Source organism: Panthera onca, chromosome C2, assembly GCF_046562875.1.
Source record: "Panthera onca isolate mPanOnc1 chromosome C2, mPanOnc1 haplotype 2, whole genome shotgun sequence".
Lineage (NCBI taxonomy): Eukaryota > Metazoa > Chordata > Mammalia > Carnivora > Felidae > Panthera > Panthera onca.
In genome coordinates this window covers 131,407,282-132,444,774 of record NC_138347.1, presented here as the reverse complement: position 1 = coordinate 132,444,774, position 1,037,493 = coordinate 131,407,282, and the positions used below count along the sequence as shown (strand labels likewise).

General features: G+C 39.6%; 6 protein-coding genes, 2 long non-coding RNA genes, 1 other non-coding gene and 3 pseudogenes across 23 annotated transcripts; 6 read left to right on the top strand and 6 right to left on the bottom strand.

The window, feature by feature from the left end:
- Positions 1 to 34,424: 34,424 nt before the first annotated feature.
- Positions 34,425 to 59,395, bottom strand: LOC132684215 (FMR1-interacting protein NUFIP2 pseudogene; annotated as a pseudogene).
- Positions 59,396 to 70,067: 10,672 nt separating this feature from the next.
- On the top strand, positions 70,068 to 201,994 carry COL6A5 (collagen type VI alpha 5 chain). 2 transcript variants are annotated; one of them, XM_078432354.2, is made up of 40 exons: positions 70,068 to 70,249; positions 109,501 to 109,590; positions 110,786 to 111,388; positions 115,102 to 115,722; positions 121,330 to 121,890; positions 124,976 to 125,530; positions 127,924 to 128,499; positions 131,145 to 131,720; positions 133,791 to 134,131; positions 134,245 to 134,326; positions 136,443 to 136,585; positions 137,379 to 137,471; positions 138,820 to 138,873; positions 140,637 to 140,708; positions 141,101 to 141,127; positions 141,238 to 141,282; positions 141,372 to 141,425; positions 143,304 to 143,366; positions 144,268 to 144,333; positions 144,787 to 144,840; positions 148,533 to 148,568; positions 149,082 to 149,144; positions 150,548 to 150,610; positions 151,661 to 151,723; positions 153,301 to 153,363; positions 154,794 to 154,844; positions 154,975 to 155,010; positions 156,401 to 156,463; positions 157,731 to 157,793; positions 160,148 to 160,183; positions 160,301 to 160,349; positions 166,037 to 166,524; positions 169,307 to 169,394; positions 169,944 to 170,603; positions 173,497 to 173,587; positions 175,813 to 176,021; positions 188,987 to 189,676; positions 191,024 to 191,120; positions 191,872 to 192,116; positions 201,166 to 201,994. In XM_078432354.2, the coding sequence occupies exons 2-40, from the start codon at positions 109,530 to 109,532 to the stop codon at positions 201,183 to 201,185; spliced, it is 7,821 nt and encodes a 2,606-aa protein (XP_078288480.2). In that variant the 5' UTR covers positions 70,068 to 70,249; positions 109,501 to 109,529; the 3' UTR covers positions 201,186 to 201,994. The 2 variants fall into 2 exon arrangements, with proteins under 2 accessions (XP_078288480.2, XP_078288481.2); XM_078432355.2 differs by lacking the exons at positions 188,987 to 189,676; positions 191,024 to 191,120; positions 191,872 to 192,116.
- Positions 201,995 to 231,406: 29,412 nt separating this feature from the next.
- Positions 231,407 to 395,772, top strand: COL6A6 (collagen type VI alpha 6 chain). Its single transcript, XM_078432352.2, has 37 exons — positions 231,407 to 231,616; positions 276,661 to 276,758; positions 279,047 to 279,646; positions 280,943 to 281,563; positions 282,823 to 283,383; positions 284,168 to 284,725; positions 286,891 to 287,466; positions 289,313 to 289,882; positions 297,470 to 297,813; positions 297,897 to 297,975; positions 301,941 to 302,095; positions 304,129 to 304,221; positions 305,621 to 305,674; positions 307,404 to 307,475; positions 307,562 to 307,588; positions 308,139 to 308,183; positions 308,271 to 308,324; positions 309,372 to 309,434; positions 315,322 to 315,387; positions 316,607 to 316,660; positions 327,185 to 327,220; positions 328,783 to 328,845; positions 330,456 to 330,518; positions 337,598 to 337,660; positions 342,067 to 342,129; positions 342,920 to 342,970; positions 345,074 to 345,109; positions 345,837 to 345,899; positions 357,645 to 357,707; positions 358,777 to 358,812; positions 358,928 to 358,964; positions 360,854 to 360,865; positions 364,040 to 364,533; positions 371,459 to 371,555; positions 374,822 to 375,493; positions 378,642 to 378,735; positions 395,169 to 395,772. Exons 2-37 carry the CDS (start codon positions 276,698 to 276,700, stop codon positions 395,359 to 395,361), a joined length of 6,789 nt encoding a protein of 2,262 aa, XP_078288478.2. The 5' UTR covers positions 231,407 to 231,616; positions 276,661 to 276,697; the 3' UTR covers positions 395,362 to 395,772.
- A 3,028-nt stretch (positions 395,773 to 398,800) lies between these two features.
- On the bottom strand, positions 398,801 to 597,633 carry PIK3R4 (phosphoinositide-3-kinase regulatory subunit 4). 2 transcript variants are annotated; one of them, XM_078432342.2, is made up of 23 exons: positions 597,019 to 597,633; positions 476,193 to 476,253; positions 472,915 to 473,203; positions 471,897 to 472,508; positions 470,383 to 471,159; positions 462,539 to 462,672; positions 459,677 to 460,259; positions 456,691 to 456,825; positions 454,890 to 455,111; positions 448,381 to 448,554; positions 444,344 to 444,489; positions 441,700 to 441,903; positions 432,491 to 432,692; positions 430,244 to 430,431; positions 429,039 to 429,249; positions 426,078 to 426,243; positions 410,356 to 410,520; positions 406,002 to 406,213; positions 404,214 to 404,345; positions 401,171 to 401,271; positions 400,518 to 400,606; positions 400,099 to 400,207; positions 398,801 to 399,367 (listed from the first exon to the last, which is right to left on the bottom strand). In XM_078432342.2, exons 5-23 carry the CDS (start codon positions 471,113 to 471,115, stop codon positions 399,197 to 399,199), a joined length of 4,077 nt encoding a protein of 1,358 aa, XP_078288468.1. In that variant the 5' UTR covers positions 471,116 to 471,159; positions 471,897 to 472,508; positions 472,915 to 473,203; positions 476,193 to 476,253; positions 597,019 to 597,633; the 3' UTR covers positions 398,801 to 399,196. The 2 variants fall into 2 exon arrangements, with proteins under 2 accessions (XP_078288468.1, XP_060494635.1); XM_060638652.3 differs by lacking the exon at positions 472,915 to 473,203.
- Positions 503,858 to 504,445, top strand: LOC132683083 (succinate dehydrogenase [ubiquinone] cytochrome b small subunit, mitochondrial pseudogene; annotated as a pseudogene).
- On the top strand, positions 563,195 to 735,880 carry ATP2C1 (ATPase secretory pathway Ca2+ transporting 1). 2 transcript variants are annotated; one of them, XM_078432345.2, is made up of 28 exons: positions 563,195 to 563,643; positions 640,781 to 640,891; positions 643,271 to 643,387; positions 644,689 to 644,778; positions 647,710 to 647,745; positions 650,661 to 650,722; positions 655,502 to 655,610; positions 673,315 to 673,470; positions 674,605 to 674,673; positions 675,629 to 675,704; positions 679,512 to 679,578; positions 685,049 to 685,173; positions 686,053 to 686,150; positions 688,056 to 688,151; positions 688,239 to 688,328; positions 690,184 to 690,288; positions 694,490 to 694,646; positions 697,816 to 697,986; positions 700,827 to 700,924; positions 710,166 to 710,216; positions 711,137 to 711,303; positions 712,674 to 712,742; positions 713,374 to 713,490; positions 714,323 to 714,470; positions 715,009 to 715,104; positions 717,825 to 717,966; positions 719,207 to 719,301; positions 735,316 to 735,880. In XM_078432345.2, the coding sequence occupies exons 1-28, from the start codon at positions 563,536 to 563,538 to the stop codon at positions 735,385 to 735,387; spliced, it is 2,898 nt and encodes a 965-aa protein (XP_078288471.1). In that variant the 5' UTR covers positions 563,195 to 563,535; the 3' UTR covers positions 735,388 to 735,880. The 2 variants fall into 2 exon arrangements, with proteins under 2 accessions (XP_078288471.1, XP_078288470.1); XM_078432344.2 differs by having other exon boundaries at positions 719,207 to 719,331.
- ASTE1 (asteroid structure-specific endonuclease 1) lies at positions 732,951 to 747,040 on the bottom strand. Of its 5 annotated transcripts, none has more exons than XM_060638654.3 (6): positions 746,741 to 747,040; positions 745,684 to 746,338; positions 744,221 to 745,542; positions 737,378 to 737,588; positions 735,346 to 735,541; positions 732,951 to 733,574 (listed from the first exon to the last, which is right to left on the bottom strand). In XM_060638654.3, exons 3-6 carry the CDS (start codon positions 745,523 to 745,525, stop codon positions 733,244 to 733,246), a joined length of 2,043 nt encoding a protein of 680 aa, XP_060494637.1. In that variant the 5' UTR covers positions 745,526 to 745,542; positions 745,684 to 746,338; positions 746,741 to 747,040; the 3' UTR covers positions 732,951 to 733,243. The 5 variants fall into 5 exon arrangements, with proteins under 5 accessions (XP_060494637.1, XP_060494639.1, XP_060494640.1 ...); XM_060638656.3 differs by having other exon boundaries at positions 746,174 to 746,338; XM_060638657.3 differs by lacking the exon at positions 745,684 to 746,338 and having other exon boundaries at positions 746,831 to 747,040.
- A 123-nt stretch (positions 747,041 to 747,163) lies between these two features.
- On the top strand, positions 747,164 to 1,025,229 carry NEK11 (NIMA related kinase 11). 7 transcript variants are annotated; one of them, XM_078432346.2, is made up of 16 exons: positions 747,164 to 747,276; positions 750,246 to 750,514; positions 793,285 to 793,450; positions 809,159 to 809,277; positions 832,611 to 832,675; positions 833,881 to 834,007; positions 853,240 to 853,389; positions 853,527 to 853,605; positions 856,417 to 856,502; positions 859,780 to 859,899; positions 862,275 to 862,368; positions 868,381 to 868,495; positions 912,918 to 913,078; positions 935,891 to 935,951; positions 970,915 to 971,011; positions 1,024,373 to 1,025,229. In XM_078432346.2, exons 2-16 carry the CDS (start codon positions 750,345 to 750,347, stop codon positions 1,024,641 to 1,024,643), a joined length of 1,881 nt encoding a protein of 626 aa, XP_078288472.1. In that variant the 5' UTR covers positions 747,164 to 747,276; positions 750,246 to 750,344; the 3' UTR covers positions 1,024,644 to 1,025,229. The 7 variants fall into 7 exon arrangements, with proteins under 7 accessions (XP_078288472.1, XP_078288474.1, XP_078288473.1 ...); XM_078432347.2 differs by lacking the exon at positions 747,164 to 747,276 and adding an exon at positions 747,411 to 747,498; XM_078432348.2 differs by lacking the exon at positions 970,915 to 971,011 and having other exon boundaries at positions 1,024,373 to 1,024,597.
- LOC132683084 (large ribosomal subunit protein eL30 pseudogene) lies at positions 752,059 to 752,557 on the top strand (annotated as a pseudogene).
- On the bottom strand, positions 854,339 to 859,885 carry LOC144612787 (uncharacterized). The gene is made up of 3 exons (XR_013549861.2): positions 859,796 to 859,885; positions 856,284 to 856,446; positions 854,339 to 854,424 (listed from the first exon to the last, which is right to left on the bottom strand). It is a non-coding gene; the product is annotated as an uncharacterized LOC144612787 (long non-coding RNA).
- Positions 955,159 to 972,336, bottom strand: LOC132676656 (uncharacterized). 2 transcript variants are annotated; one of them, XR_013549859.2, is made up of 5 exons: positions 972,066 to 972,336; positions 970,808 to 971,034; positions 968,439 to 968,651; positions 967,727 to 967,932; positions 955,159 to 955,315 (listed from the first exon to the last, which is right to left on the bottom strand). It is a non-coding gene; the product is annotated as an uncharacterized LOC132676656 (long non-coding RNA). The 2 variants fall into 2 exon arrangements; XR_013549860.2 differs by lacking the exon at positions 967,727 to 967,932 and having other exon boundaries at positions 955,160 to 955,315; positions 972,066 to 972,332.
- Positions 1,001,971 to 1,002,073, bottom strand: LOC132684445 (U6 spliceosomal RNA). Its single transcript, XR_009612666.1, has one exon. It is a non-coding gene; the product is annotated as a U6 spliceosomal RNA (small nuclear RNA).
- Positions 1,025,230 to 1,037,493: the final 12,264 nt, after the last annotated feature.

Here is a 1,037,493-nt window from a genome sequence, read left to right as displayed (position 1 = left end):
TCTTTCCTCCAGCTGCTGTGAGTGCTGCTGGTTGGTGACCCTCAGAGGCTAGCCTTCACTGGAGATTTCCTCGGTTGAAGAAAAACTCGCATCCTGCCATGGGCAGATGTATCCAATGACTGGTCAGTATTAAATTTAAATTATAAAGGTCCAACCCCACCACTTGGGACACTTACAGGGCCATCCCAGCTCTGAGCTGTCTGTGGGGTCAGCTAAGAACTTCTTTGGGACTCCCACACAGCCCAACTATTGTTTCTGCCTAATTGGATTCTCTTCCCTTCCTTTCCACAGGTGTTGGCCTCAAAAGCACTCCCTTATAAATAATCTACCTGTTAAGCTCTGTTTCAGAGCCTGCTTCCTAGGGTCCCTAGTTTGTCATCCTTTTGCAAAGGGAGGTGCCTGGGATTGGGAAGTAGAACATGGATGGCAGTTATGTTCAAGTCTCCTACCAGAGTTCTGTCTCCACAGGTATTTCCTTTACGTGTAGTCCCTAAAGTGTACATTTATGTTTTGTGCCATTGATTTATGTTTTATGCACCACAGTACTCCATAAATTCCTTGGAAATACAAAACCAGAACATGTGAGCTAATGTTATCTGCATATAACTTTGGATTCAGGCAAGTAGAACACGTTCTATGTTGGTCTGAGTTAATGTCTTTCTTTGGAAGCGGAAGCAAGCTCTTCACTATGTATTTATGAGTGGGCTCATTGTAAAAGCATGAGTTTTTCATTCATCAGAAGACAGCAATTATATCAGAATGCCTTCTGTTAGGAAAAGAAATACTCAGACTGGGCCCGGGTTTGATTTCTTAATCACTTTCCTCAGGGGAAAGTGAAGAGTTATGTCCGATGTTCAGTCTCATTTTAATCTCGAAGTCCATTGAAATACCTTGGTTGTTTTATTTTAATTCCAGTACAATTAATGTACAGTGTTATATTAGTTTCAGGTGTACAATACAGTGATTCAACAGTTCTATATTAGTGCTCATCAGTATAAGTGTACTCGTTTTTTTTTCTTTTTTAAAGTTTATTTTGAGAGAGAGAGAGAGAGAGCGCGCGCGAGCGCACTCAGTCAGGGGAAGGGCAGAGACAGAGGGAGAGACAGAATCCCAAGCAGGCTGTGCACCACCAGCACAGAGCCCAATGTGGGGCTCGAACTCACAAACTTTGAGATCATGACCTGAGCTTAAGTCATACGCTTAACTCACTGAGCCACCCAGGTGCCCAATATAAGCGTACTCTTAATCCCCATCACCCATTTAACCCATCCCCCCACCCACCTCCCCTCTGGTAACCATCAGTTCTCTATACTTAAGAGTCTGTTTTTTAATTTGTATCTTTTTTTTAATTTGTTTTTTATTTATTAAATTCCACGTATGTGTGGAATCACCTGGTATTTGTCCTTCTCTTACTTACTTCAGTTACCACTATACCCTCTAGCTCCATCCATGTTGTTGCAAATGGCAAGATTTCGTTCTTTTTATGACTGAATAATATTCCATTGTGTATATATACCACATCTTCTTTATCCATTCATCTATTGAGGGATGCTTGAGTTACTTCTACAATTTGACTATTGAAAATAATGCTGCAATGAGCATAGGGGTGCGTATATCTTTTTGAACTGGTGTTTTTGATTTTGGGTGGGGGGCAAATAGCCAGTAGTTGAATTACTAGATCATATGGTAATTCTATTTTTCATTTTTTGAGGAACTTCCATACTGTCTTCCAGAGTGGCTGTACCAGTTTGCATTCCCACCAATAGTGCATGAGGGTTCCCTTTTCTCCACATCCTTACCAACACTTGTTTCTTGTGTTGTTCATTTTAGCCATTTTGACAGGTGTGAGGTGATATCCCATTGTGGTTTTGATTTGCATTTCCCTGATGATGAGTGATGCTGAGCATTTTTTCATGTCTGTTGGATGTAGATATCTTCTTTGAGAAAAGTCCGTTTATGCCTTCTGTCCATTTTTAATTGGATTATTTGTTTTGTTTTGTTTGGGGGTTGAGTTGTATAAATTCTTTACATATTTTGGATACTGACCCCTAATCAGATATATCATTTGCAAATATTTTCTCCCATTTAATAGATTGTCATAATTTTGACTCTTAGAACTGGACAGGACTTAGAAAGAAATTTAAAAGGAGAGATATAAGAAGTAATATTTATCCAAATAAAAATTTACTGAACCCTTACTTATCTTAGTTATTATATGCTAAGAACACTTCTATTAGCTTGGGTTATAGACGTGAAGAATAAAAAAAATGAATTCTTGCTTTCATCTGCTCATGTAGTTACCTTTTATTTTTATTTAACTTTTTAAAAAAATTTTACTGAGAAAGTATGAGTGAGAGAGAGGGGCAGAGGGGGAGAGAGAGAGAGAGAGAGAGAGAGAGAGAGAGAGAGAGAGAGAATCTTAAGCAGGCTCCACACTCAGTGCAGAGCCTGACATGGGGCTCGATCCCACGACCTTGGGATCATGACCTGAGCTGAAATCAAGCATTGGATGCTCAACTGACTGAGCCACCTGGGAACCCCACCATTTTTTTCTTTTGGTATGTGGTGAGAGCACTTGAAGTCTACCCTTTTAGCAAATTTCCAGTATAAAATACAGAATTATTAACTAGAGTCATAATGCTGTACATTATATCTTTAAATATTCATCCTACATAACTGCAACTTTGTACCCCTTAATCAACATCTCCCTATTTCTCCCACATGTTAACCACTCTTCTCTCTGTTTCCATGTATTTGATTTCTTTTTTAGATTCCACATATAACTGAGATCATACAGTATTTTTCTTTCCATATCTGAATTCTTTCCCTAGTGTAATGTCTTCTAAGTTCATCCATGTTGTTGCAAGTGGAAGGGTAACCATTTTTTAAGACTGAGTAATGTCACATTGTATATACACACCGTAATTTCTTTATTCATCTGTCAAAGGACACTTAGGTTGTTTTCACATCTTGGCCATTGTGAATAATGCTGTAGTGAATGTGGGAGCACAGATATTTCCAAGGTACTGGGTTCAATTCCTTTGGATAAACACCCAGAAGTGGTATTGCTGGATCATATGATAGTTCTAATTTTCATCTTTTTAGAAGCCTCCGTACTATTTTCCATAATGATTGTGCCAATTTACATTCCCACCAACAGTGTACAAGTAGTTCTTTCTCCACATCCTCACCGACATGTGTTACCTCTTTTTAATGATTGCCATCCAAGTGTGAAGTGATTTCTCATTGTGGTTTTGATTAGAATTTCCCTGATGATTAGTGATGTTTAGCACCTTTTCATGTACTTTTGGCCATTGGTATATCTTCTTTTGAAAAATGCCTATTCAGGTACTTTGCTGCTTTTTTTCCAGCCTGGTTGTTTGCTTTCTTGCTATTGAGTTGTAGAAGTTCCTTATATATTTTGGATATTAACCCCTTATTGAATATATGGTTTGCAAATATTTTCTCCCATTCCATAGGTTGCCTTTTCATTCTGTCAATTGTTTCCTTTGCTGTGCAGAGCTTTTTAGTTTGAGGTTGTCCCTCTTGTTTATTTTTGCTTTTGTTGCCTAAGCTTTCGATGTCACATTCAAAAAATCATTGCTGGTCAGCAGCGTGACAGAGTACTTGATCCTGGCCTTTGTCTCCTCACACACCAGCACCAAAACAATAGCAATTAGGCAACTATCCGAAATAACAATGGAAGGGCTCGAATTCCATCAAGAATCTACTGTAACACAGTGTAGCAAAAAATGAATCACTGCATAAAAAAGATCACTGGGGAAATTGTCTTAGTTGGGACATTTGGAGACGACTAGGGTGAAGAAGAGGGGCAGGGGCTGCCACAATCAGCTGTGCAGCAGGTGCTACTTGCTGCCATCTACCTGGTGCCCTGCTCTGCAGAGGGACCCCCTCCTGCCTTTGCCACGGAGGACCTCACAACCCCCGCAACAGTGGCAGATTCCCCATAGCTCTCATAGCAGAGGACCCCATAACGTTCACTGGCATGGACCCCAAGAGCCAACAGCTTTTGCCACAGACATACCAAGAGCCGTAGCTGCCACGGACCCCCAGAAGAAAGATGCTGCTGTGTACCTTTCAGAAGGAGCTGCTGTTGTGTTGCCCTGGAACTCGCACCTCCTGCCCCCACAGCCCCGTGCATACCTCGGACCCCAGAGCCATAGCTGCTCCACATGTAGCTGCATTTCAGACACCAGCTTTGTGTGTACCTGCGCTCCAGACCCTGGCTTAATGGCTGCTGTGTGCACACCCACATCTCAGGTGCCAGAGCCACATAATGCAGGAAAACCAGCACCTCAGCCCCTCAGATGCTATCTCTGTCTATATCTTTGCTCTAGAACCTGGTTCTGTGGCCTCTTGGTGCTCACCTGTGACTCAAGTACCCAAGTCATCATATTGTAGGCTAGCCAGTTGCCCTAGACCTGCCCTGCCACTGTTGCTCTGTGAATGCTCATACTCCAGACCCCACGTCCACAGTTGTGCCACAAGCACTCATACCTGAGGCACTGGAGCCACTACCACTGAGGCTAGCCAGTGCCCCAGACCTTGGAGCAGCTGTCACTCTGTGAGCACCAGTGCTCCCGATTCCAGCTCACTGGCTGTTCGATAGGCACAAATGCATCAGACACCAGTGCTGCCACCACCATGAGGGCACCCATAGGCTTGACCTAGCACCAAAAGGAATCCCCTTGGCCATGACATCGCTCATAGGACAAAAAGGGATCAGGTGGTCCCCCGTGGCTGTTACCACTGAAGACTCCAGCAGGCTTTACTGCAGCTACAGACATCTTGGTTGAAACCTTGATTGTTGAGGATCCCTACAGTCTTTGCCAGCACTAACCTCAGCTGAGAGATTTGCCCAGAAATGATACTAGACCTTCCCCAAATCTGAAACCACCACACCCCACCCAGCTGGCACCCTAGCACCCATCTGCAGGTGAACCATTTGTATGTCCAAAGGAAGTGATTGCTTCAACAAATATGTAGACATCGAGGCTACAAAAAACATGAAAAATCAAGGAAACAGGACACCACCAAAGGAACATAATTTTCCAGTAACAGACCCCAAAGCAAAAGAGCTCTACGTATTGTTCGACAAAGAATTCAAAATGTTTTTTTTAGGGAAGCCCAGCAAGTTATAGGAGAACACAGATAGACAACTCGATGAAATCAGGAAAACAATATGTGAATAAAATGACAAGTTCAACAGAGAGATAGAATTCATTAAAAAGAACAAACCGAAATTCTAGAGCTAAAGTATATGATAAATGAGATTTAAAAATGCAATAGCACCAACAGCAAACTTGATCAAACAGAAAGTAAGAATCTGATCTGGAAGATAAGTCATTTGAAATTACCCGGTCAAAGAAGAACAAAAAATGAAAAAGGGTGAAACAAGCTTGTGTGAATTATAGGACACCACCAACTAAAACCATATTTGCATTATGGGAATTTCAGAAGAAGGACAGAAAAAAAGGAGCTGAAAGATAATTAAAGAAATAATGGCTGAAAATTTCCTAAATCTGAGGAGGCATATGAACATCCAGGCACATAAAGCTCAGAAGTCCCCAGACAGATTTAACACAAAGAGGACTTCATTGAGACACATTATAATAAAACCGTCAAATATCAAAGAGAGACCTGATTCACAATTAGTAAGTCAAAGAAAAAATCAAAAGAGAAATAAAAAAATATCTTGAGACAAATGAAAATGGAATTGTAACATACCAAAACTTATGAACTATAGTAAAAGCAGTTCTAAGAGGGAAGTTTATAGTAATAACTGTCTACAGTAAGAAAAAAACAATTTCAAATAAATAACCTAACTCTGTACCTCAAGGAAATAAAAAAAGAACAAACTAACCTTAAAGTTAGCAGAGGAAAGGAAATAACAAAGATTAGAGCAGAGGGCAATGAAATAGAGACTAGAAAGACAACTGAAAAGATGAACAAAAGAAAGCTTGTTTTCTAAAAACGTACACAAAATTGTCAAACCTTTAGCTGGACTAAAAAAAAAGAGAGGAGACTCAAAATCACAAATGAAAGGGAGACATTATAATTGATATCACAGAAATATAATGGATCATAAGAGATTGCTGTGAACAATTATACACCCCAAAATTGAATAACCTAGAAGGGATACATTCCTAGAAACATACAATTTACCAAGACTGAATCATGAAGAAATAGAAAATCTGAACAGATCGATAATGAGTAAGAAGATTGAATCAATAGTCAAAAATCTCCCAACAAAGAAAAGCCCATGTTTTTTGTTGGTCTCAGCCTATCAGTAGTGATGCTATGGGCTAGAAATACATGGGGGCACTCACCTGGACTGGTACCTGGTCTGGAAAGCCCCCACAGACATTTCCCTGACCAGAGCTAATGTTATGGCTGCACTGACCCTTGAGGTTCTTATTGTGATTGTAAGATGTACTTCAGCAACAACTCTCTGGGAACCTCGAAAAAAAAGTAAGGTTTATTACAAATCCTGGAGGGCACGTAGTATGCCCTGGGGCCATATAGCAAGGTTGTGGGTAGAGAGACTGTGAGAGTGTGGTCCTGGGTTCTGCATTTATTAGGGTTGAAGGAGGAGTCCCTAGGGTTTCACAGGCTCACTCACTACTGGTGAATTTAAAACAGAAGAGCAGGAGTTAAGTCACAGGAAGGGAAGTGCAGGGTCACTCAAATGGTCAGTGTCGTAGGTCACCCAAGACTTGCATGGGTATGGCAACCTGGCCATTTATCTTGTGTGTGGCAATATGTTTATTTGAGATGGAGGTCTTTGAAATGAATGCCTCCGCAACCAGAAGATTAATGTTGGGAACTTAAACTAAAATCAAAAAAGCTAATTGTCAGGCATTTACAACACATCCCAGAACCAGATGGCTTCAGTGATTAATTCCATCACACATTTAAAGAATTAACATGATCCTTTTCATACTTTTCTAAAAAACTGACCAGGAGAGAACACTTCCAACCTCATTTTATGAAGCTGAAATTACCCTGTTACTAAAGCCAGATAAGTACACTAAAGAATAGAAAATGACAGGCCAGTATCTCTGAGGAATATAGATGTAAAAATCCTCAACAAAATGCTAGTAGACAAAATTCTACAGCACATGAAAAGGATAATATACCACAATGAAGTGAGATTCATCCCTGGGGTGCAAGGATGGTTTAACATATGCAAATCAATAAATGTAAGACACTACATTAACAGAACAAAGGATAAAATTGATCACGTCAATAGATGCAGAAAAAGCATTTGACAAAACTCAGTATCTTTTTATGATAGAAACTCTTAACAAATTGGATATAGAAGAAATGTATGTCAACATAATAATGAACATATATGACCAGCCCACAGCTAGCATCACACTCAATGGTGAAAGGTTGAGAGCTTTTCCTCTAAGATCAGGCATAAGACAATGGTGCCCACTCTCCTCACTCCTATTCAACACAGTACTAGAAGTCCTAGACAGAAGCAATTAGGAAAAGAAAAGGGAAATAAAAGACACTCAAATCAGGAAAGACGAAATAACATGGCCTTTCTGCAGATGATGTGCTCTTATATTTGGAAAACCCTATAGAATCCACCAACAAGCTGCTATAATAATAAACAAATTCAGTAAAGTGGAAGGATTCAAAGTGAACATACAAAAATCAGTTGCATTTTATACACAAACAGCAAACTATTTGAAAGAGAAATTAGGAGAGCAGTCACATTTGCAATTGCATCAAAAAGAATAAAGTACTTAGGCATAAATTGAACTAAGGAGGTGAAAAACTAGTGCACCGGAAATTATAAGACATCGTTGAAGGAAATGAATTTGACACAAATAAATAGAAAGATGTCACATATTCTTGGATTGGAAGACCGCAATCTACTTAACTAGTCTCCTATGGACAGATGAGTTGGTAACTTCCAGCTTTTAGTCAGTAGATACATTTTAAGACTGATATTAAAGACATTACATGGGCACTTATCCAACAGATGGACACCAGCAGAGGACCATAACAGCATACGAAGGTTGAATATAAGTTTTGATTGCATTATGTTTTGGCAAATGTTGATAAAGAAATTCACTACTAGCAATGAGATTGCTGCAGCAAAAGAAGTATGTGTCTTAAATTTTATAGATCTTGCCAAATAGCCCTGCAAACTTAAATTCCTCCCTGTGGTATCATAATGCCCACTTCCTCATACATTTGTGAAATACATTATGAAATTACAAAACCAGCACCAGTTTCATCAAATTTCAAAATTTTGGTGAATCTGATCTATTAAACATGGTAGCTTGTTTTTATTATGGTTATTTGATTATGAATATGTTGGTCACCTTTTTTAGGAGGGCTATTTTGATTTCTGGGTTTTCTTCAACAACTGCCAATCTATAGCCTTTAAGTCAAATTTTCTACAGAGTTCATTATCTCTACTTATTGATATTGGGATTTCTTTGCAAATAAAGAAAATTATCTGTCATATATGTAACTAATATTTTTTATAGTTTGCCATTAGTTTTCAGACCTTGTTTTACATATATGTGTGTGTGTGTGTGTGTGTGTGTGTGTGTAGTAAAGATAGAGAGTAGAAGTTTTCAAATTTTATGTAGCCAATCTGCCAATCATTTCCTTGTGGTCTCTCCCTTTGTGTATTTTTTTGTGTCTTTTCTCCTTTATGAAAAAAAATAAAACAAAATTATAGAATGATGTTTGCAATGATCACTTCTCTTAACAGCAGCAGCTCCCCACAATCTGTACCTCCCCAGGACTCTCCAAAGCTGGCAATGGGAAGAGACTCTCCAAGCTGGGAAAACACCTGACAAACAAACTTTGTCCCTTGAGCACTGACTTCCTTTCTTACTGTCTTTTTTTCTCACTGCCACCATCACACTGTCTCTTGGGATTTCAACCTTTCCAAAGCTACTTTACACGCTGGAACCCCAAAAGCCCAATTTCTCAGACTCCCTTGTAGCCAGAGGGGCTGTGTGACTCAGAACTACATAGGAGCCTGTTGGTGTTGCCTTTTGGCTTCCTCGCTCTTGTCACCTACAATGTGCACATAAGGATGTGGAGGCAGACCCCTTTGCTAGGGACGGCAGACCCTTGGAAAAAGTCTGGCTTCTTGTTACAGGCATTCGAACTACACACTGTCAACTGCCTATCCTGGACTCCTTGTCATGTGATTACAAACTCCTTATTCATTTGATTAGGTTTATCAGGCTTTCTGGAACCAGCAACCAAACAGGACCCTACTTGATACAAAGGCACCTAAAACTCCCCCTTTAAATCTCTAGGTCAAGTAGACAGATCCCTCATCTCTTGTGCTTTAGTCAAGACTCTTTAGGACTTAAGTGACAGAAGCAAAACTCAAAATGAGTGAAGACAATAAGAAGAATTCATTGGCTTAGGTAACCCTTTGAAGGAACAGATACAGTTGGATTTTGGGAACAGGAGACTCAAATGGTGGTTAAGCGTCATACTTCTACCTTTAACTCTAATTCTTTGTGTGGGTCCGTTCCAGTTTTTCATACCAGTTCTTTCTAAAAGTCTTGGACCGTCATCCCAATAGTTTCTTGGCCACACCTTCCCAGCGAAACCACCAGAAAATAAGGGTCCTCTTCTTGTTTTGTGATATTAGCACACTTGCCACAGAGTGCTGGAACTTTCTCATCCCTTTCATCTGTTGGGTGTCATCCAAGATCTACCATGAGGAAACTTCTTTGACACTCTGACTCTGCATAGTCAAAATTAGCGTCTCCCCTGTATGCTACTTCGTCGTCGCTTCTTGGTCCAGATTTCCTGTCAGGAAGACTTCTCCTCTCCAGCGGACACATGTAGGAGGGTAGCTTTTACCTTGAAATCTCGTCAGCAAATCTGAATAAAACATAAGCGTCCTTATCACTGCAGCTGCATACCTAGGAGGAGGAGAGGAGAGAAGCAGGTTATTTTCTCATGTGTCTCCCCCCACTCCTCCTCCAAATCATGTGAGAATGTGCTTTTCTAAGGAAAACCACAAAAGAAAGCTCAAACCATTTGTCATAAATAAACTAAGGCTCAAGGAGACTAGGAAGAGTCATATGAGTCACAGTGTGGCTTTTGGATTTAGGTTGGATTCAGAATAATGAAAAAAAAAGTCAGGTTTTAAGAATTTAACCATTGACACATAGAGAGCAAGGCCACGGGCAGAAAAACAAAAATGCTTCACTGCAAATTTATCATAATTTATGAGATAAGTAGAGTTATACAAAGGGAGATGGTAGAAGTTAGGATTAACAGAATCATTTAAACCAGTTTTCTTTTCCTCTCTGAAAAAACAGAAAAACAACTGAGATTATAGGAGAAGAAAATCCCAAACAAGCATCTGTAAAGAAAAGCTGCCAAAGGCAGGGAAATCTAGCTAATTCTATTTTTATTTTATTTATTTATTTTTTTAATGTTTATTTCTGAGAGAGGGAGAGAGACAGAGTATGAGCAGGGGAGGGGCAGAGAGAGGGAGACACAGAACTCGAAGCAGGCTCCAGGCTCTGAGCTGTCTGCACAGAGCCCTACATGGGCTCAAACTCACAAACCGTGAGATCATGACCTGAACTGAAGTTGGATGCTTAACCTACTGAACAACCCAGGTGCCCCAAGATAGTTCTGTTTTAGATGATAACCTATTTACCTCCTATTACTCCTGATTCTCCCTTTCTGCCTCTCTAGCATCTATCACTTTTATCATACTATATAATTTACACCAAACAGTAACATGTATGTTTTCTTGTCTGCTGCAGCTTCCCCCTTCCCCTCAATAGTATACATTCTACAAGGGTAGGGAGTTTTGCTTGTTTTGCTCACCGATCCATTTCAAAAGCTTAAAATAGTGCTTGGAAATGGTGAGCACTCAGTAAATATTTGTTGAATGAATGAACATGTTTCTGCAGATGCTAGAAGTACATAGGATTCTCCATGAATATGTGGTATAATGGGATTACCAACTGGCAACCCTTGATCTTAGAGTAGATGGTTTGCCAGTGTTTCCTCAAACTCCATTTGATGCTAAGTAGTAGAAAGACATTTCAGGCTTACAGAGGAGTAGTAGGCATGCCATCTCATGAGAAGCACGCTGTGGAGAGGCAATATAAGGAGAAATGTTGTGGGAGGGCAGGGTCATTTAAAGAGAAGGAGACAAAATCAATGCATGAACACTCTGTGGCATTGGCTTCACCAAGAGCCACCACATATGGCATCTGAGACAAAGGAGAAAAGCTCTGGAGCGGAAAGTGGTGGGAGCTTTTTGGGACCACAGATCTAAAGCCTACTTGCCAGCTGGACCAGTCACCCAGTCTGATATCTGACTATTCTTCAGCAAGCCGCTGACCAAGAGATACTGGCTTCTGTGGAAAAGACGAATAATAATCATAAAGAAACTAGCTGGGAATGTGAGAAAAATATTGAAAGATAAAAATGGAGAAACTCACTGTAAGAAGGACAACAGAATAATGATTTTGCAAAGTAGAAGAAAATATAAATACCTGAAATCAAATAAAGAAGATGAATTTAAGAATATGGCCTTTTTTGCACCAAGAGCTCAGAGAAGCAAGGGTACAAAGAAGATAGAGGAAAAAAATGCCGAAAAGAGAGAAACAATGGTCTGGAAGACCTCAGGGAAAAAAAAAATGGAAGACTGAAGCCATTATGTAATGGTAGCCCTAAAGTAAAGAAGGGAGAACCCAAGCAGTACTAAAAATCCAATCAAGGGTATAAAAGATAGGTTTCAGAAAACTGAGAAAAATAAAATAGAATGGGAAAATATGAGTATAAAAGGATTAGAGAAGAAATAATAGAAAAAAATTTACTTATACTCAATTAGTATAGAGAACAATGGAATATAAAATGTTCAACAATATACATCAAGAAAATTTTTCTACAGTATATGCAATTAAGCAATATCCATGACTATTTCAGTTACTAGAATTGATCAATAAATGATTCCAAAATCTAGTGGTGTAAAACCTGTTTATCATGCTCCCAGACTCTGTGGATCATGAATTTCAGGTGGGCACAGTGGGGAGGGCTTGGCTCTGCTCCACAGTCCAGGCTCAAGGAGAAGGGAAATAGACTCTGCCACTTGAAGGAGTGGCTAGGTTATGGAAGAACATTTGAGATGGAAAGTATTGCTGTGGCCGGTTTTGGGAAACAATCTGCCACAAAAATAAAATATTAGACATAACTATAGATTAAAAATAGGTGTTAGAAACCTAAAGAAATACTAAAACTCAGTGTCATTGAATTGGAATATCTAGGGGCACTTAGATGGCTCAGCTGGTTAAGTGTCTGACTCTTGGTTTTGGCTCAGGTCATGATCTCATGGTTTTGTGAGTTTGAGCCTCATGTTGGGCTCTGTGCTGGCAGCATGGAGCTTGCTTGGGATTCTCTCTTTCTCCCTCTCTTTGCCCTCCCCCACTTACACTGTGTCTCTCTCTGCTTCAAAAATAAATAAACACGAAAAACTCATAAAAATTTTTAAATAAAAAAATAAATTGGAGTTTAGATAAAGAAGACAATTTTCTAGGATATAATTTTGTGAAATTAACTTAAAATGAAATAGGAAAAATAGAGTATATCAAATTAGTTGAACCTACAATCAAAAGTCTTTCTATTCAGACTCCTATAGATAAGTTTTGTCAAACTTTCTAAGAATAGATAAATATCTATCTTACCCAAACTGATTCCAAATATAGGAAATAAAAAAAGTCAACCATTTCATAAGGCTAATAAAAACTTTATATCAAAGACAAAAAGAACTATACAATAAAATTGTTGCAAAAATCTTAAATAAATTAGTAACAAATGGACTTTTGTTGCATATGAAAAGATATGGCATGCTCAGATAGGATTTGTGCCTGGAATCCAAGGATGGGCTCAGTAAAATTAATCATGGTAAGTTATCAACAGATTAAAAATTGTATGGTCATCTCATAATTGCAGAAAAGCATTTGATAAAATGCAATAGTCACTTACAACTTTAAAGAATTCTTACTTAACCTATGAAGAGAAACTACCAACAACCATAGCAAACAGTATACTTGATGAAATTTTAGAAATATTCCTATTAAATAAGGTACAAAACTGTGAAGCTATCGCTGCCTCTTTTTATCATTTTACTAGAGCTCCTCGCTAATTGAATAAGACAACGAAAGGAAATAATAGGGGATAAGAATTGGAAAGAAATGAACAAAACAAGGTAAATGTTATAAACCTTGAAAATGATGTATTATGGATCAAAACTCTGTATTATGTATAATATATATCAAATCAGTGGTGAGGAAACTTGGTAGAGTCCCAATGTCCTCATCCCTCATGGCAGGATGTCAATTGGAACTGTGTAAAATCTAAATATGTAGTTAAAAAGACCCAAAAGCCATTATCCCTAGCCTCATAATGCCTTTTATGACTACTTATTTTTTTAATTAAGAGGAATATTTTAGGAGTACTTTTTGTGACAAAGAAGCATCTACCTGGAAATTCAGCAATTTCCTTGTTTTTATTTGCTTTCAGTTTCCTATTCTTGTGTTACAATCAACGTTTAAAACCTTTTAAAATTAAAAGATGACACAGAGACTTCTCTTTCTCACCACGATAGAGTAACAAATATTGTACTGTCCCCTTGCTGTTTATAGCTGATGGCAAGCACCTGAAGGCTCAGCAAGTTAAGTGTCCAACTCTTGATCTTGGCTCAGGTCACGATCTCCCGTTTCATGAGATCGAGCCCTGAGTCCGGCTCTGTGCTGACAGCCCAAGCCTGCTTGGGATTCTCTCTTTCTCCCTCCCTCTCTTCCCCTCCCCTCCCCTCTCTTTCTCAAAATAAGTAAATGTTAAAAAAAACGGATCAAAATATATGAGGTAACTACTTTTTTTCAAGTTTAAATTACAGCTAGTTAGCATACAATGTAATATTAGTTTCAGGTGTACAATGTAGTGATCAGCACTTCCGTATACACCCTACGTCTTCTTTATTTATTCATCAGTCGATGGACATTTGATCTCTTTCCATAATTTGGCTATTGTTGATAAGGCTGCAAGAAACATCAGGGTGCATGTATCCCTTTGAATTAGTATTTTTGTATCGTTTGGATAAATAGCTAGGAGTGCAATTGCTGGATGATAGGTGGTTCTATTTGTAACTTTTCGAAGAACCTCCATACTGTTTTCCAGGGTGGCTGCACCACTTGGAAGCGACTATTTTTAAGCATTTAACAGTAGGCACTGCAGCGTTCTAATCCTCAAGAGAAGGAAAAACATCAGTGGAACGCTGCACTTACTCCAGCTATCTGCATTGGAGAATTTTCCAAACTGTGGCACAGGAAAGTGGATCCCAGAGACTGGTGAGCTAAGGAGGTGGCTGGAGTGTGTGTGCCAGAGAAACAGAGAAGGAAGCAGTGCAGAGAAGGATCTCTTCGAAATCTTTGGTGACCACTTGAGCCTATGGCTGACACATCCCGCGAAGACTGATGCAGAATGGGTACGGTGGGTTTGTGAGCTCAGTGGAATTTCCTGAAGCCACAAAGTGCTGGGGAACAGTGGGTTTCTAACCAGCCAGGGTGGGGAGGGCTCACTGGACGGAGGAGACATTCAGCGGAGACCTCAGAAAGGCCGTAAGTTAAGAGGAGAGCTAAAAGCCCTAGGGCGGGCTGCTAGAGACCTACCCTACTGGAGTCCAAGTGGAGAAATCTGATCTGTAAGTAAGTGAACTGCCTTATACAACAGAATTCAATACTTGTAAATGAAAATGACCCATATGTGTTTTGTTTCATCTCTTCCCTCCCTTCTCTTCACCTCTTCTTCCCATCTTCCTTCCCTACTTCCTTCTTTTCAACTTTCTGGGTTTTTAAAAATCAGTGTTTTCTGTTAACATAATTGAATAGATTCTATAATTTACTATGCCCTTGAACAGTTGACATAAGAATTTTCCAATGATTGATCCAATTCTTTCATCTGCATGTGGTGGTTATTTTCGGGGTATGTCTTTGAGAACCTATGCAATTTATTTTAATATGATTGGTTTGTTAAGGTTTCTCCTACTTAAAATTATTTTGTCCATCTCCATGTGCCTGTATAATCACCCATTCTGGTTAATGTTAGTGCTTACTGAATGAAGCTATGCATGATAATCTCTGATTTCTTTTTTGTAATGTTTACGTATTTTTGAGAGAGCAACAGAGCACGAGAGGGGGAGGGTAGAGAGAGAAAGGGAGACACAGAATCTGAAGCAGGTTCCAGGTTCCAAGCTGTCAGCACAAAGCCCAAGGTGTGGCTCGAACTCACAAACCGGGAGATCATCACCTGAGCTGAAGTCAGACGCTTAACCTGTCAAGCCACCCCAGGTGCCCCAATAATCTCTAATTTCTAACCCTATTTTTATGTATAGCTCTGGTCTGTCAACTCAAAGTTTACCTATAAAGTCTTCTTTTTTGTTGCTATCAGAGTGGCAAAAAAATTTGTCAATTTTATTATTATTTTCAAAGAATCTGACTCTGGTTTTACTGATCAATCTCCTCTTTTAATTTAAAAGTATTTTTTGTTTTCTTTTTTCTTTTTTTTTCCAATATATGTTTTCATAATATTGTGTTTTCTCTTTTTAAAAGCATTCATTTGTTTTATGATCTGCAATTTTCTTTGTTTTGCTTTGAAAGTTTTTTTTCTTCATTAATTTGGATGTCTTGTTATCTGTTTTTGTTGTTTCACATGAGTCTCTTCATAACTTTGACAGTCTCATTTAAAAAATCTCACTTTTAAAAATTTCCCATTCATAAGGTATTTATTAGCTTCCCACTATGAATGTTAAAGAAATAGTGTACTTAGAAAATTTCCCTCTTACCATCTTTCAAATTGTCTCTGTTTATTTCCATTATTAATCTAAGGTGAAGTTGTATGATATTGGCATTCTATTCTATATCTTTATTTCCTACATTCATCTAGTTTTAATTCTATATTTAAGAATATTCATAGCCTTCATTTATCCTTTTGGCCCATAACTTCTTTATAGTGAGTTTTTAAAAAAAATTTTCCCTTAGTCATCTGGTTCTTTTAAACACTCTTCAAAGACTTGATCTTCATAAAGGCTCATATTGCTTTCTACTTTGGGTCTTTGCATATTTAAGAAAAACTTTGATTGTTTTAATCTACAGATGACAGTGGTTCATAAGTCATTCAGAGTTCGATTAGAGAAGTAGAATGCTATGAATTTGGGATGTAGGATTCAGCATAGGAAACAAACTTTACACAGTTGTGGAGGATCTGAGAAGCAAAGATTCTGGAGGGAGTGAAGAGTCTAAGATACCACCAATCTGAGAAGTCAAGCCTACACCCCCACTGAAGTGAGGCTGTTTATAAAGAGAAAGCACATAGGGCGTCCATGGGAAGCTATGCCTCTACTACCTCTGTCTCTCTTGTCTTCTGTCAAGAGCTGGTGTTCAGCCTGTGACTGCCATTGATCATCAGGAGCATCAGTTGAGAATATGAGCTGGAAAAGGAGCAGAGAGACCAAAGGTAAGCTGTATTATCCACCCCCACCTCCATCAGGGCAGCCTTCAGAGACCTTCATTTTCAACTTCCAAATCCCATGCAAATCCCTCTTGTGTCCAAATCTAACTTGTTATTATACACCAGAGGGAATTCTGGAAAATGTAGTTTTAACCAAACTAATAGTACAAACCTCTATAACTGGGTATAAAAATTCTTGTAATCTTTTGCAGCTTTGCTTTCATGTGAATACTCTCAATGTCCTTCCCCACTTTTTAAACTCATCATTCAGGTCGCAAAATATACATTAACATATAGTTTGATTTCTATTATGTATATCTTTTGTTTAATTAACAAATCTGCAAGATGCTGTTGTCTTTGCATTTGAACATCTGTTTTAGCAAAAGGCTCTGAATTTCAGAGCTTTTATTTTTTGCAATAATTAATAGAGTTTTCTTCTTTGACCTATTTAATAAGTTATTTCATTAAAGTTTTTATTATGGAATAATTCTTTAAAATTTCATTTGGTTGTGGTGTGTTCTTGAATCAAATACTGTAATGTATTTACACTTTGCATTTAGGTATTATAAATTACTAATATCAAATAATATCAGATCACGGTTTTCTTTTTTCCTTTGCACCTTTGTCAAGACTTGAGGAAAGAATTGCCTTCTTAAAAAATAATTTGGGGGGCCAAGATGGTGGAGCAGCATGGAAGTTCTCTGCTTCTCTTGTCCCTGAAATGCAGCTAGATCAGCACAAAATCAAACCATTTTGTATACCTAGAAAATTGATATGAGGATTAACACAACAATCTGCATAACTTGAGCCACAAAACTTGCCGGGTACCTGGCACAGAGAGAAGCCATGGAGGGTACAGAGCTGTTTTTATGGAGAGAGGACAGAGAAAGGGGGAAGAGTACAGGAAAAGCACTCCCCCAAAAAGTAGCTGGAAAGAAAGAGAAAGAGTGCAAACACCCACAAATGATAGAACAAGAAAAGGAGAAAGGAGAAATGAGAAGGTTTCAATACCATTATGACTCTATTAACAAGGGAGAACAGACTCAGGAATTCCGCAGTTCAATACCTGGCAGTGCTCTCGTGGGAAGGGTGAATTCCCAGGAGCAGGCAGCCAGGTCTGAGGGATCTGCGGGTCAAAGGGGAGAAGTGGTTCTCTTGCTCGGAGGGCATTTGGTAGAGGCCATACAATTTCCCCACAGGCAAAAGTCCCAGCAGACCCTGAAGAACAGTCATGTTTGCTGGCATTGAACAAAGATCCCAGGGCGTGGTGAAACCTGGTGCCAATTGTGTGTTGTGATTTAACATAATCCTTGAACCTCTGCTGCCATGCGATTGCACAAACTTTTTCTGGGACAAGCTGACACCCAGCCCCAATCTCTGAGCCTCTGCAGCAGTGCGATCACTCTAACATTCCCAAGGGCAAGTCAGCACCCAGCCATTGCTCAGAGAGACTCTCCCCCAGAGGGTTGGAGCAGGTCCAAGCCACAGGGAACTCAGAAGTGAGGGGTTTGGAAACAGAGCCCTATCTGAGATAAAACTGGGGAGGGAGGTGCTGCCTAGCAGGCTGATGGCTTGGACATGGACAGTGTAGAAACGAGGAGTGGACAGAAGCTAGAGACAAAGGAGTGATGCTTGATTGCTGGTTGGTGACAGTGCAGTGTTTCTGTGCTAGAGACTGGGAAGCTGGGTGAAGCCATTTTCACCTCTCCCTCGCATGCACAAACACACGCATGCATGCCACACCCATCCACCCCAGTAAGCTAAGCAACGCCACCTAGTGGAGAATGGAGCCATTACACCAAGTCGTGTCCCAACTGCACCAACCAATCTCTAGAGGAACACAAGTCTCGCTGCCTGCTTAGTGTATGGACTATAAAATGCTTCATAGTTTGACTTCTAGGGGAAACTGGATGTAATTTCATTTGGATTTTATTCTGTTCATTGGTCCATCTTTTCGGTTTTGTTTTCTTTTTCTATTCTTCTTTGTGGATACAGAAAGAAAAAATTATCTTTTTTTCCATTTTTATAAAAAAAATTTTAAGTTTCTTTTTACTGTATTTTTATTTTTTTTAACTCTATTTTTTTATTTTTTTAAATTTACATCCAAATTAGTTAGTATATAGTGAAGCAATGATTTCAGGAGTAGATTCCTTAATGCCCCTTACCCATGTAGCCCATCCCCCCTCCCACAACCCCTCCAGGAACCCTCAGTTTGTTCTCCATATTTATGAGTCTCTTATGTTTTGTCCCCCTCCCTGTTTTTATATTATTTTTGTTTCCCTTCCCTTATGTTCATCTGTTTTCTCTCATAAAGTCCTCATATGAGTGAAGTCATATGATATTTGTCTTTCTCTGACTCATTTCACTTAGCATAATACCCTCCAGTTCCATCCACGTAGTTGCAAATGGCAAGATTTCATTCTTTTTGATTGCCAAGTAATACTCCATTGTATATATATACCACATCTTCTTTATCCATTCATCCATCGATGGACATTTGGGCTCTTTCCATACTTCGGCTATTGTTGATAGTGCTGCTATAACCATGGGGGTGCATGTGTCCCTTTGAAACAGCACACCTATATCCCTTGGATAAATGCTTAGTAGTGCAGTTGCTGGGTCGTAGGGTAGTTCTAGTTTTAGTTTTTTTGGGAAACTCCATACTGTTTTCCAGAGTGGCTGCACCAGCTTGCATTCCCACCAACAATGCAAGAGATCCTCTTCCTCCGCATCCTTGCCAACATCTGTTGTTGCCTGAGTTGTTAATGTTAGCCATTCTGACAGGTGTGAGGTGGTATCTTACTGTGGTTTTGATTTATATTTCCCTGATGATAAGTGATGTGGAGCATTTTTTCATGTGTCAGTTGGCCATCTGGATGTCTTCTTTGGAGAAGTGTCTATTCATGTCTTTTGTCCATTTCTTCACTGAATTGTTTATTTTTTGGGTGTTGAGTTTGATAAATTCTTTGTAGATTTTGGATACTAACCCTTTATCTGATATGTCATTTGCAAATATCTGCTCGCATTCTGTCGGTTGCCTTTTAGTTTTGCTGATTGTTTCCTTCACTGTGAAGAAGTTTTTTATTTTGATGAGGTCCCAGTAGTTCATTTTTGCTTTTGTTTCCCTTGCCTCCGGAGACCTGTTGAATAAGAAATTGCTGCGGGTAAGATCAAAGAGGTTTTTTGCCTGCTTTCTCCTCAAGGATTTTGACAGCTTCCCATCTTACATTGAGGTCTTTCATCCACTTTGAGTTTATTTTTGTGTATGGTGTAAGAAAATGGTCCAGGTTCATTGTTCTGCATGTTACTGTCCAGTTTTCCCAGCACCACTTGCTGAAGAGACTGTCTTTATTCCATTGGATATTCTTTCCTGCTTTGTCAAAGATTAGTTGCCCATACGTTTGTGGGTCCATTTCTGGGTTCTCTATTCTATTCCATTGATCTGAGTGTCTGTTCTTGTGCCATGTATTTTTATTTGATTTGTAAATTTTTTATTCTATTTTACTTCATTTCACGTTATCCTATTTTATTGTGTGTGTGTGTATATATATGTGTGTGTGTGTGTGTGTGTGTGTATACACATTTAAACATTATACATTTAATGTATATATACATTTAATATATATATGCATTAATATATATATATACACTAATATATATATATTTATACATGTTCTTACTTTTTTCTTTTTTTCTTTCCCTTTTTTCCCTCTAATCTATCAAACTTCTTTCAATAACCAGACCAAAACATCCCTAGGATCTAGCTTCATTTATTTGATTTTTTGTGTTGTTATTAATTTTTTAATTTTTAATTTTTATTTTATTCTTTTTCTTCCTTCCAAATGACAAAGTGAAGGAATTCACCCACCAAGAAAGAACAAGACAAAATGACAGCCAGGGACTTAATCAACACAGGTATAAGCAAGATGTCTGAACCACAATTTAGAATCACGATAATAAGCATACCAGCTGGGGTTGAAAAAAACATAGAATCCCTTTCTGCAAATATAAAAGAAGTAAAATCTAGTCAGGATAAAATTTAAAATGCTATAACTGAGATGCAATCTCAAATGATGATATGACAGGGGCGCCTGGGTGGCGCGGTCGGTTGGGCGTCCGACTTCAGCCAGGTCACGGTCTCGCGGTCCGTGAGTTCGAGCCCCGCGTCAGGCTCTGGGCTGATGGCTCGGAGCCTGGAGCCTGTTTCCGATTCTGTGTCTCCCTCTCTCTCTGCCCCTCCCCCGTTCATGCTCTGTCTCTCTCTGTCCCAAAAATAAAAAAAAAAAAAAAAAAAAAAAAATGATGATATGACAGCAAGGATGACACTAATGGATGAAGCAGAGCAGTGAACCAGGGATATAGAAGACAAAATTATGGAGAAAAATAAAGCAGAAAAAAGAGGGAGACTAAGGCAAAAGAACACTGTACAAGAATTAGAGAACTCAGTGACTCATTAAAAAAGGGTAACATTGGAAACATAGGAGTCCCAGGAAATAAAGAAAAAGAAAAAGGGGTAGAAGTTTTATGTGAGCAAATCATAGAGGAAAACTTTCATAACCTGGGGAAAGACACAGACATCAAAATCCAAGAAGACCAGAGAACTCCCATTAGATTCAACAAAAACTGACCATCACCAAGGTCATAGTCATAGTCACAAAATAGACATCACATATCATAGTCAAATTCACAAAATAGACAAGGAAAGAATTATGAAAGCAGCAAAGGGAAAAACTCCTTAACCTATAAGGGAAGACACATCAGGTTGGCAGTAGATCTGTCCACAGGAATTTGGCAGGCCAGAAAGGAGTGGCAGAATATATTCAACATGCTGAATGGGAAAAATATGCAGCCAAGAATTCTTTATCCAGCAAGGCTGTCATTCAAAATAGAAGGAGAGATAAAGAGTTTCTCAGGCAAACAAACACTGAAGGAGTTTGTGACCACTAAACCAGCCCTGCAAGAAATTTTAAAAGGGACTCTCTAAGGGGAGAAAAGATGAAAAACAAACAAACACACAAACAAACAAACAAAAACAAAACAGACCAAAAGCATCAAAGACTAGAAAGGACCAGAGAACACCTCCAACTCTACAGGCAACACAATAGAAATAAATTCATATCTTTCAGTAATCACTCTGAATGTAAATGGACTAACGCTCTAATCAAAAGACGTAGGGTATCAAAATGGATAAGAAAAACAAGATCCATATATATACTCCTTACAAGAGACCCATTTTAGGCCTAAAGACCATCTTCAGATGAAAGTAAGGGGATGGAGAACCATCTATCATCACCAAAAGAAAGCTGGACTAGCCATACTTATATCAGAGAATCTAGATTTTAAAATAAAGAATGTAACAAGAGATGAAGAAGGGCATTTTATCATAATTAAGGGGTCTATCCACCAAGAAGATCTAACAATTGTAAACATTTATATCCCAAATGTGGAATAACCCAAATACATAAATCAAATAATCAAATACAAAGAAACACATTTATAATACCACACTAGCAGGAGACTTCAACACCCCGCTTACAACAATGGACACCAACAAGGAAACAAAGGCTTTGGATGACACACTGAACCAGATGGACTTAACAGATATATTCAGAATATTTCATCCTAACACAGTGAAATACACATTCTTCTTGAGTGAACATGGAACATTCTCTGGAAAAGATTACATGCTGAGTCACAAATCAACCCTCAAGTACAAGAAGGTCAAAATCATACTGTGCATATTTTCAGACCACAACATATGCAACTTGAAATCAACCACAAGAAAAAATTTGGAAAGACAACGAATAATGGCAGATTAAAGAACATCCTACTGAAGAATGAATGGGTTAACCAAAAAGTTAAAGAGGACACTAAAAAGTACATGGAAGCCAATGAAAATGATAATACCACAGCCCAAAACCTCTGGGATGCAGCAAAGGCGGTCATAAGAGGGGAGTATACAGCAATCTAGGCCTTCCTAAAGACGGAAGAAAGATCTCAGATACACAACCTAACCTTACACCTTAAAGAGCTAGAAAAAGAATGGCAAATAAAACCCAACGCCAGCAGAAGATGGGAAAAAATGAAGATTAGAGTAAAAATCAATGCTATCGAAATAAAAAAAAAAACAAACAGTACAACAGATAAATGGAACCAGGAGCTTGTTCTTTGAAAGAATTAACAAAATTGATAACCCCCTAGCCAGTATGATCAAAAAGAAAAAAGGAAAGGACCCAAATAAATAAAATCAAGAATGAAAGAGGAGAGATCACAACCAACACTGTAGAAATACAAACAATAATAAAAGAATATTATGAGCAATTATATGCCAACAAATTGGGCAATCTGGAAGAAGTGGACAAATTCCTAGAAACATATAAACTACCAAAACTGAAACAGGAAGAAATAGAGAATTTTAACTGACCCATAACCAGTAAAGAAATTGAATTAGTAATCAAAGATCTCCCAAAAAACAAGAATTCAGGGCCAAATGGCTTTCCTGGGGAATTCTACCAAACATTTAAAGGAGAGTTAACACCTATTCTTTTGAAGATATTCCAAAAAATAGAAATGGAAGGAAAACTTCCAAACTCATTCTATGAGGCCAGCATTACCTTGATTCCAAAATCAGACAAAGACCCCACTAAAAAGGAGAACTACAGACCAATTTTCCTGATGAACATTGGTTGCAAAAATTCTCCACAAGAGCAGCATCCATTAACCATAAACCATTAAAAGAATTATTCACCATGACCAAGTGGGATTTACCTGGGATACAGGGCTGGTTCAATATCCACAAATCAATCAACGTGATACACCACATTAATAAAAGAAAAGACAAGAACCACATGATCCTCTCGATAGATGCAGTGAAAGCACTTGACAAAATACAGTATCCTTTCTTGATAAAAACCCTCAAGAAAGTAGGGATAGAAGGAACACAACCTCAAGAGTATAAAAGCCATATACAAAAGACCCACTGCTAATATCATCCTCAATGGGGAAAAACTCCCTCTATGATGAAGAACATGACACACTTGCCGCTGTTATTCAACATAGTATTGGAAGTCCTAGGCTCAGCAATCAGACAACACAAAGAAATAAAAGGCATCCAAATTGGCCAGGAGGAAGTCAAATTTTTGCTCTTCGCAGATGACTTGATACTCTATATGGAAAACCCAAAAGATTCCACCAAAAAAAACTGCTAGAACTGATCCACAAATTTAGCAAAGTCGCAGGATATAAAATCAATGTACAGAAATTGGTTGCATTTCTATACACCAATAATGAAGAAAGATAAATCAAGGAATCGATCCCATTTACAACTGCACCAAGAACCATAAAATACCTAGGAATAAACCTAAGCAAACAGGTGAAAAACCTATACACTGAAAACTGTAGAAAGCTTATAAAAGAAATTGAAGAAGACACACACAAAAAGGAAAAATATTCCATGCTCCTGGATTGGAAGAATATTGTTAAAATGTCGATACTACCCAAAGCAATCTACATATTCAATGCAGTCCCTATCAAAATAACACCAGCTTCTTCACAGAGCTAGAATGAACAATCGTAAAATTTGTATGGAACCAAAAAAGACCCTGAATAGCGAAAGCAATCCTGTATGGTACTGGCATAAAAACAGACATTCAGATCAATGGAACAGAATAGAGAACCCTGAAATGGACCCACAAACATATGGCCAACTAATCTTTGACAAAGCAGAAAAAAATACCCGATGGAAAAAAGACAGTCTCTTCAGCAAATGGTGCTGGGAAAACTGGACAACAACATGCAGGACAATGAAACTGGACCACTTCCTTACACCATACACAAAAATAAACTCAAAATTGATGAAAGACCTAAACATGAGACAGGAAGCCATCAAAATCCTAGAAGAGAAAACAGGCAACAACCTCTTTGACCTTGGCTGCAGCAACTTCTTACTAGACATGTCTCTGGAGGCAAGGGAAACAAAACCAAAAATAAACTATTTGCTTCCCGCAAAGGAAACAATCAACAAAACTAAAAGGCAACCAACTGGGAGAAGATATTTGCAAATAACATATCAGGAAAAGGGGTAGTATCCAAAATCTATAAAGAACTTATCAAACTCAACCCCTCAAAATAAAAAATCCAGTAAAGAAATAGGTAAAAAGATATGAATAGACACTTCTCCAAGGAAGACATCCAGATGGCCAACTGACACATGAGAAAATGCTCAGCATCACTCATCATCAGGGAAATATAAATCAAAACCACAATGAGATACCACCTCACACCTGTCAGAATGGCTAACATTAACAACTCGGGCAACAACAGATGTTGGCGAGGATGCAGAGAAAGAGGATCTCTTTTGCCCTGCTGGTGGGAATGCAAACTGCTGTAGCCACTCTGGAAAACAGTATGGAGGTTCCTCAAAAAATTAAAAATAGAACTGCCCTGCAGGGTAGGGTATATGCAGGGGATGAATCACTGGATTCTGCTCCTGAAATCATTATTGCACTATATGCTAACTAACGTGGATGTATATTAAAAATAATAAAAAATAATTTGGAAGCTTATTGCACTATGAGGGATTTATCCAAGGGTTATAAGTATATTGTTTCGAAGGGGCACGTGCACCCCAATGTTTATAGTATACATAGTATATATACATACATACACACATACATACAATGGAGTATTACTTGGCAATCAAAAAGAATGAAATCTTGCCATTTGCAACAATGTGGTTGGAACTAGAATGTATTATGCTAAGTGAAATGAGTCCATCAGAGAAAGACAAATACCATATGACTTCACTCATATGTGGAATTTAAGACACCAAACAGATGAACATAAGGGAAGGGAAGCAAAAATAATATAAAAACAGGGATGGGGACAAAATATAAGAGACTCTTAAATATAGAGAGCAAACTGAGGTTTCCTGGAGGGGGTGTGGGTGGGGGGATGGGCTAAATGGGTAAGGGGCATTGGGGAGGACACTTGTTGGGATGAGCACTGAGTGTTATATGCAGGGGATGAATCACTGACTAACTTGGATGTATATTAAAAATAATAAGTAATTTGGAAGCTTATTTTCTTTCTCTGGGGCTGAAGAAATTTAAATAGTACCAACTCTATCCCATTTCTATTGAAGCATTAACTAATTAAAACACCAAGAAAATTTCATTTTGTTTCTTTGTTTGGTGAGAATGTAAAGAGAGGAGCTCTTTGGAAACTTCCTTGACTTCCTTCATCGATTTGATTAATTTGTGTTTTCTATTTCTTCTTGAGATAGGTTTAATAATTGTTAATTCCAGAAAATAATTCTTTTTATCTAAGTGGGAGCGATATTCTAAATTACTATTTTTTTTTGTTTGTTTTGACTTTTTTTGAGTATAGTTGACACACAATGTTAAATATGTAAATATAAGAGAGAGAGAGAGAGAGAGAGAGCAAGCAAGGGAGGGAGAGAGAGAGAGTCCCAAGCAGGCTCCTCACTGATAGCGGGGCTCAATCCTACAAACCGTGAGGTTATGACCTGAGCCAATATCAAGAGTTGGATGTTTAACCAACTTAAGCCACCCAGGTGCCCCACATACAATGTTACACTGATTTCAGGTGTACGGCTTAGTGATTTGACAAGTTTATACATTATGCTGTGTTCACTACAATTGTAGATACCGTCTGTCTTGTTACATTGTTATTATAATGTCATTGACTGTATTCCTTGTGCTGTGCTTTTTATTCCTGTGACTTATTCACTCCATACTGGAAGCTTGTATATCCCACGCCCCTTTACCCATTTTTTTCCCATCCCCTCAGCTCCCTCCCCTCAGGCAACCATCAGTTCTCTGTATTTACAGATCTGATTTTGCTTTTTGTTTATTATTACGATTTTTAGATTCCACTTAATGAGTGGAATCATATGGTATTTGTCTTTCTCAGTCTGACTTATTTCACTTAGCATAATGCCATCCAGGTCTACTCATGTTGTCTCAAATGGCACAGTCTCATCCTTTTTATGGCTGCATGATAACTCCAGTGTGTGTGTGTGTGTGTGTGTGTGTGTGTGTATACATGCATGTGTGTATACCACACCTTCCTTATCCATTTGCTGATGGACACTTAGGTTGCTTCCATATCTTGGCTATTGTAGATAATGCTACAGTAAACATAGTTACCGACATCACTGTGTTGACTTAGTGTTTTAGTTTCTTTGGCTAAATACCCAATAGTGAAATTATTGGATCACAAATTACTATTATTGAAAGTAGAACTCCTTCACTGAGTTTTAATTTCATTGACATCTAGTTGTACTGTGTATGGTTTTGAAATATGCCTTATCATTTGTGATAGTGGTTTGTTCCTATCTCATGCTTGTTATTCTTTCTTTTAACTAATAATTTCAAGTATATGCAATATTTTGTTTATATCTGATAATTCCATTATCTGAAGTTTTGAGGCTCTAATTTTGATATATGTAGTTTCTGAAGACTCTTGTTTGTGATGGATTGATTTTTGTTTGTGTTCTTGTTACTTTTAAATTTATTTTCTAATTCTGTATATGTGCTTATGTTGGGCAGTGTTTTATCCATCAGAATCTTGTGAGCCCTGGGTTAAGTGTGTGTCTCCCAAAGATGATTTGTGTTGGCTTTTGCCAGAAATCTCAGGGTTGTTTTTAATCTAAGACCACTTTTTATGATAATTTGTTTACCTGGCAGTCCCAGATCATGCATTTGTGTATTTGATCTCCTCTCCTGTATACAAGCAGGGCTTTGCCTATAAATTCTCAAGTGAGACATTTCTTCTTCCCACTCAAGTCAAGGCAGATAAGTTACTTGAAATATCTTTCTTTTCTGGAAAGAGTGGTTCTTTTCTAATACCCTCTTTTACCAAGAGAGTAGCTCTTTGAGAGTCTTGGTTCTTATAGGGATCATATTTCAACTCCTTGCACAGGCCCGACATCTTGTCTCCCTGTCTCTGTGGGTCATTACATTTTAAGCAACTTGGTTTCTGTAATTGGCAAATGATTCCAGAGCAGAGGTACTTCCTAATTTTCAGTTTCTTTTTGGTTTTGCCTGGGAGATTCCTTTCTTTAAGCTCAGGTATAGAATTAAAAGATTAGTATATTTCACCAACATTTCTGGTTGCTTTTTAATAGGAGGTGCTCCCCCAAATATGCCTAGCACATAATATTAATGGAATAGGAAATCTGCACATAGTATTAATTTCTTCTGCTGCATAAAATTTAACTTCAATTTTAAAGAAGATTTTACAGGTACATGGATTGAAAAGTCAATTGGTTCTACCAAGGTAACTACAAAGGACAGACTTTTCTTGCCCTTTACCACCTCAATCAAACTTTCCAAAGAGAATCACATTCAGCTCTTTCTTTTTTGTATAATGTTCTTACCCAAGCCTTCCTTGCTGTTTTATTTTTAGATACTCTGTATTGAATTTCTACTATTGCTTAATCACATATCGATGTCCCTTCTCCTCACTCTCCAAATAATTATATCTTTAAGTGATACCAACATTCAGGATTTCTATTACTACAATATGTAAATATTATTCCTAGCAGAATCATGTCATACATTTTATATAACTTAATGTTTTGGGGGAGAGTAACAGTCACTTCCATTTTTTTGTTTTGTTTGATAGTCATTTATATATGTGTCCCTATTTTATTGCCAAATGCTGTGCGAAGTGTAACACTTCTCTCAATGTATTCAAACACATGAGTTACTCTATTGGTTTTCTCTCGCTACATCTCTCCTGGAACCCCCTGCCCTTGGCTTCTGTCTAGTTGAGACTGCTTCATCTTTGCTACAGAGCTGTCACCTGAGAATTGCAGGGGAGGAATTGGAGGGTGGTGATTGCCAAGAGTGGGGATGGCAGCGGGTGTTTGAGCCACATAGGTGTATACAGTTATCAGAGCTCAGCAAATGGACACTAAGTTTGTGTATTTCATTGTATGCAAATTTTACATAAAAAGGACAAAAGCACAAACAAATATTCGATTCTAGTGGTATATTAGCTAAAGTATTTAGGGGGAAGTGTAGGGATGTCTGTAACTTTGAAATGTGTCCAAAAAATAAGATGAATAAGTGGATGGATGGGTAAAAGGATGGATAAATGTGTTAAAACACATAGAGTAAAATGTTAATGGTTAGTCTAGGTGAGGGTATAGTGTAAAATTCACTGTAAAATTCCTTCAACTTTGCTGTATGTTTGAACATTTTTATAATAAAATATTGGAGGAAAAAATAGTGAAGATAGTAAAATGAAGTAGTCTGTGTTGGAATGTAAACAGGAGCTCAAGAGAAATGTATCAGCTAAAGCAGCGTTGGTGAGGAGCTAAGGAAGAATAAATGAAAATGTTAAAATGTAAACTTAGCCGCTTGCCTCTACAGTCTAATTTTTCAGTGTTCTGTCTCGAATATATTCAGATCCAAAGAAACTGATAAATTTGCCTGTCTGTTTCCAGGGAGAGTCAGTAGAGGTATAAGGGAGGAGGAGAGCAGAAATCCTAGAGGCAGGAGCTCTTTGTGAATGCCAGTGTGCCTACAGCAAGCACTTCTGCCCTTGAGTATCAGCTCCCTTAGATGATCGGAGCTTTGATCCAGCCTTGAGGTGGCATATTCTTTGACTTAGGAAAATTGTCACACTGACAGCCTTATTTTTACCAATGACACAGACAGTCATCGACATAATCATACCAAATAAGCGGGGTGTTCAGAAGGCAATTACAGAAGGCTCTGGGTTGCTATGGTGACAGACCAGCCAGCCAGACCTGATTTTTCTCCTCCCAACTTATTAAAATAGCTTAAAAAAAAACAGAAAAAGATAAAAACTAGCAAGCACACTAGAAAATGAAGATAAGAGATGTCAGAGTTGGAGTGGAATTTCTTCCACACCATTTTAGGAGAGTCAAGGAGCATTGTCTTAGATTTTTCACCTTCTTGTCCACCTTGTGCAACCAGAGAGTTCCGAGCCCCTCAGAGAATTGAGGAAGGCTTTGAGTGGTGCATTCCTAAATCTGGGACACAGGGGTTCACTGGAAAACAGTGAATCTTACTCCAAAGCCCAGACTTCTGTCCCTCTCTTTTCCCTAACAACAACTTTCTTTCTATATTCACTGAGAGATTAATATTCCTAGCAACAAATGACAGGAGTAGAAGATGGGCAGAGGTTCATTGTGTCCTAGGATTCTTTGCCATTGAAAAAATTCATCAAACAGTTGCAGAGACAGGCAGAGTTCTGGGGAGCAGTGTGCACATAGGATTTAATGCTCCATGTAATATGGTTCCCTGAAACAAGGAGTGTAAACATCTGACTTAGTGTTAGAGCTCTCCAACTGTTGGATCAAGTGAACAGCCAGTCTCAGGCCAGCAGACTCACACTCGATGAACACTGTTAGACTCTACTAATCAAATTAGTGGCTGTCCAGATTTTCCTGACATTCTCATCTCTGACTGAGATGAGGAGGATTTTTGTACTGGAGAGGAAGGTGGAAAGAGCTAAGGACATTCCACATTGTTGCCAAATTCTAAGTAATGGTCTCTCTATTTAAAGTAAGTAAACAGAAGGGCCCCCCGGGTGGATCAGTCAAGTTAAGCAACTGATTCCTGATTTTGGCTCAGACCATGGTTTCATGGTTTGTGATTTCGAGCCCTACAGTGGGCTCTTTGCTGACAGTACGGAGCCTGCTTGGGATCCTCTCTCTCTCTCTCTCTCTCTCTCTCTCTCTGCCCCTTCCTGCCTCTCTCTCTCTTTCTCAAAATAAACAAATAAGCTTTAAAAAAATAAATAAGTAAGCAGAAAAACTCTATGGATACTATACAGAGAATGCAACATAAGGACAATAAATGCTTTCCTGAAGATTCTGAGAAGGGCAAATATCTGAAAATTATTTTTTCACACAAAAAAGAACATTTTAGAAGGCAGTTGTTGGTTACCGTCCTAAAAGATGGGGGGGGGGGGGAACAACTCTGCAACACAAAGGTTGAGGAACACGTTAATGTAAGGATAGAAATACAAGGTGTTCTGGCTTATACAAAGAAATAATGTATAAGAATCTCATATGTTAGATTAGTTTTATAGCAGTGACAGTCAAAGGCTGAAAACTGTGTTATGGTATAGTAAACAAATGTGGAACACTTTCAGAATACTGAGGGGGAAACTAAAGAGAAGAAAATGATCAGGAAGATGATAGATGGGAAAGAGAGGGTAGAGATTTCGTTTCAATAAATTGAATGAGGAAAAAAAGGATATGGTATTGGTTGACAGTGAGGAGAAACCACCCAGAGCTAAATAAAATGTTAAATTCAAAACTTGAAAAGGCTGTTTTGTTCTTGGTAAAATTAACAAAGTAGTCAACACGTGAAATATCCTGGCAAAGAGATAGTAGAGATTTCGTTTCAATAAATTAAATGAGGAAAAAAAGATATGGCATTGGGTTGACAGGAAAAATCACCCAGAGCTAAATGAGATGTTAAATTCAAAATTTGAAAAGGCTCTCTTTTGTTCTTGGTGAAATTAACAAAATATTCAACACGTGGAATATCCTGGCAAAAATTTTAATATCAAAAAAAGGAAGAAGAAAATTTTGTAAGCATCTGGGTTGAAAAGGAGAATTGATTATGTGTAAAAACAAAAACATTAGGCAGGCTGTGATTATTCCCCCATGATATTTAATGCAACAAGACAACGGAGTAATACCAACCATGTTTTATAGGGGAAGTAAAATGACCTAAAAATCTTACAGTTTGTCAAACATTTTGAGTGTTCAAAAGTCAGGGACATCCTGACATAAGAACTCAGAAAAGTAATAATTACTCTTCCTTTCTTAGGAAAATTTCTCAATTACGTATTCCAGTTACTTGAATGAATCCAAAGCTAAAGAGAGAGCTCTGGTTCTGCTCTGGCGCTTTAAACCTCCCTATAACCTGTTCCTGTCACTGGTTACAATGAAGCAATTTAGACAAAATACTAAAACAACTCCTAGAGATCTGAAAGGTAAACAAACGGATGCAGGTTTTGGAGAGGAGTTAAAATATGAAGTGGCCACATAGTCTTGTATTTGTATTTACTTTTTGTTTGTTTTGTTTAATTTTTTTTAACATTTATTTTTGAGAGACAGAGACAGACCTTGAGCAGGGGAGGGGCAGAGAGAGAGAGGGAGACACAGAATTGGAAGCAGGCTCCAAGCTCTGAGCTGTCAGCAGGGGGCGGGGGGGTGGGGGCGCTGGGGCTCAAATTCAGGAACCGAACCGTAAGATCATGACCTGAGTCAAAATCGGAGGCTTAACCAACTGAGCTACCCAGGCACTTCTTGTTTTGTTTTGTTTTGGTTTGGTTCCTCTCTTAAAGCTTTGTTTGAAGGGCAGACTCCTTTTCATGGAAAGGCAAGATGGTCATAGCAGCACTGGCAGCTAAATCTCTCTAGAAACCTTGTCTTTCTGCTCAGGAGCCAGAAAAAGTAGATCCTGTGGGCCAGATAGTAAAGGGAGACTCTCAGAGCCCGGGCTAGGTCTGTATTTTATAATCCCTTGCACAACTGCTTAGGAAAACAAATTCAGCCAAAACCAATTGATAGGTTAGAATGAAATGCTAAATATATGCAAAGAATCAAAGAGAAGCCAAGAAAGTGGGAATGGCATAAAAAAAAAAATAAAGAAAAATTAGACTGAGAAAAACTGACAGTGATAGACTGAATCCAAACAAATTGATAATTATATTAAATGTTAATGGTATAATCAGTCCAATTATAGGATAAATATAAACAGAGTGGATAAAAAGCAAGACATTATATTCTTCCTGAAGAGGCACACTTGGAAATAAAGACACGTAAAGATTAAGAACAAGTGGATGGAAAAAAGACATGCCATGCAAACTGTAATCATAAGAAGAATGAAATCATTATTTTAAATGTTACATAGAATAGACTTCAAGACAAGAATGTTACCAGAAATAAAAGGGATATTTCTTTTTTTTTTCATTTTTTTTTAATATTTACTTATTTCTGAGAGAGAGAGAGAGAGCGTGAGGGGAAGAGGGCAGATAGAGAGGGAGACAGAATCTGAAGCAGGCTTCAGGCTCCAAGCTGTCAGCACACAGCCCGAAGCGAGTCTCAAACTCACAAACTGTGAGATTATGACCTGAGCTGAAGTTGGACGCCCAACCGACTGAGCCACCCAGGTGCCCCTAAAAGTGATATATATTTTTTTCTACACGCACACTCACACACACACACACACACACACACACACACACACACAAATTTATTTTAGCATGCTATATACAAGCTGTAGTGCAACAGGATGGCAATGTGATGATAAGACAGGGCTAATGCTCTTCTCTGCCCAAAAGAAAGTTTCCCGAATTTCACATTATTTTCCTTAAAAACCCATGTTGCTCTAGTAATAAAATATATTTATTAAGATATGATTAGAAGCTAATAAGCTCAGAAGTATAGTTTGCATGGAAACATACCTTCTGTAGGCAGGGCTTATCACCTCCTCACTGGCTAAACACATGAAAAGTTTTCATGGAATTTTTTCTTCCCCTTTTAGATATTTCTGAGAGATTAGAAGAGAATTTACAGAAAGGTACAGAAGTTTCTGTTTAGATGTTCAACACAAAACAAGGAAAACAGCACATTTAGTGTTAGTGACAGAGAGCAAGTCTGGAGCACCTACAGTTGAAAAGCAGAGTATATTTCTGCTCCCACTTATACAATTACATTACAATATGGGCAAAGGAATATTTTTCCATATTAAATATCTAAATCCAATTGTTCTACAACTTTTCTTTAAATGACACTCATGGAGGGGCACCTGGGTGGCTCAGTCGGTTGAGCGTCCGACTTTAGCTCAGGTCATGATCTCGCAGTCTGTGAGTTCAGGCCCTGCATCGGGCTCTGGGCTGATGGCTCAGAGCCTGGAGCCTGCTTTGGATTCTGTGTCCCCCTCTCTCTCTCTGCCCCTCCCCCACTCATGCTCTGTCTCTCTATGTCTCAGAAGTAAATAAACATTAAAATAAATAAATAAAATAAATGAAATTCACGGATTCCTCACTTGTTGAAGTCCAATATGTAACCAAAGCCAAGTGATCTATGTACCACCAACTATTCCAGAATTATAGAACTTCAATACCCTTCCCAATTCCCCCCCACCCCCCGCAACAAAAAATAAAAGGAAAGAAGGAAAATTTTCCCCAACATCCCCCAGAGGCTGCTTAACTCCTGGCAAGACGTGCAAATCATATTCGCTAAAAATAAATAAATAAATAAATAAATAAATAAATAAATAAATAAATAAATACACCCCTGCAAACTTGGAGGCTTTTATCCAGGATTCTTGCGGGGCTCAAAGTATAACCAAAAGATCAAGGGAGGAGTGGGGGAAATGTTGAATCATTCTCGGTTCCCCATGATTAGTGTATCACTTTAGTCACAGAACAAGATAGAATGAGATCTTTTAAGCGGATTTGCCTTTCCAGTGGGTCATTTGTTGCCCAAGTTGATGACAGCAGGAACTTTAGAACCACACTTGGTAATAAATCTGTACTCATTAATCACTTGCATTCACACTTAAAAACTAACAAAAGGAAAAAGAAAACAAAAACTATTCAGTACTGGAGATTAAATAACCATGTGTAGTCTCTTGAAATAAATGTTGATTCCTAAGAAGTCTAATTACTTTCAGTTGCCTTTTTAAAAAATAACCATATGTGTGTGTGTGTGTGTATGTATATATATATATACATATATGTATATATATTTGTGTGTATTATCCTGTGATTGTACTTATGGTTCCTCTGCTGCGTTGAAGATCTAGGAGCAGAAAAGCCTATGCCCCTCCCCCCCCAAACCCGCCCATGAACGGTGGCTCTAATGTTGCAGAAAGGTTACAAATAGGCAGTCTGGGCCTTCATTGATGTGGACTATCCATAGCTTCATTGTAAGTGATCATCCTTTTAGGCTCTTGCCTCTGCAGATTCCAAACAGATTCCATTTCTTTAGTGTGATAGACAATAGCAGCCCTCAGGTCAAAAGAACCCCAGCTATCATTTGTTTCTAGACCTCTCTGGTATCTCTGTTCTTTGGTGGAGCCTAACAAAGTGTTTGTAGGAGACACCAGAGAATTTTGATTTTCTATCTCGTAGTCTTTGAGAAAAACACTAAAGCACCTTGACTACTGGTGTCTGAGTTTTGCAGGCCACCTATATGACTGGGTTCCAAGGATAAGGCTCCACTCTCATTAGTAGTCCCAGATTTTCGAATGCTACCCAGAATTTGAGGACTAATCTGTTTTTCCAGCTCATAAGCCTTGGGAAACATGGGATGCTCAGTTCCTGAGGGATTATCCTGGCAGATATTCCCCTTGAAATGTCACCTCCATCACTTTATGATCTGATGACTTCCCAATAACTTCCCAAGTCTCAGGGCCAGCACTGGGCTCATTTATAATTGATAAACCCCACTGATTCTGGAAGATAGCCCCCAGGTTTTGCTGATCTGTCTGAGAGGGTAGATCCACTTGTGCTGTGCTCAACAGCACCGTTTGCATATCTGAAGGATAGATGAAAAGGCTAGATTTAATTTGTTCAACAGCCACTGAAGTCGAACTCATGTCCCGGAGAACTGAAGCAGTCCCAGAAGAGATGGGTGTTAGAGTATTAGCAGCAGGAGTTAACAGTGGCTGACCCCCTGGAGAATACACACTTGCATCAGTCCCTGCTGAAACAGGCCCATTAGAAAAGTTGGCTGAAGTAACAGATTTCAGCACTGACACGGGGACCTGGGATATGGGCTTGAAGACTGGGTCTGAGTTTCCCCAGCCGGTGACGAAGAGGAGGAAGAAGATGGTGACGCAGAAGAGTTCTGTACAGTTTTGTTGAGGTTTTCCTTCACTTTGCTTTGCATAACTTACTTTAGGAACTATTTTAAGCACTGCTATTGTCCACTGCAAAAACGGGGGGGTGGTTTAAATAGGGTCCAAGAGTCCTCTTTGGAGGTAACAGCAGAAGGATGCTTTCCTTTGGGCCGATGATCAAACTTCTTGCCACTCACGCCGGGTTTAATATCAGAGCTTTTCCGCAGCATATCACCCACAGCAGGTTTTCCTCGATTTGTTCCTCCAGGCCCAGTTTCCAAATGGGCTTTGAACCATCTACTCGATTTCCCTTTTGTTCACTGTCGTCAGGCCTGAAAGTTTCAAGTCCCTGTTTTAAGGTTGGCGCCCTGGTCTCTTGTTGCCTTATTTTGTCCTGCCCTCAATGAAGGCTTTCACATCCCTGGGCACTATTGCCCTAGCTTTCCTTTTTTTTAAGAGTAGTACATCCACTCTCAGATCTCACTACCATCATTATCCGCCCCTTTGCCCATATAACCACTAGTAATATAGCCAGAATTATTTGTCACAACGCCATTTCGAATTGCTACAGTATCAGTCTTCTCTGCAGACTGGTTCTCTCCAGATTTCTTTTCCTAAGACTTCCCATTCTTTTTGTCCATACTGTTCCAAATGACATTCCTGGTTTTCATTCCTGCTTTCCCAAAGGTGCCAGCCTTTACAGTCTGCTTCAGATTAGTGTCTGCGATCTGTGGGTTGCCATTGAGGACCCTGGAAATAGGGTCGGTAGCTCCATCAGAACCCAGGCTCTTTAAAGATACGTCTCTCTCTCCGGCATTACCATTTAGTTCACCATAGCCTGTTTCCTTCTTCGGCGTCTCCTGGTGCTGCTGGAGGGAGTGTTTGTGCTCATGTTTCAACGCCTTGGGCTGGGCCTTGGGGCTGCCCTTGGCTCCATGCTGCGGGCACTGGTGATGGTGATGTGGTTCCGGTTGTAGAAATAATGGTGGTGGTGACGCGGCTGCAGCTGCTGCCGGGGGTGATGGTGCTGAGGCTGTGGCTGGCCAGGCTTCTCCACTGAAAGCGGCCGGGCCTCCCTGGCTGAGGCTGCGGGCTGCAGCGCCCTCAGGATCTGAGCAGGATGTTTCTTAAGGATAAAAGGCACAGTTCGTCAGAAAGACATAACAATTATAAATCTGTTAGCCTTTAATGATAGAATCTCAAAATACACGTAGCAAACGCTGACGGAAGAAAAGGAAGAAATGGATAATCCTGCAATCACCGCCTTGTACATGTAACACTTCTCTTCCAGCAATTGATAGAACAACCAGACAAAAAACATGCAGGAAAGCCACAGAATATCTGACCAACACCGTTGACCACTTTGGTGTAATGGATGTTTGTAGAACACTACATCCAACAAGCGTAGAATATGCATTCTGTATAAGTGCACACGGTGTATTCACTAACATAGACCGCATGCTGGGCCACAAAACAAGTCTCAATAAATTTAACAGGACTTAAAGCATACAGACTGTATTCTCTGACTATAATAGAATTAAATGGAAATTGATTATCCAAAGAGATCTAGGGGCACTTGGGTGGCTCAGTCGGTTAAGTGTCTGGCTCTTGATTTCAGCTCAGGTCACGATCTCATGGTTCGTGAGTTCCAGCCCCGCATCGGGCTCCGTGCTGACAGTCTGCTTGGAATCCTCTCTCTCCCTCTCTTTCTGCCCCTCCCCGCCTCAAAAAAATAATAAACTTTAAAAAAGAGATCCAGAAAAACCATGAATATCTAGAAATGAAATAGCATTATTTCTAAATGATTCATGGGCCAAAGACACAAAGGAAATTAGAAAATATTTTGACGGGGCACTTGGGTGGCTCAGTCAGTTAAGTGTCCAATCATGAATCATGATCTCAGGTCATGATCTCATGGTTCATGAGTTCGAGCCCCACATCGGGCTCTGTGCTGACAGCTGACAGGCCTGGAGTCTGCTTCCAATTTTGTGTCTGTCTCTCTCTGCCCCTCCCCTGCTTGTGGCCTCTCTCTTCCTTTCTCTCAAAAATAAATGAACACTAAAAAAAAAGGAAAAATATTTTGAACTGAATGACAATGAATACAACATACCAAAGCTTATAGGAGGCAGAGAGAGAAAGCAGTCTATTGAAAGAATCTATGGATTTATATGCTTATATTAGAAAAGAAGAAATATTTAAAATCAAGGACTAAGATCCCATATTAAGAAAGTAAGAAAAGAAGAGCAGAGTAAAAACAAAGTTAAGTAGAAGGAAGGAAATTATAAAGAGAAGAGAATAAGTCCTTGAAAGAGAACAGACAATAGAGAAAATTAAATCTAAAAGCTGGCTCTTTGAAGAGATCAATGAAACTGACAAACTTTTAGTTAAGACTGATGAAGAAAAAAAAGGAGAGACGGGTGCCTGGGTGGCTCAGTTGGTTGAGCATTGGACTTCAGCCCAGGTCATGATCTCAAGCCCCACATCGGGTTCTGCACTCTCCATGCAGAACCTGCTTCAGATCCTCTGTTCCTCTCTCTCTCTACCCCTCCCCTGCTTGCTCTCTTTCTTTCAAAAATAAACATTTAAAAAAAAAAAGGAGAGAATACAAATCACCAATAGCAGGAATGAGAGATTATCAACTACAGATCCTTCAAAAATTAAAAGTATAATAAGGAAATTCTATGAACAATTTTATTGCCAACACGTTAAAAATTTTTTTGACAAAATGGACAAATTTATTGGAAAATACACCTTACCAAAAAATGGCACAGGAAAAAAAGTCTGAATAGTTCTAGTGTATGTATTAAAGATTGAATTTATTATCAAAAACTATCTTTCTGAGATAACTCTAGGTCCCGATGGTTACAGTGGTGAAGCCTATGAAAAATTTAATGAAGAAAAAATGTATACAAACTTTTTTAGAAAATAGAAGTGACCACTGCACAACTTATTCTAATGCTAGCATTACCTTTATATCAAAACATTCAAAGAAATTACCATAGATCAATATTTTTCATAATTATAGATATAAAAATCATTAACAAAGTATTAGCAAACAGGTGAAGGGGGTCAAAAGGTACAGATTTTCAATAATAAAATACCTGAGTCATGGGGATGTAATCTACAGCATGGTGGTTATGGTTAATAATACTGTATTGCATACTTGTAAGTTGGTATGAGAGGAGATCTTAAAAGTTCTCATCAGAAGAAAAAACAGTTTTGCAACTATGTATGTGCTAATTGTGGTAATAATTTTGCAATATATACAAATATTTAATCATTATATGGTATACCTGATCACATATGTCAATTATACTTTAGTAAAAAGAGATAGCAAGAAGGAAGATACATCACAACTAATTAGAGTTCATCCTAGGAATGTAAGGTTGATTTAACATTTGCAATAAGTGTAAATCACTATATTAACAGAATACACTAGGAAAGTCATATGATCATTTTAATAGACGATTAAGAAGCACTTGACAAAATTCAACATTCTTGAATGATATAAATGTTCAGTGAACTAGAAATAGGAAGGAAATTCCTCAAACTGATAAAGGACATCTACAAAAAATCTACAGCCAACATCGTGCATAATAAAGAAGGACGGACTTATTTCCTGCTGAGGATAGGAACAAGGCAGGAATGTGTGCTTTCATAACTTGCAATACAGAAGGTGGTGGCTGAACTGAAAAGAACTGCATTTATAATCTTACTTTGCATTTCAGACTATGTCAGTTTGAGCACTTTATACTCTCTGAGGCTGTTTCTGCATCTGTGCTGTGAGTACAATAATGCTTGCTTTGGCAATTGGGTTAAATGCCTAGCACGATGCCTAACATAGCAAAGAGATTAATAAATGTAAGTATTACATTTGTACCTACCCAATAGTCTATAAGCTCTCTGAAGACAGAAACCATTTCTCTTTTATTTATTTCCAAATCTTCAGTGCTTAGCTCAGTACCTAGAACAAAGTGGATATTATGTAAAAATTTGTTGATTAAATTATTAGGATTGAGACATTGATAAATGGGACCTTAAAGATTCTTCAGCTTTCTAAATGAAATTCCAAGGGTGGGCGATTTCCACTGGAAAATAGTCTTCTTTGGTTTGGGTGAAGTTTGTATTGAGTCATTTACCTCCACTTGATACTTGTCTGCTTTGGGGGAGCCCTGTTAATCATGTATGCTTTGATTGCAAGCTCTGAGACAAAACAGATGCTTTGGCGTGGTATTCAGGACCCTCTCTTCTAAGTCTGCTTCTCAGGTGAGCCGTCCTTCACTCTAGCTAAGTTTATTTCTCCACCTTTCCTTGAACATCTTTGCATTGTACCACTTGAGCCCTTGCTTGGGTCATGTGCTCTGCCTGAAACGCCCCCTTCTCTCTTCAGTCAACATCCTACCCCACCTTCCAGGCCTCTCCCTTAGGAGACTTTCTCCCATCTGCCATTTACCTGGTCAGAAATGTTTTTTCCCTAGCGTGTTACTTTGGAGGAAATGTAATTAGGGATATAAATCTCTTGCCAATGCAGAAATTCCTCGCCACAAAATAGAGGAAAGAAAGAAAACGGTGGCATGATTGAACCAGATGGCGATGTGCATTACAGGCAATCTGCCATACGGTTGCAAAGAAAGAAAGAAACCTCACCCTTTTGTATAGCCAAGCAGGTATAACCCATCGCACATGTGTTCTGGAGATAAATAACTAGTTCTCAAGGAAGAAGACCTGACAGCACCTTTTGTCACACACGGTTCATCCTGAATTCATCTGATAATTGGGTGTTTGCAACTGCCTTTATCCAAAGGAAAAATAGTAGGACATGCTTTGCATGCCAAGCTTTGCATCTTGAAGCCAGGTGCCCTGCCAAAGTTAGGATCCTACCCTACCATGGAAACTGGGAGCTAGAGGCGCTATGTTCGTTGATTACACTTTAAAGAGACAGCTCCCAAATCCTTGAGGAAAACATTTCTGGGTTGTAAGACTGTCATGAGGCTTATTTAGCTTTTTAGAAGATTTACATATATCTCAAAAAGGCAGTCAAAGAATTTACAAATACAAATTTTCTAAGGTAAATGCTCTAAGAAAAGGGAGGTGGGAAATCTCTTTTTTTATGCACTAGAGAGACTTCAAAAAATTTTTTTTTGTATTTGTTGTTTACCTTAAAAACTCATATAGCCTTTGGGTTAGTACCATTAAAATGTTACTTCACTGATGGAGGTATTTGTATACTCCTCATCTCTTTTTCCTGCTGGATTGTGGTAGAAAATGTGTCCTATGCATCTGTGCTGTGGCATCTGATGTGTCCCAAGTACATTATTGGAGGTTAATTAAAATTGATTGAATAATCAGTATACCTGTATAGTGTAATATCCCAAGTTTGGTTATATTTCAAAGCCACTTTGTTTTCAGTTGTGAACCATCTAGTCTGCTATTACGGTGTTAAGTTTGATAAATGCACTTTGGAGGAAAGAATTAAAAATCAATTCCAATGGCAAGGTCTACCTACTGCTAATATTTCCTGATGGCTTCTAAATGTCACAGAACCTTCACTGTAGGAAGGACGGCACTAAAATCATGAGTCAGAACACTGATATACATGGAAGAGAAACTACATACGACTTAATCCAGTGAGACCTTCAGCAACCAGAATTCTCCAAGGGAATTATTCCCTAATAAGGTGGTGGTTCACCAAGTGTGCTCCCAGACTAGTAGCAGACTGATGCCCAGGAGCTTATTAGAAATGCACATTTTCAGGCTCCACCCTATACCTTCTGAATCAGAAACTCTGGAGGTGGGGTCCAGCAGTCTGTGTTTTAACAAGCCCTTGGTGGGGGGAGGGTTGATACTCACTCATATTGCAAACCACTGACCTAACGCATCCTTTGCATGCTCTGAATTAACTTCTTCCCTTTGTATCTAGAATTGTACTGATTATGTATCATTCTTGGGAGATTTTGGGAAACAGACAAGCAAATAAATATTTCTTCTCTGGTTCAGGTTGAGAAAGACTGGATGGTATTTTACCTCTTCCATGTTGTATCCCCTCTACGGTAATGCTAATAAGACACAGGACAAAGGGGTGACATGTCTGGGACCTGGAGTCCTGCACATTCCATTTGTGGGCCTGTTGTCTTTCCATTCAGCCCCATCTCTGGCTTTGATCATCAATTAATGAGCATCCCCAATCTCTTCTGGCTCTCATCCTTTGAGTTGTGGTCCTCTGTGGATCGGCCTCAACTTACTCTCTTGGGAACTGCGTCCTCAAGAAGCCCAGATATATTTAATGCACCACATACATGTATTGGAACCTTCCTGTTTTCCTGGTGCTGGTGCTGGAGGAATCAGTGATTTAACAACAGTGCCTATGGTTGCAAAGTTGGAAAGATGCCATGTGTACTTGATTTAGCTAAGCCGAGCAAAACCTAAGAACTTCAATCGTGAATAAAATTGTGAGAGAAAAATAGGATAAAGGCTTCCACTCGTTGAGGGCTTCTTATTTAACATCTGTGGTAGGTTGTGGTTTACACTTCAGAAAGAAAAGCCCAATAAAATGGGGGAGGTGTTGGGGTTGGAGGGGGGAGCGTAGAGAAATGGAGCATCCTATAAGGGAATGGCCAAGGAGAACTCCCAGGGGAGATGGTGGGGGGAAGAAGGGACTTAGGATAACATGTCTAATGAGAATTTTTATCACTTTGCTTTGTGGTGTGTGATCAGGGCCCATATTGATTAAGGGCAGTATAGCAACTGCCCCTGCAAAAGCTGTCAACAAAATCTGCATGGCTCATTAATGCTTTTAATATGAGTCAATTCTCTTTAGAGAATGCAACTAGTTTTTGAGTCTGGGGTGGTCAAACATCAAGAGCAAAAACAGAGACTACATGTGGGGACACCTGACCTCTGGGTTCCTTTAGTCTTTACGAGTGTTAACTTAAAGTTATTGCCATAAAGGCGATGACTCCTGACTGTTTGCTAGCTTTCTTAAGGCCAGGATAGAGACGATGGTTTAATTAAACATAATTCAGAGACTACATTGATTTAAGAAGAAGTTCCCAACACTGGTACTGCTGAATATCAGTATGACTTCACAAAGGTATTCAAGATCAAATGAGGGTAGAAAAGTTCTCTTATCTTTTTCTTAAGATAAAGCCTTCTTTTCAAGATCCATTTTCATTTGACCAAGAGGATAGCATGGCATGGCCCCTTACCCCAGCCTTGGATTATTTAAACTTTCATCCCGGCCTCTTTGCCCACTCCTCAGCTTGGCAAGGCACAGCTAGAGTAGCTCACACTCCACTAGCTAGGGAGATTACTAGGTGATCTTCAGCTACTGTTTACACCAAGGCTGAGGGTCTCTTAATCTCCCCCACCCCTCCCCGCCAGCCTGCCCTAGCACAGAGCTGTCTCCCTTCAATTTCTCACATTTTGATAGAGAGCCATTTAACTTCCACTCAGCTGTTTTGATCTCACATGTTCACATCTGCTCCTTAACATTGGTTTCCAAGTATGTGAAAACTTCCATATTGAAGATGATGATTTTGTTTGGTTTAAGAAAACAGAAACATCGTCCAGTTAGAAGCACCCATTTTCTCAGCTATTAGGACTGTGACAAGAACACTTTTTTCTTAGCCCACCCATCTCATTAAAAGCTGTCATCCACCCAGAAACTCAAGCCAGAAACTAACAGACCAGCTCTAAACACTTCGCTTCCCTTCAAATCTCACATCAGATCTGTTACCAAACCAAAATAATTTTTTTTTCAAATTGCAGCTAGACTCCACTTCTCTCTATTTCACTGCCATCAATCTAGTCCGTCACAACACCTCTTACTTGGACCATTGCAGTAGTCTCCAGTGTGGTTTCTGTGCATCCATTCTCTTCCTTTAGTTATCACAAAGCAGGGACAGTGTTCTACTTAAAATGTAAATGGACTCATGTCACTTTCCTGCCTAAAACCCTTCACAGATTTCTCAATGAGTTTGGTAAGATCCGACCTCCACCACATGCCTACATAATATTTGACCCTGCCTGGCCCTCCAAGTACATTTTGTGCTATTCTCGCCCCTCCCAACACCTTTGTTTACTAAATTGTTTACCTAGTTCAGCTGTATTGGGATGAATATAAATAGTATTTGCAGACTTACCAAAGCTTAGCCCATAGCCTTAGCCTGTGGAATTGTTCAGACAGCTCTTACTTAACCATATGCCAATGGCATTTCTAAGTTTTCTCACTAAAGCATTTAACCTTAGATGAAGTTAAATAATGCACCATGAGTTTAGCTATTGTAGAGATATGTCTTTCCCAGTTAAACTTGGAACTGTTCCCAAAGTGTCAACTGTCTTTAGATTTTTGAAGAGTCATACACATATTTCTTTCAACATTTTAATTTTGGGTCTGTAGCAGTATACAGTGTATCATACAGCCAAAGTATACATCATATGTAATACATCATACAAAATGTCTTATTTCCACCTTGACCACTATGGAAGAATGTCAGACATTAAAAAAAAAAATCTCAACTTTCTTCAATCTTAATGTTAAAATTTGCTGAGAGATTGCTCAATGCTGTGAGAGTTTTTAAGGAGAAAACAGCTGTGAAGAGCTGCAAATCATAGCTAAGCCAAAAAGTTTGGTGTGTTTCCTTTTAATCACCAGAGACCCCAGAGGATGGACAGTCAGCATGAGACTTGTGTCAAAGAAATGGTAAAAGAGACACATCTAATTGGGCACATCAGTCACTCCTCAGATTGGTGGTTTCCACTTTTCTTAGTCTTAAATGGCAGACTCAAATTGGGTAATTTGAAGAGAGTTTAATAAATGGACTATTTACAGAGGTATAGATCAGGCTGAGGAATAGAAAAAAGTCATGGAACGGTTCCCAGGGATAATTGAACAATGTATATATTTCTGTGGAATTTGGGTCTATTCGTTACAGCACTTAGCCAATTCTGATACATAAGTGATCTTTTAAAACTTATAATTCATTTAATATATATATTACCTATATATTTCACAAATTAATTTTCAGTAGGTAGTATTAAATGTACATGGATCAAAAATCAAAAGGAATAAAAGGTTTACAGTGTTAAGTCTGTCTCCCACTATTCCTCACAGACAACCATGTTTATTAGTGAATTGTGAATCTTCCACAGATATTTTGTATATAAACAAGCAAACAAAAAGTTATTCTTTCTTTTTTTAATGTTTCTTTATTTTTGAAGGAAAGAGAGATAGAGTGTGAGCAGGGGTGGGGCAGAGAGAGAGGGAGACATGGAATCTGAAGCAGGCTCCAGGCTCTGAGCTATCAGCACAGAGCCTGACGCAGGGCTCAAACTCACAAGCTATGACATCATGACCTGAGCCAAAGTCAGAGGCTTAACGGACTGAGCCACTCAGGCGCCCCTCTTTTTTTAAATGTAAATCTTAGTAACATTGTAAGTACTTACTCTATATCCCTTTTTGTTCTAAGAATTTTACATTTATTAACTCGTTGAATCCTCTAAAAGATATATGCTATTATAATGCCTAATTTACAGGTGAAAAAGCTGAGGAACAGGGAAGACACATGACTTGTTTGAGATCACACAACTTATAAGTACTGGGGGTAAAATTTTTGCCAAGCTGTCTGATTCCAGAGTTCTTCCTCTTAACCACTAAATTGTATGGTTTCAGAGATAACCAGAATTAACATAATAAATGTATTTTTTCTGCATATATTATAAAGTTAGTATTGTACCCTTCCTATGGTAGAATAATGCATTTTTAAAAAAATATTCCAATACTCTGGTTTCTCTTCAGATCGTGTAAATCTTTTGCCTTTTAAAAAATATTCCATTATGGAACTGGAGAGTGTGATACTAAGTGAAATAAGGCATACAGAGAAAGACAGATACCATATGGTTTCACTCTTATGTGGATCCTGAGAAACTTAACAGAAACCCATGGGGGAGGGGAAGAAAAAAAAAAAAAAAGAGGTTAGAGTGGGAGAGAGCCAAAGCATAAGAGACGGTTAAAAACTGAGAACAAACTGAGGGTTGATGGGGGGTGGGAGGGAGGGGAGGGTGGGTGATGGGTATCGAGGAGGGCACCTTTTGGGATGAGCACTGGGTGTTGTATGGAAACCAATTTGACAATAAATTTCATGTATTAAAAAAAATAAAAATAAAAAATAAAAAAAATAAAAATAAAAATAAAAACAACAACAACAACAACAAAATAAATAAATAAATAAAAAATATTACATTTATTCCCCTCTACTAATTTGGAAATTATGTACTCTCTATTTCCTAAGTCATTACTCTTAAAAACATAACTTGTATACTCAACAAAGTCTACAATTAGTATTTCTATTCTCATTCAAAATTCAGGAAAAATTTGCCTTTGCTTTGGTTGGGTATCACCCGGAACAACTCTAACTTCTAGGTCTGGGGATTACCAAGGCAGAGATCATATAAACATAAATCTCAGACCCACGTTAGAGCAAGCCTACAGTAATCATTTCTCAGCAAGTCTGTTGTTATTTTTACAATTTTTTTTCCATGCAGAAAAGAGCAGAAAGAGCTCTTTCCCATATTGGCTCCTTTTGCAAGTACACAGACTTTTCTTCAATGATCCCATAAGTGACTCCTGACTTCCTTCAGTCTAAGGGCGACTCTTCTGTTCCTTAAGTCAGCTAGTCATGGATTCCCCCAAATTCTGGGTTCCTGAAATTGGCTTTTTCTCCCAGAAGCACCAGCTTTTGTCCATATTTGCCTACTCCTGTAATTTTAACTTACTCTTTATTTTTTTCTGGCCTTTAGGGATATTTTGTACTTCCTTATGGGCCCAGCAGGACATTAAAAAATATATGGGTTGTAATTTACCTAGTAGCTCATCATTTCATGACAATGGAGGAGGGGCTTTTCAGAATGCCCAGTCTGCTTTATTTCCCAAGACAGGACTCATGGAGTGATCTTTTCAAAATGTAAGCTTTGTATCTCTACTTAGAACATTTTAATGGAGTCTCAATAATCTTAGGATAAAGACTAAAATATATCTTTGACATGGACTATAAAGACCCTCCATAATGTAGTTGTAATTTGGCATTTATTTGAGTTACCGTTTTAGCAATGTCTGGCAGCCAGTCTCCACGATGCCCCTCTGCTCTATGATTCTCACCTCCGTGTATTTATGCCCTGTGTAGTCCTTTCCCATATTGACTGAGGCTGACATATGGAACCTAGTGTACTGTGGAAACTCCTGTGTACGACTCCTCAGGTGAAAGCATGGAAGACATTTTTATTTCTGCCTTGCTGTCTCGGATTATTCATTCTAGGGGAAGCCAGCTGCCATATCATGAGATCACTTAGGCAGCCTTCTGCCAATGGCTATGTGAGGGAGCCATTTTGGAGGTGTATCTTCCATCTCCAGGTGAGCCTTCAACAGGCCAACATCTGTACTCCTGAGAAACCTTAGCCAGAACCACCCTGTGAAACCATTTCCAAGTTCCTGACTCACAGAAATTGTCTGAGATAGTAAAAAATCACCATAGTTTCAAGCCACTGTGTTTGGAGGTAAATTTGTGATGTGGCAGGAGATAATGATAGATAACCAACACAACGTCCATCTCTTCTCCAACACCAAACACTTTGCACAGCAGAGGTTCTGTCAGGTTTTACTTTTTATTGCATGACCTGTGCCTGGGATATAGCAGGAACTAAATGAATGTTTGCGGAATTGATAAATAAAGCAATGAATGTAAATATTGCGTGCCCAGTGCCCCAGAAATGACCAGAAGAACACCACGCTGGTAAGACATTAGAATAATTACCCTGACATAATATAGTGACCTGTATTTTCCTCATGGACTGAGCAAGTTTGAATCTGGAGTGTGCAAATGTGGAAGATGCTGTATTTATGGGGTTTCAAAATATTTGGACAGTGAAGCACGACGACGGGGATCAGGCTAACTAGTTTTCATCATTAAGCCCTTAAAAGAAAACCAAACATCACAAGTAATCCAAACGATTTTGGTTCTTAGGATTAAAAGATAAAGTACTTTTCTAAAATTTGGGTATGTGGGTATCTCTTGGTATGTATGTATGTGTTCACTGCAGTGATGGTGGTGACGGAGGCCCTGGGGATGACGGTAGGAATTGGGTTGGTAATGGTGTTCATAAAGGGTGAAAACAACCCAGCAACACAATATTGTATCAACCCACTGAAGAATCTGCTCTTTAGCTGATGGTTTCATCTCACAGACTTTCTCTTCTGCCCTGTGATGATTTACTTCCTATTTCCCAGAGTGCCTCACACCTTCCCTCTGCTTGTCCAGTCTCTACCCTTCCGACAACTAACAGTTCAAGTCCTACCTCCCTGATTTGTCCAGGTCTCCGGGATCACTCTCCCCGAACTTTTATTGCACTTTTTATCTGTGGGTCCCTCATTGGGTTCTTAGTTGGTATTACCTCATATCATGGTTAGTGTGCTATGTGCCTGATTTCCTTCCATGAGACAGAGAGGATTCTTAGCAGGAGCAAGACTTCCTTAGTTGAAGTTACTATTCAGAGCAGTGGAGAGCACACATAGCCTAAAGTAGGGCTGCCTGAGGACGGATGAAAAGAGTTAGTCCCAGAGTCCCTAAGGATCACTTTCAGTTTCCAGACCTAAGCGGTAAGTGGAGAGAGAGACTACAGTGAAGCGAGGGTCAGGAACTGGCCAGGAAGTGAACCAGGAGGCAGAAAAAGATAAGAGGATTCTGGAGTAGCCATGAATATGCAGGATCAGGAGCTCACTTTTTTTTCTTTGAAACTAAAGTATGGCTGACACACAGTCCCCTATTAAATGTTTCAAGTGTGCATCGTAGTGATGTGATATTTTTAGACATTATGAAATGATCCCCACGATAAGTCTAGTTAACCATCTGTCATGGTACAAAGTTATTCCAATATTGTTGACTATATTCCCTGTATATTACATCTTCATGACTTACTGATTTTGTAACTGAAGTTTTGTACCTGTTAATCTCTTTGGGTGCTGTCTACGTGGCCCCCAGAACATAACACCCAACTCAGAGTTGGGGACCTGGACAACACGGACAACCTGATAAATTCCTCAAGGATTGGTATTTTCATGTATCTCTTTGTATCTCCAGGGTATTGCATAGTGCTCTAGACATGAGAGCTGCCCAGTACATTTAAAAAATTTTAAACATTACCTAACCTTCTGTTTTAGTGTATTTTCAACTTTTACTGCATTTGTATTTTATCCTCACAGAGCTCTGTCAGGTAAGAATTATAATTTTCATAGATAGATGGAGGATTGAGGCTTATGTAGTTGTAAGTGGCATATATACATCGTCCCCGAATAGACCATTTTTTGATGAATCTCCAAAATGAAAATGAAACAAAATTTACCATACCTACTCTAATAGAGCTCACTTAGACAAACCTTAATGAGTAGAGAAGAATCATTTGTAATCAGAAAATAAATTGTATACAAGTAGGATTTGCTGACTAACATGATTTTGTTCCTTAAGATATTTTTCCATTCATGATAAATGTCTAAATCATTAGCTCTGAATTAATAAGGTCCAAATTAATAAGATTCGATTGCTATGTGATATGTTAAAATATTAACTTGTGCTTGTTCCTATACCTGTTCCTTCTGCCACTTCAAGCAAGTATCTAAGGCCCAGAAAATTCCCGAGATTTTATTTATTTTATTTTATTATGTTATATTTTAATTTAACTTTTAGAGAGGGAGAGCCCGTGTATGTGCAAGAGAGTGCAAGCGGCAGGGGGGAAGAGGGAGAGAGAGAATCTTTTTTTTTTAATGTTTATTTATTTTTGACAGAGAGAGAGACAGAGCATGAGCGGGGGAGAGGCAGAGAAAGAGGGAGACACAGAATCAGGAGCAGGCTCCAGGCTCTGAGCTGTTAGCACACAGCCTGACGCGGGGCTCGAACTCACAGACCATGAGATCATGACCTGAGTCGAAGTTGGACACTCAACCGACAGAGCCACCCAGGCGCCCCGAGGCAGAGAGAGAATCTTAAGCAGGCTCCATGCTGAGCATGCTCAATGTGGGGCTCGATCTCACAACTGTGAGATCATGACCTGAGCTGAAATCAAGAGTCAGACACTTAACCAACTGAGCCACCCAGGCACCCCTAGTTCCTGGAATTTTAATCTATTTTTCACTTTAACGATTTTGGCAAGGCTAGAACCTAAAGCTGCTTGAAGTCAAAGGATCTTCAGGTCTTTGTTGGAGCCTAAATTCACTGAAGAGATTATGCCATATGCCTTTGAGGGGCAGTTAGGGAAGAGAAGAGTGGATATACAGCAGAGGTCCCAACCCTATCCACTGAGAAATGTCTTTGGGACCCACAATGTTTTTAAAATGCTTTAATTTGAATGGCTGTAAGTGGGGTGAACTCAACTTGGCACAGTCCTTTCCTCCTTATGACACTTGATTTGGGAATTCTCAGAGTCTTTTGGGCTTTTCTGTCATGTGCTATAGTCCTTTCCATATTAGCCACCATAGGAATTAGGTCTTCCAAGATTAGCTGAACTCTTACCCCCATCAGCTCTGTGCACCCCCTAATCCTTCTGTCCCTTCTTCTACCTGTCTCCTTAAACTCTCACTGCATCTTCTAGAACTCAATCATCAGCAAAATCCTCTGTACTCTCAGTATCTTCTTTTCTTTTCTTACCTAATTGCAATGGTTAGGACTTTCAGTACTATGTCGAATAGGATGGTAATAGTGGGTACCCTTGTCTTGTTCCTGATTCTAGAGATTTCAACTTTTCACTATTAAGTGTGATGTTAGCTGTGGTCTTGTCATGTATGGCGTTTATTATACTGAGGTATGTTCCCCACTCAATCCTCTCTGCTGAAAGTTCTTTTTTATAATAAAAGGATGTTGAATATTGTCAAATGTCTTTTCAGCACATATTTAGATGATCATGTGATTTTTATATTTCATTTTATTAACATGGTATGTCACGTTGATTTGCATATGTTGAAATATCCTTGCATCCCAGGAATAAATCCCACTTGTTAATGTTGTATGATCTTTTTAAAGTACTGTTGAATATGTTGTGCTAGCATTTAGTTGAGAATTTTTGCATCTGTATTCATCAGAGAAATTGGCCTGTAGTTTTCTTTTCTTGTAGTGCCCTCATCTGGCTTTTGTATGAGGGTAATTCTGGTCTTTTAAAGTGAGTTTTGGAGTTTTCCATTTTCCACTTTTTGGAAGAGTTTGAGACGGATTGTCATTAATTCTTCTTTAAATGTTTGGTCAAGTTCCCTCATGAAGGCAGCTTTTTTGAGCTTTTCTGCGTTGTGAAGTTTTTGACTCAATCTCTTTATTCACTATTGGTCTGTTCAAATTTTCTATTTCTTAATGATTCAGCCTTATCAGCTTGTATGTCTCTAGGAATTAATCCTTTTCATCTGGGCTGTCCAACCTGTTGGTTTATAATTCATAGTTCATATTAGTTCTCTAATGTTCATGTAATCCCTTATCATCCTTTATATTTGTGTGGTAATATCTCTTCTTTCATTTATAATTTTATTTATGAATCCTCTTTTTAGTGGGAAAGTCTGGCTAAAGATTTGTTAATTTTGTTTATCTTTTTAAAAGTCCAATGCTTAGTTATGTTGATCTTATCTATTTTTTTCCCACTCTCTATTTATTTATGTTCTAATCTTTGTTATCTTCTTCCTTCTGCTAACTCTGGCCTTAGTTTATTCTTCTTTTTCCATGAGGTATAACATTAAGGTTTTTTTTTCTCTCAAACATTAAGGTTTTTAAAGTATATATACATATATCTTTTTTCCCTATGTGGTATTTATTGCTATAAAATTCCCTTTTAGAACTGCCTTTGCTGCATCTCAGATGTTTTGGTATATTGTACTTCCTTTTTGTTTGTTTCAAGAGATTTTTAATTTCTCTTTCAAATTCTTCTTTAACCTGTTATGTGTTCAGGACTATGTTGTTTAATTTCTACATATTTGCTAATTTTCCAATTTTTCTCCTGCTATTGACTTCTAGTTTCATACCTTTGTGGTCAGAAAAGATACCTGGTATAGTGTCAGTCTTTTAAAATTTGCTAAGATTTGTTTTATGAAATAACATATGGTCTATTCTGGCAAGTCTTTCATGTGTATTTTATGAATAAAGGAATTAACTCCTTTATTATTTGATATTACCTTCTTTGTCTCTTGTTACAATTTTTGCTTATAATCTAATTTGACTGATATAACTATAGTTAACTCTGTTAACTATAGGTATCCTTAAAGTTGAGGTGAGTCTCTTGTATGTAGCATATAGGTTTGGGCTTTTAAAATTTTTTTTTAATCCATTCAGCTATGCTATGTCTTCTAGTTGGAGAATTTAATCATTTACATTTGTTTGTTTGTTTGTGTATAGAGCACGCATGAATGAGGGAGAGGACAGAGGGAGAGAGAGAGAAAATCTCAAGCAGGTTCCATGCTCAGCATTTGATCCCACAACCTTGGGATCATGTCCTGAGCCGAAATCAAGGGTCCGATGTTCAACCGAGTCACCCAGTCACCCCTAATCCATTTACATTTAAAACAATTATCAATAGGTAAGAACTTACCATCTTACTATTTTCTGGTTCTTTGTTTTTGTTTTTGTTATTTTTTTTGTTTGTTTTTTTGTTTTTTTTGGTTCCTTTCTTCTTCTCTTGTTTTCTTCCTTTGATGATTTTCTGTAGTGGCATGCTTTGAATCTCCTCTCTTTATCCTTTATCTATTGTGGATTTTTGCTCTGTGTTTGCCATGAGGCTTACATACAATATCTTATAGATATTACAGTGTATTTTATACTGATAACAACTTAACTATGATTGCATACATAAACTCTCCCCTTTTAGTCTCCACACCTCATTTTGTTTTTGTTTGTTTGTTTTTTTAAATTTTTTTTAACGTTTATTTATTTTTGAAACAGAGAGAGACAGAGCATGAATGGGGGAGGGTCAGAGAGAGAGGAAAACACAGAATCTGAAGCAGGTTCCAGGCTCTGAGCTGTCAGCACAGAGCCCGACGTGGGGCTCGAACTCACGGACCATGAGATCACGACCTGAGCCAAAGTCAGATGCTTAACCGACTGAGCCACCCAGGTGCCCCATTTTGTTTTTGATGTTACAATCTACACTTTTTATATTGTATATCCAGTAACAGATTATTGGAGCTATAGTTATTTTTAATATTTCTATCATATACCATTTATACTAGAGTTAAGTGATTAACACACTACCATATTATAATATTGGAATATGCCCTTAGCATATGAATTATAATTATTTTAAATTCTTCATCTGATAATTCTAACATTCCTGACATGTCTGGTTCAGATGCTTTCTCTGACTCACCAAACTGTGTTTTTTGCCTTTTGGTATGCCTGGTAATTTTTTCTTGGTGGTCAGACATGATATCGTGGGCAAAAGGAGCTGCTGTAAATAGGTCTTTTGTAATGGGGTGGTGAGGTGTGGGGCAAGGGGAAGCCTTCTATAGTCCTATGATTAGGTCTCAATTTTTTAAAATATATATTTTTTAACATTTATTCACTTTTTGAGAGACAGAGACAGAGCATGAACAGGGGAGGGGCAGAGAGAGAGGGAGACACAGAATCCGAAAGGGGGTCCAGGCTCTGAGTTGTCAGCACAGAGCCCGACGCTGGACTTGAACTCACGAACCCATGAGATCGTTACCTAAGCTGAAGTTGGACACTTAACCAACTGAGTCACCCAGGCGCCCCACTTAGGTCTCAATTTTTTAAGTGAACTTATGCCTCTGGACTGTGAACTCCACAAGTGCTTCTCAGTTTTTTCTCTTCTCTTAGGTGGGTCAGGATTGCTAGAGTGGACTGGAATTGGGTATTTGCTTCTCCAAGGTCAGTTAGCCTCTGATAACACCCCAGCAGGTTAGGTTCTGGCTGACTACTTTCTCCTAAAGGCAGGCCTTGTTAAAAAAAACAAAAAACAAAAAACAAAAAAACAGTGTTCTGTTTTTTTTTAAGAAAAACAGTGCTTGGGGCGCCTGGGTGGCTCAGTCGGTTAGGCGTCCAACTTCGGCTCAGGTCATGATCTTGCGGTCCGTGGGTTCGTGCCCCGCGTTGGGCTCTGTGTTGACAGCTCAGAGCCTGGAGCCTGTTTCAGATTCTGTGTCTCCCTCTTTCTCTGACCCTCCCCTGTTCATGCTCTCTCTCTCTCTGTCTCAAAAGTAAATAAATGTTTAAAAAAAATTAAAAAAAAAAAGAAAAGAAAAACCGTGCTTAAGAAAAAGAGTGCTCTGGCATAAGATTATTTCTTTCCTCCTCCACATGCCAGAAGTTGAGGGCATTTTTCTTCGATATTTACTGTGAGAACATTTCAAGTTCCTGGAGGTAAATCTCACAATATTGTGGGGCCCCACCTGTGACAGGTCCTTCTGGAGTTTTTAACTCTCAGAGTTGTTCATACTGAGACTCCAACAATTCATCAGTGACAAATTAGGCTTTCCTACCCTGGCACCTATTTCCTGCGTATTTCCACTCATGAGTCTCTGCTTTGGTAAGCCGTGACTCCGTGAATTCACCTGTTTCTCTAATCTTGGGGGCAGTTTGCCATGTGTCCTCATCTCTTATGGATCCTGGAAGGGAATGTTACTTTTTCCATCTTTTAAGTTTTTCACTTGTTAGGATAAAGCAGAGACTTCTGTTTTTTGGGTTTTTTTTTTTTAATGTTTATTTAGTTTTGAGAGACACAGAGACAGAATGCGAGTGGGTCAGGGGCAGAGAAAGAGGGAGGCACAGAATCCGAAGCAGGCTCCAGGCTCTGAGCTGTCAGCACAGAGCCCAACGCGGGGCTCGAACTCATGAGCTGTGGGATCATGACCTGAGCCGAAGTCAGACGCTCAGCCGACTGAGCCACCCAGGTGCCCCTAAAGCAGAGACTTCTAATATCCTTATATGTGCCAAGAAGGGAAGTCTCATGGTAGTCACTTTTTGCCTTTTCAGTGGCCTAGTTAACAATTTTTCATATTAACTTTTCTCTGATAAAATAACTGGAGACCCATCAGCCAGTCTTTGGTGTTTACCCAAAAGAAAAGAAAGCCTATGTCCATACAAAGACTTGTACATGGATGTTCACTTCAGCTTTATTCCTCATAATGCAAAACTGGGAACAACTCACACATTCATTAACATGGAAATGAATAAATAATCATGGTGTATTTACGTGGAATACTATTTAGATATAATGGAACAAAATACTTATACACCAACAATATTAATGAACTCTAAAAGTCAGTAAAATAAACCAGATATAGAAGGCTCATCCTATCCAATTCCATTTACATGGTATTCTAGGAAGTATAATGATAGAAAAAGATCAGTGGTTGCCAGAAACCTGAGATAAGTGTAGGGGATTGCCAAGTGACATGACAGAATTTTGGTGGTGATGGTAATATTCTATCTTGTTGATGATTACACAACTACTTATTTTTAAAACTAATTGAAATGTACATGTGAATTTTGTGAATTTTATTTCATGTTAATTATACTTCAAGAAATAAACTATACCTCAAATAACACGTGGAAATTGGATTTAAAATATACAATTTACAGTAGTTTCAAATCTATGAACTACTTAGGCATAAAGTTCACAAAAGATAATGCAAGACCTGTATGCTGAGGTCTACAGGTATGCTAAGAGAAATTAAATATCTAAATAAATGTTGAGATAACTGTTAACAGATTAAAAGGTTCATTCTTTTTTTAAGATGTCAATTCTCTCCAAATTGATTTATAGATTTAATAGAATTCCAATAAAAACTCCAGTAATTTTTTTTAATGAAAATTGAAAAACTGATTCTAAAATTTATATGGAAATGCAAATGATCTAGAATAGCCAAAACAAGTTTGTAAAGAATAAAACTGATAGGGGGCGCCTGGGTGGCTCAGTCGGTTAAGCGTCTGATTTCAGCTCAGATCATGATCTCACCATTCATGAGTTCAAGCCCCGCATCAGGCTCTGTGCTGACAGCTCAGAGCCTGGAACCTGCTTCAGATTCTGTGTCTCCCTCTCTCTCTGCCCATCTCGTGCTCACACTCTGTCTCTCAAATATGAATAAATGTTAAAAAAATTAAAAAAATAAAAATAATAAAAAAGGAATAAAGCTGACAGACTCACACTTTCTGATTTTAGACTTCTTACGAAGCTACAACAATCAAGACAATGTGGTATTGGCATAAAGACACACAAATAAATCAATGAAACAGAATAAAGAATCCAGGAATAGACCAACATATATATAATCGATTCTGAGAAAAGTGAAAAGGTAATTCTTTTATTTATTTATTTATTTATTTATTCATTTAATTTAATTTATTGCCAAGTTAGCTAACATACAGCATACACAGGTGCTCTTGGTTTCAGGGGTAGATTCCCATGATTCATCGCTTCCATCAGTGCTCATCCCAACAAGTGCCCTCTTCAATGCTCATCACCCATTTTCCCCTCTCCCCCACTCCTCCCCCATCAACCCTCAGTTTGTTCTCTGCATTTAAGATCTTTTATGGTTTGCCTCCCTCTCTGTTTGAAACTATTTTTTCCCCTTCCCTTTCCCCATGATCTTCTGTTAAGTTTCTCAAGTTCCACATATGAGTGTAAACATATGATATCTGTCTTTTTCTGACTGATTTCACTTAGCATAACACCCTCCAGTTCCATCCATGTTGTTGCAAACAGCAGGACTTCATTCTTTCTCATTGCCAAGTAGTATTCCATTGTATATATAGACCACATCTTCTTTATCCATTCATCAATTGATGGACATTTGAGCTCTTTCCATAATTTGGCTATTGTTGAAAGTCCTGCTATAAACATTGGGTTACATATGCCCCTATGAATCAGCACTCCTGTATCCTTTGGATAAATTCCTAGTAATGCTATTGCTGGGTCATAGGGTAGGTCTATTTTTAATTTTTTGAGGAGCCTCTGCACTGTTTTCCAGAATGGCTGCACCAGTTTGCATTCCCACCAACAGTGCAAGAGGGTTCCCACTTCTCTACATTGTCTCCAACACTTGTTGTTTCCTGAACTGTTAATTTTAGCCACTCTGACCTGTGTGAGGTGGCATCTCAATGTGGTTTTGATTTGTAGTTCCCTTATGATGAGTGACGTTGAGCACCTTTTCATGTGTCTGTTGGCCATCTAGATGTCTTTGGGAAAGTTGTCTACTCATGTCTTCTGCCCATTTCTCCACTGGATTATTTGTTTTTCAGGTGTTGAGTTTGGTGAGTTCTTTATAAAGTTTGGATACTAACCCTTCATCCGATATGTCATTTGCAAATATCTTCTCCCATTCCGTCAGATGCCTTTTAGTTTTGTTGATTATTTCCTTTGCTGTGCAGAAGTTTTTATCTTGATTAGGTCACAATAGTTCGTTTTTGCTTTTGTTTCCCTTGCCTTTGGAGATGTGTTGAGCAAGAAATTGCTGAGGCAGAGGTCAAAGGGTTGTTGCTTGTTTTCTCCTCTCAGGTCTTGATAGTTTCCTGTCTCACATTTAGGTTTTTCATCCATTTTGAGTTTATTTTTGTGTATGATATAAGAAAGTGGTCCAGTTTCAGTAAAAGGTAATTCTTATGAGAAAGAATAGTCTTTTCAACAAACTGGGCTGGAATATTTGGATGTCCATATGGAAAAGTAAATTTATTAATCCATACTTTACATGATACACAATAATTAATGAAAAATAAATCATAAACTTAAGTGTAAAACCTAAAAATTATAATACTTCTAGAAGAAAATAGGAGAAAATCTTAGTGACCTTAGGTTAGGTAAAGATTTCTTAGACAGAATACCATAAACACAATCCGTAAAAGAATTTGATCAATTAGATTTTGTCAAAATGAAGAACCTCTGTTCTTTGAAAGGTGCTGTTAGAGGATGAAAGACAAGAAATAGCTTGAGAGAAAATATTCACAAATCACTTATGTGTTCCTGTGGTGGGAAGAAGACATTCTTCTACTTTTTTTCTGACTACAAGTTCTAATTTTTCACCATTTATTGAGAGATTTGTTATTTGCTCTTGATAAACACTCTATTATGCCTAGAAGTTTACTCATATTCCAGTTTTAATTAGAGGTTTTATCAAAAACAACTGATGGATCTTATCAAATCTTTTTTTCTTTTTCAGGCATGTGTTGATGAAGGTTTTACTTATCCATTTCTGTATCCTTCTGTATCCAGAAGCTGTGTTACCCCAGTAAGGATTAGTGGGCTGAAGGAGAGAGAGAGAGAAAGGCTCATAAACTACATTTTCTCTGTTTCACATCCTACAAATAATTTCATTCTGCACTAAAATAAACTCTTAATCTGAGGTTTTTCTGCTGATGGAAGACAGAGGCCATGAGAATAAGCTCGTTTGTGGGCTGCAGACCTGAAAGAAAATGGTTCTTAGTCCCACTGCAACATGTAAAGCTTTTTATATTGAAAATTTTCTTAATGAGAGAGCTTGTTCTTTGATGCCCACCTGAGTTACTACTCTGTGGCTTGTGCTGTTAGTTTGAACAAAAACACTATTCCGGAAAGAGATCTAAGTCTACTTGATCGATTGAGATAAAGACTGAAAATAATTGTTTTCCCCCAAGAGAAGCAATGGTAGAGTCTCCTTGTAGAGAATTGCTGTGCTCTATGGGATCCATCATCAGCAAGGTAATTGTCAATAATGTGGTGGCCTTAAACAATTTCCAGGAACGATGGGGCATCATGGGCAGTACATATCCCTCTCTAATAATATAATTTAATGATTCTTCCATTAAAGAAAATCTTTCCCCAGTCTTTGGAAAGAAACGGTGTTCATGAAATGTTTGCTCAAATATGACTGAACGTAACTCCCTTCTCCCATAAAATATGTGTTTTATGAAATGGAAACAAAAACATGGTCCCACTCTGCTAGTGGATGAGAAGGCTAATAAAAGATTGGAAATATTAAAATCTCACTGTCTATGGTAGGCATGTCACTCAGTGTGACTCCTAAGGGATCCCCCCACTCACCAGGGAGCAGAATTCTGTCCTTTTCTTCCCGCGATTGAACACGCAAGTGCTGAGCAATTTCAAAGGACCAGGCTCTTTGCTAGTTCCTATTGGGCGTACAGTGTTGACAGAGACGGAGGTCTAAAACACATGGATGAACGTACTTCACTTTCTCTTTGAAAGAATCAAAAGTTGAGTAATGCAGAAAATGACTGGCTTACAGTCGCCTTGTGGCAGACATAGAAGGAGTAGTGAACTTGCTAACAGAGCAGTCCTGCCCCAATGAGTTCCAGTTTCCTCATCTATACATTGGACAAATGGACTCATTTATTTAACAAGGTTGCAAGTTCACTGCACTTTTTATGGTCTTTCTTGGTTGGATGAAATTGAGGAGCTACAACTAAAGGTTTTTACTCTTCTTGGCAAACTGGCAAAAGCTTCCAAGTGGAAAAGACACACAGAACATGGATTTTGGATCTCTACAGCCCTGCATTTGAATCCTGCTTCTTCCATTAACCACCTGTGTGGTTTGGTGAAAGTTACTCAATCTTTTAATCCACATCAGTTTATGGGAATACTCATGCCTACTTTCTATATTTTTCTATAAGTGATATAAAATATTTAAATTATCTGCTGTGCCTCACGCAAAAAATATACTTGATAAATATTAGTTACTATCACAAACATCAAAAGATGCCAAAAATAAGGCATTTTCTAAATACAAACCAGTAATAAAGACAATCAATGTTCTAGAAGTTCAAAGAAAGAATTCACCCAACATCTCTGTTAGATTAGTATCTGTGATAGTGCTGCATAACAAGCACCCCCCACAATCTCAGTGGCTCAAAACAGTAAATGGTCAGTTTTTGTTAATAAATGTCAAACTCAAACTGGTGGATCTTGGCTAGACTCACCTGGATTGGGCTGGATTTCAGGCTTCGATTCAGAGTCATACCTGCTCAATGGATTTTCATTTGGCTACCTTAATTATACTCTTCTCATGGCAAAGATTTGAATCTCCAAGAGGGCTGGTTAAACTCTTAAAAGTTTAACTTAGAACAAGCACCATCATATTTGCTCATATTCCATGGGCCAATGTATGTCACAAGGCAAAGTCCAAAATAAATAGAGTGGGAAAATATATTTCTTTCACAGTGAACTTGGCAAAGTTGTAGAAGGAAGAAAAAATCATGAACACATATTGCACTCTACCAGTCCAGAGAAGGTCTTCCTAGAGAGGTATGATCTGAATTCTACATTAGAGAAAAGATATTCATAAAAAAGCGGAATGGAACAGAATTCATAAAACAGGCTTTCAGGCAGGGAAGACAATGTAAGTGAAGGTACAGTTATCAAATTCTTCATAGCATCTTCAGGGAAAAAAATAAGAAGACAAGGTTAACTGAACTAGATGATCCACATTTATAAAAAGTGGAAGAAGTTTGAAAGTAGTATGGGCTATATTGTCAAAGACTTTGCATAGCTACTTATGCAAAGCACTACTAGTAAACACTGAATTGTATTGAAACACATAAGCAATAGGGATCAATGGATGATTACTGAGAAAGACGAAGGCATATGCAAAGAAATATTTTACAAAGTTAACTTTGAATTGGACTGTAGGACATATTAATCAGGAAATATACTGGGGACAGGGAACCTAGTTAAGAACCGACTGTTGTAGAGGTTTGGGGGATGAGAACCCAAAGTAGAGGTTTAGAGGATAGAAATAAAATAACCGCTGTGTTAAAGAAAAATTGAGAAGTCTTCTAGAAAGTATGTCTTTTTCATTGTGGGTAACTAAAACTCAGTTTGGACTAACTTATGATAAGAGAGCTTTCACTATTGGAATTTGGAGATATTTTGTAGACCCAGCGTCAGGACTGGAGTTCAGTCTCAGAAACAACCGGGATCAAATTTTGAACTCCATCACGTATTTTCTCCATTTCTCATTTCTGCTCCCCTCTCTCTGTTTGCTTATTGTTCCTTTCTCTCTTTAGTCACGATTCCTCAACTTCTCCCATGCATACATAGAAAATCTGGTCACTGACAGCTCCCAGATCCCAAACTTCAATCTAAGCATCCAGAAAGTGAGTGATCCAAGTTTCTATTTCCCATGGATGAACCACAATTGAGAACATAGGTTGGGCCAGTTTCTATCTCTGAACCAATGAACAGTGGACAGGAGGCAGATCTTCTCGAATAATTATTGCAACTCTAGTAGTAACTATGTGGTGGGAGCAGAAGGGCAGTCAAAATGGAATGACAGACAGTCTGAATGAGTTCTTACAGTCATAAATGCTTGATGGCTATTTATCTTTCTAGGGATCCATAAAAAATACTTTAATGTTTGAGTCTGGGAGAATACTGGTAGCTCCTGATGGCATTGCTGGGCTTTGGAAAAAGATTGTAAACTTGTTTGTGGATTTGCCAATGTCATGGAACATCCAGACAGAACTATCCAGCAGACAGTGGGAGATGTGGTACTAATACTGAGCAGAGTCCTGGGTTGTGGTTATGGAGTTCTCATGCTCCGAGTTGAGAGATCAAGCCATGAGAATACAAAAGCATGCAGGGAAAGCAGACGATCAGGGATTAACCTGTTTAATATGGCCACAGGTAGAATACTAAAGGAGGAAATATAATGAGAGAAATGTCACAAAATGTGGAAATAACACCTAGAAGATATGGTCTCCCAAAGACAAAGGAGGAAACTTTCCATGGTGAGGTCAACAGAACCTAATACCACATAACAACTCAAGAGAATGCCACAATTTAGGTAAAGCAAGAAGCAAGTAATCATTTCAGTTAGGATGTTAGCAGAAAATAATAGAAAACTCAAACCTACCTGGCTAATTGAAAATGTATTTATTCTCACAGATAACAAGAAGTTCTGGGAAGGGATATTGATATTTTCAGGAATCCTAGTCACTGAAGTTTCTGACACGAGTTTAGGGAAAATTCACAGGCAATGGAGGTTTTCTGAGTGCTTATAAAATATCCTGTTTATTCAGTTAGGAGGGTTTAGATACAACCCTGATTTGTCTTGATTCATGAATTAACTTACTCTATTATCTTACTGATTAGAAATCAGAAGATTCCTGAACACTGGAAGCACAGTGTGGCAAGAAAGCAAGTTACCTCATTATTGAACCTTTCATAAACATGAATGAATGAGACTTTCTAATATGTGGCTTTCCACTGAAGAGATGTTATGGGCACAGTCATAATGCCCTTGAGTTTCTCACTGTATGGCTACTATAGGAGCGGGGTCAGGCATCACTTTCTTTAAGTAGCCCCTCTTGTTTTTTAGGAGTGGTGGTCAAAGTGAGATGTAGCTGCCCCACAAAGATTTCTGCTCTCTGGTCAATACTGAAACAGGGTTCCAGAATTGTCTCCTTGGGCTGTTGAAAATGAAACTCAAGAGGACTTTACTTGTTTGGAAGTATAAAATCTTAACCCTGATCTTGACTATTAACATTTTGTTCCTATTTATAAATTCTCTCCCAAGTTTCTTGGGTGGGGATATAGGTTATAGTCATAGGAATTTCATATGGTATAAGTGTAAATTTCATTTGTATCATATTTTTTACACAGACATTTGGGAAGCATTTGGAATCCTCCTGTAAAAATGTTTCTAACCACAGCAGTAACAACAAAAGCGTCCTAATCATTGGGCTGAAGACATCATATAGACTTATGTGATAGCCAGAACACCAAGATTCAACCACTTGTACACATGTTACCTTCTAACTATTTCTTGCCTCAATCAGTTATGTTGTTTTCTTTTTAGGGAACTAATGCGGCAGGGCTCAGAAATTTCAGATGCATGCAGCTGGGATAATTATAGTGAGCATGACCTCAGGACATCCTGCCCATGTATGACTTGGTGATTGAATATATCCAGTGGAATTAAAAGAGAGCTTGAAACTTCTCATTATTCTTTAGAGACATGTTTACAGAATTATCATGCTGTGCTTGGCATGCTTATGTCTGGCAGTTCAGCAATAATTAAGAATTCAGATATGTAAACATAGATCTGAGTTACTCAATCAGAAAGGGAATAAGTTTACCAAGTAAATGAGAAGAAAAGGAAAAAAAGTAAAATGAGCAGAAAAGGATCCAGAGCATTTGGCATTTCTTTTAAATCTTATATTTGATTTTCTTTAGGTCTATATTTCCTTCTTTAGATTCTTGCCATCCAGACCAGTGTTTATTTGTGAGGCAGCAATAATAATAAAAACTCAAGATATTTTCAAGGGTGTAAGTAGCAGTTATGGGATTCATATAACAGACGCCATTTTAAGATGGTGGGATGAGCTTGTGCTGCTCGATCTTTTATGCAAAAATCCTGGACATGATAGAAAAATAAACAAATAAAGCAGTCAGTAAATACATACACTTGCAAATAGAAATAGAAACTCTTGAAGGACCAGAAGCTGTGAGAAATTTCCTAAAGATGGAAATTAGGTATTCCAAGGTTAAGGAGGAAATCTACAGCCCAGTCCATTTGTGGTAAAACATTACTGTGAAAGACAGAAGTAGATCAAGAGTGTCCATGCTGAGAGAGAGAAAGAGTAAAAGCCATAAGCAGCAAAAGTTCCAGGGACAAATGACATGGTGATTAGCCGAGTGTTTTGGGGGTAAATGCCTGGGGTTCTTCTCTTTCTTGGGCCAGGCAGAAACAATGGGGAATCACAATGCTCAAGGTAGCAGCAGTGAGTATTGGAGCTTATCTTTCAGAAACAGGGTCTAAGAGGAGTAAGAGATAGTTTCATTAATTAAAAGAGAGAGTTTATGTATTTCAGTAGATGGATAGTCATTACATTAGCCAGGCTTCTTTTATTGAGAGAAACACAATTAACTAGGCCAAGAAGAGCTATTTCCTGGCCAGTGTGCACATCTTGTGGGAAGGATAAAGTCTTAAAGATGACAGAAGCCTAGAGCTCTAATACCACAGGAATTTCTCCCTTCTGCTCTGAGGGCCACTTCTAACCTTCAGACAGTCTTCTTTCACCATAACTGGAATGTAGCTTTCATCAGCCTCAGACTCACATTTATCTGCTGAGGAATGGAAACACAGATTCTCTGAACCCAAGATCCCCAGACCAAGAACTATAGCTAGGGAGGTATGTAGGGGGCTCATAATTTCATTGGCCTTTCATTGGCTCTGAAACAATGGCACACATGTAGAATAAATCCTATGGGTAGAACAAATGTGTCGCAGGAGAGGATATCCAAAACAATAGATGTCCCATACCGACATGGAAGTTAACTGTTAGAATCATGATGCTATGATCTTTGTGTTTTTCCATATGTAGACCTATCTGTATAGATTGTTGCAGAGACCGGAACTGACACTGAGTGGAGGTGAGTACAGGGAAGGGACTTCATAGAGGAGGTAACATCTGAATAAGTCTTTAAGGATCACTAGACATTTCCTGGGCAGGCAGACGGGAACGACACTTGCAGAAGTATGAAGGTATGGGATGGCATGTTTGTGGGGAGTAGCAATATAGCCTAGATTTTGATGTAAGTTAGAAAAGTGGACTGCACCTAGGCTCCTAAAGAACTTTTATACCTGACTCTAATTTAACTCCACCCTGTGGGTGCTGGGTAGTCTTATAAGTTCCTGGGCCCAATTCCAATGTGTGTGTTAGGTTTTGGGGGGCTTCCCGCACAGCACCAAGCAATTCTCAGACACCAGCAGGGTGTCTGGGAATTTAACTCAGTCCTGACACTATCTATCCAGAGCCAGAGTCAGATGCCACGAGTTGAAGACTCAGTCTTATGAGACTGTCCCCTGTCCCCCTCAGATGTCAACTTCAAGCCTAAGTTGTTACCAAACCAACCAGCTACAAATTGAAAGGTCCCACGACCCTCTCCTCAGGTTCAATTAATTCGCTAGAGCAGCTCAGGGAACTGAAAGAAATGTTTTACTTGCTAGATGACGGGTTTATCATGAAAGGAAACAACTCAGAAAGAGCCAGGCCATATGGAAGAGACACACAGGGTGAAGTAAGGGGCACGGAGATTCCATGCTCTCTCCAAGCGTGCCACTCTCCCCAGTCTCCACATGTTCACCAACCCAGGAGCCCTCTGAACCCTGTCCTTTGGGTTTTTATGCAGTCTTCATTACATAGACACATTTGATTTTTCTTTTAAATGTTTATTTATTTACTTAGAGACAGTGAGAGTGAGCACGAGCGGGGCAGGAGCAGAGAGAAGGGGAGAGAGAGAACCCGTGCAGTCAGCGCAGAGCCCAACAGAGGTGGGGCTCGAGCTCACCAACCAACCGTGAGATTGTGAGATTGGTGACCTGAGCCAAGATCCAGAGTCAGACACTTAACTGAGTCACCCAGGCGTCCTGGCACATTTGATTAAATCACGGACTGTTGGTGATTGATTCCATCTCCAGCTTCTGTCCCTTCCTTGGAAATTAGAGTGGGGATGGGGACTGAAAGTTCCAATCATCTCATCACTGGGTTGGTTCCCATGGCAACCAGACCCTATCCAAGGCTCACCTAAGTGCTCATTAACATAACAAGATGCCTTTACGGTTCTTGTCTTGGGAAACTCCCAGGGTTTTAGGAGCTCTGTGCCAGGAATGGGGGATGAATACCAAATATATACTCTTATTATGAATCACAATTTCACAGGAAGCCATTGAGGTTTTTCAAGAGGTGAGTTTAAAAGCCGGTTTCTGTTATTGTAGGATTGTTAAGCAGCCCAGGAAGTTCAGACTCCAATCTGGAAACTTGACATTGGCCCGTAGTTCCAGGCTCAACTGCAGCCCAGCTTGCTACCCAACATTTTGGCTCTTCCTTGCATGCGTCATACCTCAGGAGCACTTGTAAAGAGAGACAGTTGGACTGCTGGGGAGGCACACTTCATCCTCCGGGAGGTCCCTCGACTCTTTACTGGAGGTCCACAGCTCTGAGCTTCTACAGCATGGGGGTGAATATGGTGGCCGAGGTATCAAAGGAGAAAGGAAGCCTTAAAGGATACAAAGTGCAGGTTATGGAACGTCAAAGACAGATTGCAGCCACATCAGTATGTTGTTGGGCTGTGCCTTAACGCCTTCCTTGATGCCGCTGACTTTTATGCCAAATACCTGGGGCTCACGATTTCATTGGCCTTTGAGAACCTGACAGACTGTGAAACTCTTTTTTTTTTTTTTTAAATTTTTTTTTTTCAATGTTTTTTATTTATTTTTGGGACAGAGAGAGACAGAGCATGAACGGGGGAGGGGCAGAGAGAGAGGGAGACACAGAATCGGAAACAGGCTCCAGGCTCCGAGCCATCAGCCCAGAGCCTGACGCGGGGCTCGAACTCACGGACCGCGAGATCGTGACCTGGCTGAAGTCGGACGCTTAACCGACTGCGCCACCCAGGCGCCCCCAGACTGTGAAACTCTTAAAGCAGAAATTCTCCTGCTTGCCCGTGTTGAATCAAGAGCAGAAATCCATAATCGTCAGGCTGTATTTTCTATGTTTCAACCCGCCTCCTTTCTTCTACTATTATTCCTCTCAGGCCAAAGTAATACATATAAAATAACGTATATGTGTGTGTGTATATATATATATGTGTATACAGATAGATAGATGTGCATTGTGTGTGTGTGTGTGTGTGTGTGTGTGTGTTTGTATACATATATGCAAAAAGCAAACACTGCTTTCTCCTCCATGGTAGCTGAAGATAGGTGGGCACAGCCTCCAGTGAGTGACAGGGCTTGCCTGCTACCCAGTGTTTGCATTACGAGTAACGACAAAGCATCTACGGTGCTTGTGTCCTTTCTTATTTGGGGTCATCTGCAACTCCACTGGGTTTGGGGTATATGTGCACTCCCACTTCCTGCAGGGCCCTGTCTGTCCTTGATCCTTACAGCTCCTCTTTCACTAACTTTGTGCCCTGCCCACTCCAGGCGAGGGCAAGGAAGATGTCAGCCTAGAATTCTGCCATGTCTAAAATATTCATGTTCTTTCTCATGGAGGAATGCTTTGCTATCAAGACCTCTATTAGTGAGCGTTAAGATTAAGCTCTCAGCCATGATGTGAAGACACACAAATACAGCATTGCATGGACTTCTTATGACATTGTTGTGTGGCAAACACAATGATCTCTGCCAGTTTAAGTCACGTCACTATCAAAACTCATGTTATGGTTCACTCGATGTTGCATGAACAGGGAGAGCATATGTTTCCCATAATAGCTTGGAAATACATAATAAAATCGTCATTCTTGTTCAACAGGATTTTCACGAAGATATTTTGGCGTATTTTTATAACCTTTGAAATCAAGGTGGAGAAACAAAACTCACATCAGCTTTGGACTATTTAGAAAGCCTCATAATTATTATCCTGGCGGGATAGGTCAAGGGAACTTGTACTTTGAGGCTTTAGACTTCTTCTCACTGTAAGAGCAGGGCAGGCCACCCCAAAATGTGCCACAATAGCATATGGATTATTTTGAATTGAAGTTACTTGGGAAACAGCGCAAGAAGGACTCACTCAGGAAAGCATGTTGGCTTAGTTATCGATATTGCATTTTCTTTATTATTTTTCTATCTACCTGTATGCAGGCATGGGAGAGTAACACCAAGTGTCGCTTGGTGAAAGAAATTTGGTTTTTTCCCCCTATCTGTTAATAATAATGAGTGTATCAAGGAGAAAGTCAATCATGTTCATTTAAATAATCTCCCATCCAAAATCATCCTGCATATTTCTGGTCATACTGGTTTCACATGTTTGGAAATGCCACCAGTATTTCTCAGTGGGAACTAAGGAATGCAGACTAGAATGCAATTTGATATTGCTAATGGTGATGTTATCTCGTTATTTAAAACAGTTGCAGAAATCCCAGACTGTAGAGGTTGGGTTAACGAAAAGCAAATACAACTAGTGGAGAATTCTCTGTAGAGGCTGCTTGTAGGCAACAGGATTCAGCAATGGAATGTGGCAAGCGCCCACAGCGACACCCTGGCTGATACAAATAGGTCCCAGTGACCCACCTCAAAGTACACATAGGTCTAACTAACCGACTGGGTACTTACAACCAGGAATAGTTACCAAAAAAGAGAAAATTCCATAGGTCCCCATACCTCCTCACCTTCCCCCTTTAAAAACAGCTCTCACCCACCACTTGCTTGCAGACAGCCAGCCTCTCTTTTGCTGTCCTGCTCACCATTCCTTTGCGGTATGTTCAGTAAACTACTAGCTCCTTTATTCCGCCTCTGGTGATTTCTTTTACTGCCTGCATCATTTTCCGCCCACATTTGGGGGCCCCATTTGATAGGACAGACACCACACTTAGAAACTACATTCTCCAAAACATTTAATACTCTTTCCACAATTTTGAAATTTTGGATTTCTTTTCTTTTATTCGATAACTTTTCCTTTTCTAGAGAAAACGGCCGGTGAAGCCAAAGCCAGATACATGTAATATAAGTCCAATTAGGCTATTTTCTGTGTTAAGAAATTGAAACTTGGGGATTTTAGTGCCTGAATTCCTTCAAACGTTCAGCTTAAACTGCTACTTTGTGAAACAAATTAAAGGAGATTAACGCATCCTTAGTAGGAGAAATGTAATTCTTAATATAAGACAAATTTTGCATTATAATTTCTCTAGGGAAAAAGCTTGTTTAAATTTTACAAGCAAAAGAAAGGAAAGGGACGTGTTGAATTCTGTGGAACAGGTTGTAGATCCCCAAAGCCCCTTTTGTATCATATCGTGGTCGCGTAAACTAAACTGGAATTGTATTTGTAAGTAAAAACATCCCTACAAGGATACTTTCCAGAAACCATCCTCAAGAAAGCCAACCTCCTTTTGACTCCAATGCTATTTGAATACTTCTTCGCTCACTGTGAAGAAAGGGCCCCACCCTTCTCCTGAAGTGAAATGTCCTCCTTTCCTCCCTTGGGATTTTACTCTGGGTTGAGGAGGGAGCCTCAATTAATAAATCTTTGCCCCCTGGAAGTGTATGGATACAGCTCCAGCAAAGCATCCGCTGGGGCCAGGCAGGAACGTGAACTGCAAGTGTAATTTGTCCCCAAGACGCCGGCTTTTGGAGCTTGCAGCCAGCCCTCAATGTCACTCTCTGGGATTCACTCTGACGGCCAAGGGCATATTCCCCATGACAGTCTGAACAGAATCTGAGACTCACTGATATTAGAGGGTGGGTCTTGGGGTGGGTGGGGAGTGCATCTCAACCAGGGAAACCATTCTATGGAGCCTGGAGTGCTTTTCCTGATTATGTTCTAGAAACAAGGCTACGTGGCAGTGTACAAAGAGCACAGCCTCCCATCGCCTCCAAACATTCTGCTTTTGTTGGGTAATGTTGGTTCTCATTATAGTCCTTGGAGGGCTGTTGAGGCTGGTCTGACAGTCAGGACAAGCCTGGTGGGTGGTGCCAGGAACAGTGACTACTCACAGCACCCTCCCCATCCCCCAGCGCGCGCGCGCACGCGCACACACACACACACACACACACACACACACCCCTCAGGAGAGAGGAGTCAAGAGAGCAGACCCCTGTGGTCCTGGCTGAGGCCTCCTCCCCAAATTGAATAGAACTGTGTTCAAGTCCAGGATTTCAAACACCCTGTAATCCCGACTATACTAAGTGGATTCCAGAAGTCCAGGACAACTTTGGCCTCGAGCAAATACACCGTCTTCTGAGGAAAACTATCCCCCCCCCCGCCCCGACTTTGATAATTAAAAAAAACAAGTTGTTAGTTTACTCATATTTGTGTTCCCTTTGTTTAAAAAAAAAAAAAGATAATAAAAGGGAAAAGTCGTGGGTGCCTTCATTCAACTTCCTTCTCCCCATCCTTTCTGAGAAATGCTTGGAAAATTCCTAATGGACGTCGGAAGCCGTCCTGGAATCAAGGCGCCCTGTGCCTTCAGAGGTCCATGCCCAGTGAGGGGGAGCTCATATCTCTCTTGTGTCCTCTTGGCTTTTTCGTAAACTCTCATCCGTATGAGTAATTTCAGCGTGTCTCTTCATCAACAGCCTGAAAAGGCTGGCAGGCTGAAGCGGGGCTCCGATAGACTGAATTCAAGCGCACAGGCTGGGAACGTGTGAGCATATAAAATCTCAGCTGTGAGTACCTGCCCACGGAAAACAAGGGAACAAACAAACCAACAAGCGGTTCATCTAAGAACAGGCAGTGCTTTCCAAGTTCTTCGGTGTGATCTACGTGCTAAATCGCATCTTCATTTTTGTTCCTTCTCCACCTCCCAGCCTTGCCCTTCCTGGAAGCTCCTGGAGAGAACTGCTACCCTTAGCATAGGTACTCCTTCTCTTTGGGAATTCGACCTTCTTTGGGAATTTCCTCTGCTTCTCTGCAGGTGGGCTCTGAAGCCACCACCAAGTGAGTAAACCGTTGGAGCCAATTAGTAAGCCCTCAGCCCAAGCAGCAGCAGTGACCTCAGCTCAGTGGCCGCAGATAAAGGCTGCCCTCGGTTTCTCAGGAACTTCTTAAGTTCTTTTGGCAGCCCTTGGCTTCTCCGGAATCGCTGCTAAGCCAACACACAGCTGGAGCTCCTCTGGACACTCACAAGAAAACCCGAGAGCCGTTAAAAGCCCCAGCGCGCAGGGGAGCCAGGCCAAGGTCAGGGGTCAGCGGCGGCTTTAAAGGGCCTGCGGGGCTGGCGGCGCTCGCTCGCTCGGTACCACCTGCTGCGGCGCAGCGCGGACCCCGGCTTCCCGCAAGCTCCCTCCGGCCCGCAGCGGGCGCCCCACGGCCCTCTGCAAAGCTGGGGTTGGTCTCTGGGGTTCTGAGGGGCCCCAGACCCCGGGAAGTTCGGTGAGTGTGACGTGCGTGGGGGCTTGCGGCCCGAGGTGGGCGGGAGGAGAGCGCAGGTACGTCGGCGTGGGTGGGATTGTCCCCTTCCGGTGATTTTGCACCTAAAATCCCTACTTGAAGGAATCTCTCAAACGGTGGGAGACGAGGCTCTTGAAGGCTAGATTTTTAGAATTGGAAAGGACCAAGGACCAGCAGCATCTCCGTCCCCGGGGGGCCTTTTTAGAGATGCAACTTCATGGGCTCCAAGCCAGACCTGCTGAACCAGAACCTCTAGGTATGGGGCCCAGGAATGTGTCTTTTCTCAAACCCTCCAGGAGGGTCTGATGCAGCTAACGTTTGCTCCCCCCCACCCCGACTTGGAAGTCATTTAGTCTAAGATTTGGGCCCCTCACTCCATGCAGGAACCCCCCCCCCACCCCCCCACCCCCCAGGTAAACCGAAAGGGGTGCATGGAGGATAAACCATGAGGCATTAGGTGCTGGGATATATTCAGGCACAGTAAGAACTTTGAAACACTCTTGGTTTGTGGGAATTGCTATTCCGTGTCAAACTGTGAACTGTGATCTTTGATTTCCTCAAAACAGCCGCTCAGGGCTGTAAGAAATGTTACTGAGTTTCTACTATGTGCAAGGTTCCAAGCAAGGTTCTTTCAAAGTGAAGGAGGGAGTTTTGTACTTTTAAAATCTTCAAACTGTTGGTGTATTTTTCCTTTAACCAAGATCTTTGTCATTGGTGTAGTGCTTCTCTCCACATTTATTTTGGGTTTTGGTATTTAAGTGCTCCTTCTGAAGTTAATTTTTGTTAATTGTTTTTAACCCAGAATGCCAGATTAGATATTCTAAAGATATGTATTTATTTTATGAGTTCTAAGAAAAGCTCACATTGGCAAGACATATTTTTTGATGTTCCTATTGAAGTCTACTTGATACATTTTATAAGTAGAATATATAGGGATCCTGAGATTTCTCTTTTAATGTTTATTTATTTATTTTGAGAGAGAGCATGCACGCAAACGGGAGGACTGGCAGAGGGAGAGGAGAGAATCCCAAGTAGGCTCTAGGCTGACAGAGCAGAAATTGACATGGGGCTCAATCTCAGTGAGATCCTGACCTGAGCCAAAATCAAGAGTTGGATTCTTAAGTGACTGAGCCATCCAGGCACCCCGGGATCCTGAGATTTTTTTAGGAGTCAGTGAGAAAGACAATTTATCATCTTCTCTGATGAGTCCAATACCAGAGCTAGCTACCTTATACAAACTCTGAGAAGAAATCAGTTGCTATGGGAAAGCCCCTTGGAAACAATTATGGATGCCATTGTGACCCAAATTACACTGTTCCCTGATCTCCAAGGTTCTGAACCGTTCTTGCAGATAAGGCAGCTGGACTCTTCATCACTGCTGAGAGCCTTACTCATGAAATAGTTGATGAAGAAGGTTTTATGAATGGTTTGCTGTTAGTTGTGTTTTTTTATTCTCCTTTGGTGGCTTAATTTAAATATTAGGTCTAAATCTACTACTGAGTCGTTCTGAGACTCTGGAAAAAATCTCTGTGGATATTTCTCAGTTTTCCCTTCTTTTCAATGGGTGGATGCAGGATGTATGCTTTTGATGTGGTACTTGCCAGCATTATTCCAAAATGTCTCCCCAGAGTTCCCTACTTGCCGTATGGTTACAATATTGAATTCTTATTAATATGTTAAAGTAGAGAAAATACTTAATACAATGATCATAGTTAATTATGTATGCACGTTTTAAGTTAAAACATCTCAGAAGCTTCCTCACAGATTTCAAAGGCTCACTTCTGTTTTAAAAACAACTTTGGAAATGTCCGTTAAAATGACAAGTTACTGCTAGGAATGTCATGTGCCTTTGAAAACTAAGCTTGCCATTGTAAATATTCCTTATCCCGAATCATGACTACATAAAGTGCTTGCTCATAAGAATTCAAAGAGCGTATACTCAGCATCCATTTATAATGGACTGTAAGGTTTGCAACATAGGTCTTATTTTTGTCATATTTTATGTTGTTATTTCCCTTCTTCAAGTTCAACTCACCTTCTAAAAGAATAATTTTTAACCCTGGAGCATTTATCCAGAACCCTGTAGCTCTGAGAGTGGGGGACGGGACTTGAGATGTATACTTTTCATGGCATTGCTGTTTGCTTTACGGATCCCCCTGCCAATCTCCTAGGATCTCAGATCCAGGACCTCTCTGAGCAGGTGCAGAGGAGGTGATAGGCGCTGGGCAAAGCTGGGACCTAGGATACAAATGAGATGCGTGCCTACCTTATGAGGAAGGACTAGCTGGTGGGGCACGGGCAGTTGCCAGCATTTTTGTCACTGTTGTCAATCACCAGTGCCCTGTGGTCCTGCTCTAGATTCTCTTGACCTGCTCAAATTCTAATCCTTCAAGCCATGTTTTGGGGGCATACCGTAATTCAAGACTTGGTCTCTGAAAAGCAACTGTAAAATTCTGCTTTTCTGGGGCACCTGGGTGGCTCAGTCGGTTGGGCGTCCGACTTCAGCTCAGGTCATGATCTCACAGTCTGTGAGTTTGAGCCCTGCGTCAGGCTCTGTGCTGACAGCTCAGAGCCTGGAGCCTGCTTCAGATTCTGTGTCTCCCTCTCTCTCTGCCCCTCCCCTGCTCATGCTCTGTCTCTCTCTGTCTCAAAAATAAGATAAAAACATTAAAAATTAAAAAAAATTTCTGCTTTCTTTGATGGACCCAAGTGACACTTTGAGCCTTCTTCCTTAGCATGGTGAACTAATTTTTGGGAGATAATAAAGGACATGAAGAGACCAGAATAGTGGGATGAGAACTTTATAAAGACAATGTAGTTCAGTGGAAGGAATATCATCTTTGCAATCAGAGAGACTGCAAGTTTTGGGCCAAGATGTACTACAACTCTGAGCCTCTGTTTCTTTATCAGTCATATGGGTATAATCATCATGCAAAAAGACCTACTCTTCTGCTAGTTCAAGTACCTTAAGTGTATATTTCACTAGCTAACATTAGCTACAAAGGAGGTTTGGAAATGTGTTTTTATAGCTAAGCACATTGCCCTAACCATCAGTATAGAGGTTCTATGGATAAAGAGGGAAGATGAGGTAATGAATAGGCAGCTAGAAGTTTACCAAACATGGATACAGGACAAGAACAGTTCTTTGGAGATTGGAAAATGACAATGGTTGTGGTGGATAGTGGGGCGTAGATGTGTGTGCATTGGGGAGTACAAAGTGGTAGAGAAAATGTGATCATGTTTCTAGGCAACTGGATGGCTTGAGGATGTTCAAGTCAAGCAGACAGGCCCCTGAAATAGAAGTGCTCTGGGTGTGAAATTGTGCTGGTAATAATATCTCTGTCTAGGTCTTGAAGCAGTTTACATAAATGGCTATATTTAAATCTTACAATAATCCTGAGAGGTAAAAAAAATATATGTGTGTGTGTGTGTGTGTGTGTGTGTGTGTGTTTATGTGTGTTTATTACCACTTCATTGATAAGGAAGTTGAGGCTTAGAATTATTAAGCCTTTGTCTAAGAGCATATGCTCAGTTAGCACACAGTTTCTGTAGACCTTACCTTTCTGGCACCCATTTAATCTCCTTAATGGGGATGGGTCAGGTTGTAGAAAAAAATGAGAGAATGAAGTTAACTTTGTATACTTCCTTTTTACCATTGCAATAAGGCAAGAAAAAAAATTGGAAAGAGGGAGATAACATAATGAAATTTTGTAATTTAATAATTAAAGATGATTTAATGATTTAAGAGCCCATATACCTGGGTTCAAATCAGCATTTAATCACTTGCTAGCAGTGTAAACTTGGGTAAGACATTTAACTTCACTTTTTTCTTCTGTCTTATGGGGTAATAGTAGTACTCATAGAGATGTTGTAAGATAAAAAAACAAGAAATAGTGACTGGTACATAATAAGAAATAAATGCATGCTGCAAGGCCTTGGTGCTTCAGATAGATCATAGCTAAGAGAAAAAAATTGGAAATTAATCAAGCTAATTAAGATAGCTGACTACAAAATAAATTTCAGTAGTAACAATCAGCTGAGAGTATAATGAGAGGAAAATGTGTATTCTCAATAACAACAAATTATAAAATAGCTGAGGACTATGAATGTGAAATGTGTAGGACCAAGTCCTGTTGGATCCCTGCTGCCTGAACTTTACCCCCCATCCTTGCCCCAAACACACATTCAGATGCGGCACAGAAAACCCAAGGTACCAGTATTGGTTTTATGCAAAAATACTTCCAAGAAAAAAAGAAGCACTGTTATATGCAAGACAAAGATTAAGAATTATTCGAGGAAACAGAGGAAAATTACTCTAAACTCTAAGAAATGTAAGAGGTAACGAAAGACAAAGCCAAGGAAAGCACAGAAGTGACATAAAACCAAAACCCAAATTAGAAGGTATAAGTCAGCCTTGTGGAAAATTAGATTTTGATTTAGAGGACAACTTTGGGGGAAAAAATCTCATAGATTGCAGAGGGCAAGGACAAAGAGAAAAAAGTGGTTTGAATAATAGTGATGGAGAACAAGAGAGAAACAGCATCAGGCTGTGTGAATTTTCTGGAAAAAAAAGAGAAAACAACAAAAGGGAACTGAAAATAAATATAAAACATATTGTATTTCTATGATCTCAAACTATCATGAATTTCAAGATGTATCTTTGATTTAAAAATCGCCTTTGGGCAAATAAAATGGAACAATAAAATTATATTAAATGAATGTGTCATAAAATATTTTGCAGTTTGAGAAAGACTGAAATGTAAAATAATATATTTTTTAATTGAGAAAACACAGAATTAGATGAAAACTTCCAAAGTAAAAGGACATCTGCATTGGCAGGTCAAAAGTCTCATCATCTTCTGAAAAAACAAACAACCCCCCCTCCCCCGCCAATAAGATTAGTATGGTGTTCTTTAAGGATAAAGAATTAAATATCCAAGCAGAAAAACAAAAAATAAATTAGACTGGACATATAAATGATCTCACCAACATCAGATTTTGGAAGACAGTGACTCAATGATCAGAGCTTAGAGGGAAAACGACAGAAATTAAGACCAGGGAATTCAATAGCCACATTCAGTATACGGCTTGTGCTATATTTTCGTTAGCACCGATCTAGATTTCTCCAGATGGCAAATTGGAAGGTATCAGAAAGACATTCTCAGTTATGCCAGATGTCAGGGCCTGTAAGCTAATCCTTGCTGTTCAAGTGTTTTCTGAGGACCAGCGTCCTCCAGGAGCTTCTTAAAAGCGCAGAATCTCAGGCCCCACTCCCAAACTACTGAATCGGAGCCTATATTTTAACATGATGCCCAGGTAATTCATGTGCACATTAAAGCTCGAGAAACACTGTCTTCCTTAACCGTTTCCTAAGAGTCTTCTAGCCCACTGCTTTGTAACTGGTGTGTGTTGCAAGGACTGCGGATCTTTTGAGACACTGATCTCCTTAACCTGTGGGGTGGAAGAACTTGGGCTGAGGACCTAAAGAACAATGTCATTTTCTTTGTGCACCATGATCTATGGTTGTGCTGTCCAGTATGGTAACCAGTCATCATGTGTGGCTATTGGGCACTTGAAATGTGACCAGATTTTGAGGACTTAGTATGAAAAAAGAAAGCAAAATGGTGCATTAATAATTATTATATTGATTATATATTGAAATTTCAGCATTTTGGATATACTGGGGTTATGTAAAATACAGCTTTTAATTGATTTCATGTATTTCTTTGCTAACGGGGTTGCTAAAAAATTTAAAATTGCATATGTGGCTTGCGTTCTGTTTCTTTTGGACAATGCTGATCTGCTTGCTTTTGGTGGAAAAAAGACAAATCAAAATAAAGAACCCAAGAATGGATATGGGCTTATAGGGCACATTAATCCTATTTAAACTTAGAAATAAAATTGAAATAGCTGTGGTATTGTGATCACAGAGCAAGAATTACATTCTTAAAAATAAAAAGTTACAATATGAAAACCCTAAAGTTTAAAAGATAATTTCTTTTCTTTTTTTAATTTTTAAATGTTTATTTATTTTTGAGAGAGAGAGAGAGAGTGCGAGCGGGGGAGGGACAAAGAGAGAGGGAGACACAGAATCTGAATCAGGCTCCAGGCTCTGAACTGTCAGCACAGAGCCTGATGTGGGGCTCGAACCCATGAACCGTGAGATCATGACCTGAGCTGAAGTTGGAAGCTTAAACGACTGAGCCACCCAGGTGCCCCTTAAAAGATAATTTCATGAGAACAGATGAGGAGATTCCTTTTGCCTCTATAGAATTCAATCCAAAAAATGAAAGAAGAGGAAGGTAATGTAAGCAGACTAATATTCCCATCTTTTGTGGGGAGGGGGGCATAAATTTCCTTTCTAAAGTTAATAAGTTTAGAAATATAAGTTAAAATGTTTTATTTACAAATAAATTTAATTAGTTTGTTCTAAGTAAAAATCTGATATATTTTCTTCCAAATTGATGATCAATAGAGGAGAAATAAAAAAAAAAAAAACTGACAATAAGGGCAAAAAAGTTAAACAAAAGAAACAAGAGGGAAAAATAAGGGATTACCTATAAAAACAGAGATGATACAAATTCAAACATATATTTTATAATATAATGTAATGTGAATTCAAATGTCCCCTTTTCAAAAAAAATTTTTAATGCTTATTTATTTTTGAGGGAGAGAGAGAGAGCGCGCAAGCTGGGGAGGGGCAGAGAGAGAGGGAGACAGAGGACCCAAAACAGACTCCACACTATCAGTGCAGAGCCTGATGCAGAGCTTGAACTCAGGAACTGTGAGATCATGACCTGAGCTGAAGTGGAGACTTAAAAGGCTGAGCCACCCAGGTGCCCTGCCCCCCATTTTTTGAGAGAGAGAGAAAGAGAGAGAGAGAGAGAGAGAGAGCATGTGTGAGTTCACACTCCCTGGGGAGGGACAGAGGGAGACTGAGAATCTCAAACAGGCTCCACACTCAGCCCAGAGCCCAGAGCCCAATGTGGGCTCAATCTCACAACTGAGGGATTGTAACCTGAAACAAAATCAACAGTTCGATGCTTAACCAAGTCGCCCAGACACCCCTAAGTCCTCCTCTTAAAGAAAGAGATTCACAAATTGGATCAGAAGACTATATCCAGCCAAATGCTCTCTACCGGAGATGCATCTAAAATTAAAAAGATTTGGTAACTGACATTAATGATATGCTATCCAAGAGAAAGCAGGAATTATGATGTTTGTTATATAATGTTGAGATCAATAACAAATATATTAAATGAGGCAAAATGCATGCGTTTTTAAACCTCCTTCCTTCCTTAAACAAACAAACAAACACCCCAATATTTATTGACCAGACACCAGTAAAGACGGGGTACAACAGTGAGCCTATGTCGCTGTGTGACGGAGTGTGCCATCTAGTGGTAGCACACACTATAACCACAGGTCACATAATAATAGTAAACTAGTAACAAATATAATCCGCAGTGAAGATATACCTGTCACAAACCTTATGAAATAGCTAACATGGTATAGAAATAGATAAAGCTCAAACTTCGAGAAATGAAAAGACAGTGTAGGGGAAATGTTGATCCACTTACATTAGTCCTCAAGAGATCAGATAGGCAAAAATAAGTAAGGATGACTTAATAGATTAACAATGAATTCTAAATCATCAGGAGAAAATATTTTATCTCCAAACAGCCATAAAGCATTTTAAAAAGTGAGTTTAGGGACGCCCAGGTGGCTCAGTCAGTTAAACATCTGACACTTGATCTCAGCTCAGGTCTTGATCCCAGGGTTTTGAGTTCAAGTCCCGCATTGGGCTCTGCACTGGGCGTGAAGCCTATTTAAAAAAGAAAGAAAGAAAGAAAGAAAGAAAGAAAGAAAGAAAGAAAGAAAGAAAGAAAAAGAAAGAAAGAAAGAAAAAGAAAAAAAAGTGAGTTTATATCAGGTCACAAAGGAAATCTCATTATGTTCCAAAAAAGAGAAATATTACAGACCACATTCTCTGAATGCAATGTATTAAAACCCAAACTAGGTAATAAAGCAGGAGTTACACTAACACTAAAAGATAAAACACCTTTAATAAAACAAAACAGAACAAAAACCAGATTTAACATTTCTATCCACTAGAAAAATTTAAAACCACAATTGAAGAATACCTGGTCTATAATAACGAAAATACTTGCCTCTCAAGGCCCATGTTGTAGAGTTATAGCTGTACCTAGAAAAATGCACTGCTCAAAAAGCTTTCATTTCTAAATAATAATAGAAATAAATGGATTAATCATTCAGTTCAGGAAGTTAGCAGACACAGAATGAGCGTAAGAAAAGACAGAGAATTGAAAACTGAGACAGAGAAAAACAACCACTTTGATTAATAAATGAAAAAAGCCTTTTGGAGAGAAAATCACAGTAAAACCAATAATCTACTAGTCATCATAATGCAGAAAAAGAGCAAGAAAACAAAATGAATAACATTAGGAATGAGAAATTAGACATAACCCTTAGATGGTAGAGAAAAATGAGAGGATCTGATTTTTATCCGATTTTATCATAAACACTACAAAGCCGGGGTGAAGTGGAAAGTTGCAAAAGGAAGCAGGAATGTTGATTAACAACATCTAAAGTAGCGGTAGAAACCCAAGGGGTGTGTGACACTGGAAGGGATTGAAACTGCCGAAAGCTAATGTGCTCCAGCCTGCTAATACCACGCGTAAATACCTTTCAACACTTGCAATGATAGGTCACTTAAAATGTTTAGGAGTAAAGAGAAAGAAGAAAGGTTTCCAAGTCATTTTTGTGAATCCAGTGGGGCTGATACAAAAATCACACCAAGACAGCCCGACAAAAAGAAGGGAAATACGCATTCCTCCCTTGTGAACAATGACGCAAAAGATCTGAATCAACTGTTTCCAAGCCAAAGCCAATAGCCCAGAAAATATAGAATGACTAAGTGGAGTTCGTTCTGAAGGAGAATTGATTAAATATGAAGAGCTGTAATAAACTATTCACGAATCAAGTTCAATAGATAATTGTAGTTAGTAGATGCTGAAAAGGTATTTGGTAAAATTTAGCAGCCGTTCTTGATTTTCGCAAGTCTTTGGTGAAAATAAAAAAGGGACATTTTCTTATTTCAATGTTTAGAAATATATGTTGTAAACTAACTGCCAGTATATCACACTTAACAGTGAAAAACTTGAAATACTGCCATGTAGTTAGGAACATTAACGACACCATTATTTAACATTGTTGTCAAAGTTCCAGTAAATGTAATAGTTCAAGAGAATAATACAAGCTACTGTGTATACATTTAAAAAGAAGGGGTCAGGGCACCTGGGTGGCTCAGTCGGTTGAGCATCCGACTTCGGCTCAGGTCATGTTCTCGCAGCTCTGTGAGTTCATCTGTGCTGATGGCTCAGAGCCTGGAGCCTGCTTCGGATTCTGTTTCTCCCTCTCTCTCTGCCCCTAACCCACTCGCATTCTGTCTCCATCTCTCTCAAAAATAAATAAACATTAAAAATTTTTTTTTTAAAAAGAAGGGGCCAAGGTTTTATTATTTATATTTAAAATAAGAGTACACTGATAATCTGAGTTAGCAGGAAAGTTCAATAAAGTAGCCAGTACAAATAATAATTTAGTGAGGTAAGTAAAAGAAAAGATTCCATCTACAAAGCAATGAAAGATAAAAAAAAATCCAGGACTGTGTATATTCATAAATATTGAGCATATATCAAATCAATGCAAAACCAACACTCATGAAGGGAAATGGGCAGAGATCTTTCTTTTTTAGGATTTTTTTTTTTAATGTTCATTTTGAGAGAGAGAGCAAGAGAGAGGGGCAAAGACAGAGGGAGTGAGAGAATCCCAAGCTGACTCTGCACTGTCCCACAGAGCCTGACATGGGGCTTCAGCTCATGAATTGTGAGATTGTCCCCTGAGCTGAAATCCAGAGTCGGACACTTAACTGAGCCACCAGGTGCCCCCACTTTTAAGTATCAAACGTTACATCAAAAATAATTTTAATTAATTTTATTCTGATAGGAGGCTTATAAGGCAAAAGTTCACAGCACCCACAGAAATCCTAACACAAGCCCTACAGCCATGCTCATTTGCTTACCCATATTGTCTGTGGCCGCTTCTACAAGGGCAGAATTGAGTATTTATACTGGAGACAAAGCCCCAAATGTTTACTATCCGGTTCTTTCCAGGGAAAGTGTGCTGACTCTTGGCTTAGTGTGTTAATACTCATGTCAAACTGAATGGTCCTTATGACCTGGATTTTATTCTTATTACTTCACCTAGATTATGCACCTTTCAAGACAAAAAGTTCTGTTTTTGAATTCTTCACATGCCTTGATGATTTGTTAAAGGGGGATGTTTTTATGGGTTCAAAATTTTAAGAGAAGGAAAATCACCAAATAGTCAAGATTTATCTTAAATTCGCTTAATCCCATACATCCTAAAGAATATAAAAAGAATGGGAAAGGGACAGTTTTAAGGGAAAAAAATATCTCCAAACACGTGGCCTTTCCCAATGTCATTTGCAAACGAGTATCTTCTTCGTGTGACGTGAAAGTAACATCAGGAACAAGCCAGCAGATGACCGTGCTGAGAATATTATTCCTGAACGGTAGTACCAATTGTTTATAATTCTGCTACTAAAGTTTTAAGAAAATAATTATTGTTGGTGCACTTGGGTGGCTCAGTTGGTTAAGTGTCTGCTCAAGTCTTGATCTCACGGTTCGTGAGTTTGAGCCCTGTGTTGGTCTCTGTGCTGACAGCTCAGAGCCTGGAGCCTGCTTCAGATTCTGTGTCTCTCTCTCTCTCTCTCTCTGCCCCTCCTCCACTTGTGCTCTCTCTCTCTCTCTCTCTCTCTCTCTCTCAAAAATAAGTAAACATTTAAAAAAATTAAAATAATAATAAGTGTTTATAAGTTTGGCATAAAATTTCAGATTTATTTTTGGATCCCTCAAATTTATACTATGATGAGGATTCAGTTTTGACTCTATATTAATTTTAAGAATCAAGTTTGCATTTAGTTCATGTGTGTTGTGATTCATTTATGCAGAGGAAGGTTTCTGGAAGAATAATATGAAGCTGGTATGAGTTTTATCTGTGGAGAATGGGACTATGTATCCGTTGGTATGCCTTTGGTGGAGGTGTAGAAGTAGTTCATGCAACTAGGAAGGAGTAGATTGTTACTGACTTTGATTAGAATTTTCAGCTCATTGGGATAATACAAAGCAGATCAAGTTGGTTTTGTTATTGTTTTATTCACCGAGAGCCCTGAGTTTACATTACGGTTCACTCCATTTATAATGACCTGTATCCACCATTATAGTATCATACTGAGTAGTTTCACTGCCCTGAAAATCTTCTGTGCTTTGCTTATACATCCCTCCTTCCCCCAACTCCTGGCGACCACTGATCTTTTGTCTCCACTGTTTTGCCTTTCCAGATATTTATATAGTTGGTATCATAGGGTACATAGCCTTTGGGCTTGGCTTCATTCGCTTAGCAATATGCATCAAAGCTTCTTCTGTCTTTTCATGGCTTGATAGCTCATGTCTTTTTAGCGCCGAATAATATTATAATATCCAGGTGTCCCACTGTTTATTTATCCATCCCACTTGGTGAAGGACATCTCGGTTGCTTCCAAATCCACTTTCAGATAATACTGTATCACTTCATGGGTACTGCATACCTTATAATCACAGAGTATCCCTGCTTCCTCCCTCCTGTCCCTTGTATCATTGTTGTCATTCATTTCACTTACGTATAAACTATAATCATCAAGTACATTATTGTTATTATTTTGAACAAGCTGTTAATTAGGTTAAGAATAATAAGAATAGTTTGTATTTAACTGTATTCCTTCTCTAATGTTCTTGTATTGTCTATGTTTTCTTATTATCTGTATTCTTTTTTTTTAATGTTTTTATTTATTTTTGAGAGAGAGAGAGAGAACACAAGCAGGGCAGGGGCAGAGAGAGAGGGAGACACAGAATCCAAAACAGGCTCCAGACTCTGAGATGTCAGCACAGAGCCCGACTTAGGGCTCAAACTCACAAACGGTGAAATCATGACCTGAACCGAAGTCGGATGCTTAACGACCAAGCCACCCAGAGGTCCCATTATTGTCTGTATTCATGAGGCTCTGGCATCTGGAGTTTCGCCCAACTAGGGAGAGACTGCCAGTCCCCATGATTGACTGATTCCTAGAGATAGTAAAGGATATGCCTTCAAGCCCTCCTTTGATATGCAAACCAACCAAACCTGGGTCCATACCCCCACCTGACTCTTATTGGGCTCTTGAACTCTGGACACTGTCCCCTTTTCCTAATCTTCCCAGGATTGTGCTAGACAACTAGGGACCAGCCTGACAGCACAGAATCCACTGAGATGATTCAAACTCTCCAATTCTAAATCCACCTTGCTTGTTTACTTTGCCTCATTCATTTCTTCCCAGGAAAACTATAATAAAGGCTCCCACCCCCAGTTCTCTCTCTGCCTGCCCTCTTGCCTTAGTTCTTCCCTTTGTGGCCCTCGGTGGTGTGCCAGTGTCTTCTGTTTCCAGAGGGCTGTGAGTAAAATAAAAACTTCTTCCTTCATGACAATCATTTTTGTGTCTGTGTGTCTTACTATACCTGATTACGAGAAATCCTGGGTACCATTAAAACTTGAATCTTTATGTAGATCCAAATTTCTGTCCTATATTATTCTTCTTCCCCAAAGAACTTCTTTTAACATTTCTTGCAAGATAGGTCTATTGGTGACAAATTCTACCCGTTTTTATTTGTCTGAGAAAATGTTTATTTCTCCTTCTCTCTTGAAGAATAATATCCTAGGATGCAGAATTCCGGGTTGGTGGTTTTTTTTGTCTCAGCACATTGAATATTCCACTCCACTCTCTTCCTGCACTCCTCGTTGCTGAGAAGTCAGTTGTAATTCTTATCTTTGCTCCTTTATAGAGAAGGTTCTTTTTTTCTTCTGACTTCTTTCAAGACTTTTGCTTTGATTTTCTGTTGTTTGAATATGATAGGCCTGGGTATAATTTTTGGTGTTGCTGCTGTTTGTTTTTGTTTTGTTTTGGTATTGTTATCCTCTGCACTTCCTGGATCTGTGGTCTGGTGTCTCCATTAATTTGGGGGAAATTCCCGGTCATTATTGTTTCAAATATTTCTTCTGTTCCTTTCCCTGTCTCTCCCACTTTCGGTATTTCCACTCTAAGTATGTTCTACTTTTCAGTCGTCTCACACTTCTTGAATATTCTGTTCCATTTTTTTTTAGGCTTTTTTCTTTGCTTTTCAGTTTTTAAAGCTTCTACTGAAATGTCCGCAAGCCCAGAGTTTCTTTTCTCAGCCGTGTCCAGTCTACTAATGAGCCCATTTAAAGGCATTTTTCATTTCTGTAACTGTGATTTTGATCTCTTTCATTTCTTCTTGATCCTTAGAATTTCCATGTCCTGATTACATTTCCCATCTGTTCTTTCATGCTGTCTACTTTTTTCCATTAGAGCCCTTCGCATAGGAATCAGTTATTTGAAATTCCTCGTCTGATAATGCCACTACCTCTACTGTATCTAAGTCTGGTATCTTATGCTGCTTGACCTGTCTCTTTAAACTGTTTTTGCCTTTTAGCATGTCTTACAATTTTTTTGTTGTCGTTGTTGAAAGCCGGTTGTGATGTAGTGGGCAAGAGAGACTGCAGTGAATACATTTTAGTGATGTGGTGGTGAAACGTGGATGGAAAGGAAGTGATTCATAGCCCTACGATTAAGTCTTGGTCTTTTTGGGTGCTGTGCTCCTGGCCTGTAAACTTCATAGGTGCTTGGTTTTTTTCACCCCCCTCTAGTGGGACAGGATGGCTATAGGACGCTAGAGGTAGGTATTTCCCTTCTTCCAGGTTGATTAGGTTCTGGCAAAACCCCCGTGGGATAGCTTTTGGTCAAATAGGAGGGCAGGTCTTGTTAAGAACATAACTTTATGGAATATTTCAAAATGGTTACTTTTGCCCTCCCCCTGCTGGAAGAACAAGGAGTTTTCCTCAGATCCTCACTGAGAACTTGGTAGAGCTACTAGAGGTAAAACTTAGAAAAGTGTGGGTGCCACCCTAACATCCCCTGGAGTTTTTAACTCTCAGATTTGTCCACACTGAGCCTACAATGATTTGTCAATTATGGTTTAGGTTCCTATACCCTGGCACTGGTTCCCACAGAGGTATCCAGAGAAATTTCTGCACGTGGATTTCTGCTCTGATAAGTTGTGATTCTTGGTGTCCATCTGTCCCCCCAGTGGGAGCAGTGGTTTGCCCTGTGACTTGACTTCTCTGATGGATGTAAGAAGAGTTGCTGATACTCATTTCGTCCATCTTTTTGTATTAGTACAGAGTAATGACTTTCAAGCTCCTTACATGACAAACAGGAAATTGGAAGTCCTGGACACTCGTAAGAGAGAAAGTGAGTGCTACTAATCATTATACTGGAACAACAATCATTCATTGGTACTATTCTAGATAACTGCATCACATATTTGTGGATTTTTAACTCAATTTTTATGTTTGCTTTCCTCAGCAAAAAAAAATTTTTTAATTTAAAATCAACAGGGGTGCCTGGGTGGCTCAGTCGGTTAAGCGTCCGACTTCAGCTCAGGTCACGATCTCGCGGTCCGTGAGTTCGAGGCCTGCGTCGGGCTCTGGGCTGATGGCTCAGAGCCTGGAGCCTGCTTCCGATTCTGTGTCTCCCTCTCTCTCTGCCCCTCCCCTGTTCGTGCTCTGTCTCTGTCTCAAAAATAAATAAAACGTTAAAAAAATTTTTAAAAAAATAAAATCAAATCAACTAAAAATGTCCTCAACCCCATATCCTAAAAATAAATATATTTGACAATTAAAGAAAAGTGAGATCACACTCTACACATCTGCATTTACCCCCTAACCTACTGTACTCTTTTAGTTAAATTTGGCAAGCATTTACTTGCTTTGGATTGTATCTGGAGAACCTGAAAGTAGACTAGAACATGATCCCTTCTGTCAAAACTTACACTAAAGATGGGTCAACCAAACATGTGCACAGAAAGAAACAATACAGATAATAAAATACACACATGAGCTGTTACAAACTAGTGGTGTAGACTGAGTGTTCAGGGCAAATGAGAACATGAAAGGTAGATTTGGCTGCAGTAATCAGGGGGCAGGCCAGGCAGGTCTTGAAGGAAAGTTGTGATTTGACTTTGTGTAGAAGACAAGGGCTTTGCAGGTTTGGGACAGATGAAGAGACAGTGTGGGCACCAGGACGTTAGGTCAGCTCCAGAGGGATTGAGAATTTGAGAGCTCTCCAGAGACTCTGGTTCTTGAAAGTTGTAGCAAGAAGGAACCATCCTAGAGGCTCCAATCTTGAATTTCCCAGTGGGTCTAGTATCTAAGTGTATTCAAAAAGTTGCCAAGTGCATGTTGGTCAAGATTCTTTTGCTTGTGATCTATCAAACTAGCTCAAGCAAAAAATGGGAATTATTGGCCAAAATACCTAAAGTTGTCTGGGCACATGTCGGGCTGATCGAGGTGTTCAGTCGAGGCCATCGCAAACATGTCTCTGGATCCTGTGGTTCTCCTTCATGATGGCAAGATGACCTCAGCAACTGTAGGCTTATATTCCACCAGTTTAGCATCCTCGTAGCAAGAGAGCTTCCCCCTCCCAATAGATCTAGCAAAAGCCCACATATTGGCTGATGCTCATTGGCTCTGATGGTCTAGGTCAGGTGCTCATCCTTTGATTAATCACAGTGACTGGAGCAGTGCTGGCTTAAATCAGGTGTTCTTTCCTCGAGTAGGGGTGAGATCACGAGTCCAGTCCATGTACTGAAAGTAGGGAAAGAGGTTTCTCAGAAGCAGTTGTGAATGTTGGGCAGACCAAATCGACAGATGTCCACTACAAGATAGTTATATGCATGATCTCATATAAACATCTCAACAACACAATGCTACAGCCATTATTGATCCCAACTTACAGATAAGCCCCCTGAAGTACAGACTTTATTTGGGACTGTGCCCCTGTACTTTCTACAGACAGCTTGCTTAGACCCTTTAGGATGGCCCAACCCAGTGGTTCTCAGCCTTGACTGCACATCAGAATCACCTGGGATGCTTTAAAAAAATCCCAGTGTTCTGCCAACACCCCCAACCAGTTGAGTCAGAAATTCTGGGAGTGGGACCAGGCATCGAAAATTTTTAGTAGCTAGCCAGTGCGCAGCCCTGGCCGAAAACCACCATCCCAGAGGTTGTTTTCTTTTCAGAAAGTTGTAATGAGAGCAATGGGCTGAGCCAAGTTCTGTTTTCTCAGCAGCAGCACCAATAATGAGGCATGCACTCAGACCCCAGGGAGATCAAACTACCACAGGAAAGCAAACCGAAAGCCCAGTGGAAATCAGGCATTGAGAATATAGATTGAGATGTTACTGATTTGGGAGTTTTATGATTTGAAGGGCATCTTTGGTTCAATGTCATTTATTCCTATGTGGATATAACAGGCCTTATCAAGTTTTAGCAGATGGAAATATTAGAAGCATAAGCAAGACATTCTTCTCTCTGGGGATGTTCATTCAAAAAAAAAATTTGGTCTGTCAGAAGGTTTTGGATTAGATGGTTGAAAGGTAATTAATAATACTTGAAAAATGAAAATCTCTGATGCCGGGGGTCTCTGGCAGGAGAGCCTTCTAGAGGTACTCTTGTGGTTTCTGCTGATGCTTTGTAGGAAGGGTGACTGCCTCATCTTAGAGGTCCAGACCTTGGAGGGATGGACCTGCTTCCTTTCTGTCTTCAGCAGAGCCAGTGTTCCTAGAAGAACTGGGTTCTAATTCACAAATGAGAGCATTTTAGCTGAAGTCCAACACTCTTGTTGTGTATATTAAGGAACCAAGTCTCAGAAAGGAGCTCACCATTTGAATTATGAATTCTGATTATGAATTTTTTTTCACAAATCCTGATCAGATTTGTAGAAGTCATTAGAAGTGTTTTTGTGTGCTTTTGTTGATATTTTTCATAATTTATTTGACACTTTATTGCGTTATTTTTTTAAGTTAGTTCTCACTCAGTTCTTTATAACGTATTCTGAAATACCCTGTTCATCTATTCTTTCAATATATACTCACTATGTGCCTTGTGTGTGCCAGGTACTGGAGTAGGTGCCATAAATCTTTCTTTTCTTTTCTTTCTTTCTTTCTTTCTTTCCTTCCTTCTTTCTTTTTTTCCTTTCTTTTCTTTCTTTCTTTCCTTCCTTCTTTTCTTTCTTTCTTTCTTTCTTTCTTTCTTTCCTTCCTTCCTTCTTTCTTTTCTTTCTTTCTTTCCTTCTTTTTTCTTTCTTTCTTTCCTTCCTTCTTTTCTTTCTTTCCTTCTTTCTTTTCTTTCTTTCTTTCTTTCTTTCTTTCTTTCTTTCTTTCTTTCTTTCTTTCTTTCTTTCTTTCTGATGGAGTTTGCAGTGACATTTTAGAAACCAGTAAGTTCTGACCCTTACTATACTTTGGAGTTTAGTATTTGGTGCTTTTTATATTTTATGTTCTCATACAACTATTCTGGCTCCCTAAGTAGACTATACACTCTCAGAGGAACTATTTTATGTATTTTATTCTTTGTGTCTGAGAGCCTATGAACAGTTCCATTAATTATCTATAAATGGCAGTGTTGGATGGCTGGGCAAGTAACAGCCGGTAGACTTGTTAATTAAACTGCAGCCCATGTTTCTTATACACCTTATTTGTTTTGGTTTTAGAAGACAGTGGCATAAGCATTTCTGCCTTTAGTCCTAATCTCATCTGCTCTGAGGAAGATGAACTTAGAATGCGATACCAGTCGTTCCCCAAATAAGGAAAACTTGAGAAAATGTTTCCTTGTTCTGATGTTCTGTGTCACCTAGCTGTGGGCTCCTCTCTATCTTAGATCCCCGATCTCTCCTCTTGCCCGTTGGGCATAATGTGACCTCTTGGCTTGGAAAGTGCACCAAGGGGCTCTCTAGTCAGAGTCCCGCTGATGCAAAGATCAGCCCTTGCACAGTATCCCCAGGGCTTCTCCTTGCCCCCTCTTCCTTCAGCCAGGACCATCATCAGCTCATAATTGCCAATAGAATGAAGTCACTCCTAATATGCTTCTTAGAGCATCGAAAGCCCTCTGCCATCTTGTCGCCTCAACCCCTACCTTCTTCTTTAGTCTTGCCTTCCACCCCTTCTCATGGCACATCATGCGCCATAGCCAAAGCAAAAGCCGGCAGCCTCCAGGACGCACCTCCTGCTTGCTGCTCTCCACAGTCTTTGCTGTAATGGCACCATAGACACCAGAACGGTCTCCTCCCATTATCTGTGCATTCTCATATCGTACGCATCCTTCAAGTCTAATCCAAATGCCACCACTTCCTTGAAGATTTCCTTAATTCTGCCGTTTCCCTGCATTTGGTTCATGTCCTCATTTGAGGTAACGCCTCATTTTGCCTTATAAGTATTTGCCTTCAGACCTTCCTTAACTTCCTCCTCTCCTTTCTTACTGATCCCTCACTCTGTGCCAAGTGCCAGGGACATAAAGATGCATCAAACATGTTGTGGTCCCTGCTCCAAAGACGTTTACAGTCTGGAAGAGGAGGCAGACATGGAAGCCACCAGAATGAAAATTTCAGGAGACTGAAGATTTTTGTCTCTTTTATCCACTACTGAATCCACATGGCCTACAGCAGTGCAGAGAACATAGTTACCACTCAAGAAATGTTTGTTGAGTGAATAAATAATCTATCGGAAGTGTGTGTGTATGGGTATACATGCACAGGTATATACATATATAATATACATATACATGTATGGGTGTATATATATAAATATATGGAAAGGATAAGATAAAGTCCAATTAAGACTGCAGAGGAAGGAAGACTTTGCTGAATCAGGTTCTTTTTATTTTTGAGAGAAAGAGAGAGAGACAATGAGAGAGCAGGAGGGGCAGAGAGCGAGGGAGACGCACAAACCAAAGCAGGCTCCAGGCTTGAAGCTGTCAGCACAGAGCCCAATGCGGAGTTCAAACTCATGAGCCGCGAGATCATGACCTGAGCCGAAGTCGGATGCTTAACGGATTGAGCCACCCAGGCGCCCTGCTGAGTTAGGCTCTAAATCATGAGTCGGACTTTGCTGGCAAAGATTCTACTCTTGTTTTAGGCGAGGACGAAGTCTTAACCTTCTTTTTCTCGTGTTTCCTACACTGACCTTCATGCATCATGGTAGCTCAGTAAATGTTTATGGCATTGAACTGAAGCTGTTCGTAGCTACTCTAGAACCCTGGATCCTAACTTCTCGCCTGTTTTGCCTAGCCTATATTAAAGAACAGACGGTCCTAGTACTGATGCCAAATCTCTTCCGTCCCCTACCATCTGCTTCCTTGATGAGCTGACCCCAGAGGGTTTGGAAGGTCTTTGCTTTTATAAAAGTGGAACTAGGACTGTTCACATAGTGTGGCCTCTGCAGCTAGAGCAGGCTCCCAGGGGACTTGTCTAGAATAGATCCAATATAGCTTTGCCACATTGCTGCTCAGACCAGTGGTGTTTGCTTCCCATGTGCAGGGCATTACTTCAGCACTCTCAGGATGCTCCAGACATGGCCATTTGCTTCTAGAAAAGCCTGGAATTGCTGCTGTGTGAGGTTTGTTGAGTAGAAACGGCTGGATCGGTGGAGCTTCCAGCGGCTAAGTAATTAACTTAATTCAACACATCCTTGAGTACTCGCTGTAGAGCAGGCACTGACCTAGGCAAATGGGACCTTCAGTGGTGAGGGGTGAAAGGCCAAATCCTGCCTTCAACAGGCACTGTCTCCAACAGTAACTACAGAACAGGGTGAAATGTAACCCGGTGCTAAGCAGGAGGATGGTCTTGGAAGTGTGAGCGGCTGCAGTGAGGGTCTGTGTGATGACACGTTTGGGGGTGTGTGTGAGAAAGGACATCCTGTCTGAGGAGCGGTGCTGTGGAAGAAACAAGAGGAGCACGAAACCAAGGGGGGCAGAGCCGCGTGGAACCCACACGGTGGGCAACCACGCAGGAAAGTAAGACGGGGTAATTATGTGGCCTCTGTCCCTTCTGCGAGGGAAACCCGGGTGCCTTCCAGATGCTCTCAGAAATGGGCCAAAGCGCCAGGGAGGCGGAGACCTAGGCTTTAAGCCTCAGGTCTTCCACGGACCAGCTGTGTCACCTTGGAGGTGCTATACGACCTTACTGGGCCTCTGATCCTCAGCTGGAAGTGAGGGGGGGTGGGGGGGGCACACGTGCAGTTTTAGGCCCTTACCAGCTGGAGGTTGTGGTTCCTAAATTGCATCCTTCTCCCTCTGCTGGGGCTCCGTATCCTGGTCCGAGCCTGTGCCTGGCCTGTCTGTGGTGCAGATGCCCTGAGTTCGGGATGATTGACCAGGGAGAGTGGAGGGCGGCCACTGGGGAGAAGGGAAGCAGGGTGGGGCACAGAAGACAAAATGGCCTGAGCTTGCTTTCTTCCCATCTTTCAGTACTCCTTGCTCCTTTGGCTGCAAGAGGAGAGGAAGAGAGAAATTAAGCCTGGTGGCTTTAGAATGCTATTTGTACTGTATCTGACTTAGGATTTAGCAGTGTAAACCTCCAGTAAACTATTTACATACTTATTTCCAATCCAGTGGGCTCAAGGCTTACATGAGAGCCTTTGATGTGTTGCCATAACTCACTGCATAATTGCTGTTTTCTTTTAGTGTCTACACCCGTCCAAAGGTTGGAACCTTGCATTGTGCCTTTATATTTCACCAAGTTAAGCTTCTTTGTTTTCTTGCTTCACCAAGTCACATTTAGACCTCATGCCTTCTGTTATAAAACAGACTGCCTCACAGAGAGCACAGTTTTCCATTCAGAATGAGATTTGTGGAATGTAATCAAAAGAAGGAAGATGATTAATCATTATTCCGTTATTACTCTCCTATTTTGTCTCCTGGCAATGGCTGAGGAGTTTCGTTCCCATCTCTTTGTGTCTGTGTGATTTGTGCTGAAAATCCCTATGAGAAGTAGCAAGGCCACCTAGTGTGCCTGTGGAACCTTCTCTTCAGATGTTCAGTTTAGCTACTGACTCCCCCTGAAGTGGGCTGGGGATATTCCCCCCCTTCAGAGACAATGCTAGCTTTGGATTCCCGATCAGCCTCTGAGAGTTTGAGCATTTGAAAGGGTGAAAATGTACAAGTCAGTCCATATGGCAGCTATTTGAGCTTGGAGTTTCTTTGTGCCCTACGTCTGGTTTGGGGTATAAATCCTCCAATATGGCTGACTGATTGACTTTCCCCAGGCTATCACTTGTGCATGCTACTTTCAGCTTCAGGAACTTCCATCATAACATCACATGATCGAAGACATTTAGAGTTAAGATGAGCCATGGGGGTGTGAGTGAACCCTCTCCTGTAGTGCTGGGACCCCCACTCTGCTGTCTTGGGACCTCTTTATCCTCATCTTGCCTTACTTTTGCTCTGCTAGTTTGGACAGGTTGGCAGTTCAGCATGGCTGCTGGCTTCCTCTACCGAGTCCAAACAGGAGAGATTGGGGAGTTGAGCTGTCAAAGAACGAGAGCCATAGACAGTAAATAAAGTGTAGCTGCTCAAGAGTAAGCACAGGGCCCAGGGTAGAAGCTCATGGGTAAGAGATGGGGTTGGGAGTGGTGGGCCTAGGTTATAGCTCTGTACTTTTTCTGCTCTGAAAGGAGGCTTTCTTCTATCTCACCCCATCCTCAGGAACCCATTACTAGCCAAGGGATGAAAAATGAGCTTACACACACAAATCATATTTCTTTTTTTTTATTAAAAAGGTTTTTAAAAATTTTTTTTTAATTTAATTTTGAGAAGACAGAGCACGAGTAGGGGAGGGACAGAGAGAGAGGGAGACACAGAATCCGAAGGCGGCTCCAGGCTCTGAGCTGTCAGCACAGAGCCCGACGCGGGGCTCGAACCCACGAACTGTGAGATCATGACCTGAGCCGAAGTCGGATGCTCAATCGACTGAGCCGCCCAGGCACCCCTGCCCAGGCAGATCATATTTCTGTCAAGAGCACAAGCACTATGAAAGATAGACAAATCAGAACAATTGTTACTAAAGGAAGCAGAATACAAAAAGCAAATGAGAAGGTGAAGTGAAAAACGTCAGCTAGATGCCCCAATAAGACACCCTTCACTCGTACCCCTTGACCCCCTGCAGTCATAATTAGGCATTCCTCGCTGAACAAAAGTGTCTTTTTGTGAGAGTACTGGGATCCGGGTAGGAGACTGTGAAACCCAGTGTAGTGCAAGACTGAGGAGAGCCATTTTGAGAAGGGAGGCTCTCACCCAGGTAGGTAGCTGACTTGCCACAGACCCAGAAACAGCTGTGTATCCCCGAGAGTTCCGTTACAGCCTCTATGGTTGTGGTCCGATCACCGGTACCACACGCAAGGGACCTGGGCAGGGTCATCCCTACCTTTGGACCCTGAAGTGGCCTGTAAATCAGCTCGAGCCCTTCTTGGCCATATTCCAGGAGCCCCTGGAGGTAATGCCATCAAGATGGCAACATAGGTTGTTCCCAAATTCAGTCTTCCTCTCAAGAAGACCAACCAGCAACTATCCATAGAAAAAGACAGCATTGTGAAAATTCCAAACACGGGGTGGGGGGTGGGTGCGGCCACAGAGATCGAGAAAGCCAGCATTAGAAAGTACAAGGAGTAGTTTTACTTTGATCACGTTGCCACCCCCCGCCCCCCCCCCCCCCCAGGCTGGCACAGGGACCATTGCGGGAATCTGCTGGACTTGACCACTGAGGGTCAGACAGAGGTGAAGGGGAACATGGCTTAGCACAACCAGCATTCAGATCTTATCGGATCACATGTCTGCATACAGTAGCACCTGGGTGAGATCCCAGCCGGCAGCTGGCCCTGTGTGGCCAGGGAGCTTGGCCGACAGTTCTACCTGATTTGAGTCCCTAACCAACGGGCCGAATGGGCCTTGGAGCCCGTTCCATAATCTCATCCAGACAAAGAAGGAAATTCGCAGCCCCACACAACTGCTGAGCATAGCCTCCCATCCTGCCTGACGAGAAGCCTGGTCAGAGAGCCTTGGCAGCTGTAGAACCCTTCCTGCAGCCCTGATCAGGTGGGGAACCGAGTCAGCAACCCTGCCGAATGGTTGAGCATAGCCTCTGGCCTCACATGACCCGAGAGACTAAACAGTGACCCTGGGCAGCCTCAGAGCCCAGCCTCTGGTACTGCCCAGGCAGTGACTCTGCCCAGCGGAGGTGCAGACACTGTGGCTTCAATCTGGCAAGGCTCCTGGACGGTGACCCCGCCCAACCTCAAAACACAATCTCCAGCCCACCCAACTGCAAGATCCAGTGGGAGGCCCTGCCCAAGTCGAGAGCCTGGGCAGCAATGTCACCCAATAGTGGAGCCCAGCCAGCAGGCTGCCTGAGTGCAGAGCCCAGCCCGCATCCCCCACACCTTTGAGGTACAGCCTGTGCCCCTGTCTGATTGCAGAGCAGAGCTTTGTCTGACTGTGAAGCTGTCAAAGGTTTAAAATAGCCAAGCTAAAACCAGTGAATCACTGAAGTAGTAATTAGTAAAAATTCTGGTGCACAGAGCTGGCGAACCGGGAGCACTCAAACCAGAACATGGAATGAGCCTCAGGGGTGGATTGTTAGAAGGCAGCTTATAGAGTGATAAAGCAGTGACTGTTTATTCCTCTCGGTAACTGGTTAAGATATTACAGTTTTCTCTGGTTACTTCATATCAGTTTCAAGAAACAGTTGAAGTTTGCTTCTCATTTCTAGAGGCACAAGCCAGAAGTGATCCCGGTCAAGTTTGCCTGGCAAAATAAGCTAAACTACACTTTGCCTGCATGACGAAATTGGTTCTGTCTGCTCAGGGAAACTTCAAGGCTCATCTCCATCCATCCTTGATTTTAACGATTCCCTCTGTTCAGGCTTTCTCTCAGCAAGCAGGCTGGGAGTGTGACCGGCCAATCATTATAGGGTTATTCTCAGTTATCGCTGTTGATGTAGTCAGGCCGAAGAATCCCACATTCACTGTTTCCGTTAGTCGGGTCATCAGGCCGGAGGGCCCTGTAATCACTTCTTCATCAACCGTGTGGTTATTGTTGATTTCATCCAGTCGTCTGATGCTGACAGATACCATTTGGCATATAAGTGGCTGCCGACAAGCGTTTAGAACCTTTGAGAATATACAATGCACTTGAGAGGTCAATATGGTGATTGTAGAGAGAACAGCCAAGGATGGAAAAATTCCCCAGAGCACAGATTCCCAGGAGCCAAGATTTAACCAATAAAATAAATCAAATGGGTTTTAATCACATTCAGGTTTTAGCTTTCTAAGTGAATGTACAATTTTTCCAAAAGTCATTTACACACGCACAACAGGATGTATTCGCGTAACACACATCCTCATGATCAGGTAGGACAGGGTGAACTTGAGGACGTCGTATTTCAGGAGGCGCTGTTGCAGGTGGACTCTCACCTCACAATGAGGCCTCTATGATGCGAGCAATCAGGTATTTTAATGAGAGGCATTTCTGCGGAAATGAAAGGAAACCAAAGGTTAATAGTTTGAGCAAATTAGAAATTCAGCGTTCTGAGTTGGGAAGATTTCTAGATGTCGGGTTCTGAGCATCTTCAGATGAAGGAAGGCGAGCAGTGGCAATCAGACAGATTTTCCTGGTTGGCAGCATGAATGGAAAGGTCACCAAGTGGCCCCATAGCAACAGGCCGAGAACTGTTCACACACTGAGTTGTGGTGAGGTCTCCGAAGTTTATATCAAGTTGTCCAGCTTTGGCCGGCATGGCTTTGGAAAAAGTGCAGCTTTAGTTTCGCAGTGATTGCAAGTCAAAATAGCGGGAGGAAATGGAAAATGTAAGTTTAGAGAATTTGAGCCACCTGTTGGAGGAAGTTAGAATACAGGACATTTTTAGGTAGAAAACAATCTTCAAAGACAATGAACAGTGTTCGAATCTTATATCTGTGAAGGTATATTACTGAAATATAATTTTTTCCTGCATAATCATTTCCATTTCTATCAAAGATAACAAGAGCAAAACTGATTTGTTTGTAAATTAAATCTAGTTGTAATAAACTTGGCTTGATTATTTATGTAAGTGCAGTAAGAATAGTCGTTGACCATATAGGTTCTTTTATATTTTATTTATTACAAAAAATTAGTTTTAATTTTAATTTTTTTTTTTTTTGAGAGTGAGAGGGCACACAAGCAAGGGAGGAGCAGAGGGAGAGGGAGGGACAAAATCCCAAGCAGGTGCTATACTCAGTATGGCTGGATCTCACTACCATGAGATCATGACCTGCGCCAAAATCAAGAGTCGGACACTTAACTGACTGACCCACCCAGGCACCCCACCACATAGGCTCTTTTACATCTGGAAAACAAAACATTAAAGAACCAGCTATGTTTAAATGAAGTCATAAAAATTATAATCATCCTCATTAGTTCATTTAGTTTTCTGTAATAATTCTTGTGGATCTTGATCTTACGTTAGCAGTTTTAAATATTCATCTGTTTTCCATCAAAGTTTTAGAAATTCTTACCCAGTTCAGTATTATGATCTTAGAGTTATCAGAAACTTGCATTCTAGAGTTCTTTTCTATGAATTTCTTTGAAGATGAAACATATATATATAAAAGCCTCAGATTAAAACAGTAACTATAAATGACCAAAGACTTTAAAATGGCCATGGTTAAAGATCAGATAAGAGTTCATTATAATGTAATTGACAGGAAAAATTTGGTTATTTGGGCTATATCAAATTTTAAGACAGTAGCTAGAATTATGCCTCATAACCCCATATTGACACAAATCAGATTCCCAGGAGCTCCATATAATTTCTGGAACATTTATATGAATGACTTCCATGAAAATATTTCCTAAAGAAAGTTTAGTATCATTTTTTTAATGTTTATTTATTTTTGAGAGAGAGAGAGCGCAAGCGAGGGGGTGGGGGAGGCAGAGAGAGGGAGACACAGAATCTGAGTCAGGCTGCAGGCTTTGGGCTGTCAGCACAGAGCCCGACACAGGGGCTCAGACCCACAAACTATGAGACCATGACCCGTGCTGAAATCGGAGGCTTAATCTACTGAGCCATCCAGGCACCCCTAGACTCACTTCTTATTTGACAATGCTTTCCGTGAAATTTAACAGATGCAAAAGTTACATAGTTGTTTAAAAAAATAAACAACTTAGCTCTTTTATTAGAGAAGATTTGGTTTTCTTAGAAAGTTCAAAGACATGATAAAGATGAAACATGGAATCTTTGTTTTTTATGCAGAATACATTTGTAGTAAAGAAAAATCTGTGTTCACAGACCAAAATCTAAGACAACTCTGTCCTTTTCAGAGGAAGAAAACAAAATTCTAATTTTGCACCAGTATACTTTTGACATTCATTTTTTTCTTTTTTTCTCTTTAACTTAAATAAATCCATTCTAATCTTAGCTTGACCACATATAAAATTCCTTTCTCAAGATTCCTTTTCCACAAACCTGCTACAGCTTTCTATATCTATAGAGGTTTTGTTCTTTTCGCTTCTTATTCGGCAACAATCATTTTACTTTAGGATAAAGTTACTTTCTTTTATTCCGCTTACCAAAAATGCATCTCTGTTCCTTATAACCTTGTTTTATGGAAAACATGCATTCTCCTTTTCATATACAGTCATTTTTTCCATCCTATTATTTCTATGTTTTATAAAAAAACAAAAACAAAAATAAAAATAAACCCAATTCTCCCCCAAACCTGTTTTCTTTTTTTTTTTAGTTTTTTTTTCTTTTATTTTTCTTTATTTAAGTAAGCTCTGTTCCCACTGTGGGGCTTGAACTCATGACCCCAAGGCCAAGAGTTGCATACTCCACCAACTTAGCCAGCCAGGCACCTCCAAACCTCTTTTCTTCTGCTGATGATTTCAGCGTTATTAGTTCAAATATTATTTTCTCAATTTCAAAACTTACAAAGCTTATCTAGAAAAGCATGCAAGGCAGTTGTTAGAAAAGTTACAGATTTGCTCTCACAGGACAGCATAATTGCCTATATGCTATGTTAAAAGGGTATTAACTCCTATATAAAACAGTTAAAATAAACCATATTCCTTTTGGAAATTACAGTATGAGATTCACTCATGTCTGTTGACTCGCCCTGACAGTGCTTTGTTAGATTGGGAATGATAGAACAGGCAGGGGCAACAGGGTCCCCACGTTGCTGCTGATGAAGGTTGCTCTGTGTTGAATAGGCAAAATAAAGATTTAGAGATGGGGCACCTGAGTGGCTTAGTCAGTTAAGCGTCTTGGCTTTGGCTCAGGTCATGATCTCACAGTTCGTGAGTTCGAGCCCTGCGTCGGGCTCTGTGCTGACAGCTCAGAGCCTGGAGCCTGCTTTGGATTCTGTGTCTCCCTCTCTCTCTGCCCCTCCCCCACTCACGCTTTGTCTCAGTCTGAAAAATGAATAAACCTTAAAAAAAATTTTTAAAAGAAAAAGATTTAAAGAATGAGTCAACAACTTCTAAACTGATGGTGGAGCTGTAAATATCTGGAAAGCCATGAGCAGAATTCCCAGTCTTGCAAGTAGTTATAAGAAATGGAGACAAAGTTTGGTAAGTGACAGCAAACCGGAAAAGAGAAGCCGTCACACGGTGATCACTGCCTGGCCTTGGGGAGTCACCACTGTGTGTGTGCAACACAGGAATGTTGGTTGTTCTGGTATCAGCCTCAGCTGGTTGCACAGACCCTCTCATTGCTCAGTTTACTGTTTTATAAGAGCCGGGGCTTTTACCATGTTGGATCATTGCACAGCAAGAAATACGGTGTATGTTATGGTCCATCACACACGTACATATATAAAACCATAGATGTCACTGGAATAAAAGTTTAATAAACCGGCACATATTTTCTATTTTCAGTATATGCCATGGATGTACTCTATTTTGCATTTTATGAAATTACTCTTTTTTAATTTTATTTATTTTTTTATTTTTTTAATGTTTTATTTTTGAGAGAGAAAGACAGAGACAGAGAGACAGAGTGTGAGCAGGGGAGGGTCATAGAGAGGGAGATACAGAATCCGAAGCGGGCTCCAGACTCTGAGCTGTCAGCATAGCCTGACACGGGGCTTGAACCCACGAACCGCGAGATCATGACCTGAGCCAAAGTTGGACACTTAACTGACTGAGCCACCCAGGTGCCCCTGAAATTATTCTCTTTTATTCATATATAAAATAAATTAATTAAATTAATTAATAAATAAATTAAAATATAAATAAATTAAATAAATTACATCTAAATAAATTTATAAATAAATTAAAATCTAAAAATTATGGAGAAAATGGAGATATATATTATCCACCTATCTGTATGGGTAGATATGGATAGTATGTATATCTTCTGTTTCAATAAATTTTAATCATAATTCACCAGTGGTCTGTGACCACAGCTGGTAAGACAAGAAGTTACAGTAAATCCTCGTACTTTAGGTGAAAGCTCTCACGGGTGTTCCACTGCCTCTCACCTTCCAAAGGGGTGCTTGCTTTTTGCCTGCCTTCTCTCAGCACCAATGCACATGCTTGGCATAGTTCACTCACGCCTGTTACTCTAAGTGTTCTGACAATTTCTCTTTGGTTCATTTTGTATTCTCAGCTCTTCTTCCAACTTTTTCAACCGCTGGACAGTTTGTGTTGCTTTCCGGTGAAAACTAGGGAGCACACAACTGTGAACTGTATATTAGCATTAGCCAATTTATAAGCACATTTTAAAATTGTTAGAAGGATATTCTTTCTCATAGTACATGTTTTTTCAGTGTGGCATAAAACATGTTTATTAACAGACCCCCAATTTTTTTTGTCTCTCTATAAAAATTAAGAAGCCAAAAGTAGGTAAACTTATGTTTAACATTTAGTGTTTTTCCTATTTGGGAATGATTTAGATATTCAGTGAATATCCACTGTTTGGTTTAACTTAGTATGAACTTTGATCTTATTATATATGTATTTAAATTACTTGCTTTTAACAAGTGTGCTTGGATTAGATCTCAAAATTACCATCATCTTAAATTCTTTTGCTTATTGACAAATTTTGAAGAAATGCCTCATTTTATTAAAACAACAAATTTAAATTAGCTTTTATTTATCGAAGATTATCCCAGATCATGTGAACTTGAAAAACATTTTGGTTAGTTTCTGTGTTTCTGAGAGTGTACTTAGTTTATTTGAGTGTTTAACTTTCTTTGAGCCAGCCAATTAAATAGAGCTCTTTTCAAATTAATTTTGGCAATACCTCTTGGAGATAGAAAAATATCCCATATCCGTAGTATACATACATAACATACAGATAGACACAGAGATCTTATAACTTTTATTTTAAAAAGTTCAGCCATAAAAAAAAAAAAGTTTAGCTGTGTCTCAGGCACAGCACTCAAAAGAATAGTCAAATTTGGGGGTGCCTGGGGGGCTCAGTTGGTTAAGCACCTGACTTTGGCTCAGGTCATGATCTTGCTGTTTATGAGTTTGAGCCCCCCCATCAGGCTCTGTGCTGACAGCTCAGAGCCTGGAGCCTGCTTCAGATTCTGTGTCTCCTTCTCTCTCTGTTCCTCCCCTGCTCGTGTTCTGTCTCTCAAAAATAAATAAACATTAAAAAAAATTTTTTTTAACGAATAGTTGAATCCAAATGGTGTTTCTGGTAGATGGACCAAGTTAAGTAAGGTTGGCTGCTCAGATGGTCAAAGTTTTTTTTACTAAAGAGATTTTATTTGTATGTTGCAGGGACCCTTTCAGAACTATTTTTGAAGTCATTTTGTCTTTGAGAAGCCTCTGCATACCAAAGAACGAATTCCATTGTCTCTGTGACCTTTGGGATCCTCTCTTTTAAGGGTGCTACTTACGATGGACCTACCTAAAACAAAGATTCCCCAGAATGGCCACTGTGATTCTAAATTATTACAAAGGTCACCCATTTTGCCAGAAAGGCACAAGATCCTGGTCCAAGGACCAGGTGGAATCTTATATTCCATTTGGATTTCCTGAATTCCAAGGGGTTCTGTTTTCCAACAACTGTTCTAAAACATCTAGAATCACATTGTTTTCCCTGATTTTGAACAGGATAGGTGATTTACCCATCAACAGACAAAAACAGAAACAGAAGACAAGTGTGCACAATACAGTTCGAGAACTCGGAATGCAGAGTGGAGCTCAGATCCAGGAGAGACTTACCCCCAAGCTCCAGGGTTGGGGAGAAAGCCATGGACTCAGTGGGCTCTGTGGGTACCAGCACTTGGTTGCTCACTGGCAATGGAGTTGGTGGTGGTCTTTCACGGATCCCACTTCTAACTCTATGAAATGTCAGAAGTTCAAAATAGCCGCTGTAAAACCAATGAATCACTGAAGTGGTAATTAGTAAAAATGTAAGTGTGTGCGCACCACGATGAGAGCATTTGCAAACAGCTTACAAGCAGGGGGCACTCAAACCAGAACATGGAATGGGTCTCAGGGGGATATTGTTAGAAGGTAGCTTATGTTGTGAGAAAGCAGTGATTGTTTATTCTTCACGGTGATTGCTTACGCTGTTACAATTTTCAGTGGTTACCTCATATAAATTTTAAGAAACAGTTGAAGTCTGCTTCTCATTTCTAGAGGCACAAGCAAGAAATGATCCCAAGTCAAGTTAGCCTCCCAAAATAAGCTAAATTGAGCCTTGCCTGCGCTGCTAAACTGGTTCTGTTTGCTCAGAGAAACTTTAAGGCTAGGCTCCATCTGTCCTTGGTTTTAACACAGCCCAGACTGTGGCCACACCTAAACACAGAGTCCAGCCAGTGGCACCATCCAGTCACAGAGCACAGCCTGAGACTCCACCAGACCGAGACCAATAGCAGAGCCTGGCCCCACAGCACTGCTCAATCACGGAGTCCGAACATCAACACTGCCCTGCCCGGGAACACAGCCTGTGAACTTGCTGGGCCAAAGGTGATTATAGAGCCCAGCCAGTGGCTCTACAAAAATGGGAATACGACATGCCCAAACTTCTGAGATGTAGCAAAGCAATTCTAAGGGGGAAAATTTAGTACTAACAGTGCATACATTAAGAAAAGAGAACGCTCTCAAAGAGCCTAACTTTGCTTCTCAGAAACTAGACAAAGAAGAAAAACCTAGCCCAAAGTTAGCAGAAAGTTAGAAGTTAAAACAGTAAAGATTGGAGCAGAAATAAATGAAATAGAGAATGGGAAAACAATAGAAAAGATTAACAAAAATAGGAGTTGATTCTTGGGAGAGAGCAACAAAATTGACAAGGGTTGAGCTAGACTCACCAAGAAAAAAAGAGAGAAGACTCAAATAATGAAATTATAAGTGAAATTATAAATAAAAGAGGAGATATTACAAATAATACCACAGAAATATAAAGGGTCGCAAGAGATACTGTGAGTAGCTATGCCAACAATTGGATAACCTAGGAGAGACGGGTAAGTTTCTAGAAACAAAAAACGTACCAAGACTGAATCAGGAAGAAATAGCAAATAGACCAGTAGGTAAGGATATTGAATCAATAATCAAACCCCTCGCCACCCAGAAAAGTGGAGGACCAGATGGCTTCAGTGGTGAATTGAACCAAATAGTTAGAGAAGAACTCTCAAACTTTTCTGAAAAGTTGAAGAGGAGGGAACATGCCCTAACTCATTTTACAAGGCTGGCATTACCCTGATACCAAGCAAAGCCAGGCCAAGATGCTACAAGAAAAGAAAACCACAGGCCAACGTATCTGATGAATATATATGCAGAATTCTTTCTTTTTAAAAAAGTTTTTATTTAAGTTCCAGTTAATTAACATTCAGTGTAATGTTAGTTTCAGGTGTACAATTTAGTGATTCAGTACCTACATATAACACCTGGTACTCTTCACAACAAGTGCAAAAATATTTTTTTAATGTTTTTATTTTATTTGAGAGAGAGAGACAGAGCAGGGGAGGGGCAGAGAGAGAGGGAGACGCAAAATCCAAAGCCGTCTCCAGGCTCCGAGTTGTCAGCACAGAGCCTGATGTGGGACACAAACCCACGAACTGTGAGACCATGACCTGAGCCGATTAACCTAACAGACGGTTAACCTACTGAGCCACCCAGATGCCCCCAACAAGTGCAAAATTCCTAACAAAATACTACAAACTAAATTCAACATCACGTTAAAAAAATTATATGCCATGATCAAGTGGGATTCATTCCTGGGATGCAAGGATGATTTAACATATGCAGATCAATAAATGTGACACCTCATGTTAGTAGAATGAAAAATAAAATCTTATGATCATTTCAATAGCTACAGAAAAGGCATTTGACAAAATTCAACATCCTTTATTGACTTAAAAAAAAAAAAACCTCTTGGGGCGCCTGGGTGGCTCAGCTGGTTGAGCATCCGGCTCTGGCTCAGGTCATGATCTCGTGGTTCTTGAGTTTGAGCCCCGCTTCAGGCTCTGTGCTGACAGCTCGGAGCCTGGAGCCTGCTTTGGATTCTGTGTCTCCCTCTCTCTCTCTGCCCCTCTCCTGCTCGCACTCTGTGTGTCTCTCTCAAAAATAAATAAATATTAAAATAAATAAATAAGTAACCTCTTGACAAATTGGGTAGAATGGACATACCTCAACATAATAAAGGCCATATATGACAAGTATAAAGTATCATGCTCAATGGTGAAAGGTTGAAGGTTTTTCTCTAAGATCAGGAACAAGACAAGGGGCCCACTGTTATTATCCTATTCAACATTGTCAGAGTAGGTAATCAAGAGGACATGACTGCTAGTTGACCCTCAAGCTGGATCCCGGCAATTGAAATCTCCTCACCCCTACCCTGTCCTTGGTACGTATGCTCTACCTACCATTTCCATAGTAGGAATTGTCCAAAGACATTGCCTCGAGAGAGTAAGTTGTTGAGACCATCTAGACAATATATGTGACTGAACCCAGTTAAGACCTCTGTGTAAACTTTTAAGATTCTGGTGGGTAGCTGTGGAGATCTACTTATCTTGTAGCCACCCAAGAAAAGTCTCATGAGTAATTTCCTTTACTTATTAAACCTGTCACCTACCAATCAGGAGTGCCCTGCCTCTTTGGTTTCTCCTTGCCCTCTGTGTTCAAGGGCAGTTTGTGAATCAATAGACAGTACTAGGAGTCCTATTGCCAGAGCAATCAGACAAGAAAAAGAAATATAGACATCCGAATTGGAAAAGAAGAAGTAAAATTGTCTTTGTTTGCCTATGATATGATCTTCTATATAGAAAATGCTAAAGACTCTACCAAAAGACTTTTAGAACTAATGAACTAATTCAGTAAAGTGCAGTATACAAATAAACATACAAAAAATCAATTGCATTTGTATACACTAACAGTGTACTGTCAGGAAAAGAAAAGAGAAACAAAAACAATCCCATTTGAGTAGCATCAAAAACTATAAAATATTTAGGAATAAATTTAACCAAGGAAGTGAAAGGTCTGTACACTGAAAACTGTAAGATGTTAGTGAAAGAAACTGAAGAAGACACAAATAAATGGAAAGATACCTGTGTCTGTGGATAGGAAGTATTAATATCGTTAAGACATCGGTACTACCCAAAGCCATCTACAGATTTAATGCAATCTCTATCAAGAGTCTAATGGCATTTCTCACAGAAATATTAAAAATCCTAAAATTCATATGGAATAACAAAAGACCCCAAATAATCAAAGCGATCCTGAGAAAGAAGAACAAAGCTGAAGGTGTTATATTTCCTGATTTCAAACCATACTAGAAAGCTATAATAATCAAAACAGTATGATACTGACATAAAAACAGAGCCATAGATCAATGGAACAGAATAGAGACTCTGGAAATAAACTCATTCATATATGGTCAATTGATTTATGACAAGGGAGCCAAGAATATTCATTGTTAAAGAAGACAAAATGGTATTGGAAAACAGAACATCCATGTACAAAAGAAGCTGGACCTCTATCTTACACCACTCACAGAAATTAACTCCAAATGGATTAAAGCCTTAAAAATATAAGAGCCCAAATCATAAAACTTCTAGAAGAGAGCAAAGGGGAATAACCTCCTTGACACTGTTCTTGGCAATGATTTTTTTTCATATTTCATCAAAAGCTCAGGCAATGAATGCACAAATAACAATCGGGGGTACATCAAAATAAAAAACTTTTCTGTATGGCAAAAGTAATAATCAACAAAATGAAAAGGCAACCCATGGAATGGGAGACAATATTTGCAAACCTATCTGATAAGGAGTTAATATCCAAAATATACAAGGTACTCATACAACCCGATAGTCTCCTAAAAAACAAACTTGCAAAGATTCAGTTAAAAAAGGACAAAGGGGGCGCCTGGGTGGCTCAGTTGGTTGAGCGGCCGACTTCGGCTCAGGTCACGATCTCGCAGTCCGTGAGTTCAAGCCCCGCATCGTGCTCTGTGCTGACAGCTCGGAGCCTGGAGCCTGTTTCAGATTCTGTGTCTCCCTCTCTCTGACCCTCCCCCATTCATGCTCTGTCTCTCTCTGTCTCAAAAAAAAATAAATAAGCATTAAAAAAAAAAAAAAAAGGACAAAGGACCTGAATTGACATTTTTTTCCAAAGAAGATATGCAAATGGCCAACAGGTGCATGAATAAGTGCTCAGCATCACTAATCATCAGGGAAATGCAAATCAAAACCAACCTCACATTTGTTAGAATGGCTATTACCCAAAAGACAAAAGATAACAAATATTGGTGAGAATGTGGAGAAAAAAGAACTTCTATGCACTTTGGGAATGTAAATTGGTGCAGCCACTATGGAAAACAGTGTGGAGGTTCCTCAAAAAATTTAAAAAGAATTTACTATATGACGCCACTCTAGGTATATATCCCAAGGAAATGAAATCACTGTTTTGAAGACATATCTGCATCTTCATGTTCATTGAAACATTGTTTACAGTATCCAAGACATGAAAACAACCTGTAACTGATAACGTAAATGGATAAAGAAATGACACACACACACACACACACACACACACACACACACAGTATTATTTAGACACAAAAGAAGGAAATCCTCCTATTTGCAATAACATGGATGAATCTTGAGGGCATTATGATAAATGAAATAAGTCAGAGAATGCAAGTGTTGAACAACCTCACTTATACGTGGAATCTAAAATAACCAAATTTATAGAAGCAGAGTAGAATAGTAGTTTTCTGCGGGGACAGGGGCAGGAGTGTGTGAGGGTAGTCAGCCAAAGGATACATACTTCCAGTTATAAGATGAATAAATTTGGGGGATAATTATATTTGCAGTTACATTAAGTATGGTGCAGCATGGTTACCACAGTTAACAATACTGTACTATATACTTTAAACTTGTCAATAATGTAGATCTTAAGTTACACAAACACACATGCATACAAGGGTAAGTATGTGAGATGATGTATTTGTTAACTAACCTTAATGTGGTAATCATTTTGTAATGCATACATGTATCAAATAATCAGTTGTATACCTTAAACTTACTCAATGTAATTTGTCAATTATATCTCCGTTGGGAAAAAAGACAATAAATTGAAAATTATGGAACATGCTGTTTGAGGGGTGAGTATTGGAATATTATTTGGGATACCCAATGGATAGCAAGTTGGGCAATATTCATAAAATCTTCAAACTTACCTTTGACCGAGTAATTCCACCTCTACAAAATTAAGCTATAGATATATGCACATACTTGTGAAATGGTGTATGTGCAAAGTTACAATATTTATTTATAGTCTTTATTAAGTGCCTAGCATGTGCCCGGAGCTGGAGATATAATGATGAACAAGACAGACAAAAATCCCCATTCTGTTACAACTTCATCTCAACAGTAGGGAGAGAAAGACAATAAGAATAAATGAGTAAGACATGCCCGCCTTACCTCACTTGCTGCTGCCCCAGTGTTTTGGTGCCAAGACCTGCAGAGGACTGGCTCCCCTCTAGTTCCATTAGTTCTACTCTGGCTCCCCTCTAGTTCCATTAGTTCTACTCTGGCTCCACTCTAGAGTGGAGCCAAGCCAAGGGATATAGGCTGGGGTGGAGCTGCACCTGGATGGCCACCTAGGATATCTTCTTTGAGGCTCTAGCACCAGAGGCAAGTAGGGCAACTAAGTCAAGTGCAGGCTTGACTCAGGATGTAACCTGAGAAAGGATATTTACATGGTCTGGACATATTTTGACTCCTGGGTCATCAATGGCTTTTTAGAGAGGCCTTCCTTTCGTCCCTGAGTTCTTATAATTTCCTATTCTTAAAGAACATTACTGAAAATATGGAGTAAGGAGTTAAAAATTCTCTTCTCCATAGACAATCTATATTAATTGATTGAATGATTTAGCATCATTAAGATGACAATGTTGCACAAATTTATCTACATGTTCAATTCAGTCTCCATAAAAATTCTAGCTGCCATTTTTGTATAAATTGACAAGGTGATCCTAAAAGTCATTTAGAAATACATGAGGTCCAGAACAGCCACAACAGCCTTGAAAATGAACAAAGTTACCAGACTTAAATTCCCTGACTTCAACACTTCCTGCAAAGGTAGAATAGTCAAGACTGTGTGGTATTGTCATAAGAATAGACATATAAATGACATGGAATTGAGAGGTCAAAATTAAACTCATATACTTATAGTAAATTTATTTTTGATATGCATGTCAGGACAAATCAATGGTGAAAGAAAAGTCCTTTTAACAAGTGGTGCTAGGACAACTGAATATCTACATAAAGAAGAATAGGATTGTATCCTACCTCATACCACATATAGTTAACTCAAAATGGACTGAAGACCTACATGTAAAAGCTAAAACTATAAAACTCTTAGAAGAAAACATCAGAGTAAATCTTCTGTGGAGAGTAAATGACTGTGGAGTAGTAATGGTGATTTAGCTATGACACCAAAAGCACTAGCAACAACAACAACAAAAATAGATAAATTGGACTTAACTTTAAAATCACTTGTGCCTTGGGGCGACTGGGTGGCTCAGTCAGTTAAGCATCCGACTTCAGCTCAGGTCATGATCTCACAGACCGTGAGTTCAAGCCCCGCATCAGGCTCTGTGCTGATAGCTCAGAACCTGAAACCTGCTTTGGATTCTGTGTCTCCCTCTCTCTGCCCCTCCCTGCTCACACTCTGTCTTCTCTCTCTTTCAAAAATAAATAAACATTAAAAAATAAAATAAAACAAAATAAAATTACTTGTGCCTTAAAGATACCCTTAAGAAAATGAAAATACAACCCACAGAATGGGAGGAACATATTTGCAAATCACGTATCTGTTAACTCTCTAGTATCCAGTATATATACTGAACTCTTATAACACGCTAATAAAAAAGTTAGAAATGGGCAAAGTGTTTGAATAGGTATTTCTCTAAAGAAGATATACCGATGATCAATAAGTAAATGAAGAGATGCTAAACATCATTCATCATTAGGGAGATGCAAATCAAACCACAGTAAGATACCCATTTACACCCATTAAAATGGCTATAATTAAAAAAAGACAGAAAATAACAAGTGTTGGTGAGAATGTAGAGATACTGGAACCTTTATTCATTGCTGGTGGGAATGAAAAATGGTGCAACCACTTTGGAAAATAGTGTGGCAGTTTCTCAAAACGTTAAACATAAAGTTACCAAAACACCCCAAATTCCACTTCTAGGAATGTATTCAAAGTATCTCCTTAAGAAATGAAAACATATATTCATACAAAAACTTGTACACAAGTGTTCATAACAGCAATATTCACAATAGCCAAAAAGTAGAAATAATTCAAGTACCCGTCAACAGAAGAATGGATTTTTAAAAGGTTGTATGTTCACACAACAGAATATTAGTCAGCCATAAAAAAGAATGAAACACTGGTACATGTCACAATATAGGTAAATCTTGAAAACATGTTAAATGAAAGTTTCCAAACACAGAAGCCCATATATTATATGATTCCACTTATATTAATGTCCAGAACAGGCAAATCTATAGAGAAGAAAGTAGATCAGTGTTTCCCAGGGTCAGTGAGAAGGGGAGAATGGGGAGTAACCACCAGTTGCATGGATTTCTTTTGGGGGATCATGAAAATGTTATGAAATTAGTGATGATGGATACAAATTCTGTGATACACCAAAACATAATGAATTGAACCCTTTAAAAGGGTAAATCTTACGGAAATTATATCTCCATACTAATATTAATGAATAAAGTATATGGTATCTTAGAATATGAAGAACATAGATTTAAAAGTCATTGTTGACATGATTCAGCCACTGACTACTAGGGAGCTTTGTTAGTGGTCATCCTTAGCAAAATAAAGGTTTAGTCTAAATGATTTATCAGTTCTCTTTCAAATCTAGCTTCCAATGATTCTCAGTCTTCCTTCATTGTCAGCAATTTCAAAAGAACTGCTGGGAAAGTCAACTCTAGAAAAAATAACAGAGCCTTTATACCTTTGGTATCTCATTTAAGGCAGCTCTGTTTTTGCCTATTGGTCATTTGATCTCTTTTCATCAGTGTAAAGAACAACTCTGAACTGGCAGAATTTCTAAAAGATTGTGAAATCATGATTTCTGATTGATTGTGAGCTTCCTGGAGAGAAATGCTGAGGTTAAAATCATTTGTAAAGCTGAGTATCTCTGTAAATGAAAGAACTCTTTTCACAAGGGTTTCGTGAAGAAACAGGCATGGGTGGCCGTTGGCTTTTTTCAGCCAAGTTGTGAACATATATAATAGTCATTGTTGACATAAAGATAGAGGGTAAAGAATATGTGATTTGTGAGGACACAGGCTTCGTATAAGGCATATGGTGGTTGAGAGCTTGAGCTCTGCCGTCACCTTGTCTGGGTTAGGATCCTGGATCTACCATTTACCAAGCCCCTCTGTGCCTGTTTCCTCATCTGTCACCTAGTCATAGTATTTGTCCCTCCCCTTAGGACTGTTGTGGAGATTAAATTAGATGATACTCATACAGCACTGAGAAAAGTAGCTAAGCCACGATGAGGACTCAGCAAACGTTAGCATTCTTTATTTTCAATAACGACTCCACATGCTTAATGAGTGTTTTAATCACACCTGACATTACTTGACAAGTACTTGCTCCCAGCGATTTGTGTTCTAATCCAGATTTGCCAGTAGTTATTTCTTGTTCTACGATGAGATTTTTCATATTGTAAATAACATGTCTTACAGAATAAAAGCAAGAAATCTTCACCGACAAAATGAAGATCCTACTACTTATGTTAATCCTTTGGGCTGAAACACTGGCAGATCAGAGTCCAGGTACCGGTATATTCTACGTTTATTGTCATTTAGGAAAAATAAGCATTTTTATGTCCTCACGAACGTTTATTTTAATACATAGAAACAAAGGGTTTATTTGCTTATTCACTAAAAAGTCAAAGTAGACGGCATTGAGTTGTAGCTGGAGGTATGTAATATCAAACGTACTTAATCTCTCAAAGATGACCGAGAGCCATGGGAAAAGGCATGAATTATGCTACACCTGGCTAGAAGAATTCTAATTATTCAGTGATTTACTTAGGTCCCAGTGTTCCATGTCTCTATGACTCTCATAGAATCAGTGCATTGGTTTTGTAGGTCATTCTGCATCCTAGGATTTCCTGACAATTTTCTGAGTTACTTTGAAAGAGCAGTTGTTAGGCGTTTACTAGCACAGCACAAATTTCCAGCGTGGAAGTGGTTGGCCATGACTGCCCAAGTAGACACTGGGGGCGCCTCCCCTGACCCAAACTCTCTTTATCAGGCTGGCACCCCGTCCCCCACCTTTCCTGGCCCAGCTGCTGTGAATATTGCCTGCAACAGCTCACAGACATGGCCCGCTTTCTGAGGAGAATTGCTCTTAGCTTTCCTAGAGTCAGCTCACGAAGGAGATTGGGTCCGTAGCACTCTGCTCCGTCCCTGCAATTCCTGGGGATGGTCTGCAGCCAATAACTGACCGAGACGAGAATATAGCAGACTGGCCCTCTCGCCTCAGAGGGCGACATGCTCCGGAGTCCTCTCAGATCAGGCAAACATCTGGCGTTGCTCTTCTCCTGCTTCCCCTCGATCAAGCCCCTCCCCCAATCCCTGTCTCCCACCCCCTCCTAAACTCTCCAGCTCAAGACACCTGCTTACTTGATACGGTTTATAAAAGTTACTCTTTGTCCACAGACCACTTTGGGGGTTTTCTTTAGTATAATATCAGAGTTTGGGGTTCCACAACCAAAAAAGAAAAAGATGTTTCTGGTACGGAGTTGAGAAACAAAAAACTTACTGCTTAACTACTAAAAGTCTTCTTGTTTGATGTTTTCACAAAAACCAGTATAGTTTCTGCTTCTTGACCTCCAGAAGACACTTCCCTTGGGATGCTGAGTCACTCATAACTTAGGACATAGTCTCAAATGAGTCCTGGGGTCTAAAATGTAAAGGCTGAACAATCACCTTGTTTAGCTTTGTTGCGATTTTATTTTGACAGAGCCAGGCCCTGAGTTTGCAGATGTCGTGTTTCTGGTGGACAGCTCTGACCACCTGGGAACCAAGTCCTTCCCCTTTGTGAGAACGTTCATCACTAAGATGATCAGCAGTCTCCCCATCGAGGCCCACAAGTACCGCGTGGCCCTGGCTCAGTACAGCGACCGGCTCCACAGTGAGTTCCAGCTGAGCACCTTCAAGAGCAGGAACCCCATGCTGAACCACCTCAAGAAGAACTTCGCCTTCATCGGCGGCTCCCTGCGGATAGGAAACGCTCTCCGGGAGGCCCACAGGACCTTCTTCTCCGAAGCGGCCGGCGGGAGGGACAAGAAGCAGTTTCCCCCGATTCTGGTGGTCCTGGCTTCGGCGGCGTCCGAGGATGACGACGTGGAAGAGGCCTCCAAGGCCCTGCGGGAAGACGGGGTGAGAATCATCTCCGTGGGGCTGCAGGAAGCTTCTGAGGAGGAGCTGAAGGCCATGGCCACGGCTCAGTTTCACTTCAACCTTCGGTCGGTCAGGGACCTGAGCGCGTTTTCCCAAAACATGACGCAGATCATCAAGGAAGCGACCCAGTACAGGGACGGAGCGGCAGACGCTGATATGAAAGGTGAGGAAGCCCTGGGTTGAGGATGATGACAGAAGCACTTCCCATAGTGAATAATTACTCGTTTCTGGGTTGGTCCCCTCCTCCCATGAACTGGTGGCACCTTGAGGGCAGAACTGGGAACGTATATTTGTCTCCGTATTCTTTGGGCCTACACTGTGCCCGACAGTGATTTCTATTCTTAGTATTCTATTAGTATTCCACGATTCTATTTCTTAATGATTGAAAAAGTGAAATTCTTCCAGAAAAAGAAGTAAGTTCTGTGCCTGTTCTCTTGGCCCTCGCAGTCCTGGCACAGTGTGAGGCACATAGTAAGTATTCCGAAAACGCCCGTTAGCTAATAACGCAGCGACACTAAACGGGAGCAGTAACTTTAGAATGAGACCAGGCAGAGAACAGGATACCCTCGGTTGTAGAGTAGTGTCTTGAGCCCTACATTTGCTCTGTTGGCTTATCCCCTCCAGCACTATTTTTTCTCCTTACAAGTAAAATCTCTCCAATGAGTATCAGGGCCTGGTAAATCCAGGAGCTTGACTCGTTCCTTCTCTCAGTCATGCAGTCATTTTGTGCCTATATTTTCCACATGTAAAACACACATTTTTTTTTTTCACATTTTCACATTTTCACATTTTTGACATTAGGATGTGTCTTGCAGTAATGCTTTTTTTTTTTTTTTTAATTTCTGAGTGTTGCCATAAATAATAGTATACCTTACGGTAGACTGAATCTTTGAATTGAAGGAATATTGGAAATATTTCGGACAAGGTTATGGCTATGAATAAGGCCAACTAATAGCTCAAGTTGAACTGACTCAGTTCCCTTGCTTATATAATTTAACATCTTCGCTGTCACGTCCCCCAACATAAAATTCTCCGCAACTAATTTTCTGAGAGCCACTAAGAGTTTCTCATGTGGCAGCACAGAGCCTTCCTGTAAGGCTCCATCCATCATCCATGTTGATTGTTGTGTGCACAGCTGCTTGACAGCCACACCTTACTTCAATCATTACAGCTGGTTTCCCTTGGGGGGTGCTGTTTCTAGGTTCTCTCTAAGAACCATCCACCAGAACCACCAGGGGTCACATCTGCATTCCTGTCAGCTCCTGGAAATCCCTGCATTTCACACAGAAATGCAGAAGGCTTCCTTCTCATCTGCTTTCGTTCTTGACCCCCTAGGCCAAAAGGAGGAATACTTATGACCCCGTGACTTATAATGTCTCACGTGAAAAATGCCTTATTTGTGTCTTCAGTGAAGGCCTCAAAGCAGAAGGCTCTTGAATACACATCGTTTACTTGGCAGGTGATCCCAGACAGCATTAGGAAGGAACGAGTAAAACGAGATAGGAAGCTTCCCTTGCACTGTTGATGAGCAGGCAGAACCGGCCAGTGCGCAGCTCCAGGGAGGCACTCAGTAAGTGTGCTAATGACAGACTCCTGCCAGAGTCAGGTAGGAAGGATTTCCAGCAAAATGGATTTTCCTGGTAATAGTAGGAAGTTTATTTCCGTTGTAACATTATAGGGCCAGTGCCCAAGGTGACTAGTTGTTTTTCGTCTATTCGGGTACTTGGGTTAGTGGTGGCTCTTCGGTCTTTGCATATGACCTTCCAAGGCACCCTGGGCCTTGTTATACAGCTGGTGGGCAGGAGAAAATCACTCATGGGAGGGTCTTGTGGGATCAGCTTATTTTTGCTCATGTTTCATTATCCAGATCTTAGTCCCATGGCCACACCTAACTGCAAGTGAGCCTGGGAAGTCAGGTCTAGCTCACTGCCCAAGAGGAGGAAATGGGTTTTAGTGAGTCCTGCCAAGATTTTAGTGAGTTTTACAAGGTTCTGCCACAGTTAGTGTTGCTCCTGGGACACCAGGGAATCCCTTTCCTTCCACTCCCCTGATCTCTCACTCCTCTTGTCTTGGGGAAATAGCAAGATCTTATGACTTAAGTTCTTCTTTTTTTCAGAGAAGAAACCCTCCTATGATCCTCCATTCTGGAGGCCTTGGAGATCCTTCAGCCCTGTAGGAGGCTGTATAGTCTGTGCTCTGCAGAACAGTGGGGTTTTACCACCTTCTCAGAGGGTTCTGTGTGCTGATTATCCTCCAAATTTACTTCACGGAGTTTTGCAACCGCAAGGTTTTGCTTGATGGGACGCTATCATTGCCATTAGAGGTTAAGGGTAAGACTTCAAACTCTGGCTTGCCTACTAAGGGCCTTGGGTAAGTTATTTAACCTCTGAGCTTCAGTTTCCTTACCTATAAGATGAGAATAATAGTACTTGCCTGGATATGGGTGAGATGGCTTGTATGGCATTTGGAACACAGTTTACTATTATTAGTATCGATAACTATTTGGAAGTGAATACTAACCTGAGTAGGTCATGCTGGGAGTTTGTTTTAGCCAACTATGCGGGTACCTTGGCAGATTTATGAGAATTACTTTTAATTTGGGTTTCACTAGGTACTAGGTACTGGAGGGATAGAGATAAGCAAGACATATCTTCTGGTTTCTAGAGTTCACAATCCTAACGGGTAGCTTTTGGCAAGATTGAGCTTATCTCTTGGCTATACTTTCCACAGATGTAGTTCCTTCCCCTGTGCCTGGAGTAGGTGTTTTCTGTGCTTAGGATGTACTCTTCCCTGGATTCCAGATTCATACAACCAACTGCTTACCTGGTGTCTTCAAAACTGTCCCAAACTTAGCATGTCTCAAATGGTACTCTTGAATCCCCCCCCTTGCAGCTTCTTCCTATGGTCTTCTCTATCTTGGAAGAAGAGACCACCGATATCCACTCAGTTGTTCGTGCCAAAAACCTAGTTTTTACCACTTCTTTATCTCTTAACACTAGCATCCCATTATCATCAAGGCCTCTCTGTTCTACCTCTAATTCATGTATCAAAACTACCCTGTTGTTCCATCTTACCTGCTATTATCCTTGTCCAACAAACATTGTCTCTTTCCCGAACTAGGGTGATTGTTTCTTAATGGCTATCCCTGAATATCCTCAGCAACTGGGGTGATATTTTAAAGATTTAAATAAGATCCTGTGACTCCCCTATGATTTAGGCCCTTAGTCTCTCTGACCTCATCCATCATTGTTCCCCTCACCGTCACCAGCCACTCTGGGCTTCTTGTTCCCACCTCCTACTGTTCCTTCTGCCAGAATTCCCCTTCCTTCAGAACACGTGGCTGAATCCCCTTCATTCATATCTCAGGCCAAATGTGCTCCTCTTAGAGAGGCCTTCCCTGACTTCTTTGTATCTCAAGTAAGTTAGTCCTCATCCCATGTCCCCAGAACAGTAACTCGATTGACTCACTTGTTTTATTTCCTCGTGATGCTTATTACTGTCTGAAATAAGATAACCTAGTTATTTATCCTCCCCATAGAATAGGAGCTTCCTGAAGTCAGAGATATTTCTGTTAACACGTCGCTGCATCCTAGCACTTGAGACGGGTGGTGGTGGAGGGGTTGATAGGACAATTGGTAAGAAGCACTCTTCGGACAGAAGGAACATAATTGCAGAGACTCTGAAGTCCGTCACCTTGTAACTCTTTTCAGCATTTTAACTGGTGTTCATTCAAAGAAAACAGTGCTAACCACATCTGTCATGACTGCCTCCATTTTCACCAATGCCTTTTGACAATCTGTAAAGTGCCTTTCTCACTCTGGGCCAGTGGTTTGTACTCATCCTCCTACTTTTTCTCTCTCCCTATTCCCTTCGCAGTGACCTGTCAGAGAGATTCATTAGCTGACCTCATGTTCCTGGTGGATGAGTCAGTGGGCACCAGACAAAACTTAAGGAACCTGCAGAATTTCCTGAGGAATATTACTGCCTCCATGGATGTGAGGTTCAGCTGCACGCGCCTCGGGCTTATGAGTTACAGTGATAGAGCAGAGACTATTTCTTTTCTAAAATCAAACACAACCCAGGATGAATTTCAGCAGCAAATCCAGAAGCTTTCTCTCCGGACGGGGAAAGCCAATGCTGGTGCTGCCATTGAGAAGATGAGACTAGAAGCCTTTTCAGAGTCTGCTGGCAGCAGAAGGGCAGAGGGGGTGCCTCAGATCGCAGTCTTGGTCACTCACAGACCCTCAGAGGACACGGTACGTGATGCCGCACTGCGGCTTCGGATGCAGGACGTGACTGTGTTTGCCGTGAACATCCAAGGGGCGGATGACACCCAGTTAGAAGAAATAGTGTCTTACCCCCCGAGACAGATGGTTTCCGTGCTCAAGTCCTATGCCGACTTGGAAACTTACAGTAAGAAATTCCAGAAAAAGCTGCGGAATGAAATTTGGTCCCAAATTTCTACTCGTGCTGAGCGAGTGGACCTTGACAAAACTGGTAAGTTGTTAAAAAATACTTTTCTTGTTATTAAAGTACTATGAGTAGTGGCCTAGGGCAAGGGCAGGAGCGAGAACTGACTGTACTTGGCTAAGGGAACATGAGTAGTTAGGAAAATGTTCCAAGACTAGATTTTGGTTGTGCTGGCAAAACTTGATGAATTTACCAAAAATCATTGAAAGATTACAACGCGTGAATTCTTCAGTGTGTAAATCGTACCGCAATTAAATGTAAAAAAATAATAGGTGTTAGTTAAAAAATAGTTTGATAGTATTGATGAACATGAAGAAAATAAAATCATCTGTAATCCTATCATCCAGACAAAACCATTTTAACGTTTATTTCTCATGTCATTTAGTTTCTTCTCCTTCTCTATGCTACGTACACACAAGCACACACACGTATGTTTTTCAAAGGTAGCGTAGCCTTGTATATGTTAGTGCTGTTCGGCAGAACTTTCCGTGGCGATGGAAATGTTCTCCATCTGTGATGTCCAGTAAGGCAGTCACTAGCCATGTGTGACTGTTGAGCGCTTGAAATGTGGCTAGTGTAACAGAAGATCTGAAATTCAAATTTAATTTAATTTGAACTCACTTTATTTTTTTATTTTTATTTTTTTTTAATTTTTGTTTTAACGTTTATTTATTTTTGAGACAGAGAGAGACAGAGCATGAACAGGGGTGGGGCAGAGAGAGAGGGAGACACAGAATCTGAAACAGGCTCCAGGCTCTGAGTTGTCAGCACAGAGCCCGACACGGGGCTCGAACTCACAGACCGTGAGATCGTGACCTGAGCCGAAGTCGGACGCTTAACCGACTGAGCCACCCAGGCGCCCCGATTTGAACTCATTTTAGTTTTGATAGCCACATGTGGCTGATGGCTGCTGTATCAGTGCAGGAATATACTGTTGGGTAACTTGTATCAGTCACAGTTACATCTGGGTGTGACTAACAGAAATAAAAACAGCAGTGGTTTAATCGGGATAAAACTGTTTTTTCTGTTGCACAATAAGTCCTAAGGTAGGTAGACACAGCTGGTACACCACAGAGTCAGAGACCCTGTCTCTTTCGACATTATTGTTTTTATTTATTTATTTATTTTTTGTTTATTTATTTATTTATTTATTGCTGTTTGTGGTTTTTAACTCCCAGGAACATAGTCCAAGATCATTGCTCTAGGCATCCCACTCACATCCAGCAAGCAAGAACGAGAAAAGAGAAGGAAGAGGTCAGGCTTCCATTTCCTTTTCTTCAAAGATATTTCCAGAAATTACACACATCATTTCTGCTTACATCCCAACGGCCAGAACTTGGTCACGTGTCGCACCTAAATTGTAATTTGGCAGCATTCGCATGGAAAAGAATTGTAATCTTCCAATGACATTGAAGGCTAATTTTAAACTCATCCTGGGCTGGCCCTGGATTTTCTGTGGCCCGTATACGTAGCAGCAAGAAACAAGTCCTCTGTTACCTCCTAAGTGACATGTGGGGAAGCTGCTCAGAGTGGCAGTGACCTTGGTCTAGTATGAACTATTAGGGCATAGGGGGGATGTGTAGTGTGGCCTCTCTTAGAGATTTTGAAATGATGTAACCAAAAAAGGGTCACATTTATTTTTGTTACAGAAATTCTAAATGGGGGTGCCTGGGTGACAGTCAGTTAAGTGTCCAACTTTGGTTCAGGTTATGATCTCATGGTTCGTGGGTTCGAGCGCCTGTGTTGGGCTCTGTGCTGACAGCTAAGAGCCTAGAACCTGTTTCGGATTCTCTGTCTCCCTCTCTCTCTGCCCTTCCCCTGCTTGTGCGCGTGCTCGCTCTCTCTCTCTCTCTCTCTCAAAAATACAAAATAAACATTAAAAAAAATTAAAAAAAGAAATTCTAAATGGGAAGGTATGGGACCAAGGCTAATGGCAAGGGCCATCCAAGGGGGATAACTATCCTCCATAAGGCCTCCAGTAGATGGCTTCTTGTTAATTCAATGGCTCTCAAATATTGGTACTTGACTCAGGTTGGGTTCCTCAGAAGTAGATGCCAGACAAGGATTCATGTGAAATGGATAGATTTTGATTAGAAAATATATCCAGGGAAAACTGGAGATTGGTAGGAAAGGGAGAGTTGGGACCAGGAGGGGAAGGACGATAAGCCAAGTTCCCTGGAGTTCAATTCCACAGGGCCATCCTAGGGACAATGTGGGTTAAACCTTAGAATTGCTCCTGTCAGGGGGCAGTGCAGCTAGAGAATTTATATTCCAGCACATGAGAGAATGTAAATTTCCAGGCACTTCTTCAAGCCCCTGGCAAGAGGGTTCCAGGAACCTGAGAGCAACCCACCCATAAACAGCCCTAGGTACTAGCCGTTAGAGAGAAAGCCCTGGGAGCCAGTGGGCACAAATGCGGTGAAGGGCTTGAGGGGATACAGGCTAAGCACCAACAGCATCTGCTGTAAACTTACCAGAGTGTCCTGGGGGAGTTTATCACTAATTCATTGGCCCAAGCCCTACCCGAAACCTAATGAATTAGTGTCAGAGTAGGGCCTGGGCACTTGCATTTTAGTAAGCCGCCCTTTGAACTTCTGTTAGCAGTGTTTAAGAACCTCAGCCTTAGAGAATTTGCCATGGTCTGGAGTGTGGTGGCCGGCTTTGTAGTTTCAGAACGGTAAAACACAGAGAACCAATCTACATTGACTTCGTTACTGTATCCACCACATCTGTCACTTAGTGGGCATCCAGTTTTTTAAAATCAAACTTCATTGAATCAAGGAGACGCTCACATTAATCAAACCAAGAGACTGATGTATAGAAAAAAGAGTGATGGCGGGGCGCCTGGGTGGCTCAGTCGGTTAAGCGTCCGACTTCGGCTCAGGTCATGATCTCGCGGTCCGTGAGTTCGAGCCCCGCATTGGGCTCTGGGCTGACGGCTCAGAGCCTGGAGCCTGTTTCAGATTCTGTGTCTCCCTCTCTCTCTGACCCTCCCCTGCTCATGCTCTGTCTCTCTCTGTCTCAAAAATAAATAGAACGTTAAAAAAAATTAAAAAAAAAATAAAGTCAAATATTCAGGGGCACCTGGGTGGCTCAGTTGGTTAAGCATCCAACTTCGGCCCAGGTCATGATCTCAGAGTTCGTGGGTTCGAGCCCCGCGGCGGACTTTGTGCTGACAGCTCAGAGCCTGGAGCCTGCTTCAGATTATGTATCTCCCTCTCTCTCTGCCCATCCCTGCTTGCTTGCTCGCTCTCTAAAAAATAAGTAAACATTAAAAAAAAAGAATAAAATAAAATATTTTAAAAAATAAAGTCAAATATATAGAGTTCTCTCTCTGTCTCTCTGTATAACTGTACAGGTGAGACCTTGGACCAGGGGACACATTCTTCTTCGACATTGTCTAGCCAAACATTTTGTGATAATGACAGTATTCTGTATTTACACTGTTGGATATGATAGGTATTAGCCACTTGGGGCTGTTAATCACTTGAAATATAGCTAGTGCAACTAAAGAGCTGATTTTTGAATTTTATTTAATTTTAAGTAGTTCCAGTTTACCTTTTAATAGTAATATCTGACTAGTAGCTAGTATATTGGACAACACAATTCTAGGGGGGTTGCATGGGCATTGCCTTGGTTGCCCACTGTGACTCATATTGTTTTCCTCCTTCATTGCTGATCACCACTATCTTTCTTCTGGAGAACACCTCATTCTTCTTCATTAGATTTATATAAATCAATCTATCTTTATTGATATCAGGTTTTGCTGGCCTGGGATCAACCCTGTCTTTTGCAGATAACTGCTTGTCTTCCTCCTAATATTTTATATGTCAACTTCATAGTTTAATTCTCAGGTCCAAACTTATTTCCAGTATTTCTGATTTCTTAGGGACCAACTCCCCATAGCCTAAAGTAGTGTCAATAGCTATAAATTACCAAAAAGCTGTGAATAAAGAAACTATTTCTGAAATACCTAAATAGTCTTGTATTTTAAGGATCTTTCAACACATTCAACCAGATAACTGTGTAAATAATCTAAATTTTTAAATTATGCTTTTTCTCCTACCCAATTGCAATGAGTAAATTGATAGAGTTATAAATAGACTATTAGTAAAGTTAAAGCATGTTTTACTTTGTTCCAGGGCTTTAAGAAAGGAAGAAACATTGAGGAAGGAACAAGAAAGGAAGGAAGGAACATTGAGAGTGTATTTATTTATTTATTTGATATTTATTTTTGAGAGAGAGAGAGAGTACACATCTGAGCAGAGAAGGGAAAGGCAAGGCAGAGAGAGAGACAGAGGGAGACAGAGGATTTGAAGCAGGCTCCATGGTCATAGCAGAGAGCCCGACACAGGGCTCGAACCCATGAGCCGCGAGATCATGACCTGAGCCGAAGTTGGATGCTCAACTGACTAAACCACCCAGAGTCCTTTTATTTAAAATTTTTGGTTGAAATCTTGCGATGGACCAGGCATACTGGGTAGAAGCAGAGAAGTTGACAATCTCTGCCCTCATGGGGACACTCTGGCAGGAAGCAGTCTGTGCTCATGAAAAAATGAGTAAGATAACTTAAAGAAGTATGGCTATCATAAAGAAAATAGAGAGTAATAGGGTAGATGATGACCAATGTGCTTTAGCTAGAGGGGAAGAGAATGCCTTTTTGAAGAACTGACATTTGAGTTGGTATATCCATGATGAGATAAGAAGGAATCAGCTATGTGAATGTTTAGGGAGAAGAATATTCCAGCAAGAGAGAGGAGGGCAAGTACAAAAGCCCTGGGGCACATTCAGAGTACAGAAAGCAGCCTGGCGTGGTTGGAACACAGCGAGTAAGATGAAGAATTGCTCGAAATAGGGTCTGAGAGAAAAACAGGGAGGAAGTTCAGGCCAGATTTATATTTTTAAGTTCTAAATGCAATGATAAACCATATAAGTAGGAGAGTAATATGATCCGGCTCTAGTTTAAAAAAACTTTTTTAATGTTTGTTTATTTTTGAGACAGAGAGAGATAGATCATGAATGGGGGAGGGTCAGAGAGAGAGGGAGACACAGAATCTGAAGCAGGCTCCAGGCTCTGAGCTGTCAGTACAGAGCCCAATGTGGGGCTCAAACTCACAGACCGTGAGATCATGACCTGAGCCGAAGTCAGATGCTCAACCGACTGAGCCACCCAGGTGGCCCTGGCTCTAGTTTTAAATATAGTGTTCTAGTTGCTCTGGGGAAAAGAGGATATTGAGGAAGTAAGAGAAGCAGGTCCTCTCCTCCATTGCATTTCTCGGGAAATGATAAGGCATAAACTGTCTGAAAAGGCAGGTGTCAATACTATACAAACAATTTAACTTACAGCCTGGAGACTTGGGAATCTGGTCCTGCCTTTTAATTAACTGGCAGATGACCTTAGACAAAGTACTAGGTGTCACTCTGTTGCAATTTCCCACCAGGTTGTTGTGAATTTCAAAGGAGAAAATGGGCATGAACAGGCTCGATGAAGCAGACAGTCTCTGCGTAAATGATGAAGAGTTCTCATTCTCCAGAACCTTCACAGCCTCATGTTCCTCTACAAACCCTCTTGCAAACTTCTCTCCAGATATTTCTGTAATTAACAAAGAATGCATTTTCCACATTTTTTTTCAGGCTGTGTGGATACAAAAGAGGCTGATATCTATTTCCTCATCGATGGCTCAACTAGCATAAACAGAACGGGGTTTGAGCAGATGAAGGAATTTATTTTGGCAGTGACAGAAATGTTCAGCATTGGCCCAGACAAAGTCCAAGTTGGAGCTGTACAGTATTCAGATAAGATAAAAGTGGAGTTTCACATCAATGACAATTCTAATAATGTGGATTTAAGAAAGGCTGTTTTGAACATCAAGCAACTCAACGGCAACACAGATACTGGGAAAGCCCTGGATTTCATGCTGCAAATAATAAAAGAGGGAAAGAAGCGTAGGACAAGCAGTGTTCCCAATTATCTCATTGTGCTGACTGATGGGAAGTCCAGGGATGAAGTCCTGAAGCCTGCTGAGAGATTAAGGGCTGAACAAATCACCATTCATGCGGTTGGCATTGGGGAGGCTAACAAAGAAGAACTCCAACAAATTGCTGGGGAGGAAGAAAGGGTTAACTTTGGGCAGAACTTTGATTCTTTAAAGAGAATAAAAAATGAAGTTGTTCGCAGAATCTGCACTGAAAAAGGTGAGCAAAACAAAGAAGGCTTTATTCTCTGCACCCTCATGGGTTGCTTCCTGCAGGCTGATAGCCAGGCTGAGACCAGGAGTGATGTGACCAGTTTTCTGGTTAACATTGTTGCTAACTTCCTTTCTCACCATGGAGGATTCAGCCCCTTACTTTAAACCAGTTGACAAGATTGGAGAAGCCCTCCACAGACAGATGCCCTGAGGCCATCTTGGGGGTCATAAGCAGGAAGGTTGCTAAGAGTATTGTGGCCTTGACAAAGCCCACCAGTATGGCATGTAAGAGTGTGTGTGTGTGTGTGTGTGTGTGTGTGTGTGTGTGCACTAATTGAAGCAGATGAGCACATGGAAAGAAAATGGGCTCTGGCTTTGAGTAGGTTAGGATTCAACCACTTTCCTGCTTGACCTTCAGACTTCTTCATCTATAAAGCAAGGGTAACACCTACATCCTAGAATCCTTATAGGTTTAGCATAATAAACATCAACCATCATTCCTCTATTATGAATGCTTATCTAGTACACATATAACAATTGTTTATTTTTATCTGTACCAGAAACACATATTTGCATTTTCGTTCAGGCTAAAATTACGTAAGTAAAGTTAGGAAGAACAATTTGCAAATACCTGTACCCGATCGTGATGCCTCTTATTAGGAGCAGCGACTTACTAACTGAATATGGTATGTGTTGGTTTGCTAATATTAGCACATGAAAATTTTGTCTGCTGAGAGGCATGTTACCTTACTGGTTAAGATAAAGGATGCTGGAGTCAATGAGGTAAAGTTCAAACCCCAGCTATATTAGCTGTGGACCTTGAATAGTTCACTTACTATCCACCTGCCTTAATCCCTGAGGGTAGGCCTAGCTTCCAGGTGAAGCTTGAAGGTGATAAGGCATGTGGAACACTTAGAAAAATGCACGTGGGCATTCAGTGCTACATAAAAATTAGCTATTGCACAAGTTGGCTAAATTCACTGCTGAGAAAAAGAGAAGGATTCCCATTTATTTGAACTTACAAAAGTGAACATTCTGGAATGTTGTGAGTCACTAAAATCCAAAGATAAATCAGCAGAGCTCACAGCAAAATCCTAAATCACATTATTGTTCGTTGTTCACCCTGTTACAGACAGTAGTAGAGTTGGGTCTTCAGGATGCTCTAGAAAGAGTACAAGAGTAAAAAGTTCCCCAGAATTTCCTGGGGATGACGCAAAGAAAAGTAAAAGGGTTCCAGGAAACATAAAGTAGATTGTATCTCGGTCACTCCGAGGGAGACAGCCCTGGGCCAATCTGAGGAGGTACGGCACATCTCCTGTAGGTCAGGGGGTTGCACTTGAGGTGCCTGAACACTGGCACACCTGGAAGAGGAGACAAGCTGTGGACAAGGAGATGATCCATAAGATGGTGAACAGGGAGAGGCAGGAAAGCTAAGGAACCAAAGCCTTCGGGCCTAGAAAAACACTGACTAGTTTCAGGGCAGATGCAGACGGAATGAGACACATTGTACCTATTGCTTAGGGGACAAGATAAGAGGCCATAACAAAAAGATCCCAAACTACACAACACAGAATATTATTTCTGTCTTGCATAACAGTCCAGGGGGAGCAGGGTGCAGATTTAGCAGAGAGGCTCTTGCAGGCTCAGCATATAGCTCCCATCTTTAGGTCAATGGTGAAGCTCCGGTTCTCTTCACCTTGCACTTGTGGAAAGGGAGAAAGAGCCAGGGGAGCCCATCACACTGCCCTGTTTTAATGTTAAGACCCAGAAGTGGCCAAATCACTTCTGCTCCTGTCTATTGGCAAAACATAGTCACAGGGCCACATCTGCTTCGAGGAAGGCTAGAAAAGTGATACTTACCTGGACAGTCATCTGTCTAGCTGAAATTATATCAGCATGGAAGAATGGGAGACCAGATATTAGAGGACAGGAAATAATCTTGTCACAAGCAGATCTAAGGGGGTATACAAAACCACATGTAAAAGTCTACTCCTTTTACACGTTTCATGGAGGAGAGGCTTCCACACTTCACAGCAGTGGGGCCTTGCCAAGGCCACAAACATCTTTAATGACCTCTCTATATATGACTTTCAAGATGGCCTCAGTCAGCTTGGATCTTACATGGTGGCTTTAATGCTCCCTGGTTGTCCTTACACAGGTTATTAAAAAATAATAAGCATTGTCTTATTCCTCTTTGACTAATGCTAATTGTTCATTTTCAAATAGTATGGGATAGACTCTGTGAGAGTTAAGGGAAGGACTGCTAAGAGAATGGCAGTGATAGCAGGTAGAGCAAAGGGTTAAGACTAAGGAGATACATGCTAATGACAATATATTTGCATTGTATACACACACATCTGTATCATGAATTAATAACACCATTTTTTTTATGGCTTATAGAAATTGGTCTTCTGTGCGCACGCGCACACACACACACACACATATATGTCCATTTCTAACCAGTAGAAAATCTACAAACTTTAGGTATAAAGGAATGATCCTTTATTTATACATCCATGTTGAATGGATATGTGCTTACTAATGTACTTACTATTTCTAGTAAAAGTTTTTCACCCCGGTTTCTAATACTGATTCATAGTGTTTATCAAATCACTGTAAGTTATCCCAGAAAATAAGGCTGTGTAAAGATTGCTTAGAATTTTTTGTTTCAAGATTATACATAAAACCCAGAAATATTAGTCCTATGGGCATAGGGAATTGATTACCTTTTCTCTTATTCCTTTTTTTGATCACCATCACATCCTTTAACACATAACCTGATACTTGGCATTTCATACACCTCAAGAATTATGAATGAATGAACTATGCATAAATGAATGATGCATGGGTGAATGAATATATACTTTGGAAGTTGCATTTTCTCTTAAAACTTGTTGGATAATATTCAGTAGATTTCTGAGTCTGGGTCCTGGTCAACAGGCCTCTACTATAGAAGCAGATAAAATTTTCAAATACAATAGCAGGTGTTTGAGTTAAGTTTTGATGTTTTCTGACTAATGCATTTCTTTCTTGCTTGCTGCTTCTCTGTGTTTTGAAAATTATATCAACCTGGTCTCTTTGACAACGCGCAGGATGTGAAGACATGAAGGCTGACATCATGTTTCTGGTGGACAGTTCTGGCAGTATTGGGTATGAAAATTTTGGAAAAATGAAAACCTTCATGAAAAATCTATCAGCAAAGATTAAAATTGGTCCAGACAAAACTCAGATTGGTGTCGTTCAGTTCAGTAATTATAATCAGGAAGAATTCCAGCTTAATAAATACTTTACACAAAAAGAAATTTCTGATGCAGTAGACAGAATGTCTTACATCAACAGTAACACTTTGACTGGAAGTGCACTAACCTTTGTAGCTCAATACTTCACCCCCACCAAGGGGGCCCGTGTTGGGGTCAAAAAGTTTCTTATCCTCATCACGGATGGAGAAGCACAAGATTCTGTGAGAGAACCTGCTAAAGCACTACGGGACAGTGGTGTCATCATCTTCTCCGTGGGAGTATATGGCGCCAACAGGATGGAGCTGGAGGAGATCAGTGGGGATGGCAAGCTGGTCTTCCAAGTTGAGAACTTTGATGATCTCAATGCAATAGAAAGCGAACTCATTTTTCGTGTATGTGCTCTCCACGGTAAGTGACATTGTTACTCTTCAGGACTCAAGGGCATGAGCTGTTGACTTCATGGGATGAGCAGTGGGCTGTACCACGGGCTTGGACTGTATCTGGACTTTAGTGTTAAGTTTCAGTCTTGTCTTGTCTGTGTTGTGGAAACACCTGTAACCTCCAGGGATATTCCAGTTTAACAATTTTGCCCTCTAGTTTGGCAACAAAATAGTCTGGCTGTGGTGACTTCAAGTATATTCCCACAGGTTCTCAGAATTTCTTATCGAACTTCCACATTTTTAACTACATCCATACCTAGATTTTTCAGAGCCAATATTTAATCTCAAATGATTCCCCAGAATTGTTCCTGGCCTACCAATAACCAGTGTCAAATAGTAAATAATTAGAGAAACAAATTCATCTTCCTCTTAGTTAAATTAAATCCAATGTCCTAAGCATAACCCCCTAAATATCCCCTGTATTTTAAAGATATAGTGTGTACTTTCATTCTTTTGCATTTTTCTTCTTCACCACTATCAGAGAGATATTTTACATTTGCTTTTTCATGTGTCTATAGCTTTAGAAAATTTCAAGTTGTTACTTTTTAAAAACGATTGCTTGAGATCATTTTATCTCACGAACTGTCGTACTTTAAAACTTGTGTTGAGCAAATCTTCAGTTTGAGTCCATCAACTTTAATGGCTCTTAATAGAGAAGTTGCTATAAATACACATGTCAGACTAAAAACACCTGTGCTTTTAAATCTACCACGTGCTGTTACCTGTTTTATGGGTACCACTAAGAGAACATGCTGAAGTATTAGTAAATTTGTTGTATGTTGTTCCCCTAGCAACATAGAGACCTTTGGACTATATTATTCAGAATTATGTGTGAGAAATCTTTACAAAGGTAACAAACAAAATGTCTTGGCCTAAGTCTGAGTTTTAGACAGTGGCGCTGTGAGTTCTCTCTTAACAGCTTAGTTAAAATGGCAATGATTTCTGGAGTGCCTGGGTGGCTCAGTTGGTTAAGCATCCAACTCTTTTTTTTTTTTTAACGTTCATTCATTTTTGAGAGACAGAGGAGAGACAGAGCATGAACGGGGAAGGGGTAGAGAGAGGGAGACACAGAATCTGAAACAGGCTCCAGGCTCTGAGCTGTCAGCACAGAGCCTGACGCAGGGCCCGAACTCACGAACCCGTGAGATCGTGACCTGAGCCGAAGTTGGACGCTCAACCAACTGAGCCACCCAGGCGCCCCATGCATCCAACTCTTGACCTCAACTCAGGCCTTGATCTCAGCGTTGTGAGTTCAAGCCCTGCATTGGGCTCCACGCTGGATGTGAGCCTGCTTAAAAAAAAAAAAATGGCAATGATTGCCAAATTCTTAGTAATGTTGAGACATTCTAAGAAAGGTTTATCTTAAGGTCACATCCCCACCTTTGAAATCCATGGGGCTTTTCCTGGCATTTCTTCATTTTGATAAATATAATGTTGGTGGAGGCCCTTTCTATAGCATAAGGTGAAATTTCCCTGGCTTACACATTAGATCGACTCATAAACCTCAAGTCATGACTAATCACTAAATCTTGGTGGGTCATTGCCCCAGGTTCTATTGCATCTTAAGCTTGAGAATTTGAGACCTCATTGCCAGAAATAAGGATTGGAGTTACCATATATAGGTAGAAAGTGGAGAAAGTGAAAGTCCGAAAGGCATATGCTTAAGTTACTGAGGGAAGAAAAAAAGGGGAGAGAAACCCCATACTTTGGAGACCTATCCAGAGTGGTCACTTGGCTTCTGATGTGGAGGAGGCTTAGGGCTGAGATGAGGGGATAAGGGCCTTAGCTCTCCCTACTTGGGACCTTTCTGGGTTCTAACTCAGGAGATCAGGAGAAGGAGCACAAATGAATGCCGAGAGGCATGGTGCGTTTGGGAAAGTTAGCTGACCAGAAGCTGAAAAGACAGCTGGAACTAGAGGGAGTAAGATAAAAAAAAAATCCCAGCTTATACAGGGAGCCTCTGAGCTCTTTAAAACAGCACGCCAGTTTGGCAAACACTAGTCATGTCTCACCATTACGTTGACATTGAACTACCTTCTGACATTTCCTTTCAGTTGAAAGCCTGCAGAGCAAAAGACATCCTGTGTCCTAATGAGATGTAGCAGAACAAAGTGGCGTGGCTTAAGAAACACTGACCACAGAGCCATTGTCAAGTACAATGTCCTTGGAATCAGGGGTAGCTTGGACATCACTGAGCCTCAGTTTCTTACTCTGTAAAACAGAGTAAGCCCTCTCTAACAAAAGGTGCAGTGTCTGGCACATAGTAGGTTCATGGCAAATGTTAGTTTGCTCCCCCTTCTCAACTGTCTGTGTAGGATACACTGTAGAAAGATTGTGATGCCTGGTTCCTTATTCTTCCAGATTGTAAAAATATTAAGGTGTTAGACATCGTGTTTGTGCTGGATCATTCAAGCAGCATAGGTACAGAAGAGCAAGAAAGCATGATGAACCTAACTATCCATTTGGTGAAGAAAGCAGATGTTGGCATCGACCGCGTTCGGGTTGGAGCTCTCAAATACTCAAATGATCCTGAGGTTCTTTTCCACCTTAGTAGATACTCAAGTAGATCTGCAATCGTTGAGAATCTGAGGAGACGCAGGCACACCGGAGGGGATACCTGGACTGCCAAGGCTCTCGAACACACAAACATAATGTTCACAAAAGAACATGGCAGCCGCATCGAGGAAAATGTGAAGCAGATGTTGATTATCATCACCGATGGGGAGTCCCATGACCGAAATCGGCTCAATGACACAGCACTGAAGTTAAGAAACAAAGGCATCAACATCTATGCAGTGGGCGTAGGAGAGGCCAACCCATTTGAACTCGAGGCTATCGCAGGGAATAAAAGCAATATTTTCTATGTAGGAAATTTCAACAAACTGGAAGATCTTTACCTGCCTCTGCAAGAAAGAATGTGTATCAACGCACGTGAGCGTAAGTTGTGATTTTTAAAGCTTCTGTGGGGGTAGCAATAAAAGGTTAAGCAAAACATAAATTAAATCTTGGCTTCCCATTACCTGGGTGTCATGGCTGAACATCTCTCTGCTCAGGCTATATTTTCTCATCTCTCAAATGCATTGATTGAACAAGATCTGAAAGTTCCCCTCCCACCATGGTGTGCATTGAAGAGCTTATGGAAGGAAGTTTCAGAAATACTCTTTGAGGTCTTGCCACCTTGTTGCCTTTTTCTTGGCAGAAAGGAACTCTACTTAGGATTGTATTCACCTTACCCCATTTCGGGGCCACTTGTACTATTCCATTTGCATAATAGTCTCAGCACAACCACTGAGCACCAGTTTCAGGCCAGACTCGGATGGAGAGTTGCATGGTTTGACAGATAGACTTTTGTCTTCAAAGATCCAGGGCCTTCTAACTGGGATTAGAGACATTCTCTAGGGCCACAGGAGGTTCAAGTGGTCTGATGTGCTTTTCTGGATAAGGGCCACTAATGCAGAGGAAAGAATATGGGAGTTCAATAGGGAGTCATGGAGGCTGGTGGGTAGGAGCAGGGAGGGAAGGGACCTAAGCTGATTCCATGAGATACCAGTAGGGTGGAGTAGTCTGGAGGCATCATACCTGAGGAAAGTGTAAGATTTGCCACCTGAGCTCAAAGTGAGCAATGAATTAATCTTCTGGGTTTCAGATACAGAATGGTGATGGTATTATCTGTAAGAAAAAAAAATTGTGACTTCTCCCAAGGCAGCGGGACCTTCTCAGTTCTGCCCGTTCTAGCCTGTCCCTGGACTCCCACCGTGAAATTTAGTCTCCTTGCCCTTCATCTTGCCACCTTTGATTCCGTTCTCAACACAGTGATCTTCCTAACACGCACTGGACCATGTCACTGCTCTGCTTACAGTTTACAACTACTGACCTGCTGAGTTCCATCTAGCCTTGCCCACAGCTCCAGCCTCACCTGCTGCCCCTCCCCCCTTCACAATCTCTCCTGTCGATCTGAAATGGCATCTCTGTACACAGTATTCTACCCACCACAAACATGCCAGCCCAGCATTTTCCCTGGCTACATCTAGCTTAGCTGTCGTGTTGCAGCCTTTGTGCGCCAGTTTCCCGCCCCAATTCCTGGCGGTGACCCCACTGTGTCTCCCAGCTCCTGCACCTTCCGTTGCTCCTGGTGGTAGCACTGAATGCAGATTCGCTGTTTCCTTATCTGTATCTGTCGCAAGACTGTGGCCTCCTTGGGCAGGCTTGGCCCCTTGTTAATCATTGGGTCCCCACCAAATCTAGTACATCACCAGGATACACGGTCTTTTCCTACAAAGATGGAAGCGGTTTTATTCTCCTCTCCCATGCATACCTTTCAGAGGCAGATGCTGAGGCGGAGTTTAAGATGCAAGATGTTTATTAGGGATCCACACCTAGGAAAAAAAGCTGGGAAAAAGTCAAACAGTGATGCATGCTTGACAGAGCTCCAAACCCGGCAAAGAGCTCTGGAGCGTGCATTGCCCATCAGCGTTGTCCAGCATCAGACTAAGCTGGCTGGGCGGTCATACCCCCTTCTCACTTAGTCCCCAGATGTGAGCTGCCCTGGGCAGGGCACGGTCTTTGGCAAGACATCTCCCTGTAGTAAGGCTGACCCTGAAGGAGTCGACAGCCGGAAGCCCTCTGCTGACCATGCGCCAACAACCAGGCAGTAAATCCTTCCTTGAAAGTCTATCTGGGCAGCCCAGCTGTGTGTCTCTGCCAGACTACCCTTACAAATGATTGTGTGGCAGTGGGCATCCCTTTGTTTCAATTGCCTTTAGTAATCACTTCAGTGCTGGCCCTGTCCCAGCCATTGCATTTGATTGGAACAGAGCATAGAAGATTATCCCTTCGTTATGGGACATTTCTCATTGGATTTCAGGGAGATGACCCCATGCTGTGTTTACTAGCCATTAGCACTTGTCCCATTCAGTTTTAATATGTGGGGTATGATATTATAAAAAAACTGCAGTAGAAAAAATACTTTTATTTAGAGATAAAACGATGAGGCGGTCCATGTACCAGCTGCACAGTATAATAATTGTGTATTCTTAGGCAAGTTACTTAACCTCTGAATTCTACTTCTATATCTATAAAATTAGATTAACTTATTAAAACGTGGTCATGAATATTAACTTGCTGTATGCCAAGAGCATTGTTTAAAAAATGGTATTTCTCAACACACATGCAAAGTGGTAGCATTACTAGTAACAGGAATACTGAATATAGTACAGGGGTACCATTACCTTGACTTGGGCGAACCATCCAATCTGGGTGTGTCGAGGGGATTTCTAGCCTTTGCAATTACTTTTAGTGAGTGGCTTCAAGCTATTCAAACTTCTCTTTTTCTCTGAGCAACTTTCAGTGCCCTTTCAAATGAATCATGCAAATATTAAAATTTGAAACAAAGTCTATTACCTTTTCTTCCTTCGCACTGTGTTTCCTTCTCTTTGAGGGCCAATAGCTGATCCTCTCTTCTGTTAACTTATTTCAATTTGCTACTAATGTGGGGATTTAGTAAAGCAATTTAAGTATTGAAGGAAAGAGAAATTTTTGAATCATTCATGAGGAAAATAATTGTTTTGTTTTTCCAATTGCAGCCTGCAACATTCAAGAAGCCGATGTGGTTTTCTTTTTTGATGGCTCTGACATGGTATCCAACTCAGAGTTTGTTGCCATGACAACTTTTCTGTCAGACATCATTGATAATTTTAACACTGAATCTCAGGGAATAAAAATTGGGCTGGCTCAATTTGGCCGTGACTTCCAAAAAATTATTGAGTTGAAAAACTCTCTGACTATAGCCAAGTTGAAGACTCAAATTCAAAAAATCACCAAGAGCAAGGGGTTTCCACGAATTGACCTGGCTCTTAGAAAAGTGAAAGTCATGTTTGATCCACCTTCTGGTGGGAGAAGAAACGCTGGTGTCCCTCAAATTTTGGTAGTTATCACATCCGGAGATCCCTACTATGATGTGTCAGAGGAAGTAAAAATCCTGAAAAACCTTGGAATTTGTGTCCTGGCTTGGGGCATAGGAAATGTTCATAAGGAACAACTTCTGCCAATAACAGGCAATTCTGAAAAAGTATTCACTTTCCAAGACTTTAGTAACTTAAGGGATATAGAGACGAAGAAAAGAATGGTCCGTGAAATCTGCCAGAGCTGCGGGAAAACCAGTAAGTGTTCCCCTTGTTCTTTATTTCTTTTTAATTTAATTGTACCTTCCCAGTGCTTCATTTCCCAAGGTATCCTAGGGGCCAGCTCTAGATGAACATATTTTTAGAATAGTGCACAGTGAAAATAGACCTTTTCTCTGTTTCTGGGAAGCTTGAGATCAGCCAGCCACCCTCAGAGACAAGGGAAAGGATGCAGAGGCTGGAGGAGGCCCTGGGTTGTGTCCTCTGGTCAGCCCTGTCCCTTCACTCCAACCCCGGGTTTATGCCCCTCTTTGCACCTGGACCTCAGTCTCCTGTTTCTACCCTTTCCACTTCTGGAAGTCCTAGAATGATGCCTTGCAACTGGTAGGAAGTAAGTAAAGCTAACATTTGCAGGTTGACAGCTTTACTATTTTAACTTTATTAAACGGTCTTGTAAGGGACTCAGTGTTCCTGTCTGTGTGTGTGTGTGTGTGTGTGTGTGTGTGTGTCTATATGAGCCTATCTATATGCATGTTTTTTAATTAATTAATTTATTTATTAATTTATATTTTTACTTTATTTAAATCCAAGTTACTTAACATGTGGTGTAATAATGGTTTCAGGAGTAGAATTTAGTGATTCATCACTTACATATAACACCCAGTGCTCATCCCAACAAGTACCCTCCTTAATGTCCCTTGCCCATTTAGCCCATCTCCCTACCCAACAAGCAACCAGTTTGTTCTCTGTATTTAAGTTTCCTATGTTTCGCCTCCCTCTCTGTTTTTATCTTAATTTTCCTTCCCTTCCCCATGTTCATCTGTTTTGTTTCTTAAATTGCACATGATGGCATTCGTGTAATCATAACATGGTGAAGATTTGAATTGTCCTGGGGATTATTTAATACCCAGAGGTCACAAACACAAATGGCTGCAAAGGCCAGGAAGGTAATATAAATGAGTCAGGGAGGCCGGGAGGGAAGGAAAAGAATGGAGAGCAATGGCGCATCTCATGGGGAGGGTGTTGCTCGCTCCAGCTGAGAGTCACCGTGTGGGACTCAGGTTCTGTATGTTTGGGCTGGGAGTTGGGAAGACAGCACACCAGGAAGCAGCGGTGAATGATAACATTTTGTAGAACTGGTACAACGTGCAGAAACTCCTCAGTGTGCTTCTGTTTCTAGAGTTATGACTGAAGCTACTTCTTTCACAAAATGGGTTGGTGTTTTCAAGGTCTCCAGATCTTCTACACCCCATTTGGGGTGCTCAGCTGGAAGCAGGTTACAGTGGGGCAAAGGGCCCTGGGACTGGAATCAGAAATCCGGGGTTCTTATTCTGGTTCAACAGCAGCAACCTCCATGAATCATTCTTTCCTCATGTGTACAATGAGCAACTGGGAAGGGTCAGAGGTGTCCAAATGGCAACTTGTAGCTGAATTGTGTTTGTCCTATGCAGTGTTGACAACTTGTTAAGATTAATTGCCAGCTTTTACAAACTGAAGATTTCACATAAAAATCTAGATTTCAGGCTTCTCTCTGAAAACTCTATCTGACAACACTGGGTCCCTTTTCCCACATGGCTGACTCTCAGCTAGAGCTGAGCAGTGACCAGATGGGTGGTTAGTCTCCATCCATCCTCTGTTCTCCCTGCCCATTTAGCTCATTTACATTATCCACGTGGCCTTTACAGCCATTTGAATGTGTGATCTCCGGATTAAACCATCTCTAAGGATAATTCAAATATTTAATATGATCATATGAATCATAGTATGTCATCATTAAAAGAAGAAAATATGCATGTGCAAACACACACACACACACACACACACACACACACACACACAGCCAGCCAGGAAGCCAGCCTCTGAGAATGAGGCTGAACCATGATTGGAACTTCAAATAGCTATTGGAACTTGTAATATTTGAAAAAGGAGAGAGGAAACACCTGTGTTATATGTTGATCAAGCAGCCAATATCTTCCTTCTTTCTTTGTGGGTGCTAGAGTCCCTCCAGCCCTGGGCCATGCCATGACTGCTCTCCTTATTTTCTGCCTCGTCTTCCCTTCCTTGTTCCTGTCTACTCATTAACCTGGCCTCATTTTCCTTGGTCTCCAGATTGCTTTATGGACGTCGTGGTTGGGTTTGACATTTCCACTCAACTGCCGGGGGCGCAGTTGTTCGAGGACCACCCCCGGCTGGAATCATACCTCCCAGGCATCTTAGAGGACATGACCTCCATCAGGGGGGTAAGCTGTGGGGCAGGCGCAGAGGTGCAGATGAACGTGGCCTTCAAGGTGAACGATGATGGAGAATTCCCTACTGAGTTCCAAATCTACCAGAAAGCAATATTTGACAGGCTGCTGCAGGTCACCGTTAATGGGCCAACTCATCTGAATGCACAGTTCTTGCGGTCTCTGTGGAATACGTTTAAGAAGGAATCTACATCCCAAGGACAGGTACTCACGTCACAGTCTCTCTCCCATCTCCGTGTTCTTTTGTTTGTTTCTTCCTCCCCAGTTATATGTTTCATTTTCACATCGTCCCATTTTCTGCTTTCCTCTTTCTCTAGGTGCTGCTCATCTTTTCAGATGGTCTTGGGGGTGAAAGCAAGATAATGCTTGAAAATCAATCAGACAGGCTCAGAGAAGCAGGTACTGAGTTGTGAATTTAAGTGGTGAAGCACAGAAGGTACTAAACAAGTCCCTACTTACTCAGGTGCCAAAGATCTTGGGATCTGTCTGGCCACTAGTAACAGATGCTGTTGGTGCCTCCCCAGAACCCCTAGACCTGCACACTGATCCCCCAGGGGCTGCAAATGCCATGACCAAGTGCTTACACCTGTGACCTACAGTCATGAGTCCTTGACTGACCTGAACCCTTACCTGACCCTTGGACCAGGGGTGGGTTTATACCATGTGCCACCTAGAAATGGAAGGGGGGGGGCATCGATATAGGGATACAAAAACCCAGCACCTTTGCCTCCAGTGGGTCAACTGTGATACAGTTTATACCCCAGAGTCCTTCAGGAATCAGATTAAGGTGAAGCCCTTACTGACACACATCTTTGCTTACAACTTCCCCTTCTTTCTCCCCCTTAATAAACTAGATACACACAAATTCTTCCGTTAGATCCTGCTTCCAGGGCACCTGACCTAGGACACTCCTTACTGTTTCTGATTATCCATGTGAAGGACAGACATACGGATCTTGAAAAGCACTTCTTACTATCCATGTCATAGTTTCAGACTGAGCTGGAAGCTAAATGCAGAAATTGAGAGTCATATGCAGTGACAGGAGGGTCCACTGATCATTAGACGGGATGCATTGTTTGAGACTTCTGGGCGTAGACCCACGCTGGCTTCTGGGGTTTAGGTTCTGTGGGCAACCTCCCTGGAGGCCACAAAGTCTCCTGCATGATTGCTGGGTTATGTCACCCTCCTTTCCCACTGTTCTGGGCACATCAGTTTCCTTAGTACAGCTTCTGGCACTTTGCAGGGTCCCACCCCCGCTCCCCACTCCCGCCTTCCTTCACTCCCCACATTTAGTACCCCAGGCACTCAGAGCCACCTGCTTCTTCCTCCAGTACACCTCATGGCTCAGTCCTCCCTATCCTGGCATACACTTTTCTTCTACATAAAACTCTCCCCCATCTCAGCTCCTCCCCAGTCCTTCTCTCCACCTTCAGTCTCTGGTTCTCTTCCTTGACCAGCTTCCATTCGTCCTTCAGGCTCAGCTTAGACATCAGTTCTTGGCGGATACCTTCCATGACTTTCCAGGGCTGAGTTAGGAGTTTCTCCTTTAGGCTTTCAAAGCATGCTGCCATTCTGTCTCAGGACACTTATCACTTCTCAGGGCAACTATCTGATCCCTATCTTCCTTTTCTATTAGACTGTATGTACTTCTCTGCAGGGACAGAGTGTGCCTGTTCTATTCATCGTGTATCCCTGATACAATGATTGATACATAATAGGCTCCTAATAAACAAAGATTTGTTTAATGAAAGGATAGACAGAGTAAATGGACTAGTGAATGAATTAACAAGTGAGTGGATGAATGAATGAATGAATGAATGAAATCTGGTTATGGCCAACACTTCACCCTGAGCTTTCCTCAAGCTCTCAGGGCCCGAGCCCCCAGGGGTGTTTGGCTGTGGAGATGACTTTGAGAACTATTTTTTTTAAATGTTTATTTATTTTTGAGAGAGAGAAAGAGAGAGAGAGGGAGAGAGAGGAGGAAGAGGGGCAGAGAGAAAGAGAATCCCAAGCAGGATCTGTTCTGTCACCACAGAACCCAATGTGGGTCTCGATCTCACAAACTGTGAAATCATGACCTGAGCTGAAATCAAGAGTCGGACATTCAACCAAAGGGGCCACCCAGGTGCTCTGAGAACTACTGTTAATTTAAAAATTCAGAAAAACTCTGAAGCTGAACAATTCCCTTTCTTATAAATTGCTTTTAAATGCCCAAGAATTGCATCAAAACTTGGTGGTGAGGCATTAAACACAGTTTTCTGCTAGTGTTTTTCTGTCAGATTTGTACATAGTTGCTCTTGGAATACTTTTTCTCTGGGGATTTCTTACTGAGGCCTGAGCAAGCAAGCAAAGTTGTTGGGTTCCTCATACATCAAGAGTCCCGCTTCTTCTTAATGTTTCCGTTTCCCCTTTTTGATTCTCTGAACACCGTTCACCAAGTAGAAATAGGATGGGCTTTTCCTCTGTTTTAACGTGCAACCCCTTTTGTTTTGAATCTGTCATGTTTACTGACCAGGACTCGATGCACTTCTGGTGGTCTCCCTAAACACGACTGCCCACGATGAGTTTTCCAGCTTTGAATTTGGGAAGGGATTTGATTACAGGACTCATCTGACCATTGGAACAAGAGAACTGGGCAAGATGCTATCACAGTACCTGGTGAGTTGTGGAACAGACACGCAGTTACTCAAAAGGCCATCAGAACGAAACTGGAATTTTGATGAGCATTTCCAGAGAGTGCCTTGCTTACCCCATTACACTCAGCGCATGGTCTTTAGTATGTGAAAAAGTGTGAAAGACCTGAGCCGCATATTCTTTTTTAAATTTTTAATGTTTATTTACCCTTGAGAGAGAGGCAGAGCATGAGCAGGGGAGGGGCAGAGAAAGACAGAGACACAGAATCCGAAGCAGGCTCCAGGCCCTGAGCTGACGTGGGGCTGGAACTCACCAACCATGAGATCATGACCCCAGCCAAAGTTGAACGCTCAACTGACTGAGCCACCCAGGTGCCCTGTAAGCCGCGTATGTTTGGTTTTGTGTGTCCTTCCGCCCTTATCATCTCACCAAATGAATGCACAGGGAACTAAAAAACCAACTAGCCCCTCATTAAATAAAAAATCACCCAGCAGTTTATGCTGCAGAAATCCTCAGAAAAGAGGAGTCTGTCAACTAGGAGCCAGCCAGTCATGTGCAAACTCAGCCTGTGGTCCTCTGTGGGGCAGTCGCCCTTTCTATAGAGAGGTCATTTCCTGGGAGAGGGTATCATGCATCACAGTTGCTAGCCCAGTGCCCTGTCTTCAGTATTAAGTCAAAAAGCACCTCTGATCCTCCGCAGCCCCTCCCCAAAAGAGAAAAGATGGCCGTGTAGTTGGTGTGTTATGATCTGCGTGAATATAGTTCTTAACGTTGTGACGTTCCTGACAATTGTTGCTCTCTTGTTTGCTTTTTCCAGGGAAACATTGCAGAGAGGACTTGCTGCTGCACATTTTGCAAGTGTTCAGGGAGTGCAGGTCTTCCTGGGATGCCAGGACTGCAGGCCATGAAGGTGCCATTCAGTTGTGCCTTGAGAGGGTGGGTGGGGCTGAGGCCAAGTGGCTGAATGTGCAGACTTCACTGGGTCCTCGTGGAATTGCTTCGGGCATTTAGTTCACTGTGTCTTCTTTGGGTATTTCCTGTGACTCCTGTGGTGTAGGAGCCAGTTCAGAGGGGCTCACTTTTGAATACTGCTGTGAAGAATAACTCCCGTTTTCCTTATATATCCCTCATGATGTTGCTCCTCGGTTTTGCAATTTTTTTTAATAAAATTTTTTTTAACATTTATTTACTGTTGAGAGACAGAGACAGAGCATGAGCAGGGGAGGAGCAGAGAGAGAAGGAGGCACAGACTCTGAAGCAGGCTCCAGGCTCCGAGCTGTCAAGGACAGAGCCTGACGCGGGGCTGAAACTCAGGGCCCACGAATCGTGAGATCATGACCTGAGCTGAAGTCAGGCGCTTAACCGACTGAGCCACCCAGGCGCCCCCTCGGTTTTGCGATTTGTACTTTTGCACCTGCTTTCAACAGTTTGGAGGGTGCAAGAGGTGTTAGAAACAGTGGGGAAAGTTGTCCTACATCGGTGGTGAATGAAACTGAGCTGCAAAGAGAGCAAAGCATTGCAGATTAATAGGCTTTTTAAAAATGCAGTATACAAGATCAATTACACAGCGATAGCTTAAATAAATATGGTCTCTTCATTCATGGAGTGCTCTAAGGTGATGAGAATGAATGAGCTACAGGTATATACGACAACATGAATAGGTGTTACAAACACTGTAATAGCCAAAAAAAGAAAAAAAGTAAAACGTAGAAGAATACATATAGTCTGGTTCCATTTATAAAAAGTCTGAAAGCAGGCAACACTAACCTATCAAGTATGTCTGGGGGTAAGTCAGGACCTGTGTTACTGGGTGAGGAAAGCAAACCTCAGTTTAAATCTTTGCCACAAATAGGCCACAAGGCAGTGAAAGCACACGTGGCAAAGGGAGAGATGATCACAAGGGATATGTAGCCTTGTTGTCGGGAGGAATGCTTCTTCCCTGAGCTCTCAGAAAAGCAGAAGAAAATGCTCTCTTTGGAAAGTGACCAGTTTGCCTGCTGGGAGAGTTACGCTGGCCACAGCTGCCGGCCATGCAGCCTCAGGTGCGGACTGACCCGGATGCCCTGACCTGCAACGTGGAATCCACAGGTCACCTTCCTGTAGAGGTCAGAGGTTGTCAGACTCTCCCCAGACTCACAGCCACTCCTGCCTGCGCTGTGAGTGAGCTGAAGGGAGGGACTTGTCTATAACGCCTAACGATTTCACAAGTTCGAATTGGAGGAAGCCAGCTGAAGTGCATTTTCTCTCTTCCCTCCCAGGGCTCTCCGGGTATAAAAGGCAGCAGAGGACATCGGGGAGAGGACGGGGACCCTGTAAGTTCTTCTGACCCTCTCCCACGACATGAGCAGTGATTTTCTTTTGCATGGAAAGCCTTATGTTCCTACAGAAGGGGTTTTCTGGTGGTTTTGGAGGAAGATAGGTTGTTTCCCCCTCCTTTTACTTGTCTGGGTCATGAGTACTTGCCAAACGTACTTTTGGGGGGAAGGAGGAAGCAGACTTACCTACACGTTGCCTGGCATGTTTTTATCAGTGGCAGGGAGCCGGGCACGCTCCGGTCCCCCCACATCCCCCTGCAGGGTGAAGCAAGGCTATCTTGAGGGGCTGCCTTTGGACCCAGAGTTCAGCGTTTAGTACATGGAGAGGCTCGGCTTTGTGGTTACGTGGTACACAGAAGTTTTCTAATCTCAATCTTTGACCCTCAAACCGGAAATCTCACTAGATTCATCAATCAAATTGGGAGAATAGATTTGGAGGAACTGAAACACTTGGGTGGCTCCGTTTGGGGCAGGGAAAGTTCAGGAAGCATCCAGCCTCCACCTCCATCTCCTTAGCTGCAAGCTAGCTCTTCATCTGGGCGGCAAGTTATGATGAAAAGCACAGGCTGTGTAGTCAGACAGCCAAGGGATGACCTGGACCAGAGACCTTGGCAGGACACTTAACTTCCTGACCCCCAGTCTGCCGATCTGTAAAACATTTATACATTCCTCTGACTCTAGTGCTATCCTAGTTTACACAATGACCACCGAGGGGAGAGTTCTAACTCACCTACCACGTAGCTGCAGAGGGGTCTCGGAGCCCACCCAGGCAGCACTGAGGGCTTTGACCGGGTGTCTGGCCTTGAGCCCTCATCTGGCTGACCGTCTAGTCAATGGGAAGCTGCAGTGTTTTGGTAGCTCTCGCGACCTTTGGCCACAAGTGAGGCCTCCTGCTTTCCTGGGAGTAATCTTCAGAATAAAGAAAGCAAAGCAGGAAGAAGGAAAATCCCTTCTCCCATCACCTCTCAGGAAGGGAAGAACCAAGCTCATTGCTAAACAATTAGTTATCCAAACAGCAAACCGTCAGCATCCACCCTGCACCCAGATTTGAGCCAGGCACCAGGGACACAACTGGGGAAAGAGATAGCTGGGGGCTCCTGCCCTCAAGGAGCACAACATTGCTTTTCCCTCGAGATTCATTTTACTCCGGCATTTACCTGTGTTTAAATATTTCCCGGGAGAACCAGGATTGTTAGGAGATGCGTACATCATTGACCTTGAACACTTTTCCCCCCCAAGCGGATGATCTGACTCGGGCTCTTTCACCTGGGGGTCATTTCCGTGAACACGAGCATTCCCCATCTCCCAGCACTTGTGGTAGTGGCCCCTCCCTCCCTTCAGCTCCTTGGACTCAGCCCCAGTCCCCTGGGACTGGCTTGCTTCAGTACTGACTTTTCCCGCAGCACTGGGGCCTTGGGCACAATTTCAGGGCCAACGCGTATTACTGGAGTATTTGAAAGGTGGCTGGAAAGTAGATTGACTTCCAAACCTTTGTGCTGTCTGATGAGATGGTAAAACATCCAGGTTCATCCCGCACTTCTGTGTGATCTTGGGTCTGCAAGGAAGCCCTGCAGGTTGGCACGGAAGACGCTGGAATAGAGGGGGAAAACCAGAGTTAAATGAACACATTTGTGGAAAGATTTGCTCTGTCTGAAGCTCAGAGTCCTCCTGTTGCTCTGGCTTCTCTCTTAAAAAGTAAACTGCTGGCAGCATCTGACAGACGAGTCACTTTGGATACCTGTTTGGGTACCTTTTCTTAGGGAAGACGAGGAGAAATTGGACCCACAGGAGATAAAGGGATTGCAGGATGTCCAGGGGAGCACGGCCAAAAGGTAAGCCCTGCTGGAAATGTGATCTTGAATTCCCTACAACAGCCTCTTGCCTCTTTCCTCCCTCCCTCCCTCCCTCCCTCCCTCCCTCCCTCCTTTTCTCTCTTCCATCCCCCCATGCCCCGCCCCTTTCCCTTTCTCCAATTACATGTTAGTGTCCTCCCCTTCAGACTAATTCTACTTCTTAGAAACCTCAATGAGTTTTGAGCCCACCTCAAAACATAGGTGGTGTTCAATCCCACCTATATAACCTCTGTGATTGTAGAACCAGAAGCCACTAAAGAACAACACAATCACCCTCTTTAGGGAGGCAGCCACATCCCGCCCCAACAGGGTGTGAATCCACCTTCTGACTATCTTTGATGTGTCAGTGAGAGATATTTCATCTTTTACAGGGAGCCAAAGGATATTCTGGATTCAAGGTACTGTAGTGTCTTCTCAGTCGAATTTGATTTCCTGGCGGGATTAGTTTCCCAGGAAGCATGTGGCTGAGCTCCCCTCTGACCCGATTGTGCTCCTTGTTGTCCCTCAGGGAGAAAAAGGAGACGATGGGTTTAACGGACTGGATGGGGAGGAGGTAAGCCATCTTTCAAGTACTGTAACATCGTCATGAGGTTGACGTATTGCTCTTTAAATGGGGATTTTGTTTTCCTTGTTTTCTTTTAGGGCTTTCATGGGTTACCTGGGACAAAAGGAGAAAAAGGCGATCCAGGATCCCAGGTAAATCTTCAATAAATCAAAGAAGGAGAATTTGGTGATGGAGATAGTCTTAACTGCTGTGCGCCAGTGCTTAGAAGGGACAAAATTGAGAGCTGACTTGACCACACAATGAAGGCCTGTTACTACTGAATAAATGCTGCCTTCCCATTTGGGAATCTTCAAGAATTCCATTGAGGGATTCAAAGCGTGCAAGGTTCTTCGTTTGGTGTCTTCCACAGAAGTCTGAAAATGATTGTTTTTGCCTCCCAGTAGCTTCCTTGTTTGCATCAGGAAAAAAAAAACCATAAAAATCAAGAGAAAGATACAGAATTATTTTGGTGACCTTGGTGTAGTAAATCACGGTGAAACTTTTTTTATCTTAAATTCATTTCAATACTGATTAATATATGCCGGTTGGTTCCAAACAGCTCTGCTTATATGTTCTGATCCATTTATTTATGCAATATTTTTGAATATCTGGCATGTGCCGAACACCGAGTTATATGCTGATGATTCGGAGACGAACCACACTGACCTTGTCCTCGAGGATCCCCAGACATAGAAAGACAGACATATTAATTGCTAATGACAGTGCAGAATGTGATTGAGGCCAGGTAGACAACTACGTGAGAGCCCAGAGAAGGGCACCTAACTCAGCCCTAACTCATGTGGGGAGGGAGTTCAGAAAGTCTTTCTGGAGGAAATGATCCCTGAGCTGAAGATGATAGGAATTAGCAAGACATGGAGAAAGGCCATTCTAGACAGAAGGAACAGCATAAGCAAAGACACGGAGGCTCGAGAGCACTGCAGATTGAGCATTAGAGTACAGGTAGAGGGAGGTGAGGTTCCAGCGGTGGCCGGAAGAGATTGGGAAGACGCCGGGGAGCCATGTTGAGGAGTTAGGCTTTTAACGTTAGGAGATTGGGAACCTTTAAAAGATTTTAAGTACGGGCGCCACAACTGAATTTGCGTGTTGAACATACTACTTGTCGGTGGTGTGGAGACTGTGTCAGAGATGACATAGGTGCAAGGCAAAGATGAGAGGATCTGGAACAACCGAGGGGAGAAGTGACAAAGCCTTCAAGTAAAGCAACGTCAGTGAGAACAGACACATGACGTACTAATACTAAGGACGTGGCAGGTCCCGGGCCGGAATGAGCAGTGGGGTGCAGGATTTACAGACGTACTCCTTCTCAGAGCTCTGCCACATGTGTCTCCCTAAATACTGCACCCCAGGTGATTTGTTTCTCTCACCCTAGTTCTGGCTCCGGCACAGATCTCTAGATCTAGGTGACCAGAGAAGCAGGAAATGAGGAGTCATTCAGAATGCCTGGAACGGTACTGGCTTGGGCAAGCTCAGCTGGGAACACTTGAGTCTGAGTTGTCAACTGGAGCATTTTCTGTGGAGGTTTCCAGTGAGCAACTGCATTATAAATGTCAGAGGTTCCTAGACTGGCTGGGATGTCCAGTACAATCCCCACTAGCAATATATGACATTTAAATTCAAATTGGTGAAAGTGAAAACTCCCGCCCTTCAGTTGTACTAGCCACATTCCATGTGCTCAATAGCCACATATGGCTAGTGGTTACCATCTTAGACAACTCAGAGAATATTTCTATTAGGGCAGAAAGTTCTTTGGTGTAGCGCTATGCTAGATCACGAGAGTTTTCCCATTGCTCAGCGTCACTCTAGATAATCCTGACTAGCGATCATCTTGACCTTTTAACACTGAACTGAGTATCGCTTGAGAAGGCTGAGGAAACTGGCTGGGATAAAGGAACATGGATCATTTTGTCTGATTGACTTTCTTGGCGCCAAAACCACACGCTTGACTCTTTAACACCATTCTGAAACCCTCCTACAAGCTAACTCAGAAGCTCATTTTATTTTTTTTTTAGGGCAGCCCAGGTTCCAGAGGCCCCCCTGGGAGATATGGGGAGAAGGGCTTCCCAGGAGATCCTGTAAGTTACTAGGGTCTGGTTGGCTCTGAATTATGTAGTTGCTCTAAGCTCCTATCTCCTCTCCCTTGTGTCTCCCACTAACCTCTAGGTGAAGGCTTGTCTCCTTGTCTTGGGAGCAGGGGTAGTAGGTATTGTCCAAGACTTATCTGCTTGGGAAAAATCTGTCCACATCTGATTTTAGCTGATTATATTGAAAATTTCGGGGCACCTGGGTGAGTTAAGTTACCCAGGCACCTGGGTGAGTCAGTTAAGCGTCCGGCTTTGGCTCAGGTCACGATCTCACAGTTTGTGAGTTTGAGCCCCACGTTGGCCTTGCTGCTATCAGCCTGTCAGCACAAAGCCCCGCATCGGATCCTCTGTCCTCCTCTCACTCTGCTCCTCCCCCGCTTGTGCTCTCTCTTTTCAAAAAGTAATTAAAATTAAAAAAAAAAAAAAAAATTGGAGCTGGGAGCTCAGGTTCCATCTCAATCATCCTTATTGTTATATAGAGACTTCCAAAGTCCTTTTCGGGAGACGTTTCCACAGTTCTGCTTCTTGGGCTTATAATCTTACAGACTCCCTATTTGCAGACTCAGTTACAAGGGAATCTTATTACACCTCTAAGGGGGTACCATAAGCATGTTCAGCCATCAGTGAAGCTGCCGATACAGAGAAGAGATCATTGCCATGGCTTTGGCAAACACTCTTATCACTTTGTTGATCACCAAACCCTCTTCAAACTTGGGGAAATATTATTGTATTTTTTCTCAAAAGTCGATGAATTTCAAATATGGAGAATTTTCTGTCACCCCTTCTCACTTAACCCAAATTAGCTTAATACATGAACATTGTACCATTGTATTTGAAAAAAAAAAAAGCTGATATTCCTTGGTTCTAAAATACTTTTTATATCTTCCTCTAGGGTAATCCAGGACGCAACAGTAACATCAAAGGACAGAAGGGCTCCAAAGGAGAGCAAGGAAGACAAGTAATTGGTTCTGTTTTACGTACAGAGAACCTATAGACCTATTTACATATATATGAATGATTAATTCTGTTACTGAATGGAGGCTTTCATGAAGTCTTAATTATTTAATAAAATATGTAACCCTTCTATAATTGAATAACAGCCCCGAGTTCACATTTAAAACAGCATTATTTTCTGAAAACAGGACACATATGTAGTAGGTTATACTTTTATGGGTTAAATTATTAAGTTTCTGGCAGGTGACATTATTGTAATGGGAAACTGATAGTTAGCAGTGCACGTTACTACACCATTTTCCTCATTAACAGATATATACCCAATAGTGTTAACATGCAGAAGATTCTAGCATGACACATTTGCTCTGCTGTTTTAATAGTGAGTGAGGTTTTTATGCTGATGTAATTAGTCAGAATATATTGCCTTATGATCTTGGGGGAACAATTGTATTTCTAGGGTAGAACTGGACAGAAAGGGACTCCAGGTGATCCTAATTCCAGAGGAATAAGGGTAAGTTTTTCCTTGAACATTTATTTCCCCTCCTTATCATCTGACGATGCCATAAAGGTTTTCACAATATTTGCCCCTGCAGAGTTGGCTGGCCCAGGGCTGATCCATTGTCACTATTGTCATTTGGGGCTAGATGGTGTGAGGGGCTGTCATGTACATTCGAGGAGGTCTAAGAGCATCCCTGTTCTCTACCCACTAGATGTCAGTAGCACTCACTCCCCCCAAGTTGTGGCAGACAAAAAACATCTGCAGGTTTTGCCAAATGTCTGGGATGAGGGGGAGTGGGGAGTGAGAGTAGGGGGCAAAATTGCTCTTAGATGAGAACCTCTGTGACAGTCTGCCTTCCTCTTTCTGCCTTCCAGAAGCTTTTGAATGTCTTTGGAGAGAGTCAATGCTTTAACATGAAAGTTCTCCTCCGGTAGCTTAGCATCTCTATAAGATGCTATAAGAATATTCATATTCTATAAGAATATGAATTGGGTAAACCCACTCTCTTTATCTTCAGATGTTGCCAATGGGAAAGAAGAATCACAGATAAATTCTTGAATGAACCAAAACACCGGTGACTAGGAACAAGCCTCTGGCAACTTCGAGAGCCTAGGGCAACTTTATAGCATCCCATGTGATGCCAGGCCTAAAACAGGAATACTGGATATCCCCTTCTTTTTATGGAACAACTAAGAAATCGCTTTTCTTTTTGTGCATTACTAAAGTGGGAGATGATATTTATAACGTGTTAGAAATCCTTTTGTCATGCACTCAGAATGGAGATCATAAAAAGACAATAACGCACAGTCTCCTAGATTGGACCCTGCACCTTGTTTGATCGAGAAGTGAAAATACTTGGCCTTCTTTTCTGTTGCAGACCTGGAGTCTTCTCATCACTTTGAAGGCCATGGCCGATTGCCTTTTTCTCTGATCTAGATAGTGGAGAAATGTGTTGTAATTCCTCTTGCCTTTGTTTATCTTGAATCATAGTTATTAAGGGATAGGATCTACAGTCAGTTGGCTTAGGCTTCCTGGTGCTTCTGGTAAAAATTCTCTGGGACTTTGCCCTCTTTTCCACACAAGAGAATCAAAATTAACCAGAGGAATCCAGGGAACAGCAACATATACTACATGCAATAAATTAAAAAAAATTTTTTTTAAATGTTTATTTATTTTTGAGAGACAGAGCACAAGTGGGGGAGGGGCAGAGAGAGAGAGAGAGAGAGAGAGAGAGAGAGCGAGCCAGAATCCGAAGCAGACCCCAGGCTCTGAGCTGTCAACACAGAGCCCAACCTGGGGCTCGAACCCACAAGCTGTGAGATCATGACCTGCGCTGAAGTCGGATGCTCAACCGACTGAGCCACCCAGGCGCCCCTACATGCAATAAATTTTAAAGATAAATATATATTTTTCTTGGTTTAAGAGAAAATACACTTAGTTTGAAATAGCTTTATAACTATCCCCCTCAATCAAATACTTTTGAAAAGAGATGCTAGGGATGGGGCTGGGGATTACTACTTGGACAAACCAGCCAGTGACTCTAAATCACTTCAGAGACAGGAGGCTCTCAGCCGCCCTCTCCTATCTTCACCCGTTTTCCTGCCCAGCTCCTCCTTTGTAACGTCTCTTCTCCGGAACTGAACAAGGCTGTGTGAATATAGAACAACATTAAGCTTTTCTACCTCTTCCCCTACTTTTCCAGTGAAGGCAAGAATTCTCTCTGAGGGTCAGAGGATCTTAAGTAGATAACAGATTCTAAGAACACAAGCAAACCTAAGACATGGCCGCCTGCGGGACAGAATTCCAACTTATGCAAGTTGATTGTACCGGCTGTTGCCAAGACGGGGGCTTGATATTCTGAGAACCAGAGCACTAGAATCGACAGTCCAGGTCCCTTGTTTTTGGCCTGTCACACACAGATGCTTATACGGGCACCTGGGTGGCTCAGCCAGTTGAGAGTTGGACTCTGGCTTGGGTCATGATCTCACAGTTTGTGAGTTGGAGCCCCACGTGGGGCTTGCGGCTGTCAGTGCAGAGCCCATTTTGGATCCTCTGTCTCCCTCTCTCTCTGCCCCTGCCCCACTCGCACTGTCTCTCAAAGATAAGCTAACATTAAAAAAAAAACACACACAACTGCTTTTAAATAATAGTATTTCTACTTCTGTAGCATTTATTTTATGTCACGTCCTGATCAAATCACTTTCAAATATTAATTCATTAAATCCTCATAACAAGCCTACTAGGTAGATATTATTATTTATATCCATTTTGCAGATGAGAATAACAAGGACCCTTGGAACACTTGCCCAGGATCAGGATAGGTAGCAAGTGGCAGAACTGGGGTTTGAACCCAGACTGTCTCACACCAGAGTCTGGAGTCCCGACCTCCTGGCTAAGGCTTACTGAGCAATTGCTCTGTGCCACACAAGCTTCAAAGGGCAGCCTTGAGCTCAGGAGTACCTGACTTCTAAAGGCACACCCTAACCATTGTGCAATATTGTCTGCATGTAGTTCAAAAGTTCTTTTATCCTTTTAATGGAGACATCCCAGGATAGTAGTGGCCTCAACCTTTGTTTGCTGTTTCTTCCCTACTTTCATTTGTCAGGAGCTCTATTAGTCCCATCAAGGAACAAAGAGCTCACAGGTTACAATGGGTAACTTCTCCCAAAGGGCATTTGCATTTTGAAAGCAGAGTACCTGAATCAAGGGGGCAGAACCCCAGGAAAGGAATTCGAATCATTATTCAAAGTGGTAGAGGTGATACTTGGTCAGGTAGTTCATTCTAAGGAAATTCAGAAGGTAGGCAGTTGAAAGAAAACCGATTCTGAAATAATTTCCATGGCTACCTTTCTGAATGCATGAATAGAATTTTTTTTTTTTTTTTAAGTATTTGTCTTGTACCTAAAGGAATCATAGTCATTTATCACAATACAAAGTAGACTGGTGATTGGGATGTTCCATAGCTCTCTCAGAGGGGCAGGGGTGAGGGGGGTGTGAGGGTATAGATTTTATCGCTGCTGTTTAGGGAAAAAGAAGTTAAAATCTGGGGTCTGAGTCCTCTCCTGCCTAGAACACTCTCTGGAGAGGGTGTGACAAAGGCGGACACTTAGGTGGGGAGCCTGAGCTGGTGACATGGAAATCACCACTGATTAAGTACAAACAGGCTGGTGGCCCGGCCGCTGGACCGCCACGTCATTGGGCAGACCCCGTCGGCCATTTCCTTCTTGTAGAATTCCTTGGAAACAAACCTCAGTGGGCCCACGTGTGAAGCACTGAACCTAACAATTTTTACTCTCCCCTAAGATACATTCAGGGCCTGGGACAGACAGACAGACAGGACACAGCTTGTTCTCATGTAGGAAGCCTCTGATTAGCAGACAGTACTCTATGGAATTTGCTGAAGAGGGAAGGATAGAAGACAGGTTCTTCAGAATGATTTGATCCTCCAAACAACCTCCTGAATAATTGTCAGACTGGAGCTGGATCTGTAATGACTTTCAGATTGGCTTTCAATCAATCCCCCAAATGTTAGTCTATAATGAAGTGCCCAGCGAGAAAACTTGTCTTTCGAAAGCGCCTCAGGGAAGCCATTTCTGTGAGCTGCTCATTACTTATGTCTGTCAGGGAATGAAACAGGCTGGTTTGCCTCTAAGAACCCTCCACTTGGCTACGTACACACTAACACTTTGCCTTTTCTGTTCCAGGGAAGGGAAGGCCAAAGGGGGCCCCCAGGTGTCCCGGTAAGTACCCTTTACTTCCTGCCCTACGAGGTAGTTGGTTCCAAGGAGAGTCCTCATGGGCAGATGGCACTGGGAATGAACAAGAATGTGATAAAGATGTTCTAGGAAGTGCAGAGCAATAGAAATGGCCCCACCCATGGAGGGGAAACAGAAGGGCCCATCAGCTCAGCTGCCAGGAACTGGACGGGCCTGACCTAAGGCAGAGAGCCTCCTTCACAGGCACCTCATAGACAAGAGGATCTGTGCGATCCCAAATGTTATATATTTGACTGCCTTTCACAAGCACTGGGAATCAACTGCATGGGAGGGAAATTCCTTACTAGAGTAAGAAACAATCTTGTGTTCATTTTTTAGTATGGAAATGAATAGAATCCTAGGCAAAGTAAGGGGTGAGCCAAGGTTCAGTCAAAGTATTGCCCATGTACTATGTATTACGGTACTAGGTAGTATAAAGAGAAAATCTCTATGGAAACTATGTGGAGACAGTATCAACACTGAAAACTCGTTCATCAGGGGGAGCCGGGAAATCCTGGACTTCCAGGTGCCCAGGGAGCTGACGGATTACAAGGCCCACAGGTATGTTGAAGTAGTCATAAATGCTGATAAATAATGCTGAGTTATTCCAATAGGAAGCCAGTGGGTAGTTCTGTATAAAAATAAATAACTGAGAAATGCTTAATCTGCTCCTGCCCTCCTCCATGGTCCATGTTTCTGGAATTCTACATTTCCCATCATGGGAGAGTGATTGTGCTCCATCAGACCCGCTCCTATTTTGCAGCTCATGAATAGAGAAAATGGCTGCTCTTGTGCTCACCCAGTATTGTATCAGCTTGTTAGTAATAATGAATTATTAGGACCTTACTATTATATTAGTAATCAACGAATTACTATTAATTAGTAACAATTACTAATTAGTAATTAGTAGGTACCTGAGCCCTATCTTTTGCCTTCCAGAGAGTGATCAATGGCTCATGATTCAGACATGAGCCATTTTTTCTTGATCGTATCATTGCTGATATGAGCATCGGAGTCAGGACATCTCTGTCTCTCCTTCATGTTGGGAAGGTGCTGGGGTCATCCCTGGAGAATGGTTTTGTAACACATGGGTATTTAGTTACCTTATGGAGCCTGCTTGAAGCCAGGATTCGTCTGGAAGGTGTGCCTAGACCTAAGACCTTCTCGAGAGTTCATTTTTCTTTTAGGAAGTTTCAGATACTCACGCCAAAGTAGAATTTGGTATTCTCTTGCGGGTTCTGGGGTCCCTGAATCAAACCACCAGCTAGCAAATCCTTTAGGCTGAGTAACCACGTGACCAGCCCAGATCCATCTCCCCTTTGTAGGGAGAAGGGGGACATTAGCTCAGCTGCTCCAGGGTCCCTTTGACACTCAGGCGGAGAACGACGGCTCATGCAGTGGGTACAACCATTGTACAGCTGGTGCCCGGGAGTCGGGAAACATCACCAGCACCTCTAGTTTTTTCTTCCATGCAAGAGATCTATACGAGAACCTTGCATCAGATGCTAATATAGTGGAAAATAGGCTTGAATTCCTCTGGTAGAGCTTCTGCTGCTAAAATGTCCTCTTGGGCCAACTTGAAACAACTTAGCTTTCCATTTTCCACGTTGACGATGAGCACTCTGGCCCAGGTAACCTGCCCCAACAAAGGAATCCATCTGACCGTTGTTTGCATCTTCGCCCCTTCTTCTAAGGGTTTTATTTCTCCCTTTGGTCTCCTTTTCATTTCCCCCTGTCAGAGGGGGATGAAGGTCTTAGACCCAGGCAGAGATGCCTGGATAAGATCTGTACCACGGAGTCTGGGCCTCCACTCAGTCCCTTTGGTAAGATACGCTTAACCTCACAGTTACAAGGTGACTTGTGGTGTTGGACCAGCGCTTTTCTGTGGACATGTTTCAAAAGCATTAAAGAAGAAAGTACGTTTTCATTGCTTCATGTAATTATACTTCTCGTTACCACATTAGGGGGGAAATGGAATTCCTGGCAGCAAAGGAGAGAAGGGAAGCCCAGGGCACAAAGGACCTCAGGTGAGTGACTCAGGAACGTTGGGAGTCAGTGGTCTCCAATCAGACCATTTTCTCTTACTTCAAAAACATCGCCATACATAGTTTATTTTATATTATCTGCGTTTGGGGTATTTTATTTTTCAATTATCTTGGGACACATTTGGGACAAAAAGACTTGGCAGCAAATTTTAGCACAGCCCCGAGTCCTTGCACGTCACATAAGCCCTCCTCTCTCTCCTTCACTGGGGTTTTACTGGGAGAGCACGGACCCATCGCATCAGCCCCAAGAAAGCATTTGGAAGAGTACAGATCTCGCAGACTTGTGAACATTTCAAAACCTGATTCCCTCTGCTGACTTTTCTAACTTTTAAGAATGTATCTGTGCCACATGTATCTCCACCGACTGTAGATGTTTGAAAATGGACTCTACAAAGATCCCTCGCCACCCAAATTGACTTGATTCCTCAGCTCACCCTCTGAATCTGTTTGGTCCCTAGGTTTCTGACAGTGAGTGATAAGAGTGGGGATGGCTGGTGAGGGGATTCCTATGAAAAATGTTCTGAATCTGTTCAGTTCTTCAGCTCCGACAGCGAGAATTCAGAAGGAACACCTGTGTTTGCCTCCTTATCATGCCGGCATGTTTGTGGAAGACACTTGTGCCCATTTTCAGATTGGGACTGAAACACACTGTGCATAGAGTTCCAGATGCGCGCACGGTGTAATGCTCACGAGGGGCAGTGTCTCGTTCTCACAAAATCAGTACATTCCAACCAATGTGCCGCATGTAGAAATAGCATATGTCCTGTCAAGAGCACCCTTTCTGTTTCTCACGAAGGCCCCGGGCGGACTAGTGGTGTCCCCGCAGATGAAGATTTGTGGTCCTCTAAGCCAGACTGTAAGCCGAGTCACCTGCTTTCAGCACAGATGTCTCTCTCCCCTGGGTGGCTGGGTCTCTTGTTAAGCAGGCATCAAGGAGCTGTTGGAAATGACACGAAGAAAAGCGAAACTGATCTAAGGGGCTTTCTAAGAATTGTTGCAACACCCACATACGTGTCTCCCATTTTCGTTCAGGGCTTTCCTGGGCCGATGGGAGCTAAAGGGAGCCTTGGAAATCCCGGACCCGCAGGGAAAAAAGTAAGTGTCATCTCCTATAGATTTAAATACTGAGAAAAAAGTACTGCCCTTCTTTTCTTGATTTCCATATTAATTCCTCGCAGGAGAGGGGCACCCTCAACCCCCCCCCCCCCCACCTGCTTTCTGCGATACATTCTTTTGCTTCCACTGAGCAAAGAATTTCTAAATGCTTATCTCTTCCTGACACTGCCCTGTTTCACCAGGAGAGACACTGTGATCTCACGCGTGGTGAAATAACTCTGAAAACTCTCTTCAACTCCCCGATTTCCTGCAGGCATGAATGTATGCACGGGGCAGAGTCCAGAAGGGGGTGTCCAGACTCAATCTGCTTGTGCATACCATTCTCTCATTCACCCTACTGTCTCTGATGTGGCTCTTTTGGAGACTGTCAGACAGCGGACTGTTGGCCTCTTCAGAATCCCACTCCCTGCTTAACACCTTTAAGCGGCTCCCTGTCCCACGGCCAGCTGTGACTGGCAACTGTGCAGTCACCCTGGGGGCCCAGCTTAGAAGGGCCCCATGCTTGGTTTCATGTCCTGCTGTCACCATCTTGAAAGTCTTAATATTTGAGGATGGGACCTACGCTTTCATTCTGCACCGAGCCCCACAAATTAGGCAGCCAGTCTTAATTTCCCCGTAGCTCTTAGGAAAAGCTCTAGACTTTAAAATAGCTTGGAAGGCCCCCTGACCCTGTTTAATTCTGAGGCTTCAGAGCTCTTTTCCCTCCCACGTGCCCGCACCAGGCTTCTCAACAATGCCTTTCCTCTACCCCGACCGTGACCACCCTCACCCCTCCTGCAGTTCCTTCTTCCACTCACACAACTCCGCCCTCAAACCTCACACCCCTGCTCCTGTGCTTCAGGCAGCCTGCCTCCTTAACCCCACCAGATCTATTTATTTATTTAAAGAAATTTTGTTGTAATGTTTCTTTACTTTAGAGAGAAAGAGACAGAGAAAGCTGGGGAGGGGCAGAGAGAGAGGGAGACACAGAATCCAAAGCAGGCTCCAGGCTCCGAGCTGTCAGCACAGAGCCTGATGTGGGGCTCGAACTCACAACCGTGAGATCATGACCTGAGCTGAAGTCTGATGTTTAGCTGAAGTCTGAAGTCTGGCCATCCAGGTGCCCCTTATCAAATCCAATTTAGATTCCCCTCCCCTTCACTGGCATGGCATCCTGAGTTTATAATTTTCTGCCTGTCTAATTGTCTCTCTTTCCAACCAGACTATTTTTGCTGAGGCAGGACCACATCTATCATATTCAGTAGTTCATTTTCCAGGATGATAAATACTTGTTGGATGGGCAGACAAATCAGCTAATAAAGCAACTTTCGCTGGAGTAAATTTTCCACTCTTTCCCTTCTCCTTCAGTCCTTCTAGAATACCAGGAAAGCAGTGCTTGGGCTGTGCTGACATTTTCTGCTCGCCTTTGGAAAGATCATTATTGGTCTCCTACACCCCATGCCTTGGCTGAGCACTGAACCCTCACTGAGAGCCTTAAGATTTCCCGTCTCAACCTCCTACAGTGGGAGCCAGTTTGGATTTTACTGACCTGAAGCCCTTTTTGTCTCACTTACTAGGGAGAACATGGAATTCTTGGAGATCCAGGGCCAGTGGGGCCAGCTGGACAGCGAGGAAAACAGGTATGAGCTTTTAGGACCCTTCTCTTTTCGCAGCTCCAAGTGCTTAGTTCTGAGGTAAAGAGAAGGGAACTGAGGCCATCAGCCTAAGCACCTGGAGTATTAAAGGTATTTTAGGACCTCCTAGGAAGATGTGGGGGAATTTCTCCCACCCCCTGCAGCTCTCATTCTATAGCTAGTCTGTCTGTTAAAAGAAGAGAGAACGGCAAGAGAGAAAGGGGGCATGCAGAAGTGATAATGGATAACATTTCACTATTTTCACAACCAGTACGGCCATATCAATGGATGTCCACTGAAAAACAGCACTATGCATTTCTCTCCCTGTCTTGCAAAACTCTAGGGCAAGAACAAGAGGGAGGTAGATCCAAGAAGTGAGCTGTCTGTTCTAGTGGCTCTTGCCATGCTAAGGTCTCTGTGCATGGAGCAGCCAATATAGGAACATTTTTTCATTTCTTCTCAAAAAATAATGTTTATTATAAATGTTGTATATACATATTGTAGAAAATTTACCAAGCTTAACAGATGGGAAGAGGGGAAGAAAAATGACCCATAATCTCACTATTTTGAAATATTCGTTATTAACATCCTGGAGATACCAAAAAAATCACTCTGTTTTTCCCTCTTAACAGTGTATCATGAGCACATTTCCATGTTATTACATTTTCCCCTAAACATTCTTTTTAATAGCTTCAAAATATTCCGCTGAATGTACGTACCTTAGGTCACTTGACCAGTCTCTTGCTATTGAATACTTAATTTGTTTTTAATTTTTTACTGTCATAAGTAGCCCACAATGAGCATTCTTGTATCTGAATTTTTAGACAAAATCATAATCTCTATGTAAAAATTTCAAAAAGTAGCATAACTGGTTCAAAGAATATGCACCTCTTTTGCAAGGTGCCCTTAGGAATATTCAGTGATCTATGCACCCTTGTGTTATGTAGGAAAATGCTTGCTTCGGGACATCCACACCAGCAGTGGGTATTGTCACTTTCTTTTTTTCATCTATACCCATTTCATTAACAAAAAATAGTTTCTCATTACTGTTTCAAATTGCATTTCTTTGGTTACTAGTGAGGATGACATTTTTCCATTTGTCTCTCAGCCATTTGTAAGTCTTTGGGGAATTGAATTCCTCACCCATGTCCTTTGAACCAGCTCCTAATTTTCCAGGCAAGTAATTGCTACTGACTCCATTAGTCTTGATGGACCATCCCTCTGCCTCCTGCAATGTTTGCAGAGTGGAGCTGGCCAAAGTACCAAGGCACATACCAGCAAGTGAGGAAACCCAACAATATGCATGACCCCAGAGTTCAAGGTCACTGGTAAGGGCCCCTCTACCTGGAAGTGCCCAGTGCTTCTCTCTTGTCACCAGTATAGATTACAATTAAGTTTCACTTTTGAGAAATTAAAATGAACTGGTATGTCCACAGGGAGATTATGGCATCCCAGGCTATGGTCAAATGGGACGAAAAGGAGTAAAGGTAAATATGGAAAACTGTTTCTTTAATTATTTCTTTAATTGATGAGACAAATGTAAATAATACAAGAAAAAACAATCATACTGCAGAAGTAGTATGTTGATTTATTTATGTTCTCTGCTGCAAATTGTAGGGCCCAAGAGGATTCCCCGGAGATATGGGGCAAAAGGTACTGTGCACATGTCCTTCTTTTGAAATTACCATGATATTAACTTTCTACTTGAGAATTGAAGTTAAAAGGAGAAGGAGAAGGAGAAGGAAAAGAAGAAGGGCAGTTGTTTTTCCAGGACTTCATGAATAAAGGACCTTACTACTATGAATGAATCTTTAAGTTGGAAAAGACAGTCCTGTCCTTTGTTGCCTGATGGCCCTGGTCTTGAAACTCCACCCCTGGATCTCCTCTCCAGTTTACTCCTCTTGTCCTCTGGATTTCTCGCCTCAGTAATCTCATTCAAAACTCTTGGCTTCAGCTATTGCTGTTTGTTCTTTATTATTGTGGCCTTCACTTCCCCTCCCCTGAAAGGTGACAACATTCTCCTCATTGGTCTCCATTACCACCTTCTTACTGCTTCAGTTAATCCCAAACTTGATGTTTTCCACAGTTTAACCTAATTATGTTTCTCCCCTGATCACACGTTTTCCAGAATTCCTCATTGCCCACCAGATTGAAAAATCCGTCTCCATGATCTCCAACCAGACATAACCTTATATTTCAGTCAGAGTAGCTCCTATTATATCTGTTTTTATGCAATGGAATTCAGTAATAAGATTTCCTTTTTTTTTTTTTTTTTTTTTTTTTAAGCATCCTGTCCAGAAGAGTGGCTTTCCAATACTTGGTGTCCAAATTAAAATGCAAAATATAGATTAAAAAAATTGAATGTGTAAGCAGATCAAATCAACTACAGGAAAACAGCCATTTTTTGAACCCTCTTACAAGTGCTTTTAATTGCTGAATTACCAGAAGAGATTCTTTCCTTAGGTAGAGAAGGGTGCAAGAAGGAACTGTTAGGACAAGAGTTCTCACTGTAAAAGACCAATTTTCTAATTTACTGATAAAGGGAGAAAATTAGCATATTTAAATTTAGGGATAAATGTGAGATTAGTTGTTTTTTTGTGTTTTTTTGGGGGGTTTTTTGATAAATAGGTGCTAAAATTAATTTCCCACCAAGGTCAGAGTAAAGTTTTTATTACCTTCAGCTTTTTCAGAAGTGATTTATAAATTTAGAAAGTAATTAATTGTTTAGTATTTTCTGTGGTTAATATTCCATATGTTTTTCCTGATTTTCAAGCATTCTTGCTTTAGATATTTTTAATAACTGATTGGGTAGCCATTGCACTGATATTTATGCATAAATATTTGTATTAGAAAATTAAGAATAGTTTGGGGGAATATTTAAGTGTGTCAATGACTTTGTTCCAAGCAAGCGGCAGAAGATGTCATTTAATGTTTAATATATTGTGTAGTTATAAGATCAATTAGATTTTAGATTATATAGAATTATTTCTCTTATTTCAAGCAAATATTTTAATATCTTGATTTCTTATATTTGAATCTTTAGGGTGATGTGGGTGATCCTGGATTTCCTGGGGGTCCTGGACGCAAAGGATTTAAGGGATTAACAGTAAGTGGCCTGTAATTCCAGAAATAATAAATGTTTCTTTGGAGGACTCTGGCTTTTATGTTGTAATAATAAATGTGGATTATTGATCTAACCCAAGAGCATCTGAAATGCCACTTCCTGGCTCTGTGACCTTCACCACACCTTTTCAGGGTCTCTGTTTCTCTAACATGAGACTTGAACTTGACACCAAAGGTCACTTTCAGGTCTAAAATTCTATGGTTCCATGAATCTGAACTATTTTAAAGATTTACAGATTGATAGCTGGCTGTTCCAAGAAATGTCAGTGCCTTCCAGTATTTTCTAAGGCACATATTAAAGCCCAGACTATTAACCCTGAGTGGGAATGAAGCCGACATCTTCCCGCTGTGTCTCTAAGGGTTTTCTGACAATTCCACTGCTCAGAACCAAGGTCATCTAGGGTATTCGTTTTAAGCAAGGCTGTTGCCATCTTCTAATTAGCACAGTGTGGAGTAGTGTGTTACAATTTTTTTAAAAAACAAAACGCTGAGACAAGCATCTTTTCATTTTGAAGTTTGAGTGTAATATCAGTGGTCATTATCAGCATGAAAGAGATGCAATTCAACAGATATTTTCCATCTGGCTGGATAAATTTCATCAGCATCCACATCCATCACCTTGAAGTATGGGAATGACACAGCCCACCCCTGTCCTCTTATGTATGTGGAGAATTTTTTGTAATGGATCCTTTGTAGACGGGAGGGTTTTAATTAGATCTCTGTGCGCTCTAGTATTCTTTTTTAGCACCAATCCTAGTTTATGTCTAATTTAGATTTAAATGCATAGCCAGTGCCAGAGAAAAGTATGTCACTAAGTGGGGAGGCTACGAGGGAAATAGGTACTTACCAATGGTTAAGAATGACTATTTATAGGGCGCCTGGGTGGCTCAGTCGGTTAAGCGTCCGACTTCAGCTCAGGTCACAATCCTGTGGTCCGTGAGTTCGAGCCCTGTGTCGGGCTCTGGGCTGATGGCTCAGAGCCTGGAGCCTGCTTCGGATTCTGTGTCTCCCTCTCTCTTTGCCCCTCCCCCGTTCATGCTCTGTCTCTCTCTGTCTCAAAAATAAATAAACGGTAAAAAAAAATTAAAAAAAAAAGAATGGTTATTTATATTTATATGTAAGGAATTTATTTGACTTGAATTAATGCTTGCTTTCTTTAAAAATCTTTTTTAAATTGTAAAGTCTCATTAAAACTTAGGTATCCTCCATGCATAGACAGTGTGGAAACTAAAGCATATTCCTATCTGCAGCTCACTAGAGGCTCGAAAGGGGAAGAGGGACCTCCGGGACCCCCAGGCCCTCCCGGACGGAGAGTAAGTACACCCATGAGAGCTAAGTAGCCTATACTGGTTTCTAGATATTCAATAGAAGGGGTACAGAATTTAAAGTCAGAGCACTGGATCCAAATCCAAATTCTTCTTGCTAGCTATGTGCCCCTGGGCCAGTCACTTGGTCTCTCAGTTGACCTCTAAAAGGGGAATGACCTATCCTGTCCTACCACCTCAAAAGGTAGCTGGGAGGATTGTATATCCAAATGTGAGCACAATTTGTGAACGATAAATTTCAGTGCAAATATTAGCTGTTACCGTTATTTTCTTTTTTTACTGAAGTTTATAAAAATCAGAATGGGATAAGCTTCATACAGGGGTCCTGGCAAAGTTCCGTCACGTGAGACACGTCAGTAGAGTTCCCCAGATCACCATTGCCTTCCCGTCTTCAAAATGTAGACTCTAGAGAGATTTGGAAATACAACTGCTAGTTCCCACCAGGCTTCCACTGGAAGGGAAATACCACTTCTGGAAGCATTCCGGGCAGAGGCAGGCACATCCCCCACTGACGAAACATCCATATCTCTATTTTAGTGCTTCTCGTGTTATCATAATGATTTATTTACACATCTCTCTCCCCTGATGAGCACAGTCAGGTAAGAACTAGACGTTGCCAGCACCTGGGTGTTGTGTCCGAGGCGCAGGAAGCATTGTGTACAGAGTGGAGAAACTGCTTACCTTGTTTGGTGCGTTCTGAGCATTTAGAGACTTACCTGGAGGAGTTCTTTAACTTGGGACCTTGTAGAGAAAACAAAAGCATGGATGTTTTGTGGATGATAGCAGAATGAGAGTCAACTAGCTGTGAGGACGCTGTGATGCATCTTTCTGTCTTTCACATTAAGGACCTGGTGAACATTCGTAGTCACGTGGGCGAGGATCTCGTCTTTGAGTCATACCGATCTGGTCTGAATTTATCTCCTTTCCAGATTTTGGAACTCTCGCGTGGGGGTCCTGCATCTTCCCGGCCTTGTTGCTTGGCCCTGCTGGTCCCTAGAGTGTGGTTTTGCTGTCCTGGGGCTGCTGGTCCCAAGAGTGTGGCTTCTCTATCTCGGGTCTTCTAGAATCAGATCAACTTCTTTGTCTTGGGCTCTCAGTCCTCAACCTCTGCTCAAGAACTTGCTCCAAGTTCTTCTCCAACTCAGTCCTTTAGGACAGACGCTCTACAGCTCTGATCCTCTGCAAGATGTGGTCTGCCTACTCTCTTTATTAGCTAGAAACTGTTCCTCTCTCTGCTTAAGTGGCTGTGCGTTCTTTTCTGTCTTCTGCCATAACTTATGAAAGGAAGGATGAGCCTCTGCATCTCCTAGTGAGAGTTAATTTCCTGATTCTGGTCAGAAGAGCCTGTGTCCCAGTGGGTAGAATTATGGATGCCACAGCATTTCCAGGTAACACTCAGCATTCAGCAGACAATTAACTGTTTCTTAGATGGATGGATGGATGGATGGATGGATGGATGGATGGATGGATGGAAGGAAGGACAGATGAACAGATGACCCAGTTGTCATTTAGAACAGGGGTTCTTACACTGACATCCCTGGTTGAGCTTCTGAGGCCAGTGAAATTGTATGATTGTGAGCCTGTAATAACATTTTCTGGAACCAGCACACTAGCATTTACCAGTTGCCCAAAGAGACCCAGGTGTGTTAAACATGTTAAGAACCACTGCCAAGGGGAAGCCTGATCCTGAAAAAAGGAATAAGGGGGAAAGGGAAAAGCTCAAGCTATCAAAAAAGCACTGTCTCTTCTTAGGAAGCCTCCTTGATTCATTTCACCCAGTTATGCGTACTCCTTTGTTTATAACCTCTCAGCATTTATGAGCTCACTGTGTATGCTCTTCTTTTGCATAAAGCCCATTTTGCTACTAATTATCTCTGGTTCTTTCACATACGTAGAAGTTGTATGCTACCGCCTGCATTTTCAACTCCTTGAATTGTAATACATCTGTACCTCTGAATTCTCAGTAAATTCCTCTCCTTGTGGCATGCTTTGGGAAGTCTGTTGTTTACATTTCAACTTTTCTTATGAGAAGTACCTTTTAAGTGTCATAGCCTGAGTACAAACATCTTCAAGAAATACTTTAATTTCTTTACTTATTACCTAGAAAGATAATTCAGTTCACTCTGGGAAGACATTAGCTTAACTGATCTCACACTGAAAGAAAGAAGTATGCACTGTTGATTTAAGTGGGGAAATAGCATTGTAATCTATCTGTTCAGGAATACTTTAAGCGCTCTCTGCCAGCTGTGCTTTTAAGAACGTGCTTTTTTTCTTTGCTCTTGTTTTGTCACTAAAGACTCCAATTCACATACCAATAACTTGCTCTGGTTTTATTTTCCTAGGGCATGAAAGGCATGGCGGGGAAGCCTGTGTATTCTGTACGTATCTCCTTATTCACAAATGAAAACCCAACCAGTCCACTGGCAAATAAACATGACCTCTCAGGGGTCGCTGTGCTCATGTTTCTGTTCTCTTTCTCTTTTTTTTCTTTACAGCAATGTGATCTGATCCAGTTCATGCGGGACCATAGCCGTGAGTATCTGCGTGTCGTGGAACAAGGGCGTCGGTGATTGGCGAGAGCACTTAGGAGGAGTGTAGTGTGGGTATACAGAATCAGTAACCGAATCCACTGGTGGCACATGTCCCCTGCAGCAGGCTTGTCCTGAGTACTTGCAGTAGAACAGCTCACATCAAAGGTGGGAGGGAGAGGGATGTAAGTAAAGTGTAATTCATACAGGAGAGAAAGCATGCTTATGGCAAGTGGTTGGAAACCAACTCCAAAGTTGTGTGAATCAGCTCACACTAATACAATATTGTACAAAGGTCTGCGAGGGCATGGTGTTAAAGGGACGAGCATGGAGATTTGGGGTTAGTTGCTTAGTTACTTAGTCAATAGAGTCTCCTTAGATGGGGGTACTTGAATCTAGTTGTGGGGAAGTGATAGGGAGTGGCCAGAGAGTAGTTTCACCAGAGGAATAAAGCAGGAGTCAACAAACAGAGAGATTGTCTTTGGTTAGGAGGAAGGGGAAATGAGGTAGACGAAGCCCAGTGACGTCATTTCTGAACATTTATCCCAAGGAAATAAAGCAAAAGAAAGAAAAAATTATAGGCAAATATGGTCGTTGAAACATTACTCATTAGAGCAAAATGAACATACCTTTAGACTGTTTGCATGTAGAGACTAATTAGTTTATGGTGCATCATCTTCTGATCAGATACTAAACAGATACGTTTTTTTTGAAGACTCAGTCAGAATGTGAATAATATTGTCATTAAAAAGCAGAAAATTAAGAGGTTAGAGTGGGAGAGAGAGCCAAAGCATAGGAGACTCTTAAAAACTGAGAACAAACGTTGAAAAAAAAAAAATTTAAAAAAAAAAAAAAAAAAAAAAAAGGGGCGCCTGGGTGGCGCAGTCGGTTAAGCGTCCGACTTCAGCCAGGTCACGATCTCGCGGTCCGTGAGTTCGAGCCCCGCGTCAGGCTCTGGGCTGATGGCTCGGAGCCTGGAGCCTGTTTCCGATTCTGTGTCTCCCTCTCTCTCTGCCCCTCCCCCGTTCATGCTCTGTCTCTCTCTGTCCCAAAAATAAATAAAAAACGTTGAAAAAAAAAAAAATTTAAAAAAAAAAAATAAAAAAAAAAAATAAAAACTGAGAACAAACTGAGGGTTGATGGGGGGTGGGAAGGAGGGGAGGGTAGGTGATGGCCATTGAAGAGGGCATCTTTTGGGATGAGCACTGGGTGTTGTATGGAAACTAATTTGACAATAAATTTCATATAATAAAAAATTTAAAAAATAAATAAAATAAAAAGCAGAAAATTAAGTTGGATCCTCATTATTTCACATATAGCTAAAAATATACATAGAAACCAGTTCTAGAAGCAAAGGGAGAAAAATGTAACAACTTACTGTGTTAGAGTGGTAGAATTTTAGGTGATTTGTCTTTCCTCATGCTTCCATTGTGGCTTATAATGATGCTGATACAATCACAATCAGAAGAATGTCAGATGGGGAAATTGGAGAGACTTACTGAAGAACACTGGATAAAAACGTAGTCATTGCAAGGGTGAGGTGAGGAAAGAACAACAAAACTGAGTTTAAAATAAGCATAAGGCCAGAGCAGGAGAAGCTAAGTAGTGCTATAGATGAGAAGGCAGGAGGGACTGTGAAGAGAAATCCATTGGTAGGAAAATATGATGGCCTCAAACATTTCAGAGGCAGGAGAATGTTGTGTGGGCCCTAAATTAAATTATCTACAGGCAGCTAATGAAGTGGGCTGTAATAAAGGTGAGGATCAAGAGAAGAGACTGGGATGTTTGTGGTCCTTAAGGCCACATGGATGGGTTGAGGTTCTAAGGATGGGAAATGACAGAGAAAGAAACAGAAACCCAAGGGATGAATCCAGGAAGACATCTTAACAAAGCAAGTGAGGCCAGAGGACAGAAAATGGCATCGCAGAGATGAGGAAATTCTGCACATGTGGGTCACTTGAAAAGCAAGAACAAACGGAAGGACAGAAGATTCGGGGGAGGGGACCTGGGTGAAAGGCATTGTTTGAGAAGTAGAAAGGCTCTCCATCACCCTGAGAGGGCCTGGGGCCCCAGGGGGAGAACAAAAGGAGAGCCACTGTAGGGGAGGGGAGTCCTTCTCAGGAAAATCAAAAGCTATCTTCCCAGGGAAGAACCAAGGAGGAGGAAGCAGTGGGGGAGGTGAGTACTGGCCCAGGGAGGGTTAGGGATCCGAAGACAGTTTTCCAACACAGAGTGAAAGGAGTTAGACAGGAAATTAGGGGGCGGAGGGTGAGGGTGAGCGTGGGTTCTGTAACCAGACAGGGTGCTTGATCAGTGAGCTTGGAACTCCAGAGTGCAAAACTGAGATGGGATTTGGGCAACAGATGTTCAGAGCTAATTGGGTTGGTTGGACTCCTGGTCTAACACATTTCCCCTTCAGTCCTGCAGCACTGGGATGAGGCCCGGGTCCTGAGCTGATCACTGGGACCCTATCCCCAAAATAGCATAAGAGCTCAAGGGGGCTGATGGGAATGTGGAGTGGGGGTGGTCGCAAATAAACTAAGAGGGCCCAAATGATGAGAATTTTGGAAGGAAGGGCACAAGTAAAGAAGATTTTTAGGAAAGATAGACATATTAAAAGAGATCAAGTAGTTTCCCCCAAATCAGGCAAGGTTTGCCACACTCAAACCAGATAGGTGTGCCCGTTTCCAGAGCCTGTGTTTCTAGTCTCACAGCTGGGTTGGAGGTTAACATATGAAAGTGCTCAGTCAGGAAAAAGGGATCCTCTTCAGGCCTTGAGATGCAGGGGAGACTGTGGGTTTGGAGCCCTGTCTGCTGGCTGTTAGCATCTCCGCAGCCACAGGATTAAGACCATCAAAAGGCGTTAATGGGGTTGATGTGAGAGAGCGCAGTGCTGTGGGACGGCAGGCAGCTTGGAAGGCTAGCTGGTTGCCAATGCTAATAAAATCTTTTATTATATCAGAGTGACTCATTTGCTTTTCTTGAAGCAAATGAGCAAGGACATTGTCAGACCAGTGCTTTCTAAAGATTTCTAAAGATTTCCAACATTTGCCTCTAATTGGTCTCATGCTTACAGAGTAAATCACTTAGAAAAACCAGATGCTGTTTTGCTCTGGAGAAACCCTTGGGGGCTCTCCTTCCTCCCTAGAGATATGGAGATCACTCAAACGTAGGAGCTGTATTTTTTAGCAGAGACCAAGTTTATTTGGAAATCCCCACATTTCTGCAGGAAGAGAGAGGTTCCCAAGGTGTTCATCTGGGAAGAAAATAAGCCCTCATATTTTAGCCGTGCCTTGCTGAATGACTCTCAGGGCTGTAAGAAGAGAGACGGAAACAAATTGAATTTGAGCTATCTTGCCATTTAATCAAAGGCTCATCTATTCTGCTTCTAAGACAAGTGATCAGTGTTTCATATTTCAAGCAAGATTCTGCTGAAGTCTGCTGGCCTTGGCTCACAAGGAGAAAAGGGCAGGAAGGTTCACCCATTAATTGAATTCTTTGTATGTGTTCCTCAGTCCTTTGACCTTAGCTGCCTGTTATTTAGGAATTAGCCTCATTTGCGATTAGAGTCAAACAAAATGTTAAGATTTGCTGAAATTTTGTTTTGGGGGATTATTTTTAGTCTGTGTGCCAAAAATGTAACAGACTCTTCTCTTTCTCTTTTTTATAGCTTGTTGGAATGGTGAGTATTTTTACCATACTGTGTTTCTTGCTGAAGTAATTAACTGCATTCTGATAAGACCAATTTGAAAGAAACTCTTAGCCCCATGGGAAAAAGGACTACTTCCTTCTATGCCGATACATCTATCTTTTGATGATGGCTATAATTATCAATGTCACGTTTCTACCAGATTGTGAATTGGTGACACCCAGCTCCCAGCCCTTTTACACTACTATGCTTTCTAGGTCCTGTCTGAGTTCACAATTCAATTTCTTCACAGAGTAGGCTCGTGTTGCTGGGAAATTCAGGGACAGGGCTCTGAATGACCACATTTTAATTGATGTGTTGCTGACCCAGTGATCACTGGCTTCTTGGATGGGCAACGTTTCCTTTCCTTTCTCTCACATCTCACCAAGTGCCCACTGCTTGTACACCTGACCTTGCTGTGGATGGTCTTTCTGGAACCTGGACCGCAGTGGGTGTTGCTTAGCAGCCTTAGATCCCTTGGATTCCATTGCCACTGAAGCTGGTTTTGTCAATGTCAAGAGCTCCTGGTCTTCTAGAAGCCTACTGAAGTAGACTCACAGGGACTTATCCCCAAAGTTTGAGCTTATCCAAAAGTGACATCATTCACCTAAATTCTGGGAAAACGAAAACAGAAGCCCTTTATATATGTAAGTGCCCAGTAAAATTTCAGGGATTTGAATTCAATTTATCATGTACGCTGTTGGGCACTAGGAAAAGGAGAGAATAAAAATAAATCGAAATCGGTTCTGCTTTCTGGGAAAATCTGTGATGAGAGGTCAGTCTTGAAGATGCTTGCCTACTACTTCTTTAATAATTTTTAGTGTTAGGGCTAAGAAAGGAAGACTAAGGCTACTTAATTTCTCATATTTTATTTTTTCATTATTGGCTTTGATATTTTTTTCTTCACGGTAAAATTCCTTGATTCAAAACCCATCTCTGAATCAACCCTAGTCTCCTATTCAGTTGCTGAGAACAGTGGATTGGGGTGTGGGATTATTAGAGTCTAATGCGCTTGAAGAGTTAGCCAGATTCGAGATAGTAGAGCAGTCTATGTAGACGAGGGCGTTCATTTCTTAAATAATCCCTGTTCCTTTTCCTGTGGTCTGACTTTAATAGCATTTTGAAAAGTTAGGTTTGATATGTAGGGCTGATACCCTATGAGATTCCTAAAGTTAAATCATCATAAAATTAGTAGCACTGAATTAGAAATTGCAAAAGAGCCCCATTTTTATAACAGCTCATGGTAAGCCTGCTGCGGTCCTGCTGCTCCCTTCCTCTGGCCACCCTTGCTTTCCTTCAAAAGCTAGCTTCTGGGAGGCCCTGAAATCCCCTCTCTTGGGAAATAGTCGCTTTGTCCTCTGAATGCTCTTGAAGAATAATAGTCAGTCTGTACCTTTCTGTATAGCAGTCCTCCCCGGGACAGATGCCTTGAGGGCAGTCCTGAATTCGGTTCATCTTTGCTTGTATTGCACAGTGTATATCACCCTGCATGCTACTCAATGAATATTTGTTGCATAAGCGGATGAAAATCTTCCAAGTGACTAGCATTATTGGTAGATCATTTCTGAAGATTTCTGAAGACCGTAAGCTTTCAAAACCTTCAATAAGCCATCGTATCCTTTCATTCATTTGTTTTAAAATTTTACTTACAGTAAAATTAATTGTCGTGTGCGAGTTCAGTTTTAACACATGCCTAGATTCATGTAGCCACCACCACAATCAGGATACAGAACTGTTCCATTAGCCTAGACACTCGCTTCAATTTCTTTTTAAATAGCAGACTGAGTGAGGGCTGTGAAGTCTGAGTGTTTTACCACCAAATATGACTGCTAGAGACTTATATAACACCTTCACACAAAGTGTCACCTGTGTGTACCTGTAGTTCCAGAGCTGTAGATAACACCTGTATCTCCCTAGATCTTGGTGTGAATCAGCCTCAGCCCTGGGGTAAAGAGGACGGGAAGGGCTTTTGAGCAGCAAGGTAACGTCATACTTCTTTCTGCCTTTCATGTTAGCAACAAAGTGTCCAGTGTACCCAACAGAGCTGGTATTTGCCCTGGACCAGTCCTATGGTATCACAGAGCAGAGGTTTAATGAAACGAGGAACCTCATCACATTCATCATCAATGATCTTAACGTCAAGGAAAGTAACTGCCCTGTGGGAGCAAGAGTTGTTGTAGTTTCCTATGACTCGGGCACCAGCTATCTCATCCGTGGGTCCGACTACCGTAACAAGAAACAGCTCCTCCAGCTTCTTTCCCAGATAAAATATCGACGCCCCACGGAAGCTCAAGACATCGGTAATGCGATGAAGTTTGTGGCCCGCAACGTTTTCAAGCGGACGTATGCGGGAGCCAACGTGAGGAAAGTGGCTGTGTTTTTCAGCAGCGTACAGACAGCCAGTCAGTCATCCATCCTCACAGCCACCATGGAGTTCAATGCCCTAGATATCAGTCCGGCTGTCTTTGCTCTCAATGAAAGGGTTTTCGCTGAGGCTTTTGAGGTAAGACCTTCCCCCTGCGACTTCTTTATGTTTAACTTAGTGGAGCTAGTAAGATGGGAATAGTGGGAAGTAGGGAAAGAGACGTGGTTTCTGTGCACCAGGCACTGTCCCTAGAGCTTTACATACATACTCACACATTCTCACAACCCTCTGAAGGGAACGCAGTTTTTATCTCTATTTAAAAATGAAGAAACAGGGGCACTTGGGTGGCTTAGTCAGGTGAATGTCGGACTTTGGCTCAGGTCCTTATGTCACGTTTCGCCAGTTCAAGCCCCGAACTGGGCTCTCTGCTGTCAGCACGGAACCCACTTTGGATCCTCTGTCCCCGCCCCTCTCTCTCTCTCTGCTCCTCCCCCGCTCATTCTATCTCTCTAAAAATAAACTTAAAAAACTAAATAAATAAAAATGAGGAAACTGAGGCCCCAAGAGTTTGAGTGACTTGTCCAATTGTGTATAGCTCCTAAATGGCTAAATCAAACTCCGAACTATGGTCTGTCTGATAGAAGAGGCCATGAATACGGTGTTCTACCAGCCCTCTGAAGATCAGGTGTTTCTCATATCTGTCATCTCCTTGCTGAATCTCATTGAATAGCTGGTCTTAATTTATGATGGATGAAGTTTAGGGGATCTTTGAACCCCTAATGTTGTGTAAAATATTTAATGTATATGAAGCTTTTTCCCACAAGAGGCTGTCCTGTGGGAATCTATGTTTCTTTCTCTCCCCTTCCAAATGAAGAATTTCTCCATCTACTGTTCTATTTTTTTTTTTTTTTTTGAGAGAGGTCTTAAGTGGGGGAGAGGGGCAGAGGGAGAGAGAGAGAATCCCAAAAAGGCTCTATGCTCAGCACAGAGCCCGATGCGGGGCTCAACCCAACAACCCTGAGATCATGACCTGAGCTAAAATCAAGAGTCAGACACTCAACCGACTGAGCCACCCAGGCACCCTCTGTTCTACTATTTTTAAATATATTCACATTATCCATTAACTAAGTGCTCCTGGACCTGGGTGAACCTATCCTGTCATCCAAGAGTTTATAAATATATATATATATATATATATATATACACACACACACAAATACATATATTTCTACTGTAAAAAGAAAAAGAAGCCCTCTGTAACATGAAGAAAATCAATCTGCTCATGAAACATCCAAGAAGATTTTGGGAATAGAAGACAGGGAGAGTTACAATAGAAACTGACAAAAAGGATTATAGAAAGTCAGAGTTTTTTTCTATGAAAATAATTACCTCCCAACATACTAGATAATTTATTTGTTATATTATGGCATATGTCCCCCCTCCACTAGACTTTAAGGTAGAGATTTTATCTGCTTTGTTCATTTCTATATCCCCAGCATCTAGGACACTACCTATATAACATTATAGGCATCCAATAAATATCTATTGAATGAATGAATGAATGAATGAATGAGTGTGTGAATGAATGAATGAATGAATGAAGAGCATATGGTTTATTTCTATGAATAAGCTTCCTTGATTTACCAAGATAGCATTTAGTCTTTATATGGGGGACAAAGTCAGATACAATATAACACCCAAAGTATCCAATTTTACAAAAAAATGGTAGGAATGTGGTAAATATTTTCTGACTGTAAGGCTGGAATAATTATAAATATTTTTAAATGCTTGCTCAACACTTCACAGAAAACAGGGTGTGGCTTTTCTAAATCCTTTACTTTCCCAAGGGAGAAGGGGAAAAGTATGAGTATAATATTCTTATGGCTTGAGAAATACTTTCATCACCACCTGGGAATGATAGATTTCTTTCATTGTTATAAAACTGTCTGCCTTCCATGGTGCCTCAGACAGAGAAAATGCCCAATAAATACTTACTGACTCACTGAACGAATGAGTGAGTGAATTAAATAATTAATGCTATATATTGCCCATTTCAGTAATTATTGAAGCAAGAAAAGCTATCAAGAGACAGACAAAATCAGGCCATGTACGACCAAGAATTTTGAGGAAACTTAGTGTATTCTGTTTACAATCTTTCAAAATAAACTTTCAAATTAGAATTTGTGCTTGAGGAAGTCCTCATCTGAAATAACGTGCTTGACATCTGAAAGATGTGCCTTCTTCTAAATAATGTGATTGGGATGGAAATAGTTGGGATCATTACTTAAAGAAGCCAGGGGAACTTGTACATAAATACAATTTCTGCAGGATCCAACTTCAGAAGCTGACTTGTGGCACATAATCAGCAGGTGCATAATGAGAAGCATATAGGGGTGTCTGGCTGGCTCAGTCGGTAGAACATATGACTCTTGATCTTGGGGTTATGAGTTCAAGCCCCACGTTGGGTACTTAAAATCTTAAAAAGAAAAAAAAAGCATGTAAAAATTCAGTGAAGAATTGCAGAATTAGAAATAAGTGTGAGAGTTTAATACCTGCCCCAGTAGGTGAATCTGATGGTTATCCTGGGATAGTTTTCTCATCATAGAATAAAGTGCTGATACCTGTCCTATATACTTCTTTGTGTTGTCTGGAATAAAAGCAGGATGGTGTGTGTGTGTGTGTGTGTGTGTGTGTGTGTGTGTGTGTGTGTGTGAGAGAGAGAGAGAGAGAGAGAGAGAGAATGAGAGAGAGAGAGAGAGAGAGAGAGAGAGGTTGAGAGAACATGTACTGGACTGTAATGCAAGATAATGGTGATTCATTAGGGATTTTTCAAACTAGTCCTTAAAGTGAGTGCACAATGGCTTCCAGATAATGGTTAAAGAAAATGAGCCAATAAGTATATACTTGTTTTTCATTGTAGTTTGACAACACTGGAACCTTTCAGGTGATCCCAATTTCTCCAAATGGGGAGTCTGTGTCAAAACTTCGGCGCTGTACCATTTGCTATGGTAAGACCCATGAGAAGAATTTATCGTGCAGAAACAAATGCCTTCTGAGTGAATTATTAAATCTGGCCTTATCAGATATTTCTAGTTTTGATCATAGATTCTATTTTAAGTTTTCTAGTCTTTCAATGCCATACATCAGAGTTTTAATCTTTGTAATATTTAGAGCTTCCACAGAAGGTGAAAGTTGTTTAGAATATTCTCCCAAATGATGTGGCTTTTCTTGGAGACAGTTTGGTAGTTTGTATCAAAAATCTCTAAAATACTGAAAATATTTTCTAAATGAGTTTAGACATGACTCGTAGACTTCAAGCCTGCGTGCTCCCTACGTCTGCTTTCAAAAAGACCTTCCCAAATTGTCCTCTAGTGGCCACAGAAATTTTGGGACGTTGAGAATTCCTCATTAACTTAAATAATGTGAGATTAAAGAGGTATTGGTCAGATTATTAACTCTTGGTAATCAGTTACTGAGTCACTTGAATAAGATCTCAAACAACAGTGTCTTGTTGTGCAGATATTGAACCGTTGATAAGTCTCTCTATATCTTTCCAGATAAATGTTTTCCAAGTGATTGCATCAAAGAGGTTTTTTTACCTGAAAGTTCATACATGGATGTAGCCTTCCTCTTAGACAGTTCTCGGACTATAGCAAGTGATGAGTTTAAGGCTGTGAAAACCTTGGTGAGCTCTATGATTGACAACTTTGAGGTTGCCTCAGAACCTATAACCTCAGACTTCGGTGATAGGATTGCCTTGTTGGGCTATTCTCCTTGGGATAGTTCCAGGAGAAGGAAGGGTGTGGTAAACACAGAGTTTGAGTTTATAACTTATGACAACCAAGTCCTAATGAAGAGGCACATCCAGACTTCCCTCCAAGAGCTAAAAGGAGAAGCCACTATTGGCCACACCCTACTATGGGCCATGGAGAATCTCTTCGCACAGACACCCAACTTGAGAAGACACAAGGTCATCTTTGTGATCTCAGCTGGAGAATATCGTGAGAGCAAGGATTTCGCAAAGAAAGTGGCTCTGAGGGCCAAGTGTCAAGGCTACGTCATGTTTGTGATCTCCCTGGGCTCTGCGCATAAGGATGGCATAGAGGAGTTAGCCAGCCACCCACTTGATCACCATCTGATACAGCTTGGGAGGATTCATAAACCAGACCTGAATTATATTACGAAGTTTTTAAAGCCATTTGTTCACTCTGTCAGACGTAAGCCATTATTTTGTTTTTCTTCTTTGTTTTAATAAATTAGTGTTTGCTAATAGCATTGATAGCCTAACACATCTTTGAATCTAGAGCTTATCCAAATATAACCATTGGATGGTGCGATGGAGACAGAGATGGGACATATCCTGGTTATATCCTGTTTTTACCTTGGTCATAATGTGGTGAGACTTTTTTTCATGATAGAATGTCTTTTACATTAGATCTCAGGACTAGAAAGCACAGAGTGATTGGAGGTCTCCAGAGCCACATTTGTTCAACCTGAAGAAGCTTTAGCAGCTCTTTGATGAGTATTTACATAAAAGTTTTCCCTACTGCACTTGGTTTACTTTCTTTTTTTTAAAGTTTATGTATTTTGAGAGAGAGAGAGAGAGAGAGAGAGAGAATGCATGAGCAGAGGAGGAGTAGAGAGAGAGAGGGCGAGAGAGAGAATCCCAAGCAGGCTCCGCACTGTCAGTGCTGGGCTTGGATTCACGAATTGCGAGTTCGTGAGCTGAAACCAAGAGTCAGAAGCTTAACTGACTGAGCTACCCAGGCACCCCCGATACCTGGTTTGGCACGCCCTGGAGACCTGTATGAAGGTTTAAAGATGGCGCAGTCCTGTGCTATTCCCGAAGAGTCTAAGCATACAAATCACATAGGAATCTTGTTAAAATGCAAGTCCCAGTTCAGTATGTATAGGATGGAGCCTGAGATTCTGCATTTCTAACAGTCTCTCCCGTGATGTCTGTGCTCCTGGGCCAAGAATGACATTGTGAGTAGGAAGGCTCTGGGCCAATGCACTACAAAATGTCACTAGGGTGGGTGCTAGTCCACAAACTGATCTGCAAGAGAGAAGTTCAGAAATTGAGAATAAACATCTAGAAACTTAAAGCAGTTTGACATTGCCGCAGCATACAAGTGCGTGAGCAGTGTACCTTGTCTCACGTAACAAGATGGAAACCACAAGTATCAGTCTGCAAAGGATGAGAAGTAAAAATACCTTCCCCACAAATGGTTTGAGAAATATTCTTTCTAGAGCAATAGTTCTCAACCGGGGATGATGTTGTCCCCCAGACATTTGGAAATGTCTGGAGATACTTTTTTTTTTTTTGTCACAACTGAGGGAAAGGATACTAGCATCTAGTGCGTAGAGACGAGGGATGCTGCTAAACATCCTCCAGTGATGCAGGATACCATCCCCTCCTCCATAAAGCAAAAGATGGTCCAGCCCAAATTGTCAATAGCACTAAAATTGAGAAACCCTGCCTCTAGGGCATCCCATAGAATCGGGGCTGAACCTTTTCTTTCTGAGACTCTACCAGGTGTAGACCTTGGTTCTGCTGGAGCCAACCTCACTACCCTTGAACTCCAAAGTTGCCCTGACATTCAAGGAATCTCCAACAGTACCATTGTGACGGTATCTTAAAAGTTCACTCTCCATTGCAGAGAGAGCTCCATCTTTTTGCTGTAACTCATATTTGATTGAAGAATCCCAACACCTTCCCTCCTGGGAGTATCATGTTCTTTCTTTAAATGCCTTCGGTTGTATGATATTCCATTATGTTACGTAAAAAGAAAGAAAAAGTGCTTCCAATTAACTATTGGTACCAACTTGCCTATTAGAGTTTTATATTTTATAGTAATTAAAAGAGTTCAAATTTTAGATAGACTATCGGATATCACTCTTGTGCATGCATCAAAAGGGAATATGTATAAAATAGACTGGTGGAGGCATTCCTAAAATGTCTTTATATTCAAAATTGGATTCCCGTGAGCTATTTCTTGACTCAGATTCACTGATACCTTGTGGATTGATTGTCTTGTTCCATGCAATATTGTTCTTTATGTCATCAAGATTGATGATGACACGGCACTTTTAAAAGACTATAGAATAATTAAAGCTGGACTCGGTGGATGCCTCGGGTTGCAGTTATTAGCGCTAGCTTATTTTTGATTTCCGCCTTCACAGTGTTGCTAAATGTCTCCAATTCGTCCTATAACCACTTGGTTTGTAGGAGTTAAAAGACTCCTCTACTCATACTTCTGGGAATTTTTTCTAAACTACTGACCCTTATTCTACAAGCTTTGGTGCTGACACGTTTGCTGTTCCCACACGCACGGGAAATACCACCTGTATCACAGTTCCTGCCTCACTAATAGCAGTTGTCAAATGCAATTGATTAGACGACATAGTGTTATTTCAGAGAAAGGGGAAAAAATGTTCCTCTAAGAACTAAAGAAGTACAATTGTTATGAAACCACAAACATTCTGAAATATTTTCATGGAATTGTGGCTCATTCAGTGGCCAAAAGCCTCCTTTAACTAAAAAGTATTTTCCTGAACGAAGGGAAAAATTGATACGCTTCTTAATATTCCATAGCTTATAGAAAAGCAATGGCGAGGGGATAACGGGGCATGTTATTTAGATCAATAAGCTAAAATCTTTTCTTTGATTATTTTCCTCCTAGGAAATCCACGTTAATGGGCGCAGAAGCACAGAAATAGCATCATGTAATAAAATGCTACCTTTTCTATGTTTGATCTATTAGCATAAATCTGAGTGGAAACGCCCGTCAGAATAAAATTTCCCTTAGATTCTGTTAGCCTGAGCATGTGGAAATCACGTGTCTCTGCCTCACAATTAACCCTTAAATGAGCAGTTCAAGGAGGTTTGTTTCCATGAGCCTAGTAATTCTTTGGCTGCAAAGCCCTCTGAAATCAAATTTTGAATGCTATTTCTAGTTGCTACTATTTTCTGTGTGCACCCCAGCCAAGTTTTGCTGAAATATTTTAGTGACATTTATTGCTTCAAGCCAATTCCTGTTGGGATTCTTGTTCCTTAGCAAACCTAATTTCTGATTTCAAAATCTAACTATAACTTTGCTCTCTCAATAGGGGGATTCAACCAGTACCCACCACCAATGCTTGAGAATGCCTGTAGACTCATCGGTGCAGAAGGAGAGGATAATCAATATAGCGATTTCCTGTGAGTTAGAAAGCTCTTACATGTACAAGGGACTGTTAATTGACTCATGGGTATACAACTGGCTGACGGCGGGTTATTAGGTCGAGGAGGCTAATAAGGTCTCTGAAGTAAAGGCTTTTCATGTATTCCATTTTCTGTAGCACTTGTTACACGGCAACTGTGCTTTCCGGATTGATGTGTCTATAACATCCTCATGGGCTTTATTACAAATTTGTCTTTCAATTCATGGTTTCCTGAGAAATTCCCACATTGAAATGTTCCCCAGAATAGAACCCACAGTTTCGGCTCAACCACCTTGGCCTCCCTTCTCCTCTCTCCACACCGTCAGCACTAAGTTCTGGCCACATTGGAGTCTTGTCTGCCTTGTGTGAACCGTTGCTTCACCCTCCTGGGTTTCTGGTCACACCACCTGGAACTCTGTTGCTACCAGTGAGATCTTACCCATCAACCGTGGCCCTGATGAAGCTGTCTCCTCTTTGAAGCCCATTTTTACTTTCAAAGTCCTTACTTTCTTGTACCTTCTTACACCTTATGCTGTGGAGGCACTTATTAGAGTATATCCCAATGTCATGTCTCACCGAAGTCTGGGGTTGCATATGATTCATTGTTTCATACCCCAAAAGATAGCATAAAAGACCCCACACCGTAATTGCACATGTAAGTATTTTTTCTTAAAGTGCACATGTAAGTATTTTTTCTTAAAGTCATATCCTAAATAACAATGTAAATAATTAGAATGAATCTTGAACCTCAAACAGAATGAGTAGCCCTTTTGGTTTCTCTGTACTTCTCTCTTTACTTCCCCAAGCTCGGATCCCTGACTGCAGCCTTGCAAAAGCCTAGATTTAAGCCCATAATTACTCCTTCCTCTCAGATTGCAATTAAGCAAAGAGCTTCTCAGAACAGATAAGGTCTCTTACACACATCCAGAAGCAAAACAGCAAGACGAAGCATTCTCAGAACTCATGCAAGTACGTATTCCTATAATGTCAGATTGCATTTACTTGGTAGTTTAGCAAGAAAGTGTCCAGCAGCCAACACGTGAAGAATAATATGGCACTGATGTCACGTGAAGCAGTATTTCCCTACATTGGATAAGTCATGAGTTCACTTAAGGGCAAATCCATTCTTACGGAACTGCAGACAAAATATTATAATGTTACTCGAACATGTAAACCTAAATGCTATGTTTACAGTTCTTGTGCCACTATCAGACTAAAAAAAATGTGCATCACATCCAAGCAAACCCAGCAAAACACAAATTTAAAACACTAATTTAAGATAGCGGATGATTCTGCTTTGCCAAAATAAAATTCCTGAAAACTAAAAAAAATACAGTACATATTGATAAACGAATGTAAAATATGATGCATGTTGCAGAGGTACGTCTGCTTTCAGCTTGTCTACTCTGTTGCATGATGTCTTAATTCCTCACCCCTTGTCCTTACCTGGTACTGTTGCAGAATTATGCATATTGTGTGTCATGATATCATTTGGCTTTCACTTGGGGTGAACGTATTATTCATGTGTCGTATCTGACTTTTTTCCCTTTCCTCATTAACTCTCAACAGTTAAGGCAATAATACTCCTGGGTGCTGAATATTAGTAGCAAACACAGATGTGAACATGGACATTGAAATTGCAAAAAGGTGCCTAAATAGAATAAAAGTAAAAATCAACTTGTATTGAATGTGTTTTCTGTCATCATCTAAACAAAAACACAGTGTTACCAAGTTATAAAGAATTCTTAAACTCCTAAGACTATAAATGTAATACCATTTTAAGAGCTATGATGTCAATGAGGTAAGTTTTGTACAGTCTTATTCTTCTCAGAACAGTTTTTGGTAAATTACTATTTTCTGTATTTTCTATGGGGATTGATATCAATATGAGGGATTATGGTGGTTCCAAATAACCTATGATAGAGGTTCTTGTCATTTATCTAAAACTCTGTCACCAATCAGACTTGGTTTATTCCAAAGTAATGGTTATTAGGCAATAAGCAGATGGGGGAAAAGGAAGGATAAATGGGAATTTTTATTTGTCAGTTTATACTTTTTAAAAATAAGAAAATCTTAATAATTGTATTGAAATGCATTTAGATTTTTATCTAATCTGTATTTCTTCTAAGAAATGGTTAAGTAATATATCACATTGTTAGGAAATCTTATTTGCATTCCCAAAGCTGTGGAGATTCACCTAAAGCTTTCCATTTTATCTGCTAGATTTACTCCTGAGCCACATGAGGTTTCTTCGGGAGAGAACAGCTTCCCTGGCCAGGAATTAAGTGCTGGGAGAGACTCATCCTTTGTGTTGGAGGACAGTGGAAGTGACCACTTGGTTTACATCCCAAGCCACATGCTGATGCCACAAGAATTAACGATTAAATATGAAAAAGGTCAGGATTCTGAAGAAATTGCAAGTTTCACTTCTGGTAAGGAAATGAAAAGTGATGATGGACATTTTTAAATGACGGGGTCCTCATCTTTTAACACTAGCAGAGAATCAAGTAAAATGAATCGTGTTATCTAAAGCAGCTTTTCTCGAGTTCAACATAGTAGCTGCAACAGCTTTTATTGAAAATGAAGATTTAGACGGCAACAGGCACCACTGAGGAGATCACTGATATAAGCTCTAAGAAATGTCCCTGATATTCTCACCTAACTTGAGATTTCTCTAGCCTCCACAGCTTAACAGGTTAGTGTGATGTAGTAGAAGGAAAAAATACAGAGAACATTGGAGCAAAGGAAGGATTGAAATCACTTTAAAAGTTGGCCGGGCCAGGGCCTCAGACATTGCAATTGCATGAGAAGGTATGTTATGTTGGAGGTACTTGGAAAAGACAGAGCACAGACGTCCCCGCGGCCTACTCTGAATGGCAAAGCAAGAAACCGTTATCTTCCAGCAGGTTTAATAGTTTCAAACCAATCAGACACAGAGGACTTTTGTCTGTGTTTTCACTGAAAAGGGTGACGTTCTAAACAGACTTCAACCGTTTCAGCTGTACACCTACGGGCTTCCAAAATGCTCCTTTGGCCAGCATGCTCGCATTTCAAGCATTATGTCCTAAGTATCATGTATGTTGTTAGACTGCACAAGTTTAATAGAAAAAGGGGCCAATTTCGTGCCACTTATTCCTAAGAATGAATCATACTCATTCTCAGTGATTTCCTTGGATAAATTGTCCCCCTCCTTATGAAATATAAATATTTGAATTTATCGCAAAAGCAACTGAACTTTCCCTTTTGAAGCTAGAATTAAGAATAAAAAGGTCAATCATTAGTTGAAACATAAGGCTTAAAAAAAGAGGTAATGCAGTAAAACCAAATGTGTGTAATGCTGTGGCATCATGACATTCAATTGTCTATTTTTAAACAATTTTTATTATCCTATAGACATAGCTCAAGCAAGAGAATAGAATACTTCTTTTTAATGGATATAGCTAATTTTGGGTGTTCATTTCAATGATATGGTATAGGAATTTATGATGGTTTGGTTTAAAAAGAAGAAAAAGAAAAAAAAATAAGTTGTTTGACAGGGTTAGAATACCAAACTGTCAATTGTGATTGTTTCATTAGAGGTAAGCATTCTAAAGTCTAAGAACTCAGAAATGTGAATCTTTTCAGGAAAAGACAGATATGACTGGATATTTAAGAAAAAAAGAAAAAGAAACTCCTTGTTGCCATTTTTTAAAATGTTTATTTATTTTTGAGAAAGAGAGAGACAGAGTATGAGCAGGGGAGGGGCAGAGAGAGAGAGAGAGAGAGAGAGAACAAATCTAAAGCAGGCTCCAGGCCCTAGCTGTCAGCACAGAGTCTGATGCGGGGCTCGAACCCATGAACTGTGAGATCATGACCTGAGCCAAAGTCGGATGCCTAACCGACTAAGTCACCCAGGCGCGCCTGTTGCCATTTTTAATAACCATTGTTCAGTAATATTAGAAAGACTTTTCATTTGGTTTTCCAGATGTTGGAGAACTGAGATACTTGTAGCCAGCGGAAGGTCCATTTTGGCTGAACAAACAATTGTACATGGCTCTAGTAGGAAAAAATGTAGATTGTTAGTTGCCCCTCCCCACTTCATTTCTCCTGGAATGGGTTGAAGTGTATTGGGAGCTCTGTGGAGGATATTGTCATGTTGTGGTGCCTGCAAACAGTGTGAGTGTCAGACCTAAGGATAATATATATATTTTAACCTTTAAAATAAGTCTGAGTTTCAGATCATAATTGTTGTCTAGGGACTTTGTGCTATTTTCTTTTTTTCCCTTCCTCCCTCCCTTCCTTCATTCCTTCCTTCCTTCCCTTTCTTTTCTTCCCTTTCCTTCCTTCTCTTTCCTTCCTTTCTTCCTCCCTCCCTCCTTCCCTCCTTCTCTTTCTTTCATCATCTTTAGCCAGTTGCAAAAACCTGCTGAGAACTCTGTATATAATGTGCTGTCCCCGGAAAGTACATTGTGGTTCAGATACTGTATTCAGTTGCTAAGAGATGAGCTTTGATTAGTTTCAGATGTATGGCACAAAGGAAAGGTTGATAACTTGCATAAGCACCTCCATATGCTGTGCTTATTACTCATTTGTAATGTGATGCTGATGGCTGATTTTCCTGCTCTTGAACTGAGAGTCTTGGGGGAAAGTGGGAATCTGAACTGTTTAAGAAATGTATAGTTTCCAGAGTCCCGTGCACTGGCAGTGAGTTGTGTATCTTTCACAGGAAGCATAATCACCATCTCTCTACCTGTGCCCATCCCTTTGCTTCTTACCACCTGCTCTGATTTCCAAGTTTGCCTTCAATTCCATCACCTTTCCTGGCCCTCTCCAGTCCTTATCAGCAGCTAAAGAACAGTCCGTATCAGAATCACCTGAAAGTCCTTCCTAAACACAGATTGCTAAACCCTCCTCAGAACGACTGCTTTATATTTAGGGGTTTGAGTGGCGAAGAAGGGCTACGGGCTTGAAAACCACTGATGATTTTGGTATGTCCTCAAGTTTGAGATCCACTATCCCAGGGATTCTCAAAGGGTGGTCCCTAAACCAGCAGCATGAGCAGCCCCTGGAAACTCGTTAGAAATGCAGCTTCTCAGCATTCATCCCAGACCCACTAAGTCAGAAACTCTGGGGCTGGGGTTCAGCAATCTGAGTTTTCACCAGCAGCACAGGAGACTCTTACACAGGTTGTGTCTTCAGAACTACTGCTTACCCTACCACTTTGGGGTCCCGGATTTGCTTTACGTTCTCAATGGAGCCGAAAGCAATTGAATGTCTAGTAGTGTCACAGAACAGAAGTGGGAGTCCCGTTTCCGAAGGATTCCAGGTGAACTGCGTTACGGTTTTATTTTATTCATCTAAGACCACTGAACAGTCATCCCTCCCTCTCTCCGTCTAACATCTAACAAAAACGCTTTTTAAGATCTAAATATATAGAGATAATGTAGAGATAATATCATGCATTTTGACCACAACATCTGCCATATAAAAATTCTTTGGAAAATTCAGTCCTTCCTAATTGTGTGCCAATGGAATACATGAGTTCTTTGGAATTATGTAATGAAAAATGGGTGGTTTAATTCTAAGCATCTTGCGAGTGTTGACCCACTGGTAAGCATAGCACTTTCATCAAGTATGCTCTGTTGACCAATGTTTAAGATACAGTCAATCTACTTTCAAGATTAAAGGACAGGATAATTTGTAATGAAACATTAAATATTAACCCAAATTCGGCCTAGGGTTCGCTCATAGCTTTAAGGGGTCTCAGGCCATAGGATAACTTCAACTGATGTTCTTTTCAATGAATTTCATCTGGTGATGAGAAGCAACACTTCTCCCTTTCAGCTAATCTGGTATCGCGCTTAAGGGATTTTGCAGTCTTTGTTTTACATTTTTTATTTTTCTAACTTTAATCTGTTTCCAATCTACAAATCAGCTTTTTTTTCTTTTTTTTTTTTTTAAGCCAATATGTCTTTTGACTTCGACTCAGTCACAGGGTATTAGAGCTGAAAAGGTATTTAGTGATGACCTCTTGCAAATTCACCTAAGGGCAATTGCGCTCTACCTGCCCCAGGAGACTTACTGCAATGTCTGGAGATGATTTTTGTTGTCACAACTGGAGAGTGCTACTAACATCTAATGGGTAGAGGCCATGGATGTTGCTAAACATCCTACAATGCCCAGAATTCCCCCTCCCAACAAAGAATTATCCAGTCAAACTGCCAATAGTGGGAGAAACCCTGTTTTAGAAGAAACTTCGTACTCCCAAGGTCATTCAGGAAGATTCAAAATAGGGACTCACAATCCCTACACTCTTAGACTCTCAAAATTCTGCTGATTTTTTAAAAATTATAAAAGTACAAAATTTGAATGTTGAGAACCTCAAATAATTTAGTAAGCAGCTATTTGTAGTGTAGAATATATTCTTTGGTTTTTCCATAGCATATAGGTTTACATAGTTTCATTCAATTGGATATTCTGTTTTCCATGTAATATGTCATATGTTTTACATATTGCTGCAGGCTTCACACTGATTTTTCTGTATCCTCATAATGTTGCTTTCAATGAGTGAATTTATTTATCTCTTGTTGAACACTTACCTTCTAATTTTTGCTGTCATGTACTGAACTTGAATATGTTATCTTGACTTCTGCTAAATTTACATCTGTGCTGGAATTAAATGCAGCAGAATTGGCTTCTGAGTCCCCTATGGAACACCAGTGGAGTGTCCTACTTTCATATCAGTGTACATTCTAAAAAGGAGGTCAGTAATAAAATTGTGGTCATACCTGAATTTTATTTTATTTTTTTAAATGTTTGTTTGAGAGAGAGTGGGAGAGAGCATGTGCGAATGAGGAGAGGGGCAGAGAGAGAGAGGGAGAGAGAGAGCATCCCAAGCAGGCTCTGCACTGTCAGCGTGGAGCCCGATAAAGGCTCAATCCCATGAACCGTCAGATCATGACCTGGGCTGAAATCGAGAATATGACACTTAACCAACTGAGCCACCCAGGAGCCCCTGAATTTTAATGTTTCATGAACTCTTTAGGAAGTCTCACCCATCTTGATGTTCTTTGGGGGAATCAACTGAGTTTCCTGATCCGCTTAAGACATTAAGATGACCAGTTTTGGTTGTCTTCCTTGAAGGTTTTGCAGGTGGGCAAAACTAATGTGAACTGATGGTTCAAGGTGTGTGGACTTTTTGAATTCAGATGCACATGACGGTTGCTTCTGTATGTCTCAAGCAATTATTTACTGCAAGTGATAAAGTAATGCTCTAGAGCACGACTGACATTTTTTTATGTGGACTCTTTCTTAAGGAATAAAACGTGGCTGCTTCGAGTAGTAATTGGGTCATAGTGACGGTGGTGGTGGTAGAAATGGTGTTGGCATCTCCACCATAGAGATGGTGGCGGTAGAGGTGAAGGCAGTGGCGGTGAAGGTGTTAGCTGTTGCTGCTGGTGGGGTAGAGGTGTGTAGTGGGGATGTTGGCGACAGTGACATTGTTGATGGCAGAGATGGAGGTAAGGGTATGAGACTTGGGTGGTGACGGTCAGGACGGTGATACTGGTATTGGTGGGGAGGTGATGGGGGTGGAGGTGATAGTGACAGCGCCCGCTGAGGGCTTAACTATATGAAAGCGCTAAGCATTTATGCTTATATGATTACTCAGATGGCCTTTCATGGAGCAAACATGTATTTGGCTCCTGTTCTGAGTTAAGCCCTGAGCTAGTCTCTTTGGGGGGGTTAGAGAGCTTTTGTTTTGTTTTGTTTTAAAGACTCAGAGGCCCCGTCTTCAAGGAGCTTGTGGTCTTCAAGGATACTTGTGGTCAGAAAGTATTCAGTTTGATTAAAAGTGCAAATGGGATGCTTGGGTTATTCCATGCAGTACGATTCTCAAAGCACTGTGGGCACTCTCTCACTTGACGATTGAATAATGCGTGAGGAATAACCATAACCACAGAAGCTACTGCTTACTTAGCGCAACTGTGTGCCAGGCACAATGCTAAGCACATTACATACATGATTTCATTTAATCTGTACCAAAAAGCCTATCATTTTTATTATTATTACATTGTGTGCTTTACAGATGAGGATATTTAACATGCAAAAGTTAAGAACTTCAAGCCAAGCCACAGAGCTTTAAGTGGTAGGGCCAGGATTCAAACCCATGCCCACTTACTTTTATCGGTGTGTTCCCTGTTGCTTGCCGATGGCATTGTCTGCATTTACAGATGAAGAAATATATCCAGTTGCCAAATTTGAGAAGAAGTTCAATCACATCATCATTTGGGAGACTTATTTCTAAGTCATTTTGGTAGTGCCATTTTATTTTAAAAATTTAATTTTATTTAAAAAAATTCCTACTTATAAACGCATCCAGAGGCACTCAGGCCAGAATAAATTGATTTCATAAACTGTTTATAAACTCATTCAGAGGCCAGAGCGCAGAATAACACCATGAAGACTAAAATGCCAGATCTGGGTGGTTTGGGTCTAAATAATTCCTAAGGCATGCATCACTTTTTCTCAGTATGCTGGTACCTTCTGCAGACTATTGTTTCAGAGCATGAAGCGACAGCAAGAGTGAGTCTTTCAGACTAAGTGCCACCTAGAAGAGTCTACACCAAGAAAGGTATTTATTCTAAGTCTTTGGGGGCAAAGGATGAAATCTATTTTAAGACCATCCCTTCTACTTATTCAGGCAGATGGGGAAGAGAGGACCTCATACAACAAAACAAGAGAATTTTTAATGTGTCTGGTTTTTTCTTTGGTGTAAAATCATGACACATAGTCACACATACTCTTGAGCCTCCCTCCCTTGCTTCCCCAGCTTAGAGCTTGGCCAGTGACCTCAGCAGACAGGAGGGAGGACAGGCCAGGGGTGGCACCTGTTTTTTTACATTTTTTTTAATGCTTATTTATTTTTGAGAGGGAGAGACAGAGTGCAAGCAGGGGAGGGTTGGAGAGAGAGGAAGACACAGAATCCGAAGCAGGCTCCAGGCTCCGAACTGTCAGCACAGAACCCGACATGGGACTCGAACACACGAACCATGAGATCATGACCTGAGCCGAAGTTGGATGCTTAACTGACTGAGCCACCCAGGGACCCCAAGGGGTGGCATTTTTAAATGGAAAGGTACATAAATTATTGCCAACTCCTCCATAGTTAAGCATTCATAAACACAACAGAATGTATTGTGTTCTCATTTCTGAGAGCACACATATGTACGCATGTGCAAGCTGTGTTCCACTAACACTAGTTGACTATCCATGTTTTCTTATGGAAATTCTGATTTGTGAAATATAGTAACATGGGAAGGATTTTCAGATGTCTGGGACTTTTCCATTTGTTTATTTCCCTCTAAAAATTGTATTTGTGGAGTATTCGGGATATGTTAGGCACAGTACAAGCTTTATCTAATTCTCTAAAAAACCTTATAAGGTTATGGTTTATTATTACTGTTTTTAAGTAATGAAACTGAGATACAGAGGGTCACAGAGGTAACAAATGGCAGAGACAGGACTCAAACCGCAAAGGTTCTACTCATAACCACTGTCGTATGATACCTAGAGAAGACAAAATTGCAAATTTTATTTAATTCATCTAGTTGCCTACTTTTGGAAGAAAACTTTCTCTAGTGGCTTCAGTCAGAAGGAATAGCAGTTGACCAAGAACCTCATTCTTCAGATCAGGTCCCAGGGCCTTTAGCGAGGTGGTTCATGTGTCCCTTAATGTGTCTGCAGTGTTCTTATGTCTGATGACCAGTTCTGAAGGAGTTACATGAGTGGGGCTCAAATCCTGCCTCTTCCCCTTAGAGGCTGTCATTTCTTGGCCAAGTCATTTACTCACTCCAAGCCTCTGCTTGCTCATCTGCAGAAAGGGAATAATGATAATTCTACCCTCATAGTGCCTTGTGGAAGGTTAAATGAGAGAAGGCATGCGTAGAGCTGAGCACAAGACCTAAAGTGAACTGAACGCTCAATTAAATACTCAGAAGGTGGGAAAGCAGCAAAGAACACATTGCTAACCTCCTGGGAAGTCTGACAAAACAAGGTTAACTTGAACCTCTCAGCCACAGCTCATGTGGACAGAAATATGCACATAAGGTAGTCTCAGTTGTACATGTGGCTTGCCTGTGGAGAACATATGGCTCATTTTGTCCCCTGGACAGAGGGCCAGATCACTGGATAACTCATGCATATCCTGAGGTTTCTCACGAAGGCCATGAAAAGCAGTATAGCTACTTCACAGCATACTTAATCCCATTCCAAATGGCGCAGGTCCTGAATTTTCTCCCTTCTCTCTGAATTCCCTTTCCACCCCCACTTCTCCCTAAAGTTACTGGAGCACATATGGTGTTATGGCTTACATGTTGGCCAGAGTTAGGCTAATCTCTGGGGGCGCTTCCCTGGAAACCTAACTGGATCCTTCATTCCTTCCAAGCCTCCTCCACAATAAAGTGAGCCAGCCCTTCCTCTTCTGCCATTCTGAGGAAATTCTTCCATAGACTTGAAGATGGGAATTTGGCTTCTTGACATTTCCAGAAAATACACAGCATTGCCATGAGCTCTGGGTATATTGTATCCACACTCCTGCCAGGTTTTCTTGAGGGAAAATGTTTTTGAAGGCTCACTCTCCCTAAGTAAAATAAATTTAAACTCAAAGTAGAAAAATCATTCTTTATGTTTGACAAATTTAGAGTTTTTTAACCGTAAGCATCCACTTTGAGCTTCTTGAGTCTCATGCTATTCCTGTAAATAGAAAGAGAGCCTAGGGGCGCCTGGGTGGCTCAGTCAGTTGAGCATCAGACTTCGGCTCAGGTCATGATCTCATGGTTCGTGAGCTCGAATTCCGCGTCAGGCTCTGTGCTGACAGCTCAGAGCCTGGAGCCTGCTTCTGATTCTGTGTCCCCTTCTCTCTCCACCCCACCCCTGCTTGTGCTCTGTCTCTCTCTGTCTTTCAAAAATGAATAAACATAAAAAAAATTTTTAGAAAGACAGCCTATTTTTATCGATTTTGTAGGTGAAAATACACCCCATTAGAAATTAATGCTGCTGGGTACTTTGGAAAAGGATTGAGATTTTGTTCAGTTATAAAGAGAAAATTGGAAAAAACAGTAATCTTTTTGATATGAGCACGTGTGAAAAAATATTTCACGTGTGAAAAAATATTTCACTAACATAAGTCAGCCCTCTTCCTCTGTCAAAACATTTGTGAAATACTTTTCCTCGTGCTTTGATAAAGTGTGTTGATTGACCTTTATAAGGAAGCCAGAATGCTTTAGTTGGAAAACAGAGATACTGATGACAGAGCAGGTGGTGGTTAGTTAACTCCAGGATGGTAAACTTCAACATGACAGAAATGACTATTTAACTGACCTTCACAGTTGCTAATCCACTATAGCCAAGAACTCTAGAAGCGTTTTTGGTGGTGATGTTTTAGGGCTAAAGTGTGCTACATAGCAGTCACAGCGAGGAAGAATATAAAATAAATGCTTTTGTCTACACTTTAATAGTTTCATTAGAGACCTTTATCTTGATAAAAAATTCTAAGAAGAATTTAAAACTAGGTTCCTGGTGGGGAATGGGAGGCCCACAAGTTTTATACATACTTGTGAAATACAAAATCCTATTCAGTTACTACAAGTGTATTGATAAAGGAAGAATCTGGTATATAAATGATGAATTCTTAGTCCTTTTGTGAAAAGGAAGAGAACATAGGAACATCTCAAACAAAATGGCCAGTTCTTATCTATTTTATATATATATATATGTATATATACTTTATATTTATATTTATATTTATATTTATATTTATATCTCTACACACACACACACACACACACACACCCCAATAGTTTTCAGGACACTAGACATCAGGAATTAAAAGATTGATCCCTGAGAGGCAGAAACAAATGAGGTAAACCCTATGCTCCAGCTTACTGCCATGGTGCAGAAAGGAGGAATTCAAGTGGAGCCCAAATGCACTCCTAGAGATGAGGAGGCAGAGCTGAGAACCCAGGGAGACCAAAATGGTAAGAGTTCCCAGGACAGAATACCAGAGAGGAGAGAGCTTCAAAGAGAGAGAATTCCAGAGATCTGCAGAGGGTCCCCTTAATTATTCAGCAGAATGGTGACGGTACATGCATATGAAGAAATGCCCTAAGCTTGGGGGAAGAACCATCAGAAAAGATTACAGAATAGTGCCAGCTGTTCACAGAGGGCCAGGAACAATGCTTTTTCCTGCCAGCAAGCCTAGAAAAACTCATAATTCATAGAGTATTAGGGGAGAAAACTCAGGGAGGTCTTGTCTCAGTAGTGGGGAGTAATTAGCTTTAAATTAAGCACTGCTCTAGATTTGCCACCTAAATCATAATAGCACGACCCAAAAGGATCAAACTGTTTTCATGTAACATGAATATTTATAGGAAAACAAAAGTATTCCATATCAAAAAAAGGAGCATTTCACAATATCTGGCACAAAAAGAAGCATGAAAGTCATGACCATAATCAAGAACATAATCACTCTTAAAACGAAGTGGAACTGACACAGATATTAGAATTAGCAAAGATATCAAAATAGTTATTATAACTATATTCCATATGTGAAAAAGTTAAGTAGAGATGTGCAAGATATAAGAAAAAGATTCAAATAGAATATGTAGAGATAAAAAGTTGCAATGTCTAGGATGAGCAATACACTGGATGGGATTAATAGCAAATCAGATTTGGTAAAAAAAAAAATATCAATAAACTTAAAGACATGGCAATAGAAATTATCCAAAATAAAACTAAAGGAGAGAAAATATTTTTTAAAAGTGAAAAGAACATCAGAGTTTCAATACCCTTTCTCAATAATTGGTAGGAATATCAGCAGGGATACAGTAGTCTTGAGCAACCTTAGTAACTAACCTCACCTAATGGATATTAATAGAATACTCCAGACAACAACAAAATTCACATTCTTTTCAATACACATGAAACACTCACCAAGATAGTCCATATTGTGGGCCATAAAGCAATTCTCAAAAGTTTAAGAGATTGAAGTCATGCCAAATATATTCTCTGGCCAAAACAGAATTAAATTAAAAATCAGTGGCAGAAAGATCTTCAAAAAATCCTCAAGTGTTTGGAAACTAAGTGAAGCACTTCTAAATAATCCATGATCAAAGAAGAAATCAGAAAGGAAATTAGAAAGTATTTTGAAATGAGTGAAAATAAAATCACACTATACCAGAATTTGTGAGATTCCACTAACACAATACTTACAAGATCATCTATAGCATTAAATACTTACATTGGTAAAGAAGAAAGTTTTCAGAACAATGACTTCAAATTTCACCTCAAGAAATCAGCAAAGAAAGAACCCAGGGTAAGCGGAAGAAAAAAGGAAGTAATAAAATTAAAGTGGAACTCAATGAAATAGAAAAGAGAAAATCAGTGAAACCCAAAAGGTGTTTCTTTGAGAACGTCAATAAAATTGGGTGACTGTCAGCTTTGCTGACGGCTCAGAGCCTGGAGCTTGCTTCAGATTCTGTGTCTCCCTCTCTCTTTGCCCTTCCCCACTCGTGCTCTGTTTCTCTCTCAAAAATAAACAAACATTAAAAATTTTTTAAGAAAATGATAAACTGACCAGGAAAAAAGAAAAGACACTATTAAATCAGGAATGAGAGAGTAAACATAGTCTACACATATTAAAAGGATAGTCAGAGAATATGATAAATAATATTTTGCCTCTAAAGTAGCTTAGGTGAAATAGACAGATTGATTTCTTGCAATTTTCACAAATTACCAGAACTCATTCAAGAAGTAATCTAAGTAGCCCTAAACCTATTAAAGAAATTGATTTGTAGTTCAAAATTTCCCATATAGAAGCCAAAATAACTTCACTGGTAAATTCAACAAAACGTTTACGAAAGAAATAATACTAATTCTACACAAACTCTTACAGAAAATTAAAGAGGGAGAAATTCTTTTCCAGCTCATTCTTTGAGGCCAGATTACCATGATAGCAAAACCAGACAAAGGCATTATGTGAAAATGAAAGTACATGCCAATATTCCTCATAAACATAGATGTAAAATTCAAAACAAAATTTTAAGTAAATCAAATCCAATAATATTAACTTGATTGTTGTAATCATTACACAAGGTATAGTGTTATTAAAATACCACATTATAAACCTTACCATTTATGTATAATTTTTATTTGTCAAAAAAATCCAACAATAGATAAAAAGGTAATGTGTAGCTTACCCCAGCAATTCAGTTATTTGAACATATAAACATCTAATGGAGCCTTTGCCCTGTTAATAACATTATCTATCATGGTGGTTTTTGCATTCTATTTCTATTATCAAGTTTTTATGACATTAATACAGGTTAATTGATTCATTTGCGAGGATTGTTGTGAGGAGTAAATAAAGTAATAAATAGAAAGCTTTAATAATGCAGTTGAGCACAAATGGGGATCAATAAATTTTTGCCTGTTAGAAATCTACTTCTTGCTTGATTAGGTTCATAGACACACTTCTTTCATGGTAAAAAGAATATTGGCTACCTACTTTCTGTCTTTCTAAGCTGGGATTTCCTGTTGTGGCTTCACCAACCAGCCACTATCCCCATGGTTGTAGACGTGGTTTTATGATCCCTTAGGCTTAGATCAGTGCTTCTTGAAGTGCTGATCTGCAGCAAGATAAGACATTAGCATCAGAATATAAATCAAGGCACTGTTTCTCCATTGAGAAAGTCTTGCTACAAAAAAAAAAAAAAAAAGAAGGAGTCGCCTGAACTAAACAGTATACTTAGTAATTAGATGACTTACAACATGGCGTGAGCTCCTTATTTTGTCATGGGCCAATAAACTGTAGACTGGCACTTAACCAACATCTTAGAGTATTTAATGTCTTACAAAGAGTTTGGATTCTAAAATCAGCATTTATACTTGCTCTCATGACATCACACTATGGCGCATATTTTGAACATGTATCTAATGGTCCAAGTGTTTGTGACATCAGTAAATGTGATTTTGACATATATAGTTTAAGGGTCACTGCGTAATAATTAGATCTCATGCAAATTTTGTGATCATGTAGAGTGCAGTAAAAATAGTTATATGTTTCTCATCTTGGATATGAAAATAGCTAGAGGATCAGTCAAAGATCTTTTTGACAGAGATCTGAGATGGGCTAGCAAACGTTTCTTTTCACATGACGGCCCCTGTTGAATGCCCAGTGGTTTCCCATGCAATGTGTGGAAAATGCATCTGAGAACAAGTACTGTAATTGATTAATGATGTCTGCCATGGGTGTGGGAATGAAGCATGGCAAAAATCCCATGATGTGTATTGGCCATCCTTGGCTAGGAGCTCCAAGTTTAGCCTTCTACTAAAAAGAATGACTTGAGCTATTCTATTGCAGGACATGAAAACCATGGCAGAAAAGAAGAACCAGGTCTTACTTATGAACCTGGAGATACCTCTCTTCAAGAATATTACATGGATGTGGCTTTCCTCATAGATTCTTCCCAAAGAATAGGAAATGAGGAGTTTCAGGAAGTGAAAACTTTTCTAATCTCAGTGCTTGATTACTTTCACATTGCCCCAGACCCACTGACCTCCATGTTAGGAGACAGAGTGGCAGTCCTGAGCTACTCTCCTCCAGGCTATATGCCCAACAGTGAAGAATGCCCTGTCTACCTGGAATTTGATTTGGTTACTTATAACAGTATATACCAAATGAAACATCATCTCCAAGACTCTTTTCAACAGCTCAATGGAGATGTTTTTATCGGCCATGCCCTGCAGTGGACAATTGACAATGTCTTTGTAGGAACCCCCAACCTGAGGAAAAACAAAGTTATCTTTGTTATATCTGCTGGAGAAACCAACCCCTTAGACAAGGAAGTCTTAAGAAATGTATCTCTGAGAGCCAAGTGTCAGGGCTACTCCATATTTGTGTTTTCCTTTGGCTCTGTATACAACGACAAGGAATTAGAAGAATTAGCCAGCCACCCACTGGATCATCACTTAGTCCAGCTTGGCCGAACCCACAAGCCAGATTTGAACTATATCACCAAGTTTGTCAAGCCATTTGTTCATTTAATCAGACGTAAGTCATTAAACCTTTTCTCTTCTATTGCTTTTGCAATGGATTTGATGTCTCTGTGTACAATCCACCAGTTGACATAGTAATATACTCCTTACTTCAGTGGAGAGTGGTAGAGTTTAAGGTGGGAGTAGGGGTGAGAAAACCAGAGAAAAATATCAGGTCTTACTGACCTTGAACTCTACTGCTGCACTGTCAAAGTCTTAGCCAGAAAAATCCCCGTATAGGTAAAAAGTGTCTCTTAACCCTAATCTGTTTAATATGTACTTGGTACTATGTGCCAAATTCTTTAAATGGATTATATCATTTAATTCTCAGTTCAGCCCTCAAAGGAAAGTATTAGTATCCCCATTTTACATGTGAGCATACTAAGTAAGGTTCAGAGACATTAAATAAATTGCTCAAAAGTTCACAGTTTAATAGTTGGTGAATTCTAGACTCAGCCCCAGGCATTCTGACCCCAGAGCCATCCGTGTTCCTGTTCATTAAACTACATTTCAGCTCCTATACCCTTAAGGAAGGACACTGCTGTAATCAGTAATATCTCACTACCACCACCCTCCATCTACTCCAAGGACTTCTGTTCTATCTTTCACTATAAATTACCTTTGGCTATGACTTTAATTCTTTTCAGCCATGGGAAGGAATCTCTTCTAGAGCCTCTGTCCCAGACAGTTGGCTCAGGCATAGCCAGGCAGGGGCTTAAGGGTGTCTTTTTATAGTGACAGTGACTGCCCCAGCCTCTGTCCATGTGTTGCAATTTTAGACATGGGCATAGCAGTATACCCAAGAGCTTGTAGCATCAAGCCAATCCTGGCCTGGGTTGGGATTAGGGGTGAGGCAGAGGCCACCTTGTGTAGTTATCTGCAGCTCCTGCAAATTTACCAGGAAATGACAGAGATGCAGATTTTCCGCCACTCGCGAAGCCGCAGGGCTCATGTAACCCTTAGGAATCTTGGAATTCAGGATTTATATATAGTAGCATAAAAAAAAAATGATGCCTTCTTCCAACCCCAAGGTAAATAGGGCAGACCATTTCAATAGCTCAAGGTGTCTTCTGGAGAGATCTTCCTGTTAAAGGGAAAGAAACAGATGTTAGAAGGGGTTGAGAAATACCTTGAATCACATCACAAGCCTGTGGCACACAGAGCTTAAGAATTTTTTACTGAATCACTGCTGTATCTCATTGACTTTACCAATGAGGCATTGCAATGTCAGAGGGTGTCTACTTTGCTGAGTCCCTTATAAAATTAATTTGATCTTGAAAACATCACAAGAAAAGATGAACTAACTTTGGGCGATAGAATACAGAAGGGTAAAATTTAGATTAACCAGCCACTCTTTCTCCAGGTGCCATCAACAAATATCCCCCTGCAGATCTGATAGCCAAGTGTGTTAACATCACCTCTCCCAACCCAGAGACCGTTGGCTCAGGAAACACTGTATTGTGAGTTGACAAAATCACAGTTTGGGTAATACTACAGCTGGAAACAGTCCTAATGAAAATAACTTGACAGGAATGGTGTTTGAGTTTTCAGGATGCAAGTTTGGCTGTCGGATGTAGCAGGGTGTGTGTGTGTGTGTGCGCGGGTGTGTGCGCGCACGCGTTTGAGATACTCCTGGTTTGTGATGGCTGCACAGATCTAGGGTTCATAGCACATAGAATGTGAACCATATTAGTAAGAACCATGTTCCCATTTCTGTTGCTTTTATGAAAAAAACCAGAGGCTCTTATCAATACCTTATATAACACCACACTAATATTGAGTACTGTCAAAACAGACAACTTATAATATCAAAGGTTAGCTGTAGCAATTTTAGAGCAGAAGAAAAACACAAAAGAAAAAATTTCAAAGCAACAAAAACATTCGCCATTCAAAAAACAGAACCCATATGAAAACTGGTAGGAAGGGTTCTTTTAAGTTTGATTTTGCAAAGTACAACCCTAAGTACTCAATAAAAATTCAGTCATGAAAATAATATTGCTTTGGAGTCCTAAACCCCTGACACAACATTCTGATTTCTCTTTGGAATATTAAAAAATTGTCCCTGAGTCAGATTTCATCCATAAACTGCATTTGGACTGTTCTAATCACATGCATAAAATTGATTGCTGTTATATGTCTGCCTGTATTTACATTTAATTCTGCAAGGGGCTTGGCTAATGTGTTTTTCATCTCTTTTCTCTGTCACCTCAGCCTTATTCCTGGGGTGTATGAAATAGAGACAGGAAACAGTGAGCTGGTTGATGAATTTGGTTCCCAGGAGCAGCATTCCTTTGTATTAGGGAACAATCCTAGTAATGGTTCTGGGACCACTACTGATTTGATCCAGAAGTTATACATGCTTTTTTCAACTGGAGAACTGATGATGAATGATAAGGAAGAGGCACATGCAGAAGAAATGCCAGCTCTAGCAGATGGTAAACGACAGGATAAAAAAGGTAACCTTGGGTACAATAGAATCGAAGACCCTGAAGAACCTTTGTTTGGATTTTCCCCTAGTGGACAATGAGCAAGGATGAGCAAGGAGAACTCACTGGGACAGGTGGAGATGACAAGATAGAGGACCCTATCATCTGGGGCTGCAGGGGGTTCCCCAAATGAGGAGGCAAACCACATAAAACTCCAGAAAGGCAAAAAGAAAAAAAAGGAGTCAATGGTGTTGACAAAACCAGAACTAGAAGTCGATGTAAATACTTGGTGTCGGGTCAGGGAATGGAGACAGGAGGAGTGAGAACAAAGACCACACAGGTCCTTGGTAGGCAAGCAGATCCCCACATCCTTGTGCAAAGTAGGGGTGGGGAGGACCTATACAATGAGCCTCTAATGTTTGAGGGTCTGCCATCTCCCATAGCACCCTGGGCTTGCCTGCTCTGAGATGTGGGCTTCTAGCTCAGCCCCAACCCCCGTGGTGCCTAGAATGCACAAGGCTGTTGTGGTTCTGAGATCTCTTTGGAGGCTGAGGGCAGATTCTTAGTCTATGTGAGGAGATGGTTCTGGACCTACAGCTAAAGAAAACATGGGAGATGACGAACAGGAAGCTATAGTAGGCTCTAGAGCAGTTTTCAGCTGCTATTTTGCCGTGTACCAAAACTGTATAGGAAATTACTTTAAAATAAATCTTCTTTGGTATCTGTGAAAACTGAAACTTTACATATCCTATGACCAGCAATTTTGCTCTCATGTATATGCACAACAGAAAAATATATATTCACCAGAAGTCATGTACTAGAATGTTCATAACAGCATTCTTTGTAGTAGCCCAACAGCAGATATGATAAATAAATTTTGGTATGATTATGCAATGAAATACCATATGGGTATGCAGTATATATGTACAATGCTATATATGTATGTGGTACAAATGGATACTTCATATATACATCTACACTATATGTATTAGATACGGGTATAATTGTAAACATAGCTAATGTATAGATATTGAACAAAATCAGCAAAATGATGGAAAATAAGAGCGATGAGAGTAGAAGAAATACAGAAAAATATATAAAGGGGAGAGAAAGGTAAGAAAAGAAAAATCAAATATAAATACAATGAAATATCTAGTTCCAGTCAAGGTGGACTAAGCCCATACTGCCCCTCTCTCCCACTGACTACAACTGAAAACTATGGAAAAAATACAAAAACTAACCACCTGAGATCTCTGAAAGGTAACAAAAAGCAGATATATTGTGAAGGGGCATGAGTTTACCATTTTCTTTTCTGTTTTCTTTTGTGGTTTTGTGCTCAGGGCAGACCCAGTCCTGGAACTGTGTGATGGCAGTGGGGCAGGAGGCTAAAACTCAGTAGAACCCCCATATTTCTGGGCAGAAGAACTAGGAAAAAGGGCCCTCATTTGTCAGACTTGGTGGAAGAAATCCCCATTTCCCCCCTTTCTTCTCATGGTTTTGCTCTGAAGTGGGCACAATTCGGAGCTGAGTGAAAGGCTAGCTAGCTAAAATTAAAGAGAAACCCTGTTTTTCTGGGCAGAGGAACTAGGAAGATAGGCCCTGTTGGCCAGCATGTGGGGATAGCCCCAGAGGCAAGACAACTGGAGAAGGGGATCCTCTAATTCTAATTATGGGAGCTGCATAAGCCCTGGGCTCTCACCTAAGCTGTGTGCGAATGGAAAGACCCAGAATAGGATGGTGAAGGCTTTGGGCACTAAACTGAGGTTGGAACCACTGCCCACAGAAGGTGAGATAGCACTTGCATTGTGAACCTACCAGGTTGATTGCCCACTGACAAAAAAACAATTCTACAGAGAATTATAACAATACTTCAAGTCTATACAACATAATATTTAAAGTGTTCAGGACAAAATCCAAAATTAGGCAACATACAGTGACCAGGAGATGTGAACAATTCTGAGAGGAAAAGACAACCAATAGACAAATCCATTAAATTAGCAGCTATGATAACTATGCTCCATGAAGTAAAGGCAAACAACTTGAAATGAACAGAAATAACATTCTCAGCAGAAACATAGAAATAATTTAAAAAAGGAACCAAAAGGACATTTTAGAAGTAAAAAAAATGTACAGTGTCTGAAATTTAAAAACAAGCTCACTGAATGGGCTCCAAAGCAGAAGGAAGATGACAAAGAAAGGAATCAGTAAACTTGAAGATAGACTAATTATGTAATCTGAAAGAGAGTTTTTAAAATTAACAGAGCCTTGGAGACTTATAGAACAATATCAAAAGGCCTAATATTTGTTTCACTGGCATTCTAGAAGTAGAAAGAGATGAAAGTTAGATTTATTCAGAAAAAAATATATTTGAGGAGATAATGGACAAAAAATTCCCAAATTAGTAAAATATATAAAACTTTACAGATTTAAAAACCCACTCAAGACACATAATTAACTGTTGAAAACAAAACATAAGAAAAATCTTGAAGCAGCTAGAGAAAATCTACATGTTACCAAAAAAGAGAACAACTCTTCAAATGATCATAGATTTCTCATCAGAAACCATGAAGGCAGAAGACAGTGAAACATCCTTTTCTTTAATGTACTGAAGTAAAAGAACTCTGAACACAGAATTTTTTATCCAGTGAACATAGACTTCCAGAATGAAGGCAAAATAAAGATCTTCTCAAATAAAGGAAAAGTAGGAGGATTTGTTGCTAGCAGACTTGGGCTGATGGAGAGCAGTGATGGGAGAACCAGGGAATTGGAGGTGAGGTCAAATGAGTGGGACCAGATGGCTGAGAGAACATGCTGAGGAGGAAACCCAGAGGGAGATCAATGAGGGGATTTGAAAGGGAGGCTGGTTGAGAGAAAGTGGCAGGTACCAGCTGCAGCTCACCCATGTACAGAGCCATACTGTCTACAAGGTAATTTCATATACATGTCCCATTGAGTTCCCTCCAAAACCCTGTATAAGAGACAGGAGTTAATACCCCCCATACTTGGATGGAGAAACTGAAGCTCAAAGAGGTTTAGTGACTTCCTGGGACTTGACCCTGGTCTGGCAGCTCCTGATTCAGTACGCTTTCCCAACGCTGGAGGAAGGAATGAGATCCGAAATAGAGTGAGTGTAAGAGGGGATGTCTTGGGCAGCTCAGGCTGCCAGAACAAATGCTATAGACTAGGGGGCTTAAACAACAATAATTTATTTTCTCACGGTTCTTGAGGCTAGGAAGTCCAAGATCAGGGCACCAGCCAATTTGATTCCTGATGAGAGCTCTCTTTCTGGCTGGCAGACAGCCACCTTTTCTTGCTTTGTTTTCGCATGGTGGAGAGACAGACCTGGTGTCACTTCCTCTACAAAGGGCGATATTTTTATCAGATCACATCTCTATCCTTATGACTGCATTCACCCTTAGTCACCACCTTAAAGGCCCTGTCCCCAATACAGTCATGTAAAGTGTAGGCCTTCATCAAATGAATTTGGAGGGACACAGTTCAGTCCACAGTAGGGGATATAATTAACAATGTAATCATAGGAAAGAACCCTATGAATCAGCATTGCCCAAGTTTGTGCATTATAATGACCAAGGTATTTGTTGACAATTCCATAGTCCAGCCCACATTCCACATCACTTAAGTCATCTTCTCTGGGAGTGAGACAAGGCATCCATTTTTTTGAAGCTCCAAAGGCAACTGCAATGTGCATACAAGTTTGAAAAACACTGCAATAAATCTCCTTTGATTCAGTCCTGTTAGATATCTTGAGGTGAGATTCCTATTGAAAATCATAAGGTTGGTAGACTCAAAAGGATTATCAAGTGAACATTACCAATACTTTCTTGTTTAGTATTCTTCATAATTTCTTTCCTCCAGAAGTTTTCTTCATTTTTCTACTTAATTATATATCCTACATCCAGAGGTTGATGATGTCTTTATTCATTTCGCTCAGAGAGTTCTAGCCAACAGCCTGATGTGGTAACATTTGGCCAGCTCTGCTCCAAGAAATCAGTCTGAGTCTCTTCAGGCAGTGTCAGTTTGGCTTCTTTCTTGGGTCGTGGAAGATTAGAATCTGAAACTGAAATGACTTTAGAAATCACTGGGTCGTCCTGTATCTTTTCTACAGAGAAGAAAACGGAAGCTATAGATATCTAAAAGTGTCTTTACCAAAGAATATTCACAGTACCTATTCCACACCATTTTGTCACAAAGATTTATACTCTACAATTATGTTTATAGAACACAAGTTCACCTTAAAGTTAATCCATGAAAGAAAGATAATAAAATATTTATTTGGGTTGTTGAAAGGTTGAAGATGATACATATGAAGGTCAGAATACACATTGTGCTTGGCACATAGTCAGCTAATCCCTGCATGAATGATCTAAGTCTGACAATATGTTGGACAATTAAAAATAAAAATCCACTGTGAAGAGGAATCACCCTTTATATGCTTATCTTTGCTATGCTTATCTTTGTTTTCCCAAAGAGAGTGGGCTTTTCTTTTCATGTGCCCATTTTGTTTCTGATGTTTTAATTTTATCCATCTACTTAATGCACAGATTTTTTTTTTGCTCATTATAGTGTACATTTGCAAGATTTTATTTTACTTTATTTTTAATTTATGTTTTATTTATTGTTTAATTTACATCCAAGTTCATTAGCATATGGTGCAACAATGATTTCAGGAGTAGATTCCTTAATGCCCCCTATCCCTTACCCATTTAGCCCATCCCCCCCACAACCCCTCCAACAACTGTGTGTTCTCTATATTTAAGAGTTTCTTCTGTTTTGTCCCCCTCCCTGTTTTTATATCATTTTTGCTTCCCTTCCCTTATGTTCATCTGTTTTGTATCTTAAGTTCCTCATACACACACACACACACACACCACATCTTCTTTATCCATTCATCCGTCGATGGCCATTTGGGCTCTTTCCATACTTTGGCTATTGTCAATAGCACTGCTATAAACATTGGGGTGCATGTGCCCCTTTGAAACAGCACACCTGTATCCCTTGGATGAATACCTGCTAGTGCAATTGCTGGGTCGTAGGGTAGTCATTCACAAGATTTTAATGTGGATTTTAAAAAGTGTAACTGTATTCCTTTTCCCATTATGCCAAGTTAGGGCTTGTTTCTTAGTCTTTATTTTTCTAATATCAATGTCCAGCAATGACCAGCAACGTCAGCATCATCTAGGAAGTCATTGGGAATGCAGATCCTTGGATCCCACCATGGGCCTGTTGAATCAGAAACTCTGGAGTTGGGGCCCTCCAGATGATTCTAATGCAGGCTAGAATTTGAGAACCATTGACCTACTGTTACAGATATTGAGCCTAAATTAGTCTTCTTTAATGGGAGTCTTCTCACTAGACATTAATAGGTAATTAGAAAAAAATAATTTTCCTATAAAACATTGATAAGTAGGTATCATTTTTGCAGGACTTCTCAGTGCCTTTAATGGGTTCATCTTCATTGTGATTCTGAGAGAGGGGCTACAGTCAAACCACTATGACCACAAAATCTTGTAACAGCATCTTTTTGGGCTAATATTTTATAGAAACCACTTTGGGAAATAGTAGTTGAAAGAGTGAATCCAGGGATCATTGAATTGGGACATGGGTTTGACTCCTATTTCTGCAATTACTAGTCATGTAATCTTAGGCACATTATTCTGTCTCTCTGAGCTTCCATTTCCCTTTCTGTAAAATGGACATAATAATAGAGCATACATCATAGGCTAATGTGATCGCTATATGAATGTAAAGTGCTTCGAACAGCACTTTGTATGGAGTGAAAGCTTAACACATATTAGCTATTATTTAAGATATTGATGATGATGATAATGACAGTGATGATGACAAATCGCATTAGAGTTGATGGTAATGGTGGAAAGAATGTCAGACTGGGAATGAGGTGACCCAGATGCTAATTTTGGTTCTGTCACCAGCTAGCTTTGCGATCTCAAATGGTCACCAGATTGCCTTGGTCTTCAGCTTTCCTATTTGTGTATGAGGAGCTTGGTCAAGGCCAGTGTTTTTCATACTGGGGGCTCCTGGGGTCACACAAAGACTTCCCAGCGCATGGGTTTCTGAGAACTACTCTTAAAGGACTCTCTACTGAGAATGTCTCTATCTGAGGAATCATGGAGGGTCTCCTTTCCTGCCCCCCTTTACAAATACCACCCCCCCACACACACACACACACCTCACACAAGAAATGGAATATTTCTCAACCATTCTTTTTAAAGATTTTATTTTTAAGTAATCTCTACACCCAATGTCGGACTCAAACTCACAACCCCAAGATGAAGAGTCACATGTTCTTCTGACTGAGCCAGCCAGGGGCCCCTTTCTCAGCCATTCTGAATCTGATTATGTGCTTTGCCCAGATGTAAACCCTGCTAGGGAGGCATGGGATAGGGGGTGGGTGTCAAACAAGGAGTCAAAATACTGGATCTACAGGCTTCCTTGAAGCCACATAAGGCTTCATGTCTTTCCCATCTTGTATGTGTTTCTGTTAAGGAAAATGCGTGTTGCTAGAAAAGAGGTATTTGAAGTCATGTTCAGATGTTCTGAATTCAGGTATACTCTAAACGGAGGATGGTAGGAGTGATGATAAGTTTCATTCAGTAATCTGGCCTCTTCCATTTCCCAAATCTTGGCAGAAGATGCATCTCTTCTTTCATTTATTTATTTATTTATTTATTATTTTTTTAATGTTTATTTATTTTTGAGAGAGACGCATAGAGCATGAGCAAGGGAGGGGCAGAGAGAGAGGGAGACACAGAATCAGAAGCAGGCTCCAGGCTCCAAGCTGTCAGCACAGAGCCCGACCCTGGGCTCCAACTCACAAACTGCGATATCATGACCTGAGCTGAAGTCGGAAGCTTAACTCACTGAGCCACCCAAAGGCCCCAAAAGATGCATCGCTTCTAAGTGAGAAATCTGTGAGAACAAAGCAAAGAGTCTATACATGAAATATTGATGGAGACCAAGCATTGTTTCATTGGGCCAAAAAAATCGTAGCCTTAATCATTTACCTATGAATGGAATCATAAATAAGACATCATCACACAATGAGGTGTTGATTGGTTTTACTGTAAGGACCACTTCTGCCAATTAGGCTATCTGGGGATATGTCCCATAAAGTGAAGGAGCTAAGTTGGAGCTTCAAAATTCTGAAGAAAAAATATATAAAACAGATTATAAGAAATATTATTATTTTATCAAAAAATATAGTAATAGGATACATGGCAAGTGTGCTTAATTTAACAATATTCGAATTTTCCAGCCATATTTTAGTTTCTTAAGTTAAACACCATACCCATAAATGAAAGAGTAACTGGTATTATTAATAGCCATTTGATAAGTTTAGTGAAGCGTTTTGGGGTACATTTTCCAGAAGTGAGAAAACGTCATTCAGTGACTGGGTAACATTCCTTTGTAAAACCTCTTGAAAGATGATGGGGTCATTTTGGACACATAACTCAAAAACAATTCAAAGAACTATTTGCTATTGCTCTAATAAAACTCAAAACCCATCTGTGTAAACTATTTATCAGTGCTTAAATCTACAATAGTAAATATTAATAGAATTAATATTAGACGTTGCCTCACTCTGACAATAAATTGTAGTAGCAGTAAATAAAAATGATAGGGAAAAACTATCATGCCTCTCAATAAGAAATGCATGTCCAATAAAATTTTTACTTTTTTTATGATAAAATTACCAAAATTTGAATATATATGCTGTTTTGATAAGTTGTGATGGTAATCCATCAGAAAAAAAAAATGTTAACACATAGAAGCTTATAGCCATATAAAATGAAAAATGTGCATTTAAATATATTTTTTGCTGCAGAGGATTATTGTTAGGCAGACAATAAAAGGTTTTAAAGCATATAAATGTGTTACAGTTAAATGAAATTCTATGGGGGAAGTGCATTGGAAATACATGTTTAAGGAGAAAATTAAACACTACATAATATCTGACTTTTAACTGTGAACATGTTTACATGTATTTTAAATAGATAATGGTGTATCAAATGACTGTGACATTTAGAGTCTATATGGTAAGTTAAAAGAAAAATGTGGCAGTTTTATTTTTAAATATCAGTTTTTATGATATGTCACAAATTATACATCCTTTTCTAATACCTCAAATCCTAATGAAAAAATAATTAGATGTTAACTTTAAAATATGCAAGGCAAGAGTACATGATTGTTTTCCTTTGAGGCGGGTGTGTAAGCAAGTGTGTGAAGACAAGTAGGTGGGATCATCTCTCACATCCTGCCTTGGGTCAGGTTCCCCGGAGCTGACCCCGGGGTGAGGATTGGCATGCATGTGATTTATTGAGATAGCACTCACTGACAGGAGAAGCGGAAAGGGAATGGAGGAAGCAAACCGGGAAAGAGTGGGAGACAAACAAGGGTGTCATCTCGGGCCAAGTACCGTAGAGCACTTGGTCTTTGCAGGCGCTCCGGCACGTTGAGTTAATGCTGCAGAGCATCCTGACCTGAAACAAAGAAGTTGGGCTTTCTTACTCCCTCCTGGATCATTGACTGGCCAAGGGTTGTCTTGGGAAGGGCTTTAAGCTCCAAGGTACTCATGCTGCATGTGATTAAAACCATTCCAGTGGCTGGACAGCAGCCCTCCTAAGATGCTGGAAGCAAAAGCTCACATGGGGGTGGTCGGGAAGGAGGGGGAAAGAGGGATGGGAGGGGAAGGAATGTTGTCCTCCAAGTCAATGCTAAAAAAGATCAGAAGGATTCTGGGCAGAGTCCTAGCTCTGCACATTCCTTCTAGCCCTGAATCCATGATACCAGCCACTGAATGTGCTGAGTGTGGCATTTCAGATGATGAACGCACCAGCATTTTCCTAGGAGGAAGCCTATCTATAGTTCTACTTATATGTTGCTCATTTGTATCCATTATCACATTGCCCTTTTATTTTGACTACCGAAAATGGCAAAACAACGTGTGCTCATTTCATATGTGGCAAAAGAAGAGTCGAGAGGAACATTTTAAACAAATCCACTGACATTAAGAGCGAATTCATATTTTTATGTTTTGCAGATGGTGAGGCCCCAAGATGATCAGAGCAGGAAAGGAAGACAGCTCCATTGGCAATGTGTGATTCCACGTGGTGCTAACTAGAAACTGTAAATCATCTGCTGGAAGGAGAATGGTGATCGGCAGGAATTTCTCATGAAACCAATCAGCTAATGACGTGCTAAACTTGTTCTGTTTCGAATCTGAGAGGGAGACTTTTCGGAGTGAAGACATCAACGAGCAGTACTGAGAAACTAGGAATGACTTCATTTCCTCCACGAATGGGGACAACCGACCAGGAAGAGTTAACTGAAGTTTTTCTTTGACAGCTCTTGTACGGTTCGGGCAGCACTTCTGACGCTCTATCTGCCTAAAGACTTTCATTTTCATCACGTCTGCATCTCAAGTTGGACTGCTGAGTAAAAAGCGGAGTTAGAATTTACTAGGAGTGTCTTCTCTCTCTTCATAGAACTAGAAACCCACGTCCATCCTTCTGATTTCGTGCCACCCTCATGACCTGAGCGCCCTGTAAAAGCTACCTGGCAGGCTGCTACCACCATAGTCAAAGCCTGCTCTTTACCAGAACATTTAGAAAAGAATGGAATTCGTGAGAAAGAAAAGGAAAAGAATGGAACTTGTGAGAAAGAAAAAAAGTGAGATGAGGCTAATTTTGTGAGTGGTTGTTTTGTGCTGTGATCATTTGTTTTACATTTTAGCATGCTTTGCTTTGTATATACTTGATTTTTGCTGGGAAAAACAATTGGGAAACACATGAATATTCTATATGATCAGAGCTGTTCTTGGGAATTACAATGGAGCAAGAGACAAGTTCTAAAATAAAAGCAAGTCTGATCCGGAAGCTTGTTCTGTTCATTTTTATTTACCTGTAGGCTAACTCAGACCCATTGGAAGAGCAGTACAGGATTAGACATATTTGGAAAAAGTATATATAATGTAAAATAAGCCAGTAGTGAATTCATTTTTTTAAATCTTTCAGTTTGATCAAGGCAACTAGTAATTGCCAAGTGAGTATATTTTGTATATTTTAAAAGTAACTATGTTAATAGGGTGATCCCATTGGCAATTTTGTACTTTTCCCACATAATTTTCCTTAACAGTACTCTTGTCGTTGAATAATTTTCAAACAATCCAACCAATTCTAGGCTGCCGAAAATTTTAAAGTAGCCACACATTGGTCTCTGGGAAGTTCTAAAGCAAACTCGACTCTTCGGTAAACTAAAGTTCTGCTTTTCCCTAAGAATCCTGATCTGTGCGTGTGTCTATAAACGCATGCGGGAGGAATACATCAGATCCCTCAAGCTGAAAGTAATGTGGGTTCTCAAGAATGTGAAGCCAGAAGAACTCCCACTCTGCTGATGGAAGAGTAGATGGTCCCACCTTTGAGCAGCAGGTTGGCAATATCTAGTTAGGTTGCTGATGCACATATCCTCCTGCCCTGCTGTCCCATTTCTAGGTCTCTATGCCTGTAGAACCTGTCACACGTGTACACCCCACACCAAAAGAAAGCACTGGTTCACCAGAGCATTGTGTGTTTCAGTGAAGAGGTGAGGCCAACTGAATCGTCCTACGTGTGGCGTATTGCTACATTACAGCTGCACTGATAAACAGTGGACAAATAACAAAGGTAATACTGAAACAAAATAAGTTGCCGAGGGACACATTATGACATCATTTATACGACCTCTTAAAACCCGAGAGGCAACAAGGCCTACTGTTTATGAATGCCCACAACTGGAGTAAGAGCATATATGACACCACCTATGGAACACCAAATTTAAGACAGTAGTGATCTTTCAGTGAGGAGGGGTAAAGCAGAGGTCCAATTGCCGTTATAATGTGTTATTTCTTACGCTAGGTATTGAAAAACTGGTGTTCTTTGTATTATTTTTACAGATTTTTGAAAGCGTGACACATTTCCATAATTTAAAAAGAATAAACCCAGTCGCAAAAATAAATGCAAAACTCAAATCCTTATGCTACATCCAGCATCGTGCTAAGAATTCTGAGGAATTTTGGAGTGCCTGGGTGTCTCAGCCAGTTAAACGGCCAACTGTTGATTGCGGCCCAGGTCATGATCTCACAGTTCGTGGATTTGAACCCTGTGTTGGGCTCTGCACTAACAGCATGGAGCCTCCTTGAGATCCTCTCTCCCCCTCTCCCTGCCCCTCCCCTGCTTGTGCTCTCTCTCTCTCTCTCTCTCTCTCTAAAATAAACTTTAAAAAAAGGAAAAAAGGAAAAAGAATTGTGAGGAATTTAAAAGTATGTATAACTGTCCTTTCCCTTGATGAGTTTGCATTAAGTCAAGGTCGCTAGAGCTGGGTAACCTACAACAATTGGAACATAAAGCACCAGGGCCAGGGAAACTTGTCTGCATCCCAATGTATAAAATTAGTTTATGTTACCACTGACTGTGCATTCACTTTTCACGTGAATTTTGTGTCTGAGTGGTCCCTGAGGCTGAACAGCACAATTTGACACAGGTAAGATGTAAGAGGGGTGACATAAAGTGACACTGTTTCACTGGAGGAACAATTACGCTGTAAATATAAGGAGCTTTTAAATAAGTGTATTATGTATTTTGGACAGTCCAGCCCCAAATATAATACTTGAGCGTGTGCTATGGGGACAAAGAAGTAGAGAACCGACAGCAGAGAAGGACCACAGGATGATGAAAAATACTGTGCATAAATTCAGAGTGAGGCTGCTAAGTCAAGCCAGTAATTGCTTTGGAAATCAAAGAAGGGGAAAAAAAATCACTTGGGATTCCAATCATGGGAGAACACTTGAAGGAATAAAGGAGATTCACACCACATCTGTACTTACAGATCATGAATCCTCTCCTTCCACTTCCTTGAAGATAACAGTACAAAGTCCATCCATGCCTTAAAAGACCTGGCAAAATCTGACCTTTACTCACCTTCCCAGCCCAATCTCTTCCCACCACAAGGAACCTCTTTCCCTCAGCGCCTCCTATTCATCTTTCTGTGCTGGCTGCCATCTGCTTGGGAGCGCCTTCCATAAACTTTCCAAAACTGGGCAAGGGGACACCCACCACACTGCATATTCTCCCAGTACTGGATCTCTTGCTCTAGGTCCTTGCCAGGAGGGTTACAGTGGTTGTAAGTGTCTAATTCACTTATCCAAGTCCCCAAGAGGCACCCAAGTGCGCACCCCTAACTTGTCCATCACTGTACCCCCAATACCCAGGATGGTGCCTGGCCCTTAAGGGGCCAGGATTTGATGAATGAATAAACATATTCAACTTGGAAGATAAATATGGTTTGGTTGGATAGGTAGGAAAGGACTTGGCATGAACAATGAGAAGGGGAGAATAGCCAGCAAGGCCGGGGTGTGTGTGTATGAGCATTGACGTGAGTGGGGAAATGGGCAGTGTGTGAGCAGGGCTGAAAGGGGGTCAGTGTGACTGGACTGGAAATCTTGGAATTGGTGGAAGCTGAGGCCACAGCAGGTGTGGTGGGTTGCTGAAAAGCCTTTTCTTAAAATCTTTAACAAAAACCCAGCAAACTTAAAAAAAAAAAAAAATCTTGAACCATTCCACAATAGCCAGTCTATTTGAATATGGAGTGACCCGTCAACAAAATTGCATGCCCCCCAAAAGGAAGCATGGAACAGGCAGAAAGTACATACTTTCCTAGGGGTTCTGTGCAGAAGTGACCCACAGCTGTGCACAGCAGCCTTACATGACATGGACAACGCATTGCAGAACAGCTGGTCGGAATTACAGATGACTAAGAATCCTGTGATATCTCTGGAAAACTTCATTTGACATCTTAAATCTGACTCCTAGGTCTTTTATCCGAGTGTGAGCAGCGGGGCTGAGAATTTGAATAACCACAGTTGAACCTTTGTGCAGCTCTTACTGGACTCTATAATTGAAACATCTTTCCATCTCTGACCCAAAGTCTGGAATTTTCTTTGGACTAAACATTTTCTCTAGCCCTCCATTGTCCACCTTGACAACCCTAGAGGATCTCATTTTGTAGCACATTTGGAACTTAGAGTAGGAGGTGCTCAGTAACTGGTTTTCTTTGTGCAGGGAAGGGATGAATGAATAAGCCTTACTTATCTTGCTAATCCTGGCTAATATCCTGTTGGCCTCCCTCACTTCTTCTTTCCAGCTTCTACTTTCCAAACTGAATTTGGACTTTGCGCTGAGAAAAATTCCTGTGACAGCTAGAAGCTCTCCCGCCCACAAATGCCGCCGATAAGGAAGTTCTCGCCTCCTGTGATGAGAACAACATCTGTGTGGGGGCCCGGCTCACAAGACGCCCGTTTGCAGTCTCTTAGAGTATACACAACTCCAGGTTGCTGGGATATTATAGGAATAGACAGTAAATAGACTAGTAAACAGCATAAATCTTTTATCCTCTCCGTTACCAGCACTTCTACAAAGTAAAAATGTTCTTTCTTCTGTTGCGTAAATTGAGTCACAGGTGTCCTGTGTTTCGTGGTTTTGGAGGGGAGGCCACAATCCTAACTACTCAAGGTGTAGCTGATGGGCCGTGAGCCAGCAGCATCGATATCACCTGGGGGCCTGTAAGAAATGCAGACTTCGTGGGCTCCCACCTGAAGTCAATTGGATGAGAACCTACATGTTAACATCTGCAGGTAATTCATAGGCACATCTAGGTTCCCGAAGTGCTGACTTAGAATTCGCCTCCCTGAAGCTCTACAAGTGAGTAGATGCATTTTGCAGACTTTCAGCTCAGCTTGGCATCACACATGCCACCTACCAGATAGCATGCCTTATGCCAGAGATGGAGAATATGGAGATAAATAAAAGGTGACACATGCCTTGAGCGCAGGGTCCACTGGGAAGACTGACCCAGAAAGAGATCATTTCAATCCCACGTAGTCGTGCTGCGGTGTAGGTGTGCAGAGAGCACTGTGAGAAGACAGAGGAATCCTTATCCCAGACTGGGAACCCAGAGGTTTCTTCAAGAAGAGGTCCTTTGATTTGAATGAAAATCATTGGATACAATTTAGCCGAGCAACGATCAGTAAGTACCCTCAAAAAGCAATCGTCTCTCCCAGGTCTTTGTTCTCAAAATAGGTTTTTGTTTAAACCATAAATCCTATTGTGTTCATGGCAAAGGAGATTGACTGCATGGACCCTCGCTAACTTGAGGCTAGGAGATGGACGTAGAGAGGTTGGTACAGGCCAGCCATAGAGGACCTTGTGTGCCATGTTGGAGAGTTTAGATTCTACTCCGGAGGCACCAGAGGAGTGTAGTTAGAATTTATTATGGCTGGTACTGGCTGCTGAGGGAAGAGGAGATTGAAGGAAAGTCGAACTAATCATAGGGTAATCAGTTTTCCCGGCAAGAATGGACCATGGTGGGGCACCTGGGTGGCTCAGTTGGTTAAGCGTCTGACTACGGCTCAGGTCATGATCTCACAGTACATGGTTCCAGCCCCGCGTCGGGCTCTGTGCTGACAGCTCAGAGCCTGGAGCCTGCTTCAGATTCTGTGTCTCCCTCTCACTCTCTGCTCCTCCCCCACTCATGCTCTGTCTCTCTGTCTCTCAAGAATGAATAAATGTTAAAAAAATTTTTTTAAGAAAAAAAAAAGAATGGACCATGATGTTCAGGCTGGAGATGCGTGGACATAAAAGGGAAATATCTAAAAGGTACAATGAGTGGGACATGAAAATCCATTAGTTGAAGCAGAGGACAAGGGAGAGAACTAGGTATCTAGGCCAATGGTTCTCAAACTTGAGTATGCATGAGAATCCCCTGGAGGACACCACTCCCAAAGTTTCTCTTTCAGCAACTCTGGGGTGAGGCCTGAGAATGTGCATTTCTAGCAAGTTCTTAGCTGGTGTTGACACTGCTCAATCTGGGGCCATTCTTCCAGAACCACTGCTCTAGCGTAGCTCAGCGAGCCTCGCTTTTGACAGCTCGTTGGGAGGACCTGAGAAATTTTTTAAACTATTGAAACCTGATGCTCCCAGCAGGGATCCTGATTAAATTGGTATGAGGTCTCAGCCTAAACACTGGGCATTTTTAAAGCTCCAGGTGATTCTATTGTGCAGCTGAACACCAGCTAAGTACCACTTAATTATATTAGCAACCCAGGTAAAGGAGCCATTTTGGTGTTTCTTAAATTTACGAAAACTTGGCATAATATTCCTATTTTCTTGTTCCCTCCAAATGCTTCATTTAGTGTGTCTTATAAGTAGGCAAGTAAATAGTTGATCCATCTGGAATATCAATATGATATATGATGATTACCACCTAAGAGGGCAGATAACTGAAAAGACCTAGTAGACATTATTTCCACACCCAAGGCAAGAGGAAGAGGGAAAAAACAAAACAAAACAAAGCGAAACAAAACCCACACGTGTTGAGTCCTTACTGTGTACCAGATGCTCTAATAAGTACGTGATATACATTATTTCATTTAATGCTGATAACAAAAGAGAGAGTAAGATATTATCTCCGTTTTACAAATGGGGAAACTGAGACTCAGAAAGAGAGGGTTACACAAGGAAATGCAGGATTTAGATCTGGGTCTGCTTAGTTCTTCCAAAGACCATATTCTTTTCACACATGGTGATGGGAAGAGAAATTGGCTGTAAGGTACAGAGAAAAAAAATAGCCAGAGGTGCCGAACTCTAGTCCTAACTCTGTCCCTAACTAGTGGTGCCACTGTGAGTGAATCCCCATATCTCTGGGCCTTGATTTTCTCATCAATAAATGGGCATACAAACTAGTTCATTGGATTAAATGAGATAATGCTCTGCACAATGCCTGGCATATGGAAAATACTCAAATCATGTGAGCTGTTGTATCTTCCACTTCATTATCATCATTATCCATACCATCTTCCCTAACATTCCTGTAGTTTACAACTTCTGAGATGAAGAATTTGCTACTTTCTCAGGGCAGTTGGGTGGCTCAGTCAGTTAAGCGTCAGACTTTGCCGCAGGTCATGACCTTGCGGGTTCAGTTCACGGGGTCACGCTCTGTGCTGGCAGCTCAGAGCCCCGAGCCTGCTTCAGATTCTGGGTCTCCCTTTCTCTCTCTCTCTCTCTCTCTCTCTCTCTCTGCCCCTCCCCCACTTGTGCTCGCACTCTCTCTCTCTCTCAAAAACAAACATTTAAAAAATTAAAAAAAAAAAAAGTTGCTACTTTCTTTGGTATCAGCAGCAACTTTCTGAAACTAACCAGTGACCTCATCTTGAGAACAGGTCTTTGCTTACAATCAGCTACTCCCTTCCTGTAACCCCCAGCCCCCCATCCCCAGCCCCACTCCTCCTCATTCCCAGGATGTCCAGCCAGCTGTGGATGTTTGCTGCTCACCCACAGCTGGGACAGAGAGCTGTGGCAGTGTTTTGGTGACCTTTGAAAGGGCGGGCCTACGCCGGCCGACTCCATCTTGTTCTGTGTTCTCCACCTTGAGTGACTATGTCCCCGACATGACCCCTTTTCCGGGAAAATCACAGACACCTCAGACCACGCCTCCTCCCCTTGAGTAACCTCCCGCTCACCCGTTCAAACTTCCTGATCAAAACACGCCCAGTAACAGGACTCCGACCCTTCCCCAGCCAATCGGCCGAGGCCACGACCCTTCCCCAGCCAATCGGCTGAGGCCACAGCCATTACCTCACCAACTGCCCCTAGACCCCTATAAAACCTTTGTGCTTTTGAAACTCGCTCTCTCTCCCTGGTATCTCACCGCTGCATCGGTGCAGGTAGGGGACTGAGCTCGAGCTAGCTCGAATAAAGGTTCTTTTGCTTTTGCATCGGACTCGGCTCCCTAGTGGTCTTTGGGGATCACGAATTCTGGGCATAACAACCTTTGCAGGAGCTCCGTTGGGTCTTGGGCGGCTGCTCTGTTCGGCCCCCTCTGCAGTGCCTGTGTGAGAGTCTCGTGCCAGACCTGCAGGATTTCTGTCCAGTGAACACATTTGCAGTGACAAATGGGTCACATTCCACAGCTTCGATACTGATGATCTAGTTCTGTTATTTGATATCCCGTAAGCTTAAAGATGGTCCAGGACGCAACTTGGAATCACGGAAAAAGTAAGATTTGTTCTGTCACGTACACTTAGGTAATGCCGGGCTTGTGGCTTAACTTACCGGAATCTGTATTTTTCTCATCTGTGAAATTGGTTTTGTAGGATTTGGCAGGTATAAAGTGCATGGTACAGTGCACTCACAGCAGCTCCTCAACAGAGGGGAAGCCAAGGAGCAGGGTCGTGTGGAACTTTGGAGAAGGCTGATCATGGCTTTATTAGGACTTTTACAAGAGATTTGCTGCCACTGTGACCTTCTGTCACTTTAAGTAGCAAATTTCTGCAACAGCTTTCACTTCAGCATTTCCACTCGGTACATGTCTAAGGTTCTCTGGGACACAGGCTGGGATGTGACCTCAGGCACCTTCAGACTCACAACTATTCGATAGCAATGGCAGGTCAGAATCGATGGTGTTTCATTTTGTGTAAGCCTTCCGGAACTCACACGACTGACTCGGCCTCACGCAAACATGGAGCGACTGTCCTCAGAGCTTCTGCCAATGTTTGCAACCTGCCTGGTTGGAAGACTTTCCGACCATTGGAACCCATTTCCTGACCTCGGCATCTAAGTCTCTCACTTTGGCACTTATTCTTGGAGAATAAAATAACCAATAGCAAAAAACTACTAACTGACTTCTAATAGAGGTTAGAACAACTGTCAGTTAAGCAGGGTTTTGGCATGAGTGCCAATAAGGGGATGGCCATGCCCACATAGGATCAAGCTCGCCTGGTCTCTACCAGAAAGCAGCTGGAGCTGATGTCCCAGAAATGGGTGGACGTTTCCAGACACATGTTTCTCAAAGCAGGGTCTGGAAACCCCTTCCATCAGCCCTTGTTAAAATGAAGAGTTCCAGGCCCCCCTTCCTACCAAATTAGAATACCTGGGTGTTAACACAGAAGTTGCATTTGAATACATTCTTCGGGTAATTGTTAAACATATTATATTCTACTTTTCTCTTTTAATTTGAGTTGCTATGAAAGTATTACTTGCCCAAATTTTTAAGAAACCAAATAATATTAAAAGACATACTAAAAGACAACAATCACCTCCTCTCCCCTGCCCCGATCCATTGCCTAGAGGTTACCATATAAACTTTCATTGCTTTCCTCCTCTGATTTTTATCTTTTTGTTTCTAAATAGGATGCTAATACTGCAATTTTATGTCCTTTTAATTTTAGACATCACCTGCTGACTTCTTATTATGACTGATGAATATTTAGGAATTTACTTAACATAATTATCCAGTGTCATCTTCTTGATATAGTCCCTTAAGTTTTCACTAAATCAAGAGTTAGGGTTACTATTAATGACTATGTAAAGATTACTTAATATTGAGTCAAGAAGAGACTATGAACATGTTCTCTTTTTTATTCAACTTGTTTTATCTTGGAATTTCAGCTCTGTCAAACAACTGTCAATTTTATTTTTCAAATACTCAAAGTTGTCCCATATTTGGCATTTTCTTTCCTTCACCCTGGAAGATGTCACTCCTAGAATGCCCCACTCTGGGGCTCTTAATTCTGTTTTTCTTGTTAGATTCCTGTTACCTCGTTCCGTGTCTTCCTCTTTGTTAGTTTACTTGTTTATTTTGACAAAACATATCCTCCAGTAACTTCCCTAAGAAACAGCACTTGGAGATCTAATTTTTCAGTCCTTACATGCCCCCAGAGGTCTCTATTCTGCCTTCATATTTGGTTGATGGTTTACACTGGGTTGAGCACTGTCTCCTGAAAATTCATGCCTACCTGATAGCTCAGAAGGCGACCTTATTTGGATACAGTGTTTTCACAGATATAATTAGTTAAGATGTGGCTATATTGGATCAGAGTGGGCCCTAAATCCAATGATGGGTGTCCTTATAAGAAGGTCATGTGAAAACACAGAGACACCAGAGGACAGAAGGCCACATGATAACAAAGGCAGAGAGTAGAGTGAGGCATCTACAAGCCAAGGAATGTCTGGGATTACTGACCATCACAGAAGCCAGGAGAGAAACAGGAAACATTCTCTCCCAGAGCCTCTAAAAGGAATCAGCCCTGCCGACACTTTGATTTTGGACTTCTGGTCTCCAAAACTGAGAGAATACATTTCTACTGTTTTAAGCCACCCAGGTGGTGGTGCTTTGTCCTGACAGCTCTTGGAAAAGAATCCATGGTTTATCCATGTGTACAATTCTATGTTGAGCATAGAATTGAGTATAATTTGCCTCCAAATTATGACAGCTCTGCTCCATGGCATTGTAGCTTCCAGCGTTGGTTGGAGAAGTCAAAGAACACTTGAATGCCCATCTCTTTGTATGTGAAGTGCCCCTCCCACCATAAACTTTTAGAAGATTTCTGTATTCCTGGTGTCCTAAAATTCATAAATATCTACCTGACTGTGTTTCTCTTTTTATTGATTGAGCGGGGCACATTGGAGAACCTTTCCAATCTGGAAAGACAAGTTCTCAGTTCTGGGGAATTATCTTGTGGTTTTTGTCTTTGGAAATTCCTTCTCCTCTATTTGTTACTAGTTAAAATCTCCCGGATCGACCTTCCCAAATGTCTTATGCTGCTTCCCTATTTGCTTTTGTTCTACTTTCTTAGCCATTTCCTTGGCTCTGGGTCCTCCGTGTTCTCCGTGTTACTCTTTCTGTTTGTTTGAATCTCTCTCATATTAGAAACTTAACCTCAACCGCCCAGTGATGCTTGGTGGCCTGTATTACAGAGTGAGCAGTGACCAGCTGATTGGAAACTCTCTGTGAAGGAGAAGCTTGCTAACTAGCTCTGGAGAAAGGAAAGAACTAAGGCCCCAACCATTTTGCCTGAAAGATCTCGGTCCCTCCCACGGTGGCTTTGTGCTCCTCCACATCTTTTGCTGTATCTGCTGCTTTAAATTTTAAGCTTTTCCAAGGTTCTGAGAGAAGAATCGGATTATGTCTTGTATGTCCCTCTCGGACACCCATAGCTTATAGCTTTCTGCACTCTGCTAAGGAAGTCACCACTCTCTTGCAGAGATTGCTCTCTTCAAAAAAAAAAAAAGTATGAGTTCTCAGTTGTGGCTGAATATCCTTTAATTCTCTTTGTCCTTGTGCATTAATATTCTTTTGGTTGTTGTCATCGAAAGGGCTTTCAAGAAGAGATAGAGATGTGTCATCATCCACCATGTTGCCCACCATGTTGCCCATGTTGCCCACCATGAATATCCTTTAATTCTCTTTGTCCTTGTGCATTAATATTCTTTTGGTTGTTGTCATCGAAAGGGCTTTCAAGAAGAGATAGAGATGTGTCATCATCCACCATGTTGCCCAAGAAGTTTCCTTTATTCTCCAATGCACAACACGCTGCAACTATTTCTATTACAACCCTCTGTATAGTGAGAAACCTCCAGTTAAATGAGAACGCTGGCACTGGAATTTCGAAGAGGGCTAGATCCTAGTTCTGACATGTATGACACACTTAATGTTTCTGATACTCCTTGTCTTTAAAGGGAGATGAAAATATCCACCTATGAATAATCAATGCTAGTGCACACTGTTTGTGATTTCTGCTTCAGGGAGTATTTAGGGTTGATTTGATCACAAGGAGGAAGAAAGTCACAAACAGTTGAGGTGAATTTCTGTAATCCCTGTGTGCTGTCAGCATTTTGCCCAATGGTGTGGAATAACCGTGGTGATGGGAATGATCATTTCACTAACTTAACAGAATCATCCTGTTTGAGAAGTGTCCTGATGGACAACCATCCTCAAAGATAACTCACAAACTGTTACACTGGAGAAGAAAGGAAGAAAAATGCCAGTAAAAATTGCAAGCTCTCTCTTCCTTTGGTCAGACTGTGACTTCTCCATAAGAATAGAGCTGTTCAGAAATCAGTCTTTCCCAGAGTTTCCAGATACAGTTTATCTTTTTCAAAACTGAATTGTAAAATCCCTCAGGAAGTAGAAAGCATTAACTCAGAGCCAGGGTTCAGAAAGATAGTAACAAATTATTCATGGCTCAAGAAAAGAGTTTTCACAAAATGTGTTGAATAGTTGTATTTGAAATATTAACAAATGTTCTGAAATTCCCAAATGTAGCTTCAGACTGGCTGATTTGCTCAAATTTTGGGTACTGCTCAATTAAATATTATCTCTCCAACCGCCTACAAACTCTTACTTCTGAAAAGTAGAATAGTTATACTATGAATGTCTGAAAGGCATATTTGGAAATATTTTCATTATTTCTTACTGCAAAAGATAACCTTATATTTTCTTTTTGAACTGTTTTCTGATTATAAAAATAATGTGTCCATGGTAGAAAACTTCAAAAATACAATTTGCAATACAACCTGGCCTTACAAAGCTTATTTCAATTTTCATCAAAAGTATTAAATGTGTGGGGCGCCTGGGTGGCTCAGCTGGTTAAGCATCTGGCTTTGGCTCAGGTCATGATCTCGTGGTTCGTGCGTTTGAGCCCCGCTTCAGGCTCTGTGCTGACAGCTCAGAGCCTGGAGCCTGCTTTGGATTCTGTGTCTCCCTCTCTGTGTCTGCCTTTCCCCTCTTTGCATTCTCTTTCTCAAAAATAAATATTAAAAACAATGTTTAAGTATTAAATTTGTATTTAGACTTCATAAAATTCAAGGTTTAAAAAATAGGGGGAAAAGTATATTGAGTGGAAGGGATGGATAGGTAGAGCACAGCAGATTTTTAGGGCAATGAAAATATTCTGTATGAGAGAAAGACAGATACCATATGTTTTTACTCTTATGTGGATCCTGAGAAACTTAACAGAAGACCATGGGGGAGGGGAAGGAAAAAAAAAAAAAAGAGAGGGAGAGAGCCAAACCATAAGAGACTCTAAAAACTGAGAATAAACTGAGGGTTTATTGGGGGGGGGGGGGGGTGGAAGGGAGGGGAGGGTGGGTGATGGGCATTGAGGAGGGCACCTGTTGGGATGAGCACTGGGTGTTGTATGGAAACCAATTTGACAATAAATTTCATATTTAAAAAATTCTGTATGATACCTTAATGGTGGATCCATATGTATATACTTATCCAAAGCTATGGAATGTAGAATACCAACAGTGAACCGTGATGTCAACTATAGAGATGGGTGATTATAATGTGTCAATGTAGGTTCACCAATTGTAACAAATGTGCCACTCTATTAGGGGATGTTTATAATGAGGGAGGCTATCCATCTGTAGAGGCAGGAGGTATATGGGAAATCTCTATACCTTCCCCTTAATTTTATTGTGAGCCTAAATCTATTTTTTTAATGAAGTTTTAATAGGAAAAAAAAGTAGATCACAATATCCAAGTTGTTCCACACTTAAAAGGTTTCAACATTTGCGTTCTTTTAAAATTAATTAAAATTAAATGAAAATTTTATTTTCTCATTCTGACTAGCTATGTTTCAAGTGCTTGACAGCCACATGTGGCTACTGGCTATCTACTTTATTAGACAGAACTAGATGGGTAGGTACATAGATACGTAGATATGCCACACATGAGCATTTTCCCATATCAATAAGTATTATTCCAGTACATGACTTTCAGTGATTACAAACTGTATCATTCTTTCTATGGGTATATATGACAAAATATACCTATTTAATTGTAGGATACTGGACATGTGGTTTTTTGGTTTTTTTTTTTTTACTATTTTTTCTATTTTTGCTTTATAAATTTGTACTATATTTATGATTATTTCCTTGTGATAGATTCCTAGAAATGGTATTACTAAGTTCAAGTGGAGTATTACTAAGTGTATTCATCAGGGTTCTCCAGAGCAACAGAACTAATAGGATATATATGGAAAGAGAGACTTATTTTAAGGAACTGGCTCATGCAAATGAGGAGGCTGGCAAGACAAATACCTGCAGAGTTGGCCAGTAGACTAGAGACTCAAGGAAGTGCTACAGTTTGAGCCTCAAGGCAGTCTTCTGGTGGAAATCCCTCTTCTTCAAGAGAGGTCTTTTAAATTGAGGACTTGGACTAACTGGATGAGGCCCACCCACGTCATGGAGTGAATCTAGTTGACTCAAAGTCTGATTTAAATGTTAATCTCACCTACAATATAAATGCTCCTCACAGAAGCATACAATAATGTTTGAACAAACATCTCGGTACTGTGGCCTGGCCAAGATGACACATAAAATTAACCATCACAGGGACACTTGGGTAGCTCAGCTGGTTAAGGGTCAGAACTCTTGATTTTGGCTCCGGTCGTGATCTCACAGTTCGTGAGTTTGAGCCCCGCATGGAGCTCTGTACTGGTGGTGTGGAACCTGCTTGGGAATCTCTCTCTTTCCCTCTCTTTCTGCTCCACCCCTACTCGTGCTCTTTCTATCTCAAAATAAATAAACTTAAAAAAAAATTAACCATCACATTAAATTTAGGTTCTTGAAACATATTATCAAATCATTTGTAATAGTTTATATTCTCATCTGCAATATACAAGCTCATCATATCACATCCAAACAATTAATATTATATTTTTTCTATTTTTACTAATTCTATATGCAAAAAGTTCTATGATTTTAGTTTATATAGTTTTGATTACTGTGAAACTAAATATTCTCTCATATATATTGACCATTTATGCTTCTGATTCTGTTGTCTATTAATTATTTTTCCTATCTTTTCTATGCAAAAAGCAATGAAAAAAATCACAAAGGAAAAAAAGTTTTATTCAATGCTACAAAATTTAAGAAAATCTGTATGGTGATCAAAGAAATGATAGACTGAGGAAGTTATTTGAGCAGATATGACATACTTAATGTTAAATCTCTACTCCCCAACAAGATTTTGAGAGATACTGAGCTTCTTTGCGGAGAAGGCATTTAAACCAAGACAAAGTGACTAATGTCAGAGATGCTCCCAAATGGATTCCTAAACTAAAAACTCCCTAAACTACACCAAAACGTGAGACTATTCTTATAATACCCCTTTCTCTAGCACTTGCCTTCTGTGCAAAGATTCATGTATATAACTGTGGTTATTTCCTGAAATATTGTTTTCACATGATTCTTTAGCACAAAATATTTCCAATATTAATAGCCAGCCACCCTTCTTTTTTTAATTTAATTTATTTTTTTTAATTTACATCCAAATTAGTTAGCATATCACCAGCCACTCTTCTAAACTCTTTGCAGTCTCACTTAACTCTGGCAACTACCTTATGAAGTAGGTACTATTATAATCTCCATTTCAGAGATGAGAAAACTGGCACCCAGCAAGCCTAAATGATTTACTAGTCAATTACAGAGGCGACATTATTGGTGCTCACTCATCTATTGTTTCCATCCAGTTGCTAGCTATGTGTTGATTTATTCTCAAACTAATTCTCGGAAGGCTTTGGGATGACTCTCACAAACATCCAAGAAAGACAGGTAAGAGCAAAGCTGAACATCACTTCAATGACCTGAGATGAGCCCCAAGAGGTAAAAGGGGGGAGGGGAAGGATCCTCTCAAATTAGAGAGTGGTGTCAACTGGCCTGAACTTCAAGGACTTCTTTCAAGTTACAGTGCAATTTTGATCAAGTCCCAAGAACCAACACCGAATTTCCTTTGTCAAGGAAATTGTGCAGAAAGAAAAGGAGGAAATTCTGGCAAAAACGATCTCAGATGGACAAAGACTGAAACAAAGAAGGAAGGTGGTGAAGGAGAGATGAAACCTTCAAATGTGAGCCCTTTCCACTCCGTAGTTCAGTGCATGCACAGTTGTCCTAGATGGCAGGTTTCAAAAGGAAAGCTTCCATGCCTCCAATCTGACTTTTGAATGACAGCTCTGACTTGCCATGAGGTGAGCATTGGAGGGAATCACTCCATTTCTGGATAGTCAGTAAACAAAAAACAAAACATTTTATTAAAACTCAATGATAAAGCACCAATAGAAAATAGACAAAATGCAAAGAATGTGCAATAGAAAAATGAACCACATCATGCTTAATGATAAGATGCTAGAACTAATTAATTTAACAGGCATTTGTCAAGTATCAACCAGGTCAGCCCTTTAGTAAGTGCTGGACATACTATTGTGAGCAAAATCAGGTAAGTTCTCAGATTTCATGAGGTTTACAGATAGGCAGGCAGTCATTCATCACACAACCACACGACTAAATCTGAATTTACAATTGTGGTGAGTGCAATGAAGTAAAGGAACATGATACAGGGAGAGAAAGTAATAGGGAGACTTGTCTGATCAAGATCTGGAGGGTTTGTCATCCGGGCAGAAGTGATGAACTGAGATCTGAAGCATGAGCAGGTGAGCTGGAGAAAGAACAATGTGTGAGAAGACAGGGAATAGGGTACCTTCCCATTAAGGTCAGAAATGAACAGTAATGCTGTTAATACTACTATTATTTTTTTTAAGTTTATTTACTTATTCTGAGAAAGAAAGAGAGAGAGAAAAAAAACCAGCAGGGAAAGGACAGAGACAGAGAGAAAAGGAGACAGAGAATCTGAAGCAGGCTCTGTGCTGACAGCAGAGAGCCTGATGCAGGGCCCGAACTCATGAACTTTGAGATCACGTTGTGAGGCAAAGTTGGACGCTCAACCGACTGAGCCACCCAAGTGCCCCAACACTACTATCATTAACTACATTCAGGAAATTCTAACAAATACAATGGGACAATAAAACAAAATGGGAAAGGAAGAGGCAAAATTGTTATTTTCAGATAATGTGGCTGTTTAGAAAATCCCCCATAAAATGTAATTAAATGCCATTATATTGGAAAGGATGTTTGATAGGATAGTTGGTTATATACATATACAAGAATCTATATATTTTTAATATAGCAATAATGAGGGGGTAGTATTTACAACAAGAACAACAATGCAAAATACCTAGGCATAAGCATAACAAGAAATGTAGAAAAACTGTAAAATTCCACTAAGCAATATCAAAGAAAGCAAAAGGAGATACGTGCCACATTCTTAAAAACATAGAATATTTTTAAATATCATTTGTGCCCAAAGTATTATATAATTTAACATGTTGGAGAGGGTGGGCTTGGAACTTGAAAAATTGTTACAAATTTCATCTGGAAGAATGGGTGATTGGCTCTGCTGTATACTGAAACATACCATGAAGCCATAATATTTTTTAAATGGGTTCAAAAAGGTATAGGCAAATCAATGGAATGAAAGTTCCAGAAACAGACCTAAGTAAATATAGAATTTTAGTGTACTATAATTTTTAATAACTTGACTGAATTCTATTGTTTGGATGTACAGTACAGGATAAGAAAGCTACCACTCCCTAATCATTGGCTATGTATGAAGGGACTATGGTCATCTCAATTTGCCTGAAGCAGGTTTATGCCTGTTATCTTGGCATGATTATTAATAGTCTCTTCTTTCAATCTCAAAACTGTCTCCTTGTGGATGATACATCATATGGTCACCCAAGTTATATATATTCTTTCTAATATTTCCTAATTATAAAGAACACTTTAGTAAATATCCTAGCAGCTAACTCTTTATACTGAATTTGTATATGGCTCGATCAAAACATGTGCATATTTTAAGCTTTTTTAAATATATACTGCCCTCCCTCCCAGAAGGGTTGTACCAATTTACACTCCCACGAGCAATTATGAGCACAGTCCTTTTTTCGCAAACCTTCACAACTCTGGTACTACTATTTATTTTTGAAGACTTTTGACAGTTCGATTAGCAAACTATTAAAGCAAATTCATTGCTTTAATATAGATTTATTTCATTACTATTGTGAGCGAATATTTGTATAGATTAGTGTTCTTTCATTGCAAGCAACCAAAAGTAATTCTGGATGGATATTGGGAAGAATGCAGAGGAAAGACAGCAGGGACCCACAGAATTAATGGGAGCCTAGAAGACCAGGCTTAGGAATGGTGGGGACACAGGCATCTCATGAGGTGAGGAAGCAGTCACACCAGCAATGGACTCAATGTGAAAGGCATTACTGGGTCAGGGCTGCTCAGGAAACCAGTGTAAGAACAAAATGAAACCCCAACAACTTTGGTCTCTTTCTTCCTCCCTTAACATTCAAGTTCCAGTTGACCTGGGCCACATGCCTGCCCTCAGGCTGGGAATGGGCAGTGCCCTAATTACAATCCCACCGAATCATAGCTAGAGGGAAAGCGAGAACTTCTCAAGGGATATCAGAGTGTTGTTAGGATGGGGAAGTGGGCCCTGGGCACACAACACCATAAATGACCGTGACCACTTTCTTCAATATTGGCTGTTCATTTCCCTTTCTGCGAACCATCTATGCATGTTCTTTGCCCATTTTTCTCCTGCAGTGTTTTTGTTGTTGTTGTTTTGGGTTTTGTTGCCATACAAGAGATTTGCAAGGATTTTTAAAGCTGAATTCAGCCGCACTTTGCAGAAACCCCTTAAAGAGCTCTTCATTTTGTAATTCACAAAAGTTAACCGCCCCTCCTCCACAGGTTTTGTTGTTGGTTGGCTGTAGTACCTAACCCTCAAAATCACAGTGGTTTAAGTGATGATTTTAAGACCGGGCCCCCAAATTCTTTGACATCCTTCGCATTGGAAAGTGGGATCTATGTCCCGTGACCTTGAATCTCGGCTCTATGACCACTTGAGCAATAAATTATGGCATAAGTGATATTGTGTCAGTTTCTGGACCCAAGGTTCAGAAAAGTCGGCTTTGACTCTCTGTCTCTTGAGACATTTGCTCTCAGAATCTAGATACTATTCCATGAGGATGGCAAATAGCGGAAAGGCTAGAATGCAGAGGAACTGGGGGGTCAGCAGCCAGCAGCCTCAGCTGAACTTCAGCTGACACCCAGCCCTCACTTACCACCCATGTGAGTGACACATCTTGAAAACAGGTCCTCCAGCTCCCATTGGCCCTGCCCTAGCTGATGCCATGTGGAGTAGGGGACTACTGTCCCTCACAGCCCTATCCAGATTAGTCTAGTGAGTAAAATAAATAATGTTATTTTAAGCCTCCGAGTTCTGGAGTAGCTTGTTGCACAGCAAAAGGGAACTCGGTGGAACATAGTACTTTAGACATTTATTTCTTGTTTGGGGTTTAGTACTGGTGTTACGGTTAGCAAGGAGCCTTCAGCATGGGAACTTTGAGATTTCAAGGATGCTTACTTGTTTCACCTTCTGATTCCACCCTCCTCTTATGGATTCAGTAGCTTTATGAGGAAAGACTAAGTGAAAAAGTGAGTGGGGAAGGGATATGTGTTTGTTATGCTCTTTGGTCCGGGAAAACAAATAAACATCGCTTTCACTTGCTTTTCTATTGGCCAAAAGTGGCCATATGCCCACCTACAGATGCAAATGAGTTTGTAAATTGTGGTTCTTGGCTTCCCAGTAAACACTTTACACTGTGAAAGGTGGAGCACAGATCTTTGGTGGAAAAACCAGTGGTCTGACACACTCACCTAGCAAGCAGATCAAACCATATTCTTCTTTGGACACCAACAAAATAAGAGAACCAAGATTGCCAGAAGGATCTCACTGTTCACTTTGTATAGCATATTTCTGGACAAAACGTGTGGGAACCGAAGCCTGGTGTCACACATTGTGTATAAACTAAATAATAAAACCTATACTTTTCTGAGCTACATAAGTTGGCTTATGGAAAGGTGATTTCCAAATAAGGAATCAATCAAGGAAATGTAGAGGGAGACTACCCAGGAAAGAAAAACTGGTTTGGGTTGTATATTTTGGAGTACAAAGTAAGAAGCAGCAGGTCAGGGGTGCCTGGGTGGCTCGGTTGGTTAAGCATCGACTTCGACTCAGGTCATCATCTCATGGTTTGTGAGTTCGAGCCCCAGCCCCGCATCGGGCTCTGTGCTGATGGCTCAGAGCCTGGAGCCTGCTTCAGATTCTGTGTCTCCCTCTCTCTCTACCCCTTCCCCACTCACTTGCTCTCTCTGTCTCTGTCTCTGTCTCTCTCTCAACAATAAATAAACTTCAAAGCAGCAGGTCATAGAGAAGAGATGAAGGGAACAGTAGTTTGGGGCTTGGCTCTGCCACCAACTTCTGTGTCACCTTGCTTGCCCTCCCTGCTTCTCCACTTCCTCAGGTGAAAAAAGGAAGAGGTTAGACTAGACTATCTTGAAGTTTGTTATTGTTTTCTTTATTCCTCACCTGTCAGGCTGAGCACAAATACAAAGAAAGCTGCTCTCCTGGAAATAATGGCATGATGTACACCTCTAATTGTTCACTAATATTCTCCCCTATTAAATGACCCACTCCTCAAAAAAGCTAGATTGGAAACTGTGGACTTTTCCACTTTTGCCTAGTGTTCGCTTAGCAACAACAGCAACAGAAACTTCTCTGAATCTTGGTAAGGATAAATAAAAAGAAATCTCTGAGGCTTCTTTTCCAGGAACAGAAAATTACTCCCAGCTTGGAATTCATGGGAGCCCTCAGTGTCAGCAGGAGAATGTACCTGTGTCATTTCCTCCTCACCTCCCGAATTTTAACTTGAAGGAATCAGCTACGAAGGTGAGAAGGGCAGGAGGGGAGTTATGCAAGCAAGTTCTCATCTGTTCTCAAAGTTATAAGTAAGAAGAGATAATGCTCCGAGGCCCCGTTCTCAGCAAAACACTGACCAGATAAGCCCCAAGCTTATGTCATAGGAAATAAATCTTTGCCCCTTGGATGCATTTACTGAGTGCTCCATTTCTTTAGGAGAATTTTTATTTCATACATGGCCAATACTATCTTTCCCATCACTCCTGCAACTACTGTACAGAGGAATTTGGGGTTTGTTCCCAGAAACTGCATCCTCTGCAAATTGAAGGAATGCGTGTATAAATTTCTACAGCATGTGTGTGTGTGTGTGCATGTGTGCATGTCTGTGTGTGTGTGCATGTCTGTGTGTGTGTGCATGTCTGTGTGTGTGTGCATGTCTGTGTGTGTGTGTGTGTGTGTGTGTGTGTGTGTGTGTGTGTTTGAGCATGTGTGTGTGGCGAATATGTATAATTCAGCACCAGGGATCCCAGAGGATGCGTGACTAATCACAATAAATCTGAACTTCTTCAGAGCTTTTGGGGAAAAGGGTGGGAGAAGAGAGTATCATGTCCAATGTTTAATAACAACAAACTCCAACACGAGAGACCTTGGAATGGAAACAATATACAAGAAGAGGTTAGCTTTGTGAGACTGTGGAGGAAAAATGCAAATTCTTTCTTACAAGGGCCTTCCTGAAATAAATCAAAAGCTGAGATGTTTACATATTTATTCCATAACCTTTTTCTTACAGAAAAATTATCAGTTGCAGTGATGTTAATTGCTCTTGTTCCAAAACAAAGGTCACTGAAGTTTTTAATTTGTTTATATTTCTTGGTCTTAATCCAGTCTACTACTAGACTATTAAAAGCTACAGGATTACTATATATACTTTATATTCAAAATATACACTACAATGCTATAGGTCATTGTTCTTAAGTGGATAAATCATGCTCTTCCAAAAACTCTGATTTACTTATTGTGTTTTACCACAGAGATTGACTGCTTCTTCAGATGCCTAAAACTGGGCTTTCATTCAGGCACCTTAAATAACCCTGTCTTTTCTGGCTGAGCCAAAGTTCAGAGCAGGGTTTCTACAGAATAGGGTAGAATACCCCCTACATCTACAGAATACCCCCACATCCACAAGAAACCTAACATACAAGTTTAGCAAAGCTTATCCAAACTCTTTACTGTATACCTACCACAACAAGTTTCCTTCAAATTCAGCCTGCCTCTTTACATGTCCCTGAAATGACTCAGAGCTTCATGTGAATGGAGAGCAGGGGACACGGCTTTTCAGTAGAACTGTCATGCTGCCCACAGGACATGTTACAACCGCTGTCCTCAGCTTCCTTAAATAATGGTGAAAAGACATGCTTGCAGGTTGAGAGATGACGCTCCACACCTATTCAATTATTTGTAATCTCCTTATTTAATAATCTGAAATCATAGCCTTGGAAAATTCAGTATTTGTGGTCGGTGTATAAAAAGACAACCTGCCTTAGCTTAAACTCCTAAGTAATTGGAAAGTGACAAGGAACCTCAAGTGAAGCAAACTTGCCTCCAAAGAGTATCCTGTATCTTACTCAGGGATTTCCTCACAGACTCGGAGGGCCTCACAATCGTGTCATAAAATTTAAATAGACAAAAATTATTGGCATTTTCGTCTCAAAAATGAAAAATATTTGGAAAATGCATTATGATAGGTAAACCCACCTCTTGGTGAAAAGCAAAAAACATCTATGTTAAGGCACTCGGATCAGGTTAAACCCTTCTCAATGCTTTTATGTAATTTCTAATTTGGAAAGATTTAGTCATTGGGGCTAGGGACTCAGTCAACATAGAATTATTTTAGATATAACCATGAAGAGCAATTCTTTTTTAAGTTTTTTTTCCCCTCAAATCTTTACTTATTTTTGAGAGAGACAGCGCAAGTCGGGGAGGGGCAGAGAAAGAGGGAGACAGAGGAGCCCAAGTGGGCTCCGTGCTGTCAGTTCAGAGCCTGATGCAGGGCTTGAACTCTTGAACTGTGAGATCATGACCTGAGCTGAAGTCAGACACTTAACCAACTGAGCCACCCAAGCACCCCAAGAACAGTAATTCTTCTTAGATAAAGGCTAATCACATTTGTAACTAGCTTTTAATGTGTGCTTTTTAAGTAATTGTCAATTACACTTAGCTAAAGTTAATAATCCCCATGCGCACGACCCAGCCTCTTGTTTTTTAAATGTTTATTTATTTATTTATTTATTTATTTTGAGAGGGAGAGAAGGAGAGAGACTATGCATACACATGCACACATATACACGCACAGACACGCATGCACAAGTAGGAGAGGGGCGGAGAGGGAAAGAGAGAATCCAAAGCAGGCTTTATGCTGTCACTGCAGAGCCTGACGTAGGGCTCGATCTCATGGAAACTTGAGATTTTGACCTGAGCCGGAATCGAGAGTCAGATGCTCAACCAACTGATCCACCCGGGTGCCCCATGACACAATGCAAGGCACTTCTTCCATGTTGATGCTTCAGACATAAATGTTTCTGAAGTGATGTTCCTGCCAGCAGAAAGGTGTTTGCCCACTTCCACCATGAGCACCAAGGACTGACGAGGCAGATGGAAACCAAGTGGGAGACAATTCGGAAAGACTCAAAGAGAAAAGTGTCAGGAGCCAGTGTGGGAGCATGCCTGCACACAATCTCAAGAGGATTTTTTATTCTGTTTGAGTTGGGTAAACAACTGTTGAGCCTTGATGATGCTTTAATTTTTTTTTTTTGCTGTTTCTGGGAGCTTACACAGTGACCCAAGCACACAGACTCAGAAGGTCTCTACAGCAGATGTCACTGCCCCCTCTCCAACCCTCCACACTCAATGCTATATGCTAAAGGCAGCTTTGCCTGTGTCAGAGAATTAATCCCTCTGGGAGCGTCTCTTAACCAGTAACATATAGAGATTTGGTGGATAAATAACTGAGCATGTTCTGTACTGTTTCCCAGCATTCCCCTGTAGGACTGAGCCTCAGTTGTCCATGGCGGTCAGTTGCTTGGTAACATTCCTTTCATTGGTAATCTTCCCTTTTCTATCTCACACCCTTAGCAGTGTTTTCTAGAATCACCTCCCAAATAAACTACTTGCACATGAATCCTTGTTTCAGAGGCTGGCTTTTCAGTGGGAGTGAGGGAAAACTAAGACAGTCTTCATGGCTAGCACAGAGGAGACTGTGAAATGGTGTTTACTCAAATTGCAGAGACAAAAACATAAGAGATATTGCTGTAACCATCGTTAGAAAGACAATCTACCAGCCATACCTTATGTCAGGTCGCTTGGTTGTTTGTTATATATGTTTTCACTTCCTGGTTCACTTCCTGAGTTTCAATTTTGGCTTCAACAGTTAGTAGTTGAGCAAGGAAGCTTGGACAGCTTCCTTGGATTTCTGTGTCTGCTTCCTCTTCTGTAAAAGACACCTACCTACCTCATGGGGTTGGATAATTGTTTTTGTCATTGTTATTATTTCTCTGTTGTTCTCCGGAGTCTTTAGACAGTCCTATAGGCTGTCTTATCCTTTCTTGATTGTGCTCCAGCAATTAAGAGAAAGTTTGTGAACCTCTTCCTGGGCCAAACAGTTAAAGTGTGGTACTCGGCAGGGGCAGCAACATCTATGAGGGAGAAAGTTCCCATCAACAAGATAAATCTTGGGGTCATGGCCAGATTCAGAGTCCAGCTGGCCTCCCTTGCCATCCTTGGAGGTTTATGGTTTGAATACAGGATCTAGTAGATATTCCTATGGAAGGTAAGAGAGATTTCACTCCATTATCGGTATAACTTTTTTTCCCCTTTAAAAATGGAGTACATACCATTTAGTCTTAAGAAGACGATTCAGAAAATGTCTTCTTCATCCTAATTATACTCTAATGGCCTATAAAAGTGAATTGACCGCTCATAGAATTGTACCAGAGAAATAAATCAAACAGTGAGAGAATCTGACTCAATGCCTCCAGCTTCTCCATATTTATTAGACTGAATCAGGGTGGGGAGGAGGTCTTCTACTCTGACTTCATAGCTGACTCAAAATCTCAGAGCTTAAAAAGAAAAAATCTCTCTGGCTGGTTCAACACATTTCCTCAGTAAGTAATTGTACCATGAAACACTTGCCATGATATGGCAGGTGGCATCTGAAAATCAAGTGCATGTCATTTAAGGTTGCACTAATACCAGATTAATGATAACCAAAGTTTCTGGACATTCTATATGGCCTCGGGGCACAAAAGGAAAGATAATGAAATTTATACTGTTCGTGACTCACCCTGTGACTGGAAAGTTCCCCAGTGACCACAAGATAGTCATGTCCTAACTGGTCTCTCCCTCCCTACCATCTGTGATAAAAACCTAAGGCCACCTAAGTGGCCTAAGAACGAGGACGGACTGGGGGTAAGAACCAATAGCCAATGGTGATACACCCAAAGTCACCTACCTTACCCGGGGTTTACTCTACTTTAAAATCCCCAAGATACAGGGCGGGGCTGGGTGGCTCAGTTGGTTGAGCATCTGATTCTTCATTTCGGCTCAGATCATGATCTCATGGTTGTGGGATCGAGACCCACATCAGGCTCCATGCTTGAGATTCTCTCTCTTCCCCTCCCTCTCTGTCCCTCCCCCACTCACACTGGCTCTCCCTCTCCTCTCTCTCTAATAAGTAAACTTAAATAGATAGATAGATAGATAGATTCCCCAAGATGCAATTAGAGATAGTCCTAGAATTCCTTCTATTTCCTGACTGTTTGCTCTAAGCCTATTTATTGCGTTCTTATTCTTAGAGCTCCTTTTAAAAGATAAAAACGTGGCAAACCTTGAAAAGTGCACAAACTCCTATAATATGGACATCTTCTGCATGCTCCTCTTCCTATTCTGGGTCTACTGATGAGCACAGAAGTTCTTCACTTGTCTGCAAGAGAGAAAAGCTATGCTACCATCAGTAAGATGAGCATCGGGGTACCTGGGTGGCTCAGTCGGTGAAGCATCCAACTTCAGCTCAGGTCATGATCTCACAGTTCGTGAGTTCGAGCCCCGCATCAGGCTCTGTGCTGACAGCTCAGAGCCTGGAGCCTGCTTCAGATTCTGTGTCTCCCTCTCTCTCTGGCCCTTCCCCTCTCGAGCTCTGTCTCTCCCTCTCTCTCAAAAATAAATAAACGTTAAAAAAAATTTTTTTTTAAATAAGATGAGCATCCCCTCAGTATCAGTCCCCGGTGAAGTTACAACCCTAACTCTTCTTTCTCTGCCATATTTGTTAGAAGAATCTGCTTTCCTGCAACACATTCATTTCTCATTCACTCTATGGGCTCCAAGTTCTGACTCCAACCCCTCCCCCCACTGCAATAACAGTAGCCATAGGGCTGCATGCACTGCCAAATCCAAAAGATTCACCCCAAGCTTCTCCTTCCTGACCTCTCTGTGACACTTGGCACCATCTAGGAATCTCTTTCTATATAACTACCTCCCCTGGCTTTGAAAGAGGGCTCATCTCTGGTTGCCTCTTGCCTCACTGGCCATTCTTGCACAACCTGTCATCATGTCCTGGAGTGTCCTAAGGTCTTAACATCTTTAGGATCACCTGGATCTGACCCTTTAGTAACATTTCCACTGCCCTGAACAATCTTTTCTCCTGCCCATCCCTTCAATGTCAGCTATTTCCTAGGACTCTGCTTCAATCCCTTAGAGTCTGTTATCCTTTTAAGCAGGAATCATACCATAACACTCTTCTGCTCAAAACACTCCATTGCTCCCCATGGACTGACCCCTTCCCATGACCTCTCTAACCTCATGTTATTTTACTCCTCCCTTTTCTCATCAAGTTTTAACAACACTGGCCTCTTCCCTTTGCTCAAATGCACCAGCCATGCTCCTGCCTCAGGGTCTTTGTACTGACTGTTCCTAATACATGGAGGACTCCTCCTTCCTATCTCTCAGGACATACTTCTCATCTTCACTCAAGATTTTGCTCAAATCCAGAGGGACCAAGATGGTGGAACAGCATGGAAGTTTTTTGCTTTTCTTTTAATTTTTTTTTAGCATTTATTCATTTTTGAGAGACAGAGACAGAGCATGAGCAGGGGAGTGGCAGAGAGGGAGGAAGACAGAGAATCCAAAGCAGGCTCCAGGTTCTGAGCTGTCAGCACACAGCCCAACATGACGCTTGAATTCAGGAACTGTGAGATCATGACCTGAGCTGAAGTCGAAAGCTTAACTGACTGAGCCACCCAGGTGCCCCTGAAAGGTTTTTTTTTGCATCCCTCTCCCTGAAATGAAGCCAGATCAATACTAAACCATCTTGCACACCTAGAAAACTGATTTGAGTATTAACACAACAATCTGCACAACCTGAACGACAGAACATGGCAGGTACGAGGCATGAAGAGATGAACTGGGAGAGAGAAGCTGCAGAGGGCAAGGAGCCTGGTGGTGCTCTTGTGGGAAGGGTGAATCCCCAGGAGCAGAGAGAGAGGTCCAAGAGGCCCTCGGGCCACACGGGGAGATGGTTCCCCTGCTGGGAGGACATTTGGTAGAGGCAATGCAGACTCCCCACAGGCAAGGTCCCAGCAGACCCTGGAGAATGGCCACATTCACTGGTGTTGGAGCAAGGATGTTAAGGGTGAAGCCTGGTGTCAGATGTGTGTTCTGATGTGCCATAATCCCTGAAATGCTGCTGCTACATGATCTTGTGGACTTTTTCTGGGGTGGACTTGCGCCCAGCCGCAGTCTCAGCATTAGCAGCAGCACAGTCTTGCAAGTATTCCTGGGCACGGGCCGGCACCTGGCCATTTCTCAGCGAGACCCTCCCCCAGAGGGTCAGAGTGGGTCAAAGCTACAGTCCCTCAGAAGTGAGGGGCTGAGAAACACAACCCCATCTGAGATAAAACTCAGGAGGGAGGCAGCACCTGGCAGCCTGTTTGGTCACCGACAGTGTAGAAGCAGGGAGTGGACAGAAGCAGGAGACAAAGGAGGGGTGCTTGACCACTGGTCAGGGAGAGCACAGAGGTCTGATGCTAGAGATTGGGTATCTGGGTAACGCCATTTTCACCCCTCCCAGGCATGCACATACATACCTACACGCACCACAACAATCCACCCCAGTAAGCTAAGCAGTGCCATCTAGTGGAGAACAGAGCCATTACACTAAGCCCTGCCCACTGGGCCAAACTTGCTCTTCAGGAACACCACAAGTCTCTCCCTCTGCTTAGTTTACCGGCTATGAAGTGCTTCATAGTTTGACTTCTGGAGGAAACTGGATATAATTTCAATCGCATTTCATTCTGTTTGCTGGTCCAAATACTCTTTTTTTTTTTCTTTTCCTTATTCTTGAATACAGAAAGAGGAAAAAATTTATTTTATTTTCTATTTTTATTAAAAATATTTTTAATTTTTTCTACTCTATTTTTTACTTTTTTGCAAACTTTTAGTTTCTATTATACCTCTATCATTTCACAAAAGTCCTAAGTATGAATGGACAAGGCTCCCAAAGTCCCAACACTGTCATGGCAAACCAGCTCATATGTATGGCTTAGGTTAATTGTTGCCTTTGTCTTCTGATGTAATGTCCAGTTTTGATGAGGGTGTCATGGGGTCCAAAAGTCCATTCAAGTACAAATGGTACCCACACTTCCACTGAAGTGGAATCTGAAGTTACAGATGCTCCTTAAGAAGCTCCAGAAATCTAGCAAAGAACACTGGCTACTTCTTCATCATTGATCATATGATGACTCTCATTTCTCTGGAAATCAAGGATTGCATAATGGGAAAAACTAAGTCCAGTCTAGGCAACCACCTGCATTCATAAGATTCAAAGACCTTTCTTCTTTCTCGGCCTTGTTGCTGTAGTCCAGGTGAAAGGAAACCTAATTCTTGGGTGATGGTCAAAGTTTGATCCAGTCATGAAAATTAGTTTGGACATCAAAAGATCCAGGACAGAAGACAGAGTGATTTCAGATGTCCCCAAACAGGATGTCGGGGGGACTTGGCTTGTTGTTAAAGCAGTGCTATCAAGCCTTTCCATTGAACTGATGTGATCATTGATCCTGGTTGGGCCATCAATCACAGGCATGTGACTCCCAGCTGCCTTTTCTATCAGACTGGTATTCTCTATAGGGCTAAAATAGAATGGGCATTTTTTGTACATGGGGTACACTTTCAAAACTAGCTTGGGATGGGCTGGCAATTGGCTAAAAACCCTGCCACCAGGAATTACATCTGCCATTTTCAATAATGACCCAGAATAAGAAAAATATACTTGTGTTTTGAAGCATATTGTTAAAATAATAACACTATATGAGAATATGAAAACTTGAATTGCTTACTTTTACTCATTTTAGGTAAAATAAGTAATAATTTGAGATGTTCCAATGTTTGCTCTTTCTGCTGTTGTTCGAATGCTCTCCCAGCTTCCCTTGCACCGAAGCCAAAGGACTCTTGGAAGAGTCATGGTTTTGAAGTCACCTGTCCTGGTGCTGCTCTGCCATGCCTGTGAACCAGAATATGAAGTCTCCTGACCCAGGGCATTGAATAAGGCACATGAGAAAGTGCTTTGCTGTTTACATTCCACTGGGGAAGAAACTGAGGTTAACGGCCTGGCCCAAGTTGCAATTGGTGATGGTCTGAGACTTGAAGTTTTGCCTCAGATTCCAGAAGAATTCCCATTCCGTGGGAACAATCTCTCTTTTGAACTTGTCACATCTGCCAGGCTGACAGTCCATGCTATAAAAGACAACTCCAGAACCCGGCTGCTTGCATTCGGGTGCCAGTTCTACGACTGACAAGATTACCATTCTTTAAATTTATTTTTTTTCTTTATTTAGGATGACCATAAACAGATTTTAAACAATAAACACTCTTGGTTCCACAGAAGGAGGGTAGTGCTCCCTCTCTCTTCTCAGCCTTTGCAGGTGCTGATGCACTAGTCTGGGACCCTCTTTGCCCTGCTTTTATGCTTAGCTCCCTCTTCAGTTTTCAGTTTGGACTTAATTTCCTCAGAGAAGCTTCTTTTGGCCTTCCAAGGTTGAGTGTAGATCCCCTTTTCTGTATTCCCAATTCCTGTTTCCACGTCTGGCCCCCACTGAGACCACCAGCTAAAAACCAGACTTGGTTTTGTATCCCAGGCACCTACTAGCACAAACGAAGTGCTCAAATATTTGATGAACGAATAAATGGATAAAGGAATGCACAGTGAGCAAGAAAAAGTCAGCAGACGAAAAGAGTCAAGGATATTCTCGAGACCCCAAATTCTGAGCACCCCGACAGCGCTCGACCCCCAACCTTGGGGCCGCGCAGCGGCTGGACTCCACTCCCAGGCAAGAGGAAGTTCCCATCGTCCAAAGACTCTGGGGCTTCCTCGCTAGCCCCTGCCTTCTTCAGGAAGACTCTAGAACACAGACAAAGCCGCCAAGCGACAGTTCCCACAGTAGGAGCAGAAATGCAGTCTCTCTGCCCTCCGATCTCGCGCACTATCCTTCCGCGGGGCGCAGAGAAGGCGCGCACGGTGAACGCCCCAATCTCCCCGCCCTCAGTACCCTCCCCGGGTCTAGAGTTGAGGGTCGGGGTTCCCTGCACGGGAGAAGTTGGTGGGGGCAATTACAGTCTCCCTAACCCCCAATTCCCGCTTCCGTCACCCGCCCCCCTCCCAGGGGACGTGCGCTGGACCCGGGGCCGCCGGGGCGGGGAAGGGTCGGGCCGGGGCGGGGAGAAACGTTTATATAGCGGCAAGGAGGGATGTGGGAGCTGCCGCCCGCCTGCGGGACACCGGGAGGCGAGAGGCTGCCCGCGTCGTCGCCGGTTCCTTCTCGAGTTCCCGAGGCCCCCACCGTCGCCCCGCGGTCGGCGGCACTGGGCGCGGCGCTCCCGGCGGTGCGCTCGGTGCGCTCAGTGCGCGCGCGCGCGCGGAGGAAACCCACGCAGCGCTTGGCAAGTGCAGGGCTGAGTGCCCCGAGGTAAGTCCTGAAGCCGTTTGCAAGTGGTTAGTAGTGGCAGGGGAGGGACCGGCCAGATGGAGAGGGAGCTGCGTGAAGATTGTGGTGAAAAGGAAAGAAGTGAATTTCAGAAACTCGAAATCGCCTCCTTGCGTTTTTCACATCCTCAGAGCAGTTATCCCTTCTCACCCCATCTTCTAGTTTCCTGCATCCCTCTGTAGGCAAACATACAACCTACTCTGCTGTCACTCTCTGCTCAGGGTCCCTTGTCCCCCACTGCACACGCATGTGCCTTGAAGCCCGAAAGGTGCCTTGGGGACCCTACATTGTCCCCAAACCCAGCGCAGGGGCCGGTGTGTGGCAGGCACCCAGGACTATGGGGAGGGATGAATGAGGTTAACCAGCCTGGGTCGGGGAAAAAGTCCCTCCCAAGTCTGTGCAGACCCAGTCTGTACTTTTGCTTCTGTATACCTCATCCAAATTTATTAAAGATGGTTGGGTTTTTTATTGTTGTCTCAGGGAAGGGGAGAAAGAAAAAAAATGCACCCATTTATGAATGCTTAGTAACATCTGCAGTGAGTGGAACCCCAACTACCTGGCTCAATATCAAATGTTCAAATAATTTTGTTGAGGGGAGGAGGCAAGCTGCAAGAGGGAAAAACATTGGAACGAGAAAGTGATTTCTTCTTGATTTCTTCTGTTTCCTTTCGTGGTAAAAATCACTCATTTCTCCTTTTAGGCATCTACTCTATGGAGATATTTAAAGATGATCTTTGCCAGTGGGGGAAAAAGTTTTGGTAGGGGCGAGGGGTGATAAGGAATATCAGAGATGTTGGCAGAAATCATTAAGATTTGAGATACAAGAATATTAGAAGTCCTTTGTTAAGAATTTCTATAGTTACAGAATCAGCAGTCATGTTGCTTTTTAAAGGAAGGATCTATTAATGAGCAGTATTTTTAATACAAGAATTTCAAGGATGCCATTTTGAAGTTACAATGTAAACTTACTGTTAAGCGTCCCCATAGGTGAGATCACTTAACATAAAAATCCTAAAGAGTCTGCATAAAGTGATTTAAAACACTTTTTAAAAAACTTTTAAAGTTTAAAGCGTTAATTTTTTTTCCTTGTAAAAGTTGTCAGTTTCCTTCCTCCTCCCTCATTTTATTCCAAAATATTAGAAGTGCCCAAGAAAACCTGAAAAGAAGGCTTTTCTGGCACTAGGAAGTCCATGTGATTTCAGATCTTGTGCAGTGTGAAATCAAACTTTATGATTTACATAAAAGGCTTTATGTGAAACACCCACTGAAGGATGTTCAGCTTTTTTTTTAAGTGGTAAAAGCCTTTTAATTTTACTAAATGTTCTTGTGATTCTTTTAAAAGACCATCATTAAATATAAATACTTGCAATTTCCATTTTTCCTATTCCCTTCAGATAGTTGGAATTTCAGAAAAGTTTGAATCATTGGATGTTTGTAAAGAAAAGATTTGTTTATTTATTTATTTATTTATTTATTTATTTATTTGCATAGACAGTGTTAAGAACAGCTAATCAAGTCACCAAATGAAGGTTACATTATAAGAATCGTGAATAAAAGTTGGTGTGTTATTTATTCATCTATGTACGTATTATTGTATGCAGTCTGATGTCTAAAACAGTCTTAAAAATGGCTGAAAAAAAATTCCCTGTCAGTAAATATCCCCATTGCTAGAATTTCAGAAAAATATGTGATTGCTACCTATACCCTCTGTAAATAAATAAAAGTCTCTGTAAAGACCAATGGGGACGTTTTTGTGACCAAAGAATGGTCACCTCTACAGTCCCAAGAAGTAAGTATGAAGATTCGGTTTTCTATACTACTTTTATGAATGTCATGAATATAAGACTTTTCCGGGGTGATCAGATGTTGGCCAATATCTTTTTTTCCTCTCTTCCTGACCTTTTTGCTGTTGTCCTTGTTATTTAAAGTAGGAAGTGGTTTAGCTTTGCTCTGAAACAGGTCTAGATTCAAGTTTCAGATTAGTCGGGACATTCATTTAACCTCTCTGAGGCTTCTCGCACCTGTCACATGGAACAGTGATACCTCCCTACCTCACAGGGATGTGTGGGAAAAAGAAGATCCTTAGACAATGCCAGACGTAAGTGCTCAGTAAATGAAAGTGGCGGTGATGATGATGGTAACACTTACAGATCAAAGCAAATAGAAGGGTTCCAAATAATTCAGTTAATGTTGGGCCCAATTTTACTCCATGTTTTGACCTCACTGAAATACCTTGTTTCCATGGAGTATAACACATGATTAATGGAAACGTGTTACTCGCCAAACATCGCAATCTCCCTTTCCCCCTGGAAGTGTTCCAATCTGTCGAGATCACTTAAGGAAAGACCTGTCACTCAAGTCCTGGTGCTGCTGTCCTGGAAGAGATGTTTGAGAGTTGTTCCTACCCTGATTTCACTGTGTGTGTCTTCGTATCTTATGCTTTACAATTTCAGGAAACTTTTTCTAGAGAAGTCAAATTGTTCCTGCAAGTGGAAGGCTGTGAGAAGTGCACTCAGTGTTTCAGTTTCTTTGGATCGTGATTCTGTGATAACAAAAATACCTTTCTGTTTTTGGCAATTTCTGCTTTTCAGAATTTTAAGATAAAGACCCCAATTCAACCTGAAGTTCTTTAAGGGAGTGGAGAGTTAAAAGGCACAGAGGATAGGGGCTCCTGGGTGGCTCAGTCGGTTAAGCATCGTCTTTGGCCTAAGTCATGATCTTGCTGTTCCCGAGTTTGAACCCCACATCGGGCTCTGTGCTGACAGCTCAGAGCCTGGAGCCTCTTTCAGATTCTGTGTCTCCCTCTCTCTATCTGCCCCTCCCACACTCACACTCTGTCTCTGTCTCTCTCTCTCAAAAATAAACATTTTTTAAAATTTATATTTATTAAAAAGGCACATTTTTTCTTTTTTCTTTTTTTTTTCCCCCCCACAAAACAGCAATTAACTGAAGGCCAGACTCTTTAATGAAGGAATAGTTAGAGAGACTTGGTCTCACATCCTGTCTTGATTCTTCTCCCTCCTTCCAAACTTGCCTTTTCTTGGGGTGACCTCAAGGCCCTGGCAGGGGAATTTGGAAGGGAACCAGTAAAAATGGACATTGTTTGGCTAACATAAACCATGTGCACAAGAAAAGATCTCTTATGTTTCTCAGCATCCCTAACGCTTGCTTCCACAGTACCTGGCATTAGTACATCCTCAATAAATAAGTGATAAATGAATGACCTAAAATTTCAAAAGTCTGGCTGAAGTATGCATCTTGTGTAAATCTGGAGCCATTGCCCTTTGAGATCCACTAACATGCAAAACCTCAGGCGAGATTAAGGATGCAGCATGACCTCTGCTTGTGTCTCATCTTCTGAGACACAGTTTTGCTAAAGCAAAAAGCAACTGACTATAAATCTGACCTTTATGAATTGTCTTCATTGACTGAGATAAACCTAAAAACGAATACTTTTTATGTTTCCAAATAACAAGTTCAAGGAAATTTACTGGTTTAATTTTGCCACGAGTGGAAAGTTTTCTCCCAAATGCTCAAGCAGTAGAGAGGAAGGAAGAAAGATACAGCATGCTGACTAACTGTGTATTATGAATGGAAGCCTCAACATTCTCCTCGAGTCACAAAGACATAATAAATATACATTTAACCATTCTCCAACCATTTACAACTAAGGATTGGGTATTGATTTGACTCTAAAATGTTTTTGCAATGCTCTAAGTACTGTATCCTAGACTTTAGAGAGGAAAGATTTTGCCAGACTTAGTTGGCAAAGATTTTTGTGTTGGCTTGAAAAACCATAAGCTAATCACTTATTGAGTTCTTTAAAAACAAGTTGATTAATGTTTGGCAAGAAATTCTGACTAAAAGTCTCCATTACATGAGTCCAAATACAATAGAACTTTGAAGATCATGAGCGAGTCATAGTCACATTTGACTATTACCATTTGGTGGAAAATAATCCCACAGTGTGTCAAGTGGCCCATGTGCCATCTTTTGGTCCCCCCACCCCACCAGAGCCAGCATGTGTAGTTTTAACTCTATAAGCACATTTACTTTCACACTTCTCTGGGACAGTTAGACTCTATAATACTAAGAAGATGATGTTACACATTGGAACAGATTTCTCTCAGGTCCAGGCTTTTCTCCACTGGCTAGCAGATGACGTCAGAACAGCTCCCCGCCCCCCCCATTCCCTCTGCTTTCATTGTTTTGGTAAACACTGCAGGATTCTTACATCAAGCACCTGTGAAGACCTGAGGGCTTTCTCTGGCCTTGGGAGGATGCCCGAGTCATGTGGAATAGGCCAGAAGGGCCTGGGAGTTAACACCCCTGGGAGCAACCCCTCACCCAGTAACACATGTATATTGGTGACTATCCCAGCTTTCTTCTCTCTTGGGGAAGGCAGCCCTTGAGGTATGACCTGTATATTCTTCCAGAGGTTCTGCCCAAGGGATTGAGCTGCAGCTGCCAAGAGTGACAACCTATCTGTCCACTACTAATTCTACATTGGCTTCCTTCCTTTCTCTGTCTCACTCCCCTGCTCCTCTACCAGTGCTTCCAGAGATCACTTGCTAAATAAAGTAATTGCACAAATTCTAGTCCAGAATCTGCTTTTGGCGAAAGCAGATTACTACCCTAATCTTGTTAGCTAACTACCCTAAGTTTGTTAGCTATTTCAGTAAATGCAGTGTCTTAGGTATGAAGTATACTATAGATTCCACTCTAGCCAAAAATTGAATCAAGAATGGAATTCTTGATTTCCACACTAAAGAACAGAATTTTGTCCCTAGCCACTGGTAGTTCACTTGTATCTGGGACAGTTAGTTTGTTGTTCCTGACCCAGTCCTGGATTCCTGTCAGCCCTTTGAGAGCTATGTTGTGGGGACATGGAGGGAGATATTAGTAAGGACTCAGGTGACCCCATTATTAGAGAAAAAGTGTATTCTGCTGGTTATGAGAAGCAACTCAAATACATGCTCTGTGAATATGGAAGCGCCCTCTCTATATTTCCGTTGGGTGTTTCAATCTCTCCCTCAGGTTTGGTCACCATTTGCTTACTGTGTTAGAGTTCTCCATTGAAACCAGATCATTAGTTAGGTACATAGAAATATGTAAGAGGAGATTTATTATAGGAATTGGTTCACACAATTATGGAAGCTGAGAAGTCCTATAATCTGCCATTTGTAAACCGGAGAACCAGGAATGCCTGTAGTGTAACTCAATCCAAGACTGAACGCCTGAGAGCCGGGAGGGCCAATGTCTGAGGGCAGGGGTAAATGGATGTTTCAACTTAAGCAAAAAGAGCACATTTGCCCTCCCTCTTTCTTTTTGTTCTATTCAGGTCATCAATGGATTGCATGATGCTCACTTGCTTTGGGGAAGGTGATCTTCTTTACTCATTCTATCGATTCAAATACTAATCTCTTCTGGAAACACCTCACTGGTACACCCAGAAATAATGTTTTCCCATCCCTTAGTTCAGTCAAGTTGACATATAAAATTATCCATACAGTTGCCAGGTACTTCCTAATCTATCCCCCCAAGCCAGATCTCTCTTCAGAACTCCAGACCCAGATATCTCACTGCTCACAGTGCACTTGAACGTCTTCCACTCCAAACCCAACAAGTGCCAAATGGTATTTACTATCTTACCCACACACCTTCCCCTCTTCCTACATATGGCACAACCCAATGGCTCCACCAGAAGACTCTGGAGTAGTCCTGAAGCCCTGTCCTTCTCTCAGCCCTCCTCAATAGTCCCATTTCATCAATCTCCGAGTCCTAACAATTTCATTTCCAAAAAATCTCCCTGTCACCTGTGCTCCTAGTTCCCAAACACCATCCTTTCTTTCCCCCAGACAACAACTACCTTCTAGCACACCTACTGCCCCCATATTTCAGCCTTAGTGAGCTTCCTAAAACCTGTACTTTCCTCTGTTTATTCCAGTGCCTTTGGATAAAATCCAAAATCCTTACCATGGTTGAGAATCATCCCACAGTCTAACTTTATCTACTTCTCCTTTCTCATGCCTTTCTATTTCTCTCCTTATCCACAAGTTCTTTAAAAAGACCTTGCTCTCTCCCACCTCCTGCTATTTGCATTTGGATTCCCCCTACCTAGCACAGTGTTCTCTAGATTCTGAATCTGGCCCACTCCTTTTCTTCCGTGAAGTCTCAGCTAATATGTCTATCCATTGAGAAAGCATTACTGGACCATCTCTGGTATGGAGGTACCCTGCCCTGGGTTCCCACAGTACCCTAGGCTTCCAGTCATATTGCTCTTCAACTAAACTGTGATTATTTCATCTTTCATGTTCACTAAGCTATCTTCAGAGCTAGCCACTTAGTAGCTATATCTGTTGTATGAATAGATGAGCTGAGATTAGGTTTCTTACTAGCTGATGATCATGGGCAGGTCACTTAAGCTCTCTGAACTTTACTTTCCTCATCTAAAGTAAAAACCATATCCAAGCACAGGATGATTAGGGAGACCTGATGAGATTATGGATATTTGGTTTTTGGCACATAGTTGACCCTCAGTAAATAATAGTTCCTTTGAATACCTAGAATTTTATAAGTACTATGCTTCTTGACCCTGTGGTGTTCTGAGACAGTAAAGGCCACATTTCAGGAGGTATAAGTTAAAAGGCCACTTTGCTATACTAAGGGCTTTGAGTGAAACCCAGTGGAAAGAAAGTGTCATTTAGCCAAAAGCATCCTGCTTGTCAGATGTCCTTTCAAACTGTGCATGGAGTGTGTTTTTGGAAATGAAATTGACATAATAATATATAATGGTATCTAATTCCTTCACATAGTTTCTTCCAAACAATCCTTATCCTCAAGCTTCAACATCTGTATTCCCTGGATTAATGCCATTAATCCAGTTTCTAACCAGAGGAGCTTTATCCAAGAGCTTTCCCTTAGAAAACGATTCCCAACTGCAATTCCTTCTTTATCCACCCCCCCCTTTTCCATTATTATTTTCATGATCCTATAACACCAGTAAGCGCCTAATTGTTGGGCCCCCCGGGACCTGTCATGAAAATGTTCACAAACCCTGATGCATGCTTGTAGGCGACTTAACTGGGCAGAGGCAAGTACTAAATAAATTAATGGATTTGTACTGGTCAATGATTAAGGCAAAGAACTTTTTAGATTTTACTAGTGGGGAGTGAGTTAAAGACATAATTGTGTTGGAAATTAGAGTAATAGCACCTCAGGGAGCTATCAGCACAATTTAAAGATTTTTACGTATTATTTGGTAAGTTACCACTTTGGCACACTTACTTAAGTCTATAGCAAATGCTTTCAAGCTCACCAGCCAGGAGTGCTCTGCCTGTCTTCAACACACAGTTTGTAAATCTTCTTTGTTTCCACATATCCCAACAATTTGGGCACATGTAGTCATTTGTAACTAACAGCCATTATACTAAGAATAATAGGTAAATTGATGTTGATGGTGTTGTCTGTTAGAGACCCGCCTCATAAATCCATAAATATGTATCCCTAGATGCAAAATACTTTAGGTAGGTGTCTGTTTTCTCCCTAAAACTTGAGGGTTTTCATTTATCTCTTCCTTTATTTTATATCTCAGTGCCCCATCTATTCTTTCAGTTTCTTCATGGAGAGAGTTGCAATTAGACATAGGTGTTCCATTGTCATCTCAATCAGCAGCTGTAAAAGTTACTGAGTTGGGTAGTGCATTGGACACTGAAAGAGAGGTTGTGATTTTGTACATTGCATACCTGCTAAACTCTTCACTGAGAAAGGAGGCATGTGCCCTGCACTCAGAGCTGTAGCCATGTCACCAGCTTCAGCCAGTAAGCAAGAGGTGACCTGGCCAGAACCAGCCCAAGTAGAAGGAGATGGATGGCTCTGGGTTCACTCACCAGATCTTTGAATACTCCAAACCGAGGGCATTATGTCAATTGCCTCAGCACTTATTAAGCACTTTATATATATTATCTCATTTAATCCTTGCAACAACTCAGTGAGGAACATACCAGACCCACAGATGAGGGTCCGAGGTTTCAAGGTGCATCAGTTACTAGCTAGTGGAGGATTTGAATTCAGGATGTGGTAACCCAGTCCTCGACACTGCTACCTATTTGGCTGGGTAAGCTAAAAAATGTGTGCTTCAAAAATGTCAAAAAAAAGTATAAAAAAAAAAATGTGTGCTTCAAAAGCCTAGAAGCTTCCATTGTTGATGCTCAACTTAGATCCCTGCATGGTTAGAATAATAGTTCAGAAGTCATATTTTCACTGGTAAGTAGAAATTTTGACTCTTTTTTTAGGGGAGGGAAGAAAGGGAGAGTGCTGAACTCAGCATGAACATAAAGTCCCAAAGAGATGATGTTTGAGTAGCTACAAAACTCAGTAGCTTTATTCTCTGTCACTGAAATTGACTTTGGTTAATATTTTCAAAAGTCCATTCTCATTTTGCTGTTTGACTTTCATAGAATCCTAGAATTTCAGAGCAAAAATGGGTCTTTAAATCATTTCAACTATTTTTTTTTTTGTAAACAAAGTGATTGCTTCCTCCCCCACCCTTCCCCACAATTAAAACCCTTTGATGATTTCCCACTGATCTTGGGATAAAGACAGAAATCATAGACAGATCCTGCAAAGCCATGCATTGGCCAGTTCTTTTCCAGCCTTATCAGGTACCATGCTTTGCTCTGTGTTCTATTCATACTGGACTTCCTTTGATCCTTGACCGCTCTGTTCTCCTTCCTACCACAGGACTTTTACACAAATTTTCCTCCCTTCTGGAGCACCACACCCTGAGTTAATTCTCACTATTCCTCTAGATACTAGCTTAAACAGCAGTCCTTTAAGGAAGCCTTTCCTGAGTTATCAATTTCCCCTATTATATCTCATCACAGTATATAATAATCCAAAAATACATTAAGTACCTTTTCATGTATAAGCTTTATTTTAGGTGATGGAAAACAAGATGGACAAAGTCCCTCCTCCAGGGAGGATATAGACAATAAAGAAGTCCACAAAGAACGTCCAGGTGGTGTTAAACGCCAGGGAAACAACAACAACAACAACAACAAAACAAAAAGCAACAGTTATTTAGGGGGCCAGTTACTGGCTCTGACAAAATGGGAGGCTGTCCTGGATGGGGTGGCCAGGAGGCCTCTCTGAGGAGGTAACATTTGGGCAGAGACCTGAGTGAACACAGGAATGAAACGAGGCTGCCTTAGGGGAAAGGAAAGGATGTTTCCAAGCAGACACAACTTGGGAGTATTCAAGAAGAGCAAGGAGGCCAGTGTGGCTGGAATGAAGGGCACGAGAGGCAGAGTGAAGAGGATGATATTGGAGATTGTGGGGCATGGCCAGTGTCATGGAGAGCCCATGAGCCATACGTGTGGCATGGGAGTCTAATCTAAGCCTGATGGAAAGTCGTGGGAGATTTTGACCAGGGAAATACTGACCTCATGTGTGGCCTTGAAAGATCACTCTGACTCCTGTGTGAAGAATGTATGAAGAAGGGCAAGGGTCAAAGCATGGAGATCTGTTAGTATAGTAATCCAGGCAACAAGAAGCAATGGAGGCATGGGTGTGGTGGGAGGTGGTAAGAAGTGGTTAGATCTGGAATATATTTTGAAGGTACTGTTGACCAGACTGACTGATGGTCCAGCTATGGAGTCTCAGAGAAATCTCTTCTTTACAACGTGTAACATAGTTGTAATTTTACACTTGATGTAACTCTTTCGAAAACAACTCTCTCAATGGACTGGAAGATCCGTGAAGACAAAGACCATGTCTGGTTTTACTTTTTTTTTGTCTACATACTACCTAACACTGTGCCTATAAATAAGTGAATGGGTAAATATACTAAAATCACCTTACTTTACAGGTGAGCAAAATGAGTCTCTGAGAGGTTAAGTTTAAAGGACTGGCCTAAGGGGGTACCTGGGTGGCCCAGTCAGTTGAGCATCTGACTTCGGCTCAGGTCATGATCTCACAGGTCTGTGAGTTCGAGTCCTGCGTTGGGCTCTGTGCTGACAGCTTGGAGCCTGGAGCCGGCTTCGGATTCTGTGTCTCCCTCTCTCTCTGCCCCTCCCCCACTCATGCTCTGTCTCTCTCTCTCTCTCTCTCTCTCTCTGTCAAAAATAAACATTAAAAATTTTTTTTTTAAATAATAAAGGACTGTCCTAAGGTTTCTCAGCTCAGACTAGAATCTATGTCTCCACACTCCTCATTCAGGCTGTTTTCCCTCTTGCACTAGAGCCCCTCCCAAACACCATGCTCTTTCATTTGGGGAGGGAGGGATTACCAAAATGTCCTACAAATGTCCGCAACGGCTGACTTGTCTGTTGAGGCAGGCATTGTTCTAATCACTTTTGAGACTCTTTGGAGGCAACGTGAGTTTGTGACATTTCTTCTTTCCTCCTTTGAGCTTGTTTTCTTCTCCAGGAAAACCATTGATCTTATCCCACTCTTAGTGTTATACATAGCACCCAAAGTTGGTCATCCTAAGTCATCTGACCTGTGTCCTGTTTTGAAAGACACTAAAGCTTAGACAAGAGCAGCTGGTGTGCATAATCTCCACATAAAAAGTTAGCCATTCAAAAATGTTCACTCCCCAAGGGCATTTTGAAAAAATAAATCAGTTAAGGCACGCTGTGATTAAGAGGAAAGAAAGAATAGGATGCCATTAAGAGTTTCCTCGGTTCTCTTGGAAGGGAAAAGCTGCCTGAAATGTAACTTTCTCAAGCAATGATCATATCCTTGGACTGCTGCCTTTCTAAAGTCCCAAGATATATATATATATATATATATATATATATATATATATATATATATATATATTTCATTTAACGAACAGCTGGTAAAATTGGATCCTTGGTCTGCAGAGGTTTACCAAAGAATTTCAGTGTTTCTGTGTGACTGAATACTAATATCTAACCCTGGAATACAAAAAGAGGAAATTAATTCTACTAGCTGCTCATCATCCAGGACCTTCTAGGTTGCACCCTCCCTGGTCTGCATAGTAATCCGTTCTCTTCGTTCCCATCAAGCTACTTGCAACATTACCTTTTCTCTTTTCATTATTCTCTCTTGGAAGCAGCACTCAATGTACTTTGTACCTTTCAGAGCACTTTCTCCTGTCCTGAGACCCAGACTTCACCCTCCTGAGGCTTCCAGTCTAGTGAGAGGCCAAACATGAATGAGATAAACACTCAAATGAACGTTTACTCACAGATTTGAGATGATGTGCTATGAAGAAAATTAAAAAGATGCCATGAGAGAGAAAAATCGCCAAGGAGAGCAAATCTATAAGGAGAGGAGAGGACCTCCCTGCATAAGTAGTATTGCAAGGAAGGCCTAGAGGATGAGGCCTAAGTAGGAGTCAAATGGGCAGGGGCTTGGCTTCTCAAACTTTGATGTGTACACAAACTGCCTGGGGATCTTGTTCCACTACAGGCTGATTCTCTAAGGTTGGGATTCAGCATTTCCAGTCAGCCCCCAGTCATGCTGAGGAAGCTCAGCCAAGAACCACACCTTGAGTAGCAAACAGTGTAGGGCAAGGGTTGGCAAAGCTTTTTCTGTGGAGAGCTAGAAAGTAACGTTTTAGGCTTTGTGGGTCACACTGTTTCTGCTGTAACCATTCCACTGTGCCATTGTGGTGTAAAAGCAGCCAGAGATAACATGTCAGTGTATGGGTATGACTGTGTGCCAGTAAAACTTTATTTGGCAAAAGAGAGTCATATTTGGCTTCAAGGTGGTAGTTTGCCAGCCCCTCATGTAGGATAAGGGCGTATCAGCTCTCAATTTTGGCTGCATATGAGAGTCACCAGGGGTTTCGAAAAATACCCACCAGGTCCCTATTCTGCATCAGTTAAATCAGGATTCCTGGGGATGGAGCCGAGGCATCGGTAGAGTTGAAAATCTCCCCAGGTGATCCTAAGTTGCAACCTGGGCCGAGAGCCACTTAATCTCGTTTGATAGTCTGTAATTTCTTAGCCCTAGGAGTGTAAGGTACAAGTAACTCACATTTCTTTATTTCTGAGACACCATCAGTTGCCCAAAAGCTTTCAAGGAAGGGGAAATGTACCAGAAAATGTACAAATCTATAGTAATACGCACTCTGATTTCATGGATTTTTGAACGGGGGATAAATGTGCACTTTGAATCCAAGAAATACGGTGCTTTCATCCCTATTATTCAGATGAAGAAAGTGAAGCACAGAAGATGTACAGATTGTATGATGATATGCCAAGGAGATATAGGCAAAATCTTGTGACTTAACTTGCTGAACTACCTTTGTTTCAACAAATGTGCGAGCCCTTCCTTCCCATCTGGACCTCTGCCGGCGCGTGCTAGTCGCTGCCCCCTGCTTTGGACACACTTCCTTTCCCCCTTAGAATCTCCTAATTCCTGCTTCTACATCAAGTCTCACTTTAGCCATCTGCTTCTTTTGAGATGTCCTCCCTGACCCCACACCCAGGGGAGGGGCCCCTGCTGGGAGCACCTTCTGCCCCTAGGAGGGTGCCCCATCAAAGCCTGGTCTCCTTCTGTTTACACAGACTTATCTTCCAGGCCTGGGAGCAGTCTTGATGGCAGGGACCATGACTGGCTTGTCATCGTTTTATCTCTGTTACCTAGTGTGATACTGTGACTTATAATAAATATGTATTTTGGTCTTCATCTATAGTTCCTGGCTCACAGCCCCCCAAATCCTTGGATTTTCTCGAGCAATAAGAGTAATGGGAGCTTCTTTGGTTATAATATTTGGTCTCTTGTCCTCAGTTCCTGAGCAGTAAAGGTGAAATGGTGCCTGGTTATTCATGAATCCCTTTCCACCACCACTGGATTTTGGTGGAAAGGGACTCGCCCCAATTACGTTAATGAGGTGACTCTTAGAAAGCACCTGAGGATGGGGGCTGGTTGCCAAGGAAACCAACCCCGAAGGGAGGGTCAGAACTTTTAGCCCCGCCCCCTTATTTCTGGAAGGGGAGAGGACTGGAGGTTTTACCAATCAGCAATGGCCAATGACCTAATCAACCACGCCTATATAATGAAGCCTTCACAGAAACCCCTAAAGGACTGGGTTTGGAGAGCTTCCAGTTGCTGAACGTGTGGAGATGCTGGGGGAATGGCATACTCACAGCAGGCATTGAAGTTCACCTTTCCCCCATGCCTTGCCCTATGGTTATTTTCCATCTGGCCGTTCCTGAGTTATATCCTTTCACAACAAGCTGACAATCCAGTAAGTAAAATGTTTCTCTGGGTTCTGTGAACCATGACAGCAAATTAATTGATCCCACGAGAGGGTCATGGGAACCTCTGATGTGTAGCCCGTTGGTCAGAAGCACAGGTAACAACTTGGACTTGCCATTGGCATCTGAAGTAGGGGTGGCGTGGGGGAGTTTTGTGGGACTGAGTCCTTAACCTGTGGGATCTGAGGTGATTTCCAGGTGGATAGTATCAGAATTGCATTGGATCGTAGGATACCCAATTGTTATTAGAGAATGTTTGGAGGTGTGAAACACACCCCCCAATATACACACACGTATGAATTGGCGACCAGAACCACTGCACTTGTCTATAGCAGGGCCTCAGGGATGTTTGAGGCATGCATGCATTTTGGCCCAGTCCTGATTGTCCTTTAAAGCATAGTACTTGAGGGGCGCCTGGGTGGCTCCCTCGGTTAAGTGTCCGGCTTTGGCTCAGGTCATTATCTCACAGTTCATGGGCTTGAGCCCTGTATTGGGCTCTGTGCTGACAGCTCAGAGCCTGGAGCCTGCTTTGGATTCTGTATCTCTCTCTCTCTCTCTTTCTCTCTCTCTCTCTCTCTCTCTCCCTCTCTCCCTCTCTCCCTCTCTCCCCCTCCTCCACTTGTGCGCACGTGCACAGTCTCTCTCTCTCTCTCTCTCTCTCTCTCTCTCTCTCATTCTCTTTCTCTGTCAAAAGTAAATAAACATTAAAAAATTTTTTTTAAAGCATAGTACTTGAGCATGGTTATTTTCAAAGCAGGTCTCCAGGCATGCCACATTAGTATTCACCTGGGAGTTGATTAGAAATGCACATCTTTGGCTCCATCCCAGACTTACTGATTCAGTCTCCAGGATGGGGCCCCACAGTTTGTTTCAGTTGGCCTCCCTGGCAATTCTGTGTGAGGAACACAGGTTAGGGTATGGGACCTAAAGCCAGACTGCCTGGCTTCAAATCCTCGCTCTGTTGCTTAAAAATTATTTGGCTCTGGGAAATTTACATCGCTGTTCTGTCTCCATGTTCTTGTCCATTAAATGGAAATGATTGAAAATAGCAGCTATCTTAATTGGATTAACAACAGCTGTTAGCACAACACTTGCTCACAGTGCTCAAAATATGTTAACTGTTAGTAGTATTAGCTGTGTAACTATGGGAAAATTCATTAACTTCTCTGAATTTTACTTCCTTCATCCTTTTTTTTTTTCCTTTACGTGTGTGTGTGTGTGTGTGTGTGTGTGTTACATTATTTTCAGGTATACAATATGGTGACCCCACAACCCTATACATTATGTTATGCTCCCCACAAGTGTAGCCACCATCTGTCACCACATATCACAGTACAATTGACTATGTTCCCTATGTTGTGCCTTCTATTCCTGTGACTCATTCATTCCATAACTGGAAGACTGTGTCTCCCTTTGCCCTTTACCCATTTTGCCCAACCTCCCCTCCCCTCTGATAACCATCGGTTTGTTCTCTGCATTTATGGGTCTGTTTCTGCTTTTTGTTTTTGCTTTTTTGGATTCCACATGTAGGTGAAACCATATGATACTTGTCTTTGACTGATTTCACTTAGCATAATACCCTCTTGGTCCATCCATGTTGTCACAAATGGTAAGATTTCATTCTTTTTATGACTCGGCAGTATTCTGCTACATGTGTATACCACATCTTCTTTATCCATTTATCTGTGGATAGACACTTAGGTTGCTTCCATATCTTGTCTATTGTAAATAATGCTGCAATAAATATAGGTACATCTTTTCAAATTAGTGGTTTTGTGTTCTTTGGGTAAATACCCAGTAGTGGAATTACTGGATCATATGGCACTTGTGTTTTTAATTTTTTCAGGAAACTCTATACTGTTTTCCACAGTGGCTACATCAGTTTGTATTCCCACCAACAGTGCAAGAGAGTTCCTTTTTGTCCGCATCCTTGCCAACACTTTTTGTTTCTTGTCTGAGTCTAGCCACTTTGACAGGTGTGAGGTGATAGGTTGTTATGGCTTTTATTTGAATTTCTCTGATGATGAGTGATGTTGAGCATCTTTTCATGTGTGTGTTGGCCATCTGTAGGTCTTATTTGTACTTCCTTCATCTGTAAAACAAGAATAAAATCTTTGCCTCATAGGATTTTGAGAGTTAAATTTGTGTGATGGATTAATTATATATGTCAGGTTTGCAAGACTCTGGTGCCCAGATATTTGCTCAAACACCAATCAAGATGTTACTGTGAAGAGATTTTGAAGACGTGACTAACCTCTAAATCAATGGACTTTGGGCAAAGCAACTTGCCCTCCATAATTTAAATGGCCTCATCTGAATCAGTTGGACTTTCCAAGGGAAGACTGAGGTCTCCCCTCCAGGGAAGAGTGTCTTCCCACTCAAAACTGTGACCTCCACTCCTTTCAGAATTTCCAGCCTGCCCTCAAGATTTCAGATTTGCCAGTCCCCACTGTCACATGAGTCAAGTCCTTCTCTCTCAATAGACACACGCATATATACTCTCTATATATTATACCTGACTGAGACCCTGTGCGAGAACTGCCCAGGAGTGACCATCAACCTGCACACACACTCTGTTGGTTCTATTTCTCTTGAAAGCCCTAACACAATGGGGTAAATATGTGTAGGTCAGGATTTCTCAACCTGTATAGTTTCCCAGCTATTGACATTTTGGTCAAGAAAATTCTTCGTGGTGGAGAACTGTCCTGTGTGTTGTAGGACATTTAGCAGCATCCCTGGTCTCTACCCACTGGATGCTAGTAGCACTGCCCCCTCCTCCGGCAGTAAAAATGACACATCTCTTCACACATTGCCAAATGTCCCCTGAGGACAAAATCGCCGGTGGAGAACCATGGGTATAAGTAACTGTTACATCGCAGGAGCTGTTTTTTCTCCTTGGTTCATCCCCGCTAAACTAGCACCACACTGCTGCCTCTGTGGTCCACACATTTTCCGCTTCCCCACTGAAACAAGTTTATCCCTTTACATGAAATCTAGCTTAAAACTCACTGTCACTAAAGGTGGCATTCATAGTCCTTCCTCCATCAGATCCCATGTCTATGCCTGTTTTTTCCTTGGGCCGTTTCACTTGATCACACAGTTTTCCAATGGTCTTTTCACACTTTTACTATGTTTGTCTGCTCCCGTGGAACCTCCTCAAAACAAGGGGCAACTGTGGTAAGAGGAATAGATTATTGTATTTGAGTCTAAATCCTGCTGTTTGTGGTAGTGACTTTGGGATAGTCACTCAGTCTTCCTGAGTTTCAGTACTAATATCTACATAATGGGAATAGTTGGGTCTACTTCAGACAGTGATTATAAAGTCCAAGCACTTTTTGAACTATAAAAACACTTTTCTCCCAAAAAGCAAAACCGTGGCTTTAATATCTTTTTTTTGTCAGAGAGTAACTAGTACAGGGGGAGTTGGGATGAAACATGACCTTGGAAAATGCTAAATGAACAAATGAGTACATGAATTTGCATATCATATCTTACAGTTTGTTTTAATTTATTTTCTTCTTCTGATAGCTTTTAAAGTAATGTAGGCAGGGTCCTTTCTGTGTCCTTCGGAGATTAATATATGAATTACCTAATGGAGCAGTTGCCAAGGCAGTGCAATTTGCCTACTTATTGGCCTCCAGTTCCTGGAAATGATGGCATTCATCAATAGCCCTACTACCCCCGTTGTCAACATCTTTATTTCCTTAAGGAGCATCATGCTTGAGATCAAGTGCCTGTCCTTTAGAACTGGCGGAAGCAGTCCTCTTCTAGAAGAATCCTTTCTGCACCCCTCACCCCCCACCCCCTTCCCTGCCAAGGCATCAAGATGCTTCTTGTCTGATTCCCTGTAGTTCTCTGGGCTTGCTCACTGGCATCATAGCACAGATCTGCCTCATTCCCTCCTCTATCAGACTGAGTTCATGAGGTCCAGGTATGTTTTTACTGCATTTGGCATTCCCAGGGGCCAATGCACTGTATGACCAAAGCACTGCATTCATGAGTATTAAGATGACTCACTAGGGCTCCACTACTATGTGTCCATCTGTCTGCAGGATGTCTCTACTTCCATGACATGTAGACATCTCAAATTCAGCATTTCAAAAAAAAAACTAAGCCTGGACCTTCCTTTCTGTTCCAGTTATCTAATTTTGCAAAACCATTCCACAATATAGTGGCCTAAAAATAATTTGTGTCTCATGGTTGTGTGGGTTGACTGGTCTCTCCCGGGCAGTTCTTGCACAAGGTCTCAGTCAACTGGTGGCTGGGGCTGGTGTTCTCAAAAAGATTTTCCTTTTTTGTTCTTTTTTTTAATGTTTGTTTTTGAGAGAGAGCAAGAGACAGAGTGTGAGTGGGGGAGGGGCAGAGAGAGAGGGAGGCGTAGAATCTGAAGCAGGCTCCGGGTTCTGAGCTATGAGCCCAACGTGGGGCTCAAACCCACGAACAGTGAGGTCATGACCTGAGCCAAAGATGGACGCCCAACCAACTGAGCCACCCAGGCACCCCTTGTTCAATCACATCTGTGATACCTGGACTGGATGGCTGGATCATATGAGGGCTGGTGAGGCATGTCTCTTTTTTTCCCTCCCCTACGTAGCTCCTCCAATGGGGCTAGCTTGGGCTTCCTAATATGGTGGTCCCAGAATAGTGAAACTTGTTATATGATGATTGGCTGCTGCTTCTCGTGTTCCTAGAGCTCCATGATCCTGGGTAGGAACCTCAAGGCTTCTTGCGACATAGTATTAAAAGTCTTAAGACCTTGCTTCTGCCACATTGTATTGATCAAGTAGGTCAAAAGGCAACACAGCTTCTAAGTGAGGGAAATTAGACCCCCTTTTCAATGGGAGCAGTAGCAAAGAATTCATCACTGTATTTAATTGATCACACTTTCTAACAAGTACGGTTTCTTGCCTGTCAGTGATTCTTTTGTATCCGTACATATTAGGATTTTTTTTTTTTTTTTTAGAGAACATATATTGGAATGAAAATAGAAATTTCTTTAATTTCTTTGTTCATTATTTTGGGATACTTAATCTCCTTACCAGATTGGCTTTTATAAGACTGGGAAACTCTGTTTTTTTAAGAGCCTCAGTTAGTTCCTCCTTACTTGCTGCATTATATTGTTTAGCATTCTTTTTTCCTTCCTCATTCATGAAATCTACAACTGGAAAGAGTGATAAATATCTGCTACCCAGATTTATCACTTAACATCACCCAATGTTTGTTTCAAACTTTGTTAAATAAAATATTACACAAAGGGTTGAAGTTCTCTTGATCCCTCTCCTAGGGATCCTATTTTCCATTAGGGACCCTATTTTCCATTTTGCCTTCCTAGAGGGTACCATTGGTCTTTAGTTTTGTGTTATCCCCAGCTTCGCTTTAATATATACGGGCTTTTAAAAAATAGTATTTTGATGTGTTTTAATAATTTTACGTGGATGGCTTTATACTACTGCTGGGACTTATTGCCTGAGCCTCTCATCCAGAAATGGAAGTTCTGCTGTGGGTAAGTCATGCTAACCTACAACTGTTTTTCTGACTTTGTTTGGAGATTTATTCCTATTAAGGCATGTGGAGCTAAATGATTTAACATTTGAGTAATATCGTCGTGTATGGGTATGCTCCAGCTTAATTACTCCCATTTTCCTCCTAATGAACATGTAAATGATTTGCAGTTTTTACAAACGTCCATAGCAATTTTCTTGTGCACATGTATCAGAATTTCTCTGGGGAATTTGCTTTAAATGAAGTTTCTAGGTCATGTTTAATTTTACTAGATAATTTAGAAATTTCTTTCCAAAATGAGTGTATTAAATTATGTTCACACCATTAGAACCATGTACAGGAGCTCTGATTTACCCACATCCTGTCCACCCTTAGTAAGTTAGTTTCTAATTTTTGCCAGACTCTTAGGGAAATGGTATCTTATCGTTTTAATATGCATTTCCCTGTCATTGGTAAGGTTGAGGACCTTTTCATTTGTATGTCGACCACTCAGATTACTTCTGCCATGAACTGTCTATTCATATCCGTTGCCCATTTTTCTGTTGGGTTTAGTAGTCTAGTTGATTATTATGACCTCTTTTGTCAACATTTAACATTTGAATGTGCTTCCATTCACTCCTTTACGGTCTGTGCTTTACTGTATCTTCCTTAAGAATTTATTCTAGAGTCATAATGATTTTGCATTTTGCCATACTGCTTTTGGAGATTTTTTTGCTTTATCAGAGTTTAACCTTCGTAAATATCTGTGCTTTTTCTTGAATAATATCCTCCTTCCATCTTCCATATTGTTGTCAAGTGCTTTAGTTATACTTGATTTTAAAACACCCCAAATTTATTTTTCATAGTATCATGATGGGGATGGAGGAAAGTATATAAGGAGAAATTATTTTCAATAGGATGCTAACCAAAAGTCTAAGGAGGATCTGATATTTAAACAAATATCTAAGCAAAGTAAGGAAGCAGAAAATGCAAGTGTTCTATGTTGAGGTAGAATAAGCTTCTCCTGTTCAAGGAAAAGTCAGATGGGTGAAGCCAGAGTGGGGTGGGGGAGGGGAAAGGAGGGAGATGAGGTTAGAGGATTAATAGGATCAAGGCCATGTAGGGCCTGGAGAGACAAGGTAAGGAATTTTGAGTAGATGTGTGATATTACATCCTTTTTTTTTTTTTTTTTTAATATTTATTTTTGAGACAGAGAGAGAGAGAGAGAGCGTGCGAGCGCACGAGAGAGCATGAACAGGGGAGGGTCAGAGAGGGAGACACAGAATCCGAAGCAGGCTCCAAGCTGTCAGCACAGAGCTGGACACGGGGCTCGAACTCAACGCACCATGAGATCATGACCTGGGCCGAAATCGGACGTTTAACCGACTGAGCCACCCAGGTGCCCCGATCTCCTTTTTTAACTTAAAGCACTCTAGAAGAATCAGTAGTTGGGAGACAGTAGAAGCAGGAAGCCCAATTAGGAAGCTTTTGCTAAAATACAGGTGAGGCAGTGGTGTCTTAGATTGGGTGGAAGTCAAAGTGTTGAGAAATGGCTGGATCTGAGATCTATTTTTTATAAAGAAGCCAACAGGGTTTGCTCAAGGGTACAAAAGAGAGGAATTAATAGTAACTTCTATGTTTCTAGCCGGGGCAACTTTGTAGTAGTGGGACCTTTATTTTAATAGCCAACAATTAACTGTGAAATTTTGCAGGTTAGTTATTTAGTGTATTTGTTACAACTCAACAATTAGATTTAGGTCCATGTCTCTCAGTGGAGGCAAACAGTTGGAGACACTGTATTGACATGTGATTAGTTCATTCCACTTCTATTAATAGCTGTGTGACTTTTGGCAAGCTACTTAATCCTCTAACTCAATCTCATCTATAAAATGAGTCTAGAATCTATTGATACTCACTGGGTTTTTGAGAGGATTAAGTGTAGCCCTTAGAACAATGCCTGGCACATAAAAAGTACTCAGTAAATATTTGCTTTTCTTATTCTTTCCGGGAACCCTCCCTTGCTCCCCATTATAGGCAGTCAAACCAGGGATGTTATGAATTACTCTTTACTTTGCTTGCTCAGTGCAAGTCAGAATATTTTCCAAAGGTACCTAATATTTTTCAAAGCCGATAGTGAAAATCTATGCCAAGTTTAGAATGCTACTCTGTATCTGAATCTCTTCAGTTACTTCCTGCTTTTCTAAGCCTAAAACTTAAGAGGTCAACATTTAGTAGGTATTTGTTGAATGTCTACTTTGGGCTTAACTGCCAGAATATTAAACGGGACCATTTAGACCTAATTTCTATTTCCTCCCATCCTAAGCTATGTATGCTTTTGATTTAGCTGCAATGAATAAATGTTTTATCAATGACCCAATATATTTCATCACCTCTCTGGTCCTTCTGGGTATTACTGGATAGATCTCAGACTAGCTGATGTCATTGTTGGCTTTTGTGAATTGTGTCAGTATGGCTGTCCTTCTGTAGCTTTAGCCAAACGGAGAAAAACAGCAACTTGGAGGGGAGAAGCCTCTATTCAGACTTAATGGGATCAGCTGTAAACAGCAGAAATTCACATCAGTTGATAGTCATTGAGAAAGAAAACTATTCAAAGAAATAATTTCCAGTAAAAAAATAATTACAAACATAGATTATCTGGTACATTCTAACACATTAGATAAAATTCCATTATCCTCAGAGAACTGGATAGCACGCAAGGCTGTGCCTCAAGGAAAGCAATTATAATGTAGTGGGGAAAAAGTTCTGGCCCCAGAACCCTGGGGCTGGCTGTGGCCTGGAGAGATGCTCAACCTTGCTAAGCCTCAGATGTTTCTTTTGTGAAATAGGAATAATTCCAATCTACCTCACAGGTGTGCTGTCAGGAATCGGGGGATAATGGTTATTAAAAGGCATGGAAACATGCACAACGTTGTACCTATACAAGCCTGTACAAACGCTAAGACTAGAAATGTGTGAGGGAAAGACTTGAGGACAGGAGGTAAGTATTGTTCCTTTACAGGGTATTCCTTGGCCAGATCTTTTCTAGACTGCTCTACACACAAGCCATCCCGTTGTAAAGATGGCAATAACAAGAATAAAAACAACAGCTATCATTTATCTAATATTATGGCAAGGCAGAGGCTGTGCCAACGCCTTAACGTGTATCATCCTCAGTTCATAAAACCCCCTGTAGTCATCCCTTGAAGCGGGTGTGGTTACTAATAACTTTTTATAGATGAGAAACATGTTCAAAAGAATTACATTACTTGCCTGGTCTCAGTTAGTGGGGCACACAAGCAGGATTTTAATCAAGTAGTCTGATGCCAGAGCCTGTAAGTTTGACCACCAGGCTACACAGCCTACAACTGGTCCATTGTGGAATTCGAGTGTGACCTCAGAGTAATGACTGGCAGAGTGATTCCCCCGTGCCTCAGGAATTCTGCCCTGACCATAACTTCTCTCCCGCCCCTAGTATTTTGTGCTGTCCTACCATTATAAGTGTTGGGAGCTTCTTTGGTGACATTTTATTCTGGGGCAAATACACCCAGCATTGTATATTGGAAAACACAACAGTAACTTACATGTGATTTAACAGAGGTGGACGTATAAACACATTCGTGGGGGAGCCCCTTTCCACACAATCACTCAGGTCCCCAGGCCGGGAGTACCTCTGCCATTTCAACATTGGTTTCTTGAGGTTACCTCCATTCTAGCCACTGGAAGGGGAAAAGAGCCCCCTAGGGGAACGCCCCTTGGGAGGTATAAGGCCAGGCTGGGAAGCAGATAGTATCACTTCTGCTCACCGTCCCCTAGCCAGAGTGCCATCATTTAGCCATTGTGGAGTGGGTCTGGGAAAGGCAGTCCCCGTCTTGTAGACACGGCATAGTGACCACTCTGCAACACAGAAGGAGCAGCACAAATTTTGGTGAACAGCTAGAGATACCTGCTACTGGAATCATGACGATGCAAGGTGATTTATCACCGATGAAGTTTTCTCTGTGCTCTTTTAATTGGGTTCTGCAGGGTGCAGGGAGAGTTATGAACTTGGGAAAAGTTTTCTGGTTAAAACACGTTTTTGCTTCCCTGCTTCCTATTCCACTAATACAAAACTTATCATAGATGACAGCCACAGGGGGACAGATTTCTCCCTATAGCTGTTCCATATCTGCCCTCGACATGCCACTAGGTACTTTCCTAATTGCCTGATTTTTTTTTCTTTCCTCTACTTAATAAAAAATTTGTTATTTTTCTATACATTTACTGGATCTCAGGTACACAAAATTGGATTAATCCTAACCCTTAGTTCATTGGACACTCTCATCCATAGGTCCTTGTAAGTAAGACTTTCTGTTTATTTGCTTATTTACTAATGATGTAATAAGCTGTGAAACTCTCCCCATATTAAAACTGGAGTATCAACAAGAACTTATGTCTATGAGAAATTTCCTCCCAGTTCCATCCCCCTGCCTCCTACATCCTGTGCAATCACTATCCTGCATCTTGTGGCTTATTATTCCTTTGCTTTTTTTAAATCAACTTTTAGAGCAGTTTTTGATTCACAGCAAAATTGAGCAGAAGGTACAGAGATCTCCCATATACCCCCTATCTTCACATATGCATAGTCTCTCCCATTATCAATATCCCCCACCACCAGAGTGGTTCATTTGTTACAATTGATGAATCTACATTGATACAGCATCACTACCAAAGTGCATTGTTTACATATGTTTCACTGTTGGTGTTGTACATCCTATGAGTTCAGACAAATTTATAATGACATGTATCCACTATTAAAGTATCATACAGAGTAGAAACCCTCTATCCCTCCTCCTCTGGCAACCACAGAACTTTTTATCGTCTCCATAGTTTTGCCTTTTCCAGGATGTTCTATAGTTGTGATCATACAGTATGTAGCCTTTAAGAGATCGTCTTCATTTACTTCGTAATCTGTATCTACGCTTCATCTGTGTCTTTCATGGCTGGAGAGTGCATTTCTTTTTAACTCTGAGTAATTCCATTATTTGACTGTCCCATTTTATTTTTCCATTCACCTGCTGAAGGACATCTTGGTTGCTTCCAGGTTATGAGAATTATGAATAAAGCTGCAGTAAATATCCATGTGCACATTTTTGTGTGGACAGAAGCTTTTAACCCTTCCGGGTAAATACCATGGAGCACAACAGCTAGGTCGTTTGGTAAGTGTATGTTTACTTTGTCAGAAGCCACCAAACCATCTTCCAAAGTGGCTATGCCATTTTGCATTTCCACTAGCAATTTGTGAGAGTTCCTGCTGCTCCACATCCTTGCAAGCATCTGGTGGTGTCAGGGTTTTGGATTTTGGCCATTCTAGTAGGTGTGCAGTGGTATCTAGTTTTCATTTGCAGTTTCCTGATGACATGTGATGTGGAGCATCTTCCATATGCTTATTTATTATCTGTAAATGTTTTGTGAGATGGCTGTTAAGATTCTTTGGCCCGTTTTTAATTGGGTCGCTGGTTTTCTTGTTGAATTTTAGGAGTTCTTGGTATATTTTAGATAATGGTCATTTATCCGATGTGTCTTCTACAAATATTTTCTAGCCATCTGTGTGGCTTGTCTTCTTTCTCTTGATGTTGTCTTTCTTTTTGTGAAGGTTGTAAGTCTGTGTCTAGGGGTGTGTGTGTGTGTGTGTGTGTGTATGTCCAGTTGTTCCAACACTGTTTATTAAAAAGATTATCTTGTCTCCATTGTATTGCTTTTGCTCTATTGTTAAAGATCAATTGACCATATTTATATGGGTCTATTTCTGGGCTCTCCCTTCTGTTTCAATATCCATTTGTCTATTCTTTTGCTAATACCACACTGTGGTATTGGGTTTGATGCAGTCCCACTTGTTTGGTTTTGCTTTTGGTGTCAAGTCTTTAATCTTTTTTGAGTCAAGTTTTGTGTGTGGTTTGAGGTAGCGCTCCAGCTTAATTCTTTTGCATGTGGTTGTACAGTTTTTCCAACACCATTTATTGAAGAGACCGTCCTTTCTCCACTGTATGTTCTTGGCTCCTTGGTTGTAAATTAATTAACCATATATGCATGGTTTATTTCAGTACTCCCTCTTCTGCTCCATTGATCTGTATCTGTTTTTTATGTCAATACCAGACTGTTTTAATTACTATAGCTTTGTAATAGTTTGAAATTAGACAGTGTAATACCTCAAGCTTTGTTCTTCTAAATAAGGCTTTGTCTACCTGAGATCTTGTATGGTTCCATACAACTTCTAAAATTGTTTATTTCTGGGGCGCCTGGGTGGCTCAGTTGGTTGAGCGACGGACTTCGGCTCAGGTCATGATCTCACGGTTTGTGAGTTTAAGCCCCGTGTCAGCACAGAGCCTGGAGCCTGCTTTGGATTCTGTGTCTCCCTCTCTTTCTCTGCCCCCTCCCCCACTCGTGCTGTGTCTCTCTCCATCTCAGAAATAAACATTAAAAATTTTTTTTTAAATAAAATAATAAAAAATAATTTTTTTTTCTGTGAAAAATGCCATTGGAATTTTGATAGGGATTGCATTGACACCACATATATTTTTTTTAATCTTACTGCATTAGGTAGGGCTTCCAATGTGATGTTAAAGACAGAAGTGAAAAGGGAAAACCGTGCCTTATTCCTGAACTTGCTGGGAAAGCTTTGAGTCTCTAACCATTATGATGTAGCTATGGGTGTTTTGTAGATATTCTTTATCAAATTGAGAAGTTTCCATCTATTCCTAGTACACTGAGAGTTTTTTATCATGAATGGGTGTTAAATTTTTTAATTAAAATTGTTTTAAATTTACATCCAAGTTTGTTAGCATATAGTGCAACAATGAATTCAGGAGTAGATTCCTTAATGCCCCTTACCCATTTAGCCCATCCCCCCTCCCACAACCCCTCCAGCAACCCTCTGTTCTCCATATTTAATAGTCTTTTATGTTTTGTCCCCCTCCCTGTTTTTATATTATTTTTGCTTCCCTTCCCTTATGTTCATCTGTCTTGTGTCTTGAATTCCTCATATGAGTGACATCATATGATATTTGTCTTTCTCTAATTTCACTTAGCATAATACCCTCCAGTTCCATCCACATAGTTACAAACGACAAGATTTCATTCTTTTTGATTGCCGAGTAATACTCCAGTGTGTGTGTGTGTGTGTGTGTGTGTGTGTGTGTGTGTGTGTGTATATATATATATATATATATATATATATATATATATATATATATACCACATCTGTATATATATATACCACATCTTCTTTACCCATTCATCCATTGATGGACATTTAGGCTCTTTCCATACTTTGGCTATTGTTGATAGTGCTGCTCTAAACATGGGGGTGCATGTGTCCCTTCGAAACAGCACACCTGTATCTCGTGGATAAATACCTAGTAGTGCAATTGCTGGGTCGTAGGGTAGTTCTATTTTTAGTTTTTTGAGGAACCTCCACACTGTTTTCCAGAGTGGCTGCACCAGCTTGCATTCCTACCAGCAGTGCAAAAGAGATCCTCTTTCTCTGCATCCTCACCAACATCTGTTGTTGCCTGTGTTGTTAATTTTAGCCATTCTGACTGGAGCAAGATGGTATCTCATTGTAGGTTTAATTTGTATTTCCCTGATGATGAGTGATGTTGAGCATCCTTTCATGTGTCAGCTGGCCATCTGAATATCTTTTTTGCAAAAGTGTCTATTCATGTCTTTTGCCCATTTCTTCACTGGATTCTTTGTTTTTTGGGTGTTGAGTTTGATAAGTTCTTTATCGATTTTGGATACTAACCTTTTAGCTGATAGGTTATTTGCAAGTATCTTCTCCCACTCTGTCAGTTGCCTTTTAGTTTTGCTGATTGTTTCCTTCACTGTGCAGAAGCTTTTTATTCTGATGAGGTCCCAATAGTTCATTTTTGCTTTTGTTTCCCTTGCCTCTGGAGATGTGTTGAGTAAGAAGTTGCTGTACCCGAGGTCAAAGAGGTTTTTGCCTGCTTTCTCCTCTAGGATTTTGATGGCTTCCTGTCTTACATTTAGGTCTTTCATCCATTTTGAGTTTATTTTTGTGGATGGTGTAAGAAAGTGGTCCATGTTCCTCCTTCTGCATGTCGCTGTCCAGTTTTCCCAGCACCACTTGCTGAAGAGACTGTCTTTATTCCATTGGATATTCTTTCCTGCTTTGTCAAAGATTAGTTGGCCATATGTTTTTGGGTCCATTTCTGGATTCTCTATTCTGTTCCATTGATCTGAGTGTCTGTTCTTGTGCCAGTACCATAGTGTCTTGATGATTACAGCTTTGTAATACATCTTGAAGTCTGAGATTGTGATGCCTCCAGCTTTGGTTTTCTTTTTCAGGATTGCTTTGGCTATTTGGGGTATTTTCTGGTTCCATACAAATTTTAGGATTGTTTGTGCTATCTCTGTGAAGAATGCTGGTGTTATTTTGAGAGGGATTGCATTGAATATGTACATTGCTTTGGGTACTATTGACATTTTAATATTTGTTCTTCCAATCCAGGAGCATGGAATCTTTTTCCATTTTTTTTGTGTCTTCTTCAATTTGTTTCATAAGCTTTCTATAGTTTTCAGTGTATAGATTTTTCACCTCTTTGGTTAGATTTATTCCTAGGTATTTTATGGTTTTTGGTGCAAGTGTAAATGGGATCGACTCCTTGATTTCTCTTTCTGTTGCTTCATTGTTGGTGTGTAGGAATGCAACTGATCTCGTGCGTTGATTTTATATCCTGCAACTTTGCTGAATTCATGAATCAGTTCTAGCAGTTTTTTGGTGGAATATTTAGGGTTTTCCATATAGAGTATCATGTCATCTGTGAAGAGTGAAAGTTTGACCTCCTCCTGGCCAATTTGGATGCCTTTTATTCCTTTGTGTTGTCTGATTGCAGAGGCTAAGCCTTCCAATACTATGTTGAATAACAGTGGCAAGAGTGGATATCCCTGTCATATTCCTGACTTTAGGGGGAAAGCTCTCAATTTTTCCCCATTGAGGATGATATTAGCGGTGGGTCTTTCATATATGACTTTTATGATCTCACGGTGTGATCCTTCTATCCCTACTTTCTTGAGGGTTTTTATGAAGAAAGGATGCTGTATTTTGTCAAATGCTTTCTCTGTATCTATTGAGAGGATCACGTGGTTCTTGTCCTTTCTTTTATTGATGTATCACATTGATTGTTTTGTGGGTATCCAACCAGGTCGGCATCCCAGGTATAAATCCCACTTGGTCGTGGAGAATATTTCTTTTAATGCATTGTTGGATCTGGTTGGCTAGTATCTTGTTGAATATTTTTGCATCCATGTTCATTAGGGAAATTGGTCTGTAGTTCTCCTTTTTAGTGGGGTCTTTGGTTTGGAATCAAGGTAATGCTGGCTTCATAGAAAGAGTTTGAGAGTTTTCCTTCCATTTCTATTTTTTGGAACAGCTTCAAAACAATAGGTGTTAACTCTTCTTTAATTTTTTTTTTTTACATTTATTTATTTTTGAGAGACAGAGAAAGACAGAGCACAAGTCGGGGAGGGGCTGAGAGAGGAGACACAGAATCCAAAGCAGGCTCCAGGCCCTGAGCCGTCAGCACAGAGCCTGATGCAGGGCTCTAAGCCACAAACTGTGAGATCATGACCTGAGCCAAAGTCGGACGCTCAACCGACTGAGCCACCCAGGTGCTCTGGTGTTAACTCTTCTTTAAATGTTTGGTAGAATTCCCCTGGAAAGCCATCCAGCCCTGGACTCTTGGTTTTAGGGAGATTTTTGATTACTAATTCGATTTCTTTACTGGTTATGGGTCTGTTCAAATTTTCTATTCCTTCCTGTTTCAGTTTTGGTAGTGTATGTTTCTAATAATTGGTCCATTTCTTCCAGATTGCCCATTTTATTGGCATATAATTGCTCATAATATTTTCTTAGTATTGTTTGTATTTCTGCTGTGTTGGTTGTGAATTCTCCTATTTCATTCTTCATTGTATTTTTTTGGGCCCTTTCCTTTTTCTTTTTGATCAAACTGGCTAGGGATTTATCAATTTTGTTAATTCTTTCAAAGAACCTACTTCTGGTTTCATTGATCTGTTCTACTGTTTTTTGGGTTTCAATAGCATTGGCTTCTGCTCTAATCTTGATCATTTCCTGCTTTCTGCTGGGTTTGGGTTTTATTTTCCATTCCTTTTTCAGCTCCTTAAGGTGTAAGGTTAGGTTGTGTATCTGAGACCTTTCTTCTTTAGGAAGGCCTGGATTGCTATATACTTCCCTCTTATGACCACCTTTGATGCCTCTCAGAGGTTTTGAGCTGTGGTATTACCATTTTCGTTGGCTTCCATGTACTTCTTAATTTCCTCTTTAACTTCTTGGTTATCCCATCCGGTTTTTTAGTAGGATGTTCTTTGCTCTCCAAATATTTGTGGTCTGAAAATATACTTGGTATGATCTTGATCTTTTTGTACTTATTGAGGGCTAATTTGTGTCCCAGTAATGATCTATTCTGGAGAATGTTCCATGTGCACTGGAAATGAATATGTATTCTGCTTTAGGATGAAATGTTCTGAATATATCTGTTAAGTCCATCTGGTCTAGTGTGTCACTCAAAGCTGTTGTTTCTTGTTGATTTTCTGTTTAGATGATCTGTCCATTGTTGTAAGTGGGGTGTTGAAGTCCCCTACTAGTATGGTATTATTATCATTGAGTTTCTTTATGTTTGTGATGAATTGATTTATATATTTGGGCGCTCGCACTTTGGAGCATAAATGTTTACAATTGTTAGATCTTCTTGGTGGATAGACCCCTTGATTATGATATAATGCCCTTCTGCATCTCTTGATACAGTCTTTATTTTAAAGTCTAGATTGTCTGTTAAAAGTGTGGCTACTCTGGCTTTCTTTTATTGACCATTAGCGTGATAGATGGTTCTCCATCCCCTTATTTTCAATCTGAAGGTGTCTTTAGGTCTAAAATGGGTCTCTTGTAAAGAGCATCTAGATGGATCTTGTTTTTCTTACCCATTCTGTTAGCCTGTGTCTTTTGATTGGAATACTTAATCCATTGACATTTAGAGTGAGTACTGAAAGATACGAATTTATTGCCATTATGTTGCCTGTAGAGTTGGAGTTTCTGGTGGTGTTCTCTGGTCTTTTCTAGTCTCTGATGCTTTTGGTCTTTTTTCTTTTTGTTTTTTGTTTGTTTTTCATCTTTTCTCCCCCAGAGTCCCCCTTAAAGTTTCTTGCAGGGCTGGTTTAGTGGTCACAAACTCCTTTAATTTTTGTTTGTCTTGGAAACTTGTTATCTCTCCTATTTTGAATGACAGCCTTGCTGGATAAAGAATTCTTGGCTGTGTATATTTCTGATTCAGCACATTGAATATTTCCTGCCACTCCTTCCTGGGCTGTGAAGTTTCTGTGGATAGGTATGCCGCAACTTGATCTGTCTTCCCTTGTAGGTTAAGGACTTTTTTCCCCCCTTGCTCCTCTCATGCTTCTTTCCTTGCCTGAGTATTTTGTGAATTTGACTATGATATGCTTGTCGATGGTCGGTTTTTTTTGAATCTAATGGGAGTTCTTTGTGCTTCCTAGATTTTGATATCTGTGTCTTTCTCCAGGTTAGGAAAGTTTTCTGCTATGATTTGCTCACATAACCCTTCTACCCCTTTTTCTTTGTCTTCATCTTCTGGGACCCTATGATTCTGATATTATCTAATGAGTCACTGATTTCTCTAATTCTTAAATCATTCTCTTTTGCCTTAGTCTCCCTCTTTTTTTCTGCTTCATTATTGTCCATATGTTTGTCCTCTGTGTCACTGATTCTCTGTTCTACCTCATCCATCCTTGCTGCCATGGCCCACATTTGAGATTGCAGTTCAGTTATAGCATTTTTTATTTCATCATGACTAGCTTTTACTTCTTTTATCTCTGCAGAAAGGGATTCTAATCTTTTCAACCCCAGCTAATATTCTTATCATCATGATTCTAAATTCTGGCTCAGCCATCTTGCTTGTATCTGTGTTAAGTCCCTGGCTGTCATTTCTTCCTGTTCTTTCTTTTGGGGTGAATGCCTTCATTGCATCATTTTGAAGGAAGAAAAGGAATCAATAAAGTAAAAAAAAATTAAAATTAAAAAATTAAAAACAAAAAAATCAAATAAAGGATGCTAGATCCTAGGTGTGTTTTAGTCTGGCTGTTGAAAGAAACTTGATAGGTTAGAGAAAAAAGGGAAAAAGAAGAAAGAAAAAAAACGGAAAATGTTTGAAAATTTGAAAAAATGAATGCAATAAAATAGAATAAAATGAAATGATGGAAGTAAAATAGAATATAAAAATTTACCAGAAAGAAGTATAGTAGAAAAAAATTAAGGAAAAATCTCTTTAATAAAATGGAAAATAAAAATAACATTTTTCTTTCTGTATTCAAGAAAAAAAATGAACATTTGGACCAACAAACAGAATAAAATATGATTCAAATTACATCCAGTTTCCCCTAGAAGTCAAACTATGAAGCACTTTAGAGTCTGTAAGCTAAGCAGGCTTAGAGACTTGTAGTTTTCCTGAAAAGAGAGGTTGGCCCAAATGGTTGGGGTTTAGTGTAATGGCTCCATTCTCCATCTACTGGTGCTGCTTAGATTCCTGGCATGGATTGTTGTGGCATGTGTAGGCATGTATGCGCATCCGTGGGAGGTGTCACCCGGCTACCCAATCTCTAGTATCAGAACTCTGTGCTCTCTGTGACCAGCAATCAGCCACCCCTCCTTTGTCTCTGGCTTCCATCTACTCCCTGCTTCTACACTGCCCATGACCAAGCCATCAGACTGCCAGGTGACACCTCCCTCCTGAGTTTTATCTCAGATGGAGCTGTGGTTCCCAACCTCTCACTTCTAAGGACTGCAGCTTTGACCTATTCTGACCCTCTGGGGGAGGGTCGTGCTGAACAATGGCCAGGTGCTGTCCTGCCCCCAGAAACATTGGTGAGACCATGCTTTAGCCAATGCCCAGAGACTGTGGCCAGGTGCCAGCCCTCCCCAGAGAAAGTTCATGCAATCATGTAGCAGAAGCCTTTCAGGAATTATGGAAAAGCACAATGCACATCTGGCACCAGGCTTCATCCTTTAACATCCTCCCTCCAACACCAGCAAATGTGGCCATTCTCTGGGGCCTGCTGGGACCTTTGCCTGTGGGGAGGCTACACCACCTCTCAAATGCCCTCCCAGCAGGGAAACTGCCTCTCCCCATGTGGCCTGAGGACCTTTCTGACCTCGCTTTCTGCTCCTGGGGATTCACCCTTCCCACTGGAGCACCGCCAGTATTGAGCTTCAGAGTTTCAGACTCTGCACTCCTCCTGTTTATACAGTCTTAATGGAATTTAAACCCTCTCCTTTCTCCTTTCTCCCTTTTTTGTTCATTCTCTTGTGGCTATTTCTACTCTTCCTCTTTCTCTCCAGCTGCTTTGGGGAGGGGGTACTTTTCCCATACTCTCCCCCCCTGCCCCATCTCCATCCTTTCTCCACAAGTACAAACAGCTCCCTGCCCTTTGCAGTTCCCTCTCCCCCAGTTCACCTTTCTGCACCAGGTACCTGCTGAGTTCTGTGGTTCAGGTTGTACATATCATGGTGTTAATCCTCAAACCAGTTTTCTAGGTATGCAAGATGGTTTAGTGTTGATCTGGCTGCATTTCAGGGATGAGAGACTCAGAAAAAAATTTCCATGCTCTTCTGCCATCTTGACCATGCCCTCCCTGAATGGGTGTTAAATTTTGTTAAATGATATTTCTATATCTATTGACATGATCATGTGATTTTTCTTCTTTAGCTTGTCTATGTAATGGATTACATTAATTGATTTTCAAGTGTTGAACCAGCCTTGCATACTGGAGTAAGTGTCATTTAGTCTTGGTGTAGAATTCTTTTCATACATGGTGGGATTGGATTTGCTAATATTTAGTATCAGATTTTCACATCTGTTTTCGTAGAGATATTGGTCTATTGTTGTAATGTGTTTATTAGGTTTTGGTATTAAGGAAATGCTAGCTTCATGAAATGAATTAGGAATTACTCTATTTGCTTCTATCTTCCTGAAGAGATTGTAGAGAATTGACATTATTCTTATCTTAAATGTTTGGTTGAGTTCACCAAGGAACCCATTTGAGCCGGGTGCTTTCTATTAGAAAAGGTTATAAATTATTGATTTAATTTCTTTAGTGAATATAGGCCTGTTCAGGTTGTCTGATTTCTTCTTGTGTGAGTTTGACAGATTGTCTTTTAAGGAACTGGTCAATTTCCACTAGGTTTTGAAATTTGAGGGCATAGTTGTTCATAACATTTCTTTACTATCCTCTTAATGTCAATGGGTTTAGCAATGTCCCCTCTTTCATTTCTGGTATTAGTAATTTGTGCTTCCTTTTTTTTTTTTTTTCTTAGTCTTGCTAGAAGATTATGAGTTTTATTGATCTCAACCAGCTTTTGGTTTTGTTGATTCCTCTGATTTCCTGTTTTTAACTTCATTTTAATTTCATTTCTGCTCTATTTTTTATTTTTTCTGCTAACTAGGAGTTTAACTTTTCTTTTTCTAATTTCCTAAGAAGCTTAGATTCTGTTATTGACCTCTAGTTTCATTCCACAGTGGCCTGAGAGTATATGTTGTATGATTTCTATTCTTTTATTTATTTATTTTGAGAGAGGAAGACTGCATGTGCATGTGGGGGGGAGGGGCAGAGAGAGGGGGGGAGAGAGAGAGAGAGAGAGAGAGAGAGAGAGAGAGAGAGAGAGAAGAGAATCCCAAACAGGCTCCTTACCGTCAGTGCAGAGACCAGACATGGGGCTCAAACTCACAAACCATGAGATCATGACTTGAGTCAAAGTCAGACGCTTAACTGACTGAGCCACCCATGTGCCCCTCTATTCTTTTAAATTTAAGGTGTGCTTTGTGGCCAAGAATGTGGTCTGTCTTGGTGAATGATCCATGTGAGCTTGAGGAAGATGTGTATTCTGCTGCTGTTCACTGAAGTATTTTATAGATAACCATTATATCCAGTTGATTTTCTGTCTGCTGGATCTGTCCCATCTCTGATAGAGGGTTGTTGAGCTATAATAGTAGATTCATCTATTTCCCTCTTGGCGTTCTCTCCGTTATTGCCTCATGTATTTTCACACTTGGTTAGGTATATACATGCTAAGGATTGTTATGCTTTCCTAGAAGGTTGACCCCTTTATCATCATGCAATGCCTCTTTTTATTCCTGGTAAATTTTCTTGCTTTGAAGCCTGCTTTGTCTGAAATTAACATAGCTCCTCCCACTTTCGATTGTTGTTAGAATGGTGTATTTTTCTATATCCATTTACTTTTAATCTGTGCCTGTATTTAAAGAGGTTTCTTGTAGGCAACATATAGTTGGGTCATGTTTTTTGATCAACTCTGATAATCTCTTTTAATTGGTGCATTTAGACCACTGATGTCCTGTTTTTGTCTCTCACTCTTTTTATGCCTTTTGATGTTTAATTGAGCATTTTATGATTGCATTTTCTCCCTTTCTTAGGATATACTTTTTTAAAAAAATGTTTTCAGTGTTTACACTAGAGTTTACAAAACATATGTACAATTATTGCAAATGCACTTTGGTACAACACTATCCCATTTCAGAAGTAGTGTGAGCACCTTATAATAACAAAATCATCCTACCTTCTCACTCCCATTCATTGTATCATTATGGACATTAATTTTACATATACACGAGCATATATATGTACATCACACATAATTGAACACATTGTTGCTATTATTTTGAACAAACTGTTTTCTCTTAGATTAAATAAGAGCAAGAAAAGTTTTTATTTTACTTTTATTTATTCCTTCTCCAATGTTCTTCTCTTTACGCACATATAAACTTCTGACCCAGATCTTTTTCCTTCTCTCTGAAGAACTTCTTTTAACATTTCTTGCAAGGCAAATCTACTGGCAACAAATTCCTTCAATTTTTGTCTCAGAAAGTGTATCTCTTTCCCTTGTGAAGGATAATTTCATAGGATGAAGAATTCTAAGTTGGTGGATTTTTCCCTTCAATATTTTAAATAATGTACTCTCTTGCATGGCTTCTAAGAAGTCACGTATAATTTTTTACTCCTGTATAGGTAAGCTGTTTTTTTTCTTTTTTCCTTCTGGCTTATTTCAGGATTTTTTTTTCTTTTTTTAAGTTTATTTATTTTGAGAGCGAGTGAGCACAAGCACGTGTGAGCAGGGGAGGGGCAGAGAGAGACAGAAAGAGAGAGAGAGCGCACAAGAGAATCCCAAGCAGACTCCACACTGTCAGCATGGAGCCAGACATGGGGCTCGAACCCACAAACTGGGAGATAATGACCTGAACAAAAATTAAGAGTTGGACTCTTAACTGATGAGGCCACCCAGGTGCCCCCCATTTTTTTTAAGTTTATTTATTTATTTTGAGAGAGAGAGTACACACAAGCAAGCATGAGCAGGGGAGGGGCAGAGAGAAACAGGGAGAGAGAAAATCCCAAGGAGGCTCTGCACTGCCGGTGTGGAGCCCAATGTGGGGCTCAATCCCATGAACCATGAGATCGTGACCTGAGCCAAAACCACAAGTCAGATGCTCAACTAACTGAGCCACCCAGGCACCCCAGGATTTTTTCTTTATATTTGATTTTCTGTTAGAAAATTATATGCCTAGGCTTAGATTTTTGTTTCGTTTTTTAGCATTATCCTGCCCTGAGTTTCCTGGATCTGTGGTTTGATGCCTGGCATTAATTTGGGGAAATTTGCAGTTATTATTATTACAAATACTTACTTTCCTTTTTCTCTTTTCCTTCAGGCATTCCCATTACATGTATGTTACACCTTGTAGAGTTGTCTTTGATTCTTTCTTAGAATTTCCATCTCTCTCTTTCCATACATTGCCATCTGCTTTTGTGTGCTACTTTATCCATTAGAGCCCTTAGCATAGCAGTTGTTTTAGATTCGTGGTCTGATAATTCTAACATCCCTGTCCTATCCGAGTCTAGTTCTGTCTAGTTCTTCTTGTTCTTCTTGTCTGTCTCTTGAAACTCTGGTTTTTGGCCTTTAAGTAGGTTTTGAAATTTTCTTAATAGCCAGAGTTGATGTACTGTGTAAAAGGCACTACTGTCAAAAACGCCTTTAGTGGGGCTCCTGGGTGGCCCAGTCAGTTGAGCGTCCGACTTCGGCTCAGGTCATGAGCTCGAGACTTGTGAGTTCGAACGCCGCCTCAGGCTCTGTGCTGGCAGCTCGGAGCCTGGAGCCTGCTTTGGGTTCTGTGTCCCTCTCTCACTCTGATCCTCCCCTGCTCATGCTCTGTCTCTATTTCTCTCAAGAATAAATAAAACAGGGGCGCCTGGGTGGCGCAGTCGGTTAAGCGTCCGACTTCAGCCAGGTCACGATCTCGCGGTCCGTGAGTTCGAGCCCCGCGTCAGGCTCTGGGCTGATGGCTCGGAGCCTGGAGCCTGTTTCCGATTCTGTGTCTCCCTCTCTCTCTGCCCCTCCCCCGTTCATGCTCTGTCTCTCTCTGTCCCAAAAATAAATAAAAAACGTTGAAAAAAAAATTAAAAAAAAAAAAAAAAAAAGAATAAATAAAACATTTTTTAAAAACTAAAAAAAAAAAAAAAAAAAAAACCCCAAAAAAGGCGTTTAGCAACATGGAGCTAGGATGTGGAGCAAAGGGGAGTGTTCTCTAGTTGTGAGCATGCATCAGTCTTTTAGTGAGCCAGTGCCTCTGGACTGTAAACCATACAAGTGCTTCTCAGCACCACTCCCCTGCAACTTCTCAATTGTTAGGTGAGACCATGGGGGGTGGGGATTGAGTACTTTCCTTTTCCCACATGGAAGACTAGCGTGGGCTGGAATTGCCTATTCTCCTTCCCCCAGGTTAGCTAGGCTCTAATAAATCCCTACTGGTTAGACTCCAGTTAAAGCTTTTCATGAGGGCAGACCTTGTTAAAAAGAGCAGAATACTGTGCTGTATTTCAGAATGTTTCCTTTTTCTTCATCCTTGCCAGAAGCAGGGGGATATGTTTCTCAGACATTCACTATAAAAAGCTGGTAGCGCTCCAAGGCAAAACTCTCGAGAGTGTGGGGCCCCTAATGACTGGGTCCTCCTGGAGTTTTTATGCCTCAGACTTCTCCACACTGAGCCTCCAGCAGTTTGTCAATTACAGCTCATGTTTTGCTACTTGAGCCACTGGTTCCCTGGGAGGTTTTAGCTGATCAGTTTCTGCTCTAGTAAATTGTGATTCTCTTAATCTGCCTGTCAGTCTTCAATTTGGAGGGCAGGAGTTGGCCCTATGGCCTCACTTCTCTTGCAGATCTAAGAAAAGTTGTTGACTTTTTTTTTTTTTTTTTCATTCTGTTCACTTTCTGCTTGTTATTGGAATGGATTGTCAACTTCAAGTATCTTAACATGTTGGACCAGAAGCCATCCCTTTGTTTCTTAAATTAGTTTATTACAGTTATATTCCTTTAAAACTATGTAACAATTAGAATTATTTCTAACTTAAAAGGATAGCCTACTGCATGTAGTTTTCTCGAGTTTTTTGTCTCATTTTGTTGCTAAGAGTCATTCGCATTTTCGCACCTAGATGTAATTAGTTCAATTGATGTAGCATAATCACACAAAGAAATATTATACATCAATTTATTCATTTTTCCTATTAATAACAACTTCTTGGGTTGTTTCCAAGTTTGCTGTACTGCAGTCAGTGTTGCTGTGAAAATTCTTGAACACATCACCTGGCATAGGTGTGCAAGGGCTTCCCAGGAGTATAGAATTGCCAGGTCATAGCGCTTGAAAATGTTTGATTTTATAAGATAGGGCTTAACTGTTTTCCAAAGTGGCGATTTAATTTATACTTCCATCAACAATGTATATGAGGTCCTGTTTATCCACATCCTCTCCACTACTTGATTTTGTTATACTTTATACATTTTGCCAATTGAATGAATGAAAAATGGTATCTCAGTATAATCTTGATTTCTATTACCCTGATCACAAATGAGTTTGAACATTTCTTTCTGTTTGCTGCCCATATGGTTTCCAATTCTATGAAATACCTGTTGATGACTTTTCCCTATTTGGGTTATTTCTTCCTAGAAATTCTAGGGACATTTATGTTTTCAATACCAATCTTTTGTCAATATTGTGGATATCTTTTTCCAATATGTAACCTGTCTTTCTACTTTCTTTAAAACATCTTTGAACAGAAGTTTTTCATATAGGATAATCTATTAATTCCCACCCTTCCTCCCCGCCCCCCCCCCCCCCCCCCCCCGGCCGTGGTATTTTCTATGACCTGAATGTTTGAGACATTCTTCCCTAAGGTCAGAAATATATATCCACATATGGTTTTTACTTAATATTTTAAACTTTTCCTTTTAACATTTAAGAATTTTATTAATCTGTAATGGACTTTTGTCTACAGTGTGAAGGAAAGATCTAATTTCACCTGTTTGCATGTGAATAACCATCCCTCCCCACCCCCACTGGTCTGCCTGGCAACTCTACATTGGTATGTTTGGGCTGTGGATTCCATTTCTTTGGTCACTTCGGCCTTCAGTAAAGTTTTATAAATTTTGCTATCAATCTTTTACATATTTTATTTTTTCTTGATATATAATTGTTGCTATTTTAACTTGACTCATAGAAACACTTAAATATTCTAGTTATGGATATATGGAATTGACTTTTATATCTTGATGTTATATGAAAAGACTCAAATATTTGCTATTTTTAATAATTTGGCTGTAAATGTAAACAATCATGTCACTTGCAAACAATGGCAATTTTATGTGTTCTTGTTCTTTTTACAATCTTTATGGATTTAATTTTGCTAGAACATAGCAAAATTCTTCTGTTTCCTCATTTTAAAGAGAGTACTTTTCACCAACAGTTATGAGGGTTCCTTTTCCTCCAAATCATCACCAACACTTATTATTTCTTGTCTTTTTTATTTTAGCCATTCTGACTAGTGTGAGGAGATCTCTCATTGTGGTTTTGATTTGTGTTTCCCTGATGATGAGTGATGTTGATCATCTTTTCATGTGTCTGTTAGCCAGATGTATGTCTTCTTTGGTAAAACGTTCAGGTCCTCTGCCCACTTTTTAATCAGATTATTTGGGGTCTTTCAGTGTCGAGTTGTGTAAGTTCACTGTATATTTGGATATTAACCCCTTATTGGGTACATCGTTAGCAAATATCTTCTCCCATTCAGTAGATTGCCTTGTCATTTTGTTGGTTTCCTTTTCTGTGCAACAGCCTCTTATTTTGGTGTGGCTCCAATAGTTTAATTTTACTTTGTTTCTCTTGCCTGCAGAGACGTATTTAGAAAAATGTTTCTATAGCTATGTCAAAGAAATTACTGCTTATGTTTTCCTCTAGGAGTTTTATGGTGTACTGTTGATGGGAATGCAAATTGGTGTAGCCACTGTGAAAAACAGCATGGAGGTTTCTCAGAAAATTAAAAATAGAATTGCCATATGATCCAGTAATTTCCCTACTGGGTATTTACCCAAAGAAAATGAAAGCACTAATTTGAAAAGATCTATGTACCCCCATGTTTATCGCAGCGTTATTTACAATAGCCAAGATGTGGAGGCAGCCCAAATGTCCATCCATAGATGGATAAATAAGATGTGTGCATATCTACAGTGGAATATTAACCATAAAAAAGAATTGTATCTTGCCATTTGGAACAACACGGATGGACTGAGAAGGTATTATTGCTAAATGAAATCAGACAGAAAAATACAAGTATCATATGATTGCACTCATATGTGGAATTTAAGAAACCAAACAAGGGGCGCCTGGGTGGCTCAGTCGGTTAAGCGTCCGACTTCAGCTCAGGTCATGATCTCACGGTTCGTGGGTTCGAGCCCCACGTCGGGCTCTGTGCTGATAGCTCAGAGCCTGGAGCCTGCTTCGGATTCTGTGTCTCCCTCTCTCTCTGCCCCTCACCTGTTCATGCTCTGTCTCTCTCTGTCTCAAAAATAAATAAAAAACATTAAAAAAAAATTAAAAAAAAAAAAAAAAGAAACCAACCAAACAAAAGACAAAAAACAGACCTTTAAGTTCAGAGAAAAACTGGTGATTGCCACAGGGGTGGTGAGTGGGAGGTTAGGGGAAATAGATAAAGGGGATTAAGAGTACACATATTATGGTGAGCACTGAGTAACATGGAATTATTGTTGAATCATTATATCATACACCTGAAACTAATATAACACTGTGTTAATTGTACTTCACGTTTTTAAAAAATACTTCTAAAATTTCCCCCATTAGGGTGATATACACAGAAGATTTTTATTTATTTAAAAAATATTTTTTACTTTATTTTTTATTTTATTTTTATTTTTTATTTGTTTTATTTTTTAAATATAATTTATTGTCAAGTTAGCTAACATACAGTGTATACGCTATGCTCCTGGCTTCAGGAGTAGATTCCCATGATTCATCACTTACATTCAGCCCCCAGTGGTCATCCCAACAAGTGCCCTCCTTGATGCCCATCACCCATTTCCCCCTCTCCCCCACCCCACCCCACCCATCAACCCTCAGTTCTCTATATTTAAAAGTCTCTTAAAATATATCCTTGGTCAGATTAAGTTTCCTTCTCCTCCTGGTTTCCTAAAGGTTTTTTCTTAAAGTTATGAATTGGAGTGGTTTTCCTTTTGTATTTACTTTTTATTTCCTTTAGTCTATTCATTTGTTAAGTTATAGTCATGTATTTTCTAAATACATATTTAGATTTACATGTTTAGATTGTATCTTTTAAATGCAGTCCTTGCATTCCTGAGCTAAACTCAACTTGATAACAGTGTATTATCTTTTTTATATACTGAGGAGTTGATTTGCTAATGTTTTATTTAGGATTTTTTATAGTTATTTTCTTTTTTCAAGTTTTTAGTTAAATTCCAGTTAGTTAACATACAGTGTAACATTAGTTTCAAGTGTAGAATCTAGTGATTCGTCACTTATAATACCCAGTGCTCATCATAACAAGTATCCTACTTAACACCCATCACCCATTTAACCTATCCCCCCACGCTCTCCCTTCCAGTAACCCTCAGTTTGTTCTCTATAGTTAAGAGTCTGTTTTCTGGTTTGCCTCTCTGCCGGCCTGTCCTCCCTGCATGTTCATCTCTTTTGTTTCTTGAATTCCATACGAGAGAAATCATATGGTGTTTATGTTTCCCTGACTGACTTATATCACTTAGCATAATACTCTGTAGCTCCAACCATGTTGTTGCAAATGGCAAGATTTGATTCTTTTTTTATGGCTGAGTAATATCCCATAGTGTGTGTGTGTGTGTGTGTGTGTGTGTGTGTACACATCACATCTTCTTTGTCTATTCATCAGTTGATGGACATTTGGGCTCTTTCCATAATTTGGCTATTGTTGATATTTATATTCATGAGTAAGATGGATGTTTTTTCTTTCTCATGCTGTCTTTGTCTAGTTTACATATCAAGATTTTACTGGCCCCCCAAAAAGGAAATGGCTAATACTCCTCTTTTTCTGATCTCTGAAAGAATTTGTAGAAGATTCAAATGACCTGTATCTTGAAAGTTTGGGACGTGCCAGTAAAATCATGTAGGCTTGGAGTTTTCTGTGAATACTGTTAACTACTGTTTCAATTTTTAAAAAGTCTGTCTTATCTATAGTTATGTCTTTTTCATTCATATAATTATCTATTTATGTCATCTTTTTTTGATCAGTCTATTATGAGGTTGGCGTTTTCAAATCTTGATCTTCTTTTAGCTTTGTTTTTTAGTCTGCTGATTTCTGCTCAGATTTTTAGTATTTTAGTATCTCTTTATTCCTTTTGGGTTTTTTCTATAGTTTTCCTAATTTTTAAGCTGGGCATTTAATTCCCAGCTTAAATAAAATAAGCCTGCCTTGTTGAAATTTTAGTCCCCTTCAGTTGGTGTACTTGGGTCTGGAAGGATTCCAGCAGCATTTCTGACCCAGAAAGGGTCAATAATTCTGACCTACTCCTTTTCTTGCTGTCGTAGTCCCTCTAACACAGGACCAGACCTGCACAGGTGGTTGTCTGAGGGGCACTTTGCTCCATAAGACTGTTTCAGAACATGTGCTCTGTATTTCAGTGTGATCTTAGCTTAACTGGTCACTTTTTTTTTTCTTCTAGTACTATTTGTTAGGTCAAAAAACTGTTAATGTGTGGAGACGCTAGAATTTAGAGGATGTGACCCCTGTGCTTCAGATGAGGGACCCATAGGAGTGAGGTGGGATGTCCAGTGACACAACCACTAAGGAAGAGTGAAACCCAAGTCATGATACTCTAGACTGTGCTCTTTCTACTGAATCAACTGCTCTCAACACGTATGAGTATACATTTTACAAAATGGCAGGGTCATAATGACCTTGTTCATTCAATATGATCAACATACACAGTCTCTTCTTTGTGATTCCAGAAAATGCAGTTGGGAAAAACATGACATTAGCAGTAAAACTATGTGATTTGCTTGCCTCATGAGGGCTTGTGTGTTTTGTATTGTTTACCATTATTGGTTCGTGTTTATTTGTTCCTATTGTATGCGAAGGCTTCATACTGCAGCGTTTCAGTGAGTGTAAGTCTTACTTAGAATATTTTTCTTTCTACTTTTTGACTTCTGAGAAGTAGCATGGCTCAAGGAAGGGAAATAGTGGAGAGATTGTGAGTGGGGGTAGATAAACAAATGGCAATTTGTCGTGACCTTTGTGGAATAGACCCAGTGTTTTTTTTACAGTGCAGCAGCTGACAATAGTCTGTTTCTGAAGAAAAATACAGTCCATATGCTTAGAAATGATGTATCCTGCATGCTCATTTTAAAGGGAAAAAAAGGCATTTATCTTAATTTTGCTGAAATCTCTTACTAGTATCCCTTTTGGGCTGTTAATATTTTTTTTTTTGGAAGACATGTCCTAGATTATGAATTGGCTTGCATGGGGCAGAGGTCTCCCTGAAACCCCTGGTTCTTAGTAGCCTCAAGAGAGGTGTTGCACAAGTTCTAAACATTCTGGGTTTGAAGCCAAGTGTTTGGTGACTGTGTTGCTTTTGCAGCTGTGGTTTAAATTAGAAACATTCTACCTTCTCAACAGAAAGTTTACAGGGATCCAGATTTTTTAAAAAGCTTTTTATAGCCTATAACTTCCAAAAGATGTATATTGGCCTCTGTGTTTTGTTTTTTTGATTCAGAATAAATGAATTACAACAAAATTTAGATTAAGGAGAACTATACCTTTTGACAATATTTCTATAACAAGCAGTCAATCTCACTATTAAGAAGAACGTACAATGAACTTACATTTTCTGTTTCTTTATTCTCCCTTTATGTCTTCAGGTATTTTTAAATTTTATTTTAAATATTCAGATATTCTAAAAAAAAAATTATATAAATCCTGGCCATGTCTGGGAGTAGAACAGCATACAGATTTAGGCAGTTCATCCATGTTTCAATGTGGTAAAAATGATCCCAGCCCTTCCAAACATAAATTTAGAGGCTTAGCCCACCATCAGTCTTACTGCACACACAAAGCAGGGCCCGTATGCACTTCAAGAGAACCTTTCGCGTGTGGGCTTCCACACTGGATGGCCTTACAACACACCAGCTTTTTGAATCCATTTCAAGGATGTGAGAAAACTATTTCACAAGATGCTATTCCAAAGAATTCAACTTTTATCGTATCACTGGTATTGATCATCTGCATGGGGAAATTTCCAGATGCTTCATGCCGCTTTGGGATTATCATGGCTTTACCTAATCCTCACTGTTCCATCCAGGTTTTAACTTTCAGAAAGAAACTTGGAGACACTTTTTATGTTCACCGTGTTGAGTTTGGGATAACAGTTTGCAAGGACAGATTTTAGAGTCGGACAGATGTGGGCTGTATGCCCAATTGTGGCCCGTTTTATCAAGGTGACTTTGAGACCGTTATTTATGTCCCCTTCATGAAACTGTTTCCTTATCTGCAAAATCGGAATAATTTCACTTGCTACTAGGTTTGTTATCCATAGCAAACAGGAGAACAAAGGTGGAGCAGTTAGCACAGGACATGGTACATACTAAAGGCACAACAAGTGGGGGGATTTGTTGTTGTTATACACGTTAGTACAAAATTTGTACGGATATTATGACTTGGTTTTCATCTGGGGCAATCTACTCTAGGGCTAACATTCCTCTAAAATGTAAGGGTTGAACTAAAAACAACCTCTTATGAGCCCCTTCCAGTTCACTGAATAATTCAGAATAGAATTGATAAATTGACTTACGGCCTGAAAAGTTTATATCATCTAGGCTTCTTATGAAGGAAGAGAGCAAAGTCCCAGATTCCAGAATGTCAGAGGGATGATGGAGTAGGTGAGGAAATGGGGATGGAATTTCTTATGGCACAGGTCCCTTTTCTGAAGGGATGAAATACTAAGCACTGGGAGCCTGCCTGACAAGGAGTGAGATGGCCGTATATAATATTGCAAATTCATGTTTGGGTAAGAACTTAGCAAGAAACAAAGATGCTAGTTTCTTAATATGGATCAATTAGTTTTTCATTCAGTGGATGAATGAGTGAATAAATGAGCTAAACCTGCTTCATGAAAATATTTATTTTCAACGTCTTCAATGTTTTATTTCATTCTATGAAATGAACAATTATAGGTGACTGAAGATTCTTTAGGTCAATAGAATTGGAAAACCCTTGCCTCATGCAGTTCTAGGTAGTTGGAAGCAAAATAGTACAAATTGAGTCATTTTGAGGAGCAAGATATCATATGGAAAATGGAGGGTCACAACTTTTATGTCTTCTCTCAAATTTAAGGATAAGGGAAAATGGTTACCTTTGTAATTATGTAGGATAGGGGAAAAGATGGAATTTTTACCCCGTCTAAAAATACTTATTGCTCAAAGATGAAACACACCTACATGTTCATGATGGAGAAATGATAAATCAGGTCTTTAGACTGTGTCCCAGCCATGAACTCGGAATTGTCTTGGCAGAGAGTAGACCAAGGGAAACACGAGGGTACAGGGAGAATGACTAATAGAGACACAAAATATTGTTGGAACTAGAAGGCAGCTGGCTACCTCCATTTATAATCCAGAATTTCATGTTTCTGCAGGGTCTTGGACCAGGAAAAAATTTTGTGATTGTGTGAATTTTTGTGGGTCTTTTTCTCTAAGGCTCTTCACAGATCAGAAAGTCAGGGCACCTCAGAAATTCTGCCTTCTATTGCACCCAGTTTGCTATAAAATTTTGTGTGCTCTTATTTGTGTGTCTTGATTACAAAATATCCACAATTTTAGGTGTTTGTTTTTGCCTTTTCAGATTTCAAGTTGGAGACTTTTTAGGTCATAAGAGGAAAATGCTGCTGATCTTGTTCCTTATAATAATTTGTTCCCATGTCTCTATGAACAAAGATCCTGGTAAGTAAAAAAAAAAAAAAAAATAGAGTTCTTTTCCTTAGTTTTTATTACAGAAAATAGATCGGTTTGACCTAGTTAAAGAGTTTTGCTTTGCTTTACTTTGCTTTTGATGGTGGTGAAGGTATGGATGGTAGCTCAATTTCTTTGTGATGTTATCCTGTGCTCCTTTAAAGATCATTTGTTCTGGACCTTATTCCTTGGTTATGATAGAAAGATATGAGAGCTATTATTTTGTCCTCAACTTCAACCCCTTTTAGGCCTTTGGGGAGGTTGCATTAAAATTCTATCATTTAATATTAGATTCAGGCCTGGAACATTTGGAATGTTTCTTCCTAGTTCATTTGTGCCAAAACATTGTCTTAGTTAAGTATCCAGATTTGCTCCAATTTAAACTGTTAGCTTATTGTAAAGAGAGTGCTTTTGCCCTGAAGAGAAATCTCCATAGCTGTTTGCTGTCTGTCAGTTACCTTTGTCCAGTGGACATGAAGTCAAAATACTGGCCTGCCCCTCATTCCTTGACCACCTCAAAATAGTGACTACTTGTACCGGTCACTTCATGTCCAGGGCCACCTATATTGGCTTTCATAGCTTTCTCAAGGACTGTGACCTTGGAAGCAAGTTTTCAGAAGAGATAAACTAAACTTTGTTCTGCAAACATTTTTCTTTGATGTCTCACGGGGCTTGATATTAAGTTGTTTTAAAGAGAAGCAGTGCTTTTTCCCCAAGTGTTCCACTGTTCAGACATAACGCTGAGCTGTATCAGAACCTCAATCTGTCTCACATGCCAAATGTCCACATTTCCTTTTTCCATGCAAGATGTGGGGGCTTATTCATGAATAGAAAGGTCACTTTTGGTCACAAGTCAAGCCATCCTGCGCAGGGCTCCCCTGACAGTCCTCGTAGGGATTCTGGCCTTCTCTTAGAAGACAATATTGATTCACCTTCATTAAGACACTGCTGACTGTATGATTATCAAAAGAATCTCAAACCAGTTGAAATTAGGTTATTTAGAAGACAAGGTGTGATGTTATCCATCATGCCTCAACCAGACTGCTATCAAGAAAATGAAATCACACACAGGGTTGCCAACGCTGGATTCCTGGCAGGTGTAGACAGAAAGAGATGGAGGTTATTTTCATTTGATTAGAATTTATCTTGTAACCACTTCTGTTCATCAGAATCTCAAAGTGAGGAAGGACTTTACATATTTTCTAGTAGATTCCACTCATTTGAAAGGTGAGGAACCTGAAGCCCAAGTATGTAGAATGGTTTGACAGGGCAGGTGGAGTTAGCTGATTAAAAAAAAAAAAAAAAAAAAAAAAAGTCAGGACTTCCATTATTCAAGTACACTATATTTGCTTAAATATATACCATCAGACAGACAGACCTCTCCCTACCACAGAAAAGACATAGATGTTCTACTAGAGTGGGGAGGACTCTGCATTCAAATGAGCAGGTCACCAATAAACAATATTTTGTGCTTGAATCCAGTGATTCCCTATCACATTAAAATATAATTCTACATACTTAGCATTGAACCTGGCACTGAATGAATCCTTCAAAGTTCAGCAAACTTATTGTATTCCTATATACAAATTATGTTTTTAATAGAAACCAAAACTGTAATCCCTTTCCTAGCTTAGGGCATACTGGTTTCCATCACATTTTACTTATGTGAGCATTATAATGATCATTCACATGGTTTGCCAAAAAATATTATAAAGAACTTTAAATTTAGCACATTTTAATGATTTTTAGGTATTTTTTAAACTTCATTTAACATTTGGGAATACAAACTAATATGTTTGTAAGTCCATCAGATCAATGTTATATTGCTTAAAGAGGAATCACAATGAAAGAGCATCATTCGGATTTCTCCACCCAAATTCAAAGCAATGTGATTCTCAATTAAATTTTTTATTCTCTTTATATAAACTGAGATCAAATTCTGAAAGCAAAAAAAAAAAGGTGGGGGATTGGGAAGTATCCACTAAAGATATAAAAACCCAGGATTTTCTACTTCTCTAAATTTACCTATTTTTTTTAATTTCACACAAAAGTGATACTTAATTTGCGAGGAGTTCAAATGCAAAGGTGTATGAAAAAGCCCACGAAATAAAGATTTCTTTTCTTGGGCAAATATGTAATGTCACACTGTTATTTTCAGTTCATTGGGAAGGTGTTAAAAATACAAATAAAGGAAAGTAGGTTTTATCCAAATGGTTGGCATTAAACAGGTAGTCCATTTCTAAAGTTTGTGCTTTGTTTGTATGTCTCTGGGTTTTTAGGCCCTGAGTATGCAGATGTCGTGTTTCTGGTGGACAGCTCTGATCACCTGGGAACTAAGTCCTTCCCTCTTGTGAGAACGTTCATCACCAAGATGATCAGCAGTCTCCCCATCGAGGCCCACAAGTACCGCGTGGCCCTGGCTCAGTACAGCGACCGGCTCCACAGTGAGTTCCAGCTGAGCACCTTCAAGAGCAGGAACCCCATGCTGAACCACCTCAAGAAGAACTTCGCCTTCATCGGCGGCTCCCTGCGGATAGGAAACGCTCTCCGGGAGGCCCACAGGACCTTCTTCTCCGGAGCGGCCGGCGGGAGGGACAAGAAGCAGTTTCCCCCGATTCTGGTGGTCCTGGCTTCGGCGGCGTCCGAGGACGACGACGTGGAAGAGGCCTCCAAGGCCCTGCGGGAAGACGGGGTGAGAATCATCTCCGTGGGGCTGCAGGAAGCTTCTGAGGAGGAGCTGAAGGCCATGGCCACGGCTCAGTTTCACTTCATCCTTCGGTCAGTCAGGGACCTGGGCGTGTTTTCCCAAAACATGACGCAGATCATCAAGGAAGCGACCCAGTACAGGGACGGAGCGGCAGATGACATTCTTGTGGAAGGTGGGTTCAGGGCACATGTATAGAATGATGATTAATTTGCTTTTGAAAAATCAGCACGGGGAGAGGATTGAAACTGTGAGCATCCCTTTCCTCAAAAGTTGGGCTGCATTTTCAGATGTTAAATATTCACGTGTTCAAGAGGACCCAAGGATTGTGACCATTATAAATCCAGTGAACCTCACAAAGCTTGGTTTTTACATGTTTCACTTATGTTGCATGTCATCGACACATCTTAAAATCCAGGGACACCTCCCTACCACCCAGCCTATCTCTGAGCTATCAGTCTCCTTGGGCTTTAGTTGCTATGTAGTTTTATTTACTGGTTCCTTTAAAGGGCGGATTTGTTCCTAAAGAAATCCTTGCCTCCTCAAACCACATAATGTAATCACAGAATGATAGCACTAGAAACAGCTTCAGGAAGGCCAAACCCTTGCTTCTGCAGAAACTCCCAGGCGTTCTTTGAGGTGACACGGCCTGGCCCCAGGCCAGGCTGAACTTTGAAATCGGGTAGATCGGGCCCTTGGGTTCCCAGGCTCAGGTAGCTTCAGCCCACATGGTCTCCCTTCCTGCTGCTCTAGTCCTGATGAGCTTCCTGTGTTCTGCTCTCCCTCTAACCTGCTGCCCTGTGTCCCAGTCTGTCCTCTTGTACTGTTAACAAGAGTGGCCAGGAGTTTACGAACATCATCCAAGTGAAGGGCAGGGGAGAACCAGGAAAAAACAATTTGCTCCAAGTGTACAAGTCTTACTAAGTAACATAGGAAATTCATATTACTGCTGCTTAAATCTGCTTGAACGAGACAATATAATTGTCTATTGATAATAGAGAATGATTTTCTTGTGGTAATCTATGAAAATGCGAATCCTATTACTAACATCTTTCCCAAATAAAATAGTAGAAAGTGCAATCGCTATTCCATTACCACATCTTAGGAATATTTGGACTCTACCTATTGATTTTAATAATATTTTAATATGATCGCAGTAGCAGCTATTCACCGAGTGGCTTTTATGCACCAGCTCCCATAACGAAGCACTGTATCACATTTAATCCCCATAGCAATTTCATGAGATAAATGTTATTTTCACAGATAAGGAAATCAAAGCTGGGAGTTGAGCTAAGATCCAGTATTTGAATCTAGGACCTTCTGATCTCAGCTTCATAATCATTTTGTATACAGCCTTCTTTCTTTAAGTGTATAACCAAGCTCTGGTAGATGTTCTCCACGCCTTCTAATACTGAGCAAAGATGCCCTACCTCTAGCTAAACTTGTGCTTCTTCATTCCTTGTCCATACAGTTTGCCAAGGCCCATCTGTGGCTGATGTGGTGTTCCTGTTGGATGTGTCCATCAATGGCAGCCAGGACAACTTTGACTATCTTAAGGAATTCCTGGAAGAAAGCATATCTGCTCTTGACATAAAGGAGAACTGCATGAGGGTTGGCCTTGTGGCCTACAGCAATGAGACGAAGGTGATAAATTCCCTCAGCAGGGGTGTAAATAAGTCGGAGGTTCTCCAGAATATACATACCCTCTCTCCCCAGGCTGGGAAGGCCTACACAGGAGCTGCCATCAGAAAGATCAGGAAGGAAGTGTTCAGTGCACGCAATGGCAGTCGGAAGAATCAGGGGGTGCCCCAGATTGCCGTGCTGGTGACCCACAGACCATCAGAGGATAACGTGACCAAGGCGGCCGTTAATCTCCGGCGCGAAGGCGTGACCATCTTCACCATGGGCATAGAGGGGGCTAGCGACAGCCAGCTGGAGAAGATCGCCTCTCACCCCGCTGAGCAGCATGTGTCCAAACTGAAAACCTTCTCTGACCTGGCTGCTCACAACCAGACATTTCTGAAGAAGCTGCGGAACCAGATAATGCACACGGTCTCTGTCTTCTCAGAACGGACTGAAACGCTCAAATCTGGTAAAGTCCTTAGCTGAGAGAAGGATTAATCGGATCCTTCTCTTTTTCTCCTCTCAGGTTATTCTACATAGAAAAGGGACTGGCAGGGCATGCTGTGGGTAGGGAGGATAAGTTCCTGATTTCTTACCTTTGTTTGATGGTTCGAAGTGTAAATTGGGGGGAGAATGAAAGCCATTGTAGTGCTGGAATGGGGAGGAGGGATTTCCTGTCCAGGATTCTTCATGACTTAAAAACAGCCTAGAACACCATCCTTTGCTGTTTCTCTGCCTTTACTTTTCTCTTTTTCCCCTTTGCCTTTCTTTCCTTTATTTCTTTATTCTTAATGTTAATTCATTTATTTTGAGAGGAGGGGAGGGATGGAGAGAGAATCCCAGGCAGGCTCAGCGCTGTCAGCACAGAGCCAAATGTGGGGCTTGAACTCACGAACTATGAGATCATGACCCGAGCCGAAATCAAGAGTCAGACACTTAACCGACTAAGCCACCCGGGCACTACTATTTCTTTTTTCTTTCTGTATTTTTCTCTCCTTTTCTTCCATCATCCTCAAATTCCAACTTAGAGAAGAAACAGGAAGCATGACTTGGTTGGAGGACAGAGTGATTTGTTGTGAAGTATTGTTGTAGTATCTGTGAGTTTAGAGAGAAAGACAGCAGTGTATTTTAAATATTTTGCATGTACACGTGCATACTATATAAACTATGTATAGATATACATGCGCATATATATGTATACATTCTTCCACAAACATTGCTGGCATGTTTACTGTAAAAGCGTAGTTGTCCTACACAAATAAGACCACTGACGATACCCCTAGTTGTGTTAATTGGTTAGGAGTAGATGAGAGTAAATAGTTTGTTCAGGTTTTCAAGAAAGAGAGCTCCTCTGTCCACAATGTCCAGTTAAATACCTTCTCCATTTCCCAACATACCACTTGCCTCTTTGCTAAGCAGTTATTCACTATTGAGGGAAGTGACTTGTAAAAATCATCTTCGTGTCTTCTTATCTTTTATTATATCCAGATTTGCTTTGATTCATGGCAGAGAACTATCCAAATTGTCTTAAACTGTCAGAAGCAATTCATTTGGGCCCAGTGATGTTAAATTCTTCCTACGTTAAGCTAGTAGAGTGTCTTTTATGCCTAGAAGCTGTTTTCCATTTTTCTGTCTCAAGACGCTTGTATTGTTCTACTCCCCATCTATTTTCATTCCTTCTTCACACTTGCCTCAGTGCCACAGCCAACCTTTCTGGTTCCATTTTAGGTTGTGTGGACACTGAAGAAGCAGACATTTATCTGCTCATTGATGGCTCTGGAAGCACCCAGGCCACTGACTTCCATGAAATGAAGACCTTCCTGTCAGAGGTCGTAGGGATGTTCAACATCGCTCCCCAAAAAGTGCGGGTTGGGGCGGTTCAGTATGCTGACAACTGGGACTTGGAATTTGAGATCAATAAATACACTAACAAGCATGACTTGGGAAAGGCCATTGAGAACATCCGGCAGATGGGTGGGAATACAAACACGGGTGCAGCCCTGAATTTCACGCTAGGGCTTTTGCAAAAAGCAAAGAAGCAGCGAGGAAACAGAGTGCCGTGTCATCTTGTTGTCCTGACGAATGGCATGTCCAAGGATAGCATCTTGGAGCCTGCAAACAGACTGAGAGAAGAGCTCATTCGTGTTTATGCCATTGGGGTCAAGGAGGCCAACCAAACACAGCTGCGAGAAATTGCAGGCGAGGAGAAGAGGGTATACTACGTGCATGACTTCGACGCTTTGAAAGACATAAGAAACCAAGTTGTTCAGGAAATCTGTGCTGAAGAAGGTAGGAGACATGGTGACTTTACCTTTTGACTTCAGCTCATAAATAACTATCCTGCAATATTCGACATCACAGGTTTAGAGAAACAACATAAATTTCCAAGTCAATGTTTGTTGACTTGAGTAGCTATGTTTGTTCTCCAGAGCAGAACTAGGAGCCCATTATGGTGTTCTAATTAATATCGGGAGCGTAAGAAAGGTATTTGGAGGAGTTCTCCCTAATAAATATTCATTAGCCTCTTCCCACAGATCCCTGCTAGGTTAGACCTATAATTAGACACTGCAAATGATACCTGATTTTAAGTACCTCAGATGTATTTAAATTGCTTTTTAATAAAACTTCTATGAAACCTTTTAGAACTATGTCAGTAGTCTTCAACCGAGGGTGACTTTTGCCTCCTTGGGGGATACCTGCAATGTCTAGAGTAAATGTCTAGAGTAACTTTTGTTTGTCGTAACTGGAGGAGTGCTCCTGGCATCTAACAGGTAGAGGTCGGGGTACTGCTAAATGTCCTACGGTGTCCTATGATGCATGGACTGCCCTCCATGATAAAAATTATCATAGTGCTAAGGTTAAGATACTGTGAATTACAAATTAAAGATATAAATAACAAATAGAATAGCCTCACTTTTATGGCCTTCAGTGCTTTATTTACCTGTTAGCCATCCTCACCAAACTCACACTTAACTTCAGTATAGAATTATTTGTGTTTTGGATTATTTGTGTTTGCCCTTAATCCTTTCACCTGAAGCCCACTTGAATAAACACCTTGTTTTCTTCCATGCAGCCTGCAAAGAGATGAAAGCAGACATCATGTTTCTGGTGGACAGTTCTGGCAGTATAGGACTTGAAAACTTCAGCAAAATGAAAACATTTATGAAAAACCTGGTGAGCAAATCTCAGATTGGGGCAGATCGGGTACAGATCGGCGTAGTGCAGTTCAGCGACATCAATAAGGAGGAATTTCCGCTCGATAGATACATGTCCCAACATGAAATTTCAGATGCAATAGACCGGATGGCTCACATTGGAGAAACCACCTTGACGGGTGGTGCCCTGACCTTTATGTCTCAGTACTTCAGCCCTGCCAAGGGGGCCCGGCCCAATGTCAGGAGGTTTCTCATCCTCATCACTGATGGTGAAGCTCAGGACATAGTCAAGGAGCCAGCAGTAGCTCTTCGACAAGAAGGCATAATAATCTACTCGGTGGGGGTGTTTGGCTCCAATGTCACCCAGCTTGAGGAGATCAGCGGGAGGCCAGAGATGGTGTTTTATGTTGAGAATTTTGATATTCTGCAGCACATTGAAGATGATCTTGTTTTTGGAATATGCAGCCCCCGTGAAGGTAGGTGTGAGCACATGCACTAGTGGCATTTTCCAAAATACGTCTGTGTTAGCCATTGTTGCTTGAATTAAATAAACTACTATTTGAACCTTGTAAACTTTGCTTAATTGGAATGTTCATCCCCGTGACTTTTTACCTACGTATAAAATGCACCTTTCCTCATCAGAACTGTCGAATGAATACAGAATAATTTTGGTCCACCTGGATTGTTCCCCATTTGTAGACAAAGAGCACTAGGACAGTGTCTTAGGCCTGGTTCCCCGGAAACAGAAGCTAAGTCAGAGGCTCTTGGGGAAGTGATTTTATTGAAGGCCTTTTCAGAAAGGGGGTAAGGGAAGTAGGACAGGGCAGGGGTGGGAGCTGAGCGAGGAGGCAGTCTCAGCTATAGTACGGCTTCAGCCTGACCCCATGGGGAACCCTGGAGCCTGAGTTATACCAGAGTCTGTTCCACCTGGAGGCAAGCAGCCAGCCTCATATAACCGGTGTCCTTGGGCTATGTTTGAGGCAAGCAGTACTGGAGCATAACCTCCTGGGCGAGGTGAATGCCCTTTGACCTAACACCCAATGTATGTTTATTTGTTTTACAATTTTTAAAAGCCAGTACTTCTGTAAAGTGAGATAACATTTGTAAAAACAGTTTGATATTAAATCCTATCAAGGAGGAGTATCCTATGGGAACGTGAGCAACGGATGCCTTGAAGGAGGTAAATAGTAGAGTCCCCATCCTCTGCCCGTGAAACTGCAGAGTAATGCAGGTGATGAAACAAGTCAAGCAAATAGAAGGGACTGATTGACATTGTGATCTCTGGGCCTTGATGCCTGAGGCGTTCTGAAAAATCTCTACGAAGAAGATGGGTCTTAACAGAGTTTTGAGGAAAGAGAGGAACGTTGTTGGTCAAATAACAGATCTGTCCAACTCCCACTGGAAGGTTTGGTGATTGTGGTATGTGCTTTGTAGAAAATAAACCTGGATTGTATTTCTCGATAATTCCATCCAGAACAAATCTGAATCTTCAAAGGGTACCAACACTGAGCAATCTATACTCTAGTCCCTTGGGTAATGCAGGCGGGCTCCTCAGGGCAGCCAAAGGCCAGAGAGACGTAGTTTCTTCTTTTGTGGAACCAGCCTTTCCTGAGAGCTTGGTTTATGACTATGTACACGTGGCCTCTAGTCAGTGAGATAAGCACATTGATTGGCTCTGAGACTTTCAACAGAGTTTCAATAGCAAGCAAGTGGCTTGCAGAGGAAGAAAATGTGGTGAGCTTCTAGGGAGGGGGCCTATTTTGACCCCAGTCTGTTTCTCCAGAGTGGGTGAGTTAACATCTGGAACATACCTTTCTAATGCCTGTGGAGAGATTGTGCTGCAGAAAGACTTAATCATCAGCCATCTTAGGATTCGACTTCTCCAGCATGAATGAGTTGTAGTTTGGAACTCTGTGCCTTTAAATAGAATGTGTTGCACACACAAGGATTAGGTAATTAACTGGGTCTTACCAGCTTCACTGTTCCATGCCATTGACCCACAGTTTGAAAAGTTAATAGGAGCATCATGCCAGGACCACTTAGTTAGGCCAAGTGTGAGATGGGCTTATTTCTATGATGAGGCCCAATAATGACAATAGATAATGTTTCAAGGAAGTTAAAAAGAAAGAAAATGTAACCCTGAAGAATCAGCTGTCATATAACTGAAAAAATATACAGTGTTTCCAAATTCATTTTCATGTGGTCATTTCCCCAAGGTTTATTTTAAGAAAAAAATCGCATCCCTGTGGCTTAAAAAAAAAAAAAAAAAAAAAAGACAAATTTGTGTAAATGAAAGCACATGTTGAAGAAACTATTTATACAGGAAAATGTCTACAGAATTTATGTTTCCTTTTTAGTTTAAAGCATTTGAAGTGTTTATTCCTCTGATCCTGTGACTGTTGGCCCCCTCTGTGGGCCCTACAGTAGGCTTCATATCTACCTTGTCCTAAAAGCTTGCCTAAGTATTTCTACATACTAGCAGCACAAATGTACGTGTATTGTGTCTGTTACCCAAGGAATGGACATCCTAATGTACAACTTGATCCCATGGAGAGGAGACCCTGGCAATTAAAACACAGGTGTGGGGAGAGGAGTGTCCAAAGTTAATTTCATGTGGTTTTCCTTTCTCTTTCTCTTCTAGAATGCAAGCGAATTGAAGTTCTGGATGTTGTGTTTGTAATTGATAGCTCTGGAAGCATTGACTATGACGAATATAATATCATGAAAGACTTTATGATTGACTTGGTGAAAAAAGCTGACGTTGGCAAAAATCAGGTCCGGTTTGGGGCTCTGAAGTATGCTGATGACCCAGAGGTACTGTTTTATCTGGATAACCTCAGCACAAAATGGGAGGTGATTTCGGTGCTCCAGAATGACCAGCCCATGGGGGGCAATACTTACACCGCTGAGGCACTAGGCTTTTCAGACCACATGTTCACTGAAGCCCGGGGCAGCCGCCTGCACAAAGGGGTCCCCCAAGTCCTCATTGTGATCACCGATGGGGAATCCCACGATGCAGATAAGCTCAATGCCACAGCCAAGGCCTTGAGGGACAAAGGCATTCTTGTTCTGGCTGTGGGGATCGCTGGTGCCAATCCTGTAGAACTGCTAGCTATGGCAGGATCAAGTGACAAGTACTTCTTCGTGGAGACTTTTGGAGGCCTGAAGGGGATATTTTCAGATGTGTCAGCCAGTGTATGTAACACTTCGAAAGTAGGTAAGATTTGTCAATTACATTTTTTCTTAATTACCAGCTGAGATCTAAGTGAGGGAGAAACCAAAGCAATAGCCTTCAGGAGCAAGTTCTCTAGAGAGGAGAGAAGGAGCACCAATTGTCCTAGAACTCCGCATGTTATAGACTCTCAGGGCTGGAAGGATCTCAAAGGCATTTCATTTGGCCTCCTCCCCGTGGAGGAAATCTTCTACAGCATTCCTACTCCCTGCTTAAACCCGTCTAATGATGGAGAATTCACCATCTTTGAACAGGCTTTGTTGATCAGAACACAAAGTTGGTGACACATCCTTCCTACCCACTCCTACCTCCACGTCTTCTTCCTCCTTTTCACGTAAGAAATCAATTCCATCCCTTCCTCAGAGCCAGCAGGTCTTGCCTGAAATCTTCTCTCTGGCAGTCTGGAAGTCTCCAGTCCCTTCACCTTATTTCTGTTATGGCAAAAGCTCGTTTAGAACATGGAGCCTGATATTAAATTCCGGACCCCAGTGTTTCCAGAGCAGAGAACGGGGATTTTGTTTGCCATGTGTTTCTAGTTCTGTGGCTAGAGATTACACTGCCACATTTATGTATGTATAAACTCATTCATTCAGTTGCCATTCTACCCCTTTGTTTTAAAGGGACACTGTGGTCTATTAAAATTCCTTAGTATTTTTATTAAGGTGTGTTTTACAAAAAATACTGTCATTAGATGAATTGCTACTGATCCAGGATTCCAACATCTTGGGTGCAGTTCCTTTTCTGGTTTTCCTATGCCTTGCCTCCTTAGAAGGCAGCTACTACCTTTTTCTTTCATGGAACTGACAAAATCTGTCTCAGTCTTACTGAAAACTGGTACAACTCTTAGCTTCTGTTGGCCAATGACTAAAATTTGATCTGTCCTTTTAAGGCCACTGCAGAAGTTGACATTGAAATTTTGTATTGACAGTTCTCCCTTAGGTGTTAAAATATATATATATATATGTTTAATTTCCTTTATATGAAACCAAAACAAAGGAATTAATGAGTTAACCAATTCCTAAAGTTAACTGATTCTGATTGCCTTATTTCTCTTTATCCCTTTCTTGCTTATCTTGACTGCTGGAATCTCAGACACCTTTCATCTTAGGCTAACATGAGAATTAATTAAGTCAGTGGTGAGTTCTCTGGGGGAATTCAAGGAAATGATAATGTTTACCAGAAGGCTAAGGAATACACATGAGCCTGTGCCAAGCATAACTCATTCGTTGGCAGTGGTCTTTCATATTCTTTTTGTTTTGTATTTGTTGTATTAACACAAAGGAAGCATCTCTAAACTGTGTTGCATTGTTCAAAAATGTTTTTCCTCAAGTAGATGCTCTTGCCTATATGGACCAGAAAAGGGGCTGAAAAAGAAGAATACAGACAAGATATAGACTGGAAGGCATGGTTTTAAAACCTCAGTTTGCCCTAGTAATAACCAGAAAAGTATTGTTTGAGTCTCTAAATGGATGTGTACTATTTTGTTTTTTCTTGCTGTGCTACCACTATCACTGGGTTTTCTGGAAGGGTTAAGGCTAGATTGCAAGTAAAAATGAATTTTCTGTGCCCCCCCCCCCTCCATTCTCTGGCATCTCTGAAAAGAAAATGGCATTAAGACCAAATGGAATACCCAAGAAAGGCATAAAAGGATGAACTGAGTGTTTTTATTTCCTCTCAATTAATGTGACCACCAATTGGCATATGATAAGATAAGAAACCATCTTCGGAAATATCATTTCTATATAGCAATGAACACGTAACCTTGCCAGGTTCAAGAAAAAAATAACAGCCTGATTTTTGTTGTTGTTACTTCCTTTCCTCTTCTTTGTAGATTGTGAAATTGAAAAAGTAGATCTTGTTTTCCTCATGGATGGCTCAAATAGCATTCACCCAGATGACTTCAGGAAGATGAAGGAATTCTTGGCATCTGTTGTTCAAGACTTTGATGTCAGTGTCAACAGAGTACGCATAGGAGCTGCCCAGTTTAGCCATACCTATCGGCCGGAATTTCCACTAGGAACTTTCATAGGCAAAACCGAGATATCGCTTAAGATTGAAAACATCCAACAGATCTTTGGATACACACACATCGGTGCCGCACTCCGGCAGGTGGGGCATTACTTCCGGCCAGACATGGGCAGCCGGATAAATGCAGGTACCCCACAAGTGTTGCTGGTCCTCACAGATGGCCAGTCCCAAGATGAGGTGGCTCAGGCCGCTGAAGACCTGCGACACAAAGGTATTGACATTTACTCTGTGGGCATTGGGGATGTGGATGACCAACAGCTCATTCAGATCACTGGGACTGCAGATAAAAAACTGACAGTTCATAACTTTGACGAACTGACAAAGGTCAAGAAAAGGATAGTTCGCAACATCTGTACCTCGGGGGGTGAGAGCAGTAAGTATTTACTGTGTGCTTCATATTTCTTCCTTCCCTGTCTTTGCTGACATTTTCCTCAAGCTCTGTTTACATCCCCTGGGGCTGGTAGGAGAATTCAGATTTGTGCCTCTGGATTTCAGATTGAACTTTTCACAGTCATCGTGAATTTTTTTTTTGTGACTTGTGGACTGCAAAACAGGACATATGAGAGCCTTTGTCTTTTTTTTTTCTTTTTTTTTTCTCTCCCATATCCTGCGAGTGCATGCCTTTGTGAATGAGAATGCAGTCGCTTCAGAAGGTGTGAGGGAAAGGCCATTATTTACAGTCTCATTGGTTTCAGAGGTTGGAGACGGTCTCAAAGAAGTAAACTATTCTACAGGTTTTCGTGGCCTGGCAATAGGGCCTTCAGGCTGCCAGGTGCTGTGGTACAGGTATATAGAGAATGAACAGCCTTGAAGATTTATATCTTTATTATGAAACGTTTTACTGCAGAAGTTAGTAAATATCTTCTTAAAAATTAGTCCGTTTTGACATTTTCCCAACAGATGGAAAAAAAGGTCTTGAAAGAGGGATGATTTTTTTCTATCTTTATAGAAGTGCCCAATGGGTTGGCTGTGATTCTGTGTAACTACCTATGGTAAACATAAACTCTAGATTTTCACCAAGAAGAGGAAAGCTATATGGTTGCTAAGAGACAGCTCTGGAGACAGTCACCCTGGCTACAAATCCCTGCTCAAATGGCCATTTTTTTTCTTGGACAGGTTGCTTAACTTTTCTAAGTTCAATTTTCTCATCTGTAGAATGTGAACGATAGCAGCACCTAGTTCAAAAGATCATTGTCAAGATTAAATGAGAAAATGTGCATTTAAACTTTATAATTACGTCCCAGGTGTCATGCTTATTCAGAGTAAAGTCACTTCATTTTTGTCTACCACTGATCCATTAAATTTATTCATGGGGGCCAGCTCTTTCCTTGCCCCTAGTCACTTTCAGGAAATACGTGAACCTTTTCTCAGTGATTAATATGTCCATCAAAAGGTAACCACTAAAACTAAAAACTTGATTTAAGGTTACTCCACTTTCCCAGCCTCCCATAGGCTGCTCTCCCACCACAACAGAGGAGGCCACGCATGGCAATTTACCTACTGTCCCCCACCTATTACTTCTACCCACCTCTTCCAGACCCTGTTCTCTTGTTGCTAGCCATGGTTTCTGGCCTCTCCAGAATGGGTTAGGGAAGGAAGAAGAGCTAAAGAAATACAGAAAAGTTCTTGCTTGATGCTTGCCAAGAATTGGTTTTCTGTGACCATGTAAATCTGGGTCCTTCAAAGGACCATTCATGGGTCCTTCAAAGACTTCCCTTCTTGACCTCCACCCTCTCTCCCCCCACCAAAGCACATTTGTCAGGGGATCTCTCAACCATAGTTCCCTTGAAAAAGGTAAGCATGTCTCAATTCCAGAGTTGCCTTATGCCTTCCTCAGCCTCTGGGCATCTAGTGATCCCCCTCCAGCTTTATTCTGTCCTCTCTTTGGCCTTCCAGTTAGCCTTCTTGGACAGGACATCAGAGGGGTCCACAACAACTCCTCACATATGGCCATGTCCGCTGCATGGGAAACAATAACATATCCATTGCCCCAGTAAACACTGGAAGTTAAGGTCCCTCAGTGTGGTCACCCCTCCTTTGCAGAGAGATCAGTGTGCCATCCTGTGACTCATTATTTAGAATTTCTAGGTTTGTCTCATCTCTGAGCTCTCTCTTAAAGCTCCTCTTACCTGGCTTAAAGAGGAAGTTACTTCCTTTCCTTCTATGTGTGTGTACGTGTACATGTAGTGAGAGACCTCACAGCGTATCAACAGTTCTCTCCCCCAAAATGTTCTCCTAAGCTCTAAGCTCAAACCTTTTATAAGACCCAGTGTGTAGGCTAAAGGTTAAGAGTCGCATAATTGATTAGGGGCTACTGTCTTCATAAATTCTGCTGCATGATATCCCCGTACTTTGGAATGTCTGGTGACCTCAGCCAGACCTTCCACATTAATTTCCTGTTTGACATGAAATACCCATTTGCAATTATTAGGCAGAAAATTATCTTGGAACCATCTAGTCTCTACTTGAGAAAGTGAAAGAAAACCACGTTGAAAGTCAAAACCAGGAGTATACACTCCCAAGTAGTCACTAAATTATCTTTAAAGGAAATAGTCATGAATGTAAAAATAAATAAAAGTACTCTATATGAAGATAAACTTAAAGTCATTACTGCAGCAAGCAAGAATGTGAAACCTTTGTAGCCAAGCTGCAGGCCAAGGACTGGTGAGCCTGGGATGAACACTGATAAAACCCCAAAAGCATGTGAAAATATACTAGAGGATACCAGCTCTTCTTAAACTATAAACCCCGAGTCGAGGAGATCAGATAATAGTTTGGTATGACTCAAAGCAAATCAGGCTTAGAGCCTAAACACCTAGCTTTGCTTCTTATTTAAAATACGCATAATTGAGCTCATACCATTTTCTAGCTTTTAATATACACTCTTTTCTAATAATAAACATAGCGATTTTCTTTAAAAAAAAATTAAAAAAAAATAAAATACGCATAACTTTGGAGAAGTCCCGATCCTTTTTTCTCTCATTTGTGAAGTTAAATCCTCTTTCTCTGATTGTATATACGATTCAGTGTGTGTGAAAGGACAGGCAGCTGCATAGAGATATGAGAGAAGTGACTAAGAATCAGCATTGCTTTTTTTTTGTTTGTTTTTAATGTTTGTTTATTCTTGAGAGAGAGAGAGACAGAGACAGAGAGACAGAGAACAAGCAGGGGAGGGGCAGAGAGAGAGGGAGGCACAGAATCCAAAGCAGGCTCCAGGCTCTGAGCCAACACAAAGCCCGATACGGGGCTGAAACCCACAAATCGCGAGATCATGGCATGAGCCGAAATCAGCCGCTTAACCCACTGAGCCACCCAGGCACCCCAGGAATCAGTGTTTCTTGAGCATCCATGAAGGATTGAGCATGGCGCTCTAAGCATTTTAAATGCATTATCTGATTAAATTCTCTCAAAACTGAGTGGTTTGTATTTTTCTTCCCATTTATAATGAGGAAACTAGGGTTTAAAGGAATATTGGTAACCTGGCCCAGATCATACAGGAAGTAACAGACAACAGATGTTGAAACCTAGTTCTGTCTGACTCCAACCCTTTTTCTGTTGTCGGTAAATTAAGCTGTCTTCTTGCTATAGTTGTCTAGGTTATCTGATGCTGACATTATACAGGACTGGTGTCTAAGTGTTGTGCTTCGCCAATTAATAGCTGAACTTAAGACAAGGTGTGTGTCCTGAAAGTGTTCCCACAAGCTGCTGCCCCCTAAGGAGACCACTTGCTGTGAAAATATCACTTCTACTTCTAGTAGAAGAACTTGTAACCTGCATAACCTATCAACACTAACCACCCAGGAAGTGGTAAAACAAGATTAAGGTAGTTCAGTGTATGAACCCCAGACAAACCTGGATCTGAATCCCAAGTGTGAGATCCATGGTAATAACTGGGAGAGCCTGGACAAGCTGCTCTAAGTCACAGTAAAAGGAATATTAGAGGAGTTTCAGCATATGCTGTTTCATAAGGATAAGTGAGATAATGAGTGGGAAGTACATGACATATATGCACAGAATATTAGTAACTAACAGAGAGTATTGCAGAGGGTATCTTGAAATGATCTGATAAATACAAATACATGGAATCATGGGGTCAGTTCACAGAAGTACCATTTACCAAGAGTTCCTTAGTTTGGGAACATTAATATTTTTGCAGTGGTTCAGATTTACATTCAAATTTTATGTCTCAGTATACAACAAATTCCCGTAAGCAACTGAACTCCAAAGTCTGTTTTCTTACCTTTACTCATGCTTATTTTCCCGATTTTTCTTTGAGCCTGCTTATTCTGACCATCGAGAGGAGATGCCAGGCAGTGTTTGGGACATGGAAATGCTCCCTGTTTCATGGAGCTGTGATTAGGGTAGCAAAAGAATCAATGGTACCTCTTATCGTTTGCCTCCTCATGGGTAGATTAATCAAAAAGAGTTAAACAAGAGGTTAGTCTGATTAATATGAGGATTTGATTCAAGGAATGTGAGAAATGTAAGGACAAAAATAGATGATCATTTGCAACTTTCCTTGACCAGAATCTCTTTAGGTTTATGTCTTAATTGCATTCTGTAGAAAATGGAGCTCAAAGCAAAGTTTATATGCTAATACTTGATGTGCTACTACTTTGGGAGTACAGTCCCAGGGAAGCAAGAATGAGTGTAAGGAAGTGATCTAGGAAAGGACAAAAAGTAAATACAAGATGGTATGTTCCTAAGCCTGCTGCAGCTTCTTGAGAAACCATAATTGGTGCATTAGTCATGCAGAATGTCACCAAAGAAGCTGTATGGAACAAACACATAGATGGGCCCATCAGGGGGAATAGAGAAGAGGATCTATCTGCCAGTTTCCCCTCAACTACTGCCTTTCATTGATCAGAGTTACTCTCAAGGAGAGTTAATTCTCCCACACTACTATGTTGTGTTATCCAGTCTTTCAGGGAAACCAGACACAGGACCCACGGTGAATTATATATGTGGCGGTAAGTGGTGGAAGGAGCCAGAGTTCCTGTGAGTTCAGCTGAGGTGGACATGGGAACCAGAGTCATCATGGCCCTCCTGCACTGAGGATGAAGGCCATGCCAAAGACTTGCCCTCGGCCATACACTGTTGGGACACCAGATGATGATGGAAGCTGAGACTATCCATTGGACAAATGTCCAAGTCCTGGATTGGGTAGGGGAGAGGTAGTGAGTCTGAGAAATATATGAACCGGGTCTCTTACACTAACTATTTTCTAGACCATTCTTTTTTCATCTAAGATACCCCTTCTTTCAAAGGCCCCGAACAAATTTCTCTCTTATCCCAACCAATAACTGCCAATAGCCCAACTTTCCCTTTTAAAATATTTAGGAATTGTTTTCTAATCTTACTGATATGTCCTACCTTCCTAACAGTATTTATTAATACTAAGAATCTTCCATCAACTCCAATTATGAACTCTTTATAAATCAGATAATTAAAATGAGTTTTTAGGTCTGGCAGGAAAACTGTTAAGACTACCTGTTTGGTCCAGTCCCCTCTTTTCTTTTGCATTTTTATTTTGGAATGTATAATCTGATTTTTAGAAACAAGAAAATTAATGTCCAAAAAGGTTAAGAGATTTGCCAGAAGTTATTTAACAGTAACAGAGTTGGGACTAGTCCGTGGCTGAGAGTAACCATTGAGCCTTCTCACTTAACGACCTCCCCCTTCCAGGCTTCCACCCTGGTTTGTGAGGGTGCTCAAAACAAGAGTTTTGCTTCTCCTTGTTATCTTCCTCCACAGCCAGCTCTGTGGACTCCCTTCCTGATTTGCCCTGTGTTTATTGCCGCTTTTCAATATCCCTTCCTCCTATCCTAAATTAACCCTTCCTTATTTCTCTTTTCCAAAACCATTCCTGCCTCTTGTTAGCTCTGAAGGGCTCCTGATTGGAGGGCCAATGTCTCTGTAGACTTGGTAAGGCCCTTCCTTCCATGAGAGCCCACTTGATGAGTAGGGTCTACTCTAATTGTATTCAGACATATAGCTGCCAACTCTATGCTGGTTTCTCAAATTCCATTCCATTGATCACATTATTATGGAATCATTTGTCAATTTGAATTAGTTAAATACAAGGAACTTATTTACTAGAGTGTGTACTTCCAGTAATCTAGACCAAAAGTTAAAACACTTAATTTTTAGAGGGGACAGTTCCCAGGATCATTCAATGACATTTTGGCATTGCTGCCAATGTTTGTTTTTTCACAAGAAACTGTTTTCCTTGAAGGCTGTGATCTGTTTGGGTTACTGAATGGTTTTCTGTTCAGGGGTTAAAACAGTGTCCATCCAAGAGTGAAACTTGCAATCTCAAGATAGAAATGAAAGGATATCGATTCAACAGGGATTTTGGAAAGGACATATTCTGATGCTTTTGGCTAGTTTCTTTCTCTTTATCTCCTTTTCTAAATATTGCAGAAGAGATTTTCCAATAAGTATATATGGCAAAGTAAGCAATAAAGAAAAACTGAAGAAAACCCACCTTTCAGATTTTTTTGGTAACAGCGGTTTACCTCAAATGTGATGGTGAAAATTGATGACCAAATAAGGCTTTTATTTTTCCCTCACCCAAATCTTTTCTCATTAAACATGAATAAGGGGACAAGGGAGTGGGATAAAAATGAATCAAGTTTACTGACCCTTATTTTAAAACTTGAAAATGACATTTTGATTTCAAATACTTGTAAATGTACAACTGACCAGTGTGTCTAGAGGTAGTGTAGGTGGGCCTTTGTCCACACAACAGATATCTGAAAAACTCCTTATCTGAACAAAGCAAATTAAAAATAAACTTTCCCTCCCACCTATTTTTTGTTTTTGTTTTTTTTAACCAAGCAAACTGGTAAAATTTGCTGAATTTGTATCCAGCTGAATTTGCTGAAGTTTTGGAAAGCTGAAGTTCTGGAAAGAAGAATGCATATGTCCTACAACTTTATCCTTCTCTGATTATACTCCCTTTCGGAGGCTTAGTTTAAATTATCAAGTCCCTTCTAGTTTCTCCAATGCTCACATGTCCCTGGCCTTAGTAGGGATAAGAGCAAAGCACTCTAAATGGAAAACTCTAAGTATTTCTCGAATCCCGGAATGGCAAAGGTTTCAGCTTCCTGACTGCCTGAGCTCTGAAGGCAACACCGTCTTTGGCATAAACTAAGCAAGATCCCAAAGGATCTCTTGGAGTTTTTCTTTTTTACTTTTTCCTTTCTGAGTGGATGTTAGAAGACAAAAAGAAGATGGGGTGCCTGGGTGGCTCAGTCGGTTGAGCATCCGGTTTCGGCTCAGGTCATGATCTCACGGTTTTTGAGTTCGAGCCCCGTGTCGGGCTCTGTGCTGACAGCTCGGACCCCAGAGCCTGCTTCAGATTCTGTGTCTCCCTCTCTCTCTGCTCCTCCCCTGCTGGTTCTCTCTCTCTCTCTCTCTCTCAAAAATAAATAAACATGAAAAAAAATTTTTTTAAAGAAGACAAAACGAAGAATCAAAGATTGTTTTTAGAGAAATCATCATAGTCCTCACTTTAGACAAATCATGATTTATTTTTTCTAAATGACTATTCAAATTTTTGTATTTCCCTTCTAGTTAAAATTTGTTGAACGACCTTAATTAGTAAGTAGTATGATATGGATTTCCTATTGTAGACTATTACCATTTCCACTATAATTTTAGATATTTAGATGAGTTTTGCATGGCTTTTTCAGTGGCCACAAATGAAGTCTTTCAGAACTTTGTTACAAAATCCTTTAGATTTTATACCAGTTAAAAAAAAGTATTCTATCCTTGTACAGGTTGTCCAAGAGTGATTCTAAGCTTCTTCCTGTATTCACTCATGCTCTTCCTTGTTTTCCAACTTTATAACTGGAATAGAGATAAGAATTTCAAGTACCTTGATTCAGACACGGCATCCAAGCCAAACAAAGGTATTTGTGGATCTAATAAGATATACTTTTCCCTTGAACCCTAGATTGTTTTGTGGATGTTGTGGTCGGATTTGACATCTCAACTCATGAGAATGGGCAGACTTTGCTCGAAGGTCAGCCTTGGATACAAACCTACCTTCAAGACCTCTTACGTGCCATCAGCTCCCTCAATGGGGTAAGCTGTGAGGTGGGCACAGAGACTCAGGTTAGTGTGGCTTTTCAAGTGACCAATGCCATGGAAAAATATTCCCCCAAGTTTGAGATCTATAGTGAAAACATACTGAACAGCTTGAAGGATATAACAGTTAAAGGACCATCTCTTCTCAACACAAACCTCTTGAATTCTCTGTGGGATGCATTTCAGAATAAATCAGCTGCTCGAGGAAAGGTAACCTGATTTTATTTTATTTGTCAATCTGTGATTTCAATGACATCCTTTTTACTCATTTTTCTCTTTGAATACTTTCCTAGGTGGTTCTCTTATTTTCAGATGGATTGGATGATGACATTGAAAAGCTGGAACAAAAATCTGATGAACTGAGAAAAGAAGGTACTGAGCATAGGGAGAGGTGGGAAAGGAGTGTTTAATGATTTAATAACCTCAGAACTTAATTCTGGCTCTTACATTCTCAAGCACTCAAATAACCCTAAATTTGCCAACCAATACGCATTTGGGAGAACAAATGAGCTCTCAAAACATTTTGGCGTCTACTTTTTCCTTCATACTCTATGCGTGTGAAACAGCACTGAATACAAAGTCATACCCTTTCTCTTGTATCGCTGTGTTTCTTCTTCCTGAGCTTTCCTGGAGAGTGTTCCTGTCTCCCTTGGTGTCTGCAGAAGTGAACAGTGTATTTCTTCTTGACCAAGGAATGGGAGAGTTGGATTATTTTCTTCTGACACTGTTAAAGTTTTCAGAATTGCGTGCGTTGTTGGACAAGTCTACTCGTGTTTTGGAGCTTCCTAATTAGTTCCTTCCTTCAGACCACAGAGGGACCAACCATGGTGCTTATGAGTTTTTCAGGCACTGGCGCTGGGCTTTTCATTTTGGGAACCTGTGCCCAGACTGACTTATTGTCAGTTTTACTAAAGTATGGATCAGTGGAAGAAAAATGCATCCACATGTTTTGGTTTGACTAAGAATAGAAATACTTGCCTGTAAGTGGATGCTATTGGTGCCCCACCCAGACCCCCTTTCCAAGCAGATTCCTCCATCTTCAAGCTGCTGGGATTATTGGCTGCTAGAAACTCACAGGCTCTCCTTTGAAGAATTGCTGTTGGCCAGTGGAAGCCACTGGAAGGTTACTCCCTACCCCACCTCTAGGCTGCAGGTAGAGTGAAAAGAGTTGATCCTTTACCTCAAAATGACACCAGTTCTGTGGTGTAATTTATGTTCTAGAGTTCTCCATGGGATCAGGGTGAAGCTAGTCTTCAGCTGAAACACTTTCGAGCTCCGCTCCTTCCTCTGCCCTGTCTTGCTTTCACCCTGTTCTTCTAAGAGTGCTTCCTCAATAAATTGTATGCATCCAAATCCATATCTCAGGCTCTTCTTCTGGGGAACCTGGCCTAAGACAGCTGCTTAGGCTGCTCCCCAGTTAGCTGCTAGAAGCTGGGTGGACTTTGTCTTTTTTGTTTGGTTCTCTCTCCTCAATCTTAAACAAATTACAAAGTTAACTGAATTTACAGCTGGAAAGTAATTTTTATTTTGCCCTTTATTTGCTAAAGCTGATTTCTTTTTATTCTTTCAAGTCTGGGACTTTTTTTATGATCTGAGGTGGAGATATTAGTGAAGACTGAGCATAAGTCTCTAGAGTGCTTAGTGTGGGTGGCTAGGGATTTTGGGGGGTTTTTTTTGTTTGTTTGTTTTGTTTTTTTTCCAGCGTTTCTTTTATGGGGAAGAGATACATCAAGAGTTTTCTCCATGAAGTTTTCCTTGGAAAATCCAGATTTCTAAGACCAACCTTCTTTCTCCCAACTCCCAAAAAAAAACTAATAAATGAGCTTCAACTCCAGAAGCTGGATTTTTAATACCCCCCAAATTCAGAATCTTTGAATGGCACTGATAAAGGGATGGTGGCCATAATGCTTTTTTAAAAGTGTTAAATGGCTCTCAATATGGGTAGGGAGTACCTCTAGTTCTGGCTTCCTATATTTAAACATACATGATTTCAGTTGATGTTTGGCCCCATGATCTATTAACCTAGGAAGGCCTCCCTAATTTGAGGCCAGGTATCTATCTGTCTATCTATCTATCAATCTATCTATCTCTCTAAACTGTGCAATTATCGTGATACAAGAAGAGACCAAGAGAAAAGGATCCTCAGTGGTGGCTGTGGCTTTATAACTAGTCCATATGGACTGGAGTTTGAATTTAATTTTTTAAATCTAGTGCTCTAGAGTCTTCCCAGGGATTCTTTTATTCTTTCAGGTTTTATCATCTTTTCTTCCTGAAATTATTTTTATAAATTGTATTTAAGATCACCTGACTTCTTTCTACAAAATTTTTTTTGACGTTTGTTCATTTTTGAGAGCCAGAGACAGAGCGTGAGTTAGGGAGGGGCAGAGAGAGAGAGACACACACAGAGTCCGAAGCAGGCTCCAGGCTCTGAGCTGTCAGCACAGAGCCCGATACGGGGTTTGAACTCATGAACCATGAGATCAGGACCTGAGCTGAAGTTGGACGCTTAACCGACTGAGCCACCCAGGTGCCCCAAGATCATCTGACTTCTTATTAGATGAGTCTGAAAGGAGCAGAATCGGAGTCCTCCATCCTGAGAAAAACAGTTACAAATAATAGTTATTGCATATTTCCTGCAAAACAACAATCCCATGGTTCTCATGACTCTTAAATTTTTATATTTCCTGAAACTTATAAGAAAAATTCCCCCCTCATAAATAGATCCATTAGCATGCCTTCTCTTGATCATTAAACTCTGTTGATGAACTCAGCATTCTTCTGTTTCCCAGCCGGCTTCACCATCCCTTTTCTCCTTGTCATTCTCATTCCTGGAAGAGTGGCTAATGCCTTGTTGCTTTGAGACAAGCCAGAGATGTCAACGCTACAACCAGGGAAGTCCAGGCAAATCAGGACACGTTCGTCACCCTATTCTTTGGTGTTTCTTTCTTCCTTCCATTTCAGCCAGCCACTCTGCTTTCCTCTCCTATAACTTGAACCTCCCCAGTATGTCCCTGAAACTTTGTTCTCTTCATTCTTCTCTTCTTCTCGCTCAGAATAATTCAGAATCATATTACACTTAGAAGGCGTTCTGAACTTTCAGGTCTGTGAACACTTCCTTTTCCTAGTTCATTGGTTTCCACGTCCTATCTAAAGAATTCTTCACCCATCCATAATGAAATGAGAAAACTTAGTCCAATGGAGTCAGGTTTTCATAAAGCTAAGTTTATTCCATTTAGGATTGCTCTTTACTCTGAAGATGTTGTTAGTATGTTTTTGTTACTAAGATATCCTTTGATTGTAGGCTTTGGAATCAGGCTTTCCAGGTAGAAACCTAAAAATACCACTTGAGCCAGTCATTTAACTTCTCCAAGCTTCAGTTCACTTGTCTGTAAAATACAGCTATAATCCTACATACCCATACAGTTGTATTTGTATCTTACAAATAAGATAATGCATGAAAAGCACTTAACCAACTCCCAGCCACATAGTAACTATTAATAAATGAGAGCACAGTAGTTACTATGGTTACCTCCACCATAACGATGGCCAGTGTTATTACCATTATCATTTCAAGGTTATATCAATCAATATTTATCATTTCATGTTTGTATTAATTAATACTGTGCTAAGTAAGTCAACCCTCTGTCAGTCCCTGAACATTTTCTTTGAAATATTCTGGTCTATAAAATTCCAAAGCTTATGAGCTACAGCTCTGGATGATTATGTCATTTGTTTCTAATTGCCTGACAAGAGGTCTCTTACTGTCGAACAGTCTCTTACTTATTATAATTCCAACTGGATTATTGATTCCTTATGAGGGCTTTATAGCTGTGCTTCTCAAACTTCAATGTGCATACAAATCATGTGGTGGTTTTATTAAAATACAGATTCGGATTCTATAGGTCTGGGATGGGGCTTGAAATTCTGTATTTCTGATAAGTTCCCAGGTGATGTAAGTCCTGCTGTCAGAGGATCCCCCTTTGAATGGCAAAAATTTAGAACACTTGCTTTTTTGATAGATGAATTCCTGTATATGTTAGTATACTCTCTGGGCCCTTTTTACATCACTATATCTCACTTCAAATCATGAGGGAACTGGAAGTTCTACTGTAATATCCCCTGTCTCCAGTTTAACTAGTTTTAAGAAAATGTAATTCCTGGTGTTCTCTGATGATAATCTTGTCACTTGTCAGTTTTACATTGTGTGGTTGGGGGAAGTTGACAACAAAATGAGTGTTCCTCTTGCAACTGTTTTCCTAAAATAACAATTTAGGTAAGTATGCAAACAGATTAAAATAACCAAACCCACCTCACCTGGAGTAAACTGTGTTGGATAGGCCTGAATGCCCTCATAACTGTTGCTCTGGATGGAGCCAGCGACTCAAGTGACCTGGCTGATCTTCTCTACATTGAATTCGGGAAAGGGTTTGAGTATAGGACCCAGCTCACTATTGGAATGAGGGACCTTGGGAGCCGACTGTCAAAGCAACTGGTATGTTACTTAGAAAAGGCTGGTGAGTTTAAACTTTGTCTTGTATATAGATTTAATATTTATGCTTATGAATTTCACTTGGGAATGAAAAAAGCTTTTCTGAAGTAGTGAACAACCTAAATAAGAGGGTGTTTTGAAAAAAAAAAAATGATAGAGATCTGTCAAAGCAAGTTTAATTAATGTGGTAGGCAAAAAAGAAGGAAGAAACTGAATAGCACCTACAGTCCTGCCCGAATTATAGTCACTGAACATAAGTGCCAGAGGGAATCTGGGGTGAGAGGATGAATCCGCTGCTCCCTCAGCCAGCCAGTGTTCACAGCCCTTGTGGATCCTAAGTGTTCCAGCTTACCACAGTGAGTATAATTCTAGTGTTTGAGATGTGTATTTTCCCTGCAATGTGGCCTGTAAAGGAGAGTCAATTGCACTTGGAGTTCAACCAAAGAAAGAGCAACCTGCTTCGATGTTGGAGGAAGAACGAGTGATGGGATGATAGACCTCCTATGTTGTCCTGTGTGTGTGATCAAAAGCTTTTTCAGTGTCTTCACTGAGATGTTTGCCTTGTGAGCTCTTTTTAGAACCTAGTGCCGATGGGAGATGCATTCCAGTCATGCCCCTTTCAGAAATGTACATGAACTCAATAGAAGGAAGGGTTACTGAGTTACATGGCACTGCTTTCCCCTTAATGACGGCCTAATAATTTGTGATTCACTGATGATTTATAAAATCTATAGTCACATCAAGACCCTTTCCAATAACATGCTAGCTCCTGCTGTTTCTCACCTATAGAATTTGCATACAAATAGATGTTTAAACACAATTTGTTCAGTGCAGAAATTATGTAAAAATAATCACTTCAGGAATATAGAGGGGCACCTGGGTGGCTCAGGTTGGTTGAGCATCTGACTCCTGATTTCAACTCAAGTCATGATCCCAGGGTCATGGGATTGGCCCCACCTTGGGTTCCACAATTAAGTGTGGAGCCTGCTTGGGATTCTTTCTCTGTCTCCCTCTGCCCCCTCCCCAGCTGGTGCTCTGTACTGACAGTGTGCACCCCGACACGGGGCTTGGTCCCGCGACCATGAGATAATGACCTGAGCCAAAATCAAGAGCCTGCACTTAATCAGATGAGCCACGCAGGCCCCTGTGGAGAAATTTTTTCTAATGGCTGAAAAGGAACATTATATAATAATACAGAAGCACAATTGCTAAATGGTTATAACAAAACATTTTCATTGTTCATCACACTAGAATTTTGATGGGAAACTTCTCAACACAAAGATTGATTCTACCCTACTAAGGCCAAGCATGGTGTTTATTGAGAACTGAATTTTCCTAAAAATTAAATCTTATGGGTTAATTATAAAAATCCAGTGGAATCTGTCAGTTTTTCAAAGGACAACAGTGTTCGGGATAAAATTCACTGACATTTTTCAATCTATAATATGGTTTTTCCGCCTGGGTGTAAAGAGGAATCTTCTCCCCATGCCCCCACCCTCAGCAAGTGTTTTGGAAATGTTGAGTGTGTAATTGGTGTGTTAGAAATCCTGTTACAAACTTTTCTGGAAGTGTTTACCACTGGACTCCATTGCAAGCCATATGACATCGGACACTATCTAAATCCTCAAGCATACAAAGATTTCACAAAAGGGGAAAAGGAGCAAACAGCATTCATTATATCGAACAAAATATTGGGGGCAAAATTATATAAGGTAATCAACAACATCATGGTCAATGCTGGGATGGGGTGGAAATAGGAAATGAGTATGCAAGGAGTTGGCCGTGGCTAAACTAAGCATTTCGAGAGCACGAAAGGATTTGATTTGATTCTGAAGTCCTCATGTGGTGGAGAATGCAGACCGCAGAAGGAAGGATAGCAGCTAAAGAATGTCGCAGGCACTCTGTGGAGCACGGTCACTTTAATGGCAAACGGGCTTCTGAAACGGTGGTAAAAGTCTGAATGACGCGACTAAGCTTGTATGTGTGATTGGGAAGCAGTGCCATCACATGTAATGTACTTCCCACCCTCCGCCAAGGTCAATGTTGCTGAGAGGACATGCTGCTGTTTATTCTGCAAGTGCATTGGAGGGGATGGCACAATGGGAGATCCTGGACCACCGGGCAAAAAGGTGATTTTAATTAAGATTTATGGTGCACTGTATTTGAATGTCGTATGTCTGAAAGACATGGGTTTAGGTAGAAATAAAGGATGGTTTTTAACTTCAAGATAGAGCCTGTGAGGTAACCACTTAGGATATTCCTCATCTTCTATGTCAAATTAGATAGTCATGGCTTTCCCTTGGAGTCTTCTAAAGAACCTTCTATACAAGTGTTGGGAGCAATGGCTGCCAAGATCCTTGCTTATCCAGTGTTCAGCAGCAATGACAACGACACAGAGAAATCAACTGTGATCTCTGTGTTGGATAATGAAAACCTCCTGAAAATAAGCGTTATTTCAATTTCCATTTTTAATGACTACAGAGTGATAGAAGTGAAGTAGGGAGTATTTGGGATAGTCTGCTGAAAACCAAATGAGGTCAGATCACCCTAGCCTAGCAAAAGATGTGGTGATGTTTCAGTCAGCTTTAACCAGACCAGAAATGTCACAGATGTATGCACAAACATGCCGATTATAAAACCGTAACCAACAATAGATTCGTGTATTTCCTAACCAAAAAATATGTATGTACTCTTCTAAAAAAAAAAAACATGATTGGGGATTTAGGAAATGTGAAAACATGTACAAACATAATATGGATGTGTTTAATAATTTCAGTACTGCTTCTTTACATGTGTGTTTGATTTGTGAACGATTTATGGATGGCACTATAACTCCCAAATCAACATGTTTGTGTCTGTGTATAAAGTGTTCAGACTATTTCCCGAATGCTTCAACTTCATGTAAGGAGAATGGTAGATTTTTTTAAAGCAGGGCTCAGAAAGAATGAAAAGAAATGTGTGTGGCCTATTTTTCTATGTGTAGCATAAACCCTGAAAGATTTTTTTAATGAAAAGAGGATAATTCTAGTCTGTCAAGGGCAAATATAGCTCTGTGCACTTGAATGTTCGTCTGAGAAAAAAATTCCAGCACTATATATAACCCCAGAGAGAGTTATGGACAATATTATGATCCACACGTGCACATACACTTGAGTTATCTGGATGCTTGTTTCAAAATTACATTCTTAAAACATTTTTAAATTTGAGAGAGCACGTACAAGCTGGGAAGGGACAGAGAGAGGGGGAGAGAGGATCCCAAGCAGGTTCTCTGCTCACAAACCATGAGATCATGACCTGAGCCAAAATCAAGAGTTTGTCACTTAACTGGCTGAGCCACCCAGGCACCCCAAAACTATATTTATTTTTATGTGTGTAAATACAGCCTAAGTTGTGGAGGAAGAACTTTTTAGTTTTCCCAAACCCCTACAGCTCTCTGTAAAGTGAAACTAAAGTTAAAGATTTTTGCTTGATTACCTCTGGTTTTTGGTCTGTGGAGTGCTAATGCATTCTTCCTTTCCTTATTTCCAGGGATCCCCAGGTTTTAAAGGCAGTGAGGGCTACCTGGGAGAGGAAGGCATTGCTGTAAGTCAAGGTTTTCTCACCTGTATTTATTCCTGAGAACATATCTACAATAGGAAATCGTTTGTGTTAACTCAGAAGGAAAAAAAGAAAAATCAGAGTCTAAGAATTCATGTACAAAATCTGAGGTCTTTCCTAATCCTCATCGGGCTTTGCTTCTGATGGTCAATAATGGTTTATTAACCTACTGTCTCCTCTTTGACTGTTCACCAATGCTGCACAATGAACTCAGTGCGAAAGTTCTTTTCTTCACCAGGGGACTCAAATCACTGCCATTTCCCTCTTCCTGATCCATTTTGCACAGGTAAACCAACTCCCCACATTGTTTATCAAGGACCTCTACTCTTTTTTGCATCCATCCATCTAACCATCCCTTTCTTCCTTCCTTCCATCCATGCATTCATTTAACAATGATCTGTTGAGCATCTTACCATTTGTCACATTATTTATCAAAGACCTCACTCATAAATGAACTTATCCATTCATTTATTCATTTAACAAATATATACGAAGGAATTCTACCATGCTTCAGGCACAGTGCTAGACCCTAGAAATAAATAAAGAAAAGAAAAAATGATTCCTATCTCCGGTAACTTCAGACTAGTGGAAAGGCAAATGAGACCATTGTGTTTCCAGTTGTTATACACAAGGACTATACTAAAGGTGTAATGAGGTGCGTTGTGACAAAGCATGGCAGAACAAATCCATAACAGCCTTGGTAACCGTTGAATCTTGGGAGAGGAAGGCCGCAAGCTAGAGGTAATGCTTAGGCAGACACCTGAAGGACAAATAGATACTTCTTCAGGCAAAGTATGTGGGGAAGAACAGGTTATTAGAGAGACAACAATGTGTTCAAGGACATGTAACTGAGTCAGAATCGAATCTGTGTAGAATGGCACATGGCCATCATTACTGGAACCCAGGACACGGTGAGAGGAGGTTAGGTGGCAAGCAAGACCCATATTTTTGGGAGTCTTGAATATCCTGCAGAAGATTTGGATGGTATCTTTTAGTTGATGAGCAGTCATTGAATTATATTAAGCCCAGGAGTAAAAATGGAGGGGGCGTGGCTTTAGAAAGCACACTCAGACAATGTTATAGATGCTAATAAGGCAGGGGTTACAGGTAGCAGTCTTGCAGTAGTAGGTGCAAGACAGAGGAGTCCTAATCTTAGTTGGGGGGCAGTATGAGTGGATATGTTAAGCATGTTGAATGTATGGAATTTGGTGACCTGGGGAGAGAGAAGCAGGGGACGACCTCTCATTTCCACTCACAAGACCTCACAGACGAGTGGGATTACCAAGACAAGCATTGCAGGAATCATATTTGGTGAAAGAAAGAAAAAGATAGATTTTGGACTAGAAATCATGCTTAGATCTTGCTTAGGTCATACCCAGCGCATCTTTCTCTGATACCTCACTGATTCTTCATTATCTGTTCCTGGAATATCTCCTGAACTCTTGAGAATACATTTTAGCTGCCAGTTGTTTGTATGTCTGTTTTATTTAGATACCACCCTACCCAGGGCAGTATCCAGGTGGGATCCAAAGCAAAGGGCTGTCGTCAGAGTAGTTCTGATTTTCTTACATGCTCAGCTTTAATAAGCATGAATTCTGGACTGTAAACCATGAGCAGTTACACATTTTTTTCCAACACAAAACTTGTAAAAATTTCTAAGACAGAATCCAGATTACAATAGAAAAAGCTTATCTAGGTATGTGGTCTTTCTCAGGGAGAAAGAGGAGCCAGTGGACCAGTCGGGGAGCAAGGTACTAAGGGATGCTATGGCGCCAAAGGTCCGAAGGTAAGGGTTGCATGAGACATTGTGAAGTCTTCCTAACATGAATTCCATTCTCCTACACTAACCACTACTGCCCTTTCTATTTTCAGGGAAACAGGGGACTAAATGGACAGGAGGTATGGTACCAAACATATCCATTTATCTGCCCACCTGGTATCTAAAAATATTTTTATTTTCGAGACTACTGACCAGTAGATTATACAAATGAAATTTCCTTTGATCTTCCTTTTTTATTGCCAGCCATTTGATTCGGTCTATTCCCGTCTTTTATTGCAGGCAATGCGTATTATTTGTTCACAGCTTGTTTCTTTTTTTAAATTTCTTTTTAAGTTTATTTATTGATTTTGAGAGAGCGAGCCAGCTCACATGCAAGTGGGGGAGGGGCAGAGAGAAAGGGAGAGAGGGAATTCCATGCAGACCCCACGCCCGGTGTGGAGCCCCACCCTGGGGCTCGAGCCAACGAATGTGAGATTATGACCTGAGCCGTTATCAAGAGTTGGATGCTCAACCTACTGAGCCACCCAGGTGCCCCTGTTCACAGTTTCCATTACTCGGTAATCTTAGTTATTGCTCAGGACCAGGCTGTATATGAAAGACAAAACTAGACTTTCAGATTTGTTTCCACATAAATGTAACATACTCTTCTGATCACATCTGTGTTTTCAGGGAGAAGTCGGAGAAAGTGGAATTGGTGGATTAAATGGAGAACAGGTAGAGCTTTCTCTGTGTCCCATAAAGACCCTTCTGAGCTATTTCTCATTCAGAAGACAGAAATCTGAGTTTATCCTTCTGTTTTAGGGTGAAAGTGGCCTTCCCGGAGAAAAAGGAGAAAAGGGTGATGAAGGATCCCAGGTAGGGATTCAATAAAGAGACAACAGCAAACTGTCCTGGCAATTAAAGGTGTGACTAACAGAGTAGAACCGCTACCCAAAGTGTATCAGGCAGCTAGTGCCACAGAATTGCTTCGTGACAATCACAAAACCTGAGTTGCATGCAACAGTAAATTATTTCCTATGTGTCTGAGGTTCACAGCCTAGATCACTGGTCTAGGCTGAGCATGGCTGCCCTTGGTTTGTGTGTCTATGGGCTGGCTGGGGGCTTTGTTCCTCATGTCTCTGATCCTCCTCCTGGGGCCAGAGAGCGCTGCCTGGCTCTGTTGGCCGTAACTTTTCTGTGGCCATGGCAGGTGCACAAGGGAACAAGGAGAAACACACAAGTTCTCTTGAGGCCTAGACTTGGAACTCAGATGAAGTCATGGCCAAACTCGGGGGTGGGGACTCTTGCCCCACCACAGTTGGAAAGCATTGCAGAGTTCCATGGCAAAGAGCATAGATACAGAGAGGAGTGATGAATTGGGACCATGATGAAAAACAGCTACCACACCAAGAATGGTAACAGGGTGTTGACAAGAATCTGTGGTGCGGAGTAGCACATTGAAAATGTGTGCCACTCATTCCCATCTAGAACAGACACCAACAGCTGCCATACTTCCATCATCTTTTTTATCGGTCTTCAGGGTGTGAACAGTTGAGTCGGAACCCCAGTTTCTAGTTGATAGAACCACCTTGGGGAAAATGGATAATCTCTCTGAATCTCAGCTGTTTCATTACAAGAAAGATATAAACAATACCTAGTTTATAAAGTAGCTGTAAAAACTAAACAAGACAACAAATGTGTCTGGGACACAGACTTCATTACTGTGGTAAATAATTGAGGTCACTCTTAAATTATTTATATGATGCCTGAAACTATTTTGGGTTGTCCCTCTGTCCGGTTTAGAAAAAGCTTTAGGAGAAAGGTATTTAGTTATTCAAATCAGGGAGAGGGGAAGCTCTTTGTTCTTACTAGTGTTATTAAAAAGTCTCGTCTTATCCTTCTTCTGATTTGTATTATCTTTAGGGAAGCCCAGGACAGCGAGGGGTTTCTGGTGACCGAGGCGCAAAGGGCCAGCGAGGAGACCCTGTAAGTGTCGGGGTTGTGTGGGCTGTGAGCTAAACAGAGCTTAGTTCCCATCAGCTTCTGATAAGGAGAGAGACCCACTTTAAGATACAACAGTCTTGAGTTTAAATCATCATAGGTACAACTGTTGTAGAACTTTAAAAGCAGTTCCTTGTGCTATCTGTGGGATGAACATGGACAGTGAGAAGACCCTGCCCATCATTTGTGCATGTATTTTTTTTTGAGACTACGTATTCAGAATTGTTGTGCTTCAGAGCCATCAGGGAACTTCAATACCCTCCATTATTTTCTTCTGAATACCTCAAAATAGGGTCAGAATGGAACAAAGCCATCTCTCCTCTTCCGTTCTTCAGCAGTCTCTCTCAATTGAGAGTATGAGCTTAATTTTCTTGACTCCAAGCCAGCTAAGACTGTATTCAGCAAAACCTATGACCCAAAGGTACCTGCTCTCCCGGATACAACCTGGCTGAATAGGCACAACCCACACCAATGTGGGTGATATGCCAACTCCAAGGGAATGTCAGTACTATAGGATTTTCATCACCCCACCCACACATAAATAAGTCTCCAAAGCCTTAATGAATTAGGATTTAGGTTTGTTTTTAAATGTTTATTAAGCCTTTTTATTGAGATATAATTGACATGGAACACTGTAAATTTAAGGTATCATAAGGTATTGATTTGATACATTTATATATTGCAATATGATTACCACCATGGGGTTGGCTCATTCCTGTATCATGTCAAATAATTATCATTTCTTCCTTTGTGATGAGAACATTTAAGATCTAGTCTTTTAGCAACTTTGAAGCATGTGATACAGTATTGTTGTCCATCATCACTATGTGGGGCATTGGATCTCTAGAACTTAGTTTTGAGCTATAACATCAGAAAAGTATACAGATTATAAATGCGCAGCTTGATGAACATAAATGCATCTGTGCTGTGCACTCAGCACGCAGCTAAAGAAATAGAACATTGGACAACAGTAGAGCAACCCCAAAGCCCTCTCCCCGCATGTCTACTTCATTCATTACCAGCCCCTCCCAAAGGTAATCAGTGTCCTAAAACATAGTTTTACCTGTCGCTGAACTTTAAGTAAATGGAATTATATAGGATACATTCCTTGTTTCTGTATTCTTTTGCTCAAGTTTATGCTTGTGAGATTTATCCATGCTGTTGCCGGGAACAATAGTTCATTCAGTGTCATTGCTGAATAGTAATCCAGTGTGGGAATATACCATAGTTTATTTATCCATTCTACTGTCGATAGATAATTGAGTTGTTCCCAGTTTTTCCTATTATAAATAGCACTCTTATGAATGTTCTTGTACTTGCCTTTTGATTGACTTTTATATTCATTTCCACTGGGTCTGTACTTCAGGAGTAGAATGCCTAATGATAACGTATGTGCCTATAATAAGCTTCAGCCTTTTAAGCCAGTTTTCAAAAAACTTCATACTAATTTACACTCCCACCAGCAATGTACCATAGAGGGTATACTACACACGCATCAGAATGGCTAAACTTTTTAAAAACTGACAACACCAAGTGCTGGTAAGGATGTGGGCAATTGGGAATCTCACAGGACTTTGTATACTGGGGGAGGAGTTATTAAAGACAATGGATCGATCAGAGAAAGAATTCAGTACAATATATTGAGAAATATAGATGGTATACATTGAAGATAACTATTTAAACAGCAGAGGAATTTGCACATGAAGACAACATTGTTGATTAAGTGACGTCTTCTGATAATAGCCTGATAACCTGAGAGTTTTGAAACAGCTTCAGAGTATGTAATCAAAAACAAAAACTATCCATAAATTAAAAAAATAAGAAATACTAGTTCAAATGCAAAGACCTTTCAGTCATCTATATATGATGCCCAAAAATTTACTTGGGATATTGCTATAAAATTGCCATTCACTTTGGTCAGAATCCCCCCTGTTAAATTGTCTGTTTGATTACATAAGACTTTCAAAAGAAACTGAATAATGTAAAAGGTTTTTTTGTTTGTTTTTTGTTTTTAATGTTCAGTGACTTAGAGATGGCTGAAAATTCAACCCTCTGGAACTTTTGTGATAGGCTGTTTGCCACTATACTAATTTTAGATAGTTTTTTAATGCATGGTAATTCTTCCTAGCCACTTGGGAATCTCGAATCGAAGACAACACTCTGAGCTTTTTCACATGTGGTTTTTGTGGGTTACTATTTCAGGAAAATTTGGAGAGCAAGATTGGATATGTAGAATCCACATATGATCAGATTATTCATAGAATACATACAAATGGCCCAGATTCCTTACGATCTGTGCCTATTCAGTCAGCTGCTGATCAAATGAAAGCTAGTTTGTTGGGAATTTCCCATTTTTGAAAATCTCATGTAATCTCATGTGATGTTGGGGAGAAAACTCAACTAGATCATTTGAGCTACAGTTTAGTGAGGTTCGTCATTCTAAAGCATATCATTGTTAGAAGTCCACATTTTATCAGTTTGTGTTAGATGACGCTCTTTGGTCCAGTTGCATAGGAAGAAATTGACAGACTGGACAATTCATCTTCAGACTGATCAAACAGGGGAGCTGACGTTTGGACGTTGGTGTGGCTGCCAGGCGGGTGACACGTAGGTCCACGCCTGCTCCGCCCACTCCCTCCTCACGGGGTTTGTAGGTCTGTATGGTGGTTGGGGCGCTGTACTCTTTTAGTGGGAGCGAGCCGGTGGAGCCCAGGTTGAGGTGTGGAAGAAGGCACAGCGGTGCACCTGCCCACTGGCATCTTCAGCTGTCTCCTCTCCCCACATTGCTGGGAAGTGAAAATGAAAACGAAAGGGAGGGAGGCGTGGAGGTAGGAGCAGACCCAGTGATGGGAAGCACATAAGCTGGGGCTGAAAGCTTGAGATTTAGAAAATACCCAAATACTAATTTCAGAATTAAATTCCTGCGTGTATAAGTTCTTGAGTTCTTTGAGAAGGATGGCATTGAAAATCCTGGAGGACGAGGAGGTGTTCACACAGGGAAGTCAGATGAGTAAACAGAGGTTTCAATGGCTGCTAAGAGGTTCAGAGCACACAACAACCTTTTAAAACGCACAAGGGACAGAAAACTAGCCAAAATGATGAAAGGGAAGATTTTTCCTCAAAAGAAATTCCAGGAAGTAGTGACAGCTAATGAATTGATCAAAAACGATTTAAGCAATATAACAGAACAAGAATTTAGAATAATAGTCATAAAATTAATTGCTGGGCTTGAAAAAAGCATAGAGGGCAGCAGAGAATCTATTGCTACAGAGATCAAGGGACTAAAAACTAGTCATGATGAATTAAAAAATGCTATAAATGAGGTGCAAAATAAAATGGAGGCAGCCACAGTGTGGGTTGAAGAGGCAGAGGGGAGATTGGGTGAATTAGAAGATAAAATTTTGGAAAAAGAGGAAGCTGAGAAAAAGAGAAAAAAAATCCAGGAGTATGAGGGGAGAAATAGAGAACTAAGTGACGCAATCAAATGGAACAATATCCGTATCATAGGAATTCCAGAAGAAGAAGAAGAGAGAGAGAGGGGCTCAAGTTGTACTTGAACAAATCATAGCTGAGAACTTCCCTGATCTGGGGAGGGAAACAGGCATTGAAATCCAAGAGGCACAGAGAACTCCCTTCAGACGTAACTTGAATCGATCTTCTGCACGACATATCATAATGAAACTGGCAAAATACAGGGATAAAGAGAGAGTTCAGAAAGCAGCTAGGGATAAACGGGCCTTAACATACAAAGGTAGACACATAAGGGTAGTAGCAGACCTATCTACTGAAACTTGGCAGGCGAGAAAGGAATGGCAGAAAATCTTCGATGTGATGAACAGGGAAAATATGCAGCCAAGAATCCTTTACCCAGAAAACCTGTCATCCAGAATAGAAGGAGAGATGAAGGTTTTCCCAAACAAAAACTGAAGGAATTCATCACCACTAAACCAGCCCTATCAGAGATCCTAAGGGGGACTCTGTGAGTGAAATGTTGCAAGGACCACAAAGTACCAGAAACACCACTACAAGCATGAAACCTATAGATATCACACTCTAAACCCATATCTTTCTATAATAACACTGAATGTAAATGGACTAAATGTTCCAACCAAAAGACACAGGGTATCAGAATGGATAAAAACACAAGACCCATCTATTTGTGTCTACAAGAGACTCCTTTTAGACCTGAGGACACCTTCAGATTGAAAGTGAGGGGATGGAGAACTATCATGCTACTGGAAGTCAAAAGAAAGCTGGAGTAGCCATACTTAGATCAGACAAACTAGACTTTAAATTAAAGGCTGTAACAAGAGATGAAGAAGGGCATTATATAATAATTACAGGGTCTATCCATCAGGAAGAGCTAACAATTATAAATGTCTATGCACTGAATTCAGAAGCCCCCAAATATATAAAACAGTCACAAACATAAGCAACCTTATTGGTAAGACTGTGGTAATTGCAGACTTTAATACTGCATTTACAACAATGGATAGATCATCTAGCCAGACTGACCGAACAATGGGTCCACATGCAAGCTAGGATGCTCTATTCTATAGAATGTGCTAGAGTATGACTTTTAAAATGTCATCTCTTCAATTAAATAGTTCGGAGTTGGATCACAATAAGTTGTGTTACATCCAATGGAATAAAATTTGGGATTTTACATTACCGTTCTTTTCCTATTTTCACCAAAATACAATTCTCTAATATTGTAATTAAGTTATACTCCTCTTGGAGAATTTAACAGACAAATATTTAGACTTAAAAATAGAACAGAAAATGTAGAATACAATCTTTGGCTTTGGTATGTGGGGAAGAGAAGTAATTTTTCACATAAATTCTGGTAATCCTAGTTATAAAGTAAATTCTAAACTCATCTTCTTTGCTCTCTTAGCCTATAAACTCTGTGAGCGTATAGACTATTTGTTTAAAAATCTTTCTAAGCATCTGGAACAATGACACCTCCCTGTTGGTGATCTCAAATTACTTATTGATTGATGAAGGTAATCTGGGCTGCTATCAGCCAAACAGCCCAACAGCTGGCACTCAGCAGGACTGGATAATTCTTGTCCCCTCTCAGTTTACTGACTGAATTGACTCCCTCAATTGATTATCCTAGCACCATGGCGATACTGCTCTATTGGTGGTCCTAACTACCCACGAAAAACTTTCAGTTTGGCCTGGTAAGGATAATAGCCCACAACATCTGCCTGTTTTCAATGAGTTCCTGCTGGAATGTTTGTGTAAATACTGGGGAAAATGCGAGATTCCAGAATTTTCTGAAAATTGGAAAAGTAGGAATGACCATATGGGGCTAGAAGGCTTACCAGGCATCCAAGAGGACAAAGAGGGAATGGGTGGCAGGTACAGTCCTCAGTGTTCCCCGGTGTACTTATTTTCTTGTGGTAGAACCCATTACAAACGTCTGCCTTCTCCCATAAGTAGGGAGAGTAAAAATCTACCGACCCTCAAGTATAGACTTAACATAAACCCCAGGAAAAAAGAACAAAAGTTAAGAGAGAGGAGGGTAGTAGCAAGAAGGGGTATGTCCAGACCCAGGATGAGAATTGTCAGAAACAAAGTCATGTAACCCTTGCTTCCCTTGGCTATGCCTTCTATGGTGAGCGCTTGCTTCCCCACACACACATTCACCTTAGGTCCCCACTCTCTACTGACAATGCAGAGCACAGGAGGAAAAGAAATCACGTGTAAGCCATTTGTAATGTTTTCCTGTTGATGCTTTCAAATGGATTGGACTTCTCTTGTCAATTTTTGGTGGGGGCGGGCAGTGGGCAGTGAGTAAATATGTTATAGACAGTTACCTTTTTAAGGAGAAATATTCAAAATTGTTCTGTTTTCTGGCTTTTAGGGAGTTCCTGGATTTGACAGCACAATAGAAGGACCCAAGGGCTTGAAAGGAGAACGTGGAAGACAAGTAATTATGTGGGCATTTGAGAATAACCTTGTTAGGATGTGACCTACTTGATACAGAAAGAATATTTTTAGGAGCAGAAATATGTTTTCCTCCTCCTTATCTGCTACTCAAGGACTCCAGAAACGCACTCTTGTTCTTCTGAATTTGGGGTGATGGGCTTCACCAAGCCCTACCCTTGAGGTCTTCATTTATGAATGCAAATGTCTAAGCTCTAACTTAAAATGTAGGGCTAGCTGATAGGAAGAACTAATCAATGAGTTGTTAGCCTTCTCAGGGTCCAGAAGTCACATACCCTAAGAAGACATCCTATTACTCATAGTTCCTGATAAAAAGGAAAAGATCTAGTAGATCTATACAGCCCATACTCTCAAGACAAGTCTCTTGGGATTAATCTCATGAAACCTCAGAGATCATAATTGGATCATCTTGCCTTATTTCTCAGACTTTTAAAAATAATTATCTGGAAAATGTGTTTCTCTGGATCTTCTTGATGAGAAAGTTTCCTTGGTGACTTCACTTGGGAGGAGAAGTCTGATAGGGTGGAAAGAACTTTACTTTGGGGAGGGGCCCAGGTCCTGTTTCAGTACTCTGTGCCTTACCAGCTCTGTGGCCTTGGGCCACTTTGTGTAAACCTCAATTTTCTCATCTACAAACTAGGATCAACAGCCTACTGATGATGTAACCTGCCACATCATAAACCAGCGTGTGCTATTTGCCGTTTTTACTAAGTGATAAAGGTTAAGTCTCACACATCTCCTTATAAACTCATAATTTCTCCTTCATTTTCTCTTTTGGGAAGACTTAGGAGTATTGTGAGGTTTTTTTCACCTAAAGATGTTAATCTACAAAGGTTGACAAAACAGAATACGAAGTCCAAAGATAGAAATCCAAACCAACTTGACACATGGCATGCTTCAGTTAGCCACTCTGTGGCAACAGAGTGAGGATCGTTTGATTTAAATACTCGATAACTTATACCCCAAACACAAGTTATACAGTGGTGATGAACAGACGAAGCCATGCATTAGCATTTTGTCCTGTAGTTCCTCATTACCCACATAGACGTATGGTTTATAACCAGTGGGAGCACTCCAAAGGGAGGATAACTCTCTAGTTGGTGTGTACCCATCCACCCTCCCTGGAGCACAAGCTGATGTTGAAGAAGAAGTGTGTCAGGGCTGTGTAATTATTGTAACCCATCTGTCTATTCATTTGACAGGGTAGAAGAGGCTGGCCAGGCCCCCCTGGAACACCAGGCTCCAGAAGAAAGACAGTAAGAGCCGTTCTAGCCAAGGAGACCCACTGCTCCGGTAGCCTATACTGTGATAAAAATGGCTGATTGTGGGTAGTGGGGCACATGACCGTGGGGAAACTTGGGAAACCTCTGAGAACAGAGCTGGCAAAGCGCTTGTGGAAAGCCCCCGAAGCTGAGGCAGGAAGGTGCTGGCTGCGGGGAAAATTACCAATCAGGAGAAAAGGCTGAGGCAAAGAGAGCGAGAAAGCAGCCCGCTAGGGGAAGGGTGGTGAAAGTTTGGCCTACTCACTCTGCTAGCTGAGGGTGCCAGTGATGTCATTTTAAGTCCAAAACTCTATTCCTCTGCTGAATTTTATGGCTCGTTAGGAAAGTGAGTCCTGGCATAAGTCCTCTGTCTTTACTTCCATACTCTGTGCCTTGTAAAGATGTGTGTTCCAAGACACAAAAATATTTCTTTGGTGGAGTAAAATAGCTCTATGACCTTCTCAGAAAAATACAATGCATAATAAATACAGTATGCTAAACTGGTTTTTATTTGTGCTCAATTTTAAAACCTGTGTGTGTATGTATATGCATATATATGTGTATATGTGTGTGTGTGTGTGTGTATATATACACACACACACACACACATATGTAGTATTAACTGAGATATAGCCAATATATAACCTATTAGTCAGGTGTATAACATGATTTGATATGTATATGTGGTTGTGAAATAATCACTACCTTAAGTCTGGTTAACATTTATCACCATATGGTGTTACCAGTTTTTCCTTGTGCTGAAAACTTTTAAGATCGATCTACTCTCTTGGCGGCTTTCAAATATACAATGCAGTATTATTAACTGCAGTCCCCCATGTTGTACATTATATCCTTATGACTTATTTATAAACGGAAGTTTATACCTTTTGACCCACTTTACCCATTTCATCCACCCACCACCCCTTAATTCTGGCAACTGCCAATCTGTTCACTGTGTCTAAGAGTTAAGTTTTTGGAGTTTTTTTGTTTTTTTTGTTTTGTTTTTTTTCTGTTTTTGCTTTTTTAAGACTCCACATATTACCAGGACCGTATGGTATTTGTCTTTTTCTAACTTATTTCATCTAGTATAATGCCTTACAGGGTCCATCCATATTGTCACAAATGGCAACTCTCCTTTTTTTTTTTTTTTTTGGTTGAATAAAAGATTCCATTTTGTATATATACCACATTTTCTGTATCCATCAATGGACCACTTAGGTTGCCTCCATGTCTTGGCTATTGTAAGTAATGTGGTGAACTCAGGGATGCAGATATCCTTTTTAGTTAGTGTTTGCATTTCCTTTGGATATATACCCAGAAGTGGAATTGCTGGATCATAAGGTAGCTCTAAGTTTAATTTTTTGAGGAACTTGCATACTATCTAAATACTAAGAATGAAATTGCCGATTTAACATTTTGGGGTCTTTTTTACTTATTTTGTTTGGTTGTATTTTTTTCAGTGAGTACTTTTTAAAAAAAGATTCTGTGCCTGACTTCTTGAAAGAGCACAGAAATTATAAATGAAAATTTTTATCCAATAAGAAGAGATAACTTCAATAAAATACACTTAAATGCCTGGACTGGGTTCTAAATTAGACTTGTCTTTTTTCTTTTGCAGCATTTCCTTTCCATTCTTAGTTACCTAGCTTTCTCCAATTCCTTCCACCTTCGTTCTCAATTATTTGTGCTATTTATCGAACACAAATAAGAACTGGTTTGATACATTGCATTTATTATGCATTGCAGTTTTTGAGCAGAAGTTCATAGAACTAGCTATTGTACTTCATCAAGAAAATATTTTTGTAGCTTGAAACACACTCCTGTTCTTCGCCAGGCAGAGCAAATGGAAGTGAAAATAGAAGTTACATTTAAAATGTGCAGAATTTGGTTGCTGGGAAAGTACTTTACTGCTGTGTTAATGCACCTACAGATAAAGAAATACATTTGCTATTCATTTCCCTTTCTAAAAGGGTGTAGCCAGCTTATATACCCTGGAAAAATATTTTGAACTTAAAGAATATCATCCAAGATTTCCTGGCATGGGAAATGAACTTTTATTGTTTTATAGACAGTATAGTCTCACTAGAGGCTAACATAGAATCACCATATATTATTTAAACTGCATAGCTCCTGAGAAATATGGCCCCGTCTTGGGTTATAGATTCAGCAATGTCATTCAGGAGTAAAATTAGGACTTCCAACTAAAGATAGCAAAGTCAAGGTGGGTTTTTTTTACTATTCCGTTTTGTGCAACTTACCAAAAACAGCACAACTTAAAAAGAGATTAACAAAGAATGACCACAACTTCAAGCCACACGTGATGGCAAATATTGGCCAATTCTTTTTAAGTCTAGATCCTAATGAGGGGAGGCTTTGCAAAGCTGATAAGCTGAAGCAGGGATCAGGTTTCTCTGAAAGTAGCTTCCAGGTTTTGAGAAGATTAAGGAATATACATAGAAGCAGTGTAGCAGAGGAGGCAGAAATCATGGGAAACTGAAGCATATTTCATTTTTATTTTTTTAATATGAAATTTATTGTAAAATTGGTTTCCATACAACACCCAGTGCTCATCCCAACGGGTGCCCTCCTCAGTACCCATCACCCAGTTTCCCCTCCCTCCCACCCCCCATCAACCCTCAGTGTGTTCTCAGCTTATAATAGTAACATAAGCATATTTCATCTATAACCAGCAGTCTGGGCCATGGAGGCTATAAAGACTGAAGAAATGGTGACTATAACAATACAGAGAAGGTATGATTTGAGGGGTTTTATGTGAGCTCCATGAATCTCTTAAATGCCCACATTTGAAGGAAAAGGGTAGCCATGAGGTAGAAGAAATACTTCATGATGAGAAAGGGTTTGATTCGACATCCCTATATCAAAGCTACTGACCCAGGTTCAGCTACACCACATACAGGTGTTCAGTAAATAGGTGGCCCTTATCAAAAGTGATTAATAATCAAAAATATTAATGATCTTCATTATGAAATGATTATAAATTAAGACCTACGCATAGTAAGAAGAGGAAAATTACATGAGCAAAGGACAAACAAACCTCATTAGAAGAGGAACTATTTAAGGGAAAGGTAGAACACCTCTGGCAAATAGTTCTCTAAAGTCTGAAAAAAACTAAGGCAATATGATTACTCTAAAAAAGCCTAAAGAACTGACAGGATGATGGAAAGTGAAGAAAGTAAGCTGCTAGTGTTTGGGGAGCAATGAAAGTCTAAGATAGGTTATAGGCAACAAACAAATTAGAATAAATAAGATTGAATACAGTTGGGCATATGGTAATCAGGAAGCCACAGAAGCTGTGATAGAGGTAGACAGCGGAGAGCCAACAGTGAGGAGTAATATAATTTGTATTACTAAGTTAAACAGATGAATGTAAAAAATATTCAGAAGTATAATAAAAAGAATTTTTTTGTAAAATGGCTCAAATATGGAGGTATTTGAAAGGCATACTCTGACTCAGAAAAAAAAAAATGGATACAAAAACAGGAACACTGAGCTACATCTTAGTGAAATTGCCAAACTGCTTATGTAAAGAAAGAATCAGGAGAATTTCCAAGCAGGAAAAATAGAAAACTCAGTTTGTCTTCAGCCTTCTTCACAACATTTGGGGCCAAGAGGGAGAGCAGTAGAATAGCTATAGAGTTCTTTTTTTTTTTTTTTTTTCCAACACTTATTCATTTTTGAGAGACAGAGTGTGAGTGGGGGAGGGGAAAAGAGAGAGAGAGAGACAGACACAGAATCTGAAGCAGGCTCCAGGCTCTGAGCTGTCAGCACAGAGCCCAACGCAGGGTTCGAACTCAGACTGTGAGATCATGACCTGAGCTGAAGTTGGACGCTTAACCAACTGAGCCACCCAGGTGTCCCATAGAATAGCTACAGAGTTCTGAAGGAAATCCAAGGGTCCAAGATTTTTATGCCCACCCAAGTTGGCCTGTGATCATACAAGTAATTAACATGATAAAGCCTTTAAAACTACAAGTAGCATAGCCCCCATTTATTTTGTTTTTCTATTAAATTCAAGTAAAATTAAATGTAAGATTTTAATTCTAGAATAGCATAAATACCATGATCCCTCTTTAATCAAAAGTACTACTATTTAGAACTCTGTAAATGCATAAAAAGATGTAAGGAGGGGCAACTGGCTCAATCAGTTAAGTGTCCAACTTCAGCTCAGGTCATGATCTCGTGGTTCATGGTTTGAGCCCCATGTCAGGCTCTGTGTTGACAGCTCGGAGCCTGGAGCCGGCTTCGGATTCTGTGTCTCCCTCTCTTTCTGCCCCTCTCCTGCTCACGATCTGACTCTGTCTCTCAAAAACGAATAAACATTAAAAAAAAATTTTTTTTAAGATGTAAGCAATCATGATTACCAAATGTTAATAATAGTCATATCTAGATGGAGGATTTGGGATGACTTAAATTTTTATTCTTTTTTTCCGCATTTGAATATTTACATATCTGTATGTATCATTTTTGTAACAGTAAAGTCATTATCATCCTTTCAGAAGGAAGAAAAATCTATACCACTGACTGAAGAATTCTAAAATGTAGGTAGATAGCAAGCATTGAGGACTTCTCGGTGCAACAGGATTCTGCTGAACTGAGAAGTGATTGGAGGATGGTCAGGGGTAGAGTGTGGCATGCTGGGAAATAACAGCACTTGACCAAATCTGGCCTTGATTCATGTGACAAACATTTACTGAACACCTACAACGTACCAACAACTCCACTAACCACTAGAGCAACAAAATCAAATAAGACATAATCCTTGCCCTCAAGGAACCTAGAATCATGTTATGGATTCTATAGATGGTGTCTCAACCTACTGTTGACATTGGACCAGACGATTCTTTGTTGTGGCAGCTATTTTGTGCATTGTAGGATGTTTAGTATTATCCCTGGCCACTAGGTGCCCGTAGGACCCCTAACTTGTGACAGTGAAGACCGTCTCCAGACATTGCCAAATGTTCCCAGAGAAGGGGGTTTGCTAAATCCCCATGTTGCGGTTTGAAACCACCGTTGTAGAGGGGGACAGACCTGCAGGGGTGATAAGCTGTAACTGGTGCTCTGCCAGCAGTCTGTAACGGATTGGATTGGGGTAGGGGTCCGGAGTAGGATCAGGGCCAGAAAGCCACAGTGCTGGGGGCAGGGAGGCAGGAATGGGAGACTGGCTCTTTCTGAGCCCAGATCTACTGAGAATTAGAACAGATTCTTGTGCCATGGATAATAAGAAGCAACTGTAGCCTCAGACTAAAACATGGCCTTCAGTCCTATTCCATCTAGAGGGCTGTTACGCTTTGCCCTTTTCATCTCTCTTGGCACTTCTGTAGAGGCAGCTTGAAGTGCCCCCAGGCAGTCATTCATCATTGTGAATGAGTGTTTGCCACTAATGTTCAGTATTAATGTGATATTTCGCCATTAAAAATGCCCTGATTTTTTTCCCCGGGGAATGTGTCTCAAATCAGTCCATATCTATCGGAGAAAGTGGGCTCGGCTAAACTACCAAAGCCAGGCTAGGTGGGACCAACAAGACTGAGTATCCTGTTCTGGGTCTTCTTACTCCCAGGATGTCTTTGGGGATATTTTCTTTCTTGCTGTGTTCATTCACTTTTCCTTTCACAGGTAAGTTCGGCTGTCTGGATGTGTTACTACATAACGGCAAGCCCATGGGCCAACATTAAGACATTTTGGGATTTAATCTTCCCCATTTAAAACATTAAAAATTTTAAAGCAAAATTGTGGAATTATCTCCCCTATTTCCTTGTTTTCTTTTTTTAAAAAAATTTTTTAATATAAAATTTATTGTCCAATTGGTTTCCATGTAACACCCAGTGGTCATCACCCATCCTCCCCTCCCTCCCATCCCCCATCAACCCTCAGTTTATTCTCAGTTTTCAAGAGTCTCTTATCGTTTGACTCTCTCCCTCTCTAACTTTTTTTTTTCCTTCCCCTCCCCCATGGTCTTCTGTTAAGTTTCTCAGGATCCACATAAGAGTGAAAACATATGGTGTCTTTCTCTGTATGACTTATTTCACTTAGCATCACACTCTCCAGTTCCATCCATGTTGCTACAAAGGGCCATATTTCGTTCTTTCTCATTGCCCTGTAGTACTCCATTGTGTATATAAACCACAACTTCTTTATCCATTCATCAGGTGATGGACATTTAGGCTCTTTCCATAATTTGGCTATTGTTGAGAGTGCTGCTGTAAACATTGGGGTACAAGTGCCCCTATGCATCAGTACTCCTGTATCCCTTGGGTAAATTCCTGGCAGTGCTATTGCTGGGTCATAGGGTAGATCTATTTGTAATTCTTTGAGGAACCTCCACACTGTTTTCCAGAGTGGCTGTACCAGTTTGCATTCCCACCAACAGTGCAAGAGGGTTCCCGTTTCTCCACATCCTCTCCAGCATCTACAGTCTCCTGATTTGTTCATTTTAGCCACTCTGACTGGTGTGAGGTGGTATCTGAGTGTGATTTTGATTTGTATTTCCCTGATGAGGAGTGACGTTGAGCATTTTTCATGTGCCTGTTGGCCATCCGGATGTCTTCTTTAGAGAAGTGTCTATTCATGTTTTCTGCCCATTTCTTCACTGGATTATTTGTGTTTGTTTATTTTTGAGAGAGACAGAGAGTACGAGTGGGAGAGGGGCAGAGAAAGAGGGAGGGAGGGAGGGATACACAGAACTGGAAGCAGGATCCAGGCTCTGAGCTATCAGCACAGAGCCCGACGTGGGGCTCAAACTGACGAACCGTGAGATCATGACCTGAGCTGAAGTCGGATGCTCACCCATCTGAGCCACCCAGGTGCCCCCCCCTTTTTTTTTTTCAGTCTCTCACACCTACCCAACGCATCTCAAACCCATGACTTCCATTTAAAGTCTAAATCCCAGGGGTGCCTGGGTGGCCCAGTCAGTTAGGTGTCCAACTTCACCCCAGGTCATAATCTCGCAGTTGGTCGGTTCGAGCCCCACGTAGGGCTCTGTGCTGACAGCTCAGAGCCTGGAGCCTGCTTTGGATTCCATGTCTCCCTCTCTCTCTGCCCCTCGCCTACTCGCATTCTATCTCTCTCTGTCTCTCAAAAATAAAATGTTAAAAATTTTTTAAATAAAATTTAAATCCCAAATAGCCACTAATGAAAGTGCTAGATGATTACTTCTAGAGATGTTTCCATGATGTGCATGAATGGTAGATTAAAATCTTTATCCTCTGTTAGGCTTCTAAACTCCTGCCTAGGACCAGAAGTCATTTTTGCTTACTACTACTCACCCCAGTGCCTCTAAGGAGCAGGAGCTCAATGTTGAGATGACTAATTTTAATCAAGCTCTTTCAAAGTTGAACCTTAAAGACACAGACACCAAATGTTTATTGATGTTATTTCAAACACTGTGACCATGGACCAGAGAAAAATTTTTGGATGTAAAGTCTTGTTTCATATCCCTTAAATCATATAGGATGCTCTTTATTTTTTTTTTTTTTAATTTATTTTTATTTTTTTTATTTTTTAATATATGAAATTTACTGTCAAATTGGTTTCCATACAACACCCAGTGCTCATCCCAAAAAGTGCCCTCATCAATACCCATCACCCACCCTGCCCTCCCTCCCACCCTGCCCTCCCTCCCACCCCCCATCAACCCTCAGTTTGTTCTCAGTTTTTAACAGTCTCTAATGCTTTGGCTCTCTCCCACTCTAACCTCTTTTTTTTTTTTTTTTTTTTTTTTTTTTTCCTTCCCCTCCCCCATGGGTTTCTGTTATGTTTCTCAGGATCCACATAAGAGTGAAACCATATGGTATCTGTCTTTCTCTGTATGGCTTATTTCACTTAGCATCACACTCTCCAGTTCCATCCATGTTGCTACAAAAGGCCATATTTCATTTTTTCTCATTGCCACGTAGTATTCCATTGTGTATATAAACCACAATTTCTTTATCCATTCATCAGTTGATGGACATTTAGGCTCTTTCCATAATTTGGCTATTGTTGAGAGTGCCGCTATAAACATTGGGGTACAGGTGCCCCTATGCATCAGTACTCCTGTATCCCTTGGATAAATTCCTAGCAGTGCTATTGCTGGGTCATAGGGTAGGTCTATTTTTAATTTTCTGAGGAACCTCCACACTGCTTTCCAGAGCGGCTGCACCAATTTGCATTCCCACCAACAGTGCAAGAGGGTTCCTGTTTCTCCACATCCTCTCCAGCATCTATAGTCTCCTGATTTCTTCATTTTGGCCACTCTGACTGGCGTGAGGTGGTATCTGAGTGTGGTTTTGATTTGTATTTCCCTGATAAGGAGGATGCTCTTTATTTTGACTGAATGTAGGTTCAAGTTGTGCCTGCCACACCCAGATCTATCCACTTATAGCCCAAATCTGGCCATGTACATTTCCTGCTTTAAGAGAGCCAGTAGTTTCTGCTAAATGGAGTATGAACCCTTCAGTTAAGTAACCCTACTACTCCCCTCTCTTCTGACACCTTTGTCCTAGAAATGCCACCATTAAATACACTTCCTATTTTCCTGCCTCTACTTCATTACTTAGAAAGTAATACCCTTCACTAGAAAGAGTTGTTTCATTTTCTTCTGTGAAACTCCTATACCTTCTGTGAAACTCAGATCAAAAATATCTTCTAGGGCACGTGGCTGGCTTAGTCAGTAGAGCATGTGACTCTTTAATATTAGGGTCATGAATTTAAGCCTCACATTAGTATAGAGATTACTTACAGAAACTTAAAATCTTCTTCAGGGCGCCTGGGTGACTCATTTGGCTAAGCATCCAACTTTGGCTCAGGTCATGATCTCGCAGTCTGAGTTAGAGCCCCGGGTTGAACTCTGTGCTGACAGCTCAGAGCCTGGAGCCTGCTTTGGATTCTGTGTCTCCCTTTCTCTCTGCCCCTCCCCCACTCATACACTGTCTCTCTCTCTCTCTCTCTCTCTCTCCAAAATAAACATTAAGAAATTTTTAATTACAAAAAAATCTTGTAGGAATATTTTCCTAATCTGACAAACTGGATATAATTGCTTTCTTCGAAACCCATATTTCCATCTTCCCCTTTCTTATGGCATTTGCCATACTATACATTGTAAATATTGTAATATTTATCTCTTCACCCCCCCCCCAAATCCAAAGTATGAGCATCCTCTGAGGTCACAAACTGTGTGTGTGTGTGTGTGTAATCTTTATGGTTCCCATTCAATATGCTTTGTGGGTAGTAGATGATTGGTAGATATTTTTATGAATGAGACTGAAGTGCATTAAACCAGATCAGATAAACTCTTGTACTAAAGGAGTGGAGAGAACTTCTTTTCCTCCTGATGGAGAGGATTTAGACTCTCCTCTCAACATGACTCATTAGAGTTTTAAAGAAATGGGTCTCCATTTCTCCAAATATACACAGTCTGTTTCCTAGATAACAATAGAAGTTAACTGAAGTGTGATTGGAAGAATTTAAAGTCTGGCCTCACATTGAATTTTGATCTGAATCTCTCAAGTTTCCATCAAGAAAATGTTGTCTGATATTTACTGAATTTTGCAAATCTTGGTGTCAATTTTGCTGTAACTTTGAGAGATCATAAGTTAGACAATAAAATGTCTCTGTGTAATTTACAGATCTATAATATGTTGATCTGAAATATACCCAGACCCTAATCTTATATATGAGAGTATTAGGAAAATTTCATTTGATTGTGTAGCGGTATTATTTTAATTTAATTTCATTAGCATACTGAATTGAGAATTTTTGAATGCTTGGGATGATTCTTTAATTTTTAACAGGTAAGCATATTGTTTGGCTTTTTTGGGTAAAGGGGTATAAAATTAGTCTGGCTATCTTTAGATTCTGAAATTATAATAAAGTTCATGGAGTCAATTCTCCCAGCTTTTTCTCTGGCTTCCTGCCTTTTGGCCACTACACTCTTGATTTTTGGGTTGTTAGTACTTTGGAAAAGTGAAAAGAAATTAAATTTGAATCAATCAATTTTGGAGCTTGTGACCAGTTCTAGTAATAGTTTAGGGGAGGGCAGATTATTGACCACAATCTGTTCTAAGTATGTACAGATTTCAGTTGTCTATTATTTTTTATTACCTATTGCCCTAGGATAAGAATTCAAAGTTGGCAGGAGGCCTGGGTGGCTCAGTCTGTTGAGTGTCTGACTCTTGATTTCGGCTCAGGTCATGATCCCAGGGTCATGGGATCGAGTCCTGTGTCGGGCTCCACACTGAGCATGGAGCCTGCTTAATACTGTCTCTCTCTCTGCCCGTTTCCCCCACTGCTCCCATGTGCATGCTCTCGCTCTCTCTCTCTCAAAAAAAAAAAAAATTAAAAATGAAATTCAGAGTTGGCAACATTTTACTGTCATGGTGCAGTGGATAATTAAATGTTTTAAGCAATATGTGAGAACTTAAAAAAAAAATGCCTTAGCGTGTTCATTACTAATTTAAATTAAATATAGAAAGCATTTTTTTTTTTCAGAGTTAATGGTATCTACCTTTTGTCCTACTTTAGGGAGCTCATGGCCGAAGGGGACATACAGGCCCACAGGTACAGTGATTTTTTTTTTCTTAACTCCAAATGATAAGGGTTCTGTGTCCAGTCAAGGAGTAATAAAGGCTCTGGGAAATCTCTTTCAAGACTAAAGTTCTTTCACTTTTTGATGATATCGGTTTTGGAATAAAATACTAGAAAACTTTTAGGCTACAATTTCAAAAACTCAAATCTTAAGATGAAAATTTGACCATTCTAATCAAAGATTTTAAAAATCAATGATAAGACACTAGTTGGGCCAATTACTGTTAAATTTAACTTTGTTCAGGTATCAAGTACAAACTAGTAACTCAGTTGAGTAATCTTTCCTTTAGATTTTTGTTCGGTTGACTCTGGAATCTTACAATTTATATAAACCCTTTTTAAAATGAGAGTACTGTGAAACTCTAATACAAATTGGACATTCTGAGTGTTTTGTTCAAAACACTTGACCATACCAAATATCATATCCTATCTTCTTTATACGTGTTAGTGATGTATTATACATGTCATCTATAAGATTTATGAAAAATAAATTATGACTTGGAATTTATAAAATTCAAGAAAAACACATTCTCAGGTTGAAAATACAATGAGGATAAACAATAAATCCACTCTCAGTCACATCATGGTAAAACTCTGGAATGCTAAAGAAAACATCTTAAACACTACCAGAGAGAAAAGGCATTTTATCCAAGGGTAACAAATTATATTGCAGCAGACTTGTATTCAGCAATAAAATATTCAAGAAAGCAAAGTAATATTTTACAGGTGCAGAAGAAAAATAGCTGTTAATCTAGAATTCCATACCTAGCTAAACTATGAATAAATATATAGACGTTTTCAGATGAAGACTAAGAGAGTTTACCATCCACAGACATCACTCCATTCCACACACACATTTCAAGGTTAGACTTCAACAAAAAGGAGAGCAAAACCAGAATAATGGCATGAAAAGAATGAAATGAAGCTGGGGAAAGTGTTGAGAAATTTCCTCTTTCTGAGATCTAGGAAAAAGCATTAATTAGCAGGGGACCTCTAATCACATCTCATTGTGTAACAATTGAGGCATAAATTTAGGCTATTTCAATAGTTGACTAAATTAAGCCTTTTAATCCTTTTTTTTTTTTTTTGGAACTCTTATCTTTGGCAGAGTTCAAGAGCAATGTGAAGATAATGCTTAACTTTGATTCATAGATATTTAATCTATTTGAATATAAATATAATGTTGTAAGATTTCCAGAGACTTATTAAGAAAATGTGAAGTAAATTGTGAGTTTTTTCAGGCCAAATGCCCAAGTTAGATATATTGGAAATGTTACAGAAAAAAAAGGAGTATGTAAGTGTGCATATGTATAAAGACTGAAAGCAAATGTACCAACATAGTAGCCTTGGTTATCTCTGCTTTATAAGATTATAGAAAAATTTTATTTCTTTATTTGTATTCTCCCTTATTTTTCATATTTTTTCCAAAGATCCTGCACTGTATTGTGATTGAAAATATACAATGTTGTACATGAAGAAAGAAGACAAAATTCTCAGGAAACAGTGTTAACAGGTTGATTTCTCTCTCACCACAGGGGAAAACAGGCATCCCAGGCCCAGATGGACTTGAAGGCTCATGGGGACTTAAGGGCCCTCAGGTACATATCAGTACTAAACAGAATGTGACAACATGAAGAATCTGGAGATTTGATGGAATTCATCAAACCTCTTTGCAGAATTACAGATGCTTAAAGTGTTTTCAAAGTAATAAAGTAAGGAAGCGACACAGTCTTGACTTGACCAGCATTTAGTCTCCTTTATTTTGTGCCTCAAGAGGTGAAAGGAGAATGAACATGCTGGATAGGGTCCCTGTGCAATAACTCCAAGCTAGCTGGGATGTTCTAGGGAGACCTTAAGCCAAAGAAAATGTTGAGCCTCAAACTGGGAATTTTGGTCCATGTAGCACAGTAAGAGCTCAGTGTTACATATTTGGACTCCTATGTTGTAGAAAAGTTGGCTCTACTCTAGGAAAGAATTGTTCCAAATACAGCTGAAGTCTTCAGGGTGTTCTATAGCATGGCACTCAGCCTGTCTTTCTTGTTCACTTCCCCCAGAGAGCTGCCTCCAGCACTTTTTCCTTTCTGAGGAAGAGCCCATGGTTGGCTCTTACACTGATCACATGAGGGGAAAGGAAGCATGTGCCAAAATGTAGCCTGAAATAATACTGAAAAGGGAAAGGAAGTCCTAGAAAATGCTGAGATGAAAGAAAAGAGGTCAGAGTATAGAAAGTTAGAACGTATTTTTTCTCAAACTTGGCTTTGAAATCTTGAGAAATAATTTTGCTGTTTGGCAAATGCAGAGCAAGCAATGGTTCTATAATTTTTCAAGGTTTTAATCCACATAGTTTTAAAAAATTAACAATTGTATGTTGGCACCATGGTGCATGAAAGTTGGGCAAAATATCCTTAGACATCAGATGAAAAATTTTGTCCACATTTTTACCAAGACTTGAGAGCGGTAAACAATCTGCCCCCTTGGACCTCTATCTCTTTTGAGCTTGATTGCTTTTTTCTGTTTTTCTTGCCAACTGAGGAAAGTTCACTTGTCTTATCTTGAAGTGAGAAATATTTGCCACTGGGGTTGTGGGGAAGCATTTCAATAGATTGGCTGGCTTTATTTCATGCTAAACAAGTAATAAAACAACATCCCTTCTTCTATTCTTTCTTCATAACAAAATTTAAAAGGAGATGGAAAAGCCAAACACAGCATGAAGGTTTATCTGCCTAATGTATGGAAGCCATGATTAACAGGCAATATAATATTTTACAAGTAGAAAGATCCAAATTTCACCTTACCACATGCTGTATCTTACGACCAGTCTTCAGTGTGATTATTGAATTGAAATTTATTTTAATGTTTCATTGTCAGATTACATAATTAAGGATTATTTTCTTTATCACATAAGAAATATATGCATTTGGAGTCTAAAGACGCTTAGGATAATCAGAAAGCAATACTGAAATATTCAACCGTTGAGTATTTATTCAGTTGACTGTAAATGCCCAACTGCCGAAATTGCAGATTGGACCCTTGTATACATGGACAGAGGGGACACTTATAGATCAAGACAGAGCCAAGGGCATGGGTAGAGTTCTCTTTCCAGTTTCTGTCCACGTGACTGACTTATCATGTCCATATTTAATATTCAAGTTATTATTCAAGTGTTCTCTTTTAGAAAACAAATAATGCTTTAATTCTCTATATGTAGGGTCCCAGAGGAGAGACTGGTATGAAAGGAGAAAAAGGAGGTCTGGGAATTAAAGGTCCTCAGGTATGTAATGAGAGAAAGGGACTACACCTGGCTTTGATCTTGGCTTTAATGTGGATGTCCTTGCAGTGTCTTTTCTTCAGAAGGAGCTATTCATTGCCTGTGAACCAGCAAAAGTTTGACTTCCGCGTTCAGTGTGGTGGCCACATCGCATTGCGTTCCCTACCTTGCCGGATGGGCTGTCATTCTGTCAGACCCAGAGGTGGAGATGGCTTCTAGCCCTCTTTGCCTCAGCAGCTCAGCGGTTACTTTGAGGTTAAGAATTCCTCCTCAGTAGAAATGGGGTCATGCCACTCCTCTGATCTCAATCGTTAGGGGCTTCCCATTGCATCCAGGATACAACCTACTTCAGTGATCCTCAACCTAGATCACGTCCTAATCTCCTGGGAAGATTATAAAACACTCCACCACCTGGAACCCTCTTCACATCATTTAAATCAGAATCTCTGGAGGTAAGGACAGGGTACAGGTAACTTTGAATTCTCCCCAGGTGATTCTAACAGACACACCCTGTGATGGGACTGACTTTCCCACATCACTTCTCCAACTTCAAAGTGCCTAAGAATCACCTGGACAACTTTTTAAACTGCAGATACAGATCGGAAGGTCTGGGGTGGGGCCCGAGATTCTACACTTCCAATGAACTCCCAGGTGATACCGATGCTGCTGGTTCCCAGACCACACTTTGAGTAGAAAGGCCCTACCTGATCTGGTCATTGCCTAACTGCTATTATAGTATATATGTGTTTAGCTTGTTGTCTCCTCTTGTAGACTTTAATCTCTCTGAGGGCCAGAATTTTGTCTTGCGTATATCCCAGAGCCTAAAACAACAGGGCTGCCACACAGTAGAGCTCAACATGTATTTATATAATGAATCAATTAGTAAATGAATGAATGAGACACAGTTGGGACTTGCACTTGGATAATGGGATAAAGGGAATGCGTTACTTTGTGTCCATTAGGCAATGGTCCAACACGTAAGTGGATGTGTTCATCATCAAAATAGTTAAGCTATTTGCATAAACCTATATCTCATGACACAGTATTTTAAAGCATATGAATAACTACTCGTGAGGATATTTGTTCCCAATTTTGATGAATGTGCTCCTTCAAACAGCATGAAAACTTTAAAATTTCATTGTAGGACTAAATTGATGAAAAGTATTTTGCATTCACATCCTTGAATCGTTAAAAACGCTGCCACCACCAATTGGGATTTAAAAAAAAAAAAAGCAAATGCCAAGGGAAATGTATATCAGGTGATTATCTCACCTGTTTATATAAAATATTAAAATGTAGATGTGTTAAATCCAAAGAGCTTGGTAATTCCCTTCTCTACAATCCAAAATTGTATCCAAGTGGCTGTTACTCAAATAAGCTATTCCATTTGCCCTATAGTGTACTTCTCTGAGTGAGTCCCCTTTAATCTTGCTTTGGCAAGATTGATCATAGTTATAAATCATTCAACATCTTGGCATTGCCAGCATTAGTCAAAAGGCACCACTTCTCTCTACCTCTTCCATTTATCTGGCTAGAAATCATGGCTTGCTTTCTTTGCTTGCTTTTCTTGAAATACCCTTGTCAACACAGTGAAAGTGCTATTTCAAAGATGTGTAGAATTTTCTATATTCAGGACATGATGGATGAGACTTCAAAATTGTTGTTTCCAAAGGAAAACCACGGGAGACCAAACCAATCATATATACAAGAGAGTGTTATTCTTTATGGGCTCTATAAATCCACTGACACGGGCTTCATACAGCACACACGAACGAGCCATTTAGGTGGAATAATGGGAGTGTTTTTTAATTGCAGGCCTTAAGGCTTTTCTTAGGACATACATTTGGAAAAAAGGATGTGAGTTGTGTTGACAGTGTTCTGAAGACTTATTAATTCATGCAGTGTTGGGGAATTCTGCATAAATCAAAATGTGCTAATCCAACCAAGTATATGGCTATGATATGAAAGAAGTACAGTCTCTGGCATAAGAAAAACACATAACCTTGAAAAGAATGGCATTTTCTTTCATACCTTCCTTCTCGTCTGGTTTACCCTGGGGTACCACGCTAACATAACCAATGCCTAGAGGAAGAAAGGAAAATCAGACACCAATCCTAATTCTAGTTAGTGTTGGAATTATTCTGTTTGTTTGTTTGTTTTTAGCCAAATAATCACTAATGTCAGGCAATACCCAGAAAAATTGGAATTATTCCATGTCAATTTGGGATATAAAGTAGAATTTCTGTTGTCATCTTTACCAAGCGTAGCATAGTGGTCAGGGGCACAGTGTCTGGAGCCAGGGTGCCTAAGTTTGATTGCCAGATTTGTACTTTCCTATCTATCTTTGTGGCTTTGGGTAATTTGTTTAACCTCTCTATGCCTCAATTCTCTCTGCTGCAGAATAAGGATAGTAATAGTATCTACTGCATCAGGTGGAAATTAAATGGTTTAATATACGTAGGTTCTCAGAACAGTGCCTGCGGTGTAGTAAGCACTATGTAAATGTTTAATACTACTGCATTGCATCAGTATTATCTAATTTAGCAGGGACATTTTATGCTCAAAGTATGCGAGGAGTCTCCAGTGTAAGAAAGGCCGTGGTAATACTAACACTAATAATCTGTACTGCAGTGATTGCATTTCATCATTCCGCATAATCTAGGTTCAATGATCCATCAACTACTCCTTTTCCTCAAATATTTACTGAGGGCTTCCTGTGTGCGTGTTCTGTAGTAAGATAAAAGTGCACGCTCCCAATCTCATAAAGGAGACCGATACAAACGAATAGTTGAGATGTGATGTACTAAATGCTAATGTAGAATTACACCTCAGGTAGAATGGTGGGACAAAGGATGGCTTTAGAGCAGAAGAGTGGTTTCGCTTTTGCAGGATAAGGAGGTGTTTTCCAGTGACCAAGGGAGAGGCAGGCATCTGGGAAAAGGAGCCAGAAAATCTAAAAAGAGATATCAAAGTGAGTTTGGGGAACGATAAATGATCCAGTATGGATGGAGTGTAGGAGGCATGAAGGATTAGAAGTTGAGTTAGAGGCTATGTCCTAGATTAGCACTGTCAAGATCAACACCTCAGGTGTCTCGGGTTTGTTCTTGCATTAGCCCACCAGCAAGGGCTGGCCTCTTGTTTTTTGATTTTCTCAGAATTAGCTCATATCTGACTCTTAAAGATGCTGAGCATTTAGTCTCCTTGAGTAGTTTTTGCTCACCCTGATATTTACCGGTTGTCCTTGTAGGCAAGGTTTTGCCCCCAAGAAAATAATAAGTGACAGGATTCCTTTTAAGCATGAGAAGAGCCTGCATCTCTTGTCCCTGCCCAGCCACATCCCATCCAAAGTCGAGGTGTCCTTGGCACTGTAGCAGCCATTAATCCCCAAATCCTAGTGCTATCCTTTCTGATCAGATACATCTAAGGACAATTTTTAAAACATTTAAACTCTAAACATCTCCTTTATATCATCACTTAACACCTGTATTAAGCAGTTGCGATTGCAGAAGACTCTGTCACAGAGTCTGAACACAAGCAAAAGACCCCCAGCCCAAGTCCCCATATTGCAGGGTAGATCTGGCCCCAGCCTCCTGCATCAAGTTTGGAGATTCACATTTTTAAAACTCCAATCTCAGCTGATGCATGAATAGTAGAGTTGGGGAATCCTGTCCCCAAACAGTCTTCAAAACAGCAGGCAGAGTAGCTAGGAGTTCAGAGTCAAAATGAAGTCCAGTTCCCATCTCACCCTCTTATTAACAGTGATCTGGGGTTAAATATATTGAGAATTTATTTTTTATCAGTAAACAATGGTATCAATAATATGTATCTCACTGTGTTGTTGTAAGGATTGAGAAAGTCTGGATAGTGTAAACATACACCTCTTAGCACAGTGCTTTGCACAAAATACTCGATAAAAGGTTGCCATTGCCACAAAGCCGATGGAGATTTGATCTCTAGCTGGTGTCCTTTTCCTTTAAATGCCCTAAGCTTCTTTTTATATTCCATAGCTGCTCTTGGCCTCAAATCAAGGTAACTTTTTGGCTCTTTGATATCCTGGGGTTGCAGGGAATTTTTCACCTTTCCTTTAAAAACATGGTGCCCTATACAACCAGTAGTATTTGAATAGGTAACCTATCTGGATAACCATTCAATGAAGCTTGAGGCCTATTCAAGCAATCACAAATGCCAGTCTGGTATTTTGTGTGGTCCTGCATAGGAAACAGGATCAGGTTCTCTGATGTTCTGATGACCAGGCTCTGTCTGCATCCATCCATATCCCTCTGTCCCTCCATTTGCCCATCCATCCCATTTTGGAGGGCTTTTAAACAAGGTAATCTCTTACTGTGCTCGTGTGTGCTCAAAGTGACTACACATGAAGTAATCTCCCTGAAATTATTTCATCTCTTAGAGCTCATTATGTCTGAAGGAAGCACAGAAAGTGAACTCCTAGGCCAGACTTCCAATTTATGCCTTTGGTCAAGGATAATTGAAATCTTTTCACTTCCTCATCCTGTGAAGTACACAAACATTTCATACGGAAAATGAAGTTAAACACATTATTTCATCCCTCTTGGGGGATTTTCCTGGAGAGGTGAATGGATAGATGAATGAATGGGTGGATTGAGAGGTTCTAAGTACTCTACTAAGTACCTAGGTACTGTACTAAGTACCTAGAGACAAAATTCCAGAGATATGAAGTCAATAGGGTATACTCCTTCAAGGAATGTACAGGCTAGTATCTAGTGGATGAGAGAAAGAAATGAATGAAGAACTACATACAGAGTAAAGGAATCTGTGAGACCCAGTGTAGCCAGGGGGTTCAGGTATTCTTGAAACAGTGATGCTAAAAATAAGATTTTCAGAACAGGGAGATTGTACCTCTCTCCAGATGGAAAAATGGACCAGCTAAGGGAAGAACTTGCACAAGTGCGGAGATATAAAACAAGAAGTATTTGGTGACTTCAGATGGTTTAAGCATAAACATACAGTGATTGAAGTAGTCACAGATGACAATGGAGAGATGCAGTCCCAACATTTTGGGGGATTTTGTGTATTAATAAGTAAAGACCATAAACTTTATTCTGAGAGCTATTCAGAATTTCAGAAAAAGTGGCAGCATTAGCCTGACATTTTAAATCCAAAGGAAAAGTCATGAAGAATGGATTAGAGAGAGGCCAGGCTGCAGTCAGGGAATCCAGGAATTTAGACAGAATGCAGGAAGGCCTGAAGGTAGATGATAGCAATAGGAACAGAAGAGAGATGTATACAGAAAGGCATAGAATCTGTAGGACTTATACTTGATAGGTTTTGAGAGATAAGCTAAGGGAGGGGTCTATGATGATTCCTAGTTTCCACTTTGGGCTTCCTTAATAAAGAGAATGAACCCAAGTGTGACTTGCAGTAAATCTAATTATCTTTGGTAATCAGTTCCAATAGACATTTTAACTTATGGGTTTGGCATTTAGTTGAGTGGTCTGAACTGGAGATTCAAATATTTAGGGGTTATTTTGTAAAGTGATATGTGAATCTATGGGGGAATCACTCAGGAAGAGAGGATTAAATGAGAAAATAAGATCAGAGGAGCCTCAGGGCACATGGAGATTGAAGAGGCCAATGGAGTCTTTGAAGTTTGCTGAGAAGAGGCCAGAGAGGGACCAGGAAGGCCATGGTAACCAGTGTTACAGAACTTAATGGAAAAGTTTCAAAGAATACATGATCAAAATCAACTAAGGTAAGAACAGAAAAGAACAGAAAACATCCCGTGGATGTCACGGGAGCTAGCTCCATGAAGTGGTAGGACTGAGAGAAGGGAAAGGATTGACAGCTATGGAAAGTGAAATTGAGATTCTTCTTTTAGGATAAATAAGGGAGAGGGAGGAGAAAAAAACAAAGATTGTGGAAAGATTATTATCATCTTCCCTGGTAACCAATATACTATTTAACAGTCTTTCCTATTAGGAAATTTTTTATGTCCAACTTAGTACATCCTTAATTTTTTCAAGATAAAAAAGGTTAATGTCATAATTTTTTGTTTCTGAACAAAATTTGCTAAGTAGCATGCTTACTACACAGATATGGTTTGTTTATTTTTAAATTACAGTAACCATGGCAAAAAAAGAAATTTGAAAATGATTTCCATTCATTGGTGTTGGAATTATTACAAGTACCTATGTAAACATTTTAACTAAAAGAGATTTGTGTTGCCATATGTTTGGATATCCCAAAGGAAAAATTTGATCCCAAGTGTTAGTAACATGGGAAGGCAGTTGGGCTGTGTCTGAATTGGGATTTTTAAATGGTTAGTTCTAAAGCTATTCCAATAAAACATGCTTTCTAGAATGCTACAGAAACTTCTATTATATCAAACAGATTTTCCATATTGACATGTGGTATATTTATCCACCTGTTTAACTTTTGTTACGTTCTTCAATCAGATCTTAAAGATTTCTTATTATATGGGTCTTTATCTTTCTTGTTAAATTCTAAATATTTTAGTTTTTTTCTTCTAACGGTAAATGGGGATTTATGTACATTTGCTTTTCTAATTTATCAGTAGGGAAGGGAAAACTATTTCAGAACATTTATCCGGTACACCTGAACATATCTTGTTATTAATGCTAATTATTTGGGGGGAAGTTTCTTGAACTTTCTATTTGTACAAATTATATTAGTTGCAAATAAATATATGTTTACCTTTAAAAAAATGCTTTCTAGCAAAACAAAGAACCAGACAGAATACAGTTAAAGACAAATGTCATTTGGAATGCCTTCTTTAAATGTTAGACATTTTAGCAACATCTGCTGTAAAAGCAAAACAGTGAGAATGTAAAATCTCTTTGGAAAAGAAGACTCACAAGGAAGCATGATCAGTTAGGCCACATCTGGCATGAATTACTTTATTAATTTTCTTTTATTTACTAGTTTTTATTTGACAGCTGTGATACTTTTTTCCAGAGCAGAAATCAGTAAAGCCATAATTCTTTTCCCATCTGTGGTTCATTTTCCTCTTAGAAGAGACACAGAGGGTTTAAGGGGAAGTTGCTTTATGTTCTGCTATATTTGCAATCCTTGTTTTGTTTCAGGGGCCTCCAGGACCAGGAGGAGAAGCAGGGAGTCCAGGCCATTTGGGAAGCCAAGGAAATAAAGTAGGTCACATTCTTTAAGCCCACCAAAGTTAAGGTTTTCTCCTCAAAGTAAGTGTGTCTGGTTGTATTAGCCAGAGCCCTTTCAACACAAAGGAGAATATCTTATTGCCCCTACACCCTGGCTTAATTCTTAGAGAGCCAACAACATCTAAGGACGTGGGTGTGGACGACAATGAGGTCAAGGATTCCAGCTCAGCATAATTTCACGAGGGGCTACACCCAATCTTAGCCTGGGGGAACCTCAGGGAAGGAGGACTGTTCTGGGACAGGCCTTCCTTTGACCTTCTCTTTTTCCTTCCCTTCCTCTCTTCTTCTTTATTTGTTTCCTCCCATGCATGTAAACCTTTGCTGAACACCTTTAAAGACAAAGTCACTGTACGGGCATTCTGTTGGACTAGAAAGTCAGTTTCAGGAGAGTGGAGCTCTTTGTTTTGCTCACTGATGCATCCCTAGTACTTTGAACGGTTCCTGGCACATAATTGCTTAGAAAATATTTGCTTAATGAAAGAATTTCTGGGTTGTATAATAAAGATGACATGGAGTCAGTCCCCACAGAATTTAGAATATTTTCAAGACAATAATCTATGACATAAAGTAGTCCAGGATACAGGTCTGAGAATGGACATTAAAATATAGTGTTTGTAGAAGTATTTCCAGGCTGGGGAAAGAGGCATCATAGAGGATACAGACTTGGAGCAGACCCTAGAAGATAATAAAGACTTTGGCAAGCAGAGAGGAGGCATGGAGGGTTTCAGGGAGAAGAAATCATGTGAAGGAAAGCACAGGGTTGGAAAATCCTGGGAAATGGGTATTTGGGGAAGAAGATGATCCTGTCTGGTAGGCACATAAAAGACAAAGTCTGTGGTCACTTGCTTTGTTAAGTAGCAAGTACAGTGCTATTTATAATTTTTTAGTGGAGTGTATGAACACAGCCAGACTTGGGAGGATTTTGAATAGGACACTCAGTGTAGAAATATTTGGAGCGCTGAGAGATAGGAAGCTAGGAGACTAGTGGGTACGTTCTCATAGTCTCTAAGACAAGCAACAATGGGATGATGTAACAGGGTGAGGACAGGAGGAACTCATCATGATTCTGGAAGACTCTTCTAGTAGGAAACTAAGGTATAAAGAAGAGGGCTACATGATTTGTGGGCTTCCTGCATGCGTGTAGCACCATCCCAGAAGCAGGAAACTCATGAGAAAGGACAGTATAGGAGTGAAGGGAACCACTTGGTTTGGGAAATAGAGGAAAGAGTTTATGGCTGGTCAGAGTTGTAGGTCTCAGAGGCATTTGGATTCTTAAAAAGACTCTTAGTGATATCTATTTGTAAGAAGGATAAGGGGAGACAGTCATTAGAAAGGAGGGGAAAGAAACAGAAATGCACACTGGGTGCTGAGAAGAAGAGTTGAAGAATGAGAGGTCAATTGTATCAGCTAGTGCAGAATAGATAAGGGGAGTGAAGAAGCCATTGCTTCTGGTAGCTAAGATGCTCCAAAGAATAGTTTGAAATGTAGCGTTTGAGAGAAGGGGAAAGAAAGGGAGATAGCCTACAAAGAACTGAACAATGTGTTGGAGAGGAAGAAATGGATTCAGGGCTATAAACTACTCTTTGAAGAAGCAAGACTTGGGGGCAGGGAGAGGGTATTAACCACCAGTATAGGACTGATTGAAGCTGGGTATTTGTTTTCAATGATAGGAGAGACCGGAGTGTGCATCTGAGCAGAGAGAAAGGAGAAGATTGAAGATGTCAGAGTAGGTAATTAATGGGGAAATTTCTTGACACAGAGGGTGAGAATGAGAACATGAGAAGAGAGGCTAGCTTTGTTATGGAGAACTGCTAAGAAGGGCTGAAGTGATGGAGGCCAGCGGTCAAGTTGTAAGGACTATTGACTGGAGGGCGAAATATGAGATATGTGGATGGCAGGGATAATCAACTCCAACAGGAAAGGATTGCTAGAGCATGCAGTGTAGCAATAGTGCTCTGGAAAGGAAAGTTTGGAACAGAAACAATGCTGCCTTCTTGCCCTTGGGGAAGGCTGCAGGGGAAGTGGTATCACTGATGAGAACCAATTATCTTACAATGAGGTAGGATGTGTGTTTGTGTGCAGCTTCATGGATGCATAGAGGTTTGCTTGTGAGAAGAAAGCAATCCATTGGATGAAACAAAAGGGACCAGGAGATAGGTCGGCAGGAATGGAGAGCTCCTTGGGCCAGTTATAGGTAAGAGTGTGGAAGGAGATAGATAGGAGCAGGGTAGTTGTGCCCAAAAGATCATTATTAATAACAGGGACTTTTAAAGACGAAGAGGCAAGAATTTGGAAATACGTACCCTCAAAGCAAACCCAAATCCTTTGGGAAGTCCCAAGATAAATTGAGTCCTCTGGATTCATTGTCAACTGAGATGAGCCCCGAACACTTACTCCTACCTTACTCCTACCTTACTACAATAAGCCCAAGTACCCAGGGACACAAGCAACTTACTGGTTAATTCTGGGCTCAACACCTGACTGTACCAATAGTAAAAGTGACCCCGTTCAAGCCATTTGGCTTCCCTTGTTTCTGTACCTTAAAGCAGATGTTCTCAAATTTCACTGTGTATAAGAATCAGCGGAGGGGCACCTGGTGGCTCAGTCAGTTAAGCGTCCAACTTCAGCTTAGGTCATGATCTCACAGCTTGTGAGTTCCAGCCCTACCTTGGGCTCTGTGCTGACAGCTCTGAGCCTGGAGCCTGCTTCAGATTCTGTTTTCGTCTCTCTCTCTGCCCCTTCTTGGCTCATGCTTGCTCGCTCGCTTGCTCTCTCTCAAAAATAAACATTAAAAAAAATTAAAATAATCAGCAGAGAAGCTTATTTAAATAGGCATATTCTTGGGCTCTAATATGAGAGACCATACCAGTGGAGTCCAGGAATTTCCTTTGCATGTGGACCTGAGGTAGTTGTGAGACAGGTGGCCCCAGAGCCAATTTTAAGAGCCACTACCCTGAAAGAAAGGTGGTCTTCTGCTTCCCAGCCATGGAACCCAACTCTGTATTACTCTGAGTTCAGTGCTAGTGGACATTTGTCCATTTGCACTTCTCACACTTAACTGGTTGCCTTTCTGTCTTTAAAAATGACTTAACCACTCCCACTCCCAAAGTGTGGGCTGGGTACGTTTCCACACTCCTTTCTAAAGAGTACATTATGGGAAAGACAGGGAATGACTAGATAGTGGAGAAACGTGACCAACACTACCTCAGCCAAATGGTCAAGGTTAACATCAATAGTGATAGCCATGTTGATAGAATGTTCTCTTGTTATGTTGTAATGAGAATGGCACTTTACCTCTGTGATCTTTACCCCCTAAACCCATAAAATCCACCGTAATCATGAGAAAGACCCCAGTTGAGGGACATTCTACAGAATACCTCAGCAGTACTCCTCAAAACCGTCAAGGTCCTCAAAAACAAGGAAAATCCGATAAACTGTCACAGTCTAAAGGAACTTAAGAAGACATGATATGGTATCTTGGATAGGATCCTGGAAGAGAAAAAGGATATTAGGTAAAAACTTAAAAAAAAAAAAAAAAAAAAAAAGCTGAATAAAGTATGGGCTTTAGTTAATAAGAATGAATCAGTATTCATTTATGCATTGTGATAAATGGGCCCTACTAATGTAACTAATATAATGCTAACAATAGGGTAAGCTAGATGTGGAGTGTATACAAACTCTGTGTACTACCTTGCCATTTATGTAAATCTAAAATCTAACATCTTTTTTCTTTTCTTTTCTTTTCTTTTCTTTTCTTTTTTTTTTTTTTTTTTTTTTAAGAAAAGGAGTTAACCTTCTTTTGTAGAGCTGTGTTAACTTTCCCAAGTAGCTGGACTTCACTCAGCATAATCCTGAGATTGATTTATAACCCACAGTAGATAGTCTACTAGTCAGAAGTCAGAAACAATTGCCATGAATGTCGTGCTAACTTGGTTATCTTGATTAGCACTTAAAACTAGATTAAGAAGTCTGTTGTCTTTGCAGCAGCCAGATGATTTGATGGATCATCTTGGAAAACAGTTTTGTTAATTTTTTAAAACAGTACAGAGCTTCCTCTTTGACTCATGGTAAGACATTTCCAAGGGTGCGGTTCATGGTACTGAGCTGCCAAGATGGCAACTTGCACTAAACAATGTATCAGTCTTGCTGGGACTTCATTCGTCAATGCAGGAGACCTCACTAGCCAACAACAGCCAATTCCTTGCATTGCTTATACAACTCGCAGTCCTGACCACAAAGCCATTGTCACTGTGTTCGATACAATGACATGGATGCAGTTGTATAACTAACTATTATCTTAGTACCGTCACTGCTCATTTCCTTTATCAGAAAATAATAACAAGCCTGACAAGGACACATTTCACTGTTTTGTTTGACAGGGAGAACCTGGAGATTTGGGAGAAAGAGGACCTATTGGCCTCCCCGGTCCTCGAGGCTTGCCGGTTTGTATTTGATCCCTACTTTTGACGTGGCCCTTGGAATCTTTTAGTTCAATAGATATCACGTGTGGTTCTCTGGGGCATGTATTAAAGATACCACCCCAGTCTAGCTTTTAACTTTCCAGAAACTGAGATATTATCCTTAACTTGGATTAGTTCCTTTCCTAAGGTGGCCACTTGCCCATACCAAACACCCTGGCCAGGATGCTTTTAAAGGCAAATGATAAACTGGACAAAAACGTGTCTTGAGCATCCCCGTAACCCTTCTTCTATCCTTTCCGCCCATCAGAACCTGCTCATCAGAAACCCAGCCCACCCTCCCCCAGAGCTCAGGACTTGTCACAAAGACCTTCTGCAAGGGTCTGACAGTAGCCATTGACCAAGAATTTAGAAGGCCTTATTTTCATCTAGCAAACTGAAAATGGATTAGAGCTAAGGTGTTAAAAATACAGGTGTTAAACAGAAGCACCACTACCTCCTTTTATTGACATGACTGTATGCCTCAAATTTTCTCATTCGGTCCTCATAATAACATCATGAGTGGTTATAACTTTTAGTTCCACCTTACAGATGAAACAAGCGAGACTAAGGGACACTGCACGGTCTATATCTGTCACTGAGAGTTATCTTTAGTGCTACTATCACCAAATGTCAGTGGCCAGCTCCAGAGGAAGTATCCTGCTTCCTAATTTCTCCTAATCAAACCAAAAAACCGGGTGTCTTGTCTTCTTGTGGATAAGCCTGCCTCCAGTCTGTAGTCTCGGATGTTTGTAATTAATGCCTTTGTTTACAGGGCGATGATGGCCCTCCAGGTTATGGCAGCATTGGAAGGAAAGGAGCAAAGGTAAGACACATTGACTGGAAGCTGAAAATTTTCATTTATTTTTTGTGCTTTTTTTAGTTTTGTTGGTTTTTTTTGTTTTGTTTTGTTACATTTAAGAGGGAAAAAAAGCAGTGAATAGGGCAGTCTTGGATATTTAGAGATAGATTTTGATAACTTATTTGCTGATATCCCTTGGAGAATGTGGTAGAAGAAAATACAATTTGATGGTTTAAGGCACAGGCAACAATTGAAACTTGAAATTAATTTTCTGTTCTCTGTAGAGATGTGTGGCCAGGGCCTGACTTTTTACAGCCTGAACAGTGCCTCTAATCTTAGCAGCTCTGTGCTCGAGTTTACTCAGGGAGGCATTCCAAAATTTGTTCTCGTAATCTGTTTAACCATTAGTGAGACATTTCACGGGCCTTTTTAACGTGCATTGAGCCAAGGAATAACTCAAAAATAAAAACTTTTAACTTTGTATCAGAATTATAACTTTATATTTTGAATATTTAAGGATCTGGAAGTAAGATAAATTTACAAAACCAGTGATTTCTGTATATAAATAATAACCACTTAGAAATCACAATAACAGTATCCACAAAAACATTATGTAGTTAAGAATATCCCTTCTGCGAAATATTTGAGACCTATGACAAATAATTACTGAAATATAAAACTTTACTAAATGGAGACATACCAAAGTCTTGTTGGAAAGTCTAAAACATTATAAAGGATCAATTAATTCCAAGTGAAATCCCACTAGGAATTATGCAAGAGACTGGAAAAATAAACCCCAAAAAGCTAAAATTTCTTTGAAAAAAAAATCACTAATGAATGAGGCATTTCCAGTGAAATTTTCTTTACAGAATAATTGAAAACAATCTCAATATCTGATAAAAGAGAAATATTAAGTAGCTAATAGCATTAGAATATTCACCCTCTTTAAAATGAATATATATGAAGTTTGGAGTTATGTAAACAATTAGAAAAGAATACTTATCCCAATTATGCTAAAAAATGCATTTTGAAGGGCTTAAAGAAAAAATGACTAGGGGCACCTGAGTGGCTCAGTTTGTTGAGTGCCGACTTCGGCTCAAACTATGATCTCACAGTTTGTGGGTTTGAGCCTCACATCGGGCTCTGTGCTGACAGCTCAGAGACTGGAGCCTGCCTGAGTCAGATTCTGTGTTTCTCTCCCTTTCTGCCCCTCCCCTGCTTGTGCTCTGTCTCTCAAAAATAAATAAACATTAAAAAAAATTTTTTTAGTTAAAAAAATAAAAAATAAGAAAATAGGACAAGATTTTTTTTTTTAACTTTTTTTAATGTTTATTTTTGAGAGCAAGAGAGAGAGAGACAGAGCATGAGCAGGGGAGGGGCAGAGAGAGAGAGAGGGAGACACATGTCTGAAGCCGGCTCCAGGCTCTGAGCTGTCAGCACAGAACCCGACGCAGGGCTCGAACTCGTCAACTGTGAGATCATGACCTGAGCTGAAGGTGGATGCTTAACCGACTGAGCCACCCAGGCGCCCTAAAAATAAGAAAACAGGACAAACCATTTCTAACGGTTAGTTCTGGGTAGTGAGATTTGAGTAATTTTTCTTCTTTCCATTCTTTTCTATTTTATATATGTTTGAGGAGATACTACATTTAATAATCAGAAAATAAACTTCAGTTTAAATCATTGTTTTTTCATCAAGTGGGGATTATCAGACATCCTCAATTATAGTCTATGGACTAAGGTAAACAGGGAACCAGAAAACAAGTGATCACATTTAAACTCTAGGTTTCCCAAATTTCTCCATTGAAATATGTTCTAAGAGGACTATTTCAGAGACACTCGGCCATATTACCAGCTGTCCTGTTATGTATCTCCAGTAGAAGGAGAGCTGCTTTATAATTCCTCAGATGTGTGCATTTATCCACTTAGGTTGTCATGATATTTTGGTACAGTTTAATTTAGAAATTGGAGCTAGTTTCTCAAATAATGTACATTTTCATTTATAGTTGTTTTGGCCCTTCGCTGATTCAGAGATACTAAAACCAAATGAGGCAGCAGGCAAAATCAAAGTCAGGGCAAACCTACATCAGTGATACGTATATTAATTTTCCATACTGTTAATTATAGGGGCAAGAAGGATTTCCTGGAGAAAGTGGACCTAAGGTACCGTGCACTTCATATTAAGTAGAGATCAATCAGAAATACTCCTGAGGCTGTGAAATGTATCCTAGGATGATAGAAGAATAGTTAATGATCAATGAATAAAAAGAAACCTTTATGAGGAAAAGAGGGGAGAGAGAGAAGCAGGCTTTTTTTTTAAATTTCATTTCTAGTTTTTAAAATCATAAGTAAAGGAAAAAAATCACCTTTATTTTTCTTCTCACATGGACTCCTTCCCCTCTATCATAATGTGTTTTCTTCTTGGCTCAAAGGAAAGTAAAATGTAAAGAAACCCAAAACCTGCCTTCACCTGGCTCGGTTTTTCCAATGTGATTATAAATCACCTTCTGATAATAAGTTAGTAATGATGCCCTCTACCTTAAAGCTTTCACTTTTGCTAGAATCATTTAGTGAGTTCAGTAAATGTCAAGTTCTGTGATTCGATCAGGGAGCAGAATAAAAGGCACGGACAGTTCATGTCTCTGAGCTGACTATGTTGTGGCTGGAAAGAGGGAGGCAGAGTAAAACGATGAGGCAGCCCTGTGCTGTGTAGAGAGCCATAAAACGGGGGAGGGGAGAAAGGAGGAGGGGGAGGACAGACACTTCAGAGAAGACTCTTGAAGATTAAAATGTATATGAAAAATGTCTTCGTGTTGGAATCAGTTTAAAAACACATTGAGATGTGGCTCTTGGATTTTAATTACCATTTTATTTTTCTGAACTTAATTAGGGTGAGACTGGAGACCGTGGTGGTCCAGGAGAAACTGGACCCAAAGGAGCCAGAGGCAAAACGGTAAGCATCTTAGATTCCAAGGCCTTACAACCTCAGCTACTTTGGGAAGTCCTTCCCATGCTTTTATACTCATTTGAGTTGTTACTTGTTCCTCAAGACTTGCAAAATGTTCCTCAAGACTTGCAAAGTGTGTGTGTGTGTGTGTGTGTGTGTGTGTGTGTGTGTGTGTGTGTTGTTAAGGCATACCTGGGGAAGGAAATGGATATATGACTCCTCCTTCAATGCCAGCAAGAAGGCAAAGACGTATATGCTCTTAGTGAACAAGTTCACCCATTCTGGCTGCCAACATACCATTCTTTTTTTTTTTTTTTTTTTTTAAGTTTATTTATTTATTTTTTTTTTTATTTTTTTTTTTTCAACGTTTTTTTATTTATTTGTGGGACAGAGAGAGACAGAGCATGAACGGGGGAGGGACAGAGAGAGAGGGAGACACAGAATCGGAAACAGGCTCCAGGCTCTGAGCCATCAGCCCAGAACCTGACGCGGGGCTCGAACTCACGGACCGTGAGATCGTGACCTGGCTGAAGTCAGACGCTTAACCGACTGCGCCACCCAGGAGCCCCTTTAAGTTTATTTTTGAGAGAGAGAGAGAGACAGTGTGAGTGAGGGAGGGGCAGAAAGAGAGGGAGACACAGAATCTGAAGCAGGCTCCATTCTCTGAGCTGTCAGCACAGAGCCCGACGTGGGGCTTGAACTCATGAACCGTGAGAGATCATGACCTGAGCTGAAGTCAGACACTTAACCAACTGAGCCACCCAGGCACCCCTTCATTCTTAACACTGGAAATAAGACTTTGTTATAAGAATCCTTGTAGTCAAAAATTTGCACTGGAAAATATGGTCAGTTTAATCCTGTCTCCCTGGCAGATTTAGTGCAGCCTAAGGCCCGTTGGCGTCGTGTTCTTCACTATTAAGGTTTTGTTAAACTACTTTTGATGAGGTATTTAGCTTAATACCCATTTAGCTTAAGAGAGTATGTCTTAATTTTTATGAAAAAGTGTTTCCATTTATTATGTGACTGAATATGTCCTTATTATTCCATAGGGGGACTTGGAAATTTCCTAATGCCTTGTGTCCAGCATAGCTCATAGGCATTGGCATATTTGGGTTCCAGTGGGTTAAGAATGGATTTTTGCATTGGTTGACTTTTTATATTTCCACTGTGTATAAATGACGTGGCTGCTTTGTGAAAGAGACATTCTTCTGATCATTGTCTCTCAATAAATTTCTTTGTTTTTTTTTCTTCAGCACAGCACTGACTGGGTAAACTGATCTTAACACCATATTAATTAACAGGAAAAGAAAAACAAAGTCTGATATAACTTGATACTTGAGGTGGTTTTCCAGTTTTGTCACTGTGGTTAATTTTATCCTGATCTGAGTTTTTATTAAGCACAACAGCTTTATGTACAGAGATTGGGTTTTTTTAGTAAAAAAAAAACCCCACTGTTCAATTGCCTGCTCTTCTAAGGGATTGTGTGGTGGCTTGTATGCTCTCCTATGTGTTCATTCTCTTTTGCATTACACTTGGCCATTTCTACCTCTATGACTCTCCAGGATTTTAAAATTTTTATTGAAATACAATTGATATACAATACTATATTAGTTTCAGGTGTGCAACATAGAAATTACATAGATTACAAAGTGCTCACCATGATGTATAGTCACCATCTGTCACCATATATTATTACAATATTATTGATCATATTTCCTCTGCTGTACTCTTCATCCCTATGACATACTTATTTTATAACCGGAAGTCTACCTCTTAAGCCCCTCCACCCACCTCCCCTCTGGCAACCACCAATTTGGTTGTCCCTTCCATCCATGAGTCTATTTCTGCTTCTGTTGTTGTTTCTTTGTTCATTTGTGTTATTTTTTTAGATTCTACATATAAGTGAAATCATATGGTATTTGTCTTTCTCTGACTTACTTCACTTAGCATAATAACCTAGAGTCTATCCATGTTGCCACAAATGGCAAGATTTTATTCTTTTTATGATTAACATTCCACTGCAATATATATCCCATCTTCTTTATCCATTCATCTATTGATTGACACTTAACATTGCTAAGGATGTTTATCTTTTCAGATTACCTTTTTTATTTTCTTTGAGTAAACATTCAGAAGTGGAATTACTGGGTCATATTGTGTTTCTATTTTTGATATTTTGAGGAACCTCCATACTGTCTGCAACAATTTACATTTCTACCAGCAGTATACCAGGGTTCCCTTTTCTCCGCATCCTTGGCAAACTCTTGTTATTTCTTATCTTTTTGAATCTAGCCTTTCTGGTAGGTGTATAGTGATATCTCACTGTGGTTTTGATATTCTTTTCCCTGATGATGAATGCTGTTGAGCAGATTTTCATGAGTCTGTTGGCCATCTGTATGTCATTTTTGAAAAATAGCTGTTCAAGTCCTCTGCCCGTTTTTTGATCCGATTTGTTTTTGTGTGTGTGTGCATGTGTGCGTATCACATCTTTATCCATTCGTCTACTGATAGACACTTAGGTTGCTTCCAAATCTTGGCTGCTGTAAATAACGCTACAGTAGTGGCACCTGGGTGGCTCAGTCGGTTGAGCATCCAACTTTGGCTTAGGTCCTGATCTTGCAGTCTGTGAATTCAAGCCTCACATCGGGCTCACTGCTATCAGTGTGGAGCCTGCTTCAGATCCCCTGTCTCCACCCGCCCCCCCCCCCCCGCCCTCCGCCTTCTCTCTCTACCCCTCCCTCTCTCTCTCTCAAAAAGAAATAAACATTAAAAAAATGCTGCAATAAATACAGGAGTGCATATACCTTTTCAAATTAACATTTTCATTTTCTTTGGGTAAGCATCCGTGAATTACTGGGCCATATGATACTTCTATTTTTAATTTTTTGAGGAACCTCTCTACTGTTTCCCACAGTGGCCGCACCAATTTACATTTCCATCAACAGTACACCAGGGTTCCTTTTTCTCCACATCTTCTCCAACCAAAACTTGTCGTTTCTTGTGTTTTTGATTTTAGGCATTCTGACAGGTGTGAGATGATTATCTCCTAGTGGTTGTGATTTGCATTTCCCTGATGATGACTGATGTTGAGCATCTTTTCACATGTCTGTTGGCCATCTGTATGTTTTCTTTGGGAAAATGCCTATTCGAGTTCTCTGCCGTTTTTTGTTTTTTTTTTACCAGATTTTGTGTGTGTGTGTGTGTGTGTGTGTGTGTGTGTGTGTGTGTGTGTTGAGTTGTATGCGTTCTTTATATATTTTGGATATTAACTCCTAATTGGATATACCTTTTGCAAATATTTTCTTTCGTTCAGTAAGGTTGCCTTTTCATTTTGTTGCTGGTTTCCTTCATTGCACAAAAGCTCTTTAGTTTGATAATAATCTCATTTATTTTTGCTTTTGTTTCCCTTGCATGAGGAGACAGATCCAGATTAGTGCCTATGTTTTCTTTGAGGAGTTTTATGATTTCAAGTTTTACATTCAGGTCCTTAATCCATTTTGAGTTTATGTTTGTGTATGGTGTAAGAAAGTGGTCCACTTTCATTCTTTTGCTTGTAGCTGTCCAATTTTCCCAGCATCATGTGTTGAAAAGACTGTCTTTTCCATATTGTATATTCTTGCCTCCTTTGTCATAGGTTAATTGACCACATAACCATAGGTGTATTTCTGGGTTTTCCATTCTTTTGTATTGATCTATGTGTCTGTTTCTGTGCCAGTATCATACCATTTTGATTACTATAGCTTTGTAGTATATCTTGAAATCTGGCATTGTGATACCTCCAACTTTGTTTTTCTTTCTCAAAATTGCTTTGGGTATTCAGGGTCTTTTATGGTTCCATATAAATTTTAGGATTACTTATTCTAGTTCTGTAAAAAATACCACTGGTATTTTGATAGGGATTGCACTGAATCTGTAGATTGCTTTGGGTAGTATGAACATTTTTAACAATATGAATTCTTCTAGTCCATGAGCATAGGATATCTTTCTACTTGCTTGTGTTTTCATTTTCTTCCATCAGTGTCCTATAGTTTTCATAGTATAGGTCTTTCACCTACTTGGTTAAATTTATTCCGGGGCACTTTATTCTTTTTGGTGCAATTACAAATGGGATTTTTTTTTCTTAATTTTTCTTGCTGCTACTTTGTTATTAGTATACAGAAATGCAAGGGATTTCTTATATTTTGTATCCTGTGACTTTACTGAATTCCTTTATTTTCATAGTTTTCTGATGGACTCATTAGGGTTTTCTGTATATAATGTCATCTGCAGATAGTGACAGTTTTACTTCTTCCTTACCAATTTGGAGTGCCTTTTATTTCTTGTGTGATTGCTGCAGCTCAGATTTCCAGTACTATGTTGGAAAAGGTGGTGAGAGTGGACATCCTTGTCTTGTTCCTGATCTCAGAAGAAATACTTTCAGTTTTGTACCACTGAATATGATGTTAGCTGTAGATTTTTCATATAAGTCTTTTATTATGTTGAGGCAGGTTCCCTCTAAACTTAATTTGTTGAGAGTTTTTGTCATAAATGGATGCTGGGATTTTGTCAAAGCTTTTTCCGCATCTATTGAGATGAGCATATGATTTTAGTCTTCATTTCATTAATGTGTTGTCTTGATACAACAACTTGATTTATTTTATTGGTGGGTATTGAACCTGTCTCACATCCTGGAGTAAATCCCACTTGACTGTGGTGGATGACCTTAATAATGTATTGCTGAATTAGAATTGCTAATAGTTTGTTGAGAATTTTTGCATCTATATTCATCAGGGATATTGGCCTGTAATTTTCTTTGCTTGTAGTGGGTTTCCCCCCCACACCCCAATTTTGGTATAAAGGTAATGCTGCCCTCATAGAATGAATTTGGAAGTTTTCCTTCCTCTTTGTGTTTTGGAATAGTTTGAGAAGGGCAGGTATTAAATCTTCTTCAGATGTTTGGTAGAATTCACCTGTGAAGCCATCTGGTCCTGGATTTTTGTTTGTTATAAGTTTTTTTTTTTTTAATTAACAATTCAGTTTCATTACTGATAATTGGTCTGTTCAGATTTTCTCTTTTGATTCAGTCTTGGAAACAATATGTTTCTAGGAATTTATTCATTTCTTCTAGGTTGTCCAATTTGTTGGCATATAATTTTTCAGAGTAGTCTCTTTTGATCCTTTATACTTCTGTGCTGTCAATTCTACCTTTCTCTTAATTCTAATTTAAGTCTTCTCTCTCTCTCTCTCTTTCCTTGACGGGTCTGGCTAAAGGTTTATCAATATTGTTTAGCTTTTCAAAGAACCAGCTCTTAGTTTCATTAATGTTTCCTATGATTTTTTTTAGCCCCTATTTCACTTATTTTTGCTCTGGTCTTTATTATTTCCTTCTAACTTTGGGCTTTGTTTCTTCTTTTATTTTCTTGTTCCTTTAGGTATTGGTTAGGTTATTTATTTGAGATGTTTCTCTTTTATTGAGGTAGCCCTGCATTGATATAAACTTCCCCCTTAGAACTGCTTTTACTGCAACCCAGAGACTTTGAACCATTGTGTTTCCATTTTCATTTGTTTCTAGGTATTTTTTAAGTATGCATGGTATGATTTCAATTCTTGTATACTTATGAAGGGCTGTTTTCTGACCCAGTATGTGATCTATCTTGGAGAATGTTCCATGTGCAATCAAGAAGAAAGTATATTCTGTTGCTTTGGGATGCAGACTTCTAAATATATCTGTCAAGTCCATCTGATCCAATGTATCATTCAGGGCCCTTGTTTCTTTATTGACCGTGTGTCTAGATGATCTATCCATTTCTGTAAGTGAAGTGTTAAAGTCCCCTGCAATTACCACATTCTTATCAATAAGGTGCTTATGTTTATGAGTAATTGTTTTATATATTTGGGGGCTCCGGTATTCGGCGCATAGACATTTATAATTGTTAGCTCTTCCTGATGGATAGACCCTGTGATTATTATATAATGCCCTTCTTCATCTCTTGTTACAGCCTTTAATTTAAAGTCTAGTTTGCCTGATAGAAGTATGGCTGGCTACTCCAGCTTTCTTTTGACTTCCAGTGGCATGATAAATAGTTCTCCATCCCCTCACTTTCAATCTGAAGGTGTCCTCAGGTCTAAAATGAGTCTCTTGTAGACAGCAAATAGATGGGTCTTGTTTTTTTATCCATTCTGATAACCTATGTCTTTTGGTTGGCGCATTTAGTCCATTTACGTTCAGTGTTATGATAGAAAGATATGGTGTAGAGTCATTGTGATGTCCGTAGTTTCATGCTTGTAGCGATGTCTCTGGTACTTTGTCTCACAGGATCCCCCTTAGGATCTCTTGTAGGGCTGGTTTAGTGGTGACGAATTCCTTCAGTTTTTGTTTGTTTGGGAAAACCTTTATCTCTCCTTCTATTCTAAATGACAGACTTGCTGGATAAAAGATTCTCGGCTGCATATGTTTTCTGTTCAACACATTGAAGATCTCCTGCCATTCCTTTCTGGCCTGCCAAGTTTCAGTAGAGAGATCGGTCACGAGTCTTATAGGTCTCCCTTTATATGTTGGAGCACGTTTATCTCTAGCTGCTTTCAGAATTTTCTCTTTATCCTTGTATTTTGCCAGTTTCACTATGATATGTCGTGCAGAAGATCGATTCAAGTTATGTCTGAAGGGAGTTCTCTGTGCCTCTTGGATAGCAGTGCCTTTTTCCTTCCCCAGATCCGGGAAGTTCTCAGCTATTATTTCTTCAAGTACCCCTTCAGCACCTTTCCCTCTCTCTTCCTCCTCTGGAATACTAATTATGCATATATTATTTCTCTTTAGTGCATCACTTAGTTCTCTAATTTTCCCCTTATACTCCTGGATTTTTTTAACTCTCTTTTTCTCAGCTTCTTCTTTTTCCATAATTTTATCTTCTAGTTCACCTATTCTCTCCTCTGCCTCTTTAATCCGAGCCATAGTTGTCTCCATTTTATTTTGCAGTTCATTGATAGCATTTTTTAGCTCCTCCTGGCTGTTCCTTAGTCCCTTGATCTTTGTAGCAAGAGAGTCTCTGCTGTCCTTTATACTGTTTTCAAGCCAAGCGATTAATTTTATGACTATTATTCTAAATTCACTTTCTGTTACATTGTTTAAATCGTTTTTGATCAGTTCGTTAGCTGTTGTTATTTCCTGGACGTTTTTCTGAGGGGAATTCTTCCGTTTTGTCCTTTTGGGTAGTCCCTGGAGTGGTGGGGAACTGCGGGGCACTTCCCCTGTGCTGTCTTGAATAACTTGCGTTGGTGGGCGGGGCCACAGTCACACCTGATGTCTGCCCCCAGCCCACCGCTGGGGCCACAGTCAGACTGGTGTGTGCCTTCTCTTCCCCTCTCCTAGGGGCAGGATTCACTGTGGGGTGGCGTGGCCCGTCTGGGCTGCTTGCACACTGCCAGGCTTGTGGTGCTGGGGATCTGGCGTATTAGCTGGGGTGGATCCGCAAGGTGCACAGGGGTGGGAGGGGCAGGCTCAGCTCACTCTTCCTTTGGAGATCCGCTTCAGGAGGGCCCTGCGGCACCGGGAGGGAGTCAGACCCCCCGGAGGGATGGATCCGCAGAAGCACAGCGTTGGGTGTTTGCGCAGTGCAAGCAAGTTCCCTGGCAGGAACTGGTTCCCTTTGGGAATTTTGGCTGGGGGATGGGCGGGGGAGATGGCGCTGGCGCCTTTGTTCCCCGCCAAGCTGAGCTCTGTCGTCCGGGGCTCAACAACTCTCCCTCCCGTTGTCCTCCAGCCCTCCGGTTCTCCGAGCAGAGCTGTTAGCTTATAGCCTTCCAGATGTCAAGTCCCGCTTGCTGTCAGAACACACTCTGTCCGGCCCCTCCGCTTTTGCCAGCCGGACTCGGGGGCTCTGCTTAGCCGGCAGGCCGCCCCTCTGCCCCGGCTCCCTCCCGCCAGTCCGTGGAGCGCGCACCGTGCCTCACTGCCCTTCCTACCCTCTTCTGTGGGCCTCTCATCTGCGCTTGGCTCCGGAGACTCCATTTTGCTAGTCTTCTGGCGGTTTTCTGGGTTATTTAGGCAGGTGCAGGTGGAATCTAAGTGATCAGCAGGATGCGCGGTGAGCCCAGCATCCTCCTACGCCGCCATCTTCCCAGGATTCCCTCTAGGTATATATTTTTTTTAATTTCCTCTTTGATTTCTTCAGTGACCATTGGTTGTTTAATAGCATGTTGTTTAGCCTCCACATATTTATGTTTTTTTCCAGTTTTCTTGCGATTGATTTCTAGTTTCATCCCATCGTGATTAGAAAAGATGCTTGATATAATTACAGTCTTCTTAAATTTTTTGATACTTGTTTAATGGCCTAATGTAATCTATCCTGGAGAATGTTTATAGCACTGCAGTTCATGGCTTCAGGGGTGGGTTTTCTGTGGTTTCTGTCTCTCTTCCATCTCTCCTGCCATTCTCTTTGTGGTCTCTCTATCCTTTGTTGTACAGATGTTCAGTCAGCCCTCAGTTCTTCAGAATAGATTGCTCTATAGGTAGGTGTAGATTTGGTATGCCCTTGGGAGGAGGTAAGTTCAGGGTCTAACCATGACACCATCTTGGACATATCTTGCCTGTGTAGATGTTATTTATATAGGTTTTAGGGATAAAATAAAGAAACTGCTCTTTCCCTCCATCCTGCTACTCCTAAGAGGACTGCATCTCAGCTATAATTCTTTTCCTCATACATGTTTTTGGATGACTATCCTTTAAACATTAGGCTCTCAAATATAAATGACTGATATAATTAGAAAAATAATTAGAAAGACTTGCAAATTAATCCACATGTCATCTGCATTGAAATATCTCTGGATCCTTTCCCTTAGCTTTTTAATGAAATAGTTTACTCTTGAACATTGGAAGCATGCTAACAAGTTCAGCTGTTTGTTGGGTTCTTGTCCCCCAATGCCACATTAATCATTTTTATAAAACAATGAACCAGTGGGAAGCATGTGAACTTTTTCTTTTGGACTCTGATTACTTGAATTTCTTTTTTTCCCCACAATTCATCACTGTTTGTAATTTATTATTTCACCTGCCAAGCTGCTTTTCCCATATCTATGTGAATATTTCTGTATTTGAAGTTGAAGTTTAAACACTGAAAACCTCCAGGTTTTCCTTCTGAAAAAGCTGAAGTTTTGATTGGTTGTTTTGTCTTAAATTGTGAGTGCCTCTTCAGCTTTCTTTGAATGATTACATTTTTAGTTTTCTAAATTTTCATCTTGTTTTTTTTTCCCCTAACTGAAGGATTTTCTTTTACTTTGCCATGATTTTTTAACCTATCTTATTTTATTTTGTGTTTATATGTGTGTTTGTGTGGTTATTTTTTTAATCAGGTTGACACATGTACATACTTTAAGGTAGGGTGTCTTAACCTCAACACTATTGACATTTTGGACTGCATAATTCTTAGCTGTTGGGGATGTCCTGTGGATTATAGGATGGTTACCAGCATCCCTGGCCTCTACCCACTAGATTCCAGTAGCACTGCCCTTCTCTACCCTGCCCCAATATGACAGCCAAAAATGTCTCCAAGCATTGTCAAATCTCTCCCTTGAAGGGCACAAAATTCTCCCTAGTTGAGAACCACTGATTTAGAGAGTCAAATATAATTTTACAAGGCTTCTGATGGGAAAAAAATGGCAATCCCTTTGCCCCTTATCTCTTTTTTCTCTCCTATTTTTCAGGTTGTCTTTTTGCTCTACTTTCTGCGAGATTTCTTTGACATTATTTTACAATGTTCCCTTCATGATTTAATTTTCAAGAGCTTGTTTTTGTTCTCTAAATATGTTTTATACTATCCTCCCTTGTTTCATAGCTGAAACATCTTCTCTTATCGTTCTGAGGATATAAATTAGTATTTTTACAGTCTTCTTTGCCCAGCATAGTCTTTTTCCTACAGTTTGTGTTTTTCTGTTTTGATCTCTATTCCCAGCATGTCTGGAGAATGGGCTATCTCTTCCTATTTAAGAATTGAAGACCAAAAGGCTAATTGGAAGCCCCAAAGACATTGATAGAGCTGGTCAACTACAAGTTTTACTGAAGAGTGATCTGGCTAAGTTAGTTCTTTACTCACCAGACCTCTGATATCGATATCTTAGGTCTTCTTTGTCTAGTCACATTCCCCTGAGAAGATTGTTTCAGTTTCCTGCCTGAAGATGAAGGTCTGACTGTAGCTTTCATGAAGCCACATGGAAAAGGAAACGTGAAGGGTCTCATATCTATTTCACATACTTTAATTGAATTGCCCTGTTTGTAGGATTGTACCGTTGTCTCTCAACTCTGGAGTTCCCTGGTGCAGATACCTCAGTTTTGCCTCTGTTGTTGGAGTGGAAAAAAGGATATTCACCCAACTGTAGACAATAGAGAGGAGATTGGGGGATTCCTAAACTGATTTGCAACCAGTCCTCCTTATTTCACCCCTCCCTTTCACCTCCACTTTTGGAGGTACCAGGTGCTGCCAATTCTTGAGCCTTCTAGAAGTGTGTTATAAAACACAGGGGTTCTTGGCTTTCCCTGCTGCTGGCTTAGGATACAGCCTTTTCAGATCAGCTAAGTCATTTAAAACTTAACACATCTGCTTTCTAGCCTCTGAAGGTTTATGGCTATTGTCTTCTTTCTCATTCTCTCCATTTTTTTTAATTTATTTTTTTTATTTTTTGGCCTTAAAAAAAAATCTACTTACTATCATTTTAATGCGACTTTGAGAGGGAGCAGAAGTGTAAATGCATATGTTCAATCTGCCATTTCCCTCCCCACCCTGAGAGGCTAATCTGTATGTTCTAAAGTAAATACGATCAGCAAGTTTTTTTCACTCAACCCAACACACTGTAGAATACCCAAAGGACATCAACAGTTATTCCCTGCTTCCTAGACAATGCTTGTAAAAATTAAGTTGATTTTAGACAACTTCATTTTTTCATTCCTATGAAGATTGTAAATCCCTTGGCATGTTGAATGAACTAAGGAATGTTGCCCTAATTTTTAAATTAAATTCTAGCCTTCTTTACGATAAATTATATTGTTAAATGCACACAGAAAAATTCCTGGCATGTAGTGAGTAGCCAACATCAATTGTTTTTATTACAGCTGTTATTCATTATTTTATGATAAATATCTGCAGCCACATTTTAAGCATTTTCTTCTTGTTTCAAGGTTTTTATATTTAAATTTTTGTGTTTCTGGGTTTTTGATTTGTTTGTTGTCATCTACCATCTCATTTAGATAAAAATATCTCCTTTGATCCAGCAATTCCAGTTCTAGCAATCTTCCCTAACGAAATAATCAGAATTGCATATATAATTCTGTAGTGGTGTAGCTTATTACAACAACCACAAACCTAAATGCCAATAATAAGGGACAAATGAAAGAAATCATGGTATGGTTGTGTGATGAAATATTATGCAGCCATGAAAAGTGATTTAAAAAATAATAACATGAAAATTTCCAGAGATACATTTAGTTTAAAAGATAGCGGGAAAGAGTATAAAATTAGATTTTAAAAGAATATATGTATATGGAACCATATAAAAATACCAAAAGAATAAAAAAGTCAAAGACTAGAAGAAAAGACATTAAATGTTAACAAGGATTATTTGGGAGCAAAACAATTGCTAAAGATTTCTTCCTTTTGTGTGTTTTTCGGAAATCTCTGTGTTCTAAAATAAAAGCGTATTGTCTTTGACATTTAAAACACAACAACAGACACCTATACGTATATGTATAAATATAATTTTAAAATAAACAAATTCTGCTTTGAGATATCCGCTGGGCTTCCAGGAGAGATGGGATCCCCTGGGGAGCCAGGACCTCCTGGACGCAAGGTAAGTTGAAAAGTCCTAAATGACATCAGATCCTTTTCTAAATAAAAAGTGCATGGAGTCTTCATTGTCCAAATGTGTATGCTTTCTGTCTTTGCACCTTGGTGACTATTTTCACTACTTTTCCACATTTATGTGCTTTGAGATAGGAGGGGGTAATGCTGATTAAAAATCAGTTGCCATTTCTTGTGAGCTGAGGGGATTTTGAGCGAGGAAATGAAAAGTATTGGACTAAAATGTGATTTCCCAGTTGTCAGTGAATTTATTTGCCCAATCCTTGTCCTCTTATATTCAATAAGTGGTTAGTGAATGAAGGGAAGTGGGAGGAAATTAATAAACAGGGAATAAATGATCAAAGTTGCATTCACATGGAACTTATTTTTGCCAGGAGTTTGGGTGGGGCTTCATTGCGTTTTTCCTTGGGTGTCTCTCTTTGAGAGTAGCCAGACTCTTCCTGTTGCTAAGATGGAATTGAATAGGTGAAATTAAAACCAGTTCCACTTTGTTCTTTTCCCAATCCAGGCAGTTCTATATATATGTATATTCATTCATTTTTGGAACACTGTTGGGATTACCTTTCCAGATGTTCGGTTTGAGTCTGGTCCCTTTGTCATCCAACCAAAGATGGGAACAGAGGAAGGTTCAGTTCAGCTGTTTGGTAGCCAAGGCAAAGCACAGAGTTAAGGAAGTCTGAACCTCCGTTAAGGACGGGCAGCTGTAATGGATAGTCCATCCTTGTCTAATTCTAAGCCGTAAACCTGCTCCACAGCTCTCCATGCCCACGTTAAGTTTTCAGCTCATCCTTAGATTCTAGATGACCCTTGTTGTCCAGAGATGGGGCTGGAGGAAGGTGGCCTTTGGAGGTTTGTGTTCATCAAGGTTGCTGCTTACAATTTATTTCCCCTAGAATGTTACTCTTAACTTGGTGATGACGATCCTCCTACACGTATTCCTTTTTCCCCTCTAACTTAAGAATAAAAACTTTAGAAAATTTCACTTTCTGAGGGTAATGCACATTCTGGCTACTGATGTGTGTGTGGAGCAATGAGACCACATTTCTTTTGTTTCCTAGGGTGTGAAAGGGGCCAGAGGATTGGCTTCATTTTCCGTATGTATCTCCCGATTCCAACAAAATGCTCTGTACTTCATTAAGTTTATTTATTTTTAGACTTGAAGACCTGGCAGTCAGTCAGTTAATTCTTTGTTTTATTTTTGAACTGCAGACGTGTGAGCTCATTCAGTATGTACGGGACCACAGCCGTAAGTACCCTGCTTAAATTGATCACCCAAGTTGTCAAAGCATTCATAGAAGAAGAGCAGTGAATTATGCCCTCAGAATTGAGACACTTTACCAGCCAATCTCTTAAAATTACAGATGCCACTGCATATATTTTGAGTCAGCATAGACATAACTCCTTCTTTGACCGCCATCATGTCTTTTGGAACCTGTCGCAAGCACTAATTAATAATCTATCTAGTGCTTTTAACCTAGGGAAAATTGAGATAGGAGGTCAGAACTCTACCGATGGTGAAATCAATCAGTGGAGAGTAACACTGAACTTTTAAAGATGATTAATACCTGACAGTAACACAGGATTGAGTTCATCTGTTGTGGAAGCTAGCTGTCATAATAGGGTGTCCTGATGGGTGGGAGCATTTAGTTTGGTTTATTGTTTATTACTTCTTTTCTGGAAAGGATGCTTGATTACTTTTAGTTGGAATGATTGATTTGCTTATAAAATTATTCATTTTGCCTACATATGTTTTCTCTTTCAAAATTTTTAAAGCGGAAAATGCATTTTGATTGGCAAATGCTCTTTTGAATTTGCTTTAAGGCCCTAATAGCAGCCTCTTCTATAAAAATATATGTTAGCACCATTAAAGGAATTCCAGGTACAAGATGAGTAAAGAATTGACTATTTGGCGTTCATCTACAAATATGCAATGACTTCCCAAATAAACACTATGACTGAAAAATTCCTTCAAGGTATTTTGAGGAAGAAAAATAGACAAACTAGAGCCCGTTTCTGCAGAGAGCCTTGGTCTCAATGACATTGCCTTTTTAAACCTTTGAATGCAGTGTTGATCGTAACTCTCCCTTTTGGTACCATAACAGAACGATCCATGATGAGAATCAAAATATACAAGATCATGAAGGCCAGTTGCTTTGGGCTGAATTAACACAGTGGGCTTTTTAACATTGGAGCCATGTGAACCATTATGATTCAAAGGTAGATCCAAGTGTGATGCCCAATCTTTTACAATTTGAGAGGCTTAATACAAAATTATAAATCCAAAAGTAGGTACAAAATTATGTCCAAAGAAAGTGTGGTTTAGAACAGGAAAGGAAATCACGACCAGTGACTTCTGCCTCTTCTAGAAGCACATGATCACATGAACACATGGCTAGGTCCCTTCTCAGGGTCTTGTGCCATGCAAGTGAAAGGTGAGAAGTTACAAGCAGCACGGTCGAGCGGAACTCTCTGCAGCGATAGAGGTGTTTCACCACACTGTTCAATACAGTAGCCGCTAGCCACCTGTGACTTTGAGTACTTGAAAGATGGTTAGTGCTACTGAGAACCTGAATTTGTTTCATTTAACTTTAATTCAAATGTAAATAGTCACATGTGGCTAGTGGCTTCCATATTGGACAGTGCAGACCTAAAGCTTATTTATGCTTCATCTACTTCAGAGTAAATCCACCTCTGATGTTCACACACACACACACACACACACACACACACACAAATACATATTTGTACACTCATATGTGTGTCTATACATAAAATTAACACCTATAGATGCACACATGGGGAAAAAATTAAAGAGGGTTAGGACCTTTTAATTTTCCAAATTCTGTGTGCCTCTCTGTAGTATAATGTTCCTTCCCAGGCAAAGGTTCTTTCCCTCTGACAGCTGGCTGCAGGCTGCTGATTTATGACTGCATATTGTCCCGCTTCTCCCATCTTGTTTTTGCCAAGATGCTGGGATCCGTCTGCATTTTCTCCAAACTTTTTCTGTTGCCTTGATGTTTGAGTCATCTGCAAAAAGCACACAGGGCAGAGCTTCTACTGCCATGACTTCCCTACACGGTACTGAACTCTGTTCTACCAAATAATAACCCAGTCTCCTTTGTTCTTCTTCCCCAGCTGGCAGCCATGGTAAGTAATCTTTATTTACAGCAAGTTATAATCAAGCTCCAAAATGTCATACGTCTGGAAAGACGAGTTAAAACAAAGTGTTGCCTGCCAAATGATATAAATTTTATCTGAGCTGCCTTTGCTGCCTCATACTGGTAGCACAGACCCGCCTCCAATAAATCGCTCAGCTTTAGCTGAGTCTCCCGGCTGTTTCTCAACCAAGTTGTTTGATCTTTTAATTAATATTTTAATGAGTAACATTACCATTAACCTTACCAGTAGGGTTTTTTGGTAATAATAAGTCTCCCTCCCTTCATTTTCTCTGTCTATTGTCTCTGTAATCTAGTGGTTAAGAATTAAGATGTAGTAGGCAACTACCCTCTTACACCCTTATACCGTATACCTTATGTATAAACCCATCAACCCATGCCCTCTAGTTGCATTTTCAGTCACTCCACAAATATTTATTGAAAGTGTTATTATGTGCTAGGTACTGGGGACACAGGGCTGAATAAGATGGACATAATTCCTGCCTTCAGAAGCTTCCATTCTAGCAGAGGGTCCAGATGATAAACACGTGCACGAAATACGGAATCCAAAGGTTGCTGTGAAAGAGATAAAGAACAGGATGCTCTGTCACAGAAGAATGTTAGGGGATGGGAAAAAGGCTTTAGTATGGAGAGCTCCTCCTTGAGGCAGTGACATTGGAGTTTGGACTAAAGAATAAAAAGAAGGCCAGCTTATAAGAGCCAAGAGAAAGAACCAAATGCAGAGACCATGATACACGACAGACAGACCTAGGCATTTTCTAGGAACTGACACAAGTCCAGTGTGCCTGAGATATAGGGAGGGAGGGGGAGACTGGCATGTGAAAAAATGAAGTAAGCAGAAGCCACATCAAGTTGGACTTTCTAGGCTCGGATAAGGAGGCTGGATTGTATTCACATTGACATGGGAGGGTATTAAAGAGTTTATTGGAAGTATTGAAGGGAGGAACATGAGCTGATGAATGAATTTTTAAAGCTTATTTGGACCACTATGGAAGAGTAGAGTCTAGGAAAGGATAAGTTTAAAGGCCAGAGGACTAGTTAGGAGAGTGTTGTGGTAGTCAGTCAAATGTGGTGGTGGCCTGGAGAGGGCTGCCATTGCTGTGCCTTAGTTACATGTCAGTGGTTTGACTTGTCTTGCTCCTCCTCACCGCCTGCTCTGTGCTAATCAGCAGCCATCAGTGTACATGTGTGTGGCTACAGAACCACCTTAGGTCTCTACGTGGCCATCCGTGCCTTGATGAGGGAGGGCCTCCTAGGTTCCACTACTATCCAGCCCAGTGTTTTTCACGATCTTCTGGTTCCTGACAGCTTGCTGGATTTCAGAACATGTATTTTGCAAGTTGAATTACCTTTTAGGTGTTTTTTCCTGAACACTTGAATTTTTTCCTATTTCAGCCTAGTACTGTGAATCTTTTTTTTTTTCCTTTTATCTCTGTATTATACCTGAAGCTGTATTATTGTTGTGTTGTTTCCATATGCAAATCACAGCCCAAACAAGAAGCTGGAAGAACCACGTTCATGTTGAGGCATACTTCCATTCATTTTTTATTGCAAAGTTGACCTGACTTCATTTTTTTTTTAAACATCTGCTCAGCCTTCTAAGTTAGACTCAGACTAATAAATCATGTCCTGTTTCCACTGCGATTCACACTTTGAGTTGAGGTAAAATGTTTATTCTTACTGGTCCTTTAGCCTGTAAAGTCACAGAGTCCAGGACCAGAAAGAGATAATTATCTAGCACCAAGGTGGGGGCTAAGCCCAGCTCCTCACAGAGGAGAACTTGATCCTTGACCAGCCCAGGCCAGCCCCAGCAGGTCTGAGTTTCTGAGCTCTTACAAAGAGCTGGTGGCCTTCGTGCTACATTTATTGTCTCTGAATTTGACTTGCTGGCATCTGAACCAGAGGAGGCACCTCTCTAAGAGAAGTGCATCATTGTGATATCCTTTTACCAACCTGCATCCCTTTTACCACCAGGCATCTCCCGCATTATTAAGGTTTTGTTGTTATGGCTGTACTTGTTGCAAAAGAAATGTTCTTTGTTTGGTTCTTCTTCATTCAGCCAATATTTATTAGAACCCTAATAAATGACAGGAACAAATAATCTGGCAGATCAAGAGAGACACAATCCCTATCTCCACACTTAATGGAGAGGAAAACATTAATCAGATAATCAGACAAATATAAATTGCCAACTGTGATAAGTGCAGGGTACTGGGATTCATTAGAATGAATGAATGGAGATGAATAAATAAATCTGAAATTAACATTGAACATTCAAGTTTAATGATTCCGTTTCTCTGTGTAATAAGGTATGTTTATTGATGAAACTTGCCTTTTCAACTGTGAAATAAAAATATATCAGTGAAAGCTTTCCTCCCTGTGTTAAGTGATATAGTTCTCACAATGAAAAAGCCTGTAATAATAATTGTGATACTAACGGCTAACATTAATTGAGCACCTATTACATGGCAGGCACCATTTTCCTAAGTGCTTTGCCTGTGTAGACTTATTTAATCCTCAACACAGGGCTATGCAGTGGCAGATCTTAGGACAGCATTTTACAGATGAGCAAAGTGAGGCACAGAGAAGACCAGTCACCTGGACAAGGTCACTTGGCTAGTGCGTAGTTGGGCCAGGGCTCTAAGGTGTCTGTGTGGTTCCTACTCTCCACATCTGATCGTCTCTTCTATATAGTGCATGTCTATTCCAATGGACACTTCCAATCTCTCTGAAATAATTAACAGAGCTTTTGGACCCACTCCTGTTTTAACCCGTTACATTTCCTTATTAAGTTAAAAAAGATGTATGTTTTTGTTTATCTAACTGTGTAAAAAGTTCTAGCAATAAACATATCATGCGCTTTTTATTATTTAGGAGGAATTTGGTCATTAACTTAAAAATTGCATAAAAACTCAAATTGAATGGTAGACTTTCTCTTGCGCTGTATTTAGAAGGGCAAATTCAGTTTTTAAAATAGCATTTTTATTCAAGATGAAAATATTTAGTATTTCAGCTGCTCATTTTAGCATTTAATGCTTATTTAATGTTTAAATATTTATGTATTTAACATTTAAAATTTCTTTGCTCTCTCTGTATTTTTCTTTAACTAAGCATGCTATGTAAGGAACATGTTCTTGCCTCTTAGGAAAACCAGAATGCCCCGTGCATCCCACCGAATTGGTGTTTGCCTTGGACCAGTCCCGGGATGTCACCAGGCAGGAGTTTGAGCGCATGAAGGAGCTGATGTCATCCCTGGTGAGGGGCGTCAGGGTCCGGGAGAACAGCTGCCCGGTGGGCGCGCGCATCGCCGTCCTCACCTACAGCTCCCACGCCCGGCACCTCATCCGCTTCTCAGACGCCTACAAGAAGAGCCAGCTCCTCAGAAAGATTGAAGCTATTCCTTACGAGAGGTCCTCAGACAGCAGGGAGATCGGCAAAGCGATGAGGTTTATCTCCAGGAATGTCTTCAAGCGAACGCTGCCAGGGGCGCACACCCGAAGGATCGCCACCTTCTTCAGCAGCGGTCAGTCTACTGATGCCCAGACCATTGCCGCGGCCACTATGGAGTTCGGTGCCCTTGACATCATTCCGGTCGTGATCGCTTTCAGCAACGTGCCCTCCATCAAGCGTGCATTTGCGGTGAGATGGTTAAGCCTTTCACATAACTTTTTTTTTTTTTTTTTTTGCCTAAATTCAGAAGCCTCCGTAAAAAAGTATTGAGCTATACTATTTATTTCTATGTACCAGGAACGTGCTAAGCCCCTTGTATGCATTATCCTGTTTAATTTTCACAAGTAGTATGTATGACATAGGTATCCTTGCTATTCCCGTTTCATCAAGGAGAAAACTGCCAGGAGAGGCTAAATCTGTATGCCCAGGTTCACATGGCTAAGACGTGACAGTGTCACGATTTGGACCCAGGTTTGCTATTCTAGTGCTTCTCCAAGAAATTCTGAGTTGCCGCTGGGTGTAAAGCTGCTCAATCAGGAAGGCCAGTAAACATTCATTGATGTCACTTATGTGGCCAGAGTAACAACAGTTGCTGTACCATGAAAACCAATTGAGCGATTTTATAACTTCACCAATCATAAATATCCCAATTATATGAAAGAAAAGCCATCCTAGTGATTATAGCTTCTTAGGTTGGGAATTAAAATCTTACTGTGTGACATTCCTAAATAAACCACTTGGGATTAAGAGGACCTTTGTTGAGGTAAATTGACATACAACATATTAGCTAATAGGTGTGCAACATAATGATTTAATATTTGTGTATATTGTGAAAAGATAACCAGAGTAAACCTAGTTAACATTTCACCATACATAATTATAAAATCATTTGTTGTGATGTGAACTTATTTTTTTTTACTAAGTTTTTTATTGTAATTCCAAGATAGTTAACATACGGTGGTATATTAGTTTCAGATGTACAAGACAGTGATTCAACAATTCTACACATTATTCAGTGCTCATCGTAAGTGTGTTCTTAATCCCCTTCACTCATTTCTCCCATCTCCCCACCCTTCTCCTCTGGAAACCACCGGTTGGTTCTCTATAGTTAGGAGTCTCTTTTTAGTTTGTCTCTTGTCCTTGGTTTGTTTGTTTTTGTTTCTTAGATTACAAGCATGAGTGAGATCATACGGCATTTGTCTTTCCCTGACTGATGTATTTTGCTTAGCATTATAATCTCCAGCTCCATCCATGTTGCAAATGGCAAGATTTCATTCTTTTCATGGCTGAATAATATTCCATTGTATATATATACCATATCTTCTTTACCCATTCATCTATCAATGGATACTTGGCCTGCTTCCATAAATTGGCATTATTATGCTGCAGTTAACATACTGGTGCATGCATCGCTTTGAATTAGTGATTTCATATTCTTTGGGTAAATACCCAGTAGTTTGATTACTGTATTGTAGGGTAGTTCTATTTTTAACTTTCTGAGGAACCTCCATACTGTTTTCCACAGTGACTGCACCAGTTCACATTCCCACCAACAATGCACAAGAGTTCCTTTTTCCACACATCCTTGCCAACACTCGTTGTTTCTTAAGGTTTGGGTGTAGCCATTCTGACAGGTGTGAGGTGATATCTCATTGTAGTTTTGACTTGAATTTCCCTGCTGATGCGTGATATTTTCATGTGTCTGCTGGCCACCTGGATGTCTTCTTTGGAGAAATGTCTGTTCATGTCTTCTGGCCATTTTGAATTGGATTCTTTGTTTTGGGGGGTGTCGAGTTGTATCAGTTGTTTGATATATTTTGGAAACTAATCCTTTATCAAATATGTCATTTGCAAATAACTTCTCTCATTCAGTAGGTCCCCTTTTAGTTTTGTTGATTGCTTCCTTTACTGTGATGAAGTTTCTTATTTTGATGTACTCTCAATAGTTTATTTTAGCTTTTGCTTCCCTTGACTCAGGAGACATATCCAGAAAAAAAGAATACATGGCAATGTCAGAGAAATTACTGACTATCCTCTTTTCTAGGATTTTTATGGTTTCAAGTCTCACCTTTAGGTCCTCGATCCATTTTGAGTTTATTTTTGGGTATGGTGTAAGAAAGTGGTCCAGTTTCATTCTTTTTTGTATGTTGCTGTCCGGTTTTCCTAACATCATTTGTTGAAGAGACTTTTTCCCATTGCATATTCTTCTTTCATCAAAGATTAACTGACCATATAATCATGGGTATGTTTCTGGGCTCTCTGTCCCATTCCATTGATCTAAATGTCTGTTTTTGTGCCAGTACCATACTGTTTTGATTATGATAGTTTTTCAGTATAACTTGAAATCTGGTATTGTGATACCTCCAGCTTTGTTTTTCTTTTTCAAGATTGTTTTGGCTGTTTGGGGTCTTTCGTAGTTCCATACAAATTTTAAGATTATTTGTTCTAGTTCTGTGAAAAATGATGTTGGTATTTTTATTTAATTTTTTTAAGATTATTTATTTATTTGAGAGAGAGGCAGGTAGGGACAGAGAGGGAGAGAGAGAATCCCAAGCAGGTTCCACACTGTTGACACAGAACCTGATGTAAGTCACGAACTCATGAACCACAAGACCATGACCTGAGTGGAAATCAAGAGTCAGATGCTTAACCGATTGAGCCACCCAAGTGCCCCAAAAATGCTGTTGGTATTTTGATGGATATTGCATTGAATCTGTAGATTGCTTTTGGTAGTGTGGACATTTCAACAATATTTGTTCTTCCAGTCCATGAGCATGGAATGTCTTTACATTTTGTGTCATCTTCAATTTCTTTCATCAGTGTTGTGTAGTTTTCAGGGTATAAGTCTTTCATCTCCTAGGTTAAGTTTATTCCTAGATATTTTATTCTTTTTGGTGCAGTTGTAAATGGGATTGGTTTCTTAATTTCTTTCTGTTGCTTCATTATTGGTGTATAGAAATGTAACATATTTCTGTACATTGACTTTGTATTTGTGACCTTACTGAATTCACTTAACAATTCCAGTAGTTTTTTGGTGAGGTCTTTAAGATTTCTGTATATGGTATCATGTCATCTACCAATAGTGACAGTTTTATTTCTTCCTTACCAATTTGGATGCCTTTTGTTCCTTCTTCTTGTCTGATTGCTGTGGCTAGGACTTGTAGTACTATGTTGAATAAAAAGTGGTGAGAATGGACATCCTTGTCTTGTTTCTGTTAGCAGAAATGCTCTCAGGTTTTCATCATTGAGTATGATGTTAGCTGTGGGGTTTTTATATATAGCCTTTATTACGTTGAGGTATGTTTCCTCTAAACCTGCTTTGTTGAGAGTTTTTGCCATGAACAGATGTTAAATTTTGTCAAATGCTTTTTCTGCATCTATTGAGATGATCATATAATTTTATCCTTTGTTTTATTAATGTGATACATTGATTTGCAAATGCTGAACCATCTTTGTGTCCCTGGAATAAATTCTACTTGATTGTGCATGGTGAGTGATTTTTTTTTTAATGTCTTGGTTTTGTTTTTTTTTTTAATTTTGTAAATGTTTATTTATTTTGAGAGATGTAGAACAGAGAGAGAATTCCAAGCAGGTTTCAAGCTGTCAGTGAGATAATATCCAGTGCAGAGCCCAACACAGGACTGTAACCCACAAATGGTGAGATCATGACCTCAGCTGAAACCAAGAGTCAGATGCTCAGCCAACTGAGCCACCCAGGCACCCCTCCATTAATTTTTTGTCTGATTTTCTGTTTTGCTTTTGGTAAGCTCCCTTTTTTTTTTTCCTGAATGTAGTTTGATAATATTTTGTTGATGATTTTTGTGTGTATGTTTATCATAGATATTAGCATATAGTGTTCTTTTTTTCTTCTTTTTTTTTGTGATGTCTTTGTCTGGTTTTGGTGTCAGGAAATATATTTGGAAGCTTTCCTTCCTCTTCTGTTTTTAGAATAACTTGAGGAGAATAGATATTAACTCTTCTTTGAATATTTGGTAGAATTCATCTGTGAATCAGTCTGGTTCTGGACTATTCTTGGGGAGCTTTTTGATTACTGATTCAGTTTGGTTACTAGTAGGTAGACTGTTTAGATTTCCCCTTTCTTCTTCATTCACTTTTGGAAGGTTGTATGTTTCTAGAAATTTATTCATTTCTTCTAGTTTGACCAATTTGTTGGCACATAATTTTTCATAGTTTTCTAATCCTTTGTATTTCTGTGGTGTCAGTTATTACTTGTCCTTTGTTTCTCATTCACCTATGAAATATTATATGCCAAAGCTATGTTATTATGGCTACCAACTCTTTTTTATATCATTTTGCACATGATTGTAAGTTTGTCTGTTAAAAGATTTAAAAACTATTCTACACATTGGAAAGACTCATTAGTATCTGAACTTTATTATGTACTTGCATAAAGCTGTAGAGTTTAGATTTTGGTTCCCAGTAATCTAGGAAAGTAACTGCTAAAAGGCTTGCCTTTGGTTGTTCCCCTCCCCCACCCCCACCCCCAAAAAAAGAAAAGAAAAGAAAGTCCTATAGCAACAGTATTAATATTTATGCAAATGCTGTCATATAATGTTTTGGAGAAAAGGTTACTTTCTACTTTTGAAAAGTTTAGAAGTCATATGCTGTTCTTGGTTTGTTGGAAATTGGAGATTACTGTGTCTCCTTTTTTCAGGCATCTTTATAGTTAAAATTTTTTTTTAAATTTTTATATACAATTGATATTAACATTATTTTAGTTTCAGGTTGTACAACATAGTGTACAACATAGTGATTCAATATATGTATATATATATATATATATATATATGGAACAAAATGTTCACCATGGCAAGTGTAGTATCTGTCATCATACAAAGTTACCACAATATTATTGTTTATCTTCTATGTTGTATTTTACATCCCATGATTTATTTATTTTATGGTTAAATTTGTATCTCTTAATTCCTTGGCTTTATCTAGTCACAAAACATGAGATAATATCCTAACACGAGTAATTGATAGTACTTGTGATATAAACTTAAATAAACACAATTCCACCACCTACTCAAAGGTAGGTGCACAGTATGTAACTTGAGAAAATAGACTTGGTTGGCTCGTTTTTATATTGAGTATTAATCTCACTCAGAGTTCCTACCCAAATCACCTACAGACTCTTTTCTCCTTTCTTTTCTTTTTTGTTTAGAAAGAGAGAGAGTACTAGCAGGGGAGAAGGGCAGAGAGAATCTTTTTTTTTTTTTTTTTTTTTTTTTTTTGAGAGAGAGAGAGCAAACGGGATGGGAACAGGGAGAAGGGGGACAGAGGATCTGAAGCAGGCTCCATACTAACAGCAGCAAGCCCAATGCAGAGCTCTAACTCATGAACTGTGAGATCATGACCTGAGCCAAATTTAGACACTCAGCCAACTAAGCCACCCAGGCACCCCATCTTTGCTCCTATCTTGAAGGAATTTATCTCAAAAGAGCGCCAATGAAGTTCAGATTCTTGACAATGAGCCACCTAAATATGAGCAGCATTAGCTCTAAACACCTCTTGAGTAGACAAAGAATTAGAGATGCAAACAGAAGTCAGAATTGTGGCCAGGGGTCATTCATTTGGCAGATGCTTAGTGAGCAGCTCCTATATACCAGGTGCTATCCTACCCTACAGAGATATAAGAGTAAAATGGAAAACCAGAAGATTCACCCTCATGGAGCTACCTTTAGAGGATGGAGCTAAACAGGGTTGTGTAGAAAAGCTAAAAATGGAGGCATGTATACAAGTTTGTGAGAACCCAGTACCATTACCTGGTGTTACAGAAAGGAAATTATGTTACTACTTCTCCTTTTGCCCTCTTTTTCTTTCTTCTGTCTGATCTGTTCAGATGTACCTCCCTACACTTGAACTGTTATTTATTATTTTAAGAACAGAACTCAACAATTTAGTGGCAATGAATTTTTACTTGGGGGCCATCTTTTAAAACGCTAGTTTGTTCATAATTATCATGGCTTTTCTAAATCTTGATTTGTCTGAGAGTTCAGCAGTCCAGTGTGAAATTTGGGACCCGTGCAGGCACATGCAGCAGGACTTGGAAGCAGATGCTCTGATAACATGCAATGATAGGCCTGCAATCCTTAGCACATGGACTGTGCCCTCCCTTTTGGAAATTTCTCATAATGGTATCAAGCTGAGTGATGAGCTAGTCCTCCCTTCTGAAATGGAAGGCCGTTTTTTTTTTTTAGCGGGAAAACCTCAGTCTCAGCTTTGTTTTGCCATGAAGGTTTTCCCTCTAAATGTGCTTGGCAACCGCCTCTTACTTCCGGTGAAATTTGACTTGCCCATAAAGAATTCTAACTTCTAGGGAGGAATTCTGGTGAGCACAGATTTCTCCATCCCTTCTACGCAGAATAAAAGATGGGCAGAAACAAAGCTAAGCCTCGGGGAGAGCGCCACTTCCTTTCCTCTTGCCCACTTCCCTCATTTCCTTCCCATCGCTCCTCAGATAGAACATGGCCTACCTACAGCTCTGTTAGCGTTTGCCACCAACATAGAGGGGGACTCGCTGCTCTCAGGGCCCCACTTCCAAATGCCTGAGAGGATGGATCTGATTGGCTCAGAGGCCCATCCCTGGTGCAGTCTGCTCTGCAGAGCGATGGAGTCTCCCCGACTTAACCATGGCTGGCAAAGTGCTACCTTCGTGGATAAAGTATGGGCAGGAAACTTCCCTGAGAAAGAGTAGGGAAATGGCTTTCCCATCTCTCAGGCATTAGATATGACTGTACCCATACTTTCCCCTCAGCTGTCAATGGATCTGTGAATCGGTTAACTGACAAGCTAATTATTCTTAATTATTTGAAGCCTCCTTATTTTCTCCCTGCTCTCCAGTCTCAAACTCCCCAGGGAGGTTACTGACAATGGGACTAAATTGGAAGGGGTTCAGAGGAGAGCTGCCTGGATGTGGAACTGGGTCTGCAACACCAGCTTCCACGCCTGGCTCATTAATGAGAACGCAGAGGCAGTTGTAAAGTGCATTCTCTGATTTTACTCAAAAGATCTCAGTGCTCTGAACAATGCCGGGAGGTTCTTGCAGGCCCGCCCACTAAGCTGTTCTTTCTCTTGCTTCTGCTTCTTGCAGATTGATGACACTGGCACATTCCAAGTTATAATGGTTCCATCCGGGACCGACTACACGCCAACGTTAGAGAGACTCCAGCGGTGCACTTTCTGCTATGGTAAGACCCACAGAGAGAACATAATTTGATCAGGCCTGTTAAGCACATTGAGTCACCGTTGGCGCGCGAGTGGCTGAAACTTGGCAGCAGCAGGGATGCGAGTGGCCTCGGCAAAATTTCCCTGGGGCTCTGCGCTCACCTCCTCTTGCTGCATTGTCCGCAGATGGAACCCCAGCGAGCAGGGTCTCCTCCCACGTATCGGAGTAGGAGAACTGCATTCCAGGCCTCTCCACTTGTGCAGCTTCCCAGAAACAGGAATGATTTTTAGAAAAACTCAACCTGTCTCATTGCCAAGTTTTTCATGCTATGAAGTAAATTTACGTGTCTTCTAAATCTCAAACATTCACAACCCCAAAGAAATGCTTTACAGTATAAGTGGAAACGAGTACAAATCTGTGCATTTCTCATTGCAAAGAGGCATCAAAGTGAGTTGCCATGCTGGTTTATCCGTTGTTGTGTTTTATGCTCAGTCTGCAGGCCCAGCTAGAGAAGTGGCCAGTGGCTAGACCTGTAGGTGAGTGTGCTCATAATTTGAGTGCACTGATAATTAGGAAGACCGTGGAAGCCGCTGCCATCCCCGGTGGGTGTGATTTGTGACAGTTACCAGACATTTATTGTGAGCTGTGCACTGTTTTTATTGCTTTGTGTAACGTTGGTGGCGGTGCTGACGATGGTTGATACTGAAGCTGTTGTGCTTCTTCTGTGCCAAGCACTCTTTTTTTTTTAATATTTTTTTAATGTTTTATTTATTTTTGAGACAGGGAGAGACAGAGCATGAACGGGGGAGGGTCAGAGAGAGGGAAACACAGAATGTGAAACAGGCTCCAGGCTCTGAGCCGTCAGCACAGAGCCCGACGCAGGGCTCAAACTCACGGACCGCGAGATCATGACCTGAGCCGAAGTCGGCCGCTTAACTGACTGAGCCACCCAGGCGCCCCTGTTCCAAGCACTCTTTTCGTTGTTTCATCCCATCCTTATGAGCACCCTGAGACATTTGAACTACTACTATCTACATTTTACGGATAAGGAAAATGAGTCTTAGAGAGGTGAGATCATTTGCCCAGGGAAGCAGAGCCAGAGGAGACCCAAGAAAGATGGCTTCACCACGCTGCCATTGATGAGTAGCAGAGATCCCATTATTCTCCCCGGTACTTGGTATTTGGCCTTGAAGAAAATGCTTCATTCCTCTCCTCCTCTATGTGTGTCAATGACATGTTAATAATGCTTCCATATAAATGACCTCACAGTGTGGAGGTAACTCTGAGTGAGAAGTGGAACTTCTTCACACACACCTCTGTTTCTGTCTTCCCCTCTGTTTCTCTCTACTCATTAGTGTCTTTCCCTTCCCTCCCCCTCCTCCCTCTTGTCTTCTCTCCCTCTGCCCCCCCCCACGATCCCCCTCTCTCTCCCCTTCTCCCTCCATTTTCTCCTTCTCTCCCCTCCCTTTCTCACCCTTTCCCGGTCTCCCTCCTTTCTCCCTCCCTCTCTCTCCTTTCCCCCTCACTCTCCGGCTTTCTTCTTCTCTTCTCTTCTCCCTCCCTCTCTCCCTCTGGCACGGGGTTGGCCAGGCACTGGCTTCCTACTCAATGCAGCCGCAGTGCTAATTGTGCTGTGGGGAGAGGCTTCCCGCCCCAGCTCTCGGCCGAGCTTTCAGACATGTCAGTTACCACGTGTGCTGGTATAGTGCACAGCCAGAAGTTGTACATGTGTGACTGGAGATAGGTTTTGGCCCCATTTCTTGGCTCAAATCCTTGTTTTGTCTCCTAGGCATATAAGCGAAGATATTTTGGCTGTAGTTTCCTGCAATTAAAAACCCCCACAAAATTGAGCAAATGGACAGCCTGCTGTCTCTGATTTTAGAAACGGCCTTGCACACGGGTGACTGTTCTGTCATCTGACCGTTAAACGTGGTCGTAAAATTTTACTGAATTTCAGTAAGGGTAACATAACTTGTGCAAAGCCACATCTTTATGGAGACTGTGAGCAAGACTGAAGTTAGGAAGTTTGCTACGTCCCCAAGGATCTGCATTCTGGTTATTAACCTTTCATCTGACTGCTTTGATTCGTGCCCCGGACCTATTTCTAAGTGCCAGCTGTCCACATGCTGGTTATTCCGTTTCTCTTTCTTCTGTTGAGTTTTCAAAGAGGCATTCTCATCCTTAACCGTCTACTATTACTGAAAACCTCAGGATTGCAGAGGTCATCCCTGGAAGGGTTCTTTGGACAAATATGACCCACCCAAGTGTGCAGAATTGAAGCCCAGTGGTGACTTGGGTAGGGACACACAGCATGTTTGCTACTGGGCACAGTAAGACATCCTGGCTCTCAGGCCAAGGGGCCTCCCTGCTGCTGCCACACCACATGGCCTTGTCTCTCACAATAAACCCTGATTTCATATGTAGGAACTTCTCGAACCATTAGGGTATTGTTTGGCAGAACGATTGTACCCTCTTACCCCCAGTCTCTTCTGTATAACGAGACTAGGTGACCTCTAAGATCCTTCCACTTCCAAATCTGTTTTTATTCCTCTGAATGTTCATTGTGTTCAGATTCAATGAAATTCACTCTCTGCTTTTATTACTACACGTTCTTTTTTAAATGAGATATACATATGTATTAAAATGGCCCCATATTTTATGAAAGTCCATTAATACGCAGTATTTATTTTCATTTAACACACATGTATTGAGCTCTCAACTAATGAGCACAATGGAGATACAAACGTGAGCTCCAACTTTGTCCTTAATGTCCACACCCAGATAGACTTTGAATTACAAACCTTTATTTAAATTGAAGTAAAAGATTCATTGCTTTTTTGCACTCTTTTTGAGCAGACTACTTTTCATTGTAGAACAGTGTGAGAATAATGATAAGGGCCATTGGTTTAACCTGTATCTTGTCTATCTAGAGAGATCATTAGCTTTTATGTTATGATAAGGTATACTCTTATATGAGATAAGCTGTCTACTTCAATCTTTATAAACTTAAAATACAGCCAAGATTAAGCTTCTGTCCAAAGCAGCCTCAGTTTTAAAAGTAAACTGCCTTAGTGAATGGAATTCAAGACACCGGCTGGGTATAAAATCTGTACCTTTTAAATATAGATGCCAACTATGTACTAGGAAATCTTCTGTTGTTGATACCAAAGGTATTTAGTAACTATTTTAATATCAAAGATTATGTAGTTCCCAAGTGTTAAAATATTTAAGATGCTATCTTTTCTGTCCAGTCTGTTTTAGTAACCTTACGTGGCTTTTGGTCTGCAGATATATGCAAGCCGGATGCTTTTTGCGATCAAGCCAGACCACCCCCTGTGCAGTCGTACGTGGATGCTGCTTTCCTTCTGGACAGCTCCCGCCACGTGGGAAGTGCTGAATTTGAAGACATAAGACACTTTCTGGGAGCACTGTTAGATCACTTTGAGATCACCTCCGAGCCTGAGACCTCTGTCACTGGAGACCGGGTGGCCCTGTTAAGCCATGCTCCCCCCAACTTCCTCCCCAACACTCAGAAGAGTCCTGTTAGAACGGAGTTCAACCTTACCACCTACAACAGTAAACGCCTCATGAAGAGGCACTTGGAAGAATCAGTTCAACAACTAAACGGAGACGCTTTCATTGGTCATGCCTTACAGTGGACCCTGGACAATGTCTTTTTAAATACACCCAATATGAGAAGAAACAAAGTCATATTTGTGATATCTGCTGGGGAAACCAGTCACTTGGACAGGGAAGCCTTAAAGAAAGAATCCTTGAGAGCCAAATGTCAAGGTTATGCCCTATTTGTGTTTTCCCTTGGCCCCGCTTGGAATGACAAGGAACTGGAAGATTTAGCCAGCTATCCTTTGGATCACCACTTGGTCCAGCTTGGCCGAATTCATAAACCTGACCACAGATACAGTGTGAAGTTTGTGAGGTCCTTTGTAAACTCAATCAGGCGTAAGTCGTAAAATCTGTTCTTTTTTTACACATTACAAGTATATTTGGTATTCCCAAAAGAACGGTTGATGAACTGACATGTATTCCTGGAAACCTCTGTCTTCAAGGGCACTGCAAGGTCAGAAAGGAAAATTGGTAATGATGGGTGGTAGAGGGAGGAAACCTCTGATTTCTAGCATTGAATTTTCTGGCTCATCTTTTTTATGCCTCTGGTTCCCATGGAGAAGCAATCATAACAAGCAGCTGCTCACACATCTGTCTGCACAGAGCAATATAGTCACAGCCTGGACTTTAGCTATAAGGTAGAAATCCCTGCCATGTAACATTAACACACTGCCCTTCAATGGAAAGCTTCATCAGTTAACACACCGAACGCAAGAGCCAAAGAATAATTGAACAATTCTCGACTTTGCTGTTTGACAAGTTCCAAAGGCAGAGGTTTGAGGTATTAGGAGATACCATTTTACCTGCCAGAGTGAAACATGCATCCTTGCAAAACTTTCTCAGCCTTGTTAATGACTTTTTATGATGCCAGCTATTAGTGTAACTGGTGCCTATAAAAAGGAAACATGGGCTGTATTTCTTGGAATCATTTTGCCTTGAAACTATGCAGTTCACTTTGTATGCGATGGAATGGGTAATAAGAAGCCATGTCCTAATGGCTCTGGAGGTTGAAAAGTACTCAATCAGATTTCTGAACATTTTCATGGTGAATGAACCCTTAGACTTCAGATAAAGAAAAATGAACACACAGGCTGAAGAACACCCCCCAGTGTAGCTTCAGGGAGATTCTGATTGTGTCTCGAACTTGTCACTGACATTACACAATGAGACAAGTTAAGGTTGCAAAGACTGTCTACTCCCATATAGGTGAGGCACGAGGAACCTTGGGAAATTGGTGGCGGTACTGACGTTGTGTCCTCTAGTCCTGTGCTTCTCCAAATGTGAGTCTAGGACCTACATTATCAGCATTACCTGGGAGCTGGTGAAAAATGCAGAACTTCAGACCCTACTCTAGACATTCTGAACCAGAATGTACATTTTTATCAAATCGTCAGGTGATTCATATGCACATTATGGTTCGAGAAGCACTGGAGAAGCAGTCTCCCAGGACAAAATTTATGTGGATGTGTTTTGGAATAGGAATCGGAAACAGAAGCTAGAGAACAGAAAGGGGGGAAATGGGCCTGGGGATCCTTCTGAAAAAGTAATTACAAGGCATTTGTAAGGGTAAAGCCAAAGAAAACATCAGAAGACTGAGAATCTTGTAAAAAAACAAACAAACAAACAAACAAACAAAAAACTCTTTATGAGGCAAAAAATTGCAAGACCATTTAAGATGAAATTTCTTTCCTCAGTCCCCCAAAATTCTTTGTGGTGTTTCACGGGAATTAGCCAGGCTGTATAATTAAATAAACGACAACACCCCATTACCACCTAGGTAAAGGAGAAGAGATATTTTAAGAAGAATTACTTGGGGAGGGGAAAGATCTGTAAAGTGCTTTCAGAAAGCCACTACTGTGACACAATTATACACCACTTTCCTAGAACTTCAGTGTCTAGAAACCACCCATCTTTAAAATATAGCAGTAAATCGGGGCGCCTGGGTGGCGCAGTCGGTTAAGCGTCCGACTTCAGCCAGGTCACGATCTCGCGGTCTGTGAGTTCGAGCCCCGAGTCAGGCTCTGGGCTGATGGCTCGGAGCCTGGAGCCTGTTTCAGATTCTGTGTCTCCCTCTCTCTCTGCCCCTCCCCCGTTCATGCTCTGTCTCTCTCTGTCCAAAAATAAATAAAAAAACGTTGAAAAAAAATTAAAAAAAAAATAAAATAAAATATAGCAGTAAAAGTAGAAATTGAAACAGGCTTTAACATAATCTTACCGCAAGTCCACGGATTCATACTCCTTCAACATCAACACATATTTATCAGGTACCTACTCGGAGCCACTCACAGGCCACTTGGAGCCTACCAAGGAGCGACCGACCATAACAGACACCGTAACTGCCCTCCTGGAGAAGCTAGTGCGGCTCCCTTTCTGACTCTTACTTAATGCAGTGACAGAGGTAGCCATCAAGCACAGTCCACATCAGATTTAAATTTTCTAAGAGAAACAAAATTGCTAAACAACCTGATGCTTAGAACTAAGATAAAAAATCAGATGCACAAGAGGAGAAAGATCATAGCCTTGTGCCATTCAGTCTAGAATCACACAGTCCAGTCTGCAACAGCAGCTTTAGAGACAGTGCTGTATCACAACCCAGGACAAACTTGCTACTTAGAATAACCCTTGATCACCAAGGAAGAAATTGAATTGTTTACCAGGTCTGTTGAATTTAATGCTGCAAGGAAATAAATAATACACTTTTTTAAGTGTCCCATCAAAAATGGCTCCTAGATGTTTAAATTGTGTGGGGCACCTGGGTGGCTCAGTCAGTTAAGCATCCGACTTTTGATTTTGGCTCAGGTCATGACCTCACAGTTCATGAGATCAGGCCCTGCATCGGGTCATGCACTGACAGCATGGAGCCTGCTTGAGATTCTCTCTGTCCCTCTCTCTCTGCCCCTCCCCCATTGGCATGCTCATGCGTGCTCACTCTCTCTTTCTCTCTCTCAAAATAAATTTTTAAAAAATGTTTCAATTGTGTGGGCAGAGGCATGCTTTGTTATTATAAAAAATTAATATACCTCCAAATGAAGTGAACCACTAATGAATTAAACCCAAGATGGCACTATTGTTACTGTTAATGATACAGAAACTATAAAGGGAATATCCCTTTCCCTTTGCATTTTGATATTGCAAAGGAGCAAATAAAAAATAACTATTCTGACTAGTTCATGCTAATTAGAGACCAGACTTTTAGGACTGGCTCATAATATCTCCTCTAGTGTTTGACCAACTTTGGCAGCTAAAGGCATCTATTGGAAAGTAAGTTGAATGCTCCACCTATAAATTCAGCAGAGATGTATTTTCTAAACCCAGTTTTAGAGACTCCCCTGAGAAACTTGCTTTCATCTCATATGGCCCCCTTAGTTGGTATCTTCCTTTTATGAATATTGCAAAGGTGAAGTGATGCTTTGCATACAGAACAGTTTGCTGTAATGTCAATAACCATGAATAAGAGACTCATCACAGATTTTTCTCTTCCTAGGTGCAATCAACAAATATCCACCAATAAACTTCAAAATGAAGTGCAATAGATTCAGCTCTACAGATCTGAAGCAGCCCCCACAGCAGTTGCAAAGGTATTTTCAGCTTGATAGAACTTGATAAATGAATGTGCCCTCCTTTTTTCTCCTCATTCTCTATAGTTTCTTCCTCTTCCTTTTCTTCCTCTTTCTCCTCCCCCATTCCATTTGGATAAAATCTATTGCTACATGATATTAAAATATAATTTGAGGAAATAAGAGGTAATCAAAAATGACCAGGTTGATCTGAAAAACAAGCGATTTTTAAAAGTGGAAAATCTAAATGTTGAAATAAAACAACCAATGAGAGGGGTGCCTCAGTGGCTCAGTCGTTTGAGCATCTGACTTTGACTCAGGTCAGGATCACATGGTTCGTGGGTTCGCGCCCCACGTCAAGCTCTGTGCTGACATCTCAGAGCCCAGAGCCTGCTCCGGATTCTGTGTCTCCCTCTCTATCTTCCCCTCCCCTGCTCATGCTCTCTCTCTCTCAAAAATAAATAAACATAAAAAAATTAAAAAAAAACAATGCGACACTTTAGTGGCCATGAGCATACCTAATGACTGGATATTGGTTTCTAAATACCATTCCCCACTCAAAGAAGCCATGGTTTCTTAGATAAGCAGCTAATTCTAGGCAGTAGCAGGGAAAGTACAGTGTGTCCCTCAAATATTTATAATGCCAGAAAGCAAGGAAGTAGTCAAAAACTAGCGGTGTCGTGAAAAGGACAAAGGAGCAACCTTGAAAAGATTCCCAATGGTCCAATTTTGGACAGTTTGACATCAAAAAGAATAATGGTAATGGATTATAACAATGAGTTTTTAAAATCCACAAGTCTAGGGGGGCCTGGGTGGCTCAGTCAGTTGAGTGTCCAACTCTTGATTTCTGTTCAGGTGATGATCTCATGGTCGTGAGATTGAGCTGTGCCTCAGGCTCACTCTGAGAATGGGCCTGCTTAAGATTCTCTCTCTCCCTTTGCCCCTCCCCTGCTCGTACACACTGGTGCACATGCGCATGCTCTCTCAGTAAGTAAGAAAATAAAATAAAACAAAATAAAATAAAATAAAATAAAATCCACAAGTCTATATAGAGACCCCAAAATGGAGGAGGATAGTAAAAGTTCTTTTTTATCGAATGTGCTGCTACTAAATGTAGAAGAAAATGATAGAATTAAAAAATCACCAGTTTGTTATCTCCAATATAGTAACTGAGTCAAACAAGAATCAAGGAATGCTAAAAACATGGGGTGACAGGTTGTTTGGCAACAAGCTATTTCAGAGTGTCCCAGAGCCATTCACACATTACTAACTTATTAATTACAAAAAAAAAAAGGAAATGTCCATGTACATGGTGAGATCTGGCAATACCCACTGTAACCAAAATTTGACTTATGTGCCTCCTGAGGTGATGCAGGGGGAGCTACATCACCTGTGTGAGATTCTTGCAGGGAAGGTTTGACCCAAGTCTCATAATAAAGAAACCTCTAGACAATTCCAGAATGTGGAGTTTTCTTCAGAATACCTGGCCTTTTCAGAGGTTTCAAGGTCATAAGCAGCCAGGGGAAGTGGGGTACTATGCTAGGATGGGAGAGACTAAAGAGACAAAATGGCCAAATGTAATGGTGTGAACCTTGACTGATCCCAGGTCAGAAAAAAAGCTTATGTAAACGACATCTGGTGGACAACTGGGGAAACTTGAGGATTATATTATTGATTCGTGTAGATTTCCTTTGTGCGGTAATTGTATGAGGTTCGTATGCGAGAATGTCTTTGTTCTTGAGATAGGTATGTTGAAGTATTTGAAAGTAATGTGTATAATGTCTGCAGCCTACTTCCAGGTGATTTTCCTAAAAAGAAAGAAGATGGGGTTTGTGTGTATTTGTGGAGATGTGAGTGTATGGGCATATATGTGTGTGTGTGTGTGTGTGTGTGTGTGTGTACACTCACACACGGAGTAATAAATAAAATGGTAACATCTGGAGAACCAAATAGGTTAAAAGTGGACAAGTATTTATTTGGAGTTCTGTTCTTTACAATAGTCTGTGAGTTAAAAAAATAATTTCTAAAACTCAGTGGATGAATTAATCCATCCGATGGATGAATAATAGGCACATCTAAAGAGAAAAATAATGAACTGGAAAATAAAGCTGAAGAAATCTCACAGTGCAGAGAAGATAAATGTAAGCAGCTTAGAGACAGAATGGAATAGAAAGACCTAACCTATATCAAATTGGAATTCTTGGGATCAGATAAAATAGAAACAATTAGTGAGACAATATTCAAATATATCAAGAGATGATCATTTTTAAGAACTTGTGGAAGACATGAATTAAAAGATGAAGAAATTACAAGGTACAACAAATGAAAAGAAAGCAAAAGTTAGACATCGTGTAAGGAAATGCAGATGCCAAGCCAAAGGACAAAACAGCCTGAAAGAAAAAATTATCTACAAAGAAACTATAATTAGGCCGGCAGCTGGGTTATCAGTAGCAAAAATGGAAGCCACAAAACTGTTAAGAACTTTTAAAGTAACGGAAGAACCTTTTTGTCAACTTAGAAAAACTGTCTTTAAAAAAAACTGGTAGAAACATGGAAGGGGGAGCTAAGGTGGTTGGAGTAGTGAGGGGACCCTGGGCTTGTCTCATCCCTCGAATGCAGCCGGATCAACATCAAACCATTTTGAACACCTCCGCAGTCGATCTGAGGATTAACAGAAATCTGCATAATTTGAGGGAGAGAACATGGGAAGTACATAATGCAGAAAGGTGACCTGGGGAAGAGAAGAGCCTCAGCGTCCCAAAGGAAGGGAGCTGTTTTCACAGAGAGGAGGACGGGGGAGAGAGGGCAGCACTCCTGGTTTGTTTAAGAAAGCACTCCCTCTGAAAGCAGCTAGAGAGGAAGTGTGAACACGTGCCCAGGGGACTGCACAAGAAAACATTTCCCCAAAACCAGTGATGGGGGGGGGGGGGGGGGAGAAGAGAGGGTTTCAATACCACCAGTTTTTTCACAAACAGCAGAGCCCAGAGTCTGAAGTTTGAGAAGCCGGCCCCTGGCAGTGCTTCAGCCAGGAAGCAGGGTGGAGCCCTGCGAGCAGGCCGTGTGGGCCACAGCGGGGAGAAGCGGTTTCCCTGCTTGGAGGGCATTGGATAAAGGTGATATGGCCTCTCCATGGGTGAAAACCTGGTGAGAGCCATCAACCCACCACACTCACTGGTATAGGAACAAAGTTGCTGGCTGAGGGCAGCAAAACCCGGCACCTGCTATATGTTTTCCATAAACTCTGAGCGCTGTGCATTGGTGTGACCATTTCCTGGGACAAGTCAGCCCCAGCCACAGCCTGGTGAGACCCTCCCCTAGAGGACCACTGCGGGTTCTAGCCACAGAGGTCTCTTAAGTGTGGGGTTTTGAAACACAGCTGCACCTGAGACAAAACTCTGGAGGGAGGCGCCGCCTAGTAGGCGGATGGCTCAGACACAGGGGAAAGGTAGGGAGGTGATGAAAACCAGGGACATATGAGGGGTGACTGATCACACATCGATGAGGGCATGAACCACCCACTCTGGAGACTGGAGAGCAGGGTGAAGCCGTTTTTACCATTAGCCCACCAGCACTGATCCACCCCAATGAGATGAACAGCATCACCAAGTGAAGAATGGAGCTGTTACACCAAGCCCCGGCTACCCTGTGCTTTCAGGCACATCTCCACTAGGGCAAGCCACCTGAGAATCAGAGCTGCAGGCCCCTCCCCCAGAAGACCAACACAAATCCTTTCCACCAGCTAGGCTACTGGCCATAGACTGCTGCAAAGTTTCAGCTCTAGGGGAAACTGTTTCTAGGGGAAACCTCATTTGGAGGTTTTTGTTAATTTGTTTGTTTTTTTTGTTGTTGCTTCTGTTTTGTTTTTGTTGTTTTCTTTGTTTCTTGGATACAGAAAGGACAAAATTTTTTATTTTAATTTTATTTATTTGATCTTTTTATTTTTAATTTTTGTTTCTCTCTTCTTTTTTCTCCTTTTCCTATCAAGCTTCTCTTAACAAGCAGACCAAAACACACCTAGGATCTAGCTTCCTTTATTTGATTTTTTAAGTTTTTTATTTCATTCTATCATTATTATTATTATTGCTTTTTTCTTCCTCCCAAGTGACAAGACAGAGGAACTCACTTCAAAATAAAGGACAGAAAGAAAAGATGGTCCAGGATTTAGTCAATGCAGATATAAGTAAGATGTCTGAACTAGAATTTAAAACAACTGTAAGGATACTAGCTGGGCTTGGAAAAAGCATAGAAGACACCAGAGAATCCCTTTCTGCAGAGATCAAAGAACTAAAATCTAGTCAGGCCAAAATTAAAAATGTTATAACCAAGATGCAAACCCAAATAGAGGCCATAAAACAAGGGTGGACAAGGCAGAGGGGCAAGTTAGCGATGTAGAGTATATAATTATGGAAAATAATAAAGCTGAAAAAAAGAAACAAAAGTCAGGGATCATGAAGGCAGACTTAAGGAACTCAGCAATTTATTAAAACGTAGTAACACTGGGGGCTCCTGGGTGGCTCAGTCAGTTAAGCATCTGACTTTGGCTCAGGTCATGATCTTGTGGTTCGTGGGTTTGAGCCCTGCGTCGGGCTCTGGGATGACATCTCAGAGCCTGGAGCCTGCTTCAGATTATGTGTTTCCCTCTCTCTCTGCCCCTCCCCCACTCATGCTCTGTCTCTCAAATAAAACCAACATTAAAAAATTTTTTTTAAATACCATAATAACATAGAAGTCCCCAGAAGATGAAAAGAGAGAAAAGGGGCAGAAGGTTTATATGTGCAAATTATAGCTGAAAATGTCCCTAATCTGGGGAAGGACACAGACATCAAAATCCAAGGAGCACAGAGAGCTCCCATTAAATTCAACAAAAGTGAGCCATTGCCAGATATATCAGAGTCAAATTCACAAAATACACAGATAAGGAAAGAATCGTGAAAGCAGCAGGGAAAAAAGTCTTTAACCTACAAGGGAAGACAGATCAGGTTCGCAGCAGATCTGTCCACAGAAACTTGGCAGGCCAGAAAGGAGTGGCAAGATGTATTCAATGTGCTGAATGGAAAAAAAATATGAAGTTAAAAATACCCTATCCAGCAAGGCTGTCATTCAAAATAGAGAGATAAAGAGTTTCCCAGACAAAAATTAAAGGAGTTTGTGACCACTAAACCAGACCTACCTGAAATTTTAAGGGTGACTCTTTGAGTGGAGGAAAAAAAAAACAAAAAACGAAATCAACAAAGACTAGAAAGGCCTAGAGAGCATCACCAAAAACACCAACTCTACAGGTTACATAATGGCACTAAATTCATATCTTTCAATAATCACTCAGAATGTAAGTGCACTAACTGCTCCAATCAATAGACATATGGTATCAGAATGGATAAAAAGCCAAGATCTATCGATAAGCTTACTATAAGAGACTCATTTCAGACCTAAATACACCTACAGATTGAAAGTGAGGGGATGGAGAACCATCCATCCAGCTAATGGACGTTAAAAGAAAGAGACAGTCGCCACACTTAAATCATACAAACTAGATCTTAAAACAAAGACTAACAAAAAATGACAAAGGTATTATAATTAAGGGGTCTATCAATCAAGATCTAATGATTATAAATATTTACTGCCCCAACTTGGAAGCATCCAAATATATACATCTAGCAAACATAAACACACTGCTTATAAAACAATAGTAGGGGACTTTAACACCCCACTTACAACAATGGACAGATCATCTAAGCAAAAAATCAAGGAAACAATGGCTTTGAATGACACACTGGACCGAATGGACTTAACAGATACATATATCCAGAACATTTCATCCTAAAGCAGAATACACATTCTTTTCAAGTGCACATGGAACATTCTCCAGAACAGATCATATACTGGTCACACATCAGCCCTCAACAAGTACACAAAAATCGAGATCATACCATGGATATTTTCAGATCACAGTGCTATGAATCTTGAAGTCAACCACAGGAAAAAACTTGGAAATCCCTCAAATATATGGAAATTAAACAACATCTTACTAAAGAATGAATGGGTTAACCAGGAAATTAATGAAGAAATAAAATATATATATATATATTCCATATATATATAAATATATGGAAACAAATGAAAGTGAAAATGTGACAGTCCAAAAACCTTTTGTATGCAGCAAAATCAGTCCTAAAAGGAAAGTACATTGCAATTTCGGCCTATCCCTAGAAGCAAGAGAGGTCCCAAATACACAACCTAAACTTACTCCTAAAGGACCTAGAAAAGAAGCAGCAAATAAAGCCTAAAGCCATCAAATAAGGGAGATAATAAAGATTAGAGCTGAAATAAATGATATAGAAACAAAATAATCCAATAGAATATATCATTGAAACTAAGAGCTGGTTCTTTGAAAGAATTAGTGAAATTGATAAACCCCTACCCATATTCATCAAAAAATAAAAGAGAAAGGACCCAAATAGATAAAATCATGAATGAAAGAGGAAAGACCACAACACCAGAAAAAAACAATTGTAAGAGAATACTATGAAAAATTATATGCCAAAAAACTGGGAATTCTGGAAGAAATGGACAAATTCCTAGAAACTCACAAACTACCAAAACTGAAACAGGAAGAAATGGAAATTTTGAACAGACCTATAACCAGCAAAGAAATTGAATCAGTAATTAAAAATCTCCCAACAGGCAAGAGTCCTAGGCCAGATGGCTTCCCAGGGGAATTCTACCAGATATCTAAAGAAAAGTTAATACATATTCTTCTCAAACTGTTCCCAAAAAATATAAATAAAAGGAAAACTGCCAAACTGATTCTACAAAGCCAACATTACCTTGCTTCCAAAACCAAAGATGCCACTAAAAAGAATTACAGGGTAATATCCCTGATTAACATGGATGCAGAAATTCTCAACAAGATGCTAGCAAATTGAATTCAACAGTACATTAAAAGAATTATTCACCATGATCAAGTGGAATTTATTCCTGGACTGCAGGGGTGGTTCAGTATTCACAAATCAATCAATGTGATATACCACATTAATAAAAATTTAAAAAAGGAGAACTATATGATCCTGTCAATAGATACAGAAAAAGCATTTGACAAAATATAGCATCCATTCTTGTTAAAAACCCTCAACAAAGTAGGGATAGGTGAAACTTGCTTCAACATCATAAAGACCATATTTGAAAGATCCACAGCTAATATCATCCTCAATGGGGAAAAACTGAGAGCCTTTCCCATATGGTCACGAACAAGATAGGGATGTCCACTCTCACTGTTACTATTTAACAATAGTACTGTAAGTCTTAGCCTCAGCAATCAAATAAATAAATAAATAAATAAATAAATAAATACAAGGCATCCAAATCAGCAGGGAAGAAGTCAAACTTTCCCTATCTGCGGATGACATGATACTCTGTGTAGGAAACTTGAAAGACCCCACCAAAAAGTTGCTAGAACTAACACATGAATTTCGCAAAGTCACAGGATATAAAATCAACATGCAGAAATCAGTTGCCTTTCTACACACCAGTAACAAAGCAGCAGAAAAAGAAATCAAGGAATCCTATTTGCAATTGCACCAAAACCAATAAGATACCTGAGAATAAACCTAACTGAAGAGGTAAAATATCTATCCTCTGAAAACTATAGAACACTTAAGAAAGACATTGAAAAAAACGCAAAAAAATGGAAAAGCATTCCTTGTTCATGGACTGGAAGAACAAACATTGTGTTAAAATGTCTATGCTACCCAAAGAAATCTACACATTTAATGCAGTTCCTACCAAAATACCACCAGCATTTTCCATAGAGCCAGAACAATCCTAAAATTTGTATGGAACCACAAAAGACTGCAGGTAGCCAAAGCAATCCTGAAAAAGAAAAACAAAACTGGAGGCATCACAATTCTGATTTCAAGCTGTATTACAAAGCTATAGTCAAGACAGTATGGTACTGGCACAAAAACAGACACATAGATCAATGAAACATAATAAAAAACCCAGAAATGGACCCACAACTATATGGTCAACTTATCTTTGACAAAGCAGTGAAAAATATGCGATCAAAAAAATACAGTCTCTTCAACAAGTAATGCTGGGAAAATTGGATGGTGATATGCAGCAGAATGAAACTAGACCACTTTGTTACACCATACACAAAAATAAATTCAAAAGGATCAAAGACCTAATATGAGACAGAAAACCATCAAAACCCTAAGGAGAACTTAGGCAGTGACCTCTTTGACCTCAGCCACAGCAACTTCTTACTAGACACATCTCTGGAGGCAAGGGAAAAAAACAATATGAACTATTGGGCTTCATCAAGATAAAAAGCTTCTGCATAGTGAAGGAAACAATCAACAAAACTAAGAGGCAACCTTCCGAATGGGAGAAGATATTTGAAAATGACATATCAGGACAAGGGGTAGTATCCAAAATCTATAAAGAACTTATCAAACTCAACACCCAAAAAACAAAGAATCCAGTGAAGAAATGGGCAAAAGACATGACTAGATACTTTTCCAAAGAAGACATCCAGATGGCTGACAGACACATGAAAAGATGCTCAATATCACTCATCATCAGGGAAATACAAATCAAAACCATGATGAGCTATCACTTCACACCTGTCAGAATGGCTAAAATGAACAGGACAAGAAACAACAGGTGTTGATGAGGATGCGGAGAAAGGGGAACCCTCTTGCGCTGTTGGTGGGAATGCAAACTGGGGCAGCCACTCTGGAGAATGGTATGGATGTTCCTCAGGAAACTAAACATAGGGGCACCTGGGTGGCTCAGTAGGTTAAGGGTCTGATTTGGATTCAGGTCATAATCTTACAATTCGTGGGCCGGAGCCCCGCATGAAGCTCCACACTGATGGTGTGGAGCCTGCTTGAGATTCTCTCTCTCTCTCTCTCTCTCTCTCTCTCTCTGCCCCTTCCTCTTTTTTCTCTCTCTCTCAAAATAAATAAGTAAACTTGTGAAGGAAGGAAGGGAGGAAGAAATTAAAAATGAGGGCACCTGGGTGGCTCAGTCAGTTGAGCCTCTGACTTCAGCTCATGTCATGATCTCGAGGTCTGGTCTGTGAGTTCGAGCCCTGTGTCAGGCTCTGTGCTGACACCTCAGAGCCTGGAGCCTGCTTTGGATTCTGTCTGTCTGTCTGTCTGTCTCTCTCTCTCTCTGCCCCTCCCCCACTAGTGCTGTGTCTCTTAAAAAGAAATAAATGTAGAAAAAAAATTTTTTTTTCAAAATGGAACTACCCTATGATCCAGCAGTTGCACTACTAGGTATTTACCCAAAGGATACAAAAATACACATTCAAAGAGGTACATGCACCCCGGTGTTTATAGCAGCATTATCAACAATAGCCAAACTATGGAGAGAGCCCAAATGTCCATCAACCAATAAATGGATAAAGAATATATGGTGTGTGTGTGTAATGGAATATTAGCCATTAAAAAGAATGAAATCTTGCTATTTGCCGTGATGTTGATGGAGCTAGAGTGTATTCTGCTAAGCAAAATAAGTCAATCAGAGAAAGACAAATACCATATAATTTCACTCATATGTGGAATTTAAGAAACAGACTAATATATGGGAAGGTGGGGAGAGAAGAGAGGGAAACAAACCACAAAAAGATTCTTGATACAGAGCAAACTATGGATTGATGATGGAGGCGGGGAGATGGGAGGATGAGGTTAGATGAGTAATGAGTACTAAGGAAGGCACTTGTTGTGATGAACACTGGGTGTTACACGTAAATGATGAGTCACTGAGTTCTACTTCTGAAACCAATATTGTACTGTATGTTAACTAAAATGTAAATTAAAAAGGAAATAAAATAGAAATACAATAATTGTAAAACAAAGAGAATTAGGATAAACAAAAAACAATAGTTCACCACAAACACCTCTGCTAACGGAACTTCTAATGTATGTACTTCAAGGAAAATGAAAATGACCACAGAAGGAAGAGCTGAGATGCAATAATAATAAATGATCCAAATTTGTCAATATTTAGGCAGATCTAAATGTTATATTTTAAGTAATAGTAGTATCTAATTTGTAGGGTTACAAAAATGCTGAACTTATTAACAAAGGTATGAACACAACATATTTGTTGGCACCTAGTGGTTTAACAGGAAAAAAAGTACTAATACTGCAAATATGAATAAATATTTACTAACCATGAAATTATATACTGAACAATAACATCACCTTTTGTTACTTAAAAAAATGAAGTTGAGCCTTAAGGGTAAAGAAGATGGTGCTGAAAAAAGGGACAATAATATACGTCAGAGGGAGATAAATGGAGTTAAAGAGTTCAAGAGTTTTAGGAACTTGAATAGTTTGGTCTGGCAGTTAGGCTACTGAAAAACTTAAGACTCTCTTAAAAATGCATTAGAAATTTTGATGGCACAAGTGAAAAAAAAAAAATGGAAAGTAGCTAACTACCAAAAATGTAGTGTGGGAAAATGGAATAAAAACAACAGCATGATAAATAGTAGGCTCTGGCTGCCAGCAGAGAGCCCAGCACAGGGCTTGATGTCACAGACTGTGAGATCTTGCCCTGAGCTGAAATCCAGAGTTGACAGCTCAACCAACTAAACCACCCAGGTGCCCCAATAAATAGTTTTTTTAAAAATAAAAAGGCAAGAAAGGGGGGGAGGGAAGACAAGTAGAAGGCAGAAAGTAAGACAGCAGGATCAAATCCATTTAAATATAGCAGGAGTCATAATAAACATAAACAGACTAAACATGCCAGTTACAGAGATTGATGGATTTAAGAATGAAAATAAAATCCAGCTATACTTGTTTTCAATTATAGAGACACGACCACAAAATAATGACATGGGAAAAGCTGAAAGTAAAATTATGGAAAAAAAATATACCAGGCAAATATATTTTTTTAAAATAAGCTACAAACTTAATATATACTGCTATATGCAGAAGACGACATATACAAACCTAAAGATAACCATAAAAAGAAAGCTGGAAAGGGTATATTAAGATCAGAAAAAATACTCTTTTAAACAAAACCATTCTGGTATTTTTTTAAGTTTATTTATTTTGAGAGAGAGTGGGGGAGAGAGAGAATCCCAAGCAGGCTCTTCACTGTCAGCACAGAGCCTAATGTGGGGCTCAAGCTCACCAACCATAAGATCATGACCAGAGCCAAAATCAAGAGTTGGATGCTTAACCGACTGAGCCACTCAGGTGCCCCTAAATAAAACCATTTTGCAGGAATGAAAAGCTAAATGTTCAATTCATGAAGAAGATATAACAATTCTAAATTTCTAAGAGGGTGTTAAAATAATCTTAAAATATACAAAGTGGAAATTGAAAAACTACAAGGAGAAATTGCCCTTGAACTGTCATCAAAGTTGGAGATTTCAGTACACAAGTTTGAGTACTGATCAGTCAAGCAGACAAAAATGAATAAAGATATTAAAGACTTAATCATAACAAACTTGAATTAATAGGCTCACTTAGAACCATTCATAGAAAAATGAGACATTCTTCTGAAGAAGACATGAACATTAACAACTGTTGAATCAAGGTGGAGAGTTTTCTAGGTGTTCATTGTGCAATATTTAAAAAAAAAATTTAATGTTTATTTTTGAGAGAGAGAGCCTGAGTTGGGTAGGAGCAGATAGAGAGGGAGACACAGAATCCAAAGGAGGCTCCAGGCTCTGAGCTGTCAGCACAGAGCCCGATGCGGAGCTCGAACTCACAAACCGTGAGATCACGACCTAAACCAAAGCTGAATGCTTAACCGACTGAGACACCCAGGGGCCCCTCATTTTTAACTTATCAAGCAGGTATCAACAAATCTGTAAGAATGGTATCATATGATCCAAACTGATCAGAATTCAATTAAGTTAGAAACTAATAAAAGATATTTTTAAAGTCTATGCATTTTTAAATTAAAATCACATTTCTAAATAATGAGCTAAAATTATAATGAAAACTTTAAAATATTTAGAACTGTATAATCAAGAGATCATATGTCAAAATTTATGGGATATGTCAGAAGTCCTTATTTAGGAAAGTTCATAGTCTTAATTCTTAGGGAAAAGTTTAAAACTCTAAAAATTAATGAGCTAAACATTGCTCTTGAGATGTTATAGAAGAAATATATATATGCAAAGAAAAGGAATAAGAGAACTTCGTGTTTTTTAATTAAGATATTTTTAAGAGTATCAACAAAGGCAAAATTTCTTTTAAAACTTAACAATATACATATATATTTTTTTGCATGTATGAATTAAGTTTTTTAGAATTAGAAATAATTGAAGTAGTTAAGAAGTGTGTTTCAGTGGAAAGCCATGCTGTACTAACACACACACACACACACATGCTACCCATCTGAATGAAATGAAATATGTACCAGCCCTTGGGAATCACACTTAGGCACATGTCTTGGACAGCGTGCCTACTTTTAGTGTGCACTGTCTGCATTTCTGTACGATGGTCAGGGCCAGAGAGAGGCACTCCCAGTCTAGATGTTCCAGCTCCAGAAGCTCTGAGAAGACTCTGCCTCCAGTCTCCTCACCTCGCTGGGAAGCAGGGAACTGTCCAGCAGCAAATGCTGCCTGAACTCAGGCCTAGAACAGGCCTGTGCAGTCAGTCCACAAAGAGCAGGGCTCCCCCTGCTGCAGGTGTCTGGTAGCATGGAAAGGAGCTTCCCATTTGCATCTGCACTGGGCTTCATCTATTTTGTAAATGGCCGTAACTGTCAAAGGCGGATGCGGAAGCCAGCCTGTACGAATTAAAAGGCATTTTTTGGAAACCATTCCTACAAATGCATTTTGTTTAAAGATCAGTATAAGTGGAGGAGATTCACAGTGCTTTTGGACAGGCTCTTTCCCCCCCTTCTCCACATTGCCCTAGATAGACTGGAGGCTCAGCTTCTATGTATCTGAAATGGTGAAATGACGGGAAATGGCTGGGGCATCAGGAATTGAGACATGAAATCCAGACCGCTGTTGGTGAACTCCCTGACGGTGCATTAGCCTGGGGCACCGTAGGCCTTCTCTGAGTCACCAAAAACTGTAATAAAAGGTAAGGAGCCACACAGCTAGCTGCTTCTGAAACTCCCTGTCTGAGCCTTTCACGAGAAGTGAGGCAGAATTGAGCACATGACTGAGGGAGTTGAGAATGCCTGCGAGGCAAGCTGCCTGCCATAAAGGTGACTTGCCATGTCTCAGAATGGTGCGTGAGAATTAGATCATTCCACTGTGAGATTTGTAAGAAATACAGGTAGAAGCTGGTTCTTATCAGATGGAAAAGGAACCGAACACAAGCAACCAAAGAGACAAATGGCCAGTAAGGGTGAGATTGTAGGGCAGCCTCTTTTTAAGTGCTTAGATCTGCTCAGAGACAATAAAAGCCACCTGCTTATTGCTTCATCCAGTCAGGGAAGCCCTTGTGCCAGACTTCAAAGCGGTGACAGACCAGAGCCAGAACAATCAAATTGTAAAAAATGGACACAGTCACCAGTGCCATATGAATAATACATCTGTCGTAATTCTGCCTTCCAAAATCTGTGTTCTAGACACACAAGATGCGCATTAAAAAAAAAGTGTCTGGAAATAGAAGCAGTCTTGTCTGTGGTTTCTACTCCAGCACATCGAGTCAACTAGTAAATTTAGCATAGCTGACTCCCGATTATCTGCGTAGATGGAGGAATCTGTGATCGCAGAGAACTGAAATCTCCAGTTAGTACTACCCACCTCATTTTGTCCAGCCGCCACGTTTCCACAAGCTTTACTGGAGTTGGGCACAAGATGCAAAATGATTGGCTGCATTTCATTCCTGTTTCTTTCCTTGACTGCCTGTTGTGGAGTTACCAATCGGTAAAGAAGCATCTCAATAATACGGAGTAAAAGGAAAACCAGAAATTCTGATTCCCAAACAGGGTAATCAAATGATTCTTAACAGATGCTTATCAAATACAAGCTCCTGTGTACAACTGTGGGGGAAAAAATTCAGAGATATAGTATTTATCATGTTCAACACTTTTGAGAATAAAAGTATTGGAGGAAGGAGAAAAGATAGCAATGTCATCCTATAGAAGCAGTTAGCAATTTAACAGCTTTTTCTTAACGAGGAAGAAGGATGAAAGAAAGATAACTTACCATAGAAAGGATCCAATGGAAAGGGGAAGTTGGCAGAGGGGTGGAGAGACCAGTGTAGATAAAATAAACCCGAGACACAAAAACAGTGTGCTCCAGACTCAGAAGAATACATACTCCATGATTGGTAGAGATGTTCTGTGCATATAGACAATTAAGACTTTGGAGAATTTGAGCTCCTAATATTTGGTTCTGGAATTAAGAAAATAGAAGAGCAAAAGTGGGAGAAGGTGTGAGAAGACTGTATTTGCACTAAAATTTAGCTTTCTTGGTAACTGGGAGAAGTTTGCTGATCAGCTTGTTACATTCCTAATAGCACTGATGGAAGTGAATGGAGATACACTTTGGGATTGGAGTTTCAGAAGCCCAGACATAGAGTATATAATGGCATGGTTCTCTGTTGGTTTAGTGTCTCTTTCACTTCTCTCATTATAGAGGCAAGAATATGGGGAGGGGGAAGACAGAAGGGTGTGCACATATGCATGCATATATGTGTGAGGCAGAGAAGTGTAGTAATTTTAAATTCTTTGTCTTTTGCTTACTCATTTTCTAAATATTTTTGTTTTCATGAGAGATCAGATTAAAGCTGATGAAAGCAGAAAAATCCAAATATGAAGTAATGGTACTTATAGTGAATACTGGTACTGTTTTCCTGATTTCAATGTTTTAGAGTTCTCTTGACTCTTCCCTTGACCACAATACAGCAAATTTGTGAGGCTTATAGGTACTGATAAGCCTTCTCATCTTACGCTACCAGGCTCTCACACATTCATTCTAAAAATATTTACAAAGAATGTGTGGGCCAAGCTCCTCCTACCTTCTTAGCTGTCCAACCTGCCCCAGGCCATCTGCTTTCCTGTGGTTCTGCACCCATATCCAGATGCTCCTGATAGCATGACATTTTTCATTTCACTTTCTTATTCCAAATACCTTGATAGTTTTCCATAGTATCTCAAATTAAAACCTGGTTCATTGGAAGTAACACAAAGCTCTTACTATCAGACGGTTGGGTTAGTCTCAGTTCTGTCCCTGATGTTTACCTCTGTATGTGCTATTTCCTCATCTGTAATCACCAGAGCACCATGGTAACTAGTCTAGAGAACTTCAAATGTTGCTCACAACATAGGTTGTTTTTATTCCCATTCTACACCTGAGGAAACAATCACTCTAGTTAAATGATTTTCTCAGAGCTACTCAGCCAGTAAGTAGAGGGGCTGGAATATAAGATGTTTATGGATCTAAAGTTCTTTCCAACACCTCCCTGTAAAATAAGGTTGCCTGAAATGCCTCCCTTCCTGAGCTGTCCAATACAGTAACCACTAGCTTTCAATTAAATGAAATTATAAATTGAGTTTCTCAGTCATGCCACATTTCAAGTGCTCAGTAAACATATGTGGCTATTGGCTGCCATACTGGCCAGTGAAGATTATAGGACATTTCCACCAGCACGGTTTTATTGAATAGGTTAGAATTGTAGTATTTGGCTTCTGTGATTCCTTGACCTCTCAATCTGGCATTCAAGGCCTTCCAGAGTCTGACCCCAGCTGTCCTTTTCTGTTGAAATATTCATGACCCCCAAACTCTTTATGTGCCTGCCAGACTGGGCATAATTTTTATGTCTCCCATTATATGTAACAGTGCCTTCCATAGAGAGTCAACATTTGGATGGATGGATGGATGGATGAACAGATGGAAGAAGTAAAGAATGGATGGATAGGAGGGAGGGAAGAAAGGAGTGGCATTCATTCATGTTTCCATTAGATAAATGTTTATTGAGTATCCACTATATGCCCTTCTAAGGTTCCTGGGATTGCTAGGATTACATGACATGGTCTTGTGAAATTTTCTGCCTGGGCAGGTAGAATAGAGGAGAATACATCACAAAGAAATTTATAAATAAATAAATAAATACTCAGTGATGTGTTATGAAAAAAGTGAGCATATTGTGCTGGGCATCGAGAAGACTGCAGACTGGGAGAAGAACTATAGATACGGTCATCTCTAATGAGGTACCATTTGACTTCAAATCTGAATAATCAGGAACCAGCCATATGAAGTTCTGGGTGGAACATGTTCTATAAAGAAGAAACTTTGCTGTTGAAATGATCTTGATACTGTGACCAAATGTCTCCTGTCTTATTCTCAGCTTCTGTTAGATCTGCCCAGTGTAAGTCTTCAGTTTCATAGTCTTAATAAAACTACCCTGAAGGGAGGGTGTAGCAAGGAAGGAGATGACAACATTGAGGAAGATGGAATTAACATAGTCTATTAAAGCAGAAATGGCATTTATCTTCTATGATGTTTCTCTTCTTTCGTTGTACAGCTTTGTTTTTGGACCACATAAAGCTGCTCTCAGGGATGCATTGCAGAGAGCCAGATTCTTTCAAGACAAAAAATACCTTTCAAGAGTAGCAAGAGGCAGCAGAGACGATACTGTTCAAAATCTTATCAGAAACACACCCCATACCTTTAAAAATGGAAGAAAGGTGATAAAAACTGCTCCAAGACAACAATGATAAAGGAAGTGCTTAAAGGATTTAGCCTTTGAAAGGATGGTAAGCCTCTGGTCTTGAGTAACTCAGTTCACTGCCATTAACTATGGACAACTTTTATTTGGATATCCAGCCATATCCAGAGGTCCACTCTGGAGGGCTGGACAAAACACAGATTGTAGATTATCAGGCAGCTTGACCCCTGGCATTCGTTTCTTGTCCATTTCTTTGAGCATTCCTGACAATTCCAGCACTCTGATACTTTCAAGAACTTATTAAAAGATGGAAGAATGAAAGAAATGTTCTGAAAAGTCTAATAGAGACATAATTTGAAGGTAAAATTTAAACATATATATAGGAGCCAATGTTAATTCTTTTGATTGCAGGTCTCTGTTCAGTCCACTTTCTTCAAACCAAGATTTTGTTTTCTATTTAGTACTGTTAAAGGCTCGTCTGTTTAACCAAAGGTTAACGTTCTGAGAGACCCCCAACATTTACATTTCGAAATCGATGCTTCTGTGTCAATTTTGATAATTTGACTTCCCGTGATGCCATTTAAATACACCACTGTCTCTGTGTAGAATGGCTAACCTTCTGATAGGCTTGTGCTGGCAGGTCTCCTCCTACCTTCTGCAGTAGTTTGCAGGGACAGAGAAGAAGCAGAGTCATTTTCTCTGCTCCAACTCCTTCCTCCTTAACTCACTGAGAAACTTGTGAATTCCCCCAAAACATAAATAATTGCTTTTGAGCTGGAAGTTCCCTCATGATATAGAGCCTCGTGCCTGGCCATTTTTATGGACTTTTATTCTTTACCATTATTGTCATATATTATTCTTTACTAATCTCTATATTCTTTAGGCAAGAAGAGTCAAGACAACTTGTCATGGGTGAAGCTGTTACTTTTACCCATCAGGTAGCTATTTAGTCAATGGTGAATAGTACCAAACAGGACTGACCGAGATCTAGAGTCTTAAATACATACTGAGTTTGGAAAAGATAAAGTTGTTCATGTTTTAAGCCACAAATCCATCCGGGGCTGCAGAGATGTAAAGAGATTAGAGTAAGTTAAAGCAGGAAGGGTCTTGCAAGTGCCTAGCATCTAGTAGCATTCTGACAGCTTGCTCCCACCTTACCCCCCATCAAGATCACATAACTAACTCTTAACCTTTATGAAGGGCTAATATTTCCAACAACTAAATGCCAGAGTAGCATTATTTGAGACACAATGTTTGGACCTTACCTCAAATTCTCAGAGCTGGCTCCAGCGTTGGTAACTATGGCCCTGCTTGGCAGAACCTCTCTTCGGGGCGGCGGGGGAGACTTTGCTTGGACGCAGGGGGCAGATGGCTACCGACACCTAAGACCAGTAGGTGATTTTCTTTTCCATATCGCTCTTCATAAAAGCCAGGAAAGAAGGGTCACCTACGCTGTGTTTTAAAACCACTTCTGCCATCCGTACTCAGGCAATTCCATAGACATAGCTCCCAATGTCTTCAGTGGGGGAAGGAGTTAAAATGTCACATTCATACTCAGGAAATAGAGAAGAATAAAGCACATCACGTTTCTTCATATCCTAAGTGGTGCTTCGGAGTTTAGTAAAAATTTATGTTTCAAGTAGAGCAAATTGATGAGCAATATTTAAAAGGTATTTTAAAAGGGATTTTTCTGGTTAACTTTGGATTAAGCAAAAACTGCTATTTACTGCTAGAAATACTTTTAATATGTATTTGTCTATTTTTTTCTGCATTGGTAAGTAAAATACACCAAAAAATTTTGCCCTTGGTAATTGAGATTATTTTAGCAGTTTGGGTCTTTTTAATCCTTAATAGATGAAGGATCTAAAACATACTATAAATACTAAGTTCCTTTTTAAAAAATTCCTTAAAAAAAAAAAATATTTTCCATGATTCACCTCTTTCTCCTAAAAGGGAAAAGCAGCAAAAATAAATAAAACCCTATTTATTTTAATTTTTTTTTTTTTTACACTTACTCATTTTTGAGAGACAAAGCGTGAGCAGGGGAGGGGAAGAGAGAGAGGGAGACAGAATCTGAAGCAGGTTCCAGGCTCTGAGCTGTCAGCACAGAGCCTGATGCGGGGCTCGAACCCACAGATCGTGAGATCATGACCTGAGCCCAAGTCGGATGCTGAACCGACTGAGCCACCCAGGCGCCCCTAAATAAAACCCTATTGAAACCAAGATTCAATAAGCAGTGGTCCTTCTTGGTTTAAACATGTAAATTAATTGACTCTAAAAGACATGCCTCCTATTATCTCTGTACTTGAGCTCTGAGTCAAACATTAAAAAAAAAGTCGAAAAAAGATGCAACCTCAATGTGGCATCAGATTGTAACAGTAACAATTCAATCAAATGACCCCTTTTTTTAAGGGGAGAATTGAAGCGTGAAGAAGAATGGATGGTGGCAAGATCAGGGGGGGAAAGGACTACATCTCCATCGCCCCACTCCATTCTTCCCCTCAGAAGGTTTATCAGTGGTGTGGCTTCACTAATGTCTCCAGGCTTGAAGCCCTTCTCAGCTCAAACAAGTGTCCCCCAACCTCTGCAGACATTAAATCTAGAAACCCCACAGATACGGTCTTAACAGACGTGAAGAGAAACAGAGGCAATGTAACATGACAATGTCAAATTTGCAAATCCTACTGTTCCCCTAGGCTATAAGGCCTCATTGACATCCAGACTCCTCAGACCTTTGTGAATGACAGGGTTTTCTGATGAGTTTAGACAGGTAAACAACAAAACCAAGTGCACTGAATCATGGAGCCATACCTATGCACTGTCATGTACCATAACTGAATCATATAATTACAGAAAATTAAGTTTTTGAAGTATTTAAGTAGTATTTTCCCCCGAGTCAGATTATTTACTTTTTGGTTTACAGACTCATGTAACTAATTTCAAACAGCATAAACCCTTCTGCAAATGGAGGACAGTTAAATGTAGAGAATTAAGTTCATGTACAAATAATAAGTGATAAGCTTGAAGGGTTTATTTTTGCGGGAAAGACCAATTTTGGTCTTTTTCTGGAAGTACAGATTTTTGGCATGTCTTTAACAACTTAATCCTTTCATTTTTCTTTTTCATGCATTTAATAAATAATTGACACTGGATAAAAGCAAGCCGAAGGGCCAACTTTCAGAATTTATACTAAAGCCTATAAAAAATAGTAATGATGGCCAAGGAGAGCCATTCTTCTAGGTTTGATACACAGGAGATCAGTTCTAGTGCTAAATAATACGGCAGACTGTAAAACAGGAAGAAAGATATGATAAAGCAGAAAGAACAAAATACTGAGAGTCCAGAAATGTGGGCATAAGGCCTAGTTCTGTTGCCGATTCTTTGTGACATTGAGTGCCTTATTTCTTGAGAACAAATGCTGCTGGAGAGTTTATTCTTCTGCTAAAGTTTACTGTTAAAAACCAAAAAAACACAAAAAACTCTTAAGATGCTTGAATACATTTTATTGGCTGGTTTGAATAGCAGTTTTAATAGCAAAAATGTGTTTACATTATTACAGCTTATGACCCATCTTTTTTAGTACAAACTTAGATCATAGAAGTCTTAGCATTTTAAATTCCTCACCTCTGTGACATATACAGTAGGAAGTCCCAGATACTGTTGTCTGGCTGATTCTTGCAGAGATAATGTGTAAGTACATTGGTTGAGTGCAACCTTCTTAACCACCTTGGATGGGATCTGTTTAATCATGAGACAGTATTATATAGAGACATAATTTTGAAAATGAAAGAAATGAATCTCACTTCTGTCCTCTAAAAATACCTTTGCTCTCAAGTTACAGTAAACTTATAACTTTATTACAAATTATACAGACCACTAAGTTTTCATTTCCACACCTTAACAATTCCATCTCTAGAAGCAGTTACAATGAAGCCCTGTGTTGTCTGGAAGGTGGCGATGTCCGTGATGATATCGTGGTGTCCCACAGGCAGAGACTCTGGGCCCCTCCGAGGGGTGTCATCGCTTGGTCCCATCTTCTGCTTATTCTGAATCTCCTGTTTCATGGTTAAAAGTCAAGGAGAAAGCCAGAAGTTAAAAGCCTGTACCACACTGTACGTGTTATGAATATTGTTCTTCTGAGACAGGTAGTGGTTGTCTTTAAAGCTAAAACTTCCTATGAGGTAGTCCTCCCTTCACAAAGACAAGGAGTAAAGAGAGTCCAAATGACCTTCTGTTTCCCATGAGTAGTGGCTTACAAAGAGGCCAATCAATAATCTGTGCATATTACCTTTTGCCACCATCAAAAGAAATAAGAGAAAGTATATAATAGAGGGGTGGATGTAAATATGTATCTGTCATAAAGGAAGCTTTCATTCATTTACTGAGCACCTTCTAGGACCCAGGCACTTTCAGGTATGTTACCTCCTTTGAAGTTTTTACCCAACTCAAGAACACAAGATTTGGAGTTCCAACAGCCAGGTCTGAATCCCCAGCTTTGCTGCCTACTACCTGGATGATCTCAGACAAGTTACTTCATGGTGCTGAACTTTCTAATAAAGGTATTTCCTTATAAATTGTTGTAAGGACTGAGCAAGCGTATAAAGTGCTTGCTTCGAGCTAGGTACTTATGTGTGTGCCCTTTATATGTTTATTTACCTTAATAAAAGTTAATTTAAAAATCACAGAAAAGCCCAAAGAAAATAAATGTTCTTCTTAAATACTGCCACTCTTGGCCAAAGTCATTTGTGTGCCTATAGAAATTGAGAGAAAACAAGACTGCTTGTACCTGGACGACTTCAGTGCCTTCAATTATTTTCCTAGAGTAGGACACAGACGAGGAACTAGTACCTCCGGCAACAATGTAGGACCGCTCTGGGTAAGCCAAGTCCCAAAACCTGGGGAAGAGGAAGTAAGTGCTGATAATCTCAGGACGGAGGGAGGAAGTAATGGTCATTAGCTTACATTCATCAATGCATAACTTATTTTCTTTTGCCTTAGGAAAAGAGCTTTTCCTAGCATAGACTAAAATTAGGTACAAATGAAGTATTAACAGCTATCTGTGCAAGATATGGAGGATGTTAAACATGACAACATTGCAAGTATCTAGAATGACCACCCTAGTATTAACCACAGTATCCATCCACATTTTATTATCCTTCTCCTTTTAAAGGATACCTAACTAGGTACACTTATCAGATACTGTACCTTATTTTCATGTCTGAGCCAGCCGTTAGTAGGATGGGATTTCCATCTGCAGGACTACAATAGATACCATGGACACTGTGAGGAACAGGCTTAAAAGAAAGAAACAGGAATCAAATTAAAGATAGCAGTGTATTCCATAAATGGTGTCATTTCTAGTAACAAGTCGAGTGGCAGTGGCTGCTAGGCACCTGGTTAACTGAAGAAATGAGAGACCATTTATGCATATCTTCTATAAGTGCATTGGCTTTATATCATTCTGAATAAAGAGGCAAAACCTGTTCAGCCTCTGAAAACTGCCTATTTGGGAGAAGGACTCCAACCAAAGGAGAAATGAACCTCTCCCACCTTTTGTCCCAGTGAAGCACCCATGGTGGTAGCATGACGGTTAAAAGTGTATGTAAGATGGTCATGTTCCAGTTAACCCAGGTTTTTACCGGGCTTCCACAGACACATCACAAACCTCCTGGTACCAGCAACCAAAACACCCAGACATTGGTGAGCCTGGGGAATTGGAAAGCCTCGATGCGGCAATAGCCACTTGATATAATTTAAAACACAACCCAAAAGCCCAACAGATACCAGGTTTGGTAGAGTGTCTGAAAATGCTTATAATGGGGGAAATTCGATTGGCCTAATGAAAACCGGAGACAAACCTGTGACTCAGAGAGTGGTGGTGCATTGCAGGCCCAGAGCATGAATCTTCTGTCGCCAGTCTCCATGTCCCACATAGACACCTCATTGTTGCCCTGCACGGCTAAGGGAAGCACAGGCCAGAACGGTTACTCACACCACAAGCCCACTCTGAGAACTTTCACATCTTGGTAGATAATCCAACTCAGCCTGTGCCTATTTCCATTTTTTCTCATCCTGCAAAAAATGCTCACTACGACTACTTTTAAATAACACTGTGACCCTGTCACCAGACTGGAGTGCAAAAAAAGACGTTCTTTAATAAACTAATAAATATTTACTGGCATACAGCACAGTGAAAAGAATTGTGGGGTAGAAAGGTGAATCGTAAAGATTCTACCCTCAAGAAACCTACAGTCTAGAAGCAGAGGAAAAATGTATAGACAATGAAAGCAAAAACAACTGCAAAATTCCACCTGAACTCAAGGAAAGGAAAAGATCCCATCCAGTGGGTAAGCATCAATGTCACTCATGGAGAGGTTTCCTCTGGGACTGAAAGAAAAGTAAAGCCGAGCAGATATGAGTGGCATACAGGTAAGTCATTTCAGGCAGAAAGAATGTTTTGTTTTTGCTCATTCCAATTTCTGGGCATCTGGGAAAACGAGTAATCAGTGTGACTGAAGCAAATCCGTGACAGGGAGGAGTGGGAAATGAAGGCAGGGGAAGATTATAGAAAAAGGCAACAGCAAGCCTGAGAAAGACATTATTTTGAGCAGGGCGAGTGATAACACCTCAGGCTTCATTCCTTCATTAATATTTACTGAAGCAAAAATACTTACTATGAGCTAGTCGCTGGCCTACATGCTCAGGAAAATGAGGCAAACAATGGAAAAAATACCGCTTTATAGAACTTACATTCTAATGGGGGCAATAAACCAAGAAAGTGCAAGGCCCTGCATCAGGAATGTGTCTAGTTCGAGGAGAAAGCCCGAAAGCCCATGTGGCTGGGGCCGACTGGGCCTGGGGGAGGAGGAAAAGGCCCGTAGGGCTGGCACGTTCCACTCCCCGCTGCCAGGCTGACCCGTGTGTGCCACATGGACAGGCTCCTTTGCCCTCGGGCTTCTACATGGGTTTGGCCTGTGGTAAACTAACAGCCCCTAAAATAAGTACATCCTCATCTCCGGAAACTGTGAATGTTACGTTATACGGTAAAGTGACATTGCAGAGATGATTAAAGGGCCTTGAGATGGGATTTTCCTGGATTATCCAGGGGAGCCCTGCATACAATCACAGTGTTGTAAGAAGGAGGCAGGCTTGACAGCAGAAGGCAACAGGACAATGGAGCAAGGTGCTACAGTGGTGGCTCTGAAGATGGAAGAAGGGCCCACAAGCCAAGGCAAGCAGCTCCAGAAGCAGGAAAAGAAAGGGAATGGACTCTCCCCTGGGTCCTGCAAAGGTAATGTGACCCTGCTGCCAACTTGGACTCGGCTTAGCAAAACTCATTTCAAACTTCTGGCCTCTGGAACGGTTGTAGAACAAATGTGTATTGTTTTAAGCTACCAACTTTGTGGTAATTTATTACACATAAGAATAAAATGGTCGTAGGAAACAAATACAGGCCTATGGAAGCCCCAGCAGGAGACCAAAGAGATAGATAGAAGCATGTCCCAGCTCAGGCTGGTTGTGTCGCTCCCATCAAAATCCCTGCTTCTATCAAGGTGGCCTTCTCTATTTATCTTCTTTCCAAACTCCAACATCAAAATCCCTGCTCCTCTCACGGTGGCCTTCTCTATTCATCTTCTTTCCAAACTCCAACATCAAAATCCCTGCTCCTCTCACGGTGGCCTTCTCTATTTATCTTCTTTCCAAACTCCAGTAACCATCCCCTCCCCTCCTGCTGGCACTAGCCCTATTTCATTGTGCTTTTATGATGCCCCTACACCCACACATTCATCAACAGTTCCTCTGAAGATAAATCCTCAAATCATCCTACGCTGGGTACGCCATCTGATTTCTGCTGGAACCCTGACCGATAAAGAAGGTCAGAGAGGTAGCAGGGGCAGATCCCCATGAGGAGTCTGGCTGTAACCTGGAATGGGAAGGTACTGAGTAGCAGAAAGAACAGTCTTGAAGAAGTAAGGATTAAAGCAGGGAGTTACAAGGATACTGCATTAATAGGGACAAGAGGTTATGGTGGCTGGGATGAGAGAGACTGTGATGGAAACAGCAAAAAGTAGTCAGATTCTGAACATTTTAAGTAGCTATAAAAATCTGAACAAATGTGGTATTTAAAGCATGGGATGAGATCAGTGTAGAAGGGTTAAGGACCAAAGACTGAGCCCTAAGGCGGGTGAGGTAGGGCACGATTTAAAAGTCAGAAGGAAGATAAGGTGGAATCAGAAAGTGATGTCCCTGAAGTCAGGTAAGGGAACTATTTCAGAAAGAGAAAACTATCAACTGACCAATGAGTCAGGTAAGAGGCGAGCAGAGTAATGGCCACCAACAGCAGCAGTATATGAGTCGGACTACGTGTATGAGAAGGGACCGGGGAGAGCCTGCATGCAAGACGACCAAGGAGAAGGCATAAGCATAATGAGCTACTATTTATCAAGCACTACATGTGTGCCAGACTGTGTGCTTCACATGTTTTATCTCCAGTTCTTACTAGGAGAATGCCTGGTAAGGGTAGGGAAGGGAAGCTGGCAAGAAACACATCAACAAGAATTGGCAACAGACAAGGATGAGTCAAGGTTTCTAACTTAGATTTCTAGGAAGGTGGTGGCAAAATATTAACAAAAACATGGGAGAAAGAAAACAAATGAGAGGGGAAACAGTGGCAGACGGTAGGTGATGGTGGTGATTAATGAGGTCATTTTTAAAGATAATAAATAAGAAATGACAGTGAGATAGCAGTGGTGGGAACTTCCATCATCAGAACAAAACAGAATCAAGCATTTGGTTCATACATAACATGAAAACTCTGAGAACATGAGTCGTCGCAGCAGGGTATTATGTACTTTCTTTAAAAATCCCCCAACACCTCAAAGCCAGCCCTCTCCATTTTACCTGCAATCACCCAGGACTGATACAGAGGGTGCATTGAGAGGCGTCTGATTCGAGCCCTGAAGGGGTGACAGTGGCTGGAAATTGGCAACTGGAACCTCATGTCCCAGCAAGCCATGGTACCACTGCTTGTACCTTAAAGGGAAAAAAAAGTCAAAAAGATTACCATCTAATGCTTAAAGTACATCAAGCTGCATTTATACAAACAACAAATAGCATTAGCTTTGTGTGAATGTATTTTATTCATTCTTCTCATCTATCTGTCAAGCTATCTCCCTGGTGTCAAAGAGCACTTCCTAGTTGTTAAATACAGATGTGAAGTGCTCATCACAATGCTACTAAACGTAAGCTGAAAATGAATGATTATTACACTGGTATTAATTGCCAAAGGCACTCACAAAAAAACCAAAGGTCTAGAGAAGACATAAACTGAATTTGATAGGTCAAAACGTGCAGAATGCCTTAAATCACCGAAGATGTTTTACTGGCATTCAGTGACCACTTAACCAACCCCACAGGGGCTGCAGCTCTGTAGCTATCATCACATTTCCCTGTGCCCTTGTCTCCAAAACATTCTGGAACCAGGTATGGGTATCCAATCACAGCAGACACTGGGGTGGTCAGTACCTGCACATCTGCCCATGACCAACCCCATAGAGAAGCCCCCCCATCCCAAAAGAATAATGCCAACGCTGACACTGAACAGCTGGTCCCGACAGAGGCACACAGCGTCGTCTTGGACTGGTCTCCAATTCTAGCAGAGATACTGGGATCAGAAAAAGACACAGGACGACAGGGTTCCTCAGTCACCCTGCCCCACTCCAGGACAATGGCTCCAACAGCCACAGGCTGTGTTGGCTCAAAGTTGATCAGGGTACCTGAGAGCCATCATTGCCATTTACTAATTTGTGCAGTTTCATATCTACTTTTGTGGGCCTGGCGTCACATCCTCCTGCACCTGTGCAGTTTACTCACACAAAAGGCAAACACAATGTATTCCACATAAACTATATATTAAAAAGGAGAGGGCATATACTTAACAATTTCCTAATATCATTCAGGGAATCTAGAAACCAAAATTCAAGGACAACAGATTATAATTCTTCAGAAAGAGTGCCAAGTGGGAGAAAATAAGATGTGATACATTTTCAAGGGGCAGGTTCAAAGCCCTATGGGGCAAAACGTGAAACTAAAACAGAGGAAAGCAGTCAGCAAGATCACATGGTACACCTTCACCTCCGAGAAAAGGAGGGCAAAGAGGAATAATAAGGCAAGAAACCAGTGCTTAGCTCTTCTCCAGTACCAGGCCCCGTGATGGATGCTTTTACCTCATTAAATCCTCAAAGCAGCCCTTGAATGGATTAGCCCATTTGAAGATGAGGCTCCTGAAACTCAGAGAGTTGTGCGGCTTGCCTGGGGTTATTGGAATTTGAAACGGAGTCTGACCGAACTCAAATGCTCTCATGCATGAACCAAGCCTGCTGCTTCCCTGGCAGGATAACAGAATACCAGCAAATCTGATCACTATAATGATTATAAAGTAAAGAGGCTCATTTAAGAACAAAGAGAAAAAGGAAATGTGCATGCGTTGAGATACTGCTATCACTCTTTCAAATCTGATTTTTAATGGAAAAAAATTAAATTTCAAAAGATTATAACATAATAACCATTCAAAAAAGGAGATGGGAAAAAATTACCAGTGCGGAAAAAGGAAAAAAAACTTTCACAAGAAGGCAATTCCAGACCTTAGTGGCATTCACAACCCAGTCAATGACTTCAAAGTCCGCTCACCAATGCAGAGCCAACACTGGTGGATGTCCACAGCAAAGGAAGTGATGAGGCCTGACTTCAGATCGTGCTTCAGAGTCCATGCATTGCTTGAAGACCGGAGGTCCCAACCAACGAGAGAGCCATTCACAGTGGCATAGGCCAGAACAGACTGTGCCCCAGAGTTGAAGTGATGCATATCCACGACACAGCCATCATCCTTCTGGTCTAGCATTCTAAAGAAATACACAAAGCAAAAGGCAAAAACTTTTCCAGTCACTGAAAACGTAACACCGGCCTCCATTTAAGATGAATTTATTCTAAGCATAGTCAAGAAATAACTCTGATCCATCAAGCCAATGATGCCTGAGGCATTTTTTAATGTATGTTTATTTTTGAGACAGAGACAGAGCATGAGCAGGGTAGGGCAGAGAGAATGGGAGACACAGAATCCGAAGCGGGCTCCAGGCCCTGAGCTGTCAGCACAAGGCCCGATGCGGGGCTCGAACTCACAGACTGTGAGATCATGACCTGAGCCCAGATTGGGCGCTCAAACGACTGAGCCACCCAGGCGCCCCGAGGCATTTTTAAAAATAACTTCGGACTTACAGAAGAGTTGCAAAAATAGTACAGAAAATTCCTGTGTATCCTTCACCCATTTTCCCCTCGTGTTAATACCTTACATAACCTCAGAACATTTATCGAAACTAAGAAATTAATCTTAGTACAATACTAGTAAAATACAGAACATATTCGGATTTTTATTAGTTTCCACTTGTGTCCTTTTACTGTTCTGGGATCCAAAACAAGATACCACATGGCATTGAGTTGTCATGTCTTTTTCAATCTGACCTTCAGTCTTTATCTTTCATGATTCTGATATTTTTGAAGACTATAGGTTATGTTATAGAGTGTTGCTCCATTTGAGTTTGCCTCATGTGTTCTCACAAACAGACTCAGTTTATACCTTATTGGGAAGGAGACCATGAAATAACATCCTTCTCAGTGCACGTATGAGCAAGTACCTGATATTAATTAGTTAATAGTACCTTGATCATTTGACTAAGGTACTATCTGCCAGGATTCTCCACCATAAAATTATTTTCCATCTATAACTACTCAATCTTTAAAAAAAATACTTCTGAGACAGTGTAAAAATCCTGTTTCTGCTTAAAATTTTGTCCACACATTTTAGGATCCATTGATAGACCATATCTATGGTGTTCTAATGGTGACTATGTCCCTCATTCCTTCTATACTTATTGATTAGAATTTTTCTATAAAGAACTGTCATTTCTTTCCCATTATTTATTTACTTATTTATTATCAGTATGGGCTCATACACATTTATTTTATCCTGTGAGCTGTAACCCAATACTGTTGTTATCTGCTTTGTTGTTCAAGTTGTTCCAACTCTGGCCACAGGAAACTCTCTCAGGTTGGTCCCAATGCCCTTTCAATGTGCTTTTTTGAACCAATTCCTAACTTTCTGGCAGCACAAGATTCATCCTGCGTATTCACTGCCCCAGCTCTGGGCAACCAGTTCTGCAAGGAACCCTGGTTCCTTTTATGGAAAAATAGTATTTAAAAACCAAGGTCTGCGTGCTAAGTGCTCACTGCTATGGGGACGTGTCCCTGCTCCAGTCTCTTAATATGTATACTATACCTCATACCAACATGCATATGTGTACTTCTATATCTTTTTATGTGTATGTGTACATATGTATACAAACACACACACACACATGCATATACATATATCATGAGTTCATACTCAAACTGAATCCAGATTGATATCTATCCAGCACCAGAGTTCATTCTAGCCATCTCCCTTTTCTTATTTATAACCTTAGTATACAACTAAGTAGGTTTGGAATTGATAAAACACACTCCTGTGAAAGCCAACTAGAACACAGTGTCTGAGTTCAGTTCCTTCAGTCATTAGCCTTGCGGTATCCAACTGAACCACTTTTTCCAAAGATAATAGGTTGGCTCCTTTATTGCCCACAGTCTTCACTGTGACTATAGGATTCATCTGTATACAATGAGATTGATTTATCATAGACAGCATTCTACCTTTCCTCCTATATTGGGTTGACTTTTTTTTTTTTTTTTATAACTTACATACAATAAAATTCACTCTTTGTGATACAGAGTTCTGTGCATAATGACAAATGCATAGCCATGTACCTTCTACCACAGAACCACAGAGAACAAGTCCACAGGCCAAAAATTATCTTGTGCAGGCCCCTTTGTAGTCAGCTCCTACCCCATTCCCAACCTGTGACTACTACTAATCTCATTTCTTCCCTATAATTTTATGGTTTCCAGAATATCACAAAAAGTTGGAAACATACAAAAAATAGCCTTTTGGGTCTGACTTCTTTCATTAGCAAAAAGGATTTAGGATGCATTGGTTATTGCATGATTCCATAATTTATTCCTTTCATTACTGATAATATCAAATTCCTTTTTTTTTTTTTTTTTAATGTACTGTTCCATTATATGGGTGTATCTATTTTTTCAAGCTGAGGCATTTTTAAGCTAAAAAGAATATAATAAACACACTGGCCAGCCTCCCTGATCGGTACATATCAGGCTTTTGCAGCATACACTATTTTAGTTTTATCTCTTGGATCGGGAGTCAGCAAATATTTTCTGTAATGAGCCAAATAGTAAATATTTTAGGCTTCGCAAGTCACATATCTCTACTGCATATTTATTTTTTTTTTACAATCTTTTGAAAATGCATAAAGTATTCTTAGCTATGGGCCATACTGCAGGCTACAGTTTGCTGACCTCTGTGTCTTAGATAAACAACTTAAACATTCTAATACTTCCGCTGGAGGGATGATGAAAAGTCCAAATGCCAAATAAAATGTGAAAAGGTGCTATAAATCCTAATTATTAAAAGTCATGACAACAGATCTGACTGAATGAAGCAAACCAAAGGGAAAAAAAAAAAAAAAAAAAGATTCATGGCTAGGTTTCTTTGGAGCAACTGCTGCCAGGCAGACTGAAATCTAAACATTCTGGCACAGTCTCCCAATCTGTGTCGTCCATGTTTGCTCAGGGTTAAGACAGTAACATTCACAGTGAAAAGTGCTGTCGGCTGAGTGGCACCTGTGGAAGGAGTGCGCATGTCTCTGTGTGTGTCCTGCCAGCACAGTCATCACACAACACAATCTGCCAACAGCTCTTTGTTAATTTACATGGATCTCAATAGGTACACTGCTGTACAGCCATCCTCTGCTGAAACAGTTTTAAAGAAAACTGGCAGGTGGTTGTTTAGTTAAAGACAATATATAATATGTCCTAGACGAGAGCTGCCCACATCTGTTTGGTGAATGTGTTAAAAATAATACACATTTTTAAGTGCAAAGGCAAAACAAAATTATAAGCAAACAATAAAACAATAAAGTCCTAGATGATCCAACATACATCCTTTTCTTCTTCAGCTACCCAATGGCCATACCTTACAATCCACTTACCTGTAAGAACCTGCTCATTCTGCTTTCTTCCTGTGAGATCCACCCCCCCTGCCTGCCACGCCCTTCTCAACCACCCTGCTTTGGCTGGCTAACTCACATCTGGTCTCACCTCCTCCAGGCCTTGTTCCCTACCCCTGCAAGCTGGCTCCAGCTGTCCCTGTAACACTGGCACATGATCACACTGCAAGTAAAATCATCTGTTAACTGTTCTGTCTCTTCCATTAGACTGTAGTGTCTTAGAGAGCATAACATATCTTATTTGTATTTGTAATCCTTAGTGCGTAGCACCTACTCGTCAGTTGAAAATCTGTTCTGCTTTATCTTTAAAATCACTTACCTTGTATGTGTTTAATCTGTGGGCAACTACAATTTGTAAGAAGTGAGGAAGTTCTTAAGTAAAACCAGCCAGTATTTTGTTTTCAAATGATAAGCAAGTCAGTGCTGACTAAAAGCAGCACTCCATTTCCCATCAACATCAGACAATTTAATGCCAAGTAAAGATGCTGACAACGTTTGCGTTTTCTTTGATGAAGAACATTCACATTCTAAAAATCAGCCAGCCAGACTTGTGCTTTTCATAGTTGAAACAGAAGATGTAGCCAATAATTAGGTTATTCAAACAGATTCCAGCCTGGGATGAGCCGCAAGTTCAAAGTTGCCCTTCTGACCTTTTGACAGAAAGTAAGACATGCAGACACCGTTTTCTGAAATTAACTACATGTGACAGATTTGGGCTGGAAACACAGTTTTATTTATTTCATGTGCTTAAAAAAAAAAAGGTAGTACTATCTAATAGGTCCTCAGTTGATCCAAACTACACTGGCAAGGTAGGGTTAAATTACCCTAGTGCATTAAATGCAGTTTAAAAAAACACAAAAGATCGATACCTGCTTTGCAGAGGTTGAATCTTAGGAGACTTTGGCAGCTTAGAAGCTTCAATTGCAAGAAGCTGGACGGCACCATTGTCAGCCGCAATGGCTAAGTAGTGGGACCCCTGGCAGAATGTAAGTGTCTTGACACGTCCTCCAATTCGGCTGTATGTAAGAATAGATCTGCACAAAAGAAAACAGATTACATTTCTGCAAGGGCCACAAGAGCATTTATTAATGCTGATATTAAATAAATATCCACATGGCTATCAGCCAACGAAAGTACTACTTTGAGGTCTGTTTCACCTCCTTGCTCTCATAACTGAAGAATCCCTCTCAAAAACACTGGCACAAAATCACCTTTTCTTCTCATATTTTTAAATGGCCATCCCCACACACTTCCCTCCTATCACATAAGGCCCGCCCATCCTCCTCTCACTCTGGAGCTCCCATATTTGACTGTCCTCATCTAGTTCTCCTGCCACTCTTGCAATACCTTAAACCCTATTCTTGCACCCTTCAGTAATTCTGTAATTCCTAGGATGCAGCCTGACACAGCAGGAAATGGCTTTGGGATCAAAGACCTGAATTCCTCTTCTTACTACCCATAAGACTTGGTCAAGCCACTTCCCTGCTCTGTGTCTCAATTTACTCATCCACAAAACAGGACTGCCCTATCTTTTCTACTTGGAACACAGTGAAGCTCAAATAATATATAAATCATAAAACACTCATAAATGTAAAATATTGTAATATTCAGTTTCTCCCACACACGTGCTGACCTCTCAAGCTGTCTACTCTCTTTTCTCAAATTCACTGCCAAACTTCTTGAATACATCATTTACACAGGGTGTTTCCCACTATCACCAATTCCTTCCTTCAGTACCTCAGTACCCGCTTCATAAGGCGCATATACCTACCTCTAAGGGGCCATACTCCTAAAAGATCACAGGCCCCTAATTCATCAAATGTATTCATCTCTGTCTTTTCTATTTCATTTTATAATACAAGCTAATACATATTACAAAAAAATTATTAAAATACAGAAAAGAGGCACCTGGGTGGCTCCGTCAGTAAAGCGTCCAACTCTTGGTTTCGGTGCAGGTCATGATCTCACAATTCATGAGATCGAGCCCCGCATCAGGCTCTGCGCTGACAGTGCAGAGCCTGCTTAGGATTCTTTCTCCATTTCTCTGCCCTTTCCCCACACTTTTTTTCTCTCTCTCTCTCAAAATAAATTTTTTTTTAAATACAAAAAAGAATACAGAAAAGTAAAAACATAATTCTACCACTCAGAGAGAGGCACTACTAACCTTTTGTTATATATCCTTTTAAAGGGTTTTTTTTTTCTATGCATACTACAATATATTCATATTTGCTTCTTAAATAAATATGGAATATGTTGTATTTTTTTATTAATCTCTAGTTCACTTTTTCTTATTCACAGCTTTGTTGTGAGAAAATACCATAAAGTATAATATTTGAAAGTAAATAATTCAGTGATTTTCAATATATTAACAGAATTCTGCAGATGATCAGTATCTAATTCTGCAACATTTTCATCATTCCTAAGGAAATCCACATCACACCCATCAGCATTCACTCCTCATTTTCCTCTCCCACCAGCCCCTGGAAACAAATTTGCTTAAATTTGCTATGAGTTTGCCTATTCTGGAGATTCCATATGAATGTAGTCCTATATTACATGGCCTTTCATATCTGGCTTCTTTCACTTAACGTAGTGTTTTCGAGGTTCACCCATTCCTTTTTACAGCCAACTATTATTCCGTTGTATGGAATACCATATTTTGTGTATCCATTATCAGCTGATGAACATTTGTGTTGTTTCTGCCTTTTACCTACTATGAATAATGCTCCTATAAACATTTCCACATAAATGTCTGGACATACTTCTCAAACATAGTGCCTACAGGACCCCAACCGGTATGGTAGATGAGTAAAGAGAGCCAAGGACTAGCTGGGAGAGAAAAAAATTCCAGCATTACTCAGTCTCTTGCATTTGCTTGCTTGCTCTCTCTCCCTCTTTTTTGATACTGAGATATAATTTACCCATCATAAAATTCACTCTTTTAAGACTGACAGTATAGTCACTAAGTTTTATAACTGTTACCATTATCTAATCCCCAAAAAACCCCATACGTATCAGCAGTCATTCCCCATCCTCTATACCCCAGCTCCTGGCAACTGTAAACCATCCGTGACTTACAATTTTTTTACTTTATGATGGTGTGAAAGCAACAGGCATTCAGATGAAACCATACTTCAAACTTTGAATTTGATCTTTTTCTTGCTAGTGACATGCAATACGATTTTCTCATGATGCTGACCAGTGGCAGGAAAGCCACAACTCCCAGGCTGCCAGGTGACCATGAGGGTAAAAAAACCAATATACTCGGGCACCTGGGTGGCTCAGTCAGTTGAGCATCTGACTCTTGATTTCAGCTCAGCTCATGGTCTCATGGTTCATGGGATCGAGCCCTGCATTGGGCTCTGCGATGATGACACTAATCCTGCTTGGGATTCTCTCTCTCCTCTCTCTCTGCCCCTCTCCACCTCAAAATAAACAAACATTAAAAAAGACCTGATACACTTACAACCATTATGAACCCCTACAACCGTTCTGTTGGTCTTTCAGTATTCAATAAATTACATGAGATTATTCAACACGGTATTATCAAATAGGCTTTATGTTAAAATGATTTTGCCTAACTGTAGGCTAATGTAAGTGTTCTAATTCTAAGCACATTTAAGGTATGTGAGGCTAAGCTATGATATTTGGCAGGTTAGGTATATTGAATGCATTTTTGACTTATGATATTTTCAAGTTATGATGGCTTTATCACAACATGACCCCATCATAAACTGAGGAAGGTCTGTACTAATCTTTCTGTCTCTGTGGATTTGCCTAAATTTGCCAAAATTTCATTTAAGTCGAATCATACAATACGCTAGCTGACCTGTGGATCAGGCTTCTTTCCCTTAGCATAATGTTTTTGCAAGGTTATCCATGTTGTGGCATATGCCAGCATTTCATTCCTTTTTATGGCTAAATAATACTCCATTGTATGGATATGCCACATTTGTTTATTCATTCAACAGCTTATAGACATTGTGGCTTGCACTTTTTGGCCATTATGAATAATGCTGCTGCAAACATGTATGTTCAAATTTTCATGTGAACAAGTGTTTTCAACTGTCTTGGGTTTATGCCTACGAGTGGAATTGAGGGGTCATTAGGTAACTCTATGCTTAACGTTTGAGGAACTGTCAAACTGATTTCCAGTTACCTCACCATTTTACATTCCTACCAATAATGTATGAAGGTACCAATTTCTCCACATCCTCTCCAGCACTTGTTATTGTCTTTGATTATAGCCCTTCTAGAGGGTGTGAAGTGGCATCTCACTGTGGTTCTGTTTTGCATTTCCCTAGTGACTAATCATGTGGAGCAGCTTTCTGTATACTTATGGGTCCTAACTGGAGAAACATCTATTTGAATCCTTTATTTTTTAATTGTCCTTTTATTGTTGAGTTAAAAGAGTTCTTTGTATTTTCTCTGTATTTATATTTACAAGTATTTCTCTCATTCTGTGGTTTGTCTTTTACTTTCTTGACAGTGTCCTTTGAAGCACAAATGTTTGTAATTTTGATGAAGTCTCTTTTTTTTTATTTTGGTCACGTGTGCTTTTGAAGTCATTTTTTAGAAACTCCTGCCTAATCTAAGGTCATGAATAGTTACATGCATATATTTTACAGATTAGCTCTTATATTTAGGTCTATGATCCCTTTTGAAAAATTCACGGAAATTCATCCTTTTGCATATGGATAACCAGAACCATTTGTTCATGCTATTCTTTCCTCCATAGAACTGTCCTGGCATCCTTGACAAAAAACAATGATCATAAATGTATTTTTGCAGGTCAGTTCTGTTCCACTGATTTTTATATTTATCTTTATGTAATACTATCCTGACTAATGTAGCTTTGTAGCAAATCTCCAAGTCTGAGTTTTCCAACTTGGTTCTTTCAAGAGTATTTTGGCTATTTAAATCATCTGCATTACTTTATGAATTTTAGAATCAGGGTGTCAATTTCTGCAAAAAGTAAAAAAAAAAAAAAGACAACTGAAAATTTCACAGGGATTGCATTGAATCTGTAGGTCAATTTGGGGAGGATTGCTATCTTAATGTTAAGTATCCCATTATTCCATTAAATGAACATAGGCTGTCTTTCCATTTATTTAGATCTTCTATAATTTCTTTCAGTGATGTTTTATGGTCTTCAGTATACTATAGTTTTCAGTACTTTTTTGATAAATTTATTCCTATTCTTTTTGATGCTATTGTAAATGGAATTCTTTTCTTAATTTCACCTTTGGATCAATCATTGTTAGCACAAAGAAATGCAGTTGGTTTTTGTATATACAAATACAGCATCATCTTGTATTTTGCAACTTTGCTGAACTCATTTGTTCTATTAAGTTTTTCTTTTTATTGCTTAAGATGGTCTATAAACAAGATTATGCTGTCCGCAAATCGAGATAGTTTTACTTTTTCCTTTCCAATCTGTATGCTTTTCATTTCTTTTCCTTATCTAATTGCTCTAAAAGCTCCAGTATGGTGCTGGATGGAAGTGGCAAAAACAGACATCCTTATTTGGTTCCTCATCTTAAGGAGAAAGCTTTCAGTCTTTCACCATTAAGTTTGATGTCAGCTGTGGTCATCTATAACTAGTTTGTTGAATTGTTTTTAATCATAAAAGGGGGTTAGATTTTGTCAAATGCTTTCTGTTAAGATGATCGACATCTTCATCCTTTGTTCTATTAATAGGATATATTCCTAAATTGATTTTTGTAGGTTGCACAAGGCTTGCAGTCTTGGGATACACTGAACTTAGTCATGTTATATAATCATTTTAATATGCTGGATTCAGTTTACTAGTATTTAGCATTTTTATGCTTCTATTAACTATGGGTCTTGGTCTGTTGTTTTCTTGTGACATAATTGTCTGGTTATGGCATGAGGATAGTACTGGCCTTATCGAATGAGTTAGCAAATGTTCCCTCATCTGTTTTTTGGAAGAGTTTTTGAAAGATGGGTGTTATTTCATTAAGTGTTTGGTAGAATTCACTATGAAACTGTATCTTCCTGGGCTTTTCTTTGTGGGAATTTTTTTTTTAAATAACTAATTAAATATTTTATTATAGGTCTATTCAGATTTTCTATTTCTTTTTTTAAACTTGTTTTGTTTATTTATTTTTTAAATTTACATCCCAATTAGTTAGCATATAGTGCAACAATGATTTCAGGAGTAGATTCCTTAGTGCCCCTTACCCATTTAGTCCATCTCCCCTCCCACAGCCCCTCCAGTAACTCTCAGTTTGTTCACCATATTTATGAGTCTCTTCTGTTTTGTCTCCCTCCCTGTTTTATATTATTTGTGTTTCCCTTCCCTTATGTGCATCTGTTTTGTCTCTTAAAGTCCTCATATGAGTGAAGTCATATGATTTTTGTCTTTCTCTGACGGACTCATTTCACTTAGCGTAATACCCTCCAGTTCCACCCATGTTGTTGCAGATGGCAAGATTTCATTATTTTTGATTACTAATACTTCATTATATATATATATACATATATACATGTATATATATGTATATGTATATATATATATACACACACACACACACCACATCTTTATCCATTCATCCATCAATGGACGTTTGGGCTCTTTCCATACTTTGGCTATTGTTGATAGTGCTGCTATAAACATGGGGGTGCATATGTCCCTGTGAAACAGCACACCTGTATCCCTCGGATAAATGCCTAGTAGTGCAATTGCTGGGTCGTAGGGTAGTTCTATTTTAGTTTTTTGAGGAGCTTCCATACTGTTTTCCAGAGTGGCTGCACCAGCTTGCATTCCCACAGATGTTCTATTTCTTATTTCTTAAGTCATTTTTGGCAGCTTGTGTCTCTCTAGGAATTTATCCATTTCATCTAGGTTATCGAATTTGTTGACATACAATTGTTCACAGTATTCCATTCATAATTCCGTTTATTGTCACATCAGTAGTAATGTCTCCTCTTTCATTCCTAATTTTAGTAATTTGAGTCCTCTCTCTTTTTTATATTAGTTACTGTAGAAGAAGTTAGTTTTCATCTTTCCAAAGAACCTTTGGTTTTGTTGATTTTTCTCCTCCATTCTTCTATTTTCTATTTATTTCCTCTTTAGTATTTCCTTCCTTCTACTTGTTTTGGGTTTCCTTTGCTCTTTTAACTAGTTTCCTAAGGTTAAGGCTAAGTTATTGATTTGAGATCTTTCTTCTTTTGTGGGTTCCTGGGTGGCTCAGTCAGTTAAGCATCCAACTCTTGATTTTGGCTCATGTCATGATCTCATGGTTCATGGGATCAAGCCCCGTACGGTGCTCCACACTGACAGCATGGATACTGCTTGGGATTCTCTCTCTCCCTCTCTCTCTCCCTGCTTCTCCCCAAAGCTTGTGCACTCTTGCACTCTCTCAAAATAAACTATTAAAAAAAAAAAAATCTTTCTTTTTACATATAGATTTTACAGCTATAAACTTCTCTCTGAACACTCCTTTAGCTGCATTCCATAAGTTTTGAATGTTGTATTTTCATCTTCATTCATTTAAAGTATTCTCTAACTTCCTTTTGAATCACTGGTTATTTAGCCATATGGTGTTTAATCTCCACATATTTGTCAATTTCTCAAATTCCTGTTACTGGTATCTAGTTTCATCCCTCTGTGGTTAAAGAACATATATGTTGGTATGTTTCTATCCTTTTAAATCACTGAGACTTCTTTTACGGCCTCATATATGGCTTGATCTGGAAAGTGTTCCACATGGACTTGAAAAGAATTTGTATTCTGCTACTGCTGGGTAGAGTATTCTATTAAAATCTGTTAGATCTGATTAGTTTATGTTGTTGATCAAGTCTTCTATTTTCGTTGCTGATCTTATACCTACTTGTTCTATCTGTCTATATCTACCTATATTGAAAGCAGAGTACTAAAGTCTCAACTATTGTGGAATTATCTTACTTTTCCCTTCAATTCTGTCAGCTTTTGCTTCATTTGGGGGATCCATTATCAGGTGCATGTGTTTGCAATTGTTTTGTTTTCCTGATGCACTAACCCTTTTACCATAATAAAATGTCCTTGTTTATCTATAGTAGCAATTTTTGTCTAAGGTTTATTTTTTCCAATATTAATATTGCTGTTCCAGCCCTCTTTTAGGTACTGTTTGTATGGTACACCCTCTTTAGTCCTTTTAATTTCAACTAATTCGTGTCTTTGGATCTAAAGTATAGCTCTTGTACATGGGTCATAGCAACATTTTTCTAGATATGTCTCCTGAAGCAAGGGAAACAAAAGCAAAAATAAACTATGGGGACTACATTAAAAAGAAAAAAAAAAAAAAAAAAGCACCTGCACAGCAAAGGAAATAATCAACAAAACTAAAAGGCAACCTCAGGAATGGGAAAAGATATTTTAAAATGACATATCCAATAAAGGGTTAGTATCCAAAATATATAAAGAACTTACACAACTCAACATACAAAAAAAACAAATAATGGGCAGAAGACATGAATAGACATTTTACCAAAGAAGATATACAGATGGCCAACAGACACATGAAAAGATGCTCAACATCACTCATCACCAGGGAAATACAAATCAAAACCACTAGGAGATATCACCTCACACCAGTCAGAATGCCTAAAATCAAAAACAAAAGAAACATCAAGTGTTGGTGAAGATGTGGAAAAAAAGGAACCCACATACACTGTTGGTGAGAATACAAACTGGTGCAGCCACTGTGAAAAACAGTACGGAGGTCCCTCAAAAAATTAAAAATAGAACTACCCCTATGGTCCAGGAATTGCACTACTGGGTATTTATCCAAAGAATATGAAAATACTAATACAAAAAGATATATGCAGCCCCATTTTTACTGTAGCATTATTTATAATAGCCAAAATATAGAAGTAGCCCAAGTGTCCATTGATAGATGAATGGATAAAGATGTGGTAAATATACACAATGGAAATACTACTCAATTCAAAGCATAAACTCTTCCAGAGAAAGACAATTACCGTACGATTTCATTCATATCTGCAACTTAAGAAACAAAATAAAAAAAGGAGACAAACCAAAAACAGATTCTTAACTATAGAGAACTGATGGTTACAAGAGGGGAGGTGGGTAGAGAGATGGGTGAAATATGCTGAAGGGGATTAAAGTACACTTAGAATGAGCACTAAAATATATAAAACTGTTGAATCACTGTAGTGTACACCTAAAACTGATATAACACTGTATGTTAACCATACTGGAATTAAAATGCTTTAAAATGAAAAAATAAATAAAAATAAAGTGTGTCTCTTGTAGACAGCACATAGTCATTTCAGGTTTTTTTCATACTTTCTGCCAAATCTGCCTTTTGATTACATTTATATGATTGTGAATAAGGCAGGATTTATGTCTGACATTTTGCTATTTGTTTTCTGTCTTACAGGTTTTGTTGTTATTCTTGTTGTATTCCTCCATTACTGCTATTTTGTGTGTTAAAAATATATTTTCTAGTATACCGTTTTAATTCCCTTGTTTCTTATATAACATGTTTTTGACAAGTTTTTTTCCCAGTGGTTTCCCTGGGAAATACATGTGACATCTAAAGATGATCAGATTAATACTAATTTCATTAATACATAATAACTTTGTTCTAATATCTCTCTGTTCCCCCCTCCCTCTTCTGTACTTTTATTGTCACACAAACTCTGTATATACCACAAGCCCATAAACACAGTTTTATTATTATTTATGTGGTCATCTTTTAAATGAGACAGCAGGTTAAGAGTTACAAAAATAATTTGTACTTGTATATTTATTTACAAATAGTATTTACCGTTATCAATGTTCTTTATTTCTTCATGTGGATTCAAATTACTGTCTTATGCCCTTTTCTTTCAGCACAAAAAACACCTTTTAGTATTTCATTTAGGGGATAGCTCCTAGCAGTAAGTTCCCTATTTTTATTTACCTTGGAATGTCTTAATTTGTCCTTTGTTTTTGAAGGGCAATTTTGCTGGATATAGAATTATCAGGGGCACCTGGGTGGCTCAGTCGATTAAGCGTCTGACTTCGGCTCAGGTCTCACAGTCTATGAGTTCGAGCCCTGCATCGGGCTCTGTGCTGACCGCTCAGAGCCTGGAGCCTGCTTCGGATTCTGTGTCTCCCTCTCTCTCTGCCCCTCCCCTGTTCATGCTCTGTCTCTCTCTGTCTCAAAATAAATAAAAACATTAAAAATTTTAAAAAGAATTATCAGCTGACAGTTTTCTTCTTTCAACACTTTCAATATGTCATCCCACTGACTTCCAGTCTCCATCATTTCTGATGAAATGTCAGCTGTTAATCTTATTGAGGGTCCCTCATATGTGATAAGTCAGTTTTCTCTCACTGCTTTCAAGATGCTGTCTTTCAACAGTATACTTATCATGTGTCTAATATGGCTCTCTTTCATTTTCATCACACTTGGAGTTCACTGACCTTCTTAAATGTGTAGATTAATGTTTTCCACCAAATCTGGGGAATGCTTAGCCATGTGTCTTCAAATATTCTTTCTGCTCCTTTTTCTCTCTCCTTGCCTTCTAGGACCCCTCCTATGTCTATGTTGGCATTCTGCAGGCCTATGGGGCTCTGTTCATTTTTCCTTACTCTTTTTTAGATCCTCTGATTGGATCATGTCAACTGATCTATCCTCAAGTCCCTGATTTTTTCTCTTGCCAGTTGAAATCTGTTCATCCTCTCATGTGACTTGAACTTCATTTATTTCCTTATTTTAGTTATACTTTTCAACTCCAGAATTTCTATTGATCACTTCTATCTTCTCATTGATATGTATATTTGGTGAGATATTTGTCTTACTTTGAATTCTTTAGACACAGTTTAATTCTTTGAACATATTTTTAATAGCTAATTTAAAATCTTTGTCTAACAAGTCTAAGATTACTGAGAAATAGTTTCCACTGACTGTGTTTTCCTGTGTATAGACCATACTTTCCTGTTTCTTTTCCTGACTTGCAATTTTTTGTTCAAAACTAGATATTCGGGGTGCCTAGGTGGCTCAGTCGGTGAAGTCGGACTCGTGATTTCTGCTCAGGTCATGATCTCACGGTTCCTAGGTTTGAGCCCCACGCTGGATTCTGGGCTGACAGTGCAGAGCCTGCTTGGATTCTCTCTCTCCTTCTCTCTCTGCCTTTCCTCTGCTTGTGAAGGTGTGCACTCTCTCTCTCTCTCAAAATAAATAAACATTTAAAAAAAAACTAGATAATCTAATTGACATGTAAACTTTGGAAATAATATTCCGAAGTTATTTATTTAGTGACTTTCCTGGACTAATTCTATAAAGTCTGTATCTTTTTCACGTGTAGCCACTAAAGTCTTTGTTGGGTTAACTTAGTGGTTAGCTAATGACTGGACAGACATTTCCCTTCATGCCTTAAAACAGTAAGTGTTCTAGCCTTTGCTGAGGCTCTCTGTGTTTGTGCACACCTTCCACAAAGCGGGTTACAACTCTGCCTTATCCTTCATTTCCTGCTTGTACAGAGTCTCAAGGTCAGCTAGAGGCGAGAACTCAGGAGCTTCTCAGTTCTTTCTTGGGCATGTGAACAACCCTACACATGCATGTGGGTATGAACTTTTCAAAGGCCCCTATAGACATCTCATTCCCTAATTCTTCCTTTTAAGTTTTTTGTTGGCCCCTTACAACCGGTAATGCCACCTCGGGCCACTGCAGTGTTAAACAAATAGCATTGATAATTTCAACAAATGTGCTGTGGGCATAGTTTTTCTCAAAGAACAAGATGAGCCCAGTGAAATAAAGACAGACCCTAAGAATGGAGCTTCCAACAAGCTGGCAGAAAGGTCAAAGAGTGACAATTCCCTAGAGATGGGGCTTTTAGCCATTATAACCCCTCCAAGCACAACGAAGCTTCTGGTTTTCATGGCTACCATAGTTGTTGAACTGTGAATTTCAAAATTACTGCAAAGCTTGATAAAGGGTTGGGCGGCTATTAGTTTTCAAAGCTACTGCACTGCTTGGTAAAAGGGGATAAAATTAGGGAACACATGGCTCAGTGTTGTGAGAATCAGCTGATTTTCGTGAATAACACTCTTCAAACTATTGCAGGACCTTTAATTTCTAGAGCTCTGGAAATGTTGATTTTGACAGTATCTACCAGTGTTCTATTTTTACGAAGGAACAGATTTTTAGAAATCCTTACTTTGTCATTCCAAAAACAGAAACCCTACATGGGTTCTTAAACCTACTTCTTAAACATATTTTCTCACACGATATATCAATATATTTCATCAAAAAATTCATTTCCACATCAGTTTTGTTTTTGCACCATCACTTATTTATCCAATTTAACCCCTACTGCTGAACCTCTAGTTTGTTTCTAATTTTTTTTTTTTTTACTGTTACAAAGAAAGCCATTCTGAACAGCCTTAAAACTAAATCTCTGAATTCATTCTTAGTTATTTTCTTAGGATATGGACATCATAAAGCCTTGAAATATATATATCGTCAAAAGCCCTCCATGGATGATGGATATATCAACTGCATTCCACCAAAGGGCACTCGCTATATGAGAATGCCCAATCGTGCCAGTTCGTTTTCTTATTACATTTCAGAGTCGCCTCTAAGTCCTTTCTTAAAACTTTCTTGGGGCGCCTGGCTGGCTCAGTCGGTTGAACGTCCGACTTCGGTTCAGGTCATGACCTCACGGTTTGTGAGTTCAAGCCCCACGTCAGGCTTTGCGCTGACAGCTCGGAGCCTTGGGCCTGCTTCGGATTCTGTGTCTCCCTCTCTCTCTGCTCCTCCCATGCTCACACTCTGTCTCTCTCACCTTCAAAAATAAATAAACATTAAAAAAAAAAACAAAAAAAACTTTCTTCTAGGGGTGCCTGGGTGGCTCAGTCAGTTGAGCGTTCAACTTTGGCTCAGGTCATGATCTCAAGGTCTGTGAGCTCGAGCCCTGTTGTCGGGCTCTGTGCTGACAGCTCAGAGCCTGGAGCCTGCCTCGGATTCTGTGTCTCCCTCTCTCTCTGCCCCTCCCCCACTCATGCTCTGTCTCTCTCTCTCTCAGAAATAAACATTAAAAAAAAAAAAAAACAACTTTCTTCTATTGCAGTCTGATGTAACTTGATTGGCTTCTTCTCTCTCCTTTTCTGACCATTCTCTTCCTGTCTCTGAAATTCGACTGGCAAAGACTAAGGCCTCTGGCATCCTCAGGGCTTTTATAGGCCTTTATGCTCCCTTTTCTTCAGAGTAGCCATACCACTCAAACACTTCAACCTCCAAACACTATCAGTGACTCTATATGTTACCCTAACACTGATAACTTCCTTGCACACCTCTCATATTGTATCAACTTTTCATTAAGACAGAACACCACTGAGATGTTTTATCATCACATTCAACAAGTACCAAATTCTTCAACCTCCCCCAAAATTGAGAAGTTAAATGAGCCAAAAATAGGGTAGTACAAGAAGGATATGGAAAATAATTTCAAATACTATAAAGGATTAAGTTTTTTAAAAATCTATGTGAAAGGTTAAAAACAACAAATTTCACAAACTAGTCCCCAAGGGACACACCAAAAGAGCCTAGATCCAGGTGACCTAAATCACCATTCATAATTCAGTGAGAAAGTCAGGACTGGGAAGTGGGTGGTCAGCCAACGTAATGCATAGGGGAAAAACCTCAGTAGTCAGAATGTACTAGTAACATTTCCTAAAAAAAAAAACAAACAACTTTTCCTAAGAAAAAAGAGGTTTGTTTCTCTTTCCCAGCCACCAGCTGTTCCCCACTTGGATCTGACAATAATAATGGCCTGCCTCTTCCCTAATCCTGTTCATGAAGGCATGTGATGAGGGCAACACATTCTGTTCCCTTCCCTTCCTCCCCACCCTGGAATGAAGCACCCCCAAGCCAAGGCCTACTACACTCCACAAATAAGACAGCAGGTGTTACAGCAAAGCAAGAGAGCAGCTGCATTCAGAGGAAATCCAATCTCTAATTATCATACTTCCTTTGGGACTATACAGTCAGCTAAACTGCCACATTTTCTGGGGTACCACTTTCTGAAATGTGACACCTGGATACTACTCCCTAAAATAGGACACTGGAATACAGAAGGCATAGCTCAGTAATAAAAATCATTTGGGAATTAACAAATGAGACTTTTGCAAAGTTAACCAATGATTCCAATTTCTTACTTGAGAGGTTTACACATGTCAAATGAACTTCCCCTCCTCATAAAATGGGCAATGAGGGACGCTTGGATGGCTCAGTCGGTTGGGCGTCCGACTTCAGCTCAGGTCATGACCTCACGGTCCGTGAGTTTGAGCCCCACATCAGGCTTTGTGCTGACAGCTCAGAGCCTGGAGCCTGTTTCAGATTCTGTGTCTCGCTCTCTCTCTCTGCCCCTCCCCGGCTCATGCTCTGTCTCTCTCAAAAATAAATAAACATTTAAAAAAAATATTTTTTAAAGGGGGGCAATGAATTCAACTGATGATGATATAAAAAAGATCATTTGAAAAATAATTATCAGAAGAGATATTTAACATACTAACAAAAATGCTAATAATGGTGGAAAAAAAATTTTTTAAATGATTGTAGGCAGGGGGAAGGCAGGGGTTTTCCACAAAGGACATTCTGGTATGGTGGCTACATGCCATGAGACTGGTTTAAGTTGCAGAGTGTATGTTTTTATTGGAACTCAGGAAATGGTTCACTTGAGATCTGTGTACTTCATAGCATATGAATTTATGCCAAACAAAAAAAAGAACTATAAACACAGACTGAACTCTAGCTAACGATATATAAATTGAAGTGTTTAGAGGAAGTGTACTGATATCTGTAAATTATTTTGAAATACATTTTAAAAAGATGAATTGAGAGGAGGATGGATAATTACATGACAACAAATATAGTAAAATTACAGAATCTGTGAGGCAAGAATATGAATGTTCTCTGTGAAACTTTTTAACTTTTCTTACAGGTTTGAAATTTCATAATAAAATGTTGACAAAAAATTGCTAAATGGAACCTGGGTTCTGGGATTCTGTTACTGGTTTTTAATTTATGTTCCGACCAATGCAATGCCAAGAAAGAATGAACATGAGAAACAATTAAGCATAGAGTAAAAATGCAGAGCTCTTTTAAAAAAATAAACACCACAAAACTGTATCACATTGTTCATTAAAGAGACAACTTTTGGGGTGTCTGGGTGGCTCAGCTGGTTGAGTGTCGACTCTGGATCTTGGCTCAGGTCATGATCTCAGGGTTCCTGAGACAGAGCCCCCTGTGCTGACAGCGCAGAGCCTGCTTGGGATTCTCTCTCACCCTCTCTGTCCCTCCCCCAGTCACGCGCATGCTCGCTCTCTCTCTCTCTCTCTCTCAAAATAAACTTAAAAAAAAAGGTCAACTTTTGACTTATTTTAGTTATCAAAGATACTCTGTTTGATGATTTTGTGGTTAACTGCGGTTGCCGAACTGATAACATGAAAAGCACCAGAGATATCTTTTTTCCACATGAAATTCAATTTTGACATCTAGTAGCTTTCTTTTCAGACCTAGACCAAACTAGGAACAGAACAAATATGAGTATGGTAAGAGTGACGGGGATGGAAATAGAGGGCTGGCAGACAGACTGCATAGCAAGTAGGGACACAACTACAAAAATGTACGAATCTAAATCACACTTATCAAAATCACATCAGCACAAACAGTTTTAGGGATTTCAAGTCATAACTAAACTCCATCTTGACCATAACAGCAGGGCAATGATACAGTGAGTGTTTTCCTTCCATGGCTAGCCATTCCATCATCTTTCACTTTTCTCTTCCTCATATTCCATCTAACCCATTTAGCAAAATTTGGGCTCTTTCATCAAAATCTATCCCAAATCCGATCATTTCCCACTACCTCCACCTCTTCTTGAATTACTATCATAGCCTCTAACTGCTTCAGTATTCTCAATACAAGAGCCACAGCAGTTCTGTTGAAATTTAACTCAGACCACGTTTCTCCTCTGCGTGGAACCCTCCAAAGGCTCCCATCTCATTCAGAGTAAAAGTCAAGAGTCCTTTACAATAGCCTACGAGGCCCTACATGATCTGGCCCCTCTCCCTCCTCCCTCTTGGCTCACTCTGCGCCAGCCACACAGACCTTTCTGCTGTTCCTCAAAACGTGCCAAACCATCTTTCTACCTCAGGGCCTTTGAAATCTCTCTTTCCTCCGCCTGGAATGCTCTTCCCGGAGAGATCCACACAACTCTTTCCTCCACCTGTTTCAGGTCTTTCCTCAAATGACATCATCTCTGGGAGGCAGTCTCCAATCAATTTATTTAAAATTCTACTCTACCCCACCCCCTACTCTATTCCCTATCTGTCTTCCCTCCTATATTTTTCTCTAATAACATTTTTTACCATGTAACATACTGTATGTTCTGCTCTTTTATACTATTTATTGTTTGTCACCTCTCACAAGAAGGAAAGCCCCATAGAACAGGTATTTGTGTCCCTTTATCACTGCTATATATCCCTGGTTCCTAAAGCAGCACCTGTCAGAGTGAGCACTCAATAAATATTTGTTGATTAAATAAATGGATTCTCCTCCCAAGCACGTATTACCTGGTAGTGGTGGTCTTCCCCTCCATCTTTTGACTATTCCAAATTTTCACTGTGCCATCATTTGAACACGTTGCAAAAAGTGAATGTTCATCAGAGACTCTAATTCGATTTACAGCAGATTTGTGTTCATGAAGATGTGCAACTAGCAGCCCTTTAGGACGCCACCCTAAGGAAAAGCAAAGGAGTACGTCTTGAACTATAGTTTACAAATACTATATTTCTCTCACCTCCCAGCTACAGTCACCAACAACCAGCATGAAACCAATCATAAGAACTAAACAAAGGGTTCCAAGAGCTAGCCAATACAGAGTGGCCTACTAGGCCACGACAGATACTTTTATCTACTGAGTAAGACATCCAAGATAGCAATGAAGTGTTGCTCAAAGAGCCTGAGAGTGACTGTACCTGGGGCCCTTCTGTAGTATCTGAAAAGGAACAATAGTCACTCACTACCTGGGAAAACCCTGACTACTTGCTCAACAGGCAGAGATAATGCTACCCTAATTTACAGAAATTGGGTCCTACGGAGGCAACCTGGTTCTTATAGTCTCAAAGACCCAGACCCATCATAATATAATGTGTGGCCTTGAGGTACTTATTTAAACTATCTGAGCTTCAATTTCCTCAAATGTAAAATGAGGGAATTATTACTGAACCCAAAGGATGGATATGGACAAACGAGATGTATAAAGTATCTAATATTGTGTCCCACATCCACAGTAAACACCCAAATGTTGATGTCTTCTCTACTTGCAATCACTTATTGTATGATATCAACATGTTAGTATAAATAGTATTATTAATTATAGCCCATGGACTTTCCAGTACTTTATGACATCTATGCACATGTTTTATTATGTATATTTTTGTGTATGATTTGTTTCTTCTAATAAATTATAGATTTGTTGAGGCCAGAGACCATGTCATACCCATTCTGAATCATTCACTGTATCTAGCATAGGTTCTTGCATATAAACAAATGTCTTCAATGTTTGAAGAGTAAACTTTTATATTTAGTTTAACATTTAATATTTAATATTAATCAATTTTAAAATAAAACAGAAAGCTATACTAAAGATCATCCTGTATTGGGGGGTGCCTGGGTGGCTCAGGTGGTTGAGCATCCAACTCTTGATTTTGGCTCAGGTCATGATCCTAAAGTTGTGGGATTGAGCCCCATGTCGGGGTCTGTGCTAAGCATGGAGTCTGCTTAAGATTCTCTTTCTCTCTCTCTCTCTCTCTCTCTCTCGCTCTCGCTCTCTCATTGTCTCCCTCCCTCTGCCCCTGCCCCTCTCCCCCGCTTGCACTCGCTCTCTCTCTAAAAAGAAAATAATAATAATAAAAGTAAATAAATAAAAGATCATCCTGTTTTGGGATTCAGCACAGTGCCTAATTAAGTAATACCAGTATCATTTTAGGATAAAATTATTTCTTTTTTACAAGAAAACAAAAATGAAAGCGAGACTCCTGCCAAACCTGGCTAATTCTAAGATAAAAAAAATATGTTTACCCTTGGACCTCTAGCTCACATGTGTGGGAAGAACAACTGAATGTGATTTTTAAGGAGGATACGCTAGATTTGAAAGTGATCGAAAACGCTTTGCCGTGAAGTCTAGATAATCTACCAGGCTAGACTGAACATTTCCCTCTAGAGAAAATCAATTTCACACAACCACTCAAGTGTGGAAAGAAAAAAATCAAAAGTCCAACAGTCATTACACATTTTTTGAACCTCAAAACTTGATACCTTTTCTGTGATTACTGAAGAAAAGGTATAGTTCCACATAAGTATAAAATGCTACTTATAAAGACATTCTGTTGTCAAATAAGTAGGCAGTTTGTGGTTAAGTTTTTTTGTTTTTAAAGCAGAGCTGGTATGTAACACTGAACTATATTACAGAAACAACTTAAACATTCCAGCACATTTTGCTAAAATTCGTGTGACCTGAGAGGCCACTTAACCACTTAATATTTCAATCTTTAAGTCATTTATGTCTAGGGGCGCCTGTTGACTCAGTTGGCTGAGCATCCCACTCTTGAATTCACCTCAGCTCATGATCTCACAGTTCGTGGGATCAACCCCTGTGCAGGACTCCGCACTGACAGCACGTGGGGCTCTGTGCCACGTCTGGGATTCTCTCTCCTCTCTCTCTCTTCCCCTCCCCACCCTCTCAAAATAAATAAACATTAAAAAATCATTTGTCTCTACCAGCATTCTCCCCAGAGTACACAATGGGAAGCACATGGGAATTCACATGATTTTTAAATCTCTAAGCATAAACACACTATGAATTTCTTCTCAGAGTTTTCAAGCTAAATTTTTATTATTAAAATCTGTATACAGACACTCACTAAAAATGTTTTTAAAATCTACAAATCTAGTATCAAAGACTAGCTCTAGCTCTACATTTATACTGGGAAAGTCTGTTAACATAGCTGAGCCACATTTTCATCTGAAGTATCTCTTAAATCTTCTCAAAATATAATAGTGTTTCCCCCAAATCTTAATGTTGATAATCACTTAGTGCTGGAGTTGTAACTGATTTTGTCTGCTTTTTAGAAGTACCCATTACTTTCCAAATGTTTTACTTTTCTAAAAGAAAATAGATGTCAGACCCTTCAGAAATAAAAACTGGAGCTTACCCCAGGAAGCCTGACATCCTATGAAAAAGTGGCATGACACTAAGTAGGCAGGTAAAACCTAGCACTATAAATGGGGAAAATGGATCACAGGCTGGAAACACTACATGGCCTAAATAAGACACTGCGAGTTGCCCTGACAGCTAAGAAGATCCAAACTCCACAAATGACTTAAAATTTCTCATTTAATGCTTCTTCCTCTAGGCTTTGAAGTGACAGTTTTGTTCTTACTTCCTGGTAATTAATTATCAGCACCCTGCATTAGACTCTAGGCTCCGGCACCCGGGCTAGAATACAACTACCCAGCAGCAGCACTCTTACCAGGTGGTGGTGGTTTGCTCTCCCATTCAGCATTTTCCATCATCTGCTTAGCTATCCTCTCGGCGTTACACTGCTCCCGCTTTTGCTGTATGAGCTGCTGAAGTTCCGTTTTACACGTTGTGATCCGAATCTGGTAGGTAGACGGTAAAATTGTACTACTTAAAACCTGTATTGTTGGTTTTCTATTTTGGACATTTGTCACTTCTGGAAGCTGCAAAACAGAATTATAAGTATGTATGTTATAAAGCAAAGTGTACTCGATGATAAAAACGTACTCATGTTCTCTTTTCGTTATATCAGCTTTTTTCCTTATTAACGTGCCAATTTTTAAATCCGTTTAAATATAATGACATTTGTTCAGTGAAAATCTCATTAAAATAAAGTTTAACCACAAGTATTACACTTCCAAACTTCTACATTATTAAAAAAAACTATCAGTATAGCAATAACATTAAACAAAAATCCACAGAATTTAAGTGAATAGAAATAGAATTTATCAGTTGGTTCAGTTAGTATTTGTCACTTAAAACATATTGGCTTAAGGAAGAGTTACCTTAAATGACAAATATACTTAAAATATATAAAAATTGTAACATTTCTCACAGATGGCAAACTAGGGACTTTTCTTCCAGGGATGCTTTTGCTATTTTACAGATATGTTATATTAGAAAAAGAATAAAACATTTAAAAGGTTCACTGCAATCTAATTATAATTACAGTCCATAATGATGTCTTCAACCCACAATTTCAGATCACTTTATTGGGGAGCACTCTAACGCAAGGCCCTTTTTGATGCTTTCAATTACTGGACTTCCCCTTGGCTATAAAATTAAAGATAAACCTGTCTTAGAAAGAAACATATCCTTAACTAGAGAGAACAAACTGAGGGCTGATGGAGGGAGATGGGTGGGAAATGGGCTAGATGGGTAATGGGCATTAAGGAGGGCACGTGTGATGAGCACTGGTGTTGTATGTAAGCGATGAATCACTAAATTCAACTCCTGAAACCAATATTATACTATATGTTAACTAAGTTAAATTTAAATAAAATTTGAAGGAAAAAAAAGAAAGAAAGAAAGAAACACGTCCTCCCTTAAAGGACAACTCACTATATTGATTTTCCCAGTATAGTACACAGCCTTTAAACAACCAAAGCAGTAGAAAGGGATTGAAAAACACAAGGATTACTGCCTAGATGATAGTACCTGTGGAGAAGTAGACAAAGGGACACAAATGCCAGCAGAGGACTCAGAACGAGGAGGCTTCCCAGTCTGAATCACTTCCTGGTCACTCCCTTTAGGTAGGGCCTGTGGCATGTTCGGTGGTTCCAGTGACCCAAACATACTTTTCCATTCTTCATTTACATTTGAGTCTTGTTTTACGTGTTTTCTAGCTACAAAAACAGGTTCAGAATAGTCAGTCTAAAGGAAACCTCTAAAACCAATATGCACTTTTATTTATTTTTTTGGTTAGGGAGGGATAGCAATGGACTTCACATCCTATTTGTTCTTTATGATCTCCAATTTATTTATATTTATATATCAATTCATTAACCCTCACTTTATCTCTAGGGCAGATGGAACAGATGCACTTTCAGTGGCATTAATAATTAGACCTAATTGTTTCCTAGTTTCCTAAGGTGGGCTCAATTTCAAATAACCACTTTATCTTGAGAACCAACAAGAAAAACAACTTTCTCAAATGTCACCAACCACACCGATATGACCTATTTCCAGTATCCGTTACTTGGGAAACAAACAAACAAAATGTAAAAGTCAATTGCTATATAGTTACCTCCAGACTAAAGAGATGAGAAAATCTTTTTAAAACATCTTTCTCCAATTACAAAAAGTACATTCGGTAACACAAAATTCTAGTATTAATTACAAAATATAGCATGAGTTGCCCCTATAACTTTGTAAATCTCATACACTGTATCATTTATGATATACTACCATATCATTTTGCAAAAATAAAGTAGTACAGGGGCGCCTGGGTGGCTCAGTCGGTTAAGCGTCCAACTTCAGCTCAGGTCATGATCTCACCATCCATGAGTTCAAACCCCACGTTAGGCTCTGTGCTGACAGCTCAGAGCCTGGAGTCTGCCTTGGATTCTGTGTCTCCCTCTCTCTCTGACCCTCCCCTGTTCATGCTCTGTCTCTGTCTCAAAAATAAACATTAAAAAAAACTTTTTAATAAAAAAAATTAAAAAAATAAAATAGTACAAAGTAATATAAGGTATTTTACAATCTGCTTTTTCCTCTCAACCAAACACACTGAATGTTTATTTAACCATTCCCCTATTAATGGTCACTTCAATTATTTCCTTTTTTTAAACTGAGAACATTCTTCTACATATTTCTTCACATGCCTGTCAGTTTTCTTGGGAGAAATTTTCAGAATTGACTATAGTGATTCAAAGAGTAAGAACGCTGCTTTCTAAAAAGAACATGTTCAATTTATAATGTCATCAACAGTGTATGAAAATGCCTATTTCCCTACAACCTTGCTAACAACAGGTATCATCAGTGTTTTGCTAATCACATAGGCAGAAAATGGCATCTCATTGTTTTGCATTTATCTACCTTTTCAAACATGCATTTCTATTCTTCTATCAGTTGTAAGTTCAAATCCTTCAATATTTTTCTTTTGGGGTGCTTGTGTTTTTCTTATAATCTGTATGAGTGCTTTACTTATGGATGTAAACCACTGATAATTAAGTTCCAAATACTTTACCCCAAGTTTGACAATTAGAGGTTTATTTTTAAATACAATTCAGCTGCCTTTACAATCTGATACTGGAAAAGAGTGGTTTTTAAATGCATGTGCTTGGAAATAAGTACATCTCCAAAAAGGGTTAAAGGAAGAATACACAAGATCTTAAAAACCTCACACAATCAATGTCAACATCCTTGTCACAAGAGCTGACAGTTCTAAATCTAGAGACTTGAAACGATTAAGTCTTCTCTGGTCTCTACTCTTTTGTTATTTCATTGTTAATAACAAGACTGTTCTTTTCAATTCACTGGGCATTACCTACTAACACTAGATAATTATCTCATTTTAACATCGATTATTGACTTGGGTTGGTGTTTAAAGGATTAAAAAATCAGGATTCCATCTTCAATCATATAAATCCACAAAGGCAACATTATTCTATTATTATTAAGAATAGGGCTTTGGAGTCCAGCTTTGGTTTGAATCTTGATTCTGACACAGAAAGCCATAATTGTGACAGGTTACATAAGCTCTTAACTGTTAATTCAATTCTCCACTTTTCCTCCCCTAAATATGCCTGTTACATAATGGAGTCACATACAGTCCTTGAAAGTTCTGTATCTGGAAGATGTGACTTATTTTACTACTAATTAGCTACAACTAATATGCCTTAGGAAATAAGTCTTATGAAGTAATAACACACTAAACACATACAAATATATAAATGTACCAACCTCGCTTGTCATCAGGTTCCTGTTTGGTTTTAACAAGATCAACTTGTCTCCCAGTTATGCCTAATGCCCCTAGGTCAATCACACCTTTCTGACTACTATCATGAAGATGGCTCTGGTCTACTATATTGGCCTTTGCTTTGTTAGATTTCATCATGAAGTCTTTCAGTGCCAAGAGTTTGTCTTCCTCTTCCTCTGTCATTCCCTAAAACCAAATAAAACATATGTTATAGAGATTATTTCCAAAAGTAATAACAGGCCTTGGAATGACTGAAGGGTCAAACCACTAATTTAAAATTTTAAGAGTCAAAATGGTAAAATGAAGCAAACAAAGACAAGAGAAAAAGAAAGTATCAACATAGAAAAACATCTCTACTCTGATCATCCAGAATACCCTCTATTATAGCACTTTCCATTTTGTATCATAATTTATATCTTAGTTTTCTTTCTAAATGGGAGCATTCAAGTATAACTCACCTTTGAAATCTCCAAGGAACTTAATACAGTGCCTGGTATCTAGTACATGTTTCATATGTAACTTTGAATAAACAAACATTTACTATCTAAACAAAAATTCTGGAAATACAATATTAAGCAAGAGAAAGTCTATATGCTTCACCCTTATCCTAGATGTGTTGAGAATATTAAATGAGACACTACGTGTGAAGGCCCTCTATGGTATATAAAACATTCTATACACCTCAGAAATGGATACATGCTGGCTGACCTGCAAATGCAAGCAACACACCCTAGGGAAATAGTATAATTAAAGTCAGACTGCCTACGTACATTCAAGCTCCATTACTTACTGTATGTGTAACCTTGGGCAAGTTACCCAATTTCTCTAAACGTCTACTGATTCCAGAAAATGAAGATAATGAAGTAATTATTAGCACCCATCTTACAATTCGGGGGGAGGGGCTACTTTGAAGTTGTAGTTAAGTTATTCTACTCAAGGCACTTAGAATACTTGAAACTGACAGCCAATTAATACTAAATATTTAATTTCAATAATTCAATGTGAAATATTCTGATAAACAAAATAGTTCTGCATTTTTTTCTTTACTTTCAAACCATCCACAGAATCCTCTATAATGTTTTTATAATGCCAATGGAAAAAAAAATTAATAAAATAGCAATTCCCCTGAGGCTTTAATTAGAATCCTACTGGAGCTTAAAAGAATATTCACAACCCACAGTCACAATAGGACACAAACAAACCCTAGAAAATTAGAAAGCTAAGAAAAAATAAAATGAAATTGCATTAAAGTATAATAATCATAGAGGGATCTCTAACTGAATTTTTTCCAACACTGGCCTGAAATTCTTCATTTATTTTTACTTCTCCTCCTAAAATTTGCTTAGCGTAGACAATTTCATAGCTGTAGTAAGAGTTCTATTCTTTCTGTTAGACTACATCTTAGTTCACAAGAGAGAGGTCTCAGTTCTAGCCCACAAAATGAGGGTCATCATAAGAACCATAAAAAGGGATGAAGTATTAACATATGCCATATAACATGGAGCAATCTTGAAAATATTTTGCTAAGTGAAAGTAACCAGACATAAACGTGCCACATATTGTATATATTCCATTTACAGGAAATATCCAAAATAGACAAATTCCTAGAAACAGAAAGTAGATTTAGTGGTTGCAAGGGGCTGGAGAGAGAAGTAAACAGGGAATAATTGCTAATGGGCATGGGATTTCTTTCCAGGATGATGAAAATGTGAATTATTTTCTGTGCGAATTTTCTCAATTAAAAAAAGCTAGAAATGCACCATGGGGAAAACAAAGTTGTTTTTTAAAACAGTAATACAATCATATTACAGTTTCCAGACTCCCATATGACACACACCAAATCAGAGCACTGCAAACAATCATCCCTAAACAGGAAGGATTTAGATTAAACTCTCAAGAATTAGGAGTAATTTCAAGACAAGATTATAAGTCAGGATTTTTCTTTCAGTATTTGGTATAAATACCTAAAGGACATTATAAGAAAGGAAAACTGAAGGACAAATCATTTATGAATCTAAATGCAAAATTACTCAATGTATCAGCAAACAAAATCCAGACTATAAAAAAATTTTACAGAATATTTATATTACTTTATATTACCTATATATTATATATTTACACTTATGTGTTTTTATAATAAAAATCTACTTAATACATCAAAAACAGAAAACTGGAACAGACCAACTACTAGAAATAAAATTGAATCGGTAATCAAAACACTCCCAACAAACAAAAGTCTAGGACCAGATGGCTTCACAGATGAATTCTACCAAACAGTTAAAGAAGAGTTAATATCTATTCTTCTCAAACTATTCCAAAAACCAGAAGAGAAAGGAAAACTTTCACATTGAGTCTATGGGGCCATTAATGGCCTGATACCAAAACCAAACAAAGACACCACAAAAAAAGAAAACTACAGACCAAAATCTCTGACATAGATACAGTATTTCTCAACAAACATGAGCAAACTGATTTCAACAATACATTTAAAAAAATCATCCACCACAATCAAGGGACATTTATTCCAGGGATGCAATGGTGGTTCAAGATTTGCAAATCTTGGAGAATTAACAAAATGAAGAATAAAAAATTATATGATCAATAAACACAGAAAAAGCATTTGATACAACATCCATTCATTATAAAAAAAACTCTCAACAAAATGGTTTAGAGAGAACATACCTCAATATAATAAAGGCCTTATATGAAAAACCCACAGGTAACATCATACTCAATGGTGAAAAACTGAGCGCTTTTCTGCTAAGATCCACTAAGACAAAGATGTCCACTCATACCACTTTCATTCACCATAATAATGAAAGTCTGAGCTGCAGCAATTGGACATGAAAAAGAAATAAAAGGCATCCAAATTGGTAAGGAATAAGTAAAACTGTCACTATTTGCAGATGATATCATACTGCATTAAAAAAAACCCTAATGACTCCACCAAAACACTATTAGTACCGATAAATGAGCTCAGTAAGTTGCAGAATACAAAATAAATACACAGAAATCTGTTGCATTTCTATACACTAATAATAGAGCAGCAGAAAAAGAACTTAAGAAAACAAATTCCATTTACAATGGACCAGAAAGAATAAAATGCCTAGGTATAAACTGAAGCAAGGAGATGAAAAACCTGTATTCTGAAAACTATACATTGATGAATTAAATGGGAAATTCAATTTAATCAAAACCCAATTCAATTAAAGAAAATGACACAAATGGGAAGACATACTGTGTTCATGAATTGAAAGAATTAATATTGTTAAAATGTCCATACTACCCAAACCAACCTATAGATTCAATGCAATCCCTATCAAAATACCAACAGGTTTCACAGCACTACAACAAACAATACTAAAATTTGTGTGGTATCACCAAAGACCCCAAATAGCCAAAGTAATCCTGAGAAAAAAGAAAAAAAGCTGGAGCTGTCACAATTGAGGAATTCAAGATATACTATAAAGCTGCAGTAGGGGTGCCTGGGTGACTCACTTGGTTAACCATCTGACTTCGGCACAGGTCATGATCTCACAGCTTGTGAGTTTGAGCCCCATGTCAGGCTCTCTGCTGACAGCTCAGAGCCTGGAGCCTACTTCAGGTTCTGTGTCTCCCTCTCTTTGCCCCTCCCCCGCTCATGCTGTGTGTGTGTGTGTGTGTGTGTGTGTGTGTGTGTGTGTGTGTGTCTTTCTCAAAAATAAACATTAAGAAAGTTTTTTTTAAATAATAAGTAAAGCTGCAGTAATCAAAACATTATGACACTGGCACCAAAAAAAGACACATACATCAATGAAACAAAATAAAGAACACAGAAATAAACCCATACTCATATGGTAAATTCATCTATGACAAGGAGGCAAGAACATAACAATGGGGAAAGCCAGTCTCTTCAATAAATGATGCTGGAAAAACTGGACAATTACATCCAAAAGAATACACCTGACCACTTCCTTACAGAATACACAAAAATAAACTCAAAATGAAGACCTAAATGTGAGACCTGGAACCATAAAATTCCTAGAAAACATAGGCAATAATTTCTTTGACATGGGCCACAGAAACATATTTCTAGATATGTCTTCTCAAGCAAGGGAAACAAAAGCAGACATAAACTACTGAGACTACCCAAAATTAAAAGCTTTTGCAGAGCAAATGAAGGCATCAACAAAGCCATCAATAACCAAAAAAGACAACCTAATGAATGGGAAAAAACATTTTTGCTACTGCACAGCAAAAGAAACCATCAACAAAACAAAAAAGACCACCTAACGAGTGGGAGAAAATATTTGCAAATGATATATCCATTAAGGGGTTAGTATCTAAAATATATAGGGGCTCCTGGCTGGCTCAGTCAGTGGAGCACGTGACTCTTGATCTTGGGTTTTGAGTTCGAGCCCCACATTGGGTATAGAGATTACTTAAAAATAAAATCTTGGGCACCTGGGTGACTCCATTTGTTAAGCATCTGACTTCAGCTCAGGTCATGATCTTGCAGTTCGTGAATTCGAGCCCCGCGGCGTTACAGCTCAAAGCCTGGAGCTTCCTTCAGATTGTGTCTCCCACGCTCTCTGCCCATTCCCTACTCACACTCTGTCTCTTTCTCTCTCTCAAAAAGAAATAGACATTAAAAAATAAATAAATAAAACATTTCAAAAATAAAGAAAAGAAAAAAAAAGAACTTGCGTAACTCAACATCAAAAAAAAAATAATAATAATAATCCAATTAAAAAATAGGCAGAGGTCAGGGCACCTGGGTGGCTCAGTCAGTTAAGCGTCCAACTTCAGCTCAAGTCATAATCTAATGGTTTCTGAGTTCGAGCCCCAAGTTGAGCTCTGTACTGATAGCTCAGAGCTTGGAGCCTGCTTCAGATTCTGTGCCTCCCTCTCTCTCTGCCCCTTTCCAGCTCACACTCAGTCTGTCTGTCTCTCTGGCCAACAGACATGTGAAAAGATGCTCAAGATCACTCGTCATCAGGGAAATGCAAATGAAAATCACTGAGATATCCCCTTACACCAATTGGAATGACTAAAATCAAAAGGACAAGAAATAATAAGTGTTGACAAGGATATGGAGAAAAGGGGACCCTCATTCACTGTTGGTGGGAATGCAAACTGGTGCAGCCACTGTGGAAAACAGTATGGAGGTTCCTCAAAAAATTTAAAAAAATAGAGCTACCCATATGATCCAGTAATTCCACTACTGGGTATTTACCCAAAGAATATAAAACACTAATTTGAAAAGATATGTGCACTCCTATGTGTATTGCAGCATTATTTACAAAAGCCAAAACTTGGAAAACAGCCCAAGTGTCCACTGATAGATGAATAGATAAAGATGTAAGATATATAGGGAATATTACTCAGCCATTAAAAAGAATGAAATCTTGCCATTTGCAACAACATGACTAGATTTAGAGTATAATGCTAAAAAAGGAGAAAGACATATCCTGTATGATTTCACTCGTGTGTGGAATTTAAGAAACAAAACAAATGAACAAAGGAAAAAAAAGAGACAAACCAAAAACATACTCTTAACTATAGAGAACTGATAGTTACCAGAGGGGAGGTGGGGGTGGGGGTGGGGGAATGAGTGAAACAGGTAAAGGAAATTAAGAGTACACTTATCTTGAGCAGTGGATAATGTACAGAATTGTTGAATAACTATATTGTACACCTGAAATTAATATAACACTGTAAACTATACCGGATTTAAAACTTTTTTAAAAAACAAGGCTTAAAAGGATCAAACTGATTCCAAATAAGTTAACTGTACAACAGAACAATCCAACACTGTATCAAGAAATTCAGCACTCTGACAACATAAAATTCACAACAGAAAAAGAAACTGGGTGGCTGGGGATCAGAGATTGGAGGAAAACTTACATTTTATTATGTATCTTCCAATATCTTTTTAATTTTACACCTTGTGTCTATACTACCAGTCAAAAAGTATTCAAATAAAAATCTTTTAAAAATCAAAAATGTTTAGTATTTGCCATTTTTTAAAGGAGTGAAATCAGAATATTCTTTTTTTTTTTTAAAGAGGATTGATTTTTTTTTTTTGTCATATTTATTTATTTTGGGCAGAGTGCAAGTGGGGAGGGGCAGAGAGAAGGGGACAGAGAATCTGTAGCAGGCTCTGCGCTAACAGACTGACAGCAGCAAGCCTGATGTGGGGCTCAAACTCACGAACTGTGAGATCATGACCTGAGCCGAAGTCTGATGCTCAAGTAACTGAGCCACCCAGGTGCCCCAGAAATCAGAATATTCTTATTCTGTATTAGCGGGTGATCAAATGGATACAAATAAAACAGACAGTTCTTGTGAATGAGATTCCAAAACAGCCCTGCCATGCATCACCTCCAGAAGGTAAATCCTATTAAAAATCTGGAGTTTAGGCAGATTTTAACTACCATATATTTCAAAACTGTACTTTAAAAGTCTATTTTCCATGGGGCGCCTGGGTGGCTCAGTCAATTAAACATCTGACTTCAGCTCAGGTCATGATCTCACGGTTCGTGAGTTCGAGCCCCGCATCAGGCTCTCCACTGACAGTGCAGAGTCTGCTTGGGATTCTCTCCCTCCCCACCCTCACTTCCCCTCCCCCACTCGTGCTCTCTCTCTCAAATAAACAAACTCAAAATTTTTTTTAAATTAAAAATTAAAAAAATAAAAGTCTATTATCCAGAACCCTGAACATATCTTCCCATAGAAACAATGCCAGGCTGGTCTAGAAAAGTCTATTTTACCCATGATGCATCTCAAGTATAGTCCTATACAAAAAGCACCGTAAAACCCCAAGGGGGGAAAAATTGTAGGCGTATTCAGAATTTGCATTTGCAGAGGCTAAAAGCATCCTTCCCTCTGTATCCCTGACATTAGGAATAGGGACTCAGTTCCCACCTCCAAAGCCTCCCCCTGACTCCAAGCCTCTGCAAATAATGCCAAGAAAGGTAGCACAGGGACCAAAAAGAAGCGAAGCAGATAAAAGGCGTGCAAGGGGCTGGAGGAGATGAACTGCACATGGAATCTTCCTAAGTCCATAAAAACCTCAAACAAGTCTCTCAGTCTTAGCTCCCTGTCCTTTATTTTGAGGCCAGATGGCATGTTGAAGGAGGAAGGGATTTGGAGTTAGACTGGCTTAGGTTCAAATGTCAGCTTTAAGCTGAATGAACTGTGTGAGCATAGGCAACTTAACTATCCTCTTTGGGCTGCAGTTTCCTTAACTATAAAATAGGGAATAACATCTGTTGTTCAAGGTTGTTATAAGATCAGTCACAAAATACGGAAAGCACCAACTGCAGTGGTAGATTTGTTGAAGGTCCTGAAAAAATGGAGCCTGGTATTGTTCTGCTGTTACTTCTTCTGAGGACCTCAGAGACTCTGGCTTGCTCTCCCCTCTACTAGTAGCACCTGTCCCTTGAAACAAAGTACTACTAACCCTTAGGAGTCTCCTAAAACTGTTAGTAACAGAAAAAACATAAAACAGAGGAAAACATGTTCCTCCTTCCCTACTGATACAAATGTGGGTACAAGTGACAGACGAATACATCAAGCACTAATATTCAGAAGAATACAAATCAGTGAGTTTAGTGACTTCATCATGGTACCCAAAAATGAGGGCTGGCACTCTGGAAGCAGCAATGGTAGAAGGGTTTAGGAGAACAGGAAGCAGAAGGTAAAAAGGCTACGGAAACTGCTCCTTCCCTCTCCCTCCTCTCACCCATGGCAGTGGCAAAACCTATACCCACAGCAAGATGAAAAGCAAGAACGAGGGGCTAGAGAGGCTCCATGAAGTAACCAATGACTTAGTGTGAAATTTTAGTACAGAAGCTTTTAATTTAATACACAGAATTTGTAGGAGAGAGAGTACAAAGAATCACACCATCCAAACCCAAAGAAACATCTAAATTGGGGTGGTTTTTACTGCATGCTGAAGTCTTTTTGATAAGGATTACTAACTCAAGAGAAACAATAGAAAACTGCGATTCAATATCCAATTTTCCATAAACTGCTTTCTAAAATATTTAATATATCTAATGTATGAGACAAGGTTAAAAGAAGACCCAAAGAAAAAGCTCTTTAGTAATATCAAATTAGGTCTTCTAAAATATAGGAAATAGAACCACTGGCCTGGAAGGGGCATTCAGAGGCAGCTCCCGCCTCCAGGCAAATTGAGACCTAAAAGAACCAAAATGGTTATTGACCAGGCTCCCTAGGAGATGGGATATTCAATATCCCATAGGAGATGGGATAATTCAATATTCAATCACCTAAAGCAACATATGAGCCTGAAACAGTACTGGACACTCAGTGACTAGTACAATACAAGAAAGGATTTATATCTTCAAATTGGTCTAATTCTCTCTGCAACTGAAGCATTTTCTCATCTTCTTGTTAGACAAGACATGACTGACAAGTATTCTCTTAACCAAAATGTCCTGCACACTTAAAGACCATCATTAAAGTTATCTCTCAGTATTTGCTTTAAGGCTCATGGAACATTTATTCATAAATTGTATTCTTTATTTCCAGCCATTTTCATTTCTATCTTGACTTCTCTAAGTTCCATATATCCTTCTTAAAACAGGACACTGAATCTGGACTATTTCTAAAGAGGCCTTACTAATTCCAAGGATAATAAAAAGATTACTTATTAGTTTTGACATCACCTGTTAAATGATACAAATTCATAGGCTTTTAATATACAACAGAAACTGGTTTATTCAATCTAAGATGCATTATAAATCCCAATCATTTCTGATGTTTGCATGTAGTGAGAACTCTTTACATTTGAACTAAAATAAACCAATATCTTTCTGTGGTGCATCTGTGCTTTGCAATGTTTCCTCTAATTGAATTTTTTTTTTTTTTTTGGTGAAATATGGAACTGAATCAAGAATATTACTCAAATTTAAGGTTATATCTACTTTCTCCATTATTTACATAGACAATAATCACAAAAGAAACTTAACAGGTCTCCCATGATTCCTTACTTAGCTCAAACTAATGCCTTATCATCATCCTAGCATCTCCAATATGCCAAAGCAAATGTATATATTTGCCAGGTTTTATTCATTTTTTTATGATGTGACTTAATCAACCAAAAAAAATTTAATAGCTAAATGGATGCTTGAATGTTCTTAGCGAATTTGTGTTTAAATGTAAGATTTCAGAAAGGTGATACAACCTGTGAGAGCAATTTCTTCAGAAGCTGTGCTATGGCAGGATCCTCCGGTGGGGGGCAGTCAGGAAGAGACCCATTTCGCTTCTTTTGGCGCATGTGAAGATGTCTGAACAAGCTAGTAATATCTTTAGACCTCAAAGCATAATCAAATATAGAACGACTTACTGGATCTTTTAAAACACTGAGTAGAACAAGTTTCCTTTCAATCTATATTAGAAAAATAAAAAGAATCAACCAAAGATACAACATACATTACAGTTATTTTTATATTCAGTAAATACAACCTGTGTTAACATAGGTATTTATTTTCTAAGAAAATGGGAGATACCAACATTTGCGATTTTGCTTAGAAGAAAAAAGAATACTAATGACCTTTAAGAGCTAAGGTTTTTCTTTTCATTGTTAGCATTTGAGTATACATCTGTGCCTTTCATATTGGAAGAATAACAATATATACCCAGGATGGAAAAATTTAGAAAATGACAAAGAGCCTTTTTTCTGGATGCCAAATGTGATGACCTCCTAGATCAAAAAAGTACCCGTGGCTCACAGGTCTAACAGCCAACAGGTACTGACCAAGAAAAGAAGCTCAATCATCACAGGGGTGCCCATCAGTCATTAGGTTTCTCAGTAGCTTCAACCACTTCTAAAAAATATTACTCTCTCCACAGAGCTCATAAAATCCTTCCTTTTATTATCCCCAAGGACACCCTCCTTGTCAACACATATATAATAAAAAGGATGAGCATACTAACAGTAACCAAGAGGACTTTCTTTGGACCTATTTAACTACCTGGTAAACTAGCCAGGCGAAACCAGCATAAAATGGTATCTTTTGTCTAACTCAAATTGTAGAAAGGTAAGATTTATGAAGCATATGTATCATTAGCCTCTCAACTCCTAATCCTGGTCTCTCAGAAAATAAAACCATATATATATTTTTTATTATGAAATATGAAATATATATTTTTTCCTGAGAAAACAAAGAGAGTGATGCAGATTTCTTAAAAAACACTTAATGTCAAATTTATTTTTTAGTGTCAGATTATAATAAACCACCACTAAGTTATTACAAACGCAAGTAATTTTTAATTCCCAAGGATACTTTCTCCACACTGTTTTATAAGAGTTTAATAAACAAACTTCTAAATTTTTTATCTTAGAGAAAGCGAGCATAAGCAGGGAGAGAGGGGCAGAGGGAGAATCTTAAGCAGGCTCCACACTCAGAGCAGAGCCTAAGGCAGGGCTTGAACCCTGGGATCATGACCTGAGCTAAAAACCAAGAGTAGAACACTCAAATGACTGAGCCACCCAGGTGCCCCTCACAAACTTCTAAACAGAATAACTAGTTAAAAGTAGTAAGACTCTCTAGACCTGATTTCCAAGGGAACTTCAATAAATTTTAAAAGAAAGGGGTGCCATGCTCAGCATGGAGCCTGCTTAAGATTCTCCCTCTCCCTCTTCCTCTGCTCCTCCCCCTCCCCTACTCCCATGTGTGCTCTCTGTTAGGAAGGAAGGAAGGAAGGAAGGAAGGAAGGAAGGAAGGAAGATGGATGGGGTGCCTGGCTCGCTCAGTTGGAAGAGATGCAACTCTCGATCCTGGAGTCGAGTTCAAGCCCCACATTGGGTGTGGAGATTACTTAAACTTAAAAAAATAAAAGAAATAAAAAAGGCATATTTTCTAGTAATATTACCTTATATATGTATATAAATTGCTGAGATAAAAATTAGAAATTCTACAAACTATGAAATAAAAGAATGATGACCCTCAGAAACGGATAAATCTATGAGGAAAAGGACAGAAGGCACAGCCAAGCCTCCTCATCTCCAGAAGATATCCAATGTCATTTTCTCCAACCAAAGGAAGGTACATTGGAACATAAAAGTACTAGGAGCCAGAAGCACGTGAATTTGCAAAAGGGAAACACAGTTTTACTAAAAAATTGGGTATTTCACAGTATTTTAACAAACAGAATCATATCTCAACAGTTCACTCAATTTAGATAGATATGTATTTTGATAATGAGCTTTCCAGGAAGATGAAGGGTATAACAAGCTGGGTAAAAAACTGCCTTATACAAACCAAATACCCAAAGTTTATCATCAAGTGCTATACTGGGAAGGGAGTGGGGGAGACAAGTCATTAGATTAAAAAAAAAAAAAAAAAAAAAAAGATTAAATAAGATTTTAAAAGATTAGATTTTTTAAAAAAAGAAAAAGAACAGAGAAGAAATCAGAACCAGTGAGTGGTCCAAAAAACCAAACATCCGTAAAAGGCTTTTTCCAATTTATTATACATGCTGAGTTTGGCTGAAATCAGTTATATTTTTTACAATAAAAGCAGAGGTCCATCAATATATGTTTCCACTGCATTTCCCGTTAACAGATGTTTTACAACACTGCACATAAGAAAATAAAGTATGAACTAGTAGGTGCTATATTATGCATAACATGATGGATAACATAAGTCTCTTGAACTTTTCTCACCTTTAGTACTGTTTGTTCCAATAACATTAACTTACAGGAACGTGAAAATGCTGTAGCCCAATTTAAATCTTTGTAAATTTAAATAAAAATAGGACTCTCTAAACCTTTTTTTAAGGGGTGCAGTTTGGAGAGGATTGACTCCAAGTTGGAACAAGCATACCTGTATTATTGGTTGAGTAATATACGGGTTAAGGTAAGGCATCAGTTTGCAGTATACATCAGCTGTACTTATTTGATGAGCCACCACTGTGATAAATCCTACGGCACCATAGCGTATCCACAAATTGGGATGACACAGAAATGGGGCTAATAAGGAAAAGAAAAAGGTATGGATTTAAACCATGCTCATAAATTTTAGGATAAACAAATTTTCACCTTATAACACAACTAATAAAGGGATTATACCACAATGTTACTTTACTATCAGCTGCTTTCACATACTCAATTATCCTAAGGCATAAACTCAACTCAACATACTGATATTATAATATTCCCTATCATAAATATCGGCATTAATACCATAAAAGAATATAAACAGTACTACTCTGACATTCTTTTTAATGAAAAGGTTTGATCAAGTCTAATATATCTTTCATAAATTCATTCACAAGGCATTATGAGTAGAAACTAAAGGCAGAAAACATGATGCCCATCCTTAAAGAGATTAAAATATACGATTAAACCAGAGAAGTAAATGAATGTTTTCACCCCTTTTATTTTAACTATATTGTGTATTACACCTGAATATCAATGACTTCAACTAATCAAAGATTTTGAATAAAATTCAAACTTTTAAACACGTGATTTAGATAAAACTTCTAGGCGCGCCTGGGTGGCTCAGTCAGTTGAGCGTCCGACTTCGGCTCAGGTCATGATCTCACAGCTCATGGGTTCAAGCCCCGCGTTGGGTTTTGTGCTGACAGCTCAGAGCCTGGAGCCTGCCTCAGATCCTGTGTCTCCCTCTCTCTGCCCCTAACCCACTCGCATTCTGTCTCTGTCTCTCTCAAAAATAAATAAACATTAAAAAAAAATTAAAAAAAAATAAAACTTCTAAAAGCAAAAAAATATACATACACATAAAGAGGCACATATTTGTTCTGAGTATGCAGAAGCATCAGCATTGAGAGGATATTAAGTTTGTAAGAAATTTAGGGTAACAGAGAAATAACACTGTCACATGCTAATATTACTTATAGAAAAGGGGAAAGGAGAAAAAAATTTGTTCAAAGTATGTTTCCAAAGTTCTATTTCCAATTCTTTTAATTACACGTGAAGGAGGTTAGATAATTTCATAAGCACCATGCAGCCTCTGATACATCCAACAAAGAGGGGTTGGTAGTTTCCCTTTGACAACAGGCAAAATGAGGACTGGAAAAGCATTGAAAAACCTCCAAAAAGTAGCTAAACTCAAAATGACTTGGCAGGAGTTAGGCATGAGCTTGAATTATTGGTCCTAATTCTTTACATTACCTCTATTACTGTGCTCATGGTATACAAAGGGTACTTCTCTGCCTCTTGCTTTTAGTTCGGTCTTATTAACCTGCTCTGGCCAATGAGATATTACCAGATACAACACTAATAGAGGCTCGAAATGTGCTACACAGCTAAGCTTGCTGTCTCATGCTTCTGCCATCACCCAGAACATAACCTGGAAAACTGCTCCCTATCTAACATGGGCACCAGAATGAGGCAGATGGATTACTGTCACCCCAATCTGGAGATACAAAGCCTAGAGCAGAGCCACCCATACAGCCCACAGATGCATGACAGTTGACATTACTGAAGCATTTACTGAGATTCTGTGGTTGATTGCTGATTGCTGTATAGCATCACTGTGTCACTAAGTAGCTAACTGATACAAAGAACCTAAAATATTCAAGAGGATTTCCTATAAAACAGTGTACTTGATCTTTTCTCTATTCCAATACATTCCAATTATCTGGGACAAGCACAAGGGAAGGGAGTATTGATAATATCTAAGTGGGAAGAATATAGTTTTTTCAAAAACCATCAAAGAAATCATGATGCCCTCGTCACCACCATCATTCCCTTTAAGATTCACCACAACAGACTACGTATAAAAACAGAACAGAGAGATGTGTATGATTTATCATACTTTAGGTGTTTCTAAAATTCTAAAAACTGTTTTTTCTTTGAAATAGTTCAAAATGCCAACCAATGATTGCCTACTTGATTCTTCTCAGCAAGGCTTTTTTTGCCCCCCAACAGATAGTACCAAATTCATTTCCAGTTCTAAGGCAGTTCTCCATCCAAGAAGTTGTACCATATTGGGTTTATTCTATACCTAAAGACAATCATTTATTTTGATGCTAAACTAAAGACACAGAGTGTCCCATTTGTTCATCCTATGATCAATGACAAGAAACAGCAGAACCCAGAAAAATCTCTGAAAAATATGACAGGTAAAATACTGTATGATGATTTTTTTAAAAGTTGACAGACATCCATTTTTCAGAAAAATAAAATGCTACTTATAAACTATAAAGTCTCAAAAATAGTTTCCAAGTAATTAGGTAACAGAAGAAATGTATTATATGAAATTAGAACATACAAGTACATATTTATACACAGAGAATATTCATTAAAATAAGGAAGTTCAAAGTCAAAAGCCAGAAAAACTTGACCCATAAAGGTTATACCACTTTCACAGGAGAAAAAAGAAAACACTGATGTGAGAATTCAGGAAATGAAAATAAGCAGGAAAATATTCCACACAGCAAGATATGCATGTTAAGACAATACATTTTCTACTTAATATTATTATGGAAACACTGCTTTCTCTTTCTGCCTTATACTACATGGCACTCTATAGCTTAACATTTCAATGTAATAGAGATTCTCATCATGATTGTGGTGCCAATACTCAACAATTTCTATTAAATTTATAATTATTTTTACAATAATCATCAAAAATTCAAGCCAAATTAGGGTTAAAAACTAAAAGAACAGTAATTATAGATATTAGAGTGTAAAGTAAGAAACCTACATATACTTAAATTTGTCACAATTTTTTTTAAAAAGCTACAGTCATGCCTTTATATTTTCCAGAAATTTTATGCATTTCTACTAGCTACTACCTATCGTCTCAACAGTCAAAATAAATACTAACTCCTTTGTCTTTTTTTCTGAGGATTGCCTTAAGAATAACCTATAACCGACCAATTTTGGCTTTCTATTGATTTTCCTTAGCAAAACATTCAACAGCAATTAAACATTTTATCCAAAAAAGGCAATTTTCCAAGATTCCATGTCCTCTTAGGACAGAGATATCTTACACTGCTTACTTTCTTAAAATGCGATAAGAAGACTAAAAGTTCCAAATATTCTTAATTTTAGTACGTATGATGTTTATTTGTTTGCCCTTATTCTGAATTTTAAGTTGAGGGAAACAGATAAATGCTATAAAAAACCAAACATTAATTCTTTTCATTGGTTAATAAAATTATACAGTGGGGTGCCTAGGTGGCTCAGTTAGTTAAGCATCTGACATTGGCTCAGATCATGATCTCATGATTTGTGAGTTCGTGCCCTGCTTCTGGTGAGCTCGAGACCCACTTCAGGTTAGCTCGTGCTCTGTTCCAAGTGAATCCTACATGTCTCTCTCTCTCTCTCCCTCTCTCTCTCTCTGCCCCCTCTTGCTCTCTGCCCTCACTCACTTGTGCCATCTCTCATAAATAAATGAATGAATAAATAAATAAAATTATTAACAGTAGTAACTTGAACACTATGAATTCTTAACTGGCAATCAGTGCAATGAGAGATGTCCTAGACAATCCTGTACATTCAATTTCAACTTAACTAGTGGTCAAGTGTTCAAAAAATAAGTTGACTCTTCAGAGCAGTTAAGGACTTTATCTACATCATGTTAAACAAAACAAAACAAAAAATTTGTTTTTCAAGTTAAATACTTAACTACAGATAAAAACAAAGAGATATTTCCCAAGATGGGCTAGAAGACCAAATGATCCTGTTTGTTTGCCTGCCTGTTTCTAACATATATGGGAAGCATGCATGCATAAACATGCAAACACAAGTGCTCATGCACACGCACACACACGGGCCAATAAAATTGAAAATCTGACTCTATATTTCCTAGAACTTTTACAATGCTCTATCACTTATTTCTCTTAAAACATCCTAATTTTCTCCTTCTAATTTTGGGAAACAGACACTTACCAATATCACTGGCAAATTCATAGACATGGGGTTTTTGTAGTAGCCCTAACTGGCACATACAGGTAAGGGCATTAAGAGCTTTAACAATAACAAATTCCTCAGCATCACTAAGACCTTGTTGTAACAGAGGTTTGAGAATTGAGGAGCTTTGCCAACCAACATAGGCAGCAACACCTGAAAAAGAGAAGCAACATTACATGATTATTCTACATCTGATGGTGTAGAATACTATTAAGTTAAACACCATTAAGTTAAACAATAAAACTAATCAAAACCCAAATACATTGAGCAACAATCCAGAAGAGCACATCGTACGTCCTACTCAGCACAATAAATGAAAAAGATCCACACGAAAGCAAATCACCAAGAAATGCTGGAACACCAAGGGAAAAAAAAAGATCTTATGAACTTACAGAAAGACAAACGCGTCCCCTAAAAAGGAAGGAGAAACAATGAAAACGATCTTCATGAAACAGTATTTAACAACAGAAGCTAGAACACAACAGAGCAAGACCTCCAAAGTTATGAAATAAATTTTACACTTAAACTGCCAGTAAAATAAGAGAACAAAAATAAGTTATTTTGCAACATGCAAGGAATACCCAGGTTAACTTCCCATGCAACCCTTCCTAAGAAAGTTTCTTGAGGATGTACTTCAGCAAAATAAAGAAAATGCAGAATATACAAAATGGCAGATAGAACCTAGGAATTCAAGGGGAGAAACTGATAATTGCTAGCAAGGATTCAGAAACCAATCAGCCAAATTAGAACTAAAAGCCAATACATTTCAAAAATGTTATCAAAAAGAAAAATGGAATAGGACTGCCTGGGTGGCTCATTCAGTTAAGTGTCTGACTGTTGATACTGGCTCAGGTGATGATCTCATTTATGGTTTGTGGAATCAAGCCCTGTATCAGGCTCCATGCTAGCAGCACGGAGTCTGCTTGGGATTCTTTCTCTCCCCACCCCGCCCCTCCCCCACATGCTCTCTCTCTCTCTCTCTCAAAATAAACAAACATTAAAAAGAAATTTTAAAAATACAAGAATGGAATAGATTACAAGCAACAGATAAAATTGGTAAGAAAGAAGTTTGATATTATAGACAAAGTGAGGAAGTATTACTTCTCTCAAAAAGGAAAACAAAGGAATCTGAAACTCCAGCACAAAAAATTCTTCAAGAAATCATGGTGTAAATAAAAAGTAAATTAAAATGTATAATGTCCTTAATAATCTGAAGACATAAAGGAAAATCTATTGATGACACTGTAAACATTCTCAAGTGATAAAGGAGTTGTGGCATTGGAACTATGGGAAAGCAAATATAAATATAGTACATTACTTGGCTCTAAAGTCAATAAAATTTACATATTTATAATCATGTAAATTTAGCTTTGAATTTTCAGAATCAGTCTGTACAAAGCAGAAGACTTTATTCTGACTACAGAAGAAAATGTAAGTATTATCAACTGTAACACTATATTTGTTAGTTGAACTGTCAACTAATAACTGGTTGAAATATCCAACCAACAAAGAAAAGGAGAGACAGAAAGAAAGGGGCACTCATCTCCTTATAGTCCAAATGGGAAGAAGATCAGTAAGAAGTAGGTTTAATTATTTAAAGTTATAAAAATAGCACACGAAAAACTAAAGCACTGAAAATAGTGATCTACATCTCAAAAACAGAGGGGAAGAGGGATCAGGGCATGATATGAGTTAAATCTTCATGCGGCACAGAAAAAAATCAAGAGACAAAGTCTAAAGTCAAGAATTCTTTTCTATTTTTTTAATGTCAAAAATTCTTAAAAGCAGTATAAAAATATTAGATACAGCAATCAACAATGTGAAGATATCAAACCAAAAATAAAATCCAGAGTAGATCCCTCTGGAAAATGCAACTATTGTTTTTCATACATTACTTTACAGATTTTAAATAATTTACAAAAACCTATTTCTCCTATAATTGAAAAAGTAATTATAGAAATTTTTTCTTGGGGTGCCAGGGTGGCTCACTCAGTTTAGGGTCCAACTCTGGATTTTGGCTCAGGTCAGGATCTCATGGTTCGTGAGTTTGGGCTCCACATTAGGTTCCATGCTGACAGCACAGATCCTACTTGGGGCTGTCTTTCTCTCTCTCAAAAAATAAATAAGATTTTAAAAAAAACTTTAAAAGCTATTTTTTCTTTAATAAAAGGAAAAATACTACCTAAAATTCCAGTGAGTTATATTTAGGAACTTTATAAACTGAAATGTATAATAAGCCAAAATAACTCAAAATATTTTGAAAATTAAGACTGACATCTTGAGAACTTATCCTACCAGATACTAAAGTTGTTTATAAATATAATTAAAATAAGTATAACATTATTAAATTAAACAATTAAATTATAATTAAATAGGATATAATTAAAATATAAGTGTATGATATTGAGTACAGAAATGAGAAATCAAGGGAATAGAACAAATACCCAGAAAACTAAAACTAAAAGACATAAGCGTGCAACAGTTGATAATATAAGCTTCATAAATCAATAGGAAAGAAATGAAATGTTTAATAAATAGTGTCAGGAAAACTGATTATTTATCTGAGGAAAATTAGATTTCACCTCATACCACAGACCAAAATAAAGATCAATTAAACTGTTAAGTGTGAAAAATAAAGCATTATAAAAAAAGATGTGCAGCCAACAGATTATTAACCTAACAAGTTACTTGGGAAAAGTATTTGCCAATGATTAAAAGTTAATGTTTTTAATATACATCTATGAAAGGTTCAAAAACATCAACAAGAAAGGCATAAAGCCATCAGGGAAAATAAATGAGCCAAAATAAATAAAAAATTAATAGAAGTACAAATGAGTAATCAACATGAGAAAATTTTTCACCTCCACTGATAAGCAAAGAAATAGATATCAAAACAAGTTATTTTAACATACCAATAGGCAAAGATTAACTAAAGCTTATTCCATGCTGAAGGGTATGTAGTATGGTCAAACAATGCTGACCAGAATGGAAAATGACATAACTTTTTTTGAAAAGCTTATTAAAATGTATCAAGAGTTTAAAAAAATGTATTCATATTCTTTAACCCATTAATTAATATATGTGCTGCTGAAGCGAGCACAATTTAACCCATTAATTAAAATTTCAGACTTCTATCCTGAGAAAATAAATCAGAAGTAAATATTTACGTAAAATATTATCTATATATGATGGGAAAAAAATGAAAATAATTTAAATATCCAAAAGCAATAAACTTTGGTAAAACAATATGATGGAATATTTTAATCTATTAAATTATGGTTTAAAAAAATTTTAATGACATGAGAAAATGCTTAGAATATATGTTACCAGAAAAAGAATTAAGAAATAGTAAGAGTAAAAAGTAATAGAATATATACATAGTACTTATGTGCCCAGTACAATTATATGTTAATTCATTTTATCTTCACGACACATAGGTACTATTACTATTCCCATTTTACAAATAGGAAAAGTAAGGCAGAAAAGAGACTAAATGATTTCCCCCAAGAACCACAACTAATAAATGACAAAGACAGAATATGAACCCCACAGGCTGGCTCCAAAGTGCCTACTCTTACCAGGTACACAACAGTGCCTCATTACATACATAACAAAATGGCAAAAATGGGATGGAAACAGAAAAAAAAAAAAAACAAAAAAACCCTACAGGAATAAAACACCAAAACATAAACAGAGGTCATAATGGGTTGTAATATTAGAAGTGATTTGTTTCCTTCTTGGCTTCTGTATTTTCCAAATTTTCTATAGAAAGCATGTATTACTTTTATAAAATAAAAATTATTTTAAAATAAAAAAATAACATAAAGGCATGATTCAAAGCACATATGAATTGATCAACAGATGGCAGTTCTAAGCACCATCTTTTCCAGAAAGAAAAGAAATAAAAATAAGACGAAAGAAGAAGGCAAGAAAGACAGAAAGATTTGAGAAGCCAAGTATAGTAGGAACAGTTAGATGAATCCAAGATGCAAGACTGAGATGAATCTATGAACTAATACAAAACAGTAGAAAAAACCATTAACAAAACAAAACGACAACCTACTGCATGGGAAAAAATATCTGCAAATGATATATCAGGTAAGAGGTTAGTATCCAAAATATATAAAGAACTTACACAACTCAACACCAAAAAGACAAACTATCCAATTACAAAACAGGCAGAGGACCTGAAGAGACATTTTACCAAAGAAGACATACAGATGGCCAACAGATACATGAAAAGACGTTCAACATCACTAAGCATCAGGGAAATTCAAACCAAAACCACAATGAGCTCTCACCTTACACCCGTCAAAATGGTCAGAATCAAAAAGACAAGAAACAACAAGTATTGGTAAGGATGTGAAAAAAAAGGAATCCTTGTGCACTGTTGGTGGAAATGTAAATTGGTGCAGCCACTGCAGAACCCAGTATAGAGGTTTTTTAAAAAATTAAAAAGAGAAATACTATATGATCCAGTAATTCCACTACTGGGTAGTTACCTAAAGAAACTAAAAACACTAACTTGAAAAGATATATGCATCCCTGTCTTTATTGCAGCATTATTTACAACAGCCAAGATATGGAAGCAACCCAAGTGTCTGTCAATAGATAAACAGATAAAGGGTGGTGTGTGTGTGTGTGTGTGTGTGTGTGTGTATGTATGTATGTATGTATGTGTGTGTACAAATATATGTGTGTGTGTATATATATATATATATATATATACATGTAAATATATATGTGTGTGTGTGTATATATATAAGGCAAAAACGAGAGGCAAAAAAGAATATATATATATATACACACACACCCATACATACACACAATGGACTATGACTCAGCCACAAAAAAGAATGAGATAGTGTCATTTGCAACAACATGGAAGACTAGAGGGTATCAAGCTAAATAAGTCAGAGAAAGACAAATACCATATGATTTGACTAATATGTGGAATCCAAAAAACAAACTAAAAAACAAATAAAAAGCAGAAACAGGCCCATAAATACAGAGAACAAACTCATGGTTGCTAGAGGCGATGTAGGATGGGGTAATGGGTAAATGGGTGAAGGGCAGTGGGAGATACAGGCTTCCAGTTATGAATGAACAAGTCACTGGGATAAAAGGTACAGTATAGGGCATATAGTCAACGTATGGTACAGATGTAACTACACACACACACACACACACACACACACACACACACAATTTTATAACTGACCAAATATAAAATTGAAAAGGTCAGTACAAATGGGTAGAAAGTGATCAGTTATTATTCAAAAAGAAAAATATTAAATCTTGGATCAAACATGACAATCTATTCAACATAAGTAAGGTCCATTTTTTTTCCTAACTTTGAATCTAAATGTAATTGGAGCCATGTAGGTCTAATACAAAATGTCTCTCTTCTGCAGATAAATCTAAAAATCAAAAATTGTAGACTTTGAAAAAAGTGAAAAAAACTACATAATTTTTCATACATTTTCAGTTTACACAAAGCATAGCATGCAAGCTTTAATTTTTTTCCTAATTAAACTGACTTTCAGGGCACCTGGGTGGCTCAGTCAGCAAAGCATCAGACTTCGGTTCAGGTCATGATCTCATGGTTTGTGAGTTCAAACCCTATGTCAGGCTCTGTGCTGACAGCTCAGAGCCTGGAGCCTGCTTTAGATTCTGTGTCTCCCTCTGCCTCCCCGCTTATGCTTGCTCTCTCTCTCTCAAAAATAAACTTTTAAAAATAAATAAATAAATAAATTGGTTTTTTTAATTGATATTCAATCATACTTGTATCTTAACTTATTTTCGGATTGCAACAGTTATTTTCTAATGCACGTTTACTGTAAAAAACTTGATACAGAAAACATAAAGAAAATATTCACCTACAATCCCAGCCTCAGAGATAATTACTATACAAATCTTAGTATATTCCAGACCTCTTTATAAACATATGATTTGTTATTGTTACCTTCTAGAACCTACTTCAGTCACTTTAATAGTATTTCAATGGTACTTTCCCAGTCATTATTCTTTTATTTATTATTATTTTTTTGAGAGAGAGAGAGAGAGAGAAAGAGAACATACATACAAGCAGGGGAGGGGCAGAGAGGAAGGGGAACAGATGATCCAAAGCAGGCTCCGCACCAACACGCTGACATCAGCAAGCCCAATACAGGGCTCGAACCCATGAACCATGAGATCATGACCTGAGTTGAAGTGGGACATTCAACCGACTGAGCCACCCAAATATTCTTTTAAAACAGTTTTTAATAACCACATAGTATTCCTTCATTTCAATTAACCAATCCCTTGATCGGCTAAGACTTTCATTATCCAAAAGCAGCATAAAGACAGACATACTAGGAGCTCATCTCATTATTAATGAAATTTGGTAGTATTGTCACCTATCTCTCAGACCTCATGGAAGTACTGTTTGAGAGAATAATTCAAAATCTTAAAGATGTATTTTAAAACAAATGGAAAAAACATACCAACTATGCTATCAAAAAAAGCTCCACGCAGATGCCAATCATTCTTATCATTTAGGAAAGTGATCATGTGCGACAATAAAACATCATTGGCTTTCTGACGTCCAAAGAATACGCACAGCCGTGTTATTCCATTTTCCATTAAGGTTTGTTTCACAATATTTTCAGGGTCACTTAGCAAAGTGACAACTTTCTGCTGGACCATTTCATGTAAGGCTTGCAGCTCTAAAAGAAAAAAAAAAAAAGTAAAGATAGGATTCATTTTTTTCCCCCAAGATACAGACCTAGTCTTCTTTCTTACTCCTTGGAGAAACAGAACGATTAACAGAAGCCACCATAAAAAGTCTATAATCACTATATGTTTCCACTATTCAAAGCTCTGAAGGATAGATGGGAAACCGAAATATAAACTGAAGAACAACATCTGATAAGCAGATGCCACAAGCACGGTTACCATCTCACTAATGAAACATGCCTATTTTTAAGGCTCAAGGAGAAAACTATGGGAAAGCATGAAAAAGATCATACTGCCACCAATAAAGTTAACTTAACCAAGGACTTCCAAATACCAGACTGGTTAAGGATATAATCTGATGGTACAAATTAATACTTTTAGAAGCATTTTTAAGGTCAGTTTATTTATTTTAGAAAGCAGAAAATACACTGCAAATCCTGCCAAGGCTTTACATGATCTGGCCACCACCTTCTTCTCCAACTCACCCTCCCCCTTTTCCTTTTCTTCTAAAATGTAAGCTCAACAAGAGGATCTTTTCTGTCTTATTCACCACTGTGTATTTCTAGTGTTTAGAGCAAGCACACAATTGCCTGATACACAATTTCCTGATGTAGAGCTTATAGTTTAACAATTATCCCTTAGCTAAATGAATGAGGACAGAGGCCACTCCTGGTGCAGCTAAGGGATGTGGTGGTCTGATATGCAAAATACTATGTTCACATTAAGACAAACTTTAGATTAACTCCCAAAAAGGTTTAACACCTAACTCCCTTATCTATAAAGGTCCAATTACAGGGTTATAGAATGTAGGACAGTATTATTTTCTAAGTAATTCCATGAAAAAAGTGGAGATTTCCTTTCTGATACACCTTCTGTAAGTTCAAAATTATTCCATTGCCTTCAACTGCAGATAATATATGCTGTCTAAAAATGACGCCATTCTAACAAGTAACAGAGCCATTACCATCATCTATAGCATAAAAACCTCAAAACTCGATTTCTCTAGCTTTTGTGAACCAGAAACATACTAGAACTAAGTGTATTATTTTACTTCTAAATCTTTAACTCAATAAACATTAACTAAAAGCCTGCTAAAAGCTGTATGTATATAAAGAACTTAAGACGAACTTTGACCTCAAAGAGTTTACCATCACATCTGTTCATTTAAAGTAAAAGATGTGGGTTTTGATACACAAATCAGAGATAGTATGACATAAACACATAAACACAGTTCATGATTTGAGAATACTCAAGGTATGCTAACATACAGAGAAAAGGTTTAAATTCTTTAGCTATGATGTTTTCAATGTTTTTCTTTCATCTTTTAAGAATTACACGATTCGGCTAGTTTTACCATTGACACAAATCAATTGTAGCTGAAAAACAACAAACTGATCATTTTCTGGTTAGATTAACAGTGTATGAGAATAGGACAATCAGACACCAGGGATCTTTGCCACCTACATATATGGTATTCTTTCACCTTACATGAAAATTATGATAGTTTCTTACAACTCCACATTAGTAATTCATTATAAATAAGAAGTCTGGAAAAGAAAGTCATACTACCTGTGTCATAATTTCCATTGGGATGTGTAACTTCATCTATTTCTTCACTATTCGGGTCATTTTCCATATTGAGATTTTTTAACTGTACTAATTCCAGGAATCTCAAAGCTGTTTCTGCCAGCAGAGCTATGTTTTCTATATTAAGAGAGAAATTTATTATTATAATCTCAAATCCTTATAATGTTTAACTTTTCCTTCCTGTCTTGATATAAGTAAAAATCATAAAACTCCTCTCCCTTCCATTTTTTATTTATGCCTGTGCCCCATCCTTCTTCCTCTTCCAATTTTGTGCCTTTTTTTTTTTTTTTTTTTTTTTTTAAGTAGGCTCCAGGCCCAGCGTAGAGCCCAACACAGGGCTTGAACTCACAACCCTGAGATCAAGACCTGAGCTGAGATCAAGAGTCAGATGTTTAACCGAATGAGCCACCACCCAGATGCCCCCATTTCTGTGCTTAACATATGATCACACCAACCAACAACTGCACTCTCTTCTTTCTTAGCAGTAAATGCCACTGAACATAAAGCTTAACTATCTTATTCAATTCTTCCTTAATTTTTAACATTACTACAAGCGAGGTGCATCTCACAAGAGTTGACATTGTAAGTGTGTCAAATGCAGTGATCACCCTCATCTTAGAGTCCCACTCCCCATCCCCACCAGGTTCAACATTGTTCTGAATAGAACAAAAATTTACCTCTAAATACCCAAGATGTGAATACCGTGCAATGCCTAAAGATAGGAGAATCTGGGCCATTACCCTAAAGATGGGAGAATCTGGGTCATCCTCTGATAAAATGTCAAAATCCTAGATGAAATGTCCCCACTTTAATAAATGTATCTTTATTAGGAAAAGTCTCTTACTTTCCTGGGCACTTCTAAAACCTTAGTATATCTATGCCTATTTCCCCATCTAAGACACAACACACTTCAAAGTTCACACAAAATACAAATCTATACCACTTCTGAATTTTAAAAGAATACTGTGAAAGAAATTCAAAAATTTATTTAAAAATTTTATAATTACTGACATGTGTGGTTTAATTATATTTGCCCATTCAAGTTCAAATAGATTTCTGGCTCTACTGGAAAAAAAAAAAAAAAAAAAGGCAATTTTATCATGTACTAAGCCATGATGAAGGAACACTGCAAGGTACCAGCACTGACCCTGGGTTACCATGGACTCCCACTATAAAGAACCAGAAGACCAAAGAAAAGCAGAGCTGCTTCAGAATCAAGGTACAGACCAGCAGCTCTGAGAACTGAGAAGGAATGAGACCAGATACATTTAGGTCATATTATTTAGCCTCTTCCATTCCCAATTTCCTCACTTGTAAAATGAAAGTAATATAACATCTATTGTTCAAGGTGGTTGCAAGGGTTAGTTGCAAGAGATATATAAATCTTAGACTCTTAAAACCCATGTATCTTAGAATCTGGACTCTACCTTAAAATCTATATATCTCTTGCAACCAATCCTTGCAACCTTGAGCAGTAGATGCTCTGACACACAGGGTTTTTAGTAAATAGTAACTATTATTTTTATGCTATCACTATTAGTAACTGACTGTCACTATGTTAATATAGCACCTACACATCAGAACCTTAACTATTTAACACAACTGAGAACAAACTAAGACCAACAGTAGGTCACAAAATGCTAAAGAAAGATATAACTTGTTTTTAAAACTTATACATTTTTATTTAATTCTATCTAGTTCAATTATTTATATTTGCAAAATGAATTATAAATATGCTTTGTTACAAATGATAAACTAAAACATATGTATATTAAAGAAATTCTGCATTTTTTAGACCTGACATGTATACCCATACAGCTATGGAAACCAGAAACCATAAATAATAGGCAATGGATAAATATAAATAAAAATATACGTATAGGAAAAAAAAACTCAACAAACACCAATCACTTTGTGGATGTGCCTAGAGATAAGGCCAGAGTCCAAAGACCATTTTTCATATCTTCCATTAAGATAATGACAGGCTAAGACTACAATAAACCTAGTATCTTTCAAAAAAAGTAACAGTATCATCACCACATATTATGTACTATTTACAAAGACCAAAACAGAATCCCTGATTTCCAGCAGATATTAGAAATAAACTACAAATTATGTTAATGTTTCAGAGACATATTCCACTCAAAAAAAAAGTATGCAAAATTAATCTGGGGAGCTAAAGACATCAATCTGTATCACTTGATTTTATGAGTAAGAATTACAAGTAAAACAGGTAGGTGTGTGGGGCGCCTAGGTGGCTCAGTCGGTTGAGCATCAGACTTTGGCTCAGGTCATGATCTCGCAGTGAGTTCAAGCCCTGCACTGGGCTCTGTGCTGACAGCTCAGAGCCTGAGACCTGCTTCAAATTCTGTGTCTCCCTCTCTCTATCCCTCCCCTGCCACGCTCTCTCTCAAAAATAAAATAAACATTACAAAAAATTAAAAAAAAAACAACCATATGGGAGTGTTATAACCTCATCACAAAGAAGTCACACACCTTAATTAAGCACTATAGTAAAGGACCTTAAAATTCAGTAACAGGCTAAGTTCTTTCAACATCAAATTATCCAGCAAAATTTGTCTTTTGCAACCAGCAACAGACCTGTATCCTAAAGCTGATATTCAAACTAGCAGATCTGTTCAGAGAAATTTTATAAAGGCCTAAAGACACTAGATCAGAGCACATACTTGTAAACATTAGTCTTACTCCAAATTAAATGTAGTATACCCAGTAAAATCGTAAGATTCTGCATTATATACTTTCACTTGATAATTCTGATCAAAAAAGAATACACACAAAAGTTGAGTCCCAGGAAGAGATCAGCTATAAAAATTATTACACTGTACACAAACAGTTCAAGGACCACAATGCACCCTTGGAATTCCCAAAGAAATCAGAGAAATAAGACGTATTAGAGTCACTAACTTCAAAAACATGAGTGGCTATTTCTTGGACAATAAACTCTTACCAGCATAGGCTAGTCTAACAATAGTAGCATCATCTTGGGCTAAGTGGGCTATGCCTGGCAGAATATATTCCGGATAGATATTGACATCATTTCGAGGAACCTCTTTGACAAGGGCAAGAACTTTGGTCAATGTCCTCAAGGCTTCAGCCCTCACTCTAGGAACAGAGTCATTGCTAAAATGCAAAAGATATGGAGTAATACGGTCCAAAAGAATTTCTACACTTAATCTTGGGGCCAAATGGAGAATAAGTTCCAAAGCAGCAAGTTTGGAATCGCAGTATTTAAGGGTCTGCAGACAGGATGTTATAACAGACACCAAGATAACCAGCCCATTTTCCTTAGGCTCTCCTTCTGCTTTTTCCGGCAGATCATGTCCACAGAGATTATGAATAATGTTGCCCAAATCCTTCCGTATAACCAGAATGCGCTCATCGGCAGAAAGAAATGTTTCCTTGGCAAACTGGGCCATGTAGGGCTGAAGGAAAGTGTAAAATATTTCAGGAAAGGCATTGCCACGCTGCTGCTTTAGGTAATCTTCTGCCCCTAAACGTTTATCTGGCTCACGATGAATCATCTGAGTTACCTACACCAAGGAGAGAAAAGGAGTAAAAAACAGATTTGAGAACAGCAGATTAAATCAGATGACAGCTACAAGGGCAACTTACACATGACATAAAGGATTTGATTTCTGAGGTAATTCAGACTCTTCACCATCTTTGCCTTTCAAACTACTTTCAGAACCTGACTGTAATATATGATCTACAACCATCCTACCAAGCAACAGGAAACTATGTAGTAATGTATTACAGATGGCCCAGACACACAGAGGAGATATACCCTGTTCAGCATTCCCTGTTTATTAAGACAGGGAAGTAATACATTGGTGCCCACAACTCAAGGATTCTTAAAACATTTCTGAGCAGGAAATACCACTGAGAATCTGAGAAAAACAATGGGTTTTTCTCTAGAAAAAAAAATGTATACACAATATTTTTACATACAAAATTATACACAATCTGAAAAGAATAAAAGAACCACTAAAATCTATTTACATATCAGAGTTCTGATTTAAAGTCTTAATACCACAAGTCCAAGGGAATATATGGTTTCAGTGTAGCTCTAGACTCTGGTCAAAAAGGGAGTAAGTGATTCAAACTTTCCAAGCAATATAAAAAAGCTGTTAAATCCTACAAACACGGGAAATGATATACCTAACTTGAGCTTATCATATGTTTTCTGGTGTCTTAGAGAAATAACTTTCTCTCAGTATACAGAGAGCACAGTTTTATTTTTCCTAGACCCTCATAGTCAGGCATTATTTAAATGCTCAAAATACCATAAAAATATATCTAGTTATTTGAGCTTTCTGTTTCTTTGTAAATAGGAACCTAGCATTGAACTTGCAGGGAATCAAATGCACTATAAATATTAGGAAAAATGACTTGACAGAATTCCTTTCACATTCAGATTAAGCCTTAAAGATTAGCCAAATTCACTCCTTTCAGAGTTAAGAAAACACAGGCCCAAATTCAGGAAGTCACTTAGCCAATGTAACATGACAGATGAGTGACGTACCCAAAGACAGAACAGCCAGAGCAGTTTTCACTGAAAATGAGCTAAACTGGCTTCCTTTAAAACATCTTATTTTTCATACTTGCCATTTGTAAGAGAAATTAAAATGTATTCTATATCCCCTACCTTACTATAGAATATTTTAAATATACTATGAACTTTCCATGACCGAGAGTCATCATCACAAGCCTCAGTTACTGTACTGATGTAATAAAGATCCCCTCAAACAGTTAAGGTGGATAAACGGTTTATGTAATCTCCCACAGAAGTCCTCCTATCTGTTCTGCTATACTAAGTAGTGATTCTATAGCTTTACCTTCCAGAACAGCCTTGAGGGTCAAGGGAGGCATACCAAGCTAGGTGCTTCTATATGAAATGGCGTTATCCTACTGCATTATATTCAAGTTGATGTTTCCTGTCTCTTTCATTTTAGATATATGCCTTCTTCATTTCTTACTAGCAAGTTCTATCCTAGACAACATCTCTAACCCCCAGGCACCTCCTTCCAAATCTATCCAAAGCAGAGCTATAGACGTGTGCGTATGTATAAAATTATGTGTGTTTATATACATATGAAATTAGCCACGTGAGCTCTGGGGCACCTGGGTGGCTCAATCGGTTAGGCATCTGACTCAGTTTCGGCTCAGGTTATGATCTCACAGTTTCGTGAGTTCGAGCCCCACCTCAGGCTCTGTGCTAGCAGCATTGAGCCTGCTTGGGATTCCCTCTCTCTCCCTCTCTCTCTGCCTCTCCCCACTTGCTCTGTTTCTGACTCTCTCAAAATAAATAAATAAACTTTAAAATAAATAAAATTAAATTAAGATAAAATAAAATAAAATAAAATAAAATAAAATAAAATAAAATAAAAGCCAAATGAGCTCTATGCCTAAAAAAGAGAAAAATATTATACATTTCCCCCTAACAAACAAAAATAGGCTGTTTGGCAGGGGCGCCTGGGTGGCTCAGTTGGTTAAACATCCACCTTTGGTTCAGGTCATGATCTCAAAGTCCGTGAGTTCGAGCCCCGCACCGGGCTCTGTGCTGACAGCTCAGAGCCTAGAGCCTGCTTTGGATTCTGTGTTTCCCTCTCTCTCTCTACCCTTCCCTCGCTTGTGTTCTCTCTCACTCTCAAAAACAAAGAAACATTAAAAAAAAAAAAATAGGCTATTCATAATAGTCTATGCTTTATTGCTTTGCTCCAAATTCATAAAACTCCAGAGAGCTATCTAATGCAAAAGTGAGAACATAATTCTATTACAACTTAATGGAGAATACTTGTTGCATAGTTACCAATTCTCTGATACTGCGATCTTCAATTTTATTTAGTACTTGTTCCGGGAAAAATTGTCCGTTTCTGTAAGCCAGAAGTTGAGAAAGATCAAACAGCGGTACACCTTCTGTAAAAAGCTCAGCTATAACACAACCTGAAAAACAGCAGATACAATTCCATTAAAAATGCAATGCAAGATATCTGTAATATAGATCAAGAATTCAGAATATTTGTAAAACTCAAAATGCAAAACTCAAAGTAAACTGAATTAAAAATTTTAATGCAATATACAACTATAGTCAAGTAAGACAGGGAAAATGTCTACTGCCTGGTATCAGTTCTAAAAGTTTCAAGTCAAAAGAAGCCCACAGAATTTTTCTCGGCCTTAAAAAAAATAAAATAAAATTACTTCCTAGCTCTCTCATTTAAAATGAATATGTTGGTATATTATACACACATACACTTAGAGACAGAGTACAAGCCACAAGGAATACAATGTTTTTTAAAAGTATGGACTTGCAGACATTAAGTTCAGAAGGAACTGAGAAGTCATATCTGACCACTCATTTTTTCACCTCAAACAAAAAGTTATTAAGTGTCTGCTATACACTAGCAGTGCATATAACAGATAAAATCCTTGCCCTCATGAAGCTTTCATTCTAGGAAGAGAGACATAAAATAAACTAGTGAACAGACATGAGAAGAGTGCTACAAAGTACAGCTCCAAGACTAGAGAGGGAGAAAGAGAACCCAATCATTTTGCACTTACATAATCTTCAAACAAGTAATAAAAAAAAAATGTATCTATATTCCCAAAAGGACAAAGCAGTTTCACTGAATCATATGACTGCATTTCACAAGCCTGAAAGATATCCTTAAATAACCTTAGCTCACAAACTCTGCATTTGCTGGTCCCTCTGCCTGGAATGCTACTCCCCCAAAAATCCACCTGGCTTACACCTCCTCTTCCTTCAGATCTCTCATCAAATGTCATTTAGGAGATTAGCAGTACATAAACTACCCCATACTTCTTGCCTGACACGTTCCCTTTTCCCTTTCCCTGTTTCTCCCCACAGTACCAACTGATAAATATATTACTTAATTTATTTTCTTTATTGTCTGTATACCCACTAGAATGTAAACTCCATGAGGAAGGGATTTTTGTCTATTTTGCTCACTAAAAAATTTCCAGGAACTAAAACAGTTCCTGATACATAATAAACACTCAATAAATTTCTAATTTTTTCCTGTACAGTGTCAAGATTCAGAATAAAAGACTTAAAATAGCTATTAAAAACACCATAAGCAAGAAGGAAAATAGAAGACCAGACCAACACTAACAAACCAATGGGATCTAACACAGACATCAAAAGAATATCTCACAACAGCAGAATACAAATTCTTCTCAGGGACACATGGAAGTGTGTCTAATCTAGTCCAGATTAGACTATATGCTAGGTCATAAAACAAGCCTCAGTAAGTTTTAAAGGACTGAAATCATACAAATCATGTCCTTCAAATGACAATGGAATGAGATAAAAAATCAGTAACAGAAGAAAGCTTGAAAAATTCAAAACTCTGTAGAAATTAACACATTCCTAAATAACCAATGAATCAAAGGGAAATCAGAAAAATACTTTGGATTAATGAAAATGAAAACACAACACAAACATATAGAATGAAATTAACAACTCAGTAAAGAACAGATGTTGGTGAGGATGCGGAGAAAGGGGAACTCTTTTGCACTGCTGGTAGGAATGCAAACTGGTGCAGCCACTCTGGAAAACAGTATGGAGGTTCCTCAAAAAAGTTAAAAACATTAATTTTTTAATTAATTACAATTGAATTACTAGATATTTACCCAAAAGATTGAAAAATGCTGATTCAAAGAGGCACATGCACCCCAAAGTTTATAGCAGTGCTATCAACAATAGCCAAATATGGACAGAACCCAAATGTGCACTGGATAAAGAAGATATGGTGTGTATATTTATACACACACACACACACACACACACACACACCCAATGGAATACTACTTGATCAAAAAGAATGAAATCTTGCCATTTGCACAACGTGGATGGAACTACAGAGTATTATACTAAGCAAAATAAACCAGTCAGAGAAAGACAGGTGTCATATGATTTCACTCATGTGGAATTTGAGAAACAACAGATGAACACAGAAGAAGGGAAGGTAAAATAAGATAAAAACAGAGGGAGGCAAACCATAAGAGACTCTTAAATACAGAGAACAAATTGAAGGTTGCTGGAGGGGAGGTGGGTGGGGGGATGGGCTAAATGGGTGATGGGCATTAAGGAGGGCATTTTTTGAGATGAGCACCAGGTGTCATATGTAAGAGATGAATCACTGGGTTCTACTCCTGAAGCCAAGACTACACTGTATGTTAACTAACTTGAATTCAAATAAAAAAAAAAAACAAAAAACCATACAGGATGCAATAAAACAGTATTTAGAGGAAATATGCAGCTATAAACACCTATGGTAAAAAAGACAGCAAAACAATAACCTAACCTTAAGAAACAAGAAAATTAAACTAACCAAAGCAAACAGAAGGAAAGGAATAATAAATACTTTGGCACAGAAATTTGTGAAACAGAGAATAAAAAACAATGGAGAACACCAACAAAGTCAAAGGTTGGTGCTTTGAAAAGCTCAACAAAATTGACAAACTCTTACAAAGAAGACTAATATCTCAAACTACTAAAATCAGGCAAAAAAAAAAGGGGGGGGAACATACTACCAACCTTACAGAAATGAAAAAGAACTATATTTTGAACAACTATATGCCAACAAATTAGATAACCTAAATTAAATGGACAGATTCCTGGAAAGATACAGATTATCAAAGCTGACTCAAGAAGAAACAGAAAATCTGAATAGACCTTCCAGTCAAGAAATTGAATTAATAATAAACTTTCCACAAAAGAAAAGCCTCAGACAAGATGCCTTAAAAGAGGCTTCACGGTCTGTCAAATATTAAAATTCTTACCCATTCTTGACAAATTGTCCCCCCAAAAACAGGAGAAGAGGGAACACTTCTCAATACAGAATTACCCTGGTACCAAACCAAAGACATCACAAGAAAAGAACACTATAGACCAATATTTCCAATGAATACAGACACAAAAATCCCCCCCAAAATGCTAACAAGTCCATACCAATAATAAAAAAAGGAAAGGAAAGAGAAGACACCTGAGCATGTGAGAATGCTGAGAGCCTACTGGTAAATGTGAAGGAAGTGCTGGAGTTGGAAAATCATCATTTGCAACCGTCAAGTAAAGACAGGATCAGGCAAGCATCATCAATAGATGCCAAATCAAGAAGTTGTGATGACTGGCAGTGTATTTGCATGGTCTTAAAAGTTTCTTCCCACAGGCTGCTTATTAGTTGCAAGGGACTAAAAAAAACAAAAACCAAAAAACAAAAAAACAGAAAGTAGCAATAGAGGGGAAAATCAGGCAAGACCTTGACCAGGTGATCAAAATTAACATCACCAACAAACACCATTTGCCCCTTGATGTGATACTGTGAGATGCATGATCACATATATAGTATACTACTGAGAATGAATAACCTCAATCTATTCAAAAGGAAAAATCACACAAACCCCAAATGAGGTACATTCTATTAAAAAACAAAGAGGTGGAGGTGCATGAGTGCACACAACCACACACACACACACACACACACACACACACACACACACACAAAATACAGGTAAAAGCCAGTGAAAACTGAATAAGGCCTGTATATAGTTAGCAGTAATGCTCCAATGTCAGTTTCGGATTTTGATGTGGCACTACAGTCATATATGGTATCACTAGTGGGGGAAGCTGGGAGAAGCATTCTTCACTATTTTTGCAACTTCTATTGTTTAAGATAAAAAGTATAAAAATAATTTTTAAAAATTTAAGAGGAGATGTATTCTTCAAAAAATGTCAATGTCATGCTGACAAAAAAAAGGCTGTGCAAATGTTCCACACTGGAGTGACTGGGTGCCTCAGTCAGTTAAGTGTCCAACTCTTGATTTTGGCTCAGGTCATGATCTCAGAGTCCCACATCAGGCTCCACCCTGACAGTGCAAAGCCTGCTTGAGATTCTCTCTCTCCATCTCTCTCTCTCAAAATAAACAAACATTAAAAAAAAAAAAAAAAATGGTCCACATCAAAAAAGAAGCTAAAGAAACATGACAACTAAATACAATACCAAACCCTAGACTGGGTCCTGTCTTGGAGCAGTTAAAATTCTATAAGGGACAATACTGGGTCAAAAACAAAATCAGAATTAAAACTGTAAATTATTTATCAATGTTAAATTTGCTGCAGTTCATAACTGCAACACACAATTACGTAAGTGTTGTGTTAGGAAACTAGTATCTTAGGAAATACATACTGAAGTATCTAGAGGTAAAGGGCCATGATGTACAGAACTTAGGAAAAAAATCATGGGGGGTGGGGCGGGGCAGGAGTGCAAAAATAATGTACAAGTAATAAAGCAAGCGGAGCAAAATGTTAACAAATGAATCTGGGGATTCTATGTACTATTTTTATTTTTTCAAGTTTTTCAAGTTTGTATGTTTGAAATAATTTCTAAATAGTCAGAAAGAGAAAGAAACATAGCTATGTTTCACTATTTACAACTGAATTGTGTCTCCCCACACCCCAAAATTCATATATTTAAGCCCTAACACCCAGTACCTGAACCTAACTAAATACAGGTGATAGGGCCTTTAAAGAGGTAATTGAAGTTAAATGATGGGGCTCTAGTCATTTTGACTGGTGTCCTTATAAGATGTACCAGGGAAGAGTCCATATGAGTACACAGTGAGAATGTAGCCATCTGCAACACGGGAGAGTGGCTTCAGGAGAAATCAATCCTGCTGGCACCTTGATCTTGGACTTCCAGCCTCCAGCGCTGGAACAAAATAAACTCTTGTTTAAGCTACAAAGGCTGGGGTATTTTGTCATGACAGCCCCAGCAGACTAATACAGAGTTGAATACAGGACTTTTTTCTTGCAATTTTTAGAACGTTGTTCGGAATAGGTGTTATTAGGTGGTATTTCCCTATGGAACAAATTGTTCAAGGTGTTTTTATCAACACTAAGTCCTTATAATTCAGATATTAGCTCAAATGTTACCTTCTTAGAGAGGTCTTCTCAGACCATTTTATCTAAAGTAGTCTCCTACCAGCCCTTGTCATTAACACTTAGAAGTCCAACTTTTGTCACACTCTTATCACTGATAAAAATTCACTTCCTTACTTGTTTATTCTCTCTCCTCCACTAGAACGTTTTCTGTTCCTTAAGGGCAAAAAAACTGTCAGTCTTATTCACAGCCATACTCCCAACATCTTTACAACAGTGTCTCATACATAATAAACACAGAATGCTCAAATATTTGTCAAGCATATGAATGAAAGATCTCCAGGAAAAAGGCTCTGCCCGTTTATATGACCAGAGAATATATACTATTCTCCTAAACTAGCAGCCAGGAACCATGGATATGCATCAAGATGGGGGAAAGTTAACATTTAAAACCCGAGCTGTAGGAGGTGGACACATCCCACCCACCTCTTTCAAAGAAATGAAAGGGTCTATCTTCAACCAAAACAGCATAGGACTCTAGCCTGGAAAAACAAATACTGAGTAAGAATTCTGCTGAAGTTTATGGAACTATAATGCACACAGAAAGGATAAATATACACATCTCATCGACCCTTGAAATTTTAAAACAAACTTCCAGTTAAAAGTCACAGGAATATAATATGTTATGTGCCAATCACACCTCATTTTCTTTTTAAAAAGCCTATATCAAAATAAATAATTTTTAAAAAAAATTTTAAGCCTGCAAGTGATGCCAAGGTCAAAACGTGATCACATTTCTACGCTAAAAGAGTCCTATTTACAGAATACTTAGTAAGTTTAAAATGTAAAAATGGTTCAAAATTTAGATAAATTCACTGACCAAAAACTTTGGGACTCTGATGAATTACATTTCTAATCTTGTTATTCTTACAGCGTAGAGGCTAACTCTATCTTATCCAAAACACCCCCCTTGGTATTACCTTGGGACATAGATTAGTGAGTGTACCAACACGGGCATAATTCTGTGTAACAACTCTTATTCAATCCCCTCAATGAAATACACTTATTCATTAATTATGTTACTTTTCCTAAGTAATCTAAAAAACAGTTCAATTTAAGTTTTCTCTGCGGCAAACCTACAGGTGGGAAAAAGATTAAACCCAACCTTTGCAAAACTTAAAATGGCACTGATACCAGAGTTCACATGGTATTCCCCAGGATACCATCTTCAGCCCATTTCTCTTCCTAAAAATTCACAGATAATCTGAAACCCATGGCCTGGCTTCAAGTGGTCTGTGTATGATATTAATGCACGGTACTCTCCTCTAGAGAAGGAGGCCACTGATTTCATCAAATTACTTAAGGGGATCCCCAAAAAAGCTTAAGAATCACTTATTTACAAACTCTCCCTCGTTACAAATCCATTCCCTTGACTACAATTACTACCTATTTCCTGGTAGTATCTCCACCTCTATCCCAAATCTCTATGCACCAAACCTTTATTATAATCAACTGTCTGTTGTACATCTTCTCCTGGATATCCCCCAGGCACCTTCAACTCAATATATCTAAGAGACTTCATCATGTTCCCATCCCCTCTACCTGTTCTTCCTCCTATGTCTCCAATGTCAGTGACCATCACCCATCATCCATCACCAGGCATCCACCCAGTTTCCCAAGCTAGAGTGAAAGAAGTGTTCTTGACTTTACTCCCCCATCAATCACCAAGTCCTAACAATTCTACCTACTATCTCTGAAGCATTATTCTTCACCACTCTCTCTCCAATTCTGTCACAACTTTAAGCCAGTCAGGGTCCCGTCTTATCTGGATGGTGGTAGTTTACTTCTAGCTGGTTTTCTGGGCTCCAGGGTAGCTCCCCTGCAACCCATTTTCCATCCCATTTACCAAAGATACATATCTGATAATATCCCTGTAGGCTAGCAGGGGCCTGCCGGACCCTTTCTGATCTGGGGCTTGTTTACCTCACTCTATACTTTATGTTCCAGATAAACTACTTCAAGTGTCCCAATAAATCAGTGCATCATGCTCTGGTCTTCAAGACTTTGTATAAGCAACACCTCTGCCTGAAACAAACTACCCTTACCATAGCTAGCTCCCAATCATCTTTCAGGTGTCAGTTTAAGTATCATCCTTCCAATAAAGAGGCCTTTCCTGATCCTGCCTCTCTATCCATCAATACCATGGAGACTAATTTAAATATTTATAGGTTCCTGTAATAGCACCTGGTTCTTATCACGACCATAGCAAATCACATTGCACTAAAGCGTCCTTTTTCAATAACGCATCTATCTCCCCATTAAACATAAACACCTTGAGAGACAGAACTATTCATCTGTCTCTAGTGCCTAAGACAGTGCCTAAGACAGTGCCTGGGGGCACCTGGCAGGCTTGGTAGGTAGAGCATGTGACTCTTGATCTCAGGGTCGTGAATTCAAGCATGTTGTGGATAGACTTAAAAAAAAAAAAAAAAAAAAAAAAAAAAAAAAAAAAAAAGACAGTGCCTGATACAAACAGAAGAATTCAAATATTTCTTAAATATTTGAATGAACCACTCTGCATTTCATAGGTATTTAAACATGTCCAATAAAAGACTGCTGTATCTATCTGAATAGTGTATGAGGTACCAAGAAATTAATTTTTCAACATGTGGGATTTTTAAAAAGCTACATTTCGATGTTCAAGAGTTAAAATATACGCACATCCCCCCCTTGGCAAATCTGACCAATTCAAATACCTGCTGAAAAGATGTCCATTGCCCGCTTCAACTCTCCTCTTGTTCTCTGATTACTATTCAAGTCTACAAGTGGAGTTGAAGGATCTCTCATATATTCTAACTCAGTGGCAAACAATCCACCATCAACAAAACGTTCAGGAGCAATGTAACAAGTTCTCCTCCGTGAAGTGTCAAAGAAATAGTTGAAATCTGCGGGGTTGTCCTCTGGAAGATAAGTGGGCTTAAAACTGGCAAAATCAGTTAGAAGGACCCAATTCCAACTGGTAACCATTACATTCTCAGTCTTGATGTCCCCATGACGGACCCCAGATTTGTGTGCTTGGTCCACAGCTGTTAGGATCTGGAAAGCAATCCAACGCTTCTCTATATTATTTAAGAACGGACGAGTACTGATGCGATCATAGAGGTTGTCTCGCACATACTGCCTAAAGAGCATGGCTGCTTTCTCAGATGCTTTTTCTGCTGCTTTCTGAAAAGGTAGACAGTTCTGTGCAGAATGAAGCCTGATTTTCAGTTCCTCCAGCTCTTGTTTATAGCTGGTTAAAGGCAACGTAGGATCCTGAATTGCAAAGACCTTCACAACCACTAGGCCTTCTCGGTGCTTTGCTCGAGCAACTTTAAAAAACCGAGTGCTCCCCAGGCTCTTATCATATTCAAAGTCATGGATGTCTGAGAAATAACTCTCCACAGAAAGGATCTGGGAAGGAGCAATGCCAGCGAGCTGATTTCCCATGATGGCAGCAAGCACCTCCGGGTCAGTAAGTCAGGATACAGCCCCTATTAAAAAAAAAAGAAAGAAAGAAAGAAAGAAAAGGAAAGAAAAAGAAGAAAAGAAATAAGCAATGAAACACCATTGTTTATGTATTCTCTTCCTAAAAGACAGATGCACTGTATTTCTCTGCCACTGAGAGCACCCTACCTAGTGTCGCAGGCAGGCTCTAAATTTTAGACACATTTACCTAAAAAGATCTTGTTGTTTTATGTTGTCCTTCCAGAACCTGAGCTATATTTAAATAGACCCCTTCAATATTAAGCTGAAAATGTTAGAATGTGCATTTTCTGCTTTTTAAATTTAAAAATTAATGAGCCTTTACTCTGTGGTTCGGCATTGTGCTTGGGGCTATGAAGGTCACAACAGTACTATATGAGACAGTCTTTGTCCAAGAAGAACCTGGAGTCTTGGATGTAAGGCGCAAACACATTAAAAACTTAAGACTAAAAATCGCCTAATACAAATAGATTACTGAACTCCTCAAAGACCAACCTAAGATCCAAAAAAATCAGTAACTCCTGGGCCCTTCCAGTCTAATTCCAGTGTTTCTTCCCACGAGCAAACAGAAGGCATAAAGTTGTCTCATGGGCAACAACAGGGAAGAACCCTCGGCAAAGATGTTAAAGAAAAGTAAACCGAAATACACACTTGCCAAACAAACCCAGGGTTCTCCTAGCTCGTATTTTGCAGGAAATAAAAGACACACATACACACACGGCCATGCGCACATATAAATATTTACCCCAGGACTCTGTAAAAGTGTCACAAGTTGGTCACTAGCTCACACTGAGGTCATGACGGGTCACTTCAGGGTCTGAGATTGGGGGTCAGCAGCCGGGCAAGTCTTCTGTATGAAGGATCTTCCTTCAAAAGCAGGAGGTGGGGCGTTGGAGGAGGGACGCCGAAAAATGCCAATCTCCAGAAACCACGGTGGCCCGCAGCGGAGAAGGGGGAACGTGCCGCAGATGAACGAAGCCAAGCTGAAGCGATTCCACAGATACCCCGGGAGCTGCCCCCGCCAGCCCCCTACTCTGCCCGGGGAGCCACGCGTTCCTGGGCCTCGCCTTCCCCTCGTGCGGATCTCCGGACCTTCGAAGGCCTCTAGACTCCTGGAGGGCCTCACCACCAGGAGGGGAGGTGGGACTCGGGATAGAACGGGAGGCCGCCAGTTCCAGGGAAACACTTCTCCAGCTGAGGCAGACACAAACGCCGAACTCCCGGGAAAGCTGCCGGCTCTGACCTCATTCCGGTCTCAGAGCGGAAGTGACGACGGAGAGAGGTTTAAGGAAGCAAGCGAATGGTGGTGGAGTTGGTTGCTAGGAAACGAGGAAGGGGCGTGGCTTCACTCTGACGCCTGGAGGAAGAAAATAAAACGTGCTGTCAATTTATTCTCCACCCTGGTCTTCTACCTATCGTTCCCTGAACTCTGTGGCTTCTGACATCCCCGGAACAGAGTTCTTTAAGAGAATTCACAGGTTTATTTAGGAAGGTTAATATATCCCCCAGCTGAATTTTTAAGAGCTTTACTTGAGATATAATTTGCATACGATAAAGTACACCTGTTTAAAATACACAACTCAGTGGCTTTTTATATATTTACAGAGTTGTTCAATTATCTCTATAATTTAATTTTAGAACACTCACATTACCCCCAAAAAGAAATTCAGTAGTTATAAGCAGTCACTCCCATTATCTCCCTTTCTCCTACCCCTCCCAGCACTAAGCAATCACTAATCCACTTTCTATTTCTATAGACTTACCTATTCTGGATATTTCATATACGTGGTATACAATATGTAGTCTTCCCGACTGACTTTTTTCACTTCACATGTTTTTGAGGATTATCTCTGCTGTAGTTTGTATCAGCATTTAATTTCTTTTTATTGCCAAATATTCTGTTGTATATATATTCCACATTTTGTTTATCCTTTCATTGATTGATGAACACCTGGGTTCTATCTACTTTTTGGTTATTATAAATAACGCTTCTATGAACATTCCTGTAGAAGGCTTTGTGAGGTCATGTGTTATTTCCTCTAGGGTAAGCACCTAGGAATGGAATTATAAAATCATATGGTAACTCTATGTTTAACATATTGATAAACTGTCAAACTGTTTTCCAAAGTTGCTGCACCATTTTTTAAATGTGTATTTATTTTTGATAAAGAGAGAGCGCGCATGAACAGAAGTGGGGCAGGGAGTGGGGGATGGGGGGTATGGGCGGGGGACACAGAATCCGAAGCAGGCTCCAGGCTCCGAGCTGTCAGCACAGAGCCGGACCCTGGGCTCGAACCCATGAACTGTGAGATCATAACCTGAGCTAAAGTCTGATACTTAACGGACTGAGCCACCCAGGCACCCTAAAGTTGCTGCACCATTTTACATTCCTACCAGCAATATGTGAGGGTTTGATTTTCTCCATATTGTCACTGACTGTTTCTTTTGGATTAAAGCCATCCTAATGGGTGTGAAGTATCTCACTGTGGTTTTTATTTGCATTTTCCTAATGACTAATGATGTTAATCATCTTTTCGTGTGCTTATTGGCCACTCATATATCTTCTTTAGAGAAATATCTCTCCAAATATTTTGCCCAATTTTTCATTGGGTTGTCTTTTTATTATTGAGTTTTAAGAGTTCTTTATATACTCTGGATACAAGTCCCTTATCAGATTTGCAAATAGTTCTTCTCTGTGTTGTCTTTTCACTTTCTTGGTGTTGTCCTTTGAAATATTTTAACACAAAACATTCTAGCACAAAATATTTTAACCCAAAGCTGAATTTTTTTTCTGTCATCCTTTTAAAATCCCCTCCTCCCTTATTTCCCATCTCAGGAGGCAAGAATACCACCCACTGGATTCCTCAAACTTCCAATTTAGAAGTCATTAAGTCATCCTTGATATCTTTCTACTCTCTCTCTCTTTCATCAATCCCCACCACCACCATTCAATAATCATCTGCCCCTAATGATTCAGCCTCCAAAACATGCCTTAAAGTCATCCACTGCCATCTCTCCAGGACTTAGTCCAAGCCATCATTGTTGCAACGTGTAGATTTTGAAACCTACTCAGAAAAGGCATTCCCCACCTACAATATTATTTTTTGTACTTTTCTCATGATTTCTTCTGGATCTTTTGTAACTTCATTCTGTGTCCTGAAATTTCTGAGGTACGGGTCCAGCTTAATTTTTTCTCAAGAAGGATACTCAAGAAGGTATCCAAAAATGTCAATAAGCAATCCATTTCCCCCAAACTCATTTGAAATGTCATATTTACCACATACAAATTTCCTTTATATATTTGGGTGGATCTTCTGCTTGGACTTTCTCTTCTATACATTGAGTTGCCATTCGAGTCGTCTACATTGTTTTAATCATTGTAAAATGTTTTAATGTCTAACATGTCTACTACTAATGTTTTTTTAAAATACAACTATAATCATAAGGATTATACTTCCAGGTTCTGCCTCCTGATTTTAGGCTAAAGCTAAAAATCTTTAGCTTGGCCAGCAAGACCCTGCATGATCTGACCCCTAACCACACCCCCCCCCCCACCATAACTGGCATCACTCACTGCCCCTCTTAGTCCCCCACAGTGGCCTCCCTTTGTTCCTAACCTGTCAAGCTTCCCTCTACCACTTGGCCTTCACATTTACTCTTTCCTCTGTTTGGAACACCCTTTCCCCCACTCTTTATATAGCAAAACTTGCTCTTCTTTCCAGTCTCAGATTAAGTGCCAATACTTCTGGAAGGTCTTTCTTGAAGTCTTCCCACAACCACCATTACATAATCTCATGGACAATGAACTTTTTTCTTCATAGCACTTATTACCATTGAAATCATTTGATTTTTGAGAGACAGGAACTATTTGTTTAATGGCTGTTTTCCCACTGCACCATAAACCCCATGAGGTTAGTGATTGTGTAATTCTTATTCACCAAGGTATCTTCAACAACTAGAACAGTTTCTGACACACAGTAGACATTCAATAGATATTTGAATCAGTGGATATGGCCTTATAAGGTTTGTGACCATTAGGGCCAAAATCATGAGTTCTAGGACTAGGAATATATAAGAATTGCTACACACACACAGTTGTTTAGCAGATAATATTTTAGGATTATGTTTATATCTCAGAGGTTGAATTCCATGTATGTAGGTGCTTTAAACATCTCTTCAACAGAGAACCCATGGTATAGAAATGAGATAAATCTGTCTCAGTTTAGATCAATCATGCATTTTCCCCACATCTATTTTTCCCCACCAGTACGTTTTGTGAAATAATTCATGAACTATTTTTCAATGCCTTGTATAAGAACTTCTATGGTTTTCTTTCCTTTTATTTCTTTCTTTTTTTTTTCTTTTTTTGTTCTTTCTGTTTTTAAGTAGCAATCATGGCTGCCCAGGAGGTTTTTTGGTTTTGTTTGTTTGTTTGTTTGTTTGTTTTTAAAGAAATCTCACCTAATCCTTTTGAGGATAAATAAAAAAATAAAATTTGCTTGCCACTGGTGGAGTATAAAGAGTAAAGAGCCAGTAAACACTCTTCTATCCTCTGGTCAACAGCCTCTCAGATGCATTGTGGAAGCAATGGCTAACTCCCTTCTACAGAAAATAGATGTCACAGAAAAGTATCTGTATAGGAACACCCCACCCCTTGCATATGAGGGGGGCCAAATGACTAGCTCTCTACTAGGAAGTATAAGGGGAAATTATGTATTTCACTTCCAGGTCAAGGCAGTTAAGAGGTGAATGACCTTCTCTGCTCTCTCTTTGCTTCAGCCTAGATGCAGGGAACTTCAAGGCCTTAGGTAAGGCCAGAGCCACAAGATGGTAGGAGCCTATGTTCCTGAATCACAACCTGGAGAAAGACCACCTGTTAAATAGGAATACCCAAACAGGACTTTTATATAAGCAAACGTAAACTCCTATGTGTTAAGTCAGTGAAATGTTGACATCATTTGCTACAGTTGTTAGTCTTACCTTAACCAATACATTCATCTTCCAAATCTCTATCATTCCTTACCTCTTCTGGGCTACTCACCTCACCAGTGCACTTCCAATCCTGTGAGGTATCCATGTGGATTCCCTGTAATCCTTGCATCCTAAGGAAAAGGAGTAAAAGAGAATTCCTAATGTAATAGTAAACATTTTCTTTTTTTGTAGAAATTGCCAGCTAACAGAGGTAAAGGGAATCATAGGAAATTATCACTGTGTAACTGCAATATAATAATTGATTGCCACAAAGACTATCAATGGATTCTACATGCATCAGGCAGAAAGGGTTGGGGCAACAAGATAGACTCATGGTGTCCAAGGAATAGCTACAGATTACTTTCTAGGTCAGGAAGCGTGGAGAATGAATCTTTTCATTCATTTAGTGGGAAATTCTGGCAGTGAACCCTTTATCGAAGTGATCAAACTTAATATTGCTAAGAGTAGGTATTGCAAGTAGTATTGCAAGGCTCCTGATATAATGCAATGGACAGTACACAGTATCACCCAGGAAGCATTCTTACCAAGAATGTTTAACTTGAATCTAATCAAGCCTCTAGACCTCACTGTCCAATATGATAGGCACTAGCCATATCTGACTATTGAGCACTTGAAGTGTGGCTACTCCAAATTGAGATGTGCTGTAAGTGTGTAAAAAAAACACACAGGATTTAAAGAACTTAGCACAAAAAAAATTGAAAAAAGTATCATTGATATCTTTTAATATTGACTATATATTAAAATAATATTTCCGATATATTGGTTTAAATAAATATCTTCTTAAAACTAATCTGGTTTTTTCTTTACTTTTTAAAGTGTAGCTACCAGATGACTTTAAATTCTATAAGTGGCTCATGCTACATTTTTATTTGATAGCCTTTCTCTGGACTGAACTTCAGCTTATAAAAAGTAAAAGAGATAGAGGAATAATTTAAGCAATACCATCAGGAAACAATCTGACAAACCCAGAAAATGGAACATCAGCCTGGATTCTTCAAAAAGTCAATACTATGAAAAACATGGAGAGACTTTTCTAGAGTAAAAGATTCAAAGAGACATAAGACTCAAATGCAATGTACAAACCTCAACCTGACCCAGGATTAAAAAAGCTATGAAGAGGGGCGCCTGGGTGGCGTAGTCGGTTAGGCGTGCGACTTCAGCCAGGTCACGATCTCACGGTCGGTGAGTTCGAGCCCCGCATCAGGCTCTGGGCTGATGGCTCGGAGCCTGGAGCCTGTTTCCGATTCTGTGTCTCCCTCTCTCTCTGCCCCTCCCCTGTTCATGCTCTGTCTCTCTCTGTCCCAAAAATAAATAAAAAACGTTGAAAAAAAAAAATTAAAAAAAAAAAAAAAAAAGCTATGAAGATATTTCATGCATATTTGGGGAAATTTAAATATGGATTGAATATTTCAGAGTGAAAGAAATGGCAGAAAATGTTATTAAAATTGGTAATTATTTCATTCTGCTATCACTTCCGTGTATCTTATTTAAAAACACCTAAGCTGCCTGACCTATAGCTGTTTCATAATTACATAAGGGATTAGTAGACAGAGAGAGAGCTAGCCCCCAGTTACCTTCAAATGTGTAATGTTAGGTGAAACTTTATTCTTGAAAAAATGGGAATGCAAAGGCTAAACCAAGTTGGTTTTTTTTTTTAACGTTTATTCATTTTTTGAGAGAGACAGAGAGTGAATGGGGGAGGGGCAGAGAGAGAGAGGAAGACACAGACTGTGAAGCAGGCTCCAGGCTCTGAACTGACAGCACAGAGCCCTACACGGGGCTCCAACTCACAGACCATGAGATCATGACCTGAGCCAAAGTCGAATGCTTAACCAACTGAGCCACCCAGGCACCCCTAAACCAAGTTTTTAAAAGAAGATGATAGTTGTCCTGAAAATCAAATCATTTTAATGATAATAAGTCTTATAAGATAAAGTAGTGTGTGTGAGATGATGTAATGGGGGGAGGGGTGCATTCAGGGAGGAGCTTCCTGAACTGATGGCATTTAATCTGGGACTTGAAAGATGAGCAAGTTTTGGTTACAAAAAGAGTAGGGGAAAGAATCTTCTAAGCAAAGGAAAGAGTAAATGTGAAGGCTTCCTGGTGGGGAGAAGTTTGACAGGTTAGAAGCGAAGAGGCCATTGCAGGGGCCTGAGAAGGACAGTGAGAGATGATGGATGTGGGCAAACAGAATCCATCTAGAGTGCCGTTCCTCTACTTTGCCACTTTTTTTCCACTTCTACTCCTGTACCAATTCTCTCCCACAAAGGATTTAAACTGACTTTACAAGTTTAAGTCAGATGATGAAAAGGGAAACAATAAAGGGTAATTAAAAGGAGCAAAGAAATAGTACTTTAACTTCAGATGAGTTTTCTATTTAGCTTTGAAATTACGACAACAAATCCCAAAAAGGAAATTTGTGGTTCACATAGTTCTCATTGTCTGGTAAAGGAAAACAGACTAATTAATATAGGAAAAAAACCCACACATTTTCCCTAGACCAACTTCAAGGTGAGATTTCTTTCTTTGAGTCTTTGTAGAAAAGACACCAGTTATCAAGTTAAGTAGGCACCATGAATAGAATTTTCCTAGTGTTGAGTAAATGGTTCAGCAAATATGGTGCCTACTGGTTGGGCCCCATTCAATAGTATGCTTAGAGCATCTTCTGTTTTTCTAGATACTTGATCTCCATCTAACTTCCCTCTTAGGTGACTTTTTCTAGTTCTGTGTATTTAAATATCAATATGCTGATAATGCTATTTTTTTTTTCTCTCAAACCCTTACCTGGCCCCTGAGCTCATATATCCAGTATCCTTTTGACTTTTATACTTGAGCTTGTAGTAATAACTTGCTAAGTTGGGGGGGAGCTAAGATGGCATCATAGTAGGAGGACCCTAGGCTTGTCTCTCCTTTAAACACAGCTAGATAAATATCAAATCATTCTAAATACACAAGAAATCAACCTGAGGACTGACAGAACAAACTGCATAACCAAAGGGAGAGAAGAGATCACATCAAGGAAGGCAGGAAGTATGGAGATGTGGTTTGAGGGAGAAAAGAATCACGGATGTTGCAGAGGGGAGGAAGCCCTGGTTGCAGAGAAAGGCAAGGGGGAGGGGAGAGAAAGAAAGAGAGAGAGAGGCACCCAGGGCAAGGCACAAGGAGAACATTTCCCCAAAGGCAGGCTGGGAAAATGAAAGGGACTGATTTTCATGAGTTTTTGTAACCCATGGGGATTCAAGACTGGGATTTTAGGGGTCTGTGGGCTTGGCTGGGATAGAGCCCAGAAGGTGCTGCCCTGCTCCTGGAGAGAAGGCAAGCAAGCAACCCTAGGGCTGACAGCAAGATCTGAGAGGATCACCTAAGGAATACGAGGAGGAAATTGTTCACTCTTCTTGGAGCACATCTGAGAGAGGTGGCATTCGCAGAGACACCTCTCCAGGGTCAAAAGAGCCAAGCTGCCATTTCCCTCCCTCAGCCCTCAACATAGGCCCGGACACACCTGTTGAGAGTGGCTAACCCAGACACTGGCTGTTTAGCCTGCTTTGCTCCGAATCCCATGTGCCTGTGTTCTGGCACAGCTCCCTTACTCGATCAAACCTGCAACAGTCCCAGCATGGACAGACCCTTTCCCAGAGGACCAGCACCGGTCCCTGCCACACCAGGTCCCTAAAGGTTGGAGTTTTAAAAGTCAGCAGGCTTGCCTGGGAGAGAGTCCAGAGGGTTCTGCACTGCTCCTAGAGAGAAGGCAGGCAAGCAACCCAGAGACAACATAAGACAGAGATCTGAAAAATGCCTGGGATACATGAGGGGAAATTATTTGCTCTTCTGGGGTGCTTCCCTGAGAGCAGCAAGCACTGAGTCCCTCTCCAGGGACAAAGAAGCTGGCTGGGGCCATTTCCTTCCTGTGTCCTTCAGCATAAACCAACTTCAGTAAATAGAACAGTGCCAACACTGGCTGCCCAGCCTGCTTACACCAAGTCCTGCCCTCTTGCACCCTGCTGTTACTGCTTTTTTCCTACAAGTGTGCCTAAGGGCCAACACAGTGGACCCTGTCCCCAGAAGACCAGCAGAAACCTCTGCATGCACCACATCTACCAACCATAGAGTTCTGCAAGGCTTCAGTTCTACTGGAAGAAGCATGAGATCTCATTTAACAAGCACTGGAGCACACCTCATTAAAATGTGCCATACTCTGGCCAAGGTCCAAATACTGCCCACTACAGGCAAGGAGAACCTCTGCAAATGACTGACCTGAGGGATAGAGCAGCCAAAGCATAGCGGTAGAGTCCACACAGCATATGCCAAGACATTCCCTGAAGCACCAGGCCCTGGACATCATATGACTTCTTCTTCATAAAGCAATTACTCTCAGGAACAAGAAATATAACAGGCTTTTTTAACACAGAGAAGACAGAGACCTAGACAAAATGCCAAGATGCAGTTATTCACCCCAAAAGAAAGAACAAGAAAAGGTCACAGCCATAGATCTAATCAGAACAGATATAAGTAATATACCTGATAGAAAACTTAAGGCAACAATCATAAGGATACTCACTAGGCTTGAGAAAACTATGGAAGACATCAGGAAAACTCTATTGCAAAGATAAAAATCTAAAAAACAATCAGGCAGAAATGAAAAATGCAATAAATGAGATTCAAAACCAGCTGGATATAATGACCACAAGGATGAAAGAAACAGAGGAATGAATAAGTGATGTTAAAGATGGTTATAGAAAATAATGAAGCTGAACACAAGAGAGAAAGGAAAATCATGGATCACAAGAGTAGACTTAGGGAACTCAGAGACCCCATCAAATATAGTAACATTCATATCATAGGAGTCCCAGAAGAAGAAGAGAGAGAAAAAGCATTTGACAAAGTACAACATCAATTCAAGATAAAACCCCTCAACAACGTAGAGACAGAGGGAATATACCATACCCTAACATCACAAAGGCCATATATGAAAGATTGGTAGCTAATATCATACTCAATGGGGAAGAATTGAGAGCTTTCCCCTACGGTAAGGAACAAGACAGGGATGTCCACTCTCACCACTGTTATTTAACATAGTACTGGAAAACTTCATGTAGAAAACGCTGAAGACTCCACCAAAAAATTGCTAGAACTGATACACAAATTCAGTAAAGTTGCAGGATACAAAATCAGTGCACAGAAATCTGTTGCATTTCTACACACTACTAATGGAAGCAGCAGAAAGAGAAATCAAGGAATCAATCCCATTTACAATTGTACTAAACACCATAAGATATCTAGGAATAAACCTAACCAAAGAGGTAAAATATCTGTATTCTGAAAAGTGTAGAAAACTGATAAAATATATTGAAGATGATACAAATAAATGGAAAACCATTCCATGCTCATGGATTAGAAGAAAAAATATTGTTAAAATGTCTATATTACCCAAAGCAATCCACACATTTAATGCAATCCCTATCACAATATCACCAATATTTTTCACAGAGCTGGAACAAACAATCCTAAAATTTGTATGGAACCACAAAAGACCCCAAATAGCTAAAGAAATCTTGAAAAAGGAAAACAAAGCTGGAGACATCATAATTCCAGATTTCAAGTTACATAACAAAGCTGTAGTGATCAAGACAGTATGGTACTGGCACAAAAACAGACACATAGATCAATGGAACAGAATAGAAAACTCAGAAATGGACCCACAACTGTATGGTCAACTAATCCTCGACAAAGTAGGAAAGAATATCCAATCAAAAAAAGACAGTCTCTTCAACAATTGGTGATGGGAAAACTGGACAGCAACATGCAAAAGAACAAAACTGGACCACTTTCTTACACCATACACAAAAATAAGCTCAAAATGGATGAAAGACCTAAATGTGAAACAGGAAACCATAAAAATCCTAGAGGAAAACACAGGCAACAACCTTTTTGACCTCGGCCACAGCAACTTCTTACTAGGCACATCTCTAGAGGCAAGGGAAACAAAACTAAAAGGCAACCTTCAGAATAGGAGAAGATATTTGCAAATGACATACCTGATAAAGGATTAGTTTCCAAAATCTATAAAGAATTTATAAAACTCAACACCCAAATACCAAATAATCCAGTTAAAAAGTGGACAAAAGACATGAACAGACATTTTTCCAAAGAAGACATACAGATGACTAACAGACACAAGAAAAGATGCTCAACATCACTCATCATCAGGGAAACACAAATCAAAACTACTATGAGATACTATCTTACACCAGTCAGAATGGCTAAAATTAACAACACAGGAAACTACAGATGTTGGCGAGGATGTGGAGAAAGGGGAACCCTCTTACACTGTTGGTGGGAGTACAAACTGGTGTAGCCACTCTGGAAAACAGTATGGAGTTTCCTCAAAAAATTAAAAATAGAACTACCCTATGATCCAGAAATTGCATTACTAGGTATTTATCCAAAGTATACAAAAATACTGATTCAAAGTATACATGCATCCAGATGTTTATAGCAGCCTTATCAACAATAGCCAAATTATAGAAAGAGCCCAAATGTCCATTAATTGATGAATGGATAAGGAAGATGTGGTGTATATACATACATATATATACATATATGTGTGTGTGTATATATATATATATCAGAGAAAGACAAATACCGTATGATTTCACCCATATGTGGAATTTAAAAAACAAAACAGATGAACACAGGAGAGAAAAAAGAGAGAGAGAGGTGAACCAGGAAACAGACTCTTAACCACAGAGAACAAACTGAGGGTTACTGGAGGGGAGGTTGGAAGGGGAATGGGTTAAATGGGTGAGGGGCATTAAGGACAGCATATGTTGTGATAAGCGCTGGGTGCTATATGTAAGTGATGAATCACTAAATTCTGCCCCTGAAACTAATATTACACTGTATGTTAACTAACTGGAATTTAAATAAAATCTTGAAAAAAATAATAAAAGCTCCCACTTATATAGGGCTTAAAACATGCCAGATATTAATTCATTTAAACTGCCAATTAATTCCATAAAGTAGATGCCATTACATCCCCATTTTTCAGAAGATAAAATGGAGACAGAGGTAAATAACTTACCTAAGATCACATTCTCAGTAAGTCAAAAGTAGTAGATGAGAAACACAAAGATACTGATGTGTTAAACAAGAACATGTGCTAGTTTCTGAGTACACAACAATATTTGACCAGGCAGTAAGTTTATTGGTGGTCTGTTCATTAATGAGTTTTTTTTATGATCGTTGTTCTTATGCTCAGCATCGTAACTTTGGGCATTAGATAATAAATACATGAGAAATGAAGAGTCCCTGTAGCACCATTACAACATGACTGAGATAATGAGATATAATGGTACTAAATGAGATAATGCCAACATGTATAGGATTTTTACGCATTCAAATGCGTGGGTCTATCCATTTGAAAGACAATATACCAATGCTAAAAGAAATTCTCTCTCATTGGTTTATATTTTTTAAAGTTAAAATTTTAAATGCTAATTTTCTATATATATTACTCTTTTGTCTTACAGTTAATATGTTTTATTATAGATATGTGAGAAAACATAAAAAAGGGACAGATGTATAAGTCTGGTAATACTTTAGTGTGTAGCTATTCTTCCGCATTGTTTTTAATTTCTAGTTGTTCATATTTATTTTTCACAAAAATGGGCTCGTACTATATATATTGATTAACCAATGAAAATTTCACCCAGTTTGGAAACCTGAGATGTATAATGTATATGGATGTATGCATCCATATGTATGTATATGTATAATAAGATGGATGAGCTTATGAGTATATAGAAGACCTTATATATCTATACATTGTATTGGTCAATGTTTTTATGAATATTTGACCAAGATAAATGATCATTTCTGAAGTCATTTCAGACACTTCAGACTCCTCCAACAAACTTCTCCGTTGCCTGCCTCTTGCACAGAGGTTGTGAAAGCTGTATATTTGTCTTCCCAGTCTCCCTTGCACTAGGAATGGCCATGGGATTTTTTTTGTCCAACAAGATACAAGGAGAAATCTGCTGGCACCACCTTTTCCCCTCTGACCTTCCAACATTGATGACATATGAGATCTTCAGAGCTATAGTATCTATAATATTACCATGATGAAGAGGCATGAGGGAAAGGCAAAGATAATCCCAATAATGTTGGCCCTAATAGTGGTCAAGCCTCTGAACCAATGTCAGTGGTCCCAGTCTTCAAATTTCTGATTGCATGAGAAAAAGAAACATTTGTTTAAGCCACTGTTGGCTGGATTTTCTATTACTTATAACCAAAAATCTTTTTTAACTGATAGAATCCTGTAAAAAGTTAACGAATTTATTTTACTCTAGAATTTTAAAGTCACTTAATTCCAGGGGACACCAGTGTTGAGTTTGCAATTATACTGAAGATGACTTTCATATTACAGTGTGACCTTTACAGTCTCTTGTTTGTAGCAGGCAAGTATGCCCATGTGGCTTAAAAAATAAAACTAAACTCATGGCCTTTAGTTCATGTGTTTCTAACAGCTGAATATGGTTTGCTTGTAGGAATATAAATTCCCCTAAAATGTTAATTGATTCAGTTTGACAGTGCTTGCCATATCATGAATCAACATCGTGATGTTTCTGTGGACTAGTGATCAAGATGGTGGTATAGAGAAGAATCTGGTAGTTACAGTATAGGTATGTTTGTTTTGAATGTTTTGTTTTTAATGGAATTCAGGAAGATTGAGACTTATTTCTTTTAGGAATTGGAATGCCTGTGCGTTGAAGGGAGAGACAGTATAACATCACTATTAGGGGCTAATCCTAATCCTAATCAAGTAATATTATACCCTCTTAATTGCTTATATATGTATATAATGCACATTAGGGAACTGATTTAACCTACATGTTTTAAGTTTTTTAATTTTAATTCCAATATAGTTAACACACAGCATTATATATTATATTAGTTTCAGGTATACAAGATAGTGACTCAACAATTCTATATACTATTATTCAGTTCTCATCATGATAAGTGTACTCTTAATCCCCTTCACCTATTTTACCCATCTCCCCACCCACTTCCCCTCTCATAACCAGTTCGTTCTCTATAGTGAAGAAGCTGTTTAGCTACATGTTTTAATTATCTATTGCTGTATAAGAAATTATCTCAAGACATAGTGGTTTAAAATAAAAAGAATTTACTCTCTCTCATGGTTTCTGTGGACCTGGAATTCAAACAGGGAGAGCTTATCTCTATGATGTCTGAGGTCTCAGGCGGAGACATAAAGGCTGGCAGTTGAACTCATTTGAAGGCTCTGTAACTCCCGTGTCTGGAGGTTGGTCCCGGCTGTGGTGGAGGTCTAGCTGGAGTTGTCTGCTGCAATAGCCACACACAGCCTCTCCAAGTGACCTGGCTGACCTCGCAACATAGTAGATAGGCTCCAAGTTCAGGCCCCCAGTGAGAGAGAGCCAAGGGGAAGTTGTGTTGCCTTCTATAATCTAGCCTCAGTGACACAATGTCACATCCGCCACCTCATATTGGGTAAGGTAGTCACAAAGTTCCACCCAGTTTCAAGAGAAAAAAATCAATAGACCTCTCGATGAAGGCATACCAAGGTCACCTTACAAGAAGAGCAAGTGTGGTGAAGCATATATACGACATTGGGATAGGATCTTTGGAAAACATACCATACTATATTATACTGCCATACTATATATACTGTTATCCCACCTCATTAATAAACAGCCATGCCACAAGTGTTTTGAAGATATTGACAATGTCCAAAGATATTTTTTATTGTCTTAACAAGATGGGGGGAGGGGCAGGGTTGCTACTGACATCTAGTTGTTAGAGGCCCGGGATGCTGCTAAACATCCTACAATGTACAGAACACACACACACACACACACACACACACACACACACACACACATACAATTAGCCTCAAAACAGGTTGAGGAATCCTGTCTTAGAGTATTAGCACTCTATATGTATTTAAAATAATAAGACAGAAAGTAGAGGGACCTATAGAAAACATCAAAATCCTGAAAGTCTTCCAACTGAAACATTTACTTTGATATTTGATATTATGTGTTATTTATGATCTACAAATAGCAAAGGTCGTTACTTAATCAAACCTTGATTCCAAATAGGATATACTGAATGAACATCAGCTCTCAGCGGACATGAATAAATAGAAAGACCCCCTGTTTGTGGAACAAAAGAATTTATATTGTTAAAATGTCCACACTACCCAAAGCCATCTATAGATTCAATGTAATCCCTATCAAAAGTCTAATGACAATTTTTCATAGAAATAGACAAGCCAATCCTCAAATTTGTATGGAACCACAAAAGACCCCAAATAGCCAAAGCAATTCTGAGAAAGAAGAACAAAGCTGGAGGCATAAACTTCCTGATTTCAAACTATACTATAAAGCCACAGTAATAAAATTACTATGGTACTGGCATAAAATGGACACATCCTGGGGCCCCTGGGTGGCTCAGTCAGTTAAGCATCTGACTCTTGGTTTCGCCTCAGGTCATGATCTTACAGTTTGTGAGTTTGAGCCCCACGTTGGGTTCCACGCTGACAGTGCGGAGCCTGCTTGAGATTCTCTCTCTCCCTCTCTCTCTGCCCCTCCTCTGCTCCCTCTCTCTGTCTCTCTCAAAATAAATATATAAACTTAAACAAAAATTTTTAAATGGACACATACCAATGGAGCAGAACAGAGAACCAAGAAACTAACCCTTGCATATATGGTTAACTAATATTTGACAAAGGAGCCAAGAAAACACTGTAGGGAAAGGATTGTTTCTTCAATAAATGATAATGGAAAAATTGGATAAACTCATGTAGAATGAAATTGGACGTCTATCTTACACCACTCACAAAAATTAACTCAAAATGGATTAAAGACTTCAATTTGACCTAAAACCAGATAACTCCTAAAAGAAAATATAGGGGGAAAGCTCTTTGGCATTGATCTTAGAAGTGGTTTTTTGGATATGACACCAAAAGCATAGGCAACAAAAGCAAAAAGGAATAAGTGAGACTACATCAAACAAAAAGCTACTGCAGGGGCGCCTGGGTGGCTTGGTCGGTTAAGCGTCCGACTTCAGCTCAGGTCATGATCTCATGGTCCGTGAGTTCGAGCCCCGCGTCAGGCTCTGTGCTGACAGCTCAGAGCCTGGAGCCTGTTTCAGATTCTGTGTCTCCCTCTCTCTCTGCCCCTCCCCTGCTCATGCTCTGTCTCTCTCTGTCTCAAAAATAAATAAACGTTAAAAAAAAATTTTTTTTTCAAAAAGCTACTGCAGAGCAAAACAAAATCCAACAAAATGAAAAGGCAACGTGATACCTATTAAATGGCTATGGTAAAAAAGACAAGAGACAACAAGTGTTGGCGAGGGCGTGTATAAAAGGAAATCCTTGTTCACTGCTTGTGGGAATGTAAATTGGTCATGGTAAAGCCACTATGGGAAACTGTCTGGAGTTTGGACAAAAAAAAAAAACAACAAAAAACTACCAGGTGATCCAGCAATCCCACTTCTGGGTAATGAAATCAAGATCTCAAAGAGCTATCTGCACTCCCATATTCATTACAATATATTCATCATAGCCAAGATTGGGAAACAGCCTAAATATCCATTAGCAAATGAATGTATAAAGAAATGTGGTATGTACACACAATGGAATGTCATTCAGCCATGAGAAAGAAAGAAATCCTGGCATTTATGACAACACAGATAGATCTCAAAGGCATTATGCTAAGTGAAATAAGACAGAGAAAGGCAAATACTGTATGATATCACTAAAAAAGCCAAACTCATGAAAAAGAATTGAGTAGTAGTTACCAGGGGCTGGGTGATAGGGGAAATAGGCAGGTGTTGGTCAAAGGGTATACACTTCTGGTGATAAGATGAGTAAGTTTTGGGGATCTAACGTACAGTAAGGTGACTATAGTTAACGTTACTGTATTGTGTGCTAGGCAGTTGTTAAGAGAGTAGCTATAAAATGTTTCACCATAAAAAGAAATGGCAATTATACAAGATTATGAAGGTGTTAGCTAACACTGTGGAGCTAATCATTTAGAATATGCATCAAGTCAACACCTTAAACTCATACAATGTTACATGTCAAATATACCTCAAGAAAACTGGACAGAAAGAAAAAACTCTCAGGGAATGAAATGAGTCTATTAAATATATATTCCATTATTTTTACCTACCTTATACCTCTACACCTAAAGGGCATTTTTGTCATAGACTTGTTACCCTTTATATGAGTACGTTATTTGTGTACTACTTGTTAGCCCATTTGTCTTAAAAAATGTTTTTGTCTGGTTTTCGCCATCCTCTCCCTCCTCCTGAAATCTAAGCTCAGAGGAAATCAACAATTTTAATATAGGGCATGAAGAGATGTAATTTCCTTAAGGACCCTTGAACAACTCTTATCTTTTATTAAGTACCATACATGCTATATAAGCCTGTCCTTGCTGTTCTTCCTTTTTCCTATTGGTCATTCACTAAGCGTAAAAAGGCATCTAATTTTAAAGAGGCAGCTCTCGAATAAAGATAAAACGGGCAGGTTTCCCCCCCCTCTCCACAGTATGCCCCACTGGCTGCACACAAAACAATTACAACTCACCAGTCAGCCCTTTTCCAGGAGATAGCATCAGCAATTTTGCTCAGGGATTTTTTTTTCTTTTTTTTTTTTTTATGAACAATAGCAGAAATAATGGCCTAATTCGCTTGAAAAAAATCAAAAAAACTATTCCTGTTGTTTTCTCCGAAACAATACAATATTAACCCAAGTCTTTCCTAACCAAAGCCACGCAATTATGCATTTTAATACTATGATGATTTTTAACAGTATTAAAGTGAAAGATATTCATTAGAGAAATATGTAACACTGAAAAATTAATGCCAGCTCAGAGGATAACACATTCTGATCTGTTTTAATTCCCTATGATGTAAATGTATTTTCAAGTTTGGTATGGATCCTAAGAGAGTCTACTTTGTCTTTCAGTGCTAGTCCTAACACTGAAGGACATGTCCTCAAGCCGTTAATGTAATTTGAAGGAAGATGCTTGAAATATCCTGTTACTTCAGGGAACAGAGAAGCCATGTTGATTTCAATGCCAAGAACAATGAATCCTTATCTCATTCCTTACAGTGCATGTCTGAGCTTCTCTGAGGTTCTCTTGATTTTCCCACCCCCTGCCCATTGGAAATAATCATATTAAAGAAGACAGGGAAAAAGACTTTTTAATATTTTATTCTAATTAAAATAAAATAGTAACTATAGAGACTGATGCAGTAGAAAACCTCTTTTCATCCTGGGGGCTGGGGAAAGGGTGAAAAGAGCTTTATGAACAGAATTCCACTAGAGGGCAGTGCATCCCAGTGGAGGATCCTGGCCAATGTTCACAGGTTGTTAGGATGATTAAGATTGTGTAGCGAACGTGAAAAATGTTTGTGATACTGTTAAGTGAAAACAAAATAGAATTCAGATACTCTGTTAAAAAAAAAACATGTATGTTTGTGCACAAGAATCTCATAGTAGTTAAGAATTTAATCTTGATCTTAATCAGATCTCGGCTTCATCCCTATCTCCATCACTTACTGGCTCTGTGCCCTTGAATCAATTGTTTAAAAACCTCTAAGCCTCAGTTTCTACATCTGTAAAAGTGAGACAATTACAGACATCAAACAGGCTCTTGTGAGCATTAAGAGGAATCATCTATATAAAATGTCCAGTGTAGTGCCAAACATATAGTTGCTCAACAAAAAAATAACAGGATGATGATGATAATGACAAAAAAAGAATACTAAAAACAAGCATAGGAAAATTAGAATAATTTAAGTTATTGGATTAAGCTGTTTCTAGGGTTTTTTATTGGAGAGTATGTAGTAGAATGTACATTTTAATCGGCTTTACATGAAACTATTCTCTTTCATAAGCATTCTGGTTTTTTCTGGTATCCTATCTTCAGCATTTTTAAAGTTCAAAGAGAAAAACTTTCATGTTGCTACAAAATGTTATTTTTGTCATTTTAATATCTTGAATGTTATTATCACATTTTTGCTATTAATTTTCATTTCCTAACTGAATAATCTGTCAATATCCTGAGGGGAAAATGAAATATATAATTTATCTTTTAATATTTTAAAATATTAAACTTAAATGTCTTAAATTTATTCTTAATGAGCTATGTCGCCTCAGGCATGGTATAGTATATTTCTCTTAGAACTCTCAGTCTAAAAAATTTTATCTGATGAAAAATAGAAATATTTAGTAAATTGTCACATGTGCCAATTACTCATAACAAAATGACTCTTTAAATGAGTTCCAGTAATCATTTAGGTGTTCCTTTGCAAAGTAACTGTATGTTACAGAGGCAAACAGGGCAGAGTGACTTAAGGCTAAAATATTCCATCACTGACAAGGAAAGGTCATTCAGAAATAAAGATTTAATGCCACTGAAATGATAGTGTGAGTCAAACTGGAAATATTTAATTTATAAAACTTTGATTTATATTGTTCACTCTGTTCTTAGCCTTTTAAAAGTAGCTGACTCACTACTTATCATGAGAAAAAGATCAAAAAAGCCAGCCCCTGGCAATAGCTACTATCTCAGGCGTTTGCCTGAATTATAACCACCATTCCTACACCATGACCATCACCAATGAACCAAGCTGACCATCATCTCTACCATCACCATTACTCCTTCTGCCTTGATCATTGTATACTTTTTTCATCTCCCTCCCTATTTGATCCTACCTGGTCTATTAATTAAAGGGAAGAAAATTACTTAGGGATTTCCTATACCTTATTGTATTCTAACCTCAGGTATAGGGGCACCTGGGTGGCTCAGTCACTTGAGTGTCTGACTGCAGCTCAGGTCATGATCTCACAGTCCATGAGTTCAAGCCCCACAATGGGGTCTGTGCTGACATCTCAGAGTTGTGTCTCCCTCTCTCTCTGCCCTTCCCTGCTTGCACTCTCTCTCTCTCTCTCTCTCTCTCTCTCTCTTTCTTTCTGAGATAAATAAGCATTAAAAAAAATCTTTAACCTCAGGTATAAATGAGAATACATCCTTATGAAATTAAAGATGGCGGGGGGGGGCATCTGGGTGGCTCAGTCAGTTAGGCTTCTGAGTCTTGGTTTCAGTTCAGGTCGTGATCTCCCTGGTTAGTGGGTTCAAGCCCCATGTCCAGTTCTGAGCTGACAGTGCAGAGCCTGCTTGGGATTCTCTCTCTTTCCCTCTCTCTGCCCCTCCCCTACTTGAACTGTCTCTGTCTCTCTTAAAAAAAATAATAAAAAGATGGCAGGTACACACCTTCATATCTAAACCAGGAAAGACTCTTAGAACATCAGGTCATGATGACTACTCGGAAATATCATCAGAGAAGGAAGCCCAGGAGTTGTCCTCCCACCCACCTGCCAGTCACAAAGGTGCTCTGATGGATCCCAAGGGAAGTTCTCATCACTAGGTGTTACTTCAGAAAACAAGGGCCTCCATAAGTATCGAGATGAATGTGAAACTCAATGTGTATAAAATATGACAATAGCTTCAACTTAATTACCCTCTGATGTCACCCTTCTGGGGCCCTGGATCTTCAGGGCCCCAGCAATCTTCATCAGTTTTACAAGAACATTAATTTGCTAAATTACAGGACTCTCTTCAACATTCTGGATCTGAAAGTTATTTTGTATAGTGTTTCCTAAACCTGGCTGATAATAAGAACCATGTCAGGGGGTGCCTGGGTGGCTCAGTTGGTTAACCATCTGACTTCAGCTCAGGTCATGATCTCCCAACTCATGGGTTCAAGCCCCATGTCAAGTTCTGTGCTGACAGCTCAGAGCCTGGAGCCTGTTTTGGAGTCTGTGTCTCCCTCTCTCTCTGCCCCTCCCCCACTCATGCTTGCTCACTTGAACTCGCTCTCTCCTTCTCTCTCTCTCAAAAAAATTAATAAATAAATAAACATTAAAAAAAAAAAAAAAGAACCATGTCAGGAAGGTTAATTTTTTTGTTTTTGTAAAACAAGTTCTAGAGGCTCCAAGTTCTGTAAATTTTAAAAGCTCCCTCAGGTGATTCTGATGATTCTCTAGGCTTGAGAACCACAGGACATAGATGATAGCCTCATCTCTTCACCAATCCTGGTATCACAAAATTCCTTGATCTGAGTAAACTTTGGCTAATGGCAATAGGCCCACTGTGCGCAAGAAATAAGTTCTTAACAGCCTGAGGTGGAATCCCTGTCTTCTCTTCTCCCTGCTTAGCTATGGCCCCCAAAGGCATTAAACTCAATCTAAAATGGATGACAATGGGAGACCACCAGGCTTTGGGACATAGTTGGTGCAAGAACTCTTTAGCTATCCAGTCCCAGTTTTCAGCTGACCAAGAAGATGCTGTAGGTCTTATTAGAGTCCCAGAACTCTGCTAAAGAGGCCCGGGGGTCAAGGATTCAAAAGCCTCTGGTCTCTAGGATGATGGGCTCTGTTTCACAACCTGAAAAACTCTCATCCACAAACCACCCTAGATGACTCCATTTAAAATCTTAACCAGAAACAGTGTGGAGGGTCCTCAAAAAATTAAAAATAGAACTACCCTACGACTCAGCAATAGCACTACTAGGAATTTACCCAAGGGATACAGGACTGCTGATTCACTGGGACACATGTATCCCAATATTTATAGCAGCGCTTTCAACAATAGCCAAATTATGGAAAGAGCCTAAATGTCCATCAACTGATGAATGGATAAAGAAGCTGTGGTTTATATATACAATGGAATACTACTTGGCAATGAGAAAGAATGAAATCCTGCCATTTGCAGCAACGTGGATAGAACTGGAAGGTATTATGCTGAGTGAAATAAGTCAGTCAGGGAAGGACAGATATCATATATTTTCACTCATATGTGGGTCTTGAGAAACTTAACAGAAGACCATGGGTGAGGGGAAGGTGAAATATAGTCACAAACAGAGAGGGAGGGAGGCAAACCACAAGAGACTCTTAAGAGTCTCTCACAGAGAACAAACTGACAATGGATGGTGGGGGGGAGGGGGAGGGAAAATGGGTGATGGGCATTGAGGAGGGCACTTGTTGGGATCAGCACTGGGTGTTATATGTAAGCCAATTTGACAATAAATTATATTTAAAAAATAAATGAAAATTCAAAAACAAAAAAACAAAAAAACCTTAACCATTGGGACACCTGTTGGTTCAGTCAGTGGAACTTGTGACTTTTGATCTTGGCATTATAGGTTTGAGCCCCATACTGGGCATATATATTACTTTAAAAATAAATGAATAAAATTATTTTTAAAAACCTCTAACCATAATCATCAGAGACTTTAAGAGTTAGGAATAGGTCAAGGTGATGTGAAGATCTAATACATTCTTTTCCAACTCTAAACCTAAAAGGGGATATTCTGGCAATGGACTTTATGACTTTATTTCAGACTTCTCCCCTCCCCCAGACAAAAACATTATCCTACTGGTGATTATTCTAAAAAAAAAAAAAAAAAAAAAAAAAAAAGTGTATTCCCTCTCCACCACTGTCCCCCTCCAACATATGTACCAGCTACTGCCTCTTTGATCATCAAGGAAATCATGTCTCTCCATAGAAGAGCCAATCCTCGTAGCTTCTGACTCTACTAGCTTCTTTATATTTTTATTTTGTAGAATGCTACTTAAAGACCTCAAAAAAAACCTTCCAACTTCCTTCCCTGCCTTTCCTAGACCATTTATCCAATAGAGCACAAAATTTGGGTTCAGAGATTCTCCACTTCTATAGCTGCTGAGATAGCACTCCTAACAGATAAAGGCTAATCTAGTTACCATAATAGTTCAATACAATTCCCAGCAACCCTGGAGGCACCTGGGTGGATCAGTTGGTTAAGCATCTGACTTCAGCTCAGGTCATAATCTCACAGTTCATGAGTTCGAGCCCTACATCAGACTCTCTGCTGTCAGCATGGAGCCTGCTTCAGATCCTCTGTCCCCCTGTCTCTTCCCTTCTCCACTTTCTGTCTCTCACAAATAAATAAACATTAAACAAAAATTTCTCAGCAACCTCTACCTTACCATAACAATTAGGAGCCAGTCGGTACTCAGATAAAATATCTACACTTCAAAGAACATGTCAACAGGCAGAGAGAAACTCAAAGTGGTAGCCTCCATCGTTGCTAAAACCCCCACCCGTGCTAAAGAGCAGAGGACCTCTGCTATGAACACTTGAATAACAGAGTCTGCCCCATCGCTTGTATTCCAACACTCCTCTTCCATGTGCCTTCACCACGTGCTGGCCACCATGCTCCTATCCTCTGCTTCATACCCCAGTGCCGAGCCTCAGTGAACCAAGATTGAGAAGATGTCATGGGTTTCCAAGGACATCAAATCTTGATTCAATCAATGCTCGATTCACTAGGAAGAGAGTGGATGAAAGAACAATTATAAAATTCTACTTCTCACTTTGGAAACAGATTATAACAGGACACATAAAGCCAAACGAACAGAACAGAGGAAATAAAAGGAAACACATCCCACACTGTCCCTTTAAATGTGTCTGATTTGCCTGTGCATTGCTACAGGACAAAGGAAAGCACATAACTGGCAATGACATATCTCAAGATTTGCCCGTAATACCCTCTCACATACCTGCTCATGACATTTATGTAGACCTTCCTCTTTGCTTTGGATTGTTATTCAAACAAATTAAGTACCACACCATGACCTTCCATTGTCTCCCACCACACACACACACACACACACACACACACACACACACACACACAGCTTCTTCTTCAGGTCATACAGACTTAAAAAAGCTGAGCTGGCTTCTGTCTTCAGTCCTAAGCTTTTCCACTAAGGTAGGAAGTTGAGAATACAGAATTTTAGGACTATTCTTAGTGTGTGAGCAAGGTTCTTCCTGCACAGTTCAATACCTTAGATTCAGAGTAATTTTGTGCCATCTCGGACTATGGATTCCAGGAAAGACCCACACTGCAAAGAAGCTAATTTCCTCATATCCAGGAAGGCTAAGTTTTCTTACGGCAGCAATTAGCATCCATCTGTGTTCTTCTATTAATGTGGATCCAGTGTGTAGGTAAGGCCTTGGCAGAGTGACAGAGGATGTCTTTGTCTAGGGGGTAAAAGTAATTTATTAAGAAGATATAAAGGGAGACAGACAGGTGTTCTTTGAATTAATGATAAGAAATCTGTCTGCAGGTTTTATTTAGTAATATTATTTTAAATGAGCTGGTTTGGGAGGTTTCTAATTTTTCAGAGGACGACCTCTGAATTTAGCCTCAAATCATGAAGTAGAAGGTAACTCTATGAGAAGCTTTCAAAGACTTCCGAAGTTCGTGCCTGGGTTCAATGATCTCTCCCCAGTTGTGAACTTCAACAAAGTTACATGAGTATTACTGCTCTGCCAGAAAGCAGGCCATTTCTATAGATACTGATAACTCATTCTTGATCTGGCCAAAATTCTTATCACACTTTACAGTCATTGATCCATGGAAAGCAAATTAATAGCACAAGTAAGAAGGCAAGGCATACAATGCAGGTTATTTTCCAAATGGGCCACTGCTCCACCAGGCATGCATTAGGTGATAGATGTCACTACTGGACATTATGCTAGCATTTAAATCAGGTCCATTAATCCAGTAGCTCAGATATCAAGCAACTCTCCTTTTGGGCCACCCTCCACATTGTATCATCACTGTTTGGTCACCTTCCCCCGGAATCCCTCATTAAGCCCTTAAATAGGATGATGCAATTTTACACCAAAACCACTAAACACAATTTCCACAGGATACATTTCACATAATACAGGGAACTCATGTATTTTACTGTCTGAATATGGCTGAATGGAAATGAGACTCTTCTTAAGCAGGATTTTTAAATTTTAGGCATATTAGCAAAAATTATGCTAAGGATGAGATCACCCACATGAACTAGAATAAAAAGGAAAAATAACCAGGAAACCAGACTTATGAGATGGCAAATTAGGTGACATCTGTTCACCTTGGCAGACAAAACTTTATACTATCCCAAGGCCTGCACTCAGTATAGTCAAAGAGGCTCGTTGATTGAATGAGCCTAAATCACCAGCTAGATCTTGGACAACACCCTCTTATTTCTTTGGGGTGTACCTCCAACTCCACTGTCATTGCCTGATAGGCCTTGGCTGTGCCTTGAACCAGGTTTCACAATCCTGACCATGACTTTGGATCCTCCTAATGACTACCTGGCATCTCTGGCCTGACAATGAAGCCACAGACTACCTGGTTCAAGCACCCTCCTACCTTGACTATGTTCCCAGGCTTCTTCTTCCAATACCACCTTTAACCTCAGAGCTCCCTGCTGGCTCAACCCAACAGCAACTACCCATTGGAAGTTGAAAGGCACTGGAGAGGTCTCCCTCCTCATTACCTATTCTCTATGGAAGTTTTACCAACATGTTCATGTAGAATTGGCAACTCTTTCCTTTATGCTCCTACCGTATCCTTGTTGTAAAATTTCTTGAATTAATTAATTTGCTTATGCATCTTTTTCCCCTATCAACTTCTTAATGTTTCTTAATGGCAGATACTAAGCATCATTTAACCCTTTTATTTCTCCATCGTCTTGCGCAGAACATTCATTCATGGCATGTTGTAAGTCATAATATATGCTTGATGAATGAATGAATGAATGAATGAATGAAAGTTTTCATAATTTAGTCATCTCTTCCTCAGCACCAAGTTGAAATTCTGTTAGCATTTGAATCATTTTCACTTAAATCACCCTAAAGTTACTGCTATGTCTATTATTCATGGAAAACATCACATCCACTTACAGGAATGTCATATGGACTTTCAAAGTTCTTCACTCAAGATAAGAACATTGAATTTAAATAGCATATTTTTATTTATGTGGTTTTTTAAGATGATTTGTTATAACTGACATTGAGGACTTACTGTGCCCAATTGTTCTCAGTACTTATATATATTAACTCCATAAATCATTATTACAACACCATGAAGTAGGGACTATTGTTATCTTGAAGAAACTAAGTCTAGGATGGTAAAGAAACTTTTTCAAGTTGATAAAGCTACTAAGTGACAGAAACAGCAACCAAATTAGTATCTGATTCCAGAGCCCCAGTGTTGTTCTTACTCACAATATAGGCCACCTCCAAGAATAATCTGTTCATCTACGCAAAACACCAGACAATGAAGATGTACCTTCGGAGACTGGAAAGAGAGAAGTGGAGACCCTGAAAAGCAAAGTTATGGAGTGTGAAGTCAAAGCCTAAAAGCTAAATGCGTAAGCCCAAGCAGATTTCAGTGTCTCTGTTAGGGAACAGAGAACTTTTTATGGCTATCCTTGAGTTTGTTTTCTATTTTTCTTCTTTAGTTGATATGCCTTATATTATTCTCTTGGATACCTGACACAAGAAATGTACAGGAGAATGGGAAGTCACATGGATTTAAGGTAAAGATATAAATTGGGGAGAAGGATAGTGAGGACTGCCAGTCCCTGACTATCCCCATTACAGTCATTACCCTCTGACATTTTTTTAAATTTATTTAAGGTTTGCCCTATTCTGAAATTCTGTGGTGACCTTTCAAGTTTGATTTTTGCTATGGCATGCATTCATATTTTTATTAATGTTTATTTGTTTTTGAGAGAGAAAGAGAGAGACAGAGTACGAACAGGAGAGGGGCAGAGAGAGAGGGAGACACGGAATCCAAAGCAGGCTCCAGACTCTGAGCTGTCAGCACAGAGCTCAACGCAGGATTCAAACCCAAGAACCATGAGATCGTGACCTGAGCTGAAGTCAGACATTTAACCTACTAAGCCACCCACACACTCCGACCCTCTAACATTTTCAATAGCACTGCCCTACAACTCACAGAAGAAGAAGAAAAAACAAAGAATGACCAATAAATATATGAAGATATTCAACTTAATTAGTAATCAGGCAAATAAAGAATTAGAATGTCAATGAGATACCACTTCATATCCATCAGATTGACAAAAATTTAAGTCTCATCACACTCACTATGGGGAAATAGGAACTTGCAACCCCTGCTTGTGAGCATATAAATTAATATAACCACATCAGAGAGTAATTTGGTAATATCTAGTGAAGTTGAAGATTTATGATACACTGTGCCCAGGAATTCTGCTTCCACATATATCCTTAGAGAAACTCTCCCACATGCATATTCAAGGATTCTACTGTGTTGCAATAGGAAAAAATGAGATACGTAAGTGTACACTAATAAGAGAATACATAAATACATTCATGTATATTCAAATGATGGACTACTATGTACCAGTGAAGTCAATAAACTTGATATGTCAATATAGATAGATTACAAAAGCAAAATGTTCAGTGAGAAAAGCAAGATAGTGGATGAGATGCCATGCAGTATCATAACATTTATATAAACTTTGAAAACATACAATTCTAAATATTTTTCATAGATATGTACATCTAAAGCATAAGCATAAAAATATGCACAGGAAGGATATGTCAACATTCGAATAAAGGATATGTCAACATTGGAAGCAACTGCTTCTACAATGAGAGAGGTAAACAGGACTAGTATAGAGAACAAAGAGAACCATATGCTTAATATTTCTTTCTTTTTAAAAATGGTCTAAAGCGAGTATGACAAAATAATACAATTTGTGGATTTTACTTTATTTTTTTTTAATTGGGGCAGAGTTTATTTTATTTTTTAATGTTTGTTTATTTTTGAGAGAGAGAGAAAGAGCATAAGCAGGAGAGGGGCAGAAAGAGAGAGGGAGACACAGAATCTGAAGCAGGCTCCAGGCTCAGCTGTTGGTACAGAACCCACTGCAGGGTTCGAACCCACAAACCGTGAGATCATGACCTGAGCTGAAGTTGGACGTTTAACCGACTGAGCCACACAGGTGCCCCTAAAACTTGTGAATTTTAGATTGTTCAGATCTAAACAAACATCTTGTTCAGATGTTTGTAATGTTACCCTTTTTGTTTTTCTGTGTGTTTAAAATATTTCACTGAGAAAGCAAACACTTCCCTATACTAACCAGTTTCAAAGGGGTTAAACATAGAGTCTAGTAAGAGAAGCTGCAATTAACGGCAAAGAGGCTTGAGGACATATCAGACAGCACCAATGCTCCAGAGACTGTAAATTATTGCCAAAGCTCAGCTATGCATCACCTACAGGAGAGGGTGGTTCCTCTTCAAGGCCAGTCATGGTTATTTCCCAGCAAGAAAGATAGTTTGGACCTGTCAGACAACCTCTTATTTCTCTTCAGTCAGGTAGAGTTTCTATGACTCACATTCTAATAGTGCTTGTCTTTGGTAAATCTTGCCACCCACACTGGCATGAGACTCACAATATTAAAGAAAATTCAATTTCCAGTGAAATATGGTATGCACAGACTACAAAACAAAATTCCTTAAGCCAGCCAAACCAAATCTTTTTGGTGCAAAATTCCTATTTTCTTTGTGGTCTTTTCTTCCACCCAAATTCTTCTTGTTAACAGACTTCAAAAATGTATCTTTTGAGGACTTGGAAGCCAACTTGAAGAGTTGTCTTAAAGACGAGATGATTTTAGGATGAATAAGGATAATATCTATGGGAGGTCTGAACACATCGATAATGTTTAAATTCATGAGTTCAGTATCACACACATACGTGCACACTTGCACGCACACACACACACACACACACACACACACACACACAGCTAGTTGGTCACCATGAACATGTTATTCATTTAGAAAATCAGGAAGTTAAAGGAAAGAATTCTTTAACCTGCCTTTCCTATATGAACTTTATACTACATAATCAAATAATAGTTGAGGCAAAGTTTCTCTTTATAAATGATTTCCAACAAATAAATGAAGAAGAAAAGTGAGAAGAAGAATATTACTTTTTGCAACCCCTAAATAACTAAATCATCTGAACATTAAGCATGTATAGTGGCTCAGGGTACAAAAGAGAGACAATCAAACATTATGTGTGTCCTAATGAAGAATATATCACCAACTGTGAAATGATCTTGCTAAAACAATTAAGTCTGAATCTCACTAAGCCTCAAGATCCAAATACCAATTTATAGGAATAAGAGGACCGAGGCACATGTTAAAAGGGGAATATAATCCACAAATCTAACTGTGGGAAGCTACAGGAGTAATTCTCATGTTTCTAGAACAAACAATTGCAAAGAGAAAAACAAGAGATATGAAGAGGAAACCTGTAAATTAAAAGACTCAAAAAGCAAACTTTAAAACAAACAAACAAAAAAAAACCAGGCAAAACTATAGAATTCAGTCTCAAGTCTAGCACACTTGGATTATAAAACTGTAAGGAAAAATAAGGAAGTAAATATCATAAAGTTAAGATAGTGCTTTGTCACGAGGGAAGGATGAGTTGAGACTGGGACAGAACATGTGGAGGAAAATCTCTGTCTTCTGACATGAATCGTGGTTTTAAGGACATTAGCCTTATAATTCACTAACCTGTATAACCACTGGTTAAAGACAGAAAGCCTGTAGAACATAAATATTGCAATATAACAAGATAATGGGAAGAAAAAACTATAATAATACCAATTTGCCTCATGTACATCAATAGATCTGTAAATTGCATGATTCTTATCAAAAGCTTTGAAGGTGCATCAAGTAATTACAAAAACAGTGTTAAAAAGAGGGAATATAGTGGCAATTCTTTTCCCTTTGACTGGAATGTAATTTACTTTGCTGGATGAAAATCCCGTGCATACCAAGCCATGTGTTATTTACCAAGAAAAGTCTGAAACCTTGTCTCCTATCCTGTCATTAAGAAACAAAATGTTAGGGGCACCTGGGTGGCTCAACTTGTTAAGCAGCCAGCCCTTGGTTTGCTCAGGTCATGACCTCATGGTTTGTGGGTTCAAGCCCTGCAGTAGGGCTCCACACTGGCAGTGCAGAGCCTGCTTGGGATTCTCTTACTCCCTCTCTCTCTCTGCCTCACCTCTCCTCTCTCTTTCTCTCGCAAAATAAATTAACTTAAAAAAAAAAAAAAGAAACAAAACATTAAAAGACAAAAACAAATCTGTTCTCTTAAGCTGCAAAAGTGCAAGAATTCCACACATCAGGTCGTGAAAAGAATATAAACGGTTTCTGATGCCATAGAACAAAATTAAATTTCACTTCCACACTTTCGTATATACTTGGCCTCAAAGCCAAACTGTATAATATGTCACATCCTAATTTATTAGTTGACAAATCAAACTTATTACAGAATTAAAAGTAAATTAAGCAGCATGCATTCATTGTTAATTGGGGAATACTCAAGATTTGTCTCCATATATTACTGACATTCAGGAGCGTATTTAAAATAAACTTCATAATACAATAGCTATATAATTTTGCTTCGGTTTGCTCAGTTACAATATGCCATAAAAATGATTTAAAAATACATTCAAAAAGGATTTGAAAGATTACATATTTCTATGAAAGGGGTTCCACAACTTCTTTTTTTAAAGGCTGAGGTAAGAAGAGTCTGGCAAATGCTCGTCCACAGAATAATAGCTCCCCTCTTGACCTGTGTATAGAATCTATCATAATCTGATCCCATTTGCCCTTTACCTTCTTCCTATTCCAGCTATTTTATCCCCACGAATTTCTTGGGCCCTAAAACCTCTCTGACATTAAATGTCATACTATTTTCCAAATCTGCCCAATCTCTCCACAACTTTCATTTGCATATGCTCTTTCCTGACCTTTTTCTCTAATTCCATCTATCAGGCTCCTATCCATATATTGGGTCCCAGTGCAACTGTCTGCTTTTGCTGTTTTTGCCTGGCAGAGTTAGTCAGTCTCTCCTCGGTGGTCCCTCAACCTGTGTCTTGACTTCTGTTACTGAAAATATAGCACCATATTGTAACTGATCATTTGGAACATCTGTCTCCACTCAGGATTGTCAGATAAAACACAGGGTAACCAGTTAAATTTGAATTTCAGCTAAGCAACCAAAAACATTTTAGTAGAAGTATATCCCATGCAATATTTGGGACATACTTATGCTAAAAATTTTTATTTGTTGTTTGTCTGAAATTCAAATGTAACTGAGCTCCCTATACTTTTATTTACTAAGTCTGGCAACCCTAGTTTCCACCATAACATCATGAACAACTTAAAAACTATGTTTTCTGGGGTACTTGGGTGGCTCAGTCAGTTAAGCATCTGACTTGAGCTCAGGTCATGATCTCACAGTCGTGGGTTCAAGCCCTGATTCAGGTTCTGTGCTGATAGCTTAGAACCCGGAGCCTGCTTCGGATCCTGTGTCTCTCTCTCTCTTTCTGCTCCTCCCCCACTCACTCTCTCTCCCTCTCTCAAAAATAAATAAACATTAAAATTTTTGGAAAAAAAAGCCCCTATGCTTTCTTAAGATGCCATTTTGGGGGATGTGTGTGTGTGTGTCTGTATATGTGTACATGTATGTGTACATGTGTATAATTGTCTACATTCTAGATGGATACAAAGGAAACTACTAATAATGGTTATCTCTGAGAAGAAGCAGTGACTTTCTCTTCTGTACTATTTAACTTTCTATCATTAACATATATTAATATTGCAATAAGAACTCATTTTTTAAAAAAAATACCACAAGCAACTTGAGAGGAGGAATAATTATTCCTCTTTATATCCTCATAATGGTTGGCATATTTCCATAGTTTTCAGCAAATGTGAATGGAATAAATGGACGATTGAAGTGAGTCTCTTATGAGAGCACTTTGTGAACTCTGCACTGCCATTTGTTGAGCAAATACCTATTGAGCACTTACACTGACCCATGTACTGTTCTTAACGGCAGCAATAAAGCACTTTTAAAAATGCACTAACAATCTAATACTGCAGCTTTTAAATAATGCTTCCCAGGCTTTCGACTAATGGATTTTCAGGAGGTCATATGGTTGTATCCAGTCTTTGATTATATAGTTTCATTTTCCTCCTTGACCACAAACCAGACAAAGACCCACTCTTGTGGAGTTTACATCCCAGTGGAGATAGGCAAATGATAAGAAAGTAAACAAATATAGGGGTACCTGGGTGGCTAAGTCTGTTAAGCGTCAGACTCTGGATTTTGGCTCAGGTCATGATCTCACGGTTCGTGGGTTCAAGTCCCGCATCAACTCTGTGCTGAGGGTGGAGCCTGCTTGGGATCCTCTGTCTCCCTCTCTCTCAGCCCTTCCCTTACTTGTTTTCTCTCACTCTCTCTCTCTCAAAATAAACTTTTTTAAAACTTCTGAAACAAAAGAAAATAAACAAATACAGAAATAAGATAATTGCAGGCAGTTATAAAAGTCTTCTAAAGACAACCATAGAGGGTAAGGTGATGAAAAATGAAGGCTTCTCTGAGGTGTTATTTGAGATGAGATCTCACTGATGAAAAGGAGTCAGTCTGAGACAATCTGGAAGAACTTCAGAGCAAATGCAAAGCAAGTCAAGGATAGTGAGGAGGAACAAGTTAGTAGTGTTTGAGAAACAGAAAAAAAGGCCCCAGGCTGCAAATCAAAACAGTGCCAGGGGCTTCACAAAAGAAGATATATGCATATGAAGATGTGCTACCATTGGCATGCAGACAAATGTAAATTAAGACTACAATCTGATATCTCTACACATCCACTAGAGCAACAAAAATTTTTAAATCTGGGGGTGACCTTGAACCTTCAGGAGAGAGATGGGGAGTCTCTGGAGGCTGCGTGTCCTGGGCAGTGCCCGAGGAGGCTGAGCTCTGTTGCTACGAATTCCAGTGGTCAGACTTGGCTCGTGTCTCAGCATTTCTCCAGGACTGACCTGCCCCAGGATGGTGTAGAACACAGCACATTCAACCCAACCGCCGTTGGGGTTCCAAGGCTGCATCTCTCCCCTGGACTGGTGAGAGGGTTGGCAGTGTTTTGCTCCTGGGCCTAATTCCAGCTGCTTATTTGAATCCTGGTTCTGTGATGGACTACCCCTGGCTGCAGCCCTCAGTCTCCATAGTCACTGGGGCCTTGGACAAGTGGTTACTATGGTCGAGGAGATGCTTTGCAAAAAGCTGCCAAGGCAGGTGTTTGGGCCCTCTCGGCTTTCACCTTTGCTGGGCTTTGTTATTTCAACTGTCATGATGTGGGCATCTGCAAAGCTGTTGCCACACCGTGGAAGCTCTGACCTTTTTGACTCAACACCTTGAGAACTGATTGTACACCTCTTTGCCTCTGCTCTGTCACACCATTCAACTCACGATAAAGAGGCAATAGCAGGTAAGTCCAATGGTGAGACAAACCTCTTCTCCTAATCACCTGGTTATTTTTAGAATTTAGTCTTTGGGGAAAAGGTTCGAGAGGAATTGTATCCAAGAAATTTGGAGACTGGGTTCCTTATTCTGGTGAGCTTATGGGGTTGTCTCCCAGCTTCTCACAAGACTCACAGGATAACTAAACATCATATATGAGCTTTTTGCCTTTTAGCTAATCAAACTCTTGAAGGGAATTCAGCTTTATTGTTACAATAAATGATCAAACTTCTTTATTTGTCCTGGGAATGACAGAGAAAGGGAAAGATTGTTAACTCATAAGTAAAGACTTTGCAGAAAATCAGTCAGTGTTTATTTTTTTTATGTTTATTTTTATTTTTATTTTTTATTTTTTGAGAGAAAGACAGAGTGTGAGCACGGGAGGGGCAGAGAGAGAGCAAGACACAGAATCTGAAGCAGGCTCCAGACTCTGAGCTGTCAGCACAGAGCCCATCGTGGGGCTCGAACTCACAAACCATGAGATCATGACCTGAATGGAAGTCAGGTGCTTAACCAACTGAGCCACCCAGGCGCCCCAGTGTTTAATTTTTAAAAACTTCTCTCTCTCTTCAGTCGATACCAGTTACAGATGGTTACATGTCCTCAGAAAACCTTAAAATGAGGAAATACTGATATTTCACGTTACTAATTTCTAAATCCTGGAAAGAAGAGCCTGGAGAGCTTGAGTATAGAGAAGTTCCATGCAGGTACTTTAGAGGCCCCTTTAGAGATGGATCAAAATATTACAGATTCTAAACTGAGATTTAATCTTAAAATGCTGTTATTTTACTTGTCCTAAAATAATCTGCCTACAAATATAAAACTGTAAGTAAAAAATTGTTATTTTCACACTCTAGGAATCTTTAATGTGAAAATGTTTTCTATGAGAAGAAATTTTAAAAAAAATAAAATGCTATATGGGGCCCCTGGGGGGCTCAGTCAGTTAGCATCCAACTTTGGCTCAGGTCATGATCTTACAGTTTGTGAGTTCTAACCTACATTGGGCTCTGTGCTGACAGCTCAGAGCCTGGAGCCTGCTTTGTATTCTGTCTCCCTCTCTTTGCCCCTCTCCCACTTGTGCTCTGTCTGTCTCTTCCTCTCTCTTTCAAAATAAATAAACACTAAAAAATTTTTTTAATAAAAAAATAAAATGCTATGTAATAAATTTTTTTTAAATCTGACAATATCAAGTGTTGGTGAGAATGTGGAAGAATTGAAAAATCTCATACCAGCTGGTAGGAATATAAAATGGTATAACCGCTACAAAAAATAACTGAGCAGTTTTCTTATAAAGTTAAATATACATTTTATCATATAATCACATATATTTGTGTGTATGTGCATGTATATGTATGTGTATATACCAAAAAGAAATGAAAATACATGTCCACACAAAACCTGTACACAACTGTTCATATAAGCTTTACTTATAGTAGCAAAACGCTGGAAACAGCCCAAATTTCCAACTGCAAGAAAATGGATCAACTAATTGTGGTATATCTGTACAATGGAATACAACACAGCAATCAAAAGAAGAAAAACTGATACACACAATAACACATAAATCTCAAGAACATTCTACAAAGCCCAATAAGGTAGACCCCAAACAGAACATACTGTATGATTCCATTGATATGAAACTTTGGAATAGGCAAAGCTAGTTTACAGTCATATCAATAGTATACTGGGGACAAAAGTGGAGGTGGAGTGGGGAAATTAACTGCAAAGAGTATGAGGGAACTTTTTGAGGTGATGGAAATATTCTCGATCTTGATTGTGGTGATGGCGATAGCAGTATAGACATTTGTCAAAACCCAGCAAACTTGGGTTCAATACGGGTACATTTTATATGTGAATTACAGTTCAATAAAGTTGATATTTTAAAATGTGCTACAAGAAACTATGTATTAAAAGTGCTGAGGGGCGCCTGGGTGACTCAGTCGGTTAAGCATCCAACTCTTGGTTTCGGCTCAGGTCATGATCTCACGTTTAGTGAGTTCAAGCCCTGCATCAGACTCTGTGCTGATGGGGCAGAGCCTGCTTGGGATTCTCTCTCTCTCTCTCTCTCTCTCTCTCTCTCTCTGTCTCTCTCTCTCTCTCACTCTACCCCTCCCCCACTCATACTTGCACTCTCTCTCTAAGTAAATAAATAAATAAACTTAACAAAAAATTACTTAAAAATTTTTTTAAAGGGCTGAAAAACTTGAGTGATAAAAGATGAGGGGAAAAATTGGCATGCTTCCTGGAAAAAGGATTTTGAAGGGGAGAGACACCAGTCCAAGGAGAGTAAAGCACAGGAAGGAAGGCCAAGAGTAAGGAATTCAGACAGAGGGAGAAAAGAAAAGATTATTCCTTTATCAAAAAATTAATTTCAAAATATAGTAATATTGCTGAGGGTTTGGGCTTTTATTACTTTCTCAACATTGTTTAGCAGCAATAAGGCACTTTAAGAAATGCACCAATGATTAAATATTGCAGCTTTTAAATAATATTCCTCAAGCTTTTGCCTAATGGATTTTAAGGAAGTTGAATGGTTGTATCTAGTCCTTGACCTACACTGTTTAATTATCCTTATCGACTGACTCATGAAATTCTATCATGTGCAGTGGCATGCTATAAATGAAGCTTTGTTCCTTTTGTGAAATTGAGAGCTCTCTGCCTTTCCTCCTGGCTCATGATCAAGAATTGGACTGCATCTTCTCCCACTGCCTGAGAAAGAAACCTAACAAGACAAATGACCATGAAAAAGACATCTTGATATTCCATCAGAAATCCAGATTAGCATCTCTTATGTAAGATTTTTTTAAAAATATGCAACGAAGGGCACCTGGCTGGCTCAGTTGGAAGAGCATGTGACTCTTGATCTTGGGGTCGTGGGATGGAGCCCCTGTTGGGTGTAGAGATTACTAAAAAAATAAATACATAAACTTAAAAAAAATTAAAAAACCAAAAATAAAAACACACAATGAAACTAGATTTTAGGAATGCCTGGGTGGCTAAATCGGTTAAGCATACGACTTCGGCGCAGATCACGATCTCATGGGTTTGTGAGTTGGAGCTCCTTGTCGGCCTCTGTGCTGACAGCTCAGAGCTTGGAGACTATCTCAGATTCTGTGTCTCTCTCTCTCTGTGCCTACCCCGCTCGTGCTCTGTTGCTCTCTCTCAAAAAGTAAATAGACTTAAAAAATTAAACAAACAAACAAACAAACAAACAAACAAAAAAGCACCTAGATTTTAGAATCAGGACCAGCCACACCAGCAGGAAGAAAGGTGGCTGGGAAGTAGGGGGTGATTTCTGGACAGCTGGAAGACAGGGCTGCCCCTTAAAATGTACCCCTTTTGCTGACTGGGGGCCAAGAATCTGCAAGACGGTGTCATTCTTGTAACTCGAGGCATTTTTGAAACAGATGACCCTTAGGGGTCCCTGACCTTTAGGGACCCCTTCAGGGTCATTCTCTTACAGAAGGTGAGAACCCAAACCATTTACATTCATACAGCTTACTCTCTACATTAACGTGACTTTACTATTCCACTGGCATCATCAGTATGATTTTGCTGTTTTAGGAAACTCAAACATTTAACCTTTTAAAACAGCATTTGAAAACTTAAGGTTCAAGGGCTAAAACAGGCCTGTATACATGTTTTACTCAGAACTCCTGGTGTTGTATTTGTATGTATACATATATATAACATGCTTTTTATGAACATATGTATGTATATATACATATATATTAAGAAAGGGTATAAAAGGCTCACTGGTGGTATCCTCTCTAGCTCACCCATCCAAGTAAACTCTTCCTTTCACTACCTTTGGTCTTTTTTTTTTTTTAATCTTGGTTAACTTTTTTCTTAAGTTTCTTTATTTATTTTGAGAGAGAGAGAGAATGTGTTTCAGGGGCAGAAAGAGAGGGAGAGAGGGAGTCCCAAGCAGGCTTTGCATGGCCAATGCAGAGCCCAGTGCGGGGCTTCATCTCATGAATTGTGAGATCAAGACCTAAGCCGAGATCAAGAGTCAGAAGCTTAACTGACTGATCCACCCAGGTGCCCTGTTTTATTTATTTATTTATTTTTAAAATTATGTTAGTTTTAGAAAACTGATAATATAAATTATTCTTGTCCAGATAAATGCAATTTAATTGTGTCCAGTGAAATGCAATTCGTTGTTGCATAGATGAATAGATAGGTCCACTTGGTGGATCCATTTTGCACCTATTTGGAAAATTCATTTCAAAATTCTTTATGCCCTGTAAGTTTCTGCTCTTAATAAACTGTCTCTTGAACTGGTTGTAACATCTTACTGGTTACCTTATTAACGACTTAAACAAAATATTTGACACATGTACATTTTATAGTTGATTTTATCTTTTTAAAAAAATTAACTTTGGGGGCTCCTGTGTGGCTCAGTCAGTTGCGCATCCAACTCTTGATCTCTTCTCAGGTCATAATCTCGCACTTCATGATACCAAGCCCCACGTTGGGCTCTGCACTGGCAGCACAGAGCTTACTTGGGGTTCTCTGTCTCCCTCTCTCTCTCTGCCCCTACCCCACTTGCACTCTATCTCTTTCGCTCTCTCAAGAAAAAATCTTTTAAATATACATAATTTGGGATATCAAGAGGAGAAAGTTGAGTGAGTCATTACATAATTGCAATTCCTGATGTGTTGGCATCTTTGATTCTTGCCAGGTCTCTCTCTTGTTTGTTTACATTCATAATTTCCTTTTATCCTTATACCTCCCATTCTTTCCCCACCCCAACCCCAGAAAACTCTTTTAATATGTATAATACATATCTTTTTCTTTGAATGCAGTCATGTTTTTTAATTGAGGTCAGATATATATTTTAAAGTGCATAAAGTCTCTTAATCTTAGGTATAAAGCTCAGTGAATCTCCACGTAATTACCACCCAGACATAGAATATTTCCAACACTCTGTTAATGTCCCCTTGTGCCCCTTCTCAGGCAATATTAGCAGGCAATACAGCTATCACCTGCCCCTCCCCCCTCAGAGGTGCCACTATTCAGTTTCTATTGCTATAGATTAGTTTTGCCTGTTTTTGAATATTTTACATGTTCTTGGACATGTCATACAGTATATGCTCTTCATCATCTGCCTTCTTTCACTCACCATTATGCCTCTAAAATTCATCCATGTAGGAGTAGTTTATTCATTTTCTATTGTTGAGTGGTGTCCATTTTATAAATCTACCACAAGGTATTCATTCTCTTATGGAAGGTGAGAACCCAAACCATTTACATTCATACAGCTTACTGTCTACGTTAATGTGACTTTACTATTCCATTGGTATCATCAGTATGATTTTACTGCTTCAGTAATCTCTTGTCCAGGAAGATAAAAATTGCAAACCACTTTTTTACTCATTCCAGCAACTTCCTGAAAGAAACTCATCAAACAATAATTTATACTTTTCGTCGCTTTAAACCCTTTGCTTTGCCTTGCTGGGTCTATCAGTCCTAAACTATTGCATCATTACCCTTACCTAGTTTTAACCAAGATCCACTTCCTTATGTTGAAAGACTCCCCTCAAAGCTGACTTCGAAATGTCAGTAACTATCTTGCCTTTGTTTGCCCTTCCCACCATGAAGCACTACAAAGATTTTGTGAGGGTAGTTCTTGACTCAGTTTTGCCTTTTTTTTTTTTTAACTCAGTTTTGTCTTATCAATAGTTGATTTGGCAATAATTTATGGAACCATCATTCAACAAGGGGCATTTGGCTTATCTCTCATTTTTGGCTTTTACAAATAAAGCTGCTTTGAACTTTCTTATACTGGATTTTTTTATGGAAGTATCCATCCATTTTTGTTAGATAGGTAGCTAGGAGTGGGCTTGTGTGCTTGTATTCGTGTGTGTGTGTGTGTGTGTGTGTGTGTGTGTGTGTGATTTTTAAAGTGGTTTTTTGGAGATATAATTCACATACCACACAATGTGTCCTTGTGTTCTAATTTACCTAAATGGTATCATGTTATATACCTCACTTAAAAAATTTGAAGATTTTACATAAAATCAAGCTTTCCAGCTTTTCTTGAAAAATTAAGAGAACACCTGGGTGGCTCAGTCGGTTAAGCATCTAACTCATGATTTCGCCTCAGGTCATGATCCCAGGGTTGTGGGATTGAGCACTTCATCGGGCTCTCTACTGAGCGTGGAGCCTCCTTGGGATTCTCTCTCTCTCTCTCTCTCTCTCTCTCTCTCTGTCTCTCTCTCTCTGTCTCTCTCAAAACAAACAAACAAACAAACAAACAAACAAACAAACAAACACAAAAACCCTGGAGTGCCTGGGTGACTCAGTCGGTTAAGCATCTGACTTTGGCTCAGGTCATGATCTTGTGGTCAGTGAGTTCAAGCCCCGCATCGGGCTGCGTCCCGACAGCTCAGAGTCTGGAGCCTGCCTCAGATTCTGTGTCTCCCTCTCTCGCTGCCCCTCCCCTGCACATGCTCTGTCTCTCTCTCTTAAAAATAAATAAAGCCTTTAAAAATTTGTCTTTAAATATTGAAATAACTGGCAATACTAGGTCAGCATTCCCTTCCTCGTCACAGTATGTGACTGGAGCTGAGAAGGAGCTATCTACCCCCTCTCCTCGTTTAAGTCATCCATCTACTCCAGTGGGAATTTTAGTTGGTAATCTCTGTTCTAAGTACAAGCCTTGGAAGGGTAACTCTTTAAGTGCTTATTAATTTTATTTCAGACAACAAGAACAGGTTTTACTGGAAGCAATAGGACCACCAGGAGACCCCACTGCCACTGATGCTGGGAGGCAGCAAAGGCAGAGAGCAAAGATGACTTAAGACATCTTGATCTATTTTGCAATTCTCTCCAGAAAGAGACTGGCAGTGGCAAAAGGAGAAGCATGATTATAGAAAAAGACCCAAGTCAGTCTCCCTTATTTGTTATCGCCATAAGCAACGTTTATGGAACATTTTTTGCATATAGGGTGTTGTAGATGCAAGGAAGAGTTAAAATAGCTCCCTACTGCTAAACCAGAAGAGTTTAATCTAATCCATATGTTATAAAAAAAAAAATAGTCATTGAAGACTAATAATACAGCTTTTCTATTATGCCGGTAGGTATGAGAACAGAGCAGAAGAGAAATCAAATACACTTCTACACAATCAATGGGGCCCATTGACTCCAAGGGCTGGACAAGACTCTATGCTAATTGAAAAAATCTTTTACTCCTCCGAATGGGTTTTGGTTATTTTTTTCCCAGCCTAGAAAGAGAATGTCTGTGTTTGGGCAGTATGTTTGTACTTGGTATAATTAACAAAAGGAAGTGGTCTGTCTGTGCCTCATACAGGGAATTGCAAAAGGGCAGCCACTTCTTCCCCTCGTCCAGGGGAAAGAGAAATTGACTTTTTATTTCCCTTCCTTAGAAACCTGTGCTGGGGTACCTGGGTGGCTCTGTCGGTTAAGTGTCCGACTTCAGCTCAGGTCATGATCTCATGGTTCGTGAGTTCGAGCCCTGCATCGGGCTCTGTGTTGACCTATCAGAGCCCGGAGCCTGTTTTAGATTCGGTGTCTCCCTCTCTCTCTGCCCCTCTCCCACTTGCACTCTCTCTCTGTCTCTCAAAAATGAATAAATGTTCAAAAAACAAAAAAAGGTGGAGAAATTGCCTAACCGTTTCATAAATGAAATTTGACTCTACCTGTTTGCCTTGATATGACAGTCTTAGGATAACTGAATGATCCATGGGGCAAAAAAGGGAGGCTTTAACCACCCATCCTCATGGCAGCTCAGCCTATCATGTGCACTGAACCTTAGAAACACCAGCACTACACACAGAAGGAGGAGGGTAGCTAACAGAACAGAATGAAACACCTAAGATGCTGGGGGAACTCTGGTAATATGGAATTTTCTGCTTGTCCCTGTAGCTAAGAGGATACTGCCTTCTGAAAGGGGAAGGGAGGGAGACCGCCTGGGTTGCACTTACATTGTTTAAGAGCCAAATAACTCATACCCACCATCATTTGTCATGGAGCTTGATGAGAATCAAATGACTCCATCAGATGTCAGTCATGAAGACAGACAAATGAGACAGCTTGTTATGCCAGACTAGTTCTTAGCCGCCCAGAACAACCTTGGGTTTTGCAGGCAGCATTTGACTTCCAGGTGTTCAAAATGCGTGATCCTCAATTCTTCAGGCCGGGGCCTGTTGCTTTTACCTTCTTCTCCAGAGCAGTACAGGTCCACCATGCTACAAAATCGAGAGTGCTGAGTCTCAAGCTCCACTCTCTACTCAGCCTCCCTTTCTCTGACCCTCTGTGATGCCTTCCCAGGTTCCCAGCGTGTCTGCCCCATCTTCAGCTTCAGCCCATCGGTCAACCTGGACTCCCATATTTCAACCCACAGATGTGTGTTCTAATTCATCACCAGTCTTTTGTCTAATTCATCACCAGTCAGCCCAAATTCCCTGGATCTCCTCTTGAGAACTATCTCAATTAGTAGACAGGTCAAGTTTCCTGCCTCCCTTGTAGGTTTTGGAAAAAATTAAAATGAAAGGCATCTCAAGATATTATTCCAATCTAATTCAAAAGCCTGCAGTGCTTTATATAATTTTCTCTGTTTCTTAAAGACTTTATTGGCTGCTTTCTGTACGCCAAGCACAGGGCTAAATGTTAGTTTGGGCATTATCTTATTGAACTGGCATTTCTATGTTTCTAGGGATGTATCCTCAATAAGCTAATGCTTGGAACAGTTCAGAAGGTTACAATTACGGATTCATTCATGTTTTTTAAATGCAAAGTATAAGCCAATTTCCTAAACTACCTCAGTCATCAGCTCTAGTGGACTAAAATCAAGTAGACCTTTATGGGTGAATTTGTGGGAAACATTAAGGATATAAAATACATTTAGGCAATATTAGAAAGGCATCATAGAGAGAATTGGTTTAATGCCCTCCATTTTCTGTGCAATAATCTGTAGCTGCTGCCCCTCAAAACTTAACAGTTTCAGTAGGGCAAGACATTTCTTGAGGTCATAACCACACTTCAACATTTACATTGCACTCTACGATTTAATAAGTTCATCCAACTCGGTTTCCCCGTGGAGTCAGCCCAGTGACACATGTGTAGAAGTGCTGGATAAAGCTGATCTCTAGATGAAGCAATCCCACAGAACACAGGAGACGTAGGGGCTCCCATAGTCTGTCCCATGACTAGCTCCCATAGTCTGTCCCATATAGTAAGAGTTACAACTTCTTCCTGATAAACCCATCAAAAGTTGAAATGTAAGTCGAAAATGCATTTAATACATCTAACCTACCAAGTGTCAGAGTTTAGTCTCGCCTACCTTAAACATGCTCAGATCACTTACATTAGCCTACAGTTGGACAAAATCATCTAACACAAAGCCCATGAATAGCTCATGTTTAAAAAAAAAAAAGAGTTACAACTTTTTAGAACTGCCTTTCACAAACCATAAAGTTACAGGATGTATCTAAAATTCTAAGTCTTGGGCCGCTTGGGTGGCTCAGTTGGTTAAGCATCTGACTCTTGATTTCAGCCCAGGTCATGATTTCATGGTTCATGAGTTTGAGACCCCACATCAGGCTCTGTGCTGACAGTGCGGAGCCTGCTTGGGATTCTCTCTCTCCCCTCTCTCTCTGCCCCTACCCCACTTGTTCTCTCTCTCTCAAAATAAATAAATAAACTTAAAAAAAATTTTTTTAGGGGTGCCTGGTGGCTCAGTTGGTTGAACGTCTGACTTTGGCTCAGGCCATGACCTCATAGTCCGTGAGTTCGAGCCCTGTGTCGGGCTCTGTGCTGAAAGCTCAGAGCCTGGAGCCTGCTTCGGATTCTGTGTCTCCCTCTCTCTCTGCTCCTCCCCCATTTGTGCCCTATCTCTCTCTCTCACACAAATAAGTAAGCATTAAAAAAGGTTTTTAAAATTTTTTAATAAAAAAAAAATCTCTAAGTCTTTTCAAATCTGACATTCTGATCCCATTAATCTTTCATCACACAAGGTATATAGTTACCAAGCTGAAACATCTTTGGAGGCCAGGCCAAAGAAATGAAGTGGCTGAATATGATGTTGAAGACAAGGGGGAGGAGGGGGGACTTGGGAAGGGAGGACTTTACTATCAACTCCCCTTCATTACATTCTACATTCTCAGATATGGACTTCAGGTTTTCCATCTTGTACAAAGGACTAAGTAAGCATAGCCTCAAGTCAGGGCCCCTGCCCCCAGCACCTGCTTCCAACTACAGTGCCATACTCAGGCCCCTCAATTATAGAACCCCTGATGCTGCAGCTAGCCAAGGACAAGTATTGGGAGTGGTTGGACTTTGGCAAACTGGAGACCATGTACCCCATCTGGAGCCCTCAGATTACATTTACTAGCTCTGTGTGCCCAGCTCCCAGCCCCTACGTGCCTTGCTGCTAGTGTTTCACCCCTGTGACCTTTGGAGGTTTGTTCTTGGGCCCTGGAGTTAATCCCTGATAAAGACAAGTGCCTAGAGATTATGGCCTCCCCTCTTCCTGGTCATCCATGGCCAATGGGGTAAAGGTTATAAAAACCCATTTCTTTTACCTCTAGGAAAGATAAATTCTGAAGTATCAATTATGCTGTAGTGTTCCCAGTGGAATCAGGCTGTCCGGCATGTCACCTGAAATCATATCCTTGTTTGGCTTCTTCCCCTGCCTTATTTTGCTTCCTGACCCCTTTATCAGTTTCTGTCAGAAAGCACTTTCTTAACTAATTACTTGCACCCAAATCCTTGCGTCAGACACTGCTTCTGGGAGAACCCAACTTATAATAGGATCTAAATGAATTTATACGCAACTTTTAAGAAAGGTTATTGTTCTGTCAAAGTGTATCAGAGAAGCAAACTTAGCCAGTAAACTGCCATCTCTGGCTTAGTCTAAGAAAAAGTTTTATTCCTTCTGGTGAAGAAAGCAGGGACTCAACAGAGGTGCTGAAGAATTTCACAAAGATGTTGAGAGACTCCAGAGACCTGTATGGCTATTATAGCCTATGGCCATTATAGGCTCTTAGGTTTCCTAATGCATTTGGTTCTTTCTGCTCTGTATATCAATACCCGCTATAAAGATTAGAGAACAGGAACAAAGTGGCTAATTCTTGGGCTGCTTTATGATGCAGAGTAGAAACTACTTACTCTTTCCATATTTTAAAGACTCCACCGTGTTCTTTGTATTAACAATGCCTGGCCTTTATTTAGTGTAACATAGCCTTCCAAGTGCTTTCCATGATCTTATGCAACTCCTACAATATCTCTGTAAGGTAGTATTATTATCCCTATTTCACAGATGAGGAAACTGAAGCTCTGAGATTTAAGTCAGACAAACACAATTCTAAAATATGATTTTTTTCCAGCCTATAGAAAGTTGGTAAAAGACTTCTTAGAATCAGAGAGTAATAGGAGAAGAGCATGTGAAAATTGAGACAGAGAATTAGAAGCGAATATACAAAGAGAAAATTGGATGTTTACAGGAGAAACCAAAGAAGTTGATATTGTGAAGAGTTGGGAGAATAAGCAAAATGGAGAGAAGACATAAAACGGTGTGGTTCATAAAAAAGGTGGAAAAATGGAGAGAGGAAAGTTTGGGGAGGGGTGAGGACAAAGACCCTCTCATGAAGAGAAGTGGGAAAGAGCAGGAAGGGTCAGAACTGAGGCTGGCAGGTGAGTTCTAAGGGTGACAAAGGTCATAAACAATGCCAGTGAGATGTCAAGACAGTGCCAACAGAGGCATGAAAGAAGTCCAGAGAGCTGTCCTGCCAGTGCTGGAAAGGGCAAAGAGCTAACAAACTGGACCAAGATTGGGCCACGCCAGGCACAGAGAGGTCTGTGATGGGCAACAGGCAGAAGCCGATAAGGAAGCAAAGAGTGCTTAGCAAGCTAGGATCAGGCAGCTCTCAGGTTTTAGGGATTCCACCCAAAATGTTAGTTCCAAAGGATTAGCCATACTGGGCAGGGACTATGGCTTGGGAGAAATGAGAGGTGTTGGAAACTGAGGTCTGAGCCACACAGATCAAGTCTGAGCTACAGGCCTGACAGGTTACTAATGTGGCCCTATACTTTTTTCCTATTTGCTGGTCAGTTTGATCTCAAACCCTGAGGTCAGCTTTGAGACTGTGGAGCACAGTGGTTAAAAGCATAGACCCCCAGAGCTAGTCAGTGTCGGTTCATATCCTCGTTCTGCTACTTGCTAGCTGTATGACCTAGTGCATCAGTTTCCCCATCTGTGAATTGGGTCTAATAATACTATGTACTTCATAGAGTTATTAGGAGAATTGAGCTAATATATGCAAAGTGGCTAGAAGAGTGGCTCATATATGGTAAACATGATGTAACTGTCAACAGTTCTTTAGGGTGGAGGCTGCAAATGGTATAGGGGGAGGGGCTACGTGGCCAGGAAAACAGGCAAGCCATTACAAATGGGATGCTTGGAAAAATGCTTAAGAACAGAATTGGTATAGTATCTTACCAAAGGCTGTTGGATGCCATCAGAAAGGGATTACGGACATTCTGACAAAAAAAATCAGTCAGATTTGATAGTTTCATTTTTCTCTGTGGCCTTGAAACTTCACTAGGTTGAGAACACATTCCAAGTCTTTGAGAGTCTTTAAAAGGTCAGGAACTTGGCAATAAGCCTACACTTTGTCAGCCCTTGCTCTTTATTTATTCTGTGCAAAAACAAAGAACTTCAATTCTATTAATGCCATGAGTCTAACAAACCAGGATATTTTCTATAATCTGTCCTGAGTCCTTCAACCTCCACCTAGAATTACATGTGCCTCCCAGTCAGAGAAAAAATGGAAATGTGATTTCAATTGTATTTGTCTTTTTCAGTGGGAAAGGATGGAGATGGCTTTTGTTATGCCAAAGTAAATTCAGAGAAATGAAAAGAGTTAGCTAGATTATTATTACGTATGTACATGAATTAATTACAAAAGCTTTTGGTCATGAGCTTTCTTTCATTTGGGAGGACAAAAAGGAAGTCTTCCCATGGCTTTAGTTTGTTCAGAAGACTGGTTGGAAGGAACAGAACAATCACAGGGATGCTCAAACATCTAGGAATAGCAGGACACTGTAGGATCATACATAGGATCAGAATTTGATATTCACCCGGCACTGATTTTGAAGTCCATGGCCATGTGATGGACTATGCTAATCATGTTTTTACCACACATAATTTTTCATACCATAGACATATTTCAAATGCTAACATCACAAGCTATTTGAAAGAGAATTAGTTAATGGTTCAGTTTTTCTGTTATATGCAATACTGCAATAGCAAGCCATGCATAAAGTTGAATTAAAATATTAATTTTCCAAGAGTTCTGGGAGTTGCAAGTTTTATTTCTATAGATATTTAGCACATCCTTAAAATGAGCTATAACTGCTGTGATGGTTTTAGTAGAACTCCCCAAAAAGCTTTAATTTTTTTCCCAGCCAGTCTAGGTTCTGGCTAACACTGGAGTGGCAGAGAGCTAAATAAAAGGTAGTAAATTTGTTCACTGAAACCGTTTTCCCAGTCTGAAAGATAATGGCAGTGATAGCCCAGCGTGGGAAAAAGATTTGAAAATAACCTCAAAACCAATCTGTGTCCCTGCTGAGACTTATAGGACACAAAATGATTTGAAGATGGGGCAGTCAGCCACGATCCTCAGTAAACAAACATTTCTAGAGGGTCTATTGCACAAAGGTCATGATATTAGGTGTTGAAGGAGATCCAAAATAAACAGAACTCAAAAATGCTACTTCTGAGAATGTTTGTAATCCATTTGTAGGGAGAAGAAACACAAACATACTTGAAATGAGATAAAACTTCAGAATAGATGTGTGTCTCATTAGGACATCCTCTGTTGCAATTAGAGAAAACCACTTAAACAACGGAAGGATTTGGGCTCATGTACATGACCAGTCCAAAGGTCAGGTGGACAACCGTTGGTTTGATTGATCAGCTCTGCAATATCATCACAGTCCTAATTTCTTCTGGTGTCTCTCCATTCTTTCTCCTTTAGGCTGGCTTCTCTCATAATCCTGAAATGGTTACCACAGTATCAGGCTTCACATCTGAACATCACAATGCCCTTCTTTAAAAAGAGAACTTGGGGGGCACCTGGGTGGCTCAGTCGGTTGGGCGTTCGACTTCGGTTCAGGTCATGATCTCACGGCTGGTGAGTTCAAGCCCCACGTCAGGATCTGTGCTGACAGCTCAGAGCCTGGAGCCTGCTTCCAATTCTGTGTCTCCCTCTCTCTCTGCCCCTAACCCACTTGCATTCTGTCTCTTTCTCTCTCAAAAAGAAATAAACATTAAAAAAAAATTTTTTTAATAAATAAATAAATAAAAACAGAATTTGGGGTGCCTGGGTGGCTAAGTTGGTTGACCATCCAACTTCGGCTCAGGTCATGATCTCGCATCCATGGGTTCAAGCCCCACATTGGGCTCTGTGCTGACAGCTCAGAGCCTGGAGCCTGCTTTGGATTCTGTGTCTCCCTCTCTCTCTGCCCCGCCCCTGCTCACGCTCTGTCTCTCTCTGTCTCTCAAAAAATAAAATAAAATGTTAAAAAACATTTTTTTTAAGATAAAATAAAAACAAAAAGAGAACTTACTTCCCAGCAACACAAGCCAGAGTCTTGAAATTTATTCTGATTGAGCATCGTAACTACCATGACCACTTGGGTAATGGATGTGTTCATTAACCTAAGAGAACCACAAACCCTCCACTAGAACCAGGGGAAGAGGGAGCTTCCCTTCCCCAAACTCTTGGGCTGCATGAAGGATGAATACATAAGCAAAGGAGAATCTGGGTACTGTTAAGAAAGGGGTAGGGGTGCCTGGGTGGCTTGGTTGAGCGTCTGACTCTTGATTTCTGCTCAGGTCATGATCTCATGGTTTGTGAATTCGAGCCCTGTGTTGGGCTCTTTGCTGACAGTGTGGAGCCTGCTTGGGATTCTCTTTCCTCTCTCTCTCTCTCTCTCTCTCTCTCTCTCTCTCTGCCCCTCCTCTCACTTGTGCTCTCTCTCTCTCTCTCTCTCTCAAAACAAATAAACATTTAAAAAATTAAAAAAGAAAGGGGTAGGTATGGACACTGTGTAGGCAATCACCCATCTCCACCCCAGAAATTCTGAAATCTCTCCTAGAAATGGTTCTCTAACATTTCACAGTTAAAATGGTAGTCATTTTGTTGAGCTTCAATTACTTGTTGCAATTTAAGCTAATTTATTTTTCTTTTATTCAGGATGGAGCTGGAAAGACACGAACCCCTTCTTTTCCTCTCATCACACGCCTTCATGTATTTGAAGAGAGCTATTAGATAATGCCTGCAACTGTCATACACCCATTTCAAATAGTTTGAATTCCTTTTATTTCTTAAAACTTGCCTGAGAATTACCTATTTTTCTCCTTTAAGATTTTTATTTCTCTTCTCTGGGTGCTCTTCAGCGTTTCAGAATGTGTTGTTAAAGTGGAGTAACAATCTCAGTGGAGCCCAGTGCTCACTGTAGCTACCGTTCATTGAGAACCTATCATGCACCAGTAGACTTTGTGTTCTTCATTCTTTAGCGAATTTAATGCTTACAATAATGCAATAAGATGTGTGATATTACCCATATTTTAAAGATGAGAAAACTGAAATTCAGAGAGGTTAAGTAAATTGCCCCCAAGCATGACATAGCAGAGATTGGATTAGAACCCAGGATTCTCGGATTCCAAGGCCTGCTTTATTTTCAACAAGCCAAACTGCCTTTAAAATATTAATAGTCTAGCTTGAGTAATCCGAGTATAATTGGTGCATAAAAATGATTCCTGCACATTATGTTAATTTAAGGAAAGAATAAATATCAGCACCTGTAAGCCTGTCACTTGGGAATCATTTCAAGGTTAATATATTAAAACAAAATATCCTTCTTCAGTATTCAGATTGTGCCCCCCCCAAATCACTTAATTCTCCTCTAAAGCCAAGTTTATGAAGTGATGTGGGTCAAATGGATTATAATATAGAAATGATTAATGATTTGCATATGCTAATAACATTTTTATAACTCTACTTCAAGTCTTGTCGATTAACTGATTTTAGACAAGGTTGCTTTAAATTTCAAAATATAGGAAAATGAACAACTTTTGCTTTCAAAATCAGTAGAAATTCACTGACTAAGCACTTATTGGAAGGGGTTAAAAGTTAAAAAAATGCAAACAATTATGTAATGTTGAGTTTAAGGGATAAAGGGCCTCAATTAAAGCCATGCCAAAAAAAGTAATTAGGCTGCACATCATTGTCAGAATGAACTGGAACAAGAAAAATGAAAAATCTGGTCAGGAAAAGAGAAGGAAGCATCATGGTGCTGTCACCCTATATTAGCACAAAATTATCTTCACGGTGATATTCTTTTTCCTCTCTCTCTGGGTGGAATACTGCCTTTCACACATTTGCAAATGTCACTGACAGTCTCAACCCAGTCTTCCTTCTGACAATCAAAGCATTAAATTTCCAAACACCTTTGTGATCTCTTTTTTTTCTAAAACCACCAACAGGATATATAGTCAATAGGATCTGCTTGGGTCATGTGACCTTGAGAAGAACACTTAGCCTTGATTCAGTTTTATGATTTTTTTTTAAAGTTTATTTTTGACAGGGAGAGAGAGACAGAACATGAGTGGGAGAGGGGCAGAGAGAGGGAGACACAGAATCGGAAGCAGGCTCCAGGCTCTGAGCTGTCAGCACAGAGCCCGATGCGAGGCTCGAACTCAACGGACCGCAAGTTCATGACCTGAGCCAAAGTTGGATGCTCAACCGACTGAGCCATCCAGGCGCCCCAACCTTGATACAGTTTTAGAAGAAAAGGAAGCTTTATCCTGAATTACATGGCAATACCCAATTAATTTAATCCAAATATTGTGATTTAATGGAAATATTTTCAATTGCTAAAAGAAATGTTTACATGTTTCCACTCACTCTAACATATTTTTCTGATTTACTTTATACCTATTTATTACACAAACATTATAATGAATTATATGTTTGTAATATAACAATTATAATGTTTATTATATAATAATTATACAAAACAATGTCCCCATTTTGTTAAGGAGGCACAAAAACATTTCCACTAGATTAACAAATCAATTATTTTTCTTTTTTCAGGTTCCTCTCTAATTCATGTCTCTCTCCCTATATATATAATTTAAATTTTGTCCTAATTTTAATACAAATACAAATTTTGTACACTGCATTATACATTTAACACTGGGTGATAAACATTTTACCTATTGCTATGAGCATCACAAGTATTTTTAATAATTTCATGATATTAATATAATTTCTAAGACTTAACCACCTTTTATTGTTGTATATTCAATTTTTCCTGATTACTAATGAAGCTGCCATGAATTGCACCTTAAATAAAACGTTCTCTGTACTTTGATATTTTCTCAGGCAAATTTCCAAATATTTCACTACAATTATTTTTAAGTGTGCCTGATTCAGTCACTACTAACCCTTCAGTAGGATCCCTCAGGATCCCCACAGAATGTGTCACTTTGGCATGTGGATTATTTTGAGCCAAAGCATTTGAGACCCTGTGGGCTCAAGAGAGATTTTTGCCTCTCCCTTAACTACATAGAGGACTCTAAATTGAGAGTCTTTCCCAGAATAAGGGTTATTGGCAGAGATAAATTTTATCTGAATAACCCCCTTGTATGGTAGGGCAAACATCTAATTACCAAACATCTTATCACTCTATAAAGTTCATTCCTTGTTAGAGGTCACATTTAGGCAACAGGCTCGAGGAATGGAAACTTTTATAAGGCAAAAGGGCCAACAGTGACTAAGCTGAATGCAAACAGTTTCATTAAGGGACACACCTTGAAATGGCCATAAGCCCTAGCTAACAAATGGGCTCCTTACAAACAGGCACAGTTACCAAAAAAGGGAAAATTCCATATATTCCCATCCTTCCTCACTCCACCCAGCCTATACTTACAGCCCCTCAAACTGCCTCTTAGCAGACATTCTCTCCTTTACTGTCCTGCCTGATGCTCCCTTGTGGTGTATTCAATAAACTTCTATCTCCTTTGTTCTACGTTAGGTGAATTCTTTCATTGTCCTTGCCACCAGCCCCTATCTAATTGGAAGGTACCACATTCCTTTCCTCTGAAATCCCAGACCCCTACCCCTTCTTCTTAGTTTAGAATGACATGTATACCTCATTTCGCCTGTTTTTGGAATTTCCATGTCTATGTGGATTCCCTATGTGTAAGCCTATTAAATTGGATTTTCTCCTGTTAATCGATGTGGTGTCAATTTGATTCTTAATCCAGCTAAAAGGACCTTTGAGCAAACAAGAATTCTTGCTCTCCAATACTAATAAAAAATTAGCTATTAGTAAAAGATTAGCACAATAACTTTAAAGTCCACTATCTTGAAATAAAATAATAGGCAGCCTGTTTTTATATACTCTTCAGTAGTTTTGATAGATTTTAATGAAGCTTGGAATGTGTCTGTGTGTGTGTGTATATATATATATGTATATATATATATATACACACACACATATATACGTATATATATCTATATATGTATATATATACACATATATATGTATATATAGATACTCCAGGCTACATATGTAATTAAAACATTTCCAGCAGCCACCTTAACAAAAATTAAAAATAAATGGGTGAAATTAATTTTAAAAATATTTTTTATTTAGCCCCACATATCCAAAAGATTATCATTTCAACATGTAATGAATATGAAATATTATTGAGATATTACATATTCTTTTCATAACAAGTCTTCAAAATGCTGTATGTTTTATACTTACAACACGTCTCAATTCAGATGCTAAATTTTCATTAAAAATTCTTTTTTTTAACTTTTTAAATTTTTTTATTTTAGAGAGATAGAGAGAGCACATGAATGGGGAAGAAGGGCAGCGGCAGAGAGAGAGAATCCCAAGCAGGCTCTATGCTCAGCACGGAGCCCAACTCGGGTTTTAATCCCATGACCTTGGGACTATGACCTGAGCCTGAGCTAAAATCAAGAATCAGCTGCTCTACCAATTGAGCCACCCAGGCACTCCTTATTAAAAATTCTTAATCTGTATTTATATTACACAAAATTTACAGTTAAGAAAAAGTAAATTTATACCTTTAGATACAGGTCTTTTTTTTTTTTTTAAGATATAGGTCTTATAACTGATTTTTCTGAGTAGGTCTGTAATACACAGAACCATAAATTCCCTTAACATTTATTACTTTTGAGGCAAAAAAAAATGTGTATTGACTTTTCTTAAAATGTTTATTTATCTATTTTGAGGAGAGAGAATGCATGTGCACACGTGCATGTGCAACACACATGAAGGTGAGGAAGCGGGGAGGGGTGGGGAGGGCAAGGGGGCAGAAAGAAAAAGAGAGAGAGAACCCCAAGGTCCAAGCTGACAGCCCAGAGTCTGACGTGGGACTCAATCCCATGAACCACGAGATCATGACCCAAGCCCATTGCTTAACTGACTGAGCTATCCAGATGCCCTGTATTGACTTTCTTGAAAACATTTCCCCTCCCACCCAACAAACAAAAGTCATTCAATAATCATTTGTATTGATTTGGTCAAAATGGCGCACGGGGATCCAATAGAAGGAGTACCAAACTCTTCTTATAGACTTGGCTACATGATACTAAAACAAGATTTTTGTGAATAAAATGTTCCTGTATGAAAAGAAAATGAGCTCTTTTAGAAGCTTTTTTGAGGGAGATGGAAAAATCCAATTAACTGTTTTCATAGCACCAGGTGGTTCTTTGGAGCCGAAAGAAATAACACCTCTCAGGGGTGAACTTTTATTTCACTTTCAGTCAGAAATTCAGTCACCCTGATTCCTAAGAGATCAGGCTACCTGTTAAACAATATTGATAGTAATTAGGATGACAAATAACAAGTAATAAGGACATGAATTCTCACCCCTGTGGCTCTTGTCTAATCTTTATTTAATTTGTCTATGTGTTTTTGGTACTAATGAAATTTTTTTTAAAATGCTATTTCATGTTCAGGCTTACTTCCTGTCTTATGAGAGTGTGGCATTTCATGATAGTTACTTAATGCTAAAAAGAATAATGATAGCTTCTATTTTATTTTAAGAATTTCCATTTTTGTGTGCTTAGACACTATTATGGGTCATTCTTATGGGTATTTCATAATATATTAAAGTATGTAATACAACCACTAGATGAAGTAGAGGTTAAATAACTTGTTCAAAGTCATATAGTTATGATCTTAGTAGTCATTATTTTAGACGGGGAATTTGTCATTGAATACTATATATCTCTTTCTAAATGACTTCTTGTCACACACACCCTACTCAGTTTTCCTTTTTCCTCTCCCTTCCACCCTCCTTCCTTCCTCACTTGGTACCTTCCTTCCCCACTTCCACTATTCAATCCATCACAATCTGGGCTCTACTGCCCAAAACTGCTGTTGTTGAGGTCACTCATGACCTCCTAAGTGGCAAGCCCAAGGGCCCAGTTTACAATTCTCTGCAGCCATTGGGCACCTTTAAACATTTGCCTTTCTGGATTTCCAGGTTACTTCTCTCCTGCTATTCTCATTTTCTCCATGCTCCTATTTCATCACTTTTGCTATGTTCCTTCTCTTCCACCTTCCCCTTAAAGATAGGTGTCTCACAGAGTTTCATCTATTCATTTGTATTTGTTAATTAATATACATATACATATATATATATATATATATATATATATATATATATATGTATGTATATATGTAGGACTGATCTGTCAGTCCTCAGGCTGATCAGAAGGGAAGCCTTCTCGACCAACACTAATTTCCTAAATGAGCTCATCTAATCTCATGCCTTTAAATAACATGTAAACACTGTCAACTCAATCTCCAGTTCAGACTGAATTCAAAATTCATACCCAACTGTCTACTTGACATCTTCACTTGGATGTCTATTAGGGATCCCCAGTTTAATATAATCAAACCCAATTCCTGACAGTATCCCAGTGCTAACATACAAAAAACCCAAATCTGCCTCTCTTCCTCCTCCTCCATCTGATCCAAGTTACTGAACTGGATTAACTTTATCTCATGAATTTGTTCCCCATATCTATTATTACTATTATACTATTATTATACTATTATATTATCTTATTATATTATATTAATATATTACATTATACTATTATACTATTATACTAATATACTATTATTACTATTATTACTGGGACCAGAGTAACAACCTCTTAAGTGGCCTCTGGGCCCCAGTCAGGCTACATCCTCATCCCAGTTCCATCTTAACTCTCTGGTCTTATCTCTGGTCTTTTCTCCACTAGTACTATATAATTCTATTATAATATATATTACAAATTATACATATAAACCATTACATATGACATAATATATAACATTTTATCATCACGTATAAAATATATACATTTAATTTTTTAAATATTTCAAGTCCTCTCTTGCCCCTGGACCTTCAGATATGCTATTTCATATACCTGGGAGATTCTTCCTTGATTTGTTCTCTACTCTTCTTCACCTAAGCACAGTAACAGCACGTATGCATAAAGACCTTAGAACAGTGCCCAGTACATAGCAAGTGCTATACACTTTTTTATCATCATTATTTTTTCAGAGATCTTTCCATGTCCACTGATAATTCTCTTCACAGACTGCAGTCCTCTACTGTGGGCATTTGTTTCTGATTTTCTACTGTTATAAATCCTTGTGCATATGTTATTTTAAATATGTCTTGGATTAGTTCCCTGGGAATAGGCTCTGAGATGGATGGTTGTGTGTAAAAGCTATATTGGAGGTGCTCTTCAGAGCTAGATCTATAAGGCAGTAAAGAGAGTAGGACTGGACAAAGAAAGAAGCTGACTTGCAATGTGGTCACAACTGAGGCTTCAGCTGATCCACAGAGAGCTCCGAGCTGAGAAAGCTCTTTAGAATTGTCCCAATGTGGGAGGTGCCTGGGTGGCTCAGTCAGTTGAGCATCTGACTTCGGACCAGGTCATGATCTCACAGTTTGTCAGTTCGAGCCCTGCGTCAGGCTCTCTGCTGTCAGTGAGGAGCTCGCTTTATACCCTGTTTCTCTCTCTCTCTGAACCTCACTCTCTCTCTCAAAAATAAATAAACATTAAAAAAAAAAAAAAAGAATTGTCCCAATATGGGATAAGAGGTTGCGCTTCTATATCCTTATATCAACTAGTCATTGGCCATGGACTATGTGCTGGTGGAGGGTATAACTTTGGGCAAGGCAGGTACCTGAAGGTGAGGGCAATTCCCAGTGAGGAACACAGCTATGTCAACAGTGAAGATTTCCTGCAGCTTGAGAATTGCTGCATTGGCCCTAATGAAGGGACTCGGGCCCAGCACCACAGTATGCAACCGAGCATGGTTCTCAAACTGGGGTGCAACTGAATCACCTGATGTTAAAATACACATTGCTAACCCCCACCCCTAGGGTTCCTGATTCAGTAGGTCTAGGGCGACTTAAGGTAGCCACAGGACTCACTTCTGGCAATTACATGTGAGCTATTGAGATACAAATATGATACTCAAGGGATAGCTTCAATCAAACAGGGGAGGAAATGTGGTAGACTGCAATAGCCACAAATTCATCCCATCTATATACATATGTCTCTCTGCAATGTGACCTTGCCATTCCTTCCACCAAAAGGTGAAGTCTCTTTCTCCACCCTTCTAGTTTCTCTAGCAAATAGAATGGGGAAAGTGACAATAACAGCAGCGTTCTAAGTCTAGAACTCTGCTAAAAGTGCCATGCAATGTCTACTTTTTCTTTCTTGGAACACTGTGACTGTCATGTAAAGATGTCTGAGTTAGCCTCCTGGACAGTGAGAGACCACATGGAGAGAGATGCCCAGTTAACAGCCGGCACATGAGTAGGCTATCTTAAACTATCCAGCCTCAGTCAAGCCACCAGATGACTATATCTACGTGAGTGATCCCAAATAAGACCAGTAGAAGAACCATCCACCTGAGCACAAACTAAACTGCAGACCTTAAGAACCAAGAGCATAAATAAATAATAAATCAGTGACTGACTGACTGACTGACTAAATAAATAAATAAATAAATAAATAAATAAATAAATATTGTGTTGAGTCATTAAGTTTTGGAGTAGTTTGTTATGCAGCAATAGCTTCATAATATAAAGGGCAACACTTTAAGAGGTAGAGGAAGAACAAGATGGAAGAAACACGATGCCTGAGCCTACCTCATGGAACAGAAGAGACCTGATTGTACCAGACTATTACATGAGGGAGAAAAAGACTTCTATCAAGTTTGAATCACATGTCACATACATTATTTCACTCCATTGTCATGGCACCTATGAAGTAAATACTGGGATCTTATTTTCTTTATTTTATAAACGATGAAAAACAAAGCTCTTAAAAGTATATGAAAAAAGTACTCAAACAGCTTAGGAGCCTGTTCGGCAAGGGCCTCTACATCTGACTCACAGGATGATTTCAGCACTACAGTTTGAATTGCTTTCTCCATGTAGGAAAACAACAACTCATAAACAATTGCTATTTGAAAACGCATTAATATATTCATCCAAAAAATATGTTTTGAACAATGGCTATGTTCCATACACTGTTCTAGGTACTGGGGATACATCATGGGACAAAACAGAAACCTGGCTTTGTGGAGGTTATGTTTTAGCAAAGGGACACAGTAAACAATAAACTCAGTGCATAGATTGGAAGAAAATACTTGCAAATTATGTATCTCTGAGAACCATATATCTGATTAGAGACTTGTATCCATGATATGTAAACAACTTTTACAATTCAATAACAAGAAAAAAATCACACAATTAAAAATCAAGAAAGGACTGGAACAGGGATTTCTCCAAAGAAGGAATATAAATGGCCAAGAAGTGCATGAAAAGATGTTTAATACCACTGGTCATTCAGGAAATGAAATTCAAAACCACAATGAGATACTACTTCATACCCACTAGGATGGCTAGAATCAAATAACAATTAGTGTTGGAGATAAGAAATTGGAACCCCCATACACTGCTGGTAGGAATGTAAAATGATGCAGCCACTCTGGGGAACAACTGGGCAGTTTCTCAAATGGTTCAATATAGAATTACCATATGACCTCGTAATTCCTTTCCTAGGTATATACCAAAGACAATTAAAAACATATGTCCACACATAGACCTGTGCATGGGGTTCCTAATAGCATTAGCCATAACAGTCAAAGTGTCCACGAACTAACTAGTCAATAAAATGTGCTCTATCCACATGATGGAATAGCATTCAGCAATAAAGAGGGATAAAGTATTCTTACATGCTACAATATAGATGAACCTTGAAAACATGCAAGGTGAAAGAAACCAATCACAAAAGGCCACATATTGCATGATTCTACTTACATGATGTGTCAAAGTAGGCAAATATACAGACACAGAGAGTGGATTAAAGGTTGTGTTAAGATGGGATGGATGGGGAAATAGAATGATAGCTAAAGTCCACAGGATTCCTTTTTGAGGTGATGAAAATGTTCTAAAATGGATTGGGGTGACGGTCACACCACTCTGTAAATATACTTCAAACCATTGAAGTGTGTATTTAAAACAGGTGAATTTTATGGTATGCAAATTTTACCTGAATAAAGCTATTGAGAAAAAGGTAATGGACCGCGCCATGAAGATATCTGAAAGAAGAACATTCTGGCAGAGGGAACAGCCAAAGCAAACCAATAAGGCAGGAGAGCAGCTGGTATGTGCAAGGAACTAGAGGAGACCGGTGTGGCTGGAACAGAGTAAGGGAAGGGAAGACTCATAGGAAGTGAGGTCAGAGAGGTAATGAGAGACCAGCTCATGTAGGGTCTTTTAGGCCACTGTGGAGACTGTCTTTTTGGTAAGGGACACGGGCAGCTCTTGCAGGATAGAGAGCGAAAGCGTAACATTACATTTGACTTACATCAGACAATGATAAGTCTATCTGCTGTGTTGGGAAATAGACCTTGGTGTGGTAGGACAAGGGTAGAGATGGGGAGACTAGTTAGGAGGCTGAAATCCATAAACAGATGATGGTGGCTCAACACCTTGATAGGTAGTAATGGAGATGGTAAGTAGTTGGATTCTAGAGATGTGAACTCATTCAATTGTCACAATAACATTATGAGGTATCCATTAACGTCACTCCTATTTACAGATGAGAAAACTGAGGCATTGTAATTTCATAGCTTCCAACATCACCCAAGGGATAGGTGTTAGGGTTGGGGGTTAAACCCTGACAGTCTGGGTCCAGAGTCTGTGCTCTTATTCGTCACACTATACTACGTCTCTAAAAGCTCATTTGCTGTCACCTGTGCCTGTCAGTTCTGATACGCAAACACGTGGAGAGTTTTTTAAAAGCCACAGCTGCCTGCCAGGATTCTTTTCCTGACAACAAACAAGGTTCCTGGGAATTGGTCTAAATTTGTACTCACACCGAAACAATTTGTTTCCGTGAAAAGTGAGGCAGCATCAACACCGAACTAGAGAGGAAAGAAAGTTGAGACCTAAAAAGAGAATTAAAAAAAAAAAACAAAAAACCCTCCCACCCCCCCTAACCCCCCCCCCCAAAAAAAACACACACACAAAAAAAAAACAGGCTGAAAAGTATGGTATTGCTCTAACAAGGAAGAAGAAAAGAAATGTCAGGGAAGGGAAACTCTGACAAGCACCACAGAGTGGAATTAAACTGTGAGCCTTTGTGAATTGAAATTTTTGGTTCTACTGAAAGCCTAGATAATGGGAGTGAAATCCCTTTTACTTTTAAAGCATTTGAATTGAGCCATTGTGTAGCTTTTACTCATTGCTCTGATGACACGCCTTAACTGCAATCCTGTCAGCTCATTCTGGTCTCAGGCTGGCCCATTTCCAAGTTTTTATAAATCCAGATTTTTGAATTGGAAGGAAATTGCATGTGATTGGTTTTTCTTTTGCTTCCTCCAAACAATGGTCTATCAAGGACAGATCAGAGCATTTCACCAGAATTTGTATACTACTCCCCCTTTCTCTCCTCCCTTCCTCTCGCCCTCTTTAAATCTCTCCATTTGAAAAAGGATATTCTATTTCCAGTTCTTCTGTGTGTTTCAGCTCTTCTCACCATCATGTGAGACTCACCTCTTTCACTGTCTTCTGTGCATCCCTTCCCCCTCACCTCCACCCTGCACCCCATGAGGAGGTGATGGCTGGAACAGCAGCCGCCATCTTGCAGCTGGAGGAGAACGCCAAGAGAATTCAGTGCTAACTCATGTTAAGATGCTGACCCAGCTCTAGGATCTCCTTCCTCTAGACTTACATGAGACATTTAAATTTCATTGCTTCAACCTAATTTTCTATTGTATCATAAGTTAGCCTGAGGGAATCAAGTAATTATCAATTTCACCTTTTTTCCTTCTGACTTTCAGCTTTTCTCTAGTGTCAGGTCAGGGGAGCAATGGGGTGAGGTTACAGGGTGATTCCACCTCCAAATAGCCTTCATCTGGTGCCCAGCCATAGTGGGCCTAAATTTCTCCACATCTGCATCCTTCCTCCTTCTGCCCACTCTCTCTTTCTCTCTCCCTTTCTCTCTCTGAGCCATCAAGCCCTATCCTGACTCCAGTAAGCTCAGAAAACAAAGGATTTTGTAGGAATTAGGAGCCACTCGCCAAAAGAACTCCTACAATTTCTGACTGTGGCCCGTGTCATAAAGGAATGGCATAAGGTCATTATAATGGCAACTTTCCATGAAGTAGTCTCCAATCCCCCTTCTTTATGGAAGTTTCTAGTTTTGTAAGATACTGTATATTATTTTGTCATTTACTTCCTTGGCTTAACTTGTTTAAATATTTCCCCCAATTCAAAAGCAATTCAAAAGGCAATACATTTTTGTCAATGATATGTATTTTTTACAGTTTAGGTGGCAAAATGTAGATATCTTGTCTTCTCTTATATACACAATGTGTTTTAAGACTTGAGCTTTGCATGCACTGCGGGTATCTGTTTCTATACCACTTGCATAAATTCAGTTCTGCCGAACTCCTTGCTTTTCCCTGTGCTCTTTCTTTACTGTGACATTATTCTGCTATGATTGATGGAAGCACTGAACAATGTACTAGCATATTTAAAAATTGTATGCGATCCTGATTTTCTATCAAGACCAGCTTGTGTTGCTATTGCCTTTTTGAGCTTTTTTTTTTTTTTATGAGTTTGAATGAACTTAGAATCTATCTCAGACACTGGAATAGAATATGCTTTATGTTTCTGCAGAGTTGTCTTTCCTCACAAACTAATAAACAGCAGACAAAACTCTCTGTGGAGTCCGCTCACCACATCAGATCTCCACTGTATCACTGTTGGGAAAGTTAAAATAGAGGAGGGCCAAGAAATCAGGCTCACCCACGGATATACGGCAGCCTCTATGATAAGGCTGTCGTGTGCAATGGGTGACAGGGTCTGCCTCCCCAGAAATAAAAGGGTGATGGGACACTGTGAGAGAAAAGTGTCTAACTCATTGACAATTCTCTTCAGGGAGGCTGCGGCTCTCATATCTCCTTTGCATGTCACTGAGAAAGGAATTTAAATTCCATCCAGATATGAATATTTCTGAATTGATTTAAATTGAAAAAAGCAGTAGGTCTTTTTCTTCTTCTTTGGATATTTGTGAAGTCTTTGCGTGTTTACAGAAGCGGTCCTTGGGAGAAATAGAACCCAGCCCCATGAACATAGTAGTGAGTTTACGTAGTATACCTGCCCAGGTTTGTTCCAAGGGCTCCACTAGTCATAAACTACCCTCATAAACTACATACTGTCATAAACTACCCTCAACCTCCCAACAGGACTGAGTGCTACGTAAATGACATTCGAAAACAAGCAGGCCTATTGCAAACCCTCTCCAAGATGGTTTATATTGAAAAACTAAAAGATTTAACAACAACAACAAATGGTGGACATGACCTTGAGAACAATGTCAAAGGTGTCTCCAATCTTCACAACTTCAGACTCGCAGGACAGGACAATTTCATCTGCAACAGGGTCAGATGAGAAAATAAGGAACATGGGGCTCCAGGGAGGCAGTGTGGCACGGCTCTGACCCCTCATCTGCCACTTAGCAGCTATGGGACTGTGGCAGACACACCCTGAGGGGACCACCAATGAATCACACCCTCGTATAATCCTCTCTCCTCGAGGGCAGGTGAAATCTAGGACTTACTTCTAAACTATTAAATATGGCAAATGGGATGCGATGTCACTGTTGCAATTATGTCACATTACACAGCAAAAGAGAGGTAATGTCACGCCCATGATTATGTTACCTTATATAAGACCCCATCTTGGGGCACCTGGGTGGCTCAGTTGGTTGAGCGTCCGACTTCGGCTCAGGTCATGATCTCGCAGTCTGTGAGTTCGAGCCCCACGTTGGGCTCTGTGCTGACAGCTCAGAGCCCGGAGCCTGCTTCAGATTCTGTGTCTCCCTCTCTCTCTGCCCCTACCCCGCTCATGATCTGTCTCTCTCTCTGTCAAAAATAAAAATAAACATTAAAAAAATAAATAATTAATTAATTTTTAAAAAAGACCCCATCTTAGCACACTGGGGTGAGAGATTATTCTTCTATCCTTAAAAAACAAACAACCGTATGAATTATTTATAAAGCAGACCATGTGTCAGAGAACTAGCAGTGGCCTTGAGTAAGGGTGGCCTTAAACTGACAGCCAGTAAGAAGCCGGGGCCCTCAGTCACACAGCTACAAAGAAATGAAATTTGCCAACAATGTGAATGAGTTTGGAAGTGGATTCTTCTCTGTCAAGCATCTAGACAAGAATATAGCCCATCTGACAGCTTGATTGCAGCCTTGTGAGACCCTGCCCAGACTCTTCCCACAGGAACTTTGAGATAATTAATGTGTATTATTTTCAGGCACTAAGTTTGTGGTAATTTGCTACACAGGAATAGAAAGTTAATAGAATAATCTAGAACAAGTTTGTTTTCTTTCTCTAAGTCTCAGTTTCCTCATCTTTAAAATGAGGATGATAATACTTACTTATAAATGAAATAGCAGCTCTTACTAAAAGAGTAGTTGTTTTATTATATTATTAGTAATCTTGTTATTTTTCTGGGTACATGGCCCTACCAGACACACCATATGGCTGGGGAGGCATTTAGAGGAAATAGCCTTGGAGCACCTGGCTGGTTCAATCGATAGAACATGTAACTCTTAATGTTGGTTGGAGTCCTGAGTTTTAACCCCATGTTGGGCATAGAGATTACTTAACAATATAAATAAATAAATAAATAAATAAATAAATAAATAAATAAATAAATGAAATGGCCTTACTCCTGGGACCAACCAGAGAAGTGCAGCAAAGGGCAAAGCATGGTGGCCCACACATCCAACAGACAATGGTCAGCACTGAAGATCCAAGGGGAAAGAGTTGAGTCCTAATGGGTAGGTAAGACACTGAATCAGAATTCTAAATGAGTGATGCTCAAAAATCCATTGACAGGCAGTTATGTGAGCTGTGGCCAGACCAGAACAGGATAATGAATCCCACAGCACTGGCTGGATTTCAGGAGCTGAAGTCCATCCTGAGCCCTAGCCCATGTGGGCCCAGAGGAATTTATGTATAAATAAAGGGAAACACTATCAGTTGTCCTTCTGATTCAGCTCCTCCTGAGGCTGATACAGTGGTCTATTAAATCTTTTTCTGGTCATATACTCTGTCCCCAGCAATAGGCTAGGCACAAACAAGGCCGAGAGGAATGAGAAGTTCTCCCTGCCCTTGAGAGTTCCCAGGCTAGTGACCACAAGTTGGGCTGGAAGACTAACATTGGAATTCTGTGTTCAGACCCAGGATTCCAAAATCTGAGGGCAACCGATGCCAAGCTCCAGTGCATGTGCTTTGCAGTGGGGCTTTCAGCCTTTTACATCCTTGGATGACCTGGGGTCAGTAAGGTTGAGCTTTCTGGTGGAGCATGAGTAACCTACCTCCAGGAAGCAGGTGAGAGCTAACACCAAGAAAATGAGGTAGGATCTTAGCATCACTCCATAAACCACCTGGAAGCTCCCAACAAAGTTGGACACTGAATTAATGTTATTCCAAGACAAGGCAGACTTATTTTAAACCCCCTTTAAGAGGACTCACGAGCCACTCCTTTGCTGGGCTAGTGTGGGAAGAGCAGGTATACTCTCCATCTTACTATTCAAGTTGTAAAGGCTTGGGTGGTTGGTCATTCAAAATATCAGAGGGGTGCTCTCTCTTTTCTCCTTTCTCTCTCTCTCTCTGTGTCTCTCTCTGCCCCTCCCCCACTCGCATTCCCTCTCTTTCTCTCTCTCTCTCAAAAATAAATAAAATAAAACCTCAAAATACCAGTAATACCGGGGTGGTTGGGTGGTTCAGTCAGTTGAGCACCCAACTCTTGATTTCAGTTCAGGCTGTGATCTCAGGGTGGTGGGATCAAGCCCCACATCAAGCTCTTTCCTGAGCATGGAGCCTGCTTAAGATTCTCCTTCTCATTCTCTCTCCCTCTGCCCCTCCCCAGCTCATGCTCTTTTTTTTCCCTCTCTCTCTCAAAAAAAAAAAAAAATAAAAAAAATAAAATCAGAAAATATCAAAATTCAGAAACTCTTGAAAATCAAATGTTAATAGGACCAGAAGCTTTGGCTACTATTTCTTCTTTGTTAGGTATCTACAGTAATGCTACCCTGAGTGGCTTGTCAACACGTTTCATTGAGAAAACAGAAAATGACACTGATAATTACCTTGACAACTTGGGAGGTAAAGTGCCCATCACAAACTTACTTGCTCTGGGCAATCTGACATCCACCATCCCATTCATGTCAAGTTCGTGAGGGGTCCTTCTTTTTCCTGGCTTTCATTCTTCATGATGGATAAAGGGCAGTGCAGCAAAGCATGGTGGTTAAGAGCCCAGACTCTGGAGACAGACGTGTGGGATAAATGAAGTCGTGCCACTCCTCTGCTCCTGAACCATTTACTTAACCTCTTTGAACTTGGAATCAGTCTAGTAGAAGTAGGTTAGTAAAAGCTTTCATCACAGAGCCTAAACACAGGGAGTCCTCACTAATGACAGTTGTTGTTGTTAATATTAATATTAACATGATGCTTTGTAACTAGATTTCAGTTCATTGTGTACTCATTAACGTCTGTAGAGTAGTACAGAACAAATGACACCAGGTAGAGGACTCTCAGAAGCTTAATTCAGTGAAACTAATTGTTTGTAACTATGCCCTAGCCCAGGAGTTGGCAAATTTTCTCTACAAAGAGCAAGATAGTAAATATTTTAGGCTGGCAGACCACGTGGTATGTGTTGCAACTACTCAACGTTGCTGACAGTAGCTCAAAAGCAGCCTTAGATAATACATGAGCAAATGGGTGTGGCTATGTTCCAATAAAGCATTATTTACAAAAGAATTGGCTGGCTGGATGTAAGCCATAGTTTGCCAGCCCCTGCTCTAGACCTTTGCCCGTGTACAACAATTTATTCCTAAACAGAACTCTAAAGGGAAAGGCACATGACAGAGAGGACACAATGGCATCTTAGTCTCGATTTTGTCCATGTCCCAAGAGTAGCATTATATGAATATTACTTAGCTCCTCCATGCCTCAGGTTCTTCCTCTTTTAAACCTAGGGAATTGTGCCTCCCATACAGAGTTACTGAGGATAAATGATCCCAAGTACATAAAAGATAACTGAGTAAAAGATAACACACGGAAACAAGATTAGTGTGTATATTTCACGTTTTCCACATGACCTTACTCTTATCTGTCCAATTAGATCGTGATCTTGTTGAAGGTTGAACACTTATCATCTATTGCCTTTATTTCTCTCAGCTCCTCTCCAGATCATAGAAAAGCTCTCTATACAAAGCAGGACATTGCCTGCATTTAAACTTCTGTCATTCTCTAAAGACCAGTTTTCTTAATTGCAGACAATAGAAACCAACACTTGTGAAGTGAAACAGAAAATTAATTTCTTGGAGGCACATGCTCAAATTGGGGCGGGGTGGGGGCGATGCAGGCTGCAGGAGAGGTGAGGATCCAGGTTCTGTTTGTACCACTGCTGTTAGGCTGCTACCACTGACTCCTCTGTTCCTGCATCCCAACGGCACCATCAAGAACAATTCTCCACAGTTTCTGCATCTTTGTTTTACTCCCTGAGGATTAGAAGTCTGTAATGAACTGAATGTTTATGTCCCCTTTCCCCAAATGCATATACTAAAATTTTAACTTCCAATATAATGGTATTGGGAGATGAGGTCTTTGGTGGGTGATTGGATCATGAAGGTGGAGCCTCATGGGATTGCTGCCCTTATAAAAGGCACCCTAAGAGCTCTCTCACCCATTTCCCACCATGTGAGGATACAATGAGAGGGACAGTAGTCTGCAACCCAAAAGAGAGTTCTCACTGGAACTCAAGCATGCTGGCACCTAGATTTTGGATTTTCAACCTCCAGAGAAATAAAAATCTGTTGTTTCTAAGCTACCTAGTCTATGGTTCTTTGTTATAGCAGCCCAGACTGACCAGACAAAGTCCCAGGCAGGAATCTTTGAATGGGTAAGACCAGATCACCTACCTAGACGTTGGCTGCAAGGAGGCAAGGAAAGAAGATTTTATTTGGCCCTTTGGGCCCCTGGAGTGAGATCATTTTACCAAGTCACTTAATGATGTAGAACCCTCCAAGTAGGAAAGATCAGGCTGGGTGGTCGGGGGAGGGAGGTGAGAGGCCAGAAAAATGGCAAATATCTACTGTACTGATTACCTGCTTATGGGAGCCTCTTGTTTTTGGAGCACTTTTGAATCACAACATAGTCTACCACCACTGTGACTTTCAGATTGCTTGATTATCAGCAAGGTGATGGGATGAACAAAGCCCTCCGAGCTCTGGCCTTCGGTCCCCTACAATGGATACACCAATGCTCCCTGCATATCTCCTCACTTCTGTGTGTACCAGTCTGCTCTCCAACAGCTGGAGCCTACAACTTTGTCAGAAGGCTGCCCTTGGGCTGCTGGAACCCATTTTGCCTGCATGCAAGACAGGCTCAAAGTGCCTGGGTAATTTGTAACGCATTAGGGGCATCCCTTAATCAATAACTTGGCAGGTTTGAATGTGTAAATACCCCAGCTCCCTTGCCCCTTGAGTAAGATCACAGTGAAGTATGCATTTTACACCATCTTTCACAACTTTCCCACAGGATTGAACCTCAGTTGCATACTATGATAGCTGCCTTAATACCGTACCCCTTTTATCCTGCCTTTTCTTCCCTACTGGACACAAACACACACACTCTTCTGCCAACATTGCCCACTATCCCAAATAAACTATGTGCACTCAATCTTTTTCTCAGCTTTGCTTCTGGGAGAAACTTTAACATATCTCTCTATATCTAAGTGTTGGCATACTATTTTTCAAACATATCAGGAATTTTAAGATAACTCTCCCCACAAAGCTCTGTAATCCACAAAAATAATTGAAAATGCCCAGCCAGGCATATGTGAGATGAAGAAAGCACTCTTTTTTTCTCTGTGAAAGAATCAGCATTAGAGTTCTATGTGATTATATGAAATCTACCTGGTGATGAAAATACTGATGCCAGAAGAAAAGAAAGAAAGAGAGAGAGAGACAGACAGAGAGAGAAAGAGCGGAAGGAAGGAAGGAAGGAAGGAAGGAAAGAAGAAAACAAGCATTGTTCAGGAGAATCAAAAGTACCTAAAGACGATGGGCCTTGGACTTCAGTAAGATGGTAAAGAAAATTGCTTTGAGGCAACAGGGTTAGAGGAGAGCTCCCTATACTCTGGAAAAACGAGATATGAGAAGCAAATGAGAAAGGCTGTAACTCACTGGGTAATCAAAGCAAAAGCTATTCTGCAGGGCTGTGCGCAAAGCTATCAGAAGAAGAAAAGTCAGGTCAACTCCCTGTGACTGAAAAAACACAAAGCTGTCAAGTCTCAAAACTGAAGGGACTCATCTTGATATTTCTGATGGCATTCAGTAGTTGTAGTGGCTGCTGTTCTCTCCTGGGAATTGGGAGGAGGGGGCCCTTGTTGGATGTTCTTGTACAAAGAGAAAGATAACTTGAACATATTTTTTCTCTCCACTGCATCCTGAAAATTGAATTGTGATGATAAAGATCAGGCAATTGTGCTGAAGCACTGAACTCTTTATGAAATAATAGCCCAAGTGCTGAGCTCTAATCTCGTTTCCTTCTTTGTTGGGAAAGGGAAGGAATTGGCTATCACCTGACTGTACAGGTAGGAAGATGAAGCATTAGTCACTATATGCCCTATGGTCAAAGTTCTCTCTAGTGAAAGGAGCCAGCTAGGGAATCATTCTAAAATGGAAGGGCAAAGGTGACTGTGTATCCAGAGGAGACAAAAATCTTTTATTTTTATTTTTGTTTTTTTTTATAATTTAACTTTATTTTTTATTTTTTTAAATTTACATCCAAATTAGTTAGTATATAGTGAAGCAATGATTTCAGGAGTAGATTCCTTAGTACCCCTTACCCATTTAGCCCATCCCCCCTCCCACAACCCCTCCAGCAACCCTCAGTTTGTTCTCCATATTTATGAGTCTCTTTTGTTTTGTCCCCCTCCCTGTTTTTATATTATTTTTGTTTCCCTTCCCTTATGTTCATCTGTTTTGTCTCTTAAAGTCCTCATATGAGTGAAGTCATATATTTGTCTTTCTCTGACTAATTTCACTCAGCATAATAGCCTCCAGTTCCCATGCACGTAGTTGCAAATGGCAAGATTTCATTCTTTTTGATTGGTGAGTAATACTCTATTATATATATATACCACATCTTCTTTATCCATTCATCCCTTGATGGACATTTGGGCTCTTTCCATACTTTTGCTATTGTTGATAGTGCTGCTATAAACATGGGGGTGCATGTGTCCCTTTGAAACAGCACACCTGTATCCCTTGGATAAATGCCTAGTAGTGCAGTTGCTGGGCCATAGGGTAGTTCTATTTTTAGTTTTTTGAGGACCCTCCATACTGTTTTCCAGAGTGGCTTTACCAGCTTGCATTCCCACCAACAAGAAAAATCTTTTAAGCTGAAGGAGAGTTAAGAACAGAAGTGGAGAAGAGGTAAGGAATTGACTGGTTGTGGAAATAAAATGCAACCAAACAATAGACAGACTTTACTTCTCACCTAAAAAGGACTTAAGAAGGAAAAAGCTTGGAAACAAATTTGGGGGAGCAATCCTAAAGGTTTTTGATGTCCCATCATCCTGCAGAAGGAAAAGTACAAGAATTTGGGCAGCAGAGATTATCTGGTGAATACAGGAAATTCTGGCTAACATGTATTTCTTTGTCAATTTAGTGCTGAATGGCATCATTGTGATCAACTACAAAAAAGATTCTGGACTAGATGAACGAGCTATAGGGGCAGCAGTTCCAGTGGCTAACACATGGTGGGCTGACTACAGGTTATTTTTTCCTGCTGATGATACCATGGTTTTCTTTCCTGAATGTCACAGCTGAGGCCTTTTTACTCCCTTCTTATGGAGCAGAGAACAAATAGCCCATCTTGAATCTTCTTGAATGCTAAAAAGATTTTGTGGTAAGGGATATGGTCCAGGTGGCCCAAGTCACATCAGCTCATCTATGGTGACAGGCAGTGAATATTTTTTTAAAAGACTACTTATTCATGGTGATCTTGAAAGCACAGTTGATTCTCTCCCTAAGCTGGTCATTTCTCTATCTGAAATGCTAGGCATGATTTCTCCTAAAGTGTAGCTGGAGTGGCTTCACATAATCAATCTGGACAATGCATGCACAGGCATGCAAATGCAATGAAAACCACAGTAGGTCATTAGTAACTGTAGGCATTAGCAAGTGACAGATGTGAAATGAATGGGTTCCCGAGCATTTCTTTACTTAATCTTTTAAAACTGAGTTCTGAACTTTCTACGTGTGATATTAAAGTCAAGATGTGTCTTCCATTTTGAAGTTACTGCAGTGTTTATAAGAATGCTCTACTAATCCAAATGTGCAGTTACTCAGTAATTACTCAAAGAGTTGCATATACCTGATAATTCTGAAGAATTCTTTACTTAGTCAAATATTTAAAAATTTGAAGAGATGCAAAATGTTCAAAATATCAAATGTCAGTGTTAAAGCTCTAGTGAAACCTCAAGGAAGAGATCAAATAGATCACAGAACAAAAAGTGCCAGTGATAAGGAAAACAGACAACCCGAGGAAAAAGATAACTAGAAAATAGATGAAGAGTGAACACAAATCCCTCTGAGAATTTCCATATTAACCTGATTGTCTCTACTACCCAAGGTCATATACTCTGCTTTTTGTAGGATGTGCTGCTTACCCAAACTTGATTCTAGGCCTTGTTACCTTTTCCAAATTCCTTTTGTGTAAGAGGCGGAGTCCATCTATAGATAACCAATTAGAAGGAATTTGAATAATCAACAAGCAGTAATCAACACAAGTGCAATTAATGTTTGGAAATGGCCACAACTGGAAGGCTCAAATGAATTTGTTCCCTTTCCCTACCGCACTCCCTTTGGGTTCACAGTTTGATACAACTATCCCTTTCATGTTCAAAACAGGACAAGGTCTCATTATTTCAGCTTTTTCATAACCATTAAGAAATTGTAGGGGAAGAAACCACTTTGACAGAGACCGCTTATACCTCCTGAAACTCTACAGAGCTCACTCAAAGCAGTCAACCATTCTTTAAGTGTTGTTATCTAAGAATACAATTGTTTACTAAGCTTACAATTAAGCTTATGGATCAGAAGATATAATAAATATGTGAATGTGTTGGTTTTCCATTGTTGCAAAACAAATCACCGTGGACTCAGCGGATTAAAACAACATATGTTTCTTACCTCAGTTTCTCTGGGTCAGGAGTCTATGTACAGCTTAACTAAGGTCCCCTGCTCAGGATCTCACAAGCTGCACTGAAGGTGTTAGGTGAGGCTGCAGTCTCATCTAGAAGCTCGACTGGGGAAGAATCCACTTCCAGTGGAAGTTGACAGAATTTACTTACTTGTGGCCGCTAAGGCAGAGGGCTTGCTGCTGGTTATTGACTGAAGGCCACACTCAACTAATAGAGGCTGCCTGTAGATCCTTGCCACATGTGCTTCCCAAGTGGCCATTTATTTGATCAAGTCAACAAGAACAGTCTCTAGAGCACATCTGCTAGTAAGACAAAGGCTTATATAACATAATGGAATCATGACCTTGGCATCTCATGGCCTTTACCATATCCTATTGGTTAGAAGCCAATCAGAGGTCTCATTTTCACTCAAAGGAAGAAGATTATACAAGGTTGTGAACGTCCTTAGCTAAGGAGACTTAAATCGTGGAGGGCCACCTTAGAGTCTGTCTGCACAGTAAAAACTCAATTACTAAATATTAAGATCTTCTGAAAGAATGTGTATTCCTCTCAGGAGTTAAGTAAGGACACCTGATGGCCATGGACCCCAGCAGCAATGACTGTTCTCCTGCAATGCTCTCCTATACGTTGTGGCCTGTATTTCCACAGTCTAACTTGGAAAGGATCCACCTTCTCAGGCATCGGTACCTGCAAACGCTATAGAAGCAGCAGCCAAGCCATTCTTGGGAGGGCACCTCAGCAGACACAAGATCACCACAGAGAAGGACCAAAGAGGCTTCCCTACTCTCTGTACTTGAAAGTGCATGTGCAGCAGAAACTTTTCTATAAAAACGAAACTCTAATTTTCTCTGATTAGAAAACAAAAGAATTAAACAACTAAATAGAACAAAGTCATCTATTATGGCATCAACTTACTTTATTTTTACCGTATTTTTCTCCAAAAAACATTTTTTCTCATCTTTTCTTGGAAATTCTCTGTATAAGAGCTTCACGGCTGCTTTACACAGAGCCAGCTCCAACCTTGTCTTATCCTTGAAAACCTCCCCAAATGCCAAGCAAACCAACAATCTGAAGTAGGGAAAGACTCTCGCCCAACAGTATCAAGATTGTTAATGAAAAAGCTTGACCGGCTGCAAGTGCCTGGGATTTCGGGATGTCACCATTATGTGGTTGTGCTTCAGTGCCCTGAAATAATGGCACTTTAATCTCAGGTCCACCCATCACTGTCTGAAGAAGGGGGAAAAAAGCTAAAGACATAAAATACTGAGGAAAGGTGAGGGTACTGCCTCATTACCCATAATATATGGTTTTATTTCAACGCTGCGATATAATTCTTTTTCCTTCTAGCACTAAGAGTTATTTAGTCTTATGCACTCAAACTTTTACTTCATGGCTTAATGTGAGAAAAATCTCATTTTGCTTTGAAATTCTGGTTTTTGTGAAGCTGTTTTCTCTGTAAATAATGGGTTTTCTTACTCCTTCTGAAACACACTTATTGTCAATGTAATAGAGACTCGGTGTCCTGGGTGTTTGCAGAGGGAAACACACATAGAGCAGCAGCATATATCCCAGGATATAGAATCTGAATAGGAAACATTCTGAGGCATGTAATGGGTCAGATATGAGATAATCAGATATTATAATACACATACATTTGTGTTTACATGACACCTTTGTAACAGTTGGCATAATTGACAACCTTCTAAAATAAAGAGCAAAAAAATTTCACTTTTATTCTGGAACACTGTATATCACTTATCCCATCCTGTTGCACTTAATGCACTTACTCTTTTTTTTTTTAATGTTTATTTATTTTGAGAGTAAGAGAATGCATGTGAGGGTGAGTGGGGAGGGGGAGGAGCAGAGAGAGAAGGAGAGAAAGAATCCCAAGCAGGCTTCTCACTGTTAGTGAGGAGCCTGATTCGGGGGCTTGAAATCACAAACCATGAAATCAGGACCTGAGCCGAAACCAAGAGTCGGATGCTTAACCAACTGAGCCACCCAGGTGCCCCAGTACTCTCTCTTTTAAAATCTACCTTGGGGCGCCTGGGTGGCTTAGTTTGCTAAGCGTCCTGCTTTGGCTGAGGTATGATCTCATGATTCATGGGTTCGAGGCCCGTTTCGGGCTGTGCACTGGCAGTGCAGAGCCTGCTTGGGATTCTCTCTCTCTCCCTCTCTCTCTCTCTGCCCCTCCCCTGCTGATGCTCTCTCTCTCTAAAATAAACTTAAAATACAATAGAGTACGGTACAATACAATACAATACAACACAATACGATACAATAAAATCTACCTCTAATCCCTTAAATTTTTTTCAGGTTGTTTCTATGGTCTTTACCAGTACTTAAATCCTGGTTCTGCTATATACAAACTTTGCAAACCAGTCCACATGCTTAACTTCAGTGAGCCTCAGTTGCCCCACCTGTAAGATGGGGCTAATGACATCATCCACTTAATTGTGTTATGATGATTAAATTGACACTATACATAAAGAACAATCCTAGACAGTGCTTAGCTGATGAACGTCTCCTTGTATTCCCTGTTTTTCACCTGTTATCACCCTCAGAGACTTCCTCTCCCCGGAAGCTTTAACAACCACTGCATATGGATAATGCCCAAATTGAAATATTCAACCTTATCTCACCTGGGCACTACCCTTTTACCTTCAACTTCATGGTGGGTTCTTTCTTTGGCAGTTCAGCTGCCCCTCAACAACAGTGTGTCTAAAATCGATCTTATCCTATTCTCCTTGAAAAAAAGACTCTGGGAAATAGTTGGCAATTCCTCAAAAAGTTAAACATAAAGTTACCATATGATCCACCAATTTCACTTTTGGATACATATCCAAAAGAACTGAAAATATACATCTGCATAAAATCCTGTATATGAATATTCATGGCAGTATTATGCAAAATGGGAAAAGGATGAAAAGTCTATCAGTGGATGAATGGATGAATGAAATGAGATGTATCCATATAATGAAATAATATTCAGCCATATAAAGGAATAGAAAACATGCTATAACACAGATGAACCTTGAAAATGTGCTAAGTGAATGAATCCAGACCTAGTGTCCGTGTATTATATGATATGAAATATCTGGAATGGGCAAATCCACAGACACAGAAAGTAGATTCGTGGTTGTCAGGGCCTACAGGGGATAGAGGAATCAAAAGGTGGTAGATAACGGGTGCAAGGTTTCTTTCTGCGGTGATGGAAATGTTCTGGAATTAGATAGCGCTGATGGTTGCACAACATTGTGAACATGCTGAAAAACACTGAAATGTATGCTTTAAGAACATTAAAATGATGAATTCGATGTTGTGTGAATTTTATCTCAATTTTAAAAGCAATCACTGTGGACAGAGCAGTGCATTAGTCTGTGAAAGCAAGGGGAATTGAGCCAGAGATGCAGAGGGGGATCTTTGATCTCTAGCAACCCAAGGCACTCGTTAACAACACCAGAACAAAGTCTTGAGGGGAGCTAACTGTAGTTGCTTCCAACAGTATTCAGACTCTGACGCCCAAGACTCAACCAAGTGGATCTTTTCTGCAGTTTTGCTGAAATAGATTCAAATCCAGACCTAAAGACCAAAAAAGGGCGTGGAGACGGAAGGGCAAAAAGAGCCAAAGGAAGCACTTGAAATGAAAAAGGAGTTCCCCAAGGGACCCATTTATTATATTCTTTATTGCCAGGTTCAACTGGAAGGGCAATAAGTCAACTGCTCTGCATACATTTAACATTTTCATTGTATTTTCTATTTATGTCATTCTCTTTCTGCCTGCTTTTCCCTCCTTAATCAAGAGTTTGACCATTAAGGCAAATAGGAGTTCTGGAACTTCACAACATTTTACAAATAAAGCAAAATCCAGTCCTCGTAAAGGACTCAGCTTGAAGTCCATTTCTTTGAAGGTAACTTGTCAGATGACCTGATTAAAGGTGATGAGAAGATTTCAGGGGGTTTTCAAGGCATGCTGTACAGCCTTCACCAAATTTTTATTAATCTTCCGATTTTGGAAAAGTTCCCATGAAAAGGACCTGGGAGAAAAACATTCCCAAATCGCCCCCTCAGACTGTGGAACAGATCTTAATAGCTACTAAGTGAAGGAGTCCATGTGCTCCCACAGATGGCTGCTGAAAACTGATTCACGTTTATCAGTTTGAGAAAACAGAAAGAAAAGAACAGGGAGTTTAGCCAGGCCTCCTTCAGGGTCTCATGAACGGCCAAAGTCAAATAATCTGGAGTTAGCATGCTCCTCCCATGTTCTTCTCTTCCCATGCTCAACTTTTATTAACAGTGTTTCCAAAAGGGCAGCCACTAGCCACTACCCTCCCATCCTCTGTTGCACACCTCATAGTCTGCAAATGATTAGGAAAAGCAGACGCATCCCACCTGTTTGTGTGAATTTACAAGGGCTGCTGTAACTGAGGGGCTTAACGATAGAAATTTATTGTCTCATGTTCTGGAGGCTAGAAGTCCACAATCAAGGTGTCAGAAGGATTGGTCCTTCTTGAAGGTGATGTGCGTGGGGTTTGTTCCCGGCCTCTCTCCCTGGCTTGGATATGGCTACCTTCCCTGTGCCTCTTTGCAGCATCTCCCCTCTATCTTTGTCTTTGTGTCCAAACTTCTCCTTTTCATAAGAATGCTCATGTGAGCTTGTGCCCTGCTTCAGGTGAGCTTGAGCCCCGCTTCAGGTGAGCCCTGCTTCTCTCTCCCTCTCCCCCGCCCCCCCTCTGTCCCTCACTCACTCAAGCCCCCCCCCCAAAAAAAAAAGAATGCTCATTTCATTAGATTAGAGACAACCCTTAAGGATCAGGTTTTAGGGGCATCTGGGTGGCTCAGTTGGTTAAGTGTCCGGCTTTGGCTCAGCTTATGATCTCATGCATGGTTTGTGGGTTCGAGCCCCGCATTGAGCTCGGTGCTGACAGTTCAGAGCCTGGAGCCTGCTTCAGATTCTGTGTCTCCCTCTCTCTCTTCTCCTCCCCCATTCACGCCCTCTCTCTCTCAAAAATAAACTTAAAAAAAAAAAAGATCATGCTTTAATTTGATTACCTCTGTAAAGACCCTATCTCCAAAAAAAGTCACACACTGAGGCATCAGAAGTTAGTATTTCAACATATCTTTTTGTGGGGGACAGAATTCAACCCATAACACTGGTCTAGGCAACTTAAGGAAGAGCTGAGGGAGGGGCCCTTTCTCTTACCATCTGGGTAATCCTCTGTTGGAGTTGGTCGAGGAAAGTTTGGTTCTGGGCCAACCAGGAAGGACTGGGACCAGGGGCTATAAGGTTGTCCAAGAAGAAGAATGTGTAGAGAACAGGACATAAAAAGATGTGTGGAATTTCTAGGAGTTTTGAGGACAAAGCTGCAAACAGGGGACCTGGAGTCCAGCCAAATTGACTAAGATAGGCAAAGAACAGAGTCTACATTCTTAGCATACATCATAGATGCTCAACAAGAATCGATAGAAGAGAAAAGAAATGCAAAACACCAAGCTGGGTGCAAATACAAGGCAACTCAAGTGGGATTATATCAGCTAGAAAGTCTCAGATGTAAACAACAGAAGTGTACCCTGGTTGACTTGAAGAGAAAACAAATTCATTATGAGAATATTAGGAAACTTTTAGGGGAGAATAACAGGTTCACTACCTTTTGTGATGGTGGTTTTATGGGTATACACATATGTCAACATTTATCAAATTGTACACTTGAATATGCATTTTATTGTATGTCACTTGTACCGCAATAAAACTGTTGTTTTTCTAAAATGATCTTGAAAATTTCTGTAAGTTGATAATGGGAGTATAAATTTGTATAGTCACTTTGGAAAATGATTTGGCAGTGTCTATAAAAGCTGAACAAATGCATATCCTATGACCTATCAACCCCACTCCTAAGTCACCACCCAATAGCAATGCACCCAAATCTTCACCAAAAACATGTAAAAAGATGCTCATAAGCAGCACTGTTCATATTAAAAATATAAACTGCCTAAATGCCCATTGACACTGTAATAGTATACAGAAAAGTTTAACTGAACTGTTGCACATTCCCAAAGTCTTCAGGACTAGCCTTTGGCTTGGCTGCTGAAAGATCTCTGAGTTTTTGCAACAAGCTGCCTGAAATGAGTGTCTTTGTATGCTTAAAGTGTAGGCTATGCCAATTAGTTTAAGCTAACAATGTGATTTATGTGAATGCCTATTTTTGTATGCCTGAGACTTTAAGCAATAATACATCAGTCTGACCTACATGGGGAGTAGATACTCAGGCGGTAAGGTCAGCAATACGGACACTACGGACACGGCATGCCTTCATGACTGGCCTCAAACAACAGCAACAACAACAACACACCCTAGACACCAAAGCTTGGATGAGCTTCCCTGATTGGCAACACTTTGTACATGTTGTCACACATACTTGTGGAACAAGGGCTGTTCATGTGACTCCACTGGGAGAGGACAACTAGAAGCTTGTGCCTGGTTTCCTCTGGACTCAGCCCTATACACCTTTTCCCTTTGCTGATTCTATATCCTTCAACTGTAATAAACCTCAAATGTAGGTATAACAGCTTTTCTGAGTTCTGTGAGTCTTTCTAGCAAATCCCTGAACCTAAAGGTGGTCTTGGGGACACCTGATACAAACGGATAGACACATTGTAGTGTATTTATAAAATGCTATGTTTTACTATTCCAATAAGATCAAGCTACAACTATAAAAAACACTTGGGATGAATCTCACAAACACAATGTTGGACATGGACAAGAGAATATGTGAGAAGATTTGATTTATATCAAGTAAAAAAAAAAGAAAAAGAAAAAATAGGCACAACTAATATAAGATGTGAGGAGTCATGATTATGGTTACCTTGGATGGCAGAGGTTAGTGAATTGGAGGGGGAATAAGGAAACTTCTAGGATGTTGGTAATATTCTGTTTCTTTTTTTAATTAAAAAATTTTTTTAAATGTTTTTAATTATTTTTGAGAGAGAGACAGAGCATGAGCAGGGGAGCAGCAGAGAGAGAGGGAGACACAGAATCCAAAGCAGGCTCCAGGCTCTGAGCTGTCAGCACAGAGCCTGACACGGGGCTTGAACTCATTGACTGTGAGATCATGACCTGAGCTGAAGTTGGATGTTTAACCGACTAAGCCACCCAGGCACCCCTATAATATTCTGTTTCTTGATCTGGGTACCAGTTATAAACTTTCAGTTCATTAAAGTTCAGTTTATGAAAAATTATCACTTATGTGACATATAAACATACACATACTTTTATTCATACACATGTATATTATACTTTAATAACATAAACATTAAAGAATATTGGATGGCATGCAGTATCTCTAGAAAAACTACACAATCAGGCTGGCACATTACACAACTTAAAAAAGCCCAAAACCTCACCACAGAAGAGGAACAGTGAAAACCCTACTGTTATGCTGCTAGGTACCAGATGGCCATATGCTAGACCACTGTTACTATGGTCACTAGGAATGTTACCTCTAAAGAATGGATGTAACTGCTCTTACTGCTGCTGCTGCTTCCTATCCCTAGAGTTAACTGAGTGTGGGTTCTGCTTCTTCCCTGGACTTGCTTCTTTAAAGCATACAAAAAGGCTGGATATTGGTCATGGTCGTGGACTAGGACTAGGTCATAAGCTTTCATTTTAGCAGCAAGGATGCTAGAAAAAATGAGTCTGGAATTTTTCAGTTTCTGTGTTGGGAAACAAGCTTTGTTTCATGAGAATAAACTACAGACACTGGGTAGTGAAAAGAATGAGAAATGCCCACTAAAGATATCTAGAGATCTAAACCAAGATCAAAAATATTTATTGAGCCCCAATTATGTGTCAGACACTAAGTTAGAGGCCTTTTTATATATGAAAATATTTGATCTGTGTTTTCACAAATGCTCTGTGAGCTGGTATAGACCCTAGATAGGCCCAAGAAATCTTTGAGGTCTTCTTTGACCATTCAGCCAAGTACTGATCTGCCCATGAATGATCAGCAAAATACCTGAGGCTGGGGAAAAACATCTAAGAGGATTAGAAAATACTAACTGATGTTCACACAGGGCCAGGAGTAGTATATGCTCACAAGTCAGACAGAAAAACTCATAACTCTTAGTGCAAGGGTAGAAAACTCAGGAAGATCTTACTTCAGTAGCAGGAAATAGCTAGCTGTTGTTGAAAATGGCTATCTGCCCACCTAATAAATCACAAAAGCAAGATCCAAAAAAGATCAAACTGTATCCAACTAACTTAATATTCCAGAATAAAGCTCAAGAATAATTATGGGAACAAAAAAATATCCAGCATCTAACAAGGTAAATTTTACAATGTCTGGCATTCAAACAAAGATTACCAGACAAAGAAGTAGAGAAATATGACTCATGAGGAGAATAATCAATTAACTGACACTAACTCAGAACTGACATAGATGTTAGAAGATGAGCACATTAAAATGGTCAATTACAACTGTATTCCATATGTTCAAAATGTTAAGTAGAGACATGGAAAATATAAAAATATAATAAAAGATCCAAAGTAGGACTTCTAGAGACAAAAACTATAATAACTGAGATGAAAAATATACTGGATAAAAATCAGTGACAGATTAGACATGGCAAAAGACAAGGTTAGTGAATTGAGGACATAGCAATAGAAGGTATACAAACTAACACAGGGAGAAAAAACAAAACAGAAAAAGTGAATCAATGCACTGTGAGGCTACTTTGAGTGGCCTAATATATATGTTATTGGAGTCTCTGAAAGTGAGAGGGAGAAGAAGCATTTGAGAGAGTAATGGACAAAGAATTTCCAAACTATGAAAACTATATATCCACAGATCAAAGCTCAATGAACAATAAGCACAAGAAACATGAAGTAAACAACACCACGGCACATCATCAAATTGTCCTTAACAGTGATAAAAAGAAAAATTTTAAATGATTTGGAGTGATAGAAGGCACTGGACTTCCGAGTCTTTCCAAGTCACTGGACAGATCTAGGACTGTGTTGAGAGAGGTACAAGTTTTTATTATCTCTTTAGAACTTTTAAAAGCCATACACACTCTAGGGTGATTAGATTGGAAGGGAAAGAGTTGAGAAGCAACTTCATTGCAGTAAGCCAATGGCCCTGAACTAAGGTTGTGAAGTAGAGATGTAAAGTTGGATACATTTAGGAAGTAAAATTGATAGTACTGGGAGGCTGTGAACCTAAAAATTCGTTCTTGCTGGCAACTGGTAGGTGGTGTTAGAATTCATTGAGCCACGGGGGAAGACAATGATTTAATTTTAAACATTCCAAGTTTGAGTTGCATATGGGCTCTCCATTTACCCTGGGAAAGATGTCTGGCACACAGATACCGGCTTGGGAGTCCCTAACACATAATTTGAATGTCCCCAAGCCCTCCAGCCTTCTTGTGACAGCCTTACATTTAATATTCAATAAAATGACCTGAATTTCAATCCGATGCTTGTGAATGCCTAGAATCTGGGTCCACCAGACATTCATAGCTCAAAGTCAAGAAAGAGGCTAGGACCCCTGAAGAGAGGGGCACTAGCTAGTTGGTAGTCTTGTCTCTGGACCTGAGGAGAAGGCACTGGCTGACTGTGCTGGACCTCTGAGAGGGTCAATGAGGCAGATTCTGAGAATGTTGGAAAAACATTATTACAGAGATGGGACTCCTGTTGCCAAAGGGCTGCCGCCAGGATGAAGAAGTGTTGCTGGTGAGACTCTCAAGAGCAGAAAGCAAAACGGAAACAGAGAGGAGTAAGTCCCTTCCTACTCCTTCAAACTTGCAGTTGCCCTCCATTGGCAGAGCCTAATGGAGAACAGCTGGCAAATGGCAACGTGGTTTATAGAATCCCAGCATCACTGAGGATAGAATGATGTGCTTGGAGCTGAGAGACAAGTATGCAGTAACTGGTACACTCTGCCTGGTGGGGAAAGGGTGTACTTTATCACTCTCTTCTTGTGCCTCTGATGGGGAATTGTGGTTCCGAGGAAAGGCTGTGTTAAGTCTCGCTTGGTGATGTCATGGAGCTGCTTGCTCTTTCAGAAGGGAAAGCAGAACATGATTCCTGTCAGAAGTGATATCTCGTCTGGAGACAAGGTGAACGCTGCATTTCAGAATGGAGAAGAGCCTAAGCTCGGACACTATCAAAAAGCTGTTGCCCGATAAAATTATTTTAAAATGGGCACTTTAGCTCTTCCATGTTTAAAATCAGCGAAATGAAATTCTTCATTCAGACGTGTCTGATGCATACTACATTCCAAATGGTGGTCTCAGCATTACACCTGCCTCCACCGATAGCAAGAAACCCGGCCACACACGGGAGGGAACTTAGCAACTCTGGCACTGTTCCCCTGCCAAGTGAAGAAGGCACCTGTTACAAGCCTGCCTCTTTGAAAAACACAAGAGGTAAACTCCTAAAAAGGACAAACGTGTAAAATACAATGCAGATGGAAGTTGAGAATTGGGCACCTGCTGTTAAGGGGGGTGGGGAATCTGTTTTACATAAGATATGCCTGGGAGAAAGCCATCAAACACGCTTGAGAGAAAAATCTTGGGAAGGAGAAACCCTTGACAAGCTCTTGGAAAATAACTTGTTGACAGATTTACCACTCCATGAAGAAAGGAGAATCAACCCATGCTGTCACTTTGAGCCACTTTTACAATTCTGTGGAACAACAGCAATAACAGCATTTCTGTTGCTCTCCCCACCTCTTCGACCCTATATTCTTTTTTAAGCTTGACAAGCCTAGAGTTTAAAACATTGCTTTCATCATGGAGCATCTTGAAATCATAGCATGCCAGATCTAGACAGGACCTTGGAGCAAGAGCGATCATAAAAAGCTGGAAGGAATTCTGTAGCAATAAAGATTTTATAACTGCAAACAAAGGCCTCTGGGGAGATAGAGTTATATGTAAGTGTCTGAACACTAATATTAAGGAAGGGAAGAAATTGTTTGGGATAGTTCAAGGAAATAACTCCAAAAAACCGATTTTAAATAAAGCAATTGTAAATTAGGATGAGAATTACATTTTAACGCTGAAACTAGAAAGTAATGGAGACTGACTTCACTTTCATGAAATTTTTGACATCATTAAATAATATAGAGATCATTCATCCAGGAAACTCAAGCGTTTATAAATAAATTCTAAGTAGGCAATATTGTTCAAAATTTTATGGAGACATGGATCCTCACATAGAAGAAAGATAAAACAATTTAGGTATAAACAAGTATTGTTCTAGTCATACTTACTGAGCACAACAATGTGCTACGATCCTCATGGGCCTTAACCCTCCGTTTTCACCCTAAGACAATTTGACCCTTGGTATGGGCTGAATGTTTGTGTCCTGCACCAAACTTGTGTTGAAGCCCTAACCTCAAGACAGGGCCTCTAAAGAAATCATTAAAGTTCAATGAGGCAATAAAGGCAGGACCTTAATCCAATAAGATTAGTGCCTTTTAAAGAGAGACGCTAGAACACCCTCAATCTCTCTCTCTCTCTCTCTCTCTCTCTCTCTCTCTCTCTTTCTGTCTTTGTCCATACCCACCAAGAAAGACCATGTGAGGACATAACGAGAGGTGCCTGTCTACAAGCCAGTAAGAGAGTCCTTTCTGGAAACAAACTTTGTTGGACCTTGGTCTTGGGCTTCCCAGGCTCCAGAAGCATGAGAAAATAAATGTTTGTTGTTTCAGGCATCCAGACTGGTGTTTTGTTACGACAGCCAAACAAATAATATACACTGTTATATAGTATAGTGCTCATAGGTAAACCAGTGCATAAATTCTCCAGTGATGGAGAATTAGCATTTGTTGATTGTCTCTGCGCTAATTTCTTTCACAAAAGGTGTTTTTATTTTTGATCTTCAAATGAAAATATTTTATGGCACTGGCTTGGCACACTGTGAAACGGTAGCATCAAGTAAACAGCTATAATGGCGCTTGGTTTGAGCCCAGGAATTATGTTAAAGACCAGGAGCATACAGGAAGGAAGAAGTGACTGGCATTATTTGGAAGCACAGGCTCTATGTGTCATGGGGAGAGAGAGGACCCTAACCACATATCTGTTACTTTAACTACAATTAATCCTGACCTAAAATAGCTCACTAGTCACACAGCTTTAAATAGAAAGGATTACAATATAAAAGTTGATGGATGTGTCTTTCAGCTTATTCGTTTCATAAGCACATATACTAGGTAACTATTGTGCACGAGGCAACCTGCTTGGAGATGGACAGGGATACAAAATAGTGATGGACGTAGTACTATATAACAGTTAAGAGTTTGTGACTTGGAGTCAAATAGAAATGAGTTGGAATTGTAAGTAGGCCACTTATTTATGTTTTTATTAAAAAAATTTAATGTTTATTTTTAAGAGAGAGAGAGACAGAGTGTGAGCAGGGGAGAGGCAGCGAGAGAGAGGGAGACACAGCATCTGAAGCAGGCTCCAGGCTCTGAGCTGTCAGCCCAGAGCCCGACGCGGGGCTCAAACTCACAAACCAAACCGTAAGATCATGACCTGAGCTGCAGTCAGATGCATAACCTACCGAGCCACCCAGGCGCCCCTTAAGTAGGCCATTTGCATGCTAGGGGATTCTTGCTGAAGGCAGGCCAGGGCGATTAGATATCAAGGCGGTGGGGTGGCCGGCAGTGGGGTTACACTAAACTAACCCAACAGGATTACTGCTAAAACTGGACTAAGGAGGCAAAGTTGGGACCTATTCAGACAAAACTCAGAGAAGCTGACTCAAGTTTGGTCAAGGAAAGAATCTTTATCAACTGAAAAAAAAAAAAAATCAAGCAAGTGGAAAAACCAGGAAACAATTTCATGAGAAGTATTTCTTTGGAGATATCCATATAATGCTAATCGTCCCACACCCCTCGCAGGAGAAAGGGTCAGTGTTTGTCCCTTATTTTATGGAAGGACTTGGAGCAGTTGATAGGACTAACCTGAGAAATGGAGAAGGGGTCCATGGCAACAAGGTTGAGCACTGTATCTAGTAAAAAAAAAATGTTGTTCTCCTTTGGTGGCAGGTCAAAGGTATTTTATTCTAATGGCCCAGGGACATTGTGAAAGGGATCTTGCCCAGAAGGGCAGTTGGTGAGATGAGGAACCCACAGGAAGGGCTCTGAGTTATGCTGAAGACAGATGGGCAGGGGAGGATTGAAAGGGGATCCTGGGAGTTGCTACTGAAGAGCCTCCCAAGAATGTCTGAATAGAGCATGTGGAGGACACTTCATGACTGCATTGTGGAGGGACAAAGAGTAGTGGGTTAAATGAAGAGAGGGCCTGGAGGATGCTTTGGATCTCAGGAACCTCAAGGCTGCACTGTGGGAATACATTGACACACCAGGTGGTGACAGCAGCGACAGGTGGGGGCCCAGAACAGGAACAAGGAAGGGAGCACCATGGCTGCTGGCCAGGATTTGCTTAAGACTATGTGAGAGGCACATCTGAAAACTCCCGAAAATACTCGGGTGGCAGGTTATAGCAGAAGAAGGCCCTACATTAAGACGTGAACCAGGGGCGCCTGGGTGGCTCAGTCAGTTGAGAGTCTGACTTCAGCTCAGGTCATGATCTCACAGTAGGTGAGTTCAAGCCCTGCATCTGTGCTGACAGATTCTGTCACAGCCTGCTTCAGATTCTGTGTCTCCCTCTCTCTCTCTCTGCCCCTCCCCTGCTCTGTCTCTCTCTCAGAAATAAACATTAAAAAAAAAAAAAAAAGACACGAACCAGTGAAATTTGGGCTGTTACTGTTAGTATAACTAATCTGGATCCAGGGGCCAACAAGATCTGGAAAAGCTCAAGGCAGTTCATACCCAGATGCTACACTACATGTATCATCAGTCATTCATTCATTAAACAAAGATCTATTGAGTGACTGTGAGACACTAATGTAACAATGGACAAGACACTGTCAACACCCTGAAGGAGGTCAGTGAGGAAGGGGTTATAGACAGGAAACGGTCACTCTTGTAGAATTAGTGGTAGGGTCAAGTTATGTGTGTATGTGTGTGTGGGGGGGGCGTACAATAGGAGTGTGTAGGAGCCCTGTATTCATTCCTAGCCAGTGGGTCTCAAACTTACATGTGCATATGAATCATCTAGGGATCTTTTCAAAATGCAGATTATGATTTAGGAGATCCAGGGTATGGCCTGAGATTCTGGTGATGCTAACACTGCTGGTCTGTGGACCACAGGAGCCGCGAACCTCAAAAGAACATGTAACCAGTCATGTGAAAATAAATAAATAAATAAGTGATCCCATATGCCTCTGACTTTGATATCTAAGATTTTTAAAAAAATATTTATTTTCAAGAGAGAGAACATGTGCGTGCATGTGGGAGGAAGAGCGGAGACAGAGAGAGACAGAATACTAAGCAGGCTCCATGCTGCCAGTACAGAGCCCAACGCAGGGCTCGATCCCATGAACAGGGAGATCATGACCTGAGCCGGAAATCAAGAATTGGATGCTTAAACGACTGAGCCACCCAGGCGCCCCCCTTGAGATTTTTTCTTAAGTGTATTTATTTATTTTGAGAGAGAGAGGGCAAGTGGGGGAGGGACAGTCAGAGAGAGGGAGAGAGAATCCCAAGTAAGCTCTGTGCTGTCAACGCAGAGCCCAACTCAGGGCTCGATCTCACGGAAGCGCGAGATCGTGGCCTGAGCCAAAATCAAGAGTTGGATGCTCAGCTGACTGAGACACCAAGAGAGACACCCTGGTACCTAAGATTTAACAATAAAGACAAACTGGCATTCTGGTAACGATTACTCAGGTTATTGTACCTATATATAGTCTGGGTTGCACCAATATTCATGGTCTTTAGTGATCCAACCAAGGGAAGACATATCATTTTCCATGTTGGATAATTACCTGTTCTAAAAAATTTTTTTAATGTTTATTTATTTTTTAAAGAGAGAGCGAGCATGCGAGCAAGTGGGGGAGGGGCAGAGAGAGAGGGAGACACAGAATTCGAAGCTGGTTCCAGGCCCTGAGCTGTCAGCAGATAGCCCCACATGGAGCTTGAACCCACTAGCCATGAGATCGTGACCTGAGCCGAAGTTGACCCTCAACCGACTGAGCCACCCAGGCCCCCCAGATAATTATCTTTGGTAGTTAATAAAAATTCAAGGATAATGGAGTTTAAGAACATGACTATAAACATCACTGTGATGAACAGTCTGTCTACTCCAAATTGCATGCACATTATCTTTCTTTTAGCTAACATGAGCTGCTACTCCTATCAGACTCCCCTACTCTCATCCCCAATGGTGGTTTTTCACAGGAGGTGGCAGTGAAAACTGAGTGAGTTACCCACATAAACACCTCTGACCTGGGCCTTTCCACTAGAACTCAAGACAAGTATTTAAGAATTATTTTAGACTCCATGTTCTCTGGCCACTGAACTTCCATCCACGCAACAGAGTCAGAAAAATGGGAAAGGGAAGTTGGATTGCCTGTTTATTCCAAGGGCCATCCCCGTGCCAAGGGTAGGCCTGGTGCAGCAGCCAGACATCTGCTTTCAATTACATCCTTACTTTTCAAACCATCAAGCATTACAAGGGAACATACCAACCTGCCCACTCACCCCCACTTCCATTTGCCTAGTTAGCCAAAGCTCCTTTACTCAAATTAATGTATTTATTTTCCTTATTGCTGAAACCATATTTTTAGTTTTCATAGAGAATTATAGGAAGCACAACCACCAATCTGAAAGTTCCCTCAGGGTTGAACCACTGCTCTTAAGAGGAAATACCTCTGTCTTCTCTTTCTAGGTGTTACTCCTCCTAAAAAGAGCAAAGCATGGCTGCTAAGGGGAAGGTGGAAGGAAGCCAGGGTCATGAGGAGAAGGTGACACAGCTCCAGACATGGGTCCTTAGGAGAAGGTGTCTCTGAATCCACCAGAAATGGTAAGCTTCCTGGGGACATCTTATGTTTCTATTAAAGGACCATTTTGCAGTAAACTCAAGACTCGATGAGAGGAGACAGAGTTAGCAGTGGATCCTGCCCAGACTACAGTAGCATTGAAGACAAAGACGAGTAAATTATGCCTGGGGATGGGTTTGTGGAAAACCGTGATTTTGGAAATTCTTGGCATGAGGGGGCTGCCTGTTCCAAGTCCAAGATTCCTCCTTCCCCAACTGGAATGGAACAAGGTGTTAGTGCAGAAGACGGAGGGAGGTAGTGTTGTGTACAGCTGGCTATGGTTTCTGGCCCTGAGCTTAAAGAAAGGGCTGTCTCCCGAGCTAAGATTACTGATAGTGCTGCCTCAGCTTGATAAGAGGCGATATGATATCAAGTCAAGAGTGAGAGTTTGAGAGCAATATGATATCAAGTCAAGATATCACTGAGAAGACAGACCTTGGTGAGAGGTTCACTTGAAGCTTGATAACTGCAAGAGCTGACTCTTGGAAGAGTGGCTACAAAAAAAGAGATGAGCTTGGAGAAAGCCCACCACTGCCAGGGAAGTGCATTTTAAAATGCAAATCTGATGGGAGCTCTCAAAGTGCTCCAGCAAACAGGGTATCTATCCTTCAAACTCCACCTGACAAATCTCTCCACAGCCACATCTCCTGCCTGACAGCACCTAAACCAATGGTCCAGGGGTCATCGGCATCAGCATTGTGGGGGAAGCTGATACAAATGTGAAATCTCACTCTTCGCCCCAGACCTACTGAATCAGAAACTGTGAAGGTGGGGGCCAGCAATCTGTGCTTTAACAAGCCTTCCAGTTGATTCTGATGCATGTTCAAGTTTATTTAAAATTTTTTTAATGTTTATTTATTTTTGAGAGAGAGAGAGAGAGCATAAGTGGAGCATAAGTGGAGAGAGAGAGGGAGACACAGAATCTGAAGCAGGTTCCAGACTCTGAGCTGTCAGCACATAGCCCAACATAGGGCTCGAATTCACTAACCATGAGATCATGACCTGAGCCAAAGACCAGACGCTTAACTGACTGAGCCACCCAGGCGCCCCTGTTCAAGTCTATTTTAAACTATGCAGAAAAATGTTTTCTTCCTAAGTGGAGAGCAAGTGTCCCAGGAATGCAGAGTTGTTGTGAAATTTGAGAAATCAATACCTGAAGCCAAAAGCAGAAGGTTTGCTCTCTCATGGTTTGTGAGTTCAAGTCCATATCCAGCTCTGCTTGGGATTCTCTCTCTCTGCTCCTCCCCAAATCATGAGTGTGTGCTCTCTCTCTCTCTTTAAATAAACTTTAAAAAATTATAGAAACACCAGAGTGGTTGAATTGTGGTTGTAATAGGAGCATGGTGTGGTGGGGGCAGGGTGGTTGAATGTGAATTTGGGGAAAGTAAAATGCACCATATGCAGGTATGAGATAATTACTCCCTACATGGTGGGAGCACCAAGAAAATGTCATATCAAGTAGCACAAAAGATCTCATCATGCAAAAGGTGGAATGTTGGTGCTGCATATACTAGCCCTGAGAAGCAATGGTAAATGCCTCCCTTTCCCTCTCCTGATTCCATTTAGAACTGTCCTTGGGGGAGCAAGAAATGGAGCCAATATCCACAGACCTAGTGGGATGAGAATGATTTCTCAGAGGAATTCACGATAAAAAATGGTTTCTGTTTTCTGGGCTAACTGCTTCTCCATCATTCTCACTGCTTGCCCTTCATTTTACATCTGGGCTGGATTAATTCCCAGAGCATGGAGTCATTTTCCTGATAGAAACTCTCAGCACTGATTGGAAGGAGAAAGAGAAGGGATTAGTAGGGTTTTAGTTTTTGTCCCGATGCAATTTGGAAACGCTGTCCACTCAAAGGCATCCTGGAGACAAACTTTCTGTTTTCATTTCCTGTTTCTCATCCTGAATTTAACACTTGCGATGTTAAACGGATCCCATTCTCTTCTCTTTGTCTTTCCCCTTTAATAAATAGGTACCGGTGCATATGAATGAAACACCTGCTGTGTGCAGTGCACAGTACTAGTTGGCCTGGCAAACCCACATTTTCATCCCATCTTCTCCAACATTTGGAAAGGAGTAAACTGTAAAATAGCTTTCTTCATACCTTTGTCACTATTTTTTTTTTTTTTTTGGCTTTAGCTTTGCCTCTGTATGATGCTCTTTGAGCAAAGAAATGGGGATACCCATATTTTTAAGCGATTTGTGAAAAAGCTGGTAATTCTTAGAAACCGGAGAACACATGAATATCCTTTTGATGAGGGAGCATAAGGCAAGCTGAGGGCCAAGCACAAGCTAGCACCCCGCCCCCACCCCTAGGTGGGATATGTGTGACATTCCACAGGCACTCCTGGATGCCCAAGAACAAAGGAAAGGACAGAAAACAAATGGTTAACTGATAGAGATCACAGTCCTGCAGGATAAGATTCTCCATCAGTTTACAAATATCTCAGTAAATTATAAGAAAAAGGCAATCTTATCAACAGCCTAATCTCCAGAAACCTATAGACTCAGTTTCATGGAGCCCCAATATCACCCTCCCCTCCACTGTGATGTGGGGAACAAAGACAAGAAGGAAATGGTGGATAAAATTAAATTTCCTCATAACCTGCAGCCCTTGACAAATACTTGAGGCAAATACAGTCTAACATTTCTCCAAAAACCCCTACCATCCTAATGTTAATACCTTACTAAAGGAAAAACAACCTTAGCTTGACAATAGCAAGGCCTCAGGTATCTTATGAGTCCTTCTTAGCATATCAAAGTCCTTCTGGAAGGTCTTTTGCCTTTACTTCCCCCAGCTCCATAGTATATAGCCAGTCACTCTGCACAACCCCCCGTGCAGCTCTTTCTGCCCACCGGTCCTGCCCCCGTGCTTGAATAAAATCATTTTTTTTGCACCAAGGATGTCTCAAGAATTCTTTCTTGGCCGTCAGCTCCGGACCCCCACCACTCCAAAGACGCATCACTTTCACAGTGGATTGAGGCCTGGATCTAGTGCTTTCCTGGGTTTGTGCTTTGTGTTGGTTACTGTTCTTTTTTTTTAACGTTTATTTATTTTTGAGAGAGACAGACAGAGCGTGAGCAGGGGAGGGGCAGAGAGAGGGAGACACAGAAACCCAAGCAGGCTCCAAGCCCTGAGCTGTCAGCACAGAGCCCGACGCAGGGCTCCAACCTATGAACTGTGAGATCATGACCTGAGCTGAAGTTGGACGCTCAACCGACTGAGCCACCCAGGCGCCCCTGTTGGTTATTGTGCTAGGACAAGGGGTGGGAATGAATTGTTCAAATAACAGGTAATCACCCCACTCCTTATTGTGCTATTTTGCAGGGCGGTGGAATAAACCCCTTACCACTGGGTGGCTCCACTGGGCTATTTCGGTCTTTGCAGGTATATACTGTAGCCACCCAATCTCTGGTCCATTGCCATTTACCAAGGCAACTGAGTCACAGTGGCAATCAAACCATCACTCCTCCAGGCTGAGATGGCAGAGATGTCCATACTGTGAATACAACGGGACCGTGACTCTTCCCCATTATGTTTGTAATAAATATGGAGTGGAATTAACCATTGCAATCTATTTCAAACAGAAACTGAGAATATGGTAGTTTTCAAAGTTTGTGAAGCAGAAAATCTGAATCTATAGTACAACTTCTTTTCAAGATCACCAGAATCATTTCAGAAAGGAACTTTTATGTGATAAATAATGAGTATTAGCCTTATTTATGCAGAATCCAGGATAGGAAGTTATATGATTTTGCATGAAAATGCACCTGATCTCTAATCTAATAATCTTAGTCTGCAAATTCTTAACAGTCTAAGTTTGTCTTTCTCTTTAACAATGCAACCCCATGCCTTTCCTTTGTTAGATTCATCTGTAAAGAGGTTCTTAGGAATCCATTTCGGGATGTGGGCTAAGAGACTGTGCAGTGTACTGACTGGGAACGGAACCTCTGGGGATTCTGGTGTGTCAGCCTACCTGGTTGGAGTCCCTTCTCCCCTGCTTTGTCGCTGTGTGACCTTGGCAAGTTGTTTACCCTCTCTGAGCCTCAGTTTCCCCATAGGGTGCTGTAGGGTTACATGAGATAATGCACGTAAAGAATTTAGCACAGTGTCTGGCTGAAAGGCCCAATAAATGTTAGATACGATTTGCTTTTTGTTGTCGACTAAACGCCTAAGGGGATTTTAGTTGTGTTTGTTCCACCGGCTTCTCTTTTTATGCTAAATCTAGCCAGGACAGTTTTCTGTCTGGGTTTTCTTTTCTCTCCCCAGACCCAGCCCTTCCCCATCTCTTTTCACTGACCTCCTCAAACCAGGAGAAGGTGAGCATGAAACAACCATTTGAAATGAAGTCTGCTTTGTGTTCATCCGTTGGGAAAAGGCTTTGATCACAGCCGTGCTGTGGGTGTTTGGCAGACTGCCAGCTTCTTTCCATAAGAAGAGGCATCTCTGAAGGTTTAGATATTTTAAAAAAGGAAGGGAAGAGGGCAGCTTGTGGGTTCCTCAAGGGTGTGTATAAATGACACCTTTCCTCCTCCCAAAGCCTCCAGGGGCCTCCCCTCTTTCCAGGGCCAGGGTGTCTAGGTTTCCACGCTTCTTGTTTTTCTGGGCTGTGAGCTGCCTGGGAGTGCACAACACTGCCCTTAGCATTCTGGTGGTTCACAGCACAGGGCTTGGCTCTGGCCCTCATTAGAGTCCACTGGCTGTCTCCAGCATACAGAGGAGACTCAAGAGCCAGCCAGTGTGCACCTAAAGAGCGGACAGGAGGGCAGGGCCTCCTCCTCCTGGGAGCCAGCCCCAGTAGCATTATATAAACGACTTCTTGGAATTGCCAGCCTGGCCCTGGTGAGACTGGAAGATCACCTTGTGAGTGGGCCCAAGGCCAGCTTGACAGATGGTCTGGGCTGTGGCAGCACGACCCACATTAGGTCCATCAAGTGTGTTCCCTGAAGGCAAGTGGCCCAGCCAGGAGTGTCAGGGCGGATGTCCAGGGGGACAGCTAGGGAGGCAACGTGCGTCCCCAGCTCTGCTTACCCTTCCTCCCCAACAGTGCAGTCTCTGAAGGGGAAGAGACAAGTTCTTTCTCTTTCCACTTGAAAGCAAATCTCGAGGCCTTATGATTTTGGGTTGATGTCTGGCCTAGACTCTACACAACAGCCCCTCACCCAGGTGGCCAAATGTTTCCACCCGACGAACCAGCTACTACAGTGTTAACAAGGATAATAAAACAGTAAGGCCTACTTGGAAACTTTGTTCAGAAACCCCGTGGCTTCTATAGACTATTAAGAAAATATTGAAGTTTCAAATTTCATGATTTCATGTCCTCTAAGACCACAGTCCTCTTACCCTGTTCTCTTTTTAAAGCGTGAATCCTTTTTTAAAATACTTAGAAAGTAAATGTATAACATTTTTTCTCCCTTACATTCGGAATAAAGCCTGGGGAAATTTAATGTTCCTGGATTTGGCCTGTGGATTTGAGATAAGGATTCAAGGAGAGAAGCCTTTTAACTCAGAACAGAATCTGTTCCCGGCTATTGTTCAATTAACGTAAAGTATCTGGTTACCGGGCGTGTTGCATAATGCATGACAGTGTAAACCAAACCTTTTAAGTGCTGCCACTGAACTCCTCGATAACAGTGAAGAGTGAAGTAAATTGTTAATTTTTTTTAGAAGTCCCCTAAAACAAAGCTTCTTGAGACTGAATGAATCAACACTTTTGAGCTGAGACGCAGCCAAGGGATGTCCCTATGTGTGCTCATGCTGATAAAAAATCTAGAAGGAAACAGAAAAAACCACATGTCATGTCCTCTTTAAGAGCCAGAAAAGCTGTCAGAAGAATTAAGATTAAGCCTCACGAGAGTCTGTGGGTGTGGAAAGTCACCAGCTAGCTAATATTAACATAGCTTGCAACAGAACGCTGTTGCTAGAAATAGGGCGATCGCATCACTACCACTAAGCAATTTGCATTCTGTGGACCAGCCCCTACATTCCTCCTGGCTCCTGCTGCCCTTTGGGCATTGTATTTCTGGACGTTTTTAGATGGTCGGTACTCAGACTTGGCTGTCTGGCTTCACCAGGAACCCACCCAAAAGAGGAAGCAGCAAGGAGAAGAACATTTGCTTTGTTTGCAGGAAAGTGACTGAGCTACAAGCAAATCTTTAGGCATCCGAGGAATTGTGAAGCTTCTAGACTTCATATGGTTGCTGACAGGGTGGGGCAGACGAGAACCTTCTTACTTTCCTCACCATGGATAATCTGTTGCCTCAGTCTAGATTCTCTTACTTCAAAAAATATCCTCTCCATGCAATTAGGAAATATTTATCGATGCTGAGAAACCAAAAAGCTGAAGAACAGGTATCATCTTGTTTATATTATCTTTAAGGTTAACGGATGTTTGCTTTTGGGTGTTGCTTTTTACTATGTGCCTTCGTGATTTTGTTTCTGCTAGTTTATATGTTTATAGGCTCCTGCTTGTGGCTATTCGGATTTAGCAATCCGAGAAGCAAGCAGGCTTGTGAAGATTTATTTGAACTTGGAACATTTGGATCCTGACATTAAGCTCAAGCTCTGTAATAAAACCATGTGCTTCTCCTTCTTCTGAATAGCTAGACCAAACTACCCAGTTAGAGTTAAACTGTAGTCTCCTTGATAATTTTCCAGGCTCTCAAATATAAATTTTAAACTATCCATATCTTGACAAATAAAAGTATTAGGCCCTAGAAATACACTTGTCTTCTTGTCTGTATGGCCATGTATTTATGGCTATGTTAGTATCACCAGGATTTGCAAAACAAAAAACATTGTGTGCACTGTAAATATAATAGCTTCAAATAGATCACTAATGAGCGATGACAATCATTCAGAAGTAACTAGACACTTTTTTCCGTGGAGGGCAAGGGTATACAGCACTGCAGTTTTCAGTCTTTTTAGCCAATCAAAAGTTAGGGTTTTTAGTAGTAGACTCTAGCATGTGGGAGTATAAACATTAACAAATTGGTTAAAATATTGGATCACTTCTTGTTTAACATCATGCATTCATTCTATTATGTTGAGATTTGTTTCATTCTATCCCTTACAATCATCTATGAAAAGGCATTTCTAAAAACTGCGTTTCTGACTTGTACCAAACTGTAAGAAGAAATAGCTGTATCTGATCTATTGAAATCTAGTGGCTCATTTAGAAAAAAATATGACCATGGTGAAGGACAAATGTATAGCCACATAGAAGACCCAAAGAATCATAAACTGCTTGCACATCATGCTTGTAACTCATATTGCAAACTATATGGGAGATAACCATGGTGTTCTGTATCTGAATGAGGTGACCTACTTCATGAAATACTTCCAGGAAGTGAAAGCAAAGGTCAGCAGACAGAAAATCCTCTAATGATAGGTTTCCCAAAAAGTCCATGCTTAATTTGGAAGATGAAAATCATTACTACTGTTCCAGAGGAAACTGCTTTTGTGCTGTGCTTTAATGATTTTACAAGAGCTGGAACTTCAGATTGTGCTGAAGAAGGGGGCTGGGCTGGTCCAATTTAGCTCCTACTCAGGCAAGGTGTCCTGATTACGAAAGAATCTCTTTCCAGTCTCAGCACTTGCTTGCTTTTGAAGAGGAAAGCCAGAGACCCCGGTGGTGGTGCTGTGAGATGTTGTCTGCCACACTCACTAAGTCCATCTCTGCAGGCCTCCTCAGGCCTCTTTACAGTGGGGAGCGGGGAGTGGCTGAAAGGGTAGGGTTGGAACTGCGGAATGTGGATTAAGTGATTTTTCCCCCTTTTCTCAGTGCTGTAAGTTTTCAGAGATGTGTCTATAGTGATTGTGCAGTTTATCGTTTTGTTTGCTTAAAAATTGTTACCAAATGCATTCCAAAGAACATGAGAATGTATCGTGGATTCTTGGACTTGCACTGGGTGGGTGGTCCTCTCCCCAGCTGACAACCATTGGGGATGACCTGAGAACGACTGGGAACATTGTGCTGAGTTTTTAACTTTCTATACAAATTGATGGAGAAATAAAAACAAATAATACATTCATTTCTTTTCTGAAACCAATTAATAGCTCTGCAGACAGACAGTCTCACAGAATTAGAGAAATTAGGTCAGAGCCAATGATGGCTAACCTTGAAAAGCTTGTTGGAAAGTTATAAAGAAGATTAATAACGTTTATAATTTTAGGACCTCATATTTGTTGTCTCTCTAATGCTTACAGTCCTGTAATACAGACTCTCATTATAAAGGTGAGGGAAGAGAGACAAAGACCTGAATCCTTGTCCAAGGCCACCCAGCCAAAAAGTATTGAAGGGAGATTGGAATTCCTGTTTGCCTAGCTTTAAACTTGACCCATTTGGGGGCGGCTGGCTGGCTCAGTCAGTAGAGTATGCAACTCTTCACCTGGAGGTCATGAGTTCCAACCCTACGTTGGTAGTAGAATTTACTTAAAAAAGAAAAAAAAATGACCCATATCACCATGCTTGATCTCCGAATGATCTATACCAACACAGTGATAGCAACACAGCAAACTGCTAACCTTTCTCCTAGAGAGTATTTCTAACGCTTCAGATGTTCATGTCATAATTCTTACCCTAAGTTTGGTGTGATTAATTTCATTTTTTAAAAAAAAAATTTTTAATGTTTATTTGTTTTTGAGACAGAGAGACAGAGCATGACCAGGGGAGGGGCAGAGAGAGAGAGGGAGCCACAGAATCTGAAGCAGGCTCCAGGCTTTGAGCTGTCAGCATAGAGCCTGACATAGGGCTCGAACCCACCAACTGTGAGTTCATGACCTGAGCCAAAGTTGGATGTTTAACTGACTGAGCCACCCAGGAGCCCCTGGTGTGATTAACTTCTTAATATTTTTCTAAATTTGTATTTAAATCACTTACTTTTTTTTTTTAACTTTTTTGTTGTTTTTATTATGCACTACATTAATATACTGCATAACATTCTAGAACGGGTAGGTGAGCATAACCGAGTTATTTTTCATCCATCAGGAAAAGGCTTCCTTAGTCGATATTCTCCAAACACTTTGACACATAGTAACACATAACTCCAGAGACGCACCTATCTCTTTCCATAAAACTCCACTCATGTGAATAACAGGCAACCCTTTTTTCCTGGCCCTTGTTAGTGAACCAGTGGATGTGTGCAGTGGCTGTGCCAGGGATGAGCAAGCACGGGCCATGACACCTGTCCCAGGCAGAATCTCGAACCACACAGCACCACGGTTGCCAAGCAAATTACTTACTTTTTAACTTGTTTGTTTAGAAAGAAAATTTTATATAACTACCGTAAGTGGAAAACCACTGCCATTTACCATATACGTAAGAGAAAAATAAATAGAATAAAAACAGAATAATGCTAAGTTCTAGCCAGATACTGTTACCTTTGAAACCTCTGAGCCTGAAACCTACATTTAATGTAGTGTCTGCAGGCTACCTAAAATCTTCTCTTATGCCATCTAGCACCATTGCGTCCCATCCATGTTGTGTTCACACACATGGGAGAATATTGTCTCAGGCGCACCGTCTGTTTCTTCACTTCTGTGCCTTCCAATACACTCCTCTCTGTAACCTAGAATTCTGTTCTTAACTTACAACTTGCCCACCTGGAGATCGCCTATATACCCTTCAAGACTCAGGTTAAATGGCTCCGTAAAAAACCTTTCTCCAACTCTGCTGGGAAGAGGGAAGCACAGCCCATCCTTTTCTAAGATATTCTGTCTGTGTGTAATAAGGTCCCTTACTATATTGTATGTAGTAAGCCATTGCTTACATGTGTATATACATCACCCATACACATATGACACTGGGCGATTTCCTGTTCTTTGTTCTCTCAGACCTACCTTGGAGCCTGACACAGGCTGGTGTAGGGGTGACTCACGACACAGGCAGTTGCCTGTGGAGCACACCTCCTTTCTTGCCTCTACCCATGTCTTGATGGGGTCTGGAGGGTCCCCATAGATCCCGGTCATGGGGATCTTGTCTTGTCCACAGATGCTTTCTTGTTTAAAGCTTCTCCTCAGGACTTTGCACTCGGTGTCATACAAACATGAAGGTTTGACCTAAGGGTTTGTTTGTTTGGTAGTTTTTGTTATTATTCCTACAGTGCTGGACCAATCAGTGGGTGGACAGGTTATTTACCAAACTGAGAACAAGTATCCCATCCTTTGCATTCCTGAACTCTATTATAGCTGGCATTTCACAAAGCCAAGTCCCTAAGTAGGAGATTAAGGTCATTAATTAGATGAGCATGCAGAAGGTTGGGAAAATTAGACAATGAAACATTTTTGAACAGTATTCTTCAAATGGTGTGGTGGTGGTGGTGGTGGTGGTCATTGCAGGGACACAGTCTGAGCCTAAGTGAGCTCTCAGATGAGTTTGGGCAGGTGGGCTGAGCACATTCATGAGGGTATTTGGTTTCATGGGACCGGCCAGGGTCTGGCTCAGATGTAGATGTCTGAGTTTGTGAGAAATGAACAGGGCTTACAGGCAATGATCTCTTGAGTACTAGAGACCCAGCAGCCTGCTACGTGATTCAGGTGACCAAGTGGGACACTGAATGAGGAAGAGAGAATTTGCTTCACTTCTGGGTAGACTGTAGACTTGGCTTCAGCCCAGTGAGTCCTACAGAGGATTGAGGGCCCTATGAACCCCCAGGGAATGCTGCCCTTAAAGGTTAGCACCACTGATAGAGACGTTATTCACGGATGCCAGCACCAAATGGTAAGAGAAGAGAGTTTGTGAGCTTATATGGGACAGTCTACTCTCTCTCCATTGGTGAGCTCCTCCATTCCCATGGCTTCAAACACCACCTATTTGCTGACAACTCCCAAATATTTATCCCCAGTGCACTTCAGTCTTGTATACACAATTGCCAATTTGACATCTCTATCTGAATGAATGTGGATGTTGCAGACTGAAGGAGAGAACTCACAAGATCTGTCCTCAAACCTGTCACTCCCAAGGTCCATCAATCAGCACAAAAGCTCAAACCAGAAACATGTGAGTCACCTTGGTACCTCCCTTTCTCTCCCTCACCTCCTCCTCCTTTGCAATCTTGTTAATAAGACTAGTCAATTCTACTTCTAAAATAGTTACTGAATCCTACATCTTCACCTAGCAACCCTGCTACATCCTCTTCTCTAGCTTGGACCATTGCAATAGCACTTGAATTTGTGTCCCTACATTCACTCTTGTTACCCTACAAGTTCCTTATAGCAGTCAGAATTTTCTTCATTAAGTAAAAATCTTTTTCACCCCAGTGCAGGCAACATGACTGTTTTCACTGGCCATCTTAGCCCCAGTGCCAAACATAAGTAAAGTACATAGTAGGTGATAAATTCATATAACTGAATGAGTAAACATGGAGGTTGGGGAATACAGAGGCTAAGGATGCTATTATGCAGGTGAGGCAAGAGATGGTGAAAATACAGTTATTTTTAGTAAACAAAGAGTGGTGAGACCTAGGGAAAACTATGCAATTTATTTTATGAATGTGGAACTAGAGGTTAAGAAGTTTGCCCAAGGTCGCACAGCTCATTTGAATCAGTGCTGGGATTAGAATTTGGCCTGTTTGTCTCCCAGTTCAGTGCTCTTTCCAGTGTGTGTTGTGAGTCTTAGCAGAGATGTAGAAAAAGGACAATATGACTACCAAGCAAAGAGATAAGGATTCTATAGGCTGAGTCCGTAGGGCAGGTAATGCCTGAAGGTCAATTTGTCAATAATAAATAAACCCCCCTGATGAAAGACTAAGACAAAGAAGGGTCTACTAGTTTGAGCTTTTGTTCATCAATTTATACTGCCCTGCAGCAGCCTTGCCAACTTGAATTTCTTCTTCTATGTGTTCCACAGATGAGGGGTCGGAAAATACAGGATGGTTAATTAATAGCCAAGATTTTGTGATGATCTGTGCTGATGGCGCTTTGCTCTCTTCAATAGAAAGATTTCTTTCCAGGAGCACCTGGGTGGGTCAGTTGGTTAAGCGTCCAACTTTGGCTCAGGTCATGATCTCGCGATTCGTGAGTTCAAGCCCTGCATCGGGCTCTGTGCTGACAGCTCAGAACCTGGAGCCTGTTTCAGATTCTGTGGCTCCCTCTCTCTCTCTCTGACCCTCCCCCGTTCATGCTCTGTCTCTCTCTGTCTCAAAAATAAATAAACGTTAAAAAAATTTAAAAAAAAAAAGGAAAGATTTCTTTCCAAATAAGAAATATCATCTATGCGCTGACCTGACATGTCTTATTTAACAGTGTATCTGCTTAAAAATAAGGAGATCAGTCTTTGGGGCCAGAGACATGTATAAAAACCATATTGTATATAATGTGTATGTGTGTGTGTGTGTGTGTGTGTGTGTGTGTGGTGTGTATATATATATATATATGATATTATATTGACATTACATATGTATTTATTGGAATTAGACCCTTGAACCAGTATAATATCATCTTCCAACAAAATTAATCCACCCAATTTTTTTACCATCCTTCTATATTCTTATCTGAAAATATAATCATGCTATTATTGATATCCTCATATAAATACAGACATCAGATATTGACCTGGACGAGACTGAATGCAGAGCTGACAGAGCTCTGCTTGGTCATCGTGTTTTACAGGATTCCTTAATCCCTTCGATTATTTAGCAACCTTTCTCACGTATAGTATGTGGAACATATTTATAAGTGATCAAAATGTAAAAATGACCTACATGGCCCCTCTATTATGCTTCCAGTCTCAATGAGTAGAAAGAGCTGATTCAAATGTTTATAATATGAGGCAAAAACCACACAGTGCAGTCACAGTGGGTATATCTGGCTCAAGATCTGCTCTGATTAATCTGCTTAAAATGAGGAAAGTAGTCTTTGAGGACCAGGGGGCATGTACTGTAGCTGTATTTTAATTAAGGATTAGAACCAAAAAAGTTTTTGGAGGTTGTTCTAAAGTTTCTCTTCAATGGCTTAAGAAAACGTTTCTAGTTCAAACAGGGTCACTGGGTTTTTATTTCTTGCTGGGCTCCTTAATGAATGTTAACCTCAAAGTTGGGTTTTTAAATAAATATTTGGATTTAATTTGAACATTAAAAACTTTGTTCTTCATTTTGGCTCTTATACCTGCTCTGAATAACAATACAAAAATTAAGGACCCCCCTCATACTCTCTCAAAAATCTATGTTAAGATTTGAAAAGTCACATAAGGGTTTTGAGTGGCTGATGCAGGCCGTAGGTGAAATGATATAAGTTTCACCACAGCTTGGTTTAAGAACGTTAAGAGGTTTTAGCTCCTTAAAGTGAGTTGGTTATATTTTTAAAAAATTTTTAATGTTTATTTTTTTATTTTTGAGGGAGAGAGAGAGAGAGACAGAGTGTGAGTGGGGGAAGGGGGGGGGAGAGAGAGAGAGAGAGAGAGAGAGAGAGAGAGAGAATCTGAAGCAGGTTCTAGGCTCTGAACTGTCAGCACCAGAGCCTGATGTGGGGCTCGAACCCACGAGACGTGAGATCATGATCTGAGCCGAAGTTGGACACTTAACCAACTGAGCCATCCAGGCGCCACGAGTTGGTTATATTTTGAGAGTATAAAAAAGTCACCCATTTTTTAAAGCCTCTTTAAAAAAGTCATGAAATACTATTGATAGTACAAATGACATCTCAGGGGGGAAATTAAATGCATTTGCCCCTTGTCCTTGGGCTTGAGTAGGAAAAAAGCTTTAATCCTCCAGAACCAAGAGGAAAAGATTATCTGGGTAAAATGTAAGATAGAGGACAGAGATTACACTCTACTTTTGTGGAGGAATTTGTGTGATTATATACAGGTAACATTGGCAGTTAAATGGCTATAATAATATGAAGCTGAACCTTAATATTTCTGACTATTAAATATGACATTTGAAGTTGAACTGTTTTGGGGCACCTGGGTGGCTCAATTGGTTAAGCATCCAACCCTTGATTTCAGCTCAGGTCATGACCTCACGGTTTGTGGGTTCAAGCCCCACATTGGGCTCTGTGCCAGCAGTGTGGAGCCTGCTTGGGATTCTCTCTTTCCGTCTATCTCTGCCCCTCCTGCACTTGCTCTCTTTCTCTCTCTCTCTCAAAATAAATAAATAAACATTAAAAAAAAAAAAAAAAGCTGAATTGTTTTGTCATGGTAACAATAACAGTGTCCTCTATCTGAAGGGAGAAATTACACAGAAAAAAGAAAAGAGCTATTTATTTACCCAAAAAAGCCTCCAGTGGTTTTCTCCATGTCTTTGTCCATTCAGACTGCTATAACAAAATATCAGACTGGGTGGTTTATAAAACACAGACATTTTTTTCTCACCGTTTTGGAGGCTGAAATTCCAAGATAGAGGGGCTGGTGGATTCGATGTGTGGTGAGACCCCACTTCCTGGTTGCAGACTGCTTGTTGACTTCTCAGATGTATCCCTACATGGCAGAGAGAGACAAGGGAACTAACTCTGCAGGGTCTCATTTTTTTTTTTTTTTTATTTTTTAATGTTTATTTTTGAGAGAGAGAGAGAGAGAGAGAGAGAGCATGAGCAGGGGAGGGGCAGAGAGAGAGGGAGACAAAGAACCTGAAGCAGGCTCCAGGCTCTGAGCTGTCAGCACAGAGCCCAACGTGGGGCTTGAACTCACCAACCGCGAGATCGTGACCTGAGCCGAAGTCAGACGCTCAACCGACTGAGCCACCCAGGCGCCCCTGCAGAGTCTCATTTTTAAAGGCAGGAATCCCATTCATGAAGGCTCCATCCTCATGACCTAATCACCTCCCAAAGGCCCCTTCCGAGTACCATCACCACATCGGAGGGTAGGGATTCAGCATGTGAATGTTAGGTGAGGGGACACAAACCCCCAGTCTGTGGCACTCCATAACCTGTAAGATGCCTGAGAATTGTAACTGTAGCTTGCATGAAGATGAATGACTTCCTAGTCAGCACTCACGCTCTTGTGCTTCCTCTCCCCCAACCCAGTCTTCTCTATCTGAGAGAATGGCACCATCACTACCCATGCAGGCAGAGACCTAAGAGTCCTCTTGGGCATTTTCTGCTCCCTTAGTCAATATCTAATGTATTGCCAAATCCTTTCAATTCTATCCCTAAATATTCCTTCAATCAATCTGTCATCTTCTCTCTCTCAGCACCTTAGCCCAGAGGCCCTCATCACCTCTTGTCTGAAATACTGTAGTAGCTTTCTCATTGGTCTTCCTCTATCCACTGCTGGCCCGTCCAATCAGTTCTTCACACTACAGGAGACACAAACCTGACAGGAAACTCCCCAGACCCATGCTTATGTTCTTTCATTGGCTTCTACTCATTTGTACAATAAAGACAAAGTTGCTCAACATGGAAGGCCTTGCGTGGTCTGGCCTTGATCCTCTCTCCTGCTGTACACATACCTTGCCTCCTTTTGCTCTCTGCACCCCAGCTACAGTGCCCCTCTTCTATTTCTTCCTGTTCCCCTGCCACTTGCCAGCCAGGGTCTTTGTTCTAATTGTCCCCTCACTATCCTCCCTTAGTTAATATCTACTCTTCCTTCAGAACTTAATTCAATCTTAAGGCCCTTAGGGAAGGCTTTTCTGATTTTTCCTACCTTGGAGGCATGTGTAACTCTCCTTTGTTGTACTTATCCCAGTAGTAATTTTGCATGTATTTTGTAAAATGTATTTATTATTTGAGAGAGAGAGAGAGAGAGAGAGAGAGAGAGAGAGAGAAAGAGCGTGCACAGGGGAGGGGCAGAGAGAGAGAGAGGGAGAGAGAGAATCCCAAGCAGACTCCACGCTGTCTGCACAAAGCCTGATGTGGGGTTCGATCCCATGAACCGTGAGATCACGACCTGAGCCAAAGAGTCAGTTGCTCAACCAGCTTAGCCACCCAGGAGCCCCAATTTTGGATGTATTAGGAAGACTGTTTGATACCCAGTATTTTCTGGATGACTAGCAAAGTGCCTGTTGGATGGAAGGCACTGAATATAGGTTTGTGGAATTGGTTCATGGGATGGGGTTCCTGGACATCAGTGGGGAAGGGATTAGGAGGATAATAAGTGCTATCCTGAGACAGAAGTGCTTGAAAGGATCCTAGATGTTAACTTTTGAGAGGAAGAAATTTAAGATATGATTGTTTTCTATATGTATTTGTTTATTTTTGTGTGTTTCACAAGACCTATAAGGCTAATGTGTAGAGAAAAATGGAGGTGCACTTGAGACATTCCAGAGGAAATAACCATAACTAATGGGAAAAATTTCAGGGAAAGGTTGTGATACAATCATAAGGATGAATTTTCTAAAAACGAGAGGGAAAGGAATGGGCTACCATTTGTAGAGGGCAGGGTATCTCCTTGGGAGATGTTGTAGTAATGGTTTCTCCATCATGAAAGAGAAGATTAGGTGACTTATTAGACCCCTTCCAGTCAAGGACTCTAGTGCAATGAGCAATAGAGAGGTGGACAATTCAGATACCTAAGGAACAAAGACCAGATACCGGTACATAGTTAGAATTTGTTTGTTTTATTTGGTTAGTGGAAAATACTCCTCAGAGCATGTCCCTCTGGAATTTAAGGCCAAAGAAGACAGAATCAAATGTCTCTGGAGATTCAGGTAGCATGTACTCCTCTATCAAGGAAGGGAAGTGTAGCTACCTCCAGAAAACACTTCTGGTGAAACGCTTATACACCAGTGACCAGCTTTTCTGAGCCTGATTGACCGCTGAACTACTTGTACCCATAGTTTTATGGGTTTTAAAACACCCTCTAGTATAAGGATAAATAACTAAGTATACTTATGCTGTCATTGATGAACAGGGACAATGAGAAATTTTAGGTATTTTGTTATATTTTAATCACGGCTTTTTTTTTTTCTTTTCCTTAATATCAAGCCTCTTTTACCTTCCACTCCCTTTTCCTACATTTAATGCTGACAAGTTCATGCTTATTATGGTCCCTTCTGAAGGGGTTCCATCCTTCTTGTCCACATCATCATAGGTCATCTATTACTTTTGTGAAGTGTTAGACATGTCTGGGAGATACCTGGATGCTGAGTTGACTTTTGAGCTATTTCTAATCCTGTTATCTGCTCTTAAACTTTCCTAATCTACTGTACAGATGCCTTTGAAACACAGGAGCCAGTAGACAGATAAACACCAAAACCTTTATCTTTGAAATAAGGCCATTAACTCAAATGTAAAACCCATTTTTATGAACTACAATGTAGCTTCTTATGCACATTCCCAAACTTGCTACCCTATTCCACTTCTCAGTTTGCCTGCAACTTTATTTGCTAACTTTTATTCAGAATGGAAGATGACGTATTTTCTCACCTCATCCGACAGTTCCATGCTTTAACAGAAAAAGAAATGAACTTCCCACGTATGTTGTACTGCTCATAATTTGCTGTGAAGGGAGCAGGAAAAAACGCTGGAATTATTTTGTCCCTGCTCATCCTAAAGGCAGCATATTAGTAAGGCTATTTCAAGATATACAACTTGGGGCACCTGGGTGGCTCAGTCAGTTAAGCAGCCAACTTTGGCTCAGGTCGGGATCTCACAGTTCGTGGGTTCAAGCCCCATGGCGGGGTCTCTGCTGTCAGCACAGAGGCCTCTTCAGAGCCTCTGTCCCCCCTGTCTCTGCCCCTCCCCTGCTTATGCTTTCTCTCTCTGTCTCTCTCAAAAATAAATAAACTTAAAAAAAAAAAAAAGGCATACATCTTGGATCATGCCTTCAAGAATAAGGAACTTTACATTTTTATTAAATGGCTTCCATGTGTCAGGAACTTGGCAAGTTTCTTTACAGACATTGCCATTTAGTCTTCATAATAACTTTACAAAATTGGTGGTATTATCCCCACTTTATGGATGAGACAACTGAGGTTTAAAGAAGTGGGATCGCTGGAACATACTCATAAGCTATGGCAGAAGGTTTTAGCTCCAGGTTTGCTGTCTGTCTGACTCCAAATCCTGATTCACTATCTCATAATGAGCTACTTCCCACAGATAGTGTCCCCTTCTCCCCCAATTCCCCTCACTCTTTCTTTAAAAATAAAACCATTGTAACTACTCTGCAGGGAAAATACCTTAAATCCTGTTAGGTTGAAATCCACATTTTTGAGAGGTATTAAAAAACAAAAGTCAGCTGAGTAAATTTTAACTACCTCACAGAACTGCCAGTTCATGAATTGGGCAGTATCCCACCCAGCAGGTAAAAGCTCTGTGGAGTTGTACAAAACGAAAGACTGTTACAGGCAGAAGGGAGAGGAACAGGAACACAAGCTAGTCAAAGGTGGATTATGGGGCGCCTGGCTGGCTCAGTTGGTTAAGCGGCTGACTTCAGCTCAGGTCATGGTCTCACAGTTTGTGAGTTCGAGCCCCATGTCGGACTCTGTGCTGACAGCTTGGAGTCTGGAGCCTGCTCTGGATTCTGTGTCTCCCTCTCTCTCTCTGCCCCTTCTTTGCTCATGCTCTGTCTCTCTCAAAAATAAATATATATATATTTTAAGTGGATTGGTTATGGCTAGGTCATCTTCCTTCAGGGGACAGCAGGGCTCTATCAGACAGATTACCTCACTAGTGGTAATGATTCCAGGGTGACTGATTTATGATTCCATTCCTGGGAGATGCTGAAAGTGCAATTAAGTTGGGTATTAAGTCTCAGCTCGGTGATATGGGCTTAGCATAAGTGACTCCATTTGGGGCCTGTTGTGTCTTTTTTAACAATTCCCCCCTTTTGATAAGATTTTCTGCCTGAGAGATGTGATCCAAATTTAAGGCATTGGTGCCACTCCTAGCCAATGTTCTGAAGTTCTCGAAACTTTTGCCGGTCTTCTGTGTGGTGTTTACACATTGTGACATCTTTCTGCTAGATCTCTGTGGTATTCACTGGTCATGACCTCAGGTTCACATTGTTTAAGTTGGTAATTCTCTTTGTTCCTTTTCTGATGTTCAAGTCTTAGGGAGATCATTTGCTTGTTGGCTAGTGGCTGGGAACAGGCATTTAAAGGTTTTGAGACAATATAGCACACCAGCAAGGCTACTATGATTGTTATAAGCAGGATAATTCCCAATATCTGGAGTGTGCTTTGGAGCCATGGTCCCCCAAGACTCAAACCAATCAAAATCACTTAAGTTAAAGAAAGATTCCATTCAAGGAGTCTCTTTCTTTCTTTCTTTTTTTTTTTTTTTTTAGTTTTTTAAAATGTTTATTTTTGAGAGAGAGAGAGAGCAGGGGAGGGGCAGAATGAGAGGGAGACAGAATCCAAAGCAGGCTCCACGCTCAAACTCACAAACCGTGAGATCATGACCTGAGCTGAAGTCAGCCGCTTAACCAACTGAGCCAGCCAGGCAACCCCAGAAGGAGTCCCTTTTTTAAGCCAAGTGGCTTATTCAGTGATCTTATGTAGCCTTTTCATCTTCCTCAGAAGTGTTAATCTGAGCGCAGCAGGTGGTATTTGCTACAGACACCTCCTGGCTCAGCTGAAAGATAATCAAAGGCTATTCTATTATCAAGAACAACCTTGGTCAGAGAGTCTAAGGATTTTTGTGGGACAGCTATTGCTTTAGCAACAATATCTACAATATCCCCAAGAGTTCTACAATATCCCCAAGAGTTAAGGAGAGGTTCTTGACCATAGCCTCATTTGCACTTACTCCCAGCCAAGAGAAAAGTGATCTACCAGTGGAAGCTAATTTTGAATCATGGATGCCTTCTGGTAATTTCCAGGTTAGTCTGTGGCTCAGGACTGGAAAAGTGACAGCCATAGAGGCCAGGGTCTATAGACTACACAGGTGATTTTATTCTGGTTACCCCTTTCTTTATACAGAGCCTGGATGCAAGGTTCCCAGGTTTGGGATTGTTAATCAGAGACAGGGAAAGGGACCCTGAGGGTTGGGGAGTCTGACATGACAGAGGACTGAGTTTGTTCCAGAGAAACTGAGGCATTGGAAATCAGAGAAAAGTTTGTAATGGGCAAAACTACAGGATCACCAACATCATGACAAATCCAATAGTTTGTAGCTTGGATTATCCACCTCCTTTGCAGTGACCTGAGATATGGGAACAATGGCATTACCTTTCAAAACCAGAACACAGAGGAGACAAAAGAATCACAAAGACCTTCATGGTGCAAGAATGAGGAAAAGGACGGTCGGAGAGGGAAAGAGGAATGGAAAGGAACATTCTTGATCCTCTTGATCCCATGTTTTGTGAGGAAGCAATCTACCTTGATGTCAGCTACGTCTCTTCCTGGTCATTTTTTTTTTTTTTTAACTTAATTTTTTTTAATGTTTTTTCTTTTCTTTTTTTTAATTTATTTTTGAGACAGAGAGAGACAGAGCACGAGCGGGTTAGGGGAAGAGCAAGAGGGAGACAGGGAGACAGAATCCAAAGCAGGCTCCAGGCTCCGAGCTGTCAGCACAGAGCCCGACGCGGGGCTTGATCTCACAGACTGTGAGATCATGACATGAGATGAAGTCGGACGTTCAACTGACTGAGCCACCCAGGCGCCCCTTTAATTTAATTTTTTTAATATTTATTTATTTTTGAGAGAGAGAGAGGCAAAGCATGAGCGGGGGAGGGGCGGAGAGAGAGACACACACAGAATTGGAAGCAGGCTCCAGACTCTGAGCTGTCAGCCCAGATCCTGAAGCAGGGCTGGAACTCATGAACCTGAACCGTGAGATTATGACCTGAGCTGAAGTCGGACGCTTAACTGACTGGGCCACCCAGGCTCCCCTTTTCCTGGCCATTTTTATTTTGAAGTCTCCAGCTGGAGTGGTGTTCCTAGAGTCTGAATGGACACTTTTTATTTCATTTCATTTTAATTTTTTTAAATGTTTACTTATTTTTGAGAGAGAGAGAGACAAGAGAGAGAGGGGGGAGGAGGGGCAGAGAGAGAGGGAGACACAGAATCCGAAGCAGGCTCCAGGGTCTGAGCTGTCAGCACAGAGCCTGACTTAGGGCTCAAACTCATGAACCTCAAGATCATGACCTGAGCCAGTCAGATGCTTAACTGACTGCACCACCCAGGTGCCCCTGAAGGGACACTTTAATTCAGAGATGTCGTCCCAAAGTTCAAGTCTCTGAAGTTTGACTGCCATCTGGATAGAAAGGAAGACCTAATATAGCCCCTTCCAAGGAGATTTGAGGGCAGTCTTTGTTTCAAGTGATTCCAATTCAGAAAAATGGGAGAAAATTCAAAAAGTCAGTTTGGAGAGTCATAGCTTGTTATTTAAGGAAAGCCAGAAAAATTCAGGATCCAGTCCAGTTTGTAGGTATATAACAAAACCTTAAAGACAATTACCAGGATTAGAATGTAATACCTACAGAGGTGCAAACATAATTTTTCTCTCTGCAGTCACCCTCATTTTTTACAAAAATGACCATAGTAAGACTAATTTGTTTGCAGTAAACTTGGCCTGATTATCTACATAAATGCAAGAAGAATAGCAATTGATCATATAAGCTGTTTTTAAGCCTTTTCTGCTGGAACTTTACATAAGGGATCTCAGATTAAACTCTTAAAATCCCTTGAGGCAAAGAAGCCAAACCAAGGACTCTCCATCAGATTTTACTATCAATGTCTACAGCTTGGGTGAATTTCTCTCTTCTCAAGGTCTCCCAAATATCCTGAGGTTCCTGGACCTGCCAGGAAGTGACCTTCCCTACTCGTCTAGTAAAGCTGCTGGGACTCCTGTAAGCAAGGTACCAGACCGGGTCACTTTTTCCAAGGGGCTTTATTGGCTCCATAAAGTCAACCTTAGGTCTTTAAAGCTGTCTGGTCATATCTGAGTCTATGCGTGTCTCTTCAAACATGACACTCCAGTCAAAGCCTTGGCAATATAACCAGTGTTTCTAATGGTGTTTTGTTACAAGGAGAACAGATTCTTATTGAACTTATGCAAGTAACTAACTGTATTGCCATGAAAAGAATACTCAAGAGTTTCTGAATTCTGGAGGGATTGGGTAGGGAGGAAAAGTAATCTTATCTTTGTTTACCAAGGTATACTTTATCAAATTGCTTGAAGTCATAGTTCACTTAAGAGAAAAGGTTTCTTTAAAACTGGGGCAAGGGGGTGGTGGTGGGGGGGTGGTAGGAGAGCAAGATTAAGGAACCAGCATTGTTACAAAGAAAAAGTCATGAAAAAATTATGTTCATTCAGTCCTGTGTAGTTAATAGTTGTTCTGCTTGAATCCAGTTTTTCCATTAGTTCTTCAAATTCTTACCCAGTCACTCTCATAATCTTAAGGTTATTAGACAGATGTAATTGTCAAAATCCTTTCTATGAATTTCCTTGAAGATGGAGCATTATTGCAAAAGCCTCAGAGTAAACAATAACTGTAAATGATAAAAGACTTTAAAATGGCCATGGTTAAAGACCTGGTGACAGCTCATTATAATGCAATTGGCAAAGAAATTTGGTTATTTCTGGGATACCTGGGTGTCTCAGTTGGTTAAGTGTCTGACTTCAGCTCAGGTCATGATCTTGTGGTTCCTGACTTTGAGCCCCGCACCGGGTTCTCTGCTAACAGCTCAGAGCCTGGAGCCTGCTTCAGATTAGGTTTCTCCCCCTCTTGCTGGCCCTCCCCCACTTGCACTCTGTCTCTCTTTCGAAAATAAACATTAAAAAAATTTAAAGAAATGTCTGTGACATACAACATTTTAAGATATGAACTAGAATTATGACTGATAACATTATACAAGTATCAGATTTCTAGGAATATCATATAATTTCCAGAACACTTAAATTAATAACATACATCCATAAAAATATAGCTAAAAAGATTTAGCATCACTTCTCATTTGATAATGTTTCCCATGTAATTTAACAAATCATATAAACCTAATTAGTTTAACTTCTCTCTTTTTACAAGGAGACAGAAAAAATCATTTGCAACTTTCCAGGGACTCTACAAAACCCCAAGGTTACTTCCAATGCAAAAAAATCTTCATTTAGAATTTGATTTTGGGGAAGTTTGTCAAAAATATCAAAAGATTTAAAAACACTGGTCAAATAGGATCATAGGTCACTGTGAAACATACTTAGTTATCCGTTTCATCAGAGTGCTAATTAAAGATTTTTTGCAGGTAGATACAGCAAGTTAAATTGTTATAAACAAAACAAAACTTTAGTTCTTTTAATAGATAAGACTTCCTTTCTTAAGTAATCATGACCTGACAAAGACAACAAGCAACACAGGAAACCATTTTGATAAAACACAGAATCTTTGTTTTCAAGGCAGATTACTTAAAAAGTAAAACAAACAAACAAACAAACAAAAAAACAACACCTTTCAACAATCTCTTATTATCAAGAGCAGACCAATGGGCCAGGAAAACTTTATCCTTTCAGCAGGATAGGAAATTAAGTTTTAATTTTAGTCAAGCATATGTACATTATTGATATCAAAGCTTATTTTAAGAAAAAAAAAACTTTTAAGAAAAAACTTATTTTAAGAAACAATTTTAGCCAACTGACTACACAAGGTAAAACTCTCTCTTTTCCTCTCTTCCATTCTGAAACAACCAGGACAAATTCACTTATTTATTTTCTCCCTAAGAAAAACACATATCTATACCTGATGATTTCTCAGCCAAAACACACATCCTACCTTTCTTCCACAAAATTGTTTCCCTTATTATTTCTAGTAGCTTCAGTTACATACAGTAACATTTTTACCCCTTAAAATTTGAATTTCTAGTGAAAATCAAGAAGTAAACAATTGTGAACAATCTGTTATGCCAGCATTCTTTTTATGGGTAAATATATGAACACATTTCATAATGTCTAGAAATACATGCTTCCTCATAGTAAATTTTCCAGTGGGTTGCAAGATATGTCTACTAAAAAAACCCAAAAATCTTTAGTTCCTTTGTACTAAGAAGCCAAAAGTAGGTAAACTATGTTTGGTAATTAACACATCACTATTTTATTGTATTTGGAAATGGTCTAGATAGTGAATGAATTTAACCTAATTCATCACTTAACTTAGCTCAGCAAAACTTTTAAAGTTTCAAGTAACCAAAATGGTTTGGAAACTGTTTTCTAGACAAACATACCATAAAACATAATTATTGCTGAACATTTCACCAAAAAACTCTTATCCCATTTACATCTATTTAATTCAGTTGTTCTTAGCAATTATGTCTAAACTACTTAAGAAAACTTCATGAGACATTAGACAAAATAAGCATCTCAAGCTTTTTTGTTTTTCTGACAAATTTTGTAAGAGATAACATGAACTTATTTGACATTTAATAAACCTAGGTAGAATAAAAGTATTATATTTAAGGCTAATGACTCTAAAGATATGCCTGCTTCAATTAAACTTACAAACTTAAACTAGTTTTTATTATTAAAGATTAATCTTTGATCATGCAATTTTGAAAATCATTTAGGTTAAGTTCCCATTAAATTTCTGAGAATTTTAGGAATATTTCATTCATATAAGTGCTTGATTTTCTTTAAGCCAATTAAATAGAGTTGTTTTACAAATTAATTTTGGCAATATCACCCAGATGTAGGAAAATACACACATCTACAACACAATTTATGTATACACACACATAAACGTACAGATAGATACAGAGAACTTACGGCTTTGGTTACACAATTATAGCTAAATAATACAGAACTCAGCGATTATTTAAAAAATATATTTTATTTTTTAAAGTAAGCTCTAGACCCAACGTGTGGCTTGAGATCAAAAGTAACATGTTCTATGAACTGAGCTAGCCAGGTGCCCTCAAAACTCATTAGTTATAAATGAAGTTGGATTGAAAGTACATTGCTGGCAGATGGAATAAGTTATGTTCATCTGTTCACATACCTACAGTTTTGTTTTGTTTTTTTACTAATATTTGCAGAAAAGACAAGATTTTTTTATTCATCAAGTTCCAAACAGCCTTACCCTCTTTTTCCCTTCTGATGAGAATTATTTCCCTGAAGTTTGCATTTCAAAGAGATGGCCTAGATATAAGTTCCTGGAAGAGACCAGGTAGGACATTTACATCTTAAAGCACAGGGAAAGAATATAAGTTCTTCCAAGAAGAACTTCTGTTTCATAAGGCCAGAATTTTTACAATATTTACAAGCCTTTGGAAACGAATGGGGGAAATCTGGGGACTGGCAAAAAGGATAGGTGCACTTTGAATTGTTTCTAGAGCTCTATTTCTGGGTTTGCCAAATTTTCTTTTCTTTTTAAAAAAATTTTTTTTCCCCAATGTTTATTTATTTTTGAGAGAGAGAGAGAGAGAGAGAGAGACAGAGTTCGAGCATGGGAGGAGCAGAGAGAGAGGGAGACACAGGATCTGAAGTAGGCTCCAGACTCAGCTGTCAGCACAGAGCCTGATGCAGGGCTGGAACCCAGGAACCATGAGATCATGACCTGATTGGAGTTGGACGCTTAACCGACTGAGCCACCCAGGTGCCCCCAAAATTTTCCAAGATAAGGACAGTTGGTTTTAATTCCTCAAAGAACTAGGCTTTAGCCTACATATCAAGGGGCTAAACCATTCATCCAACTACATTATCCTCGGTTTGCCCCTTTATATCAGGGAGATCTTTAAGATGGAAATCAAAAAGATTCTTATGTTCTGGATTTAGAACTGTCTTTGGAATGCTTTGGTAAATCCTTTCACAAAGATTTCAGGACGTTTATTTCCCTGTGGGTACATTTAGTTCAGAAGAGCATTTTAAAAGTTATATCAGGCCCTTAATATCAGCTTCCAATTTGGCCAATTTCTGACCACAGAGCAACTTTGAAAAAAAATCCTTTCAGGTATCTTCTCAGTTTTCAGCTGGGACAAACAGTGAATATTCCTGACAGTATTGAATAGCCCCTTGGATGCAAGAGGCATCCCCAAAGAGGGTACACAAGATATTAATGTCCCAAGATCCAGAGCCACTCCCAAAGCAGCCAAGAGAAAGAAAGACTTAGGTAATTTCTCTGAGGGCTGGCAGCAGTTTGGTAGGACCCTAGATGCAAACGGAGTTTAACTCACATTTCTGTCCAGCTATATCTAATCATAAATGGGGTACAACTGGCTATATTTTGGAGTCCTCAATCTGACAGTTACCAAACCAAGTTCTCAGGACACAAAACAAGACAAATAAGAAGGTAATGGCTGTCACTGGGAGAGAAGAGATTAATACCAATGAGTCTGGGTTTGGAGAGGAAGGGACAGCATGAAATTTTATTTTCTTCCTTCCACCAGGCATTATAGACAGAGGTTTGGGAGAGCTGACTCTGGTATGAATTCTCACCCTTTGCTGGCTTCTGCCAACTTTTCCAGGATCCCATATGTAGGCTCTAGTATTTATCAGAATTTAGTAAAGATTTCAATTAATTTTAATTTTAGTTTCTCTTGGCTGTTTAGGGGAATAATGTAGCAGTTTACCAGAAAATCCTTCAGAGTCCTGTCAACCCTGCAAGAGTCCATATGGGAACCCTCCTTCCAAGGTAGATATGGGGGCATCTGTAGGGCCACTACCTTGTTGGATTTTTGTTTAACAGTCTTGTAGTCTCTTCAGAGTGGAACGATAATTCAGATAGAGGATTACTAGAAAGAGTGCTCAAATACAGAATAGAGGGGAGTGGTAGGAGTTACGTCATTCTTATAATCTTTTGTTTTGAGTATCTCTTATGTCTTTAGTTTTCCATCAGCCTTTTGCAACAAATCTTTCCATGAAGCTACTTTGGAATTTTGCAGCCTTTTGAAGGCTTCTGCATGCCAATGAAAATAGGTATCCAATTCTGTTTGTTTGATTTAGTAACCTTTGCTTTCAAGTACACTTTAAATGAACAATATTGTCTAGTTGGTACAGTCCCTGTAATGGCCATTGTAACTCTTGGTTGTTTTTAGTAAGATTTTCCCATTTTTGTAGATATCTACAGTTTCTGGGACCATAGTTCTCAGACATAAAATAAGCAGGTGTCCTAGAAGGTGGCACACTCAGTTCTTTGGAACTTAAGGATCTTATTTCTTTAGCTACACCTTGGGTCTTTGGGAGCCAAATTTATACCTAAAAGGGATGTGACTCCAGGTTGGGGTATGTGTGGTGTTTTACAGTGTACCTTGTTGCACAGAAATTTTTAAGTGCTTGACTCATGCATAAAACTTTATGGCTTTTGGCTTGTGAGATTATCATTAGCAATAGCCTCTACCTACACAAAACAATACAAACAAGCATATGCACAATAACACACCAGAAGTAACCAAAGAGATGTTACTGCGGACTGACCAATGAAAGGCCTTATGGGTACCACCGGCAATTTCCAACATGGAACTGGGGGACTGGGGAAAGGACTGAACCAGCATACCCCATCAAATGGGAACTGGGGACTAGGATTCCAACCAAATGAGGAACTGTGGACAAACCAAGGGCTAATGACTCAGGTTCCAGGAAGAAACTTCTACCAGATCAAACTGACCTGCTAAGTCCTAGACTGAGAATTATGGACTAAACCAAGGGCTAAGGCCTGTCATTCTTTTAGAGCCTTCTGTCTGTCTAAACTGACCCTTTGATGTGGACTAGAAAGCCAATTAGATCCTGAGCTCAATACAAAGGCAGCAGAGCTCAGAACCAAGAGGAATTTATCCACAGCCTTCAGAAATGGTGAGAAAGACCGAGAGTTCAAAGGGTTCATAGATACTAGTGCCTGTGTTTCTCATCCCAGAATCCACCAGAAATTTCCTTTGGATCCCCCTGCTGCCAACAAATCTGTTAAAAAACAAAATTCATCTGAGTACATTTTAAAGACCTTATTGGCTTTATTTAACAATTTGTGAATTGGGCAGCATCCCAACTAGATCTGAGAAGTTGTATAAAATAAAACACTTCTACAGGAAGAAGGGAAAAGGGTAAGGAAGTTGTACTAAAAAAAAGCAGATTGGTTGTGGCAAGGTCATCTTCCTTCAGGGGACAGCAGGGGTCTATCAGGCAGATTACACCACTAGTGCTAACCAGGTGATTCCAAATTGACCAGTTTAAGATCTCATTCCTGGGAGATGCTAAAACTGTAATTAAATTGGGTATTAGGTCTCAGTTTGGTGACACGAGACTTAGTATAAATGACTCCACTTTGGGCCTGCTGTCCCTTTAAAAAAATTTTTTTTTTTAACGTTTATTTATTTTTGAGACAGAGAGAGACAGAGCATGAACGGGGGAGGGTCAGAGAGAGAGGGAGACACAGAATTTGAAACAGGCTCCAGGCTCTAAGCTGTCAGCACAGAGCCCGACGCGGGGCTCATGACCTGAGCCGAAGTCGGATGCTTAACCGACTGAGCCACCCAGGCGCCCCCTGCTGTCCCTTTTTTAACAGAGGTTTAAAAATTACTCAATTTGGGGGAACTTCTTTTAAGAAAAAGAATACAAAATTGTAACTATTAAATTAGAGACATCGTGACTATTAGAATAGAATAAGAAATCACAACAAATTTGGGTGACAAATTTGAGATCACAAAATCTGGAAAAATATGTGTATTAACTAATTAATGCATCCTAAGATATTTTGTTCATACATTTGGACTATAGATTCTTTAATGACCAGTTTACATGACAATGATTTTCTAATAGTCTCTAAAGAGATAATAACAAATAATCCAGACACTCCTTTAACATATTTAATATTTGTTTTTTATTAGAGTATAAAAAAGCTCCATAAACTAGCTTCTGGATCTCTTTCTCCACCCACATACTTCAGGTGCTGGGCACCAGTGGATGCATTTATAATAAGGTTTTCAGGCCTTGTGATTTAGAATAGCAGGAAGTAGAAATATTCTTGGATGTCCTTTCTCTACCAGCACAGCCAGCAATAACTTAACCATACACAGATATGTGCACAACCCACATTTGTATAAATGAAATCCAAATCCAAATGAAACCTAAACGTTTCTCCATCTCAACTTCCTTTAAGCCAGATCCAAAATTTTGCCCTAGGGCACTCCAATGCTACCTGATAGGAGAATTGTGACAGAGGAAAAGTCGGCCAAAAGAGTAACTCTAAAATCAACCGCCGTAAAAACATCCTTTGCAAATGTTACCAAGCCGTAAGACCATCAAAACTTTGCTAGAATCTCTTTAAGGGCCTTTAAAGGGGCCTCTGTAAGTGAAGGGCTCTGAAACTTAAGTTTCCTTGGTTTCCAAGAAAATTAGCTCTGGAGGAAAGTATGACACAAAAAATGACATTTATACCACACATGATGCACAAGAGTCAATGCCACAGGGTGGCTTTAAAAGTAATGTTGTGTGTGGTCTTACTCTGAGCAGCTCCCAACTCCATGGAATGAGAGGATGTTCTTTCAGTGTGTTTTACTCTGTAGTAAGTAGCACTATGAAGATGGGGATGTTCTGATACTGCTAAAACTCAAAGGTTCACCCACCCACACAACCCCATTTATATTTGTTATTTGTTATGGAATAATTTGCAAATACAACAGATCTCAAAACTCCCATATTGGTGTAATTGGTGTTAAACACACCGTTTACTATCCTTCCAAGCAGGCCAGTTAACACACACAGAGAAAAAGCATCTTATTGTTGTTAAAGACTACGGAGCAGAAAGATTATAGCATGAAAGAAAGTCTTTAAGAATTCATTAAGATGTAATCAAGCTATTGCAAACTCATCTGTTATTTGCAATTATAATATAGTTACTGTAACTTGTCTCTGGATAAAATCACCTTTATGTTGGATTTCTTTGCTTAATTTTGCTCCTTGGTGATGTATTCAAATGCCCAGTTTTCTCATGTACATCTTCCTCTTGCTAGAAACTCCTGACTCATCTTCCTCTTCTTCCTTCATTATACAAATAACTGTCCTTAAATGTTGGCAGTCCTTAAAATTGTGTCCTATACCATTAACTCTATTATAGTTTTTGCCACTAAACTAGACTATGACCTATAAGTACATATCAAAATAAATAAAGCTTATCACAGTAGTATTTTGGTCTTATATATGAGTGCATAGTTTGTAATCAAATTGCTTACATTGATTGAATCAGGTAAAACCCTATTTCATTAGTCTTTAAAACAATTGTTTTGCTCTGTCCCCAACACATAGTTTCTGTATAATGTACTTCAGAAAAAAAAGTGTATATCCTCTGAAATGTTATATAGCTTTTTTTATTTTTAAAGGATCAAACTATTTCTCTAAGGAATAAACTGCTTCAATAGAATGGCATTTTCCACTTATGAAGATTTCCCCCACTTCATTCATCTAACTGGGCTGCTAAAACTTGATACACCTGGTCAAAGAAGCATTGTTCCAAAGGTTCTGACTTGAAGTAAGAAAACAAGGACTGGCTTATGGCTGGAGCACAACTAATGCTCCATTGCCCATGCAGTGTCCCTCTAATTTTTGTTTTCCTCCATGCCAAACTGTGGCTATGATGATTTGATGCTCAGGGTTATTTAAGAGGGGAAAAATATGATCTCTTTATGGTCTTAATGCCCTTTCTCCTGGTCATTTAAAATAACTCGTTTTAGGCCAACAGGTATCTACTCAAAGAAGTTCAAAGCCCTATAATTTTAAGAGTTAAAATTCTTTTAAGAATTTAAGTCATTCTTGGGGCGCCTGGGTGGCTCAGTCGGTTAAGCATCCAACTTCGGCTCAGGTCATGATCTCGCAGTCCGTGAGTTCGAGCCCCGCATCAGGCTATGTGCTGACAGCTCAGAGCCTGGAGCCTGTTTCTGATTCTGTGTCTCCCTCTCTCTCTGACCCTCCCCCGTTCGTGCTGTCTCTCCCTGTCTCAAAAACAAATAAATGTTAAAAAAAAAAAAAAAAAAAGAATTTAAGTCATTCTTTTAGAAATGCTGGAGTAAGTTTAAAATACTGATAAACAGATATATTCTCTCATGCTATTTTTTTTTTTAGAATTGAGGACTATTGGCATGATCAAAATATTTTCAGATGAAAGTTTTAAGTTTCCTGTAAACCGGTGCTCAAATTTTAGCACTGGTATCATATGAAGGAACAGTTAAATTATAGTATGCGTGTGCTACTCCCAGAGTTGCTAATTCAGTAGTCTGAGGTGGGGCCACAGAATTTACACTTGTACAAAGTTCCCATGTGGTAGGGACCACAGTTTGAGAACCACTGATGAAGATCATTTGGTGATGCATATTTTCAAAACCAGTGCTGACAGGGGTTGTACCTTCTCAAGCATGTATACCATTTGGAAGATGGAGAGTCATTTCCAAAGTCTGGGGGATACTGATGATGATTTAAAGTTTCATAGATTCTTAAAAAAAATTTTTTTAAGTTTATTTATTTTGAGAGAGAGAGAGAGAGAGGTAGAGGTGGAGGGAGAGAGAGAGCATGCACAAGCAGGGGAGGGGCAGAGAGAAGGAGAGACAGAATCCCAAGCAGGTTCCATGCCATCAGTGCAGAACCCAGTGTGGGGCTCTAACTCACGAACTGTGAGATTATGACCTGAGCAGAGATCGAGAGGTGGATGGTTAAATGCCACTCAGGCACCCCAAAGCTTCACAGATTCTTAACTTAGGCTGCCCATGCCTAGTAGCATCATATAATTTTCCATAATGCAAGAAGTCATTAAACAGTGTCTTGCTATAAGTGTTGTGGGATCCCTGAGCCAGACAGTCAAGAAAGAATTCTTGAGACATGGTGCAACTTATTAAGTTTATTTAAGTAGCACAGAGATAAGAGCCATGCATGGCAGACAGAGCTGCACCTTTGCTGTATGAAGTTGGTGGTTACATGCCTAATGCTCAAGTATGAGGAGATGTACAGGCAGTATTAGGTCATAAATGTTTTCTTTGAATTTCTACTCGTGCAGCTACTTTCACAGAATGTCTCTGGTGTTTATCATTCAGCTGGATATTAATTAACTATTGGTGAGATGTACAGGCAGTCATAAGACCCTTTAAGAATGTAGCAACCAGTATGTATTTGATCCTTATCAGAACTATGCAGGCTGTAGATCAGCCTTCTGGGCTAAAGGTGAACATTTTTCTGCTTCTGTCCCTCATCATAAGAATAATCTAAAATCTCTTCATCTTTTTAATTCCTTCTTTTGTAGCTGTTTAGTCACTAAAATGACGTTGCAACTGAGATTTTTAATTGTTAATTTAAATTATGGAATATAATAGTTGTATATCCTCCATACTATCTAAAGCCATTATGAAGTTTTAATATTAAAAACAAAATCTTTTAATTTTTCCTTGCCCACAGTCTGGTTAATATGTAAATATAATTATAAGCTCGGAAGAAAGAAAAATTTACCACTCAGAAAGATAAGTATTCCTATACCTTTCAGTGGCTTTTAGATCCTCAGAACATGTGCTTTATATGTATTCTGCTGATTTTTCAATAAGGCATGTTAATGAACATGTCTCAATTACCTATTGAATAATCTCTCTAAAATGCCTGTCTGTAATTATTTACTCTTAGGATTATACTTTCATTTTAGCAGTAATTTCAACTCTGAGAAGATAAACCCAAGGGATTCTAGAATAGCTTCTGCTTGGCATGATTTCCCCAGTGTCCGAAGGTTAAACAAGTGAATGGATGTAGACAATGACCAATGATGTTGTAGAATAAAGCCCTTATTAATTAATGTATTCTTGAATGTCATCAAACGAGCTATGGGGCAGATATCTTAGGTTCGGGAATTAATGGCCATCAGAGTTGCAGGGTGCCCCATTGAGCTGAAAGATGCAAGAATTTAACAAAACAAATGATAAATTGTAAAAGGTAATTCAATAAACAGGGCAGCTTCTTAAATATTCTCTCATGGGTCACTGAAGAAGCATTAAGGAAATTGAAGCCAAGACGGATATTTGACTCCTGACTTTGACATTGAGGAGTGAGAAATTCTTGTGCAAAGAGCTTCCTTCACCTGTGTGAGTCCCAGCCTTGTCAGCTATGAAAAGCAATTAACAAGATCTAGTCTGCTTACCTCACATGGTTGTGAGGATTAAATTTAATTATGTACATGGAACTGTTAGGCCAACTGAAAAGCCCTAAACAAATGTGTAGTTTTGTTGGCTGTTCACTGAAAATTGATTCTCATTTCCCTAAAAGTAATACAAATTCTTTAATCAAATATGCAATCTTTACCTTTCAAAGTGCTTTTTGAGGGTTAAAATGAACAATTTAATCATTTAAACCAGGGAAGAATATATTAAGACTTTTTTTCTTTAAAAAAAAAATTTTTTTTAATGTTTATTTATTTTTGAGAGAGACAGAGGCAGAATGCGAGTGGGTTAGGGGCAGAGAGACAGGGAGACACAGAAGCAGAAGCAGGCTCCAGGCTCCGAGCTGTCAGCACAGAGCCCGACGCAGGGCTCAAACTCACGAGCTGTGAGATCGTGACCTGAGCCAAAGATGGATGCTCAACCAACTGAGCCACCCAGGCGCCCCTTAAGATATTTTTCTTAACATTATAGCTTTTTAACTGCTTTAAGTCAGAAAATAAAAACAAGTTGATGTGCAAACTTCAAAATAATAAATATTTTTGTCAAGTTTGTTTGGAAAAAAATGACCGGCATACTTCAGGAAGGTGTAAACTTAATTTTATTTTAGCAATTTCGCAGTAGAATCTATCACTAAGTAGTCATTAGCTGAATAATTAAACAAGAAAAAAAAATTAAACAAGAAAAAGCCTGATGTTAGGGCACATAACTGTATAATAAAATTTTTTTTGTTTTTAAGTTTATTTACTTTGAGAGAAAGAGAGCACAAGTGGGGGAGGAGCAGAGAGAGGGAGGGAGGGAGGGAGAGAGAGAGAGAGAGAGAGAGAGAGTGAGAATCCCAAGCAGGCTCCACACTGTCAGTGCAGAGCCCAATGCAGGGCTCGAGCTCACAAACTGTGAGATTATAACCTGAGCTGAAATCAGGAGTCCGGGGTTTAACTGACTGAACCATCCAGGCACCCCTAAAAATTCTAAAATCTAACTAGTTTTCAAGAGTTATGTGCAGTTACATAATTTAAAAATACTCCTGATTAGTAATAAGTAAAATTTGTTAAAGGAGTTTTTGAAATTAATAGCCAATTTTTTACTAATATGCTAATACGGAAAACCTTTAATTTAAAAAAACAGAGGGTGCTTGGGTGGCTCATTCCGTTGAGCGTCTGAATTTGGCTCAGGTAAAGATCTGGCAGTTCGTGGGTTTGAGTCCTGCATCGGGCTCTGTGCTGACAGCTCAGAGCCTGGATCCTGCTTCTGATTCTGTGTCTCCCTCTCTCTCTCTGCTCCTCCCCTGCTCGTGCTGTCTCTCTCAAAAATAAATAATAAACATTAAAAAATTAAAAAAACAAACCGGTAACACTCCCTTGTTCAGTTTTTTCTGACTTACATCTTGTTCTGTAACTTCCCACTGATTAACATTGCCTTTAATATTAAGTACTTTATTTAATATTTTATCATTTCATATGACATAGTACTTTGAATTCTTTTAACTTGTGTAGGAGCAGCCAAAGCATCAACCAATACATTAACCTGTTTATCTAAAGTAAACTGTTTTTTTCTCAATTAGGATGCTTCTAGCTGCAAGTAACAGAAAATATAATTTACTATCTCATATTAAAGGAAGTCCTGTGGTAGGACAGGCTGCAGGATTGGTTGATTTGTTAGCATAATTATGTATTAAAAGACTTGGCTTCCTCAGATCACTGCTTTGTCATCTGTGGTGGTGGCTTTTCTGAAGAAGAGGGGAAAGATGGGTAATAAGGTGGCTGCAGCACTTCCAAGCATTCAGAATTATGGGGAGGGCTTGTTAAATCACAGATTGCTAAATCCAACCACCCAGAATTTCTGACTCAGTAGGTCTGAGTGGGAACTGAGAATCTGCATTGCTAATGAGTTCCCAAGTGATGCTGCTGCTCCTGGTAGTGGGGGCCACACATTGAGAAACACTAATTTAGACTAAAGATCCTGGAGGGGAATGGATGATTGAGGATCACTGGTAACATTCATTACAAGATGTCCTTTATCATTTGGAATATAACAGAGAGTTCCTTTTGCTCTCCTCATAAGGCCTGATGCCATTTCTAGTTTGTCAGCTTCCTGTTCAATATTCTACAGCGGGACAGTGCTCACTTAGAATATCAATAGTCCTATGGTTGAGGTAGCAGTTTCTTAGAAAATCGTTTTGCATTCAACTGTTTGAACCAGGGATTGGTTGAGCTAGTTCAAGCCCCACGTTTGTACTTCGGCTTATTTGTTCCTGTCCTGTAGAAAGCTTTATTCCCCTTTCTTTCCAGAATCCCCATTTTCTTAATTCCCCAAATATAGAATATTTGGCAATATTAGGTTATTTCTAGTATCTTGTGAAATAGGTTACGTGAACATTGCCTTTCATAACCAAGAAAGCAAAGTTGCCTGAAGGTATATAATGTGCTGCTAATCTAATTTTCAATATATATTTTTAAAAGTTTCATTTATTTTTGAGAGAGCAAGCGAGTGGGGGAGAGAATCCCAAGCAGGCTTTGCACTGTCAGTGCTTGCAGCCTGCCGCAGGGCTCAAACCCACAAACTGGGAGGTCATTACGTGAGCTGAAAGCAAGAGCAGAACGCCTTACCAATGAGCTATCCAGGCAGCCCTGCTAATCTAATTTTCCATCTGATTGTTATTTGTAGTGATGAATTTTCTAACCTCAAGATTTAACAGTTTGCTTGTGTTGCAAAAACTCCTTCCTGCCAATTTGTAATTCTCCTTCTCTATCATCAGTCTTGCAAACCATCTTATCAAGTTGCAATTCTCCTTTCTCTGTTAGCTATTTCATAATAAACCTTTTGGTGTGGCTTCCTTATTTTGTGTAGTATGCTCAATATGAATATGGTCTGTTTGCCTGACTGTCCAGGGCTAAACTTCAGAATCCTCATAAAACCTTAGGCAATTTCTGCACTGATCACCCTCTCTAATTTATTACCATAATGGCATTTTTTGTGCCTTTTTTCTCATTTGTTCTCACATCAGGAAGCACAGTGGAGAGAGATGATTTCTGCAGGGGGCCTGGAAGGACTTGGGACAAGTTCAGGCAAAGATGCAAGCTTTGCAAAAAAATATTTGACTTCTGGAAAATGGTGGGCTAGAAAATTTCTAAGTGCAAAATGTACCATTTTGGCAGTTTGAGGAAATGCAACCTTTCCCAAGGCTCTCTCAGACCTCAGTGTGCAACACAGTAAAGAGAGATGAAAAATGTTTTTGATGAGAAATTGAGGAAGCATATAAATGGAGGGAGGAGGCCTAGGCTATTACTGCAGACACAGCAGGGGGCCAGCAGATAAAATATAGAATCTGTTTGATAGTTTCAATTAATTTATGACAACCAACCCACCTGCAAAACTTTCAAACTTAGTAGAAGATGCTGGCCAGTGCCAATTTAATGTAGTTGGCTATTCTAAGGCCTGTTGCTTAAACCTAGTCTTTAAGCTGTCTTGTCTAAGAATTAAAATTCTGTGTTTTGATCCTAAGGTAATAACTGAAGACTGTGCAGGAAATTATAACGCTTTGACTCTGTCAGGCATTGATACACATGCCATCAAAATCCAAAGCACAAGCTCAGCTGACATTTCCTTTGTGCATGGAAGCAGCCATCTCAACATTGTTATCTTTTAATTTCAATTAAACCCATGGTTACCTGGGTTCAAAATCTGGGTGTGAAATTCCATCTTCTCTGAGCACTGCTCAGGTTTTAATACTTCTTACAATGATTAGGACTTCTTGTTCAGACCAAGTTGTCCTAGCTAACCTCTTTGTGGTTTGAAGATTTAAGTTTACTTTTAAACGTTGGAAAATCCCTGAATTCTTCTTTGCTTTACAGGAAAGTAGAAGCTCATGCTTTAGTTTGATCATAGGTAGCAAGTAGCAAAGTCAAAGATGGGATTGTTTTTTTTTTTTTTAAAGGTGGAATTATGTTTATTCATTCAGCAACAAATATGTATTTATGATGACCATTTTCCAGATTACCTATTTATTCAATAGGTCTTTATTATGGTCTTTACTACAGACAAAATAATTTTTGGCACAGAGATGAATTAGGCTGGTTTGGAAACTAGACAGAATATCTTAAAAAAAATTTTTTTTTAATGTTTATTTTTGACAGAGAGAGAGAGAGAGAGAGAGAGAGAGAGAGACAGAGCATGAGCGGGGGAGGGGCAGAGAGAGAGGGAGACAGAATCAGAAGCAGTCTCCAGGCTCTGAGCAAGCTGTCAGCACAGAGCCTGACGCGGGGCTCGAACCCACAGACTGGGAGATCATGACCTTGAGCCGAAGTCGGATGCTCAACCGACTGAGCCACCTAGGCGCCCCATAGACAGAGTATCTTTTAAATGGGTACATTTTTACCTCAAGATAAATCTTGGTATATTGTGTGTCTGTTTTGTGTGGAAATAGTGAAGTCCAGAGTCAACCTCTGGATATGGGACTCCAACTCACTTTGCTCTTTTTCCTTCCCTTTCTATCTTTACCTCTGCCCCCCCCCCCACCCCTCCCCTCCAATCCAGAAGATTAGTAGTAAATACCAAAGATCCCAAATATCACCATAGGCTCAGAACGTGTTGAATGGGGAAACTGAGTCACACATAAACTTTAAAAATTAAAAGTACACTTTAAATTCTCTAGTTTCTTCCGCTCAGTTTCAGCAAGGATTTCATGTGTAGAATGCTAGCAAGGGTGGAAGCTATGCAATTTTGTGGGCTAATAAAATATTTGTAAAGTACTTGCCTATCTCTGTGCTAATAAAGCCAAAACACAGGTAGCTCATTTTTATTCTTGCTTCTAATTTTTACTCTTCCAGCACTGCTAAGACACAGAACCAAGCAGATGGATAGCAATTCTGGCAGGTGTTTGTTAGACACTTATTCTGCCTGACACTGCTTATAGTAAAAGGCTGTACTTCCCCAAGTTTGACCCTTAGCATGTCCTTTTCCCATAGGAAGAAAAATATTTCAGCTCTTCCGTTGAGTGGGTTAGCTTATAAAAATAAAGTGTCATGTCTTTAGATGCTTTTAAAATATCTACCTTGAAAAAAAATGACAACTTCTTTTCTAGCCCCTGGATACAATTCCTTAACTATTAACCTTTGGTACTTAAAACAAGGTTAAAATAGCCTTTAAAATAAAACACTGAGGAACTATTTTGAAATAACCTTTTCCAGGTTAATTTTTACATCCCAAAAGGCCACATATTCCATTATTATCCAGGTTTATAAAAATGCCAGCTATCAAATTTCATACTAAAAACAAGATGCTCACATCCTTTGTGCAATAAGGCATAGTATAAATAAAATTAGAACACCATGACTGTTCCTTCCTCAATCTTCCCTATTTGTAACATTTCCCCCAAGCAGAGATGCCTGACAAATTCTCCTTTATTGCTCATATGTGAACACTTTTTGCATCAGATACATAATTAATTTTGTAGGTTAAATATTCAGAACAGGAATAGATTTTTAGAGCATTGATTCACAAAGAAGAAATAAGAGGGAACTTGAACATAATACATTTCATTGCCATTAATCTCATTCCAGCTAAGAGTCAATGCTTTTGCTTGTTTCTCTGTGTAATAATCTTATATTTTTATAATGCCTATAATTTACAACCTACCTTCACTTTATCAGATCCTCACAACAATCTTTTGAGGGATAGAAGGATAGTTATTATGCCTACATCTGTATCTAAAATATCATTCTATGTATGTATATTGTGCAGTGTACATATAGTTTAGTCCCCTTCCCCCAAGATGAGGAGGTAGAGATTGCTACACAAAAGTCTCATGGCAGGTTAGCTGGTCATAGGAATAAACGCTGGGAAACGGAAGAGGTTTCCGAGGCTCATGGCTAAAGCATTCCCCACTGCTCTGGCTTGAATAGTGTTAATACATGCTGTGTTTCATATACATAGGAAGTCAAAGTTGGTGCTACTGATGTTGGCTAGTTTGGTGGAAGAGGTGTTCAGACACCGAACAGAACATCACTGTGAAGATGTGTTGATGAGGTTGAAAGATCTGCTGAGTGGTTGAACCAGCTATCCTTTAAGGCTTTTTGCTGCTCTCAAGCCCAGGAATTTGTGAGATGACTAACGGTGGAATAAGAATGCAATATATAACACTTCTTCTGGACAAAGCCGGTTTTATCCAGTTTCTTTTTTACCTTAGCAATAGGAACAATGGCCTTCACAATTTAGGCAACCAAAAAGTAAAATTTCCGTGTCAGCTACTTTGGGTGTAAGGCATGGGGTGATACATCCTTTGGGGAGTTAATTATGAATTTAGTGTTAATGCTGGAGTATTGGAGGACACAACAGATAATTCTGAAGTTACCTCAGATAAAATGTCTGAGCTAACTAAAGAAACCCAATATCAAATTCTGTACTGTGAAATTACCCTTTTTGTAAGATCATATGTTCATATCAAATAATGTCTACTTTTACAGTTTCTACTTTAGATGCTAATGTTTTTGGTAGTATGCTGTGCTGTCAAGGTCCAATAAGTATAGTAACTAATAATCATTACAAATTGTTTACAACATTGAGCAAGAGATAGCACATTCATCGTTGTACAAATGAGACTTATAACACCACCGGGTAGACAAAATTCACTAACCATGTAAGCCAAAGGTGTGTCATAGATAGTAACTCTGAGACTAGAAACTAGTTCATCCTAATTTTTATGGTTTGTTTTGGAATTTAAAAGTGACTTCGTTGAATAAAATTTCAATGTTTCTTAATTGAAAAGTAAATCTAGAAAACTGTCCAGGACTTTTCATCCTAGACTAGTTTCACTTACTTGGGATTAAACAGGGAAGACAGGCAACCCGGTCCATTTGCTTATTTTGACGTTGAACATGTGGTCAGAGAACATACTGGGAAGTGTCACAGGACCTGAGATAAGGGGCAAGTTTTTAAAGAGAATACGTGTTGATGGAGAGAAATATCTCTAGCACACAAGGGAGGACTTTTCTGCGGTCTCTAGACAGTTCTTTGTGGAGGATGCGGTCGAACTCAGCAGGTGTAGCCCTGCCCTCTAGTGGATTTGGGTGCGAGAGGGCTTCAGTTTAGTTTCCTGCGCCTGGTTTACTAAGGTTTAGTAACATCAACCATCTATAAAAATCACTTATTGGGGGATCTGGATTAGATGCTGGCAAAAAAACACAGCCAGTGGCCGAAGGCAACGCCCGTTCTTCGGCTTCTATCTCTGGACGCTCAATTTCTAGTTGTTCCAATCTTTCGAGTTCCACCCACTTGAAATGAGTAAAAAAGGCTGAGCCCTCCCTTGAGCTCTGGGGCTGATCCTTGCCTCTCATTACATACAGGCACCGAAGCAGATCCCTCATCGGGACAGAACTTTGGGAAGTCGCCCGGCGATGACCTCCTCCCGCAGTCAGAGCAAAGAGGCCGTACAGGGGTCTGCAAGTGAGGGTGGGAAGTACCAGTGAGAACACCAGAGTCTCTCTGCGTTCGCCCCTTCCCTCGGAGGTCCTCGCGTCGTCTGCCGAGATTGTGACGGCCACCCCGACGGGAGGGGCTTCCTAAGTCGCCTTTGTTGAGGGAGCTCAAATACCTCCGGGACGGGGAGCATGCTCGAGCCTGCCCGCTTGGCCCGACCCCACGGCTGCCTCTTGAGAATGTGTGGCCGGGGCTGGGGAGCGGGCGGGTCTCCGACCCTCGCGCCCAGTGGGTGCGTAGAAACGGGCGGGCACCGTTCCCGGGGGTCAGCGAGGAATCTCCACAAGGCAGGTAGGGCCGGGGCGGGCCACCGGCCCCGCACGCCCTCCTCCGGTAGCGCTCCGCACCCAACCAGAGCCCTTTCGGGGCGGACCGCTCGGCCTTCGCTTCATTTCCGCCGTCTGCGCCTGTGCGTGCCAGTACGCGTGCGCGCCCTCCTCTCGCAGCGGAAGTAGTAGCGACAAAGCTCGGTCCACGGCGGGCCCGGGAGTGCGGGGCGTGCTGGGGCGGGGGGCGGCGGGGAGGGGCCGAGCGCAGGAGGCGGAGGCGGGAGCAGACCAGCGCGGCCGCGCCGAGCCGGCCGGGCCGACCGTGACGGGTCCCCTCACCTCCTCTCCTTTCCCCTCCCCGACCGCCCTCCCGTTCGCTCCTTCCTCACGCCGGGAGTAGGCTCCCGCCTGGCGCCGCCGCTCGGCGAGCCACTCCTCTTCGCCCCAGGCGCGCGGGGCGCTCCCGCGAGCCCCGCGGGTGAGTCCCCGCAGCCCGGAGGAAGGGAGTCTGGGGCTTTGGGAGGGCACCAGTATTACCTATTGCTTCCCATTTCCAGAAACTTCCAGGTCCTAAGGGAAGGGGCATCTGGGGATACCCCGGCTTGGGAGTGTCTCTAGGGCGCCGCCCCGCCGGCGTGAGCTGGGGGCGTTGCGGGCGATCGAGGGGGTGGGCGCGCGATCTGGGGGCTCCTGAGGTGGTGGCGGGGCGGGGGTCCCCCTCCTCGCCCTCTCTGTCGTCAGCGCCGCTTCTCCTGGTTTCTCTTGCAGATGCTGCTGCTAGGGGTGGTGGGAGCAGCCGTGGGACGTGTGGCCGGGAGAGGGGGTGACAGCCTGGGATTCCGGGGGCTTCTCTTCCTTGTCCCCTTCTGCTCTCTATTCCCAGTGTGGCCACGGCTGACACTAAAGACTTTGTAGCCATCAACCCAAGTGCAGTTTCGATGGAAAATGAAGGTAAAGGCCCCTGGCAGATGGGTTGCACCGCGGAGTTGAGGGTGTGGTGGTTTGCTTTTAGTTGCCTGTTTGCACCTTTTTATTTTCCAGATTTTGTTTTATTTTTCCTTTGTGAAGTCTACAAGGAATTACTTTCTTAGGATACTCGCTTTTATTTTGGAACAGGGCATTTCGGGATTCGAGGTGCTGTGGGCTGACTGAGCTTTATTCTGCTTTCCTGAGAAAGCTACTGTCTTTAGCTTAGGGAATGGAAGGGAAGTTTTCATTTCAGATAGCATCTGTGCTTGTTTAAATAGCTATTTGAAAGGAATCACTGGAAGGGAAGTGGAAATGGAGAGGGAAGGGATGGACTGCATCTCTGTATTTGCATATCAAGACTTGATAATGGTCTGTGACTGGATTCGCTTGTAAGAACGAAAACAATTTTTTATTAACGCAGATTTGTTTTTCAGCTCACACACACACACACAACTCTGAATTTAATGGAATGTTACGAGGTGATTTCCTTTCTTGAAGTTCCTCCCTATTTCAAAGCATCATTTAGGAAGGAGGTTGATGGTAGAATCTGTCCACTACACTTTGGACCACTAAATTATCATTCACATGTTACTTGATTCCTTTGGCCTCATTAAAATATTTAATCCTTTTCATTGCACGCACTGGTTGTTTTTCAAAAGCATCGAACAGCTCTGGATATTGTTTTTTTCCTTCTGAAACAACCACACTTATTCTCTGGATGGTCTTGTGTGCGATAGTCTTTTTTTCCCTCCCCCTGTCTGCAAGATGCTATAAAAGATACTTATAGATTACAGTGTGTCCTCTTGTATCCTTTGGTTTTTAAAATCTGTATCTGGTACAAAGGAGCTGCAGTGGAGCTTACTGGTTGCTTCCTCACTTGTTTTTTCGTTTTTTGAGAATGTAAGCTTGATTGTCGTAAGTAGGACCGGTAGTTTAGAATAGATGTTTCTTATACGCATAATCTGTTTTGCTGCCTGAGACCCCTGGGATATGTGGGAAATAAGAGAGTCACGATTATATTGCTCAGTTTTACTCTGGATGGATAACTGGTGGAAGACATTTTCTGAAATACCAGAGTACCTAACTGCAGAGGAGTTATACTATCTAATTGGGTCTTTAGAAACAGCATTTGAAAGCAGTAATGTTTTTGTCTGGTGGTATGGACGAATCACTTTTCAGAGGCTTTCTCTTCTTTGTTTTTTGGTTTACAGATTTCAGAAAGGCAAATCCTTTCTTCACAAGAGACAAAGAATATTAAATGCATTCATTCATGTACCTGTTTCTTGGTAGTTGTATTTTAAATAACATCTGTATCTTGAACTTCTGCTTTCAGAATGTTAACAGATTTAAGAGAGTAGCCTAAAGTAGGTGTATTCTTAGATGTTGCTTTTGTTTCTTCATCTCTTAGGAAAAGGAGCATGACTAATAAAGATGACTCTCATATTGTCTATTGACGTGAGGGAGTGGTTGTGAGATGGGATCATGGTGCATGCTTGTGTCTGACTGAGTGTATTATGTGGCTTCATAATAAAAGATTATACAGTTCTTAAAAACTTAAAGGGTTTTTTTTTGTTTTTTTTTTTTTGCCTCATAATAATCAAGAGGCCATTTTTGGCAGTTTCTCATTACCATAAAAATTTTTTTCATAGTTAAACATCTTTAAGGAGAATTTGTATAAATCTAGAGTTTTCAGTGGGCTATTTTGAAATACATAGAATATCATTGCTTTCCTTTTTTATGGTTAGTATCTTCCCTTGACATGGTGTAGTAACATCTTGGGAGTGTGAAAAAAAAGTGGATTCAAATCATGCCTTAACCCGTAAAAGTTGTGTGACTTTAAGCAGATTACAGTTGACCCTTGAACAAAGTGCTGTTTAAGGGTGCCATCCCCCCCCAGTTAAAAATGTACTATAACTTTTGACTCCCCCAGAACTTAACTACTAACAGCTTATTGTTGGCTGGAAGTCATACTGATAATAAGGTTGATTAACACAGTATATACTGTATTCTTACAAGAAAGTAAGCTAGAGAAACAAGAATGTTAAGAGAATTAAAAGGAAGAGAAAATACATTCACATTACTGTATAAAATCTACATGTAAGTGGACACATGCGGTTCAAACCTGGGTTCAGTGGTCAACTGTATTTCACCTTTTTTAGCCTCTGTTTCCTCATCTATAAATTAGAACTGATGATACTTAGCTTACATAGTTAAGATGGTAAAATCAGAAACTTCTAGGGAGAGAAGAAGGTAATTTAAGAGCATGCACTGCGGAGCTTGGCAAACTGACTTGAATGCCAAATCCCCACTTAGCATAATTTGGCCTTGTACAAATTATTAAAGCTTTTTGTACTTCAGTTTCTTCATCTATAAAATAAGGGTATTGATAAAACCTACCATATGAGGTTATAAACATTTAGAACAATATCTGACATATCATAAGTGCTCAATAAATAATTGTTATAAATAGCCTAACCCAGTGTTTGTCCGCTAGTATGCCATCTGGCATTAATGTTGTCATAAGAGTTGAATGTTGAGAGGAAGAGTAGTAGTGGCTCTATGAAGTTGCCATTATTAGGGGATGGGTGAGTTAAGTACAGGATTTTCTACAGTGTTATAGCTTTAATTCTGTAGAGAAAGTTGGGGCTCCAGCAAGAAACCAGGGGCCAGTGTGGAAGGAGACAGGTTTGGATTTGAATCCTGATTGGTAACATTTTCCTCTTCTAAAAAAAAATCTGATGAGTTACTATGCTTCTGAGTTTTCCCATCTGTAAATGGGATAGTGCCGTCTTGGAGGTTTGATGTGAGGAATAAATGAAGCCTGGTAGGTGAAGTGCCCAGAATGATGGTTGACATATGGTTAGCATGCATGAGTGATTGACTCCTCTAGTTGGTATGTAGATAAATTACATCTCTAGGAATGTATAGGGAAGAATTGATGGTGGCTCCCAGAGGCCACTAGCATGGAGGTTCTTAGGTAGTGTGCATTGTCTACAATGGTTGTTGGGGGAATGACTTCATCCTTGTGGTTCCTTTCGACAATGGTGGTAAATTTTTTTTGGCACTTCAGTTTCAATTCTTCTGGACCTTTATCCCATGTCTCATTTAAATTGTATCAGCAAAGCTTAACCGGTTTTGAGCCTTAGCTTCCAGGATGCTTCCTGAATATTTCCTGCCAGTCACTGGAGGTACTTGAAGTGTTAATTTCCTGGAGTTTCAGAGATTGGTCCTAGACATCTATTTGTAGAACTCCTTTTGCATGTTTGAAACTCCTCTTTGCATGTTTATTTTGAATTTAAACAGATACCACCTAGGAGTCTGAGATGTACAGGTAAATGGCTCTTTTCCTGATTTAAAAAAAAATTAATTATTTGTGTTTAAAAGAATGGCTTATTAGAAAAGATACTTCTAGCTGGAGAATTTTGCAAATAGTTTCTTTTTCCCACTAATGGATTTTTTTCTTTTGAACAAATTTGGTCTTTTTCATAGAAAAATATAAACTTAATGTACAGGAAACTAATAGAGCCTTAAATATTTCTTTGACTAGTGGATACAAATGTAATAATCTTCAAGATTTCAGGACATGTTTATAGCTATAGGCAGGGCTGGTATAGGTCTAGAATAAATTCCTTTGATCTCTTTGGATAGCATTTGAAAATGATAGTATGTTTATTTACTCGTTACTTTAAAAATAGTTTTTGGTCAAATTGTTAATCATCTAAGAATGCCTCAAGAAAAGATTGTATGTTAGGATAAGGATAGTTGGAGGAACTGCCAGTAAAACAGACGGGAAACCACCTTAATTGCCTTCCTGTAACTAGAAATAGGAAGCCAGGTTATAAAAATATTTTATACCTTTAGGTGTGGAAAACATAATTTTGTTTGCACTTTTGTCAATAAAGTAATATTCTTAATATTTCTAGAAAAGAGTTGAAACTGAAAGAGATTTATTTATATAACAGCATCTTATAAAATGTAGTAATTTAACCCAGAGAAAGGATGCTACACAGATTATTTGTAAGCAGTAGCTTTCTGACAGTTGAATTCTAAATACTTGATTTGTTTTAATGTTTTTATCATTCATTTAATGTCCGCGGAATTGAATTGTTAACTGCAGCAATATCAATCAAAATAGTCTCCTAGGAATATACCCCTTGAGGCTCAAGGTTGATTTTCTTTTGAGATCTTGGTTAACCATAATATGTTTAACAAGGTTGTATTTTGTTCTAAAGCTGGAAAGAATACCATAGCTTGATGGTAAAGTTAGCTGGTGTGAATTTTAAATTACAGTGTTGTTACTTGTAGCATCTTAACTCTTAAGGGTCAGTTCAAAAGGTCCGCCCATATTTACTTTGTTAAAAGACACATTCTTTTTATAGTGATTTCAGGAGTCACTTGTGACAAGGTTATCTTTATGATTTTCATATGGACAAGTGTTGGTAAAAGGTAGTAAAGTAAAAACTGATTGGGGGAGCTCTAGATTAATGCCTTCCTGTTGTACAGGAAAGGATTTCTCTGAAAAGAAATGGGAGGCTAAATTCACATTGCATTTCCTTTTGAATTTTAATGGCTGGTATTTATATGCATTTGCTAATTATGTCTTCCATCTTCAGGCTTTTGAGTTACTGTTGACAAAGGCGTACATCTTAGAATTACAAGGAAATTACTCAAATTGTGTTGAATTAGATTGATTTAGGCTAAGCTTATTGGATACATTTAGAAGAAATTTGAGTGAAATGTTTTAAGGATATCATATCATAGGTTATAGACAGAAAGAAAGTAATAGAAAGTAATAGTGTAGGTCAAAAGCATCACATTAAGATGGCTGTAACTGGGCATATAATTCAAGTTCAATCCCTGCTTTTTCTTTCTGCTTCAGGTAATAGGGAATGTGTGAATTGGAATTATTTAATATTACCTGTTAATTATAATTGCTTAATTAAGGCATTGATCCTTCCATAAAGGTGCTGTCTTAAACTGGTGCCCCCCAAGAGGACATGCATGATGTGTCTTTATTCTTTCTGGAAACTCTGAGACATTGAGACATCCTTGTAGAAATTATTGTCACTTATTTATTTACTTAAAATGAACAACCTGACAAAGTTGGAATTGCAGTAGGATCCTCACACTAAATATATTTGCCACTTTATAGGCAAACTCAAATAATAATGGAAGCAGAAATATTCAGGATGTCAGCCATCCTAATTTTCTTGAATATTGCTTTTTAAAAACTGTGAAGTATAAATTAAAACTTTTGACTAAGTTGTGAATTTCAGATATTGGATTTAAAGTTATCTTGATTTTGGGATCTTAAAGTTAAAAAACATAAAGCATTTCCTAATGATCATTAATGCAATAAAATTCTGTTCCCTGCTTAAGGGAGAGATAAACTTTAGAACAGGTCTTGGATTTCCTCTCATCTTAAATCAAATGCAGTATAAATAAGCCTCTTGTTGCTGTATATTCATGTATGTTGTGAATATATCTTTATGTGCCTTTGCAGTTATTTCACCAGATATTGTTTGACCATCTAGACTTTCATAGTGGAATGTTTGCTTTACCCACCTTCATCAGAGTTTATATATTGGGAGAGGCAGAAAGGCTAGTTGTATCAAACTTTCTCTGGGAATCACCTCCCTCCTCTTTGTTGAATGTCAATTGTACATTCCCTAAGAACCGGCAAAAGCCATTCATGGCACAAGTGCCAGAAATAGCACGCAAACCACTTTTTAATGGCATGCAAAACAATCTCTGCTATGTTCTTTTCTTAATGCTTGTCAGGGTTTGCTATTTACTGAGAGTTGACATCTGACTGTGAAAGTGTCCATGATCAGATGGGAAATTCCAGTTTCTGTTCCCACTCCAGAGAAAGAGGGTGTGGTCTTTGCCCACCGCTGTTTGAGGTCTGCCAGCCCCCTACCCTTAGAGGTAGTTCAGTTATGAACTTGATGTATATCCTTCATTCGTTTGAGGGACCAAGAGAGATTGGTTCCTTCTGATCTGTTGGTAGGAAAATAGAGGGGAGATGGGCTTGTGTCTATATTAGAAGGATGGAAATGGAGAGTGGGGATGGATGAAAGAGACATTTTACTCTTAGGAAAACCCAGCACAACTTGGGTAGTAAGTAGATACAGGAAATAAAGGAGAAGGTTGAGTCACATGAGTCCAGGCTGTTAAGCCAGCCTAAATGGGTGAGTGGAGGGAGGTACCACTTGGAGGAGTTAGCTGAGTTGGGGACAGGCCAAGCAGAGTATTGAACACCAGTTGGGCTCGAAGACCAGGGCTCAAAGTGAGCTCTTGAGGGCAAAGACCTTCAGTTGTCCCTAATTCATCTTGAATAGAATTTGGCATGTGGCCATTGTCCATTGAGTGAAAGTGCTGGCTTCTTCAGTTTAACTTAGTGGTTCTCATTTGGGGGTGATTTTGCCCTCCAGGGACATTTGGCCATGTCTAGAGATATTTTGATTACAACTAGGGGGGTGCTACTGGCATCCAGTGGGTAGAGGCCAGGGATGCTGGTAAACATCCTACTGTATACAAGATAGTCCCTTCTACCTCCACCCCCCAACAAAGAATTATCAGGCCTCAAATGTCAGTGGTGCTGAGGTCGAGAAAAATTGTTTCAACCAGATGCCAGGAAGTTAACTCTTCTAAGCCTTGGTTTCCTCACTTGTAAAGGGATGATGGTGACTCTACTTCAGGCTTGTTAGGATTAAATAGGGCAAGGTGTATAAGTGCCTGGCATGAAAGGGCTGCTCAGCAAATGCCAATTTTCCTTACTTTGGTTCATGAATAAGATACGAAGAAATTATTTTTTTCATTTGTCTATAAAACAACTTCTAATATCAGGGCTTCTTTTTTTTTTTTTATTTAAAAAAAATTTTTTTTTTTTAACGTTTATTTATTTTTGAGACAGTGAGAGACAGAGCATGAATGGGGGAGGGTCAGAGAGAGGGAGACACAGAATCTGAAACAGGCTCCAGGCTCTGAGCTGTCAGCACAGAGCCCAATGCGGGGCTTGAACTCACGGACCGTGAGATCATGACCTGAGCTGAAGTCGGCCGCTTAACCGACTGAGCCACCCAGGCGCCCCAAATATCAGGGCTTCTTATATTTTTCTGAGAGATGAGTGGAATGCCTGGAAAACCTATAGTAGCTTTTATAATCTTAATGATTCTGTCATGTTTGCATCACATTATGATTGTGGCGTTTGAGTACTTCATGATTTGTAATTAGCAGTAGGTAAAAATATTGAAATTTGGATTAAAAGTTTTACCTACTAATCAGTGAGGTTAAACTCATAATTTCACTTGCTCTAAGACCTTTTACTGTTTGAAAGCAATTTTACTGTTCTTTGAAATCAAGGCTGAAGTGTTGGGAGTTGACTTCTTATGGAAAATGCCAGACCTGTGTCTATAATGTCCTTTCCCTTTTTACCTATTTATAATATTTCAAATAGACCCCTCTCTGAAGTCAGAACTGTTCCTCAGATTTATTTATTAAGGTCTTCATTAGGTGGCTTTTTTTTGTATAAGTACCTTTTCACTCTTTTTTTTTTTAAGTTTATTTATTTATTTTGAGAGACACACACACACACACACACACACACACACACACACACACACACAGCATGAGTGGGGGAGGGGTAGAGGGAGAAGAAGAGAGAGAGAATCCTAAGCAGGCTCCATGCCGCCATTGCAGAGCCTGACGTGGGGCTCAAACTCAAGAAACTGTGAGATCATGACCTGAGCTGAAACCAAAAGTCAGACACTTAACCGACTGAGCCACCCAGTTGTCCCACTTTTTACTGTTTTGTAAAGTTGAAGACATTACCACTAGCTCTCTCATGCTAGCGACAGAATACATATATTTACAATTCTAATACAAGGACCATAACCTTGAAAATGCATCTAGCCATAGCTTCACCATGTTTACATGTACGTAGTTGTGTAGCATTCTCAATTTTAAGTAGTTCTTTTGTTGGTGTCTCTTTCTTTTTAGGAAAAAATTGGTTTTGTGTCCCTATACTTTAACATCCCCATATAACATGAGATTAATTGGGGCACCTGGGTGGTGCAGTCGGTTAAGTGTCTGACTCTTCAGCTCAGCTCAGGTCATGATCTCAGTTTGTGAGTTTGAGCCTTGCATCAGGCTCTGTGCTGATGGCTCAGAGCTTGCTTGGGATTCTGTCTGTCCCTCTCTTTGCTCCTCCCCAGCTTGTGTGCGTGCTCTCTCTCTCTTTCAAAATAAATAAACTTAAAAAAATATGAGATTAATAGATAAAGGTGTTTGAGTTTATTGAACTATTTGTTGGACTCTTACTAGTTTTTCTTGTATGGCAGTGGAATTTATAAATAACATTCTTCCTGTTTCTCATATTAAACTAAGATGAGTTAAACAACATTCATTAAATAGTTGGTTAGAAAAATTAAATAACTTGAGGAAAACCACTTAAAATGGAAAATAATGTATAAGTGATAATAGAGTACATTTTGTGGCAGCAGAAAAATTTTCATTCAACTTAAACCTGTAGGATTCAAAGTTGGTAGCTTTTTTTTTTTTTTAAGTTTATTTATTTATTTTTGGGAGGGGGAGAGAATGAGTAGAAGAGGGGCAGAGAGAGAGGGAGAGAGAGAGAATCCCAAGCAGGCTCCACACTGGTAGTGCAGAGTCCAATGCAGGGCTCGAAATCCTGAACTGTGAGATCATGATATGAGCTGAAGTTGGACACTTAACTGACTGAGCCATCCAGGCACCCCAAAGTTGATAGTTTTTGATGATACTAAATTGTATCTGACCACAACTTGCTTTTAATGGCTTACATGGTTCTCTGTTGTACCTGTAGCCATTTAGGTCCATTAAGTATAGGGTGTGAAGGATGCTGCAGTCATGTCTTTGATTTCATAAGGGTTTGGTTGCCATAGCCTGTAAAATTAAGCCTACCAGTTAACTGCTATGTGAAAAGAATGCCATTGGCCATATGGAGGAACTAGGAGACGGAATGAAGGAATCAACCATGTTTCCACGGTCAAATTACTGGCTAGTACAAGTTTATTATTGTTTTTTTTTATTCTGATATTACTAGTAAAATAATTGTTGCTAGCTAAAAGCTTTAAAAAACCTGTAGCTGCATGTTTAGTGTAAGGTAACAACGAAATGGACAGATGTTGGGGCGCCTGGGTGGCTCAGTCGGTTGAGTCTGACTCCTCTGATTTCTACTCAGGTCATGATCTTGTAATTCATGGTATCAAGCCCCATGTTGGACTCTGTGCTGAGCATGGAGCCTGCTTGGGATTCTCTCCCTCTCTCTCTCCCCTGCTCACTTGTGTGCACTTGTGCTCTCTCACAAGGAATAAACATTAAAAAAAAGGACAGATTTTTAAAAATACATAGATGATATTATACCTCTTCTCCAATCTTTGTACCAAATTTGTTTCAGAACTTGGAATAATTTCTACAAACTAATATATCAGTATATGGAGTATCATGCCCACCTTTTAGTCAAAAAAAAACAAAAACAAAAACAAATTCTTCCCATGTGTAATTATCTGTTGTTAAAGTGTTGTTTGTTTAACTTCTAATTATAGAAGAAAGATTTGCTTTACTTTCAGAGATGTTTCTAAAATCTTTTAAACTTTTTAACTGAAATAATTTTAGACTTACATCAAAGATGCAAAATTTGTATAAAGAGTTTTCATTAACCCTTTTCCAAATTTCCTTTAGTGTTAACATCTTATATAATCATAGTGCAATGATCAAAACCAAGAAATTCACATTTATAAGCTATCCTTTTTCTGGTCTGAGATCCAATTCTGGATTCCACCTTGCATTTAGTTTATTATATCTTTTTAGTCTTCCATCTATAAAATTCTCTGGTCTTTTTTTCTCATCATGACACTTTCAAAGAGTACTTCTCAGGTATTTTTTTAGAATGGCCCTCAATTTGATTTGTCTGGTGTTTACTCATGATTAGTATGTCTTATGCCTGATCATGTTGACTATAATTAAGGTTAAGGTGGTATCTACCAGGTTTCTCCACTGTAAGGTTACTGCTTTTTCCTTTGTAATTAATAATGAATGTAATATTTTCTTAGTAATGTAATCATTTCTTTGTAATTAGTACTTTCCTCTTGTGAGGAGGTGCTTTGAAACTGCAGGTATCTTGCATCTCATCATATGTTTCATGGGTCAATTTTTGCATATCAGTGTTACTTGCTGGCCTCCATTACTACTACTATGTTTGCTTAATGATGGTTTTGTTTTTTTCATCCCTTCTATATTTATTAATTGGATTTCTTTTTTTTTTTTTTTAACATTTATCTATTTTTGAGAGTGAGTGATTGAGAGGGTGAGGGAGAGAGAGGGAGAGAGAATCCCAAGCAGGTTCCTCACTCTCATGAGGTGCAGAGCCCAACGCGGGGCTCAATCTCATGAACTGTGAGATCCTAACCTAAGCCAAGATTAAGAGTTGGATGCTTAACCAACTGAGCCACCCAGGTGCCCCATATTAACTGGATTTCTGCTAAAGAAGAACTGTCCCTTTTCTTCCATTTATTATCCAATTATTTATTTACATGGATTTATGGATATTTATTTTACAGTGTAGGTTAAAATTTAGTATTTTGTTGCTCAGATCATTCCAGCTTTGGTTATTGAGAACACTTTTAAATTTGCTCCTGTGTTCTTTCTACAATGCCCCCATCATTTTGTGACTTCCAGTTTACTTTCTGGCACCAGAAGATGTTTCAGGTACATCTCCTGTGTTTCTCTTTATACCAGCCACACACACAGTCAGTCATTTCTCCAAGGAAAGCATCTTCATTTTAGTAGAGAATGGTATCTAGAAACCAAGATCTGAGTGTCAGCAGGACTCGGTACATTGTTTCTCGGTTCTCTCTGTAGATAGAGCTAGCAAGTAGGTGTATGTACATACATATATTTTTATTTCCTTATCTATCCATCTATAGAAACTGAAAACCATGACCTCAGGATTCACTCTAGACTTTTTTCCCTTTGCTTTTTCCCGTTACTTCCTTCTTCAAAGGTGAGAAACTTGGTTCTTATCCATAGTATATTTACTTACTGCTCAATTGTAGCGCGCGCGCACACACACACACACACACACACAAGTAGTTTCAGAATGACTAACCTATTTCCCCGTGAGAGACACATTTAAAAACTAGAGTATATTTGTCTTTAGCTGTACAGTGCACAAAATCTGTTTTCCAAAGTTACTTGGGTTAGTTCTCGTTTTCCCTGTTTCTGTGTGGTTATGTTACTCATTTGTAATGAAATTAGGAGAAATGAGGTGTATTTATTAACTTTTTGCATTTTATTTTAGGATCTTCCTACATCATGTTTGATTTTAGTTTCTTAAATCGTTTTGAAGTAAATGGTGACCCTATCCCTCCTCCATTTTTCTGTAGTAAAGATCTATTCTTAAAAGGACTGGATTTGCTTAGAGTTAGGTACAGTTGTAATTGTTTTGGCTGACAGCAGTTCAGTTGAAAGGAGCTGTGCTCTGGTGATCATTCTTTTGGGCTCACTCACCTGGCTCCTTAGTTACAGCTTTCATTTCTACATCTTCTCCACTTGGGAATTTATTCCATCTGTGGTCCCAGAAGTGTTTGAAATCAGTCTCCAACTAAATCTGTGTTCTGGATGCATAGTTTTAGATCCAAAGTTAGCTACAGTCTGGCGTAAATTAAAATATTTTGCAGATCCTGTCATTTATTGGTTTTTATTTTTGAGATACAATTTGTATACCATAAAATTTGCCATTTTGAAGTGCATATAGTTGAGTGGTTTTTTGTTTTTGTTTTTGTTTTTTTTTAAATTTTTTTTATTTTTGGGACAGAGAGAGACAGAGCATGAACGGGAGAGGGGCAGAGAGAGAGGGAGACACAGAATCGGAAAGAGGCTCCAGGCTCCGAGCTGTCAGCCCAGAGCCTGACGCGGGGCTCGAACTCACGGACCGTGAGATCGTGACCTGGCTGAAGTCGGACGATTAACCGACTATGCCACCCAGGCGCCCCTAGTTGAGTGGTTTTTAGTATATTCACAAAGTTATGGATCAGTCTAATTCCAGAACATTCCTGTCATCCCAATAAGAGACCCCTTACCCATTAGCAATCACTTTGTGTTTTCTCCTATCCCCAGCCCCTGACAACTGCTATTGTCTTTTTGTCTCTGCGGATTTGCCTATTCTTGGTACTTGGTGTAAATGGAATCATGAAAATGTGACTTTTTGTCTGATTTCTTTCACTTTAGCATGTTTTCAACATTCAATCGTGTTAAAGAATGTATCATTTCATTCTTTTTTTTTTTTTTTTTGGTCGAATATTCCATTGTGTGGATACACCACATTTTGTTTATCCATTAATCACTTGATGGACATTGAGTTATTTCTACTTTTTGGCTATTGTGAATAATACTGTGACCATTCATGTGCAAGTTTTTGTGTGAATATATGTTTCAGTTATTTTTTTTAAAATTACTTTTTTAATGTTTATTTTTGAAAGAGCATGCATGTGTGAGCGGGGGAGGGGCAGAGAGAAAGAGAGCGACAGAGGAACTGAAGCAGGCTCTGTGCTGACAGTAGCAAGCCTGATATGGGGCTTGAACCCATGAACTGGGAGATCATGGCCTGAGCTGAAGTTGGCTGCTCAACTGACTGAGCCACCCAGGCATCCTGTTTAAATTCTTCTGGGTGTATACTTACAGTGGAAGTGCTACATTATATGGTAATTCTAGATTTAATTTATTGAGGAACCCCCATGGAGACTGTACCATTTTTCATTACCACCTGCAATGTATGAGAGTTCCACTTAGTTTCTCCACTTCCTTTCCAACATTTGTTATTTTCTTCCTTCCTTCCTTCCTTCCTTTCATTGCTGTTCTGAGGGGTATGAAATGGTATTTTCTGGTATTGATTTGTATTTTCCTACTGATTCATGATATCAGGCATCTTTTCATGTGCTTATTGGTCACTTGCATATCTTTGGAGAAATGTTTAATGAAACCCTTTGTCTATTTTGTAATTTTGTTACTTGTTTTTACTGTTGAGTTTTAAGACTCTTTACATATTCTGGGTACTAGATAGGAGAATATACATTTTACATATATATGTGTATATACACATATATACATATATAGGGGCGCCTGGGTGGCTCAGTCGGTTGAGCGTCCGACTTCGGCTCAGGTCACGATCTCGCGGTCCGTGAGTTCGAGCCCCACGTCAGGCTCTGGGCTTGATGGCTCGGAGCCTGGAGCCTGTTTCCGATTCTGTGTCTCCCTCTCTCTCTGCCCCTCCCCCGTTCATGCTCTGTCTCTCTCTGTCTCAAAAATAAATAAAACGTTAAAAAAAAAATTAAAAAAAAAAAAAAAAAAAAAAAAAAAAAAGAGTCAAGAGTCCATGCTCCTCTGACTGAGCCAGCCAGGCGCCCTCCGGATAGGAATATATCTTATACCTGTACTTGCACAAGCATACAAAGAGATTTGTGCATGGGTGTGTGTGTGTGTGTGTGTGTGTGTGTGTGTGTGTGAACAGCATAGAGAATACAGTCAATAATATTTTAATAACTTTTGTGACATATTATAGCTAGACTTACCATTGGGGTCATATCTTTTCTCATGTTTATTTTTGAGAGAGAGCAGGGAAGGGGCAGAGCGAGAGGGAGAGGATCTGAAGTGGGCTATGCGCTGACAGCAGAGAGCCAAATGTGGGGCTCAGACTCATGAACTGTGAGATCATGGCCTGATCCAAAGTTGGTCGCTTAACTGACTGAGCCACCCAGGTACCCCTGGGATCATTTCTTAATGTATAAAAATATCAAATCATTATATATACCTGAAACTGATAGGATATTGTGTGCCAGTTACACTGCAGTAAAAAAAAATGAGGCAGATCAATATATGTGGTGAAATACGATGAAGTCCAAGATGTATTGAGTGAAAAAAACAATTGTAGTTATGTATTCCTATTTGTGATTAAAAACAAAACAAAAAACAAATACTTGTAACCTACCTGTAGACAATAGCTGATAGTATATACAGAAACAGCTAACATTACTTGTGGGCAGTTGGACTGCAGAGATGGGCTTATTACATTAAACTCTTTCTTATTCTTGACTCCAAAAACAGCAGGATTTCATTTTTTAAAAATCATTAAACACGACTAGTCTAATTAAAAAATATACGGGGCACCTGGGTGGCTTAGTCGGTTAGGCATCCCACTTGGGCTCAGGTCATGATCTCATGGTTCATGAGTTCTAGCCCCAGGTTGGGCTCTGTGTCGACAGCTCAGAGCCTGGAGCCTGCTTCGGATTCTGTGTCTCCCTCTTCCTCTTGGAAGGAGGAAGGTGTCTTCCTTCCTCCCTCCCCAGCTCAAGCTCTGTCTCTCTCTCAGAAATAAACATTAAAACATATACATATGCTATTTAGGAATAAGAGGATTGTTTTTTTCTGTCAAGTTGAGTATTTTTTGTATGATTTCTGTTGGCCTCCAGAGGTAAATGCATTTTTGAAATTTGTATTGCTCTAGTAAAAATGGATTAGAATTAGCCCTTAGGTACAAATGTTTAATAGCATTTAGAACCTTCTGTATCATTTCCATGCATTATAAGTATGGAAGAGAAATATGATTTCTGATTGTGATTTGGGATTGTACTGGTTTTTATTTTGTCAAATGAGGAATATTTAAGTGCTGGTCTACATTGGAGCCTGATTTTGTTACTGTTGTTTTGAGTCCGTGTTCTGGAATTTACAGTTCAATGTGGAAGGTAACCATTTTACAGTATCTCAGTGGACAGAGCTCAAAGTGTAGTACTTCTGGGGCCATTCCTCACTTGGTCTAAAAGTTGTGCTTCTCATAATTCATTTTAAGATAATGTTTATCTTTTCAGCAATAAGATTACACTGAGAACAATTTTATAGCTCTTTAAGTGGTATTTGAGGTCAACCTATATATGTAATTTTCTGAATTGTTATTTTAAGAGTCTTAGCATCTGGTACTTTTAGTAGTTGTATTTTGGTTTTTGGTTTTTACATGTATCTCTAATAAAGTATATATGTACTTCTGTAAATGTGAAGGTAGTGGTATATGTCCTCTACTCGTTGGTTCAGTCTGATAACCTCATTTAAATTATGAAGCAAGGTTGCTATTTTTCTCCAGCTTTTAAGTTGATGTCATCTTTAATAAGCATGCTACTTAGGTGTTTGTCTGAGCTTCTGATAAAATATTAAACAGGATAGAGCCTGGTGGCACATGTGTACTAAGTTATTAATATTGTTGGTTCACCTCGCCAGAAACCTACCTATGTATGTAGTTTAGCCTATGTGGTTTTGTTTGTGTCATGTGACACAATTTATAAAATGTTTTGTGGGTGTTAGAAGACTGTACAATCTTAGTGTTCCTACTTTGTGAGAAATTCTTAGACACAGATTAGTTTTAAATGGTCACTATTTTTCCTTTTCACAATATCCAAAAATCATTTGCAGTATCCAAGATTTTTGGGGGGGTATGGGTGGGGGGAGGGGATGAGAGAATCTTCTTTGCACCAAGATTGTTTTTGTTTAAAAAGAAGCTTTTAGATTTTTTTTTTTTTTTTTTTTTTTTGAGAAAAAAACAGCTTTACTGAGCTACGGATTCAGAGACCATACAATTCTTGCTTTTAAAGTATACAGTTCAGTGGTTTTTGGTATTTTATGTTACTAATTTTTTAAGAATTATAAAATATGTATAATAAAAATTTGCCATTTTAACCACTTTTAAGTATATAATTCAGTGTCATTAAGTTAATTCACAGTGTTGTACAACCATCACCATTGGCCATGTCCAGTACTTGTCCATCACCCCAGCTGACACTTTGTAATGGTTAAACACTTCCTCCTCATTCTCCAGTTTTCCCAGCCTCTATTCTACTTTCTGTCTCTATGAATTTGCCTAAGTTCATCATAGAAGTGGAGTCATACAGTATATTTGTGACTAGCTTATTTCATTTAGTGTAATGTCCTCAAAGTTCATCCCTACTATAGCATAATTTAGAATTTATTTCCTTTTTTAAGGATGACTGATAAGTAGGGACTTCTGTCATTTTGCCATTTATTTTTGATGTCTTCTCTGGCTTTTTTTGTCCTTTATGTCTTGCCTTATCTCCTTTTTTTTTTTTTTTATAGTGAAATACTTGAGGTCCTATCTCATTGCCTTTTGTGTATATTCTAGTTATTTTCTTTGTGGTTATTGTGAGGATTGCATTTAACAACCTAAAGTTATAACACTCTAATTTCTATTTATACCAATTTCTCTTTATTAGCATTCACAAACTTTGCTTGTTTATATCTCCACCCTCTTTTCTGTTGCTGATGTCCCCAAAGTACAGTTTATACAGTGTGTCTCCAAAAACATAATTAAAAAAATATACTAATGTCTTAAATCATGAAGGAAGCAAAATATGGAGTTATAAACCAAAGTTGCAATAATACTAGTTTTTAGACTAATAATTATTTATTAGACTCTTAAGTCATGTAGAAAACAAAAAATGGAATTACAAACCAAAGTTATAATAATCCTAGTTTTTGGAAATGTTTATGTACTTGACTTTACTGAGATTTTTATTTCTTCAAGTTACTGTTTAGTGTCATTTTATTTCAATTTGCAGGTCATTGTTTAGCATTTCTTGCAGGCAGTTCTAGTGGTAATGAATTCCTTCAACTTATGTTTATTGAGAAGTATCTTAATTTTTCCCTCACTTTTGTTAGATACAGGGTTTTTGGTTGAGGTAGGTTTGTGTTTGTGTTTATTTATTACTTTAAATATGTTGTTCCACTCCTTTCTGGCCTCTAAAGTTTCTGATGATAAATGTGATTATCCTATTGATGGTTCCTTTTATATGATGGGTAGCTTTTCTTGCTGCTTTCAAGATTCTCTCTTTGTCTTTGGTTTTTGAATATCAAGTGTCGCTGGGTGTATCTCTGGTTCATTGTCCTTGGAGTTCATTGAACTTTTTGGATGTTTATATTTGTGTTTCATCAAATATATTTGGGAAGTTTTTGGCCATTATGTTTTCAGATACTCTCTCTCTGTCCCTTTCTCGATTCTCCTTCTGGGACTCACATAATGTGCATATTGGTCTTCTTGATGGTATCCCTCTCTTGATGCTGTCCTTCGGGTGGATAAGGGACCTGTTCACTTTCTTCAATCTTTTTTCTTTCTGTTTCGCAGATTCTAAATTTTCATTGTCATATATTCAAGGTCACTGTTTCTTTTTTCTGCCTGCTCAAGTCAGTCTTTGAATCCCTCTAGTGAATTTTTTATTTCAGTTATTGTACTTCTCAGCTCCTGAATTTCTTTCTGGTTTCTTTTTAGGTTTTATATCTCCTTTCTGTTCATACATTGTTTTCTTGACTTACCCACATCTTAAGTTTTTTGAGCATCTTTAAGATCGTTGTTTTAAAGTCTTTGTTTAGGGGTGCCTGAGTGGCTCAGTTGGTTTAGGGTCTCTTGATTTCAACTCAGGTCATGATCTCATGGTTTTTGAGATTGAGCCCCGTGTCAGGCTCTCTGCTCACAGCACGGAGCCTGCTTGGGATTCTTTCTCTCACTCTCTGCCCTTTCCTGCTTGTGCTCTCTCTCCCTCTCAAATTAAATAAATAAACATCAAAAAAAAAAAAAGTGTTTAATAGGTCCACTATCAAGTCTTCCTTTCTTTTTTAAAGTTTATTTATTTATTTTGAGAGAGAGAGAAAGAGAGCGCCTAAGTGGGAGAAGGGCAGAGAGAAGGAGAGACAAAATCCCAAGTAGGCTCCACACCACACTGAGCCCTGTGCGGCGCTTGAATTCACAAACCGTGAGATTATGACCTGAGCCAAGATTAAGAGTACAGCAACCAAGCGCCCTGTCCGTCAAGTCTTTTTTAGAGACAGTTTCCGTTTATTTTTTTTCCTTTGAATGGGCCATACTTTTATGTTTCTTTGTATGTCTTGTGATTTTTTTTTGTTGTTGTTGTTGAAAACTGGACATGTGACTCTAATAATGTAGTAACTCTGGAAATCAGATTCTGCCTCCTCTTACATGTTTTTTGTTTGTTTTGTTTTGCTTTGTTTTTTAAGTTGTTGTAAGCTATTTTTATGCCAGTGATCAGTCTGGAGTATAAACTTAAGGTCTTTGTATATCATTTCTGAGCCTGTGCATTTATTTCCCTGGGCATTCACAGTGATTTTTAATTTCTTCTGTATATATGGTTGCTTTTAAATGTCCTAGTCTTTAGTGTCTGGCTCTCAAAAGGGGAAAGGAGAAAAATGAATGGGGGAAAAGAATGGTTGCTGGAGCTTTAAATCCTCTGGAAGTCACTTCAGCCTGATGGAGAAGGGTTTGCAATGACGTAGAGAGGTGGAACAACAATGGCTGGCCACCTCTTTGCACCTCTGTGATCATAAGCAATAATCAGTGATCATAGTACAGAGTTCCCAATATTTGGACAAGTGCTTTTTGCTTACCCTGGCTTCCATAAGTTATGTGCAAGCTCTCCAGGAATATGTGCACAGCTGGCTGCCAGAGGTTGGGGGTGAGGGAGAGGGATGTGTGTCTGTATGTGTGTGTTTGTGTAAGGGTGTGGGATGGGTAGCTTCTGTTGTGCTAAGAGCTGAAATGGACTGAAATTAATTGCAGTTTACCATCCAAGCCTTTTGTAAGTTGTGAGCCTTCCACAGATACTAGCATTCTAAAATAGTTACATCAGACAGATTTTGCCAGTATAGTGGTTATCTAGGTGGGGAGATAGATTCCGGGTGTTTTCTACTCCACCATCCATCTTCCCAGAATCCCTGCTGTTCGATTTTAAATCGTTTCACCATAGTAAAATTAGTCCTCTAAAGTCGATTTACTTTGGAATTTGTGGGTTTTCTGATTAATTTAAATATAGTATATTCATTAAGAAAGAGGGCTTTAGGGGTGCCTGGTTTGCTCAGTAAGTGGAGCATGTGACTCTTGATCTTTGTGTTGTGAGTTCAAGCCTCACCTGGGTGTAGAGCTTACTTTATTTTTTTTTGAGTCTATTGTATTTTATTTTATTTTTAATTTTTTAAAAATTTACTTCCAAATTAGTTAGCATATAGTGCAACAATGATTTCAGGAGTAGATTCCTTAGTGCCCCTTACCCATTTAGCCCACCCCCCCTCCCACAACCCCTCCAGTAACCCTCAGTTTGTTCTCCATATTTATGAGTCTCTTCTGTTTTGTACCCCTCCCTGCTTTTATATTACTTTTGTTTCCCTTCCCTTATGTTCATCTGTTTTGTCTCTTAAAGTCCTCATATGAAAGAAGTCATATGATTTTTGTCTTTCTCTGACTGACTCATTTCGCTTAGCATAATACCCTCCAGCTCCATCCACGTAGTTGCAAATGGCAAGATTTCATTCTTTTTGATTGCCGAGTAATACTCCATTGTATATATATACCACATCTTCTTTATCCATTCATCCCTCGATGGACATTTGGGCTCTTTCCATACTTTGGCTATTGTCGATAGGGCTGCTATAAACATGGGGGTGCATGTGTCCCTTCACAACAGCACACCTGGGTCCCTTGGATAAATGCCTAGTAGTGCAATTGCTGGTTCGTAGGATAGTTCTATTTTCAGTTTTCTGAGGAACCGCCATACTGTTTGCCAGAATGGCTGCACCAGTTTACATTCCCATAGAGCTTACTTTAAAAAAAAAAAAAAAAAAAAAGGTTTTTAAGGTAGATATTGGTTTAGTTCCTGGCTATACTGCTTACTAATTTTGTTAGTTTCTTTTTATCTTGGGCAAATTACTTCTTCAACCTTTAGTTTCCTTATTTATAAAGAGGAAAAATAATAATGCCCCCTTTCAAAGAGCTTTCTAAGGACTACATGAAGTAATAGAAGTACTCAGTATCACTACTGGTGCTTAGCAAGTGAAAGGTGTAACTCTTCATCTCTTCCTCTTACTAGTACTAGTTCTTTTCCTGTTATGCTTTCTCAAACTACTACTGTGATAACTTATACTACCAGTATGCTGGATCCTGATCTTTAGACTTAAAAAAAATTTGTTTTAATGTTTATTTTTTATTTTTATTTTTGAAAGAGAGTGAGTGCAAGTAGGGGAGGGTCAGAGAGAGAGGGAGACCGAGGATCCAAAGCAGGTTCCGTGCTGACAGCAGAGAGCCTGATGTAGAACTCGAACTCATGAACTATAAGATCATGACCTGAGCTGAGGTTGGATGCTAAACCGATTGAGCTACGCAGGTGTCCCTAGACTTGATTTTAACTCAAAGTTTCAAAATGTCAAAAATAACCATATTTCTTGCAGATCTTTTGAAAACAAATAGCTCATCTTTTTGAATGAAAATGCCCTGTAAAAGTTTCATAATTTGATATTTTTGTTATTTACAGTTCAGGGCTAAAGCCATGTAATTTTACAACTAAAAATTTATTGGGGCACTTGGGTGGCTCAGTTAGTTAAGTGACTGACTTCAGCTCAGGTCATGATCTCACTGTTCATGAGTTCAAGACCCGTGTTGGGCTCTGTGCAGACAGCTCAGAGCCTGGAGCCTCCTTTGGGTTCTCTGCCTCCCCCTCTCTTTGCCCCTCCCCCACTCACACTCTGTCTCTCTCTGTCTCTTTCAAAAATAAATAAATATTAAAAAAATATTTTAAAAAATTTACTTAAATTACTATTCATGCCAAATTACTTTTGGCCACTTGGGGTTTAATAGTATCATTTTTTAAAATTTTTATTATTTTTTTAATTAATTTATTTTTTAATTTACATCCAAGTTAGCATATAGTGCAACAGTGATTTCAGGAGAAGATTCTTTAATGTCCTTTACCCATTTAGCCCATCCCCCCTCCCACATTCCCTCTAGTAACCCTCTGTTTGTTCTCCATATTTAAGAGTCTCTTATTTTTTGTCCCCCTCCCTGTTTTTATATTATTTGTGCTTCCTTTCCCTTATGTTCATCTGTTTTGTGTCTTAAAGTCCTCATATGAGTGAAGTCATAAGATATTTGTCTTTCTCTGACTAATTTTGCTTAGCATAATACTCTCTAGTTCTATCCACATAGTTGTAAATGGCAAGATTTCATTTTTTTTTTGATTGCTGAGTAATATTCCATTGTATATATATACACCACACCTTTATCCATTCATCCGTCAGTGGACATTTGGGCTCTTTCCATACTTTGGCTATTGTTGATAACACAGCTATAAACATGGGGGTGCATGTGCCCCTTCAAAACGACACACTGGTATCCCTTGTATAAATACCTCGTAGTGCAATTGCTGGGTCATAGGGCAGTTCTGTTTTTAATATTTTGAGGAACCTCCATACTGTTTTCCAGAGTGGCTGCACCAGTTTTCATTCCCACCAGCAGAGCAAAAGAGATCGTCTTTCTCTGCATCCTCGCCAACACCTGTTGTTGCCTGAGTTGTTAATGTTAGCCATTCTGCCAGGTGTGAGGTAGTACCTCGTTGTTTTGATTTTTATTTCCCTGATGATGAGTGATGTAGAGCATTTTTTCACGTGTTGGTTGGCCATCTGGATGTCTTCTTTGGAGAAGTGTCTATTCATGTCTTTTGCCCATTTCTTCACTGGATTCTTTGTTTTTGGGTGTTGAGTTTGATAAGTTCTTTATAGATTTTGGATACTAACCCTTTATCTGATACGTCATTCACAAATATCTTCTCCCATCGGTTGCCTTTTAGTTTTGCTGATTGTTTCCTTCATTGTGCAGAAAGAATTTATTTTGATGAGGTCCCAGTAGTTCATTTTTGCTTTTGTTTACCTTGCCTCTGGAGATGTTTTGAGTATGAAGTTGCTGTGGCTGAGGTCAAAGAGGTTTTTGCCTGCTTTCTCCACTAGGATTTTGATGGCTTCTTAGGTCTTAATATCCATTTTGAGTTTATTTTTGTATATGGTGTAAGAAAGTGGTCCAGGGTCATTCTTCTGCATGTCGCTGTCTGGTTTTCCAGCACCATATGCTGAAGAGAATGTCTTAATTCCATTGGATATTCTTTCTTGCGTTGTCAGAGAGTAGTTGGCCATATGTTTGTGGGTGCATTCCTGGGTTCTGTATTCTGTTCCATTGATCTGAGTGTCTGTTTTTGTGCCAGTACCATACTGTCTTGATGATTACAGCTTTGTAATGCAGCTTGAAGTCCAGGATTGTGATGCCTCCAGCTTTGTTTTTCTTTTTCAAGACTGCTTTGGCTATTCAGGGTCTTTTCTGGTTCTGTAGAAATTTTAGGATTGTTCTTGTTCTGTGAAGAATGCTGGTGTTATTTTGATAGGGATTGCTAATGGTATCATTTTTTAGTGTCTTTGATAATAAATTAAGAGGATTGGAGATTGAAGCAAGGAATTAAAAATATGCATGTGAGTTACTGATGAAGTGATATAAATTACCTGTTATGCAGATAGATGCTGAGGAATAAGTAGCTTGCTGGACTAAAGCGACTTTAGATTGTCCTTTTCCCTTCCACCTGTGTTCTTCATGAGAACATATATTTCAATAGAAAGAAAGCTAATTATTCATGAGCAAGTATCAGAACCATACAAGTACTCTGCAGTTATATATAATGCAGACCAAATAGAGCACATACATTTAAGTGAAAGCAGTTGTATCATTGCATCTTCCTTTGACTCATTAGTTACTTTGGATGACAGGAGTATTTTCCACCCCCAATAGAAATCAGGAAAGAAGAGATTTAATGAACTTTTTGGGATTAATTAATTCTTAATTGTAAGAATGTACAGTTTTTCTTTAGGGACATAGTGTTACTTGAAACAGTTAAGGAAAAAGTCTGTTAACTTAGTTATTCATTTATCCTTTTAACAGTTATCAAGAACCAAGTATGTGCCTGACATGGCCAGTGTTGGTTTGTGCAACCCTTAGTTCTTGTAGCCATTGAGATAACGTAGCGGAGGGAAAAAGACGTGTTTGGGGAGCTGTGATAGCGAAGTAGAGTACTGGGGTGGGGGAGGGGGTGGATAGCTAATGCGAAGTCACAGGGAGATGTCACAAAAAGACTCAGAAGGAATGAAGCCTGAATGGTAAGGTAGGGAGTGTGTGGTCTGGACCCGATCCCTCTTTTCTATAGAGATGTTCTGCAAGCATTTCAGGCAGTAGGACCAAGTGGTATTTTCCGACATAGACTGCTTACGATAGTGTGGTTTTGTACTTCTTTTGCCATCTCTAAGGTTTTCTAAGTCAGTTCAGATCCAATTATCACTAAACAAATGAGTTAGATATCTTAATAATAGAGGATAAGTCAACCTATGACGTGAAGGATAGCATTATTAGGATATGTAAAGCAAACTTATTTGTGTCAAGTAGCAAAATATTTAATTATAGCTAATAGGATTCTCATGGACTTCTATTAGGTAACATTTGTTTTAGAGATACTCATGGAGTGTGACGGAGTGTTTGAAGTGAGGTAGGAGCTATGATTTCCTTGGGGGTTGGGCTCAGAATGTGATAGTTGTAGTTAATCGAGGCTTAGATTTGTATATTTTTCCCTTTGCTTTTCAAAACCATTGTGTATTACTTTGTAATACCAGTTTCTTTTGACTTAGAGTTGAAACAGCTGGTACCAATGCAGGCCGTGCAATGGATTAGGTTGCCTGATTAGTAAAGTGGGAAACTGTCTCGGTCTATGATGTCTAAGCTTTCTGTGTAACTTGACCTCTCAGCTCTCTTTGCCTTTTTATTGTCCATATACCAAACTAGTGCTTTCTTGCCTATCCTTATTCATGTCGAGGATTGGTTTTTGTAAACATGGTTTTTGTTAGTATGTATTGATGAGGAATCCATTTCCCTGATTGTGTCCTTAGAAGCAGCTAAGGTCATCGGTAGAAGAAACAAGGTATTCTACAGAAAATAAACCTTAACGAATGAGTGAAGGGCATTTTTTAAGACAGCAGGTTAGAAATGTGAGCCCCTTTGGATTGGGTTGTTCATTTTATGTAAAGCTGTGGTCTCACTTGGATTACAGATTGGTTACAATTGTATTCAACAGACAACAGTTGGGAATAAATGCCAGAGTCTATTTCTGAATCTTGCTTAAAGAGTATTGTGTGCTGAACATGAAAATGAAGCTCTTTGGCTTTTATTTTACTTGGACGTTAAAAAAAAATTCTAAACAAGAGAACGTGTATGATTGATTTTTTATTGCATTGTTGGAGAATAGAGTACAAACTTAACATTTTAAGGCACTTCAAAGACTTTACTCTTGAAGAAGTGTGTAGATTGAAGTTCTTTTCAAGTTGTAGATAATGTAAATACAGGTAAACTTGGAAAGGGTCAGTGATCCCATTCTTCACTCCTGTGTTGTCATAATCGGATAAGAAATGAAGTATATTTGCCAAAGAAAGTAGGGAAGAACTAAGATTTCTGCCCAGTAGAGTGGAGAAGTTGCTAGAAGGTGGCATAGGGCTGCCAGTATTGATGCCAGAGTTAAACATTGACTAAATGGCTCAGAAAAAAGTCCGGTTGCCCCCATGTAAGACATTATTCAATGTATGGTGAACTAATTAATACGTAAAAAAGCTGTTGGAATTGTAGCTGTCATATTTTTACTATTTTTACCTTTTTTTTTTTTTTTTTAAGGAAGTCCTTAGTATTCTGATAAGCATGAATTAGCAGACAAGTATGGGAAGCTGTCTACTTTGGAAGAGGGAGACAGTTATAATATGTGGGGTAAAAAAAGCTGAGACTGAGAGGATAGATGTAAAATACTAAAGTGGAAGGAACAGAGATAGAGGAGGAAATACTGGGACGTGGATATAAACCACTGTTTCAGATTGGGCTTTCATTTTGGGGAACAACCTTTACCTTTGCATTTTTGCTCAGATTTAGGAATGCATGAAGAATGAACCCTCACCTTTAGGCTTTTAGATACCTGAAGATGTCAGAGTAGCCATAGTATATGAATTCTGCGTTAACGTTTGATCCACAGGGAGTCATAATTAGCCCTACCATCAGTCTCTGTGGCATTCATAGCGGTGACCCTGATTTTGAAATATTTGTTAATAATGTGTACCAGAGTAATAAACTAGATTCAGTTGGTTAATTTTTAAATGTTACAACCTAGTTCTTTAAATTGGAAGGGGCGATACCAAAATAAAAAAATTTTTTAAGTGTTACAGTTCAATGGCATTAATTGCATTCACAGTGTTTGCAAGCATCACCACTATTTCCAAAACTTTTTCATCACTCCAAATAGAAACTTTGTAATCATTGAGCAATAACTTCCCATTTCCTCCTGTATTACAGCCCCTGGTTGCTACTCATCTACTTCCTGCCTCTAATGAATTTTCCTTTTCTAAAGATTTCATGTAAGTGGAATCATACAGTATTTGCCCCTTTGTTTCTGGCTTATTTCACTTACCAAAATGTTTTCAAGGTTCATCCATATTTTTCTGTGTGTATCAGAATTTTATTTCTTTTTATGGCTGAATAGTAATCCATTGTATTTATTCATTTATTTGTGGGTGGACACTTGGGTTTCCACCTTTTGGCTGTTGTGAATAAATAACACTGTAATGAACATCAGCATACAAATACATGTGATATGTTGTAGATACTTTCTTTTAGTCCCTTAGCCGTCTTGACTGTATGTTTTTTGGCCTTGCAAGAAAGTTTCATCTTTAGGTAGTAAAATGTATCAGTCCTTTCTCTTATTACTCCTGTGTATTTTGAATCATTCTTGAAGACTCAATATTAACAGCATGTTCTAAGAGCTGCAGTGCCCAGTTCCATGAACTGTCTGATACTCAGTAATTAAGGATGAACTGACTAAATATTATGCAAGGTAAACCTCAAAAAATAACTGCCCAACGTAACAATACAGAATCTTTAAGGAGAAAATCACTGTGTCCAAAATTCAATGATGTGCCCCAGCTTCACACAATATACAAATATTAACTCAAAATGGATCAACCATCTAAATATAAGAGCTAAAACCATTTAACTCTTTATAAAAAACCTCAGGAATAAATCTTTCTGACCTTGGATTCTTGGCAGTGGATTTTTAAATATGACACCAAAAACAAAAGCAACAAAAAAAGAAAAACTGGATTTCATCAAACTTAAAACATGTTATCCATCAAAAACCATTATTAAGAGAATAAAATATAGTAACCTGATAGAAAAATGATCAAGATACGTAAGGGATAATTCTCCCCAAAACATATAAAATGGCCTCTAAACAGGAAATGATTTCAGACTTCTAATTAGAAAAATGCAAATTTAAATTTAAATACACTGAGATACCACTTTTTAGTTTTCAGATTGACAGAAATTAATATAATTATCCATCCTGTTAGCTAGGCTGTGAGGAAGCAGACACATACATTCCTGAAGAGAGGGTACGCCCCTCCCGAGACTTGGCAGTATCCAATGGAATCCTGCATATGCATTTGCCTTTGGGCCCATCAGTTTCAATTTTAGGGATTTTCCCTGAAGGTGCAATGTCAACAATGAATATCCATATGTAAAGTTATTCATGGATCATTGTTTGCAATTTCATGCATAGAGTGGTTGAATAAAATATGTTATATCCACATAACGGTACTATACAGCTCTGAAAGGAAAAAAGGAAGATCTCTGAACTGATGGATTGATCTCCAGGATGTGTTTTAGAGAAAAAAATTATTTATAGATTGTTACTCTAAAGAAAAGAGGAGGAAATAAAATAGACTCACAGCTGCTCATTTGTGCAAAAGGAAACATAGGAAAAATACACTAGAGACTAATGTGACTGGTAACATAAAGAGGGTGAGGTAGAGATTGAAGGAATCGAAGGGATAGGGTTTGACACTAATCTGATTCTATCTATTTTGAAAATCTTTGAGTATTAGAACTTAGTTCATGTGTCATATACTCAAAATTAACAAAGATGGGAGGAAAATCCCAAACAAACAAGTGAATCTAACTATTTCAGTTAAATGACAATCCCACTGAAGGGTATGCTTGTAAAGAACTAACCTAAGTAATTTTGGAGTACAGGATTTTGACTATATAAGGCTATTGACAAAAAGAACTGTAAACAGACCTAAGACTAGAGACAAAAAGAACTGTATACAAATACTGTACTCTAGTTAGTAAAATTTTGTTTACAAGGGTATGGTTAGAACTCCAAAACTATTCTACGTATTCTAGATTACAGCAAACAAGTATATATAATGGAGATAACAAAAATCAGGTTTTTCACTGTTAAAGAATTACAAATAAGGGGAAAGGGTGAAATGAACCTCTATGGAGTTAGATTAGAATTGGTAACTTCAGGGGGTGCCTGGGTGGCTTGGTTGGTTGAGCAACTGACTTTGGCTCAGGTCATGATCTTGAGTTTGTGAGTTTGAACCCCATATCTGGCTCTCTGCTGTCAGTGTGGAGCCTGCTTTGGGTCCTCTGTCTCCCTCTCTCTGCCCTCCCCAGCTTGTGTTCGTTCTCTCTCTCTCTCTCAAAAATAAACATTTTTTAAAAAATTATAAGAAAAAAGAATTGGTAGCTTCAGTATGCACTAAATGTTTTTAACATGTTTACAGGTAAATATTAAAATTGTTATGTTTGTGTTATATGCATATACATTCCTTAACTCAGTCTGTTGTGAAGGCCTTGAAGCCATGACCCTTCTGAATACTATTCATCAGTAAAAGGCAACAAGACTCCCTGGAGAAATGGCTAATTCCAATGCTGGGGCAGAGAAAATGCAAAGATAACGGAACATCTTGTGGTGCCAAAAAGTGAGGAAGTGCTTAAAATTGGCGAGAACATGTCACAAAGACATAAGAGGCAGCCTATTCAAGGCTCCACACTGGCCCAAACTGGGACAATTTGAGCAACAAAATAGTAATGGATTTTACAACCTGTAGAATAAAGTAGGAATCCATGATATAAAAAGAATATATATACAAACACACACATAAATGGGAAGAAGGGAAACTTACTTATTACAATAGGATTCCATTTAATAAATGTAGACAGTATGATGGAATTATAAAAATCACCATTTGGTAGCTACAATTGTAATAGTTGTTTCAGGCAAGAGTTACCTACTGAGCAAGAAAGAGTATAAGGTACAGGATATTTTTCTAATCTCAAGATATCTACCTACAAGGAACCTGTAGGGGAAAACATACAAAGAGAAAAATAGTAACACAATAGTGGGAAAATCTTGGAAGTACCACTTTAGCCAAATGTTCGAAAATAACATCGCCGTTAATGGGACCAAACCACATTGTATTAAGTCGGCTCAGGCTGCTATGATGGAATACCATACAGACTGGGTGGTTTAAAAGACAGAAATTGAGGGTGGAAGTCTAATATCAGGTCCTGGCTGGTGAGGTCTCAGCATGCAGATTGTTGCCTTTTTGCTGTTTCCTCATGGCCTTTGTGTGTGCTTACTGGGGGTGTTTCTATCTTTTATAATGACACTAGTCCTACTGGATTCGGGCTCCACCCTTATGTTCTTCTTAGGTAAAAAAAAAAAAAAATTATTTTTGAGAGAGAGACAGAGTGTGAGTGGGGAAGGAACAAAGAGAAAGGGAGACACAGAATCCGAAGCAGGCTCCAGGCTCTGAGACCCACAGACCACGAGATCATGACCTGAGCTGAAGTCAGATGCCCAACCAACTGAGCCACCCAGGCGCCCCTTATATTCTTGTTAATTACCTTCCTAAAGGCCCTGTTTCCAAATGCACTGACATTGTGGGGGTTACAGCTTCAACATGTGAATTTTGGGGAGACAGTTCAGTCAATAGCAAACATCATATGCCTCTTGATATGTTTTGAGAAGGATGTAGTGTTCTGTGGTGTTTCCCCTCCCCCCAAAATGTGTCACCTGACTCTAATTAGGAAAATCAGGCAATCTCAAATTGTAATTTCTAGGGTAGGGATATGCTACAAAATAACCTGCTTCTAATCTTCCAAAGTGTCAGGGTCATGAAAGACAAAAAACTAAGGAATTGTTCCAGATTTAAGAAGACTCTTAGAGACAATAGTTAAAAGCAACTGTGAGCCTGGATTGATTAAAACAAAACAAAGCAAAACAGTTTATTTAATTGAATCAAGATTGAAATAAGGCCCAAACACTGTAATAATTGGTTAACATTTCTCTTAAATATCTTAATCCCCTCTTTTCCTTGTAACTTATTGATAAAAGCAGGTTGTTTGTCCTGTACAATTTCCCACAGCCTGGAATTTGCTGAGTACCTTCTTTTGAAGTAATTTAATATGTTCCTCTATCTCCTGTATTTCCTGTTTAATTTATGGGTAGGTTAAGAGCACTACCTGTACATTGTCATTTTGGGAGATTTTTAAAAAAGACCTATTCCTGGGATCTCCACATCTTTGGGACCCACCGTTCCTATGGACTCTGATTTAATTGGTCTGGAGTTCCAGCTGTAGGAATTTTTGAAAGTTCCCCAGGTGGTTTTAATGTGCAGTTCACATAAATGTGCAGTCTGGGTTAAGAACCATTGCTCTAGATCTGGTTACCACTGGTCATATTCAGCTTTAGCTTTTTTGCTGAGACCTGTATAGTACCCGTGTTCTTTCTTCTTCTTTTTTTTTTTTTTTCTTTTTTGAAGTATAATTAACATACTGTTATATTTTAGGTGTATAATATAATAATTCAACAATTCTGTACATTGTACTCAGTGGTCATTAGGGTAAGTGTACTTTTAATCTCCTTTATCTATTTTACCCATTTCCCTACCCATCTCCCCCCTGGCAACCATCAGTTTAATATCTGTATTTAAGAGTTTGGGTTTTGTTTTGTTTTGTTTTTGTGTTGTTTTTTTGCTTGTCTCTATTTTTGTTTGTTCGTTTTGTTTCTTAAATTTCATATATGAGTGAAATCATATGGTATTTGTCTTTCTTTGTCTGGCTTATTTCACTTATTATATCCTCTAGGCCCATCCATGTTATTACAAATGGCAAGGTCTCATGTTTTTAAAAGTTTTTGTTTATTTGTTTATTTGTTTTTGAGGGAGAGCATGAGCTGGGAGGGACAGAGAGAGAGGGAGACACAGAATCCAAAGTGGACTCCAGGCTCCGAGCTGTCAGTACAGAGTTTGTTGCAGGGCTTGAACTCATGAATTGTGAGATTGTGACCTGAGTCAAAGTTGGACACTCAACCAACTGAGCCACCCAGGTGCCCCAAAGTTCATTTATTTATTGAGAGAGAGAGTGAGAGAGTGCAAATGAGCATGCACACGTGTACACATGACTGGGAGAGAGGCAGAGAGAGAGAGAGAGAGAGAGAGAGAGAGAGAGAGAATCCCAAGCAGGTTCCGTGCTGTCGTCATGAAGCCTGATGCGGGGTTCTATCTCACAGTGAGATTATGACCTGAGCCGAATTCAAGAAGTTGGATGCTTAGAGCACCTGGGTGGCTCAGTCAGTTGAGTGTCTGACTTTGGCTCAGGCCATGACCTCACGTTCATGGGTTTGAGCCCCACATCAGGGTCTGTGCTGACAGCTCAGAGTCTGGAGCCTGCTTTGGATTCTCTGTCTCCCTCTCTGCTCTTCCTCTGCTCGCGCTCTGTCTCTCAAAAAATAAAATGTTAAAAAAAATTTACAAAAAAAGAGTTGGATGCTTAACCCATTGAGCTACCCAGATGCCCCTCATTCTTTTCCATGGTTAATATTCTTTTGTATGTCTGTACTACATCTTCTTTATTTATTCACCTATGGATGGACATTTTGGGTTGCCTTCGTATCTTGGCTGTTCTAAATAATGCTGCAGTAAAGATAGGGGTGCATATATCTTTTCAAATTATTAGTGTTTTTGTTTTCTTTGGGTAAATACCTAGTAGTGGAATTACTGGATCATAGGGTAATTCTACTTTTAATTTTTTGAGGAACCTCCATACTGTTCTCCACAGTGGCTGTACTGGTTTGCATTCTCCCTAGCAGTGAATGAGGGTTCCTTCTTCTCCATATCCTCACCAACACTTGTTATTTATCTTTTTGCTTTTAACCAAGAATGTAAAGTGATATTGTAGTTTTTATTTGCATTTCCCCAGTTGATTAGTGTATCTTTTCATGTGTCTGTTGGCCATTTGTGTGTCTTCTTTGAAAATGTATGTTCATGTCCTCTGCCCATTTTAATTGGATTACTTGGGTTTATTTTGGTGTCGAGTTGTAGAAGTTCTTTGTACATTTTGGATATTAACCCCTTTTTGGGTATATCATTTGCAGATATCTTCTTTCATTCAGTAGGTTGCTGTTTTGTTTTTTTGATGGTTTCCTTTGCTGTACACAAGCTTTTTATTTTGGTGTAGTTCCAGTGGTTAATTATTGCTTTTGTTTCCCTTGCCTGAGAAGACATATCTAGAAAAATGTTTCTGTGGCCAGTGTCAAAGAAATTATTGCCAGGTTTTCTTCTAGGAATTTTATGGTTTTAGGTCGAGAGGTCCTTAATCCGTTTTGAGTTTATGTTTGTGTATGGTGTAATAAAGTGGTCCAGTTTTTATTCTTTTGCCTACCACTGTCTAATTTTCCCAACACTGTTTGTTGAAGAAACTATCTTTTCCCCATTTTATCTTCTTGCTTCCTTTGTTGTAGATTAATTGACCATTTAAGCATGAGTTTATTTCTAGACTCCCTATTTTGTTCCATTGATCTCTGTATCTCTGTTTGTGCCAGTACCATACAGTTTTGATTACTGCAGCTTTGTAGTGTGTCTTGAAATCTGGATACTTCCAGTTTTGTTTTTCTTTTCAGGATTGCTTTGACAGGGGTCTTTTGTGGTTTCATACAAATTTTAGTTTTATTTGTTCTAGTCCTATGAAGAATGCTGTTGGTATTTTGATAGGGATTTCATTAAATCTGTAGATTGCTTTGGGTAGTATGGACATTTTAACAATATTGGTTCTTCCAATCTATGAGCATGGAATGTCTTAGTATTTGTATCATTGATTTCTTTCATCAGTGTCTTATAATTTTCAGAGTTATACGTATTTTACCTCCTTGGTTAAGTTTATTCCTAGGTATTTTATTCTTTGTGTGGATTTATAAATGGGATTATTTTTTTAATATTTCTTTCTGCTATATCATTATTTGTGTATAGAAGTAACAGATTTCTTTATATTAATTTTGTATCCTGCAACTGTACTGAATTCATTTTATCAGTTTTATTAGTGGTTTGGTGGAGTCTGTAGGGTTTTCTGTCTATAGTATGACATCTGATAGTGAAGGTTTTTCTTCTACCAATTTGGATGCCGTTTATTTCTTTATCTTGTCTGATGGCTGCAGCTCAAGCTTCCAGTATTATGTTGAATAAAAGTGATGAGAGTACTTGTACTTTAAAAAAAATTTTTTTTAATGTTTTTATTTATTTGTTTTGAGATAGAGAAGGAGAGGCAAAGAGAAGGAGAGAGAGAATTCCAAGCCGGCTCCACAGTGTCAGTGCAGAGCCTGATATGGGGTTCGATTTCACAAACCATGAGATCATGACCTGAGCCAAAATCAAGAGTTGGACACTTAGTGAGCCACCCATGTGCCCTGAGAATACTTGTATTCCTAATCATTTCATTCCCAGCTGATTCTGAAAACTAAAGTTTGAAAATGATCATATTCCATCTTGCCTTTTAGATGATAAGACTGAGCTGGTGACTTTGTCAGATATAGTTGGTGTAAAAAGTAGGAACTTGCATATTAGGGGAGGCATTTGTGGAGGTTTCTGACTACTTATGTATGTGATCCTAGATATGTTAGTTCAATATGCACTTTTCACTTTGTATTTCAAGTTTTCTTAAACCTGCTCCTCTGGTAATGAAATATTTTATAAGAATGTGTTTTCAGTGCCTTTTCCTTCCCATGCCAGCATTTCTTTGTTGATAGGGCTGCTGCACACCAGCCGTCTGATCCTTGAAATGCTTCATCCAGGGACAGGTTGGCTTTTCCTGCTTGCATGGCTGCTACATTTGCCAATAAAATTCAACGTCTAGAGATTGGAAACTTTTTAAAAAATTTTTTAATTTATTTTTAGAGAGATAGAGAGCGTGAGCTTGAGCAGGGGAGGGGAGGAGAGGGGAGGAGAAAGAATTCCAAGCAGGTTCCACATTGGCAGCGAGGAACCTGAGGCGGAACTCAAAACTCACAAACCACGAGATTATGACTTGAGCCTAAGTCAGATGCCTAACCAACTGAACCACCCAGGTGCCCCTGGAGTTTGGAAACTTTAAACTCAACACTTTCAAAGGTGAAACACATGGACTTGACTAGTGCTTGTAGAAGATGAATTCATGGATGATTAAATTCTTTTTCTAATCAGTTCTGCCATATTTTTGTTCTTTGAATGAAAGGTCATTTAAAAGGCATAAAGGGGCCCCTGGGTGGCTCAGTTGATTAATCTCCTGACTCTTGGTTTTGACTTGGGTCGTGATCTCCTGGTTCGTGGGTTTGAGCCCTGCATCTGACTCCATACTGACAGCTTGAAGCCTGCTTGCGATTCTCTCTCTCCCTCTCTCTGCTCCTCCCCAACTCAGTCTCTCTCTCTGTCTCAAATAAATAAACTTAAAAAAAAAAAAAAGAAGACATGGGTATATCTCAGGATAACAGGACTATTCTTTTGTCCATTGAGACAAATCCCAGGATTTTTTTTTTTCTAATAGTACTTTTAGTGTTGGATATTAAGAACTTTGCAGAGGATACCAAGATGACAGAAACTGTGTTATACCCTTGTGAAGCAGGGGTGAGGCAAATGCATAATTATATGATTAGTATAATTATCTTAGGGGAACAGAACCAGCATTGAATATCCATCATATACTAGGTACTGTGCACACACTTCTATAAGTTTTTTTTTCCCTTGTTGAAATCAAATTGGTATTATCCCAGTTTTCCACTGAGGAAAAACATGCAGAGAGTTACGTAATTTGTCCTGGGTCACACAGCTATTAGGACATAGAGTTGTGATTATAAATTAGGATCTAGTCAGGTCTGACCTTGACTAGAGCAGTGGTTCTCCAAGTGTAACTTGAACTAGCAGCATCAACATTCCTTGAGAACTTGTTAGGAATGAATTTTCTGGGACCCACCTCATACCTGCTAATTTGGGACCTCTGAGGTTAGGGCTCAGTAACCTGTGATTTAACAAGTCATCCGGGTGATTCTGATGCTAACTAGTAAGATTGAAAACCACAGTCCTGGAGTGTTTAAGTCTCCCCTTCCCCCCTTTTAAAGCTGTAAAGCTCTTTGTTTAAATACTAACTTCTTTTTTTTTTTCTGAAGCCAAAGCATATAATACATAAAAGGAAAGCTGTTGTGTCTGAAGTGGGAATGGGGTCTGGGACCTATCCTGTTTTTCCAGCTCAGAAGGCGATGTTTGGTTTGATGTCTGCTGCACTATACTATCACCCCATCCAGCTGAGCATGTTAAATGTGGATATAAGTGGACTTATATATACAGTGTTGAAGAAAAGTACCAGCAGCCTTGTTCTCAACCAAAAGATCAATTAAAGAAACTTGGAGTCATTTGGTCACCTTTTGAAAATTCACTATTTCTTCTTCTTCTTTTTTTTTAAAGTTTATTTTGAAAGAGAGAGAGAGGATGAGTGGGGATGGGCAGAGAGGGAGAGAAAATCTCAGCAGTCTCTGTGTCGTCTTAGCAGCGCAGAGGCCAGTGCAGGGGCTCAATCTCACAAACTTTGACTGAGGTCATGACCTGAGGTGAAATTGAGATTTGAACACTTAACCAACTGAGCCACCCAGATGCCCCTTTTACTAGTAGTAGTTGTTGTTCTCCTCCTCCTCCTCCTCCGTTTCCTTATTTTTGAGAGACACACAGCATGAGCAGGGGAGGGGCAGAGAGAGAGGGAGACACAGAATCCGAAGCAGGCTCCAGGCTCTGAGCTGTCAGCATAGAGCCTGACATGGGATTCAAGCTGATGAATGTCGAGATCATGACCTGAGCTGAAGTCAGCAGCTTAACTGACTGAGCCACCCAGGCAGCCCCTGGGGAGCTTTTAAAAATAAATGTTTTTGCTCCACTCCAGACCTAATGATTCACACTCTTTAGGGATGGTGTCTAGACACTTGGATTAAAATGAAAAAACAAAAACAAAAAAAACAAACAAAAAACCCCTTTGTCTTAGTCTACTTTGGCTGTTATAACAGAATGTCGTAGACTTGGTGTCTTAGGTAACAGACATTTATTTCTCACAGTTCTAAAGGCTGGGGAGGAAGGAAGAGAGGGAGAAGGGGAGAGGAGACATGTACATGCAGTGCTGTCTGATGTCTCTTGTAAGGGCACTGATGCCATCATGAGGGGCTGCACCTTCATGACCTAATTACCTCACAAAGGCTCCATATCTAAATACTGTTAAATTGGGGGTTAGGACTTCAACATATGTATTTGGGGTGGGGGCAATTCGATCCATAGCAATCCCCATATAATTCTGATATGTATCAGATTTGGGAACTGATCTATAACATGCTTAAACTCAAAATATATGAGTGATTCACCTGGGACTCTTGTTAAAATGCAAATTTGGGTACGGTTGGTCTGTGATGGGTCCTGATGCATAAGGGTCTGTATTTAACTGAATTATTTGATACATCCTAAAAATGTAAGTTTCTGCAGTTTTTAAATGCACTCAATTAAAAACTGTATAGCTTGTTTTAATATCTGGCTAGATCTGGGTCATTTAATGGAAGTAGAAGTGCATAGTAAAACACTTACTTTATTCTAGCCAGATTGGGCGAGTCACATACAAATTAGATTTCTACTGTTCTTCCATTTACCAGTGTTCGTCTCTTTTTTAGACTGTTTCCTTGGCAGGTGTTAGCCATTCCCTGCTATCCATTTTTAATGGCTTAGTTCAGTAAAGTTTTCCCAGAATACTGAGGGCTGTAACAGTCTTCCCTTCATGAATTTTTTGACTTACTTACTTGCATTCTGATGGTTTGACTAATGTATGGCAACTCTTATAGGTGTGTTCTGGTATGACTTGACTGTCCAGCTGAATTATTCATCTCTGCAAGGTATAAACTGTGGACTGTGGTTGTATGTGTGGTCTATTTAGGAAATGCTTATTGGTTGCATGAGTTAAATAATCCAAGGTTTAGACCTAATAAATGCCATTATTTGAAACAAATGTAAAGCTATTATGAGGAGATTAAGATATAGCTAAGCCCAGGATATCTTCAGGGTCAGGTAAGAGGTAAACAGATAATACCTAATATTTGAAACCTGGGACCACAGACAATGAACTTTTGTAATAACACATGAAGGAAGTAACATGGCATCTTAAGATGATTTACCTTCAACTAAACTTATGTGATCTTGCTTGTATTTTATAGTTCTCAAAATCGAAGCATTATTAAATCACTCAAAGATTGTTTTAAGTTGAAAACAGTCCTCATTTAGCCAGCTAAAATGCCATGTGTGTATAATAGCATAATAACATATCTATATATCTGTATATCTATATATCTATATCTGCATATCCATATATCTATAATAGCTGCCAAACTTTACTATAGTACCTGCACCTTTTAACAGTTGCACCAGCAGGATATAAAGGTTCCAGTTTCTCTCTATGCTTTTCAACCCTTGTTATTCTTTCTCTCTCTCTCTCTTTTTTTAAGTTTGTTTTAAGAGAGAGAGTGTGTGTGTGTGTGTGTGTGTGTGTGTGTGCGTGCGGTCGCACAAGCAGGGAAGGGGCAGAGGGAGAGGGAGAGGGAGAGAGGGGGAGAGAGAAAATCCCAAGCAGGCTCCCCACTGTCAATTTGGAGCCTAATGTGGGGCTTGAACTCACAGACTATGAGATCACGACCTGAGCTGAAGTCAAGAGTCGGATGCCTAACTAACTGAGTCATCCAGGTGCCCCTTGTTGTCTTTTTGATTTTAGGCATCCTAGTAGATGTGAAGTGGTATCTCATTATGGTTTTGATGTGTATTTTCCTCATGACTAATGATTGAAGATCTTCTCGTGTGCTTATTGATCATTTGTATATCTCCTTTGTGGAAATATATATTCAGATCTTTTACTCATTTTAAAGTTGAGTTATGTCTTCTTATTACTGAATTGTAATATATTTGCAAATATTTTCTCTCATAGTATGGGTTGTCTTTTTCACTTTCTTGATGGTGTCCTTTGCAGCACAAAAGTTTTAAATTTTGATGATGTTCAGTCTTTTTTTGTTTCTTGTGCTTTTGGTGTCCTGTCTAGGAAACCTTGGTCAAGATTTAAGCCCGTGTTTTATTCTAAGAGTTTAATAGTTCAAACCCTCACATTTAGGTCTTTGATCCATTTTGAGTTAATCTCCATATATTGTGTGAGGGAGGGGTCCAGCTTTATACAGTACTTTTTTGTGTGCATATCCAGTTGTCACAGCACCGTTTGTTACAAAGAATATTCTAATATTCTTTACCATGTGAATAGCATTACTATTTAGTATGTAAACAAGCTAGGAATCTAGTGTAATTTTTCAATGTATGTATCTAGTTCATCATCATGTACTGTTAATTTTACCTCTATATCTGTTCTTGCACCCCACCACCCATGTCCAAGCTACGTTTATCTCTTATTTAGATGTATGTAATAGTGTCCAAACTGGTATATTTTCACCACTTATATTCTGTGTGTGTGTGTGTGTGTGTGTGTGTGTGTGTGTGTGTGTCTTTTCCTCCCAGCTGTGTATTTTATTTATTTATTTATTATTTATTTATTTTATTTATCTGTTTTTAAGACTACAGTGCAAAGTCTTCCTTTTCCTCTTAGGATTAAGACAGAAATTCCATAATATGACCCATGAGGCACTGTAGGATCCCCACCTACTTCTATAGCCTATTTTTGCTTTATATGTCCTGATTTTTTTAATCCAGATAGTTCTTAGAATATTTCCATACGTTCCTTCCACTGCAGCTGCCAACATGTGTGCATCCTTCCCATGTTACTCTGCCTTCTCATCTGTAACTGTGGATGAACTGGTCTATTCCTTTATCTAAGACCAGTCCTCCTACAAATATGTCAGATTCCATCCCCTCTCATTTAGTCAATGAGAGCTCATTTAGAGCATCACTTTATCAGTTGTCCCATGTCACTTCTGCATTACTAGTTTTTCTTCTGTCAGATAATTCTGATCAAAATATAAACATGCAAACATTTCTCCCATTTTAAAAAAAGCCCCAACTCTTGGAACCTATACTCCATTCTGGCTACGATAATCCCATTTCGCTGCTTCTTTTTACAGCAGAACTGGGAAGGATTATCTATACTTGGCTGTCTTCACCTTCTCTCCTGCTGTTTTCTCTGAACCCACTCCTGTCTGATTTTTGTGCATCACTACTCCACTGAAACCACTCTCTTTATTTATCTCTATGTTGCCAACTTCAGTGGTCAGTTGTCAGTCCTCACCTTCACTTTTCAGTGACATTCAGTCCAGCCATTAACACCCACTTTGAAATACTTGTTTCACTTGACTTCTCTTGTCGTTCCCTTTTTACCTCACTGCTTGGTTCTTCTTTGTCTCTTTTCTTGGTTATTCTCATCTCTGATCACTATGTTGAGATAATGCCCTAGGGTCAGCCCACAGACCTCTTCCCTTTCTTCTGTGCCAGTGTGGTTTATTCTCAGTTTTAATACCATTTATGTGCTCATGACTTACCCACATTGGTATCTTCAACCTGGACCTCTCCTGTATGTGCTCATACCCATCTACCTCCTGGACATTTCTAGCTAGAGATAATAGTTCCTTTGCTTTTTTTTTTTTTTTTTCAGGTCTCTGTGCCCAAAGGTCACCTTACTAGAGAGGTCCTCCCCTCCACCCCTGTATACAATGAAGCAACTCCTCCCTTATCCTTCTGGAGCATTTATTGTTTAATTCATTATTTGTAGTCTTTTGCTTCCAATTGGTATGTAGCTTCATGAGGCTGGAGTTCTTACATTTTTGGTCTGTTTTGTGTCCCCATTATTGGCAACAGTGTGTGGCACATACAGGACCATTGATTAGATGTTTAAAGACTGAATGAGTAAATGAATAAATGCTGGTCTTCTTTTAGTACTCGTTCTTTAGTACTTCATTTTGCCATGCTCACCCCCCTTTCCTGGGAACTTGCACATTCTTTTCCCTCTGCTCTTCCACTCCTTCCCTTAGGCAGCTTCTTGTCTTTCAGTTCTATAAGCATCACTTCCTCGTGAAAACTTCCCTGTCCCGATTGCAATCTCTGTGTAAGCTCTCATGCCCCTGGATGACTTCTCCTTCATAATAGCAGTCATTTGCCGTTTTCCATTTATTTGTGGTATTCTTTGATAACATTTGTCCCCTTTGTCCTCTCTCCTCCCCTTCAGGATGTTTTTGCTCATTGTTAATACTAAGGGCCTACCACAGAGTCAGATTCTCAATAAATGCAGTGTTGAAAGAGTAAGTGAATAAACAAAGTATTCTTATAAGCCATAGAAGTAATGATCCATTTGAACTACTAAATATAACATTTGCTTAAAAGAAAATAGGATTAAAATTCAATAATATCCATAATTGTAGGTTGACATAGAATCCAGTAAGCATAAATATAGATGAGATTTCTGCTTTTGGCCAAGAATTTTGTGCTATAGCCTCCTGTTTCCTATATTCTTTCAGTGAAATCTGTCTTATCACATGGCTTTGCCAGAACACATCCAGTGCTCTTCATTCTACCTCCAGAAGTTGGTTGGCTGTAAACTTACCTTTTGGTTTTGGTGTTTCCCTCTTTCACATGGCAGCCAGCCCTTCATATATTTAAAGAGTTATTATCATGTCCCTTCAGTGTCTTACTCATTATTAAGTGAAACTCACTTTCTTCTGTTGAGATTTGTCAACTCTTTTGGGCCCACAGAATGCTCCTGAGGGATTTTATGTAGAGTATATTCCAACATAGACCCTGTCTTATGTAACAACTACCAAAGGATTACTTTAAAAAGATTTTATGAGAAGAGCTCTTGTACCACATGTTGGGTACTTGAGATGGCAATTTCTAAGATATCAGTGACAGAAAAGTGTATTTTAATAGAAAAATTATTGCAAATCTAACTTTTATTTGCCACGATTGGTAATTTAGTTCTGGATTAAGCTAATTGTACTATTGAATATATATGTAAGTATTAAATACTTTTTGGAGAAAAATAGCTATTTCAGCACTTATTACTATTGGGTCAAGTCCTTTATTAATGGATGTAATCTTGACACAACTTTAGGCAGTATTATCCGTATTTTATATATGAAGAAACTGAGGTACAGGAATCTTAGAAATAAAAGATACTAGTCTCGTTGACATCACAGATAATGTAAATATACTTGATCCTTCTTAATTTTGCTTTAACATCTCACAAGATAAATAACCGCATCACACTGTTATAGTTCTCATTGCTTTAAGAAGATTCTGGTTATTTTTGTAGGTTTTTTTCCAGTGTTTAATTTAAGGATGGTTCAATTAAGTCTTTCCCTCGTCCCACTTTGTTTTATAGGTTTGGATATTCAGTGGTTCTGAAACGTTTGGAACTTTTAAGAAATTTCCAGTTTTTTTCTCTAAGGTTTAAGCTTTCTTAATTATGTAAAAATATGCTTTAAATAATTTCAAGGCTTTGTTTTGTATGAAAGTAAGGTAATCTGTCTCCCAATTTCCTCAGAATTTTTAGTCACTAATATCTTATCATGAAAAGTAGAAAAATACTTCTGCTTCTTGCTTTAAAGTACTTAAACATTCAGCAGTGCCTTTTAATAAGTGAAATTAGAAAACATGTATTTGATTGTTCCAGAACTCAGTTACACTGAGTGAATACTTTTTTCCACAGCTATTTACTGATTTTTGGAGTAAGTGTAAAGATTCTATAATGACAGCACACAGCACTCTGTTATTATTATCTTAAAATAATAGAAATTTAAAATTTTCTTTTTTGATCAGTGTCATTTGTTGTCTTAAAGAAGTGTTGTGTCAAAAAAATTTGGGGGGAATATTTTTATCCTAAAAATGTTGATTATCCAAGGTTGAAGACATTCCATCTGAAAGCTTAAAGACTTGTGTCTTGGCAGTAAGATGATCACTTCACTTTCAGTATTCTAATCAGTGGAAGTATAGCAACTGAAAAGTTTTCTTACTAAAGTTTCACTTTTGTCTTACTTTCTCCTACTTATTCAAAACTTTTTGTCTATTAAGAATCTGTCAGCTTAGGACCCAAGACAAGTCTGGATTGGAGATTTATTTCTGGAAGTGTGTTAAATAAAAACTTTTCTCTAGATACTTGCTTATGAAGCTGCATGAAGTAGGTACCCTGGTTACCACCATCTCTGCTTGTTTACAGCCCCTTCACTAAACTGTGCATCCTCTGCTTGTCTGGTCTCTTTTCTGTTTTTCTGCTAGTTTGGGAATAGATTTTTAAATCTGACTTGCTGTCTTGGTGCTTATGTAGAGTAGATAGGTGTTTTTCTGGACAGTTAAGAAACGGGCACCCTAACAGGAGTAGTTAAAATGGAGAAAGCTTAGCTGTTCTCATTCTTTGCTGTTAAACATAATGAGTTTAGAGGATTATGACTACATGTAATTATTAGGATCTGCGAGACGGGACATCTGTTTTACTTTTTACTCATTACATTGGTGTAAAAATAGCATCTTTTTTATTTAATGTGAAAATGATTTTGTGTTCTAGCTGGCACTGGTGGCTTAATTTTTGAAATGTGCTCTCTGGAAAAATAGCACATGGTTAATATAAAATTATCTTCTTAGAACTATATACTTATTATTCTAAAAATGTTTTATAACTGGAAACTAAGTTTCTGTGAACGTTTAGATTTTCATTTATTCTAGACTGCATTTGAATTTTTTTTGTATATTCAAATATTTTGCCTTTGTTTTCTTTGCTAGGTTGCACGTTTTCAAAAAATTCCTAATGCTGAAAATGAGACAATGATTCCTGTATTGACATCAAAAAAAGCAAGTGAATTACCAGTCAGTGAAGTTGCAAGCATTCTCCAAGTAAGTACTTGGTGGGAGGAAGGGAGTAGATAGTAAAATCAGTTGCTTAGACTCTATGGATAACTCTACTGCTGCCCAATAGAATTTTCTGTGATGAAGTAAATTTTCTGTGATGAAGTAAAGCCCATAAAAAACATGGGCTTTTATGTTCTACACTGTTCGAACAGTAGTCAATAGTTAAACATGATTACTGAGTAGTGGAAGTGTGGATATTTAGATAAGGGACTGAATTTAATTTTATTTAATTTTCATTCATTAAAATTTAAATGGCTGCATGTAGCTAGTACCTGATTGGACAGTGCAACTTTAGGTCATTAGCATTGCCAGGAACTATTAGTGCTGTGTAAGGATTAGTTGGATTATAAAATAATCAATTGTTAGCATAAGTAGAGTTAGGAGTTTATCATTTTTTTTAATAGATGTTTTCTGAAGTTAAGTAAAAGCCATGTACATGATAAGAACTGCAAGTAAACCTTAACTGCTTATTTAATTTAATCTTTTCCTAGTTTTAAAAAGCACAATCTAATGTAACAGGAATACAGTTTTTTAAAATTTTTCCTTCGTAATTCATGTATTTAAATGATGGCATTAAAAACATGGGATATCCATTTTTTTCCAGGGTGGTTGTATTTATACTGTTTTAAAACCATGTATTTTAAATATTTTTAAGTGTTGCAAGACTCCATTATTAAACTCTATTATAAAGCTTTTGGCCAGAGAAACTGATTATTTTAGGGATGAAAGTAATTTTGTTCCTTAATGATAGCTATAATAAATCATGAGAGACAGTGACTCTTCTAAGGTTCACAGACCCAGTTCCAACATGGTGGCTGGGGGGTTGAGGGCAGGTTCTCCCACATATAACACGAAACAATTTTTGGACACTGAAGAATTCAGCTCTGTTCTGACAATATCTACTACCCAGAAATAACATCAGATTCCATAGGTTGAGTTCAGCCCTAGAACACTCTCATTCCTGACTTCAGAAGTCAGTCACAGACCCCAGGCTGTTATCTATGATCCTGACCTACCCGCTTCAAATTAGAGGTTCTTCCTTAGGTTCATTTAATTTGCTAGAGTGGTTCACAGAGCTCAGGGAAACACTTAGGTTTACCAGTTTATTAAAGGGATATGATAAAGGATAGAAATCAAGAGCAAGATGAAGACATATGTAGGTCTGGTATGGAGAAAGAGCCTGGAACTTCCATGCCCTCTACAGGTGTGTCACTCACCCCAGTCTCCATGTGTTCATCAGTCTGGAAGCTCCCCAAACCCAGCCCTTTGGGGCTTTTATGGAGGCTTCATTTTTTAGTCATGATTGGCTAAGTCATTCACCCTTGGCTGATTCAACCTCCATCTTATCTCTCTTCCCCAGAGGTGAGGGAGGATGGTGGTGGGGGTTCTAGGACTGAAAGTTCTAACTTTCTAGTCACATGGTTTGTCTTCTTAGCTACCAGCTGCTGCTCTTAGGTGGGGTTCAAAAGTGACCTTCATTAACCTAACAGAAGACACCTTTATTGCCATCATTGCAGGAAATTCCTAGGGTTTTAGGAGCTGAGAGTCAGCAACCCTGGAGGAAGACCAGATACAACTGAGAAATATGTTTTGGTCATCTGAATGACCAGATGCGTATATACTTCTTATAAATCACAATAGCACAGTGACTGAAGAATGTAGGTGGTGTTCATAGAACATAATTATTTTCAGTAATTTAGGAACCACAAATTATCTGTTTGAAATAATTATACAGTCCAGGAGCAAAAAGTAATACCAGCCTGCGGGTTTTGTTAGGCTCAGAGAACAAGAAAGGCATTTATGGTCCTTTGAATGTTTTTTTGAAGAAACTAATTTTAGAAAATAGAATAAAGCAAAGGAAGTTCATTAAAATGTATATATATTTCACTTTTTCTAAGTTTTGCGGCTGGTTTTTGTTATTCCCCTTTTCCCAGAGAGAATCGTAAGTTTGTTTACTAAACTTTGCCTTGTTGCTTATAGAATTTTTTAAAGTGCTAATATAATATTGTATGTTACTTGACTTCAATAAAATTTTTTTTTCATCAAGGTGTAATTTGCATGAAATACAATGTATCCATATTAAATGAACAGTTTGCATTTTGGCAAACGTAATCACCACCAGAATTAAGATATGGAACACTGTCATCACTCCTAGAAGTTCCTTCAGGTCCCTCAGCAGTTAATCTTTCTAAGTAGATTTTGTTTTTGGCCCCAAGCAATCACCGATAATGCTTTCTGTTACAACAGATTAGTTTTGACTGTTGTAGAAGTTCTTATAAATGTGAACGTACAATATGTACATTTGTGTTTCTTTTTTGTCCTCTGCTAACATTTTCAGTAACTTATATGTGTAAAATCTAATAGGCTGATCTTCAGAATGGTCTAAACAAATGTGAAGTAAGTCATAGGCGAGCCTTCCATGGCTGGAATGAGTTTGATATCAGTGAAGATGAGCCACTATGGAAGAAGTATATTTCTCAGGTGAGGTTTTTTTTAATTTGTGCCTCTGCTGTGTAATTTACACGTATTTTTGTCAGTGTAGTTGTTCACTTTTGCGATTTTTTTTTTTTTTTTTTTTTTTTGGAAAAAGGAAATAATTTTTACAAAGGTCTTTTACCTACATTTTTTTGTTAGGGTTTGTTGTTAAGTTGGAATTTCTATAATTTTTAATGTGCAAACCTTTAAGAACTGAGGGACATATAACATGGAAGTGATACTATGAAGAGTAGTTGCCTTTACAGATGTCTACTTTATGCTTGTTTTATTATAAGGAATGCTAATATTTTTAAAAGTAATATGGCCATTTGGGAGTGCTTAAAAAAAGCTGAAGTCTGGGCCCTATGCCCAGAGATTCTGATTTAATTTGCCTGGTGTGAACCTGGGCATTTGGTAGAAGTTCTTCACATGATTCTGATGTGCAGCAGGGTTGGAACCACTGTGCCAGGGAATGGAGCCATATAGGTAGTGGGAGGTGATGGCATGTAATCTCAGAGCTGTGGTATCTAGGGGCTTGGGCTCTCCAGTGGGATGAATTCTTTGTAGCCTAGTTACTCTGCAACTTTGATTAGTGATTGGCACCACTTTATCAGGGGAAGAGCGTCTGGCAACAGAAGCTTTTTCTGTTGCCAGAAGCTCTTGACATTTTTAGGGTGGCTCTGGTGCTTGGTCATTTAAATGCTGCCTGGTTGGGTCCACGTGGTTCTGTTTCTTTAGATACTGTTGGCCCTTCTAGATAGATATCAGGAAAACCAGCACTGGGAAAATCTTAAGCTTCCGTGGAGCGGATTTTAATTGTCTGCTTTTAACTGACCAAGGGGTTATTCCTGTGGCATTGTGGGTCAACCACCGAATTGTGATCTATGCTAATTTACTAAGTATAGGAATGTTTGAGTCTCATAATTTAGGTGTTCCTACTCAGTGTTAACTTAAATCTTTATCTTCAAAATCATTTTTCACTTATTTTAGCCTTGGTAGAATTCAAACCAGCTATATTTATTAAAATAATATGCTAAAAATATGTGTGTACTATAAGGAATTGGTAAATTCTTAGTTTTAAGTATTGATATTTAATTTTCTTCTGAAAAGGAACTGTTATCAAGTGGTGACTTTTAAATAAGTAAATACTTTTTTTGTTAATTGAAGAGACATAAAATCTCATTCAGATGTAGACTCCGTAATTTTCTAATCATGCCTCAGTAGTTTATTTTTTAAGCTTTTGTTGTGATGGAATACGACTGCCGTTCATACAAAACTGTTGAATTGCTGTTTGTTTTCACTTTCAGTTTAAAAATCCCCTTATTATGCTGCTTCTGGCTTCTGCAGTCATCAGTGTTTTAATGCATCAGTTTGATGATGCTGTCAGTATCACTGTGGTAAGAAAAAATATGTATATTTTTAAACTACTGGATAATCATTTAAATTAGGATTGGCTTTTATTTTGGAAAATGAATTGAGAAATGATTTAATGTTACTTCAGGATTTTTTGTTAATATCCAAATTCTGCTTTTCGTTGCAACAATCTCAGATAATATTCAAGGTCTGTGATGGGCATGCATGAGAATTATTTAACAACCTTCTGATTTTACAGATATGAAATATCTTATAATAATTTTCTGGTTAAAATTTCAATTTATTTTACTTTCTAATTGAGAATGTTTTGACTAATTGTGAACTAAAGCCTGATGATTATGAAATTAAAAATATTACTTAACATGAACACTATATTTACTATGTAAGATTTTATTCTTTCTGGCTAAGCTCTTTTAGCTTTCATTGAAAGTTTCCTCTTCTTTTTTTTTCTTGTCCTGTTTTATGGTAGTATAAAAATTTATAACAAGTACAAGCATTGATTAAAGCCAACCTGTTTGTGCTTAAGAACACAGTAGAAATTAATATAGAACTGCAGTTCTTTTTTTTTTTTTTTAATGCTTATTTATCTATTTTGAGAGAGAGCAGGGGAGGGGCAGAGAGAGAGAGGGAGAGAGAAAGAGAGAAAGAGAGAGAGAGAGAGAATCCCAAGCAGGCTTTGCAGTGTCAGCACAGAGCCCAGTGTAGGGCTCGATCCCATGAACCATGAGATCATGACCTGAGCTGAAATCAAGAGTTGGGCGCTTAACTGACTGAGCCACCCTGGTGCCTCTAAGAGCTGCAGTTCTTAAACTCTTGTTTGTGGACTCCCAGGGGTCTCTCAGACCCTTTCAGGGAGCGTGCAAGGTCAAAACTATTTTCATAATACTAAAACATTTTTGCTATGGATATTTGCATCAATGGTGCAAAGCAGTGGCAGGTAAAACTATTAAGAGTGTTGGCTCAAGTTAAAATAATGGCACCAAACTATACTCGTAGTCATCGTTTTCTTTCATTGTTTCTCTTAGTGTTTTTGATAAAGCAGTAAAAATTAATTTCATTAAATCTTGACCATTGAGTACATACCTTTTGAATATTCTATGTGATTGAATGGGAAATATGCATAAAGGACTTCTGTATGTTGAAGTACAATGGTTGTGTCAGAAGGGCAGTTGTGGTGAGCTGACCTAGACTTTTATTAGAAAGAATGAATGATAGACAAACTATAGTTATTTTTTAAGTTTTTATTTTTATTTATTTTGAGAGTGAGACAGGCAGTGGGGGAGGAGGAGAGAGAGAATCCCTCTCTGCACTGTTAGCGCAGAGCCCCATGCGGGACTCGAACTCATAAAACCACAAGATCATGACCTTAGCCTAAACCGAGTTGGACGTTTAACCGACTGAGTCACCCAGGCACCCTGACAAGCTGTGGTTATTAAAACTTAGATAACTGGCATACTTTAAGGAGAGTGAGTGCAACGAACCTGTCACTTCAAGAAAATAACTGACAGCATTTATTGCCAGTGATAAAATTCAAGCATTCAAGTGATAGAATTCTGCAGAATTTTTATGAGTTACTATGTGCTAGATAGCTTCCTGATATTTAAGATTATTCTAATGAGATCAGTAGTGATTTCAATGAATATGATTTTTTTCTATTATGAAATGTCGTCACTTAAAGATTTGAATAACCAAGTGAATCAATATTTTGTAAATGACCAATGCAAGATGTTACAATATTTTCAGTGATAAAAGATCCTTTCAAAATGCAAAATAGATCAATAGATTTTACTCTCATAGATTATGAAAAGTTCACTGAAGTAGTTTAGATTCCACATTGCAAATTACTTCTAAGTAACTAACACTTGTTTAATTATGGTATAGTAGCTAAGAGGAATATCTATAGTCATCTGAAAAAGCTTTTAAAATACTCCTTCCTTTTCCAGCAGTATCTGTATGAGCCTAGGTTTTCTTCATATATTTCATCCTAATCAACATATGATAATAGATTGAATGCAGAAGCAAATATGAGAGTCTACCTTTTTAAAAAATTATTTTTTTAAGATTAAAAAAATTTTTTTTATTTAACGTTTTATCTATTTTTGAGAGACAGAGAAAGACAGAGTATGAGCGGGGGAGGGGTAGAGAGAGAGGAAGACACAGAATCCAAAGCAGCCTCCAGGCTCTGAGCCATGAGCACAGAGCCCAGAGCGGGACTCAAACCCACGAACCATGAGATCATGACCTGAGCTGAAGTTGGACGCTTAACCAACTGAGCCACCCAGGCACCCTTAAAAAAATTATTGTTGTTTATTTATCTTTGAGAGAGAGAGAGACATAGAGTGAGAGCGGGGTAGGGGCAGAGAGAGAAGGAGACACAGAATCCAGGCTCTACACGGGGCTCGAACTTACCAACCGTGAGATCGTGACCTGAGCCGAAATCAGATGCTGAACCAACTGAGCCACCCACGTGCCCCTAGTTTTGTATTACGGCAGACATTAAAGATAGAAAAATTGAAAACACTTCACTTTTCTCACAAAATTTTTAATTTGGAAAAGCGTATTTTTTCATAAAAAATGTTATATGTGTTAACATGTGATAGGTTTATTACTTTTTAGATATAAGGAGAAGTTAAAACTGAGCAGTTGAGAAAGTATTGATTATGGTAAATGTCAATAGATTATAACCCACATAAACAAAAGCTGGCCTTCAGTTTGTAAGAGCGTATCTGGATCTTGAGATAAAATTTGAGAAGCTTTCCTAGGGAACGCAAGCCACTGTCAGCTATCAGTCTTTTCCCCCAAGGCAAAGTTGTGATTTCTTCCCCAGTTGATCTCCATGCTTAGAGTCTGGTATCTGGGGACTGCGGACAGAGTTAGAAAAATAAAACACCATAAACAGTTATTTCTGAACTTAAAATGTGTCATTTAAAAGGTGCTTTCTTTGTTTTGTTTAGGCAATACTTATCGTCGTTACAGTTGCCTTTGTTCAGGTGAGTAGGCAGCCTACTTTGTCAACATGAAAATGGTATTTTAGTTAATTGCTTAAAAAAAACTAAGGTGGCTTATGGTAAAATCTGTGGTTATTGGGGGATGATAATATTGGGCAGAACAATTTATTGTTTTTGAAATGATTTCAGAAACCGTCAACTCCCCAAGGAGATTTGTGGGACTAACTTAACTGCTTTGATTTAGATAGTAGCATGAAAAAATGTGTAGCTTTTTATTTGACGAAGTTAAAGGTAATTGAAACAGATGGAAACAAAGAGCACAGTAATAGAAATAAAATCTAGCAACAGGTTTAAAAACTCTTTACAATTAGAAAATTGGGCCAGGGGTTAAATTCCTCATTTCCTCCACAGAAAGAACATTCTGATCTGGATCAAACTTCCTATTCAGCATAGACATTGAAATAGTAAATAAAACATGATGAAGAACCCCTTTTAAAAATGAATATGAATAATGTGGAGATGATGTCAGGATTTTTATTGTAAGTGTAGGCATAGATAAAAATGTAGGCTTTTATGTTTAATATCTGATAACTTCATATTTTAGAACAGTGTTGGCAAGACTCATTAAAGGTTTTAAAGCATAGTTAAAGGATTAGAATAGAAGGATTATTCTAGTTTAGGGAAAATGTAATATATGATATTCAAGTTCATGTTGTTTTGAATCTTCAGACTATTTTAAGTGATTGTGGTTATTTTCCTATGTACGGTTAGTTCCTTGGGTATTTACTGTCATTATCCAGGCATCCTATGGCAATCTCTAATTTAGTAAGTTCTTAGTTTTACAGTAATCCTCTTTAGAAAAGTTAGTTGGAATCAGATTATCTGTAGCAAATTTGTAGCTCCATCAGTGGACCTTCAGGGATTCTGTTTCCAGGGAATCATCTTGCTTAGAACAGATAAAAGTTGCCTTGGGGAGGTAGAGCTAGTCTAGCAGAGGTCATTCCAGGCTGGTCGTCCTTCAAGGCATCTCTTCATTCAGCCATATGGGTGGTACCAGCCACTTGACCAGTAACTGGAACCTTTTGCATCTTTAATAACGCTTAAGAAACATGGAGTGACTTTCTGCAGAAGGATTCCTACGGTATTATCACTATGTATAGGAAGACTGTAGTAAGTTGTTCTGTTGGCACATAGAAAATGCCTACCTCAAAAAACCCCACAAAACTGCGATTTTAACATAGTGTGGAATTTTCCACAAAGATAGTGTGTTATATACACTGTGAATGCAGTGGCAGAAACTGCTAATATCTTGGTGGTAGGTTCATTTGATGGAAAACTCAAGAAAAAATCCAAAACATTTATGAAATCCCAGTTTCATTATACAGATATGAGCCTTTTACCCAAATGTACCTTGAAACCAACAAAATATTGTGTAAACAGAAGTTAAAACCCCTCTCTAAAAATATCCTATTTGTTGCCAGTTGAACTTATTATAATGCTTTGTCAGAAAACTACGAAACTCTATCTGAAATTGTTAATGCTATATCTTATTTAGTATTTGTGTTTTTATGTTTTCTAGGAGAGTACTTTTATGTTTTTATATTTACTCCTTTTTCCCTGTCTTTTTCAAATCTCCATTTCTCACCCCATTGTATACCCTCATAGCCATGAAAATAGCTGATTGTTTTATATAGTCACACATTGATGCCACCTTACAATAAATTTAAAATATAACTTTTAAGTGTTCATTAGAGATGGCTGTCAGGTTTTTGGTGATGTGTTAAATGGTCATTTTGATATAGAAGTATCTCTATAGTTGTAATGAGTAAAGCCTAAGAAGTCTGAAAGGGAAGGTAAAGATTGGGCAGCTTCTATGTCCTTTATTACTAGGATCTAGACGTGGTGTTTTCTACCCTTCTGTGGAACTTTTGGGTAAAACTTTCAAATTCCTTAATATCCTTGTTACGGTTGGGGGGTATCTTATAATTTATAAATCCATATTTATGGATTTACGTTACTCACACTTGTTCCTCTTGTCTAGGTGAATACTGATTTAATCCTCAGTTATTCTTACACAGCTTTGTATTTTCTACTTGAAAAAGTTTGTGATGGGTGTGAAGTTTTGATTAGTATTAGCACTGCAGTCGTTTCAGAGCACTCCCTTTCTCCCTTCTTAAACTTAGATCAAAAGATTGGTGTGCTCAGTGCAGACAGAAGACAAAAATAGCAGTGATGTTGGGTAAAGCAAGACTGCCCCTGGAAATGTGGACTAAATAGTATGGTGAGGGGAGGGATGTCTCTGACCCTCAGCTTTGATTATATGGACAGAGGAAGGCTGGAGCATCACAGAGTAAGGGCTTCTGAGAATGTTCCCTTTTGGATAATTCAGGGTGATGGGAAAGGTGTCTGTCAAAGTAATGCCAGCCGCAACTAACTCTTACGGAACAGATGTTCTTTCTAAGCAAACTTACTCCATAAACCTCTGCAGTTAGCATGTGTTTAAATCCTCAAAGCAGATGTGGCTTGCAGTTAATTGTCTTTGACTTCTTAGTCATTAAACACTAAAAGTAAAATTATCTTAATCCTGAGGTTCAATGATCTTAACTTTTAATGACTGAAAATTATATACTCTTTGGACACACTAATGAGCATTGTTCATTTTCTTAAAAATAAACTGACCTAGGTTTTATATTGAATATTAACATATAAAATTGGGAATATTTAATTATCAAAATTGTTTGGTCACTATAATTTAACATTTAGTAAGGGACAAGCTTTTATGTGTTAGGAATATAAAAGCAAGTAAAGGAAAAGGTAAGAACTGGGGGAAGTTTTTAAAAAATGAGATTAATATTTACTTAAGTCTAACATGAAACATGTACATAGGAACATGTGTTTGTATTTCTTTATAAATGTTTTCTCTTAATATTATGTTCTATTTTTTTTTTTATAAATAGGAATATCGTTCAGAAAAATCTCTTGAAGAACTGAGTAAACTTATGCCACCAGAATGCCATTGGTATGATTCTTGTTTCTGATATGTTCTACCTTTTTTTTTTTAATTAAAAAATTAAAAAGAAATGTTTATTTTTGAGAGAGAGAAAGAGTGTACACAAGCTGGGGAGGAGCACAGAGAGAGAGAGAGAGAGAGAGACAGGGAGGGAGTCACAGAATCCGAAGCAGGTTCCAGGCTTTGAGCTGTCAGTGCAGAGCTGGACACGTCGTTCACACCCACGAATGGTGAGATCATGACCTGAGCCGAAGTTGGATGCTTAACCGACTGAAACACCCAGGTGCCCCTCTTTTTTTTCACTTGAAGTATAATTAACATACAGTGTTATATTAGTTTCAAGTGTATAATGATTCAGCAGGTTTATACATTACTCAGTACTCATCATGTAAGGTACTCTTAATCCCCTTTATCTGTTTCACCCTTAACCTCACCCATCTTCCCTCTGGTGTTCTCAGTATTTAAGAGTCTGTTTTGTTTTGTTTTTGTCTCTTTTTTCTTTGTTCATCAGTTTTGCTTCTTGAATTCCACATATGAGTGAAATCATATGGTATTTGTCTTTCTCAGACTTATTTCACTTAGCATTACATCCTCTAGATCCATCCATGTTGCAGATGGTGAAATCTCACTCTTTTTTATGGCTGAGTAATATTCCAGCGCATGTGTGTGCGTACATATGTGTATGTACATGCCACATCTTCTTTATCCATTCTTCTGTGGATGGACACTTGGGTTGCTTCCGTATCTTGGCTGTTGCAGATAGTGCTGCAATAAACAGGCATGCATATATCTTTTTGAATTAGTGTTTTCATTTTCTTTGGGTAAATACCTAGTAGTAGAATTACTGGATCATATGGTACTTCTATTTTTTAATTTTTTGAGGAACCTCCATACTGGTTTCCACAGTGGCAGCACCAGTTTGCATTCCTACCAACAGTGCGTGAGGGTTCCTTCTTCTCCGCATGCTCACCAACGCTTATTGTTTCTTGTCTTTTTGATTGTAGCCATTCTCATGGATGTAAAGTGATACCTTACTGTGTGTTTCTTTTTTAAGTTTACTTATTTTGAGAGATCGCGAGAGCGGGTGTATGTGCAAATGGGGAGGAGCAGAGAGAGATGGAGAGAGAGAGAGAAAATCCCAGGCAGGCTCCATACTGCCAGTGCAGAGCCCAGTGTGGGACTTGAACTCATGAAACATAAGATCATGACCTGAGCCGAAATCAAGAGTTGGATGCTTAATCAACTGAGCCACCGAGGGACCCTGCTTATTATGGTTTTGATTTGCATTTCCCTGATGATTAGTGATGTTGAGCATCTTCTCATGTGTCTGTTGTCATCTGTTTGCCTTCTTTGGAAAACTGTCTATTTATTCTTCTGCCCATTTTTAATTGGATTATTTGTGGGGTTTTTTTGGTTGAGGTATATAAGTTCTTTATATATTTTGGATATTAATCCTTTATTCGATATATTATTTGCAAATATCTTCTCCATTCAGTAGGTTGCTGTTTTGTTTTTTTGATGGTTTTCTTTGCTGTGCATAAGCTTTTTATTTTGGTGTAGTTCCAATAGTTAATTTTTGCTTTTGTTTCCCTTGCCTGAGGAAACGTTTAGAAAATTGTTTCCATGGCAGAGGTCAAAGAAATTGCTGCCTGTGTTTTATTCTAGGAGTTTTATAGTTTTAGGTCTTAGATTTAGGTCTTTAATCCATTTTGAGTTTATTTTTGTTTATGGTGTAAGAAAGTGGTCTAGTTTCATTCTTTTACATGTAGCTCTCCAGTTTTACCAGTACCCGTTTGTTGAAGAGACTGTCTTTCCCCCATTTTATCTTCTTGCCTCTTTTGTTGTAGATTAATTGACCATATAAGTATGGGTTTATCTCCGGGCTTTCTTATCCTGTGCCATTGGTCTGTGTCTGTCTTCTCATTTGTATCAGCTTCAGTTTCTTTCATCAGTGTGTTATAATTTTTAGAGTGTAGATCTTTCACTTCCATGGTAAAGTTTATTATTGCTAGGTATTTTATTCTTGTTGATGCAGTTGTAAATGGGATTGTTTTCTGTTTCTGCTATTTCCTTATTAGTGTATAGAAATGCAACAGATTACTGTATATTAATTTTGTATCTTGTGCCTTGACTGAATTCATTATCAGTTCCAGTATTTTTTTTTTTTTCAATGTTAATTTATTTGTTTTGAGAAAGAGAGAGAGAGAGCATGCAAGCAGGGGAGGGGCAGAGAGAGAGAATCCCAAGCAGGCTCTGTTCTGTGAGCTTGGAGCCTGACGTGGGGCTTGATCCCACAAACTATGAGATGATGAACTAAGATAAAGTCAAGATTTGGATGCTTAACTGACTGAACTATCCAGGTGTTCCCAGTTCCAGTAGTTTATAGGTGGACTCTGTATGGTTTCCTGTATATAATAACTTGTCATCTGCAAATAGTGACAGTTTTATTTCCTCCATACCAATTTGGATGCCTTTTATTTCTTTTTCTTGTCTGATTGCTGTGGTGAGAACTTTCAGTACTATGTTGAATAAAAGGGGTGAGAGTGGACATCCTTGATTTGTTCCTGATCTTAGAGGAAAAGGTCTCAGTTTTTCACCATTGAGTATGGTGTTAGCTGTGGGTTTTTCATATATGGCCTTTGTTAATGTTAACGTGTCTTCACTCAAAACCTCCTTTTTGAGGTTTTTGTCACGAGTAGGTTGTTAAATACTTATTTTGCATCTGTTGAGATCATTATATGGTTCTTACCCTTTCTCTTGTTAATGTGATGCATCATGTTGATTGATCTGAAAACATTGAACCACTCTTGTATCCCTGGAATAAATCCCACTTGATTGTGGCAAAGGATATTTTTAATGTGTTGTTGGATTTGGTTTGCTTATATTTTATTGAGGATCTTACATCTGTGTTCATCAGAGATATTGGCCTGTAGTTTTTGTTTTTTGTAGTGTCTTTATCTGGTTTTAGTGTCAGGATGATGCTGACCTTATAGGATGAACCTGAAAGCTTTTCTTTCTCTTCTATGTTTTTGGAATTGTTTGAGAAGAATAGGTATTAACTCTTTTTCTTTCTTTCTTTCTTTCTTTCTTTCTTTCTTTCTTTCTTTCTATGTTTTGTTTATTCTTGAGAGAGAGAAACAGAGCGTGAGCAAGGGAGGGGCAGAGCGAGAGAGGAACACAGAGTCTGAAGCCCACTCTAGGCTCTGAGCTGTCAGCACAGAGCCCGTTGTGGGGCTCAAACTCACGAACTGTGAGATCATGACCTGAGCCGAAGTTGGACGCTTAACCAACAGAGCCACCCAGGCAGGCCCATTCAACTCTTCTTTAAATGCTTGGTAGAATTCCCCTGTGAAGCTCTCCGGTCCTGGACTTTTATTTGTTGGGAATGTTTTGATTACTGATTCAATTTCATTGTTAGTAATCAGTCTGTTTAAATTTTCTTTGTTTCTGATTCAGTCTCGGAAGGTTATATGTTTCTAGGAGTTTATCCGTTTCTTCAACGTTGTCCAGTTTGTTGGCATATATTGTGTCATAATATTCTCTTATAGTCCTTTGTAATTCTGTGGTGTCAGTTGTTATTTTTCCTACTTCATTTCTCATTTTATTTACTTGAGTCCTCCTGAGGAATCTGGCTAAAGGTTTTATCAATTTTGTTGATCTTCTCAAAGAACTGGCTCCTGGTTTTATTGATCTGTTCTATTGTTTTTTTGGTCTCCATTTAATTTATTTGTGCTCTAATGTTTATTATTTCTTCTGCTGGCTCTAGGCTTTGTACTTCTTTTTCCAGCTTCTTTAGGTGTAAGGTTTATTTGAGATTTTTCTTGTTTATTGAGATAGACCTATATTGCTATAAACTTCCCTCATAGAACAGTTTTTGCTATGTCTCAAAGATTTTGGACCATTGATTTTTTTTAGAAAACCAGTAAGGAAACAGTGGCTTTGAATGATACATTAGACCAGATGGACCTAATAGATATATTCAGAACATTCCATCCAAAAATAGTGGATTGCAGATTCTGTTCAAGTACACAGATAACATTCTTCAGAATAGATCACTTATTAGGCCACAAAACAAGCCTCAATAAACTAAAAAAGATTGAAATCATATTATGCATCTTTTTTGACCACAGTGGTCTGAAACTAGAAATCATAAGAAAAAATCTGGCAAGAACACAAATACATGGAAGCTACATGACATGCTACTAAAGAATGGGCCAACCAAAAAATCCAAGAGGAAATAAAAAAATACATGGAGACAAATGAAAATGGATTTTCACTCTTAGAAATTGATTGTGAGTAGTATAGTATACCTTTTGGCACCGATTGTGTCTGACAATAAGGTAGAAATGGTTAATCTAACATGAAAACTTCATGTTCTGTTCAGTGTAGCAAGTTGTAATATTACAACTTTAAAATACTAATATTGAGATTCTTGAGACATGGATTTATTCAACAGAGTTGTTTTTGTGTGAGACTGTGTGCTAAGCACTGTCATGGGTGCAGTAATGCTCAGTCAGACTCAGATGAATAAGAAGATTGCTTCAGTTTTCACATCTTACATTTGGACAACAACTGGTCACTTTTTCTAGTGCTTTTTTTTGTCATGTGAACATCTTCATTACCAAGAGTAGAAAGATAATTATTTTGTGGTTTCTTATATTTGACTTACCTTCTTTGAAGTAGTAATACTACAATATATTTTTCCTTAGGCAAGCCCACTAGAATTATTTTATGTAAGTGGCATGGCTTTCTTTTTTCAGCCATGGTTGTTTCTGTTTCATATTGCAGTGTGCGTGAAGGAAAATTGGAACATACGCTGGCTCGAGACTTGGTTCCAGGTGATACAGTTTACCTTTCTGTTGGGGACAGAGTTCCTGCTGACTTACGTTTGTTTGAGGTAAGTTTGGTGTTTTAGTTTCTTTGGGCTGCTATAACAAAATACTACAGACTGGGTCACTTATAAACAACAGAAAATTATTTCTCATAGTTCTGGAGGCTGGGAAATCCATGATCAGCGGGCCAGCCCAGTTGCATTCTGGTGAGGGCCATCTTTTTGGTTCATAGCTGGTGCCTTCTCTCTGTCCTCACATGGTGGCAGGGGTGAGGGAGCTCTGTGAAGTCTCTTTTGTAAGAACACTAATCCCATTCATGAGAGCTCCACCCTCATTTTAGCACATCTGAAAAGTCACACCTCCTAATACCTCATGTTTGAGAGTTAGTATTTCAATATATAAAGTTGGGAGGGACACAGATATTCAGACCATAGCATTTGGTGATCTGTGTGTGAGCAGAGCAAATATTCGGATGTAGATTAAAGGATAGACATTAGTAGTTGTAAGAATTCATAGTTGGGGCACCTGGGTAGCTCAGTCAGTTGAGTGTCCGACTCTTGATTTTGGCTCAGGTTATGATCCAAGTGTTGTGGGATTGAGTCCTGGGTCCAACTCTGCTTAAGATTCATTCTCTCCTTTCCTCTGTCTCCCTCCCTCCTCCCTCCCTTCCTCTCTCTCTCCCTTTCCCCCTCTATGTCCCTCTCCCCCTCTCACTCTCTTGGTATCTAAAAAATATTAATATATAGTTAATTAGAACATTCGGTTTTCGAGTTTAAAAAATGACATATATAACATGTTTTCTTAAAATACATGTGTCTTAACCACAGAGTCTTTTGAGGTGTCCATTAGTGAATCAGCTGATCATTACAGAAATGTGTGTTAGGCCTTGTGGGAGACACAAAGATGATGTAATGAATTCTTGTGATCAGGGAGTATTATTTGTGTACATAAACCACTCACCATGAAATAAGGTAGAACCTGGTAAGTGACTAAGAGAAGCACAAAGTATGGAGTGTGAAAATTTAGAGAAAGGAGTGGTTACTTCTGATTTCAGTCAAGTCAGATAATGCTTCAGACAACATGGCTTTGGTGGTGAGAATTGAAGGGTAGTACTGGCCAGAGATGACGAAGACAATGAAGCAACAGTATTCAGATCACTGGGAATGTCCCAGTGTGTAGGACCAGGCTAGAATATGTTAAGGGTAGAAAATGTATGGTGGAGTAAGATTCAGGGGACCTTGGATGCAAAGCTCTACTTCAGATTTTATTGATTAGGAATTAGCTTTCAAGGTATAATGCAGCCAGCAAATAATCTTGCCCTTAATCTGGCTGCAGTATGTAGAATAGATTGATGGGCTAGAAAATAGAGTTTGGCACCTAGTTTAAGAGGCCTTTATAGCCTATTAGCATGCCAGTCTCATCTACTTTTGGAATAAACAGGCTGTTCATTAACACTTATAGAGCTGTCAGTCTTTTGAGTACTTATAGTATCCCCAAATTTGAGTGTTCTCAGAGGTAAGAAAGCCTGAAGAACCTTTTTGAACTAGAGTAAGAACGGACTTCATTTAATCCTGGAGTAATGGTCTTTTTTTCAAATACTTAAAATTTTTCCTTAAGAAGATACCATACTGGTTTAATTGGTGAGTGGAAATAATTGATAATATAGCAAGTATAGGGAATGTTGTGAATTTTGCTTTATTTCTGCCCTTAGTTTATCTTTTTATGTTACATCTGTTTGTACTCATTTCTTCTTTCTCTCTTCTATCCTTAATACCTAGTTTATGACAGGACCTTGGATTATTCTTCCTTAGAGATACGGTAGGCCTGTCATTTGATATAAATCATTTTCCTTTTCCCCAAAGGGTCCTAATTTGAATTCGTGGAGTTTATGTCCAGAAGCACTTGAGTGCTTCTCTTCCAGTTGAGAAGCAGACCTCCTCAGCGGGATAGAAGATGGTGTTTCCCAATGTTTGAACATTTTGAGCGGTATAATGACATAGCAACTTCAAAACACCATTTGACTTGATAAAGTATTTTAGGGTTTTTACTTAAATAAGGGTTAATTGATCTAAGAATTATTTCGAATTTTATGTGCAAGTAGGAAAAAAACTAGTCAAGAGTTCTGGATTAGTATGTATTTTATCCACTCAGCAAATATACTTTGAAGACTTATTGTGAGTTCCTTAAGGGAGATTTTGACATTTTTAAAGTTTGATGTAACAATTGAAAGCATATGCTTTGTGGAGTAATTTGTTGTTAAATGTTTTCCCCCAATCTGTTAACTTTTCAGACACTTTCATTAGCACATATTTGATTTTGCAGTGCTATAGTTAGGTTGATTTTCTTCTAGTTAATCCATGTTTATGTATATAGTTGAACATCTCTGAATCCTTTATCACTTTTCTGCCCTACTCAATTTACCTATAACCTTGGTACCTCAAGCACACTTCTAACAATTTTCTAAAAAGATTTGAAACTTTTGTGTTGCTTCTGGATTTAAACATATTAACCTACAACATAATAAGGCTGTTGGGGTCAGTTCTTCTGGCCACTGAGGCTATTTTCGGAATTAAGTTGGCTTTTTGGAGTGTTATTTGCTGAATTAGGCTGTGGCGATCTTTGGATGGTTTTTTAAGGCTACCTGGTCATTTGTTTGATATTCTTATGTGAAATAAGCTCTTCATTAAGATTTAAAGGAAACCAAAAATTCAGTTACCTTGAGATACTATTAATTTCTCAAAATAAAACGTGGATTTCACTTTAGAAAAAGCAAACATCTGGACTTTTGCACTAGAGTTCTCTTCTTGTGGGTGTGGTCTAAGACCAAGGTTGCCACTTTAGTGTTGTCATGCTGCTACTCTAGGGTTCCTGTCGTAAATTTTGATGGTTCAGATTTTGACTATAAATCTTGCCTGGGCGTTCAGTTGCATCTGGTCTGCATGTTCAGAGATTTGACTGCTGTACAACTTTTATGTAGTATTACCTGTTTATAAGCTGTGTCTGAAGTCAGGTCAGGCTGCTGTAATCAAATACCATAGACTGGACAGGTTGAGAGAGTGATTGCTCTCTCTCTTCCACTTCTTATAAAGCCACTAATCTCATTGTGAAGGCCTCATCCAGACTAGTTTATCTAGCCCTAATTACCTCCCAAGGTAATTGCCAAAATTGGAGATTAAAGCTTCAACATGAATTTTAGCAGGACATAATTCAGTCCATAGCAGTCTGAGACTACCATTTCTTTCTTTCGAAAGAAGATTAATATTGATAACTTTAAGGCATTCTGTATTTTGTTTCTTGGCCTGCGTCATTTTCCATAACCAAGGAATGAACCAGTATGTGTTGGTGGCACTAACCTTGTCGACTTAGCCTTAGAGTTACTCATGGAGCTGGGCCAGTAAAACTTAGAGAATTGAACTATGGGTATGTTTTTCAGTACTTTTCTGAGAGTTTTTATTTTAATGTTTAGTAGTATTTGAGAAGAGGCACCACTGGCCATTAATTGGTGGTAGTCAATGGATTGGTCAGACAGTGACTTTAGATGAAGGAGTCTTATAGACCATGTCTGCATAACAGTACATTTCGCCTTTTTGGAAACACAGCATATTTTTCTTACTGTTTCAGGTAAAGTCTGTATCAATATTTGAACAAAGAGTTCTTTGTAAGAGAAAACAATCTAAGAATCAGAGGAAAAGAGTTTCTTTTTTCTATTGAAAATATTTTACCTCTGTCAGGTTTAACTTTCTAACTAGGCCCAAAATGTTGCCTGAAATGTAGCAAGATTTTCTTTTACTTGAAGTTCTACATGATTAAGTCCATTGACACTTTCTCTTGTGGCTCTTGTGCTCGTGATTAGCTTAGGTCATTCTTTGAAACTGTCTTCAAGATCTAGGTATTGGGTACAGTTGCCTTCTATTTTTGAACCCAGTTTTTTTTTTTTTTTTTTTAATTTTTTATTTTTTTTTTAACGTTTATTTATTTTTGAGACAGAGAGAGACAGCATGAACGGGGGAGGGTCAGAGAGAGAGGGAGACACAGAATCTGAAATAGGCTCCAGGCTCTGAGCTGTCAGCACAGAGCCCGATGCGGGGCTCGAACTCATGGACCGCGAGATCGTGACCTGAGTTGAAGTCGGACGCTTAACCGACTGAGCCACCCAGGCACCCCGAACCCAGTTTTTGATATGCTGATTTTCTAAATGTATCAAACTTTTTATTTATTTATCTATCTATTTATTTATTTTTATGTTTTTTAAATTTATTTTTGAGACAGAGAGAGACAGAGCATGAACAGGGGAGGGGCATAGAGAGAGGGAGACACAGAATCCGAAGCAGGCTCCAGGCTCTGAGCTGTCAGCACAGAGCCTGACATGGGGCTCGAACTCACGAACCGCGAGATCATGACCGGAGCCGAAGTCGGACGCTTAACCGACTGAGCCACCCAGGCACCCCTGAATGTATCAAACTTTTTAAAGAGAACTACCACTTATATGCCCGAGAGCCAAGAATTAGCCATTTTTAGGACACTAGATTATCAGAGCAATTAAATCTCTGAAAGATATCTCTATTAGGAGTCGTAGTCTACTGGGACCATGGTCAGAAGTCCAAACTTAAAACAAGGCAGTTGGCATTATATAGTGAGCCTTTTAACCTCACGAATCCATATACTTTCTTATAGAATAGCAGTTCAACTCAGTGAGTAGTTATTGGTGTCTTTATGATCGTTCCTCCCTGTTTCTTCCTTCCCAAGTAAAAAACAAAGATAATGAGCACAGATCTACTTTGGCTGACTACCAACTCAAGGAGTCAGAGATAGTCTCCTTGACTGCAACTTTACTTAGCTGTTATATCCTTTTCTGTAAAGCTCACACTCTTTCACATATTTTGTTAACTACTAATAAGCACCTTCCTCTTTGTTGGCTAATTTCATTAGAAGAACTTTCTGTGTTAGAGCATTCTGACTTCCTGAGTTGTAGAATAAATTTTCCATTTACTCAATGAAAGCCTTGATTTTCTGGTAAAACTCAATTCTAATATTGTTTGCTGTGCTTTTTCAAAAAAGGATCTTTTCAAACATTTGCTAGAATACAAACATGTCATGATATGTTAAATTTACTTATTTTGGTAATGAAGCTAATATAGGCAAATATAATCTCTCCCTTTGGATATCAGTCTGTGTTATGAGGTCATTTTAGTCATTCAGTAAATGTTTGAGTATTGTGTGTAGAACCACTGTACCAGGCTTCAGGGCTTGGACTGAAAAAGGTAGTTTTTGTCCTTTCTGCTGGGAGACCTCAACTTGCAAACAGTTGTGATTCAAAGAATAAAATGTGTCTTATGAAATGAATTGACTATGTGAGTTTAGGTAAGCCACTTAACTATTTTTAGGGTCTCAGTTTTCCAACTGTGACAGAGAGTTGCCCCAGGGCATTACATTTAAGAATCATCTGGGTTCTGTGCATCAGTACCCCAATGTTTATAGCAGCACTCTCAACAATAGCCAAATTATGGAAAGAGCCTAAATGTCCATCCACTGATGAATGGATAAAGAAATTATGGTTTATATACACAATGGAGTACTACGTGGCAATGAGAAAGAATGAAATATGGCCCTTTGTAGCAACATGGATGGAACTGGAGAGTGATATGCTAAGTGAAATAAGCCATACAGAGAAAGACAGATACCATATGGGTTCATTCTTATGTGGATCCTGAGAAACCTAACAGGAACCCATGGGTAGGGGAAGGGAAAAAAAAAAAAAAAAAGAGGTTAGAGTGGAAGAGAGCCAAAGCATAAAAGACTCTTAAAAACTGAGAACAAACTGTGGATTGATGGGGGGTGGGAGGGAGGGGAGGGTGGGTGATGGGTATTGAGGAGGGCACCTTTTGGGATGAGCACTGGGTGTTGTATGGAAACCAATTTGACAATAAACTTCATATATTGGAAAAAAAAAAAGAATCATCTGGGTTCTGTTTTGGCAGCTCAGGTGTGGGTCCAATATTCTGCATTCTCTCTCTTTTTTTTTTTGTCAAAATTTTATTTAGTTAAGTTAACATACAGTTCAATATTGTTTTCAGGAGTAGAATTCAGTGATTCATTGCTTAACATAGAACACCCAGTGCTCATCATAACAAGTTTCCTCCTCAATATCCATTGCCCATCTAGCCCATCCCTGCCCCCCCCCCCCCCCCCCACCTTCCTGCACCAACCTTCAGTCTGTTCTCTATCTTTCAGAGTATCTTATGGTTAGTTTCTCTCTCTCTTCTCCTCCCTTCTATATGTTTACCTGTTTGTCTCTTAAATTCCACATATGAGTGAAATCATATAAGTTCTGCATGATTTGTCTTTGACTGATTTTGCTTTGCATAATACACTGTATCAATGTTGTTGCAAACGGCAACATTTCATTCTTTTTGATGGCTGAGTAATATTTCATTATATGTATACCACATCTTTTTTATTCATTCACCAGTCAGTGGACATTTGGGCTCTTTCCATAGTTTGGCTGTTGTTGACACTGCTGCCATAAACATCGGGGTGCATGTGCCCCTTGGGATCTGTATGTTTGTAGCCTTGGGGTAGATATGTAGTACAACTGGTGGATTGTAGAGTAGTTCTATTTTTAACTTTTTGAGGAACCTCCATACTGTTTTCCACAGTGGCTGTACCATTTTGCATTCCCACCAACAGTGTAAGAGGGTTCATTTTTCTCCACATCCTTGCCAACAGCTGTTGTTTCTTGTGTTGTTGATTTTAGCCATTCTGACAGGCGTGAGGTGGTATCTCATCATGGTTTTGATTTGTATTTCCCTGATGATGAGTGATGTTGAGCACAAGATCCTGCATTCTTAACTAGCATTTAGTCCATGCCCAAAGTGCTGGTCTATTTACCACATATAGAAAGGTAAAAAAAAACAACAACAAAAAACAACTTTATTGAGATATAATTCACATTCAAACTATTTACACATTTAAAATGTATCATTCATTGGTTTTCCCTATAGTCTGAATTGTGCAGCCATCACCACAATCTTAGCTATTGAACATTTTTATCACTCCCAAGAGAAAACATTTACCTTTTAGTAGTCTCTATATTCTGTCTTCTGCCCCAGAGCCTGGTAGCCACTACTCTGCTTGTTCTGTCTGTATACATATGCCTATTCTGAACATTTCATTATAAATGGGATTAAATACATTGTAGTCTTTTGTGTCTGGCTTTTTTCAGTTCACGGTGTTTTCAGGGTTCATCTCTGTTGTAGCATGTATCAATATTTCATCCATTTTTATTGGCAAATAGTGTTCTATTGTATGTGTATACCATACGGTTGTAAATCCATGTATGTTTAAAGTGATTTTTGATAGAGAACTTTCTAATGCCATTTTGCTATTTGTTTTCTATATATAGTTTCTATGTTCCTAAGTTCCTCCAATCCCTTTTTTTGTATTTGCTATTTAAAAAAAATACGCTTTGGGGCACCTGGGTGGCTCAGTCAGTTAAGCACCAACTTCAGCTCGGGTCATGATCTCGCGGTTCGTGGGTTGGAGCCCTGCATCAGGCTCTGTGCTGATGGCTCAGAGCCTGGAGCCTGCTTCGGATTCTGTGTCTCCCTCTTTCTCCCTGCCCCTTCCCCATTCTCTCTCTCTGTCAAAAATAAATAAATAAACATTTAAAAAAAATAAAAAATAAATTAAAAAAAATAAAAAAAATATGCTTTGAGTACCTCCTGAAATTTTTTTTCTGTATATTTTTTTACATATTTTCTTAGTGGTTACTGTGTAGATTACAATTAACATCTTAAATTTAGAACACTTGTTTGAATTGATACCATCTTTACTTCAATAGCCCGCAAAAATTTTGCTCCTCTGCAGCTAACTTTTCCACCACCTTCATGTTGTTGTCGCCAATTACGTTTTTAAGCATTCTGTGCCCATTAACCATAAATTTGTCAGTGCTTTATATAAGTCAGATAGGAAAAATAGAGGAGTTACAAAGTCAAAATACAATAATGCTGGCATTTATATTTCTCTGTGTAGTTACCTTTACTGGAATTCTTCTTTTCTTCATATGGCTTCGAATTACTTTCTACTCTCCTTTTGTTTTAGCTTGAAGTACTCTCCTTTAGCATTTCTTGTGGGGCACGTCTACTAGAAATAAATTATCTTAGCTTTTGTTTAGGTGGGAATGTCTTAATTCTTCTTCATTTTAAAAGATAGTGTTGCTAGATGTAGACTTCTTTTCATTAGTTTTTTTGTTTTTCTTTCAGTACTTTAGATAGGTCTATGGTCCCAGCCTAAGTGGTTTCTGATAAGAAATAGGCTGCTAGTCTTATTGAGGATTCCTTGTACATGACAAGTTGCTTCGCCTTTGCTGTTTTCAAGATTGTGTCTCTGTCTTTTAACAGTTTGATTATGTCTCAGTCTAGATGACTTCGAGTTTTTCCTATTTGGAGTTTATTGAGCTTCTCTGATCCATAGATTTCATATCTTTTATTAAATTTGGCAAGTTTTCATTCATTATCTCTTCAAATATTCTTTCTACCCATTTCTTTTTTTCTCCCTGAGACTTACCTTATGCTTATATTGGTATGTTTGATGATGTCCCACAGGTACCTTTAGCTCTGTCATTTTTCTTTTTTTTTTCTCTCTGTCCTTCAGATTGGTTAATTTCAATTGCCCTGGTTTTTTGTTTGCTCATTTTCCCCCCTTCCTTTTCCAGATCTGCTGTTGAACCCCTCTAGTGAACTTATTATTTCAGTGGTTGTACTTTTCAGCATCAGGATTTCTATTTCTTGCAAATATTTTCTTTCTCTTCATTGTAATGCTTTTTTAAAAAATTGTTTTCCTGATTTCCTTTAGTTTTTTGTCCATGGTTTTCTTTAGTTTATTAAGCATATTTAAGACAGTTGATTTAAAGTCTTTCCAGTAAGTCTAGTGTCTGGCCTTGCTGAGGGATGATTTCTGTCAGTTTATTTTTTCCTGTGAATAGATCATACTTTTTGGTTTCTTTGTATTTGTAATTTTTTGTTGAAGGCTTTGTATTTTGAATATTATGCTGTCATAATTCTGTAAATGAGGTTGTGCCCTTCCTCAAAATTTGTTATCTTTGATTGTTGAGGATTGCAGTGGTTGAATTTTTTTTGGTGGGGGGGGAGGGTGGTGGTTTGCAAAGACCCTTCCTTGTTGTGTATGGTCACTGAAGTTTCTGTTCCATTATATCAGCAGTCAGTCTTATCTGTCTGGAGCAAAGAGGGAAATGAAATACTGTTCTCCTGGTCTTTGCAGCTTGTCTTTGAGTTGGGGCACTTCTTGATCATTGATCATCTGCCTACAACTCTGCCTTCACCTTCACCTACTTGTGCCAAATCCACAGACCTGTCAGAGGTGCAAGTCTCGGGTCTTCTCAGGGCTTTCTGAGCATGCCTCTGGTTATGGGCATGCATTTTGCCCTCTGTCTTCCCTGGTATAAGTGGTGGCCCTTCCAAAACTTCCCTCACAAAACTTTATTCCCTCACAAAACTTCCTCCTTGGCTTTTTTCTTCCTAGTCTTTTGGTTGTATCTGCTGCTTGCCTTATTCCTGGTCCCTGGCCTGCTAGTATATGTCCTTAATCTTTTGTCAGATACCTGGAAAGTCACTGTAGTTGGCTTGGCGTGAGGTTGTGAGATAGATATTAGCCTTTGCACTAGTCCCCCAGCGAACTGCCAGACAAGTCAAAACACGCAGCTACAATATTTTAAGAACAAGGTCTTTGTTAGCCCCTGACTACCCATAATCTGCAACAAGAAGACTCACTTCTGTCCCCACAGCTAGCACTGCTTCTCTGGGCAGTGGTGAATAGTAGACAGGTGAACAAAAATGCCATGATGCCTTCTTACCTAAATTTAGCTGCCTTTTTCTTTATTAAGCACTTCCCTGGTTGTTTTAAGTTTTTGATTCCAGAGTTGTCTGTCAGTCTTTGCCAGCCCATGATCATTTTAGTAGAGGGACCAAATCTTTGATTGCCCTATTCCACAAGTGTTTATATTGATTTCAGTGTATTTTTTTGATAGGTCAATTTGATTAATTTATGGTGTCTTACTCCACCTCTTATTGTAATTTATCACTGAAACTTTGGTTTTAAAAGTTTCTGAATTATTAAATTTACAGATAGACTTGTAAAAAAAAGAACAATTTATAAACATCTTAGGAAGTAGAGATTTAATTTTTAATTTTTAAAGTTCATTTATTGATTTTGAAAGAGAGAAGAGAGGAGAAGAGAATCCCAAGGAGGCTCCATGCTGTGAGCACAGAGCCCAATATGGAGCTCAATCTCAGGACTGTGAGGTCATGACCTGAGCTGAAATCAAGAGTCAGATGCTCAACTGACTGAGCCACTCAGGTGCTGCAGGAAGTAGAGATTTTAAATTAGCTATCAAAAGAAATTGAGTAGATTATTCTGTATTTGTGGTATTTAGACATTCCCGTTTACTAAAAACTGATATAACCACTCATTTTGGCTTTGGAAAGGACGTCTATTTCTGTAGTAGTATATTTCTGAACTTCTCCATACATAGAGCACTGGGAGTGTTGGTTCTGTTAGATTGTATAAGCTTGAGCTATGCTTAGTGTTTTGTTGTTTGATAGATCATTGGTTAAAAAGCAGTGTGAACTGAGGAATGCTGTTTATGTTTAAAACATTGAAAACTTTTTTCTCTTTAAGTCACTAGAATTTAAAAAGACAGCATGGGAGGGTTTGAAGTGAGATTTAGTCTCTTTGTTTTAAGATTGTCATTTCACACTGGTAGGAAAGGACTGTTGCAAAAGTAGATCCCTTTTTGAAATTTGGTTTCTTTTCATTGTCTTAGAGAAATATCCTAGAAATCATTGTTAACTGAATACTGGTGTTGAAGTTATTGGCAACTTGGTCAAATTGAATCTATGCACTTAAGTCAGAAAGTTAACAATTTGTGTAAATATTTACCATGGGATAAAATCCATTTCATGTAGGTGTTTTTAAGCCAGGGGAGGCTTCCACAGGACTAGCCAAGAGGGTCCTTGGCTTCATGCAGGATAGAAATCAAATGTGAGTTGGAGAAAGTGAAAACAGAGTTTATTGAAGAGTGTGAATGATAGAGAATAGCAGAAGGAGTGTCTGGGAGACTTGGAAATGAGAATGAGTCTCAGCATTTTTGGGGGTTAGGGGTTTATATTGGAAAGAGATCTAGGGTACATGTTCCTTCAGAAATCCAGGGTAGGGTCTAATCAAAGGCCAGTGTCAGATGAACAATAGTTGTTACACCATAAGTTACTGAAGGTGGGAGTGTTAATGCCAGCATCATCTGAGGTTTGTTCAAAGCTAGTGTCCTGGAACATGTTCAGGATCTGACTCTTCTTGGATGTTGTTAGGTGTTTGTGGCCTGGGACAAAATTCAGAGAATGATTAATTTTCCTATTTCCCCCTTGCAGTGGGAACATAGTTTCTTTTCCTGATACAGAGACAGAATTCAGAACATGAGTAACTGAGACCTAACAGAAAAACAGCAGAGATGGAGCCTTTCTAAAATGGAGTCACTTCTTTCCTACTTACTTCACCTGGTTAGGCTTTGATGTTTAATAAGCTAGAACTCATGAAGACGTTTTAATTACATTTTCCTTCATTTGAATAAACAGTAACAGGAATCTTAATTTTTGAGACTAAAAGTAAGACATTTTGTCATTATCAGGTAGCTGCCAGATGGATAATTTGGAATTCTTTTCTGGGGAAAGAAATCCATTTTTGATTTGCTTTTCATTCTAGACTAGAGAGGTAATTGATTTAGCGGCATACAGTACGCTAAGTCATTCTTTAGTTTAAGAACTTACATGTAGCTGCCAATTTTTCATATTAAGTGTAATTTTTTTAAGCAGTTTTAAATTTTCCTGACTTTGGCATCTAGTTTCTTTCTGCCTAATGTTTTGTAGGAATAGTCCTGTGAAGTTTTTCCAACCATTTTTATTCTATAGGTGTTAAATATTCAGAATGTAGATTATGTATGCATCTAGATTCTTATTTATATTCTGACTTTTGAACTGTGCTGTGTCTTATTCACACCAGTAAAGTACCTGAAGAATAATAAAGAGAAAGTGAAACATAATCAGTTTCCCTATTTATGAACAGCTCTTCTGAAGGTTTAATATTTAAACTTTTGGGTAGAAGGCATGGAGCTGGCTTGTTCATTGATTTCATTTTATCCTACCTTTATCTTTCCTCATAAATACTATGGATAAATGACTCTAATATCTGTCTTCTGGATGAATTAAACTATGACTGTTAAACTGTGATAGGCTGGCCTAATTCATTAAATACCACCTTCTTAGAAATGACTTCCTTCCCCTCACTCCCTCAAAACTGACTTCCTGCGGAAATTCTTGTAATCATCATTAAGAGAAAATAAGTTGTAACTTAGAAAATATTCTTACTCTGGGTGGCCTGGCTGGCTTAGTCAGAAGACTATGTTACTCTTGATCTCTGGGTCTTGAGTTTGAGCCCCATGCTGGGTGTAGAGATTAAACAAGCAAACAAATAAATAAATTAAAAAATATACCCTTACTCAACAGACAGTTGAGATCTGTGCAGTTTGCTACATTGTATAATTTGGACTAATTTTTATCAATATTCTTTTTTTTTTTTTTTTTTTTAAGTAAGCTCTATGCCCAATGTGGGGCTTGAACTTATGACCCTGAAGTCAAGAGTCACATGCTCCATTGACTGAGCCAGCCAGGTACCCCATCAATAATATATTCTTGATTTGAGTTTTACAGATTTATAATTATATGTTAAATATATATATAAAAAATAAAGATCTAAAGCTCTTTTTTTCTCACTAGACAGAGCTAATTGCTATTCTGCTAAAAATGATATCTTTTTCATAGAAAAACCTGATTTGAACAAAAATTCCTGTTTTTGGTTGGGTGGTTATTAAACTGCTAAGGCTGACACTGAAGAGCGAGGCCACTGGCAGCCAATAAAGCTATGCATTTATTCTCTTTTTAAAAAGTCAGATTATTTTCATATTATTTGTTTTGATAGGCAACCACCAAATGTTAGTATTCATCCATATTTAAGATTTTTGTTTAAAGTAGAAAGTCTTCAATGAGGAAATGCTAATTTTGCCTTTCTCAGGGAGAAGGAGTTCTGTAATGTTTTTGTTTTGTTTTGTTTTGTTTTTTAATATGAAATTTATTGTCACATTGGTTTCCATACAACACCCAGTGCTCATCCCAACAGGTGCCCTCCTCAATGCCCATCACCCACTTTCCCCTTCCCCCTTCCTCCCCTTCCTCCAACCTCCCCCCCCTCACCCCCCATCAACTCTCAGTTTATTCTCAGTTTGTTTTTTTTTTTAAATTTTTTTTTTTTTAACGTTTATTTATTTTTGAGACAGAGAGATAGAGCATGAACAGGGGAGGGTCAGAGAGAGGGAGACACAGAATCTGAAACAGGCTCCAGGCTCTGAGCTGTGAGCACAGAGCCCGACGCGGGGCTCGAACTCACGGACCGCGAGATCATGACCTGAGCCGAAGTCGGCCGCTTAACCGACTGAGCCACCCAGGCGCCCCTATTCTCAGTTTTTAAGAGTCTCTTATGGTTTGGCTCTCTCCCTCTCTAACTTTTTTTTTTTTTTTCCTCTTCCCCTCCCCCATGGTCTTCTGTTAAGTTTCTCAGGATCCACATAAGAGTGAAAACATATAGTATCTCTCTTTCTCTGTATGACTTATTTCACTTAGCATAACACTCTCCAGTTCCATCCATGTTGCTACAAAAGACCATATTTCATTCTTTCTCATTGCTAAGTAGTGTTCCGTTGTGTATATAAACCACAATTTCTTTATCCATTACCCAAGGGATACAGGAGTGCTGATGCATAGGGACACTTGTACCCCAATGTAATGTTTTCAATATTAACAGGTCTCATTTTTAATTAAGAGCTCAGAAGATGACATGCAATTATGATTTTATAACAAGCATTGAAGAGGAGCTTGCTAAATGAAATAAACTTTTTTGTTGACTTGTAATTCAGAAAAATATATAATTTTTAAATATATCTTTTCTTAATGTCTTCTAGAAGTAGTTACAAAACTAGGGAGGAAAAATAACTTGCAAATTGATTCTCTAAATAGTTAATAAGAATTTGGAATTGATCTTTCAGTGTTTGGGTTTTGTCTCCACAGTTTGGGTGGAGATGTTGGGTGACTTACTTAACCTTTCAAAGTGTCTGTAAAATAGAGGGAATGAAAATCACAGTCCTGCCTCATTGGATTGTTACTAGCTAGTGATTGTTAATAGAAAACTTAGTATATGTATGTTAGCAAAATGCCTTGCAGATAGTAAGCAACGAAATGTCAACTGTTTTTAGTACTAGCATCATCTTTGAAGAACAACCTAAACTTTTCTTCTTACTTTGGTAATGGAATTTATTAGTGTGGAAAATTATACAGTTCTAAGTTTAACTTGGAAAGAAAAGTCAAATAGATATGTTCCTGTAATAAAGAAAAATTCCTTTGCCTTTGAACATGGTGGATTTTTTTTTACTCTGTAGTTGGGTTGAGGTAATGAACCCAGATTTACCTGGCCTGTCTTTGCATACATAATTATAGAAAAAGGGAAGCTTTTTAAAGACTCAAGGATTGGTGATCTGTGCTTTATAACATTTACATGGTACTAACCTTCCAGAGATAACATAGTTTAGTTTCCTTGAAATTATGGGGTACAGTATATTTTCATTCTGAACATTTTTCAACTTCATGATCTGATCTGTAAACTCTTGATTATATTTGTAAAGTTATATGTCTGCCTAGGGCATGAACATACCAGGCATGTTCCTACCCCCATAGTCTTTGTACTTTTTGCTTTCTTTGCCTAGAATACTTTCATCCTGATTGTGGCCCACCTTTGGGGCCCTCAGGTCAATTGCGTCTCTGCAAAAGAGTTGTTTACTTTTGAGAGAGGTTCTCTCCTTTATCTAAAATGTTACTTTCTATCCTTATGCATTTTTTCCTCACTACCAGATATTACATACCCTTGTTAGTTTATTTTTAGATCACTTTCCCATTGGAATAAGAGCAGAGGGTAGGAACTTAGTTTAGTTTACTGCTGATTCCCTCTGTGTGTGATATAGTACAGGACCTGGCATTAATAAATATTTGTTAAGTGAATGGATCAACGACATTGATCAAATTAAAATACTGTATTGTTGTATAGATGGGAGAATATATGAATTGATTTTTAATATATATATTTTTTTGTGAGATATTTATGCTCATGGATAAATGAACCATTTAAAAAGAAGAGCTTTAGGGGCACCTGCATGGCTCAGTTGGCTAAGTGACCAACTCTTGATTTCAACCCAGGTCATGATCTCAGAGTTCATGGGTTCAAGCCCTGCGTTGGGCTCTGGGCTGGCAGTGTGGGATTCTCTCCCCTCCCCCACTCATGTTGGCTCTGTCTCTCAAAATAAACTCACATTTAAAACTAAAAAAAGAGGGGCGCCTGGGTGGCTCAGTCGGTTAAGCGTCCGGCTTCAGCTCAGGTCATGATCTCGAGGTCCGTGGGTTCGAGCCCCGTGTCAGGCTCTGTGCTGACAGCTCAGAGCCTGGAGCCTGTTTCAGATTCTGTGTCTCCCTCTTTCTCTGACCCTCCCCTGTTCATGCTGTCTCTCTGTCTCAAAAATAAATAAATGTTAAAAAAAAAATTAAAACTAAAAAAGAAAAGATGAGATTATTTCCACACTCGTACCTCTCCCCCAGCAGGATTTAGAGTATTTTGTATATAATATGGACTGCCAATCAAGAGACCTGATTGAGAACACCAGGTCAGTTTATAATAGCAGCAGGAATGCACAGTCATTTAACTGCTTTGGGTTCATTTCCTTATTTTATTTTCCAGGGTCTAGCTCAGTGCCTGGTACATAGTTAAGGTAGTCAATAAATGTTTGTCCGGTGAGTGAATTAACATGTAAAATGAGTAAAATCATGAACTAGGTCCTAGTTTCTCAAAGTGTCCTAAAGACCCTAGAATAAGAGCTTCTGGAATAAAATGGGTCAAAGAAATTTGTGAAACAGTATTCCATTGATTCTGAAAGTTGAGTGTGCCTCAGAATCACCTGGAGGGCTTGTAAATACAGTCTTTTAGGTTCACCCTCCCCACCTATGCATTTGAAGTAGGATAGTGAATTTCTTTTCTTTTTTTGGGAGGAGGGTAGTGAATTTCTAAAAAGTTCTGAGGAGGTGATGCTGGTCCTGCTGGGACCACACTTTGACAACTCCTGTTGTATCTGTATTCTAATTGAGGTGATTCACACTAACCTAGTGAAGGTTTAAAGAAGCACTGCCTAAGTAGAGGAAGCTGTTTAACTCAGCTCAGTATTTCCAAAACATATTTGACTTTAGTACCTCTACTCTGTGTGTGTGTGTGTGTGTGTGTGTGTGTGTGTATCAGTCATCCGTCTATCACATTATACTCAGTGTCTATTCACATCCTTGGAACTATTGTTCTGTGGGTCATACTTTTAGAAACAAAGCCAGGTAACATCTGCAGTGTTTTCCACATGTAAAATGATTTTTTTTTTTTTTTTTTTTTGGCATGCTAAGGTTGGTGAAAACTTAATTGTTAGGAGTTGAAACTGTCTTAGGAATGAAACCCTCAGAATTGATTCTTTTTGCACAGTTGGAAGATAATACCATGTTCATGATTTGCATGGAAACATTTATATATGTTTTTTATTTTTGCTGATGTACGTTTGGGATCAATGTAAGGATGCATATATAGAAAGCAGAATTTCATGAAAATTGAACCCAAAGTGATGAAATGATTTCTTTCTCAGTACATTATATACCTTTTATTCATATTTCTCTTTCTGGATACCTGTTTTTAACCTGCCAAATACATTTTCAGAACTTCAGGGGATGGCAAAATTAGGAAGTAATAACATTTTATTGTGAAAGTTGTTTTCTCTAGGTAAAGATTATGTCTCAGCTAATGTTTCCTTTTCTCTGGTTATATTTTGAAATTTAGGCTAATCTTGTCTCATAGCATTCTACTTTGTATGTCGGATTTTGTTGACTTCACTTTGTATTATTGTATTTTTATTTTTTTAATTTATTTTTTAATATTTATTTTGTATTTAATATTATTTTTAATATATTTTTAAAAATGTTTATTTTTGAGAGAGAGAGAGAAAGAGACAGAGCATGAGCAGGGGAGGGCAGAGACAGAGAGAGAGGGAGGCACAGAATACAAAGCAGGCTCCAGGCTCTGAGGCATCAGTCAGCACAGAGCCTGATGCGGGGCTTGAACTCATGAACCATGAGATCATGACCTGAGCTGAAGTCGGACGCTTAACTAAGCCACCCAGGCGCCTCTTTATTTATTTTTTTAAATGTTTATTTATTTCAAGAGAGAGTGTGTGAGCAGGGGAGGGGTGGAGAGAGAGATTCCCGCGGGTTCCACACTGTCAGCACAGAGCCTGATGCGGCGCTTGATCCCACAAACCATGGGATCATGACCTAAGCCGAAATCAAGAGTTGGATGCTTAACTGACTGAGCCACCCAGGTGGCTCAAGTTTACTTCATATTTTAAATATGGTTGTACTTATTGTGGTCTTCTTAGAGTAATGGATATAATAAAAGATTTGGGTGATTATTAAGAAAGGGGATATTTGAGGAAGAAGTGATGGTTACAAACTCTTTAGATATTGAATGGAGCCCAGAGAGTCTTCATTCTTGAACTTAATGGGATGCTTTATGTTTTCCAAGGCTGTGGATCTTTCCATTGATGAGTCCAGCTTGACAGGAGAGACAACACCTTGTTCTAAGGTGACAGCTCCTCAGCCAGCTGCAACTAATGGAGATCTTGCATCAAGAAGTAACATTGCCTTCATGGGAACACTGGTCAGATGTGGCAAAGCTAAGGTAATTTTTTTTCTCTTGTTTTGAAAATAGCAACTCCTTTGTTTTCAACCTTTTTTTTTAGTTCGATGTGGCTAATTTTATGTGGCTATTTTAAAAATATATGACAAAGAGGGGCTCTGGCTTAGACTCTTGATTTTGGCTCAGGTCGTGATCTCATGGCTCATGGGATCAAGCTCCATGTTGGGCTCTGCATTGACAGCACAGAGCCTGCTTGGGATTCTCTCTCTCTCTCTCTCTCTCTCTCTCTCTCTCTCGGCCCCTCTCCGACTTGCATGTGCGCTTGTGCTCTCTCTCTGTGTCTCAAAATAAATAAACATGAAAAAAATATATATAAGGGGAACTGGGTGGCTCAGTCATTTAAGTGTCTGACTCTTGATTTCGTCTCAGGATTGGGCTTAGTTCTGACAGTGCAGAGCCTGCTTAGGATTCTCTCTCTTTTTCTCTCTTTCTCTGTCCCTACCCTGCTTGCATGAGTGTGCTGTCTCTTTCTCAAAAATAAATGAAGTAAAAAAAAAATATGACAAAAAAATGGCAGAATTGAACCTAACCCATAGCATCTATTTTTGAGACTAAGGAGAAACTATGTCCCTGAGGTAGAATATGTCCATATTTCTGCCATTTGCCAGATAATGAAGCCTTTAAAAGCATAGTCCTCGGTATCTGTTCTTTTTTTTGTTTTAGATAGAAACAGTGAATCATGGATATGTTCATTACTAGTTAAAATTTTAATTTAGTCGATATGGTACTGGCTATAATATTCCAACTACATATCATTCACCTACTGGATTCTAACATTTCACGAACGTAAAAGGCATGATCCAGTAGCATTTGAGGGGGAAAGAGAAGCTACACTGAATGTCTCTCAAGGATAAGACAGTTTTGAATTTCAGAAATATTAATATAGACAAAGAATGGGCCTCAGAATTGGGCCAAGGTTTGTATAGTAAGGTGTAAATACTAATGATCTATAGTAATATCACAAAGTTAATTTGCTAAGGGAACCTTGGATATGTATGTTAGTCATCTTGACTGTGGGCAAAGTTTTGGAGAAAGGGAATGAAGGGTTTTTGTTACTTTGCTTGAGAGAGGTGATTCCATATGAATGTAAATGTATTTTCCTGTTTTTCTCTTTAGGGTATTGTCATTGGAACTGGAGAAAATTCTGAATTTGGAGAGGTTTTTAAAATGATGCAAGCAGAAGAAGTAAGTTCTTTGTTAATGATGTTTAATTTCAAATCTGAAATTCTCCATTGTAAGGAAACGAAAAGAAAATAATGGTGGGTTATTTTATGTACTATTGAAGTGGTATTTTATTCAGAATATCACTCAGTTGTCTGTGCTTAAAAACATAATTGGAGCTTTAGTTGACATTGTTAATGTTCTAAAACATTTTTATATTTATTCATTGTTTATAGGAGAAAAAGGTTTATAGCCAATTATTTATAGGCCTATTCTTTTTTAAAATTAACTTTATCATATTAATTTTAAAGATTACTAAATGGTATATTTGTCTTCTACCAAAATTCCCAACATTATTTAATTCCAAGTAATGGGGAAAAAAAGATTATAAAGTAAAATAACATGGAAGATATTCATGTTTAAGAATATTGAAGATTAGTTCTCTCATTTAAAATACTTTCTTACATATGAAAAAGAAGTTGCATTCTACAAATGTCATATTCTCCCCAAATCATCTGGATTTCTCAGGTAACCTGCCAAGATTCCAGTACATGTTGCAGTGTATAAAACCATTCCAAGGAGTTTGGCACTGAGGGGACTGCTAGAGAAGGGAGTTAGCAGATCAGGGAGCCAACTGGATAAAAAGACTTGGATTACAAGCTTGTTTGTGGATACAGAAGGGAGAAGATTGGAAAAGTGAGGGGCAGCTGATGGTAATGAAGTCCTGGAGAAGCTGATAGGGAGAATAGATTCCTTCTCAAAAATAGGCATAGGGAACATGGACCTTAAACAGGCATTTAAAAGTCTCAGCCTCAGTTTCCTCATTAAAGGGGATGAGACTTATCTTTAAGGGAGAGGTGTGTATGTTATGGGTATGTTAAGAACTAACCTGGGTATGTCAAGCACTTAGAGTCCCTGGCACATAGTATATATTCCTGAATTTAGCTAATTGTGGTAAACTCTTCTCCAATTTGTCAAGGCACCAAAAACCCCTCTGCAGAAGAGCATGGACCTCTTAGGAAAACAACTTTCCTTCTACTCCTTTGGTATAATAGGTAAGAGAAGAGTGAGTATGTATATCTCATATATTTACTTAGGGTTTATTTTATTTATTTATTTATTTTTATTTTTAATGGGAAGGGGAGTTTAGATAGATACATAAATTTGTTTATTCATTTAATTGATTTTTAGTTTACTACTAAAAAAATTTTTTTTTAATGTGTATTTATTTTTGAGAGAGAAACAGAGTGCGAGTCAGGGAGGGGCAGAGAGAGAGGGAGACACAGAATCTGAAGCAGGCTCCAGGCTCTGAGGTATCAACACAGAGCCTGACACGGGCCCAAACTCACGAATCACGAGATCATGACTTGAGCTGAAGTCAGACGCTTAACTGACTGAGCGACCCAGACACCCCTAATTTACTACTACTTTTTAAAAATTATAAAACTAGTCCCCAGCCATTGTCCTTTTCTGCAAAGATAAATTAGAACTTCATGTAATTCCTGTAATCATATAGCATTTCTATAAACATTTTAGTATTTGTCTTCCTCGTTTTCAACAAAATTGATAGTAATGTTTTATGGACTACTATTCCTTTTTTGTTTCATATTTTATTCATAAACATCTTGCCTTTAAGTAGATGCTCTTTATATAGATGTCATGAAGTAGATGGTTGTATAGTATTTCATTATGTGGGAAAAAAATTCTTAGAAGTAAAATTTTGGGGGCAAAGAGTATGCATGTAATTTTTCAATTTTTGGCACGTTTTTAAAGGTTTTTGTTTCATATTGCTAAATAGTATCTTTCATCAGCAAGGTAAAGGTGTTCCTCTTCCAGCACTCTTGCTAACTTTGTTGTCATTAACAGATGAATAAAAGGCTTCTCATTATTTTATTTCACAACTCATTATAGAGAAACTGAACAGTTGTCCTATGTGTGTTGGTCCTTTTTATTTTATGACCTTCCCATCTATTTATTTTGTCCCTTCTTCTCTTGTGGCTTGGGTCTTAGATCAGTAACAGCTCTTTGTATAATTTAGATAGCCATCCCTTTTGTTAAGTTTATTTCCCCCACATTTTAAATTCCCTTTGAGGGATAAATATAGTAAACTTGGTTATGAAGGAGGGAGATGTGATTGAAATATCTTGTCCTGAGATTCTGATAGCACTGTCCTGTTGATAATCTCTGCAGTTACAGTTTCTGGTTTATTCATAGAAGCTTTCCTAACCCCATATTGTGAAGAGTGTTTATCTTTATAAGTATATTTACTTAAACATCAGTCTGCAGCTTAGTTTTTATTTTTGACACTTTATTTTACTATTTAGAATTTATTTTAGTATCAGACTTAAGGTAGGGGCGCCTGGGTGGCTCAGTCAGTTGAGCACCTGATTTTCAGGGCTCAAGTCATGATCTCATGGTTTGTGAGTTTAAGCCCCACATTGGGCTTGCTGCTGTCAGCACAGAGCTCACTTCAGATCCTTCCCCGCTCATGTGCTTTCTTTCTCTCTGTCTGAAAAATAAACATTAAAAAAAAAAAAACAACTTAAGGTAGAGTTATAACATTTTTACTCAAAAGTTAATTATCCCAATACCATTAATTCTCTAGTTCATTCTATTTTTAACATGTTTTTTTAAAGTTCATTTATTTTGAGAACAAAAGAGAGCACAAGCACAGGGAGGGGCAGAGAAAGAGAGAGAGAGAATTCCAAGCAGGCTCTGTACTGTTAGCGCAGAGCCTGACATGGGACTTGATTTCCCAAACTCTGAGTTCATGACCTGAGCTGAAATTAAGAGTCAGATACTTAACCGACTGAGCCACCATGCACCCCTCTATAGTCTATTCTTTTATTCACTCAGTTGAAATGACATCTTTATCATATATTAAATACTTGAATAAATTTTGGAGTCTTTTCTCCTTTTCTTTAGTTTTTCCATGATATTTTAATTATTTTTGCTAGCCTAAAATTTCAAAATCAATAATGCAGTTCTAAATTAAAATAGATTTGCGTTACACAGTTTCAGTTAAGTAATTTTTTAAATATTCTATTGATCTGTCAGTCTATATCATAAAGTAGAAGATGGAAAGGTATTTAATTCCTCTTTTTTAACTGGTGTGTATATTGTCATAGCTCCCTTAATTTGATTATTGCTATTTATTTTCTAGAATTTATAGGGAATTTGGTAACTGTTAGGACATTTAGCCAATTAAATCTCAGTTTATGTTAACATTGTACCATGAAACCACCTCACTTTTAGTGATAAAAATCTTTCAACTTTCTCATTACCTGGTTTTAATATAATACATAGGACCTAATTTTTGTTGCTAGGATAGTATATGGAATAGGATAAGGGTCAAGGTCAAAATCAGAGGTCAACAGATTTTTTGGGGGGTGGGTGGGTACAGGGTCCAGTAGTACACATTTTAGCCTTTGGTCCATACCAAAGTATTTCGGATATTCTTTGTTGGAAATATTCAACTCAGCCATCAGCAGGGAAGCAATCATAGACAGTACCTAAACAAAGGATATAACTATGTTCCAACAAACTTTATTTGCAAAAGCATTCAGGAGGCCCACAGATTATGGTTTGCTGACTTCTGGTATAGTTCATTGGACATAATTTCTTTTGTCAGGATAGTGTTTGGGATAGAATGTTAGAGAATCACAATCTGGATTATTTATTTATTTTTTAATGTTTATTTTTGAGAGAGAGAGAGAAAGGGAGGGGCAGAGAGAGAGGGAGACACAGCATCTGAAGCAAGCTCCAGGTTCTGAGCTGTCAGCACAAACTCCGATGTGGGGCTTGAACTCATGAACCGTGAGATCGTGATCTGAGCTGAAGTTAGATGCTTAACTGACTGAGCCACCCAGGTGTGCCCCTGTAGCTATAGAAAGAAGAAAAACCTGTTTTTAAATGTTTATATTACTCTAGAATACAATCTTGAATTGGTTATACTTTATTAAAACTGTGATGATACTGTGTGTGTTTTCTTACAAAACCAGTGGTGCACTCCTTGCTCCCTTTCTTTTCAGAGGCAAAGGTCAAAGCAAGAGAGTATATTGTTTGGTTCATGTTAATTGATTTCTTATTTGTAAATGCCATAAAAGTAGTTTTTTTTTCCTTTTTAATTTTAGAGGGAATTTGCACAAGTGGGGCAGAGGGGCAGAGGGAGAGAGAGAGTCTTAAGCAGGGTCCACGTTCAGTGTGGAGCCAGACACAGGGCTTGATCCTATGACCTTGGGATCATGACCCGAGCTGAAACAAGTCTAACGCTCAACCCACTGAGCCACCCAGGCACCTGGTTAATTTTTAAATGTTATAATGTAATTTTAGATATTTTAAGTAAGATGTATTACTCCTTCAGCCAAGTCCTAAGTATTCCTTTGTTTGCAGTATAAACTTTATATGTATTGCCTGGATATTTAGTGATGAGAAGTAAAGTTACAAGGTTTATTTTTGCAAAGCTGATAATAAGTAGAGGACCTATCTGTCTTATGCTACCTTCTTTTTTCCCCCTATTGTGTGAGAATACTGGTAATGTTTTCTTATAGTGGTAATTCTCAGATATTATTGCTTTAAGGGGTGAGTGGCAGCAGTGGCAACAGAAGGTAAAGTGTGTGTGTGTGTGTGTGTGTGTGTGTGTGTGTGTGTGTATGTGCATGCATGTTCACATATACAACATTATCTTTAAGCAGCATTAATTTTAATCTCCCCTGCTTAATGAATTTTTCTAAAATCTTGTAACTGTGATCTGATATACCTTCTCCTTTATGTTATGGAACTTTTTGACTGCCCTCAGCATCCCATTTATACTGATGTGATTTTATATAAAAGGGAGAAATAGCTATTTGACTCTTTTCCAGGTATCATCATGTTGGTTGGCTGGTTACTAGGAAAAGATATCCTGGAAATGTTTACAATTAGTGTAAGGTAAGTTCTAATAATCATTTGTTTATAAATTGAAGTCTTTTTTCTCTCTCTTATTTCTCTAATAGGCATATATTGAAATAAACTCTAGAAAAATGAAAACCATGTGTCTAGCAGTGGAGAAAATGCACACTAGATGTCTGGTGTTATCTGTCCAATATTACATTTAAAAAAAATGTTTATTTATTTTTGAGAGAGAGGGAAAGCGAGAGTGCACACACGAGGCAGAGAGAGAGGGAGACAGAATCCCAAGCAGGCTCTGCACTGTGCAGAACCTGGCATGGGGCTCAATCCCACAAAAACTGGGCGATCATCACTGAGCAGAAACCAAGAGTCAGATGCTTAACCAACTGAGCCACCCAGGTGCCCCCAGTATTGCAATTTTATATATAAATAGACAGTTAAGGACTGCCAAATTGAAAACTAGCAGCATGAAAGAGAAAGACCATAATAATAGAAACTGAATAAACAATCTCAGAGGAAAATGAAAATTTCAAGAAATAGCAGAAAAATTAAAACTGGAAAGCATTTTTATTTTCAGAGATTTGTGAACAAACTGCATTTATGATACAGATTGCTGTAGAAGAGGATCAGAGAAAAAAAGTTTTTAGGAATTATGATTTTGACTGTTGAAATTAAACATTCAATTTAAGGGCTGTAATATAAAGTTAAAAAGGGTTCCCTAAAAATAGACTAAAGTGTCCGAAACAGAGAATGAAATAAAAGTGATGAAGAATAATTTAATAAATGCCAATCTAACTAATAGGAGTTTCAAAAGAGGTAAGAAGAAATTATATAAGAAATGATACATGAATATTTTTTGTCTCTGAAGCAAGACGTGAAATCTTTATAGTTTATATGGATTCTGTAAATGCCAAACAAGATGAAAAAAACTCCAAACTAGATACATCATATGAAATTAAAGAAAACCAGTCAGGTTGTCTATAAAGGAAGGATAATTCGACTGGTATCAAACTTCTTGTTAGCAACTGCAGTTTCCACCAAGGGGTCTTTTTAGACTCTACTAAACATTTCATTGCACAAGACTTTCCTATGTCCTATCTGGCACCTGTGCCTTGAACAGCAGGGCAACTTAAGGCATGCCTCTTATGAGAGAGTCTGTGCAATAGTTCAGCTTTAGGTACAAGAAGTTTGGGATGGCCTTGTGAGTGCAGGGGCTACCCTGGGTTAAATTGTTTCATATTCCACAGGAGCTAACATCTCTGGGAACATACACTTTCCAGGGTGCTTGCAAGAAACATGTCCAGTTGTAAGAGTCGCCTACAGTCTGGAAACCCAAAGCAATGGCTTCTATAAGATAAATTATAATTCTTCCAGTCCATAGATAATTTATCAGTCAGGAGATCCCTTTATCATAAGCAGTGTTGCCTAACAACATAGTTGATACACTACCCTTGCCAGGTCACAAGGGGAACAGAGCTAGAGATTTAACTGAATGCAGAAGGGGAAAAGGATTTTATTACCCTTCATCCATGGTAACGTTGGATTACATTAGAAAAATAGTGGGGGCAATGCTATCAAAGTGTGAGGGGAAAGGAATTTAAGTCAGTAAATCTAGGCCTAGCCAAAGTATCAATCCAGTTATTATAAATATAAATAGGCAGGTAATCAGAAAATTTATTCCTTCCCCATCCTGTATGAATTCCAGCAAAACAAAGATGAAAAAAAGGAAGATGATCATGTATGGGATATAAGTAAGAGTGGAATTCACCTAGGCACCTAATAAGGAAAAGAAATTCTAGATGATAGCTCTATGGTAGGCATAGGAAGTCATAGTTCAAATATTAGAACAAAACAATGTATTAAAAAAAAAATCAAATGGATTACAAGGAGTAGGTAAATTGAGTAAGAAGTTAAAAGACATTTGTGATGGGATGAAGGAGTATATTTTTTTCTTAAAAGGGGCAAAAATACAATTTGAAACTCTTGGCTTAAATCTGTATAAAAAAGATGGGTTAAATATGAAATAAATTTAAAATTGGGCATGAGTATGAGATAATAAACATTAGCATATTAGCTGTTGGACTCATTTTTAGATTTTGAGTATTTTTTTGAGCAGTTCTCTTTGTGAAGATTGATATAATCATGATTTTTATTCCTACTTCAAAGTCTTACAAAGGACAAAGTATTAAAAAATATATTTTAATAGAATAAAACTCATTCTATTTTGCAATAATTATATGGGTCCATTGTACTTTTATAAATCTAAGATATTAGTGACCTTATTTTTCCTATGTCTTAAAACATTTTGCTATTTCATTGTAGCAAATGAAATAGCAATTATTGTAATAATTATTTCCAGTTGTGCTAAAAACCAGTAAAACAAGAATGCAGAAGGATGATGGGATCACTTACAAGGTTGATGTAATAATAAAGTAAATCATCATTATTCTGTTATCCTTTAATTCTTTTATTATGTTGCCCAAAATATTACATCATCATTTACAAAGGTATAAAAGAAGTCCGGAGATATATTTGTTGTTGTCTTTTTCTTCTCCCTCCACCCCTTTTTTGCACTCATTAAAATTAAGAATCGTAATTTTTCATTTTCCCACATAATGGCAAAGAGTAATTGACAGGAAAATTATTGGACAAACCAGAAGATGAAATGCAAAGAGACAAAGAGCTACTGTAGGCTCTAATGATGAGGGTGAAATTTAATAATATATGTGAAATCTTAATACTGTGACTCTTTGGGTGATGGTAGCTTCAATTTAATTTAACTCCTGAATTAATGAGTGAACAGTTTATTTCTTATGACAAAAAGGGAAGGACAGGTATTCTCTTTCAGTTAGTCATTCTACATCAAGGAATTTATCATGCATTTCCAACAAGAACCTAAGCCACCCCTTTTTGTTAAAAGGATGTGTGACCATTTTCTTTCATCTTTTCTGATATTTGTTTGCCAGCTTTTACTTTATACCATTTATAAGTGGACAAATACTGAAGGCTGGTATTAATATAAAGGTGATTAAACAGAAATAGATGACATAGAAATGAAAAATTTCATTTACACCCCTTGTAATTGGTGTTTTTTAATCTAAAAATTATGTTACAGAGATGACTTATCTTTTCAACAAAGTTATGAACCATCAACATTTTCAGAAGTGTTGCATTTTGAAGATACAAATGCAAAAAGTGAAACCAGAATTGATAAGCCTGTAACCTATGGGAAATATTTTTTGAATCTGAAATCACTTTTTGTAAAGTGAATATATTCCAGGTTCCTTCATAACAGTTGACAAGCAGTTAGTTGCATCCAAAGGACATTGCATATTTCTTTTTTTTTTTTTTTTTTTAAATTTTTTTTTAACGTTTATTTATTTTTGAGACAGAGAGAGACAGAGTATGAATGGGGGAGGGGCAGAGAGAGAGGGAGACACAGAGTCGGAAGCAGGCTCCAGGCTCTGAGCCATCAGCCCAGAGCCTGACGCGGGGCTCGAACTCATGGACCGCGAGATCGTGACCTGAGCTGAAGTCGGATGCTTAACCGACTGAGCCACCCAGGCGCCCCACATTGCATATTTCTGATATATTTTTACCTTCAAATCCAGAAATATAGTTTGGGGTTAAAATTTAAAATTTCTAGGGGTGCCTGGGTGGCTCAGTCAGTTAAGCGTCTGACTTTGACTCAGGTCATGATCTCCCGGTTCATGTGTTAGAGCCCTGCATTGGGCTCTGTGCTGAGAGCTCAGAGCCTGGAGCCTGCTTTGGATTCTGTGTCTTTCTCTCCCTCTCTCTCTTCCTCTCTCTCTTCCTCTCTCTCTTCCTCTCTCTCTCTCTCTCTCTCTCTCTGCCCCTCCCCTCTCTCAAGATAAATTTAAACAATATATAAAAAATTTTAAAAATTAAAAATTTCTGAAGTTTTTCATAATCCATTTATTCCTTTGCAAATTATTTATAAAGTGAAAGTTAGATACAAAAGAAGGGAAAGGTCCACTAGATCTAGATTGTAAACTGATGCCTATCTTTCCTGATACAGTGAGGGTTAATGGAAGCATAAGAAATGAGGATTCTATTTGAGCATAGAATAGTTCAAAAGAGAGAAGGGAACATTAATGATCGCACATATTTCTTGACTTTAGTGTATACTGTTTAGCCAGTGGTATTGTGTCATTCATTGGCTTTCACCTTTTAGAATTAACCTGTAAACAGAGCATGAAAGCCTTAATAAGGCTTATACAACAGGATGCTAATGATGTCAAGGTAGATCATTCTGAAGAAAAGGTAGGTAATAGAAATTGGGAAGTAGAGCAGTGGAGAGAACAATGTTAGAAGGAGGAACAGGAACACATATGTCCTTACCTATAGGGGAGTTTGGTGTGGGATAAAACATAGAGACTTAATTTGATTTTTTTTTTTAACATTTATTTATTTTTGAGACAGAGAGCTTGAACAGGGGAGGGTCAGAGAAAGAGGGAGACACAGAATCTGAAACAGGCTCCAGACTCCGAACTGTCAGCACAGAGCCCAACGTGGGGCTCGAACCCATGGACCACGAGATCATGACCTGAGCCGAAGTCGGACGCTTAACCGACTGAGCCACCCAGGCACTCCGAGACTTAATTTGATTTTTTAAAAAATTGCAGAGGGAAACAGTGAAGTACATTTTTTTGTTGTAATAAAATACACATACCATAAAGTTTACCATTTTAAAATGTACAATTCAGTGGAATTAAATCCATTCATAGTGTTGTACAGCTACAACCATTATCAAGTGTCAGTCAGCACTTCTCATCACCCCAAAAGAAAACCCTGTGCCTACTGGGCAATCACGCACCATTTTTCCTTCTCTCTTGCCTTTGGCAGCCACTAAACTGCTTCCGGTCTCTGAATTTGCTTACTGTTAATATTTCGTATAAATGGAACCAAAATAACGTGTCTTTTGTGTCTGGTTTCTCTCACTTAGCATAATGTTTTTGAGGTTCATCCGTGTTGTAGGATGTATCAGTACTTCATTTTTTTTTTTTTAATGGCAGAATACTACATTATATGGCTATACTACAATTTCCCATTTATCAGTTGATGGAAATTTGGACTATTTACATCTTTCGGTGATTGTAAATAGTGCTGGTATGACCAGTCATGTGTAAGTTTTTGTCTGAATACCTATTACTGTTATCTGTATTTACAGATGTGAAAACTAAACTACAGGGGTAGAGTGATAATAGCTCAGAGTCAAACAGGTAAAAATTGGGGAAGCCAGGGGTACAGATCTAGGTAATCTGATGTCACAGCCTGTATTCTTCAACCACTACACTTAACCTGGCAGTTAGTAGGTTATCCAATAAATGGTAATCAGCTTTCACTTCTTCTTGAGGCCACTTTTTGAGTATTGACAATATTGATTTTGTGTTTTTATTAGCCTCAGTTTTAAGTCACAGCCAACTGAACTGATTGCTGTAGGTACTATTTAATTTATGCTTCAATACTAAGTATATGTTGGTTACAGTTTGGCTGTGGCAGCAATTCCTGAAGGTCTTCCCATTGTGGTCACAGTGACTCTAGCTCTTGGTGTTATGAGAATGGTGAAGAAAAGGGCCATTGTGAAAAAACTGCCTATTGTCGAAACTCTGGGTAAGTATGTGGTAATGTGAGCATACTTATGCAATAGTGTGTGAGTTTACATCAATAGTGAATCATCTGCAGGTTGTACCATTTTTGTCTTAGAGGCTTGAGTGGTGGTATTTGACTTGTGGCAAAGTTAAGTGTGGTCTTCACAACCAGAAAAGGTACTTAAAAACGCGTATCATTCAGGATAGGGGACTTTCAGAGAAATCTTTCTGTATCAGAGATGTTCTAATGCTTAAATCATGTAAAAAGAAAATGTATTTAACCAGTGAAACTTTAGAGTAAAATTAGTAGAATTACTTTCCTTTGACATCTCAAGAAAGATAATTATAGATCCCAGAATGTCGTACTTCAGTTGAATTTCTGATAACAACAGTAAATATACAACAGTTGCTAAGTGTTGCTGTAACAACTTTATGTGTGATATGAAAATTGCAATAACTTTCTGTATGCTGTGAAATATCTTTTTTTTTTAATTTAGGATTCTGAAAATGTTGAATTTAATTTTTAGTTTGCATTACAGTACTGAGAAGGCAAAATATCTTAAAATTTCTGACTGAAACAATTATATGGGTTTAAATTTAGGTACCCTTAAACTTTCTAGAAATATTACATAAAGCTAATACTGAGAAGCTTTGTAGAAATTCAACTGCAAATTAATAAGAAAAAGTCAACATTTATCAGTTAATCTGTTTTTTAATTTTAACATGAATAATCACTTTATGGTGAAATCATAATGAGAAAACGTCTAAAATTATCAGTGAACTTGATTTGTTCAAAATTCAGAGCAGCAGGACAGGCTTCAGAGTCTTTGATTTGTTTTCAGTGTGAACTTGTTTATTTCCCTCTGACTCTTCTGGTGACATGTAATGATTTATTCTTTAGGCTGCTGTAATGTGATTTGTTCAGATAAAACTGGAACACTGACAAAGAATGAAATGACTGTTACTCACATATTTACTTCAGACGGTCTGCATGCTGAGGTACTCCATAGATTTTTTTTTTTTAACAACAGTATTTCTTTGTTAAGAAACTTGGTGTGTAGACATTCCTAACAGTTCTAGCGTCTTATCTTCAAAGGGGGTATAAATTCAGCAGCAGCAGAGTCTTTCCCTTATTTTCCCAGTCTCGATCCCGCTCCACTTGCACACGCTGTACACTCTACGGACCAGAAACTTTGAATCATCCTTAGCACCTTTCAGTCACCCCTGCTAGCCATTTGTTACCAAACTCTTATTCTTGCTCTATATGCAGCTTGAGGGATCTTTCAGAACCAAATGTTGAGCAAGTCACTCCCTAATTAAGATGTTTCCATTGCGACCAGGATCCTGAAGTGTGGCCTCTTGAGGCCGTACGTATTTTGTTCCTTGTTTCCTTCTTCAGCCTTACATGTTCCACTTCACTTTCTGTGCACCAGATATACTGGCTTCTATGTTCTTTCAGTGTGACAAAATTCCTCCTACTTCAGGACCTTCGCTGCTGTTCTCACTGCACAGGACAGTTTAATGTCTATCCTTTGCACTGCAGTTCGAACCCTACTTCTTTAGAAAAGCTTTGCTGACCACTCAGAACTGGTCCTATTTTATTTGTTTTCATAGCACTCCGTGCCTCTTAGTTTTTAGCCGAGATAAAATTTTCTAAAATATTAGAAGTTGTAGTAGAGCAGAACTAAGTTGCCTAACATGGAGCCTGCCTCATGGTAGTAAATACTTGTTGAAAGAATAAATGAATAGATGAATTACTGTATTTTAAAAATTACATTTTGGCAGTTTCTTAAGTGCATGTCAGTGTATGTGCATTGGTTAATGTTGAAGCTAGATGAGGACAAGTTCCAGTCTCCGCCCCCCCCCCCCCCCCCAAGTCTTTACTGGATTTCTGGCTGCTGTGTCCATTCACACCACTTAGGATGGGTACAGTATTTTTAATTGTATTTATATCCAATTCACTGAGCAAAGTAAGCATTAGACAAATTGACAGAAGTTGCATTTAGGTTTATTTAATTCCATTTTACATAGGCTTTGAAATGAGACTGTTCTTATTTAGGGTATTAGATTTGGTTAAGGAAGGATACCTGATACTCTTTTGTTGAATGTGCCTTTTCTGGATGACTCTGGGTCATTGGGGTTACATGTGCTTCTATGGTTCAGATATGGAAGGTAGGATATAAGTTGCTGTTTTGTTTTAAGCCCGTACTTTGATATGTCGAGCATTAACCATTTGTTAATTGGTTAACATTCTCTAAACTGTCTTATTTTTATTATGAAATTTAACTTTTGTTTGGCTTGATTTGCTCTAGCCATACAGAATAAGTATCTGGTTTGTTTCGACCTCTGATTTTTAAAACTGGCGTGTAATATATTATGTTAAAGTAGTTTGTAAGTGCTAGGATAAATCACATAATGTCTCTGTTCCCGCATATTTGCAAAAAGAATTCTGCTGTTTTCTGGGTCTCAGGTTTGTCACAAATGTTAGGTGTGGAAATGGATTTGAATTCTTGGAAAATTTAGTATGTTACATAAATACAATGTTACATAAATTTAAAGCTTACTTACATATAGAGATTTTCATGGTTTATCTTTTTTTTATAGTATATCATAAGTAGAAACAATATAAGATTATGTTAATAATATTTCTTCTTATACTGTACATTGTCATAATTATTAATTTAATTATTAGTATAATTATAGGTTTGTCATTATGGTAAAAATTAGAATCTATATTCTTTTAACTGTTAAATATTCTTTCAGACAAGTGCTTTTCTAAATATATACACTAATAGTATCATAATATATAAAATTAAATGAACATAACTCATCATAGTTTTCAGTTTTCATGAGTATTGTCATTGTCTTCTGGTTGAATTATTGACCCCGCTTTATGTTCCTTAGGTTACTGGTGTTGGCTACAATCCGTTTGGGGAAGTGATTGTTGATGGTGATGTCGTTCATGGATTCTATAACCCAGCTGTTAGCAGAATTGTTGAGGTAACTACTTTATTCCCTAAGAAGGTGACTTTTCATAATGATTTAGGACACAATGATGGGTTCATAGTTTCCATGTATTTCTTTTAGGCGGGCTGTGTATGCAATGATGCTGTAATTAGAAACAACACTCTAATGGGGAAGCCAACGGAAGGAGCTTTAATTGCTCTTGCAATGAAGGTATGTGCCTGATCTCTCTTCAGTATATAAGATACTACCCTCACAAGAGAATGTGAGGCTATCAGTTTCAGTATTACTAGTTTTTAGGTGTAGAATGAAGACAACTCACAATGTTTCATTGTTTACATTGCCTTCTGGGGACTAGTTTTATTCTTCTTGGAACTACAGAGCCAATACAGCCTGTTCAGTATAGCTTTATGCCTTACGTTCAAGAAACAAATTAATGACCAGTGACTGGATTTCTTCTTATGAAGAACGTTTTTGTTTTCCATAATATTTAGAGTTTCGTGTGGAAAGCTTTATAAATGGGTGTAATTGCTGAAGTACTATAACATTCAAATGAGTAAAAGGAAACATTCTTTAAAGTATTTCCATGTGAAGATATTAAGACCATCATGAGAAATAGCTTTTCTTTTTCCAGTCTTCCCATTCCTCCATTATCAATTTCTTAAAACGAGTATGGAGTTAGAATCTGTGTTGGGGAGATAGGGTGCTGTTCTTTGTGACCCTTTTGTCTTTCCCAGTTGGTCTCCTCTTCTAAGTCTTACCTTTGATTAAATATGAAACCTAAAGCCCACTCTGTCACTTCCATAAGAAAAATTAAAACTCCTACTTTTAAAAGCAGTCTTAGAAAGCTTTGAGACTTGTGTGAAGCAGGATACCTCTAAATGAGGTTGTTTGAATTGAGATCCAGTATAGAAATTTAGGTTATTGTATTTAATAAAATTGATATTTTTAGAATATATGTTTTCTTAACTTTCAGAAAGCTACATTTCTTTATCATTTGTTCTCTTGTAACTAAAGTAGCATCGTATAGCTTTCTGAAGGATATTTAAAAGTTGAATCTGTTATCTGTTATTTACTGTGTTAAACTTAACCTTATACTCTTAACTTTTAAGAGAGTGTGTGAAACCACCTCCATATGACTGAGGACCTCACATTTTAGGGTAGGGAGTTGACACTGACATACTGGAAACAAAAAGAAGGTAGACCAATATAGTAGATAGTTAAGTCTTAGACATTGAGCCACATATAAGAACAATGCACATTCAGACTGGAGACCTAGGCTTTGAAGGATAGGCAGGATTTGGAAAGGCAGTAAGCTAGGGAACGAGCAAGGATAAAAGCATGGAGGAATAAATAAGCATAGATTGCATGGTGGCTTATGTATTGGTGACCTGGATGACAAGAAAGGAGTTTGAGTAACCCACAGGATTGTTAAAGAGATTGCACGGTGGGTTTCTAGAGGATCTTTGAAAGCCAGGAAGAAAAGTCTGAACATGTTTCAGTAGATAACAAAGAACAAAAAGCACTAAGCTAGGTTTTTGAGTAGTTTGAATATGTAGAGGGAAGTGCAGAGGCTTTTGGGAAGGAGAGCAGCTACATGACACTGGTAGTAGTAGAATATCAAGCAGTAAGGTATACGGGAGGAGGATGGTAGCAACAAGAAAGATGGATTTAGATCCCGGGGAAGTAAGGAATTGAATCGGAAGCTTCTGTTGATTACAAAAGTACATACTCAGTATCAGTTGGGTACCTTTGTGGTTTGGGTACCCTGCTTCCTTCCAGAATTTGAGCCAACAGAGATTTTAATATAGTCACTGTTGAAGATTTGGTCTACATACTGTCCAGGGAGCATGCCTCACACCGTATGTACACACCAAGGCTTTCATCTTGATCACGTATGCTGTCATTCAGAAAAATACAGTATAAATGGAAGGAGCGTTGCTGTTCTGTCACCATTATTTGAATAATACTCCACAGATATCTCTAGCCAGCCTAGCTGTAAAGTTGTGTTAAAGAAAAAAAATAGTCCCATGTTGGTGAGAATTAACTTTCTTTTTGTGTCATACAGATGGGTCTTGATGGGCTTCAACAGGACTATATCAGAAAAGCTGAATATCCTTTTAGCTCTGAGCAAAAGTGGATGGCTGTTAAGTGTGTACACCGGACACAGCAGGTAACGAGTACTTACTAAGTCCTGCTGAACATAGATGACCGTGTTGCTCTCATTAGCCCCCTTTGGGTTTAAGTGATCATTGAGCAAAGCGAAGGCCTGTTTCTTTAAAGCATGTATAATTCGTAGTAACTCATCCTTGTTGCTCTCATGCTCCCTTTGATTTCATGCGTATGGATACCCGGTTTTGCTGCGTGAGCAAATAGCTTAAAATGAGTTGGAGCCTGGTCTCAGTGTCCTAGAACTTGTGACATCAGATTCTATCAACATCTTTGTTCTTGATGACTGTGTATTATAGGTTTCTGCTCTCTGGTGTCAAACAGTATTCTTTCACTGAAGGAAGGCCTTGTCTTCAGAACAAACAAAACCACATTATTTTGTGGAAAAGTGGTTACCAAATATGTATAATTCATGTTAGTTGATCCAGCTTACAAACTGGCAAAATGACATGCAGTGATATTTCAAGCTACTGCTTTGTCCCTGGGTGCTTTAGCAATTTTTACAAAGTTAGTGTAATAAGAGTTCTTAGTTATCTACAAAGTATGTCACTCATAGTTGCTGTTACCAGTTTGATGCTTAAACTTTTGCCATGCCCTTAAAAATATATATATGTTATTTTAGTATTTTCTTTATTAGGAATTAATAATTGGTTATGTGATTTCCCCTATGAGCAAATAGTTTGAAGCCATTACATCTCTGTAGACAGGAATGAGTGAGAGGATTTCTCACCCATAATAAGTAGGAAACATAATTGATTTTAAAAGAAAGGCCAAGTTGGCCAACATTGAACTTGTCAATAGATGTCTGCCAGGAACTCTGTTCATGAGGAGAAAAAAGATTTGTCTGATCTTTAAAGGAACTTTTATGAACTCCTGGGAAGGGAGACAAGTAAATAAATAAAAGTGTAAAAATAAAATGCCTTTAAACCTTGTAACATAACGCTTTCAAAAATTGCATTAGAGTTAAATAATTTTCACCTGTTGTCCTGGACCAAAGGAGTCCCTTGACCGCAAGAATACATATATGAGTTTATATGGAAAGTTTGTTTCTTTATGTTTTATATATGGTCACTCAGTACTTCAAGATAATGTGGCTCATGTAAAGTTTAATGATTTGACTTCAGCAGTTTTGAGTCTAACTTCACCAGAGTTGTTCTTTGGAAGTTGTACATTAATGTTACAGCTTGAGAACTGATCTCAGTTATGGGAGTGGGGGATAGGTAGCAGCAGGGTATAAGTTTGAAAGATGTATGTGATTGTTCTTCTCATATGCTGATCTGAAAATCTCCTCTTAAAACAAAACCAACCAGTGTAACAAAACCCAAACCCACTGATGTGCCTCAGGATCTAGAAGAGGTCAGCCTGGCACAGATACGGCAGACTTACCATAAAGATAACCCCAGTGGCTCAAATAGTTTGTCTTAAGAGGACTTTCATTTGAGTGTGTCAGTATACATTTATTTATACTCTCTTCCTGGAACCTGTCAAAATGACAGCCAGTCAGTAAAGGATGTTAAAAAGAGAAAGGATGGAAAAGACTCAGTATGATAGGTATCTTTGAAGGTGGGGATTAAGGCATAAGGTTAAAAACAAGAGATCAGTTTGAAGTTCTGAGTGAGGAACCAGTAGAAATCCCCCAAGAACCTTCGCTGTTTCTTGAGGCCCAACCATTAGCCCTTCTTTACCCCAGTAGAATATCAGCAATCCCATCTTGGGAACAAGAATGGAGGGCAGAATTAAGGCTTACAACTGAAAACTGATTAAGGGCAAGTCATTGTCCTGAAGAGCATGCCTCCAGCATCTAACTCCACTTTCTTAGAATGCCTGCAGGGAGGAAACTTCCTACCCTCACTCGCTGATGACAAAAATTGAAGAGTTGTAGGGAAGATTCCTGGTCTCAGGGAGATCCCAGTAATACGGAGTATTCTTACCTAAGCTCTTTGTTCACTGGTAGAGCTTACTGACTCTTGGTCATCATCTCATCACCCTACAGCAAGGGCTATCAGTTGATAAACGCTATCAGTGCCCATGGAGCTTCTAGACCTTTAATTTCCTGAGTCTTAAAGTAAATGGACAGTCAAGGATTGCTAAATATTTGTCTTCAGTATGAAAGACACAGACCAAACCAAAAGGGAAAGGGGTCTCAGCAAGACAAAGATAATGCTGGATACTGGAGAAAATTTCCAAAGACCCTAGAAAATGACAACAAAATACCTTAAGTAGAATGTTTTTAAAATAAAGTCAACAAATCTATCAGAAAGGGGTACAAAAAGTCAGAGAGGTGCTTAATATAAAAGATAAGGTACAAAAATTAGAAAATAAACAAGATAGCCAACGTAGTGGTAACAGAGAACAGAAAATGGGAAGGTTTTATCAAATAACACCCAAATTTTCCAGAGTAAGGACCTCAGCTTCTAGAATAAAATTGTCCACCAGCTGCTCAGCACAATGAGTTATATTAAAGAAGGGTGGGGTGAAGGGATAAACACAGTGCCCATAATCAAGAAATTTGAGGACACTAAAGGAGAATTCTAAAAACTTCCACTGGTTTTTGGGGCCAGAGAGGAGGCAAAGGAGAGATTTTATATAAAGGTTTAGGAATTAAAGTAGCTTCTTAGACTTTTCAAGTGTAATATTGGACTCCGGAGGCTGGAAGATAATAGAGGAATGTCTTCACACGGAGAGGAAATTTATTCTCAACTGAACTTAAAAAATGTGGGGATGGGATAAAAATGTTTTCAGATATTCCACGTCCCAAAATGTGTATCCCACATACCTTTTCTTAGATACTTGCAGATATGTTATTCCAAGAGAAAACACAACTAAGGAAAATGAAGACTTCGAACCCAGTGAGTTCTAACCAGGAGAAGGGTGCAAAGAATCCCCAGGACAGAGGTGAAGGGAAGTCCTGCATACCAGTCATGTACCAGGCCTAGAAATTGGCCAACTCAAACTAGAAAGGAAAGGAGAACAATACCCAAGGAGGAGGTCTTCAGTAATAATGTGGAAGGAATAGTTTACCTGCTCATTTAATCATAAGAAAAATATCATTGAGAAGGGCTTTATATTGCATGGAAGAGTTTGGGGATAATAACAGGTATACATAAAACTAAACAAATAAGAAGAAGTTAGAAAAGAAATATATTTGAGTTAATGGAAACCGCATCATACCTTCCTCTTGCCTCCTTACCTCCTAATACCTGCTCAGTAGTTACTTGGGGACCCAAGGCAGATGAAGGCTCCGTCTCAGTGTGAGCATACACTGTCCTAGCAGGGCCAGAGGAATAGCACATTATTTCCATTTGCCAGTGATTCAGTGCTGTTCATATTTATTGGTCAAAGCAAGTCACCTCTGACTTCAAAGTGGGAGACAAGGGCAGAGAAATACATTCCTGTCATGTACCTGCAAGAAGTGGGATGTTTGTGAACTGTTCTTAGTTATTTTCCTTTGCTCAGTGGGTGGGAAACCCTAAAGTACACAGAATACTGGCAACTTTTGTTTTAACTTCATTGTAACAATGGGGAGAGGAGGAATAGATAGTAGGGTGGCCAAACTATCACCTGTCACAGTGGACCATGTATAAAATTGATCAGCAAAAAAAGTAGCAGTGTAAATGCATGTAAGAATATGGAGATAAGTAGGAAGGAATACAGTTAAAATTGGTTTGTTCCAGTAGAGTAGGACTAGAGGTGTGAAAATTTGGGCAGGTGACTGTAGTTTTTCATTGTAAGCTTTTGTATAATGCTTTGCTAAGGTAAAAAGTAAAAGGTTCTGATAATACCCATAATTACAAGGTAGCTTTGGGAATTAAATGGGATCACATACATAATGTGCATATAATAGCAGCTGATGGAAAGCCTGAGCCACTGCTTGTGGGCAAATGATAGATCTCTTTCCTTTTCTTGTTACGTTGTAAGGCCCTCCCCAAATCCCAGAGTGGCTAATCCAGGGCTTAGGGTAGCATTGCCTTCAGTGTGTGGAGGTGAGGGTGGTTGGGGAGTAGATGCTGTTTTCTCTGGAGGGTAAAAAAAGCTTCCACATATGAACTTTTAATCTTCAGAGTTGAAGTGCCATTCAAAGCCTTAGATTTGAGTAACTGCCCTGGTTATTATGAGAAATGTATGCCATGTATTGTTGACTCCAGTGGCAGATATATACAAGTTGGCATTAACTTGAATTTAGTTGCAATGTTTTTTCTTCTTAGGATGGACCAGAGATTTGTTTTATGAAAGGTGCTTATGAACAGGTGATTAAGTATTGTACTACATACTATAGCAAAGGGCAGATGTTGGCACTTACCCAGCAACAAAGAGATCTGTACCAACAGGAGAAAGCACGAATGGGCTCTGCAGGGCTCAGAGGTAAGGCCATTTAACATAGTTCCTTAGGGTGGAAAAGTAACTATTATTGTATTTTATTGAGGCAGACATACAATGTTATGTTAGTTTCATGTGTATAACATACTGATTTGACAAGTGTATACATTGTGCTATGCTCACCACAATAAGTATGGTTACTATCTGTCACCATATAATACTGTTACAGTGTTGTTGACTATATTCCCTATGCAGTAATTTTCATCCTCATGACTTTATTTTATAAATGAAAGTTTGTACCTCTTAATCCCATTTAACTATTTAACCCATCCCTCCCAAACCCCTACCCCAGTGAGACCTTCTTTTAATTGTAGATGAATTTGTGCTTCACATCTGAGCTGCCCCATTCTGTTCCAGGGTTTATTTATAGAACACTGTCCTTTCTGAAGTCTTATGTTTTAGTTGGCTATTTGGCCCCCAAAACTTGGGAAGTTGGGAATGTAGCAAAATATGAAATTTCTAATTCTTACAGACGTGCAGTGGTCTCTGAGTAGGTGATAGAAATTTTATTTTTGACAAACTTATCTTGTGAGAAAAGAAATGGAGGAAGGGAAAGTGATATTACTCCTTCTTTGTTTTATCATTTTAACTGTTTTATTTATTACGAGATCTAAAATAATTCCCTAAATATTAAAATGTTAAGTCTCTGATTTGTCCTTTAAACTCTGGTGATTGTTTACTTATTCCTCTTCTGCTGACCTTCTTCCCTTGCCATTCACCAGACAGGTAAAGAAGTGCCCACATTCTGCTTTATGTCTGTATTGCTGACTGAACAGTGATGGGGAGAGAGGGTCTGCTCTCCACACACACACATTAAGCCATTTCTCCTAGGGACAGCATGTGTAGGATTGAAGAGTCAGGGGTTGAGGCCATACCTGGTTTTTACCTTCTCGATAGTCCTCTGGCTTGTAGTCTCTTTCAAGGAAGCTGGAAGAGTTGGCCTCCTTAGTCTTATTATTTTTACAAAATAGAAGTCAAGTACAATCCTGGGAGGAGAAAGCAACTTAATGTAAAAAGATACTCCTCTTATTCACGGTTCACTTCAGCAAGGGCTCTCTGTGGGTATAAAACATTTGGATAGGGGCGCCTGGGTGGCGCAGTCGGTTAAGCGTCCGACTTCAGCCAGGTCACGATCTCACGGTCCGTGAGTTCGAGCCCCGCGTCAGGCTCTGAGCCCCGCGTCAGGCGCTGGGCTGATGGCTCGGAGCCTGGAGCCTGTTTCCGATTCTGTGTCTCCCTCTCTCTCTGCCCCTCCCCCGTTCATGCTCTGTCTCTCTCTGTCCCAAAAATAAATAAAAAACGTTGGAAAAAAAAAAATTAAAAAAAAAAACATTTGGATAGGCCTACAGGATTTCTGCTCTTACAATAAGCTAGGTTTAGAAAGGTATTCTTGTGGCTTTGAAGGCAGAGTTTTGTTATTCTTAACAAGATTTTGTTAATCCAAAGTTGGCTTGGATTTAGGGACCCTAAAGAAGTTTCAGAGGTTTCATACGTTTTTATTTTGACTCTATTCATCTGAAGGATTATGGAGGTCTTTTTTGGTGTGTGTGTGTGTGTGTGGTTTGGTGTTGTAACATTGTGAAACAGACCAGAGTTGGTAGCGAGAAAATCTCTCTTCCAGGGCTTTAGGAAACACTCTGGTCTTTTGCCTCTTGCTTCATGTCTTTTCCTGTGCTTAAGCTCCGCTTTCTTCTCCTTCTGAAATTAACATAAGGGGAATAGGAAGACTTCAGATTTAACCTGATACATACTTAGGTTACATCTTACAAAATTTAAGTTTCTTAAATACATGTGGTTCTTAATTTTGAAGTCAGAGTCTGTTCTGTTTTTATGTTTTAGTCAGGGACCCTCCACACGAAAAAAGTCTACCTACCCTTGTCCTGAACAGTAGTAGTGCATCTTTATTTGTGCTGAGGAAACAAACAAATAAATACAGGATATTAACCTTTAGGCTAATACCACCCCTCTATTGAGAGCGCCAGGAGCTGATCTCCCTTTCTTAGGGTTTGCTGACATAGGAATTGGTACTCACTATCTCCTTCTGTTGTCTTCTGCCTCTGTTCCAACACCAGGGACTGTCAGGAGACTCATTGTCTCCAGGGTGAAAGCCTTTGGGGCACACATCTACATAGTTAGGTGTATGACTCTGACATCGGAAAAATAGAAGTCATTTGCCTCTAACCTTGGTTTTCCAAATATATCTAATCCTTTGAACCTTCTGCTTAAATAAGAATGGATACTGTTTGTGATCATGGTTATGACTTTTCAGTTTCCCCAGGAGATACATATGTTCAGTTGGTGTGCTTTTTTGTGTGTGTGTGTTGTTTTTTTTTTTTTTTTTTTTTTCTGTAAGTTGTTCAGTCTAATAATATTCCAGATGGAGACACATCCCTTTGGCTCATAAGGTAGTTACCAGAGTTGTGAGACTAAGCTAAATGATATTTGGAAATGAATAGTAGTTTGTGTTGTATCTTAAGTGTCCAGGGATGACACAAATAATGATATGGTGGTGTTATTTAGATATTCTTAGAGAACCAAAGTTACAAATAAGACATACCTGTCAATGTTATGAAAAGAGTGAGAGAAATCAAACTAGTGTTATTAGTGGTTTTACAGTCACTTTACAGATTAAATTAACCTCCCAGGGTTTGTCATGTATGAAATTGTTACATGTTATGTATAATTAATTAATAAGTCTTCTCTCCAAGGCTTCAGTGTTCTGGAGACCTATAAAATGGAAAGATGAAGACACATTAGTAGCAACCCCCCTCTGAGGTGTCTGTTTAAAACTATTTTCAAAGCTCAGCAAACCCATAGTTTCTCCAAATAACTAATTATATTTTCTAAAGATCTAATAGGTGATATTTAGAGGAGCCACACGGAGTCACTTTATAAAAACATTCTTTTTCACTTCTTACTTGCCATCTCTACTTATTCTTTAGTCTGATTCCTTTTAATTTTTAATAGCTTAAAGCAACCCCATTATCTAGAACCATTAAATTAATGTTTTAACATGTAATAATTTGGTTATTTAATGATTATATAATAACTACTATGAGATTACAGTCTTAGTGATTTGTCTCTAGCTTTTGTCAAGTAAATTGTAATGCTATGCGACTCACATTTCCTTTTTTCGATTTTTTTATTTCCTCAGTTCTAGCTTTAGCTTCTGGTCCAGAACTGGGACAGCTGACATTTCTTGGCCTGGTGGGAATCATTGATCCTCCTAGAACTGGTGTGAAAGAAGCTGTCACAACACTCATTGCCTCAGGAGTGTCAATAAAAATGATTACTGGAGACTCACAGGAGACTGCAGTTGCAATTGGTATAACTAGGCTGTTTCCTTTTTGGTTTTTTTTGTTTTTTTAAAAATAGTTTTTCTGAAATTAACTGCAGTGCACATAGCTTTGTGAACCATTAGATATGAAGCATGTACACGTAATATTGACATTATGCAATTAAAATGGACTCTTATTTGCTCATACTCTATAGAAAATTGTGGGAAAAATTTATTTTAGGTTCAAAAGTAATGCTGTTAATTGAAAATACATAGCTAAACTGTTAGGAAATCACATGTATTTTATTCACAAAAGAATAGTTTATTATTTTTAATCTCATAATCCACTATGCTGTGGATAAAAGTACTAGATTATGCACATGAAAGGAAACGAAATTTAGTTTTCCCTTTCAACTTGAGGATAATTTTTTTTTTTTTTTTATTTTTTTAATATATGAAATTTACTGTCAAATTGGTTTCCATACAACACCCAGTGCTCATCCCAAAAGGTGCCCTCCTCAATACCCATCACCCACCCTGCCCTCCCTCCCACCCCCCATCAACCCTCAGTTTGTTCTCAGTTTTTAACAGTCTCTAATGCTTTGGCTCTCTCCCACTCTAACCTTTTTTTTTTTTTTTTTTTTTTTTTTTTTTTTTTTTTCCTTCCCCTCCCCCATGGGTTTCTGTTATGTTTCTCAGGATCCACATAAGAGTGAAACCATATGGTATCTGTCTTTCTCTGTATGGCTTATTTCACTTAGCATCACACTCTCCAGTTCCATCCATGTTGCTACAAAAGGCCATATTTCATTTTTTCTCATTGCCACGTAGTATTCCATTGTGTATATAAACCACAATTTCTTTATCCATTCATCAGTTGATGGACATTTAGGCTCTTTCCATAATTTGGCTATTGTTGAGAGTGCCGCTATAAACATTGGGGTACAGGTGCCCCTATGCATCAGTACTCCTGTATCCCTTGGATAAATTCCTAGCAGTGCTATTGCTGGGTCATAGGGTAGGTCTATTTTTAATTTTCTGAGGAACCTCCACACTGCTTTCCAGAGCGGCTGCACCAATTTGCATTCCCACCAACAGTGCAAGAGGGTTCCTGTTTCTCCACATCCTCTCCAGCATCTATAGTCTCCTGATTTCTTCATTTTGGCCACTCTGACTGGCGTGAGGTGGTATCTGAGTGTGGTTTTGATTTGTATTTCCCTGATAAGGAGCGACGTTGAACATCTTTTCATGTGCCTGTTGGCCATCCGGATGTCTTCTTTAGAGAAGTGTCTATTCATGTTTTCTGCCCATTTCTTCACTGGGTTATTTGTTTTTCGGGTGTGGAGTTTGATGAGCTCTTTATAGATTTTGGATACTAGCCCTTTGTCCGATGTGTCATTTGCAAATATCTTTTCCCATTCCGTTGGTTGCCTTTTAGTTTTGTTGGTTGTTTCCTTTGCTGTGCAGAAGCTTTTTATCTTCATAAGGTCCCAGTAATTCACTTTTGCTTTTAATTCCCTTGCCTTTGGGGATGTGCCGAGTAAGAGATTGCTACGGCTGAGGTCAGAGAGGTCTTTTCCTGCTTTCTCCTCTAAGGTTTTGATGGTTTCCTGTCTCACATTCAGGTCCTTTATCCATTTTGAGTTTATTTTTGTGAATGGTGTGAGAAAGTGGTCTAGTTTCAATTGAGGATAATTTTTAAAGCAGACTTTAACTTGGACCTAATTTGAAAGAAAATAGCTTGTATAAATATTTCTGTTATTACACTATGTATATGCTTTTGTCGCTTGAATGCCATTTAAGATTACCTTAAGAAGTAATAAGAGGAAAAAAAGGACACTGAAAATTAATATTCTGGAGTTTGTAAACTATAATTCATACTGATAAATTTAAGCTTGCTAAGTCCATTAATTCTGATTTTAATAATATGATGAGAGCCTGGAATAGGAGTTTCATATTTTATGCTATCTAAGAAGAATATGTCACCAGAAACATAACATTGTTGGGAAAGTTATACCTAGAAAAACCTTTTAACATTTATTTTCACTTGCATATACTACATGATTGTCACAGATCCACCACTGTTTTGTCTGGCTTTGGATACTTTACTTAAAATGCATTCAGATCTATGTTAAAATTGAGCTGCTAGGGCTCTTGAGTGGCTCAGTCGGTTAAGCATCTGACTCTTGACTTTGGCTCCAGTCATGATCTCAATCTCACAGTTCATGAGTTCGAGCCCCACGTCTGGCTCTGCACTGACAGTGTGGAGCTTCCTTGGGATTTCTCTCTCTCTCTCTCTCTCTCTCTCTCTCTCTCTCTCTCTCTCAAAATAAATAAATACACTTAAAATTTTTTTAAAAAATTGAGCTGCTAAGCAAAAGCTATTGGCTTTGTTTCAGTTCTTAGGTATAGTAGTTTAAATAGTGAAAATTCTTTATTAAATATAAACAAAAATAAAACAAACAGAAAACGCCAGACTTTTTACTAATTCATATAGGTTTGCCTTACTAGTATTTTGTCTTATGATCCCTTGATATAAAGACATTTTATGCCTAAAAAGAGAATGGATAACAAATCACATTAAGTGAGCATTATGTTGAGTAGCCTAGCAAGCAAGACTAATTTTTTGTTTTGTTTTTGGTTTTAGAGACAGAGAGAATGCAAGAGTGTGAGCAGGAGGGGGGGGGGGGCGGTGAGAGGGGCAGAGGGAGAGAGAGAAAATCCCAAGCCAACTCCATGCTCAGCATGGAGCCTGATATGGGCTTGAACCCATGGCCCTGGGACCATGACCTGAGCCAAAATCAAGAGTCGGATGCTGAACCGAGCCCCCAGGAGCCCCAAGCAAAACTAATTTGTTTAATTATGTTTTCTCTCCCATTTTACTTTAGCTAGTCGTCTGGGATTGTATTCCAAAACTTCCCAGTCAGTCTCAGGAGAAGAAATAGATGCAATGGATGTCCAGCAGCTTTCACAGATAGTACCAAAGGTAGGCCACCTTTTAGGTGGAAAAACCTTATTCTAAGTGTTAACATTTCTACTGTTATCTTAATGAAACTGTTTGGGAACAATGGAGACAGGACCACCAAATTTATTGAACCACATCCTGAAATTAAATCTTAGCACTGAAGTCAGCCTTATCATTGAGAATATTTATGATGTATTGAGAGTATTTATTATTTATGATCATTATGAATACCAGCACACATTTGTTAACTTTAGCAGGAACCAACTTTCCTCTGAGGAAGGTGCTATGAAGGTTAAGTGGTTGTATTGTATGTAAAAAATACAGAGTGGAGAGAGACCATTACTTTGTATTTCTTACCCCTTTGATTTAATTGTAGCATGAGTATTTAATGCTTTTTTGAAAAATTGAGGTATCATTTACATACAGTAGAATTTACCCTTTTTAATGTACAGTTCTGAGTTTTGACAAATGCAAATGCGTGCAGTCTTGCATCCAGCCACAATCAAGATATAGAACAGTTCCATTATATCCCCAAATTCGCTTGTGCCTTTTTATAGTCAACTCCTCTCTCTACTTTTAGCACTTGGCAACTGCTGATTTGTTTTCTGTCCCTATAGTTTTGCCTTTTCCACAATACTCTAAAAATGGAATCCTATAGTATGAGGCTTTGAATTTCTTCTTCTATTTAGCATAATGCTTTGAGATTTATCCATGTTGGTTGTGAGTATTAATAGTTTGTTCTTTTAATTACTGAGTAGTATACCAGTGTTTGGGGGAATGTTACTTGTTCCCCGGTTTAAAGACATTTGTATTATTTCCAGGTTTTGTTGATTATTAATAAAGCTACTATAAACATTTGTGTTTAGATTTTTGTATGAAAATAAATTTTCATTTCTCATGGATAAATACCTAAGAGTAGTTGCTGGGTCACATGGTTAGTATATGCTTAACCTTGTAAGAAACTGCCAAGTTGTTTTCTAAGATGGCTTTATTATTTGCGTTCCCACTAGCAATGTTTTCAAGTTCTGATTGCTCTGCATCCTCCCTAGCACATGGGATTGTTAGTTCCCCCACACCCCATCCTAATAGGTTTATAGTAGTATCTTCTTGTGGTTTTAATTTGTGTTTCCCTCACAATTAATGATGTTGAGTATCTTTCCATGTGCTTAGTTGCCATTTAGATATCTTGTTTAGTGAAGTGTCTGCTCTGCCTATTTTTTAAAAAATTGTGTCTGTTTTCTTACTGAATTTGAGAGTTCTTTATATATTATATATACAAGTCCTTTACCAGATATATGATTTGAAATATTTTTTCCTACTGGCCTATTTTTTTATTCTTTTAGCACTCTTTCAGAGAGCAGAGGTTTCAAATTCTGATGAAGTCTAATTTATTTTTCTTTTATGGATCATGATTTTGATGTCTTCTCTAAGAATACTCTGCTTAACCCAGTGTCACAAAGATTTTTTTTTTACCTATATTTTCTTCCAAAAGTGTTACATTTTTAGGTTTTACACTAAGGTCTGTGATCCAATTTGAATTTTTGTGTATGTTGTGAGAAATGGGTTAAGGTTCAGTTTTTTGCAGATGGATGTTCAATTATTCAGCACCATCTGTTGAAAAGACTCTTTTTTTTCTTTTAGTTTAAATAAATTGGAAAAAAAAGACTGCTTTTTTTCTTTGAAATGCCTTTTTTACCGTTGATTGTAATGCTTTTCTAACAAATTGTTTATAGGAAAAGTATCTCCTCTTCTATAACACAGGCAACTTCTTCAGAGCCTTCAAGTGTAAGATTATTTTAGTATCTTAGGATGTTTTCCGGGGGACTTCAAAGACTGATTTGTGGGTACACAGGTCCTGTAGGAAGCGCCCCATAAGGGATAGGCAGCATTATTACATCTAAGTTCTTGACAGTTCGAATTTCTTGTCATCATTGTTATTCAGCCTATTTATGTACCTGTAATTATGTATCCTTTAAAATAAGTGCTTATCATCTGACATTTATTTTATTAGGCATATTCTACTTATTCATTGACAGTAATAAAATGTGCTACCTTCTTCACTTATTTTACACTCAAAACTGCAAGTTACATAGAACACTGAATTTTCTTAGGTTAATTCCACATCTTAACTCAAAGCTTTTTATAATACAATTTTCTGATTAGAAAATTTGTTCATTAGTAGTATATGTTCATTGTAGAAAAACTGAAAACCTAGAGAAGAGCTAGAATGGAAACTACCTGCAAACAATCCAGATACTCAAAGGTTGTGCAGAGCATCCAAAATAATAAAATAAGTTAACCCATGTCTTTTTTTTTTTTTAATGTTTATTATTTTTGAGAGAGAGAGAGAGAGAGAGATAGGGAGCAAGCAGGGGAGGGGCAGAGAGAGGGAGACACAGAATCCAAAGCAGGCTCCAGGCTGTGAGCTGTCAGCATGGAGCCCTACATGAGACTCGAACTCCTAGACCACAAGATCATGACCTGAGCTGAAGTTGGCTGCTTTAAGTGACTGAGCCACCCAGGTGCCCCAACCCATGTGTTTTTTAAAAAATGTGTTTTGACAAAACCTGGTTGGAACTTAATAGTGTTATAAATGTGAACATTTCATTTAACATCAGCATTTCTGTAATCATAAGTTATCATTATAAAACATGTTTTTAATGGGTACACAGTATTTTGCTTGGATATATTATGTGTGTATAAACACACAGCAAATACATGGTTATATAATCATTTTCGTGTTGAAATTTTAACTTCCATTTATTTTTTGTTACTGTAAACAATGCTTCAAGGATAATAAGAGTAAGCAACTATTTACCATGTACCAGGCAATTCATATATTACATACGTTATCTATTTACTTCTAATAGCCATCTTATAAGAGATGGGCAGACCCATTTTTACAGATGAGGAAACTGAGGCCCAGAGAATTTGGGATACTAATCTGAAATCTCAGAGCTGATAAGTGATAGCAGTGGCATTGGGACTGGGAGTCCAGGTCTGTGTGACTTCTGACTTTGTCATGTGTTGCTTACTGTTTCATTAAATATTATTGTACATGACTTTGTGCCTATCTCTGATTATTTCTGTAGAATAAATTTCATCATGTGAAAAGATTGGACTGATGACCAACACATTTATAAAATGCTTAGCACATATTGGTGAATTGTCCTCTGAAAAGGTTTAGCTTATATTTCCACAAACTGTGCTTCTTACAGTAGCATTAAGTCCCTGGGCCATCAGCCTCACTTGTGCTTAGATTTTAGATACAGTAACTAGTAGAAATGCGCTCTTTTACTCATTTGTTTTCTCTTGCTCAAGCTCTAGTCACTCATGAATGCTGTTTTCAGAGCATCTGGGAGCAGTGTGTGTGTTTGCTTTATTTTACATTTAGTGAGGAAGCTGTTTCCATATTTGAACACGACTTTGTGTGTGTGTGTGTGTGTGTGTGTGTGTGTGTGTGTCCTTTCGTGATAGTTTCTTCCTGACATTTATTTCTGAAAGAATAAATTCTGTATTAGGTTACCTAGGGGTATTGGGACAGAGTGTACATTAGTCAATATATGTGAAATCTGCAGTTAATTAAACATTTTCCCATTAGACCTTTGTTCAACCTTTTCTTCCAAACCTATTCCCAGAGATGGTGACAAGTAGTGAAATTGACAGATTTGAAGTTTCATTTTATTTGCTTTCTTGGTTCACTCTCTGGGCTCTCTGATAAAAATGCTAATGAACTCTGGAAACCAACTTCAAGGTACTTAGAGAAGGAAGAGGCAAATTGCAAATTACAAATTACACCATCAGCCTGGGCAAATTATGCATTAATTATGGCAGATACCCTGATGCTATTCCAAAGAGACTAAAACAATATAAAACCTAAGCTTTGTGAGAAGCTTATTGAATTGCTTCACCTTGTCCTATTCTAAGGAGGAATTCCATAAATACCAGAGCTCCCTTCCAGGTATTTCTTTTGAATACCTAAATCTTTTCTGCAAATACTATTAATGAATTGTTTTAGCTCTTTGAGCTTAGGTGGACTGCCCTTATCCTGTAACTTGTTTTCTTCCCCACTTCATCTTACGTTTATGGAACTCTCTTACAGCCAACATATATACTTGGTCTAATGCTTTTACTTCATACCAGTTTGAATGGCTTTTCTTTTATTAGTGTTAAAAGCAAAAAACTTCTAAATTGCCAGCTTACTGAGATTTCCCCACATGTACTAAATCATATTAATTCTTTTCCTTACTAAAATGTTTTTTAGCTTCCTCTTTCCATAATTCAGTCTCATATTTCATTTCTAACATTACTCTGTCCTTTTAACCTAGAGCCAACAAAAGAGTAGCATGGAAACTCAATTTCGTTTAATTATTTAGAAAGTCTATCTAGGAGTTCTCAATGTTTTTTGTTTATGATTTCTTGTAGTGTGTCCTATATTTCCCATCAATAGAAGTGGACATCCTCTTTTGTTCTTTTTAATAGCAGTACCTTCATTTGTATTACTACCAAAACTATTAATCAAATTCCTGTAATAGAATCCCCAATCTGTGTGCTGTTTGGTTTTTGGTAGGTTGTAAATATTTTATTTCAGTCACCTGTTTTTTGTTTTTGTTTTTTTTCTTTTCTTCAATGCATCTGGTATCTTTATATCTTTCCTGGAAGATTGGGGAAACTTCGGCAGGTTATTTTAATTCCAGGAATATTTTTCATTAATTTCTCCTTTAGTATTTTCCTGTATTCTTCTTAACTTCCTTTTCCTAGCACCCTTGTCTATTAATGTTGATCAAGAGAACTGTGAGTGATGGGGTGCCTGGGTGGCTCAGCTGGTTAAGCATCCAGCTCTTAATTTCTGCTCAGATCATGACCTCACGGTTGTGAGTTTGAGCCCTGCATTGGGCTCTGTGCTGAACGTGGAGCCTGCTTGGGATTCTTTGATTCCTTCTCTCTCTTCTCTCTCTGCCCCTCCCCTGCTCGCTCTCTCTCAAATAAATAAATAAACATTAAAAAAAAAAAACCTTTGAGTGCTAACCACAAATATGACACTGTAAAGAAGGACCAATGAGAAGAGAAAAAATTATTCCCTAAACCTGCTCCTTTTCAGAGTTCTATTTCTTTTCCACTGTCCTTTTACCATCCTGTCCTCATCCTATCTTTTTCTCTCTTGCTTCCAAGCTACATGATTTTATTGTGTGCTTTATCTTTAATCAGTATATTCTTTTTTTGTTGTTAGGTAGAGAAACGGATATAAAGGTGAAAAGATTATGAATAGAGGAAATTCATTTACCCCCAAGTCTAATCTAGCTCTGTGATACAGTGATGTAGCTCAGTCTCTAGTCCTTTCCATATTTTTTTGTTTTAAATCTTATTTCTTTAGGCCATAATTTTGAGTCGCTAAATTTAGTGTTTTTAGTCACCTAAATGATTGATCTGCTCTTCTGGTGCTTTAAGAACAAATTTTACTCTGTACCACATGCAAAGCGCCAACTGAGTTTTCATTAAAATCTGCTTGGTCTCGAAACTGCTGCTCTTATTTTTGAGTTGCCATCAAACCTTTGAAATACTAAAATCTTATATCAGGTCGTAGCTATACCGGCTGCACGTCAAGTAATTTGTTAGTGTACAAAAGAAATATGCTTTCAGTCCAACAGTTGGCATGTCCTCGTGGCTGCCATTGTCAGTGATATAATGGCATGATTTGCGATGGTTCAAATGACGTGCAGTGAGTGTAACAAAGGCAAAATTTTACTCTGTTCAACCTGAGTGGTGGTAGTTAGCCTTTGATTTAAATATTCTGGAAAATCTGCAGTCTTTGCTAAATACTCCTGTATTTCAATGCTGTGTGCTATATGATTAATTTCTGCAGTAATATTGAATTGTCACTCAGAAGGTAACAATATACTTTCAATACAGATGTACTTTAGTCCTTTTTAATGACATACTAAAGAGTCCAAAGGATTTTGAGCTTTTTAAAAACGAAATATATTCTCCAAATATGATTTATGTGATTCATGGTATCTAAAGGCCCTAGGCATAAGTAGTAATGTGATGTTACAGTTAAATTGAGTCTTTTGCCTAAGAAAATAATCCTCGTTTGTTTTAGACCGTTATTAAAATTGGGAGAGAAACTGGGTACAGTCTATTTGATGGTACTAAATTCAGTGATTTATTCATTTTATATGTATTTATAGAGGACTGCCTTCAGGGAGCTTATAGTCTAAGATAAGTAAATATATACATTGTGTCAGATAAGTGCTAAGGAGCACCAACAAAAGCAGGGAGTAGAGAGAGTAAAGATTGAAGAGGTAAATTGAAATCTTTAGATAACATGACTAGGAAAGACCTTATTACCGAGAAACTGCTTGACAAAGGAGCAGCCCATGTAATATCTGAGGAAAGAGCACTCCAGACGAGGGAACACACGTGCAAAGACCTTGAGGCGAGTGTGCCTCGTGTGTTTAAGGAACAGGGTGGAGGCCGCGTAGGTGTAGTTCAGGTGAAAAAAGACAAATGAGGAGGAAGGGGTAGGTAGTAATGGGCTTTGGCTTTCATTCTGAGGAAGATAGGAAGTCATTGGAGGGTTTTGAGCAGAAGACAGATGTGATCTGGCTTCTGTTTTAGCAGTTTCACTGTGGTCACTTCGTTGAGAAGAGACTGCAGGAGACAAGGGCAGAAATAAAAAATCAGTTCATATATTGGCCCAGAGTATTGGCAATGGGTTTAGAGTAAGGAGGTTGAAGTTTGGATTTATTTGAGGATGGAGCCAATAGGATTTGCTGTTAAACTGCTTGTGGCATGTGAGAGAAGAGGAGGAATTGAGCCGGAGCGACTAGGAGGATATACTTGCCATTAGCAGAGGATATGAAGGACATGTATTTTGGGAAATAAAAGGGGTTCAGTTTGTGATATTTTTAAGTCTTAGATGAGACATCCAAAAGGAACTTTGGAATAGGTGGGTGGATTAATTTCACTGGTCTGGATTTTAGAAGAGATTCTGGGGTTGAAGACAAAAATGCATAAAAATAAAATCTAAATCTCTAAGGCTGGATGAGATCACCTAGGGACAGGTGGAGATTCTTAGACCTTTTGTAGAGAGGAATCTAAGAACAGAGTCCTGAAATATTCCAAGATTCAGACTTCAGGGAGGTCCGGAGGAGCCTGCAAAAGAGGGGCAGCCAGAAAGGTAGGAGGAAGACCAGGAGAAGTAAGACCAGGAAAGGTAGGAGGAAGACCAGGTGATCATGGAAGCCAAGAGCAGAAAGTATTTCAGGAGGAGGGAATTACCGGCTATGTTAGCGTGCTGCTGAGAGCGTCAGTCAGAAAAGAAATGACCACTGGTATGAGCAAAGCAGGTCGTCTTTAATAGTCTTCAGCAGGGGTTTCAGCGCAGTGGTGGGGGCAGCAGCCCAACTGGGATGGAGTCGAGAGAGCATGAGAAAAGGGGAAATGGGAGATGGCAAGTACAGAGGAGTTTTGCTATAAAGAAGGAGGAAAATGTAGGGTAGTGCCCAAAACAAGAAGGGAAGTTTTTGGTTTTATTTTTATTTAAATGGAAGAAATAATCGAATGTTTGTATACTGATGATAACGATGCGTCAGTGAGGAAAAGATTTTGATGCAAGAGAGGATAGAATTTCTGGAGCAATGATCTTTAAATAGGTCAGAAGGTAGAATATTTGACCCGTGTGCTAGGAGCATATTTAGTTCATCTATAATAAAAGGAGAGAAGGAAAGGATAGTGCTTGGATACAGATATTGGATGGTGGGAATTAGAGAAGTTCTTTCCTCATTCTGTTTTCTTTGAAGTGGGAAGCAAAGTTGTCAACGGAGCCTAGGGTGGAGATGGTGATAAATTGGAAGTATGAGGAGAGAAAACTTAGTATGAACTAATCCTCTAGGACAGTAGGGAGAAGAATGGTATATTATGTAGTTATTAAAATCGCCGTGACTTAAGTGTTGTTGGAAAGAGTGACAGTGAAGCAGAAGTTCATTAAGTCACAGGGATGAGAAGTACGGTGTAAGGAACATAGTCCATAGTGTTATAATAATGTGTAATGATGGATGGTAACTACTCTTATGGTGAGCATTGTGTAATGTATAGAATTGTGAATCACTGTGTTGTACATGTGAAACTAATACAACATTGTATTCATTAAAACAAAAATCTGAAAAACATTTTGTGAAACATGGGGGAGTGACCTGGAGCAGTGAATGCCTGCAGTTAGTAGGAAGTATAGTATCCTGTGACCTTCAAAACTGAGGTTTTATGAATAAAAAAGGGGGAATGAAAGACACCTACCCCTGTCTAGGCTCTCCTGGTGGTACTCTTTGGGAGGACTGTAGGGATGGCTTTGCTGTGTGCAAAATTAAGTTAGAGCAATGTGCAAAAGCGGAGGATACAGGGGATGTTGTTGATGTCTGCCTTTGGGGCACAGTGAAGGGGTTTGAGGAGACCAGGAGATGGCATCAGAAAAGGGAATTAAATGCATGGTTTGGAGGGATAAGATCATATAAACTGTTGGAGATATAGTGTAGGAGAACCTAAAGAATTAAAATGAAGAGGGAGAATGAGCAGATACTTGATGCTATATTTTTTATTACTTTTTTAGTGTTTATGTATTTTTTGAGAGAGAGAGGCAGAGCATGACCAGAGGAGGGGCAGAGAGAGAGAGGGAGACCCAGAATCCAAAGCAGGCTCCAGGCTCTGAGCTGTCAGCACAGAGCTCTATGCGGGGCTTGAATCTCATGAACCGTGAGATCATGACCTGAGCCGAAGTCAGATGCTTAACCAACTGAGCCACCCAGGCTCCCCGACACTTGACACTTTATAAACAACAACAATAACAAAACCACAACAACAGCAAAAAAGGCAGCTGTTCTTTATCCTTCCTGAAGACAGAATGAAGGGAAAAGGCTGTTTTTGTTGTTTGCCAGTGTAATGAAGAAACATATGGAGGTGAATTCTTCCTTCTCTGTCTCTGAAACATTTCAAGAATAAGGCTGTTTCTCTTCAGACTTTAAACATAGTGGGTTAAATTGGATAACTTGTTTAGATTGTGTATTTCCGGTGCTACTGTTGGTAAAGTTTGAAGTGATCATGTCAAATGAGTGTCTTAACAGATATGACCTATTGCTTAAACTTGATCTCTGTGGCAAAGTAAATATACTTTAAATAGATAATTTTTAAAAATCTGGGTCATAAATGCATGAGTTATTCTGATATTTCTTAACATTGAAGATTTTTAGTGTATCCTGTGTTTTTACAGGTTGCGGTATTTTACAGAGCTAGTCCAAGGCACAAGATGAAAATTATTAAGGTGGGTCTCTAAAAATCCAATTGTTTTATCGCTATCTCCAACATGCTACTTCTTGTCTTTCATTATGATTGCATTACTAGGAATGTTGATAGAACATTAAAGTAAAAGGTATTGTGAAGCAAAAGAGGTGATTATTATTTTTTTTTTAGAGCTTGAAATTGAAGCATTAATAGAGAATGTAGTTAGCAAAGGAAGATGTAGAAGAAACCTTGAATGAAATATCTGCAAGTACAACCTTCTTTAAAACATTGACATTGTAGTCGTATGTTCTGACAGGAGTCCATAGCCAAATCATCCCAGTGTAATTAGCAGTAATTGCTTAGAAACTGAATAAATAGAGCAAGAAAAGGAGATATTATGAGGAAATAATATTTAAAAACTTATGGTTATTTATATTAATCAGTAAATATATACAAAGCAACTGACGTAGTATCCATTAGTTAAAGGGCTTAAGTTCTTAATCACAATAGCCCTCCATTGCATTAGTTAAAAGTTTCTCAGCCTTCATACTATTGACATTTTGGGCTGGATTCTTTGTTGTGAGGGCCTGTCCTGTACCTCGTAGGATGTTTAGCAGCATCCCTGGCCCCTACCCTCTAGATGCCAGTAGCATCCAGTCATGATAGTAAAAAATATCTCCAGACATTGCCAAATGTCCCCTACAAGGCAAAATTGCCCCTGAGAGCCACTGTATAATTAACTCTAGATCAGACTTTAGACATGGTTCTCACACATGAGACTATTAATAAAAACTTTTTCTAAACTTTATCTTAACACCTCCATATATTGAAGGTTGTTGAAAAATTGGTGGTCTGTCTTGTTTCCAGTCTTTATTATATGAGTAAAATAGGAGTTATTTATCCCTTTATCTTTGTGGAAGCAACATTTTTATCAGAATCCCCCCCGCCCCCCCACTCCAGTCTCTACAGAAGAACGGCTCAGTTGTAGCCATGACAGGAGATGGAGTCAACGATGCAGTTGCTCTGAAGGCTGCAGACATTGGAGTTGCAATGGGTCAGACTGGCACAGACGTTTGCAAAGAGGCAGCAGACATGATCCTTGTGGATGATGATTTCCAAACCATAATGTAAGTTTTGTTTCAGTGAATGCACATCAGAGAATCTTTTCCCATCTTTTTCTGTACCCATCTCCAGACAGTTCAACTGGAAAAGAATTAGTATAGTCACTGTTTAAATATGTGCACAGTGGATGAACTATTTTACTAGGATTAATTAATCTTATTTATGGCCTAGGGTATAGTTTCGAAGAAAATTATCTGTATGGAATGAAAAGGATATAATAAATGGCAGAGTCACTCATTTAAGAAATATTTATTGAGTGCCAGCCAGATGTCACATTTTTCTGGCCACCAGTGTAGTGGCACAGCAGTAAACCTTAATGGAGCCTTTATTCTACTTAAATTCAGTCTATTAGAAATATGCCTATGTGGCTTTACAATAAGTATTAAAATAATCAAATCTCTATCCATACCTATTGCCTTCTGTCTGTAATTGTCCCTGTTGTCAGTGATACAAGTGATTATGTTTTAAATAGCGTTGTCTCCTTCAGCCATGGTTTCTAATTGATTTAAGATTCTTATGTTATACCTGGTAATGTCAGTTGCACAATGTTCATGTGGGGGTCCCCTGACTCTTGTTACTTGATAATCACCTGTTAGATAACCTGAGTCCTCCTCAGTTCAGTGACACATGCTAATTAAATGTCCAGGGTACTTCATTAACCCATCGGGGCCTGAAGTGGAGCATGCGGGAGCTCTGAATTGCCACGCTTTTGTAGGGATATAGGGTTTTTTTTTTCTTTGCATTCTGAGACTTGTATAAAAATCTTGAAAGGAAGGGGAAGTTGTTTAAAAAACATGTATTTTCCTAGATTTAACCAAATGAGAATTTAAATGAATCTTTGTAAACCATATTCTTTATATAATTCTGTTAAAGCAGAATTTCTAATTGTATGTAGGAACAATAGTAGCTTATGTGCTAGATTTCTAATATATTTTATTGCCATTTAATTCCTGACATACATTAATTTAATTCCTTACCATGCATGCGTCTTTACCTTTAAGAAAAATAAAATTGAAGGGGTAAAGAAGCTCATTATTTTAGTGTTATAAATGTGTAGTATTGTCTGTTGTGTAAAAAGACAGTGTTATGATTGTAATGTTGAAATATCTTTAAGAATAAGAATTTTAATATTGTATAATGAAATTAGTTCAGGTAGAGCTTCACAGATGTGACTTTAATTCTTTACCAGAATAATGTTTCCATATTTGTTTCTAATCTTAATATGTGAAGAAAATAACAGACTCTTTTTTAGTGATGGATGTGTTATATCAGTTGGAAACTTGTTTTCAAAAGTAGGTCTTTGGTGTTTTAGAGTAAATATATCTTTATTTTTGTATGATAATTATCACTTATTTTTTTTTTTTTTAACTTTCAGGTCTGCAATTGAAGAGGGTAAAGGGATTTATAATAATATTAAAAATTTTGTTAGATTCCAGCTGAGCACGTAAGTTTATAAGAAGTTTGTCACCATGGGTCTTATAGATAAATTATGTGACAAGTAGAATTCAAGCAGAATGCTTAGAAGCTTTTTGGCTATTTCTGAGTGTTGTTCATATGTAACTTTTCCAAAATGAAAATTAATTCTATCCTAAAATTAAAAATGGCAAGATAAAGAGATGATGTCTAAGTCATCATCAAAATATATAAACCTTTGTGGTTTATTTACTAGCTCCAGAAATAACCAAGGAAGCAGTGTCAAATCTTAGTGTGTTTCCTTGGTATCTTTTTCCAAAAGTAGAAGGGCTTTTCTGTAGTCAAAAAATAGTTGCCAAAATATTGTTGAAACTGTTAACTATACTGTAATAACAGCTATTCTGAACTCAGTGTTTAAAATCTTCCTCTATTTGTTATTATCTAAACATCTTGAAATCCTTTATTTAAATGCTGTGGATTATAAAGTTTAACTTTAGCTTCAGAATATTCACACCTGAATGAAGCATAGGGTAATTGGATATACAGACTTCCTTTAAAAGCACAGTAGTAAAATGAGATTTTCAAATGCTAAGGAAGTGCTATAAAAGTAGTAGGAAGTATACTATGCTGACAGATTTTTTTCAATTACTTTTTTTCAACAGGAGTATAGCAGCATTAACTTTAATCTCATTGGCTACATTAATGAACTTTCCTAATCCTCTCAATGCCATGCAGATTTTGTGGATCAATATAATTATGGATGGACCTCCAGCTCAGAGGTAAGAGTTTTTTTATGCATGAGCTAGTAGAAAGACAAGGAAGGTGTGATATACTGATGATTAAGTTTTAATATTTTATTCATGGATAGGATTGGAAATCTATCATGCAGCAACACGTTTGTTATACATTGTATGATGTGTGCATATATCATTTACTCTCTTTGGGTGTTTGTTGACCTGTCATGGACCGAGCTTTTGCACTGTGTTAGATGCCCATTCTTAAGTTGAGAACAGATCAGGGTATATAGATACAGTTCCTGTTCTCAGGAAGAAAGCTTTTGTCTCTAAGAATGGGATGTAATGGAGAAATCCTGAGTTTAGTGTTACTACCTGGGTTCTTTTGTCAATTTTAGAGACTTTGGGAAAGTATTGAGACTTAAGCATGTAAGTATTTTCTTCTGTAATGGGGCCTTAGATGCTGCTTCCCAGCAGAAAGAATAATTGACTGATGCATGTCAGCAGCCATTACAATAAGTCATCCTGCTTAAAATCTCCTTGCCTGAAAAGGTATTTCAGGGTTTATGCGGTAGCTAAGTATTTCAGGCCATATTTGAAATAAGTAAATTTATATGTAAATGAAGTTGGACAATTTTTTTGAAATTTGACCATCAATCTCCCATCAAACTATGCCAAATAAACAAGAGTAAAAGAAGGAAGAGTGATAAAATCCATGGTTATTTTTGAGTAATTATAGCCAAGGTTTTTATGGTCAACATTTTGTTTCCATAAGAAGACATTTCATTTCCTGGATAATTGAGGTTAATGGGATTATGAAAATAACAAATCAAAACCTAAAACTTTAAAGTAATTCACTTTTCCATTTGTTTTGAAGCCTTGGAGTAGAACCAGTGGATAAAGATGTCATTCGTAAACCTCCGCGAAACTGGAAGGACAGCATATTGACCAAAAACCTGATACTTAAAATACTTGTTTCATCTATAATCATTGTTTGTGGGACTTTGTTTGTCTTCTGGCGGGAGGTATAGTTACTTGATAAGCTCTGCCTTAATAACATGCATTCTGTATGATAGGATTCACTTTTTTTGGTGTTTTACATAGAAGCCTGGAAAGTTAAGAGAGCTCTTTGGAAAACATGATAACAAAAACATTTAAAAATAGTTTGATTTCAGGCTTTATGGGTTAATAGAATTGCTTATTCATTTATTAGAATAGTTTAAATCTGCAGAGACATACCAGTACAATAAAAATTAATATATTAAAATTTGGGGAGAAACTAGAAAATCTGAGTCCTTACTGCTATTTTATTACATCAAAAAAGAAAGTTGTTTTAATATCCAATATGTGGTTTGTGAGAAGACTTTTTACTTTATTTAAATTACAGCTATTCATTAGTGACTTTCTTAAATGGCATATAGGAAGTATAGCCAGCTTCTATGTTTTATATCTTAGACTACAGCTCTTTCATTTTAAAGCAAAGAAAATATTAACCTTTTACAAGCATGCAGTATTTGTCCATTAAATTCACCCACTGAAAATCATTCTTTTTTCTCGTGACAGCTACGAGACAATGTGATAACACCTCGAGACACAACAATGACGTTCACGTGCTTTGTATTTTTCGATATGTTCAATGCACTAAGTTCCAGATCCCAGGTAAGCTTAGGTGATCTTAGCTGGCTGATTGAATTGGTAGAGTACTAATTGTAAGTAGGCAAGGATTGTGGGGTTTTAGCTGATTTTGTCACCACAGATTACAGCCCCAGATACAGATACGTCTACCCACAAACATGTCATAATGGGGATGGGGCATTTGAGACGATGATAGCCTTAACTTTGACCAGAAGATCCAAGAAAATCATAGGTGTCAGCACTTGGTGTTTCTTCTTTCTATTCTCTTATTATCTGTAGTTTTACAATAGGTTCAAGTTAACATATCTGAGAGTATTAGACAAAACTCATGGGTTCTCTTAAGATGGTATTAGTCTCATTTAAAAAATGTTTTTAATGTTTATTTTTGGGACAGAGAGAGAAAGACAAAGTGCGAGTGGAGGAGGGGCAGAGAGAGAGGGAGACAGAATCCTAAGCAGGCTCCGGGCTCTGAACAGTCAGCACAGAGCCCTCGGGGCTTGAACCATGAGCTAGCTGTAAGATCATGACCTGAGCCAAAGTCAGATCCTTAGCCGACTGAGCCATCCAGGCACCCTGGTATTAGTCTCATTTTAGAAGAAAGTGTTGTTAGAAGTACAAGAACAATTTTGTGTATATTAATGTTTTCCCATTACTTCTGTCAGTGTGTCAGAGCTTAGGACATTTTAAATTTGATTTTCTTCCCATGTTGTATCTTTTTTAATTTTAATTAAAAAAAATTTTTTTTACATTTATTTACTTTTGAGAAACAGTGAGACAAAGCGTGAGCAGGGGAGGGGCAGAGAAAGAAGGAGATACAGAATCTGAAGCAGGCCTCAGGCTCTGAGCTGTCCGTGGTCAGCATGGAGCCTGATGCGGGGCTCGAACCCACAAACTGTGAGATCATGATCTGATCTGAAGTCAAACGCTCAACCGACTGAGCCACCCAGGTGCCCCATTTAAAAATTTTTTTTAATGTTTATTTTATTTTTGAGAAAGAGAGACCGTGCACACACACATGCGGGGGAGGGGCAGAGAGAGGGAGACACAGAATCCAAAGTAGGCTCCAGTCTCTGAGCTGTCAGCACAGAGCCTGATGCGGGGCTCGAACCCACAAACTGGGCGTTCATGACCTGATCCGAGGTCGGATGCTTAACCGACTGAGCCACCCAGGGGCCCCTCTTCCCATGTTGTATGTTAAGATGTGATTGCCTTTTTCTTGATTGAAGTGTTTTGATAGAAAATAATGGGCTATGGGCTAGAACCTAGTAGTACTTTTGAGCATAATTGTTTTTGAAAACTGGGTTCTATTTTGAGGCCTGACCATTCATTTCAATTTTAGAATACCTTATAAATCCTCAGTTACGTCTTTTACTATTTGCCATCCTGGAACTTTCCAAGTGTAATGAATTATCATTAATTTAGATTAAGTTTTGAATAAGCTACAACATTTTTTGTTTTATGAAAGGTAGTTTTACATTTTTAGTACACACATAATTAGGTCTAAACTTCTAGAGGGGGTGCCTGGGTGGTTCAGTCGGTTAAGTGTCTGACCCCAATCCAGGTCATGATCTTGCAGTTTGAGGGTCTGAGCCCTGCATCGGGCTCTGTGCTGATAGCTCAGATCCTGGAGCCTGCTTTGGATTCTGTGTCTCCCTCTCTCTCTGCCCTCCCCTGCTTGCACTCTGTCTCTCTCTCTTTCTCTTAAGAGCAAATAAACATTAAAAAAAAAAAAAAAAAAAAAAAAAAAAAAGCTTTTAGATTATCTACCTTAATGGATAGAAATGGTTTTTGTTGTGATGAGCACTGGGTGTTGTCTGTAAGTGGTGAATCAGTGAATTCTACTCTTGAAACCAATATTGCACTGTATGTTAATGAAATAAATTTAAATAAATAAATTAATTTAAAAAATGATTTATCAAAGTAATCATACAAATAAAGTTTCTTATGTTTTGGAATGCTAAAGTTTCTTTTCTTTCTGTGGTCTTGCTGTTAATCTTCAGTCTTTTAGAGAAAACTCTTTCATGATAAAGAGAAGCATTTTTTTTTTTTTTTTTTTTAATGTGTGTATGTGTGAGAGAGAGAGAATCATAAGCAAGCTCTGCACTGTCTGTGCAGAGCCCGATGCAGGGTTCCATCTCCTGAACCATGAGATCAAGACCTGAAACTGGAGAGTGTTATGCTAAGTGAAATAAGTCATACAGAGAAAGACATACCAGATGTTTTCACTCCTATGTGGATCCTGAGAAACTTAACAGAAGACCACGGGGGAGGAGAAGGGGGGAAAAAAAAAGTAGAGAGGGAGGGAGGCAAACCATAAGAGACTCCTAAAAACTGAGAATAAACTGAGGGTTGATGGGGGGTGGGAGGAAGGGGAGGGTGGGTGATAGGCATTGAGGAGGGCACCTGTTGGGATGAGCACTGGGTGTTGTGTGGAAACCAATTTGATAATAAATTTCGTATAAAAAATTTTTTAAAATCCTGAAGAAAAAAAAAAGACCTGAGCCAAAATCAGGAGTTGGCCGCTCAACTGAGTGAGCCACCCAGGCGCTCCGAAGAGAAGCTGCTTTAATTTGTACCCTTATTCCATCTGAATTATTCCAAAAGAATAGTTAAAATTAAGAGATTTCGTGCTATTGCCATTGTGAAATTCAGTCCAGCTTATTAATAATTGGAGATGATTGTAATAATAAAGACGTTGTTTCAGGGACCAAGGAATAATATTTATCTCTTTGCTCTGCCAACAGACCAAGTCTGTATTTGAGATTGGACTCTGCAGTAATAAAATGTTTTGCTACGCAGTTCTTGGATCCATCATGGGACAGTTGTTAGTTATTTACTTTCCTCCACTTCAAAAAGTTTTTCAGACTGAGAGCCTAAGTATACTGGGTAAAGAAAATGTTATCTTTTTATAATTTATATATTTTAGATGAAGTATTATATTTTCTAATGCATTTGTTTGAATAAAAATTGCCTTTTAAAAAGTGAGATAAAAAAGTGAGAGACCTGTGTTCTATTTTTTTTTCATTTGAGCAAGTTTAGGGGAGACACTTGCCTAACTCTAGACTTTAAAATTTTTTTGTAATTTTTTTCCTGTAATATTTTATAGATTATCAGTTGTCAGATTGTATTTGATGATTCTGAACTATAGCAAACAAAAACTTGTTATGGAGTAATTGTAGTTTATAACTTTTCAATCTTGTATGAAGAAAAATCTAGATTTAAGCTCACTGAAAACCAGATTGCTCTTCTTTAAAGTTAGTGTCAATAATTAAACGAATATTTCACTATTCTTACTTGCTAATTCATTATTTACAAAATAACAGTCTGACCCTGAAAGCAGGAAATTTTAATCAGATTGTATGGAAGATAGGCATTATTCTTTCACATACTATGTATTAAACGTATAGGATACAGTGTATTTAAAAATAAATCTTCTATGTAAGTGTGAGGGCTGGTGTATTTTAAAGTTAATTTGGGTATTTATGAAAATAAGTTCTGAAGTCTCACTGTGTTTTATGCTATAAGTTACAATTTACCTTAAAGTTGAACTGGCTTTTAGTATTTTAATTTCATATTTACACTGTTCCTCTTAAAAAAAAGTGGAGTCTTAAGGAGATAGCTGCAGTTTTTCAAGCAATGAATAAGAATGAGATAGTGTGGATACTATTGTAAAGACATGATCTTTAAATGATGAGTAGAATTCTAGGGTCTCGAATGGAATAGATAGAAATTTCTAAGTAATCTTTAGATAGGCATTTTTCAGTCAAATCAGTTACCACTGCTTGAATAGCCTTTTAAAAAGGCTGTATAAGGTCTATTAAATAGAAAAGGCCTCTTGTATTGTTGTTACAGGTTATGGTTATGAGGTTATGGTTCTGGGAAAGTAGTCCGAGGACTTGGGTTCTAGCTCTGGCTGCTGCCTTTTCTAGCTATATAACTTGGGATTAATACATTTTGAGCCTTACTTTCCTCAATTTTAAACTGAGGCTGATTGTATGTACCCCATGGAATGCTGTGAGACAGTGTATTTTAAAAAGTTCTGGTAAAATGCTGGAAAAATGTAAGCTATTAAACTTTGCAACTGTGTTTCAAAGAATTGTAAGATGCACCTTATTTTCTCTTGCAGATCTGCTGTTTCTTTTGGGTCTCACCTCATCAGTATGCATAGTAGCCGAAATTATAAAGAAGGTGGAAAGGAGCAGGGAAAAGATCCAGAAGCATGTTAGTTCGACATCGTCGTCTTTTCTTGAAGTATGATGCATATTGCATTCTTTTATTTGCAAACTAGGAATTGCAGTCTGAGGATCATTTAGAAGGGCAAGTTCCAGAGGATAATGAAGATTTGAGAACTTTTTAACTTTCCATTGACTAAAAATGAGTGTTATGTTAAAGACTTGATTTGAGACTTTAACCTGCTGGCAGTCCCAAATGAAATTATGCAACTTTGATAACATATTTCTTGATTTAAATTGGCTTTTGCAATTGAGTGGAACTTTATAAAGCATATGGGCAGTTATTTAATTAAAAAAAAAAAAAAAAAGACAAAACCTGAACCACCTTTGCACTTAAAGAGGTCTAACTATACACTATCTATCTTAGATAGATACAAATTTTTTTTAATTTTTAAATATTGTACTATTTATGGTGGTGGGGCTTTCTTACTAATACACAAATAAATTTAGTCATTTCAAAGGCATTCTTTTGGTTTAGAAGTTGATTCCCAGGAGTGCCATATTTCAGCTACTGTATTTCCTTTTTCCTGCAATGTAAGCAGCACAGATACCTTGTGTTACCAGTTTTGTATCACGTTTTTTGCACAGGATGTGACCACTGTCAGATCACTGTTCTTTTCTTTCTTTTTGTGATTGAAAAGCCTATACTGCAATTTGAAGTAAATGTTTGCTTTTCTTAGTAAGTGTAAATGGTTGCTTTTTTTTTGTTTTGTTTTGTTTTGTTTTAAGTTACGAGTCTTTGGTCTAGCAAAATTACTACAGGGTTATCAAGTGGCATTCTAGGTAGAGTAGCTTTGTCTATAATTAACACTTAGTTATAGAATCAAAAGTATTTAATAGTGATGGGGCTGAAATTTATAACAGATTATATTAACATGTTATGCCTCTTTTTTGAGTTAAATATAAATATGCACTTTGTCAAGTATCATTTTGTCATCCCTTAAATATAAATCCAAGTACCTCACATGAATAACTGGATTTTATTTTTCTTAACGTCTTTTTATGTATGCTTTTAAGCATCTTTCTTAGGAAATATAGAGTGCTATACTTCAAAGAGTCCTAAACTCAAATAGATGGTTCGTGAACCAGGGTTTATGTGGAAGATTCTGTGCTGCCTTGCTCTTCGTGAATCTGCATCTTTTTTGGCTTAGATTGCAGCACTGCCCTGAGCCTGTCCCTTTTCATACTTCTATCATTTGTTCTCTCCCTGCCTTCTGTTTCACTGGGCATGCTGAAGAAATAGTTGGATTTACTCTTGAAATGCCATCGGTTTTTATACTAGCTTGATGAAGTGTAGGTAATTTTTTTTAGTGTGTTGTGGCAAATATGGGCAGAAATTCAAAATTTGAAGTCCATTTTCCTGTTGAATATTTCCCTCTGAAACAGAAATGGGTTTCAAATTCTTACATGTTTAATTCTTGAAATTAGTGAGTTTTGTATTTTATAATTATTGCCCATTTTTTAAACTGTCAGGATAAACCACTCTCCAGTTTTTATCACCAATATTAACCTGCCAGTGTTAGCACTGAAATATTGTTGTTAATGACAGGGAAAATATTGGTTCTTTGAGTTCTTGTAATTGAAACAGTTGAGTATAAGGAGCTGTCTTCAATTTATTCTACTTTATTCTTTAAGGCTCAATAGTCAAGTGTATATTTTTCTCATCAGATAGAACATAGAAGCCATTGTCTAGTCAACTTTATCTTGAGTGACGTGGTCTCATACCTAAATTTTGTATGACTTTTTTTGTCTGTTACAAAAACTTGAAATATGTTAAGTGCATATCAATCTTTTGCTTTCCATTTTAGGTTCAGAGTATGACTTGTATGAAATAAATGTGCCTATCTTTTCATTTGGTTTTTAAACCAAAAGGATAAAATTATTTCTTTTCTTAAGTTACTGACCTTCCAGTCGGGGCTGTTAACATTAAAATCTTGGATGTTGAAGATACAGAAATTAGGCACTACTCATAGTGCATAGAATCTGTGATTTAAAAAGAAGTGAAATGTACAGTACAGATATACTACGTCCAGGTTTCAATTTTCCATAGTATGACAACAAATTAGAATATTTGTATATGTATCTTCCATAATACATCATCAAATTAGCATTGCTTATTTAAATGTGCTAGTATCTAAATTTAAAATTTTTACCCCATTTCCTAGCCCTAGGACTTCCTAGAGCCCTTAATAATACTAACCTATTTGATTTTTTTTTTTCCTGTAAGACTACCTCATGGAGTCATTTGATCCTAAGTGATTACACATCTGGGAAGAAAAGAAAGGAACTTGAAATAATTCACCAATTAGTTAGATAATTCCCCGCTACAAAGAAACAAGGCTTAGCATCTTCTCTAGTACTTGTACTGGGCATAGCATGACCTAGAGATGAAATCAGGCAACCTAAACCCCCTCCCCCCACCCTGCCTTCAGGATACAGGCCTTATTTAATAGTAACCACACTCAGAAAGCATAAACACATTTTGTTCACGTTATAAAAGGTAGGGTACATCTTTCACATTGGTAGTCTTTCTGAAATCACTTTAAATTTTGATCTCTTTTATATAGAACATAAGTAAAATGAGTCTTGGCCATACTCCAAATAGTTTCTCAGTGAAAGGAATTGGTGGCAAACCATAAATACCGTATCTGAGAACCTTAATTAACTTTACCTTACTTACTGCCTTTGTCACTGGGCAGTTCATTTGCATTTGACTTCCACATATGACTCATGCAAAAACTTGGATGGATGAATTGTCATTTCAGTAAACTTTTACTTAGTACCCAGAGTGTGCTAAGAATAAAAAGGTGATGGCATCCCTGCCCTTTAAGAGCTCATGGACATGGTTAGCAGGGTATATAACTGTTAACAAGCTATTTCATGAAAGTTAGTAATGGTCTTGCACATTTGTTTTGTTTTGTTTTATTATATTATATTTTATTTTATTTTTTAAAATATTTTTTAAGGTCTATTTTTGAGAGAGAGAGAGAGCGAGCACGAGTGGGGGAAGGGGCAGAGGGAGAGGGAGACACAGAATCTGAAGCAGGCTCCAGGCTCCCAGCTGTCAGCACAGAGCCCTGTGCGGGGCTCAAACCCACGAACCGTGAGATCATGACCTGAGCCAAAGTCAGATGCTTAACCGACAGAGCCACCCAGGTGTCCCTTTGCACATTTATTTTAAAAATACACATGCATTAAGGTGAACCCAGCACACATTTTACTGGAAGTTTCCCTTGACATTGGCATTTGGAAATCTTTGAAATGCCTTTTTATTTTATTTTATTTATTTTTTATTTTTTTATTTTTTATTTTTTTTTTAACATTTATTATTGAAAGACAGAGAGACACAGAGCGTGAGCAGGGTAGGGGTAGAGAGAGGGGGAGACATAGAATCCGAAGTAGGCTCCAGGCTGTCAGCACAGAGCGCGATGTGGGGCTCGAACTCATAAACTGCAAGATCATGACCTGAGCGGAAGTCATTGGCCCAACCAACTGAGCCACCCAGGGGCCCCTGAAATGCCTTTTTAGACTAAGATGCAGTCCAGACAGCTGATTTGCATACTAAAACAGAGTGGGTAAATATTAATCCTAACTGGTATGTGACTGGACAAGCAGATTATCCCCATCATTAAGCTTCCTTGAGGTCAGTTAGAATTTGGCATGAAGATTAACTCTTGTTGGACAACCTTATTTTTTGGTTTTGGTTTTCAGAGTTGGTTGTTGATAATGGATAATGGCTAACCAGTCCTTGATATTAATGTAGATATAATAGGCTGCAAATATTGTTACAGGTTTAGATTTATAAAGAAATAAGAGGTAGTATCTTGCCTTTGGGGAGTTCTCAGTCTTAACCCTGGAGACCAATATGAGATACATTCAGCACAGTGGTAAATGCTGAAATGTTACAGTAGTCAAAGGAGATAAACAACTTCATGGGAAGAGGTTGTCAAAGAAATTTCCTAGAACTAGTAGCATCTGAATCAAACCTTAAAAAATTAGGAGTCTCTAGCCTAGAAGCAGCAGAATATTATAACCAAGTGCACAGCCTCTACAGAGGTGTTGGCTGGGGTGGGCGGATGTGGTGCTGGAAGGAACAGGTGAAAACTACAAGGAGTTTGGGACTTTTAAGGCAGGAGGTATATAATGTAAGGGGTTGGACAGATAGGAGCCTAGTGGTGAAGGTAAAGACATATTAGACTGGTAGCAAGTTGAAGTATGATGTGAGTTTGGATTTTTGTCTTGTAATACACTCTTGGAAGCGTAGAGGGTGGATTGTAAAGACAAAATAGGGAGACTGCTGAAGAGAATTGTAGACGCTTAAGTGGTAGAGGGACTGATTGAGCTGTGGCAGTCAGTATGGAAAGAAAGGCATGGCATTTCTATCTTCTAAGAGAGAGCATTGACATGGGAGAAAAGAAAAATGTGGAAAATACCTGTTTCGTGCTTTCTGGCTTGGAAGGTAGAGCTGTTGGGAGAATTACTGAAGCTGAGCAGCCTTTAATGGGACACAGGTCAATTTGAAATGGAAGTTTCTGCTGTCCTTATTTCCCAGTAGACATGTTAGATGAGGTTTTAGCCCAGAATGATTTAAAGCCACAGCTGACTAGGGCACCTGGCTGGCTTAGTCATTTGAGTGTCCAGCTCTAGATTTTGGCTTAGGTCATGATTCCAGGGTCATAGGATTGAGCCCCTTGTCGGACTCTGTGCTGAGCATGGAACCTGCTTAATATTCTCTCTGTCTCCATCTCCCCCTCCCTCTCCCCCTCCCCCTCCCCCTCCCTCCCTTTCTCTCTCTCTCCCCCTCCCTCCCTCTGCTCCTCTACCCCACTTCCGCTCTTTCTAAAATAAAAAGTAAAAGAAAAACTTAAAAAAATAAAAGCCATGGCTGACCAAGTATAATGTAGGAAAATCATTTCTTGTTATAGGCATTATCTATTCTTTTGCTAAAAGTAAAGCAATAAATGAATGTAAACTTGGCTTTGACAGAATAAACTTTTGAAAATAGTTTTTTTAGTATAGTTATTATGTAGGACTCAGCAAACATAAATTCAAAGTGCTGGAGGAAAGATAACGTTTTAGCTTTGTTACAGAGCTTTCAAAACGAATCTGTTATTATTAAGATTACTGACAGGAAGGCACCCATCTGAATTATTGGGAGCACGTCTTTTTAATATTTGCAGTATAAGACACTCTCTTAAGAGGTGAGAGAATATACAGCAAAGAACTGCATAGCTTAGATTGAAGTTTGCTGTTTGTGGAGACCCACTAAGTGAATTGCATTAACATTAGATATTAGCTGCTTGCCCCAAACGATTTGTGGTGGAAGAATAGAAAACAGTGTTTTGTTTTGTTTTTTCTTTTCCATTTTAGTCATAATTCTTCCTTGGATCTTTCTAGCCTCCTGCCTCACACAGTGTTCTAACACAATCTACTTACTGATCTTTTGGGACAGTATTCCTTCAACTTAACAACCTTTTTCCTCTGCCTCAATTTTGAGAATTAGAATTTCTACCTGTTCTTCAAAGCCCAGCTGAAGAGCCTGCCATCCTGGCCTTTATAGATTACTCTAAAGATATGTGGCGGGGGGGGGGTGGGGGGGGGTGGGGGGGTGGGGGGCAGTTTCTTGTAAATACTATTAAGAATAAATCCATCCATAAGATTGGGCATAAAATTGTTGGATTTTATTTTTTAGAAAGCATTAAAAATTCAAGTCCAAGCCTCTAGATTGATAAATCTAGACAGAAATTTGATATAATCTTCCTCCTCATTCAAAGTAAGTTTAAGTGGTGAAGTTTGGGGAGGAAAATAAAAAATGATTTGAGCCATCAGTTTTGCTCTTTATAAATTCTTTTCTGACCTAAACCTGGTAGTGCTCCTGAGTATTTGCGAGTGTGGTACCTGCCTGCATTTGTACAGCTGCCCCAGGTAGACAGTGTTTCATGTGCAGAACACTGAACATACCTGACCTTGCTGTTTCTTTCCCTTTTGGTTGGAATCTAGCCAAATTGACAAATATTCTGGGCAAAGGACCACATTTCTGTGCTGGTCCCATGGCTGTTAGACCTGGCAGAACTGCCTTTCGTATCAAAATCAGGGTTGCCCCATCACCATTATTTCTTCAGCAATAATTGAATTGTTCTAACCCTTTGGGTAGAAACTGTATCTCACAGTCTTAACAGCACATAGTGCCAGAAATTGGTTGAGTGGTTTTGCATGAGCCTGGAGGTCCATTTTGTGTTCCAAGTATTTCTAGCTTTTAACTGTAAACAAAGTGTGCTTTTTTTTTTTTTTTTTTAAATACAGTGCCATTTTAAAAAATACTAATCTACTCAACTACATTAAAAACAATTTTCTAGGGGCGCCTGGGTGGCGCAGTCGGTTGAGCGTCCGACTTCAGCCAGGTCACGATCTCGCGGTCCGTGAGTTCGAGCCCCGCGTCGGGCCCTGGGCTGATGGCTCGGAGCCTGGAGCCTGTTTCCGATTCTGTGTCTCCCTCTCTCACTGCCCCTCCCCCGTTCATGCTCTGTCTCTCTCTGTCCCAAAAATAAATAAAAAACGTTAAAAAAAAAAAAAAAAAAAAAAAAAACAATTTTCTATTAAGGCCTTCCTATGATAAGTATGCCGAAGTGCTTGTTAGTTGAATAGTAACAATTTGGTGCCATCTTATGGTCATAAAGAAAATACTGTAATGCCTTGACCATTTGTTCTTTTTCATCAAGTCTGCATTTTAAAAGCACAATATGAAACAACTTATGAGTCTGCCAAAATACTATCTTTGGAGCTATTTATACAGACCCCAACCAAATAGATGATTGTAAAAAATGTTTGCTTGATAGGAAAGCATGACAGACTTTATATTTAAGCATTATTAGATCAATTGTAGGGAGTTATCATTGAATATATTTTCATGTTTCTCATATTCATCAATATGGTTATATAATAGGATTGCCTTAGAATTTATGACCATCTTTATATAGGGAGCAGGTCTGGATGGCCCATGAATTAGCCAGTGTGTTACAAATTAGGGAAACAGTTTATTTTAATCTTTGCCTAAGTCACCCACATGGGCTGTTGATTTAGTTTGGAGTTGACAAACTAAATCAGTCTGCTGTTGGATTTGTAAGTAAAGTTTTATTGGAACACAGTTTTATACATTCATTTATGCATTATTTATCACTGCTTTATGCTACAACAGAAGTGAGTAGTTGTAACAGAGACCATATGGCTCACTAAACCTAGAGTATTTACTTTCCGGCCCTTTATAGAAAAAGGCTGCCTATTCATATAGATATTCAAAAAGAGGCAAATAGGCCTATGCACTGCATTCATTGGACTAGCAAGGAAGTGGCGTCAATTTTCTCTACCTTCTAACCTCTAACAGGATATTATCTCTGGGATGGATGAACTTGATAGCAAATTTGATGTTACTGACTCCTCTGAGTCTCCATCAAGGCTCCTATGTGGAGGAAGTCAGAGTCTTAGTCTGTTCTCAGAACATCATCATCAACAGGGAGGAAGTGCCCACTGTAATCAGTCCCACCTCAGCACCAAGGCTCCTTGTTCTTATGATGATTGGGTAGAAAGTTCTGATCTGTTGTCCCATCTGAGTTGTGCTCTTCATCACACACACAAGTGGGGACTTCCTTCTCATTGGTTGTTTCTTCCTAACACATACACAGAAACAAGCTTAATTTGAGTATACTTTTGTATATCATCCTGCTAGGGAAGATGAATTTTATTAATGGTAGAAACCAAAATATCCTTGTCAGCGCAGTATTAGAGGAAAATGCACACTCTCATTTTCTCAGAACAGAATGTTCCAAACCAAAATATACTTGCATAGTATTTATCATATTTTGAAGGTAAAATTATAATATTTCTTAGTGGATTCCTCCGAAAGGTCAGACTTACCACATTGTGAAATAGATTATGGTTATTATAATAGGGTCAGTTTCTTTAGTTCGTCTTTTAAAACACAGTTCATACATCTTATAGCTTGAAGGGCTATAGTACTTTGTGATTGGAAACTTAGTTTGTGGACATCACCATTCTCAGATTTCAACAACAAAGGCTCCCACCCCACCCCCATTTTTACCTCTTGTTTTCCGTAGTTTCTTGGGACAAGATAAGGCAACATCAGAATCTTGCTCTCTCTTTTTTTTTTTTTTTTTAATGTTTTTATTTATTTTTGAGACAGAGAGAGAGCATGAGCAGGGGAGGGGCAGAGAAAGAGGTAGACACAGAATCTAAAGCAGGCTCCAGGCTCTGAGCTGTCAACACAGAGCCTAATGCAAGGCTCGAACTCATGGACTGTGAGATCATGACCTGAGCTGAAGTCGGATGCTTAACCGACTGAGCCACCCAGGCGCCCCCAGAATCTTGCTCTCTTGATGCCATCCTTCCTAGAGGCATCAACTACTGCCTCTCTCTGATCATAAAATAGCACAACATATTCACTGGGGGTGTTTTTACATAGAGGAGGAGGAAAATAGTTTATAATCTCAACACCCAAAGACTTTAAAGTAGGCTTCAGACATAGATCCAGCTGCCCAGCAGATGTTTTCACTTAAGCGCCTAAAACTTAACATATCCACAACAGAACCCCTGGCTCCCTAATTCCCAACTACACCTCACCCTACACAAATGAATCACAACTGGATAGGAAATAGGAAAACAGAGAGGTTCCTGCCAGTATTTTATGAAGGCACAAAAATGTTGTATAACCATAGCAATTTTAGCGTAATAATTTTACCATATAATTTATAGCATTTCTCATTGACACATTTATTTTTTATTTTTATTAAAAAAAATTTTTTTTAAGGTTTTTAAATTTATTTTTGAGACAGAGAGAGACAGAGCATGAGCAGGGGAGGAGCAGAGAGAGAGCGAGACACAGAAACTGAAGCAGGCTCCAGGCTCTGAGCTGTCAGCACAGAGCCCGACGTGGGGCTCGAACCCACCAACTGCGAGATCATGACCTGAGCTGAAGTCGGACTCCCAACCGACTGAGCCACCAGGCACCCCTCATTGATACATTTATAAACACCATTTTTTCAGAGTGATGTTAGTAAGTATTCACTCAAAAAAGCTCCCACATCAGAGAAAGTTCTTCTAAAGGTGGATTAATCCACATATAACCCCTCCGTATCATTGAATATAGTTTATTATTCTGTATCCATGTTAGCAAGCATTGAGACACTGGAAAGGAGACTTTCTGTTTTCCCTATCAACATCCTTTGATTTATCCCCCCATAATGTGTAACACACGTTAATCAGACAGAAGTTACGGGGAGGGTAATGCCCAGATCGACATACAGCAGTTTTCCTGGAAGAAACAGCACCTCAGTTCATCCTCCAAAAAGCACCAATTATATGAAAAAACACAGTGGAAAAGATTTCCTCATCTTGTATGCTAGATCATATTGGCTCAATTTTTTCACAGTCAAATGTTTCAGTCTTCTAAATTATCAAAATTCCAATATTAATACATTCTGATCAGTTTTTTGTTTTTTGTTTTTTTTTTTTACAAAAATATTCCTAGGTGTTTCCTGATCCTGACGACAGTGAATTATATTGTACAAAGAAATCTCCCAACTGTCTCCCAAAGTCATAATGAGAAAATTATTTGTTAAAATATGTATATGTGTATATGTATGTGTGTATACATATATGTACACATATAAATATTGAGAGAATGATTTATCTATTTTAACCAGATATCTAAAATGTTATCAAGACTAGGTAGGAATAAAAGTGATTGCATGTGTATTATAACACATTCCTGTGAAGTTTGATTTTTCTTTCTGAAAACTAGATCCTATGAAACAAGCTAGAAATTCTTTTCCATGTATTACCTCATTCATCTGTTTTCCCCTCTTAACAGACTGATACATGGCCTGGTGCAGTCATGCCTTTGAATTTTAAAACATTCTTCCTCAGCATGAGGTCCTCATCTTAGAATTTTTATAGTTGAATGAACTTGAATTTTAGCATATTTCAGACCTGGAGAGAAATGCCAAAGCAGCTTACCGTTTTATTCAGAAAGCTGTTGCTGAAAGTGGGGAGGCATCTTTTTAATAATCTTTATAAAATAAATAGTATTTAATTTCAAGTAGATACAAGGTGCAGAATCATTTTCAGCTGTCTTGACTGAAATGCATCAATGTAAGACATGCAGTAAATACCAAGTACCCTATGTCCACCTCACTAAAAATACAAGGTCACTATATTTGGAGTCTGGTACTAAAAGGACAGAGTTTGTCCTTTTAGGGAAGTGAAATTGCTTCTCTTGGTCTTGGAGGTGACTGCTTTCCAGGGCTCCTCTGGGTTCATGGTGTGCCAGCCAGCTAAGTACCATGTACTAGGGAGTGGTGGTACCCAGTGAAGTCTGGAAATCTCACTGAGAGGGGGAAACTGACTTTGGCCTCCTTAGGATTATGGGGTAAGGCATATCTGCTATTCATTTTTTTCTGTCTTTACACATAGTTTTAAAACCGAGTATATTTCAAATTCGGTTTCAAAAGCAATATAGAAAATTCCTTGATAGCAAGAAAAAAGCGCAGGAAGAGCACAAATACCCATAGGGATCGTTGTTCCTTCTGGTCTTTCCCCCCTGTTTTCTGAGGTTGAGTGAGCTTGGCTGCTTATTCACATTCTCTTGGCACTTCTCTTTTTAGTTTGGCTTCAGCCTGACATCTCTGCTGAAGTTGCTGTTTTCACGTTCTTGCCCTTCTCACCATATTTGATAGTGGTGACCTCCTTGCCTCTGCAGAATTTCTGCCATTATCTCTGGCAGCCATTGGTCTCATGGTGGTGATCTTTCTGCTCAGCCCTCTCTCACTCCTGCCCAGAGCCCTTGCTTTGCTGTTGGTTTTCTTGTGTGGATGTAACAATAATGGCTATCATTTACTACTGTTGTTAGTGTCAGGCACTGTGCTTAGTAATTTAAAAGTACATGTCATTTTATCTTTATGTGACACTTGAAAGTATTCTGATCCCCATTTTATAGATAGGGTAACTGAGGCATAGTTCTTCATTTATTTTATGCACAGAGGAAGAAAAGATAATTCCAAGATCTTTCTAGCTATAAAGGTCTTTATCTTCTAAAATTATAATTAATTTGAATTATAAATACAAACTTAAATCTTAAAATTAATTTGAATTTTTTGTCATGATCAATCATCATGAAATGCCTTTAGGGTTTATATTTACAGGATACATACATTAAACTTTCTAGGTCTAGGTATCTTAAAAAGGGGTTGTACCAATAAAGTTGAAGTATAATTTTATCACAACTAGACACAGAACATGGTTATATTATAGTGTTTTTCTTCCAACTTTACTCCTAAGATTTACTCATTTAAAAAAGCTGTCCAGAGTTCCTTTCATACTTAAACTGGTAACTGAAGACTTACATTTCCAAAGCCTCGGGTGAGCTTTGATTAGCTAGAATTGAATCAGAAAGAGCAAGACCTAAAGACATGATTAAAAACAGGGAACAAATTTTCCAAGTGGAATGTGGAATGTATAACATTCTGCTTCTGCAGAGGTGTTTCCATTGCCCCTGCATCTCCTCTGAATTACATCCCTGTCTCTTAAAGCCAAGCTCAGAAGCCAAAGCTGAGAATCTTGTGACTTAACCTCTCCTCATCCTGGTGACTCCTGTCTCTTTATCGTAACATTCAGTTTCACTTTGCCATTTTGTAGTTGATAGATTGCTTCATAAAATGTTCTTGTTATTTCATTGTATGTTGTCTCACCAAACAGCTTGCACAAGCATGACTTTGGGGATCAGGTTCTATATCGTATTTCTTTGGTAAACCCCTCAGATACCCTGTGGAGTGCTTATGACCTCTCATTTCATACATCCAAGATAAGATATATAATGGGGTGGGGTAATGCCTTAATTCTCAGAGAGTAAGAGTCGATGGACATTATTAGATTTTAACTCCTTTACTGGAAGGCTAGGTGGATAATTTTAAGTAAATGGCCCTGATTATAATGGCTAGAGAAGGGAACCTGACTTCTTATGTCTACTGAAGGAGGGCCCCTTTGCTTGAAAAACTCCTTTTAATGAAAGAAAAAGATGAATGATATAATTGACTTGTAATTAAACTCTGTAGCCTATACACTGTTTGGTTGGGTGCCTATCAAACCATTTATTTGCCAAAGTGGAGGTAGAAATAGTCTTTCATGCAAGGTTGGTCGTTTGCAAAGGCAGGGTTGATGATAAAGCCAGGAAATAGGACATTCATACTGGTCTAACTTCCAGATTGGCCCCCACTGCAGGAATCAAGAAAAAGAATTTTGATACAACAAAGGACTTAATATGCTTGTAATTACTTAGATGTGCCTAGATCTAGTTGTTGGAAAAACATGTATCAATAATAGAGCATATGACTGCTTTTTTGATTATCCTGTGAAGAATCAGCTCTTTAGAGACATAAAAACCACCTTAGTACAGAGCCCCATGCACTCCTCCTAAAATAAACAAAAGTTTTATTTCAAGAACTCTTTATTTGAAACAGAAGCCAGTCTTTAGGGTTGAAAACTTTAGGAACAAATAAGACTGTGTTTTTGTCTTTTATAAATGGCTAAAGCCAGCAAACACTTGGAAAGTGTGTATAGAACACTGGCTGATGCTAGGCGTACTCCCCTAAGAGTATGGTTCTCACTAGGGAAGTGGAAAGACTTGTTTGCCAGATGTTAGGAACTGAATGTAGGCCTGTTCAACATGGCAGCTTAAAACTGTGTTTAGGGTTCTTACTGATGGAATGTACCCAGTGAGACAGTACAGAAGAAAGGAAAAACACAATTTGTATGCATAGAAATAAAATAAAGGTTGGGAATACACCTTCAGATCTCTAGATCTTGCCCAATTAGATTGATTCCACTTGCTTGTTTATTTTCAAGTTCTTTATTTGGAACTGGCCAGCACTTTCCCAATTCTATTGGTAGTTGTAATTTTAGCAGCCTCTAGTGTGTTCCAGAGCGGTGCCTTTCAAAGTCTTTTGACTGCAATCCACAGTAAGAAATACATTTTGTACAACCATTTAATATATGATATGCATGCCTAATGATTTCCACTTAAAAAATACTGGTTATGACTCATTGGTTTCATATCCCATTAATAGGTTAATAATTGCAGTATAAAAAAATGGCCTAACATTCTGGTATTGCTGCATATATCACTAATATTTTAATTTCTTCATAGTGTTTCCTCCTTCTCCTCTAGATCTAGGAGCTCAGGATGCTATTTCTTAATTTGTTGGAGCCATTACAATTTCAACTTCTGCTTTAAAACCTGGAGCATATAAAGTATTGCTCAAGCCTGCCATGGGTCTCATTTTCCTAGTACTAAAGGTGTTTACCTTCTGTCTGGCATCCTCAACTTTTCTCTTCTAAGGCTCAGATCTTTCAGCATAAAGGATGAAGAGGAAACATTTGGGAAAAAAAATGTTTTGAAATGATAATAACCCAGCTTCTGCTTATGGGAAATAATTGAAGCAGAACTTATATTCTTTTTGAAAACATAGCTGGCTGAGTTGCTGCAATGTAAAGGCTATAGACTTATTAACTTCCTAAAACGGAATGAGAAGTACAAACATGCTTTCAAGTGTGTTTAAGAAAATACAGAAGTTTCTTAAATCAGATTGTATTTATTAAAAACAGAATACAAAATACCCTCAAATTCAAAGATCGCCTCTTAGAGTGTTTATCCCCTAACAGATTAGTTGTAAAGAAAAAAGTTAATCATTTGAAGGGAAGTAATCAAAGTTTTAAGAATTACACATCTGGGGGTGCCTGGCTGGCTCAGTCAGTAGAGCATCTGGGACTCTTGATCCCAGGGTTGTGAGTTCAAGCCCCACATTAGGTGTGCAGCCTACTTTAAAAAAAAAAGAAAAAATTGTACATCTTGTTGCAGACCGAGTTTATTCAAGCTCTGAGAGCTCAATATGTTCTTCCAAGTTTTCAACCGTTAGTAGCCCAAACCGATTGCTTCCCTCGTACCAGCATTTAGTGTCTGAGGTGGTTCCCACTCTGTTCTTTGACCAGCTGGTACCGTGTTTCTTTTGCCTTTTTTTTTTTGAATTTGATTTACCCTTTGGTAGGAATAATTCGGCAGAGGCATATGACCTTGTGGCATTGAACAGATGTTCATAAAGTTGCTTCGCCTCAGGGCACACGCTCAGGAGACTTTCTACAGAAGTCGATGTTAGCAGTTGTCGGCACAGTCCGTGTACCAGGCTTCCACTGTACAGTCTGTCTCAAGGGAGAGGAAAAGAGTGTTGTTAAAGCATACGTTCAGTGGAGAACTTTGCTCGTTAACATGGCTTTAACAAATGCAGCTAAACACTTAGCTCTTCAATACAATTAGTACTAAAATTACTTAAAAACCCGTTCCTTGAAGGAAGGAACTGAGTTGTTAGTACAAATTTGGCTGGTGATATTTAAAAACTCTTTGTCAGCAAATGAGATAGATGCCTGCTGGTTCTGCAACCAGCTGAAAGTTGAGCAGGCCTCTTACCACTTCAAAGAAAAGGAATTAAAAATGTCTGATAAACCAGATGGGCAGTCTGCTGAAATATGAGAAAATTTAGTGGCATTGTTTGCAAGCTCACTGATTCACTTGCACTGAGAATCTACTGCAGGAATGTAAGATGTGGTTAACTGGAAGCCACAAATTTAATACATAACTTACTGCCAGATTTGATCAACTGGTGCCTTAGCAACTAATGCAGAACCATCATTTAATCAGTGTAAGACCATCATTTAAAAAGCTTTAGTAAAGCTGAGATGCAAAAACAGTCCTGCTGAAATCATTATGAAGAGAACTGTTTGGTCTTGTTTTTTCCCCTGTTTTGTCGTAAAGGGATTTGTGGTAGCTAGAGAGGATCCAGTCTAGAATGACCTCAATTATTTAATGAAAGGCACAAAAAAGACAAATAAAAATAAATAAATAAAAAGGAAAGGCATAAAGAATCCATAGGTCAAAGGCTAGTTAATCTTATTGGGTAGAAGGTTCTAGGGTTGACTCAGATTATCAGGTCCAGAGATGTATTAACACTATTTACTGCTAGGAAGCTTTATACCTTAAAACACTTAAAAGTCACACCAGCAGATTTTATATGCCTCCAAACATACATCATTCTTTTATTTGACAAACATTTGAGTTTTTCCTAAATGCTAGGCACTGGGGCTACAAAAGTAAATAGCTAAGTGCCTTCCTCACAGAGCTTCCATTCAAGTGGAGAGAGACAAAGTGTATCTCCAATCTCCACTCCATTTGCTAACAATCTCCCCTTTATTCTTCCTCTCTCCCTCCCTCTGGGATCTCCTGGATGTCCAATCCACTGAATGTAGTACCCACACCCTACTGCTATCCTTTCTTTCTTACCAGCTTAAACTCCATACTCAAACATGATAATCCCTTCCTGGCATACAGGCTGCCTCTCCCTTCTTCATACTCACCTGGCAAAATAAAAACCCTAAATAAAGTCCACTTAAGTGTCTAGGAGTCATCTTACTAGAATAAAAGCTCCGTGACGGCAGAGATTAAAAAGAAATATTTTGTTCACTACACCCTACCACAGAGTAGGCATTTAATAAATATTTGAACAAGTATATGAACAGTATGCCACGTGTTAAGAAATGCAATTACAAAAATCCAAAAGAGTAATAGGACTACAGTGACTGGAAGTAGAGAGTAATATTCCAGGAGGATAATCAGAAAGAGGCTTTATAAAGTGATACTTGATCAAAGGGCTGAGAGAAATGAAGGAAAGAGTTTATCCTACCAACAACTGCCTCTTTTTTTACTTTAAGGGACTGGCTTTTTAATCTTTGATCTAATCATGGCAATTTTCTTTGGGAATATCGACAAAAATTTATATGTTTCCAGCTCTTCAGCTATAATAGCGATCCAAGACCAATTATACTAAGATTAATTTTTAGAAATTTATTTGCTTTAAGTATAAATAAAAGTATTTACTTCTGTGTGCAGCCATCTGAACTAGTTTCCCGTGGTGCTTACCGAGTTAGGTCTGGTTCCGGGAGAGGAGCGGACAGCAGCTGATTGAGATACATCCCCATCTGCAGACAGCACTGCCACTGACAGAAGATGTGAGCTGTGTCTAAGTCCAGTCTCGTGCCCGGCCGTGTCTGCTCCTTCACTCTCTGGAACTCTTCATACAACATCCTAGCACCATCCTCCCGCAGATCTTCCTTATCTAGACAAAGAAACAACCCGAGGGCAGTATTTCCAAAAACACTGTATAGCTTGTAATTTTCTCTCTCTATAAAACTTTGAATTCCATAAAGAAAAAAATTAGTTTAAATAACCAAAATGCTTTTCTCTTCTGGCTCTTTACTATTTTAACGTCAATGTAAAAGCCTTGCTGTATACATTGAAATATTTATACTGAAATGCCTTTTTAATGACAACCTAACTTCATTCAACCCTAAATTATTTTTTTCCTTAAAATAGTATCTCTGACTTAAAATACATCTGCTTCTGAACTCTCCAAACCCAAATTCTGTCTCTCTGAAAAATACAAATTACTATTAAATATCCTTCTCTTCACTGTTCTCGTTCACTAAGTTTCCTTCCATGGAGACCCGCCCCTTGCTATAGTGCACTTACACAGCCTGTGTTCAAAGCACACAGGTTCAAAGCACCTCTGCTTTATGGGAGGAAAACAGAAGCATGACTGACTCGAGAATATGGCAAATCATCTACTTCACATAGCGGAGGTTAAGAGGCAAGAAGCAACAAGCCTAGGCAATGAGGAGTGCTGTTTGCGTTCAGCTGTAAGCTCCTGCAGGTTTGAGTAGGGGCGCGCAAAATGATATTGGACCAACTTGAAAGTAATAAAAAGGAGGCCCACCTTTTACCCATTAGCGAGCAGCAAGGCACTGAGCCTGCCTGGGTGCAGGGTCCACAATTCCTAAAAGAAAAGAAACAGACCCTTGACGTGCCCCTTCTGTTGGACTCAGGTAAAAAGTTAACAGGCTTGTGCTCTGAGAATGTTCTTAAACTACAGTTACTATTCAATGGGTGGAAATACCCTAAAGTTGTGTTTTCACTAGTGGCGTTAACTCATTCATTTGGCTCTTAGAAGAAGAGTCGCTTCTGACAACTATTCTCACACTTGGGGTGTCCTGGAGTCTGTACCAGTTCACTCTTTCCTTTAATGTGTTTTAAAAAGTAAACTCCAGTGTAGCACTGTCCAACAGAACTCTCAGCAATGACGGAAGTGTTTTGTGTCTCTGCTGTCCAATTCAGTAGCCTCTAGCCATATGTGGCTACTGAGCACTTCAAATGTGGCCAAGTCAAGAAGCTGAAGTTTTCATTTAAAGAGCCCCACGTGGCTAGTGGCCATTAGATTAGATATCAGCACTGTTCTGGGTGTGGTGATTGTTATATGTGTTTAGATAAGGAGTTACAGCATTCATAATCTTTTAAAGGGAATAATTCTATTAAAGAATTGAAGTGCTCCAAGACATCAGCATTTATTTCACCTGATACTTACATGCAGCTGAAACTACCTTAAAGGGTATTTCTCTAACAGAAAAAAAAGTTACTATTTCTGTCATCACTAACACACTAATTGAAGCTTACAGTGGAGAAAAAGTAAAACAACAGCACAAGCACGAATATTTCCTGTGGCTGTAGGAATTCAGAAGCTTTACCGATGGACAATTTTACATAAATTTCTAGTGATGATCTTGCCACTGTATTGATGCTCGGGAATAGGGATAGGGTACATGGAGTCCAGAATGTAACTGGCACGTTACACATGCACACTTCGCGTGGGACGAGGCAGTAGCAGCATACCTTCACTGCTGTGCCCTTGGAGTCAAGCACTCCAGCACTGAGCCTGGCACACAGAGGTGCTCAAAAACATCTGCCAGTGAATGAATGATATTTTGGTGGCTCCACCCCTAAGTTCTGAATACAACCGATGGGAGTAAACAACGAAGAATATTTTTGTTTGTTTCTTTAAACTTGCAATTATATGCAAGCAATGTGCAAAACTTTACTCCTGGAATTTCCAGATACCTACCAGGGCTGTTGATTATGACATGCAAGGGCCCCATCAGCATCCCTAGCAGTAAGGCCTGCAGGTGATGTAGCTTTGCCTTGGCCTCTGTGTGCTGCAACCAGTAGCAGCTGACTGAAACGAGCAACTTCAGTGAAGAAGGGATTGGCTCCAGGATGGTCTGTTTCACCTTCAGGGTTTCTAACAGAAGTATCTGCCTTTTGGCCAAGGAGAGCTGAAAATACATACCGAACATCCCGCAAGTTACTTTGCGGAATGTCTCCCCGCCCTGCCCACCCCCCAAGTATAAAGAGACTTTAGTGCAGATGAATTGCTCTGTCAGTTTCTTACCTTCCTGTGGAAAGAAAGAAATTAGCCACACTCAAAGCATTTAAAACACTGGGTGCTTAATAAATATGGTTGAATGGATATATTGTGTACTCCCACTACACGGCCCTTGCTCATGTCACTCCACCCTCCATGTAGGCTGGTGAACATCTTCAGTGCATGTCACTTGGGAAGCTTAAAAATTTCAGTCCTCAGGTCCCACACCCTGAATTTTGATTCAGTAAATTTGAGACCAACCAAGGAATCTGCATTTTAACTATTCTGCGTTGAGAGACAAAGATCTATACTCAACCCTATTCTTTTTTTTCAACGGTTATTTTTTTTTTTATTTATTTTTGGGACAGAGAGAGACAGAGCATGAACGGGGGAGGGGCAGAGAGAGAGGGAGACACAGAATCGGAATCAGGCTCCAGGCTCTGAGCCATCAGCCCAGAGCCTGACGCGGGGCTCGAACTCACGGACCGCGAGATCGTGACCTGGCTGAAGTCGGACGCTTAACCGACTGCGCCACCCAGGCGCCCCAACTCAACCCTATTCTTAACTGCCAGTGACTACGGAGGCCCTACCTTCTTCACGATGCCATTTCTGATCACCTCTGGAAGGCAAACTTAGATTATATGCACGCTCTGTGGCATATCATACAGCCTTCTATTTGTTTGGGTCTTGTCTCATGTCCCTACCCAGTTGAATGTTTTATTTTGTTTTTTTTTGTTTTCCTACACAGGGATTGTTCCAGGGTGGCTGCTTGTAGGTGAGAGGTATATTCAAGGGAGATGGGAATATTTAAGGACTACCTGCATTGTGCTTGCACTAACACACCCCACTCACTTCTACTCCATGCGTTATAGTACACTTCAAATAAAAGGGAGTTAACAGCTATGAGGGGTTTGGGCTTCCTGAAATAACTTTACCTTAATGAATCTTAAGAACCATAAGGACATTCTAGGTCACACACTTAAACAAATAAGGAAATTTGTACTATTAACAGGGCACCTTCAGGAGGACTTTACCATCAAACTTTAAGAAAGAAAAAACTGGTGTTCCTAGTGTCTGCATGCAGCCAGAAAAGGATTTCTTTCTTAACTTTATGTAAGGATGAGACACATTTCTCAGTACCTAAAACCTAGTTTGTAGTCAAATCAGTGTGTTGACAGCTGGGAACGGACATGGCAACCTGAAACAAAACATCATAATTGATAAAATAGTTTAACCATCGATGCATGAAAGCATTAAATATAATTTATAAAAACTCATTTTAAACTTCTGATACTGTGATAAAACTTTTTTTTTTTGAGAGCATGAGTGTGTGGGGGGGGCGGGTAGGCAGAGACAGTGAGGGGGAGACAGAATCTTAAGCAGGCTCCGTGCTGTTGGCACAGAGCCCAACATGGGGCTCAAACCCACAAAGCCTTGTGATCATGATCTGAGCGGACTCAGAGTTGGACGCTTAACTGACTGAACGACAGTATCACCCCGATACTGTGATAAACTTTTTAAAATTAGAAATATGCAAGATGCTTTACAGTCTAAGCAATCACTCTTACAGGAAATAACAAGTACTTAAAACATGATCTCAACTGGTAGGAAAATACACCAAGTAAAGCTAAGAAAATACATGAATTCTTTTCTGACATATAATGCTTAAATTATTGAATTGTCTACAATTCAATTACAAATTACAATTTTTATGAACAAAGTAGGGTTTGGGCTTCGACTTTAGAAATGTTCTGTCTCTCATTAACTGTACAGCATTCAACGGGCAAGTTTCTGAGCTTTTCTACCGTCAGTCTGATTATCTGTAAATGGGCATTACAATGAATTACACAAGATGTTTCATGGAACCCACCAGTTCTTAGCCCCTTCCAAAAGAGGAATGACTCTGCTTACAGCCCTTAAATTTGGTTAGGTTTTAGCCCAGTGACAACTTCCCCTTACCCCAGAGGGGAAGGAAAGCACAAGCCGGTAGAAGAAGATCCCACAGAGAAGCAGAGACACCCAGAGAGAGGCTGGTCGTGGCGCTTACTCCCAAAGAAAGACCCACTTGCATCTCTGCTTATAATTAGCCTCTCATTGGTTAACTTGAATGGATCTCTATCCACTGCAGCTAATAACCAAATGAAAACCCTATCCTATGTGGTTACTGTGAGAAATAAGTATAAAGTTGCTATTACAACCGTTGGCACAAAGCAGATAAAGTATTATTACTGCCTCATGTTAAGAAAAACAAAATGACTAGAAAACTATCACAAGATTTTTCTTATACCTGCATTTGTCTTTGGAATCACATTTGTACTTGATACCATTTCGAATTATCCTGGGCTATAATAGGCGCCTGGGTGGCTCAGTCGGTTTAGCGTCTGACTGTTGATTTCGGCTCAGGTCGTGATCTCATGGTTCGTGCTTTAAGCTCCACGTTGGGGTCCAGGCTGACGGCACGCAGCCTGCTTCGGATTCTCTCCCTCTTTCTCTCTCTCTCTGCCCCTCCCCCACTCATATCCTCTCTCTCTCTCTCTCTCTCAAAGAAAAAAAAAAAAAAAGAATTGGGGTGCCTGACTGGTTTAGTTGGTTGAGTGGTACAACTCTTGATTTCAGCTCAGGCATGATCTCATGGTTAGTGAATTTGAGACCTGCGTCAGGCTCTGTGTTGACAGTGTAGAGCCTGCTTGGGATTCTCTCACTGTCCCTCTATCTCTGCCTCTCTCCTGCTCTCAAAAATAAATAAGAAAAAAGAATTATCATGGGCTAATTAGAGCTAGCAACACTAAGTACAGGATTGATTAGTTTATGCCTAGGAAAAGCTGAAAGATACAACCACAAAGAAAGTGAACCAGAATTTCACCCTACTTTGAATACAGGTAAGTGATGAGAACACTTGTCATCTCCACTTAGCAAAGAGTATAATCAGCATGTTACACTCATTGACTCAGCTGGATTTTCTTTCATATGAGGGAAAAAGTGCCTTGATCCTATGTTGCACCATATACAAAAAAATCAATTGTAGATAGACTGTAGATCTAAATATGAAAGACAAAAAAACTGTCATGACCTTGGAGTAGGTAATAATTTTTTAAGTAGGTTTTAGAAGTGATAACTATAAATAATAAAAATTTAAATTGGACTCTATTAAGATTCTGTTCATCAAAACATACTCCAGTGAAAAGACAACCTACACTATGCAAGAGTCTGCTCACAATACATATTATTTGACAAAGGACACATATATAGAAATAAGCAAAAAGCCAACAGAAAAATGGGCAAAAGACCTTGAACAGAAACTTCTATAACAGAGTATCCATGTGTCCAATGGATACATAAAAGGTGCTCACATAAGTCATCAGAGAAATACAAATTAACACCCACCAAATTGGTTAAAATGATGCCACTATCCAACCATCAGAATAGCTAAAAAAAAAAATTTTTTTTTAAGGATAAAAAATACCAGGTGTCAGCAAGGGTGTAAAGTAAGAGGAACTTTCATAAGCTGCTGGTGGGAATACTAAATGGTTAAACCACCTTGCAAGACCATTTGGCAACATATCTTGCAAACTAAACATGCATATCCCACGACCTAGCAATTCCACTCTTAGTAGTATCTGCAACAGATAGAGTATCCATATTTTCAAGAAATGATGTGCACTAGCATGTTCATAGCACTATTCATAATTGCCCAAACTGCAAACTACCCAAATGCCCATCACCTGCAACATGGAAAGATCAATTGTGGTAAATTCCCACAATGTGGTAACATACGGCAGTGAGAAATAAGTGATCTGCAGCTACTCACAGTGATCTAAACCTCACGAACTTTTTTTTTTTTTTTTTAATTTTTTTAACGTTTATTTATTTTTGAGACAGAGAGAGACAGAGCATGAACAGGAGAGGAGCAGAGAGAGAGGGAGACACAGAATCTGAAACAGGCTCCAGGCTATGAGCTGTCAGCACAGAGCCTGATGCGGGGCTCGAACTCACGGACCGTGAGATCATGACCTGAGCCGAAGTCGGACGCTTAACCGACGAGCCACCCAGGTGCCCCTAAACCTCACGAACTTTGAATAAAAGAAGCTAGATGAAAGGATTCACATTATAGGATTCCATATCTATAAAAATATAAAAACAGTTAAAACTATTCAGTGTTATTACAGGTCCGGATAGTGATTACAGGGGGTGGGAGAGGGGGTACTGGAAATGGACCCTAATGGGAAAGCTGCTGGGATGCTAATAATGAGTCTTCATCTGGACATTCTTTACATGGAAGTGTCAAGTTGGTGACAATTCATCAAGCTGTACACTCATCTGTGTACTTCGCTGTGTGTTCATACTCAGGGAGGAAGACTTTTCAGAGTGATGCATACGTTCATTATTTTAATTGCAAGGATGGATTCACAGACGTAAACATACATCAAACTCATCAAAGTGCACACTTTAAACATGGGCCCTTCACTGTACATCGTTTTTCAATAGAGCCATAAAAAGTTTTAGAAAAACTCTCCACAGCACCATTTATGTTGTGAGGAGAAATGTAATTGCAACAAAACGTCACCCTTTAGAATTCTGCTAATTTCAATTTTATTGCTGTGGGTAAAGTTTTAACAAATCCCTTCTGTTTGGAATTTGACTTATGCTCAACTTTCTAGTTCTGAAACCCTAGAAATGTGATAAAGTTAGCTGTGTTACTTAGCATGGTAAAAAGGACTCTTGTAAAACTGCATGTAGATTTGAACTGTAAATGAACCATAAACACCAGATGGGGACATCGTATCATGGGGCTTCCCTGAGTGCAGTGACTTATAATTAGGCACAGCCCTTGAGGGGCATAGCTCGGAAACTATGTTTATGGAATTGTTAGAAGAAAGGAGTGGGGAAGGAGGCCAGTGAGACTTTTTCTTTCTTTAAGTGAGATACAATTCACATATTGTAACATTCACCCTTTCAAGGTGATTTTAGTATATTTATAAGCTTGTGCAACCATCACTAATTCCAGGACATTTTGGCACCCCAAAAAGAAACCCTGTTCCCCTTAGTAGTCATTCCCCATTGCCAAGGAGGCTCTGGTACCCAGCTAATATGGATGTCATTTCCTCCTGCCTGAGCTGGTACTAATGGGGAGACTAGAGAGGTTATTCTCTGTTCAGCACCGTAGGCCAGGGATTGGCATTACTGACATTTTGGGCTGGATAATTCCTTGTTGTGGGCAGCTGTCCTGTGCATTTTAAGATGTTTAGCAGCATTCTTGGCCTCTCCCACTAGAGGCCAGTAGCAACACCCTCCCCCCCTCCAACCACCTAGGAAGTGATAATCAAAAGTGTCTCCAGACATTGCCAAATGCCCCCCGGGGAAGGGGGGGCAGGGTAAGGGGACAAAATCACCCCAGTGGAGAACCAGTGGTGTAGACTGTTCCAAAAAACTCTCACAGGAAAGAAAAGCTTCATTCAAACCTGCTGGGAAGCAATGGTTGCTATCCTGTATCCTTGAGTAGACTGGTACCAGGAGTGGTCTGTGACAGTCTCATGAATCGGAATATTAGTTGGATTTAAGAAAACTCCGAATAGGGGTGCCTGAATGGTTCAGTCAGTTGAGCGCCCAACTTTTGATTTCAGCTCAGGTCAATGACCCCAGGATCATGGGATCGAGCCCCATGTCAGGCTCTGCATTGAACATGGAGCCTGCTTGGAATTCTCTCTCTCCCTCTGCCCCTCTTTCTGCTCGCGCTCTCTCTCTCAAAAAACAAACAAATGAAAACAAAAGAAAAAACTCCAAATAGGCCCTGCAATTAATATTATAAATTTATCTGCATTTAATCTGTACATTTAATTGTGTTAGTCTAAGCAGTTCCATATATATTTGCAATTTTCAATATATTTATGTAAACAAAAAAATAAACGCTTGGATCCATAATTTTTTTTTTTTACCTTCAAAAGGGGGTTGGTCTGAGTGTTACTCAGGTTTAAACAACACTGAATTAGGCAAAGAATCATGTTTTCAATATCAAAGTAATCATCATGAGGCCATAAACCTAATGCCTAAAAAAACAGGTCCTCATAGATAAAAATGAAAAATTAAGACCCAAGCATATTAATCTTATTAGTTGAAATCTGATGCAGTCTAAGATATCAGCTACGCCTATGACAAATGCCTACCAACGCACACTGTTATTGTAGCTCAGAATTTTTTCCTTTGCCTTTTTTTTTTTTAAAGGCACACACCCCCAATTTATGAATAGCTAGTGTCAACAGAGTAGTAGTAATAACTGCACAGATAACACAGTCTACTGAAGTAGAGTGGAAATGGCAGATCGGGAGCTAAAAGACCTACGATTGGGTCCTAGCACTGCACCTCTCTGGCTGAGGTATCACACACTCACCTATTTTGAGTCCTAGCTTTCTCAGCTACGAACCGAACCGGGCGGGGGGAGTAGCAACCAACCTCATTTGGTTACATTACGAGAGATAATATACATGAAAGCACGTTTTAACCCATGAAGTACTTTACAAAAATGACATTAGTGTTACAAACGCTTACCTCAGTCAATTTGCTTAAGTCAGAATAATCCTTGGGCAGTTCTACTGCATTAACAATTGATGTCTTGATATTTTTATTAATCCTTTCCACTTCGCTGAAAGCTGGAGGCTGAGAAGGCAACGCATTCCAGGACACATTTTCCAGATGTGGGGAAGCATTCAAAAGAAGCCCATAGATGATTTGACGGATGGGCAGAGATATTCTGTGGGCATTTGGTTGCTGCATATTTTCCACCTGTGTGTGCAGAATGGTCCGTCTAAGCACCAAAGCGTCGCTGATGAAAGGAGATAGCTGGCCTTTGGCCAATGCCACTAATACCCATTCTGGTAAATCCAGATTCAAGGCGGCAGGACAGGCATAAGTACCATACTGGAAGAAGTCCTGCAACTTCACCTGGGATTGCTGGTATTCTTCCATGGAACAGCAGAGAATTTCCTTCACATTTTCTCGATCCTTTTTTGGGAGATATTTCAGAACGTTATCTAGTGCTTCGGTAGGGTTGGCAAAATGAGATAACCAATTCAGAAGTCCCAAAACTCGGTGGTGTCTCCTCCCCTTTGAACTGGTAGCTCCAAGAGGCAGACGGACTTTACTTAAGAATGTGTCCATGATGGGTAGATTGATATGATCATTTCCACACAGCACCGCAAAGAGAGGTAAGAGAGCTTTATTCATATTGCTGAAGTGACGGCAGAGTGCGTCAATGGAAAAGCATTTGGCAGGGATATAGCAGTCTTGTGTGCCTTTGATAGTGCTCACATTTCTCCACTGAAAGCTATTCAGTGGGCAAAACCCAGTTTTTAGGTCAAAAATGCAAAAGTCACTATCCGACGATAACACAGGGCAATTCCAATGATTAGCCAGTGTCATAATGTCCCGATCTGCTTCTGAAAAGCACTGGACAAAACACACCTGTAGCTTGATTAAAACCTGTATGAACACTTCCCGGATGAGTAAGGGACACACATACCCACCCCCACCAACAGAAAGGGAATGAGCCATCTGGATCTTCTCTCTGGCTCGATCCTTTAAAGTTTTAAGCTTTTTATCTGAAATGTCACATCCTCCGTCTAACACAACATATGGACAGATATTACAAGCAAACAGTGATTCAAAGAATTTTTGTACAACATCTGCAAAAGAGTCATAGTCCCCTCCATATCGAAGTTCCAAGTTTGAGTTGAAGCAAAGCCGGTGGAAGAGAGCATAGCCGTCAATGACAATTTTTGTGTCCCGCACCTTCAAATCAGTGAAGAACTCATTACTATGATCTTCTACAAAACTCATTAGTCCTCGGATACCCATGATGACTGAAGAACTGCCTAATTAAAACAACGGAACACACTTTCAATTGGTGCTCTTTACTGGGGACCAAGTTATCATTCCCAGCACCACAAACCAACAGCAAATGTCACGAACAGCTCTTTAACCAATATATTAGGTATCAGCATCTCAATTCTTACCTAGATGCTCAGGCACCACCGGCTAGCTAAGTGCATTTTCATTCTCTTTTGCTTTCCCCGTATGTTACAAGGCACAAGTGCAATGGTGTCATGGACTTTAACCTATGGATAGAGACGGGGGCTCTAAAAGAGAATCCATTAAAGTCCATTACCGACAGACTAATAGAGACTACTGTGGACTTTGATATTGAGATAGATAACCGTCACCGTCTTCCAACAAAGAATATTTTTGTGGGGTCAAGGTAAAACGTCTTAAGCTATAAAAATGATACCCTCCTCGATCTCATAATTAATAAATCAGGGAGCACAAGGCTTCAGTTAACTAAAGTGTGTAGGGTCAATGATACGGATCCAGTTTTTCTTTACTGACAATCAGGGTCTGGGAATTTCTTTTAGGCCTTGGCTTGTGGTCCCATCTTAATTGGCAATGTTTTGAGTAAGGATAATTACTGCTTCATGCCTGGAAGAACTTAAAACTCTCCAGTCTCACCTTAACCAGAGGCTCTTTTCATCTTCTCATCTTTGCATTATCTGGCTCAGTACCAAGAATATCGTTCCCCATCTGGCTACCTGAAGTCATACGGTGTGTATTACTAGTGTTTCCTTTGGCCTCACGCTCCAATATGGCTCAGCATGCCATGGTTACCGATTCTGTCTTTATTTAAAATAATGAGATTTTGTCAATCATGTATTTCTTTTGCATTATTTTTGACGTTTAAATACACTGCATTAAAATATATGTATCTGGATTACAGACTTCGGGGGCACCTCTTTGCATTCTGCACCCAACTCAATTCACCCCGGTTTTGGCCCTTCCTTATCCAGTATAGTAGTCATTTATTTATAAGTGGGTCTTGTGAAATACATGCGAACAGAGGGAGGCCGTGTCAACTCATCCTAAACTAATTACAGGACCTTGCAATAGCTGTTGAACAAATGCTGGCTGGATGGGAGAAAGGCGCACAAAACGTTTGCTGTAAGTCGTCAAACACAGGCTTCATACATCACGCCACCCCAGCCCTCACAACCCGCTACCCGGACCAGCGGCAGAGCCCACCTGCACGGTCCTCCCAGAGGACCAGCCCCTCCACTAAAAGACTGCAGGAGCCAAGGGAGTCCTGGCAACGCCTGCACGTGAGAGTCCAACCTCAAGAGCGGGAACCGGAAGCCTCCGCGTATGACGTCACTGGGAAGCTCGGTTCCATGAAGCCAGTGGTGCCACACCGCGCCGGGGGAACAGGTGCTCCCGGGCCAGGAGACGTCAGGTCGCTAAGGAAGGCCGGGTAGTAATCTCCGAAATGGCCGCTGTCATGTTAGTGAAGCCAGGCGGGTCGGGCCTCTTCTCCTTTCCCCGCCCATTTGGGTCGGTGCACACTTCCGCCTCGGGGACCGGCTCTGTGCAGCCTCGCCCCGGCTTCCCAGCATGCCTCACGCTGTCTCCCCGGCAACGGTCCCCAACAACCTTGCCGGGAGGCCCTGGAGCTCCGCGGTGCTGTTGCGCCTACGAGGGACCTGCCCAACGTACGTCCCAATTACGGGTGGGACTGTGGGCCTGCCCCGGCGCCGCCGCTCCTGCGCCCTCGACAGCGAAAGGTATGCGAAAGGCAAAGGGCGCTCCTCCGGGCGTGCCGGGCTCCCCAAAGCCGGGGAAGGTGATGGCGTCGGGCTGCCCCAGCCAAGATCCGCATCCCTGGGCCTCCATGCCCACGACCTCTTCACTCCCCTCAGCTCCTTTCCTCCCGGATCTGCTCCAGTCTCCGGAGAATAACGGTTGCCGGCGCCTCCTCGAAATATGTTAACCCGCTTTGCGAAAGTGTAATTTTTTTTTTTTTTTTAAAGAAGTTGAGGCAAGGAATGTTAAACTTAAGGTTAAAGTTTACCTTTAAGGTTAGCGTTGTACTTTAGCAGAATCTGGTGTCAAATCTGCTTCCTCTCATTTCAGGGAGGAGAACTATTTGACTTCAACCTATGATAAACACTCCTTCTCATGTCTTTTGTCTAAGGGTCAGTTGCACAAGGAGGTAATCTCACCTTTTCACGGTTCCCATCCAACTTTCTAAATCTCTTTCCTCCTCGCGCCACGCACACTCCCCCCCCCCCCCCCCCCTTGGGCAACAGTCGGTCGGCTGGACACTTGTTTGCCCTGAAAAAATTTATTGAACACCTACTAGATGACAGGCGCCAAAGAGAGATAAAGAAGTGTGTCCCTGGCGCTCAAGTTCATTCACAACCTTCGTTGAGGGGGGCGCGAGGGAACGTTGACAAGAGAACAGGTTGTTCTGGAATCTAGACAGCCCTCTACCTACTAGGGTAGCTCTGTGTTTGAAGAGAGACTAATGGAGTCGACGGTCTAAAGGTGGCCTGGGGAAGGGGGCGCGCGGGCTGAGTCTGGGAGGTTGGGCCAAAGGAAACTCTGTGGCCCAGGCCAGACTGCTTAGAGGTTGCTGGGTTTAAAAGCTCATTTACAAATAGGAGCCCCTGGGAAATGGGACTTTCAGAACCATTCTGTCTCTCACTAAACAGGGACCTTCATCTTACCTCTAAAATAAGGAGAATTACTGGGTGATTTGAAGGGTCCTTTTCAGTTGAAAAAGCTGTTAAGTCCATACATTTATCTTAACAGCTTAATTTGGCCAGAAAGTATCACTTTTATGGGAGCACAGAAAGCAAATAAAATACACATCTGGAGGCCTGCTCTCCAGTTGTTTTTTTCAGTAGTAGACTTCACTAGTATTTTCTGTGATCTTGATAATCTGACATAATTTTTTATTTATTCAGGGATTTTGAGGTATAGGCACCAGCTCTGAAGTTCTAACCCAATGTTAATGTTGTTTTAGTATTCTCATGAGACACAGCCGCAAGATAATTTGGTTTCTTTCTTTTCCTTTTTTCTTTTTTTTAAGATTTTATTTCTAACTAATCTCCACGCCCAGTGTGGGGCTCAAACCCACAACCCTGAGATCAAAAGTGACATGCTGTACTGATGAGCCAGCCAAGCACCTCTCTCTGTCTCTTTTTTTTTTTTAAAGCTGGTTACTAGAATACTTCTGACTGGCATCAGGTAAAACTGAACTGATTAATGCATTATTTCAAGAAGAAAAATGCTGTAAATGGACATTTACCATTTATATTCTATTCTGAGGATTTTTGTAATTGCCACCATCATGTGAAGCCTGTTGGTCATATTCCCCAAAACACAGATAACATCTTGTTTTATCATTATACGCAAGCAGTTTTTGTCTTACAGCTTTGGAATAGTTGCATATGGAAACTTGACTCCAAGGCATAGACAGTCTTCAATTTAAAATCATATTTTCATAGATTTAAAACAAAACCCAGTCTTCATCATTACTAAAGACATTTACATTTTGATGAAATAGAAATGACTTTACTGGGCACACACTCATATGGAATAGCCCTACTTTTCATAATCCTGCTATGCATTTATAGTTTCTTGAGGAATTACAACACATTTATATTCAGTTATCATTAAAATACAATTTTTGGTTTGAACTGGATTTGTGACACTTCTTGTTTCCAATCCAGAGAGATTATTCTCTACATAGTGTGTATAATAATTTCAGAAACTGGATCAGAAATTGTTTAGGAGGGGAAAGAATTTATTCCGAAGTCTTTCTTCCTCTTCACATGTATTCTAATAGATGCAAATACAATAGTTTAATGTCTACAGAAAGAAATTCTATGCTGATTTCTAGTCTAATCCTAACTCATTATTTTTTTTTTAACGTTTATTTATTTTTGAGAGAGAGAGAGAGATAGAGCATGAGCAGGGGAAGGGGCAGAGAGAGAGGGAGACACAGAATCTGAAGCGGGCTCCAGGCACCGAGGTGTCAGCGCAGAGCCCGACGTGGGGCTTGAACCCACAAACCGTGAGATCATGACCTGAGCCACCCAGGCGCCCCGAATCCTAACTCACTATTTGTTAATCAAAACAGACATAAGGTAGGAAGAAAGAATTACAAAAAGATTGGGGTGCCAGGGTGGCTCAGTCGGTTAAGCATCCGACTTTGGCTCAGGTCATGATCTTGCGGTTCGTGAGTTCAAGCCCCGCGTCTGGCTCTGTGCTGACAGCTCAGAGCCTGGAGCCTGTTTCAGATTCTGTGTGTGTCTCTCTCTCTCTCTGACCCTCCCCCATTCATGTTCTGTCTCTCTCTGTCTCAAAAATAAATAAACGTTAAAAAAAATTTTTTTTTAAAAAGAATTACAAAAAGATTAATGCAAATGTATAGATTTAAGGAAGTTATAATGTTCTTAAATTTGGATTTTTTTTAAGTAAGTGGGGAGTATAAATCTTAAACAGATTAACTGTAACTCAGTTTTGCTATATTCATTCAGATGTATGAGGGAAGGCTCTCTTCCTGTGACTGTTTTCTATTAGAATCTGCAATATCTCTACCTTTTAACATTTTTCTCTCAAGTCATTAAATGTGGTGTCATTGAATCCATTACTCAGGGTGCAAGTATCACGGTCAGAAACGTACACATAGTTAGGAATCTGTCGACATTCTTTAGACCTGATCTCTGGACTTTTCATCTTTCAGGGATTGACTGACGCTACTTGGATTAATTTGACGATCTCCTAAGAGACTCGAAGTTAAATTTCTATAAACAAATAAACTAGTTCTCTCTCATTTGGAGCAATGCTGAAGTTCCAAGAGGCTACTAAGTGTGTGAGTGGACCAATAGCCCTTTCTGCTTATCCAAAGACCTTGATTGCAAGAAGATACGTAGTTCAACAGAAACTTGGTAGTGGAAGTTTTGGAACTGTCTATCTGGTCTCAGACAAGAAAGCAAAACAAGGAGAGGAATTGTAAGTAAAAATACTTCATACGCATTTTGAGTTGGCTGCCTTGTATGCGTAGCTCTTAGCTGATTAAGAATATGGAGTACTGTTTGTTTTTTGCATTTAAGGTGGTCAGAATTGAATAAGCAACAGAAAAGCTTCTGGAATGATGTCTCCAGATAAGGTTTTTAAAGCCATTTCAGTAGGTGAGTGAAGTACCCGAACGACCTAGAGAAGGGAGATGGAGTAGATTAAGTGGAGATAAGATTTTTATGCATATCGGAGTCTCAATTACAACGTTGCTTCCACTTAACTTGATTGGGACTTCTTGAATGAGAAAGTAAGAATTGTTTATAATGAAGGCAGTTTTAGAAATGTTATGAAATGCAAATAAATGGTAATTCACACTTGAGGTGAATAGGGTGTACTAAAAGGAAATATGGTATTAATTTTCTTTGGCTTTCTTCTATGGAGGGGTTTTTCAGTCTGTAGTCATACAACTCTCAAATTAGGACATTTAAATCAAACAGGAACTCCCATCTAAAGTTAACTTATATTGAGGATCCTCTGGTTACTTCCTTTTCTTTGATTTTGATGGGACTGTTAAACTGTCAAGGTAGAGAAAATGTCTGCTACAGATAAGGATCAATCTTCATTTTTAGCTTGAAGTTGTTTGAATTTGCTACAGTGAAAAGTTAGTTGGAATTGGAGTTAGGATAAAAAACTTGTACGTCTTGTATGTCAGAAACAGGAAAAAAAGAGAAGGCAGGAGTAAAAATGATCCAAGATGTCAGCCTGTAACTCTAGGCAAACAAATTTCCATCCTGTAATCTATTCTTTTATTTGGAGGTTTTAAGTCAACTCAAAATTCTTTTAGCTTTTGCTCATTGGATTTAATATCAGTGTGATAAACATTTTCTACTTCTTAATATTACATAGGAATTAGAAAAGTAAATGTTGGTGCTGCTATTTTATTTTCAAACTCAACCTTTTAAATGGTCTCTGTGTCCAGAATTTTACAAAGTAATTATCAAGAATCCATAGTTTTCATTGAATTCCTCTATGAGGAATGACGACAGTGTCCTTAGAACAGGTTTCACGACTCCTATCAAAGACTTCTTTTCCATAAATCCTAGAGGTGCTCTTCCAGCCATGTAGAACAGGATGATAAATTTCTGAAAATTACCAGAGTACCTTTATGGAAACACTGAGAGTAAGACCTAAATCTGACCCAGGACTTGTGTACATCGTATTGTAAATGAGGTGGGGCCACGGGCAAACAGTCAAGAAAGAATTCTTGAGATGTTTTTGGTGCACAAAGGTGCTTTTATTATAGCACAGGGACAGGACCTGTGGGCAGAAAGAGCTGCACTGCACCTTTGTTGTATGAAGCTGGTGGTTACATGCCTACTGCTCAAGGGGGAGGGGATGTGCAGGGAGTAGTAGATCATAAAGGTTTTCTTCGAATTTCTGCTTGTAAAACTACTTTCACAAGATTTCTATGGTGCTTATCATTCAGCTTGATATTAACTATTCGTGAGATGTGCAGGCAGTCATGAGACCCTTTAAGAATGTAGCAACCGCCTTTTTTTTCTCTCTCCCGGCCATTTTGGCGGTTGCTTCTGGTTGGGTCTGCCCCGCACCTAAGGCAGGAAGATGGTGGCCGCAAAGAAGACGAAAAAGTCGCTGGAGTCCATCAACTCTAGGCTCCAACTCGTTATGAAAAGTGGGGAGTACGTGTTGGGGTACAAGCAGACTCTGAAAATGATCAGACATGGCAAAGCGAAACTGGTCATCCTCGCCAACAACTGCCCAGCCTTGAGGAAATCTGAAATAGAATACTATGCCATGTTGGCCAAAACTGGTGTCCATCACTACAGCGGCAATAATATTGAATTGGGCACAGCGTGTGGGAAATACTGCAGAGTGTGCATCCTGGCTATTATTGATCCAGGTGATTCTGATATCATTCGAAGCATGCCAGAACAGACTGGTGAAAAGTAAATCACGTAAAATTTTTCGTTAATAAAATTGGCTAGAGCTTGTTTAAAAAAAAAAAAAAAGAAAGAATGTAGCAACCAGTATGTCTTTGATCCTTTTTGGAACTATGCAGGCTATAGATCAGTCTTCTGGGCTAAAAGTGAACATTTTTCTCATTCTGTCTCTCATCATAAAGATCATATCCAATTTTGGTTTCTTTAATGAGTAAGGAATATGAAGAATTTTAAGAAAATTCACAGAAGGGCTAAAAAGTTGATTAAAGGAATGTAAAATTAGATATATGAAGACCAAACTTGAAAGCTTCCGACTTGAGATGATGGGTGTATATGCACCCATAGTATATGGGAGTGTAGTGTATATGCGTGTGTTGGAGGAAGGGTGCAGAAATGAGAGAGGAAGGGGCTGGTTGGTTGGGATGTGATTTGCCAATAACGTTTCCTGTACTTGCATTGGTCTAAAAATACCTGATTTGAACTGAAGATGGCAGATGAAGCCTCAGTCTGTGGAATGAATCCAACAGTGAGGATAATTGACAAATTATTTGACACCGAAAAGTCTGGTGTAGAATCTCTTGAAAAGGAATCATTCATCATCAGAATCTCTACAACATATTACATACAAGCTACATTCAGCCTTCAGATGTGTTTTGTTTGGCCTGCATAGTGGGGATTTTTTTTCAGTCTAAATTAGTTGCCAGTATTTAAAAATGTACATTCTCAGAAAGATTGAGCTTTTCATCTTCTCTTGGAAAAAAAAAAAAAAAAGATTTGGTAACATTTGCTAACATTGATGCTATATAGCCAATATGGGCTGGAGCTGGGTAGCAGCTGCCCCCTTCAGACAGAACCTGTACTCTTCAATTAAGCCGTGTCTTACCACTCTTCACTGTCTCTTATACCCACTGCCTATCTCTGTAGACATCTGATTTTACACCTCTGCTAAAATCATGAAGAATCATGGCTGTGGCTGCTCACAAAATCCTAGAAGGCTAGAAGGAAGTCAGTAAGTGTCACAGTTAAGACCACAGGGTTTGGAGGTGAACGGGTCAAATGTAAAGCCAGTCGTTATGCAGGTTCCTCATCTGAGCTTCAGTTTTCTTATGTGTAAAATGGGTATTAAACCTCATAGGATTGAAATAGGGTTAAATAAAATATCTATGTATGTATAAAACATCCAGATAAACATATATTATCTAATAAGGAATATATAATATAAAAACAAATATAAGATATATTTGTAAATATATGCATAAAATATAGAATATCACATTACCTTATATATAATTATCACTCAATAACAGTTGAGGTTCATCTTATTTATAAATAATCCAAGTTATAGGAATAATTAAAGGAAGCCTACCAAAACTTTATCTAGTCACGACCCAGTAACTTTACTCTCTATTAAGAGGAAGTTTTTCTTTTGTATTCCACTTTTAAGAGAGAAATCTCTCCAAGCAATCTGCTATCAGGCATGTGATTTTAAAATCTTCTTCAAGAATCTTTCTTGAGATTGTAACAATTCTATTGTCATATTCTTTTGTATCTCTATGACTGTCCAAAAGCAATTGATCCTCAGAATGTTGACTTTTTAGCTATATAAGATAGCAACTTATCAGTGATTATGTTTCATACATGTTACAGAGGCAGAAACTAAACTCATTTTTTAAAGATTCTTTCCCCACAGTGTTGACAATTGAATCTTTAGTTAGTGAGAAAAGCACATTAATTAGCACTACCCATTGTCCAAGCAATTTGGTTACATAAAATTTTAGATTCTACTTTACATACTGGGCTATAAACATAGGGAATTGGTTAATATTAGAGATGGGTAGAAAATAATGCTTTCTGAAAAGATTTATATAATGTTGTGAATGCTTCTCCTTTAATAAATCAAAGTAGATCTGACTCCCTTCATTGTTTTGCAGAGATACCCCTAACTGTTTGAGATTATAAGGAAAGTATATCATAACCTTTATATACCAGACTATCTCTTCTCTAGTTAAAAGAGTGACTTGGGTGTACTTTGAGTCTGAGGTGGTCTACAGGACACTTATTACTAGCCCCTATGAAATCTAGGTTTACGTAATATGCACTTTTAGATTTAATTGAAGAATTTGACAAAAGGGAATATAGCTATTCTAACTTTTCCATCAAAGTATTGCAATTTATCATTATGCCACTTGGGGGCATCACTCTACCATTGACATTTTTCATATTCTGTGAATTTGTGAATTTTAATTACAGTGTAAATACCACATTCCTTTACATTTTTATTGACTTTCTGCATTTGCTATGGGACAAAACAAAAAACAAAAAACTATAGCCATGACATTTGATTAGTGTGTGTTTGGAGAGAGTTTTCTCTTTGGCATAAAGATCGGGCATTCCTTTTTTGGTTATCACAGTAGTATGAAATTAAACTTTAAAGGAGTATTGAATGACACAGAGGTTTTTTTATTCTACATCATGAAATTTATAAACCAATATTTGGGAATATTTTCTTTCATGATTATAGAAATTCTGGTCTAATGAATGTGGTGGGGATGTGATAATGTTAACTCATATTCCTAAATATTGTTCTAATTCAACTTCATAATTTTATATTTTTGTTAAGCTGTCAGACTTTATTTTTAGTTAAAAAATTTTTTTTAATGTTTATTTTTAAGAGAGAGAGAGAGAGACAGAATGTGAGTGGGGTGGTGGGGGGAGCAGAGAGAGAGGGAGACACAAAATCTGAAGCAGGCTTCAGGCTCTGAGCTGTCAGCACAGAAGCCGACGTGGGGCTCAAACTCACACAAGAACTGTGAGATCATGACCTGAGTCTAAGTCAGACGCTTAACCAACAGAGCCACCCAGGTGCCCCTGTCAGACCTTTTTCTTTAAAAGCAAATCCATAAGTGATGAGCTAAGAAGGTCTTTGGTTCTTAGCATAGTGCATGTAACTTAATAGAAAAGAGATGTTAAGGAAGTAATCTTACCTTACCCTAAGATACATGATTAAACTTGTACATGATTAGTTGTACATGATTAATCATGGCCACAGTTGTAATGAATTTAGAATTTTCATCTTACCATTGAATGCTGGTTATAATGCTGTTTTAAATTTCATCAACTTAAAATACAGTGACATTATTATTTAGAGTTGATTTTGTGCTGTCGTCTTTTATAAAAGTTTGTCGACTCATAAGTATTTAATTTATATATTAAACCTTTGCTTTGTACTGAACACCAGCGAGGAGACTGAAGCAATAGGAGATAAGGCTTGGCTCTCAGGAGCCTCCAGTCTGGAAGAGGGATAGAATTAACCTGTAGAAAACAACTAGTAAATGGTACGGGGTTTAAACACTTGTGTAGCAGGTTGCTCTCAGAGATGTTGGAATGGCCAGTGCCCAGATCCCTTCCTAGCTACCTACAGTCTTTATTTTGCTAGTTTCTGTGCATTATAGAGAGCTTTCATTTTTTCCCCTCTTGGTCCTGTGGTGTAAATATCCAAATATTTCTTTCTTTATTTGTGTACCTACACGTTGGCCTTTGCCTAAATATGGCCAACATGGTTAACATGCAAATGCATTCTCTCTCCACAGAGCATTTCTTCCCAGTATCATATATCTACAGTATGAGATAAGGACTGGAGTTAAATAGGAAAGGTTAACAAGTCCTTAGAGAAATGGCCTCAAGCCTAGGTCCTTGCCTCCGAGGAGAGCTTTTGGGCCTGTAGTAGAGCAGATTTTTAAAAGTTCTAACGGGCAGATTTCCCACCCAGCCACAGAAACAAGATTGAGGAGAGTGGGCTAAGAATTGCTGCTAGAATTAGTCGCACTGACAGCAGAGGGGAGAGGTCTTAGACCTTAAAAGTAAGGGAAGTGAAAAGTCATAAAAGGGTAACAACAATCATAAAAATAAAACCCACAGGAGTCTGGGTCCATTATTGGAAGACAGCTCTCCTAAGTGCAGTCTCTTCTGAGAGCATCTCAGATTTATACCCCGGTTCCAGCATGTGGTGTTGAGATACAATCATCAATAGGGATGGAGCTGAGGAGGTCAGGGCCTTGCAGGACAGAACCGTAGTTAGCCACCACACTAGGATCCAGTCCTCAGCTTTTCATCTTAATATACCTAGTCATGGTCAGTCTTGATAGGGCTTCCTGTTAACTAAATTCAGGCAAGACAGATCTGCAAATTGTGATACCACTTCTTGATTCAGGGCCTAGAATGAATAGTATCTCTTTTCATGTGCCCTCAACCATTTTCTGATGCAAGTTCTGGAGAAGCTGAATATCTGATCAGAAGTGAAAATAAAACAAAATGAAGTGGGTGGAATAGACAGCTATTTGTTTAAGCCAAATAAAGGGTCTCTTCCTCATAACACAGAACATCATTCCAAAGTGACCATTTTTCTCAGAACCGTCAGACCCAGGGTATATCTCCTAAATAGCTCTGGATATGCGTACATTCAGTTATCTTTAGGGTACCTCCTTTTCCTGTATTGATACTAATATACATACATTTAATAAAAAGTGCAGGTGTGCATAAAGCTGGAAAATGTATAATCCTGCCACCCAACTGCTGGTCTTTTCCGTACGTGTTGACAAATATTTATTCACTCTTCTAAGGAAACATACGGCATTGGTCACAGTGGTTGCCTCAGAGATGGAGGGTGAGAGTGAGGAGACTTACTTTTCACTCAACCCTTTTTGTACATTTGTAATTTTGTACTATGTGCAAGATTAAAAAAAACACCCACATAATAAATAAAAGTAAAAAAAATAACTCCACATGTTTATTCAACAGATGTTGGTCACTATTTGCTGGTCACCTGCTCTTCAAGGAGCTTGAGTTTAGTGGTTCTCAACCTTGGCCAAAGAATGGAATCACAGTATTTTAAAAAAATACATGTTTGAGCCATACCCCAGTACATTGTTTTAATTGGACCACACCCCAGGCATCTGGATTTTCGAGAGCTTCCAGGTGATTTGAATGTGCAGCTAAGCTTTAGAATATTGGTCTAGTGAGAGGGAAAAATGCTAATTGTATAATCATAAAAGTAATTACAAGCTGCCATAACCATTGTGAAAGGAAAGTCTTGGTTGCTCTGAGGTATGATAGACCCGTCTAAGCTGGCAGGGTGACCCTGGGGGAGGCAAGGCTTCCCGAGAACATGTTGTTTCAGCTGAGACCTGAAGGATGATTAAGAACCAGCTAGTGGTTTTCTCACTTTATTGGGCCTCAGAAGATTGCCTGGAGGGCTGTTAAAACAGATTGCTGGGTTCTCCTCCCAAAATTGTGACTTAACAAGTCTGGGTGGGGTCTGAGAATGCGCATCTCTACCAGCTGTTGCTGCTGACCTGAAGACTGCACTTCCAGGACCACCGAATGAGGCAAAAGGGCGAGAGAACGCTTCTGTTCAGTGTCTGTATAAGTTTGCATCTTTTTTTTTTTTTTTGAAGCACTAAGATATAAGTATTTTCCCATGTTATTATTTTCTTTTTTAGTTTTGAAAAACGTTTTATCCGAGAATTACTTAATTTCAAATATCTTCCAAAATACAATTTCCTAGGTTGCTACAAAAGAAAGCAAATTCAATAAGTAATTTATATCATTAAATATGTTTCACTCGTGTATACATATAGAATGCCATGCAATTAATATTTAGCCCTGGAATGCATACCATGTGTTTTTCCTTACTAACGAAAGGCTCAATCCAGCACTTGCTATGGACTATGTACAACAGGCCGAGTTCAGTGTTCATAAGAATTTGACATCAGCTGCCTCGATTTACAGCTGTGGTAGTTTGTCCACAGGGGTGTCAAATTTGAAGTCTGTAGGAAACAGATCTGGAGCTCGAGGATAGATAAGCCTGTTGGACTGTCTGATTGTAACATCAGCAACACCAATGACATCCCCAATTTCTTTTTGGGTCCTCTTCTCAGTGGAGGCCTGTGAGGCCATGTAAATGATTGCCACTGCCACAGATACCAGGAACCTTCCAGGAACCAAGTCCAGTTCCACAGCTTTATGGGCTATGTGTGTAGGTGCCATCTGTTCTTGTTTAAGAAGACAAAGGTTGGAACAAAACCTGGACATGAAGTCCCCAGTTGTAATCAAATCCACACTGGTTTCTGAAGCTTTCAAACTAAGTTTAAAACATTGACCAATTGCTTTCTTAGAAATTTGTGACATGGCACATATTTTTTTTAAATGTCCTAGGAACCCCGTATTTTCCCATGTTACTAAGTCCTCTTACAAACATCACCTTATTTATTTGTAAATATTTACTTATTTACTTAGAGAGCGTGTGCACATGTACAAGTGGGAGGAGAGGGAGAGAGAGAATCCCAAGCAGACTCCTCACTGTCAGCACAGAGCTCGCCTCTAGGCTTGATCTCATGGTTTGAAATCAAGAGTCAAATGCTTAACTGACTGAGCCACCCAGGCACCCCTTAATAGCGTCATTTAAAATGCTTGCGGGGCACCTGGGTGGCTCATTTGGTTGAGCCTCAGACTTTGGCTCAGGTCATGATCTCACAGTTTGTGAGTTTGAGCCCCATATGGGCCCGTTGCCCTTAGCACAAAGCCCGCTGGCATCCTCTGTCACCTTCTCTCTGCCCCCCCCAACCCCGCTTTTGCTCGCCCTCTCAAAAATAAACATTAAGAAAAAATAAATGCTTGCATAATTGTCTGCTGTATGGCTTTACTATCAATTGGCTCCCTGTAGTTGGTTCTAGTAATCTCTCTGAAGTAGGAGTTAAAAACTATTGTGCCCTTTAGCATCCTCAGAGATTTGATATCATGATCACTGCAGCATATCCCCTTTCTGTCACTGCTATCACCCTGGAAAACTAATGAAGAACCAAGCTTCAATCACTGAGAAATGATGGGCATTCTGTTCCATTCTGAAGCATATTTGGGCCACTTATGAATTATGGCCACATATGCTGACACACGCAGTTGTAATTAGAAAAAACAAAGGACTTCATCCATTTTCAAGCTTATTTCTGACACAGTGAGAAATGGAGAAATCAGTTTTCATATTGTAAGGAATGCACTGAAAGCTGCCTTTTCTGTGTATACATTTTCACTGTTTATAAAAAGACAGGACATTATTTCCTCTTAGCGAATTAATAAATTGATTATAGTAGCCTGACAGTGTCAAAAAATAATTAAGAATGAGTAGTAGTTCTTACCAGTATGCATAGAGTTTTATAATACTTGAAACAAGCTTTCAGTGATTCAGGATGTGACAGTACTTTCTGCTATTTAATAGCTGGTAGCCTTTTGCAAAGCTAGTATGCATGTATTGCACCACGAGCACCTCTTTGTGGATTTGTCTGACTTATTTAATCATTTTAGCATATCTGTACTTTCAGTTTTGACTCATTCTAAACAAAACATTAAATTTAATGAGTCCAACTTTGAGCCCATTTTATGTACTCTTATTAAAGCTATTATTCCTGTATTGTACCAGGGCTTTCTCCCCAGTGGGTATCTGTGATGGGAGGATTGGGTTATTGAGTGGGCTGACTTAGTTTAATAGGATTCAGTGGTTTATGCAATGGAGTCATGAAAACAATTTGGAGGAAACGAATGATTTCTTTCCAATTTGCCCTGCTAGAAAACAGTTTTCATCAGGTTTTCCCATAGTGATCATGTTTCCCTTAATCTTCAATCCTTTAAGAGACATTGTAATATGAAAGGATATTAAAGCATTTCACATTCTGGAGGATTTTGTGCATCAGCTCATTTTAGGTAAATGCAGGAAGGGAAAATTTGAACTTGGACTTCACTTTGGGCTTTGCCAGTTCTCTGTCTGTGATAAAGTCAAGCCTCTGAGCTTCTGGCCATCTTACAACACTGAAGGTTCGGGAGGTAGGAAGGAAAAAGAGAATAAAATGCCAAGGGTGCACAGTTACTTTGACTTGCCTCAATCATGGTAATGAAGTCGACGATGTTTTGGGGTAAGTGATTTACATATCCTGAGGCTCCTTTCCTGCATGTATTAGCATAAAAGAAGCCATGAGCTTATAATCTGGTTTTTAATATTTACAGATGATAGATGACTAATAAATAAAATATTTTAGGATGAGTAGGATGCAGGGAAACCTGCAGTTTCATTTTGGCCGGGGCAAGGGGCCAAAAAGCCTGCTTTGAAGACTGAATCACTGAGAAACATTTAGAAAGAAGACAACAGTACACAAAAAGGCTTTTTTTTAAATGCTTTTTTTTTCTTGCATTGCTATTGTTTGAAAGAAAATAAAAGTGAATTATTGAAAATACCACAAGTAGACTGTTGACAGGAAAAGAATGTAGGCAAATTACTAAGGTATATATATTAGATTTTTAGACTTTTACATTCTTTACTTATCCCATTCTGTTCTAATGATGTTTTGCTGGATTTGTGAATAGGGAAGCTAATGGTTTTGTCAACACTGAATAATACCCTAGGAAATAAGGAATATTATTCATTTAAATATATGAGATGGGTGGGGAATATATAAGTTATTTTGGTGAATTATAATTTAAAAATGTAATTAGATATGCTGGTCCCTTCACATTGTCCTTGTTGATGGCTCCCAATTTTTAAAATGTAAGATTTGTGTAAGCCTACTACTATTTAAATGTTGTTTTGTTTCATTTATTCAATAAGTGAAACAAAATATTTAAAAAAATTTTTTTAAGTTTATTTATTTATTTTGAGAAAGAGCGAGAGAGAGCAGGGGAGTGGGTAGAGAGAGTGAGAGAATCCCAAGCAGGCTCCATGCTATCAGTGCAAAGCCTGACACAGGGCTTGATCTCATGAACCACACTATTAGCACAGAACCTGATGCAGAGCTCAAACTCACGAACCGTGACATCATGGCCTGAGCTGAAATCAAGAGTCGGACACTTAACTAACTGAGCCACCCAGGCGCCCCGGTAAAACAAAATATTTTAAGGATGAGTGCATAATATATAAGAACAAAACTTTATAGGTATTGACTAGTTCAAGTTTTCACTCCCTTCCCAATCAAAAATGGACTTTTTTCAGAGAGATGAGCTAATTTTTTATGGATTCCAGAGGAACCTCAATAACCAAATCCAGGGTTTTTCATGGCTGGTGTCAGAATATTTTTCAATATAATTTCTAACTTTAATTTCTTGACCCAAAGCAAACATGACATGCGTAAGTAGCCTTCAAGCAGCCATCTTGTGAAGGCTCCAGTAGTTTTTGGTGGGTCAAGCAGCCCAGCACTCTGCCTGACACACAGCAGGCAGTCCCCCTGTACCATCACTCACTCCAACAGGATCACCTGAGGGAGGCATCTTCTTTTTTCAGTTTTGCCCTTTCTGAACCGAGCTGGTTCCTTTTTTGACACATGCATTGACTCAGGAGTAGGTATGGGCAATTTGGCTAGCACTCATCCTTATAACTATTTTGAACTGAAAATTTGAGTTGTGATATCATTCACCTTTAAGGAACTTGGAATAAGATACATCTATAAAGTAAACATCAAAGAAATGAGAAAGTGGAAAACTCTCAGACTGAGATTCGTTTCTGGCTCACTTTATTACTGCCAACTTTCCTGGGAAAAAAGTTTAGTTGCCATGACATCCATGTCTAAATAGTAATTTAGAGTGATGTAGATGACTTATAAGTCAACAAGGGAGAAAAACGACCCTTAGGTTAGCTTCTTAGTCAGTTATTTCTTAGTTTTTAGAACTAGTAATTTGTAAATTTATCTTTATGTGAGAAATAGACATAGTTGACGATGCAAAGTTCTAAAAGTAGCTTGTGTGCTACACTAATTGTATATTGTATAAAAAATTGCATGTAGTATTAAGAATAAGCAGTTAATATTATGTGACTTTCATTGCTTTAAAATACCATGACACTGAATTTCTGTTCCATAGTTTAATAAGAACTCAGCCACTTTTTGTTCCACAGGTGCTTTCATAATACCCTAATACCTGATACTCATAAGTATGAATGAATAATTATGAAACCTTTGACATGCTATAGAACATATTTGGTACAGCAGTGCTGTTATTTCGTAATTATGTGAAAAATCCACCTGAAGTTTTGAAAAAGCAAAACCTTGGGCATGAGGAAGCTTTGGGGTATGATGGCATGTTCATTATCGTGATTGTGGAGATGGTTTCATGGGCAAATGTAAAAATTTATCAAATTATATACTTTAAATGTGGGTAGTATACTGTGTATCAATTATACCTTAATAAATGTGTTTAGAAAATGTAAATCCTGGACCATGATACATGAAAACTTCTAAGATCATTAACTGGTTGATTTTTTAGTTGCCAGTGATAGTCATTGTGAAATTTGGTAGTTTAAGCTGAATGTTGCTTTTTATTTATTTGTTTGTTTATTTTTTTAATGTTTTTATTTATTTTTGAGGAGAGAGAGACAGAGTATTATCAGGGGAGGGGGGAGAGAGAGAGGGAGACAGAGAATCTGAAGCAGGCTCCAGGCTCTGTGCTGTCAGCACAGAGCCCAGCGCAGGACTTGAACTCACTAGCTGTGAGATCATGACCTTAGCCGAAGTCAGATGCTTAACTGACAGAGCCACCCAGGCGCCCCTAAATGTTTTTTTAATGTTTATTTATTTTTGAGAGAGAGAGAGAGAGAGAGAGAGAGAGAGAGAGAGAGAGAGAGACTGCAAATGGAGAGAGGCAGAGAGAGAGGGAGACACAGAATCCAAAGCAGGCTCCATGCTCTGAGCTGTCAGCACAGAGCCTGATGTAGGGCTCAAACTCAGGAGCTGTGAGATCATGACCTGAGCTAAAGTCAGACACTTAACCAACTGAGCCACTCAGGCACCCCTGAATGTTGCTTTTTAATCTTCAGGTTCAGAGCAATCAATATTCTTTTTTTTTTTTAGTAAGAGAACAATTATAGTCTTTGCTTCTCATGACCTTTATTGAGCAAATGAGGAAGTTTAAGGTTTATGTTGATACTCTTATCATGTATGCTGGGTTTCCCAATTTCTAAGATTCAAAAATTTGGAATATTAAGCTTTGATTAGAATGTGTTTGGGTGTCAGTTTCCTCAGCTTCTCCAATATTTGGTGGGCACTCAGTATTTTAATGACAGCTTGATTGACATTTCCATTCCCTATTAGTTTGAATTTGGAGAAACCCTTAAAAACCTAATCAGGTAGTTAAATGTGCCTTCCCTCAGGGGGGATTTGAGGAAGATTTTTGGCCCAGAAGTCCTCCATTGCCTCACTCCCTTCTCTCCCATCTCATTGGTCTTGCACAGATGCACATATGGTGGATTTGGGAGAAAGACAACCAGTCTGCTTTTTACAAAATTGGATTTGCCATTTGTTGATCATCTGTTTTTAATTCATGTTCTTTCAAGCATATTTCAGCACAATGATTATTGAGTAGTTTTATTAGTTTTAGGACTGTTTTACAAATGAAAATCATAGTTTTGGAACTTGTGATTTATAAATTTATATTGATGACTGATGTGATTTGCAGGCAGTTTAACAATAGTTAGGAAGTAAAGCATTTGGATATTTGATATCTGACACCTAACTGAAGTTGCCTTTTAACTAAACTTACTATCTCTAAAGAAGTTGAGTTTTTGAGCTCCAAAGGTGTGAGTTATATTCAAAGGGTTTTGAAAACCAAGAAAAACAGATAATTTCCTCTAGGTAAAGCTTATTTTGGCATTATTTTGCTAGCTTTGCATAAAGGCTAGCTTACATAAAAACTCTGTGTATGTGCATAGACCAATGGAATAGAATAGAAACCCCAGAACTAGACCCACAAACGTATGGCCAACTAATCTTTGACAAAGCAGGAAAGAACATCCAATGGAAAAAAGACAGTCTCTTTAACAAATGGTGCTGGGAGAACTGGACAGCAACATGCAGAAGATTGAAACTAGACCACTTTCTCACACCATTCACAAAAATAAACTCAAAATGGATAAAGGACCTGAATGTGACACAGGAAACCATCAAAACCCTAGAGGAGAAAGCAGGAAAAGACCTCTCTGACCTCAGCCGTAGCAATTTCTTACTTGACACATCCCCAAAGGCAAGGGAATTAAAAGCAAAAATGAACTACTGGGACCTCATGAAGATAAAAAACTTCTGTACAGCAAAGGAAACAACCAACAAAACTCAAAGGCAACCAACGGAACAGGAAAAGATATTTGCAAATGACCTATTGGACAAAGGGCTATTATCCAAAATCTATTAAGAGCTCACCAAACTCCACACCCGAAAAACAAATAACCCAGTGAAGAAATGGGCAGAAAACATGAATAGACACTTCTCTAAAGAAGACATTGGGATGGCCAACAGGCACATGAAAAGATGCTCAACATCGCTCCTTATTAGGGAAATACAAATCAAAACCACACTCAGATATCACCTCACGCCAGTCAGAGTGGCCAAAATGAACAAATCAGGAGACTATAGATGCTGGAGAGGATGTGGAGAAACGGGAACCCTCTTGCACTGTTGGTGGGAATGCAAATTGGTGCAGCCACTCTGGAAAACAGTGTGGAGGTTCCTCAAAGAATTAAAAATAGACCTACCCTATGACCCAGCAATAGCACTGCTAGGAATTTACCCAAGGGATACAGGAGTACTGATGCATAGGGGCACTTGTACCCCAATGTTTGTAGCAGCACTCTCAACAATAGCCAAATGGTGGAAAGAGCCTAAATGTCCATCAACTGACGAATGGATAAAGAAATTGTGGTTTATATGCACAATGGAGTATTACGTGGCAATGAGAAAGAATGAAATATGGCCCTTTGTAGCAACGTGGATGGAACTGGAGAGTGTTATGCTAAGTGAAATAAGCCATACAGAGAAAGACAGATACTATATGGTTTCACTCTTATGTGGATCCTGAGAAACTTAACAGAAACCCATGGGGGAGGGGAAGGAAAAAAAAAAGGAAGTTAAAGTGGGAGAGAGCCAAAGCATAAGAGACTCTTAAAAACTGAGAGCAAGGGGCGCCTGGGTGGCTTGGTCGGTTGGGCGGCCGACTTAGGCTCAGGTCATGATCTCGCGGTCCGTGAGTTCGAGCCCCGCGTCGGGCTCTGTGCTGACAGCTCAGAGCCTGGAGCCTGTTTCAGATTCTGTGTCTCCCTCTCTCTGACCCTCCCCTGTTCATGCTCTGTCTCTCTCTGTCTCAAAAATAAATAAACGTTAAAAAAAAAAATTAAAAAAAAAAAAAACTGAGAACTGAGGGTTGATGGGGGGTGGGAGGGTGGGGAGGGTGGGTGATGGGTATTGAGGAGGGCACCTGTTGGGATGAGCACTGGGTGTTGTATGGAAACCAATTTGACAATAAACTTCATATATTGAAAAAAAACCTCTGTGTATGTGTGTACATCTGCATGTACATAATATACCTGAAAACTATATATATGTATATGTGCACACACACGTGCATGCATATGTATGTGTGTGTGCGTGCATGTATGTAGACATACATTCTTGATTTCACAGTTTTTTGGTTCAGCACTAGTTTCAGCAGCCAAGGTTGTACTCAGCTGATAACAAATATCCTGCTTTAACGGATGAAGAAGTCACGCTCAATACTTCATAACCATACTTGGAAAGACACTAGAGTACTCTATGGGGATTTCTACTTTATGAAAATTCAGATGGTATTAGTGTGGCTCCTCATTGGAAAGCCCACGCTGAGAGGCACCAACTACCCATGCCTCTGCGGCATTGGGTAATTGTGGGGTGTCCCCTCAGCAGCTGCCACTGACTTGTATTATGCCATTAGCTAGACTCACTCCAGGATTCCTTGGAAACTGCCTGCTTGCCTGAATAATTTATTACCCAGTGATCAGTTATTCATAACTCATTATTACAACTGAAATAAAACCTAAAGGTGGGATCATTCTGCCACTTATGAATATCCAACAGATCATCAGGAGATTGCTGTAGAGTTTTAAGTCCGTGAGGTCGCCACTGGCTGTTTGTTTCTCTGAAGGGATTCCAGAGCGAACAGCTTCTAAAATGGAATCAGAATCAATGAAAGTGGTAACAAATGACTCCCTGCTGGTTGTGCTGTATTGGTTCATCTATTCACACTGTTTGTCTTTTTACTCTGGCCTTATTTATACCTAGAAATAAAATTTCAGTTTAAGAGAATTTAGAAGACATCAATGGCACTGTTGGCTGGTTAAACCACTCTTAGGAAGTAAATAAGGATACAAAACTTGTCCTCAGAATATCTTTCATGGTATAAAATGCAGGCACTATAGTACATTTTATTGACATTAGTCATACTGCATTTGCTTGTTCCATTAGAGTAATATCTGTGTTGTATTTTATTTATTTATTGGACTACATCTTTGTAAAAAATTTTTTTAATGTTTACTTATTTTTGAAAGAGAGAGCATGAGTGGGGGGAGGGGCAGAGAGAGAGGGAGACACAGAATCCGAAGCGGGTTCCAGGCTCCTATCTGTCAGTGTAGAGCCCGATGCAGGGCTCTAACCCACAAGCTGTGAGATCATGGCCTGAGCTGAAGTCGGATGCTCAACTGACTGAACCACCCAGGCTTCCTGGACTATATCTTCAATAAAAAGAAATGACACATGCTTTTCACATATATAAAAAGCATTTTATAAAATTGCTGTGAAGGTATAACCAAAAGAATCCTAATTATTATTATTTTTTTAGGAAGTATAATGGGAAATTTTTTGGCTTAAGCTAGACTGATTACTACTATTTTTTACATAATCACCAAGTTTTTATTTTATTTTATTTCATTTCCATTTTTTAATTTAATTTTTTATTTTTTTAAATTTACATCCAAATTAGTTAGCATGTAGTGTAACAATGATTTCAAGAGTAGATTCCTTAGTGCCCCTTACCCATTTAGCCCATCCCTCTCCCAACCCCTACAGTAACCCTCAGTTTGTTCTCCATATTTATGAGTCTCTTATGTTTTGTACCCCTCCCTGTTTTTATATTATTTTTGTGTCCCCTCTCTTATGTTCATCTGTTTTGTCTCTTAAAGTCCTCATATGAGTGAAGCTATATGATATTTGTCTTTGTCTGACTGACTAATTTCACTTAGCATAATACCCTCCAGTTCCATGCACGTAGTTGCAAATGGCAAGATTTCATTCTTTTTGATTGCCGAGTGATACTCTATTGTATATATATACCACATCTTCTTTATCCATTCATCCATCGATGGACATTTGGGCTCTTGCCATACTTTGGCTATTGTTGATAGTGCTGCTATAAACATGGGGGTGCATGTGTCCCTTTGAAACAGCACACCTGTATCCCGTGGATAAATGCCTAGTAGTGCAATTGCTGGGTCGTAGGGTAGTTCTATTTTTAGTTTTTTGAGGACTAAAAATACTGTTTTCCAGAGTGGCTGCACCAATTTGGATTCCCACCAGCAGTGCAAAAGAGATCCTCTTTCTCCGCATCCTTGCCAACATCTCTTGTTGCCTGAGTTGTTAATGTTAGCCGTTGTGACAGGTGTAAGGTGCTATCTCATTGTGGCTTTGATTTGTATTTCCCTGATGATGAGTGATGTGGAGCATTTTTTCATGTGTCGGTTGGCCATCTGGATGTCTTCTGTGGAGAAGGGTCTATCCATGTTTTTGCCCATCTCTTCACTGGATTCTTTGTTTTTTGGGTGTTGAGTTTGATATGTTCTTTATCGATTTTGGATACTCACCCTTTATCTGATATGACATTTGCAAATATCTTCTCCCATTCTGTCAGTTGCCTTTTAGTTTTGCTGATTGTTTCCTTTGCTGTGCAGAAGTTTTTATTTTGATGAGGTCCCAGTAATTCATTTTTGCTTTTGTTTCCCTTGCCTCTACAGAGGTGTTGAGTAAGAAGTTGCTGTGGCCAAGATCAAAGAGGTTTTTTTCTGCTTTCTCCTCTGGGATTTTGATGGCTTCCTGTCTTACATTGAGGTCTTTCATCCATTTTGAGTTATTTTTGTGTATGGTGTAAGAAAGGGGTCCAGGTTCATTGTTCTGCATGTCGCTGTCCAGTTTTCCCAGCACCACTTGCTGAAGAGACTGTCTTTATTTCATTGGATATTCTTTCCTGCTTTGTCAAAGACTAGTTAGTCATATGTTTGTGGGTCCATTTCTGGGTTCTCTATTCTGTTCCACTGATCTGAGCGTCTGTTCTTGTGCCAGTACCATACTGTCTTGATGAGTGCAGCTTTGTAGTATAGCTTCGTAATCACCAAGCTTTTAAAAATGTGTTGAAAATAGCTGGGAGAGTTTGAAATTCCAGTTACTTTGGGCAGTAAAGCAGAGGTTTGCCCTTGAGCACTCTGGCATTGAAGAATGGGCAGCAGTCTGTGATGCTTCACACTTGAGATTGCCATTTCTGAGTTGTGGCATTTTCTGTGTGGTCACTTCCAAAAGTAAGTTAGTACTGATTTTGAGCATCAGCGTTCTAACTCCAGCTTATAGATAAAAATCCCAAACTGTTTGAGCAAGTATTTTTAAGTTGAGGTTCCAGATTTTTTTGTGTTGATGTTGGTTCTGCAAATGGAATGAAAGCTAAATGTTTAAGCAAGTTTTAAATGGCCTAAATCCATGCCTTTCACACTGAACCACGCATATGATGTCCTAGATGTCCCAGCAAACAGGAATTTAAAGATGGATTTAGTTTTACTATTGTAAAAATATATGGGAATTAAAAAAAATTAGTACAGATGTGAATATGTCATGGAATGAAAATTTGTATGCTTTTTGAATGTTTAATATAATTTTAATAGGTTACACATTCATATGTCTCAAAAATATAGAATGATATACTGTTAAAAGTCTCTTCTCATCCCTGTCTTCCTTTTTCTGAGTTCCTACCTTCTTTCCCAAAAGGTAAGCATTGTTAAGAATTTCCTACGGAGTTTTCCAAAGTTGCCTTATGCATATATAAGCAACTCTGAAATTCTGATTTTTGCCCCTTTCTGATAAAAACTGGCATTTTACACAGTTCTGTTATGTGCTTTTTTCATAGGCCTAACTATTTTGGAGCTTTTCCCATGTTAGTATGTAGAGAATGTTCCCATTCTTTGTCTTAACAGCTGTATATTCCGTTATATGGCTGTCCTATAATTTATCCACTTTCCCGTTGATGTACATTTGGGTTGTTTTTAATGTTTTGTAATTAAAAACACTGCTGCAGTGGATAATCATGAACATTTGTCACTTCACCAACATGGCACTATTTCTTGCACGAATTTTAAAAGCAAAGCATGAGATTTCGGAGACGTATTCTGTTTTTGACAGTCCCGTTCCAGGGGTGTGAGTTTATCCTTCTTTGCTATTAGAGTTATTTTGCTGGAAGAACTTAAGAAGCACTGCTGGAAAGTTGTTATTGAGGCCTAGTAGTGGGAGGATTCATTTTCTGAAATAACTTTGCTATGAAGTGGTAGTGACAACGTGACTTTGCCATCCTGTGTTTTCTGGAGGTGATATAAGACGACATGTGTAAATCTGGTGGCACATTATTTATAAGCAAACATCATGTTGTAAATTTACCTAGTTTGCACATTTACAGCTATGAACCACCAAATGCTGGCACCTTTGAAAATGTTAATAGGTGTCCTATATAAAAAGGGAGTTCCATGATTAAGCAAGTTTAGAAAACACTTGGTTCCACAAAGTTAAATCAGTTTTGTTTTGTTTTGTTTTGTTTTTTAAACTGAGGGACTCTTGACAGACAGACTTCAATCTGCTGGGGTAAAATGTGACCCTTCAAGAGCTTTTCCCAAACTCCTTCAACCACTGAACTCCCTTTCTTTCCAGGTGGCTCTTACTAGCTTGGTGTACTGAGGAGCTTAACTTAGGAAATACTATCCAGGACACCAGGGTGCACGTTGAAATTAGTGGTCGGCATATGTGGTATTAAATTTACCAACCGTTTAGTAAGGGGAATGAGAAGGAAAGTCACTACTTTGAAACTGACCATCATGAACAGCAGATGGTGGTAATGTAACACGCAGACCAACTAGTAATACACAGCAGTATTTCCAATGACAGTATTAATTCAGGGTCCATAATGTCGTCTTCATTTAATTACAGTCTGCCAATATTTTAATTTCACTAGTTAGATGAATAAAAGGCTAAAAACAGCTCATTAATATACTTTTAACTTCTTCCTAGGAAAAGCACAAGTCAGCTGAGAAATATATTTGGGAAAACTTTTTTATTTCCACAGACCATTTTAACTGGCATGGTTTGTTGTTGGTTTTTGTTGTTGTTATCTTTGTATTAGATGGACATCTCCTAGTTTGTGAGTACATAAAGATGTATGTGTGCTCTGTCTTGAAAGAAAAAGCCATAAATTTAGCCAAACTCAACTCTCCATTGTAGATGAGAATGGCAAAGAGCAGTTTCATTCAACAAGCATCTAGTTGATAGCTACAAAGAGATGAAGCAGCCACAGACTTTGTCCTCCAGAAAATGACATCTGGGCTGAAAGTAGTATGTGAACGCAAACAGCTCTTTTAGAAGGGCCATGGAGTAAGAGAGATCAGAGTCTCTTTGAGGCTGGGAGAGATATGGATCACTTCCATTCTTCTGAGGTATATTAAATTATAAAAGTTTTTTTTAAAGTTTATTCATGTATTTGGGGAGAGAGAGTGTGCACATGAGTGGGGAGGGGCCGAGACAGAGAGGGAGAGAGAGAATCCCAAGCAGGCTCAGCACTGTCAGCACAGAGCCCGATGCAGGGCTTGATCTCACGAACCTTAAGATCGTGACCTGAGCCAAAACCAAGAGTTGGACGTTTAACTGACTGAGCCACCCAGGCTCTCCCACTGAGGTCTTTTAAATGTAAAACTGTGTAAAATAGGACAACAAAAAATGGGGTATGTGTTAAATGTAAATTTAACAACAAAAAATTTAATATGCAAAAATGCAATGCACTGTGACTGTATTGCTCACAGGATAATTATGGAATTAAGTTAAATCTTAATTCTTAGTGTATCACAGTTGGGATGGCCCAGAGATGGGAAATACATTTAAACCTGTATGGGGAACCTCTTTCCTAACTGTCAGTGTGTCTGTGAGACAGAGGGTATAATCTGACTTGGAGCTCTTGTCAATGGTCAACCTTTGAAAAGTTCATGAATGTGCAGCACTGAATAAAAAGCCATTTTGGCCACTTTGGGATAAACCTAATGCAGAAGATAAACCTAGAGGAGCTACAGGGAGAGGAGGCTCTTCTAGTGAAGGACCTTTGGACCTACTTGACAGATGTGGAATTGCTGAAGATGGCCCTGGGTGGGGCGTGGGGGTTATAACTTAGACTGATGAATGTCCTGATGTATGTGAAACCCCAGTTTGAAATGACCCTTCAGAGGTGCACTTGGGCAGCATTGCACCCTGACCCTGCCACCTCCCCATTCCAAGGTTAAACTTGCTTTACCTCTACTGTAGCAGAAAGACCAGCCTCAGCCAAGGGTGATATCTTAATAAACTGACCAGGCCATGCCACCCATGGGAACAGGAGAGTCATGACATCTTGCTGTTCCCTGGGTGGGGAAGGAATCACTTTTTTGATTTGAAGATCTTTTACTCCATGTCCTGCAGGGAAAAAATAAAATAAAATAAAGGGATCCAGTTTATAACAGTCAAGTACTTAGTGCAACAGAATCATTCAGTCAGCAACAATTAGGAAGCAGCCTTTACCTTAAGTAACCTATGATGCTAACGTCTTCATTCAGTCTTTGGTCATTGGATAGATTGCTAACAATATCAGGCACTGTTCTAGGCATGGGCCACAGCAGCAGATACAACCAAGTCATCCTCAGGGAGAGGACATTCTGGTGGGGCTGTGGAGAGAGATTAGACAATTAGTAAAATCATATACTAATATGTGATTAAGTGCTATGGAAAAAATAAAACAGGAAAGAGGACAGGGAGGGTGGGTATGCGTCTAATAAATGAAAGTTAATACTTTGTATTATGTTTGGCATTAAAATAATAGTAAATAGTCCCTCTGACAAAAATATCCAAGTCAAAAGATCATTGGAAGGAATTTTGGAGCAAAACCTATCACTAAAGCTCTAGTTTTTCCAGTAGCAGAAGGAGACAACCTTTTTCCATATGCTTATATTTCTGTGTGTGGGCAACAGTGCAGAGAGACCACCTATGCTTTGTGTTATTCGCTTCCTTTCTCTGGAAAGCTGGGGCCATTTTTCAGGGGCATAAGGATGACTGTGTGTTGAAAGGTGCTCAAGTTTTCTTCTGACGGGCTTTAACTTCATTTCACTGCCTGCAGGTCAATGGAGACTTCTGAAATTTTGGCTAGTTCTGTCCTCTGTGTCTGTCTCATTGTGTAGCTTTCTCTGCTCTGCAGAAGAGATTTCATACTGGATGAATGGATGCCATGGTATTGGGATGGGGAGATCTCGGAGGGGAAAGCTGTCCCTGTTCCTGCCCTTGCAGATAGGATCACTCTAGACATGTTAGGAGTTAGGTATTTTCAGACAGACATTCAGTTTTCCAGGCTTAGACTTCATTCATTTCCTGTGAAGATTTTGTTCCTCCCTCAGTGGCCAGCACACTTTGTGTGTTTTCCCCTCATCAGAGTCAATGATATGGAGGCCCTCAGGAAGTTCTTTCAGTTGGGGCCTGAAAGTCTCTAGACACCTTCATTAATGGTTTCTTTTTGAGAGCAGATGGATCTAAAGTACAGTGACTACTGTTTATTATTCTTAAGTGTTACCCCAAGAACGGGTGCCCCCCCCAAAGATAAGCTATGTGTTACAGTGAGGGAAAACGTATAGTGTTTGAAACTCTCTATGAGTGATGTCCCTCTTTGTCAGAAATCATGCCAGTGTGCTATCTTTGGTTCCAGTAGGGAACAGAGAGAAGCTTGCTGTTATACGTCCAGATGTAGAGCTGGGTCATTAAGGGCCCCCAATTTCTTCCTTGAGAGAAGATAACAAAGGGGTCAGAGCAGATACCCTCCACAAAGGCTGGAACCCTCTCCTGTCCTTGACCCCCAGTGTGAGGGAAAGCATAACCAGCCCTGGATCAGGTCTCTTCAGATCCTGAAGAATCCCCTCTTTGGAGGTCTGAACGCTGTTGGTGTAATACCTGGATATAGCTTATCATTCTATTTTATGTAAATAAAACCCAGTGACTCATCTCCGTCTCTTGATGTCTCAAAGTCTCCATCACAGTTCCCTTAAATAAGTTAGAGTGTAGTATGAACAAGAGAGGGAAATCACCCCCAACTTTAGATTCTAAGACAGTCATCCCTGTTGGCCCCTTGATCCTCACAAATATGTCTGTATGGGTGACAGGAATTTTCCTGGGTTACAGCTGAGGTGTTGCAGAGAGGTGATTAGTTCAAATGTAAGGTTGCTACAGAACTGAGACCGAAAGTAAGATTTCCTGGATCTTCACTAAGGATTTAACCATTACATTTTAAAAACAAATTCTATAACTGATGAAAGATGAAGTTTTAAATTTTCTTTTGTCTTAGTTTTCTATGAATATAAAATTGATCAGAGTTGATCCAGAAGATCTCAGAAATCTGTCGTTTTATATTGTTTCTCATCAATAATAATATAACTTTAACTTTATTTATTTTAAAGTTTATTTATTTTGAGAGAGGTGGGGGGGAGGGAGAGAGAGAGAGAGAGAGAGAGAGAGAGAGAGAGAAAGAAAATGATCAGGGGAGGGGCAGAGAGGAAGGGAGAGAGAGAGAGAGAGAGAGAGAGAGAGAGAGAATCCTAAGCAGGCTCTGCACTGTTAGTGTGGCTTGAACTGATAACCATGAGATCATGACCTGAGCCAAAACCAAGAGTCGGGTGCTTACTGACTGAGCCACCCAGTACCCCAACTTCAACTTTTAAAAAGAAAAAGTACTTCAACAGAATTGTTTTATTTGATCTGTAAGGATGCTTCAAATGAAAAGGTTTTTAAAAAATTCCAGGTAAACTACAAAGTATACTGATCTCTAGTTCGGGAGAACTTGTCATTAACACTGAAATGCGTTTTCAGGTTATTTTAAGGAGAAGCATTATTTTTCTTGGTTCTTGTGAAAGTATGTTTTATCTCATTGAAAGTACTGAGTTGCTTCAATTTTATTTTAGGGTATTTTCAATTTTATTTTCTGGAGCTGGAGATTCAAATATAAGAGGAAATTTTATTATATATGTTAATTTTGTTTTTTTACATACATCCTTAAAGAGAGTCAAACCATTATGACTTAAGAGCCATATTTCCTGGACATAAGTTAGAATTTTAGGAGTGTAACTCGCAAGAAATAAACCTGATTTTAAAATGTAATAAAAATCCTATTAGTGAGCCTTGCCATTCACCAAAACTGTCAATGTGCATTTAACTCTTCCATGTAGCCCTTTCGGGAACAGAACCAAATTAAGATCTGTCCACATGGCATGAGGTGTATATGTTAATAGCACTTGTATCACAGGATGCACACAGTTGATTCCCATCTGATTGGCTTTGTACTGACTCTGGAAGATTAATTTTTATGTGGCCCCACCGGTGATAGCCTTGCTCTGAGCACCTGATTGGCTTCAACAGATAAAGATGTTTCAGTTCCTCTAAATGTTCCCATAGCTTCTTGACTTCCTCATCTGTCATCATGGTCTTGTACCCCTTCCGTGTTAAGAACATTTATAGCAGTGATAGACACATAGAGGATTAGTAGATTTGAACCCTCTCAAGCTTTATCAGATGTTTAAAAGCAAAGTTGACCCAGTGACCAAGAATGAGGTTGGTTTGTTTAGCAAGAGTCCATTATAAATAGCTTTTATGCTTGAGTTACACAGGCAGGACTGGCTACATAATTTGCAGGGCGTAGTATAGAATGAAAATGCAGGGCCCTTTGTTAAAAGTTATTAAGAATTTCAAGCCAGTGACAGCAGAACATTAAATCACGCACAGGTGACAATTCCACTTCTAGTTGTACACCAAAAGAAGACATATACCCACACAAACACTTGTACGCAAGTGGTGATAGCAGCATTATTCATTGTAGCCAAAAAGTGGAAACAACACAAATGTCCATCAACTGATAAATGGATAACAAAATGTAGTGTATGTGCCTGTATCCATCCAATGGAATATTATTCAGCCATGAAAAGGAATGAAGTACTGACACAACATGGGTGAACCCTGAAAACATTATGATAGGTAAAGAGGCTAGTCACAAAAGACCATATGTCATATGATCCATTTATATGAAATATCCAGAATAGGTAAATACACAGAGACAGAAATGATAGATTATTGATTGCCTGGACCAATGACTGCTAATGGGTAAGAAGTTTCTTTGGGAATTGTATTAGTTTTCTAGGACTGTCATAAAACCACAGACAGTGTGGCTTAAACAACAGAAATGTATTCTCTTTCAGTTCTGGAGGCTGGAAGTCCAAGATCAAGGTGCCATCAGGGCTGGTTTCCTCAGAGATATCTCTCTTTGGCTTATAGATGAATACCTTTCCATTTTACTTCACATGGCCTTTCTGTCGGGTGTGCCCTTGGTGTGGCTGTCTTATAAAGACACCAGTCATATTGGATGAGGGCCCGACCCTAATGGCCCCAATTTAATTTTATCACCTTTTTAAAGACTTTCTCTCTAAATAAATGATTTTATTCTGAGGTATTGTGTGTTGGAACTTCAACATGTGAATTTGAGGGGTGGGGGACATACAATTCAGTCCATAACAAAGATGATGAATATGTTCTACAGTTAGATGGTTATGATAATTGCAAACCTCTGGGAGTGTACTACTAAAAACCACTGAATTGTACACTTCAAAAGTGTGAGTTTTATTGTAGGTGAATTATATCTCAATAAAGCTGCTGTGAAGAACAAATAAAAACTAGTTGTACATGGCTCTTGCTTTCAAAGAACTTACAGACCAGTCATGTAAACCAGGATGTAAATAGGCCTTTCCGGGTGCTTGCAGGGTAGGTATGCTAGATGGAGGTACACTTATCCCATTTTTATAGAATGGAGGAGACATTGTAGAAGACAGAACATAGAGGCCAAATCTCACAGGATGAATATGAACCTGGTAGATAGAGGTGTCCAGGCAGGGGAAATAGAATGAGTAAAGGCACAAAATTGTGGCATGTACAAGAATCATATGACATTATTATCCTGTCCCTTGTTAATCTAATCTGCTCTCAATATTATCAATGTCTTAATTACTGGGTAGAGGTTTAATTAATAATGAGGTAGAAGGAGTCTTGGCTTTAATTCAGACTCTTCTGCATTCATATCCTAATCTCTCCACTTACTTTGGATAATTACCTATAAATTATCAGTCTCAGTTTTTCCATCTGTATGATGGAGAAAATAATAAATATCTATATGGTTATAAATATTGAATATTAACAAAGCAAACATTTCTAACCCATTTTCACAAGTCATTGCTCAAAATATATTAGCTCTGTCCCTCTCATTTCTCTGTTCCTTGGGTAACCTAATTTTAGCACCCTTAAATATCTTAGTCATCATTCCTTGGTCTAACTTTGGTGACAATATTCTTTTTGAAATGAGTTTCCCAGGCCTGATGAAACTAAGTATATTGATACCACAACCTTTTGTACATTTCAGGATCAGCTTGGAATCTCAGGAGCTCTTGGGAGGCACATCATATTGTTGTCTCATATTGAGTCTTGGGGTCAGCTATTCTCCTTCCTATATACTACCATCAGAGTTTTTATGGATCAGCCATTCTACTCTTAAGCCAGGTTTCACTCATCTTAGATTTGAGAATTTGATTTCCCCACCTGTCACTATGGAACTTAAGGTTTAGTCTTGCAAAATTTAACTTGGGTGGTTCCCAGCTCACATTTTGACTTCTTTCAGTCACTTTGAAACATTGACTCTGCCTGTGTCTGTTAGTTATGCTCCCTGGCTTTGTGGCTTCTACAAACTAGGTAAATATGTCTTTTTGGATCTTCATCTAAATCATTGATAAAATGTTGGTGAGAATATTGTTACAGATGGATCCTGATAGCATCATAAGAGGGAACATCTGCAAAGTGGCCAGAGACCCAAGACTCCAGCATGATTGGTCTGTTTGTTCAACCAGCTATGAGTCCACATGAAGATTCCATATCTCCCATATTAAAAGGATATCACAAGACTCATCTCACTGACATCTGTTAACATGACTTCATCAGATGGGCTGAAATCATGATATACCATGACTAATTGCTTCTCTTTCATCAACCAATCAAATAACCCTCTCACAAAAAGAAATTAGGTTAATTTAGTATGGTTTATTTTCCATAAGCCCATGTGAGCCCCTGCTGGCCGCTGCTTCATGTTATAAATGCTCACAAGCCATCTGTTTAATCATCATTTCTTCAACTTTGCCAGAGATTCATGTCAGTCCTCTTGCTATACAATTTCTGAAAGATTCTTGTCATGAAAACTGGAACATGTACTTTGCTGGGGTGGGGAACAGGAGGACATCCCTCCCTTTTTTCCTGGTTATTCAGATTATCAACCTCGGTGCAGAGAATATATCTTCAAGTTGTGTTCTCAGTTGTAGTTCATTTGGGTCTAACTTTGTAAATTCAGAAGGCAGGATCCCACAGTGTGGAGGTACCCAGGATTCAGAAGTGGGGTCTCCGTTTCGTCATTACTAGGTGTGATTTGCCACTTGATTGACCATGTGCCTTTAAATGAAGTTCTTAACCTGTCTGTGTCTCAGTTTTTTCATTTCAAAAGTGAGGATTATAATAGCACAATGCAGGCCGCCGAATAACTGGCCCTTGTATAGCACTTGGTATTGTCATAATTAACACCAGTATCACTATTTAGCAGTTGGAGGTTTTCTTATGATTATCTCATATCTTGGCCTTTGGCTCTCTCTTTGGGATATTTATTTCATCCTTTGAAGGTGCATGCTGCTTTCTTATAACTTGTAATTATTTGTCTTCCTCCCATTGGCTTGCAAACCTCTCAAAGGCAGAGGCTGTGCCTCACACAAGTAGAATGTTTTGCACAGTGCAGGTGATTTATATAGATGTACTGACTATAGAAACTGGAGTTAAGGCAAGAGTTGAGAAGCTTTTCTTAAATGAGACATCAAAGTGCATTAGTCCATGTGTAAGTTGGAATTCTGTTTCTGAGTGAGTTCTGTTTAAAAGAATCACTGACGTCCGCCTTGGGGACACCTCCACTGCTTTGTGTCTAAACCGAAAACTGGCTTATGTCATAAAGGATCCAAAGATTGAAATACCCTCTTGTCATAGGCAAAACTTGCACCTCTGACATTACCATTAATATCAGCAACAATAGTAACAGCAATGGTAACCATCATACATTCTAAGAAGTTTGGAATTAAATTTGAAGTTCAGCTGTAGCAACAGTTTTTGGCCAGCATATCTGTGTTCTTTTCCCTGTTTCTTAGTTCCACCTACTCTTGCTTGTCTCAATTTTCTATTTTATTATATAAGTTATGTCAAATCCTTTGTGGAATGAGGCTGAGTACAAATACATTAAAGTAATAGATTATGTAACCATTTGTTCAACGGGCCAATGGGTAGCGGTACCTTATCACTAATGGGAACAGAACAAGAGAAAACCAATGCAAACTGCAGTTTTTAGGGTATGGGCCAAAACTGAAGGGAAGTTTTCCTAATGGTGTTTTAAAACTGGCTTTTGGCATTTTGGAGTTTTGGAATCATCTTGGTGTTGGCTATGGAATATTCTCAGGAGAGGGTATAGTCAAGTCTCACGGCTTCTCCGGGTCCCAGTGTCCTCATCTGTAAAGTGAGGGGGCTGGACCAGCAGCAGTTTCCAAATCTTTTTCGTCCAGTGAGGTCTCATGCTTCATGGGCTGGGAGGGGGACACATAGTCTCTTATTTGGGCTACTCTTCAAACCTGCCCTACCCCCAAGTCTCTAGAAAACTCTGGGGTTCTTCAACACTCATCCCTGGCAGTCTTCTGGACCCTTACCTGCTCTAAACCTTACTACTCAAAAGTGTGCCCCCTGGACAAGTAGCTTGGGGAATCACCTGCGACCTTGTTAGGGATGTGCAGTCTTGGGTCTCCCCTAGACCTGTATTGGAATGACTCCCTGGTGATTTGGATGCATGGTGAAGTTTGAGAGGCACTGCTCGAAGACCCTGGAAGGTCCCTTCCTTGGGGCTTCTTTAGATAACATACTTAATGAATCTAACAGTTTTTTCTTTCATTGTGTGAACTTAACAACACTTTGATTTATCCTCAAATAAATTCTAGAGACTCAGAAGCTCTAGAAATAGCGCTGGTGGAAGACCATGCCTAAGACAGTTTTTAGTGTCCTTTGCTCTGTGCTGTGACCTGAGGAGGCCGTCTCATGTGTGGGGTTCCTGTGGACTGCTTGGGCAGCCAGAACAAACTCTGCACAGCCATCTCGGTGAGGTTCAGCGAGTATGAAGGTTCTGGAGCACCTTATTTAGCCAGGCACCCCTCCACCCTCTGGACTTGGAAGTATGAAGACTTGTGTCATCAGAGACAGGCTAGCCATGTGTCCTCATGTCCCCCGCTTACACAGTTGACTGTGACTTTTTTGTCCATTGCAAATCAATGACTAAATCCATAAGCTGTTGTTCAGGGAAACTAGATCCTTCCTAGTAGTAGATTCTAACTTGGGCTCTGTTGGTAGATTAAGAAATTTTTTTTTTTTTTTTTTTTTTGCATAAGCACAACTCAGCAAAACGTAAGACCCAGAATTAGTTGCTTAAACCCACTAATGAAAGTATGCTAATACGGAGCTTCATTTTCCTCCCTTTCCATATCAAAATTAAATAGAGTAATCTGCTCTATGCTATAGTTAGAGTTTTAGCTTAAGTCTGTATTTTATGCTTACCATGGTGATGAAATAGAGACTGAAATTTGGAAATACAAACTTTTTGCTGTTTTGACTGTCTCTGCGTTAACTGGCAGCCAACCAGCACCTGCTATAAATAGTTAGGGGATTTTATTTCACTAAAACCCTAGATTATTTTTTCATTTTGTTTTTGGAGCATCAACCTTCTTCTTGCCTTGATCATAATTTAATTTCATTTTAAACAGGGTTTATCCTGTGTTGGTTTTACCTAGTCAAGAAAATGGAGCTAATCAGTTTTTGTTGCTTCTTAAAACTCAATTTGTCACTGTATCTTGATTTCATGGTAGGCTTTGCATCACATCCGATTATCTCTTTGAAATTCACAATTCTAGTATTTTTCCGTCACGTTCAAAATAAAAACTTGACGTGAATTATGCATTAGAATACTGCATTTTGAATATTAACCTAACATTAATTGTAAATTTGGAGCATATAACAATCATAACAAAAGCTAACCCGATTATCTATGGTAAATTATTCTTTCACATCCTTACTGACATTGTCATGCTCCTTAATTTTCTTGCTGACAATAAACAGACTCTTTGCTCTAGGCTTAGTACTTAGTGTAATAGAGTGAATGAGTGATTTGTTGTACAGAGTGTTATCTATTTATTTTTATTTTTAGAGCGTATTACTACATCTTTTAACAGTTTTGATCAAATGATTTTGCACAATTGAACTTTTTAAATGCTTGACCTCTCACACACACAAAATTATTCTTGTAGGGTTGTGATACCTAGGGCAACCTCACAAAAGTAGATTTCACCACCTTTCTAGGAAAGGTAAGTTAAAAAACATTCTCTTCCTCTTCTGTATGGTCTCATCCCATTTCAGTCCAAATCTGGGGCTCTGTAAGTGGCAAAGACTCCCAACTATTGATAAGATTGTCTATAACCCTCATATGATAATTAATTAAAAACAGACATAACCCTATTAGTGCCTCATCAAGAGCAAGACCATTATTCCAATCACTATGAAGAAGAGGCTTTCTGTTTTTATTTTTCCCTTTTTCTCTAATGCTAAGGAAGGGAAGAATAGAGTAGGTAGCAGGAGATTTTGTTCTTTGAAACATGGTTTGAAAAGTGAAAAAGTTTTATACCGTCTTAGTTATTAGGTACTAAAGCAGAAGAGGGAAAACTGTTAAATCTGGAGACAAAGTTTGGTTCTTTGGAATTGGTAGTCTTTCCTCTTTCAAGAGGTAAATGGTGGGTCTGCTGTAACATGCTATATGATCTTGGACAAATATGTAACTTCTCAGGACTTAATATGTTGAGGTGTATTGATTGTTATGCTCTGGGAAGATCTTGTCTAGCTTTAAAATTCTATAAAAACATAAAATTCATTCCAAAAATTGGGGAAGAAGTTGAATAAGGGGACGGGATATGGAAAACCGGGTAGCTTTGTGTTATCTTGGGCCAAGTCATTGTAGTGGGTGTTACCATCTCTGAGATAATGTGAAACATCTGCACAAAACCATTTTCCAGGTTGCCACTTTTCATTGTCAATGCTAATGTTGTTATCAGCTCCCATAGGTAAGTCAGCTTCCAGATAAGGGCTATTCCAGCAGGTGTTCTATCTAGGAAGCAAATTTTTATAAACTTCCACTTTCAGATTGATGCCCAGTATACAAACTGGTATGTTTCCATAAAGGACAAAATCATGCATAGGACTTGTGATCCTACTACCTTAGCTACATGCTTTGTGTGTTGTTGACTTTAATCATTCAATAGTCAAACATTTATGGAGCATCCACCATGTGCCAAGAATTGTGCTAGACACTGACACAGAAATGAATGAAATCTAATTGTTCTCAGCATGGGAGTGGAAATGAACAGATAGATATGAAAATATGTAATTGTCAAAGTTACACTTTTGATGGTAGAGGTAATGAGCAAGCTGAATTTTGAAGGTGAAGAGTGTGCAAACTTGGTCTCCTTAAAATATGTTAAGACACTGCCAGGTACTGGGAATTCTGTAGTGAATAAAGTGTGACCCTGGCCTTTAGGGTGCCTGCAGTCCAATAAGGGAGTTCCTATGAGAATAGATGTTGTCACAGGATGCAATGAGAGCATAGAAGGGAGGCCCTTAACTTAGTCCTGGAGGGGTCAAGAAAGACCATCAGATGAGCATCTCATAAATGCCTCAGTATGAATAAATGTCATCTATTGTTCTTGGAACTTTGTTTTACCTTCTAAAAATTGTAATGATCATCATTGTGCTTCTAATACCTAATGACTTCATTCTTGATTTCTTAAGTTGGAGGCTTCAAATCATGTAAAACAAAGTAATTCCTTATATCAGTAAATTTTTCTCTCCTATCTCCAGAGAATTGTAGAAAAAAGTATACTTATTACTATCTATTAAAGTATGTTTTCTTAATTTGGGGGGAGAAAAGAAGAGGGGAGAGACTAGAAATTTTAGGAATTCTTTTTTCTTGGTGTTTTTCACTTCACTGATTTACATATTTTCTATTTTTTTTTTGCTAAATTATCCATGCCCTTTACTTCACTCTTTCCCTCCTTGCCACTCATTCTAGATCTCCTATTTGCTTTTATAGCTCCCATATCTATACCCAAGGGAAGGGAGGGGACAGTGGTGACATTTTAATCATTTTGAATCCTAATACTTTTTGATAACTGCTAAAAATTTTGACATATGAAAATTTTGAATTAATGACAAAAATTGTGTTTTCAAATTATTTAAACAATTACGGTGTTGTCTTAGTTTCCAGATTTACTAATGACAAATAATTTCTAGTCATTTATTAGGATGTATTTTCTTGCTATAGATCCATTTTTGTGTTGTTCATTATAGTTCACCTTGTTATGATTTTTTGAAGATTAATACTGATGTTCAAGTAGAAAAGAGCCATTATACCTTTTCCAGTTTAAATTAGGAGACTTAGTGCTTTCTAAGTACAAATGAATGTTCACCCAGTTCTCTCTCTCTGCTTCTAATCTCTTCTTTAAAAGTCTCCTCTTCCTTCTTGTAGCAAAACATTAGTATTAGAGTGTCTTTAGCTATCAAAACAGCTTAAATAATAAGAAAGACTCTGGAAAACAGTGTGAAGGTTCCTCAAAAAATTAAAAATAGATCTACCCTATGACCCAGCAATAGCACTGCTAGGAGTTTACCCAAGGGATACAGGAGTGCTGATGCATAGGGGCACTTGTACCCCAATGTTTATAGCAGCACTTTCAACAATAGCCAAATTATGCAATGAGAAAGAATGAAATATGGCCCTTTGTAGCAACATGGATGGAACTGGAGAGTGTTACGCTAAGTGAAATAAGCCATACAGAGAAAGACAGATACCATATGGTTTCACTCTTATGTGGATCCTGAGAAACTTAACAGAAACCCATGGGGGAGGGGAAGAAAAAAAAAAAAGAGGCTAGAGTGGAAGAGAGCCAAAGCATACGAGACTCTTAAAAACTGAGAACAAACTGAGGATTGATGGGGGGTGGGAGGGAGGGGAGGATGGGTGATGGGTATTGAGGAAGGCACCTTTTGGGATGAGCACTGGGTGTTGTATGGAAACCAATTTGACAATAAACTTCATATATTGAAAAAAAAATAAATTGCAATAAAGCCTTAAAAAAAAACAATAGCCAAATTATGGAAAGAGCCTAAATGTCCATCAACTGATGAATGGATAAAGAAATTGTGGTTTATGATGTCATTCCTTGCATTTAATTTTGTGACTATTTTGCTGTTGATTCAAGTCATCTGCCTTTTATTCACTTGGAATAAATATGCCCTGAATGATAAAAAAAAAAAGAAAGAAAGAAAGAAAGAAAGAAAGAAAGAAAGAAAGAAAGAAATTGTGGTTTATATACACAATGGAATACTACTTGGCAATGAGAAAGAATGAAATATGGTCTTTTGTAGCAACATGGATGGAACTGGAGAGTGTTATGCTAAGTGAAATAAGCCATACAGAGAAAGACAGATACCATATGTTTTCACTCTTATGTGGATCCTGAGAAACTTAACAGAAGACCATTTGGGAGGGGAAGGGGGAAAAAAAAGTTAGAGAGGGAAGGAGGCAAAACTGAGAATAAACTGAGGGTTGATGGGGGGTGGGAGGGAGGGGAAAGTGGGTGATGGGCATTGAGGAAGGCACCTGCTGGGATGAGTACTGGGCGTTGTATAAAAACCAATTTGACAATAAATTTCATATTAAAAAGAAAAAGAAAGGCATCTCACTAACAAGAACTCTAGAAAGAGAGGAAAGTTCCAGGGTTGATGAAATTAGCAGCTCATAATATCATGAAGGCCCTTGGTGCCTACTGTTTCCTATCATTCAGCCTGTCATCTTGGGGTGGCTTCCTTCATGACCCCAGCTGGCTGCCAAAGTTCAAGGAGTCACATGGAGATGATGACATGCAGAGGCAGATTAAAGGAGAGTTTCCTCCCACGCTTCTCTTTTTATCACCAAGGAACATCTTTCCCAGAAAACCCCAAAGACTTCTCATACCTTCTAGGCCAGAATTACATCACGCCAAAACTAATCACTGGTAAGGGGAATAGGATTACATGATAGACTTAGGTGAATTATGATTCATCCCAGGGGCTGGGAGAGGGTCCTCCTCTTTAGATCATATGATGGTGGAGTTGTGGGGAGATGGGTAGACAGTCAGTGTCTCTTAAAATAATCAAGATGTAATATTCAGTGACTTGGCTCATCTGTATAAATAAGAAAAATAGAATGGCCTGACCACTTGTGTTGAGGTATAGGGAGAAGCAAAGGGGAAAAGAGCCATAACTGGTTTTGAGGGGGAAATTAGAGTTGATTCTAATACATCCCAGGTTGTAAGGAGAACTTTTAGAGTCTCCTCTAAAGAAGCTCCAGAAAGCTGTTCACCATGAAGGGAATCCACTCATTTTTTTAGCTAAAAGGAGAGCAAAGGGCAGTTTGTTCCCAATGAAGCTTTTCATGAGACAGTCCCAGCAGCTTTTATGGAGGCTGTGGTTTAGAAATGGAGGTGGGGAGGGGGCGGAATAGATCCACTGTAGTGAGTGCAAACTACACAGGCTTTCTCAATAGGGCCAAAACAAATGCTGGCTTTTGTAACTATCTGATTAATTAATACTCACTGATGGATTTCTTGGCTCGGCTTAAGGCTCTTTGCTCAAGAGAATTGAAAAACCCCTGGGTGAAGGGCTTTTCACAACAGAGCAGTTAGACATGTTATATCTTCTCCAAATAACCTCCAAGGAGTCCTCTGGAAAAGAACTGGATATGGCATATCCTGAAGCCAGTTCTGTTCTTTATTTTTTAAAGTTTATTTCTTTATTTATTTTGAGAGAGAGAGAGAGAGAGAGAGAGAGAACCCCAAACAGTTCTGTGCTGTCAGCACAGAGCCCAAGGCAGGGCTCAATTTCACAAACTGTGAGATCATGACCTGAGCCAAGATCAAGGGTCAGATGCTTAACCGACTGAGCCACCAGGTGCCTGCCAGTTCTATTCCTGCACTGACACCAGAGATTCTCTGCAGAGCTCTTACAGTGAGCACCAGTGCTGTTTCCAGCCTTGAAACGTGCTCAAACCACTTCTACTTTTCAAAATTTATACAGATGTGGAAAGTCATTGAATTCACATAATTATTAGAAATTTTTTATTTGGGCCATATTTGTCTCCAAACCTCCTACTCCTGAAATCTCTGATTACTCTCTTCAGTTCCTTAAAAATAAATGGCAACTTGCATAATGTTATGGTACCAGCCTTGAAACACTGCATAGAAGTTGTCACCACAAATGATAATATAATCTAGACAGGAGCCAGGATAGCTTATTTGCCAAACTAAAATGTCTGAAATAATTCTACTCTTATTTATTCTTTGTTTATTATCTGTAGTATTAGTTATTGTTAATTATTTATTCTTTGCTTGTTATCTGTGTGCAATACTCCTATACACTGCTCATGTGTTTGTAAACTAAATCGGTCTTGAAAAGTCTAGGGTATGGAATTCACCTATAGGTTATAAGTGATTTTTGGTTTCATTATTCCCTATAAAGACACTTTACTTTTTCTAGGAATCACTATATCTTAGCCATTTTCAGGATATAGATAAAATCGACCAGATTTTCCATTTTGGAGGAACTTTATTTTTATCCCTGTGGAAGACAGTGTTGGTGCCCTACCTATATCACCTGGGCAATTAGTGTTTCCTGTGCATGGGTCCAGCCTTCAACTGCTAGCACAGGCCTCTCTCTGGCCAGTAGGGCCCCGTGCTCTGGCATGGTGGGAGAGTGGGGGAGTTAATACTCCCAGGGAGCAGCCTTAACCAGAGAATGAAGGGAGTTGGTCCCTGCACCTCAGTCACGGGACTCAGAGGTGCCTACACTGGCTTCCAAGCGTTCCTTCACAGAACTAAGCTCCAGTTGCTACAGCGGTGACTAGCTTGGTAATGCCCCTGATCAGCTTCTCTCCCCACTCTCTCTCACTGCTTAAATGACTATACTTGCACACAAACCTGTGTCTCAAGGTTTGCTTCTTGGGGACCCCAAACTAAGAGAATCCTCTAGAGCAGAGCGTGGTTTAATGGTTCCTCACATTTATTTTTAAAATCTTGTTATATAAAACATATTTGGATAAAAACTGAGGATACATAGATGGGTGAGGAGGAAGGAAGAAAAGAGTGGTTTGTGAGTCTGCTAGTTTTATAGGTCTTTTAAAAAGTACCTATTCATTCCACATTGCATAATGTATACTCTGGTTGTGTGTTTGTGTGGGTGTGTGTATCTAAAGAATGGTATATAGATATAGAAATTCTTGCCTAGTTTTTGTAAGTAGTTTTCTTTATAAAAAACTCACAGGCTTATTAACTTTCATAAACTATTCAAATAATTCAAATACAGACATTCCTCTACTGGGTATCGATTTTTACAGGGCAAATAGTAAAGAATGATAAATTCATTTCTTTTGCTCCTTGGGATCCAGCTAGAGAAAAATTCCACATAGTACAAAGTAGTTTGCATGTGCAAAAGTGAATATCCTGGGATGCTAATCTATAGGTTTTGCCTTTTCTTTTCTCCTCAAAGAACAACTAAGGATCCCCACCCTACACCCAACTCTATTATAGCATTTATCATGATGTTGTTCAACTATTTTTATAGTTCTTGGCCTCTCTCATGGGACTGAGCTCTCTTGAAGGTCAAGAGGTTTCTCTTTCTCATCTTTGTATCCCCAGCACATGGTATAGTGTTTGACATACAGAAGGCAATAAGTAAGTAGCTGGTCATGTAACAGAAGTACATAATTTCCTATCTTAAGGTATTTGGGAGTGGCTGCTTGGGGCCTTGTATGGAGTCTGAAATTGGGCTCTCCTTCTCAGTATAGATGTCTGCAATGGGCACCTGCACTGTATCATGATGCTGTTTGAGCCCCCAAAACTCTGCTACATGCTGGTGATCAGGAGTGGAGAGGAAAAGACCAGGTGAGTCAGAGAATTCTAGCCCCCAAAGAGCTGGGATCAGGAATTTACTGGTTAGAAACAAAAGCAGCTCATAGATTATGGCATATGATGGTGACCTATAAAATTATTTTGTCCTTTTCTCTGGACACAGACATTAAAATATGTTTTTTTGTTTTTAGTTGCTGAGAGAAGAATAAACAACAAATAAAATAAAATTCCATCTGTAGTATACTCTCCACGAACTTCTGTAAGTTTTTTTTCCAGGTACTCCTTTAGTAACTTCAGTACTTGGTATTTCCATTTTTTAATCAGTGTACCACTGTATTGAACCAATATCACTCTCTGCCATTATATTCTCTTATGTCCCTTTACATTTTAAATGTATATATTATATTAAAAAGTATGAAATAACTTTAAAAAGGATGTTTTGTACTCTCATGACATTTCTACCCATAGAAAAGTAAGCAACACTGTGGCCTTAAATTCCTTAGAGGATGCTACATTTTAAGACTTGAATTAATAAATAAAAATTAGCCTAAGAGAACTAGAGTTTTGGAGATTCCATTTTCATTACCCCAAAGTGTTTACAGTGATTTGTGGTAACACCTGAACATGCCTATTGCATTGGTCAGGGCTCCCAGTACAGATAAGTGCAGCCTCCTTATGTGGTTTGAGCAGAAGGGGATTTGTTCCAGAACACAGATAGCTCACATCAGCAGCAGGAGGGCTGGGGAGCAGGTTAAAGGCTAAATTTCCAGGAACATCAGCCAGAACCATGCCACTGAAGTGGCTTGCTGCCACTTCCACCAGGGCCACGCCATTTATTATGCCACCTATGTTAATGAAAGGGTGGCCCTGTGCCCACCCTGTTTCTTCACTCAGCTCACACCCAAAGCAAAGTCTCGGGTGAGTGCAGCTGATTGGTAGAACCTAGGTCACACCTTGGGTGCCCCAGCTCAAGCGAGATGGGAGATGTGGAGTTTTTTTGTTCGTCGGTTTTTGTGTGTTTTTATCTATCTGGGGAAGGCAGGACCCACAGTCCAGGGATCTAGTGGGGCAGCCTCAAATGACAGGTTTCTGCTGTAATAATGTCATGTGAAAATAACAGCAGGCAAATTGTGCAAAAGGTTTGCCCTCTACTGTTTAAAAAAAAAACTGTAGCAAAAAGATGGGAAGGAAATACGCAAAAATATTTTTTAACGTTTATTTATTTTTATTTTTGCTGTCAGCACAGAGCCCAGTATGGGGTTCCATCCCGCGAACCGTGAGATCATGACCTGAGCCAAAATCAAGAGTCGGACTCCCAACCGACTGAGCCACCCAGGCGCCCCAAAGCGTCATAACATCTTAAATGAGGAGAGCCTCAAATGTTATTTACTCCAACTTCACAGCACTCATCTCGATATGAAGTTTTTGAAAATATATGTATTTTTGCACATTGACGTACATTTATCTTTTTGTTTAATATTTGTCTTTCCCGGTAGATACAAGGGCAGGGCCTATGAATCTCCAGTGCCTGCTACACTGTAGACACGTAGTAGGTGCTTACAACATGCATGCAATGCATGACTGTTAATGCTTAAATCACAAGGGAAGGGACATAGCTAGTTTTTTCCAGACTAACTGCAAAGCTTTCCACACCCACTAGCTGACTAGCCCTCACCAAGATGGTTGTGGCTACATGGGACCTTATCCCACTGCTCCTCATGCCTCACTGGGACATAGGGGATTCTAGAACTCTCTTGGGCTCATCAGCTTCCTTGCCCCTTCAGGACCTTTTTTTTTTCACTCCTACCCCTAGCTGGACACCAGAAAATGAGAGGGTGCTGCTATTTTTTCTATGCCCTGCTTTGGAAAGAGAGCACAGTTCTTCTGTTCTCATGTTCTCCTACCCATCTTGGAGTCCTGTTCCTACTCTCCTCTCTGGACCTGGCCTAGGGGACATGAACTGTTTTCAAGGGCTCAGATACACCTAACTTTCTTGCCTTCCCTTCATCTGGTCCAGAGGTCTCTTTCTCACCTGGAGGTGGAGAGGACACTCACCCACTGGCCACATATTCCTTCAGATCTTTTCTCTAGCCTTGGTCTCTCCTGTGGAAAATTAAAAGCCAGGGATTTCCAAAGTCACCCTCCAAAGTTTGTCAGTTTGTTACTGATTCTAGAAAGAAAGAAGCATGCCACTTGGGAAAAAGAACAGAAAGTTTGTAAGTTAAGTGGGTCTGCAGGGATGCTTGTGTGTGTAGGTTTTTTTTGTTGTGTTGTGTTGCGTTTTGCTGCTGTCATAAAGTTTCTCCCAAACAGTTGAAGTTCTGATAAAATAAATATCTGTCATGTTATTTAGGAGTGGGTGACAGGCTGAGAGTCACCGAGCAGGTGACAAGCTGTCCTTGTTTTGGTATGTTTCCATGCTGCCTTCGACTGATATTGATCTCATATTTTGTGATAGGTAATGAGAGTTTCCTCTGTTGGTTCAGTGACATGATTTTAGTTAAGGAAGGTAGAATGTCTCTGCGTCAGCTAGAGATGATTGTATTAGATACCACCTGTCTTAATAGCCCTACCTTCGTCTGCTAAGCTGTGGGCAAATGAGATTTTATGCTTTATCATCAGGCTGCCAGACAGGACTCAGGTTAACTATATGTAAAATCTCAAGCTCTGTTGCACAATAGTTGGTGTTTATGAGGAAAAATAAGTATATTTAAGCTTTTTATAGCATTTGTTCCTTCACAGCAAGAGAATATTGCAAGTTTGTGTAAGGCTTTATGTTGTCATGCTTAACCACTGTGACTTTTACAACTGCATATTAGCTGGGCACAGTAAATTACTGGAAAGGCACTATGAAGATGTCATTGAGCTTTGCTAGCTGCGTGGTAATCTTCAGAAGTTACAGAAAAACATAACTATGGATGTCATTTCAAGCTCCTTTTACTAACAGTCTGGATGCCACTCTTAATAACATGAGGTCATTTTTAACCAAATTCTTGATGGAACTGGTCTTCTTATAGAAAATGGTCCCATGCAAGCATTTCTCTAGAATCACTTCATTATCAAGTAGGGGCCTGAGACGGTGTTCATTACCTAACAACACCAAAGGGAAAGCTCCATTAGGGGAAGGGAACCAAATGTTCCAACTTTCTAAATTGCAGTCCTAGTTAAAGACACCTGTAAATGGCAAAGCAGAGCCTGTGAGGCCCCTGTTTAGGGCCCTCCTATCTAATGCAGCCAGTGCTTGCTGGGGTTGTCTTTTAGGGGTTCACAATGGGAAGACCATGAGAAACATTTAAAATGAATAAAATGTTATAAATGATTCAAGTTTTAGGAAAACTGATTTCCCAATAATGGCCATCTTGAAATAGAAGATTCTCCTGATGAATCAGATTTTGGAGAATGGAAACTTAACAACAAGCTTTTATTGGTCAAGAAAAAAAGCCAAATGTCACCCAACACGCGATACGGATCAGTAAGATAAGGACACTTTCTAAGTTTTCCTACGTAGTGTCTCAGCTTTTAGGACAGATTGTCCAACCTAGAATTTTTATGAAATGTTTGCCACTGAGGAATAGGAGAGGCAAAAACTGCACAAGACAGTGCTGACTGCAGTATTAAAGCTTCTAGGCCCTGCATCTGAGCGAAGAAACAGGCTCTGTCTCTGGTATTGCCTGAGGAAATGTCTTCCACAGTGAAACAACTAGGGGGGAGTCTTATTTGAATCAATGAAAAAATGTATAGTATAATCACATTTTTAAGAATGATAGGAGCTCTCCTATCCATTGTGATTGGGGCTGGTACTTGGGTAAACAGAGGAAACAATTTTTAAATGCAATGACATAATGAAAATATTTACATCAATGTAAAACATATTATTGCACAGTTTCTCCAATTTTTTGATGCACAGCCAATATCTAATGTTTTCTGATTAGAGGTCCCTTCATCGTTTTTTTGTTTTTTTTTTTTGCATAAACTACATCCATAGTATGTTAAGTTTTCCAGGTTTACCTTCTTTAAAACGGAATGAAAATTTAGCAGCATGAATTCAGAATACTTGATTTTTACATTTTTAAACCAACTTTTTAGCGCTATCTTGTCAATTACTTATTTAACCGCAATTCTTTTTTGTAACTTGTCACTGTCAAGTTTTTCGGTAAGCGTTTGACTTAGTTTTCCTCACAAAGATAACACTCATACTCATCCTTCATCAGTTTGTCATATTTAAGTCACAAATTTACAGTAGTGAGCACAACTGGCGTAACAAGTTTGGGAGTAAACACAATGACTCGGTAAGCACACATCTTACCTGGAAGGGCAGGAGTTAACGGGTGTGCCAGAGAGCACCTCCTGGGCACCTGCTGGGCACAGGCATTACTTGTGGCAAAAGCTGCTGTCAGCATCTGTTAGAAAGGGCTGGAGAGCTCTGCTTAATCTATGAGTTGGTTGAAGGGCCTTTAATTAAGACTGTTTCTACTATAAATACATTTTCATTAATATGCATAGGCTGTAACTCTTAAAGACTATCTTTGTGAAATGTTTTCTAGCATGGGTTTTGCAGAACTTGCCTTAATGAATAGCCAACGTTTACTTATAATCAGCAGAATCTGTCTCACATGTAATTGGTGCTCTAAAGTGCTTTTCCCTGGCAATCTAGTTTATACTCGGTACCGTAATTGGTTTGTTCATCAGACTATTTTTTTCTTAGATGGGAAGAGATAGTGTTTTGGTCCACTCCTCATTGAATTATCACAGTTTAAAATTAATAATTTGGAGATTTAATGAGCTCTTGTTCCATTTATACATGCTTGAGACCCTAAATACCTCTATCAATGTTTTTAGATTTTTTTTTCTCTTAAACACTAATAGCAATAAAGTATGCTATGCCAAGAATAGTTTGAAAAAGAAAGGAAATAGATAATGGCCCCATTGATATTAAGTTGATAGATTTGGAAAATTTTAGAGCTGAGATAGAAGCATGTGTGTTTGTGTGTGTGTGTGTGTGTGTGTGTGTGTGTGTGTGTGTATAAGAGGCAGAGAAAGACAAAGAAAGACACAGAGAGACAGAGTGACAGATATATATAAGTGAGAGAGAGAAAGAGACAAAGAGAGACAGAGATAGATACCAAGATAGGAAGAGAGAGAAATAGAAAAGCTGAGGAAAACAGATAAGGTGAGAGATAAAACATACACAGAGACAGATGGAAGCAGAGACACCATGTGAAAGACAAAGAGAAACTGAGACATATAGAGACCAAGGAAGAGCCACCTCAGCAATGTTGCTTAAGATTAGCTCAGTCTCTGCCCAGTTTGATCAAAACTGTAGTGCCACAGGTGTGTCAGTGACCGGGCTAGGCAAGCAGGCCCAGGGACCACTAGGAGACTCAGTGTCATAACAGCCAATACCAGACCTATGATTGGGTCGTAGCCTGGGCATTAACTAGGTGGCCCTGAACCATTTGTTCATATAAATTATTTTTTTAAATCTAAATGTACTTAAATATTGTTTGTTTTTTTGTTTTTGTTTTTGGCTGCAGAAAAGTACTGAAGGAAATCTCTGTGGGAGAACTCAATCCAAATGAGACTGTGCAGGCCAATTTGGAGGCCCAGCTCCTTTCCAAGCTGGACCACCCAGCCATTGTCAAGTTCCACGCAAGCTTTGTGGAGCAAGATAATTTCTGCATTATCACCGAGTACTGTGAGGTGAGACTCTCCTCTTTTGGAATTCTCAATAAAAATCTGTTTCATGGTAAATGGCACTCTGTAAAGGGACATCTCATAAATTCAATTATCAAATCACTAGCCGGTGGGTGGGGGGATGGGTTAAATAGGTGATGGGGATTAAGGATGTTGTGATGAGCACCTGGTGTTGTATGGAAGCGTTGAATCACTATATTGTATACCTGAAACTAATATTACACTGTGATGTTAACTAAGTGGAATTTTAAATAAAAACTGAAAAGAAAAGAACCCCTCAAGCTGGACTATAAAGACCCGGGATATCGCGTCTTGCAACTGAGAATTATAATCTTTAGGTAATTGACAAACTCACTTCCAATGAAGGAGTATTTGCTGCAGAAGAATGCTTCTTGGGGATGTATTTTAGGGAGAATGTCATCCAAACCTTCTACAGTGGGTCCATTGGACATACCACTTAAATGCTATAATGGAGTCCTGCATGGAGCAGAGGTCCATCTCTTGAGTTTTGGGTTCTAGGCTTATTCCTCATTTTCCTCCATGGAAATTTGGAAATGGAAATATGGCCCATTTTCCTCATGGAAATATTTCTTCATACTTATAAATTTGTGATTAATGGCTTCAGATATTTTCAATTTTCCCTGCCACTCCATGTTCTCTGCAAGTAATAGCTGTGCATTTTACTGAGCCCCAACCAAATATGAAGCTGCTTGGAAAGGTACCAGAGGGGGAAAGTGCCAAGGTGTATCTACAATATGAATCTGTATGTTTGTTCCTGAGAGGCTAGGTAGAGGGGAGTTATAAGGGCGGGGTCAGGCAGAGAGTACGTAAAGATGACCTTGCTCAGAAAGTATCTTCCAGAACATTCTGGGAGCTAGTCTTAGGCAAATGCACTTTGGGAGAATTTGGTGCTATTTATACTTTAGAGTGAATTTAGCCAGTTCATCACCTGGGTGTTGCTGGGGCCTGAATGAAAAGATGCTGGGGAGAAAGAAGATGCTCCTTAGAATGGAAGACAGGTCTGTTTGGGTCAGAAACTTTGGACAGCCAGAGGGTGCCATGTGTTTGAGAAGCAGAAAAGAAAAGGCAAGAGGAGATGAAGCTTGGAAGGAGTAGGGATAGCAACAAAAGTCAACCTTTTCTGCTTTACACATCAGCTGGTGTATATTAACCAATATAAGTCAAAAGCCCAATTTAAATATCTGCAAGTTTGAGATATTCCAAGTGTCAGCTATTTCCCTGCAGGTCAGCCTCTTCGGCTCAGCTTTGCCAGGTGTTTCCTCATCTACTCTTCTGCTTGGAGGAAAGTAAGGGAAAAGAAGGGGCGGGGAGAGAAACAGGGAGTTTGGATGTCCGCTTCTCCTTCATCAGTGGACTATTAAGAAAAGTAAAATGATGAGTTGTGCAGAGCAGTGATAACGACCAGCTACTCGGACATGTATGTCATGAATCCATGCAAAACTGCAGGTATTTCCATATATAGCTACAATATGATCTGTCTGCTACAGTTTAATCATTTTTCTTCCTTTAGCCCTCCAGTTAATCAACTGCTTGTGACCATAGAGGTAGCTCTACTGCTGCTTTTAGCACACTGGATTTTCCAAAGATTCTTTCCTGGTCTTAACAATATTTTTCACTGTAGTCATTCCTGTGCAATAGAGCTTTCTGTGATAATGGAAATGTTCCATATTTGTGCTCTCCAATGCAATAGTCAGGAGTCACACATGACTTTTCAGCCCTTGACCAAGTGTGGCTAGTGTGATTGAGGAACCAGATGTTAAATTTTATTTAATTTTAATATATTTAAATTAAATAACAAAATATGGCTACTGGCTACCATATTGGACACGTCTAGGTGATAAGCTATAACTTTCTTTCCCTGCCTTATTTTTAAATTTTTTTAACTTTAATGTAACTTTAAGCTACCAGAAAAGTTATAAGAATAACACATGAACTCCCATATACTGTTTATCCAGATTTGCCAATTGCTTTATCATTCTATTTATTCATCTATCTGTCTGTCTATCTATCTATCTATCTATCTATCTATCTATCTATCATCTATCCATCTATCTTTTCTGAACCATTTGAGAGGGAGTTGCAGACACAATGCCTCTTTGTTCTAAATACTACTATATTTCCTAAGGCCAAGGACAGTGTCTTTTATAGCCCTGATACAATGATCAAAATTAGAAAATTAACATTGATACAATGTTAGTACGTAATCCATTGGATGTCAAAATGTGATCCCAGGCCAGCAGCATCATTATTACTTGGGCACTCCACCCCAGCCGTACTGAATCAGAAATTCTGGAGGTGCGGTCTGGCAATCTGTGTTTTGACAAGCCCACCAGGTGAGGCCCATCCACACTCCATCTTCAAATTTAGCCCATTTGTCCCAATTACGTCCTTGGAAAGGATATTTCTGTATGTTTTTTTCTCTCGCAGGATCCAGTCCAGGATCATCTGCGTTAATTTTTAAATGCTGGTGGTTTCCAAGGGTTGAGCTACTCTCCCGGGAGGGGCGTTTCCATGGTGACAGCCACAGGCAGGCAGGGGAACCACTGAGGGGTCTTCCTGGGCTCCAGGCTGCTGAGCTGTCAGACGGTCACTTATCTGACTTCTAAGGAATGACGTTTGCGGATCGCTGGTTCTTGTTGTTAACAGAGATATTTCTCATTATCAGACCCACATTTGCTCTTAACTCGCACAACTCTGGCATTATCCTCTCTTTATTGAGGTAAAATCATGCTGGAAATAGCAGATGGCTAAACTTGTACCTCATAGAAAATTGCTATCACCATTGAAATAGTTGGTCTTTTTTCTCTCCAAGTTTGCTCTTTTGTAATATAATTTGGGACCTTGCAAGATCCAAATATATAAATGCATTTGTGAGACTGCTGGATCTACCACTCAACCCTTTGGGCACATAACATCAGATAAGAGCGTCAAAAGCAAACAACTGAACTCTCACAACTTCTTGTCAAGATCTAACTAAATCTTTGATGGGGAATAGTTCCAAAACTGCCAAAATGGAAGAGTATTTCAAATATTGACGTCTTCTCTTCTCCCCCGCCCCCACCCCCACCACCCAGTGTTAAATGGAACTACTTGCCATTTCCTGTGTGTCCTGCACAGTTTCACACCTCTTCTTCTGTGCTTGGGCCATTCCTTTCAGAGTGTCCTTTCTCATAGCCCCACATCTTCGAATCCTACTCATCCTCTTAGGCCCAGCAGAAATGGTACCTCCTCTACAAAGACTTCAATAATCTCCTGATGGAAATCCCTCCCCACCCCCACCACATAGCATTATATGTCTCCTGGCACTCAGTACATTATGCATGGTATGAACCGTCTCAGACTTTAGATGTGTGGGAATGATCTTTTTCTGATTAATTTTTGTATCATATCAGGGACCCACGTAGTGAGCCACAAAGCAATTAGCAATCAGAAATTTTTTTTTTCTGACGAATTCTTTATTACTTGCTTGAAGCTGCCTCCCACCTCATTTCTGTCAAAGACTAATGGTAAAAGATAAAGTATTGGATCCTTCTACCTGTTACATATGTCAAAAGCATTTTGTCCTACCTTATTTTGCTGGCACACCTAACAATGTACTGCACTGGAGGGCTGTGAGGTACTACCTACCCACCTGGGTGAGGACAAGGCATCCCCAGAAACCTGGGCGTTAACTTAGGAGATGCAGTAGAGTATAGGTGAGTATAGCCCATGTATCTTCAGCAGAGAGAGACCGTAATGCTATCAGCTGAAAGCAGGAAAGGTTGGACTTGTCCATTTTCTGCTTAGTGATATTTTTTAAATTTTGTTTTTATTGATTTATTTTTTTAACGTTTGTTTATTTTTGAGGGAGAGAGAGAGCAGGGAGGGGCAGAGAGAGAGAGGGAGACACAGAATCTGAAGCAGGCTTCACGTTCCATGCTGTCAACAGCCCAACGTGGGGCTTAAACTCACGAACCCGTGAGATCATGACCTGAGCCAAAGTCGGACGCTTAACCGACTGAGCCACCCAGGCACGCCTATTTTCTGCTTAGTGATATTAACATAACTAAACAGAAACTATCTTAGTGTAATGGTAGTGCTCAACCTTGGCTGTACATTAGAATCATGAGGAGATTTCAAAAATCACAAGACCTGAGGCCCATCTCCAGAAAGTTTGATTTAATTGATCTGGATTTTTATCTGGACATCAGGAGTTTTGAATGCTCTCCAGGTGATTCTAATGTGTAGCCAGGGCTGAGAGCTGCATAAAAAAGTTGAATGGTTAGTGTGGAAGCAGAAAAATGGAGCCATAAAGGAAAACTTGGTCAGTGTGTATGGAGCACTGAGCAAAGATGAGGCCTGGGCTGGAGAACGGGGAATTCTGGCTCTGGTGGTGGGTTAGGTTTTATGCTCAGGCCACCTCATTAGGTGCTATGATAATTACCTGGCCTGTTCTCCTTGCTCCGTGTGCAACTTCTGATTATAATTCAGCTCTCCACATATGCCTCTTCTAACAGGAAAAAATCTGCTGGCTAAACTGACATGAGCTCCCTGTTGTCTTGGCAGCTGTAGCTCTCACTGCATGTGAATAAATTGGCATTCTAGATTATTTATTGGTTCCTTAACAGTTTGAAATTCACCAAGGCAATGATAGTCAGGAGTCTTTCCAAAAGCCATTATTGAGCCCCAAATCTGTGTCAGATATAATTCTAGAGAGTGTGGGGCAACAGAGATAATATAATATTTCTTTAATGAACCCGTCTGGTAGAATAAACAAATCATTTCTATCATAAGCAAAAGTACAAGCTAGATATGGTAAGTGTTGAGGGAAGGAGGTGGTTAAAGTCCTGTGCAAGTTAAGACTAGAGAGAAATGGACTATGGAAACCATGGAGGAGCTGGCATTGTATTTGAACTTGAAGTATGGAAAGGATTTGGTCAAGGGAGATGGGGCAAGGACATTTTAGTTAAAGGGAATAATGTGATAAAAAGCTAAGAAGTAGAAAAGCATGGGCCATGATTTAAGAACCTAATACTTCACTTTTAATTATAATGTGTTTGCATTTCCTAATGTTAACAACTTATATACCCATTGTATAATAATCAAAACCAGGGTATTAATATTTTACCAGTTTTATTCCTACTGTCTTTGTCTGTTCCAGGGCCCAATCTAGGATCCTGCATTGTGTATAATTGTTGCATCTCCCTATTCCTTTCTTGTCGGTGACAGTTCCCTTTTCCAGCCTTGTTTTCTATGACCTTGATACTTTTGATGACTACTGGTAACTTATTTTGTAGAAGGCCTCTCAGTTTGGATTTGCCTGATGTTTCCTTGTGATTAGATTGAGGTTCTATATTCTGAGGAAGCACACAAGTGATGTGATGTCCTTCTCACTACATCATATTAAGAGGGAACATGATGCTAGTGCAGCTTATTACTGGTGTTGTTAACTTTGACTGATTGAAGTTGTGTCTGCTGGATTTCTCCACTACGGTGTTACTATTTTCTTTTTTTGTAATGGGTAAGTATCTTGGGAAAAATATTTTGAGACTATGCTAATATCCTGTTTTTCCTCAAACTTTCACCCACAGATTTTAGCATCTTTCAGTAAAGGTTGCCTGGAGTACTTTATACTGTGATATTTTGCTAATGGTGATTATGTATTTCCCTCACTCTTTCTGTATTTACTAATTGGGATTCTCTTATAAGGAAGAGCTGTTCTACTGTCCCTTTCCCATTTATGTATTCAATTATTTATTTATATCAGCATGAACTCAGGAATATTTATTTTATTCTATGGTTTATAACCCAATACTGTCATTTTTGTTTTGTTGTTCAAACTGTTCCAACTTTAGCTGTTGGGGTTCCTTCAGGTTGGCTCTTGTGTCCTCTTAACGTGCCCTTATCCTTTTTCAAGGAGAGGTAGATTCTTATTAATTAATTTTATTTTATAGATGAGGAAACAGGACCCCAGAGAGGTGGAGTGATTTTCTGGCAGTCACATGGCTAGAATATTGAATTTCATCTAGGGCAGAACGAGGACCAGGGGTATTGGGAAAATTGCTCCTTTTTTTTTTTTCTTTTACTTGGATCGCTCTAATTCCTTCCTTAATATTTAATAGAGTCAACCAAATAGTCCATGGTTCCTGCCTCCCCAAGCATGTAATTATCTACCTGTACATGGACATGAATTGGAAGACATTGGTTGTTTTATTGCTCATACCAACAATGTTAACCAAACACGTTTCAAATTGTGGCCCTAAGCACAAATTTCTACATAGCTACACTAATCAAGCCTATGTAAATTCTACAAAATGAAAACTTCCAGTTATAAGATGAACAAGATGTGGGAATCTAGAATATAGTTCTGGGCACAGGGACATAGCTTACAATACTGTACTGTATACCTGAAATTTGCCAAGAGAGTAGATCTCAAGTGCTCACACCACCACCAAAAAAAAAAAAAAAAAAAAAAGATAACTATGTGAAGTATTGGATGTGTCAGTTAACTTGAATGTGGTAATCATCTCACAATTCATGTGTGTGTGTATATATATATATATATATATGCGTGCATTTCCTTTTCTTGGCTTTTTCTCACTTACACTCGGTATCTTTATCTTTGTTTTTATACATAAACACAAAAACACAAGTATATCAGTTTGTACACACATACATATTTTAATATGATGATGATGATGTTATTAAGTATTTTACGTCTCTCAGTAGGAGACTAGGTAGGGCTTGAAATAGTGGAAAGTGTGTGGACTTTGTCATTACACTGACTTGTGTTCAGATCTTGGTCTATTTCCTTAAGGAAGTTATTTCATTTCTGTGATCCTTTTCCTGCTATTAAGATAGTGTATCAACACCTCTTTTGTTAGTTTTTTTTAGGGATTTGAAATAGTGAATATTGAAAAAATGGCTCTCAGAACCTTGCACCTAGTAGACTGCCAGTAATGGAAGTTGTTATTTATAATCCTTCATTATTTCATTGTGGCTCCCCTCTCCCCTTTCCAGTTGTTTTCTGGAAGGCAGGCTCATTTTTAACTCTGAGTTTGACTTGGAACCTTTAGTATGATTCATGCCAGAAGGAGGAAACATGCAAATTCTTAAACACTAATGAGTCTGATAGCAACTTTCAAGCAAGTACTTGCCAAAGATTTATTTGTACTGTACAAAAGAAAATTTGAAATTTTCTCTTATGTTTCTTATTTATTTAAAACTATTAAACGAAGTAAGTAGGCTGAGTTTTAACAATCTCGAACTTCTAGTAAGTGTCAGTAGTGAATTTGGCAATGACATGTAGCACTCAGGCTTACTAGCTCTCAGCTCTCAGAGAGTCCTTGTAACTTCATAATACTGGGTATGTGTTGAGTCTGCAATTAAAGAAAAATCTTTTTCTGTCCTTTTACAGCCACTGCTTATTGTCCTGAAGCTCTGTCTGGGGCCACTAACAACCAAATTGTTTTGTTACAGTTGAGGGAGACTCGTAGGTTATTGATTATTGTGACATTGATTCATGACCATCTGTCTTAGTCCATTCAGGCTGCTATAACAATATACCATAGACCCGGTGGCTTATAAACAACAGACATTTATTTCTCACGGTTCTGAAGGCTGGAAGTCTGAAATCACGATTCCAGCAGATTCAATGTCTGGTGAAGACTGGATTCCTGGTTCATAAATGGTCATCTTCTTGCTGTGTCCTCACATGCTAGAAGAGGTGAGCGAGGGGTGTCTGGCTGGCTCAGTTGGTTAAGTGTCCAACTCTTGATTTCGGCTCGTCGTGATCTCATAGTTGGTTGTGAGATTGAGCCTCGTGTCAGGCTCTGGGCTGGGTGTGGAGCGTGCTTAAGATTCTTTCTTTTCCTGTCCCTCTGCTCCTCCCCGGCTTGTGTGTGTGTGCATGTGTGTACGCACACGCATGCATGCCCACGTTCTCTTTCCCTCTCTCTCTCAAAAAAAGAAGAGGTGAGGGAGTTCTCTGGGGTCTCTTTTATAAAGACACTAATTTTATTCATGAGGCCTCCACCCTTATGATCTAATCATATCCCAAAGTCCCCACCCCCTAATACTATCACACTGAGGTGGGGTAGGATTTCTACATAGGTATTTTGGGGAGATACAAACATTCAGTCTATAAGCACCATCCTTCCCAGTATGAGCTCCGGGTAGCCACATATCACGGCTGTCTTCAATGGCCTGCTTTCCTGGGATTGCTGCTGATTGAAAGAACTAAACATTATCTTTAGAAAGGTATATCCTATCAGGCCTCTCTCTCTGGTTTTTCTGGGCAGTTCCATCCTGGAGAAGGTAGGCCTTCCTGAATTTGGTCTGTGTCAGTTCTGTGGCAGTTAGGGAGGACTGTAAATCATGTGAGTGTTTGATTTTTAAAATAATTTTTTAATGTTTATTTATATATGGGAGAGAGAGAGAGACAGAGAGAGAGAGAGAGAGAGAGAGAGAGAGAGAGAGTGTGAGCGGGGGAGGGGCAGAGAGAGGGGGACAGAATCTGAAGCAGACTTCAGGCTCTGAGCCCGACGCAGGGCTCAAGCTCACCAACTGTGAGATCATGACCTGAGCTCAAGTCAGACGCTTAACCCACTGAGCCATCCAGGCGGCCCGAGGGTCTGATTTTATATACCTGAATGGATCTACTCATGATTTTTAATTAATTAATCCGATTTGTTCTATTTACTTTCTTTGTTTAAGCCATGATATATTTTAACCTTTTAACAACAAAGTTAAAAAGTAAGGCCACTGAGGTGTGCCTGGCTGGTTCAGTCAGTGGAGCATGCAACTCTTGGTCTCAGGGTCATGGGTTCCAGCCCCATTTGGGTGTGGAGCCTACTTAAAATACAAATTAAAAAAAAAAAAAGGAAGGCCACAAATTTTTACTTAAAATTGTTAATGTAAAAATTGAAAAGCAAAATTAGTTTTATTTAAAAGATGTGTCTTAATACACTAATACAAAGCAATTCATAAATCCATTAGAATTTACAGCGTTTGGGGTGTGGCTTTAACTGACATATGACTTTATATAAATATAAATATAAGTATTCAAAAATGGAATAACCCACTTCAAATAGTTTATTTTAAAAGCAACCCAGTGATTTATAGAAGAAAGCATTTCATGTCACTTGAGATAAAAATAAGTTCTATTTTATTTTTATTCATGTACATTTCTATCACCAGGAAGAACACTTACTCTAAAAGAATTTGGAAAAAGAAATTAGCAGCCAAACCCAGGAATTCTCATTTGTATTATCAGACTTGAATATCATGATACTACATGGCATTATTTAGCACCTATTTAGAAACCGAGTTTTCTTATTTTGCTTTTAAGAGCATGGTGTGGCCTACCATTTCCTCCACTTTTTTGCACTCCATTGCAGTGCACTTCCAAAATGCCAAGGGAATGTCTTCAGGTTCTACAACATAACGACAGATGATCTTCACACCCCCTCCACCTCCATTTATTGGTGTTTTTGAAAAAATATGTCATTATAAAAAGATTCTTATTCAACCCTGTCCGAAGTACATCTTTTTCCTTTGGAATTTTTCAAACTGTTGGACCAAATGTTGCCACTGATGGGTGAAATATTAAGTGTATGGCCCATTTGTGTTATTATCTAGCAACATTTGTTAAAATGTGGTCCATGGACTACCTGTCCCAGAGTCACTTAGGATGCTTGTTTAAAAATAGAGATTGCTTTGTCATCTCCAGACTTACTAAATCAGAGTGTCTGTGGATGCGGTCCAGGAATATGTATTTTAAACAAGAAACATGGATGATTCTGATGCCTGCTAAAATTTGAAGTCCACTGGAAGGATGTATTAGAAGCTTATTGAAAGGTGATGTGGGGTGTTAGAGAGCAGCATTGAAGATGTCAACCAAATGACTTAATAAGGAGCAACTTTTTAATTTTAAAATGAAGTAGGGCAGAACAGTTTTTCAAGCTCCTCCCAACCCTAGAATCCAGAGATTATTTCATGCTTTGTATATGCTCTGGGCATTGCAGTTTTGTTGTATTCAGACTTCTGAGAATGTTCTACTTTGGCTTTTTAAACTGGTTGTAAGTGCTTCTGTTGAAGACTTAAAAAAAAACCAGGGATTAATTTTTTTTAATTAAATGCTTTTAGGATTTAAAACTTTTTAATGGAATCAAAGATGGAGTTTAGACACTGTATTTGAGTTGTTCTTCATTCCTTCAAGGTCTTGGCATTTCAAAGTCAATCTGATGTTGGCTAATTGGGCTGGGGGAGGGAGGAGAGTCCAGTAACCCAGCAAATGGTACATTTTGGGTTACAGATTTTCAAAACTTCAGAAGTTAACATCAAGGCTTTATTTGTAACTTTCAAGGGGTGATATTACTGAAAGAGCATTTTCTGTGAGCAATATAGACTTGAGGCAACATTAATATTGGTTTAAGTAAAAGTCAATATTCTTCACTAAAGTTTTTCTTAGCAATAAAAGTCATCATTAAATATTTCTCAAAGACAAAGTTGAGAAAACAATGAGCCTGCAGATAGTGTAATAAGAACTTAAACTGAGGTAAGACATTTTATCAAAAACATTTGATTTTTACTTGGAAGATGGCTTAGAGAAAGAAAGTCATAAATGCTTTCCATATTCATATTTCAAAATCCATCTGCTTCACAAAAAATATATTTCTTTGGTTGTGATATAAAAGCATAATTTTTTATCTTTATCTGTGAGGGACTTGATTACCTAATTTAAATCCTAAGAAAATAATCTACAGAGTATTTATTAAAGAACAAAGTACATACAAAGCAAATAATGTTTCTTAGAGATAAACGTACAAAATGAAAATTGTAGGGGTAGTAACTTGATGAGCATGAGGCCCAGCTCTCTGATTAATTTTTTGGTGTTCTATTTTCTTGTCAACTAAACAGGTTCCTTGCTTAATGTTAGGAACTGGTTCAGTTTTCCTTCTTATGGTTCTACTCAGAGAGCGAGGGGGAGCTTGATCCTTTTGGCATTTCACTTTGAGGCCTACTATTGAAGGCCCTATTTCTTTTTCTTTTTTAATAGTCTAGATATATATATATGTATATATGTATATATATATGTATATATGTATATATGTATATATATGTATATATGTATATATATATGTATATATGTATATATGTATATATATATGTATATATATATATAGTCACCAGAAATCATATATATGTGTGTGTGTGTGTGTGTGTGTGTGTATATATATATATATATATATATATATATATATATGTATATATACATATATATATATATATATATACATATACATATACTCACCAGAAATCGTGCACATACTTAATATCAATGCAGGAAACAAATAAACAAGTTTCAGTTACCACTTGAGGAGAGAGCATTAGGAGGTAATGGTCAGACTAAAAATAAATGTCACCCAGGGAGTGTGCTCCTGTCATGGCAAGATAACTCACAAAGGACATAATTCTACTCACTCACAAAGAAAGCAGTACCAAAGCTGATACAAATGTGTAAAACATTCACATTTATATAATTTATTTGGGATAAATTCTTGAAAGGAATGCTATTTTAACACATGAATTTTTCCAAATTTTAGTGTTATTACAATTGGGGTAGACAATTACATATGCAAAGTCTGTTTTCATAGGGACAATTGTACTTTTGTATGACCTTTCTAAAGTAAGAAACATTGGGTTGGATTATATTTATATAAGGCAAGTTTTTCTTTTTTCTTTCCTTCTTCCTTCCTTCCTTCCTTCTTTCCTTCCTTCCTTCTACCCATCCGTCCATCCATCCATCCCTCCTCATCTGAAGCTATTAAGGAAGGACACAGCAACATATATAATTGTCTTTCTGACAGTGGAGATATTTGATCATATTCAGAGAATCTAAATGGGATATTGAAAGGGTATCTTGCTTTTTGTTTTAAAATTAGTATGTGGGAATCCCAGACTTTAGCCTCTACTACAAAGCTGTAATCATCAAGACAGCATGGTATTGGCATAAAAACAGACACATAGACCAATGGAATAGAATAGAAACCCCAGAACTAGACCCACAAACGTATGGCCAACTAATCTTTGACAAAGCAGGAAAGAACATCCAATGGAAAAAAGACAGTCTCTTTAACAAATGGTGCTGGGAGAACTGGACAGCAACATGAAGAAGGTTGAAACTAGACCACTTTCTCACACCATTCACAAAAATAAACTCAAAATGGATAAAGGACCTGAATGTGACACAGGAAACCATCAAAACCTTAGAGGAGAAAGCAGGAAAAGACCTCTCTGACCTCAGCCGTAGCAATCTCTTACTTGACACATCCCCAAAGGCAAGGGAATTAAAAGCAAAAGTGAATTACTGGGACCTTATGAAGATAAAATCTTCTGCACAGCAAAGGAAACAACCAACAAAACTAAAAGGCAACCAACGGAATGGGAAAAGATATTTGCAAATGACATATCGGACAAAGGGCTAGTATATCCAAAATCTATAAAGAGCTCATCAAATTCCACACCCGAAAAACAAATAACTCAGTGAAGAAATGGGCAGAAAACATGAATAGACACTTCTCTAAAGAAGACATTGGGATGGCCAACAGGCACATGAAAAGATGCTCAACGTCGCTCCTTATCAGGGAAATACAAATCAAAACCACACTCAGATATCACCTCACGCCAGTCAGAGTGGCCAAAATGAAGAAATCAGGAGACTATAGATGCTGGAGAGGATGTGGAGAAACAGGAACCCTCTTGCACTGTTGGTGGGAATGCAAATTGGTGCAGCTGCTCTGGAAAGCAGTGTGGAGGTTCCTCAGAAAATTAAAAATAGACCTACCCTATGACCCAGCAATAACACTGCTAGGAATTTATCCAAGGGATACAGGAGTACTGATGCATAGGGGCACTTGTACCCCAATGTTTATAGCAGCACTCTCCACAATAGCCAAATTATGGAAAGAGCCTAAATGTCCATCAACTGATGAATGGATAAAGAAATTGTGGTTTATATACACAATGGAATACTACGTGGCAATGAGAAAAAATGAAATATGGCCTTTTGTAGCAACGTGGATGGAACTGGAGAGTGTGATGCTAAGTGAAATAAGCCATACAGAGAAAGACAGATACCATATGGTTTCACTCTTATGTGGATCCTGAGAAACGTAACAGAAACCCATGGGGGAGGGGAAGGAAAAAAAAAAAAAAAGAGGTTAGAGTGGGAGAGAGCCAAAGCATAAGAGACTGTTAAAAACTGAGAACAAACTGAGGGTTGATGGGGGTGGGAGGGAGGGGAGGGTGGGTGATGGGTATTGAGGAGGGCACCTTTTGGGATGAGTACTGGGTGTTGTATGGAAACCAATTTGACAATAAATTTCATATATTAAAAAATAAAAAATAAAAAAAATAAAAAATAAATAAATAAAAGAATTATGCTTATGTCATGATGCTGTGCTCTCAGGAAATTAGTATTCTTATCATTATCATTGCAAATAAAAAATTAATATTCAAAAAAAAAAGAAATTAGTATGTGGGGGTGTGGAGGTGTGCGTGTGAGAGAGAGAGAGGTTTTGCTAGAGTCCTCTTGGATAGAAGAGCCTGGATTGGAAATATATATATATATATATATATATATATATATATATATATATACATACATACATTGGTAGCTTACTTTCATCTGAAGGGCTTTCGTGTCTACTTCACAGGAAGTTGTAATATTCTATTGTCAAAAAATGTTTTGTGCAACTTATAGAAACCTTATGATAGTACAGCTTGTATGATCCAATAGAACTTTGATAAACTCTAGGATTAAAAAGAGAGGGGATATAAAGAAAGGTAGGTTTGGAGAAAGAAGAAAATGATAGTCTTTTGACAAGGAGTCAAATATTCAATTCACTGTATTTTTGAATTCCAACAAGCTTTGATCTCCTTAGCCCAGAAAATCCAGCAGGAAATTAAACGTGACCTAGGATACAAGCGGAAGGTTTGATATGCCCCTTCTCGTTTGTCATGCCCTTGTGGAAGGTGAGAATATGGGAGGCAAATTATTTGTATATTGCACTGAAAGGAAATAAAAAAATCATTATAAGCGAGTCGATTGGTTGACCTAATGTTGTTTGATTAGAAGTAATTTCCCTTTGGTTGTTTCTTTGCTCATAAATGCTTTTCCTTTGCATTTAACAATGAAAACTCTGTCAGGCATAGCCTGTAAGTAGCTTAAGGTTTGGCTCTTATGTTCCTTAGGGACATGGCTTGTACCTCTCTTCTCTCGTGGGGCTGTGTTGTTGGCATATCCTAAACACTTGCATTTCACTCCTCCTTGTTTTCAGAGAAACACTCCCTGAATTGTTTTTAATTGTTCAGTGTTTTAAGGTAAAAGGGATCAGGTATAGGGCTTCTCTGAGAGAATTTAACATTTTGTGTATTCATTTCTATGGTAGTTGAAATACATTAATATTAGCACAATCAGAAAGGGCCTTATATCAGACTCTGCTAGGTAACTTCAGATGTTTGTCACTGTGATCATGATTCATTTTTGGCACCGAGGATTATTCTTTCTATCACCAGGGAGCAGTAGGACAGACTGACTAAATGTTTAAATGATGTGTTTGGACCCCACCTAAATCAACAGTTGCTGTATTCCTGGGAATTTTACTGTAGTTAAATAGACAAAAGGAGAGTTAAGTCATCCCAAACACATGTTAGTCTGGACATGCCAAACTGAAAAGAATCTGAACTCCAGCAGCCAGTGCCATATGCACAACATAAGGACTGATTTAGTTTCACCAAAACATCATCACTTGATATTAAATTAATAGCATTCATTTTAATTTTAGCATTCATTTTTAATTTTGGCTTTCTATTTTTACTTTGTATATATGTCAGGCTTCTATAGTTGTATAAAACTCTAAGCATAAGAAAAGTCATTCCTAGTTTTATGTGGACACATGTAAATATGTGATGTAATGTAATACATTTTAGGTAATATTTAAGTAACATAATAAAATAAAACCTTTTAGAAGGGTTTTGTCCTTGAGTGATGTCAAAGATAAACACAGCGGGCATTACTTAAAGTGGTGAAAACAGTTTGTGTGGTAACTGGCACTCAGGGAAAGAGCTGACCTCTTGTTGTTGTGCACATATTCTGATATGTGCAGAAGTGCCTGGACGATAAATAGTGAGACTGGAAGAAGGGAGAAAACAGTGGGAACCTGAACAGTCATGGAGGGGAAACGCTGAGAAGGCAGGAAGGCAGTTGGTTCATATGTATCTGGGTTTGCTAACTGGCAGTAGTTGAAATTAGGTCCCTACCCTTCCACAGAAACCAGGAGACAGGGATCCCTATCTCGAGATGCGGGCAGGAACAAACAGTAAATTCTTTTGGCAGCTGTAAGTTTTCTTAGGCACTTTAAGGAAGACTAGGGTCATCCTGGGGATGTGGCCTTGAGCTATTAGAAGTGTGTTAGTATTTATTCAAGTCTTTATAAGCCAAGGGTGTGGCCTAGTTGAGAAGAGAGCTCAAAGGAGCCTGGCGAGAGTTCGGCCAAGGAGAGACTCTGTCAGTGATAGTTCAGAGTGGCAATGTGCCCTCACTTTCTTGTGATAAACAGTGATTGTTATATATTAATTATTGTAGAGAGAGCTTGATTTTAAAATCTTAACTGAAAGAAAAACATGAAAAATTATGCTACTATGTTTCAGGGCCGAGATCTGGACTGTAAAATTCAGGAATATAAAGAAGCTGGAAAAACCTTTCCGGAAAGTCAGATAATCGAATGGTTTATCCAGCTGTTGCTAGGAGTTGACTACATGCATGAAAGGTATGTTCATTTGTTACTGAGGGACATGATTTTAACAGTCATGTCTGAACCTGAAAAATGAATTTTGGGGGGTAAAATGAAAGGAAGCAATCGTGAAAGGTAAATGACTGTAGTTAAACATCTGCAATATGCTTTTCCATGAAGAAACTGTTGAATGATTCAATATAAAAGATTTACTTGAATAGCCTTTTTTGCTGTTGTTCTAGAAATCAAGTTGGCCTTGAATACAAGACAGAAAGTTGTATTAAACACATTCTCATTTATCTGATCATCTCCTGTGTTTACAAGTGATTCTCAGATACCTTTAGCATGCTATGAATTTATTATATTTTACAACAGGCTTGAACTATAAATACCTAGCATGCTCTAAATGAATTGCACAATCAACTTAGAATGTGTCAGTGCACAAGTTAGCTGTGTTCACATCCCAACATGAGCTGAGTAATTGAGGCAAAAGTTATTCTTGGGACTTAGATAAATATTTAGACCAAGTCAGTTTTGATGTGAAATATCTGATACAGAAGGTCAAAGTATGTTTTATGAGTTCGGTTGTCTGTAACTTGCAATTATAATCTCTGCCTTAACATGTATTTTAAAACTTTTAATTATATTTCTTATATGTCAAAAGTAATAATTTTTGGATGTTTTATAGATATACAAAATGGCATGACCACATTTGAAAAGAGGAACACACATAGACAAAAGCAGATACTCGGAGTTGTCCCTGTTAGCCTTCAACTTAGGACTGGGTGAAACATATGATAACATTCTTGAACAAAGGTTGAAATTTATAGAATACATCAAGGTCTGGCTACCCATGGATGTCAGATAGCTCACATGTGTTTCCTATGGTTTCTGGATGCATAAAAACTGACCAGATTATACTGAGCTTTGCCATGTATCTTCTAAACACATGCTTGACACTGGGTGTTGTATGGAAACCAATTTGACAATAAATTTCATAGGAGAAAAAAGAAAATACAGAGGTAGAAAACAAAACAAAACAAAATAAACACACATGCTCGATGATACAAATAGCTACTGATTTATTGACAACTCATAAAAATTTTCTGAATGATGTTAAACTTTCCTAAGAAACAATGATAAAAGAATATCAAATAATGTTTTAATAAACTACCCAAAGCTGCTGAATGTAGACATATGTGTATACAGTTGTATTGGTATTTCTTTTCTTTACTATTCCATGCATATTTGTCAGCTTATACGTAAGAAAATATGTATATGTCACATATGTATACGTCATCTTCACATATAAAAGTGACAACCTTTATGTTCTCTGTGCAAAATATAAAACTGAAATCTGGTTGATTTAGTAATCCAAATATTTGCAATATGTTTGGTGTGGTTACTAGTTAATGAGTTAATAGTAAATGAGTTTAATATAGCCCTTCAAAGAGAGGATTTAAATTTTTTTTGAATCCTTCAACATTTTAAGAAAGTTATTAAATGGAGCTAAATGTTTGGATATTTGTGTGTCTGTGTTCCTGAAATACCATCCTTTGTGATTCAGATAACAAATTGTGGTGTTTATTTATTGTTACCATAACCAACCATTGTAAAGTTTTTCTGCATAGACAGAAATTTAAATTTTATTCTTAGGTTCATTTATTCATTTATTAAACAGAGATAAATTAAAAATAAGACCTAACCTTAAAAACTGTTAGTAAACTAGCAGAGATAAAGCATGTACCCAAATAAGTATAAACCCTGTAACAAGTGGATGTATCAGATGCAGAGCCTCTGCTACATCCTGCATCATGGCCCTGGGCAAGCTGCTTAACTTCTCTGAGCCTTTGTTTTCTCATTTATAAAATGGGAATAATGATGGGACTCTCCCTACTTGCTTATAGGACTGTAATATTCACTGAGATGTTACACATTTAAAAAGTTTGCAGTCTGTTAAGCACTCTGTAAATGTTGTTGTTTGTGGTTGTAATTTATATAGAAATGAAAGCATAGTCACCAGAAGGGCTAAAAAAAATTCTGACAATAATAGTGCTGACAAGGATGTGGAGCTACTGGAACTCTCTTACATTGCTGGTATAATCACTTTAGAAAAAACCTAAACACTCAAATACCCTGTGATCCAGTAATTCTGTTCCTGAGATGAGAAATGAGTTCCTGTGTCCAAAAAAAGACATGTACAAAATATCCATAGAAGCCTTAATTGTAATAGCAAAACACTGAGAAATGTCCATTTATAATAGAATGGTTGAATAAATTGTGGTATAGTCTTATGATGGAATACTACTCTGCAATAAAAGAAGGACATACAACTGATTTGCATGACCTGGATGAATCTCAGAGATGTGATGTTGGGTGAAAGAAGCCAGATGCAAAAGAGTGCATCTTCTATGGCTCCATTTATATGAAATTTAAAAAAAAAAAAGCAGTCTTAGAATAGAGATTACCCTTTGAAGGGGATTTTGACTGGAACGGGGCACAAAGAAATTTCTTGGATGCTGGAAGTGTTCTATATCTTGACCCAAGTGGATGATTACAAGGGTGATAAATTCATCAAGTTAAAGATTTATGCATTTTAATGTAAATTATACTCTAATTCAAAACAAGTGATAAGAGTGCCAAAAAGAGTACAGTCTAAATGCTAAAGTAGATCAGAAAAGGGATAATGTTTCTACTTGGGAGAATCAATGAAGGTCTTGGAAGAAGTGATATTTGACCCAATGTAGGCTTTGAATAAAGTGAAAGATGAGTCAGAGCTTTCCAGATTTAGGGAACAGAGTTGGAAAAGGCACAGATGTGGGAACTCATGGTACTTTTAGAGTGAATGATGAGTAGGTCAGTTGGAATGGCTCTTGGGATACATGGATGAAGTTGTGAGGAATGGTAGGTTGACATCAAGTTGTAGAGGGCTTTATTTTGTACTATAGACAATGATGCCACAGAATCCTTTTGAGTGGAACTATGATCAGAGCTTCAGGAAGACTGGGTAATAAATTATAGAGAGGAGAGAGGGGAACTCAGAATATCAGTCTGGAACCTTTTATAATATCCATGCATGTGGTTGTATGACCTGAAACAATATGGCAGCAGTGGGCAGGACATGGAAGGATGAGAGTTAACTTGATAAGTTCAAATGACTCGGCTTGAAATTATGTGGATATGTCAGACTGATAAGAGAAGGTCAAGGATGAACCCAAGTTTCATCACCCAAAGAGGTAAGTGAGAAGTTGGAAAGATAGGCTTGAAGTAATGGTGCTGAGTTTAATAGTGAATATCCTGGGTGAAATCTGGAGAGAGATTGAGAGAGGAAAGGTGGGAGATAGAGCGAGTAGAAGGAAGAGAGGGAGGGTGGAAGGGCAAGAGGGAGGGTGGAAGGGTGAGAGGGAGGGAGAGAGACAGAGAGGAAGGAAGGAAGGAAGGAAGGAAGGAAGGAAGGAAGGAAAGAAGGAAGGAGGTGACGGAGGGAGGAGGAAGGAAGGAAGGAAGGAAGGAAGGAAGGAAGGAAGGAAGGAGGGAAGGAAGTGATGGAGGGAAGGAGGAAGGAAAGAAAGAAGGAAGGAAAGAAGGAAGGAAGTTAGAATTGAGGTCCTAGATATCGGGGAAACACCAAAACTTGTCCGAATTCCTCCAATATCAGAGCCTTGAAACAAAAAATGGAGTGTAAGAAGTTTATCTAGGGGGTGATTTCATGAAACAGAGCCAATGAGTGGGGAGAGTGAGGGAGACAGGGAAGTGAGAAAAGCCATACAGGGCATATTATTGAGCTGGTTGCTGCTGTGGGAAGAGGGACGTAGAGGCAACATTCTTCTATGTGTTTTAGGTTTGGGTTCCTCTTTTTGCATTCTTTTAGAACATTTATGAAAATTCTTGCCCACATATAACAATTCTCTAACACTATTATGAATTTCCTCTTGAAAATTCCTCATATTTCTGGGAGTTTTGGGTGGAAAAGTGAGGCAGTTATCACTATCTTGATCCAATCTCTAGACTAGTTTTTTGTAGGTATTTCTGAGTATAATTGACATGCAGTGTTACATTAGCTCCAGATGTACAATATAGTGATTCCACAAGTATATGCATTATACTATATTCACCATAAGCAACCTCTAGAATAGTTTTTAAGTGGAGAAATGCTATATGTTATTCCTGATCACAAATCTATAATCTACATTTCAAAATATTTAACTTGTATAGGTCTAAATATGTCTCCTATAGAAAATAAACTATCTCGTGGACAACCTAGAAGAAATGGATAAATTCCTAGAAACCTGTAACCTACCAAAACTGAAGCAGGAAGAAATAGAAAATTTGAACAGACCAATTACCTGCAATGAAATTGAATCAGTAGTTAAAAAAAAAAAAAACAAACAAACTCCAAACAAATAAAATTCCATGACCAAATAGCTTCACAGTGAATTTTACCAAACATTTAAAGAAGAGTTAATACCTATTCTTCTCAAACTTTTCCAAGAAATAGAAGAGGAAGGAAAATTTCCAAATTCATTCTATTAGACCAGCATTACCCTGATACCGAAACCAGATAAAGACACAACAACAAAAAAAAGAGAACTACAGGCCACTATTTCTCATGAACATAGATGCAAAAAACCTCAGCAAAATGTTATCAGACTGAATCCAACAATACGTTAAAAAAATTATTCATCATGATCAAGTGGGATTTATTCTTGGGTTACAAAGGTGATTCAATATTTGCAAATTAATCAATGTGATACATCACATCAGTAAGAGAAAGGATAGACACTATATGATCATTTCAGTAGATGCAAAAAAAGCATTTGACAAAGCACAATATCCATTGCTAAAAATCCTTAACAAAGTAGGCTTAGAGGGAACATACCTCAACCTTATATGAAAAACACAGCTAACATCATACTCCGTAGGGAAGAACTGAGTGCCTCATAAGATCAGGAACAAGACAAAGATGTCCACTCTCACCACTTTCATTCAACATAGTACTGGCAGTCTTAGCCACAACCATCAGACAAAAAAAAGAAAAAAGAAAAAAGAAATGACATCCATGTTGTTAAGGAAGAAATAAAACTTTCACTATTTGCAAATAACATGATACTATATTTAGAATACCCAAAAGATTCTACTAGAAACTGCTAAAACTGATAAACAAATTCAATAAAGTCATAGGATACAAAGTCAATGTACAGATCTGTTACATTTCTATACACCAATAATGAAGCAGCAGAGAGATTAAGAAAACAATCCCATTTACAATTGTGCCAAAAATAATAAAATAACTAAGGATAAACCTAACCAAAGAGATGAGTACAGGTAGGTATTCTGAAAACTATAAAAACATTGATGGGAGAAATTGAAGATGATACAAAGAAATGGAAAGACGTTCCATTTCCATGGGTTGGAAAAACAAAATATTATTAAAAGGTGTGTACTACGCTTCCAAAACTCAATCAGGAGGAAATAGAAAGCTTGAACAGACCCATAACCAGCGAAGAAATTGAATCAGTCATCAAAAATCTCCCAACAAATAAGAGTCCAGGACCAGATGGCTTCCCAGGGGAGTTCTACCAGACGTTTAAAGCAGAGATAATACCTATCCTTCTCAAGCTATTCCAAAAAATAGAAAGGGAAGGAAAACTTCCAGACTCATTCTATGAAGCCAGCATTACTTTGATTCCTAAACCAGACAGAGACCCAGTAAAAAAAGAGAACTACAGGCCAATATCCCTGATGAATATGGATGCAAAAGTTCTCAATAAGATACTAGCAAATCGAATTCAACAGCATATAAGAAGAATTATTCACCATGATCAAGTGGGATTCATTCCTGGGATGCAGGGCTGGTTCAACATTCGCAAATGAATCGTGATACATCACATTAATAAAAGAAAAGATAAGAACCATATGATCCTGTCAATCGATGCAGAAAAGGCCTTTGACAAAACTCAGCGACCTTTCTTAATAAAAACCCTCGAGAAAGTCAGGATAGAAGGAACATACTTACACATCATAAAAGCTATTTATGAAAAGCCCACAGCTAACATCATCCTCAATGGGGAAAAACTGAGAGCCTTTTCCGAGATCAGGAACACGACAGGGATGTCCACTCTCACCGCTGTTGTTTAACATAGTGTTGGAAGATCTAGCATCAGCAATCAGACAACAAAAGGAAATCAAAGGCATCAAAATTGGCAAAGATGAAGTTAAGCTTTCACTTTTTGCAGATGACATGATATTATACATGGAAAATCTGATAGACTCCACCAAAAGAACCGATACATGAATTCAGCAAAGTTGCAGGATACAAAATCAATGTACAGAAATCATTTGCATTCTTATACACTAATAATGAAGCAACAGAAAGACAAATAAAGAAGCTGATCCCATTCACAATTGCACCAAGAAGCATAAAATACCTAGAATAAATCTAACCAAAGATGTAAAAGATCTGTATGCTGAAAAGTATAGAAAGCTTATGAAGGAAATTGAAGAAGATATAAAGAAATGGAAAAACATTCGTGCTCATGGATTGGAAGAATAAATATTGTCAAAATGTCAATACTACCCAAAGCTATCTACACATTCAATGCAATCCCAATCAAAATTGCACCAGCATTTTCTCGAAACTAGAACAAGCAATCCTAAAATTCATATGGAACCACAAAAGGCCCCGAATAGCCAAAGTAATTTTGAAGAAGAAGACCAAAGCAGGAGGCATCACAATTTCAGACTTTAGCCTCTACTGCAAAGCTGTCATCATCAAGACAGCATGGTATTGCCACAAAAACAGACACATAGACCAATGGAATAGAATAGAAACCCCAGAACTAGACCCACAAACGTATGGCCAACTCATCTTTGACAAAGCAGGAAAGAACATCCAATGGAAAAAAGACAGTCTCTTTAACAAATGGTGCTGGGAGAACTGGACAGCAACATGCAGAAGATTGAAACTAGACCACTTTCTCACACCATTCACAAAAATAAACTCAAAATGGATAAAGGACCTGAATGTGACACAGGAAACCATCAAAACCCTAGAGGAGAAAGCAGGATAAGACCTCTCTGACCTCAGCCGTAGCAATTTCTTACTCGACACATCCCCAAAGGCAAGGGAATTAAAAGCAAAAGTGAATTACTGGGACCTTATGAAGATAAAAAACTTCTGTACAGCAAAGGAAACAACCAACAAAACTAAAAGGCAACCAATGGAATGGGAAAAGATATTTGCAAATGACCTATTGGACAAAGGGCTAGTATCCAAAATCTATAAAGAGCTCACCAAACTCCACACCCGAAAAACAAATAACCCAGTGAAGAAATGGGCAGAAAACATGAATAGACACTTCTCTAAAGAAGACATCCGGATGGCCAACAGGCACATGAAAAGATGCTCAACGTCGCTCCTCATCAGGGAAATACAAATCAAAACCACACTCAGATATCACCTCACGCCAGTCAGAGTGGCCAAAATGAACAAATCAGGAGACTGTAGATGCTGGAGAGGATGTGGAGAAACGGGAACCCTCTTGCACTGTTGGTGGGAATGCAAATTGGTGCAGCCACTCTGGAAAACAGTGTGGAGGTTCCTCAAAGAATTAAAAATAGACCTACCCTATGACCCAGCAATAGCACTGCTAGGAATTTATCCAAGGGATACAGGAGTGCTGATGCATAGGGGCACTTGTACCCCAATGTTTATAGCAGCACTCTCAACAATAGCCAAATGGTGGAAAGAGCCTAAATGTCCATCAACTGACGAATGGATAAAGAAATTGTGGTTTATATACACAATGGAGTACTACGTGGCAATGAGAAAGAATGAAATATGGCCCTTTGTAGCAACGTGGATGGAACTGGAGAGTGTGATGCTAAGTGAAATAAGCCATACAGAGAAAGACAGATACCATATGTGTTCACTCTTATGTCGATCCTGAGAAACTTAACAGAAACCCATGGGGGAGGGGAAGGAAAAAAAAAAAAAGAGGTTAGAGTGGGAGAGAGCCAAAGCATAAGAGACTCTTAAAAACTGAGAACAAACTGAGGGTTGATGGGGGTGGGAGGGCGGGGAGGGTGGGTGATGGGTATTGAGGAGGGCACCTTTTGGGATGAGCACTGGGTGTTGTATGGAAACCAATTTGACAATAAATTTCATATATTGAAAAAAAATTTAAAAAAAATAAAAAATAAAAGGTGTGTACTGTCCAAAGCAGTCTACAATTTTTTTTAACATTTATTTATTTTTGAGACAGAGAGAGAGCATTAACAGGGGAGGGTCAGAGAAAGAGGGAGACACAGAATCTGAAACAGGCTCCAGGCTCTGAGCTGTCAGCACAGAGCCCGACACGGGGCTCGAACCCACGGACCGCGAGATCATGACCTGAGCCGAAGTTGGACGTTTAATAGAGCGTCCCAATAGGCGCCACCCAGGTGCCCAAGCAGTCTACAAATTTAATGCAATCCCTATCAAACTACAAACAGCATTTTTCACAGAACTACAACAAAGAGTCCTAAAATTTGTATGGAACCACAGAAGACCCCAAATAGCCAAAGCAATCTTGAAAAAGAAAAAAAAAGCTGGAGATATTCCAGACTTCAAGTTATATTACAAAGCTGTAGTAATCAAAACAATATGGTACTGGCACATAACATACATAGACACATAGATCAATAGAATAGAACAGAAATCCCAGAAATAAACCCACAATTATATGGTCAATTAATCTTTGACAAAGAAGGAAAGAATATGTAAGGGGAAAAAGACAGTGTCTTCATTTTTTTAACTTGTTTTACTTTTTATTTTTTTAAATTTACATCCAAATTAGTTAGTACATAGTGCAACAGTGATTTCAGGAGTAGATTCCTTAGTGCCCCTTACCCATTTAGCCCATCCCCTCTCCCAAAATCCCTCTAGTAACCCTCAGTTTGTTCTCCATATTTATGAGTCTCTTCTGTTTTGTATCCCTCCCTGTTTTTATATTATTTTTGTTTCCCTTCCCTTGTGTTCATCTGTTTTGTCTCTTAAAGGCCTCATATGAGTGGAGTCATATGATTTTTGTCTTTCTCTGACTAATTTCACTTAGCATAATACCCTCCAGTTCCATGCACATAGTTGCAATTGGCAAGATTTCATTCTTTTTGATTGCCGAGTCATACTCCATTGTATATATACACCACATCTTCTTTATCCATTCATCCATGGATGGACATTTGGGCTCTTTCCATACTTTGGCTATTGTTAGTGCTGCTGTAAACATGGGGGTGCATGTGTCCTTTCGAAACAGCACACCAGTATCCCGTGAATAAATGCCTAGTAGTTCAATTGCTGGGTTGTAGGGTAGTTAGTTCTATGTTTAGCTTTTTGAGGAACCTCCATACTGTTTTCCAGAGTGGCTGCACCAGCTTGCATTCCCACCAACAATGCAAAAGAGATCCTCTTTCTCCGCATCCTCGCCAGTATCTGTTGTTGCCTGAGTTGTTAATGTTAGCCATTGTGACAGGTGTAAGGTGGTATCTCCATGTGGTTTTGATTTGTATTTCCCTGATGATGAGTGATGTTGAGCATTTTCTCATGTGTCGGTTGGCCATCTGGATGTGTTCTTTGGAGAAGTGTCTATTCATGAAAGACAGTGTCTTCAAATGGTATTGGAAAAGTTGGACAGTGACATGTAAAAGAATGAAGTTGGACCACTTTCTTACACAATACACAAAAATAAACTCAACATGGATTAAGGATCTAATCGTGATACCTGAAACCATAAAAATCCTAGAAGAAAGCACAGGCAGTAATTTCTCTGGCATCAGCTGTAACAACATATTTCCAGATATGTCTCCTGAGGCAAGGGAAACAAAAGCAAAAATAAACTATTGGGACTACATCAAAATAAAAAGCTTCTTCACAGCAAAGGAAACAACCAGCAAAACTAAAAGACAACCTATGGAATGGGAGAACATATTTGCCTATGACATATCTGATAAAGGTTAGTATCCAAAATATATAAAGAACTTATACAACTCAACACCCCAAAACCAATAATTAAAAAATGGGCAGCAGACATGAACAGACATTTCTCCAAAGACATACAGATGACCAACAGACACATGAAAAGATGCTCAACATCACTCATCATCAGGGAAATGAAAATCAAAACCACTATGAGATTTCACCTCAGAAGTGGCTAAAATCAAAAACTTAAGAAACAGGAAGTATTCGCAAGGATGTGGAGAAAAAGGAACCCTTGTACACTGTTGCTGAGAATGCAAACTGGTGCAGCTACTGTGTAAAACAATATGGAGGTTCCTCAAAAAATTAAATATAGAACTACCCTATGATCCAGTAATCGCACTACTGGGTATTTACCCAAAGAATAAAAAAAATGCTAATTTAAAGGGATACATGCATCCCTATGTTTATTTCAGCATTATTTACAATAGCCAAATTATGGAAGCAACCTAAGTGTTGTTTAGATACATAAATGGATAAAGAAGATGTGGTGTGACACACACACCATCCATTTATGTATCTAAACAACACTTAGGTTGCAACACTTAGGTTGCGTGTATATATATATATATGTGTGTGTGTGTGTGTGTGTGTGTGTGTGTGTACATATATGTACATATATGTACATATATATACATACATATACACATGTATATGTATATATACATATATACACACATATACATGTGTTTATGTGTATATATATACATATATGTGTGTGTATATATATATATTTATATATATATATATATTTATATATATATATATATATATATATATATATAAAGGAACACTATTCTGCTGTACAAAAGAATGAAATCTTGCCATTTGTATCAACATGGATGGATCTAGACAGTATAATGCTAATGAAATAAGCCAGTGAGAGAAAGACAGGTCTCATATGATCTCACTCATATGTGGAATTTAAGAAACTAAACAAATGAGCAAAGGCAAAAAACAAACAAACAAACAAACAGAAAGAAAAAAGAACAAGAGAGAGAAACCACGAAACATAGTCTTAACTATAGAGAACAGATTGTTACCAGAGGGGAGATGGTGGCGGGATGGGTGAAATAGGTGATAGAGATTAAGAGTACACTTATCTTGATGAACACTGGGTAACACATGGAATTGTTGAATCACTATATTATACACCTGAAATGAATATACACTGTATGTTAACTATACTGGAATTAAAAATTTTTGAAATAATTAATTAAAAAGTAAACTATCTTAATTCTCTGTTCTTAAAGAGATTTCAATCCAGAAGAATGATTCTTTTTTTTTTTTTTTTTCCCAAAAGAATGATTCTATTAGCACCTAGCATAGACACTTTGAAATAGTGATGTAAAAAGCTAAGGGTATTCACAGTTTACCAAAAGCTACCTTGAGAATATGACACTGAAAGTCTCCCTGCTGAAGGAGGTCTTACTGTCTGAATAAAAACCTCCAATTTCAGTGGCTTACAACAATCTCTGACTCATGTTGCATGTTGGCAGCCACATAGGAGGTCCAAGTCAGCTCTACCTGCCCTCCTGTTCCAGTATCAAGGCTGAAGGAGCAGCTCCTCTGTGAGACAAGCTTTTCTCACAGCAAAGGGAAAGCCAGAGACTCAGCAGAAACACACAATGGCTCTTAAAGGTTTTTGTTTTGTTTTTAATGTTTACTTATTTTTGAGAAAGAGGGAGAGAGAGAGAGAGAGAGAGAGAGACAACGAGTGGGGGAGGGTCAGAGAGAGAGGGAGATAGACCAGGCTCCATGCTGACAGCAGAGAGCCTGACGCAGGGTTCGGACTCAGGAATTGCAAGATCATGACCTGAGCCAGAGTCCAACACTTAACTGACTGAGCCACCCAGTCGCCTTGGCAGTTAAAGGTTCTCTTCAGACTTGACAGTCACCCCTATTGATAAAGCAAGTCTCATGATCAAACCCAATGTCAGAAGAGTGGTGGAGTCTATTCCTCCCAAAGGGGACTCAGGGCAAGCCACAAGAGGTGTGACTGTTTGGGAGCAAGAGTACAGCCTACCACAATGCTTCATTGTGCTTCTTTCAAATCATAGCCAATAAAAATAGGTCTACAAAACATTGTTCCAACCTTTTCCTCATATGGTATATAGTATATATTAAAATGTATTTTGAAAATGACATAGATTGCTTATGAATGAGTTAGGAAGATTACCTTGGAAAAAACACATGTGAGGAAGTTAGGTTTGGTTCCTTTGTTGAAAATGCCTTGCATATTATTTTGGTGCAGGTGATGGTTAATTTTATGTGTCAACTTGAGTGGGCCATGCATGGGTATCCAGATTAAATATTGTTTCTGGGTGTGTCTGTGAGGGTGTTTCTGATGAGATTAGTATTTCAATCAGTGAACTCAGTATATTGCCCTTGACAATGTGGTTGGCCACCATCCAATCCCTTGGGGGCCTAAATAGAACAAAAGGCAGAGGAAGGAGGAATTTGCCCCCTTTTCCTGTGTCCTCAGACTGAGACTTAGAGAGTCAATTCCCTATGGTTCTCAGGTCTTTAGACTCAGACTGAGTTATACTACCAGCCTTCCTGGGTTTTCAGCTTGCAGATCGTGGAATTACTCAGCGTCCATAATTGTGTGAGCCAATTTCTCATTATAAATCTCCAAATCTATCTATATCTGTATCTTTTATCTGTATCTTTATTGGTTCTGTTTCTCTGGAGAACCCTGACTAATACAGTGCATCAGCAGAGGAGATAAAGAAGACCCAGGAAAAACTAAGAAAAGTGAGGTTAACAGAAGAAATGAAGATTTTGTTTACTCCTTTGGAGCTGTCCTGTACTTATTTTAATTTGGTTTATTTATAAATTTGTAATATGCTAAATCTATAGCATATGGCATGAACACTCATAAATAATGATGCTCAGAGCTGAGAATATTCACAGTTCACTAAAAGCTATCTTGAGAATGTAGCACTAAAACTTATTCTTCCCAGTGGGCCCGCACCTCTGCCTCACAAAGGGATGGAAGTTTTTTAAAGGTGTGTGTGTTCTGAGGCTGCTTGCCAACTATCTCAAGTTTTCATAGGCTAGTCCAGTATTTGAGGGGCCTTGGAACTTTGAATCATCCTCTCTCTGAAAGTGTAGTCCTGTAGCCTTTCTTCTCTTTGGTCCAATTAATTGGCTAATGTTTGAAACATCATCTTCTCTGGATGCCACAGCAGAATTGGGCATAAGAGAGCTTCGTGGGGGCAGAGACTGTGTCTTTCTCATCTTTTTTTCCCCCCAGTGCTAATACGGAAACCACTAAACAAAACAAACCAAAGAAAACCCCAAACTCATTCCTCTTGAAGAGGGAGGAGTCCAGTTATCCTAGAATTTTTAGGATGAAGGACAGAGTAGCCTCTCTGCAGAGAGCCTCTTTGGTGGTGATCTTGAGACCTTGATGATTTTGGTGCTTTCACAGTGGAGGAGAGAGTGGAGTGGGGCGGGGGTGGAAGGGGGCACTTTCCCTAAGGTGACTGCCTCATCACCTGGCAGCCCACACAGTTTCCCTGCCAGCTTGGTGTGAGGTATTGTGTTGGAATGGCTAAATATTCCCTGAGAGGTGGCACCAGGAATTCATTTTTTTTTAAATTTTTTTTAACGTTTATTTATTTTTGAGACAGAGAGAGACAGAGCATGAGTGGGGGAGGGTCAGAGAGAGAGGGAGACACAGAATCAGAAGCAGGCTCCAGGCTCTGAGCCATCAGCCCAGAGCCCGACGCAGGGCTCGAACTCACGGACTGCGAGATCGTGACCTGGGCTGAAGTCGGACGTCTAACTGACTGAGCCACCCAGGCGCCCCAGGAATTCATTTTTAATGTAGTGAGGCTCCCAAGAAGAATCTGGAAATCCAGGTTGGTAAATATGATGGGGGATGGTGGTATGCTACCCCAAGTTTGAAGATGAAAAAGCAGTAGGAAGCCGTGGTGTTTGTGTTGTGATTCCTACTTTCTCCTGGTTCCTACTTCTTGAGGATGTCCTGAAGTCACTTTATTCAAGGAGACCCCCATCCGCATCCCAGTGCCAGGTGTATGCAGCTCCTGCTGTGTTGGCAGTAGCCAGGTTTGAAGGAGGCCTAACTCCACCCCTCGCTTACAACACAGAGGAATTGTCCTGGTCTTGAGGGCCTACATTACCAGTGAGAAAGCCAGGCAGGTGCCTCAGAGTCTAGGATAGATGCCACATGGCAGAGACCAGTGGTGGGGGCCTCCTGAGCCATGCATCACCAAGGAGTCACTGTTTGTGCCAGTACCTTTGTCAGGAAGAGTTTGTGATTTACCCTGAGATCCTACCTGATGGAGAGGGAGCTGAGGTTTCAGAAACTATGAAGATAAGATTTTAAGTGGAGATGAAGGTTAAATTGTGCCTACCTTCTCCACAGTCCTATCCTGGGTTGAGAGCCTGAGAAACACCTACTGCATCTACCTTCACAGACTGTTCTTCATTCTCCTGTGGTCCTGGAGGCAGAAAATGACCTGATGGAGGAGACAGAGGCAGGAGCTCTGCCATGTATCTGAGCACAATTGTCATCTAATTTTGCCCAGTCACTTATCTCTCTTGAGGATCATGAAACTTAGAAATGAGAGGGACCCACCACTCTTAGAGACATGGTATGGGACATATGATGTAATAGATGAAGGGCTACTCTGAACTTTTTAGAAGAAAGGTTTTATATAAATTGCCTTTATTGCCAGTCACCTTGCTATTTCTTGGATTTGATTTTTATATGCTTCAAAGGAAAGGATATTAACCAAGTATATGACAAGGCTTTCTTGCTGGAACTATTTTTGCTTACTGTAACCAGAAAGCCAGTAAATTATATTTTATCCAAATTTACCAAATAGTTTGATATCTTGTCTGTTATATACAATTTATTATTTCATTGCAATGGTGCCAGCCAATTACTTCTCATAACATTTCTAACATATTGTTTGCCTTCTTCTTAAAATACTTAGTGCTGATCTACATACATCTATATTTATATATGTGAGGGCTATTGATGCATTGCTGTCTGAAACTCATCTTCTCCTTTCTAGGTGTCATTGGGTAAGTTTCTCTTGAACATATTACTTATTCCAAATTTATAGTACTGGTCTCCTGGTCATCCCCAAAGCTCGCTATTCCAAATTCTAAACCCTTGGACTCTCAGACTCCCTGGTACTTGTAGCTGGAAGAGACCCAGTACTTTCTCCTCAGATCTCAAATCAACAGCATCAGGGACCAAGTGAATCAACTTAAGATGTTTTTAAGTGCAAGTAACAGAAGCAGCTTAAACAAGAAAGAAAATTCATTAACTCACCTAACAAGAAGTGTTCAAGGGGCGTGGTTGATGTTAGTGGCGCAGCTATACTTCAAGTTCTTTCTGTCTCTTTACTTCCATTGTCAGCATGGTTGGCTTTTGTAATCAAAATTGTCTTCTTGTAGTTGACCCGATGGTTGAAGCACCGCCATGTGTCATGCCCCCCCCCCAAACAACTATTACCAAAAGCCAGAAAAGGCAAAAGGGCCATATGTCACCATCTTTTCTCATCTTTTCTAAGAGTGGGGAAATATTAACTATAAGCTTCCACTAGACTTCCTTATGTTTCATTGGTGTTAGAAATAATTTCCAAAACTTAGAAAAGGTGGACGAGATCACTGGGTATTCTTTCAGTGCAGTGCTGGACTTAATTTCCTATCACCTGGGCTATTTTATAACTCTGTAGAGGCAGAGGTTAACTTGAATATTTTTGTCTAGAAGAGATGCAAATAATTTTTGTTCACTGGAATAGATAACTCTGGAGATGTGGTTTACAGCCCTGTTGGCCACTAACCAGTTGTGTTCCTAACCCAGCTATCTAGCTTGTCAAAGACTCTTTGACTCCATTTTAACATTTTACCAGTTTCTTCATTGATTAATGAGTTGAACAAAATCCTTGACATGTATTCATGTCATGTTTTCACGATATTTATGATATTACCTTTTTGAAAATTATACTTTAACATTGGCCAGACTTTGGTTACATCACATACCTAAACCAGGCACCCTGTAGGGAAAAGAGATTACCTCAATGTATTTCCCATAATCTGTTCCACATTTACTCTCTTCCCTCCTCATTGCTCTTATCTACCAGGAATGAGGATGCCCAGCCTCCCCAGAGCTCATGGGGTTCTGATATCAAGGGAAAAGAGCAGGAAAATGGTCATTGGGTAGGTACTCAACAGTTCCTGCCATACCAAGAGAACCCCAGAAGTGGGCATAGAAGAGGCCAAATTTTACTTAACCCTCTTTTGTTAAATATAATTGTTTTCCCTTTAATTTTTAAATAGTAAACATACTTACACAGAGACCAGCTTTAGAGGTTATAGGAATATAAGAAGGCAAAGAATATTGATTAAAGGCAAAGTTCCTATTTTTTTAATTAATGAATAAGCCCCACTAAATGGTATTCATCTTTGCGCCAAGGATAGTGCTTTTAAAATCAATATACATTTATTGAGTATTTACCATGAGTAAAAAAGACCTATAGTACTTTGTAGAATCAAACAGACTTGTTCGTACTCATAGGCTATATGACCTTGGGCAAATTATTTAGCCTCTCTAAGCTGTGATTTTCTCATCTCCAGACTATAGCATAGTGCTTTAGGTGATAGCACCTGGGGCTATTCACCCCAAGATGAAGTGGCCCGGATCTGTGTTGTCCACTTTTATTCTTCCTTTTATTCTCCACTCTTGAAAGATGGCTTATTCCTTTCTAATACTCCAAAGCCTTCAAGACAATAAAGATTATTTAAATTAGAGGAAACCCCTTTCATTATTCTCGATTCTTTATGTACAATTCTAACTGCAGTCTCTGTTTGAGCATGTGACCATTTGTCTCCATGATATAAAGTAGATGAACTTCATGAGTGGCTTTTCTTTGGCTCTGCTCCTCAGTCATGCTTTACAGCTTTGCTCTGGATGGCTGAGGTCTGACCACTGTAGCAAGATAACACTGCTACACCTGTATTATCACTAATTATAGTGGTAAAAAGTTAATTATTTTTATAACTAATATTTCTAGCATTAACTGATAATAGTACAATTTTGTCAGCATGTTCATAAGAGTAATCATTTGTTGGGAGAGAAGTTTCCTTCTGAATGTGAATGTATTGGTAACTATAATTATAAATCATTTTTTATAAAGTGATGATGACTGGGTTCCCTTCTGCCATCTCTTATAGTTATTTGTGCATCTCTCCAACCTGATTGTAAGCATTATGGGGTGCATGGCCTTGTCTTATGTATCTTTATATTTTTCACATTAATGTAATACAGCACATAGCATGTAGTTGGCACTCGTTAATTGTTTTTTTGGATTAATGAATGAGCCCCACAAGATGGTATTCATTTTTGTGCCAAGGTTTAGTGTTTCTAAAATTAACATACACTTATTGAGCCTCTTACCATGAGTAAAGAACAGTGTGGAAGAGGAAACAATGACAAAGACCTGGCCTGAGCTTTTGCTATGGCTGCTGGAGGCATTGGTATGTCCAGCTCTTCTAGTCTGTCATAGGCCATATATAGGATTTTACATTGTATTCTGGAAGCAGTGCAGGGCCATGGAAAGTTTTTAAGTTAGGGGGTCAAGAACAGATTTTAATTTTATAAAGCCATATCCCTGTTCCAAGCCTAAGTCTCAGAAATACTGGTCCCAAATAGGGGTTTCCTTTATAGGTCTGGTGATTAGATACATCATAACAATTGATGCATATTATAATCATGAGTTGATAAAAACATCCTTTGTTTATGAAGTTGGGGAATTATATAGTCTAACTTGGAAAGATATTAATTAAAAATAGTTTGGGGGCGCCTGGGTGGCTCAGTCGGTTAAGCGGCCGACTTCAGCTCAGGTCATGATCTTGCGGTCTGTGAGTTCGAGCCCCACGTCAGGCTCTGTGCTGACAGCTCAGAGCCTGGAGCCTGTTTCAGATTCTGTGTCTCCCTCTCTCTCTGACCCTCCCCCATTCGTGCTCTGTCTCTCTCTGTCTCAAAAATAAATAAATGTTTAAAAAAAATAGTTTGAAAAGTTCAGACATATGTAAACCCAAGGATTCAATCAAGTTCAACCTACCAATTTAATTAGAGTTTATAGTATTACAGGGGATAATATAGTCAGGTAAGATATGGACCTTGTAGAGCTTATAATTTAGCAAGAATGATTGGTCAATTTTAGAATATGGTGTCAAAAGAAGAACAAAAGTGGGAGAGTATGTCTAACTTGCTGATGGTGGTAGGAGGTTAAGAATTAGCAGAAAGTGATACAGGTGGATCCTTTTCTAAGCTTGGGCCTCTAGGAAACACCGCCTGAGGCAAGGATTGAAATGCTGATATCTGCCTTAGGTGGTACAGACCCAGGATGGTGAGAGTAGGAACAAATTGAACCAAGGTGAAGATGTGAAGCAGAGAGGTGTGTGTTATGGCACTAGCCATCACTTCACAAAGACTTGGGGAAAGGTAACAGGTTGCTTGGCAGGGATTTTTATATGACTTATAGACACATGGGTAACATACCTTGGGTGGGAAAAGATAAATGGATTGCCTAGCTACTTTCTCCTCTTGTCTCTCACTCGTCCACTCCAAAGGAATTAACACCCTTGCATTTTTTGGTTGTGTCATCTAGTTCCTTACATTGCCAATTGGAATGCTTGATTCCATATCCTGCAGTGTGGTGTTTCATCCTAGTCCAGATGCAGCAGGAGCCAGAAGGCCTGGCATCCCCAGGGAAGTGACTAATTAGCCTCCAGTTCCAGCATCTTTGGAAGGAAGGGGGGAGTCAGGGGACTCCAAGGAGGTACATGAGGTTTGTATCCAATATAGTCCTGAAGAAACAGACAGGATTCTGAGAGGCAGAGATGAAAGAGGAAGGCATTTTAATATGAGCTGTGACATAGAGGAAGAAACATTGTGCTGCATTTAAGATAAAGCAAGTGCCTTATTGGCTTCAACAGAGATGTGACAATTTCTTAGCCTGGATTTTCTTGGCTTGTAATTATTCTTGAGGGTTTTTTTCCCCTTTTAAAAGGTACTTCAAATATGTAACTAAATGTTTATTTCTTCATTAAATTTTTCTATATGAATAAATTACCAATTGGAAAAAAATCCTTTATTAGGCCTTTTGTTACAGATGTATAAATAGGTGAAAGAGGATGCTGGAAGTGGAAGACTCCACATGTGAAGCTGTCTTTGATTTGGCCAACAGTAGGGGTCACAGAGGGTCTTGAGCAGGGAATGGGGTATAAAGAGTGAGGAGGAAGGACAATGTGGCTTCAACTATTCCCTGTAGTTCATCATTCATTTCTGCTTGATAGCCTCGCACAGACTTTCCTTTTTGATATATTGGTGGTAGCAATAGCAGTAGAAATATGAGCAGTAATGGTAACAACCGCCACAACCATGGCTCATTCCATTGCTTCATTCACATCTCTGTCCCATGTCACTTTCTCTAAGGCCTTCCCTGACCACCTGATCTAAACTAGCACCTCTTTACCCTGGTTAATCTCTAGCTCCTTGCTCTGCTTTATTGTTTTAATAGCATTAAGCTAGCTGACACTACACACACACACACACACACACACACACACACTCATTTAGTTGTTTTCTATTTACCTGACCAGAAAACTTCATAAACACAGAGAATTTGTCTGTCTTGATCAGTCATTGCCAGTGCCTGGCACTGTTCTAAGCATCTGATGGGGTTCTCATGTAACTTCACTGAGACCAGAGAATGTGTGGACTATATGGTGCTGATTCTTGTAATCTGTTGAGGCTTGCTTTATGGATTAGTTCATTGTCAGTTTTTGAAAATATTCCATGTATTCCTGAAAGAACATGCATTTTTAAGTTTTTTGATAAAATATCCAGTTTATGTATATTAGCTCAAGCTAATTGTGTTTTTCAAATCTGATTGTTTTGTTAAAGTCTATACCCTTATTAATTTTTTTTCTACTGAATCTATTAATTACTGAGGGAAATATGTTAAATTTCCCCTTGTGATTGTGTATTTGTCAATTTCTCCTTAAAGTTCTATTAATATTTACTTTTCATAGTGTATTTAAGCTTGTGTCATAAGTTGCACACAAGTACAGAATTTAAAAATTTTCCCAATAAATTATTGGTTTATTCATTATGTACTGATACTCTTTATCCTCAATTTACCTAATACTTCTTTTTACCAGCTTTCTTTTGCCTGGAATATCTTTTCTATCCTCTTGCTTTCAACCTCTGTCCTTATGTTTTTTAAAAAAAGGTGTTCTTTGGGGCACCTGGGTGGCTCAGTTGGTTAAGTGTCTATTGATTTCAGCTTAGGTCATGATCTTGCAGTTGATGGGTTCGAGTCCCACATCAGGCTGTGCTCTGATAGTGCAGAACTGCTTGGGATTCTCTCTCCCTGTCTCTCTGCTTGTGCTCTCTCTCTCTCTCAAAATAAAATAAATAAACTTAAAAATGTTTTTAAAAAGTATGTTCTTCATATCAGTTTTTATTTTTTAATTATTATTATTATTATTTTTTATTAAATATAATTTATTGTCAAATTGGTTTCCTTACAACACCCAGTGCTCATCCCGACAGGTGCCCTCCTCAATGCCCATCACCCACTTTCCCCTCCTCCCCACCCCCCATCAACCCTCAGTTCTCAATATTTAAGAGTGTCTTATGGTTTGCCTCCCTCCCTCTCTGTAACTTTTCACCCCTTCCTCTCCCCCATGGTCTTCTGTTAAGTTCTTCATATCAGTTTTTAAAAACTAGTTTAGTCCTGTTTCTCTGTGTTTTAATTCATGATTTGAATCCTTTGTGATTAACAATATAGGGAATGTATTTCTACCGTTGTATTTTGTTACATACCTTTTTCTCCTCTCCCTACTTTCTTTTGCTGGTTTTTGAGTGAATGGTGGACAATATGTATGAAATAGTGTAGAGATGTTGGGTGGTATTATCTTCTTCTGGAGAGGATCTAATGTTTTTCTGGGTGGTAGTTATAGTAGGGGCAGATCACCTTGAACTAATCGGGTACTGAGTTGGTTTAAGGCTGGTTTGAGACTTTGTGAAGGCTGGTCTTGTTCCAGTATCTAAGAAGTAGTCCTTCAAGGTTTCCAAGACCCAGCCTCATCTTTGTGAATATACTTAAAGCTCTACTTAGTTTTTAACCTCTTAGCAGCCACCTTCTCCTTACTGTCTTCCCCTAACAATTTAGGATTCAGTAAGTGCCTCAAGGGTAAAAGCCTTGCAGAATGTCACTCACTTCTCTTTTGTTCCCTTTTTTACTGGAAAATTTCCCCCTCAAGTCCTAGCTGCCTTGGTAGATTTGAACTGTAATTTTTGTCTTGTAAGCCAAGGGAAGGTGCTGCAAGCTCTAGCCTAGAGCATTCTGCTTGTGTCAACTGCCTTGAGAGGAACACACAATCTCAAGTGTTGGGCTCACCTCACAGCATTTCCGTTTTCTCCAGGGTCTGGCTCCTCAGGTGCTGACTGTCTAAGTTTGCCTTAGCTGATCTCCGATGTCTTCAAAGACCTGTTGTTGTTTTTAAATTTTACTCAGATTTTACATTGTTTAAATTTTTCAGTGTTCTCTGTACAGCTATGGAAAGTGGGAGACTTAGTGTTAAAGTTACTCCATCATAGCTGAAGCTGAGGTTTTATTTTTGAGTTTTTAATTTCAATCACATTTTTTCCCCTAGAAATTGTATCTGGTTGTTTTTCTTTTTTTCTTTTTCTTTTTTAAAATGTTTATTTATTTATTTTGAGGGAGAGAGAGAGAGGGAGCATGAGTGGGGAGGGGCAGAGGGATACAGAGAGAGAGAATCCCAAGCAGGATCTGCACACAGAGCCAAACATGGAGTTCAAACTCAGAAACTGAGAACATGTCCCGAACCAAAACCAAGAGTTGGACTGTTAACTGACTTAGCCACCCAGGCGCCCCTCTATCTGGTTGTTTTTCAAATCAGCATCATCTTTTTCTGGATAGTATCCCGTTTCTATTTTATGTTTTCTATTCCTTTCTTTATGATTTTAATCTCTTAAAATAAACTTATTTCAGAGTTTGAATCCTTCTGGCTTATCTGAAAATCTCAGGGGTATAATTTTAGTGTGTGTTATCTGCTGACTCTTAGTTTGCATTTGCTTCTGGTAGATGCCCCAAGAGGGTATAAGCAGCTGAGAACCAATTTTTATGTTAATTTCTTGGCTTGGGATTTCTGAAGCCATACAGCTATTGCATATTTGAATCCCAAATGTGAGTGAGCAGAGAGGTATGGTTACAGAAAAAAAAGAGAGAGATTTTTTTTTCTTTTTTTTTTTTTTACCACTCAGAGTTCAGACCTGTACAGATAAACTTTTTTGTCATTTTGTTTACTTGTGAGTCAGTGTTCTTGGGTCATCCTTTCAGTTAAGGTACAAACCACTAATGGGTCTCCACATTACATGGACTCAAGGTCTTGGCTCTTATTTCTATGAGGCCATTAAAACTGGCCCATTGGTTGCTGACCTTAGCACACCCCCTGGGGCAGCTGAGAAATCAGTACCTACTGCCCATTCAGATTTTCAGTATTCTTTTTGTATAAAGCCTCAGGAATTTGCTTCATTTTCTTGTAGGCTCGGCTGTGCATATGTGAAGATATTTGTACACTTTATGACTCGTTCTTAGGTGTTTCTTAGGTAAATGTTTTCAAGTTGTCTAGTTCTTCATAATTCCAGAAACAAAAGTCTTAACTGACATAATTTATATTGCTAGCTTATACAGTCAGACTTAATAAATGTTATCTATTATTAAATATCACCATCGGCATTATTATTTCCACAAACACATAAAACCTGAACATTTTGATTTAATACATATAATAGTTTATATATATATAATATTTCTAGAATATGAAACTATTATATGTTCTACAAAAATATGTTATATGTAAGTATAACATATAGTATGTAATAGATTATCTATAGTAGATTGCAAAACTTTATGATAACTGGTCTGTCCACTAAGTGTATGGCTAGTACATACAGTACTATGTATATCAGCTACAGAAACACAATAAAATTTGAAACACAGTGAACTATTGAAAGAGTTTAAACCACATCACTCTTCTCCCAACTACAAGTTCTGCTCACTTAAAAAATGTTTTTTAAACTCTTATTTTCCTTAGGGGAACTAGAAAATGCTGAGGATTTGTAGCTTTTAAGCATTCAAAGACATATCTTTGGGAATATGTATTTATGTGTGAATCACTTCACATATACCTATATATATTACTTATGTTAGAAATAAAAGATTTTATATTTTACATAAAATTCGATATCTTGGTTTTTTTTGCCTTTTTGTAGGAGGATACTTCATCGAGACTTGAAATCAAAGAATATATTTCTGAAAAATAATCTGCTTAAAATTGGTAAGATTTTTTAAAATATGTATTCCAGAAACATGGGAGAGTATATTCTAGATGTTATCAATAAATATATCCCATTGAAGTATATCGTATCTAGAAGTGTTAGAGTAATTTCTGGCTTATTTTTAACTTCTCAAACTTTTGTTTTTTCTTGGTTGAGGCCAAAAGTCCCAATTATTTTGTTTCCAAGTATCTGATGTAAATTGAAGTGTAAGACATTTGCTATGTACTTGATAATTGAACTAATAATTTTTGAGTTTCTTACTCCATGCCAGGCACTTTGCAAGTAGTTGACTTGTTTTACTAGTTTGATTAATTAGTACAGGTTTTCCACTTATTTTATCACAAGCAATTGGCAGTTATCACAGATAATTAAAATGTTGATGTAATAGATTTGTTAATTTTTAGTTCTTCAGAACCATGCTTCCATTCATAATGGTTACTGGATTGTTTAATATTCCTGTCAGATGTTCTTAGAAAGGGAAAGCATAAAAGCATGTAACTAGTTAGGTGAGTAAAGAGAAGCTAATAGATTCAAACTTTTATAGTCGTGTTCTTCAAAAGTCTCAGGTCTTTTATATGAAATTTTTTCTTTATTGTAAATGAAGAACAAACACTCCCCCCTCAGGTGCAATTGCAGAGCATTATATTCAGCCCTTCCAGAATAATTTTGTTTGTTTGTTATTTCAGACCTGAAATAGCTTTTTGTTTCAAGTTGCTGGTTCTCCATAATTCCAGAAATAAAAAGTTTTAGCTTTTCTGGCTCAAAGTCTTATTTCTCCTATAAGGCCTATGTTTTGTGTTTATGTGGTTTTTTTTAATGTTTATTTCTTTTTGAGAGACAGAGAGGGACAGAACGTGAGCAGGAGAGGGGCAGAGAGAGGGAGACACAGAATCCGAAGCAGGCTCCAGGCTCCCAGCTGTCAGCACAGAGTCCGACACGGGTCTGGAACTCACAAACCGTGAGATCATGATCTGAGCCAAAGTCAGACACTTAACTGACTGAGCCACCCAGGCACCCCTAAGGCTATGTTTTTTAAAACTATTCACCAGCATTGTGTGATTTAAAAGATATTATTTTTCTTCTCTTTTCCTTTAAAACGGTATGAGTCATTGCATATTTAAAATTGTCAAATTAGACAGTTGTTAATTTCCAGGCTGATTTTCATTGTTTTAAAGTATTTGTAAAAATTAATTTTTATTTCAAGGGGATTTTGGAGTTTCTCGACTCCTAATGGGATCCTGTGATCTAGCCACCACTTTAACTGGAACTCCTCATTACATGAGTCCAGAGGCTCTGAAACACCAAGGTTACAACACAAAGTCGGACATCTGGTGAGTGGGCAGTGGGCTAGTCCTGATGACGTATACATCTGCTGCACTGAGAGAACAATGCATTTTGGTTTTAGGCTCATTTACTTGCTACATCCACTCACTTTATTTTTGAAGTATGAGTCATTCTTTGACCAGAGTAAAGGAGAGTTTTTTTGGATTTCGAACTTGCTATTTTCATTATATTAATTTTAGAAATTCTCTTTATTTACAGGTTAATTGGTTAGTTTGGATTTTTTTCTTCTTGAACCACAAGGGAAAGTTCTTAATGTATCATAAACATTAAATGTTGATAAATTTCTGCTAGCCTATTATATAAAGTAGTTATAATCCTAAACACTGTGCTTTATTTTAAGATTAGCTTCCACTTCTGTGGAGAATGTACAGCTTTATTTTTTTTCTTCTTGTTGCATATAAGAATTTTTACTGAAGATACTAGCTTTTAAGAATAAATGTAAATTAAAAAATGTCTGGGTTTTCAATGATAGATGCATCTGAGATTTCTCCATTTATATGTGCTCTTGTACCAAAGGAATCTCTCATTCTTTGTCATGGAACCAGTCAAATCTCAGTACAGAAGCCTCGTGGAAAATTGTATTCTTTTGTTAGCAATAGATCCTATTTAGGGAAAATCTCTTCTCTTTGAAGAGGAATCATATAATTTTCAGCTTGTTAAGGGTTGAAAGGACAATCTAGTTGAGAGCCTGTTAATTAAGTAAATAATTATTGTATGCAAATCAACTTAAGTACTTCTGAGCTTTCAAAGATGAGCACTGTGAAAGATTATGTCTACTTCATTCTTCTAAAGAAGATAAAGTAGAAAGTTACCTTTCCTGCAGCAAGGGAAAAGTAAGCACAACAGTGGATATGACTTTGGATTTTCACAAGGGTCATTACTCGTGTTCTTGTTCTGGTGCCTCCCAAGTGGGAGAGAACACTGTCAACATTAGGTCTGGCTATGGCAGATAGCCATCCATCCTGTCCCTTCAGTTCATTCTTGTGATTATTAATTTCTACATTCTTCAGTGGTTTTTATTTTTTCATTGTTAGCCCGTTTCTACCCTGATGGTCTTTTCCAATTTACCTACCATCTTTCCTCTATCATAACCTTCCCCTAATACTCTTCTCCCAAAACAAACACAAAATAAACAAAAACCACAAAGGTATGTTCCAGGGAATGAGTTTCTTTAGATTTTGCTTTATCGAGCATCTACTACTAGATGCCCCTTAGGAAGTCTTCTTGCTCTTTTTTGAGTAGCTTTCTTCAGTTCGAGAAGATCAATTTTGGGCTTTGGATTGGATTTGGGTTGCATATTTACAACTCTCTTTGCACTTAATTTTGTTTATTATTTGGACATTTAAAAATAGGTTCAAATCTATAATTTCTTCATAATTAAAATTACATGGTACGTCAGGAAGATGTTACATCCTCTCATTTGAATTAAGAATAAATTAATTTATGAAGCCCATTGCTAAGCCTTTGGAATTACATGTAGCAAGAAGGCTGGCTCTTTTGGTCGGGTATCTACATTTGCTTGCCGAATCAGATGTATGTCTCCTCAGAAACTTGGGCAACAGGACCCACAGACGGAAGAGTAAAAAGCACACAGTTCTTTTGGTCTTCATTGGGTCTATTGTAGTTCTTTTTTTACAATCTGCTCTTAGGGGCATCTGGGTGGCTCAGTCAGTTAAGCATCTGACTCTTGATTTCAGCTAAGGTCATGATCTCATGGTTCATGAGTTTGAGCCCCACATCCAGCTCTGTGCTGACAGCAGGGACCCTGCTTGGGATTCTCTCTCTCTCTCTCTCTCTGCCTTTCCCCCACTCACACTGTGTTTCTCAAAGTAAATAAACATTAAAAAAAAAAACCCTGCTCCTAATATTGCAAAAGAATTATAAGAATATCAGTATTGCATAAAGAATTATAGGAATATTCCTAATATGGGCATTATAGGAATATCATAAAGAATATAGGAATTATCAAGAATATCAGAATTACAGGGCTATAGAATAATAAGAATAGTATTGCTATAATGTTTTAAGCTTATAAAAATGGTATTTGTCTCAGACAAAACTTAAAAAAACCTAAAACCTCCCAAATATAAAAATGCAGGAGAATTTTAACGTATTTTTTGTGAGCATTAGGTCAGCTCTCCTTGCAGATATTATTAACTATTCAGCAAGTACAAGCTAAGGACTTATCATCACCCTGACCCCAAATAACCACCTTATTATGAATTTGGTAATTACCTTAGTTGTGTCTGAATCAAAACAGGCTTATCTGGTAATGAAATTTCTATTGCCAAACCTAAAGTGGAAAGAATAACAGAGAACTATTAATTATAATGGCATACACATAAGTGTGATGAGTAATCTTTGGGAGACACTCAGAAAAAATAGATTGAATGGGGTTGAGAATTTGTTTTCCGAATCTCAGTGTGTAGCATATGTTTATTGTGGAATATTTTCTTATAATTGGAAATACTTGTGAATAATTGACAGGTGTTTTGTTTTAACACTAATAGCTGTACTTATGATATCTATAATACTTAATGAAGAATTGGTATACTACTAATTATATTTCATCTGTTAATGTTTGCCCATTGTAACCTTATCCTCTTTCTGCAATCTGTTAAACCTTTTGGGATTCAATTATTTATAGCAATCAAGTACAGAGAAGTCTCTCTCTTAAAAGTGGGTGAGGTTCCAAAAGTTTATAAACACTGGAAGGTTAGGATAATTAGGTTCATTGAGAACAGTACTTTGAACCCTGCTGATTTGTATAAGCAGTTGCTGAACACTTCTCCCCCACAGAAAAAATATAATATAGGAGTTGGGTTCCTAGGGCAGCTCTTTAAACTGATTTAGACTTTGAATAGTTAGAATTTATTGTTTTGGTAGGAGAAACAAATAAAGGACAATACTATTGGAATAGTGTTCTATAATTAAACAGAAAAGAAACAGAATATTTCATTGTTGGACTTATCTCTCTTGTGAAAGGCAACCAGATGGCTCTTTAATCTTGTGCCCCTATGTTCTTTGGACAATTTTAGTGGAGGGAATGATGGTGGGCATAGTAGGGGTATCAGAGTGTAATGCGAAGCTCTCAGGATTTTGCTCAGAGATCTGCTCCAAGGGTTGGCTGCTTAAGAGACATGGTAGGAGTCTAGTTCACACTCTAAGTCAGACTTTAGTGATGTTGGGCAGAAATGTCAGACAAGGCTTAGCTACAGGTAGAAGAAAACAAAGAACTGGCACCTGCCTGATCTACCAGAACTAAGAAAGTATCCTCATAGGAGAGTGTTCCCAAACTAGACAGGGAAAGGGGCCAGGGTGGAGAACGAGTCTGTTTTCTGGTGAAGGATTGAGGAAAGCAAGGCCAACTTGGCAGCAGTGTGTGTAGCTAATGTGGGGCCTGCACGTAGCTGGCAGCCAACAGCTCCATCTTGGTGAAGGAAGCTCTGGAGCAAGAGAGCCCATTTCTCTCACCTTCCCATGGTCTGAGAAATTCTTGTGTGGATTTAGAACTAAGCTGTTAGGCAAGGAATGCCTTCCTAGGGAGTGACAACTGGTGTCATTATTTTCACCCAACAGAAGCTAAGTAGGAAAACATTTCAGTCAAGTGCAGTAGATTTGGATATTAATATCTGCTTTCAATGACTAGCATGAAATGACTGATATAAAATCTGGAGATAATATCCAGCCTGGTCAGTTTTACTAAAGGTCATAATACAACTGCAGCAACAGAACCAAAATTGTCTATAGAGTGCTCACTCTGTGATTGACAGTTAATGTGCTAAGCACTTTATCCAAATAAATGTATTTGTCACTACAAAAAAAAAATTATACAGTTTATAATTTTACAACCTGCTTTTTTTCACTTAGCAAAAGGAAATATTGCTCTGCATTAACAAAATATATCTACATATCATTTAAATGTTTGCATAGTATTCTATACTTGGATACAATCATTTTTCAACCAGTAATGTTTATTAAGCATTATTTAATGTTTTCTTTGAAGATTTTATCTTTGTTTTTGTATTTAAGCATTTTTAGGGTGCAGTGTATATGGGTGTGGATTTGCATTTTTCCTACTTTGAGTCAGTTGAGCCTCTTGGACATATAGATTGATGTATTTCCTCAGATTTGAAAAGTTTTCAGCCATTATTTCTTTGTGTATTTTTTCTTCTCTTTTCTCTCTCTCCTTGCCTTCTGGTACTCCCATTATGCATATGTTGGTATGCTTCATGGTCTCCCACACTTCTCTAAGGCTTTATTCATTTTTCTTAATTTTTCTCTGTGCTCTTCAAATTGTATAATATCTGTCTATCTATCTTCAAGTTCGTTGATTCTTCTGCTAGTTAAAGTCTACTGTTGAGCCCCTGTAGCGAATTTTTTTCTTTCAGTTATGGTATGTTTCAACTACAGAATTTCTATTTGGTGCTTTTTTTTTTAATATAATTTCTTATCTCTTTGCAGATATTCTTCATTTGGTGTCACATTTATATCATACTCTACTTATTTAAACATGGTTTCTTTTAGTTCTTTGAACATATTTATGATGTTGATTGGAAGTCTTTGTCTGTTAAATCTGATATCCGAGACCTCTCAGTTAGTTTCTATTTCCTGCTTTCCCTCTCTGTATATGGATATTTTCCTTTGCATATCTCATTATTAGTGAAAACTGAACATTTTAGATAATGCATTGTATCAACTCTGAATATTTATTCTTCGTATTCCTCCCACCTCTCTGAGGCTTGCTATTGTTTGCCTCTCTTTTTTTTTTCTACGTTTATTTATTTATTTTGAGAGACACAGCATGAGAATGCATGAGTGGGGGAGGGGCAGAAGGAGAGGGAGAGAGAGAGAATCACCAGCAGGCTCTGCGGTGTCAACATGGAGCCCAGCATGGGACTTGATCCCATGAACTGTGAGATCATGGCCTGAGTCAATATCAAGAGTTGTGTGCTCAAGCGACTGAGCCACCCAGGTGCCCTGCTATTGTTTGCTTCCTTATTCACTTAGTGACATACCTGATTATTCTACTGAAACCTATTTCCCTTCCAATGTGAAACCTCTAGTGTCATTCCTCAAAGAGTATAGCCTTGGGCACATGTGCAGTGAGCATTGGGATGACCGTGGTTTTAGAAAGGCTCTCTGTCCCTTTCCCTATCTCTCTGTTGAGCTGTTTCTGCTGGTATTACACCCAGTTGTTAGCCTTAACTAATTGCCAACTCATTGCTCTATTATTTTCAACAATGCCTTGAGGTTGCTCTCCAGTCTGTTCCAATTAAATTTGAGCCTCTTTGCAGATGTAGTTTTTGAGGCCAGTCTTTCAGGTTTGAAATTTGGATATTTTTAACTATCTCTTTCCCTGATTTTCTCTGGTGAAGTAGCTTATTGTGCTCATGAAACTGCCAATCTCCTCTTAATTGCTTGCCACCAAAATCTTCATCATTTCTGAGAGTGGAGTTTAGGCTTAAATTTCCTACACCCTGTTCCAAATAAAATCAGTCCCTTTGGGGAGAGCTTCTGAACCCTCTCTTATTATGGCCTGTCTTAGCCCTAGGCAAAATATCTGAGCACTGCTCAGGAGATGGAGATAGGGACATGGCCCACTTTTCTTAGAGTGACACTCCAGCTCATGAGCAGGGTACTGGCCAGGGGCAGTAGCCTCTCTTCTTGGCTTGCCTCTTCTGGGGTGGAACCTCTACCCTGTGAGCAAAAGTGATCAGGGCACCCCAGTATTCTCTGCCTGCTGTTCCTGGGGTAGAGCCCCCATTCTACTAGTAGGAACTAGGTAGAGGAAAGGAGCCCTTAATGTCTTGGTTACACTCACCTGGCATTTAATCTGTATAACAAAGCTGGGGAGATGAGAAATGCCAGAAGCTTGTTCCTCCTGGAGAGATATCCAAGCCCATGACTGGTTTCTGGAGGAAGGGGGAACCCCATCTTCTTGGCCACACTTGCTCAGAGTGAAATTTTTGTCACATTAAGCTGAGGGAGTGGCTAAGTGCCACAAACTCTTGTTTTTACAGAGACTTAATAGATTTTTTTGAATAAATGTCTCCTCATTTACAGTATGCCCTTAAGACAATTTTCAGTGACATTAAATTGTTGGGGGTTTTTGGTAATTTTCACTAGTTACGGCTGTTTTGCTAAGGAGCAGGTCTGCTGAGCTCCTCATGATGCCACCACTTTGGAACTGTTCTCCCCAAGGCCTTACTGTTGGAATTAAAGATTTTTATTTATCTGTTTCCTCTGTTAAACAGTGTTAAAAAATAGACTGGAGCAGGGAGAGGCTGGTGGAGCCTAAAGAAGGGAGATAGGCAGGCCTTGTATTAACTTCATATATTCCGTACTCCTAATGCTCTGTCCATCTTAAAAGACCCTATGGAAACTACCAGAGATGATTAAAGCAGTTGGAGCACAGCCATTCCATCAAAATGTGAAGCGGTGCAGGCTGTTGCCGTATCCAGCCTTTATGGAGCGGCTGAGTGAATAACAATCGGCAATGGAGGAATACTTGAATCATCATTTCCATTGCCAATCCACCTTCTCACCCCAACTTTGAACACTGCCCATGTTCATTTCCCAAACTTTATAGTTTATATGGAATCTGTGATCATGACCCCGAGAGTAGCTAAAGATGCAAAAGAAAAACATTTCCCTTTCATTTTCTCCTCAACCACGCTGTGATCTCCCTGTCCTCCTCTCTCCCCTTGCTGTTGCTTCCATCTTCTGTTCTTCCATTGGCCAAATTTTTATGGTGTGGAGGACATAGGACCACCACACAGGAGGAAGAGCAGATGATCTTCTTTCAAACATTGTGCTCAATGCTGGAAGAAAGTAATTAAAAAGAGCTGGTATGTACAAGACGAAATTCACCCAAACTTTACTTCTAAATTTTTGTGAGTTTTCCTGCAAACATGATAGTATATTTGGATGATAGGGTGGAAAGAATACATTCACCTTTGCTTTTACATGTTCTTTTGAGGGGTGCCTGGATGGCTCAGTCAGTTAAGCGTTTGACTTCGGCTCAGGTCATGATCTCGTGGTTCACAAGTTCAGGCCCCACATCAGGCTCTGTGCTGACAGCTCAGAGCCTGGAGCCTGCTTTGGATTCTGTGTCTCCCTCTCTCTGCCTCTGCCACACTCATGCTCTTTCTCTTTCGCAAAAATAAATAAGCATTAAAAAAATTAAATATTCTTTTGAAAATTCAGTTCCTCAGACACCTTAGCTACATTTCAAGTGCTCAGTGGCCACATGTGGCTACTGGTTATTGTGTACAGAAACATAGAATATTTCTGACATTACAAAAAATTGTATTGGACAGTCCTGGAATATTCTGCTCCAGACCCTTTAGGGCTTACCCTGGGATTTTCTTGCATTCATGCAGCTTTTGGATTGGGCAGATCCCCTAATACTTTCAGAAGCTATTCTTGAATGGGTCTACTGTGCTTTTCAGTAAGTAATTTGGGGCCATTTTGAAGTTCTTCTGTTATGGGGTCCTTCAATTGCTCCACTGATTCCCTCTGCTTCTTCTCACAAAGATGCTGATACTGTGCAGGTCACATGGTGGCTGTGGTTTGTCTCCACTTCCTTGTATTTCTAGGTTTCAAGGGACACCTTGCCACCTAACTTTGTTGAAAATGTTGGTCAACATTTCAAAAATGGTTTTGCTATCTAGCTGCTCTGCTTTCCATGTGAATTTAAGGAAGATGCAGAAACTATGCTTCTGATGTAGTTGCCACTTTTCCCCAAATATTCAGAATCAAAATTTAAACAAAATCCCTGGGTGATTTGTATGCGTCTTAAAGCTCAGGGAGAACTAATAGAGGTTCTGGGATATGTTAGGCCCTTATAAAATGGTTGCTATATAATATTGCTTCTGAAGTATTAGTTTAAGGAGTCCAGTGTCTTTCATTTTATTTAGATAAAGTTTATATTGATATTCAACTCCACCTCAGTACACATTTTCATTTAGGATACAACACACTAAAGCAAATCCCACTATTCTTTTATTAAATTTATATTACTCTCTATTCAACTGCTTAAATTATGTATACTCTTTCTTTCTTTCTTTCTTTCTTTCTTTCTTTCTTTCTTTCTTTCTTTCTTTCTTTCTTTCTTTTAGAGAGAGAGATAGAGAAAGCACAAGTCTGGGAGAGGGGCAGAAAGCGAGGGAGAGAGAGAATCATTTTTTTAAATTTTATTTTTTATTTTTAAAAATTTACATCTGTTTAGTTAGCACATGGTGCAACAATGATTTCAGGAGTAGATTCCTTAGTGCCTCTTACCCATTTAGCCCATCCCCCCCCTCCCACAGCCCCTCCAGTAACCCTCAGTTTGTTCTCCATATTTATGAGTCTCTTTTGTTTTGTACCCCTCCCTGTTCTTATATTGTTTTTGTTACCTTTCCCTTATGTTCATCTGTTTTGTCTCTTAAAGTCCTCATATGAGTGAAGTCATACGATCTTTGTCTTTCTCTGACTAATTTCACTTAGCATAATACCCTCTAGTTCCATGCACGTAGTTGCAAATGGCAAGATTTCATTCTTTTTGATTGTCGAGTAATACTCCATTGTATATATATACACCACGTCTTCTTTATCCATTCATCCATGGATGGACATTTGGGCTCTTTCCATACTTTGGCTGTTGTTGATAGTGCTGCTATAAACATGGGGGTGCATGTGTCCCTTTGAAACAGCACACCTGTATGCCTTGGATAAATGCCTAGTAGTGCAATTGCTATGTCTTAGGGTAGTTCTATTTTTAGTTTTTTGAGGACTAAAAATACTGTTTTCCAGAGTGGCTGCACCAATTTGGATTCCCACCAGCAGAGCAAAAGAGGATTTCTCCGCATCCTCGCCAACATCTGTTGTTGCCTGAGTTGTTAATGTTAGCCATTGTGACAGGTGTAAGGTGGTATCTCATTGTGGTTTTGATTTGTATTTCCCTGATGATAAGTGATGTGGAGCATTTTTTCATGTGTCGGTTGGCCATCTGGATGTCTTCTGTGGAGAAGGGTCTATCCATGTTTTTGCCCATTTCTTCACTGGATTCTTTGTTTTTTGGGTGTTGAGTTTGATAAGTTCTTTATTGATTTTGGATACTAACCCTTTATCTGATATGTCATTTGCAAATATCTTCTCCCATTCTGTCGGTTGCCTTTTAGTTTCGCTGATTGTTTCCTTCCCTGTGCAGAAGCTTTTTGTTTTGATGAGGTCCCAGTAGTTCATTTTTGCTTTTGTTTCCCTTGCCTCCGGAGACATGTTGAGTAAGAAGTTGCTGCGGCCAAGATCAAAGAGGTTTTTTCCTGCTTTCTCCTCAAGGATTGTGACAGCTTCCTGTCTTACATTGAGGTCTTTCATCCATTTTGAGTTATTTTTGTGTATGGTGTAAGAAAGTGGTCCAGGTTCATTCTTCTGCATGTCGCTGTCCAGTTTTCCCAGTACCACTTGCTGAAGAGACTGTCTTTATTCCTTCCTTTGGATATTCTTGTCTGCTTTGTCAAAGATTAGTTGGCCATACATTTGTGGATCCATTTCTGGGTTCTCTATTCTGTTCCATTGATCTGAGTGTCTGTTCTTGTGCCAGTACCATAATGTCTTGATGATTACAGCTTTGTGTATAGCTTAAAGTCTGGGATTATGATGCCTCTCACTTTGGTTTTCTTTTTCAAGATTGCTTTGGCTATTCAGGGTCTTTTCTGGTTCCATACAAATTTTAGGATTATTTGTTCTAGCTCTGTGAAGAATGCTGGTGTTATTTTGATAGGGATTGCATTGCATATGTAGATTGCTTTGGATAGTATTGACATTTTAAAAATATTTGTTCTTCCTATCCAGGAGCATGGAATCTTTTTCCCTTTCTTTGTGTCTTCTTCAATTTCTTTCATAAGCTTTCTATAGTTTTCAGTTTATAGATTTTTCACTTTTTTGATTAGATTTTTTCCTGGTATTTTATGGGTTTTGATGCAATGTAAATGAGATTGATTCCTTGATTTTTCTTTCTGTTGCTTCATTGTTGGTGTATAGGAATGCAACCAATTTCTGTGCGTTGATTTTATATCCTGCAACTTTGCTGAATTCATGAATCAATTCTAGCAGTTTTTTGGTGGAATCTTTTGGGTTTTCCATATAGAGTGTCATGTCATTTGCGAAGAGTGAAAGTTTGACCTCCTCCTGGCTGATTTGGATGCCTTCTATTTCTTTGTATTTCTGATTGCAGAGGCTAAGACTTCCAAAACTATGTTGAATAACAGTGGCGAGAGTGGACATCCCTGTCTTATTCCTGACCTCAGGGGGATAGCTCTCAGTTTTTCCCCATTGAGGATGATATTAGCATTGGGTCATTCATATATGGCTTTTATGATCTCGAGGTATGCTCTTTCTATCCCTACTTTCATGAGGGTTTTTATCAAGAAAGGATGCTGTCAAATGCTTTCTCTGCATCTGTTGAGAGGATCCTATGGTTGTTGTCCTTTCTATTATTGATGTGATGAATCACGTTAATTGTTTTGCAGATATTGAACCAGCCCTCCATCCCAGGTATAAATCCCACTTGGTCGTGGCAAATAATTTTTGTAATGTATTTGTGGATCCAGTTGGCTAATATCTTCTTGAGGATTTTTGTATCCGTGTTTCAGGGAAATTGGTCTATAGTTCTCCTTTTTAGTGGGGTCTCTGTCTGTTTTTGGAATCAAGGTTATGTTAGCTTCATAGAAAGAGTTTGGAAGTTTTCCTTCCATTTCTATTTTTTGGAACAGTTTCAAGAGAATAGGTGTTAACTCTTCCTTAAATGTTTCATAGAATTAGCCTGGAAAGCCATCTGGCCCTGGACTCTTGTTTTTTGGCAGATTTTTGATTACTAATTCAATTTCCTTACTGGCTATAGGTCTGTTCAAATTTTCTATTTCTTCCTGTTTTAGTTTTGGTAGTCTATATGTTTCTAGGAATTTGTCCATTTCTTCCAGATTGCCCTTTTTATTGGCATATAATTGCTCATGATATTCTCTTATTATTGTTTTTATTTCTGCTGTGTTGATTGTGATCTCTCCTCTTTCATTCTTGATTTTATTTATTTGGGTCCTTTCCTTTTTCTTCTTGATCAAACTGGCTAGTGGTTGGTCAATTTTGTTAATTCTTTCAAAGAACCAGCTTCTGGTTTCATTGATCTGTTCTGTTTTTTTGGTTTCAATAGCATTAATTTCTGCTCTAATCTTTATTATTTCCTGTCTTTGGGTTTCATTTGCTGTTCTTTTTCCAGCTCCTTAAGGCATAAGGTTAGGTTGTATATCTGAGATCTTTCTTGCTTCTTTAAGAAGGCCTGGATTGCTATATACTTTCCTCTTATGACCACCTTTGCTGCGTCCCAGAGGTTTTGGGTTGTGGTGTTATCATTTTCATTGACTTCCATATACTTTTAATTTCCTCTTTAACTGCTTGGCTAGTGCATTCATTCTTTAGTAGGATGTTCTTCAGTCTCCAAGTATTTGTTACCTTTACAAATTTTTTCTTGTGGTTGATTTCGAGTTTCATAGCATTGTGGTCTGAAAATATGTACAGTATGATCTCAACCTCTTTGTACTTACTTAGGACTGATTTGTGCCCCAGTATGTGGTCTATTCTGGAGAATGTTCCATGTGCACTGGAGAAGAATGTATATTCTGTGGTTTCAGGGTGTAATGTTCTGAATATATCTGTTAAGTCCATCTGGTCCAGTGTGTCATTCCAAGCCATTGTTTCCTTGTGGATTTTTTGATTAGATGATCTATCCATTGCTGTGAGTGGGGTGTTGAAGTCTCCTACTATTATGGTATTACTATCGATGAATGTCTTTATGTTTGTGATTAATTGATTTATATATTTGGGTGCTTGCACATTTGGTGCCTAAATGTTTACAATTGTTAGGTCTTCTTGGTGGATAGACCCCTTGATTATGATATAATGCCCTTCTGCATCTCTTGATACAGTCCTTATATTAAAGTCTAGATTGTCTGATATAAGTATGGCTACTCCAGCTTTCTTTTGTTGACCATTAACATGATAGATGGTTCTTCATCCCCTTATTTTCAATCTGAAGGTGTCTTTATGTCTGAAGTGGGTCTCTTGTAAACAGCATCTAGATGGATCTTGTTTTCTTATCCATTCTGTTACCCTATGTCTTTTGATTGGAGCATTGAGTCCATTGACATTTAGAGTGAGTACTGAAAGATAGGAATTTATTGCTGTAATGATGCTTGTAGAGTTGGAGTTTCTGGTGGTGTTCTCTGGTCCTTTCTAATCTTTGTTGCTTTTGGTATTTATTTATATATATATATATATATATATTTTTTTTTTTTTTTTTTTTTTTTTTTTTTTTTTTTCATCTTTTCTCCCCTCAGAGAGTTCCCCTTAAAATTTCTTGCAGGGCTGGTTTAGTGGTCACAAACTGTTTTAAGTTCTGTTTGTCTGGGAAACTTTTTATCTCTCTTTCTATTTTGAATGTCAGCCTTGCTAGATAAAGAATTCTTGGCTGCAGGGGCACCTGGGTGGCTCAGTTGGTTGAGTGTCCAACTTCGGCTCAGGTCATGATGTCACAGTTCGTGAGTTTGAGCCCCGCGTCGGGCTCTGTGCTGACAGCTCATAGCCTGGAGCCTGTTTCAGATTCTGTGTTCTCCTCTCTCTCTGCCCCTCCCCACTCATGCTCTGTCTCTCTGTCTTAAAAATAAATAAAACATTAAAAAAATTAAAAAAAAAGAATTCTTGCCTGCATATCTTTCTGATTCAGCACACTGAATATATCCTGCCACTCCTTTCTGGCCTTCCAAGTTTCTGTGGATAGGTCTGCTGTGGGAGAGAGAATCTTAAGCAGGCTCCATGCCCAGCATGGAGCTCAGTGTGGGGGTGGACCCTAGGACTGTGAGATCATGACCTGAGCTGAAATCCAAAGTTGGACGCTCAAATGACTGAGCCACCTAGGCGCCCCTGTGTACTCTTTTCTAGATGGATATCAGGGTGATCATCAATTATGTAAAATAAAAATATCTAAAAGATCAGTAAAGCTGCCCCAACCAGAGTCATGCATTGCTATGGTGGGATAGGTTTCTGTTTGCGGAGTCTGGACAGATTTCAAAGGGTAAGTTTAGTTCCTTGAGACAAGACAACATCTGAGTTTCATTTGCAATTCATTATCAACCTGTGCTCCTGAAATCCTTTGGGTAGTTCTGGTCAAGATGGACAGATGGTCAGTTTATGGAGTTCAGGTGTAATTTGCTTCACATGCACCTGATCCCAGATTTCCCTTTCACTGCTAAATTTCCTCCTTCAGGGATTTATTTGCTTACTTCTTCACAGTTAGCTATATTTTGGGGGGAAAAAAAGGAATACAAATCATAGACTTCTAAATAAAATGCACCTTCTTTTTTTCAACTTGCCCTCTACTTTCCCCTCAACCACCTCCTCACTGCCAGATTTAAGACTGGGAGTCAAGTAAGATAAACATCTTCAAAAAGGATGGAATTGATGAGTTCAAGATTATATAATTATTCCCATTAGAAATGTTTAGCTGGAAATTGGAAAAAAATTAAAACCATAGGTACATAGATGTATAGTTACTAGAATAAAATGTACATATAGTAGATAAATTTTAACTTGTAACAGGATAGGTACGCCTGGGTGGCTCAGTCAGTTGGGCATCTGACTTCGATTCAGGTCATGATCTCATGGTTTGTGAGTTGAACCCCACATTGGGCTCTGTGCTGACAGAACAGAGCCTGGAGCCTGCTTTGGATCCCCTCTTTCCCTCTCTCTCTGCCCCTCCCTGCTTGTGGTCTCCCTCTCTCTCTCTCTGTCAAAATGAATAAACTTAAAAAAAAAAAAACTTGTAACAGGATAATCAAAAATCTTTTGCCCAAAGTGTCCTGGTGGTGTCTGTAATCAGATTATATCTATTGCAGGCAGGTGCCCAGGGACCGGGGAAGGTCCCTTTCTACAAGTCACTCTTCCATGTGCTCAAGTGCAAGTAAATCTCACTAGATCAAAATGAGACAGGTAAATGGAAAACAGAATGCCTTTAGTGAAGCTGAGAGGATTTCCAAGAAAGAGAATAGTCTTGTATCAAAATTAATTGATTACTAAGTTAGTCTCTACATCTAATTGTTCTATAGTCTGTTTAGCCAGATAATTCCACAGCTTTTTATAACCCTAGTATATCCATCAAATGTGGCTTTGGTAGAGTTATGTCTCCATAAAAGTAGAGTTTGACTTCATTATCGACTCATTGTACTTAATAGACCACTAACTCCCTTTCCATGAGAAGCAACAGAAAAACAAAAGCCAAACTTGCCTACCTTCCTTTCCTTTTGCCAAAGAGGGTCTCATTGTTTGTGTCCCCTATATTTGCCATGGTCTGATGCCCTGCATGGCTTGGATGCCATGGCTTGGATGCCCTGCATTGGATGCTATGGCTTGGATGCCCTGCATGGCCCTGCAGGCCTCCCTAGGGATCCCTGAAGATGACTTATGGTTCCAGGTAGAATCCAAAGTAAGCTTGGGAAATCAGCCCCTGCCTGAAGGTCTTCCGTTGGTTTAGCCATGATTTCCAAGTCAAAAGAGCCCTTAATGATCAGAAATACAGCATTGAGAGGCAGGATGGCATAGACTTCATGTCTCTAGAACCAGACAAACTGTGTTGCAATCCCAGTTCCACCAGCTACTCAATATGGAAACATTAACAATTGACCTAATCTTGTGGTTTCCTCATCTGAAGAATGGGAGTGATAATAATAGTTTCTGCTTCATTAGGAATGTTCTGAGAATGATTAAATGAGTTAATATATGTAAGGAATATAGAACAGGGCCTAATTTATAGTAAACACTATTAAAATTTCAGCTAGTATTTTTCTTTTCTTTTTTTTAAATTTTTTTTAACGTTTATTCATTTTAGAGACAGAGAGAGACAGAACATGAATGGGGGAAGGTCAGAGAGAGAGGGAGACACAGAATGTGAATCAGGCTCCAGGCTCTGAGCTGTCAGTACAGAGCCTGATGCGGGGCTTGAACTCATGGACCGCGAGATCATGACCTGAGCCGAAGTCGGTTGCCCAACCGACTGAGCCACCCAGGTGCCCCTCAACTAGTATTTTTCTGATTACAATTATTATTGTTGCCACTTGTATTATTGATAGAGGTAATATAATAGTCTGCTCCCAAGTCAGCTCAAAATGTCCTGTGTCAGAGATTGTTGCTCTCATCCAGCCCTTTCAACCTATCAGAGCCAGGAGAGATTATCTGGCTTTGTTGTGCTTTTAACCCAAGGCCTGAAGAAGACTGTGAGCCCACAGGAGGAGCTGAATTAAATCCTCAGAAGAGTATGTGGGTGCTGAGTGATTGATAGCCTTCTACACTTAGACCTGTGAGTTTCATTCCTTTTTTCAGTGTTAAAATTACTACATGTACATTAGATTACATAGCAGAGTGTATGTAGTTAGTGTAAATTTTTTAGAAAACATTTTAAAGATATATTGAATGAGAACAATACCAATACCAAACAAGTTCATCTAATATGGCACCTTTCTGGGCAAATTACTTCCTTTCTCTGAGTTTTGGTTTTCTCACTGATACAATGAGAGTTTAGAATTAGCAAATCTTGGTAGACCTGTAGCTCTACTATTTTAAACATTCTCAAGGTTCAAATTAGACTCTTCTTTGGGGAAAATAAGTCAGCATATTGGGGCAGAGTTTATAACACACAAATATTTTACACATATCCACCCAAATAAAAGTATTTGATTCAATTTGATGATTATATTTTACTAGTAATGTGTAGCCTTCCCCTCTCTTTTTGTTAAGAAAACTTTTCTCAGAGTGTAACAAGTACTGACTTGATATTGTCTTTTTCATTTTCACCAATTCTTACGGTCAAAGCGAATAGTGGTGCTGCACTGTGCTTTTCATTTGCATTTTCTCTGATGTCTGATGATGTCAAACGTCTCATGATTTGGGGCCATTTAGCGTCTCTTCAGGTCGTTTGTCCATTTTTCCATTGGGTTCTCTCCTTTTTCTTATTGATTGGTAGGAGTTGTAATTAATAAATTAATGAACTTTAACCAGTTCTGGATACCAGTCTTTGATGAATATTTGAGCTGCAATGTCTTCTCCTACTCTGTTTCTTCCTTTTCACTCTCTTAGTGGTGTCTTTTCATGAACAGAAGTTCCTAATTATAATGGAGTCCATTTTATCAGTGCATAACATTACTGCCAGTGTTTTTTTATGTTTTGTTTAGGAAGTCTTTGCCTACCCCCAGATCAGGAAGATATTCTCCTGTTTTCTTTTAAAAGCTTTATGATCTTATTTTTCATAGCAAAAATTGGTGATTTTTGTGCATGTGTCTGGTGTGAGATAGTAGTCCACATATATTACTTTCCATATGTGTATTCAGTTGGCCCAGCATAATTTGTTAAAAGGATCATTTTTTTTTCTTTACCATAGTGCAGTTTGTCTTTGCATTAGTCAAGTGACTGAATTTGTGTGGATCTGTTTTTGAACCCTCTGTTTCATTCCATGGTCTATTTTTTCTTCTTTGCTAATATCACATTTTCATAAGTAATGTAACTTTATAATGAATCTTGGTATTTGATAATATAAGACCTCCAGTGTACCATGTCTATCTTTGTCCCTTTGCATTTCCATGTAAGTTTTAGAATCAGTTTGTCAATTCCCACAAAAAGTCTGCTAGGATTTTGATTGATATTGCATTGAGTCTATAGGTCATTCTGGGAAAAATCGACATCTTCATTATTTTGACTCCTCCAAACCACACATGTGGATCTCTCCCCCTCCACCCTGCCCCCCCTTTTTTAGGTTCTTTAATTTCTCTTAGCAATGTATTGTGGTTTACAGTGTAGGGTGTATATCTTTCATTGGATTTATTCCTAGGTATTTGACACTGTATGATGTTAATGTAAATGGCATTATGCATTTCGTTTTTTAAATGTTTGTCACAGCCTTATTGAAATGACCTTTTATGTACATAACCATGTTGACATGCTAATGACAGTTTAATATATTTTTCTAATTTTTATATATATAATTTTTACTGTCTGATAGTCTTTTTAATTGAAACATTATACATTTACATTTAACATAATTACTGTATATTTGTATTTTTATTTGTCATTTTATACACACACACACACACACACACACACACACACACTTTCATTTAACTTTTTCTGGCCTTATTGTTCTGAATAGCACTTCCATTACAATATTGAATAGAAGTAGTGATCGTAGGCATACTTATCTTGTTCTCAATGTCAAAATAAAAGCATAAACTTTCAACATGTATTTATATATACATATCACATCTTCTTTAGCTATTCATCAGTCCATGGATACTTGAGCCCTCTCTATAGTTTGACTATTGTTGACAATGCTGCTCTAAATATTCAGGTGCAAGTACCCCTTCAAATATGCAATTTTGTATCCTTTGGGTAAATACCTAGTAGTACAATTGCTGTATCATAGGATAGTTCTTTTTTTAACTTTTCTGGGGAGGCTCCATGTTGTTTTCTAGACTGGCTACACCAGTTTGCATTCACACCAGCAATGCAAGAGGGTTCTCCCCTTTCTCCGCATCCTCACCAACACCTGTTGTTTCTTGTGTTGTCAATTTTAGCCATTCTGACAGGTGTGACCCTCCCTGCATTCCTTGTTTCTGCCTGGAATCATTTTTCTTCAAGTTGAAGAATTCCATTTTGGGATTGTTTTTAGTACTATCCTGCTGGCAACGAATTCTCTTAATTTTTGATTGTCTAAAAATGTCTTTATTTCACACTTATTGAAGGAAATTTTTCCTAGTATAGAAACCTAAATATGTGCTACATTATTTAATAGTCTTATGGATGGGTACAAAATTAATTTTCATAGTTTATAATATTTACATTGATCTTGGTGTTCTAGTCACTATCATGGGTTTTCTCCTAACATCCTTGTTCTTTCTGGCATTCTGTAATAAAAATAGTCTAGAATGTGGAAGGGAAAATACCTTATGAATTTGATCAAGCCGTTTAACTTCTTAGAGCCAGGTAGCATGGGAAAAATATAGTGGCTGTACGTCACTATGAAGTTATGAGATTCTGTTCAGTTATATCTGGAAGTTGCTTTGTAATATATGTAAAGTACCAATTAGATAGAAATGTTTAGTGTTACTGTTATGTACTGAAACAGAAACATCTCATTGTATTCAGTATATCCAGGATTCTCTTATTAGTGAACATTTTTATGATTTCCCACAAAATGGTTAAAATGATAGTATTCATTTATATATTTATTTATACAGACACTACCTTTTATAAGAAAGTGGGACAGTGTTTAAAGTTACATAAAACACAACTTACACAAGGTTGGTTGTAAGTTTATTCCTGATTTTTCAAGCAACTAACATGAAAAGGGAGACCTGGTTAGTTACATAATCCAAAATACTCATGAGATTAAAAATAATCCATTAATTTAGGAGAAGTACAGTTCTTTCTTAATATTAAGTTCAGGCAGGATTTCCCCCTTACTTGTCTTAATGATGCAGAGTTATTTAAAAGATTATTCTGCTGGTTTAGAGGTTACTGATTTGCATGGTTAATCCTATCAGTGTCAGACTGATCTAGAATTTTAATACTCTTATTTCATACCCTCAAAGGGAGAATTATATACATTTTAATGTGAGCTACAAGTAGATGCTTTTCCACCCTACTTGTAAATGGATTCTATTCAGAAAACTAATAAAGAATGCCAGCTTCCTTTTCAAAATGCTTGGATACACATTTGAGGGAAGTTTAGGCTGATAAATTAAAATTTTATTTTGCATATAATTAACAAAACTGCCTTAGGAAGATATTTAGCTGTATTTTATTGTTCCTTCATAGAGGTTCCTTACTACATTGATCAAATGTTTATTTACCCTACTGTGTGCAGACATAGTAGGTTTGTTTGTTTTCCTCTGACAAAAAGTGGTCATTCATACTTACATTTTGTAAGGTTTTTTTTTCACTTTACCCTCTTCATTTATTAAACATGTGTACAAATGGAAAAGAAATATAGTACTGAAGCTTTTAAACAAACAAAAAAATCAAAGGATATGTTAGTATCTCACAACCAATGCCCTGATAACATCCAAGGTTTTATATGGTGATCAAATTTAAAATAGGGCATTTGTTCCTTATTTAATTTCTTTGACTTTGTCTTTAGGTCTCTGGCATGCATTTTATATGAGATGTGCTGCATGAACCATGCGTTCACTGGCTCCAATTTCTTGTCCATTGTTTTAAAAATTGTTGAAGGTGACACACCTTCTCTCCCCCAGAGATACCCAAGAGAACTGAATACCATCATGGAACGGTACGGAAATAAATATGTTGCCACAAAAACAATTTTAAATTGTACTTATATTTTAGTTCATTTGAAAAATAATTTTCTTTTTCTTTTCTTTTTTTCTTTTTCTTTTCTTAAAATAATTTTCTTTTTAAACATTACAGCATGTTGAACAAGAGTCCTTCATTGAGACCATCTGCTATAGAAATTTTAAAAATCCCTTACATTGATGAACAACTACAGGTATTTAAAATGGAAGGGATACTGGGAAACATGTATTAGCATTTATATACATTCTAGAACTTGAAGATATGCTGTGAGAATAAGATGCATCAAGAATCAGTGAGAAAGGAGAAATAAGATTTTTTTTTTTTAAGCTGAGGGAAATTATTAGTCAGACAATCTCTTTGGAAAAGAAGGTGTGTGAACTCCACAGTTCCCTGGAACCCCAGATATGAGAAGTTAGGATTGTCATTTTTGGCCCAAACTCAACATTGACCCATAGAGCTCTTGGTTTACTTTGCAAATATATTTCTGCTAAGGCAAGAATGCGCTACTAATACTACTAAAATCTGGGATTTTCACTGAGTCTTTGTTATTCCACTCCTTTGTTATGGGTGTTAATAATCCATTTTATTGATCAGGTGAATTTATTTTGTTTTCCTGTAGATTAGAAATTTTGATGCAGAGAATCTACCTCTGGTGGTAAGAAAAAAAGCAAACAGTACCCTATTGGAGATTTTTGTTTTTGTTCTTGTTTTTTAAATTAGGCTTTTGTGAATGCCTCAGGCAAATTTCCTTTAATTTTATGACTAATTTTAAGTGGACCCACAAATAGTCATTCACCTTCAAAAATGGGCACACCTTTTCGTCCGCGTCCAGTTTCTACGTTGGCAGGAAACAAGGATGCTGACTTGATGTGCACCCATCAGTTGTGTGCTGGGCGCAGTGCTGATGCTGAAGGTGCTGAAAGGAAGGCCTATGGCTCCCGTCTTTTGCAATTTGATTGCTGGGAAGAGGACCCAGTACCCAAGAAAAAGTAATCATACATTATCAGGAACACTAGGAAGAAAGCACACAGGATGCTGTAAAGTAAGGGAAGGGGATGGCTTTGGTGGTCAAAGAAAGAGTCGGTTACATTTCCCTACCAGTGAGATGGTGAGAAACACCCAGACATGTAAAGAGCCTGAGAGAATGTTGGAATCACAGGGAATTAGCGGGGACAGAGCCCAGAGTCAGATTATGTTTCTAAAGGGGGACATGGAGGGGAGGGTTCTTATGCAGCAATGTGCTCTCTACAGAAGCCCCTGAGGAAAAGTGGGGTGAGCAGGACAGGGGACGGAAGGGAGGTAGAAGTTCCCAGGGACTTTTGGCTCTCGCTATGTAAAACTTTCCCTATGCAAAGCCAGTTCCATTAGCCTAAGGGCAGGTTGCTGAAAAAGAGGCACAGATACTAACTGTTGGGATCAAAACCACCCTGATGGGGCTGTGAGCATACCAAAAAAAAAAAAAAAAAGTTGAAAGGAATCCAAGGGGATCTGCTGGGACTAGCGTGAGGTGAGTAAGGCATTTGCCCTTGGACAAAATTAAAGAGACCATCAAAAACTCAGTAATCAGGATAAATAACATTTGATAGCAGTGTTTAAAAAATCCAAATTAGGGGCGCCTGAGTGGCTCAATTGGTTGGGCATTCGACTCTCGATTTCAGCTCCGGTTATGATCCCAGGGTCATGGGATCAAGCCCTGCATTGGGCCCTGTGTTGACAGCATGGAGCCTACTTGGGATTCTCTCTCTCTCTCTCTCTCTCTCTCTCTCTCTCTCTCTCTCTCCCCCACTCCCACCCCTCTCAAAATAAAAAAATAAACATGTTGTAAAAAATCCAAATTAATGGGGCACCTGGGTGGCTCAGCTCATTGAGCATTCAACTTTGGCTTAGGTCATGATCTCACGTTTCCTAGGTTTGAGGCCCCCATCTGTGCTAACAGCTCAGAGCCTGGAGCCTGCTTTTGATTCTGTGTCCCTCTCTCTCTCTCTGCCCCTCCCCCACTCAAACTCTGTCTCTCTCTCAAAAAATGAATAAACATTTTAAAAATTCTAGAAGTCCATGGTAACAAAATATCAAAAATTCAAAGACAGGATCCAACAGGGCTGGGATTAGGGTGATGCAAATGAGGTAGTCTGGTGCATGTTCAGGGTTGGGTCCTGTCTTTATAAAGTTTTATTTATTTTATTTTCTTAATTCTAGTATAATTAACATAAAGTTAACAGTTATATTAGCTTCAGGTGTACAATACGGTGATTCACCAGTTCTGTAAGTACATTATTCAGTGCTCATCGCACAGTAAGTGTACTCTTAATCCTCGTCACGTTTCCCCATCCCCCACCCACCTGGCAACCAGCAGTTTGTTCTCTATAGTTAAGGGTCTGTTTGTTTGTCTCTTTTTTCCTTTGTTTGTTTTGTTTCTTAAATTCCACATAAGAATGAAATCATATGATATTTGTTTTTCTCTGACTTACTTTACTTAGCATTATACCTCTAGATCCATCCATGTTACAAAAGGCAAGATGTAAACATTTGATATTGTATTCTCCATGGCTTTTTGCATTAATTTTGATTTTTTATAATATTGCCTTAAAATATGACTTATCTTGGTTACTGAGTCTTTTGGTGCCCCTTCAGTTTTGCACCTGCAGTGAGTGCCTCGTTCTGTCCCACCCTAGTCCTGGCCCCAGGAGTGGGGACACGGACCCAAGGCCGGGGAGAGCCTGTGTGTTCATGGAGCTGATGGGAAGCCTGCCCGTGGTGGGTAGCAGGGAGTGAGAGAGCAGGCAGTGCAAGATGAACTTGGAGAGACAAGCATAAGCTGCGTAAGCTACCATGCAATTTTTTGTAACCCTTTATAGAAGGAAAAATAGTTACCGGTGGGTTTTATTTTCAAGCTCCCAGGCATGGTCATTAATACTGCACATCAGAAAAGACCCCTGGTAGTTTTATGCCCTTTCATCCCTGAAGAGGAGTATTTAAGGTGCATCAGGGTTGTTCTCTATTTTAGCGCCTGATGTGTAGATATTCGGAGATGACTCTGGAAGACAAGAATTTGAATTGTCAGGAGGAGGCTGCTCAGATAATTAATGCCATGTAAGTAATTGCTTTGTTTTTAAAAAGCCCATTGAGCATAAATGTTAAATGCATTTGTCTTTAAAAATCTATTAGTGCTAAGCTGACTGCTTGGAGTTTCCTAGAATTCACTTAAGTCTTGCCAAGAAATTAAGGAGCTTCAGTATCTTGGCATTCCAAAGCCCCTTTGCCCCAGGTGGTAGCAAATTGAATTATAAAAGTTTTAAACCACTGCACAGCTTACAGATCTGCAGGGTAGCTCTGCAGTTGCCTTGTAAGTATATAGAGAAATTAATATCTCAAACATTTAGTGATATTTATGCTAATGAACCTTCTATATTAAGCATAAATGGTTTTCACATCTTGTTTGTTTAACAGGAACTGGCAGAGTATCTATTGAGAAGACAACATTGTAAAGTCCTAGGACAATTGAAAACAAGCCAAAATTTATTTCTTCAGATACACATATAACTAGAGAATGTGTTTTTCACAAACATAATTATTACTATTTTTTGAAAGTTAATTCATTTATAAATATAAATAGAGATATATAACTATGAAGAGAGCACAAGTCGGGGAGGGGCAGATAGAGAGAGAGCGAGAGAATACCAAGCAGGTTCTGTGCTGCCAATGCAGAGCCCAGTGCAGGGTTTAATCCTATGAACTGTGAGATCATGTCCTGAGCTGAAACCAAGAGTCAGACACTCAACGGATTGAACACCCAGATCCCCCAACAAGCATAATTATATCTTAAAAAAAATTGTTTAATGTTTGTATGTATTTTTGAGAGGGAGAAAGATAGAGTGTGAGCAGGGGAGGGGCAGAGAGAGAGGGAGTCACAGAATCTGAAGCAGGCTCCAGTCTCTGAGCACAGAGCCCGATGTGGGGTTTGAACTCACGAGCCATGAAATCGTGACCTGAGCCGAAGTCAGACACTTAACCTACTGGGCCACCCAGACGCCCCCATAATTACTTAACTTCTCTCTCCTACCTCATTCAAAATTTCTGTGCTATACCATACAAGAGCGTAGAATACTAGGTTACTTCTGAACAGCCATGTATCGCCCTGCAGGCTGTGGACTGCACAACTCCAGGGAGCACCACTTATAAAGACCAAATCTACAATTTTGCTGAAGGAACTCTCTATTTAATTTTTAATGACCCCGTGCAAAGGTAGAGATGTGCAAGGCTGTAGGTGGGAACAGGAGCCCTCATTAGCCTAATCTTCAAGGCCAAATAACACAGATATGTTGCTCTACCCCTCAGTCCAGTGGTTTTCAACTGCACTGTTTTCCAGTTCATATTCAAACTGAGGAAACTGGTTCATCAAAGTCTGTTTAATGCTTGATTTCCAGTTAAAATACCCTGTACCTCAGGGGCTAACTAGGGGAAACCTACTTTCCTTGAATTGCTAATTATTCTTTCCCAAATGCCTGGATTCTTATTTTATTTTATTTTAAACTAGAGATGTGAGAGTAGTAGGTATTTTTTAAATACTAGACTAATTTTGGCTATTACTTTGCACTGCAATTGTGAGATGGCTTACCTGATGACACTTACAATTAAAGTGTGCTGGAATCCAATTGTTTGGGTGGTCTTTCTCATCATAAAATATGATTTCAAGTTGTCACTTTTTTCACTATGTATGACTATGTTTTAGGGATCTCTATTTGATCTTACAAAATAAAGGATGTATATTCCAGAAAATTTTGTGTCTTCTAGAGGCTCCAACTGTATTCCAGAGGGATAAGAGCTATCTACAAGTAGTCATTATAATTACACAAAATATTCCAAAATAATTACAATTATTACAAAATAATAAAGGCTAGAGTGGGAATAAATGAAATAGAGGAGACTTCTCTAGTGTTTTTTAAGGAGGGAGTTGAATACAAAAGCCATTCTGCAGTATCAGGCCCTGACCAAGTCAGGCACAGAAACAAAGGTCATTGAGAATATGGTTGCAGATCTTTCCATACATGAGTAATGTAAGCACATTTCTTTACCTGAAGAAAGAGGCTCTTAAATAATAATATTGACTAATATTTTGGGGGGTGTTTGGCTTTGTTATAAGCACTTTACATGAGTCAACTCATTGAAACTCACAAGAACCCTATGACTTAAGTGTCATTATTATTATTATTATTATTATTATTATTATTATTATTATTTTAGTGATCATAGAGAGGTTAAGTAACTTTAATTGTAAGCGCCATCAGGTAAACTATTTCACAGTTGCAGTGCAAAGTAATAGCCAAGATTAGTCTAGTGTTTTAAAAATATCCACTACTGTCACATCTCTAACTTAATATAAAATCAAATAAGAGGGGCACCTGGGTGGCTTGGTCGGTTAAGCGTCCGACTTCGGCTTAGGTCATGATCTCACAGTCCGTGAGTTCGAGCCCCGTGTTGGGCTCTGTGCTGACAGCTCAGAGCCTGGAGCCTGCTTCCGATTCTGTGTCTCCCTCTCTCTCTGACCCTCCCCCATTCATGCTCTGTCTCTCTCTGTCTCAAAAATAAATAAACGTTAAAAAATTAAAAAAAAAAAAAAAAATCAAATAAGAATCCAGGCATTCGGGAAAGAATAATTAGCAACTCAAGGAATCTAGGTTATAGGAACATGCCTAACATTACCCCCTGAGGGCCTATACATGTAACCTGGGCACTAGTATTTGAACCCAGAGACTGTTATTAATCTGTGTGATAATCACTGTGCCATGCTTACCTACTGTATGAAGCATAGAATTTACAACATAGTCAACAAAATGTAGCTACTAAAATACTACCATATGGGGCCTTTTATGTGTCACATACTATATATACGTTATCTCATATAGTACTCACCATAGCCTGTGCTTTACAGATGAGAAAACTGAGGTTTAGTAACTTGCCCAAGGCTACAGAGCTGATGTGTGGTAGAGATGGGGTTCAAACCCTGCCTAATTCCAAAGTATATCCTATGCACATGGTTGAATTAGTCTGCCAGTCCATTTATTCCTTGATGGCCAAGATCCTAATTTGATCCTTACATTATAAACAGCAGTCATAGGCAATGAAATGAGCAGAAATTTGTTAAATATGTAATTTGCTTTTAAACAAAAGTCTAATTTGAAAAATATTGCCAATTAACCACAGTCCTGGTTGGCTCATTACCTACCCTGAGTTTATTAGTTTTTGCCTGGCCTGTCTCCAGATGCTTCCCCCTTCTCGGTAATGTAATGATACTTCTGTAAAATATTTGTTTAATTTTTCTGAGCATGTTTGGGATGAGCTGCATGTGGGGGATCTTTATTATTCATAGGCAAAAAAAGATCCACCTGCAGACTCTGCGGGCGCTGTCTGAAGTGCAGAAAATGACACCAAGAGAAAGGATGCGGCTGAGGAAGCTCCAGGCAGCTGATGAGAAGGCCAGGAAGCTGAAGTAAGTTGCCTTTCCTTAGGGTACCTTGGGCTCTGGCCACTTCACAGGACTCCAAAGGAATTTGCTAAAGAAAAGCAAAAGCAAAAACAAGAAATCAAAATGCATATACGCATTTATATTTGTTTCATCACTTACTCGTCCCCTCAAAGGACGGTTATTTCAGCCATAGATGGTTATTGGATGCCAGCCACCATTAATGTCAGGCTTTCAGTCTTGGGTGCAAAGAAAGATTGACTATCAGGGACGTAATTAGTGATGAAAATATAGAGTCAGCCTACAAATGAAGCTTCATTGTTGCTGAGACCTCTTTTTTTTATTAAAAAAATTTTTTTTAATGTTTATTCATTTTTGAGAGACAGAGAGAGACAGAGCATGTGCAGGGAAGGGGCAGAGAGAGAGGGAGACACAGAATCTGAAGCAGGCTCCAGGCTCCGAGCTGTCAGCACAGAGCCCGACGCAGGGCTCAAACTCACAAACGGCGAGATCACGACCTGAGCTGAAGTCGGACACTCAACCGACTGAGCCACCCAGGCGCCCCTAACACCTCTTGTACATATGCCAGCAAGAGAGTGAAGAGGGTGGCTTCACTATCTTGTCCTCACTCCCCAGATGTTTGCTGTACTCCCTCTGCCAGGAGACCTAGCTGGTCTATAGGGAGAAGAATGTCCCAGCAGGAAATTGTTGGCTTTAGGAAGCAGATTGAAAGCAGCTCTGTTCTGCCAAGTGAAACCCTTTGAAAAGTCAATGCTCAAGGTGGGCTGCTGGTGGACAGTATCACTAGGAATTAAAGTATTGGCATGAAAAGGGAAAATTCCAAAGAGACCTAGACTCCCAATTTCTGCAAGACAGATTTTTCAGTTGGTAGATTATCCAGTTTCCTCATTTTTCTTCTTTCTTCCTCTGCCAACTTTTTAGTAGTTTAGAAGCCCCAACTAACAACTAGAGAGACAGAAAAGACCTGAAACTCAAATCTGTTCATTTTGTGACCTTGGTAGCATATCTGAAAGAGGATTTAGAGGTATTCTCGCACTTGCAGTGCGTATCATGAGGAACCAAGTAAGAATCGGTGAGACTACTTCTTTTCCCTTAACACACGCTTTCTGTAATCAGTGTGGAAAGCTATTTCTGTCAGAGTGCATCAGGGGTAGTCGTGTGCTGGTAAATGTTTAACAACCACCTCTGGGGTTGTGGGGCAGGGGGTGTAAATACTCCCATGATGGCCAATTTCAAGCCACCGGTATGATATCATTGAATGTTCAGTTGGAAGATATGGACACAATCTGCTCTTGGGAACCTAGTGCAAGCTGGTTTCTGCAAACCACGGCACCACTGAGTATGGGTTTTACTGAGAAAATATATTTACATAAATCCCTTGAGCCACTGTCACAGTCCCAGGCCTATTTCTAACTCTTCGGGAATGGCAATATTCCTGAGGTACCATGACTCATGTCATTGTTTGAGGGTAAGAGGAAAATGAAATCTCTGACGGGAACAGATTAAAAAGGCAATTTAATAACTTGTACGCATATTACAAATTATGTTTCAGATTAAAACTTTTTTATACACAAAGTAAGTCATCCATCTTCCACATGACATTCAATATGTTTCTTATTTAAAGACAATGGTTTTAACTAAAGTTTGGTCCTAATTTTGTGAATAAATTACATTGGAATTGTTTTTGATCATTATTTTAGGATTCGAGTGCAGTCATAAAAAGACTCTATTGTCAGAAGGGATATAAGGTACCCACTTTATAAACAAAATTTGACTACAGGGATGTTCAGTGACTTTTCAACAATCTAAATCGAAATTAGCACACAAGTAATCACCAGAACTCAAATCTTTCTTTCAATTTAGTAGCAGGTCTGTTACTTTCTATTCTTCTATACTACACACAAAACAAAATGTGTCTGAGAAAAATTCCCCTTTACAGTGACTCTCAAGTTCTTTGCGTAAATTCTTTGAAATCTAGCTCTAATCTCCTTGTGTGTGGGTTAATTCATCCTGAGAACAGTAGTCGAGTTATCAGTATGTGCTGGGCACTGTCTGGACGTCAGGGGCGCACACCCCTGCCACCACAGAGAATGCCCAGGGATCAAAGAAAGAACCACCTTCTTTTGCCTCAGAGGCATGCCTCAGGCATTCATTTTAGGGGCCTTAAGGATGGACGAGCAGCCAGAGCATTATCATGTGTGCTTACAAGAGAATCAAGTGGGTTCTGCACTGCATTTTCCTTGATGAGGGAGAGACCCATTGACCTGGTTTCCCAACACCCCGGTTTGCCTGTTGAAACAGGGATCACGCTTACCTGCATAGTATAGATGTGGCTTTAGCAAAATGCAGCTGTTTTTTCTACACTCACTTTAAATCTGCAGAAAGCTTGCAGAAGAAAAATATGAAGAAAATAACAAACGAATGCAGGAGTTGAGATCTCGGAACTCTGAGCAGCTAACTATTGATGTTCTCCATGTAAGTGCTCTCTTGTTTTAAATTTCACATCAGACTTTGAATTGCTTCAGATTCATCACATTCATGTGGCTGATCAGGCAGGAAGAAGGACAAAGGGGAGAAAAAAGGCATCCAGACCAACTTTGCCCCATTCGGGGAGGAGGTAGTAGGGTTTATTTTAGAATATAGACCAGTGGTTAGTGATGACAGTAATTCAGAGCAGCAGTACTTAGAGATGGATTGATAGATTCATCCAAAAACATCCAAGTGCATACTGTGTTCAGGATAACTCAATCAGCACAGAATGAACAACTGAGGAGTAAAATTATGACTTTGCAGAGCAAATGTGTTCCTATCTAATTTTTAATTTCAGCCATGCTCTTGTTGCTTTACCTCTTTAGTCCATTGTTCCCTTTCTGTCTTATCTTTTATTCTTTCACTTTTTATTTTCTGTCTCGTGTCTGTATCATTGTGCATTGTGTTAACACCCCTTTTGAACTTTGAATAATTACCTTAGAAGTCCAATAATAAGTAGGGTTTTGGAGTCCCATGAAATGGACCCTGAATCATGTCCCCTGCATCCCAAGCTCCTGAATAACAAATACCATTTTCCCTAACGGTTAAAAACATCTTCATGGGTCTTGGTATAGGCTCTGATATTTAAGGAAGTCTTTCTTCAGGGTCGTATTTGTACAATAGACTTCAACTCCAACTTCCTATCTCTTCTGGTAAAAGCAACATGGGAAGGAGTCATTTTTATGGAGAACTTTACTGTCTCAAATTCTGGCTTTTGATTCATTGGAGATCTCTGCATCTGATTCTTTTTCTTTAGCAGGAAGAACCAAGCCCCCTGAAGCTGTGGGATGATCCCTGGAGTCTGGGGACAGTAGCTCTGCTGTAGCTCAGTGATCAGAGAGCACCAAACTCTCAACCAGGCAAAGCTTAGGATCACTTGTTAATTCACCTTTCTGAAATATTTAGTGGTTGTGAGTGCTGTAGATTTCTGAAAACCCAAAGTTGGACCAGTTGAGGGGCCCAGGCTTCTCTGACCTTAAGAGTTTCTCTCCTTTGGGGTGCCTAGGTAACTCAGTTGGTTAAGCATCTGACTCTTGATTTCGCCTCAGGTCATGATCTCAAGGTTTTTCAGATCAAGCCCCATGTTGGTGTCTGCACTGGCAGTTAGGAGCCTGCTTGGGATTCTCTCTCTCTTCCTCTCTCTCTGTCCTTCCCCTGCTCACTCTTTTTCTCTCTCTTTCAAAATAAAGAAATAAACATTTTTAAAAAAGAGTATCTCTTTCTTGGACGCTTTAGCAGATAATGTAGGGACACTGCTGACATGTGCTCAATCCCACTCACCCCACTCTCCTCCCATTGCCCACTCCATTAAGTGAAGCCAGCTGTGGGATCTGTTGTGGGTCCCAGAGACATGGGAGTTGGTATCATTCCCACTCATGAAACCTAGTGAACAGAGAAACTGCTGGCTGAAAGAGATGGGGTCAGCAGCAATGTTGGATCCCTACTTGGAGAAAGGTCTTGATTTCACCACTGCATGGAAGGACCTGAGCCCCCTCCAAGCACTGAGTGCCTGTCTTCAGCTCCCCAGTTTTTAGGCCCTGAAATGATAACTTCTGGAGGTGCATGACTTTTCCTAGGTCTGTCAGCTTTCTTTGCCATGGGACTGAGAATTGCAAATTGCCAAGGTCCTTAGGAGGAATCTGGCATGATTATAGAGATTCTGTGTTTGTTAGTGTGTGTGAAACTACTTGTTAATCATCTGAATAAAACTGGGACATTTTCCCTGGAATGTTAAAGGACCCTTGCTTCTAAGGGATTTTATCCTCAGAGATTAGAAATTGAGAAGTACAGATGTGGTAATATTTTGTTGTATAAGACCTGAATAACTTTCTTTATTCCTGAAGTTGCTGTATGGCAAATACAAATGTAGTTTCGAGTATGATCTTACATTTTAGTGTCTGATAATTTACTTGATGTTTTTGCTTTTCTTTACTGACCTTTCAAAATAATAATTTGTGAGTTATTTTTTCATTTCGGATATTATTATCAGTGTTAAACAACTGTAAATGATCCTATACACTATAAGTGATCCTGTCCTCCTGTAAGCTGGGATCCTTGGGGGATCCTGCAGTAACTTTAAGGTAAAACTGAGACCATATGGGGGCGCCGGGTGGATCAGTCAGTTAAGTGTCCGACTCTCAGTTTCAGCTCAGCTCATGATCTCACGGTTTGTGAGTTCGAGCTCCGCATTGGGCTCTGCTCGCTCTCTCTCTCTCTCTGTCTCTCTCTCTCTCTCTCAAACAAATAAATAAACATGTTTTTAAAAAATGAGACCTTGGGGCGCCTGGGTGGCTCAGTTGGTTAAGCGTCCGACTTCGGCTCAGGTCACAATCTCACTGTCCGTGGGTTCAAGCCCCACGTCAGGCTCTGTGCTGACTGCTCAGAGCCTGGAACCTGTTTCAGATTCTGTGTCTCCCTCTCTCTCTGACCCTCCCCCGTTCATGCTCTGTCTCTCTCTGTCTCAAAAATAAATAAATGTTAAAAAAAAATTAAAAAAAAAAAACTGAGACCTTATGGCAGGCAGAATCTTGGGAGATTTTATTAATTGTATATTATCCCACAGAACGTGAGATCCAGACAGGATAGTCTAGATCTTGGCTCAACTCAGACAAGGAAAGTAAGGATTTCATAAAGATCTCATGAAGTCCCAACCCCCAACTTCCCAGTGTCTACCTAGTTCTTTCTAATTCTATCTCGTTTCCATCAGCAAGGAGCAAAAGGAGCAGGAGGGGAAGTGCCTAATGCTGTCTTGTCCAGAGGTGTTGGTTCATTCTTTGATCATCTGAGATTTAGTGTCATGAACATCTTTGACTCTGAGCTTTCCAGAAGCACATTCCTAAGTTTACATATTGATGGGGACAGGAAATGTTGCGAGCAGATGCGTGGTTCTTGCAGACAGTATCTTCTTCTAGCTGGTTCAGTCTTACAGACAGGGCTGCATAGCCACCCCCAGGTATCTTGCCCTATTTCATGAAGTTCTCTCAGCCACTTCCTTCTGCACATTTTTAGCATCCCACCTTCTCAATTTCAAATGTCACCTTCTCTTCAGAAAAATCTTCTTTGACCTCACAGGTCAGCAATCCACTGGCTCTCCTCCAAATTCTTTAATTTTTTTTATTTTGATGTTTATTTTTTGAGAGAGAGAGAGAGAGAGCAAGCAAGGCAAGGGCAGAGAGAGAGGGAGACACAGAATCTGAAGCAGACTCCAGGCTTTGAGCTGTCAGCACAGAGCCTGGTGCAGGACTCAAACCCAGGAACTGCGAGATCAGGACCTGAGCCAAAGTTGGATGCTTCACCGACTGAGCCACCCATGTGCCCCTCTCCTCCAAATTCTTATGGCTTACAGCAATGCTTCTCAAACTTCAAAATTCACCCAAACCATCTGTTGATTTTGTTAAAAGGCAGATTCTGATTAGTTTGGTCTAGGATGGGGCATAGGGTGCTGAATTTTTAACAAGCTCCCTGGTGATTCCGACCTGCCGGTGTAGGACCACATTCTGATTAATAATGGAGAGGAACTGGGGCTCTTGAAAGCCATTCACCTTCAGATGAAGGAAGGCTTGGAAAAGCCACCAATGAACACTTTCTTATAGACTATTTAGGAAAAAAGCATTTAAAGGGAACAGACATAAAGGGGAAGTGACCTTGGGCTTCCTTGTTGGCCCCAGAAGGAGGATGAAGAGAGGGGCCGGAGCAGGCAAGAGACACATTTAATCATATTCATGGGCACAGAGTGAGGCAGGTTTAATGATACTCAAGGAACAAAGGAGAGAGAAAATGGGAAGCTAAACACTTTGCAGAGGGACTGGAGAGCTTTAAACATTTCAAGGAAAAGCACCAGTGAGCTGGAAAAGATGAAATAAAATGTAAGAAACAAATTGGATTAATCAGATGCAAGAAGCTGAAGAAAAATGTGATGAAGAGAAAAGGAAGAGGAAAATGCTCCCGTCTTCACCCATACACATATTTAGGATTTAATTTCATCCTGATTTCACTGGGGCTCTGTTCTCCATTCCTTCTTCCTTTTCTTGCCAGCTGAAGCAAACTACCTTATATTTCAAAAGCAGTCATATAAGATAAAAATCAGAGTTAAGAGAGAAAAATGGGCTGGCTCTGTCATTTCTTAAACATGTTATAAAAATTCTTCAAGGCGTTTAGGAGAATAGCTTGTTTTGTTTTCCAGACCCTAACTGACAGGGGCCTTTTATTTTGGCAGGCATTTTCTGCTTGGCTGAATCTGGGTGTTGAAATCTGGAAGCATAGTTGAATGTGGATTCATGTTAGGCACTATTTCTTTAAAGGATGGTAGCTTCAAAACAAAACAAAACAGAAACTAGATTCCTGTAATACACATGAGAAGCGTGATCTTTCTTTTATCCTGCGATACATCCAGTTTTGATGGGGCCAGAACTGGCTTTCTGTGGAGAAGTGCGTAACAGCTCAGGTCTCCAAGAATGAAATAATAATGGGAATCAACGATCGGATCAAGTTCTTGCTAAGAGAAGCAATTATGACAATTCTATCTGTTTTTTTCAAAGAGAATCTTAGTGAATCAAAGTCCGTTGAGGGTCCAGGTACTGATTTTCCAATGATTTCTGATGTAAAAGTGAAAACACATTTCGCGCATTCTCTGTGTGCTTAAAGTTCTTAAAGTTGCCTGTGTGCTATCAGTGATCCTTTCAAATTTGGAACCAATTTCACCTCCTGCAACAAGTATACAGCACAGAAAATGGACTTCTTAAAAATATTTTATGACTGTGTTTTCACAAATGCCATACCACAGTATGGCAAGCTTTGTTTTGCTTATTCATTTAAGATTAGTTTGAATTTAACTTTCTGTTTTTTTTTGTTTTTTTTTTTTTTTTTATTTATTTTGGGACAGAGAGAGACAGAGCATGAACGGGGAAGGGTCAGAGAGAGAGGGAGACACAGAATCGGAAACAGGCTCCAGGCTCCGAGCCATCAGCCCAGAGCCTGACGCGGGGCTCGAACTCACGGACCGCGAGATCGTGACCTGGCTGAAGTCGGACGCTTAACCGACTGCGCCACCCAGGCGCCCCTAACTTTCTGTTTTTAATAAGATACTCTCAGAGTAGTTCTCCATGAAAGCCACTTTTCAAGGAAAATAGGTCAGTTCAACATTAGCTCTACTGAAAAAAAAAACTGGAAAAAAAAAAGCAAAATGATCTATTGGAATACTGATATATATATTTGAGAATTTTACTTTTTTCGAAGTGTGAATTCTTTCCTTTTTTTTAAATGTTTGTTTATTTTTGAGAGAGAGAGAGTGTGTGTGTAAGTGGGGGAAGGACAGAGAGGATCCAAAGCAGGCTCTGCACTGACAGCAGAGAGCCCGATGCGAGGCTTGGAACTCACAAACCATGAAATCATGGCCTGAGCCAAAGTCTGACACTTAACTGACTGAGCCCCCAAGGCACCCAAGTGTGAATTCTTTCATGTGGTCTTTTAGATCTCTTTCTTTAGGAAACTGGAATTCACAGAATCATGGAAGCGTTAAAGCTAGAAGAGAACGTGGAAGTCATCCAAGGCAACAGCTGTACTTCTGAGATGAGGAAACTGAGCAGGGCTGGGCTAAGGTGAGGTAGATGTGATACCCTGGATGCAGAATTGAAGAGGTATTTGTTCTTAGCTGCTGATCGCTCCTTCTCTTTCAGGAGCCTAAAAGTGAGTACCCCCTTCAGTTGTGTTCATGGCCATTCCTCCTGCCTCACCCTAGTCATGGAGCTGAAATTGATGGTGTAGAAGATTAAGGTCACCTTAATTGGTGTTTCTCTTATCTCAAGCTGCCTTCTTAAAATTTGAAATGGTATCATGTTTAAGGGAGAGGATTAGGCAGACTTTTATTTCCAAATAGTCTTCTAAACAATATTGTTTCATTTGTGGTAATGCTGTTTTTTTCTATCAGCTTCTCATGAATTGTTAATTACCTTCCACAAGGAATCTGATGACCTGACTTCAGAGAACCTGCCTGAGTCTCAGCCCATTCCTTCCTTGGATCTTGGCCCACTTGAGTCAAGTGTAGAAGACACCATAGCTGACCTTGGAGATCATGGTATGAGTTTGCATCAGTATTCAGAAGGGTTGGCACATAGGTTGGTATGGCTGACCCTCCAGTAGGCCTGGCTGGCTTCTGAGAAAAGCTTTGGATGCATGTGACCAGCTGCCATCAGCTTTCCAGAGCTGAGCTGGGACCAAGATAAAAAGCAGAGAAGCCAAGGGATTTGTTTGTCCTCTCCTATCTCCTTTGTGATAGATGAAGATGAGTTAGAAACTCACACCAGGTGAGAAACCTCTTCAACATGAGTTAAACAATGTCATCATTAACTGACTTTGGAATAGTGTAGGACCGTGAATGTGCTGAATTACCATGTCCCTCTTCTATAAGTGATTCCCTGGCTTTCATAATGTAAAGTGAATAAATGAAGTCAGACCTTGGAAAACCAACTATATGGATGATAATGGATGTGCAAACAATACCAGAAGAAAAGTGCTCAGAACTGTTACCCAAATGAGGGAGATCTATCCTAGCTTAATGGTTAAAAACATGATTTAGGAGTGAAAAAGCTACCTGTATTAGGGAAGCCCCTGGCAACTTAATCTTTCTAGATCTCAATTTCCTTATCCATGAAGCAAGAATAATATCTTCTTTAAGGGTTGTTGTGAAAAGCAGATGAGAGTAGGCATGTGATGTGCTCTTACCTTAGTGCCCCACACAAAGTAAGAGCCAAAGAAAGGGAAGCATTTATGATCCTGAGAGGAAAGGTTATGACCATCTCAGGGCCATCTCAGTCTTGTACCACTATCCCCAGTGCCTAGCACAAAGTGCTAGGAATATTGTAGGAACTCCATTAATATTTCTTGAATGAATGAATGGATGGATGGATGGATGGATGGATGGATGAATAGATAAATGAATGATATGTTAGTCTCGACCACTGAGAAGCAGATGTCAACATGGGACTAAAAGTTCAAGGATATTATTAAGGGAAATGGCTACATGGAAAGCATTAGGGAAGGAGCTGGAAAAGGCTGAGAGAATCATCAGGCCATGATTCAAGTCATGTTCCAAGTAAAAAAAGCAAGGTTTGGTGGATGTGTACTAGTCTGCTAGGCAGACAGAGGCAACCAAGACATCAGGAAGTCTTCAAGCGAAGTCAGTCGCTAGGGGCTTGCCCGAGTATCCCTGCTGCACTCTGGCAGTGGTAGTGGCCTCTGACAGAACACAGGGATGGATTTCAGAACACAGCCTTGGGGCCCTTGGCCAGTTACACTCCTTGCAGTGGGAGGTCTTCAAGGTGCATCCTCATGGCTGCACAATGGTGTAACAGCTCTCTGGCAGTAGTTGAGTTCTCTTTCCAAACTGAGGGTGAAAGTGGTGAAATTTGGATTAACTGGTCATCACAGCCCAAATTCACATTTGATATCTTCCTGCCAGAGCCATTAAAGCTTGTGCTGTCTCCTTCACCTGTAAGGAAACTAGCACCTAAAGCTTTTTAGGTTGACATTTTAAAATGGTACTGTGGAAGCCATCTGGTAACAGGTGTTATTGACAAACAAATATATATATCAGGTGGATTTGCATCTTAAATCCTTTTCAAGTATTTCTTTAATATGTTGTTATTCTCCAAAGGTAAAACTTGGGAGAATAGAAATATCCCATGGGCCTTTCCTTCCAAAAATATAAAACTGAGAGGCCATTGGATAGCACTTGATATGGAAGGCTTATGCTTTGCTATATAAGGCAGAGCCATCGCTATGTAAAAAGAGGAATCCCCAGGACAGGATATTGAGTGGGTGGTCTAGGATCAAGAAGTCTGGGCCCAACCTCTGTGTCTCAAATAAGAAAAGTACCGGGGTGCCTGGGTGGCTCAGTCGGGTAAGCGTCTGACTTCGGCTCAGGTCATGATCTCGCGGTATGTGAGTTCCAGCCCCGTGTCGGGCTCTGTGCTGACAGCTCAGAGTCTGGAGCCTGCTTCAGATTCTGTGTCTCTTCCTCTCTCTGCCCCTCCCATGCTCATGTTCTGTCTCTCCCTGTCTCTCAACAATAAATAAATGTTAAAAGAGGTTTTTTTTTTAAGTAGGAAAAGTACTTACTACTCATTCCATGGAGGAGAAACCAAAGACATTAAGTAATTTGCTCAAGAACTCAGAAGTGCCTAACTTCTAGAGCAGCACCCTTTCCATTCCCCCAAAGTGTATGTATTTGGAGGTGGTGGATGGGAGCAATAGGTTTGTAAGAAGTAGACAGGAGTCAAATGAATTGGACTTTCAAAAGGTAGAGTCTTTGTGTATCCCTATGCTAATTTTTGTGAACTGTAGTAGTCAGATTACTCCTTGGCTAGCCCTGACCACAGATTGCACCTGCTACTGGGAAACTCAAGCCAATATCCTCCTTTATCTTTTGTCATGGAGGTTTCAATATGGTAGACCAGGTATTGATTTACCAGCCACACTGGAAATGGTCAAATCTACTCCTATGACTACCTTGTTTATACTATAAGGAAACACTACCATAATAAACTGTCAGATCCAAAAGATGCATTGTAGTTTTAATTGAGCCAAATGCCTTGTAGAATAGTTTAAACATTCCCTTTTTTTCCTCCCTGTAAATTCATATTTTCTAAATTGAAAAGGGAGATTTGTTTTTTTATGAATATAATTTATTGTCAAATTGGCTTACATACAACACCTAGTGCTCATCCCAAGTGCCCTCCTCAATGCCCGTCACCCATATTCCCCTCTTCCCCACCCCCCTGTCCACCCTCAGTTTGTTCTCTGTATTTAAGAGTCTCTTGTGGTTGGCCTCCCTCCTTCTCTGTAACTATTTTTTTCCCCTTTCCTTCTCTCATGGTCTTCTGTTAAGTTTCTCAAGATCCACATATGAATGAAAACATGATATCTGTCCTTCTCTGACTGACTTATTTCACTAACCATAATACCTTCCAGTTCCATATGCATTGCTGCAAATGGCATGATTTCATTCTTTCTCATTGCCAACTAGTATTCCGTTGTATATATAAACCACATCTTCTTACCCATTCATCAGTTGACGGACACTTAGACTCTTTCCATAATTTGGCTGTTGTTGAAAGCACTGCTATAAACATTGGGGTACACGTGCCCCTGTGCATCAGCATTCCTGTATCCCTTGGGTAAATTCCTAGTAGTGCTGTTGCTGGGTCATGGGGTAGTTCTATTTTTACTTTTTGAGGAACCTCCACACTGTGTTCCAGAGCGGCTGCACCAGTTTACAGTCCCACCAATAGAGCAAGAGTGTTCCCGTTTCTCCACATCCTCACCAGCATCTGTAGTTTCCTGATTTGTTCATTTTAGCCACTCTGACCAGTATGAGGTGGTATCTCAGTGTGGCTTTGATTTGTATTTCCCTGATGATGTGTGACGTTGAGCATCTTTTCATGTGCCTATTGGCCATCTGGATGTCTTCTTTAGAGAAGTGTCTATTCATGTTTTCTGCCCATTTCTTCACTGGATTATTTGTTTTTGGGGTGTGGAGTTTGGTGAGTTCTTTATATATTTTGGATACTAGCCCTTTGTCTGATATGCCATTTGCAAATATCTTTTCCCATTCTGTCGGTTGCCTTTGGGTTTTGTTGATTATTTCCTTTGCAGAGCAGAAACTTTTTATTTTGATGAGGTCCCAATAGTTCATTTTTCTTTTAATTCCCTTGCCGAAAAGGGAGATTTAGAACTATGAAATGTTCTTTGTGTTGATGATTGATTAGAGTTGTGGGCAACCAGAAGATTGTTAGTGACCACATATCTTAATCATAAAATTTTGAGGCATGAGACTTTAATTCGTTGATGAGTTCTGAAGTTATTTCTCCCATTCTCTATGCCTTTTTTATTTTTTATGTTTATTTATTTATTTTGAGAGAGAGAGAGAGAGCCAGGGAATGGGCAGAGAAAGAGGGAGAGAGAGAATTCCCAGTAGACTCCATGCTGTCAGCACAGAGCCCAACAGGGGGCTTGAACTCAGGAACCGTGAGATCATGATGAGCTGAAATCGAGAGTCAGACGCTTAACCAACTGAGCCACCCAGACGTCCCCCTGTTCTCTTTGCCTTTTAGAAGATATGACTCCAAACATTCAGCATCCAGAGGAAGTTTTTGTTTATTTTTTATCTAGCATGTATATGTAGAATAAAATTACAGTCTTTTTTTTTTTTAAACTTCTACACCAAATGTTTAATCAGTCTTTGATGTTGAATTGGGAAATTCCCTTTGGGATGTGAGGAGTTAGTTGCAGAGAAAGAAAACAGAGTAAGACATTATTTACATTTGATATGCATTTAGTTGACTACAGCTGATTTAATATAGGCAAAGTCATGGATAACCATTATAATCAAATGAGAAGGTACAACTGGAATGTTAAAGAAATGATCCCTATTTAACTCTTTATATGTAATACTGATGATTTCTTGAACGTTAATTTTTGCCAGAATTTCATTACACTTTACCCTTGTTTTCAGCAATTTCATTGCACCTTAGCCTTGTTTTCAGCAATTCACAGTTGAGTTTCAGAATAGGGTTTCTTGCAAAGCTGGGATAGCTTGAGGCTCATGAGCATGGTCCAGGCAGAGCATGGGTCTCAACTCTTCAGATGCAAAGGCTTCAGTGATGTGGGCCTCGGCTGCCCGCCCATAGCCTGACCAATTGTCACTTAATTACCCTTTTAGCTACTCCACAAGCAAGTCCGGGGCCCCTTCCCTGTGCTCAGAGAAATCGCCACCCTCAAGGGAATTGTACTTTGTTTGCCCGTATGAAGTCCACATGCCCTTTGCAGTTGAGGGCTGCTCTGTGACTTATGGCGTCAACTCTTCCCTTTTAACGTCCAAATGGAAATAAAGTAATTTGAACTCTGTTAGACAATGATATATTTTTATTGTTTTCATTTTACAAATGAAAACATTTATCAGCTCTGCAATTCTACTTCTGGATAGTTACCTAAGAGAAATGAAAGTATGTCTGCAAGAAAATGTGTACTCAAATGTTCCTAGAAGTTTTATTCATAATACCAAAAGCTAGAAATAAGTCAAGGGCCAACCAGTAGGTGAATGGGTAAACAAACTTGCAATTTATCCATGCAATGTAACACTATTTGGCAATGAAAAGGAACAAACTATCAGTACACACAACAATATGGATGAACAGCAGAAATATTGTGCTGAGTGAAAGAAGCCACAAATGAAAGAGTTCATACTGAATGAGTCCATTTCTGTGAAGTTCTAGAAGCAGAAGCACTCATCCGTAGTGATAGAAATGAGGCCAGTGGGTTGTCTGGCCATTGGGAGTTAACTCAAAGGGCACAAGAGAACCTTTTGTGGTGATGGAAAAATCTGATACCTTGATTGTGATGGCAGTTTACTTTGACGTATATATTTGTCAAAACTCACTGAATTCGATGCTTTACATGAGTGCATTTTATTGTCTATCAATTATACCTCAACAAAGTTGATAAGTAAAAAGAACATTGATAAGATATCCAGAAAAAAAAGAAAGGAAAAACCCATTATGAGTAATGCCCATCAGTCTGTGCTTTAGCTAATGAATGGCCCAGAGAGACCCTGGTAATGTCATGGAGATAGAAGGCAACTGGGAAGATCTATAGTATTACTTGGGACACAAAGTCCTTAGTCTGGAGAGCGATCAGGGGTTTTATTCTAATGTCAGCTAAGCAATATTGCCTTCCACAGAGAGTATTAACAGAGCTTTGGGGTCTTCTCTCATGAGGAAAATTGGCTTAAACATGAGGGGCTGGGATCCCTTACCTCCTCTCTTCAGTCTTTATAGTTGGAGGGATCACACTGCTGTGGCAAGGAACCCATACCAGCAAGTCTCATAGGACCTCGTGTCCTCTGAAAGCAGCCCCAAAATACTAGAACAAAAAGTAACAGCCCAGGCTGCTAAACCCAGCCCAGGACAAAGAAGCTGGTAGAGCCCCCTGGCTATCAGCCTTCAAAAAAAGACTAAGTGCTGGCGGCCATTTCTGTGTTCCTAGATGTCCCATCACTCCCAGAGCTTTACATGTCTTAAAGGCTTGATTTATAAATATAAACTGATGGTGGTTTTATTTCATATTTGTCACATATTCCATTGGGTTACTTTTGCATTGCATGGTAGTGTTTCCACCTGACTCTCACTCATATTTACGCCCCGGAATAAAGGGTCCTACGGACACTCTCGAATTCCCTCAGCTCAAGAGGATAATTAAAATGAGTCTATTGAATAAAGATGTGCCAATTCTCCACCCTGAGGCATATTTAATAGTTTAGAATGTTTCTTCCATAAGACAAGCTGGATAGGTGCCTCTAACTGAAATCTAAAAGATTGTATCCAATTTGAAAACTTGAAGTGGATGCAGAATAACACCTGCCCAACCGACCACTTCACTCTTGGGTCCTAAAAGGCATTATAAAAATAAGAGGAAAATCAGTCCCCAAGAACATCAGTTACTCATATAGAAAATCAGTACCCATGGACACCTCAAAATAAGCTTCTCACCTCAGCTGTATGTGACTCCATGGTCCATTCTTTAGCCAAATACAAATTATACAGTAGTTATTCAACTATAGGTGCTGCAGGTAGGCCAGAGAGCATCCTTAAATGGCCTTGCTGGGCCTGTCATGGGTCGTGTTTGGAATGAATCAATTAAGCAGAAAATTAAAGAAGCATCAATCATGGCTTTCAGGTCAGATAGACTACAAAATATAATAGACTAAACTCTCACATAATATGTGCTTCAGACAGCATTTTGGACATACCACAATATGACTTTTCTTTGGTTGATGAAATTATTTCCCATGCACACAAGGTTCACAGTTGTGCCCAGGGCTCTTGCACCCGCCACCAAGAGAACACCATTATGATGCCCAAAGATAGTAACGCTGTCACAGAACACTAAGACCGTTATTTCAGATGGTGGTTTGCCTCCAGTCAACTAACCATCTTCGATCCTTTGAAATATTGTATCTTGGTGTTTGTTTAGACCAGACTTTAATGTAGGTATCTGTGATGGGAATTTAAATCTGTCTTGTGTGATCTTTGTAGAGAGGCTCTTTTGTGGCAGTGAGGGCCATGGCAGTATCAGCCACCTCCTGTGTTCAATTGTCAGTCTGTCGGTTTTTGAAGTGAAATAGCACATCTCCCAAACAAAAAACCGTTCTGGCAAGGAGCCGTGGCAGCAGTATCTAATACCTTTTGTCATTCCTGACTAACAGCATTTTCCACTGAACTTCTCTTCTCTCACTTCCAAAAAAAAAAAAAAAAGAAGAAGAAGACAAAGAAAAATTGGAACCATACAGAAAGTTTCAGAGCGATTGCCATGTTTCATAGTAGTGTGTCTGTGTACGAGCAGTATAATGAATTTGACTTATTCTGAAAAAGTCAGTTTTCCCACATCTGCTGCAGAAAGTGATGTTTGTGACATTCTCAGCATTTGCAGCATTTGCAGTTAGACTTGTCTGTGAGATTGTGGGAAGATTTCTTTAGAAACTCACATTATTATTCTGTGCATAGGAGTGTGTAGTGTAACTCTCCATCCCTAGCTTCACAGCTAACCATGTATTTCCTGCTAATCCCTTGACCTGTCCCAGTTTCTTTTTCTGGCCATGGCTCCTTTAAATTATTAATGAGAGTTCTCACTGTTCAAGGTTAGGCAGCTAAGTACATGTTTGTAGAGGAGTTTAAGAAGCGTGCAGGCTTTCACTGCCTTTTGTACCTGGGCATTTGGGGTTGGAGAGAGGGCAGAGTGACTTGACCCTTTTTCTATCTCAGATTCATTTTCTCTTTTGAATGCAGGAAAAAAGAACAAACCCAACCTCCCTCCAAAGCTTAACTCCACACGGCCTGCTTTCCTGGCTTCACACAGCTTAGAACTAAGTCAACTCCCTTCCCTCTACCTTCCATCTCCTCACAACCCCATTTTAAGAGATAACTTTGACAGTTGTCATAAGTGGTTGCTTATCAGCGTATGGTCTATAGCTGTATATTTGGCTGCCTTTAATTTGTGAGATTACACATTTTGAAGAAGACTAACCTTTGTGTGTTCATTAGCATTCTGGATGAGAAATTTTAGTGGTATACTAGAGAGGGCTACAAAGTGACTACTGGTTAAGAAAAAGCAGTTTTAATTTTAAGAAAATTAAAATAAATTTTCCCCTTAGCCCCATTAGCTCTGTGTCATTGATGAGGAGAGTGAGTCAGTGCTCTGACTGGGCAAGCGTGTTCAGAGGCCATGCTCTCACCTATTCCCAGAATGCCATCTTGATGTCATTCCATACCTTATCTCTTAACTTTTTACTCTCTGTAAATCATACTCCTACAAATGTTGATCTGTCAACTCAAAATTCCACTAAATAGGCATCATGATAAAAGTCTATGTTTCCCATTATATTGGCAATACTCATCGATTCCAATTGATGGCACCTCTGAGAAGCACTTGCAGTACAGAAGCAGGTCACAGCACAGCAACTGAGAGCCAACAGGCCAGTCCTTTGTTATTCAAAGCATGGTCTGAGGACTGATATCATTAGCATCCTGAGAACTTGTCAGAAATGCAGAATCCCAGACCTCCCCCCAGATTTCCTGGATCAGTAGATGCAAAATCCCAGTGATGTGTATGCACATTCAAGTTCGAAGAGCCTGAGCTAGACTCTAAGCTCCACAAGAGCATGGGCTACGTCTGTCTTGTTCATCATTTTATTCCCACCTGCTGACAGTGACTGGCTCTGAGTTGGTGCTCGGTAAATATTTGTTAAATAAATGATTACATCTAGGAGAAAAGTTCTGTAAGAACACTAATGCTTTTTGTCATAAGCAGCATACATTTCTTGCAGAGATTAGTTCATTTGGGGAAACAGTAGAATAACAAGTTGCCAGAAGAGGCTAATTTGTGTATATTAGTGTTCACCTATAATTTTTACTCTTTCTTCTTAAGGAAGGTGGTAATCTAATTTTACCAGATGGATACTGGAAAGATGAAAAATAGAGGAATAGTGTCGGAGACATGGGAATAGAAATCTTCCATGCATGCTTTTTGAGCCCCCTAGCCATTGCATCTTTCTTTATAGATACCCCTCCATTTAGATAATCTTTAATGTGAGTTGCCACAGTGCAAAAATAGGGTTTCTTCCTCTGCAATGCCCATACTATTTAGTTTAAAGAAGTGGTCACCCACAAAATAATCCTCTCAGACCCCTTCATGTGTTCGTTAAGTGTGCACATTCAATGGGAATAAAGGGGTTTTATGAAGTGTAGTCTGTTACAGGTGCACCCAAGTCTCTTCTGTTCGCATCAGCCTAGTATCCCCATGGAATCTATGAGTGTACTTTATAGATGACAGGGCATGAGCAAATGCTGGTTGGTAGATTACTCTTATAACAGGCTTGCTAGAGCCTGTATATGAACATAACTCTTTAGTGGTTTTATCTGTTGGGTCCCCTGAGCCTGTATGTGAACATAACTCTTTAGTGGTTTTATCTGTTGGGTCATCTGGGAAGCAGACACTAAGAGAAGTGCAGGAGATGTATTGAGGGTACTTTTTGTTGAAAGAAAAATGGGGGGTGGGATCAGGGGTAGCCAAAGAGAGCCTCTAGACTACGCTGTGGGTCTGACACCTGTGAGATGTGAGCAGGAAGGAAGGATGAATGGGTAGGAAGAGGCTCAGACCTTACTATAGCTCCGATGGAGAGTTCTGGATCAAAGATTGCCCATAGAGGAATCCTGCACTGTGCAGAAATGCTGTGCCCTACTATCCCTTCCTGCTCAATGGATCCTCAGATGCTACAGCTGGAGGCTGCCAGCTCACCGCATGCTTTTCAGCTAATTGGCAAGTTCTTGGAAGGACAGCTGACACATGCCCCTCAATAGATGCCACAGTGGTCAAGTTGAGTCGTTCTATATGCTTGAGGTGAATAAAATAGTATTTCAGTTAGCAATCTATATGCAGTACTTTTCTCTAATTTATAGAAACTTACCTCCACTATATGTAAAAGAAGAATAGCTAAAGCTTCTGGAATATCCATAGACACTTTACAAAAATCCACTAGACTGGAAGCCACTGTTGTGCTTGAAAGAAATTTGGAGCCAGACTTTGTCTTTTTCCCACTTCTAGCCATTTACCAGCTGTGTGAATGCAGAAAAAAAAAGTTATTGCCAACCCTTAGTTTTCTCATCTGCACAATTGGAATAATACTTAATTTTCTAGGGTTAAGGAAAGAATAAATTAGATATAAACAAAGAACTTTGAATAGTGCATGAAACAGAAAGTGTACAACAGTATCTTACTAAAAAAATACTATGTCAAAGCAAGTTGCAATATTTTCTCAATTTCCACATAAAACCTCTGAATTGGATGAATACTATTTCAGTTTTTAACTACCCAGGAGACCTTCTGATTATAGCTTAAAAGCACCTTTACAATATGAATGAAGTATGATTTGGAATACTCTATTTGCTGTAGTTTTTGTATTTATGAGAAATATAAAAATCACTCAGTCTGGTTAGTTCCACCTGTCAAATTATGGTCTGAATTATGTCCATTTGTGCTGATTAGCTTAGCAGATATATAGATAGATATAGATAGATATAGATATAGATATAGGTAATATCTTCCTTGTCAACACCATAGACAGCCTGCAGAACCCAAGTCAGATTCTCAGAGATGCGTGTGTCCTCCCATTGGTGAGCCAGGAATGCCACTGTTATACTCAGAAGTAGGACCTGGGAGGGACAAAGTTCTTTCTCAAAAAGATGCTTCTTTGCCAGCTATCCTGAGCCCATAATCTGGTAGCTAAAATTTCCAAGTATTTTCCCTAAATACATTATAAATGTAAATATATTTTGTACTAAGGAGCCTAATTAGGGCAAGAATATATATTAGTTTTCCACTGTAGTCTCATGTGGGATTTAGGCCAAATTCAGATTAAAATACAGAGATTGGTAGGCATAACTATGATTTTTGCAATGAAAATGTCCAGGTAATACATGCAGTTATTTTAATGGAACTCTCTGCCCTGGGTTTATAATGAAATCAAGAAGATTTTCTGAGACACAAGGATTTGCTCTACACTACCATGGAGGCTATATGTATAAGTGTCCTCCTGATTTTGGACAAGTTCTCTGAAAATTCTATTAGTTTCCTCTTTAGTTAGAATATAAAGGAATTTCAGTGGGCTGCACAGATTCCTAAGATAGGGAGAAGTTTGTACTCATTTCAGATGTATTATTTTGCCTCCCTTAGGTCTGCATATGGAATCAGAATATTCCAGATATGATTTTATGTGCATAGTTAAATCATTCAATTCTTACCACACATCTGGTGGACAGGCTAAATGTACCTTAAAGGACATGGTGGCTTGTGGAAGACAGTATTTTTTGCCTACCATATATTATAAACAACTCTAAGGTGTCTTCAGATATCTGTACAAGATTTTCTTAAAATAAAAATTAGAGCAAATTATAGGTTATCCTAATAATGTAATTCTCAATACTTTTTTTTAAGTGGGAGAGAAAAGTGGGGGTTGTGGTTAGAAGGCCAGTGCTGCATGTTTTGGGTCTGCCCCTAGAGTTGGTTATGCCTGTGACGTCATTCATCCTGTCAAGAGGGGAGAAGGTTTGGAATGGCAACTCAAAGGGCAGGCAGGCTGGATGTGACCCTCCACTCTGGGGGGCGGAGGCTCAGGCTTGTCCATGCTCAGGAGTGAGCAGGTCTGACTGGTTTGAGTCAAGAAGCCTCAAACATAGGGGAGACCACTGCCTCCTCAAGGTGACTTTGCTTGTAGGTTTTCTGAGTCCAGGTTTTCAAATTGGGCTACTTATCAGAACCCCTTATGGGAATTTGAAAAATACAAAATAGTCTCTGTCTTCTTAGACATTGATTTAGAAGGTCTACTTCAGTGGTTCTCAAACTATACTATATATCAGAATCATGTGGAGGGTTTGTTAAAACACAGATGGCTGGGTTCGGTGGCATGCTAGCATTGACTCATGGACTCCATTGTGTACGTCTTCTTCCAATCTCCAGTTCTGTGATAGCCCGTGGGTAGCTTCAAATCAGCTATGGTGACTGAGTACTTACACCAGGGAAATTGGCATTGCAATCAGTTTTCCTCAAGAGCCAGTTGTTAAATGTTTCCCAGCATACCTCTGGCAGAGCTTCTGATTCAGTAGGCCTGAGATGAAGCCCAAGAATCTGCATTTCTAGCAAGTTTCTCGGTGGTGCTGCTGCTGCTGGTGTGTGGAGCACATACTGGGAACAATTTGTCTAGAATTAAGCTGTCCAATTTGATAGCCACTAAGCCACATGTGGTTATCTGAATTCAAATTTTAATTAATAAAAATTAAATAAAATTTAAAAATCTTTTCCCAAGTCACATTAGTCATATTTTAAGTGCCTAAACTAATACAATGTTATATGTCAATTATATTGCAATAAAATGGGGCGGGGGGAATGCTTAAGAGTCACATATGGTTAGTGGTTACTGTATTGGATTACACACTTCTAGAACAATTAATTCATCATTGCCAAAAGTACTATTGGGCAACACTGCTCTAGGAAAAACTCTGTGCGCCTATATTTTTTTTGTTTTAAGTTCTACAGGTTATTCTGGTGGGAAGTCTGTTTCAATAATCGCTACAGTTTTTTTTTTTAATTTTTTAAATGTTGATTCATTTTTGAGAGAGAGAGAGACAGAGTGTGAATGGGGGAGGGGCAGAGAGAGAGGGAGACCTAGAATCTGAAGCAGCCTCCAGACTCTGAACTGTCAGCGCGGAACTCAACGCAGGCCTTGAACTCTTGAACCATGAGGTCATGACCTGAGCCGAAGTTGGACGCTTAACCAACTGAGCCACCCAGGCGCCCCAATCACTACAGTTATTAAATATTGATCTTACATTTCGACTCTCTCAAACTCAAACTCACAGATAATTCTATGTTACTCATTTTCTGTTTCTTACTTGGGAGGGAGGATTGATTTGCTAAAATTCTCAAACACTTGACAACACATATCAATGACTCTTTTTTATAGGTGAGGATAAAGGAGGTAAGGATTCTCTTCTATGCTGTGACAGCTTTCTGCTAAATAGAAAAAATTATTACAGGTGTTAGTCATAGTCCTGCCTTCGGATCATGTCCGGGGTCAGCACTGAGATGCCATTATCCTACCTCAGACCACGTGTGTGGCACATGGAAGCCCCAGCGGTCTTTCAGACTTTATCTAATAACAACTCCCTCCCAACCAGCGAAGGACATGAACTGCATTTATTGGAAACCAGTCGACCATATTAATGAATCAGAAGTGTTCAGACTAGCAGGTTACACAAGACTACAGAGGGGATAGAATTTAATTAGAAGTGAAGGGTCAGGTGAAATAGTTAAGTCATTAGGGACATCTGTAGAACAAGTTACCGAAACCTGAGTTAGTGAGGGTTACACAAGCAGACAGACTCCTGATAATTGGACCAGGAAAGAGCTGGCCTGGGATGCCAGCTGCTGTGGGTTGCCTCTTGTGTGTTGTTGGGTCTTGGTCTTTTTATTTACATAGCCTGGCATATAGAAGCATGCTGTGTGAGTTACCATCTCCAAGATGCTTGTGTGGCCTAAACAATGTCCATTTATTTCAGCTCCTTTTGACTGAAATTTTAAGTTCTTTATACTGATTAAAAAAAAATAGCCAGTGGTATTTCTTTTTCCTCTGAAAGATTTATTATAATAGACTTTATTTTCTCAAGTGACAGTTGCCTTTGTGAGTTTCAAAAGCTGTTACATTGCCTGGTTCTGTAGCAATCTCTTCAAAACTACCAAAAAAAAAAAAAAAAACTCTTCTTCTTTCTGGGCTTCTTTTTAGGAATTCTGGCACTCTTCCTTTTAGGAATTTCCCACTGCCAGTATCTTTGTACCTTTGTAGGCACCATTATATCTTTGTCCTTTTGTATCCTTATTGATCTTCCTCCTCCTAGGCAATTGCTATAAACATCCTTCAGCAAAGCATTCCCTGAACACCATTTTTGTCAACACTCAACCTTTCACAAATATTTATTGGGTGCCTGCTCTGCTGGGAAAAGAGAATACAGAATACAGTAGTAACAGAACAGACTTGGTTCTACTCTTATGAGCCTATGGTGAAGTTTTCTTCTACCCAGAAGCCTTTACTTCCTAAAGTGGGTTGAATTCTGCCCACCACCACCCAAAATATGTCCACTTGGAACCTCAGAATGTAATCTTATTTAGGATAAAGGTCTTTGCAGATGTAATTAAGGTAAGGATCATCACATGAAATTACCTGGATTATAATGGGCCCAAACCAATCTACATATTCAATGCAATCCCTATCAAAATAACACCAGCATTCTTCACAGAGCTAGAACAAACAATCCTAAAATTTGTATGGAACCAGAAAAGACCCTGAATAGCCAAAGCAATCCTGAAAAATAAAATCGTGCAACAATGATTTCAGGAGTAGATTCCTTAATGCCCCTTACCCATTTAGCCCATTCCCCCCTCCCACAACCCCTCCAGTAACCCTCAGTTTGTTCTCCATATTTAAGAGTCTCTTATGTTTTTCCCCCTCCCTGTTTTTATATTATTTTTGCTTCCCTTCCCTTATGTTCATCTGTTCTGTGTCTTAAAGTCCTCATATGAGTGAAGTCATATGATTTTTGTCTTTCTCTGACTGACTTATTTCACTTAGCATAATACCCTCCAGTTCCATCCATGTAGTTGCAAATGGCAAGATTTCATTCATTTTGATTGCTGAGTAATACTCCATTGTGTGTATATATATATATATATATATATATATATATATATACACCACATTTTCTTTATCCATTCGTCCCTTGATGGACATTTGGGCTCTTTCCATACTTTGGCTATTGTTGATAGTGCTGCTATAAACATGGGGGTGCATGTATCCCTTCGAAACAGCACATCTGTATCCCTTGGATAAATGTCTAGTAGTGCAATTGCTGGGTCATAGGGTAGTTCTATTTTTATTTTTTTGAGGACTAAAAATACTGTTTTCCAGAGTGACTGCACCAGCTTGCATTCCCACCAGCAGGGCAAAAGAGATCCTCTTTCTCCACATCCTCGCCAACATCTGTTGTTGCCTGAGTTGTTAATGTTAGCCATTCTGACAGGTGTGAGGGGGTATCTCACTGCGGTTTTGATTTGTATTTCCCTGATGATGAGTGATGTGGAGCATTTTTTCATGTGTTGGTTGGTCATCTGGATGTCTTCTTTGGAGAAGTGTCTATTCATGCCTTTTGCCCATTTCTTCACTGGATTCTTTGTTTTTTGGGTGTTGACACTGATAAGTTCTTTATAGATTTTGGATACTAACCCTTTATCTGATATGTCATTTGCAAATATCTTCTCCCATTCTGTCGGTTGCCTTTTAGTTTTGCTGATTGTTTCCTTCACTGTGCACAAGCTTTTTATTTTGATGAGGTCCCAATAGTTCATTTTTGCTTTTGTTTCCCTTACATCTGGAGAAGTGTTAAGTAACAAGTTGCTGTGGCCAAGATCAAAGAGGTTTTTTCCTGCTTTCTCCTCAAGGATTGTGATGGCTTCCTGCCTTACATTGAGGTCTTTCATCCAGTTTGAGTTTATTTTTGTGTATGGTGTAAGAAAGTGGTCCAGGTTCATTCTTCTGCCTGTCGTTGTCCAGTTATCCTACCACCACTTGCTGAAGATACTGGCTTTATTCCATTGGATATTCTTTCCTGCTTTGTCAAAGATTAGTTGGCCATTCATTTGTGGGTCCATTTCTGGGTTCTCTATTCTGTTTCATTGATCTGAGTGTCAGTTCTTGTGACAGTACCATACTGTCTTGATGATTACAGCTTTGTAATACAACTGGGATTGTGATGCCTCTTGCTTTGGTTTTCTTTTTCAAGATTGCTTTGGCTATTCAGGGTCTTTTCTGGTTCCATACAATTTTTAGGAATGTTTCTTCTACTCTGTGAATAATGCTGGTGTTATTTTGATAGGAATTGCATTGCATATGTAGATTGCTTTGGGTAGTATTGACATTTTAACAATGTTTGTTCTTCCTGTCCAGGAGTATGGAATATTTTTCCATTATTTTGTGTCTTCTTCAATTTCTTTCATAAGCTTTCTATAGTTTTCAGTGTATACATTTTTCACTTCTTTGGTTAGATTTATTCCTGGTATTTTATGGGTTTTGGTGCAATGTAAATGGGATTAATTCCTTGATATCTCTTTCTCTCACTTCATTGTTGGTGTATAGGAATGCAACTGATTTCTGTGCGTTGATTTTATATCCTGCAACTTTGCTGAATTCATGAATCAGTTCTAGCAGTTTTTTGGTGGAATATTTTGGGTTTTCCATATAGACTATCATGTCACTTGTGAAGAGTGAAAGTTTGACCTCCTCCTGGCCAATTTGGAATGCCTTTTATTTTTTTGTGTTGTCTGATTGCTGAGACTAAGACTTCCAATACTATGTTGCATAACAGTGGCAAGAGTGGACATCCCTGTCTTGTTCCTGACTTTAGGGGGAACACTCTCAGTTTTTCCCTGTTGAGGATGATATTAGCGTTGGGTCATTCATATATGGCTTTTATGATCTCGAGGTATGCTCTTTCTATCCCTACTTTCTTGAGGGTTTTTATCAAGAAAGGATGCTGTATTTTGTCAAATGCTTTCTCTGCATCTATTGAGAGGATCCTATGGTTCTCATCCTTTCTTTTATTGATGTGATGAATCATGTTAATTGTTTTGCTGATACTGAGGCAGCCCTACATCCCAGGTATAAATCACACTTGGTCGTGGTGAATAATTTTTGTAATGTATTTTTGGATCCAGTTGAGTAATATCTTATTGAGGATTTTTGCATCCATGTTCATCAGGGAAATTGGTCTATAGTTCTCCTTTTTAGTGGGGTCTCTGTCTGGTTTCTATGCTGGCTTCATACAAAGAGTTTGGAAGTTTTCTTTCCATTTCTATTTTTTGGAATAGCTTCAAGAGAATAGGTGTTGAGTTTCTGGTAGTGTTCTCTGATCCTTTCTAGTGTTTGTTGCTTTTGGTATGTATGTATGTATGTATGTATGTATGTATTATTTTTTTTTTTCATCTTTTCTCCCCTCACAGAATCCCCCTTAAAATTTCTTGCAGGGCTGGTTTAGTGGTCACAAACTCCTTTAATTTTTGTTTGGCTGGGAAACTTTTAATCTCTCCTTCTATTTTGAATGACAGCCTTGCTGGATAAAGAATTCTTGGCTGCATATTTTTCTGATTCAGCACATTGAATGTATCCTGCCATTTCTTTCTGGCCTGCCAACTTTCTGTGGATAGATCTGCTGCAAACCTGATCTGTCTTCACTTGTAGGTTAAGGACTTTTTTTTCTCTTGCTGCTTTCATGATTTTTTCCTTGCCTGAGGATTTTGTGAATTTGACTATGATATGCCTTGTTGATGGTCAGTTTTTGTTGACTCTCATGGGAGTCCTCTGTGCTTCCTGGATTTTGATGTCTGTGTCTTTCCTCAGGTTAGGGAAGTTTTCCACTATGAGATGCTCACATAACCCTTCTACCCCTTTTTCTCTCTCTTCCTCTTCTATGATTCTCCTATGATTCTGATGTCGTTCCTTTTTAATGAGTCACTGATTTCTCTAATTCTTAATTCATGCTCTTTTACCTTAGTCTCCCTCTTTTTTCTACTTCATTATTCTTCAGAAATTTGTGCTCTATATTGCCGATTCTCTGCTCTGCCTCATCCATCATTGCCACTGTGGCATCCATTCGAGATTGCAGCTCAGTTATAGTATTTTTTATTTTATCCTGACTAGCTTTTACTTCTTTTATCTCTGCAGAAAGGGATTCTAATCTGTTTTCAACTCCAGCTAGTATTCTTATTATCATGATTCTAAATTCTGGTTCAGACATTTTGCTTTTATCTGTGTTGGTTAAGTCCCTGGCTGTCATTACTTCTTGCTCTTTCTTTTGGGGTGAATTCCTTTGTTTCATCGTTTTGAAGGGAGAAAAGGAATTAATGAGGTAAAAAATATATATGTATTAAAATTAAAATTTGTTTAATTAAAAATATTAAAATTAAAAAATTAAAAACAATACTCACACACAAAAATCAACTAAATGATGCTAGATCCTAGGTGTGTTTTGGTCTGGGTGGGAAAGGGGCTTGATAGATTAGAGAAAAAAGGGGAAAGAAAGAAAAAGAAAATAAAGGAAATCATTTGAAATTTTGAAAAAATGAATACACTGAAGTAGAATAAGATGAAATGATGTCAAATAGAATTTGAAAAAGTTTACACAAAAGTAAAAAATATAGTAGAAAAAAATTAAAGAAAAATATTTTTAATAAAAATTAAAAATAAAAATAAATTTTTCTTTATTCAAGAAAAAGAAAAATGAGAAAGAGAAAAAAGAAAAAAGAAAAAAAAGAAAATATGAATAGATGGACTGGTGAACAGAGAGAAATACAATTGAAATTACTTCGTTTTCCCCTAGAAGTCAAACTATGAATCGCTCTATAGTCCATACACTAAGCAGTCAGAGAGTTTTGTGATCCTGAAGAACGAGATTGGCCCAGTTGGGTGGGTCATAGTGTAATGGCTATGTTCTCCGCTAGATGGCGCTGCTTAGCTTACTGAGGTGAATTGTTGTGTCTCTGGTAGGCGTGTATGCGCATGCGCAGGAGTGGTGAAAATGGTGTCACCCAGCTACCCAGTCTCTAGTATCAGAACTCTGTTCTCCCCAATCAGCAATTGCACACCCGTCCTTTGTCTTCGGCTTCCGTACTCTCCCCACATTACACTGTCTGTGACCAAGCCCCAGGCAGCACCTGCCTCTTGAGTTTTATCTCAGATGCGACTGTGTTTCCCAACCCCTTACTTCTGAGGAACTGTGGCTTTGATCCGTTCTGACCCTCTGCAGGAGGGTCTCACCGAGCAGTGGCCAGTGTTGGCCCCACCCAGGAAAGTTCATGAGATCGTGCTGCTGCTGATGCCCAGAGACTGCGGCTGGTTGCCAGCCCGCCCCAGAAAAAGTTCACGAGATAGTGTAGCAGCAGCGTTTCAGGGATTACGGCAGATCACAGCACACATCTGGCACCAGGCTTCACCCTTAACAACCTTGTTCCAACACCAGCAAATGTGGTTGTTCTCCCAGGTCCACTGGGGCCTTGCCTTTGGGGGAGCCTCTACCCGTTGTCCTTCCAGCAAGGGAACCACCTCTCCCATGTGCCCTGAAGACCCCCAGATTTCACTCTGCTCCTTGGGATTTGCCCTTCCCACCAGAGCACCATCAAGTATCAAGCTGCTGCATTTCAGACTCTGTACTCCCGCTGTTTTAGAGTCTTAATGGAATTTAAATCCTTTCTCCCTTTTTAGTTCAGTCCCTGTGGCTGTTTCCGCTTTCCACTTTCTCTCCAGCTGCTTTTGGCGGGGAGTGCTTTTCCCATATTCTCCCCCACCCCCACCCCCTTCTCCGCCCTCTCTCCACAAGTAAAAATAGCTCCCTGCTCTCCACTGCTTCTCTCTCCCCCAGTTCACCTCTCCATGCCTCATACCTGCTGAGTTCTGCGGTTCAGGTTGTGCAGATTGTTGTGTTAATCCTCAGATAAGTTTTCTAGGTGTGCAGGATGGTTTAGTGTTGATCTGGCTGTATTTCATGAACACGAGACACAAAAAGACTTCCATGATGTTCCACCATCTTGGCTCCTCCCCTGGAATTTTTTAAGATGCTACTTTACATGGCAAAGGAAAATTAAAATTGTTAATCTGATGACATTAAAGTAGGGAGATTATCAGGGCTCCCGGGTGACTCAGTCAGTTGAGCTCTGAGTTCGGCTCAGGTCATGATCTCACAGTTCATGGGTTTGAGCCCCATGTCAGGCTCTGTGCCTACAGCTCAGAGCCTGGAGCCTACTTCAGATTCTGTGTCTCCCTCTCTGTCTGCCCCTACCCCACTTGCATTTTCTCTCTCTCTCTCTCTCTCTCTCTCTCTCTCTCAAGAGTAAATAAACATTAAAAATTTTTTTTTAAGTAGGGAGATTTTCCTGGATTATCTGGGTGGGCTCAGTATAATTACAAAGTTACTTGAAAGTGGAAGAGAGAGGGCAGAAGAGAAAAAAAAAAACAGGGATAACAGTATTAGGACTTGTCCTGACATTGGTGGATTTGAAAATGGAGAAACTGGAGGTGGGGTGGGGACAATAAGCAAAGGATGGCAGGCAGCCTCTAGAATGTGGAAAAGGAAGGTTTGTAATGCCTCCAAAGGGAATGCAGCCCAGCTAATACCTTGATTTGAGCCCAGTTCAACCCATTTTGGACTAACCTCTAGAACTGTAAGATAATAAACATGTTGTGTAAGCCGCTACATTCATCATAATTTGTTACAGCAGCAATAGAAAAGCAATGTGGTATTTTTTTTCCTAGGTATTAAATGTAATTTTACTTGAAGTTAACAAATCAAAAACTGAAATCAAGTAATTGCTGAACTTCAGATAAATGTTTATCACAAAAGATATTAGTTACTAAAATAATTCTTTAAGGACAAAAATAATGATCATAAAAATGTGTGAAGGCTAGAGTCGTTATGGTATTTGCTAGCTATGTATGTCACTTTATTTTGTTTTTATTTTTTGTTTGTTTTTATTTATTTTTGAGAGAGATAGAGGGCAAGTGAGCGGGGGGTACAGAGACAGGGAGACACAGAATCTGAGGCAGGCTGCAGGCTCTGAGCTGTCAGCACAGAACCCAACATGCGAGTTCATGACCTGAACCAAAGTCGGATGCTTAACCAACTGAGCCACCCAGGCACCCCTATGTGTATCACTTTAGATAATATTTATTGAATTCCTGCTCTTCCTGGTAAGTCAAAACATTAAGGCTTTTCCAGGCTTACCTCCCAATTCTATTTTGTTTTTACATTGTTAAAGTTTGTAATTTTATATTGATTACATTTTGTTCTAAAACCATAATTCCCAGAGATCTTTATTCTTTAAAATAGAGAGATTGTCTTGGAATTTTAACCTGAACTAAGGGCCTCAATGAACCTATCAAACTTTTTTTTTTACCATAGCTTCTTCATTTCTGAGCTCTTAATTTTATCTGTTTGCTTATTTATTAGTGTTTTTACTGTTTTTGTTTTATTATTATTATTATTATTATTATTATTATTATTATTTTTGTAGGAGTCTCTTATAATCCTTTGTATTTCTGGGGTGTCAGTTGTTACTTCTCCCCCTCCATTTCTGATTTTGAGTCTTTTCTCTTTTGTTCTTGATGAGTCTGGCTTAGGATTTCTCAATTTTGTTTATCTTTACAAAGAACCAGCTCTTGGTTTCATTGATTTTTTTTTTATTGTGTTTTTAGTCTCTATGTCTTTTATTTCTGCTCTGATTGTTACTATTTCCTTCCTTCTATTCACCTTTGGTTTTGTTTTTTTTCTTTTTCTAGTCCCTTTAGATGGAAGGTTAGATTGCTTATTTGAGCTTTTTCTTGTTTTTGAGGTAGGCTTCTGTCACTACATATTTCCCTCTTAGAACTGCTTTTGCTGTGTCCCAAAGATTTTGGACCATGTGTTTTTATTTTCATTTGCTTCCATATATATATATATATATATATATATATATATATATTTTTTTTTTTTTTTTTTTTTTTTTTTTTCCCCTCATTGACTCATTGGTTGTTTAGCCTCCACGTGCTTATGTTATGTTTGTTGCAGTTTTTTTCTCCTAATTGATTTCTGGTTTCATACTGTTGTGGTCACAAAAGATGCATGGTATGATTTCACTTTTTAAAAATATATTGAGACTTGTTTTGTGGCCTAACATGTAATCTATTCTGGTGAATGTTCTATTTGCACTTGAAAAGAATATGTATTATTGTTTTTGGATGAAATGTCCTATGTATATGTCTGTTATGACCATCTGATTTAACGTGTCATTTAAAGACACTGTTTACCTATTGATTTTCTGCCTAGATGTGGGGTGTTAAAGTTCCCTACTATTATTGTGTTACCATCAGTTTCTCTCTGTATGTCATTAGTATTTGCTTGATGTATTTAGGTGCTCCAGTGCTGGGTGCATAGATATTTACAATTGTTATATCCTTTTGTTGAATTGATTCCTTTATCATTATGTAATGCCCTTTTTTGTCCCTTGTTACAGTCTTTGTTTCTTATTTTGTCTGATCTAAGTATTGCTACCCTGGCTTTTTGTTTCCATTTGCATGGTAAATGTTTTTTCATTCCTTCATTTTCAGTCAGTATGTGTCTTTTTTTTTTTTTTTTAAACATTTATTTATTTTTGAGACAGAGAGAGAGCATGAACAGGGGAGGGGCAGAGAGAGAGGGAGACACAGAATCTGAAACAGGCTCCAGGCTCTGAGCTGTCAGCACAGAGCCTGATGCGGGGCTCGAACTCACGGACCGTGAGATCATGACCTGAGCCGAAGTCAGACACTTAACCGACCGAGCCACCCAGGCGCCCCAGTATGTGTCTTTAGTCCTGAGGTGAGTCTCTTGTAGGCAGAATATAGATGGGTCTTGTTTTTTATCCATTCTACCACCCTATGTCTTTTGATTAGAGCAGTTAACCCATTTACATTTAAAGTAATTATGATAGGGACGCCTGGGTGGCTCAGTCGGTTAAGTGTCCGACTTTGGCTCAGGTCATGATCTCGCGTGAGTTCAAGCCCCGTGTCGGGCTCTGTGCTGACAGCTTAGAGCCTGGAGCCCGCTTTAGATTCTGTGTCTCCCTCTCTCTCTGCCCCTCCCCTGCTCATGCTTTGTCTCTATCTCAAAAATAAATAAAACATTTAAAAAAATTAAAAAAAATAAAGTAATTATGATAGGTATGTACTTACTGCCATTTTGTTCATTGTTTTCTGGTTGTTTCTATAGTTCTTCTCTGTTCCTTTCTTCTTCTCTTGCTTTCTTTGTGATTGGTGAGTTTCTGTAGTGTAGTGTTTGGCTTTCTTCTCTTTATTTTTTTTGTATCCATTTTAAGTTTTGGGTTTGTGGTTACCATGAGGTTCATGTATAACATCCTAAGTATATAGTAGTCTATATTAAGTTGATGGTTATTTAAGTTTAAACACATTCTAACAAAAAACTTTAACTCCCTCCTCCACATTTTATGTGTATGCTGTCATATTTTACATCTTTTACTCATGATTTTCTTATGTCTAATTATGGCCATTTCTTTTCCATTTAAAGAAGTCCCTTTAACAGTTCTTATAAGGCTGGTTTAGTAGTGATAAACTTCTTTAGATTTTTTTTTTGTCTGGGAAACTCTTTATTTCTCCTTCAATTCTGAATTATAACCTTGCCAGGTAGAATATTCTTGGTTATAGGTGTTATTCTTTCAGCACTTTGAATATATCATGCCGCTCCTTGCTGGCCTGCAAAGTTTCTGCTGGAAAATCAGCTGATAGACTTTTAGGGTATCCCTTGATGAAACTTTTGTTTCCCTCTGCTTTTAAAATCTCTCTTGATCTTTAACCTTTGACATTTTAGTTATTATATGTCATGGTGTGGACCTCATTGGGGTCATCTTATTTGGAACTCTCTATGCTTTTTGAACCTGGATGTCTGTTTCCTTTCCTAGGTTGCAGAAGTTTCAGCTATGATTTCTTCAAATAAGATTTCTGCCCCTTTCACTCTGTCTTCTTTTGGGACCCATAAAATGGAATGTTTGTTTCCTTGATGTTGTCCAAGAGATCCCTTAACCTATCCTCATTTTCTCGTTTTTTTTCTCTTTTTTTGCTTTCAGCTTGGGTGCTTTCCATTACCCTGTTTTCCAGATTGCTAATATGTTCTTCTGCATTTGCTAATCTACTGGTTCATTCCCTCAAGTGTGTTTTTTTATTTCAGTCATGGTATTTTTCAGCTCTGATCGGTTCTTTTTCATATTTTCTGTCTTTTTATTGAAGGTCTCACTGAGTTCTTCCATTCTTTTTCCCAGTCTGGTGAGTATCTTTATGATCATTACTTAAAATTTTTTATCAGGTATATTGCTTATCTCTGTTTTGTTTAGTTATTTTTCTGAGGTTTTGTCTTGGACTTTGTTTTGGAGCATATTCCTTTGTGTCCCCATTTTGCTTTACTTTCTATTTGTTTCTATAGATTAGGTGGAACAATTACTTCTAAACTTGGAGAAATGGTCTCATGTATGGTGTCCCCTATATAGAACATGTGTGCAGGGCACCTGGGGGACTCAGTTGGTTAACTATCCAACTCTTGATTTCACCTCCAGTCATGATCTTGCAGTTCATGAGTTCAAGCCCCACACCAGGTTCTGTGCTGACAACACAGAGCCTGCTTGGGATTCTTTCTCTCCCTCTCTCTCTGCTCCTCCCCAACTCATGCATGCACACACTCTCTCTCAAAATAAATAAACTTAAAAAAAAAAAAAGACTATGCATGCATGGTGACTTTTGCTGGCTGGCTAGAGCTGGCTGGTGTGAGCTGGGGATGTCTCAAGACTCTCCATGCAGGGGGTACCCTGGAAGGATACCTAAAGCTGAAGTGGGTGTAGATTGGAGGAGGGGGTCCCGTGGTCCTATGCACTGAGAATACCTTGGCAGGGTAGCTAAAGCTAATGTGGGTACAGGTCAGGGGAAGCCCAGGGTTCTAATCACTGAAGGCACTCTGGCAAGATAAATGAAGTGAGTGCAAGCCATGGGGTTCCAGGGCTTTATGCATAGAGGTCACCTTGGCAGAATAGTTTAAGCTGAAGTGGATGTAAACTGGGGTGGGGGAGGCATGGTCCTAGGGCACTCCTCTCAGGGGGCACCCCGACAGGGCAGCTAGTTTTTTATTTTAATTTTTTAAACTTTTATTTCATTGTGGTAAGAAGAATTACTATGAAATCTAAGAAGAATTAACATAAAAATCTGTTAGATTTTTTTTTTTTTAATTTTAAGTTTATTTATTTATTTTGAAAGAAATAGAGACAGTGCAAGCAAGGGAGGGGCAGACAGAGACAGAGACAGAGAATCCCAAGCAGGTTCCATGCTGTCAGCTCAAAGCCCGAGGTGGGGCTCGAACCCACAAAATCATGAGATCATGACCTGAACCAAAACCAAGACTCGGACCCTTAACCAACTGAGCCACCCAGACGCCCCTACCCTCTTAGGTTTTTTAGTGAACTATAGTACTGTCAGTTATAGGTACACTGTTCCACAGCAGATCTCTAGAACCTGTCTGGCTCAGCTAAATCTTTATGCTCATTGATTAATAACTCCCCATTTCCCCCTTCCTCCAGTCCTTGGAAGCCACGCTTTGATTCTATGAATTTAAATATTTTAGATACTCCATGTAAATGAAATCACGCAGTATTTGTCTTTCTGTGACTGGTTTATTTCACTTAGCATAATGTCCTCAAGGTTCATCCATGTTGTTGCCTATTATGAAAATTGACTATTTTTCAAAATAAAAAATTTATTGAGAAGAGTGGCATTGTTTTATACCTTTACAATTTTTTAAAAGTGGCTTAATAGAATGCAGCTGGATTCTCATATCTGCTTTTCATTTAGATTTATCATGACATTACATGTAATATAGTGTCTGGAAAACTATGTACTCATGGGAGGATCAAAGTGAAAAAGACAAGGAAGATCTTAGTGCTGTTTATGAAAGTAGTTTAGATTTTGGGCTCTCCTGAAAGGGTCTTGGGGACTCCCACGGTCCCTGGACTATTCTTTGAGAACTGTTCTTCTAGTCATGAAGTGAGATACTGGAAAAGCCAGCATTAAGTATTCCTGGGTATCATGAATAATTTCTCCATTTGTACTGCCCTGTTAAATAATTTTTAATAAACTGACATAAAGGATAACAAAGCAGCAGGATCTCCTTTCCTGAATATGGTGCTCTAAGGTAGAAAACCTACTCTATTTGAATTTCACAGGTGTGAAATCATTAATAAGCAGACACGATGTTGCCAGTGTTATTGTAATGGTCATAAAAGCTGCAGTCTTACTGAGATGATACACTTTTATGCTTTAATCGACATCATTTTATGTGCTAAGTAGGTGGATGCAAGATCTTGAAATTGTTTGAGGGGCCTCCTGTGGGGATAATTGCGTGGTGAAGTGTGTTCATTTACTTATAGATTTACCCCCAGAGAGCTTGGGAGTTTCTCAGTCAATCACCCAAATGCCTGGCTCCAGCATTTGCTATGCACAGCAGTTTTCACCACTGAGGAATCCCAAATAAGATGCAAATTGTCTGATAAATTATTTTGTATTTCTCTTTCACTTTTCCAAAAAATAGTCCTTGGAGAGCTGTAGCATCAGCAAATGCAATCAATGCTTTAGAGCAGGTTGATTTTCCGTTTTTATTGTTATGGAAATAAAACCAGAGACTGGGAGGTATGGCGACAGTAAAATGTGCTCTTTCCCTGGAGGCGTGGGATTTCAGACCATACCTTTAGGTACACTGTTCTATGTCAACATTGATAAATTACACAACAGCTATCTCTATTTTTGCGTCTGTAGTTATAATCTTAGATTAATATATTCTTATTTTGTTTAATTTTCTCTTGGGAAGGTATGAAATTATTTTTAGTTGAATGGCCTATGAAAATTTTAGGTGCATTTGACAAAGGCATTTAATGTACTGATGGAATAAATGCAATTCTAGTTTTCTCATTTTGAGAAGAATACACAGCAAAAGCAAGGATGGGCCCGAATTTATATATCTTTATGTATATGTACCTTTTCCATTGTGAAGATTTATTCTATCCTATTACGTTTTCTGGGGGCTTTTCAATAGGATCCTATTAATTCAGTTCCTAAGGTCAGAAATGCATAACATTTTCTCACTTTCACATTAATCCTTTTCTTCCTCCCTGTTGTTTACAATCCTCATTTTTCATTTTATGGAGGGAATCAGCACAATACTTATGCTATTTGCATTGTCACATTTTTGTAAATTTTTCTTGTTGAATAATTTGGTAAAAATTATCCCACCACTTTAACAATGAATTTTGCTTGTGTTTTATTTATTTGTTTATTTATTTTGAATTTCACTTGTGTCTTAAATTAAGTTTTGCAATTGATCAAATCGGAGAAACCGTAATGACTTATAAAATACAAAATCTATTTCCCCCTTTTGTTTCTCTTAGAAATTTTCATCCTACTAAGGATCATGTAGTTGGATGTATCTTCTTAACTTTGTCTTTTGCCTGATAAATACAAAGAAAGGTCAAGTCCAGGCTTCCCACACTGGCTGTATGACATTAGACAAGTCCTCTAACTTTTGCAAGTCTCAGATTGTCATCTCTAACATGGGTTCTGAGAATCCATTCCCAGGCCACTCACCTAATGCCTCAGTTGCCCAAGGCTAAGCAACTGTCACCTCACCTGGTATGTTAAACCTGCCTCTGGCTAGTCTCTGGCCTCCAACTAGTTCATTCTCTAAATGGCTACCAAAATGATCTTTTAAGAATGTAAATTAGAGTTTGTCATTGCTTCTTAAAGTCCTCCAGTGGCTTTCTATTGTGTTTCGAATACAAAATAGAAAACCTTTCACAGGGCCCACAAGGGCCCTGCTTACTTGCTCCCCACTTGGCCAACGTTGCCCAATGTTATGATTCATGTCACTCCTGTTAGGGAGACTGGCCGTCCTAGGTTGCCTGGGACTTTCTCGGTTTTAGCACTGAAAACTGGAATAGTTGGCCACTCTATTCCTGACGGTCCAGCTACACTGGCTTCCTTTCTTTCCCTTGGATATGCCCATATCTTTCCCACTTCACATCCTTTGCAAATGTTCTTTCTTCTGGAAGCCACATCATGTTATCTCACTGTGTACCTGGTCTATGCCTATTCATTCTTCAGGCCTCAATTTGAATGTCCTGTTCTCAGAGAATCCTTCCCTCAGCCACAGATATAAACTGGATTCTGTGAAGTTAATAGAAAATGTATATATTGTTCTCTGTCCCCAGTTCCTGGCACAGAGCTCCCAAAACCCTTGTAATATCATGAGGGATAAGAGTACCATAATGATCTTCTGTTCTACTATTTGGTCTTTGACCCTGATTCATGAGGCAAAGTTCCTAAATCCTTTGGAATTTCCAGAGTGATAGGAATATCTTTAGTTCTACTGAGATGACTCTTGGTGGATTTGAAGGCTCCTGGATTTGAAGGAGAGGCAGCTCCCAGCTCCACAGTTTCTGAATGTATTTATCTGGAGTGGCCAGTAACTGCTTACTGTCGATAGCAGAGGTGGACAAACTTTCTTAAATGGTCGATAGTAAATATTTTAGGTCTTACAGAGCACGCTATCTCTGTCACAACTACTCAACTTTGCCATTGAACTCTGCCATCATAGAGAGAAAACAGCCATGGATGACAGAGGCTATGACTGTGTTCCAGGAACACTGTGTTTACAAAAGCAGGCCCAGATTTAGCCCATAGGCCCTAGTTTGCCGACCCTTGGTCTAAGTAATTTTCTGCCCGTTGTCTTTGGGTTCTGAGAATGTTGGTAAATTCACTAATGGCACTGGAAAACGTAAATTTGAAATGAAATTTGCTTGCAGGATGTCCTCCTTTCCTTTATTGAAACTTGGCTTTGGCTTCACTGAAACAAACACTTCTGATACTGTTACCATGCAAATATATAGCACATCCATTTCTTCTTAGTTATTAAATAGGGTGAAATTAATTTTCTAGTGGGATGACTTAGCATTATTGCTGTTTGTGAAAAGATTTTGATGCAAATCAGTAGGCATGCCCTGGGCTTTTTCATTGTGTGTTGGATGAGGACAATCACAGATCACAAAACATATATGCTCTGAGAGAGGGAGCTGGATATTAACAGGGAGAGGGCACTGAACCTTGTGATTTCAAGATTTTTTTTTCTTCTCCTTTGTGGGTGCTGATTTCTTGGGAATGTTCCACCTATATATGAGTTAGAATTCCATAAACACCATGGCTGAACAATTCAGCAATACCTTGGTTCACATCAAGAGACCAAGTGGAGCTAGGGTTGGGGGAGGTTCACTGTCCTTGAGGAACTGAGCTCTGTGCAGCAAGTTGATGGGGTTGGATGGGCTGGGTGCAAAGCAAACTGAAATTTCATTTGGATTTGGGATTTGGGTTGGTAGGACAGAGTCACAACTGGGTGATCAAATTGAAATGTAAGTGGTAACTAAGAAGTGAAAGTGATGATGGTCAAAAATGTAGAGAACCAAGAAGTGACTGGAGATGTGAGTCAGGTTAAGTGCTTCAGGGGGGCACTTTGGGATGTAGAACATGTAAACACCTGGGATTCCATTACTTGTTTTTAGAGGAGGTATGTGACAGGAGGGTATCAGATTGGATGAACCAAGTAAATAGAACTTCTAACTAGGAAGGAAGTGTCAGAAAAACATTTCCCCCATATAGCAGCTGCTGTCACTGTTCCATCCATATCCCCTTCCATTCCTTTACCATTTTTTTGGACTCAGTCTCCTACCTATGTTTCTTTTGTTGGGGGTGGGGGAGGGGAAGGCTGCTCTCAGACTCCCAGGGGCTGCTTTTCCAGTACTCAAAGAGAGCCAGAAGTGCCTAGGAATTTGCCCCTCACTCCTGCCATGCACCACCCCCCCACACCCAGAGTTACCCAAGGCAGCCTTTTAAAAGTGATGAATGTGTGCAGGAGTGTAAGTGTTCCAGTGCCTCCACCAACTGTCCCTAGAGCTCTGTGGTGAGCCATGATTACCCCTTGTGGGACTCTGCTTGATATGGGCCCCTTGCATGGCTGCCGGCCCTCTCTGTCCCACTTCCTTACCCCCTACCAGTGGTTCCTGGGATCCTTTCCTAACAAATAACTTTGATGAAAGTCCTCATCTCAGAGTCTGTTTCTGGGGAATCCAATCTAAGACACCTAGTTTTTTTTTAAAGTTGGAAGTAGTTCCTGGCTATTATAAGAGACCTAGGGGAGTTTTTCTTATCTGTTTTTTTCTGAATTAAGCTTTTTCAAAAATTCACTTTGATGGTTTTATTGGTCTGCTATCTCTGTCAAAGGACCCCCATTTGAATCACTACATCAGTAATAGTTAAGGAAAAATGACTTTAATATTCCCTGAGCCTTTTCTGCAGATACTTGCTCTATGGTCATGGTGCAACACTGGGTACCCACGCCTGCCAGAAGGAAGCCTTGCATAGATCCCACTCTGCATGGTGGCCTTGGTGTTGTTCATGATGGCCATCAGTGTTTTGACCCAAACAGTCAGTCAGACTCGCTGGAAAGGTTTTAAAACTCCAAACAAAATGAAGATGACAAGATTTTCTGAGAATGACTGTAAAGAGAACTCTACCAGAGATCTGTGGACAGTTTACCATGAATACTTAGAGACCAAGAGATTTTCAAGGCAGGAAGTAGATTCTTGTTTCCATTTGTCAAGTAACTGGTCCCCAAGTCAGCATTTAAGTGTTGGGGTGGCACTTTATCCCGGAAGTGTCCTGGAATTCTACTTATTTGGGACTTCTGCAATCTACAAAGAAGATCTGAGTTCTCTTTGCCAGCTCCATTCATCTTCTCTGCCAGAGTCCAAGTTGGGAAAGAATATTCCTGTTAGATCTCATGATGGTTAATTTTATGTGTCAACGTGGCTAGACTATGGTACACAGATGTTTGCTCCAACACCACTGTGGGTGGGCCTTATCTAATCAGTTGAAGATCTTAAGAGAAAAAATTGAGGTTCCCCCTGAGAAAGAAAGAATTCTGCCTCCAGACTGCCTTTGGACTCAAGACTGCAACATTAACTCTTGCCTAGGCCCCCAGTCTGCTGTCCTGCCCTACAGATTTTGGAGTTGCCAGCCTCCCATGACAACTATGAGAGCCAATAGCTTAAAATAATTTGTCTCTCTGTCTCTGTCTCTGTCTCTTTTTGTCTCTCTGTCTCTTTCTGTCTCTCTGTCTCTCTGTTTCCATATCCTATTGGTTCTGTTTCTTCAGAGAACTCTGGCATAGATCCCATTAAATGCCCCCCAGTCAGAGTCTCATATTCTGTACATTTCTCTGTTTAATCAGTTCATTCATGCCCACCTTCATGTAGGTTATGGCACATCTTAGCTTTATGGCACTTTTCTCCCCATGAGTTTTGTGAATACTTAGAATTCTAGCAATGTAATGTGAGGCTAAAAATAAGTACATACTTACTTCCCCTAAATATGACTTTGACCACTTGAGGAACAATGTGAAATTTCATTAGTATGTGACTATTCAAATCCATTATGTGTCCTAATGATGAGCCTAATCCTATTACATGTATGTTTTTCTCTTTACAATCATTTAAAGGTTGGGATATCACCAACTTGGATATTAGGAGAGAGTTCTAGTGTAAAGTCTGTCATGATTCATTATGTAACCTCAATATAACAACTCAACTATTTATACATGATGATAAAATAAATATTTTCCTAAAAAATGAAAGAAAAGCTGGAAATTTCTACGTAGTTTTTTTGTGGCCATCCTCCAATATACCTCACAATGATTCTTGCCTCCTGGTGTTCATGCCCCTGAATGGTCCTCTCTCACGCTGAATAGGACTGACCTGTGTAACCAGTAGGGATTGTGTGGAAATTGAAAAATGTGTCTTCCAAGGCTAGATAACAAAAGATATTGCAGCTTCTGCCTGGCTCTTTTGGATCATTCCCTCTGAGGGAAGCCAACTGCTGTGTGGTAAGGACACAGCTCCCCTTTGTTCAAGGAACGAGGTCTCCTGACAAGAGCTACATGAGTGAGCTTAGGATTGGATGTCCCAGTCCCCATCAAGCCTACAGATGACTATAGCCCCAGATGACTTCTTGGCTGAAACCTCATGGTGGGCCCTGAACCCAGACATTCCACCTGTGCCACTCCTGGATTCCTAACTCATAGAAAATATGTGAGATAATAAATGTGTGTTGTTGTTTTAAGTCGTAGTCTGGGGCAGTAATAGATATTATGCAGCAATAGATAACTAATTCAGTAATTTTTGCTGAATGGCTCTTTCTAGTGACTTCATGTGTAAAAAATTACGTTTTAACCTCTGGTCAGGGTTCTAGACATTATTTGAAAGTGCTCTGTAGTATTTAGTGGTATGCATGTGGCAGAGATAGTGGTTGGGAAGAGGAAGAGAAAGAGATGGTATATGGATAAGACATGGAGGCTGCAGTGAATTTAAAAAGTCACCATTTGCAAATATTGCATTTGTGAGTATGTGATGAAATTCGAGTGGCTACCTCTAAGGAATGGCCAAACAGAATTATGTAGTCAGCATGACTTAATACAAATGAGCACTAGATTTGGAATCAGAAGATGTGGTTTGGGGTCTGCCACTTTCAAATTAACTTAAAAAGGGTCGGGGCGCCTGGGTGGCGCAGTCGGTTAAGCGTCCGACTTCAGCCAGGTCACGATCTCGCGGTCCGTGAGTTCGAGCCCCACGTCAGGCTCTGGGCTGATGGCTCGGAGCCTGGAGCCTGTTTCCGATTCTGTGTCTCCCTCTCTCTCTGCCCCTCCCCCTTCATGCTCTGTCTCTCTCTGTCCCAAAAATAAATAAAAAACGTTGAAAAAAAATTAAAAAAAAAAAAAAAAAAAGGGTCAAGCAGCTCTAAATGTTATGTTCCTTGTCTGCAACATGGGGGGCTAACACCACCTACCCGTATCATACCGTGTTGTGAGGGAGGCTTAAGTGAGAAAAAGTATTTGAAAGCACTTTAATTGTGAAGGATTCTACAAAGGTAAATAATTGTTATTACTTACTGTTTTGAGGATATGTAAATGGAAGCTTGTCTAGACTTTATAAACCATGAAACAGCTCCTTTTAAACATGGGCTTACCTTCCTCTCTAAGACCATATCTCATGCCACAAGAAGTAGCCAGGTCCAGAAAGGGTAGGTCACCCAGGAAATATAACATTGCAATAGAAATTTTCCTCAGTAGGACCATAAAAAGTTGCCTAAATTGATGTGTATAATATTCACTTCCTTTAATTAAAACATTTAAATGAATGCCATGCCCACAGTATCAGTGCAGTAGATTTCCCTCGTGTTTTTGTGATCATTGGCCCATCTTGCCATATTCAGTTTGCCTGTTCACATTGGTGAGCTAAGCACGTCCACACCAGCAGGCATCTTCTGGCAGTTTCCTGACTGTCTCCAGCTGGCCAGTTAACTGAGGGGTGCTGCCAATGGGAAACAAACATTTTCCAGGAGAATAGAGGTGGGAAAGAGAAATTATAACTTCAGGATTTCATTAGAGAGGAAATCCTATTTGGCTCACAAGGTGTTGTTTCTGCCAACAAACAAATTGCTAAATGCATTCCACGCAACTGAGCTTCTGTTTAATGAGGAAATATAGCCAAAGAAAAATAAGACACAGGCAGACACTTCCTTGTGATAGCACTTTAAATTCTTCAGCTTCATGAAAATCTTAGTTGTAATCTCACTTCTTGACAGACACTTGGTGACCAGGAGCAGAAAGCTGTGGTCGAATCTCTTGCTACTCAAATTGTGGTTCGTGGACCAGCTGCATCTCCATCACCCCAAGCATGTCAGAATTGCAGACTCCCAGGCCCCACTTCAGACCTACTAGTCAGAATTCATATTTCGTCAGGTGCTCCAGAGGATTCATATACATGCTGATCTCGTTGATTCTTCCATGTCTTACATTTGCAAACCTTAGAGCAGGAAAACAGCCTGAAATCATCTAGTTCAGTGTCCAACTTTTAGGGTGCTGAATTATTACTGTCCCCTGTTTACAGATGAGACCCCTAAGGCCCAGGGAGTACCAGCTCCTTCAGAGTCTCTGTTCAGTCTCCCTATATTTCTCCTTGAGAGGGTAGATTCTCTGGCCTGTATTTATTTCTCTGAATCTGGTGGAGGAAAGACAAACTTACCTACTTATTTTGACTTTTGCTTTCTAAACTAGAAAAACAAGTTCAGAGAAATGTTATAGTTTTGCCTAAGGGAGAATCACATTGGCATGTAGAATAAAAGCACACACTTTAGACCTTGAGGGAGACCTATTTCCAAATGGATCATGGGACTTTATTTCTGTCATGTGTGTGGGGGGTGGGGGGGGAGGAGGCTTTTGTACACTCAAACAGATGTCACCCAAAGAACTCCTCATAGCAGAACCTGCAGTCCTATATATAAGAAAGGCACTGTACTGTACTTAATTTAGCTCTCCTTACAAAAAGGGTCATGAATATGCATTTTGGCTAAGAAAATTTTTTCACAGCCTCATGTGTGATGCTGCCGGCTAAGCTAATCAACAAGACTAATTTTAGCCTTAGTTTTGAAGCTTTATTTTAGAATAGGTCACACTATTAATACTAACCTATAGCTTATCGTGTGAGAGAAGAGAACATCAAAAAGACATAAAACCAAGCAACTGCCATGTCCCCAAGACTATAAACATATTGTTTGTAATTGAACTTTAGTTCCACTTACAGTTAGTGATCTGATTAATAAAGTAGATGTGATACCTGCTATGCAGTAAAACACATTGTCTACTTTGGGGATCTAGGAGGTCCATGAGCCACCTTTCTCTGGGGTGAAGGGAGGGAGATGAATATCTATGAAAATTCTACATTCCATTTGTATGGAGGTATTGAATCACCATATTGCACACCTGAAACTAGTATGATGCTGTATGTTAACTAACTAGAATTTAAATAAAAACTTTAAAAATGGGTGGAAAAACTCTACTTGTTGGTCCTATATAAAAGAAGGTGGAAAAGGCATCCGCTAGATGAGGTTTGATTTGATAGGTTCTTTGAAGTGGCTCTGGGCACATGCAGAGGAGGCCCAGCATTAGGATGGGATCAAGTCACTGCCTCTTCCCTGTTAAGTCCAGGACTGAGAGTCAGAAAACCTCTGGGCCTGTAGTTGTACCTTCTTGTTTGCAGGGATCAGGATTGGTGGTGGTGGAGGGTGTGCTGGCCAGAGGAGGAACAAAAGGTCAGAAAGGTGAAGTGACCCACATCCCAGGGTTTCAAAGAAGTCTAGGCAAATCCAAACTGGAGGCTGTAGTCCAGCATAGCTAGACATATAAAGAAGGACACTCTAGAACAGCACTGTCTGGTGGGACTGTCAGCGATGATGGAAGTGTTCTATGATCTTGTCACAGATGGCTTTCAAGTGCTTGAGATGTGGCCAGTGTGACTAAGGAATTGAATTTGTCATTTTATTTCATTGTAATTAATTTTAATTTTAATAACCACTTGTGCATGGTGGCTACCATATTGGACAAGGCAGTTCTGGAAGGAGAGCTCTTGAAAGGAATGAGGTTAGAAAGCACGAGTGAGTTCAGGAGAAAATGTAGAGTCCAGGTCACAAAAGCCAAGGTCCTGATCTAAAGGTACATGAGAGAACCATCTGGAAAGCATCAGAAAAATAAAACTGCCTGGACCCAGCCCAGGACTACCCAATCAGAATCCCTTTTGGTGCATACCTTTAACTGAGAGCTACGGAATTCATTGGTAAGAGAAGACAGGTCTGGGAAAGAGAGTACACCCAGGTGATAGAAGGCCTGGACTGCCAAGCTGAAGATTTCATACTCCATTTTATTGGCAGTGGGGGAGACAGATGGGGAAGAGAGACATGGTAGTGAGTGCATTAGGCAGAATTTGTGGCATCCTGTGTTAAGATTGGAGGTGATTGCAAAAGCTGTGTGTTAAGACATTATCTGGAGTGTTCATTTCTGCTTTGGAGTATGAGTGTGTTCATTTCACTGGGGGATGTCCATATCTTTCCCTGGACTGAACATTGGTTCAAAATGTTCCTTAGCAAATGTGCTGCTGTAAGCCTCCAGCCCCACTAAACACTATGGTGATTGAAAATTACAGTTGCTTCCCACAGGCCCAGAAGGGGGCTCTTTGTAATGAAATAGAGATGCAGCAGCATTTGGAATATGGAGTAACAGCCTCTCCAGGCCCTCCAGCAGGGACCCGTGGTATCCATAAAAGGGGATGATTCACATGGAAAATTATTTTCCGAGTGTACCCTTCCCCCTCCAGGACTTCTGAGCTCCCATGAGCAATCTTAATGGCTGCTGATGGGAACTAGGACACCCTGAGAACTTGGCCCCGCTGATGACTCACTGAATAACCCTGAAAACCTGTTTCATGGTTCACAGTGCAGGGAGGGATGGCTTTTAAAAATTGAAAAGGAAAAATAAACCCAGTATATGTTGAAGTTTAGAAATTGGCAAAATGCCTTTTCCAAAACAGCAAGGTTTCCGAGCCAGTTTTTTTCTTCTAACAGTGCAAGGGAAGATATGTCCAAGGGTGACAGACCTAGTACCTTTATTAGCTGCTGGGAGAATGAAAGGCTGGGAACTCAGCCATGGTGGAGTCCAGCTGTCTCCCTGAAAGACACGTCGCCTCTACCTGGGGAGTTTGCTGTAGCTCTGCTGTTGACCCTTTATACATGAGTGCTTCTTTGACGTACCAAGGATGAGGTAACCCAGACATCAGTTTGGATGCCCTGTCCCAAGATTTGGGAAGCTTGACTCAAACAGAAGCTTGTCCAGAGCTCTCTTTGTAATTGATGGGCAGGCTCCGTCCACCTCCATCTCATGTTCTGAGGCTGGTGGCCTCCTTTGGCACCTTTTGATTCACACAGCAAACCCGGTCTCTTGCCTACTACACCAAGTGTTTGATGTGCCACCAGCTTGCTGGCTCTGACCCCTCCTACTCTCCTTCCCAACCCCTTTTCTGGAGTAAGGCCAAAGTCCTCTTCTTGTCTCTGGCAGAGGGATCATATTGTCTTTCCCTGCACTCTCGTCAGGTATTTTTCTAAATGCTTACAGCTGGGTGCCTGCTTCAGCAGCACGTTTACTAAAATTAGAATGATAGGTACTTATATTTGGTATGAAAACTGTGAAGAAAACAAACATTCTCTACCTGCTAAGGGAATAGTAATGGTCATTTATTAAGCACTTACTACGTTCTAGACACTGTGCTAGATAGAGCATTTTAAGAAAGCTTTGAGGGCTGCCTGGGTGGCTCAGACAGTTAAGCATCTGACTCTTGATCTGGCTCAGATCATGATCTTATGGTTTGTGGGTTCGAGTCCTGCATCAGGCTCTGCATTGGCAGTGCAGAGCCTGCCTGGGATTCTCTCTCTCTGCCCTTCCTCCACTCATGTGCCCACTCTCTCTCTCCTTCTTTCAAAAAATAAATAAAAATAAACTTTAAAAAGAAAAGAAAACTTTGAGCAGGGCAAGTATATTAGACCTCAACAGATAAAAAATGTGGCTGTCTGAGATATAATTTATATCTGACAAATGACTCACTTTAGCAGTGTCCATAGGTATTGTTTATAGAAAGTCTGAGGGAATAAATGTATAACATAAAAGAATGTGACCTTGCTGGCATCTGACTATTTTCCTTTAAGAAGTGTTTACATCATTGCACAACATCACCCACCTCGTATAGAATTGTATGTTACAGCTATGGGTTAAGGTATTATTATAATACCCCCAAGTCTTTGATTGGGCTCCTTAGATGCAGAGCCTGAAATGGTTATTCTGGTGTATGTGTTTTATTGAGGGAGAGCTCTTGGTTTCAGGGGGAGGGTATATCTAGACCCACAGAAAGCTCTGGAGCATGAGGGATACGAGGGGGCCAGGTCCACTTGAGTCATTAAGTCGTTGGCCAGGACTTTGCTCCAGGGTGGAGGGAACACATAACCTCTTTGATAAGGAAATTCTTTGATCTGAGAGCAATTTTCTGGAGAAGGGCATTTGTGCCCTGTTAGCAATTGTTATGGGCTGAATTATGTTCCCCTAAAATTCATATTTTGAACCCTAACCCACAGTAACTCATAATGTGACTGTATTTGGAGATGGGGCCTTTAAGGACGTGATTAACTTAAAATGAGGCTGTTAGGGTGGGCTTTAATCCTATCTGACTGGTGTCTTTATCAGAAGAGGAGATCAGAGATTAGGACCCTGAAAAACCAGTGCTAGAGAGTCAACCCCCCACAAGCCAAGGAGAAACCAAACCTGCCAACAGCTGGATCTCGAACTTCCAGCCTCCAGAACGATGAGAGTAAATGTTGTTTTAGTCCCCGGTCTGTGGGATTTTGTTGCGGTAGCCCCAGCAGAGACTAACACGGCAGCCAGCGCTCACAGCAGCTGGATGAGTGTGTCCGTTATATTTTGGGGTGCGCCTGGTAAGGAGGTTTGGGTGGCACGTCAGTAGTATTCACTACACCCACATACAAATGGGAAAAACCACCAGAGAAGTGACATCAGCTGCCCAAGGTCACAGAGCCAATAAGCAGCAGAGACCAGATTTGAACCTCAGCCTGACCCTACAGTTTATCCTCTTAATCTCTCAGAAGCAGCAGACATCACCAGTTAACTTGGGCTTCAATTTCTGTGGGTTTTTTCATGCCAATTTGCCTGCACCTTACACAAGATAGAGCTCCCTGGGGAAACTGAGGCAGCTCAGCAGAGACAGTGTCTGCATCTAAGTGCCTTCTCAAGGCATTCTCTCACCCAGTAGTTTTGGGAATGTTGTGGCATATTAATCATAGGTTTCTCCGCCATATGAGAAGATGATGTTTTTATTTAAAATGTTTTCATTAAAAAAATGGATTAAGGCGATCTTTTTCACACCCACAAGTGCCATATTTAGGAAAATAAGAAATCTGGAGAACTGCCTTGTCAGTATAATAATAACTATTGTCATTCTGAGCACCGCTGCTTCCAGTTTGTAATGTGAGAATGTGGTCTTTAGAGGCCACATCAAGATCTAACAATAGATCAGTTTGTTCTTATTATAGCTTTTGTTCAATATTTTCTGGCTCAAGATAAAGCCATAGCCCACTTCAGAAAACTAGGAAAGAAAGGAAAAATAAAGAAGGGCATGTCTGGGCAGCTGCCTGCCACGAGATCCCCTCCTCACCCCCAGCTGCCCCACCACAGCTGACATAGAGAACATCCTCTCTTTAGGAGGAGATGCTTTCCCTGAGATGGTAGGCATAATGAGAACCATTTTGAAAATATCTTGTGGAGGGGCGCCTGGGTGGCTCAGTTGGTTGGGCTTCCAACTTCAGCTCAGGTCATGATCTCACGGCTTGTGAGTTCAAGCCCCACGTGGGGCTCTGTGCTGACAGCTCAGAGCCTGGAGCCTGCTTCCGATTCTGTGCCTCCCTCTTTCTCTCTACCCGTCTCCCACTCATGCTCTGTCTCTCTCTTCTCAAAAGTAAATAAAAACATTGGAAAAAAATTGTTTAAAAAAAAAATACCTTGCGGGTATTGTTGACTTCCTAGGAGAAGGGGCAGAAAAGTGGTGAGTGAATCTGTTGGATTTCCCAAGTCACAGGTCACTTGGTCACCAATCAGTTCTGACACTATTGGAGGAAAAAATCTTTATGTCCCCCACTGCCCTTTTCCTGCCCTTCCCCAAAACAAAGATTAGGAAATTCTTTGCATGAAATTTGAAAGTGCTTATCTCTTAGAGGTGTAGGCATTCATTTGTTGGACAGCAAGCTTTGAGTTTGGAGTGTCTGCTTTGAAAAGGCAAAAGATTTATAGATCTGAAGAGAAACCAGAGCATCCTGGAGTGTCTGCTTTGAGCCATGGGTTTGAGAAATCGTGGGGAACAGGACCGTCTTGGCTCCTGCCTCCCAAGAGCTTATCAACTGGGGATATCTGTAGAAGCTATTTTTATTTGAGCAGAAAGTGCCAGTCATTGTGCAAAATTAGCGGTTCTCAAATTTAGGCTTGCATCAGGATCCCCCTGGAGGGGTTATTAAAATGCAGATTGCTGGACACTTCCTTCAGTTTCTGATTCAGCAAGTCTGGGAAGCCTGAGAATTTGCTTTTCTAGTAATATCCCAGGTGATGTTGTTGCTGCTCTTCTGGGTAACACCGTTTGAGAACCATTGTGCTAAACTCATGACATGCATTTACTCAAGACATACAGATGGTTAGAATCATTCAGCGTGGTGGTAGGTGCACAGGTTGAGGTATTCCTTCCACATCACTAAGTTCCTCTAAAGGAAATGAGGCTTTGACTTTAGGCAAAGTTCTTATGTTATTACTTCTTTTAAAAAAATTCTTAAAAAATAAAAAATAAATTCTTTAGTGCATTTTTCTGATCATTTGAGAAGTTTAAAGGGCTGGTACAATAATATATGAAGTATCAGGGAAATTCTCATTCAACAATTACACCTGTGTGTCACTTTCTCCTTGAAGGTCCTGTAAGGTAGAGCAATGGTTCTCCAAGATGCGGCAGCAGCATCATGTAGATTTCTTGCCACTCCCCCCAAACCCCCGCCCAGACCACCAGTTTTTTAATCTGAAACACTGGGCGTGGGGCCAGGAATCTGTTTTAACAGGCCTCCACGCAATCCGAGTTTACACTCCAGTTTGAGCACATCTGAGGTTGAGGGTAGTGACAGTTGGGCTGAGTCTGAGGGAGAGCCCTTGGCATTCAGTATTCCCAGCTCCTTTCAGACACTTTACCAGGATGACTAAGTGTTTCAGTTTTCCCATCTCCTAAGTGGAAAGCCTATCCCTTGTCCAACATCTTTCAGAGCGATGGGGGAAGACAATCACACCTTTTATCCATGACGTGGTTTTACCAACGAAGACGAACGTTCCTAGCTAACCATGAAATAGCACCAATTTGGTGAAAAAAAGATAGGATTCAGGTTATTTGTGTTCTGGTCTAGTGTCCACCCTGCATACAGCTCTGTGACTTTCAATTGGTTATTAGCCTGCCTGAGCTTCACTTTCATTATCCAAAAAAATGATAAAAATGTCCTGGTCTAACTTGAATAACTGTTGCAATGATTAAATGGGATAATGGATGTGAATGTGCTTTTGCAAACTGTAAAGTGCTTTAACTTTGGACTGGTCACTCACAGCTTTGTTCTTCTCCATCAGTAAAAATGAGAAGAGTGCCCTACAACTCCACAGAGATCGTGACAGCTAATGGTACAACAATTTGAACTCTTCTAAAGTAAAGCTTATGTCTTCATTTTTTTGGTCTATAACATATAAGGTTGGAAGATGTAGTCTTCCATATTCTATTATAGTGCTTCTATATAATAATACATGATAGTACTTTTATTTGAATTAGTCACATCCTATAGCAACAGTTTGGACGTTGTGCCCCAGACCAGCATCCCCAGCATCCCCTGGCAACCTGTTCAAAATGCACATTTTCAGGCCTCACCCCAGACCTACTGAATCAGCAAGTGGGTGGGGCCTAGTGATCTGTGTTTTAACAGGCCCTGCAGGTGGTCCTGATATTCACTTAAGTCTTAGAGACGGGGATTTATTAGGGTCTTAATTGAAGGGTCTGGCAAAGAGCCTCCTTTTCATGGAACAGGGTGATTGCTTCTCTTTTTCTCCAGCACGGATCTGTAACAACTGTGCCCAAGTTCAGGCAGCCACAACTGGATTCCTTCATAAACACATTGTCGCTGCCCACCCAGCCTAGTAGAGATCTGGAATGCCGCTCCAGTGCATCTGCTATGAGGCTGACTTCAGGGTGTGAGGAAATTAAAGCTATTTATCACAGACCATTTTCCCTCAGTGACAGGAGAAATGAGCCTTAGCCTAACAAGGCTTCAAATTGGGCCCACATAAGAAAAACACACAGCTTGACAAACACAGTTTGAGCAGACTTACATTTCTTTTGACTTTTCCTTTTGAAAATGATCTCTTTTCTGAGCTGTACCAAGATAGTGGTGCTCGTTTAAGAAATACTGGAGATGAATTCATCCCCGTCTGCTTTATGACTTAGGGACAAGTGGCAGGAGGGCACTTTCCTCCTTACCATTTCTTTCCTTCCTCTCCTTCCTGGGAGGGGATCCTTGGCAAGAGAGGGAATCTTTCCTCTAAAACCAAGACTCTGTACACAAGGAGTCATGTTATGGGAGGTGGGGCTCAGTATTTATCAAGAGAACCATTTGGCTGTGGGATTTGGCCTTTTGCCTTATTACCCATTTGAGTTGGGTACAGTATGGATTTTGAGAAGTGATTCTATTTTGTGTATATATTTGTGATTGTCCAATATTTCTGTTTCTTCCTGGTGTTGTGTATTACAGGCAAAACGTGTACAGAGTTTTACGGTAAATGTTAGTAATGACATTTACTGGGTACATAACGTGCATGGTGCTTTGCATCCGTTATACTATTTAATGTTCTCAACAATTCTAAGAGATGGGCATTATCATCTCCATTTCACAGATGAGAAAGCTGAAGGGCAGGAATAGAGCTGGTATAGAGCTGATATTAGAGCCTTGATTTAAATGCAGCTCTTTTTTGATTCCAAAGCCAGCATTCTAAACCAGTGTTTTTCAAATTGTGTGGTGAGAAATCAACAAGTTGCAACTAGCATTTAAAACAGTTTTCTTGAATAGAACGTGAAAGACCAGAATTGTCATATTTAGTAAGGGTAAATCTGGATGCATGAAACTTTCATTTCAACTACAAATATATTTATGTTCATACACAAATATAAGCACATTTCTGGGTACTGGGAAACAATGTAAATGATACTTCTTATTGTGTCACAGTCAAATTTGAAAGCAAATATTCTGGCCTAACGTGGAGGAGATGAGGAATAGAGGGAAAGAAAGAGAAAAATAGGAATAAATAAATGAACGAATAACTGTCAAAGAGACAGAGAGCCTCTGGGGGGAGAGGGAGAGGAAATAGGAGGAGGTGGGAAGAAGAAGACAGAGTGGACAAGTCTGTGAAAGAGATGCAGAGATGGAGGGAGAGGTGGAGGAGGAGGAACAGAGGTGGGAAGTCGTGTGGTCCTGTCCACCATTCCATTCAGTGAGAAATGCCCCTACTTGAGGACAAAACTAGAGACTTGAATTATCTACTTGGGAGCTATTAGTTTTCATATACTTATCTTGCTCATATATTTCATATATGCTTCATCTACTCCTCAAGCCATTCTGAGTGTGAGTTGAGTCAGGATTTTTATAAAACATGGCTCCCATATACAAATAATCTCTTTCATTTGCTGCTCAACAGAAAACCAGTGATCTAAAGGGAAAACAGTCCGTGTTGGAGTTACCAGAAGTATGGGAGCCCCAGTGTGCCCCTTCCTTAGGAATTGGCAAAGACAGTTTTTTAATATATGTAATTTTTGTATTTTGAGTTAATTTTGAGGTCATGGCACTGGCCTCTTGTGTTTTATGGGAAACCATAGTTAGCGAAGATTTTAAAGTACCCCGCTGTCAGACTATCAGGGAACTCTACCTCTACTAAGTATCCTACTTCCAGAGGATTCTGGAATCACTTAATGAAAAGTCCATTTTTACAGATGTGGAAATTGAGTGAACATTTTATAAAGCTTCCCTGTATACAGTGGTTTCATAAGAATCATATTACTGAATCTTCCCAGCTACCCTGCAAGTTTACCCTTATGCCAGTTTTACTGGAGAAATTGGAGCTCAATAAGTTCAAATACCTTGTCTAGGTTCTCCTGTAAGAGGCAGTAGAGCCGGATTCCAACCTGATTCTCTGACGCCAAATTCCATATTCCCCCACCAAGAAACACAGAGTAGCAACAGAGGGTTGAAAAACAGTGCTGTTTGTTATGATTTAGAAGAATTTATTTAGAAGAATTATTTTGTTTATAAATCAGACAATGGTGCAGAGCCTAAAATGCCCATGGTTTTAATATGGTGGGGTGTCACTCTGTAATTTGCTCCTTTCCCCAAGGACATTTCCCTATTTCTAGGCCTTCATTAGTAAATTGGAGTTGATATCACTGTTTTTTTGTGATCCAGTCTTGGCCTTTCTTGGTTGAAACCATTATAAACACCGATTATATTTTTAGTTAGTAATAACATTTCATCATGTAACTTAGGTAGTCACTTCTTGGCATCAACTTAAGTGAGTGATCCTTCCTTTTTAAAAACAATAAATGCCACATATAGATGTAAGTAAGCAGGGTCCCAGAGTGAACGCCATTTCAAAAGCCTTCATAGCCTATTAAAAAAGAACCGTAATGTTTTCCCCAGCTTGCCAAAATGCCATTCCTGTATAGCCTATGCATCTTACCTGGTCTCACCACTTATTCTTTAAAAAAGAAATTCCCAGGAAGAGTGCTGTCATAGTTCTACTCCAGCTGCCTCTGCAGAAGTTTTGTGTGGGTGTGTAAGAGAGCCCTGCAGGCAAGGCATCTCATCCTGCTTCTGCTCCTACATCCCCTCCTTTGTAATAAAGATTTATGCCTCCAAGAGATCATTTCTTCTTGTTTCATGGCTTTATTCTTCCACCTTCAAAATATGGTTGCTGGTAGAGTCATTCCTCCTTTCCTTTACGGGTTTAATTTTGCTGAGTATTTATTACATTCAACCAGATACTTTCAGGAAGCTAAGATTCAGCTCTACCCTCCTGAGAGCTTTATCAGCACAAACATAATATACATCTCTGGGAAAATATAGGAGATCCTAGATTTGTTACAATTTTAATGACTGGTAGGACTCGATTGCTGTTTATTCTTTATTTCAGACATCCCGGAAGACCCGCTTGTGGCTGAAGAATATTACGCTGATGCATTTGATTCCTGTTCTGAAGAAAGTGAGGAGGAGGAAGAAGACATAGTGTTCTCAGGACCAGAGGAAGAGGTTAAGGATGAAGGACCCCAGCCTGCTTACAGAACAATCCAACAGGTATATGCTGCTCCCCAGTGGATATAGTGGAACTGTCCGAGGTACCGATCAGGCTGTGACTTCCCAGAGGGTCCAGGAAGTCTTAGAACCTGAAGTGGGAGATGGGGACTGGGATTTGTTACAAAGGTGCCATGTGATGGGTCTTTATTTCCAAGGTTCAGGGGAAGGCAGGGCCCCATGGAATTCTTAGAATCTGCTGTGGACCATGTTGATTAGGGAAGGGCTAGAGTACCCAGTACTTAAGCAGGTGGGAAGATGATATGTGCTACACTGAGGAGCACCCTATATACAGCTGTTGAATAAAGAATGCAAGTGTCTCTTTAGCAGAGAGAAGGGGATTTTTTAAAATATACTCTTCTGGGGGCAACTTTTCTTTGGCTCAGGTCATGATCTCACAGCTCATGGGTTCAAGCCTCACATTGGGCTCTGTGCTGACAGGTCTGAGCCTGGAGCCTGCTTTGGATTCTGTGTCTCCCTCTCTCTGTCCTTCCCTTGCTCATGCTCTTTCTCTCCCTCTATCCCAAAAATAAATGAACATTAAAAAAATAAGTATATATATATATATTTATGTGTATATAAATTTATACACACACATACACACACACACACACACACACACATGCATACTTTTCTGCCTGGTTATAAGATTTTTGAGTCATGTCCTAGTGCACAAATTAGTTCTGGAGTTGAGGCCCAGAGATCCTTGGCTTAGGGGATGATCTTTCTGGCCACTCCCAGCCTTTGTGGGCCCATCCTTACATAAAGCGCTGGAGTCTCTCAGTGTTCACAGATCTCCTTAATGAGCAAGACTAAGCTCCGTTGTGTCATAGGCTAAGAAACATCCCTGGCATGTGATTTCTCTGTTGGGTGTCTACAAGAGAGTGAAAAGCAAGAAGTATGTGAGGAGAAAGTGGATTACTTTGGGCAACTTATGCTCATATACTTTATTTTCTTCTTAGGCCATAACATGTTAACCTTTCCAGTCCTAAGCTTTCTTAAGGTACAAAAGGTTTTTAATAACTGGGAACCATTAAGCTACTGAAATAGAAGTCAATCAGGGAGTACATGTGGCAATGGAAACTTAAGTCAGCAGGATTAATTGAAGTTTGTATATAATCTATTCAATACTTTTTAATGAAGACTAAGCAATCCATCATAATATTCAATAAATAAGACCAACAAGAAATGATTTATGTATTAAAAAAGGGAGCACCTGGGTGGTTCAGTCAGTTAAGTCCGACTCTGGCTCAGGTCAGTTAAGTCTGACTTTGGTGGGTTCAAGCCCCGCATCAGGCTCTGTGCTGATAGCTCAGAGCCTGGAGCCCGCTTCAGATTTGTCTTTCTCTCTCTCTGCCCCTCCTCCACTCACATTCTGTCTCTGTCTCTCTCTCTAAAATAAATAAACATTAAAAAAGAAAAGAAAAGCAAAGGAGAGAGAGGCACGGAGAAGGGAATCAGAAGGGTGTGGATCTGAGGTTAAGAAGAGAAAGGGACGAGAGAAAGAGAAGGAGAAAGAGAAAGTATGAGCAAGAGAAATTAAGAACAAATACATGAAAAGACAAGCAAATGAATGTTGAGAAAAATATAGTCAAGGCAGAGAGTGATTCAGCATGTCAAAATAAAAATTACTCTCCTTATACTATTTCCCCATTTCCAATGGACTCTGGTGACCAAATAGCACCTAAGACCACAAAATGAAAATTCAATTTCCATGTTCTTCTGTGCCACTGTCCTAAGCAACTGAGGCAAATATATATATATATATATTTTTAATTTTTTTTAATGTTTATTTATTTTTGAGACAGAGAGAGAGCATGAACAGGGGAGGGTCAGAGAGAGGGAGACACAGAATCTGAAACAGGCTCCAGGCTCTGAGCTGTCAGCACAGAGCCCGACGTGGGGCTCGAACCCACGGACCCGAGATCATGACCTGAGCCGAAGTCGGCCGCTTAACCGACTAAGCCACCCAGGTGCCCCCAAATATATTTTTTTAAGTTTTATTTATGTAAGTAATATCTGCACCTGACATGGGGCTCGAACTGATGATACTGAGATCAAGAGCTGCACACTCTTCCTACTGAGCCAGCCAGGTGCCCTGAGAGACAAATGTTACAATATTATAGAACCATAATTCTGTGCCTATGGTTGCAAAACACATCCATTTTTGCCAGAGCATTGAGTGGCAAAATTTTAGCTACTAGTATTATTACTTTAAAATGCTTTTTTAATAGTATAAAACTGATTCAGAAGATCGCATGAATAAAATGTACAGCAAACACCACCCAGGTCAGGAAATAGAACTTTAGTAGCCACTCTAGAAGTCCCATCTTTGGCATAATTGTGGGAACACAGGGTTGGAAATCAAAGTGCCTGTAGATGAGACTAGCCTTTGTTAACCTACAGGTTGTGTGACCTTGTGCAAACAAAATTTCACTGTGCCTCAGTTTTCTAATCTGTAAGGTGGGAGAGAGAGACGAATGGTTCCTACCGCATAGAGTAGTTTGGGAGTTAAATGAAGCAATCGATATAGATTACTTAAAATAGTGTCTATATTGAAGTAATAATGAAGTAATTAATAATGAGATATTAGCTATTATTATGATGAAGTTACCCAGCCATCTTGTGTTTTTTTAATGATATTTCCAAAACTGTTTAATGTTAGAGTGAGATTTTACAACTGTAATATTAAAAAAAAAAATCCCTTCTTTTTATTTCTTAAGGCTAATGGTAAATATAGGCCAGCAGTTTTGCTCTCTGGGCTGCACATCTGTCACATGTGATATGATAGTTGAAATTCCCTCCACACGGTGAAGCATTAGAAAAAGCAGAATGATCTTCTTGGAATGATACCACAGGGGTAGAGAAACAGATACAGGCTAAGCTTTGTGGATTGATTTTAAATCTGTAAGGACAAGATGCTGAGACCTCTCACATACATGTTGGTATTTTGTCTCACAAAACCCTGTCAGGTAGTTATTCTTATTTCTGCTTTCCAGATGAGGAAACCGAGTCTCCAAGAGAAGCAACTTGCCCATGGCCACACAGCTAGGGAAGGCTCAGAACCAGGCACAGGCCCAAGTCTGTCATGTCCTCAAGCCAGTATTTTTTTCTGGTACAAAAGGTGTATCAACCTAGAATTAGAGATAGGTAACTACAATCCCTTTTGTTTTGCCTAGTAGTTTGAAATAATTTCCCCCTCCTGAAAGGTGGTGAGTGTAGGGTTGTGATGGTTGTCTCCTCTGCCCTTTCTAAGTTATTTTATTAGCAACACACAAATTATAGTTACAGAAGTCCATGCCGAAACCCAGTCACTGTTGGCTGTGTAGACTGGGTGAAACCTGCAGGCCTCGCTGGGATTTTCCTCTTCTGCCCTCTCCCCGGTCTCACCCTTGACTCAAGTGTGTCCAAGGTCTGCCTAGGTGATTATTGTGCCCAAGGCTTTTATGTGACTAATCAGATCAAAGTTGATTTTCCTTCCTTTGGAGGCAGCAAAAGTCTCACAGTTTGTGTTTGATGGAAGAAGTGCTTTCAAAAAGAAAGATAGGCACGGGCTTCATTGGGATTGATTGCTGAGTCCCTTGTGCCACCCATGACAATCTTTTCAAGCAGCAGCATCTCCAAAGCAGTTTTATTAAGCACCTAATTGCTGTTGATCGTCACTTGCTTCTCTGCTGCTTTCAGCAGAACATCAACAGCACCTTTATCACAAACCATTATCATACCGTTGATAGCTGCTCTGTGAAGTCTGTGGTCGCTGAATCAGAACCAGCCTCATAGGTCTCAGGAGAAGGGAGTTTATAGCTGTCATCATCACAGGGTTTTCAACAGTATTTGTGGAACCTGTCACTGAAAAGGGTTTTGCTCTAATGGACATGCTTTAGGGCTGCAGATTGATGGGTGTGTTCAGAGACCCTTATGTGTTTCCCTTGCTGCCTTGACCATCATTTCCCTCAGTAAGACTAATCAATGTCCCGTGTGCACCAGGAATCCACACGCTAGGTAGACCATAATGACTTCACACAGAACTCCCCTGGGAAAGGCTCTGTTGTTTAATGAAGGTAGCTTTCATCAATACTTGTTTTAAGAAGGCTCTTAGGACCACGGTGTTTGTTCTTGCCAAGACGAAGGGCTGTGGAGGCCCATTTTTCCAGCTAATTCTGTAGCTTTCACCAAATCCTCTAGTGGTTTTGAAATTCTCTCCACACAGTGAAGCATTAGAAAGAGCAGAATGTTCTTGGAATAGTGCCACAGGGGCAGAGAAATGGATACAGGCTAGGCAAGGCCTAAGAGTCTACTGAGGACTCTTGGATCAGGTCATCATGAGAATATGTGCCTCTACAAGTGTCTTCTGTTAGTGAAGTTATTAGTTTTATCAAATCCAATTGGTATTATAACACTAACACCTAACATCTCTAGAACCTTTATTCTATGCCCTGTACGTTATACGTTGTGTCAGGTCAGGTCCTCTGGGAAACGGATGACAAGATAGAATTGGGGAGAGCCTCAAACCACAATGCTGGTCTGCATCTTTGAGGGTAAGGATGGAAGGGAAAGAAGGACTGGATGGCATTGTCAGCGTGCAGGGCAATTGATAGGAGAGCCCCAGAGCAGAGACTGCCCTGCCCGTCAGAGGAAACCAAACTGGGCAGGAATGGCCTGGCTCTGGTATCCCCAAGCTCGAACGGGCTGGGAGCTGCCGAGCAAGAGTGGATCCTGAGGGGCAGTGGCCGGGGGTGGTCAGCTGACTCCACAGCTTCACTGTCAGTAGGCTGGCTCTTGAAGAGAAATGGAAATGCTGCCCCCCCACCCCACCCCCCACCGTCACAGCCACTTCTCGCAAAGGCCCTCTGATGCATGTGTTGTAGTGCAACTACATCAAACTGGCTGGAATTCAAGAAAGGGTGAAGGTGAGAAGGTGAGGGTGAGGAAACAGGGAGGGTGAGAGAAAGGAAGAGAGTGTGGATTAGTGATTTCAGGCAGTTCTGCCTGACATTTGAACCAAAAAGTGGGTGTCCCCGATGGAGAAAGAGAGCTGAGAGCTATAAATCCACTCTCCCACTGCCTCTTAGGGCCCGTGTGTATCAGATGGAAAACATCTTGGTGCTTTGAATTATTGTCCTAGACTCACAGTATTTAAAACTACTGTTCTTCATAATCTGCAGTTCCTAAGTGCAGCTCAACTATTTCATTTGGTGCTCTAAAAGAAACAGCACATTTTGTCTGTAATTCATTACCGTATTAAGCACTGACTTTAAAACTCATGTTCCCTGAGGGGCGCCTGGGTGGCTCGGTCAGTTAAGCGTCTGACTTCAGCTCAGGTCATGATCTCACTCCTTGTGAAATCGAGCTCCACATCGGGCTCTGTGCTAACAGCCCAGAGCCCGGACCCTGCTTCAGATCCTGTGTCTCCCTCTCTCTCTCCCCCAACCCCACTCATGGTCTTTCTCTGTCTCAAAAGTAAACATTAAAAAAATTTAAACAAACAAAAAACTCATGTCCCTTGAAAGATGAGACTGTTGTGAGATCCTCACTCTGCACAAGGGGAAACTGAGGCATAGAGAAGCGAAGTAACTTCTCCAAGGCCACACAGTTAGCAAGAGAGCTGCTGCCCAGGCTGACACATTGTTAAGCCGCTCCCTTATACAGTTTTCTCCCGGCACAACAATTTAGTTATAGCAATTATAATCCCTCTTCCGTGATGATTGAATGAACATCATCATGGAGGTGAGGGAATAGCTGAGGGGCCACTGCATTATCTGACCTGTTTTACCAAACAGAATTACTGAGCTGTGCACAAAGGAAAATTGATACTGATTCTAAGAAAAGTGTTGAATTGTGAAAATTGAAACCAAAAAGGAGCCTGCCTCCCAAATCTGTTGTGGGATACAGATCTCTCTCCTCCTCCTATCTTCTTGTTTGTTTGTTTTAATAGAAGATGCCAGAGCTCTTGAGTCCAAACTGTAGGGCTGATTTCACTGCTATTTTGCATGCCTTGATTAATTTACCTTCATGGGTGGGAGGAAACAGTTTTGGTCTTGAATTGACCTTAGATGGCATCAGTTCTAAGAAACAGCTAGCCCCATTATTTAGTCATCTCTCCATCAACATCCCCCTGGCCCATGTCCCAGGCTATAAAGCAGCCACCCTTGCTGAGGTGTTAGTGGACTTTGATGGGACAGTTTCCACCCCTGCCCCTATTCCAGCCCTCATTTCCATCATAGCTGCTCTCCCTCCCCTCTCTACCATTTCTTGTCCAGGATAAAGCATAGTTCATTGCTGGTCAGACAGGGACCAGCAACACCTTGCTCTGGGACATAGCTTTGCAGAAGGCCTTCAGTCCCTAACCTTTTACATTAGATCCACTGTCGTGTTGAGGATCACACCTACACTTTTTGCCCCAATCCCAAAGAATGGAGGAAGAAGAAGGAAGGCGATAGGGTGGATAAAGACAAAACCACACTGAGCAGGAGTGTAATGAGTCTGTGCACTCCTTTCAGCATTGGTGGTGGGAGCCCCCGCTAGCCTCCACCAACTCCTTGTTGGCGGCTGAGCAGAGGTCCACAGCAGCTGGGAGAGCAAGGGGACAGCAGTAACCCACACCGTGCTCTGCCGTGCTGCTCCTGGAGCTGGGGTGAGTGTGGTGGAGTGGTGTAATCTGGGTTTTACAGAGCTGGTAAGCCTACTCGGAATGGCACCTTTGGGGCTTTCCTCTCCAGCAACCCCCCCCCCCCCTCCACTGTGCCAACACCAATTCCTGTGTCCATAGCTATCATCTGACCTCAGGTGCCCTAACCATACAGGGTATAAGAGAGTCTGCAAAGAATAGGAAGTTCCTCCGAAACAGCCCTTGCAAGCAAGGAGCCCATCCTTGTGATTCAATTATACAGAGAAGTTTAATCTTATTTTCTTTATTCATCTGGGAAGAGAGAGTGAACACCGTTTCATGGTGTGTAGTCTAGGAAGAAAGGAATGTGACACATCTGAGACATTGTCAGAGGAACTGTCCTTTCTATGTAACCTGCTAATCTGGAAGTACATGGGTCCACACCATGCCAGAGAAAACAATAATCATTCTTAATAAATCGGAGCCAGCCCAGCAGCATGTCTGGTGCCGTGCTGAGTCTTATACGTACCTTATCCCATTTTATAGTCACACACACATTATGGAATGAACATCTTCCATCTCACCTTACAACTGAGGGTGAAACAGAAAGAAAGAATAACTAATTTGACCTAGGTCACCCAGTCTATTGACAGAGCTGGAATTCAAACCAGCAAATATTCCTTGTCAACTAGACATTTGAGCTGCATATCGAACTGGATGTAGAAGTTAGTAAAGGAGAGGAAAAAAAGACACCTGGGACATAAGGGACAGTTCCAAAAGGTGTGAACACATGACCAGGTGATTTTAAATCATGTTGGAAACAGAGGGCCAAGTTTTCCACTTACTCTGTGGGGTTTATGTAGGAATAAAGCTAGAACTGGAGTCAAAAATCGTAACTAACCTGCAATAAAGAACTATGTGTTGCAAGGGCTACCTTTTGCAACATGAACCAATAAATGTTCCTTAAATTGCAGGACTTTCTTCCCTAGACTATTGGGCATGTGGCGTGAAAAGAGAAAAACAGTTCATCAAGAACAAGTGAGCTGTTGGGAGGGAGTGGGTGGACTGGGGGCAGGCCCCTCTGCACCTGCTGCCTCTCGAGAAATGGATCACAGCAAAGGTACCAGCCTCCCCGGCTCCTGAAAAATTCATTGCCCAAGTTCCTGGCTGGGCACCGTGATGCCACTCCAATGGCCCTACTTTCTCTTCTCTTCTCTCCATCCTTTACATTTCCAAACTAGAATCCAAAATGTCTTAAGAGTTCTGTATTGGATACCTGTGAATGTCTGTGACCCGAATGTAACCCCACAGGTACCAACTTGCTGCGAACCTGGGCATTAATACGAGACAGCTGCAGTGAGAAGGTTTTAATAATGCAGAGTAAACAAGGCATTAGCAGTGAAATGCGGACACATTGACAGTCACGTTTCGGTGACTCCGAATTCAGTGACAGAGGCGGTTAGTGTTACAGGAGCCGGAGGGGCTTGTTTGCAGTTTGAGTTTTGCAGATGTGGCTCTGTGCTCCCTTCACTACACACACTTGGAGACCTTTTATCCTTGACAGAAGGCGACCATTGGCAGTGAGATAGGAGTGAAGACGTCAGCTTCCAGATTCCAGGGCAGGCTCCATGAAGGTGCCATCCGCTCTGTCCTATGGCTTTGTACTAAACGGCACCCTCTGTCTTCCTATGAATTATGAATGCAAATAAGCGAGGGCTTGCCTTCTAATGAGATGAAAGCAAGATGTGAAAGGTACATCTGAGTGTGCAGAAAATGGATAAGGTCACCTTGAGGTGTTTCGGTGTCCATAACTTAGTGACATTTTTCAGGATATGGTGGATGTAGTTTGTAAGAGAGTAAACAGTAACTTAGTAGAGCAACTCGCAGGAAAGAACGCGGGTGGGTTGTTGCTTGGATCGTTCATTTACACATCGCACGCCTGAGTGTTCTAGGCACTGGGTATGAGGCAATGAACAAAAGAGACACAATGCCTCCTTCATGGACATCCCACTCAGCGCTGTGTATTTACAGAGTACCCATCGGCTGTCTGTCAGCTCCCAGATGTGTCTTCCATCCTTGAGTTTTGTCTCCCCACAACTCCACATTCACATACCTGGTGTTCCTGGGAGTGGGGTTAGGTATCATGTGGACTTCTAATAGACACCCTGAACTAAGCACGTCCCAAAGTGAGCTAATGCCCCAGTCCAGATCGGCTCCTCTTGAGTCAGCCTTGACTCATGTCCTTTCACTCAAATTCCACATCCAGTCCAGAAGCAAAACCTGCTGACTCAATGTTTAGAATATGATCACCTCTACTTCTACAGCCAGAGCCACCATCACCTCCCCAGTGTATGATTGCAGTAGCTTCTAACTGACCTCCCAGTAACCCTCCTTCTCTCCACCCCACACTTCACTCAAAGTGAAAGGCACAGTCTGTTCAAAATGACCTTGCAGCATCCGTCATTGCCCATGGAAGAGCCTCTCCTTTCCATCACTGGGAGAATCACCCTCACCCATCCCCCTTCAGTCATATTAGCCTCTTTCCTGTTTCTGGAACACACCAAGCATGTTTCTGCCATTGAAAGCCTAGAATGCCCCCCTGCCCCAAATACACAAATTATTTTGCTCCCTGTCTACCTTCAAGTCTGTGTTTCTATGTCATCATATTGGGGAGAACTCAGACTACTTATAGAAAATAGCACTTGCTGGCCTGAGAAGTCCTGCCCTTTCCCTGCTTTCTTGTCCTCCATAGGTCTTTTCATCATCTGACCTACAACTGTTTATTTGCTTATTCATTTATGGCCTGTTTCCCCCACTAGAATGGAAGCTAGTAGGGCAAAGATACTGTTTGTATCACTCCTGCATTCCTAGCACCTTGAACAGCGTTTGGCACAGAGCAAATACTGAGCAGATGTTGTGGAATCAATGGATGAGTGAATGCCTGCCAGTGGACAGTCTAGTGATACAGGTAGCCAGCAAGCCAGCATGCATACAGCTGGGGCAATGAGGAAAGGAAGAAGTGGAAATGATGGAGTAAATGGGCTCTGGGGGGAAGGGCAGGGATGCCCACTGAGTGGGGGTGTCAGGTAGAATTTCTAGAATGAACTTTCCAGCTGTGACCTGAAGGACAGAAAAAGCCAGCCCCTCGATGTAAGGGAACAGAGCTGGGAGAGTCTCAGAGAGGAGGAAGGGTATGTAGGAAGGCCCAGGGTCATGAAAGGGCTTGGCAAGTTTGAGAAATTTCATAGCGAGCAAGAAGATCGATGTTAGTTGGAGAGGTCAGGCTACATCATGAAGGTCTTGTGAGGAAAGCGGATTTTATTTTAAGTGCAAGGCCAATCCAGTGAAGGGCAACTGAAGTAAAGTCTTTTTTTTTTTTTTCAAGTTTATTTATTTACTTTGAGAGAGAGAGAGCATGAGCAGAGAAGGGGCAGAGAGGATCAGAGGATCCCAAGCAGGCTTCATGCCGTCAGTGCAGAGCCCAACATGGGGCTCAGTCCCAAGAACTGTGAGATTGTGACCTGCTCCGAAATCAAGAGTCAGACACTTAACTGACTGAGCCACCCAGGCACCCCAGTAAAGTCTTAAAATGAATCGATGGCAGTAGAAATCAGCACAACAGTAGCAGTGGAAGGTGGGGGTTGGCTGGAAGGAGGCATGAGGGAAATTCCAGGAATGACAGGGGTGTTCTTTATCTTATTTGGGGTGGTGGCTACACGAGTGTATACATTTTCTAAAACTTAGCCAATAGTACACTTGAGATCTGGGCATTTCCCTGCATGCAAATCTTACCTTGATAAAAATAATACATCATCAACAAAGTCATCAAGACAAGAAAAACTACCCTCCCCCCCAAAAAACTACAACAGAATTGTGATATTCATACATATATAATGACACTTGTAAGTCAGCCTGTCTCAAGGCTGCTTCTTCGGCAGTCTTTGGCCTGGGCATGACTTTGCAGCTTCGGGGAGGTCCCGGGTACACTCAAATGAGGTGTCTTAGGGAAAAAGTGAGTCCGGAATGACTGAGCATGAGTGGGCAAAGGGGTTCTGTGTGGTTTAGTTTCACCCTGTGGAATGACTGACAAGAGGTGACCAAGAGGTAAAAGAAACCAGCCCCTTCACACCCTCACAGCCGCTGACATAGGGACCCTTGAGTGGGAGGATGTGCCCCAGGGTCTGAGTGAGATGAGGTCGAGCTCCCCTCTGTGGCTGGAGCTGTAAGGGAAGGTTATGGCCACTTTGTACATCCATTTATAGAGCTCTGTTTGGGATCGTTCCCCCGATAGAAATGGTGTCGGGCCTGGCCGCACGCCATGTAGGTATCCATTCCCATTTATCCTGGGCAGCCTTCAGCCCCTGGAGACATAAGACACTTCACAGCTGTGAAACTGTTCATGTCTGTGCTGCTATCTGCTGAGCCTTCTCTGGATATGCCTTGGGGAGTCAGCATAGCCCACCTGCTGGCAGAGGGCTGACGGTGCTAGATGCTGACAGATGGTGGGGTTTTCGCCACCACAAGGTGTAGGAGCAGACCAAGAACGCTCTGGGACGTTCTTGAGAATGTCTAAAGACACAATTGCTCAGGGCTCCTGGTGCCCAAACTGAGCCCTTATCCCAAAATACGATCTTCTGACAGCTAGTTGCCTTTCATTCATTCATTTGTTCTTTCATTCACTCATTCAGAATTCATTCCAAGAAGGGCACAACATTGTGAACTTGTTTCCATTTTACTGATACAACTGCTAGATCCGACTGATCGATCTATCTATCTTCAGCTTCAAAGAGAACTGTGTAAATTGTTTTCATTTACCTAACTTTGTAACTAACGCCTCTCTTCTTCAACTGCTCAAGTTTCAGACTTGTGTAACACTTCTTTTATTTTTTTTCCAATATATGAAATTTATTGTCAAATTGGTTTCCATACAACACCCAGTGCTCATCCCAAAAGGTGCCCTCCCCAATACCTATCACCAACCCTCCCCTCCCTCCCACCCCCATCAACCCTCAGTTTGTTCTCAGTTTTTAAGAGTATCTTATGCTTTGGCTCTCTGCCTGTAACACTTCTTTTAAATAAGTGCTTTGTTTCTTTTTAGCCAATTTGCAATTCTTTTTCTCTCACTTAATGAGAGGAAGACATTCATGGTGGTGGGGTGGGGAGTGGCAGAGTGAAGGACACAGCATCTTTATGTCTCTGCCTTCCTCTCTTTGGGCTCCTTCCTCTGCAGTGTTTTCTTCATCCAGATAAAGGTCAAATGTCCTTAGACTTTGGACAACAAACCTCATGGGACTAGGACTCTCTGTGAGGGGGTTCTTATTGCTTTGTTCCCTCAGGGGAATAAGTGACTATCCACAATAGCTTGAGAAGCAAATTGCTTCAGAAAGAGATTTCTTCAACTGCATTACCCATTCCAACAATTTGACCAGGAAGTTAAGCTGGTTCACTCCAAGATGCTGAGCCATATTGGCTGTGTACCAAAAAAACATTTTTGAGCATTTTGTTTAACAAACACATATTACAATTAATATGTGCCAGGCATGGATCTATGCATTTTACAGATGCTAACATTTAATCCTCCCAACAACCCATTTTACAGATGGGGAAATGGAGGCATGGATAAGTTAAGTAATTTGCTCAAGACATAAGACTGGCAAATGGCAAGGCCATATTTAAACTCAGGCAGGCTTGTTTCAGAGTCCATGCTCTTAACCACTAGGCTGTGCCCCTCTCCCTTGGTCCATTCTGTAGAGCCTCAGCTTTGTGCCAGTGGCCAAAGGATTTTGGATAAATCCTAAGTCCTGCTTCATTCCACCCAGTCTGGCCACTGGGATCAGACTCCACTTGAGAGGGATTGGTTTAAGATGAATATGCAATCCATTGTGGCCAAAAAGTGTGAGGATATATTTTCTTGGAGAAGAGGGGGTCTGCGAATGCATGGAAAGTAACATACTCGTGCTCTTTGTTTAAGCCAGTTTATGTAGGTTTTTCGTTAGTTGTAGCTGAAACTGTCCTAGGTAATATAGATGCTAAATTAAGATTCTTTTTCTTTTTCTAGCAAGAATATTGGCATAGAGGGGCGCCTGGGTGGCTCAGTCGGTTGAGCATCTGCCTTCAGCTCAGGTCATGATCTCACACTCCATGAGTTTGAGCCCCGCGTTGGGCTCTGTGCTGACAGCTCAGAGCCTGGAGCCTGCTTCAGATTCTGTGTCTCCCCCTCTCTCTGCCCCTCCCCTGCTCATGCTCTGTCTCTCTCTGTCTCAAAAATAAATAAAAACATTAAAAAAAAAAAAACTTTTAAAAGAATATTGGCATAGAAATATGCTGGTGTAGTTATTGGATTATATTTTTCAAAACAGCTTCTTGTCAACTTTCAAGTAAAAGTTTGAATTTCAAGGAACAAAGCAATGCTTGTGATATGCACAGCTGACAGTATCTGGGGCTTTCCTCTAGCACTAATTATGAAAAATGTAAGATCCCCTGCAGTTCTGGTTTGATATATACCTTGTAACTATGTTTTGACTACCTTGTCCTGTTATTGAGTATCCATATGCAAATGTTATTAAGAATTTGGTCCATTGCATCTACCAGAGTATTAGATCCCAACAAAATAATGCTCATAGAAAGTCTTCTTCCTGTAAAGGAAAACTGCTTTTTCTACACCACTGAATTCTTTATGGTTGGGAGATTTTTATGTTTTCCGGGAGTCATACTTCTCTAATTATATCAATAGTAAGTTGACTAGGGAAACAACAAGTGGTTGACAATGATAGGGCGTTTTGTTTTGTTTTGTTTTGTTTTGTTTTGTTTTGTTTTGTTTTTTTACAGCCCAAAGAAAGGTTTCAGAACATTAAAAAAGTGTTAACTCAAAGCTAACATTTAAATGAACTTTTGGGGACGTCTGACCTCGGCTCAGGTTATGATCTCACAGTTCGTGAGTTTGAGACCCGCGTCGGGCTCTATGCTGACAGCTCAGAGCCTAGAGCCTGCTTTGGATTCTGTGTCTCCTTCTCTCTGCCCCTTCCCTGCTTGCCCTCTGTCTCTCTCTCTCTCAAAAATAAATTTAAAAAGTTAAATTAACTTTTAATTTCCAGTGTATGCAAGAGTCAAAATATTAAAGTGTCTGACACTGAGCACTTCAGTGATTCTTTTGAGTTTTGCCACTCTCTAATTCATCATGAAAATATCTAGTACCATACTTTCCACACCAAAGTTCCACACGTATTTCTTGAATGAAAATAAGAGTAAAGGGGGAGATTTTGCTACTGTTTTAAACATATATTATAATGTGTCTAATATATTAATATCTGTGGTTTCAATGTAAGTTCTATGGTTATACACCACCCCCCCCCACCCCCCGCATGTACATATATATGTTTGGACACACACATCCCACTATCCTAAATGTCAGGAAAGAAAAGGCATCATGTTCTTGCAGCCATGCAGGGAAGGTGAAATGTCTTAGTCTTAGCACTTAAATAGTTCTCCCTCATGGAGATGACTTTAGAGTTGTGAGCTACATCCACATTGTGGTCAATTAAAACTATAAACTCAGGTACTCTGGAATAGAACACAACAAATATGATGCCATGTGATTCCATGTAAGCACAGTGGGGTTTTGCCCTCCAGGGGATATTTGGAAATGTCTAATGGTGTGTTTAATTGTCAAAACCTGGGATGAGGGAGGGTACTAGTAGTGGGTGGAGGACAGGGATACTGCTAAACACCCTACAGTGCACACCAGGGTCCCCCACACAAGGAATTACCAAGCCCAACATGTCAATGGTGCTGTAGTCAGAAAGTCTTGAGTTGGCAAAATAGGTGCTCATGGCATTTCTTCCCAGCTTAAAGTAACATTCACACTAATTGAATAAAAGAGAATTCTCTGAGGCAGATAGACCTTTCTAGAACAATCCTCGTGGCCCGCTCATTACAGAAGTCTACCTGAACTCAATGTCCATAACATTCATGTTGGTTAAAGTTTGCTCTTGAAATTGTGGTCCGTGGACCAGCAGCATCAGCAGCTACTGAGAGCTTGTTAAAATGCATAATCTCAGCCCTACACCGGACCTACTGAATCAGATTCTACATTCTTAACCAGATCCCTGGATGATTCCTACACACAGTGAAATTTGAGAATCATCGGGTAAGAGGACTATGTATCTACTGAATAAAAAAAGAACAGCTAGTTGCTTCCCAGACACTCATTGGCTGCTTTAATGACATTAACTCTGAGAACAGTCAGCCACAAATGTTTGCAGACCTCATCTCCAAAGCTGATAGGCCAAGAGCTCCATTTGCTCAGAATACAAAACAAGATTGGAAAGCCTCTCTATCACAAGTGTGAGGTAGAAATGGCCCCGTGCAACAGTTTCCTGTTAATTGTTTTCCCATTGCCCCTTTTAGGCTTTTCTCCACAGGTCAGCAATTAAAAGGAGAGTGAGATGGTAGCTAGTTTACTGTGGTGATCACTTTGTAATGTATATAAATGTTGAATCACTATGTTGCACACTTGAAACGAATATAATATTGTATGTCTACTACACTTTGTTTTTTTTCCAATATATGAAATTTACTGTCAGATTGGTTTCCATATAACACCCAGTGCTCATCCCAAAAGGTGCCCTCCTCGATACCCATCACCCACCCTCCCCTCCCTCCCACCCCCCATCAACCCTCAGTTTGTTCTCAGTTTTTAAGAGTCTCTTATGCTTTGGCTCTTTCCCACTCTAACCTCTTTTTTTTTACCCTTCAGTTTTAAAAAAGGGGGAGAGTGAGAAATTAATTGAAGCACATTGAATTTTAATACTCAAATTAACACAGGGTTTGATACAGGTCTGCCATCACCAAATGTGAGTTACTGATTCTGAAAATACTTTTCTAGTTTCATCCTAAAACCTTTGGGTAACTGTGACCTATGTTTGTAAAGTTAAAGTATAAAACCCTTTCAGTTAATCTATGCAGAGGAAAAAAAGCAAAACTGTGCTCCATCCTTTTTCTAGAAGTGGCTCCAGAATCTAAAGAATCCTGGTTCTAATGTGAAGTGGCAGGATGTAAATAACTACATGCAGATATCTACTAGCTGAAATGCTAGTTCTTGCTAACTGTTTTAAGTAAAGAGATTTGAGGGCAATGGTGGGAAAGTGGCATTATTTTTTTAATCTCAAAGAACTAAAAAAATTCTTTAATTGAAAAATTAAAGGCATTAGTAAAGATAACCAAACAATCTTTCCTCCAATGAAGAGGAGCTTATTATGTATAACAGAAGAGAGGTTCTCTTAGTAGAAAATTTTACTTGAACAAAAGAGTAAGGACAGGAAGCTTGCAGAAGTCCCAGGACTAAATTCAGTAAAGACACTTGGGGATCCTAGAATGTATGAACTAACACAGGAGGCTCTGTTAATCTATTTGTTCACATGAGGATTTCCCAAAGTATGTTCCTGCAACTTTCACAGAATGAACTAGCTTTCATGGGCAATTAGGTTTGGGAAATACTGTGTTAAACAAGATTTTAAATCTTTACTAGAGAGCTTTTCAGAGCTTTCAATATGTTCATGAAAGTTGTGAATCTCCAAGATATCATACACAGTATTTCTGAGACGTATTTTCATAGATTCCTTTTAAAAAGTTCTAGGGGCGCCTGGGTGGCTCAGTCATTCAGGTGTCTGACTTCAGCTCAGGTCATGATCTCATGGTTTGTGAGTTCAAGCCCCACATAAGGCTCTGTGCTGACAGCTCAGAACCTGGAGCCTGCTTCCGATTCTGTGTCTCCCTCTCTCTCTGCCCATTCCCCACTCATGCTCTGTCTCTGTCTCTGTCTCTCTGTCTAAAATAAGTAAACTTTAAATAAAAATTTTAAAGTTCTTTGGCTCATATTTTGGTAAATATCAGCAAATGTTTCGTAACAGTAGCAGCAGGGATGGTTTTGTAGACTGAGTTGATGAGGGATAGTTTTCTTGAGGCCACAGTAGATGAATCTGTGACCCAGGGAGTAAAGGTTCCGGTTCCTCAAGGGTCACAGGGTCTGTAGGATGAGTAACATGAGGCTTGCTAGAATGTGGAATTGGGAAGAATAGTGAGCCAGCCCCAGGAAGAACCAACCATGAAATGAGGAAAGCCTGAGAGACTAATGAGCAGAAAGCTAAATTTGGGATGAGCAATTCTAAACCTGACACTCACATGCTCCATGTGAGGCTTTTATCCCTTAACAGTTACACATCCCACAGTGCCCAGTGGTGTGGACCCTGTGGTGGCAAGGCTGTGGCCCATAGTGGGGTCATCTTTGGAAACCACATGCCTCATTTGGGGACATTCGGAAGGTAGCAACAGGAAGTTTCCCAGAAGGTTCACGAGAAGGATTTCACCAAAGGAAGCTCCAGTTTGGGGACAGCCTGTCAGGTCATATCTGTCTCTGGGGTCAGCTCAGAAGGAGTCAGAAAATAGCCCTATGGTAAGACATCTGAGAGGCGAGAAGACAGGTTGAAGCACGAGCTGCACAGTCAGATGGCTCAAAAGGAAGCTCTGCGGATAAAATCCTCCAAAAGAATTCAGTGGGGAAGATGCACTCAAAGTTTGCACAGGATTGAGAAGCTCTGAATTTAAGTAAAACGTGCAGTGAGGTAGAAACAAGAATATTCTGTCTGTTGTTCTGGTGTGGCTTTTCTTTCATCAACATGTTTGGAAAAGGTTTATGGATTGCTTCCTGTGTGCCCAGCTCTGAGCAGGTATGGTTCTGCGCTCATGTAGCTCACGATAATGAACAGAACATTAATTTTCTCTTTGGAAAAGTGAGTCAAAACAAACAGAGCACCGTGATAGGGCTGGCTGTGGTGGTGGAAACATAATTCAGATAGGTGCTCAGAGAACCCCTGAGCATGTGACAGAATGTTGTGACCTCAAGGATGAGAAAGGCAGTCCCTTAAATATGTGACACAAGAGCGTTCTTAGCCAATGAGAAGGGCCCCAAGGTGCAAACGATCTTGATGCGTTTGAAGAAAAGAGAGCAATGTGGTCGGTGCATAGTGAACATGAGGGAAATAGGAAAGAAGTGAGGTTGGAAAGATCAGGAGGAGCTGGATCACACAGAACATGGAAAAGCCATGATAGGATTTATCCTATGTACAGAGGGCTAGATTTTATTCTGTGCACAGCAACACAGTAGTTGCTCTTGTGAGGGAAATGGATCGAAGTGAAACCACAGTGGAAGCAAAGGAGTAAGGAAGTTGTTGCATAGTCCAGGCAAGAGATGATGGTAGCTTGAGCTAGGGTAGCTAGTGTAGTTATTGGATTTTTGTTTACTTTTAATATGTGGCTCTTTCTCCTTTAAAAGAAAAAAAAAAGGGCCTTTGTATTGGTTTCCTGGTTTGGCTTCTGTGACCCTACCAGCCACCTGATTGTGGAGAAGACGTATTGCACGGGAAATAATGGAATTTCCTGCTGAAAGAGGATGGTCTGTTATACTCTGGGACACAAGCTCATCCCTCCTGGCCTCAGTTCATGTGCCCTCTTCCCTTCCATCTATGGAAATGGGTGATATGTCCTCAAACCATGGGCTAAGTAAGGCTCATCTGTTCTCCCTGATCTTTGTATACATTTGGCATATAACTAGTATTCAGTAAATGTTTTCTGAATGGAATACAGCTGGGTAATGAAGTGACCTTGTGTGTGTGTGTGTGTGTGTGTGTGTGTGTGTGTGTGTGTGTGTGTGTTTGTACTAACTAATTGTTCACCACGACTAGCTCTAAGGTGAGAAGATCATCTGGATTATTTAGTCAGACAGAACTTGCTGATATTTAAATGAGAATCTGTGCAGTATGATTTTTACAGCCCTGTAAAGATACCACCTGACTTTTTCCTTTGACATGCTTGCTTTCTGCTGCCTAAACTTTTGCTATTAGAAATTCATTCCTCTGATATGAGGTTATATCCCTTATTGAAACACAAATATCCTGAGATAACACATGAGCCTTATCAATTAACTTGGCTTTAAATGGATATACCATATCTTTTCTTGAGTGAAAGCAAATTTTAATGAGAGGAGGATGAAACAAAGTATGAAGTAGCTCATTGTGAAGAAAATGCTCTGCTTGGGATGGATGAGAGTGTGAAGATAAGGGCGAGAGCAGAGAAAAAAGGACCGTTTCTAAATGTTTACAGTCTTTGGCTCAATAATTCTACTAACCTAAAGAAATAATATTAAACATGGGGCCATGATGTGTGTCCAAAGATAGTCACTGCAATATTACTTAAAATAAAGAAAAGTGGAAGTAACCTGGAGGTCCAATGAGGGGGGCATGGGTAAATAAATGTGATATGGCACTAGAGTGCAATATTATGCTGCTATTAAAATTATGTTTCTGAAGAATTTTTAATAGCATGGGATGAAAGTCCAGACAAAACTGCATGGGTGTCTGTGTATTCTGTGTATACTCTACATCTGTACTATAACTTCAAATATCTGATACACAGATCTAGAACTTCAAATACCCTTTCTACCTCTTATTAGTTGCATGAACCCAGTCACATTATGGAGTCTGTATGTGTCTCAGTTTTCTCAGCTATTAAATGGGGAGAACAATAGCGCCACTTAGTTGAGTTTAAATAAATTAATACATGTAAGTTGGTGCAACATTGGCACATATTAAGACTTTAGTAAAAGTTAGTATTCATTCATTCATTCGTTCATTCATTCAGTTGAATTAGAATTATTTCTGCCCTCCCCACACCCTTGTACAGGATTCCCTATCCTCTGTGTTGGGAAGATATAACTGAAATGTCCCAACCATCTGGATGCTTCCTACAACCTGACTCCGGTTCTTGCTGTTTCTGTTGCTTGCACTCAACTCAAATACTTATTGTGAATCTCCATGTTCTGTGGCAGGCACAGTGATTGGGACTTTTTAATCTTTTATGTCTCTGTCCCTTTCCCATCCCATCCCATTCTGCCCAACTCTCTTCTTCCACCCATTGACTATTTCCAACAAGCCATATCCTGTTCTAAAGACTTTTTATTATTTCATTCACTTTTCATAAGAGCCCTGTGTGAGATACAGGACATTATTCTCCTCACTTTACAAATGAAGAAAAATGAGGTTTGGAGAGGTTAACCTACTTGACTAAGGTCATAGAATTAAGAAGTAGTATGCTTTTTCCTCTACTTTCCCAGTAAGGATGAACTTTGAGTGGGAAGAGCCCTGCTGTCCACCTAGAGGTAGACTATGATCTAAAGAGTAGATGCCAGTCTTCTGTTTTACTTACTTGCAAATCACGGAAGCTGGAAGAGACCTGGGCAGGTGAGCATTTAGCATGGGTCATGTTCCCAGGACTGTGCGGGGTGCTGGATAAATAAAAATGTAAAGTACATGATCTGCCATCTCAGTTTATTTAGTATCTCAGTTATCTTCTTACTGTGTGACAAAATGCTCCAAAAATTAATGGCTTAAAACAGTGATTTATTGGGGCGCCTGGGTGGCTCAGTCAGCTGAGCGTCCAACTTCAGCTCAGGTCATGAGCTCACAGCTCGTGAGTTCGAGCCCCGCGTCGGGCTCTGTGCTGACAGCTCAGAGCCTGGAGCCTGCTTCTGCTTCTGTGTCTCCCTCTCTCTCTCTGCCCCTAACCCATCTGCATTCTGTCTCTGTCTCTCTCAAAAATAAATAAACATTAAAAAAAAAAACCAAAAAAAACACAGTGATTTATTGTCTCATGATTCTGTGGGTTGCCTAGACTCACTAGAAAGTTCTTCTTTTCCATGTGATATTGTTTGAAGTCACTCACGTGGCTGCATTTGGCCGGAAGCTTGGCCTGGGGACCAAGTTGGCCTCGCATATATAGATGCAGAAACTAAGACCTGAGAAGTCAAACTACTTAGCCTAGGCCAGCACACTTAGTAGAGCAGCAAGGCTTAGAACCTGGGCTTGCTGGGGTGGTGTCATCACCTGTGTGTGCCAATGGGTGCTCTGCTTTTCCTCTGACAGAGCATGTCTCTGCCAGTTTCCTCTTTGCCTCAAGGCTGTCCCTGTTAAGTTTGGAGACCACAAGGGTACAGAAGAAGGAAGGGATCTGTTTTTTCTTCTTCTGGATTTCCTGCCTCCCTATTCCTGGGCTGGACACCAAGGTCTTCAGTTAGTGCTTTGGCCTCATTGACCAGGATTGACCAGACATATCTTCTTCATCATTGCCTCTTCTATACATCAGCACATGAAATGATCCTGGGTTTCACCACATTCATAAAAAGTGGTCCAAATCCCACCAGTTGTTATATTATGAAATAACACACTTATGTAATATTTTAGTCTATTATACCATAGTGCATTTTTTCTAAAATTCACAATTACTCCAATATGAAATGTGTTGCTTGTTTTGAAATGGAGCAGATGAGCCATAAATTATTAACTTCCCTCAGTATAGTCACAAATCTGAAAATAATTAAGTGATTCCTTTTCCCCAGATCATTATGACGCTGTTGTGGATATTTCTAGCCACTTGGGTAGAGGGCAGATATTTATTTTGTATTAGAGACAATATTTGTTGCCAAATACAGTTCTGGGATCCCTGTAGCCCTCAGGGGGGTATCTGACTCTCACTGAGAGTTAAGGCAAATAAGAAATACAATTCTTAGATTTATGACCCTATGAAGACCACACATTTCCAAAGAAGAGCTGGTAGAGGCACTCACTAGGAAAAAAAATATTCACTTCATTTTTGATGTATTGAATAGATGATATAGATTGAATAAAACCATTTCCCCATTCTAAGTAGCATTTACTATTTTGTTGATTAAATAAGTAATATTTGTTTATTGTAGAAAATTTAGAAAATACTTAAGCACACCAAAAAGAAAATAAATATCATCCATAATCTTTCCTTATAGTCAAAAGCACTGTTAAAATTTTCAGTGTATGTTCTTCCCATCAGAGAAATAGAGGAATAGATCTATAGATTGATATGAAGAGACTGAGATACAGATATACGTATACATACAGGTGTTTTTCTTGTAAAAAATTGGATCATTCTACATCGAGATAAAAAGGTTTTGCACAGTGGAAGAAACCATCAACAAAATAAAAAGGCAAACTATTGAATGGGAGAAGATATTTCCAAATGATGTATCTGATGAGGGGTTAATATCCAAAATATGAAAAGAAATTATACAACTCAACACTAAAACAACAAACAATCCAATTTAAAAATGGACAGAGGACCTGAATAGACAGTTTTACAAGAGACATACAAATGGCCAACATGTAAGCATGCTCAACATCACTAATCATCAGAAAAATGCAAATGAAAACCGCAATGAGATACCATTTTATACCTGTCAGAACAACTAAAATAAAAAATACATGAAATAACAAGTGTTGTGAGAATGGGGAAAAAAAGGAACCCTCATGCACTGTTGGTGGGAATGCAAACTGGTACAGCCACTGTGGAAAACAGTATGGATGTTACTGAAAAAATTAAAAATACAATTACCAGAAGATTCAGTAATTCCACTACTGACTGTTTGCCCAAGAAAATGAAAACACTAATTTGAAAAGATATATGCACCCCTATGTATATTACAGCATTATTTACTATAGCCAAGTTAGGGAAGCAACCTAAGTGTCCGTCAATAGATGAATGGATAAAGAAGATGTGGTATGTCTATACAATAAAACATTAGCCAGAAAAAATGAAATCTTGCCACTTGCAACAACATGGATGGGCCTAGAGGGTGTAATGCCAAGTGAGAAAAAGACCAATACCATATGATTTCACTTATATATGGAATTTAAGAAACAAATGAACAACAAAGAGAAAATCGACCAAAAAAAAAAAAAAAACCTGCTCTTAAATACTGAGAAAAAACTGTGGCTGCCACAGTGGAGGTGCCAGGGCATGGGGGTGGGCAATGAGTGAAACAGGTAAAGGAGATCGAGAGTACACTTACCTTGATGAGCACTGAGTAATATATGGAAATGTTGAATCATTGTATTGTACACCTTAAACTAATATATATTAGTTATGTATATTAACTAATATACTGTACATTAATTATACTTCAATGAAAAAAATTTTAATGGGATCATATCGTCAAATAATTTTGCAACCAGTTTTGTGTGTGTGTGTGTATGTGTGTTCTGTTTTGCCTAAATGTAGCAAGAACATTTTTCTATGTCAGTAAATATTCTTCTGTCATACGTGGAAGTAAATCTGTCTTGTTTTGACAGGACAGTGATATTGAAGCACTGGTCAGGTGTTTGGAAAATGTCCTCGGTTGCACCTCTCCAGGTAAGTTGCTTCAGATTCCAAAATGTAGTGATATGTGCTGATTCTAATGGAATGTCCAAGGAGTAGAAAAGCTTGGGAGGAATCTTACAGATATTTCAGTCCAGCGTCTTCATTTTATACAGGAGGAAACTGAGGCCAAGAGAAGTTGAAAGTCTGGCACAGGGCCAGGCAACTCAAAATTTCTTAGTGTAAGTGATCCCCAGTCTCCAAGGATGAAATAAATAGTTGAAATTCAGTGATCCATTGTGATCCACCAGTGGCAGTGCATAACAGGCTTTCCAGGTTCCCTGGAAGAGGAACCTGTAACTCTTCCTGTAGAAACAGGTCACACTTAGGCATGCAGCCAAGTGTCCATCACTCTGAAGGTCAGTCAGTTATTGGAAGTGATTTGGTCTGAAAAACAAAGCTGAAATTTCTTTAGCATTGTCTGTATGATAAATGGGATTGCTGAGCTTCAAGGATAAAACCCTATTTCTTAGTTTTTCTTCTTTTTCTTGAATCTAAAAAGCCCAGTTTGGTAACTTCTAGCACTAGATGATAAATTGTCACACCTAATATTGGTGGACTAGCAGAGGTTATACCAATAGGCCCTGGTGAAAAGGGCTGAGATTTTTTTCTTTGAAATTTGATTGTGAGTTTTTATTTTAAAGTTTTAAATTTCATGACCAAAAGTGATCTCTTAAAAGGGAGTGGCAGGAATAAAAATCATGTGTCCAGGAGGCTACGTTGGTTAAGCATCCAACTTTGGCTCAGGTCATGATCTCACAGTTTGTGAGTTCAAGCCCAGCATTGGGAGAGTTTGAACTCTGCTTCAGGTGAGCTCCTCCCCCGCTTTGGGCTCCGCGCTGACAGTATGGAGCCTGCATGGGATATTTCTCCCTCTCTCTCTCTCTCTGTCTCTCTCTCTCTCTCTCTCTCTGTCTCTCTCTATCTGCCCCTCACTCATTCATACCCCTCTCACTCCCTCTCTCAAAAATAAAGTGTTCAGATGTGCAGGCATTCGTCACTATTTTATTAGAAGCTTTATGCACAGTTTATAGCCTTTTGTAGCTTATTCCACTTCTCTGTGTGAAGTTTCAGTCATAACATAGCTCCTGGATTTTTTTCTCCGGATCATCATGGTATGATCTGTTCAATTGCACATCAGTAACACTTACTAGGTACATTTAGCTCCCAAGTGTGGATTTGAAGGCCAGGAAGTCTTTCTTTTGGCTAAGTCACTTTTCTTCTCTGGATCTCAGATTCGATCAGAAAGTTTCAAATTGGGTTCCTTGGGGAAGAGTGGGCAAGGCTCTGAGCAGCTAAACAGAACCCGTGTCTGCACTGCTTATCTGTGTTTTTCCAGAGTCTGACGCAGCGTCTGGTGCAGAGGAGGCCCTTAACAGATATTTTTAAATATTTTGAAGAGAAATGAGATGCATACCCTGCTCCTTTACCAGCTTCAACCAAAATAGTTTCACTCTTATCTGTTTTATATATTAGATTTACACATAAGGTTGTCTTGAAAAAGCTAGATTCCACTACAAAAAAAGAAATTAATACTGGATTGGATAGATGATATCTAAATTCCCTTTTAGACTGTATGCTTTTATAAAAATGAGCATTAGGAACATGGAACAAAAACATGAATTTATAGAGAACACACTGAGGGTAGATAGAGGGAGGTAGGCAGGGGATGGCCTAGATGGGTGATGGGTACTAAGGAGGGCACTTGTGATGAGCACTGGGTGTTGTATGTAAGTGATGAATCACTAAATTCTGTTCTTGAAACCAGTATTACACTATATGTTAACTAATTGGAGTTTAAATAAAACTTGAAAAAATTGCATTTATCTCTGCCTAGAGCTCCCCTCAAGTGACAAAAAGGGAATAAAGCTGGTATAAACTTATTGGACAAAGGGAACAGTAAAGATGGGAGCAGGTGGGAGATGTTAGCTCATTTGAGAAGAGAGGAAACAGATGGATATGTGGTAAGCAATTTAGAAGACACAAGGTGAAAGCTAAATGCCTAAGAGTATGCAGGAAAGGAGACCAGATAAAGGCTATCAGACTTTGATAGATGATGAGGAAGCATGCTTTTGAAATACTTGTCTGGGGAGGTGCTCACAGCAGGGCCCTCATTGCAGATGAGAATCTTATTACTTTCAGAACTCTGGGCTTCCATTATTACATAGAAGCCTTGAAGAAATATCCTTGTGCGGTTTTACAGGGGATGAGCCTGTTCAGGTAGCCAGTACCTGTTTTGCTCTAACTACATTTTTGGGGAGATTCACAGCTACGATAATCACTGTAGTGTTCATATATGTCAGAATGTTAACAGGATACAAGGGACAATTTAAACTAAAATATGTCGGAGTATAAGCCTTGTCACTCAGAAATGAAACACACCTCTGTGAATTGAGCTAGGCTTTGCTCACATTCAGCATCAGCCTATGCTTTTGGGAAATGTCCAGTTGCCTGTTGAGCATGTTAAGATATTTTCAAGAGTTTCTCCCAACCCTCAACAAGAGAAGAGAAACAACAGGTGCAAAAGTTCTTTCTGGTTATTTGGACCATGCAAATTTTAACTTTGCAGCCCTGAAAATGTTGTATGCAGTGGTTTACCCCAACCCAACCCCAGATTTAGTTTTATTTCTATATAAAACAGGGGCAGTGGTATTTTCCCTGCCTGTATCAATGGGAAGTAGAGAGAGTGAATGAGCTAGCATTTGTGTAGCTTCAAGAGATCCTGAATTTTAAGGTGCCCTTTTGAATTCCAAGTTTAGTATATTAGTATCCTCTATACATGAGGTCATTTTAAAGCCCTTGTATCAGTGGTTCTCACACTTGGGCATGCATCAGAATCACTTAGAGGGCTTGTGAAAATGCAGGTCTGGTACATGGCTAACAATTTGTATTTCTGACAAGTTCCCAAGTGATGCTGATGGTCCAGATCCAGACCACATTCTAAGAACCATGGCTTTAAAGCCATTAAGCCCTGAAATTCTTACCATGCACACCCACCCCGATTTATAGCCCAAATAAAATATTACTAAAGTATAAAATAAAATTTTATTTCTTAAAATTATAGAGAACTTGCCTATAAGCTAAACTGAAAATAGCTTCTTCCTACACTTTTTTCCTCTTTATGTGATACTGTCTGTGTGCTGAGCTATTTGGCACTGTATGTAAGAGTCATTGAGCATCCTTGGAAGCAATATTGTATTTTTGCCTCATCCTCAGCATCTGCGTCACACATTTAGGGAGATCTGGTGGGTTCAAGGCACTGTGTGAGGAGTCAGATTTTTAGACCTATTTGGGACATAGTCCCAGCTACCAGGTGGAGTCCTGGACAAACCAGGGCAGAGCTTTATAATGATACCAGAGAGCACCCACTAGGTGCTTCTTTCACACATAGAGGACCTGTTGTCCCAAATGGAGGCACCTCATTTCTTAAGCCCTAAATCCCCCCTGAAATTTCCCATGGTATACAAGACACGGCTAGTCATGAACAGGATGTTGAGAGATCCCATGTGAAATTAGGACAGAGAGGAAGAAAAGAAATTAAAAAGAGAGCAGGAAAAGCCAGAAATGAGGACATGGGGGAAACAGCCAAGAATGTAGTCATTCTTGGCCATTTCACCAAGGGCAGATACTTTTAAAACATGGAATTTCCATGCTTTAAATGTGTATCCTACCTCCCCACCTTCTGTTCCTTTCTTTCCTCAAAATGTTGATAAAGCACATACATAAGCCAAATATCATAGAGGATGAAGAAAACAAGGTCCCTGTCTTAATGAACTCTGAGTGTAGCCAGGGAGGCTGATAATGACAAGGCACCTGTGATGAGGACAACACAGAATGAACAAGGCAAGTGGAAGACAAGGGTCCACTAGTGGGGTGCAGCTTGGAAGACTTTACAGAGGAGGGTGAGGTTTCTAATTTCTGTGTCTGTGTCAATAAAGGCAGTACAAGTTTTTTTTTTTTTTTTTAATTTAAATCCAAATTAGTGCAATAATGATTTCAGGAGTAGATTTCTTAATTCCCCTTACCCATTTAGCCCATCCCCCCCTCCCACAACCCCTCCAGCAACCCTCTTGTTTGTTCTCCATATTTAAGAGTCTCTTCTGTTTTGTCCCCCTTCCTGTTTTTATATTATTTTTGTTTCCCTTCCCTTATGTTCATCTGTTTTGTATTTTAAAGTCCTCATATGAGTAGTCATATGATTTTTGTCTCTCTCTAACTGACTAATTTCACTTAGCATAATACCCTCCAGTTCCATCCATGTAGTTGCAAATGGCAAGATTTCATTCATTTTGATTGCTGAGTAATACTCCATTGTATATATATACCACATCATTTTAATCCATTCATCCCTGGATGGACATTTGGGCTCTTTCCATACTTTGGCTATTGTTGATAGTGCTGCTAAACATAGGGGTGCATGTGTCCCTTTGAAACAGCATATCTGTATCCCTTGGATAAATACCTAGTAGTGCAATTGATGAGTCGTAGGGTAGTTCTATTTTTAATTTTTTGAGGAATCTCCGTACTGTTTTCCAGAGTGGCTGCACCAGCTTGCATTCCCAGCGGCAGTGCAAAAGAGATCCTCTTTCTCCACATCCTCGCCAATATCTGTTGTTGCCTGAGTTGTTAATGTTAGCCATTCTGACAGGTGTGAGGTGGTATCTCATTGTTGTTTTGATTTATATTTCCCTGATGATGAGTGATGTTGAACATTTTCTCATGTATTGGTTAGCCATCTGGATGTCTTCTTTGGAGAAGAGTCTATTCATGTCTTTTGCCCATTTCTTCACTGGATTCTTTGTTTTTTGGGTGTTGAGTTTGATAAATTCTTTATCGATTTTGGATACTAACCCTTTATCTGATATGTTGTTTGCAAATATCTTCTCCCATTCTGTCTGTTGCCTTTTAGTTTTGCTGATTGTTTCCTTCGCTGTGCAGAAGCTTTTTATTTTTGTGAGGTCCCAGTAGTTCATTTTTGCTTTTGTTTCCCTTGCCTCTGGAGACTTGAGTAAGAAGTTGCTGCGGCCAAGATCAAAGAGGTTTTTTCCTGCTTTCTCCTCAAGGATTTTGATGGCTTCCTGTCTTACATTTAGGTCTTTCATCCATTTTGAGTTTATTTTTGTGTACGGTGTAAGAAAGTGGTCTAGGTTCATTGTTCTGCATGTCGCTGTCCAGTTTTCCTAGCACCACTTGCTGAAGAGACTGTCTTTATTCCATTGGATATTCTCTCCTGCTTTGTCAAAGATTAGTTGGCCATACGTTTGTGGGTCCATTTCTGGCTTCTCTATTCTGTTTCATTGATCTGAGTGTCTGTTTTTGTGCCAAAGGCAGTACAAGATTTTTTTTTTTATTTTTATTATTTTTTTAATTTATTTATTTATTTTTTTAATATATGAAATTTACTGTCAAATTGGTTTCCATACAACACCCAGTGCTCATCCCAAAAGGTGCCCTCCTCAATACCCATCACCCACCCTCCCCTCCCTCCCACCCCCCATCAACCCTCAGTTTGTTCTCAGTTTTTAAGAGTCTCTTATGCTTTGGCTCTCTCCCACGCTAACCTCTTTTTTTTTTTCCTTCCCCTCCCCCATGGGTTTCTGTTACGTTTCTCAGGATCCACATAAGAGTGAAACCATATGGTATCTGTCTTTCTCTGTATGGCTTATTTCACTTAGCATCACACTCTCCAGTTCCATCCACGTTGCTACAAAGGGCCATATTTCATTCTTTCTCATTGCCACGTAGTACTCCATTGTGTATATAAACCACAATTTCTTTATCCATTCATCAGTTGATGGACATTTAGGCTCTTTCCATAATTTGGCTATTGTTGAGAGTGCTGCTATAAACATTGGGGTACAAGTGCCCCTATGCATCAGTACTCCTGTATCCCTTGGATAAATTCCTAGCAGTGCTATTGCTGGGTCATAGGGTAGGTCTATTTTTAGTTTTCTGAGGAACCTCCACACTGCTTTCCAGAGCGGCTGCACCAATTTGCATTCCCACCAACAGTGCAAGAGGGTTCCCATTTCTCCACATCCTCTCCAGCATCTATAGTCTCCTGATTTGTTCATTTTGGCCACTCTGACTGGCGTGAGGTGATAGCTGAGTGTGGTTTTGATTTGTATTTCCCTAATAAGGAGCGATGTTGAGCATCTTTTCATGTGCCTGTTGGCCATCCCAATGTCTTCTTTAGAGAAGTGTCTATTCATGTTTTCTGCCCATTTCTTCACTGGGTTATTTGTTTTTCGGGTGTGGAGTTTGATGAGCTCTTTATAGATTTTGGATACTAGCCCTTTGTCCGATGTGTCATTTGCAAATATCTTTTCCCATTCCGTTGGTTGCCTTTTAGTTTTGTTGGTTGTTTCCTTTGCTGTGCAGAAGCTTTTTATCTTCATAAGGTCCCAGTAATTCACTTTTGCTTTTAATTCCCTTGCCTTTGGGGATGTGTCGAGTAAGAGATTGCTACGGCTGAGGTCAGAGAGGTCTTTTCCTGCTTTCTCCTCTAAGGTTTTGATGGTTTCCTGTCTCACATTCAGGTCCTTTATGCATTTTGAGTTTATTTTTGTGAATGGTGTGAGAAAGTGGTCTAGTTTCAATCTTCTGCATGTTGCTGTCCAGTTCTCCCAGCACCATTTGTTAAAGAGACTGTCTTTTTTCCATTGGATGTTCTTTCTTGCTTTGTCAAAGATGAGTTGGCCATACGTTTGTGGGTCTAGTTCTGGGGTTTCTATTCTATTCCATTGGTCTATGTGTCTGTTTTTGTGCCAATACCATGCTGTCTTGATGATGACAGCTTTGTAGTAGAGGCTAAAGTCTGGGATTGTGATGCCTCCTGCTTTGGTCTTCTTCTTCAAAATTACTTTGGCTATTCGGGGCCAGCCTTTTGTGGTTCCATATGAATTTTAGGATTGCTTGTTCTAGTTTCGAGAAGAATGCTGGTGCAATTTTGATTGGGATTGCATTGAATGTGTAGATACCTTTGGGTAGTATTGACATTTTGACAATATTTATTCTTCCAATCCATGAGCAGGGAATGTCTTTCCATTTCTTTAAATCTTCTTCAATTACCTTCATAAGCTTTCTATAGTTTTCAGCATACAGATCTTTTACATCTTTGGTTAGATTTATTCCTAGGTATTTTATGCTTCTTGGTGCAATTGTGAATGGGTCAGTTTCTTTATTTGTCTTTCTGTTGCTTCATTGTTAGTGTATAAGAATGCAACTGATTTCTGTACCTTGATTTTGTATCCTGCAACTTTGCTGAATTCATGTATCAGTTCTAGCAGACTTTTGGTGGAGTCTATTGGATTTTCCATGTATAATATCATGTCATCTGCAAAAATCAAAAGCTTGACTTCATCTTTGCCAATTTTGATGCCTTTGATTTCCTTTTGTTGTCTGATTGCTGATGCTAGAACTTCCAGCACTATGTTAAACAACAGCGGTGAGAGTGGGCATCCCTGTCGTGTTCCTGATCTCAGGGAAAAAGCTCTCAGTTTTTCCCCATTGAGGATGATGTTAGCTGTGGGCTTTTCATAAATGGCTTTGATGATGTTTAAGTATGTTCCTTCTATCCCGACTTTCTCAAGGGTTTTTATTAAGAAAGTGTGCTGGATTTTGTCAAAGGCCTTTTCTGCATCGATTGACAGGATCATATGGTTCTTCTCTTTTTTTTTGTTAATGTGATGTATCACGTTGATTGATTTGCGAATGTTGAACCAGCCCTGCATCCCAGGAATGAATCCCACTTGATCATGATGAATAATTCTTTTTATATGCCATTGAATTCGATTTGCTAGTATCTTATTGAGAATTTTTGCATCCATATTCATCAGGGATATTGGCCTGTAGTTCTCTTTTTTTACTGGGTCTCTGTCTGGTTTAGGAATCAAAGTAATACTGGCTTCATAGAATGAGTCTGGAAGTTTTCCTTCCCTTTCTATTTCTTGGAATAGCTTGAGAAGGATAGGTATTATCTCTGCTTTAAACGTCTGGTAGAACTCCCCTGGGAAGCCACCTGGTCCTGGACTCTTATTTGTTGGGAGATTTTTGATAACCGATTCAATTTCTTCGCTGGTTATGGGTCTGTTCAAGCTTTCTATTTCCTCCTGATTGAGTTTTGGAAGAGTGTGGGTGTTTAGGGATTTGTCCATTTCTTCCAGGTTGTCCAATTTGTTGGCATATAATTTTTCATAGTATTCCCTGATAATTGTTTGTATCTCTGAGGGATTGGTTGTAATCATTCCATTTTCATTCATGATTTTATCTTTTTGGGCCATCTCCCTTTTCTTTTTGAGAAGCCTGGCTAGAGGTTTGTCAATTTTGTTTATTTTTTCAAAAAACCAACTCTTGGTTTCGTTGATCTGCTCTACAGTTTTTTTAGATTCTATATTGTTTTTTTCTGCTCTGATCTTTATTATTTCTCTTCTTCTGCTGGGTTTAGGCTGCCTTTGCTGTTCTGCTTCTATTTCCTTTAGGTGTGCTGTTAGATTTTGTATTTGGGATTTTTCTTGTTTCTTGAGATAGGCCTGGATTGCAATGTATTTTCCTCTCAGGACTGCCTTCGCTGCGTCCCAAAGCGTTTGGATTGTTGTATTTTCATTTTCGTTTGTTTCCATATATTTTTTAATTTCTCCTCTAATTGCCTGGTTGACCCACTCATTCATTAGTAGGGTGTTCTTTAACCTCCATGCTTTTGGAGGTTTTCCAGACTTTTTCCTGTGGTTGATTTCAAGCTTCATAGCATTGTGGTCTGAAAGTAGGCATGGTATAATTTCAATTCTTGTAAACTTATGAAGGGCTGTTTTGTGACCCAGTATATGATCTATCTTGGAGAATGTTCCATGTGCACTAGAGAAGAAAGTATATTCTGTTCCTTTAGGGTGCAGAGTTCTAAATATATCTGTCAAGTCCATCTGATCCAATGTATCATTCAGGGCCCTTGTTTCTTTATTGACCGTGTGTCTAGATGATCTATCCATTTCTGTAAGTGGGGTGTTAAAGTCCCCTGCAATTACCACATTCTTATCAATCAGGTTGCTTATGTTTATGAGTAATTGTTTTATATATTTGGGGGCTCCAGTATTCGGCGCATAGACATTTATAATAGTTAGCTCTTCCTGATGGATAGACCCTGTGATTATTATATAATGCCCTTCTTCATCTCTTGTTACAGCCTTTAATTTAAAGTCTAGTTTGTCTGATATAAGTATGGCTACTCCAGCTTTCTTCTGGCTTCCAGTAGCATGATAAATAGTTCTCTATCCCCTCACTCTCAATCTAAAGGTGTCCTCAGATCTAAAATGAGTCTCTTGTAGACAGCAAATAGATGGGTCTTGTTTTTTTATCCATTCTGATACCCTATGTCTTTTGGTTGGCGCATTTAATCCATTTACATTCAGTGTTATTTTAGAAAGATACGGGTTTAGAGTCATTGTGATGTCTGTATGTTTTATGCTTATAGTGATGTCTCTGGTACTTTGTCTCACAGGATCCCCCTTAGGATCTTTTGTAGGGCTGGTTTAGTGGTGACAAATTCCTTCAGTTTTTGTTTGTTTGGGAAGACCTTTATCTCTCCTTCTATTCTAAATGACAGACTTGCTGGATAAAGGATTCTCAGCTGCATATTTTTTCTGTTTAGCACACTGAAGATAGCGTGCCAAGCCTTTCTGGCCTGCCAAGTTTCAAAAGAGAGATCAGTCACGAGTCTTATAGGTCTCCCTTTATATGTGAGGGCACGTTTGTCCCTTGCTGCTTTCAGAATTTTCTCTTTATCCTTGTATTTTGCCAGTTTCACTATGATATGTCGTGCAGAAGATCGATTCAAGTTACGTCTGAAGGGAGTTCTCTGTGCCTCTTGGATTTCAATGTCTTCTTCCTTCCCCAGTTCAGGGAAGTTCTCAGCTATGATTTGTTCAAGTACCCCTTCAGCACCTTTCCCTCTCTCTTCCTCCTCTGGGATACCAATTATGCGTATATTATTTCTTTTTAGTGTATCACTTAGTTCTCTAATTTTCCCCTCATACTCCTGGATTTTTTTTATCCCTCTTTCTCTCAGCTTCCTCTTTTTCCATAACTTTATCTTCTAGTTCACCTATTCTCTCCTCTGCCTCTTCAATCCGAGCCATCGTGGTTTCCATTTTGTTTTGCATTTCGTTTAAAGCGCTTTTCAGCTCCTCGTGACTGTTCCTTAGTCCCTTGATCTCTGTAGCAAGAGATTCTCTGCTGTCCTCTATACAGTTTTCAAGCCCAGCGATTAATTTTATGACTATTATTCTAAATTCACTTTCTGTTATATTATTTAAATCCTTTTTGATCAGTTCATTAGCTGTTGTTATTTCCTGGAGATTCTTCTGAGGGGAATTCTTCCGTTTGGTCATTTTGGATAGTCCCTGGAGTGGTGAGGACCTGCAGGGCACTTCCCCTGTGCTGTGGTGTATAACTGGAGTTGGTGGGCGGGGCCGCAGTCAGACCTGATGTCTGCCCCCAGCCCACCGCTGGGGCCACAGTCAGACTGGTGTGTGCCTTCTCTTCCCCTCTCCTAGGGGCGGGATTCACTGTGGGTTGGCGTGGCCCGTCTGGGCTGCTTGCACACTGCCAGGCTTGTGGTGCTGGGGATCTGGTGTATTAGCTGGGGTGGGTAGGCAAGGTGCACGGGGGCAGGAGGGTCAGGCTTAGCTCGCTTCTCCTTAGGTGATCCACTTCAGGAGGGGCCCTGTGGCAGCGGGAGGGAGTCAGATCTGCTGCCAGAGGTTTGGCTCCGCAGGAGCACAGAGTTGGGTGTTTCCGCGGAGGGAGCAATTTCCCTGGCAGGAACTGGTTCCCTTTGGGATTTTGGCTGGGGGATGGGCGGGGGAGATGGCGCTGGCGAGCGCCTTTGTTCCCCACCAAACTGAGCTCTGTCGTCCCGGGGCTCAGCAGCTCTCCCTCCCTTTGTCCTCCAGCCTTCCCGCTTTCTGAGCAGAGCTGTTAACTTATGACCTCCCAGACGCTAAGTCCCTCTTGCTGTAGGAACACAGTCCGTCAGGCCCCTCCGCTTTTGCCAGCCAGACTCGGGGGCTCTGCTTGGCCGGCGAGCCGCCCCTCCGCCCCGGCTCCCTCCCGCCAGTCCGTGGAGCGCGCACAGCCTCGCCGCCCTTCCTACCCTCTTCCGTGGGCCTCTCGTCTGTGCTTGGCTCCGGAGACTCCGTTCTGCTAATCCTCTGGCAGTTTTCTGGGTTATTTAGGCAGGTGTAGGTGGAATCTAAGTGATCAGCAGGACACGCGGTGAGCCCAGCGTCCTCCTACACCGCCATCTTCCCTCTCTCCTACAAGATTTTTAAAAAATTCTTTTATCTTTATTTATTTTTGAGAGAGAAAGACTTAGCAGAAGCAGGGGAACACACACACACACACACACACACACACACACACACAATCTGAAGTTGGCTCCAGGCTCTGAGTTGTCAGCACAGAGCCCAATGCAGGGCTCGAACCCATTATCCATGAGTTCATGACCTGAGCTGAAGTCAGATGCTCAACCGACTGAGCCACTCAAGTGCCCCTCCCAATTTACTGTTGTATTCTCAAAGTCTACCATATAGCCTGGCACATAGTATTTTTTCAATAATATTTTAATGAATTAATAGAAAGATGAGTAGAATTGCCATGTGGTTGGAGGGGGAAATATTCTCTGGAAAGGATCAAGCAGCATGAAAGCTCAGAAGTATGAACAACTGGGTATATTCATGGAACTATTAATAAGTTTGGTATTACTGGAATATAAGATGTGAGGAAGGGATCAACAAACCTGGCTGTGTAGGGCCAAACCCATGGATAATTTACATGCTAGGTTAAGGAGCTTGAATTTTATCCTGTGGGTTAGGGCACCAGTGGTTTTTAAACATGGTCAGAAAAGATTACCTTTAACAAACAAGAAGGAGGTTGTTTTGAAAGGAGTGACTTGAGATGATGAACAGGTTATGGGCCCTCATTACACAGACAATAGATGGTGTTACTATAATAACTGTTGAGGCCCATCTCTACTGAGTGAGAATAGAAAATGACTTCTGACTTCCTCTTCATCGAACTTAGAAAGGAAAATTATGTCTCCATATTTCTTAGTAACCAGATTATGAATCAAGGCAGCATATGAAATTTAATGTTTTTAAATGTTTGTGAAATTGGCTGTGCTTCTAGAGAAAGAAGTCATCAGCAGAATGATATAAATCGTTGGTAAACTATATTTATAAAAAGGCTTATTTTGTAGATCCAAACTGGATGTTGTCACGGAAGTAATTAGAATATGACAGATGCGTCATGACTTTTCTGCCCATTAAGAACCAACTCTTTAGTGTGTTCAGATATCTGATCAGTTTGGCTTTTTGAAAATTGTTACCTCTCAATTCTTCCATTGAACCTTGGTAATAACTACTTAATCTCTACTAAACAATGTGACTGATATAGACCAGAGAAGGCATCAGGGCTTCTGAATCTTTTAGAAACTTCTTTGCTTAAGCTCTTCAAACTCTAAGCTGTTAACTGTAGAGTTGACTGATAGCCATTTAACCTTGGACTATTGTGTTTTTCACCTTGAAATAAATGAATTTCTCATACTAATTAGAATGATTTCAACATAGTGTTTTATCCTTCATTACTGGCACACTGGAACCGCTACATTTGAGGAGGGGAGGGTTATTTTGGATCATAAACTACTTGAATCATTTTGATGTGGGTGCACAAGGCACAATATCAGTTTGCCAGTATCCCCTCTGTTTATATATTAAAGAAATTTAATACTTCCTATGAGTCCTTTAATCCTTGAAAGGATGTAACAGATTTAGAATTAGTGGCAATTTATAGAGAACCTACTATGTGTCTGCTACCATGAATATACCCATGCCACTTTCATTTGGCAGATGTGTGGTGATACAGACAGGGGAAGGGAAAAGGCTTTGTAATATAAATAAATCTCTGAAACTATACTATAATTCATTCTTAATAGTATACTCTTAGCAAAGAACATTCTGTCTATTACTACTATCTAGAAAAAAAAGTTCCAGTGATCAAATTTATCTAAGAGAGAAACTCAGTAATCATGCACTCATTTATTACTCACACATTATGATTTCACCAAGTTAATATATGTTGGTTTGTAAGCTCCTTGGGAGCTTCCTGTGTATAATCTGAAACTGGCCCCACACCGAGGCAGGGGAGGAGAGACTGAAGAAAGAGAGTGGCCAGTCCAGATTGGTAGGTGGCAGGTTTAATAAGCAAGAGAACTTATATACAAGGCTTGTCTTGAGTGGCTGCAAGACAATTAGATTTCCACAGCCATCTGCCAAATCTTAAAAATTTATTAGAGGTCTTAACTGGGTTTAGTCATGTGTACTAATTATCCAAATGGTCTCAATACCACATCATTGTCTCAAGACTGTGTCTTTGGAGGAGGCTCTGGGAGCAGGGAAGGTAAATGGAATGAATATTCCAATGACAGAGGAAGGGATGAGGAGCCTCTGATTGCCAAGATCTAGCTCACTGATCAGCCAGCAGTCAGGTCTTCTCGATGACCTCCACCAACGGAGTACTTTGTAGAGGAATGATATTAGGTCACAATGATGTCTTAGGCCTGCATCCTGCCACTAAAGGCTTATCATTTCAGAGGAGAACTAAGGCAGGCATAAATAACTATACAAGAGTAAGGATTCAGAAAATGGGGCGATTGCTTTTATTTGGGGGAATATAAGTCATCAAGGAAGCTTCCAGGAGAAGGTACTGAGATCACTCCTGACATAGGCATAGATTTGGCCATGAGAAGATGAAGGCCCCGCAGAAAGGGACAGGGTAAGAAGGAACAGAGAGGCAGAAACAGGCAGGAGCAGATGGACTTTGCTCAGGAAAGTGGTTCCATTTGGTGTTATTTGCCTGAGTTATCACCCTTGTTAATACAACATGAGCTATTGATACACCTAATTTTTATTATTTTTCTTAAACAAATACGGTCTTCTTTTCTTTGTAAAAAATGTTTACTAGGACATTTAATATCTAATACCCTTTTATGTAGAGGAAAATATTCCTACTACTTGCTCCTGATTCAATGTTCAATATATTAAGCTAAATAATTACAAAGATATTACTACTCCCTTTCTATCTTGTTTTGATAGACTCTAGCTCTCCTGTTTGTTAAAGAGTCATATATATGGACTCCTAAATTTTCTTCTAGGATTCTTATTGTCTTATTTTTCATAATTTTTATAGCATTAGAATTATTCCTTTCCACTTAATTTAAATTCTCCTTTTGTCATATTGAAACTCCTGGATATTGTCCATTTCTGATTATTTTGGTCTACTGTTCTGTCAGTACCGGAGTATTCTAGTCACACTGCCTTTATGGAATGTTTTAATGTCTGATAGTACAATTACCTTCCAATTTTCTTAATTTTTCAAAATGCTCTTATCTTCTGACATTTATTTTCCCACATGATTTTTAAGAACATTTATCCATCTCCAAAGGACACCTTTTTGTTTTCTATTAATAAGTTCTACAAAGTTAGTAGCATAGCCTTTCTTTTTTTTTTTTTACATTTTTTACATTAAATATAATTTATTGTCAAATTGGTTTCCATGCAACACCCAGTACTCATCCCAACAGGTGCCCTCCTCAATACCCATCACTCACCCTTCCCTCCCTCCCACCCCCCATAAGCCCTCAGTTTGTTCTCAGTATTTAAGAGTGTCTTATGGTTTGCCTCCCTCCCTCTCTGTAACTTTTTCCCCCTTCCTCTCCCCCATGGTCTTCTGTTAAGTTTCTCAGGATCCACATAAGAGTGAAAACATACGGTATCTGTCTTTCTCTGTATGGCTTATTTCACTTAGCATAACACTCTCCAGTTCCATCCATGTTGCTACAAAGGGCCATATTTCATTCTTTCTCATTGCCACATAGTACTCCATTGTGTATATAAACCACAATTTCTTTATCCATTCATCAGTTGATGGACATTTAGGCTCTTTCCATAATTTGGCTATTGTTGAGAGTGCTGCTCTAAACATTGGGGTACAAGTGCCCCTATGCATCAGCACTCCTGTATCCCTTGGGTAAATTCCTGGCAGTGCTATTGCTGGGTCATAGGGTAGATCTATTTTTAATTTTTTGAGGAATCTTCACACTGTTTTCCAGAGCAGTGTAGCATAGCATTTCTAAAGCAACCAAGCTGCAGTACAACAGGGATTTCAAAACTGGTGTTAAGGTCAATGCAGAAGCAGTCTTCATATATTTGTTTCTTTTCCTGATACTTCATAAAAGTTGGTGCCTATATTGCTTATCTGTGGCTGCATAAAAAATTACCCAAAAACTTTTTGGCTAAAAATAACAATAATCATTTTCTATTTTTCATAGTTTCTTTGGGTCATGAATTTAGAAGTGGCTTGGCTGGGTGGTTGTGGCTCATGTGGCGCTCATGAGGCTATAGTCAGACGCAGGACCACAATCATCTGAAGGCTGGACTGACTCTGGAGGATGCATTTCCTTTTCACAAGGTGACTTGAGAATCCTCAAGGCCACTAATGCTGGACATTGTGCATCATTGCTAGACTGGCTACCATTGCCACCTCAGGAACCTGGCTGTGGCCACCACTCCTGCCCTACCCCTGTCTGGATGGATTCCATGTGATCTCTGTCCCTTGACATTACTAACTTCTGATGGACACTCTGCAGAAGATGTCTGTCATTGGCAGAGACTGGTCATGCGTCTACACAATGTGCCTACAATAAGGGAGGCTGGGAGAATGAGCGTCCAGTATTTTTAGCTTCTTTGGTGGGAGCCAGACTCTGTCTCACAAAGTGGAAGATTCTTCGAACAAGGGAAGAAGAATGTGAGGCCAAAGATAATAATACATATCTACTGTAGTAGTGAACTTTCTTGTTCTAGGAGATGTGGAAGGAGAGATGGCCCTTGCAGTGTTTTGTGGAAACATCTCTTTTGGCTTTCACAGAAGGAATAGATGATTCAAGAGAATTCTTTTTCGATTTATCTTCTGCGCTGCTGTCTGTAGAGGGAGCCATCTGCTTCAGACAGCAGTCGTCAGGATTGACATTCTAATAAAAGGTGCGAACTTATCCTGGACAGAGGACCAGGGCCAAGCCAGTGGGGTTAAACTCTGCAGAGTGAATGCCTGCGTGCAGAACCAAGACATATGATCCTGGATCTGCTTTGCTGAGTGCTGAGCTGAGACCCCAGTTCCACTCTATTCAGCTGAAAAGAGGTAGTCAGGACACAGACCCTCCATCATCCATCCCAGCCCCAGAAGGGGCTCAGTAATGCTCTTGGGTATGTCTGACTGCATGTGGCACAGATGGCCATCCATGTGCCTTCCTAGGTGAGGTGGCTGCTCCTGGACCCCAGTAAATGAGCTAATTAACTTGGCCATTTGAACTTTAGAGACTACTTGTTCTGGAAAGGACAATATTGAGCTGTTCTTTCTGGCAGTAATTATGTACCAGACCAATTGCTTTTTGAGGCCACTTCTAGTTGGGTCAGTAAAGCCGTGTCACTGGAAGAGAGGGAATTAGTCCACCTATTTGCAGGGGCAGAGCATTTCTTTTCTGGTTCATTTAGAACTAGAAGGTTATTAACACAAAAAGTTAGAAATATGGGTAACTGCATTTAACTACAAATCACTTGGTGATGAAGTGTCTATTGAGCTTTCCTGGCACAGAACCGTGGTAGAGTGCAAACAGGAATATGATTCACAGTTCATATTTTCAAGGAATTAGTGGTGTGAACATCTCTAGACCAAATGACTAGAATTCCAGGCAAGAAGTAGTAAACATCAGTGAAGATGAGTGGGAAGATCAGAATCACCAGCTCACTGCGCCCTACCCCTGGAGATGCTGCTTCAGTAGGTTTAAGGTAGGTCTTGAGAATCTGCATTTTTTAAAAAATCTTTTTAATGTTTATTTATTTCTGAGACAGAGAGAGACAGAGCATGAGTGGGGGAGGGGCAGAGAGAGAGGGAGACACAGAATCAGAAGCAGGCTCCAGGCTCTGAGCTGTCAGCACAGAGCCCGATGCGGGGCTCGAATCCACAAGCCAAACCATGAGATCATGACCTGAGCCGAAGTCGGTCGCTCAACCGACTGAGCCACCCAGGCACCCCATGAGAATCTGCATTTTTTAAAGGTAGGCTCCATGCCCAGCATGGGCCCAATATGGGGCCTGAACTCACGACCCTGAGATCGAGACCCAAGCTGAGATCAGGAGTCGGGCACCTAACCAGCTGAGCCACCCAGGTGCCCCAAGAATCTGCATTTTTAGCAAGTTACCAAGCAGTGTTGATGATGCTGGTCCAGGGACTGTACTTTGAGATCCAGTGGGCTAGAAGCACTCTCTTCCAGCTGTGGCTTTATAAACAAAATGCTTATTTTTGACAAATTTTGATAAATTGAATCAAGTTTTTAATAAAAATGCCTCACATTCAATTTTTTTAATATTTGTTTTTGAGAGAGAGAGAGAGTGTGTGTGTGTGTGTGAGTGGGGGAGGGACAGCAGTGGTAGGGGGAAAGGGGATCCAAAGCAGACTCCATGCTGACAGCAGAGAGCCCAATGTGGGGCTTAAACCCACTAACCCCGAGATCATGACCTGAGCCGAAGTTGGACACTCAACCAACTGAGCCACCCACGTACCCCACATTCAATTTTTAATATATTTATGATCCCACTGACGAGAGTGGTATAAATAAATATACAAGGGTTTTCATGGCAGTGTTTCTTACAATAGTGAAATTAATTTAATTAATGAATTCCAATTAAATTGGAATCAAAATAAATGCCTAGCAATGGGAGATAGTACATCTTCTAGAAAAAAGTTCTTCACAGTTTATTAAAAGCGATGATGTAGTTACGTATTCACTTGCATGAAAGGTGTTATAAAGTATACAAAACTGTAGTTCACCGTACACGCACTCACACACATACACGTGTGTGTGTGTGTGTGTGTGTGTGTGTGCGCGCGTGTGTGTGTGTGTTTATGTGCATTTGGAAACACCAAAGTGTTAGTAATGGTTCTATTAAGCAGCTTTTCCCTTCTGTGTTCTCTAACTTGTCTGCGTTGAGCATGGATGACTTATGTGATCGGTTTCTACTAAAAGAGGCACTGACACATTCACCTTAAGTACTTTAGTCAGTCTTGCCATCACAAGAAAAGCAGGTTTTGTTTCTAAAGCCAGGATTTTCTGCATTGGCCCCTTAGAATAATTAAACTCCATAAATACTGGCTTCTGGCTCGACAGAGTAAGGGCAGCTGAAGAAGTTAGAGTCTGGGTTCCACAAAGTTCTTAACCTATATCCACATTTAACTGTTTATTTAAAAACCAGACACCCTTCCCCCCCTCCCACCGCCCCAACTTTTGTGTTATACTAATAGGTGCTATTCTTAGAGGCCTCTTCTGATACATTTGAAAGGTTGAAAGGAAACAAGCATTTGCAAACCTCAAACGCCTATTGTTTGTAGTCTTCCACACAGTTCAGCTGAATATTTGTTGTGTGAAATAACCATGTAGTAAAAATAGAAAGCTTATTTCCTATCTTCTGGTATTTATTATCTCCCCTATGGGTAGCAAGTTTTCTTTCTCAAGCTGACCCACCTTTTCTGACTAATTTAATTTTGGTGGAGAGAGTGGGGTGCTATTTACTTATTGGGAAGTTGCCCTGTGCAAAGCACTATGGTGGGGGCCATGGGGAAGAGGGAGGTGGTGTAAATCCACCTTGGGCCTTTACCAACAACAGAGCACCTTTCTATATAATCGCTGCATTTGAGCTTTACTAGTGCTTTTTGTACAGGTTTTTTGCACAGGTGAGGGAACTGAGTCACAGAAGTTTTATAACTTAGGCAAACATCACAGAGTCTTAGGGTACTAAGACTTAGGGTACTAAGGCAGCTCACAGTGCTCAACTGAATGTACCCTGGCTCCCTTCCTACTGGAAGCCTCCGGAGATTGTTCCTTCCTGGACCTTCTTCTTTCCCCCTGACTGCTTTCTTCGCCAGTCTCCTCATGGGGTTTGTCTCAGACACAGCTGTTGCTGCACCGTTGGCAACAACTTCCTTGGTTGGCGGTTTCTGCCCTGTGCCTACAGAATAGTACTCTGAAAGAATCGCAAAAGTGTTGGGGGGGGGGGTAGTATAGGGTTCCATTTGTATATTTATTATCATTCTTATTTATTACTCAACTTGTTGAAGTCAATGAGAGAACCACCTTCATGCCCCCACATCCTCCCAACCAGGTACCCATGTGTCATGGCCTGGGTTCTTCAGGAAGCAGCCTCTGACGTAAAGTTGAGCGGGCAGGACCTTTATCTGGGAGTGCCCCCAAGAGAGCCCTGTGGACAGGAGGGGAAGGAAGCAGTGTCAGTTAGAGGAAGGACAGTGCATTGATGCAGGCCTGATGATCCTTCCCCAGCTCCATGGGGAGTTCTGGACTTATAGGAATTGTGTGCATGGGCCAAACCTATACCATGGTCAGTCATTAAATGTGGGCCACATGGGAGGGACATGATATTTTTTGTTTTTACCATTTTATTTTATTTGTTTTTTTAGTTTACGTCCAAATTAGTTAGCATACAGTGCAACAATGATTTCAGGAGTAGATTCCTTAATGCCCCTTACCCAATTAGCCCATCTCCCCTCCCACCACCCCTCCAGTAACCCTCTGTTTGTTCTCTATATTTAAGAGTCTCTTCTGTTTTGTCCCCCTCCTTGTTTTTATATATTTGCTTCCCTTCCCTTATGTTCATCTGTTCTGTGTCTTAAAGTCCTCATATGAGTGAAGTCATATGGTTTTTGTCTTTCTCTGACTGACTAATTTCACTTAGCATAATACCCTCCAGTTCCATCCATGTAGTTGCAAATGGCAAGATTTCATTCTTTTTGATTGCCAAGTAATACTCCATTGTATATATATATACCACATCTTCTTTATCCATTCATCCATGGATGGACATTTGGGCTCTTTCCATAATTTGGCTACTGTCAGTGGCGCTGCCATAAACATTGGGGTGCATGTGCCCTTTGGAAACAGCACACCTGTGTCCCTTGGATAAATACGTACTAGTGCAATTGCTGGATTGGAGGGTAGTTCTATGTTTAATTTTTTGAGGAACCTCCGTACTGTTTTCCAGAGTGGCTGCACCAGCTTGCATTCCCATCAGCAATGCAAAAGAGATCCTCTTTCTCCGCATCCTCACCAACATCTGTTGTTGCCTGAGTTGTTAATGTTACCCATTCTGACAGATGTGAGGTGGTATCTCATTGTGGTTTTGATTTGTATTTCCCTGATGATGAGTGATGTGGAGCATTTTTTCATGTGTCAGTTGGCCATCTGGATGTCTTCTTTGGAGAAGTGGCTATTCATGTCTTTTGCCCATTTATTCACTGGATTCTTTGTTTTTTGGGTGTTGAGTTTGATAAGTTCTTTATCGATTTTGGATACTAACCCTTTATCTGATATGTTGTTTGCAAATATCTTCTCCCATTCTGTCAGTTGCCTTTTAGTTTTGCTGATTGTTTCCTTCGCTGTGCACAAGCTTTTTGTTTTGATGAGGTCTTAGTAGTTCATTTTTGCTTTTGTTTCCCTTGCCTCCGGAGATGTGTTGAGTAAGAAGTTGCTGCAGCCAAAATCAAAGAGGTTTTTTCCTGCTTTCTCCTCAAGGATTGTGACGGCTTCCTGTCTTACATTTAGGTCTTTCATCCATTTTGAGTTTATTTTTGTGTATGGTGTAAGAAAGGGGTCCAGGTTCATTGTTCTGCATGTTGCTGTCCAGTTTTCCCAGCACCACTTGCTGAAGAGACTGTCTTTATTCCATTGAATATTCTTTTCTGCTCTGTCAAAGATGAGTTGGCCATACACTTGTGGGTCCATTTTTGGGTTCTCTATTCTGTTACATTGATCTGAGTGTCTGTTTTTGTGCCAGTACTATACTGTCTTGATAATTACAGCTTTGTAATGCCGTTTGAAGTCTGGGGAGGGACATGATCTTGGGCAAGGCAGGTTTCTGTGGCTAAGGCAGGTCGTGAAGGGACCACAGCTGGAGGCTTCTAGCAACTGGGGAACAATTCCTTCCTTGAAAGAAACTTGGGTGGTACATTGCTATCCCTGAGGCGCTGAGATAACATAGCGAAGACAGAGAACAGCCTGCTTTGCAGATTCTTAGGCAATTTTATTGACATCATGAGGTCCAGTGTATCACAAGAACATCTCAAGGAGAAAATCTTCATGAAGATGAAGGCCAGCCAAGCCTCTCAGAAGAGTGGGACAGCTTTCACACTCCCTACTGGTTCACGGCTCCCATCATCTGGAGCGGTGGAGAGAGGAGAAGGCAGATGCAATGTTCTCACCAAACTTCCATTTTTGGAGGAGAGATTTTTTTTCTGATAATTTACTGATTTTTAAAAATCAGCTCATGAAAATTCTTATCTGGATGTGGCACTTCTGTGGGGGATTAGAAAGAATATACATTTGGCAGTCAGGAAACCACAGTTCCAGTCCTGACCCTGCCTCTTTCCTTATAGCTCTGTGACCTTGAGCAAGCCACACAGCCTCTCTTGGCCTCAGTTTCCCCATCCATAAGATAAGATAGTTTGGCATGAAGAGGTCTGTGGTCACTTCCAGCTCAGGATCATGAAGCTTCTCCAACACGTAGGCCAGGAGTCAATAAACTACAGCCCACAGGCCAAATCTGGCTCAATACCTGTTTTTGTAAATAAAGTTTTACTGGAACACAGCCATGCTCATATATTTTGCCTCTTTTCTATGGCTGTTTTCATGCAACAGTGGCAGAGTTGAGTAGTTGCAACGGAGATTGTCTTGCAAGTCTAAAATATTTATTACTTGACTCTTTACAGAAAAAAATTTGCCATCCCCTAGGCAAATCTTCCATCACGTGCCATTCTAAAGAGGAGAAGGAACAATATGGGCCACGAGGACATGGCTTTGCAATAATTTGGGCCAAGAGGGGTGTCTGTCAAGTAACATTTCTGGAGTATTCCTTGGGCAGTTGCGAGAAAGGGGAGGGTCAAAGGAGATGAGGAGAGAAGCATCCTGAACATACCGTGCACCAAGGGCAGCGTCTGCAAGGATTCCTGAGTAAGCAGTGTCCTTAAGTGGGATCTTGTTTGCCAAAATATCCACCCCTGCAATCCCTGCATCAGCTCATTTTTACCCCCACAGCAGGATGTTTAGCACGGAGGGAAAACGCAGGTTTCTCTTTTACCATCAAGGTCATTTGTGTAGGAACTGAGCTGGGGGAATAAATGAGTAAAGTAAATGAGTAAAGGGAAATTTTGGAAGAAATGAGGGAAGAATCTCTCTCTGCTGGTGAAATGGCAGAATCATGAAGCTGTCACTCCTTTAGAGAAAATAGCTCTGCTGGTAAGAGACCACAGAAGTAGGAGGAATCCCGACAATATTACTATTATGAGCTGTGCTCCGCAGTCTTAAGAAGCACAGCTTCTAGTTGCTTAACGACTCTTCATATCATCTTGTGTTCATCTCAGTGTCAAAACAGCCCATGGGGTAGTATCAAGTGTTATAATCCTCATCATCCTATATTTCACAGGTGTGGAAAGACTTCAGGATGATTTGCCTGATGCTTTTTATAACGTCTGCAGCGTTTTATGTTTCGTCTCAGACATTTGCCTCTTAACATTTGGTCCTTTCGATTGCTTTTTGTTGTTGTTGTCAGTATTAGTGTTGTCTTCCCAGGGAAATTCCACCCCCCTGGAGGTCCGGGAAGATGTCTCATACCAGGTCATAGAAGGTTTGCATTGAGAGAAGGCAGTCAGTCTAATGAAGCCACTTAAATATAAAATGAGGAAGACGAGGCTCTGAGAGGTGACCTGAGGGCCACATAGCTGGTGAGAGTAGAGCTAGAACAATAACTATGATCCTCTAACTTGAAGGCTGGTGCTTTTTGCACAGATCTTCATTACACCTCTTGGTAGTCTCCCTACCAAGTGTCTTATGTATACATACAAAGTAGTACTCCTGGTGAGTATCTAGACAGATACCCTGTCTTTTGAAATAGATTAAGCTCTTTCTGGGTTAAGGACCATGGCTACTATTTACATTACTTTAACTCCTAACTTTGAGCATCAAAAATATAATCCCTACCTTAAGAAACTAGAAGATGAGGAGTGAATTAAACCCAAAGCAAGCAGAAAGGGAAGAAATAATGAAGACAAGAGTGGAAATAAATGAAATAAATAGCAAATGAATGAAATAAAATAGAAAAACAATACAGAACATCAATAAGACCAAATATTCTTGAAAAGATCAACAAAATTAATAATTTTTTAGCTATAATGTCCAGGAAAATAAGAAAGGACTCTCAAATTCATGAATCTGGAATGAGAGGGGAGACATAACTACTAACCAACCTTAAAAAAATGAAAAAGATGAGAAGAGTATACTGTGAACAACAGTATGGCAGCAAATCAGAGAACTTAGATTACATGGGCAAATTTCTAGAAAGTTACAAATTCCCAAAACTGAGTGAAGAACAAGAAATCTGGACAGACCTAAAAGAAGTTGATCAAATTAGTAAACTAAAAACTTCCAGTAGAGAAAAGCCCAGGCCCAGAAGCTTTCACTGGTGAATTCTGCCAAACATTTGAAGAAGAATTAATACCAGTTCTTCACAAACTCTTCCAAAAAAATGGAATTTGAAGAACGCTTCCGACTTCATTCTGTGAGGCCATTCTTTGATACCAAAACCAGACTAAGACATCACAAGAACAAACAAATAAAATGATGAACCAATATCCATCATGAATAGATATGCAAAAATCATCAACAAAACACTACTAACATAAATTCATTTAAAAAACATTAAAAAAAACAAAGGATTACACATGATCAAGTAGGATTTGCCTGAGAATGCAAGGGTCATTTAATATCAGAGGGTCAATAAATGAAATATACCATATTAATAGAATAAAGGGAAAAATTATATGATCATCTTAATAGATGCAGATAAAGCATTTGACAAAATCCAATATCCTTTCTTTTTTTATTACTATTATTTTTTTAATTTTATTTTTTATTTTAGAATATGCATCCAAATTAGTTAGCATAAGTATCCAAAATCTATAAAGAGCTCACCAACTCCACACCCGAAAAACAAATAATCCAGTGAAGAAATGGGCAGAAAACATGAATAAACACTTCTCTAAAGAAGACATCCAGATGGCCAACAGGCACATGAAAAGATGCTCAACGTCACTCCTCATCAGGGAAATACAAATCAAAACCACACTCAGATATCACCTCACGCCAGTCAGAGTGGCCAAAATGAACAAATCAGGAGACTATAGATGCTGGCGAGGATGTGGAGAAACGGGAACCCTCTTGCACTGTTGGTGGGAATGCAAATTGGTTCAGCCACTCGAAAACAGTGTGGACGTTCCTCAAAAAATTAAAAATAGACCTACCCTATGACCCAGCAATAGCACTGCCAGGAATTTACTCAAGGGATACAGGAGTACCGATGCATAGGGGCACTTGTACCCCAATGTTTATAGCAGCACTCTCAACAATAGCCAAATGATGGAAAGAGCCTAAATGTCCATCAACTGATGAATGGATAAAGAAATTGTGGTTTATATACACAATGGAGTACTATGTGGCAGTGAGAAAGAATGAAATATGGCCCTTTGTAGCAACATGGATGGAACTGGAGAGTGTTATGCTAAGTGAAATAAGCCATACAGAGAAAGACAGATACCATATGGTTTCACTCTTATGTGGATCCTGAGAAACTTAACAGAAACCCATGGGGGAGGGGAAGGAAAAAAAAAAGAGGTTAGAGAGGGAGAGAGCCAAAGCATAAGAGACTCTTAAAAACTGAGAACAAACTGAGGGTTGATGGGGGGTGGGAGGGAGGAGAGGGTGGGTGATGGGTATTGAGGAGGGCACCTCTTGGGATGAGCATTTGGTGTTGTATGGAAACCACTTTGACAATAAACTTCATATATTGAAAAATAAATAAATAAATAAAAAGGAAAAAGAAAAAAAAACAAATTAGCATATAGTGAAGCAAAGATTTCAGGAGTAGATTCCTTAATGCCTCTTACCCATTTAGCCCATTCCCCCTCCCACAATCCCTCCAGTAACCCTCAGTTGTTTCTCCATATTTATGAGTCTCTTCTGTTTTCTCCCCCTCCCTGTTTTTACATTATTTTTGTTTCCCTTCCCTTGTGTTCATCTGTTTTGTCTCTTAAAGCCCTCATATGAGTGAAGTCATATGATATTTGTCTTTCTCTGACTAATTTCACTTAGCATAATACCCTCCAGTTCCATGCACGTAGTTGCAAATGGCAAGATTTCATTCTTTTTGATTGCCGAGTAATACTCCATTGTATATACATACCACATCTTCTTTATCCATTCATCCATGGATGGACATTTGGTCTCTTTCCATAATTTGGCTACTGTCAGTGGCACTGCTATAAACATGGGGGTGCAAGTGTCCTTTCGAAACAGCATACCTATATCCCTTGGATATTTATCCTATTAGTGAAATTGCTGGGTTAGAGGGTAGTTCTATTTTTAATTTTGGGGGGAACCTCCATACTGTTTTCCAGAGTGGCTGCACCAGCTTGCATTCCCACCAACAATGCAAAAGAGATCCTCTTTCTCTGCATCCTCGCCAAAATCTGTTGTTGCCTGAGTTGTTAATGTTAGTCATTCTGACAGATGTGAGGTAGTATCTCGTTGTTTTGATTTTTATTTCCCTGATGATGAGTGATGTGGAGCATTTTTTCATGTGTCAGTTGGCCATCTGGATGTCTTCTTTGGAGAAGTGGCTATTCATGTCTTTTGCCCATTTCTTCACTGGATTCCTTGTGTTTTGGGTATTGCGTTTTATAAGTTTTCTGTGGATTTTGGATACTAACCCTTTATCTGAGATGTCATTTGCAAATATCTTCTCCCATTCTGTCGGTTGCCTTTTAGTTTTGCTGATTGTTTCCTTCGCTGCGCACAAGCTTTTTGTTTTGATGAGGTTCCAGTAGTTCATTTTTGCTTTTGTTTCCCTTGCCTCTGGAGATGTGTTGAGTAAGAAGTTGCTGCAGCCAAGATCAAAGAGGTTTTTTCCTGCTTTCTCCTCAAGGATATTGATGGCTTCCTGTCTTACATTTAGGTCTTTCATCCATTTTGAGTTTATTTTTGTGTACGGTGTAAGAAAGGGGTCCAGGTTCATTGTTCTGCATGTTGCTTTTGTTTCCCTTGCCTCCGGAGATGTGTTGAGTAAGAAGTTGCTGCAGCCAAGATCAAAGAGGTTTTTTCCTGCTTTCTCCTCAAGGATATTGATGGCTTCCTGTCTTACATTTAGGTCTTTCATCCATTTTGAGTTTATTTTTGTGTACGGTGTAAGAAAGGGGTCCAGGTTCATTGTTCTGCATGTTGCTTTTGTTTCCCTTGCCTCCGGAGATGTGTTGAGTAAGAAGTTGCTGCAGCCAAGATCAAAGAGGTTTTTTCCTGCTTTCTCCTCAAGGATATTGATGGCTTCCTGTCTTACATTTAGGTCTTTCATCCATTTTGAGTTTATTTTTGTGTACGGTGTAAGAAAGGGGTCCAGGTTCATTGTTCTGCATGTTGCTGTCCAGTTTTCCCAGGCACCACTTGCTGAAGAGACTGTCTTTATTCTATTGGATATTCTTTCCTGCTTTGTCAAAGATTAGTTGGCCCTACATTTGTGGGTCCATTTCTGGGTTCTCTATTCTGTTCCATTGATCTGAGTGTCTGTTCTTGTGCCAGTACCATACTGTCTTGATGATTACAGCTTTGTAGTATAGCTTGAAGTCTGGGATTGTGATGCCTCCTGCTTTGGTTTTCTTTTTCAAGATCGCTTTGGCTATTCGAGGTCTTTTCTGGTTCCATACAAATTTTAGGGTTATTTGTTCTAGCCTTGTGAAGAATGCTGGTGTTATTGGATAGGGATTGCATTGAATATGTAGATTGCTTGGGTAGTATCGACATTTTAACATTATTTGTTCTACCTATCCAGGAGCATGGAATCTTTTTCCATTTCTTTGTGTCTTCTTCAATTTCTTTCATAAGCTTTCTATACTTTTCATTGTATAGATTTTTCACCTCTTTGGCTAGATTTATTCCTAGGTATTTTATGGTTTCAATGCAACTGTAAATGGGATCAATTTCTTGATTTCTCTTTCTGTCACTTCATTGGTGGTGTATAGGAATGCAACCGATTTCTGTACGTTGATTTTATATCCTACAACTTTGCGGAATTCATGAATCAGTTCTAGCAGTATTTTGGTGGAATCTTTTGGGTTTTCCATATTGAGTATCATGTCATCCGTGAAGAGTGAAAGTTTGACCTCCTCCTGGCTGATTTGGATGCCTTTTATTTCTTTGTGTTATCTGATTGCAGTGGTTAAGACTTCCAATACTATGTTGAATAACAGTGGCAAGAGTGGACATCCCTGCCTTGTTTCTGACCTTGGGGGGATAGCTCTCAGTTTTTCCCCACTGAGGATGATATTAGCATTGGGTCGTTCATATATGGCTTTTATGATCTCGAGATATGCTCCTTCTATCCCTTCTTTCTTGAGGGTTTTTATCAAGAAAGATGCTGTATTTCATCAAATGCTTTCTCTGCATCTATTGAGAGGATCCTATGGTTCTCGTCCTTTCTTTTATTGATGTGATGAATCATGTTAATTGTTTTGCGGATATTGAACCATCCTTGCATCCCAGGAATAAATCCCACTTGGTCATGGTGAATAATTTTTTAATGTATTTTTGGATCCGGTTGGCTATTATCTTGTTGAGGATTTTTTGCATCCATGTTCATCAGGGAGATTGGTCTATAGTTCTCCTTTTTAGTGGGGTCTCTGTCTGGTTTTGGATCAAGGTAATGCTGGCTTCATAGAAAGAGTTTGGAAGTTTTCCTTCCATTTCTATTTTTTGAAACACTTTCAAGAGAATACGTGTTAACTCTTCCTTAAATGTTTGGTAGAATTCCCCTGGAAAGCCATCTGGCCCTGGACTCTTGTTTTTTTTGGCAGATTTTTGATTACTAATTCAGTTTCCTTACTGGTTATGGGTCTGTTCTTCCTGTTTTAGTTTTGGTAGTCTATATGTTTCTAGGAATTTGTCCATTTCTTCCAGATTGCCCATATTATTGGAATATAATTGCTCATAATATTCTCTTAATATTGTTTTTATTTCGGCCGTGTTGGTTGTGATCTCTCCTCTTTCATTCTTGGTTTTATTTATTTGGGTCCTTTCCTTTTTCTTCGTGATCAAACTGGCTAGTGGTTTGTCAATTTTGTTAATTCTTTCAAAGAACCAGCTTCTGGTTTCATTGATCTGTTCTATTGTTTTTTTTGTTTGTTTGTTTGTTTCGATAGCATTAATTTCTGCTCTAATCTTTATTATTGCCTGTCTTCTGCTGGTTTTGGATTTTATTTGCTGTTATTTTTCCAGCTCCTTACAGCTTAAGGTTAGGTTATGTATCTGAGATATTTCTTCCCTCTTTAGGAAGGCCTGGATTGCTATATACTTTCCTCTTAAGACTGCCTTTGCTGCATCTCAGAGGTTTTGGGTTGTGGTGCTATCATTTTCATTGACTTCCATATACTTTTAATTTCCTCTTTAACTGTTTGGTTAGCCCATTCATTCTTTAGTAGGATGTTTTTCAGTCTCCAAGTATTTGTTACCTTTACAAATTTTTTCTTGTGATTGATTTCGAGTTTCATAGCATTGTGGTCTGAAAATATGCACGGTATGATCTCGATCTTTTTGTACTTACTGAGGGCTGATTTGTGTCCCAGTATATGGTCAGTTCTGAAGAATGTTCCATGTGCACTGGAGAAGAATGTATATTCTGCTGCTTCAGGGTGAAATGTTCTGAATATATCTGTCAAGTCCATCTGGTCCAGTGTGTCATTCCAAGCCATTGTTTCCTTGTGGATTTTTTGATTAGATGATCTGTCCGTTGCTGTGAGTGGGGTGTTGAAGTCTCCTACTATTATGGTATTACTATCGATGAGCTTCTTTATGTTTGTGATTAATTGATTTATATATTTGGGTGCTCGCACATTTGGCACCTAAATGTTTACAATTGTTAGGTCTTCTTGGTGGATAGACCCCTTGATTATGATATAATGCCCTTTTGCATCTTTTGATACAGTCTTTATTTTAAAGTCTAGATTGTCTGATATAAGTATGGCTACTCCAGCTTTCTTTTGTTGACCATTAGCATGATAGATGGTTCTCCATCCCCTTATTTTCACTCTGAAGGTGCCTTTAGGTCTGAAGTGGGTCTCTTGTAAACAGCATCTAGATGGGTCTTGTTTTCTTATCCATTCTGTTACCCTATGTCTTTTGATTGGAGCATTGAGTCCATTGACGGTTAGAGTGAGTGCTGAAAGATAGGAATTTATTACCATTATGATTCTTGTAGAGTTGGAGTTTCTGGTGGTGTTCTCCGGTCCTTTCTAATCTTTGTTGCTTTTGGTATGTATATATATATTTATATATATATATATTTGGTATATATATATATATATATATATATATATATATATATATATATATTTGGTATATATATATATATATCTTTTCTCCCCTCAGAGAGTCCCTTTTAAAATTTCTTGCAGGGCTGGTTTAGTGGTCACAAACTCCTTTAATTTTTGTTTGTCTGGGAAAGTTTTAATTTCTCATTCAGTTTTGAATGACAGCCTTTCTGGATAAAGAATTCTTGGCTGCATATTTTTCCAATTCAGCACACTGAATATATCCTGCCACTCCTTTCTGGCCTGCCAAGTTTCTGTGGATAGGTCTGCTGCAAACCTGATCTGTCTTGCCTTGTAGGTTAGCGACTTTTTTTCCCTTGCTGCTTTCATGATTCTCTTCTTGCCTGAGTTTTGTGAATTTGACTATGATATACCTTGTTGATGGTCGGTTTTTGTTGAATTTAATGGGGGTCCTCTGTGCTTCCTGGATTTTGATGTCTGTGTCTTTCCCCAGGTTAGGAAAGTTTTCCGCTATGATTTGCTCACATAACCCTACTACCCCTATTTCTCTCTCTTCCTCCTCTGGGACCCCTATGATTCTGATGTTCTTCTTTTTGAATGAGTCACTGGTTTCTCCAATTCTTAAATCGTGCTTGTTTGCCTTAATTTCCCTCTTTTTTTCTGCTTCGTTATTCTCTATAAGTTTGTCCTCTATATTGCTGATTCTGTGTTCTGCCTCATCCATCCTTGCAGCCGCTGCATCCATCCATGATTGCAACTCAGTTATGGCGTTTTTAATTTCATTCTGGCTATTTTTTATTTCTTTTATCTCTGCAGAAAGGGATTCTAATCTATTTTCGACTCCAGCTAGTATTCTTATTACTGTGATTCTAAGTTCTGGTTCAGACATCTTGCTTGTATCTGTGTTGGTTAAATCCCTGGCTGTTGTTTCTTCATGCTCTTTCTTTTGGGGTGAATTCCTTCATGTTGTCATTTTGAAGGGAGAAAAGGAATTAATGAGGTAGAAAATTGAAATTTAAAAAAATTAAAATAAAAAAATATTAAAATTAAAAATTAAAAACACACACACACAGAAATCGAATAGATGATGCTAGATCCTAGGTGTGTTTTGGTCTGGGTGTTGAAAGTGGTTTGACACATTAGAGGGAAAAAAAGTGGGGGGCGGGATAAAAAAAAAAAGGAAATCGTTTGAGAATTTAAAAAAATGAATACACTGAAGTAGACAAAAGTGAGATGATGTGGGTAAAATAGAATTTGAAAAAATACACACAAAATAGAAAATATAGTAGAAAAAAATTAAAGAAAAATATTTTTAGTAAAAATTAAAAAGAAATATGAATTTTTTCATTTTCTGTATTTATGAGAAAAGAAAAGAAACAAAACAGAAAAAAAGAAAAAAAATCATTTGAAAATTTGAAAAAGTGAATACACTGTAGCAGACTAAAATAAAATGATGGGAGTAAGATAGAATTTGAAAAACTTACATAAAAGCAAAAAATATAGTAATAAAAATTAAATAAAAATATTTTTAAAAGAAATTGAAAGCAAAAATGAAGTTTTTCTCTTTCTGCATTCAAGAAAAAGAAAAATGAAAATGAGAAAAAAAAGAAAAAGAAAGAAAAAAAGGAAATTGTTGGAAAATTTGGACAGGTGAGTACACTGAAGTAGACTAAAATAAAATGATGGAGGTAAAGTAGAATTTGAAAAAACTTACACAAAAGTAAAAAATATAGTAATAAAAATTAAAGACAGATATTTTTAATATAAATTGACAATAAAAATGAGTTTTTTCTCGTTCTGTATTCAAGAAAAAGAAAAGAATTTTAAAAGAGAAAAAGGAAAAAGAGAAAGAAAGGAAAAGGAAAAAATTAAATAGATGAACCTGCTAACAGATTGAAGTAGGACTGAAATTGCTTAGTTTTCCCCTAGAGGTCAGTCCATGTAGCTCTTTATAGTCCATAAATTAAGCTGGAGGTGAGCTTAGTTCTTGAAGAGCGAAGTTGGCTCAGTTGAGCTGTTACAGCGAGCCCCGCCCTCCACTAGATGGCGCTGCTAGCCTACTGGGGTGGATTGTTGTGGTGCTGGTAGGTGCGCATGCGTGGGAGCGGTGAAAATGGCGCCACCCAGCTACCCAGTCTGTTCTCCCGGATCAGCAGTCGCCCACCCGTCCTCTGTTTTCAGCTCTCATCCACTCCCCACTTTTTCACTCTCTGTGACCAGGCCCCAGGCAGTACCTCTCTCCCAAGTTTTGTCTCAGATGTGGCTGTTTTCCCCAGCCCCTTACTTCCAAAGGACGGCGGCTTTGGCCCATTCTGCCCCTCTACGGGAGGGTCTCACTGAGCAGTGGCCGAATGAGCAAGGGCTGAATGTCAGCTGCACCCAGGAATGCCCGCTGGACCCTGCTGTTGCCGGTGCCCCAAGACTGCGGCCAGGTGCCAGCCTGCCCAAAAAAAAGTTCACGAGACAGTGTAGCAGCAGCTTTTCAGAGATTATGAAAAATCACAACACGTATCTGGCCCCAGGCTTCACCCTCAAAGACCTTGCCCCAGCACCAGCCAATGTGGCTGCCTTTTGGGGTCTTCTGGGACCGGGTGGCTTCAACAGTCTCTACCAAATGTCCTTCCAGCAGTGGAATCACGTCTCCCCGTGTGGCCTGAGAACCTCCCAGACTTCACTCTGTTCCTGGGGATTCACCCTTCCCATCAGAGAACCACCAGGTATCGAGCTGCAGAGTTGGCTGACTTTGCGCTCCCCTTGTTTACAGTCTTAATGGAATTTAAACCCTCTCCTTTCTCCTTTCTCCTTTCTCCCTTTTTAGTTTAGCCCCTGCGACTGTTTCCAATTTTCCACTTTCTCTCCAGCTGCTTTTGGGGAGGGATGCTTTTCCTGTATGCTCCCCCCCTCCCCAGTGTCCGTCTTCTCTCCTCCCGCAAAAGGGTTCCCTACCTTCTGCGGCTTCTTGCTTCGCAAGTTCAGCTCTCCGTTCCGTGTACCTGCTGAATTCTGTGATTCAGGTTGTGCAGATTGTTGTGTTAATCCTGCAATCAGTTTTCTAGGTGTGTAGGATGGTTTAGTGTTGGTCTGGCTGTATTTCATGGACACGAGACACACAAAAAGCTTCCATGCTTTTCCGCCACCTTGGTTCCTCCCCTATCCTTTCTTGATTAAAAAAAAAAAAAAACAAAAAACAACACTCAACAAACTAAGAATAGAAAGGAACTTCCTAAACCAGATAAAGGGCATCTATGAACACACTATAGCTAATTCATACTTATTGGTATAAAAATGAGTGTTTTTCCCCTAAGATCAGGAACATGACAAAGATGTTTTCTTTCACCACTTCCATTTAGCACTGTCCTAGAGGTTCTAGCCAGGGAAATTAAGTAAGGAGAAGAAATAAAAGGCATCCAGGTTAATGAATGGATAAAGAAGATAAGATTATATATCTTATATAGAATCTAGGGGTATTACTCGGCAATCAAAAAGAATGAAATTTGCTGTTTGCAACTATGTGGATGGAACTAGAGGGTATTATGCTAAGCTAAATTAGTCAGAGAAAGACGAATATCATATGACTTCACTCATTTGAGGACTTTAAGATACAAAACAGATGAACATAAGGGAAGGGAAACAAAAATAATATAAAAAAAAAAAAAGGAGGGAGACAAAACAGAAGAGACTCTTAAATACAGAGAACAAACAGAGGGTTGCTAGAGGGGTGGTGGGAGGGGGGATGGGCTAAATGGGAAAGGGGCATTAAGGAATCTACTCCTGAAATCATTGTTGCACTATATGCTAAGTTTATGTAAATTATAAAATAAATAAATTATTTTCTTAAAAAGGCATCCAGGTTAGAAAAGAAGTAAAACTATCTCTACTTAAAGATAACATGTTCTGGGGCACCTGGGTGGCTCTGTCAGTTAAGCGTCCGACTTCGGGTCAGGTCATGATCTCGCGGTCTGTGGGTTCAAGCCCCGCATCGGGCTCTGTGCTGACAGCTCAGAGCCTGGAGCCTGTTTCAGATTCTATGTCTCCCTCTTCCTCTGACCCTCCCCTGTTCATGCTCTCTCTCTCTGTCTCAAAAATAAATAAATGTTAAAAAAAATTAAAAAAAAATAAAGATAACATGTTCTTGTACATAGAAAACCCTAAGAAATCCACTAAAAACTGTTAACACTAATAAACAAGAAGATTGCAGGATACAAGATCAATACACTAAAACCAGTTGTATTTCTACACACTAGCAGTGAACATTTCAAAAATGAATTAGCATCAAAATAAAATACTTAAGTATCAAAAATAGCATCAAAGTAGCATCAAAAAAGTATAAATTTAATATTATACATGCCTTATGCTGAGATCAAATTTGGAAGCACAAAGAACAGGGTAAAGAATATTTGCAAATTCTATATCAAGTAAAAGTTTAATATCCATAATATGTAAAGAACTACAACTCAACAACAAAAATACAAACAACTCAATTTAAAAATGGGCAAAGTACTTGAATAGACTTTTTTTTTTTAAAGAAGATCTATAAATGGCCAAAAGCCACATGAAAACTCATTAAGGAAATGCAAATCAAAGCCACAATGAGATACCACTTCACATCCACTAGGATGGCTATAATTTAAAAACCAGAAAATAACAGTGTTGTTGAAGATGTGGAAAGCCCTCATACACTAATAGAGGGAATGTAAAATGGTGTAGCTGCTGTGGAAAACAGTCTGGTGGCTCCTCAATAAGCTAAGTACAGAATTAGTATATGACCCAGCAATTCCACTCCTGGATATATACTCAAAAGAATAGAAAATGAGTACTCAAACAGATTCTTGTAGGCCAATGTTTATTGCATAATTACTTACGACACTAAAAAGGTAGAAACAACCCAAGTGTCCGTCAATAGATGAATGGTTAAACAGAGCGTGATATATACATGCAATGAATATTATTCAGGTATAGAAAGGAAGGTCTAATACATGCCACATGCTGATGAACCTTGAAAACAGTATGCTAAATGAAAAAAGCCAGATACAAAAGGATACATATTGTATGATTTCATACCACACTTGCCGAAAGAGACGGCCAAAGGCTCCTCGAGAATGTTTGCTTTTCCATAGGTGTATTTCCCCTGAGTTCTCTCCTATAAAAGCCTGTCTTTTAAATAGCAGTGTCCCATTTAAATAATCCTTTCTGACAGAGGCTTGGCCCTGGAATTCCTTGTGCATATTAAAACTATAAATAATCCTGTCATTAGGAATAAATCTCCTTAATGTTCATGTCATAACTGAATTCACCTCTAATTAATGTAGCATTACCTAGTGGCACAGGTGGATTAACTTCTGTTTTCTGATTGCCCTTGAATGTTGCCTGGAAGTTGCCGGGGTGCTGATGGAGTCAATAAGGGCTGTGCATTGATTTTCAGATGCGAGGACGATCCCCAGCACAGCTCCAGACGTGTCCCCGGGACTAACAACGTTCAACAGCACAGTGGCCGCGACCAAGATGAAACACATGAGGGAGTAAGTAGCATGTTGCCTGACCCCTAGGAGAGTGGAACATCAAACCATATTGACAAGGAGTGTGATCCTATCACGTAATGCTATTCCACTTGGACACCACAGACATAACAGCTGTGCTCTTCTAGAAGCCGGTGTAAAAACTCATTTGGAAAGGCCTGAATCTGCATCAAAAACTCCTGCTGTGGTCTGAATGTGTGCCCCCCTCCCACAAATTCATATGTTGAAATCCTAACCTCCAGAGGACATGTTAATAGTAGGTGGAGCCTTTGGGAAGTGCTTACATCATGGCACTTAATGACTGGCACATAGGCCTTATGAATGGGATTGGTGCCTTGTAACAGAGGTTCCAGAGAGCTCCCTAGCCCCTGGTGCCATGTTGGGACACAGGGAGCAGTTGCTGGCTTTGAACCAGGAAGAGGGCCATCACCAGAAGCTGCCCATGCAGGTGCTTTGGTCTTGGGCTTCTCAGCCTCCAGGACTGTGAGCAATGCATCTCTGTTGTTGATAAGCTACGCAGTCTATGGTAGGCTGTAGCAGCCCTGAAGAATAAAGACAGCACCGGTTACAGGCTTCTGGGCAAAGAAGAAACCCCAGCCTCCTAGTCCAAATTTTCCTGGACAATTCATGTCTGTAGATCAGGAGTTGACAAATTCTCTCTATAAGGGGTGATGTAATAAATACTTTAGGTTCTGTGGGCCGTAGAATTTCTGTCACAATCACTCAACTCTGCTGTTGTAACACAAAAGCAGCCTTAGCCAATATATAAATAAGTAAACGTGGCTGTGCTTCAATAGAACATTGTTTCAGGCTGAAATTTGAATTTCATACAATTTTCAAGTATCACAAAATATTTTTATATTTTTCAACCATTTAAAAATGTAAAAACAATTCTTAGCTCGCAAAATGTACAAAAAGCAGGTGACAGGCCACTGATTTGGCCTGTGGCTCTATCGTTTGAAGACCCCTGCTAAACTTCTAAAGTCTACTTCCTGTATTGGCGCTGTTCATGAACAGTTAGGGAAGTTAGGCAAAAATTATTTTTCAGTCGATTTACATTTAGATTGTTCTTGCAACACCACACATCCTCATACAGGTTGATGTTTGAAAGCAAAGGAGAGGGGCGCCTGGGTGGCTCCGTCAGTTAAGCATCCAACTCTTGATTGTACCTCAGGCCTTGGTCTCAGGGTCATAAGTTTAAGCCCTGCCTTGGGCTCCATGCTGGGCCTATTTAAGCAAGAGAGAAAGAGAGAGAGGGAAAGAAAGAAAGGGGGAGGGAGGAAGGAAGGAAGCAAAGGAGAAAAAAGTGATGAAAATTATTTCCAAACTTAAAGCTGGTAGTGTATTTTCTTTTTTTTTCATGAACTTTCATTTAGTTTATTTTTTTTTTGAAGTCCTTTTTTTTCTTTTTTTTTAAATATGAAATGTATTGTCAAATTGGTTTCCATACAACACCCAGTGCTCATCCCAACAGGTGCCATGCTCAATACTCATCACCCACCCTTCCCTCCCTCCCACCCCCCAGCAGCTCTCAGTTTGTTCTCAGTTTTTAAACGTCTCTTATATGTTGGCTCCCTCCCTCTCTAACCTTTTTTTTTTCCTTCCCCTCCCTCTTGGTCTTTTCTTAAGTTTCTCAGGATGCACATAAGAGTGAAAACATATAGTATCTGTCTTTCTCTGTATGACTTATTTCACTTAGCATAACACTCTCCAGTTCCATCCACGTTGCTACAAAAGGCCATATTTCATTCTTTCTCATTGCCAAGTAGTATTCCATTGTGTATATAAACCACAATTTCTTTATCCATTCATCAGTTGATGGACATTTAGGCTCTTTCCATCATTTGGCTATTGTTGAGAGTGCTGCTATAAACATTGGGGTACAAGTGCCCCTATGCATCAGCACTCCTGTATCCCTTGGGTAAATTCCTAGCAGTGCTATTGCTGGGTCAAGGGGTAGATCTATTTTTAGTTTTTTTGAGGAACCTCCACACTGTTTTCCAGAGAGGCTGCACCAGTTTGCATTCCCACCAACAGTGTAAGAGGGTTCCCGTTTTCTCCACATCCTCGCCAGCATCTATAGTCTCCTGATTTGTTCATTTTAGCCACTCTGACTGGCATGAGGTAATATCTGAGTGTGGTTTTGATTCGTATTTCCTTGATGAGGAGCGATGTTGAACATCTTTTCATATGCCTGTTAGCCCTCCGGATGTCTTCCTTAGAGAAGTGTCTATTCATGTTTTCTGCCCATTTCTTCACTGGATTATTTGTTTTTCGGGTGTGGAGTTTGGTGAGCTCTTTATAGATTTTGGATACTAGCCCTTTGTCCTATATGTCATTTGCAAATATCTTTTCCCATTCCGTTGGTTGACTTTTAGTTTTGTTTATTGTTTCCTTTGCCGTGCAGAAGTTTTTTATCTTCATGAGGTCCTAAGAGTTCATTTTTGCTTTTAATTCCCTTGCTGTTGGGGATGTGTCAAGTAAGAAATTGCTACGGCTGAGGTCAGAGAGGTCTTTTCCTGCTTTCTCCTCTAGGGTTTTGATGGTTTCCTGTCTCACATTCAGGTCCTTGATCCATTTTGAGTTTATTTTTGTGAATGGTGTAAGAAAGTGGTCTAGTTTCAACCTTCTTCATGTTGCTGTCCAGTTCTCCCAGCACCATTTGTTAAAGGGACTTTCTTTTTTCCATTGGATATTCTTTCCTGCTTTGTCAAAGATTAGTTGGCCATACTTTTGTGGGTATACTTCTGGGGTTTCTATTCTATTCCATTGGTCTATGTGTCTGTTTTTGTGCCAATACCGTGCTGTCTTGATGACTACAGCTTTGTAGTAGAGGCTAGAGTCTGGGATTGTGATGCCTCCCGCTTTGGTCTTCTTCTTCAATATTACTTTGGCTATTCGGGGTGTTTTGTGGTTCCACATAAATTTTAGGATTGCTTGTTCTAGCTTTGAGATGAATGCTGGTGCAATTTTGATTGGGATTGCATTGAATGTTTAAATAACTTTGGGTAGTATTGACATTTTAACAATATTTATTCTTGCAACCCATGAGCACGGAATGTTTTTCCATTTCTTTATATCTTCTTCAATTTCCTTCATAAGCTTTCTATAGTTTTCAGCATACAGATCTTGTACATCTTTGGTTAGATTTATTCCTAGGTATTTTATGCTTCTTGGTGCAATTGTGAATGGGTCAGTTTCTTTGTGTTCCTGTTGCTTCATTATTAGTGTATAAGAATGCAACTGATTTCTGTACATTGATTTTGTATCCTGCGACTTTGCTGAATTCATGTATCAGTTCTAGCAGACTTTTGGTGGAGTCTGTTGGGTTTTCCATGTATAATATCATGTCATCTGCAAAATCAAAAGCTTGACTTCATCTTTGCCAATTTTGATGCCTTTGATTTCCTTTTGTTGTCTGATTGCTGATGCTAGAACTTCCAACACTATGTTAAACAACAGTGGTGAGAGTGGACATCCCTGTCATGTTCCTGATCTCAGGGGGAAAGCTCTCAGTTTTTCCCCATTGAGGATGATATTAGCTGTGGGCTTTTCATAAATGGCTTTTATGATGTTTAAGTATGTTCCTTCTATCCCGACTTTCTCGAGGGTTTTTACTAAGAAACGATGCTGAATTTTGTCAAATGCTTTTTCTTCATCGATTGACAGGATCATATGGTTCTTATCTTTTCTTTTATTAATGTGATGTATCATATTGATTGATTTGCAAATGTTGAACCAGCCCTGCATCCCAGGAATGAATCCCACTTGATCATGGTGAGTAATTCTTTTTATATGCTGTTGAATTCGATTTGCTAGTATCTTGTTGAGAATTTCTGCATCCATATTCATCAGGGATGTTGGCCTGTAGTTCTCTTTTTTTGCTGGGTCTCTGTCTGGTTTGGGAATCAAAATAATGCTGGCTTCACAGAATGAGTCTTGAAGTTTTCCTTCCCTTTCTATTTTTTGGAACAGCTTGAGAAGGATAGGTATTATCTCTGCTTTAAACGTCTGGTAGAATTCCCCAGGGAAGCCATCTGGTCCTGGACTCTTATTTGTTGGGAGATTTTTGATAACTGGTTCCATTTCTTCACTGGTTATGGGTCTGTTCAAGCTTTCTATTTCCTCCTGATTGAGTTTTGGAAGAGTGTGGGTGCTTAGGAATTTGTCCATTTCTTCCAGGTTGTCCAGTTTTTTGGCATATAATTTTTCATAGTATTCCCTGATAATTGCTTGTATTTCTGAGGGATTGGTTGTAATAATTCCATTTTCATTCATGATTTTATCTATTTGGGTCATCTCCCCTTTCTTTTTGAGAAGCCTGGCTAGAGGTTTATCAATTTTGTTTATTTTTTCAAAAAACCAAGTCTTGGTTTCATTGATCTGCTCTACAGTTTTTTTAGATGCTATATTGTTGATTTCTGCTCTGATCTTTATTATTTCTCTTCTGCTGGGTTTGGGGTCTCTTTGCAGTTCTGCTTCTATTTCCTTTAGGTGTGCTGTTAAATTTTGTATTTGGGATTTTTCTTGTTTCTTGAGATAGGCCTGGATTGCAATGTATTTTCCTCTCAGGACTGCATTCGCTGCATCCCAAAGCGTTTGGATTGTTGTATTTTCATTTTCGTTTGTTTCCATATATTTTTAAATTTCTTCTCTAATTGCCTGGTTGACCCATTCATTCTTTAGTAGGGTGTTCTTTAACCTCCATGCTTTTGGAGGTTTTCCAGACTTTTTCCTGTGGTTGATTTCAAGCTTCATAGCATTGTGTGGTAATGTGTTTCAATGCTTATTGTTTCAGGTCCTGCTTAACTTAAATCTGAGTGGCCACATTGTAACAGAGTTACCATGGCAACAAGTGAATTCCAGGAACTGGAAGCCAGAGGGAGTTTGCACTAAACTTTCCTGCTTCTGCCTACTTCCACTTCTCCTTGCTAGGAGGAGATTATGGAGAAGCCTTTGTTAATTTCCCAGTGGATAATCTTCAAAGAAAAGTGAATCAACTATTTCTCCCTTAAAATTTAATAATGTGGTATTGTCAGATTTTTCATCTAACACATCATTACTTTGCAAAGTACACAGCATCCCATTTGCTAGCATATTATGAAATGCTTGAAATAATTAAAATGAAAGTAGTCTTGGCAAAATAAATGAAAGATGCATTCTTATGATTTCAGTCCTAGATTTTTGTTTTGTTTTGTTTTTTGCTTTTCCTTCCTTATTGCTTGACTGAGTTCAAATTTACCAGGTGTTTTTCTGGCTCAGGTTTTAACCTAGATCAATGCAGCCTGGATTCCCTCCCGTGGCAGGTATTGCTTCTTCCACAAAACAACCCGCCATGCCCTTATATCCCATGTCACAAAACCCCGTTCCATTCCAGAAAAGACAAAAAAGGAAGTTGAGGCTACAGGGCTGAGTGTCTTCTTATTTTTTTTTAATTTTATTTTTTGTTTTTTTTTAAATTTGCATCCAAATTAGTTAGCATATAGTGCAACAATGATTTCAGCAGTAAATTCCTTACCCGATTCTGCCTCCCACAACCCCTCCAACAACCCTCAGTTTGTTCTCCATATTTATGAGTCTCTTCTGTTTTCTCCCCCTCCCTGTTTTTAAATTATTTTTGTTTCCATTCCCTTATGTTCATCTGCTTTGTCTCTTAAACTCCTCATATGAGTGAAGTCATATGATTTTTGTCTTTCTCTGACTGACTAATTTCACTTAGCATAATACCCTCCAGTTCCATGCACGTAGTTGCAAATGGCAAGATTTCATTCTTTTTGATTGCCGAGTAATACACCATTGTATGTATATACCACATCTTCTTTATCCATTCATCCATCGATGGACATTTGCACTCTTTCCATACTTGGGCTATTGTTGATAGTGCTGCTATAAACATGGGGGTGCATGTGTCCCTTCGAAACAGCACACCTGTATGCCTTGGATAAATGCCTAGAAGTGCAATTGCTGGGTCGTAGGGTAGTTCTATTTTTAGTTTTTTGAGGAACCTCTATACTGTTTTCCACAGTGGCTGCACCAGCTTGCATTCCCACCAACAATGCAAAAGAGATCCTCTTTCTCCGCATCCTCGCCAACATCTGTTGTTGCCTGAGTTGTTAATGTTAGCCATTGTGACAGGTGTAAGGTGGTATCTCCTTGTCGTTTTGATTTGTATTTCCCTGATGATAAGTGATATGGAGCATTTTTTCATGTGTCGGTGGGCCATCTGGATGTCTTCTTTGGAGAAGTGGCTATTCATGTCTTTTGCCCATTTCTTCACTAGATTCTTTGTGTTTTGGGTGTTGAGTTTAATAAGTTATTTGTAGATTTTGGATACTAACCCTTTATTTGATATGTCATTTGCAAATATCTTCTCCCATTCTGTCGGTTGCCTTTTAGTTTCGCTGATTGTTTCCTTCACTGTGCAGAAGCTTTTTGTTTTGATGAGGTTCCAGTAGTTCATTTTTGCTTTTGTTTCCCTTGCCTCTGGAGACATGTTGAGTAACAAGTTGCACCACTTGCTGAAGAGACTGTCTTTATTTCATTGGATATTCTCTCCTGCTTTGTCAAAGATTGGTTGGCCATACGTTTGTGGGTCCATTTCTGGGTTCTCTATTCTGTTCCCTTAATCTGAGTGTCTGTTCTTGTGCCAGTACCATACTGTCTTGATGATTATTGCTTTGTAGTATAGCTTGAAGTCTGGGATTGTGATGCCTCCTGCTTTGGTTTTCTTTTTCAAGATTTCTTTGGCTATTCAGGGTCTTTTCTGGTTCCATACAAATTTTAAGATTATTTGTTCTAGCTCTGTGAAGAATGCTGGTGTTATTTTGATAGGGATTGCATTGAATATGCAGATTGCTTGGGTAGTATCAACATTTTAACAATATTTGTTCTACCTATCCAGGAGCATGGAATCTTTTTCCATTTCTTTGTGTCTTCTTCAATATCTTTCATAAGCTTTCTATACTTTTCATTGTATAGATTTTTCACCTCTTTGGTTAGATTTATTCCTAAATATTTTACGGTTTTTGGTGCAACTGTAAATGGGATCGATTCCTTGATTTCTCTTTCTGTCACTTCATTGGTGGTGTATAGGATTGCAACCGATTTCTATGCATTGATTTTATATCCTGAAACTTTGCTGAATTCATGAATCAGTTCTAGCAGTTTTTTGGTGTAATCTTTTGGGTTTTCCATATAGAGTATCTTGTCATCTGCAAAGAGTGAAAGTTTGACCTCCTCCTGGCTGATTTGGATGCCTTTTATTTCTTTGTGTTATCTGATTGCAGTGGTTAAGACTTCCAATACTATGTTGAATAACAGTGACAAGATGGATATCCCTGTCTTTTTTCTGACCTTAGGGGGAAAGCTCTCAGTTTTTCCCCATTGAGTATGATATTAGCATTGGGTCGTTCATATGTGGCTTTTATGATCTCGAGGTACACTCTTCTATCCCTGCTTTCTTGAGGGTTTTTATCAAGAAAGGATGCTGTATTTCGTCAAATGCTTTCTCTGCATCTATTAAGAGGATCCTATGGTTGTTGTCCTTTGTTTTATTGATATGATGAATCATGTTAATTGTTTTGTGGATATTGAACCATCCCTGCATCCCAGGTATAAATCCCACTTGGTCATGGTGAATAATTTTAGTAATGTATTGTTGGATCCGGTTGACTAATATCTTGTTGAGGATTTTTGCATCCTTGTTCATCAGGGAGATTGGTCTATAGTTCTCCTTTTCAGTGGGGTCTCTGTCTGGTTTTGGAATCAAGGTAATGCTGGCTTCATAGAAAGAATTTGGAAGTTTTCCTTCCATTTCTATTTTTTGGAACAGTTTCAAGAGAATAGGTGTTAACTCTTCCCTAAATGTTTGGTAGAATTCCCCTGGAAAGCCATCTGGCCCTGGACTCTTGTTTTTTTGGCAGATTTTTGATTACTAATTCGATTTCCTTATTGGTTATGGGTCTGTTCAAATTTTCTATTTCTTCCTGTTTCAGTTTTGTTAGTGTATATGTTTCTAGGAATTTGTCCATTTCTTCCATATTGCCCATTTTATTGGCATAAATTTCTCATAATATTCTCTTATTATTGTTTGTATTTCTGCTGTGTTGGTTGTGATCTCTCCTCTTTCATTCTTGATTTTGCTTAACTGGGTCCTTTTTCTTCGTGATCAAACTGGCTAGTGGTTTATCAATTTTATTGATTCTTTCAAAGAACCAGCTTCTGGTTTCATTGATCTGTTCTACTGTTTTTTGGTTTCAATAGCATTAATTTCTGTGCTAATCTTTATTATTGCCTGTCTTCTGCTGGTTTTGGGTTTCATTTGCTGTTCTTTTTCCAGCTCCTTAAGTGGTAAGATTAGGTTCTATATCTGAGATCTTTCTTCCTTCTTTAGGAAGAACTGAATTGCTATATACTATACTTTCCTCTTATGACTGCCTTTGCTGCGTCCCAGAGGTTTTGGGTTGTGGTGTTACCATTGTCATTGACTCCCATATACTTTCTGAATTCCTCTTTAACTTCTTGGTTAGCTCATTCATTCTTTAGTAGGATATTCTTCAGTCTCCAAGTATTTGTTACCTTTCCAAATTTGTTCTTGTGGTTGATTTTGAGTTGCATAGCGTTGTGGTCTGAAAATATGCACGGTATGATCTCAACCTCTTTGTACTTACTTAGGACTGATTTGTGTCCCAGTGTATGGTCTTTTCTGGAGAACGTTCCATGTGCACTGGAGAAGAATGTATATTCTGTTGCTTTAAGATGAAATGTTCTGAATAGATCTGTTAAGTCCATCTGGTTCAGTGTGTCATTCCAAGCCATTGTTTCCTTGTGGATTTTTTGATTAGATGATCTGTCCGTTGCTGTGAGTGGGGTGTTGAAGTCTCCTACTATTATGGTATTACTATCGAAGAGCTTCTTTATGTTTGTGATTAATTGATTTATATATTTGGGTGCTCGCACATTTGGCACCTAAATGTTTACAATTGTTAGGTCTTCTTGGTGGATAGACCCCTTGATTATGATATAATGCCCTTCTGCATCTCTTGATACAGTCCTACATTAAAGTCTAGATTGTCTGATATAAGTATGGCTACTCCAGCTTTCTTTTGTTGACCATTAGCATGATAGATGGTTCTCCATCCCCTTATTTTCACTCTGAAGGTGCCTTTAGGTCTGAAGTGGGTCTCTTGTAAACAGCATCTAGATGGATCTTGGTTTCTTATCCATTCTTTTACCCTATGTCCTTTGATTGGAGCATTGAGTCCATTGACGGTTAGAGTGAGTACTGAAAGATAGGAATTTATTACTGTAATGATGCTTGTAGAGTTGGAGTTTCTGGTGGTGTTCTCTGGTCCTTTCTAATCTTTGTTGCATAAATTTTTTTTTCATCTTGTCTCCCCTCAGAGATTCCCCCTTAAAATTTCTTGCTGGGCTGGTTTAGTGGTCACAAACTCCTTTTATTTTTGTCTGCGAAACTTTTAATCTCTCCTTCTGTTTTGAATGACAGCCTTGCTGGATAAAGAATTCTTGGCTCCGTATTTTTCTGGCTCAGCACACTGAATATATCCTGCCACTCCTTTCTGGCCTGCCAAGTTTCTGTGGATAGGTTAGCTGCAAACATGATCTGTCTTCCCTTGTATGTTAGGGACTTTTTGTCCTTGCTGTTTTCATTATTCTCTTCTTGCCTGAGTGTTTTGTGAATTTGACTATGATATGCCTTGTTGATGGTCAGTTTTTGTTGAATCTAATGGGAGTCCTCTGTGCTTCCTGGCTTGATGTCTGTGTCTTTCCCCAGGTTAGGAAAGTTTTCCTTTATGAATTGCTCACATAACCTTCTACCTCTGTTTCTCTCTCTTCCTCTTTTGGGAACCCTATGATTCTGATGTTCTTCCTTTTTAATGAGTCACTGATTTCTCTAATTCTTAAATCGTGCTTGTTTGCCTTACTCTACCTCTTTTTTTCTGCTTCATTATTCTCTATAAGTTTGTCCTCTATATCGCCGATTCTCTGTTCTGCCTCATCCATCCTTGCCGCCGCAGCATCCGTCTGTGATTGCAGCTCAGTTTTAGCATTTTTTCATTCTGACTATTTTTTACTTCTTTTATCTCTGCAGAAAGGGATTCTAATCTATTTTCGACTCCAGCTAGTATTCTTATTATTGTGATTCTAAGTTCTGGTTCAGACATCTTGCTTGTATCTGTGTTGGTTAAATCCCTGGCTGTCGTTTCTTCATGGTCTTTCTTTTGGGGTGAATTCCTTCGTGTTGTCATTTTGAAGGGAGAAAAGGAATTAATGAGGTAGAAAAATTAAAATTAAAAAATTAAATACACACACACAGAAATCGAATAGATGATGCTAGATCCTAGGTGTGTTTTGGTCTGGGTGTTGAAAGTGGTTTGACAGAGTAGAAAAAAACGGGGGCAGGGAGGAAATCATTTGAGAATTTGAAAAATGAATAGACTGAAGTAGACTAAAATGAGATGATGGGAGTAAAATAGAATTTGAAAAAAATTACACAGAAGTAAAGAATATAGTAGAGAAAATCAAAGAAAAATATTTTTAATAAAAATTGAAAATAAAAATGAATTTTTTCTCTTTCTGTATTCAAGAAAAAGTGAAAAAGAGAGAAAAAAAAGGAAATTGAATAGATGGACCAGCTAACAGATTGAAATAGGACTGAAATTACTTTGTGTTCACCTAGAAGTCAGTTTATGAAGTGCTTTATAGTCCATAAACTAAGCAGGTGGTGAGACTTGTGTTCTTAAAGAGCAAGGTTGGCCCAGTTGGGTGGGGCTCAGTGTAACGCCTCCATCTCCACTAAATGGCACTGCTAACCTACTGGAGTGGAGAGTGTGGAACTCCTAGGTGCATATGCGCATGTGCAGGAGCAGTGAAAATGGCATTGCCCAGCTACCCAGTCTCTAGTATCGGAACTCTGTTCTCCCCGATCAGCAATTGCACACTGTCCTCTGTCTTCAGCTTTTGTCCACTCCCTACTTTTTCACTGTCTGTGATCAAGCCCCAGGCAGTACCCTCTCTCCCGGGTTTTCCCCAGCTGCTACTTCTGAAGGACTGCGGCTTTGTCCCATTCTGCCCCTCTGTGGGAGCGTCTCACCGAGCAATGGCCGAACAATGGCCGAATGTCAGCTGCACCCAGGAATGCTTGCTGGACCCTGCCGCTGTCCTTACTAGAGAGGTAGGATTTGGAAAGGTAAATAGAAGAAAGGTGAGGCTGGAGGCCAGCGTATATGGAGTCTGGAGTCTGGAGTCTGAGTCATGACTTCACCAATAAACAGTTTTCAGACCCTAGGCAAGTGATTTTCAAAGGTTCAGTTTCCTCATCTGCAAAATGGTTATAACATTATTGCCACAGTTGGATCCCTGGGAAGGTAGACTTGGAGGTGGGGATTACTGCGCAGGAGGTCTGTGAGGGGGTGTTCATGACGCCAGCACATGTAGAAAGGAGGGGAAGGAAGTGGACTATGCACAGGGACACATCAGCCTGTGCCATGGTCTCAGTGGAGGCCTCCACGGACCCTGCAGAGAACTCTGAAGCTTGGATGGCCCTGCAGAACTGTCCAGAGTTCGGGTGAGAGGGCCAGGCCTTTGCAGCCCCAGGTCAGTCAAGGACTGGATATGGGCCATCTAGGAAGGGATTGTGACTGAAAAGGACATTCTCCAGGCAAGGTTCTCCACCAGTGGTACCCCCCACAGTGGGAGAGTACCTGCAGGGCCTGCTACGATGAGCAAGTGATGTAATGCATATCAAACTGATACATACAAGAGGCATTCTTAAGGAAAAATCAAGTATTTAGTGCCTATCATTAAGGAGTAAAGAAGATAGCTTTTTATTCAAAAGACTATAAGGAAGGGCATACAAGCGATGTATTTCAGGGATACTAATTATATCAGGCCAATAGTGTTAATTTTTTCAAATTTTATTTTCAAAAATATTAAGCCTATAGAAATGTTGAAAGAATAGCACAGTAAATACTGACATATGCTTCACCTAGATTCACCAGTTGTTAACATTTTGTCACATTTGCATTAGGTGTTCACATCCATATTTATACATGATTATAATAATTATTACTGTGTCATTTGAGAATAAATTTCACTCATCATGATCTTTCACACCTAAATATTTAAGTGTGAAACTCCAAAGAACATGGATATTCTCTTATGTAATCTCAGCAAATTATTAAATTTAAGATATTTCACATTGATATATACCATAGACTATACTAACCAACATTCAAATTTCACCGATTGACCAAATAATACCCTTTGTAGCAATACTTTTTTTCCGACCCAGGATACATGCCAGTTTCACACATTAACATTTAGTTGTTAGGTCTCTTTGGTGTCATTTATTCTGAAACAGCTCCTCAGTTATTTGTTGTCTTTCATGGCATTGACATTTTTTACGAGTACAAGATGGGCTATTTTGTACAATGCCCCTCAATTTGGGTTTGTCTATTATTCCTTTGTGATTAGATCTAGGTTTTACTTTTTTGTTATGGTATCCTATATAAATGATGCTGTGTCCTTCTGAATTTTTAAAAATTTAACTTGGGAAGTTACAGATAGTAGTCAGGATAGTATAATTAATCCCATTGGATTCATCAGTCAGCTCAACAATTATCAACCTATGGTAAACCTTGTTTTATCTCTACTTCCAACTATTCACCTATGTTACTTTTAAGGGACTCCCATTCACCATATCTTTTCATCCATTAATTTTTCAGTAATATGTGAATTTGAACCTGTTCCTTGACATCTCTCTTTGGGTGTCCTTGAGGCATTTCAGATTCAGGATGTCCAAAACTGAACTCCTGGTTTCCCTCCCAAACCTCCTCCCTTCACAGCCTTCCCCATCTTTACATAAGAAAGGTAAGATCTAGGGAAGAACAAACCTTCCAGTTCAGTTATCAGTGCTTCTAAAGGCTTAGTGTGTGGTGGTTTAGGGGTGTCAGACAAGTGGCCTCATCATCTCCCACAGTGCGAAAGTAAAGCTCTCTAAGGAAACTGGGGAGTAATGCATGTGGTGACCCCCTGCCATGTTTCTTCTAGTTCTCCCAGCTGCTGTGTTTCTTCTAGTTCTCTCCAAGCTCCCTCGTCAAGTTTAGTGAGCATTCATGTATGCAGTGCCAGGCCTAGAGCAGACCCTGGTATAGTGGTCAGGATGGAGGGTGTGAAGCAGGGAGACAGCAATTGCTGCAATTTGAATCCCTGCTCATCATTACTAGTGTGCGTCCTTGGACAAATTACCCAACCTCCTTGTACCTGAGATTTCTCATCAGAAAGTAGGGCCAATATTGGTTCCTACTTCACAGGGTTGTTGTGAGGTGATCTCATGTTGAGATCATGAATTTATGAAATGCACTTAGGATAGTTTGTGGCACATAGCATATACTCAATAAAATGCTAACAACTTATAATATGACTCTCAATATCCATGTGGTTGCTGCCTCTTGAAAAGCCCCAAGTGAAGTATCTGAAGGTGCTGGCATGTGTTAGTCTGCTAAGTGATGTTTTATACCTAAGGGCATCTGTGGGCGAAGAAGCTGTGAAGATATTTATATAGTGTTTTTGTGGGTTTTTTTAAGCATGCAAAAAGAAGTGCCAGGTCTCTGGGAAAATATCAGGAAGTTGTTGAATATAAAAACCAGCCATTTACCATCCTCCAACACTTAATTCCCTGTCACAGGTACTTCTTACTCCTGTTGGGAGACCACTCCACAGATGAAACTCACTGCTGGGGGCATGGACAGCACTGGGTGTTAGCAGCTATTAGGTGGTGCCACTCAAAGTCTTTAGATTGTCAGCAGAATCACAAGAAACCAGTATTGACTTCCTTCCTGACTAAGTAATTTCCATGAAGAAAGGTTGCTATTCATATACGGATGGATGGATGGATGGATGGATGGCCCTTTGTGACTTCATGGGCTTCTGTCGCTTCAAAGAACTCCTGAAGCTTCTACCCTCATAGCAAGGGTAGAAGGGTAGAAATCCAAAAGGGTTTCTGTTGAGAAGAGTTTTCTTTACCACCATTAGCTGGATTTGATTCCAGGTCTGGCTCCAGAATGGTCCAGTTGGTCAGCTCTCAGCTCTGAGGGGAGTAAGTGACACACTATTGCTAAAGGATCGATCCTCTAACTCTAATACACAGGCCAAGACAACGTGTCATGCCACGAAGGTGTTTTTCAACCTGAATGAATAGTTCTCCTGACCTTTATATATCAAGTAATCTCACTAGAATCCTTGGCTTTGCTACTTAGGTATGGTCCATAGACCAACAGCATGGAGATCACCTAGAAGCTTGTGAGAAATGCAGAATCTCTGCCCTCACCCCTCCTAACTTAGAATCTGCATTTTAATAAGTTCCCGGGAGAATCATATCCATATTATAGTTTGAGAAGCACTGAATCTAAAGTATTTTACCTGGAGGGAGTTTGTTACCAGAGTATGAGTTGGGATCACCTTAATAAAAGCCAAATATAATATAAAAATATACCTATGTCTTTAAGGCCTCATTTTTTTATTCTTTTTTATTTATTTGTTTTCTATTTTATTAAGGAAGGTATAATTTATATCTAATAAAGATTACCTTTTTTAGTGTATAGTTCTATGAGTTTTGACAAATGTGTAACAATAAAATTCACTCTATTTACCATATAGCTCTATCAGTTTTGATAAGTGCATATAGCTATATAACCATCGTCACTGTCAAGATTATAGAAGTTTCTATAGAAGATTATAGAACCTCCAAATATTCCTTGTGCTTCTTCTTTGTAACCCATCTCTCCCATCATACCCTGACCCTGTCAACCACTGATCTGTTTTCTGTCCCTATAGTTTTATCTTTTCCAGAATATCATGTAAGTGGGCTCATCACTTAGCATTATTGGTCCTAATTGTAAATGGATGGTAGTTGTGGATATGGATCTAAATCTGTGAACTAGATATGTTAGACATTTGTAGTAGTTTTTTTCCTTTGTTCCCCATAGAATTGTTACAAGGAGAGCCAGGTTTAGTGTATAGTTTCAGGCACCTCATGAGCATTTGTCCTAAAGGTGTGTGGACCCACAAAGCCTGCTATTAGAGGGACTCACTACCCAGGAAATTCTGAAGATGAACTTCTGGTTTCACTGTCAGGGACTCGTCAGGTTCTTATAGTGGCCAAGAGGTCTTACTGCCTGGAAACCATGGGCAGAAGGGGGTGGACTCTAACATCCTGCTCAGTGGGACAAAGTTCTAGGCATGGGACCCACCTTACTAAGACTCAGCCTGAGAACGGGCACCTATGGAGAAGGCCTAAAAGTCTCAGGGAGCTTTTGAGCCCATTTCTCCAGTTGGAAGTCAATGCCCTGAGAAACATCCGGGCCCTAAATTTTCTTAATGAGAGGGATGGGAGCTCTTTGTGGTGACCACAGCTCTGAATCACCTCTGCATTGATAATTAATGCACAGGCACAGGAAAAACAAAGTATCTGCCTGCATAGATGTGTGTTTTCTCTTTGGAAAATACAATGACACATGTATCAGGCTTCTTGAAGTTGTCCGTAGCTCATTGATGTTCTGGTCTTTTTTAAGGCCTTTTCTCCCTCTCTCTGTTTCATTTTGAATAGTTTCTAATGCTATGTTTTCAACTTAACTCATCTTTTCCTCTGCAATGTGTGATCTGCTGTTAATCCCAATCAGTATATTTTTCATCTGAGATACTATAGTTTTCATCTCTATAAGTTTGATTTGAGTCTCTTTTGAAAATATTTTTCACGTATTTATTAACATGGTCAATATATTTTCTAGTTACTTGAACAAGTATAATATAGTTTCATTATTTTGGTGTTCTTATCTGCTAATGCTAATATGTGTCATTTCTGTGTCAATTGGTTGATTTTTCTCCTAATTATAGGTAATATTTTTCTACTGCCTGGTGTTCCTGGTAATCTTTGCTTGAATGTCTGGCATTGTGAATTTTACTTTGTTGAGTGCTGGTTATTTTTGTATTTTTGTATTCCAACAAGTAGTCTCAAGCTTTGTTTTAGGATTCAGTTAAATGAGTAGGAAACAATTTGATACATTTGGGTCTTACTTCTGAGCTTTGTCACGTGGGACCCCCGGCAGCCTTCAAGCTATGGCTGATCATAGCCCATTACTGAGGCGAGACCCTTCTGTGTACTCTACCTAATGACCAGTGAGTTGTCGGGTTTCATAATAAATGACAACCTGGCAGGTATGAAGAGGCAGTCTTCATAAAAAGTTTCATAAAGCAGTTTCCTCTTTATAACTCTTTTGCATGGTTCTTTCCTTAACCTCAGTGATTTCCTCACGTGCATGCAACCCATTTCTATTTAACTGGATCATTAGGCTCCATGTGGGTATATAAAAGTTTATTTGGTTCACATATTTAGAAACTGCTTTTGTTTTATTACTTTTGTTTCTTAATTATGTAAAGTAGTTCCATGGGTCCAAAGTCAAATCCATAAAAAGGCATATTTAAAGAAGATAGCTTCGGGGCCCCTGGGTGGCTCAGTTGGTTGAGCGTCCGACTTCAGCTCAGGTCACGATCTCGCGGTAGGTGAGTTCGAGCCCCGCCTCGGGCTCTGGGCTGATGGCTCAGAGCCTGGAGCCTGCTTTGGATTCTGTGTCTCCCTCTCTCTCTGCCCCTCCCCCGTTCATGCTCTGTCTCTCTCTGTCTCAAAAATAAATAAATGTTAAAAAAAAAAATAAAGAAGATAGCTTCTATCCTTGATCCCTTACCCTATTCTCTCCCTTCCACAAATGGGAATCATTAAAAAAATGTATGGCTCATCCTTTCATTCAAAAAAAGATATTCAGATAAAGGTATCATATTTCTCACTTCTTAAGAAATTGGCAACACATTACACACACTTTGGTCTGTTTCACCTGGCAATATATCCTCGGGATTACTTCACAGTAGTGTATAGCAATAGGCGTCATTCCTTTTCACAGCTTCCAAGATGTCCTTTGTGCGGAGGGACTGTTGTTTATTCACCCTTTCCCCAGATGGACATATGGGTTTTTCCAGGCTTTAGCTGTTACAGGTAGTACTATAATGAATACCCTGTGCATTTACCTTTTTTGTTTTATTTCCAGTTTATCTTTGAGATAGATTTCTAGAGACGGAATTGCTTGATCAGAAAGTAAATGCATATATAGTTCTGGTAGGTATCACCGAATGCCATTTTGCATTCCAACCCAGAAGTGTATGCAAGTGCCTCTTCTCCGGTTTCTCCACAGAGTATGTTATCAAACTTTTGGATTTTATGTTTTCTACTCTCTTCCTCTCTCTCTCTCTCTCTCTCTCTCTGTCTCTCTCTCTCTCTCTCTCTCCCTCTCTCTAGTAAACTTAGTCTTTTACCTTGTGACCTATTTTCTTTGCTTTTGCTATATTTTTTGGAATATAGGAAGTTGTATTTTCATCTCTGTCAGCAAACACACTTGAGAGTCAGGAACAGAAAATGTCTCTAAGTCTAGACTTGCAGTGGAAGAGAAGAAGCCACTTTTGGCCTCAGGGTTCAGCTGAGCTTTCCAACCCAGTTTACCAGAAATATTGTTTATTGAGAATCAAATGCTGTTGCTCACGTGGGTTAATAAAAAGTGATACTTTGGCAGGGGGAGAGGGTTAGTGATTTTTGTGAATTATCTAAATGAGGTGAAGAAACTCACAGTGCCCTAACATGTCGGAGGAATCGCTTTTCCAGAAGTGTTGGTTTTGGTGTCACTGGTCGTAGCTGATGAACGCCTAGAGTCGGTGTGGTGATGTGCAGCATCATGCCCATTGGACATTGCTCTCCTGTAAGTAGGCAGTGGATAGATAGTCTTTGTTGAAGAGGATGGGAGGAAAGGTGGTTCCCGTGGAGCTGCCTAGTGTGTTTGGTGAGATGCACTCACGACTTACCTGTGTGAGCATGCCCGACACAGTGCGTGCCACTTTGATACTCAGAACCGGTTTATGTATTTGTGGGTGTGCATCATAGAGGCCTGTCCTTGGCCGGATGGCACTAGATCCTGTGTTAGCTGCTGCAGCTACAGAGCCCTCTTTGAGTGCTGCAGGGCTGTGGAGAATTTTCTGGCAATTTCATTGTTGAACTCTCATGTCCACTGTTTGGAAAGGTCTGGGCAAGGTTAGAGCACAGCTCTGGCCGAGTGCTGTGATGAGAGCTGAAGTCAACTATTTAGAGGCTGCAGAAGGCACAAGGAGGTGCTATAGTAACCGTGAGGTCAAACATAGTAATTGGATCAGTCTCAGCTAGCTGCCTCAGAAGTTCTTGAAATTTTTCTTTCACTTTCAATCACAGGATGACCTTGACCGAAGAAGGTCAAACTGGAAATGAGAAGCCCATGACCTTTATTGTTCTTCTTGTTAACCTGATACATGGCTCATCATGCAGTAGCAATCACTTGTAAAAGAAAATGGTGGTGGAGCGTTAAGCACTTGCTAAAATACTTCCAAGATGGAGTAGCATGAGGTTTGTAATAGTATCAGCTCAGGTTCTAAACTGGACCAAAGCCATAGCAATGTTTATGTGAAGGGAAGCTTGCTTTCAATGCCCAGGGGTGTGATAAGGAACGTGTGCTAAGCCAGACACCCGCTACCACACGCGGCTCTCACCACACATCTGTGAGATGGCAAAACTCCCCATTTTATAAGTAAGGGAGTTGTATTTCAGGAGGTTAAGAAACCTCCCTACTGTCACACAGCTAGTAAGTGGCAAGGCTATGTTTAGAAGTATGATTAATTCCAGGGCGCTTGGGTGGCTCAGTCAGTTAAGCAGCCAGCTTTGGCTCAGGTCATGATCTCCCGGTTCACCATTTCGAACCCTGTGCCAGGAGCCGGGAGCCTGCTGCAGATTCTGTGTCTCCTCTCTCTCTGCCCCTCCCCTACTTGTGCTCTATCTATCTCTCTCTCTCTAAAAAATAAAACATTAAAAAATAATAGTAAGCGCCTAGGTGGCCATCGGTTAAGCTTCCAACTTCAGCTCAGGTCATGATCTTACCATTCATGAGTTCATGCCCCACGTTGGGCTCTGCGCTGACAGCTCAGAGCCTAAAGCCTGTTTCGATTCTATGTCTTCCTCTCTTTGTCCCTCCCCTCTTACACTCTGTCTCTGTCTCAAAAATAAATAAACATTAAAAAAATTTTTTTAATTAAAAAATAAAAAAAGAAGTATGGGTAATTCCAAAACTAGTGCTGCTAACCGCAGCCAGGGTCGGATGGTGCCAGTGAGAGCCAGGTGACACAAAAGCCCGGGTCCCCATCAAGAACCCTAAATGTTCTAAAGGAGCCTTTTCATTCCCATGAGCCTTCCATGTGCCTGTAATCATGTTCTGGAACCTACTTGTGCTCATTTTGTTGTCATAAGTACATGCAACCGCACCTTAAAGATGAACAATCTGTGATTACAGAAAGGCCAACTGAGACACACAAGGCCAAAGCTAGCTTCCAGGCTCGGTCTGCCGCTCTCAAATCCTAGGTCCTGTTCCATGCCTTTCTCAGTTGGTGGGTATTTGGTCTCTATACTTTGACAGCATCTCATCGTCTCAGCCCAGGCTTCTCCTCTGTTAAATACATGTTTTTAATACAAAGAACTTGGCATTGCAGGATTTCCAAGTGCTTTCTGAATAAAGCTCATTCTATCTCACTGATTGAAATAACCTTTCAGTGGAGAAATAGATGATGTTCTCCTCTTCGCTTTCCAAATCTCATTGAAGAGGTGTTAGTTATGCCTCCAACATTCCCTTCCTTTAATAAAAGGTCAGTGTCAGGCAGCAGCACTTCCGAAGGAACTGCTGATTGAAACCAGCATTTCAATTGCAAAACAACAAACAAAAACTTGTAGGAAAGGAAGGCTTGGTGACCAGCAAATGAGGGCTTCTTGCCCATGGAGCAGTGGTTCCAAATTTACTTATTAGGTTTAAGAGAGCCTTTACAGAGCTGGTCAGACTTCTTACTCAGCTGTGTCAAGGTCTACAATCAATTAATTGTGTTTTTCTTGAGAGTTTGTCATGTGAGGTGCTAAGTGCCTTGAGGTGCATAATGAGGGAGACACCTTACACCCTAGCTAAGGAGACTGGGCACCTGAAGTGTGATTCACAAGACCGAGGAGAATGTCAAGCACCACCTGAGTGCAGCCAACACCCAGGGAGTTCAGGAGAGGGGTCCGTCTTTTCCAAAGGGATGGACAGGTCCATGCACTGCTCACATGATGCCTTCTCACTCTCATGGACCCGTTAACGTCTACTTGCCTGGCCCAGGAATTACTTATCTCCTTTCTGTGAAGGTGAAGCTCAGCCTCATTATTGCTAACCCACATGTCAGCCCATTTGTCTCTGGCCCTTAGGTCTCAGCAACTTTGGCTCAGGCCCTATGTCCATGTCCTATGGTAGTTCACAGCCCTTTCTGGGAGTTCTGAAAGTCCCTACAAATTGTAAATATCTCATCTTCTGTCTCCCATGTCTCCGTGCTGCACCATATTGGTCTAGACTGAAAATCTAACCTCTTCATCCATTTTCCCCAATACTCCTACTTAACCAAATCATTTGTGAGGGCACTAGACTTTTTTGAAAATTTGGAAGCCAGTGATAAAGGCATCGTGTCACAAAGACTTAAGGTCACTTAGGCACCCCTGTTCTTAAAGAAGTGCTCGGTAGCCACCTGTTGCGGGTCCGCTCACTGGAAAGCAGGCTCTGAGATCGTTTTCCTGCAGAAGGTTTCCTGCACGGGGGCTGGCTCTCTGGGTCCACTCGTGTTGGGGGATGGAAGGAAGGCAGACTGAGCAGAAGGAGAAGCTGGGCTGTGGTACTGTCTCATCAAGGCCTCGTTGGCCAGAGGGGATGTGCTAAAGCTGGAACGGCCCTGCAAAGTTGTCCCAAGTTGGCTTGAGGGGACTAAGCTTGAGAGCCCTGTGCACACCAGTCACAGGCTGCAGGGCCACAGAAAGGGGTGTTCGCCCTGGCACAAGGGCAGCTCTCTAGAGGTCCACGGGCTGAGGGCTCCCTGCCATGCCCACTCGCCAAAGTTGGGGAATGAGACTTCAGTCCTAAAGGGGGATCTTGGGATACAGCCCAAAGTCTGCTATACTCCCAGAGGTCTCCACCCCAGCTTCACTCCAGTTTTCCAGCATCTTTTGCTTTCATCCCTTTCTCAGGAGTAAAATAGAATGTTCTCATGCCAGGAACCTTGGCAATTCCTCTACTTCTTGGGCTTTTGCTCTTATCTGTGTCATCAGGATTTCATCTTCCCTGAAAAAGTCTTCTCTAGGTATTTTTTCAAAATACTGCGTGTGTGTGTGTGTGTGTGTGTGTGTGTGTGTGTGTGTATACACCAACCGAAGCTTAACACACGTGCACCCAAATTCCAATTGTTCCATTTCAGTAACAACAGGGCGCATCATAGGTAAATCGCTGTAATGAGCAGAGGTGGATTTTAGGATTTGAATGACCTAAATTTACAACTTAGCTCCCCTTCTTATGTTCTGGTTTTGGACAAGTCCCTTTGCCTCTTCAAGCCTTGGTTTTTTCACCTGCAAAATGGAGAAATAATGAGCATAAGTACTATATATCACTCTATTTAGTACTAAGTGGGCACCCAATAAATGCTAGATGGCTCTTTTCACACCTCTTTCTGGATCTTTCAACTGCCACCCAGCGGGCCCCTGACTTTATGAATTGGTATCTACTTGACTATGAAATGCATATTCTTTTTTTCTCCACACAAAATTGAAATCCTGCTCCCAAGCAAACAGTCCTAAAGAGGGCCCTTTAACTGTTGTCAACTGTAAAACAGATGTCCAAGTTGGGGAGTGGGGACCAGGTGGGGGCACAAGTTCAAGGACTATTTAGGTAAGAAGTATCAGAGCTTCAGTCTTCCTAGTACCCCTTGTTTACTCTTCCTTGCTGATGTATTTTTTTTCCTTTTAGAGCCAAAAATCAAATGTGTTACTTGTCTTTGATTACCATTAAGATCATGCCTGAATTGTAGTAAATTTGTACTTTCCCAGCTGGGGCAATAAGCATTATTTTGAAACAATTAAGCACATTTAGGATAAAGCTGTAATAAATTCACACAGCTGTTCCTATATTATTTTGAAATATCTTCAATCTGTTTGATGCTGGAAACCCTAAACACCTCCACGTACTGCAGGTTAAGCAGAAAGTCTCATGTTATTGCTGTATTTAGAGCTTTGACTCTAATAGTTTTCTATTTGCCAAATTAGAAAAAGAAATCATGCAACCCAACCTTTATAATTCCCAGCCATGGGACAAGCTGTCACATCTGGGCTCCCAACCCACAGGACCTTAAGAAGAAGGCAGACTCCTTCTGACAGTACAGTATGAAGATATTGGCAAAGAAATAATTGAAACAAATGTTATTTTTGATTCTTGATAAGATGGCATAGAGTCAGGGAGTCGCAGCTGTCCTTCCCTAAGCCCCTCTGGGTGTGAGGGACACAGGTGACAATGTCACCCTTGTATAACCTGAGTGTGCAAACGGAATAGCCAGAAGCACCCCGGGTGGAGTCAGATACAGAATAATGGGCAAACCTTAGAAAAACTGGAAGAATGCCAGAATCATAGTGTTTTCAATTCCATATGAAAGAGGTGTTTTCTGTGCACCTGTGCCCACGGAAACTGGCTGGGTGGGCGTGGGAGCAGGTGTGCTCCTCGATGAGGCTCAGGGTGGTCTCCTGCTGCTACCATGCTGCCAAGGTTTCTGCAGCTCCACCAGAGCTCTCTGCACCCGACGACGCACCAGCCTCAGGACACCTTGTAATCACACCCAGACTCCTACACATCTGCCCGCCTCCATAAGAGCAGATAACTGCTCACTGGCTAGATCAGGATCTTCTTCATCTACCTCTTATCCTGAACCTCCTATTTCAGGATAGCCTCTCAGGTTACCTCAAGTTCCAAGAAATATGAACCAAACCCTCAGTAAGCAAGCGTTGCCTCTCGTTTGCCTTTGGTGGCTTTTGTTGAGCCCCTGTTGTTTGCAGAGAATAATGAAGAGAGAAATGGAAGACAATCTTTGCCTTTGAGAGACTGAAAATCTACTTTACTTAAAAATTTATTCTCTAACACTATGTCAAAAAGGATTTGAAAATCAAATTACCAGTTGACGCATATGAATAGCATGCTTTGCTGATCACAGTTTACCTCTAATACCTGCGAGAAGTTTGTTTAATCCATTTTCACATCCTATGTACTATCATAATATACACATCACATCATAATATACTATATATATATATATATATATATATAATATGAAGATCAGAGAGAGTGAAGAAGTCAGTGTGTGACCATGGTTGCTATGGCTGAGTGTGTAATATGACCCCGAGCTTCCAGAAAGTCAAGTCAAAAAGGGGAAATACAATACAATTCCTAGTTCTCATTATTAGGAACATGAATGTGGGTCCTCCTGGAAGATAGGGCTCCTCACATGGTGTTTTATACATGGCATATTGAGTAAACTCATATCCTCAACAATCCTCCTGCAGGAAATGTAGATATGCTTTTATAAAGGTGGCTTCTTTGGTAAAATAAAAAGCTGTTTTATGATTAACTAAGCCATGTAGTTTTCTAGGGGTCTAACTCCATTTAAAGGTAAAAGATTACCCAGAGAATTTACAGTCAATTGATTTTAATTAGAATTAAATATTTGCTTCTCATTTTTTAAATTAAAAATATGTGACCCTTGAAGAAAGGATAAGAGCAAAACTGAAGGCAGATTTTAATTTAAATTCTCTGAGGAATAAATGACAGGGATGCCCTTGGCTGATTTGATGAGTATTTTTCCCTATTATCATGCGTTAATTAACTAATAGTGTTTTGACTTTCTATTTTTATGGTCATCTCGTAATCAAGGAGTGTTAAAGTACAGTCACTGTTAGAGATGTTCTAAGACAAGCAGGACACAGAAAAACATCCACTCATAACTTAATGTGGAGCCTCATCAGACTCTGGTTAGGGGTTCTGCTCGGTTGGTTTGCCCATACACAGGCAGTAGAATCTTACCATAACCGCCAGGAATATCTTAATATACTAAAATATGCAGGGGTTTCTTAACTCAGAACTCTTTAAAAACATCTCAGGGATTGTTCAGTATGATCAACTTTATCCTCTGGCATGTAAACAGCTTATTAACACAGAATATAAGAACAAATTCTGATGGTTAAATGAAAGAGTGCAGAGGATGAGGGAGAATGAGCACAATAAATCTCCATCTTCTCCAAGAATTGGGGATTACCCTTTTACAGTGTGACTCTTCCAGTCTGGGCTTCATTTTTCTCCTCTTTGTATGATACACATTTTGCTGGTAGTCTTCTGCCTACTCTGTTCTAGACTATGATATCTACTCTTTGTATCAGGGCCCTTTTACAGTTTGCAAAAGTTATTTATACTTGCACCTGGGGATTCTCAAGATTCAATTTAAGTGTTGTCATTGTTGTCTGTCTTTTATATATAACTCATGCACCTTCTAAAGCATTCTGTAAAATGCGTACTACTTAATCCCCCCAGTATGCTCTGTTTGCTTGGCATATAGCTCTCTTTAATACAGACTCCTGTTCTCTGCATGAATATTCTACCTGCCATGGTATTGGGAAAAACATATTAAAATCATTGGAAGAGACTCTTTCCCACTTGAGTCTTTCAGAAAACCAAAGTAACACAAGTTGGGGCCCTGAAATTGAAGTTGTTATTTAGTCTATTTTAAAAAAGAGGAGGGGGAGGAGGCAGAGGAGGCAGAGAAAGAGGAGGCGGTGGAGAAGGAGAAGGAAAAAGAGAAGAAGAAGAAGAAGAAGAAGAAGAAGGAGGAGGAGGAGGAGGAGGAGGAGGAGGAGAAGAAAGAAAGAAAGAAAGAAAGAAAGAAAGAAAGAAAGAAAGAAAGAAAAAAGGAAGGAAAGAAAGAAGAAAAGAAAGAAGGAGAAGGAGGAAGAAGGAGAAGAATGAGAAAAAAGGAGAAGGAGAAGGAGAAGAAAAAATCATTGGCATGAAAAGAATCATTTCCTAGTTGAGACCAGGCTAATGTGGATCTGCTGCTATCAGAGGCATGGACACCATGACACTCCTCTCCCCCTGCTCACAGTAGCTCAGGAAGGTGTTCTCATTAAACAGAATTCCCAGACAATGACATTTCATTCCCCCCCAAATCACACCAAGATTCTTCATAGACTGGTACATTCAGATACAGGAAAAATGCTTTCTAATATTGTTTTTTTGTGACACTAAATCTACTCATTATCTGTGATAATGAGTAATGAGTAAATTAACTTAGGGGGTGAGTCATTTGCCAGACAGCCTGAAGAACATTACAGAGAAAACTCCCCTCATGTTCAGAAATGTGAGGGTGGAACATTGAAATCTGAAAGGCAGATATGATTGTATGATTTCCTTGTTGCGTTTTGTCAATAGAAAAAAGATACTGAGGGGTGCCTGGGTGGCTCAGTTGGCTTAATGTCCAGCTTGGGCTTAGGTCATGATCTCATGGTTCTTGAGTTCAAGCCCCATGTTGGGCTCTGTGCTGACAGCTCAAAGCCTGGAGCCTGCTTCACATTCTGTGTCTCCCTCTCTCTCTCTGCCCCTCCCCCGCTCATACTCTGTCTCTCTCTCTCAAAAATAAACATTAAAAAATTATTTTTTAAAAAAGAAAAAAGATACTGAGATGATTTGACAGGACTCTTTGATTCATTGCTGATTTCTCAGCACAAAGATCAGGTGTTCAATAAACAACTAGTGGATGAATGAGTGGATGAATGAATGAAATATGAGGACATTACAAAAATGAGTTCCTTCCTTACCGCATCCTTAAATCTGCAAAAGATTGCTCATAAATCTCTGATAACCCCCTGGGTGGATCGTGAGTGGGCTTAAGGTAAATGGGCTATAGGGGCAATTTTCAGATATGCATAGGTTGATTTTCTCTGGATGGTGTGTAGGGCTGCAGTGAGATGCAGTTTTCATGTGAGGCCTAACATGAAGTGTTTCGAGAAGACAGTGGGGCCTTCAAGGTGAATTCTCAGGTCTAGGTGGGGAGAGATTTTGTAGACAGCATCACCGATGAATGATTTCACTGTTACCTTCTAGAGACTTCATTTTATTTTTTAAATCTCTTGCATCTCAGAGGTTTTTTGTTGTTGTTTGTTTCTAATTTAAAGAAATTTCCTTCTTACATGACCAAGATACTTTCAAACTTAGAGGTGAAAAGCAATGGCAGAAGCCCTGGCATTCATACCTTCTGAGTGTCAGCCACAGTGGGATGTGTTTTTTGGCTGTTTCTGAAAATCAATAGAAGAAAGTGCAGTGTGTATCTATACGGAAAAATGACGAATACAGGGACAGACAGGAATTACATAACGACACACTGGGGCATCTCAAGCTATCTGCATCATCCAAACTCTGCTCTGAAATGAGCTTTGGAGCTGCTGTTGCCCTGCCATTGTGCAGCCAGCATTTGCTTCTAGCCCCCAGCATGAGCACCACCTGCCTCTTCAGCCCTGGTTAGGGAGCAAGAGATATCCACTGGCCCTGTTATTTCTTCCCTCCCATGGGCTCCACAGTGGATCAGTGTGGTTCCTAGGATCCCTCATCCTTCGTTTATGTGTATCCACAACTGTATCAGTCCTTTGGGTTTGGAAACCTGGGACTCTCAAATCTCCTCTGTGACTCACCAGCTCTGTAGCTCTCTCACAAACTGCCTGAACTTTCTGAGCCTCCTTCTGCTCCAGAGAACGGGAAAGATAATGTTGCCTACTGTCATTTGTTTATTATGAACCTTGAATTAAATGCAGTAAAGCATACAGAAACACGCCGTTGTACTCCATGGTGTTGGCTGAATATTGATGAGTGAATAATGTTTAGGAAAATGGATGATTATGCAAGAGCAGAAGTATTAACGTGCTAAGGCAGTAGATTTTCCACTTGGAGGGACAATCTTTGAAGGGTATAGTTCTTGAAAACATTTGGTGTGTGCAAATCAGTAAAGTCTAGTGGTAAACATCCTGGAGAAGGTGAGGATTTAGCAAAAGTTGTAAACCGCTGGCTGGTGTGTTAGAGAGCTATACTGGCTAATTCAATATAAGACCACAAAGACTAGAGATATTTTAAACTTTTTTTTATTAAAGAACCGATTGGCTTAACTTATCTTAGGAAAATATTAGAAACTATCATAAATATCAGGTAGGTAAGAAAAGCTCGGAAAGTAACCAGACTATGGTCACCCAAGAACTTACGAGTTTTGTCCATAAAATTGTAATCACCCAAAGGAAAGTACCTAAAGCCAAAATGAGGAGGAAGAGTTGATTGAGGATGTGTCATTGCCTTGAGATATTAGAAGCTCGGTTCTTGGAGTCAGGGAGACCCAGATACAAATTCTGACTTTGTGCCACTAAACAAGTATATGCCCTTGAGCTAGTTGCATTAGGTCTTTGAGATTAGTTTTATCATCTGTAGACAAGAGACAAGACAAAGGAAGTATTTACAGTCCTCACTTTGTTATAGACAAAGCAAGAAATCTGAAATGTTTCCTGTCACTGTTGCCATATGCAATCTTGCTGTTTTAAACCAGCACAAACTAAAGGATCTCAGGAATGTGTGTGACCAGGACTTGTACAACCAGGTGTTTCCTCCTACAATGACTGTAGTGCAAAGTTCTGGGTACAGTCCTGTCTCCCACGTTGTCATCTGAATCAAGTAGCATTTCAACATTGTGCTTTTACTAAAAATAAATGAAATGACAGTTTTTCCCACTCATCTGAAAGGTTTCCAAATCAGGATACATTTACTGTTTAGTCCAATCTATAGAGAACATAGTGTCAGCTGTGAATCCAACAAAGCTGGCATTTATTGTTTCAATGACATAGAATTCTCTTCATCTAACCATACCTGGAGTTCTGGTTGTGAATCTCCAGATTCATCTCCAGAAACCTCTCATTGTTTTCTTCCATCTTCTCCATAGAAGAAACTGTGTGTGTGTGTGTGTGTGTGTGTGTGTGTGTGTGTGTGTGTGTGTGTTCCATTAAGGAAGTTAAGTTAGAGAATACCATAACCACCATATCAGGTCACTCTACATCCTATCTATCCTTTTAGAGCATAAACAACAATAGATGGAGGTGGAAGCTCATGGAACCATTTACAAGATACTGGATTTTTCCTGTGCTCTGATGTTCCAAATAAGGATCAGGTAGTTTGAAGCCATACCTGATTCAATAACCAAATTGCACAACAAATCTTACAGGAAAATCTTTTGTGCTTAGAGAATGTTGTGTCTTGGAAAAGAATCCTGCCCAGCCTTTCTCAGCTTGTCTATCAGTCGGGGCCCTATTAAGAGAAAGAAACCACACCAATTACTTTAATGGAGAGAATTTAATATAGCATTGTTATCCAAGTATTAGGGCAACTAAAAAGACAAAAAGATGCTGGCATATCATGGAGCAGCAAATGTGGGGAGCAGCTACCACGTAGACCTGGAGAATAAAAGGAAGAGGCTGGGACCATGAAGATTCAGAGGCTCAGAGGAGGGGCCCACGGACCAGGGTGCAGACCCCTGAGGAGGAGCCATTGCTGGGCCATGTTGGTGTCTCTGAACTTGAGGAGAGGCTCCATGGAATGGTACCCAGATTTTGGAGGACAGGGTGCCAGCCGCTGGTGCTGGTGTCTCTGAATGGAACCAATGAGGCTGGATCCGCGAGGAATGGAGACACCATACACTGAAGTGAGCTGCTGCTGGCCGGAAGACAGAAGATGTGCTGCCACCAGGGCATCTGATGGAACTGGAGGTCAAATCCCTTTTTTCTGCTCCAGCTTTCCCATTTTCCTCCAGAACCTTCTATTAATGGAGCCTAATAAGGGGCAGTGGGCAAGACAAAAAGGTCCACAGAGTCTGGGGCCCAGCATCAGAAGAATGAGTCCAGAAGAGTGGGTTTGGAGCCAAGGCAATAGGTTAATAAACTGGCACCACTTGCCAGCTCATCACACCTCAGAGGCATTCTTGAAACAGACTGTGTTCATGTGCTCCTTGCTTTGCCATGAACCTTCAGCAATTCCTTCAACATCTTTGGTGGGACAGAGCCTTGACATTAAGTGGTCCTGGGACAGGCTCTCTCAACTCCCATGTTTCTATTTCTTTTAAGTCATTAACACAAAACATTTTTATGGCTATGTGATATGTAAAGATAACTCTCCGCTGTTGGTTTTTCTTTTGTTCACCAGGTAGATGTAGTTTTGCAGTTGTTGTACAGTTTAAACAGCTTGATTTCTTGAAAAAAAGAAGAAACATTATGCCTCTCTGACTTTTCTACTCAAATAGAACTTTTTAATGCAAATTAAAGTGTGATTCAAGCATAAAAACAACCTAATTGCTAATCATATTTTTAATGATCCCTTATTAGAGCAAAATTTAAAGTGAATACAAGCATATTAGAAGCTTTTCTTATGTATCCTTAGTCTGTACCTATCACTCATAAAGCTAACCTTGCATGTTCCTCCAGGATTGAGAGAAACACACACTTTTACTCACATTGAACCTATTTCCTAAATGCAAACAACAGCCTCAACAGGTGACAAAGTTCTTAAGACCAGCACTGAGTCTTGTCTTTTTTATTATGTTTTGAAAAGGAGACTATTCATTTACTAGTTTCCCTAAGGCTCCAAGCCTGAGCTTTTGTGTGCGAGCACGCACATGTGTGTGTGCTTGTGTGTGTGTACCAGTAACTTCATGTCTCGCTTTCCTTAGGCAGAAACTAAGAGAGGGAAAATCTAGGTGTGCCAGCATCAAACACTGCCTGGCTTGGATCAGAGAGGTGAAAAATGTTTCTGTCAACCTCAGCTTGTGAATTTTTAAAGCTAGCATTTGTACTTCCCTTGATTTACAAGGACTGATGGCAAAGAAATCATCCCACAGGAAGAATTAGATATAAAAACGTCCCAGTTCCCAAACATACATCAATAATCCTAGCTTTGCCGCAACATAACGCTTCAGAAAACATTTCTGTGGAACATTGGAAAGTTGTAGAGGAGCCTTAAAATGGTTTAATTCCAAAGGACTTTAACACAGGGCCTTTGGGCAATAGTTCCCATTTTGTCCTCACCCAGCATGGAAAACAACAAGGTGTGGCCTCAATCCTGCCAGCTGCAGGTTGTGGGCACCTTCAGGACTGAACTTAAGGTGGGCACTTGCCACTTAAACCTTGCACAGTGTCAGCAGCACCAGGCGCTATGTGAATGAAGGAAACGTTGGTGGACTCTGTGTGACCGACACCATTACTAAGTTTTGGAGATGAAGCAAATCAAAAACAATCTGATCTCCGGATCAGGATTCCTGCAAGAGTAGAAGAAATAAGCATGGGTTTGAGTGAAGCGTCTGGTTCCAGTGCTGGTGTGGGCCAAGCTGAATTGGGTGGGTGACACAGTAGTAACGGAAGGAGCCAGCTCACGACTTTTATCACCTTGTATGTAACATTTGCAGAAGGCATTCTTGGCTCCAAACGGTAATGCTTACAGCCCTTCTCACTGCTTACTAATGCTTCTGCCTGTTGTTTCTGGAAGCTGGCTTTGTCAACTAAGTTCTGTTCCTCACAGTGTGGTCCCAGACCAGCAGTGTTGCCCAGAAGCCCATTAGAAATTCAGGTTGTCAGGCCCCATCCGGACTTATTGAATCCGAACAAGCTCCTCGGGTGAATCTTGTGCTCATGAAGATTAGCAATGCACATCCAAACCGTCCGCCCCAATATGTCCGACTTGCCCCACACCACACATTTCCAGGTATTTCCCACAACATTCTGCGTCTGAGTTTTTTCCATCTTTATTGAGATATATTTGATGTAACATTACGTAAGTTTAAGGTGTACAACGCGATGGTTTGCTATATGTATGTTTTGTGGCATGATTGCCACGACAGGCTTCATTTATACGTCCATCACCTCTCACAGTTACCATAAAAATATAAAACGAGTCACAAATCTGTGTGCCATCTTATGCAGAAGCCCTGCTAATCTCTGTGTCATTCCAATCTTCATCCATATGCTGCCAAAATAAGCACTTTGCTTCCATCTGAAGCCCATTTCCTGCTTTCTTCCCATTCCCTAAATGCCACATAAATTCTTCACTGGCCTTCACCTTACCCTGACTTTCCCTCTGTCTCTTTTCCCATTAGATAAAATAATAAAGATGGAAGGCAGAAAGGGAGGGAGGAAAGAGAAGGAAAAAATGAAAAAAGGAAGGTAGGAAGGAAGAAAAAGTGGAAAGGGATGTAGGGAAGGAGAAAAAGGGACCTCATTTACAATCATGTCATAGAATGGTTGGGGTTCACGAGATCTATTTCAAACACATACACATATACACATAAATACAGTTGGTCTTTAAGCAATGCAGGAGTTGGGGCGCCAACCCACCACACAATTGAAAATCTGCATATGATGTTGACTCCCCAAGAGTTAACTAAGAGCCTACAGTTCAAGGGAAGCCTTACCAATAACATCAACAGTCGATTAATACATATTTTGTATGCTATAAGTGTTATATACTGTATTTTACAATAAAGGAGGCTAGAGAAAAGAAAATGTCATTAAGAAAAATCATAAGGGAGAGAAAATACATTTGCAGTACTGTACTGTAAAATATCCGCATGTAAGTGGACCACACAAACCGTTCAAACCCATGTTGTTCAAACATCAACTCTGTATCCCATCCAGTGTTCCCACTTTATTTTTTTTAAGTTTATTTATTTTGAGAGAGAGAGAGAGGGAATGGGGAAGGGGTAAAGAGGGGGAGAGAGAGAATCCCAAGCAGGCTCTGCACTGTCAGCACAGAGCCTGACACAGGGCTCAAACTCACAAACCATGACATCATGACCTGAGCCAAAATCAAAAGCCAGACGCTTAACCAACTGAGCCACCCAGGCATTCCTCACTGTTTCCACTTTAAAATGAAGCAGTTACTTTCATACACTGTTGAAGTGAATGTTAATTGGTGCGATAATTTGGAGGGCAATTTGGCAATGTCTATTCAAATTTTTTAAATGGACATTCTCTTTGATCTGGCAATTTCAGAATTTATCCTACAGAAATACTTGCATACATGCACAAAAATGTATGTATCTGTTGAAGGGTTGTTTTAATAGCAAAGAAGCTATAAATAGCCTAAAGGAATCAATAAGAGCTGTTTTGAAAAATCAACATGTATCTCTGCAGCGGAATACTATCCTGGCATTGAAGATGAAAAGAATTAATGAAGATCTGTGTGTGCTTATGTGATGAGCTCTCTATATTATCAGCTGAGAAAATGTACAGAACAATAGGGATGCTATGATCCCATCTGCATGTTATTTTTTAGTGCATGTGTGTGTATGTGTATTCATGAAACAGTTAATAACTTTATTTACATCCAATGGAATATTCTACAGCCATTAAAAATACTATTTTGGCAGAATTTTAAGTAATTTGGGACATTTTTGTGATATAGTGCTAGGTAACAAGAAGGATAAGATATTGGTGTCAAGGTTTTTCACCCTCACCTTTCTCGAGTATTTCCCAAGGTTATTAAATATTAAATAGTCTAAAAATATCGTTACTTTCTCTATAATAGCTTATTCTTGAGTTTTAGGCTTTCAGTTTTTTTCAACTCATGTATATAAGGGAAATATTTTTTTACCTAATGGTGTTTTCAAACATTTCAAACAATTTAACTTTCCTAAGATAAGTGTCTTGCAATTACTGGTTTATAGGATATGACCTTTTATTATAATTACTGGTTCATAGAATGCGACTCCTGATATTTATTGCCAAATTGGTTTTTATGACCCACAAAGATTTTTACACTTGATCTTAGCCAAAAGGCCAAGAAGCGATATCCACAAAGATTTTTAATGTAATATCTTCAATTCTTGGTAATGTGATTGGTTATTAAAAGTCACCATTTATTCAACAAATTTTAACAGATTTCTTTTTTTTTTATGTTTATTTATTTTTGAGAGGGAAAGAGAGAGAGAGAGAGAGAGAGAGAGAGAGAGAAACAGAATCCGAAGCAGGCTTCAGGCTCTGAGCTGTCAGCACCTAGCCCAATGCGGGGCTCAAACCCAGGAACATGAGATCATGACCTGAGCCGAAGTCAGATGCTTAAAGGAATGCCTGAGCCACCCAGGCACCCCATTATTCAACAAATTTTTATTTTAATTTATTTAATGTTTATTCATTTTTGAGAGAGAGAGAGACAGAGTGTGAGCAGGGGAGGAACAGAAAGAGGGAGACATGGAATCTGAAGCAGGCTCCAGGCCCTGAGCCATCAGCACAGTGCCAGATGCAGGACTCAAACTCATGAACCTCAAGATCATGACCTGACCTGAAGCCAGACGCTTAACTGACTGAGCCACCCAGGAGCCCCTCAACAAATTTTAAAACTTGGGATAAAACAGTTGTTAATGCCTTCTGTGTGCCAAGATCTCTTAAAAGCACTATGCACACCATTACAAATAATACATGATTCCTACCTTTGCTACTTAAAGCATGATCCTGGGCCAGCACGCTTAAATACTTCATTACACTCTGATGGGATTCATAGAATAGAATCATAGAATATGATAGAATAGTCTTAGAGTACCATGGAACTATCATAGAATAGTCTTAGAGTACCATGGAACACAGCATGCCTACAGTATAATTGTGATAAGAATAAGAAAGGGACTAGATTCTTACACTTACCTTTGACTCTTCCTCTCCCACATTCTGACTAAAGAGTGGTGTTAGTTTGTGACAGGGAAAAGCTCTTCTTGCTGTGATCAGAGTTAAACCATTACCTGCATTTGACTATAACAAGGAAGTAGAAAAATTCACCCTAGTTTGTCGTGTCAGGGTTTGGCACCATTTATATATTTCACAGATTCGGAAGGTGATAAGCCTCCTTCAAGGATACATACTTTCATCCTGAATCTATAACCAAACCTGACCTTCTAACACCATTTCTCCCTGGCTGCTCAGAATAGAAAAATGGTTATCTAGCCTTCAGAGCATTTGTCCTAACCTCCAAAAAAAAAAAATCTCCAAGGAAATAGAACAGCCCAGCCTCCACAAATAGCACTTGCTACTCTCTTGATATTCCCTAGGTCAAGAAATTCTAAATTGAAACATTATAATTAGGTTGATTAAAAGAAGCTGCCAATGTTTCGCTGCTCTTTAACCTGTGAAAGTGGCAATTTCATATGGTTCAACTAAAACCTGCAATTTAATTCTTCCTGTGTCTTCCCAAGTGTATCCCAAGACAACCCATATATTAGACCTAATTGAAACTTTATTTCACACCAAGTGGTTTTTGCAGAAACAAAGAAAAGAAGACAAAATTATTAACATGGGCTTATGCTTGGTTGTCACTCCCCAGTCAGATCATCAGTAAGATAAAATTAGAATACAGTATTTCCTGAAATGAAGGAAAAAACAATTTCCTGCTTAGTCAAAAAAGAGACTTGTAGCAAACCCAGCAAACTACCAAACAAACTGTAATTCATAATCTTCAACCTGAGCAAGGCTGGTGTCTTCCTCTTGAAACAAACATGATGCTGAGAATGTGTTATGAATACAAGATTATTACCAACGCAAATCTGTGCACCAGGTCTCCAGGGAGAAGGAAAGGGAAGAGGGGAGAGAGAGAAAGAGAGTGCTTTAGTCTGAAACTGATGGAGGTCCCTTTCCTATGACTCTTATCAGATTTAAACTCATTTTGTAAAAAAGCAAATTTAGGGGCGCCTGGGTGGCTTGGTCGGTTAAGCGTCCGACTTCGGCTCAGGTCATGATCTCACACTCCGTGAGTTCGAGCCCCGCGTCGGGCTCCGTGCTGACAGCTCAGAGCCTGGGGACCTGTTTCAGATTCTGTGTCTCCCTCTCTCTCTGCCCCTCCCCTGTTCATGCTCTGTCTCTCTCTGTCTCAAAAATAAATAAACGTTAAAAAAAAAAAATTTAAAAAAAATAAATAAATAAGCAAATTTAGTAATTCTGCAGAGGGTGCTGGTATGTGAAATGATGCCTCAGAGCTTGGTAAGCTGGCCTGATTGCATAAAAGCCTCAGAACTCTGTCAAAAGAGAATTCGTAGCTTTAAATGCTTTTTGGAGTCTTGCTATTCAAAGTGTCATCCAGAGTTCCAGTCATTGCTTCTCAAACTCTCAAGTGCCTACAAATGACTTGGGGTTTTGTTTTATGGTGGGAAGGGTGCTTTCTTGTTTTTGTTGGTTTTTTTTTTTCCTTTTTGGTTCAAAAACTTTTGTTCTTTATTAAGAGTATAAACCGTTTCCTAGAAATTCTTGACTTCAGCTAGTGTGAATGAATATGTGAAGGAACTGTGATCTTTTCTCTTTTTCTTTTTCTTTCTTTCTTTTTTTTTTTGTCACCATGATAAGTATACTCTTTAGTCCTCCTCACCTATTTCACCCATCCCCCTGTCCTCCTCCCCTCTGGTAACCATCAGTTTGTTCTCTATAGTTAAGAGTCTGTTTCTTGGGGCGCCTGGCTGGCTCAGTCAGATGAGCATGTGACTCTTGATCTCAGGGTCCTGACTTCAAGCCCTATGTTGGGCGTAGAGATTAGTTAAATAAAAACTTAAAAAAAATCTGTTTCTTGGTTTGTCTCCCTCTCTTTTTCTCTTTTTTCCTTTGCTCCTTTATTTTGTTTCTTATATTCCACATATGAGTGAAATCATATGGTATTTGTCTTTCTCTGACTGGCTTATTTTGCTTAGCATTATACTTTCTAGATCCATCCATGTTGTTGCAAACAGCAAGACTTCATTCTTTTTTCTGACTGAATAATATTTCATTATATATATAATATATATAATTATGGATAAATATGGATATATATGTACATATATTTACATACCACATCTTTATCCATCCGTCGATGGATACTTGAGCTGTTCCATTAATTTGGCTATTTAAATAATGCTGCAATAAACTTAGGGATGCATGTATCCCTTTGAATTAGCACTTTTGTATTTTGGGGGTAAATACCCAGTAGTGCAATTACTGGATCATAGGGTAGTTCTATTTTCAATTTTTTGAAGAACCTCCATACTGTTTTCCACAGTGGCTGCACCAATTTGCATTCCCACCAACAATGCACAGGGTTCCTTTTTCTCCAAATCCTTGACAACACTTGTTGTTTCTTGTGTTTTTTTATTGTAGCCATTTTGACAGGTGTGAGGTGATAGCTTATTATAGCTTTGATTTGCATTTCCCTGATGATGAGTGATGTTGAGCATCTTTTCACGTGTCTGTCCGTCATCTGTACGTCTTCTCTAGAGAAATGTCTGTTCGTGTTTTCTGCCCATTTTTAAATTGGATAATTTGTTTTTTGGGTGTTGAGTTGTATAACTTCTTTATATATTTTGGATACTAACCCTTTTATCGGATATGTCATTTGCAAATTTCTTCTTCCGTTCAGTACCTTGCCTTTTATTTTTATTTTTTTAATTTTCTTAATGTTTATTTATTCTTGAGAGAGAGAGAGACAGAGCATGAGCAAGGGAGGGGCAGAGAGAAAGGGAGGCAAAGAATCCAAAGCAAGCTCCAGGCTCTGAGCTATCAGCATAGAGCCCAAAGCGGGCTCAAACTCACAAACTGCAAGATCATGACCTGACCTGAAGTCAGATGCTTAACCAACCCAGGCACCCCTGTTTGTTTTTAAGTTTGTTTCTTTGTTTGTTTGTTTGTTTGTTTGTTTGTTTAGACAGGGATAGAGAGAATCTCAAACAGGCTCTGCAGGACTTGATCTCATGAACTTCTAACACCATGTTGAATAAAAGTAGTGAAAGTGGACATCCTTGTCTTATTCCTGACCTTAGGGGAAAAGGTCTCCATTTTTCCTCACTGAGTATGATGTTTGCTGTGGGGTTTTCATATATGGTCTTTCTTATGTTGAGGTATGTCCCCTGCAACCCTACTTTGTTGAGAGTTTTTATCATGAATGGATGTTGTACTTTGTCAAATCTTGGTTTTTATCCTTTCTCTTATTGATATGATATATCATGTTGATTCATTTGCAAATATTAAACCACCCTTGTATCCCAGGAATAAATCCCACTTGATCATGGTGAATGATTTTTTAAAATGTATTGTTGCATTCATTTTGCTAGTATTTTGCAACTATTTTTATCAGATATATTGGCCTATAGTTCTCTCTTTTGTGTGGTGTCTTTATCTGATTTTGGTATCAGGGTAATGCTGACCTCATAAAATGATTTTTGAAGTTTTCCATCCTCTTCTATATTTTGAAAGAATTTGAGAACAGGTAGTAACTCTTGTTTAAATGTTTGGTAGAACTCACCTAAAGCTGTCTGGTCCTGGACTTCAGTTTGTTTGGGGTCTTTGTTATTACCGATTTAATTTCGTTGCTGGTAATTGGTCTGTTCAAACTTTGTATTTCTTCCTGCTTCAGTTTAAGGAGGTTATATATTTCAAGGAATTTATCCATTTCTTCTAGGTTGTCCAGTTTGTTGGCATATAATTTTTCATAATATTCTCTTACAATTATTTGTATTTCTGTGGTGTCAGTTTTCTTTGTCCTCTTTCATTAGTGATTTTGTTTGAGTTCTCTCTTTTTTTGTTTTGTTGTTGTTGTTGTTGTTGTTGTTGTTGTTATTGACTCTAGCTAGAGGTTTATCAATTTTGTTGATCTTTTCAAAGAACCAGCTCCTGTCTTCATTGATCTGTTCTATTATCTTTTTAGTGTCGTATCATGTATTTCTGCTCTAATCTTTATTATTCCTTTCCTTCTGCTGTTTTGGGGGGTTTTGTTTGTTCTTCTTTTTCTAGCTCCTTTAGGTGTAAGGTTAGGTTGTTTATTTGAGATTTTTCTTGCTTCTTGAGATAGACCTGTATTGCTATAAACTTCCCTCTTAGAACCACTTTTGCTGCATCTCAAAGGTTTTGGATCCACTGTGATCTTGTTAAATGCGGATTCTGATTGAGCAGGTCTGGGATGGGATCTAAGATTCTGCATTTCTAACCAACAGTCCAGAGATGGGATGCTGCAGGCAGGACCCCGTTTTGAATGGTGAGGTTTCAGTAAAGCAACCTCCTGATGGCCTTTGCTCCTTTTTTTTTTTTTTAATTTTTTAACGTTTTATTTATTCTTGAGAGAGAGATGGAACATGAGCAGGGGAGGGGCAGAGCGAGAGACGGACACAGAATCCGAAGCAAGGCTCCAGGCTCTGAGCTATCAGCACAGAGCCCGACACAGGGCTCGAACCCACAAACCATGAGATCATGACCTGAGCCAAAGTTGGACACTTTACTGACTGAGCCACCCAGGTGCCCCAACTCCTTTTTTTTTTTTTTTTTTTTAAATCAACGGTCTCCTTTTTTTAAATCAACAGTCTCATCTTTCAGGTCTCATACTGAGCTCAGCTGAGTCAGGAGGCTCAGCTCCCCTTCAGTGTCCTTGATCTTTCCTCATTCAAATCTTCCTACCTATAAAACGGGGTTAACAAACCCATGCCAAGTCCATTGAGGCAGAATCATAGACTTTCCCAATAGGATGAAATTTGGAGATTATCTGACCCAGCCCTTCCCCCTGCCACCCCCACCCCAGCCTGTGCCTGAAGGCCCCTACCTGAGATCCTGCTGATGGAGTTTGACTTCTCCTGTCCCACTGGACTCCTGGAAGCCCTGCACAATATGGGCCTCTTGCAGATACTTTCAAACAAGTGAAAGGAGCTAAAACGTCCATTTCTCAAAAACACTCGGCAAACGTCACCTTAATGAGGGATCTTCTCCTTTGGCTTCAGGACAGGAGACAATTAAGAAACCCAGTGTTTCCAAGTGAAAGGCATTAGGAGGTTCCTGCCCGTCCTGCCCGCTCCCCACAGCATGTGAAAGCCCAGCTCAATTTTCATTTGTCCCAACCTGTCGAGAGCAGCTGTCAGCTTCGATTATTGTTTTGCAAACTCATTTCAGCCTTTTAATGCAATTCATGGGAGAATGAGGTATCGATTCCCCATTCTCAGTTGTTTTTCCTAAGGCCGGCACCACATTGGCCTTCCTGGTGTCTCTGTCTCCTCCCTCCCTCTCTCCTCATTGCTCTGGAATGCATGTCACATTCCTGGTAAGCGTGCTGTGATAAACCCCTCCATAGTCATCGAAGGAGAGGTATAATAAAGGCAATGTATGAACATGTTTGAGAGACAAAGAGATGAAAATCATCATTTTTTGTTTATGGAGAACTGTTTTAATTTAGACATAAAATGATACAATTCTAATGTAACTATGCCTCAGGGGTCAGGACTGGAAAGGAGTGTTCTCATTTAAGGAGTCTGCTCTCTTTTGTTCTTTGAATTGCTGTAGCACCATTTTAAAAGTCCAGCAGGTCCTCTTGGCACTGAGAGTCCCGATGACAATTTAGCCAGTAAATTTCACACCATGTGTGGGTAATTCTATGATTTATTGTCCAAACTGGGGCACTTTTGACAGTGGAATGGGTACCAGTGGTGATTATACTCCCGTGCCAGGCACACACTGAGACTGTCTCAGGTTATTGCAAACATGGACAGCTTGTAATGTGGGACCCAGTGACAGTCTGGATCCTCTCTGCATTGAGAGGTAAATCTGTCCAAGAAAAACTGCACATAACAGAATTAAACAGGCGAGGAAGATTTTTTAAGACTGTTGCAACAGGGGAGAGAGAGAGATTGAACTCAGCCCCACACAACACACGAGCAGGGGATTTATGGTCAACGGGCAGTATTAGTGGGGTCAGCGTATGGAGAGTTACTAATAGGAACTAGGTTAGGTATCAAGGGTAGGGACTGACTAAAGTTTGGTCAAGGAGGGAGCCCTTGGAGAATCTCACCAAATGACAGGCAGCTTTTGAAATTCACTCTTCTCCCAGGAAACTCATAGTTTCCCACATCCTGTCCCCAACAAATTCTTCCAAACATATTAATGTTCTAGTTTCTTTTCCTTTGTGATTTCTTTTTATTTTCCTTTGCAAATCCAATTGTTCTTACTGTGTTTGAATAGGAAATTTATGTTAGTTTCAGGTCTTTTGCTTCTACTTCAGCAAAGCCGTGGTAAAAATGACTTGAAAAATAAAAAAATGTGGTTTGAATTGATCAAGGGAAACACAGTTATAATTCAGCTAAGAAGGACTTTGTTGAGCAGTCAACATTTCATGGTACATGGTTTAGGGGGGCTTAGTGAATAGAAGGAAAAGCAAGGGAATTTACTTTTTCTATATTTCATATGTATGGCCGTCACACTGGGGGCCCAGGATAGGACCCACTGTCCTTAGTCCCATTCTGGAATCTCTGCCTTTGTCTATACAATGAAAGTGTTTGACTAGATGAACTCCTTGGTAACTTACAGGGCTTTTCAAAAGTTCCAAGTTCTAATTTTTAAATCATTCTATCCCTCTCTGGAGTATTTCTTATTATAAACATCCATCTTGATGCTATTATAATGGACCAAATATGAGTGATGGGAAACCAATCTGACAATAATGATGTCAGGTCAGAACTGTGTCTGAAGAGCTGAGTTTCCCAGGTGTGTTTATGTTTTGTAATTTAAGATATAGTGAATCCAAGGAGGTGCGTGCAAGAATGTTTGTAGCAGCCTTATTAGTAAAGGTGGGCAGGGGGTGGGGGAGAAACAGAAACAACCCGAAATATACTTCAGCAGGTGAACGAATATAGAAATAGTCATGGAACAGCACACAGTGAAAATCAATGAACTACAGAAGTGAAGGGGATAAATGTCAACAATTTTAAGCAAAAGGGGGAAAGGATAAGTCTAATACCACACAAAATGTAAAACCATACAAAGCAGTTCTACTTATTTCCAAAGAGCCACACTTATATAGTAAAAGTAGTTTTTAAATGCTCGGTGATGATAAAACACCAAATTCAAAATAGTGGTGACCTCTGGGGACTAGAAGGGGTTTATGATTTGGGCAGGGAATTCAGGGAGCTTCAGCTATATTCGTTATTGCTTGGTTCCTTACACTGGGAGTTAAATATGTGAGTGTTCATTGTATTATGCTTTATACTTTTTGTCGAAAGTACAAACATTTTATACATCCTTATAATAAAGTTAGGAGGATCATGAAAAGATATAGCACAAATCTGTTTGTAGAGATTGGAAACAGTCTCAACAAACTTGCTCAGCAAGTCTCAGCAAGACTATCTCGAGCCTTTGCTATAATTTTTTAGTAGCCAAGGCCAGCAGCACACACTGGAATCTTCCTGCTACCCGCCCTGCAATTACAATACACCAGACAAACAAAACACTTCGGTGTACAATTGCAAAAGCACTATTGGTCAGATATCAGTCTCCTGAGCCGCAATTACTTGTATATGTAATTACTATTGCCATTTACTTATAATTCATGCTGTTCTGAGGAAAGTCTATGAGAAAACATATGGGTAATGAGATATAAAATTGAGATTGGATGCCAGATTGAGAAATGAATAGTCAACTCTGGAAATAAGCACCAGCTCAGCTCTGTGCTTTCAGGTGGTCTGCACAAGAGGAGAACCCCGACGAGCTACAAAAACCAGCTCAGTAGGAGAGTTGAGTTTTTCTTCCTTCTGAAATTTGGGGAAGAATTAATCGCTAGGACCCTTACATAAAGGACACTGGACCGCTTTGTGCAGTGCTTCTATTGGTTTGCTCTTGACAGTGGTTCCTTATTATTCATCTGTTTTGCACAGCCCCCAGCATGCTATGGTTATAGCAGGGCTCAGATCATGTCAGTCCCCCAATGGCCACCCATTGCATCAAGATGGAGGACTCCTTACGGATTCCTCCAGGGCCTGCCCCTGCCTAACCATCTGTCTTCGCGTCCTGTCATCTCCTCCTCCGGATCAGGCCCGAACCACTACTGCCTTCTTTTCTTCCTTATAGGGCTTATGGTGACAGGGCATTTCCTCTTCCCTTTGTTGGGAAATTCTCTTCTCCCACACCCTGGGAGTCGTGCAGGGGTCACTTGTCCTTACCATTCAGGTCTCCCTTCAAATGTCCGCCCTGCTCCCACCCCTCAGAGAGGTCTTTCTTAATTACATTAGCAAGAGTAGCCTCCCTCCTCCAGTACCACCCTAGCCCCAGGCAAAAGGGGGATACTGGGTCTGTGCTATAGAGGGTGCCAGTATGGTCATCCTGCAGCCATATCCTTCCCTGTAAAGCAAGGAGACCATGGGGCCAAGGGGACTTGCATACTCAAAGCCTGTTTCTCCTCTTCTACACCAAGCCCTAGTTACCCGGGGCCCTACAATTCTTTCCTCCAGAGGGCCCCAAACCCATTTGCGGAATCTGTGGGCCTCTACCTCAGAGGGCCTCTACTCTCCTCCCATGGGTGGTCTGGGCTGCCCCTAAGGCTCCCCTAACCCTGAGGCAGATCACAGGAGGGCTATCTGAAGAAAGCATAGGTGAATCCTGGACATAGGGGTAGAGGTATCAAATGTGTATGCAAATCGCCCCCTCACAACCAGAAACAGAGCCAGACTAGACGACAAGGGGACAGGCTGACATCCGGGGACAAAGGGCCAGGGGCGGGATCACCCCTTCTGCCCTATTCTGATGCAGAGCTCTGAGGAGTTTGAGAATGCTGAATGCAGACCTGGCCTTCCAGGTCTTTAATAAGTTAATTTGGGTAAGAAGTAGATCATATTTTATTGAACAGTTTGTTAGCTTGGTTCATAACTTTTCATCATTTGGACATGCTTGGGCCTCTGTTTGTACTCTCGCCACATCCCCACAAATGTTTCCTCTGAAGTGGGGGCCGACCCAAAAAAGGAGGGTGCTGGTTCACATGACAGGGCCTGGTGGTCAAAAGGGGGCTGGCACCAACCATCGTTTCTACCCCCACTCTTCCTAGGGGTCCAAACCCTTTTCTGGGCAAGCCACTCTGTCTTCCATTTCCTTTTCATTTTATTTGCAGCACTGATAAAAACCTTGTTTCCTTGTTTAATATCTGTCATCTTCCCACTAAAATATGAGTTCTGTGAGGTCACAAGCTGATGGCAGCGTTCCCCGCACTTGGCATGTACCAGGTGTTCATTAAAAATGTGCTGAACGAACAAGTCGGGTGCAGCCTGGTGCCAGGACCACACTGGATGCGAGAGTGACTTAGAAAGACTCTTGAGGGAAGGGAAACAAAAATAATATAGAAACGGGGGGGGGGGGGGGAGGGACAAAACATAAGAGACTCTTAAATATGGAGAACAAACAGAGGGTTACTGGAGGGGGTGTAGGAGGGAGATGGGGTAAATGGGCAAGGGACACTAAGGAATCTACTCCTGAAATCATTGTTGCACTATATGCTAACTTGGGTGTAAATTTAAAAATAAAATGAAATTAACAAAAGAAAAGAAAAGAAAAGAAAAGAAAAGAAAAGAAAAGAAAAGAAAAGAAAAGAAAAGACTCTGTCCCCAAGGCTTCAAGACTCATTGGGGAGCCAACCTGAAAACAAACAAAACCCTTTGCTTTTAGTTTTTCCTCAAGTGGTTAGTTAGTCAGAAAATAAAACTGTAAATGTAGCCATCATCAGGGAGCTTCTACTGGGTAGAGAAGCGATCCGCAAGGCAAGTAAGCTCCAAGGAAGGGAAGACACTTTTCTGTTAGCTTGTCTAAACAGATAAGGGATGAGGGAGCTTTTCAACCTGATGACCTACCAGAACTGGTGGGAGCTCATTCCTTCTCTCTCCCTGAAGAGAAATTGCTTGCTGTTTTTCTGGGAGGGGGGAACGTGTTAAACATTTTTTGCTGCTCCACTAAAATGTCCTTTGGACCAGGAGGCTAACATCCCCTCAGCTGCTGCTCTCTGCCTTATTTAACTCGCATGGCAGACGGTGACATCTGTCAAACAGCGCTGATTTGGCCATCCCTTCCCTCCGAGGTGCTGAGGGCCTCTGGAGCTCTCCTTCTCCAAGGCCTCACATGGGCAGCAGGGCGGGGGGCTTTTGGCAGCTGGGGGCAGGCTTCGGTTGCTTTCCAGATGGCCCCGTGTGTCAAGCATGAAGCTCAGTCCTTTCATCTTTATCCAGGGATGATTGTATAGGCCCCATAAAGCCATTCGATTTGAAATAGGGATGAAGTATAATAATACTGAAAGCTACACTTGATTGGTGATTTATCTTGAAAAACAACAACTAAAGATCACAAAAGTGATCTTATACTTTGCAAAATTAGGTTACAATTTCATTATGTGCTAATTCTTGGAACAAACCCTGGAGATGCATATATTTTAAGTAAAAATATATGGTATCACCATATTCCTTTTCTACTTGGTTTTCAAAGCATCTATTCATTCATCCAACATGTGTTTATTGTGTACTTATTATATACCAGGCACTGTTCTAGGTAATGGGATCAGTGAACAAGAAACATGAAAATAATCCGTGCCCTATGGATTTTATATTTGGTAGTGGGGGTAATGACAGATGGTAAAATATTAGGGAAGAACAGATTGTGCTAGAAAGTAACAAATGCTAAAAGAAAAAAATACAAAACAGGGAAAGATAATAGTGCAGAATGGGGGTAAAAGTTACATTTCTAAAAAGGGTGGTCTTGTAGGTCTCTCTGAAAAGATCACATGAGGGCACAGACCTGAAGAAGATGAATGAGGGAGATATGGATATCTGGAGAAAGAATATTCTTGTCAGAGGGAATAGCAGGTGCAAAGGCCCTGGGGTGGGATGTGCCTGAGGTATTCAAGGAAGAGCAAGGGGCCAGTAAGGGGGAATGGAGTGAGGTGGGGAGGAAATGAATTTGGAGGAAATGAATTTGGAGAGCATGGTGGGAAGATCGTTCAGGATATTGTAGACCACTGGAAGGACCTTGACTTCACTCTGAGTGAGATGGGGAGCCCAAGAAAGGGTTTTGAGCAGAGGAGTGAAGGGATCTGACTCATTCTGACTGCTGAATTGACAACAGACTATAGGGGAGCAAGGGTAGGAGCAGAAGATCAACTGAGATGCCATTGCCATTGCAACAATCAGGTGAGAGAGTGTGGTGGCTTGGACCAGGGCAGATGTGATGGAGATGGTGAGAAGTGTGGGGGTCCTGCATACATTTTGAAAATGGAGCTGATAGGATTTACTAACCAGTCTGGTTATGATTGATGCTGGACTACTGGAGTAGGAGAGAAAGTGAGGAACCAGAATGACTCAAAGGTTTTTGGCCAGAGTAGTTGGAAGGCAGGAGGAGCTGACATGAACAGAAATGGGGAAGGCTGCAGCATTAGGATATTTTGGGAGGAAGCTTGGAAATTCAGTTGGGCATGACAACTATAAGATTTCTACCTGTTGTTCAAGTGTAGATACAAAGTGAGCAGAATGTTCAGGGCATTCTTTCTTGAGTCTCTGGAAACTTAATTCACAAGTTACTTCCTTTCCCTATGAGGATCCCTTATTTCTTACTGAATACAGGGAACAAAGCCATAGGGATGAATTAACAACTAGGCACCTGAAAGTAACAAGATACTATTATTACCAAGGCATTTTTTTGGACCCAAGAGAAGAGCAAAACTTCTTGAACTGGTGTAGCTGGAGCTTTCTAATAATGTCCCAAAATAATGGAAAGTTCTACTCCTATCTTTCAGGCTAATATATAAAAAGAGAGATAGCCAGAGGGTGGGAGTCAGTAACTCCCAGAAGCAAGGGCAACACAAAAATGAGGGACAGTCTACAAAATAGTCATTGAAGGAGAATAAAGAGACATGATAACTAAATAAAGCACGTGATTATTTTGACCTGGATCCTTTTGTAATAAGGGGCGTTATTAGACAACTGGGGAAACTTGAATGGATTAGAGGATTAGATGACAGTAATGTATCAGTGTTAATTTCCTGATCCTAATGGCCATTCTGTGGTTATGTAATAGAGTGTCTTTATTTGTAGAAAATACACACCAAGTATAAAGGGGAAGGGGCATCAGGTTAGCAACTTATTCTCCAAAGGCTCAGTGAAAAAAAGGGTTCTTTGTATTATACTTGTAACTTTTCTCTAAGTGTGAGATTGTTGCAAAATTAAAATAATACTTAAAATGTGAGGACAAGGATACCTGGCTGGCGTGGTTGGTAGAACATGAGACTCTTGATCTCGGGGTGGTGAATTTGAGCCCCAAGTTGGGTACAGAGATTACTAAAAAATAGATACACTTAAAAAAATAAATTTAAAAAATGAGGATATTTTTGTTGGGCATCTTCTTCCAAGCTCCTGAGAGAGATAGATAATTAGAAGGCACACAGAGCAGTCAATATTGATGGGTAAATAAATAGATGAGATAAAATATATTGTTTGCAAATTATAAGTAAACAGGAGAGGAGGTCAGTCAGTAAAGGAATTTGAAGGATGAGAGATTGAATTTGGAGAAAATAGGCAGGGGAGAAAGTGCTCTCTTGTGGTTTAATGAAGTTTTTAGCTGGGGAATCAGCCAAACACATGTTGGAGGTAGGCTCCAGGAAGCTGGAGCTCCTTCAGAAGCCTGGGGAGGCTTTCTCTAGCTCCCCTGTGTCTGCCATCCATCTGGGCAGGACAGAGATCCAGCCCAAAGAGCACTGGCCTGTAAATGAAGCATCTGGACTAACATGATCTTTAGGATCCCTTAAATACTTAAAAGACTTTGAACAAGAGAATAAAATTGATTAAAGATGTGGAGCATAGGAAAAAATAGATGAGAAAGAATGAAAACATGTAGTTCTTTTTATTTGAAAATATGCATTTGTTTTGCTTTTTTTTTTTTTTTAATTTGAGATACCCACCTAATGGAAGGGGTGGTTCCTGCCCCCTGTCTCTCCCTCCCTCCCTCCAGTAGAAAAAAACAAACTTACAGTCTCTTCCTTAATTTGAACTGCATAAGGAGTACTCCCCTCTCTTCTCACATCTTAGGTAACAGCAAGAGTCCCCTTAAATAGAATTTTCTATTTTATGATTTCTAAAATACTCAGATGCATCATTGCAGAGATATTACAGCATGTTTTCTGAGTGTCAGAATAAATTTACACTGAAATATTATAATGCTAGAGTACCTATCACTTTTCTTTTGACTTAAAATGAGTTTGTTTATAGCATGCCTCACTTTTTCATTGACCCGTAATTTATTTAGAATAAAAAAATTTACAAACACAGTACTATTTAATCTATATCTTTGTTACAGATCCCTATCAATTGTACTGTGATCAGATAACTAGAGTTTGTATAAAGTCAATTCTTTGAAATATGTTGAGGCTTGAATTGCTGTCTAGAATATGGTTAGATTTTGTAAATGTTATGAAAGCCCGGAAAGAATGAGGGTTCTCTAATTGTCAGGGAGGGAGAGGGTCTAATATATGTTTATTACATTTAGCTTATTAAGTATATTCAGGTTTTCTGTATCACTACTAATTTTTTTAAAGCTTCACCTATCATTTGTAACTGAGCAAGGTGTATTGAAAACCGATATTATGGGGACATTTCTGACTATTTCTCCCTGTAGTGATTTATATATTTTGATTCTACTTTATTAGATGCATACTAGTTTAGAATTTTTTTCTTCCTGGTGAATTAAACTATTTTATTATCCAGAGGCATTTTTTATCCTAATAATGCTTTGTTTCTTAAAATCTATTTTGTCTCATGTTAACATAGCTATCTCCAGATTTCTTTTAGTTATTTGCCTGGCATATCTTTTTTTAAATGTATTTGTCTACTCTCAACCTTTCAATGCCCTTTGTTTTAGGTGTATCTCTTGTAAACAAGCCAGATTTGGGGTTTTAGTCAGTATTTATCCATCTACATGTTCAGTGGTTATGAACAACGGAGGGTGCATAAGTCACAAACAAAATAATCCTTACAGGGAAGATTAGCTTTGCCAGGGTCTCCAACCAACTGTTGCGCTCAAGATTCTACTGCCCGGGGAGGACAGAGCAGAAGGCAAGCACCATTTACAAAAAGGGGTCTGAAAGTCACATGTCCTCTGGAGGTAAGGGTGCCACATGTCACCCAAGCATCAACAGTGCAGCTGTCTGCCTCTGTAGAGAGATCTGTTCTGTCTTTGCCCACCAGATTCAGAGACAGCCATTTGAAATACTAGATGTGGAGAGGAGGGGCACAAAATCCATCCTTGATAAAGTTTCCTACTGCTCATTAGTGCTGAATGATCACTAAGACCACAGTATTAATGGGGAAATACATTTGCACTGTTCTGTTCCTGCAGTGACTCATACATATTTGATGTTCAGGGATTTCTTATATTCTATAAAATCATTTTCAAGCTTTCCTTAAACTATGCTGAAGAGTAATCTATGTTCTCTTAATGCTTTCTGCTAAAATAGGTTTTTATGATTATTCCTACAAAATTACTTTTTATTTTTACTTCCACTCTGCCACTGGCTCTCTTGTGTCTTGTTTTTTTTTCTTCCAAATTTATTCAGAGAAGATAAAAATATTTAAAATAGTGTCTTAACCAGGGGTAAAACTACAAAACTGCTTAAAGTCTGCAGTTAAACTGAAATCGGACTATGGTGCAATCCACCATCAGGAAAGCAATGGTAATGTTTGTGGTAATAAAACAATGGCTAATAAGCATGTGGTAGGTGACAGGTACTATGCTAAGATATGTGTGTCTGTGTGTGCACGTGTGCATGTGTGTAATCTGCACTTATATATGAAAATTCAAGGCTCAGAGAGGTGGCCCAAAATCACATGGCCAGTGACAGGTAGAGTCAATATTCAACTCCAGGGTCTCTGAATCCACAGTGATGAAAAGTGAGCCCTGGAGAGAAATTACTGCAATTCATGTCCCAGCTCCACCTCTTAAAAATTACATGACAGTGGGCAAGTTATTCAATATCCTCTTATATCTCAATTTCCTCATCTGTAACATGGAAATAACAATATCATATCCATAGGATTTAATGGGATGATCTGAGGAGATGCTCAGAATAGATCCTGGCACATAGAGAAGATTCAGAAACTGTTAGTTGTTGTGGTTTCAGGGGACATTTTGGGGCTTCTTTCTCATCAACAGGTGAAATTACTGGTCAGATTCTAAAGTTTCTTTAACATTTGTTATGGTCATCTGGTTCTCACACTTCTTCACACGCCCTTCTCACATGCCAAACTGACTCACTGGTTTGCCAGCACTCCCACTATTCGCTGCCACCTGGCTTCCCTCCACCTGTTATGGCCCAAGTGAGATGGTGTCTTCTCCTCCTCCATGGGGGGTTTTATTTTCCCAACTTTCATAGCATTTTACTTATAATTAAGAGTTCTTTTTGTCACCATATGGAGGTTGAGTGAAATACCCTTTAGATATCCAGTTGGTGGTACCAACTGGGCAGTTGATTCACAAGCCTGGAGTTATAGGTGAAGGACAGGGTGGACGTACCGGAAGTCCTCGGTCTATAAATGGTATTAGAGACTCTGAAATGTAGAGGAGGAAGAGGCAAAGGCCAAAGAGGCTAAAAAGAAGCAGACGGCATAATAGGAAAAACTCCTGGTGAAGGCAGTGTTACCAAAAGCAACAGAAGGAAGGGTCTGCAGAAGAGAGCAGTCAGCTGTTGAATGCACTGAGATGTCAAGATACATACAAAGATGCCAGGGGAATTGGCCACATGAAGGTCATTACAAGAGTAGTTTATGAAAGGAAGGAGGACTAAGGCCCAAGAGGAGTAGACTAAAAGAGAGTGTGCAGTCAGAAAGTAGAAACAGCAGCCACACGCAACCCTTTCAAGAAGCTTTGCTAGCAATGGAGGTCAAAGTGATAGATCAGGAAGCAAGTGAACTGATTGAGTGTGGAGGTCAAGAGAAGCTTCTTGTTTAAAATTTTTTAATGTTTATTTTTTTGAGATAGAGACACAGAGCATGAGCAATGGAGGGGCAGAGAGAGAGGGAGACACAGAATCTGAAGCAGGCTCCAGGCTCAGCTGTCAGCATAGAGCCTGATGCAGGGCTGAAACCTACAAACTGTGAAATTGTGACCTGAGCTGAAGTCAGCCACTTAACTGACTAAGCCACCCAGGTGCCCGAGAAGCTTCTTGTTTAAAATGGGGCATTAGATCATATTGTGTCCTGATATGTATGCTCCAGTAGACGTAGAAATAGAGGAGAAGGAAAAGAAAGAAGATAGCTGTTGGAGGGAAGGTCACTGGGATGGTGACAGAGGCTGAGATCCAAAGCACTCAGAGAGAGGATGGTCTTTTACAGGAGCATGGATGGTCCCTTCACTAGGGACAGAGGGAAGGCCAAGTAAGTGGTGATGGATTCAGGGAGGTGGGTAATTTGGGCACTGAGAAGATGGGGAATCTCTATGTGTTCATTTCTATTTTCTCAATGGGATATTAGGTGAAGTCATCCCCTGGTGGGACTTAGCAAGTTGTAGAATAAAGAAGGTGTGAAATAGTTACTTCGAGCCATGGAAAATAAGCATACCAGAGAAGTATAGTAGAATCATGGGCAGTGATGTGGGCCATTTTGAATTATGATCAGTAATTATTTAAATGGGACCTTTTAGAGAATTGGATATTTCTCTCCTGGAATGTTTTTGTTGAGGTACAGGCATAAGTAAGTAAATGTCTGGATTTAATTTACAGCTTTGCTAGAGGAGTCTGACAAAGGAAGAGGGGAGTGAAAGAGTCAAGGGTGTTAGGTGACAGGCCGAAAGACTGCAGGTGACCATGAAGTGGAAGAGCTGGAGTAAGTATGGTGGAAGAGTATAAAGAGATGGTTGTAGAGTGTAAGGCTTGAAACTGATTCCAGAAGAGGCAGGGTTCTTGGTGCCAAGGAGGTCAAGGGAATGATTGTGGGGGTGGACAACTGAGGAGGGTAAAGAAAACGGTAATTGGATATGAGAACGGCCAAAGTCAGAGAGACCAAGAATAATGATACCACAAGAATGGTGAGAGGAGTAGGGTATGGGAGAAAGAGAGCGGGTCGCCGAAGTCATCCATGCACGGGGGGAGTGACAGGGTTTGCTAAATGTCAGCAAAAGGCAAGCTTGGGTTTCTAGCGGTGAATGAGGTGACTAGGGATGTGAGGCATCCTGGGATGGGTCCTGATAATCTCCAGGCAGAAGGTGGGAAATTGATTCAAGCCGGACAGCCCAGGGCCTTAGGGCTGCTGATCCCCCCAGCACTTGGAATTACAGGACCTGTGTTTGAGTTTAAGCCCCATCAGCCACTAGCTGTGTGAGTTTGCAAAAGCCAACCTACTTATTCTCATCCATCAAATAGAGATAGATGTTCAATGACTTGCCTTGTTCACAAAGATCATTTGAAATAATGAATGTAAAAGTATTTTACAAACTCTAAAGTACCGTTTAAAAGTAAGTTAAAATTTAAAATGTATGTATCTTAACATTATAATTTCTAGGCTCTAAACTAGATACATTTGTCTGCCACAATACCTTTGGCTTGTGTTCTGGAGATTGCAGTGTTGAATAGTACTGATCAATAACAGCTTATAAAATGAATTAGAGCCTGTGACTAATGCCTTCACTGGTTACTGTCAGCATCACCATCAGCACTGTCTAGCAATAATGCTTTGAAAATTCTAGGAAAAAAATACCCCAAAAACTCTGACCTTTCATTTCACCAAATCCACTGAAATGAAGAATAAAGAAGCATTTCTTAAGGTTAAAGTCGTAAGAATATTTATACATTTTTACCTAATAATTCCATTCTCACAAACTTTTTTAAATCCTTGAATCCAACCCAACGTATATACAGAAAAGTACAGAAATCACAAATGCCCATATGACTCTTCACAGAGGGAACACACTCCTGTAATTAGCCTCACTCCTAGAAATGTGATGCCTGTAAATATTCCCCTGGATGAAAAAGCTTTGTTCCTAAGGATGTTCACTCAGTGTTACAGTGAAAAACACTAAATTTTTGGTGGAAGAATGACTAGGTAAAAGTCGGCACATAAATTCAGTGTAACAGTATGGAGGCATTAAAAATGACAGTTTTGAACCATAGAGTGAAATTCATAAAACTTGAATGCCCTTGAGTCAGGTGGGTCGGTGAAACATGAGAAGCAGCCTGTTTTAAAATGATATGAGGAAGGTGGGCACAGGACAGTAAAGAAATGGAGAATGGGGAGCACAGGCTGTGCCTAGACTTCCACATTAAAAGGCTAAAAAATAATAACAAACCAGAAGAACGTAAAGCATAGTGCTGATCAAACAAAACATGCCCCGGGCCTAGTTTTGCTCACAGTCCTTTAGTCTGTGACCCTAGCTGGAGGTCGAGGGAAACGCAGGCAAAATAAAGGTAGCAGGTGTGACATTATTATGATGATGCCCAGATTGTGGCCACGAAAGGACAAGGGCCAGAGTTGAGCACAGAAATACAAACATGAGTCTTGGTGGGAATTTGGCCAAATGCCCTCACCCCTTTAAGCCTCATTTTCTCCATCTGTAAAAAAAGGGGGGGCGAGGGGCACCTGGGTGGCTTAGTTGGTTAAGCATCCGACTTCAGTTCAGGTCATGATCTCATGGTCTGTCAGTTCGAGCCCTCCATTGGGCTCTGTGCTGGCAGCTCAGAGCCTGGAGGCTCCTTTGGATTCTGTGTCTCCCTGGCTCTCTGCCCCTCCCCAGCTCATCGTCTGTTTCTCTCTCCTTCAAAAATAAATAAACATTAAAAAATGCTTTTGATAAAAAGGGGGGGAGGGGACTTTAAAAATGCCTCCTGCCAGAGCTGTTGTAAAGGTTAAGTGCATAGGAAAGTGCCTACCTTTCCTTTGCCTCTTCCTCCTCATTGTTATTATATTGCTCTCATTAATATTATTAATATTAATAATGGGCTTTCTGACTTCATATCCCACTCTCCTCTTCCCCCTTGTTCTCCTGACTAGCCACACCAGCCTTCTTGATATTTCTCCAACATGTTTCAGCCTCAGGGCCCCAGTTCTCTCCCCCCAGTATTGGCCTCACTTCATGTGGGTCTCTGCTCAAATGACACCTCCTCACAGGGGACTGGCCAGCTCCTCGCCTGTCTGTCTGTCTGTCTCTCTCTCCCTATCACCTGGCTTTATTGTTCTTCAGTGCACATAGCGCTGCCTGATATTTTATTGCATGTGTATTTTTTAATTTCTCTGCTTTTTCTCTCCCTAAAAGGGAAGCTCTACGAAGTCAGAAATTTACCTAATGTGTCCAATGTCGTATTCCGAGTTCCTAGAAGGCACCTGGTGTATAATAGACATTCAAGAAGGGTCTCTTGAACACTATTGAGTGTTCACAGTAGAGCCATCACATCTTATTTTTTCCCTTTATTTTCTAATCTCAGAGCCACAATGTGATCTGTGTAATTAATGATTTAAAAAGACGTTTCTTGTGGGCGATTTGAATGCATAACTCTTTTCTACCTCTTCTAACTTGTATGGCAGATCAGCCATGCAGAAGCTGGGAGCACAAGTGTTTGAGGAGGTCTATAACTACCTCAAGAGAGCAAGGCGCCAGAATGCCAGCGAAGCCGAGATCCGGGCAGCTCTAGAAAAAGTGGTGCCTCATGCCAGTGACTGTTTTGAAGTTGACCAGCTCCTGTACTTTGAGGAGCAGTTGCTGATCACAATGGGTAAAGGGCCCACACTCTGCAACCCACACCAACAACTGCCAAACGCAAGCAAGTTCAAGGGGACAAATCCATTCAGCACATAGCTGGACTCCGTTATGGGAAATGAGTACGTAGCTGGAGTCACCATCTCTACTTTCAATTCCTTATCAAGAGGAGGGAGTCCTTTAGAGAGTAGTAAACATATCTGCCTGTACCTGGAACCCCGGGCCAGTTGGTGTTTGGTCTACACTCTGAGGTGAGCTTCTGGACCAAGCGTGGCTTCCTGAACAGCATTCCCGCACTCATGCCCTCAGGGCTTCCAGAGGGTTGCACCTCCCCGTGATGGCCTGGAGAATCATCTACTCTTTACCATTTCCACTTGGAGGACAGGCTCGGTGCCTGTCTGCTTTGAGTCACAGTGCTCTGTGGCCAGCTGGCTCCTGAAGGTCGCTGAACACTGGCCTCCGACACACGGAGCTGCTAACCAGGAGTCACAAATATTTGTTTCAGGTGACCCATTTTGGGTCCACTTTTGCCCTTTCCTGGCTAACAAGCAAGATGTGCATATATATAAGGACCTGGACTAAAAATCCAAAAAGCAATTCTCTTCTGTGATTTATTCTCCAAGCTCATCCATGGAGTATTGAAGACATTTATTCTAATAAATATATTTCCCATGGTTATAAAGTAAATCACCTATTTTATCTTTTCCTTATCTAGAAGTATATTGATGAATGTAACACATCTATGTAATAATTATTCCCCAGAGCAGCTAACATTGGATTTATTTGGTGCCTGTCACATGCCAGTGCTGTGCTCTGAGCTTACAAGTTTAAGGACCTTATGTCATTGGATCTTTTTACTGATGAGAGAGACGGGGAGAGAGAGGAGACATTATCCCCCTCTTTTAGCTGATGTGCTTATTTACTCAGTTACCAGAGCTGAGCTGAGCTGTCACCCCAGGTCTCTCTGATGCCACCACCCATGCTCTTAACCGCTACGCATGTGGGTTTTCAACCAAGAGGCTACATCAGACTTGCTTGAGGAGCTTCTGAAACATGCACATGTGTAAACATAGTGTTAGAGAATTATTCTGACACTTGTCAAAACAGTAGAGAAGACTTTATTCAGAACTATTGCAATAGGGGAGAGAGACAGGGCTCAACTCCAAACATAGCACAGAAAGCTGGAGATTTATAACCAGGGATGGGATGGGGCACAGCGGGACTCTGGGGATATAAAGTTACTAGGAGAAGACATCTAGAGTAGGGGAGACTTTTGTCACATTGACTTAACAGGACTCTTGCTGAAGACAGGCCGGGGTGATCAGATATCAAGGGTGGTGATTCTCAATAAACTGACTTGACAGGATTCTTGCTCAGCTGGACTCAGCAGCCTGAAGATAGGGCCCAGGTGGAGGCCTAGCCAAAAGAGTGCTCAGAGGAGCCTGTCTGAATTTCAGTCAAACAGAGAACCTTTGGCCATCTCCAGCCCCACCCCCTCCTTTCTCTGGGTAGGTACGTGGCCCAAGCACATCTCTGTTACATAACTACCTGGTGAATCTGATGCACAGATTATATAGTGTTCAGTGTCCGGCCTCTGCTAACAGTTGAAGAAACTGAGGCAGAGAGGCCTGTGGCCTTACCCACCTGTCGTCCACATGCCGCGCCCCCAGCACGATGCAATGCCTTTTAGACTAGTCGGTGTTTCTCAAATTTGAGCATCAGGATCACCAGGAGGGCTTGTTAAAACACAGATGACAGGGCCCACCCCCAGCATTTCTCATTCAGTAGGTCTGGGTGGACGCTGAGAATTTGCATTTCTCACAAGTTGCCAGGTGATGTTGACGCTCCTGGTGTGAGAACCACACTCAGACCCTTCTTCCTGTTGTGTCCCCTGTCTTTATTTGGAGCAGCACTCTGGCCTGCTCTCCTTGGGGCTAATTCATCTCACGAACATTTCTGAAGGTCGTGTGAGGACTGGGAAGAAGGGCCCAAACACTTCAGATGCCCCACAGTGAATACTCTGAAGAGGCAGCGTTTGGGAGAGAAAAGGTCAAAGTGTGACTAGGCTTCGGGGAATCTGATGGGGTCAGTTCAAGGACAAGGGAGCACGGCCACTGTGCTCTAGGTCCCATTCCCACCTCTGCCCAGCAGCCAAACGAACCACGGGGTACCTAAGTGAACCTCTGCCATGCTCAAGGGCTTGTGAACATCACTCCTCTGTGTTCCCTCAACTCCCAACTTCACACTCTGGAGGGGTGTTGGGGCCGGCACAGATCTTCACTCTGCCTCTTCCCGGAGCTGATGGCGCCCATCCCCACCCCTGCATGCTGTGCAGTTGTTCCTGGTTGGCAGGTGGCAGTCATGTTGCTTATCTCACAGCTCCTGTGTCTGGGACAGGAAAAATAGGCCTCAAGCATGGGCTCCTTCCCGGAGGCGGAATCTGAGACTTTGCAGAATTCTGAACTTGATATGTTGTTCAAGCCAAAATCCAGAACCTGTGACCATTGCTAGCATAGAACACGGAAGATCAGGTTTGCCCTGGGAAACCTGGGACATTGCCATCATGGTAACGGGGAGGAGAACTCACCTCTGAGAAGAGCTCCTCGAAGCTCCCGTATCCTTTTATGACCAACCTGATTTCAAATGGATCTAGAAGAAGGAGACAATAGTAGCAACTTATACAAGTTAATAAAAGTTTCAGAATCTTTTCACTAATGGTTTTCATAACATCAGAACAGAATACTTGTGTGAGTTGCTGGGTCAGAATAAGAAATAGCCGGATTTCAAGTAGCCTCTACCATCTCTCACCGATGAATGTGCCCAGGGAACAGTAGCCTGGGTTTAAGAACATGTTGTTTGGGTCATAGCTGTAGCCTATAGGCTCTGTGGCTGGGGCCTACAAGTTGAACTGACAAAAAAAACCAGATTGACAGCAGAAAAAGCATACAAATTTTATTTGATGTTAATATTTTTACATGGCAGAAGGGGGCTTTCCAGGAAGAAGTGAAAACCTCAAAGCTCTGAGAGCTTATATACCATTTTGACAAGAGGAATAAATTTGTAGAGAAGTAACAAGACAAAGGAAGGGGATTTAAGCTCCTAAGGGAGGCAAATTGTGGGACAGTAACGAGGAAATATATGGGGGAAACTAATGGAAGTTAATGGAAGATAATGGAAGATATCCATTCTTCCATTGGAAGATAAAGGTCGTTTTAGTAGGTTTGTTTGTACAGATCCTTCTCAGGGTTGACACGCCATCTCCAATGATAAGAATGGGCTTTTCTGGCTCAGGGAGGGCACTTTTCTCCTAGGAAATGTATGGTTTTAGGCAGGAAGGGGAAGGCACAAAGCTTTTCCTGCATCTGCTGTTTCTCACTCGCTTTCAGCTCAAAATAATCCTTATGCCAAAACGGCTTATTTTGGGGGTGGTATATCCTGGCCCCCCACAATGTTTAGAAAGACAGGTCCAGACTGAAAACATCTTATCCTCCTGAGATTTATGCTATACATTATATCAGCTTTCAAAAAGAGAAAGCTGGGGGGGGGGGGAGGGGAGAGGGGGAAATCCATCTTGGATCATGACTCCATGCCTTATAAAAGAAACTCATTCAGGTTCACTTTTCATTTGGTTTACTGGGAGTGAGGGCAGTGGTGCAGGATTTAAGATGACTAGAAGAAAGTACCTTTGTATTATTACTATTGGGAAAGTACTTTCTCCTTCAGTCAGACTCAGTCTGGATTTGGGGTGACTCCCAGGTTGGTATTAACCACTAACCAAACTGCAAGATGGTGGGTGGAAACTGGCTGGAGATTAAAGAAGTCAGAAGGTGTTTGTTAAGAAGTAGTCACAGGTATGAGAGAATAAAGGAACCCTGCTACCTTGCTGCTTTGTAAAATATATATCTTTATTTCACGAACACCAATTGACCTTTCTGCTTTCTATTGATGCAGAGGAAATGCCATCAGCTATTTTGGATGATGCGGAGATAAGGCACACACAGGAGAGTGATGGAAGTTAATTATTTAATGTATTTGGGGCTGAGGCCAGAGCGAAAGCTCTAGGTCTATTATAAAGTCCAGCCATCACAGTGGGCTCAGGATAAAGGAGGCTGACAAATTAAACAGTAGCTCCAGGGGGGAAACACCCCACTCCTCTTTCAGGATGATGGGATCACTAGCTAATGTGTCAGAAGATGGGGCCAGGACACCCAGAGGATAAAGAGGCAAAAAATGAAAAATGAGGCAAAGAGAAGGGCTGTGGGGGAGGGGAGGGAGACGGTGGAGGGGGCAGGGTCGGACACACCATGAAGAGGGTTTTAAGATGCTTCTGCCAAAATCTGCGTAAGGAAACAAACAGAACTTAATACCATACGACTTGGATTCTAGATGCCCTCTTCCCCCTTGTGTGTGGTCTAGGCCAAGTCATTTTCTCCGAGCCTTTTCCTGCTTTTGTCTGAAGACTGCTGTTCAGAACAAGTAAGATAATGTAATAAGCAGAATCACATGAAATTGGCAAGGAGGTTTAGTGTGATATGTGGAGATGCTTTCAATCTGGAAGATTCCCGTAACTTTGGAGAAGGAATCACTAGCTTTCATGTCAGGCTCCTTGATATCCCATCATTGGAGATTCATCCCTTAGGCTTCTAAGATTCTACTACTACCATACAAACACACCCCAAAAAGTACACATTTTTAGCCATTTTTAGCCAGCTCCACTAGAATTTAGCTGACAGTCAGCTAAGAGCTAATAGGGCCATGAAGGCAGCAGCTCTCGAGAGGCAAGCAAGTGGGCTCTGAGGCCAGCTCTGAGTCCACACAATGCCGCAACACATTTCACATTTCATTACCCTGCCCCGTGTGACCCCCAAAGCAAGCAACATTACCAGTACCCTTAGGAAGCTCAGTTCTTCCCTAACTTCAGAAGGAAAATCAGAAATCTGGTCCAACAAATGTGCATTATAAAATAATATATTCATTAGGAATGTCAGAGTCATTAGCATTTATACAGAATTGAAATCTTCACTCCCATAGGAATATTTTCAAAGTAGATTTGTAAGTTTAGATTCGGAGACAATCTTCCAACAGCTAGAAATTTTTTTCTCTCTAAAATATTGTGACCTTTTCTTGCTCTGAAAGATTGAACTTTTGAACTTTTGGTTCCAATTCGCCCCTCCCTGGACCCCTGACTGTTCCCTTATAACTTCATAGGTCTTCCCACCCCCACAGGGGGAGTAGATTTCCCTACCCCTTGACTCTGAGTTTGGCCATGGAACTTGTTTTGGCCGAGTGATCACTAGGAGCAGGAAGCATGCAGGGGCACTCCATTATGTTCTCTTGTGCCTCTGCCCTCACCAGACAGCCCACCAATCACAGGGGAAGGATGAGGGACCTGGAGCAGAACCACCCCAGCCAACCGGTAGAGTCACCCCAGCCAACAAAGAAGGCAGAAGCACTCCAGACAATCTGCAAATTCTTGCACCAGAAGCAAATGTTCATTGCTGTATGCTCTACTCAGTTTTTATGTTTATTACACTGCATTATTATGGCAATAAGCTAACCAATATACCCGATATCGCTCTCTATCCCTTAACACTTTTTATCAAGTCTTTGGGCTTCCTTTTTCTTGGCACTGATTTTTAGAAATTTGGGTAAAGTTTACTGATAATGATTTAGTGGTTTCTCAGAAAAAAATGTGTATACTCTTTTTCAAAAAGGTGAACCACGAAATGTCTTTCCTGGCTTTCAGCATGCTTCCAGACAACGCTGCGCAGGAGTGTGGAGCCTACGAAGACCACTTCATCTGCAGATATGGTCTCATTCTTCTTTGGATTTTACATCAACATGTGTTGAGTTCTCATTCCAAACCAGGCATTTAGACACACAATTTTGAATGATAAGCATTCAACAGGCAACGGAAACAACCCAAATGTCTGTTGACAGATGCATGGGTAAAGGAAATGTGGCATATTTATGAATATACACAATGGAATATTATTTAGCCTTAAAAAAGAAGGAAAACCTGCCATTTTTTACAACATGGGTGAACCTGGAGGACATTATACTAGCTGAAATAAGCCAGAAAGACAGATACTACATGATCTCACTTATATGTGGAATCTAAAAATGTCAAGCTCATAAAAGCAGAGAACAGAATGGTGGTTGCCAGGCTGGGGTTAGGTTGTCAGATGTTCATCAAAAGTTATGTTTGGGGCACTTGGGTGGCTCAGTCAGTTGAGTGTCTGACTTCAACTCAGGTGATGATCTTGCAGTTTGTGAATTTGTGTCCTGTGTTGGGCTCTGTGCTGACAGGTCAGAGCCTGAGCATGTTTCAGATTCTCTTTCTCTCTCTCTCTCTCTCTCTCTCTCTCTCAAAAGTAAATAAACATTAAAAATAAAATTTATAATGTTTTAGTTCTACAGAACAAGTAAGCTCTGGAGATCTAATGTACAGCACAGTGACTCTAGTTAGAATACCGTCTTACTACATACCTGAAATCTGCCAAGAAAATAGATCTTAAGTGTTCTTACCACACACGAAAAATGGTAACAGTGTGAAGTAATAGATATGTTAATTAGGTTGATTATAGTAATCATTTCACATTGTTTAAGTATATCAAAACATCACCTTAAATATATATAGTTTTTGCCAATTATACCTCAATAAAGCTGGGAAAAATTTCATCAGGCAAATAAGAGGGACGACAAGATCTTGCAGGCCTAAGAACACAAACATGGAAGACACAAGACACAGCATGTGGGTTCTAGGAGTTTGAAATCTTTTTGTGCTGGTGGTATACAAAGTGTGAGAATGATTACATCATGTTTGAGAGGAAGGTGTAGTGGGCAGCCTCCAAGATGGCCTCCGAAATGATCCTCACTCTGATAGTCCTGTCTTATGCAGTTACTTCTCACATGGCCTGAGGGGCGGCCCATGTGACCCATAAAATACTGTCTAAATGGTGGTGTTTGGCTTCTGTGACTAGGTCACAAGACATGGATTCCATCTTGCTTTCTCTTGGATCACTCACTCTGAAGGAAGCTGGCTACCATCTTGTGAGGACACTCAAGCAACTTTATGGAGAGATCTATGTGATACAGAATTGAGGCTTCTGCCAACAGCCAGCGCCAAGTTGAGCCACCAGGAAAGCAAATTCTCCACCCTAATCATGCCTTCATTTGACTGTAGCCCTTGCTTACATCTGGACTAAAACATCACAAGAAACTCTCTGGAGCCAGAGCCATCCAGCTAAGCCATTCCTTAATTCCTGACCCACAGACAATGTGAAATAATAAGTGTTCGCTGTTGTCTTAAGCCACTACATTTCCCAATATGATTCAGTAATAGATCACTAATATAGAAGGCAATGCTCAGATTTGAGCTCCTGTGTTCTATAGCCAGGGGCAGCCCCTAAAGAGATATCACCAGGGCATGGCTTTTAGCTGCCTCATGAAACTGTGTGGAGGGCAGGTTTGGACAGCATGAGACTGGGGGCAGGACGGAGAGGTAGTTAGTTGTGTCCAGGTGAGAAAAGTTCAAGTCAGGGCACTGATGATGAGGGAGCATAAGTCAAGCTGAAGCAAAGTACAGGCCAACAGCATCCCCTCTCCCCACCAGGTGGGATATGTGTGATAGTCCTCAGGCACTCCTGGCTGCCCAAAAACAGAAGAAAGGAAAGAAAGCAAATGGTTGACTGATAGAGATCATGGCCATGCAGGACAGGAGTCTCCTTCAGTTTATGGATAACTTAGTAAACTGCAAGAAAAGGCAATCTTATCCATAGCCTAATCTCTAGAAACCTACGGACTCCATTTCCTGGAGCCCTAATATCACCCTCATCAAGATATAAGGAGGCTTAATTGCTTGATATGGTAATGTGGGAAACTAAAGGAAATGAAAAATTAAATTTCCTTACTGCCTACACCCCACTGACAAGTCCTTGAAACAGGTAGAGTGACCTTCCTCTAGGAGCTCAGTTGCCTTGATGATGACACTTGCTAGGGCTTGGCTTAACATGATCCTGATCCCCCAGGATCCTGTGAGTCTCCTTAAACACATAAAAATTCCTTTGCAAGCCCCCTTTATCTTTAACCCCCAAGTATATGTTAGCAATTATACTCCAAACCTATGACCCATGATACACATCTGAAGGGTCTCATGACTGAGGTTTTACTAAACAGTAATAACAATGTTTTCCTACTAACCACTAGCCTCTCAAGGTCCTAGAAACCTTGCTTCCAAAATTGCTTAGAGATTCACACTGTCCCTAACCCCATTCCAACCTGAAGGTATATAATCAGTCACTCTTCACAACCCTAGGCAGTGCTTTCTGCCCACGGGTCCTGTCCCCATGCTTTAATAAAAATCACCTTGCACCAAAGACGTCTTCAAGAATTCTTTCTTGGCCATCAGCTCCAAACCCCACCATCACCCCAAAACCCCATCACTGACAATGGAGTCAACTCAAGGGAATCAGAAGAACCGAGAACTGATTTGTGGGGGGTGGTTTGTGAGGACTCCTAGGTTTCCAGCATGGGTGACTGGGCCATTCACAGACCTGGGGATACAGGAGATGTGGGGGAGTTTGGTGGCGGGGGGAGAAACACTGAGTCCATTCCTGGGTGTGTTGGGTTTGGGGTGCTTGTGGGATATTCAGGTGAAGAGGTCTGGGCATGAAGTTGGAGGTGTCTGGAAAGTTCTTATAATCAATGGGTCCACCTAATGAGCTCCAGACAACACAGTGGATATTTTCAATGTTGGACCTGCAGACAACTAAGAGTAGAGTTGCCTTCTATAGAATGCTACCTCTTTTAAGTCTGCTAGATTTGACTTCAGATATGTGAGTACCCCCCCCCCCAATAATAATCACAGCATGTAGCCCTTCTAGTAAGTCCTTTGGGATAAACCCCATCTTATCTGGCAGCTCTCTGCTGGGGGCATCTCCTCCCCACTCCCCCATTGTATATTCTTCAAAAGCAGTGATTCTCACCCGTGGTTTTGCATTTGCAACATCTGGAAAATTTCATGAGGATTAAGTGGAATAATTAAAAATTTCCCAGTAGATGATAGATGTTGGTCACAGTCTTCTTTAGGCCTAAAAAGTGAGACTTAGACCCTTAACTTTTTCTCCCTCTCCTGGACCAAAAGGGATCCTGTCTGTGAAAGAGTTCTGTGAAATGCAAAGCTTTATTCAAATGTAAATTATAACCTTTAGCTTCAGGAGAAGTCAAAGATTTTTTTTTTATTTTTAACTTTTTACTATGGAAAACATCAAACTGTATAAAAGTAAAGAGAATAATATAATATCCCCTTGTTACAGAACCATCACTCAGCTTTAGAAATCAATTCATGACCAATTCTATTTTATTTATATTCTCACCCACTACCACCTCACTGATTATTTTTATCATATAATTTATAAATATTTCAGCATGTATCTCTGTAAGATAATCCTTTTTTTTTTAATTAAAAATAGATCTACCCTATGACCCAGCATTAGCACTGCCAGCACTGTGTACCCAAGGGACACAGGAGTGCTGATGCATAGGGGCACTTGTACCCCAATGTTTATAGCAGCACTTTCAACAATAGCCAAATTATGGAAAGAGCCTAAGTGTCCATCAACTGATGAATGGATAAAGAAATTGTGGTTTATATACACAATGGAATACTACTTGGCAATGAGAAAGAATGAAATATGGCCTCTTGTAGCAGCGTGGATGGAACTGGAGAGTGTTATGCTAAGTGAAATAAGTCACACAGAGAAAGACAGATACCATATGTTTTCACTCTTATGTGGATCCTGGGAAACTTAACAGAAGACCATGGGGGAGGGGAAGGGGGAAAAAAAAGAGAGGGAGGGAACCAAACCATAAGAGACTCTTAAAAACTGAGAATAAACTGAGGGTTGATGGAGGGTGGGAGGGAGGGGAAAGTGGGTGATGGGCACTGAGGAGGGCACCTGTTGAGATGAGCACTGGGTGTTGTATGGAAACCAATTTGACAATAAATTTCATATTAAAAAAAAGAATAGTTTTAAGCTTCAAAACTGTTATTACACTTAAAAATTATCAATAATTGCTATCTATCAAATATCCACTCAGTATTCACATTCCCCCAGTCCTACTTTTTCTATAAGTTTGTTTCTTCAAATTAGGATCTAAATAAAGCCCAGTTGCCTCAAGTGATATGCCTCCTCCATCTCTTTTCCCCCCTTGTAATTCATTTATTGAAGGAAGCAGGTCATTTGTCTTTGTTGAATTTCCTTTAGTCTAGATTTTACTGATTATACCCTCCTCATTTTTTAAAAAAATTATTTTTTGTAGAAGTTTTAGACTTACAGAAAAAGTTGTAAAGATAGTATAGAGAGTTCCCAAAAGGTCCACGCAGTTTCCCCTATTATTAATATCTCACATTAGCATGGTATATTTGTTACAATAATGCACCAATATCAATATATTATTTTTTAATGTTTATTCATTTATTTTGACAGAGAGAGTGTGCATGCAAGGGGCAGAGAGAGAGGGAGAGAGAGAATCCCAAGCAGGCTCCATGCTGTCAGCACAGAGCCTGATGTGGAGCTCCATCTCATAAATCATGAGCTCATGACCTGAGCCAAAATCAAGTGTCGGATGCTCAACCGACTGAGTCACCCAGGTGCCCCTCAATACAGTAGTACTAATCAATGTCCATACTTTATTCAGATTTCCTTAGCTTTGATCTAATGTCCTTTTTCTAATCCAGGATCCTATCCAGGATACCACTTTATTACATTCAAACATCATGAATCCTGAAGGTCCCCTTTGTTGTGGCAGTTTCTCAGACTTTCCTCGTATTCAGTGACAACAGTTTTGAGGTGTGCTGGGCAGGTGTTTTGTAGCATGTCCCTCCATTGGGGTTTAATGCTTTTCTCACAATTAGACCAGGGTTATGTCATTTTTGGAGGAAGACAACTAACAGTAAGTACCATGTTCATCACATCATACCAAGGGTGCATACCATCAACATGACTTATCACTGTTGATGTTGACCTTGATCACCTGGCTAAAGTAATGTTTGTCAGGTTTCTCCTCAAAGTTACCAAATTGCTCCTCAGCCCCCTTTTCCTACTGTCCTCTTTGGAAGGAAGTCATTATTCACAACCCAAACTTGAGGAATGGGCAATTGTGCCTCACCTTCTGGAGGGCAGAGTATCTATATAAATTATTTCAAATTCTTCTGCATGAGAAATTTGTCTCTGTCCACTCATTTACTTATGCATTATTTTTTTAAAGTAAACTATACACCCAACATGAGGCTTGAACTCAGGACCCTGAGATCAAGAGTTGCATGCTCTACCGGCTGAGCCAGACAGGTGCCCCTACTTATGTGTTATTTACATCAGATAGCTAGATATTAGTTTATAATTTGGGTTACAATCCAATATTACTTTATTTTGTTGCTCAAATTGTTTCAGCTTTGGCCATTGTGAACTCTAATTGGTTCCTGTATCCCTGTCACTTTGACATACTCCCATCAATATGTTTTATTTTTTTTCTTTTCATTAAAAAATTCTGGCATCACAATATGCTCCAGGTCTATCATGTATCTATCAGGTATATTTCTTGTCCCAGTGCTAGAATCAGCCTTTTTTCCAAGGAGTCTTAGTTCCTTTCATTAGAAAATGATACTGGAGGGACACCTAGGTGGCTTAGTCAGTTAAGTGACTGACTTCAGCTCATGTCATAATCTTGCAGTTCATGAGTTTGAGCCCTGCATCAGGCTCTCTGCTGTTAGCACGGAGCTCACTTTGGATCCTCTGTCTCCCTCTCTCTGCCCCTTCCCCATGTGTGCCCATGCTCTTGCTTTCTCTCAAAATTACACATTAAAAAAAAAAAAAAAAGAGGGGCCCCTGGGTGGCTCAATCGGTTAAGCATCTGACTTTTGGTTTCGGCTCAGGTCATGATCTCATGGTTCATGGGTCTGAGTCCTGCATTGGGCTCTGTGCTGACAGTGTGAAGCCTGCTTGGGATTCTCTCTCTCCTATCTCTGTTCTTCACCCATTTGTGTTCTCTGTCTCTCTCTCAAAATACATAAACAAACTCAAAATTTTTTTTAATAAAAAAAGGAAAATGGTACTGGTAATCAAGCTCTGGGCATGCTTTTTGCTACTGGGGTACCACTGCTTCTACTGCCTGTCAGCTGACAGAGTGAGGACATTTGTGTACACTAACCCTTGTATATTCACATAGCCATAACTATTTCTATGTGTAATCATCTGTATCCAAGTTAAGCTAAACACAAATTCATACTGCTGTCTCCAGCTCTGATACACTACCACATGGATCTTCCTAGCTTCTTCCTGACATTTAAAAAAGACGTTCTTTTGTATTTCTTATAAAATTGTCATCAGATCCAGATTCAAATTCAGTTTTTTGGTAAGAATATTTCATAGTAGGTGGTGCGTTCTTCCGTTGTGAGGCACATAAGATCCGATTTTCTTTTAGTGATGTTAGCAGTCATTGATGATCATTTCCTACTATCTATTACCTAAGTTTTAAAAATAGTAAAATTATGATTGGCTCTATCTTTTTTTCTTTGACTAGAATACCCTACATAAACTTGCCCTTATCAACTATTTGGGAGTCCCAAGGGACAGCCCATATTAAAAAAAAAAGACAGGATAAATGCTTCTTTTCCTCCTCTTCCTCCTCCTCATTATTATTATTTCAGGATTCAAATACTATTTATTGAATTAATGGATTGATTATCTCAGAGACTCCCAAAATTTCTCAGTTCTCTGTAATTTAGGGTGTCCATAAATTTTTCATGGTCCCCTTAAGCCAAAAGAAATAGCTAACAATGTCATTTGCTAAATGGTTAGATCCAAACATCTTAATAAGTGTCATATCCTAACAACATGGCACCCGTTTATCACCATCTACCATCACAAACCCTCAATCCCTGTTCCAC

Bases quoted from the DNA above. Each gene is read 5' to 3' on its own strand.
- COL6A6 (XM_078432352.2), top strand. From the start codon at position 276,698: ATGCTGCTGATCTTGTTCCTTATAATAATTTGTTCCCATGTCTCTATG. The intron at 327,221-328,782 runs GTACAGTGATTT...CTCTCACCACAG, and splicing joins GGGGACATACAGGCCCACAG to GGGAAAACAGGCATCCCAGG. The intron at 342,130-342,919 runs GTTTGTATTTGA...CTTTGTTTACAG, and splicing joins CCGGTCCTCGAGGCTTGCCG to GGCGATGATGGCCCTCCAGG.
- PIK3R4 (XM_078432342.2), bottom strand. From the start codon at position 471,115: ATGGGAAATCAGCTCGCTGGCATTGCTCCTTCCCAGATCCTTTCTGTG. The intron at 429,250-430,243 runs GTACTATCATCT...TCTGTTTTGCAG, and splicing joins CTTTGTCTACTTCTCCACAG to CTTCCAGAAGTGACAAATGT. The intron at 404,346-406,001 runs GTGAGCGGACTT...TTTCCCTTTAAG, and splicing joins CCAGTGTTGGCTCTGCATTG to GTACAAGCAGTGGTACCATG.
- NEK11 (XM_078432346.2), top strand. From the start codon at position 750,345: ATGCTGAAGTTCCAAGAGGCTACTAAGTGTGTGAGTGGACCAATAGCC. The intron at 834,008-853,239 runs GTGAGTGGGCAG...CTTTGTCTTTAG, and splicing joins AACACAAAGTCGGACATCTG to GTCTCTGGCATGCATTTTAT. The intron at 862,369-868,380 runs GTAAGTGCTCTC...ACCTTCCACAAG, and splicing joins TAACTATTGATGTTCTCCAT to GAATCTGATGACCTGACTTC.
- ASTE1 (XM_060638654.3), bottom strand. From the start codon at position 745,525: ATGGGTATCCGAGGACTAATGAGTTTTGTAGAAGATCATAGTAATGAG. The intron at 735,542-737,377 runs GTAGGTATCTGG...TTCTTTGTCTAG, and splicing joins TGTCATAATCAACAGCCCTG to ATAAGGAAGATCTGCGGGAG. The intron at 733,575-735,345 runs GTAAGCACCACG...CCCTTGAGACAG, and splicing joins CCGGAACCAGACCTAACTCG to ACTGTACAGTGGAAGCCTGG.
- COL6A5 (XM_078432354.2), top strand. From the start codon at position 109,530: ATGAAGATCCTACTACTTATGTTAATCCTTTGGGCTGAAACACTGGCA. The intron at 141,426-143,303 runs GTAAATCTTCAA...TTTTTTTTTTAG, and splicing joins AAGGCGATCCAGGATCCCAG to GGCAGCCCAGGTTCCAGAGG. The intron at 160,350-166,036 runs GTGTCGTGGAAC...CTTTCATGTTAG, and splicing joins CCATAGCCGTGAGTATCTGC to CAACAAAGTGTCCAGTGTAC.
- ATP2C1 (XM_078432344.2), top strand. From the start codon at position 563,536: ATGGATAATCTGTTGCCTCAGTCTAGATTCTCTTACTTCAAAAAATAT. The intron at 643,388-644,688 runs GTGAGGTTTTTT...TTTCACTTTCAG, and splicing joins GGAAGAAGTATATTTCTCAG to TTTAAAAATCCCCTTATTAT. The intron at 688,152-688,238 runs GTAACTACTTTA...TATTTCTTTTAG, and splicing joins CTGTTAGCAGAATTGTTGAG to GCGGGCTGTGTATGCAATGA.